At 41.0% G+C, this 1153433-nt stretch overlaps 6 protein-coding genes, 4 non-coding genes and 2 pseudogenes across 46 annotated transcripts; 9 read left to right on the top strand and 3 right to left on the bottom strand.

Moving 5' to 3' along the window:
- Nucleotides 1-33121: 33121 nt before the first annotated feature.
- TRNAD-GUC lies at nt 33122-33193 on the top strand. Its single transcript has one exon. It is a non-coding gene; the product is annotated as a tRNA-Asp (tRNA).
- A 665-nt stretch (nt 33194-33858) lies between these two features.
- TRNAW-CCA lies at nt 33859-33930 on the top strand. The gene has a single exon. It is a non-coding gene; the product is annotated as a tRNA-Trp (tRNA).
- A 5341-nt stretch (nt 33931-39271) lies between these two features.
- Nucleotides 39272-41879, bottom strand: LOC118623308 (annotated as a pseudogene).
- A 2993-nt stretch (nt 41880-44872) lies between these two features.
- On the top strand, nt 44873-73569 carry TMPO (thymopoietin). 6 transcript variants are annotated; one of them, XM_036251341.1, is made up of 9 exons: nt 44899-45429; nt 50571-50697; nt 53997-54152; nt 59420-59517; nt 67785-67904; nt 68004-68099; nt 68501-68611; nt 71151-71239; nt 72334-73569. In XM_036251341.1, exons 1-9 carry the CDS (start codon nt 45151-45153, stop codon nt 72617-72619), a joined length of 1362 nt encoding a protein of 453 aa, XP_036107234.1. In that variant the 5' UTR covers nt 44899-45150; the 3' UTR covers nt 72620-73569. The 6 variants fall into 6 exon arrangements, with proteins under 6 accessions (XP_036107232.1, XP_036107234.1, XP_036107237.1 ...); XM_036251342.1 differs by lacking the exon at nt 67785-67904 and having other exon boundaries at nt 45136-45429; XM_036251343.1 differs by lacking the exons at nt 67785-67904; nt 68004-68099 and having other exon boundaries at nt 45136-45429.
- A 16646-nt stretch (nt 73570-90215) lies between these two features.
- Nucleotides 90216-98821, top strand: SLC25A3 (solute carrier family 25 member 3). 3 transcript variants are annotated; one of them, XM_036252677.1, is made up of 8 exons: nt 90216-90313; nt 90554-90714; nt 92353-92474; nt 95020-95199; nt 96240-96421; nt 97317-97489; nt 98288-98398; nt 98480-98821. In XM_036252677.1, exons 2-8 carry the CDS (start codon nt 90558-90560, stop codon nt 98638-98640), a joined length of 1086 nt encoding a protein of 361 aa, XP_036108570.1. In that variant the 5' UTR covers nt 90216-90313; nt 90554-90557; the 3' UTR covers nt 98641-98821. The 3 variants fall into 3 exon arrangements, with proteins under 3 accessions (XP_036108570.1, XP_036108568.1, XP_036108569.1); XM_036252675.1 differs by lacking the exon at nt 92353-92474 and adding an exon at nt 92052-92176; XM_036252676.1 differs by lacking the exon at nt 92353-92474 and adding an exon at nt 92052-92176 and having other exon boundaries at nt 90232-90343.
- On the top strand, nt 96999-97245 carry LOC118624893. Its single transcript, XR_004958549.1, has one exon. It is a non-coding gene; the product is annotated as a small nucleolar RNA SNORA53 (small nucleolar RNA).
- A 5387-nt stretch (nt 98822-104208) lies between the features above and the next one.
- On the bottom strand, nt 104209-129153 carry LOC118624586 (IKBKB interacting protein). Of its 3 annotated transcripts, none has more exons than XM_036252983.1 (3): nt 128750-129153; nt 119833-119950; nt 104209-105160 (listed from the first exon to the last, which is right to left on the bottom strand). In XM_036252983.1, exons 1-3 carry the CDS (start codon nt 128923-128925, stop codon nt 104405-104407), a joined length of 1050 nt encoding a protein of 349 aa, XP_036108876.1. In that variant the 5' UTR covers nt 128926-129153; the 3' UTR covers nt 104209-104404. The 3 variants fall into 3 exon arrangements, with proteins under 3 accessions (XP_036108876.1, XP_036108877.1, XP_036108875.1); XM_036252982.1 differs by lacking the exon at nt 104209-105160 and adding an exon at nt 113283-114791; XM_036252984.1 differs by lacking the exon at nt 119833-119950.
- A 357-nt stretch (nt 129154-129510) lies between these two features.
- APAF1 (apoptotic peptidase activating factor 1) lies at nt 129511-219598 on the top strand. 5 transcript variants are annotated; one of them, XM_036250661.1, is made up of 27 exons: nt 129511-129662; nt 133570-133748; nt 134151-134340; nt 135724-135921; nt 144713-144896; nt 147459-147571; nt 147674-147805; nt 150684-150922; nt 151794-151961; nt 153343-153474; nt 156967-157080; nt 157750-157934; nt 163540-163666; nt 165096-165221; nt 167340-167471; nt 171198-171323; nt 175627-175788; nt 180211-180339; nt 184273-184398; nt 186042-186161; nt 189998-190114; nt 193136-193261; nt 207472-207591; nt 207903-208028; nt 209884-210009; nt 212899-213045; nt 217638-219598. In XM_036250661.1, exons 2-27 carry the CDS (start codon nt 133611-133613, stop codon nt 217782-217784), a joined length of 3750 nt encoding a protein of 1249 aa, XP_036106554.1. In that variant the 5' UTR covers nt 129511-129662; nt 133570-133610; the 3' UTR covers nt 217785-219598. The 5 variants fall into 5 exon arrangements, 3 of the variants coding, with proteins under 3 accessions (XP_036106554.1, XP_036106556.1, XP_036106555.1); XM_036250662.1 differs by lacking the exon at nt 129511-129662 and adding an exon at nt 129779-129802; XR_004958248.1 differs by lacking the exons at nt 207472-207591; nt 207903-208028; nt 209884-210009; nt 212899-213045; nt 217638-219598 and adding an exon at nt 192849-192936 and having other exon boundaries at nt 193136-193248.
- A 9422-nt stretch (nt 219599-229020) lies between these two features.
- On the bottom strand, nt 229021-1146797 carry ANKS1B (ankyrin repeat and sterile alpha motif domain containing 1B). Of its 24 annotated transcripts, none has more exons than XM_036250945.1 (27): nt 1146664-1146797; nt 1027455-1027535; nt 1018480-1018636; nt 1015845-1016141; nt 1014506-1014581; nt 1012763-1012864; nt 1008588-1008701; nt 1007453-1007619; nt 923426-923569; nt 852027-852192; nt 819528-819664; nt 785996-786176; nt 674898-675490; nt 673102-673174; nt 607363-607469; nt 542014-542112; nt 509813-509965; nt 303805-303912; nt 301329-301508; nt 283905-283979; nt 277449-277577; nt 274706-274777; nt 259432-259443; nt 258501-258587; nt 251371-251508; nt 234202-234369; nt 229021-230899 (listed from the first exon to the last, which is right to left on the bottom strand). In XM_036250945.1, exons 1-27 carry the CDS (start codon nt 1146795-1146797, stop codon nt 230789-230791), a joined length of 3861 nt encoding a protein of 1286 aa, XP_036106838.1. In that variant the 3' UTR covers nt 229021-230788. The 24 variants fall into 24 exon arrangements, with proteins under 24 accessions (XP_036106838.1, XP_036106839.1, XP_036106840.1 ...); XM_036250946.1 differs by having other exon boundaries at nt 229021-230896; nt 283905-283976; XM_036250947.1 differs by lacking the exon at nt 283905-283979.
- On the top strand, nt 388616-389169 carry LOC118623420 (annotated as a pseudogene).
- Nucleotides 656160-656229, top strand: LOC118624880. Its single transcript, XR_004958540.1, has one exon. It is a non-coding gene; the product is annotated as a small nucleolar RNA U2-30 (small nucleolar RNA).
- FAM71C (family with sequence similarity 71 member C) lies at nt 915692-916822 on the top strand. The gene is made up of 2 exons (XM_036250725.1): nt 915692-915823; nt 916115-916822. Exons 1-2 carry the CDS (start codon nt 915692-915694, stop codon nt 916820-916822), a joined length of 840 nt encoding a protein of 279 aa, XP_036106618.1.
- Nucleotides 1146798-1153433: the final 6636 nt, after the last annotated feature.

Here is a 1153433-nt window from a genome sequence, read left to right as displayed (position 1 = left end):
ATACTGGAGTAGGATGTATCTTAATCCTAATGACTGGTGTCATATTTGGACACGGGCACAAACATGCAGAGAGAAGCTGTCGTGAAGAGACACAGGGAGGAGATGGGCATCTACAAACCAGGAAGAGAGCCCTGGAACAGATCCTTCCCTCACAGCCTCAGAAGGAACCAGCCCAGCCAACAGCTGTCCTGAGCGGGACAAAGGTGCTGGGATTTTACAGCGGGACAAAGGTGCTGGGATAGCACATGGAAAGATGAAGGAAAATAGGAGGCCTTTGACTTCAGTACTTATGAGTGTTGACAGTTGCAGGCAGCAACATATTATATTTCATCTGACATTTACAGACACAAGGCCAGATTTTACTGGCATTACTAGTTTTACTGGCATCCATAGACTGGCCTGCCTGGGGCTGTAAAATCCTGGGATTTTACAGCCCCAGGCAGGCCAGTCTATGGATGCAGCTGCTCCTGGGAAGGAGTTAGAAACTCGAGCGAGGTGGTTCTCTTCAGCCACAGGAAATTCCTGGAAAGGAGTTGGCAACCGTAGTAAAGTGTCAGGCAACTGTAATCCCAGTGGCGGGGGGAGTAAATCTTTCAGTCCTGGAGCCGAGCTCTCGGTTGTGCAGTTCAGCTTCCATGACCGACATCTCTCTCCCCCCAAAACCCTTCTAGCAATGATCCATTATTTATTTAGTCCCTTCTGTGTTTTCAGCATGTGCCAGGCCCCAGAGGCACTTCTACTCTTATTGAGAGCTGTCATTTGATGAAAAGAGAGAAGCCAATCTAACTTTCTTTTTATCCTCACCCGAGGACACTTTTCCATTTTTTGTTCAGATAGAGTGGGAGAGAGAGAGAGAGATAGACACTGACATACCCAACACGACCCAACCAGAGTTAGGGACAAACTGCAATCGAGGTACGTGCCCTTAGGGGGAACTGAACCCGGATCTCTCTGGACCGCAGGTCGATGCTCTAACTGCTGTGCCAAACTGGCCAGGGCAAGAAGAAGCCAATCTAAATAAATACTTGGTGATTGAGTTCTCAGTTTTTTATGTTGAGATTCTTGTACTTTTTCTCTTGGTCTTTTGAGATGGGTGAGCCCTGTTACAGTTTTTCTTTCAAAATATTTATTTGAGGGCACATATAATTCTATACCAATCCCAAATAGAAAATTTACAATAAGCTAGGGGGGAAAAAAAGAGACTTCCTTCATTTGAAAAGGGGTTACTACCAAAATCCTAAAACAAGTCTTGTTCTTTTTTATTTTTCAATTACAGTTGACAATATTATGTTAGTGTCAGGTATACAGCATAGTGATTAGATATTTATATAATTTACAGCGATCCCCTGATAAGTCTAGAACCCTTGACACCACACAGAGTTATTACAATATTAGTAATTATATTCCCTATGTTGTACTTTACATCCCTATGACTATTTTGTAAATTGTTCTTTTTTAATTTGATTCCTTTTTTAACTGTTTATTATATAAGTTTTAAAACATATACAAACAACAGAGAAAATAGATTAATGAGCCCTATAGACCTACTACTCCTCTTCAACTATTATCAACATTTTGCCAATTTCCAAATATCATTCTGAAGAGTAAAAGATTAGACCACATCATCAGTAAAATCAAGATATAATGATGCCTACTTTTATGGTCGATAATTTTGTTCTAGAGTTACTGGTCAATACAAAAAGATCAGAAAAAAATAAATAAATAAAAATATTGGCAAAATAAACATATACATAGAAAATTTAAGGCAGTCACATAATATCTATATGGATTAATTAAAATTTTTGGAAAGGGAGAAACAGGATTAACATACAAAAATCTACAGCTTCTCTATAACCAGCAGAAACTAATTTGAAAATGTAATAGAGAAGAAAGCTATATTCAATTTAAATGAAACCTTAAATTACTTAGGAAAAAAAACCTAAAAGTATAAAATTTATTGAAGATAACCATATAATTTTAATGGCCATAAAAGATATTCCTAGATAAAAAGGTTCAATACCATACAGATATTAATGCTCCCCAAATTAAATAATAAATGCAATGCAATTTTAATCAAAATCCTAACAGGATATTTTATTTTATTTTTATTTATTTATTTATTGAAATTCTCACCCAAGGATACTTTTTTCATTTATCTTCAGGCAGAGTGGGAGGGAGAGAGAGAGACTCCCACACCGCAACCGAGGTACGTGCCCTTGACTGGAATCGAACCCTCAACTTTTTGGTCCTTGGGCTGACGCTCTAACCGCTGAGCCAAACCGGCCAGGGCCCAATAGGATATTTTATAGAATTAGGAAGCTAATTCTAAAATTCATCCATAAGATGTGTAGAGCAAGTCAAGACTTTTTAGAAAAACAAAAACAGAAGAATTTACTTTCCCAGATATGAAAGGGTACTACTATTTCCCATGCATCTCACATTATATTGGATACATCTTATTTAATGCTTAATGGAACGCTATGATGTATGTATTACTGCATCTAGTTTACAGATGGGAAATCTGAGGTTCAGAAAGTTTAAGTACTTGCCTGAGGTCAAATAGTGGCATAGCCAGGGTTGTAATAGACACTCCTGACTTCAAAGACCAAGTTCTTTGTCTTGCCCCATTCAGAAGCATTCTCCCCCTTCCTGTATTTCTACATTTTTAAGCCTTTACACAGCATGACAAAGAGTTAGGAGTACAAACTCTAGGAGCAGGCTGCTTTGTTTGGTGATCTGAAACAAGTTACTTAATCTCTATTTATAGGATCTGGGACAAGTTACCTTTTCCAAGCCTCAGTTTCCCCCTCTACAAAATAAGAATTTTAATAGTAACACCTACCTCAGAGATTTCAGGACTGATTCAATGAGATAGCATTTAACACAGTGCCAACCCACTGGCTAATACACAATAGATGTTAGCTGCATTATCCCCACTCCAGGCCGCCTTGCTGGTACCACCCGCCGGCTTAGGAACCCATCCTAGAGCATTTCCAGAGATCCACATCAAATTACCAAATTTCTCTGAAATTTCTTAAATACATACTTTCCAACAGTATCTAGAGTTGTTTTTTCCCCCCTCACTTTTATAAACTCCAAAATGACGAGGTTGGAAAGAGGGAGAAATAAAGGCCATCATAACTCATTAAGGACATAGTAAGACACAGAAAGAATAGAAAGCTGAGTCATCTGCGACTCATCCAGGGTTATTTGCACCAGTTCCTACAGTATTACCACAACTCACCCCACATTGCTCAGCCCTCTCTATTTATCACGCACAACTCACATTTGAGGGCACTGATTACAAAACGTGCTTTTGCACATTAACCCAGCTGCCACAAGCTCCCTACCCCACGCTCACCAACCTAAAATTGGTTCAGATAACTAAGGTTTCTGCATTTCAACACTGAGGGGAAAGGAACTCATCATTCCACATAAGTTCTATGAGATATTTATTACTGTCTCCATTTTACTGCTGAGGACACTGGGGCTTCTTCAGACCATTGTTTGTTTTTTACCCAAAGTCACAGAGTTGAGAGGGGTGGGGATAAGAGTTGACCCAGATCACCCACAATGCTGCTCCAGGTGGAAGGGGCCTGTGGCAAACACAATGCTTCCCTAAGTCCCCAGTCCACGTGCCACCCGTGGCAGTTTCACATCTTCCTCCTAGGGGATTATTTACTTAATTTATTTAAGTCAACGCACTTTCTGCTACCTAAATAAATTAGGAAATAACAGTCTAAATAGTAACAGCTGTGCACACCACGTTTTGCACACCACATGCTTTTTGTAGAATACGTTTCAAATGTATTCATTTCCTAGGGCTGCCATAACAAAGTACTGCAAATGGGGTAGGTTAAAACAGCAGAAATTGATTCTCTCAGAGTTCAAGCCAGAAGTTCAAAATAAAGGAGTCAGAAGGGTTGCTTCCTTCTGGAGAAAAAACTGCTCCACACCCCTTTCCTAGCTTCTTGATGTTCCTTGGCTTTTACACACATCATTCCAATCTCTACCTCCATAGTCACATGACCATTTTTTTCTATGTCTCTGTGTCCAAATCTCCCTCTCCTTTCTGTTATAAAGACACTAGTCATTAAATTCAAGGCCCACCCTAAATCTAAGATTATTTCATCCTGAGATTTTTTTTTTAATTCTTTTTCTTTTTTGATTTTAGAGAGAGAGGAAAGGAGAGGTAGAGAGAGATAGAAACATCAATGAGAGAGAACATAAAATGGCCGCCTCCTGCATGCCCCTCACTGGGGATTTAGCCCACAGTCTGGGCATGTGCCCTGACTAGGAATCGAAGTGGTGGCCTCTTGGTGCATGGGTCGACACTTAACCTCTGAGCCACACCGACTGGGCTCATCCTGAGATTTTTAACTAATTACATCAGCAAGGACCCTATTTCCAAATAAGGTCACATTCTGAAATTCTGGGTGGACATGACTTTTGAAAGGGGCACTATTCGACCCACTACAACAAGTAAATATGACTACTTTTTTTTTTGAAAGTTTATGGACGCACCATCTAAAATCAGGTTGCTAGTGATTTGCAAACCATGCTAGGGAGACCCTGGTGTACACAGCTGGAGGCCCCTGAGCACCTCTCCTACTTTTCAAAGCAGCAGATTGTATAGTTAAGGTGGTTGAAATTCCATTACTGCATTTGAATCAGCGTATGTTTTGGTAAATCAAGAAGTTGGTCCCCTAGACAAAGCCAGTTCTCTGGTTTTGAGAACTTGGAAAGTAGATTGTTTCAAGGGCTTGTTCAAGAAAGTAGATGAGCACGAGCTTATTGCATGATTCCTTATTTTCTGAAATCAGTAGCTGTGCAATTCAGGCCTCTGAGGGTTATATTTGGGAATTTATTAAGTCTTCTCTCTATAGAGACAACCAAAGGATTGTAAGGTGGATCTGCAATTTAAAAGAAGCCATTAGGTAACACTGGACATTATGAAAGTCCATTTTGAGCACAAAGGCAGGATTCCAGAGAGCTCTATAAACAGGAGCCCAGAGTGAGCCCAATTTTCAGTCCAGAGAAGGATGAAAAGGAGAAAAATATTCTCGGTCGCTTTTATGTGACCTAGACATCCATGTGAATCACAGGTTGAATAAACTGAAGTTTTTCTTTCTGAAATAATATCCAGAAGATATTACTCTTCTAAATGCACAGACTTCCGCTTTCCCTAGAACATGTGCACTGATAATGGAAATTAAAGATCTCAGGGAAGACATTTTTGTTGATCATTCTTCTTTTTAATTTAGATGTTGTTTTGCTCCAAAATATGAAAAAAAAAATATGAGTTATCAAAAACATAAGGGGAAATTGTCATCAGTGAAGAATTATCAGATGGTAAAGATTAATTATTGCAGGGGCTGGATGCAAAACATTATAAAAGATGCATGAGAGCAGATGCTGTGCTTGGAAACATCTCAATAAGCACATTTCCATAAACACATATGGTGTAGGAGCGCTCGCATCCCTACCACGTCAGTGTTTACACTGAGTTAAATAATTTAAGATGGTGTAACCAGCTTACAGAAATGTGACAAAACACTTTAAATAAATTGGGCTGCTGCTATGACAAATAACCGAAACAAGAGAAATGATGACAACAACAACCACCAAAAAAATTTAGACAGAGGAGGTGGAGAAGGTCTCAAAACTAAAAGTTTAGTATTTCTTGGCAAAAACTCAAAGCCCAAGATGTTACTAACCCATACCTTGTGATTCCACCAACAAATATATCTTAAAGAAAAGGCCCGCCTGGCTGATGTGGCTCAGTGGTTGAGTGTCAACCCATGCACCAAGAGGTCGCCGGTGAAATTCCCCATCAAGGCACATGCCTGGGTTATGGACCCAATTCCCAGTGGGGGCGTGCTGGACACAGCCAGTCGATGTTCTCTCTCATCGATGTTGCTATCTCTCTCTCCCTCTCCCCTTCTCTCTCTCTAAAATAAATAAAGAAAATACATTTTTTTAAAAAGACCCAAACTTTCGTGTGTAAATGATTGCTAACCTTCAAACAGGACTTTTTTAATTTTATATTTCAATTACAGTTTACATTCAATATTATTTTGTATTTGTTTCAGGTGTACAGCATCGTGGTTAGACAATCACGTTCTTTATAAGTGGTACCCCCAATATTTCAAGTACCAACCTGACAACGTATACAGTTATTGCAATATTACTGACTATATGCCCTATGATGTACTTTACATCCCTGTGACTATTTTGTAGCCACCAATTTGTACTTCTTAATCCTTCACCTTGTTCACCCAACCCCTGCTTCAAACAATATTTGTCATTATATGACTCAATATCACCCAATACCATTGCCGACATACAGAGCTTTGTGAAACTTCTCTGCAGAATCTCTTCAGAAGCTGATCACTCACCTCACCAGAAAATGTGTTCTTTTATTTCTTAATCACTCAGGTTTTCATGATGTGCATTGCCCAAATCAACAGCAAGGCTTTGGGGAGGGTCAAGGATGAGCAACTCCAGATGAAAATGCACTGCTTTGCCAGAAACATACATGGTTAACAGGAGCCAGGCAGCTGTTAGAGGGAAGGAACTGGGGGTAGGGGGGCACTGGAGGAAAAGCTGGAGAATGAGAAAAAAACTGTGGTGTTATTTACTCCACGCCCCATTCAGGAATTCAAAGCAGGTACATTATCAGTGTACTAAAAGCTCTATGGAAACATGGCAGGAAGGAAACCTGTTTAACTTGGCTTAACATATCCTTCCTCAAACTGTCTTGACTGCAGATCCCCTTCTTCATATAACAACTTTTAACCACCCAGTTCTCTAGGATGTGTTTTGGGGGATGTGGTTGCCTAAACCAGCTCCAAGAAGTCCCCCAGCGATTCTCACCTCCTGGGATTCCCACCCTTGTGCAGTCCCCACCCACATTTAATAGAGCTGATTCGTATACTGAAAATAATATTGCAAAAATGATAGAGTGTGACTTTTGTGACTGTCCCTTTGTACTCTTTTTTTTTATTAGTATTGATTTTAGAGAGGAAGGGAGAGGGGGAGAGAGAGATAGAAACATCAGTGAGGGGGAACATCGATGGGCTGCCTCCTGCATGCCCCCCACTGGGGATTTGGCCCACAACCTGGGCATGTGCCCTGCCCAGGAATCAAATCGGAGACCTCTTAATGCAAGGGTGGACACTCAACCACTGAGCCACATTGACTGGGCCCTTTGTACTCTTTAGATGGTTCACTTGGGAAAAGCCAGCTACCACCTTATAAGGGCACTCCAGCTGCCTGTGGTGTGGCCGCATGTGGAGAAGCTGAGCACCCTGTGAGTCCACCTCGAAGCTTATCCTGCAGCCCCAGTCAAGCCTTCAGATGACTCCAGCCCAGCTGACACCATGACTGTGATCTCACGAGAGACCCTGAGCCAGAAACACCCAGCTAAGCCAGTCCTGAATGTCAAATCACAGAGACTATGTGAAAGCACAAATTCCTATTGTTACTTTAAGTCCACGAAGTTTGGGGGTAACTTGTTATGCAGCAATAGATAGTACGAGGAACACTAAAGCATTTGGTATTGCCCGGCCAGTGTTGTTCAGTGGTTGAGCTCTGACCCATGTACTAAGAGGTCGGTGGTTCAATTCCCAGTCAGGGCACATGCCCAGGTTGTGGGCCAAATCCCCAGCAGGATGCATGCAGGAGGTGGCCAATTAATGTTCTCTTTCATCCATGCTTCTCTCTCTCTCTCCCTCTCCTTTCCTCTCTCTCTAAAGCCAATAAAGAAAAAATAAATAAAGCATTGGGTATCAATCATTTTGGTTTGTTATTTAACAATCATGAAGCTGTAGTGTAAAATATGTTTTTGCACTATTCTACCTCTCTAGATATAGATGATTGGTTAAGCAATGGATTCACACCTAAAGCCAAGCCAATTAGAGTTATTTCTGTACTGGACCCAATAGTGTCCCCCCAAAAATTCATGTCTACCTGGAACCTCAGAATGTAACCTTATTTGGAAATAGGTCCCTGCATATATAATTAGTTAAATTTGGATGAAATCATACTGAATTAGGGTGTCCTTATAAGAGAAAACAGAGACCCAGAGGGGATGCACAGGGAGAACACCATGTGACAACAGAGGCAGAGAGGGAAGGCTGCAACCACCGGAAGCTGGGAAGAAGCAAGAAAAAAATCCTTCCCTTGCGCCTTCAGAGAGAGCATGGCCCTACCAAGACCTTCATTGCAGACATTTAGCCTCCAGAACTATGGAAACACATTTCTATTGATTTAAGTCACCCAGTTTGTGGTAAAATGTTACGGAAACCCTAGGAAACTAATACACTTCCCATTTTGTTAGTTTACTTTTTGCTCATCTGAATGTTCTAATTTTTCTCCAATGAGCATGGATTATTTGGAGAAAAACGTAAAGATTCCAAACCCTTCCTTGATTCTGCATCCCCTAGCTCCTTCCCTTTTCAGCCGGACTTCTCTCAAAGGTCTACACTCACTGTCTACTCTCTCTCCTCCCAAACCCTCCTCCATCTACCCACTGCAGTCTGGCTTCTACCCCCACAACCCCAATGAAACTGCCCCAGCAGAGGTCACCACTGGCCTCCATGCTGCCAAATCTCTCAAACTGTAACCTTTCTTACTGACTCTTTCTGCCACATCTGTCAAATACTTGCCTTCTTAGAAAGCCCTCCCACCCATGATGCACGTCCTGGAGTCTTTACGGCAATTAAAAACAACGGTTTAAGCCCTGGCCAGTTTGGCTCAGCAGTTAGAGCATCGGCCCACAAACCAAAGAGTCTGGGGTTCGATTCTGGTCAAGGGCACCTGCCTGGGTTGCAGGTTTCCCCCACACTGACCAGGGCTTTGCAGGAGGCAATCAATCTATGTGACAAACCCTGTCTCTCTCTCTACCACCCTCCCTTCCACTCTTGACCCGGCCCGCAGGTCGATCAACGAGGACTCTAGAGGGGGAGTGAGGATGAGGAGGGACAAGAGACACAAGAAATGGAGACAAGACAGGATTCTGATCAAGTCTCGTTTATTCAGGGGGAGTTCACATAATATATAGGGGGAAAACAGGTGAAACAGTTAATGAGTATCCCACCTGAAGCAAATTCCAGTAAATACCCCAGGTGGAACAAATGATAAGCAAGAATGGAGTAAACAATTATCTAGAGGAATGCAGGCACTGCACACAGAGAGACCCCCGCCCTGGGGCCGGAGACAGCAGAGCAGACTTTAACAAGATGGATGCCATGCAAATTGTCTCCCACACACTCTGTCTAAAAAATAAAAAATTAATGGGGGAGAAAAAAATGAAAACTATGGACTAAATGTATACACATCACAACAGGCATGGTTGGGCCTTCAAACTTGATGTTTGATGAGAAAAGTAAGAAATGGAAAGAGGTCTCTAACACATCATTTACACAAACTAAAATTATATACACAAAGCATCAATACACGTTTTCCAAATACATACAAGTGCATGAGAACGGGAATGGGAGTGGTGATGGAGATAAACGGGAATAGATACACAAGCAGAGCAACACCTTACATGGAGCTGTTCATAGTGTGCCATGAACTGGAGAATACAGTCAACTCAACCCCCTACACCTGGGGCGACCGCCCGCCCCACCAGAGAAAACAACAAACAAAAGAAACAGCCCCATTCCCCGGGCTTCCGTGGTGCCACACTCACCCATTTTCTTCTTCCCTTTTCTCTTCCCATAAATATCGTGGTTCCTCAGGCTTCCTCGGGGTTTCTTCTGTCCGTGCCTCAGTCTCCCTGGGTGACGTTATCCAAAATGGAGCCTGCAAACACCATCAAAAAGTGACGACTGCCCTATATTTCTAAATTCATCATTCTCTCCTAAGTTCCAGGCCCAGTAATCCAAGTTATTCATATGCCCGGAATATATTTTCATGAATTTATCAGAGCTAGGATGAGCTTCATGATCAAAACCCGGTGGCTCGGATTAGAATCCAGAGTCAGCCTCACCCAGGAGAGTAAGAGTACAGTGTGATGCGGGGCAGAGTGAGGCTCTCTTTTTAGCTGCTTTTTTATCGCTTGCTTACTGTCAGGCAAGCAGGGAAGCACCGGGCTTAGTTAACCTAAACAGCAGCTACTATAACAATAAATCTTAAAACCTGAGCAATGTTATAACAATGAAGCTTACTGCTCACTCATATCACGTATCAATGCAAGTGGAACTGGTGGGGCAATTGTCCTCCATCAGTGATTTAGGTAGGGACTGGGGTTCCTTCCTGTGGCTTTGCTATCTTCAACGTATGGCACCATGTTAACCCTGGAGGCTCTCTCCACTCCAGCCATTCAATTTTATTTTATTATTTATTTTTTTATTGATATTAGAGAGAGGAGAAGGGAGAGGCAGAGAGAGAGAGAGAGAAATGTCAATGAGAGAGAACATCGATTGGCTGCCTCCTGCACGCCCACCGCTGGGGATTTGGCCCAGGTTGTCCTGACCAGGAATCAAACCGGTGACCTCTTAGTGCATGAGTTGACACTCAGCCACTGAGCCACATCAGCCAGGCCAGCCATTCAGTTTTTATGGAACAGGCCTGCAAGTGATGATCACCTCTGCCCACATTCCATTGGGCAAAGCTCAACATGTGACCACATCTCTCTGCAGAGGAGACTGGAAAATACGGTCCGGTATATGTGCCCAGAAAGAAGAAGAAATGGTTCAGGCAGCATATAGAAATCTCTTCCTCAGTGCTTCTCTTGCATTATCTCACTTAATCTTTCTACAACCGCTTCCTTATCTTTATTTCACTAGTGAGAAAACTGAGACATAAAGAAAAGTTAGCAACAAAATATTCAATACCTTGAAGCATTTTCTCCTGGCCAGGCTTCCCAGTCAGACTGCCAGTCAGACCTGCAAGATCTGATAGCCAAAATAGATCCATTTCCCTTGCAACTCGCTGCTAAAATCCTCAAAGATGGCACGACTCACCTAGCTGAGGGCTGACATCCAAGCACTATTCTGGGCACTGGAATAAGCAATTCTGGATTTTTGAAACAATGGACTTGATGTGTGACCTTTTTTAATTCTAGAAATGCCAAACTTGATGAAGTTCCTTACTTCCTGCTGAACGTCTGAACATTATGTTGGCATCAGTTACATTATTCACAATTCTTCACACAAGATTTTCCATCAGTAATCGATTGCGAGAATAGGCCAGAATGTCCTCGTGGAGAAAAAGGAAAAAATGTGATATTTGTTTATTCCTCTCTCATAGACGGTGGTGTTAGTGGCCTCTGGAGGAGTTGGAAGTAGTCTGCCAAAAGAAAATAATTTCCATTTTCAAACTTGAAGAGACACAAACCATGTTGCCTGTGTCTCTGAGTCGTGTTTTGTGTAGCCTCTTTTAGTAAACTAAAACATGGGGTCAAAGCTACCCCACTGCTACAACACGGTCGGTGCAAAGGAGACAGTCCCTCCCCCACAGGAAAACAGAAGGCTTCTTTAGAGTTAACAAAGGTATAAAGAATCTCCATAAAATTTCCCGAGGGGCCTACGCTGTAAACATGGACATTAGACTATTGTCTCATTCAACTTTGTGTTTCCATAATGTTACACATTTAAGAAGCACACAGTATTAAAAATAATTGAATTATTTTAATCTTCAACCGCTTCATTTTGTAATATCCAAATGTTAGAATTCTACATAAATGCAGTGTACTTATTCAGAATATATTTCCCTTATTACTGAGATGATAAAAATTGGATTGTGTTTTACAGTTTCAGGAATTTGAGGTGGGAAAAAATATTAACACACTGCAAGGAAATAGTTTTAATATGATTTCCTGCAGTTGATGTGCAAAACTGTTTCAACTTTCCTCATTAGCGACATTTAAAACTCAATCAGTGAACATAAACCTTTGGAAATCAAAATGCTGTTTGAGTTTTGTTTAGATAGGCAAGTTAAGTTCCTTAAAATAAATAAACAAATCCAGAATCAACCGGTGGATTTAAGAAAAAGACATCACCTTTTTTTTTTCCCCCCTATTTAAATGGTTTACTCCTAGATTACTTCCAGGGCTAACCCTGCTATGATACTGGTTTCAGCAGTTTGGAAGCCTCTTCTGACCCTCCCTATTTAAGCTATCCAACTTTTACAACTGGCATTAAAACACAAAATCAAAACCATAAATATAGATGCACACACACATTTTCTTTTCCCAGAGCTCTCCTCGTGATCTCATTTATTTTCAGGGCGACTGGCACCTCCCGGGGAGTCTTCGTTTTCTCTGTTTGGTTGTCCCCGGACGCCATGCACTCCCCCACAGATAATACCGGGCAGGCACGTCAGCCTGGCAGCAAGCACGTGCTCTGGGTGCAGCGGCCGCCAAGGAAAACAGCACCCCGCCTGCCTCCCTCCCTCGGGGCTGCGTGGGCCTGAACAAGGCTTGCCCTCGGGACTAGGATCCAAACTTCTAGCCTAGAGCAAACCAATCGCTCCAGGCCAGGCGCCTTGGATCCTTCCGACCCAGGAATAGTTAGGGGGGAGGCGAGTTAAAAACCACCAACCTAAACTAACCCTAACCCAGGCCTGCCTCCCAACGAAACCAGGATTTACTCTCCCTCGATGATTTCATTAGCCTCTGACAAAATTAATTAGGCTGGGTTATCATTTAATATAACTTTCAAATATCCTCCCCAGCCCTGGCCAGTTTGGCTCAGCGGTTAGAGCATCAGCTCATGGACTGAAGTGTCACGGATTCGTTTACAGTCAACAGCATGTACCTCAGCTGCGGTTCGGTCCCTGGCCCTGGCCGGGTCCTGCTGGAGGCAGCCAGTCAATGTGTCTCATCTCTCTCTCAAACATTGATGTTCTCTCTCTCTCTCTCACTCTATCTGAAGATAAATAAATGGGGGGGGGGGACATCCTCGGGTGAGGATTTAAAAAGAATAAATATCCAACCTATATATTCTGTAGGCAATATATACTAACATTTAATTGAGTGCTAAGGTATTACAGTAATTAAAATTATATCCTGGGATTATTTGATATCAAAAAAATCTGGATTATATGGCTCAAGAAATATAATCTTGTAAGTAAACTATACTTCATTATAGTATAAAACAGAAATACTGATAAACAAAAAGAAATGGAAGAAAAATTCCCATGATTTTTCTCATCATCCAGATGTGCCTCATTCTCTTACCTCTGTATATGCTGTATATGTAGCAGGATGATGTATAAAATATTAATCACTTTGCTTTCTGTGTTTATTGCTCCCCACCCCCAGATAGATGGGTGTGCACCCATCTTTAGAGGATTTTAACAGAGTACTCATTACATTTTTTTAAAGACCAAAAGCCATATTTTCAGTGTAAAACGGAAAGGATCAGAAAAAATATGTGAATAGCTGAAAACAGTTTTCCCTGTCCCCTCCCCCACTCTACCTCCCACTCTCTGACTGGTTAAGACCCTCTGAGTTGGAAAATATGAGAGTCAAGAGAAGCAAGAGAGTCAAAAGCAGAGTGTGGTAGAAGCATTGGGCGCTTTGACAGATTCTGCTGCCTGTACCCCCGTATCCATCCTCCTCTTTTTTACTTACAGAACCCGTTTTGGTCAGGTGCCATTTTCCTATTCACTTCTTTGCAGTAAAGCTTGGCCACGTGACACAGTGCTAGCCAATTAGATGTAAGCAAAAGTCAACGAGACATTTCTAAAAAATATTTTTCTTTCTTGATATTGACCCCGTATCTTCCTTCTTCCTTAAATACAGAATTGATACCTAGTATATGCAGCAGCAACTTTGCAACCATGAGACAACAAGCTAACAGGCTAAGATAGGAAAGTGAACAAAAAGGTAGAGGCCTGCCCTGGCTGCCGTTGCTCAGTGGTTAGAGCAGTGGTTCTCAACCTTCCTAATGCCGCGATCCTTTAATACAGTTCCTCATGTTGTGGTGACCCCCAACCATAAAATTATTTTTGTTGCTACTTCATAACTGTAATTTTACTACTGTTCTGAATTGTAATGTAAATATCTGATATGCAGGATATAGTTTCATTGTTACAAATTGAACAGAATTAAAGTATAGTGATTAATCTCAAAAACAATATGTAATTATATATTGTGAAATATTTATTTCTAATTACAAATAAATGAAATGTTGTCTTGAAGCATGGTGTAGCATGGGTAACAGTCTTAATATAACAGTAAAGTACATTGCCACATTTTGCGACAGTATGTGTAAATAGCCAACGTCAGTGCAAAGGTTGAGATTGCTTCTTTCTCACCAGATCAGAAATTCTCGGGGCAGTCTTTGCAAGAGCACAAAGAACATCATCTTCCACAACTAGTCTACTTCTGTATTTAGACTTGATAACCAACAAGCTGGAAAACTGTTTCACAAAGATATGTTGTTGGAAATGGGAGAAGAAGGCGCAACACAGTCTCAGACAGAACAGGATAGGACCGCAAACACTTGATCCAGTATTTTGTTACTGGCATTGTAGAGAAATCAGTTCTCGCTGCACCGCTGTTAATAAGTTCAATGAACTCCTCTTGTGCTGTCTCAGTAACATCTTCAACTTTGACTGTGAATGGGCTTCTGGCAAGTGCAAATGGGGTGTCAGGTAGATTTGGAAAGTACAATGAAATTTCATCTGCAAGCATGTGCAAGTGTTCTTTCACAGAAATTATCATCGTAATCCTTTTGTCTGGTTCAATGCCATGTCCTCAAAGAAAGCGGATAAGGTAGGCAACATGTAAATTTTATTTTTATCCAATTTTTTTAGCCAAAGCTTAAGTTTCCTTTGGAATATCAGATCTTTTCAGACAAATCGAGCCATGTTGCATTTGGTCCTTGCAGTGATAAATTTAACTCATTCAAGATGGTAAAGATGTCAACCAAGTAAGCTATTCTCTGCAGTTCACTTTTATTGCTGAAAAGTGCTTTGAACTGTGGTCTTGCTTTCTGATTAAAAAACGTTTTGAGTTCATCACGAAGCCCAAAAACATGTTTTAAAACTTTTCCTGTTGACAATCATCTCACTTCAGTGTGAAATAGCAGAGCATTGTTCGGCACATCCAACTTGTTGCACAGTTGTGAAAAGAGTCGACTGTTTAAAGCACTCGCCTTTACAAAATTGACAGAACTTGTGACGCTTTTCATTACTTCGTGTAACTCTTGTGGCAGTGTCTTCATTGCTAATATTTGCCAATGAATCATACAGTGAGTTCTGACGATTTTTGGTGACTCATTCAGTACCAAACATTGAAATCTAGATCGACATCCTAGCATAGCTGGAGCACCATCTGTGCAAACAACCTTTTCCCAAGAGATCTTATGCTTTTTCAGAAATGAACCAACTGTGTCAAATACATCACGCGCAGTAGTTGTCGTTTCAAGAGGTTTGCAAAAAAAAAAAATTCATCTTTAAATTTGTCATCATTAATATACCTCACGTAAACCAATAACTGTGAACAGTTTGCAACGTCTGTAGATTTATCAAGCTGGATGCTAAATATTGGAAGTGGAGCAGATTTAATTTCCTGGATTACTTGATCAAGGATGTCAGCAGACATGTCATCTATTCTTCTGTCGACAGTGTCATTAGGTAAGAAAATTGCACTCAATTTCATAATCTGATCATAACTCAATGTCTTTGGCCAATGGCAACAGTGAATCCTCAGCAATGATGTGAGGTTTCATAGCTCTGGCGATTTGGAGCGCCACCAAATATGAAGCTTCAATGGCTGCTATGTTTTGTTTGTGGTACTTGCCACCAGTGTCAAGTCTGGCTTTCTTGAGTCCATCAGCTTTGCTTCTAAAATAGTTGGTATCCTTGCTGGCAAAGCTCGAATGCTTGCTATCAAAATGGCATTTTAGTTTGTTCGGCTTCATAGATTTGGCTGATAAAACTTCAAAACAAATAACACATTGCGGTTTCTCAATTCCTGCTGTAATTATTGAGGTAAAACCATACTGTAAAAAATCCTCACTATATTTTCTTTTCTTAACGTTCTTCTCTACACGATCCATTGTCATGGGCTGGTTTGCTAATGAAAATAATATATAACAATAGTTTTAATAATACAAAAGATGATACATGGCATAGTTTAGTCAATACAGTTCATTAAAGTTTCCAGTGATTTACCATTCTCTGTGTTGTTGTTGTTTTTTACATACCTGTTATTATCACAGGGGGCAATATTCACATCAACCACAGCTGAATATAAAAAGACTGATCAGGCCCTGGCCAGTTTGGCTCAGCGGTTAGAGCGTCAGCCTGCGGTCCGGAGAGACCCGGGTTCGGTTCCCGCTAAGGGCACGTACCTCGGTTGCAGTTTGTCCCCGGCCCTGGTTGGTCGTGCGGGTGGCAGCCACTCGATGTGTCCCTTCACGTCGATGTTTCTTTCTCTCTCTCCCTTCCTCTCTCTCCCTCCCACTTTATCTGTACAAAAAATGGAAAAATATCCTCGGGTGAGGATTAAAAAAAAAATTAAAAAATAAAATAAATAAACTGATCAGCATCCCGATTAAGTTCCCATATATATATATATATAGTTTTTGCAGTAATTGATTTTACAGTACATGATTTTACATTTACCCAGTAATTATAATTCATGAAGTGTCATTTTACCTCCAATACTGCTACTTTCAACACAGTAGCTGCTTTTAACAGAGTAGCTGCTTTCTACACAGTAGCTGCTCTCTACACATGTGTGACTGGTCCGCATAAGTACGCTATGGCGCCAACCCTGTCACATACACCTGTATTTGTACGGGGTGTATGTGATGGGGTTGGTACGATGTGTCATCATGCCAGGTACTCGTATGTGGGAGTATCTGTATGTGGGTGTATCTGCATGTGGGCGGACCCACCTGGAGACGGATAGAGGAGCCCTGTCTCGGTTCCTAAGACCATCGGAAATATGTATTTTCCGATGGTCTTAGGCAACCGCTGTTAAAGGGTCATTCAACCCCCAAAGGGGTCGCGACCCACAGGTTGAGAACGACTGGGTTAGAGCATTGACCCTGGACAGAAGGACTGCAGGTTCGATTCCCCATCACATCAATGTTGCACTCTCTCTCTCCCCTACCCTCCTCCCTTCCACTCTCTAAAAATCAATGGAAAAAATATTCTCAGGTGAGGATTAATAAATATATATATTTAAAGGCCCTAGACCTCCACTGTCCAATACAGTAGGTCCTAGCCACATGAAGCTATTAAGCAATTAAAATGCAGCTAGCTCACATGGAAATATTCCATATGTGTAAAATTCACCAAAGTTTGAAGAATTAGTACCAAGGAACTATAAAGTATCTCCTTAATACTTTTAAAAAATATGTTTTCATTGATTTTTTAGAGAAAGAGGAAGGAAGAAAGAGATAGAAACATTGATGTGAGAGAGAGAGAGACATCGATGTGAGAGAGACACATCAGCTGCCTCCTGCACACCCCCCACCCGGGATGGAGACTGAAACCGCAACCCAGGCATGTGCCCTGACTGGGCATCAAACGGGACCTCTCAGTCCATTGAACAACCTTCAATCCGCTGAGTCATATAGGCTGGACCTTAATACTTTTTACATTGATTGCATATTGAAATGACAGTAGCCTGAACATATTGGGTTAAATAATTTATATTATTAAAATTAATTTTACCTGTTTCTTTTATATTTTTACTGTTGCTTTTAGAAATTTTAAATACAGATGATGTATTATAGAATTGTACCCCTGAAATGTATATAATTTTATTAACCAATGTCACCCCCCAAAATTCAATTAAAAATAAAATAAAATTTTTAAAAAGAAAAAGTTAACTACATATGTGGCTCACATTATATTTCTACTGGACAGTATTGCTCGAGAACGTGAACAACATTAGGAAGTCACTGCACCAATCTTGCTGATTGAAAAAAATAAATCCATATTGATTTAAGGTGCTGTTAGTCAGGTTATCTGTTTCTTGCAACCAAAAACATTTCTGGTAGATATGAGAGTCCTTAAGGTGAAGTTTCAGGATGGGTGAAAATCAAAGAACCCCTTTAAAGCTCATGGAGCTGAAAATATTGAAGATGTGTCAGTTGAGTGTAAAATAAGGACATACAAATGCTCCCAACAGCCTCATGGAGCAACAACCATAGAGAAGAAGGGGCAGAAGGGCATGGATCTCCATGGCTCCCAACTGAGAACCATTGATTTCATTATTAGAAATCCCCCTAAAACTTCCCTTTGAAAGTATTTGATTCCTTGGCTTTCTTGCTATTAATATTAATGTGATATACCTGATTCTAGCTGTGAATTTATCAAATTCTTATTCCATTACCTTTTTTTATCTTTATTGTTGAGAGTATTACAGATGTCCCCCATTTCCCCCCTCCATTGTTTTAACTTTATTCCTAGAGCCAAACTTTGAAACTTTTGCTATTTCTGATTTTATATTCTATTCTTATAAAATATCATTCTTATCCTCTACTTCTGGTCTACTGCTGGATAAATCTCTGCACCTTAAATGATGTTACACACTTGCGAGGCATTTAATCTAATTTTGCCTAGTGGTAGTCAGCTAATCAACAGTCTTAACATTGCACGTGGTGCACTTATATCTGAAATATAGCAAACATTATTGTTTGCCTACTTGACAGACATTTCCCCTTATTTCTCGTTCAAAAAGCCTCCAATTTGTGCCTGCATAAGGCAAAAATATGCTCCAAGATGGTGGGCTCTTCCCCTGGCTTAGCTACTGAACCCTAATGGTTTCCCTATGCTTTTGCTGTAAATGATTTAGGAATAAGCATGCGGCTGTGTACACAAATCAGCCCAATCAGACAGAGGGGTGGCATAGCTTTGAAACAATTTATCTTCCTGATAAAGCTTCTTTCTTCCTGGGTGTTGTATAACATGGGTGTGATGTTGGGAGTTGCAGCAGCCATTGTGTGACTGTGAAGGACTAAACACACACACACACACACACACACACACACACCCACACCCACAAGGTCCAGGAGAACTAGAAAACTAGAAAACGTGGATGAGCAGTAACTGACGGTGGACCCAAGAGAGTTAGATTCTAAGCTGGCAATAAGGAAAGCTGAGAACCAACATGATTAACACTTCAGAATCCTCACAGGTCTTAGGAGCTGATAGTACCAGGGGCCTCTGGAACTTGGGGAGGAAGAAGATGATAAAATGAGGCAGCAGTTAATTCCCTCAAGCCCTTTACTCCTTCCATACAGCGAGGCCAAGGCTTCTTTCCCACACCAACAACATGGTTTATTCAAGAAGAAAGCAAAACGCTTTTCTCTGGACTTGAGGACAGTTGAAACCATGGATACTGTACTGAAATCAGGTGTATTAAGTAACTGTGTCCACTAAAGGCTGAATGAATACTGAGACCCTCAACTCTATTTCCTTATATGGTTCCCAAAACATTGGCAACCGGATCTTAGTCCTCCAGGTAGATAATTGAAACACTTTCCAATGATCTGAAGGTATCGGGGTAGTGAGTGACTCGGGACACCTACAGCAAGGCTCCCAAAGTGAACAAGTTTTACACACACTTTCAAAACTGCAAATTGCAAATTGTCTTTTGGGTTCTTGCTTTTTTCTTTTTTGGTTAATCCTCACCTGAAGATATTTTTTCCATTGATTATTTTTAGACAGTGGAAGGGAGGGAAGGAGAACGAGAGAAACATCAGTGAAAGAGACGTATTGATTGGTCCTCCCGCATGAGTTGGGGCCAGAGATTGAACCTGCAACCCAGGTACGTGCCCTTGATCAGGAATCGAAATCAAGACCCGTCAGTGCATAGGCCAGTGCTCTAACCACTGACCCACACAGGCCAGTGCAGGGTTCTTGCTCTTCGTCAGGAGCAGACAGCCCAGGGTTTCCAGCCGTCGGAGAACAGCCCCGAGCACTGGAAAGCCAGCACTCTAAAGGGAAAGAAAATCTTCAAAAACACTCTCTAAAATATTCACAAAGAGAAAAAAGAATATTTTGTTTCCATCAAACAATAACTAAATGGTATTTTTAATATTTTTTCTTTATTGATTTTAGAGAGGGAGAGAGAGGTAGAAACATCGATTGGCTGCCTCCTGCATGTCCCTCCTCCCCCCACTGGGGATCAGCAGGCAACCTGGGCATGCGCCCTGACTGGGAATCAAACCCGTGACCTCTTGATATATGGGTCGATGCTCAACCACTGAGCCACACCAGCCAGGTATTAAATGCTATTTTAAAAGTATAATAATAATAATAAAAAGTATAATCAATGTAAGAATGAGCACTTGAAAGTTTTTTAATATGCTAACAGAATATTAAAAACTCAAAATAAAGGTTAGAGAATACATTTGTAGAAATCTCCCAAAAGGAGAGCAAAAAGACAAAAGCTATGGAAAGTAGCAAAAATTAGAGAAATAGCCTAAGAAGTCCAACATACAGATAATAGGAGTTCCAGAAAGATAAAACAATGGGGAAAAAAAAGAAACAAGAGAAAATAATCAATTCAGAAAAATGTCCCAGAACAGAGGGCATAAATCACCAGATTGAAAGGATGCTCTGGAAGCCACACACCAAGAATGAAAACAGAACCACTGATGGCACATCACTGTGGAATTACAAAACACCGAGCATCATAGAGATGATTCTATCAGCCCCTGGAGAGGAAAAAGGAGTCACGTGCAAAGTATTAGAAATCAAAATGCCTTCATATTTCCCAACAGCAGCGCTGAAAGCAAAACAACTATATCAGTCAGGGCTTGGCCAAGAAAACAGAAGCCACTCTAAGTACACAAAATAGGAAGGGTTTTAATAGAGGGAATCAGAGGCTTAAACAACTAAAGGTTGAAGGTGTGAATGTCAGAGGAGAAGCCAGCCAGTAGAAGCACTGACTCGCAGGACTCCACTTGCGAGCCAGGGAAAATCTCAGCATTCTAGCCACTGCTTTTAATCCCAACTGCTGAGCAAGGACCTAAAGGCCACTGTAAGAGCTGAGAGCAGTCCCCACTAATAGCCAGCAAGACAGTGGGGACTTCAGTCCTACAGCTGCAGGGAAATGAATTCTGCCAACACTGGAGGGAGCTTAGAAAATGGGGGTGTTCCCTAGTTGAACCTCCAGAAAAGGATACACCCTATAGACACCTTGATCTCAGCATGAGGAGATCCGAGCAGAGGAGCCAGCTAACATATCCATCCTAACCTGTGGACACTGGGATAATAGATGTGTACCCTTTAAGCTGCTACATTTATGGGACTTGTTTGTTTGTTTTTTTAAATATTTTTTTCTTTATTAATTTTTAGAGAGAGAGGAAGGGAGAGGGAGAGAGAGATAGAAACATTGATGAGAGTCCAGCTGGTGTGGATGTTTCTTTTTTTCTCTCTCATTGATGTTTCTTTTTTTTTTTCTTTTCCTTTATTGATTTTTAGAGAAAGAGGAAGTGAGAGGGAGAGAGAGAAACATCAATGAGAGAGAACATCGATTGGCTGCCTCCTGCATGCCACCCACTGGGGATCAGGCCCACAACCTGGGCATGTGTCCTGGCTGGGAATCGAACCGGCGACCTCTTGGTGCACGGGTCGATGCTCAGCCACTGAGCCACACCGGGACTTGTTACGTGGCAATAGAAAACTAACACGTCCACTACGACCTGCTGTCTGGGTGAGCTGAAGGAATTCACTTTGCCCCATAAAAGGGGTCCACGCTTATTTCCTCTTGAGAGTAGGAGGGAGGCCATAGAGAGCTTGAAAGCAGTAGGTAGAGGGCCACCCATTCATTGACTGTATTTCTGCAGATGTCCATTATCTGACCCAAACGACAGCTCAACCAGATGTCCTAAGTGTGGTATATCCGTGTTTCCCACTCCTGATCCAGATCCCCGACTCCCCAGAAGGAGCTTTTGGATTCTCTGAGGAGCACAGAAGCTAAACTTGACTCAGAGTTCTGTTCAGCTTATCTTCTGAGAACTTGCCACAATGGCTGTGATTGCCATTCAGTTGTCAAAAACAAACACTATGTTATCTAAAGGTACATATAGGTGGTAAAAGCAAGGCAAAGAATAATTACCAATAAAACGAGAATGGTCACCTCCTGAGGAAGAAGATGGAGAATGTGATTGAAGCAGAGTACACAGAGGAATTGCAAGTTACTAGCAATGTTCCACTTGTTAGTCTGGGTAACAGGTTCCCAAATGTCCTTTTACCATTACGCTTTAAACTCTACGTGTGTTTTATACAGTTGACTGTGTGTATTACACTCAACACATAAGTGCTTCGCACCGGTAGTTTTAGATGAAAACTACAGATTAAGTTCTCATCCTGACTGCTTTGCCCTTGAATTCCTTTCCTTAGAACTTAACTAGAGTGTTAAAAGTACTGGGCAATGGGGTCCCCCCAAATCAGGAACCCTTAAGAGTTTCCCTTAGTGGGGAAAAGGTGGAATATTCAATGAATAATACTAGATTGAATTCATACCCCAAATAAATTCCAGATGTATCTAGATTTCTACATGAAAAAATTGAAAACCTGGAAGTCTGAGAAGAAAATACAGGAGAATTTTTTTTTGCATAATCTGGGAGTAGAGAAAGCCTTGTGAGCATGATACAAAACAGAAGCTATAGCAGGAAAGAAGCTAAATATACAGAGCTTTTTTAAAATTCTGCTTATAAAACATACCATAAACAAACTCAAAAGACAAGAAAACCTGGGAGCAAGTATTTGCATTTCTAGAAGTTAATAAGAAAAAGACCAATAACTCAATTGAAAATAGGCAAAGGATATGAACAGACAGTTTCCCGGAAAGAATTTCAAATGGCTTTCAAACATATGGAAATATGCTTAATCTTCTCTATAATAAAAGAAACGCAAATTAAAACGACCATATTGGCAGATAGAAATTTTGATAATACCATGTGGATGAAGGTTAGAGAAACAGATGCTCTCACATATTGCTGGTTGGAGTGTAAACTGGCTCAACCCCTGTGGAAAACAATTTGACATTATCAAAATCTAAAATGCGTATTCTGGCGGGCCCCACTAGTGCTGTACCCCAAATCATCTCTCCATATTCCTTGCTAACAGTTGCTCAGGTGGCAACATGCCAAACTCTATTCAATGAGTTTATTTATTGATTCATTTGTATTTTTAAAGCATCTACTGTGTACGAGGCACTGGGGATACAACAGTGAAGAAAGAAGACCAAACCCCAGTCTTCATGATCATTCTGTGCCAAATGATTGAGAATCCAGAGCAAAATGGCAACTGGAGTATTTTGATGTACAGTTCAAATAATAAATGACCATAGCGTTTTCATCAAAACTGAGCCACTTATGAGAGTGAATAGAGTGCTATTAATAAAATACACTGGGACTTGCTCTGGCCTGTTGCTCAGTGGTTAGAGTGTCAGCTCAAAGACCAATGAGTCTCAGGTTTGATTCTGGTCCAGGGCATGTACCTCAGTTGCAGTACGTCCCTGGCCCTGGTCGGGGTCGTTCAGGAGGCAACCGGTCAATGTGTCCCTCTCATGTCGATGTTTCTCTCTCTCTCCTTCCTTCCCATTCTATCTGAAGATAAACAGAAAAATGTCCTCGGGTGAGGATTGGGAAAAAAAACACACCGGGATCACAGGTGCTAACTGGGATTGTCACTGGCAAACTAAGATGTGGTTGCCACTAGTAATCCTGAGATCATGGTGACAGCACCACTGTCTCAGTTGCTGTTCTCAACCATGCCCTTCCATTCTAAAGTGACCCCGCCAGGAGTCTTCCAGCCCACTGTGGAAAAAAATTAGGACCCACACTAGTTCTGGAGAAAGTACAAATGACAGCTAAATATAAAAAGATACTCAAACTCTCTATAACAAGGAAAATTGAAATTGAATAAAAAATAGAGATACTTTTAAACCATGTGTACTTTGATGTGACATTCTAATGCAATATATAATTTTCTGGGCATATCTCCAGAAACAAAACTGATTAAAACATTATTGTTGCCTGGCTGGTGTCACTCAGTGGTTGAGCACCGACCCATGCACCAAGAGGTTGCTGGTTCAATTCCCGTCAGGGCACATGCCCAGGTTGTGGGCCCGGTCCCCAGTGGGGGGCATGCAGGAGGCGGCCAATTAGCAATGTTCTCTCTCATTGATGTTTCTAGCTCTCCCTCTCCCTTCCTCTCTCTCTAAAATCAATAAAGGAAAAAAAAATTGTTTTAAACAAAAAACAGTATTGTTAAATTAAGGACAAACAGTATTATACTAACCAGATTTCAGTTTTTAAAAACAGCACAGAACACTAGAATACTAAAAACCAATACTGAATCACGACCCGTTCCCTTTTGCCACATATTCACTTTACCAGCCGCCTTTGAACCAATAGTGGCTAAAGAAATATAGGGAAGCCCTGGTCGGTTTGGCTCAGCGGTTAGAGCGTCGGCCTGCAGTCCAGAGAGACCGGGGTTCAGTTCCCGCTAAGGGCATGTACCTCGGTTGCAGTTTGTCCCTGGCCCTGGTCGTGTGGGTGGCAGCCACTCGATGTGTCCCTTTCACTGTGTCCCTTTCACGTTGATGTTTCTCTCTCTTTCTCTCATCCTCTCTCTCCCTCTCTACCTGAACAAAAAAAAAGGAAAAAGGAAAAATGTCCTCAGGTGAGGAAAAGAAAGAAAGACTACAGGGAAATAGCCCTGGCCGAATAGCCCTGGCCAGTTTGGTTTGACTCAGTGGTAAGAGCGTTGGCCCGCGGACTGGGGGGTCCTGGGTTCGATTCCCGCTAAGGGCACCTTGGTTGCAGTTCGCCCCAGCCCTGGTTGGGGTTGTGTGGGTGGCAACCAATCGATGTGTTTCTCTTTCTCTCTCTCTCTCCTTCCTGCTCTATCTGAAGATAAATGCAAAATATATATATCCTTGGATGATGATAAAAAAAATACAGGGAAACGACTGCCTGTTACTTTCTTACCACTGAGAAAGTTTGCTGGAGCTGCCCGTTCCCTCATTAGTCGACGTTGGTTATGGCCACGATGCCTGCCCTGCATCTGGTAGTCATGAAAAGTCAGTAGTTCTCTAAGGGTTGCAGAGAAGAAAGACACAGAGGAAAGAGAAGAAAGAACCCAGAGCTCTTGATGACTCTGAGGGGCTGCTTGACCAATCTGACAGGGAATTGTAGCTATGGGTCAAAGAGGAGAGAAAGCCTTTCCTCTGTATGCCCTTTGGTACTTTTAAAATGTCATACCATGTGCATGTATGAAAGGTGGCAGAATATGCCACCCCAAAATATGCCACTTTAGCATAAGGATTATTTTAAGCAAAAGGCACTTGACAAAACAGCAGGTGTAGGAACAGAGCTCTGACCCCCCCCTTTTTCCTCCGGAAAGCAGGAGACGCAACTCCCATGTGAAAGATGTCCTGCCTGTACCGGAGGAATAAAACATTCTTATCACAGAGTCAGTGTCAAGGCCAAAAGAATTCTGTACAAACAGACTTGTTAAAATAACTCTTATCTTCCTTTAGCCTCCCCCATATAATTTGGTTACTTTTTCACAATTGCCTCTCTTTGTTCAACTCCATATAAAAAAGCATTTAGGTATTGCCACTTCTTTGGGTCTTCATTTCCCTATGGAGGCTCCCATGTACATGTGAAAATCTGTATGCTTTTCTCCTGTTCATTTGTCTTATGTCAATCTAACCCTCTGGCCCAGTAGGAGACCCTAAAAGGGTAGAGAGAAAGTTTTCCTTCCCAAAACCTATTCGAATAAAACTGTAGTGTCTGGGACCCTATCAATCCTTAAACATTTAAACCAAAAATATTCTTTGTCTATATTGGGGTGGGTTTTTTTAAGTGGAAATGTAATTAAAAAAAAACAAAACATGCAGTTTGATGAAAATGCGATACGAAGAGTAAATTATAAACATAAAGGACCTTCAGTATCAACTCTCACGTTACCCGATAAAGCTCAAAGAGGCAGCAATCATTACCAGTAAACAAGCTAAAGCCTATGTAACCATATCCCTTCACCTAATTTATCTGCAATTAATCTAAAATGTTGACTTATGTTGAAACTATAGGACAAAATTTGACCACAGTTTTAGAACCCAGAAACTTGTGCCAAATGCTTTGAGAATTGACTTTCCTTCTAAATTTTTTTCAAAAAAAAATCAGTATCCACACCTCTATAGTTTCAAAGAGTGAACCTGCCAAGATTGTTAGCGTGTGATTTCTTCCCCTAAAATTCCAGACATTCTCGTCTCCAAGCCTCACCCTGCGGGGAGAGCGCTGTGTGGAAACGGCAGTAATCTTTGTGGGTTATGTCTGGTTATACCTCCCTAGGACACCAGAGGGCGCGCGGAGGGCCGGCACTTGTTTTTCTTTAAATCCAGAATCAAAGTCCGTGCAGAGAAAAACAAAAGACTGGGAACGCAGGGACTGGGAGACAAAGAGACTCGGAGAAAAAGGCTGCACGCCCTGTTTTACTGGAGTAGAAACTGCTTCGTCATCCCACTCCCATCTCCGCGCCCCAAGAAGCTAGAAATAAACAACTTCAGCGACAAAATAATGAAATCTTCAACTAACAAGCAAAATCAGAGTAGAATAGATTACTTAGTAGTCACAATAGGTCTAGGGAAGACTATCACAGGTGTGCATTTAAGCAGTTTGCTGGTCTGATATTAGTAACTTTAAAACTTTTATTGTTTTTTTTCTGAGTTCAAGAATAATATATGCTCATTAGGTGTGGGAGGCATCAGGAATGGCATCAGGTGTTAGACCCTTGGGGTCAGACTGGACCTGGGTTCAGCAACCTCCATTCTTGCGTTCTGGCAAGGAAAGACTTCAGAGCCCAGACTTCAAGTATAAAAGAACATTTATTTGAAAAAAAAAATCACAGAGGTAGAAGTAATTTGTAGACGAAATGGGCTTAGGAAACAAGTTATAGAGGTAAAGGAAGGGCCCTTGGAGCTGGAGAGTGAGGAAGGTGATGGTAAGGTGGGGGGGGGGGGGGGCATGGGTGTGTTTCCTGGAAGGAGAGCACACTGGGTCCTAAGGGTGGAGATTTTAGGGAAGGTCCCAGGGGAAGATCTTAATAGACTATTCACCAGCTTTCCAGTTGTGTCCTTTTAGGATTGGGTCTCCACTGATTGATTGGTGGGCACCAGGGCAGGGGGTCTTTATCCAGTGCAGCTGGTCCTGAGGTCAGCCTTGGTGTGGTGTCCCATTGTCTGGTTTTGCTATTTTCCTGGGCCAGGAGCTGAACTACAACTGAGGCCTAGATGTTGTCTCTAGGGAGGAAAGGTCAGGAGGTCCAAACCCATGACTAGCGAGGGAAGGTCACCCTGGGAGCCAGGTCCCACACTGTAATTGTCCTTTGCGGGCCCCTGGGGCTTTCCACTCTGGTCACCTTCTGTACTGGCCCATCATCCTTGCTCTGCTCATAGCTGTCTAACTGCTTACTACATAAGTAGAAAATTTAGAAAATATAGAAAGCCAAAAAGAACAGAGATCATCAACATACTCTAACCCAGATAGAACATTTTGAATATCTTCCCGTATTTCTTTCCAGACTTCTTTCAGTATTTATAAATGCATAGAAAAATAGGGCTCTGCATGCTAGCCCATGCTGGATTTTTTCTCACTTATTGTATCATCTTCATTTTTATCATAAACTCTGATAACATAACCTTGCTAATCACATGAGTGAATCACTGGTATAAAAGGAAGAAATTTCATATGTGCTTCAGGCAGCTTTTCCCCTAAGATCGCAGCAAGTTGTCACACCTGGGTCATGTATTTGAAGAAAGAATGTTTCTGTTGCTTTGCATTTAGAAGATGAAATGGGTAAAGACTAAAGCAGTAGAAACGATTTCACCCCATCTCAAATAAGCAGAGTTAATTTGTCCTTTGCAGGAGCCTGAGGACTGACCCCAAATGTCCCGGGCAGAGCGTAGGTCACCAGGACCCAGTGGTCCTCCCAGCGGGGCCAGTGCTTACTGTTAAGACCATTACAGACCAGTCTGCACAGTTACTGACACAGGCAGGCCAGCAGCTGGTCAGCAAGACATAAAAATGTCAGGAACAGGAAGGTCACTGACTTTGATCCTTGGGGTCAATGACAGCAGGTGGTTTCCTCAAAGAAGAGGAAGCTGAGACCAGCCCAGAAGCAGATAGCCACAGGGAAGGTGATGCCAAGATCTGATGCCCTGGAGCCACCGATGGACACCTAATCACTGAGCCTGCAAAGCCCCTTGCATTACTGCACCAAATAAAGGGAAGAGTGGTGATACTCTCGGCCCTGAGAACATCAGAGCAGTCACTGGAACTCTTTGAGCCTCAGTTTCCTTATCTGTGTAATGAAAGGGTCTGAAAGATCTGTAAGGTTCCTACCAGCTGCTCAGTCTGTGATTTTTCAGTGCCCCCAACTGTGCATGATAAAGAACGGTGAAGACATTTCCTGCAATCCTATCCCATACGCAGCAGCCTATCTACTCGGTATTTCCAAGTCTCCACATACTCTTCCACAAGCTCTGAGCATTTGCTTCCTCTTCTATAAGTGCTGGAACACTTCTCCCCTTCCTCTTTCAAAGTTCTCCATCACCTTTTGAAGGCCCAGATGAAAAGTAGGTCTTTTTCAACCACCTCCAGAAGAGCTAGTCCTTCCTTCTCTGTAGTCCAATAGTATTTTTCACATACTTCCATCACTATTTACCTGTGTGACCTTAACCTTCCTATGCCTCAGTTTCATCATCTGTCAATGAGGGGAAATTATTATACCAAACTCATAAGATTTGATGGTGAATGTATACACAGCACTGAAAACAGAACCAATGAGTAGTAGGCTCTCAATAAGCATGGACTATACCTTCACCATAGCACTTAACAAATTGTATTAAAATGATCAGTTAAAGGATTCACCTTCCCCATGAAATCTGAGTTCCTCAAGATCAGGAAGTGAGTCTTACTTAAATCTTTGTCCCCAATGCCCAGCTCCATGCCTGGCACAAAGAATAAATTGAAAAAAAAATTTGGGGGTCCTGGTTGATGCAGCTCAGTTGGTTGGGCGTGGTCCCATGCACTGAAATGTTGCCATTTCGATTCCCCGTCAAGGCACGTACCTGGGTTGCCTATAGTGGGTGTGAGGAGGTAGCCAATCCATGTTTCACTCTCACATCAATGTTTCTCTCTCTCTCTCCCTCTCCCTTTCTCTCTCTCTAAAAATCAATAAAAAAATCTTTTTTAGAAAATGGTTTTTTGGGTTTGATTTTAATGAGAGGAAAAAGAAAGAGTAAAGTGCTACAGTGTTGATGGGAGTGGAGGGGGATAGACTTTAGCCTCTCAGTTTTAACCTTGAGCTACTATTTAAATAAATTAAAATAGGAAATGGCCAAGTGTGAGCATCCTCAATAGATTTTTCCCCTTTAATAATCCAAACATGTACCCATCTAGGTCTGTTTTCCAGGTCCAAATCATAAACATTCACCTTTCAAAAAAATTTTTTTTATCCTCACCTGAGGACATTTTTTGATATTTTGTTCAGATAGAGTGGGAGGGAGAGAGAGAGGGAGAGAGAAACATCGATGTGAAAGGGACACATCAAGTGGTTGCCACCTGCACAACCCAACCAGGGCCAGGGACAAACTGCAACTGAGGTAAGTGCCCTCAGCGAGAACCGAACCTGGGCCTCTCTGGACCGCAGGTCGATGCTCCAACCACCAAGCCAAACCTCACCTTTCAATTTTAATGTTTATGGAGGTTTAGTTCCCATATTTGCACGAGGAGTTTTGCATTTTAATAAATGTAAATAATGTTTCTGTGAATGAATGATTATAGAATCCAAAACTACCCAAAAGCAATTTAGACCCTTCTTTAACTGTGGAGCAGGAGGAGAGGGAAGAAGGAAGGCTGTGCAGTGAGCTGGCCCCAGTTCATGTTTACACTATGCTCTAAGGTTGGGTTGAGGAAGTAAGAATGACTGAGAAAAAAGGGAAGAAACACAAGAAATAAGGTCATATATGCTCTGATAAAATAGCAAAATTTCTTTAGGAGTGAAAAGACAAGACACAGCTTGGAATATACATCTCCTAAGATATGTGTTGATATATTGCAAGATATATATCAGATATGGTTTGGAACACATATCTGATTTTTTTAAAAGACTAGTAATTAGAATATATAAAGAACTTTCAAAACTCAGTAACAAGAAAAACAACTCAATTTTAAAACAGGCAAAAGATCTGGATGCTTAAATAAATCCATGAAAAGATGCTCAACATCATTAACCATTAGGGAAAGTCATATTAAAACCACAGTGAGATCACACTACACATCTGTTAGAATGGCTTGAATTAAAAAAAAAAAAAAAAAAAGTACAGCGCATTACCAAGTGCTAGAAGAGATGTCGAACCACCAGAACTGTCATGTATTGTTAGTGAGAATGTAAAATGTTACAGCCACTTAGGAAAAGCTTGGCAGTTTCTTATAAAATAAACATACACTTGCCCTATGATACAGCAGTTCCACTTCTTAGTATTAACTCAAGAGAAATGAAGGCTATGTCCACACAAAAATATACACAAAAATGTGTAGCTCGGGTCACATTTTTGAGAAGCATCTTTGATTTCTCTTTTACTCTCACACTTCATATTCACTCTTTCAGAAAATTCTATTAGCTCTACCTTCAAAAGGTATCATCAGCACCTCTCACATTTTCCATCACTCCCACTTTAGCCTGAACCAACATCATCTCCCTGGTAGATAACTGTAGTAAACCTATTTGGTCTCTCTGCTTCTGCTCTTGCCCCCTACAGTCTACTCTCAACCAAGCGGTCAAAAACCCTTCAAAACATAAATCAGACCATGTCACTTTTTGGTTCAAAACCCTAGAGTAGCTCCCTATTTCCTCTCAGAATAAAAGCCAAAGTCTTTACAATAGCCTCTAAGGCCCTACAATCCTTGCAGATAGCTATACGACTAAAACCCTTACTTCCTCCAAGTCTGTTCAAGTGTTACCTTCTTAAAATGATCTTACCTTTTGACCATTCTATTTAACTTGCCACTCTCTAAACCCCCTTACCATGCTATTTTTTTTTCTATTTCCACTCTTGTTACTATCTAACATATTTATTTATTATATCCATTGTTTATTGTCTATCTTCCTTCTGTTAGAATATAAATTCCACAAGAACACATTTTATCCATTAAAACCTCCCATATATATAAAACAATATCTGGCATATTGTAGGTTCAATAGTGAATGAATAACTATAGTGCCTGCTACATATTAGAGATTAGTAAACATTAATACAGGATTAAGGATGACATATATGTTAACACAATTAATAAAGTTTTTCTCTCCATAGCACATATTTATTTACTTGTTTATATATATGAGAGTGTGTGTGACTTGAATGATTCCTGGCCTCTCTCCACTTCCTACCTATATGACACCACACAAGATTCTCTTTATCCACCTGTAAAATAGGAATAAACCTCTTGTCCTATTGACCTCACAAGGCCGTTAAGGAAATGAAAATGATTGTGAATGGTTTTGCAAGCTGTGATAAGCTATCCAGTCATTTAGGTGGAGCAAGGTGTTTCAACAACATCAGTTGCCATCATGCTATTTACTTCCAAAGAGATTTCTGCACTGCCAGTAATATTTTAACCTTTACTTCTCCCAGTGCTGACAGTGAGGAATCTCTCAGCTCCTTTACCCCGTTCAGGGTAATTACTCTCTTTTCCTTTCCATTTTAGGAAGATGGACAGCAGGTGCTGGGTTCCATGATTTCTGCTGACTCAGGCTACTTCTTCATTTCCCTGGGGAGGAATAAAGAAGAGCAATAACAACACATGTATGAACATGTCATGGCTTTACCAGAGCTTAGGTGGAAAGGATGGTGTCTCTTCTGAAGGGACAAAGATTAAGCTAAGCCTCTTCTACCAAAGAGTGAAACTTGGGGTGCATTGGGGAATTAGGGGGACATGGGGCACACAGGCAGTTCAGGAAACCCAGGTCCCCACTGCCCCGTGGCTTTGACTGCTTAGAAACCTGGGACAAGTCCCTTCAAGGCTCTTCAACCTTACCAGGCAAAGGACAGCAATATAGTTATTACAGTGCCTTTTGGAACTCACAAGTTATTGGAGGATCAGAAGTGGAAGGAAACTCCAAGACATTGAGTTTTATTGAGGCTTTCGGTGTATTTAAGAGTGAAAAAAATATGCCAAAGCAGGCCTCAAAAATTGCCCTATTTTAATGTCTGCATTAAACAGCCCCATTCATCCGATGGACCATACCATGTAACCTATGATTTATAAAACTACATTAAATCATAGTACACTACAAGGGGTGGATTACTTAGGACACAAAAGTTTTTCCATAATGAACACTTTCACTTATCTCAGTTTGTGACTCTGACTTCGCTTATTTAGAGATACAGTTAATGTCAAAAGTTTATATGGGTGTGCGGCCCTCCTGGTCCCCCTGGGAAGAGGCTTGATGTGTTTACGAAAAGGTTCAGGATGATTAAACCCTATGTTTCATCAATGGCGTATTGTTTTGAATTATTTAAATGTATTATTATTTAATAACTTACGTGTTTATTTGTCATTTTCAAGTAACTGTAGACGCCTAAGGAAAGAGACGAAATACAGGAAAAATCGACCAATAAAATTTCATTTGGCTTCAGCCGGTCAAATGCGAGCCCTTTTGCTTCAGGAAAGTTACGAATTGTTTGTAGAGGCTCTGGGCTGTGGCACAGGTCTGCTCCACACATCTGAGAACCGTGAGATATCTGAACCTCCACTTCAGAATGAACATGTGAATTTGTTGGAGTGACGCTCTGTTTCAACTCACAGACTCTTCTGGGTCGCCTGCCACAAGCCTAAACTATCCGGGAAACATAAAGAGCCCCGGCAACTGTTTTCAACAATACACCACCCCTAATACTGGGAGCACAATTGGAAGCGCATTTTGTTTCATTTATTCTTACCCATTTACTAACGCTTTTCACCTAAGAGTCCAAGGTAGGGAGAGAGAATAATTAGCAGAGCAGTGTCTTGAGTTTTGACACTTCTGAGTTGTGGGCGAGAAAACAGTTCAACAAGAAAGGGGCGGGGAAAAGTTTTTCTTCCTTTGAAAGGCACTTGAGAAGGCTGCTCGTCACAGCTCCTCGTTAGTATAGTGGTTAGTATCCCCGCCTGTCACGCGGGAGACCGGGGTTCAATTCCCCGACGGGGAGGCATCTGCGTTTTACTAACTCTTTCCCTGTTTTCTTTGTAATTCAACCGTACGATATTACTAACAAACACAATATGTCATCTTTTTGGTCTAGGTCTTTTCAAAATGATGAATTTTAAGCTTAATGCTCACCCTGAAATAAATGCCTACACCGAGAGCAAACGCTTTATATTGTTGGCAGAGGGAGAGAGAAGGGAGAAGAAAACACTCGGACTGGCTTTGGCTGGCTTCCAGCCACCGGCTGGCAATGGCGTGCGCGTGCGCAGTGGTGCCCCGCCAAATTCCAACTGGATAGAGGTCACGAACTCGGCTCTCAGAACCCGTGGGGGGAGGGGAGGGAGAGGGCGGAGTCTCCGCCCCTAACGGGGCGGGTAAAAACGGAAATCGCTTACTAAAGAAGAGGAAGGACGGATTTCCTCCGAACGTGGGGACTGTACCAAACGGAAACTCCATTCTCCGGCCTCCGCTAGTTCCCTCCCAACCTAGGTAGGGGGCTAGCTGTCAGGAAAATCTTGGTGGTAAAGGTATCAGTCTCCACTTCCGACCTATACTTCGACCTATATTTCATGGAGGGGCAACGAAAAAAATGAAGGAATCGGTGAGGGTGTCCGAAGAGACGCCATGTTACCGGAGTCCTAAGCAACTGCGCGAGCCACAGCCCAGCAGGACCTCGTGGCGCAACGGTAGCGCGTCTGACTCCAGATCAGAAGGCTGCGTGTTCGAATCACGTCGGGGTCATAGTGTTTTTATTCCTTCCTCCCTGAATCTAGGCATATTCCCGCCATTTTTCAAAAATGTCTTTACTTTTATAATTAAATCTTTCTCATTCAAATGTTACCCTAGCAATCCTTACACTGCAAGAAGACAAGTCTCGCTATATATTTTAGGGCCGTAAGGCCGATGTTTTTTGTACTGTTTCCCTTCGAAAGTGAGTTTTCTGTCATTTAACATGCATAATGCACAGAAATAAGGGCTGTTACTGTTGTACCTTAGTGGGCATGTCAGTCCACGGTGGCCCTTAACAGGAAACGTACAATATACTGTGCAAGATGTTTAGATGTTTTTCCAAAAATGATTTTAGTCCCATTTGCCTTTGAAAGTAAGAAAAAAAATAATTTCTATCTTTGAGCATTATAATTTACATGTTTTAGTCCATGTACCAGGCATTGTAAACAACGTTGCAACATGCAATTAATATTCCCACTTTTACAGATGAAACTGGGGCACACAGAGGAATAGTGATCTACCAAGGGTCACCCAAGATTACAATCCAGGTGACTGAATCCAGATCCTCCTCTTCACTAAATGTTTCATAATAAAAGTGGAAATAAACTGTTAAAAGAACGTGCTAGAAACCACTCAACGTAAGCGATACACTAATGCACCATATTGTCACTATTTTATGTGAGTATTGACAAGTCAGATAACCACTTTCAACTGTATTAATCTCTTTAAACCAGGGAGCAAAACTTACTCATTCACATTTGTAAGCTTCAGAACTCCTAGTACTACATAGTTTCTTACAGGCATGTGTCAAATATTTGTTGCACAAAAAATAAATAGCAAACTGAGAAATTAATATTTTTAGATTTTTATTTAATATGTTCCATAAAAGTCCCTGAGTTTTTCTGTTCAGTGTTTTGAAAATATCAAATATTGATTTCTTAGGATTCAATCTAATATAGCAGTATAGTTGAGCCCTGTATTTTCACTTTGTATAGTTTGTTCTTCCTTCTATTTTGTTGGATTGAGATTAGATCATTCATTTTAACAGATAGTTATGGACCACCAAGTATGATGAGCCTGATACTGTGCTAAAGCACTGAGGGGAAGGATACACTGAGTAAAAATGAGCTTGTGGTTTTTCTGAGCAGCAGGAGTCAGATATGTTAAGTAACTAAATACCTTAATATGTTGGGATAAGTGCCATGAAAGTAGCATGAACCAGAGTGGTGAGATGGTGCTAAAACAGGGACATTAACTTTGCTGTGGGTAGTTCAAGGAGGCCTCATAAAGGAGGATTTTCAAAAATAATGAGAAGTCTGCTATGTGAATTTAAGGCATTTATTTATCCAATGGATATGTTTGAATGCCTTCTATGAGTCAAGCATTTGTCACTTAATATTCCTGGGATCTGATTTCTTCAACTACAAAAATAGAGGTTTAAATTAGTTTGCTAGGGCTAATATAGCAAAATACCACAGACTAGATGGCTTAAGCAACAGAAATTTGTTTTCTCACAGTTCTGGAGGCTAGAAGTCCAAGATCAAGGTGACAGCACAGTTGGAGTCTTCTCAGACATGTTTTGATTTCTAGATGGCCACCTTTCAATGTGTCCTCATATGGTCTTTCCCTGTACTGACATATCCCTGTGTAGCAGCTCTTATTTGATCTTAGCTCTCTGTATGCCCTCTTATAAGGACACCAGTCAGATTGGATTAGGGCCCACTCCAATTGCCTCATTTTAGCTTAATCACCTCTTAAAAGACTTCATTTCCAAATACAATCCCATTTTGAAGTACTGGGGGTTAGGGCTTCAACATATGGATTATAGGGGGACACAATTTAGCCTGTAACAAAAGTTATGTTCTATCTCCCCCTGGCAACCTTTGCATATACAGCATGTATCTGCATACAACGTACTTGATCTTAGCCTAGACAGAACATGGTATCTCATTTGTATAAAACCATACTCTTGTGAGGAAGACCCAGCAAGTTGTACTACGTTGTCAATAATCATTTTGTTATGGCAGCCCTAGCAAACTAATACAGCTTTTTTGTAGAACTGCTAGTTCTCCAGGATGGCTGGAGAGGAACAGAGAGAAAGCTGAAGGTCACTGAGGACCTTGTGTGCCATTCTAACTAACTTAGATTTTATTCTGAGGGCAATGCCGAGCTATTCAAGAATGTGAAATGGTTGGCTGTGGCTTTACAAAGAATGTAAAAAATGGCTGAGAGTTGTTGCTTCCAGACCTGCATCCTGGAAAAAAATAAGGAATGCAAATTTTCAGGCCCCATCCTAGACCTGCAGGCTCAGAAAACTAGGGATGGGGCTAGCAACCTGAGTTTCAACCAGGCCTTCCAGGTGATACTGATGCAAGCTAATGTTTGAGAAACATTGGCCTATACACAGCAAGGCCAGACTGGAAGTCCACCTAACTCACGGAGTTGCTAAGAGAATCAAATAAGATAAAATACATAAAGTTGTAAAGTATATATACACAGCATTATTAACACTGTTATAATTTGAAATCAATTCACAGGTTTCCCAAAACTGGGATATCTGTAGTTTCTTAGAAAGACTGATTTGCTGACTTGCTATAATTTTGAAATGATCCAAAATCCAATACTTTATTATAATTTAAATTTCTCCAGTCATTATATAGGAATGATGTGAGGAAAGAGGCTCTGGAATAGAAGGATCCATGTTGAAATTACCAAATCCTGACAATAGCTCGGTGATTTTATTTCAAGAGAAATTTTCCAGTCTATCGTTTATTCTTCCGAGTGGGTTTATTCACTGGTACAGAATGCTTTGAGCATTTATTTCACCTGTTTAATAAACCAGCTTTCTCTTTTGAGATTATTTTTAATCAGTTACTTCAGACTGATATACTCTAAATGAACTGATAAAATGGAGCCTTTGGAAATGCAAAGCTGACAGACTGAATTCTGATAAACTAAGTGATTCCCTGATTTTTCACATTGCTTCAGAAAGAAAAGTAGCATGGTTATAAAATATATGTATTTATTGTAGAAATCTTGGGAAATATACAAATACATAATGAAGAAAATAAAAATCACCTGTGCCCCAACACCTAGAGGAAATTACGACAAATATTTTTGGCCTATATTTAGTCCTTTTTCTTTGTATATATTTTTAAATATACACATAGCTATACATACTTTAGTTCTTTATAGAACTGAGATCTTACCCTAATATGGTTCTCTATTTTGTCTATTTGTTTTTTACTTACTGCTATTTTCAGACCATTCTTCCATATTATTAAACTTTTTTTAAGAACATAATTTTTATGACCATGTAGTATTTTATCATCTTCTCTGTTTGGGGTGACACCCTTAAATTCACAACTAAGTCCTATGCAAAACAAAGATGTTATTTTTATATGTAATGTTCTGATAATGAAAAACAAAAAAGTCAGCATGTTTATTAATAGCATCAAGAACTTCAAAAAGGAAAATGGAGGCAGTTATCTAAGTGCTTTAGAAAAAAAGTTTTGGAAGAGTTTTCTGACAAAGTAATTACATCAATTTAAAAATTTTTAATTGATTTAGGAGAGAGCAAGAGACAAACATTGACTTGTTCAATTTATTTATTCAACATTCATTCTTTTATGTACCCTGACCAGGGATTGAACCTAGCAACCTTGGTATGTTGGGTTGATGCTCTAACCAACTGAGCTACCTGGCCAAAGCTTTTAATTTTTTTTTTAAGTTGTGGCTTTACATAGAAATATATTTCCACTGTTTGTTAAGGCTTAGGTATCGATGCTGTGACATTTAAAGATTAAAAACAAAAAACTCTCCAAAGCCCTGCCCAGTTTGGCTCAGCAGTTGGAGCATTGGCCCTCGGACTGAAGGGTGAGTGGTGGAATTCACTCTGAGAGAGGAACACCTCTTCCATTGAAACAAGAAAGATGCAAGAGAAAATGACTGCAGATTTGACCATCTGAAGTTGAAGCATTCCCCACAGATGGTTTATGTTTTCTCAAGTATGAGGCAAGGTCAGCAGCTGAAAATGGGAAGAGATGGGGGAAAGGCATTTAAATGATTTGCTGGAGAGAAGTGAAGGTGTGTGAATCCGGATGAATAGCTTTTCCAGACAACGTTGAGTACTCCTATGAGATCTGATGTCATAAATTAAAACTAGCCAGCCCTGTTGTATGACTTTTCTCCAGTAATATTTGCTACTTAGTTGTAAGCAATGAGAAAGTTTGTTCCAGAAGGGTTCAGTCCAAGCAAGGTTGAGGTTCTTCCAAGAAAGATAAAGAGAAACAGTGGGGTAAGAGAGTTAAAACTGTTTGTATAAGACTGATTACAAGAACTGGTCAGGAAATCTAAGTCAGATGGGTTGAAAATTAATATATGATGGAAGAAGCAGGATAATGGATTGTTTTTTCTTTAAGGTGTGCACTTAATTGAACTGGTCTCAAGTCAGTGTACAGGTAAGTCCTGCGTTGGCTACCTCCACACCTCAACCCACTCCCAGGGGGACCAAAAGCCTTCATACATCTCAAGTTAGGGACAAAAACCAGGGGATGGGGGGACATGATAGCTGACCATTTAAAATAAAACAGAAAGAACAAGTATTGAGGTGAAGATAAAAAATCTGGGTTACATAATTTACACAAAAGCAATGCTAGCCCTGGCCGGTTTGGCTCAGCGGTTAGAGCGTCGACCTGTGGTGCGGAGAGACCCGGGTTCGGTTCCCGCTAAGGGCACGTACTTCGGTTGCAGTTTGTCCCCGGCCTTGGTTGGTCGTGCAGGTGGCAACCACTCGATGTGTCCCTTCACGTCGATGTTTCTCTCTCTCTCTCTCCCTCCCACTCTATCTGTACAAAAAATGGAAAAATATCCTCAGGTGAGGATTAAAAAAAATAAAAATAAAAATAAAAAAAATAAAAAAGCAATGCTATTACCCTCCCTATGTGGACTCAGGCGAGGACTGGCCCTTCTTAGGCAGAAGTGGGGAACTTTGGGGCAGGCAAGGAACTTCCTGTGACAGTGCATCTCATGATATTTGGAATGACTACTAAAAAGAAGAACAGCCCTGGCCAGTTTGGCTCAGCGGTTGAGTGTTGGCCTGAGGACCAGAGAGTCCCGGGTTCAGTTCCTACTAGGGTCACGTACCACACACAAAAAAAGAAGAACAATGTACAATCAAAGTCCTCCGCCATACTGTAGAACTTTGGGGATGCTTGCTCCAACAGACTGCTGTCACCACCTTCAACCATTCCAGTTTTTAAATCCTAAATCAAGCACCAAAAAATAAATAAATACAAACAAACAAATAAAGGCATACCAGTCTCATCTTGTTTTCTGCACACGTTATGTTTTGTCAAGAAAGGGTATAACTAAATAACAGTCCACATAGAAGCATTTGCTGGATGGAGGGGCCAAACTCATCATACTCCTGCTTGTTGAGCTGGAAGGTGGACAGTGAGGCCAGAATAGAGCCGCCCATCCACACAAAGTACTTGCACTCAGGGGTTGCAATGATCTTGATCTTCATTGTGCTGGGAGCCAGGGCAGTAATCTCCTTCTGTATTCTATCAGCAGTGCCTAGATACATGGTGGTCACACCAGACAGCACCTTGGTGATATAAAGGTCCTTACAGATGTCAATGTCATACTTCATGATGGAGTTAAAGGTAGTTTCATGGATGTCACAGGATTTCATGCCCAGGAAAGAAAGTTGGAAGAGGGCCTTGGGGCAGCAGAACTGCTCGTTCCCCATGATGATGACCTGACCATTAGGCAGCTCATAGCTCTTCTCCAGGAAGGAGCTAGAGGCTGCAGTGGCCATCTCCTGCTCAAAGTCCAGGGCAAAGTAGCACAGATTCTCCTTGATGTCATGCACAGTTTCCCCATTAGCTGAGGTGGTGAAGCTGTAGCCACACTCCGTGAGGATCTTCATGAGGTCTGTCAGGTCCCAGCGAGCTAGGTCCAGATGCAGATGGCATGGGGTGGGTGTACCCCTCATAGATGGGCACAGTGTGGGTTACCCCCTCATTGGAGTCCATCATAATGCCAGTGGTACAGCCAGAGGCGTATAAGGACAGTATGGCCTGGATGTCCACATACATGGTGGGGGTGTTGAAGGCCTCGAACATGATCTGGGTCATCTTCTCACAGTCGGCCTTGGGTTTCAGTGGGGCCTCAGTGAGCAGGACAGGATGCTCCTCAGGGGCTACACAAAGCTCATTGTAAAAGGTGTGATGCCAGATTTTCTTCATGTTGTCCCTCATGGTGACGATGCCATGCTCAATGGGACACTTCAGAGTCAGGATGCCTCTCTTGCTCTGGGCCTCATCACCCACATAGGAGTCCTTTTGGCCCATGCCCACCATCATGCCCTGGTGCTGGGGATGCTCCATAATGGAGGGAAAGGTGGCTTTGGGGGCACTGTCACCAGAGATGGCGGCTTTTCATATAGAGAGCTGTTGGGGACCATGAGCGCAGCAATATCATCATCCACGGTGAGCAGGAAGAAGTGTAGACCAGTGAAGGTGGAGGAGAAGCAAAGTCCAAGCAACCTAACAGATGCTGAGTTCAAAATACTGCTTATAAGGATGCTCAGTGAACTTAGTGAGAATCTCAGTGAACTTAATGAGGGCCTCAAGAGCATAAAAAAGGAGCAGTCAGAATTGAAGGAGGCATTAACTGAAATAAAGATTAATCTACACAGCTTCAATACTAGAGTACGTAAATCCAAGAAGCAAACCATTGATTTGGAATATAAGGAAGCAAAAAACGCCCAATCAGAACACCGAAAAGAAAAAAGAATCCAAAAAAATGAGGATAGTGTAAGGAGCCTCTGGGACAACTTCAAGTGTGCCAACATTCGCATCTTGGGGGTGCCAGAAGGAGAAGAGCGAGAACAACAAATCGAAAACCTGTTTGAAACAATAATGGCAGAAAACTTTCCTAACTTGGTGAAGGAAACAGACATACAAGTCCAGGAAGCACAGAGTCCCAAACAAGATCAACCCCAAGAGGCCCACACCAAGACACATCATCAAAATGCAAAAGGTTCAAGACAAAGAGAAAATCCTAAAATCAGCAAGAGAAAGGCAGCTAGCTAGTTACCTACAAGGTAATACCCATAAGGCTGTCAGCTGATTTCTCAAAAGAAACTTTTGAGGGCCAGAAGGGAGTGGCAAGAAATATTCAGAGTGATGAAAAGCAAGAACCTACAACCAAGATTACTCTATCCTGCAAAGCTGTCATTTAGAATTGATGGCCATATAAAGACTTTCCCAGACAAGAAAAAGTTAAAGGAGTTCATCACCACCAAACCGTTACTATATGAAGTGATGAAGGGTCTTTTTGAAGAAAAAGATAAAATATATGAACAAACAAAATGGCAATAAATACATATCTATCAACAATGGAATCTACAAACAAAATGAACAGGTAGATCAGAAACATTCTCATAGATACAGAGAACATTTTGTTGGTTGCCAGATGGGAGAGGGTTGGGAGAATGGGTGAAAAAGGTGAAGAGATTAAGAAGTACAAATTCATTGCTAGACTGACAAACCTCAAAGGGAAAGGGGTTGGGGGGGGGAGGGAATAAACCAAAGAACTTATATGCATAACCAATGGACACAGACAACAGTGTGAGAAAAGGCGGGAGGGGGGGCGGGAGTGGGGAGGAGGGGGGCAATGGGTGAAAAATGTGGAACATCTGTAATACATTCTACATTCAACAATAAAGATGAAAAAAAAAAGGTGTTGGGGTTAATGGATTGGAAGTCTCAGTCAGTTCAATGAGACTACAATAAACGAGCTGAGGGAAAAGGATAGTGATTGACAAATGGGATGCTTGAAATTGAGAGTTAGAAAGTAGAAGAATTATTGATGACAAGGTTCAGATCCTTACCACTGGAGTGGATGGATGTGATGGAATAGAGGAACAAGTTGTTGGAGATGAAGTTAAACATCTAAGAGGCCAAGTGTTGGTGTTGTATGGGTCGTATGTAAGAATGTTGAATTCACACACAATGTAGACAAGGGAGATGGTGAGGAAAATCTAGAGCAAGGAGCAACAGTCTGTAATTTCTGATGGAGAGTGCCAAGAGATTGATAAATGATAGCAGTAAAGATGATAGAGGGTGATTTAGCCAGATGATATGAACTTCAAGTGTTTTTGAAGGAGGAATGAGAAGAAATAGTTTGGAAGAGTAATCAGAAACAAAAAGGCTACCCATACTCTAGATCCAAACTTTTGGCCTTAAGGTAATATAGAGTATGAGGAAAAACAGCCTCTACTTTGGAGCTTACAGCAGAGTCAAAGCAAAAATTAACTTCATCACTAAAAATAATGGTGCTAGTGATATACCTAGATGCATCTAGGAAAATACCAAGCCTGAATTTTATAACTTAAGAGTTTGTGGATGCTGTAGAAAGGCAGTCTCACTATCTGATAGTTTATGACATTAACCATGTCTCCTCAGAAAGGTAGAATCCACAAGCAAACTCCTGTTGATAGTGTCCCTGGAAAAGAAAAGGAGAGATAATCAATGAAAGTGAATGAAAATGATGTTTTTTCTGCCCAGGCTGGTTTGGCTCAGTGGTTAGAGCAACAACCTGTGGTCTGGAGAGGCCTGGGTTCAGTTCCCTCTAAGGGCATGTACCTCAGTTGCAGTTTGTCCCCGGCCCTGGTTGGGTCCTGTGGGTGGCAACCACTCGATGTGTCCCTTTCACATTGATGTTTCTCTCTCTCCCTCCTGCTCTATCTGAATAAAAAATAAAAATGGAAAAATGTCAAGTGAGGATAAAAAAAAAAAAAGAAAATGATGTTTTTGCTCAGGGAACATTCATTTCAGGCACCTAGAATGTAGTTCTTTGTAAATTATCTTTAATATTGGCCTGTAGGGCATAGTTGTATATCTATTTAAAAAACAACTTTCAGATGCAACAGGTGATTTTTTTATTTTTATTTTTTTGCTTGTGGTACAAATAGGATGAACTATTGCCTCTCAAGATAACACTGCCTGGAAAATTTCTGGTGCAAAAGCCCTAGATAAAAAGCAGAGTTCCAGTGCAGTATCCTGGGGTGATTTCTTCTCAGGTAGCTCCGTGACTCCAACATTGTACTCTTCTCACATTACATTAAGGTAGAAGAATATTATCCTCAAGTGTCAGTAATGTCACCTCCTCTGAGGATCCACTTTAGGGACCTAGCTGCCCAGTTATCTTCAGACCATAGGGACCTGGAGACCCTTCCAGTCAGATCAAATATAGCCCTGGTAACTGACCCTTTTCATTTAGAGTAGCAAAACCTACCTCTTAAAAACTATTAGTGCAGTTAAGCCAGAGCCAAATTCTGCAACTATCAAGGTAATGATTTAGCAGGATACCTTGCAGAGATTATGCTCAGGATTTCCTTGCTCTGCCCATTATAATGTGAAACTATACTGGAAGAAGTAACTGAACTGTGGCAGGCCCAATAATGCACATTGGGACCAGCCCACATGCATTAATTACATCTGTGAGGTAATCAGTATTGCAAAAGCATGGTCCTTTGCCACTCAGCTTAGTTTCCCCAAAAGCATGGTTCTTTGCCACTCAGCTCTGTCTACCCTCTGAAGATAAATCAACTTGCCTGTGTGTTTAGGTAAAAATTGTAAAAATACAATTTTTAATGTGTATTACTGAGTTTACTACTATTGCTTAAATATATGTAAATACTGAGGTTTTTAGAAAAAAAAGTTAAAATATAAAATTGCCTCTAGGAAAAGAACCCTTCATTAAAAGAAATGTCTCCTCCACTTGAACAAAATAAAATGGCTCAATCCATAGGAAACATTTGCATGTAGTGAAGGCGTTTAAATTTGCTTAAACTTAACCATGCAGAAATCAGATTAATGTTTAAATTATGAACTAGTTAGAGATCAGAATCTGGGGAAATGATTAAGACACCCTAGATCTAAGGTCAGCTTCTTTCCTTTGTTGGATGAAAGCATCGTGAAACATACAAATTCCTAAGAATTACAAATATTTGCCATCAGGGGTATTTTTTCAGTGAGACATTTTATTTGTAGCAAATTTCTGAGACTACCAGGTAGGTTTTCATTAAAATCAGTAATGTCATTAGGGTTCCCTACCTCAGTCATCTTAAGTTGCCCATTAAGGCACCCTTAAATGTTGCCTTTCATTTTGCTGTATGATTGAACGCCGGGTTTGATGAAGTTATGGTAAGATACAGGTGGAAGGATCTAACTCAAGAGATGGCTCTCAACAGAAAGGCAGTTGAACCCCAACTAACTATTCAAAGGTAATAATTTGGAAATGTCCCAACCTTTAGGGTAAGAAGTAAAGGGAATATTTGCCAACACAATTTTGTCACCAATTCAAGGGCAACTTGCAGTGCCCAGCAGTCGAGGTCTGGCTTTTCCTGAATTTCGGGAACAAAAGAAGCATTCGCAAGCCAACCCGTGAAGCGTTTGTTTTAAACGTACTGGAAAGTAAATCAGATCAAGGACGATGAGCGTCTGCAATCACGCCTCGCTTCTTATCCTTCCTCCCAGGGCTGGCGGTTGGGGAAGGAAAGGCTGCGGCTATTCTTCGGCGGATCGGCGTCCTGAGATTGAGAAAGGCCCAGCCCCGGTCCTCGCCGCTCTCGGCGACCGACCCCGGGGAGGAAGGTTCTCCCCTCGCAGGGAGGGGGAGAGGAAACCGTGCACAAAAGCAGTATTACAGGTTTCTTATCAGCGTCTACTAAGGGAAAAGGGTGGAGAAAAGGGAAACAGAAACGGACCCGGCGCCGCGGCTCCCGCCCGAGCGGCTTTTAAACTGCGTTTCCACAACCTCTCGCAGGGAGCCGCGGCTAATGGAACCCGCGCGAGGCGTCGGGCCAATCGCCGCCGCGCTTCCTCCGGCCGCCGGCCAATGGCGGCGCGCGTTCTTGGGGCGTGGGCGAAGCAGGCTGCTCTCCTTGGCTGTAGTGTGTGGGCTGGGGTTGGTGCGGGCTCCTGTCTGGGCTGCACTTTGTCCGCAGTTCTGCTCCGGGGGCTTTTGTGTCCGGCTTTGGCTTCGCTTTCTGTGTGTGAGTTTTGTTTTTGTTTTGTGTTTTTTTTTCGCTGTGCACGCGGCTCCCCGGCGGAAGCCGTGAGGCTCGGAGGCGGCAGCGCCCCCCCGCTCAGGCAAGGAGCGAGCGCGCCGGCGTGAGCGCGGGTGTGACGGCTGCGGGGAAGGGGATTCGCCGCCGAGATGCCGGAGTTCCTGGAAGACCCCTCGGTCCTGACGAAGGAGAAGTTGAAGAGTGAGTTGGTGGCCAACAACGTGACGCTCCCGGCGGGGGAGCAGCGCAAGGACGTGTACGTGCAGCTCTACCTGCAGCACCTCACGGCGCGCAACCGGCCGCCGCTCGCCGCCGGCGCCAACAGCAAGGGGCCCCCGGACTTCTCCAGCGACGAGGAGCGCGAGCCCACCCCGGTCCTCGGCGCCGGGGCCGCCGCCGCGGGCCGCAGCCGAGCCGCCGTCGGCAGGGTAAGGACGCCCGGCTCCGGCCACAAAGGCGACCGTTTGGCGGTTGTCGCTGCCCGCGCGCTCGCGGTCCCCCCTCCCTGGCGCCCCCTCGGGCCTCCTCGGCGGCCTGGCCGCGGGCCCTTGGCCGCGGGCTCGCGGGCCGTGGAGGGAGGGCGCTGAGAGCAGAGCCCCGCGTTGGGGGCAGTGCTGGCGTCTCGGCCGAGTGTGTCTGGGGGCACGGAGTTAGCGGTGCTCCCGGGTTGCGCGTGGGTGGCGGGCGCGCGGGCGGCTCGGCGTTCCCGGGCCGCGGCCGCCAGCGCTGGTGTTCGGACCCGGACCACCGTGCCCGAGTCGCGAGCGCGGAGGGTCAGCCCGACACCGCGCGAGGTAGCGTTGCGGCCGTTTCCCGCTTTGGCTGCAGGCTGCGCGCCGCGGCTCAGAGCGCTCCCTGGAGGGCAGTTTGTGCACCCTAATTTCTAACTACGATTTGAAATACGTTCCCGCCTTTTTATGGTTTTTTTTTTTTTTTCATCTGGAGGGCTTTTTGAACCGTTTATGTTTTTCTTGTTTGTGGTGCTCGTTTCCAGCCACGGGCCATCTTTCGGTGGGGAAGCGTTCCTCTAAATTAAAAGGAGCGTTTAAAAATACACCATTAAGCGGTTATCAGACGCTCAAACATTTTAAAATTCTAGTTATTAAGGGCTTGGGATTTTGGATTTTCTTTTCTTTTTGGTAAACTTTGCATGAGGAAAGCAAAGATTTCGGCATCATGAGGCATGTTTATTTCGTGACATTCTGATAATGTCAGTTTGGAATATCTAATCCCGGGTAAATCTCAGATTAGATCCAGTAAATGGGTATTTTCTTTGAGAAGAGTTTACTTTTTGTTCAGTGGGTTTGTAGTCGCTGTTTTGCTGGTATGACTGTGTCTGGTTACCAGACTTCAAATCCTAACAGAATGTCAGAAGTAGTGATCGGTGTAAGGGACAGTGCTTTGTAAGGCTTGGAATGTGGAGTTTGGAGTTGGTGCTACTGAGGAGTAGTACAACTCAAAAGTACTTCTTCCAAGGTTATGGTGTTTAACTTTAGTTTTTAAAATTTTTACCTGATGTGCTTTCAGGACTACCCAGATACAAATGAAAGAAAGATGTAGTAGATTAATGTAAATTTAATAGAAAATCTTAGCCTGGGTTTTAGAGCATGAAAATCTTATATCTTAAGTTAGTGCCTGGCAACTAGTAGTACCAGTAAATATTGGTTCAGTAAATAAAAGACTAATCACATCTTATTGTTTCTGATGTCTTGTTTTTGTGGATTTGAAGAAAGCCACTGGACTCTTCCATAATACACAGAAATTTACTTTTGAAGTAAATCATATCTCTTACCTGTTTCCCCCACCCCTTTTGAAAAAGAAAGTAATGCTCAAACTATTTCAATAAATATTTGGTTGAAAATGAAATATTTCCCATTTAAATCCCACTTTTTCAAAAGAACAGGGCTTCTATAGAACCCTATCTTGGTCTGTGCAAACATATTATTCTTGAGCCATGAAAGTGTTTGGTTGTAGGTTTTATAATAGGATTACTGTTCTTATTTTTATGGTTCATTTTATACAGAAACAACCATCTTGGTTTTGATATTTGTCCTGCAAGTTTTTAAAAGAGAGTATGCCCCAACTACCCCATGTTCTTTGGGTTGTAAGAAGACCTAAATGTAAATATTTTTAATTTCAGTTCAATTATTCAATGTTTGTTAGTTCCTACCATATGTTCTTAAGTACTGGAGATGGATTTCTGCTGATGCCACCCACCACCATTATTTATTTATTTATTTATTGCATGATAATCATTGCATTTGTTATTTTCTCGTCTCAACATATTTCCCATATTATCCAAGCTGTTTAGCACTATGCAGATAAGCTCTGGGTGAAAGAAATTAACGTTTTCAGAGAACCTACTATGTCCAGTGGCATGCTAAGTCCCTTATATATTATTTAATGTTTTATATATTGTTTAATGTTTATACATAGAGAAAAACTATTTCACAGCCATAGATTTAGGGCCTCTACTTGAGTATTTAAGACTCAAAAAATGTGTACCCTTGGTTAGGCTTTAGTACTTTGAACAACTTGAAGTTAATAGTGGTAGTTGGTCAGTAGCATCATCATCTGTTTTAAAGCACATTAAGTGAAAGTGAGTTATAATTTAACTTAGGAGTCTAAATAGACTGTCAGGCATAGTAAAAATGTTTTGAATGTACAGGAAAAGGACATTGGGGCATTTATTATAATAAAATTATTCTCTACTGAACATTCCTTTTATGTATACAGCATTTTATGTTCTAGTCATTGTTAGCCCTATGTATAATAACAGTATAAGCGCACATTTCTTAAAGAATATTTACAGTGTAGGAGAAAGCCAAATTATGTTTGAGAGTTGCAGAAAAGGCAAATTTTTAGTTGGTGCATTTTTAACATTTTAAAACAAATCAAACATTAATGTGCATTTTGGCCAAAGGCATAGCATTTGCATATGGATTTATAAGGAATATTTTTAAAGTATGTTTTTATTAATTTTAGATAGAAAGGAAGATGGGGGTAACTTGGATGTGAGAGACAAACATCTGTCTGCTGCCTCTTGCACACCCCCTACTGGGGATTGAGCACAAACCCTAATATGTGCCCTGACTGGGAATGGAACTGGTGACCCTTTGGTGCATGAGATGACAACCAATTGAACCACACTGGCCAGGGCAGGAATATTTTTAATTAAAGAGGAAATTGTTTCATATCAGTCATTGCTGTGGTCTCTTAGATTCATTTGATATAGTATGACAAAAATGTTTTACATGTCCAAAATTAGGTTTTGGTTTTTAGTTTTCCTATTTCTAAGTTTTTAGTTTTATGCACCTTGGTGATACCAGTATAGTCCCTCGTTTATCGCGGTTAATCAATTCCAGTTTTAAACCCGCGATAGAGTGAAGCCATGGAAGTCGAAGAGTGAGGGATGGCTGTAGTTTTAGGTGTTGATATTATCTAGGTTGTTGACACAAAAATAAACATTTATAGACTTGTCGATCTGCCTTTACCTTGCAAGACCCAAAGCAGTATAGCTATTTCAAATCCAGTGGAGCATAACATAATCCTTGAATGATCTGATCTGGTCAGGATTATGAGTTCATACCAGCAAAATTTTTTTTTTAATCCTCACCCAAGGATATTTTTACATTTATCTTCAGACAGAGTGGGGGGAGGAGAGAGAAACATCCATGTGAGAAAGACACACACCATGCCCTGGCCAGAAGAGAACCTGGGACTCTCTGGTCCGCAGGCCGACGCTTTAATTGCTAAACCAAACTGGCTAGGGCATACCAGGAAATATCTGAAGTCATGGAACAAAACATAAAAAAATATGCTAATGATGGTAAATATTAATTAAATCATAAATTTGCTATCATACTCTACAATGAGGTATTGAGTGTACAGGCTTCTGAATCAGGGTTATAGATTTAAATTCAAGATCAGGCACTTATTTCGATGACCTTTACAGCGAACATTGTGTATTAGATGCTCAGTTTTCATTTGAAAAATAGGAATAATCTAATAGCTACTTAATTAGATGTTGAGGCTTACAGTAGTTTGCATTTTCTGAAAGTATCTAGTGCTCAGCAGTTTATACTATTACAACATGTAATTTCTAAACTTTTTTGTCTTTATTTAATGCCAGAACAATACAATGTTATCACAATATAATTTTCAGAATTGGGTGAGGTAAGTTTGTCAAAGTGATGGATACATACTCTGTTCAAATGTTCCTATACATTTTTATGGTAAAGTCTTTTTAATTTTTTTTGGTACGTGCACCTAGTGGGAACCGAACCCGAGACTCTGGTCCGCAGGCCGATGCTCCATCCACTGAGCCATACTGGCCGGGGCTATGGTAAAATCTTAAACTCCAAGATTAATTTAAACTTTTAAATATTGTAAAAGAGGCCAGTAGTGAATTGTATTTACAGTTGTCTGGATGAAAATATTTAAATATAGTCTATTTGCTTATTTGAATTTTTGTCATCACCTCTTCTTGAGACAGGTTACCAAAACGGACTACAGTTGGCCCTCGTTTATCGTGGTTAATCAGTTCCAGACTCTGCCACAATAAATGAATTTTCGCCAAGTAGGATTCCTTATTTATATACAGTCCCTTTGCCACTGTGCACTTCGACTTCCGCGGCTTCACTCTATCGCAGTTTTTCAAATGCTATACAGTTATTTTAACAATAATGTCTGTAAAATTGAGTTACTTGCTTGGCTTCTGGGTTTGCATAATTATAACCAAACTTGGAAAATATTTCCAAACCATGAGTTACTTTTAATTTAACCAAATTGCTGAGGCTTAACATGACTATAAATAACTTGAAGGTAAATTTCTTTTTATTTTTTTATTTCATTTTTTTTCATCACCATTTATCCCCTTTATGCCCTCTTCTACCTCAACCCTCCTTTCTCCTACCCCCAGTCACCACACTAGTTCATGTTCATGAGTTCTCTTTCGCTCGATCCCTGTATCCCCCACCAACACTCCCACCACCACTACTTGCTCTCTATTCTCTGTTTTGCTTGGTAGTTCAGTTTGTTCATTAAATTCCACATATAAAAATCATATGGTATCTGTCTTTCTCTGACAGGCTTATTTCTTTTCTTTTTTTTTAATCCTCACCCGAGGACATTTTTCAATTCTTGTTCATATAGAGTGGGAGGGAGAAAGAGGAACAGAGAGAGAGACATCGTGAAAGGGACACATCAAGTGGCTGCCTCCCGCAGGGCCCCCAGCCAGAGCTGGAGACAAATCGCAACTGAGGTACGTGCCCTTGACTGGAATCGAACCCACGACTCATTGGTCTGCAGGCCAACACTTTAACCGCTGAGCCAAACTGGCCAGGGCTGATTGCTTATTTCACTTAGCATAATGTTCACCAGGTCCATCCATGCTTTTGCAGAGGGTAAAATTTTCTTCCTTTTTACTGAAGAAGTAAGTATTCCATCGTGTATATGTACCACAGCAGCTTGATGATCGGTTTTTATGTTTATTGTATACAGTGTTATTTATGTACTCAATGAACATTTTAAAATTCATGTTGAAATGATAACTGGACTTTATTTACAGAAAGCCACAAAGAAAACTGATAAACCCAGACTAGAAGATAAAGATGATTTAGATGTAACAGAGCTCACTAATGAAGATCTTCTGGATCAGCTTGTGAAATATGGGGTGAATCCTGGCCCTATTGTGGGTAAGCTGATAAAATTTCAAATATCTTTTCTATGAAGCAGTACCCCAAATTGTTTTTCCCTCTTGTCTAGCAGTTAAGTTTGGGTCCTAAGGGCCAGTCTATCATTATCATTTATATGACCAGAACCTTAGTTTCCTTTACTATGAATGAGGGAAATAAAGTGAGGGAATTGAACTAGATAATTTCCAGGATTACCTCTGTTGTCGAGATTGTTTCATATGGTGCTCATATTTATTACCTAGTGAGACACATGGATCTTACATGTCAGTGAGGAAAATCTAAGGTAACATGGCTGGCCAAATTCATTCAAGTCAGTAATTTAGTGACAGACTTGATATAACTCAGTTCCCAGCATTTTCAGTTATTAAAACTACCTTTTTAATTTTTATTTTTAACGGGAGAAAAAAATAATTTAATATGTGTGCATGGGAGAATCATAAAAATTCAAGTTTGTTTGGAATTGAAGAATGATACCCTGAAGACCAGGCTAAAAAGAGAAAACTTAGAACTAAATACACTAGATTTCTATCATTTGGTTAGTGTTGGTGATTTTTGCAAGGCTGAGTATGCCTTAATGTTGTAGGGTCTTGGCAATAAATAACCTGAGGATGAGGAAGGTCTGCACATTTTGATCTTCTAAGTTGTGTAAAAGTTTGAATACTGTGAGATTTGTAGGTTCATTTTCTACAGGTGTAGTTGCAAACAGTTTTAGAATGTTGTCTTTTGTTTTATTTAATAACTGCTTCTAAATAGAGGGTGTCCCAACAAATGTATACATAACTTTGAATAATTATAAAGCCAGTGTTTATTAAAATTCATTTCCTTTTCAAAATGTAATAGAATCTACAGACACCCTATATACATTTTTCTGGGACACCCCCCATAGATGGTATTTGCCTTTTAATATAATTACCAGCGGACTTTTTTTTTTTTTTAATGTTTTTATTGATTTTTTGAGAGAGAGAGAGAGAGAGAGAGAGAGAGGGGAAGGGTGAGAGAGAGAGAAACATCAAATGAGAGAGATACATCGGTTGGCTGTCTCCTGCACACCCCCCACCGGGGATCGAGCCCGAAACCAGGGGTAACCTGTGCATGTGCCCTGACCAGGAATCGAACCAGGACCTCTCAGCCCATAGGACAGTGCTCAATCCACTGAACCACACTGTCCAGGCACCAGTAGGCATTTGATACCCTTTTTAAATTTAAATTTTATTTTAAAATTCCAAATGGGAGATGTTGAAAAATGTGTGTTATTATCAACATACATTAAATTACATGTTGGTGTACCAGCTGTTCATTTTTTCCCTCAGCTATACTGAGGTATGTATAATTAACAAAACTATGTTTAAGGAGTACAATTTGATGTTTTGATATACATAATCATTGTGAAATGATCACCATAATCAAACTAATTAACATGCCCATCACTTCACATAGTTTTCTTTTGTGTTGTGAAAACACTTAAGGTCAACCTTCTTACTATATTTCAAGTATATAATACATTATCGTTAACTATGACCCACATTATATAGTACATTAGATTTCCAGAACTTAACTATCTTGCATAACTGAAATTTTGTACCCTGTGACCAACATCTCCCTATTCCTCCCTCCCTAGCTGTTCACCTCAAGACTACATATATAAACATTTTGAGATGTGTTGTTTCTAAAAATATATATTACCATTTAATTCATCTTAATAGAAATCAGAAGATATATAGCTAGTGTAAAACAGAAATTAAAAGCTATTTTTTGGTTTTAAATTATCATTGATGTTGAAATATGTTAAGAATTGGTTTAGCCCAACCAGAGTGGCTCAGTTGGTTGGAACGTTGTCCTGTGCACTGAAAGGTTGCTGGTTCAGCTCAGTGATTGAGAATCGACCCATGCACCAAGAGGTCACTGATTTAATTCCCAGTCAGGGCATATGCCCAGGTTGTGGGCCCGATGCCCAGGTTGTGGGCCCGATCCCCAGTAGGGGGAATGCAGGAGGCAGCCAAGCGATGTTTTCTCTCATCGATGTTTCTATCTCTCCCTCCCTCTCCCTTCTCTTCTCTCTAAAATCAATAAAGAAAAAAAAATTTATTATTTTTTTTATCCTCACCCAAGGACATTTTTGCATTTCAAATAGAACAGAAGGGAGAGAGGGGGGGAGGGGGGAGGGGGGGAGGGAGGGAGGGAGGGAGGGAGAGAGGGAGAGAGAAAGATCGACTGGTTGCCACCCACACAACCCCTACTGGGGCTGGGGACAAACTGCAACCGAGGTACGTGCCCTTAGTGGAACCGAACCCAGGTCTCTCTGGACCACAGGCCGATGCTCTAACCGCTGAGCCAAACCAGCCAGGGCTGAGAACATTTTTTTTATTCTTGTTCAGGTAGAGTGGGAGGGAGAGAGAGGAAGAGAGGGAGAGAAAGAGAAGCACTGATGGGAGAGAGACACATTAACTGGTTGCCTCCCGCATGACCCCAATCAAGGCCAAGGACAAGCTGCAACCGAGGCACATTCCCTTGACCGGAATCGAACCCACGACTCATTGGTCTGTGGGCCGACACTAACCACTGGGCAAAACCGGCTAGGTCAAAGACATCTTTTTATAAAAGAATTCATTATATAGCCCTGGCTGGGTGGCTCAGTTGATTGGAGCATGTCCCAGATGTACACCAAGAGGTTGCAGGTTTGATCTCTGGTAGAGGTGAGTATGGGAGGCAGCCAGTCAATGTTTCTCACATCAGTACCTCTCTCTTTTTCTCCCTCCCTCTCTCTGTCCCTCTTCCTCTCTTCCTCTCTAAAAAAAATCAATAAAGCCAGCCAGTGTGGCTCAGTGGATTGAGAGTTCATCCCATGGATTGAGAGGTCCTTGTTTGATTTCCTGGTCACGGCACATGCTCAGGTTTCAAGCTCAGTCTCCAGTAGGGGGTGTGCAGGAAGCAGTAGATTGATGTTTCTCTCTCCCTCTCCCTTCTATTCTCTCTAAAATCCATAAAAACATTTTTATTTTTACTTATTTTTTATATGCTTTTATGGATTTTTGAGAGAGGAAGGGAGAGAGAGAGAAACATTGATGTGAGAGAGATTACATCAGTTGGCTGGCCCCTGCGTGCCCCCTACTGGGGATCGAGCCCTCAAACAGGGCATGTGCCCTGACTGAGAATGGAACCTGGGTCCTCTCAGCCCATAGGATGACACTCAGTCCATTGAGCCACACCTGCCAGGCTATAAAAATATCTTTTAAAAAAGATAATGTGAGCTATATATTAAGACAATGTAAGTACTAAAGCGAGTTCTGCCTTAATAACAGGAACAACTAGGAAGCTGTATGAGAAAAAGCTGTTGAAACTGAGGGAACAAGGAACAGAATCAAGATCTTCTACTCCTTTGCCAACAATTTCTTCTTCAGAAAATACAAGACAGAATGGAAGTAATGACTCTGACAGATACAGTGACAACGAGGAAGGTAAAATTTTAAATGATGTTAATCAAATATATATGATTTTTTTTCAGACTCATAAGATACAGTAACCATGAAGAGGATAAAATTTAAAATAATATTACCAAGACATATAATTTCTGTTTATATCATTAATTTTCCAAGTAATTTTATTTAAATAGCTTTTGTTGAGAACTCTTAAGAAACAGAAAAGTACAAGTGTCTAATTTTCTGTCACCTAAAATTACCTAAGTACCTGTGTCTTTTTTGCTTCAAATCTCATTTTTCGAAGAGAATAAAATATTACAAATAAAGACAAAGTTCCCCCACTTACCCCTTTCCAAATATCATCTCCATAGAAGCAACTACTATCATTAATTTGATTTTTTTCTTTCCAGCCCATTCTTAAATACTTTTTTATACCCATCTATCTAACATATAGTGTTATTACTTTAAAAAATCTATATAAATGATATCATGCTAAATCCTGTCACTTTTCTTTACTGTTATATTCAGATCTCACTGATTTATTATATGCCTGTTTTAATTATAATTAATTAAATTATAATTAATATATAACAGTAGTATTTACATATGGCATGTTTTCTGTTCTATTGATAGGCATTTAAATTTACAGTTTTTGCTAGATAATCTGATTTCCAAAGCAACTTTAGAGCAAATATTTTGACATATTGTAGTAGACTATTTTAAGAAAATTTGCCCGTGATATTTAAATATTTTTGAAAATAGTACAATAAATAAATGACCTTGTAAAATTTATTATAAGAACAAGTTCATATTTATAAATGTTTAATTCATTTATATGACATTTTTAAAAATTTCATGATTATTTAATTTGCCCCAAATTGCTTATATTTCCATAAGCATTGCTTGCCAGGGCATAGTCTGTCAAATTGGTTGTTCAGAATACAAAATATAGAGTCTTTTCTTTCAACAGCACTATGTTAGCAAGGAGGCAAAGAATAAAATCAGCTTAAACACAAGTAATACTTAAACTTCCTGCCTCTTTTGCCTCTACAGGAAAGAAGAAAGAACACGAGAAAGTGAAGTCCACTAGGGATTTTGTTCCTTTTTCTGAACTTCCAACTACTCCCTCTGGTGGATTTTTTCAGGGTATTTCTTTCCCTGAAATCTCCCCCCGTCCTCCTTTGGGCAGGACTGAACTACAGGCAGCTAAGAAAGTACATACTTCTAAGAGAGACCCACCTAGGGAACCTCTTATTGCCACAACCTTGCCTGGCAGGGAACAGTTGCAGAAGTTAGCCTCCGGAGGGAATTTGTTTATTTCCTCCCATTCTAGTCATGATAGAGGTTTAGAGAAAAGTTCTTCAACATCTTCTCAGCATGAACTCGCTGCCACTTTGGTCTCTGCTGCAGCTTTTCCTTCACTGATTAAAGAAACCACCACTACTTGTTATAAAGACATAGTAGAAAATATTTATGGTAGAGAGAAAAGTGGAATTCAACCATTATTTACTGAGAGGTCCCATGGTTCAAGTCAGTCGATTTTCTCCAGTGAAAGGAAAACACTAGAAGAGTCTGAGAGATCACAAGTAATTTCTCCACCACTTGCTCAGGCAATCAGAGATTATGTCAATTCTCTGTTGGTCCAGAGTAGGGTAGGTAGTTTGCCTGGGACTTCTAACTCTACACCCTCACTGGATGTAGAAAACATACGCAAGATAATTGATCAATCTAATTTTCAAGAAACTGAATCCCAGTCTCCTCCACGAAAATTGCCTAGACTCAGTAAAAAGTCAGCAGAAGGAAAGGATTCAGGTTCCTCTGTGGCATTTCAAAATATGCGTGAATCTGAATCAATGTCTTCTTTTGCCAAAACTGTTGTCTCTCATTCACTTGCTGCCTTAGGCATAGAAATGCCTAAGAAAACACAGCATGATAAAGTAGATGCCCCAGAACTCTCTTTTCCTTTTCATGAATCTATTTTAAAAGTAATTGAAGAGGAGTGGCAGCAAATTGACAAGCAGCTGCCTTCATTGGCATGCAAGTATCCAATTTCTTCCAAAGAGGCAACACAGATATTATCAGTTCCAAAAGTAGATGATGAAATCCTGGGGTTTATTTCTGAAGCCACTCCACCAGCAGGTATTCAGGTACCTTCAACTGATAAACAGTTGGACTTAGCACTTTGTAGAGCTTATGAAGCTGCAGCCTCAACATTGCAGATTGCAACCCATACTGCCTTTGTAGTTCGGGCTATGCAGGCTGACATTAGTCAGGCTGCACAAATTCTTAGTTCAGATCCTAGTCATATCCACCAGGCACTTGGGATTCTGAACAAAACATATGATGCAGCCTCATTTCTTTGTGAAGCTTCATTTGATGAAGTAAAGATGGCTGCCCATACCATGGGATCTTCCACTTTAGGTCGCCGTTATCTCTGGCTGAAGGATTGCAAAATTAATCCAGCTTCTAAGAATAAACTGGCTGTTACTCCCTTTAAAGGTGGAACATTATTTGGAGGAGAAGTATACAAAGTAGTTAAAAAGCGTGGAAATAAACACTAATAAAGTTAATAAAGATGTCCATCTTATCTTTAATATTGGGAAGTTAGCAGATTTTCTAGGAATTTTAAATTACTTTTAAACCAAAAAAAAAAAGTCTCTCTAGTTTCTAGATGGTGTTCATTTCAGTGTTAAGCTTCTATCCATCAAATTATAGTTAAAAGTAATTGTCAACATAGAATTGTCTTTCAAAAAGTTGCACAGATAGAAAGCCTGATATAATTTAAAGCTTTGTAGATCACATTTATATCTCAAATCGTTCACTTTTTTCCTATTTTACCTAAGATTTTGCAACTCTTCAAAACTAAGAACATTCTGTTAACTAGCATAACAGAGTCTTCACTAGTCTTAATACCTTGTTACTTTCTACATTTTTTCTTTTATTTTCTCACTTTTGTGTGTTTTTTACTTCTGTCTACAGTGTCATTCATAATATCCTAGATCAGTGCAATTAATGTGCCAGTCTGTAAACTGTTAGTGATCCACAGACAAGATAAGCATGCACCAAAATTTGAATTTAGAAACACTTTTTAGGTCAATGACAGGATTTATTTTTTTTGGTAAAATTTTATTGATAGAGAAAACTCTGTGTTGACCTACATTCTGTTGTAAGTGCCTCATCAAGGACTAGTAGCAATAGTTCGTGGACCACACTGTGAGAAATACTGCTCTAGACCATAATACTCTAGGATAGTGTATTCTCACCATCACTGTAGTTTCTAGATGAACTAGACACTGGAAAGATGGGGCTTTTAAAGCAAAACTTGCAAGGTATGTTATAGTTCAAAGATTTAATCTAAATTCTAACAGCAAATTTAAGGTAGTTGGTTTTTGTTTTTTTAAGTCATAAGAAATCATACTATATCCCAGTGTCTTTTTTTGTCTATATAAAACAGTATAATACCTTGTGTTTTCATTTCTGTGATTGTAAGATGAGAGAGTCTTAACTGTAGAGGCATTTGATAATTCAATTTCTGTGTATTTTTATGGAAATAGTATTAAGTATAAGCAAAATATGGTCCCTTGGGAACACCTAGCCATATTCTTAGACTATACATGTCCATCTTTGCAGCTTTCTCGGAGTAATTTTATTTGTTATTTGTCTTCTGAAATGTACATGTATACATGTACCTACTAAGTGCTATGTGACTTTAAAAATGTATTACTGTAGAATGCTTCTGCAAATTCAATAAAGTTGTTAAATTTGAACAGTTTTGTGTGGTCTCCAGCAACGTGTTGTATGTGTGTTTTATTCTTGGAATTAAAATAAGTTAGATATTTGTGGATGAACATCCCTTTATCATTTCATCATTAAAACTCACTTGACATTACAATGATATCATTGAAAGTATTCCAGATATTGTTTTATTCTATTTGAGGACTATGTTTTTATTGGCTGTTGGAATTTAAAATTTGTGAGAGGAATTAATCTGTAATCAGATACCTTATTTGTTTAAATCAGTTTCTGCTCAGTTACTATTGGATTCTTTGGATGCTCTATAATTCTTAGAATCTGAGTTAACAAAGTTTTAAGATTTTATAATGCTAAAGATTGTCCCAAATATAGATATATGATAGATCTATTAATGGGAGTTTTGGGAGGTGGAGGATAGAGTTGATACCTTATTCCTAAATAAAGATCAACCTATTTGAACCATCATGCTAAAAAAATAACTATTCATTTTGGGGAAACTTGTAAGTAGATGCTGGACTGATTAGTGCTAGAGTACATGGCAAGACACATGGCTAGCTTGACTACTTTTTCATACAACTGCATTAAGTTCATGTAAGAATTGACTCCATTTCTGTCTCTGGTAAGAAACTAAAGTTTTTGGTAACAGACGTTTCAGAAGTAACAACTGATATTTTGCTATGTGATAAGTGGCCACAAAATGTTGAGGTTAACTAAGATTTCTATCAGTCTTACTAAATCCAGCTCTTCAAATGTTGATACAATCAAGACTAGGAGAATGGAATATTGAAGCCTATAAAAAGACATTTATTTGAGTTGTTACGTTAATAACTATTGTGGTATGCTAAGTAATACATATGTACTAGCTTCTCTTCAAAGAAATGTTATTTGTATTATGGGAAGGAAAAGGAGAAGTAGCCTGTGATTGGTTGTACTTTTCTGCCAACAAGATTCTCCCCTATCTCTTCAACTGTACTTAGGTTTTTTTATAATACCATAAAAAAAAGAAGGGAAGAGAAACTTAAACTGCACTTAGATATTAACATCATTGCACTTATTATTATTAGAAGCTTGGTACCATACATGTGTTTTTTTCCAGTCTTAAAATTCCCTATAGCTTTTTCTTTTTCATATTCCAGATTTTAATTTAATAACAAACCTTTGCACTGTATAGACAAAAGAATGGTAACAACTATATGTATTTTAGTGTTCTTTTCCCACATCTAAATTGTTTTTAGTGAAAAACTTCCATGGCAACAGTTTTAATTCACTTTCTTTCAGGCTATAAGTCCTAGAAAAAGGGAAGAGAATAGGAAGTTGTGGTCAGATTAAGGAGTGGGGGAGATAAACAGAAATGGAATAAAATAAGAATGGAAAAGAAAAATTTTTAAAGACAGGAATTGCAGTTAAACAATTTTGGTCTGTTGAGGTAATACCAATAGTTAACTTGTTTTACATAATAATGTGCCCAAAACCAGCATTCCAAGCTAATGTTGAGATGGTTGTAGCTTATTGTATATTTCAGAAAGTAATGGTTTCTCCAATGTTATTTCCAGACTCTAAAATAGAGCTCAAGCTTGAGAAGAGAGAACCACTAAAGGGCAGAGCAAAGACTCCAGTAATACTCAAGCAAAGAAGAGTTGAGCACAATCAGGTATCTTTAGTTTTATGATCACTGTATTCAGGTATAAGTAATCTCCAGGCAACACTGATTTATTTGCCTGTGTCCTAGCCTTTGATTAATAGTTGACACCCAAATTCCAATGCACTAAATATTGTTCATTAAATGGCATCAGAAATCTAAATTTTGTGTTTTATGTCAGTGTAGCCTGTGTTTACTGCAAAAGCAAGTGTTTAATAAATGTCTCATTTGTGTTTGATTCTGTGCTAAGCCAGTCATACTGCTTTTAAAGAGAAATTTTTTTTTAAATTTTTACCATATCTTTTAATTTTTGTTTTCAATTACAGTTGACATTTAATATTTAGTTTCAAGTGTACAGCATAGTGGTTACGAATTTATGTAATTTACAAAGTGATCCTCTCCATAAGTCCCATAAGTCTAGTATCCACCTGGCACCATACATAATTATTACAATATTATTGACTATAATTCCCTATGCTGTACTTTACATCCCCGTGACTGTTTTGTAACTACCAATTTGTACTTCTTAATTCTGTCACCTCTTTCATCCAGCCCCCAACTCCCCTCTCATCCGTCAACCATCAGTTTGTTCTCTGCATCTGTGAGTCTGTTTCTGTTTAGTTTGTTTATTTTGTTTTTTAAATTCCACCTATAAGTGAACTTATATGGTATTTGTCTAAGAGAAGTATTTTAAAAGGCAGAAATGCCTAAGCAGTTCTGGTGTAATTTCTTTAAAAGGAAGGGGAATGGTTTTATATTTGTTTCTTTGTCTCTAGATTTCTGACTTTGCTTTTACTTTTGCCTGTCTTCTGTGACTTTTCCTTGAACTCTGAAGCTAGTCTGGTCCTAAAATTACACTGTTTTCTTGTTCTAAATGAAAATGTACTTTTTTTATTGTGGGTAAGGCAAAATGCGGTTAGTGCAGAAACTGGGAAAATCTGATGAAGGACACTGAAAAAGATAAGCATGGAGAATCTTGGTCCTGAGTATGAAGGCAAAATGGTATAGAGTTAGCAAGAATGCGTGACTGGTCACATAGCAGGTTAAAAGGAGGGAGGAAGGATGGTATTAAAGATAATTTTTAATGGGCAATTGTTTCAGTTAGGTAAACTGAAGGACAGGATAAATAGTCAAAGGAGAGTAGAAGTGTGGCAGGTAGAATTAGACAGTGGCCTTAGATACAAAATTTAAAATGTGGAATGAAGAGTTTAATGACCCTTTTCACAGAGCAACAGTTGTCAACATTTTATTTGTTATATTTCATCTTTACCCATATTCTCCAGCCTTTTTTTAAAGTATGTTTTTATTGTTTTTCTTTTTTTTAGAGAGAGAGAGAGAGAGAAACATCAATGTGAGAGAGACACATCCATTGACTACCTCCTGCACTCCCCTTACTGGGGACTGAGCCTGCAACCCGGTCATGTGCCCTGACCGGGAATCGAACCGGGACCTCTCAGTCCATGGGACGATGCTCCCACTGAGCCACACCAGCAAGTGCTCTAGCTTTTTTTTAAATACTTTTATTTATTTATTTTTTTAATCCTCACCTGATGATATTTTTACATTTATCTTCAGACAGAGCGGGGGAGGTAGTGAGAGAGAGAAACATCGACATGAGAGAGACACATTGACTGGTTGCCGCCAGCACAACCTCAACTGGGGCCAGGGACGAACTGCAACCAAGGTATGTGCCCTTGGCTGGAATTGAACCCCGGTCTCTTTGGTCCACAGGCCAGTGCTCTAACTGCTGAGCCAAACCAGCCAGGGTGCACTCTAGCTTTTTTAATTACTTGGTTTTGTTTTGCTTTTCACTGGAATACATGAAAGCAAATCTCTGACATGTCATTTCACACATTAAAATTTGATACATATCTCTACAAGACAGGAGCTGTTTTTATACATAAAGCACACACACAATGCCATTGTCACACCTAATAAAATTATTTTTCTATCTAGTCTGTGTTTAAATTCCTTCATTTTCAAAAATGTGATTAAATTATTCAAATCAGGATCCAAACAAACCACATATTGGTTTTTTTTGTTTGTTTTCTCTCTCAAATCTGTAGCTATTCCCACTGTTTCCTCTCTCTCCATTTATTAATGGTGAAGAAACCAGGTCAGTTTGCTATACAGAGTATCTCATATTTTGGATTTGAGAGATTGCTTCTTCAAGTGTAACTTAATTTGTTCTTCTACTCTATACTTTGTATTTCCTGTAGCCTGGGAGTTAGACTTATAGTAGGGCAGGTGATAGACCTTTCTGTGATGATGCAAATGTTTGTATCTGTTGTCCATTATGGTAGCCCCAAGCCACATGTGGGTATTGAATACTTGGAATGTGACTAGTGTGGTTGAAAAACTAAAATTTCAGTTTTCTATATATTTTATTTTATTTATTTTTTTAATCCTCTCCCGAGGATATTTTTTCATTTATTTTCAGATAGAGTGGGAGGCAGAGAGAGAGAAAAACATTGATGTGAGAGAGAGACATCGATTGGTTGCTTCCCGCACAACCCAGACCAGGGCCAGAGACCAAACCGAGGTACCTGCCCTTAACCAGAATCAAACGCACAACTCTTTGGTCCGTGAGCCGACGCTCTAACCCCTGAGCCAGATTGGCCAGAGGCTAAAATTTTAATTTTATAACTTAAATTGACATTGCCACATGTGGCTAGTAACTACCATATTGGACAGCACAAATTATAGGGTTGGTTAGATTCAGGTTCAGTTTCTTTGACAAGAACATTTCATAAACGATGTGGCCTTTATATTGCAACATTTCAGGAGTCACAAAATGGCCTTTTAGTTATGCTAAAATTAATAATGGGTTCAAATGTTGAAAGTCTAATCCATCCATTATAAAGTTCCGTGTTGCCCTTTCATTTAATGGTTTTGACAGCCATTGTGATCATTGCCCAGATCCATTATTTCATTTGTGGTTGTAAGATGATGATTTCTCTCATTCCTTTACCTCTATAACTAATTTTTTTATAAAGAACTTTTTTCTCTGGTGAACTTAGTTACCTTGAAATAAAATTAATATAGGAGAGCCAGAATAAATGCTTTTTTAAAAATGTTTTTATTGAGAAAGAGAGGGAGAGAGAAACCATTTCTCATTTTTTCATTACTAGGAGTAAGTCAACTTTATGCTTTTTTTTCTTATATGCACTACTCATGTAGCAATAGTGAATCTTACTTTTTTAAATGTTTTTTATTGATTTTTAGAGAGAGAGGGAGTGAGGAGAGAGAGAGAGAAACATCAGTGAGAGAGAAACAGCATCCGTCAGTTGCCTCCTTCATACCTCCTACTGGGGATCGAACTGGCAACCTTTTGGTGACACTCAACTGAGCCATTACCGGCTAGGGCAATAGTGTAGTATGGTTTTTATATAATTTATGATCAATTGCCGTCATTCATGTTCAAATTGTGCCATCTTTAGCCATTAGAAATTACTGAGTTGATTTCCTGTTTCCCTTTATTGACCTAATTTGTCTTTGATAGTTATTTGTTTTCTGGCACAGTAAGATGACCCATCCATGCTCATGTATATTTTCTGCCTCTTAGCATATTATTTTTCTAAAGAGCCCTAATCCTTTTCATAGAAAATATTATTTGGAGGCTACCTACAATCTGGATGCTAGGGTGTTCATTTCTACTGGGTTGTCATTGCTTCTAGGCCTTTGCAGTGGGTAGAGCTGGGAGTACTTATTTTTATTTATTTTTTGTTAATCCTCACCCGAGGATGTTTTTTCATTGATTATTTTAGATAGATTAGAAGGGAGGGGGGAGAGAGAAACATCAGTGTGAAAGACACATTGATTGGTTGCCTCCTGCATGACCCCTTTTTGGGGTAGGAATCGAACCTGCAACCCAGGTAGTGCCTTTAACTGGATTGAACCCACGATGCTTTGGTGTGCATGTCGACTCTTTAACCACTGAGCCTAATCAACCAGGGCGAGTATTATAGAAAGAAAATAAATCATGAATTCATCAAATTAGTGAATGCAAGCCTATCTGACTTCTATGTGTTTTACTCGTATCTCTTTTCTCTTATGTTGAATATATTAAAATTACTTGAAATAATTTTTTTCTTTCATATTTTTGTCATCCTCACTCGAGGATACTCTATTGATTTTTCAGCTGGGGGGGGCGGATATCAACTGGTTGCCTCTTGCATGGCCCCGACCAGGGCCGGGGATTGAACTGCAACCAAGGTACGTGCCCTTGACTAGAATTGAACTCGAGATTCTTTGGTCCTCGGGTTGATGCTCTAACCACTGAGCAAGACTGGCCAGGGCTGCTTTCATATTTTAAAAAAATTATTGGGAACATATATTTGGTTTTTTATTTCTGGCTTCTGTCTTTGTTCCTTCCATCGATAAGTAATTGTCTTTATTAAGTTTTGGTTTATATTTTGCTTTTGGGTGTTTTTTTTTATTATGTAAGTAAATACATAGATTTATATATTATTTACTCTCACCTCCTTACCTTACAGCCTACTTTGCACATTTCTAACTTTTTGTTTTTATCTAAATACTTATCTTTAGAGGTTACTCCATATGAGAATGTGGTATAGCCATCTTCCTCATTGCTTTTGTACCACTACATGGTATTGCATTTTATAGAAATGATGTGATTTATTTAGCCACTCTTCTTTTGAATATTTGGATTGTTTTTAGTTGTGTATTTTGAATAATGCAAACATGAACCAATGAATAGCCTTTTACATGTATCATTTAATATTTTAGCCAATTTATCTTCTGGAAATATAGAAATGAAATTGCTGGGTGATTTTGCTAGATGTACCAAATCCCCCTGCATAATACTTGAAGCATTTTGCATTCCAATCAGCAATGTATGAGGATCTGTCTCTTATGGACAAATATGATTCTCCTTTTTAAAAAAGTTAATATAAATAACCATATTAGTCATGTTTCATGTTTTACCTAAATTGTTGGTTTTTTAGAGTAAGGTAACTTTTAATTAACCTGATTATTTCTTTCTATAATCTAGTTTTGTGTAAATTTTTTGTTTATAGCTTTTTTTTTTTTTTTTTTTTTGGTATGTGCCCCTAGCAGGAACTGAACCTGGGACTCTCTGGTCTGTAGGCCGATGCTCCAACCACTGAGCCAAATCAGCCAGGGCTATAGCTTGTATTTTATTTATTTATTTATTTATTTATTTATTTTCCTCACCCGAGGACATTTTTGCATTTATCTTCAGATAGAGTGAGAGGGAGAGAGGTGGGAAGAAAGAGAGAGAAACATCGATGTGAGAGAGACACATTGAGAAGTCGCCACCCACACGACCCCAACCAGAGCCCGGGACAAACTGCAACCGAGGTACGTGCCCTTAGCGGGAACCGAACCTGGGACTCTCTGGTCTGCAGGCTTACGTTCTAACCGCTGAGCCAAACTGGCCAGGGCTATAGCTTGTATTTTTATTTACTGCGATTTATAGCCTCTAATAGCCCAGCTTCCTCATCGTCATGTAGCTCAACTGCCTAATGTTTTCTGAATAATTTACCTGATAGCTATTGAATGGCACTGTGAGAAGGTTTTTATTTCTTGCCCCTGTAGTTTCCATGATAAATTAAGGATTTTTATAGAACATCTTGCCGGAAGATAAGATGACACTGCAGTGCTTGTTTTGGCCACAGAGCATATGGCAATCACATTAACTTTTAATTTTACACAGCAGTGAGTTTCTTTTCAGGCAGGAATTACTTAGTTCATCTTCTTAAGTAATAACATTGAATTATAATTTTATAATTTTAAATTTTATTTTCTTCTTAAAGTCACTTGTCTGTAGTGGATTCACCCTGGTAGGAAAAAAAATTCTTTTTAGAATATCTTTTCTGGTTGTATGAAGGGTTGTCAATTAGTTTTCTGTGAAGTTGATTAATTCTAAATTTGATGATGATAGTCAAGAATAAAATTGGTTGATAGTCCTCAATCAAAGAATTTAATAAACCTGAACAAAGGAACGTATAAATAATTTATAGGGAAAAGTGTCCATCCCACCCGTTCCTAACTATTCCCACATGAATTTCTTGTGTTTCCTTCCACAGAAGAAAATAATCGTTAAATGGTACTTGCCCTTTTTTATTAACCATAATAGCTTTAATAGATATTTGATAAAAATTGTTGATGAAAGGATTATTTCAGTTATTCAAAATAAAACATAACATGGAAAGTTCTGGAATTTGGTAGATAACTAAGGGAAAATACATCATCTCCCCAGTCCCCACCCCCCACCCCCCACCCCTTCATGGACGTAGGTGAAATTTGTCTGGTACTTTATATTATATCAGTGCATAAATGGTGACTTTATTAAGCCTTTCAAGCAACGTAGTTTTAATTCTTTGAAGAGTTTTAAAATACTGAGTATACATTGATAATACCAGATAGACTTTTTTTTTTTTTTAATCCTCACCCGAGGACATTTTTTGATATTTTGTTCAGATAGAGTGGGAGGGAGAGAGAGAGAAACATCAATGTGAAAGGGACACATCAAGTGGTTGCCACCCGCACAACCCAACCAGGGCCAGGGACAAACTGCAACTGAGGTACCTGCCCTTAGCAGGAAACGAACCCAGATCTCTCCAGATTGCAGGCCGATGCTCTAACTATCTAGACTGTTTTAAACTAGAATATTTTTATTGGTATTGAGCAGCTGATTATTAAAGAGGAAGCAATAAGATGCATCATAAGTCAGTTATATTATCTTAAATTAATTGTTCTCAACTCTGGCTGCACATTAGAATCTCCTCAGGAGCTATACAGATTTACTGTGCAGGCCCTTCTGGATTCTGACTTGATTGGTCTAAGGTGGGGCTGTGGGCATTTTAAATATTTTTTAAAAGCTCCCCAGATGATAACTGGGCCACCAGGACTGAGATTAAAACTATTCAAATAATCAGGAATTTAACTATTAATAAGCATTTATTAAATGTGTATGTAATTTATTCACAGATTTGTCTTTTGACTAACATTGTTTGCATTCAGCAAAAATTATTGATAGCAGGAAAAGGAACTCAGAGGTTCAGATTGTGAGTCAAAGGGAAACTACAAAATCAGTCCTTTGAGACTATGTCTGTACCTTGTGGGGTTTGGTACTAATGCTTCCAGTCAAATAAGCATACTTGTTGGATGACCACTCTTGTCCCAGGATAAAAGTAAAATGTATTTATCTTTAAAATTAATAGACACTGACTTGGATATAAAAAAAAAATCTGTTACCTAGATAAACTATTAGCTTGAAAACATATGTGACAGTATAACTGTAATATAATACTAATCATGGATGGCTGTTTTCTATTGAAAAGAATTTAAAGTGATCATCTGGTGATAGTGGTTTCAAAGTTGAATAACTTGCTACTTGGGGTGCAGAATCTCAGGCTCCACCCCAGGACTACTGCATCAGAATTTACACTTTAACAAAAGCTTCAGTTGGTTGATACACACATTAAAGTTTGAGAAGCACTAGTCTAATGGTTTGTAAGCTATTTTATAAGGACTGGTAGCTTATGTTTTAAATGAGGGAAAATTACTCAGCTTTTCAGAGAGAAATTAATTATGAACTGGAAGGTAGCAATGGTCTATCACTATTACCTTTCTCTTGTGAGGAGTGGGTAGCACTGAGTGAGGTTTGGCAGTGACACATTAGGTATGCATGTTCATGAAAGAGGTGACAACAGGTTTTTGTTGCTGATGAATTTTAATGTGTTTCGAAGAAGAGTTTGACACCTAGGAATTTTTAAGTTCAGATAGTTGTGTATGGATTATAATTTAAACTGATTCTATTTAATAATCTTAGCCACATGAAAAAAGTGTTTAACAATTATAAAAAATGTGTTTTGTTTTAAAAGGAAACTGACTTGTAACAAATGACTTTCTTATAAGTCAAAGGTCAGTCATGCTCAGCCTCAGCCTGCTTGTTGTTTAGACACAGAGATACAGCTGCAGTACTAGAGCCAAATAGCAAACAGCAAAATGGAGTCAGTGATAAGTTGATGTGCTTTTTCTCTCCTCATTTCTATGATAATTTGTGAGCTCCTATAGTTGGACTCTTAAGTGTATTTTTACCACATGTTAAGTGTTTTTTGATAACTATATAATGGTTCAATTGATACATATAGAAATATATTGAGGGCATAGCATTGTTTGCAAATGCTGGCATTTGGAGACTTTTCATGGCTTCTCAGTGTGCTAATATGGCCATTATTAAGGTGTTTGATGTTAGAATATGACTTTTTAATGTGTCAATGCTTGATTAGAGCTATTCTCAAGCTGGAATAACTGAGACTGAATGGACAAGTGGATCTTCAAAAGGCGGACCTCTGCAGGCATTAACTAGGGAGTCCACAAGAGGGTCGAGAAGAACTCCGAGGAAAAGGGTGATGCAAGGCTTATTGCTTAGAATTGGGTTTTCAGATTGGTAGGGTTTTAGTGATTATTTTATATTTATTGTTTTTGTTTTGTTTTCAAACTAACAGGTGGATACTTCAGAACATTTTCGTATAGATGGTGCAATAATTTCAGAGAGTACTCCCATAGCTGAAACTATAATGGCTTCAAGCAACGAAACCTTAGTAAATATGTTTCATAAACTATACAAGTGGTATTCTTTGTAAATTGCCCTTTAATTAGAATTGGGGTGGTGGTGAGTTTTGGCAAATCTCAAACTTACATGTTAAACTTATTTTCCCTCTATAATTCTGATTTTTTTGAATGTAGCCAATTTATATATATATATAAATTTTAATTCATTGTACAAGAATTCAGAGTATTATAAGGATTTTTTTTGCTAAAATATTTAAAGCATGATAAGGTTTCACATGTGAGAACCACTGAATATGTTCATTTCTGGGTCCTTTTGCCTAAATTTTTATTAAGGGAAAGTTCAAATATTATAGAAATAAAATCTTTTTCTTTTTTCACGTCTCTGTTATGTTTGGATAATTCTGAGTCTGAATAATTTGAATCTTGGCAGGTTGTCAATAGGGTGACTGGAAATTTCAAGCATGCAGCTCCTATTCTGCCAATCACTGAATTCTCAGACATACCCAGAAGAACACCAAAGAAACCATTGACAAGAGCTGAAGTAAATGAATAAAACTTAGATCGATGTTATCATTGATCTTTTAAGGAGGAAATACTTAATCTTTGTTTTTGGGATGGGAGGGAGCAGAGCTTTATTGGGGGGGTGGTGGTGGTGGTGGTGGTGGTGGTGGTGGTGGTGTGTATGCATATATTATTTTTAAGACATACTTTCATTAGTGACAAAAAGTAACCAATATAATGTAGCGTGCTAATACTATCGTCATGCTGCTGTGTGCCTCTTAAGTTCCAGTTTTCAAGGGAGTGGTCATTTGTGTGCTACTTCTAACATGGTCTCTTTGTTATGGATGAGAGTTGAAAGTGTAACTGAGTAGTAGAGGAGGTTATAGTGTCTTTCATTGAAAGGTCAAATAATGGGACTTTAAAGTGACTGTATGATACTTCATTTGATTAATTCCTATATAATTAAGCTTTAAAGTACTAACTGCATGATGCATTATAGTTTTAATGAATTTTTACCAAAGGCTATTTTGATCGAGGCATAAAGGTAAATAAGCAAAACAAGTTGTTAAATATATTTTATGTGTTTTTGTTGTTTTTTGTTAATCCTCACCCGAGGATATTTTTCAATTGATTTTTAGATAGAGTGGGGGGGGGGGGGCATCAACATGAGAGAGAGACATTGATTGGTTGCCTCCTGCACAACCCCAACTGGGACCGGGGAATTCTAACCTGAGGCCCTTCAGTTCGCAGGCCGACACTCTAACCACTAAGCCATACTGGTCAGGGCTATATTTTGTTTTTCAAGTTAGGAAGATTAGATTGGCTCTGTACTTAAAAACATACTAAAATTTGTTAAAGATCCATCTTAATTTGATATTTTCTGTATTTGATCATTTATTAGAGGGAAAAAGAGAGGAAGAGATAGAAACATTGATGAGAGAGAACATCGATTGGCTGCCTCCTGCATGCCCCCCATTGGGGATTTGGTCCACAACCTAGGCATGTGCCCTGACTGGGAATTGAAACCTGGAATTGGTGCGTGGGATGATGCTTAATCACTGAGCCACACTGGCTGAGCATTTTATTACAAAATTTTTAATGAAGGAAGAAACAATGTACTCTTCTGTTAATCATCCAAGGATGTTTTCTCCTTTTTTTTTAAAAATCCTCACCTGAGGACTTTTTTTTCTTTCTATTTTTTGTTCAGATAGAGTGGGAGGGAGGGAGAGGAAGAGAGAGAAAGAGAGAAACATCGATGTGAAAGGGACACATCGAGTGGCTGCCACCCACATGACCCAACCAGGGCCAGGGACAAACTGCAACCGAGATATGTGCCCTTAGCAGAAACCAAACCCGGGTCTCTCTGTACTGCAGGCTGATGCTCTAACCGCTGAGCCAAACCGGCCAGGGCTTCTCCTTTATTTTTATTTTTTAAGAGGAGTGTGGAAAGGAGGGAGGGAGGGAGAGACAGAGAGAAACATTGATGTGAGAGAGACACATTTATTGGTTGCCTCCTGCTTGAGCCCCGGGATTGAACCTATGATCCTTTGGTATGAGGGCCAATGCTCTAATTGCTGAGCCACACCAGCCAGGGTGAAACAATGTATTCTTAGAGAGAGGAAGGGAGAGAGAGATAGAAACATTGATCTGCTGCCTCCTGCATGCCCCCCAATGGAGATTGAGCCCACAACCTGGGCACGTACCCTGACCGGAAATCAAACCAGGACCTCTCAGTCCATGGGCCAATGCCCAGTCCACTGAGCCACATCATCTAGGCTAAAATAATGTACTCTTTTTAAAAATCATTTTTTCTTTATTGATGTGAGAGAGAGAGAGAAAGGGAGGAGAAACATTGATGAGAGAGAGCATCGATTGGCCACTTCCTGCATGCCCCCTACCAGGGATCAGGCCCACAACCCCAGCACGCGCCCCGAGAAGAAATCGAACAGACCTCTTGGGTCGATGCTCAACCACTGAACCACACCAGCCGGGCTAAAACAGTGTACTCTTAATGATGAAAAGCATGCAGAATCCAGTGGGGGAACTTAGTTTTCTACTTTAACTTATTTTTAATGTGTGGCGATTTTTTTCTTCCCCAGTTATCACATAACTTATCTTCACTTTGAAGAAATTTGAAGAGAGCCTTGGACATGTGTGGATACTTAGGTGATGATTAATTAAGAAACAGCAGTTAAAAGCTAGGATAGGGTGAAGTGCATTCTCTTCTATTTAAAATATATTTTAGCCCTGGCCAGTGTGGCTCAGTTAGAGCGTTGGCCTGTGTACCAGAGGTCACAGGTTTGATTCTTGGGTAAGGGCACATACCTGGGTGGCAGGTTCAATCCCCAGCCCCCATTGGGACGTGTGCAGGAGGCAACCAGTAGATGTCTCTTACACATTGATGTCTCTCTCACATATCAATGTTTGTTTTTCTCCCTCTCTGTTCCTCTCTCGTTCCCTTCCACTTTCTGAAAATCAGTAGAAAAAATATCTTCGGGTGAAGATTAACAAAAAAAATTTTTAGTATTTTAATTGTTGCACGCTGACACTGATTTTTAACTTTGGTTTTTTCTTATTAGGTGGGAGAGAAAACAGAGGAAAGAAGACTAGAAAGGGATATTCTTAAGGAAATGTTTCCCTTTGAAGCATCTACACCAACAGGAATTAGGTATTCAGATACATTGAAACCAGTATTAGAGTGTTCTACTAGGGGATTTTTACTTAGTCACTTATTCCCATCTTTTTTAAGGTACAATGGAACTGTAAGATTGTATAGATTATTCAATATGATTATTTAATATACATGGGAATTTTAATTTTTAATTCTTCTTTACAAAGTCACTATACCTGTGTTCTCAGAATTAAACTGTTCTTTTGGGAGCAGTTTAATTCTTTTAAGCCAGTGGTTCTCAACCTGTGGGTCATGACCCCTTCGGGGGTCGAATGGCCCTTTCACAGGGGTCGCCTAAGACATAACAGTAGCACAATTATAGTTATGAATTAGCAACGAAAATAATTTTATGGTTGGAAAACAATATGAACACTATTAAAGGGTCGTGGCATTAGGAAGGTTGAGAACCACTGTTAAGCTATCAGTTCATATTACAGAAAGTTGAGTCAGTTTCTAAATTAATTGTGTTAAACTGAAGAATTATAAATAAATCATTTACCTACTATTTAATTCTTAATTTTAGATACCTTTTGATGCAACTTTTTTTTTTCTTCATTGATATTAGATAGAGAGGAAGGGAGAGGGAGAGAGATAGAAACATCGATGAGAGAACATCGATTGGCCGCCTCCTGCCTGCCCCCCCTGGGGATTGGGCCCACGACCTAGGCATGTGCCCTGACCAGGAATTGAACCGGCGACCTCTTGATGCATGGGTCAATGATTAACCACTGAGGCACACTGGCCGGGCACTAGATACCTTGTGAATTATTTCTTAACTACTTTATTTCTTTCATCTTATCTCCTACATATATTAGCTCTGAAAAGCCTTTAGGAAGACAAGTTTAGTGAATATTTATCAATTTTCTGAATATTTTTTTCTAATAAAAGATATACATCTAACTTTTGAAGTGGAAAATATATAGACTTTTTAAATAGCCTGACTGACCTCACTGTTTATATATGATAGTTTTCTACTGTTACCTCAAGGAATGTGTTTAGAATAAGGAATGGTAATTACATTTTATATAATTTATGTAACTTGTGTCTTTATCTAAAATTTATTTTTCTCCTTCTCCTTTTATTCCCAACAGTGCTAGTTGTCGCAGACCAATCAAAGGGGCTGCAGGGCGACCATTAGAATTCAGTGATTTCAGGATGGAGGAGTCTTTTTCATCTAAATATATTCCCAAGTATGTTCCTTTGGCAGATGTCAAGTCAGAAAAGACAAAAAAGGGACGCTCCATTCCCATGTGGATAAAAATTTTGTTGGTGGTTGTTGTGGCTATTTTTTTGTTTTTGGTCTATCAAGCTATGGAAACCAACCAAGTAAATCCATTCTCTACTTTTTATCTTGGTGATTCTAAAAGTCTCAACTGAATGATATCTCTGGCACTCAACTTGGTCTCCTATTTTTAATAACTGTATAAAAAAACATTTGTGTACACTTGTTGACTCAAGAGATAAACATAATGTGATTTCACCTCAATGTAGTATTCCATTGAAAAGCAAACAAGATATATAAATGGACTTCGTTTAAATGTTTTGGACTTTGGACTAGTAGGAGATCACTTCGTGCCATATGAATAATTTTTTTAGCTATGGAACTTTTTTGTAGGCTTTATTTTTTTAATGTGGGCATCTTATTTCATTTTTGAGAAAAATGTATATTGTTTCTGTGTATTTGGGAAACAAGAAGGGCAAAATGTATAATGTGAAGCTACACATTTAAATACTTTGAATTCTTACAGAAAAGATTTAAGAATTATTCTCTGCTGAATAAAAACTTTAGATATGTGAAACATGAATTTCAGTAAGAGAAAAGTAACTTGGGGTTGTACTTTTTGTAACAGCAACAGTTTGATGGTGTTTATAGGGAAAAGTACAGCAATAATCTCTTCTGTAACTTTTTATTAATAGTAATGCTATTGTAGCCCTATTGTATTCACTTTTTAAAAGATTTCTAGTATCATGAATGTCCTACTTCAGTAAGACCCATTTAAATACAGTTGAATTTTAGCAGGGATCTTTTAGTATGTACATGTTTTAGAGAACTGTTAGCTGGCTGTACATGTTTTTAAAAGCTGTTTAGCTAGCTATAAGGCTATTAATTGGAAACCTGTACTTTTTATTTACAGCTAAAAATATTGTCAATCCAATTTGCTACCGAAATATTTTTTAGATAAATAAGTGTGTGTCTGTTCAGAAGTTAGAAACTTTACATACTGGTCTTAGCTTCCATTTGGATTCCTTATTGTGTTGTCTTCTGTTACTAAAAACAAATTTTGCCAAGTTCTTTTTTGCCTTCTATTTCCCAACATAATTTGATTTAAAGTGCAAAAAGTATTTACTTTTAATTACATAAACTTTTCTTGGATATACAGTAGTTAATACATGAATTTGTGAACTCTGAATATGAGGTGGGCATTATGATTTTTGTGTACTCTTTAAGTGGTTAACTATCTTTGTGGTTGATTTATTTTTTTAGCTAAAACTTACCTCATGTATAACTTGGTTAATTAATTGAAATTTCAATAGAATCAAGTAAAACAAAAAATTTAAACTTATTTGAGTTACTAATTTTACAGTCTTTGACCATAAAGCACACTAAAAATGTAAGTTATTTTAAATACCATCTGAAATAAAAAGATACTTTGAAAAAGGGAAAAAGCTGAAGGTGTCTATTTAGACCAGCACACAATTTTGATTTGAATTAGCCCTTTTCTAATATTTAGCTTTTAGATATTTTGTAGACATTTTTCACTTGGCAATTTCCCAGAAATGTTTATAGGCCTGGTACTGCAGAGGGAGTGAGACACATCCTCCTATATCAGAAATGCTTGCCTCTCTGAGTAAAAGTGTTTCTTTGAGATGAGCCACACAGGGGGCACGTTTTACTCAACTTTTCTGCTGTAAGGTAATAGCAGTCTACTTTCAGTTTGTTTTTAAACTTTGTTTCCCATTTTGTTTTTAGTCTTTTTGTTTATAATTAGAAATTGTGAGAAGCTGCATTTAATGTTTAAAAACGTGGGATGGTAAATCAGAATTAATATGTATGTAAGATCAATTTTCTAATAGGAAAGGTATGGTCCAAAGTAGCAAAAGTGGGACCAGGTAAAACATAGTCTTTTTTTTTTTTTTTTTTTTTTTTAATGTGTATTTGGTCTTTTGTCTGTGTCTGTTTTATTCCACTAGAATTAATGTGTCCTTGATGTAAATGCAAAGCATTTCTTCCCAATTAAACTGTAGATGTAGATTTGACAATATAATTCAACAATAAAAAAGTAGTTAACCTTTAGTTTTGTCATTGCAATAAATGCTTTTTAGATAGTATAAACTATAAGATGTCTTGATAACATTTCTTATGTGATATTCGTGGATTGTTAACTTTTAGTTCTCATTTTCTGACAGCTCCTTTATGTTTTGCTTCTAATCATTGTAGTAATCAGGTCCTTGTTTATTCATAGATAAATAATGTATAGCCATTATACTACTTGGAGAATGACATAAGGAAGCTTACTGTTACCTCTCACTCTACAGCATAGTAACTACTACTTTTCAGTTACCTTCCCCCACCCCTTCCCCAGCTTTACTGTCTTAGTACTTTTCTGTGGCACTCATGACTAATAGTTTTGCTTTAAGACTAAGCAAAAATGTTGTTATGGTATATTTACCGTGGAGCTGTGTTCACAAGGATCAAAGTGCCTTTATCTCTTCATCATTCATGTGTTCTCCAAAGGTTGTTTTATTTAAATTAGTGATTCTCACAGTAATATATATACTATAATTAGAAAATAGCATCAAAGGCTTAAAATAACAAAGTGTGCTTTATTGCATGCTTAAATGTGCTAATGTTCTATGCACTTGCTATGTATTGACTTGTTTAATCCTCATAATCTATGAAGTAGGTATTTTCTTATCTTATTACAAATGAGGAAAATAATGCATAGAGGGGTTAGAAACTTGCTGTTTTCATACATATCTACACCGGTTCTGTTTAGCCTTGTTTTTTGCATGACTTTGGTGGTCTTTCTAAGTTCCAAACCTCTAGGGATACTTTAAGGTTCCCTTCTAGTTTTACTATTTCTCCATGGCCATTAATTTTATTTTGTTTTTTAATATGTTTTTCATTATCAGTTATTTTAAATATATTGTCTTTGGATGTCTCACTTCTCTTCCATTCTCTGTTGTCATGTTAAACATTTTAAAATTCCCTTTTTAGTAATAGAGTGTCAACAGGAAGAAGTTATAAACATGTAATGTCACCTTGAATTAGCGGTTACTGAGAGCTTTTTATAGTTCACATACCAATCTCACCAAAGATTTGGGAAGAAGAGAGAGGGAGACATGGAGTTTTGAGTGCAGGGGGACTCGAAACAGATCAATTCTGTTATGTTCTGGTATAGAATCATTAGTTGAACTGGCATTTGATGACTTTTTTGCTGTCACAGTGCTTTGAAATTGCTTATACATTTTTACCACCCACTTAATCAAATACTTATTTGATGCCTCCTCTGTACCAGGTATAATGTTTGGGAGTTCATGGATACAGTTTTAGAAATATCTTTAAAATTGTCTTGGGCCTTCTTTTGGGAAGTTTAAAAAAAAAAAAAAGCCCTGGCTGGTTTGGCTCAGCAGTTAGACCGTCAGTCTGCGGACTGGAGCGTCCTGGATTCAGTTCCCACTAAGGGCACGTACCTCTGTTGCAGTTTGTCCCTGGCCCCGGATGGGATCATGTGGGTGGTGACCACCCTATGTGTCTCTCTCCCCCTCCCACTCTATCTGAAGATAAATGCAAAAAATGTCCTCAGGTGAGGATAAAAAATAATTTAAAGGAAAAAAGTTTTTGACCATTCCATTAACTAATAGCAATGTAGGTTTATTAGCAATTTAAATATTACTACTTGTTCTTAATTGTATTGAGAAAATAGTAATGTTTAACTCTTGGAAGTCAAGAACCAAAAATTTGTCATAATTTATTTGGAATAAATCAAAGCTGATTGTGAAAATACAGCCCTAATCATATGCTTTTATACGAGACCATGACTGACTTTATTGTCCAGAATTTAACACATTGATCTTGTGATAGTGTATACTTTGAAATAGCAAAGCAGTGTAAAGGGTACTTCTTTCATTTGTCCTAGAAACAAATTATATCGTCTTTCACATCGAATGGTTTCATTGGGAGAACAAATGTTACCTATTGCTATATAACCTCAAATTTAAGCAGCTTAAAGCAATTATTGCAGTTCCTGTGGGTCAGAAATCAGGGAATGACTGCAACCCTGCTCTGGACTTATGGCTTTTCTCTCCCTCCTCCAGGACCGTTGTCTATAGATTAGAGACCATTAGGCTGAGGCAGTGTGGATAGATGACAAATTCACTCCTTAATGTATGCCACCCTTTCAGCAAGGACCATGGAGAGCCTGAGACTAGGAGGGCTGGCACTGTCCCATGGCACGAGACAGGCAAGGCCCCAAGTGCAGGTGGGATCAACTTTAGGGGACGGCAGGAGGGAGAGGGGACAGTTGTGTGTCCCGGTGTCAAAGGATTTGAACAACAAGAACAAGGTTCCTTCCTGCCTCTCCCACTGGAATCTTCAAGACCCCGGCTGAGTCAAATTACATAAATTTATTGAAACTATTCATCTGTAAAATGGACTGATGCCCACCCACCCACATTGCTACTGCTGTCTCAATAAAGAAGTTGTAAACATGAGGATGGTTGTGCAGGTCAGAGAGGGAAGTGGTTCTGCAGATCAGAGGGGAAGGTTGTGCAGATCATACACAGGGTTTGTGACTATCACAACCTGATTTATGGGCGTGGTGGGACAAGAAACAGGCAGAGTGGAACTATTTGAAAAGCTGTACCAGGTGTTGAGCAGAAACAAAATGCTTGATTCATGCTGGAGATGGGGTTGAGGGAGATTACACTATTATTTTCCTAGAGAGACAACTTGATTTCACTGGAGTACCTGGCTTTAGACAGGAAGTCAGTGTCTATTGTTATCAATCTCAGGGAGGAAATGAGGGCCCAGTCCCTGGGCTGCTGTCCTGGAAGAGATTCATTTGAAACAAAGGATGATAATAGCTGTATCTTGAGGTGGCTCTGGGCACTGCTCTGGTCTGAACTCAGTGCGGCAGTCACCAAGAGCTGCTCAGTGACGTGTGTATACAGGAGGGCATGGACCCTCCGCTCAGCCTGACCCAGCCACATGAAACAAACTCCCAGGCAGGGCAAGCAGGGCATTCTCTACTGTCATGCCTGGGCCAACAGCCCTGAGCCCTGGAATCAGTCTTTTTTTTTTAATCCTCACTCGAGGACATTTTTGCATTTATCTTCAGACAGAGTGGGGGGGGGGGGGAGGAGAGATATTGATGTAAGAGAGACACATCGACTGGCTGCCACTCACATGACCCCAACTGGGGCCAGGGCAAACTGCAAGCAAGGTACATGCCCTTAGCGGAAACTGAACCTGGGTCTCTCTGGTCCACAGGCCAACGCTCTAACCACAGCAAAACCAGCCAGGGCTGGAATCAGTCTTGTTCAAATGTCTGCCAGAGTCTAGAGCGACTGGGCCACAAACACCACAGGGACTGCCATCATCTGCTGTTCTTTGTGGGGCTTTATAGCTGCAGTTGAAACTTTAGCCAGCAAAATGGACACTTCTGGGCCTGACATCTATCACTGTGCCCATCATCTGCTTCCTGTACATGCTCACACAGTGAACTCAAAATAGATACATTCTGCAGAAAAGTTTTATCTGGGTTTTCTTAATACAGCACACCATTTCTGAGTTTTCATATCATCTTTGGAAGGCAAAACTTGTCCCTTTGCAGAACTGCTTTTTGATTTCCTGGTGTTTTCTGACCGGAAACATTTCCCAAGAAGAAACAGCACACCTCTGTGGACAACCATGTCCGCCTCTCCTAATTCCAAAGCATCTGCTTTCTTAATTCCAGGGAGACCATCCAGATACCCCACATCACTACCCCTGAAACTGTCCCTGGGAACCTCAAAGGGAACCGGGAGGAAAACTGCTGTCCGTGGGGAGCAGGCCCACTAGTGGGGGCTTCAGGAGGGGCTGCCCCATACGGTGCAGGCCTGCAGCCACAAGCAACGAGCATCCAAGCTGCCCCACTTCCAATGGCTATAATTCCTGGTCCCCAGGAAACGAATGAGAACTCAAGGAGCTAAGATCAGGGCCACCACAACCCTGGGTTGGGAGTCCCCCAGCCCCTCCAGAAGCAACACCAAGCAGATGAACAGGAACTGAGGTGGCAGGAGCACTTCAGGTCAACTGGCCACCAGAGGCCAAAGGGCTGGCAGGTGGGGAGACGGAGGACAGGAGGCAAATGTAGCGTGAAGCTGGTCTGCAGTCAGGACCCTCTCCCTGCACGAGGCAGTTCACATTTCTTAACCAAAGATTGAGACAGGTTTTGATAAATTATTTTTCATTTGTGAATTTAGTTGGGATGTCCTAAAGAGGTTTAAGAAATCATTATGTAGCCCTGGTCGGTTGCTCAGTGGTTAGAGGATCAGCCCACGGACCGAAGGGTCTCGGGTTCAACTCCCAACAAGCACCTGGGTTGCAGGTTTGATTGGGAGGCAACCAATCGATGTGTCTCTCATATCCATGTTTTCCTCCCTCCCCTCCCTTCCATTCTATCTAAAAAAAAAATCAAAGAAAAAATATCCTTGGGTGAGGATTAACAAAACAAAAAAAAAGGAAAAGCAATCATATGCATTTATATGTTAATGAGTCAGCTTTATTGCAGAAATAAAATTTTAAGAAATCAGAAAAGAGCCCTTCGCTCTCGTACTTATTCAACACGTGTGTGCTGTCCCCTCTGTGGCACTCCCAGCACCTGGTCTTGGGGGCGGGGCCTTCACAGGTTACCTTTCAGGTGCTGAAAGGGGCTGGGAGACAGATAGGTGAACGAGAACACTTTATTTCAGAAGATACTAAAAGCTATGAAGAAAACAGACTTAGATGATGTGACCAGGGAGTGATAGAAACTGTATTGGTTTTCTAATGTTACCCTAACAAATTACCTCAGAGTGGCCCACACCACAAAGTGTGTGATTGCAGGTGGAGTGGGTCAGAAACCTGAAGTGTGTTCATCTGGCTGGGCTCTTACTACCAGAGAGCTTTACCAAGTGATCTGTCACTTGAAACACGTAAAATGTTGAGCTGCTGTCATTGCATGCTGGAGCAAAAGTGCTATGAACCCTGGCCGGGTGGCTCGGTTGGAGCATTGTCCTATACACCAGAAAGTTGTGGGTTTGATTCCTGGTGAGGGCACACCTGGATTGTGGGTTTGATCTGGGTTGGGGCACGAACGGGAGGCACCCGATTGATGTTTCTCTCTGAAATCAATGGAAACGTATCCTTGGGTGAGGACTGAAAAAAAAAAGTGCATCCTGGCAGGTTTGCTCAGTGGTTAGAGTGTCAGCCGCGGACCGGAGAGTCCCAGGTTTGGTTCCCACTAAGGGCACGTACCTCGGTTGCAGTTTGTCCCTGGCCCTGGTTAGGGCTGTGTGGGTGGCAACTACTCAAATGTGTGTCTCTCACATCGATGTTTCTCCCTCTCCCTTCCTCTCTCCCTCCCACTTTGTCTGAAAATAAATGCGAAAATGTCCTCGGGTGAGGGTAAAAAAAAAAAGAAAAAAAAAGTGCTACAGGATTTCATTATGTTCATATCATTACACTAAAGTGAGCATAAAGGTAGAGTAATAGAAAAATCAATAAATAGGAAACAAGCAGCCTTAATTTTGGCTTATACTTTCCAATATAACTTGATTATCAAGGTCTTTAAATCAGTGTAGGATAATTTAGAAATATGAGTTTATATATACATCAAATCCATCAAGTAGACATTCAAATGTTCTGTCTATAGTATAGTATTTCAGAGTGTAAATATATCAATAGAATAGATTGCTTTAAAACAGAGCTTCTATAATTGCTGCACTGGTTATTAAGAGATCGTCTCTCATCCTGGCTGGTTTTGCTCAGTGATTAGAGCATCAGCCCGCAGCCAGAGTCTCCCAGGTTCGGTCCTTGCTAAGGGCAGGTACCTCAGTTGCAGTTTGCCCCCAGCCCCAGTTGGGGTCATGTGGGTGGCAACCACTCGATGTGTCTCTCTCACATAAATGTTTCTCTCTCTTCCTCAGTCTCTCCTTCCCGCTATATCTGAAGAAAAATGCAAAAGTGTCCTCAGGTGAGGATTAAAAAAAAAAGATTGTTTCTCAGCTCCAAGCCTACCCCTCTGTACTCTTTAAATAAGGAAATAAGAGACAATATATTGGAGATAATGAACAGCAGTTTTATTTCTGTCAGAGAAGGCAGTTACAAATGTGGAAAGAAAAAAAAAAAGGCTAAAATGAATTCTGTGGTATTCTGATTTGGAATTGGAGGTAGTGTGAACTCATGTTTTGTTTTGTTTTGAAATCCTCACCTGAGCATATTTTTCCATTTCTCTTCAGATAGAGTGGGAGAGAAATAAAGGGAGAGGGAGGAAGAGAGAGGAAGAGAAACATCAATGTGAGAGAGCCACGTCAATTGGTTGCCTCCCGCATGACCCCAAGCGGGGCCAGGGGACTGAACCTCAACTGAAGTTCCTGCCCTGGACCAGAATCAAACCTATGACTCTTTGGTCCATGGACTGACACTCTAACCGCTGAGCCAAACTCTCCAGGGCAGAACTTGAGGTCTTTAAAAGACATAATGAATGGATGTATGAATAGAAAGAAAAGGAAAATGTGTATGTATGGGTGTATATACATATACTGAGAAAACCTAGAATAACACCCCGGAGCAATATGCATATTTTGCCCCCAGATCTTTGTTTCTAAATGCTATTGTCCTCTAAACAGTACCAAAGTTCTTTGAAGAAACGGCTGATTCCAGGGCTAGGGTAGAAAAAGTACAAGGTGAGCCTGGAACATCTTGTTGTACCAAAAATTAACAAACTGCTCAAAAAATGATGAGACTTGTCAAAATAATACAAGATCAGCTTAAAAGGGTTTCCAGTGGCAAAATTTGGGACAATATAAGCATCAAAAGAAATAATATTAGTGTTATATTATATCTCATTGAATAAAATAAGAATCCATTAGTCCATATTGATATAAATAAATGAAGCATGAACTAAATAAATGAGGATAAAGGAAAGTACTTCCTTACAGTAGAATACTAATAAATGTAGGACTGGTGGAGTTAGAAAATCACCATTTGGCAATTATCACAGTAATAATTGATTTGGTCAACAGTCATTGATGGATATGAAAATTAGGGGTGAAAGTTTCTTGAAGTACAGAATACTTACATAGTCTCTAAGCATCTCCCCACAAATTACTTAATTCGAGAATAAAAATAGTAAGTGACCTGCCCAGTCAGTGTGGCTAAGTGGTTGAATACTGACCCATGTACCAAGAGGCAACCAGTACGATTCCCAGTCAGGGCATGTACCCAGGTTGTGGGCTAAATTACCAGTGTGGGGCATGCAGGAGACAGCCAATGAATGTTCTTTCTCATCGATGTTCTATCTCCTTCCCTCTTCCTTCCTCTCTCTAAAATCAATAAAGAAAAAAATTTTTTTTGTCCGGCCAGTGTGGCTCAGTGGTTGAGCGTCGACCATGCACCAAGAGGTCACAGGTTCAATTCCTGGTCAGGACACATGCCCAGGTTGTGGGCCAAACCCCAGTGGGGGACATGCAGGAGGTGGCCAATCGATGTTCTCTCTCATCGATGTTTCTCTCTCTCTCTTCCCCTCAGTTCCTCTCTCTCTAAAATCAATAAAGGAAAAAAAAATTTTTTAAAAGAAAAATATTTTTTAATATAATAAAAAAATAGGAAGTTACAATCAAGAAATCTGACAAACCCCATTTTAAAAAATGTTTTTGCCTTTATTAATTTTAGAGAGAGGGGGAGGGAGAGGGAGAGAAGGAGAGAAACATCAATGAGAGAGAACATAGATTGGCCGCCTCCTGCATGCCCTTCACTGGGGATTGGGCCCACAACCTGGGCATGTGCCCTGACCGGGAATCGAACCAGCGATCTCCTGGTGCATGGGTTGACACTCAACCACTGAGCCATACTGGCTGGGCAACAAACCTTATGTTGATCAAGTGATCCAAGTTCACCACACAAGTAAAGGACAAATCAATATCACATGCGTTCTGACAGGATACTCCGAAAAGCACAAAGAATCACTTCTATGATATTCCTGCCTGAAATGATTATTGTAAGTCTAATCAGGAGACATCAGACAAATTCAAACTGGTAATAGTCTTCAACATATCTGTCTTCAAAAATGCCAAGGCCATAAATGACAAAGAAAGACAGAACTGTTCCTGACCAAAAAAGCTTAAAGAGACAAGAAAATTAATTGCAGTGTGCTTCTGAACTGAATACTGGACTAGAAGAAAAAGTAATTTTGGTTTGTTTTGATTTGTTTTCTGTTATAAATGATATTTTGGGGGAATTTGGATAGGATCTATGAACTGGATGGTAGTATTATATCAATGTTCATGTCCTGATTTTGATGGTTGTACTCTGTCTCTTAGGAAATACACACTGAAGTATGTAGGAGTAATGTAGCATCCTGTATATTCAGGAAAAATATGTGTATGTGGATATATAGGTATATATATGTGTGTAGATGTACTCTATATGTCTACACATATAAGTATATTGTATATGTGTGTGTCTCTATGTGTATAAAAACTGATGGGAGAGACGAGAATGATGAACACGTGGCAAAATGTTAACAATCGGGGAACCCGAGTGACAGGTATATAGAAGTTCTTTGCACTATTCTTTCAACTTTTCTGTAAAGTTAAAATTACTTCAAAAAAAAATTTTTTTATCCTCGCCCGAGGACATTTATCCATTTTTTGTTCAGATAGAGTGGGAGGGAGGGAGGGAGGGAGAGAGAGAAACATCAACGTGAAAGGGACACATCGAGTGGCTGCCACCCGCACGACCAACCAGGGCCGGGGACAAACTGCAACCGAGGTACATGCCCTTAGCGGGAACCAAACCCGGGTCTCTCTGGTCTGCGAGCCGACGCTCTAACCGCTGAGCCAAACTGGCCAGGGCTACTTCAGATTTTTAAAAAGTAAGCAGACCAGAAAATACAAAAATAAAACAGAAAATTTTCTCATAAAGGATAAAAGCTAATTTCTGTGGGAGTAAAGGAGATTCCTGGGACAAGAATATAAGAGAGGCCAAAGACAACACTTTTAAAATATTCACAGTTCCCTAAAGTAGGTGGTCCAATAGATATTAAATAATTTAAAAACAGACAGCCTAAACTCACCTAGCTATTATATTGCTTTTTAAAATTATTGTACTAAGATAGACACTTATTTTTCCTATAAATATTTACAGTCATACTACATTAGACATTTTAACAATTGAAACATGCTATTATTCTTTTTCAATTACCCTTGAATTTACTGTGTTAAGGCAATATCTCAAATGTTTCAACAATTTTTATCCTTATCTGACGATATTTTTGCATTTATCTTCAGATAGAGCAGGAGGGAGAGGAGGAGGAAGAGAGAGAGAGAGAAACATCAATGTGAGAGAGACACATCAAGTGGTTGCCACCCACACGACCCCAACTGGGGCCAGGGACAAACTGCAACTGAGGTACGTTCCCTTAGCGGGAACTGAACCTGGGACCCTCTGGTCCACAGGCCAAGGCTCTAACCGTTGAGCCAAACCAGCCAGATGCTGTTTCGACAATTTTTAAAAATATGTGATGTTACTTTGCCTTGTTCCTATTCTTTTCAATAATACTTCTTAGACTGAATGATATTCCAAAAACTTTTAACTTGTCTAGATCAGCGATTTTCAACCGGTGTGCCGCGGCACACCCATGTGCCACAATAATTTTTGAAACGTGCAATACCAGATGATTTAGTCAGGGGCACTGATCTCTTTTCCTTTAGATTGTCTAATAAAAAAATGACAACAGCGTGCACAACAATAGCTGCTTGGTGTGAATGAATCAAAATTATACCCTATTTTTTTGTCAGATTGGCAAAAAATAAATTTTTTGGTGTACCACAGAATTTTAGTAATTAGTTTATGTGTGCCATGAGATGAAAAAGGATGGAAATTATGGTCTAGATTACTATTACATATAGCAATTTAAATACACATGTATTGACAAATGGGCAAGAAGGAAGGATGCTTAAAGATACTTTCTCAAAGACTGGACCTAATTGGGAGATTGTCTTAGAAAAACAATGACTACAAGTAGCCAACAGGACTAGGGCATGGCAAAATAAGGTATAGGAAGTCCTTAATGTTTAAGACTGAAGCTTTTCCATATAACTCAGAAGGAGATTAATTAGTGTAATTAAAGTTATGAAAACAGTAATATACAAAGAATTCCGGTTGGGTGTGATTTGTTTGGAAGACGGTAGTAATATTCGAACAAATTATACTGTTCATGTGCAAGAACACATCTGTGTTTAAAAACTTCCCAGTGCTTTGATGAGAAATCAGATTTGGGACTCTCTAATTTTGATCAACAAGTTTCATTTAAAAGCTGTCAGGGTTGCCCGTCCTGTGTGGCCCAATGGTTGAGCGTCGACCCATGCACTAAGAGGTGGCCGGTTCAATTCCCAGTCTGGGCACATGTCTAGGTTGTGGGGCAAATCCCCAGTGGGGGTCATGCAGGAGGCAGCTAATTGATGTTCTCTCTCATTGATGTTTCCCTCTCTCCCTCTCCTTCCTCTCTAAAATCAATAAAGGAAAAAAAATGAAATAAATCAATAAAAGCTATCAGGGTGATGGATTATAGCTACTGAGTGACTAGGTGCCACCTTCTATGTGGACTATTTTGGGGTCTGTCACATTGAGGTATGCCTCTCCTCACTGGGCCAAATCACATTTTATTCTTTTAATTGTAGAGAGAAGTAAATTTCTAGATATCAAGAGATAAAGACTGGGTAAAATAATTCACCTGCATTTTATTAACTATAAAATATGCCCTGGCTGGTTTGGCTCAGTGATTGGAGCGTCAGCCTGCAGACCAGAGTCCCGGGTTTGGTTCCTGCTAGGGGCATGTACCAAAAAAAAAAAAAAAAGAAAGAAAATACAATGTCCCTGAATATTCATGTATAACTTTCAGAGTTTCAACCCCTTGCACAAAGATGGGTGACTTTGGGAGTCTGAATGTGAGCCTCAGAGCTGGGTCTACTTTACTGGGGTACACTTAGGTAAAGGGGTTGCCCCTAATCTTATAGCCAAGGTACTCTAGGCTCCAACCGAGGATATCCTTCCAAAGAAAATGGGGATGGTTTGATCTTTTAAAACTTTCCAGAATGAAAATTATGGCCCCAGGGTGAAGTCCATTTAATCTATTTTCGATATGGAGAGATAAATTCTATTTATAGAGACATGCAAAAAAAACAAAAAGTAAATAAGATTTCTAATTGAAAAAGACCATAACTCAGTGGACATTATTCCTTTTTCCTCAGGGCAGATGTGAAAAGGGACTTTAGTCTCCTTTGCGTAATTTACTGTATCACTCTATTACATGGCTGTGCTAGGAATTGTTTAAGCATTTTTCTTGTGCCTTGGCTGGTTTGACTCAGTGGTTAGAGCATCGGCCCATGAATTTAAGAGTTGCGGATTCAATTCCAGTCAATGGCATATACCTCGGTAGCAGTTTGGTCCCTGGCCCAGGTTGGGGTCCTGTGGGAGGTGGCCAGTCGATGTGTCTCTCTCACATCAATATTTCTCTCTCTCTCCTTCTCACTTTATCCGAAGACGGACAGAGGAATATCTTTGGGTGAGGATTAAAAAAAAAGAATTTTTCTTGTGATTCCCCATGAAAGGGATAAGCCTAAACGCAAACTTGGCCTCAAACTCTAAGTTTACAAATGCCTGTTGGAAAGTTCCACTCAAATGATCTATTTTTCTAGGATCTCAAATTCTGTGTATCTCCCAAATATGGTTCTGGGTTAGGACTGGTCTTGGAAAATTTGTGTAAGATTTCAAAGGCAGAAGTGAAGTAGCAGTGATTACCTCCTAAAGGTTAGTATAGGACATGAGGTGCAATGGCAGCCCATACACATTGTTGTTAATCTGCTGGCTTGCCTTGGAGTGGGGCAATGGCCAGGTATGGAGGTCTTTCAGCAATTGCTGGACCTTTTTCTTCAGTTTGTCTGAGTCCTGGGCCAGATACCTGTGCAGCACCATGGCTCCAGCAGATACCTGCATCATCAATGTTGTAGGTGGTAAGGGACAGATGCACAGTCTAGTTTATGTTCAGGGGATCCAGTTTGTGTTTGTGGGTTCCATTTTGTCCCTGCTCGCCCCCACTTCACGTCCAGCTTTCTTGCCTTAACTGTAAGCCCTACTGATTTACAGCAATTTTAAGTCTAACTCCAGAGACAGAATCACTTCTCCAGCTCCCAGTTTCATAAGGCCTAATCCCTAAAATAAATCTCTTATTGTGTATGACTCATACTGGTTTTGCTTCTCTGGTCAAACTCCGATACAGACAATAGTATTGGAAATAATCCTGGGAGAACCAAATGTTAATGATGGGTTCTCTGAATTTGGGTTATATGATCTGATTGGATTTAAAGGCACTGATGAGCCCTGGCCAGTATGGCTCAGCGGTTAGAGCATCAACCTGCGGTCCAGAGAGACCCGGGTTCGGTTCCCGCTAAGGGTATGTACTTCGGTTGCAGTTTGTCCCCGGCCCTGGTTGGGTTGTGTGGGTGGCAGCCACTCGATGTGTCCCTTCCACGTCGATGTTTCTCTCTCTTTCTCACTCTCACTCTATCTGAACAAAAAAGAAAAAAAAATGTCCTCGGTGAGGATAAAAATAAATAAATAAATAAATAAAGGCACTGATGAGCAGTTGTTAATGTGACACTGGTTGTCCATGGCATGCATTAGCAAAAGTTTCTTAATATATTATTGTGGACAACTGTAATCAAATGGCTAAAGAACTCAAGGTTTTGAGTGACCAAGTATATGCTTCCATAGAATATTTAATTGAGAATAAGATATACAGTAGAGTTGGTTGGCTTCTCCTAATTATGTCTGCTACATGAGGGAAAGGAAATAAGTTGAGGACTTTAAAGTCTGTTCTAGATGAGATAAAGGACCAGAAAGTTTATATGACTGTTTTCCAGTATCTGCAAGGCTGTGATTTCTAAAAACCAAACCCAAAATGTAATCCTGAATTACAATGCAATTGAATTCCCAATCTTTCAGGTCTCATGTTAATGTCATGGAATTGATTTTATTTTATTATTGTTGTTTTTAAGCAGCAGTGAGCCTCTGAACATCAGAATGGGAACAGATGACACTAGGATCATAAACCCCTAAATATTGCTGAGCCTCCTTTGCCAGTAGAAACAGCCCTTCCCCCCTGCCTGAGGAGCCTCCTGTAAAATCTGTAATAACCTCCCCATAGTTAGTTACCTTGCAGAGTTTGCTGATCCTCCACAAGACCAACTGTCAACACCTTGCATTGCTTCTAGAACCCATGCAGAAGATCATGGAAGGTAAAAAGTCTCTCTCCTTGACCAAACTTTAGTTAGGCTCTTCTGAGCCCTTTTTCTACTAGGCCTGTCATTGAGCATGTCCTTCAAGAGCCCAAGAGTAACAAGAATTCTATTAACTCAGTTTAGCCAGAACCCCCAACACTGATAGTTGATCAAATTCCTCATCTCCCACTTGCATCTGATTACCTTGGCCTGCTTCAGTAAGAATCTTGTTAGGCTAATTTAGCAAGAATTACCCTACCCTCTTAGTAACTTACCATCCACTGACCCCCCTCCCCAACCCTGCTCCTTGGCTAAAAATGCCCACTTTTAGAAATTATCTCACTGAGTTCTCATGAACTCTGCAAGTTCCAGCTACATAATCTGCAGGCCCCAGAGCAAAAATGCCGAACCTCTTGTTTGCTAAAGAGAAAACCACAGGCCCCAAATGGCATCACTCATGCTAAAAGCCCGTGATACCAAACCTAGATTTAATGTCTGATTTAACTACAGTTTCAACCTTTCCCAGAAAGGTAATCTTAATCAACCAGTCTGGAATTTCTGGTCAACCAACAATAAAGTAATCTGGCACATGAGCCCTCTCTACCTCTTGGAAAGAAGAGGTAATCTACTGATTAAAAAAAAACAAACAACAACAAAAACCTTGCATTTCCCTTTACCCCAAAAGAAGATATCCTGGTCTAAAAATAATTCTTTCTTTTCTTTTGTTGCTAGCTCCCTTGCCCACCCTTCTTCCTATAAAAACCTCCCATTCTGTACAGCCACTCAGAGCACCCTTCTAATTGCTAGATGGGATGCTGCTCGATTGATGAATCGCTTAATAAAGCCAATTAGATCTTCACATTTACTTGGTTGCATTTTTTAAACATGTTCATAAATTATTAAGAATTTCAAATGGAGACAGCAGGGCATTAAACCAAGCACAAGGGTCCTGTGTACACTGTACAGGTGGCAAGCCCATGTGGCTAGCCCTGCTTCCATCATACAGAAACAGGTTCATAGAGATCAAGCACATTCCCAAGGTTACTTTATCAAGAGTTGGGAAAATGTCAGAGCTGGAATGCTAAAAGAGAGGTGTGGAAAGACTGCAAAGAGTATGAGACTGACTAGAAATAAATGATAAAGATTTATTCAAGGGATAAAGATTTATTGAAGGGTTTTAAGAGTTTGTAACTTTGAATATAGCTAGGCAAAAACCCGTTAAGTGTTTCTTCCAAAGAAGAAAGAAAAGTTCAGGGTTCTTTTTTAAGAACCCGACCAGGACCAGGGCCAAACTGCAACCAAGGTACGTGCCCTTGATCAGACTTGAACCCGTGACTCTTTGTTTGGTCCTCAGGTAGAGGTTCTAACTGCTGAGCCAAACCGGCCAGGGCCAGAGTTCTTGAGTTCAATGTATATTCTTGTGAATTATCAGTCCTTCATTCCTAGCCTTAGGATTTGTTTAGGATGATTATCAGTCAGATGTCAGGCAGTCTGGATGATGGATGTCAGGTCCTGGACAGTGAGTCTTTCAGGGGGTAATCAGAGGTCTGGTATATGTCCAGATATATATATCTGGATAGGGGACTTGAAAGTTCACAAGTGTAAGTTCCCAGGCTAGCTGGAACAAGAACTGAATCAGTTCCTCATGCCTCAACCTTCATGTTAATTTTAGCAGCTTGGTTAAACAGACTCCATTTGATCTATTCCTTATCTTTCCTCTTTCCTCAAAGGTTTGACCTCTACTAAACTCTCCCTAATTAAAGTAGGCCTTTCTCTGTTGAACTGAATCTAATGAAGATTTTATAAATGTATTAAACACACCAAATCTGCTGCCAGTCACTCTCACTCTAGTTCACCTCAGGAACCCCAGGGCTCACAAAGCATGTATCGAATCTTTTAACGTTATATAAAATACCGTGATGAAGCAGCAAGCTGTCTCGTGTACTTTAGAATTCTTGCTGCACATTTCCTTTTAAAATCCACTCCTCAAATCTGATGGAAAATGCAGACATGTCTACATGTCACGTCAACGGATGGATCTAAAAAAGGGACCAGAACGGCAGTTGTGCCACGAAACACTGCAGTGACATTCCAACCGCAACACCCGAAATGATTAACACGAAGAATTCTGTGGGGTTTGAGTGACCATTATAACGAACTCACTTAAATGGAAAGAACTGAAGCCCCAGCGCCAAGGAGAGACTCTTCAAGGTGAAAGGACAAAAACAGGAGGTCACGAGCACAACTCCCACACCACTCTAACAGCCGGCACAGAACGCGCGCCTGCGCAGAACGAATCCTCCTGCGCAGGAGCTGGACCGGAAGAGCTGGGGCGCGCGGGGCGGGGATAGGGTTGCTAGGAGAACGCGGTGACGCTACGGCCGCGACGCTCTTCTCCGCCAATGGGAGCCGCCTGCCTGCAGTAACTGGCTGTGTACGTCACGCTGACGCGGCACGAAGGACACACATCTAAGGGCTCGGAGGACGTTCGGCCTCTGTGCGCCGCAGCCTTGCCCAGCAGCCCCAGTGTGTTCGCCATCTTAGGGAGTGAGTGTGGTCCGTCCTTCCGCGCGGCAGGTGCGGGAGCGGGGTGCGGAGTCCCTGTGGGACGATGCTTTGGCTGTAGGCCGGGTCGGCCTCCTCTCTTGAGGAGGCGGCCTTGACCTCCTCAAGGACGCGGAGGCAGGAAAAAGAAGGCCCGAGTCGGGGTCCCAGGGTGCCGGTGACGTTGGCCGGCCTAACGGCCCCCTTTGCCTTTTCTCTGACCGCCGGCTCTTCTTCTTCTAGGAAGATGTTCTCGTCCGTGGCGCACCTGGCGCGGGCGAATCCCTTCAACGCGCCCCACCTGCAGCTTGTGTACGATGGCCTCGCGGGTCCCTGCAGTAGCCCCGCGGGGCCCCCGGGCCCGCCCCGCCGCTCCCGCAACCTGGCAGCCGCCGCCGTGGAAGGTGAGGTCAGACCCTGCCCCGATTCGGTCGTTAAGCCCGCTCGCGGTCCGCTCGGCCTTGCTGGCCTGCGCCGGGCCTGGAGGACAGGGAAGGACGTGCCCAGCCCGCCGCACCGCCCAGTGGCGCCCAGTTGCTAGCGGGAGGATGGCAGCCCACTCTGCCCAGGCCCAGTGTCGGATCCTTGGCCCTCCGTCAAGGGCGTGGAAGGCCTAGGCACACCTTCCTCCGTGACCTCCACGTCCTCAAGGGAGTAGAGGCCTTGATTAGCTCCTTATCTTCTCTGCCTAAGTCCTCTTGGTCAGCATTGGGTCAGGTCTAATGGTATCACCTATCCTTTGATTTGCCTTTTCATTTTCTTCTTAAAAATACTCCCTCCTCCCTTAGGTACTTCCGAAGCCTAGTATTAGTTGACCCAGGGTATATATGAGATAACTGGGTCTCTCTTATATTTATTTTTAATGTATCTTTATTGTTGAAAGTATAACAGATGTTTCTCCCCCCCCATTGACACCCTCCTCCTGGCTCCTGTCCCCCCATAACTGGGTCTCTTTTAATAACAATTTGTGTAGGAGGCGACTCGCAGCCTCAGATAGACCATACAAAGGACATAATAATTGGTAGGGATCCCTTTGGTCTTATTTCTTGGGATTCTTGGTGGTTAGATTCAATTTAAATGAATCGTGTGTGCTTGAAATCAAGTCCCACTGGAGTGGATGTACAGAGAAACCTGAAGTGGAATTACAGTTCTGGCAATGGTATCTACATTGTGCCTGTAAAATCTGATGATGGTGCTCCCCCACCCCCTTAAATCATGTATGTGTTTCTGTTATGTCTTTAGTGTTGGTAAAAAAAAAAAAAATCCTTACACTAGCATTCTGTTCTTCCATTTAGAAAGTTAAAGCTAATGTCATTTGTGTAGTAAATGTAATTGACTGCAGGAATTTATGTTTCTCTAGTTTTGTGCTATAGGAATCAGTAAGTGGAGATAGCATTGATTAGTGGCTGGGGTACACCTAGAAGTTTGTAAAGCTGAGTGTTCCTGAATTTGATTTGTACTCTGAAGTGTGTTCTTATCAGCAATTAATAATTTGAAGTTTGATTTTAATTATTAATGCAGAAAACTTTTTCTCTCAGAACCTTCATAATTTTTTAGTGATTGTTTTGATTTTGACAGTGAAGTTCTTGTTACTCGAACTAGGTCGAAACTCATCTTTCACAGGTGGCCAAAGCTGTTCGGTTGTGTTAATACTATTTCAATGGGAAACAGTTCTTGTTCATTCCCATGGCCTTTGTCCTCTGAAGAAATACTTACTTGATTTTTTTTTTCAATCAAACAGAGCAGTATAGCTGTGACTATGGATCTGGCAGATTCTTTCTCCTTTGTGGACTTGGAGGAATTATTAGCTGTGGCACAACACATACAGCATTGGTTCCTCTAGATCTGGTTAAATGCAGAATGCAGGTTTGTTTTGCATGTTGGACTGAATAAAGCATTGTTGAAGCATGGCTGTTAAGTTATAAGATGTAGTCATCTACTAACAAGCTGTGTGGAAACCTAACCATCCAGGAGGTAAGTTGAGAACCAGTAATAACTTGAGTTTTACACTAAAATGCATGGTGTGTCTTATCTTATTACAGAATACAGTTGTGAATATGGCTCCATGAAGTTTTATGCACTGTGTGGCTTAGGTGGGATCTTAAGTTGTGGTCTGACACACACCGCTGTCGTTCCTCTGGATTTAGTGAAATGCCGTATGCAGGTTTGTACTGAGATGACGATATTAAAAGTTTTCTTGTGGGACTTGATTTCAAATAATCTTTAGGGATTTTACAAATGAGAAGAATTTGAAGACATAAGAACTGCCAGAAAGAAACTTTAGTAGGAAATGAAACTTGAATTTCTTTTTTTGTTTCTTACTATTATTTTTTAAATCCTCACCCGAGGACATTTTTGCATTTATCTTCAGTTAGAGCAGGAGAGAGAGAGGAAGGAAAAGAGAGAGAGATCGATGTGAGAGACACATCGAGTGGTTGCCACCTGCAAGACCCCAACCGGGGCTGGGGACAAACTGCAACTGAGGTACATGCCCTTATTGGGAACCGTAACCAGGACTCTCTGGTCCGCGGGCTGACACTCTAACTGCTGAGCCAAACTGGCCAGAGCGAAACTTGAATTTCTTTAACCTTGTGATCTTTATTTTAATTAGTGTTTTAAAATCCAAGAAATGTCTTTTTAAAAATAGAGTGCAAACCAGTAAGAAAACACTCAACGTAGAAAAAGGAAAACAAACAGGAATGTTAAAAAAGAAAAGCATTATTCAACATGCAAAACATTTACCATTCCATGGACAAATGATAAAGGACATGAATAGTCAGTTTTTAGAAATAAAAACACAAGAGTGTTATAAAGATACAAAAATGTGCTCATCTTTGCCAATAATTAAATTTAAATTGAAGCTACAATAAAAAATTTCCCAGTGTTCACCTTTAAATATATAAAGGTTTAAAACATTTGGCAACACATACTCATAAGAAAGCAAAATTCTCGGAGGGCAATTTGTCAATATCTTTCAGCATTTAAAACTCAAATCCTCTTAACCCAACAATCCACTGCTAAAAACTTCATTTTAAAGATATACTTGCAGCCCTGGCGGTTTGCTCAGTGGTTAGAGTGTTGGCCTGAGGTCCAGAGAGACCCGGGTTTGGTTCCTGCTAGGGGTGCATGCCTCAGTTGCAGTTTGTCCCCGGCCATGGTTGGTCGTGTGGGTGGCAGCCACTTCACGTTGATCTCTCTCTCTCTCTTCCCTCCCCCCCCCCCCTTTCTCCCTCCTGCTCTATCTGAACAAAGAAATGGAAGAATGTCCTCTGGTGAGGATTTAAAAAAAAATTAGGAGTGTGGTAGATTGTTGGATCTCAGACTCTGACCATAAGTTTTTTGGGTTTTGTTTTGTGTTTTTTTTTGCTGTTGGGCTCAATTCTGGCTAGAGTTCTTCAAGGCCTACTAGTTCTTTATGTTCCAAGTAGTGATTTTAAAAGCAGTTACATGTCAGTGGATAATCATTCTTTGTGCATAGTGTGAAGTAACTTTACGACTCTTAATTGAAAAGATTAAGGCAGAGAGTGCTATATAGATTAAAAAGTGTACTTTTAGTATCTTAGTATTAAACTTTTGTGGGTATAGCTTCTTGTATAGTCACTTACATAAACTTTTCTTTTTTACAGTTAGAATATCTTTATTAGGATTATTAAAACAAAAATAATCAAACCTCAAAAATTTATTTGTTCCAAACAGGATTAGAAGTCTACTTACCTAAAAGAGAAAGAAAGGTGAAATATTAGCAGGGAGAGGAAGGTGATATATACTGGTCCTTCTAGTACTGGCAGAAATAGTGAGATAAGATTTTTTTCATTTCCATTTAGTTGATAGAATGGATATAAAATATACCTTCTAAAACGTATGCATGTCTCTTGAAATGAATTTAAGTCAAAAGACAGATTCTCCATTATGTTGATACACCTTTTTAAACTTGTATTTAGTTTGATTGCCTTAAGTTCAACTTTATAATAGAATCTACTTAATGGGCTAGCCTATATCAGATATAGGGGCATACCTCACTTTATTATGCTTTATTTTATTGCACTTCAGAGATATTGAATCTTTCATAAATTGAAGGCAAGTCCCTTCACTAGCAAGAAGGTAATGACTTGCTGAAAAGCTCAGGTGATGGTTAGCATATTTTAGCAATAAAGTATTTTTATTTAAGGTATGTACATTATCTTTTTAGACATGCTCTTGCACACGTAATAGATTACAGTATAGTATAAACATAACATGCACTGGGAAACAAAAAAAAATTTGTGTGACTTGCTTTATTGCAATACTATTTTTTATTGCAGTGATCTGGACCTGAACCTGCAGTATCTCCAAGACGTGCCTATAGAGTTATCTATTATTTTAGGCAGTAGCTTTAAAACTAAATCTTTAAAAGTGGTAGAGTTGGGTGGTGAAAAATCTTTTAGAGTTAGTTTTATTATTTATTTTTTAGGAGTTTTACACTCTGAAGTAACCCTCTAAGACTTAAGTGTAACTGAAAGAAAGCCAGGTCTCAATGTACACATTTACAAAGATAATTATAGATATTAAACTGATATCATGCAGTGAGCTTGTGTTTATCTACCTTTTGTGTAGTTACTGAAGTTTTAGAAGCAAAATGGAAAACTAAAAACAAAATTAAATATTTATGAGAAATGTTAGCTCTCTGGTATGTTTAATTACTTTTATTTTTCTTCTTGTTTTAAATATAGGTGGACCCTCAGAAGTACAAGGGCATATTTAACGGATTCTCAATTACACTTAAAGAGGATGGTGTTCGTGGTTTGGCTAAAGGATGGGCTCCAACTTTCATTGGCTACTCTATGCAGGGGCTCTGCAAGTTCGGCTTTTATGAAATCTTCAAAGTCGTGTATAGCAACATGCTTGGAGAGGTATGTAAATTAACTTTGAAATTGAAAGTCCTGAGCTTTTCACTATATGACCAAAAAGGATCTTAGATTTTTGTCTGGCCTACCTCATTTTAGAACTGAGGAAATGGTCTCAGAAAGGGTAAGCAACATGTTTTCAAGTCATAAGTCTGTGCTAGTAATGACAAGGTGAAAAAAAGATTTGTATCATTAGATTTCAGTGCTCTTTATTACAAAAATATTTTTTCTTCATTGATTTTAGAGAGAGGAAGGGAGGGGGAAGATAGATAGAAACATCTATGAGAAAGAACATTGATTAGGCACCTCCTGCATGCCCCCTTTTGGGGATTGGGCCCACAACCCAGGCATGTGCCCTGACTAGGAATCAAACTGGCGACCTCCTGGTGCATGGGTCAACACTCAACTACTGAGCCACACCTGCCAGGCAGTGAGTGCTCTTTTATTATACATTGCTGCTTTCTAAATAACTTGAATTTTGAGTTTATATCAAGAGTTTAAGGGAACTTTCACATGCGGTATGTCTTGGATGGCAGCAAGATGAGGCATGGATGTCCTCTGCATTACATTACATGGCAGGTATTAAGGGGTTGTATAGGGCTGGGAAAGCTGGATGCAGGTATTTGCGTGTGACCCACCACAGATAAGGGGAAATGTGTGCTTGCCTGTGGCAGGGCAGTGGAACCAGCACACCTGGGGCATAGGGCACAGGTGGATCAGGCAATCTCTGAGAGGGTTTTCATGACGCAGTCTCTATTCTGGATCAAGCATAAGAGTCCAGCAGTGGTCACTCTTGGAACAGTCCACAGATTCCTTAGTGTAGTTCAAGGACCAATCATTCTTGGTACCTAGATGTTAAGACTATTCATATTAACACTGTGGTTGATGAAGTTATGGGAAACATACATTTAGTCTCATATCATGTGTGTTATCCATGGACTATGAGAAACACTTTTAAAACGTCTGAAATGTAACTGTTTCCTAGAACTGTCCCTTAGAGTGAAATTGAAAACAGCCATTTCGTGTCCCTCATGTCTTTCAATTAGGAGAACACCTATCTTTGGCGCACATCACTATATTTGGCTGCCTCTGCCAGTGCTGAATTCTTTGCTGACATTGCCCTGGCTCCTATGGAAGCTGCTAAGGTTCGAATTCAAACCCAACCAGGTTATGCCAACACTCTGAGGGATGCAGCTCCCAAAATGTATAAGGAAGAAGGCTTAAATGCGTAAGTAAACATTTGTCTAAATTTATAGCATTAAGTACTCATTTGAGGGAACTGCATTTGTTAGCAATAAGCCTACCAGACTTTCTAAAAAAAATTTATTTTAAAATGTTTTTATTGATTTTTTGTTTTGGAGAGAGGAAGGAAGAGAGAGCTAGAAACATCAGTGTGAGAGAGAAATAACGATTGGCTGCCTCTTGCATGCCCCCCACTGGGGATTGAGCATGAAACCTGGGCCTGTGCCCTGACCAGGAATCAAACCAGACGTCTCAGTCCATGAGACTATGCTCAATCACTGAGCCACTGCCTGAGCAAGCCTACCAGACTTTAAAAAAATTTTTTATTTCATGTCCATCCTTCCCAACCTACCCTTTACATAGAATATAAACCCTGGGGCCAGAATAAGTTGATAACGTGGCTCGAGCCTGAATTAAGGACTTTTTCTAAAGTAGGAATTATTTATCAGTCTACAAATGACGTGGTATTTGACCTAAACGTTAACTGTTAACTTTTGGGGAGAGCTTATTAGAATTCTTGTCATCTGTGTTTACAGTTAGGAATTTGCATGTAGTCAGGCCACAACATGCTTCCTTAGATCCACCTTTGTGGATGCCGATCTTGAACTGAGTTCTGCTTGTAAACTTACTGTTTCTTGTAGTTCCAGTCAAGAAACATCCAGCAACTTTTCTGGTTGTACAGTCAAAGGTGCTTGAGTCATTGGCATGTGAGATAAATATACCTGCTTGTTAGTCTTGGGTTCTGATAGAAATGACATGCAATTTGCTGTCATTTTTTTGCTATCAGGACTTGACTAGTGTGCGGACACTTCTGTTAATGGTGGAAATTCTGCTAGATGACTATATGCAACTGAGTGAAAATAATTCTTTCGATTTCCTAGTTTCTACAAGGGGGTTGCTCCTCTCTGGATGAGACAGATACCATATACCATGATGAAGTTCGCCTGCTTTGAAAGGACTGTTGAAGCATTGTACAAGTTTGTGGTTCCTAAGCCCCGAAGTGAATGTTCAAAGGGAGAGCAGCTGGTTGTAACATTTGTGGCAGGTTACATAGGTATGAATTATTCAGAACAGCTTATCTGTGAAATGAAGGACAAGTAATTATTTTTATTTTTCATAAATGAAAAATGTTCATTTTTCCTCATAAAAGGAAAAAAGAAGTTATTTCTTCATATGCTCTTCAGGATTCATAAATACTTGCTATTTAGTTCCTGAAAGAATTGTTTCATGGTTTGTGTGCATGGTTAAGCTTGGGAATGTATTGATTTGACTGCTGTACTATTTTTGTTGTTTAGTTTTTCAAGAACAGATTTTTTTTTAATGTAAGAGAAAGTATTGATTAAAATCCGAATACAGTGATACTTCGGTTCTCGAACGCCTCGGTTTTCGACCAAATCGGTATTCGACCAGGAGATTCGAGAAACTTTTGTCTCGGAATCCGAACAAATATTTGGAACTCGAACTTCCGAGATGAGCCGAGTTGAGCCGAATGGCGTTCATTCGGCCCAGTGCGCCTTGCTTGCGTCATCAGTGTGAGTGCAGAGAGAGAGTCACGCTTTGTGGAGAGAGTCACGCTTTCCTATTGGTTTCATTGCTTCGGTTCTCGAACAATTCAGTTCTCGACCGTCCTCCTGGAACGAATTATGTTCGAGAACCGAGGTATCACTGTATAAAACTTTTGAAGGATTTTTAGATTGCTTTATAACCTTTCTTGTCAGTCTTAACTCTAAATCTGACACTCTTCTAAGAACTAGAAAAAATGTACTACTTGATCATGTAAAGGTTGTTGGCTGTGATGTGATTTTTTTTGACTGACGCCACATTGGGTCATATTTTTTTATTTTTTTTCCAGCTGGAGTCTTCTGTGCAATTGTTTCTCACCCTGCTGATTCTGTGGTGTCTGTGTTGAATAAAGAGAAGGGTAGCACTGCTTCTCAGGTCCTCCAGAGACTTGGATTTAAAGGTGGGATTATCTTTCCTCTAAAGAAAGAATAACACTTTTGGGTATATTCCATTTTCCATTCATATTTCATATTTTATCCAGGTGTATGGAAGGGCCTCTTTGCCCGTATCATCATGATCGGCACTCTGACTGCACTGCAGTGGTTCATTTATGACTCCGTGAAGGTCTACTTTAGACTCCCTCGCCCTCCTCCACCCGAGATGCCGGAGTCTCTGAAGAAGAAGCTTGGGTTAACTCAGTAGATAGATCAAAGCAAATATGGACTGAATCTGCTTGTTGATCAGTGTTGAGGAAAATGCAGAAGAACTTTTATATATTTGACAATGTAGGAAATTGTCTATTCCTGATATAATTACTATAGTACTCTTGCCTAAGGCTTGAGTTTCAAATTTGCTGTTGAAATAAACCCAAATGTTCATGATTTGTCTGTGACTTGATAATTATTTGTAAAACTAGTTTTTAAAGATTTAACTCTGAAATAGAAGTAGTGTAACACCTTCAGAAAAAAATGCAAACTAACCACTGATCCCTACTCATAAATTGTCATATGTCTCAAGTTTTGTCACTCAAGAGAGTTCCTATATTTTTAGGAAACATTCTAAATTAAAAAAATGTTTATTGTTAAGTTTAAATGCAGTTAAATATTTATGATTATATTTTGACAAGTTGATTTTGGCATAGTTGAATTTTTGAATTGTGTACTATACTTCTATTGTTGACAGTATTACTGCTGTCCCCTGTGTACTATACTTTTTAAATTCCTATGAATTTGGTAATCCTGATTTGTAAAAGAAGGTCATCTAAATTAGGCTGATTTTTAGAGTAATAGTTTTTATTTTTTTTATTTATTTTTTTAATCCTCACCTGAGGACATTTTTTCGATATTTTGTTCAGATAGAGTGGGAGGGGGAGAGAGAGAGAGAAACATCAACGTGAAAGGGACACATTGAGTGGTTGCCACCCACGCGACCCAACCAGGGCTGGGGACAAACTGCAACCAAGGTACGTGCCCTTAGCGGGAACCGAACCTGGGTCTCTCTGGACTGCAGGTCGACGCTCTAACCGCTGAGCAAAACCGGCCAGGGCTAGAGTTTTTAAAAGGACCAAAGCAATTGATTGCTAAGAACCATTTCAGGTTTTCAGGTAACTTCTCTTCCACACAAATCTGACTTAAATTTACAAAAGTGTGAACATAAACTGTTTTCAGTTAAAAAAAATAGTTTATTGGTTTTTATTTTTTAAATGATTTTTTATTTTTAACTTTTTTTCTTTATTGACTTTAGAGAGAGGAAGGGAGAGGGAGATAGAAACATCGGTGAAAGAGAACAATAATTGGCCGCCTCCTGCATGCCCCCCCTGGGGGTTGGGCCCACAACCTGGGCATGTGCCCTGACCGGGAATTGAATTGGTGACCTCTGGGTGCATGGGTCAACGCTCAACCACTGAGTCACACCAGCCGGGCAAATTATTATTTTTAATCCTCATCCAGGGATATTTTTCCACTGATTTTTTGATAAGAGTAGAAGGGAGAGAGAGAGGGAAACATCAATTGGTTGCTCCTCACACAACCCTGACCAGGGCCGGGGATCGAACCACCACCAAGGTATGTGCCCTTGACTGGAATCGAACCCATGACTCTCGTCCATGGACGCTCTAACTGCTGAGCCAAACCTGCTAGGGCAGTTCATTGGTTTTTAGGAAGAGGAAGGGAGAAGGGGGAGAGAGAAACATCGATCAGCTGGCTCCTGTACTCCCCCACCAGGAATCAAGCCTGCAGCCCAGGCATGTGCCCTGACCAGGAATCGAACTGGCAACTTTTAGTGCCCAGGAGGATGCCCAACAAACAGCCACACTGGCCAGGGCTGTTCATACAATTTTTGTCACTTAATGACAAAATGTTAAAAATTTCAGATACCATATGGTTAAGGAACAAACTGCTTCAAACTTTGAGAAATCTGTTGCTCAGTTAAATGTTATGCCTCCTGATACATCAGTAATGTGGTACCTTAAGTCAACTCCTAGCAGCTCTTCCCTCACATCTTCCTGAATCATTGATCTCTTTAAAAGGCAGCCCTGACTACACATCCTTAGCAATGGTCATCATACATGAGATGTTAACTTCACCACTTATAGCGTTTATGAATCCTTTGGGTTACCACAATGTGAGTTGAGTTTCCTAGAAAGCAACAATCCAAAGTTTTCATGTTTTTATAGACTCATGCATGCAGCAGTCACTTAATAAATACTAGCTATACTGAATCAAAACCTAGGGGATGTCTCTCCTACTCAAGACACTAATTCCTGTCTTAGACTCTGATTTCATGTACAAACAAGTCTGCTGACTTCCTTTGTGGAATGTGTATGCGAGATTTGAAGATGGAGGATAATTCACATGAGGGGCAGTATATTATTTTAAAACCCATGAGTCAACCCCAGAGAACTATTAATCAAGGTTAAAACTATTTTGACATCAGTAATATCTGAAAATAGGATGTGTCCCACTTTTACTTATGGATAAACAATGATTTACTGATTTTATTGACTGTACAGTTGGTTAGACTTTAAATGCTATTAGTGCAGGGAAATTTTACAGCTGAAAATGACTCACTCATAAGAGACCATATTTATTATTGAAATTAAGTTTACATTTTCTACTGTTAGGGAACAAATTGAAAAATTTTCATCCTGTATTGGCCACAAAAGCTATTTGACTTGAAGACAAAGTCATGACCATGAACCTAGTGACATTCCAGATTTTAGGGTTCCTTCTCAGCATGCTCTCAAATTACAGATTTGTGAATCATTATTTCAATAATGAGTAGAACTTGCACCAAATAAGATGAGTGCTTCATTTATTTGGCTCTGATAGAAACATTCTTCATAAATGAATTTTCAGATAAATTTGTATTTGTTGTTGATCCTCACCAGAGGATATTTTTTTCCTACTGATTTTTTTTTTCTAGAGAGAATGGGAAGGAGGGGGAGAATAAGAAACATTGATGTGAGAGACAAATAAATTGGTTGCTTCCTGCATGCACCCAGACCAGGGCTGCTGATTGAACCTGCAACCCAGGTACATGCCCTTGACTGGAAATCGAACCTGTGACCCTTCGGTCCATGGGCTGACACTCTAACCACAGCCACATCAGCCATGGCATAACTTTGTATTTTTAAGTGCTTAAAGTTATATTTTTTCATGTCTAAAATGCATTATTGTATCTTATTAAGATAATTGCATGGAACATAATTTACATTTTATTTGGTATCATCATTATGAACAAATACTGCTTAGGATGTACTACAGTGATGATCTCCCTTTGTGATATAGATCTATATACAAAAAAAGATTCCATATTATGGGACTTACTATGGAACATACTATGGACATACTATGGAACTCTTTTTTTGTATTATTTAATAGCTTTACTTTTTGTTACATATGCCAAGCACTTTAATGCTAATGTTCACAGCAGCCCTGTAAGGTAGATATTATTTTTATTTACAGAAGAATAAATTAAGGTTCACAGACACTAAATTTTTCTGAGGCCACAGAACTAAGTGGTGGTAGAGCCAGGACTGGAATCTAGATATCTCTAATTTCGAAGTCCCTTGTTTCTACTATGTTATCAGATACAAATAAAACAGTCTTCAACAAACCTGACTTGCCCCTGTAATTATGGAAAATCTATCATAAAAAGTTATAGATGTCCCCGGCCCTGGTTGGTAATGCGGGTGGCAGCCACTCAATGTGTCCCTTTCACGTCAATGTTTCTCTCTCTCTCTCTCTCTCTCTCTCTCTCCCTCCCACTCTATCTGAACAAAAAAAAATGGAAAAATGTCCGTCCTCGCATGAGGATAAAAAAAAAAAAAAAAGTTATAGTTTGGAACAAGAGAACTCAAACACCCAAACGCTAAGCAACTCAAAATCTAGTTTCAGACACCCAGGAAATCATTTGAAAATATGATGGACACCCAGGGCTTACATAAAATTTAAGCAATAAAATTGTGAGGGAAACTTCAAGTGGAACAGTAGTTCAGCACAGAGAAGAGATTAATGGAATCAAAGAAGCAGGAAGAAAGTTTCTTTGGGCTCAATTTGGAATTATGTGAATCAATTGTAATGCTAATTATAGTAGCAAACATGTAATACTAGACAATTTTTTTTTAATCCTCACCCGAGGACACTTTTCGATATTTTGTTTAGATAGAGTGGGAGGAGGAGAGAGAGAAACATCGATGTGAAAGGGACACATCAAGTGGCTGCCACCTGCACAACCCAACCAGGGCCGGGGACAAACTGCAACTGAGGTACGTGCCCTTAGCGGGAACTGAACCTGGGTCCCTCCGGACCGCAGGCCGACGCTCTAACTGCAGAGCCAAACCGGCCAGAGCTAGACAATCTTTAAAAAATACATGTTTGTAGAAAAACTTGTAAGTACATGTACTAAAAAATGAGTAGTGTTGACTAAAGACTGAGAAGTCTTGAAGAACTACAAAGTTGTGGGATAAACTTCATCAGAGGCATCACAACCTCTGGTCTGGTCAGCCTCTCTTACGTTTCTCTTACAGCAATCCTCAAACTTCAATATCCACACGAATTAACTCGGGATTTTCTTACAAATGCAGATTCTGACTCAGCAGCTCTGAAGTGGAGCCTGAGATTATGCTTTTCTAACAAGTGCCTAAGTGAGGTTGGTGCTCTGGTCCCTTCAAAGGAGAAAGACAGCCCTGTCTATTGGTACTGGTCTTGCGGTTCCACATCCCATGAGCACTGATTATACCACAATTCTTTCCTTGGGATACTCATGAGATTTAATAAACCCTCTACCCTCCCCACTAGGAGATAACTTCCATTACTGTTTTTTTGCAACCAGAGCCCTGATTCAACTCTCTCCTAGCTTACTAAGATCAGGGGATACTTGTTAACCAGCTGTGTATCCCCCAAAGCACCTATATATGTGCTTGGCACATATTAAGCACTCCATAAATGTTTTCAAACGAATGAACCCTGGCCAGTGTAGCTCGGTTGGTCATTGTCCGATGCACCGGGAGGTTGCTGGTTCAATTCCTGGACAGGGCACATGCCCGGGTTGTGGGCTCAATCCTTGGTGAAGGGTGCACAGGAGGCAGTTGATTTATTTATTTATTTATTTATTTATTTATTTATTTATTTATTTATTTATTTTTTATCCTCACCGGAGGACATTTTTCCATTTTTTGTTCAGGTAGAGTGGGAAGGAGAGAGAGGAACAGAGAGAGAGAGAAACATCGACGTGAAAGGAACACATCGAGTGGCTGCCACCCGCACAACCCACCAGGGCCGGGGACAAACTGCAACCGAGGTATGTGCCCTTAGCGGGAACCAAACCCAGGTCTCTCAGGACCGCAGGCCGACGCTCTAACCGCTGAGCCAAACCAGCCAGGGCAGGAGGCAGTTGATTGATGTTATGCTCTCACATAAATGTTTCTCTCTTCTCCCTTCCTCTCTCAAAATATCAATAAACCATTAAAAACAAAAATGAATGAAACAACTAAGGACAAAACTATCTCTTCCTCTAGATGGATAATGAATGCAACAGCCTGATCCTGATGGCAGGATCCAGTGAGGACCCCAACCACATACACTATGCTCCCTGGCAGCCAGTGAGGATAAGTGGGGATTTAGATCCTGCCCTGTATAGATTTACCAGTGCTACACTGGCAGATCCTGCTTCTCCCCACTTGTCTGAGTGTGTGTGTGTGTGTGTGTGTGTGTAAGAGTGTGTATATTGGGGGTGCATAAGATTCTTGCTAAAGAAAGTTTCAACTCTGTTTTAGCATAGTTATTTTGAAAAATCATGTGCACAATCCTTTAAAATTTTTATTTTTACTGTACAAAATAGAATCATGTACAAAATGTTATTTACATCAGAATTTCATTATTTCTAACTTGTCAATCTTTTCATAACATGACAGAGGTCCCATTTATAAAACAAGTTACTTCAATCTAATCTAAATAATTTCAAACTAATCCATATCTGAAATGTGTGTTATTTCATCTTTTATATCCTTAATCTCAGCTTGGACTATTGTTAAATTAGATATTTTTTCATTTAAGAAAGTAATTTCTTTCTCTCTTTGTAGTAAGTCAGCAACCAATCTCCCAATGCGTAGTGTTAAATCATTTACCAATGGCTCCAATCGGGAAAAGTCCTTCTTTAGATTATACACTTTCGGCTTTAGATCATTTGCAAAAGTCACTGTCTTCAGAACTTTAGCTCTGTCACGTTCTAAGCTTAACAACCTATCTGTGTGCTTGTTGAAATCACTCTTAAGCTCCGAAACCATCTCCTTAACAGAGTTAATTCTCTGTGAATTTTCAGATGCTGTTTTTCGGAGCATTGCTGTTCGGTCAATGCTGCTTGAAAGAAGATCACCTATGTTTTTTACTGTATTTTTTTCTACCTTTTCTATTTTATTTTCCAGTTCTTGCACAGAATCTGTCAATGATTTTATATCAGTTACTAAACCTGAAATACGCCGGAGATCTGTTTTTATTGTTGTAATCTTGAGACCAACATCTTTTGCTGTGGAAGTTGTAATTTGGTCTACTTTTGTAACATCTTGAGAAAGAGTTGTCAGATTATTGTTCAAGATATCCTGTTTTTCAGTTATCCTGTTCGACCAAGTTTTCAGCTCATGAATTTCCTCCTGTAGACGCTTTAGATGAGCAATTATTTGAAAAGACTTCAATGGTTCCATGATAGCTTCAGACTTCTGACACTATAAGAAAATATAATACCACAATAATTAAATTGATTAGGGGCTTAACATTTAAAATTTAACTTAAATTTTATGTTAGTTTTCACCATAACTTCACTGCTCCTTTGGAACGCATTTGGTAAAAGATGTATTAAGTGTATTACTAATGAATAAGAAGGAACACATTAAGGAAATATAAAATGTTACTGGAAGTGATATTTTTCAGTTATTATTTATGTACTGTCAGTCCTCTGTACAGTGACAAAATGAGCTAAATGGTAGTGACTTACTTTTCAGTTGCTGGAAAAGAGAGGAAGCCTCCTCTAGATGAACATTGGTAGATTTGGGGGGTCAAACAAGGCAATATCACTTCTGAGACACAAGTTGTTTGTAGTTATAACACGTGCTAGAAGGAAGGGACCAATGTCCAAGCTACTTTAAATACACTTATTATCCTATTGCTTTTATGAATAATTTTCTGGGGCATCTATCTATTAGACCTTGAATAATTCAATTGAACTACTTCTTAAGTTCCTAGTATGTGATTAGGCATGCCAGGTGTGAGGGACATAAAGATGAGCACAGCTTAGGTTGTGGCCTGAACTCAGCCTATTGGTTTAGTAGAGAAGACAGACATGTAAAAAACCAAACAACAAATAAACAAAAGCTTTTTTCAAGGTTCTAAAATTCCACGATTCCAAATACAAGTGGTTCTCAGCTCCCTTATGCTTCAATGCTGTCCATCCACTGCATACTGATATCTCTAAATTGTCTCTTTGGCTTAACTTGGACACATTAGCTGATGAACATTTTGAGACACATAAGTGCTTGGCAACATTTCAAGTCATTGTTTTTGTTGTTGGAGGTGGTGTGTGTATATGTGTGAGTGTGAGCACGTGTGTTTATATAGAGGTATTGGAAAAGCTAAATTATTTTATTGTATTTTGAATACTTTAAAATTTATTGCATTGTGTCATCAGTTAATAAAATTAAGAGGGAAAGGGGAAAATTAAAGTGCTAATTATAGTGATAAGATGGGTCTCATAAATGATACAAAATTGAAAATTAAAACACATTTAAACAAATGTGTGCAAGGTCCATCCATGTTTTCACAAATGGCAGGATATCCTCCTTTCCATGGCTGAATATATAAATTTATCAAAGTAACATATCGTACACTTTAAATTTATGCAATGTTATACATTCAATTCAAAAAATAAAGCAAAGAAAGGAATTGTCAGGTGATGCTATTAAGCTTTAATCAGAAGATAAACTTAAGCCTGTGAACTGTTTGCTCAACTATAAAGGGAAAAAAAACAAAGAACAAATGTAAAATATATGGGCAAAGCCTGTGTCCAAAGACAGATATGCACCGTGATTACATTGAAAAGGGAATCCCACCTACAACATGTGAGTCAATTGTTTGGCTTTTGCACACTTAACTTTCAGCTCATTTTCTAGGAAAGCACTGCTTTCAAGTGGAAATCGTCTGTAGCTTTCTACTGATGCACAGAACCAGTTGGATTCAACATTTACTGTGCTAGTATGATCAAGAACAGTCTCTGCTGTCAGGGGGTTTGTGGTTTTGCTTGGGAAAGAAAATGTCAACAAATGGATTTATTTTTTTAATTCAGAAAAACACACAGAATAAAAAGCAAATATGCAGGCTGAAAAACATCTTTACAAAATAAGATACGCTGTTTAATTTAAAGGTATCATGTCTCCCCCGCTTCCCCCCCCCCCCCCCAGATAATTGTGCATTTCTTCAATGTTTTATGAATCACCTTTCTTAAATTGCATTTGCCTGGTTTACTCAGCTAAGCTTTGGAGATGTTTTTGGTAACATTAGCTTAGTTTTATTTATGCAAATAAAAATGTAATATACCTAGAATATTATTTTTATGGTAGCTTTAAGAAGGAGCAGCTATGTAGTTGCAAAGAAACAACAAGCCGAAATGGGGGCAGTAGGATAGTTAATTCAAAGCAGCAACCCTGTTGCCCCATCATATATGTTTGATTTCAAAATATATTTTAGAATTTTTCTCCACAACAGGTTTATGCTACATTAAATATTGGTGGGGGTTGTGGTTCCCATTTTTTTTTTTTTGTAGAGAAGTGAGGCTGTGAAAATGTTATTGTGGGTATGGCAATAAGGAACAGTCACAAATAGAAAGAAAATCAAGTAGCAGTTGCAAAACCACATTTTATTTTTAAAGGGAAAGTTTTGCAATAAAGTGTATTGGCTGAAACAGAAAGTTCCCAAGGGTGGAAGGAGATGGCTTACTTTCATCTATTTCATATCTAGGCTATCATTTATTAATGTATCTACTCTGTAAATGTTGCTTAATAGCATTACATAATTAAGATACCTCAGAAAGAGCTAGGTTTATTGTTAAAGGATCAGATCACTAAGAAGGTGCTAGTACAAGGCGCGGGGGGGCGGGGGGGAATCTGTAATACTTTCAACAATAAAAATAAATTAAAAAAATAAGCCCTGGCCAATTTGGCTCAGCAGTTAGAGCGTTGGCCTGCGGTCCAGAGAGACCCGGGTTCAGTTCCTGCTAAGTGCGGGTACCTCTGTTGCAGTTTGTCCCCGGCCCTGGTTGGGTTGTGTGGGTGGCAGCCACTCGATGTGTCCCTTTCACATCGATATTTCTCTCTCTCTCCCCCTCCCACTTTATCTGAACAAAAAATGGAAAAATGTCCTCAGGTGAGGATATAAATAAATAAATAAATAAATAAATAAATAAATAAATAAAAAAAAAATAAAAAATACTCTCAACAATAAAGATACATTTAAAAGATTAATTAAAAGTAGCAGCAGCTGCTAGCATGCCTCTTTGTTCCACTTGGTAGCATACAGAAGCAATTTATCAAAAACTTCCATTGACCTTTACTAAAATATAAACTCAATACAGTGTAGGAATTATCCAATAATTGTTTTCCTGAATTATTTAAACAAAAACTACTTATGGCTTACTTAAGCTACTTGGCTAGGATGGACAGAAGACATGGAGAGTCTATCAGTAGTAGCTCAAAAGAGTCAGACAGTAATTTAAATATTTACAAAGTTCCCATATATATGCAAAGTACTAGGTTAGGTTGTCCTGTGATGATAAATACTGTCTGGATCTACAAACATAGCAACACAGTTCTAGGGAATGATATCTGGGTCCAACTGGCTTTCCAAAAACTTTATTGAAGGATCTTTGAACTGTACTAAATTGCACAATACAGCTGGAAATTGTATTGATCTCTAAAATTTAAAACCACTTTAAGCTGGAAGGAATCTTACATTATTTGGTACAATTCTCTCATTTTACAAATTAACTTTTTTTTTATCCTATTCTGAGGAGATTTTTCCATTTTTTGTTCAGATAGAGTGGGAGGGAGAGAGAGAGAGAGAGAAAGAGAGAAACATCGATGTGAAAGGGACATATCCAGTGGTTGCCACCCGCACAACCCAACCAGGGCCGGGGACAAACTGCAACCGAGGTACGTGCCCTTAGCGGGAACCGTACCCGGGTCTCTCTGGACAGCAGGCCAACACTCTAACCACTGAGCCAAACAGGCCAGGGCTCATTTTATAAATTAAAAACAGCCTCAAAATCAAGTGCCCAAGAACACACAGTTAGTGGCAAAGCCTAGGTCAGAAGATTCCCATCTAAGGTTTTTTTCCCACCGATGCTGTCCCACTCTTCCCTACATTGATGAATTCCTTCTTATGCCCAAGGCCCAAGCAATTTTTGTTTTTGGTACATGCCCCTAGTGGGAACCGAACCCGGGGCTCTGGTCCGCAGGCTGATGCTCCAACCACTGAGCCAAACCGGCCAGGGCGGCCTAAACAATTTTAAGTCATAGTTACAACCTTTGGGTGACTTAGTCTAATTTAGTGCTGACATGGTAGTCGTCATTTGACTGCCACCAAATTGGGCTGAATTACAGGTTTTTGAATCCTCAAGGTAGTTCTACTGACAGATTCCTTGTGACTTTTTCCTCCCCTGATTGAACAGCAGTAGGTTGCATTGAATCGTGTGAGATCAGTGATCTCTGCAGGTGGACAGACCCAGCAGCTTGATTGCAAGATTCCTAATCGTGCTGAGTCTCAATTTCCTTATTTGTAACATGGGTCTCATAGTTAGCAAGGCTGTGGTGAAAATTCTAATGAAAAAAATAAACTAACAAACAAAACAGAAACAGACTTATAGATACAGAGAACAGACTGACAGCTGTCAGAAAGGAGGGGGTTTGGGGGCTGGGTGAAACAGGTGAAGGAACTAAGAAAAAAAACCACCCAGAAAACTCATAAACACAGAGAACAGAATGGTAATTATCAGAGGGATAAGTGAGTGTGTGTGTGTGTGTGTGGGGCGGGGGGAGGGTGGGAGGTAGAAGAGGGTAAAGCAGGGATTAATGGTGATGGAAGGAGACTTGACCTGAGGTGGTGAACACACAATACAATATACAGATGATTTATTTTTAGAACTGTACCCCTGAAATCTATATAATTTTATTAACCAATGTCACCTCAATAAATTCAATTTGAAAAAGAAAAAAATACATGCAAAGTGCCTCTCACATGACTGAAATACAGTAGCTGTTTGGCTGACACTCAATACAGAGCTGTTAGGATGATAATGATGGAGACCTCCAAGTAGTGTGACATACAATGGGCTCCAACATATTAGTTCTCTTCTCCCCTACTATGTAAAGCTGGGATGGAGCATTCTGATTTGTATTAAATTAATAATTCATAGCTGAACCAAAACATACAGATGCTGGGTGAATTTGCATAGCTTTGGCAAACTGCACAAATTATGAGGTAAGTCTGTAGAGAAACAAGTTTGTGTGTGTGTGTGTGTGTGTGTGTGTGTGTGTATTTGGTGAACTTACAGCATCATAACAACATCATGTTAAGCTTTGATCAAGATTATAGATTCATTCAAAGGTCTACAGTTAGGTTGAGATTTAAAATAATGCCATTAACTTTGTATCTTACAAAGTTTAATTTTCTATAAAACCATACAGGCAAATAAATAAACATTTTTTATTATAAAATATGAAAGTACAACTAGTCAACAGCTTCTAAACAAAATTTAAGGAAATATTAACATAAATATATTTTGTTTTGTAAAGTGATTGATATGTGCTAAATGTTTTTAAAAATAAGTTCAAGTGCTTTATTTTATTTTTTTATATATGTTTTTATTGATTTTCTTAGAGAGAGAGAAGGGAGAGTGAGGGAGAGGGAGAAACATTGATTGGCTGCCTCTTGCACACCCCCTACTGGGGATCAAACCCGAAACCCAGACCAGGAATTGAACTGGTGACCTCTTAGTGCTTGGGACGACATTCAACCAACTGAGCCACATCAGCCAGGGCTGTGCTAAATGTTTTTTAAAAAATGAATCTAGTATTCTCTAATCAATTGATATAAAATTTATTATTACATACAAAGACAGAAAAGTGTGTCTTAGAATATGGTAATCTTCCTTAAAGGAAAGACCAACAAATGTCATTTAATATTTGATAAGCAGGGAAGCTTTTGAAATTTCAAGTATTTGTGTTAAATAAATGAATGTAAGAAATAGAGGAACACTTACTGGGTGGCTCAGTTGGCTGAAGCGTCATCCTGTACACAGAAAGGTTGCAGGTTTGATTTCTGGTCAAGGCACATACCTAGGTTGTGGGTTTGATCCCCTATTGGGGAGTGTATGGGAGGCAACCTTTCGATATTTCTCACATCGATGTTTCTCCTTTTCTCTCCCTTCCTCTCTCAATCAACATATCCTCAGTTAAGGATTAAAAAAAAAAAAAAAAAAGAGGAAAATAAATTAGGTACATCTGAAACTCTCTAATGGCATTTTAAAGTAGGGAAAGCTCTGGGTAAAGGAATATATACATGTGTACACACACACACACACTAGTCTTCTCATGAATTCTTGTAGAAGGGCAGTTTTTGTTTCCCTTGTAACTGTCACTATAGACTCTAAAGCACAGTGGCCACCTTGTTCCATTTCTTTTCTGTAACTGTTACTATGATATATACAAGTTAATAATAATAATGATGATGCATCAAAAAATGATAATAGGACAAAAAAGAAAAAGAATTGAAGAATACAAGAGATCACATCTCTCTGACAGGATGGAGGTTGAAAGAACAAAGTTTCCATCTAACTTTATAATCTATTTTATTAGCACAAAAATAAAAGCAAACAAATTTACTTTTGTCAGTGCACACAGACAAGAACTTAGACATTCAGAACTTGAGAAATATAATGTTAAGATTCCAGAAATTAGTGCATTGCCTTCTAATAGTAGCTCTCTTCCATTTTTATGCCCATGGCTGTCCACCATAGAACTTACTTGGGATTTTTTCCAAAAAGGTGCACATTTACATAGTAAAACTACCTGACCACAACTACCTTTTGTAACTGAGTGCTTTCAAGTTCTTTGTGCTTAATTCCACTGAAACTGCATTATAAAACTGTGACTAAAGTTGGTTTTTGGCAAGAATAAGCAAGAACAAGTACTTCCACTTACAGCTGACTGTTTTCAACACCAAGTTTGGACACTCTTAATACATCAGTTTATCAGTAAAAGTCTCATGTGCTCCCCCAACCCGGCACATTTCTGATGATCATTATTAGAAAAATAGGACTAGATCTCTGCTTATCACACCTCAGTTTGTCCATGTCTTATTCCTTGTGACTCTTTTGTATAATTTTGAGTACAATAAAATCACTATGTGAAACAAATTTGGTTGGGTAATTAGTTTGGGGGCTCTTTAAAATAATGGGCTTTAAATTATCATAATTGTCATCATTTCTCTTTTTTTATTTTAATTGTTGTGTGTGTACTGGGCCAATGGGGGGTGTGGCCCTGTGGCAAAGGAGAGAGGGTGGAGCCTGAAGAGCAGAGCCTTTTAAACGTGTTTCATTAAATCCCGTGCCTGCATGACGAGGCTGGATGCTGCACCCCTGGATGAGTAGGTAACCTCTCGGGCTTGGGGAAGGCGAGCGGCAGCTCCTCTCAGGAATCGCACCTGCAGAACTGCGTGCTGCTGGGAAGCTGAACTGGTCCCCTGAAGGCAAAGCCGAGGCCAGTCCTCTGAGCACTGTCTGCCATGGCCTTAGTTTGCAGCCCTGAGTTGCACGCTCTTCTTTGTGGTGCACTTCCCATCTGGGGCACTGAAGGCCAGAACAGTGTCTTAGCTGGACTGTAACTAACTTGGCACCGGCCAGCTGCCCAGCAAACATCTGTCAGTGGTTCTCAACCTTCCTGATGCCACGACCCTTTAATACAGTTCCTTGGGTTGTGCTGACCCCCAACCATAAAATTATTTTCGTTGCTACTTCATAACTGTAATTTTGCTACTGTTATGTTGCGACCCACAGGTTGAGAACCGCTCTAAGTGAATGACATTTTCATTCACTTACAAATGTTTACTCTTGTGAGGTAACTCGCACCTTCTGGTCCTTGGGGATGTAGCAGTAAACAAAACAAATAAATCCATGCATTCCTAGAACTTATACTGGGGATAACAGGATAAGTTACATAGAAGGTTTGCTAGGGGGGTAGGGAGTGGGAAGTTTAGTTTTACGTGGGAGGGGTGGTGGAGGGTTAAGGGAAGGTAGCATGTGAGAAAGACCCCGAGAGGAGGAAGCATTGCAGGCAGAAAATTAGTGTAAAGGTGTGCACAGGGAGTGAGGGAAAGCGTGGGATGAGGTGTGGCTGGAGAGTTAGGGAGGTGGCAGGCTGGCTGTCATTATTTCTCATTTTGCTGCTTTTTCCTCTTTGAAACAGGCCACAGGCTTATTGGTGTATGTTCACTGTAAGTAGAATGATTTATCTAGAGATCCTGTATCTAGCAAACTCAGGAGTCTGCAACACAGTCAGAACTTTTTAAAAATAAAAGCCCAGCTATCCAGAGATATTCCAACAGTCCATACTTCAAAGCATACACACTTAATTCATAGGAAAAGCCTTAAAAAAATACAGGGTGGGGCAAAAGTAGGTTTAAAGCTGTTCATATGGAAAAGAATACCATAATTAATAAATATTACAAAAATACATTTCTCACTCACAACTTTTTGCCCCACTCTGTATTTACTCTTATTTAAAAATTCTTACAAGTTATCTGAAGCACAGTTTAGAACCTTCACAAAAAGTAAAAAAAATGTTTCCAAGGATCCATAGTTTTTAAAAAGTGCATATTAATTCAGAGCAAAGTACCCCAGGCTTGCCCTGGGGCATGCTAATTTTTACTTTCGACAAAATTCCTATGAACTCTGTTCTCTGGATTCTTAGCCCGTGGTAAGTTACAAAGGAAATGAAGACCTAGCAGAGAATGGTACTTCATCAACTGCCCTGACAGTAAGATCAGGTCAGTGGGTCACCTTTCTAGGTGACAGAACAGGTATAAGAAGTAGACATAAGGTTTGAAAAATAGCAAACTGGGGTCATTTAGTGAGGAGGTAAACACTCCTCATTAGCTCCTACAGACATTAATATATTTGGATCCAATAGGTGAAATTCATAATAGTGACCATTAGAAAAAACACTTAAAAATACTAAGTATATTGCTTTTTAAAAAGTAGAGATATATATTTTAGAAATATTTCTATTTCAAAGAGTTAAAATGAAGTACTATTGCTTAAAGAGATAAACTTTGATGTCTGGATAATCCATTTGTGTGGACATCTCACTTCTTTTCCAATAACGCAGGGTAAGTGAGATGTATCAAAATAACACAAAAGCATGGAACTAATCAACTGGCCTATAATAACATGGTTCACCAGAATAAATGTAGTGCATTTAAATCACTATCAATTTCTTAAGTTTCTAGATTATGTTCTTTTAAAGTTCCCTTTTCTCTTGTGCTTGAATATACTATAAAGTCCTGAACTTTTCCTTTCAGAACATCCAGTTCATTTTGCATCTTTAATATGCTATTATCGTACTGAAGTCCTTCAAGAGTTTTCTGCATCTCCATGATCTCAGACACTGCCTTCAGCATATCATCTTCCATATTAAACATCTGAACTGTTAAGTCTTCCATTTTCTTTTCCGTCCCTATCAGGTCCTGAGAGACTCTGAGAACAGAGCGAACGGCACTTTCAATGGTTGGCAAATGTGTCTTGCATTCTTCAACTTTGGGCTCGTAGTTGGAAAGCTTATTAGTCAGGTCTTCATCTCTGGCAAAGAGAGCATGCTGTTCCTTTTCTAACTTCTCAACTGCTTTTGCATCAGAGTCCAGCTGCTCCTCGACTCGCATAAGATCCTCTTCTTCTTGTCTTTTCACTGTTCTAATATTTCTTTGCGTGCTGTCTTCCAAATCTTTTAGCCTTTCAGTGAGCAATTTTATTCCTTGTTCAGCTGAGTTAATTTGGACCGTAACTTGAGAATGTATATCCTTTGATTCTGACTTGAAAATGTCTGTGTTAGCATTCATTTCTTCCAGGCTTCTCTTCCAGAAATGTGTAACATTTTGGAATTTCTCACTGAGGCTTTGCATCTTTTGTGTGAGCATCTCTTCACTATTTTGAATGTCATGCATGATACGCTGGAGGCTGGATACTTCCTGCTCAAACTGGGTCACCAAAGATATAGATGATGTAGCTTCCTGCAGGATACTTTCAGTAGACTCAAGCTGCATTTATAACACAAAACAATTCCCAAGGCTACTTAATAACTTTTATATCAGGGAAACATACTTTAACAATCACGTGCCAAGTTCAAATTCTGAAGATGTCTAAAATACCAAGTATATCAGAACCATACCAGCAAAAAACATTTATTACTTTAATGCTGTTTTAAGATATTTTTACAAAATTTAGTATTTTAGCACTATGGCAGAAAAATATACACCTGAACTTATAAATATCTGCACATTTTCATGGAAGGATATTCAAGTGAAAAATAGTGCCAAAGAAGCTTTAAGTACACCACATTTCTTCTTTTTTTTTTTTTTTACTCCAATGGAAAGCAACTTAGCTGTTACTTTTTTTTTTTAGTTTTTTTCTTTTCTTTATTGATTTTAGAGAGAGAGGAAGGGAGAGGGAGAGAGAAATGGAAACACTGATAAGAGAGAATACTGACTGGCTGCCTCCTGCATGTCCCACACTGGGGATTTGGCCCACAACCTGGGCATGTACCCTGACTAGGAATGAACCGGTGACCCCTTGGTGCATGGGTTGATGCTCAACCACTGAGCTATACCGGCTGAGCTTAGCTGCTACGTTTTTTTTTTTTGTTTTTTTTTTATCCTTACCTGAGGATACTCTTCAATATTTTGTTCAGATAGAGTGGGAGGGGGAGAGAGAGAGAAACATCGACGTGAAAGGGACACATCGAGTGGCTGCACCCACACGACCCAACCAGGGCCGGGGACAAACTGCAACCAAGGTACGTGCCCTTAGCGGGAACCGAATCCGGGTCTCTGCGGACTGCAGGCCGACGCTCTAACTGCTGAGCCAAATCGGCCAGAGCTTAGCTGCTACTTTTATGGTTATTTGGCAACTGTAAGTTTTTTATAAAATTTGTTAACGTTTCTAAATCCAATGATTTTGGAAGAATTTCTGCCTTAAAAAAAAAATTGGTTAATTGCCCTTTGTGAAGAAGGTACCAGAATCAGGTCTTACAGATATCACAAAGGCAAAATGAATAAAAGAACAGTTTAGTGAGACAATTTACACAAAATGGTAGTGTCTAAATATCTGTAAATTAGGGTAAGCTCCTGGCATGTCCTAATGTGTGTCTGGAACATAGATGGGCAGGTTGTGGACCGCTTAGTCTACACTCACATAAATAAATAGCCTTGGAGACACAGGGAGGTCTAGAAATGAACATTAACTTATCAGATGTTTACAGCCTTGTGTTGAAGACTTAATACTGTATAAGACACAGTTCTTCCCTTAAGCAGCTTAGTTTAGATGGGTGAAAGCCAAGTCTACATGCACTATCACAGGGGAAGAACTACGGAAGAACTATTGGAACTAGAGTGTTGTTCCAATACACCAAAGTTGCAGGTTCAGTCTCCGATCAGGGCACATACAAGACACAAACAATGAATGCATAAATAAGTGGAACAACAAATCAATATTTCTCTGTCTAAAAATCAATGAACTTAAAAAAAAGAACGATAAAAGCATGAACCCAAACAAGACTTCGATGATCAAGGAAAATATTCTAGAAGCATTATCAAATATCTGTTTCTAGTTACTTCCCCTCTGAATCATCCTACACACCTCAGCCAGATAAAGTTTTTAGAAACTGCTATGCACATCATGGAACAACATGAAAAAAACCACGATGTCTCTTAATACTTCTAGGGTCAAGTCCCAAATTCCATAACCTCTCTATACTCCTCTTTGCTTAGCTAAGTTCTGTCTTTCCTTCAAAGCTCAGCCCAGATCTCAGTTCATCAGTGCAGCGTTCTTCCACAGCCCAAGCCTGGCAGCCTGAACTCCTGCAGCACATACTGTATTATGTATTTGCCACCTATTTGGCACTTAGCATATATCATTCAAGAATTTTTGAGTGTTAACTCTGCACCAGACCTGTGCTAGACACTGGATATAAAAATATAGATATAGTGCCTGGCTGGTGTGGCTCAGTGGATTGAGTGTCATTCCAGGGACTGAGAGGTCTCAGTTAGATTCCTGGGCAGGGCACATGCTTGGTTTTCAGGCTCAATCCCCAGTAGGGGGCGTGCAGGAGGCAGCCGATCAATGTTTCTCTCACATCGATGTTTCTATTTCTCTCTCTCTCTAAAAAAACCAACAAAAACATATTTAAAAATATACATATATAGAGAGATATAATATAGTCCCTGGCTTCACAATTTGATAGGGGAGATGGTGTTTTAGATCTTTTACATCACATATTCTAGAGTTCTAGGAAGACTTATGGAGTGTACTCTGTTCCGTTACTAGGCAGTGGGGATATAGAGATAAAAGACAGTGTTTGTCCTAAAGATCAGTAAAGGAGACAAATTAACAACAACAAAAAGATCACAGTAGATTGATCTGTGTCATGATAGAACTAGCACAGGAGAATGGATGCTTGAGGAGAGGTCAGAAGTCTACATGTCAATGAGGAAAGACTTAGAAGTGACTCCAAAATCTGACCCTTTAAGAGACCAATGAATGAGCCAGATGAAGAGAGGAGAGCTTCTAAACCCCTTAGGGGAAGAGAGCATGTCTTATGCGTTTTTGTAGTCCGTGTCCTGAAGAATAAAGAACATGTTTGTGGATGTTTAAGAATGGCCATAAACCTTCTGGGCCCACCCCAATCATACCTGAAGTGGTTCCAGGTGACAGCTGGGAACAAAGTGCAACAGTACTGAATAATACAATAAGACCACTCTGAAACATTGTTTACAAATTATTTTCAGTGCACACAAGTAGCCATAATACAAGTTCCTTTAAAGACCAATTCTGAGAACTACTTGCACATTGGTAATACTGCTGGGTTTAGTTGTCTTAGCAGCAGCATTTTGAAGAGGCAAGCTCATCTTCACCTAAGGTCATTTCCTGTTTGGACTGTTCATCAAAGCATCCCTATACTCTGAGGCAGTATCGCACAATAGGCCCCAAAGGTTGAAAAGATCAACTTTGTAGAATACCAAGGTCTCAGGATTTAATCTGCAAATACATATATAATGACTAGTATACTACAATAGCTATCATTTATGGGCTGCCAATATATTTTAATAGTTTTTAATTTTTTATTTATTTTTTAAATTCTTATTTTATTATTATTGTCATTTTATCCTCACCTGATGATATTTTTCCATTATTTTTTTTTAGATTGAGTGGGAGGGAGGGAGAGAGAGGGAGAGAGAAAGGTCAATGTGAAAGAGACTCGTAGATTGGCTGCCTCCCACAGGACCCCAACTGGGGCCAGGGACTGAATCCACAACCGAAGTACGTGCCCTTGACCAGGACTGCAGGCTGATGCTCCAACAGTGAGTCAAACCAGCCAGGGCAGGTTTTCATTTTTTTTTAAAAAAAGAGCTAATACCTTAATTAGATTACTGCTTAAAAGCTTTCAAAGAGTTTACATATATACTGTATCTCATCTGATCCTTATAAAAATTTTGTTATTCTCATATAATAAATGAGGAAATGGGGGTCAAGAGGTTAAAGTGATTCCTTCCCAAGGTTACGTAGCAGTGACGGGAGCCCGTCTAGCTAATTCCTCTCCTGCTGCATTATGCTGCCCATTAGGGTCAGCTCTGTGAAAGGGCAGCTATCCGTAAACTACTCCTAGGGCAGACTGGGAGAGAAAGAGCTGTGCAAAAACTGAATATATTTTGGATCCTATGATAATATTTTAAAAATCTGCTTTAGAAAGCACTTTAATTGCTACCAAAATTTTCATTTAAAAAGGAAATCTTTGTCCTGGCTGGTTTGGCTCAGTGGTTAGAGCGTTGGCCTGTGGTCCAGAGAGACCTGGGTTCGTTTCCCGCTAAGGGCACGTACCTCGGTTGCAGTTTGTCCCCGACCCTGGTTGGGTCGTGCGGGAAGCAGCCACTCCATGTGTCCCTTTCACGTCGATGTTTCTCTCTCTCTCTCTCTCCCTCCCACTCTAGCTGAACAAAAAATGGAAAAATGTCCTTGGGTGAGGATAAAAAAAAAAAATCTTCCTTCAAAATTTGTTTTTGATCGCTTTTAAGCACATGACGTTTCTGTCTCTTGGAATTTTCCCTATCATGTTCCCTCTGACAAGAGGGCCCCCAACAATTATAACCAGATTCCAACTTGAGCCCTACGTCAAAATACTGTACCAATTCTTGCTGCTCCTTCCCAGAGGCCCCTAAGCTCACATTCAACCCTGTCATGTTGAGGGGGTGCATAATTTTATCCACAGCTTTTATCTTCTGAGGGAATATATGCTCACCCTGTGCACGAGGCTGCAGGAACTTAGATCCTCTATTTCTTTTCTGCTTATTTTTATAACATCCTTGCTCACCCTGGTACCAAGCACAAGTCCTGTCTACCTTATGACATGAGTAAACATCTAGTGCATGAGTAAATGGACAAACAAGACATGTTTCCCAATGATACCTCAGTCCCTAATAGCCAGGTACGGCCCACAGATGCTTTAATGATTACAGCAGACCCTCTCCTAAGAATTATGGTAGTTAAAAATTTTATATCTGTCTCACATTTTTAAGAATCACAGAAATAATACATCTGCATTTGCAGCTTGAAAAAACACAACAAATACATGGATTTTAATTTTCATTTGGCTACAAATACAAACCAAGATTTATTTTTAGGTTATTCAGTCTTATGTGCACATGTATATATGCTTACCAAGCAGAAAATAAAGAAAAAAACACTGATGAATCTTTGCCCAACAAACGCTTTTCCTATCCTAATTTTATATCTAAAGATCAATCATATTTTCAGTGCTCTAAACACTTGATATTTAAAAATTGAGGTCACTTCAATATGAGCATATTGGTCTTTTCAAACAATAACAATTATATTTAAAAAATTCTTGCCCTTTCAAAATATAATTTAAGTCTAAATTGGATTGAAGGGAGAATGTAGAGAGGTAGGGAGACCTATGAGAGTTAAAATAGTATTGTCTAAAAAGTAGGAAAAAAAAATTTGTGAACTGGGGTAGAATGGTGATAGTGGGGAAGAAAAATGGGAAATTCTTTCCAAATTAATAATTACCTTTTCTGAAATTAAACTGATTTTACTTTGAAGCCCTTGGAATTCGTTGGTTTCTATTTTCAGTAACTGGTATTGATTTTCCACCTTTGCAAACTTTTCTGATTGCTGAAATACAAACCTGAAAAAGAAAAAAAAAATCACTACCACCTAATTCATATCTATTTCAGTCTGAATTTTAAAGGGGTATTTTATACCCACTTCTGATAATGACAACATAAATTCTGGTATGGGTAGTGGCAGCTTTTATTAGTTTATTTCAATACAATTTAGAGAGCCTGATATGTGGTAGGTAGTGGTTTAATGGTACTGCTCACACAAAGATGAGTGAAACTCTGCCCCTGTTCAAGTTCACAACTCAGTGACGAGATGGTGGGATAGCTGTAATAGATGTATGCAGAAGAAATGTTTTGGAGCAAGAAGAAATGAATTACTTAGAAAAAAATGTGATCTCTACTATTTTACCTATGTAGGAAAAAAAGTATTTTTAAATTAAAATACAGGAGAAGAGGAAAAAAACAGTGGAATGGAAGGAAGAGGATGTGATGGTGATTAGAAGTTGCAAAATAACCAGACTCAAACTGTTGAACAGGAATTGCTGTCAAAGTGATAATAAAATACATATGCGGTGCAAGGTGTATAATATGTACAACTGTTTAGAGTAAACAATACAAGTCATATAGGTGTACTTTAGATGTCCTTCTAAAATTGGAGTATGTTTGTCATCTGGTAGATAGTACAGGCTAGACGTATAAAAAGTTATCCCAGTCTTAAAAACAATAAATGGACTACTGTGGGTTTAGAACTTGAAAAAAAGCAAGCACAAAAGAAATGCTTAGAATCTAGTACTATTTTGGCCCTGGCCGTTTGGTTCAGTGGTTAGAGCGTCGGCTTATGGATCGGAGAGTCCCGGGTTTGGTTCCCGCTAAGGGCATATACCTCGGTTGTAGTTTGTCACTCCATGTGTCTCTCTCGCATCGAAGTTTCTCTCTCTCTCTTCCCCCCTCTCCCTCTCGTTGTATCTGAAGATAAACGCAAAAATGTCCTCAGGTGAGGATAGAAAAAAAGAATCTAGTACTATTTTGGTTCATCTACTTTGACTCAATTTGGGGGGATCAGAAAGAACAGCAATTTAAATTTTTTGTGTGTTCGAGTCATCAAAAAGCAGTGGAGCCCTGGCAGGGTGGCTCCCTCGTTGGAGCGTTGTCCCATACACCAAAAGGTTGGGGGTTCCATTCCTGGTCAGGGTACATACCTAGGTTGCAGGTTCGATTCCTTATTGGGGCACATATGGGAGGTAACCAACCAATGTTTCTTTTTCACATCGACGTTTCTCTCGCTCTTCCCCTTCCTTTCTCTCTCTCGAAAATTAACAAAAACATATCCTCAGGTGAGGGTGAATAAAAAGCAAAAACAGCAGTGGACCAGAATCTGTGAGGCCAGTGTTTAAGTCAGAGTATACAGACCAATGGTTCAAAAGCTTTGCTGCATATTGGAGTCACCTGGCAGTTTTAAAAAGTCTGATGCCTGGGTTTCACCCACAGAAATTCTGATTTACTTGGTGGGGCACATGACTTGGATATTGTTAAATTTAAGAGCTCCCCAGGTTATCTCAGTGCTCAGCAAAGTAAAAACCACTAATTGACACTGTTTTGTGAAACTGTCTTCCAAAGACCAACATTTAAAGATCCCAAAATTCAATGGAGGGGTGAAAGATGAGTTTTGTGCAAAATTGCAAAGGTGGTGATATTTCAAACTCATGAATGTCATCATTACGCTGTTTCCATAAAACTATTCAAGGCTAAAATGGATTTTTTGCTTTTGAAACAAATGTTAACAATACTTTTAGTGGTGGCTCCCATTTAGCCTATAACACTGAACGAAGCCCAGGTTAAATAATTTATACAGATTGATTTTCTCCTGTGTGCTAATAGGAACTTTAAAACAAAACTTCTGGTTATTAGAAAATGCCATTGTGGATATGTAGACTTCATTCTCTTTTTTAAAAACAACAACAACATGTTTTTATTGATTTTAGAGAGAGAAGAAGGGGCAGGGAGAGAAAAGTGGATGAGAGAAACATTGATTGGTTGCTTCCTGCATGCCCCCTACTGGGGATCAAGCCTTAATTTTCTCTTGATTGGCTGTTTCGTTCTTGTCTTTTTAGTTTCTTTTCACAGTACAGGTCTATCTGAGGTCGGCAGACAGAGCCCAAGGATAGAGACCATTCTAAAGAAATAAGTCTAACTTCAGGGACTAGTTTTATCATTTATTACTCCATAGTGTTTCTGTTATCAGAGAAAGTGAGGTATCTGATGGTACAAGTGTGGGATCCCTTTACCCATTGAGTGCTGGGAGTCGGGTCCTTACAATATCTTGAGAAAAGAATTTTCTAAGACTCACGCAGGAGGACGAGTGATTTTTATTTGCATGGAATTTCATGTCTGCATTTCTAAAGTCCTATTTCCCTTAATCTAGTCCTGGAAGATATGCAGCTGGGGATTCAGCAGAGCTAAAAGCAAAGCCAGTATCCAGAGTTTCCATTCCATGGTGGAGCTGGGTCTGGTGTAGCATTAGGCTAGTTACAGTCCATCAGTCCATTGTGTGGGGTCCACATGGCTGTGGGCCATGTGGGCAGAGCGTGAGAGCATGCCCCCTGCAACAAGAGTCTGAAGAGTGCAAGAGGCCAAGAGAGTCAGAGAGAACTCCTTTGTTTCAGAGCTTAAGTATCTCAGATATTGAGCCCTTGCAGTGGCCACGCCCATCCTGGCCAATGACCTGTTCCCAGGTGTGACTGACAGACAAGTACATTTCCTACGTCATCCAGACTTTACTGGGCATGCATTTATTCTCTCCCTGTCCAGTTATTCACAACTGAGTTTATTACAACTGAATCACCACTTCATAGATTTATCCTATATACCAGTGTGTTTATTCAGAATAAAATCATGACAAAAAAAGACGTTTTGTGAAGGTTGATGCACTATAATAACACATTAAGACTTCCCATTTTATTAAAATTAAAAAATTTTTTTTCTTTGATTTTTAGAGAGGAAGGGGGAGAGAGAGATAGAAACATCAATGACAGAGAACATCCATCATCTGCCTCCTGCATGCCCCCCACTGGGGATTTGCCTCACAACCTGGGCATGTGCCCTGACTGGAAATCGAACCAGCGACCTCTTGGTGCATGGGCTGACACTCAACCACTGAGCCACACCGGCCGGGCTTATTAAATATTTTTAATGTTGTTTATCTCTGCACTTCTCTTCAATATTAAGCAAAGGCTTCCTCAAACAACAAATGCTGGCGAGGATGTGGAGAAAAGGGGACTCCAGTACACTGCTAGTGGGAATGCAGACTGGTGCAGCCACTATGGAAAACACTATGGTGTTTCCTCAAAAAATTAAAAATGGATCTGCCATTTGACCCAGTGATCCTGCTTCTTGGACTATATCCTTAGAAACCTGAAACACTAATCAGGAAGAATATATGCACCACTATGTTCATAGCAGTGCTATTTACAATTGCTAAGATCTGGAAACAGCCCAAATGCCCATCAGAGGATGAGTGGATAAAAAAGTTGTGGTACATTTACACAATGGAATACTATGCAGCTGTAAGAAAGAGAGATCTCTTACCCTTTGAGACGATATGGAGGGACCTGGAGACTATTATGTTAAGCAAAATAAGCCAGTCAGAGAAAGACAAGTACCATACAATCTCACTTACTTGTGGAATATAATGAACAAAATAAGCTGTTGACCAAAAGAGATTCAGAATCATGGAAGTAGGGAACAGACTGACAAACCTCATAGGGATAGAGGGTGGGAAGAGATAAACCAAAGAACTTATATGCATACATGCACAACCAACTGACACAGACATTAGGCTGGGGAAAGTAGGAGATGGGTGGGAGTGGAAGGGGGGGTCAATGAGAAAAAAAGGGTGACATCTTTTTAAATAATTTTGACAAAAAAAAGAAAACAAAAAGCAAAGGCTTGAAGAAAATTGTTATGTTAGTGGAAATATCTCTGATGATAATTTGTAGGTTTTTTTCATGGTTAGCTTCTCACCAAAATAAAAAAAAAAAAAGATTCTGGCCAGCTGGTGTGACTCAGTGGTTGAGCACCGACCCATGCACCAAGAGGTCACCAGTTTGATTCCCAGTCAGGGCACATGCCGGAGATTGCAGGCTTGGTCTCCAGCAGGAGGCAGCCAATAAATGTTAATGCTTCTCTCTTATGGATGTTTCTCTCTAAAATCAGTAAAAAAAACAACTTTTAAAAAAAGGTTCACCATTGCTACATATAAGTAGCACATGTAAGAAAAAATAAGCATAAAGTTGACTTATTGCTAGTAATAAAAAATGAAAAGTGGTTTGTACGCTGCTGAGTATTTTTCACTTAGATGTTCCAGACACTATTTTAAGTGTTTGGTAAATATTAACTCTTTAACATTAAAGAAGACGATTTCCTAGAAGCCAAAAACGCATGCTGAGAGAAAGTGGCTTTAATTCTGAAAAACTAGTTTTTAAAACAAGTATCCAGATTAGTGCCCAAGGTGCTTCGTTTCCTCACTATGTGTCAGAGCCATATTTCACCAGGAGCGGTTCAGCCTCTTTACGACCATCTTCCCTGGTTTGGATGAGACAAACAATGAGCGTCTCCTAAGAGCTACAGCTTGTAATTGAAAAAAGAACTATAAATAGTTCTGGAGCAAGGAATTCTATCTCTAGGGTCTTTCCTCTTTTTGGATTAGTATCAAGGGGGAGGCAGCATATAACACTGGTTGAGTGTGGAGCCTGGGTAACTTTGGCTCTACCATTTACTGGTCGTGTAATCACCTTGGGTAAGTTATTTCACTTATCTTTGCTGGTTTCCTCATCTGTCAAGGGGGGATACCACTGTTGAATTCATAGGGTTGCTGTACAGATTAAATAGGTTCTTATTTACAAAGCTCCTAGACAGTGCCTAGAGCTAACACCTCAGCTGTTCTAAGCACCCTCACCGTTTCTTTTGCACTGCTTTGCCATCCTGACAAGCCTACAGGGTTGCTAGAAACCCAGGCCTGTCCCCCTTTGAAACCAGGGTTGGGTTTATAGCAAATGAAGGATGCAATGAATGGATGAGACTACTAGGAGGAAAGAGAACCACTCTCTTATTCTGTTTTGGGCCTTCTTCTCATTATCATATATAGATAAAGGTCTTGAAGGCTTAGAAATATAGGAGAAAAGGACCCAGGTTAATTGGCTACCATACATAGTAGGGTTTACAAAAGGAATTTTTTTGACTCTATAATCCATTGCAGTCTGTTGAGACTCCATACAGATGCAGGGCCCAGTAGTATTAAGCTGCATTTCCTTGGAGTGTTGCCTCTGTACAGCTCCTTTAGGAATCTTCCATGGTGACAGACAGCTGACTCAGGACTAATAAATTATAGGAGTTTCTCTGGCTTTGTTTCAACTTAATGAGAAAGAGGCAAATAAGCAAAGGCAGCTGTTATTATGGACCTTCAGCAAGAAAGGAAGTTCCAGGGCCACTGCTATAGTCAGTACCTCCTTAGCCCTGTTTCATATTACAGCCTCATCGTTAGCATAAAACCGAACGTTCAGAAAAACACTGACTATATTCCATTTTTAAAAAGCAGGACATTTAGCACTGGCCGGTGTGGCTCAGTTGGTTGGAGTGTCATCCCCTACTCTGAAAGGTCATGGGTTCGATTCCCAGTCATGACACATATGTAGGTTGTGGGTTCCACCCCCAGTTGGGGCACGTATAGGAGGCAACTGATTGATGTTTCTCTCTCTTCTTCCCTTCCTCTCTAAGTCAGTAAACATATTCTCAGGTGAGAATTAAACAACAACAACAAAAAAGCAAGACATTTAAAGAATAACTCTATCTTTTAGATAAAACTCCATTAACAACTAAAAGCTGAAAAATGAGGTTAGCCACAATTTTGCTGTATAAATGATTTATAGTGTGTTAGATGATACAGAAAAAAACTGTCATCTGACTATTTAAAGAGCTACTGACTTCTTATACATGATTATCACAAATGTGATGAAAAAACTTGTTGAACTTCCAGAAGAAATTCACATTTTTTACAATGGAACTTCTGTTTTTTATCCTCACCCAAGGACATTTTTCCATTTTTGTTCAGATAGAGTGGGAGGGAGAGAGAGGAAGAGAGAGAGAGAAACATCGATGTGAAAGGGACACATCGATTGGCTGCCTCCTGCATGGCCCCCACTGAGGATTGGGCCCACAACCTGGGCATGTGTCCTGACCAGGAATCAAACTGACGACCTCCTGGTGCATGGGTTGACACTCAACCACTGAGCCACACCAGCTGGGCGCCAAATGTTTTTATTTGAAAAAATGCTTGTAAATGTCTTACCAGAATAATTTTTTATTCCCAAATTTACCATGAATAAATATAAACAGTTACCGAAGTATTTATTCTTCAACTCTTGTGGCAAAAGATTTCACAAGAGCAATTAACAGTCAATTATTTTAATAACAAGAATAGAATCTGCCCATTTTAGAAAAAATCTTTGAGCACTGTTTTATCATTTTGCAAAGACACAGTTCAAATAAAATCTTTCTACTGAAGGTACCTTGTCTGTCTTTCCCGCAGGCACTAACAGTAAATTCCTGAGCTGAAGGGTCTGCTTTTCAACAGTGTTTTCCTTTATAGATTTGTGGACAAAAAAGGGGTCCTGTAGAAAGTAACCTCATAGGATGATGATCATACATTCCTAACTGGGCAGATCATGATGGGTAGCTATATCTCAGGCATACAACTTTTTTATTAAAAGGTTTTATCTTTGCCTTAAGCAAGCCTTGTCCATTGTTTCTGTGCATCTAGGTTAGCACACCTTTGAAATAAATGGCACCCTTAAGAGAATTAATCTTAACTATCCTGTAATCAAATCCCCACCTTTATGCATTCTTCCTCAATTTCTCTCCCTAATTTCAAATGCATAAAAGAAATTGCAAAACTGTTATTGTCTGAAGCATTTTAGATCTTGATTCCCAGGAACTGCCATCAGTTTTGGCTCAAACTATTAATAAAAATTCTCTAGTTATGGACATCTTCTGGTGACATATTACTATTAGTGTTTTTTCCCAGGACAGTAACTAAATTTCTGAAAAGCTGAACATTATGTGATACAATTTAACTCACATGAATATGCATCTTTGGATAATTAATGAGAATTAATAAATTCAGGAAGTAAAACCAGTTGTATTAGGTTTCAGAGAAAAGCAAAATATATCTTGAGCAAACTAAGTTTTATTACTGAATAACTTTCCCAATACAAAAAGGATTTAACTTACCTGAAGGTCATGCATTTTAAGATATAAGAGTTTTTCAAAACAGTAAATTTGGTACATTTATTCTTTTAAGGTCAAAATAAAAATATTCCATAAATAAAAAATAACACGTTAGTAAAATAACAATATATATAAAAATAGGTTTAATGCTCTATTTCTTATCTTTTTTTTTTAAATCCTCACCTGAGGATATTTTTCCATTTATCATCAGATAGAGTGGGAGGGAGGGATGGAGGAGAGGAGAGAAGAGAGGGTGAGAGGGAGAGAGAGGGAGGGAGAGAAACACTGATGTAAGAGAGACACATGGATTGGTTGCCTTCCGCACAACCACAACCAGGGCAGGGGACAGAACCAAGGTACATGCCCTTGACTGGAATGGAACCCGAAACTCTTTTTCCGCAGGCAGATGCTCTAACTGGTGAGCCAAACCGGCCAGGGCAACAATATATATATATATATATATTTTTTATAATTAAATATAAAGAAGTTCTTAAGCAACTTTTTTTTTTTTTTTTTATCCTCACCCGAGGATATTTTTCCATTTTTTTTTACAGATAGAGTGGGAGGGAGAGAGAGGAAGGGAGAGAGAGGGAAACATCGATGTGAAAGGGACACATCGAGTGGCTGCCACCCGCACGACCAACCAGGGCCGGGGACAAACTGCAACCGAAGTACGTGCCCTTAGCGGGAACCGAACCCGGGTCTCTCTGGACCGCAGGCCGACGCTCTAACCGCTGAGCCAAACTGGCCAGGGCAACAATATATTTTTTTGAAGAGAACATTTAATAATCAACATTTCACATTATTGTAACAAATCTTTTATTAAGTTCAACTCAGGATGAGTCACCACTAAAGTATAACTCAAAATTTACTAGCATAAAAAATGTTCTAGACTGGAGAATGTCCAGGGCCCCTTCCAGAATTCGATTCTTTTTAAAGATGAATAACTATCTTCTAAATGATACTTTAGAAAATCAGTAAAAAAATGGAGGGAAAGTCTCATTGAAAGCATCAGTCTTGTCACAGGTGCTATACTTTTGCAGTTTTCCAGTACTAAAATTCAATCTGTAGCTTAGGAATAGACGTTAAATTCATAACGAATGCACATGGATTAAAACATGAGAAGTCCTCCAAACTTTGATATAATCATTAATGTTTTTTTTGCTTTGCGATCATAATGAATTCTTTTAAGGTTGCAAACGTTGCCATTAGGCAGTCTGTCTCGGTCAAGAGCACAGCGGCCTGGAAGTAACGGAAAGCTGACGAGTAGCAGGCACTTAATAAGTGGGCCGAATCTGTACCTCTTAAATGGCTGACTGGTCCCAAACCTCAGCCTCAACTCCAGCTGAGCGATCCGGACATGATAGTAGTGCGAAGTTAAAATGATTTACAAGAAAAGAGCGAAAGAGAAAAATAAGTTGGGCTGTCTCTTCTCGGAGGTCGAGGCAGAGGAGCAGAAGCTGCAAATCTGGGGGGTTGATTAGTGGATGTCGAGCTGGGTGAGGCCGGGGCGGGACCCCGACGACGGCGGGGCGACCACGGGAGGCCGGACTCCGGGTCCGGGCGGCCTCGCGTCCACTTACCAGGCCAGGCCCAGGCACAACCCCAGCGACAGCAGGCTCACGCCGGTCCGAGGGTCCACCCAGCCCCCGCCTCCACCGTCCCGGGCGGCGGGGCTCTTCCCGCCCTCATTCCGCTTCCCGGGATCTGCGGGGTTCCCCTTGGGCCCCGACTTCTTCCGGTTCTTCACCTCGGACATGTCTGGAGGTCCTGAGGACAGCAAACCCGGGGCGGCCCCTACACCCTGGGGGAGCAGGACGTGGCCGCCTTGGCCTGCGCTGGCAGCCTCAGCGGTGACCGCGCCCCCGCCCAGACTTGGCACCGCCCAGAAGCCAGGCCCCTCCCTCTCCCGGCCATCCTCGCAGCTTCGCGGTATCCTCCCGACTCCTACTTCCTCCTGCTGAGACAGGCGGCGACCACACCACTCCTTGCCTCTGCGTTAATGCGGCAAACCCGAAGAAACCGTACGTGCCGGGCGCTGGCGGGCCGCGGAGACTCCAGGGGTGGGGCGGGGCGGGGCAGCCGGGGGCGGGGCGGGGCAGCCGGGGCCGGGGCGGGGCAGGGCAGCCGGGGGCGGGGCGGGGCAGCCGGGGCGGGGCGGGGCGGGGCAGCGCGCGCCACGTCCAGCACGCCGCCGCCCGGGCCCTCCCCCCACGGGCGCGCGGCGCGCCCCCGGTGGCTTAGCCACGCCCCCGCTGCCGGGTCGAGCGCGAGCTGCTTCCTTATGCGCGCGCCGGCACAAGCCGGGGCGGAGCGCGCGCGGCGGCGGCCACCCAGAGTGGGGCTCCGGCTGTGTTTATCCGCATGCCCGGGCGCGCCGTCGACTGGGCGGGCTCCGCGGGTTTTGACTGCTCCGCGGTCCAAAGGCAAAGAAGGGGCGGTGTCCAGTGGATGCGGATGCTTTATTCCTGGGCAGAACGGCTGAGGGAGCCGAAGGTGAGGGAGGGGTCTGGGCCGCCAGCTCCCCGGGAGGACTTGAAGTAGCCACGGCAGCGTCCCGAGTGGCACCGGGCCCCCAGGGTGCCGCTGCGGCCTGAGGGAAGGAGCGACAGTCGGACTGGCTCTTCTTTCTTTGTGTATGTGGTGGGGTCCACTTCCAGGGCGGGTCTCGCGCCAGGCCTCCCCTCGGCACTGTGCTGTCGGCCCGCAGACGTGACGCCTCCCTCCCGGCCGGTCGGAGGTCCCTGGGCGTCTGCAGGTGGCGGGAGCCCAGTCGAGGCACCTGGGAGACCCGGACTTACCGGGGGCGCAGCCCCGAGCCCTGCCTTCCCTTTAAGTCCCTCTTCCCTCCCCTCCCAAATTTGGTTTCCAAGTCTGACCCCGCAGGGCTGGTCTTTCCGGTGAGATCTCGGTGCGAAGGTTTGGGGTAAGTTGGCACCTGGCTTTTCTCCCCGCGCCGATTCTTTGGAGGTTCAGTACCGATTTCAGGGATCGGCATTCTGGGACAAGGTACTTCCTTACCAGGAAGAGAAATGATCTAAAGAGGAAGTGCTCAACTATTAACGGTTTTGCTGGACCTTATTGCTCTTCTTTAGAAAGAAAAATAGAGTTTACATCTAAGAAGACTTTTGCTTTTCATTTTGATGTGGCTGCAAAAGCTGGAACCCTGAGAGTTTGTTCCGGGTTATTTAAATTTGTGCACTTGAAAGTTCACGTATTTTTATTTTTGTTACTCCTCACCGAGGATATTGATTTTTAGACAGAGTGGAAGGAAGGGAGGGAGAGAGAGAGAGAGGGGGAGAGGGAGAGAAACATCGATGTGACGGACTGGTTACCTCCTGCAGGACATCATGGTCTGGGGGGGATCCTGCAACCCAGGTAGGTGCCCTTGACAGGGAATCAAACTCCGACCTCCGCCAACCTCTAACCGCTGAGCCAAACCAGCCAGGGAAACATTTACATGTTTTTTAATAGGGCTAGGTAAAGTTGGAAATTAGTTTCAGATTGTCATAGTGTCTATTTGCTAGGCAATTGGACATAACTTAAAAAATTCATTTTTATTTTGTCAAAAATTTTTTATTAGTTAAAATTAAGGGATCTTTTACGTTTAAATTGAGATAATAAAAACGTCATTAACATCTTAAAAATTGGATAGCAGTGATTCTAATCATAACATTTCCTTTTATCATTTTAATTCCAGGCCTGTGTGTTTTATGAACCTTGACAAGCATAGGCAAATACTCTACTTCCCTTTGTTTGCAAGTGCCACCTTTATTTATTTTTAAAAATATTTTTCTTTATTGATTTTAGAGGAAGAAGGAGAGAGAGATAGAAACATCAATGAGAGAGAGAGAACATTGATTGGCCTCCTCCTGCATGTTGCCCACTGGGGGTTTGGCCCACAACCTGGGCATGTGCCCTGACCACGGGAATTGAACCGGCGATCTCTTGGTGCATGGGTCGACTCTCAACCAGTGAAGCACACCAGCCGTGTGAAGTGCCACTTTGGCACTCAAAAAACATATAGTCATTATTGAAGCTTAATGATTATTGCTCTTTTTCTGTGCTATTTAAATCACTTGGGCTTATTTCTGTTTTTGCACTTAGACATTGCATTCTAATTATCTCTTTATTTTTCTTTCCCACTAGGTTGTGAATTTCATCAGGGGTATGATTTAATCTTCTCTGTAGCAGGGCTTGGCACATAGGAGAGGCTCAAATATTTATTGAGTGAATAAACTAATACACACATTTAGACACTCATTGTAATGCATTGGATGGAATTCTGTTTCTGTTTTAAAAACTTGCATACAGCCTCCGCCTGTTTGGCTCAGTGGTTAGAGCTTCTGCCTGTGGACCAAAGAATCACAGGTTCGATTCTGGTCAAGGGCATGCACCTTGGTTGTGGTTCCGTACACGGCCCTGGTTGGGGTTGAGTGGAAGGCAACCAGTCAGTGTGTCTCTCTCACACCTCTCCCCCCAACCCCTACTCTTTCTGAAGATAAATTGAAAAATATCCTCAGGTGAAGATTAAAAAAACAACAAAAAAAACTTGCACACATTCTGATCTGGGTTCTATACCCATGGAAAAATTTGTATTAAAATATTTGAAATAAAGTCAGTAGAAACTTAAGAGTATTATACTGTAAAGAAGATGATTCTTTCTTTGTGGTCTCTTAACCCAAGAAATGACATCAGAGAGTATTTCCTGTTGCTTTGTTAGCAGCTCAGCTGAAACAGTGGAGTGAGCATATGAGAAATGTGTTTACCACGGAAGACGTAGAGCTGACACACACCTTGAGCAAGAACTAACATGCAATACCAACAATATTCTATTTGATCTTTTTTTTTTTTATTATTATTTTTTTTTATCCTCACCCGAGGATATTTTTCCATTTTTTATACAGATAGAGAGGGAGGGAGAGAGAGGAAGGGAGAGAGAGAGAGAAACATCGACGTGAAGGGACACATCGAGTGGCTGCCACCTGCACGACCAACCAGGGCCGGGGACAAACTGCAACCGAAGTACGTGCCCTTAGCGGGAACCGAACCCAGGTCTCTCCGGACCGCAGGCTGATGCTCTAACCGCTGAGCCAAACCGGCCAGGGCTCTATTTGATCTTTTATGTTGAATAAAGAAAATAAGTTTTAAACATGAGGACTTCAGTATGATATAAAATCTTAATTTATAAAGGAAATTTTTAATTGTAAAAGTGATATGTATTGAAAAAGATTAAGACAATATAGGACAGTACAAAAAAAGATGGGAGAAAAAACTCCAAAAGTCTTGCTTCTTAGGAGTAACCCAAACATTTTGTTGAACAAACTTTTAAAAGTTTGTTCACGATGTCAACACATATTTTGTGCTGGATATGGGATCATATTTCTAATTTTTTCAATCAATGTGTAATTAGCATCTTGCCATGCCAATACATGGAGATGTGTTTTATTTTAAATGGGTGTATAATGTTCCAGCTTATATACATATCTAACTTTTTTTTTTTTTATTTTTTATCCTCACCCAAGGACATTTTTCAATATTTTGTTCAGATAGAGTGGGAGGGAGAGAGAGAGAGAGAAACATCGACGTGAAATGGACACATAGAGTGGTTGCCACCCACACGACCCTACCAGGGCTGGGGACAAACTGCAACCGAGGTACATACCCTTAGCGGGAACCGAACCCGGGTCTCTCCGGACGCAGGCCGACGCTCTAACTGCTGAGCCAAACCGACCAGGGCCATACCTAACTTTTTAAAGCCATTCTCAGAATGGTGGGTGATTTGATTATTTTCCTCTTTTCTTTCTCACCTAAGTACTCTCTGTTAACTGTTTTTGTGGATATTTTTGCATACACATGCGAATATCTCCTTGGAGTAAATTCCTAGAAGTGACATTTCTGGGTTAAAGAGAATGCTTATTTTAAACACTTTTGTATGCTATATTACCTTCCAGAAGAGTTGCATCCATTTTGTACTCACCTCAAATATTGTATAAGAATACCATTTCCTCCCTGGCTAGTTTGGCTCAGCGTTTAGAGTGTCGGCCTGTGGTCCGTTTCACATCGATGTTTCTCTCTCTCTCTCTTCCTCTCTCTCCCTCCCACTCTGTCTGAACAAAAAAAATGGAAAAAGTGTCCTTGGGTGAGGATTAAAAAAAAAGGGAAAAAGAACCATTTCCTCACACCTTTGAAACCATTGGGTTTTGTCCATTAAAAAAAATCTTCACAAAATATAAAATCTTATTTTCTTTACATTTCTTCTTTGGGTTCAAATTAAGAGAGCTTTATTAGCCGCTCGGCAACCGTCCCATCCTACGCAGAGGAGAGGGCAGCCTTTACTTTCTTGATTACACATCTTTCATATCTTTGTTGGCCTGACATATATTTTGATGTTTCCCTATAGCTCATGGTTAACAGCTCAGAAAGAGAAAAAAATAAGGAAGAATGGATGCAAAAGCTCGAAATTATTTGCTTCAACACAGAGAAGCCTTGGAAAAGGACATCAAAACATCCTACGTAATGGACCACATGATTAGTGATGGAGTTTTAACACTATCGGAGGAGGAAAAAGTAAAAAATGAGGTAAAGACCGCTGAAGCAGTCTATACTTTCTTTAAAAATTTTATTTGTGCTTTTTTTTTTTTATCCTCACCCGAGGATATTTTTCCATTTTTTGTACAGATAGAGTGGGAGGGAGAGAGAGGAAGGGAGAGACAGACAGAAACATCGACGTGAAGGGACACATCAAGTGGCTGCCACCCGCACGACCAACCAGGGCCGGGGACAAACTGCAACCAAAGTACATGCCCTTAGCGGGAACTGAACCCAGGTCTCTCCAGACCGCAGGCCGACACTCTAACCGCTGAGCCAAACTGGCCAGGGCTCTTTAAAAATTTTAGTATTTCAGAACTTAACACTGGTCTCCACTAATTTATTGCAAACATATTCTTTATAGTACACTAAACTACTACATTTTATTTTTAGCCCACTCAACAGCGTCGAGCCGCTATGCTAATTAAAATGATACTTAAAAAGGATAATTATTCCTATATATCATTCTACAATGCTTTACTACATGAAGGATATAAAGATCTTGCTGTCCTTCTCCACGGTGGCCTTCCTGTCGTCTCTTCTTCCAATGGCAAAGATTCAGATGGTGGAATAACTTCTTATGGTTTGTATACATAATACTTGTACCTTCTATCACATTGCTATCACAATGGTTACATTGCTGCAGTTTTGTCTTATTATAGATGGAGTCTGCTGATCCGTTCACTGAAAAATACATGTGAAAAATTATGTTTTTTAATCTAAATATTTTTATTTGCATCTATATATATATATTTATTTTATCTTATTTTTTATTTTGCAGAGAGAGAAAGGGAGAGGGAGAGAGAGATAGAAACATTGATGAAAGAGAACATCAATTGGCCGCCTCTTGCATGCCCCCACTGGGGATTGGGCCCACAACCTGGGCATGTGCCCTGACCGGGAATCGAACTGGCAGCCTCTTGGTGCATGGGTCGACACTCAACCACTGAGCCACACTGGTTGGGCTGCGTCTATATTTTTATTTAAACTTTTTTTTTCTAATCTTCACCCGAGGATATTTTTCCATTGATTAAAAAAAAATTTTTTTCTTTATTGATTTTAGAGGAAGAGAGAAGGAGAGAGAGATGGAAACATCCATGAGAGAGAACATCGATTGGCCACCTCCTGCATGCCCCCCACTGGGGATTTGGCCCACAACCTGGGCATGTGTCGTGGCCAGGAATTGAACCTGCAACCTCTTGGTGCATGGGTTGACGCTTAACCACTGAGTCGCACCAGCTGGGCATCCATTGATTTTTAGATAGAGTGGGAGAGGGAGAGTGGAAGAGAGAGAGAGAGAGAGAGAGAAACATCGACAAGAGAGGGATCCATCTATTGGTGGCCTCCTGCACTGCCAGGGTTGGGGATTGAACCACAACTGAGGTATGTGCTCTTGACCGGAATCAAACCTGCAACTCTTTGGTTCACTGGCCGACGCTCTAACTGCTGAGCCAAACCGGCCAGGGCTTATTTGCATCCATAGTAACTCACATTTTGTTCTTGCCAGGGAATTATCTGCTCTGAGTTAAAAATAGATATGCTCTAATTTTTAGAGAGTATAAGACAATGTACAGGCCTTTATTTAAGTTCTCCAATTCTGTGTTTATTAAGTTTATGCATAGGAAAGAATAAGAATCTTTAGAAATCTAAGTTCTTGAAAGGAATTCCATATTCTTCCCTTTACACTCTCCTTCCCAGTCTTTAATGTGAGAGAAAGAGATTGGAGAGTAATAGAGAGATAGGGTAAGGGCAGATATAGAAGGAGATTTCTATTGTCTATAGTCATCTTGAAAGGTATGTTTGCTTTTGTTCTGGGTTTCTGAGAAATCAGAAAGCTGAAGTTAATATGCTAGCCACATTTTCTTCTCTTGGAAATTTTGAAGCTAAAGCCTCAACCTTATTCTCTTTGGTTATTATATTATTTGAGTAACCATTGTATTTATGCTTTTCTTGTTTTGGATTTCAGTAAGAACAGTCCTGTGTGAAGGAGGAGTGCCACAGAGGCCAGTTGTTTTTGTTACTAGGAAGAAGCTGGTGAATGCAATTCAGCAGAAGCTCTTCAAACTGAATGGTGAACCTGGATGGGTCACTGTATATGGAATGGCAGGTTGTGGAAAGTCTGTATTAGCTGCAGAAGCCATTCGTGATCATGTCTTCTTAGAAAGTAAGTTTTGATTACCATGTGTGGCAGGCTAAGGAAATAGCCTTATTTTTTATTTTTTCTCTTTTTATTGATTTTAGAGAGAGAGAAAGGGAGAGGAAGAGAGAGATAGAAACATCAATGAGATAGAACATCGATTGGCCACCTCCTGCATGCCCCCAACTGGAGATTTGGCCCACAACCTGGGCCTGTGCCCTGGCTGGAAATTGAACCTGTGACCTCTTGGTGCATGGGTTGATGCTCAACCACTCAGTCACACCAGCTGGGTTAAGGAGATATTCTTTAGGCATTGTATTAGTATCATGTTGCTGTTGTAAAAAATTACCAATAATTTGGTGGTTTAAAATAACACAAATTTATTATCTTATAGTTCTGGATGTCAGAAGTCCAAAATAAATCTCACTGGGTTAAAGTCAAGGTTTCAGCAGGTCTGAGTTCCTTTTGGAGGCTCTAGGGAGAATTGTTTTCCTTGTATTTTCAGCTTCTAGAGGTGGCCTGATTCCTGATTCATGGTCCCTTCCTCTATTTTCAAAGCTGGCAGTGCATAGCATTTAAAAATCTTTCTCTTCTTTCTCTTTGATCTTTGCTTCTGTCATCATAACTTCTTCTCTGTCTCTGACCTTGCCTCCCTCTTATAAGGACCTCACAAGGATAATCTGGGATAATCTCATTTTAAAATCTTTAATTTAATTGCATCTGCAAAGTCACTTTTGTCCTAGAAGATAACATTTACAAATTCTGTGGAATGGGCTGTGGATATTTTTGAGGGGGCTATTATTCTGCCTACCATAGGTATGATTAAATTTGAAATTTATTTTTGACCTAACCTGTCATACATAAATTCATGTATTATCAGATGGTACTTATTTTCACTGGTGTGAAGCTAATTCCCTTGTATCTTAACAATAAGGGATTATAGAGTTGAAAAAAGGATTTGGAAAGATTATATTTCTGCCTTTCAAACAGTACTGGATTTAAACTTTCCTGTCAGTTGAGTGTCTATTTTGGTGTAGAGTGCTGTAGGGAAGGAGATTCTTGGAAACTCACTTTCATTAATGAACTGCCCCAGTGGGTGATTCTCCCATGAATTTGACATCCTGTGTTAAACTTAATTTCATTTCTTTTTTTTACTTTTTTAAAATTCTCACCTGAGGACATTTTTGCATTCATCTTCAGATAGAGCAGGAGGGAGAGAGGGAGGAAGAGGGAAAGAGAAACATCGATGTGAGAGAGACACATGACTGGCTGCCACCCACACGACCCCAACTGGGGCCAGGGACAAACTGCAACAGAGGTATGTGCCCGTAGCGGGGGCCGAACCTGGGTCTCTCTGGACCGCAGGCTGATGCTCTAACCACTGAGCCAAAACGGCCAGGGCTCCATTTCTTTTGTTTTTTTGTTTGAGAGAGAGGAAGGGAGAGATAGAAATATTGATGTGAGAGAGAGACATCTCTCTGCTGCCTTCTGAACGCCCCCTACTGGGGATCGAGCCCACAACCTCGGCATGTGCCCTGACCAGGAATTGAACTGGGACCTCTCAGTCCATGGGATGATGCTCAATCCACTGAGCCGCATTGACTTGGCTTAATTCCATTTCTGTAATTAATTTTACCAGTTTCTTATCTTTAAAAATAAAAATCTTTAGTAACTTATCTATTTTATGGTAAGCTGCTAGGAAAAAAAATTGGGAGTTGGTTATAGCAACTGATAGGTTTTTGTAGGTGGGCTTTATAGAGTTGTTTGATATCTGGTGACTAACTTTTCTTGCTTCAGGTATTCATGTATTTGGTAAATGTTTGAGATCTTACTGTGGTGCTTGGCACTGTTTTGGGCATTGGGGATCCAAAAAGAAGGCACAGTCTGAGGAATTCACTTACATTCTAGTAGGGGAGACAGACATGTAAACAAATTACGATATATATAATGAACTGAACAGTAGACACAAGTGTAAGGTACCAAGTTAGAACAAAGGAAGGAAGATGGACAGGGAAAGAGGATGGACAGGGTAGACTGATTGAGATGACATTTTAGCTAGAGTTTGGAGGAAGAATAGAAGTTTACCAGGCAGACTAGGTAGGGAAGGGGGAGTAGGGAAGGTAGGAAGGGTATTGGGTAGTTACTGGAGTGGGGAAGGTTGTATTTACAGAAGAGGGTTTAGGACATTTGGCAGGTGTACTTCTGACCTGAATGAGTCTGGTAGGTTCTCAGAATATTTGTCAGGAATAGTTATATAGCTCCTTCAGCCTTTGGTTGTCTTTATTCATGAGTGAGTTCTAGGGGAATTGAAGGACAGTTTCTAATTTCTAGTTGTTAGTAACTTTTAAACTTATAATACATTAGGAATCTTTATGATGAGATGACAGAATGAATGAAATAAATATTAAACTTCTAAGAGATTTGGAAATGTGGAGGCTAAGGCACATCTGTTGTATACATGTGGCTTTACTTATACTTCAAGCCATTGTCAGCAGTGTTGATCTTACTCTTATTGGAGTATACACAACTCCTAAAGCCTGGTTTTTCTTCTTTGTCATTATAGAGAAGATTGCTGGGACTCAGCTCAATGCAAATCTCAGGGCCAAGGATGATATTTATTTATTTATTTATTTTTACCCCTAATGCAATGTTGATCAAGGATATTTCAGGATGAAATCAGATTAAGTTCCTTTAGTATGAAGAAATGGATTTTTCTTTCGATATGATGAATTTCCTATAAAATATATGTATTTAATAGTGTACCCCTCAAATCAGTTGAAATCACATAATTATTGAGGTGAATTTTCTTTTCTTTTTTTTTGTTTTTTATCCTCACCTGAGGACATTTTTCCATTTTTTGTTCAGGTAGAGTGGGAGGGAGAGAGAGGAACAGAGAGAGAGAGAAACATCGATGTGAAAGGAACACATCGAATGGCTGCCACCCACACAACCGACCAGGGCTGGGGACAAACTGCAACCGAGGTACGCACCCTTAGCGGAAACCGAACCCGGGTCTCTCAGGACCGCAGGCCGACACTCTAACCGCTGAACCAAACCGGCCAGGGCTGAATTTTCAATTTTAGTAGTTAAAATTGACCAACAACTTATGGAATTAATTGCCCAGGAATCATATTGTATAAATTGTGCTCTTGGAATAGATTTTAACTATTTTGTTTTGATAAAATATCAACAGTAGTAGCAATTTTCCAATGTATAGTGAGCTTAATTCATATGCCTTGTGCTTTGGTGCAATCTCAAGTACAGAGGATTGAGTTGACTGTGTTTTTTAGTTCACAGTCCTTATATAAACCTGTTGAAGATTTAGCTTCTTGCTATGTATATTTCCTTAGAAAAATTTTCCATTCTCGTTTCCCTTCCCCTCCTCTAAAGAACATACTCCTGTGTGTCTCCTCTGCACAACTATAATACTACTTCATTTCCAACACCACATGTGTGAGTTTTCCACACACCCCGCAATTCTTCAACACCAGCTGTGTGTCTACAATTTAAACTCTATTCTGACACTGTCTAGAGATAGCACCATATCTCAGTGGTTAAGGGTTCAGTCCCATGAGACTTCCACCCCACCTTTATTTTTTACTTTTATTTTTTGGTTAATCCTCATTTGAGGATATTTTTTCTTAGATAGAGTGGGAAGGAAAAAGAGAGAGAGAGAAACATCGATGTGAGAGAGGCACATTGATCAGCTGCCTCCCTCATGACCCCGGCCAACTAGGGGGCCAGGGATTGAACCTGCAACCAAGATACGTGCCCTTGACTGGAAAGCCCAAGACTCTTTGGTCCGAGGGCCCACACTTTAACTGCTGAGCCAAACTAGCCAGGACAACATCCCTCCGCCTTAGATGCCAGTTACAATTCTAGATCGTTGCCTGTGCTTCTGACCAGAGGTTCCCTCTCCTTGGGTTTGATTACTTTGCCAGAGCAGCTCATAGAACTCAGGGAAATGTTTTGCTTACTAGATCACTGGTTTATTATAAAATAATATAACTCGAACAGCCAGATGCAAAGAGGTGTATAACGACAAAATATGTGGGAAGGGTGTGGAGTTTCCATGCCTCTCTGGTTGTGCTGCTCTCCCCACACCTCCTTGTGTCCACCAACCCAGAAATTCTCTGGACCCCACCCTTTTGGGTTTTTAATGGAGGCTTCATTGCATAGTCGTGATTGATTAAATCATTGGCCTTTGAGAATCAAACTCATTCTCTAGCCTCTCTCCCCCTGAGTTTTTTTTTTTTTATCCTCACCCAGGACATTTTTCTATTTTTTTTGTTCAGGTAGAGTGGGAGGGAGAGAGAGGAAGAGAGAGAGAGAGAGAAACATCGACATGAAAGGGACATATCGAGTGGCTGCCACCCGCACGACCAGCCAGGGCCGGGGACAAACTGCAACCTCCCCCTGAGTTTTTAAAGAGTGGAAGCTTTCTCCAGAGGCTGCCTACCTATTTGGTTCTGTCCTTCCCAAGATTTCCTTGATGCTATTAGATTATTAATTGCTACCAGGATAAACCTAATATGAAAGTAGGATGGGATTAATTTTCTGTTAATAAAGGCAATTTTTCTCTGATTAAGTTTCTCTGAATGAATTATAGAAATCATTCAAGGCTAAATTGCTCCCTCTTGTGCCCATAGTTAAGATGTTTAGATTCTTTCTGAAATGTGTCATTTTGTGATGGTAGGAGTTTTGCAGATCAGTAGGTCATATCGTCAGTCTTTATTTTTAAAGCAAGTAGTGTTTTACTGTTTTCTTGCACATGTTTATAATGCTCTCATTTATTGGTTTTAAATTTAGAAGAGAAAGACCTTTGATGTAGGTAATAGGTACTTAAATTTAATCTAAAGAGTTTATTGGTTAGCTATAGCAGGATACTTTCTTTGCCTTGTCTTTAATCTGGGGATGATTTAAAAATTTGTTTTAAATAGAAAGCACAAATTAAAAAAAAAGAACCATAGGAGCAACAGGTAGTTTAAAACTTTGCTTTAAATATGACAGTAGTAATATTTTTATTTAAAAAGAAGATAAAATTTTTTTCTCTTGCCTTTCTCCCCTTTCTCCTAAATTCTTCACCAGAGATAATCATGGTTAACAGTTCAGAGTGAATTGTTCCAAACTTTTTCCTGTGTGCATTTACAAACATGTTCACTCACAGAACTCAGCTATACCACTAGATGGAGCCAAAGAGTGAAACAGAAATCCCCCATTTACTGCTTGTTGACTTGCACTGAAGAAAGCTGAAGGGAACTTCAGGAAGCTATCAGGAGTAAAGCATAGGACTTGTCTTTTTTCTTCTAAGACACTGGCACTGATCATCAAACCATGCTTCCATAGAGCTGTCTTTACCTCAGTTATCACCTCACTGAGTTGTCTGTCTCCTGGTCATTTCTTCTCTTCCAGATTCTCATGCAGTTACTCCTCAGTACTCTGCCGAGTTCCGATCTAGGTCCTCTCCCCTCACTCCCAAGCCTTCTGCCCTACTCTTTAAGTTTTCCTCCTCTGTGATCAGGAAACTCCTCTGTATCATCACTTCTTAGAATGTGTACCTTTTTGTCTTATTTGAAACTGGGCAGTTCCCTGAGGATACCACCTTCTCCATACTCTTCTTCACTGGTATGACAACTTCTTTTTCCTTAATATCCCACATACTTCAGCATCAGGAAATGGGTAGATGTTTTTCTAGCTCTCTGTTGCCTCATTCAGACTATTAATACTCCTTCTCCAGTTAAATTCTTTGTCCTTTGAGGTTCATTTCTCTAATCTTTCCCAGTTATGTTATTGCCCTTTCATTAATTGATGATTGGAGTTCTTAATTAGAAATTTATATCTCTGTGGATGAGTCATCCAAAATCTTGGCCTCTGCCTTCCTTATCTTCGGTGACATTTTCTTCACTCCCCTTTAGCCATATACTTCCCTGGACCCTGGCCTAGATTTTTATTGCCCATCATTCAGTTGCTTTAGCACATATTCTTGGCTCTTGGGTTCTCTCCTTATCTTGGGTGAAAGCTGATTCCTTCTTTATGCTAGGAGCTGGAGTAGGTAGTCCTTACTCCCTGTTGCTCTTCCAGATCATTACTTTCTTTTTGCTGGAGAAAACACCAAACTGAATTTCAGTTTAAATTCATGATCATAAACTTTGGCAGTTTTACCGGGTTTATTTAGTGGATGTATAACCATTGCATTGGGGTTTGTTGGATGTAATCAGAAAACAACTTGATTCTTTTCCCTCATTGCTGATTTAAAACTCCTCTCTGGGACTGATTCTTTTAATGGCCTTGTCCAGGTTCAGAGTCCCCAAGTCACTTCAAGTTTTAAAAACAGCCTCATTTTAATAATTAAATATCAAGTCCTATGTAATACTTCAAACTTCATTTTTATATTAGGTTCTCCCCTTCCTCACTTGGGCCTGCCTCCAGCTTTGGAAACATGCAGGGGAAGAGGAGGTTCAGGTGGACATTGCAGGTGGTTTCCAGCTGTTTGCCGTTGCAAACAGTGCTCCCGCGAGTGTCCGTGTGATGGAAGAATAGTTCAGAAGTTGAGCACTGATGCTGGAATTTTGAAATTCCATCTCTGCTTTGTTAGTTGTGTAACCTTAGACAAGTTACTCAACCTTTTATACTTCAGTGTCCTCATCTGTAAAGTAGGGGGTAATAATAGTGTCTGCTTGATAGTCTGCTGTGAGGATTAAATATAGATTAATATGTAGAACTATTACAGCCCTGGCTGGTTTGGCTCAGCGGTTAGAGCGTCGGCCTGCGGTCCGGAGAGACCCGGGTTCGGTTCCCGCTAAGGGCACGTACTTCGGTTGCAGTTTGTCCCCGGCCCTGGTTGGTCGTGCGGGTGGCAGCCACTCGATGTGTCCCTTCACATTGATGTTTCTCTCTCTCTCTCTCCCTTCCTCTCTCTCCCTCCCACTCTATCTATACAAAAAATGGAAAAATATCCTCGGGTGAGGATAAAAAAATATATATATATGTAGAACTATTACAGTAATGCTCAAAAATATATCATAGATACATCTTTGTGCATATATACAAGTATTTCTTTTGGATGATTAGGTTTTTAAAGTAGTGATTTAGTTTTGTACTTAGTTATTTCTGAATACCAGTAAATAAATTGCTCTTTGATATGATATAACTCATTTATCTTTGTATCTATTTTTTGCTTTTTCTTATACTTTTATGGTCATATAATATAAATTTTTATGATTAATGCCACTGGTATGATCTAATGGTACTGTCCCCATATTTTTTATATCTATGGGGAACTATAGTCTATGAAGGATTAAGATTTATGGCTCCTAATAATATCTAGGTAAAAATATATACTTTAAGAAATACTATGGCTTGCCCTGGCCGGTTTAGCTCGGCGGTTAGAGCTTAGGCCTGCGGTCCAGAGAGACCCGGGTTCGGTTCCTGCCAAAGGCACGTATCTCGGTTGCAGTTTGTCCCCGGCCCTGGTGGGGGTTGTGTGGGTGGCAGCCAGTCGATGGGTCTCTCGCATCGATGTTTCTCTCTCTCTTTCTTTCTCCCTCTTTCCCTCCTGCTCTATTTGAAATGCAAAAATGTCCTCAGGTAAGGATAACAACAACAACAACAAAAGAAATACTATGGCTTAATTAACAATAATGGTGATAACAGTTGACAGTAACAATAATAATAATGTCTACTCTTTTTTTATTATCCTCACCTGAGGACATTTTCCCATTTTTTTTGTTCAGACAGAGTGGGAAGGAGAGAGAGGAAGAGAGAGAGAGAGAGAAACATCGACCTGAAAGGGACACATTGAGTGACTGCCACCCGCACGACCAACCAGGGCCAGGGACAAACTGCAACCAAGGTACACGCCCTTAGCAGGAACCTAACCCTGGTCTCTCTGGACCATAGGCTGACACTCTAACCACTGAACCAAACTGGCCAGGGCAATAATGTCCATTCTTATATAATGCTTAGTAGTTCAAAGCATACTATCTGTAAGGTACTCTAAGATCCGTATCATTAAGAAAGTCTGTTATAACCCTTTACAGTTAACATTGCAAATTCACATATTTTATACCATTAATTTCTCAGAGGAACTCTGAAATAAGTAGGGTAAACAGTCTTATTTCAGTATAATAAATGAGACTGAGGGTAAGTGATTTGCCAGAGACTGCATAGTAAGCATTAGAGCCAGACTTGAACCAAGCTTCTTACTTTAAGTCTCTATATGAGAACCATAATGAGTGAGTTACACGTTTTTAGACATCAGTGGTTCTGTCAGAGCTCATTTTGCCCCCCAGCTGACATTTGGCAATATTTAGAGACACTTGTTTGTCATAACTGGGGAGCGGGAATGCTCCTAGCATCTAGTGGATAGAAGCCAGGCTGTTAAACATCCTGCAATGAGCAGGGTGGTCTCTCACAGCAATGAACTGTCTGGTCCAGAATGTCTAGAGTGCTTAGGATGAGAAATTGTGCTGTACAATGGTGATTGATGACATAGGACAAGTGAACTTCTCTGTACCGCAGGCCGACGCTCCAACCGCTGAGCCAAACCGGCCAGGGCACAAGTGAACTTCTGTTTGGTAAGAAGTTACTGAGTGAAAGCAGATTTACTCCAAACTTCAGTTTCTCTCTATCTTCAACTTTTCTTAGATTCAGGCTGTAAAAGCTCAGTAATACCCTACACGTAAAATTTACACCCTTAATCAAAAGAAGTGAAGATGTGATGAGATAGAAGATGGGAACACATCTGCTTATGAGTGAACTCTTTGAAACAAGGACTCCTGATCAAAGGCCTTAAGTTGATTATTTTTTTCCTCACCAGGTTGCTTCCCAGGTGGTGTGCATTGGGTTTCAGTTGGGAAACAAGACAAATCTGGGCTTCTGATGAAACTGCAGAATCTTTGTACACGGTTGGATCAGGATGAGACTTTCTCCCAGAGGCTTCCACTTAATATTGAAGAGGCTAAAGACCGTCTCCGCATTCTGATGCTGCGCAAACACCCACGGTACAGATGATCAAATTTAGTTGGTGTATGAAGTCCCACTGAGACTTAACTACTGACATCTTGAGAGCATTATAACCCTTCCCTTACTGTTTGGTAGAGAGTCTAAGAAAGAAACATTGCTTTCCTGCTGTTCTGTCTCTTGTGTTTAAAAAAGGAAGTGATTTCCACTGGCCTAATTCCTTGCTTCCTACCTACCACATCATCTTTTTTTTTTTTTATCCTCACCCGAGGACATTTTTCCATTTTTTGTTCAGATAGAGTGGGGAGGGAGAGAGAGAGAGAGAGAAACATCGACGTAAAAGGGACACATTGAGTTGCTGCCACCTGCACGGACCCAACCAGGGCTGGGGACAAACTGCAACCGAGGTACATGCCCTTAGTGGGAACCGAACCCGGGTCTCTCTGGACCGCAGGCCGATGCTCTACCGCTGAGCCAAACCGTCCAGGGCCTACCACATCATCTCTTATGAAAACCTGCCATTGTAGGCTTTCAAGAAATATTTCTTTTCTTTTTTTTAAATCCTCACCTGAGGATATTTTGCCATTTATTTTCAGACAGAGTGGGAGAGGGAGAGAGAGAGAAACATCGATGTGAGAAAGACACATAGACTGGTTGCTTCCTGCACAACCCCGGCCAGGGCCAGGGACCGAACTGCAACCAAGGTACATGCCCTTGACTGGAATTGAACCTGAGACTCTTCAGTCCGTGGGCCGACACTCTAACCGCTGAGCCAAACCAGCCAGGGCAAGAAATATTTCTTAAGTGAGTGAGTGGTCTTTGCTAGAAAATGCAAGCTTCTTACCTTGAATCCATTGTTTCTAATGGGTTAACATAGGACAAGAGACAGAATAAATGTAGGCAACTGGTAAAAGACTGAGTCAGGGAGGATTTTTTAACTTAATGGGACCCCTGTATCATATTGTCTTAGTTTTTGGGTATACGTGTAATTCTTCTATTTCCATGTCCTTTAAGTTTATTTTATTTATTCATTTCAATAATTTATTAATCCATTTAACAAATACCAATATAATTATGTGCCAGGCACTGTTACTAGCTTAGTATTCCACAATTTTCACTAAGCCAGAAGGGAGACAGCAGCTCAGTTGCTGTTTGTGTGGAGGGTATAACTGGAGATTCAGTCAATAGTTTGATTTCCATAATCTAGTGCCAATCCTTTCATTTGGTCATTTAAGTAGCATTGAGGGTTGTGCCTGGGTCAGTGCTGCAAGTACAAAGATGAATAAATCCTTGGGATTGGAACAGTAAAGGTGAGAATTAGGTGCTGGCATGACACACCTGATGATGTGGTACACTGTCGTATCTAATCGTTGCTAAGTACAGCAGTGTCTCAAATTGGTAAGGGAATTAATATCAGAATATTAGGTGAGAGGGGTAATTTTTGGAAAAAGCCTCTTCTAGATGATAATAATGGATACTCACTACGGAGGGAAGCTCCCTTTTCTCTATTTTTTTCTCCTCCAGATTCCTCCATCATTTTCCCTTCCCCTTGATAGTCATTGGTATCCATTTTCCTGGAGGAAATTTAGACCACTAACCATCCCACCCCCTTTGGATTTTCGCTCAGACTTCTCTCTAATCGTGCTTCCTTTATTTGCAAAATAAAAGTAATTTCTGTTTAGGAAAATATTGTAACAACTCTCAGATGTACCAGACCATGGCTTATAACGCCGTTTTGTTTCACTCTCAGCATCAGTTTGGTTTATGCTTTTGCAATTTTCCAACCTGTGTATGTACCTAGAGTCTTTTTTGTAATGTCCAGGAGTAGTGGGCCATTCAGATAAAAATGTTAGTGTGTAATTATGCTATTAGGTTTTAGTTGCATTTTTTCTTATTTGTTGTGGTGAGTTTAGAAAAGTTTTTGGAGAGGCCAGGTAGGAATTGGCACAGAGGTTCTTTGTCATTATGAATTTATTGGATGGAAAATACCCCACTAGTGTACCCAGTGAAAAGTAATCTTACTAGTGCATTCTTTTAGGTTGAAACATATGAAATTGCTAGTTTCGTATATAAAAAAATGGATAAGAATCATCATTGTTCTGTGATTCATTCTAATGCTAACCTGAGCCCAGTTCTCATTTGGTTTTGGTGCTTAAAGACTGAATCGGAAAAATCCCATTACATCGATAGTTCTTCTTAGGCACTAGGTAGCTGATTTCTAATACTTACAGCCCTTTTTATTAGAGGTCCCTTAACTTTAGCATCAATTTCAGGTGGGAAGAAGGTGAAGGTTCAAAATTTTTTTCTTATTTTGATCAATGTACAGGGTAGGCAGAAATAGGTTTATGGTTATTCGTATGGAAAATAATACCTTAATTAATAAATAATAATACAAGAATAAACTTTCACTTACTCACAATTATAAACCTACTTTTGCTCCACCTGTGTGTTGTGAAAGGATATAGCAAAGAAAAGAGGAAGAACTATGAGACATCTATTTTTTCCTTTTTTGTTTTATAAATTTAAAATGGTGGCACTCTTTTTTTTTTAAAGGAAACTTAAAATAAATGTCATGAGTGACTCAATACAGTTCTTTTAATTAGGTCTCTGTTGATCTTGGATGATATCTGGGATCCTTGGGTGTTAAAAGCTTTTGATAATCAGTGTCAGATTCTTCTTACAACCAGAGACAAGAGTGTTACAGATTCAGTAATGGGTAAGGATTATTAATTTACTTTTTCGTACCTTTATGTTTTAATTGAATTACATTTAAATACGTGGCATACCAAATTACTTATTATATCTTGTGATTTTGCAGGTCCTAAACATGTAGTCCCTGTGGAGAGTGGCTTAGGAAAAGAAAAAGGACTTGAAATTTTATCCCTTTTTGTTAATATGAAGAAATCAGATTTGCCAGAACAAGCTCATAGTATTATAAAAGAATGTAAAGGTAGAGTTATTTATTTTGTGTATGGGGGGTGGTTATAGAGATATTAATTTACCCTGTTGTATAAATTAAGTTAATGAATGTGACAATTTAGCACATGAACATCCAAAACTTTAGTAGAAGATTTAGTATTTTACGTTCTTCTCTGATACATACCCTAAATGTGTAATGATGTCTTGGTATTCATTCATTCATTAAAATAATATTAAATGAACACCCACAGTATGTTAACATGAGGACATGACCTCTGCTCTCAAAGAATACAAAATATAATGAGAGATTTTATTTTTTTTGGTTGGGATTTTATAAAAATAATCATTTGATAAGTAAAAACTGTGTTTTTCTTCTTCTTCTTTTTTTTTTGGTTAATCCTCACCTGAGGATATTTTTCCTATTGATTTTTAGAGAGAGTAGAAGGGAGGTAGGGAGGGGGAGAGAGAGAGAGGCACACACATCGATTGGTTGCCTCCAAATGCCCTCGATTGGAGCCTGGGATTGAACCTGCAATCCACATACATGCCCTTGACCAGGAATCGAACCTGAGATTCTTAGGTGCTGGGGCCAAGGCTCTAACCATGGAGCCTCACTGGTCAGGCCTGTTTTTTCCTTCTTAATTTGCATTTTTTACTAGTGAAGTTAAACTTTTTACTTGCTTATTGAATTTTTGCATTTTATTTATTATTATTAATTTTTTCTTTATTGACTTTAGAGAGAGAGGAAGGGAGAGGGAGAGAGAGATAGAAACATTGATGAGAGAGAACATCCACTGGCTGCCTCCTGCATGACCCCCACAGAGGATTGGGTCTACAACCTGGTCATGTGCCCTGACATCTTGGTGCATGGGTTGACACTCAACCACTGATCCACACTGGCTGGGTGAAGTTTTGCATTTTAAGAAATGATACTTGACTCACTTTTTTTTTGGTGTGTGTGATATAAATATTTTTAATTGACTTTTAGGTACTCTGTTGAAGCTTTTAGCCCTTTTTTGTCTTTTTTCAAATATTTTCCCCATTTTTTTTGTCTGCCTTTTAATTTCATTTGTAGTCCCTTTGAAATACAGAAATTTAAATAGAAAAAAATTCTCATCCAAAGATCTATTAGCACTTAAGATTACTTTTTCTTTTTTTTTTTTTATCCTCACCTGAGGACATTCTTCCATTCTTTTGTTCAGACAGAGTGGGAGGGAGAGAGAGGAAGTGAGAGAGAGAGAAACATCTACATGAAAGGGACACATCGGGGACAAACTGCAACCGAGGTACGTGCCCTTATCGGGAACCGAACCTGGGTCTCTCTGGACCGCAGGCCGACGCTCTAACCACTGAGCCAAACCAGCCAGGGCTAAGATTACTTTTTCTATTGTTAATGCATGGAATACCTTTTTGTTTTTTTGGCCATCAAATAGATACTTGGTTTTGAGTTAATTTACTTTTTAAAAAATCTTACATTTAGCTCTGCCCTGTTTGGCTCAGCGGTTAAAGCGTCGGCCTATGGTCCAGAGAGACCTGGGTTCGGTTCCTGCTACGGACACGTACTTTGGTTGCAGTTTGTCCGTGGCCCTGATTGGGTCGTGTGGGAGGCAGCCACTTGATGTGTCCCTTTCACGTCAATGTTTCTCTCTCTCTCTCTCTCTCTCTCTTCCTCTCTCTCTCTCCCACTCTAGCTGAACAAAAAAATGGAAAAATGTTCTCCGGTGAGGATTAAAAAAAAAAAGAAATGTTACATGTAGAAAAATTTTTATAAAGCTGAGGCATATCCATTGTGAAACTATAAAGAAAAAATAGAAACTATTCATAATCTGATAATTATTAGTATCATGAGAGTATTTCTTCCAATCTTTAAAGGACATATAAAAGTTTGGAAAAAGCCCGACTGGTGTAGCTCAGTGGTTGAACATTGACCCATGCACTAAGATGTCGCCGGTTTGATTCCCTGTCTGGGCACATGCCCAGATTGTGGGCCAAGTCCCCAGTGGGGGGCATGCAGGAGGTGGCCAATCGATGTTCTCTCTCATTGATGCTTCTATCTCTCTCTCCATCTCCCTTCTCTCTCTAAAAATCAATAAAAAGAAAAAACATTAAAAAGAAAACTTTGGAAAAAAATATCAAGATTACAATATGGTATACATCATTTATTTTATTTTAATTTTTTTGTTAATCTTCACCCAAGGATATTTTTCCATTAATTCTTAGATAGAGTGGAAGGGAGGGAGGGGGAGAAAGAGAGAGAGACACATCAATTGGTTGCTTCCTGCACAATCCCAACTGGGATCAGGGATTGAATCTGCAACCCAGGTACATGCCCTTGACTGGGACTCGAACCTGAAACCCTTTGGTCCTCGGGCCCTTGCTCTAACTGTTGAGCCAAACTGGCAAGGGCATGGTACACATCATTTAAAATCTTTTTCTTTTTTTCTTTTTAATCCTCACCCAAGGATATTTTTACATTTATCATCAGATAGAGTAGGAGGAAAGGAGAGAGAGGAAGAGAGAAGGAGAGAGAGAAAAATCAATGTGAGAGCAACACATTGACTGGTTGCCTCCCTCATGACCCAACCAGGGCTGGAGACTGAATTGCAACCAAGGTATGTATTCTTGACCGGAATCAAATCCTCGACTTTTTGGTCTGTGGGCTGATGCTCTAACTGCTGAGCCAAACTAGCAGGGTGGTTTTTCATTATTATTTTAAATAATATTGTGATGAATATCCTGAAATGAAATATTTCTTATTTCTAATGATTTCCTTAAAATAAATACCTAAAATGAATCCAGGTGTTAAAATACTTTAAGGCTTTAGATAACATACAGCAATAAATTGATTCTTAGTGGTAATTCTGAAATGAGATAGTATTAACACAGTGATTTTGTTTTTTTTTTTTTAGGTTCCCCTCTTGTAGTGTCTTTAATTGGTGCACTTTTACGTGATTTTCCTACGCGCTGGGATTACTACCTCAAGCAACTTCAGAATAAGCAATTTAAGAGGATAAGGAAATCTTCATCTTATGATTATGAGGCTCTGGATGAAGCCATGTCTATTAGTGTTGAAATGCTCAGAGAAGACATCAAAGGTTATTACACAGATCTTTCCATCTTACAGAAGGATGTTAAGGTGCCTACAAAGGTAATAGAAGGACCAAGAGTCCTCATCACTGGGTATTTATGGCATGTAACCTTTGATACAGTACCAAGGATATTGTTACAGAGGATATTGGAAAGATAAGACCCGTGTGACAGATGGTAGGGTGGAAGGTTCAGTAGTCCTAGTGCTCTCAATCTCCATCAAGGGCTTGATGTTGAACTGGGACGGTTTACCTATATCTCAGTAGTTCTAGTGAAGCTGGAAAAGCAGCTGACTTCTTTTTCTCTTTCTCTTTTCTGTCTTGAGGAATAGTTGAGCTGCTTCTTGGGAAATAGAGAGATTCTGTCTAGCCGGTGTGGCTCAGTGGTTGAGCATTGACCCATGCACCGAGAGGTCACTGGTTCGATTCCAAGTCAGGACACATGCCCAGGTTGTGGGCCCGATCCCCAGTGGGGGGCATGCAGGAGGTGGCTGATTGATGTTCTCTCTCATCGATGTTTCTATCTCTCTTTCTCTCTCACTTCCTTTCTCTCTAAAATCAATAAAGGAAAAGTATTTTTAAAAAAAGATTCTTTAAAAATAATATTTTTTTTCTTTATTGATTTTAGAGAGGAAGGGAAAGGGAGAAAGAGATAGAAACATCGATGAGAGAGAACATTGACTGGCCGCCTCCTGCATGCCCCTCACTGGGGATCGGGCCCACAACCTGGGCATGTGCCCTTACGGGGAATTGAACCGGCGACCTCTTGGTGCATGCATCATCTCTCAACCACTGAGCCACACTGGCCAGGCAATAGAGAAATTCTTATTCAGGGCCTTGAGATACAATTTTTTTTTTGTGTTAACACTTTGTCTGTAGTCTTGGTTATTGTACAAATTTTGTGACACATTAAATGCTTAAAATGATTCCTAGGTGTTATGTGTTCTCTGGGACATGGAAACTGAAGAAGTTGAAGACATACTGCAAGAGTTTGTTAATAAGTCGCTCTTATTTTGTGATCGGAATGGGAAATCATTTTGTTATTATTTGCATGATCTTCAAGTAGATTTCCTTACAGAGAAGAACCGCAGCCAGCTTCAGGTACTTTCACCTCTGTACATTCTTTTTTTTTTTTTAATCTTTTATTTTGAAATAATTTTAGATACAGAAAAGTTGCAAATAGTACAAAGATTCTGTGCATATAACCTAGCTGCCCCCAAAGTTAACATCTTTACATAACTATAATGTTACTAATTCACAGACTTGATTTGACTTTTGCCAGCTTTCCCACCAATGTCTTTTTGTGGTCCAAATCCAATTCAGCATTTCATATTGCATTTATTTATTTATTTATAAATATGTTTTTATTGATTTTTTTAGAGAAAGAGGAAGGGAGAGAGAGAGATATCGATGTGAGAGAGAAACATGGATCAGCTGCCTCCTGCACGCCCCCTACTGGGGATTGAGACTGCAATCTGGGCATGTGCCCTGACCAGGAATCAAACTGGGACTTCTCAGTACATGGGACAATGCTCAATCCACTGAGCCACACGGGCTGGGCATGCATATTGCATTTAATTGTCATGTTTCCTTAGTATTCTCAAATCGATGAAAATTCCTCAGCTTTCCTTATCTTTCACGATCACTTTTCTTTCTTTTTTGTTTTTTTGGATTTTTTAGAGAGAGAGGAAAGGAGAGAGAGATAGAAACATTGATATGAGAGAGAAACATCAATTGGCTGCTTCCTGCATTCCCCCTACTGGGGATCGAACCTGTACCCGGAGAAGTGCCCTGACTGGGAATCGAACCAGGACCTCTCAGTCCATGGACGATGCTCAATCCACTCAATTACAGTGGCCAGGCTCATGGTCATTTTGAGGAGTACTAGCTGGTTATTTTGTACATTGTCTTTTAGTTTGGGTTTACCTGATATTATCTCTTGATTAGATCAAGTTATATATTTTGGCAAGAATACCACAGAAATGAAGTTGTGTCCTTCTCAGTGCATGGTATCAGGGTATTGATATATCTTATTATCAGTGATGTTACCATTGATCTCTTGGTTAAAGTGGTATCTATTAGTATGAAGTTACTATTTTTTCCTTTTGTAACTAATAAGTATCTTGTGTGGAGATTCTCTGTACATTCTTTTTTTTTAATCCTCACCCGAGGATATTTTTCCATTTTTTGTACAGATAGAATGGGAGGGAGAGAGAGGAAGGGAGAGAGAGAGAGAAACATCGACGTGAAGGGACACATCGAGTGGCACGACCAACCAGGGCGGGGGACAAACTGCAACCGAAGTACGTGCCCTTAGCGGGAACCGAACCCGGGTCTCTCCGGACCGCAGGTCGACGCTTTAACCGCTGAGCCAAACTGGCCAGGGCCGTACATTCTTAAATAGGTTTGGAAGCTGGAGTTATTGTAATGTTTAGGTTATGAAATTGTTTCTGTCCTCTGAAATGTTTCATTTGTGTTTTAGGATCTACATAAGAAGATAATCATTCAGTTCCAGAGACATCACCAGCTACATAATCTTTCACCAGATCAGGAGGATTGCATGTACTGGTATAATTTTCTGGCCTATCACATGGCCAGTGCCAACATGCACAAAGTAAGATGACTGATTTAAAAATCTTTTTCTTTTATCTCACTTTTAGTCCTTTGTTTAGAACTTTTTATTAGTAAAAATAGAATTATACACTATGTAAGTATTTTTGTTTTTGTTACTATTTTTACTTGCAGTGATTTAAAAAGGTACTAACTGCAGTAAATGAACCACTGGAAAATTCACTTTCTTCTTACCAATAGCTTTTCTTTATTATAGGCAGTATGAATTGTTTTTAAATTTTGAGAGGAAACAGAAGGTGAGAAAGTATATTTATTCATTCAATAAATATTTATTGAATGCCAGTTATGTACTGATACAGTTACTTATTGTGAGGCTATGCTACACCCACAAAGTCTCTTCTGTCATTGAGCTTACATTGTTGGGGGAGAATGACAATAGACAAATAAATTTATGCTATGTCAGGGTTAGTAAGTGCTCAAAAGAAGAAAAAAGTATGGAAGGAGAAAGAAAGTGATGATATAGGAGTAGAATCATCATGATTTGCTGATGGATTTGATATGCATTATAAAGGAAGAGAAGAGTCAAAGATGACTCCAAGTTTGTGTAGTGGAAGGATTAGAGTTGCCATGAGCTGAGATGGGGATGTCTGGGGTGTAGAACACCTATTTTTGGGGGACAGGGTAAAGGTTAGGAACTCCTTTTGAGTGTATTAAGTCTGATATACATATTAAGAGATCCAACTGGAAATAATTGAGCACATAGTTGGATATGTAAATCTAGATTTCTGGGGAAGATTATGGCCTAAAGATAACATTTAGGAATCATTAGCACATGGATGGTATTTGACATCATAACTAACTACTAAAAATGTTAACATTTTGGAAGATCATATGTACTTTGAGTAATTTTTCTATGCTTAGGTATGTTATTTCTTGGTTGCAAAAATGGTGGTGTAACCTATTTTTCTTTTTATGTTTAATAATCTACATTGGAATGAAGGTATTCCAATAAATATCAACCCTAATTTACTTAACCAAACTGTAATTGTTGAACATTTAGGTTGTTCTCAGGTTTTCTTTTCTTTCTTTTATGATGCTGTAATGAATATTCTTGTTTGTCTTTGTACCTATATTATTTCCTTTGAAAATTTTTTGAAGTGGAATTAATGAGTTCATGCATTAAAAAATACCCAACTTTTTTTTTTTTTTATTCTCACCCGAGGACATTTTTCCATTTCTTGTTCAGGTAGACTGGGAGGGAGAGAGAGGAACAGAGAGAGAGAGAGAAACATCGATGTGAAAGGGACACATCGAGTGGTTGCCACCCGCACGACCGACCAGGGCCGGGGACAAACTGCAACCGAGGTACGGCCCTTAGCGGGAACCGAACCCAGGTCTCTCAGGACCGCAGGCCGACACTCTAACCGCTGAACTAAACCGGCCAGGGCAAAAATACCCAACTTTTGATATGTATGATAGTGTGGCAAGATTCAGGTTCTTTTCACTTCTTTAGCCTTTTCTTCCCTGCTGATTAAAGATAATGATTTATTCTCATTGGAAAAATTTAGAAAAACTAAAAGAAGGACATGAAGATCACAATTAGCAATAGCTAATGTTTTTGTGGATACTTTTTTAGATCATTTTGTTGCTCAGATACATGCACTTGTTCTTTAAAACCCAAATGGTATTATTATAGAAATAGAATCTTATATCTTGTGTTTTTTTTTCACTTAATTGTTTTTCATGATCATCTTTTTATGTTAAGTTATATAGAGCAACACAATTTAAAAAAAATGTATTTATTGATTATTTTAGAGAGAGAGGAAGGGAGAGGGAGAGAGAAATAGAAACATTAATGAGAGAGAAACATCTATCAGATGCCTCCTGCATACCCCCTCCTGGAGACTGAGTCTGCAACCCAGGCATGTGCCCTGACCAGGAATTGCACCAGTGACTTTTTGGTGCATGGGACGATGCTCAATCTACTGAGCCACGCCAACTGGGCAGAGCAACGTAATTTTTAAAGCAACATGCTATTTCATTGTGTAGCTACATTGTGATTAACCAGTTGGTTGTGAACAATAAGCACACTCATCTGATTACCTTTTTAAGACATAAGTGTAATTTCTGGGTCAAATGGTGTGTACAGTTTGAATTTTAATACAGATTGTCAAACTGTCCTCTAGAAAGGTGACTAATACATCACTACCAATAGTGTAAGAGAGTGTTCATTTTCTCTGAGTCCAGGTAATATTCTTATCACTCCTTTTAGTCTTTAGAAATCTGATATTAAAAAACAATAAATCTATGTGATGCGTAAGTCTTAGTTACACAGGCAACCCAGCACTGAAATTTTCACCAAGTCAGACCCTGTTTCAAAGACTCATAAGAAAACACAACGAGAAAGAATTCTTTAAAAAAGTCTTTATCAATCTTTTAAAATGAATTGAGATGGTATCAATGTTCCCATTCAAGATTAAAGTGAGTTTAGAGGTAGAGGATTAAGCAATGACTTTGTTAATTCAGTATGTGCACAGAGAGTTTAGATAACATTACTTTCTCATGAAAATGCTTTGGGTTGAATTTGTCCTAGCCTTTATCCTTGTTTATGTAAATAACTGCCTATGAGCCATTATATGTTAATGGAATTAGCTCCTGCTTGAGATAAATTATATTCCATGAAGGCAATGGTTAGGTACTGAGACAGAAATGTTATAATAATGACAGCTATCATTTACTAAATATTTACTATGCACTAGGATTTGTCCCAAGCATGTTACACATACTAGCTCATTTAAAGTTTTATCACAATCCTATAAGATAGGACTATTAGTATCTCGGTTTACAAAATGAAGAAACTAAGTTCCAGCCTGGTGGTGGCAGGAAAAAAATAAAGTAAATCTTTTTTGGTTCACTTTGATTACTAGTTAGGTTTTCGGCCATTTGTACTTTTTATTTTGTGACTTGGTTCTCATCTATTGCCTTTACCTATTTTTATATTAGAGTGTTTATTTTCCCCTTATTTTTAAAGAAATTTCTATAACAATGAATAATGAGCGTTACTAATTTTTATTAATACTATCATCTATTATAGCTGTTATAAATATTTTTCCTGGTTTATTTTTTGTCTCAAATTTTATTTATATTATTTTCTACTATATTTGATTTGGGTTTTAATGTTGTTAAACACACCACCACTTTTCTTTTTGGTATTTTGCCTTGGTGTCATGTTTACAAACATTTCCTTCACCCCAGGCTTACAGAGATATTTACCTGTATCTTCTAGTACTTTTTGAAGTTTTCTGTTTGAGTCTTTAATCCCACTAAAATTTATTTTGAGTTAAGGTGTGATGTCCATTTTATATTTCTTTGGAATTATTTATGTGTTCCTTTTCAATAGCTTTCTTTTTGTGCTTAAATTTGAGATATCTGCAGAGTTTCTCTCAGTAGTGTTAGGATAATGATGGTAGACTTAAAATTCTTTGATTTCTTTAACAAGTCTCCTGATCTTATTATTTGTTTTGTTTTTGAAAAGGAACTTTGTGCTTTAATGTTTTCCCTGGATTGGATTAAAGCAAAAACAGAACTCGTAGGCCCTGCTCATCTGATTCATGAATTTGTGGAATACAGGGATATACTGGATAAAAAGGTATATAGTCATATGAAAAACAAGTCCTGAAAGGACTTATTTAATTTTTTGACACTTAATTCTAGGTTTAATAGTGGGGACGAGCAGAATAGAGGGGATGAAGAGAGAGAATTTTCTTTTCATTTTTTTTTTTAAGAATATGTTTTTATTGATTTTTTTGGAGAGAAAACAGAAGGGAGAGATAAAAACATCAATTGGCTACCTCCTGCACACTCCCTGCTGGGGATTGAGCCTGCAGCCCAGCATGTGTTCTGACCAGGAATCGAACTGGGATGTCTCAGTCCATGGGACGACGTTCAATCCTGTGAGCCACATCTGCCGGGCGAGAGAATTTTCTTATTTTGACCTTTGATTATTCTAATTATTTTGCTTCCTTACCTGCTGGGAATGTGAATAGGATTGAGGTTTAAAAGTTGAAGAAGTAAAGTGTTTAGTGTTTTTTGTAAGAATGTGTTAAGAAAGTAATACTTTGATAATGAGATTTTTATCCTATGTTTAAAAATTTGAAGAGGGTCATTCTATATTTGTTACCTAAGTGGTTGGTTATTCAATTTTAGCTATTATAGAGACTATCTCATTTAAGCCTTTAAAGTGACAAGATCACAGAAACAGAAAAATGTCAGATCTTGGCTCTGGTTATATTTCTAAGAGATTTCAGTTTGTTCATAGGATTATACAGTCTGTGAGAATTTCCAGGAGTTTTTATCTTTAAATGGACATCTTCTTGGACGACAACCATTTCCTAATATTGTACAACTGGGTCTCTGTGAACCGGAATCTTCAGAAGTTTATCAGCAAGCTAAGCTGCAGGCCAAGCAGGAGGTCGATAACGGAATGCTTTACTTGGAGTGGATGTAAGTAGGGTAGGAGAGACCAAAGAGAGCAGTGTGCTAACTATATCATTATTTTTTCAGGTAGTGAATAAGTTCACTCCAGGAAGATTTAACTACAGTTCTTTGGAAGAGGCTGGAACTTTTTTTTTTTATCCTCACCCAAGGACATTTTTCCATTTTTTGTTCAGATAGAGTGGGAGGGAGAGAGAGGAAGAGAGAGAGAGAGAAACATCGACGTGAAAGGGACACATCGAGTGGCTGTCTCCCGCACGACCCAATCAGGGCCCAAGGACAAACTGCAACCGAGGTACGTGCCCTTAGCGGGAACCGAACCCGGGTCTCTCTGTACCGCAGGCCGACGCTCCAACCGCTGAGCCAAACCGGCCAGGGCAATGGGTTGATTCTTGTATGTGCCCTGACTGGGGATCCAACCTGCACCCTTGGCATATTGGGAGGATGCTCTAAACAACTGAGCTTCTCAGCCAGAGCCCAGGGAGAAAGTTTCTTAAAACATTTTTATTTAGACTTCTGGTCAAGATGGCGGTATAGTAAATGCGGTATCACGTCCTCTCACAACCACATCAAAGTTACAACTACAGAACAACTATCATTCAAAATCGCCTGAAATCAAGCTGAATGGAAGTCCTACAACTACGAATTAAAGAAGCAGCCACATCGAGACTGATAGGGGGTGGAGGCGGATGGGCTGGTCCCACACCCACATGTGGTGGGAAAAAATTAGAAGGATTCCTCGGCTGGGAAGGTTCTCCCTGAGGACTGAGGGGTCCCTGTCTCACACCAGGCACCCAGCTCAGGGTTTCAGTGCCAGGAAGAGAAGTTCCCATAACTTCTGGCTGGAAAAACCAGCAGGAACTGAGGCTGAGGCGGCCGGAGCCCCAGGCAGCTCCTCTTAAAGGGCCTGTGCATGGACTTACTCGGACTTGCACCCTCCAGTCTTCAGTGTGGGGGAGGCAGCTTGAAAGGCACCAGAGACATCTGGGGAAGAACTGAGTTGTTTGGCATTGGAGTGAGGGTTGGGGAGGTGGCTTTCTCCTGGACAGATGTGCTATCAGAAGCCTTTGTTCCTTTGGTGAGCCCTTCCCTGGGGCAGCAAAAAGCCACCATATCTGGACTCCAGCAACTTGGCTCACACTGTTTGCCCTGCCCTGGTGATTCCCTGAGGCCCTGCCCCACCCAACTTTCAGGCCCACCCAAGCTGTTGCCAGTTGCTTTACCATAGGATTGGCCTGTCTTGGATCCTGCTTCAGGTTTTCCTAAATTCTTTCAAACAAGCAGCATCTGGTCTCAGCTAGCCCCATACCTCCCATTAGGTAATACATAGAAACACAGGGAGGGAGCCAAAATGAGGAGACAAAGAAACGGGTCCCAAATGAAAGAACAGAACAAAACTCCAGGAAAAGAACTAAGTGAAATGGAGATAAGCAACCTAACAGATGCAGAGTTCAAAACACTGCTTATAAGATGCTCAATGAACTTAGTGAGGGCCTCAAGAGCATAAAAAAGGAGCAGTCAGATTGAAGGATTCACAGTCAGAAATGAAGGAGGCACTAACTGAAATAAAGAATAATTTACACAGACTCAATAGTAGAGTAGGTAAAGCCAAGAAGCAAACCATCGATTTAAAATATAAGGAAGCAAAAAACACCCAATCAGAAAAGCAAAAAGAATCCAGAAAAATGAGGATAGTGTAAGGAGCCTCTGGGACAACTTCAAGCGTGCCAATATTCGCTTCTTGGGGGTGCCAGAAGGAGAAGAGAGAGAACAAGAAACCGAAAACCTATTTGAAACAATACTGGCAGAAAAGTTCCCTAACTTGGTGAAGGAAACAGACATACAAGTCCAGGAAGCACAGAGAGTCCCAAACAAAATCAACCCCAAGAGGCCCACACCAAGACACATCATCAAAATGCAAAAGGTTTAAGACAGAATCTTAAAAGCAGCAAGAGAAAAGCAGTTACCTACAAGGGAGTTCCCATAAGGCTGTCAGCTGATTTCTCAAAAGAAACTTTGCAGGCCAGAAGGGAGTGGCAAGAAATATTCAAGAGTGATGAGAAGCAAGAACCTACAACCAAGATAACTCTATCCTGCAAAGCTATCATTTAGAATCGATGGCTATATAAAGAGTTTCCCAGACAAGGAAAAGCTAAAGGAGTTAATCACCACCAAACCATTATTATATAAAATATTGAAGGGTCTTCTTGAAGAAAAAGATAAAAAATATGAACAAACAAAATGACAGTGAATGCATATCTATCAACAATTGAATCTACAAACAAAATGAAAAGGCAGAACTGAAGCATTCTCATAGATACAGAGAACATTTTGTTGGTTGCCAGATTGTGGGGAGGGTGGGAAGTGGGAAGAGATAAATCAAAGAACGTATATGAATATATGCATAACCACTGGACACAGACAACAGTGTGGGGAAAGTCAGGAGGGGGGTGGGAGTGGGTCAATAGGGCAAAAAAGAGGAACATCTGTATTACATTCAACAATAAAGATAAATTTAAAAAAATAAAAAGATCTTTAAAAAAACACACACAAAAAACATTTGTATTTAAAATTAAAATTTATGCCTGGCCAGTGTGGCTCAGTGGTTGAGTGTCGTCCCATGTACCAAGAGGTTGCCAGTTTGATTCCCGTTCAGGGCACATGCCCAGCTTGTGGGCCCAGTCCTCAGTGGGGGGCATGCAGGAGGCTGCCAATCAATGTTCTGTGTTATTGATGTTTCTTTTTTTTCTTTTATCCTCACCTGAGGACATTTTTGCACTTCAGATAGAGCGGGAGGGAGAGAGGGAGGAAGAGAGAGAGAGAGAAACATCTATGTGAGAGAGACACATCGAGTGGCTGCCACCCACACAACCCCAATCAGGTCCGGGGACAAACTGCAACCAAGGTATGTGCCCTTAGCGGGAACAGAACCCAGGACTATCCGGTCTGCAGCCCGATGCCCTAACTGCTGAGCCAAACCGGCCAGGGCTCATTGATGTTTCTCTCTCTCTTTCCCTCTCCCTTCCTCTCTCTAAAACCAATAAAGAAAAAAAATTAAAAAAAAAATTTAATTGTTGATTTTATTTTTACTTTAAAGTAATTAATATTCCTGATCTAAAAATATTTAACAATATTAGAGGGACGTAAAATGAAAAGTCAAAGACTCCCAGCTTACCCACCTTCCCACTTCCCAGAGTTAACCATTCTCTAACTCTCAGGAAGAGGTTTTACTATTCTTGGAAGCAGCCCCCTAACTCATTGAGGCTAGGTTAGATTTGTTTATATTTAGAATATTTGTTTACTCAATATGATAGTATTATCTCCTTTTACTGTATGCCCATCATTGTGACAGGTCACTTTCTAAGATTTGTTTTGGGAATTGAGTACATAGATCAAGAGGAAAGAAAGAGTATTTTCTTAATCTAATTCTTTCACCTTTGCTAATCACAACCTGTTTTTCTTCCAAGTTTTCATCATTCTAGTTCTTATATTGTTTGTTTGATCACTTCTAGTAAAGTGTAATACTTTTCAGACAAGGTCTAAGTCTGATTTACCTTTATATTTCATTTTTCTCTTGGTCTCTTTAGTGGAATTTTTTTTTTTTATTCAATTAATTTATGTTTGTTATAGATGTTTCTCCTTTCCCCCCACTGTTTCCTCCCTCCCCCTTCCTCCCTCCCTGCCCTGTCCCCAGCTTTGTTGTCCATGTCCATTGTTCATGCATACATGCATATAAGTTCTGTGGTTTATCTCTCCCCCACCACCCCCTCTTCTGGGGATTGTCAGTCTACCCCACTTCCACATCTCTGGGACTATCTAGTGGGATTTTTTAAAAAGAAAAATAACATTGGCATCTTTATGCCAGGCACTATTTAGAGCAGATCTACTCCCATTTTACATATGAGAAAAGGAAACTTATTAGGTTAAGTAATTTGCTTATGTTTACATACCTAATAATTAGTAGAAGTGAGGTTGCTTTTTAGGTTTATCTGACTCCTAACCTTTGACTCTTAAATTAAGCATGATACCATTTAATATATTTATGTGTATTCTAAGTGACTGACACTGAAACTCTGACACTGTTCTGATACTTTTCTCACTTTAAGTATATACTATGTTCCTTTACCCATTAGCCCATGAGAAATAGTATAATATTTATACCTGTGGGATAGTTAGTATTCAGTAGATTAAGATACATAGAAAATGACATTGCTTTATTTTTTTTCTCTATATCTGAATAGTTGTTAGAGAGGAGCAGTTTTAAAGTACATCATAATGATGGGGGTCGTGTCATACTTTAGTTAGGAAGTGTGCTTCATTTTGCTGTCTTTTTAAAAATCTTTATTATTGAGAGTATTACAGATGTCCCCTTCCCCATTCCCCCCCATTGCCCTGCCCCAGGTCTTCATTACCCTATTGTCTGTGTTCATGGGCAATGCATATATGAATATAAGTTCTTTGGTTAATCTCTTCCAGGCCCCCACTCTGCCCTCATTCTCTCTGAGATTCATCAGTGTGTGTCATATTTCCAGGCCTTCTGACCTATTTTGTTTGTTGGTTTATTTTGTTCATTAGATTTCACATATAAGTGAGATCATGTGATACTTATCTTTCTGTGACTGGCTTATTTTGTTTAGCATAATAATCTCAAGGTCCCTCCAGTCTGTCTTAAAGAATAATACATCCTTTTTCACAGCTGTATAGTATTCCATAGCTTTTACTCCACTCATCTACTGATGGGTATTCAGGCTGTTTCCAGATCTTCCTTTGAAAAAATATGGAGTTTCGCTCTGGCTGGTTTGGCTCAGTGGTAGAGTGTTGACCTGTGGACCAATGGGTTGCAGGATCGATTCTGATCAAGGGCACATACCTCAGTTTCGGTTCATTTCTGGCCCTGGCCAGGTGGTGTGGGAGGCAGCCAGTTGATATGTGTCTCTCTCACATCAATGTTTCTCTCTCTCCTCCTCCCTCCCTGTCACTCCCACTCTATCTAATGATAAACAGAAAAATGCCCTCGGGTGAGGATTAGAAAAAAAGAATACGGAATTTTTTTTTAAGGATATCCTTATACAGTGTTTTCTCTTCATATATTATTAAAGTATCAAAGGAAAATATAAGTGATGTATATTTGATTAACTAGATTCTTTCAACTCAGTGACATGACAGATTGATATAGGGCAGCACTCTTAAAATGCCAACTTTGTTGTACTGTGCTTTTTTTCTTCAGGTGATCTATGATGTCATTTACATTGTTGTTAATTTAATTAAAAATATTTTTTTTCCTTTATTGATTTTATAGAGAGAGGAAGTAAGAAGGAGAGAGATAGAAGCTTCGATGAGAGAGAACATCGAGTGGCTGCCTCCTGCATGGCCCCCACTGGGGATCGGGCCCACAACCTGGGCATGTGTCCTGATCAGGAATTGAACCGGCGACCTCTTGGTGCATGGGTCGATGCTTAACCACTGAGCCACACTGGCCAGACTGTTAATTTAATTTTAAGAATTTTGTATTTTGGGGAATATAACTAAATTAAAAGACAGTTTATTACGGAGAGGAAATAATTGTTTCTAGTCTCACTAATTGGGTTTCTGTTCCTTTTTTCCTTGTATTTAGAAATAAAAAAAACATCAAGAATCTCTCCCGCTTAGTTGTCCGCCCCCATACAGATGCTGTTTACCATGCTTGCTTTTCTGAGGATGGTCACAGAATAGCTTCTTGTGGAGCTGATAAAACCTTACAGGTAAAATATATCTCTTGAGAAAAACTGAAAAGGGCATGTACCTAATACTGTGCATATTAGAATATGTTTGAATTCTAAAAGTCAAGTAAATTGCACATTAGAAATAGAGAAACCCAAATCACTTGAACATTTATGAAAGCTTTCTCTAGAGATTTAAAAAATATGGTAGTGTGTTTTCATAATTCTAACCTTGCTAAGTGACATAGAAGTGCCTTTTACCCTGCCAGTCAGTTATCATCACACATGTGCCAGCTAAGGGTGATGAAGAAACGATAGTTGTTGACAGACATAGGACTGTCTAGCACAATGAACAGGGCTCTGACTAAAAAACAGTGAGTAAGTAAAACATCTACTTCATCACCAGCTCAGGCATAGATTTTTGACTGTAAATGGAATTGGGCTAGGTTATTTCCTAAGGTACTTGAAGGAGTATCCTTAAGTTCTCATTTTCAGAAAATACGAATGAGTGCTTTTTAAAAAATTTGTGCTCTAATTTTTGATTTTGAAGAAATCAAGGTCAAATTAGTTAAAACTTTTATAATTAGGATAGCTTTAGTCTCTTCAGGTTATGACTATGATCCTTATTTCTTTATGTGTGTTTTATTGCTAATTTTATTAATTTTGGCTTTTGAGCCCCAGAAAGAAATTATATTGCATAAAATGTTTTCTATTTGATTGTTAAGACTTTGTGAAACCATTCTCAAGAACTGGCTGACACTATACTTTGTTAGTTCTTTTTTTTTAAATTGTTTTTTCCTTTATTGATTTTGAGAGAGAGAGAAAGTGAGAGGGAGAGAGAGATAGAAACATTGATTGGCTGCCTCCTGCATGCCGGGGATTGGGCCCACAACCTGGGCATGTTTCCTGACGAGGAATTGAACTGGTGACCTCTTGGTGCATGGATCAACGCTCAATCACTGAGCCACACCGGCTGGACAGTTCTTTTTATTTTATTTTATTTTATTTTATTTTATTTTTAATCCTCATCCGAGGACATTTTTCCATTTTTTGTACAGACAGAGTGGGAGGGAGAGAGAGGAAGAGAGAAAGAGGGAAACATCGATGTGAAAGGGACACATCGAGTGGCTGCCACCCGCACGACCAACCAGGGCCGGGGACAAACTGCAACCGAGGTACATGCCCCTAGCGGGAACCGAACCCGGGTCTCTCCGGACCGCAGGCGGACGCTCTAACCGCTGAGTCAAACCGGCCAGGGCTGGACAGTTCTTTTTATTAATATTACATTTAACAGTGGACAGTTATCTTTATTAAAGCATATGAATTCCGACAGAAATTCTGATTTTTGGAGTGATTTTGCCAAGGTTTATTTTTGTTGCAAAATAACAGTGATTAGGATCTTTTAAGGAAAGATTTTTGTTGAATAATGGTTAAGTGATACAGTAAAAGGATTTTGTTGTTGTTTGTGCAGGTGTTCAAAGCTGAAACAGGAGAGAAACTTCTAGAAATCAAGGCTCATGAAGATGAAGTACTTTCCTGTGCATTTTCTGCAGATGACAAATTTATAGCAACCTGCTCAGTGGATAAAAAAGTGAAGGTAGGGGAACATTTTCCTCTTGAGTTGTAATCACCACAGAATTCGTTTTCTTTTTCTGTATTAGAGGGACTAGCATAAGAAGGGTTAAAAGACTTTTACCTGTTGATCTACTAATTTGAGGCTAATCAGTTTTTATCCATTGTAAATTAACACTGTCGGAAAAACCTTTATATTTAAGCTTCAGCAAAAATACCTAGGTTGATCAGTCTGAGATATTTGCCAGCAGATGGGAAAAGCAATTACAAATGAATAAATGTGCCTGCCATTTATTGATTAGTCTATGAATTAAATATTAGTTGAAATCTTGCTTTTCTGAGGATGGTCACAGAATGGCTTCTTGTGGAACTGATAAAATCTAACAGGTAAACATATCTCTTGCGAAAAATTGAAAAGGGCATGTGCCCAATACTATGCATATTATAATGTATTTAAATGATAAAAGTCAAGTCTACTGTGATTGGAAGTGTTACTGCACAAAATTATTATCTGTGGTTGGATTCTGTTGTAAAATATGTAATTTGTGAAATGCAACCTGGATTTTTTACCTTTATGAACCAGCATATAGTCAGTGCAAAACCAGATGGATGAACAAATTAATAATTAGGTTACTAGTCTAAAAAGTAAATAGAGAAAAATAAATAAACAGGGTAATTTTTATTTTTTTTAATGTTTTTTTCTTGTCTCTTTGTCCTTAAATTTGTTTTTTAGCTAGAGCATTTATGCAGAATTTAAGATAAATTGAAGTCTAGGGGAATGTTTTATCTGATAAATGGAGGGGAAATTTCACTTCAGGCTTTTTTCGAGGGCGTTATGGAGTGCTATATCTAGCTAGGTGGGGTGGGCCTGAGAACAAGGAAGTTGGCTTGGTAGTTTTCCTGTAGTTTCTGCCCACCTGAAGGAGACTCTGGAGTGTTCATACTAAATTGAGATCTTGGAAAAATCTACTACTTGACATATTGGACTCTCTCAGTGATTTACAACCAACTAGTTAATTTGCTCTGTAACCTCTCCTTTAAGTCAGATTTGGAATTGGACACTCTGAGCAGTTCAAAATCAAACTTATATGGAGTAAAAGGAAGTGATACCAAGTTTCTGTTTTCTAAGAATTCAAAATTTAAAGCAAGAGGCAGAAATTAAAAGAACTTCAGAATAAAGGAAACTCTCTGGACCTCTGGGGAGTGCTTTGATGAGATAAAAAGAAAATGCTATGAGAGGGGCTTTAGTACCTCTGAGACGTCCAAAGCCCAGTGAAGATGCATTAGGTAATTTACTTCGTTTGTTTGTTGTTAGATGGTGTAGACTACTTAGTTAATTGTCTTACATAGTAATTTGAATGATGATTATTTTTTATTGTGAACTCAACACTGCATGAGGCTTTATACTACACATTTCCTTATATTACATTATCAGTTTCACACTACAGCTTGCAAAGTAAGTATTGATTCTGTTTTTCAGATGAGGAAACAGGTTCAGAGATGAAGTTATTTGCCCAAACTCATTAACGAGTAACTAATAGAGCCAGGGTTGAAAGCTAGCTTTTCCTCAGAATCTAAAGTATTTTTTTCATTGAGCCATCGGCCTTTACTTATTTACTGGTACCTTGAAGTAAACAGAACACTTACATTTCCTTTTTTCTCATTTGATACCTGCCTGTGTAGGGCAGGTATACATATCCCCATTTTACAGAGAAGGGGACTGAGGTGCAGGTAAATTAAGGACTTGGCCTGGGATGCACACAAATTGAAAGTGGTAGAGCCAGGTCTTGGATTTCATTCTTCCCAGCTGAAGTCCATTACTCCATCCCCGTATAGCACTTCTCTGCCTGCTTTCATTCATATGAACATCTGAAATTTTGCCCTTGAAGAATGTCATGTTTTCAGGAGATTCCAGTTATGCTATAGAAAGACATATGTATAGATTTGCAGATAAGCTTTTTAAAAAACATCCTGGTGAAAAATTGACATATTTTAGGGATGCAGAAGATATTTATTAACATCATGTCTAACTGGGAAAATTTGGCAGACGGAATGGATAGCATCCACAAAGCAGCTTATATTTTCTTTGCTGTATTTGAAAATAAGGGGTAATGGTAGACTTTATTCTTTTTATTCTCTTTAGATTTGGAATTCTGTGACTGGGCAACTGGTACACAGCTACGATGAGCACTCAGAGCAAGTCAATTGCTGCCACTTCACTCACAACAGCCATCACCTTCTCTTAGCCACCGGGTCAAGTGACTGCCTCCTTAAAGTAAGTGTGGATAATGAAAATTACGTAGGTGAATTTGTAGACACAGCAGAACATCTCCTTTGATTTTTCTCATACATTATATTAATCAGGGCTCTTTTGTTTGCAGTGACAGAAACTTTCGTATTAGCTTAAGCAACAACAGCAATGACAAAGAAGATACTGGCACATGTAACTGGAAAGACTAGAGGGAGCTGGCTTCAGGCAGAGTTGATTCCAAATGCTGAAACTACATTCTCAGGCTGTAACTCCCTGTCCATTTCTAGACTTTGCTTTCCTTTTTGTTGGTTCAGGCATGTTCTGTCTGTGTGACAGGAAATATGGCTATTCTCAGCATGGCTTATGTAGGTTTTACAGCTCATAATCATAGAGGAAGAGAAACTTGCTCTTTCCCAGATCCTGCAGATTTAATTAGAGAAAGTTGTAGTTGACCTGTTTCAGGTTATATACTCATTGCTAAATAACCATACTGTCCAGTAGGGTGGAATCCTTGGATTTACAAAGGTCATAAGTTTAGTTATGTAGAAATTGGACAGATGAGGTGAGGTTAGCTCCACTTGAATTATAAGTGGGGTTGATTCAAAAGAGAGGTTTTGTTATAGAAGAAGGAGGAGAAAAAGTGCAGATAGGAAAAAAATGTAAAAATCTCCCAAAATGAAAATAGATATGTGTTTCATAGGTTTGATAATATTTTACGATTACAAATGATAAAAGATTATATCTTTTCTTTTCCCACTTAAATGGCACACTGAAGATAACTAGATTAAATTTTCTTGGATCCCCAAAATATCTGCTAACTTCTTTTGGATTCTTTTATGTCTTGGTTCCTGCCCTTTCTTCCTAAATGTCACAGCATTTTTTCAATGGGACATTGCATTTTTGGGTGGAGTGGGTAAAACATTTCAATTTGAAAAATCTCATAGACTCCTTATTTTGACATTTAAATATGCTATTTTTTAAAAATTGAAGAAAATATGGAAACATTAATTGAAAATTTCCCTCCTCCCCTTTTCAGTATGCTGACCCTTTTTCTTTTTCTTTTCTCCAAAAGAGAATTTACATAGAGGCTCAGTGTATAAAAGAGATAAAGCCCACTTTTCTTGTTGAGGTGCGGGTATGGGCCTGCATTTCTAGTCTCTCTTTGTTCCCTCTTTTACTCCGATCCCCTCCTCCCCCCACCCCACCAGTGCCTTTTCAAATGTGTTTCTGGAATCCTTGGACCTTGCAGAACACAATTTGAAAACACCAGATTGGATAAAAATAATGTAGTAACATAAAATTATCTCACGATTATAGATCACTTTTACTCAGTAAAACTTACCCTATTAAGTAAACCACCTTTAAAAATAAGACTGTTGTACTATTGTAGAAAAGCTTTACCCTATTTGAATGAACCCACTTCTAAAACTATAAGACTTTTGTAGCATATGACTAATTTTGATGTTACTTTTAACATTTTGTATGGTGAGGAAGTTTTATATTTACTCCCTTTATTTATTTATTTATTATTAAAAAAAAATATATATATATATATTTTGGGTTTTTTAAAATTGATTTTAGATAGAGGAAGGGAGAGGGATAGAGAGAAACATCAATCATTGGCTGCCTCCTGTATGCCCCGTGCTGGGGACTGAGCCCGCAACCCAGGCATGTGCCCTGACTGGGAATCAAACTGACAATCTTTTGTGTACGAGATGATGCTCAACCAAGTGAATCACACTGGCCAGGGCAATATATTTCCTCCTTTTAAATGTAGACAAAAATCTCCAAGATGTGGGAAGGGGTCATGAGTTCGTCAGCAGTTTTTATTAAGGACAAGTTTTACTGTAAGACTTGTCATACCACACCTGTGTAACCATGAGGGCTATTAGAAATCACTTCTTGTGATTCTTGAACTGAGAGAAGCCATTGAAAATATGTAAAATTAAAGCTGCCCCACGTAACTTGCCTTCTCTGAGGAACTGAGTTTGCCTGGTGCTGGGATAAAGGAACCAAGGATAGAGATGGCCATGAAAAACAGGACTTAGCCCAATTATGATCATTTCCAAAGGATTTCTACCAGGATTAATTGTGGGGGATAAATTATTCTTTTGTGTTTAGTTTATTTAGCATAAATCACCAGAGATGACTATTTCCCCTTTTATTTACATTTTAAAATACTTTCAAACATATCCAAAAAGAGAGGAGACAGTAATGAACTCCTCTGCCATTCATTGTCTAGCTCCAACAATTATTAACATTTCCCCAATCTTACTTTATTTCCCCACAAACCCCAAATTTTTTGGACTAGAGCATTTTTAGCAAATCCTAGATATCATCTCATTTCACTCAAACTACTTCAGCATACATTTCTGAGGTCTTAAGTACCATGCCATAATCACACCTAACATAATAAACAATTTTGTAATATACCTGGTTCACCTTTCCCCATTAGTCTCTAAACATATCTTTTTTTTAAATCCTCACCCGAGGATATTTTTCTATTTATCAGATAGAATGGGAGGAAGGGAGGGAGAGAGAAACATCAATGTGAGAGAGGCATATTGACTGGCTGCCCCATACATGACCCGACCAGGGCTGGGGACAAACCGAAACTGAGGTATGCCCTTGACTGGAATCGAACCCGAGATTCATCATTCCGCGGGCCAATGCTCTAACTGCTGACCCAAACCGACCAGGGCTCTAAATGTATCTTTTTACTGTGGGTTTATTGGGGTCAGAATCTAAACTTCAGGTGGCATTGGGTTGTTATGCATCTTAGTTCTTGTTTATTCTGTAAAAGTTCCCCTTCCCCTCTGCCTCTTTTTTTATGCCATTGATTTGTTAGAGAAATTGTCATTTGTCCTGTGGAATGTCCCACATTCCAGATTTGGTTGATCGATTCCTAGAAATGTTGTTTAATTTGCTCTTCTAATCTCTTATATTTCCTCTCAAATATATTTATATCTATCATTGCTATTTTTGTATTTTTGAGTCATTTTTAGAGCATTAATAGATTTTACCTTAGTTAGCACACTCAAGCTTTGCATTGGGAAATCTTAGAAATGACCGTTTTTTGCCCTGGCCGGTTTGGCTCAGCGGTTAGAGCGTCGGCCTGTGGTCCTGAGAGACCCGGGTTCGGTTCCTGCTAAGGGCGCGTACCTCGGTTGCAGTTTGTCCCCGGCCCTGGTCGGTTGTGCGGGTGGCAGCCACTCCATGTGTCCCTTTCACATCGATGTTTCTCTCTCTCTCTCTGTTCTTCTCTCTCCCTCCCCCTCTACCTGAACAAAAAATGGAAAAATGTCCTCTGGTGAGGATTAAAAAAAATAATAATAATAAAATAAAAAAATAAATAAAAATAAAAAGAAATGACCGTTTTTTGAGATGGATAATCTGGCACCTAAAAAATTTGGGGGTGATTTATTTTGCATGTTACTTATTATAGAGTTGAATAAAATAATAATGACTCCATACTACCTGTTGAAATAAGCAGTAATTGTTCGGTTACTTAGTGCTTAGCCTAGGTAAACCTTTGAACCTCTTAGTAGATTTAGGTGCTGACCTAAGGGCTGCCCCACGCTTGTTAATCACAAGTTCACCTTTGTTTTTCACAGCTTTGTGTTACTGTGAATTGAACATCTGCCTGTAACCAAAAAAGCTTAAATGAGGGAAGAAAGAACTTTACATGATTTCTAACTTTTCCCCATTCAGTACTATGTTTCTAGTTATCTTTTTGTGTTTCTCAAATAGCTCTGGGATTTGAATCAAAAACAGTGTCGAAATACCATGTTTGGCCATACCAATTCAGTCAATCACTGCAGATTTTCACCAGATGATAAGTTTTTGGCTAGTTGTTCAGCTGATGGAACATTAAAGGTATGCTTTTGTTCATCATTAAAATGGGTTGTAATTTTATGGTCTTAGCATGGAATTGGGCTTCTGTTTCCCATTTCTGCAGAAAGAGCTTCGACTTCCAGGAGCTTATTTAATGTAACTGTAATTGCTCATTATAATGATTGTTTATTAATGGTTTACTGACTTATACTTTAAAGTGCATAAATTTGAATTCTTAATTTTTAAGCAAATTTTTTTACTTCATGACTTTATAAAATCTTTTGAGATCTATGGGGTCAAATTTGTAAAGGTCCAGCTTTTTTTTTTTTATCATTTATTTATCCTGCCTTTTATGTTATTATTTTCCTGTTTTTAAGGAATTATATTGGGAAAAACTCAGAGCTAAGGAAGAAAGCTTATTTTAGTTCCCTGAAATAATCATTCTAAAAAACCTGAATTCTTCCTCCTGAAATCTTCACCCTACTTCTCCAATAGGATCCTAATCCCACTTTCTTTATTTTTCTTACCCCTACAGTCATTCTAGTCTGTTTATTGATTTTCCTTTCTTCCTTTGGTCTGAAGTCCAATCCATCTTTGACTTTCTTGTCTTTTGGTCTAACTTTCTCTTCCCATTCTATAGTGCTTGCTGTGGTTCATGCTGTCATCCCTCATGTGTGATAGCAGCTTTCTAAGATGCACTCTCCATCCCTCCTTAAGTCAGTGCACAGCTGCTAGAATACTCCTTATCTCTATTTTCATCTTGCCACTTTTAGCTGGGACAGAAAGGTGCCATGTTATAAATTGTGATAAACTCAGGTTCATCAGGTTTCAACACTAAGGCTCTTCACCTTCCATCATTCTGCTGCTTCCATACATATCAAATTTCTTTCTTCTTGCTCCATTACATACATTTATTGTCACTTCTGGGCAAGGTAATTTTGGGGGCTTATTTCAGCTACTGTTTCTATATGTTTCATTAGTCTTTCTGAGTTTTTTTTGCCTTCAGTCCACTTGTCCATAGTTGTTAATGATATTTATTTATGTGTTTTTATTGATTTTAGAGAGAGAGGGAGAGAGAGAGAGAAACATTGATGTGAGAGAGAAACATTGATTGGATGCCTCCTGCATACCCCCTACTGGGAAGCTAGCCCACAATTCTGGCATGTACCCTTACTGGGAATTGAACGTGTGACCTTTTGGTATACGGGGTAATGCTCAACCAACTGAGCCACACGGGCTGGCTGTCATTTTTGATGGTGAACTCCTGATGTCAAACTCTAGATCTTTTGTGTTGATTTGGTGGGGTATTCAGAGGAAAATCTTCAGTCTTTTACCTGGAGTGTGTAAGTTTGGCTGCCAAGTTCTGCGAAGATGTCTAAGCAGAGCTCTCAGCATTTAGAATATAGACTATCTTCTAATTTTACTGTTTTTAGGATGGTGACCCTTCTCTTAGTTGTGTTGGGTATGGAATAACCCTCTATTCTTCAGCCAGAGTAAGGGAACAGCAACCTGTATTGCATAGTAGGGAGGGGATTTCGAGGGACTTCCAGCAGTTCCTCCTGATTTGACTCTACCTTTTATCAGAAGGTACCACTTCTTGAGTATTTTAGGAGTCCATGGTGTGAATTGGGTTGCTTTGTTGGCTTTCCCCACTTTGGGCTCAGGATTCAATTATTAGAAGTCTCTTTATCATTTGTCTTTCTGCTTTTTAGCCTCTATAGTTTTGTTGCTGTTACCTCTTCCTCCTTCTCTTTCACCTTGTGAATTATACCTAGAGAGAAAAATTCTCTTTACTATTGCTTTACATGGGTTTTGAGGGTGTGGAGACGAATGTGTGTTCTATCTGCAGTGTTAACCTGAACCCAATTTTTTTTTTTAGTAACGCTATTGTCTCTATTCATCTGTGCTTGAAACATGGGAATGATCTCTTTTCACTTTAAATGTATTTATCACTTATTAAATACTTACTATGTACTAGGTATTTGGATTTTAAACATTAAAAAAAAAAAGGTATAATTCCTGGCCTGAAGTTGTTCAGTATCTAGTTGGGATAGGAAGGTAAGTGAATAGACAAACCATGAAAATGGTAAAAGTCTGTAGAAGGCGCTCTAAGAGCAGAAGATGGCTTTGTTGTGGAAGTGTTCAGGCACCTGATGCTGCACCCAGGCTGTACTTGTTATTTCTTCTCATAGTCTTTGCTTTCCCATTTTGTACTTTAGTTTGTCTGACCCATAGCCTAGACTCTAGGCCCAGAGGCTTCTTGTTTCTTTTTGATGTTGAAATCCTGTCCATCTTAAGGTGGTGTAAAGTAGGCTCATCTTCAAGTAGGAGAGTGAGGTGGCCACCTCTGCAAAAATGTTCCCTCCAAGCCCCCCACAGCTTGGGTATAGCATTCCCACTGTGCTGGATCTTTACCTCTCAAATGACACATCTGACATGTCTGTGTTAGAGCCATTTATGTGCTTGTGTTGCCTCCTTGACTGGTCTGTAAACTCCTTGAGAGTAGTATTTATATCTGATTCATTGATGTAATCTCAAAGTGACTAGCACAGTGGTTATAATGTGTTCAAGATGATAAACCTTTGCTGTGTTTCTTCAAATCAAATTAAGACTTCTCTAGTGCAAAAGAAATATTTTTTTAAGGCTCTGGGGACAGGATTTTGATTTCATGTGTGAGTATCAAGTGATTGTAGAGCACAGAGCCCTAGCATTAGGGGACAGATGTTTCTGCACTCTGGTGGGAACTGTCATGTGGTGGCAGCTTTCTCAAAGTGCTGTTAGGCCAGTATTGTTGGCTGGTTCACACTGATGGAGTGAGCATAGTAAGCAGTGGTCCTGCAAAATCAGGTTGGATAACAGCATTTCAAGGTCAAAGGCTTCTAAAGCTTTTACTTTCTGAGAGGATGAAGAATTGTTAAATTATTTCCTGCCCCAAATGGCTCTGTAATCTTATAAGCATTTTGTTAGAGTATCACGTTGATAAACATGTTTTTCAGGTCCTGATGATAAACTGTTTCAAAGTGCCCAGTGAGGAGCATGCAGGAGGCGGCCAGTTGATGTTCTCTCTCATTGATGTTTCTATCTCTCTCTTTCCCTCTCCCTTCTTCTCTCTGTAAAAATCAATGAAGAAAAAAAATTAATAATAAAAAAAGACGGAAACAGAGTGTGATTTCTTATATATTCTGACTGATGGGACTGAAGCTTCTGGCATTTATATTTAGATTATTTTTCTCTTTAGTGTAAAAAAAAATCTATTTTAGTACCTGATGTCTTTTTTGCTTTATCCAGTTTATCCACAGTTGTTGCAAGGGGAAAGGTTTTGATTTTATCCTTATTTCTTGGTGTGTATAATACTTCTCTAAACTCAAGAGACATTTAAATTGTGCCTGGTTAGAAAAATCAGGTTTTACCTTGGTTTTGTGCTTTGGAAGCTGAGTTAAAGCCTAGGAAGCAGCTTTTTCTATTGTCCTTGGCCAACCCTTGGTCTGTCATGGCAGGCATTATCTCTCCATGAAGCTGGGACACTGCTAAAACCCAGGGGACCAAAGATGGATCTCGCCAGGCTGGTGTGGTTCAGTGGATTGGGTGTTGTCCTATGGACTGAGAGGTCCTGGTTTGATTCCTGGTCAGGGCACATGCCGGGTTGCAGGCTCAATCTCCAGTAGGGGGCAGGCAGGAAGCAGCCGATTAATGTTTCTCTCTCTCTCTCCTTTCCTCTCTTTCTAAAAAAAATAAATGAAAACATATTTAAAAAAAAAAAGATTCCCAGTGGCTCTGCTAAGTGAGTAGGTTTAGGCTTTTGCATTCCATTTCTCAGGATCCAGTGGTTTTAGAGCCCTGTCTGGCCCTGTCAAGCACACACAGTATCTTGCTTCCTTTCAGCATATTCTTTGTTTTCCATTTTCGGGGACTCTTTATGTCTCTGGATGCTGTGCTAGGTTACAAATCGTCTTGGACTGGGTCCTGTATACTTCCATGCTGTGCATGCAGTAGATGTGAAGCGCATCTCATGCCTGGCACAGCAGAGGGCAGCAGTGTCAAGTTTTGAGTCTTCAACTCACCTTTCTTCCGTGCTCATCCGCACAGCTTCCTCCATACCACCAAGGCTCTTTTAACACTGTTTAGTTTTGCATTCTGCATTTCAGGCAGTGCTTCTGATTGTTTTATTTTTAGGAATGTACTGAATAAAACTGGAGTTCTTAATTTAAAAGTTTACTTATAATGCATAAGTAAAAATAATCATTAGGTAAAGTGAATAATTTGTGGTATATTTAATCCAGGTGGAATTCTGGAAGTGTGATTTGAGATTAAAACAAATTTAATATATATATTTTTTAATTTGAAGCTTTGGGATGTGAAATCAGCAAATGAGCGGAAAAGCATTAATGTGAAGCAGTTCTTCCTAAATTCAGAGGAGCCTCAAGAGGATATTGAAGTGATAGTGAAATGTTGTTCATGGTTTTCTGATGGTTCTAAGATAATGGTGGCAGCAAAAAATAAAATCTTTGTAAGTACCAATATTTTAAAAAGGTTAGTCTAATTTAAAGAAAATGAAAACTGTTGATTTTTTTCATTTTTACATTGTTTGTTGATATAAATAAAGTATAGCTATATGATTTGAGGCAGGCTCCCTCACCTCTCATAGTTCTCAGAACTATGCTGTAGGGGGTGTCAGTAGGCCTTGTGAGAAAAGGTCTCCTTGTCATACAGGTGTGGGAAGTATTATGTATTGCTTCCCCCTTAGAGGTACTCAGTGGGTACTAACCTATTTAAAGCCTCAAGAAGTCCTACAATACAGAAATAATTTGTTTTTTAATCCAGTGTTTCTCAGATTTATTAAGAACATAGAATACTTTTTGCATCACTTTTGTTGTTGTTTTAGAATTTTGACTACATTGGTTTAGGTGATTAAAAAAAATTTTTTTTTAATGCTCACCTAAGGATATGTTTTTATTGATTTTTAGAAGGAACCAAAGGGAGAGGGAGAGAGAAACAATGATGTGAGAGAGAAACATCAGGTGGCTGCCTCCCATACGCATCCTGATTGGGCCTGCAACCCAGGCACATGCCTTAATCAGGAGTTGAACTGGCCACCTTTTGATGTTCGGAACGATACTCCAACCAACTGAGCTACCTGGCCAGGGCTTAGGTGATTTTCAGAGTGCTTTCTTACCCCTAAAATTTTATGATTTTGTGATTGATAAGTGCAAAATAGTCATTAATGGCTGAAGATGACTGAGATTTCTATGAAATAAATGAGGAAGATATGCAAAAATAGTGAAGGACAAGGAAATGCCTTCCTCCTTTTTCAAATCTAATGATAGCTTATATTTTTAATTTCTTTTCATATAAATACCAAGGGACAGAGCAGATTGTAATTGCCCTATGATAATAATGAGGCGACTCAGGTTCAGAGCAGTCAAGTATTTTGTTCAAAGTTATGTCATGATTTGGAGAGCCAGGTTTTCTGATTTATGGTTCAGTGACATTCCATTCTAATAGTAATTTTAAAAGACTTGAATAAGAGATAATTACAGTTTCATTTGTTAGGTTTTTTTTTTTTTTTTGTACGTGCCCCTAGCCGCTAGGGCCTAGTGGGAACTGAACCCGGGACTCTCTGGTCCGCAGGCTGACACTCCACCTGCTGAGCAAAACTGGCCAGGGCTCATTTTTAGTTTTATTGAGGTATAATTGACAAAATTGTAAGATATTTAAAGTATATTGTGATGATTCGATATATGTATGCATTATGAAAAGATTCCCCTAATTGAGTTAACACACTACTATCACACATATTTACCTTTTATTGATGAGAACATTTAAATTCTACTGTCTTTGCAAATTTCAGTTAGGCATTAGTGTTCTTTTTTTAATTTTTTAAAAAATTTTTGGTTCGTGCCTCTAGCGGGAACCGAACCCAGGACTCGCTGGTCCACAGGCCGACGCTCCAACCGTGGAGCCAAACCAGCCAGGGCGGTGTTCTTTTTTAAAATTTCTTTTTTTTATCCTCACCCAAGAATGTTTTTCCATTTTTTGTTCAGATAGAGTGGGAGGAAGAGAGAGAAACATTGACGTGAAAGGGACACATCGAGTGGCTGCCACCCACACGGTCCAACCAGGGCCGGGGACAAACTGCAACCGAGGTATGTGCCCTTAGCGGGAACAGAACGCAGGTCTCTCTGGACCATAGGCCGACGCTCTAACCACTGAGCAAAGCCGGCCAGGGTTAATTTTTTTTTCTTTATTGATCTTAGAGAGAGAGGAACAGAGAGGGAGAGAGACATGGGAACATCAATGAGAGAGAACATTGACTGGCCACCTTCTGCATGCCCCCCACTGGGGAATTGGCCCACAACCTGGGCATGTGCTCTGACCAGGAATCGAACTGGCAACCTCTTGGTGCGTGGGTTTATGCTCAACCACTGAGCCACACTGGCAGGGTAGCAATAGTATTCTTAACTATAGTCACCATGTTATACGTTAGATCCTTAGATCTTATTCATCTTATAACTGAAAATGTGTATCCTTTTACTATCCTTTCTCTTTTCCCCTCATCCCAGATATATTTTAAAGAATACAATTTAAATATACCATGTAGTTATATAAAAACTCACTGAGGAACTGTTTATGTTGTTATTGATCTAGTGGCTATGACCCTAGGATCTTGGCTGCTTATAGGTTTATACTCCTTAATCAGGAAACTAAAGAAAAGTATCTCCTTTTGTCTTAAATTTGTGAAAGACTGTAAGAACAGAAGAGGAACCACTGCATTTACAAGATTTGAAGATTAAAATATTTTTTTTGTTTTAAAAGGTATAGATGTAAAATGTACCACTTTAACCATTTTAAAATGTACAATTTAGTGGCATTAATTATATTCACAATGTTGTACAACTGTCATCACTATTGCTAAAAATTTTTTTATCATCTCGATCAAACTAGTAAATAAAAATTCTATGTTCCTTTCTCCCTTAGAACTTTTAGTGACCTCTAATCTAATCTATGAATTTGCCTATTTTAGATATTTAATGTAAGTGAAATCATAAAATATTAGACCTTTTGTGTCTGCCTCATTGCATTTAGCATATTATTTTCAAGGTTCATCCGTATTGGAGCGAGTATCAGAACTTTTATGGCTACCTAATATTTCATTATATGGATACACCACATTTTATCTGTCCTTTCATCTGTTGATGGACATGTAGGTTGTTTTCTTCACCTGTTGGATATTAGGAGTAATGTTGCAATGAACATTGGTACACAAGTGTCTTTTTGAGCCCCTGCTTTTAATTCTTTTGTATCTTACTAGGGGTGGAAGTGCTGGGTCATATAGCAATTCTGTATTTAGCTTTTTGAGGAACCGCCAAATTTTCCCATAGCATCTACACCATTTTATCTCCCCACTAGCAATGTACAAGAGTTCCAATTTCTCCACATCCTTGTCAACACTTGTTATTTTCCTTTATTATATTTTAATTACCATTAGGTGTGAAGTGGTATCCCATTGTAACTTGACTTGCATTTTTCTAATGATTAAAGATGTTGAGCAGAATTTGAACATTTTAAAAGATATGTTCTAGTGAGAGAGGAAAATAGTTTTATATTGCATGAAATGCCTTCTTATTTTAAAAATCTAGACTAGCTCCTTATTTTACCTGCTAAAATAAAGCTACCCTAAGATTACCCTTAACTACATGTAGATGCCAATTTCTTACTTTTGGTCTCTCTATTCTCCTCTTATTTTTCCAACTCTTTTGTGTTGTTAGCACATTCCTATTGTTATATATCTTCTTTTTGCTACTTAGCAATTGGGACACCTGCCTGTTTCATATTTGCCAGGTTTCCTCTATTACTGACAGCCACTAATTTTTAAGAACGACCTGTCCTGGAAAGCATTTTAAGTATGATTTCCTGTCCTTTGTTGTTGGCCCTGATGCTGTGCGTGCTTGCAGAGCTGTGCGCTCCCAGAACATTTTCATGGCTCCCGCTGAGCTGTTTTTTACTTTCTTATGTCTGCCTTGGTCTTAAATCGTTGTATATATACTTGTATAAATGTTTTTATCATTTGGCAAAAATTTTTGAAGAGTATATTCAACATTTAACAATCTTTCAGAAATTGAAATGAAGCTTAAATTACTCAAAAATAGTTCTTTTTTGGTTCAAAAATGGGAAGATGATTTATTGTAATGAAGTAATTTGGTAGATCTGAAGAGAAGTAGAAATGATTGAACTGATGTCATTTTAGCAAGCCTCTACTCTGTATTAATTTGATCATATTTATTTTTGATTATTTTATCTTTTGAATAAACAAGCATTAGGGAGAACTGTTCTGTGTGTTAATTCGACTACTCCATTTTTTTTCCACAGAGGTTCTATATCTCTCTAGGCCAGCTTGAGAGATCATCTGTGATAAATTTTCCTTTGTAAGAAACATGTTTCAAGATGAGTGGTTTTGCCTTGTCTGGTTTTGCTCAGTGGATAGAGCATTGGCCTGTGGACTGAAGGGTTGTGGGTTCGATTCTGGTCAAGAGCACGAACCTGGGTTGCAGATTTGATGCCCAGCCCCATTGGGGTTGTGCAGGAGGCAACCAATCAATGTGTGTCTCTCACATCAATGTTTCTTTCCCTCTCTCCCTTCTACTCTCTCTCTAAAAAAAGAAAAAAAATCAATGGAAAAATATCCTCAGGTGAGGATTAACAAAAAAAGATAGGTAGTGTTTTAAAAGTATATGTATATTGATTTATAACTTACTTATGACTGTTAATAATATACCAGTTATCAGTAATTATGCAAATTTTTTCAGGATTTATACTTTATATTTGAAATGGGAGGATATTCTCTTAGAAATAAATTTAGATTCAGTTTGGATATAACTTATTTAAAAAAATATTTTACTTCCAAAGATATCTCTCTGTTTTATGTTGACAGCTTTTTGACATTTATACCAGTGGTTTGTTGGCAGAAATCCATACAGGCCATCATAGCACCATCCGGTACTGTGACTTCTCCCCCCATAACCATTTGGCAGTGGTGGCTTTGTCCCAGTATTGTGTGGAGGTGAGTAATTGAATTTACTCTGTGAAATCTGGGTCTCCAGAGGTACAAGGATGATGAAAAATGGTCTGCTTAAACCGTTAACTACTGAGAATGTTTGCTTGGGAAATTGTATTTTCTTCAAAGCATAATGACTTACAGCTTTGGGATATTAAACTATATGGCCAGATTTATTACTTTAGCAATGGTTAAAGACTTGATTTGACAATATGACAAATCATCCTGGGGATGACAGTGTCATTCACCAAGTATTTGTTGGATGGCTTGTATGTGCCATGGTTTGAGAAATCAGTGGAATGACCACTGATTTCCTAAGCAGAAACAAAGTATCTCTTAAACAATATATGCATAGACTCTTCTGTAAGAGAAGTGATGAGTGATGAGTCCAGTTTACATTTCTTAGATCAATGAGAAGGATAAGGTGGAAGATAAATTTGTAATTGGTTAACCTAGGATGTTCATTGCTAAGCACTAATGAATAAAATGACTCTTATAAATTACTTGTTTATATTTATAATTTAGCACTTACTTGATATATTTTATAGCAGAGTCTGTGCCTGACTGGCCCTGGAAGGATCCCACTGAGTGACTTGCTATATTAATTTTTTCAAAAAGCAATGACTTCTCTGACATTTTTCCTCCAAAGATGAATTTGTTTTTTCAAGCTTTGTTACTACTTATTCTTTGAGTGGGTCTTACCACCAGGTAATTTGAAGCCTTTTATGATTACATCCCAAAAAAATGGAGATTGGCCTCTAGCTGGAAAATAGGGAAATTCACTTGGTTCACAGGCTCTCTTCAAAGGAAACTTGACTACTGCAAGCAACTTCTTCAGTGTTCTGTGCTTATTTCAGCAATTTGCCCCTTACTATGAAGGTTTGTGTGTGTGCGTCAGGGGGGAGTTGCTGAGCTAAGGCTTTCATTATGGAGATACAGATAAAATGAGAGTGAATGGATGAGTTCTGTAAGTTCCTCCTAATTCTAAGTACAGCAGTGCAACTAACACTGAAGAACCTCCCTGCCAAGAATTGTTCCATTGGAAGCAGAGGCAGTTAGTGTGAAACAGTGGGAAGAAGTAGGGTGCTATGGGCAGTGTTCTGTGGCAGAGGCCTTGGATTGAAGGATTCAGATTTGCTAGGACATCTTACACCTTACCTCAGGGTAAGTGTGGTTGGAAATTTCTCCTTTCTGGGTTTTTTTTTTTTTTTTTTTAATCCTCATCCAGAGACATGTTTATTATTATTATTATTATTATTATTGATTTTAGAGAGAGAGAAAGAAACATCCAAGTGAGAGAGAAGCATCGATTGATTGCCTCCCATATGCGCCCTGACAGGATTGAACCCACAACCTAAGTATGTCCCCTGACCGGGAATCAGATCTACAACCTCTTTGGTATATGAGATGACACCCAAGCCACCTGGCTAGGGCCCTCTCTGGGTTTTGTCAGGATTTTTAGGAGGTGAGGATGTGCAACCCCACTTTCTGCCTTTTCTGTCACTTCTAAAATCTTCATTCTATTCTTAGAAAGCTCCAGGAAACATTGGCTTTCTTCTTGAAATACAGGGACTTGGTTTGGGAGGCTCTGGGTGACAAAGAAGTGATGGGGAGAGAATCATAAGGGAAGAGAAGGAAGGATTTCAAGGGAGATTTTTCAAGGGAGTAGTAGAACCACTTTCATGTTTGTATGTCCCACCTTGGACTCTAGAGATAAGGCAGAGAAAATTTCATGTACCTAGTTTGTAACCATAGAAGTCACTGATTGAAAACCATTGGGCATGTGATGAAGTACTTGTTTGTCCGTGCTATTCTGAAATCATAGAGTAGGTCTGTAATTCAGAGTGTAATGAGAGGAATTCAGGCACATATGCTACTTCATTAGACTGGAATATATTTGAGTAATTTACAGCCGTACTCAGAACAAAATACAGCCAGGCTGGTGGCACACACTGATAATTTTGTAATAAGCATGAATAACAGGAGAAATGTGTGCATGTACAATTAGTACATTCATTTGTTATAGGATTTTGCAGTCGGTTGAAATGAGGATTAAATGACAGTGGAAAATAGTCTGAATATAGAAGCTTCTTGTTTCTTCAAATTTTTTCATTGATTTAAAAAATACATAAAACATTTGCATGATTCTAAATCAAAACTGTGTAATAAGTTATGGTCAGAGAAGTCTTGCTTTCATCACTCTCTTCCCCTCCACTTTTCCCCATCCCTGCCCATAGGTAACCATTTTGGTTTTTTAATCTTCCAATGTTTCTTTTTGCATATATAAGCAGGTATTTATATGTATTATTTCTTTCTCCACAGTTGTATCCATTTACATGTTTCTCATCTTTTTTTTTCTCCTCACCCGAGGACATTTTTCCATTTTTTGTTCAGATGGAGTGGGAGGGAGAGAGGAAGAGAGAGAGAGAGAGAAACATCAACATGAAAGGGACACATTGAGTGGCTGCCACCCGCACGACCAACCAGGGCCGGGGACAAACTGCAACCGAGGTACACGCCCTTAGCAGGAACTGAACCTGGGTCTCTCTGGACCACAGGCCGACACTCTAAACGCTGAGCCCAACCGGCCAGGGCCTCATCTTTCATATTATATAGTGTAATATTTATGTATTCTTCTGCAGAAATATATATACTCTGGCCCTGGCCAGTTTGGCTCAGCGGTTAGAGCGTCGGCCTGTGGTCCAAAGAGACCCGGGTTCAGTTCTCGCTAAGGGCACGTACCTCGGTTGCAGTTTGTCCCCGGCCCTGATTGGGTCGTGCGGGTGGCAGCCACTCGATGAGTCCCTTTCACGTCGATGTTTCTCTCTCTCTCTCTCTCTCTCTCCCCCTCCCACTCCATCTGAACAAAAAATGGAAAAATGTCTTCACGTGAGGATAAAAAAGAATAAAAAAAAAAAAGAGAAATATGTATACTCTGCTTTTTTTGTTGTAAACAATATTGCTCAGACACTAGTCATTATCAGGGTGTTTTTCTCATTACTTTTTATGACCCCATAGTATTCCATTATACATGTGATAAATGTAGTTTATTCGGTTGGTCCTATTGATGGTCATTTGGGTTGTTTCTAGTTTTTTTTTTTTGTTAATTCTTACCCTAGGATATTTTTTTCATTGGTTTCTTAGAGTGGAGGGAGGGTGCAGAGAGAGAGAGGGAAAAAGAAAGAGAGAAAGATATCAATTAATTGCCTCTTGAACGTGCCCTGACCAGGACTGGGAATTGAACCTGGGATGGATCCTACAGTGCACAGGCTGATGCTCTAAAACCATTGAGCCTAACTGTGGTTTATTTCAGCCAAAAATAATGAAACAGCCCTGGCCGGGTGGCTCGGTTAGAGTGTCAACCCATACATCAAAAGGTTGTGTTCGATTCCTGGTTAGGGCACATATTTAGCTTGCAGGTCTGATCCCCAGTTGGGGCTTGTATAGGATGCAACTGACTGATGTTTTTCTCTCACATCAATGTTTCTCTCTCTCTCCCTCTTTCTTTCTTTTTTTTTTTTTTTTTTAATCCTTATCCGAGGACATTTTTCCATTTTTTGTACAGACAGAGTGGGAGGGAGAGAGAGGAAGAGAGAGAGAGAGGGAAACATCGATGTGAAAGGGACACATCGAGTGGCTGCCACCCGCACGACCAACCAGGGCCGGGGACAAACTGCAACCAAGGTACATGCCCTTAGCGGGAACCGAACCCGGGCCTCTCTGGACCGCAGGCGGACGCTCTAACCGCTGAGCCAAACCGGCCAGGGCTCTCTCTCCCTCTTTCTAAAAATCAATAAACATATTCTCTGGTGAGGATTAAAATTAATTAATTAATTAAAAATATGAATTAATGAATAGTCTTCTATACAACTAATTTTTAGTATACATGTATAAAATGCTTATGAATGCAACTTGCTGTATGCTGTGTTTATTCTGTAGTTGTGGAATGTGGACTCGTGTTTAAAAGTGGCTGATTGCAGAGGACATTTAAGTTGGGTTCATTGTGTGATGTTTTCTCCTGATGGATCATCATTTTTGACATCTTCTGATGACCAGACAATCAGGGTAAGAAATATTGAGATTTTCATTTTAAACATTTACTGATAGTAAGCTAAACCTCCTACAAATTAAGAAATTGATGGGCAGTATTGGGGCAAGTAAAATAAGAAATAACTAAATTCATATTTATCCTCGAAAAGTACTACTATATGGACTATAACTGTCTCATTCATTTAGAACATGTTCATTGAGTATTATCATGGGCCAGGTGCTGGAGAAGTCCAATGATTTAAACTGTATTTTGGTTAATATAAAAATATATTATATTTGATTCCTCAGAGTAGCATTATTACTCTTTCTCTACCTTGAATTTCCACATCAAGTTACTTGCCAATTCTAATGGATTCTACCTTTCCATTTTCTATCATTTATTTCTACTTTCCCATTTTAGGTTTAGGTGCTATTAACTGTTGCTTTTCTTGCATTAGTTTCTGCCAAGTCTTTTCTTTCTTGGTTTTCTACTTGCTGCTTCCAAGATATTTTCCTCAGGTACATATATAGTCATGTTATTTTTGCTCAAAAATAGATAGTGGCTCCCTTGCCTACCAAAGTAAATATGTACTTCTAAGTCTACCATCAAACTTCTCTATAGTATGGCCTCTTTCTGCTGCAGTCTGTCTTCTAGTTCATTTCTACAGGTAACCTACACTAAACTGCTCACATTTCCCCAAACATCTTGTAGGTCCCTGCCTCTGTACTTTAGCTATTTGGTTTCTTATGTTTGGAATACCCTGCTTGCCCGTACCTCTCCTTGTTGAAATTCTAATGATCCTAGAAGCCACAAGACTCCTGTGGCTTTCCTAGTGTTCCATTTGGGGCAATGTCTCCTTTTAATGCCATATAACTCTATAACTCTATGTCATTTTCGTACCTATCAGATTCTGCCTTGAATTTAAGTATAGATTTGATTTACTCCTTACCTCTAATGCTCTGTTGCTCCTATGACTTGTTTACACATTTTAAATTATAAACTTGTTGAGGCCAGGGAGCCTGGTTTCCCCTGGAGCATCTAATACAGTGTTTTGTTCAAATTGTAGCTAAAATTATTTAGTACTTACTGTGGCTGATGCTATAAAAGTGCTGTACATGTATTTGCTAATTCTCACCACAGGCCTTTTTGCAGCTAAGGAAACAGATACAGAAAGGTTAAGTTAGTACTACTTAAAGTACCGTCTCAATTAGCTTGAGCCAGAATGTAAATCAGTGCACTACTTCTTTCATCAAGAAGTCTTGTTATAAAAAAAATCAACTTTATCACCAAGTATACTGTTAATACTGTGTATCATAATATAATTGATTTACATTCTGGTATAGGCACCGTATCTTGGTATCAAACTGTTTGAGAACCAGCAGAAGGTCCTTATCTTTGAATAGCACTGGATTAAATAATGTGCCCAAAGTTATAGGTAGAACTAGAATTCATACTAAGACATTTTGGCTCTAGCACCCATTACTTTTGATACTAACTGCTTCTTACTATAGCATGTAATTAATAAATGTTTATTGTTTAATTATAATCTAACAATTGAAAAAATCTTTTGCATCAGGCATTTTAAATGTGAAACTTGTTTTGTTTCTTGTTAGTGCTTGTCTTTATAATATTTTGGAGTATATAGTAATCTTTATCTTTTTAAAAATCTATTAATCAGCTCTGGGAGACAAAGAAAGTATGTGAGAACTCTGCTATCATGTTAAAGCAAGAAATAGATGTTGTATTTCAAGAAAATGAAGTGATGGTTCTGGCAGTTGACAATATAAGACGTCTGCAAGTGAGTATTTTTAGAAAACAATTGGAAAAGTGGTTTGATTGCACTGACAATTCACAATTTTCTTGTTTGCTTTTGGACTTGGGATCAGGCACTGTATAGTATTCCACAGATGCTCAGTAGATATCAGTTGACTAAGTATATATATAGGTCTTGAGCTGAGGCTCAGATAGTATTTGGAAATAAAAGGTGATACCTTGCCTCACCTCATTGCTCTTCTGTTAGTATCAGTGATCACAATCCTTGATTTGCACAGAGTCTAGGATATCATGAGGACAAACTTGAACTTGTCCACAGTAGTGATTTAGACATGTCTTTTGGAGTATGCAAGGTGGATGGGCATATCAATGGAAGCGTTATTGCAGGGAAATGATAACAAGGTCTTTGAAAGAACAGAAATCACCTTAAGTGAGGAAGAAGTCTGATCCATTGGAACTGAGGTTGAAGGAGCTGGGTTTTACATACTGAAATATACCTGTTTATTTACTCATTTACTCACACATTCATTCAAGAAGTATTTTTTGAATGCTTCTTATGTTCTCTGAGAAGGAAAGGTTTTTGAGGTAAAACTGAATTGGCTATATCATTTAGAGATCCAGACAGTTGTACTCTAGACCCTGCCCCTCAATGAAGAGTAGAACACAGAAGAGGAAGGCATTTCCTGACTGGCTGAAGAGGAAAGGAGCCACAGAGTCAGGTCCATTGGCAGAGGATTGATAGGAGTACTAAGTGGTTATTGGGGCTTAAGATAAGGAGCAAGAAACGTGAGAGAGTACAGTGAGATAGCGAAGCAGAGCTAGAACGAAGAGAAACCTTAGAGAAGAGAAGAGGAATAGAGGGGCATGCATATTGAGAGTATGAGCGATAGCAAGGGCTTGAGACAGACTGGCAGAGTATGACAGAGCCGACCAAGTTCTAAAGCTGCAAAATCTAGCTTCATATGGAGAGAACAGTGACTTCACTCAGGACACCCAGGTACATGTTCTGGTTTTATCGTCAGTTCGTTCTGTGCTGTTGAGTAAATTGCATCACTTCTCTGAGCCTTGCTTTCTTCAGAAGGCTATGAGCTGGTTTATAAAGTCAAGGTGGAATTAAATTCAGGAGACAAATACCTGGGAGTAAATTGTCTATGGCATGTGGTAGTTTATCCTTGTCTACTCTGGGAGTCAGAGTCAAGCTTTGAGACACCCCTAAATATGGCTTATTCTATATTTTACAACTTTTACGGTCACCTGTAATATGTTGATGAGGAGCTCCTAAAGCTCTGTATTTCTGGGATGAATCAGGATGTGGGATTGAATGTGAATTTCTTCCACTTCGGATATTTTCCACTGCAGTTTTCTTGTCAAGTTCAGTGTCCTCATGCTTGTGTCCCCTCATTAAAGTTGTGCAGCCTTTCTTTAGCCATTGTCATTACTGTAAGACTTAAACAAGAAATCATCTGACTATAAAAGGATTAATTTTATTCTGTGTCATTGAGTGTGGGAGACTTTCGAGGACAGTTAAATGGACAAATAATAGTTCCATTTACTTGAACAAAACATTTTTAGTCACTTCTTTAAAAAATATGAAAATCAATTTTTGAGAGAAGATATTTAGCTTTTAGTACTTCAGTCTTTATTTTGAACATCTAATAGATAGGACATGCTGGGTAAAATATTGTAAAGAAAAAGCTCTCTTGATTGATTGACCCTATAAACTTGTACATGAAATAAAGATTACTGCTTATTTTACATTAAGATATAATTCAAGACATTTAGGTTGTAACACTTAGAGGGAGGTATCTGACAATTGATTTAAGCTTGAGAAATATTTTCCTAGGTCACATATTTTAGCTGAGTGATAAGCTATCTTTATTAGTGGGATTTTAAAAAGTAATTATTAGCACTGATACAGTGCAGCCTCAGTTCTCGACCGTAATTTGTTCCAGAAGGCTGTTTGAGAAGGTATTTGTTAGAAAACAGAATCATTTTTTCCCATTAGAAATAATGTAAATTGAATTCATCTGTTTCAGACCCACTGATGATTCCCTTTTTTAACCTTTCTTTTTTTATGTTTTCATTGATTTTTTTAGAGAGAGAGGAAGGGAGGGAGAGGTAGAAACATTGATGGGAGAGAGAAACATCGATCAGCTACCTCCTGCAGTCCCCTACTGGGGATTGAGCCTGAAACCCGGGCATGTGCCTTGACCAGGAATCGAACTGGTCAGTCCATGAGATGACACTCAATCCATTGAGTCACACTGGCCGGGCTTACTCTTTCTTTTTTTTTTTTTATCCTCACCTGAGGACATTTTTCCATTTTTTGTTCAGGTAGAGAGAGGAACAGAGAGAGAGAGAGAGAAACATCGATGTGAAAGGGACACATCGAATGGCTGCCACCCGCACAACCGACCAGGGCCGGGGACAAACTGCAACCGAGGTACATGCCCTTAGCGGGAACCGAACCCGGGTCTCTCAGGATCACAGGCCGACGCTCTAACCGCTGAGCCAAACCGGCCAGGGCCTCTTTCTTTTAACTTTTTTTTCAACTTTTTATTCCTTTATTGATTTTAGAGAGAGAAGGAGAGACAGATAGAAATATTGATGAGAGAGAACATCGATTGGCCGCCTACTGCATGCCCCCCACTGGGGATCCAGCCCACAACCTGGTTGTGTGCCCTCACCGAGAATGGAACCGGTTTGTGCATTGGTCAATGCTCAACCACTGAGCTACACCAGCTGGGCTTAACCTTTCTTATATATAGTACATGTCTAATGTACTGTTTAATCTGTAAACAAACACTTCTTTTCTTAAATACTCCTTCCAGGGGTGTTTTTCAAGAAGTCAGCATGCTGCACCCATATTTGCTTTTTCACATATCATTGCCTGGGAGATGCTTTCACCTGCTAACTGCTTTTCCTTTATCCAAGTCATCAACATTTTTTCTACCTCTTCAGTTGCCTGAGATTGTTGTTTTGTGAGCACTTTCACACCTTTAGCAACATTAGCACTCTTGATGGCCTCTTTATGTTTAAAATTGTGCTAATCCTCAATTTTGCCAACAACAAAAGTATTCTCTCCTTTGTTTGTTGCCTGAGATGTTTTTTGTCATGCTGAAGTATCAGCATGAAAGGGTTGTCAGGTCAAAAACTGAAGTTTTGGCCAACAACCTAGACGTATTCCCCCAACCCCTAACAACTTGGTCGAGAACCAAATTGTTTGAGATGGGAGATGTTTGAGAACCCATTTTGACTGTATTATGAAATTGGGTAATCTTAGTTTAGTTTATAAGTCCAGCCACCCAATTATGCTCATGGGTTCTTTTCCAATGCCTCCTCCTCCCACGAGAAAAAGGGAAAGAATCTTAATTTATACTGTTTTGTGAGTGATTTGGAGGATATAAAACCCATTTTAATTTTAATTTGTCTTTTTATGTAATATCTGTCTCAGTCTCATTTCACCAGCCCCATTGAATAATATCAGAAAAGTATATTTTTACAAATGATAGCCCTATTAAAATGGGCTTTGTGAAGAAATGGAAAATGGTGTGGAGTTAGCTATGGGATTAAAAATCAGACAGCTGTGTCTGAGGTGGTGGGCACAGCAGCTGCTTTTTAAATCTTTTAAAGCTCATTTTATTTTATGAAAATGTATTTGAACCACAAAAGTGAAATGAAATGAAAGCGTAAAGTGCTAAATGCAGCTGCTGAGACTGGGAAAGGGCTTTGTTGTTCCCCTGGGCACTCTTGTTGGTTATTTTCTCTGTTTTATTATTATTTTTTCAATTGAAGTCTCTGTTCTAAGGAACAAAAACTGCTCATACAGCCTAATACTGATTGTGCCTTATTTTTCATTAGCTCATTAATGGAAAAACAGGTCAGATTGATTTTCTGACTGAAGCTCAAGTTAGTTGCTGTTGCTTAAGTCCTCAACTTCAGTACGTTGCATTTGGAGGCTACGATGGAGCCGTTAAGGTATTCAGTTCTCGTCTTCAATCTGTGCAGTATAGCTATTTATTTAAAGTTAATTGTGTGTCTGGCATTGTGTACATGTACTAAATAAATCTGTGATCTATTTGTCATTCTTCTGTTAGACTAAAGATACTTTTACAGTCCTGTTGGTTGTATATTTTCAGATAGCCTACTGTTTCTCACACTTTTTGTGTTCCTTGCTTTCCATTGAGTTGTTCTGCTGCTTTCCAAGTATATCAAATACTATCAGAGCTTCAGCTAATTATGCAAGCAGCATTTTTTTTTTCCTCTTAGAAGCTCAGCCATTTAGAGGTATAAGTTATTTCCATTTTGGTACAAGTTCGCCGGGAATATCAGTGCAGGGTTGTCTGTGCTCACCTGTTTCACCATCCCTTTGTATTAGAAATACACCTGTTCACCACCTGAAATTCCTAACTTATCAAATAAGACCAAATAAATAATAATAAAATCCGGTTATATGACAAAAAGATGATATAACAAAATCATTTTGGACAAAAAATGATTTTCTCTCAAATGAAATTCATCACAAAACATATTTTCTCTAGTTATATAATAGTTTTTCAAAGAACATTGGCCTTTTCTTCAGCTTTTTCTTACCCAAGTTTTTTGGTTGGTTCTTAATGAATTAATTAATTCTTAATATATTAATAACTGTATTTATTTTACTTTGTATTCATTTTCATAAAGAACCACACAAATATTCTCCAGTCCATATTGACCCACAAAGAGGGGACTGTATATTTATATACAAAGTGAAGAAGAAATCTTTTGGAAAGTGATGCCAGTGTTGAACGTTTGCCATGGCTGTTCTGGCATGGATTCAGAGCTAAGGCTTTGGGTTTTCTTTTTATTATTCTGAAAAATGATTTATTAATTGTGAAGATGGGTACTACTCTGAGAAAAGTATATCGTGGATATTTGTTAAACAGAATGGGTTGTACATTTACGGGTAAACCTTTCCTCTTCCCTCTCCGCTTCATCTCTCAAACTGTTGTATACAGGTATTATTTCTTCTTAAGGATCCTTGGCTTCCCTTTTCTTTTTTAACTTGTTGACAAGCCAGCACTACATTCTTTTTGTTTTTATTAAGTGTCTCGAAATGAGCCTTACAGGTAGTTTAAGAAAATAACTCAGGAAACCCACATATGCCCCATTCATATCCCCCCATCATGTGGGGGAGGGCAGACTTGGCTGTGGGGACTGGGTTAGAGGTGCCATGTGGGGCACTTCCATCTTTGCTTGAGGATGGGAATAATCTTACCCTTATCCCCCTCAGTCATCAAATGATATAAGTAACATAAATGAATCATGTAAAATTACTAATATTTGACTGTTTTTAAGCTATAAAATGGCAATTTTATGTGATTCAGCCTAGTATTATCAAATAATAACAGCTACTATGTATTAGGTGTTTATTGTGTTACATGCTCTCATTGGATGTTAGGTATTGTGTTATTCCTGTTTTACAGGAATTATTCTTGTTTTACAGGAATTTTTTTTTTTTTTTACAATCTTTGCTTTCTAAGGGACCTTTCTTCAGACATGCAGGTTAGGTTTGAATTTCTACAATCTCCTAATTTTAGCATTATCTGTATTTTCTTTTAATTTTTTTTTTTTTATCCTCACCCGAGGACATTTTTGCATTTTGTGTTCAGACAGAGCGGGAGGGAGAGAGAGGAAGAGAGAGAGAGAAACATCGATGCGAAGGGACACATCGAGTGGTTGCCACCCGCACGACCAACCAGGGCCGGGGACAAACTGCAACTGAGGCACGTGCCCTTAGCGGGAACCGAACCCGGGTCTCTCTGTACCGCAGGCCGACGCTCTAACCGCTGAGCCAAACCGGCCAGGGCTCTTTTAATTTTTTTTCTTTATTGATTTTAGAGAGAGAGGAAGGGAGAGGGAGAGAGAGAAACATCAATGAGAGAGAACATCGATTGGCCGCCTCCTACATGTCCCCTATTGGGTATTTGGCCCACAACTTGGGCATGTGCCCTGACTGTCAATCGAACCGGCAACCTCTGGTGCATGGGTTGATACTCAACCACTGAACCACACCAGCCGGGCTCATCTGTATTTTCTTTAGGCTTCCTCGAGTGCGTTTTAATTTGGGCAAAGACACTATATTTATTTTGGCGGGGGGAGGGGGGGATGAGTTCATTTGAAAACCTTGTTGACATGGTTAATTTTGAGTTCTTTTATTTTTTATTTTTTTGGTTAATCCTTACCCAAGGATTTTTTTCCACTGATTTTTTTTTTAGATAGAGTAGTAGGGAGGGAGAAAGGGAAAGAGAGAGAAAAACAGAGAAACATTGATGTGAGATTGGCTGCCTTCTGCATGACCCTGGGGATCGAATCTGTAACCCAGGTACTATGTGCCCTTGACCAGGAATCGAATCCTCCATTCTTCTGTCCAAGGGCCTACATTCTAACCACGGGACCAAAGCGGCCAGGGCTTTTAACACTTTTTTTCTTCTGATTTCATGTGCTACTAATTTCTTAATCTCTGCATTTGGCATATTAGTCTTTAGCCCTTTTAAATCTTCTCAGTACACCGCCTTCCAGCCTACTCACATCCTCTTTTCCTTTACCTGTCTCCTTCATTATCCCTTATGTTACCTGTCTCTGTGTTGTTTTATAAAGTGCTTGCCTTGTCTTTCATCCAGGATTTTTTTCATTTCTCTTAGCCATCTTAAATGTCATTTTCTTTTTGGAGGCTGATCCCAGACTGCTACTTGTTCGATGAATTCGGTAGTTCAATACTTAGAAGGACCACTGGTTCTTACTGCCATGTGATCATTCCAGTGAGTGTTTTCAGGGTGTGTGTATGTGTGTGCACCCACAAATGTGTGTGTATGAATGTGTACCATTCATTTGTGTATCTTTAGTTAAAAGCACTGTGAGATGGAAATTCTATTCCTTCCTGTAGTTTTTTGGGGGTATAATGCTTAGGTCTTGCTTAGTTTCTTTGTATTGATTTTTCTGTGGTTTTCTACTTTGAAGATTTTAGAACTCCTAAACAACAGAATCTTCCAATCCAAGAATGGGCACAAGAAGACTGTACTGCACATCCAGTTCACAGCTGATGGGAAGACTCTTATTTCAAGCTCTGATGATTCTACAATTCAGGTGAGAGGGAGGGTGAACTCCTAATACATATAATGCTGACTCTAGCAAAGGAACACTTTGATTATGGCTCAAATCTGATGTGCATTTTATTTATTTATTTTTTAAATTCATTAATTTATTTTTGTTATAGATGTTTCTCCTTTTCCCCCCACTGATTCCGCTCTCTCCCACCTCTCCGCCCTGTCCCCAGCTTTGTTGTCCATGTCCATTGTTCATGCATACATGCATGTAAGTTCTGTGGCTTATCTCTCCCCCACTACCCCCTCTTCTGGGGATTGTCAGTCTGTACCCCACTTCCACATCTCTGGGACTACCCCATTCCTCCGACTGTTATGTTCATTATATACCACAAATAAGTGAGATCATATGATACTTGTCTTTCTGTTTGGCTTGTTTTGCTTAAGATAATACTTTCCAGGTCCCTCCATGTCGTCTCAAAGGATAAGAGATCTTTCTTTCTTACAGCTGCATAGTACTCCATTGTGTATATGTACCACTGCTTTTTTATCCATTCATCTACTGATGGACACTTGGGCTGTTTTCAGATCTTAGCTATTGTAAATAGTGCTGCTACAAACATGGAGGTACATATATTCTTTCTGATTAGTGTTTCAGGCTTCTTAGGGTATATTCCTAGAAGTGGGATCACTGGGTCAAATGGAAGTTCAATTTTTAATTTTCTGAGGTAATACCATATTGTTTTCCATAGTGGCTGCATCAGTCTGCATTCCCACCAGCAGTGTACTAGAGTCCCCTTTTCTCCACACCCTCGCCAACACTTGTTGTTTGATGATTTGTTGATGGTGGCCATTCTGACAGGTGATACCTCATTGTTGTTTTAATTTGCATCTCTCTGATGATTAGTCATGTTGAGCATTTCTTCATATGTCTCTTGGCCATTTGTATGTCCTGTTTAGAGAGGTGTCTATTTAGTTCCCCTGCCCTTTTTTTAATTGGGTTCTTTGTCTTCCTTTTGTTGAATTGTATGAGCACTCTCTATATATTGGAAATTAACCCCTTATCTGATATATCATTGGCAGTTATGCTCTCCCATACAGGGGGTTGCCTTTCCATTTTGATAATTGTGTCTTTTGCTGTGTAGAAACTTTTGAGTTTGATGTAGTCCCATGTGTTCATTTTCTCCTTTGTTTCTGTTGCCTTAGGTGATGTATCAGTGAAAATTCTGCTGCGTATGATGTCTGAAATTTTGTTGCCTACAGTTTCTTCTAGGATTTTTATGGATTCATGAGTCACATTTAAGTCTTTTATCCATTTTGAGTTTATTCTTGTGTAGGGTGTAAGTTGATGGTCTAGTTTCATTTTTTTGCATGTAGTTGTCTGTCCAATTTTCCCAACACCATTTATTAAAGAGGCTGTCTTTACTCCACTGTATGCTCTTGCCACCTTTGTCAAATATTAATTGAGCATATTGCCTTGGGTCCATTTCTGGGTTCTCTGTTCTGTTCCACTGGTCTATATGCCTGTTCTTGTGCCAGTACCAGGCTGTTTTGATTACAGTACCTTTGTAGTATAACCTGAAATCTGGTAATGTGATCCCTCTAACTTTGTTCTTCTTTTTCAAGATTGCTGTGGCTATTCAAGGTCTTTTTTGGTCCCATATGAACTTTTGAAGTATTTGTTCTAGTTCTGTGAAGTATGTTGTTGGTATTTTAATGGGGATTGCATTGAATCTCTAGATTGTTTTGGGTAGTATGGACATTTTAATGATGTTAATTCTTCTAATCCATGAACAAGATATGTCTTCCTCTTTTTTATATCTTCCTCTACTTCTTTTTTCAATGACCTGTAGTTTTCTGCAAATAGGTTTTTTATTTCTTTGGTTAAGTTTATTCCTAGGTATCTTAATTGTTTTGCTGCGATGGTAAATGGGACTTTTTTTTTAGTTTCTCTTTCTGTTAGTACATCACTGGCGTATAAGAATGCCATCGATTTCGTGACATTAATTTTGTATCCTGCTACTTTTCCAAATTCATTTATTAAGTCTAGTAAATTTTTGATGGAGTCTTTGGGGTTTTCTAGTATCATGTCATCTAAGAATAATGACAGTTTCACTTCCTCCATTCCAATTTGGATCCCTTTTGTTTTTTCTTCATGTCTGATTGCTGTGGCTAAGACTTCCAGAGTGGCAAAAGTGGGCATCCTTGTCTTGTTCCTGTTCTTAAGGGAAATGCTTTTAATTTTTGACCATTGAGTATGATGTTGGCTGTAGGTCTTTCATATATGGCCTTTATTATGTCAAGATATGATCCCTCTATTCCCAGATTGCTGAGCATTTTTATCAGAAATGGGTGCTGGATTTTGTTGAATGCTTTTGCAGCGTCTATTGATATGATCACATGACTTTTATCTTTCATTTCGTTTATGTGGTGTATAACATTCATTGATTTGCGAATATGGTACCAGCCTTGCATCCCTGGGATGAATCCCACTTGGTCATGGTGAATGATTTTTTTGATGTATTGCTGCATTTGATTTGCTAGTATTTTGTTCAGGATTTTGGCATCTGTGTTTATCAGGGATATTGGCCTGTAGTTTTCTCTCTTTCTAATGTCTTTTTCTGGTTTTGGAATTAGAATTATGCTGGCCTCATAAAATGAGTTTGGAAGTCTTCCTTCTTGAATTTTTTGAAATAGTTTGAGGAGAATGTGTATTAGTTCTTTTTTTTTTTTTTTTTTTGTGGTACGTACCCCTAGCGAACCGAACCCGAGACTCTCTGGTCTGCAGGTCGATGTTCAACTACTGAGCCAAACTGGCCAGGGCTTAGTTCTTCTTTGAATGTTCGGTAAAATCCCCTTGTGAAGCCATCTGGGGCTGGGATTTTGTTTTCTGGGAGAGTCTTGATTACATCTTCAATTTCTTTTGTTGTTATTGGTCTCTTCAAGTTTTCTATCTCTTCCCGGTTCAATTTTGGGAGACTGCGTGTTTCTAGAAATTTGTCCATTTTGCTTAGATTGTCGAATTTGTTGCCATATAATTGTTCATAAAATTTGTTCACAATCCTTTGTATTTCTGTGGTGTCAGTCATAATTTCTCTTCTTTCATTTCTGATTTTGTGTATTTGGGTTCTTTCTCTTTGTTTCTTGGTGAGTCTAGCTAAGGGTCAATCAATCTTGTTTATCTTTTCAAAGAACAGCTCTTTATTTCATTGATCCTTTGAATTGTTTTTTTGGTCTCCATGTCATTTATTTCTGCTCTGATCTTTACTATTTTCTTCCTTCTACTTGCTCTGGGGTTTTCTTTTTGTTTGCTTTCTGGTTCTTTAACTTGTGAGATTAGATAGTCTGTTAGAAATTTTTCTTGCTTCTTGACGTAGGCCTGTAGTGCTATGAACTTCCCTCTCAGAACTGCTTTTGCTGTATCCCCTAGATTTTGTGTTGTTGTGTGTTCATTTTCATTGGTTTCCAGGAAGTTTTTAATTTCTTCCTTGATCTCCATGGTAACCCATTCATTGTTCAATAACATACTATGTAGCCTCCATGTGTTCAAATGTCTTTGTGTGTTCTTGTTGCAGTTGATTTCTAGTTTCATGCCATTGTGATCTGAGAAGATGCTTGATATGATTTTAGTCTTCTTGAACTTGTAGAGACTTAGTTTGTTCCCTAACATGTGGTCTATCTTTGAGAATGTTCCCTGTGCACCATTGAAGAATGTGAAATCTGCAGTTTTGGGGTGTAATTCTCTGTAGATATCTATTAAATCCATTTGATCTAGCACTTCATTAAGAGTCTGTGTTTCCTTGTTAATTTTTTGTCTAGAAGATCTATCCAGTGATGTCAGCGGGGGTTTGAAGTCCCCTGCTAAGATTGTATTGCTGTTGATTTCTCTTTTAAAGTCCTCCAAAATTTTTTAATATATGTTGGTGCTCCTACATTGGGTGCGTATATGATTACCAAGGTTATATCTTCCTGTTGGAGAGATCCTTTCAATATTATGTAGTGGCCTTCTTTGTCTCTAGTTATGGCCTTCATTTTGAAATCTACTTAATCAGATATGAGTATTGCTACCCCAGCTTTTTTTTTCTTTCCGTTTGCTTGAAAGATTTTTTTCCATCTCTTCACTTTCAACCTGTGTGAGTCTTTTGTTGTGAGGTGGGTGTCTTGTAAACAACATATATGTGAGTCATGCTTTCTTATCTAGTCAGCTACTCTGTGTTTTTTTATCCGAACATTCAAACCATTCACATTTAAGGTGATAATTGATATGTACTTATTTATTGCCATTTTTGTTTAGTGTGGTTCTATTTTTCTTCCTATTTCTTCTACTAATTACAGCAGTCCTTTTAGCATATCTTACAGTGCTGGTTTGGTGTTAATATATTCTCTTAGCCTTTTTTTTTGTCTGTAAAGGTCTTCATTTGACCTTCTATTTTGAATGATAGCCTTGCTGGATAGAGTAGTTTGGTATTCAGATTCTTGTTTTTCATGACCTTGATTACTTCATGCCACTCCCTCTGGCCTGTAGTGTTTCTGTTGAGAAGTCAGCTGAGAGCCTTATGGGGTTTCTTTTGTAGGTAACATGTTGCTTATCTCTTGCTGCCTTTAGGATTCTCACTTTGTCTTTAATTTTTGGCATTTTAATTACTATGTGTCTTGGTGTGGGCCTGTTTGGGTTCTTCTTACTTGGGGCTCTCTGTGCTTCTTGAACTTGAATGCCTTCTTCCTTCACCAAGTTTGGAAAGTTTTCTGTCACTATTGCTTCAAATATATTCTGTAACCCTTGCCCATTTTCTTCCTCTTCAGGGACTCCTATAATGCGAATGTTATTACGTTTTCAGTTGTCCCACAGTTCTCTTAAGCTGTCTTCCTGTTTTTTAAAAGACAAAAGATTTATGTGATCTGAAGAGAAACCAGAGTATGTCTTTCTGTTTTCTTATTGTTTTTACCTTTTGGTTTTCTGATTGGTTGATTTTTTTCTACCCTGTCTTCTGATTCACTGATCCGGTCCTCAGCTTTCTCTGCTGTGCTGGTTAGTCCTTCCAATGTGTTCTTAATTTCTGCTGTCATTCTTCATTTCCAGTTGGTTGGTTTTCAATGTTTCTATATCTTTACTCATGGTGCTGATGTCCTTACTCATGCTGTTGAACTTTCTCAAGATCATGGCTCTGAACACTACCTCTGATAATTTGCTTAGCTGCATTTCATTGATCTCATCTTTGATAGAGTTCTCTTGTTCTTTCATTTGGGATTTATTTCTTTGTTTCACCATTTTGGCTATCTCAGTGGGTTTTGGAGCCTGCCAAATTTTCCCTGTGGGTGTTGATTGTGGCTTCTTCTACTGGGTTTGGAAGAGCTTGGGTGGGCCCACGTTAAACACCACTGTCAAGTCTTACTTTTCTGCAAGCCCAGAAAAGGTTCAGTTATCCTCTAGCTTTTTCCTGGTAGCTAGTAGTCTCAGTCACTGAGTGCCTTGGAATGCAGCCCTATTGTTCTGCATAATAGGATTTCCAGAGTGTGGGATAGATGCTGGTTGTTAATGAGCCTCAATTTGCATTTCTTTGCCTCACCTGGAAAAGGCTGAATCTCTGAGGGGGTGGCTGCTGCTTTTCCCCACAGCTCGGGGAAGGAGCACACTGGCCACCGTCCTCTGTGGCCGCAACTCAGCAAAAACTTTGAGTGCCCTCCAAATCCCGGTTGTCCCCACAGAGTTCCAGCCCAGTGTGCCCTCCCTCTGCCGTAGCCCCCAGGTGAGTGGCTGTGGCTATTTTAATGCTCTGTCCTGGCTCTCTGTGCTGTGGAATGGGCTTGGTCTTTATTCCCCAAGGGCGCTGCTCACAGCTAAGACTGCTGCTGTCTGTGGGTTTCCAGCCTGCCACCGTCTCACGTCTCCGCAGATCCTGCCAGTACCCCTGGTTATATGGTCCTATCCTGCTGCTTTTTTCTGAGTATTTGTCTTTATTTTAGTTGTAATTCCCATTTGGTCCTGGAAGATCGTCTGTGTAGCTTCTATTCACTCTGCCTCCATTTTCACATCCTCTAAGCCTATCTTGTGTGCAGCTGTGTCGCAGAGGCCTTTCTGGTGCCCCCGCACCCTGCAGGTCCCTTGGGTAATTAGATTGCACAATTCCTCTGGGGACCTGGTTCTATGCCTATGTTATGGGCTGCTCGGTCTCACAGGCCTCTCTAGTGCTTTAGCACCCCGCAGGTTCCAGGGGTAACTGGATGGCACAGTCCCTGCTGGGTTTCACAGGCCTCTCTGGTGCTTCAGCACCCCGCAGGTCCCAGGGGTAACTGGATCACATAGTCCCTGCTGGGTTGCACAGGCCTCTCTGGTGCCCCTGCACCCTGCAGTTCCCACAGGCAGGCAGCTGGATCGCACCAGTGTCTCTGGGGCTTCCCACTGCTCTTGTGGGCTACTGGACCACACAGGCCTCTGTGGAGCCCCAGGTCCCATCGCTGGTGGCTGGGAGTGCTGCTGCCCTGTGGGGCTCAACTCCTGCTCAGCTTTTGCTGTAGTTTTTGGGGATGGGTCTCAGCTGCTGGTCTGTGCTTGTGTTGCCTGGGGGTGGATGTCTGCTCCCCAGCCTCTGTTGCTGGGGGTATATCTAGACTGTGATGGGGCTGCTACTATGGGGGACGGTGCTGGGCTCCCGGCTGTCTGCGGCTTCCGCAATCGGCACTTTGGGAGCTCCACTACTGTGCACCGGTCTGTGTTGACACAGAGTGTCCACTGGTCAGATGGTGCGAGGTGTGCTGGTGGGCTGAGGTTGCTGGGCCCTAGCCACTCCCACTGCCTCCTCCCAGGGAAGACCTGGAATCTTCCAAAATGGTGGGACCTCCCTGTGGCACAGGGAGAAGCGCCCTGAAGGGCCGCTTACCGCAGGAGCTGGCTGCTCCCGTCCACAGCACAGGAACCTCCTTCTCTGGGCTTTGCACTGCTCAGGTTTGGTCATCCACCTTCATGTCCACTCATACTCTCTCACACACTCGCTCACTCTCTCACACATTCACCCTCCCTCCAGTCCTGCCCACCACCATTTTCCCTGTTAAATTCTGGTGTGCATTTTAAACATTTCTTGAACATCTTATTGTGGGCATGCATTCAGACTCTGCACATGGGTTTAGATGAAACCATTGTGTTTCATATTTTTCCATGGGCGAGGCAGGCATTTTGACTTAGAATCCTCTACTGGAAGGTTGTTTATTTTGAAAATCGGATTCACTTGAATTCTCCCATCTGCCTTTGTATTTGTATTTGTATTTGTATCAATAAGTGTACTTTTTGTCATATTTATGTAATGTCTCTTTATTTTTCTTTATAGTAGTGAAATCTCATTGAAATAATTTTATTCTTTCCTTTTAAGGATAAGGTGTTTGTCACAGGGATGAATCTTTTGAAAAAAGAATAGCTTACCATAATGAAGGATTGAGGATATACTATGTTCTTTTAAAATTTATTTTTATCAAAGTTTCAATGCACATACGTATAAGACTCAAATAATGAGTATTATAAAGCTTGTTATGAAAAATAGACTCTCCCATTTCTCATTCTCCAGAAACACCGCTTTTAGCTTTTAGGTGTTTCTTTTGATATTTACCTTCATGTTCCATCTTACATGCCTGTAATGCTAATTCTTGATTTTTTTTATTTTTGAGGATTTATCTACTGACCTCTCTATATGAAAATTTGGCTTTTATTCTCCTCCTGCCTATCCTGTCTATGAGATGGGCATTGACCTTTTATCAATCCTCATTATCTCTATATAATTATAACAAAATTTTGTTTAGGTTATTAGTATCAATATCTTCACTAAGTAGACTAAGTGTATTATGAATGTATTTCTTGTCTTAATGAAAATTAGAAAAATTCTACCTTTGAGTGGATGTAGCTGGAAATTGTTTGACCCTAAAACTTTGAAGAACTTGTTCCATTTTCTACCAAGTTTCAAAGCTCATGTTAAGAAATCTGAAACCATTCTGATTCCTAATCTTTCTCTCTGGAAGATTCTAGTTTTCTTTTTCTACATTTCATTTAAAAACAAAATGTTTTTATTATTTTTTTAGAGAGAGAGGAAGGGAGAGAGAAAGATAGAAACATTGATGTGAGAGAGAACATCACTCGGCTACCTCCTGCATGCTCCCTACTGGAGATGGAGCCTACAGCCCGAGCATGTGCTCTGACTGGGAATTGAACCAGGACCTCTCAGTCCATGGGATGACACTCAATCCACTGAGCCACACCAGCCAGACTACATTTCATTTTTTAATACTGTGCTCTATTTTCTAGGACTTCTCCTCTGCTTTATCTTTTAATCCTTTCATTGAGTTTTTGTTTCTATGCTTGTATTTTTAATGCCAGAGAGTCCATTCTTATTCTTTACTCCTTTTGAAGAGCACTGTGTTCTCATTTCATCGATGGAATTTCTTCTCTTACCTCTCTGAGGATGGATGATGGATATACATAAATTGGTATTTGGATATTATATATAGTTATATCTAAGTCTTTTTTCTCAAAATTTAATTTTTCTGCATAGTTGCTATTTCCTTCCAGTTGTTTTCTTCTGGTTGTCTTGGCCTTTTATTTTAAAGGCCTTTTCATCTGGTAGTGATCATTTGCTACCAGAAACAGGCACTACAAGGCTGATTGAAAGTTTTGTCTGTTGACTGAGACCTTCTCTCAAAGGTGATTTGGATGGGGCACCCTTGTTGTCATTATCCTTAGGTCTTTTGTCTAGGTCTTGTCAGAGGTGGCTGAAGGTTCTTAGAGCTAAGTTGGCGAAGAGAACTAGGAGGGGGAGGATCTCGACATTTATTATGTAAACCTTCACTTGATCCCCTGTTTTCAACTGTAGTCCTGCCCTTAGTTGTGCTGGTGCCCTTTAATTTAGAGATTCTTCTTTCTGGTTAGCTTTCCTTGTCCATAGGAGCATTATTCTGCACCTTATTCTTTTTTTCTCATAGTAACTTTGGGATTCAGTAATTTTTTTTTTCTTTTTTACATGAAGTTATTTTCCTGAACTCTTTGAAGGAGTGGGGGTGGCCAGCATTTCTAGCTTCACAGCACTCCAGCCCCTCTTCTGTTGTTTCCATGAAGCGTTAAAAATAGGGCTTGTTGGCCAGTTTGGCTCAGCAGTTAGAGCGTCGGCCTGCGTTCCGGAGAGACCTGGGTTCGGTTCCCGCTAAGGGCATGTACTTCGGTTGCAGTTTGTCCCCGGCCCTGGTTGGTCGTGCGGGTGGCAGCCACTCGATGTGTCCCTTCATGTCGATGTTTCTCTCTCTCTCTCCCTTCCTCTCTCTCCCTCCCATTCTATCTGTACAAAAAATGGAAAAATGTCCTCGGGTGAGGATAAAAAAAAAAAAAATAGGGCTTGTTTTTTTTGAGATCTCTTTGCTTTGTCTCCTTCCCTCAGTTTATTTAGACCTTCTCTTTCCTTTGCTGCCATCATTCTTGTTCTGCTCAGTTTGGATTCTATTCCTGGCAGTTTCTCCTTGTTGTGGGATTGTCCAGGTTAACTTTGAGAATTCACAGGGCCCAGACTGCTCTAGCCCCTCCAGATCAAAGTTGCCTTGCACTCAGTTTCTGCTGCTCTTCTCCTGGTGCTCCATTGCGCTTCCCAATGAATGTCACTTGGCTCTTTGGGGAATGTTCCCTTTTAGGTTTGTCAGACTCCCCATGCTTCCCTTTGCTTCTTTCCACACAGATCCTATTGCCGTATAAGTCTCGCAGCTCTCAGTGTGCCTCACTTGCTTACATCTTGGGGTTTGTGAGGATACTTCATTGTATAACATGGTCTTGTTGTTAATGTGGTCTGTGCCTTTTTGGTTTTGCTATTTTAGTTGCTTTATCTGCTTTTAATGGCGCCTTCAGGGAGATTAAAAAAAATAACCCCATACCTGCTCTGCTGCCATCTTCCCAGAATTCCTAATAGTTCTGTTCTTAGCCCTACCCTCATTCCCACCTCTGGATTTACTTAATGACCTAAATTTCTGAGCATTTTGGGAGTTCTGTAGTGTTAATTTTGTTGCATTTGTCTTTCTCTAATGCTTTTAGGATTCTGTTTTCTTTCTATTTTTTAAATCCTCACCCGAGGATATTTTTCCATTTATCTTCAGATAGATTGGGAGGAAGGGATGGAGGGGGGCGGGGAACATTGATATGAGAGACACATCCATTGGTTGCCTCCAGCACAACCCCAACCAGGGCTCAGGACTGAACTGCAACCCAGGTACGTGCCCTTGGCTGGCATCAAACCTGAGACTCGTTGGTCTGTGGGCCGACGCTCTACCACTGAGCCAAACCGGCCAGGGTAGATTCTGTTTTCTCGATTCTGCTAAGTCAGTTATCTTTAGCTGTTTTTCAGTCTCCCAACATTTTATCTTCTTTCTCATTCTTTTGACCTTGTCATTTTAGTAGAGTTTTAGAAGTGAAGGAAACACATATGTCCAATGGAAGTTACTATATATGCTTTTTTTTTTATCCTCACCTGAGGACATTTTTTTCCATTTTTTGTTCAGATAGAGTGGGAGGGAGGGAGGGAGGGAGGGGGAGAGAGAGAGAGAGAGAGAGAGAAAGAGAGAAACATCGATGTGAAAGGGACACATCGAGTGGTTGCCACCCACACGACCCAACCAGGGCCGCAGACAAACTGCAACCGAGGTACATGCCCTTAGCGGGAACTGAACCCAGATCTCTCTGGACTGCAGGCCAACGCTCTAACCACTGAGCCAAACTGGCCAGGGCACTATATATTCTTTTATTTAGTGTATATATGTGTGTATATATGTCTTATGGTGTTGATCTTAATAATTTAATTAGAATGATTTACACTGTTAAAAGCTATTTTGGAAAACAAATTTTTAATGTTATATCTTTGTGAGTCCTATATGATTAGAAATTTGGCTTCAGTACAGAAACTTATTTATTATAGGCTCCCATGATACTAGTGTATTAGCTGTGAAACTCAGTGTAATATTCATCTTTCTTCCTTTCTAGATGACTTTGAAATGGGTAAAAGTAAACTACATCTGATGAAATTCTGCTGAGACATGTATACTATATAGCCTTTCTGTCAAAGCTAAATCCATGAGTTTTATGACTTGCTTAAAGATCAGATATTTTCAGCCAGAGGGAGAAATAATTTCTAGGAATATCTTTGGTATTAGAGTTAGATTATTTTTAGAAATATGAGTTAAGTTGTGTTTTATCCTCTTTTCTGTTCCATTCAGAATACTTTCTACATTTAAAATGTTTTAGTGAGTATACATTTATGTAACAAAAGTCTTGTTAGATATTTCCAAGAATAGACTGGTTGAGTGACTGTTATAGTTTTTTGGTGTTTTAGTATAATTAATTGGAGGTTTGTTTTTCACCTCCCCCAGCTTTATTGAGGTATAATTGACAAAATTATATATGTTTAAGATACAATATGATGATGTGATACGTGCACACACTATGAAATAATGACCACAATCAAATCAATTAACAAATCTCACATTTCCTACATAGTTACCATTTTTGAGGTTTATTTTATTTATTTATTTAAAATACGTTTTATTTATTTTAGAAGAGAGAGGGAGGGAGGGAGAGAGAGAAACATCTACCGGCTGCCTCCTACATGCCCCCTACAGGGGATCGAGCCTGCAGCCAGGGTTGTGCCCTGACTGGGAATCTAACTGGAAACCCTTTGGTATAAGGAGGATACCTAATCAACTGAGCTACACTGGCCAGGGCTGGAGGTTTATTCTAATCGTCTTTGTATCCTCAGTGCCTGCAGTATAGAAGGGGTTCAGTAAATCTTTGTTCAGGTGAGGTAAAGTTATTGCCACCATTTGAAGAATCAACTTGCCTGGTTATAGCACCTAGAGTTGTGAAAACTGAGGTCATAGTTTTTGATTCTTTACCTTGATGTAAATAAAGGCCAGGTGGTAGCCATGTTCACTTGCATCAGTGTATGAGAATATGTGATTTCTTGGAGATATAAGAAGATTCTTTTGCATTTTTTAAAATTTAAATTTTATTATTTATATAGTTGAAAAAGTTCTACAGTGTAAATACATTGCAAAAATTATGCCTAATGATAGAGATATCCCCAAACTCAGCCTTAATACATTTGACTAATGCTGGCGAAAGTTTAACTATTATATAAAGTGATTCATTCAGCATGTTTGAGTCCAACAACAACAAAATATCCCTGTCATCATTGCTTTATCAGAAAACTTCTGCAACACAATTCGATAAGGGGACCTTAATCTCCCCTCAGGGATTGTTAAATTCTTTGTTATATCTGCTCAGGAAGGCTCTCGGATTTCTTGATGTGGAGGGTAGCAGTAAGAACACAAGTCAAGAATGAACACTGAATCGGACACAGCTGGGAATGGTAGCCATTCCTCTAGCTGAGTAAAGCCCAGAAAGTCTGGTGAGAATGGTCCAGGGTATTTCATGTTTAGTTGCACAGGTGCCTTTTCTTTCGGATACGGTTTGGGGAGCCAGAAAAGCTTCTTTCTTCCCCACCCCCGACATATTACTGGGTTCTTAAGATATGGAAAGTCCTAATTCATCCTCCTTAAGTTATTCTCACTTCCAGCTCCTCTTGCTCTCATAGAAGATACCCGCTCCTGCTCCTGTGAATGAGCACTCTGAGACAGAAGAGATGAGAGAATCTGAGAGCGAGGGCTTGGTGGGGGTTGGCCGCTAACTGGAAGATAAAGAAGTAAAGAAAGGGGAAATAAGAGAGATGTTGTTTCTTTTACCATTTTGCCTAAGTCAAGTAGGAAAAACCTTAGATATTTCTACTGCTTAACCTTCACCAGTCAAAACCAGATCCAGAATATTACTAATATGCATACTTGTGGTAGTGGCTGATTTTTAAAAATAGAAGAGAATTCTGTTGGAGCCTACCTGCTTGTCCACAGCTCAGAAATCCAGCTTCATCGGGCCCTCTGGGCTGTTTTGTCGAATATCTTTCTGACCTTTTTTTTCCTACTGTTCCTTCTGCATATCCTTTACTCCAGCCAAATTTTAAACCATGAGCAGGTCTTTACAGTCTTTCCACATTTTCTTGCTCCTATAATTTAACTCTAGCATTCATTTCCTTTGTTTGAAATGCCCTCCATGGTTTGTGCATCATACTTCCAACCCATTCCCGAAGCCTACCATGAATACATTCCCCCCATCAAGTCTTCCCTAAGGAATCACTTTTTTCCACAGAACTATTGTCTATATCATTATAGCTTCTGTTGTTTGTTTTTGGTATGTCTCATTTTCTTTGCAAGACTCTTAAGTATTTTAATGCTAGATCCTTGTTTCATTCATATTTGCCTCACATATAGGTGCTGAATAAAGATTTGTTAAATTTCAAGTCAAGAATTGATACAGCTCTAAATATAGTTGCTTTGATTAGTAATTAAGCGTTGCTAGTACATGGATATGACAGAGAAATAAAATTTTTATTCACCCATATGCCTCACATTCTTTTTACTATGTGTTCACAAATTTTTTTTTAATTGAATTTATTGGGGTGACATTGGTTAATAAAATTATATATGTAGGTTTTATATATATATATGTACACACACACACACACACACACATATACAAACATGTTTGTATGGTTTATTTTGTGCCAGTTACTTGTATTATTTCAAATTCTCCTCCCCTTTTGCCTGAAGAGTTCTTCTTGGAGCTCCATGTGAAAATAATGTACTATGTCATCTCTTTTGTCATTTTTGGCTATTGCATTAGGTTATAGCTAAGATCTCTGGAGTTTGGAAATTCCATGACCTTGTTTGAAGCTGCTCTGGTCAGTCAACCTTGCCAGGCAAGGGCCAGTAGGATTCAGTAGCTTTAGCAGAGCTAGAATCTGCAGACTGGCCTAGCTTGTGAGGTTAGAAATATGTGACTATGTAATTGGGATAATTTTCTCTGGAAAATTTAATCATATGGTAAGCTCACTAGCATATTGTGGTTTTTCTCTATCTTCTTGTGTAATGAACTGCTCTCCAAGCAACCAGAGAAAACATATTTTATTTAGAAGGAAAATTATTTTATTTTATCCCTTGTCAAGTTATTTAACTCCAGGCTTTCTCTTCTGTGTCTGTAAAATGGGGCACCATATTCTTTCTGGTACTCTTCTTTGTTTTACTGAAATGCCATGAGGATAAAAGACTTGAGGCAGGTGATCACATTCTGCCCCACCCTGCCAATGGGATATTATGGGGAGAGGGTTATGACAGATTTATTCCTTTGATATTCAGGTATGGAATTGGCAATCAGAGGAATATTTCTTTCTGCAAGCCCATCAGGAAACAGTGAAAGACTTTAGGCTCTTGAAAAACTCAAGACTGCTTTCCTGGTCATTTGATGGAACGGTGAAGGTAATTTAAAACACAGATTTCTTTTTTAAAAGTTTTCTAATGTTGTAGTGATGATATTGTGGCAGCCAAAAGCAGATGGATGGTAAGTAACTACTTACAATTTCAAACTTGTGTTCTCATGCTTGTTGTCAGTTGACTGCAGTCCCCTACGTGTGCTTTGTGTTCATGAGCACGTGCAGTAGAGGGCACATGAGGAGGGAAGAGCAGCCAGTGTGCTAGCGCTCTTGTTATATAGGTCTGTCTTCCAGCTGATCATGTTCAGTGACACAGAGTGTTCTTTAAAGTGTCAACTTCTGAGTTTTTCTTTAAAGGTGTGGAATATCACTACTGGAAGAATAGAAAAAGACTTTGTCTGTCACCAGGATACAGTACTTTCTTGTGATATTTCTCCTGATGCTACCAAGTTTTCATCTACCTCTGCTGACAACACTGCAAAGGTAGGCCAGTCAGTTGAAATGTGCATGCATAAAACTTTGGTATTGATTATGTATCATGAGTCTAAATAATGTATAAAGTGGAATAATAAGTTTCTGTCTGCATGTCTGTCTTATATTTTGTGTTTTTGGAGGATCCCGTTGGCATTTAGTTGGTGTCAAGTAGATTAAATGAATGACATTAAGGACTTTTGATTTCTTTCTTACTGATTACTTCTTGTCTATTACTAGTCAAATCAGTCTCTACTACATATTATAGACAATAAGAAGCATTAAAAGGGGTTTACATTCGATTGCACACCCACAGTAAGTTTTTATATAGTCGATGCTTCTGAAAATCACATTCCAGTGAAGTGGTGCTGCCTCTTTGGGGACACTGAACACTCCATTCTTTTCTTTTTATCCATCTTTGTTAATGGCATTATTATCTACCCATCTTTCCAAACTACAAACCTTGCAGTTGCCTGGGACTCTATTCTGTCTTTTGTGCTGTTGAGTACTTCTCAGTGTCTCTTGGATCCTTCTTCCTCTCCTTGCCACCATCCTTAAGACCAGGCTTTCTTTCTTCATTGGTGGGCCTGCCTTTGGTCTATGCCTCCTCCAGTTTATCTTTCTTACTGCTGCGTCCCTGCGGAAACACCTCTGTGACCCGATGGTTTGTAAGCCAGATTCCTTAGCTCATCACTATCTCTTTCTGCTACATTGTTCCCTCTGTGCCAGGCCACTTCTCCTCCTGACTTTTTGCTCATGCTGTTAACTGTGGTTTGGCACAACTTTCTGTTCCTTTTTACCCTGAAGGATTATGACTCATTCTTCCAGACCTAGATTTTATGTCAGCTCTTCAGTGAACCCTTTCCTGGCCCTCAGGCAGGATTAGCTGCTTCACCATTAATGTGCCCATTACATATTACTCACATTTATTAGAGCATTTACTTCATACAACTGTTAACCATTCATAAGCCTGCATTCCTGATTAAATTATAAATTTTCAATTTAATAATTGGGGCTGTATCCAGTTCACCTTTGTACTACAAGATCTTAGCTTACAGTGCCTGGAAGATGGCAGTTGTTAGTATACAGTCATCCCTCACCACTTCGCGCTTCGATGTTTGCGGCTTCACTCTATCGTAGTTTTTTCAAATATAGTATAGTATTGAAACAACCATGATACAAGGAAGCCGCGAATGTCAAAGCGCGAAGTGGTGAGGGACGACTGTATAAATAAAGAATCCTACTTCGCAGAAATTCATTTATCTCAGTAGAGTCTGGAACTGATTAACCGCGATAAATGAGGGCCGACTGTATGCTTGTTGAACGGTGATGACAGAACCATAACGGAAAATCTTGGAAGGAAAAGAACTGCATTTGACTGCCAGGATCATACCCTAGTCTAGTGACTAACCTTTAAAGACTTGCCACATGTTAGGCCCTATGCTAGGAATTTCACTATTATCTCATTTAATCTTCACATCATAAGTACTTTTGTCCCCATTTTACAGCTGCAGAAACGGAAGCAATAGCAACTTTCATGGGTTGTGCTAGGCCACAAGGAACTAGTAAATAGTGGAGCCAGGACTCATACTCAAGTTTGCATCACACCACAGACTGGTCTTAACTCATTTACTGTTCTTCCTTCTGGATCTAAAGTTAATAAATTTGATTTTTGAGCTGAAGTTAACTTGAATAATTAAAGGGAAAATCAACAATGAACACGGTTGCAAGTGGAAACTTGGACCTCTCATGAATATTGGAACTCCCATGTGATCAAGTTTATGGCTAACTAGCACACAAGGCTGGGTTTACAGGTGCTTATTTTGAATGTATTTGCTGTTCCTAAACAATCTTAATTGCCTTCCAGATTTGGAGTTTCGATCTCCTTTCCCCTCTTCATGAATTGAAGGGCCACAAAGGCTGTGTGCGCTGTTCCGTCTTCTCTGTGGACAGTACCCTGTTGGCGACTGGAGATGACAATGGAGAAATCAGGGTAGGGTATTTGCTCTTCATGTAGCTTGGGCAAGCCCTCTGCACCACACTGGGGACCTTTGTTAGTGTGACAAGGAAGCCATGGCCCTGGGGTTCTGGACGGATAAGGCATTCTTTGTTTTGTTTCCTGTGCACGTTGTGCTCACAGCTGCACTCTGCTGCAGAGGAGAATTCATTTTAGAGTGAAGCATTTCCTATGTATGTGAGGAGGCAGATGCCCTAGTTATTTGCAGTTGGTTCTCTGCTGTTATCTTGAGAATGAGTCATCTTAATTCTTGGACCTGAACCAAAGGTTGTTTTTAGTGGCAGAATTAGAGGAAAATAATTTTGTAAATCATTATCCAGATCATAAATGAATTGTATATTCTGCTGTTTTCTGCACTGAAAGAAAGTATCTCTTTAGCATTATACCCATTAGTCAGTCAAGTTTTACAGTGTGGCCTATGGCAGTCCTCATGGGACTGCCTGCCTGTGGTTGTATTAGAAGGAGTGGGCATTTAATAGGAAGAGTTTAGGCATTGGGGATGGCTGCTATGGTAACCAGTTGTTTTTTCTTTTCTTTTCCTTTTTTACAAAAAGAGGAATTTAAAATTCAAGGAATAGGTATATGATGCAGAAGAACGAGAGCCCTTGCAGTTGGCAGGCATACAGGCGTTCTCAGAAACCCTGAAGGAAAAAATTACCTGTCTTATGTCTTACTGAATTCTTTCTAATGAGTTTTTCTATTTGATTCTCTTTTTTTTTGTACTTCTATAGCCTTATTTATTTATTTATCATTCATTCATTAACATTACTTGAGGTATGATTGACATGTATAAAGCTGTACTTAGTTAATGTGTATAATTCAGTGAGTTTGGGGATAAGTATACACCCTTGAAACCATCATCACCATCAGACCATAGACATAGTTATCACCCCCAAAGTTCCCTCCCACCCTTATTATTATTGTTTTCCTTGTGTGTGGTAATAGCACCTAACATAAGATCTACCTTCTTAGCAAATTTTAAATACACAGTACAATATATATATCTTGCATAACAAACTTTGTATCCAATGACCATAACCTCCCCATCTACTCTTCCTCTTAGACCCTGACAATCACCATTCTATTCTCTGTTTCTGTGAGTTTTACTATTTTAGATTCCATATAATTCTTTCTGATTTTTTATGCCTTTATTATTATTTTTTAAATTTAGACTTCTCTGTATAATCTTTTTTTTTTTTTTTTTTTTTTTTTTTTTTTTTTTTTTAGAGAAAGGAAGGGTGAGAGAGAGACAGTGAGACAGGGAGAGAGACAGAGAGAGGGAGGAGAGAGAGAAAAACATTGGTGTGAGAGAGAAATATCCATCAGTTGCATATGCTTCCTGACTGATGGTCAGACCTGCAACCCAGGTATGTGCCCTGACTGGAAATTGAACTGACGACCTTTTGGTGCACTGGATGATACTCAACCAACTGAGCCACTCTGGCTGGGATATATATATTTTTTAATCTGATATGTGTGTCTTTGAAAGACTAGAGTACTGCTCATATAGTAAGTGTCACTGGAAATATTAGCATCTGCAAGTAATTGGGCTGTTCATAAGAGTCTAGTAAAATAATCATCTATTTAGAACCTTACTGGGACTTCTAGGTTTTTATTTACTTAGTGTTTAAAATACATATACATTACATATTTGAATGACATCTGTCAAAATTCTTACTGGTAGATCTTAGACTAGAATTATTTTTAAAAACTAGATTTATTGGAGTGACTTTTTTTTTTTTTGAGGTAGTTTATATGCTAGGTCTTTTTTGTTTATTTCTTGTTTCTCCCATCATTCCCTTTTTATTTTATTTAATTTATTTATTTTCTTTATTGGTATTAGAAAGAGAGGAAGAGAGAGGGAGAGAGGCATAGAAACACCGATGAGAGAGAACATCAATTGGCCGCCTCCTGCACGCCCCTCACTGGGGATCTGGCCCATAACCTGGGCATGTGCCCTGACCAGGAATCGAACTGGCCACCTCTTGGTACAGGGGTTGATGCTCACCAATGGCTGGGCCATTCTCTTTTTATTAAATGAAGAGAGTCACAGTATTGTAATCAATCACTCTAAGTCTTTTTGCTATATTTTTTGGAGATAGATAAATATTGTAAGTAATGCATTTGTATTATAGTTAGTGTTTTTAAAAAATTTGAACAGGAGCCCTGGCCAGTTTGGCTCAGCGGTTAGAGCGTTGGCCTGCGGTCCGGAGAGACCCGGGTTCGGTTCCCGCTGAGGGCACATACTTCGGTTGCAGTTTGTCCCCGGCCCTGGTTGGTCGTGCGGGTGGCAGCCACTCGATGTGTCTCTTCACGTCGATGTTTCTCTCTCTCTCTCCCTTCCTCTCTCTCCCTCCCACTCTATCTGTACAAAAAATGGAAAAATATCCTCGGGTGAGGATTAAAAAAAAAAAAAAAAAAAAAAAAATTTGAACAGGAAAGAATGGAATCTAAAAAAATCCCTAAGGTATCATTGAATTGTAATTACATTTTTTTTTTTTTTGGTAATCCTCACTCAAGGATATTTTTTTTCTCTTTATCTTCAGATAGAGTCGGAGGGAGGGAGGGAGAGAGAGAGAAAGAGAAACATCAATATGAGAGGGACACATTGACTGGTTGCCTCCTGCATGACCCCGACCAGGGCCGGGGACCAAACTGCAATCAAGGTACGTGCCGTTGACCACAATCGAAGCTGAGACTCTTTGGTCTGTGGGTCGATGCGCTAACCTCCGAGCCAAACCAGCCATGGCAATTGTAATTATATTTTGAAGAAAGATTTCCAAATATGTTTCAGATGAGGTACATACATCTATACATTTTTTGGACAACCCTGTTAACAAAATTGTGTGTATCATGTTTATGTAGATATGGAATGTCTCCAATGGTGCGCTTCTTCATTTGTGTGCTCCAGTTTCTGTAGAAGAAGGAGCTGCTACCCATGGAGGCTGGGTGACCGACCTCTGCTTTTCTCCAGATAGCAAAATGCTTGTCTCTGCTGGAGGCTATCTTAAGGTAAGAGTTCATTAAAGACTGTGAAAGAAAAGAACAGCCTATATTCTACTTTCCAAGCTGTTTTTACTTCCTGTTTCTCAGTGGGTCCTCTTACAACCCAGCAGAGTGGAAGGGCAATTCCTTTTTTCTCGTTTTGTGGTGAGAGATGCAGGGCTGCCTTCCTCAGGTCTGTTGGCAGTGTTGGTGGCAGTGTGGGGATGTTCTCGGTCCAGAGCTCTCACACTGCCCCATACAGAGTCTTAGGTGATCAGAATGACTGTAGGGTGGGGTGTTTAACTTTTATTTTCTACCTCATAATTACTATTTTGGTTGTCTTTTAAATAAAAATTTCTGAAATTTTCTTTAGTAGTTGTAGTAATATTAATAACAATAGCAGGAGCATATTGCTTTATAGTTTACAAAATGCTTTACTTATATCATCTCACCAGCCAGTTTTCTGAGGCTTAAATTTTATTATATTTGGTTTATAGATGAGGAAACTGATGTTCATGGAGCGTTGTGACTTCTCTAAAATTGCATAGTTAGTAAGGTGGCATATACAAATTTACTGTGAGTGACTGCTGTGGCCAAGGCTTGAGTGTGTTGTGGTGCCTCAGGGTCATTTTTCAGAGCTTGCATCTATGTTTTCATCCACTCGATAAGAATGTGTTCAGTGCCACTGTGTGCTAAGACACCGCTGTGTGGCACAGTGTTGAAGATTTGGTTCCTGCCTCTGGTGTTGTATAGTCTGTGAGGGAAGCAGACGGTAAACAAATAAAATCTCAAGTGTAGGGAGGTGTTCTAGGATACGTTTGCATACGGGTAGTGGAGGCACAAAGGAGAGGCTGGAGCAATTTTACCTTCGGGAGGTAGCAGAGGCTTTCTGTAGAGGGGGATGCTGAGGTGAGGTCTCTGAATAGTGGTTTACTTATGTAGGAAAGAGGATGAAGATGAGACATGTATTATATTGACCACTTAAAATAGATCCCTAATAAATTAGATCTGATGATACTATTATCTCTGACTGAAGGCATTCAAGTGTAGGAGATGATTCTAACTGTTTAACACAATGTAGATGTTAAAAAGTACTTGAACGAATGAAGTTTTTGGTTATACGGGACCCACATAAATGTAATTTTACTCAACATAAAAATCTATGCTAAAGGAAACAAGCCAGTCAGAGAAAGACAAATATCACATGATATCACTTACATGTGGAATCTAAGGAACAAAATAAACTGATGAATAAAAATAGAATCAGAGGCATGGAAACATGGAACAGACTGAGGAATTTTAGAGGGAGGGGGGAGGGGAGCTTGGAAGAGATTAACCAAAGAATTTATATGTATATATGCATTGTCTGTGGACACAGACAATAGAGTGGTGAAGGCGTGGGTGGGGCAGGAACCAGGTAGAGGGGGCAGTGGGGAAAAAAAGGTGTAATACTCTCAAAATAAAGTTAAAAAAGATCTAGCTTATTAAAAAGATAAGTAAGAGGGCAGTTTTTAGCTCTCTGAGAGGATGTACACTATGATCTTTTACAAGTTTGCATTTAAAATACCATGTTGTTTACAAAATGTTGCATTAACCTATACTTTTGGGGGCTTGCCTTTATTTATTATTAGGGAATTGTGAGGCTGTCACCGCTCATTGTCCTTCAATGTAAAGATGCATTTAGTCTGCTCTGAGGATGATGCTGAGAGTAGTGGCATTGCTGTTTTTGTGTTGGGGGTTGGGAGTTTTGATCTTTATTAGCTGCCAAAAAACTGCTTTGCCATGAGCCTCTAGAGAACGTGTCATTTAATGCTTTGGGCACCCTCAGAAGCTATTCCATATTTGTGAGCTTGGCTTACAAGATGTGATAGAGATCAATGATCAGATTTCCAGAGTTCTTGGAAAACCTTGAAACAAAGCAGCAGAGTAGACCTCTGTACTGTAGAGGTTACGCCTTATAGGTGGGAGAACCTATAGCCTGTATATTCAGTCTCTGCATTTAGGTGACAATCAGGCTGCTCTTCCCTCTGGTTAAACTGATTGTGATGCAGCCCAGTCTGCATCTACCCAGTTTGTTAATGAGACTATTCAAAGCATGGAGCAAATTAAAAGTAAAAAGGAACAGCTGCTGTAGTGTCCAAGAAAATGGGCCTTTTGAGTCTGTTTACTTTAGAATCAAAGCTGCATAAATTGAATGTCAATAAGATAAAGTAGGTATCCAGTAGCTAAAAACTCTTAACTTTTAAAATGGTTCCTATTTGTAAATTAAAAATAATATAAGTTAGCTGTCTACCTGTGTTATGTCACAGGGTATATATACTGTTAGAATGACAAGAAATCCACATTAATTCATACTCTGGAAGAGAAACACTGACTTGAAATGTGGAACACATGGCGATAGATGCGTTTGCCATCACTTAGAGGCAGCTGAGCGTAAAGGTCAGGAGAGGGAGCCATGGGGAGGCTGCCAAGTTCAAAGCCTGATTCTGCTACTAATTAGCGTTGTAATGTTAATAATCTTATTAATCACAAGATTATTTAAACTCTCTGTGCCTTTATCTTCCTATCTATAAAATGGGCACAATAATTTCTACCTCAGGGTTGGGAGTGTTAAAGGAATTAATACATGTAAAAGCATTTATACATAGTAGCACATAGTGTATCCTGAGTAAATGTTAGCTGCAGTTTTTTATTTTTTATTAATAAAATATTTATTATTTATTTACTTTTGTTACAGATGTTTCTCCTTTTTCCCCCACTGATTCCCCCCTCGTCCTCCGTCCCCACCCTGTCCCCAGTTTTGTTGTCCATGTCCATTGTTCATGCATACATGCATATAAGTTCTGTGATTTATCTCCCCCCCACCCCCTCTTCTGGGGATTGTCAGTCTATACCCCACTTTCACGTCTCTGGGATTACCCCATTCCTCAGACTGCTATGTTCATTATATTCCACAAATAAGTGAGATCATGTGATACTTGTCTTTCTCTGTTTGGCTTGTTTCGCTTAGGATGATACTTTCCAGGTCCTTCCATGTCGTCTCAAAGGATAAAAAAATCACTTTATTTCTTAGAGCAATTTAAGGTTCATAGCAAAATTGAATTGCATATACAGAGTTCCAGTACACCCCTTGCCCCGCTGCATACACAGCCTCCCCCACTAATCAACAGCCCCCGCCAGAGTGGTACATACTACAATTGATGAATGTTCCCTGACACATCCTTATCACCCAAAGTCCAGTTCACATCACGGTTCACTCTTGGTGTTGTTCATTCTGTGAATTTTGACACATGTGTAATGGCATGTGTCCACCATTATGGATCATACAGAATAGTTTCACTGCCTAAAAATCCCCTATATTAGCTACCACTCTAATATAATTTCTTTTTAGTCCATACTCAAATTAGGGGCTGGTATAGTTTCCAAGTAGAGCAGTCTATTTATTAATAGAGGGGAAGGCAGTGGGTGCACTGGATGAGGAAGCCAGAAACTGTTGCACCTCTGCCACCTGCCAGCAGGGTCATCTTGGATGATGGGGTCTCTCTTTTCTCAGAACCCTGGTTTCCTTATGTGTAAAATGAGGCAGTTCCTAGGTGATCTCTAAGGACCTGCTGCCTCTGTGATTTGCAACTGAAAACTCTTCTCTCAAGTGGGTGCAACGTATCCTCTGTTGTCTTGATTACGTTGTATTTTACAAAGCAAAATTGTCGATTCTGGAAAATGTCACGTTAGTGCATGTTGCTTCAGTGAGGTTTACTGAAGTCCATGGGGTATACTTTTACCAGTTATTACTGACAGTGAACATGGAAAATTGACCCAGTCACATGTGCAAGGCAGGAGAGGCACTGCCACGGATGCAAAAATGAGTGACACCATTACTCTGTTCAGGATACTCAGAATCTTCACGTACCTGAGCCCTTTCCAAAAGATGTGCCTGTGAAGTGTCTCTTTGCCCTCAGTTAGCCTTATGATCTCCATTTGGTAAATAAATATGTTTACAATCTTAGTGAATTTAGTGATTGGGAGGAGAAAGGAAGGACTTGGCCAGAGCACCTGCTACATTTGAGATGTTCACTATTTATTTAGCAAATCCATGTATAGAGTATTTTATAAAGAAACTTAGTCATCGGCTCTGGAATCACTCCTGGTGAGAGGGAAGATTCAGTAGAGAGGACATTCTATCCTTTAGTGCATATTATGAATAGTCTTGGTGTCTGTCAGAATACCAGTTCATGTCTGCAAAGGGGCATTTTTAGAGGAGAGAGGGCATTCCGTCCATTCCACTGAGAAGGACATGCAGACAGGAGAGCTCAGTCCAGCCGTGGCCATAGTGGACTCTGTGTGTGTGGCCTTGTCTCCTGCTCGCGATAGGCTGCACATTTCTCCAGCACACCTCGAGTGGAGGCAGGAGGGCAGCTGTGATGCGGTCAACAGGGCTAGTCAGGAAGGGTGATCTGGTTGATAATAACTGTATTCCGCACTGAACCTTAGACTTCTTTTTGCTGTGTGCTTCAAAGTTTGGGCATGGGAGGTGATAGGGTGAAGAACCTGGCTAGCACTACAGATTGTCACACAGTGTAATTACCAATCTAATGGGAATTTTATTTTTCTCTGAACAGTGGTGGAATGTTGTCACAGGGGAATCCTCACAGACCTTCTACACAAATGGAACCAATCTTCAGAAAATACACGTGTCCCCTGACTTCAAAACATGCGTGACTGTTGATAATCTTGGTATTTTATATATTTTACAGATTTTAGAGTAAAATAGTTAAGCATTAATGTAAGTTGAACTCTTTTAAATTTTGAATTGGAAAAAATTGTGATGAACTCTGTTTTTCAACTTTTAAAGCTGTGAATTGTTTTGTAGTATTGCATTCATTATAGGAGTGTTTGTGGTTAAAGAATAATACTAATATAGCTTTTCCCCAAGTGATGAACACACCTTTAATCTTGTTTTTCATAATCATCATCATCATTTTTAACAGTTTGTCTTTAAGATGCAAATGGACATGTAAATTTGTACCTGGTTATACTGTTGGTAAAATTCTTTCTTGATACATTCAAATTGGTTGACATAATTAATGAGGATATTTGAAGGAAATATGTATGTTGATACTGTCATCATGCAGAGCGTGCCTCAGAGTACAGTGGCCTGCTTTCTGAGCCACACGCACCCCACTGGGGTGTAGTTCTCCCAAATACAATCTTGGAATTTACTTGCACTCCTTAAATTTGCTTTAAAAATATTGTGTCTGTGTACACAATTTGCAATATTTCCTTTAATTCACTAGATAAGTGAGTCTTGGATTTCAAAAGTTCTTTTTGTAGAGTAAAAATTATGTGTGTTGCAGAGAGTCTATTTTATTGGTCTGCCTTTTCCTCACTAGCTGAGGACAGCTGGTACCATGACAGACTCCAGTAGTCAGCCTCGGAGCTGGGCACTGTCCTCCTCTCTCTGGTTTTTCACATACCAGACCTTTCTTAAACTTCACTTTTCTAAAGTAATTGCTCTACAGTTAGATATTAGTAAATGAGATTAATTGGGGGAGGAGTCGATTTTAATAACAGAATTTTTCTAAGAAATTTAGAATAGCAAAAAATCATTTTCTTCTAATTCCATTTACTTTTAGATGAATGGCAATATCAGTGCTATTCTCTTAGAGAATTTCAAGAGAATCTCAGAACCAGAAGTCATCGTGACTCTGGATGGTGCTACCTTTAACCCTCCAACCAGTCTCTCTTCCCTTCTCTCCTTATCTGCCCCCCCCCCCCAGGTTAATCAGAAAGGTAGCTTCTGACAGGGGAAAAGCATATCAGCATCAATAATTAGCTTTTTTTGCCTCTTGATTAGGAATCTTAATTACAGCTTAAATCTAAACATTTTCCCAGAAATATATTGTTGAGGGAAATACTGATAAGTTAAAAACAGATATGATTGTTACATAAAAAAATAACCAAAATTCAAAATGTTTGTTGTTGTAACAGGGACTAAATCAAATGGGGATTAAGTGTGAGCAGTAGGTAGGCTGTGAGCCAGTTTATATTGTTGTCACATATTAGGAGATATGGGTGGGAAGAACAGACCACTACTACAGATGTATTTCAGATTAGATATTCCTGTTTAGCATTTCAGAGAACCATAAATAGAGTGAATAAAATCTTTTACATTGTTAAGGAGGTGTTTTATTTTTATTGGTTGAGGAACTAGTTACAGACTTACTGTGATTTAAGCAAATGTGATGTGCAGTCTTAATTCTATCAAATAAATTTCTGTAAATGGTATGTTCTGCTTCAAGTGTCTACATCATAATTTGATCTGCATATAATGTTCAGGAACTCATTTATAGCTCAGAGTATAAAGTATTAACTTTTGGAATTACACTCACTTGACTGTTAAAGTATAACAACAAACATCAGGTTTTAAAATGCCTTGATTGGCCTTTATCTTAAAAATAAATGAAAAAGAAAAATAGGAAGAAAGACAAGGCAACTTGAGGAATGAAGAGAAGCTAGTAGGATATAGCTGCAAATTCTATGGCAGCTCAAATGGTCAGTCAAGGGGAGGATTTTGCGCATCTTCCCTTCTTTAAAAAAATGTTTTTATTGGAAATTGCATTGCATTTTATATACAGAAAGTTTTTTTTACTTTGTATGTGTCTTGTATGTTTAGAAAACTGTTAGTTTTGTATTTCTGATACAGTTTACATGATTTTTTTTTTTGCCTTGTACATTTTAATACATGAATTAAAAATTTTTTATAACAATAAAATTCCAAAAAATATTTTTGAAAAACATTTTCAGATTGTTTCAGACTCCTTGCTTATTGTTTATTGATTCGAAAACAAATGTGAAAGATTTTTCAAACTAAATCCATTAACCTTTCTGTGGTGTTTTATCAACTATGTGTAATTCAATTCTCTCAAAATGTTCTTTGTCTCCTCAGTCTGTCTCATGATTGGTGCCTGGTGTAGCTGGCATGGAGAAGATCCGGTAATGGATAGAATTCATTTATTCATTCTTTCATTCAATAAATATTTATTGAGATCTACCATGTGCCTGGAATTTTTGTAGGGAATGGGGATATAGCAGTGAGGAAAACAGAGTACTTGCCCTACGGCAGGTGGGAGCTAGGGAGAGGTGGACAGAAAGTAAATATAAAATCTAGTTTATTGCCCAGCTGCTGTGGCCCAGAGGTTGAGCATTGACCCATGCACCAAGAGGTTGCTGGTTTGATTCCCAGTCAGGGCACAAGCCCACTTTGTGGGCCAAATCCCCAGTGGGGGGTGGGCAGGAGGCGGCCAATCGACGTTCTCTCTCATTGATGTTTCTATCTCTCTCTCTCCCTCTCCCTTCCTCTCTCTCTCAAATCAATAAAGAAAAAGTATTTTTAAAAAATCTAGTGTATTATTTGCAATACTGGGTGTATAGTTTTATTTATTTTTAAAATATGTTTTTATTGATTTTTTTTTAGAGCGTGAGGAAGTGAGAGAGAGAAACATTGATGTGAGAGAGAAACATTGATCAGCTGCCTCCTGCACACTCCCCATTGGGGATCGAGCCCACAACCCAGGCATGTGCCCTGACCTAGAATCAAACCGGGATCTCTCAGTCCATGGGACGACGCTCAATCCATTGAGCCACATCGGCCAGGCTGGTTATAGTTTTAGATGGAGTTGCTTATTGAGAAGGTGACATGAGTACAGACTTGAAAGGTGAGGGACTGAGTCATGCAGGTGTCTGGACAGCGTGCCCCAGCAAGAGAACAGCCAGCATAGACCTGAAAGTGGGATGCGTTGGCAAGGAGGCCCGTGTGGTTGGAGACGACCGAGTGAGGGGAGTATACTAGGAGGTGCACTGTGGAGGGCCTCCCGGAGCTCGTGGACTGGTTTGCGCAGTGGGGTCATCTGGCTTAAGCTTGAGGTTGATCACTCTGGTGGTGGAAACCAACTGACAGGCAAGGGTGGAAGCAGGGAGACTAACGAGAAGCTTTTCCAACAGTCTGGGCAAAATGAAAGCAGCCAGACTAGAGTTGCAGCAGTAGAGGTTGTGATACATTAGATTCTGGACATTTTTTGAGATAAGAGTTAATGGGTTGGATAACAGTTGTGAGAGAGACAATTCAAGAATGATACAAAGGTTCTGGCCTGTTTAGCTTGAGCAAGTAGAAGCGAGTTGCCATGAACTGAGATGAAGACGATGAAAGGAGCAGGTTTAAAGTTTGAGGTGGCCATTCAGCATTCAAGTGGGGATGTTGAGTAGATGCTTGATTAAAGGGTCTGGAGCTCATGAGGAAAATCTATGATGGAGATATAAATCACAAGTCAGCAGTGAAACAGTGGCACTAGAAACCACAAAACTGGAAGAGATCAGCAACGAAATGAGTGGAGAGGAGGCCCAGGACGAAGTCCGGGTTGGTGAGATGAGGGACCAGCATGGGGCTGAGAAGGACCAGCAGAGACTCCAAACTGCAAGTTACTGTGGTCAGTGTAGGGAATATAGTGGATGTGGGTTCCTTCACTCAGTGTGACCTTGGGCAAAATTCCTTTGTTGGTTTGTTTATTCAGCCACCTATTTATCCTATGTGCCTTGAATGACAACTGTGTGCCAAACACTTTTAAGCAGCAGCTACAGCAATAAATAAATACATTTTAGTTGTTGGGGGAGATTGGGGACAATAGATAATTAGAAAACAAGAAAAGATCAGGAGCTAACTTACCTGTAAAATGCTTCTCAGGGTTGTTGTAAGGATTCAATAAGACAATGCTCATGAATACTGAATCTAGTGCTTAGATCAAGAAAGTGCTCAATGAACAAAGCTCGTTGTGACTTGGGTCCCATCATCTTCTGCCTGGCAACAGGTCCCCGACTGCCATCTCTGCCACCAGTCCTGCCCCTCTGCATGATTTTCCATCTTTTTAAAACCCTGAGCCTGCGGTGTGCTCTCTTCCTTCTGTGGCTTTGTATATGTTGCTCTCTCTTCTATACAGCTCTTCTCCCGCCTAATTTTTTTTCCTCCTAATTCCTTCTTATCCTTCATATATTCTTTGAGATGACCCTTCTGCTGTCTTATAGTGCCCTGTTTTCTCTTATATGGCTTCTATTGCCTTGCATCGCTTACTTATTGGGGTCCCGCATTAGATCAGAAGCTCCATGAAAGCCAAGTCCCTTTTATTTTTAATTAAAAATTTTTTTTCTTAATTGATTTTAAAGAGAGAGAAAGGGAGAGGGAGAGAGAGATAGAAATATTGATGAGAGAGAACATCGCTTGGCTGCCTCCTGCATGCCCCCCACTGGGGATTTGGCCCACAATCTGGGCATGTGCTCTGACCAGGAATCGAACTGGTGACCTCTTGGTGCATGGGTCGATGCTCAACCACTGAACATCGACCAGCTGGGCAAGTCTCTATCTTTTATACCAGTCTCACATAAGCCTGGCTCCAGTTGGTGCCTCAATAAATAATTTGCGAGCCCTGGCCAGTTTGGCTCGGCGGTAAGAGCGTCCGCCTGCGGTCCGGAGAGACCCGGGTTCGGTTCCCGCTAAGGGCATGTACCTCGGTTGCAGTTTGTCCCTGGCCCTGGTTGGTCGTGCGGGTGGCAGCCACTCGATGTGTCCCTTTCACATCGATGTCTCCCTCTCTTTCTCTTCCTCTCTCTCCCTCCCACTCTGTCTGTACAAAAAATGGAAAAATGTCCTCGGATGAGGATAAAAAAATAAAAATAAAAATAAATAATTTGTGAATGATTGAAACCTGCTCACCTGAATGGCCATAGCATGTTCCGTGTCCTCCCTCTGCAAGAGGTACCACGAGGCTGTCATTTTCTCCTTTGGTTTGGCATTATATTGTGCAGCTACATTAGGGAAAAGTAAAACTTTTCTTGGGTAGAAAAAACTTACTTCCAGATTATATGAAATGAATAAACATATCCCTGGAGTGTTTAAGTTGGCAAGTATGGCAATCTATTACTCCGCAAATGTTCTGTGTTATCATAAGTTACTTACTGACCCTTAGAGAAGGAGAAAACGATTTTCTAATAATCCTTAGTCTCTGAAGATTGTCATTTAGTTTTCCCTGCTCATACCCCTCTCCTTAAGACTGCAGATACACAGTTATTGAAGTTCCCGCATTAGGAAATCCGCTACTGTTGGGCTGTGAGTTTAACCATGGAATTGTTGTGTGATTGTGTACATTCATGTGGAAGGGGAAGAAGAATTTGCCTCAAACCTGGCTCTCATCAGAGACCAAACCTTTGATGTCATTCGGCATCAACAGAGACTTCTGAATTAGATGATGTGAGGAGACCAGAAGTTGGGAAATTTTCATTTCTGTTATGATTCAGGAAAATGAGTTGCTGGTATTCACTGTGAATGCATTTATGAGGTCAGTCTTCCAGGACTGGGAATACTGCTTATCACACAGAAGTGAAGAGAAAAACTTGCCTCTGTGATTTCCCATCACCCAGAGCTAGAAACTGGAGAGAGCATTCCAAGCCCAGCAGATGGATGAAGACTCCTGGTTAGGATCAAAGTTCACATCCATCCATCCAGATCTTCATCACCTCCCCACTCTAGGCACTGTCCAGCCCTTATTTTATGTTCACAGTAGTTGAGTGGATTTGCAGACTGCATTCCAGTTTATAGAGGAAGAACCACACCCCAGGCATTAATCCATGACAAAACCAGGGCCAGAATACAAATCTGATTTTTTTTTTTCCTTTCAAATACAAATGGAAGTTGATTTAGAAAGTCACAGAGGTAGAAAAAGTGAGCCATCTGGGCTGCTTGGGCTCAGGAAACAAGTCACAGTGGCAAAAGAAAGGCCCTTGGAGTTTAGGAGAAAGAGATGATTTTTTTCTCTATAGAAAGACCCAGACCACGGGGCTACAAAATTGAGTGTCAGTTGCAATTGGAAATGAAATCTTGGGTTCATGGCAAATGGACATCAGTCTAGGGTTAAGACTTGGGTTTCAGCAGCTGGAGAAGATTTTGGAGACCTATCTTTCTCATTTCTGACTCATCTTTAATCAGCAGTGATTCTAAGCCCTTCACCTGGGGTTTATTTACCTGTGGATGAAAAAAAGGGGTTCTAGAGATAGAACCTCAAAGGGTGATCTGATCATAAATTCCTAACTGGGCAGGTCATGGTGGGTAGTCATGCCCCAGGCACACAGCTTTTTAGTAAAAGGTTTATCTTTGCCTTAAGCAAGCCCTCTTCATTGCTTCTGTGCACCTAGATTTCAAGAGAGCTCATGATCTTTACTATCCTGTAATCCAATCCCTGCCTTGCTTCCTCCCACTCTCATGGAATCTTCCTTATGTTCCCTCCGTCATTTTAAATGCATAAAAACTGCGAAACGTATTCTCTGGAGCATTTGAGATCTTGCTCTCCGGCATATGTTGTTAGTGTGGCTCAAATACATTCTTAGGAAAATACATGCCCCACTGTGTCAAGTAACTTTCTGAGACAGTCCTTTTAAGGAGGAAGGTAGGGGAGCTACTGTTTTTTTTACAGGTCTTTTATGTGCCAGTCGCTGTGGTGGATACTTTCCACACATTTAATGTAACTCCCTGTGTCAGTGAGATGTAAGCAGAAGTGCTGTGGTGAAGCTTCCAGGAAAGCTCCTAAAAGCTCTTTTATGTTTTTTTGTTTTACTCAGTTGGGAGGCAGGAGCCCTTTGGTCCTTACCATCTTTTTTCCTGCCTAGAATGGTATGTGTTGGATGATGTTCCAGCAGCCATTTTGTAATCATAGGTGACCTTGCAGCTGGGTCTACATGTGGACGGCAGAGTAGAAATATTGAAGGAGCTTGGAATTTTGGTGACAACTATAAAGCTACCATTCCAGCCCAATATCCCTGAAGTTCATGTTACTTTAGAAAAAAGTCAACATCTCCCTTTTTAAGAGACCGTTAATTCTGTCCTTCCAGTTCTTGATACTCCCATAAACTAATGTGGTATATAAGATCAATTCAAATGTCAGTGACCCTGCATTTCTTCCTTCTCCCCCCACTCACCTCAGCCACAGACACACTGCTCATCTTCTGGGAAGTAACTGGACATCTAGCTGTGAGATCGTTGAAACTCAGTGGATTCGCAGAAAGTCTCAAATAAGTGATGCATGGATCACAGCGCACAGATGAGTTTTGTTTGGCCCACACTTATTTTTCATTTTAATTAATTTATATTTTTATCCTCACCCGAGGATGCTTCTTTTGGCATTTATCTTGAGATAGAGCAGGAGGGAGAGAGGGAGGAAGAGAGAGAGAGAAACATCGATGTGAGAGAGACACATCGACTGGTTGTCACCCACACGACCCCAACCAGGGCGGGGACAAACTGCAACTGAGATACGTGCTCTTAGTAGGAACCAAACCCGGGACTCTCTGATCCGCGGGCTGATGCTGTAACCGCTGAGCCAAACTGGCCAGGGCATGGCCCACACTTAATTTTTAAACCTTTGAATTTGTTGTAAGCATTGGAAAATCTGGTGATTTCCCATAAAAACCTTGATTTATTAGAAAATCTGTTGACCCAGGACCTTCCTTTCTGCCTGGCAAGAATCAGCTGGACCAGAATAGCAACTGCTCCCTGAGATGAGGCCGGTGCTCTGTGGAGCCTCATAGCCCTCCCTTCACTCATGCTACCTGGTGGCCCTGAAGCCATCCGGTTTGCAGCCTCTCCCCCGCTGCCCCCAGATCCACACCCCAGCAATGGCCTGCTAGAGTGGAATTCCAGGGTATCCTGTGCCTTTCTTCTTTCCCAGTCTCCCCTGATTCAAAACTTACTGGTTTTGTTTGTTGTTGTTGTTGTTGTTGTGTCTCGGAAAACTGAGCCTGCAGTTTTGAGAAGGGGTGAGAAATCAGCTTCTCAAATGTTGGAAAACAGCTGCTGCTGCTTCTTACTTGGAGGCATCTTGACTTCGCTCCTCACGTGTCCCACTGTCGAGAGGCAGTAAGAGGGAGAGCGGCAGGCTCCCCGGCAGCAGCTGTAGGGATGCTTGGCTGAGGCCCCGAGACTCCAGGCGGTTCAGTGGAGTACTGACTGTGGACTGCTTTGAACAGCTTCCATGACCGTGCTGTGATCTGCCTTTGGCTGAGAGCGGGACCCCATCTCGGCTTCCTCTTCCTGTTCCTAAATGGCAGGCCTGCAGAAGATGCACCCAGCTCCGCTGTGCTCGGAGGGATACTGCCCTCCCCACCTCTGTTACGCGACCTGCATGCTCCTCAGCTGCCAGAGCCAAGCAGTGACCCCTGGAAGCCCTCGGCTGGCGCCTTCAGCGGGGGGGTGACCCCCTGGAGCTGTTCCCTGAAGGATCGCCATCACAGCCTGATGCAGGTCTCTGCATCACCCGCCACCACTGTTGGAATGCCCGTGCGCTTTTACAAGTATAGGTCCCTGGGGTTTTGGAGAGGAACACAAACACTGGGTGGTGAGTAATGTGCAGCTATGATTTGCTATGAGTTACACACAGAGTGCAGTGTGTCGGCTGGGGTGATGGTCTCTGCATCGGCGACTCAGTAAAACGGTACCCCCCGAGCACAGCGAGTCTCCAAATGAGTGCATCGGCCTGAGACGAACACAGGAAGCCGCTGCGTACAGTCGGTGTTCTCTAGGTCAGCGCCACAGCCGTAGGATTAATTCTACCACTCAAGTAAGTTCTGGTTCGTGGTACTAGGGAAGCTCACGTGCAGGATGCTGACTGCCTACCCGGCCCAAGGACGCTCTCTTCCTGCTTCGGAATTGGTTTCTGCGGAAGCAGAGTTCTGTTGCTGGGACAGGCCGATGCCTGCGTTCCTACGTGTGGATGGGGTGACAGCAGTCAGTGGGTGTAGGGTAGCCTGATGGGGAGCCCTGGTGCAGCCCGACTCTGCGGCCCTATGTGGGTCGCTTACCCAATTTTATTTTAAGGAAACGTCTTTATAATGGTCAGAATGCTTAATTTTCACAAGAAACATACCCAGTAAATAGCCTGTATAAAAAGAGAACTGAAAAACTTAATGTCTAGAGAAAAAGCTTTATTCCGTATAGATTTCTGAACACGCTCATTATGTTCCAATTGTGTGGAAGAAATAAGAACTGTGGAGGCTAACCCACTTACCAAACTTTCGTTTCTTTTCAGAAATAGCTTAGGAGCAATGCTGTTCGGTCAAAGTGTGACTTTTTTATTGATTTTTGAGAATCTGGCCATGTGTTCTTCATCTAAGCTTGCTTTCTGCCCTATCACTCCCAGACATTTTATGCACCCGCAATATTCCCAAGTATTCCAACAAAAAACCTGGTACATCTTGAGAAAAATCACTTCCATGACTTATTCATGAACTAATGAGGGATAATTTTCATAGGGCTCATTTACCCAAATTTATCATAGAATATAATTTAAGAAGAAAAATGGAATGGAGTAGTTAAACTGAAGTTCTTTTTGGAATAATGTTAGCATTTAAGGATCCCTACCACCATGGGTATTGCAATGACCAACTTGTCAAATTTCTCCTTCAAGAAAACTAGCTGCAAATCCCTTTTTCAACATGCGGGCTGGCTTCCCTCCCTCTGCCTGCTGCTCAGATCCGCTCCTCCCGGTCCCGGCTCTGACTGGTGACGAGGCTGCCTTGTGGACACCCTCTCAGTGGGCTCCGTGCCCTCTGGCTTCTGTGGGTTCAGGTAATGCAGAACGGAAGGTAGAAAGTGAGATCGGGGTATTTTTATCCCTGGCTCCCTTGCGCAGGCCCCTGTGCCTGGAAGTCCCTCCGCCCGTCTGGCAGCCCCTCCTTTCCTACTGCCCTGCAGGCCCTCACCAGCCCTGCTCTCCTCACCGTCACCCTGTGGGCTGCCAACACCTGTGCAAGTATTTTATTCATTAAACTCTTACATTATCCTAATTGGAGTGTGCCATCTACTATGTGCTGGGACCATCACCGATGAAAATAAGCATTTGGTCCACAGAGATAACACATAAGAGGATTTGTGACCTTTGGGTGGTTGGCAAAGATAAGGGGCCAAGTGGTTAAAGCATCATCATCTGTATTTCCAGCCCAAACCTTCCTTCAGGAAAGCGGCCCTTCTGCCTCTGTGAATGTCCGCCCCCCCCACAGGATGGTTTTAGCTCTTTGGGGTTCAAAGCCCTGGGCCTCGGCATGTCGGGCCGGGAGCACCCCGAGATTGCTTTGGTGTGTGTTTTGCAGAGTGACAGACTCGGGTCCAGCAGCAGGGGGATCTGGAAGCCTCAGGATATGGAATGTGAATCACCGGTCTTCCTAGTAGGTCTCTGACCTGGCCCTGTTATCACTCAGTTCACAGCTGGTGCAGGTGTTTTAAGAAAAATGAAAAGCCTGGTGAATGTCGTTATGGAATGTTGGTGTCCCCTCAAAATTCATATGTTGAAGCCGTAATCCTCCAGTGAGATGGGTTAGATGGGGTCATAGGGTAGGGCCATCATGATGCTCCAGAAAGCCTGGGGCTCCCCCACGGGGCTCACGCACACGACGAAGAGGTCATGTGAGCACAGCATAGCAGCGGCCGCCCACAAGCCCAGAGAAAAGCCCGTCCGAGGAAAACCACTTTGCCGGCTTGAACTGGACCTTGGGCTTTCCAGCCTGCAGAACCGTGAGGGACGAATGTGTTGCTTAAGCCTGTCAGCCTACGGTATTTTGTCACGGCAGCCTGAGCGCAGGCCCACACGCGGTGTTGTACCCACCCTGCCGTCTGCGGGAGCCTGGACAAGTGGCCCGGCGTGGTCCTTCTCTTTCAGACATTTCTGTCTTGGCAGTTCCTCCTCACACCCACTTCACTATTCCAACAAAGACACTGGGGGCGTCTTGGCTGAAACTCGAGGTTTCAGGGCCACAATATCTTTCTCAGACCCTTTGAACTTGGAAATGAGCAGATTTTCTCAATCATTTTGCCCATTCAAAGCTCCCTTTAGCTATGAGTGTGGAGAGGGCTGGTCCTTGGGTTCCAGTCCTGGATGGAAGCAAGCTCCTCACAGAACAATGCTAAGCACCAGGGCTGTACAATTTCTTCTTTATTTTGTGTGCTTTTTTTATAGGATATAAATAATGACAAAAATTACAAAATTTATAACTGGAAGCCCAAGCATATTTACACATATGTTTCTGGTTCAGCAAAGCTACTATTCACTTTGCTCCTATACAATTTCCTTTTGGTACCATATATGTGTTATTTTACTCTCCATTTACTACATACATATCAACAGTGAATAGGCAAAATATGTACAAGGAACTGTTCAGTTCAAGTAATTTAATATTGTATTAAAATTCTTCCACACTGAACTAAAACCATATACATTTGTCAGTTTGAAATAAAATTTAGTTATCTTCCAAAACTCACCAACTGATGAAAGTAACTGATAATCTCAGGTTTAAAATAATATTGGTTAATTTAAAAAAAAAAACACAACAACATTAAGACAATCCCACAATTTATCAATATCGCTATAATGAACTTCAAAATGATTCACAATATGATCAGTTAGAACGATATACATTAAAATGTTATTTTTTCTATAATGATATTGGTACTGTTTATATAATTTGATTCTACATAAATATACATTATGGTATTTATCATACAAATACTCCACAGAGACATTAAAAAATTAAAATAGCTTAATGAAATGTAAGTAAATTTTATTTAATCAAATAGTAAGCAAACATTTATTTATTTTTCTGTTTCAAGAAAAGAGTTTATTACTTTGGAATCTCTCTCTCTCTCTCTTTTTTTTTTTGTATTTATTTTTTTTCTAGAAAACAAATTTTTGCAATAGAATTTTATTAACACCTTTCTCAAACAAGGTTTCCATGACAGAAATCTTGACAGCAGGAGCCCTAGATTTTTTTTTTAACATGTTTTTTAAAACACTGTGAAGATTTAAAAAACCGTCTTTGCAGGCATACGGCTGCGTCAGCACTCGGGGTTGGACGCTCCTCTGCTTTCGAATCTGCTGCCCGGGGGGTCCTCAGGACCCCTCGCCCGAGCCTGCTCTCTGGGTAGTCGCAGTAGAAATTTTAGTTATTTGAAATGAAATGGGAAATATCCCTCACAACTAGCCTAATTGTCTTATCAATGCATTAATGAAACATTCTTTTAGTAAAAATATTTAATACAAGACACGTTTTTCTGTGCATAATAAATTCCTGTTTCAAATCATTTGTAAATTTAGAATCAGTCCGTAGATGTGAAGGTTTTCTGTACCCGACATAGTTGATTACATAAAAAAACCACAAATATAGAAATTGGGAGAAAGGATTTCCTGGCCACCACGGGGGTGGCTTTTGCGTGAAATGATACTCAGTGATAGAATGATTTTACAGATGTTTCATGGGGTTGTTCTGTTCTGATTCTACCTTTAAAACTGCTGACAGTTAAAAACCCAAGATTTTTATACTTTTAGGCAGTATTAGAGATCCCCTGTACTTTGTTTTTTTTTTTAAGGTGTTATCCCCAACTACAGTAAAGCAAGTGTTGGGGCTACATTGTTAGAAATACCTTGGGTGGTGACAGGGAGGGGAGTCAGGAGTCAGCGAAAATCTCAGCTCGTGCCTCTTGGGCTGACGTCTGCAAAGTCTCGGCTGCACTTTCTGTCACCGGTGCAGAAAGAACGTCCCCAGGAACGGCCAGTGGCCCTTCGCCTGTGACAAGGCCACACAAACAGCAGTCTCCCTCCTGGGCTGGGTGGGAACGGAGGCGGGAAGGAAAGCCTGCTCCGGACGGCTCGGCGGGCAAGGCACCACGCGGGCGGGAGGACGGTGAGTATCAGAAAATCGTGGTCTCATACTTGGTATTAATTCCCCTCTTGGCTTCTTGCCCCGGCTCCACAATCCACGGCAGATTGGCCAGAGTCTTTTGCTCAGATGGGTCGATCTGCTTTAAAAGAGAAAGGCTGGTGCCTGTTATGCGGTACCCGGACGGGAGCGAGCACGCGCTCCGCCCTGGCACCTCGGGTGTTGGGTGGGATCACTCATCTGCCCTTTGGATCACATTGGCTGCAGGTGCACCGTGTGCAGGGCACTGGGAGGGCCGGGAACGAGACACGCCCTTGCTCTTGAAGGCTCCGGGATGGGAGCAGGATGGGGAGCAGGATGGGGAGCAGGCACAGAACAGCACTGAGAAGTCAGGTGGGAGGGACAGGGAGGGGCTCCGTGGGCATGCAGGGAAGCCACCCACCCACCTCAGGGAGCCAGAGGGACCTCCAGGAGGTGGTGAGCCAGGTGATGCCACTCCCTGATTCTCAAGCCTCCTACGGTTTTCATCACAATAAATCCAAAGTCCTCAAGGTGACCTATGGTGGCCCTGCCTGCCTACATTTCTCCACTCCAGCCACCCTGGCCCCTGAGCCCAGGGCACGGCTCGGCTGGCCTGTCTGCGCTGAGGGACGCTCTTCCCCAGACCCCTGCATGCTTTCTGCCCCCTGCACTCAGGTGCAGCTGAGACGTCACCCCCACCTGTGTGCCCACACACACCGGTGCCCCTGCTTTCCCGCCCTGATTCTTCTGTGTAACCCTGACGCCACACACACGTCACGTCTGTCTGTCCGCTCACAGGGAGGCGGGCTTGTCCTGTTCTCTGCTGTGTCGCCCCGACTGAGACAGGCCGGCACCCAGTGAACAGCGGGCACGTGAGAAACACTTGTTGAACAGGTAACGTGAGAAGAAGGAGATATGTGCACACAGAGAGCTGAAGGAGTTCGCCTGGCCAAGGCGGGGCGAGGGGACCGCTTGTGCCAAGTCCCCGAGGGGAGGGGAAGTGGCCATTCAGGGCTTGTCCACAATTCACTGAGGGGGCGGGAGGGCAGACACCTGAGGGGAGGGGTGAGCAGGCCTAGGTCATGCTGGGCCTCGCACCAAGTCGAGCTGAGCAGGTCAACCAGGCTAGCCCCTGTGCATGCACAGCCAGAGTTCTCAGGAGGGCCCTGGGCCAGCTCTTCCCCAAGCACCGCCTCATCCTTGGGGTCCCCATGGGGGCCCCAGGCTGCGGCCCCAGCTCTGCTCGGGAGCCCTGGGCAGGGAGGGCGAGGAGGCCTCCCCACGTCTGCACTGTGAGGATCGGAACCTGCCGGAGCCTCCGTGCCCATGCCCCTGCCAACATGATTCGGTTGTATCTCCACAGGCTGTGGGGAGCATTTCACATATTCTCAGGAATCACGAAATGTTTCTCAATGATAAACGGCTGGGGTGGAGGGCCGGGCCCACGGGGCACACCTGCTGGGGGGCACTGATATCAGTACTATCACCGCATGTGTTCACATCTCAGTGAGGCCTCCGGGGGGATTCCTACGGGCCCACAGGGGGTCCCAGCTCTCCGTGCTCTGCCCGCAGAGTCTGGGGGCCACGGTGACGTTAGATGGAGGCGCCTCCATGGACAGATTAACCTGACCCACACGAGAATGAATCGGATAGTCTAAGAAAAATCACAAAAGGATCCTGAAAATTCCTGGATATTTAACTCATGTTTCTTGTGTGGGAAGATAGACAATAAATCTCCATTTATAAATGCTACACAGAATTAAAAGCAGGTGATACGCATGCGTGTGACGAGCGTGGCCCAGAAAGAGCCCCCTCAGGTAGCTGAGACCTGAATGACGGAGTCAGCCATGCAGAAATCGGGGGCCACTATGCCAGGGGTGGGGAACAGGTGGGCTAAGGCCTCAGTAGGAGTGAGCTTGGCCTCCCCGGGGACGGGAGCGCAGCAGGAATCAGGCCGCAGCGGGTGGGGGCAGTGGTGTCATGACTGATCTCTGTCTGAAGGTGATCCTGGGTGCTGTGGAGGGGGCAGTGGTTATCAGGGGTACCGCCAGAGTTTGGAGAGGAGCAGCGCTGGGACCGCCCCTGGATGAGAAGAGTGACAGAGAAAGGAGAGAGAGGATGGCTGAGACACGTCTAGAGGCTGCGTGGACGCAGGTGCTCATGGTTGGACGCAGGGGCCAGGGGAAGCCAGGGAGCAAGGACGGCTTCCCTGTGGCTTGAGCACCACGGTGAGTGGCTGTGTGGTTGACTGAGCTGGGAAGGATGGAGAGAGAAGCTGCCTTGCGGGGAAGACCACCCATTCCTTTCTGCACACAGTCTCAGGTGTCTGCTAAGTACTGCAGAAGACACCTTCCGAGCCTGGAGTTCCGGGGTGTCAGGACGGGGAGCCTGGGGCTGGGAGGGGCCGTGCTGGAGGCCCAGGGCGTGGGAGCTCACACAGTCACTGGTGATGATGGGTGAGGAGGGGGAGGAGGGATCCCATAGGTGAGCGGGCGAGGAACAGAGTCCCAGGCACAGCCAGGACCGTCTACGGACATTCACGTGCCAAGAACGGTGACAGGAGCAGAGGCCAAAGAGAAGGTTGTCAACAAGAAGCCACAAGGTCACAAACATTGAAATCCCTACACGTCCCCCATGGCCGGGGGAGGGCTGGTGGGAGGAGAGGGTTACAGGTGGGAGGAGAGGGTTACAGGTGGGAGTCCAGGCCGTGCCACGCCCGCCCCGAGTCCAGTGTTTCCAGGACGCCATACGGAGCAGAAGCTGGTTGGGAGCATCCCCGCTTCTGGGTATTGCTGCTCCCAGAGGAGGCCACTCTGAAGTCATGAAAGTCTGTTAGGACAGGCTGTCTGCAGAGCTCGTGGGAGGGCAGGGGAGGACATTCCTGGAGGAAGGCAGAGGGGACGCACCTTTGGCGGAGTCCCGGCTCTGCGGGGGTTTTCAGCTGGGGGAAGCGCAGGGCCAGCGGCCTAGGCCCCCCTGACCCACCGGGCACTTCGCCACGCTGCCCACGGCCTGCGCGTCTAGCTTCCCCTGGGGACAGACCCCTTCACCGTGAACGTCTGCAACCTCCCCACAGGCCAGGGGCTCGAGGGAGGCACTGCCCTGGGTGGACGGCGCGGGGCCTTCGGGAAAGAGTCACCAAGAACAGCACCAGTGCCCAGGCCCCTCGCGGCTGCCAGAGGACACAGAGAAGGTGGAATTTTTTCGGGAGCCTTCAGGTCAGGCAGATGGTCTCCTCTACTTTCCAGGAACTGGGTTAGGAGGATGGCAGACAGGTGCGGGGAGGAGGCCAAGGGGAGGACGAAGGGCAGGCCCTGGGTTCTCGCCAGCACCCACAAGGCACCTGCACCCCGCACGGGCCGCGAGCAGCCCCCTTGCTCTCCCTGCCAAGGTTTGCAGAGCATCTGCGTCTTGTCTACTTACCACCGACTTGCGGATGCTGACGCGGGGCTTGGGGATGGGCTTGGAGGGTTTGTTTTCGAAGCTTTCTGGGAGCGTGGAGGAATGGCCCCCTTTCCTTGCTTGGAGTGCGAGCTGGTAAGCGACTTCAAATGCCTGGCCCAGGGTCAGGATGATTTCGTAGGCTAAATTCTGCAAGAGAGACGAGAGCGTTTGCTACGACACACTGCAGATCGAGGCGGCCAGCGGCTGAGGGACCGTGGGGGTGAACCCGCGAGGACCTGGAAGGACGTGCTGGTGAGTCTGCAAATCTGTGAACTGAAGGACCCTCCAGACCAGCTTCGGGTCCATACGAGGCACTGGTCACTGATGCCCGGCACCTGCCTGCTAAGCTCGGGGCCTACCCCCACTCCGCCCACGGGGCAGGGCCTCTGCCCCGGCCCAGGGCCCACTCCAGTCAGAGCCCCGATGGGCAGCTGGTTGCTCCCCAGGCCGCGGAAGGGAAGGGGTTACTCTGGCTGGATGCTGAGCCCGAGAGGACCTCCGCCCTGCGTGTGACAATCCCGCACACTCTGCAGATGTTCCTCAGAAGTTTGGGTCTTTTTACCTCAAACATCTGTGCTTCAGTGAACATCTCTGAAACAATCAGAATCTAATTTAGGGGGAGGGGAGAGGCATTGGCCATGCTGGTGGCTCACAGTCACCACAGAGCCAGGGAGCAGCGCCGATCACCCGCCTGTTTCTCCACACGCTTGCTCTCCGGTGGGTCCACTCGTATGTTACCACCCGGTCAGCAGGAGACAGCAGATTGGGTCAGGCCCAGTGCCTGGCAGCCGGGGGTGCTTTGCTCCCACCTTCAGTCACCCCCGCAAGCTCTCCTGTCCCTTCTCCAGACCTCTTCTGCGAATAGTCCCCTCTGTCTTCTCTCACTGAGAAAGCACAACACTGTCTGACCCCAAAGAGGCAGGGTCTCGACCGCAACCCCAAGGTCACGTGTGGCACATTCAAAGTGGGTGCCTGTTGGTCAGAGTAGGTGTGGTCTGTCCCAAGTTCTCACTCTGACGAATGTCCCTGGAATGTCTGTCCATAGTTTTTCTTTCTTTCGTTTTATATATACATATATAATTATATGTGAATTTATTTTTATAAACTAATTTATTATTATTTTTAATCTTTATTGTTGAAAGTATTACAGATGTCCCCTCTCCACCCGCCCCGACCCTCTCCTCCCCACTCCCACCCCTGATGTCTGTGTCCATTGGTTGTGTATTTATGTTTTTTGGTTTATCTCTTCCCACCCTGGCCCCTATCCCCTGTCCGTCTGAGGTTTGTTAGTCTGTTCCCTACTTCCATGTCTCTGGATCTATTTTGACCACCAGCTTATTTTGTTCATTATACTCCATAAATTAGTGAGATCATGTGATACTTGTCTTTCTCTGACTGGCTTATTTCACTCAGCATAATACTCTGCAGATCCCTCCATATTGTCTCAAAGGGTAAGAGATCTCTCTTTCTTACAGCTGCATAGTATTCCATTGTGTATATGTACCACAGCTTAAGGGAACCCACTCTTTGGGAGAATATATTTGCCAATGATACGTTGGATGAGGGGTTAATATCCAAAATATATAAAGTACTCATAAAGCTCAACAAAGGGAAGACAAACAATCCAATTAAAAAATGGGCAGAGGACCTGAATAGACACCTCTCCAAACAAGACATACATATGGCCAAGAGACATATGAAAAAATGCTCAACATCACTAATCATCAGAGAGATGCAAATTAAAATGGCTATGGGGCATCACCTCACACCTGCCAGAATGGCCGCCATCAACCAATCCTCAAACAGCAAGTGCTGGCGAGGGTGTGGAGAAAAGGGGACCCTAGTACATTGCTGGTGGGAATGCAGACTGTCCAGTTTTTCAAAACCACAGAAAGAGCATTCTGATCGTGTGATCTAGGCCCCCCCCCCCTGTACACCCCAGTCAAGCACATGGAATAGCTTAGTTCCCACAATCCTCAGGAGAACCGGGGCTGGTCCCCCTGATGGGGATGCAGTGGGAGATGCAGGCTGGCTTTCGGAGGCCACGTGGAAGGGCCCGTGGGTTTCTGGATTGGCCAGATTTCCGATCAATGCCAGACGACACGGTCTTAGACCCAAATGGGGAAGACACCTGTGAGCATGAGCGCTGGTCTGACAAAGGCTGTCTTCTCCTGTGAGCTACTTGTTGACAATGACGGCTCCACATGACAGGTGTGTGCTTCTTGCAGACAGTGAATCTCCCACAGCCAGCCAGGCACGTCCTCAACGAACACCGAGCCCGTTCGCCTGCACGCTGCGTCAGACTGTGCATTAGTCCGGCGCCGACATGGTCGCGGAGGAGGGCTCAGGTAGCTCTGGCCATCACCGCACAGAGGGCTGAGCCCCGACTGCCCACGTCGGCCCTCAGGTCTGCGCCTGCTCTGCAACGGGTCCTCTCTGAGAGGGGCCAGGGCTGCTGACGTCCGCAGGCTCCGCGCGAAGCCGGGCTCTTGGTCTTGGTCACCTACCCTGGAGAGGGCTGATGTCCATCCGTAAGGGTCACGTAGCAGATATCTGTGTTCCGGGTGGGCAACTGGACTAAGAGAGAGACGGCGATTCAGTGTCTCCACGCCAGCGGGTAGATGCTGCAACAAGGGAGCTTCCTGGGCGTGAATTCCTTTACTGTTAACCTGAAAGCAAGTTCCTCAAAGTGCGATTCACTTAAAGCTCCAGTGTCTTCAATTGAAAGTCAAGGATGCGCGTGTGAGCAAGTCAGATTTTCCACATGACTGCTACGGGAATTGCAAAGGTTTTGAACAGTTCTGGGTAAGAAGCTCCGCCCCTTCATTTTTCATTAGTTCCTGGTGTCAGGAAGCCGCTCAAATACGATGCAGAGACCAGAGGTGGGGCCGAGGATTCCTGCCAAACAGCCTCTCCCGGTGGGGCCTGCGTCCCCCTGGCCTGCTTGCTTTCTATCTTACTTTAGGACTCTCTGCATAGTTCTTTTATGCTTGTGTCTAGTAGAGAACTGGACACTGTCTCCTCTGTGTTGGAGGTATCGACCCTGGGAGTCAGGCAGGACCCGTGGGAGCCGGCAGAGCAGCTGGCTGCACGCTCAGTGCTGTGCCACCAATGCACTGGGCCCTGGGGGGGACACACTGGTTGGATGGGACCTGGGACACAGCCTGGAACAGCCCCACTCTTTAAAATGGGGAGAAAGTTATCGTAGGAGACTCTACTGGGATGAGGCCAAAGATAATACTGAAATAGCAGAGAGGCTTAGGTCACAACCCTTGCCTCCTCCTTCAAGCCAGGCTCCTCCCCCCAGCGATGCTGCCGGCCACTGACCAGCCCTGTGGCGCCACTGAGGGAGCCTGAAAGCCCGCTGGCCTCTGCTCTCAGGGTGTTGTCCTTGCCACCATGGGGGGCCAGAGCCTGAGGCTGTGCCGCCCTGCCGGCACCCAGTCGATGCTGCCGAGTGAGTGAACAGCAAAGTGACAAGCCAGACAAAGTACAGCAAGACCGCCCAGTCAGCACTACAGGCAGCAGACCTGCTACGCAGGAGGGCCCAGCGGGTGTCAGGCATGGCGCACGGCACCAAACTGACCTCGGTGACGTCGCACACAACCATCTGCAGTACAGTATCACTACCCTCTTACAGACAAGGAGACGAGGCTCAGAGAGGTTAACACCCTGACTGATGTCACAGGGCGAGGTTGCAGAGCTGTGGTACGAACCTATACGTGTGACTCAAGGCCCATGTTCTTAAGGCTCCTCGCTTGTCTCCAACCCGCCGTGCTCCCTGCTGAGAGGGCGCATCTGCGCCCCCCTCCTTGGATCTGGAGACTTTTCTGACGCTGAGGGCAGAACGCGGCAGCAATGACATGCTGGGACTTCTGAGATAAGACTGCAGGGAGCCTGGCCGCTTTCACCTGAGTCTCCGGGACACCTGCTCTGAGGGCAGCTGGCCACAGGTACAAGGTCTGAGACCACCACGCCACGGGGATGTCCCAGCTGGCCACCCGGGGAGCAGCAGCAGCCACCCCGGCCCAGGCTCCACATACGGAGGGAAGGAGTCACCCTGGACGTTCAAGCAGCAGGAGACCCACATGGAGAGGACCCCAGGCTCAGACAGGTGCCCCATCGAGCTGTCCCAGTATCTGCAACCACCTCGGCCACCCCGCGGAGGCCCTGGTGTCGCCGGGCAGAGGGGAGCAGACCGCCGGGGTCTGTCCAGATGCCTGACTCAGAACTAAACAGAATACATGGGCGTTGTTCAATGCCGCCAGGCTTTGGGGTGGTGGTAAAGAACCGCAGGTCACTGGAACACCATGCAATCCTAAAGCAGGCCGAGGGAGGAGGAACCGCGGGTCTCAGAGCTGGGATGGCTTCGTGCAGTGGCAGGAGGCCGGTCCCGGAGACGCTGCTCCAGCCCTGGCTGCGGAGAGCGGCTGGCGCCTTGACCCAACCTGTCACAGGCCACAAGCCCCAGAGCGGGGATGTGCTTCTCAGGCGGCATCATCACCCTCTCATTTCTAGTTACTTCCTCCCTTGGGTGTAAATTCAAACCCACCGACCTCACCTCTCTCGATGCTGAGCTGCGGCTGTCTCTGCCCCGCCCCTCCGCCCCTCCGCCCCTCCGCCCCTCCGCCCCTCCGCCCCTCCGCCCCTCCGCCCCTCCGCCCCTCCGCCCCTCCGCCCCTCCGCCCCTCCGCCCCTCTGCCCCTCGGCCCCTCCGCCCCTCCTCAACCACTGGGAAATTCCTGCCTGGCCTTTCCAGCATGAGTCTTTTTCTAGAATCTCCCTTATTATGGCAACTGCCTTACGTATCTTCTACCACCAATGAAATGAGGAGGCCCAGGTGCGTGTTTGGTGCGTGGGTGGCTGGTGCAGGTGTGCGGTGATCACTGGGAAGAGCATGCTCTGAGCCTCGGTTTTCTTCTCTGAAAACAGGGATAACAACATGCAGCACCCACCTCACTGCACCATTTTGGGAATCGCTCGGAACAACAGTTTCCTAATGACAGTCCCAGCCGACATTCATTATTTACTGTGCTCTACACGGGCTCTCGTTTAATCTCGACAACTCCGTGCCATGGGGCTATTCTTATTCCTGTTTTGCCTGTGAGCTAATTCAGCTCAGAAAGGTTAAATAACTTGCTCATGAAGCCAGTACCCAGAGTCCAGGTGTTCCAGGATCTTGGCCACTACACCTTAGACCCATACTTAAAATGAGACTTCTGCAAACTGTTAAAACACACACACACACACACACACACACACACACAACTTGAAAACATTAACTACAGAAGCTCCAGGGTGACCGATGCGTTTCTGTCGGGGTGAGGGTGTCTATAAGCTGTGCCCTTTGCCGGGGACTCATGTCGGGACAGTGGAGACACCGTCTCCAGAAAGGGTGTCCTTTGCAACTGGACAAGAACCACCAGCACTGGATTCGCACCCCAGGCGGCCCTGTCAGTCATGTGAGGATGACGGGAGGGATGCAGGCAACACTGTCTCCCGCACAGGCTCCTTAGGGTGCAGGCAGGCAGTCACAGCTCAGGGGGGACAATTGCCCTTCGAAGCCCTGACCTTCCCTCTCCCCACCAGAGATTACAATGGGTGGACTAAGAATTGCTCCATTGGAGGAAGCTGAGGGACCCTACAATTTTAAGGACAGATCTTGATTGCGATCCAGGGACCCAACCTTGTTTTTGTTATGCAAACTGGAGACTGTGTAGGCAGCTTGTGTTTACTGTGGGCCCCTGAAGGCAGCCAGGACTGCAGCTGAAGGTCACCGGGATGTGGGCCGAGCTGCTGCCTTGTGTCCGGGCCACGTCCCCGCGGCCTGGCCTGTTGTGAGTGCCCGGAAGTGCTCACTGACCGATATGGGCCGGGGAGGCGGATGGAGAGGCCAGGAGACGCCGCTGCCCTCCCACGTCTGACTCACGGCGTGGAGGTGGTGGTAGAAAAACTGCAGCAGGGAGCGTGGGAACTCTGTCCCCCAGGCACAGCTCTGACCACCGGGTAATTAATTGATATTAACTGGTGCATCACTAGGATTTTTATGTGTTGGAAACTCCTGGTTTGCAGATTATTCTGGCTCAAGGGTTCAATGGCACATTTGCAAGAATATTCGTTCTCATTAATCAGGGACTGATGGAGTTCTCTAGACCGCCTCTCAGTGGAACACTGGGCAGCCATTCAAAATGCAAACTGAGTCGTAAGTAAAAATATATGTATACATGCAAACATAGGTGGGATCTGTCTATGTACATAGAAAACAGAGCTATAATATGTCAAAATGTCACCAGTGGTTATTATCACCAAGTGCTGGGACCCTGGGTGACTCCTCTCTTTTCATACTTCTTTGTATATTTTGAACTTGACTCACGTGAAGATGAATAATAATCATATTATAAAAAATAAGCGTTTTTATTTTGATAATTAAAAGCAAGAGAAAATCTAGCTCAAAAGAACCTTCGTTGTTCTTCATCTGTCCCCTTGGGGTTCTGAGAGTCTCCCCCTGCAGGGCTGGGAACAGTCTTCCAGGCAAGATCCAGGCCCTGTTTGCAGGTGGCCCGAGGCACAGCTCCAGGACCGCCCGCTGGCGCCTGCTCAGCCCAGTCTGGTCTAGGAGCTTCCGTTTTCATGCTGGGTGTCAATGCCAACATCCGCTCTGCTGAATTTGAGGACACCCAACTCTTTCTTTCTTTCCTCTCTCTCTCTCTCTCTCTCTCTCCTTCCTTCCTTCCTTCCTTCTTCCCTTCCTCCCTCTCTTCCTTCCTTTCCTTCCCTTTCATATTTTTTCATTGTTGAAAGTATTACAGATGTCCCCCTTTCCCCACTGACCTCTCCTTCCTGCTCTTGCCCCTCCTGCCTTCCCCAGCCTAATCCAGCTCTTCGTTCACCTGAAACTCCAGGTACCAGCAAACATCGAACCGTCTACTGTACAATTCCTCTCAAGCCCGGATGGAAAATGCTGTCTGTGGACAGGAATTTAGGGGCGTGCAGTCAGTCCACCCCTGGAGCTGCTCGAGGCCCGATCCCTGCGCCAGGCCAGACCACCTGTGCGCCTGACCACATTCGCTTCCTCTCCAGGGACGGGAGCAGCAGGAGCAGCAACGAGCCCAGGCCTCTGCTCAGCACATCCCAGGGACCAGCTACGTGCCTGAGGTGATGACCTAACCCTCACAACCACTTAGCAGAGGAGGGATTATCATCCCTGTTTTATGAGGGAGAAGCTCAGGATCAGTGAGACTGATTAGCTCGGCCAAGTTCACAAGTTCACCCGGCTCATAAGGGGTGGAGCCAGGATTCAAACCCAGATCTGACTTCAGACCAGCCAGTGTTTTGTGCCATGGGGCTCTTCTGCCTTATTGCTTTCCGAAGTCTGCTGGTGTTCAGCCCCCCACGTTCACTGAAGGACCCTCTCAAGAACCGTCCAGTGTTTGGGAGATTCACCACCGCATTTAGTGACGGTTGGTTAGGACAACGTCCCCTCATGGAGACCCAGGACAAAAATTTCCTTCAGCCTCCCTGAAGTTTTGTTTTCTGAGGGATGGGGAACACTCAACAAAATACTGAGCATGGCCTGGCCTGTTTGGCAGGGGTTAGAGCACTGGTCCGAGCAATAAAGGGTCTCAGGTTTGATTCTCAGTCAAGGGCACATACCTGGGTTGCAGGTTCAATCCTCGGTCCCAGCTGGGGCACGTGTGGGAGGCGACCAATCAATGTGTCTCTCTCACATCGATGTTTCTCTCTCTCTCCCTCCCTCCTTCCACTCCACCTCAAAATCAATGGAAAAATACCCTCAGGTGAGGATTAATAAATATATAAATAAAACATGTAATGATTGTATTTCCCTATTGGCCTTGACCTCCAGGAAGCTGAGAGTCAAATTTGGGGTGCAGCTTTAATAAGGACGTAGAACTCTCTGTGGTCTGTATGTCGGTGTTAAAATTTTTCCTGGGTGTTGATTTTCCCTTTAGTCTGTATTTTCCCTAATTCCGATGTGTGTCTGTAATTTGCAGGTTTTTCATACCTATTTGTGCAGCCTCTTAACTCCTTTGCGGAGGGAGGCCCGGCCCGAACGGTGTCCTTTGTTCCCAGGACGTGCAAGAGAGAGCTCACTTCATTTCACCCATTTCCGCCCAAACGGCTGGGAAGGCACCTCAGACCCAAGCCTCCAGGTCGTCTGGTGAAATGACAGAAAGAGAAGTGCGCTGGGCGGCGAGGGGACCCCAGGGAAAGGGCACCCCGGCCCACGCGGGGCGCTGCTGCTTAGGAGCAGAACTCTGACCTGTCTGCTGGCACTTTCTGCTGGATGGAAAAGACCTGGACTTGCAGGAACAGACAGTGTGTTAGCTCCACAGCCTCGGAAAGCTACGGGCCCAGACCTGGCTCTTCTTCAGCCTTGGGGGTCGGAAGAGGCTGCCCCTCCCCACGCCTGACGGGGCATAGGCACAGACACTCAAGGCAGGAGCCGTGTCTGCGCGGGGAGACGCCGGGGAGGTGGAGAAGCCAGCGGCGTCCTGAGCACCTCAGAGGTTTGCGACCCGGTGCTGGTGACTACAGACCACGTGTGGATCACCTGCACGGGCCGAGGCACCCGGGCTACCTGCCTAAGGCACCCATCACTGCCCGGAGGAGACGGCCCTGAGGGGGTCCCCTGGGAGCTCCAGGACTCTCTGCTAGAAGCTGTTGTCCGTTTCTCCCCCAGCCAACCCGGGGTGCAGTTTAGAGATGGCTGCACACCGGGTACCGTGTCACATAGCAGCGCCTCACACGGGCCAGGCCACGGGCTCAGCACCAGCCAGGGCTCACAGGTGCAATCCGTTCCTCTCAGAGGATGTCCCTGTTGCACCCGCCCCCCCAAAACTATTGCAAATGGCCAAGTATCTTGCCTATTCTAAAATGGCTCTTGTTTTTGGCAACACACCTTTTCCCCATCTCTCACCTTTGCCTGGTGAGTTCCTGATCATCCTCGAAGACTCACCCAGGGCATAGAGGCTCTAGAGCCTTCTCGGATCCCTCTCCCCGCCCCCACCCTCAGCCAGCTGCCCCTCCTCAGGTGGCTCCGCAGCACCTCGGGCACAGCTCTGTGACTGCGCCAGACTGACGGAGACTCCTCTCTATGGGTCCTCCCAGCTGACTGAGCTCCCCGAGGGCTCCAGTTTCATTGGACTCTGCATCTCGAGGGCTTAGGTGTACACCAATGCTTGCTGGAGGAGGTGAGAAAGGAAGCTGCCTAGTAGGAGTCTAAGATAAGAGGACTTGCTCCTCAAGGGTATGGGTGACTATGAATGGCCAGAGTCCCTCCCTCCCTTCTGTTCTCTCGCACAGGCAGACAATGCCACCAGCTGGGGCCTGAACACAAAGGAGAGTGTTTTTCTTTTAAAATTATTATTAATTAATTTGTGTTACAGATCTTTCATTTTTCCCTCATTGACACCCTTCTCCCGATCCATCCCCCGCCCCAGCATTGTTGTCTATGTCCATTAGTTACACATCTATGCATATAAATTCTTTGGTTTATCTCTTCCCTCCTCCCTAGCCCCCTCCTCTGAGGTCTGTCAGTCTGAACCCTACTCCTTTCTATGTCTCTGGGTCTATGTTGTTGATTATATTCCACAAATAAGTGAGATCATGTGGTATTTGTCTTTCTCTGATTGGCTTGTTTCACTTAGGAAAATACCCTCCAGGTCCCTCCATGTCATCTCAAAGGATAAGAGATCTTTCTTTCTTACAGCTGCATAGTACTCCATTGTGTATATGTACCACAGCTTTTTTATCCATTCGTCTACTGATGGACATTTGGGCTGTTTCCAGATCTTAGGTATTGTAAATAGTGCTGCTATGAACATGGGGGTACATATATTCTTCCTGATTGGTGTTTCAGACTTTTTAGGATATATTCCTAGAAGTGGGAGCACTGGGTCAAATGGCAGATCAATTTTTAATTTTTTGAGGAAACACCATAGTGTTTTCCATAGTGGTTGCATCAGTCTGCATTCCCACCAACAGTGCACTAGAGTCCCCTTTTCTTCACACCCTCACCAACACTTGTTTGATGATTTGTTGATGGCGGCCACTCTGATAGGTGTGAGGTGATACCTCATTGTTGTTTTAATTTGCATCTCTCTGATGATTAGTGACACTGAGCATTTTTCCGTTTGTCTCTTGACCATTCTTATGTCCTGTTTGGAGAGGTGTCTATTTAGGTACTCTGCCCATTTTTTACTTGGATTCTTTTCTTACTAGTGTTTTTATTTAAAAAAAAAATGTTTTTAAAATTGATTTTTAGAGAGAAAGAGAGAGAGAGTAACATTGATCGGTTGCTTCCTCCATGTAGCATGTACCCTGACCAGGGATTGAACTCACAACCTGGGAGTGTGCCCTGACCAGGAATCACACCTACCACCCTTTGGTGTATGGGATGACGCTCCAACCAACTGAGTCACCAGCCAGGGCAAGAGAGTTTTTCGCCCTGGGTCCTCTGTGAGGTCTCCAGAAAGGAGCCACATTTCTATTTGGATGTGTTCTGCTTGTATTTTCTGTTTTTAAGGCCCAGGGTAAGCTTTGTCTACCACTTGCTTCACCCACGTCTTGAGGCAAAAATAACTGAGAATATTCTGGGCACATTCACAGAATTCATTGACATCTCCTTAGCTCTATCTATACTTAGTTCTCTCAAGTGCAAGCCAGAAATTAGTCTTGATAGATTATATTTACAGAAATAAATACTGCCCAATCACAGGTCTTCAGCATTTAGACATAAATATTAGACATTCAGCTGAGATGCCCATCTGGTCCAGGGCACACATGTCAACTAGCCAAAATACATAGAGCTGCTGCTTCTTCTTCCTCCTCCTTCTCCTTTCTTCCTCTTCTCTTCCTCCCCTTCTCCTCCTCCTTTTTCTGTTCACATTTGAGATAGCTTCTTTTGGGCTAATTTCATTTAATTAAAGAATCATGAAATTAACATTTCCCCCAATTATAAACAGGGGTACATGTAGAAAATTTTGAAAATACATGAAGAAGAAAATTAAAAAAAAATCACCTGTAAAATTCTACCACTGGGATATAGTTACTGAGATAGTCTGGTGTCTTTTCTTTTTATACTGGTAAATATACACAGTTACTCTTTTTGTTGTCATTAATCCTCACCCAAGGATATTTTTCCATTGATTATTTATTTTTAGAGAGAGTGAAAGAGAGAGAGGGGGGAGGAGAGAGAGAAACATAGATGTGAGAAAGACACATCCTGCATGACCCCGACTGGGGCTGGGGCTTGAACCTGGGACCTAGGTACTTGCCCTTGACTGGGAATCAAACTCACGTCTCTTCGGTCCCCAGGCTGATGTTCTAACTGCTGAGCCAAACTAGCCAGGGCAAGGCTGCTACTTTGTAAGTGGGAGACCAGCCAGGGCCAAGTGTTACAGTCTAATTTTAAGGATTCTATGCACTCGAACATTTTCTTATATTGCTGTTTACTTTCACAGTATCATAATCAAATAGGCTGAGGGACATTTTCAGGTGGAGAAAATGAGAAACAGAATGAAGGAGACCACCTAGCTCCATGTACACATGGAAACCACTGCAACATAAGCCGCAGATACTTTTTGTCGGGAACCTTGAACTGCTCCCTGGAAATAACCTCAGAGTTGAAGAAAGGAGTGACATGGGCGAAGGTGCCCAAAAGGTACACATTCCAGTTATATGACAGTATGTTCTGGGGACACGACGGCCAGCATGGTGTGGCCACTGTGAACAACACCGTGTCGTCTATCTGAAAGTTGCTAAAAGAGTAGATCATGTTCTCAACACAAGGAACAACATCTGCAGCTATGTGAGGTGATGAATGTTGACTTATTGTGATGATCATTTTGCAATATATACACATACCAAATCATCATGTTGTATACCCCAAATGAATACAATGTTCTATGTCAATATAGCTCAGTAAAACTGGAAAAGCGTAAAGGGCTTGGGACTTTTAATTTCATTAAACTGATTAGGAAACCAAGACAGAAACGTGTCGCAGAGCCAGTAAGAAACTGGCAGAGGTCTCACAGAGTCAACTCAAGCCCAGAGCGCTCCTGCCTCCCTTTATTGGCTCGTCGGTATTGTATGGCTGGTGAAGTCTACCAGCTGTCTGCTGACCACGTTTCCCTACGTTCTGCCATTTCTGTTTCTCCAGTTTACATGCTTTCACGGCCCACATTCAGCCAGGAAAGCGCAGGAAAGAGGAGCTTGTGTCCCACATGCCAACCTGCCAACCACGAGCATCAGAAAGCCGACCTTCCCTACACATCCCTGAGCCGGCCTAGCCACACGGACCATGCCGCACGCTGAGGATGACGGGATTGGGGAGTTGCAAGGAGTAGAAAAATGAGCATGGATAAACATATCAAAGACCGCCAACATATTCTTTATAAAGAAGTGAGAGTTAGCGAGGGTCTAGCGACAGTCATGGCTTCAATGCTATTTAAAAAACACAGAAACCTTTCCTGCTTTAAAACTATTGAATGAGGTCCTTCCCACATTTTAAAAGTAGACCCAATGCTTCCACAGAGAATGTATCAAAGTCTTTCTGATCTACCTACCTCAATTCCATGACTTAGAAATCTAGTCTAACTGAGTGAGTAATATACAGAAGGCAGTATTTCCAAGTTACCTTTGTTATCACATCTGTCCCTGATCGATCGTGGCCTTCAAAGGATGATCTCTGAGGCCTTGGGATCTGGTGACACTGAAATACTCATTTCCCGCCACCCCTTGTAATCCTAGTGGCAGGGAATTCCCCTTCACTCATTTGAGATGCCAGAGGCGGAGGGCACTGTTGAATCCGCACTCCTGAACCCCACCACTTCTGGTCTCATAATACACCCTTCGTTTCTACCCAGTCCTACTGCTCCTTCTTCCCCGCGCCTCCCCTGCCAGGAGGGTGGAGTCTGGGAAGCCTCTGGTTCTCTGAGGTGTGTCCTGGGCCTAGCGATCAGACATGTGACCAGGAATGGGCTGCACGAGGCTGCCAGTGTGGAAGGCGGGAGAAGCCTGGTGCTGGCGGGAGGGCCACACGGCTCCATTTCTGCCCTGGTCTCTGCATTGTCATCCACCTGTCCCCCAAGCAGAAAATGTCACGAGCGGAATTCAGCATCGATTCTAAGAAGTGGAAACAGGCTTAGAGAGCATGAAGTATCACATTTCCTGAAGGTGTTAAGCAGACCATCACCCCTGCGGGGTGCTCTCCCAGACAGGCGACCACAGCCCAGTGACCTTGGGGAATGGCACCCACCCGCCCCGAGTCTGAGCGCGTTGGGCTCGGCGCTGTCCCACTGTAAGTGAGCCTGTTAAACTCACGTGACAGCTCTCCTGGGGCTCGAGCGCCCTTCCCCTGGTCACATGGTTTCTATGGGAAAATGCTCTGAATTTCGAATCTAACTCTCCATAGACTGGAAGCATCCTAGACAGCACTGAATTTTCTTTCTTTCTTTCTTTTTTTTTCATCCTCACCCGAGAACGTTTTCCCATTTTTTGTTCAGGTAGAGTGGGAGGGGGAGAGAGGAAGAGAGAGACAGAGAGAGAGAAACATCGACGTGAAAGGGACACATCAAGTGGCTGCCACCCGCACGACCAACCAGGGCCTGGACAAACTGCAACCAAGGTACGTGCCCTTAGCGGGAACCGAACCCAGGTCTCCCTGGACCAGAGGCCGATGCTCTAACGGCTGTGCCAAACCGGCCAGGGCTCACTGAATTTTCTTGATGGCAGCAGACACTCATAAAAACATTTTGTGGCCCTGGCCAGTTTGGCTCAGCGGTTAGAGCATCGGCCTGCGGTCCAGAGAGACCCGGGTTCGGTTCTCGCTAAGGGCACATACCTTGGTTGCAGTTTTTCTCCGGTCCTGGTTGGTCATGCAGGTGGCAGCCACTCGATGTGTCCCTTTCATGTCGATGTTTCTCTCTCTGTCTCTCTCTGTTCCTCTCTCTCCCTCCCACTCTACCTGAACAAAAAATGGGGAAATGTCCTCGGGTGAGGATAAAAAAACACATTTTGTGACCCACAGGTGGTCTATAAGTGGCAATACTTTTACAATAAAAAAATGTACATGTATTCATACATGTCAGGTAAAAGATTAAATGTATACATAAAGTTTTTTCTTTCTTTCTTTCCTTCCTCCTTGTCTTCCCTCCCTCCCCACTCCCTCCCCTGTTACCCTCTCCCTCCATCCCTGCCTCCCTCTCTCCTTTCTTCTTTTCTTTCTTTGCCATTTGGGCAGCCCAGGGGACTGACTTGTATCAGAAGAATTTTAAGACTTCAAGACTGACTGAATATCGAACTGCCCCACATAGAGGCACAGAATCCATGCTCAAAGAGGCCTTATTTTTTAGCGCCGGCAGCTTGTTGCAGCTCAGAATTGCTCAAAGGCCCAGGTCAAGGCTGGCGGACCTTTGTTACTATTTTTGAAGTTAGACAAACTGTTCACTCAGAGAGGATTAAAACGGTGGCTTTCTGTTGTAAGATGAAAATCGTTTGGAGCTGGTACCAGAATCCTAAGCTGGTGAATGTCTACATGAAATCAAACATCTGGATGAAGACAGAGATGATAAAACCATTCTCCACGAGATTTCCAAGTATATCAGATCAGGGACATCACGTTGATCTTAGAACTACACAGTCGACTAGTTTTCCCCCATTTTTCATTCCAGTATTCTTGTGTCATGTACATATATATAGCTAGAAAAACTCAGGGGGGCAGATGGTCCATGGGTATCATTTTTAGTTTGAATACAGAATAATATTTGGATACTCTTATGAAGGCAAATGATGTATTTTTTTTTTTAATCCTCACTCGAGGATATTTTTCCATTTATCTTCAGATAGAGTGGGAGGGAGGGAGGGAGGGAGGGAGGGAGGGAGGAAGAGAGAGAGAGAAACATCGATGTGAGAGAGACACATCGAGTGGTTGCCTCCTGCATGACCCAACCAGGCCGGGGACGAACTGCAACCAAGGCTCGTGCCCTTGGCTGGAATCAAACCTGGGACTCTTTGGTCCATGGGCGGATGCTCTAATCCAGCGGTTCTCAACCTGTGGGTTGCGACCCCTTTGGGGGTTGAATGACCCTTTCCAAGGGGTCGCCTAAGACCACCGGAAAACATATTTCCGATGGTCTCAGGAACCGAAACACCGCTCCTCTATCCATCTCTAGGCGGGTCTGCCCACATGCAGATGCGCCCACGTACAACATGAGGAACTGTGTTAAAGGGTCGCGGCATCAGGAAGGTTGAGAACCACTGCTCTAACCCCTGAGCCAAACTGGCCAGGGCTGTATTTTTAATTTAGAAAGAAACACCGCAATACTCAAGGAAAGGCTGGACTCCATCCTGCAAAGTATTGGAATACTAACGCTGACATGCAACGGAAACACTGTGTGGAGGTAATACACCGATACGAGCCCTGAAGTCAACGTCTTCTGTTATTTCTCTGTTATCGATGCATTGCTTTCTATTTCTTCAGTTCTTTTACAAGGACAGTGGGAAAACTTTGGACCATATATACACTTCTGGTAAATCTATCTTACGTCTTTTGGCAGCAAAAAGGGGCCAGATGCCTGTCAATTGTGATGTAGGTAGGCGAGGCGAGAGAACAGGTGGGAACACTGAGCACCTACTATTTATGAGACACTCTGTTCTGTTCCTTCATTTCTATCCCGATGAAGACCTGTGGGGTACAAATCCCTGACCCTGTTTTATACACAAAGGAAATCAACTCAGGGAAGTCCTAAACTTTGTTTAAGATCAGGGAGCAGGGAGCTGTATTGGGATGTGAACTCAGATCTGCCTGCTCTTTCCATGACACAGTCCAACTGCCGCAGAGAAAGGTGTTTCACACAAACCAAAATATATGTGATTAGAATGGAATTTTGCTGTTTAAAGAGACAACTGCATTTCATAAGAAGATGCTTAAGTCACCAGAAACCTAATGCTGAAACGACTTTAATCAACACCATTGATCCTGTGCAAAGAAACGTATCTAGGGGTATTTAGAGCGGCCTTTGAGGGCTTTGCTTTGCAGTCCTTACTGTTACCACATGTCACTTTCATATCCTCCTCCTCACGCCTCCTAAAATAGAAGGAGTTTTTTAAAGGCGCATGAACATTCTTTCCTGTTTCCAATACTCAAAAACTGAAAGGGACAAGCCTCATGCAGAATGATACATGTTCTGGGCATGAGTCCGACATACCTTGGCATGGTGTACATTTTGCATTATGGCGGTCCTTGGTCCATGCACATTTGTCAGAACTCAAACAGATTGTTTCAAGCAGTCTTACCCATGACATTGAACTCCCAGGAATATGTTATACTGCAATATCTATATAAGTCTTTAATTAGGTATATTTCAAACACATTGAACAGAGAAGAATAATTGAATTAAAGTGACGTTTTAGAATTCTCCTGATCATAAATTATTTCATGGTCACAACTGTATCTGTTCTGTCTGCTTCAAATGCAGAATGCCCAATGTACTGTATTAGAGCTATCTTCAATCAATTTGTACCATCTTGAGGGGGTGTGTGTGTGTATCAAAGGAACATGTTTTCTAAAACAGCTTTCATTTCCCAAGTTTGTAGCATATGGGCTAGTTTCTAGACTCACTGACAAATAGGGCTATAAGTGATACCACCCCATAAGGACATCATCACAAGACTAACCGCTGAATAAGCAAACGGACCAAACCTTGGAGTTCCCGATGATTTTTTTGCAGGTGTCTAATTTGACCGCTATTTAATATAGAAAACCACAAATATTGTACAAGGCCCTGAAATGTATTTTTCTTCCAAACAAACCCAGGCTGTTATGTCCTACTATTTAGAAATGGCAACCAGAGAAACCGACAGGCACAGTGAAGGAAGGAGACTGGAAGACATTTACTGCATTTTGATACAGAGAAAGAAAGGAATTCGTCAAATCTGAAAAGTGACGTTGGTGCAATGACAGTTCAGATTCTAGGAAGAAGTCGAGTTCTACGGAAAAAGCTCAGAAAAACTGAGCCTGCAAAATACCTAAACGTGTCAAGTATCTTAATTGCACGTTGGGCTTTCAATGCGTTCCAGGTACATTTGGGGGAATAGTTAAACTGTCCGAAGAGGGCAGTTACTCACCACGTCGAAGGCAGTAAACACGTGACAATAGTGGTGATTGGACTTCAAATCTTTTGTGATATAAGCAAATGTGGAGAGGTCTTCCGGGTCCTGGGCGGCACAGGAGATGTTACGGATTTCATGCTCGGCAATTATGTTCTGGAAGAAATGACATAAATCCATGATCGTCGTTTTCCTTTGCAAACCAGCATATTTTAGAACTAAGGAAAATGACCTGAGAAGCAGCTGCTTTCCCTTTCTAGCAAGTTCTAAACCAGCAACATTCAGAGTGAGCCAACGCATTCTCTGGGGGTAGAGGTATGCCAGGTCGGGAAGGAATGTCTTCATTCAGTTAAAAACAATCTAAAATGGTCACATACTGCAGCAGAGGTTCTCGCCGGGTGCTGTGCGCAGAGCAGTCTGGGTGGCACACACGTCTTTAGGAAAGGTACTTACTAATCATTGCACCGTCTCCATCCTCATGTACACCTGTCCACAGGCAGGGCGGCCTCCCGCTGACCCTGTCCAAAAAGGGTCCCTTGCCACCCTCTGCATGTTCAGAGGACCTCTGCCCAAGGAAGCAGGTCCTGCGCCATCTTCCCGCCCATTCGTGCTCCCTGACCTCTGACCCCGGAGCAAAGGCAGGTGCAGAAGGCGGCAGCATGCAGGTAGAAGCATCAAGGTACTGCGCCTTGGAGACTCCGTGGAGGCTCAGGTGCAGGGGTGTGACGAAGGAAAGACCACACTGTACTATTTGGGCCTTAGACGCCTTGCTGGACACGGGGCCCTGACAGCACTTTACTAAGTATGCTGACTGCGTACAACTATGAGTGGCTGTGGTTGTCATCAACTTGCAGGTGGAGAAACTGGTACACAGAGCATGGAAGTGCTTGACGCAAGTCTCGTGGCAGAGCTGGGGCTGAAATCTGGGGTTGCCGGGCTGTCGAGTTCAGGCACCTTCAAGTAATTGCGACGCCCCTCCTCCTCACCCATCTCTCGCTGGTTTAACACAATTTCACTTTTTCCCCTGTAGCATCTCTTTATGCATCTCTCTGCCAGCCCCTTCATCCCAACCTGCCTCTAAGGATCACTGTGGGAGGTGAGCGAGGAAAGGTTTAAGTACCATTATCCTGGAGCACAGAATGACTAAGGAGCACCACTGCCTGCAACCCCCTGCTAGACACTCCTTTTGATACATAGATGTCTTTAAAAAGCAAAAACTTTCACATAATCGTGCAATCATTTTTTAGATCTTAGAATATCCCATTTATGTTTTCTGCAGTTGTCATAGAGCTAAAGCCCTCAATGCGTTAGTTACCCTAATTACATTTTAATTGCACAGTCTTAAATAACCTGTCAGCAATATCATGTTCCATGTATACCCATCAATGCCTCCAACGTACAAAATGTCCTTCCCTGCCAGCTCCCCCAGCAAGGACTTCATGTCCCTCACTCTACTGAGCTGTGTGGCTGGGAAGCAATTACAGAATTAACACATAAAAGAAAATGAAATTAAGACATTCTTCACTGGGGCCCTCTGTGTTGACACTACCTGCAGCGCTCTGTCAAATATAACAAACTGAAATTGGAATCCGTAAACATGTAACATTCTTTTGTGAGATACTATTTCGAAACAGAAGGTCATAACCCTCTTCTCACATTCAGATGGTATTTCTTCAAATAGGAATCTGAATTAGGAACGAGTGAGTGTTAAAATGAATTTAAAAATAATAAGATCTATACAGTCTTTACAGGTACGACGTTAGCAGGGGCTGAGAGCCTCCCCCATCATTTTAATTGGGACTGTCAGTGCCTCGGGAAGTCTGGGTGGATTTGGTCTCACCTGTCCAGAATCCGCTATTACCAGAAATGGAATGTTGGCTCCAACTGTTAACAAAATTGGCATTTCATGTTCTTGAGATGATTTACCAGCATAAGGTGGATCAACTGCTTGGGAGCGTGTTACAGTGAAAAGTGCCCTTTGGTTTTATTGCATCAAATTCCCTGAATCTTGCCCAATCATAAGAGCATGCTTGGAGATTTCCAATGGTGTGCTACAGAATTGCAGCCCTGGGCAAAACTGTCAAGTAGGTCCCGCTATCTTTGGATATCTCTATCACAGACTGCACGTCTGCATCCTCTCCAACTCATGCCTTGAAATCTGAACCGATGTGCTGGTGAACCGATGTGTTTGGCGGCGGGGTCTTTGGGAAGGGACCCAGCCATGAAGGTGGAGCCCTCACGCATGGGATTAGTGCTCTTTTGCGGAGCTGCCTCGCTCTCCCTGCCATGTAAGACAGAGCAGGAGGGCGGCCACCTGTGAACCAGGGAATGGGCTCTCCTCAGACACTGAATCGGCTGGTCTTGGACTTCCCAGTTTCCAGAACTGTGAGAAAGAAATGTTTATTGTTTAGCAACCCAGTCTGTGGTAACAGACTTGTTAAAGTGGTCCAAACAGACTAAGACTTTTTCCCTATGTCTTCTTGATCTTCCCATAATTTTCTGGAACCCCCACCCCCACCTCTCTGTTCCCTAGGAGCCCAGGGCTGTCCTGTAACTGCCCACCCAGGCTACCCTCCTCTGTGCTGCTCCATGTCCCCAAGCGAGCCTCCTCTCCCATGGCTGCAGCTTTTATTTCTCTGTTCCCATGATCTAAACTGGAGGCAAGGCAGGCTAATAAAAATATTCTGCACTCAATTAAGACTAACTGATCTTTTATCACCCTAACTCGCACATGAAATATGCTGCTAAGATTCATAGACACAGAGAACAAACTGATGGTTGCCAGAGGGGAGAGGGGATTTGATGGACTGGGTGAAAAAGGGAAGGGACCGAGGGGTACAGATGGGTACTTACAGAAGATGTAAAGTACAGCATAGGGAATATAGTCAATAATATTGTAATAACTGTGTATAGTGCCAGGTAGGACACTCTGTAAAGTGAATGATTGTCTAAAACCACGACGCTGTGCACCAGAAACTAACACAAAATAATATTGAATGTAAACTGTAATTGAAAAATAAAAAAATGTGCCTTTAAATAGATGCATATTGATGGCCTGTGAAGGGAGGTCCCTTTGAGCAGAACCTGCTATACCTGCAGGTCAGAATGTGGTGAGGACCTAGGAACTCACCACTGAAACAATGACGTCATTATGAGGGACAGAGGACACACTGTAGTTTAAAATGAACTCCTGGCTGCTCAGCCTCCACACCTAAGCGTGTTCTAAGGGGCCGTGAACTTCTAAAAGGCGCAAGGGGAGGACAGGGAGGGGCCCCCTTGCCCCTTCTTCAGAACAGAAAGTTGGGCAGCCCCCTTCAACAAGGAGAGACCATTTTCCCATGTGTCGCCTCTCATCATGCTGAGAAACAGCTAAAGAGGTGTCTGGCTGGCACGTGTAGACTTTTTGGTCCAATTAATAGAGAGGTTCTGAGAAGGATGTTTGATAAAGAAATGATGGAGCTTAGAAACTGGCCTCTCCCCTCTTTCCTTACTCTGGGCTCAGCCAGGTAGGGACCCCCTGCCCCACCCCCCACACCAAGTAGAAGCAGCAGCCCGGGCCCAGGGCTAACTCGACACACCTGCAGAGTGGGTGATGTTAATGACAACATCACGCATGCCTCATGGGCTCTGAATTTGACTCCAAAAAACAATAGGTCCTTGTTTAAGCAAATGTTCTGAACTGTTTTGAGACTGAAAAATAGCATAAGCCCTGTTTGAAGTTGACATTCAAAACAAGCAAACAATCAAAAACCAGGCACCAGCCCTGCGTCGTTCCTAATTTAGCTGGGTGCGGAGACAGAGGTGGGGGCCGGGCAGGGAGGCCACATGCAACCCGCCTTCCCCCAAGCTCCGGACGTGGGGACGCGTCACCTCTGGAAGACCCTGCTGACCCGAAGACGGGTCTAGACGGGTCTAGACGGGTCTGTAACTGACTGCTCACACCGGGGCTGCCTCTCAGCTACGGATCTACAGAAGGCTGATGTGCTTCATCTGCCACATTCTAGCACTCAATTGATTCCGAGTTTCACTTTTAACTCAAGATCGTTTTCCACGCCTTCCTTCTTGAATCAGGATGAGAGATTCGTTTCCTAAGTTACCAGAAAATAAATCTGAGTTTATAACTAGGCACCTAACCCTTCCCCTTGCACTCAGCCAAAGCCACTTCCTTATCAGAATGAAAGAAAAAGATGCTTTGTGGGAGGGCTCATCTTCCACACTGTCCAACGGGGGCTCAGAGGACCGGAACAGAGCTTGACACAACTATCTGTCATATTTCAAGCTCGTTGGTGGATGGCAGCTATGAAGTAACAGAAAACATGTTAGGCTAAGGGCTGGGAAAGTCAAGTTCTAGTCCTTCTCCAGGACCAACTGGCTGTATGGCTGTGGGGTAGCCCCTTAGCGGAGGGTCCGAGCCCTGTGGTTTCTCTACCCGTCCAGAGCAGGTTGCACAACCCTCTCGACTGTCCCAGGGCAGGGTTAAAGAGATGCAGTGTTTAGGGGAGGACTGCTTAGGAAGAAAGTACAATGAAAATATCCCCTATGAATGTTAGGGTGTGACTTTCCGTGGTGCCCACTAGTAACTAAATTTGCAAAGTCTTCAAGTACGTCTACATGTCCCAAGTAACTTCACTCCAAATCCAAGTGCCCACCAAGACAACACTCCCCAGGGGAGAAATCTCTGGTACAGACCGACAGCCGGACTCCGGACTTCACCAATCTGTTCCTTTCCTGCGGTGGGCAGCAGAGGCGGATCTCTGCCACCAGACTGGGTGGCACGCGAACATGTGCTGCCGGCACTGCCAGCACCGAGTGTCGCGGTGCTTTCCACACCACAACTGGAGGGATCACGGTCCTTCAACTGTGGGCCCTGCAGTCCTACTCCACCAGTGGGCTTTGCACCATTTCTTTCTTCTACCTTTCTAAACACAACGTCTACTTTGGCTTCTCACATAGCAACTACTAGACTGCCGCCCTGTCAGACTGGGGTAGACCAGCTACACTGCGGGACACTGGGATGGGGACCCTGGGTGGCCAGTGGAGGTCAATGTCTCCACATTACTGAAAAATCCAGGCACATCTTGTAATATAGTCATCAAGAGGCTGGTCCCACCTGCCACCAACCTATGCTCTTTGCCTTTGCTCTAGATCTGAAAACACGCAGAGGACCACCCCGAGGACTTAAAAGCTATGCTGACCTTTTTTATTTAGTGTCTTCATTCATACAAAATTACTCTTTTCATATCTTTTGGTGCTCATACTTCCAGAGAGTAGTCATCTGTGAGCTGAGATCTATCTAATTATTGGTGACGGAAGCACCCCCTCAAGGTCTAGGGATCTAGTTCTACGACCTTGATGTGTCCATAAGCTAAATGTAACAGAGCTGACAAAGCTCTCTCATGCCTCTGATCGTGGAGGGGGTTAGAGAGGATGCTATTAACACAGATGCATCTGGCCACGCCACCAGCTTCCTGCAATGACAGCCGTCAGACTCTGGGAACTTTGCAGGGCAAATGCCACTTGCTTAGAAACTGTCAGAATCCAAGCCTGCTAAGGTTGTTCATCGAAGAGAGCGTCCAACTCATACACTGAAAAGACTCTGCTATTCATGGTTTTCAAATGCAAATGGGGTAGAGACAGTTGCTCCAGTTTAGAAGAAAATCCAAATGCCAAAGCCTTTCTTGACATGTAGACACAGCGGTAACGACAACAGCTTCCATGAGCGCGCCTTCAAGTTTTGGAACTTTTTAAACCAACCGACTCTAACGGAAGAATAACGTATGTTTATGCACCAGCAGAAATGCTTCCAAGATATAAAAAAGTAAATCAGCTGGGATTTCTCCGATGACTTCTCCGCAATTGTAATCTGACAACAGTAGCTGTCACCGACCCACTGCAGAGTCCGCTCTAACATTCCAAACTAACATGCCGCCTGAGGCCTCTGACTCTGATACCGCCCGCTGGCATGATCATGCTGGGTTATGAGCTTTCTGCCTGGTTTTCAGAACTGGTTCTGAATCTGGGAGGTTGTTTCCCTAATAGGTTTGGGGAGCTTGGGCATATCTGACTACTGATGTGGGCATCTCCTTCATTACAGACAAACATCAAGAAAACTTTGAACTGGTTGATTCCGATGCTCAGGTCGGCTCCCAAGTGTCACCGCCCATGGGACTTCCCTGGTATCTGAATCTCGCTGCCCTGGCCCCAAGGTACCAAGAAGTTTACCTGCTCCGTGACTTCCTGCTCCCAGGGCGGAGGCCTGGGTGGGAGGGCCAGAAAACAAATGGCATTCACCAGTGGGCTCACCTCATTTCCCTTCCTTCTGCACCTTAGCAGCTGGAAGGTGCAGGAACAAAGCATGTGGGCACTGGGGGGGTTGTGAGGAGGAGCCAGCCAGCCCTGAGTTTACGGAGCGTGTTCACGCCCGAGCTTTCTGGCGCTGTCATCTTTGCCGAGACAGAAGTCTGGAGCGTCTTTTCAGTAAAAGGCAACCCTGTGGTCCACACTCAACCTTAGGGCCCCCAAACTTCCCACTGTGAGGACAAAGTCCCAACAGAGTCCCAGCACGGCCTGGGCTTCCTTCCTGATCGCATCTCTTAGGAAAACAACACAGCGGACATGTTCTTTTCCATCTCAGGAGCTGAGAATGGAGGGCAATGTGACACCAAGTCAGAGGATGTGTTCCTTGGGTGGGGCGTTTGTTCCACGTATCAAAGGAAAGGACATATGTTTCCCTAGAGAAATGGAAAGACAAATGTCCTAGCCCTTCACCTGGTAACGTGTCCTCTGATGGGAGGAAGACGAGATGCCTGCATTTTCATTCTCCACATCATTGTTTCGCTGTTCTAATGTTCCCCTGATCCAACAGAACATGCCAGATAGTAAGTGGTCACAGTCTATTCGAGAAGGCTCCATGGAAATGCGAAAGCAGAGTATGTATGTATAGGAATCTTACATAAACCCCCCAAATGAAATATGCCCTCTGTATCCACCTCTCAGTGTGGGTCTATAGTTGTGTTTAGGGAGCATAAAGTTTGGGGGGTGGGGAGTAATTAAAATGGGGCACGCTGGGCATGATGGGAAGCGAAGGGCGTCAGGTCACATACTCAGGACTGCATCTGGTCTCTGAGCCTGGGAGGAGCAGCACCCACCTTATTTGTTGCATCAATAAATTTGACTCCTTTATATGAGACAGAAAGAATGATGGTAGGGACCTTCTTCATTTGCTCTGTGGACTTCTGGAATTAAAATTAGAAGCGGTTAGTGCCGTTGGCGTTGCATGGCAACTGAAGCACAGCTTTTTGCTCTTGAAGGAAAAAAATGAGCTCAGCACCACCACCCTGCGCACGTGCATGCACACACACGCGCGCGTGCACATACACACACTCTCTCCAAACATGCACCAAACACACTCTAATTTAAATGTGTCTCCCTTCTCCTGGGCTCAGCTACGGGGTGGGCTTATAGAGTCTGTCTTGGGAGAACCGAACCACTCTGCCGTGACTGCGATTTCAAACGAGGTTCTTTTGACTCGAGTTCAACCGTGTCAGATTTACTCCAAGGGGGACTTTGGCATTAACAAAACATATGCCATCACTCCTTTTCCCTAGTCAATCTCTTTCTTCAAGGTGCAAGGTATGTCTAACTCCATACTTAAAAGGGGGATTTAAAATACATCACTGTGAATTTTTCTTGAACATGGTCAAATCCATGAAAGCTGGTGGCATATTTACAGCAGAATCGCTGAGACCCCACAGGATATAAAACCGCCCATGACAATGAAGCCGTCTGGGTGCGGTCTGTGCTCTGAGCCACAGCACAGCTGGCCCGTCCAGGTAACCCGCTTCATCATTTAGCGCTGCCCTGCTCTCTTAGGCCAACTTCTGATGATCGATGGGCACCCTGGCTTAATGGGCTTGGAGTTTGCAGCTTCATGCATCTGCAAAAAGTTTCTGCATAATTTAGTATGTGCCCTTTCCTTTTCATTTTCCCATTCATCACAGGTCACCAACAGTCTGTGTCCTCTTTGCCTGCCCATGGACACTCCCCTAATAGTCACATTAAACATCCAGAAGGACCTACCTGACAGTTGGCCTGACGGGTTTCCCGGACAAGACAGGTGGGAACGTAACGGAAAAGAAAACACAGGAAAAGGTGAGTGGAGACCATCTCAATAATGCGCCAACAGCATACATTCATTAAAAAGTAAACAGAGTAGGCTTTCTGGCTCAGTGTAGACGCCGCGAGACTGTTGTTTTAGAAACGCCGAAGGCCTTACAGGCGTCTCTCCTTTCCTCCGTCTGTTTGGTCCCCATTCTGCTCACCGCAGGGCGCACGCTCCTGAACCACACGCAGGCACCGGCGCCGGAGCGCTCCGTAGCCGGCCCTCTGACGCATATTGAAGGAGTTGGGAGAAAATGGGAACTTTTTTGATTTCTTCATTTATGCGTATTTTTCAATTTTCCGTTTTTAAATGCTGACACGTGACCAGAATTAAAGAAGGCTTTCAGGTGGCTAGTGTGAATGCTAGCCATTGAACTCAATAATGAGAATTATACTGCCCCTCGCATTTGAGCCACTGAAAGGGTGTCTCATGTTGTCCTGATTATTTTGACACACCTTTGTCATAGCTACTGTACCTGTTTCAGAGATGAAGATAGTGCATTACTAAGAGGATTACAGCTTCAAGTTTATTAGGTCTCTCACACAGTATAGAAAACCCCCAGCTCTTTTGAAGGGCTTTTCAATTACCCAGACTTACCAGTTCTCTTTGTGCTGCCAAAAAGAGATACTATGAAATTGTAATGTAAGGTTAGACATTTTTATCTTTTCTTTTTAAATCCTTACCTGAGGACATGCTTAAAGAGAGGAAGGGAGAGAGAGGGAAACGTCAATGTGAGAGAGAAACCTCGATGGGGTGTCCTCCACACATGCCCCAACCGGGAACTGAACCTGCAACCCAGGTTTATTCCTCGACTGGGAATTGAACTGGCAACCTTCTGGTGCACAGGGCAATGCTCTCACCAACTAAGCCACTCTGGCCAGGCATACTTTTATCTTTTTCATGCTTTATCCAGCCAACTCTTAAGCATGTGCAAAATAAATCAAAGGCATGTCTAGAAGAGATGACATGCCCGTGTGTTGATTTTAAGGCAAAGCAGTGGGCTGAATTCTGGAGAGAGGGGGCTGTGGCAGGCACAGGCAGTGGTTTGGTGGACTGCATGTGTGTTTGTGAAGAATTCTTTGTAAAGAGTAACAACGGACTGCAACAAAACACCTCGCTCATCTCTTGCCATGAATATATTCTCCTAAACAGATCTATTGGTGACATGAAACAATAATTAGCTGACATAAGGTTAAAATACCAACATGTATTTAGTAATTAAGAACCCCTCCCCCCCTATACATGTAAACAAAGAAACCCATTTGTCATTCATTTCATCAGCTGAGTGATTATATTGAGCAGCTCATTGAAGCCCTTGCTGGAAAAACTCAAGGGTCTACTTCAGGGGACGTTAAATAGGCCTCACATTGTGTGCATGCTGCAGCCTGCTGGAAGGGCTCCCTGACGTGCTGTGTTGAGAAGGGTTCTGAGCCTGTGTCTGGGCTCCGTGGAAAAGAGTCTGGGGATGATGTCTGCCCTGGGAGAGGGAGCGCAGCATATTCCTAGCCTGTTCGGGTCCAGTGAACAGCGACAAGTACCGACTAATGTGACAGAGATGTGAACAGAGTGTCTCCAGAGTACTGAGCAGCGAGAGCCTCATTTTGCATGAGAGAGTGGGACAAGTGTTCATTCATTCATTCATTCATTCACTCAACAAATACGAACTGCCTGCCAGGGGTGACTGAGCAGGCTCTTAAAAGATGAACAGGGATTTTTCAGGTGGCAAGAGAGGACAAAATAGACCGTTTTAGCAACACAATCAAGGTGCACATACATACATGCCTGGAATCAAGAATGTGGTGGGAGATGAAGCTGGTGCAGTAGGTTTGGAAGATTGTGACTTACTCACTCTGCTAAGCTAGGATCCATTGGTAGCTTTTAAGTAGCAAGAGAGACAGTCAAATCTGTGTTGCAGACAGACAGCTCCGGTGGTTGGATGGACGGGAACAACAAGAGGCTGAGAGCAGGAGGCAGGAAGCTGTGGTGCCAATTCCAACGAGAGACCCGGAGCACCCAGGTGAAGTGCCGGCGCTGGAGAATGGACCAGGGGCCACAATTCAGTGAGGAAGCCTGGAGAGGATCTGCTAACCGGTCCGCCATGGAGCTGCGTGAGCGGGAGGATGTCACTGGGCCAGGGGCCATCCACTGAGCTAAGGAGCCTGGAGGGAGCATGCTTTTGCCTGAAATCCTTTAGACTGTGTCCAGTTTGATCACCAGGTGGAGACGTCCAGTAGGAAATGAGAAACAAGAATCAGATCTGGAAATCTGCCCACAGAGAAGGCGTGGCTGAGGGACGGCAGCAGGGGTGAGGCTGGAGTGAGCAAAAGGAGGTCCAAGAGCCACCCCTCGGGGAAAGGGGAATCCTCACGGGCTGGGCAGGGAGAAGGGTCAACCGAGAGAACCTGAAACCGAGTTGGAAACAGCCCGGGAGCTGGAAGTCGGGGAGAAGATGCCTTAGAAGGTGGCAACAGTGCCCGGTGCCCTGAGGACTCCAAAGGCTGGAACATCTGTGCCCCGCTTAGGGGCTGGCAGCGGAGGAACTGCTTCTTTTATTGGGTTTCCTGGGTGAAATCTATGGCTTCAGCAACTAGAAAGTCTGCTGCTGAGTTTAAGAGCCGCCGCAGGAGAGGGTGGCGGCAGACAAGGAGGGAACAGCGTGAGTGTGGGGAAAGGCGCCGGAGAGGGGCGCGGTGGAGAGGGGCGCGGTGGGGGGCAGGACCCGCGTTCAGGCCGGAAGGAAGGCCTCAGCGGGCTCTGTCCTGCTACAAAGACTCCACATCGCATGCTCAGCCAGGCCGAGCGAAGAAGAAAGGATAAAGGGTGGCCATTTCTTTTTCTTTGGGGAGTGTCCAAGGATCCCTGCTTTCCTCACGGAGGCTGCACTGGGGTGCGAATGATGCAGGCCGTGTACGGGCCTCTGTGAGTGGCAGCACCGGGGTGGCCACGCAGCCCATCGGATGCCCAGTGTGGGTGTTACTGCCCAGATTACAGGGCCCTGCTGCCAGCCAACGCCGGCTTCGAGGACCCACCTGCCGCCTTGCGGAGGGGCCGCACTCCCACGTGCGTATGTTAAAATCCCGAGCCTCCTGCGTCTGTGTGAACTGCATTCTCCTCTCCAGGCCCGTTCCCCAGAAAAGGCTCAGGGCAAACCCTACGCTCTGCTTCTCTTCTGTTCCTAGTTGCTTTCCCCACGCCATTCTCCGCGAAATTTCAGGTTTCTCAGAGTCCTCGAACTCCCGCCCGTCAGTGTCAGCCTTATTGGACAGTCTCGTTTGTGATGAGGCCATCTGGGTACCTGGGCAGCTTGTGGGCGATGCCCAGATCACCTCACCTCTGCAGGATGGGGGCTATTCAACGGCACTTCGGACACGATTCCCCAAATGTAGATGATCCTCCTTTGACTACTCCAGGAGAAGCAACGTTTAGTTTACAGAACTAACGTTACATTTCTGAAACCTAAAATAAAATGCAACTTTTGAATCTTAAATTGGAAGCCAGCCTTACAGTTAGCACGTGGGTTTATACTGTCTGTACGCATCCCACAGCCAAGGGGTGAGAATTTCACATGCGGAGGTAGACACCTGGAAGAGTGTTCTTAACAGGTAAAGTGATTAAATACTTTTAGAGAACTTTTTGGATTCAGCAAGGAAAAAAATCACCATCTTTTTTCTTTTCCTCTTCATTGATTAATCATGGCAGCTTGGAATTTTTGTATCAGGTCAGAAATGACCATTGGTGCTTTTATTTTAGCCTCAAAGCATGTCCTAAAGATAAACAATTTCTCCTCCTCTGATGCAGAATCAACAGCATGAGAATATCCTTCTGAGATGGCAGGGGTGCTCCGGTCTCCGAGCGTGACTTTCGCGAGCGTGGCTGAGAGCAAAGCAGCTCAGGGCCAGGAGCACTGAGTCTGAGCTGTGATGCGGGGTTCGACGTTTACGTCCCTAGTAAGAATCATTTCTGCCCCGTAATCAGCACAGAGAGTGAGGTGGTCCATGGGCAGGACGTTGCCGACCCTTCATTCTTCCACTATCCCGATCATTCCCAGTGTACTTCAAGCACAGCCTGGAGACTAGATTTCCAGATGTTCTACTGCCATCCGACTTGGAGTATATTTTTAACCTACACGTGGCCACCCCGAGAATGCTTTCCAGTTGGATATTCAGGGCTGAGTCATAACTATTAATTGTGCCACGTAATATTTTCCTTAGTTTCAAAGCGTAATTATGCTATTCAGTTTCAGCAAGTAAATTAAAATAGGATCAAACAATTATGTTTGGTAGCCCTAAGTGACTTTCAAGTGATTAAAAAAACAATACACAAAACAAGCATCATTGTGGTGATTTTGCACGCATTGAGAGAGAAAGCAGACCACTAATCAGCCATTGGAAATGAATGCTTACCCATCAGAACTCAGTTTAAATGTCACTTTCTGGGGACAGCCTTGTCTGGTCTCCCAGCTCAACGGGATGGCTTACCTCTTGCTCCCCACAGGTGTCCCTTGACCTCTGCCCTGGGTCTTGGGGCTGTCTGCTTCCCTCACTACATGGGAGTTCCTTGAGCATGGCCCACGCCTTTATCAGTTTGTTTCCCCCGATGACCAGTACATGGTCTTAGGCTTAACCTTTCAAAACGGTCATTTTCATGGGTCAAAAATGGCTACATATCAGTAGTTTCATAGGGTCCGATCTAACAGCTGCTGAAATCCATGACTGTTGAATGACTGAGCAAATGAATTCATGTATGGTAATGAGCATGATGCCAGTGTACCACGGTGCCCACAGAGAGCTCAGCAAACTTTTCGGCGAGGCCCAGAGCCCAGAGCTAGGCTGGTGGCCTCGAAGGAAATGGAGAACCACGGATGTGATTCAGGCCACACACGAGATTGCTATGGGGTGCAAATGCGCCACAGGTCTTGTGATTTTTCAGCCTCCAGGAGAGAGGCCTTCATTTCTGCAACAGAAATCCAGCTCGGATGGCAAGTACTGAGTCAGGGAAAGACTTCTCGAGGGGGCAGAATGGTTACTAGGGGCAGGCGGGGAGTTTTTCCCCTCTGGACGTCTTTAGAAATAGTTTGGACTGTTACCTGTCATTAATGAATTAGGGGTACGTCTCAGTTGGCTGGGAAACCAGGCTAACTGACTTCTCAAGGGCTTTTCGGTTATAGGGACTCAAGTGCTGGGGGAACACAGAGCCCACAGAAGAGCATGTGACAAGAACAGACCGTGGGCAAGCGGCCATTTGAACTCCTCCTCCAGCATTAGACGTGGCTGCTGTCCCCCCAGAGTAACTCACACGGGCCAAATCCAGCACAGTGCAGAGCGATGCCCTCTACCACATTCCTCCAGCTGGTCCCCAGGCACCGTGCCACAGGGTCCTTCCAGGGCAGCCGAACTACACAGAGCCTCACTGGACGGCCAGTGGATGAAGGCGGTGGTTCTCCAACTCTCCAGTGCATCCGGACCACATAGAGGGCTTGGTAATTAACAGGCCACTGGGATTCACCCCTAGAGCTTCTGATTCGGTCAAGGCTATGGACTGAATTGCTGTGTCTCATCAAAATTCATATGTTGAATTCTAATACTCAATGGGATAGTCTTGGTGGTTAAGGCATCATGGTGGTGCCCTCATGAAGGGGATCAGGGTGCTTAAGACACCCAACAGCGCTCCCCTGCTGCTCCTGCCATTTGAGGGCACAGTCAAAGGACTGCTATGAACCAGGCACTGAATCTGCCAGAGCCTTGACCTTAGAATTCCTGGCCTCCAGAGCTGTGAGAAGTGAAGTTTCTCCCGGGGTAGGGTATCTCTGTTACAGCAGCCCGAACGATGAAGACGGTAAGTCCAAGGTAGGGCGCAGGAGTCCGCATTTCTAACCCATTTCCAGAGGCTGCTAGTCCGGTACCACACTTGGAGAACTTCTGCTCTCAAAATGCAGTTGATGAGTTTGATGGAAAGTCTCTGTCAGAACTGCTCTCTGCTGCTGTGCAGGTAAACTCAGAGGTACTGCATCCTACATAAAGCCAGGGAGCAGTTAATTTATCAAAACACACTGCTTTCCACTTGACAAGTGATTTCCAAAAACCCTTAGTTAGCACTGAACTGCAACACTTGGTCTTCAGAGCAATTAAGAATTATTGAACGCTTCCATCATCTCCTGCGAAAGTGGAAAATGTTCTTCGTGAAGACAGACTGTGTAGTTGTAGTCTAGAACTGATGTTGGTCAGATAGGGCTGATAAGTCCAGGGCTCATGCTGAAGACCTAAAATTTCCTCATCAAAATTCCCCCGTTCTCCCTCAACTAGGAGCGCATCTGAGATATGACATGTATGCCCCTGAGTCATGCGACAAGCAAAAGTCAGCATGGTTTCATGTCCGGCTTCTGGGAGCCTGAACTGGAACACGTCTTTTGGAAGGCAATCTGACAATCCTTACCCAGTTTCAGGATGTGTACGCCCTTTGACCCAGTCAGTCTACATCCAGTGGCTTATTCAATCTACGGAAATAATCAGACCAGTTTAAAAGACGTAGGTGTAGGGATGTTACCCATAGTATTGGTTATAATTTGAAAAAAACTGAAAATGACCTAATGACCAACAAGAAGAATGGGTTAAATAAGTTTGATTCAGTTATAAATTGGAATACTGATAATAATATTGGGGATGAATATTTATTAAAATAAAAATATTTCAAATTATATCATTATGTTTAAAAATAGATTACAAAACAGTACACACAGAATATTTCCTTTTTTTGTGGTAGAAAAGTGATGCCTACAAATGCATAAATAATCAGTCTGGGGAGTTACATATGAACAAGGTGTTAACAGAAAGGTGTTTACCACCTCTGGGTGGTAAATTTTACAGTTTTTTTTCTCCTTTCTGTATCTCTATTTTAAAATTGGATAACAATAACCATGTATTGCTTTTGTAATTATAAAATGTAAAGTTTTAAAAATGTATGATTTTTTTAAAGTTAAAAAAATTCCATTGTAAATGTGTGAAAGAAAACACCAACTTTTCAATACAACTAAAGAGTTTGTGTACGTGCGCGTGTGAGTGTGTGTGTGAGAGAGAGAAAGTGATCATCTTGAATTTAGAGGGACCCACTGATAAGCTCCTCTTCCAGGGGCACAGGTTGTGCAGCGAATAAGAGCACAGGTGGGTGTTTTGGATTCCTGTCTAAGCTCCACCCTTTTCGAGCTGTGTGGCTGGGTATTTAACCTTTCTGTCTTAGTTACTTCATCTGTAAAATGGGTGTGTTGCCTGGCCAGGGTGGTTCAGTGGTTGAGCTTCGGCCCATTCACCAAGAGGTCACTGGTTCTGTTCCCAGTCAGGGCACACGCCCAGGCTGTGGGCCTGATCCCCAGGGTGGGGCATGCAGGAGGCGGCCAATTGATGTCCTCTCTCATCGATGTTTCTCTCTCTCTCCCTCTCCCTTTCTCTCTCTCCAAAACCAATAAAGAAGAAAATTTTTAAATGGGAATGTTAACAGAGCATCTACTTTGCAGAGCTGTTGTGAGGATTACGTTCTTCAGTGTTTAGCATGCAGTGAACATCAACAGATGTTAGCGATTACTGTTATTCTGAGAACACATGCTTTCCTTTAGCTTTTTAAAGCACAGCGCCCATTGGTGAAAGAACGCAGAAAATCAAAATTTGTGAACAAAACTGAATACTCTCTGGGCTACACGTTGGGACCACCGGGGAACCGACGCTGCGGCAATGACCGTGTGGCAGAGCAAGGTCTGGACAGACGGCGACCACTCCACACAGTTAGAAACAGAGTTTAAGACAAGTGGGGACTGAAGACAGGAGAGGGTGTCATATGGGAGAAAGGCCATTAACAAGAGCAACAAAAGCAAAAATACAAAATAAAGAGAACCAGGGTATGAAGAACAAAAGGTCTCATGACCAGAGCTCAGCCACGAGGCGTTGGAAATGCGGTTGTTTCTTTGTGTGTGGTGCTGTTTTAATACACATCACACACCTGTGTTTACCTGACTGGTGTACTTGGGAGAGAGTGAAAGATAAAAGACTTGATTTTTCCTTGGAACTTGGGCAAAAGAGACTTAAGAAAAAAAGTTGTTTATAATTTTTTCGCAGCCTGGTTCCGAAGAAGTAGTCCCTAAAATTATTTCTAAAAATGACAATTCCTTGAAGAAGGGACCTGAGATGTCTGTATAAGGACAGAAGAACTAAACAGGGACACAGTCAACAAGAAGTCTGAACTGTGGTAAAGCTAAGCCCTTTGGGAAAAAATGGTTGGAAAACCCAAGTACACTGGAAGATTTGCTTATTCCTGACTTCCAAAATAATTTAAAAATATTTTCTTTCTTATATCAGGAAGGCAGATTTCTACTTTATTGTGATGAAAGCAGATATATTTTTATTTATTTATCTTTACTGTTGTCTTTTTTAAAAGAGAAATTTCCTTGAGTACAACCACCTGTGAACAACTATGTAACTATGTGAACCACCGGTAACCATCAATTATGGGATTAAGAACGTCAGATTTCAGAGAGTATTAAATTAAATATAATGGCCTACCTCTTACGGTTGCACATGTTTCCTAATAATACATTTAATTAGGGAAGTGACAGAGTACTGCATATTAGTGACAATTACACTCTGGGGCAAAATAAGGGCTGTGGGCTGGGGTATGTGTAAGTCCAAGGAGGCAAAACGGAATAGCTCTGGCCGGAGCAAATCCCTCCTCTCACCGAACCTTGTGCATCTCAGGGTCTGAGAAGTGGGAGCTACTCATACCAAAGAGAACGCGGAAAGGCCAAAGCCATGAACTTCTTGCTTTGTCAAGTTCAGTTTTGTGGATACATTATTTAAAAGAGGCAGCCACCCGACTAATTTAGGAACAAGTTCCCACCCCCAAATAGAAAACTGCAAAACTGCATATACCATCTTATCCAAGTGTCCCTTCATTTTTTCTCCCTTTTGGTAATGGCCTCTAACAACCGGAAATGAGAATGTAGGGTTCCTAAGTTTTGAAAAATCTCTTACATGTTGTGTACAGAGAAAACTAGGCTAATGACTGGGACGCTGGCATTATAGTTGGAGAAAGACAAAGGAAATAATCCAAAGCAAACCTATCCATTGTTTTTCAAACTTGTTTTTCAAACATTTGAAGGAAGAGGTCAAGGTGTTTTACGACCGTACTGAACTAGACCCCTTACAGGCATTCCTTGATTGCACCGCCGCCACCACTCATCTGGGAGCTGTTACACCCAGAGCCGGGGGATACACCGCGCTCGGTTCCTGCCTCTGAGGGGTGCAGGCATGCACAACCTCATGCAGGCCGACCGCGGAGAGGCTGGGGCTTTGGTTCCAGACCACTGCAGTAAAGTGAGTCCTGATCTTTTCTCTGGGGGAGGGTCTTGCCTTCAATTTGTAAAAAAAAAATGCAACATCTGTGAAACACAAAACAGTGAAGTGCAACGAAACGAGGTCTGCCCGTACGGCGTGAGTGAGGTGCCACACAGGGAAGGTCCGTGTTCTGCGGACATGTCGGGGGGCATCGTATTCAGGATCCCAGAGCTGATGCTTCCGCTCAGAAACCCTTGCAGAAATGGAGACCGTCTCTGAGCACTGATTTAGCGAAAAGAACAACAACAAAACCCAACCAGCAACATAAAAGGCATCACTGAACAACAATGTTCAGATTAAACACCTTTTACAATTCCTCGCACGTTACTCATAGATGTCTTTATATTTTAATTTTAAGTAGAAATGCCTCCATAGCTGTCACAGTCAAAGGAAAGAAGCACTCCAGTTGTTATTACTAAGGAGCAAAATATGTAATTCCTAGACATCAGTCTTCCTAAAAGTGCCCCGATGCCAAGGTCTAGCCAATCTCTCAGGCTTTTATTAGAGAAAACTCTAAAAGACAAGGAAAAAATTGCCATTTTACTTAAAATATTATCAGAGTTTAATGCAAGTTCCTATTGATGCTTCTTCACAATTCAGAAGATAATTTTAAGAGGAACATTATTTAGGGTTTGAATCCAGGAGAAAAAAATCGTAAGATGAAAACCTGCATACAAATGTTTACAGCAGCGTTGGTGGTGTAGTGGTTAGCACAGCTGCCTTCCAAATGTTTACAGCAGTTCTACTTATAAATGTCAAAACTTGGAAGCCACAGAGATGGCCTTCAATAAGTCAATGGATAAACCAACTGAGGTACATCCATACAATGAATACTATTTAGTGATTAAAAAAAAAAAGAGCTATCAAGCCACAAAAGACAGGGAGGAAGCTAAAATGCACATTGCTATATGATTCCAACTCTGTGAGATTCTGGAAAAGGCAAAGCTGTAGAGACAGTAAAAAGGTCATCAGTTGCCGGGGGCCGGGGGGCAGGGGGAAGAGAGAGGAATAGGTGGAGCATGGGATTTTTAGGGTGTGAAATTTCCTGTATGATAGTGTAATGGTGGATACATGAGGTTAAGCATGTGCGAAATACCTAAACACTGTATAACATACAGAGTGAACTCGAATGCAAACCATAGACTTTCGTTGATAATGACATGTCGATATTGGTTCATACCTGTGATAAATGCACCACACCAATGCAAGAGGTCAGCAATGAGGGCAACGGTGAGGGATGGTGGGGGAGTGTCTACATGAGAACCCTCTGTGCTGTACGCTCATTTTTTCTGTTAACCTGAAACTGCTCTAAAAAGGGGCCTATTAAAAGAAAACGTAAGAACGTCTGAAGAGGAAAAGGACTGGTTAACCTGAATGAACTAAGACGTGATTCCGTACCACACAATGATGGGGATGACTATCATCTCATGTCAGTGTTTTACGGCATATTTTCACTTGAAACAATGTGTGTATAATAAAACACCAGGAAGATTAGTATAGAATGATCTTCATTTCAGAATTGAAGGGGACCTTAAGGATGAATAAACAGGTTTAGATAAACTTAGCAATTAACCAGCTGTGACTATCAAACACTCCAAATGATTCTGAGGCTAGAACACTGTTGAGTTTCTGCTGGGGCAAAGAGAATGTGCTCAAGTAAGTGTTGTGGAAAAAAACAAGTTTCCAGTCTCTACGGATGTAATAAACACTCTCCTGAAATTTTTATTTATGTTAACACACTGGAATACAGCCCACATTACTACATATAGACATGTGTACCTAAATGGTTTAATTTAGCCAGTGTTAAGCTTCTAGGTTCTTTGAGAGTTCCTAAAGCTATTTCTTTCTTTCTTTTATTTAAATATGTTTTTATTGATTTTAGAGACAGAGGAAGAGGGAGGGAAAGAAAGAGAAGAACAACAATGTGAGAGAGAAACACTGATTGGTTGCCTCCCGTATGCACTTCAATCAGGGATCAAACCCACAACCTGCGTATGTGCCCTGACTGGGAATTGAACCGGTGACTTTTCACTGCATGGGATGATGCTCAACCAACTAAGCCACACTGGCCAGAGAAAGCTATTTCTTTATCAACATAAATGATCCATCTTTTCAACTATTTTAAATCTCAGGGCAATACATCTTGCACTGGCTCATCAGAGAGCTAGTATGGCCTGGGGTTCAGAGTGCGGGTGGTGGGGTTAGACTGCCCAGGTTCAAATCCTGGTTCCACCACTTGTCGGCTGGTGACCCTGGGTGAGGTGCTTCACCTTCCTTGGCCTTTGTTTCCCCATACGTACAATGGGGACAAGAACAGTACTTACCTCATGACTCAAGGAACGAATGCACACAGCCATTTGTGCAGGGCCTGGCATCCAGCTCTCACGGTAACTGTTATCAGTCACAGTAAACTGATTTTAGAAGACCATGCCTGTATGTCATTTGGGGATCATTGATGATAATCCCTCAGGTGGATGGCAACATGAGGATACCTCCCTGGTAATACTTCTGCTACTTTGGGTAACTGAATGTTAACATGTTGGACTCCTCCACGAAATCGTGAACTCAGTGAGAGCAGGAGCCAAATATTGGATATCTTTGTTATCAAACTGCATGTAAAGAAATATTTCTCAGTCCAGCTGGTGTGGCTCAGTGGTTGAGCATCCACCCATGCACCAAGAGGTTGCCGGTTCAACTCCTGGTCAGGGCACATGCCCAGGTTGCAGGCCCGATCCCCAGTGGGGGGCCATGCAAGAGGTGGCCAATCGATGTTCTCTCTCATCGATGTTTCTCCCTCTCTCCCTCTAATTTCCTCTCTAAAAATCAATAAAGGGAAAAAAAATATTTCTCGGAATAAGGAACCACACTGATTTACTTCTTCCTGGGGAAGAAATGTTAATTACAGCTAAAATGCATACTGCTGAATTGAAAACCTCTCTTTTCAATTAAGAGAGTAAGCCAGGTGAAGTTTAAATTTACAGTACTTTGGTCTAATTATCTTACTGTATATCAACTTTTAAGATCAACTGTGTGCTCAAGTACATCCCCTGGGGAGACTGATCACACTGGGGCTTTGAGCTGAACTGCCGGGGAACAGAGCCAACAGCAACTCGGGGTTCGAACTGAAGATGACGGCACGTTGAGATCCCCCGTTTTTAGCTGGTGAGGGTTCTAATTCCCAACCCAACAGTCCCAGATAGCATCACGCCCCAGCTTCTGGTTTTGAAAGGCTCTGGTGAATCCAGTGAATGCAACTATAGCTCCTGTATCAAAGGCTGATACTTATTTAATCAAGATGGGAAATAAGGGTTTGTGATATTCTAAGAAGCAATAAAATTCCTATTTTCATGTAAACTACTCAAAATAAACACCAAGAGCAGCAAACCAGAAAAATGCCCCAAAGAAGAATGGCTTGTAAATAGACAGCATTTTCTGTTTCATTTTAAGCAATAGACACGTATTTAACTAAATTATTCTCCACTGAGACTATTAAAATAGCTTTGCTATTGCTAGCGGAATGAAATTTCAGATCCACTTAATTTCAAGAAATTGACTGAAATTCAAATCACAGATGGGGTGTATTTTAAATGGTGCTCTGTGCTCTGCCCACTATTTATGCTGATTACAGCATTGAAGTAGCTGGACTCCGATAACTGAGTTAATAGTACTAAATCAGAAATGCCAAATTAATTTCTTAGGTATGTTCATGAATAGCTCTAAAATTATTACAGGGCTTGATGCTTGAAAAACCGTCCTGTTTTCTTACTGTGCATCGGTGACATAGTTTAGATCATATATATATTTAGAATACAGGGTTCCTAGAATTATAAAACCAGGAAGAATCCTGAAGGGCATCTTGTCCAATGTTCTCATTTTCTAAATAAGAAAATGAGGCTCAGGAGAAGCCGGGGAATGTGGTGAGCTCTTGGGCTCTGGTGTCAGGCAGATCTGGGTTCCAGACTGGCAAATTCCTCACTGTGTGACCTGGGGACAGTTAATTAACCTCTGTAAGCCTCAGTTTCTTCACCTGCATAACGGGGATAATAATCATACTAATCTCATAGATTCGTGGTAAAGATGGAACAAGATAAACATGTATAGGGACTGAGCACAAAGATGGGCACATTGAAACTACTCAGTAAATGTTAGCAGTTATGACAGTGACTAAAAAGTGGCTTCTAAGCCAAGTCAACAGCAATGGAACTAGATTTAGAGTCTCCGACACATATCAGAGCTTTTTTTCATTTAAACACAAAGTAGGTGGAACAAAGACTCATTGGTGCTGATAATTTACGTGTAACTGTATCAGATAGAAAGAAAAGTGTTTCAGGCTTTCTGCTCTTGAGTTGATCAGAGTGTGAAAGCAGCGATCACATGCTGAGGTCTCAGTTTCAGGGAGTCACACACATTTAGCTTTCCTTGAGCAATGGATATTGCATGTTTGCTTTAATAACTATTTTAGTTTAATTATATGCTTTAAATATCTCCCACCAAAAGCTGCTCACATAAAACAAATGACAAGGTAAATGGCTGCAAATAAAAGTTAGGGTTCACTCTCCAATGATGTTCAATTTGGTTAGTTCAATGATGGTTAGTTGCTATGTGGAATAAGTCCAATGTTCTTTTTTTTGTTACTCCTCATCCAAAAATATTTTTCCATTGATTTTTTTTAGATAGACTGGAAGGGAGGGAGAGAGAGAGAGAGAAACATGAAAGATACACATCGATTGGCTGTCTCCTGCAGGACCCTGACTGGTACCTGTAACCCTGGTACGTGTCCTTGACTGGGAATCGAACCCTTGACCCTTTGGTTCTCAGGCTGATGCTCTAACTGCTGAGCCAAACCGGCCAGGGCATAAATCTAATATTCTTAATTTGTATTGTCAGCCAGATATTGCTATAACCCCTATAATCTGCCATGGAGGAAGCAGACTAGGAGGACACATGAGAGAAAAAGCTAATGTGGTCCTGCAGAGGAGATGGGTTTGGCTAACAGAGACTCCAAGGCAGACACCAACTACGGATGTTTGGAATGGCCATTTCTGTCAACATTTACTGCTGTTACATGATTCAACTCAGAGTTGTGTTTCTTATACTAAAAAAAATAATAATGTCCACAGTAATCATCTCATTAAGAATATTAGCTTTGCCCTGGCTGGTTTGGCTCAGCGGTTAGAGCATTGGCCGGCGGACCAGAGACCCCTGGGTTTGTTCCGACCAAGGGCACGTACCTCGGTTGCAGTTTGTCCCTGGCCTTGGTTGGGGTCGTATGGGTGACAACCACTCTGTGTGTCTCTTTCACATCGATGTTTCTCCCTCCCTTTTCCTCCCTCTCTACCTCCCGCTCTACTTGAAGATGCATGCAAAAATGTCCTCGAGTGAGGATTAAAAAAACAACAAGAATATTTGCTTTGTATAATATGCACTCAGTACTTCTGCATTCGATACATTTCAGTTAACTGTCCATCTTTTCATAAATATTCAGTACATAGAATGTCCAGTGGGTGCTGAAAACATGTTCTTGGAATGAACTCAAGACCATTTTCCTCCTAATCTGGAGAATGAGCCATGTATATACAATTCATTTTCGATCTTCAAAAATAAGAATAAATGTAATGTGGTATAAATACATGAAAAAGACATCAACTCAAACTATAGAGAGATGAACAAAGCCCAAACACCTTCTCACGTAACACCAATGTGATTCAGCAGACCAGCAGACGAGGAAAACAGTAATTTGAAAAGTGGCAATTTGTATCCATACCCAGTATTTAGAATTTCAGCGACTAGAAATAAAATCGTTTGGCAAACTTACCCGCATTTTTGCACAAGCATCTTGGGTTGATTCTGTCCCCCTGAGCTCTTTTATCAGCATAGAACCTAAATACTAAAATACAAAAAATAAAAAATAAAAAAAATTCAACGATGTATAAGTAGAAATACGAGTAGTGATTTCAAGACAAATTATGAAAGTACCACTGGGTCGGTTTCCTGGCTGTAAGTTGGTGCGCAACTTTTAGGAAGGAACAGTAACTAATCCTAACAAGCAAATGCTTCTGTGGAGAGAGCACAGCAGACTTCACCACAGTTCTGAAAGCTGCTCTTTATAATAAAACTTCAGCCTTCTCTAAAGACACCATCTTTCCAATCATATTTAACTGCAAAATGGGGGCATCTAAAAATGTTTTCCCTGTTTTTCTTTGAGGCAGCAATGTCTGCAAAAATAAATCACACTGTCGTCTATGTAATTACAGGGTTGCAGGAGACAGCTGAGAAACTGAGCAACAGGCACCCCATTTGGGCTTAGTTGGCTGCCTAGGTAATTAACAGTAGACTGTTCGAGGCAGAGATGCTGTTTTGGACCGTTTTCCTTCACAGCTGTGTGCCCTGTGATGTTGATCCACCTGGGACGGAGGTGGGTGCGTGCGGGTTGGGACAACGTCGCCTCAGCTGTGGACATGGAGGGGGCTGAGTTCCTGGTGCAAACGAACAGAGGAGGGCTGCCCGGGCACCGGAAAGCTGAGAAACTCTTCCTCCCGGGAATCACCAACCACTAGACTGTTGGGTGATGGGATCCAATATCGCCTCAGTACAAAACGCCACTCATGCTCTGGCTGGGGCCAATGTCTTAGCAAAGTGTCTGCTTTGCCCTGCTAACCATGGACTCCTCCTCAACTTTCTGAGGCCCCAGTAGGGTTCCTTCGATCTGTCATTTTTCCTTCAAAATATAATAAATAAAAAGAGCTCTATGTGTTTTTTATTTTTTTTTAAATGCAAGATGGTTTATTTATTTTATTTTTTTTAATCCACACCCAAGGACATTTTTGCATTCATCTTGAGATAGAGCAGGAGGGAGGGAGGGAGGGAGGAAGAGAGAGAGAAACATCGATGTGAGAGAGACACATCGAGTGGTTGCCACCTATATGGGGACAAACTGCAACGGAGGAACGTGCCCTTAGCGGGAACAGAACCCGGGTCTCTCTGGTCCATGGGCTGATGCTCTAACCACTGAGCAAAACCAGCCAGGGCGCTCTATGTGTTTTAAAAAAAAGTGAAAGAAAATACTTGTTTTTCTGACATGACTGAGGCGACGCTGGCACTCTGTGAATACACACAGGGCTGGCGGTCAGTCCCGTACACCTGGGAAGTCCCTGCCTGGAAGAGGTGGGCAGGGCACAGTAGCAGAGGGCGTGGTCAAAGGCTCTGAAGAAAGGCATGTTCACGAAGCCTCAGGGATCGGGCATTAGAGCTTTGGAGGAAGAAGGAGGCATTTCAAGCCTACAGATTTTGGGAGACGATTATTGAAGCAAACCCCATGCTTCCAGATAAGCCGAGCGGTACAACAGGTGCAGACAAGACAGAGTGAAAAAAAGCCTGAGCTGCTCGCCCAGCCGGTGTGGCTCAGTGGTTGAGCGCTGACCCATGCACCAAGAGGTCCCCGGTTCGATTCCTGGTCAGGGCACATGTCCAGGTTGTGGGCCCAGTCCCCCGTGGGGGGCATGCAGGAGGCGGCCAATCAATGTTCTCTCTCATCAATGTTTCTGATGTTTCTCTCTCTAAAATCAATAAAGAAAAAAATAAACAAATAGAAGCCTGGGCTGCTCGCACTCGCCAGAACGCCCACAGCGTAATTAAGGGAGATGATCTCGGTGACATCCTTGCCGTTTAAGGTATCAGGAAGGTTTACCCTAACTGACACCTGAGAGGCAGTTCCCATGCTGAGGGTTCAGCTACTTTTCCTGTTGTAGCCATGACAACCACCTGCCCCCCAAACTATAGTTCTCTTTTGAACATTTACCTGTTAAGATTACTCACAATAATCAGCGAAGCCTGATCCCCTCTCCTGTTAAGAAAATACCTAGCAATATAATCCTCCCGATAACAATGAAGAGTCTGGAATTTTTCTAAGGCGGGAGACCCAATGTTTTGAGACCTCTGGTGAATGGAGATGTCTATATGTGCTATATTTATACTCATTTCCATTTTGAGATTTGATTTTATGACATTTCATTTAAAATATACAACCCCTTGCCCTGGCCGGTTTGGCTCAGCGGTTAGAGCATCGGCCTGCGGTCCAGAGAGACCCGGGTTTGGTTCCCGCTAAGGGCACGTACCTCGGTTGCAGTTTGTCCCCGGCCCTGGTTGGTCGTGCGGGTGGCAGCCACTCGATGTGTCCCTCTCACGTCGATGTTTCTCTCTCTCTCTCTCCCTCCCACTCTGTCTGAACAAAAAATGAAAAAAATGTCCTCGGGTGAGGATAAAATAAAAAAATAAATAAATAAATAAATAAATAAATAAATAAATAAATAAATAAATAAAATATACAACCCTTTAAGAAGGGAAGACAGATCTTAAGCTGGTAAGATTAAAAGGGTTATAAAGCTCTATGTATTTGGACTTCCTCTGTGGAGGGAAGGCTACTTTAAAAAAAGGGGGGGGGGGAGAATAGTTTAGCAAAATGGGTGTTTTGATATATTTTCAGTATAAAAGTAAAGAAGCCAGAAAAATACACCCTCTACCCCTCCTCATACCCAAATACCAAATTCAAGATAACTTACAAAAGCTTTGTAATCACACGACTGGAAGATGAGCTTCTCTGGGTGGTGCTGCCAGTACTGAACTGGAGTTGAGGCTGTAGCTTCGTTCGGAGGTCGCAAGGTGATGGAGGGTTCTCCCCAGTCCCCTGTCTGAAAACCACATTGTTCTAGAGGTCAGAGGAGCAGCAGGCCAAGTTCATTCCCTACACCTCGCCTGAGTTCCTCTCACACACGTGTGCTGCAAGTGTTCAGATACATCCGTGTGTATTATATGTACATAAATACTTCCACAGTTTATTACGGTTGTACATGTATTAGCATATTTCCCAGAGCTGAGTTCATTTTTGAGGTGTGAAAGAAGTTGAATTATTCTGTTTTTGGAATGACACTGTAAAGCTAATTAAAAAATAAAGATATTTCAGATTTTCATAAACAATTTACTAACTCATACTTTTCTGTTACAACAGAAAAGAACACCCGATCTGGGAAAGAATTTTGTTTCTAGACCTGACTGAAATTTTTAGTCTGCTTTTATGTGCAGATTACTCAGTTCCATAGATTTCAGTTCCCAAATATGACATGTGCCATGTCCTCGGAATAATTTTCTCTCTGGAGAAAAGGTACTGTGTGATACTAAACAACATTTTAGAAGAAAGATTTACTAATGGGTGACAAGCAGTTTCCCTCAGCTGAATTCATCGGCAATAGTGCTTCTGTGGTGGTTGTGGGCGTGTTCAGCTACCTTCTCCAGAAAACCTAAAGCACAATAGAGACTAAATATTAATCATCCTGTTTGGTCATATGTGCACATGCATGTACTTGAGGATCCGGACTCACAAATACAAGCATGTTCTCAACACACAGGCTCACCGAGGCAGACCCATTGTTTTACTGACCATTTTCCACGACTTCAGCCTCCACCTGTTTTACACCTCGGAGATGCTGCAGGTTCGATCCCCGACCAGTGCGATCAAGTGAGTATTTCAATAAAGAGAGTCATAATCTTTATGCCGGTGGAGGGTCTTGCCTTCCTCTTATAAAAAACACAATACCCATGAAGGTCAGTGAAAGGAAGGTCAGTAAAACGAGGTCTGCCTGTATGACAGTTTGGGGTGAGAGCTGTAAAGTCAAAGGCCTGTGTGTTGGCAGGTCTTCTCTGGACTCTAGTCTGAGTTAGATATTACACATCAGAGGTATTTTTACTCTTGGCCCTGGTCAAAATTCTGATCTTTCAAAATTCAGTTCTTTCTTGTCCAACAGATATAACCAAAACTAGACAGGAGGCAGATTTCCAAAGCCACTCTCTTCTAACCTGGATTTGGGTGGTTTATAGAATGATGGGAAGTTACCTTTCTTAGGAGTTGAAAGACTATAAAAAGGTCTCATGATCTCCCAAACCAAGCAGAACCTTGGCTAGCAACCAAGTTTCATAGAAGTACTAGCAAATGGGTTGACACTTGTAGGATCCTTTAAATAGGATTTTCAAGGAGTCTTGGATTACAATGCAAACTTCTGGAGGTAGGTGTTTGTTTTGGAGGAGAAAGAAAGTCCATAGCTTTCATGAGATTCTCTGAAAGAATCTAGAAATCCTAAAAGGTTGAAAACCACAATTCTCAGGAATAGCTTAAACAGGATGTGTGTTTTGGGGAAGAGGACTAGCATTCCAGGCTCCCCTGCGCACCTTGGACTTCCATTAGCAGCCCGTGGGGTGGCTGCCAATGCTAGAAAGTGCCAGGCACGGGCTTTGCCTTCTGAAATCTGTAACTGGCTTTGAAAAACCAGAATACAATTCTAGAGTCCCTTGGGAATGCACAGGCCTTTTCATAGGGCAGAGAGCCTGAAGCTTTTCTCTTTAAGAAGGGCTGCCCCAGTCCCAGGAAGAGCAAACTTGGCCTCATGCTGTTTCCTGGGCTTCTCACTGGAGCGTGTGACCTCTCAGAAGCCCTCTTGCTCCACTCTCATACTCTAGTCTGAGCTACTCCGTGAGTTAGTTTTCTTTTAGTTGCTGGTTTAGCTTGCACATGGCATGGTTCTTCTACTCCCCATCTGAGGATACTGTTACGACTTTACCTGGGCTATCTACCTTAGCATTTTTATCTGTTTTATGATCCATCTCTGATTCATACTTGAGTTTTCTCTTTATAGTTATATGAATGTATATTATGCAAAAACAATAGCTGACAGCAATTAAGTTTAGGATTAAGTTTTTCTCTGATTTCCTACATTGATCTTTTCTTTTCCTTCTTTCTCAAACATCTGGATCTTTGTTATTTCTCCAGTCTTCATTGCAACTGACTGTGATTTGCTCTAAAAAAAAAATCTAGTATAAAATTCAAAACTGTAGGCTATGTGGATTTCAGTATTACTTGGAAACTGAGTATAATAGCCTCTAAGTGATAATCGTTACAACTCTGGAAACATGCAGCTATGTGTTCTTAATTAAAAGCTCTCCCAACATCTAGCATTTGTTTTGGAGGAGAAAGAAAGTCCATAGCTTTCTCCCCATTAAGTTTATTCCCCTCTCCTCCCCTCCCCATAAAGCAACAACAACATAGCAAACAAGTATTGTACATTTAAGTCACAGGTAACACTGTTAACAGAACAACAGAAGTTTCCACGCAACTTTGTGAAATGATACGAGAGGAGCTGGTTGACATCAAAAGATCATTTGATCCAGTATCTGCTGAGGTGACAACGCAAACCAAGCATCAGATCTTCATGTTAGCCCTGTCACAGTTTAGCGGAGGTTCCTTGGCCGAGCTCAACAGGCAATTTTCATAACAGCCTAAACAGACATGGCAGGAGCTGGGGGCACCAGGGGTTGCGGGAGGAAGGGATAAGTGGGGTGAAGCGGGGGTCATGGGGATATTTCAGGTGTTAGTATATTAAGCATGCAAATCATATGCAAACTCATTCTCCACTTGTTTAATTAACTCAGGCACCTTTACCACTGAACCTCAATGTGAGTTCCATATGCTTCAAGCAGGACCACAGCCAAATGCAGATCCAAATACTGACATCGCCCAACATAAGCCGCAGCGGCCATTGAGGGAATCCCAGGCCCCAGCACATACAACCTCCGTCTGGAAATTGCCCCCCAGCCCCGATCTCTCATGAGAGAAGCACCTGAAGGAATTAGTGGCACATCCAGTTAACCGTGTTTAGGCAGCAGCATCTGCTCTCCCGTGACTCCGCTTTGTCCAGAAATCACAAACACCTGCTTTGATCCAGAGTGGTGAGACAGGACCCCCTCCCCCTTCAGGTATGGGGGAGATCATTATAGGGGAGAGAAACAGAATCCTTACTTTATTTTCTTTCTGGCCTTGAAACACTGCTCTAGTCCAAATATTTTTAAATTCTCTGCTGTGGCTGAATCTACCTTTCCGGAAAGAGAAATGGAGTTTTGTTCTACTTACTGCTATTTCCAGAAATTCATTTTCAAATGGAGGGTCAAGTGTTCTTGGGATTGAAGTGATAAAATAATTAATTTATTTTCTTCCTGGATGTTCATCAACTTGTTTATTTTAAACCTTAGATCTAAGAATACTTGGGAGACACCGTGTAGGTGTCGAGTTTCCCTTGGGGACGGACTTGTTGTGAGGAGCACCTGCGGCTGTGGCCCTCGGTGGGATTCAGCTTAGCTTCACCTGGCTGATTGGCAGTAAGAACAGAGTTCGGCGAACAAGGGTGCCTTAGGTCTCAACCCTCCCAGAGGCTGACTGACAGCAGGAATGAGCCGGGAGGAGCTAGGTAGAGTACTGACTAAACGGGGTTTTGCCTTATATTTAAAATGAATTCCAACTGTGAAGCCCACTATTCGTGTCTGTGAAATAGTGCATCCATACCCACATCATACCTACATCGTTTCGGGTAAATTTAAAAATTAACAATTCAGTTTTCATTGATATGAAATAAAACTCAAACAGACCTAAAAGATCTTTTGCCTCAAATAATGGTTTATAATAAAACCTAATCTTTAATGAAAAGTAGATCTAAACATGGGTACAATGAAGCAATAATATTTCATTAGAATTAAAAGAAAGGAAATCGGAAATGTCGGGGGTAAATTCGGTCATATTTTAAACTATTACTGACTGGCGATACTGTGGAAAAGGCTTAAATAATTCCAGAAGAAAAATGAAAACGAATCAAGCCACTTTTCCTAAATGTGTTCAGGCTATCTCTTTAGAGCTTAACATACTCAGAGAAAACTTTTCCTTTAGGTTCTTGTATTGAATGATCTTCATATTTCAATAATTTGGTCATGACTTAAAAGCTCATTTCTTTGGTATGTATGCATGTATTTATTTCCTTTAGGATATATCAGTTACACAGAGGAAAATGTACTTTATTAACTATCCCTTCAACCTCAAATTAAAATTAACCTTCTAATATAATGAAAAAAACATAATTTGTAATGAGAGTTTTAAATGGAGAACTGATTCTGTGTATCAGGTATTTACCAACTGCCAACTAGAAATTCATAGTCTGGCTGAGTCTGAGGGAGTATAACTGGGTCGTACCTAGCATGATGTAATTCAATTAAATGTCTCATACCACCAGCTGAAAAATATGACACCAGTAGCTGAATTTAGTTATAACATAGGGAAAAAAAAAACTCACAAAAGTCTACAGATAGATTTTTATTGGATGGTAGAGTCCAAAATGTCGCTTTTAAACTTTGTATTATTTCGAAAGGTGATAAAACTGCATGGTTTCAGCTCACAAGCAGCGGATGCCCAAGGCAGATGCTGAAACATTTTATTGTTTAGCTTTCTCCCCCAAAAAGGGAAAATGACGCTACCACATTTTCTATATGGTCTGAGAACACAAAGGGAAAACATTGTCTGCATCCTCATTTTCTTCTTGAGAAAATTTATTTACAGCCTAAGGATATCAGTTAATAAAAGCCATGGTTATGGCTTAGCTTTCAAACATAAACACTGAGGTATGGTATCATCCAAGCCCTCCATTATTCTTTAAATTTTTTCTTTTTAAAATTAGAATTTAATTGGCTTTAAAAATTGAGGCTTTAAATCTTTTCTACTAGGAACTGCTCCCACATAGCTGCTTGTACATTTAGATCAAAATATTATCAAACATCTCCTATTGCTTCAGAACATTTAATGGAAAACTAAAATGATTTTAAAGGATAACTGTTATTTTAAGGTTTCACTCTCAATAATTCTGACAAATATCAGAGATGGGCTCCCCAAACAATCGTCCATCAGATTTCTGTGATTACACTGACTTTCAGTATCTCCCAGGCTTTGCTGAACGCTCCATATAGCTCTGTGCTTATAAATATGTATATGGATATTTGGATGTGAATGTACGAAAAAGCCTCCTCCAAGTAGTCACACACACAAAAGCAGGATGCTGCAGTGGTTCCTTAAAAAAAATCTTCAAGAATAAAGAACGCTAGTTTGGTCAAATGCAGTAGGTTATAATGAGTTTGTTCCTTTTTATGATAAAGAGCAGAGGTGGCCACTTCTGAATACGAAAAGCATGTTTGAGCATTTAGAGGTTCAGGAAAAACTGCTGGATCTCAGAGCACCAGCACCAAGCAATGTGGAGACCCCAGGGTCCCCAAGAGCCAGATGTCCCAAGCACAGGAGGAAGGGTGTCTGATGTGGCACCCCGAGAGGCCCTCAGCATGCCACCCCCAGAGCTCTGCTTAGTGATTCTCAACCCAATGTCTCACCCTCTCAGACAGTAGGCTGTCCAATGGGAATAATTTAATAGGATGTGAAAATAGGATTGTATGTTAAACGACAAAATGGAAAAGCCCAAACGTTAAAATGTTTCCTTTCCAAACACAAATGAATTTTGGTGAAATGTGAACATTTGAATACTATTAAGCAGCTCAGAGTAAAATGGGTCATGATTTCACACGTGTTTCAAGATCAATTCCGTACTGTCAAGTGGAGAAAGGCTGAGAACCACTTTTAGCCGTGACAGCTTCTTCTGGCTATGCTCCGCCCTCACTTGCATAAAACGTATACAGACTATCATGCAAATCAGACTCCAATATTTCTCATGAGTAAAGCACATGAACCTTTGAATAGACACAGTGGGTCGAATAGCCCATGGACGTGGGGAAGTACAAACTGGGGAAGAAAAACACCGATATATACATGTGTGGATATATATATCTATTTACCCTTTTCCTTCTTCCTGCAAAAGCAAGTTACACGAACACTTGGGATGAAAGCCAAAACTCACATGGGACAGGTTTTAACCGCAGACTTCAAAACCAAGTACGTTTCTCATTTTAGGACAATGTTTGCACGTCAACTACTCACAAGGCACAGTGAATGAAGTATAATAGACAAAAATAAAAAAAAAATTTCAGGAGTCATCAGACATCACGGATTTTCTGCATCGCGGAGACAGTCCCTAAGGCCACTGACAACACTTTGCAACACATTACACAGCGCAAGTTCAGGACAAGAAAAGAACCATTTGTAACCTTACATTATGGACCTGATGGATGGCTGAGAAAGGAAATCCAGCGTTCTGATTCGTCCATATCTCACAGACAGACGACTGCTGATATAAACAGAAAACTATCTCATCTTGTCAATATTTAAAACAAGGCAGCTACCGAGGTAGCATCAAGGAAGGGAAAGAGGAAAATAATATAAAAAGCAAAGAATCACATTTCTTAAAAAAAAAAAAAAAAAAAGCTAAAAAAATGCCCAAGGTTTAATAATTGACTTCCAAGCCATTCTTTTACTTAAACACATTTGGGTTGGCTAGAAAAAAGAAGGGCCATTTATGTATTAGCTTCACGTCAAGGGAAATAACCAATCATGCTGGGAAAAGTGAGCAATGGTCTACATTTGCCAACGAGAGTGACAATAGCTTGCCTCTTCACGTCATTTGTTTCTGAGGATCAATGGTTTCAAGAAGGATGGGAAAAAACCTTTAACCCAGGTCAAACATCTTTGTTTTCTTATCTTCAAATATGAGCAAACAATGCAGTCAAGTGACTTTCCCGTCGCGTGGTCATTGCTCCACGTGATACACCTAGGAGGTATTTCCCCTCCCAGTTCTCAAGGGCAATCTCTGTGGTTACCAAGGGGAGAAGTGCCAGTGAGGCGCCCAGCAGTGGCTGTGTGGCAGCAGAGGTGGCAGAGTGGCAGTAAGGAGGCAGGGGCGGGGCGGGGTGGGCAAGGGGAACTCATTTGTTATTCAAGCAGAAACTTTGGGGAACAGCATTTGTGCGCCCAAAGGATCAGCCCCATTATTGGTTCTCTCCTCCGCACCTTTACCAACCCAGTAACTAACAGTTATGAGGAGACAATAGGTCTGCTTAGGACCGACGTCACCGGCACCCCCTCCCAGGAGTAAGAGTAGAAACCAGCAAATAAAGTAACTGGGCTCCTGGCCAAGTCCGGCATTCTAAAGGACACGGTGACATGGACCACAGCCGCAGAGCGCCTGCCCCTGTTCAGCCGCACTGTGGACATCCCCAGAGCTCACGAGCGGGTACGGAGATCAGTGCAGGAAGGAGGTAAAAACACACTGAGATGTGGCTGGAAACCCAGCAAAGAACAATATCATCGGCGAAGGACTTAAGGAAAAGAAAGCTTCTCCTTGGCTAAAGTTTCCTCCCTCCCCCCCTCCCAGAACCGCTCACCAGAAATGTAACCTCTCTCTCTTCAGCGACATCGACGCACACCTACATTTTTGCTTTCCACCCCTCTGTCACCTGGATGACTTGCTGGGGAGACACTGTCAGGGAACTGGCCTTCCATCAGGCGAGAAAGATGCCCGGGGTCTGATCAAAAGGCACCTCCAACCACCTTCCACTTAAACCAGCTCTGCTCCTCTCAGTTTCCTTTCTAAACTTCGTGTTATTTTCTCCACGGGGCAGCTTCCTCTTCCTCCTTTTCAGAAATTAAATCTCTAGCAGTTTAAGTCTTGGGCCCATTGTCCCCCCGCGTCGCCTCTGGCAGCCGCCATCTGATGTACACACACTGACGCCATGCTTTCGTGGGGTTCCCGACCCGACAAGCACAGACACCCTCCCAGGACACCCCGACCTTCCCAGCACCCTCACCCCCAGTGCTGTGCTAGTTCTCTTACAGAAACAGGCTTTAGTGCTAGAAGTAACCCAGGGACCACTGTCATCTGGCCGGTGGAGACCCGGACATTCCGAAAGGTGGGGTGGCTGGCTCCGGTCACACAGAGGTGTGTCACAATGTGTCAGCCTGCTGGGACAGCTAGCAAGGAGTGGCAGTCTGTTCCTGACTTCGCGGGAAGGCAGAGGAACTCCAGTTCCATGGGACTTGTTTTACTGATCCTGACACAAGCGTGTATACGTGACTCCAGTTCATGGAGCCGTCTCACGTCCTCTGGGTTCAAACTCCTGCAAGTTTTATTGTTTCCCATCATTACTCCCACATGGGCCACGTCCAGTCCCTCCTCCCTGATGGACAACAGGCAACTGACATTTCGGGGAGACTGCATGACTTCCTGGCCACTTTGAGTCTTGAAGAATCCATTTGGTATAAAATGCCAATGTTATAACTGATTCAAATGTTTCTCTCCCTCACCACAGGCCAGTCTTGGGGCTTAAGAAACCTGGGGAGAGCCCTGGCCAGTTTGGCTCAGCAGTTAGAGCATCGGCCTGCGGTCCGGAGAGACCCGGGTTCAATTCCCGCTAAGGGCACGTACCTCGGTTGCAGTTTGTCCCCGGCCCTGGTTGGTCGTGCGGGTGGCAGCCACTCGATGTGTCCCTTCACGTCGATGTTTCTCTCTCTCTCTCCTTCCTCTCTCTCCCTCCCACTCTATCTGTACAAAAAATGGAAAAATATCTTCGGGTGAGGATAAAAAAAGAAACCTGGGGAGTCACGGTCAACCTTGAATGCCCCCCACCCAAGCTCTACCTCCTTCATGTGCTGAGTTGGAGAGGAGGTACAGAAGGACCAGGGCCCTTTCATTTCTGACAGTGGCTGTTGTCGCTGATGTTGTCACTTCAACACTAACTCGGCCTCTGATGCCCTCTTGAAGGAACAGCCCTGCCCTGGGTTGTGCTGTATCCACGTGAGTTCTTTGCAGGGCCCTGCAGGGGCGGGGTGCGGTCCCCGCTGCGCAGCTCTGCTCCAGCGTGGCTTCCTCCACGCAGCCCTCCTCGCACACAGGCACACACCTTGGGTGGGACGCCAGGGGGAGGGCACCCCGACTGGCATCGCACGGACATAACCCTGCCACACAGGGCAGGATGCTCAGCGACCGCTCTCCTCTCTGCCAGGACACCTCCCTCCGATTCCCTAGTCTGCAGCTCAGGCTGGTGTACACGCGTCTGTGTGCCAGACGTCCAACTGCGTCGGGAGGTGCTTCCCCTTCTTGCAGCCCCCCCCACTCTGGGTAAGTAAGCGTCATGGAGCCCTTCTTACTAGGTTGGCATGCGTGGGCACACGCCCTCTCCCTCTCCCGGGGGAGGCGGGGAAATCCCTCTCTCTTTCCCCAGTGGCTCAGTCAAGCCTCTGCCCTTCCCGACACCAATCTTCTGCTACACGGACTGGCAGCCGAGGGCAGGTTCGCCACCCCTTGGGGAGCCCTCAACAGGGCGGGTGCATCTTTCTCTTTAGAATGCATGGTACCTACAGGAAAATTCCCACTTAGCTTCCTGTTACACAAATGTATCTTCCAATAATCACTGGAAGTTAACAGAGAGTCAAGGAGAAAAAAGAGGATCTCACACCATAGTTACGTTTTAAAAAATTCATATAAAAATGTCCTCCATGAAGAAAAAATAACCCTCCTCTAGCCACACACTCTGAAGAGAGATCCTAGGTGGCTTACATATCTTTTAAAGACGTTACAATGACTATTTTCCATGTATCAGCTATGTTTCAAACTTAGGAAAACGGAAACCTCTCTCATTTCCAATAATTATGTGACTCAGTACAAACGGTTCAAGGTCACATTTCAAAAACAGTCTAACTAGAGGCTGCTCACTGAACGCTAGTTATGAAGGCTGTTTGCTGAGGGGCGGACACGTTCCGGACGTTACGGAGGTTCTGGCGGCAGCCGAGGGCCTACCGGGCTGCAGCGCCGTGACTTCAGGTGGACCAGCTGTGACCGGTGTCTTGACAACACGAAATGCCTCTTCCAGACACATGGTTCTCAGGCTGAGCGTCGGCATACATTTTTAAAATACAGACGTTCGCACTGCGGAATTCCGTTATATTTATGAAGACCACATTTCAGGGTATACCGTAGTAAAGTACTGAGGTTTTTTTTTTTTTTTAATCTTCACCTGAGGACATTTTTGCATTTATCTTCAGGTAGAGCGGGAGGGAGAGAGGGGGAAGAGAGAGAGAGAGAGCGAAACATCGATGTGCTAGAGAGACACATTGACTGGCTGCCACCCACATGACCCCAACGGGGGCCGGGGACAAACTGCAGCTGAGGTACATGCCCTTAGTGGGAACCGAACCCGGGAACTGGCCAGGGCTCAGGTACTGAGTTTTGGGAAGTTTTGAGCAGCCTCTGGCACCACCCTCGTGGCCCTCTCTGCCCTCCTCCCTGCTGCTCTTCCCCTCACTCACTCGGTTCCGTGAGGCGCACTGTGGCTTGAAAGCCTGCGCAGCCCCCGCGGCTGGCCACGTCCTCCCTCCACGCAGTGCAGGGCCCGCTCCCTCACCCCTTCCATGCCACGTCCTCAGAGAAGCCTCACCTGAGCACCCAGCATTTTATATCCAAATCCAGCCTGTGCTGCCCACACGGCAAAGGGGTTCCTCTTTCAGGCAGAAACTGAACATCTGAGAAAGCGTCCGAGCATAAGATCCTGTCTTGCTGGCACCTGGACATTCATTCAAAGGTAGTTACTGCTCATCTGTTGGGTGTCAGGCTTTGGGTTGCACAGGGAGGAAGGTCCACCCGGCTTTTGGTCGATGTTTATGGGGTGGAAATTGCAATGGACCCCGTCCTTCTTCCACTGTCAGGACCAGCAGGAAACTGGGATTCAGAGGCCGAGGGTGGGTTTTGGAACAGAGCCAGCTGATGATACCTGTGTCACCTGAACAACTCCAATTAGGTTCTGAAGACCTTCCGGGAGCCGGCTGATGCTGCGTAGCTAGTTTAATAAAGAAACTCGTATGAATAGAGCCCTCTGGTCAGATTCTATCAGAGGTGAAATTTTCTGTCTTGTTCTAGCCCTGAAATAATAAAAAAAGGCTCTTCCTGTTTCTTCCTTATATTTGTTGTAAGTCTTTCACAGTATGGGATGTTCAGAAATTGACCAGAAAAAAAATCCAGCAAGAAATAGGAAAGGTTCTGGGCAAAAGCTAAAGGGATAGTAAAGTCAATTCCTTCTCTTGGATGACAGCGCTTCTAGGACAAAACAAAAGCAAACTCCAAGAGCGAACCAAGCAGCTTCAAAGGCAGAAGAAACCAGGGCAGCCCAAGCAAGGAGGCCTCGGCCGCGGCCAGCGAATGCCCGGCTCGGGGGGCCGAGATGACATGGGACCTGTCAGAGCACGGAGGCGCTCAGACGCAGCCGTCAACCACCCGACACATCGCTCCTTCCAGCAGCACCAGCCCCGGCCCCATTCAGGGGCACTGACTGAACCAGCCAGGAAATCCGTAAACCTTTGTCTCTGCCGAGTTCCCGCAGGGCAGCCTTCTACCATCTCTTCTGTGGCAGGTTCAGGAACAGTCCTCCTCCCTCCTCTCAGGGGAGTTACGGTCTGTACCTGGCCCTGGACCAACTGTATGCGATCCCTCTCTTCAACTGCTCTGTGACCGGCTCAAGTTCGGGGTTTCTTATCACTGACTTTTTGTTTGTTTATTATTTATTTTTATTGTTATAGTTAAAAGTGTTTCAAACTTTCAGTTACAGTTGACATTCAATATTACATTCGTTTCAGGTGCACAGCATAGTATCAGACGTGCATATAATTTACGAAGTGATTCCCCCAATCAATCCAGTGCACATCTGGCTCCATACCCCACCGACCCTTTTAACAGAAGGATTCAGATGAACTATTTTCTTTTCAGGGAACGGCAGACTCAAGAAAATGCTGCTTCCTGCATTTCTCCATCTTTCTGAAGAGCAGTCCTTGCAAACCTTTGTGATCATGACCTTCCCCGTGTCTACGGAGAAACGCTTGGACCGATCAGTAATCACCTGCTGGATGTGAAGAGCCAGGCAGACAGTGGTTTCTCCATGTGTGACCCGCTATGGCTGGTGTCAGCACGGATCACACCAGCAAAGGTGGGAGGAAGTAAACACCGCGTCTGGTCCCATCATAAGTACACGGGCATGGTACATATTCCGATATTATCTGTAGTCTGTCCAAGTTTATGGTTTTTCCTTCCTTCTTCCTTCCTTCTGACTCTGAATCTGGTACTAAGAGCACATAAAATAAGCTCTCAGCTGCCCAAGCAGGAGAGAACTATAGGCTCTGTGATTCCTGTTATTCATTTGTAGAGATAATATATAACCTGCATTCCTAATATGACAGTTGTAGCCCTAAATGACATTACAGAATTATTTATGAAATCTCTTCACAGGAATAAAAACAGAGCAGAGAAAGGACACGGAACACCAGCTCTGGACTCTGCCGTGCAGCTCCCCAGCTTCTCTGGGTGTTGCAGGGAATTTAAGTCAGTTGTAACCATGTTATTCATTGCAATATGGGCTACTTTACTTGTTCTACCTCAAAGTTTGGATGCCACCGCAGACATTTTTCAGGACCCCTGAAAAGCAGAAATATTAACGACTCATTCAGAAAAGCAGAGATCGGCTTTTTATCATAACATGAATTGCTGCAAAGAAACTTGATTTTTCTGAGTAATGGTGTTCTTTGCCTATAACATCTCTTTAAAATATACATCACGTTCCTTTCTTGCAAACTGAGGCTGTCATTTTCTGTATTTAAACCTATTTATTAAAACTGTATGCTCAACATTGCTTCCTGCGTCTGGTCAGAAAAGAGGTGTTGGACAAAACCATTCATTCAATGTTTATCGAGATTCCATTATTTCCTCATTTTATCCTTGTGGAAAATATAGGGGGAAAAGGTCTAGCTGAACTATTATCTTGAATGATGCCAACCTAACAGGTCTCTGGTAGAAGGTTACAGTTTCCCCCTCAGTTTTGTCTGTTCAGCACTGAAATCAATAGATTGATTGTAGGGTTACTTGAAAGGCAGGCTTTTTCGAGGTGAGCTTTTAAAATGAGCACATTACACAGTCAGGAAGGATCACTGATACACAGTGTTGGCCAAGTTTTGAAAAGGCATTGGTAGACTAGGATTATTGGATAAACTTGATAAAACAATTTTTGCTGGAAAGTAATAATGTTAATGTAAAATCCTGCATTAGGGTTAAATACACACACACACACACACACAGCACACACACACACAGCACACACACAAACCACTGTGGAGAGCTGAGAAGGGAGGCATGATTCATGGCCATTAATAATGGCTGGAAAACGTCCAACGCTGGGGAATCAGGATGCTGTGTAGCCCACATCCCACTTATCAGAATGATATTGGCAAGGAGCTGGATATGGTGAATATAGTGTGGGGAAGACATCAGCGTGTCGTCAGTCTTAAAGAGCTATTCAGGTGTCTTCTTCATTGTTTCACAAGGCACCATTCAGTACGTAGGAGTTTTAGAAAGGCTTATTTCAATTTAATGGAAGATACTAGTTCTACCAATTAGAACTTTGCCGTTGATGGAGCTGCCTCACAAAGTGGGGGCCACCTTTCCAGTGACGAGTTTCAGCAGAAACTTGTGGCAGTCTGTTAAGGATGCATTGGAAAGGGTGCAGCATCGTGAGACAGGACTAGATACATTAGTCCCACATTAAAATCCCCTGTTTTTCCTTTACGAAAGAATCTTCTAGGCATTAATGCATATAAACCTATGTGATGCTCTATTCAAACCTCATCAAAATAGAGACCCGTAGAGAAAGGGGGACACCTCATTTCATAACTGTTGACATGAAGCAACTGTTTGCAATCCTTGATTTGTAAGTAATAAAACATCTGATGTCAGGAGCAAAGAATTTTCTTCAAATACAATGTTTATCCATGCTCCCTTAGAGGCTCAATTCTCTCTTAACTGTGCATTTACATCAGGCATTCAATATTATTAACAGACTTTGTAAAAAAACTCAACACATTGCACTGGAGTTTCTGGGGTTCTGAAATTTCCAGAGTGTGTCATGTACCCAGTTTGTAGAGACGAGCCGGGTGTCCATCCAGCACGGTGGTTAAAGCATGAGCTATGAAGCTGGGCTGCCTAGGCTTGGGTCCTGCTCACAATCTGTGTGGCCTGGGCTGAGCAACACAGACTCTCTGGGCCTCAATTTCCTCATGATACAGTTGTGGTCATGCGTGCTGGCTCTGACGACGATGAGGAGGAGCTGCTAGATCAGGCGAGGCAGGTGACATACCACACACAGTTCCAGGTAGTTTATTTCTCCTAAAAATTTGAGACCATCCCAACCTGTGTCCAATCTGGAGTCCTAGAAACCTGTGGTTTTCTGGTGGCTATAGCCTTGTGCAAAGTAATCCGATCAACATGTATTTATGGAGTGCTCATTATAGAGGATTAAAAAGTGACAGAAAAGGGTCAGCCAGGCCTTGCCCTTCCATAGCCAACATTTTAAGAGGAATAAAATAAAACATTTTAACATAAAATATAATGATGTATTATGATGTGTGCTAACTCAAAAAGTATTTAGAAGTATTTAAGTATGGGTATCATCCATACATTCTTCCCAAAGCGCTCCAGTGCTAATTAGGTCATGACATGATTGGAACCTGTTCAGGGTTTGTCTTCCTAAGAACCACTGTTCTGTATCCTGTATCAGTGCACGAGTCTTAGTTTGGGCTTATAAGCTGGGAAGTAGAAACAGTTTTGTAAAACATGGCTAAATAGTATGAGCTTTACTTTAAAATACATTTATTCCCAGTTGCAGGTGAAAAGGCATAATGTGGAGGAAAGAAGTTACCTCAAAATGATAATAATAATTTCTAAAACAACCCAAACACACAGCTTTGTTGTTTTAAAACACCTGGACAAATCTTCCTTTACTTGTGCCTCAAAACAGTGATATAAGGTGGGTATTCACCTCACTTTTGGAAGAGAAAATTAAGGCCCTGAATAGCTAAGAGGCCAGTTCAAGATTACAGAGGTAATAGATACCAGAGATGAAAATTTTGACTCTGATTTCATTACTTCAAATCTGGTATTAAAAAAAAAAACTCATCAAATTAAATATGAAAAAATGAAGTCAATACCTGTGATGATGCAACAGGTTTCCATTAGACATTCTCATTCAAAAGTCAAAGGAGGGTTGGTTATTCAGGTACCCACTATTGCTGTCTCAGCCTACCTAGACATCATACCCATTTCTGGCCATGGCCCTTTGATTGTCTATGGGAGGAGCTCGCTTTTCACCCCTCAATCCGCATGGTTCAGGTGGAGCTAAGAACACCTCTAGGCATGTTACCTATGCCTGGTTAATCACCCTCAACCCCAAACATACACACACTCCTCTGTGATCAGCTCAAGGCAGGTAAGTGATCCAAACCAGGTTGATCTGAACCAACGGGACTCAATCCTGGAACTTTTTGGGGAGCTCATGGAAAGACAAGTCCTGCTTCTCATAGGTTCAAGTTTAAGAGGACTTGGACTTCGCCCTGGCCTGTTTGGCTCAGCAGTTAGAGCATCGGCCTGCAGTCTGGAGAGACCCAGGTTCGGTTCTCGCTAAGGGCATGTACCTCGGTTGCAGTTTGTCCCCAGCCCTGGTTGGTCGTGTGGGTGGCAGCCACTCAATGTGTCCCTTTTATATCGATGTTTCTCTCTCTCTCTCCCTCTCTCCCCCCCCCCCACTCTATCTGTACAAAAAATGGAAAAATGTCCTCGGGTGAGGATAAAAAAAAAAAAAAAAGAGGACTTGGACTTGAAACTCCCTTCACATAGAGAAAGCCTGTTTGGGAAAAGAGCCAACCCAGAAGAGAGCAGAGCCAGAGGGCAAGTCAAATGAGCACCAGGATCAGCCTTATGAGGACTTTGCAGTGAAATGAGTCAAATGCATGTCCTTTTATGCTTTAGATATCTGAAGTTGGATTCTTGTTACCTGCACGCACCAGAAGATCCCTACTAATATATTACTTTAGTTATATACAAACGGAATTAAGTCAGCACTGGATAAGTGGCCCTATTTTCTCTAGACATTAAGCCCCCCCCCTCCCTTTTTTAACACTGGTAAAAGAAAAGGAAGAGGGAGAAAGAGAAAAAGAGAATTTGCCTACCCTTGAAAATTTAGCAAGGTCTGATTATACCAGCCAAAACTCTGACCTGTAAACCCAAGAACTGGACTGAATATAATGAGAAACATTCCAAAAATTTAACAAGTGGAAAATTAGCCTGGTGTGCCTCTTTGTCAGCAAGCCTAAGGCACCATGAAATATCACAAGGTCAGTGTCACTTAACTAGGGTTTTTATATATTGCTGGGTTTCTTATTTAGTCCGTTGAAAACAGGATCTTTTCTACTGATTAAAAAGAACCACCACCACCCATGCTCTGGTTTTAATTGGAAACATTCACTTCGGAGAAAAGGTGGAGACATCAGAGCTTCCCTAGCAAAATAACAAGCGGCGTTTAGGTCTGTCCAGCATCTGTCAGAACAAACTGCTGGCCATCTCCTTTGTCTCACTGATGGGCTTGTTAGAGAATGAAAGAACCAAGACTTTTAAGATGAGTATCAGAACCTAAAAGAGCTCCCACTTCTTCCCATTATTCTTTTAGGACCAGTGAATAAGACAGACAAGTAACATGTCAATGTGGCCTGAAGGACACTCATCATATTAGAATTTCCAACCCAAAGTTGTCACAGGAAAGCGACATACATTTTGAGAAAAGCCAATTAACTATCCACATTAATCAACAAGGTGTACAACCATCAGGTTTGTTTCGAGTATGAAAGCAACATTTTCCACTTTTGCCTTTAGGAACAGATGGTTGGTGGTCTAGAGTCCCCGTTTTGAAACAGGGCACAGGCATGATCAACCTCCAAGTTATTTCTGAAGCTGGTGTGTCAGTGTGTCGACTTGACAAGCTGTCAAATCGGCAGTTCCTGATGGAAGAGCTTACTGCGTTTATTCTCAACCAATATATTTTTTTTGGGGGGGGGGGTTATATATCATCTGTCTGTGCTTAGTATCAGAAGTTGCTCATCAGACTTTGATGGAAGAAAATGATGAAGTCATGGACAGGCTAAGCCTTTCTGAGTAGTGGCTAGGTGATGAAAATCTAAATTAAAAAGTAGATACTAACTTAGGGGCATTAAAACAAATCTGATATGACATAGTAATAAGAAAACATGTGTAGTGCACGGGGAGGGGTGATCACTTGAAATGCTGCTGTTCTTAACATAATTGTCCTATTCTCTGAAGGGTGAGCCTGTAAATCCCCATAATGTCAGAGCAGTGGGAAGAATTTCTAGGAACAACAGGCTTTCTCTTCCAGGGAAAGTATGAAAGAATCACATACAATCTTCCTTCTTTCCCAGGGATGGTGAAGCATTTGCCTCATGGTGTTCTGAGCTATCCGTGCTTCTCTAACTAACAATTTTGTGTACTGTGCATTTCAAACAAGTTCTAAATTTCATTTAAGAAAACAAATAATCCTTTCTTTCTCATTGGTTTACCTTACCCTGTTCCAGGGATAGCATGCTAATACTGTGAGGTTTCCTTTGCGGCACACTTTGGTAACCTTATTTGCAGGAAACTATTTCATCTCTCTTCTCCTTTCCCTGGCTTTGATGATCATTTCGCACACATCCCTTCTCCATCGAGGTAGATGCTCCTTGGCAGCCTTCACAGTCATACAATTAAAATAATAGAGAGGAAAATTCCAATTCCATTCTCAATATGCATTCAAAGCATGGATAACACTAGAACAAAAAGATTGTTTTTATAGAATGCTGTAGCCACCTGATAGCTTTGGCATAAATTGGCCCTATGATGAATCAGAGCCTTTGAATTAGGGACTGGCAGTCTTATATGCTAGTCACATCATACATATATCATATATATATGATATATATATGTGTAGTGATTTACAGTTTGAAATATGCTTTCACATGAATTATCTTATCTGACACACACAATCTCGAGTGGCAGGCATTACCCACCTTTAAAGACAAGGAGATGGAAGTTCAGAGAAACCGCATGACTTGGTTACAGATCACAGAGCCAGAAAAAAACCAAACCAGGACTCCAGCTGAAGAAGCCACTAAAGAAACAGCACCCGTCATGTGGCGAAACCCCACAAGCAAGAACTTCTCTGTAAATGCAGCAACCCCCACACCCCCATGCAAGGCTCTTCGCAAACAGAGTTTTGGGCCGAGTTCTACCAAGATGTGCAGGGTGGGTTCCCACGGAGAGGATCAACAGATAACCACTGTAGTTCTGCATTTAAAGGGCTTTGTGGTCATAATCATTTGTTGATTCAATATGTTTCCATTCAACTACCGGTGGTTTTATGCTCGATCTGCTCGCTGTGCCCATACAAGTGTAATTTACCTGGGAAATTAGTGTTTGTAGAACTGTTATTAAAATGTTTTCTATAATTTATTTTATTTATTTTTTATACTTTATTTTATTTTTATCCTCACCTGAGGACATTTTCCCATTTTTTGTTCAGATTGAGTGGGAGGGAGAGAGAGAGAGAGAAACATCGACGTGAAAGGGACACATCGAGTGGCTGCCACCCGCACGACCAACCAGGGCCGGGGACAAACTGCAACCGAGGTACATGCCCTTAGCGGGAACTGAACCCGGGTCTCTCCGGACCGCAGGTGGATGCTCTAACCGCTGAGCCAAACCAGCCAGGGCTGTTTTCTATCATTTTAAACAGAGGCCGCCCACAGGGCAGGAGGACCGTGGAGGCACCAGGACGTGACCGGACAGAGCAGAGCTTGAGTGCTGGCTCTGCCATGCAGCCCTGCAGAGGCCACGCACACCGACCTGGGCTTCCGCCACCACAGAACGGGCTGCTGTGAGGACTGACGAACATACAGCACCTGGAACCCCAGGTGCGGATCTGGCCGGGGCAGGGCTCCTACATGGCTCAGTTTCCATTTCTCTTCCTTTAACAATATGAAAACCAAATATTTGTAGAACTAATATAATATGTAAAAGCTTTCAAATAAAGAAGGAATGGAGCCTGACAGGTGTGGCTCACTGGGTGAGCACTGACCCATGCACCAAGAGGTCACCAGTTCAATTCCCCATCAGGGCACATGCCCAGTGGGAGCCTGATCCCCAGTGGGGGGCATGCAGAAGGCGGCCAATCGATGTTCTCTCTCATCAATGTTTCTCTCTCTCTCTCCCTCTCCCTTCCTCTTTCTCTAAAATCAATAAAGAAAAAAAATTAAAAAAAAAAAAAAGGCATGGATCTAGTCATACGTATTAAGTAGTACTGTTTGGATCAGAAAATACTAAGACTTTGAATTGAATCAATTTTCTATAATTTAGAAGCAATTAAGACAAAGCCTTTATAGAGCCTCAAATATTGCTCCCGGCAAGTTCTAATTTGGTTTCTTACAGTAGTGCTACCCGGACCAACTCACGTCGTTTGTCAGTTTCCTCACCTTTAAAAGTGGCTCATGCCTGCCTCAGATGTGGGTGCCAGACAGGTCACCACCCAGGTGATATTAACATTTTCCTTCAGCTGAGAGTATGCGATGCACAAGGACTTCTACATTATGAGTTTCCTCATTAATATTAAGCCCAAGTTTGTGCAAAAATATGTAATTCTCTTCCTGTTTAGAAATCTTTTTATTTTATGAAAAAAAAGTATTATTTCATTTTTCCATAAATATTTTCTATAAACAGAGGACTTCTATAAATGGTTTGAAGTTTCGCACCAGGGAACTGTTTTTCCTTTTTTCATAACTTTGAAGAATGTGGTTTCTACACTTTATTAATTCCATTACTCTCCTTTAGTATTTATTTTAAGAGTACTTTGACTTCTCCTAAATATCATTCCAGAAAATTTCTAAAGATTGAGATTAGGCTGTAAACAACTTTCAGGATTTTTTCTCCTTCTGGACTTTTTCCATATTTTCATTGATTTTCATCATCCCAACAGCACTCGACATAGAAGCTGATCTGCCCTGGGCTACACACATGGACAGCGGTGTGGGACACCTTGTTTGTGCTAAAATGAGATAACGTGTGGACGTTCAAAAGCTCTCTATGCATTAAGGTATTATTATATGAATGTGAGTGCAACATTTATTTATTAGGCGCATAGAAACAGGGGAGCGTTTCAGAATTTCAGAGCTAATGTGCCCAATTTGCAATTACAGGCTCAAAAAGCTATGTTTTTAACATAATAGGAAACCCACTGTTTAGATGTGTTTACATCATTACTCTCCATGGTTTAAAAATGCTATTAGTGCTAAACTCAATTTTGTTTCTTACATATTCATTTAAGACTACTGGAGGCAGAATGTTGTTTTTATCAGAATAAAAGCAAACAATAGCCACAATTTTTGCAAATCCCCTGCGTTCCAAGACAGGTATTTTTAATATTGGTTTAAATTAAAAACAAGTAATTAAACACCACTCTAGTGTTACCTTTTAAAAAATATTTGCCAACAGATGAACTTAATAGGTGGAATGGACATTAAATTTATCTTAATTTAACTCTCAACATTGTTTTCCTAAGTTAAACAAAGCATTTCCAAACATCTGTTGCACAGACTTTAAGAAGGCAAAACTCACCCTGGCCGTTTTGGCTCAGCCATTAGAGTGTTGACCTGTGGACCGAAGGGTTGTAGGTTTGATTCCTGGTCAAGAGCACACACCTGGGTTGCAGGTTTGATCCCCAGCTCCAGTCGGGCTCATACGGAGGCAACCAATCAATGTGTCTCTCTCACATCAGTATTTCTCTCTCACATCAATGACTGCAGCTACCAAGAGCTTAAAGGTTTCTGGTCCGTGGCTGGAATTCCAGATCTCTCAGATGGGGGCCCAGATACACCTGAAGCAGCAGGCGCTTCCTGAAAACATGGATCTGTCTTGGTGATTCTCTTTAACTGTATTTTCCTTCTCTTCTTTTTGTTGGTTTTTAAACATCATTAAGTATTTACCATGAAGTTCATCAAGGTATTTCTTGTTCTAGTTACATACATATTTAAGGTAGTAAACATACTACCTTAAAACTTTTTTTTTCATATATATTTAAATCTTTATTGTTGAAAGTATTACAGATGTCCCTCCTTTCCCCCCCTGAGCCCCCCTTCCTGGCTCCTGTATCCCCCTCCCCCTCTCCCCTTCACCACACTATTGTCTGTGTCCATGGGTTATGCATTTTCCTTTCTTTAAACAACAGGAAAGAAACCCTGAAGGTGGACTTCAGCGACTCAGAAAGAAACACTGGTTAGGCATGCAGTGAGCAACTACAGCAAGCGTCCAGGGAGGCCCCGTGGGGAAGAGCCCCTGGGACTGGGCTCCTGGAGGGAGGAGAGGGAAGCGGCTGCTTGCTTACTGGGATTTAATCGCTAATGCCAGTCTTCAGAAGACTCCACTTCACTGACTGAGCAAGGACTTTGGGGAAGAGTGTGGTCTAGAGAGAGGATGATAGGTTTTTTAAAAGTAAGCCAATTAAAAAATTATTATAGCAAGTGACCAAAAGGAAGAAAAAACCATTAACTGAGTGGCTGAATGGTGGAAAATCACATTAATAAAACCGTGCAGCAACAAAATTACCGAGTATTTAAGATCTTGTAGGTTAAAGCTTTGAAATGGCACTATTTTAAAGAGGTACGTAAGGGTTTCTCCGACTTCTCGGCATTTCCAGATGAGGAAACACGCTTAAAGAAACCAACTAAAAGGCTGCAATGAACACAACCGACAGAGCTGCAATCCCAGAATGCCTTTTTCTCATCGATCAGATTCCTGGAGTGTCGTCTCCTATTTTCTCTGCAGCCAGACTGCTGAATCGAACAGCAGGATTTCAGAAAGTTTTTCACGAGCTCCGAGCGCTGACGGGGGCCTGTGTTCCCAGCCAGTCATTTGCGCCTGGTGAGCGCACGTGGGGGGATGAGCACATCCCGCGGACCCTTCGCAGCTCACCCCATCCCCCCACCCGCGTGTCTACCGCCTCTTCCTGCTTTAGGGCCTTTCTCACCCGGCCAAACACAAGTCCCTTCAATTTTCTCAAGGGCAAGACGACTCCTGAAAGCGCTGCGTTCTGACGGGAGCGACAAGGAAAAGATCCAGGCTATTCAAGAGGTACGGCTGCCCCGGCTTGCGGATCTCACAAAGAAAGGAAAGGGAGCAATCTCGCTAGAGTACTTCCGAGGACTCGTGCATAGAAGACTAATTAATTTCCTCTTTGGAAAAACTGTACCATGTGGAGAAATTTCATAAATGATATGAGCGGCTGAGATGGGTGATTCTATTCCCGAGGTCGGCACAGTCAGGAACAGGGAATGTTCCCCAGCGAGGAGAAGAGTCCAGAAAAGATTCCCTTTGTGTTAATACACCAAGACCACATGGTTCAAGGTCAGAACGTACCATGTCTCTGAAACGCTGTCGTTAGAGACATTTAACCACATATGTGACCCCCAAATTCTAACAAGTAGCAGGAAATCTATGAACAGCTTGAGGAAAAAAGCTTCCAGACTATTTAAAAGAACATCAGTGAAAACAGTAATAGGGATTAAGAGACAATACTTAACAAGAGAGAAAGGGGACATTATTCTTTTCTTGTCTCTCCTGTATTTTACATCTCCCTTCAATAAAGGATTCTCGATAATCCCAACATTGTCATTTCTTGCACAAAGAACGGAACAGAATTCAGGACTGAGAGAGCTGAAAGGAGACACAATATATCAGGCCCTTTCTTCCCTGGGGCATTTGCAGGCAGAATAGCCATTGTTTCCAGAACATTCTGCTCACATTTTTCTTTTGTGAGTGGCGGCATAGAATGTTTACCAAAGGCTTTAAAAAACAAACAAACAGAATCTCACCACACAGTTGAGAAAAATATTTAACAACCACCGGCGAAGCAGCAATTACAGTCAAATTTTCACTTCGGAATTTTCATCTCAGGTGTGAGAGGCAGAGAGAAGCCTCTCAACACATCCGTCTGAACCTAGAATGGGGATGAAAAGAGTGGGGTCTGCCCGTCGTTGTCAACAAATCTGTGTCTCTGAATCCCAGGGCTGACCGGCAGGGCCACCTGTCCGCCTGAACGTGCTTTTAAGAACAATGCCGCTGTTTGGATACGGCTGGCAGGTTTCTGAGCAGCCGGCTAAGGACAGAGAGGCCAGATATGGACGGCCACACCCCAAACACGGAAAGGTCTGAACGTGACAGCTGCCTCTTCGCAGCTATTTGTGTCAGGCAGCGTCACCATTTTCAGCTACGCAAGGTGACAACAGGAGATAATGCAACGAGCCCCAACAGCACGATTCTATGCAAACATGTCAACTTGGGAGGAAACAAACAACATTATTGGAGTGAATACCCTCTTCTGACTTCTGTCCTGTCTTCTAGCTAATTCACATTTTATAATCTAGACTTTTATTACTCATTTTCAATATGAATTGATTCTTGCCCAGTAATTATTCCCTTTAGGGTAAAGACTTTCTGGAGCCAATGAGATCAAACACAATTTCTTCAGTAAGAATGAGTAACAAGGATCTGGGTATACCTTCCATTCCCAGAGAGGTGTCTTTCAGTCTAGGCCAAGTGAGCAGGGGATGAAAACCACGGGGTCAAACGGTGAGATTCCAGCCGGGGCAGACGGAAGGCATCGTGAGCTATTGTTCAGTATTAGAATGCATGGCTTGGTATGGGGGAAAGGCAAAAACACCACAGAGGCTTTTAACACCTTACCTGGGCCATCTGCCTCTCCAGTTTTGATCGGGGAATATCATCAAAGTAGTTTTCATTTCTTCTCCTCCTTGCATCGCCCTGCATGATAATGTGAGGAACGTCTAGGGAGCCACCAGTGGTGTAAGTGCTTTGGCTAAGTGATGGAGACAACTGAGGAGGTGTGTGATTACCACTGGGTTCCTGAATGGAAATACATCACCAAGTAAATACCTCGTTTTGGCGGCTCACCTTTGGTTGCAAAATTGTGAAATACTGACAAGACAAACTGCGGGGGTGGGGACTCATTTTTGCATCAACTGCCAAAAAATGGATGGCATTCCACCATCTTAGGGATGGCATGATGTAGCCTGCACCCCCCGCCCCCAAGTATTTCAGGTCAAAGGTTTAAAGTATAAAGAATCAGGCTGTTTTCTTCAACCAGAACCGTGGGTGATCTCAGGGAAGAGGACACAGATGTCGGGCAACCTTGACAGAATCACATGTCATTTACAAGGGAAGGATCTGCATCCTCATGCGGACAGTGTCCTCGCCATGGTAGATGCCGTGTTGAGAAAGCTAATGGGAACCAATGGGGCTTGATTCGCCATCAAAGAGCAGTCTGGAGTCAGGTGGGGAAGAGGACACAGTATGGAAACAGTGTGTCACATGTACAGACGGCAGGGCAATACACATAATGACTTTCAGTGGCAAAGATGACTTAAGCAGGAGTGGGGGATTGGTCAAAAGGAAGATAAGGGGTGGCAGACAGCGAGGCTCCAGTGTTTGCCAGTAAGAGGAGGTTGAAGGGTGCTGATTCCCAGCCCCCCAAAGGTTCTGGGCCTTTGACAAATAAGTTTCTGCAATTTTTCTTGAGAATCTCTGTTGTTCTCCTAAATCTCTTCTAGGAGCAGAGGGATGGGTTCAGATGGGGAGGGAAAGAGAGTCAAGTAAGTAGCAGGGAATGACTCCTCTACACAGTCATTCTAGGGTGGCTACATCTGGATGTGCTACATCCTTCTCCCCTTTTGTGTCACAAAATGAAGGCAAGACGATAATCCCTTTCCAGCCTTATTTTTCTCCCAATTTATTTGAAGCTCCTCCTGTTGAGAGAGAGAAAAATAGCTCCCATTTCTGCCTTCACTGCTCCCAAAGCCCTCAACTAGCGCCCCAAGGTCCCAACGTGTCCCACTTGTCCCAATAACCACTTTTCCTAAGGGCTCCTCCTGGAGCCAATTCTTTTGCATTTCCCGAAATCTTTGTGCATCTTCTTCTTTAAAACTGAATCAGACTCAAATCTTAACAGCTCCTCTCCTCCCTGGCCTCCTGCCAGCTGCCAGCGGTTACGCTGTTCGCGGGGACTCGCTGGTAAGAGGCGTTCTACTGCACTCCATCGCTGGCGCCACGTCCGAGTGCCACGCCGTCCTCATCGTTTGTCTCACTGCCTTTCCTGACTTGCAGAAAGGGAATCAGAAGCACGCAAGTGCGGGACTGGAAAAGAGAACGGAGTTGGGCCTGCCTATGTGGCTCAGTGGACTGAGCATTCCATGGACTGAGAGGTCCTGGTTCGATTCCCAGTCAGGCACATGCCCCGGCTGAGGGCTCGATCCCCAGCAGGGGGCGTGCAGGAGGTGGCCGATCGATGTTTCTCTCTCACATCAATGTTTTTCTCTCTCCTTAACTCTCTCTCTAAAAAATCAATAAAAACATATTTAAAAAAAGAAAAGAAATGAGGCTGGAAACGGAGACTAGCTTGGTTCAATTCTTAATTCAGCTTCTTAAAAAAAAAAAATCCTCGAAAGTCTCCAATGGCTCATGGAGATTCCAGCCTTTTGGCGAATTTTAGAAAAGTTCCTATTGGCGTCAGGAAACCCAGTGAATGAACACTGGCTAGTCCTCCCCGCCCACTGTGCCCGGCAGTCCCCTCCCCCCTTTCTCTCCGCTTTCCCCCTTTTCTTCCCACTGCATTCCTCTCTCTCCGTCTAGGGTTTCTCTCTGCTTTTGTTAACCCATAATTCTAAACTATAGCTGAAATAGTTTATTAAATAACATTCTAGCTTCTCCAGTCCGACTTTTTGAAGTGGGCGAAGCTGAGCAATATTTACTTCATAAAAACAGAAGACCCTGAGGTTACTTTCAAATTGATCTTCACTTAACTGGGGCCTCAGATCGATTTTCTCTCTGGGTCTGAGGAGTCGGACAGAAAACGACTCCCTCTCTTGGTGTAGACGGGAGTGTGTGACGGCAGCAGTGGGAGGGGTCCTGCTAAGGGGGGGTCTGTCCAATGTATATCTAAATCTCAAAAATATATATTTAACCAATGGAGAAGAAAAATCTTGTCTTACAAAATACAATCAGAAGCGAGATGGTTTTTCACATGGGTAAGGTAAGCTATGTGGAAAACAGCCCATATTTCCCGATCTACTGTTCAATTCCACTTTATTGCCCAAAGAATTCCGGGGCGAAGAGTGGAGAAAACACGAACGTCCCGAGCACTTACCCTGAGGGTGATGGACCGAGGGGGCTTCTGCGGTGGATCCTCGTGCAGCCGGTCTCCCAGAGACGCCAAAATACGTTTCCTGTGGCCAATCAGACTGATTTTTAAAACCTGAAACGAACATACGTTTGGGTTAAATATTGCATTTGGGGGAAATAGTGCGTGTGCCCTAAAAGATGAGGGAACGGAAGGGGATCTGTGCAGAGCTGCCTCTGCCCCGGGACAGGTGTGTGAGGTCAGTGTAGCCTCGAGTCCAGGAGGAGAGGGACCAGGAATAAGGTGTCCGGTGGCAGACAACGCCCCTTCTGCCAGGGCTGCCCCCAGTCCCAGTTTCCACCCAGCAGCTGCGAGGCCTTTCAGAAGCACAGCCAGTCCCTAGCCAGCTGAACTCTCCAGTGGCTTACTGCTCTTCGAATGAAACCCAAGTCCCGACCTGGCCTTGAGGCCCAGCAGGGCTGGTTGCCTGCTGTCCGTCTCTGTGTCGCCGCCTCTCTGCCCTCCAGGATGGTCTGTCCCTTATGCGGTCCATACGCATTCTCCTTGGGGCTTCTACCCCTGTCTGTCCATCTGCCTCGAAGGCTCCCCCTGAGATTGTCACATGACGCCTTCTCCTCCCTCTGGACACTGCTCAGGTGTCCTCCTCAGAACGGCCTCCCCATCCTCCTCACTAAGAGCACTGTGCCCTCAACCCCACCACGCTCCACCCTGGGCTCCTCTTCTTACTCCTCTCTGAAATAACTGTATGTACAGGGCTAGTGCTTCGTGCCCCCTCACCCAGGCGAGCTGCCCGAGCGCAGGGCCATGGTGTATCTTGATGGCTTCTAAGGGCTCAAAGAATAGGAAAGAATAAATGTTAACACAGACAAAAGTAGCAAAGCAGGGTTATAATCCACCACTGCCCACTTGGGGGACTCACGGTCTCCCCAGAATGGGACTGTAAGTCTGACAGTGCCGCAAAGGGCACCTTGAAGAAGAGATAGGAACCAGGACTGGAAAAGAGCCGCAGTCCCTACCCCCTGGAGCTTTGCACATGCTGCCCCTTTCGATCCTCCCAACACCCCCGCCGGGAAGGGTTTCTTCTTGCTTTACGGATGAGGAGACAGAGGTTCAGAGTGGTTGCCTATCTGAGAGCTAGTACAAGGCGGCTCTGGGATTTGAATCAGGTTTGCTGATTTTAAGGCTTGTTCTACCCCAAGGTAAACTGCAAAGTTTGGGGAGATCTCCCAACACGACTCCAACACATCAATGCATGCACGAGAATCGCACCGACCCCGTCCCTGCCCTCATGCCGTTCCAGGATATCACAACTCTTTTTGGGTAACTAGTTCCCGAAGTATGCTATCCATTGCGTAAATGATTTAAAAAGAAATGTCTCTCTTTTCAAGTTTGAAGGGGGAGGGGTGAGCATTTCTTTGGAGCATTTCATCCAATGCTAACCTTGAATTTTTATTTGCTTATTTGTCAATTAGCTTATTGGCTTTTCTGCCTAAATTTATTTAGATTTTAAATTAGCACTTAAACGTGAATGTCCACATGCATCACAGCGCGACGATGATATAAACCGCCATCCTTTCAGGCTGATGAATCCTAATCTTTGCAGTTTGTTTTCATAGAGCAGGTCCCCTACCCAGAGATCGCTTTAGTCTACTTTCTCTGCACCGTCTCCTGCCCTAGTAAAACTGCTTAAGGTGTGCTGAAAAAACTGCTCACGATATTCCAGGTGTAAGTGAACCATGGCTTTGCATTTGAGCAGGATAGTACTTTTTTTTGCTTTTAATCCCCCTTGAAATGCCCGTTTTAAGCACTTCTGAGTTCTGGCTGGCCTTGTAGCTTCTGTTGGAATAACTAGGGACAAAAACACACACTGTCAAGTCTCTTAATTTTGTTACAGCTGATAGTTCAAAGGCCTTTGATCTTGGAAAGACGGTGTGAATGATTTCTCCCTAAATTCCTCATCTTATAGCTGTCCATGCAGAAGCCCATCTGTCATCCTTCTGCCCACTCACAAAGCCCTGGGACTCTTCCTGCATTTATATTAGTCAGCTTGGCATTTCACTACCTGGAGGAACTCGGCAGTTTTTGCAAATCTGGAATTTGACCATAAACTCCTTCTTTCAGATGATGTACAAAGATGCTGAGTGTGGTCCCCATGCTGCTGACTTGCAGGCAACACTGTTTATATGATCCAGAGAAATGCCTTTATATTCTTGCATGGTTTCTTCGTTTTTTAAGCATCAAGATCAGAGAATTCCTCCATTTCAGAAAAGCAACGACGTTACCCTTTTCAAATGTATTTTGTAAGTCTAAAGACACTACCTTTTCTTATTCCCTTTTATTCTTATGCTTAATTACTTTGCCAAAGGCTTCTATTGGGTATAAATTCCTTGCACACAATCCCCACCGCCTTTCTCCCAGTAGGTAATCGGATATGACGCGGAGGGTGCTGGCTGGTGCTGCTGAGTCCTGCTAAGAAATGCTTTTCATAGTAAAGTAGGCATTCAAAATTATTTTGACAAATAACAGACACTAAACAACAAATAACTGGTAAAACCGAGCTGGTGTAACATCCTTTGCTGCTCTGGCTCATTCTCAACTCACTTGTGAGCAAGTGACCTGACTCCTGTGGTCTCCATTCTCTCACCTATAAAGTGAGAAAGTTGATGTCAATCTCAAATGCTGTTGGGAGGACGACGAGTGACGTTGGGAGAATAACCAGAACAGTGCCCGGCGCAGAGAAGATGCAATATTCCTGGTGTGCTTATTCCAGTTAATGGACATGAAGGATGCACAGAAATCCTGACCCAGAAAAACAGAAACTTGGTCATTTTCTTAGTCACGTCAAGCAAATTCACTGGTGCTTTGCTTGAAGAGATGTGGCCAACCTTGGAAAAGCCCTCACTGAAGTGACAGGTAGTGATAAGTAGGGATCTAGTTTCTAGCGATTAGTTTAATCCTAGACCTAAGAATGGATGCTACTCTTCATGCACACCCTTTCATCTCTGTCAGGAGGTGTGCTGAGCCACAGACAGCCCAGAAGAAGATGGGTGGATGGACAGATAGAATGAAAAAATTAACAGAGTGACTTCATATCAAGGACATTTGGGCCACTTTCCTTATTTATTAGAAATGATCCCATATCACAGAAGATAATGATGATACCTATTACTGCTATGTTCTAATTGTGCTAGAAACTGTGCCAAGTACATTATGTATGTGTATAAACATCTCATTTAATCTTTAAAGTAACATTATCTTCCCACTCTAGACCTGCAAAACAGGAGACTTGGGAACACTGAGCACGGTGTCTGTGGTCACACTGCTAACGGCACCGTGGCTCGGACTGGCACCTGGTTCTTCGCCTGCTTTTCCCCACTCACCAAGCTCTTCTCCTTGGCATTACCCTCTACACCTTAGCCACACTCTTGTTTATACTGTGAAGACACGGTTTATACCACATCTTAAGATGGTGCTTTTTGGTTTGGGTTGTCACGTTCCAAACATTTATACTGGGTCTTGACCATCTGAAAGACACTGAAGGCATACAGCTTCAGTTTTGGACGAGGCTTACAGCAATGTTAAAGCCAGACCAAAAGAGCGCAGGCCGGCACCATACAGAATCCCATGGGGTGCACAGACAAGCGTCTCCCGCTTTTCAAACATCCGCCCTACGCCACCTGGCTTTTCCAGCAGATCTACATTCGTCCCTGTTGCTAACTGAAAGAAATCTGAAGGGGGACTTTTACTTTTACATGAAAACTGAAAACGGCGCTCAGTGTTTATTTTGCAGGGGGCATTACGGAGGCAGCTGCACCCCGAGCAGCAAGGGGGCCTCCCCAAGCTCCTTCCCTGGGAACCACACTCAGCATCGCAGCATCAAGACACCACGGTTATGAACTGTGAGCATCTGTGCTTCGTCTCATTTACTGTGTGCGTCCTTTAGCAAGATGTGTCCGAAGGTGCTTTCTTCTCTGCTTTAAGCCATTTAGGCTTAAGAAAGGTTTCATAAGAATGGTCTGATTTTGGATAGTGGGGGAAACTGGTATAGACCAAGAACAGGAAGTCCTCATTAACCCAGGATTCAATCCTCGTTGAAGAAATAGTAGAGAGGTAGGGAGGGTGACATTTGGCTTTAAAACTTCCAAGTCAGCAACAGGAAACCCAACCAGCAAGACAACCACACAGAGTATTCCAAAGAAAGATAGTCATTCTGGGAAAGGCCATCAGGTTTGCCTTGAACGAGATCAACATCTGATCACCACGGTCAGCAACAGCGAAGTAGTGAAATCCTACCCCCCAGGCACCAGTCAGTTTACAAACATTTAGTTTTCAAAAAGCCAGAGCAATGGTTACTGTGGTAGAGAACAATTCTGTATGATTTTCATTATCGTCTGGGCAGGGACAAGGAACCCAATGGGAGCAAAAGGTAAAGTAATGGTAATGTATTGGGGATTTCGTTATTCTAAGAGAGCGATACAATTCAGTTCAACTCAAAAACAATATTGAGTTTCTGCTACAAATTATTTGGAGAATTCAACGGGAGAACTTGGAGAGATTGGACACAAATAACTACACCGTCAGACCGTTAACTAAGAAAAAAGTTATTATACACGTGGGCATAAGAGTGGGTTCCAACTGCCCGGTTCCAACAGGTAAGAAATAAAAGTTACTGCATGTTTTCTTAATGGCTTTTACTCTAACTGTTGTGAGAACTGTGGGTCAAAGGCAAGGAACGATGAAACAGCATGGGCCTGCCACATACTGGTGACCCTTCATCAGAGCAGTAGCTACCCCTACACATTGTCTCCAGTGCCAATTAAACAGGAGACCCTCGGGAACCCCGTCGCAAATCCTGTCAACAGAAGAGCTGTGCTGAGTGACAAGGCTGTAATATTCTGCCACTGTCACTTACGTCTCTGGGTTTAGCTGCGGGAATTCTGCCAGACGATATCATGACTTACCCTGCACTGAACAGCTCCATCAGAATACCTGTCACAGCGGCTCTGGAAGTCAGTGTACTCAGACTTCCTTTTCATTCCCTTGAAAGTTTAATGTGCTATAAATTAAACATGCTAAATTTAAGGTGATGTAAATTAAACATGGGTTTTCTTCATCTGCTTTTGAAAAATTAAACAATGTTTTGATTCTCCTAACAAAACTGTTTTCCCATGGTGGAGACAGGAAAACAAATAAGGGAACAGGCCATCCGTAGGCTATGTGCATGGAGACACACTGCTTTCATTTCGTCCCCACGATTGTGTTTTGTAGTGGCCATCATGTATGCACAATTTCCACCTACATTTTCCCACCCAGTGTGAGAGCTAAAGAGCTTTCCTACATATTCAACTCGCAGTGGACATTTTAAGGAACTCCATCTCGCCGTATTGTCACTTTAGAGAAGCATGTCATAATTCACTAACCATTCCTCTTATTGTTGGAAATTCAGTTTGCGATTCTTTTCTGGGTATCAAACAGTCCACATCCTTACAGATACCCTGTCATCCCACCATTTCCATTTTCATTGCCATGGTTGTACAGACACGATATAAGAAACACCAGTGAAACAGCAAGAACGCACGAGTCATGCTAAAAAAGTCGTGTAGCGACCGTCTGTCTCCACGCATGAAATCTCAATCCATTTACTGCCGGCTGGACCGAGCCCTCCAGGGAAAACGGCAAATCCACATAATCTTCCTCAGCGTCACATTTTGCATTTGTTGTATTCTGGAGTTCACATTCAGCCGACAGACATGAAATAACACATGTAGCCGGAATCCTCCAGGGCTTACACGCGCGGCACTGCTGAGCCCACGAGTGATTCTAGTTACCACGGTGCCTTTTCATTTCTGCGTGTTCACGCAGGGAGGGTTTTCACTTGTTTTTATTTAAATGGGCTTTAGGATGAAACAGCTCTGTCTGCATTCTGAATCCCTCTTCCGTTGTAAGGGGGTAGAGTGTGCCCCCTTTCCCTTTCTAGATACTTGCCAACGGAGGCAAGTCCAGAGAGCTCACGTGGCCCCTTCCAACAAAACTGCCGTCTTCTGAGGACTTCTGGTCACCTGGAATGCCCGGATGGAAGTCGAGGTGGAAGTTTATCTGCTTGGTTCTTATCTGCAGAACTAAAATTGCAGTTCCATGGGAAGAATTCCCCGCTCCCTGGTTATAATTTCTAAACACTTTCCACCTGAGAGCATCCAGGCACAAGTACCACCCCGTGCGTCATCCAATTTCCACTCCCACAATTCCAGCAAGCGTCTGAAATGGCATCTGATTTCCGACTGTGGCATTTTCTCTCTCACTTCTTGGAATGTACCAAATGCCCGTCTGGCACGGGTATGATAGAATGACCTCTGAAGCAGAAGGTCATGATATTTGCTTTTTTCCCCTCACTCTTCTAGCTAAGTGACCTTTAACACCTTTGTGTTGTGATATTCAAGGGTCAATGATAATCTCATGCAACAAACATTTACTGAATGTCTTTCACATATAACCACCATGCTATGCAATTTGTGAGCCACAAGGAAGAAAAAATATTCAGTCCTCTAGGGCTCTCAATCCAGTAGTTGGAAAATATTTTAAAAATGTGTGTGTATATATTTCTATTATGTGTCCGTTCATACATTCACCCATCCACCCACCTATCCACCTACCGATCTAACATCCGTTCACCCATCTATCTAAATTTATGTCTCACAGCTTTCCAAGGCTAAAAGACATTCTGTAGGTTGAATATGAATGACTAGAAAGTTGCTCTGGAAATTATAAAGCACTGAACTAAGGCACTCTTTCTCTCTTAAGCATAAGAGACACTTTCAACTTTCTTATTCTATCCTTGAATAACCCTAGCAGCAAAATTTTGCATATTACCTTTGTTATTTAAATGTGCTGTTTTCCGGGTATCTCTGGGGATATTTTAGATCAAGAACCATGTTGCTCTGGCTGGTGTGGATCAGTTGGTTGAGCATCATCCTGTGCACTGAAAGGTCACCAGTTTGATTCCCAGTCGGGGCACATGCCCAGGTTGTGGGTTCGGTCCCCAGGCGGGGTGTGTGCAGGAGGCAACTGATCGATGTTGCTCTCTCACATGGATGTTTTCGTCTCTCTCTCCCTCTCCCTCTCCCTTCCTCTCTTTCACAAATCAATAGAAAAACACTGGCGTTCACTTCTCCAGCGCTCTCTCCTATTATCTAACATCCCTCTAACTCCAGGCAGTCTATTCCACGTCCCCAACGGTGCCACATACAACACCTCTGCAAATTCTAGAATGCCTGTGCTCCCCTTTCATGAGGCTCTTGCAGGCATGAAATCAAGATCCACCTAAAGCCTTCCCTGCTCACCCTGGATCAGAGCAACCTTTCTCTGATTTTCTCTAGCATTCAACCGACTGTAAGCTCTGGAGGGTCAGCTACAGTGTCCCGGCATCGCAGGGTCCCTCACAGCAGCCAACACACAAGTACCTTCAAGGGGCATCCTGACATCTCAGATCTCAGCCCCGACGCCTAGACAACACAGAAGTGGATGTCTCTGAAGGGCAGAGAGGGAGGAAAGGAACACCCATATCCCATTTCTTTCCTTTTCTACTCGCAACAGTTTTCTATTCCGTCTGTGCTTGAGCGCCTTCCTTCAATACACAGCCTTGCCGTGGGCGACACAGGTGCCTTAGCTACACTGGCTGTAGCTCCTTCCCTTTATCTCTAAGGCTTCATCTAAGGGGAAAAAAATCTGACTAGATTTTTTTCTTTTCTTTCTGCTATTACTTTCCAATCAAAATGCAACTATGCTAACCTATGGGAAGGACAAGGGGTTCCAAGTTATACAGCTCCAGACAGAGCAAAGGACTGCGGGAATGAGTGAGGGAGAAGGGCTGGGGGATGTGTGTTTACTGAGTACAGTCTGTATCTTTCTTTCTTTTCTTTTCTTTTTGTTAATCCTCACCTGAGGATATCTTTCCATTGATTTTTAGATAAAGTGGAAGGGAGGGAGGGAGAGAGAGAAAGAAAGAAAGAAACATCAATGTGAGAAAGACACATTGAATGGTGGTCTCCCTCACTGCACTGACCCCAGCCTGGGGTTGGGGGGTTCAGGGGGACGGGTACGGGGAGGGGCAGGGATCAAACCTGCAACCCAGGTGTGTGGCCTTGACCGGGAATCGAACCTGTGACCCTCAGTCTTCAGGCTGACATGCTAACCGCTGAGCCAAACTGGCCAGGGCTCTTTTCCTCTAAGAAGTAGAATTATTATTCTAGACCTGATGATGCTCTTTGGTAGGCTAGAGACTCCAATAAGCGTTAGGGATTCAGAGATGGAATATAGTATCTTTCATCAAGAAACATGCACTTCAGTCAAAGGCCGAAACCTGTGTGCCCACGGCCGATGCACACCAGACTGATGCGGAGCCAGAAGGCAAGTAGGAACAGCGTTCAAGGTGGGAAGAACTCACTTGTTTTTTGTAACCCTCACCCGAGGATAATTTTCCACTTATCTTCAGATACAGTGCGGGGGGCAGGGGGGGGCAGAAACATCATTGTGAGAGAGACACATCAACTGGCTGTCTCCCGCAGGACTCTGACCAGGGCCGGGACTGAGCAGCAACCCTTGACCAGAATCAAACCTGCGACTCACTGGGCCGACGCTCTAACCGCTGAGCCAAATGGGCCAGGGCAGAAGAACCCACTTTTAACTGGGCTGTGCTGTGGTCTGAATGTTTGGGCTCCCCCTTCCCAAATTCATGTGTTGAAACTTTAACTCCCAAAGTGATGAGGCCCTCGGAGGAGACTAGTCCTTGAGGGCAGAGCCCTCATCAATGGGATTAGTGTCCTTATGAAAGAGTCCCTAAGATCTCACACACCTTTCGCCATGTGAGATTACAGCTAGAAGGTACTGTCAGTGAATCCAAAAGCAGCGAGCACAGTTTTTTCCAATAAACAGGAAATACTAATTATGAGGAAAGGAGGAAATCTTTACATGGAAAGATGACTTTAGCGGTCTAATTACCTCTGAGCATCCAAGGGTTCTGGAGGTAGAAAGTCTTCTTTTGTAATCAAGGAGAATCTTAGGTTTATTTGTAAAGCTCTCTGAATTACCTCTTGATGAGGGTACTAATTTTCTGATTATATTTTCACATAAACATTACTCCAGAAGATTAAAAAAATACAAACAAACCAACCAATCAGTTAGTAACCAATTTCCCTGTAAGTTCAAGTACAGCTTGCTGCCAATTTGGTTTTCACAGGGAAAATTTGGTTTGCATTGCTCAATAACCCACCCGTCGGATTACTGAAGGAAGATTTTGCTGCAAGCGAAAATGGGAAATATGTGCTATATCCCACATCTGCAGTTATTCTTGGAGACGTGATGATGGGCTAATGGCATCCGAAATCTACAAATCTCCTCACAGAATTATTAATACATAAAAATTCTCTGCAGCTGAAGATGAGGAGAAGCCTCCGTTTTGCTTATTTTTGCTAACTGTGCAGGGTATTTATGGCCGTGGAGGGTATTTTTCAACTTATTTCCTTTCCGTTTTTGAGATCATAAAACTTAGGATCTATTAGTGTATGGCCGATGTTCTTAGTAATGTAAGTAAAATTACATTTAACAAAATTCATTATTAACACATGTCCCTATATTATAAATTAAATGGAAATATGCAAAATATATAAATATACACATATTCATAAGGAGAAGCTTTAAGACAAACTGAATCTCAAGAGATAATCCTGCTCTGGCGGTGATGGCTCAGTTGGTTGAGCATCATCCAGTTCACTGAAAGGTCACCGGTTCGATTCCTGGTCAGGGCACATGCTCAGGTTGCAGGTTCAGACCCTGAGTCGGGGTGTGTAACAACCGATTGATGTTTCTGTCTCACAACCATGTCTTTGTCTCTCCCCCCTCCCTTCCTCTCTGAAAATCAATAAAAACATAGTAAAAAAATAAGAGACAATCCTAGGTGAGCGAGGGTCTGATTATTCAATGTTTGGATCATAAATGTTCTCTTTTTCTGTAATTTTTCAATGTTTGGATCATCAATGGTCTCCTTTTCTGCTTTTTTGATGTCTCCTTCTTGCTGTTCAGCTACTCTAATGAGGCATAACACCCTCCATTAGAGGGTAGAAGAGGGAGAGAAGCATTGAATTCAAACAAGACAATTCTATTTTTTTCTCCTCTCCCCCTAGTGGCTCTGATAAAATAATGTGGCGTGGGAGGAGGTAAAAATCTATCTAAAACTAGCTAAAATTAAGGTTTAAAAATGCATCTGTGGATTTTACTTAGCCCAGCAAGCTACTACTGCTCTTTAGACTTGGGTGGTAGCATATTTCGGCCAGTGTGTGCAGGAAGGAAGGATGTCAGGGCTTCCGATGCTGCAGTTAGTCCCAAGGACAGGCCCAAGGTGAAGAAGCAGGATGATAGTGGGAGAAGATTTTTATTATCCCTTTTCTTCCATTGTTCCCTCCACCCTCATCAACTATCTGCTTCCTTAACTTGGAGGATCACATAACGGAATAAAACTGGGATTCATGATATACCCGTTAGAAGGGCTAAAATGAAAAAGGCTGACAATGCCGGGTGGTGGTGAGGATGTGGAGAAACCGGAACCCACAGATTGCTAGTGGGAGTGTAAATGGTAATCTACCTTTTGGAAAATTGCCAATATCTCACATTGGGACCCAGTTTCTTACCATACGACCCAGCAAGTCAACTCCTAGGTAGCAACGGAAAATAAATGAAAACAAATCCACACAAAGATGTAAGTGAATGTTCAAACAGCATTATTTGTAATAGCTGAAAACTGGTAACAATCCAAAGGTCCCATCAGCTGGTGAATAGATAAGTAAAATGTGGTATATTCAGTGCACTGCACTACTACTCAATGATAAAAGGGAACGGACTGCAGTACACGCTCCCGCAGGGCAAGCCAGGCACACAGGATTACCTGTTGTATGACCCCATTTATATGATGTCTCTAGAAACTATAAAACTGTATCTAGAGAAAGCAGACTATATGAATGGTTGCTCAGGGTAGACTGCCTGGGTAGGAATGGGAATGAAGACTCACTGCAATGGCCATCAGGGAACTTTTTAGGGTGGCGGACATGCTCTAAAACTGGATGGCATGGATGGTTGGACAACTGTATGCATTTACTAAAACTCACTGAACTGTATACTTTAAACGGTGATTTTTATGATCCTTAATTATACTGCAATCAAGCTGTTGACAAATGAATAAGGCTGGGAGACAGCACTCAGCACTCAGTATTCAGTAAGTGTAGTATAAATAAGGCAATTCCTAAAGGCTCCAGTTCAGGTTGCTCCAGAAAAACCACTGTCCTCCCAGAATGTGCCATTTACCAGCTGGACTAAAGGGTGGGCAACAGAGTATCCGATACCCAGAGGGGAGCTTTATTCTGGGTGCCTAGTGCCGTTTAGCTATAGGTTAATGGATGAGTAGGATATTCTTTATCTATGTGTATAAGAAATTAGAACCTATGACTTCCCATATGTATATTTTAAGAGTCTTAATCTTCCTAGCCATGACAACTTGGCTAAAATGTCTATGCTTCCTGAAGGCTTACAGCCAATGGTTTGTGAATGTTTGAAAGGAGGGTAGGAATCACTAGGAACCAACGTGGGTTCTGTAGGGGTAATGAATGGGCGATGATAATGAGATTCCCTCAAGCACTAGAGACTAAGATTGCATTCTAAGCACTAATCACATCAACAGAGTGAATGGAGACAGAATAATTTTCTGGCCCCCAAAGAATCAATGGAATAGACTGGCAAGTTGATTATAGTTCAATCAGTGATACCAAAACCCAGCTAAACAAAGAAGATACTTGTCAGGGTGGGTGGGCAAGGAAGCAAGAGTGGAGGGCAGATTCAAGCAATGAAACAATGGATAAAAGGACCAGAAAGCCTAGCCTCGGTGATACTGATGGGAGAGCAAGCCTGAATCTGCAGTAAGGAAGCTCTCTGATCACTTAGGAGGTGTTCTCTGCATTGGTGTGGGCTATTTCACCAGTTCTTGTATGAATCCAAATGAGACATCCCTCAAAATTCCCTTTCCTCCAATACCATGCGCATCAGGAAGCAGTAATCACAGAATCAGTTTTCTCAGCACGCAGACATCAGGGAAGGAAGGGTTGAAGATGGGGGACAGAGAGCCTTTGGTCACAGTTGGAGATTCCTTCCCACCTTTCGTTAGCAGCTGGGAAATTCTGACACGCTCTTCTCTCGTCAAGTCAGCACCACTAAGGCACAGGAATCTGCTCCACAGGCACCGTGATTAAGAGCAGGGCTCAGTCAGGGTGACTTGGCTGTGAGCTTGACCCTGACGTTATATACGACTTGGGGTCAAGTATTTCACCTCTCTGAGCTTCACTGAAGTCATCCCAAAAAACGGGGTTAAAAACAACGCATGTACTACTAAGGGTTGGGATGAAATGAGATATGTGAACAGCACTTAGCTCAATGCCTGGCATGAAAGGAGTCTCAATGAGTGGGATGTCATGCAGTGTTTTGAGTCCAGTTCTCTGCACGGGAAGGGCTGAGCCCACTGCTGGAACGTGGTCGGCTGATCAATGCTGCATGAATGCCACAGCCTGACGCACTTCAGCAACTGGCCAGGGGCCTTTTCTCTGGCGACAACCCCTGTGCCATCAGCCACTCTTCTTTTCCAACTGCGGTGGTCTCGTTAAAAATAAGTTTTTGGTCTGGCCGGTGTGGCTCAGTGGTTGAGCATTGACCCATGCACCAAGAGGTTGCCTGTTCAATTCCCGGACAGGACACATGTCCAAGTTGTGGGCCTGATCCCTGGTGGGGGGCATGCAGGAGGCGGCCAATCAATGTTCCCTCATTGATGTTTCTGTCTCTCTCTCCCTCTCCCTTCCTCTCTCTCTAAAATCAATAAAGGAAAAAGAAATGATTTTGCTGCACTATATTAATTTCCTTTTTTTGACAGGGTTATTACTATGAGGTTGACAGATCAGGAGAATGCCGCAGATATAGTCTTTGATTCCAATAAAGCACTTGATGAAGTCTCCCGTTGTCTAGAAGATGGAGGGGCCACTAGGAGAGAAAAACTAAGTGGAATCACAGCCGGTTGTCCATCTGCACCCAAGAGCCCTGATGAAGGACGCTGTCGCAGCCCGTAGGGGACCCCTGAGTGAATGCCACAGGACTCTGCCCCTGGAGTCTGCTCTATTGAGTATTTTTCTTAATGGCAGTAAGTAGACATAAGAGGAACATTTTTCAGATTTTTTAATGACATAAAGCTGTGAAGGATATTTAATACGGTCACAGGCCAATGCAAAACTCCAAATTCCCTCCAGAGGCAGAAAGACCACACTACCACCAAAATGGTGCCATTTGAGAGGACAAAGGTGACGCCTGACAGGAAAGCTCCAAAGGAAATCAGCTGTGCAGGTTCCAGATGGGAGGAGATGCGGCTCCGCCACCGTTCAGAGAAATGTCTGTTTTCAGTCGGACCCGAGAAGAGGTTCCGTGGAAAGAACGCAGGCCTGAGGTCAGAAGGGGCAGGGAACACACACGTATACGATGACTTTTCAAAACAAATAATCTCATTTCCCTTACCATTCAGTCTTAAAGGTGGGTGATTATCTCTTTTTAGAAAGGAGTAAACCGAATTTCAGAAACTTGCTAGAGTAGGTGACAAAGCCAGGATTTGACTTCCAAAATCCACGCTCCTTCCATTTACTGAGCCCTGATGCTATTCCCCCCGGAGCTGCAGGGAGGCCCAGGGAGCCGGCTGCACAGAAGCGCCCAGGCCAGAGCCTGGCACACACCCTCTGCTCACACGGCCGCCCGTCCCGGGACACCTGGAGCTGTGTGCTAACCTCTAGACCGCTGGCATCTTCTCCGTTCCAATAGGGACCTGCAGCTTCTTCTCCTCCGAGTTTATCCATTAATACAACTACCACAGACATGATTCTGCCCATTTTTTAATATTCCTTTCCCTCTTCACCATTCGTCCAAAAAGCTTAATTCCAGAAGAGGAAGCGCTGGCCAGGGAAAAGGTAGTGGGAAATTTGAGGGCAATCTGAAATCTCTGTCAGTCGGAAATGATTCCTGGATAATGAAAACTTTTTTTCTTAAATTAAGGTAATTTGCAAGGGCTGCATTAGTGGTTTAATGTTGCATATTTACATGATAAAACCTCAATTACCTTTAGATAATGAGGTGGTATGTTAAGTAACCTTAGGATAATGATATGCATGTAGGATGCACAAAATTTTCACTTAATTCAGTGATTTAATTAGTGGTTCTATGGTTAAACACTTTCTCCTCCAATGTCACTGGAGATCTTATTGAACTTCTTCCTAAATATATACATATATTATACATAAAATATGTTTTTATATGTATTATATAACATTTGGAATTCTTCCTAAATATGTATATATTTAGAAATATAGTATATAAATATATAAACTCATTAATATTTATGAAGAATTCCAAATATAGTACATAATATGTATTTCTCTTAGATATCTAATAGAGCCAATATATACTATATACATATTTAGAAATATAAAAATTACACAAATAATATATATTATCATCTTTACATATCTAATATTTACATATAAACACAATCTCCCCCCTCCCCTGCCTAAGTGCAGTTTATAAATAGTTCTTTTTAAAAAATGTTTTTTCTTTATTGATTTTAGAGAGGAAGGGAGAGGGAGAGAGAGATAGAAACATTGATGAGAGAGAACATCAATTGGCCACACCTGCATGGCCCTCACTGGGGATTTGGCCCACAACCTGAGCATGTGCCCTGACTGGGAATTGAACCTGCCACCTCCTGGTGCATGGGTCGACGCTCCCACTGAGCCACACCAGCTGGGCCTTATCGATAGGTCTTGGCTCCTCCCTGGGGGTTTGGAACACTGCTGGTATGTCCGTTGGTCACTGGGCCACAGTGCTGCTGCAGAAAGCAGCGAGGAAGGCACGCCGGCTCAGCAGTGTCCCAGAGGGTCTAATAAATACTTAGGAGCAGTCATTTGTCATTGTCTCTTGCATTAAGAGCAAGGGCTGACAACATTAGCTATGTAAAAGTTCCAGTTAATAGAGGGTTTATTGTAAAAAAAAAAAAAAATCCTTGTTTTAGGGGGTGGTGAGCTCCTTTAATTTTCTCTCCTTCCTTCTCTTCGCCTAGGCTGGCCATCCTTCTCAAGGCTGGAGAATGGAGAGTCAGTAAAAAGGTGGAGTCAATCGTTGCTGACGGTGCCAGCCCTGCCCCCACCCGGCCTGAAGAGGGACAACTGGGCTGAGTGACCAGGCTGCCCCATGCGGTGGACGAGCTGAGAACCTCTGCTGTAAACTGTCTCACACAGATAGAGAAAGAAGTGACATTTCCAGGGACGGAGGATTCTTCAGGGGCCAGGGCACTTAGTCTGTGACAAAGTGGGACACTCCCTTCATGTTTGTAAAGCCTATGAGCTTTGCCTTCTTTTTCTAATGTCCTCCATCTCTCCTCTAGCCAGCGAACCCTACTCCCCTTTCAATAATTCAAGACCAAGTTAGGTTACTCCATTTGTGAAAGATGAAACTTCTACCAACACCCTCGCCATCCATCCGCTGCCCCCTACCGATCCGTGCCAAAGCCCGGCGTTCATTTCCTTCTCCCGACCAAAGTCTCCTTGTAAACACGTGGGACACAAGCCTCGTCTCTCTCTCTTCCTGGCGTGCGGTGTATCAGAAGGTGGCCCCAAAAGAAACCCAACCAGACCAAAACAAAGACGGCTCCAACAATCCCTGCTGCAGTATCAGATTAGCCAGGCTCCGACAAGGCATCTACCGAGTGCGATGTATGAAAAAATGAAGGCTATTTATCTTATGTCAGGACTGCAGGCTTGATGATCAGGTTCATGGCCTTAAAACAAAAAACAAAAAGGGGAAAGAGAGGCAATGCTTTCCAAAAAGTAGACGCTGAACTATTGCATGGAAAAGTAATATCCCGACTTGCCAATGTAATTCAATATAATCTACAGGGCTCCAGTGAAATCCAAGCAATAAACAATGTTTCAGTGTTTGGCCGAAAACGGGGTTTAATATGCAACTGTCACTAAACTCATGACCTACATATAATGTCTTTCCCACAGTGAGAAAGGATTGATTTTTACTTCAAGATGAATGTAATACTAAGCTGGACAGAAAAATACATGATGAAAAATTGGTAATTTATTCTTATATTAACCTAGAATGATGATAATATGGGGCCTGAAATTAATTAATTAATACACTGTTATTCACGTAGTGGGCACTTGATATGCATGAAATACACATTTAATGATGAAAATGACGCACTGTTAAAATCATACTTAGTGATTACATCAAGTTTTTTCCACCCATGCTTAAATTAAATCTTCCTGAGCCCGGCTGGTGTGGCTCAGTGGCTGAGCATCGACTCATACACCAAGAGGTGGCCAGTTCAATTCCCAGTCAGGGCACATGCCCAGGTTGTGGGCCTGATCCCCAGTGGGGGCGTGCAGGAGGCGGCCAATGGATGTCCTCTCTCATCGATGTTTCTCTCTCTCTCTCCCTCTCCCTTCCTCTCTCCCTAAAATCAATAAAGAAAAAAAATTAAATCTTTCTGAAATTTCTGCCTTAATCTTTATGTGATTCAAGTAATTTATAAAGAAATACAAAAGATGAAGAATTTAAATACCAAAGTTTACTTCCTATATACGAAAAATGATTGTTTGCCAGTTAGGAGTATTTTCATCTCAACTTCTTGAGGATTTACTTACATTCTTTCAGGCCAACTGCCTCAAATGCTGAAATCCCTTCTATCAATTCCTCGAGATGAATGTGCTGGCTTTCCTTTCCCTAACACTGCTTGGTTTTTTCCCCATTCTTTGTTCAGACAGAGTGGGAGGGGGAGAGAGAGAGAAACATCTACGTGAAAGGGACACATCAAGTGGCTGCCACCCGCACGACCCAACCAGGGCCGGGGACGAACTGCAACCGAGATACATGCCCTTAGGGGGAACCGAACCAGGGTCTCTCAGGACCACAGGCTGACGCTCTAACCGCTGAGCCAAACCGGCCAGGGCACATTTCTTGTTCTTATTTAGGTTTACTCCCTTCTCTCATCAGTTCATAAAAAATGATATTTATATCTCACAAACACGGACAGAATGTGTTGAAGGCTCCCTGAGGAAAAACCACGAGCAGAGGTAGAAATCACTGCAGAATCCTTAGTCCCTTAGAGAAATGTCATAGATGAGAAATGCTAATTAAGGAGCCTGGGAGAAAAGAGAAGTTACCTTTCCAAATGCAACATTAAAAAAAAAACAAGTGTTATTAACATGGTGGTTTTACGAAGCACGTGAATCTTATAGAAGTATGGCTTATTTTTTTTGTTTCCTAAAAAAGATGGCATTAGGGCAAACCAAAAACGGAGTAATTTAGATCGTGAATTTGAGAGAGAAAAATTTGCATCTAGCCAGGAATTTAATAAAAACGCACTTCTCCAAACATTTTCCTCCATATTTTATCATCTTTGCGTGGCTATTTGCAAAATCTCTAGTCATGATGCTAAAAAAGATGATTTTAATTTCTAAACAGTAATACTGTGCTCATTTATGAGAATTTTTGCAGGGAGAAAGTTTTATAAACCCTTCTTCTCAGGGTAAAAGGGCATACATTCAAGAGTGTTTCAACTTAGAATTTGAACGTATTCCTTGGAATGGCCTCATGGCTAATATCTTGTCTATATGTAAGGTCAAATACATGTATATCTCCAGTAAATTTTAATTGACCAACAAGTAATTTATTAGGAAGCTGGAGGATTTGAATTGATATTCAAACAACAGAACAAATGGGTTTTGTCTGATTTGCTTAGTTTACTTGGTGATTAAATCATCTTGAGCGCAGCAAATTTACTTGGCTTCCAAATAAGACAACAGACACCCCCATGACATACTTACTATTTAGAACCCTATCTCAGTTAAATAAAAAAAGAAATCAATTTTCTAAAGCTCAGCATTAAGCACGTTTTGTAGCCTATGTCTTTGCTGAGTCTCCTCTCAGGAGGTGGAAGGGCTTCTTGTTGACACACTTTCCCATCTAGTGTCATGTTCTCCTCACTGGAGGCTCGGGGGAAGATGGATACTCTGGGTATAAAATATCAGACACTATGAGTGCCTGGTCTTCCTTTAGCAATACTCCTTTTCCAAGTGTTCATTGATCTTTGATCAAAATTTAGTCAAGATGCATCCTTTGGAGGCTATTGCCGCGTGATGGAGGTGATGAAGACCACAGAGGCAACACTAAAGGGGAAAAAGTCTCTCTGATTCCTGCCCACACTTTCACCTCCAGAGCACCCGGGCCCACCAAGACCTAACCGTACACTGAGCAAGGGCACGATGTTTTAACGGAGCCCGGAGTTCTATTACTTGTGTTACTTAAAGTGTCAGTCACGAAAGGAAGAAAGCTCACGGAGGAACTACAGCGTGTTTTATAACAGCTGGTCACTGTGTCCCTAACATAACTGTTACAGCCCTAAGTTCCAGGTCCCCACTAGAAGCTTCTGTTCTGAAAGTGGCTCGCTAATGGCGGTCCCCCGAGTGTAGCCTGGAGCACACAGCACTCATCAGCACCCAGGGCTGACTGTGTCTGCGATGCTGGGTGGTTTAGGGGCATACAGAAACAAATGGGATAGAACTGTTGCCTTGAGGAGCTTCCGGTCCAGCGGGGAAGACAAAGAATTACTAGGCAAAATGCCAGCTACTCCAAGAGAGTACATTCAATGTGATGAAAGTGCAGGGTCAGGAGTCATGACCTCGGCCTGGGGGAGTTGCAGATGACTTCATGGGTAGGAGACAGGCTTTGAGGGATGAGTACGAGTTTCTTAGGTACAGAACTAAGGGAAGGGAATTCCAGGCAGAGGAGACATCATGTTCAAAAGCACAGAGGTGTATAAGAACATGAGAACATGACATGTCTGTTTATGGTTTTAACGTTTTATTGATGTCCCTATTTAGTTTCGGCAAATAAGATCCGCATATGTGAGTGGCAGGATCAGAGGCTGTGAAGGAGGGTTATGGCCAGCTGTAAGGCTGTTCTAAAAGAATGTGATCTTCCAATTTAATTGAGTTGGACAATACATGTAAAGTGCTCCTAACATTACTGGCCTACAGTGCATACTCAGTAAGGGTGGCCCGTTTTATTACCTGAGATCTGTGGGGACCCTCCCCAGTTTTAAGGGAGGGAAATGCCAGCAGAGTTGATGAGATCAGAGATCAGGATTACTTATCATAATAATTTTGATGTCGGTCTTGAGAATGAATTGGAATAAGGAGATATTGTCCACAGATCAGTAAATTAAAATAATTCAGGTGAGTGAGGGTGACGGCCAGGAATTAAGTCTTGTTCACTGCTGGACTGCCAGAGTCCAGTGTAGTGGCGGCACACAGAAGGTGCTCACTAGACAGTCACTGCACGCACAAGTGCATGGCAAGGAGAGGGAGGAGCAGATCTGAGAAACAGCTAGGTTGCATGGTGGTGGTAAAGGGGAGGGGGATTTTAAAGGATGACTCCAGGAAACTGGGCTTGGGAGAGTGGTGTTGCAGAAAGGAGGGGGAACAGAGTCAGGGTGGTGCGGGGGACGAGGCTCTGTGATGACCACTTTCCACAAAGCTGCTGGGTTCAACCTCTCCTGAGTGTTACAAAAAAGTGGCCAAGGCTGGGCAGAGGACACTCCCACAGGCACTGATCTGGGTGCTTTTGTTGTCACCCCATTTAATCCCCACCAACTGTCTCTGAGTTTGGTACTGTTATCCCTGTTCACAGGTAGGGGAACTAAAGCTTAATATAACAAATTAGGTGGCAGAGCCCAGATTAAAGACACACACTCCTCTCTGCCACAAAGCCTGTGCTTTTATCACCCCACCATATTGCACCCCTGTTCAAACGAGCATTTGGAATAAGGTATATTCCAAATCCAGAAAGCCTGTGGCTGCAGAGGGGAGGTACTTTGCAAAGAAACCAAAGTGTAACTTCTGTTAACTTTTTGCTTCATTAATAGTCCAAACATGTCTTCCTTATTCACAGCGTTACAAGAAACCAAAAAAGGTGTGAAAATATTTTGGAAAATATAAAGCATTCTATAAAAACAAGGCAATATAAAACAGAAGAAAAAAAAATATGTCCAGATTCTTGTTAAGAAATTCTAGAAAAGTGCGAAGATGATGGAAGCTGGATACCGTACTGGGGTCGTCTGATGGCAAAGGCATCTTTCCAGCCATGGTTCAGAGAACGTGTTGTTGTTCTGCTTTTAGGGGTCAATTTCCTAAAACATGAAAATCTGGATTTGAGGTGTGGGAAATGAATGAACTTTGCCTCCCATGGTCAGAGAGTTTACGACTCTACTGTTTTTGATCGTTTTTTAAGGCGGCTTGTTTCTGAACTCATACCACTTGTGTCTGCAAAATTCCCTCAGGGTCTGGGTGGGGCGGTCACTGGTGGGGAGCAAGCAGCCACGGTGGTGGTGGTGGGGGGATACACTTTCTCCTTGTCCTGGGCAAAGCTTCTGGACCCCATGGAGGGCCTGTGCTGAGCGGGGTGATCTGTTTCTTGGTCCCACCACAGTCTCAGCAGACTGAGCGGAGACTCGGTCTGGGGTAGCCATGGCGCCTGGCAGTCAATGACATCACTGTGTGTCCCCAGGTCCTTCCTGCGACCCTCACTCACTGCACTGTTTATTTCTCACATGGTTCCTGTAAATTATAAATTGTATAATCACACATCTGCTTGTTTGCTTATCTGCTGCCTCCCTCTCAAACGAGAATGTAGACCCCAGGGGGCAGGGAGCATGTCCAGTTGGCTCAGCCCGGCACCCAGCACACTGTAGGATAGTAGACCCTAACTGTTGTTTTAGTGACCAAATGATGCTGACCCTGATATGGTGGGACAAGTGACAGCAAAGCTGAGGCCACTCAGCCCTGGGGGTCCTGCTCCATAGTTAGGCTCAGTTATGATATGGGACCAGGAACGGAACAGTGGATGGGCTCACATGTGGACTGAGGCCACCTCTGGTCTCATCAGCGAGACATGCCAACCCAGTGACGTGACTGTCCACACACGAGCCCCCATGGAGAAGCACGTGAACATCACTGTTCTTCAACCTGGAGTAGGTTCCTCGCTCTCCTAGTTGAATATGCATGGTGTATAAAAATAAATGTGCAGACAGAAGGTCTCACAGTTGCTCAAAGTAGACCAGGAAAGTGTCTGAACCATTCAGTGGGTGGTGAGACCGCCAGGGGTGGGAACAGAGACTACTCCTGAACAGAGACCAGGAAACGGTACTGGAGGAGACAGGTGACACACTGCAGGGCTCGGGGTGTTCTGCAACCGCATGTGTCCCCCTGCATTTCCACCGCTGAAACAGATCGTTAACACTTGACACGAGTGACTGATACTTACGTGGCACGTCTGGAAAGCCACGTAAGACGAGTTTATGGGTAAGGCTTTATGCCTAATTTACCACATGCGCCTTACAACCTGCACTGGAAGCAATAGTTCCCCCTGCTTTACAAATGAGGAAACAGGTTCAGGCCGGTTATGCAAGGAACTAAGTCTGTTAGACTTCACCAACTGCACTTTCTTTACCAAGGAGCCAAAGCCAGGTAACTTAACTGCTTAGACAGCAGTTCTCAACCTGTGGGTCCGACCCCTTTGGGGGTCGAACGACCCTTTCACAGGGGTTGCCTAAGACATAACAGTAGCAAAATTACAGTTATGAAGTAGCAACAAAAGTAATTTTATGGTTGGGGGTCACCACAACATGAGAAACTGTATTAAAGGGTCACGGCATTACGAAGGTTAAGAACCACTGGCTTAGGATGTAGTTCTATGTTCTTTATTGCAGTGCCATTCCTTACCTACCTTTTAGATACCAGGAAAAAAAATATATATATATATTTAATCCTCATCTGAGGATATGTTTTTATTGATTTTCAGAGAGACAAAGAAGGGGGGAGGGAGGGAGATAGAGGGAGAAGGAGAGAGATCAATTTGAGAGAGAAACATCGGCTGCCTCCCCCACACATCCCAACTGGGGATTGAACCCCCAACCTTATGGGGTACAGGACGATGCTCCAACCGATGGAGCCACCAGGCCAGGGCTAGATACCAGGAACATATCTCTGATGGTACTGCAAAGATGGTGGCTTCCAAGAAATGGGATGCATTTTCCATTTGGAAACACAATTAAGGGAACAACGATTTTACCCCTTCAGTGTTTAACTAAAAGGGCAGTCATTGAGCATTTCACCTGTTTCCCACTGAAGGATTTTAATTCTTCTAAACAGTTCTTTTCCTTTTCAGAAACTATGTCCTTCTCTCTTTGCAAAACACTTATTTATTTATTTTTTAGTAAATATCTTCTCTGACAATTCTTAAGAAAGGTACATGAAAGGTACAAGCTAGAGTTGTCAAGAGAGTTGAAATACGCAGCAGCCACATTTATAAGTAGCGAAACCTGCTCCCCGGATGTTGCATTTTGCTGACCTGCTCGTCCCAAAGGGCTCTGGTGCCTTAAATATCTCCACATGTCATTTATTGCTGCGTAATTGCTCATCCATCCAATTTTGGAAACAGAAGCATATTTAATTTCCTGATGTTGAAAATGATCACTTCTGGTCTTTACCCAAACTATATGGCATACAGTAGGTGCTCAGTAGGTATAGTAGTACTAAATGAAAAAAAAAAAGAAAAAGAGGCTAAGAGATTCTTTAAAAAAATAATCCTATCCATATATAATTTCTTGGATTGCATTGGCTTAAGAGCTGGGTTTCCTATATAAATATATAACCAGGGGGAAAAGTCTAGGGGATGCAGAATTCAAAACTGGCTCTTGACCAGTGATTTATAAAAAACAAGGTCTTCAGCCCTGGCCAGTTTTGCTCAGCGGTTAGAGCGTCGGCCTTCAGACCACAGTCCCGGGTTTGGTTCCCACTAAGGGCACGTACCTCAGTTGCAGTTTGTCGCCGGCCCTGGTTGGGGTCGTGTGGGTGGCAGCCACTCGATGTGTCTCTCTCACATCGATGTTTCTCTCTCTCTCTTCCCTCCTGCTTTCCCTCCCACTCTATCTGAAGATAAATGCAAACATGTCCTCGGGAGAGGATAAAAAAAACAACAATATCCAAAAACAAGATCTTCAAATATTTCTGAACTGCAAGATGCCTTTGCTGCCCCTCCCATCTCCTCTGTACATCCGCATTGTCATGTGATCTTGGCATTTCTTCCCAATTAGTCTGTTGTCTGGGGTCCTTAAGTACGGGGAGTGTCAACTTGGCTCCCTCAAGGTGTACTGTGTTTCTCACAAGCACAAGTAGGCAGACCTACACTTTAAAGTCCAGGATGGGGCCCGGATTGTGTGGCTCCGGGGCTGAGTGTTGACCCATGCACCAAGAGGTCGCCAGTTCGATTCCCGGTCAGGACACATGCCCAGGTTGTGGGCCCGATCCCCAGAGGGGGGCATGCAGGAGGCGGCCAATTGGCATTCTCTCTCATTGATGTTTCTCTCTCTCTCTCCGTTTCCCTTCTTCTCTCTCTAAAATCAATAAAGAAAAATAAAAAAATGAAGCCCAGGACGGGGTTATGCCCTGGAATGCCAGCATGCGGACTTCTGGGAAGGGTCTGCTTTCCTCTGGGCCTTGATTTTTCTTGTCTGAATCATGAGACAAAACTTTCAGACGAAAGTTGCACATATAAGTAATTCCTCAGTGAATGATGTTCTGTGAGGTGCAGATTCCAGCACTTCAGAACGTATCTGACTTATACATCATGAGTTAGTAAATAATTCCTATTTTTATGATGCAGCCAGTGTAGTTGTAAATAATCTACCACAGTCATGCAAACATGCTACACGATCGTTAATGTTAATCAATTCTATTTTTGAAGCACTGTGAGGAACAGAGAGTGAACTGGCTTTGACGTGAAGCGGACCCGAACTTGACTCCTGGCTCTAATATTTCGAGGCTGGATCTCAGGGTATTCACCTTTCCTAGCTTCCGTGTCAGCATCTGTGAAATGGAGACAATAATGATACCTCCTTCACAGATGCACTGAAAACATTCAATGTGTTGATTATATGTCTATAAATTGATGTGTTCATAAAACAAGATGACTGTGTGTGTGTGTGTGTGCGCGCGCGCGTGCGCACATGCATGTGTGCAGTGTTTGGTTCAGGATTAATAAATGCAGCCCTTCCCTTATACTTTATTTATTATTATGACGGTGTGCACAGTGGTCAGTGCTATCGTTTGCCTCTTTCTTCTAGAGGTTAGATAGCGTCCAGTACAATAGGGGGCAGTGTGGCCACAGGCAGGTCCTGAATAATCTCTGGGAGCCTCTGAGGACAGAGTTGCAACCAGCTAGGGACAAGGAGGAAAAGCCAAAGCAGTTTCTAAAGCATGTTTTCTTCTGTGCCTAGAAGAATCATAAGAAAAACACATCAAAAAGTTTCTGTTTGAAAACACAAATGACATGGTATGATATGAGTGTTTACTTTTATTAACTTCTACCTGGTGAGAGGGAAGAAACATTATTCCACAAACATTGGACACAATATCAACTATGTGAGAAAACCACGCAACGGAGATACAATGATTCACAAGACGTAACCTCTCCTGCAGCGAGTTCTCCATCGAATGGGGAAGTACGAATGTAATGCAACCCTGCCAGGCTGAGGCTGGTCCTATATTAAGACTGTGTGCCATGGGAGGATTGTGGACATTTTCAAGAAGATGGGGACACTTTAAGCCAGGCTTTGGAGGAGCTGTCGGAGGCTCCCAGAGAAAGGGCTGTAAAGGCACCTGCAGGTTTAGCAACGGGGAAGGTGTGAGCGGTGCTTGGAGAACTGCAGATATCCCAACACCGCTGTGGCACAATGACCTCAGCAGCGAGGAGCCTTGAGGCAGAAGAAAACTGATGGATTTGGAGGAGTGTGGGGATGGATCCAGAGCACAGACAGAATGGTTAGCTTTGGAGAGATGGAGGGACACGTGTGTCTCTGAGCAGGTGAGACTGGGTGTTCCCTGGGTAGGTCTAGAGATGGAGAGGCATGAGTTGTGTTTTTTTTTTTAAACTACTCTATTGAGGTATGCTTGACATATTAAAAAGCTGTTCATATTTAATGTATACAACTTGACGAGTATACACCCACGAAACCATCACAGACTACGCCATGAACATATCCATCACCTCCAAAAGTTCCTCCCACCCTCGGGCTGTAGGTTCTAAGTTACATTCATGCTTTCGGTGTGGTGAGGGCAATGTTGCTGATTGACTGAATGAATGAACCTGGCTAGGGCAGAGGCTTAGGAAACATGACAAAGGTTTGGAGAGCTGTTTGCGGGGATCAGTAAACATGAAGCGAATAACAGCATGGCCGCTGATCTCAGGTATTTGCGAGCAAGTTGAAGAAACATATGTAAGGACATCATCCCCAGTGTCAGAGCAGAGAAAGTGAAATGAAAGGTCTATACATTAAGAGTGCTCTGAGGGAAATGTATGCTGATGAATTGCTTGAGAAAGAAGGCTGTAGCTACATTTTGTAGAATACATTGTGGTGTACCCTAATTTGGGGGGGTGCGTGTTCCTGTCTTAATGTTAAAAAATATAGCTCAGCCATGTGACAGTAATCATACTTTTAGTTGTATTCAGGTTCCTGACGTTTGGTACACATCAGATTTGGGCAGTTTCAGCAATTCAGTGGCTTCTCCATCTACTCCTGTGCCCTGACGCTCCACCCCCAGGCTCTTCAGGTCACAGTTTGGGACCCACTACACTACAGTGCCCCCCGTACGCAAATGAGGGTGATTAGAGAGGATTTCACTGAGAATACAGCACGAGGTTGTAACTGAAAGAGAAAGCCTTGAATCAATGGAAAGTCATGGTTACGAGAGAAGAGAGAGGCTGCAGAGCAGGGCGGGTTCCACTCTCCATCTGTACGCTCTGTAGAGACTCTGACCTCGCTCAGGGGCAGCAGGAGCCAGGGAACAGGCTGGCCGTTCCTTTGCACCGCTGGGAGCCGTGCTGTCTGACCCAGGCTCTCTGAGACCTCGGGAGACAGCCTGAGCACTTGTCCCAACCTCCCTAGAGAAGCCAGCCTTGAGAGCCATCTGCTCCCCGTGGGAAGAGAGAGGAGCACAGATTATCCAATTATATTAAGTAGACTTCCGGCTGCTCTTAGGGTTATTGTCTCTTTCAGGGATCTCAGGCAAGTGAGTAAAACGCTTCTTTTCATGGACTTTCTATTTGCTTAAGAATGTGATGTCTAGTTTGTTGTGATACATTTTGCCCAAGACATCCTCATTGCTGTGCGCTAATTTGGTTCCTGAGGAACGTGAGGGCTGGGTTCTAGGGGAGCTTTTGTCCTACGGCCAGAATTTCTTACCCTGCAAGTCAGGGGAGACGGTCGTGGGAGCCGGGAGCCCACACCGACCCCGACAGAGCCTCCACGCGTGTGTGAGGGTATCCGAGCCCGAGTCCCCAAAGAGAAATACTTTGAAAAGTCTGCCTGGTTTCTGGCAAGGGCAGCAAATCCTCATTTTTCAGTTCTTTATAAAAATAAGGAAAGACTAACAATTTAAAACCTGGGCATTAATCTAGTATTTAATAATGCCAACAAATGAATTGAGTTCTACTGTAATTCACTGTGGGGAGATTAAAGGAAACCGAAGAGCTACAAATAAGCCATTAGGAACAGCTTATAATGATTAAACACATGAGCTGTGATTAATAATGAATCAGAAGTAAAAGTAAAGCTATGAATGACAACAAACAGAAGACTCAGTAGATTAAGAATGTCATCTGAAAAGTGTAACTTGGATGTTGATTCAATGTTTTCACTGGTGACAACAGGGAAAACAAATGATCTTTTTTGTTGTTGTTAATCCTGATCTGAGGATATTTTTCCATTGATTTTTAGAAAGAGTGGGAGGGGGGGAGGGAGAGAGAGAGAGAGAGAGAGAGAGAGAGAGAGAGAAGAGAAAGAAACATTGATGTGAGAGAGACATGTTGACCGGTTGCCTCCCGCAGGACCCTGACCCCAACTGGGGCTTGGGATCGAACCTGCAACCCAGGTACGTGCCCTTGACCAGAATCTAACCCACAACCCTTCGGTGCCCAGGCCGATGCTCTAACTCCCAAGCCAAACCGGCCAGGGCCAAACAAATAATCTTTTATGCAATGCATTTTAGTTGATCCAATTCAAATCGATAATGTATGAGACAACATTTAAATCGATGCAGCCCAGGAGATGTGAAAGTATAGGCTTGTGTGGTCTTCTAAACAACTGGCATCTGTATATTCTATTTTTCTTAAGAGCATTGTAAGCAAAACGGAAAAGCGCCCTAACATCGTGGCTTTCCAGGAGGCAGGCTTTTCGGTCTTGCTTATATTTAGGTCAACATACTGACATCTTCATTTGTGACAAAAAAAATGTTCCCACCCCTATTTTGGGCTCATATTTTCTTTATTACCTGGAGAATACTTGGTTGCACCGAGAAACAACAGCTGAACTGAACTGATTTTTTTTTTTTTATCCTCACCCGAGGACATTTTTCCATTTTTTGTACAGATAGAGTGGGAGGGAGAGAGAGGAAGGGAGAGAGAGAGAGAAACATCGATGTGAAGGGACACATCGAGTGGCTGCCACCCGCACGACCAACCAGGGCCGGGGACAAACTGCAACCGAGGTACATGCCCTTAGCGGGAACCGAACCCGGGTCTCTGCGGACCGCAGGCCGACGCTCTAACCGCTGAGCCAAACTGGCCAGGGGCTGAACTGAACTGATTTTATAGGCTGCCATAGGTGCAGCTCCCAGAAACACTTGCAAACGGAGCGGACAGTTCTTCCCATGTGTTTCGCGCAGGCCACTCACGTTCTCCCTCCTCCCAGGAGGCTGTTAAACACCTGTTCTGTTAATGGAGGTGTGCGGTTTCTGCAGCCTTAAAGATTAAAAAACCTATGCGTTCTCACAGTCTTGAAGATGCTAATATGCAGAGTTCTCACACCTGGATGCTAAACACAGACACTGAACCAGATTCTATGAACAAAGGACGCAGAAAGGCCCATGGATTTGTCATTGCGTGCTGAAGCGGTCCTGTGTCGCTCATCACGGACATGCCAAACTCGGAACATCTGAATTGCTTTGTTTTGTATTTTTGTTAATCCTCACCCGACGATATTTTCCCATTGATTTTTAGGTAGACTGGAAAGGACGGGGGAAGAGAGAGAAAGAAACACTGATGTGAGAGAGACACATCGCTTGGTTGCCTCTGGAACGACCCTGGATTGAATCTGTAACCCAGACCTTTGACCGGGAATCGAACCAATGGCTCTTCAGTCTGCAGGCTGACACCCTAACTACTGAGCAAAACTGGTCAGGGCAGAGCATCGGAATTTTAAGAAAAGAAGCTTCTTTTCAGTAAGTTTGACCCTTTGCTGTCTAGCTCTGCTCCTTAGAGATACAAACATGCCGTGTGCTTACTGAATGAACACTGTCTCAATTAAACCTTGACAGAGAAGCACACTGCAGCCCTCACTTAAAGTAGCCACAAAATCAGGAATGAAAAGCAGGCTGTTGTAGGCTCAGCCAGCTGTCCATGGTGCACTGCAAAGTCTTCCTCAGACTGCTTTTCCCACAAAGACCCTAAAATGAACTTGCTCACGAGTTTCACTATTATTATTATTTTTAGAGGTGAAGGGGCAACAGGACCAGAGTGGTCTTAAGTCCACGCAAGGATGGTTGACAGATGTGCGGCAATTCCAAAGGCTTCACAGTTCCTCCATTCCCAGCCCGCACTCTTCTCCGGGCGAGCTCAGGCGGGAAGGACCGCACCTTCTCACACTAGGTTCTCTTACGGTAAAACCTGCACTGCTTCTCCTTCGACGTTCATGCTACTATTTCATCATGTCCAGCTCTGAATGGAGGTGTTCCTATTCATCGATCAGGCTTTCCTTTGGGTTTGAACACTCCACACATCCATTTTCTGGGAGGACTTTCTTGCAGCCTAATTTCTGATAGAAAAGAAAACCAATTTACAACAGTGTCTCTGAGGAGGGAGAGGAAGAAGGAATAAATGGAGGAGGAGGGGGAGGAGGAGGAGGAAGAGGAGGAAGCAGGAAGGAGGAAAGAAGAGAGGGAAGAAAGAGTGATGCTTACTCAATCGATCATCCTTGTTGCTGGTTGGCTCTGCACCCCGTGGAGGAGACATGGCAGTGCCTCCTTGGGGGAGAAACAGACGATTTCAGCAGCTTTAGCACATGACCAAAGATCCACTGTGATGGTGGAGTTAATATGATCAATTAACAATGTTTGGCAAACAAAATAAGCTTGCCTAGTTATTGATCTCATCAGGGGAAAAAAGCCCACAATAATCATCTTAGAAGAGAGTTTAATTAGTTTTCATTCTAAGATAGCACAAGTTCTAAATGAATTTCTAGTCTAAAGACGTTCATGACATACTGGAGCTGGCACAAACTCTGGTGACCACAGGAGAAAAGGATTTTAAGGTTGTGAAAACTGAGGCTCAGAGGGTGCCACGTTCAAGGTCACCAGAGCTAACAGAAAAGCCAGGAGAGAATCCTGGGGCTTTTCTACTGCAGATCACGGCTTTCGAGATTCACAGGTTGCAAAAGGAGGACATAAAGTAACACTGTCATTTCGGGGTTGGCGTTTTCTTGTGACAGATGATTTAAAAGAAAAATCTTGGCCTTCCTGTTTCTACACGTTTGAAATGCGATTAATATTTTAAATTTCATTTTCTTTCTCTCTCTTTAAAATTCATTTTTGATTTTTGAAAGACAAATGTGCTGTATCAATTTTAAAGGTCAGTTCTCTTTTATCCTAAATTGTTTTAGTTCATCCTTCATTGTAATAAGAGTGGGGTGTGGTTATGCTGAGAGTCAAGTTCCTTTTTCTTCAAGTACAAACTAATGACCCTGACATGGTACAGGAAGGAGCAGAGGCCCCGGGGTCCGTCTGACTGAGTGCAAACCCCATCATCGTACCACGCCCCAGCAGTGTAGCCACGGGACAGTAACTTAAACTTGTCTGCGGACCAGTTTTCTCTTCTGTAAAATGGGAGTAAGTTCTCCCTCAAAGGGTCATGTGGGTGAGAATTAATGAGCTGATACACACAGTGTGGAACAGTGACTAGTACACAGTAAGTGTTCAATACAGTCAACAGCTACTATTATTATCAGAAAAACAAAAAGTCACAATTTGCTTTATATAATTATTATTCATATGAGCAGTAGAAATTCAGCTCCGTAACACACTTTGGAGAATCTGACATTTTATCATTAAATATGAAAAGACATTTTAACACAAAAATGTAATTTAGCAACGGCTAACTTTTAGATATTGGGGATGTATTAATACGAACAAGCTCGGCAGTCTGGAAATTGTTCATTGAAAACAAGTATCTCCCCGACATTATGCAGACAACACAGGCTCTCACCCTCAAGCCGGAATCAATGATGCACATCCCGCCCCCAACTCCTGCCCCCGCCGACAAGAAACTGTTGAGGACAACCTTGCTTTACATATTATATATGGTTTTTTTTTCCCTTTTTTTAATCCTCACCCAAAGATATTTTTCCAGATAAAGTGGGGTGGGTGGGGGTGGGGAGGGAGCACATCAATGCAAGACCTCACCCAAAGATATTTTTCCAGATAGAGTGGGGTGGGTGGGGGTGGGGAGGGAGCACATCAATGTAAGAGAGACACATCGACTGATTGCCTCCTGCACGACCCTGACCAGGGCCGGTGACTGAACCACAACTGAGATACGTGCCCTTGATCCGAATCGAACCTGAGACTCCTTGGTCCTTGGGCAGACGCTCAAACCACTGAACCAAACAGGCCAGGGCTACATATTATATATGTTAATACACATTGAAGAATCATTTAGAGTTCTCAAATGTGTGCAAAGTGAGCATCTTGCAGGGATATATTCCCAAAGAATTTTTTTTTTTTGGCCCTGGAGCACATAATAAATCTCTAACATAGACAGTTGCATTTAACGGTCCAATATAGTCCCTGTATGAAAATGGACAAATCAGTCAATGTGACCTCCAACACATTTGCAATATACCACCCACTCTAAAACCCATTCATGTCACTGGGGTTTTCAACTCCTCGACTTGTCTGTGACTGGGAGACCCTCTTCCCAAAGATGAGCTTTTTCGGGTACTTTCGATACAAGCCATTGCAGTCTTGCCCTGCATGGTAACATTTTGTTTTTCTTGAGGCTCAGTAAGTAGATTTCACCTACTCATCCTATTAGTAAATGTTTATTAACCATAATGACAAACACTAAAGAGGTTCTATCCTCTCTCACCTGAGCAGAACAAAACAGCAGGGTTTTCCTGCAGCTCTGCGGGACCCCAGCCCGTGACCTCTGCTTCTAACAGGCTCTCCACAGGCAGTGGAAAGGAGACACCAGCTATGCAAATTAGAGTCCTGATGTTCATTATGGGCTGCAAAACCCCAGTGGCCCTGAATACGAGCTAAGGGAGGCATTTCTATACCCTGGTTAGATGGGGATCCTAATTAGTCTGATTATGGCAACAAGTTTAATACCCTTATGGAATGCATGAAAATAATTTGTTAATCTCTTTTCGAAAGGACGGATTGAATAAACTGTGTTGGTTGTATAGGTTCACTGGTAAGGGGAGGAAGGAAAAAGGCATTCTTATATCTAAATAAAATGTGTTACTCTTCACGTCAACTTCATTGACAAATAAAAGACATTGTTTTCTCATTTCAGCTATGGACCATTGACAACTAGCTGGAACAGAAATAAACCACTACATTAGACAGTGAGGAATGAAATGCTAAAGATGTGACTGGAGAAATTCTGGAGGTAGGGAAATCGTCTAAAAATCAGTGAAGTCTTTTTCCAAGGTCATTGATACAAAGTTAATTGTAATATGGGTAATACAAAAGGGTGGGTAAATATCTTTTAATATTTTGCATTACCTACACATGCATGCACTGTACCAGATTTCTCTTACACATAAAAATGAGCCTATGTTCTTGGAGGTGGCCTGGAAGCTTGCTGAGTGTCAGGCCAACAGTGTGATTCACTTCAGCTGCCATAGTCAGTATTGAGATCCAAGATGGGGGCAGGGTAGGTGGGAGCTACACTCACCTTCTCCCAGGACCAAACTGGAATTACAACTAAAATACAGAACAATCAACCCAAATAACCAATCAAAGACTAGACTAGCTGAAGAGAAGTCTTCTAACCAAGGATTTATAGAAGAAGCTACAACCAGGCTGGTAGGAAGGGCAGAGATGTGGAAAGGGCTGGCCCTGCTCCCCCAGGTGGTGGTCGAGATCCAGAGGGATACTGCAGCTGCAAAGGTTCCCCCTGAGTAGCGTGGGGTCTCAACCCATAATGGGCTCCCCAGAACTGGGAAGAGGTGTCCACATAACATCTGGCTGTGAAAATCAGCAGGCATTCTGCCTATCAGAGAGAGGCAAGAGTCTGCTAGAGACACAGGTGCACTCTTAAAGGGCTGATGCACAAATCTCATTCACAGCTACTCACCCTGGACTCCAGCAGAGGGAGGGCCGTGTGGACTAGAGCTGCACCAGGAGAGACTGGGGTTTGTGGCTCTGGGGAGAGAGCTGAGGGGTCAGTGCCAGGATCCCTGTGCTGAGTTTGTCTCCCGCTCCGGAGATGCCATCTTTCCTGGGTGGAATACTCCCCTTCTTACAGCATCAGCCTGGCAGAATGCAACAGCCCCACCCTCAGGACTCCCTGTTGCCCCACCGTAAGAAGCTTGCACCCTGCAGTCAGCTGCCTGGGCTGGGGTATAGAGGTCTGGGCAGATTAGATGGTGTCAGTGACCGAGTTGTGTGGCTTTGGGGCGGGGCCATTTTCCCCTACTTTCCCATGAACCTGACTGATCCACTAGCCCCACTCTCCCCACTCCTGGTGGCCCAGCCCTGCTGAGACTGGGCTCTGGGCAGAATCTGGGACAGACTGAGTTACATGGTTCTAAGACCAGGAACATTTTCCTCACATGCCCAACTGGTGAAGAGCCCTTCCTTTACACAGCCAAATGTGGTCTGTTGGGCCTGATAAACTCTGCTGACCTCACTCAGATGACTTCCTGAGACCCCACCCCACCTGAAAGGTATGTGAGCACCTGGCAGGTGGCAGCTAGACTTGGTATACCCTGGGACATTTGTTGAATAGCCTCAGAACCAGCACTGGCACTAAGTTTGAACCTCTATCAATCTGATGAGCACCACTCGCCCCTACTTGGTGATTCACTGAGAACCTACCTCATACAATTTGAGTATTGCCAGAGGCTCTTTTGGTGACTGAGCCTAACAGGCAGCTGGCAGGCAGAGGTAAGCAGAGGTGGATCCTGGTGTGCTTTGGGACTTTTGCTGACTTGCCTCTGGGCATAGTGCTGATAAACACCAGCCTTGGTGCACAGCCTGGTCCTTCCTATGTGCACCGAGGCCCAAGCAGAGGCAGCCACGAACTGTGGAGCACTCTGCAGCTCCAAACTGGTTGCCTAGGACCAGTCACAGGCAGTGTCCAACTTTGGCATGCACCAGAATCCATTCAAAGAGGCCCCAGAACCAACACATTCAGTGGTCAGCTTCAGATAACATCAAAGCAGGATCCAATGAGCTTCACAAGTGGCACATCCAAAGGGAGATCTTGGCAAGTACCAGACTACTGAGGCAAATTCCACTTTATGTGGTTAGCACCTGCACAGCGACTCATAAACTGTGGTTAGAGTTGATCCTCACAGTCAACCAGCTGGAGGGTCAACATGAATGGGCTATTAGCAATCAAAACTCAATTACACCAGGAAAGCCTATATAACCCACACAAGGGATATTCTAGCTCAGCTCAGCTCAAGTGATCAAGAAGACTGTGCCACTGGGTCCCATGGGACACTCACTGCATAAGACTACCCTCCCAAGACTGGGAGTCATACCAGATCTACTTAATACATAGAAACAAACACAGAGAGGCAGCCAAAATGGGGAGACAAAGAAACATGCCCCAAATGAAAAAACAGGAGAAATCTCCAGAAAAAAGGCTAAATGAAACAAAGGCAAGCAATTTATCAGATGTAGAGTTAAAAAAAATGGTTATAAGGATGCTCAAGGAGCTTAGTGAGAACTACAAAAGTATGAAAAAGGATAGAAATAATAAAACAGAACCTGTCAGAAGTAAAGAATACAATACCTAAAATGAAGACTACACTAGAAGGAACTAACAGTAAGTTGGATGAAGCAGAGGACTGAATCAGTGATTTGGAAGACAAGATAGTAGAAAACACTTAATCACAGTAGCAAAACAAAGAAAAAATTAAAAAAAAAATGAGGATAGTTTAAAGGACCTTTGGGACAATATGGAGTGTAATAACATCCGAATCATAAGGGTACCAGAACGAGGAGAGACAACACGGGATCAAGAACTTATTTGACGAAATAATGACTAAAAAGTTCCCTAGCCTGGTGAAGGAAAAAGACACACAAGCCCAGGAAGCACAGAGAATGCCAAACAAGATGAACCCAAAGAGGCCCACTCCAAGCCACATCATAATCAAAATGGCAAAGATTAAAAACAAAGAGAGAATCCTAAAAACAGCAAAAGAAAGATAGTTACATACAAGAGAGCTCCCATAAGACTATCAGTTGATTTCTCAACAGAAACATTCAGGCCAGAAGGAATTGGCATGAAATAGTCAAAGGGAAAAGCATGGACCTACAGCCAAGACTACTTTACCTAGCAAGGCTATCATGTAAAATTGAAGGAGAAATAAAGAACTTCCCGGACAAGAAAAAGCTAAAGGAGTAAATTACCATCAAACCAGAATTACAAGAAATGTTAAAGGGTCTTCTTTAACAAGAACAGGAAAAAACAAAAACATAGGAACACAGTTATAAAGAATAAAATAAGAATAAATACATACCTATCAAGAATACTTTAAAGGTAAATGGTTTAAATGCTCCGCAGTCAAAAGACAGAGTAGCTAAACGGATACGAAAACAAGTCCCACATATATGCTGCCTACCTACCTCAGAACGAAAGACACACACAGACTAAAAGTAAAGGTATGGAAAAAAAGATATTTCACATAAATAGAAATTAAAAAATAAAAAAAGCTGGGGTAGCAATACTTTTATGTGACAAAATAGCCTTTAAAACAAAGGCTATAATCAGAGACTAAAAGCACAGATAATAATGATAAAGGAAACAATCCCACAAGAGGATATAACCCTTGTAAACATTTATACACCCAATATAGGTGCACCTAAATATATAAATCAAATCTTGATGGACAGAAAATCAACAAGAAAACAGTGGCCTTAAGTGACACACTAGACCAGGTGAAGTTAATTGATATTTTCAGAGCATTTCACCCCAAAGCAGAAGAACATACATTCTTTTCAAGTGCACATGAAACATTCTGTAGCACAGACCACATGTTAGGACATAAAACAAGTCTTAACTTTGAGAAGACTGAAATCATATCAAGCATCTTCTCTGACTATAATGGTATGAAACAAAAAATCAGTCACAAGAAAAAAACTGGAAAACACACAAAGACATGCCTGCTAAATAACATGTTACTAAATAATGGTTAATAATGAGATCAAGGAAGATATCAAAAGATACATTGAAACAAATGAAAATGAGAACACACCGATCCAAAATTTATGAGACACAGTGAAAGCAGTTTTAAGAGGGAAAATCATAGCAATATAGGCCTACCTCAAGAAACAAGAAAAATCTCAAATAAACAATTTAACTTTATACTTAAAGGAACTCGAGAAAGAACAATAAACAAAGCCCAAAGTGAGTAGAAGAAAAAAATAATAAAGATCAGAGTATAAATAAATGAAATAGAGTTAAAAAAGTTTTTTTTCTTTTTATTGATTTTTTTAGAGCGAGAGGTGAAAGGAGAGGGAGAGAGAGATAGAAACATCAATGAGACAGAACATTGACTAGCTGCCTCCGCATGCCCCTCACTGGGGATTGGGTCTGCCACCTGGGCATATGCCCTGAGCAGGAATTGAACTGGCAACCTCCTGGTGTATGGGTCAATGCTCAACCATTGAGCCACACTGGCCAGGCTGAAATAGAGTCTTAATAAACAATACAAAAGATAAATGAAACCAAGAGCTGATTCTTGGAAAAGATAAACAAGACTGACAACCCTTTAACCAGATTCATCAAGAAAAAAAGAGAGAGGACCCAAACAAATAAAATAAAAATGAAGGAGGGGAAGTAACAACTGATACTAAAAAGTACAAAGGATTGTAAGAAAATATTATGAACAAGTATATGCCAACAAATTGGGCAATCTGGAAGAAATGGATAAATTCCTAGAAACATACAATTCTCCCAAAACTGAATTGGGAAGAGCCAGAGAATCTGAATAGATATATTACAACTAGTGAAACTGAAGCAGTAATAAAAAAATTCCCAACAAACAAAAGTCCTGGACCAAATGGCTTCACAAGTGAATTTTACCGAACATTCAAAGAAGAACTAATACCTATCCTTCAAAAAACTATTCCAAAAAATTCAAGAGGAGGAATGACTCCTAAGCTCATTTTATGAGGCCAGCGTTATCCTAATTACAAAACCAAATAAAGATGCCAAAAAGAAAGAAAATTACAGGTCAATATCCCTGATGAACATAGATGCTAAAATCCTCAGTAAAATATTAGCAAACCAAATGCAGCTATACATTAGAAAGAGAATACACCACAATCAAGTGGGATTTATTTTGAGATGCAAGGTTGATGCAATATTCACAAATTAATAAACATGATACACTACATAAAAAATTAAAATTACATGATCATATCAATAGATGCAGAAAAAGCATTTGAAAAAAACCCAACACCCATTTATAATAAAAACTCTCAGCAGAGTGAGAATAGAGGGAACATACCTCAATATAATAAAGGCCATATATGACAAACCCACAGCCAACATACTCAATGGGCAAAAACTAAAAGTGTTTCCCTTAAGATCAGGAACAAGACAGGGAAGTCCACTTTCACCACTCTTACTCAACGTAGTACTGGAAGTCCTAGTTACAGCAATCAGACAAGAAGAAGAAATAAAAGGCATCCAAATTAGAAAGGAAGAAGTAAAACTCATTCTTTGCAGATGACATGATACTGAATATAGAGAACCCTAAAGATTTCACCAAAAGCTACGAGAACTGATAAATGAATTGAGGAAAGTAGCAGGATACAAAATAAATATCTGGAAATTGGTTGCATTTTTAAAAATTTATGTATTTATTTATTTATCCTCACCTAAGGACATTTTCATTGATTTTTAGAGGGGGAGAGAGAGAGAAACATTGATTAGTTATCTCCCAACTGGGGCCAGGGATTTAACCTGCAACCCAGGCATGTGTCACGACTGGGAATCAAACCCATAGACCTTCAGTGTATGGGATGAAGTTCCTACCAACTGAACCACATGGGCAAGAGCTTGGTTGCATTTTTATACACCAATAATGAATGATCAGAAATGGAAATTAAGAAAACAATTCCTTTTACAATTGCATCAAAAAAAAACCAAAACACCTAGAAATAAATTTAACCAATAATGTAATAGACTAAGAAAATTATAAGACACTGAAGAAAGAAACTATAGAAGATATAAATAAGTGGAAGCATATACTATGTTTATGGATAGGAAGAATTAACATCAGTAAAATGTCCATACTACCTAAGGCAATCTATAGATTCAATGTAATTCATATTAAGATACCAATGGCATTTTTTACAGAACTAAAACAAATATAGCAAAGATTTATATGGAATCATAAAAGACCCTGAATAGCAACAGCAATCTTGAGAAAAAAACAAAGTAGGAGGAATCACACTACCTGATATCAAACTACACTACAAAGCTACAGTAAATTAAAGAATATGATGCTGGCATAAAAACAGACATATAGATCAATGGACCAGAATAAAAAGCCCAGAAATAAATCCACATTGCAATGGTCAATTAATATTTGAGAAAGGAGGCAAGAACATACAGTGGGGTAAAGATAGTCTATTCGATAAATGGTGCTGGGAAAACTGAACTGATATGTGTAAAAAAATGAAACTAATCACCTTCTTACATCACACACAAGAATAAACTTGAAATGGGTCAAAGACTCTATGTTAGACTCAAAACCATAAAAAATCCTAGAAGAAAACATAGGCAGTAAAATCTCAGATATTTCTTATAGCAATATTTTAAAAAATATATCTTTTCAAGCAAGGGAAACAAAAGAAAAACAAACAAATGAGATTAAATAAAACTAAAAAGTGTTTGCACAGTAAAGGAAACCATCAACAAAATGAAAAGACAACCCACTGAATGGGGGAACACATTTACCAATGTTACTTCTGATGAGGAGTTAATATCCAAATTTTATAGAGAACTTACACAACTCAACACCAAAAACAAACAAACAAACAATCCAATTAAAAAAGGGGCTAAGGAGCTGAAGAGACACTTCTCCAAAGAGGATGGAGAGATAGCCAATACACATATGAAAAGATGCTCGGTATCACTTATCATCAGAGAAGTGCAAATTAAAACCACAATGAGATATCATCTCACACCTGTCAGAATGTCTACCATCAATAAATCAACAAAAAACAAGTGTTGGCAAGGATGTGGAGAAAAGGGAACCCTTGTGCACTGTTGGTGAGAATGTGGATTGGTGCAACCACTGTGGAAAACAGTATGGAGTGTCCTCAAAAAATTAAAAATGGAACTGCCTTATGACTCAGTGATTCCACTTCTGGGAATATATCTGAAGAAACGCAAAACACTAATTCAATGTTCACTATGTTCACTGGAGCATTATTTACAACAGCCAAGATTTGGAAGCAGCCCAAGTGCCCATCAGTAGATGAGTGGATAAAAAAGCTGTGGCACATTTACACAATGGAATACTGCTCAGCCATACAAAAGAAGGAAATCTTACCTTTTGCAACAGCATGGACAGACCTGGAGAGTATTATGCTAATGGAAATAAGTCAGTCAAGAGAATGACAAATACAGTATGATTTCACTTATATGTGGAATCTAATGAACAAAATAAACAAAATAGAAACAGATTCATACATACAGAAACAGACTGATAGCTGTCAGAGGGGAGGCGGTAGCAGGGCTGGGTGAAACAGGTGAAGGGATTAAGCAACAACAACAAAAACCAACTCACAGACATAGACAACGGAGGAAAAGGGGGGTGGGGGAGGTAGAAGAGGTAGGGAGTGGTAATTAGTAACGGAGAGAAACTTGATTTGGGATGGTCACCACACAATACAATATACAGATGATGTGTTATAGGATTGTATGCTTGAAACCTATATAATTTTATTAACCAATGTCATCCTAATAAATTCAATACAAATTTTAAAAATTTAAATAAAAGAGCCAATATTTTCCTCCAGACTCTATGTTCCTTGAAGGGACTACGTTGACCTTAATGTTCCCCCAATAAAACATGGCTCATAACGCTAATTTTTAGTGTTAACTCTACTCTGGTTCTTCTCTTACTTCCCAAAGATAACCAGCACAAACAGAGAAGTCTGATTTTCATGTATTTGCTTTTTATTTTTCCAAGGGACAAGTAGATATGCCATCAGCATTTGAGATAATTTGGGAAATGCCTTACTTACATAGCCAAAGATTAATATTAATATCTGAATAAATCCACTAGAGGACTGTTTTTTTTTGAGGACATGTGCATCCTGCAAAAGACTTTGGAACTACACGTATGTCTTTGCAATATGCACCCCCCATATTCTTCCATCTCCAGACTACTGGATTCCTAGTCAGTGCCAACATATGTGGTCAGACATTATTCAGGATGTTTCTGGGAGGGTGTTTTTGGATGAGATCAACATGTAAACTGGTGGACTTTGAGTAAGGCAGATATTGCCCTCCATAATGTGGGTGGGCCTCAGCCAATCAACTGAAGACCTGAATAGAACAACAGACTGACCTCCCCCAGGCAGGAGGGAATTCTTCCAGCAGATGGCCTTTGGGATTGAACTGCGACATTAGCTCTTCCTTGAGTTGTCAGCCTGATGGCCTTCTTCTGGAGAAAGGTCCTGCCACCAGCCACCACATATTCACAATGGCCAACTGTGGCTGGGCCCTCAGGCCATTCACGACACCTTCCATGGCCTTTAGCCAGCTCCTATGCTCTGCCCCCACCCTTCTGCTCTTCCTCAGGTCCTCCCCTTCTACCTTGAGAGGCTTGATCTCACCACTGGGCAATTGTTTCAAGCAGAACTCATCTTCCCCATTTCCTGTTCTTCTCTTTTCCCCAGTTTGATGAATTCTCTACCTACTCTCCCCATTCATCTACCAAAGCCAGGAGAAAACTGGGCATCATCCATGCCTCTTCTTTGATCTTTAGCCCCAACATCCATCCAGTTACGCATTCAACAACTGTTTGCTGAGTGGCTACTATGCCACATAAATGTCTCTTGAATCAATCAATAAATACATGAATAATCCTCATGTAGATAAGACAGGGAAAAATAAATGTATAACCTCCACTGAAAAGGAATTTATTGGAGAAGCAGAATCTGTAACCATGGGCAGACATCTAGTGGAACAGAAAGGATGTGAACTGCTTCTGTCACTGTGGGTTTGGGTGAGCTTCGGGTCAGGTGGAGTAGCCTGGTCTCTCTTTACAGCAGTTACCATGAGCCTCATCTCACACAGAGACTGTGCCAGCAGCTGGTCTCTTTCGTCCATGCAGTGTGAGGCCATCTCCAGACAAGCACTCGCTTTGGTGTCACAGACAAGAAGGAGGTAATCTATTTCCTACTTGTGACAACAAAAGAAAATCTAAAATGGCATAGAAATGTAATGGTAATATCAAACAGACAGGAAGGAACTCCGTCACAGTGAAACACAGCCAAATGCAATCAGCAACTAGCAGGAGGAAAGAGGCAGTGGCCACCTTCAGACCTTGCATACACTGCTTTATTTTTTTGGTGTGTGTGTGTGTGTGTGTGTGTGTGTGTAATGAATTTTATTAGGGTGACATTGGTTAATAAAATCACATAGGTTTCAGGGGTATAATTGTATAATACATCATCTGTCTATTGTGTTATGTGTTCACCACCCTAAGTCAAGTCTCCTTCCGTCACGTTATCCCCCCTTTATCCTCTTCTCCCTTCCCCCCATCTCCCTTTCCCGCTCCTAAAGCAAATTATATCTTCTAGACTTCAAGTCAGTTTTCTTTCTGGATATTACTTCTCAATGCTTCTGTGTTTGTGGGAGGTTAGCGCATTCTCTGCATTCCCCAAGTGAGAAGCGGCGTCTGAATCCAGTGGAGGAGTTTTATTCCTTTGCGTCCACCCTCTCTTAGCACAGCGTCTTCCCCAAACACCTCCAAGTCTGCCGTCTTTTTTTGGTCTCCTATCGAACCACTGATTGAAACGCGTTCTGCATTGATTTATAAACACATTTCCACAGCTCTGGGTGCTCCGAGTCTACAGGGGAAAAGGCCTGGATTCACATCCACAAACTGTAATTCAAGGCAGAGTGTGCCCAGGGCCTGAGGGGGCTGGAGGACAGGTGCCAAGTGTGGGCTGTGCACGGAATGGGAGAATGGAGCGCTGGTGGTAGGTGTGGGCTGCTTGGAACGTCTCAGGAGTGGCTTGCCTCATGTTCCAGACGAGGAATCCAGCTGTCTGGGGGTGGACGAATCCAGGGATGCTGCACAGACACAGTTTCAAATTCTTTTGCAGGGTACACGTTAGGAAAGACGTCCTCCACAAACCAACCAACCAACCAACGAACAGACAGACAGACAAACAAACCCCTCTCGTGGCTTTGATGGAACACAGAGCTTGCAGATTTTAATCTTTGGCTGCATAGACAAGGTGTTTCCCAAATTATCTCAAATACTGATGGCATGACTAATTGTCCGTTGGAAAAATATACCAAAACCAAATACCAACAGAGTGCCCTGAATGTGCAGCTCACCTTTGGGAAGGAAGAGAAGAACCTGCGCAGAGCCGAAGTCACCCAGAGGAGATCTACAAAAGGAGATGACGCAGCCTGAGCCCTGGCCCTGTAGGACACATGCCCCACAACGGGGTGATGATTATTATAATTTATTACTATGTATCTGGTCTCCTACCAGCTGAGCCCTGCGATGGGAAAGGCATCTGTGCTTGAACAAAGGAGGGGCAGGGGACTTGGAGCCAGAGAACTGACCTTTGCCCTGACAACCAGAAAGCGGGCCTTTGCCTACCTTTTTTACTCTGTGTGTAGCAGTTAAGATGAACGGCCTGGGCCCCAGGCAGTTTAGGGGAGCCTGTGCCTCAGTGTCTTTACCTGCAGCAGAGGGTGACCACGTGCCCAGCTCCTACAGTTGTCAGGGAGATTCCATGGGATTTGCACCTAAAGCATTTAGGAGAGGCCCAGCACATGAGAAATTCTAAGGAAAGGTAGCTGTGGTTCTTACTGTGCTTTCAGAATCAGTGCACAAAAATCGATTCTGGCCAGTCACAAGCTTCCTGAACAGAAGGAATTGTGGGTGGCTGTCCTCAGAACCTGGCAGGGAGATGGGTGGGCAGGTCCCCGCAGAAGTCATTTTGCCAGACAGGGAGGAACCAAGCAGAGGAGCTTTTGGAGGTCTGTGTTTCCTTTTCCTCCCTCCTTCCCTACCTTCCACCTTCCCTTCCTTCCCATTTAAATGAGCCGCAGAATTCCGGACTGCCTGGGGGCAGCTGCCAGTCCAGCCGGGAGCCCATGAGGAAACGGGCGAATGAAGCCCCTGCTATTTCCCCCCATCCCCTCTGTCTTCCCTCCGTGAACTGGCGGGGGGGGGGGGGGGTCTCCTAGCCCAGTTCCACTTCCTGCTAGTAAACAGAGCTTGCACAACAAATGCAAGCGCTCGGCTGTCAGCGCCCGGCAGCCTGATGTCCATCACTCCCTCCCTCGTGCGCATCAGCGCCCAGGAGCCCGCCCGGGACTGCAGCCTCCCTGGTGCCAGGCTCCACGCTGTGCCAGGCTCCGGAGAGGCTGACAAGAGGCTTCGGCATGACTGGTCCCTCGTGGGAGATTTTATAAGAGGAGACTTATTCTGGGCTCCTCCGTGTCATTCCTTTGATTGTGCAGACTTGGGATGGGGCAGGCAAGGTGTCTCCATCTCATTTCTTCCTTTCTCAACGAACATAATGTCCTCCCACCCCTGTGAACTGGGCCCGGGCTTTTCCTCTTTAAAAGATCTGCCTCAAGGACATCTTTTTCATTGTACCTTAGGAATGGTTTTAATGGTCTATTTTTTTTAACCGTTTCTTCATGTAACAGAAGTCATCTGTGTGGTTTCTTCTGTCTTAAATGTTTTTAACTCCGCTTTTTCTTCTAAATCAATTCCCTTTCGGCAAGGCATCCTTGCTTTCTGCCCATATAGACACCATCATCTACAATTTTCTCTCTCCCATCATGATTTATATTTTTAAAATATATTAGCATGCTTTACGTTTAAAATATAAGTCCTGATATTTAAACATCTAAATATTGTCTGACATATTAACTCAATAATCTGCACTGGAAAATGCACAAGAATATAAAATATTAAATAAGCCTGATAAGAATAAAATCATCTGCATTTGACCAGGAGAAACCAGAAATGCTCAGGAAAAAAGAAGCCCTTGCAGAAGTCATGGAGCAAGTGGCCCAGCGAACTCAGAACTGACATCCCCTGATCGGCACACAGTTTGTCCCGTGAGACTGTGAAAGTGATGACTGTCTGATATTTCAGACTTTCAAACTCTTTCATATTCAACAATATGTATTTTTTTCCATAAAGGAGATCCAAGAAATAGGTGTTTTTTTTTTTTGAGAAATTTTAAAAAAATTTTTTTCTTCATTGATTTTAGAGAGAGAGGAAGGGAGAGATAGAAAGAAACATCGAAGAGAGAGAACATCGATTAACCGCCTCCTGACTGCCCCACACTGGGGACTAGGCCCACAACCTGGGCATGTGTCCTGACGGGGAATTGAACTGGTGACCTCTTGGTGCATGGGTCGACGCTCAACCACTGAGCCACACTGGCCGGGTGAGAAGTTTTTTTTTAAAACTAAAATCTTATCTACACTGAAATTCTATACAGTAATCCATCTAAATCAAAATAAATTAATTTATCTCTGCAATGGGAACAAATGATTGGAAATTAAGCAATTTAAACCCTAATCATTTTATCCATGAAAATGAATGTGACGTGACTTCCACTGTAGCAGTGAAAGGGTTCTTCACTGTCACGTGTCCTGGGTCTTCAGGGACAAGGTGCAGTATTTAATGAGGTGTGACTTCTATAATATTTTAATTCTAAACACGGGAAATCTAGGACATTTATAGTAACATTTGGTATAAACTTAAGACATTTAAACAGCATTGCTCAGCAGATCTAGCTCATTATGTACCCTTTAGGGAAGACACGTGGTTCTAAAGTCCAGCTATGCCAAAGGTTCAAACACTACCAAAGACTAAATACTAACTGTTCTAGGCTGAATTGTGTCCCCCCCACCCAATTCCTATGGTGAAGCCCTAACGCCCAGTACTTCTGAATATAATTCTATTTGGAGATACGGCCCTTAAGGAGGTAATTTAGTTAAAATGGGGTTGTTAGGGTGGGCCCTAATCCAATATGACTGATGTTCTTATAAGAAGAGGAGATTAGGCCCTGGCTGGTTTGGCTCAGCGGTTAGAGCGTTGGCCTGCGGTCCGGAGAGACCTGGGTTCGGTTCCCGCTAAGGGCGCGTACCTCGGTAGCAGTTTGTCCCCGGCCCTGGTTGGGTTGTGCAGGTGGCAGCCACTCGATGTGTCCCTTTCACGTCGATCTCTCTCTCTCTCCCCCCCCTCATTCTATCTGAACAAAAAATGGAAAAATGTCCTCTGATGAGGATAAAAAAAAAAAAAAAAAAAAAAAAGGAAGAGGAGATTAGGACACAGGTATCACCGACAGAGAGATGGCCGTTAGTGAAAAGGTGACCATCTACAAACCAAGGAGAGAGCGTCAGAAGAAACCACACTTTTTGACACCTTGGTCTTGATTCTCCAGAAGTGAGAAAGGACATTGTTGTTGTTTAAGCCGCCCCATCTGTGGATGTTTGTTGAGCAGCCCTAGCAAACTAATACAGAGATCTAATATTTATTTTCTCTCTCTAGCCTCTGTGCCTGTGTTTCCCATAGACTTTTGGCTTCTTCTTTCTGCCAATAACACAAAGGCGGGCAGATCTGGAAGGAGGAATCAGGACAAGTTGAGATTACCCACCTTGTAAGATGACATGAAATGTCATCTTCCCCCTGTTTGCCTAGAAAGCTCATCCCGACCCCCTCGGACTTGGATTCTCCTTCTCCAGAGCCTCATTCCCCAGGGTGGCATCCCCACGACACCTTGTGAACCCATCAAAGCACATATCACACCAGGTTAGAATAGTTTCCAATTGATTCTTTCCCCATCTTGTGCTTTGAAAGGAGGAACTCATCCTTGTCGCCCGTTATCTGACACCTAAAAGGCCCTCATTAAATGTTGGTTTAATGAATGCATACATGACATAAAAAGATTTCCACTTCTCCTAGAATAAGCCTGGAATAATTAAGTCCCCAATATAATCTGAAGTATAGCTGAATTTGTTTGCTGAGAAAAGTATTAGGTGAGTCAAAGCTAAAAAAAAATGTAATAGAATCCTTAGAAAGAAATTACCTGTTGCCCTGGCCAGTTTGGCTCAGCAGGTAGAGCGTCGGTCTGTAGACCACAGAGTCCCCAGGTTTAGTTCCCCTAAGGGCATGTCCCTTGGTTGCAGTTTGTCCCTGGCCCCGGTTGGGGTTGTGTGGGTGGCAACCAGTTGATGTTTCTCTCTCACATCGATGTTTCTCTTTCTCTCTTCCCCACTCCTCTCCCTCCTGCTCTACCTGAAGAAAAATGCAAAAATATCCTCGGGTGAGGATAAAAAAAAAAAAAAAGAAATGACCTGTTGATGAGTTTAACAGAAAGTATAATTGACTCTTGAGCAATGGGGAGTTAGAGGCACTGACCACCTGTCCCAAATCTGGGTATAACATAAGTCGCCACCTACCTCCCCAGTACAAGGATTCCCAATGGCCAGTTGACCCTAGAACAATGCTGGTTTGAACTGCGAGGGTCAACCAAACTGTGGCCAACTGAAAAAAAAATCCACATATAAGTGGACCTGTGCAGTTCAAGGGTCAACTGTACCCGAGGATGAGGTCATGAAAAAGGTAGAAGCAAAGACCTCGGGACAGAACCATACAACCTAACAGGGCTGCACCCGGGTGTAGACTTGGTCAGACTTAAGGAATCACAGGGCAGCCGTTCTGGACCAGGCCCTACAGCACCCTCCTCACAAAGTTCAGTGCCCTCATCATGAAGTTCAAGGAGCAGAGATTCAAAGAATACTCCATTTGCAGTTGAAAAAGACAGTCATGCCCTGGCCGGTTTGGCTCAGCGGTTAGAGCGTCCGCCTGCGGTCCAGAGAGACCCGGGTTCGGTTCCCGCTAAGGGCATGTACCTTGGTTGCAGTTTGTCCCCGGCCCTGGTTGGTCGTGCGGGTGGCAGCCACTCGATGTGTCCCTTTCACATCGATGTTTCCCTGTCTCTCTCTTCCTCTCTCTCCCTCCCACTCTATCTGTACAAAAAATGGAAAAATGTCCTCGGGTGAGGATAAAAAAAAAAAAAAAAAAAGAAAAAGACAGTCATAGTCCTGGAGGTAAAAATAACTTGACTCTCCAATAATCAGAATCATGAGAGAATAGGGAACAAGCAGATACAAGTGAATTATGTGTGAATTCCCTTCTAAATTTGTATTTTTTCTTTACTGATTTTAGAGAGAGAGGAAGTGAGAGGGAGAGAGAGATAGAAACATTGATGAGAGAGAACATTGACTGGCCGCCTCCTGCACGCCCCCCACTGGGGATCAGGCCCACAACGTGGGCATGTGCCCTGACTGGGAATCGAACCCGTGACCTCTTGGTGCGTGGGTCGACGCTCAACCACTGAGCCACACCAGCCGGACAGGAGTTCCCTTCTAAAGGGTGGCAAAGCAGACGAGCTGATGTTAACGGGTCATGTAAGGGGGAAAAGAGGTGGTACGTCACAGCATGCGGGTAGAGCAGAGGCTGGCTGGTAGGCAGGAGGTGATGAACTCAGTCAGGATGGCATGGGAATGGGCAGCTCCAGGTGGCAGGGAGATGCCCTTCTGCCTGCCTCTCCTCACCGTCACCACCATCCTCCATACATGTAAGACACACAGAATCTACAGGAATCCAAATATTTAGACACTACAGAATGAGGCAAAAAGACCTTGATTTTGCAAACAATGAAAGTGACCCCGGAAATAGTAATTTGTCAAGTTTACAATATTGTGAGAGTAATAAAAAATCTATTAACATCTAGATAGAATAATCCCCGAAGTAATAAGAAGCAGAGCTTTAGGAAGGAAGTAAATGTAAAAAAAGGCAGGCCAAATTTGATTGCTTTTCTGACGGAATGACAAGATTACTCGTTTAAGGCAATGGAGCAGATGTGATGTATTTAAATTTTATTAGAGCATTTGGAAAAACATCTCACACGATTTCCTTTGCAAAACTAAGTGGCTATGGACTCAGGAGATGAATCAATCTCACTGGGAGGAAGGTGTTTAAGTGGCGATACAGGTCTCTACTGCTTAGGGTGCAGAGACTATTCTTTTTAATGATCTATAAAAACAGAAGGTTGAGAGTGGTAGACAAGAAACACGGAGATTTATTGAACAAAGGGATTAGAAACTTCGTCAAAATAATCTGCATACAGAAACAAATGAAAGCTCACAAAGGTATTTAGAAAAGCAAATATACTTGGGAAAACATCTGCAAAAATGTACATGTAAAAGGAGAAAGAGCCCTGACTGGTTTGGGTTAGCAGTTAGAATGTCGGCCCTCAAACTGAAGGGTTGCAGGTTCGATTCCCAGTCAAGGGCACATATCTGGGTTGCAGGTTCGATCTGTGGCCCTGGTCAGGGTTGGGCAGGAGGCAACCAATGAATGTGTCTTTCTCACATCGATGTTCCCCCCATTCCACTCTATCTAAAAATCAGTGGAAAAATATCCCTCAGGTGAGGATTAACAACAACAAAAAAAAGGATAAAGAAATTAGAAATTAATAACACTAAAAAGTGCCTAGGAAAAACCCTTTGCAATAAACTTGAATTGCAATATAGATACAAAACGGAGATTTTAATGACTTATACCATGTCATTATGAAAGCACATTTTGTATCTTACCCCAAAGTAATTTTTTAGGTGCAAAAGAGCTGATTTTTTATTCACCTTTGGATTTTACCATTATGCATTTTAACCTTCCAGTTCAGCAATAAAACCATTTAAACAGATTAAACGTACTATTCTGGGGCACGGACAACTCATAGCGTCTCTTTCTGAGATGCTGTCTTGCTTTTCATCTGATCCTCAGTGAGGCCCAGCTTGGCTGAGACTATTTCTGGATAAATGCACCTTCTCCAGGGCAGTCATGACGGATTCTAAACGGATCCTGGCCACCACTGTGAAGGGTTGCTGCTGCTTTCAGAAATCTCTTTTCAAAGTTAAAAAAAAAAAAAAAAAAAACCAAAAAACTCTTACACAAATGATCCTGAGCAGTTTTTGAAAAATAATGATTCTGTCCCAGATGTCTCCACCCCTAAGCCCATGCATTTGCTATAAGCCGGGTGAGAAGCTCTGCACCCTTTCTGCCCGGGTTCAACCCCGGCTCCACTGCCTGTGGCGCGGTGACCTTGGGCAAGTTACTCCCCGATGCAGTGCCTTAGCTTCCTCATCGAAAAGGGGGGTGACACTAATGTCCACCTCACAGGATTAAGTGGTTCAATGAACTAATACTAGGTAAAGCACACGGTGGGCCCTCCAGAGACGTGAGCTCTTCCAAAACAGAATCACTGCGAGCAGATAGCACATTTGAAAGAGAGAAGCTTCAGAGAAAAACTTGATATTCAGCGCCAGAGGCTCAACAACGTCTGTTTGCTGGAAAAAAAAAAACAACCAAAAAAAAAAAAAAAAATCCATTTTGGCAGGATTACATAATCGAATGATTTCTCTTCCAAGCATACAACACAGTCTAGAACGGAGAACGGGGTGCGGATTCGAACCCTGCTCGGCCCCTCGGGCGCGTGCTTCCGGGCAGACAGACGTGTGTCCGCGCGAACCTGCTGTCACTGCCTCGCCGTCCTCAGACGTCTCGAAGGAAAATGACGTACAAGAGGTGGCAACAATTTGCAGGACTGTATATGGCTTAGGAAAGGAGTTTTATTTTTTGACAAAAATATAAAATTGAACCAAGGAGGAGAAGGCCTATTAAGGGTGCATGACTATGGTGCGGCCCTTGAGTCCACACAGAAGTGTAACTCATATTACAACAGTGGCTCCCACTGAAAAACTGTACCATCTGCAGACTATTAGCCTCCATCCTGCCTCCTTGACTCCACCCTCTATTCATATCCACATCCATGATCCCCACCCTCTGGCAATTTTGCCTCCTCGCCTCTCCTTTAGACCCATCGTTGTCTCTCCATTCCACAGATGCTAAGTTGGTTATAGTTCTCATTATTTCCTACCAGAATTACCTTCAGAGCTCGGAAACAGAAGGAAACGGGGCATTTTCCCTATCTCCAGCTTGTTCCTCTCAAATCAGCTCTCTTTGCTCTCAGAACAATCTTTCTGCAAAGCTGACTGTGTTAAATCTCCCTGTTTAGAACCCCCTGGTGTATAACCCCTGGAGGCTTTGGTCCTCTGATCTCTTCAGCACCTTCTTTAATCACCTCTCTCCTTTTCTCCTCCAAAAGCTGGCCTGAGGAGCTTTCAGTTCCCAACAGCTCCTTTTGTCTGTGTGCCCTGCCCTTGGACATTCCTGTCTACCCCTCTTTGCTTCCTCTTTCAGAAGACGCAGATGCTACCTCCTACAGAAAGCCTTCCTGGTCTCTCCCCTATACTTTCTGTTCCTTCAGTTCCTCTACTATGGTGTTTATTGTACTCTGCTGGAATTATTTACATGTCTGCAAATGGTGGAAGGCAGGAGCTGTCTCATTCCTTTAGGTTGCCAACCCAGGACACATAGCAGGCCCCCAGGTATATGCGGAATGAATGGACCCAGACCATCAATATACTCAGGGACCGCATCCAATACTGAGGCAAGCTAGGCTTGTCATCAGAAGCTCATTGGTTTTGTGAGCAGTGCACGGGAGATAGAAATGGCCCGCAAAAGGCCTACAGTGATGATACAAACTAAATATTGGTATAACAAGCCAGGGGATAACTGGAGTAGGGCAATTTGTTGTCCTGTGACCCTTAAATTCAGCCTACCTCAGTTCATCTGGCTTAGAACATGCTAGAATTTAGATCAAGCCCTGCAGGAACCATAATAAAAATGGAAGGAGGGGCTGGTCTTTAAATACAAACAACATAACAGAGGACTAGGAATGTAGAATGCACCAAAGTGACCTACGAATCTAACTACGCCACATGTCTGCACATTTCTGCACAAGGTCTCCTCAACGCCTTTCCATCACTGGAAGGCTGAAGCCCAACAGCCTCATTTCTCTCCTCCTCTTCCTCGTACCCCCTCTGTATTACATTACTAGTGATTCCTTTAATCACCAGCCCATTATTATCATTATTATTATTATTATTATTAAATCTAAGGTGTCCTTTCCCTCATCTTCTCAGGTTTTCCTGGTGAACTCCTAATCATCATTGAAGACTCATCTCAACTGTCACTTCCTCTGAGATGCCTTCCATGACCTCTCTAGGTAAAGCTAAGCGTCCCTCCTTCTGCCTCCAATGCACCTTGTAATCTACCAATGTAATTGGACAGCTTGTCTGTTTACATGCTTGTTCCTCCTGCACATGGCAGATATCACAGACACATCTTTGTATTTCGGGATTCTAGCATACTGCCCCACCCAGATTAAGAACTCAATAAATTATGTGTTTGACTGAATTTGTTGAATTCACATGGAAGAGAACACTTATTTAAAGCCTGAACAGTGGTTCATCTTTTGTTTCATTTGACAATAGGGAACATCATTAGAATGAACTACACTGATCAAAAATTTGCAAAAAGATCTTCGCAATGAGAAACCATGGGGATACTAAATTCTTTAGTTAAATAAATTGAAGACAATAGACATCACAGAAAATAATATTTAATGGCTGCAGAGTACAGGTAGAAATCATATGATCTTTTTAGATTGTTTTCTTTAATAATGCATCAAAGCATTGTAAAAAAACCCCAAACCAACTTTTTTAAAGCAGTGTTTTATAACAGGTATTTAGAGTCTATCTTCACTGTGAGTTTATTCAGTGTAATTGTACAATAAAGAAAAGCACTTGGCCTTCAGGTCATTATGCACATATAGCTAAATTATGCAATTAGATGACTGTAATTAACCAGAATAGCAACAGAGCCAATCTAATGGGGCCAGTTTGGGTCTGAGTGACTCATAAAAACATTATGTAGTTAAGTATAGGCACCTACAGGAACACTGGATTGCAGTTTACCTACAGCCTAACCAATCCCTCCTGCAACTAAAGAGATAATGGAAAGAAAGATCTTAGAGATGGGGCATTATCGTTGGAAATTCTGCCCAAGAAGAAGCTGAGGTGCCATCTTGATTCTTACTATCCAACACTTATAAGGAGTCAGGAAATCTCCCCAAACACACTGCTGTCAACATTACCAGGTTGACCTTCCCTTACTAGAAATAAGAAGAAAACAACATTAATCAAAGCTTGTTTAGAATAAACTTGAAGAAACACTCCTTGACCCATCACTCAGGCAGTTTAACAGGTTGAATATAAGTAAGTGAAAACTGGTGTTAGAGAAAGTGTAAATTAGCTTTCTTCCTTCTTCTTCAATAATTTATATGTGTCAAGCATGAGTGAATTAATAAAGTCACAAAAATGTTATCTTTTTTTTTTAATAATAAAGGTTTTGTGTTTTGCTTTGGGGGGGTGATATTGGTTTTCTTTGCTTGCTTAAAATATGGGAGCATTCCAGTTTTAAAAGGGTTCAAGCTAGAAACAGAAGGTATCCTTTAAGAACTGTCCAGTTACACTTATGTTCGTCAAGAAGAATCTAGCAAATGTCATACTTGCTAAGATGTCAACACTTTTTTTTAATCTTAATTTTTAAAAAAATCTTTACTTGAGGATATTTTTCCATTTATCTTCAGACAGAGTGGGAGGAAGGGAAAGAGAGAGAGAGAGAAAGAGAGAGAGAGAGAGAGAGAGAGAGAAACATTAACATGAGAGAGACACACTGACTGGTTGCCTTCTGCATGACCAGGGCCAGGGACCAAACAGCAACCAAGGTATGTGACTTTGACTGGAATCGAACCCACGACTCTGGTCCATGGGCCAACACTCTAACTTCTGAGCCAAACTGGCTAGGGCTTAATCTTAATTGTTTAAGTGAGAAATAAAACAATCTAGCCATGTATTCACAAACCCATCTGTCAATCTTCAACATGACACATTCCACACATGTTTACTGAGTATAAATATGCAAGGCCTTGCCCTGGCCAGTTTTGCTCAGTGGTTAGTGTGTTGGTCTGCAAACAAAGAGTCTTGGGTTCGATTCTGGTCAAGGGCACGTACCTCGGTTGCGGTTCAGTCCTTGGCCCTAGTTGGGGTCATGTGGGAGGCAACCAATCAATGTGTGTGTGTCTCTCTCTCCCTCCCTCCCATTCTATCTGAAGATAAATAAAAAAGTATCCTGGGGTGAGGATTTAAAAAAAAAATACGTGTGTGTGTGTGTGTGTGTGTGTGTGGCCTCAGTGGGGAAACACATGGTGTAGCCACCGGAAGATGGAGGTTCCAAACTCTGTTATAGAGGCAGCAGACTGAATGGAAGCTACACTGACTGTCTCTCAGGACCAAACTGGAATTACAACTAAAATAAAGACAAGTCATCTGGAAAAGCCAACTGAAGAGCAGCTAGAGAGAATCCTTATAACCAGGGACGTAAAGAGGACCCCATATCGAGACTAGTAGGAGCTGTGGAGGCATTAGAGGGCTGGCTGGGTGCCATGGGCAGCAGCTGAGGGCTGTCTTAGCTGTGAGCAGTTCCCTCTGAGAAGTCGGGGGCTAAAACCCTAAGCCAGTTCCCCAGCAAAGAGTGGTGGAACAGGGAAAAGCGCCCACGTAATACCTAGCTGAGAAAATCAACAGAGCAGAGGTTTTGCCTGGCAGGGAGAGCCCCAGGGAACACCGGCACTTCTCTAAAGGGCCAGTCCACTAGATTACAGTTACAGCCATTCACCTTGGGCTCCAGCGAAGAGAGGGCAGACTGGACTGGAACTGTGTGAGGAGAGTCAGGGGTTTGTGGCACTGGGGAGAGAGCTAGGAAGGAGGCTATCAGGAGCTCTACGCTGAGTCACCCCCTACAGGACAGTAGGTATTTCCCTCAAAGAGTCCCTTCCCAGAGTGGCTGCAGCCTGGAGGAGAAGCAACTGCCTCTCCCTTGAAAATTTAACATCACCCTGCTCTAGAGAAGTACAACCTGAAGCTCATTAGGCAAGCCAGTAGGCAGAGATAAGATTCTGAAGGCTTTGAGTCTTGGACCTGGCTCTCAGTGTTGTGTGTCTTGGCTCTGGGGGCTGAGGTGTGAAGGCTGAGTCCTGGGTCCCTGCACTGAGCCAATGAAGTACACTGCAGAAACCATTTTTTTCTCAAAGCAACTTTAGCCGAGAAGAAAGCAATTGCCCCACCCACTGGAAATCCTCTTACTCTACCCACCTGTGGGATTTTTCATTCAACTGAGGGCTACAACCTGAGGCTCATTAAGTAACTGAGACTAATAGTCAGCAAACAGGCAAAGCCTCCGGGATAACTGAATCTTTGCTTAGCTTGCAAATCTACCCAGGAAAGTAAGACTAGACATTAGTATTCAGCATGGTCCCTTCCATACTCATCCAAACCCAGCACAGGGAGCTACAATCAGTGGAACATCACACTCACAGGGAAAATTTGGCAGGCTCCAAACCCTAAGGAGATAGCCAAAATGGTGAAACAAAAAAACAAATCCCAAATGAAAGAACAAAAGAATTCTACAGAAGAAGGACTAAATGAAATGGAGTCAAGCAAGTTATCAGATGAAGAGTTCAGAGTAATGATTATGAGGAAGATCAATAGCATGAGTAAAGAGCTCAACAGTATGAGTAAAGATACAGAAACAATAAAAATCAACCAATTGGAAATGAAAAGCCACCAAGTGAAAGTAAAGAATTAGATAGCAGAAATAAAGAACATATTGGAAGGAATAACCAGCAGATTATAGAAAGCTGAGGACCAGATCAGCAAATTAGAAGAAAAGGTAAAAAAAAAAAAAAAAAAAAAAAAAAAATCACCCAATCAGAGAACCAAAAAGAAAAAAAACATTTAAAAACAGAAGGACAGTTTAAGACAGCAGTGGGACAATATTAAATGTAACAACATCCACATCATAGGAGTTCCAGAAGAAGAAGAAAGCATGCAAGTGTTAGAGAATATATTTGAAAAAATACTGACAAAAAACGTCCCTAACTTTGTGAAGGAAAAAGTAATGCAAGTTCAAGAAGCACAGAGAGACCCAAGTAAGAAGAACCCAATCCGGCCCACACCAAGACACATAGTAATTAAAATGCCAAAAATTAAAGACAAAGAGAGAATCCTAAAGGCAGCAAGAGATAAACAACAGGTTACCTGCAAAGGAGCCCCTATAAGGCTATTAGCTGATTTCTCAACAGAAACACTACAGGCCAGGAGGGAATGGCATGAAGTATTCAAGGTAATGAAAACCAAGGATCTGAATCCAAGACTACTCTATCCAGCAAGGCTATCATTCAACATAGAAGATCAAATAAAGAGCTTCCCAGACATAAAAAGGCTAAGGAAATACATTAGCACCAAACCAGCACTGCAAGAAATGTTAAAAGGACTGGTGTAATTAGTAGAAGAATTAGGAAGAAAAATAGAACCACACTAAACAAAAATGGAAATAAATAAGTACATATCAATTATCATCTTAAATGTAAATGGATTGAATGCTCCAATAAAAAGACACAGAGTAGCTGACTGGATAAGAAAGCATGATTCATATATATGTTGTTTACAAGAGACCCACCTCACAACAAAAGACTCACATAGGTTGAAAGTAAAGAGATGGAAAAAAATCTTCCAAGCAAACGGAAAGGAAAAAAAAAGCTGGGATAGCAATATTCATATCTGATAAAATAGATTTCAAAATGAAGGCCATAACTAGAGACAAAGAAGGCCGCTACATAATATTGAAAGAATCTATCCAACAGGAAAATATAACCTTGGTAAATATATATGCACCCAATATAGGAGCACCAAAATATATTAAAAAACTTCTGAAGGACTTCAAAGGAGAAATCGACAGCAATATAATCATAGCAGGGGACTTCAATACCCCGCTGACATCAGTAGATAAATCCTCTAAACAAAAAATTAACAAAAAAACACAGCTCTAAATGAAGCACTAGACCAAATAGATTTAATATATATCTACAGAGAATTACACACCAAAACTACAGAATTCACATTCTTCTCAAGTGCACATGGGACATTCTCAAAGATAGATCACATGTTAGGACACAAACTAAGACTCTAAAAGTTCAAGAAGATTGAAATCATATCAAGTTACTTCTCAGATCACAATGGCATGAAACTAGAAATCAACTGCAACAAGAACATGCAAAACATTTGAACACATGGAGGCTAAATAGCATGTTATTAAACAATGAATGGGTTACTGAAGAGATCTAGGAAGAAATTTAAAACTTTCTGGAAACCAATGAAAATAAACACACAACAATACAAAATCTATGGGATGCAATGAAAGCAGTTCTGAGAGGGAAGTCATAGCACTACAGGCCTACCTCAAGAAACAAGAAACATTTCTAATAGACTATCTAACCTCACAACTTGAAAAACTAGAGAGCAAACAAAAAGAAAACCCCAGAGCAAGTAGAAGGAAGGAAATAGTAAAGATCAGAGCAGAAATAAATGACATAGAGACAAAACAACAACAACAACAACAACAACAACAAATAATTCAAAGGATCAATGAAACAAAGAGCTGGTTTTTAAAAAAGATAAACAAGATTGATGGACCATTAGCTAGGTTCATCAAGAAACAAAGAGAGAGGACCCAAATATAAAAAATCAGAAATGAAAGAGAAGTAACCACTGACACCACAGAAATACAATGGATCATTAACAAATACTATGAAAAATTATATGGCAACAAATTCGACAATCTAAGCGAAATGAACAAATTTCTAGAAATGCATAGTCTCCCAAAACAGGACTGGGAAGAGATAGAAAACTTGAACAGACCAATAACAACTAAGGAAATTGAAGATGTAATCAAGACTCTCCCAGCAAACAAAAGCGCAGGCCAGGACAGCTTCATGGGGGAGTTTTACTGGACATTCAAAGAAGAACTAACACCCATTCTCCTCAAACTATTTCAAAAAATTCAAGAAGAAAGACTTCCAAACTCTTTTTATGAGGCCAGCATAATTCTAATTCCAAAACCAGAAAAAGACACTACAAAGAAAGAAAACTACAGGCCAATATCCCTGATGAACATAGATGCCAAAATCCTGACAAAATACTAGCAAACTGAATCCAGCAATACATCAAAAAAATTATTCACCATGACCAAATGGAATTTATCCAGGGATGCAAGGCTGGTACAATATTTGCAAATCAATAAATGTGATACACCACATAAACAAAATGAAAGATAATAACCGCATGATCATTTCAACAGACACTCAAAAAGCATTTGACAAAATCCAGCACCCGTTTCTGATAAAAACACTCAGCAATGTGGGAATAGAGGGATCATATCTTGACATAATAAAGTCCATATATGAAAAACCTACAGCCAACATCATACTCAATGGGCAAAAACTAAAAGCATTTCCCTTAAGAAAAAGAACAAGACAGGGATGCCCACTTTCACCACTCTTATTTAACATAGTACTGGAAGTCTTAGCCACAGCAATCAGACATGAAGAAAAAATAAAAGGAATCCAAATTGGAAAGGAGGAAGTGAAACTGTCATTATTTGCAGATGACATGATATTATACATAGAAAACCCTAAAGACTCCATAAAAATATCTACTAGACTTAATAAATGAATTTGGCAAAGTAGCAGGATACAAAATTAACATCAAGAAATTGATAGCATTCTTACACACCAATGATGAACTCACAGAAAGAGGAACTAAAAAAAACAATCCCATTTACCATTGCAGGAAAAAAAAAAAAAAATTAGATACCTAAGAATTAACTTAACCAAAAATGTAAAGGATCTATTTGCAGAAAACCACATGACATTGAAAAAAAAAATAGAGAAAGATATTAAAAAAATGGAAGCACATATCTTGTTCATGTATTGGAAGAATTAACATCATTAAAATGACTGTACTACCCAAAGCAATCTATAGATTCAATGCAATCCCCATCAAAATACCAACGACATATTTCACAGAACTAGAACAAATACTTCAAAAGTTCATATGGAACAAAAAAAGACCCCGAATAGCCATGGCAATCTTGAAAAAGAAGGTCAAAGTAGGTGGGATCACAATACCAGATATTAGGTTATACTACAAAACTACTGTAATCAAAACAGCCTGGTACTGGCACAAGAACAGGCATATAGACAAGTGGAACAGAACAGAGAACCCAGAAATGGACCCAAGACAATATGCTCAATTAATATTTGACAAAGGTGGCAAGAGCATACAATGGAGTAAAGACAGTCTCTTTAATAAATGGTGTTGGGAAAATTGGACAGCTACAAGAAAAAAAAAGAAACTAGACAATCAACTTACATTATACACAAGAATAAACTCAAAATGGATAAAAGACTTAAATGTGACTCATGAATCCATAAAAATCCTAGAAGAAAATGTAGGCAACAAAATTTCGGACATCATACACAGCAGAATTTTCAATGATACATCACCCAAGGCAACAGAAACAAAGGAGAAAATGAATACATGGGATTACATCAAACTGAAAAGCTTCAGCACAGCAAAAGAAACAACCATCGAAATGGAAAGGAAACCCACTGTATGGGAGAACATAATTGCCAATGATACATCAGATAAGAGGTTAATTTCCAATATATATAGAGTGCTCATACAACTCAACAAAAGGAAGAAAAAGAAACAAATTAAAAAATGGGCAGAGGAACTAAATAGACACCTCTCCAAACAGGACATACAAATGGCTAAGAGATATATGAAGAAATGCTCAACGTCACTAATCATTAGAGAAATGCAAATTAAAACAACAATGAGGTATCACCTCATACCTGTCAGAATGGCCGCCATCAACAAATCATCAAACCACAAGTGTTGGCGAGGGTGTGGAGACAAGGGGACTCTAATACACTGCTGGTGGGAATGCAGACTGGTGCAGCCACTATGGAAAACAATATGGTGTTACCTCAGAAAATTAAAAATTGAACTTCCATTTGACCCAGTGATCCCACTTCTAGGAATATACCCTAAGAAGCCTGAAACACCAATTATGAAGAATATATGTACCCCCATGTTTGTAGCAGCACTATTTACAATAGCTAAGATCTAAAAACAGCCCAAATGTCCATCAGTAGATGAATGGATAACAAAGCAGTGGTACATATACACAATGGAGTACTATGCAGCTGTAAGAAAGAAAGATCTATTATCCTTTGAGACAACATGGAGGAACCTGGAAAGTATTATCCTAAGCGAAACAAGCCAAACAGAGAAAGACAAGTATCACATGATCTCACTTATTTGTGGAATATAATGAACATAACAGTCTGTGGAACAGGGTAGACCCAGAGACGTGGAAATAGGGTACAGACTGACAACCCTTAGAAGAGGGTGTGGGGGAAGAGGGAAGAGATGAACTACAGAACTTATATGCATGCATGCATAACTGATGAACATGGACAACAAAGCTGGGGACGGGGTGGGGGTGATAGGGAGGAGGGTGTCAATGGGAAAAAAGGAGAAACATCTGTAACAAAAATAAATTAATAAAAAAAAGTTATTTTCAGAGAATTACACCCCAAAACTGCAGAATTCACATTTTTTTAAGTGTACGTGGGGCATTCTCAAAGATAGACCACATGTTAGGACATAAACTAAGTCTCTACAAGTTCAAGAAGCCTGAAATCAAAACAAGCATGTTCTCAGATCACAATGGCATGAAACTAGAATTTAATTACAATAAAAACACTCCAAAACATTCAAACACATCTAGGCTAAATAGCATGTTATTAAACAATGACTAGGTTTCCAAGGAGATCAAGGAAGAAATTAAAAACTTCCTGGAAATGAAAATGAACACACACCAACACAAAAATCTTTGGGATGCAGCAAAAGCAATCCTAAAATTGAAGTTCATAGCACTACAGGCCTACCTCAAGAAATAACAAAAATTTCTAACAGGTTATCTAATCCTACAACTTGAAGAATGAGAAAGTAAGCAAAAAACCCAAACAAACAAACAAACAAACAAACAAAAAACCCAGAGCAAGTAGAAGGAAAGAAATAGTAAAGGTCAAAGTGGAAATAAGTGACATAGAGACTAAAAATACAATTCAAAATATCAATGAAACCAAGAGTTATTTCTTTGAAAAGATAAACAACAATGATGTACTTTTAGCCAAACAGACCAAGAAACAAAGAGAGAGGACCCAAAAAACCAAAACCAGAAGCAAAAGAGGAGACATACAACTGACACCACAGAAATACAAAGCATCGTTAGAAAATACTATGAACAATTATATGCCAACAAACTGGACAACCCAAGTGAAGTGGACACATTTCTAGAATCACACAGTCTCCCAAAACTGAACTGGGAAGAGACAGAAAACTTGAACAGACCAATAACAACTAAGGAAATTGAAGATATAATCAAGAAACTCCCAGCAAACAAAAGCCCGGGCCTGGATGGCTTCACAGGGGAGTTTTACTGAACATTCAAAGAGGAACTAACACCCATTCTCCTCAAACTATTCAAAAAAAATTCAAGAAGGAAGACTTCCAAACTCTTTTTATGAGGCCAGCATAATCCTAATTCCAAAAACAGATAAAGACACTACAGAGAAAGAAAACTACAGGCCAATATTCCTGATGAACATAGATGACAAAATCCTTAACAAAATATTAGCAAATTGGATCCAGCAATACATAAAAATTATTCACCATGGCCAAGTGGGATAGTGATGCAAGGCTGGTACAATATTTGCAAGTCAATAAATGTAATACACCACATAAACAAAATGAAAAAAAAACAACAACCCCCATATGATCATATCAATAGATGCTGAAAAAGCATTTGACAAAATCTAGCACTCATTTTTGATAAAAACATTCAGCAAAGTGGAAATAGAGAGATCCTATCTCAACATAATAAAGGCCAACCCTGGCTGGTTTGGCTCAGTGGTTAGAGTATCAGTCCACGGACCAGAGAGACCAGGGTTCGGTTCCCACTAAAGGCATGTATCTCAGTTGCAGTTTGTCCCCAGGCCCCAGTAGGAGTTGTGTGGGTGCTGACTAGTCGATGTGTCTCTCATGTTGATGTTTCTCTCTCTCTCTTTCCCCCTCTCTCCCTCCTGCTCTATCTGAAGATAAATGCAAAAAGAAAATATCCTTGGTGAGGATAAAAAATAAATAAATAAATAAATAAATAAATAAATAAATAAATAAATAAAGGCCATATATAAAAAACCTACAGCCAACATCATATTCATTTTTTTTATCCTCACCTGAGGACATTTTTGCATTTATCTTCAGATAGAACGAGAGGTAGAGAGGGGGCAAGAAAGAGAGAGAGAAACATCGATGTGAGAGAGACACATAAAGTGGTCGCCACCCACATGACCCCAACTGGGCGGTGGCAAACTGCAACCAAGGTACATGCCCTTAGGGGGAGCTGAACCTGGGACTCTCTGGTCTGTAGGCCGACACTCTAACCACTGAGCAAACTGGCCAGGGCACCAACATCATATTCAATAGGCAAAACCTAAAAGCATTTCCCTTAATAACAGGAACAAGACAGGGATGCTCACTTTTGACACTCTTATTTAACATAGCACTGGAAGTCTTAGCCACAGCAATCAGGCAAGACTAACAATAAAAGGCATCCAGCCTGGCTGGTGTGGCTCATGGGTGAGTGTCAACCCATGCACCAAGAGGTCGCTGATTCGATTCCCAGTCAGGGCACATGCCCAGGTTGTGGGCCCAATCCCCAGTGGGGAGCATGCAGGAGGTGGCCAATAGATGTTCTCTCTCATTGATGTTTCTATCTCTCTCTCTGTCTTACTTCCTCTCTCTTTAAAATCAATAAAGAAAAGAATGAATGAATGAATGAAAGAATGAATGAATAAATAAATAAATAAATAAATAAATAAATAAAAGACATCCACATTGGAAAGGAGGAAGTGAAACTGTCATTACTTGCCAATGACATGATAACACAGAAACCCCTAAAGACTCCATAAAAAAATCTACTAGATTTAATAAAAGAATTTGGCCAAGTTGCAGGACACAAAAAGCAACATCCTAAAATCAATGGCATTCTTATACACCACTAATGAACTCACAGAAAGGGAAACTAAAAAATCAATCCCATTTACCATTGCAACAACAATAACAACAAAATATGTGGGAATAAACTTAACCAAGGAAGTAAAAGACCTGTGCTCAGAAAACTAGAGGACATTGAAGAAAGAAACAGAGGAAGATATAAAAAAGTAGAAACATACCAAGTTCATGAATTAGAAAAATCAACATCATTAAAATGTCCATACTACCCAAAGATATCTACAGATTCAATGCAATCTGTATTAAAATACCAATGGCATATTTCACAGACCTAGAACAAATACTCCAAAAGTTTTTATGGAACCATAAAAGACCCCAAATAGCCACAGCAATCTTGGAAAAGAAGAACAAAGTGGGAGGGATCACAATACCAGATATTAAGTTATACTACAAAGCCATCATAATCAAAACAGCCTAGTACTGGCACAAGAACAGGCATATTGATCAATGGAACAGAACAGAGAACCCAGATATCAATCCAAGATAGTATGCACAATTAATATTTGACAAAGGAGGCAAGAGCATACAATGGAGAAAAGTAAATGGTGATGGGAAAATTGGACAGCTACATGCAAAATGGTGTTGGGAAAATTGGACAGCTACATGCAAAAAAATGAAACCAGGCCACTAATTTACACCATACACAAGAATAAACTCAAATGGATAAAATACTTAAATGTAGCCCATGAAACTAGAAAACTCCTAGAAGAAAATGTACACAGAAAAATCTCAGATATCATATGTAGCGGAATTTTTACTGATACATCACCTAGGGCAAGAGAAACAAAGGAAAACATTAATAATTGGGCCTATATCAAACTAAAAAGCTTCTGCATGGTAAAAGAAACCAGCATCAAAATGTAAAGGGAACCCACTCTCTGCAAGAACATAATTTGCCAATAATACATTGAATAATAGGTTAATATAAAAATATATAGAGTACTCATACAACTCAACAAAAGGAACACAAACAATCCAATTAAAAAATGAGCAGAGGACATGAATAGACACTTCTCCAGAGAAGACATACAAATGGCCAGGAGACATATGAAAAAATGCTCATCATCTCAATCATCAGAAAGATGCAAATTAAAATGACTATGAGATATTACCTCACACTTCTCAGAATGGCTGCCATTAACAAATCCTCAAACAAGTGCTGGCGAGGGTGTGGAGAAAAGGGGACTCTAGTGCACTGCTGGTGGGAATGCAGACTGGTGCAGCCACTATGGAAAACACTGTGGTGTTTCCTCAAAAAATTAAAAATGAAATTGCCATTGGACCCAGTGATCCCACTTTTTGGAATATATCCTAAGAAGTCTGAAACACCAATCAGGAAGAATATATGCACCCCTATGTTCATAGAAGCACTATTTACAATAGCTAAGATCTGGAAATAGCCCAAGTGCTCATCAGTAGATGAGTGGATAAAAAAGCTGTGGTACATATACACAATGGAGTACTATGCAGCTGTAAGAAAGAATAATCTCTGACCCTTTGAGACGACATGGAGGGACCTGGGGAGTATGATGCTAAGGGAAATAAGCCAGCCAGAGAAACACAAGATGCTAAGGGAAATAAGCCAGCCAGAGAAACACAAGTACCACATGGTCTCACTTATTTGTGGAACATAATGAACAAAATAAGCTGCTGACCAAAAGAGATCCAGAGTCATGGAAGCAGGGAACAGACTGACAAACCTCAGAGGGATGGGGGGGAGGGGGTGGGAAGAGATAAACCAAATAACTTGTATGCATATATGCACAACCAATCGACACAGACACTAGGCTGGGAAAGGCAGGAGGGTGTCAATGGGGAAAAGGGGGGGGGGGCATCTGTATTACTTTAAATAATAAAACAAAACAACAAGGCCTCAGTGGGAACATGAAGGGTATGGAGATTCAGTACCCACCTTTAACCTGCTTACAGTCTACCAGGGGAACCGAATCTGTCACCCAATCTTTATTTCCTACTTCGAAATGGTTGAGTACATACATATACCTTAATGTTTTAATAAAACTGTATACATACAAATCTGGAAGATACAATACTAAAATGTCATCTGGTAGAGGGATAGCAAATTATTTTATTCTTTTTGTTTCTCTATATTTCCTAACATTTTTCTATAATGACGATATACTCCTGGTGTAAAAAGGTGAAAGAAGTTATTTTATTAAAGATGAGAAAAAAATCCCATTCTAGGTAGTCTTATATCTTGTCCGACTTTTGAACACTTACAAAGTCTCGCTGCCTAAATGCTGGAAAAGTCAACAGAGAGTTTTGTTGATAACAAAATCTTTAACAGTTGCTGGTCTACTTGTCTGCTTCTCGCCCACCAGTGAGGAAGCTCCTTGAGGGCTGGGGCCTGTCTCTGCTGACAGAGCTCATGCCTAATGCGGATCGAGGCACATCGCATGCACATAAATATATGGGGAGGAGGCTGGACGACAGGAGAGCAGGAAGACAGGTCAAAAGCTGGAGGCAAACATTTCTGAGGGTTTCCTGGAAACAAGTAGTTAAGGTACTCATTTTGGTGAAACAAAATCAATTAAACAGATTGGAGGCGTGCAGATGACATAACTGATCGGATGACCAATACTTTTCTCTGTTCAATCAACTCTACTGTTGGCAAGAGCCTTCCCTTGAGAGATGATGGTGTCTATGACCATGCCTGAGGCAATAACTCTGGGAGCAGGCTGTTTCCCCCTCTTTTATACAAGGGGGTTTTCAAAATCTAAGTTGTTTTAGAATCAAAAATGTATTTTTTATGCCTGACTTTTATGGTTTTTCAAAGGCAGAGACGAACAAAGCAGAACTAATGAACCAGGCGTCGCACTGCACCTACTGTACTGTGTGCGTGGCGCCCCCTGGCGCCATGCAGAGGACAGCCTGTGTGTGTGAGGCTGTAGTCAGCCACTCTAGGTTTGCTTGGGGCCTGGAGTTCTTGTCCTGGCTATGATTTTTCAGATCCATATGGTATGAAAATATTGCCTGATCGTGGTCCTAACTTTGATGATGTATTGATACTGGCAGGCTAAGAGTGAAGGCAAATGTCTGTAAGAAATATAGGAACTTTCAAAAAATAGCGACTAGTGTTTATTCAGCACCCACTGTGGGTCAGAGGGCTGTCTACCTGCCTATCTTTTAGTCCTCAGAATAACAGTGCAGGCTAGACATTTCACCATTTTACAGATAAAGAAAATAGGCTCAAAAAAGTTAGGTCATTATTTCAAAAGCACACACAGCTAATTAGTGGGGGAGTGAAGATGTAATTCGAGGTCAGCCGAGCAATGCCAAGCTCATTCCTCTGAAGAAACGCAGCAACTTGTACCAGGGACTCTGTTGACATGTTATACAAATCAAACCCTCTTGCTCCTCCTCATTTTACTGTGTGTATTCTTCCTGCTTCTTGCCCCCGACTCCTACCCCCGGCACCCTTTCAATTCTTATTCTTTCTGTTTTTGTGGCATTTGATAAATGTTAGTTTTAAATTCTTGAAACAGTGTCTTCAGATCTGAGAAAAAGTACCATAAAATAATCTTTAAATCCTTAAAAATAATATTTAATCCACATAGAATGAATACATATATCTAGGCTTTCGGGCACCTGGAATATTGGACAAATAATTCTCTTGGAATTGTAATACTCGCGTGTGTGCACACATGGTACGAATCACTTATTTTCCATCAGAAGTGACATTCACTTTTGAAAGGATTTCTCAACGTTACTCTCACCCTCAGTCAAGATTTCCACAATGCCTGACAAACAAAAACAAAAAGGGGGCTAACTACTCAGATTATTTAAACTTTTTCTTTTGCATAGTGTTACAAATAGTGATTAAAAGTATAAAATATAGGTTAACAGTACACAACAGAATCATCTCCAACGCTTTTCATGACATAGCTTTGATATCCTGGGGTGCTGACCTTCGGACAAATCTGAGTTCTACTTTCAGTGGCCATAGTGCACACTCCTTTCTTTTTTTAAAGTAAGTAGAACCTAAAAGTGAGACAGTAACAGCTCATATTTCGGACTACCTAGTTTCTCTATAGAGATAGGCTCAGGTATGAAGAGGGAAAAATGTTTTTCCATTAAAATCGTTTCAAATGATTTAGCACCACCACAAAAGATACACAGGATAGTGAAAGTACACTTAAATAACATGCGTCTAAAATAAGACAAAAGGAAGGTGCAGTCACAGGAGCTGGGGTTTGGTAACAACATGTCAACTGGCAAAAAGTATAAAATAAATCAACTGTAACTGGAATTCACAGGTATACCTAGCTTCACAAGATGGACAGGCTCCTAAGAAGTTCTGCACAAATCGGCTTTTTTTTTTGCCATAAATACTAAGAGACAGAAAAGAACATAATGAAACCTTACAGTACATTTCTCCATAACAGAGAAATGTTGTTCTACGGCAGACATCGACTTTGATTCCCTGCCTGAAAAGATGTTTAAATTTTATAATAAGTGATGATTTGTATAACAGCATGTTTTCTAAAACTGCAGCAAACCTGTGTGTCACCGTGAATATGGAAAATGGAGAAAAAAGCCAGAGGGGTGATTTCCATTTTACTTGTGGTATTTAAATGCCACAGTGATAACTGAACACTGTAGTGCAAAGAGTCAAATAAATTATTTTCAATTGTCTTGTAAATTGCTCAGGCCTTCAGTCTATAGTCAATAAAATATATGCGTTGCCTGTGGTTTATTCAAGACTGCAGAAATTCAGAGTAATCAATCATTTCAGGCGAATCCTTTTACAGCTTTCTGGGCATCAGAGCTGTATTTTATTGAGTGCAGGCATTTAATTAGTGGCATTATTAAAGTGCAGTTTTCCATATTAAACTATTTTTTATATAAACTAGCTTCCTGGTATACTGACTTGTAAAGACAAGGTTATCAGGAGTTCACCCAACAAACAGGTAATACCTCATTTTTGTCTCCGTGTTTTCTGATTCTACAGAATGCATTCTTTTAGCTGTCATAAATAAAAGTCCCCGAGCTAATATTCTCCAAGATTTTTTTTATGTTACCATCCTAAAAATGAAATCTTTTAAGACTAACCTAGATACTGACATTATATATTGTGACATTTCTTATGCTATAAAGAAAACTGTACCATATTTTCATTATCCTGTGGTTGATGGACTAATTATAGCCATTCTACCACAAAAGTGCATGTCCACCAGATACCTTTTTTCCAATAGAGGATAAAATACCATTTTGACTTTTATTTGAAAAAGACTGCGACAGCCCTGGCTGGGTTGCTCACTTGATTGGAGCATCATCCTGTACACCAAACGGTTGTGGGTTTGATTTCCGGGCCGGGCATGGATGGGAGGCAACTGATGAATGTTTCTCTCCCACATCAATGTTTCTCACTCTCTCTTTCTCTCTCTTCCTCTCTCTCTAAAATCAATAAACATATCCTCAGGTGAGGTTTAAAAAAAAGAAGACTGCAACAAATGACTATTATAAATTCTATCTAATGGTGATCTAAATTTACCAATATCAACGACTGGACGAAGTGTGTACTTCACACAGTTTTTGGCATATGTGAAGAAGCATTCAAGCAAATGAATCCACTTGATTCAAGGCAAATATTACAGACAAAATTTACAAACAGTGGAAAGAGATTGTTTTTTTCCTTTCTTAGTACAGAAATGCACTGGTTGTAATACTTAAATTGCAGATATTTTCTTTAATGGTAACTTTTATTAAAAGATCTCTAACAAGACACCATTGCTGATTATGTAACACTGATGACATGCGGCTGTGATTTCTCAGCTCTGCACCAAAAGCTAAAAAAACAATAAATTGTAATGCTTTTAACTAAGAATATCTTCCTAATCAACTGTGACTTCTCAGTGTAGAGCTAGACCTCCTGAACAATTATAGTATGAGAAAGGACAAATGATATAAAGAGCAATATCAATTTTCACAAAATTCAAACTTTATAACATGTGAATGGATACCACAGAAGAATAAAACATTCCTTCCCAGATGATGTGTAATCTAAGTAGCTGGAAAGGTGTGGCAATGCTTTTGGTTATGATAAGTCAGTTGGAAGGATTATCAAATAGACAATCTAGCTATTGCTGCTTTGCTAGAAAACTGATCCCTTTTAGTGGTGAACATTAATAATCGCTTTTAAAATAGATTAGAACCTAGCTTTGCAAACCACTGCATGCTTTCTTGCAAATACACAGTAAGTAAATCAACAGTTTGTCTAATCACCAATACAGCATACTTTACTATATTGGATATAAATAATTGTCACTAAAAAATAATCTGCTGTGTGTTCAGATAAAGCTATAGAGATCTGCCTTGTTACCTAGCAACTGGGCAAGTAACTGCCATACTGCAAAAAAAAAAGAAACCCCTTATTTTTTAGGTAGAGAGAATGTTCATAAGACTCCATGTTAAGATGTTAATAAAGCCAAAATATACAGTAAGGTAAAACTGCAAACTATTTTAGATACATCCATGATCTATGTTTGAAATACCACACAGTAATGGATCTATTATTTAGCTGGTCACTTACAATAACACTCTATATAATTTTTTTTTAAAGAATCACTATACATTATTAATTTTTATTTGTATTATTTCATAGACAAAGGAATTCCAGCAAGATCTTATGCACTGATTTCTATTTATTGAAAGGACAATGCTTACTTGTTTAAAATACAATAAAACTCTTCTAATTAGTTCACTGTCAGGGATCCCAATTACTTCTTACATTCCATTAAGGCATTAGATTTATATCATTTGGGGGAGTCTGACTTGCTAGCTATTCTAAGTTCTGTTTCAATTTTGCTAAAAATCTGGACTCCGGCACTGTCTGCGCCTGCAGTCTCTCTGTAAGAGCACTAGGTGTTTGAGACTTCTGAAATCTACAAAACTCAGCATGTGACCCGTCTGCAAGTCTCTGTGTGAAAGCAGTTCCTTGTGTGATGCAGGCTGACCAGCCATGGCCTGATGATGATGGCCACATGAGCGTGAGGAGACCACGTGCCACGCATGAGCGTGAGGAGACCACGTGCCACGCATGAGCGTGAGGAGACCACGTGCCACATGAGAGTGAGGAGACCATGTGCCACATGAGTGTGAGGAGACCACGTGCCACATGAGAGTGAGGAGACCACGTGCCACATGAGCGTGAGGAGACCACGTGCCACTCTGCGACAGGCATAGGCTGTCTCAGGGCAGAAAGAGCTGTGACTGCCACGGTCCTCCAGCACCGCAGAGCCACAGCTGTCACAGCACGCCTGGCTGGTGTACTGTATGATGCTTGTACTCATACTGTGCAAACAGAGACACAATTCAAAAAAGTCCTTCAAATGATTACATGGAATTAACATAACGAAGCATAACTAAGGAAGGACAAAGCTGTAAATGAAGTATTTGGTCGTGGGATCCGCCACCGTGTTTTCATTGGTTTTTACTTGTTCTCACATTACTACCAAACCCATCTTCTTTGATTGGAGAAGTAATCGGCATTAAATGGGTTCAATAAATCATATTTACTCAAAATCAATAGGAGTCTAGAAATCAATCTGAGTTTGGGGTATGGGTTTTAGGAGAAGGCAGCGGCTTACAAGCCCCAGTGTTGAAGATGACTGGTCGAAGATGACTGGTCCTGTGACCACAGCTGGCTCGAGAAGAACGGCGGTGTTTTATCCAGTGGCGCTGTTTTTCTTCTGAACAGTCCTTCTCACACGAAATCCCCCCAGCGCCACAGCTCTGTAACCGGGGAATACACGTATCTATTGCCATTTGACTGAAGGGAACCAAAACGAAGAGACTGGCCCTTGAAGGCCACTCAGCAGGTCAGCAACAGAGCTGGGACTCATGTCTTCTGTTGCTTATATGTATTCTGTACACGTATAGACAACTGAATTTAAAAAGTGATGAAAGAAGTCATAGGGTTATTGTTCCTGCCCTCAAGTAGCTTAGAGTCTCACGGAGAATATTACAATGTATGCAAACACCTGAACATAAGGCACACAGAGCTGGGGGTTTCTAGAAGGACCGGAAGGAGAAAGTGACAGACGTGACCTGGCGTCTGAAATAGCATGAGGGATGATACGTTTGTGATACAGTCCTAGTCGACCAAAATCTCCACAATTTCTGCCGCAGGCTGGTCTTTGTTATATAATAGTTCATCTTCTCCCTAACTATAAAATAATCTATTTCCATTTGCTTTGGTTAATAAGATCATTAAATATTTTCACATTTCTCGATAAAAGTGTACAATTTAAGATAAATTACACTGAACTTCAGAGCCAGAGGGGAGACTGGCTTTACCAATGAGGAGCCCAGAGATATGTAGCTGGAAGCTGTATAAGTACACAACTTCTTGCAAAAGTAAATATAGGTCAAGTGTTTAGAACGGCACCTGTCACATGAAAGGATGATGTGTGTTTGACATTGTTACTTTCTATCACTGCAATTATTACTGGTAGAGTTGGCTCTAGAATCTGTTTCATAATTTCCAGAACAGTATTCTTTTCACTTAGCACTTTCCCTCAGAATATAGCAGTGCTTTAAAATGTGTAATGTCCCAGCCAGTGTGGCTCAACCCATGCACCAAGAGGTCACTGGTTCGATTCCCGGTCAGGGCACATGCCCAGGTTGTGGGCCTGATCCCCAGTGCGGGGCATGCAGGAGTCAGCCAATCAATGTTCTCTCTCATCGATGTTTCTATCTCTCTCCCTCTCACTTCCTCTCTCTCTAAAATCAATAAAGAAAAATAAATAAATAAAATAAAATGTGTAATTTCGCCATGGCTGGTTTGGCTCAGTGGTTGGAAGGTCAGCCCATGTACCCAAAAGTCTCGGGTTTGATTCTGGTCAAGGGCACGCATCTTGGTTGCAGTTCAGGCCCCGGCCCTGGTCGGGTTCCCGTGGGAGGCAACTGATCAATGTATCTCTTTCATGTCGATGTTTCTCTCTCTCTCTTTCTCTCACCCACTCCCACTCTATCTGAAGATCAATGGAAAAATATCTTCGGGTGAGGATTAAAAAAATAAAATGTGTAATGTCCATGTTCTATGAGCCAAAGCTGCCATTAATTGTAAAAGTATGTATTACATGGATATATGAATTCACTCTAAAAACAGAACAATTTGAATCTTCATAACTAATAATTTGCTGCTATTTGTTTAAAATCAAATCCTGATCATCTTCAAGTCTAAAGGATCTCCAAAGGCCACACATTACTAGTGTTACTATATAGAAATGTAAAGTTTTCCATCTTAAAAATGTTCTTTGACTCACATTTCTCACAAATTCATACCAGTCACTAACCTGATAATTTACCCTGAAAGATGTCAGGCATTTGTTAGATTAAGGACAGTTTACACTGAGCCTAGAGAGTTTGTACACAGACATTTCCATTATTCGATACGCATTTCCCTATACTTACATTCTCTCTCCCTAGGTGATCTCATCCAGGCACATGGCTTTAGATACTGTATATGCTCAGCACCTTTCCTGTGATTTTCAGACTAGCAGGTCCAACCACCTGCTTGACATCTCATGTGGATGTCAAATTTCTCAAACTTAAAATGCCAAAATGGAATTCCTGATGCTTCTCCTACCACTAACCCAATCTGTTCATCCTCCACCCAGTTGGTAAGGCTAAAAATTTAGGAGTCATCCATAACTCCTCTCTGTCCTTCATCTTCCAAATTAATTCATAAGCGAGACATCGAAGTTCTATCTCCAGATATATCCCGGAGTCTGATTTAAGATGACAATTGTTACTGCCTCACAGAACTTCCCTTCCTAAATACCTAATAACATGGAAAAAAAATTAGTAAACATTAGTAAAAAATACACCTAATAGTAACAAATCAAGGAAAGGAACATAGACAAATATAAATAAAACTGACAGCCAAGGAAAGAAACAGAAGATTCTGAGCAGGGTAAAGGGGTACAGTGTTGCTTGGTTCTTTTTTAAAATTTTTATCCTCATCCGAGGACATTTTTTTGCATTTATCTTCAGATAGAGGGGGAGGAAGAGAGAGAGCGAAACATCGATGTGAGAGAGACATATCGAGTGGTTACCACCCACACGACCCCCAGGGACAAACTGCAACTGAGGTACATGCCTTTAGTGGGAACCGAACCTGGGACTCTCTGGTCCATGGGCTGACGTTCTAACCGCTGAGCCAAACTGGCCAGGGTGTTGCTTGGTTCTTAATCCTGTTCTCACTCCCCAGACAGGTGAGTCAACAAAATTCTGAGACTTCTCACTAATAACCCTAAAGTTAAAGAAAAGCACACACATTGAATATTCTCCTCTGTTTCTTCCCCCTCCTAAGCAGCAATGGAAATGTGAACTGGGAAAAAGGGAGCTGACTCCACGTTACGGAAGTGGAAACCCTTAAAGTCCTCGGTTAGCTCCAGTGTACCTGCTAGGTCAGATGAAGCCCTTTAGTTCATTATAAAAGGCTGTCCTTGGCATCTCCCACTTTCCCTCCTGAGCTGGTGAAATGGATGCTGATAATAGGGACATTCCACAAAGCCCGAGAAAGCATAGCCCAGGAGATCTGACCAAGGATGCATACGGCTTGAGCTACCTATCTGTACAATTTCTGTCTCCTTCTGCAATTTCTTCAGACTGCAGAAAAGTGGATAGATTTAGGCAATAGAACAGCTCAAAGAAGAAAGCAAACTGGTTCCTTCCAAAAGGTGGGGAGTGATTTAAGAAGTTATACTATGTCTGGGCAAAGCTGCCCAAGCACCAGCAAGATGGGGAAAAAAAAAAGCATTGCAGATATGCAAGGAAAGAAGGAGGAGAGAAGGAAAGAGAGGAGGAAAGGAACGACAGAGGAAGAAAGAGAAGAAGAGAGGAAAGGGAAGAATATCAAATGCAAGGGTCACAGCATAAGGAACTAAGTCTAGAAGAACTTTTTTCAAATAAAAAGAACATCCTCACATACTTTGTACTGTGCAAGGATGATTTCAGCAAAAATTTAACCTTAAAGGCAGAATAATGAAACAATTGAATGAGATGAAAAGAGAGATTGTGGATCTAAGGAAATGGTTTAAGGACCAGAGACACCATTTTAGAATAAATAAATAAATAAACTAGAAGCATCAAGAAACAGAGCAGACACTTCTGAAAATTGAATTACTGGCACAGAAGAAAGAATTGATATACTCACTGTGAATACAGATGAAAATGACAAAAAGATTGAATTATAAAGAAACTAATAGATATGAAAGAGAGACAAAGATGATCCAAAATAAGAATAATCGATGTCCCTGAGTAGGTAACAATACAGGTGGAAAAAAAGGTATCCTCAAAGATATGATACAATATTATCAGATTTAAAGAGCACATTGTACTGCAGAAATTTTTGACACAGGACATTCAACACCTAGACATAAACCTAGCTATGCTACTGAGCCATGAGGATTAAAAAAAAGAATTATCTGGGATCCAGGCAGGAAACGGAAATTACCTACACAGGGTGGCCGCAGACTGCACAGCAATAATGAATGATAATAAACAATGAAGTAATGACTGCAAAAGTATAAGGGAAAGAAAGCATAACACGAGAATAGTACACTCAGCTATGATAGTGTTCAATTTTGAAGCAACAGAAAGATATCCTCAAATGTTTTTTTAAAGCCCTCAGAAATGCAGCAGCCATGAATGAGTCTTTCTCGAAATAGGAACAAAAAGCAACTGACAGTGAAATCTAGGCAATGAAGAGATAAATCTAAGAACTCGGTCAGAAATGGAGAAACCAGTGCATCTGCTGTCATAGAAGGATTTATACGAAGTAAACTTAGTAATTATCACACAATAGAAAGTGTTATAAACATGACATATAAATTAAAATTATTAGCTGAGGAGAGGTGATGAGCAATAAAGGGACACATTTTTACAGCACAGAATCAATCTAATGTATTTAAAACTGGAATATGTGGCTTAAAAAAAAAGACCCCAATCCTGAGCTGGATTTGCTCTAAAGCTACTGAAGATGAAATGTCAAGCCCCCTCAACAATATGGGTGACTTGCTTCTTCCCAGGCTGTGGGAGGTGTCACAGCAAAGCATTCACATGATCGTGTTTTTGTAAAACAGATGCCATTTTCTTAAAAAGGAGTTCCAAATTGTATAATCTCCCCACAAAATCGCAATCCACTCCTGCTCAAACCTCTTACTGGTTTTCATAACCATTTCTCTGAACCATAAGGGGAGATCTTTTAGGAACGGACTTGTTGTAACGAGACATTCATTTGAAGTTCAATGACGACTTAGCTTTCCTCCCTTTTTTTTTTCCTTCTGCTGTTAAATATAAGAAATCAAATTTTAATGCTTTTTATTTAAAAACAGCATCTCCGGTATGATTCCATTGTTGCCACTATTATAAAAGCATTTCTTTTTATTCATGCATTCATTTATCAATCCCTTTGTATGTATGTATAGAAAGATGCCTTAAATAATATTGCCTAACATTAAAGATGGTTTTTACTGGTTGGTGGGATTTAGGGTAATTTAACAACTGTAATATTTGTATCATGTACATTGCCTCAATTATTTATTATGATCATGTGTCAAGCATCAAAAAAACAACACAGTGATTATTTTTGCTTAAAAATGCCAAGATATTAACGAATACTACTTTGGATGGTCAGAGCTATGGAGAATTGTGATTTTCTTCTTTGGACTTTTCTATATTTGTGAAATTTCCACAGAGCTGTTTGCAATTTGATATTCTCACCCTTCTTAGTTGACTGCGGCCGCCCTTGTCCAAGTCACTACCATTTCTCACCTGGACTGCTGCGACGTGGCCTTGCTGGTTTCCATTCTCGCCCTAGTAATATCCCGCCTTCACACAGAGGCCGGCGGATTCTTTCAAAGGTAGAGCTACTGTACGTCTCCTTCAAACTCTCCACTTGCTCCACACTGTTTCTAGAATAAAACCCTTTGCCAAAACCGGCAAGGCTGACCTGAGTTGGCCAGGACGCAGCCCCCCTGGACTGCTGGTCGCTGTCGCCCAAACACACCGCACTGATTCCCCGGAGGGTTTGCCCATGAGGTTCCCTGTGCTTGGAGAGCTCTTCCCGGGCCATCTCTGCCTGGCTGGCTCCTGCTCACCCTGCAGGTCTGTGCGAGGGGCACCTTCTCAGGGACACCCCCTCTGAACAACTTGTTCAAGGTAGCATCCTTCCCTCCAGAACACGCTGAAGCACTTCACCCTGTGACGGGGCCTTCGCAGCACTTCCCACGATCTGAGATGATCTCCATTCATTCATTCGCTGGCGAGGTGCCACTGACCCCACCAAGCATCCGCTTTAGAAAACAGGAACCTTTCCTGGCCAGTCTGGCTCAGCAGTTACAGTGTCGGCCCTTGGACCAAAGGGTCAAGGGTTTGATTTAAGGTCAAGGGCACATACCTGGGTTGCAGGTTCAATCCTTTGGCCCTGGTCAGGGTCGTGTGGGAGTCAACCAATCAATGAACATCGATGTTTCTCTCTCTCTCCCCCCTTTCCTCCCTTCCACTTTATCTAAAAATTAATGGAAAACTATCTTGGAGTGAGGATTGAAAAAAAAAAGAAAACAGGGACCTTGTCTATTCTGTTCACTGTTACATCTCCTGCCCTGAGAAGGCGCCTAGAAGATGAGCAGACACTGAGTATCTCTGAAGTGAATGAATACGCACGGAGATTGGTTCTCGGCTTAGAAAAGAAGGACCGTGTTTGCAAAGCTATCTTTTTAGTCAACTGTTCAGAATTCAGAATGCACATTCCTTCAGATAAGCCACAGTATACATAATAATTAAATATCAAGGTTAGCCCACAAAAATCTACTGGACCCAGAAGAGGCTAAAGTTGTGTGTACATATGAAACACAAATACTAGAGCATCAACATGAGGAATTATCATTGGCATAATACATACAACTAAAAAGAATAATTTTAATTTATTTAAATATGGACCAATTGCAATTACTATTTAGCTTTCATATTGGTGGGGACGCTTGCAGGCATTCTGAAGGGGACTTCAGACCTTCTTTAAGGTCTGTAGAGCTTTCTGGCCCCGGTTTTTTATTGCATAAAAACTCACTTTAAAATGGATGGCTTTCCGCTTCTTTGACAACAGACATATCACCAGTACCACCCTGGATCCTTATCAGTCATGGTTTGGGTCACTGTATCAAAAAATGTAAAAAAGGAGCTCTGGCCGGTTTGCTAAGTGGTTATAGCATTGGACTGTGGACCAAGGAGTCACAGGCTTGATTCCGGTCAAGGGCAGGCACCTCGGCTGTGGTTCAATCCCAGCCCTGGTTGGGGTCATGCGGGAGGCAACCAGTCAATGTGTCCCTCTCACGTCGATGTTTCTCTCTCTCTCCCTCCCACTCTATCTGAACAAAAATGGGAAAATATCCTCTGGTGAAGGTTAAAAATAGAAAAAAATCATAAAAAAGGAAAGAGCACAGCTGTTTTCTGGAGGTATTAAGAGAGAAAGGACTAAGGAAAGGGTTAAAGAGGATATGTGATTTGAAAGATACCTGAGTTATGAGCACTGCATGAGGAGAGAAGTCAGTGATGAGTGGTCAGGAGAAGCTGGGGAGGAAGAGTTTCTCCTGCTAGTTAGTAGGAAACCTCTTTTTTTTTTTTTTATCCTCACCTGAGGACATTTTTGCATTTATCTTTAGATAGAGCAGGCGGGAGAGAGGGAGAAAGAGAGAAAGAGAAACATGGATGTGAGACAAACACATCAACTGGCTGCCACCCACACAATCCCAACCGGGGCTGGGGACAAACCACAACTGAGGTACATGCCCTCAGCGGGAACCGAAACCAGGACTCTCTGGTCTGCAGGCCGATGCTCTAGGCGCTGAGCCAAACTGGCCAGGGCAGAAATTTTTTTTTTTTTATCTTAAAAAAATTATTATTAGTAGTAGTAGTATGGAATTTTATCTTCCAAGACAGCGTGGGTCCCGACTGGAGTGGTTCTGGTGGGTAAAAGGAGGGAGAGCCAGGGTGCAAATAATGTTGAAACTTGGGAGGGACCAAATCTTTCTGATTTGAAGCTTTGTCCCAAATTTGGTGCACCATGAGTTTTTATGACGAATCCACCAGTAGGGTAAAATAAATAGCACCATTCATATCAGGAGTAGGAACCAGCCCTCGGGAGATATGTACGAGGCTATGCCAGAACTTCCATTCTGGAGGGAAAGCTATACTACAGGAAAATAATTTGGACCAATTATTTTTACACTAAGTTGACAGTTAAGACAGAAAAAAAAATGTATTAAGAGCCAAGAGATACTGCATATGATCTGCAAGTCTTTTCTGGAGAAATGAATCATGAAGATAAAGAGAAGCAGTTTATTTTTGCAGTTACATTTTTCATTTCTAGAAAAATAATTGCAACATGGTCATGGTTTCTAAGCACAGTGAAATGAGACTTTTATGAACGTTACACAACACAACACATACCACCTGCTGCAGTTACAAACATGTGCAAGTCACCCTCAAGCCTTAAAACCGAAAACGGACCATGAAACTTATGGTTACCAAAACATTCTTCTAATTGAAACGTGCTAAAATGACAGGATGCTCGAGGAGTCTTAAAACAGAATTTTCTTTTGCCAAGTGTCTTGGTTTAAAAGTGGCCACAAAAATCTAGCCCTGACCAATGTTACTAGAACTACAGAAGGAAGTAGCATTTAAACATATGGTCAAGCTGTGCTGAGTTTATGCTGGGGGTGCTCACTGATGCCAACAAAGTCTTCCCATGCACTTCAAAGGCGACTCTCTGCAGTTCCAGAGGCGCTAAAACGTGGTGAACATGGGAGTCTAGGAAAATCTCAATGCAGTCATTGCTTTTCCAGAGCAAGTCCTTGTGGTTAGTCCCGTGAAGTTAGTAAATTCAGTTTAGTTACATTCAATACAAACCCCAAAGATATGTATCCATAAAAGCCATTTACAGAACAACTCTGTTTTGAGATTTACATAAAAACATACTAGAAAGTATTTAATAACCGAGGGGATCAGAACATGCATTTTTGGTTCTTCCAGTTCAAGTCTTGTTTTGATCTCTGCATTTCTTCCTGTTGCCATAGGAGAAAACTACCAATAAGTCTTTGCTCTGTAAATACCAGAATTGGAAGATACTGGCTAGCCATACTTTTATTATTATTTTTAGAAAATTAATCTTGGATTTTCATCTAAACAAGCTAATATATTCTCACAATTTTTTAAAAGGAAAAAAAATGACTCAGCTTAACTATATTTTGACTTCTAAAAAAAATCACCTCATGATTCCAGCAAGAGAAAGCAAAAATCAGATGAATAAGAATGGTTTTTATCTCACGCTAGATTTGTAAAAAAAAAAAAAAAAGGTTAATTTTTACATGAAAATTGCATCTACATAAAAATAGAATTCTGGAATAATGCATTATTGACAGTTATGTGGGAAGGCAAAGGCATTCATGTAAATGTTATTTCTCAAGCAAATTATTAAATATATTAACAGTATTGCATTAAAGAAAACAAATATCAATACAAAAGGAAAACCATCACAACTAATACAATCTTTCACTCAAAGAAATATGTATACAACAATTTTTGTAAGACTTATTGATACACTCTGCTATTAAATTCAATGGCAAACACTTATGCTTTGTTACTTGCTTTTGTCCATGGAAGGGGAAAAAAAACCTAATCAATTGATAAATGTGGATTCTGTCCACACTTCTGTTCATTCCTGGTGGCCTAGAGAAGACCCTGTACTTTGATTACTGGTACTGGTACTTGTAAATGCTAACCAAGTCTGAGTTACTGCTATAAATACAAAATGTGTAAAAATCAAGCATATCTATGGAAATACAAATATTTTACTCATGGTTATTAATGAGTTTAATCAAGCAGATCTCCTAATTAATTTTGCTAATTGTTCATTCCTCCTGGGACATTAATTGGCTTGATGGATATTACCGTGACATATGTTGACACTAGCATCTGGTCAGAAATAGGGACATCAATAAACTCTACCTGGTGTTTCTACAGACTCTGCCAATGCTATAAACACTGATGATGCCAAAGCATTTATTTCAATATATTATTTAGAGAACATGTCTGACTTCCGTTTAGAGAAAGGATAAACCTGCTTCAAAACACACGATGCTCAAAGATGCCTATTCAATGAATGATGCCATGAGAATGACTTGGTAATAAATTGGAAAACATCTGTCTGCCAACATTTAAAAGAGGATAACAACATCAGAAATGATTATTGGGAGTGCCTTTTCTGTACAATGTACTGTCTGATTTATACCCTATTTAGAATATGTAGAGTAACTTTGAACAAATACTACTATTTTAAAGAAAGCAATTCCTTAACATGTCAGACCACCATACTGTACGCAGTTAACTAATAGACAATAAATAAATGTATTAGAATTCAATACAAGTATACACATTTGATTAAACCTGCAAAGTTTTAGATTGTTAGTAACTGTTCAGCGATTATCATTTTAAATTGCTGACAAATAAATGCACTTACACAGTTTTGTTAAAAACTAGTTACCCCCAAATATCTTCCTAGATATTGTAGCATGCTGTGTCTGTATTTCAAAATTATATTACTGGAGATTTCATCTTCAAGTAGAGGCAAGACACTTTGTTCTCTCTGGTGGGTCTTCGCAGAACTGTAACAATGTAGGGTCTCTCATTCCTGATACATGAATCTACTGTCACTCTACTGTCCCTGAGTAAGAAAAAACATCGCTTTGCAACTACAAGTGTCCAAGTCACCAAGCAAAGTAACCCAGTGCAGTAACTTAAGTTTTGGCAATCAGCAACTGCAGGACAAAGTTCCCATCCCTGGACAAGGAGCACCGACTCCTCACTGCTTTTTCCAACATCACATTTCCACCTGCACTCTGAAGTTAAAAAAAAAAGTCTCTGCCACAGTGTTTTTGTATGACACTGTCACAAGCATCCCAGATAGCGTGTATCTGTTTTAACTTCATTTGTACCATTTACTCCTCTCTCCTCCACCTGAGTCCAGAAGGGCCACTGCCTTCACACCAAGCACTACCCAGGACGGACAGAACAATAGAACAGAACACGCTGGAAGAAAGCTTTACTTTGGAATAATGCCAGCACCAGTCATTATACCATATTTTGTCAGAGGGCCATGAACACTGTGGACTCAGATAACCCAGACACCACCAGCATCTCCTTGCTCAGGCACCTCTGCTGAGTACAAAGAACACAGGTTTGTAAGGGACCGCAGAGTGGTTTTCTAATCTTGCCTCTCTTCCATCTCTGAGTGGGCTCTAAACTTCAACACGAATCCACCCCACCGTAAAGACTCCCAAAGAGGAGAATTACAGATTTCCCTGGCAATGTGTCACTGTTAAGAAAAGTCTTAACTTGTACCTAAAATCCTCATGTTGCCCTTCCAACACTGTCTCCTCTAATTCTGTCTTTCTGGATGCAAAAGTCCCCATAGCAAGCATACTAGTGTAAAAAGTGTCTCAGCATCATTAAGGACCTTGAAGTTCATATGCCTCCAGTCTACCAATACATGTTAGTGCGTACATGCAGCCGGGGGACTGAATGTTGTCTTTTAACACTAACATCCTAGTCACTCATTGAGGAGAAATGATAACTGCCGCACTCGCCTTCCTGGCCAGCTTCTGAAAATACAAAGCCTTCCAGTGCACCGTCCATTTGTTTCAGGGGCTCATCTTTACAGATGGCTAGTTTTCTTGGAGGAAAACAAAACAAAACAAACAATCCTCCCCCACCCCCGCCCCCCAAAGAAAGAAAGAAATAAAGGAAGAAAAAACCCATGGTGGTAGCACTATCTTTATAAAAGCAAGACCTCATTTGGTTTTGGCAAGTTTTAGCCTGGAGTAAAATTACATCCAAGTTACAATCACGGAAACTGGGATTTGAGTGGAAGCGCCGACCCGACCTTCACTGAAACACGGAACTGCAGTCTGTGCTGCTCTGTGCCTGCTCAGGGCGTAGCACCGGGAAGTCCATGCCCACTCCCCTCTCCAATTAATCACCGCATGAAAAATACCGGGAGAGAGGGCAGCGCAACGCCAGCCCTCGCGGCGTCTGTTCTACCTGGACTCCTGAGACGTGAGGCAGAGCGCACCTGGACATTACACAGGTTGGCGTGGCTTTCTAATGTTGAAGACAAATGACCTTTGGAAAATATATACTCATGAAAGTCAAACCATTTGTAAAGACATCCATCCGGCAATTGACCGCTTCAGACTCCTTGAAATCCTGAAGGGGAGGGAAAAGGCACCCAACCCGAGGGGGGGGGGAACCTATAACCAAACCACGCTTAAAAAAAAAAAAAAGCAGCCCACACAGTAGAGACCAAAACCTAGGCTGCAACAAATGCCCCGACCAACCCGTTTCGTAGCCTCCCAGGATTCTCCGACTCGTCTCCTCTTTCCCCTCTGCCCCAGCGGCAGCCGCACCACTTCTTGCAACCGCAACTCGGCGAGCCGGGCCGTGGACCGCGGGGGAGCCGTGCCCCGCGCCGCCCGCCCGCCCGCCCGCCCGCAGCCGCCGCCACTCACCCGAACCGCGCGGCACCAGCGACGGCAGCGGCGGGCTGGCTGCGAGCCGGGATCCGCGAAGGCAGGCGGGCTCCGGCCCCCGAGGACGCGGACATGAGTCTGGAACCTCCGCTCCCCTAGCCGTTCCTGAGCAGCCCGCTCCGGGCCCCAGCGAACGCGAGCGACAAGGCGAGGGCGAGCGCGCCGCGGATGGGTGGGAGAGCGCCGGGCTCTCCCCGCGAGCTCCCCGCGCCCGCGCGCCCTCCACCCGCCGCGCGCCCTCGCACGCGTCCGGCCCCACGCAGCGCGCGCCAGCCCGGGCGGCGGCAGCGGCGCGTCCTCCCCCGAGCGCCGTCTCCAGGGCTGCTGGCGGCACTCTCCATTGTTCTGCAGCTGCTTCCCGGGGGTGGGCGCCGAGGAGGGTGGGAGGTGTCGGCGCAGTTGCCGGGGAGGGCTTACCACTCAGTCGGACCCTGGCTGAGAGAGCGACAGGAGCCCGGGCACGGCGCGGGGGCTGCCGGACGCCTAGCACCGCGGGCTGCGGGCACGCGGGGGCTTCCTCCTCCCGCACTCGCTCCCGCCCGGCGCCCGGCGCATCCTGTGTTACTATGGATATCTCGCTCCTCGCCGCCCCCTCCTCGCTCTCCGAGAGGCCGCCGCAGAGGCAGCAGCCTGGCAGCTCTGCAGGCGCCCAGGTGACCAGATCGGCGGTGGCAGCAGCCGCCACCGCCGCCGTCACTGCCGTAGCCAACGCTGGGGAGAGGAGGAGTGGGAAGAGGGGGGAAAGGCAGGTCCTGGTCCACCCCGAGGCCACTTCGAGTTTCCTCCCACTAACCAAGCTGCTTTGAGTTCTCCCCGCAAGAGAAGCCGCAACAATCCTCAACACGTATGGACCCGCGGCACCACCCCGAGCGACGCGTGTTCCAGTTGTTCTCAGATGGGGATGATCGACCCCCAGCAGACTAGGAGGATCAGGGTTAAGATGAGAAGTCACATTTTGATACGGTTCAAACACCCCTCACCCCTACCCAGGTGTAGACATTTACTTGGGCTGAGGATTCGCTTCAAAATTATGCCAATTAAATGAAGTAAATCTAACCTTAAATAACAAAGCTTCCCTTCTCCTTAAAATATATATACATATATATGTATATATTTTCCCCCTTGCTATAAACAAATAAAAATAATGTGTGGCTTCCATACTGCTTAATACCATAACATTTGAACGAACATATCTAGCAACCCACGCGCTTCAGTTCCTTGGTGTTTCAACATTCCATCCAAAAGTGTGAGTTGCCCACTTAGTCTGAGATAAGAACCACAGATTTCCACAGAGGCTAACCCAGCGTCTGAAAACAAGGCAACAGCACCCAAACAGTCTGTGAAAAAATAGGTTGGAATGAAGGTACTTTAAGTAAAAGTATGTAAGGAAATGTATAGCATGGTGAACTCCAAACAGTTGTTTCAGCTGCTTTCACTTTCTAAACTTTAACAGTACACAGCAAATCCAGACCTAATGGGGTTCTTGGAACTGCAGTAAGGGACCTATACACATAACCAATTTTACCATAGGCTAATTGACATAAGCAATCATTAAATTCCTATGACATCTTGTCAACATTACAACAAAAGGATGTTACTTGAGGACCTGCTATACATTCATTGGCCTAACACCAAATAAAACAAAAATTTTGATCAACAACAAAACATCAGGCACTAAAATAGAAGTGTGAACCAATTCTTGTATGCTAGGTAACCTTGACTGAGCACTTAATTTTTGTCAGGCATCTGTGAATTATTTAATTCTCACAATGGAATGAGATAGGTTTTATTATTATCCTCACTTTTCAGATGAACAAAAAAAGGTTAGATCTGCATCTAGTAGTTATGGGACAACAGTCGCTTCCTTAAACAAGAAACACTAAATGTCCACCCTCATGTCATTGTCTGCTTTTGTGAAGTTCGGTTAATAATGTACCCTGACGCTGCCCTGCTAGCAAGGGGCAGGGCAAGGACTAAATCCAGGCCTGTCAGGCTCCAGAGTGTGAGCCCTTAACCATATACACATTTTCACATGAGGACTTCATGAAGGTTTTTTATTTCACATCTTACACATACAGAAAGAGACACAGATTGGATATGACCTGCCTTCTTGACTGGAGCATGTTTGGATATCTGTGTGTTTTTGTTTTGTTTTGTTGTTTTTGTGATCAGAGATGGGTTTGGAAGTCAGGCCATTTAATTCTGTTTCTCACTCTACAATCCAAACACATGCGACTTGAGGCAGAATAGATGTTTTCTTGGTTTCCCAATCACATGAATGACTGAAGGGCACACTCTCTTCTGGATATTGTTTTCTGGCAACAATATTGGGTTACCTCCAAGAGATGTCATTTGTTAGAATTGAGCTGTAGTGTTGAGTCCTGCACACTTTAGAATCATTTGGGGTCTATAGGCCATTTTGTGTCTGCACCACCCCTAGAGAATGATGGAAACCTAGTTCTCTGTCAGCGTATGTGCTGGGCCAGTGAAAACTTCCTGGAGGTAGCTGGGTGGGAAAGTCGCTGTCCATGGTAGCACATACTGAAGTGTGAGCACAACCAGCTCACACATTAAATACTATAGTCCTGCCTCGTGGGAGGGGCTCAGTTGGTTGAGCGTCCTCCTGTGCACCAAAAGGTTGCCGGTTTGATTTCCAGTCAGGGAACAAACTTGGGTTGTGGGTTTGATCCCCAGTTGGGGCACATATAGAAGGCAACCAATCAATGTCTCTCTCTTTCTCTCCCTTCCTCTCTCTTTAAGTATGTCCACGGGTAATGATTGAAAAAAAAAAAAATACTACAGTCCTGGAAATTAACTTCAGTATGGCACTAGTGAAATTTGGTGATAACCTAAAGATACGAGTATTAAAGTACAAAGGTCTTATCAGTATAATCTCCTATTGGTTGGGGTAAAAACATTAAATAGTTCACAGAAGAATGACTTTTTACTCCTTGGTACTAAAATAGCCTCTACTTATATTTGAAATTTTAGACATTTTAATGTTCTAGAACAGTACACAGGATATAAGAGATCTTCTCTGAAACCCTCTTATATTGTTGAAAAGGAAGGTGATGCCTAGGATGATTAAGTCACTTGCCCAAGGACCTACCCAAATTAGAGGAAGGAGCAAAACCATGACTTCTTGCCACCTGTTTACACACCATGATACTATGCTGTCCTGAATATTCAATGTCAGAATTAGTTTTTCCTTCTGTAATTATATTTTTTTGCTAAAAAATTATTCAAGTTCCAATTTATGTTAGTTAAAATATGAATAATATATAGCCCCACGTTCTTTAACTTGGAGGGTGTCTACATCTTATTTTTAATACTTTGGTTATATTAAGTAACATATTGCTCCTTTAAAAAGGAGAAAATTTACTCTTCCTTTTCCCAAAAGCGGCCAGAGGTGACCTCTGAAAATGGTTCGCTATTCACTTGACCCAGAAAACCCCACAAAATCATCAAGTCAAGAGGTTCAAGTCTTTGTGTTCACTTTAAGAACACTCAGGAAATTGCGCAGGCCATCAAAGGTATGCACATTAGAAAAGCCACCAAGTATCTGAAGGATGTCACTTTACAGAAGCAATGTGTGCCTTTCCGTTGTTATAATGGTGGGGTTGGTGGGTGTGCCCAGGTGAAACAGTGGGGCTGGACACAGGGTCGGTGGCCCAAAAAGAGTGCTGAGTTTTTGCTGCACATGCTTAAAAATGCAGAGAGCAATGCTGAACTTAAGGGTTTAGATGTAGATTCTCTGGTTATTGAGTACATTCAGGTAAACAAAGCTCCCAAGATGTGCCCTAGAAGTTACAGAGCTCACGGGCGGATTAACCCACATATGAGCTCTCCCTGCCACATTGAGATGATCCTCACTGAGAAAGAGCAGGTTGTTCCTAAACCAGGAGAGGATTTTGCACAGCAGAAAAAGATATCCCAGAAGAAACTGAAGAAACAAAAACTTATGGCCAAGGAGTAAATTCAGCATAAAATAAAGACTAATAAAAGTAAAAAAAAAGGGGGGGCAATTTAGAAAAAACTCTTATAGTACCAATTTCCACCTTCCCTGTATCCTCAATTAAAAGTAAAGCATTTATTCCAGTATAGGGAATGAAGAACACAACCCTCTCCAACACAAACTGCTTATTTAAGAGCAATTTTATATTAGAAAGGACTAACATTTGGGATCCCCAATTTCTTGCATTCTTCTTTTGCATTGAAAAATTATTCAGAAGATCATGTTGAATATTCTAGTCTTATAAAGTTTAAATATTGTGGTAACTTAAAAAAATATTTATTGACTTTCAGGGGTAGGCAACCTCCAACCCATGGGACATATAAGGCTCATAAAATTAATACCAGCTTACATCACATGCCTCACCAAAGTAGCCTGACCAAATACAGCAAGCTAATTTTTAAGTTGATAATTTTGTATGGCCCTCAAATGATGTTATAAATATCCAAATGGCCCTTGGCAGAAAAAAGGTTCCCCACCCTCAAAAGGGAGAGAGAGAGAGGGAAACATCAATTTGTTGTTCCACTTATTTGTGCACTCATTGGTTGCTTCTTGTATGTGCTCTGACTGTGGACTGACACTACAACCTTGGCATTTGGGGATGATGCTCTAACCAGCTGAGCTCCCTGGCCAGGGCCTGTGGTATTTAAATGTAAAACACTAACATCAGTCCTTTTGTACAGATTTAGGGAAATAGAATTACAATAATTTCTCATTTTGGATGGGGTAGTGGTATGCAGTAGTTAAGCTCCCAACTGTGACATCAGACCTGTGGGTTCAAGATATGGCACTTAGTAGTTCTGTGTCATGAGGACATAAAGTGTGGCATTGGAAATACAGTCAATAATACTGCAATAACTAGGTATGATGCCATGTGGGTGATGGAAATATCAGGGGGGACACTTTGTAAAGTAATTATAGTCTAACCACGATGCCGTACACCTGGAACTAATAAAAAATAATACTGCATGTAAACTGTAATTGAAAAAATAAAAATAATAAATAAAAAAGCAAGGGGGGGGTGCTATTGTACTTAATACTTTTGGGCTCTTAGTTAACTTTTTCTAGCCTCACCTTTCCAATTTGTAAAATGACCATGATAGTAATAAAAACTACTCCACAGAGTAGTGGTTAGGAGAAAATGAGATTACCCCTGGGTAGTGGTCTCTTTGATGTGCTAATCTGGCTAGGTTATAGACCCTAGTTACTCAAACACACACTAATCTAGGTGTTACTGTGAAGGTATTTTGTAGATGTGATTAAAGTCCATAATCAGCTGGCTTCAACTAAGGGAGATTACCCTAATAAGCTAATTCAATCAACTAAAGGCCTTAGGAGCAGAATAACTGAGGCTTCCCTGAAGAAAAAGAAACTTCTGTGAATCAGTTTCAGCTTGAGAGTTTCAGCTTGCCCCTCCTGATGGCCTGCCCTAAACATTTCAGGCTTGCCCAGCCAAGCCCCCACAATCATGTAGGCCAACTCCTTACAATAAATTTCGTTTATCTCCTACTGATTCTGTTTCTCTGACTGAACCCTAACTGATACACTTTATAAAGCATTAACAGTTGTATCTGGCACATAGTAAGCACTCCAAAAATGTTAGCTAAAATGTATTTTAAAAACCTTTATTGAACACCTCTCACATCCATAGCATTGAAGCATACCTGACACTCTGATAAAAATGTCTGAGAGTTTGCAAATAGACACCTATTACCTTCAGGGCTACTATTCCCAACCAGGAAGGAATTTAATGTTTTAGTGACATTTCCAGAAAAACAAGGGAAGAATGCCAACAGGATTGATAATTCCTTCTGGAGCCATGTAGGAAAATTATGCAAATCCAGTATGAAGACTACTTCCTGAGTGAGGGAGACAATGTACCAATTTAGCACCCAAAACTAGGGAGATCAGTTTTCATGGATCACCATAAAATTCTATGATGTAATACAAATTTATCTAAGACTCTTGGCTTAAGCCAACTACAATTATATACTTAAGAGAACTGCTTTGAGATTATTAGAGGAAGAAATACTTTTATATTTAGGAGTATTAAAGTAAAAGATCTTCCTGGTCTCAATGTTTAGCTTATCTTAGAATTCTACATTTGAGCATTTTTAAACAAAGAAAAAGTATTTTTTTAAAAATACATTAAACAATTGATGTTCTCTCTCATTGATGTTTCTATCTCTCTCTTCCTCTCCTTTCCTCTCTCTCTAAAATAAAAAAAATTTTAAATATCATTAAAAGCAGGCATGACACATATCTAATAGAAATTATCTCTGTCCTTGGGGTTATAACTGCTTGAAATATCTCACAACAGTAAATAAAGTCCAGTGAGATAGTTTTAGATATTAAAAGGATTAAAAGGTGATGATGGAGTAAAAGAGAGAAAAAATACTTTGACTTTATATTAAAGCTTTGATAACTTAGAGTCAATCTTACCAAGTACATGTTTTAAAACGTGTATTTGTCTGTGCATGCATGCATATTTGCTAGAAAGAGCTGCCCCATAATCCTTAATACCATGTTAGTGGTTTTAAAAAAGGTTGTGATATAAAAATACTACTATCCATTATGCCAAGATTTATTGAATGTCTATGAGGTCAAACAATGAGCTGGGTGCTGAGGGGTAGGAAGGCAGACTAGAGATGGACTCTCACTTTGTAAAAATCTTTCTCTGGGTAAGTCCAGTTTATCCTATTGATTTTAAGTAACATGTAACTTACTCCAGGAAAATTTTTATACATCCCTTGCCCTGCACTGGCCTCAGTAAAATTATTTTGTTTTTAAAGCAACTCTACTCCCTCTAATATAGCATTTATCATTCTTTTGGTAATGACTTATTTAGTTATGGATATCACCATAAGACTACATGAGGTTAGGGACACTGTTTATGTAGTGCTCCATTTATGTTCAGCTTCTGACTCCCAGTAGGCATTAGGTAAACATTTATTGAACAAGTGAAAGAAAGCTTGGGACGTGTTGAATTTCAGTTGCTCTCCAAATAGACACATGCAGAAAGCAGATAGAATATAAATCTGGAGCTCAGGTAGGAGCAAGAGATACAGATTTGCTATCAGTTTATTCGAAGCATTTGGAAGGCTTGGGAGTGAACTGCCATCTAGTAGAACCACATGTAGAACTGTAAGAGGGGCTTGAAATCAGAACCCCGGACAGCGCCTACATCACCAATTTTTACATTGAGGTCAGCACCCTGGACAGCACCCGCCAATCCAATTTTACATTGTGGGATATCTGGCCCACTGGTTAGGATAGAAAAGTGTTAGGAAACCCACCTCCAAGTAAATCTTTTGAACCACGTGAGCGCGTTTCTAATGGGCAGGTATTTCAGAACTAAGCTGTTGTAGAGATAGGAGCACTACAAATATGGATTTATATTCTTGATATTGTGGAATTTTACTTTCCAGTAATGTAGAAAGCAGGGCTTTGGATTTTGCAACAATAACAAAGAAAGGTGGTATGTGTAGTTAGAAGGAATAGGACATGAGTCATAGAGAGTCTGTGTAATGGTGAAGCAACAGAATTAAGGCACTCCACAAAAGATGGGCATCAGGAAAGGCTCTGAGTGGTGAACAAGCTGTGTGGCTATTGCTGTAGGTCGCTATAGAAACAGTATGGTTCTCCCTTATACTCAAGGCTTGCCTGTCATTAATGAGACAAGTAAGGCATAGGTCAACTTCCAGCACTTATAGATTTTATTATTTTTATTGTATGATCATACTTCCGCTGTGGAAAAAATTCTTTATTTGAATAGCAAATTTAAAACAACTCAGAGTGCCTATTAACCAGGGGCATATTTACAGATCTAACTATCAAGTGAACACAACCCAGACTGAGCAGAAGGGACGTACACTTTTTCCTGAAGGCAAGCAGGCTTGGAATCCAGGGGGAATGAATGTAAACACCGAGGCCCATCTGCCAGGAGTGTTCTGGCTCAGTCTTCTGAATTAAGACCTAGAGACTTCTTTTGGATGTTCACTACGTTCAAGTCCTGAGCCACACACAGCTCCAGTGAGCCATAGCTAAGACGTTTGCTTGCAGCCTTTGCTTACAACCGGCCCCTGGGAATTCGTTTTAGCCTCATAGCACAGGTGTTAAGTACCTCGTCCTTCTAATACCTTTAAGCAACAGAACAGCTGTGCTCAATGCTCACAGCAACTTTCAAGGTTAGCCATGAGAGAAGAATGCTCCAGTAACCTGATCTAAATGTCTATTTTGCTAAGCACCTCTCTATTCCAGACTTCCAAGGATGGCCCTCTTTGAATAAGTCAGGGCACAAGATCTGATTTCAGTTTAGAAAAATATGGTTCATAGCATTTTAAGGACTCATACTTAGAGTCCTCAAGGAGTTAGTATAATGTATAGAAGTAGGCTGTAGGCTTAGACCTGGGTTCACGCCTGACTCATCATTTGCTGGTTGAAGACCCTGAATGGGTTGCTTGGCCTTGCTGCACCTGAGCTTCTGCATCAGTCAAACAGGGATAAATGCTCTTTAAGGACTGAATGGGTCCATCCATGTAAGAATATTCTTGTTTTTTTTTGTTTTTTTTTATCCTCACCCGAGGACATTTTTCCATTTTTTGTTCAGGTAGAGTGGGAGGGAGAGAGAGGAACAGAGGGAGAGAGAGAAACATCGACGTGAAAGGAACACATCGAGTGGCTGCCACCCGCACGACCAACCAGGGCCGGGGACAAACTGCAACCGAGGTACGCGCCCTTAGCGGGAACCGAACCCGGGTCTCTCAGGACCGCAGGCCGACGCTCTAACCGCTGAGCCAAACCGGCCAGGGCAGAATATTCTTAATATGCACAGCACAATAATTATTCAACAAGAGAATTAAGTGTACCCTAACATTAATTCATAAGCCTTTTGAATCAATAGGCCACATCATCTTATCAACTGAACTAAATAACTAAGTTCCTTCCCATAGCACCTTCTATGTGCTTACCAGTTGTGTAAGCAAGACGAAGCCCATGCACCTGGGAAGGGGAAGAAACCTTTTTGTCTTGTAGACTCATAAGAAAGGTTTGTCTTTTTTTCTCCACAGGATTTTGTGGAGGACAAGATAGCCTATCATTTGATGGGGATTATGTATATATAACATTGTATTAATTCTCCAGCAATACACATCAAGGGTGTTGAAAAAAAAAATACCCAGAGGGAACAAAGGGAGAAAGAATTACATAATAAATATTAAAGATAATTTTGGGTTGGAATAATGGAATCTTAGGATAGGAAGGCGAGGTTGATATTCACTGCTTTGTCCCGGCTCAGCACCCAGTCCTTCTACTTCTGTTAGCAATAGCGTGATTTTCCACTGGATTCTCCAACTCTCTGCCATGAAATCCTAGAAAATCCTAGAACATCTGACCATGGGGTGGACCTGTGATCCACTGGCCCATCACAGCTTTCCATCACTCAGTCACAGTGGTTCGTTCAGGGAGGATGAGGACCAGGACCCTATTGAAAATATTGGGAAATAGAGCTCTGTTTCCACTGAGGTTTCTGGTTGCCAGAGTGCTGAGCCTGATGCCTGGAACTGCCAAGGGCCATCCTGTGTGGAGGGTCTGCCCAAGTGTGAAGACAGTGCAGGGCAAGCAGAGTAGACATATGGAGAGAGAGGCTGAGAGATTCTGATGATGGCTTTTGAGGCCCTGGATCCAGGCCTGCCTGAAATGATTAGATATGGCCTCACTGACAAAATATATCCAAATGCTATCTCAGTGAATCCTCAAAACCACAACCTAGAGGTTGGTATTGCTAATATTGTTCCTATTTTATGGATGAGGAAACTGAGTTCTTGAGAAGTTCACCGACTTGCTCAAGGTCACACAGCTGGTAAGTAGCAGAACCATGGGTATAATTCAAAACTCCTAGCTCCAAGTCTTGCCCTGGCCAGTTTTGCTCAGCAGTTAGAGCATCAGCCATGGACCAAAGGGTGGCGAGTTCGATTCTCAGTCCAAGGCACACACTGGGTTGTTGGTTAGGTCCCCAGCCCTGGTTGGGGTCATGCAAAAGGCAACCAATTGATGTGTCTCTCTCACATCAATGTTTCTCTCTCTCTCTCTCTCTCTCTCTCTCTCTCTCTCTCTCTCTCTCTCTCTCTGTCTCTCTCTCTCCCTTCCTCCCTCCCTCTCCCTCCTTTCCACTCTAAGAAGCAATGGAAAAATATCCTCGGGCGAGGAAAAAACAAAACAAAACAAAACAACAACAAGCTCTTAACTCCAGGTCTCATGTCTTTTCCAATGACACTGCAGCACCTGCATTGGGTAGGCTGCTATGAAGTGGGGCTTTGTCAGAACAGAGAACAGCTTTGCTCTAAAACATTCCCTGCCTGGCAGAGCAATGCCCAGCCTGACGCTTGGTGGTAGCGCCTGCTGTCACCCGCACTGGCTCACAAGAGAAAGACCCCAGGGGAAAAAGAATGCAGTCTCCCTGGAGTTCCTGGCAGGAGAGACGGTTGGGGAGGGGACAGGATGCTCCTCAAGAACCTTTAGCCCACTCCGTTTGTTTGGAAGACTGGGGTGAGGTTTATAGTGCAGTGTTGTGAAAATCCACTTCATCTGCTGGGTCCACACACTCTGTCAGGACCTAGGATAGGATCATCCAGAGTACACAGAGGGCAGAAATAACTCTCTGGGTAGAAATAAAGTAGGCATTTCCCCTCCTCCTCACTAATAGCCTGGGAGAGGTTGAAATGATCATAAAAAGGGAAGCCACTAAGGTCCTATAGATGACCTAGGGCTAAACGCAGTCAGGTGGAAATCACAATCTTTACAATGTATGGATGTTGCTAAGGCAGAATTCCTTGAAAGGACCAATCAGAGGCTAGCAAAGTATTTATCTACCCCTAGACAACGGAGCCCCACTGGAAGCCCACTTGGGTCCCCTCCCCGCTGCGGGGAGTCTGTTTATTTTTCAAATAAACTTTCCTAAAGCTTAAAATAAAAAATAAAGAAAAAAAATAAAGTAGGAAGCCACATTAACTCTTTCAGGCCATTAGGTTATTTAATTAATTATTACTTTGCTCTAAATGGATCCCTAGTGGGTCTGGAGGATGAGAATATTCTAATTTGCATTTTCTCCCTTTTTCTCTCAGCTGTTTTTTCTAATTATGATGTAGACCCAGAAGCTGTGTCATAACTGCTTTATTCTGAATCACTAGATGCTCTTATAGAGATCAAAAGTGCCCCTGCAGATCTGTTGTATTGAAATACGTGGAACCAAATCTATTTGTAAGGTCTGAGGGGCTGGAGGCTGCAGCCCAGCACCCACAGGACCAAGGAGTGACCCCAGGCTTTGGGACATCCCTGATTTTTAAGTTCTGAGTTCATGGCAAGTGTGTGGCAGGGAATTCCATGTTCATGGGGGCCTTGGGTGGGGGGTGGGGGGAGCAGATATGGTGGGGAGTTCCTTTTCCTTGCTTAGAAAGGAGGATCCTCAATTCTGATCTAAGGAGGACTTGGGGTCTCTGCCTTGGTGTGTCTGTTTCAAGGGAGATTGAGAGGGCAAAGGTGCTCCCTGAAAAGGCTGGTTTCACCCCATCACTCAGAATGCATGACCACCGCCAGCTGAAGGAACTGGAAACATTTAAATGTGTCAGAAGTCTCCTCTGCTTTTGCACTTCTGGGGTTACTAAGGAAATGCCCAACTGAGTGGCTAGGGTGTGTGATTATGGTGATTACAGCGACAAGCGACAAGTTACAAGTTATTTATTTTGAAAATTTATCTTTACTGTTGAAAGTCTCACAGAGGTCTCTTTTTCCCCCGCATTGACATCCTCTTCCCCGCTCTTGCTCCCCCCCTCCCCCCGCACTGTTGTCTGTGTCCACTGGTTATGCATATCTGCACACAAATTCTTTGGTTTATACCCCCAACCCCCCTTTCCCTCTGAGGTTTGTCAGTCTGTTCCCTACTTCCATGTCTCTGGGTCTATTTTGTTCATCAGTTTAATTTGTTCATTAGATTCCACAAAAAAGTGAGATCATGTGATACTTGTCTTTCTCTGACTGGCTTACTTCACTTAGCATAATACGTTTCAGGTCCCTCCATGATGTCTCCAACTAAAAAGCTTCTGCACAGCAAAAGAAACCAGCATCAAAATGAAAAGGGAACCCTCTGTATGAGAGAACATATTTCACAATGATGCATTGGATAAAGGGTTAATTTAAAAAATATATATATAAAGTACTCATACAACTCAACAAGAGGAAGACAAAAAATCCAATAAAAAAAAATGAACAGAGGACCTGAATAGACACTTCTCCAGACAGGACATACAAATGGCCAAGAGACATGAAAAAATATTCAACGTCACTAATCATCAGAGAGATGCAAATTAAAACGACTATGAGGTATCACCTCACACCTGCCAGAATGACTGCCATCAGCATTACAAGTTTTGAAGCACTTGCACATTCATCGTTGATCAGGGCTGGTCATGGACAAGTGACCAGGGCTCTCCCACAGGGCTGGGCTGTCACATGGGCCCCACATGTGGTTCAATGCTCTGCAGTTGCAGATTTATGCTTCTAAATCATTGTAACTTTGAATTTATACTTTGTAGGTGAAGTCTGCTGAGATTATGGAGCATGTGCTGGAGTTTCGACCCTCTGCTCACATGTGGTCCTGCTTTCCTGGGATGAGGTTCTGGCTGTCTTCTCCCCACCTCCTGCTGCCCAGGGTCCTGCCTGCACCCCCCACCCGTCCCCCTCCCCACAACCACTGCTGCCCTTTGCCTGGGGTAGCAATCAGGTGGCATGGATGGGGTGGGGCCCTTCATTCAGCCCTTACCCTCCTCCCTCCCCTAGTGGTGATGGGTCTTGGCATAGAGGGTCACCACCCTGTGGTTTTGGGGGGTAGGCAAGGCACCAGCCATCCCTGCCTTAGGCTGCAATGCACGGTATGTTTGATGGGCAACATGGTGGGTGACTCGGCAAAAGCCTCTTACAGCAAATTCTAGCTTAGAGACTGTTGTCCCTTGGTGGGGGTGGTCACTAGTTTGCTGTAGATTGGGGTGGTGAGGCTGTGGGAAGGGGAGAGTGACCTCCTTGCCCTTGGTTGGACCCCCATGTTTTCATTTTGTAATGGGTCCTGCAAACTGTAGCTGGCTTTGTTGTTGACACTCATGATAGCCAAGCAACCTAGACAGGACAAAGGTGTCACTGCTGTTACATTTTCTGCTATTACGACTCCTGCTAGTGGAGGTCACCACGACCTTCTCTGTGACTTGCACTGAACTAAGCCCTTAGCCATATGTCACCCCATTTAGTCCTTACAACTAATATACAAGTTAGAGTGTGTACACCGGGTGCATCCCTAACTTCTCTGAGTTTGTTTTCTCATCTGGAAAACTGGTCCAATAATGCCCACTTCACAGGGACTGGGATAATTAAGATGGTGTGTGGACAGAGGAAGGGAGCTCTGTTCACCTGCGTCACTCTAGCACTGTGTTTGTTTGGAAGAAATATCATGAGAAGCTGCCCCCTCCCCCATGGACCCACCCAGGTAGTCCAAGAAGGTTGCGTAACTTCTGCACTTAGACCAGGAGAGGAGTCGCGCTGTTCCCAGGAGGAAGGTGGTAAAGAAAGAGGAGTCACTGGGAGTAAAGAGATTGCGTTAGAAAACAGAAATACTGAACGGGGCTTTAAATCAATCGTCCGTGTTGGGTTAAGGCCACCTCCCCATCCTCACAAAATCTTCAGTAAAGACAAAATAATGGACCAACGCTTTTGGGTGTGATTAGCTTAATGGGGCGAGGGGAGTCTCCAAGCGGGATCAAGGTTCACGTCCATGTTGGCACAAATGAAAAGAGGCAGCGTACACGTGCTGGAAGAGGAGTGTAGAGCCATCCTGGGTTCCAGCATTATTCTCTGATTGTTGCCTCTGAGTGGTCCCACTTTTTGTTCGGGCCAGGCATTGTGTGGGGTACGAAAGCAGCTATGTAAAGTCTGTTCAGTTTGCGTTTTTTCACAAGCCCTGCCACCAGGCTCTGAACACAATGGATACTCAAATGTTGATGGCTGATCAATGTGAGTAATAACTACTAAGGGAAGAAAACTGGTATGATTTTGTATGGTCATTTCAATGACCCTTGGGCACAGGAATTAGTCTGTCCAGTTTACAGATGAGAGAGGGTAAGATACTTGCCTGGGGTCACACAGCTACTAATTGGCAAAGCAGAGATACAAATCTATGCCCAATACTGAATGTCTCCCTGGTCAATGAACCTTTAGCTGACTACATAGAGTTTCAGTGTGATATAAATCAAACATTATACACACACACACACACACACACACTCTAAAACCCCAATAAAATCGAAAGACTAAGACAAATTGACTTTTAAAACATTCCTAGGGAATAAAATTTTTTCTTTTTAAATAAGTGCAGAGAGAACAGGAGCATAAGAAAAAAAATACAGCATAACTCAGTCATCTCTTAAACAGTTGTAGGACTGTACCAGTATTAGTCATTGTACTACAATGACACCAAAAAGGAAAAATATGCCTGGTAGATGCAACCTATTGTGCAAGAAAAGGCTGACTCAATTGTGTCTAAAAGCATGGTTCTCCCTTCAGCCAAGTCAAGTCCAAAGGAGTGCATGAATAATTGGCTACAGCTACCCTTTACGCAAGTGCCAGCTCTCTCTGCTCAGGTTGATGCATCTCCAAACCTCAGGGAGTCAGGAATCAGCTGCCAGCAGCCAATGGGCTTCTGAGCATTCATAACCAGACCAGGTGCTGATCCATCAAGCTAATTAGCAGCCTGTGGGCCACAGTTAGCTGGGAAGGTAGAGGTTTTTAACTCTTTTCTTGATAGACTCTGAGCCTATCTTTGCTTTGTAAACAGGTTCTATCAGAAAAACCACACTTACACACACACACACACACACAAAACATTTAAAAGTCAAAAGGAGGGAGGCCAAAAGGAAATAAACTGCATTAAAAAAGATGAGAAAGATGAAAACGGAGTGAACTTTGACACATCCATATGGTGTATACAGTGCCCCTATTCTATATATCTTCATTTTACTTAGCATGACACCACCAGCACAGAATGGACATTCAAACGTAATAAACAAGTGGAGGAAATGAACAGAATTCCAGAAGAACAAGAGCTATACATAGCTTGTTGGCACCCCAGGATTATCAGAATCCCCAAAGAGCAGAGGAAACAGAACTGGCTTAATGGGAAATATGAAGAACATGTTGAGAGTTCAAAAAAGTGGAAAACACACTTTAATTAGGAGATGGAGGAGATGGAAAACATCAGAAGGAGTGTTACTGCAAATTACCGGACTAAAAAGTCAATGTGCAAATCAACAGAGGAAAGAATCCAGTGGATCTTAATAAATGTGTAGAAACTTGTTGTAAATAAAGCATTTAAAGTCCGTTTGACTGTGATGGTCCAACAGTACAACAGAATTAACAATAAAGCCAGCACCATCTCAAATGTCTTCATTGACACGAGAAGCATTCTGCAGCCAACGTGTTCAATATTTCCGACTTCAGTGTGGTTTTGTTCATCATGGATCCAGTAATCTCCAATGGAGCAGTGCCAATATGTGATCTGGAGATATCACAAAGATGCCTTCCAGTCCTTGAAGTAGGCAAATCTGGAAGTCAGAGAGGATGGTGAGGGAGAATCCTGGCAGACGTCTTGAAACACAGAGGTAACATTTATGGAGATGTCTGCACGAGCTCTCTCTCAACATATGGAGAATTGAGGAAGGGCTACGGGATTCAGCGACACCCCATCACCACCATCTGGAGATGAAAACGCTGTGGTAGATTTTCCTCTAGCTGTCATATATTACTGATGAACGTTATATTAATGACAAGATCCTAGCCAGAGTCTCCCTTGGACTATGTACTGTAAGACTGCTTACTTGATTCTGGGGTTAAAAAACAGATTTATGCCTCTGCAAGGAACAGCTGTCATTGTATTTGTAGAACCAAAGAGTCAAGATGATGAAACAGATTATGATTCCAGAGTCTTCAGGGACCTAAAGAAAGCATTACACAGCCTGAGGAGGTTTGGATGTACTGGCTATAATGTAAACTGTTCTGTCCCAAGAAACAAACCTACATGTTGAGATTATGAACACAAATCTTTCCCCAAATATTTAGTGAGTAAAAGCATAGTGAGTATTTCCTTAGGAGGAGCAGGGGCATGGGTTGGATTACTTTTGCTGTAAGAAACTAAGGCACTTCCCTGGGTATAATCAATTTCAGAACTGCAGTCCTTTAAACAGAAGAGAGTAGTTTACCCAGGGTCAGTGAGCCGTTGGATCCATGCCAAGTGATAATTCTTCATAATGCTTCCTACAGTCTTATGCGTGTGATGCAGATGAGGTCACAAGTCTATTCTGTGGCCTCCAGAAACACTGGTTCTGCTTACTGCCCTTGAAAAGCAACTCCCCTACTTCCTACCCACCCCCACAAATAGCTAGTGGCTTGGTCAGAGCTGTCTCTTAAGTTCTTTCTGCCTCAGTCATTTCTTCCCAGCAAAGGAAGAAAGAAGCATATGCTCCTGACTTTATCTCCCGCTCCAGCCTCAGCTTTGGTCTCTCTTCACTTGAATCACTGAGGCACCTTCAAGAATGGCATGACTTGGCGCCTTTGCCTGTGGGACTCTCCTGACCTTGAACATCCTTCCCTGGTTCTCTGCCTGGAACACTGTTCCTCCTTTGTGTGTTTACCTCCTATTGAAAGCTGTCCCTGATTGTAACAGCAAACATGTAGCCCTTATTTGGTACCAGGTACACTTTGAGCCCTACCAAGTAGGTACCATTATAACATCCATTTAGAGACAGAGAAACTTAAAGGCAGAAAGGTTAAGAAATTTATTAAAGGTCACCCGTAACTGGCAGAGCTGAGATTATGACCAAGGTGCTCAGGCTTCAGAATGTCTGTCTGTTCTTCACCACTGCTCTGAGCACAGTGATCCCTGGAGCTTGCCACAGCAGTCCGAGCACACGCTAACGGCCTGGCACTGTAGTTATGTCTCCAACTCCCCCACCCCTCTGTGCTAGCTCCAATTAATCCTTCCACATGCAGCCCAAGCATCATTTTCTTTCTTCCTTAACCCTTCCTGATCCTGCTCCCCAGCCTGGGTTTGGAGCATCCTCCACTGCCCATGTGCTAGAGCACAGCATCGCGTGTCTGTTTACCTCTGTCTCGCCCACCAGTCCATCTAGGAATGGTCTCAAATGTTATGGTAAATAATAACACAGGGCCTGGAATACAGGACTGTTGCTAATACATATTTGTCTGCTTGATGAATAGACGTATCTAGTTTGCAACTCTGGTTTCCAGCTTTTACAAGCAGATTAAGAACAAAGGGGATTCTATCACAAATCCAGAGAGAATAATGACAAATGCTTAACTCTAGTTCAGAAGGAAGCAAGACTATTTATATTAATGTTGAGCTCAGGGGCTCAACATTACATGACCTGAACTTAATTTTTACTCATGGTTCAGATTTATGGAACTTTATACAGGAGGGCCCTTGGAGATCATTTAGTGCAGTTATTACACACTGGTGGCTTAAAGATCCATTCTATTTGACACACTATTATTTGTTTCTGTTTTTATTAGAACACTGATAGGCAGGACATTTACTCTTTATTTCCCCACATTCTGCACCATATTCTATCATAAAATGCCACTTCACTTATTTATATCATCTGCCTAACGTTTTAAGGCATTTGAGTATGAAATATCTGATTTCAGACCAGCCCATTTTTGGTCTCATTTGACAGCCAAACTCTTTTTTTTTTTTTTTAATTTATCTTTATTGTTGAAAGAATTACAGATCCCACTTTCCCCCCCTATTGACCCCCTCCTCCCTGCTCCTGCCCTTCTCCTGCCTTCCCCACATTATTGTCTGTGCACATTGGTCATGCACACATGCATATAAGTTCTTTGGTTTATCTCTCCCTGTCCCCACTTCCCTTTGAGTTTCATCAGTCTAACAACAAATTTGTACTTCTTAAGCCCTTTACCTTTTTCTCCATCTCTCAACCCCCCTCCCATCTGTCAACTAACAAAAAGTTCTCTGAGTCTGTTCCTGTTCTGCTTGTTCATTTGGTTTGTAGATTCAATTGCTGATAGATATATATTTATTGCCATTTTATTGTTCATACTTTTGTTCTTCTTCTTCAAGAAGACCCTTCAATATTTCATATAATACTGGTTTGGTGGTGATGAACTCCTTTTACTTTTTCTTGTCTGAGAAACTCTGTATATGTCCATTGAGTATAAATAATAGTTTGGCCCTGGTTGGTTTGGCTCAGCGGTTGGAGCATCGGCCTGCAGACCAGAGTGTCCCGGGTTCAGTTCCTGCTGGGGGCATGTACCAAAAATAAAAAATAAAATAAATGAATAAGTAAAATAAAAAAAATAATAGCTTTGCAGGATAGGGTAATCTTGGTTGTAGATCCTTGATTTTCATCACTTTGAATATTTCTTGCCACTCCCTTCTGGTCTGCAAAGTTTCTTTTGAGAAATCAGCTGACTTATGGAAACTCCCTTGTAGGTAACTAACTGCTTTTCTCTTGCTGCTTTTAAGATTCTCTCTTTGTCTTGAACCTTTTGCATTTTGATGATGATGTGTCTTGGTGTGGGCCTCTTGGGGTTGATCTTGTTTGGGACTCTCTGTGCTTCCTGGAATTGTATGTCTGTTTCCTTCACCAAGTTAGGAAAGTTTCTGCCATTATTGTTTCAAATAAGTTTTCAATTTCTTGTTCTCTCTCTTCTCCTTTTGGCACCCCATAATGAAAATGTTGGCATGCTTAAAATTGTCCCAGAGACTCCTTACCACCTTTTTTTTTTTTTAATTCTTTTTTCTTTTTGCTGTTCTGATTAGGTGTTTTTTGCTTCCTTATATTCCAAGTCGATGGTTTGCTTCCTTGCTTTACCTACTCTACTATTGATTCCCTGTAAAGCACTTTATTTCAGTTAGCACATCCTTCATTTCTGACTGGTCTTTTTTTATGCTCATGAGCTCCTCACTAAGTTCCTTGAGCATCCTTATAACCAGTATTTTAAACTCTCTATCTGTTAGATTGCTTATCTCCATTTTGTTTAGTTCTTTTCCTGGAGTTTTGTTCTGTTCTTTCATTTGGGACATGTTTCTTTGTCTCTTCATTTTGACTGCCTCCTGTGTTTGTTTCTATGTACTAGGCAGAGCTGCTATGTCTCCTAGGCTTCCTAGGTGGCCTATTGTAGTAGGTGTCCTGTAGGGTCCAATGGCACAGCCTCCCTGATGAGCCCAGCTGGGCAATCAAGGTGCACCCCCCCCTACCCTGTGTGGACTGTACATCCTTAAGTTGTAATTGAGTCTTGATTGTTGTTGGCATGTCAATGGGAGGGTTTTACTCAGGCTGATCAGCTGCAAGGACTGGCTGTGACCACTGACCACTGACTTCTGACCACCTTGGAAGATCAGCTGTGTAGGGGCCCGCCACACAGAGCCAGACTTACTTCAGTAGGATTTTGGTACCCACTGAATCCACACTTTGAGTGTGTCACTTATGGAGGTGGTTGGGTGGTGGTGCTTTGACATGGTCTGAAGCTGTCTACTGGGTGTGTTGGCTCTGGAACCTCCAGGGAGGTGCAGGCCAAGGTCAGCCAGTGCCCGTGTTCTACTGGGGAGGCACAGGCATAAGCTACTAAGCAATCTGCAGGTGGCTGCTTCTTGTGCTGGCCCAGAAGAGGCCAACCTGTGAACCAAGGCTGGTTGCTTTTAGTGCCAGACCTGGCGCCACATAGTGAGAGGTATGGGGCTTGCTGAGGCCAGATGCTGCTTGTTTGAGAGAATTTAGACAAATCTAAAACCTAAGCCCAGACAGGCCATTCCTATGGTGAAGGCACTGGAAAAAGCTTGGGTGGGCCTGACGTTGGGTGAAGCAGGGCCTTAGGGAACCACCAGGGCGGGGCAAACAGTGTGAGATAGGTTTACGGAGTCTAAGATATGGTGCCTGTCTGAAGGCCCCATGGGGGAAGGGCTCATCAATGGATCAATGGCCTCTGCCAGCACGTCTGTTAGGGAGAAAGCTGCTTCTCCAGCTGTTGCCTCGAAGCAAAACAACTCAGTTCTTCCCCATAGGTCTTTGGTGCCTTTCAAACTGCCTCCCCTGCACTGGAGCTCAGAAGGAGAGAGTCCAAGTAAGTCCAGCATGAGCCCCTTAAGAGGAACTGCCTGGGACTCCAGCCACCTCAGGCTCCTTCAGCCTCAATTTCCACTGGTTTTTAAAGCAAAAGTTATGGAGACTTCTCTTTCTGTCACTGGAACCCTGAGCCTGGTGTGGACAGGGACCCCTCACTCCACAGGGAGGAGCCTCACAGCCGAGGTACCCTCCTGATTTTGATCTGCCACACATGGGTGTGGGACCAGCCTGTCCACGCCTCTGCCCCTCCTACCAGTCTCAATGTGGCTTCTTTAATTTCATAGTTGTAGGACTTCCATTCAGCTCGATTTCAGGTGGTTCTGAATGATGGTAGTTCTACAGTTTAGTTGTAATTTTGATATGGTTCTGGGAGGTGGCTAGTACCGTGTTTTGACAGCCAAACTCTTTAAGTCTGTATTTGGGGTCCCTAATTCTCTTATTAATTAACTCACTCCAAGCAGGTGTTTATTCCACCCTCTACTGATATGTCAAAGTGACCAGTGACCTCCATCTTGCTGAGTCCAGTTCCCAGCTCTGACCTGAGACCCTCCTCTTTGATTTTCAGAATCATACTCTCCTGGTTTTCCTCCTCCTCTCCCGCCTCTCCTCTGTCTCCTTTGCTGATTCCTCCTCATATCCTTGACCTCTAAATACTGGATGCCCTGAGGTGCAGCCCTTGGTCTGCTTTTTTTCTCAATCTGCTCTCATTCCCTTGGTGATCTTGTACAGGCTCCTGGTCTTATGGACCATCCACATGTGGACACTTCCTCAGTGTGTATCTCCAGCCCACTTGGATGTCTAGCGGGCCTGTGCAGCTTAGGAACAAACTCAAACAAACTCCTGATTTTCCACCCCAAAGCTGCTCTTCTTATAGCCTTTCTCGCGTCCGTTCAGGTTCTATCCGTCTTACAGTTGCTCAGGTCAAAATCCATGAGGTCATCCCTTCATGCCCGTCTCTATTAGATACTATATCTAAATCCTTGGCAATCACTTCTCTACTCAAACCCCCCAGCATCTCCCCAGTTCTTCCTAAGTAAAAGCCAAAGAAAGTGTTTGTTTTGGTGCACAGGAGCCCATCCTTATTCCCACCCCTACCTTTATTTCTCTGACCCCCTTTCCTACCACTATCCCCCTTATTGACTAGCTTCAGCCACACTGGCCTCCCTGCTGTTCCCTGAACACTCTGTGCTGCTTCACCTCTAGGTCTTTGCACGTTGTTTCCTCTGCCTGGAACATGCCCAGCTAACCTCCTCCCACCCCAGGTATCTCCACGGGTTGTTTCCACACTCCCTTCATGACGACAGGAATCTTCTCGTCGAGTCTTTCCTAGACCCACCCTATTTAAAATGAACTCCCCTACACCAGGGTTCTTTGACCCCCAACTCCTTTCTGCTTCACATTTCTCTGAAGCATTTTATCACCCTTTAACATGCTGTATAATTTATCTGCTTACTTTGCTTATCTGTCTTTCCCTGTAAGAATGTAAGCTCAACGAGGGCAGGCATTTTGGTCTGTCTTGTCTACCGCTATGTCCTCAGCAACAGAAGAGCAATCAGGACATAGTAGGGATCTGTTATGGGTTGAATTGTGTGTTCCCCTTCCCCCACTCATATCTTGAAGTCCCAGCACTCGGTACTTCAGAATGTGACCTTATTTGGAAAGAGGGTCATTCAGGATGTAATTCGTTAAGATGAGTTGGAGTAGGATAAGCCGCTAATCCAATCTGATTGGTGTCCTTATAAAAAGAATGCTATGTGAAGCGAAAGACACAAGCATAGAAGGAAGACAATGTGAAGAGTTAGGGAGAAGATGGTCATCAATAAGCCAAGGAGAGAGGTCTGGAACAGACTCTTCCCTCAGAGCCTTCAGAAGGAACCTACCTTGCTCACACCTTGATTTTGAACTTCCAGCCTCCAGAACTGTGAGACAATATATTTCTGTTTCTAAAGCACCCCCAGCTAGTGGCAACTTATGGCAGCCCTGGCAAACTAATAGTCCTCAAAAAATATACTCAAGAAAAATGTGTGGATGAATGAATGAGTGAATTAATTTTTCCAATGAAAAAAACTGAAGCCCAGTGAGGTTAACTAACTTGCCATAAATACACACGGGTGACCTGGCAGAAGCAAAACCCAGCTTCTCTACCTCCCCATCGAGCTCTCGGCCATCACCTCTCGATGCAGCCTCAGTCTGCCTGGCACACACAGAACAGCACTGTGCTGAGGGTCATGGCAACCTCTTGAGCTCTCCCACCATGTCTCAGGCTCATTTTCCGCTTTCCCACTTAACACCCCTCCACCATCCCTCTCCTGGCTGGATGTGTGTTTGCTAAGTGCTCTGCTCTCCTCTCAGAGGAGAGCCTTGTGCACGACTCTTCCATTATTCAGGAAGTAACAAAAGTTATAGCCATAATATATAGGGGGAAAATGATTCACTGCCGAACCACTGAGCCACAGGGAGCAATCCAAGGTTTGGAGTAGACAGTCGGCTAAGAGTAGTCACGACGGTGCCACAGTGGGCTGATGGGAAGAACATCGCAGCGAAGTCAGCTTGCTGCTGAGCACTCCTCTACAGCTGTGGAGGGCCTCTCCGTCCTGACAGCCCCCTGTAAGGGGGGGCCAGAAGGTGGCGGGAGGAGCACCTAGCCAACACCCTCTACTGAGGAAGAGGCGATTCCCAATTGCTACAAAGTAAAGGAACATCAGTCACATCACAACATTCTGAGAGACGTCAAACATGTTTGGATACATACGGATCAGGCCAGGAACAGGGTTTTCTTTTCAGAATGGAATTACAGTGTGGCATTGGGCATGAAAAATTGATGAGGGCCACCAGAGGTGATATTTAAAATATTTAACAAAATGTCGACAGCATAGGCCACCAACCACTAGCAAAGCTTTACCAGTACCCGGTCATTGGACATGGTCCTTGGTGAAACTCAGCTGGAATAGCAGAGACACTTGCAACCTCTGTGATCCTCGGTCTAGTTTCTTTGTCACAGGGTGAGACACCTCCTTCCATTTCTCAGTATTTTTAGGAAGATTAAGAGGGCAGGTTTGTGAGACTGCTTTGTACATATCGGTCCCTCAATAATAATAGCAAATATTTATATGTTCTTACTACATACCAGGCACTGGCAAGTGCTCATTGACTCACCCTTCAACAACCCCGATGCAGCTATTGTTATCACCATTTTACAGATGCAGATGTATAGAGAGGTTAAGTATTTTTCTCAATGTCACACTGCTAACAAGTGGCAAGACCGGGTCTTTGGAACTAGGCAGTCTGGATCCCAGGGGTCCAATTTCCTCCCTATATGACCTTATAAATGCCAGAGCCCTTCCTCCCGCTCCATGCTCCAGAAAGCCAGTGTTTCTGAAAACAAAGTTTTGTTGACTCCAAGTCTCCGTTAAAGGAAAGAGGACAGTCCACTGCTGTCTGCTGCTCAGGGATTTAACCTCTCTTTCTACGTCTGCTCAGCCTCCAGATGCACGAAGAGAGTAAAAAACAAAACAAAACAAAAACAAAAAACCCAGAACAGTGAAATGAATACAAAGGTAACATCAAAGTGTGGGAGTCTTTTTTCCCCCCATTTTAATTTAGTATCAGCTGAACCGGTCCAGGCATTCAGGGTTGAAGAGTTATTTATCGCAGTTAATGAATCTCATGATAACAGAAATGTCTTACAGCTCTGAGCTAAGTGAGTAGCTCTTGTCTGGGGACCACTTAGTGAAGCAAATCTGCATGAACAAAGGAGGAATGGGATTTGGGAGAATGAAGAGGGGAGGAGGGAGAGAAGGAGCTTTTGTTGAGCAGCTACCTCATGCCAAGCATCGCACTAGGTGCTTGACCCTCATTCTTTCCATTTATTCTTCTAGCAGCTCAGTCATTCAACAAACACTCACTGAATGGCAGGCATCATAATAGGCACTGGGGTTACCAAATTAAACAAATCGTGGTCTCTGCCCTTCTAAGTAAAATGAAGAAAGAAAACAAGCAGAGTGGCTGTTTGAGTCAGCGTGATATTCTTTTGATGTGCGTACCCACGGCCAGTGGAACTACGGCAGACAGGCCACGATGGCACCAGCCACGATGGCACCAGCCGTGTGCACAGTCTCCCCATAAAGGACTCTTCCTGGAGAGCGCAGCTGTGTCCTGGGCTAGGGGATGCCACCCCTACTCCTCCCTGCTGCCCTCCTGATCTCTTCCCAGAGAAGGTGGTAAATGGGCTGATGAACGAGATTCTCTCCCTTAGGAGTTTATATTCGAAAGGAGAGATAGAATCAGACATTTGGTTGTAGGGACAGAAACTGAGAATACAAATGAGTCTGGAGCAGAGAAGAAAGGTGAGACCCAGACAGAAGCCGAAATAAGAAGCAGAAGCTATGAGTAAACAAGCCACAAAGCACAGGGAACATTGGGTAGGCATGAGGAAGCCAGTCAGTAGGCGGAAGAGAATGTATCAAAGCAGAGTAAGCCGTGATCTATGTGCCACCATGTATTTACCCACACCCCTAATATTAAATCATTTCCACTTTTTCTGTATGACAAGGAGTCCTATGACGGGTATCCTTGTTCATCAATATTTGTAGCGTTTCTGATTATTTTCTTTAATATGTTCTTGGATCAAAGGTTATGCACATTTTAAAGCTCTTGAGATAAGTATGGATCTCTCTTTGCAGAAAGATATAACTGATTTCCCATTCCCTTTAGTGGTATAAGAAAAGGGCTCTTTTAGCACATTGTACCAACACGGGTCTGGGTAATTAACCATTTTAATGTTAAATTTTCAATTATTTTCACATTTTCATATGTTATGGGGCATTTGTATTTCTTCTCTTGTGAACTGAGCCTGTTCATGTCTTTTGTCCATTTTGTTTATTGGGACACTTATATTTTCCTTATTTATTTATAAAAACTCTTCACATAACAAGACCTATGCCCACAGGCATATTTTGCTAATACTTTTCCATACATTATTGTTTGCCTTTTATTTTTTTTTTGAGGCACAGATATTTTCCCAGTAGTAACATTTACTTACTGCCCCCCGCCCCCACTCTTTTTTTTTTTTTTTTTGCTAATTAAGTATTTTTCTCCTTTCTAGATCAGGAAAATACTCGGCTCCATTTTTTTCCTTCTAGTTTCAATTAATGTTTTTGTTTTTACATGTAACTTCTACTTCATTTAGAATTCATTTTGGTATATTTGACTCTTTGTGAAGAAAAGTTTTATGCAAAAACAAAAACAAAAAGACAGAATTGTGTGATCCTGTTCTGGAAAGATCTTAGCTCTGTTAATCTTGTTCTTTAGTACAGTCAATCATCATGACCTTCATTGACAAATGCAATAGACTGGGCATGCGCAGACCCATTTGAGGGCATGGTGAAGGAGAGCATGTGATCCAAGGTGGGGATGCCTTCTCTGTGTGCTCCGGACAGAACCTTCTCTTACTAATTGGAATTCTTGGTTAATGAACAGGAATAAGTCAACTTACAAAGGGTCGGAAACCCTCAATTCTTAACCTAGATCTGGACTGATTTACAATGGGACAAACACACTGTACCTTTTGGACCCCAATGCCCACTTTCCAATTGCCTGTCTTTCAAAACTACCTAATTAGATATCTTCAAAAAGAGAACACTTTGTCATCTGGAAGAAAATTTTTCTTTTATTTTTTTAGCTTGTACTTAATGTCCAGGGCAACTTCAATTTATATTTTCATAGAATCTCTTTCCAAGTGTGATGATTGTATACATCACACTTGGTACAATAGTTAGTTGGCTAAATTTCTAAAAATATGCAGTTATGAGCGTATATAACAAACAGCAATTTTCACAGGGGAACACTCTAAAAAATGACAACACTCTAGACTTCCCATTTCAATGATGGTAAACTTCAGGAAGAGGGAAAAGTCCACTAACTCAACAGCCAGTTCTCTGAAAGTAATAGTGTGCTCATGTTCCGGGGCTGCTGTAACAAAGTGCCACCCAGCGGGAGCAACAGAACGTTTGTCTCACAGTTGTGGAGGCGACAGGTCCCAGGGCTATGAGAGAGTCTGCTCCACGCTCCTTGCCCAGCTGCGGGCGGCCTGACCATCTTTGGCTCTCCTTGCTTTGTAGAAGCATCACCTTGATCTCTGCTTTCGTCTTCACAAGGCATTTCCCCTCTGTGTGTGTCTGTCTCTAAAGTTTACCTTTTTATAAGGACACCAATCATTACTGGAGTAGGGCCCAGCCCCCTGACCTCATTTTAACTCGATTACATCTGTAAAGACCCTATCCCCAAATAAGGTCCAAGTCTGAGGTTCTGAGGGTTAGAACCGCAACACAGGAATTTGGGGAAACACAATTCAACCCATTACCCGTTACAGATGGGCAATTAAATAATTATTGTAACAATTACTCTGATGCATCGGATAGAATACGGGCATCCCGACAGACAAACTGTGTTTCAATCCTGGCTCCTACTGGGCCTGGAACACTCGGTAATCTCTTTGAATTTGTTTCCTCAACAATATAAAAAAGAGCTGGATTATGGTAAGGATTTATTCATCAATTCAACAAATAATTGCACCCTAATGGGTCAGCTTTATGTAAAATGTCAAGTATAAGAGTATGCATTCACCATGTTTTATTTCTCTTTTTCTTGTATACACTTAAATTACTAGAATAATCTGAGAGATAATAGTGATCACCTAAGTATTATCAAATGAAATAAAAATGTAATGGGAAGTATTTGTTAAATGCTTTTTATAAGCAGGATATAACTATTTAAATTTGACAGGCTTTTGGAGTATTTCAGGTTTGGTACCACGTTTTCTTATTGTAGAGTAATGAGAGTCGAGACTGCTTATATCCCTCATCACTTAATGACTATCCAAACTTTCAAAGACATGAAAAATGGCCTGGACATGCAAAATGATACAATGGCATAGACGCAATGGATCCATCCGTGTCTTTTTCTTAATACAGATGAAACTGTAACTACAATTCATTTATGTGAACTCATGTTTACTCTTTGGAATATGTGATCCATGTAGAAACCAAGTGCAAAATCATGAATCAATTCTTCAAGAGGATTTGTAACGTTTCACCATTCACTAAATTTCATGTTGTATTCACTGGATCATGTTTTCTCCAATATTGCATTAACAAGAAATATCTTGCTTGATTCTCCATGGTAAGCTGGGAAGCAAGCCAGGGAGAAAAGTCCTTGTTTAGAAGCCTGGCAAAATCTCCTTTTGCCCAGCAGTTGTCCTTCCTGAGAGCAGAGAATCTTGTTATTTCTGATAAGATGCTTCTTAGAAGAATCTCTAAGGCAACGGATTTTGAACTTTAAAAAATTATTAACTTTCACATGGGAGTGCTCTTTTTCCAAAGAAGTCTTACATAAATTCCTGTATTTATGGTCAGTGCAGGGCGGAGGTTCTGAACATCCTTTCTTAGTCCGAGTTTCCTGGGACTTACAAGAGATTGTGCCCAAGGGATGTCTGCGGAACCCTGGGGCTCCCTGGAACACAATTTGAGAGCCGCCGTGTTGGAGCTTGGTCTACCGAGGAACGAAGAAGGCATCTTGCCGAGCAGGTCTTCCACACTCTACCTGGTATCACAAAGTAAGAATCACAGGAGGGGACAGTACAGAAGAGAAAGGGAATAATCCTGGTACACATGTCCTGCGATGCACCTGAAAATTCTAGCAATGACTTCTGATGACTTACCAATAGGTTTCTTTTCTATTAGGCAGGGAGCGTTTAGTTCTAGAAACGGACTTAGGACACCTATGCCAGTTTCCCTAGAGAGTACCACTGATCCCACAAGCTGGGTGCTGAAGCACCTGCTCCCAGCCACCTGCCGCTGCGCTGACGTGGTATCTGCATTGCACTCGACAGCTTGCTCGTTGGATCCTCCAGGAAAACGGACGGGGTATAGGAGCTATGTCTTTTTTATTTTGATATCCCCAGTACCTAGTCCAGTAGCTGGATAATAATAGTGATGAATTAACAGTAATGAGTACTAATTAATAAATAATTATTAATACTAGTCACTATAATTTTAAAAGCAACTGGCATTTTTGGGCACACTGCCAGATCTCTCTAAGTAGTTCACAGATGGTATTTATTTAATTCTCAAACAACCCAGTGAGGTCGATTCCATTACCTCCCATTTCATAGATGAGAAAACTGGCACGGGAGGTGGAGTCACTTGCCCGAGGTCATGCAGCTAAGCGGGGGAGCTGGATTTCAAACCCAGGAAGCCCGTTTCTCTGGATATATGGTGGACAAAACCAAGTCCTTGTTGTTTTGAAGTGTTCATAGTGAGATGCTCTCTAAATTTGTACAGTTAATATTTATTAAATAAGTGCATGAAAAGATTATATTTCTATTACTTCCATTTCACAGATGAGGTGAGCCAAGGAACTTTTTCTTTAATCCTCAACCAAGGCTATTTTTTCTTTTTTGTTGTTCAGATAGAGTGGGAGGGAGAGAGAGGGAGAGAGAGAGAAACATTGATGTGAGAGAGACACATCCACTGGCTGCCTCCTGCCCAACCGCAACCAGGGCCCAGAATGAACCTCAATGGAGGTATATGCCCTTGACCAGAATTGAACCTGTGACTCATTGGTCCACGGGCTGATGCTCTAACCGCTGAGCCAAACCAGCCAGGGCAAGGAACTTTCTCAAGGTAACACAGTGGAGCTGATTCAAACTCGATTCTGTGATCCCTAATCTCTCGCCTTCTTGTCAATCTATCTGACTATCCAAAGCAACCCAACCTTACTGGATGGGAGCTATTTTCAGAAGATTCTCAGAGATAGGACTTAATATTTCATAGCATCTGCTTTGCTTCTAACTTTTGCTTATTCTAAGCCTGTTTCTTCCTGGTTGGTGCTCTGTGATCCGTGTCTCCCTTACAATAACTTTTAACATATGCATCAGCTTAGACCAAGTACTAGGTAGAGGAATGAAAGTTGTTGTCTGTTGAGCACCGGAAATCGAAGGGGGCCGCATCCTGCCTGTGTCCACCGACTCCATTTTAGCTTCTTTACAACCATCACTTCTAGGAGAACAGAGAAATACAAACCACACTGTTTGCTCAGATTGTGTGACGAAGCCCCTTCTGATGTGTTTCAAAGGCTGGGCTTCCAGATCTGGATGCAACTCTGCCAGCTCTATGGGCTGTTGTTGGAGGTTGAGCGTGGAGATGTATTGACTCCAAAAAGCCATGAGAATCACTCAGCCCACGGAGCACCGAAGTCCTGGTCCAACCACCGCACAACGGCTGGCAGCACAAACAGCTGGCTGATTTGCAGCGAACTCTCCTGAGAGGTCTATCCACACATCGATCTCCATGCATACTTTATTCCCGAAAGCCTGCTGCTTTGCAAAGTGCTAAGTAAATTAAATCCCACAAGAGTTAGAGAGCAATTTCACCTGCCAGTAGAAGCTGTGGATGGCAGCAAGTTAATACAAACTTTAATTTTCAAACAAGATCCAGTACATATATATATTGTACTCGGCTATTCCAGGGAGACAAAAAATAATTACAAGGTCTTCTTAAGAGTATTTCTTTCTCCCATTCCTGCCGTCTCTTCTTCTCTCTCTTCTTTCTTTTTAAAATTCCCTTCCTCTCTCCCTCTTTCCTTCTTTCTTTTCTTCTTCTTTCCTTTCACGTTTTCCATTTACTCAACGAACATATCGGGAGCCCTCACTGCATGTCAGAGCTTGTACCATACGCCATCACCACCCCAAATACTGAGATAACATAGTTTGCCCTCATCAACTGCACGGTGAACTCGGGGGGCCTGTAGTGATTCTTCTATGACAGCAAATCGAAGGAGTCCTCTCTCATCTCTTGAATGTTTTCCACGATTTCCTCTTCGCTTTGCCACTGTTTTTCCACTTGCAAGTCATCTCCATAGTCCTAGTAAAGTGATGCCATTCCTTCAAGTCGCTCGGTCTGTTTCCCCACAGGCTCTGTCCACTACGGCTGTTCTAACGAGGTTCTAAAGCCAATGTTTGACGTTTGGGGCTTTTGTGTTCCATAAGGAATGTCACTTGACTCCCTGTTAGCATGTCTAGGTCTTCTGCCCTCCGACACAAGAAGCAGGCGGGGGCGACCTCAAAGGGTCATTAGCCGGCCCCCTGCTGCGACCCACGTGCCTGCTTTGGTTGAGTCTATTTAATTTGGAAATTAATTTAAAGAAAGTGATTATAAACAGTATTTCTATCTATAAAGATGGTAACTGTAAGGATTAATCTGAAGGTTTTTTTTTTGTTTGTTTGTTTTGACATTTTGTATAGAACCTTCATTTCATTGAGCTTCAAGTCCTGGATTTTAATGACTTCCACAGTCTGAACCAAATTTCTATACTTTTCAGAATGGATCTTAGAGACGGAGCCAAAAAAAAATTTCTTCCTATAACCTCAAGCACATGTGAGGGCTGTCTGCTCTCGCCAGGTGTTGTTATTTCAAAGCATCAACGAGGAGGCAGTGATGAGCCGGTCCCCTTCCGTCTCAGGCTCGGAGATGCCCACAGTGCTCCACGCCAGAGCGTCTACCCTCCAGGGGCAGCTCTGCTGGAGAACCGCGGTTTTCATTCCTTGGAGTTTTCTGTAATTTTATTCCATGATGTTAACATTTAATAATATCATATCCCAAGAGACATCCTTGTGCAACTTTAACATATACACACCTTGCCCTTTTTAAAAAAAATAACTTTAACCTTTTATTCCTCCGGCACTCTGAGCATAGTGGAATCTGTGTGCATTTAGTGAGGATTTTTTGACCCCTGGTTCATAACTCATCCTCATTGCAGGTTTTCCTTTGACAATATAAATGCCTGCTCCCCGGACATAGCTTCTAATTACTTCATCGCAAAGGTAACTATGTTGCTGCATAAGAACAGGAATTAATTGATATAAGTCTCTCTTGAGATCTTCACAGGAATGTTGCATGCACACTTCTGATTTATTTGTGGACTTTTGTATAAAAATAAAATTTTCTTAGAAACCCCTGGAAAGCCATGCAGTTCTCATTGTGCATAACAGTAGATTCCCTGAGAGTTCTGCTCCTCAGAGTCGAAGAGGAACTTCAGTCCCTAAAGATGACCCCCCGATGTGTGGAGGAAGACTTTGGGTTGCCTGTTGTGAAACACTTTTATTCTGTAAACCCATTTCTAAAAGGTGCAGCTTCCAATGACGTTTGTCCTGCAAGCACAGAAAAATGCAAAACCCACATTTCCTGCATGAAGAGAGTAGGCACACTATAAGTGCAGAGCGAATTTGTAGGAATCCTTTTTGGGTAACTGATAAAATGGTTACTGATCCTTCACCTACCATGGACAGCAGGGGAAAACTAGGACCTTGTGTCGGCATCAGGAGGAAGCAGAGCCTGTTGGGGTTCCTATTGAGTTCCCCCAAAACAGCCATTTCTCACTTTTCATCTTCCCTACTTTGATCAGAACCATGTATTTTCTTCTAATGCCTCCCTTCCCCTTGTCCTTTTTTTTTTTTCTTTTGTTAATTCTCACCCAAGGATATTTTTTCCATTGATTTTTAGAGAGCAGAAGGGATTGGAGGGGGGGAGAACATCGATGTGAGAGAGACACATCATCGATTGGTTGCTTCCTGCACGTGCCCCAACTGGGCTGGGAATCAAACCTGCAACCCAGGTATGCACCCTTGACCAGGAATCTAACCCATGACCCTTTGGTATATGAGCCAACACTAACTGGTGAGTCAAACCAGCCAGGGCTCCTTGTCCTTTTTTACTCTTTTTTTTTTTTAATCCTCACCCGAGGACATTTTTGCATTTATCTTGAGATAGAGCAGGAGGGAGAGAGGGAGGAAGAGAGAGAGAGAAACATTGATGTGAGAGACACATCAAGTGGTTGCCACCCACACGACTCCAACCAGGGCCAGGGACAAACTGCAACTCAGGTATGTGCCCTTGGTGGGAACCGAACCTGGGCCTATCTGGTCTGTGGGCTGATGCTTTAACCGCTGAGCCAAACTGGCCAGGGCCTTTTTAACTCTTAATGTCTCTGGGGGACACCAAAGGAGTCATTTACTTCTGCACTCATTAAAAATGGTTTTATGCTTTGCCTTCTTGTTTGATTCCTACTTGGACCGCAAGCAAGACACACATGTGGAAGTAAGTGGAGAGCTGGACATGGTGGGCCCCAGATGCAGATGCTGACACTTTTGCCTGGACTCTCCCTGCTCAGGACGGGAGGAAGGAGGTAGCCATGCTCTCGTTCAAGCACGGACTCTCCTGCACAGAAAGGCCTGTGTCGTTATTCCAAGACTAAACACACCAGTATCCCCTCCATGTTGCTATTACCACACATGACCAGACAGTAACTTTCCAGTGTCTAAAAGAAGTGGCATTTTTCCTTGTTATTTGTTTCTCTGCTCAATATGGTAGATAATACAGGTTTTCAGAATATCATTTTTTCCCCTCATGGAACTCGATTTCTCTTTTTTTCTCTATACAAAAAGGCTGCATTTACATGTGAATATACATACTAGCTTCAAGTGATTCTCTCTCTCTGTGTGTGTGTGTGTGTGTGTGAGTTTGACCTTAGGAAACTCAAACGGCTTCTCCCAAGCCACCCTCTGTCTCTCCTTTCCATTTTGTTTCCCACAGGCCAATTTTCCCTTGTTCTCGTACACCACCAACCCAAAGGTATTGCTTTAGGGACACAAATGTGGAACAGGTATAGTTAGTTTAATTTTGAGGTCGTGCAACTCCTCTGTTAAATTCAGGATGTCTAATAGTCTTGAAGAAAATTTCCTCTATAATGAGGCTTTCAGAAGTTCTGGAAAGGAATTCATCTTCGAGGCTGGTTTCTTTTGCTTCTTCATTTTTTTTTTTTTTTTTTTTATCCTCACCCGAGGACATTTTTTGATATTTTGTTCAGATAGAGTGAGAGGGAGAGAGAGAGAGAGAGAAACATCGACGTGAAAGGGACACATCGAGTGGCTGCCACCCGCACAACCCAACCAGGGCCTGGGACAAACCGCAACTGAGGCACGTGCCCTTAGCGGGAACTGAACCCGGGTCTCTAGGGTCCGCAGGCCGACGCTCTAACCGCTGAGCCAAACCGGCCAGGGCTCCTCCTGCTTCTTAATTCATTGAACAGCTTCCATCACGCAGGGAAATGATCCCCCCACCGCAAACTGAGATAGTATTGGAAACAGATTATCAAATAATAGTGCAGACTAATTTCCATACTTCAACAAGTGGGAAGGCAGACTCTATTATTTGATAATGCAAAGGTTGAGGCTGTTCTTCAAAATTTAATATTCATGATCCAGATGGGACAAGAGACAAAAAAGTGATTGCTTAACAATTTTCCAAACCAAAGTGACCTATAGCACACAAATATGGTTCCATTATGTGCAAGGGACACTTTCTTTACTAAGAATAACGAACTATAGCCTTGGCTGGTTTGGCTCAGCGGTTAGAGCGTCGGCCTGCGGACCAGAGAGTCCAGGGTTCAGTTCCCGCTAGGGGCATGTACCAACAACAAAAAAAAGAATAACGAACTATAGCAAGCAGAATGGCAAGATGCAGAGCTCCACAGCTGGTAAGCTTTCTGCATAACAACAGAAAGAGAACATTTCTTCAACAGTTCTGGGTCTACTGCTTGCCTCGAGGAGGCACTCAGTGGCAATTACTGTTAATAGTAACAATATAAAGCTAATTGATTCATAATAAAGCAGCAGAGAATACTGATGGTGTGATTGGGATATACAAAGGGAGAAATAAAAATCTACATTCAGGCTACATAAAAAGGATGGTTGAAGCGTAACTTAATCTTGGTACTTTATTCATAAAGGACAGATTTGTTCACTGTAGTGGACATTCCCTAGATGACTCACCAAATCTAATCTCTAAGCTGGTGACTCTTCGATTTTTATACCCAGTTCTGAATTCTCTCGCAAGCACTAGACTCAAATTTTTAACTGCTCACTTGACATCTGTACTAATAGAGCTAACAGACATCTCAAATTTTATATGCTCCTTCTCCTAACATTCCCTCAGCAAATTCTGTTGCTTTACCTTTACAATATATCCTAAGTCCAAGTACATTTCACCAGGTCTACTGGCCCCATCTCATTCAGGACACTGTGATCCCTCAAATGAATTAGTTACCTTTCCTCGACTCTTGTCCTTCTACTGCCCACTCTCACAGAGGTGATCAGTGATCTTTTGACAATGTAAATCAGATCATGTCACTTCCCTGATTAAATTCCTCCAATGGCTCTCCCTATCATTACTTATGGTAAAACTAGAACTCCTTACCCTGCTCTACAAGGCCATTATCTGACCTATGCTTCTTTGCTAGACCTCGTCTCTCATCATTTTCACTCTTCACCCCCATGCTCTCTTGTGTTTCCTTGAAAAACACGTTCTTGCCTTAGGATATTGAGGCTTGCTATTGCTCCTCCCTGGGCTGGCTGCTCCTCAAATCTTTGGATGTCTTGCTCTTATTCCAGTGGCTGTGCCCTCCTCAGAGATGGCTTCCCTTGACTACCTTTATACAGCTGCCTTCTACGTCTGGCTTCAAAGCTCTCTCTAATCCTCCCACGCCTTCTCTTGCTTTAATTAACATTACTCATCCCAAGCTAAATCTACAGTATGTATTTAATATATATTTTTTCACATTGTATTTTTTTCTTCCAAGAATATAAACTGTATGAGGTCAGAGCTATTGTGTGGTTCATTGCTGCATCCCCAATGCATAGAATACTCAATAAATAGGTTAAATAAATTAATAATTGATTTCTCTACTTAAGAGCTTCCTGTGACTTTCTATTACTTGAAGAATTAAAATTTAAACTTCTTAGGCTTCCTTAGCCAAGGCCTTCCTTAGCTAAAGTCCTTTACTGTCTTACTTCACATCCTCTTTCTAGCCACAACTTCCTTCTGGGCATTAGTCACCTTGTACTACCAGGTCCCAAAACTTTATGGGCTCTAGGGGTGCCTTCTTTTTCTGGATGCCTGCCCTTCTTCTGTATGTGGCAAATTATAGCTCATCAGTCATGCCCAGCTCTTATATCATCTCTTCTCAGACTCATTGCATTAAATTAATCCCTCTAATCAATTTTTTATTGTATTTATTATAATAAATACCACATCTCCGGGGAATTGGTTTAAACAATCAGCAGCAATTGTTTAACATCACAGCTGCCAAAAGCAGTGATACTAATTAGAGCTAAATAGAGGATGACCAAGAAATGTATAGAAAAAAAGTGTAGAATGATATGTTCATAGGTGGCTTGAAAGAGCTCCAACATGTTCCTGGTAATCTTGAAGGCCATGTACATGTGCAGGGCTGTGTACATGCCCAGGAAAGACCTGAGAAGGCCTGAAGCAGAGGTAATGAAAGTGAAGATACATCATACCAAAGCTTATGGGATATAGCTAAAGAAGCTATTAGAGAGAAATTCATGACTATGAATAAATGCCTATATCAAAAAGGAAGAAAAATATAAAATTAATAAACTAAATATCCATTTTGACACTGGAAAAAGCAGAGAAAGACAAATACCATATGATTTCACTTATATGTGGAATCTAATAAAAAAATAAACAAACAAAATAGAAACAGACTCATAGCTACAGAGAACTGACTGACAGCTATCAGAGTGGCGGGAAGTTGGGGGAATGAAGAAGTTAAGCAAAAAGAAGAAACACAAACACACTTATAAACACAAACTTATAAACACAGACAACGGTATGGTGATTAGCAGAGGAAAAGGGGGTGAGGCAGGCAGAAGAGGGTAAAGAAGAAATAAATGGTGACATAGGCAACTTGACTTTGGATGGTGAACACACAATACAATATACAGATGATGTGTTACAGAATTATATACTTGAAATCTATATAATTTTGTTAACCAATGTCACCCCAATAAGTTTAATACAAATTTTAAAAAAGAAGAGCAACCTGAACCCAAAGTAAGACGAAAGGAGATAATAAATGTTAGAGTAGAAATAAATATGAAGAATAGTAAAATGAGAGAAAATCAATAAAATTCCAAGTATATTTGTTAAAATTCTCAAGAAAATTGACAAATATTGATCTATACTGACCAAGGAAAAAAAGAGAAAAGACTGAAATTATCAAATTACGAATAAAAGAGGGGACATTGATTATATACAAATAAAAGCCATTATAAGCAAATTCTGTAAACATTGTATGTCAATAGATTAGGTACTCTAGACAAAATGGAAAAAAAATCTTAGAAAGGTACAAACTATTGAAATAGACTCCAGAAAGATTGAAAATTTAAATATAAAAGTATAGAGATTAGATTAGTAATAGTAATAATAATAAAAAACTTCCCACAAAGAAAAGTCCAGGTCAAAATGGCTTCACTGGTGAATTCTACCAAGTGCTTAAAAGAGAATTAACACCAATCTTCATAAGCTCTTCCAGAAAATAGAGGAGGAGGGAAAACTTCTGATCTATTTCTATGAGGCCAATATTACTCCAAGACCAAAAGGAGACACAGACATCACAAGAAAAGAAAACTACAGACCAATATCTCTTGTAAATATAGGGGCAAAAATTCTCAAAAAAACACTAGCAAACTGAATCTAGCAGCATACTAAGAGGATTCTACACAATGAACAAGAGGAATGTATCCTAAGAATGCAAGGTTGTTCAACATACAAACATCAATCAATATAATATATTATATTATAATATTATACTGTATTATGTTATATTAATTTATATATTTATTTTTATTTTTTATTCACTTTTTTGTTAATCCTCACTTGAGGATATCTTTCCATTGATTTTTAGAGAGTGGAAGGGAGACAGGGAGAGAGAGAGAAAAAGAGGGAGAGAAAGGGGGACATTGATGTGAGAGAGAGACATCGATTGGTTGCTTCCTGCACAACCGTACAACCCCACCACCCGGGCATGTTCCCATGACTGGAAATCGAACCCTTGACCGCCAGCCTGGAGGCCAATGCTCAACCACTGAGCCAAACCAGCCAGGGCATGTTATTTTATATTTAGATTAAAAGACAAAAATGACATGATTAACTCAATAGATGCAGAAAAAGTATTTGACATAGTCCAACACTCATTCATGACAAAATTATTTGACAAGCTGGAACAAAAGGAAACTTCATCAAACTGTCAAAGGCCAGCCATATACAAAAACTGCACAGCTAGAATCATACTTACTGGTGAAAGACTGGATGCTTTACCCCTAAAATCAAGAACAAGACAAAGCTGTCTGCTCTTGTAACTTCTATTCAACATTGTACTGGAGATTCTAACATTGTACAGGGTAATTAGGCAAGAAAAAGAAATTAAATGTATCCAGATTGAAAAGGTAGAAGTAACATCTCTTTGCAAATCACATTATCTTGTATACAGAAAATCCTAAGGAATACACACACAAATTATTAAAACTAATCAACAAGTTCAGCAAGATGACCTGACATAAGATAAATATACAAACATTACTTGTATTTTTATATATTGACAATGATCAATTCAGAAATAAAATTAAGAAAAAATTCTTTATATAACAGCATCAAGAAGAATAGAACACTCAGAAATAAATTTTTAAAAGAAATATATACAATGCAATATACAGATGGTGTATTATAGAATTGTACACTTGAAACCTATAATTTTATTGACTAGTGTCACCCCACTAAACTTAATTTAAAATATCAGATATAAAAAGGAATGAAATACTTATACACTGAAAACTACAAAACATCACTGAAGAAAATTAAGGGAGACCTAAACAAATGGAAAAGACAACTCATGTTCACATGTCAGAAGACTCAATATTGTTAAGATGGCAATACTTCCCAAATTGATCAACAGGATTCAGTGTAGTCCCTATCAAAATTTCAGCTGCTTTTATTTGAAATTGACTAGCTGACCCCAAAATTCACATGGAAATTCAAAGAACCAAAAAAAAAAAAGTAAAAATAAGCTTGAATAAGAAGAACACAGTTGGAGGAATTCACACTTCCTAATTTTAGAACTTACTACAAAGCTATAGAGATCAAGACAGTGTTGTACTGGCTTAAGAACAGCAATGTAGATCAATTGAGTAGAATAGAGAGACTAGAAATAAACTCTTACATGGTCAATTGATTTTTGATAATGTGTCAGGACAATCTAAAAGAGTTCTCAACAGATGGCTGTGGGACCACTGGCTATTCATAATTAGAATAAAGTTGGAACCCTACCACACACAATACACGAATTAATTCAAAATAAATTATAGGCTTAAATAAAAGGGCTAACACTCTAAAACTCTTCAACAAAACATAGGAAGACATCCTCATGACCTCAAATTAGGCAATGGCTTCTTAGATATGATCAGAAGCACGAGTGACAAAAGAAAAAAACAAAATTGAACTTCATCAAAACTAAAAACGTTTTGGTTTAAAGGGCATCATGAAGAAAATAAAAAAGTCTACAGAAATGGAGAAAATATTTTCAAATTATTGATAAGAGACTCTATTCAGAATATATAATTAATTCTTATAACTCAACAATAAAAAGACTAATAATAAAAAGATAATAAAACATTAGCAGAGAATTTGAATAAACATTTCTCCAAAGAAGATATACAAATGGCCAAAAATCACATAAGGAGATGCTCAACCTCGCCAGTCATAGAGAAATGGAAATCAAACCACAATAAAATACCACTTTGCACCTATTATGATGACTAAAAAAATGACAGACAAAACAAGTGCTGACAAAAATGGAATACCCTTGGATATTACTAATGGGATTGTAAAATGGTGCAGCCTCTTTGGAAAATAGTTTGGCAGTTCCTCAAAAGATTAAACTTAGATTTATCATATAACCCAGCAATTCTACTCCTAGGTATAGCAGCATTATTCATAATAGCCAAAGAGTGAAAATTACCTAAATATTCATCCCCTGATAAATGGATACATAAAATATGGTATATCCATACAATGCAATAAAAATTTGTCAATAAAAAGAATGAAGTAAATACTTACATGTGCTACAACCTGGATGAACCTTGAAAACATTATGCCAAGGAAAGAAACCAATACAAAGACTACATATCGTATGATTCTATTTATAAGAAATGTCTAGTAGAGGGGATGGGGAGAAAGAAGAATGGTTAGTGCCTGTTAGTGGGTTCATGTTTCCTTTTCGGGGTGGTGAAATGTTCTAAAATTAACAGTGGTGATGGTTGCAGTTCTGTGAATACATGAAAACCACTGAATTGTAACTCTTAAAAATGAATTTAATGCTATGTGAATTATATATAAGTAAAATTGTAATAAAATGTGGGCACTTCTAGTTTTTATCATCATCATCATCATCATCATCATCATCATCATCATTATCATTATTTACTAGTGGGACAATTTTGAAGTTACCACACTGGCACCTTTGGTAGAAAATAATGATGATAACAAATGACATTTCAGAAATGGCTTTTAAGGCATCAGGAGCCATAGCCCGAGGACAGTCAGAGTTGTTAGGCTACTCTCTTGCCCTGGGAAAGGAAGCCAACCTGATTCTGTCCATCATGGACACTGGTGACTTGAGTTGTTGATGAATACTCTGAAGTTTCTCATCCCCTGTAGTACTTTTATAGAGTCCAGGCAACAACATCTTTCTAACTCAGGCTATTTTGAACATAACTAAAGTAGAACTTTAAAATTAGAGGAACTTGGGGCCTCTGGTCACTGGCCAAGGAGGGAAAAATCATTTTTTATGATCTGGAAATTTATTTCATACTCAAAGAAAATGGCTTCATTAGATGAAAACAAGGGAGAGGCAACGTAACTAAATCTGAGGTTCTGGGTAAATACAAAGCAACAATTTCTGCTTTCTCCTTTTTTTCTATTAGGATAATATTTGGGGATATTATGTCTTCAATCAGTGGCTCTGTATACTTCAAAGATAGGTCAACTCTTTAAAATCTGAGACAGAACACCTGTATTGCTATTTTTAAATTTATATTGACATCCTATTATAACCATGATTTTTGCTTCTGGGAGGAGATGGGGGGAGGGGTGCAGGGAAAGGACCCAAACTCAGGTCATTATGCTATCAAATATGTCCTAGCCACTTCTGTATGTGATAGGAAGGAAAAGTCACTCACAGCTGCTTTCTCAGTTAATACTGCCCCTCATCACTGCGTTTGCCCCTCAAACTTAACCCCTCTATTTCTTGATTGGCTTCTCAATATTTCAAACCAAATTTCTATTTCTTTATTTTTATTTTTAGAGAAAGAGGGAGGGAGAGGGAGAGAGAGAGAAACATCAATGAGAGAGAACATTGATTGGCTGCCTCCTGCACACCCCCACTGGGGATCTGGCCCACAATCTGGGCATGTGCCCTGACCAGGAATCGAACAGGTGACCTCCTGGCGCATGGGTCGACACACAACCACTGAGCCACACAGGCTGGGCCAAAATTCTATTTCTTTAAGGAAAATCTACGGAAGCACTTTTCCCAGAAAGAAATTGGCGCCACTGACTACACATTCTCAAAGACTTCTGTGGATTACTGGGAGTGGACATACCTGGGCATCTGATCCTAACAAGCTCTAAATGTACATCGTGTTGTTCAGCAGCTGCGGACCGAGCTCAGTCCCACAGTGGAAAAATGCACCAACCTCAGCTCTTCCGGCTTTCACTCCTACACCCTCCAGACCAGGCAAGGGGCCCCGGGGAAGTGGAGGTTAGCACGGTGCTCTCCCCCTGGTTCTGTGTGCAGCATCTCTGCAATGTCCCTACGCTGGTAGGTAGCACTCATCAGGCAGCCCTGCAGCCTCACCGCGGAGAGCTATTGAAAAGAAGCAAGCTTTCCTTAGTCATAGCCACTTGTGTAAGAGATGTTTTCTCTCCTGAGGTGTTTGATATGCAGTACAGTCATTCCTTCTGTTCTGAAAAGCTCACCATGAATAGGATGGTATAATCCCAGGATGCTCAGAACCATAATACCTTTAGTTCTGCGTCTCCGAAACAAATTTTATGTTTGTGAAAGGGACCAAGTTTGATGAGTGGCAAGCAGTGAAGATTAAAGGCTTATCTGGGTGGAACTGTTGCTATAGAAAAAGAACCACATATCTCCCTCTTCTGTACCTACTAGATCTTCCAAAGGGCTAGGGAAAACAGTATTTCATCTGCTTTTGGCTTTCTGATAATACCAAATAACGTATCGCATGGAAGCAGTCTTACAGTTTCTCCAGATAAGCATTTCCCAAGCTAGTGGTTATTGAAAAGTTGTTTCTGAGTGATGTTCATATTCATTCTTGGAAACCAGAAAGGTTTCCCATGGTCAAATACAGTAGGAAAAAAATTGGGTTAAATAAAAATAAATTGATTTCCTTCTTGAAGGGCTTCACAGGATCTTTAATAATACGTGTGTGTGTGTGTGTGTGTGTGTAACAGCTCAGATGCAGCTATGGTAAACAGTTTTGTCTCTAGAATGAATACTTGTATCTCAAGGGGCTACTGATCTGTGAATCTATGAAATGAGGTTTTATATTTATATACTTTAACCTAATGTAATAATTACAGGAGAAGATTTTGGGTAAATAGGACTAGATTCTAGCTGTGGGCCCTTTGCCAACTAACTCATTTATAAAAGAAAGACAATAATACTTGCCACAAATGGTGTTAGGAAAATTAAATGAAAATATTATATGTATACTAGCTAATAAAATCTCAATCACTACGCTGGCCAGTTTGGCTAAGTGGTTAGAGCGTTAGCCTGCGGACCAATGAGTTGTGGGTTCGATTCCGGTCAAGGGCACGTGCCTCGGATGCGGTTCGTCCCCGGCCCTGGTTGAGGTTGTACAGGAAGCAAACAGTTGATGTGTCTCTCTTACATCAATGTTTCTCTCTCTCTCCCTCCCTCCCACTCTATCTGAAGATAAATAGAGAAAATATCCTCGGGTGAGGATTAAAACATAAAATAAAATAAAATCCCAATCACCTAGCAGGCCTTAAATAAGTGGGAGTTATTACTCTGTATAGAAAAACAAACAAAAAAACGAGTTAACACTTTTTCCAACAAGCAACAAGCATTTCTTTAATTTATAGTGATAACTTAATAGAAGTTCCTGACATACGTTCTGTATGATGAAAGAAGGATGAAATTAGGTTTAATTTTAAGTCCAATGTGAGTGATTCACACAATTTGTGATAGCCTACTTGTTGAGGATGGGAGGGAAAAGAACATCTATTGAGAGTTTACGTCGTATTCACATCAGTTTTATGGTGTAGAAATTATCCACCCCCTTTTCCCCGGTGAGTAAGCGCCTGCGAGTTGCTCAAGTTTACATGAAGCATGCTGCGGGGCAGAGTTAGGATCCAGACTCACTCCCCCGACTCCGCAGCACTGTCTCCACCTGCTACACCATATCACCTTCTTTACAAATGGACAAGTCATTCTTGCATCTACATGGTAGCTCCCTGTCAACTAAGACCATCTTATTCCTCAGCCTAGGTAAATCACTCCCCTCCTCCACCTCAATGTGGTCGATCCTACTTCAATATCATTCCAGTGATGGTTTATGGTTCCTTTGTCAAAATTTCTCTCACATCCTGGTAAGATAAGGAAGGATCACATCACTGAACACCCAGTTATAACTTGTCCAAAGCCTCCTGACTTCGTAGTGAGGAGCACAGCTCAGGGCACTGATGGGGGGCAGTGGGAGGAACGTGGTATGGGTCTTAGGTGCGAGTCCCCATCCTCCCTGGGCTGTCATCAGTTGCATGACCTTGACAAGTCAACCTACATCTCTGGGGCTTAGTTTTCTGACTTTGGCCCTACATACCTCACAGGTTCCCTGAGGTATAAATTAAGACCTCAAGGGCCTTCTCCATGTCTGCTGTAGTCTTCCCAAAGCAGGGTGTACCTGCTCCAGGGATGTGCACGGTGACTCATTGGAGTGAAGGAGGACAATAGCAGAACTTCTGTTTATAGTTTTTGATCCTGTCCTTTAAAAAATGTCAATCTTTTGCATATGTTTCATAATATAACATAGCATCACATTTAGGTAAGTTATAACAAACAAGCAAATGTTGGGAGTTGTGCTCAAGTTCTCAATGAATGGGTGTATATAATAAGAACTGTTGGAGGTTCAGTGGCCTCCAGGATCAAGCTCAGATTCTTTAGTATAGAATTGAAGTCCTTTGGGAACTCGCGAGCCTCGTTTCTGCTGTCTGCCTCTCCTACCGGATTAACCAAACACACCAGTATGTTTCATAGCTTTGTCGTCTTCGCTGATAATAGTCCCTCTGCCTGAAATGCCTGAAACCTCTCTCAGCCCCCCACCTTCCACTTGGAGACCCCCTACTCTTCTTTCAAGACTCAGCAAAGGAGCTAATTCCTGCATATGTCCTTTCCCAAACTTCTCAGGTATACCAGATGACTTCACCTCAGACTTCCACTGGACTCTATACATGAAAACTGTGACGTGTCTGGAAGTATATTTGTTTGACTTTATTTACTAGTTTGTATGTCTCTGAAGGGCCAGGGCCATATTTTCTTCATCTTTTTTTTTTTTTTTTTCTAGCATCTAGTATGTCTCCTGATGAATATTTCAAAAATACTGATTAATTATGCAAATAGTAAATGAGTCATGAGAGTAGTACTATGAAGTGTTAAAACCTGCTGGCAAATGCAAAGAGTTATTATTAAAACATTTGTTAAATTCAGATGGATTTCAGTGGAATATCTTGCTGAAAAATTTTGATCAGGCGATGTGAGCAAAAGGATTCTAATTGGCACTTGTGGGCCATTGGCTCTCAGGCCTGGCTGCACATTTCACCAGGAGCCATAAACAATTCCAGTGTCAGGCCCTACTCACAGGAGTTTTGATTCAATTGGCAGGGGATGAGGTTCAGGCTCCCGCCCCCCCCCCCCTTTTTTTGGTATGTGCCATTAGCGGGAACCAAACCCAGGACTCTGGTCCACAGGCCCATGCTCCAACCACTGAGCCAAACCGGCCAGGGCTGGGACCCCTTTTTTTATAAAAAGGAAAGCATACTTCTTTTTTTCTTTATTGATTTTAGAGAGAGAGGAAGGGAGAGGGAAAAAGAGATAGCAACATCGATGAGAGAGAACATCGATTGGCCACCTCTTGCATGACCCGCACTGGGATCAGGCCCACAACCTGGGCATGTGCCCTGACCGGGAATTGAACTGGCGGCCTCTTGGTGCGTGGGTCAGTGCTCAACCACTGAGCCACACTGGCTGGGCCAGGCCCCTGTGCTTTTTAATAGCTCCCCAGACAGTTTCCATGAGCAGCCAGGCCTGAGACCACTGATGGCACAACAAAGAGAGGTACTTGGGTAAACCCATGACAGAGTGAGTGTTTCTCCTAAAAATGCAACTGCAGCTGTGACAGTCTGTAGTACCCTGTTTTTGCAAGGTTTGGATCCCTTCTTCGGGTGGGGGTGGGGGACACACAAATTGCAATTCTTTGTTGAGACCAAACCACTGGGTCACTCTGATGAGCATGTGAGAGTTTCAGACTCCCCAGCATGGCTCCGCTAAGAACACATCCTGTCACAGAAACTGGAACCATCTCTCGAAGGGAATGGCTAAAGGTATCGACAAAGGCAGAGCAGAGGACACACTTTCGGTGAGGTCCTTCTTGGAGCAGGAGGGTGGAGCCAGGTGAAAACATGCTTGCTGATGGTGATGAAATAAAAAAGGCCTCGGTGAGCAGGTAGGGGGTTAATGGTAATACATTGTGTTGAGTTTTAACAAGACAACTGACAGCAAACCATTTGGAGAACTGTAAAGGGTGACACATCTGTAAGAAGTTATTGCTTTTATTAATATTATAGTCAGGGCCGGTGGGCCCTATCTAAAATACTCCCCGGGAGCCCGGCCGGTGTGGCTCAGTGGATTAAGCATCGTGCCATGGACTGAGGGGTCCGGGTTCGATTTCTGGTCAGGGCACATGCCTGGTTTGTGGGCTTGATCCCCAGTAGGGGGCGTGCAGGAGGCGGCCAATAGATGTTTCTCTCTCTCTCCCTTCCTCTCTCTCTAAAAAATCAGTAAAAACATTTTAAAATACTCTGTAGGAAAGAGTATCTCAGACTACATAGAAAACAAAAAGGGAAACGTTTATTAAGTCTCATCCTGATTTTGCAACTAACACCTTTTTTCCCTCCCTCTCTTCTCCACCTCGGGATTGTAAGAAAACTGAGTGAGGTGTCAAATTAGCTTCAAATTGCATCTCTAGGGTGACAACTTTAGGCTAGCATCAGCTAATGCAGAAGTTTCTATAAGGATGTTTTTGAGAAATTTTATTAGGATTGGTGTATATGTTGTCGATATTGTGATTTTAGAGAACCACAGTGCATATCTAGTAAAGGGGCCATTTTAAATTTGAACATCAAGGCCTTCTGGGTAGAAATTAACTTTCGCATTGTATACTAATTTGGGCATTGCTGCTTTACAACAAAAAAAGAATTTAGCATATAACCAGTTGAAGTTCCTTTTGTGTTAAGAAAGAATTTGCTAAGCAAATTTGTGGTCTGCCAAAGGTCACTGCGGTTAATCTTTTAAAGAAAATAAATATTTACAGGCACTTAAGTGACATGTGTTACAAATCACACCACACAGGGACTAGTTACAAAGGCTTCTCGTAAGTTCATTGAGGTTGGGCAGCGGGATCTCTAGTGGTAGCGGCTAGTTAGCAGTTAGAATTAGTGTTAACATTTTTAGAAAGTGCAAATTGTATTTCTTTCACATTCTGCTCGACACAATTCAGATTAATAAACTCCTCCCCTAGCAATCCCCAAATAATTAAGCTTTTCATGTTCCAGTTCCTAGATGTTTAAATTGCATCTAGTTCTGTGTACGTATTTCTTGGAGGAGTCCTCTCAAAGCAAATGGATTCCAGTTCCCTGGCAAAATCGACACCTGGCCCTCTTCAAGTAACACTGCCCTATAGGCATGGAACAAGGTCAACTGATGTTTTTAAATGGTTCCTGGCTTGAATACGCACTACCGATTTGTTCTTCGATTGTACGCTGATATTCCCTAAATAGCCATTTCTACTCTAAATTTGATCTTTGAAAGAGCGGTGATGGATGATTTTGAGCAGCGGCTCCATTAGGAGCAAGGGTATGGGGAGGGGAGAGGTTGACTGTATGTGTGGCACATCCCACAGGTGAGCCCAGGCTACCCTGAGCAGGCCTGCAGTTCCATCTGACCCCTCTCTTCTGCTAGCTGGGGTCCCCTGGCTGGTAGGTGCTGCATCTCATTCAGACAGGCGTTCTTAGCCCAGCCCGATGGACCCTCTACTCGTGTCTCTGCTCCTCTGTGGTGGGGGTGGGAAAGATGGTGGTACTGGGCATGGGCAGGAGCCAGATAGAAGCCTGACCTTGTGGTCACGGGCATACAGAGGGCACGCCCAGGGATGTACCATTTGGCTTGTGCTGTGGGGAGGGTAAGGAGGAAGGAGAGTAAGAGAGAAGAAAATTCCCTTTCGTCTGCCTCTGATGGAGGAGTCTAGGGTGTTCCGGCCCTGGGCTCTTTCAGGACTCAGCTGACAATGTCCTGTCACCAACGCACTTCTCTGTCATCAAGGTCACCCTCTCTATGTGCCTTTGTAGCTTCTGTACTTGTCCCTACCAGCATTATTACTATGATAACAAATTATTTGTGTAAATAACTGTTTATTATCTGTCCCTCTCAGTTGATTATGAACTGCAGGAGGGCAGAGACTGGCATCTGTTCTATTTATTTTTTGTAGCCTTATGTATGAGGCCTGAAATATAGTCGGTACTCAATAAATACTTGTTGAATGACTGAATGAAAAGCACAAAAAGGCATGCATAAAAATAATCTTTGGAAATAACTTAATCTAGAAAGAAAAATAAATAAATCATGGGGCTCCATCTGGTCAAATACATCATTTAAAAACATTTAAAAAATGTGTAATGAGGACTTTCGGTCAAGAAGGCGGTGTAGGTAAATGCAGTATCGCGTCCTCCCACAACCACATCAAAGTTACAACTAAACTACAGAACAACCATCATTCAGAACCGCCTGAAATCAAGCTGAATGGAAGTCCTACAACTAGGAAATTAAAGCAGCAGCCGCATCGAGACTGGTAGGAGGGGCAGAGGCGCGACAGGCTGGTCTCACACCCACGTGTGGAGGATAAAAATCAGGGGGCACCTTGGTTGGGAAGGTCCTCCCTGAGAACTGAGGGGTTCCCCTCCAACACCAGGTGCTCAGCTCAGGGTTCCAGTGCCAGGAAGAGAAGTCCTCATAACTTCTGGCTGTAAAACCAGTGGGAACTGAGGCTCAGGGAGGCTGAGGCAGCTGGAGCCCCAGGCAGCTCCTCTTAAAAGTCCCGCGCAGGGACTTACTTGGACTCACACCTTCCAGGCTCCAGCATAGGCGAGGCATCTTGAAAGGCATCAGAGACATATGGGGAAGAACTGAGTTGTTTGGCACTGGGGTGAGGGCTGGAGAGGCAGCTTTCTCCTGGACAGATGTGCTGTCAGAGGCCTTTGTTCCTTTGGTGAGCCCTTCCCTGGGGCGGCAGATAGTCACCATATCTGGGACTCCAGCAACCTGGCTCACACTGGTAGCCCCACCCTGGTGACTCCCTGAGGCCCCGCCCCACCCAACTTTCAAGACTCAATTACAACAGAAGGGTGTACAGTTCACACGAGGGGTGCACCTCGAGGGCCCAGCTGGGAGATCAGGGAGGCTGTGCCACTGGACCCTACAGTACACCTACTACAATAGACCACCCTCGGAAGCACAGGATACATAGCACCTACACCTAATACATAGAAACAAACACAGGGAAGCAGCTAAAATGAGGAGACAAAAAAAATAGGTCCCAAATGAAAGAACAGAACAAAACTCCAGGAAAAGCGAAATGGAGATAAGCAACCTAAGAGATGCAGAGTTCAAAACATTGCTTATAAGGATGCCCAATGAACTTAGAACTTCAATGAACTTAGTGAGGGCCTCAAGAGCATAAAAAAGGGCAGTCAGAAATGAAGGATGCACAGACAGAAATGAAGGAGGCACTAACTGAAGTAAAGAATAATTTACACAGATTCAATAGTAGAGTAGGTAAATCCAAGAAGCAAACCATCAATTTGGAATATAAAGAAGCAAAAACACCCAAATCAGAACAGCAAAAAAAAAAAAAAAAGAAAAGAAAAGAATCCCCCCCAAAATGAGGATAGTATAAGGAGCCTCTGGGACAACTTCAAGCATACTAACATCTTAGGGACGCCAGAAGAAGAAGAGACAGAACAAGAAACCGAAAACCTACTTGAAACAATACTGGCAGAAAACTTCCCTAACTTGGTGAAGGAAACAGACATACAAGTCCAGGAAGCACAGAGAGTCCGAAACAAGATGAACCCCAAGAGGCCCACACCAAGACACATCATCATCAAAATGCAAAAGGTTCAAGACAAAGAGAGAATCTTAAAAGCAGCAAGAGAATAGCAGTTAGTTACCTACAAGGGAGTTCCCATAAGGCTGTCAGCTGATTTCTCAAAAGAAACTTTGCAGGCCAGAAGGGAGTGGCAAGAAATATTCACAGTGATGAAAAGCAAGAACCTACAACCAAGATTACTCTATCCTGCAAAGCTGTCATTTAGAATTGATGGCCATATAGTTTCCCAGACGAGAAAAAGCTAAACGAGTCCATCACCACCAAACCATTATTATATGAAATGTTGAAGGGTCTTCTTGAAAAAAAAGAAAAAATGAGAACAAACAAAAGGCAAAAAATACATTTCTAGCGACAATGGAATCTACAAACAAAATGAACAAGCAGAACAGAAACATTCTCATAGATACAGAGAACATTTTGTTGGTTGCCAGATGGGAGGGGGGCTAGGGGAATGGGTGAAAAAGGTAAAGGGATTAAGAGGTACAAATTGGTTGTTACACTGACAAACCTCAAAGAGAAAAGGGGTGGGGGGTGGGAAGAAATAAACCAAAGAACTTATATGCATATATGCATAACCAATGGACACAGCTAACAGTGTGGGGAAAGGCAGGAGGGAGGCGGGAGTGGGGAGGAGGAAGTCAATAGAGGAAAAAAGAGGAACATCTGTATTACATTCAACAATAAAGATAAGTTAAAAAAAATAAAAAATGTGTAATGACATTGAGTAGTGTTCAGAATGTAAGGTAAAGAGAAAAAAAAAAGTAGGATACAAAAATTAACATATATCATGATTTCTTTTTGGCACAGAAAAGAAAACACAGTAGATTCTCACAATCCGAGGTAGTTCTATTCTACAAAGCCACCAGGAATCACCGAACACTGACTCATTGCTCCTAGGGGAAATACAGCTTTTGGTCACATATTTGCAGCTGAATAATTTATAACTTATGTGTGTTTCTGTTTAAAAGCACTTTATTTGACCTATGTTGTTGTTTCATTAATACTGAGTGCGTAGCCAACAGCACTATAACTCATAGCGGAACGAAGCTCACCTAACACATGCGTTTTCCTGGTAAGCACCTCCCAGTCTTCTGCTTAGAAACATGGCACAGCACTCCAGCTCTGGAATCGGGGGTCTTTTACACAGTGACCTCACCGAAACAGCACAGCACTGAGAACGGTGTGGCTCGAAGGAGACTCGCGACACTAGTTACAGCAGGACAGCAGAGAGCAGGAGGCAGATGCTGCCTGTTCAGCCTTCGCTGGGGACCGTGTGTGGGTGACTCACGGGGTTTGCTGCTCTTGCCTGTCCACAGTGACCAGGAGAGCACTGGGAGAATGGAATAAGTTGCAGATCTCAAATATAAAATCTGTGACTGAAGATTCACTGCATGTATTTAAAAAAACAGAACGAAACGGAGGGCAAAGATGTCCTTGGCGTAGTAGGGTTATGGTGAGAAACACTGTTTTTCTTTGTGCTTTCTTACAATTTTCCAAATTTCAAATACAAACTTGTGTTATTTTATGGCTAGAAGAATAAACATTATTTTCTTTATATTAAGCATTAGCAAAATGTGATGGGCAGGAACAGTAGAAAGGTTCGCAAAAGGTTGTTTGGAAAACTGCTGCAGAGCAAGTTTAAAAATAAAAAGCCAGGCCTGGCCACTTTGGCTCGGTGGTTAGAGCACTGACCTGCAGACCAAAGAGTTGCAGGTTCGATTCTGGTCAAGGGACGTACCTCTGTTGCAGTTTGGTCCCTGGCCCTGGTCAGGGTCGTGCGGGAGGCAACCAATCGATGTGTCTCTTTCACATCAATGCCTCCCTCTCTCTCCCCCCAAATCTATCTGAAGATAAATGGAAAAAAAAATCCTTGGGTGAGGATTTAAATGAAATAAAAATAAAAAGTCATGTCTGGCTGGTGTGGCTCAGTGGTTGAGCATCGACCCATGCACCAAGAGGTCGCCAGTTCAATTCCTGGTCAGCGCACATGCCCAGGTTGTGGGCCCGATCCCCAGTGGGGGGCATGCGAGAGGCAGCCAATCGATGTTCTCTCTCATTGATGTTTCTCTCTCTCTCTCTCAAATCAATAAAGAAAAAAATATTAAAAATAAAAAAATAAAATAAAAAGCCCAAACTATACCCATATGTTAGTTTGACAAGCATACTGAGCCATGATTTTGAAAGACATTTTGAATTCCCCGCCACGATGTTTTTGAATGGCCAGCATGCTCTTCTGCAGCCAAGAGCAGGGCTCAAACCCACCAAGAGAAAGAATAAGATCCAGCTCTGCAAACATCACGCACCCATCTGACGCAGGCAACACCAAAGGGTCTGCTTTCTCTAGAAAGCCTTCAGGTACTCGTCCCCACTCCTTGCCAGGTCTGGGTTAGGTGCCCCTCAGCAGAGTGTCCCTTCTTTTTCGACCACGGCCCTTCCCACACTGTTGTGATGACCTTGAAGCTCAGAGAAGACAAGGGCCGAAAGCAGCTTCTTCACAACTACCTCCCACCAGCTGGCGCAGCACCTCCCGCGGCGAAGGTCCGGACGTGTGTCCAGTGTGGGGGGGACAATTGCCCCGTAGGCAGTGACTCTTGTCAGTTGTCGTCTTTAAATCCGAAACACCAAAACCTCACCCAAAGATGTTGAGCCATTCAAATGAGAACATTGCATAGACTCAAAAAATAGACACAGTGTCTTCTATTCAGGCGAAGAGAGAGCATGGAAATAAGAATCCGCCTCTGTATGAAAAGCAAATCAGGTTCTCGTTTCATTTTACATTCTTACAACTGTACATTCTGTTCAGCAGTCTTCTGGCGTGTGATTTCTGGAGGGTACACGGCTATTTCTTGAAGTGTCCATAAACACAGACAGCAGAGCGCAATCCCTGGAATGTGCTCCTGTTGGATAAGGTGGGTTGCACTGGATCTTATTCAGCCTTTAATCTATTTCCTTAGGCATCTGAGAGTGTTCCAAACTCACGGCTATTTTGGCAGCTTTCTACTGGCAATGTGTGACTTTATAAAATGATCGCTGTATTCATCTTCTCAGGCTGCTATAACAGGTTACTACAAATTAATGGCTTAACACAGATTTATTACTTTACAGTTATGCAGACCAGAAGTCTTATTCGGGTCTCACTGGGCAAAGGTCAAGGTGTCCGCAAGGTGTGTTCTACTGTAGAGGATCTAGGGGAGGATCCGTTTCCTGGTATTTTTCACCGGAGGTCCCTTAGAGGCTGCCTGGTCTCCTTGGTCATGCCCATCCTCTCATCTTCAAAGCCACCAACACCAGGCGGAGTTCCCATGCTGCTATCTGTCTCCTCCTCCGATTCTCTCTCGCATTTTCAAGGACCCTTGAGATTACACTGGGCCCACTGGGATAATCCACAAGGATCTCTCTATTTGAAAGTCAACAGGTTAGCAACCTTCATTCCACCTGCAAATTTAATTTCTCTTTGCCACGTTCCCTAACATGCTCACAGGCTGGGGGATTAAAACATAGATGTCTATTTTGTTTGTCAGTTTATTTTCTAAATAGATCCAGAGACATGGAAGTAGGGAACAGACTGATGAACCTCAGCAGGCAGGGGGAGGGGGGCAGGAAGAGATAAACCAAAGAACTCAGGTGCACATATGCACCACCAATGCGGGGGAAAGGGGAGGACCTGTAATACTTTCAACAATAAGGATAAATTAAAAACAAAAAACAAAAAACACGGACATCTCTGGGACCATTATTCTGCCTACTACAGCTATATATCATGCAATTAGATATAGACACAATCTAATAAATATAGTAAGCCATTTTAAAAACGGTGCCCCTATCCCCACTCTGCCTCCCCAATCTCCTTCCCCCAGAAAAAGAAAAGGAAAAACTATCCAAAGAATCAAACCACAGAGGGAGAAAAACAAATTAAAGTTTAAAAGTCTAGTTCTGCTTTTGTTATACGGATTTAAGAGAGTAAGAGCCACAGGAGCAGTTGTGTGGGAGACTGTGTATGTACTGGAACCTAACTGCTCACGAGTTATTTCCATGAAGTCCCGCTCACATATGAACACACATGATCCTGTTGAGACCTGCCCACTGTCTGCCTGAAATGGTGCGGACAAACTGCGTCTAAAATTTTTCTTCTTAATCATTCCTTGCTCAGGAATTTCTCTCTCTTTCTAAGTGGATTAGACAAGGCTCTCTCACCCCCCTACCCCCACCACCAGTTTTTTCAAAGGGGCACAGAGACAGACCCTGGCCAGTCCCAGGAGGAAGGATCAGGGACCGGAAATCGGCGGGCGCGGTGAGCTTTCCCGTGTGGTTCACGCGAAAGGCCAACACTGCAGATTCTGTGCCCACCGGGCCCCGTCCTGCCCCACCACACGTGTAACACACGGGAAGTAACACAGCTGGCAGCGTTCCACGTTCTAGCCCTCTCTCCCCCACCTACAAACGGTGCGAGTACGAACATTTATTATGCTTGGTTTAGAGAAACCAGAATGGATGGCAAGCTTGTTTCCCGTGCATTCCTAACTGTATTCACGGATGGATGGCAAGCTTGTTTCCCGTGCACTCCTAACTGTATTCACGGTGCGAACATGGGTCAGCAGGGCTGGGGTGACCCCGCCCCGCTGGAGCAGGGCTTCCGTGCCCCCTCGGCACTTCCCATGCTCCTGAGCGGGGCCAGAGCATTATAAAGCTCACGTGCTACTGAAGTCAGAGCATCACCAGCAAAATCAACCTGGATGCTTTCAGAATGTTTTGTGCTCCAGCTTCTTTTCCTTGAGCAAATCCCTGTCCCTACCCCTGCTGCCTGCTTGTCTGCCTTACCTGCTGACTCTGAGGAGGGGACACTGGGTTTCCGTCCTCTCCTCCACCCGGCTCCTCCCCTGATGTGAGGTGAGTGTGTGGTTGCGGCGGGTTTTGGTTTATCTTCACCAAACCATCACGCCTTTCCTGCCTCTCTTCTCCCCGAGGCAAAGCACAGCCTATTATTTCCCTGACAACCAAGCGGGCTCACTTTGGGCCAATGAGATGCGAGCAGAAGTTCGCTGGGGCTTCTTGTGAACATGCTCTCGCTCTCCGAGAGTCACCCTCTCCAGCCCACACGGACCCTGGGAGCTCTCCAGCCATCCTGCTCTTAGCCGGACGGAGTAGCTGGGAGAATGACAGGGAAGCAGAGCTCCCTCCCGAACCCCCACACCGCGGACCTTCCAGTTATGTGGGACAGTACCTCCTTTTTGTTTAAGCCAGTTTGAGATGGACTGTCTGTTATATTTACTCATTCATTCCCCAAGTAATGACAAATGTCTACTGTGCACTGTCTGGCATCAAAGGTCCCCCCCTCTAGATGAGGAGAGGAGACAATAATAGAGTAAGTCGGGAAACTCAGAAGTACACTAGAAGGTACTAGGTAGAGCCAGAGGGACGAAGCGGGCGATCACAGGAGCGTGGGGTGAAAGACGGGAGCAGCTGAGGGCAGTTTCTCCAGTGAGGAGCACGTGCGGGTGTTTGGGGAAGAACTAGGCAGAGGAGCCGAAGCAGATGCCCTGAGTCGGGAGCTTACCTGGAGTGAGAGAGGACACTGGGGGGTGGGAGTGAAGGGAAGGAGGGCGGAGGTTAACGGGAGCCCCGAGGGACTTCTAGGCTAATGCAGAAGTCTGGCTTTCACTCTGAGTGAGATGGGAAGCAATGAAGGGTTGGAGCACAGGAGCAACCCCATTCCCCTGAATGACTAGAAGGGGAGAGGGAAGGGCGGGAAGCCCTCGGGGAGGCCACGGCGCCACTCCAGGTGGTAGCGATGAAGGTGAGGACGAGGGGTTGGATTCTGGGTAGGTTCCGTCGGCAGGGCCACCCAACGTTTCCTGACGCAGTGCCTGTGGGATGCGGACAAAGGGTCCAGGATGGCTGTAGCCCAACCTGCCCTCAGTTACCTGGCTTGCCTCTCGCCTGTTTACAAGCAACGTGTGTTACAAATCATGGAGAAGTCCCACCAAACACAGCATGTGCGAACCAGTAATTCATTATTGAGGGCTTTCCATTGTGAATGACTCCTCTCCCCTATGCAAGACATCTTTTTCTTGGCTGCCTTTTAAAAATAAAATTATCCTCATTACTCAGGTAGAACCGCAGTGCTGACTCCCCTGCCCTGGGCAGTAATGCCCTTTATCTATGCGCGGCGCCTTTCCCTTTATCTCGCTGCTGGGCCTGACGATGTCGTCTGTCCTTGTTGGTGGACTTGGCCTCCGTGTGTGGGATGTTGCCACCGCGATTTTGCTGATGCATCACCTTAATTGTGTGGTTGTGACTGGCCTCGTCACTTACCAACCCGTGTGAGACAGTCTTTGCCTCTTCATCTGGAACAGAATTACAGCCTCTATCTTTAGACATGATCTATGCCGAGGATTATTCATGTTTGTAATTACAAATCTTCTGGCAGAAGCACAATTATTAAAAACCTCTGGAAATGACATTTCGTCTCACATCACAGAACTTGCTGTTAGCCTCTGGTGCGGGTGTTGCTGTAATTTCCACCTGCACTCCCATTGTAATTTAACATGATTGTTACCTGATTGTAATGGTTAGGGCTCCTGCTGTTTATCCTTAAATACTTTCCCTTCAGTTCTGAATCTTACTGGGCTGTTCTCTGTGCTTGCCACCCAGAAAACAGCTGTGGCAACCCTCGTTACCATAACGTGAGAGCAAGGGTTGGTTTTTCTCTGGGGTAGAACCAGCAAGGGGGAGAGCTGGAGGGACTTGAGGAAATGGTTCATTTTAAGGATGAAGAAACTGAGGTTCTGAGAGGTTGAATGAATTTGCTCATGGTCACCTAGTTTCTTGTTGTCGGGTTACGCTGTGGAGTAGCAGGTTTGGATATTTTAAATCTTAGCAACTTGCAGTTTCACCTGATGAACCAGAGCTGGATGGCAGAGCTGGGCAAGGGGAAGTGACCCTGTATGCTCTGTCTGAGCCACACCGTGCGGGCGCTTTGTATCACGAACCACATTCATGTCCACAACAACGCGATGAGATAGTGATCATTATGCCTATTTCACTGGGGGGAGGCTCTTGGAAGATTATGAACAGGCCAAAGCAACACACTGATAGTAACCTGATCTACTTGACATTTCTTTTCTGCTTGGTCAGGACAGAATAACAGACAATACTCTGAACCGCCGAGGTGCAGCAGCATGAGCTCCTTTGAAGGGCGAGGCGCGGACCTGGGCTGCTCTCGGGGTGGTCTGGGGGAGCCAACGTGCTTGGGGAAACGTGAAGACGATGTTGGAGGCTGTGGCTCACATTTGCCATCTCCCCGGGTCTGTGCCTCCTCCATTATTTTGTCCTGAGCAAACCAGACCTGGCTCAGCAATGCCACCCAAACTGCTAAAAAAGGAAACTCAAAAACTGGGACGTGGGAAGCCAGAGTATTTGCTTAATACACACATTTTCACCCTGAACTCTCTGAGGCCGTGCTTCGCCTCCCGGGTGCAGAGTTCCAGCGGGGCTCGGTTTGGCTGGTGGGTGGGCGGAGGGTGGGGGAAAGGAACGGGACAAAGTGCTGTCTGCCCTCTATGGAAGAGGACACCGCCTGAGGTCGCCTGTCAGTGGACAGGAGAGCTGGACTCTACCGCAGGCTCTCTCGCCGCAATACCCAGAAGCACAGACATCAGAGGCATGAGTTAAATGGCTGCCTTCTTATTCTGTAGTCCTTTCGTTTTTAGCGATTCCCATTGCTTCTGCAGAAACAGAGATGGCCAGAAATAAATCTATTTTATTTAATAAATAAATCTAAAAAAAAAAATCAACTGCTTTTCTGCTCTGTGGGGCTGGGTGAGTCCCCCTGGAATTGCAGGTCATCCAGTAGGAACCCCAGGATGCTTCCTTCTCAAGAGAAGCTTCTGGAACACTGGGCATGGCAGTCAGCCCTGAAAAGTCAAGAACCATGATGATGATGATGATGAAACTAGAAGGTATATGTACAAGTACAGTGGGAAGGGTTGAGGCCGTAAAAGGCTGAAGGAGGGACTGGTTGTCTCTCAGGAGGGCATGGGGACCATGTCGAGTGAGGGATGAAGTGAAAATAGCCAGTGAAAATGCATCAAGACTTGGAAGTAAGGTTTCAGTAACTCCCTGAGTTGAGCCCCATAGGGACATATCGAAGGATCTCTACTAAGATCTTCAGAAACAGCAGGGTCACATCTGCCTAGGAAGGGGTACACCGGGGGTCCCAAAGAAATGAGGTTAGAGGTCTCAAAACCTGCTGTCTTATCACAATGCCCTTGGTTAATTCAAAATTGAGATTGTGTTACTGCCTCCAAAAAGTCTGACTCACCCATGGGAATAACCCTCAGGTAATTCTGGCAAGGAATCTCATCAGACACATCTGGTATGGGTACCCTCACCTGTAAATGTGGGTTTCTATGCGCCACTTCTCATGGTGCATCTGAAGCATCCTTAATTTGGTCTTTTCCAGCTCAAAGTTTCTGAATATGAGTTTCTGGGGCTCAGTGGATAGGGATCGGGGGTCCACGAACCCCCTGAAATTGTATGCAGAATTTCACATGTGTATGAGCTATGTGCAAGGTCTCAAAGGAATCTATGGTCCCCACAGGACTCAGAACTATCGCTGCAACTATGGTACCCATCTCCTTTCTGCCCTGGCCCTCGGGTGCTGGCACACTGCTTCCTGCCCAGGCCAGTCTTCCTGGCTTCAGTGGACAGTACATTTTCTTCTATTTTAGAACTTTGCATTCATTGAAACAGGATGATTTGGAAAAGACAGAAGTCTTTTGAAATGACAGAAGTCCACGTTTCTATTGAAATTAATTTCCTTTGGAAGGATACGCCTGTGTCCGTTTGCATAGAATATTGCTGTCCCATTTTAATGAGCAACTTAAAAAAAAATTGTCCATGTCACCCAAATTCTACTGCCTCCATTTTTTCCCTTGGAACCTACCCCTTTGCTGAGCGACCTTAAGCACAGCCCCGACTGCGATACTTTGTTGCCCTCATTGTATTCCACTGTCCACAGAACAAAGTCCTGATTTCTTGGCCTGGCATCTGTGCCCTTTACAATCTGACTGTCTCCTGCTGCTCCCCTAATTGTTCCACGTTCCAAGCTGTGTTCCCTGCCGCTGCCCAAGCCCTGTCTGTGCCCTCTTCCCTCTGGGCCTATGTGGGATGCCCTCCCTGTCCTCTCCATCTGTCGGCGTTACCCTCGTTCAAGGCCTTCCTCCCGCCTACCCTTCAGCCAGAAATGTGCTCTTCTCTGAACATCAATCGCCCTTGGTTCATCTGGGTTGTATGGCATTTATTACATATTGATTCATGTTTCATTAGTCATGACTTGTGCTTCTCTTCTTCCTCACTGGATTCTAAGTGCGATCATAGCAGGGCCCATGTTGACTTAAACTCCGTATCTGGTGTGCGGTGTCTCCATTCTGAGCATACCACGAGCCCTTACTAAAAGCTTCCGAATGCATTTGAAAGCCTAGATATGGCAACATTAACTTAGAAAAATAGGTCTGTTTGTATTTTGCTAATCTAAATTGGACAGTAGCTTGAGAACTGCATATACACTGCATTTATTCATATATATACATACATATATACACACACAGGTATACACACACACACACACACACACATATATGTATATATATTTTTTTGTTTTGAGAGAGAGAGAGTGAACCATCGATGGAAAGTAAAACATCAACCAGTTGCCTCCTATATGTCCCATACCAGGGATTGAACCCACGGCTCTGGCATGTGCCCTGACCAAACTGGCAACTTTTTGGTACACAGGACAATGCCCAACCAACTGAGCCACACTGGCCAGGGCTAAACTGCATCTATTCTTCTTCTTTTTTTTTTATCCTCATCCGAGGACATTTTTGCATTTATCTTCAGATAGAGCAGGAGGGAGAGAAGGGGGAAGAGAGAGAGAGAAACATCGATGTGAGAGAGACACATCGACTGGCTGCCACCCACACAACCCCAACCAGGGCCGGGGACAAACTGCAACCGAGGTACGTGCCCTTAGCAGGAACCGAACCCGGGACTCTGGTCCGCAGGCTGACGCTCTAACCGCTGAGCCAAACCAGCCAGAGTCTGCATCTATTCTTGATGAATTAGGAAAGGAGCCTGATGGCTTAATTGAAATTTATACTTAAAGAATATTTGTGATTTCATTTTTCAGCACACCTGTGAGTCTTGTTGTAGTGTAGCATTTTTATCTCCTTCTGACTGGTGATTATACTGAGGTGAGAGGATAAGGGAGTCATCCGAGGCCACAGAGCAGGCAGCAGACAGTACCAGAGCTGGATCCCAGGCCTCCTGGGGACGTCCCAGCAAAGCGTAGCATTAACTGTGCTGACAATGGAACATACATTGCCACAGCCAATTACGACAATCATACGGGTCAAAAAATCTGGTTTAATGTAGACAGTATGGATAATGCACTATTTGAAAAGTTCTCTTTAAACCAGTCTATTTGGCATGGCTGGCTTGACTTTGTCTTTTTGTTCCCTAAGGAAGGACATGCCCGTAAGTCCCATCATCAGCCCTTCTGCCTCCAGCCCACCCCAGTGGCCCTCTTAGGGATCTACCCCGGCTCATGGATTCAACTGTCACCACTTCGCCAACTTCTCTAACGTCTTTGCAGTGACGGCCCCTCCCCTGATCGCCACCTCATGCCTCTTGGGGTCTGCCAGAAGTTTCCACTTGGAGTTCGGCCATCACTTTAAATTCCTGAAATCTAAATTCAAACTTATCATCTGCTCTCTGACCAAACTTACCATGTTCTCAGTCTGCATTTTCCCATCACCATTTTAATTAGGCAAGTTCAAAAATCATTGTTACCTTTAACTTCTTCATTCCTTTTTCTTTTTAGATAGAGTGGAAGGGAGGGAGAGAAAGAGAGAGACAAACATCAATGTGAAAGAGACACACCGATTAGTTGCTTCCCGCACAACCCCGACCAGGGCTGGGATTGAACCTGCAACCCAGGTACGAGCCCACGACCCTCTGGTCCACGGGCCGATGCTTTAACCGCTGACCCAAACCGGCCAGGGCTCTTCTTCATTCTTTATAGTTTATTCATTATGTCTTATCAAGTCTTCCTTCAAAATGTCTATCATGTCCATATGAGAATCTAGAGGCTTTTGGGCAAGGATCCCATCTTTCAGTAGAGCTCCTCCCCTCACATGCCTTCTTTCCTTCCTACATCCATCACCACATTCTTACCTAGGGGAGCTGTTGCCCGATCCTTAAACCACTGCAATAATCTCTGCCTGATTAATGTTTCTAAAATATAAATGGAAAGATGTTGCTTCTCCTCACCCCACCCCACCCCAATTCCATTAATATCCTTTTAATTAGATAAAATCTATAGCTTTCATTCTGGCATACCAAATTTCCCACAATCTGCCCAAATGATCATTTCATCTATTTCATTTAATCTTTCCCTAGAGTAGTTCTTGCCCCAGGAAAACCCTTCAGTTCACTGTCCCTGAATGTATCTTCTACTGCCTGGCTTGGGTCCTCAGTTTAGCTCTTCCTTTTTCTACTCTGCCTCTTCCGATCCTTCTCATTGTCCTGGGCCCAACTCGTGTCTCTTCTTTTTTGGTAAGGCTTTTCCTGAATATGGAAACCCACATCTCTGACGTTCTTTGGCCCTGACTGTCTACCTTTGCCACTCAAAGTGTTGTCCAATGGTCAGCAGCGCTGCTGCCACCGGGGAGCCTGCAGAGATGCAGAATCCAGGGCCCCACCTCAGACCTGCTGAACCACACTAGCATTGTAGTGACATCTTTGAAGTGCCTGCGGAAGATCGAGACACCTGGTCGACTTCCCTTAGCCACGTAGATAATACTTATATACTGATTTACTATACACTTTGATGCACTCCTCAATGTCCAAGTCTCACGGCCTGTTTTATTTCTTTTGCATCTCTCTCAAGCATGATTTTGTGGCAAAGTTGGCACTTAGGAAATACCTTTTAGTGTCCTTCCCTTAATTTTCTTATTAAGAAGAAAAAAACAAAAACAAACCCAAGACACTAGAAAGTGAATCCAAGCCTTGGTTGCTGTTTTGATAAAAAGAAAGTCCATTGATTCCACCTAAAGTTGGCAAAGAATGCAGGGCCAGGTCTCTTACGTGATGAGCTCATTGTGCTCCTGCAGCATGTTGGGCTCCCCCCAGGAAAACACCCCTCTCCCTGCATGACAGCTGGGTGCCACCCTTCTTACCACCCAGACAGGGGCCTCCTCCAGGGCAGAGTGGGTCTCAGTCACCCTCTCACCAACAGCACCTCACCCATTGAGAGTAGACATTCAATAAATGTGTATTGATTTGAATGAATAAATAAATAAATAACCTGTTACATGAATAAATTAGAGAGATTAGACCTCGGCCTCTGCTGGCTGTTTCTTACCGTCGACAGCCAGTGTATGTTGATCAGCATCTTCTACACCAGCGGTTTTCAGCCAGCGTGCCACAGCACACCACTGCGCAGCGAGAATTCAAAAAATGTGCAATACCTATTTAGTCAGGGGCACTGACCTCTTTTGCCTTACTGTGAAATAAAAAAAAAAAATGATAACAGCCAACACAATAGCTGTCTGGTGTGAATGAATCAAAATTATACCTGTTTTTTTTTTGTCAGGTTGGCAAAAAATATATTTTTTGGTGTGCTGCAGAATTTCAGTAATTACTTTATGTGAGGCATGAGATGAAAAAGGTTGAAAATTGCTGCTCTACACAACAGTTTAACTGACAGGCCTCTCCAAACCAGAGACCTGCTTCATTGTGTTCCCTCCATTGCCACCGAATTTCAGTTTTAAGGGCTGAAGATGAGAAATACGAAGGCTGAAACAGGGAAGAAATGAAAGAATCGTAGGTGAAGAGTGTATTACATTCATATGGCAACGACCTCAAGGAAGACTCAAATGAAAAGAACTTTTTCAGTGATAAATGTCTCAATATTCACATTACAAAGTGTTCTCCTCTGACAAGTTCATCCAACAAAAAGGAGTGATAAGGTAAATGCCTATAGAACCAGGTGCTGTTTCTGTAGCTTGATGGGACACACTAGCTCACAATGTCATTTTGTGTCTGAGAAATATATAAGGTTTTGCTGAGCTTAGCAGAGACATGTCACTTTGTAGCAAATGTGGTCCATCAGTGAAGCAAAGAGAAATCTGAGAACAGCGAGTGTCACTAGATTCTTCCACTACCCTAGGTTCATAAAAGCTCAAAGGATACAACAGTGCTATATACGACCCCAGCATGCACTTATATCGTTACTGAACTTTCATGGGAAAGTGTCTTATTTCTGCCCATAGAGTGTAAGGAGGGTGGCATATGTGTGCTTTGTAGTTCTGTACAGATAGACCATGCTCAGCACCTAGAGCTTCAGGTCTATCTCCCCTTCATTTCCTTCCTTCCTTCCTTCCTTCCTTCCTTCCTTCCTTCCTTCCTTCCTTCCTTCCTTCCTTCTTTCCTTCCTTCCTCCCTCCCTCCCTCCTTCCCTCCCTCCCTGCTTTTCTTCTTTCCTTCCTGTATTATTGAGTGATTGAGATAGAACATTGAGATATTCTATCTATAAAATAGAATATTTTGTTCTAGTTTTAGTATACATGCTGGGGAGAAATCACTCCTCAAAACAAAAATCTTTCTTTTCATGGAACTTGCATTCCAGGAAGGAAAGAAAAAGAGACAGTAGGTAAAATATGTAGTTAGGTTGCCCAGACAAGAGATGGCGGTGGCTGGAATCAGAGAGGCAGCAGTGGGAGAGGACACATGGTTGGACTCTGAATATATTCTGAGGGTAGAGCCAGCAGGATTTTCTGGACATTGGATTTGGAGTGTGAGAGACAGAAAGGCATCCAGGACCCAAGCATTCAAGATTTTTGGCCTGAGCAACTGGAAAGATGTAATTGCCATCAAATGAGATGGGGGAAGGGCTGTGGGTGGGACCGTTTTCAGAGAAGATTGGAAACTTAGTTACAGCCAAGGTGAGTTTAATGTATCTTGTAGACAAATAGGTTGCGAAGGCAGTTGCATTTGTGGAATGAATGAATAAGCAGGATCTTGATCCAATGTTGAACGCCCTCAAACATAAATCAACATATTCCTCTAACTATTTTCTTGTAATGCAAACCGTTTTGGGAAGTGACATTGGAAGTTAGACCCTTGTGACCAAGACCTGTCTGGATTCCAGACCTAGAGATCTGACCGTCTCCCCTTGAATGTTCCCTAGCCCCTCGGTGTATGTAGCATGGAACTCATTCTCTTTCTCGCAAGCCTGGTCTCCGTTGTCACAGAGGGATGGTACCACCAGGCCTGCGAGTGAGAGTCACACTTGATTCCTCCCATCTCCTCAGGCCCTTGTCTTCTGGTCACCAAATCGTACCAGAACTACTTCCATGCCATCCCTAGACTTCATCTCTCCCCTCCATCTTCGCTGCCACTGCGTGTGTGACGGTGTTCTCATCTTCCACCGCATGACACATCCATCTCCTCCTACTTGGTTTCTCCGTCTCCAATTCATCCTTCACATAGCTCCCAGAATGATTTTCTCAAATGCAATTGTGGCCCTAGGACTAGTTTGGTTAAAATGTTGTCAAAGGCTTCCTTCTGTCTGCAAAACCCCAAAGCCAGGGCTTGGCCTACAAAGATCACCGTGATCGGACCCCGATTGTCTCTCAGACTAACTGCTCCACACACACACACACACACACACACACACACACACACACACACCACTTCCGTCCACTGGCCCTATTGAACCACTGGTAGTTAATTGATTTATTCATTCCAATTTTAAATATAAATGGAGTGCTTCCTGTGTGAGGCTGTGGGGATGCAGCGCTGGCTGGGGCTCTGGGGAACCCCCACTTTCCCAATCCCCTTGCCTTTGCTCTTTGATCCCGCTGCCTTGACCGTACCACGACCTTCCCCTCTCCCCACCCCACTGCCACTTCGATTTAGCACTTTCCTTCATCTCCTCCTGTCTTTTAAAAATGTTTCCTCCCTCCAAAGTTATTGCTGAATAAGTTAGCAGCTCAAGAAGTGAGGATATCTCTAAATACACTCCAGGTTCAGTTCAGAATATCGTATTTTACACTAGTTGATTACAGCCCAAGGAGTGGGGTTTTCTTTGGGATCCCAGGAGGTAGAAAAGCCTCCCATGTCTGGCTTTGTCCCCATCCTTAGGCCCCACAAATGGAATAACTAATTGTTAACTTGCTACAGAGTGAGTGAGTTCAAATGCACTGGATTATATATACGAACATTCCAGGATGTTTATCCAGTAAGGCCTTGGGGGCGATCTGATGGGAGGGTAGGGATGCTGGGGAACTGGCCTCAAAGCTGTGCATAGCAGGCTCACAATGTCTTCTTAGATGAACATATATGGGGGACTGAAACAGAGGGGCCTAAAGACTCCCTCTGAAGCCAACCCTTGGTTCTACGACTGTACTGGGAGACGGCAGAATGACTCCTTCCATACGCCTGCCCGTGCTCCGAGGGCCCTTGTTGGCAGTTCCTAGAGGAGCTCTGTGGTTTGGGAACGGAAGCACATAGGGATTCAGCACATGTACGTAGGTGGGGGCAGGTAACAGGGTGAGCACCAAGAAAAGTATAAACATTCCTCCTTTGTCTGTACCAACCACCTCAGGGGTGTTTCAGTATATGAGGGGCCTTTTGTTCAGGCTGAGAAACTGGAAACTGTGGTCCCAGCCTCTATAGACGTCTCTCCTCTCTTCTCTGTTCTCTCTCTGTCTCTGTACCTCCCCGCTGCTCTTTGGATATTCACACATGTATACATTTAGATGATCTTAAAAAGCTCTTTGGGGGAATATCTATATTTTATCAATATGCAACAGCACTAAAACTAAGTATTCTAGTTAAAAAACAAACAAACAACAAAAAATGCCTAAAAAACCCTCAACTCTTGTTTCTCCCCCTCTGATTTACATACAGGCCGCATGTGACCATGTATCTTATAATGGAGCCATAAAAATGAACATCTGATACTTTCTCGCCTGTGTCTGGTGTGACTAAGTCAGCGACCTGACTGTCCACATAGAAGCAGTTTAAGGACTAGCGCAGAGGCACTCTGGCTTCGATAAAATCACAGCCCCCAACGTGGTGCAGTAGGCGGGCCTTCCACAGCGCCTGCTAGCACAGGCCTGATGACACGTGTGCGCACACAAACACGCACAGCTAACCACATAACCACGTTCGCCTCTCGTCCTGTATTGTACTGAACATCTGAACATATATTTCAGCAGTGATGGTCAAATCAGAGTTATAAAATCATGAATCTATTTGTAAGATATAAATACTTTAAGTGATTTATGAAGGACACAGTTTGCGACACAGGAGAGCCAGCCCCTGTTAATAGGTTTAATTTATTCAAAGAGATGCCTATTACTCAAAATATAGTTACACCTCCATGTAGCTGATTATTTATTAATTTGTCACAACATTTAGATATATCAACGAGGCATTTTGTGGATTCAAATCCCATCAAAGTAAGAGGACTATCCTGATCCTGGAGGCTTACGATTAGGTGGTAATTATGAGTGCCTTGTTTAACAATTATAACGGCTTAATGACTCCTGTGGTTTATAACAAAATTGCACATTTGATGGCCTGGGAAGAGATGCTCTGTAGTAAACAGACAAGAAAGCAGTGTCGATCCTGAAGCTTTAAATTCGATTCCGATTGATGTGATGTATGAAATTTCCTTGCAATAAATGTCTTCATGGTTGTCAGTCTCCATTACCGCAGGTCAGCGATTTTATGGGCTGTGTGCAGGAGACGGATTCAACGCCAGGGTAGGGGCAGAGCCAGAACCCAGCACTGATGACGTGGAGGTAACACTGAGATTGCAAGGTTCTTCCCTGCCTCTTCTGCATCTCCATTCGGAAGTCAAGCCACAGACTCCTGTATGTGTCTCAGACACACGCCAGGCTAAAGGTAGGGTGTCCTGCCTCTTATCTGGCAGAGGCCGGGTGGCCGCTGCCTCTTCCCATAACCCCTCAGCCAAGATTTAGACATCTGCTCCAAAGCCAGTCACTGGGGCAGGAGCAGCTGGTGGACAATAGGAGTCAGACTCATTTATGCCTCTGTCACTCAGAAGGTATTTACCAAGCCCAAGAGCCAGGCACTGTTCCGGGGGCTGGAAATACAACAGTATCCTGACTTCAGGAACGTCCATTGTAATGATGGCTTTGGTTCAACTGCCAACTCTGCCTCTTCACCTTGGGCAAGATGTCTTGCTCTCTGAACTTCAGTCTCCAAGTTTGTACCAAACTCCTGTCTGGGGGAGAATTAACTGGCACAATGTGTATAAAGCATCCAACGTTGTGCCCAGCGTGTTGCAAAGCTCAGTTATTTGTACTGGGGGGCAAAAGGCAGATGCAGGCCATATTTCCACCTTGAATGTCATTGGCTGTGCATGTGATCTGTTGGTTGGAATGACTCTCATTCTCTTTGCTTTTGAGTCTAGTCTGAGCATCATTTACGATACGTCAACGACCACATGACAATGGGAATATCGTTGCTATCTTCCTAAGGAGGGTTTGCCCTTCAGGTACCATTACACACATGAAATGAATATCCAAGCTCCTTTCCCTCAGGGCACTGAGTAAGGATAGAGGATGACATTTCTAAGAGCTGTGTGCACACTGTAGGAGACACAAACATGGAAAGAAGCAACCCTCAGAAGATAACATTTAGTTTAAATGTTAAAGCGGTGGCATAAAAGGCCTGGGCCAGGGAAGTTCAAAGAGTAGAATCTTCCTTTTGTTAGAATCCTCTCCTTGAAAGAACCCCAGAAAAGGACAGATGAATCTGTTTGGTTGTAAAAATCTAATTAACTATCGAACTGCGTGATGTTCCTTAATAATGGAGTTAGTGGAATCAAAAATGATGCGGCACCTTCGTTGAAACGAAGGCCCTGAAGGGGTCACCTAAATCATGTCCTGTTCTATCAGAATGCCCGAAACCCTGTCCAGGCTGGAGATTAGTTAACAGCATGAACCACGCTGTCCGCCGTAGGACAGGTTTGTTCTTCTGCGTCAGTAGCTGGGCCTCATCTGAAAGGCAGCGGCTGGAGGGCATCACCACATTCGACCCCTATGGACTAGAAGACACTGAGGAGGATACTTTGGGGAAAACAAGATGGCACCAGGGAGCTGGTGGAAGACAGTGCCAGCTGAAGGGCATTCCGGAGACGGTCAACAAGAGAAGCTGGTTCGGAATGGGGCCCTGACACATGACGTGCTTAGCGGGTTTGAAGCAAAGATGGGAGAATCACCTGGAAAAGTTTAAAAAATGCCGTTGCCCATCCCTTGCCTGCAGACCAACTAATGAGAATCTCTGGGTCTGGAGTCCAGCATTGTTCTTTTTTTTTTTTTTTTTTTTTTATTAAAAAAAGCTTCCCCAGAGGTAAAACAAAAACCCCAAACCCCCACTGTGTTAGGCCAGTCGTTCTCAAAGTATAATCCCTAGACCAGCATCACCTGGGCATTTGTATAAATGCAAGCTCTCAGGCCCCGCCCGAAACTGACTGAGTCAGTAACTGGTGTTTCCACAAACCCTCCAGGCGAGCTGGGTGCTCACTCAAGTTTGAGAACCAGTGTCTTGGACAGATCACGTCACACCAGAAATGCAGAACCGCAGTGAGGCTGACATGGCTCAGGTTGGAAGTCCACTGTGGAATGGTGTCTCTGTTGTACTTTTAGAAAAGAATTACAAACACACATTCTCATTCCTGCACAGCCTTTGTGAGAGGGGGGGAGTGGAGCTTTGCAGCTTTATCACCCCCAAAGCTCTTGGGAAGGGATTGCAGACCTCTTGGTTCCAACTGGGTCATACGATTTTAAATGCATTGCAGAGACTAATAGGGGAAAGCTGTCTGACACCTAGAAAGGACAGCCAGCCCATGTGCCTAGGAGGGTGCTGAGTAGGGGGAGGCAAGGGCTTTCTGGCTCAGGAAAGAATAACCCAAAAATAAAAAGAAAGGAAAGTCATTAAGACTGAACTTTGCTTAATTTTTTTCTTTTACTTCATGAAAGCGACGTTTTTGTTTTTTGGGGCACCGTACCAAGATGTTCATAAAACTGGGAAACGCCCCTTGTACTAAGTTTCCAGTGCAAGATGAGAACGCTTAAGAACATGTTCTGAAGATGCACCGATTTTCTCGCGGTCTCATCCAGCCCCCAGAACGTCCTCCAGCGGCGCCCACACTCTCCTGTCCTGGGGATAACCCTGGCACGACACTGACAGTCTGGGCTGCTGCCGCCTGGCTGGGGAGGACGAGCCTGTCAAGTGGAACCTGGCTGTGTTGCCGACTTAGGATGCAGGGAAGTAGCTGAGCTGCTCTGGACTTCAGTCCCCTCAAGGCGAAATGACAGAACCGCCCAGCTGAACTGAGTCGTTCAAGTGGTCTGCACAGGACTGGGAGAGGGCCAGCTGTCACAGACAAGCAGGACAGAAAAACACTGCACAGACTCACGGTGTCACCTCCTGGTAAGCAGACCTAATGAAATTGAAGCTGAAACACTGAGGAATTTAGTGAGCAAATGTGGGCCAGACACTTGGAGTGCATTTTTGTTGTTTTTTTTAATTCTCTTTTTTCTTCATACTCATGCACTCTGCAAAAATACTGCCTTTGCCAACCCATAATCCAAGGAAACCAAATGAACCGTTATAGGTGAATCAGACATACATAAGAAGCCCAACCAAATCCCAGGTAATTGATTTTGTGGAACAGAAATACCTTTTTTGCTTACTTTTAAGTTCACTTTATGAGAAAACAAATACCACATGGGATCATTATTTTCAATACAAATTGCATTTAGAGTATCTGGTAAACTTTCTGGGGTTGTAAGTTAGCTATTAATTTTATTTGAATAAAGACTGGAAAAATGCATTTCTGGTAATTATTATACAGAGACAAGCTACCAATACTTTATCAGATAGACTTCACTGGGCCCCAGGAGGCAAACGGAACCCTACTCAGTGTACCTGTGATAAAACGGAGGCTACTCAATGACCCAGGCTCTTCCTATCTAACCAGACAGCCAGCTTTTCTGGATTTACAAAAGATGAGATTTGGGGAAAGAAAACGAGAAACAGGGAGTCATTCACAGACACATAACTAGCCATTTGCAATTGGCATTCAGAGCGTCTGATCCTCCCGTCGCCCCCTTCCCCAGGCGCCGGTCAGGTACTGTTCTGTTCGATGACTGCCCTGTTTCTCTAAGGGCGTTTGCTTTCGAGACTAGTAACAGCTCTTCTCAATATACATTGCATTTTTCTTTCATTTCTTCGTGTAAGTTCCATCATTTCTTTTTCACTATATTTTTCTTTATTTAACTTTTGTTTGTTACATTTTTATGCTTGATTTCCTCCATGACACCTCTTCTCTCACTTACGGTGATTCCCTAGAGCGCTGTTAGACTTCCCGTGTTTGTCTTTCAGTGACACAAACAGCTGCAGCACAGGCAGGGCCATTCAGACTTGCCAGTGTCAGGCTGGCAGGGCTGGCACAGTCCCTGGCAGAGTGGGCTCTCTCTATCAGTGCAATGACTGCCTGGATGAGTGGAAACAGGTGACATCAGTGTATTTTTGGTGCAATCTTGAGCAAAATTATGAACTAATAACTTCTACTTCTTCAAATGTATGTCCACTTAACTTTTTTCTATTAAATCACTTATTGAGGTATTATTGGGGAAAAAAAGCTTTATGTATTTAATGTATAACAATTAGATGAGTCTAGAGATAAGCATACAACTGAGAAACCATCACCATCGATGGCATAAACGTATCCATCATCTCCAAAAGTGTCCTCCTGCCTTCTTTATTAGTATTTTTAGTAATAAAAACATTTAACATAAGATCTACCCTCTTAGCAAATAAAAAAAAATCCTCACCCGAGGATATTTTTCCATTTATCTTCAGATAGAGTGGAAAGGGGGTGGAAGTGTGTGTGTGGGGGGGACAGAGAGAGAGAGAAAGAGAGAGAGACAGACAGACAGACATTGATGTGAGAAAGACATCGACTGGCTGCTCCCCACACGATCCGACCAGGGCCGGGGACAAACCACAACCGAGGTACGTGCCCTTGACTGGAATCAAATCCGTGACTCATTGGTCTGCTGGCTGATGCTCTAATCACTGAGCAAAACTGACCAGGGCTGTATTTTCTTTATAAGTTTATCTGTTGATAGACATTTAGGTTATTTCCACATGTTGGCTATTGTGATTGCACTGCTACAATCATGGGAATGCTAATATCTCCTCCAGATCCTAATTTCATTTCCCTTGGATAAATACCCAGAAGTGGGATTGCTGGGTCATATAATAATTTTATTTTTAAGTTTTGAGGATCCTCTGTGCTGATTTCCATAGTAGCTGCACCATTTTGCATCTCCAAAAATAGTGTACAAAGGTTTTGATTTTTCCACATCTGCACCAACACTTGTTTTTTAAAAATATATATGATAGCTATTATGACAGGTGTGAGGTGCTAATTCATTGTGGTTTTCATTTGCATTTACCTGATGATTAGTGATGCTGAGCTCCCTTTCATGTACCTGCTGGCTATCTGTGCGTCTTCTTTGGAACTATGTCTATTCACCTTGTAACTGGGTTACTTAGAATTTTTTTTTTTTTTTTTTTTTGCTATTAGGTTGCAAGAGTTACTTATATATTTTGGATATTAACCCTTTATCATATATATATAGTTTGCAAATATTTTCTCCCATTTTGTAGGTTGCTTTTTTATCTTGTTGATATTTTACTTTGCTGTGCTGAAGCTTTTTAGTTTGATGTGGTCTCACTTGTCTATTTTTGCTTTTGTAGTCTGTGCTTTTGGTGTCATGTGCAAGAAATCACTGCCAAGACCAATGTCATGAAACTTCTCTGTGTTTTTTCTTCTAGAACTGTTACGTTTTCAGATCTTACATGTATGTCTTTAATCCATGAATTGATTTTTGTGTATGTTGTAAGATAAAAGTCCTTTTTTTTTTACACATTTGTATATCCAGTTTCCCACAACCACTTATTAACAAGACTATTTTTTCCATTGTGCTTTCTTGGTCTCCTTGTCAAAGATCAGTTGACAGTACTTGCATGGGTGTATTTCTGGGCTCTCTATTCTGTTTTATTGAACTCTGTGTCTGTATTTATGCCCATACTATACTGCTTTGATTACTATAGCTTTGTATTATATTTTAAAATTAGGAAGTGTGGCACCTTCAGCTTTGTTCTTGCTCAAAATTGCTTTGGCTATTCAGGGTCCTTTTTTTGGTTCCATATGAATTTTAGAATTGTTTTTTCCATTTCTGTAAAATAATGCCATCGGGATTTTGATAGGGATTGTATTGAATGTGTAGATTGCTTTAGGTACTAAGGACAGTTTAACAACATTAATTCTTCCAGTCCATGAACAATGAGATGTCTTTCCATTGATTTGTATCAGCTTTATTTTCTTTAACTAGTGTTTTACAGCTTTCAGTGTACAAGTCTTTTGCCTCATTGGTTAAGTTTATTTCTAAGTATTTTATTCTTTTTGATGTTATTGTAAATGACATTATTTTCTTAATTTCATTTCTTGGATAATTTGTGTTTAGTATAGAAATGCAATAGATTTTTACATGTTGATTTTGTATCCTGCAACTTGGTTGAATTCATTTATTAGTTCTATTTTTTTATGTGTGTGGATTTTTAAGGTGTTCTACATATAAGATCATGTCCTCTGCAGAGGTAATTTTACTTCTGATTTGGATGCCTTTTATTTCTTTTTCTTGTCTAACTGCCATGGCTAGGATTCCCTGTACTATGTTGAATAGACATGGTAAGAATGGGCATCCTTGCCTTGTTCCAGATCTTAGAGGAAAAGCTCTCATTTTCCCACCACTGAGCATTATGTTAGCTATGAGCTTTTCATATGTGGCCTTTACTGTGTTGAGGTAAATTCCTTCAAGTTAATTTTATTGATTTTTAAAAATCTGATTCACGTGGATCAAAATTGAGCCTATATACTACAGTCGGGCAAAGGTATATCCAGATTTTAATGTAAGTGGTAAGAAACTTGTGAACACACCAACTAGGATGTAAGCTCCTGGGAGAGCAACTATTTTCATCTTTCATTTTGCTGTGTGCACAGTGACTCTAACAGTGCCTGGCAAAGAGAGATGCCCAATAAGTACACATAGAATTACTACAATGGATTACCTTTCATGTCTGGTCATCATCTATCACCACTTTCTGAAAGGTTAACACTAATGAGAAGACACTGCTTCTGGCCACACTAAGACAATGTAGCTTAGCAGCAACATTCTTAATCCAAAGTCTATGGGCCTCCAGAGGCTGGGTTTCAAAGAACCTGTTAACCCTTGAAATTATATATGGTTTCTGAGGAAAAAACCCCACAGATTTCATAATATTCTCAAAAGAACGTGTGACCCTCTCACCTCAAATTTCAGAACCCTAGTGTCTACACACTGTAAGACTAATGAAGAAGCCCTGGCAAATGAAAGCTTGGGTCATGCAGACGTGGGTTAAAATTTCCACTCTACCTCTTGCTGGCTGGGTGACCTTGATTAAGTTTTAATATATGAAATAGAGATGATATAACAAATCTGTAAACTCAGCAGTGGAACCCAAACATTTCTGTCTCTAAAGCCCACGTTCTTAACAGCTGTTGTCTTGCTGTAATTAAAGGGTAGCCAATGTGGAAGTTTCTGGTGTGGAGTAGGCAGTAAATGTTTGTGAAAACAACAACCAAAAGAGACACACGACCAAGAAGAAAACGCCACTCTAGAAGTCCCTCTTTGTCCGACTTAAGGAACATTCAAATCAAAACGATGTTTGTCAGGATGACTACAAAACCAACTCCAAAATTTTGGGAAACAAAGGATGCAAACTGTTGTAAGTTTGGATACATGGGGCATAAGGAGATGTCATTCAGCAGGTCTCGGGTAAGCTTATGATGTGGTTTTGACAGGGAATGGGTCGCTAGGCTCACCTAACGATACAATGAAGGGTTGCGGGAGTCTTCTAGACTTTACGGGAAGGATTGACTCCTGGATCATTGACTCCCAGATATATGGAACGCCCATCCTGTCAGCATCCAGCAGGTGTCAGGGTCCCATGTTGCTTGTGGTTGTTCCTCTGCCTGAACCAAAGATAAAGAACTAGCAGTCCTGGAACAAAGGTGGCCCAGCTGGCTTTGTCTCCACGGAGAGGGGACGTGTCTGCTTCCTTTGGGCAGTTTCATGGTAGTGAGAAGCAGAGATATGATTCAGGTATGAACTATTTCATGGGACTGACAGGTGACAAGTTACAGAAGTTAGGCTTACTTACATTGAAGTTATCATCTTATTCACTGATTTTGACTTTTCAAGACTTTTAATGGTTTTGAGATGTACTTATTCAACTGGGCTGGAGAATGAACGGTCCCAGCTGCATTGCTGAGTCTCATGTGAGCAGTGTTCATCCTATGGCTACTCTGTGTCAGGCCCACACGTTATTCAATTAGGCCTCAGAACAACATGGCAAGGTGGATTGTACCACAGTCTTCATTTGTCAGCTACGTAAACAGAGACTCAGAGAAGTTACCAAACAGAGAACATGGCCCAAACGCACATAGCCAGTGAGTGGGACAGCTGAGATGCAAACCCAGGGCTTCTGAGTCCATTTCCTATTATACTTTGCTATGTTGTGCATTTGTGTGACAGGATGGTCGTTTCTAAAATGGCATTCTGGCAGCCAGAAGGAGATCAAAACAAGTACTCAAGACAATATTAGAACTGGAAGTCTGGACTTGCCAAGAAACGCCTTCCCTGCTATGTAATAAGAAGGCTGGTAGTAGCTGGATAGGGGTGCCTCTTACTGTCATCGGCTCCTCAAATGCAGCTCAGACACTTCTTGTGATTTTCTCTGGTGATTCTAATAAAGTGCCGGCCATTTTAAGCATTTTTGCAGAGCAGATAAAAATGGTGTTGTGTTCAGTGATGTTTCAAAATTATGGGGGAACATGGCTTTTCTTGTTTTATTTTATAAAGCACGTGTACGGTCACAAATAAAAGTTTAAAACAGATCTCAGAATTTCTTGGCATTCACTTTTTTTTTTTTGGTTTGGTTACATGGACATCTGTATAAAATACCTAAGACTTGTATAGAGCAAAAGTGAGAGGGAAATGAACAATTATTGTATACCTAACATTTACATACTTTATCTGTTTAAATCCTTGGGAAAATCCTGTAAGTTAAGTAGTATTAGGGTTTTAGACAAAACAAAAAGTAAACAAATAAACAACATTTAGTGGGGTCAGTAAGTTACCCAAAGTTGTCCAATTGAGGCTTGGCAAAGCCAGGATTTGAACCCAGATCACATTCTTATGAGTCTGTGATGTTGCCACATAAAATGATAGGAGCCATAGCAGGAGACCTGAACAGTGTAGAATGTACACAAAACGATCTTTTCAGGCATTTCCACCTGTGCCTTTCTCGGGGCAGGTAATTACAGAATGCTGGATGGGAGAGCCTTTATAGATCATGTAGTCCCATCATTTGATTTTACAGGTGAGAAGACAGTATATCTTAACTCTGAGTTCTTAACTCAGAAAAGTAAAGAAAATTATATAAGGTCACATGGACAAGCACCTGTCTTCTAAGTCCCAGCTCGGTGGTTGTTACATCAGCATGAATGGGTGTTAAGAACATGGGCCTTAGCATGACGCCGTGTTCAAATTCTGGTCAGATGAGTGGGGGAGTACCAGCCTCTCCGGATCTCAGTTTACTTGACTATAATGTGAAGATAATAGTACTTCAGAGGGTTGATAAGTGAGTTAATAACTGCAAAGCGCTTAGATGGGTGCTTGCTCCACGATAAACACTCAGTAAGTGTTAGCTCGTGTTCTTCACTCCTTGTCTTTCAAAGCCCAAACCTAGTTAGTAGCTCTGGAGTGGTTGACTTGAAGGAGAAACAGTATAAATAGTATAAAATACAATTTTTTCTTTAGGAGAATCATGGAGTGGTTTCTCTGTAGAGATGGTGGGGGGATGGCCACCATAGAGTAAATTCCACAGGGACTTGGCTCCTAAGAATTGGTGAAGGCTGGAGGTCTAGGCAGTCTCACAGGCTGATCCCAGATGGAGTCGCCAAGGAGCACAAACCAGCAGTGGCCCTGGCTGAGCTGTGACAGGCAAGGAAGAGAACCTTCCACTCTGCACCTGCATCATCATCCCCCCCCCCCCGCACCCCTTCTGGGTCCTTGCCTTCCTGCCTGCTTTCTTCTTTCCTGTCCTCCATTCACTGAATGTTTGTGTGTGCCAGGCAGTTGTATAATGGCCCTGAAATAAAGTCTCTGCCCTCGTGGAGCTTATTTTCTAGTAGACGAGCCAGGTAATAAATGAAGATTCAAAGATAATGTAGTGGAAAGTGCTACGAAGGGATGGAAAGTCACGGGGAGGGCAATTTTGTTTCGTGGGGGTCAGGGATGCCTCTCTGAGGAGGTGGCAAAGAATCAGCCATGTGACTGTCTGGAGAAAGGAATATTCCAGACTGAGCCAAAGCAAACACAAACCTGAGATGAAAGAGCTGGGTGGGGTTTGCAGAATAGCGCGAGGCAGGGTGGTTGGGACAAGGACAGCAGGGAGTGCCGAGGGGCGTGCTGAGTCCAGTCTAGACACCTCTGGAGGTCTTTGGAAGAGTCCTTACTTCAGTATCCTTGATTGTTTCTTTCATTTGGTTTTAGAAAATGCAACAAAGAAATGGAGCCTAGGCTAATTTTTTTTGGTGAGAGATATTTACCTTAGGACCTTGTACAGGCAGGGGGTTCTGAGTCCAAGTACAAAATAGACTAGAATTGAGCCTGGCTAGGTGCTCTTCCTCTTGTGCAGTGACAAAGACACTGATTGGATATACCCACCAAACTAGGTGTTGGTAGAGGAGAGGCCGCTGTGACAAAGGCTTATATTAAAAACACAAACAAACAACAACAATAAAAACAAAAAAACAAAAACCAAGCCCTCAGAGTCTAGCAGACACATTTCTGATAAAGACTGGAGAATGTGGTTTACATAAGTGCCACATAATTTCACTAGTAAAAAAAATTCACTGTTTAAAGAAAACATCAAAATGGAAGCTTGGAAAGGCTCATGCTAAATCACAGTCCTGTTGATAAACAATAGCAGAATCGGAATTGATCTAGGTTCTCCATTGCAAAAGTTGTTCATTTGTAGTTTGGGATTTAAAGGCTTTTCATTTGTTTGTTTGTCTTGCCTTAAAGTAATTAGATATTAGAACTACAAAGGTATTATCTTTTCATGTCACCCGTACAATGGCTTCAAAGTCAAGTCAAAGTTGGATAGCAAGAAAATGTACAAAGAAGTCGAATGAAAAAAACTGACATTGCTCAATCGATCCATGAAAATGTCAGCACATAAGAGTATCTTTAGCTGGCGATAATACAATGGAAATAAATAATGTAAACAAGAGACAGCATCAAGGGCTATTCACAATAAAATTCTGAGAGGCAAAGGTTTCAAGTGAACAAAAACTATCAGTTCTAATACTTGAAAATTCCAGCAGCTCAGAGAACATTTTCGGTATGCTTTCTGAGCCCTAAATATAAAACATAAAATTATTTTATTAAGAAAATCTTGTTTGATCTTTTGAGAAATTTGCATTTCCCTTCAAAGATGGAACACAGCATCCTTGGCTGAGTTATTTTCTGTACAAGTCAGTGCTGTTTTGTGGTGAATGATTAGCATATTCTAAAGGCAAAGATTCCAGAAAGTTTAAATTTAGTTTTGAAAAACTGAAAGCATTTATCCATTCATATAGAAACATGAAAATGCAAGCTTCACTTTCAGTGTGTTTAAATACCACGTATTATAACGGAAACTCTACACGATGTGATCACCAAAATCTGATTTCACATTTGAGAATCCAGTTTAAAGAGAGGCTGACCTACAGTTAGTGAAACAGTCAGATCTGATACCAAAAAATGGCTATCATGAAAGAATGAAAATCTCTTCTGCTTTGAGGAAGTGAGATACCATTCTTGATGGATATTGTAGGTCAGCAGAGACTGAAGAATCTAAGTATAGGAATCAACTGTTTATACCACTCTAAAATTCCAACATTAGAAATAGCAATTTATACTTCATATACATGTAATATATACATATAGACATTAATGGTAACTTAAGAAAAAACTCGGTGACTGATAATTGAGAGATTGATATAGATTCAATAGTATTCAAGATACATTTTTAATTGATGAGCTCATCAAACTAGGGCACATTATTGTATATGAGAGAGAAATCAAGTATCTATAACAAACTTAAATTCCCATCATAGGAAAAGTATAGACCAATTTGTTTTAATCTATCTATGTCTTCATATTCAAAGATTTTTTTTTATAGACAGAAAATATTGGGTATTGGGTATTGGTTTTTAAACATTTAATCCAATTTTGCCTTTAAATTTACATTTAACATATTTATTGATATGGTTGAATTTATATCTATTTCCTTGCTATTTAATTTCTATTTATTTCATCTATACCTTTTCTGTTCCCACTCAGTTTCTGCCTTCTTTTGGATTAATGGAATATTTGTGTGTTTTTTTTTATGCCATTTTATCTCCACCATTGGCTTATTAGCTCTACCCCTTTGTTTATTTTTAGTTCTTGCCTTAAGGTTTACAAAATGCTTTTTAGCTTATTACAGTCTGTCTTCAAATAGTATGCTGCTTAAAGTATAACATGACCCTTACAACAGTTATAGTAACATTCCTCCATCCTTCATGCTATTATACATTGTACTTCTATGTATGTTATAAACTCACAATACACTGTTTGCTTTAAATAGCTAAGTATCTTTCTAGTAAATTTAAAAAATGAGAACAAATTATTTTATATTTACTCATATGTTTACTATTTTCAACACTTTTCATTTCTTCCTGTAGATATGTCTATCTGGTATCATTTTCTTCCTAACAGAAGAACATTGAACATTTTTAATAGCATAGGTTTGCTGGAAATGCATTATCTTAGATTTTGTTTGCCTAAAAATGTTTTATCTCACTCTTATTTTTGAAGGATATATTCACTGGATAAAGCATCTAGATTCACAGTTTTTTTCATTCACAATTTTAAAGTTGTTTGTTCCATAGTCTTATGGTTTGTATAGTTTATGACAAGAAGCCTGTAGAATATTTTATCATTGTTCCTCTATATGTTTTTTGTTTGTTTGTTTTTTCCAATCTGGATGCTTTTAGATTTTTTATTGATTTGATTATGTTGTGCCTTGGTGTGGGCTGTGTGTGTGTGTATCTGTGTCCGTGTTTTTGTCCTACTTGGGGTTTGTCAGATCTGGGTTTATAGTTCTCTTATCAAACCTTGAAAATTTGGTAGCCATTATTTCTTCAAATATCTCACCCTCATTATTTAACATTTGTATAATTTAAAAAAAGATAGATATGTTAGACTGCTTGATATTCCACAGGTCACTGAGGCTCTGCTAATTGTTTTCAGCATTGGTTTTTCTATATTGTTAATTTTGGATGATTCTATTGCTATGACTTCAAGTTCATGCACTTTTTTTTTTTTGTAGTCTAATCTGCTATTAATCCCATACAGTAAAATGTTCACGTCAGATATATATTTTTTTATCTCTAGAAATTTTGTTTGTGCTTTTAAAAAATATCGTTTATTTATCTCCTCATGTTATGTTTTCTTTTAAGTACTTGCACATAGTAAAATAGGTATTCTAATATTTTTGTCTGCTAGTTCCATCATCTCTGTCATTTCTGGGTCTGTTTCTACAGAATATATTTTTTTCCCTGGTAGTACTTTTCACATTTTCTTGCTTCTTGGCTTATAATTTTTGATAGGATGCTGAAGATTAAAAATGCTCCCTGACTGGTTGCCTGGATTTTTATTTCCTTAAGAAAATGTTGATTTTTATCTTGGCAGACAGCTAAATTATTTGTTAATCAGTTCATTACTTCAACTCCCCTTTAAAGCTCTGCTAGAGTGAGTAGTTTTCTCTCTAGTATAGGTCTTCTCTCTAGTCCCTACCACTAAGGTTTGATCCCTTTGGGGTCTCCACTTAATGTCCTAGGTAACCATAGACCACTCTCCACACTGACTGGTCAGAGATCTAATGTCTTCTTATTCTGTAAAAGTTCTGAGAATTGATCTTCTTACAAATCTCCAGTTTTTCTTTGTCTGGCTTGTGTAATTTACTCACGCATGGCCTAATAATAGCATTGTACTAGGCAGATTTTTGGAGCTTTTTTTTTTTTTTTTTTATCCTCACCCGAGGATATTTTTCCATTTTCTGTACAGATAGAGTGGGAGGGAGAGTGAGGAAGGGAGAGAGAGAGAGAAACATCGACGTGAAGGGACACATCGAGTGGCTGCCACCCGCATGACCAACCAGGGCCGGGGACAAACTGCAACCGAAGTACGTGCCCTTAGCGGGAACCGAACCCGGGTCTCTCCAGACCGCAGGCCGACGCTCTAACCGCTGAGCCAAACTGGCCAGGGCTGGAGCTTCCCCCCGCCCCCTGCACAGCTGTTTAATTTCTAGATCTCTGCCCTGCAACTTTTATCTCCAGCCACCCCAAACTTGATCTTTGTCTTCCAAGTCAGCAAGGCAGCCAAACTCTCTTGGGTTGCTCTTCCCTCTGCTCATGGTCCATAAACTGTCTCCAGACAGAAGTTTGGGGCAAGTGTTGAAATCACTTCATTTGTTTCCATTCTCTTGGAGATCACAGTGCTATGCTGCCCATAATCCAATGTCTGAAAACAGTTGCTTCATGTATTTTGTACAGTTTATAATTGGAGGTTAAGTCCATATCTTGATACTCCATGATGATCAAAAGTGTTAAGTCTCAAGCCTGTTTTAAATACTCTTAGACCAAACAATTTCTATAGTAACCACGAGAGTATAGACAATTATATCATAATTTTTAAAGAAAACTCTTATCCGGTTAATGTCAAATGGGATATTATTTAAGTAAGATGATTTTGATAACGTTTGTATCTTGTTAGAAGAGGCTACTTCAATCTGATGAGATAATGAAACGAGTACCCCAAAGGAAGGGGTATCTGATAGGAAATGCCAGTTAATCATCAGTTATCAACCGCTAATTGAATAGCTACTTCATGAAGGGAACTGCACTGGGCTCTAGGGGCAGTAATTTGTTGCAGTCATCATTGCACTTATTTTTGATAGAGAAGTGTATGGGGGTAATTACAAAAAAAAATAATAAATTGGGTATTTCAAAGATCTAGACACTGAGATAACTGTAATATGATATCAAATGTGAATCAACACTTTAAAGTTGTTTCTATTAAATATTTATTAAATACAAAAGAATACTTACAAAATATAGGTAAATTTTAAGTAGATTCTCACACTTTAATGTGCACACACACACACATACTTATAAACAAAGCACTGTGGGATCTATAAATAAGAACATCAAGTCTTGCTGTTGGAAAACTTACAATTTGGTTGGGACAATACAATATTTATATGCCAAGAGATAACAATAGAAGACAGTGTATATGAAATTACGTCATAATCAAATCAGGCCATTGAGGCAGTGGAACATAGGCCAGGGGTAGGCTCTAAGACAGATGCTCTTAAATTGATGAACAAGACCTACCTGGCTGCTGCCTCGCACTCTGTAGTTATCCCCCTGACACCTACAAACTCTAGCCACGCTGACCTTCTTTCTCTTCCTCAAAATGTCATGCTTGCTCCTGTCTCAGGGCCTTGACATTGGCTGTGCCCTCTACTTAAAATGCTCTTCTTCTGAATCTTGGCAAGGCTGGCTCCTTCGTTACCTATCATTCAGAGCTCAGATCAAATGCACTCTCCTTAAAGAGAATTTATTCCTGTCTGAAATTAGCTCCTGTGTTTGTTTACCCGCTTTTGATCTGCTTCTGGTTACTAGAATGAAATTTTCACGAGCAAAGATATTGTCTGTTTTGTTTTTGTCTTTTTTTCCTTCTCCCCTTAAACAGTCCATGAAGTTTCTACTCCACCTACGAAATCTTTGTTAGGCTATGAGGAAATGCCTTTCTTTGTCCCGTTTTGAGGACTTTGGCTTAATTTATTTGTACACAAGAAGATATCTCAAAGTGTTTGTTTGATTCCCTAATATCTTCAAAACATGGAAGAACCATGTCCACGTTTGTCATCACCCTGGGCGTTAATTGGTGAGGAGGAGAAAACGTTGGTTCTTTCTAGTCTGCGTCTTTGGAGATGACCCTCTAGTGTACAGGCCATGCCGATGGCACGTCTGTTGCACTCTCTTTTCCAAATACTTGTTAGCCAGCATGGGCTTTCCTTGTTACTTGGGACTTAACTGAAGGAGTTCCTTGCATTTATCTTCAGATAGAGCAGGAGGGAGAGAGGGGGTAAGAGAGAGAGAGAAACATCGATGTGAGAGAGACACATCGACTGGTTGCCACCCACACGACCCCAACTGGGGCTGAGGACAAACTGCAACCGAGGTACGTGCCCTTAGCGGGAACCGAACCCAGCATTCTCTGGTCTGTGGGCTGATGCTCTAACCGCTGAGCCAAACTGGCCAGGGAAGTTCCTTGCTTCTTTATGAATACATCAACACAACTGGCTTTCTAAAATACTCCAAGAAGCGGGGAGGAAGGGGTCATTGGGGTGGGGGAGAAGGGGAGGCTGGGGTACATCTGTAATACTTTCAATAAATAAAATAAAGTACTCCAAGAAAACAGTGAGCTATAGGTAGAATTTTATTCTTCATTTATGATATATTTTGGTAATTAAGGAGTCATTTCTTGGGCTAATTGCTGAAAGCAAAGTGATGAATATCGGACATGATAAAGCTGTGAATTATAGAATATTTTTTACTCTATTTAAAAATCTGATTAACATTAATTTTACTTCATTAATTTTCCCTGTGAAATAAATGCATTACTAATTATATACAGAAATGATATTTAATCTTTATAATAGAGGTCTAGCATAATCATTTTAGCCCTATTCATAGGAATGCTATTTGAACTGGTAGAATAAATTCTTATGTTGAAATAATATTGGTTTTCAATTATTAAATACTTTCTATATAAAGCTAATTATTATGACTGTTATTTCAAAATTAACACAAGGAAACACATTTTAAAGGTAAAAATTAGACACGAGGACCTGATCTTTTTCAATGTTATAGAATGGGATGTAAGAAAGCTTTAGGAAATTGAAGTCAAATGAAAGACATGTTTACAATTTAATGTCATCATCATTAAGGAAGTCAGGATCTGAACTGGAGGTTTTGCAAGAACTTTCAGCACCTCTGACCATGGTAAGATAATAGGATATTCTTTTCATGTAAAGATTAAAATTTCCAATCCCATGTATGTGACAGGACAAAAAATACTAGAATCTGAGTGTTCCCAGCCCTTCTCATTAAACCCACTAAAGCGTCTGCCAACTTAGTTTCTTTCTTTCCATTCCCAGGCCTCCACAGAGTTTCTCCAGACTGGTTCAGAGAGGGGGTGTGAAGAAATAATCTTCACAGTGTTTGATAAGTGAGGAAAGACCTTGAGATACTTTGCAATGACTGTTTGGTTGCTATGCATTATTTGTTTGCCTATCATACCACTTTAAGACAAGGCTACTTTGGTCATAACTTTAATAAGGGTATAGATTTGCTGATTGGAAAGATGTTTATAAAAAATTAAGTATGTAAAGTCTACCAAACATTGCAAGAAGGATGACTACAAATCCTTCAGCTCTTCCAAACAATGGAAGTGGGATCACATCCCAACTCATTTTATGAGGTCCGCATCCCCAATACCAAGGCCAGACACAGACACCACGAGAAAGAACACCAGAGGCCAATATCCCTGATGAACACAGAGACAAAAATGTTCCAAAAAACATTAGTAAATCAAATTCAACAGCAAATTAAAAGGATCGTATACCATGACCAGGTGGATTTATCCTTGGGATTTAAGCATGGTTCAACAGCCACAAATCAATTAATGTGATCCACCACATTAACAGAAGGGAGGATAAAAATTGTATGAAAATTGTATGATCATCTCAATAGATGCAAAAAAAAAAAAAAGCATTTAACAAAATTCAACACCATTTCAGGATAAAAACTCTGAACAAATTAGGTATAAAAGGGACTTACCCCAACACAATAAAAACCATATATGAAAAGTTCACGATAAAAAAGCTAACGATAAAAATCTGAGAGCTTTCTTTCCTTCTAAGATCTGAACACATAAGAATGCCCATTCTTGCCACTTCTATTCAACATAGTATTGGAAGTCTTAGCTAGTAATGGGGCAAGAAAAGGAAATAAAAGGCATCCAAATTGTGAAAAAAAAAAAAGAAGAAGAAGAAGTAAAATTGCCTGTGTTAGAAGATGACATGATCTTACATGTAGAAAACACTAAAGATCACACACATACACACACACTCCCAAACCATTAGAACTAACAAACAAATTTGGCAAAGTTGCAGGATACAAAGTAACAGAAAAGTCAGTTGCATTTCTATATACTAATAACGCATTATCCAAAAAGAAAATTAAGAAAACAACCTCCTTCATAATGGATTAAAATGAACAAAATACTTAGGAATAAATTTAACCAAGGAGGTGAAAGACTTGTACACTGAGAACTATAAAACACTGATCAAAACTATTCTTTTTTTTAATCCTTACCCGAGGACATTTTTTGCATTTATCTTCAGACAGAGCAGGAGGGAGAGAGGTAGGGAGAGAGAGAGAGAGAGAGAGAGAGAAACATTGATGTGAGACACATGGAGTGGCTGCCACCCACATGAAGAGAAGATAGAAATAAATGGAAATACATCCTGTGTTCATGAATGAAATAATATTGTTAAAATGGCCATACTACCCAAACCAATGTACAGATTCATTGCAATTCCTATCAAATCCCAGTGGCATTTTTTACAGAAATAGAAAAAAAAACCCTAAAATTCATATGGAACCACAAAAGACCCTGAATAGCCAAAGCAATTTCAAGCAAGAACAAAGCTTGAAGGCACCACAGTTACTGATTTCAAAATATAATGCCAGGCTACAGTAATTGAAGCAGCATGGCACAGGCATAAAACAAGCATATAGACCAGTGGAAGAGAATAGAGAGCCCAGAAATAAGCCCATGCAAATAACTGTCAACTGATCTTCAGTGAGGTGCCAAGAATACACAGAAAAGATAGTCTCTTCAATAAATAGTGTTGGGAAAACTGGATATCCACATGCAAAAGAATAAAATTGGACCCTTATCTTACACCATAAGCAAAAATGAACTCAAAATAGATTAAAGACTTAAATATAAGACCGGAAACCGTACAACTTCTAGAAGAAAACATGGGAAAAGCTTCGCGACATTGATCCTGGCAATGATTTCTTAGATATGACACCTAAAGCACAGTTGCCAAAATACAAAAACAGACAAGTGAGATTACGTCAAACTAAAAGCTTTCTGCACTGCAATGGAAACAATCAACAAAATGAAAAGCGACCCACGGAATAGGAGAAAAAATTTCAAACCATCTATCTGAGAAAAGGTTATATCCAAAATATATAAGGATCTCCTACAACTCAACAGCAAAAAACCAAATAACCCAATTAAAATATGGGCAAAGGAACTAAATAGTAATTTCTCCAAAGAAGACTCAAAAATGGCCAAAAATATATGAAAGGTGATCAATATCACTAATCATCAGGGAAATGCAAATCCAAACCACAATGAGATATCACTTCACATCGATCAGGATAATCTATATCTATATCTATATCTATATCTATATCTATATCTATCTATCTATCTATCTATCTATCTATCTATCTATCTATCATCTATCTATCCATCCATCCATCCATCCATCCCACCAAAGATTACAAATATTGCTGATGATGTGGGGAAAAGGGAGCCTTTGTACATTGTTGGTGAGAATGGAAAATGGTGCAGCACAAAACATTTTGAGGTTCCTCAAAAAATTAAAAATAGCCCTGGCCAGTTTGGCTCGGCGGTTAGAGCATCGGCCTGCGGTCTGGGGAGACCCGGGTTCGGTTCCCGCTAAGGGCACGTACTTCGGTTGCAGTTTGTCCCCGGCCCTGGTTGGTCGTGCGGGTGGCAGCCACTCGATGTGTCCCTTCACGTCGATGTTTCTCTCTCTCTCTCCCTTCCTCTCTCTCCCTCCCACTCTATCTGTACAAAACCTGGAAAAATATCCTCGGGTGAGGATAAAAAAAAAAAAAAATTAAAAATAGAATTGTTATATGATCCAGTCATCCTACTCCTGGATGTATATCCAAAGGAATTAGAACGAGAATCTCAAAGAGATATCTGCATTCCCAGGTTCACTGCAGTGTTATTCACAATAGCTAAGACATTGAAAGCAACCGAAGTGTCCATTCGTGGATGCATGGATAAAGAAAATGTGGGGTATACATACATTGGAATATTATTCAGCCTTAAAAAAGAAGAAAATCCTGCCATTTGCAATAACGTGGATAAACCTGTAGGACATTATGCTAAGTGGAATAAGCCAGACACAGAAGAACAAAATACTACATAATATCACTTCTGTGATGAGTACAAGTGGTCAAACTTGTAGAAGCAGAGTGGAATGGTGGTTGCCAAGGGGTTGGGGGAGAGGGAAACAAGGAGTTTTAGTAAAAGGATACAAAGTTTCAGTTATACAAGATGAGTAAGTCCTAGAGATCTACAGTAGAGCATGATGCCTATATTCAACAATACTGTATTTCATACTTAAAATATGGTAAGACAGTAGATTTTTTGTGATGTGTCCTTGTCACTAATGATGATGTTAATAATAAATAAGAGGGTGGGAAGGAACTTTTGGAGGTGGTGTATAGGTTTACAGTATAGATTATGGTGATTGTTTCATGGGTGCAGACTTATGTTCAAACTCACCAAGTCGTACACATTAATTATGTATGACTTTTCTAAGTAAAGAAATTTTTTAAAAGAATGTATGTTGGAGGAAATTAATGCAATAATGGCATACTCTTTGGCAAAAAAAATTAAGTGTGTAAGTACAAGGACTAGAACAATATACCTAATATATTTCCATTATTTAAAAAACCCCACAAAAAACATGTTAAAATATACCCCAAAATATAACCACTATGCCAAAAATGTACCACATATCATTATATACTAATAGCCATTTTAAATTATTAGAAGGCTATGTTCCAAACTATTTTTTTAATCCTCACCTGAGGATATTTTTCTATTTATCTTCAGGTAGAGAGAGAGAGTGAGAGAGAGAGAAACATTGACGTGAGAGGGATACATCAACTGGTTGCCTCCTGCACCAGGGCCGGGGACTAACCCCAACTAAGGTATGTGCTCTTGGCTGAAATTGAACCCGGGACTCACTGGTCTGTGGGCCAATGCTCTACCGCTGAGCCAAACTGGCCAGGGCCCAAACTATTTTTTTTTTTATAGCAGTTCTCTCTTTGTCTGGGGACTGGCACTGGGCAGGTAGGAGTGAGGAAGAAGATGGCAAGGAGATTCTTTCACTGTTTCTTCTGTATATTTCTGTGTTGTTCGAATTCATTGGAACCAAATGAATTACTATGTCATTGAAAGTAAAACCAGATAATAAGAGTATAGTCTTCCTATTAGTCACATTTGGAAAACATTTAAATAGCATAGTAAGTAACCAACAGACACTTGGGATACTTGGAATATGCTAATGTGTGTTATTCCTACCATCTCAGACAACTGCATTCTTATTCAATCTTTTGATATTTAAATGCATTTCAAGGTAACTGTTCTTGAAATTTTCCTAATTTCTTTTGTTCGAAAGGTGCATTTCAAAGTTCTTTAAAGTTGCATTCATTTTAGATTTGGCCACTGTTTTTTTTTCTTTTAAAATGAAAACAGTCAGTTATTTTAATGCCCTCTGATGATGCTCATGCCCACTGCCTTGCCCCTTTCTGGTTTGGAAGCTCCTCAAGGGCAAAGGTACATGTATCTGGTGTGTAACCTGTCCTTCTGCCACTTTTCAGTGTGATGGGGAAGGAACAGCTGTCGTCTGTCTTGGGGATTCAGCTTGGAGTCTGGCACCGTGGGAATTTACCCAGGCTGCTTTAGGAGGAGACACCTGACACTTCATGGTCATTGTAACCATAAACTAGAAAGACACCAAAATGGGAGGCATGGAAGGGAAATCTGACAGGATTAAGAATTTGAGGTGATTTGGGGGAGCAGGGTGATTTAAGTGTATTTCAAAAGTCAGCTTTATTTATCATGATAGTCTAACAGACAAGAGAAGATCTTCTAATAGGGATTCTAAGAGGAACTTGTAAACCTGGGTCATGCTTAGAAAAGGTGACTGAAAGTAATAACGAAAGCAATCAGTGGGTACGGTAAGCCAGGAAGGGCACTGCCTCATGACCACACCTCCTGTCCTTTGGAAGGGTGTGTCCTTAGATGAGAAAACGTCAGATGAGTGGTGAGAAAATGGTGAGCTATATGCCACGAGAGCATAGGTACATCAACTAACAGGTTTTATGAACCATAAAAATAAGGTTGAAAGATAACAAGGTAGCACCTCCATGTGTCCATGTAAAAGAGACAGAAAGAATAGTCCTAACACTCTAGAGAAGCCGAGTCTCTGATCAGCCACTACAAAGACTAATCTATAAGCAGGTAAACTAGAACAAATATTGCATAACAACAAAACATTTTCACTTTTATATTTTGCTCTGCCTTTGGAATATAAAGGGACGGAGTGAGGGATTTAGCAGGATTTGCTTCTGGTTAGAAGAACTCCAGAGCCACCTAGTGGATTCTCCCTTTACTGCACAACCCTGATGCTTTAGTGTATTGCTAAATTGTAATCGCTGAGGTGAGCCCTAACGTGAAATCCGTGGTTATGATCTCTTTGTGGCTTCGTAACAGAAATAGCAATTGTTAGTCTTCAGCAGACAAAGCTGTCCCCAAATATTTGATGAGAAGTTCCTGCTCACCAAACACTCACCATCTAGCCCATTGCTACATCTAAAAGCGCAGAGTTAAACATTGACTGCGGAGACAGGCAGAGAGAGATGAAGCTTATTTTCCGTGAAAGTCAACAAGCAGGGTGAACCACAGAAATTCCTCTGCACCTGTAGCAGAGGCCTCCTTTGACTGAACAAGAAGACAGAACTCTGCAGAGCACAGTCAAGTTGACCTTTATACAAATCTGTGGTCACACACACTGGAGTGTATAATCAGTTCTGTTTGGGGAGCACAGGCGCTCCCATGTGTGCCCTGGCCATCCTGCACCCCTTCACTGAGCCAGCTGGCTCTCTGTATCTCGGTGCTAGTGACAGATGTTTCATATATTTTATTGGAATTTGGGACGATGGGTCCGAGAAATAACAAACATTCTGGGAAAAGACCATTTGGTGAAATGCAAAAGGTTCTAAAATGCCCAATTTTAGTAAATTCTCATGCTGAGTCAAAGGTTAATTAAATATCATGACTTACCAGATATCAAAAGAAAATAATCTCTAGCATCCAAGGGGTACAGGAAAATTGATGCTATGCAAGCCCGTGAGCGGGATGTGTAACCATAAGGCAGATGGTAGGCTGTGGGTAATGAGGTGAGCGCTTTTCAGCCAGGCACCTCGTGTGAGGGTACATGGGTGGGCTGGGCCCTCCCCGGCCGCCCTGCCGGACTGGCTGCCATCAGAAGACATTTGCTGTGTCTGAAACGGCTGCTTTCCTGGCCTTCGAACAATTCCCATTAGATTCTCTTCCTCCTACGGAGTGAAGGAGGCAAGGAAGACCCTCTCCCAAGACCGAAACTTCAAACTGTGATTTTCACAAACATGCTGATCTTCTGTCTTTAGAAGCTAAGAAGGAACCATTTCGGTTCACAGGAATAAAACCTAATTCCTCTTCCTGTTGGAGCGTCCAGTAAAATGCTAAGAAACGCAAGAGTAGAAGAAGAGGAACGGAAAGGAGAGCACAGATGAAGAAACAAGTCAGAAAGGCAGAACGAGATGACACATATAAGCAATAACAACAGACAGGATGGAGGGCAGGGAGAGGGAGGGCCGAAACTGCGGGCGAGTCAAGCTGAGGGGCTTCTGTACAGAGAGCTTCTTCTCCCAAGATCGGCTGCTGGCTTTCTCCTGGTCAATGAACATAACAATGAGGGATTGGTTGTTAGCTGTTCTTAACATTATGAAAAGCTTGTTATGCTGGTGCTCACCGCGTACAGGTGTCTGCAATTATACACTGATTTGTGTGCGCCTTTGTTTTATGGCTCCGTGAAGGCAGGACCACGTCTCCTACTCACCGTGGAGTGACCAACACCACTGTTGTGCAGGAGAGCCTGATGGTTAAGGCTGCACGCTCTGGAGCTCAGGACCCGGGGTTCCCGGGCCGCCTCGACCACTTACTACCCATGGCATGTATACTGCCAGCTGGCTGACCTAACAAACATCCAAGATCCCCTTTGCCTCCTGCCTCCCATTATACAGGCTTGAAAAAACAAACACTTGAATTTCACATTCCCAGTCTCTCTGGCTGCTAGGGGTGGCCGCGTGACACAGACCTGGCCAATCAGAGGTGAGTAGAAAGTGGTGAGGGACCCTGGAAAGGCTCTGACAAGGACCAAAGCAGATGACACTACCCTTTCTCTCTTCCTCTTGACATACATGTGGACACGATCCTTGGGTGCTGGGCAGCCACTGTGTGCTCGCTGGGAAAAAGTGGGGCAGCTCTCAGAGATGCTTGCCCTGGCATGTGGAACCCCAGAACCAACAGTAGGAACAAATGACCCCCCGGCTTATTGTGTGAGAGACACAAACGTCGATTTGTTTCAGTCACCGTAAGTTGGGCTTCCTGCCACCGTCGGAGGAAAGCATGCCTGTTAGCACAGTGGTGCGGCTGGGAGCATGTGACTCCATTCTGCTGCAGCGTCTTCATGTGAAAACGAGGGTCTGCAGCAATATCTTCCTTAGGGGATGGCTGCAAAGGTTAGAGGAGATACCGTGTATAGAGGGGAGCACAAAGTAAGCACTACATAAAGGCAAGCTGATACTTTTATTACTATTTTGAAGATGGGCTCTCACTAAATCTTGGTTGGATGAGTGAGCGGAGTAGAAAGTCAGACCCAAAGGGTTCGGCTTGAACAAAGCAGCAGCGGGTGACTCAACTGTTCCGCTTGAGAAAAATGAGAACAGGGGGAGGTGAGACAGGGAGGAAATGAGGGCGGCTGGAGAGACGCTGGGTGAGCGCTGTGTGGGCTGAGATGGGCCAGGAGAAGTCTCCCCTGTGGATGATGGGTGTGTAGGGACTAAGTCTAAATGTACGGCCTCGCACGGCAGCATCAGGTCGACACTGAATAAACATTTGTTGGCTCGCTGAGTAAATGAATGAACCGTCAGGGGGGTTACTGGAAAAGCAGCCGCTCTCTCTTCCTTTCAGCCGAAGACACAGAAGCGGCAGCAGGTGCTGTTCCAGTGCCATCTGCACACCTTTTCAGCTATTTGCCTGAAATTACGTGGGGGAGGATGTGTTGCTCTGTAATTGCTTCTGCCCGCGCAAGGAGCAGGGAAGAACATCCGGTGGGGGCAGAGGCGGAAGCAGAAGGAACAGATTCCCACAGAGTAAAATGTTCTGTTGTCATCAGGGCCCCGAGGAGAGATGAAAGGAGAGAAGCAGACACCTCTTCACAGGCGCGTCTCCGCCAGGACCAGCTGTTCGTGACCCCGGGAGCAAGCGCTCCGCCGGCTCCCAGCGGCTCCACCCCAGGCCCGGCGCTGGGACTGGAGGCTTTTGCAAGAGCATCGCTGTCTCGGCTGCGCCCCCTGCCGGCCAGGCGGTCACGTCGGGACCCCTGTGCTCACAGCTCCTTGGCAGGTGCCTTCGCCCAAGGCCGCCCCAGGAGCTCAGCGCAGGTCTCATCCTCCCTAAAACACGCGCAGAGCGCCGTGGGAATCTGAAACGTACGAAAGGCTTAGCCATGGGATTATCCGCGGGTGACTCCACGGGAAGGAGTCCGCTGGCCATGCTTCTGAACGTTATTTGCGTTACAACGTAACCCGAATGCCTCCCGTCTAGCTCTTCCTTCCTCTCCATCCTCTTTCCCCATCTCCCCTTCTCCCTCCGGGTAAGTGTGGCTTGAATTTTGCGTGCACAGGTGGTACATAAGCAGAAGGCAGGATCCCATGAATAGTGAATGGACTGGCATTGCTGTTTAGGAATGAGTCTTTCCCCTCGGACTCTGTAAGGATGAGACTCAAAATAAAACCTTAATACAGATGGCAAACACACACATATGCCGCCGCTGCCGCCGCCGCCACCACCACCACCACCACCACCACCACCACCACCACCACTACCACCACCACTCAAAGCACATGTGAGTTCAAAACGTGCTGACACCCTTGATCTGCTGGAGGCGTTCTGAGCAGTGAGCCCACTCAGGACAGCTGAACGCGTTGGAATAGTAACTCTTCATGGGAATAAATAGAGAGCTGGGATAAAGGACGCTGACAGTCTTCTTCCAATGACTGAATAAACAGAAATCAGCATCTCTTCCACCCCTCCCAACAAAGCCCCATGGTCTAGGCTTATAAACCTAGGTCTTCTAAATTAGGAGGTCATGTGATCTTCTAGGCCAGACCCTATCATCTGTGTCCATCACAACTCAGACACACGGAGACAGACTCCGGGGGAGCTGCGGGGAAAGAGGGAGCACAAACCTTCAAAATCGGGCCCTCTGACCAGAGCTTTATCTCTTTAACTTGTGTTACGTCTGTGCCAGCAGAAGCCTCGTCTCCTCTGGCTGTAACTTACTGCACCCTAGAGCACTAGCACTTTGAGAAACAAACTGGCTCATTCATTCCACAAATATTTATTGAGTGTCTGCCTGTGACGAATTCACAGCTACCCAGAACAAGGCCCTGGGTAAATGAATTCAGACTTGATTCCCTATTAGAATAACAGTCAAGTCCCACAGGTGGGCATGCCCAAGAGGTTTACTCCCTCTTCTTCTTCACCCCTCAAACATTTATCTGGGGCCCGTCTGTCTGTGGGCTGCGCTGGGTACAATGCCAAGGGGCAAAGCAAGTTAAGTCCTATGTAGTAGCCCAGGAACTCATGGTCAGAAACAGGCCTCCTCTCTCCTGTAACACCCGTTGCTGTGTGTGGGCTCAGCCCCCCAAAATGAGTGGAGGCTAAGCATCTCAAATAGGCTCTGAAATCTGCCTATAGATTTTGATAACCATGATGATGATGATGGTGATGATATTAGTTAACACAATAAAGCTAATATTATGTTGCTAGGTACCAGGCACTGTCTGTCCTAAGCACTTATGTCTCATTTCCCTCATTCCTCTATGCTTTAGTATAAATGCTACTGTTGCCCCATTATTCATACACTGAAACTGAGGCACTGAGTTAAAACCACTCACTTTTAACTGCACAGCTGTCAGGCAAGCTAACTCCAGAGGCCACATAAATTCTTGATGACTAAGCTACGCCACTTCTCTATCACTCTGCCAAAAAGTGTCTGGAACTGAGAGGTTGCACAATTAAAATGCAAAACATTGAGGTGAAAGAATAAAGCATAAGAAATAGGTTAGGGGTTTTTCTCTTGGTTTTGCACCACTGATTTTGTTTTTCTCCAAATCAGAGCCTTTTTTTTTTTAATCCTCACCCAAGGACATTTTTTCATTTTTTTGTTCAGATAAAGTGGGAGGGAGAGAGAGGAAGAGAGAGAGAAACATCGGCATGAAAGTTACACATCGAGTGTCAGCCCCATTTTTTAATGCACAATCACCTTGAGGAGGTGATGTGGGAGCTGGAACTGTCTGCCTACCCACCAGCTGTTTTTGAAGGAAGGTGATCAGGAACTAGTTATGAAAGAAATGTATTGTTTGATATAGTACCTGAGAACCACAGACCTGCTGAGTTAGAAAACACGTAGGCAGAAGTGATGTTTCTATGGAAACAGATATGAAGATGCAAGAGATTATTAGGTCCATTAGACTTTTCATAAAGACAGCAGTTTTATAACTTGTTTTTTTTTTTTTTTTTTTTTTTTTTTAACAGTTTTATCACCTGTTTATTGAGGAGTCTGACCATGGTGAGGGCAAGCTAGAAACACATTCCTCTCTCTAGTCCATGCTCCTAACTCCACTACGTCAAATCCCCCATCTCTTCTGGATGACCCTCTTTAACTAACGTTTCTGGGAGGGCACCCACAGTCATGGGAAGTTCTGTCCTGTCCAGTTTAATTCTGTGACCGCATGTCCAGTTAAAGATTTCCCACTGCTCCGTGGATGGCTAGACTTGTGACTCAAGGGCCTAGAGGGGGGTGCTTGGGTATGGAGCTGCTCTGATTCCAGGCTACCCACCTCCTCCTGCAAAACCTAGTTCCTCTTATTTTGGAGGTTGGGAGACAGGATGAGATGTGCTAACAGTTCTTTGCTTGTTCCATTGCTTTTGCTGCTTCTCTGCAGTTATACAGGTAACTTCTGAGACTCTCTGTTGGGCATACATCTGGGTGTTGGGTCTCTCGGGGACATGTGTGGTTTCTCCGCAGCCCCTCACAGGAGATATATGGCTCTGGCTTAGTGCATTCAGCCCCCTCGGCTACTTCACCAACCTATCAGCAACCTGCACTGCCTGCATTTCCCCACCTGGCAGGTCGGTGCCTTATACCACGCGGGTCAGGAGGCTGGAAGAGGAGTGCTGATATTGAAGGAAGAGTTTTGCTATGCTTAGTGAGCCCAAAGAAGGTTTCCGGTGGGAGTTCGGTTTGTAATGTGAAACACCACCCTTTCCCCCAGCTTTGGTCTCTAGGCACCAGCTCTCAGGCAAGTAATTCTCCTTTACATCCTATTGCAATAAGCGTTGATCAAAGCTTTAATAAGGAAGCATCAAGATGTTTCTCTCTCATTTTCTTCTTTCCTTCCTTCTTCCTTCCTACCTCCCTTCCTTCATTCTTCCTTTCTTCCAAACAAAAACCATATGAACTAAAATATGAGGAATAAAAAAGCCTCAAAAATCAGTATTATCTGGATGTCAATGAGAGAACTTTCCCAGAGCAGAGGAATTCGAAATATAAGAAGACAGGAAACAATCTTGGTTTTCTGAGAATTTGGGTGGCATTTCTACCTGCTCCAACCTTGGACTGTACTTTTCCACTCCAGGGATGCCTCCTCCAACCAGGCTGACATTGCCATCAGCCACTAGGACTTTCTTGCCCTCTGAGCTCAACCGCTTTTATTTGGAGCTGAGCTTTCCAGTTCTGATTGCTTGATTACTGGTCTAAGAGTATAATTTGAGTTGACATGCTGAACTCACATCAGCCTCCTTACAAATTGCTATGGAAATGCTCCAAAAATATAAAAGAAAAAGATTTATAGAAACAAGGGAAGGGTGTTGTTCACATGCTCAAAGCTGTAAATTTTTGAAGAACTGACAAGACAAAGAAGTCTCAGAAAGTGCTGGTGGCAGTTCTTCTGAAATTGATGGCCTCTTTGTCTGAAAAGGATAAAAGCTGTTGCTTCAAGTCACTTATTTAGGTCCAATTTTTGTGAGACCTCTGTATGTATGAATTAATTTTTTTCTCCTGTTTATCTGTCTGTGTCAATTTATTTGTTAGCCCTACCAGAAGAACCAAGAAAGGTAGGAGAATAATGTTTCCCTCCCCAACAACCTGAAAATTTGAACACAATGTCTCAGTAGAATTGATTGCAAATATTGGCATCTCTGTAAGGATGAGCAACCAGAGAGAAAGAGACTGGACATGTGAATGAGTCTTTCCAGGATGAGGGCCTGTGTGGGAAATTGATTCTCAGCTCCTGGTTCTATGTCCCACAAGCTTCCTCCCTCAGTTATGGTCACAGCACCCATCTGTGACTCTCCCTTAATCATTGGACCCCTGTTCTGGAGACGGGAGGCATATCTTCTGCATTATGTAGTTCTCCAGGCCAGTGTCTCCTGTGGTCAGGGATTAAGGATTTATTTCCCTGGCTCCTAGTCCTGCAGAAAGCTCTCTCTCCATGGAGCAGGGTGTGCCTGGCATCCACAAAGTTGGGGGAAGAGAACTTGAAATAAGTGAAGAGAATCAAAGGGTGCTGGAATATCTACCAGGACCACAGTTTGAGAAAAATGATGGGTGTGTTTCCTCCTCGTACCTTTAGTGCCATGCATGTAACAAGAATAAATATCTATGAAAAATTTGGAGGAGAAGCAAAGAGCCTGGATAACTTAATTACCCTGATCAGCAGAATTCTAAGACAGCCTCCAAGATCATTGCCCCTGGTATACACACCCTGCATAATCACTTTTCCTTGAGTATAGGCAGGATCTGTGACTGTGATGGGGTTGTCAAGCTTTTGAATAGGTTACATGACAAAAAGGAAGAGGCTCTGAAGATGTAATTAATATCCTCAATCAGTTGACTTTGAGGTAATCTAAAGGGAGATTATCCTGGTTGGGCCTGACCCAATCAGGTGAGTCATTTAAAAGAACATGAGGCATTAGCGAGATTATTCTGCTGGTCTGGAAGCAGAAACAAACATCTATGTTGAGAACTGTCTATGGAGAGGAGGAACAGCCCCTAGGAGCTGAGGATATCAGTCCTACAACCACAAGGAACTGAATTCTGCCAACAACCATTAGAGCCGGGAAGAAGTCTCTGAGCCTCAGATGAAATCTCAGCCGCGGCCCACACAATGGTTACAGCCCATGAGACGCTGAGCGGAGGACTCCGCTAAATTGTGTCCAGACTCACAGAGGACATGGACCGCCACAAACCATGAGAAATACATACATGTTCTTTCAAAATGCTCAATTTTAGTAATTTGTTACACAGCAATAAAAACTAAAACACTTCAAAGTAGTCAGATCCTGATTTAATTATTAAGAAATCCTGATATATTAAAAATTGGTTGCATAAGTGAAAGAATAAATGTGTATTTGAGCTGGAAGATTTGGAGTTTTCAATGAAAAATCAAGGGTGATCGAAATAACCACAGAGTAGCTATTTGGGAGGTCCATTATTTGAACACTTGATTATTGAAGGAGTGCTAAGATTATGGCTATAACAATTGATTCTAGGGTCTCAAGACTTACTTCCTATAAGTGCAAAGAAAACTGAAACTCTGGCTGTAAAGAAAGTTTTTCTTTCTCTTGAAATAACAGACACTATTCATTGTACTATCAATAGCCAAAAGATCATGTTACAAACACAAAGCACTTTTATACACACATTTCTATTATTAGGCAACATAATATATGTTTCAAAAAGTCACTGTCTTATAGAAATAAAGCAAAGCCCACAGGATACATATATATGCTACAATAAATATAGCACTTTCTTTCGAGAATGACCTTAAGTTTGCTTGTGGAAGTGGGAGTCAGAAGAGTTGCAGCTTGTGAGTTTGTGTGAAGTAGGGGAAGAAAGCTGATCTAAAGTCAGAGGGAGAGTTGAATCCCTGGATGTGGATGGATGTGGCTCATAACGCAGGTGATGAATTGAGGGAGGTGGTAAATGTCTGATGTGTGTGAGAGTCTGTTTTTTATATTTCCATGTGGCTGGGTTCAGCTGGGGGAAATTTCCCATGTTCACATGGTGTCTCTCATGGACTAATAGCGCATAAGCAAACTGAAAATCATATTATTTCCAAATTGTCCTCTAATAAAATGATAATTATTTTGGAAAAATTTCTGTATTCAAAACATGTTTTATTGCAGAACCGACTGTACATTATTTTATTTGAACCTTAAAGTAACAGCGAGAAACAGGGAGGTAATAGAGATGAAGACGCTGAGCTGCAGATGAGGAAAAAAAACTAGTAAACAGTCCAGCCAGATTCTGTGCTCACCCCGGTGCCACTCCAGGAATGCCCCAGTCTGGACATTTGGAATGCGCATGTGTAATAGTTTCAGTGACCCATTGTTTTAGAACTCCATATTTGCAATTAGACATTTCTTTTACCTCCTAGAGGTATCTTGATCCAGAAGGTGATACCCTCCCAGCTGTGGAGAGTTCCTCCAAAAGACAAAATTCTATTTTTGTTAATAAAAATGTAAATAATACTGATATTTCAAGAGATCTGCAATTTTTATTAGTCATTTCTATTACCTGATTATGATGCAACTCAAAAACTATTTCAAAGTTTTAACTCTAGTTTTGTCTTAATTTCCTCTACAATGTGGTTGTATTTTTGAAACACTGATTATACCTATATCCTGATATTTATCAATTTATAAGAAAGATAACCACGTAAAAGATACCTCTTGCACAAATTCATTTTATAACTTAGATCTCATTGCAGGATGTGGAGACTCAAGAGAGAGAACTCATGGGCATGGACACAGTGCGGTGATTGCGGGGGTGGGGAGGGTGGAGGTGGAGGGAGGAGGGCATAGAGGGGATAAATGGTGACAGAAAGAAAAACAGAACGCTGAGACCCAGTTAAGTAGAAGGACAGTATCACTCCCTAGGAGCAAGTGGCTGACACCTGCAGAACTATAGCCAAGATATTACTTTGCTAGGCATTTGTTATGGAGGAACTGTACCAGTGCCAAGTGAACAGATGAGTTTCTTAAGCAAAATAGACCAATCATGATTGATAGACCTTTTCAGGTTAACTATTCTGTCATGTTGCCTGAACAAGAAATCTATTCTTTTTGCAAACAAGAACTTAAATGGAGACCTTTTGCACAAGTAAAGGGATGCTTTAAGCAAATTCAGACTCACTGAAAAAAATGTACAAATCTACTAAGCAGATCATTTAGAGATATTAATTTGCATAACAAAAAGATTCACCAGAGGACTACCAAAATAGCCAGGATCTCACGGTGTGTTTAGAGCATCTGGAGGATGTGTATTGTAGACAGCTATGTGGCTTGCATTACAGAAACGCTAAGATGAATCCTTTTGCAAAGCAGAACATCTTTTTTTTTTTTTTTTGTACTGTGAATAATCACTCTCTAATGTACAAGTTTGTAAGTTTGGGTCTTTGTGTATCTGGGTTTTTACATTTGGCTTTAATAAAAGAGATCTCAAAAAAGTCATTTACATAGAGTGCAGGTTTAACTCTCCTGTTTTTTCCATGTTAACATCAAATAATCAAAACAATCTGCATATTTAAAGAATGGGATCATAAGTTACTTCCAATGTTTAATATGAGCATTTCTATATAATTTCCCATGGGTCTTGTTATTAGACATAGGTTGAAGAAATATTTCCCATATAATAATTGATTTCTTTTGGTATATTTACTTAAATACACAATAAAAATAATCTTGACCAGAAACAATGTTTGTTAATTCACTCTGTTCAACATAATTTACTGAATTAATAACCATGAGAACTTAACTGTTACTACATGGCATGCACATAGATTTCCTTCACTGTTGGAAATAACAGGACTATAAACATTGAATAGAATGGAATTATTTTCTTCTTAATCTAAATGGAGTATGATGATTGCCAAGCTTCTCTCATTGTCTTCAAAGAGTCTTAGTTTGATAATCATTAAATATTTTAATAGGGTAGTGTACAAGTTCTAAGGAAAACAGGCAGCTAATTTTATACTAATACTTTTCTGGATAAAAAATAGCTCTAGTTCTCAAGCTTGGCTGTACATTGGAATCACCAGGGAAACTTTAATAACTACTGGCTCCTACTCTAGAGAATTTGATTTAATTGTTCTGGGGTATAGCCTGGCATTGGGATTTTAATGTGTAGCCAGAGTTAAGAGCCACTAATATTGCCAAACGTCAATTACTCAAACCCAGTTAATCAGAATTCTCAATTAACTGGCACTGGGGAAGTGACACAATAGACTGGGGTACAGAACTGAATTCCTTTTTGATTTTTTAAAAATATTTTTAAATAGATGTGAAGTGATACCTCATAGTTGTTTTAATTTGCATCTCTCTGATGATTAATGACGTTGAGCAGTTTTTCTTATGTTTTTTGGCCATTTGTATGTCCTGTTTGGAGAGGTGTCTGTTTAGGTCCTCTGCACATTTTTTCTTTTATCCTCACCCAAGGACATTTTTCCATTTTTTGTTCAGATAGAGTGGGAGGGAGAGAGAAGAAGAGAGAGAAACATCAATGTGAAAGGGACACATCAAGTGGCTGCCTCCCACAAGACCCAACCAGGGCCGGGGACCAACTGCAACCGAGGTACGTGCCCTTAGCAGGAACCAATCCCAGGTCTCTCTGGACTGCAGGCCGAGGCTCTAACCCCTGAGTCAAACTGGCCAGGGCCTCTGCACATTTTCTTAATTGGGTTCTTTGTCTTCCTTTTGTTGAGTTGTGTGAGTACTCTATATATATTGGAAATTAACCCCTTATCTGATATATCATTGGCAATTATGGTCTCCCATACAGTGGGTTCCCTTTCCATTTTGATGGTTGTTTCTTTTGCTGTGCAGAAGCTTTTTAGTTTCCATGTGTTCATTTTTTTCTTTGTTTCTGTTGCCTTAGGTGTTGTATCAGTGAAAATTCTGCTGTGTATGATGTCTGAAATTTTGTTGCCTACATTTTCTTCTAGGATTTTTATGGATTCATGAGTTACATTTAAGTCTTTTATCCATTTTGAGTTTATTCTAGTATATGATGTAAGCTGGTGGTCTAGTTTCATTTTTTTTTGCAAGTAGTTGTCCAATTTTCCCAACACCATTTATTGAAGAGACTGTCTTGACTCCACTGTATACTCTTGCCAACTTTGTCAAATATTAATTGAGCATATTGTCTTGGGTCAATTCTCTGTCCTGTTCCACTGGTCTATCTGCCTGTTTTTGTCACCTCACACCTGTCAGAATGGCCGCCATCTACAAATCATCAAACAACAAGTGCTGGCGAGTCTGTGGAGGAAAGGGGATTCTAATACACTGCTGGTGGGAATGCAGACTGGTGCAGCCACTATGGAAAACAATATGGTGTTACCTCAAAAAGTTAAAAATTGAACTGCCATTTGACCCAGTGATCCCGCTTCTAAAAATATACCCTAAGAAGCCTGAAACATCAATCAGAAAGAATATATGTACCCCCATGTTCATAGCAGCACTATTTACAATAGCTAAGATCTGGAAACAGCCCAAGTGTCCATCAGTAGATGAGTGGATAAAAAAGCTGTGGTACATGTACACAATGGAGTACTATGCAGCTGTAAGAAAGAAAGATCTCTTATCTTTTGAGATGACATGGAGGGACCTGGAAAGTATTATGCTAAGCGAAACAAGCCAAGCAGAGAAAGACAAATATCACACCATCTCACTTATTTGTGGAATATAATGAACTAAACAAACTGATGAACAAAATTGACCCAGAGACATAGAGGTAGGATACAGACTGACAAACCTCAGAAGAGGAGGTGTTGGGGAAGGAGAGAGATGAACCACAGAACTTATATGCATGTATGCATAACCAATGGACATAGATAACAAAGCTGGGGATGGGGCGCAGGGCGGAGGGGATGGGGAGGAGAGCGTCAATGGAAGAAAAATGAGAAACATTTGTAACAAAAACAAATTAATAAAAATAATAAAAAACCATATTGAGACCACAATTAAATAAAATTGAAAGTTAACAATAAAATATAAAATAAAATAAAGTCTTTTTAAATATATTTTTTCTTTATTGATTTTAGAGAGGAAGAGAGAGACAGAAACATCGATGAGAGAGAACATCAACTGGCTGCCTCCTGCATGCCCCTTACTGGGGATCAGGCCCACAACCTGAGCATGTGCCCTGAACTGGAATCAAACCGGCGACCTCATGGTGCATGGGTCGATGCTCAACCAGTGAGCCACACCAGCTGGGCTGAATTCCTTTCTTAAAAAGAAGAGAAATCATTTTATCAGAAATTTATTCTAAAGTTTGTCTTTAAGCATGATGTGAAGTGAGGGTCCGCCTATCTCAGACCCCTACACTAACAATACTAGACAAAGACAGTGCCTTAGAACAGAGAGCCTGAGGCACTACTATCTCATCAGTTATAGATACAAAAGATTTAATTTTGTTTTACTCTACCTATTTGTTGTTGTTGTTGTTGTTAACCCTCACCCAAGGACATTTTTCCATGGATTTTTAGATAGAGGGGAAGGGGCGAGGGGAGAAACATTGATGTGAGAGAGACACATCAACTGGTTGCCTCCTGCATGATCCTGACCGGGGCTAGGGATCAAACCTGCAGCCCAGGTACATGCCCTTGACCGAGAATCGAACCCATGACACTTCAGTCCATGGGCTAATGCTCTAATGTTTGGCTCAGGGCTACTCTACTTATTATTAGGTGCTTGACTCAAATGAATGGACATATAAAACTAGTAGTACATTGAGCAGAAGTGATTCATGGTTGTCATCACAAGGCAACTTTTCTCCCAAGGGATGACTGGAGCTTTGTTCAGTGGCTGGTGTTTCCCTGTGCTGGGTGAAACACTGGGCAGTCTCCCTCACTCTCAGGTGAAGAAAAATTACTGTGGTCACTTCAATAGGAAAACACCATCTCAATTTAGTGATCACAAATGTTCCTCCCATGTCCGTGAAAACCTCCGATCTTGACTTGAGTTGAGGCTCCTCCCCTTTCCACCTTGGACCCTCCTTGCAAGGGCGAGCCTCCAGTTGGGGGCATTGAGTGTGATTGGCATCTCCTCTCTTTCCTTCCCCGTGGGCACTTGGTCCCAGCCAGCCTCCGGCATTCCCACTTCAGCGATATTCACAGCTTAGAGTTCCCTCCGCTGTTTCCCACAGCTGTGCAGCTAGCTCGTGCTCACTCCATCGGGACTGCTCTTCCCTTCCTTGTTCGCCTGGACTCCAACTGGACCTTCAAAACCAGGGTGGGCATCTCTCCAGGTTCAGTTCCTTCCTTGCTCAGCATTATAACTGGTAGGCTGAGAGGTAATAAGGAAGACGTCGGAAATAACACAGTGAAATCGGTTGAAGGGTTATCGGAGGGCTTCCATGAGTGGATCCGTCAGCGATCCTCAGATAGCGTCTATCCAGATGAGCAAACTAGGAGGTCAAATGACTTGCTGAGCGGTTTCATGGCTGCTTAGGGGACTGCAGGTCCAGGACTCTCCCCAACACACTGAACTGCTTTCTTCAATAAAGTGAAATATTTCATTAAATTAAAGAGGTTTTCAACTCCATGCATAAAAAATATACACCAAAGAACCATGATTCACCCTCAGAGGGTGCTAGACAGAGACGTGGTATGGTGCAGAGCACAGAGAGGTGGACTCGGACAGGCTGTGTCTGCACTTCTTGCAGTGACCTTGGGTAATCTAACGGGGTCTAAGGCACAGTTTCCCCACAGGCAAAGCAGAATATCTATGCTCATCTTGTCTTTCTGAAAGTGCATTGTTAGAAATGAATATGAAGATATGAGATATACTTTTCTGTATATCTTCAAGGGCTTCCACATGTGAATTGTTATAATTATTGCTGTAACTGTGCTAAAATATGCCTATTTCAAAAGGTTTATGGACTTCTCCAATATTTTGCAGAATAATCAAGGAATAGCTGCTAATCTTTGCAGAAGCAATTAAGAGAAATTTAGACTCAACCTTTATTTTAAAAAAAAGTGTTCATGATTCAGAACTGTGTCCAATGTCGTTTGTTATACTTATCGAAGTGGATTCCTTAAGTAATTAAAAATGATGAATACATGTAAAGCAATTAGAAGAGCGATTTGCACATAACAGAAGTTCAGTAAACACTTGTTATTGTTATTATATCCTCATGCTTCCCCACTGCTCCCTCGATTGTGAAAGCTGAACCTAACTGTCTAGACTGAATGTCATTCTCTATTGTTTGAAATGACGAAGATCAGGGGTGACTAATGAACAGGCCCTGCTTCTGCTTGCAGTGAAGGACAAGGTGCGCTTTCGGGAGCAAACGGGTTTGGGGGGCGTTGTTTCCAACAACTGCTATAGATTCAAAGGACAGTGTGTTTTCAAAATGCACGCATGTATTTATTACACATTTGTTCTCATTGCACTTCTGTTATAAAAGTCCTGAGACATCCTCTGGGCCTTATTCTGTTTATGGGTCCAGATGTCAGGGAAGTGATGAAACCAAAGGTTAGAGAGATAATATTGTTACTAAATTAGAAATTATAAATAAGCCTTTCCTACTGAATTATTTCCTTCTGGAATTTCAGAAGAGGGCCACCTATGATGGTTTTTTTTATGTCAATAAAAAGAATCATTAGATAAGAAAGATAATAACCATATCTGTACAGAAGGAAAACAGAATTTAAAGAATTACAAGAAGTTACCTATTGTCTCCAAATTCCTCTTATGCGAGGCAGCATGTATGTTACACACGTGTTTCAGTAGGGACGTCAATTAATTTCTAAAGAAAGAACATTTAGAAGAGGTGCAGCCACGGAGTCTTGGTAACTCCCTTAACAAACGCTAAATGATATTTTATTTTTAAAAGGCACTGTGTGTGCTGGTAATTGCAACCAAGTTCATTAAAATAAAAATGTTCTTGCAGCAGACAGGGGAAAAAAAAAAAAAAGGAAACCGGGGAAAATCCAAACTGGGGGTTGTAGCTATTGTCTGCGTGCAATAAATCAAGTCTACTTGCAAATATGCATAATTATTTTTTAATAAGAAAAGAAATTAAGCATTTTGCTGGCTTAACCAACGGTAGGCAATTAAAAGTGACATGAAAGTAGGCGGCTGTGTACTCATTCACACTGCTGCTCTTCCGAGGTGGACTATGGAATCGCAGAGGAAAATCCCCACTTCCCTAGCAAGGTGCAGAATGTCAGGACAGAGACCTCTGCTGGACATGGGAATGGCCAGTAACACCACCTTTTCCTCCCATTTGCTCGCATCTCGAGCCACAGGCTGTGCGTTAAATTGAGTACCGGGTTCATTTCCAGGGTGGAAGGGCGTTACCACCCACTGGATCCCCAAGGACAAGAGGGGGTGGTGGTCAGGCGGAGGAACTTGCTGGGCCTGGCCCCGGCGGCAGCTTCCCGAGGTGGTAGAGGCAGGAAGGTAGCAGCCCAGGCCCTGGACCCGGGTTCCCTTCTCCACGCGCAGCCCACGGGGAAGTGCAGGTCAGGGCGAGGGGCGGGAAAGGCAGATCCGTCTGCAGCTGGTAGGCTGTGGCCCCGAGTGAGGAAGGCTCCCCGCGGAAGCCTAGCAATGCGTGAGGACACTCTCCCCACCTTTGAAGAGACCCAGAGTGTGGGGTGTACTGTCCGACAGAAGTTCCGGGAGGAGGCAGCTGTAATACGACGTGGTGAAGCAGGAAAGAATATTAGCTACAGGGACACTGGTGTCTTTGAAAAGAAGCTTAGATGCAGACAGACGGGGGTCCTGGCTCCCCCACGTTCTACATGTGGGTCTGCGTACGCGCTCCCTGGCCCTTGGCACCTCCCCGTCCTTTGCAGTGACACGGGGAGGGGAGCACCCCTCTCCGGACCTTTATGAAGACTGCCTTCTGAGATGTGTGAAAGCTTTGTCAAGTATAAAGCCCTATTAAAGTGTATTTATCCTACACACGTGCCCAGGAGACAGGGAACTACTCCCAGTCCTTGCATGTCTTCCTTCCAGGGGATGGGGCTCCCCTCCTGGATCTCACCGTCACTGGCTCCCTCCCGAGACGGATGCAGGATGGCTGGTTGTCGCCTGGGTACGGCGGTGGTCTCTGTGGCTGCAGTCACCGTGCAAGCCGCCTCCTCAGCTCCCTGGCTGTTGCCTCGTGCTGCCCTGGCCGTGGTGATGGTGGGGTGGCTGGTCCTTCCGCATGTCCTGCTCCTGATGCTCCGTTTCTGGGCCCTTGTGGTTGTGCATGGGGCCAACCGCCCCCGCTTGCTCCTCCCTCTCCCGTGCCTTCTCCCAGCTCTTTCCCTCCCCTGTCCTCTCCAAAGGAGTCCGACTCCTCTCTCCAGTCCAGCGGCAGCTTCCCCCCAGCCGAGCGAATGCTCCTCTCCTGCTCCTTGTTGGCGTGCCTCCTCCAGGAGCACAGCCCTGCTCCCCACCCCGGCACACGCCTGTTGTAAGGTCTCAGCTAAACATGCCCCATGCAAACCTCAGACGTGGCACTTACACCCGCACTGTCACTGTTTACTCTCCGCTCCCTGCCAGCGTGGGAGCCCTTACTCGCCAGTCTCTCCAGCACCGAGCACAGTGCTTTCCACAGCAGGCAGGTGGGAAAGGACCACTGAACTGAGGTGACTGGACACCCACCTCTCCACCGATTCCCACTGACCTACAGCCACACGCACGCAAAGGAAGGGCCATTTGGAGGCCACCGTAAATAAAGATACACCTCTCTCTCCATCTCTTTCTGTAGCCCCTACGAGAAGGGCCAAGGGGAGAACAGTGTTAGTGAGCGAAGGTGAAGCAAAATCAGTCACAAATCAAAGTAGTGTCGTTTGTCTTTTCATTGGTCTTCTGTTTTGACTTTCAAAAGGAATTTAAAGATTTTACCCTGTTTCTGGTGTTCTTAACTTAAAATGCCTAACGGTCTCCATGTGGACACAAGATCTGGGTAATTGTAAATCTGACGGGGTTCTAGGGGAAGTTTAGAAGTCATTCTATACCTTCTAGAAATATCCCAAGTCAAATCGATGAAAGAAACTTGTTTTCTCCTCTTGTTATACATCGTGGACCCAGACATTCAGAGTTGGAGGATTTTCCATGGACTTGCACAGGGTGAGAAATGGTAGGAGCCCTTCCCGAGGGCCCAGTGTTTTCTGAGACAGGCAGGAAGCAGGAGGGAACGGCAGAGCAAGATGTTAGGCCAAATATGAACACACTATCGATGAGACAGGAGTCAGGCTGAGTGTATTCATTCTGCATTGGCCGACTATTTGCTGAGTGCCTTCTGCAGGCTCCCGGTGTTGGGGACACAGAGGGAGCGTGCGTTCTAGTGAGCACAGCAGCCCAGCAGACAGGTAAGTGAGGAGAGTTCAGGGCTATGAAAACAAGCAAACAAACATGCATTCAAACAATGTGATGGAAACTGATGAAGAATGGAGACACACTACTCAAGGTTGGGTGGTCAAAGAAGGCCTGGACCCCGGGAGGTGACGTCTGAGCTGAAGTGATGAGGAAGGAGAGAAGTGCGTGAAGTGGTCCAGGCTGAGTGAGCAGCAAGTGTAATGGTCCTGAGGTTGAACCGCATTTGGAGCTTGCAAAGAAACAGACAACGTCCAGTCTGTGCGCAGGGCACGGGCTTGTCGGGAAGAAGGGGAAAGGCAACTGAGTCTGATGGTGAGCAAAGGGCTAATCCTGGAGAGGTCAGGTGGAGGTCTCTTTGCTCTGGTCTGAAAGGAACTGAGGCCCCTCTGAGTGAGCCGCTCAGGGCCGTCCCAATACTGACAGCCTGTCAGCTGTAATGAGGCACCCGGTTGCGTTGCAGTTCCAATCACACAGGCTGTACCTCCATTCCCCGGGGGCGGGGGGCTTGATAGTCTCGCTGCGTGCACAGGGATTTTAAAGCGGGAGCGACGTTAGGGACTGACTGCGGCAGCATAAGTCAGTGATGTCAACACCTGACAGCCACCATGACCGAAAAAATCAGGCACGCGAGTGACTTCATTTACACCTGCCACATCCTGACAGAATCTGGGGTAAAGGAACACAGTGTCATCTCCTATCTATGGGAATGAGAGAGACTGGGACTTTTTGTTCTAAGCAAATGGAAAGAAGTAACTCAAGACCGACATTCCGTCTTATTCATCGTGCACCCTCGCAGAGCACCGTGCTTGTACCGTACTTCACAGACGGCAGGACACACGCCTTCCCTTCACTTGGCCGTCTCTGAACTGGCCATGCCTCTAACCATCAGCGGCAGCTCACCATTGCTGGGACACGACTGCACCACCTGTTCACACTGTCAATTCAGCCCATGGGTATTGTTGACGCTACACGTGGTGAGTGCAAGGAGCATTTACACTGCATTTTAAAAGGTTACACTACATTTCGGTATTAATACGGACAGTTACTTGGTACTTAGGTATAAGGTACTTAGGGATAAGAAGAAAGATAACTTGACATTCCTGAAGCAAATATCTTCCCTGGGGAAGAGAGTGCACCTGCCTCTCCTCTAAGAGCAGCAACACATGCATTATGGGACTGAAGAGGGGAGAGATGCATAAATACATGAAGTCATATTGGGCTCTGTTACTGTGCTACATGAGAAACGTGTCATGTGACATGCCCAGGAACTCAGCAAAGTCAGGGGAAACTGGCAAAGCTCTGTACACGAAAGGAAGGCCACAGCCGTGCCGGGCTGTCCCGATGGGTTTGTCGGGTGGACGGAATCACCGCAGAGCACGGTGTCATGGCTTAATCCGCAGCCTTTTCTTCCCTGCTGAGGGCTGTAGAAAATAACGGTGCGACTTGCAGTAGGTGACCTTTCAGATTCCACGGACCACAGTGGAACAGAGCAGTTGTTTTGTCTCCAGATGACGAGGGCTATGCGCATTCTATACCCCGCTGGTGTCGTTACACCCGGAACGTCGCGCACGGGCCCGTCCACGCGTTACCAGCCATCTGTCCACTTGTCACCTGTAACTCACCACTGTGTCCCGCACCTACGTAGACCGAACAGCACACTCTCAGGGCAACCGGACACCCCTTGGCTAGCAAGCTGAACCTCGTCCGAAGCGCCGAAGTAGTTAGATGCATATGAAGCACGGGAAGCTGCTTGTGAAATAAATGGTCTCCATGAAAAATCAGATACCTGTGCAAGTGAAGACGGCTACTGCGTTTTCATGTCTGATTCGGAGGAGCCAGGACTACAGGCCCTGAGGTCTTTCCTTTCAGGGTGCTCTCAGATCACCCCGAAAAGGCAGGCTGGCAATCACGGCGCGTGAACCCCGGCCTGCTGTGTTTCTCCGAGCCCGTTATTCTTCTGTTTCTACTCAGACATACCGCCCTCAAGATCCAGTCAAGTTCTTTGACAAATGGCAGGTCAGGAGCTGAGGACATGCCGCCTGGCGTGTGGAGGCGGAGAAGGGGCCCCAGGCCCGGCGTTTGCTGTACCAGCCGCTCTGAGGGGAGAGGCTTCTGCAGGAAAGGGTGGCGTTACGGAGGGGCCAGAGTGCAGAAAGGTTTTGAGGCCACACTTTGGTTTTTCTCAGGCACAGAGCGCAAATATTTATTTCAAATGCACAGAAGAGCTGAGTTGCTACATGTGTAATAGCTTCCAGACATTTCACACTTGAAACGTGTGCTGAGTACTTCAAACTTACCGTGTTCAACAGAACTCTTCATTTCTCCTCCCCCGTTTTTCCTCCCAAATAGCCCCAATCTCAAGAAATCGTTCAGGCCCCAAACCTTCCACTCATCCTCAACTCCTCGTTCCTCCTACTCTCAATGTCTCCATCATCAGCTCTGTCTTCATTCTGCCTTCTGACTCACCTTCTTCATCACCATCACCTGAGAACGAGGCGCTGTCATCTCTTGTCTTGATGACTGGGAGAGTCTCTCAGTGAGATTTCCACTCTCCCCATCCCTGCCCCCTGCCCCCTGACTGCTCCTCCAACAGAGACAGGGAGCATAAACCAGATAATGCCACTGTCTTACGCAGAACGCCACCCCCGGCTTCCGCCCACACAGGGCTACAATTTGATCCCTCTCATGACCCTCACTACCTGGTCCTTGGCTATCTCTTTGGTGGCACTTCCAAGAGACAGCCTTTCTCCTTGCTCATGCGCTTACAGCAAGGTCCTGCCTCAGGTGTTTGCAGTGGCTGTTCCCTCAGCCTGGGATGCTGGTCTTTGCATGGCTGATTCCCACATTTCATTCCCGTCTCTGCCCGAATGGCACCTCCTCAAAGAAGCCATTTCTCAGGACCGTAGGCCGATGCTCTAACCGCTGAGCCAAACCGGCCAGGGCTCAAAGAAGCCATTTCTGACCACTCGCCTTAAGACCTAGTTACTTTCTGCTCTCTTGCCCTGCTCTACGTTTTTCCGTGTGCCACTCTCCGGGACATGCTGCAGACTTACTTGTCACCTGCTACTGTCTGTCTCTCTCTAGCAGGCAAACGCTGACAGCAGGGGCTTCGCCACCTGTTTTGTTTCCCACGGTGTTTCCAGAGCCTAGAACAGTGCCTGGCATACAGTAGTTGATCAGTAAATTCAACATAAACACTGCATATACTCGTTCACCCGTGAGATCCCCAGTTATACACATTCTAGACACACTGAGGCCCCTGCAGAAACCGACCGGGTGTGGTCTGCCTTTCAACTTACGCATGTCCCCTCAACGTTCCTGGCACCCCCAGCTGGTGGCAGCGCCCAGTGGTGGAACTGGGGCGGGTGCAGGACGCACAAATGGTTGCCTCTCCCGGGTCCCCTACTCTGAGGAGGTGACATGTGTCTCTGACCACTGGCCTCCTGTGGCTCCTCTGTTGACCGCCCCCCCCCCCACCCCAGCTCTTCCCAGCGGGGTTTCAGTCAGGGGGACTTCTGAAGGACCTGCTTTGTAAAGGGCACTGGGGATGGGTATACAGGCGAGTCCCTGAGGTCAGGACCTCTGGGACTTTGGCCATTGGCAGGGTTCAGGGAAATAGGGATGGGCCAAAATAAACAGAAGGGCTGTTACAGAGGCCCAGTGTCTCATCCCAGAGGGAGTAAGGAGCCAGAATTTGGCTCATTAGCTCCCAGTCCAGCCTCTTTTCCCTCCGCCCCTGCACTTGCTGGTGGGGTGGCGTGTCACCGGTCATCCGCCCACAGCAGCTCACGGGGAGCCAGGGTGACGGGCTCAGCTCTCTCAGGTGGCAGCTGCCGCTTGGTCCCGCTGCCCAGCCAGTGTCACTGGAACACCTGGGGAGGGACGGTCTGTTCGTCTCTTTCCCGGAGGGCCTGAGGGGGGAGGAAGGCTACCTGGGGTCTTACTGACATGAACTGTCCCTCTCGCGCTGCCTCGCCAGGCTCCACGGACCCAGGCACACAGTCGGGTGAGCAGGGGCTTTCCCCTCTGTTTAGTACGTGTCCTGAAGGGAATCACCATTTCGCTTTTGGCATTTGGGAGGTGGCGAAAGAGGCGCCTCCCCCTCCCCCCCCCCCATGTATGTGCAGGTGTGCACCGAGGCCCCGATGGAGCTCACAAAGAGCTAACAATCTTGATAACAAAGGTGGTTAGTCATAAACATGGGATGTCCTGGGAACTGCGTGAACCTCAGGAGTGGAGCCACAGATGTGCACCTGGCCACCGTGCCCTTGAAGGAGCCATGGAAGCTTTCCACAGGGGGCGCTGTCCGAGGGAGAGCACGGGAGGGATCTGGGCACAGAAGCTTGAGCGAGACTGCCGGCTAATGAAGGGGAGGATGAAGAAGGAGGTGCTACGTCTTCTCTTCTTGTCGTAATTACTGCTGTCCCCTGCGCCTGTCCAGAGGAGGCAGCTAGCCGCAGCGACAAGCTTCACTTTAGACACTTTGTTGCTGACCCACTCTGAGCAAAGGGCGAGTCTGCCACAGATATTTGAAAAAGGTGTGGAGACGATTCTCCATTAGACACATACTTTAGTAAAGTAAGGTAGTTTGATGGTCAATCATTTCAAGAAACACATTTTCAGCTTTTTATAGATCTAGCAAGTCCATTACCAAACAGTGTTGGTCGGGGTTTCCTGTCCCTACATTTTTTCATACATTTACATTCAAGCCATCTAGTGTAGGCCCTACCCAAGTCTCCCATCCCCCCAGCCTGGACTCCCCCACACTTTAGCATCGCTAATCATTTAACATTTCCTGAGATGGTTTTGATTTCACATATTCTTATTGGAGACTTAGAAACAATGATAAGACCATACAAAAATGTAAAATTCTCTCTTTTTTTCTCTAATCAAAACTTCTTTTTTTGTGATGAACTGATTGGACTAATGGCCCCAATTCTTCACCCTGCCTTGCATCTAAGTCATTTACTCTGAAGTTTCAGCTCCTCCTATGAAGAGGTGCAACGTATCCTTCCCAGCTGAGATCAGGAGAAATCTCCAGTCAAGCGCTGCCTGTACTGACCCGCAGACTCATGAGCCAAACCAATGCTTGTTGCTTTTTTTTTCTTTATTGATTTTAGAGAGAGAGGAAGGGAGAAGGAGACAGAGATGGAAACATCAATGAGAGAAAACATCGATTGGCCGCCTCCTGCGTGCCCCCCTCTTCCCCACTGGGGATCAGGCCCACAACCTGAGCATGTGCTCTGACCGGGAATCGAACCAGCGACCTCTTGGTGCATGGGTCGACGCTCAACCACTGAGCCACACCGGCCGGGCCCAATGCTTGTTGCTTTGAGCCACTGCATTTTCCGATGCTTTGCTGCACAGCAGTGCTGTGGCCATGGATGACTGCTCATACTTCCCATAAATCTGGGGAACTTGGACGCTGCCCCTCCATTTGGCTTCCATTAAACAAAAATGGAGTGCCTTCTATTAGCAAAGCATCATGCAAAATGTCTTACCGGATAATTTTATTTAATCCTGACAACAATATTATCTGGAAGACAGATAATGTTATTATCCAAATTTTAAAGGCAAGGAAATCGAAGCTTAGAGAAGGTTAAGAGACTTGTCCAGGGGAGTAAAATGGTAAGAAACAGAGTTGGGAGTCAAACCCTGGAAGACTGCTTCCAGAGCCTCTGTGCGCTCACCACTGGTGCCTGCTACTCACTCTCCTGGTTCTTTTAACCCCCTTTCTTCTGCCTGGGGTGCAAAGGCCACATCTATACTGAGCTCTCCTTAAAGCTACTCTCGTCACAGTTGGCGTAAAAGCCATCGTCCCCATTGGTCTGGAAGTTCTTTTGAGGGCAAGGACTGTAAACTACTTACTGTACGATTTTCTTCCCCACAGCCACCGTGGAATGGAATTTTAAAAATATTTTTTCTTGGCTGGTTTTAGAGAGAGAGAGGATAGGAGAGAGAGAGAGATAGAAACATGGATGAGAGAGAACATCGATTGGCTGCCTCCTGCATGCCCCCCACTGGGGACTGGGCCCACAACCTGGCATGTGCCCTGGCCAGGAATCAAACCAGTGACCTCTTGATGCATGGGTCAGTGCTCAACCACTGAGCACTAGCCAGGCTGGAATGGAATTTTTAAAAAGGTAGTGATCCTATTCAGGTTTAAAGAAATCTAATTATTCCCCAAAAGCAACTTATTAAAAAGTAAGAAAAAAATGTACTATAGGATATATATATTTAAACATATATCTATTTAAAAGGGCACCATTATCTTATATTAATTTATTTGGTGGAATGCATAGCAGAGTTTTTTTCCATTTTTGTGAACAGTTTTAGGTATATGGCATTTGAATTTCATATCCACAAAAATGAAACTCTCCTGACTCATGTTTTATTAGCACAATAGTAAAATCAAGGGCTGATATAAAACCAGTATGGAATAATTTCTACTTTGCAGCTGGTTTCTGCATTTAAGAAAACCGTATGATTTAGTCACTGTACTTTAGGTATTCTGCCACCAGGTGGCGACAGGATGCCAGGCATAAGGTCTAACTAAGGGACTTCCGTGCTTTCTGAGGTTCCAAGTAATAGCTCTTTTCTTGAGTTTGAAAGTAGTTCAAAGGTAATTGGAGACCGCAGATACTTAATTGAACACACTACATCTCTTTAGTAAAGCAGCAAAACTTAAACTCTAAATCAACCTTAAACATCTTTCAAGCAGATATAAATCCTAAGCTTCAAAATCAACCCCCTCATCTCTCTCCTCTCCGGCTTTGAATTATTTCCGTAATGGGCTGATTCTAACATTAATCTTGTACACTCATTTGGGTGATGATGTTAACCATTATGATTTACTGAGTCTTTATTTAGTGTCAATGTCTTCTATGGCAGCTCGTATGTCAGGCTTCAAAATTCTTAATAGTTTTTTCCTAACAACAACCACCTCTCTGACTTCCATTTCATAGGCTTATCTTTTCAGTGTGATCTCAGCTCTCCTGCCGAGGAAGACCCAAAGCATTTCTCCATCAGAATAGCATGAACAGTGCATTTGCACGTTATGGAGAACTTTTTATTGTTGTTTCTTACACTATAGAATAATCCCCTGGAATTTTCCCCTCTCAAAGCCCCTAGAAGCACAAAGCCCGTTTACTGCATTTACCTATTTAAATGCAACGGAAATGGATCTCCTTAGCAACAGACTCTGCCCTAAATATCTCCAGAACACAGTTCTTAAAGGAACAAAAGTCCTCATGCCATATAAAGAACCTGAGCAAAATACAGAATAAAAAGTTAACTGACTTCATTGTAATGAACAATACTATGAATTTTTTAAAAAGCAGTTTCAGTGAAAAGGAAATACTGAGTTACTTCAGAAAGCCATCAGAAGTTCCTACCCTTACGGGTCATCAAGCTGAAACTTTGGGACAGAGTCTAGAAACATTTAAGTTTATGGAAAATAAATTAAGAATGAGCACACCTCTAACCTCTGAGCTACTACCCTGCTCTGCCCCGAGGTCTTTTGCTTCAAGAATAATAATTAAAAAAAAAAGCCTGGCTGGTGTGGCTCAGTGGACTGAGCATCGTCCCACGGACTGAGAGGTCCCAGTTAGATTCCTGGTCAGGGCACCTGCCTGGGTTGCGGGCTCGGTCCCCAGTAGGGGGCGTGCAGGAGGCAGCGATCGATGTTTCTATCTCTCCCTTCCTCTCTCTCCAAAAATCAATAAAAATATATTTTAAAAAAAGAATAAAAAGGACTGGGTGACTGTCAAGGGTTAATGCTGTGCGGTTGGAGGAAGAAGACACTAGCGATTCTGTACCTAAGTATAGTTAGAAAAAAGAGCGGTCGCGGGAAGAACCTGAGTTTGATCCTGAAGGTTGCTACACAAAACCGAGTCATTCCCTTTCACGGTCACCTACGCCAGGGGGTGTGTGTGTGTGGGGGGGGGCTCCGAGCAGCCCCTGCTGGGCGCAGTGGGGAGGCCCGGCAGGAGAACGGGGTCGGAGTGGGGACCGGGGCAGAGAACCGAGCAGGGATCCCTGGGGGCTGACGCTTGCACAGAACACCGGGCTGTGTCTACGCTCTGACCGGACTGAGCGGTGAAAGCTCCCGAGAAGGGGCCAGCTCCCAGCCTCACTCTGGGGCAGGGATCTGGGGAAGAGGTACAGCAAAGAAAAAGACACAGAGCCCTGGCCGGCTCGGCTCAGCGGTTGAGCGTCGGGCCGCGGACCAGGGCGTTCTGGGTTCAGGTCCCGCTAAGGGCACGTACCTCGGTGCAGTCTGTCCCCGGCCTCGGTTGGGGTTGTGTGGCTGGCAACCAGTCGATGTGTCTCTCTCACATTGATGTTTCTCTCTCTCTCCCTTTCTCCCTCTCTCCCTCTTGCCCTTCTGAAGATGAATGCAAAAATGTCCTCGGTTGAGGATGAGAAGATAGAGACAATATTAAAATAAAATAGGGAGAGAAGAAAGGCATGGATAATAAAAAGTGCTCATGATTTTGAGTCTCACAGGAAACCAATGAAACCAGCGGGTGGACATTATTATCCTCTACTTACAAATGAGAAACTGAGGCCCACAGTCAGTAAATGACTTTTTAAAGGTCACATACCAACTAGCAGATATAAGATACAAAATCAAGTGACCTGATTCCAAGAAAAAACATGAAAGAAGAGAGGGTGCGTTCGAAGCACTGATACACCCCGTATGTCCTACTGTTTATTTTATAAACAGGAAGTAAAATTTTCACATAACCAAGGCTTAGTCTTTTAAGGGCCAAACTGAAATAATTTTAGCCACTATTGAAAAGCATTTCTGAAATGCATCATACTTCTTTTTGAATACTGACTGTACTTTACCTTCTTCTTTTCTTTTTTTTAACCCTCATCTGAGGATATTTTTCCATTTTTCTTTAGATGGAGTAGGAGGGAAAGGGGGGGGGAGAGAGAGATGTGAGAGAGACACATCAATTGGTTGCCTTCTGCATGACCCCAACCAGGGCTGGGGACTGAACCGAAACTGAGGTCCTTGCCCTTGACCAGAATTGAACCCGTGACGCTTTGGTCCATAGGCCGATGCTCTAATTGCTGAGCCAAACTGGCTAGGGCTGTACTTTACCTTCTCGATACATGGGGTTAAAATGATGAAAACTGTCTCAATATATACGGATTTCCAATCCAGGAACACCCCCAGGTTCTAATAAGGCAGACAGATTTCATTGCTGTCATGCCTAATACATTTGTGGCTAGAAAAAGCTGTAGTGCAGAATTGCTGACTCAGCTTCTTCTTCACACTCAGCTCGACTTTATTAAGTGTGTTGGCTTCTGCTCCTGCCTACTGCTTCTGATCACGTCATTCCCTTGATTAAAATCCTTTTAATGGATCCCTACTGATTACAGCTGTATTTTTCACCCCTGCACATTAAAATCACCAGGGGAGCTTTTAGAAAACCTCTCAATGCCCAGATGCCACACCCAAAGATTCTGATTCAAGTGTTTAGGTGTGGGGCCCTGGCCCACAGGGATTAATAATAAATTGCATGGATTTGGACTTCTGGTCAACATGGAGTAACAGGGATTGGATTTGCCCTCCTACTTGACACAATGAAAAATCTAGACAAAAGAAATGAAACACTGGTTTTCAAGACATTAGACACAAGGCAATAAAGGACATTAATCCCTGAGAGGTGAGAAACAAACGGAGTCCTGCAATTGCCCTAGTTTATCACCTTGAGAGAATTCCCAGGCCATGGACAGGAAGGAACCCAGCGAGCAAGGAAGATGCTTTAAATTGAGAAGACAGTGTGAGAGTTGAGGAGGCGAAGTGCTAGAGTTTTCTGGGCAGAGTAGTAGACAGGAGAGAGTATTGACCAGCACGTGTGTATAAGGAAACTCTCTGAGGCCAGATAAAAAAACCCTCCTGAAAAGATTAGTGAGAACAGTATTTAGAATTCAACCAGGGTTGGTAACAGTTGGCATTATTTAGACTGGGCAGCTCACTCCGCATCATCTTGCCTCAGTCGGGTGGAAATGTTAGTCACAGACTAAATGATACTCTGGTCTTACCTAGCAAATTGAGACCTGAAAAACAGAACCTGAAAGGATCAAAGTGTATACAAGGAGCTTCTCTGTGTCCCAGAACAAAGCTCAAGAATATTTATAGAAATACTAAAATCTCCAGCACCCAACGAGGTAAAATTCACAATTCAAAGCCAACCCTGATCTGACACAATGCTAGAATTAGAAGATGAGGACATTAAAAATAGTTATTACAACTACATTCCATATGGTCAGCAAGTTATAGGACCAACCAGAAACTAGAATACAAGGGCATTAAAGCAATTATAACTGCCTCCCATATGTTCAACAAGTTAGAGAAGAGATTGAGCCATTAAATAGAGACATGGAAAATATAAAAAGGACTCAAGTTTAACCACTGGAGATGAAAACTATAGTCTCTGAAATGAAGCAATGCTGAATAGTAATAATGGCAGATTAGATATTATAAGAAGAAAATGTTAGTGAACTTGACGACTCTATAGCAGTCACAGACAGAAAAAATATTGAAAAAATAAATAGAGCATTGGTGAACTGTGGTCCAACTTCAGATGGCTTAATATACATGTGATTGAAGTTCCCAATGGACAGGAGAGAGAAAGTAGGACAGAAAATAATATTTTAGGAAATAATGACATGGGCAGCCATTATGGAGTTCCTCAAAAATTTTAAAATAGAATATCCTGTATGATCCAGCAATCCCATTTCCAGGTAGATGGCCAACATAATTAAAAGCAGAATCTCAAGGAGATATTTACATGCCCACGTTCATAGCAGCATTACCCACAACAGGCAAGAGATGAAAGAAACCCAGATGTCTATCAACAGGTGAATGGATAAAGCAAATGTGGACTATATATATACAATGAAATATATATACAAAAAGACAAATACTGCATGATTCCACTTAAGTGAGGTATTTAAAGCAGTCAAACTCTTAGAAGCACAAAGTAGAGTGGTGGTTGCCAAGGGCTGGGTGAGGGGGAGAAGGAGGGCTGTTGTTCAATGGATATAGAATTTCAGTTTTGCAACATGGAAAAGACTAGAGATCTGTTGTTCAATAAAGTTAACACTAAACACTACTATGCTGTATAGTTAAAATGGTTAGCATGGCAAATTTTATGTTATATGCTTTTGACTATAATAACAATGCTTTTGGTGGTCATTATATAACTCTGTATATACTAAAATGATTGGATTGTACACTGTAAATGGGTGAGTTGTATAATGTGTGAATTACACCTCAATAAAGCTGTAAGAACAAATTGAGTATAGTACTCAGCAATGAGAGAGAATGAACAGTCCTGCAACTACAAGAAGTGTGATATAAATGAAAGAAGCTGCATGAAAGAACATTCTGTACAAAACCAGCAAGTTGAACTTTGCTGTTAGATGTAAGGATGGTAGCTGCTTGGGGGTCACGGGAAAGCCAGTGACTGGGAGGAGACATGAGTGACCTTTTGTGTGCTGGCAGTTTTTTACTTTTTGTTTTGGGTGTTAGTCACAGGTGTGTGGTCTTTTCGTATAAAATCATTAGGCTGTACACTTGTGATATATTTGGAGTGTTTAATATGTATTATTATTCTATAGAAAAGTTTTGAAAAGTTGAAGAGAAAAAAAGAACTATAACCATTTAATGGAAAACCAAAAAAAAGGAACAGAAATAATGACCAATATTTGATGAAAACTATAACACATAAGAAGTGTAAAAAAACTTCATACACAAGAAACACGAAGAAAACTATGTCAAGGTATATCATAATTAAATTGCTCAAAAGCAGCGAAAAAAAGAGAACACCTTAAGTGCAGCCAGAGGGAAAAGAGATACGTTGTTTACAGAGAAATAACAACACCAAGTAAAATGACAACAAAAAAGGAAGGATAATAGGAGATTTCTTGTCAGACATAATGCAAAAGAGAGGACGGTGGATCAAGGTCTATAAAGAACTGTTAACCTAGAATTCTATACCCAGCAAAAATATATTTCAAAACTAAAGTATTTTCACCAGCAGCTTCACACTATAAAAATGTTCAAGGAAGGCTTCCAGATAAAGGAAAGTGACAGCAGGTGGAAATAAGGAAATATACAAAGGAATGAAGAGAAGGTATAGCTTCAGGGGGTGTGACCTGTGCAATTGCACATGGCCCTGCAACTGTTTTGAAGGGCCCTGCTTTTGGTTTAATAGTCTTATGTCAGTGACTCAAAATTTTTAATAATTGTTGAAAAAGGAACCCCATATTTTCTTTTTGTACTGGATCCCCAAATTACAACCAATGAATGGTGATCCTGATGAGGAATACTTTGTAGCTGTGGGGGAGGGGGAAAGGCTGGAGTGCTGAGCTTGGTCAGATGCTCAGGCATGGAACGGGGAAGGGGTGGAGACGGCTGCTTCAGAGGAACTTCTGAGCACTTTAATTTTAATTAGCAGAAGAGTGAATGGAATCTGGTTCGGAAGAAAACAAATGTCCACTAAAATAACTTTTTTAAGGTAGACATTTCTATATAACCAGAACATGGTTTCCCTTTTTGCACACAAATGGCTACATTCAGAGGATTTCAGTTCTTTGTTTGTTGCTGAGTACTCAACACTGTTTCCTTAGGCCAAATGACTTGCTTATGTTCATTTTGTGTGTGTGTTTGACTAATTTGCAATACCAACAAATTCACTTTAAATGCAAATAATAATACTAATAAAGCTATATTCCTTCCAATGCAGATTTAGTGTGTAAGTGCATTACATTGTGGTGTAATTCTATCTCAGTTTAGGTCAAGGCTCCGAAGTCCAGAGCAGTGTACTAGGTTCAGATATACAAAATGTGCTGACATAGTGGATTTGATAATGTCACTCCTAGTCCATCGCCAACCCCCAGGCTGTATGTGAACGGGCTGAAAAAACACTGAAAAGTGAGTGTTTTCTTGGGAGAAGATTGTCCATCTCAGAGGAGAAAGGGAAAAGGGTGTTTTTTTCCAGAACACAGGCCGAGTGAGGGAAGCCGCAGGACAATGACTGGAAGAGTTTGCAAGTTAGGTGGGCGAGTGGGATGGTGGGGCCCAGGAGCTTCACCTGCCGCACGTCGGGAAAAGCCCGAAGCTCAGCCGTGTGTCTAGCTGCCCAGAGGCTCGTGAAGAGCCCGCTGTACTGTGTGTGGGTATAAATGAGATGCTGAAATCCAAAGGCAATTTGTAAGATTTGCTTTACACTTGAATACTCATACCCAGTTGTTTAGTTAAAGCCTTTGGCTTTGATTAAAGTTTTTAACATTTGAAGTGTTGACTGATGTCGCTTCCCTGGCGAGGAAAAATGAACATTTTCTCATTTATTAATGTCCTATAGTGAAGGCATAACCTTTTACTTAAAATAATTGGTTTGGAGATGGAATGATAACATTCATCATCCCCACTCTCCCCCTGCAATTTGTGGATTTGCAGATTACTCTTCCTGGTTGGGAGTAGAAGTTACTATTTGCCTGTATCCAATATGTACACACACACACACACACACACACACACACACTCACATACACGATACAGAAAGGACTTTCAGGGAGTACATTTTATAGCAATGACGATAGAGTAGATAGGATTGTGAGTTTATAATGCCAATCATAAGGTAAAAACATTAAAAAGCAAGTAATGAGTCTAAATTGAATATTGATAGGACTATATTTCTGCAGCATTTAAGCAAATAAAGTCACACGATTACAGATTTAACACAAAATTAAAATGAGAATATTTCCTTTGAAAATCTCTCAGTACATCTCCAAGTGATTAGATTATCACAATATTTCCCCTGGAAAGGTGGAAATTAAACCTACAACATTGCAAAAGAGAAAAAAACTGACAGTCCTAAACAAGAGAGTGCTGTAAATACAATCCCAGCAGCTATTAGGCAAGAAGCAGACGATCTTCTAATCAATTTACTGTTGAAAAATAAGTCCAAATGATTTTCATGGGACACATGGATATCACTACCATAGTTATTTCATTTGTTTCTACCAAAGGTACTTAAAACACAACCAATCACTGCCGTCAGATTTTTAAAGCTATTTTCGTACTTATGAGCAGAGATTTAAGAATGCAGTGAGGCCTGCATTTTATTTGGTTCATTCAATGTGTACATTTATTGTGATCAATGCTGCAGAATATCATAAACCTAAGCCAGAATTATATTTCCTTGGCAAATCCACTGGGAAGAAATTCATGATAAATTCTACACTGAGAGTCACAAATTAACAGATTGGACAGTGTTCAAATGTATCTGGTCTTACCAAAATTCCCTTAGTAGGTACACAGTGGTAAAATAAATTAACATTGTTTTTCATAATTGCAATATGTTTTAAATCTAGAAAATGGATAGTTTTATGGGGATTTAATAATTAGCCACACATATTTCATGCAGAAAAGATGTAGGCCTTTTATCTAAAATGTCCCCCATGCAGGGCTGTTGAGGTTGCCAGTAGCAGTAGAAACTGCTGTTCAAACTTGGTAATACCACAAGCAAGGCCTGAAAAACCGGATTTAAAAACATTGATGCACTTATGCACTGTTAAGTTGTCTTTAATTCTCTTAGCAAGCCTTTGCAGACATCTATAATTTGGGCTAGAGATTCATCTAGCTAGCATCTGCAGAGGGAACAATTTGCCTGACAATCTCTCCCAATATATTAATATATTGTAAAATGTCAATGCAAAAAAAAATGATATTAATGATAGTGGCAGACATGAGGGAAAAACAGAGATATTGATGAAAACATCAGTTTCTGAATATATAGCATGAATTAGGGAATAAGGGGAAAAATTATTGGCATATATGTCATTTTCTATATCTAGACACACATGGGCCTGTAACATTGGCAATACCTGATGTAAAAAGTTTCTCTATGCTTTATTTCCTCTACTGACAATTTTGGTATTAAAAGGACCTAAATAGATACTTCTCCTAAGAGGACATATAGATGGCCAAGAGACACATGAAAATTAACATCACTAATCATCAGAGAGATGCAAATTAAAATGACAATGATGTATCACCTCACACCTGCCAGAAAGGCTGCCATCAAAAAATCAACAAACTGTAAGTGCTGGCGAAAAGGGAGAAAAGGGAACCCTGGTACATTGCTGGTGGGAATGCAGACTGGTGCAGCCACTATGGAAAACAATATGGTGTTTCCTCAAAAAATTATAAATGGAAGTACCATTTGACCTAGTGCTCCCACTTCTAGGAATATATCCTAAGAGTCCTGAAACACCAATCAGAAAGAATATATGTACCTCTAAGTTCACAGCAGCGCTATTTACAATAGCTAATATCTAGAAACAGCCCAAGATGAGTGGATTAAAAAGCTGTGGTATGCCCTGGCTAGTTTGGCTTAGCGGTTAGAGCGTCGGTCCGCGGACCAGAGAGTCCCGGGTTTGGTTCCCGCTAAGGGAACGTACCTCGGTTGCAGTTTGTCCCTGGCCCAGTTGGGGGTTGTATGGGTGGCAACCAGTCGATGTGTCTCTCTCTCATGTTGATGTGTGTCTCTCTCTCTCTTCCTCCCTTTCTCCCTCCTGCTCTATCTGATGATAAATGCAAAAATGTCCTTGGGTGAGGATAAAAAAAGAAAAGCTGTGGTACATATGCACAATGGAATACTATGCAGCTGTACAAAAGAAGGATCTCCTACCCTTTGAGATAGCATGGAGGGACGTGGAGAGTATTAAGCTAAGTGAAATGAGCCAGTTCGAGAAACACAAGTATCACATGATCTCACTTATATGTGGAATCTCATGGACAAAATAAACTGATGAACAAACTAGATCAAGAGACATGGAAGCATAGAATAGACTGACGAATCTCAGAGGGAAGGGGTTGGGGTGGGAAGAGATAAGTCAAAGAACTTATGTGCATATTTGCATAACCCATGACACAGACAATACTGCAGTGAAGGCCTGGGGGTGGGGGGAGGTGGGAGCGGGATGGAGGGGGTCAATGGGGGAAAAAGGAGGAGACATCTGTAATACTCTCAACTATAAAGATAAATAAGAAAAAAGATATGAGATTTCTAGTACTCTCCCTAACTCCGACATTTGGGTAGCTTTGTAACCAAAACCCTTACTAGGTTACTCAAATAACCTTGTTTTTCAAAGGCAACAATGTACTCCACCAAGAAAAAGATCATTGGACACTTTTGGAAAGATTACAATTTCAAACAAATTTGTGCTTTTTAAGTCCCAACCTTATAAAGTTTTCATTTCATCACGAATATACGTTGAATACACTTATGCTCATGGAGACTAAATCATTTGTCCAATGTCAAGCGTAATGCCCCGTGAAACTGGAGGCTGAATCAGTACTGTTTCGGGGTGCTGCAGGCACCTGCAGTCATTTCAGCGGTCCACTCCTCGCCCCCATTCCCTTTCCATCCCAGCAGACCTCTGAATCAAACAGTCCACACTTGCACTTCTCTCGTTAGTTCACACAGAACAGTTATTGGAGCCACTTGTTTCCTTAAAACGAGTCGGTCATTCCCAAGATCAGGATGTGAATTTCCCTAACAAGCTTTGCTCTAACTCACGGGGACTCTACCTTCCCTTTAGGCTACTGAGCCACAACTACGGGTACTCAGCACAGAACTACTGGGCCCATATATTATCAGGACAGTATCTTCTTTGAATACCTTCCCTCATTAGTTGGGATAAATAAAAGTCTGGACTTTGAGACCAGTCGAAAGCTTTGTAAGCCAGAGAGCACACACATACTGTGTCTTTCTTGCATGAAAAACCCCAACAACCTGACGCATCAGAGGAACGACTGTCAGAGCAGCTCTCGTGGACACAGACATTTTGTTCTCTGGTTTCCAAGCACGAAGGTGCAGATCAGTTCTTGTCCGTTATGAACATATCTCCTGAGTGAAAAGGCTTGCAAAGCCTCCTCACTGAGAGTGTGAACTGGCCCGTAAAGATGTCACATGGAACTTTAAGTTCTACCAGTTTATTTTAAGGACAATAAATTAAACTAAACTAAGTAAGGAAAAGGGTTGGTGCGAGAGGCAGATGCTGTACTCCAGGCCGGAGGGGTTGGACCTCAAGGTCTCAGACACAGAGACTATGTCTTCCAGTCTTGCTACAGAGCTGTGACAGGCACTTCTGCTCTTCAGATCTACGTCATGACAGCAAATGCGGCTAAAGGGAAAACCCTTAAAGAGCCAGTATGGGTGGAAAGGGCTCTCCTTCCGCCCGACTCTGGCTGGCTGGCCCGGTGGGTGGCAGTAACCCTTCGGGCGCCATTGACCTTGCAGTCACTGTGCTGTCCTCGAGGCCCAGCTACAGCGACTGAACAGGCACCTCTAGGCTGCTGGTGCCCCCAGCACTGGGGAAGATGTGGGTCCAAAACACTAGTTCCAGTATCTGGATTTTGAGAGAATATAGTCTTGCTTCAATGATACTTGCTTCAAACATTTTCTAGTACAGTTCGATTGGAATCCATTCTTTCAATGAGGGATTGCTACTAATGCCGGTTTGGTGAGTGACTTGTGTGCTATCTCTCATATCCAGTGGGGAGCAACGTTATGCAGAAGACATTACATGGAGAGGTTTGTCAATTCTATCATTGGCTAGAATGCAACTTAATTGGAAGCATGCTCGTTGGATCTGTGGAAGGTACCCTTTTAGCAAACGGCTAAGAGTCGTCCTAAGATGAGCATCGAGTTCCCAGCGGGGAACTGAAATCTGCTTGATGCAACCCCAAAGCAGCACAGCTTCAGCGGGCTCCACTGCCACGCACACCAAGAGCAACACCAGCCAGAGGCTGCCGGTCAGCGAGTTTCCTCTGAAATAAGAGTTGCTTCTGTGCGGGGAGGAGCACGGAAGGCTAAGAGCAGAGGGTGGCGAAGTAGAAGGAGCCAAGAACTGGTCCACTTGAAGTGTTTTTCAGCTTCAAGAACAGTTTTCATGAGATGTTCTAGACAAGGTATTATTTTTAAGACAGACATTTAAAAGCAAAGAATAATCAGTTACTGCTAATGGCCATCATTTAAAATAATTCATGATACGTGTCTCCAAAAGCCCAGGCATAAAAGTGGCATAAAAAAGAGAATAGAGCACTTTTGAATGAGCAGAAATCCACGTGATTTCTCATTCTCCCTATGAATACTGTTTTAACTATTAGAATACAGAACTTAAATCTAAGACATTGTCTAAAAGAGGAGATGATTTCTCACTCACTTTTAAGAAGAAATGTTCATGATAGCAAATATCAGGTAAGAACATGATCATTATATATTATCTTTTTCCATTCCTTTATGCATTAGAAATAAAACAGCAGTAAAAATAAAAGGAGAAAAGTATCAGCAACAAAAATATCTGTGCACATTCAGTTGATCTCTTTGGACTGGAATACATGGCAACATATGTTGGCCAGTTTTAACAGAAAATCTCTGCCATGTGTATAAATAAAACAGAGACAAGATTAGACATAAGCTGCGGAAAATAAAATTATGCTTTTAGAACAGCCTATTTAATAAGAACAGAAGCATAGGCTTTGCATTTAAGTAGAGGCAAAGAAACATAATGGACAACTAAAAATGATAACTTTCCTTTTTAGCCACGAATGTGAGCAAAGATCAAAATAGGAGCCTATTTGTTATCACGTCTGTAACCTAAACTAACAGTATTTCCTAAAACGGAAAATCCCAAAGTACTTGGGAGGTTTTTTTAGATAATACAAAACGCCCCGGGAGTCCTTTCGGTTCCCACCTCAAAACTGCAAAAGACGTGACTGTGGAGCTTGACTGGAGCCAAGAGATGGATATTTAAAACCAGGAGCCAGATCTGTGAATCCCTGCATGTCCAAACACTTCCAAAGAAAGAAAGAAAATGACCCATGCACAGTAAGAATTTCATTAATCAAGGGTTGAAGTATCTTTAAGAGATCAACTTACATTAATAAGTTCAACCTCCCAGATTTTTTTCAACAGGTCCATCGATGTGTAGCCGTTAATTAGAAAGGCTTTGGTGTAGTCACCTAGTTCAATGGAGTCCAGCCACTCAGCGACAGAGGTGGGATGGTAGCCGTCATGGCCGATGGGTCTCATCTGTAATGAAGAAATGTGAATTAGGAATAATTTATTTATTAAAAAAAATTTTTTTTTCCTTTATTGATTTTAGAGAGAGAGGAAGTGAGAGGGAGAGAGAGATAGAAACATCAATGAGAGAGAACATTGATTGGACACCTCCTGCATGCCCCCCACTGAGGATTGGGCCCACAACCTGGGCATGTGCCCTGACCAGGAATTGAACCGGCAACCTCTTGGAGCATGGGTCGATGCTCAACCACTGAGCCACACCGGCTGGACTGAATTAGGCATAATTTAATCTGTATGCTTTGTGTCCCCAAAACAAAATGCATCTTGCCACTTGGAAATTTATCTGATATGAAATAAGAGATCTTTCTGGATAAGGACATGAGGAAAGCCAAACTCCTTTACGCACAATTCTAACCCATTAATAATTTTCACACTGAATTAGTTTTCAAAATCGCACCCCAAATCTTCCAATTTAGCTGCTCCATCAACTCCCTATTTGAGAGAGCTAAACATGCCCAACTTCTGTGATGGACATTATTGGCATTCTGCTGGATGGAATCGAAAGGGATGTCAGTCAAGCCGTATTAAATGCAATGCTGAAGGCACAAGGGACGGCACTCCCAAAATGTCGATGATAATTCTCATATGCACCACATCAAAGCATGTGAAAATACCGCATGCCTGGATTTAAGCATCCGAAGCAGCTCATCCTCATGCCAGACGAGCAGCGCAGGTGGCGCGGACGCGCTGGAGAAGCCCCTGGTGGGTAAGCAAGCCAGGAGGGAAGGCTCCCGGCGCCCGAGAACCACGTGCTCTACCTTGGCGCCCCGCTGTCAGACGTGCACAGAGAGTTTGCTGGCAGACAGGTTCCTATTTTTTGTCTGCTATATACAGATCATTGTTTTTTGTTTTTTTTTGGTTACTTGAGGAGAACAAAGAAGTGTGACAGCAGCATAATGTTTCTGAGTTTAAACTGGAGTGTGAAAGTAATTTCAGCCGGAGAAACTTCTGGGCTTCACATTTTGTATGGATTATTCTAGTCCTTGAGCTTTCGTCTGATCTTTTAGTGGGATTTGTGGCTCTTGGTTTTTGGAGGAGCTCACTTCTAAGACGTGTGTGGCTCGGCACACCGTCCTATATGTACATCTAATGCTTCCGTGACGAAGGCCAGCTGGTCCCTCACCAGCCCCTGCGATCCTGCAGTGGATTCCACGCTGGGAACAGCAAAACAGGGCAACATGCAAAATAGATTTTCCTCTGCTTCGGATTCCAGGAGATAAATATTAATGGAAATCTATATGGCTGATTTGTGAGCAGAGAAAAGATTAGCTTGGGTACTGGGGATTCCGATTTCAATCTTGAACATGCTAGGTTTTTGGCCACTGTGCCAATATCTCATTTTTAAGATTCTCCTTAATCCTTCATTTTAAAGTTACTTTTTCTCCTTCATCTTTCTCATTGTTTCACTCCCCAATCTATTTTCCATGCTGAGGTTTAAATGTCCTCTATTTTAAAGTTACAGCGTCATCCATTATTTGCATGTGAGTCTGCACTGCATCTGGCTTTTGAACATCACTTTTACATGGACCAACCCGTTACAGCTGCTCATTGCTGATGCAGCATGGAGCTCAGTGTTTACTCCACAGTCGCCACAAAGGTAACTAACAACTCAGGGTTTACAAAATGAACTTTAGTGGCATTCCCAAATTACCAGATGTTATGTATGTGTAAAGTAGGGACCCAAAGCAGAGGCTCAAGGTACAAAGTACCTTCATATTCTGTAGAGAGTTACAAAAGTATTGAGCTAAGCGCATCCTCTAGGACCAAGAGGTGGTTGAACCAACTCTGCGAGATCGAACAATCACCTCAGCCCGAGAAACCCCTGGCTGGGCAGCTGGCAAAGGAAATCTCTGGAGAAAGGGAAAGAAGGAAGGAAAACTCAGTGGAGTTGAAATTAACAGCCTGGCAGGGAGGTCTTGCTGTTAACCATTCAAGTAACTGATCACCCCAGCAGCGGATATTGATGAATCCAGTCAGGGCAGAGTCAGCTATCTCATACCAGAGAACTGTGCAATGAGGTCCCCATAGGTCACCCCAAGTGACACATCACTCCTTTGAGACAGCAGTAAGTGTGCACCTGCCACACAGAGGTTGTTGATGGTCTGTTAGCCAAAGAGTGGTGGTGGGGATACCCACCAGAGCTCTGCAAGGCAAACCTAATTAAGTATAAAAATGTTTGCCTTTCCCCCAATCCCTCCTTCTTGTCCAGTGCCAGTGTCCAGTGCCAGGAACTTTAGAACAAAAGAAGACAGAGGTGCCACTTCCCCAGGGAAAAGCCTAAACTCGGGGGTTGGGAGACAAAGGAAATAAAACTGGAAGCTTCCACGGACTGGCACTGAATTTCCAATATTTTACATGACTGAAAAGCTTCTGGATATGCTTGAGATAACACTAAAAGTTAATAAAGAGAGAATTAATTGAGTTTAGTTGAAGGCAGGATTAGAAAAAAAAATCACATCAGTATCTCATGGAATGCAGGCTGCTCAGTAATCTGGTTACTCCTGTGAGGCAGTTTGCTAAGACCAACCTTAAGGAGGTGGGGGGGGGGGTATTTGCTGGGATAGTGAGAGACGAGGGCAGGGTAGGGAGCAGGAGTGAGGAGAACCTGGAAATGGGCGCTGATGTGTGCAGGGAAAGGCTTCATCCAGGCACGCACTCCTTCGATAAGGATTCGTCAGCGCCTATTCTGATGAATGTGTGGAGATGGTAGAGAACAACAGCACAGTGTCTCCCTCATGGAAATTCTCTTAATTTAAAAATATACGAACAGGCACCTGGCCAAGCTGCTCAGTTGGTTAGACCACTGTCCCAATACGTCAAGGCTGCAGGTTTGATCTCTGCCAGGGCACATATAAGAAGCAACCAATGAATGCATAAATAAGGGTAACAACAAATCATTGTTTCTCTCTTTCTCTCTCTCCCTCTTAAATCAACCAATAAAAAAAAAAGGAAAACTGACCAATCTATTATAAAGGCTCTGCATACCTGAAGAGAGGAAACCTTCAGAGCCATATGAAGTTACAAAATTAACTTGACACGTATTTAATGAGATGCAGAATGGTTACTGTGCTACACAATTTCTTTCAAAGCAATTCTCCCATCTGTTCCTTCATTTCTGTTCCTACTGTCACTGCCCTGTTTAGGTTCTCATTAGCATTTACAAAAACTAATGCAATAGCCTTCCACTTGGCCTCCCACCCTCGGTCCAGCTTGTATCTTGCTGCTCCTTTAGTCTTCCAAAAAACCAGGCTCTTTGCACAAAAACCTGAAGTGGCTCCTCCTTGATAAAAGCCCAAATGTCATCCCAACATTCTAGGATGGTTGTGTTCAGGTATCTTTTCAACCTCATCTCACACTACTGTGCTGTGTGCAGCCTATACACATGTGACTAGACATGCGTATGTCGAAAAAGTATGTTAACTTGCTAGCTGTTTCATGAACATGAACTGTGCGAGACACATTCATACATTTGCTAATTTCATTTCCCATGCTTGGAATGCTTTTGCCTTTATTTCTGGAACGTTTCTCCAGGACTGGCTTCCCTTCTTGTGCCCTAAGCCATAAATTTTCAATCATTTGTAGGCTATCTCTTTAAAAAAATATTTCTTTTCTTTATTGATTTTACAGAGAGAGGAAGGGAGAGGGAGAGAGAGAGAAACATTGATGAGAGAGAACATCGATTGGCCACCTCCTGCATGTCCCCCACTGGGAATCGGGCCCACAACCTGGGCATGTGCCCTGACTGGGAATTGAACTGGTGACCTCTTGGTGCGTGGGTTGACACTCAACCACTGAGCCACACCTGCTGGACTCATTTGTAGGTATCTAACACAGGTGTTTTATAGCTATCACCAACACAAGTAAAAAACAAATTTATGGCCCTGGCCGGTTTGGCTCAGTGGTTGGAGCATCGGCCTGCGGACCAGAGAGTCCTGGGTTCAGTTCCCGCTAGGCCCTAGCGGACAGGGGCACGTAACCAAAAAAAAAAAAAAAAAAAAAAAAAGAAAGAAAGAAAAAAAAACCCCCAAATTTATGTCCTTCAACTCACAAACAGGCTCTATCTGTGTTCCCCATCCTAGTTAATGGGGAACCATCACACCATTGACCATGTAGATGCTTAGGAGCCATCTTACATCCCTCCTTCTGTTCTACCATCATATCTGGTTAGGACAACCAGTCTTACAAACTTGATTTCCAAAATGCCTCTCAATGCAGTTCCCTCCTTCCAAAATGGACTTTGGATTCTGATGGTACTGTCTACCCCAAGTGTTGTTATGAGAATTATATAATATACGATATGTATATTACCTAGCAAAGTACTTTGAATCTAATAACTTAGTTCTCTTCCCTCCCCACTGCCCTAAATTAGATCCATGGTTATTTTGAAATAACACTGAGTCCTTTGGCTGCTAATCTTTTCAACTTCCAATCATAAATCTTCTTTCCTCTCCCATGCCTTCCTCCTTCCCTTTCTCCCTTCCTTTTCTGTCTTGTTTTAGAAAGGATTTATGTCTACTCACCTCTTTATACTCTTCCTTCCCCCAGCTAACAGTTATTTTACAGAAATATACCTAACAAGGTCACTTGTTAAATTGATATGTTGTTCTCAATTCTCTGCTTTCTTCTTATATTAGAACTATGCCTCTGTGCTCTTTGCCAAGGCATCTGCATTGCACCCCACTGGTGGTTGGAGTAAGTCCTCCATCCCATTGATGTTGGCCATGTACTTGCTTGGCCAATGAAGTAAGTGGAAGTGTCATTGTGGAAGTTATAGATGAGGCCTCTGTGCTCCTATAATCTACTGATCCTTTTGTATTCTTAGGCTTTGCCATAGGCATAGCAAGTGCTTAGTAGGTGCATAATTGCTGGTCCTAGGAGAAAGATGAAGACTTGTGGGGCAAACCTAAATCTATCCAAAGCTTGTAGTCTACCCTAGTTCAATGAAGATCAGGCAAGTCCACCTGAAATTAGCTGAAACACAGCTGACCCATAGACCCATGAGAAAGAAAAATAAATACATACATACATAAATAAATATTTGTTGTAAGTCACCAAAATTTTGATATGTAGGGGAAAACTGACTATTAGAGTCACTCCTTATTTTGAAACTCTTGGTCAGGGTTCTCCAGAGAAACAAAACCAATGGAATACACACACACACACAAACTTCTTTCTTTCTTTCTTTCTTTCTTTCTTTCTTTCTTTCTTTCTTTCTTTCTTTCTTTCTAGCAATTTTCTCATACAATGGTGGGGTCTAGGAAGTCTGAAATCTGCAGGGCAGGCTGGTATGAATGGCAGTCAGGCACAACCTATAATCTGAGAGGCAGAGTGGTGGGAAGGCAGTAGGCATTCTTATCAGATTCACAACAAGAATCTGATTCAACTAGTTGAATCTCAATGTCTGGGGAAAACCTAAACTGGGACAGATATCCAAGATAGTAGTGAAGGAAGCTTCAGTCTCAGGAAAACTTATATATTGATATATTTTACAAAACACGTTCCTTTTGCTCTTGGTGTTTTGTTGTTCCACGCAAATGTGCATGACTTTCCTCCAAGTACCTCTCAAAGCAAACCTGGCCCCAGAAGTAATACTGTTAATATCATGGGTGACACAGCAGGGAGAGATCCCTGACCCTCGGACAGTGCTCAGCAGAATCCTCAGCTTTCCAGGGCAATGGTTTGGGGCAGCTGAATAGCCCAGGCTCTGAGACTGCTTAACTACTCCAACCAGAGAGTCACCCATGTTTTAAGTGCTTTACACAGGTAAGAAGAGAAAAAAAGGCCTTCTGTGCTTTAAAAAAATGTTTGAAAACCACTAATCTAGAAGACTTTTGCAAGAATACATGATCACTATACTTGTATTTTCTCTTAATTTTATTTGAAATATTCTGGGTTTGTCATATATGCATGTACATATATGTACTATCTGTCACTTTGTCTGAAACCTGCCTTTTCTATTCAGACAAGGATGATAACTTATAAAATGAAGGAGCCATAAGATGGAAGGTATAGCAAGAGGAAGGCAATATTATTGGTAAAGGGTATACAATGGAATACTGCTCATAAGAAAAGATGAAATACTGCCAATTGCAACAACGTGGATAGATCTTGAGAATAGTGCACTAAGTGAAATAAGTCATACCAAAAAGTCAAGAACAATGTAATTTCACTCTTATGTGGGATATAAAACTGAAAACAACAAATGAACAAACATGCAAACATACAAACAAAAACTCATAGACATAGACAATAGTATGGTGGTTGACCAGAGGGAAAGGGTAAAGGGATTTAAATATATGGTAACAAAAGGAGACTTGACTTTTGGGGGGGGTGTAAACACACAATGATATGTACAGATGATGTATTACAGAATTGTACACTTGAAACCTATATAATTTTATTAACCAATGTCACCCCAATAAATTAAATAAAAAATTGGTAAAGAAAATAAAAAAGAGGAAAAAAATGATACTACATTATAATAGATTTAGGATTAAATAAAAATAGTTCTCAACACAAGTTACTGATCCAGCATTACAATATTGTCATGGTAATTAGACCAAGAGAAGAAAGAACCCCAAAAGCCAATAACAGATTAGATACTTTTATGTCTGAAAAGTGTTACAAGATTAAGACCTCTTGTCTACCCCAAACTCTCCTCTCCTCTTTCACAGTAGTGGGGCTTTCATTGGGCTCATGTCTACCCAACTTGAGACAAGATGCTCCAGCTTGTCTTCTAGCTGCTGCTATGAGAATACACTGGAGTGTACGGAATGCTAATGAAAGTGTTCCGTGTAACTTCCAGGTCACTTTCAACCTAAAAAACTGGCACTTTGCTCTTTGCTTTTTTTTGTCTTCTCAGGAGCTGAAACAGTGCCTGCAGCCCAGCTTTGACCACCCAGGCAAAACAAGATCTTAGAGTTTCAGAAATGCTTTTTAAAACTGAATGTGCATAAAAATCATGTGGGGAATCTTGTTAACATGCAGAGAAATAGGCTGGAGGGAGGATCTGAGATTCTGTAGTTTCCTGGTGATACTAATGCCGTCAGTTTGTTGATCATACTTTGAGTAGCTATGCTTTAGAAGACTGCACAGCAGATAGAGGATTCTGGGTCCGAGAACTGCATAGAGCAGAGCCAACCTGGAAACCTGTACCGTTCACTTCAAGATCGTTACATTGGAGAAATAAATGCTCTATTCTTTTTAATTGAGGTTACATTGGCTTATGACATTAGATAAATTTCAGGTGTATATTATAATTTGACATTTGTATACATTAGAGCATGCTTATCACCAAAAGACTAATCCGTTACCATACAATTGACCCTCTTTGCCCATTTTGTCCTCCTCTGCACCCCCTTCCACTCTGGTAACCACCAATCTGCTGTCTGCACCTATGAGTTTGTTTTCTTTTCTTCACTCATTTTTAAAAAATTCCACACGGATAAAATTATACAGTATTTGTCTTTCTCCATCTGACTTATTTCGCTTAGCGTAATACTCTCAAGGCCCATCCATGTTGTCACAAATGGCAAGATTTCACCTTTTTTTATGACTGAGTAGTACCCCATTGTGTCTATATGCCACATCTTTATCCATTCATCTGTCAAGGGACACGGTTGTTTCCATAATTTGACTATTGTAAAATAATGCAGCTATGAACAGAGGAGTGCATACATCTTTTTGAATTAGTGTTTTTGTATTCTTTGTATAAATAGCCAGAAATGGAGTAGCTGGGTCATATGGCAGTTCTATTCTTAAATTTTTTGAGAAATCTCAATACTGTTTTGCATAGTGACTGTACCAATTTACAGTCCCATCAAGTCTATGAGAGTTTCTTTTTCTCTATATCCTCTAAATATCCTTGTTATTTCTTGTCTTTTTGATGATAGCCATCTAACAGATATGAGGTGATATCTCATCGTGGTTTTGATTTGCCTTTCCCTAATAATTAGTGATGTGGAACATCTTTTCATGTGCCTGTATACCTGTATATCTTTTTTTTTATATCCTCACCCGAGGACGTTTTTGCATTTATCTTCAGATAGAGCGGGAGGGAGAGAGGAAGAGAGAAAGAGAAACCGACGTGAGAGAGAGACACACATCAAGTGGTTGCCACCCACACAACCCCAACAGGGACCAGGGACAAACTGCAACCGAGGTACATGCCCTTAGCAGGAACCAAAGCCGGGTCTCTCTGGTCCATGGGTCGATGCTCTAACCGCTGAGCCAAACCGGCCAGGGCTATATCTGTATATTTTTATATCTGTGTATCTATATATCTTTTCATCTGTATATCTTCTTTGGAAAAATGACTATTCAGATCCTCTGCTCAATTTTTAATTGGATTGTTAGTTTTTTAAAAAATATGTTTTTATTGCCTTTTTTAGTGAGAGAGGAAGGGAGAGAGAGATAGAAACATTGATGTGAGAGAGAGACATCAATTGGCTGTCTCCTGCACACCCCCTACTGGGTGTCTTTGCTGTGCAGAAGACATTTAGTTTGATATAGTCCCATTTGTTTTTGTTTCCCTTGCTGTTGGAGTCAAATACACAAAAAAAACCCAAAAAAACCAAAAAAACCAAAAACAAAAAACAACCAAAGTTGCTAAGATCAATGTCTGGGAACTTAGTGCCTGTGTTTTCTTCTGTGTCTTTTATGGTTTCAGGTTTTACATTCAAGTCTTTAATCCAGTTTGAGTTAATTTTGGTGTATGGTGTGAGATAGTGCTATAATTTCATTCTTTTCCATGAAGCTGTCCAGTTTTTCCAACACCATGTATTGAAGAGACTGTCCTTTCTCCATTGTATGTTATTGACTCCTTTGTCATAAGTTAGTTGCATATATATATGTATATATGTGTGTGTGTGTGTGTGTGTGTGTGTGTATTATTCCTAATCTCTCAATTCTGTTCACTGGTCTGTGTGTCTGTTTTTCTGCCAATATCACACTGTTTTTATTACTACAGCTTTGTAGTATAAATTTAAACCAGGGACTATGATGCCTCCAGCTTTGTTCTTCTTTTTTAGTATTATTTTGGCTATTCAGGGTCCTTTGTGGTTCCACACAAAGTTTAGGATTTTCTGTTCTCATTCTATAAAAAATGTCTTTGGGATTTTGAGTAGGGATTGCACTGAATTTGTGAATTGCTTTAGGTAATATGGACATTTTAACAATGTTAATTTTTCCAATCTATAAGCATAAAGTATCTTTCTATTTCTTGATATCTTTTTCAATTTCTTTAAACAATGTCTTTTATTTTTTATTGAACAGGTCTTTCACCTGCTTGGATAAATTTATTCCTAAAGATTTTATTCTTTTTGTTGTGATTGTAAATAAAATTGCTTTCTTAATTTCTCTTTCGAATAGTTTGTTGTTAGTGTACAGAAACACAATAGAGTTTTTATATTACTTTTGTACCCTGCAATTTTACTGTATTTGTTTATTATTTCTAATAGTTTTTTTTAGACAAATATTGATAGTTTTACTTCTTCTTTACCAATCTGGATGCCTTTTATTTTTTTTCTATTGTCTAATTGCTCTGGCTAGGACTTCTAATACTATGTTGAATAAAATTGTTAAGCCTTTATTATGTTGAGGTACTTTCCTTCACTTTATTGAGAGTTTTTATTTATCATAAATGGATGCTGAATACTGTCAAATGCTTTTTCTGCATCTATTGAAGTTATTGTACAATTTTCATCCTTCATTTTATTAATGTGGTGTATCACATTGATTGATTTGCAGACATCGAACCATCCTTGTATCCCTGGAATAAATCCCACTTGGTCATGGTATATGATCCTTTAATGTACTGTTATATTCATTTGCTAATATTTTGTTTAGTATTTTTGCATCTTTCATCAGAGATAGTGGCCTGTAATTTTCTTTTTTTGTGTTGCCGTTGTTTGGTTTTGGTATCAAGGTAATGTTGGCCTCATAAAATGAGTTTGGAAGTGTTTCCCCCTCCTCAGTTTTGGGGAAGAGTTTGACAAGGTTAGGTATTAAATCTTCTTTGACTATTGGGTAGAATTCAAATGTTCTATTCTTAAACCACTATATTATAGAGGTCTCTGTTTCAGCAGCTTAGCCTTCCCTTTAACACGAACAGATTGAAAACAAGGTAATTTGATGTAGAAAATAAAAAGGAAGGCTGCATTTCTACTTGACAGTACATTGCATTGTCTCTCGCCTTGTGTAGCCTAAGTTTTCACATGCATTGCTGATAAAGAAACTTTATTTTCTTTAACTGTGTTTGTTGGCATCTCTGTCAATCATGTTGTCATCCCTTTGTGACAACTATGCAAGGGGTAAGAGGGAAAAATGTAGGAAAACCTCAAGTTTCATACTTGTACACCTGGGTACATGGTGGTATTACTAGCTGATAAAAAAGAACATGGACTCAGGTGACATTAACTACTTCAAGACATGAGAAATTAATGATGCTGTGGAACAGCATTTTAAGTTTGGGGGAGAAGTCTGAGGAGACATGTGATGTTGGGGATCATCAACAGTACAGGTGGGAGTCTTGTCCTCCCCTCATTAGCTGTATGCCATTGAGTCAATAACTCAACTGTCCGAAGCATCCTTTTATGATTAGCAATGTGAGAGCCAAACAGGATATTTACCTCTGAGTGTGGTCATAGGCAGTCAGTGAAGTAATGGAAGTAGAGTTTAGCACAGTACATAACACAGAGAAGCACTCAATAAATCTCAGTTTTTACCTTATTTTATCATAAGTAGGAGATGAAATCATGAATGAGGCTGCGGAGGGTAATTATTCAGTGTGAGAAGAGAAATGGCCTTAGGATAAACCAACGAGGTCAATGAACAAGCAACAGATGAGAATTATACCCAGCACTCCAAGAAGAGGAATGATCAAGCACGAGAAGGAGAGGAAATAGAGTTCCAAAGAAGGCGTGGTAAGCAGGGAACAAATGCTGCAGAGAGGTCTAATCGGATGAAGAAGAAGTGTTCAGGAGATCTGGCAAATGAATCCCTGGGACCTAACTGAGAAGAGCCCAGAGCTGGGCTGGGCTGGATTTAGTGGGCATTAGAGAGGAAGAAGTAACAAACGCACCCTATTCTTTTACGTTCACATGGAAACAAAAAGAGGAAGATGAAGATTTTAGAAGGTGCATGGTAAAGGCATGGGAAGGGGTGAGAAATGAGGACTCAGGCTTGAGGAAGGTCAGAGATAGAAAGGAAGAAGAGTCCACGAATGTGATGGAGATCGGGGGTGGGGGGTGGAGGGTCTGTCTTTTGCTTTGGGGATTGTGCTTGTCTTTCTTAGAAATTATAGTGCAAGGGGAATAGTTGGAGCTAACCTTGGGGTTAGTAATCTTTCTGTAAAACAGTTGTAAGCATCCAGAAGCTACCTGGCTTGGACTTGTTGACAGCTGGGTCCTTATATGGGACCTGGTAGAGGTCCTCACATGGGCAAGGGCGGCCTTCCCGTGGCCCGCCACTCCCTGGATACAAACACACAAACCTGTCATTTATATAAGCCAACACAACATCCCTGGCGTGCCAGCCTCGGCTACTTACACTTTCCTAGGAAGCTGCCATAAGTTGTGGCTTCTCTTTCCCCACCTGGACTACTTTCTGCTCTCAGACTCCTGGATGGGACTTCTGTGATGCAGATGGCTGGTACTGTCGGTACCTCCTTCTATTCCTGCTCCTTGTGATAGCCTGTTTTGCTCTGTCCTGCTGCTACCCAACACCTGGACCAACAGTAGCCTGGAAAGTAAACCAGGACACGCGGGGCTGGGAGACAGCGTGCTGCCAATGCCAAGTCCAAAGGCAGGTCTATCTAGTCGTGTGAGGATCAGCTCCCACACAAGCTTTGAGACCTGGGCTGAGACATCACTGTGCTATTTCAACAGTGGCTCTTAAAAGACTGATTGAACATAAAAGAGAAGGGCAGATGCACTGACCACGGGGCCTCAGAAAGAAGTCTATCCATCACCATCTAAGTGCTACCGCAGTACCACTTGGCCGAGAGAGACGTATCTGCAGAATGGAGAGGACCGTTAATGACAAGAGCGTCACCTAATAACCATATGAAACGTTAAAGATCCCAAAGTGTTTTCACATACATCATCTCATCCGTGAGGGGTTTTAAGTGGTCTCCGGGGAAATGTCCTTTTGGAGTCTGAAACCCTGGCTGGTCTCGGCTGTGATATCGCTTCGGTGGGAACTGAAAGGATTCATACGCTGTGACTGCTGCTGGCAAGCAAAGTGTGACAATGTCTCTGTGTTGGGTACCTGCATCCAGGGAGAGAGACAGGTAACATGTACGGGTCTGTTTCTTAAAGCCCCTTTGTCTAGAAGCAGACTCTGTCATGGATACAATGTCTACGAGAGAATAGGGAAGAAACCCAAACCCCTTGAGGTAAGTGGATTGAGTCTGGATGTCTATGTACTGAAAACTGCAGAGAGCAGTAACCTCTCCATTTCTCCCCACCACCGACTGAGGCCCTCCGACTTGGGGTGCCCGGAAGGTTCAGACCATTGAAAACTCCCAGCTCAGGCACAGGGCAGGAACAGCGAAGCTGGATATTACTTGGCACTGCATTTGGGGGGAATAGAGGGCAAGTATAGCACGTTGGACTGGGCACTGTCCCTTAATGTCCCATGATCTCTATTTTAGAGATCAAAGAAACCAACAAAGGTCTATCTCAGAGAGGACTCGAGGTTACCCTTATTTCTACAAGTCTTAGATCATGGAGTAAACGGACAGGGAAGCACAGAGGGCAAACAATGCATAGATAAGAGATGTTCTCCAGATCCGTGGCGATCAACCCCGGCAGCCCAGAGTCAGGCAGTGAAGGAAACAGAAGCTTAGCCAGGCTAACCCAGCCTCTGGCGTCAGGGGAAGGACACAAGCTCCGAGCAGAGGCGCTCAGCTCACCACGAGGTGAAGGAGTGAAGCCAACACAAACAAGTCCTATACATCACGGGAGGAAAAACATGACAAAAACAACAGCAACTCCAAAACCATCTCCTTATGGCTCTGCAAGCTCTGTGAGCAGACTGCTAGTCAGGTCCTGGACTTTCCAGCTTCACCTGCGCCCACAAACTGCCGTCTGTAGCACCGCCGAGAACCTGGCAGTTATCAGCCAGGGACGACCTGTGGGAATGTGGATGAAAAGATACAGAAACATGGCCCTTGGGCTTCAGTGATTGGAGTCAATGATTTTACTGCACTTTCCCCTGGAGGTTTTGGTAAAAGTGGTGCTTTTAAAAATTCAATAAAAGGACATGTGTTTTGTTTTGTTTTGACCTTTTTTTTTCATCTCTAAAGTCCTTATTAAGATAATGTTGACCCTAAAACCCTTTGTTAAAGATCAGTGTTTGTTTTGATTCATTTCCTTGTTGCAAAGCTCTTTTACGAAAAAGGGCTCAGATGACAGGTGAGGAGGATTTGTTGCCACCGGAATGAGGCCACCGGAATGAGGAGCTGAGCTGTGCCCACCGGAATGAGGAGCTGAGCTGTGCCCACCGCCACACCGGTTCCCCAGCTCCTCAGCGGTGCGAACTGTATTTAGACAACGACGCGGTCTCCCTCTCCTGACAGCACGTGCTTTCCGATAGCCACGCAGCGCCTCGGCGGTTGTGCGGCACACTGCTTCGCTCTGAAAACAGAAACTTTAAATGCTACTATCAATCAGGAAAATTGTTTGCAAGTTCTGAGTCGCAACTAGAAAAATGTCCTCCAACTTGAATCTTCTGAAGATAATAATGCGCTGAATGTCAATTTTGTTTATTTGCTATTTAAAAGCCTCGTCCTTTCTCAGAGCCTCGAGGCATGTGTATAATAACATTACCCGCCGATACTTCAGACAGATACACTTGCCGTGAAGCCAAAGTCAGCAGTTTACCAGTGAATAACGTGTGTCCTGACTGGGTAGGGCAGTATGAAAGATAATCACGGGGTGGCCTAAAATTAGTAGAGGAATCACAAAAATGAGAACCTGTTACCTCATCCATCCATCTGTCCGTCCACCCACTTAATCTACTTGTTCATTCACTCATTCATTCATTCATTCATCCATCCATTCATTCACTCATTCATTCATTCTTTCATTCATTCATTCATTCATTCAACAAATACTGATGGCGTGTCTACTATATGGTAGTGCTCTCCTGGATGCATCAGTGAAGAGAACATATCCAGGTGCCAGTCCTTGGGGAGCTTACATTTTAGTGGGGGAGACAGTAATAATGAACAAGCGTTGTAAATAAGGAAATCACGTCCGGAGGCGCCAATGCTGTGCAGTAAAAGAGAAGTGCGGCAGGAAGACGGGAAATGCTGGCGTGTGTGTGAGGGAGGGGAAGGGGGGCAGGAAGGTGCAGGATTAAATGGAGGTGGTTGGGAAAAGCTTCATTCAGAAGGCAAAGATTTTGAGATGGTGAATTGGCCACGGTGGCAACTAAGGGGAGAGAATTCCAAGGGGAGGGACCAGGTAAAGCCAAGGACCTCAGGACAGAATGAGCCTGGTGTCTTGAAGGAATAACAAGGAAAGCAATGGGGCGGGGGCATCTCATGCGGAAATAAAGGAGCAGGGAGCAGGTCGGAGAGGTGATTAGGGGTCAGAGAAGGTAATGATTTGAAAGTCTTATAAGGACTCTTACTTTTATTTTGAGGGAAGTGGGGAGTCAGTGCAAGAATTTGAGCAGGAGTGTGACATGATCTGGCTTACGTTCCGGCAAAATCGCTCCGGCTGCTGTGTTGAGAACAGTTAGCAGGGCGGTAAGGGTAGGAGCAGGGAGGCCTGTTCAGAGCTGTGGCAATAATCCAGGAGCAGGACGAAATGGCTTGGACAGGCTGTGAGAGTCAGAGGCGGTGAGGAGTGGTCAGATTTAGGATGATTTCCTGAGGCACAAAATAAAATGTCCCTGCTCTCTAGCACAGACTGGGAATCTGTCAGCTTGATGGCTGCAGCTGTGTGGCATGATCTCAGCTCGAACAGAACCGTGCTCAGCTATCCTGTGCGGGGATATCTGGATGACTGGCAGGATTGGTCTCACGTGGGTCTGTATTCACTGAGGAACCCAGGGCCTCAGAAGACTCTTCTCCTGCTCAGAGAAGGTGGTCAAGGCATATGTACTTGATTCAAGGGACAACAGACAAGTGTCAGAAGGGAAGAGGAATCTGAACGGATTTCAGGATCTGGCGCTGTGACTGGCCCCTGGCCCCGCTCCCAGGAACCATGCCTTCAGGAAGAAGGCGCTTCAGTAAAAGAGCTGTATCATGAAACATTCCGGGGACACTGGGAACAAAAAGAGTCAGCAGAATTGGCACCAGCAACTTAATCAGCAAGCAGAGATGGTGCCACATTGCAGACACTGGTGCCCTGGACACCGGGCACCTGCAGCTGGCGATGGCGCTCACATTGGCAGGCTTCAGTGACAACGGCAGAACATTCTTTGGCCCTGGCTAAGGTGCCCGTGACGGGAAGACATTGGGCACTGCAGCCAGGAGCACAGACAGGAGGACCTGTGCTCTGAGGCCGCCTCTGCGAATATCATTACAGATCTGGTGCCCTCTGCGGGTAGTAGCAGCGCTGAGAGCACTTTTGGTAAGTTCCGGTGGCACCGTTTCAGGCTTTGGTGACAGGAGCCATCAACCACAATAAACTAAAGCAAAAGAGGCAGGAAAGAGCAGATGTCACACGGTCAGTGAGTGGTCTGGTTAATGGCACACGTGTGACATGGAACATTGAGAACATCACTAGGAGGAATTTGCATGAGGTCTGGAATATGCAGATAGGTGGAACCCCATGTTGAAACTGCCCAGAATTCTAGAGAAACCATATTTTATACCTGCATATTTTATATCTATAGTAAGGGAACAATCCATGAACTATTTCACCGCCGTTGGGGTGACCATAGCAGTCACAATAAACAATAGGTTGGCCTTTAGGAAAATGTTTTCAGACTCATAGTTTGGTGGGGATTTTTTTTTGTTTGTTCATTTGTTTCTGGTTTGTTTTTTTTTCAGTTCAGAATTTTTACTTGCCATAGGTATTGATGTGACTAAAAACTCTTATCTCTACTTATATGAATCCCCAGTAGAGAGTCAGCTCTAACAATAACTTTAGTAGTTATCATTTATTTAATTCAACAATTATTTCAAAACACCAATTACATATGTATCATCATCCTATTCTATGGTAAAAATGTAAAAGGGTCTAAGGTTCAATCCTTCCAGGAATATGTAATTTCCTTAGATATACATTTGAAATACATACAAATATAAGAAAATTATTAAGTGCCAACATTTGTTTAAGTCTAGGAAAGAAAAGAAACTGAATAGGTTGGAGAAATTTGAGAAGACTTTCTTCTCTAGTTTCTCTTGGAGTTAATATATTGGGAAGTAAGTGAACACCTGTGAGAGTGGGTGTTGTTTGTGTGTGAAAGTGAGCATGTTTGGGAGGGGGAGGGGGGAGGGGGAGGGAGAGAATAGGCATCCACTTCTCCTTACTGTCCAGATCTACAGGAGGAACACAGGCAGCACCTTCTGTCTGAAGACACTCCCTAAATGCCTGGTTCGCTAAGAAGACTTATTAATTCTTTGAGATTCAGTTCAAGCATCATCTACCTATTCCTTCCCTGACCCCCTTGTACTTAGCTCTTCCTCCTTTTGTAGCTTCTTTTTCATAGTAGTTTAGTTTTTGACATTCTCCGTCTCTGTCTAAAAGGCAGGTAGAACTCCTTGATTCAGGGACCAAGTCTCATCCATCTCTGCATTCCCATCTCCAAACCTAGCACAGGGCCAAAGTGAACTGACTGACGGAATGGATGAATGAATCGGCAATTCCTCGATGAACATCTGGCCGACCTTCCACATCTGGAGTGGCACCTGCTCTCTTTCCCTGGCTCCCATCCTCCCGGGGATGCTCAGGTCTCGGGATGTAAGGGCAGCTGTTATTCCGTGTCCACATCAGTAGCACTCAGGAAAGTGAACACCAGAAATGTTAATAGATGAGGGTGCAATCGGACCCTGGAGGTGAAGAGGCAGAGCAATCAACCTTCTCCGCACGTACTGCAATCATGTCTTGTACACTGGCGGAGAAAATTTCACATGTGGACGTCTGTCTCTGTACTTCTCAGAATTAGAAAATTGTAAATACAATCCTTTCCCACCAAGCAGTGGCCACGAAATGGAGAAGGAATTGAGGGTTAAAACCAATGACGTGGATCAGAGGTCTGCCTGGTGAGAGACAGTGACCAAGGCCAACGAACAGGGCGGGAGTCCAGCCATGTGTTCCAAAGAGCCAGCCAAAATAACCTTCAGGGGTAAAAGTAAAGCAAATCCAGCTACCACCAATCTTAAGAAGGACGGACACTGTGAGTGACGAAGAAGCCAGCAGGGTGAACGCAGCGTCTGCGATGTACAGAAGGAGCTGGCTCACTCCTCTCGGGCCTTCCCCTCAGACCTCTGCAGAAACAGCTGCTTCCTCAGCCGCAGCTTGAACACAAGCCGGTGAATGTCGACGGGGCCACAAGACCGATGGCTCGGCTGTAACACGGTGGTGATGCACCAAAGCCCCCCACAGACCAATCAATTAAATATTCTATGCAATTTTATTTTTTAAAATCTTGCTAATGTCCAGGCATTACGTCAGAAGTCAACCCAACTGATGAACTTAAAGTGCTAGCACGGAAGGTACTTCACCAACTGCCCCGGGAGCAGAGAGAGTGGCCTCCCCGTCACCCTGCACTCTGCACGCGGTCGTGACTGACCGTCTGGATGGGAGCACACAGACACGGACTGCCTCGTGGCAATAAACGTGCAGCACAAATAAGACACGAGCCCTTGGCCTTAAGTCTACTCTAAAATTTCCTCTCCTAAGAGTAAAAAACAGGAGTCAGAATTGGAAGAAAAAAGGAAAAACAAACAAACCAACAAACAAAAAAACTGACGCACTGACGCAAATGTTTTAACCTGCTGGGATTCTGTGATTCATAAATCATAACCTAAAAATCATTTAAAGTGTATCTAGTTAGCGCTTATACCATCATGAATTCATAGAACAAGTGAAGCTGAAATGTCTTTCCTCTTGGAGATACGAAAGGGGCCGGGCAGTTCCTTGAGTACTGATCTCTGGTAAGAGCAGTAGCTGTCGGTTCACGAAACAAAATAAAGCCAAACTTCTGTTTACTACAATAGAAGACGCTAGCTCTGTGGGAGACAGTGAAAATGGCTGGGCGTTTTCCAAAGGGGAGAGCACTGATCGGCTATTCGTGGAGGACGGAGATGAAATACCCCAGTGATGGAGAAAAGCAGTCCCGAGCATGGACTCTTGAGTCAGGCTGCCTGGTTTGAATCTTGTCTCTGCCACTTACTAACTGTGTGACCTTAAGCAAGTTGCTTAACTTTCTGTGCCTTAGTTTCTTCCTCCGTAGAACAGAGAATTCATTTTAAGCTTTAAATGAGTTCCTTTAGAGTTAACCTAATAAGACTTAGTGCCTGGCATATAGTAAATTTCTGTCTAAGTGTTGATTATTGTAATATTCTAATATCTATGTATTACATTACATTATGGTGTCAGATGGGTACTAGAGTGATTGGGGTGATCACTTCCTAAGTTATATAAATGTCTAGTCACTATGTTGTATACTGAAACTAATATAATATTGTATGTCAATGGTAATTAAAAAAAGAAGAAGAAGAAGAAGCGTTGACTCTTAACATAGGGTTTGCCCTGCAGTATCGTTCTGAGCATGCTCAGGAATGCCTTGGGGGAATGTGGATGCATAGGTAGAGTATTCACGTAGGTCCACAGAAGATCAACCATCAGGTCAAACCTATAGCCAAAAGATGGAAATGTAAAATCCCATTGATCATCAGCCAAGAAAGTAAGCATAAAGAAATATCCTGTAATGAAAAAGTGCTTAGGTTAGGGGTAGGATTATTATTCACTCAGTGCCTTACTTAGTCTGCTCCACTGAAGTTGACTACAGGTATCTGCCTGGGCTCGAGGAATTTGACTCATTATAGCTTGAAGGGCAAAGTGATGGATGAAATCCGGAGCTGGACTGACGGCGCTGGCTGTGTTTCAGAGGATGGGTATGACAAAGGAGAAAAAGGGAGCATGTCCATCTGCCTGAATAAGCTAAGCAAATTGTCTGGGTCATATTTGGCTTGGAGTGTCATGAGCTACCTTAAAAGTCCCCACAACAAGGACATTTTAAAGGTGCACAGGAATGTACCTGCCTCCTCTTCTCTGAACAAAAGAGATCTTCCTTTCCACTTAACTTGCAAAGCTTGTATTTTTACCTCTGTTATAGCTCCTTCATGCTTTGCTTTGTATTAAAATCATGAGAATATTGGTCCAACCTTCTTTGCTAGATTGTAATCTCTTTGAAGAAAGATACTGTGTAATTTCATCTTTTTTCTCCTTGCATTGTATCTGAGACATAAGTAGATGCTCAATGCATTTATAAACAGAAACTGAATAAAGACTTCTCACTTGAGTGCTTGTGATAAAAAATAAGAAATATATTCAACAATTAATTTAGAATTTAATTCAATTGTACTGCAAAGGGAGGGCACAACGGCCCATTCAAAATGGTGGCGGCTGGGGAAGGCAGGAGCGGGTGGAAACAGGGAGGAGGGGGTCAATGGGGATTGGGAAAAGGGGGGACATCTGTAATACTGTCAACAATAAAATAATAATAATAAAAAACACACAAAAAAAACAAAACGGTGGTGATGTTTTAGTGCTCCTTTGTAAATCTAGATAATTCTACTTTTCTATAAAATCACAATGCCTTTGGGAATCTAATGGAACTATACGGTCAAGATCTGACCCCTCAGCTTCTCAGTTCACTTTCATTTTCAGTTTCCTTCATGCCACGTACATTTACTGAGCCCCTGTGCTTAAAGGACTGTCTTCATTTCCACTCTTCTCCCACTTCCCACTTTGTGCTGGGAATTGATCACAGTACCGCTAAGGAATACAGAGAGAAAGCCCTCTCCGCATCATCCTTATGCATTTGATCTCTTAGATAAGAAGACCCTACTTATAACTTCAAATAACTTCTCTTTTAGTTCCTGATGGGTTAAACGATAATCCCAAGTATATTAAAAGTAATATAGTGGTTGATGATCAGATTTAACAATTTTGCCTTTTTTTTTTTTTTTTAAATCTGGAGACGGAATACTGTGCTCTGTGTCATCCACCTGTAGAGAATGGGCAGCTCACTGGGCAATGTGGTCGCGGGCACTTTTAGCCACAGGTTCTTTGATGTCAATCACCGAGTCCCTTTGTGTTATTTTTTGGCCCAGGCAAGAACAGCATCAAAATTTCACTGAGCTTTGTTTAGTGAGCATTTGTTGAACAAATCTTTAGTCTTTCTAAGTGTCAGGCACTTCATAGGCAATTTAAAATTTATGACTTACAATAAGCTAATATCTCCATTGTGAGTACAAGGAAACAGAATTAGAGAATCTCAATGACTTTCCCATGGTAACACAAGTGGAGAGTGCCAACCCAGGGTTACATTAGACTAACCGCTCACGAGAAGTTCATTTTTGAGCCCCTGCAAGACTGCAAGTTCCAGCAAGGTGCCTGAAGTGGGCTATTTAGCTCACTCACCTCCGTGTCTCCCCACTATCCTTCTTGAGCTTTGAAGTACATTGTTTAGACAATACAGGGAGGTGGCTGAGAACCTCAGTTAAATTGTCTGGGTGTGAATCCTACTTTCTTCAACTATAACAGCATTCCTAAATACTTTATCTATTCCCTGCTTCCTATTTCTCCATACTATGTATCATTACCTGACATTACATAGTTTTACTTCTTTTGGTCTAAATTCCCCCATTAGAATCAGCTGCCCGAGGACAGTGACTGTGTAGACCTTGTCTTTTAACCACAAATCCTCAACATCTAGAACAGTGCCTGACATAAAGTAGGTATTTCATAAATTATCTATTGAGTGAATCAATAAAAGGAGATGTATTTTGCTTATTGTTTACGCCTGAAGTAGTAATTTTCAGATCTGCTAATGGACTGAAGGAAGCTACTTTTTTCTTGGTCCACCTTCAATCTTCTTTAGCATTTTATTTAATGCACACTACTATAGCACATAAAGGTGCCAAGCTCCATTTTAAATCCTTTATACATATTAACTCATTTCACTCTCACAACAACCCTAGGGCGTAGGTAAAAATTAAGCTCAGGGAGTCTGGTCATGTTCCCAAACATTATGCCATGCTGCTTCCTGGCTAAATCCCATAAAAATGTCATCTCCCTGGAGTTTAATGCTCAAAAGAAATGTCTTCCTTCTCTCCTATAGAACGCCCTTCCATCTTGCGCATCTTGCCCTCCTCTCTACCCAGATTAAAGAGAAAATTAGTAAGTTGTTTTAGTTCACTTCATTATGCCTTTCCTTCTTTGAAGCAGCAACACCTGCTCTTAGTGAAGCTTCTCTCAAACCACCTTCAAGGATAAAGCAGTGGTTTGAGCCCGCTGGTCACTGGACAACTGGCATGGCCTATGTCTACCATTCTTCTTGTTCATGTTTGTCTCCTTCCTGCTTTTCTAGGGCTTCGGGGTCCCTGCCACAGCCCTTCCCTTCCCGCCTTGAGAAGGAAGTTGAGCGGTCCATGAAGGTGGCAAACACGGCCTCTTAGCCTGAAACTTATGAGGAAGTCCAATCTTATCAACAGTTCCTCTTCTTGCATCTAGCCATTTGGTCCTTCCCTGCCCTTTTATGGTTTTTCTCACAAATGCACAAACATCCTCAGAGCCTGGAGTCTCTGATACAGCACAGCAGCCGACCAGGAGGCAAGTGCCATGAGCACAGACACCTGGGATTTAGTTCCAGCTCTGTCACCACGGAACAATCTGTCTTGGGGCGAGTCATTTAACATGACCCGGGCTTGGTTTCCTCACCTGTGCGATGACTCAGGTAAGAGGCTGAGCAGGCATTTTAAGGTCCTTTCCAGCTCTAGATTATGACTTTGTCAATTGTGATTTTCTTGGTAGAATTACTTAAAGAAGAGAAAGGACTCAGATAGCTACATTTCCGTACTCTTCCTCCGGATTGCCATGCCACTCCAAGGGAGCCACTGTTCTTTACTAAAGGGGGGTACGCTTCTCAACGTTGAAGGATGACAGCTGCTGGGGATGGCAATAGGTCAGAACCGAGCTATTGGCAGGATTCTGCCCCTATTGCCCTGCAAATATTCGGGGGAGGTAACGAGTAAAACTGATACTCAGCTCTCTGGTCTACATAATGAACTAACACAAAACGCATTCATTTAAGAATGAAACACTAAAAGTCCCCCTCTTCCATTTGGGAAGAATGCAGCGGCCGCCATGCTTTTGGACACTGCACAAACCTTGGAACAGAGCACCGGGTGGATAAGGGGACGGTGTCCCTCTCACATCTAACAGTTCTTTGGCTATCGATCCAGTTCCAACAGCTAGAGCTATTTTGTTTGTGCTGAACTTTGTCACTTCAAAGGGCCAGAGAAGTTTATAGGTACCAACCATTCCTTCTCCCAGTATATTCCTGAAGAACAGACTAGTTATCGGTCTCTACTTGTAAACAGAAAGCATGAGGCATGGGGGAGGTCACTCTAGGGCAGCAGTTCTCAACCTGTGGGTCGCGACCCCTTTGGGGGTTGAATGGCCCTTTCACAGGGGTCGCCTAAGACATAACAGTAGCAAAATTACAGTTTTGAAGTAGCAACAAGAATAATTTTATGGTTGGGGGTCACCACAACATGAGAAACTGTGTTAAAGGGTCGCAGCATTAGGAAGGTAGAGAACCACTGCTCTAGGGAAATGCAGGCCACGAGGATTGTGGGTGTTATATTCCTGAAAGATCTGCTGTCCTCCTTTGTGAAACATTTAAATACAGAGGTGCTCTGCAGGGAAATGTCTCTGGGAGTCCAAACCTGACCCATGACCCATGCAGGACTGACCTCTAACCTGCGTTCTTACTTGGCCCAGTCCAGTTTAATAAATATCAGCTGAGCATTACTATGTCTAGGGGCTTCATCCTTCATGCTTAGGAAATAAATATGAATATGACAAAGGTCTTACTCTTGAATGAGATGACCTAGTTAATTGGCAATTTTATAGGGTGCAATGGGAGCACAGAAGAGTTAAATTAATAATGTAGTCTAGACAGAGAATGTCACAAAAGGTTTTCCAAGGAATACATCTTAAGGAACGACTAGGAGTTACCCATGAAGAAAGGCAGCAGTCGAGGTGCAGAAAGGAGAAGGTGTTTCTGGCACAGAATGGCTCACTTCTCAGGAATTCTGTTGCCTCTTCCTGGGAAGGGAGACTATGTATCGGCTTACCTTGCAGTTTAGTAAGGATCATATCACTGAGTCCTAGTGAATCTAATATGGTCTAAAGTAAGTGATGCACTTCCAGGCCTGGCAATACAACATCCTGTGTTCTAAGCTCCTTTCTTTCCTGTCCTTAGGCAGCCTCCAGAAAACTAAAGACGCCTGGATCCCTGAGTCACTGATTGGAGGAGAGCTGCCTGATCCCTATTGGGTTAACATGATTTAAAAAAACAAAACATTTAATAGTGTTAAGCCACTGAAATTTTGTAGTTGTTTGTTATAGCAGCTAGAACGCATTACCTGATTATTGAGTGCGCCAGGCTAAGGAGGAATAATAAGAAAGATCCGAATGACATGTTGTCACTTCAAAATGTATATACTCCTGATTACCTACGTTTTTTACTTTATGGTCCATTACTCTGTCATCCTTCCCTGTTCTCCAATGGCACCAACATTTCTCCTGAAAAATAAGTAATCTTTTACACTGATCTAAGTGAGCATATGTTTGTCTCAGAACCATGAGACATTTAGCGAACAGACTGGAGCTTGAAAGGACCCTAGGAACCCTGCAGCCTGGCTCACCGAAGACTAGAACTACAGGAAACAGAACATCCTATGCCCTCAGTTAGAGCGTGGGGCTGATTGTGTATTAACTTTAGGTTAGATCCCCCATGCTAATGGTGCATATATGTGTGTAAGATTTTGTCTGTGAGTATAGCTTTAACTAGATATCCCCAGGGTAGTAGGTCTACATTGGGTGGCACGAAGTTTAAGCTACCAGCAGGTGAAAAGAAAGAAAAGGAAGTAAAAACAATGAGGGTAGATGGGGAATGAGTGATGGCATGGGAGAATGAAAAGTACCCTGTCAGGAACTACACCGAGAGCATCTGTGCCTGTAGCCTACAATTTGTCATTGTCCTTTTGAAATATAGCAGAAAAAGTAGGAATAAGTTTTCTATCATTTTTCTAAGTGACAAGGAGATAAGATTGAACCTTCCTTTCTAGACTCTTAAAGAAATTACATGGTTTGTACCCCTTGTTCCTAAAGTTTGCACACAGATTAACCATCAAGACTAGAAATAACCAACATCTGAATTTTGAGGACCTTGGAAGAACAAGGGTCTTGAAGAACGGAATTCTGAACAGGAAGCCGTATTGAGATAATGTCCCATTCATAATACTTCTGTTGAAATAATTGGTGATCCCACGGTAGTAAGATTTTCATTTCCAGAGACAGTCTCTTCTCCTGTGACTCAGGGGTAGCGGTGTGACAGCTATGACCAAATCTGGTCCCCAGGGCTTTGCTTTATTAACAGAGTGTTTGGACACAAAGCCGATACTTTTTGAGGGGCAGGGCCTGTGCTTTCTCATTTGCTGGTTGCCACCACTCCACATCGCCTGCCTTTAATGTTCCAGTTCTCATGTCCAGTGAGTCTCTATGTCCCTGCTCACAAACATTTTGTTCTGGTCAACTGCTGTCTTTATCTATTTGCTCTGATCAGACCTCAAGTTAAATAGTCCCTTTTACTATTTTGCTTCGTTAGTTTGAAAAATGTGTTTTCTTTGCTAACATCCTTAAAGTCTTGTCTAATTGACTTTGACCGATTTACTTCTCTCATATAGATGGAAATACACTCTTTTCAGTAATAAGGCACCAACAAAGAATAAATGTGCTTTTAAAATGTGTAGTGTTTTATGGGATTACTTATTTGTGTGAATTTCTTTTGACCAGTGGTGTTCAGATCATGAAGACTTTATGTGCAATTGACAAATCTCTAATATGTCTAGTTTCTGCACAATTGTATTATATCATGCTACATTATATATCGCTCTACAGACCAGATGCATGTGCCTCTTTTTTGAGTGATTTCAAATTTGGCTTCTAAACTATGTAAATGTGAATATCATGGTACCTTAAAGATGGCCCATGGAAATAAAAGATGTTTTTGACCCTAAGAAGCATAAAACACCAATAAGAAAGAATATATGTACCCCCATATTTGTAGCAGCACTATTTACAATCGCTAAGATCTGGAAACAGCCCAAGTGCCCATCAGTAGACAAATGGATCAAAAAGCTGTGGTACATATACACAATGGAGTACTATGCAGCGGTAAGAAAGAAAGATCTCTTATCCTTTGAGACGACATGGAGGGACCTGGAAAGTATCATCCTAAGTGAAACAAGCCAAACAGAGAAAGACAAATTTCATATGATCTCACTGATTTGTGGAATATAATGAACATAACAGTTTGAGGAATGGGGTAGTCCCAGAGACACGGAAGCGGGGTACAGACTGACAATCCCCTAAGGAGTGGGGAGGTGGGCGAGGGATGAACCACAGAACTTATACGCATGTATGCATGAACAGTGGACATGGACAACAATCTGGGGAAGGGGCAGGGAGGGCCGGGGGAGGGGGAATCAGTGGGGGGAAAAAGGAGAATCATCTGTAACAAAAATTAATCAATAATAATAATAAAAAAAGATGTTTTTGTTGTTGCTTTTGTTAATGGGTTATTCCATTTTAACCACAAATGTAGACATGGAGAGTAGACTGCGTAGTGGCAGACCTCTGAGACTGTCCCCAGTGATGCCACCTGCTGGGTTCGCATCCCTGTGCAAACACCTCCTACTGCGTCCTCGTGCGGGGGCTGCGTCTGGTGACTTGACACTAATAAATGGAATACAGCAAAGGATGAGATGTTCTCATCACAGGGAGAAAACTGTTTTCCTTTCCAAAATTGAAACTGTATCTATATGAGAAGATGGATGTTAGCCCAACCTATTGTGATAATCATTCCACAACACATGCAAATCAAACCATCATGCTATAATGAACTTACACAGTGATGCGTGTAAATTATTTCACAATAAAACTGGGGAAAAAAAGAATAAAAGAGGAGGGGAAGAGGGGACATCTTTAATAATGTCAGCAATAAAAAAACATAAAAGCAAAGCAAAAAAAAAAAAAAAAAAAGGTGGGATGGTGTAAAGCCTGGACTTCCATCTTGTCCTCTCGTGTGAAGCCAGATGTGGGATGCTTCAAGAGGGGGCCACTCGACAATAAACTGAGGGAGGCCTTCAGCAACAGCTTGTGAGGTAGGGAGGCTTGATACCAAAGACCCCCAAGGAACAGCACTCTGCCTACATCCATATGAGTGACCTAGCAAGTGAGTCTTGAGATGACTGTAGCTCTGTTATACCCAGAGCCAGAGAACCCAGCTAAGCTGCGCCTGGCTTCCTGACCCACAGACAAATGCTGTTGCTCCATACTACTAAGATTTGGGGGTGATTTGTGTATAGCTATAGGTAACTAACACAAAATGTGGTTTTTCTATCGGAATAACAGATTAACTCTTTCTTTTTGAACTTGAGGATGGGAAAGGAGGCAATTTAATCCAATCAGAGGTGTTCAGTGCCATTCAGTGAAAAAAATAATTAAAACGATGGAGCCCAACATCAACTGGTTACACTGAACTGAACATAGGAATAAAGGCAGCTAAAACGCAGGTGTTCAGCAAAGTAGGAGGAGCAATGAATAGAATCAGGAATACCAGAAACTGCTCTATGATCAAGAATCTCATGATAACAACATTCAGTAGCCATCAAACATGTTTGAATTGGAGGAACTGCAACATTTCACGCAGGAGAGGGAACGGGCAAGGAGAGAGACCGTCAGGGAGGCAAGAAGACAGGTATCGTGGAAGTCAAAAGAAGTCAATGTGGCCCTGGCCGGTTTGGCTCAGCGGGTAGAGCGTCAGCCCGCAGACCAGAGAGTCCCGGGTTCAGTTCCCGCTAAGGGCACGTACCTCAGTTGCAGTTTGTCCCCAGCCCCGGTTGTGTTTATGTGGGTGGCAACCGGTCGATGTGTCTCTCTCACATCAATATTTCTCTTTCTCTCTTCCCCTCTCCCTCCCTCCCGCTCTATCTGAAGACAAATGCAAAAAATGTCCTGGGGGAGGGGATAAAAAAAAAAAAAAAGAAGCAGCCAATGTTGACAGTTGACAAGAGAATCAGAATTTACCGAAGCCAAACTAAGGTGAGGGTGCAAAGGGGCTTATGGATGTCTGCTCTGCTGGTCACTGGTGACCTTAGCCCTGGTTGTGTGGTGGCAGCAGAGGAACTAGTTAGACCCACACAGATGGACAGATCAGTGGCAGCAAGGGAAAGGAGGACAACAAGGAGATAGAGGACTTGCTAACAAGTATCTGGACAACTACTAAATGATTCTAAAAGATGTTAGAATATTAGAGAAGGAGATATTGAGAAATAAAGTGAGCATGTGGTCTCTAAGTTGCTAGTAGGCTGAAATACATTTTCAGTTCAGGATGAGAGATATCAGGAGAGAAGATAAAAATGGGTCTTGACTGGAACTCCTGCAAACCTTTAAAATAAATATCTGTTCAATTCCTGACCTCCAGTTGTTATATTGTCAGAGGACAAAAGAGATTATGCCCTTTTAAAAGGATTTTAGAGGATTATCCAAAGGCTTGACCACAGAGAATTTTTATCTGGTAAAGGTAAATTGCAGGTTGCAAATAAGTAATCAGATAATTTCCCTGTGTCAAAGGGAAAGGGAAAAACCCATTCTGCTTACAGTTTCTAAGAAAGTAGAAAATAAGCCATCTTCTCTTGGAACTTTTGGGTACGTTTCCTTTCTTAAAAAGTGAGAAGGGGGCCCGGCCGGTGTTGCTCAGTGGTTGAGCATCGACCCATGCACCAAAAGGTCGCCAGTTCAATTCCCAGTCAGGACACATGCCCAAGTTGTGGGCCGGATCCCCAGTGGGGGGCATGCAGGAGGCAGCCAGTTGATGTTCTCTCTCATCGATGTTTCTGTCTCTCTCTCCCTCTCCCTCTCCCTCTCCCTTCCTTAGTCTCTAAAATCAATAAAGAAAAAAAAAGTGAGAAGGGTGAAATTTGATCTTCAGAAGTCCAGGGGACTGAGTTGGGGTTGGTGAAGGAAGCGGTGTTGGGTAGACACAGATATCAAGCATTGCTACCAACTACCAAAGGTGCAGTATTGCAAAGGACACAGGGGAAGAATGGACAGGGAGGGAATTAATGAGATGGCTGTTCTAAAGGTGTCCGTGCTTAGACTCTACCAGATGTATTCTACGTGTTCAATGTATCAAGTGTACTTGAGAACACGCAGACCACTGCCGTGGTGAGTATTTCCATATAAAAAGGGAATATCACCGGAAAACCATTCTTACCAAGGGAACAAACTTTTGTCTTTGAAACTTGAAACAACAAATACAAATCAAGCGTGGAAAAACATGCCTTGAAGTGTGCCAACAGATCAGGACTGCACTTCGAAAACCATCTTTTCTCTGTTTACGAATGATCTCCCCAGTTCCAAAACACAATAGGTTCATTAAAGGATCTCAGGGAGCAATCACGGAATATTTCTCCTGACAGATGAAGAACACAGATATTCTGAAGACCCAAACTGCACGAACAAACGAAGAGACATTCTGTCCGTTCTCCGGCAGTGCAAAGTTAGAGCGAGTGCAGACGACTGAGCTGGCAGTAAAATGACTGTTAACTGCCTAGAGATTGGGCTCATTACCTAAGAAAGCAAAGCATCAATCTGTAGCATTATAACAGTCTGTTTCTGCTGCTGAACATGCGTTTGCATGTTTTGATATATTCTCTGTTCATTTCGGTGCACAGTAAGCACTCTGCATCAGCTTCTTGATAGACGCTTAATTTTGTATTGTTTCTATGATATTGTTTTTCTCTCATGGGAGTGACATTCTGTCTTAAAAGTAAACACTTCATTTAGCCTCCAAATAATTCCGAGTCCAAGTTCTTTTGTGTCTCACTGCTGAATGGCATGGAGACGCTTGCAGATATATTTTAAAACTGAGACACCCTTTGATTTAAAAAAGTTGTATTTGAAGAACATGTGAGGGAAACACTCATTCATTCAGTCACTCTTTCTTTCATTCTTATAATGTGTAAGCGCAGTGGAAGATTCAAGGATAGATGTGACATTGTTTCTGCCCTAAGAATGCTTATAATAATATTATCAGTACCTTCGGGCAGAATAAGCAGAGAACTATCAAATCCCAGAGGAAAGAGAGGGCAGTGTATTCCTTCATTCCAAACATATTCTGGCCACATACTACATGCCAGGCACTGTTCTAGGGGATGGGTGCATGGAAGGGAATAGGCAGTCACAGTCCCTGACTTTGTGAACCTTGCGCCCTCAGGGAGAAATGGAAAATAAAAAAGGGGAAAAAAAACCCAAGCCAATAATATAAACTTTGGGTAGCTATAAGTGCTATGAAGAAAAAACTAAAGTAGGACAATACAAAGGACAGTGATAACGAGCAAGGAGTGTGACTTTGAGACCCCGAAGGCCTCTGTGAGGAGGAGACAGCTGAGTAGAGATTCAATAATGTCCAGAAGCGGGTGAAGGTCTGAAGAAAAGGCTCCCCAGGCAGAGCCCAACGGGAAGACACCTCGAGGCGAAACTGAGCGTGGAGAGTTTGAGAACAAAAAGAAATCATATGACTAGCGTGAAGGAGAAGGGGAGAGGCAGGGATGAGGTCACATTTGTGGGAAGGGGCCAGATTCTACTGACATTTTAGGCCACTGGGGATTTTTTTCAAAATACGTTTTTATTGGTTTTAGGGAGAGAGGAAGAGGGATAGAGAGAGACATCAGTCGCTGCCTCCTGCATGCTCCCTACTAGGGATGGAGCCTGCAACCTGGGCATGTGCCCTGACTGGGAATCCAACTGGCGAACTCCTGGTGCGTGGGATGATGCTCAACCAACTAAGCCACACCAGCCAGGGACAGCCACTGGAGATTTTAATCGGGGTGTGGCATGTGGCATGATCTGATATACATTTTAGAAGGACTGTTCTAACACGTGTGTTAATTCAATGGCAGAGTGGGAAGAAAGGTGACTAGGGCAGACATCAGGCACCTATAAATTGTCCAGGCTAGAGAGGACCAAGGAGAAGTGGACTCCAGTGGCCTAACCTAGAAATGACGGATTCGCATCTAGTGCAGTGCAGTCGGAGGTGCTGGTTTGAACCAGAGTCATCATCACCAAGGTCATGAGAAGTGGTTCCACTTCGGGGGACGTGTCACAGAGGAAGTGACATGGAGCTACTTGAGCTGAACGTCAAGCGATGGGCAGCGCTATGACCAGGGAGAGCCATTCGTTGATTTACCGAGTGCCTGCCACGGGCTGGGCACTGGTCTCAGTGTTGGGCACCGCAGCAGCTCTTGCTGACAATAAGGAGAAAACTTGCTGAGAAAGTAATATTTTAACTAAAGATACAAAAGTAGTGAGGTGAACAATACACTTATAGGAATTACTTCCAGAATGAGTTCTAATTAGTTCTTTTCCTTTTAGTGGGGATAGCTGTATGATTATACTCCTTTGTACGCTTGGCTCTCCTTGAATTTGCAAAAGTGTTACGTTTCTATCAGCAGAAACTCAATTTATTGTCCGTTGGCAAATTTCATCTGATCCCCTCCATAGGAACAGTGGTTAATACTTATGTTTCCCATTCTGCTACCCTGCCTCAAATCCCCCCATCCCACCCCTAATATCTTCCCAGTGGAATGAGCCAACTTCAACTTCCCCTCCTTCTAATTCCTATCGTATACGCCCCCGCATCAACTGACCTAGAGCACTGTAGTCATCATGTCTGATTCCCGTGCTTACAGAACGCCTTTCAAATTCCTTAGCCTGACACCAACTGACCCAACCTACTTTCTCTGCTTTGTCTCTGGCTTCCGCTCTCCCATTGTTTCAATCACATTGGATTTTTTTCTTCTTTTTTCAAAAATTATTTTTCAAATTGTGCTGAAAAAAATAGCAGAACCTAAAATTTACCACCTTCACCATTTTAAGTGTACAATTTAGTGGCATTAAGTACATTCACACTATTGTGCAAATTCCAATCGGATTTTAAATCACAGTCTCACTGTTGCCCTAACGCTTCGGGCGATGTGTTGCTTGAACCGTACCGTATTTACATGGGTCCTGCCGGCCCTGAAACGCCACTCCCTTTCATAACCGATGAAAAGCCCATCTATCTTGAAGAGCGGTGCTCACATCCTACCTCCTGCTTTACGCTCCTGTGAAACCTGATCTGGACACAGAAGGTCAACTCTGTTGCTAGGTGACATACTGCTTACAAAATGCATCTGGACTGGGGAGATTTATACATGAACTAGAAATACCTGATGGGGATGCAGACCTTGGACTTCCCAGAGTTATGACTCTTGGAATTAGGCAGTTCCCTTGTTCCTGGAGGCTAAGCCTCTGGAATGGTAGCAAGAGATAATGTCTCTTATGGGGCAGGAGGCTTCTAACCCAGGAACATCCCCGCATCCACCCAACATTGATTTTATCTTCTTGTGCCTGAGGGGCCTGGAATGATGTGTGTCCTGATACGAGGGCTCCCACTGAACAGAAACGCTGAAGCTGCCCTGCTGGCCAGTGCTGTTTCCTATACGGTAAATCTAAAGCCAGGTACGGCCCATCGTAGTCTTGTGAGGCTGACTGTTTAGTTGACTCTAACAAGACCTGCTTTGGGGAGTTGCATCAATATGTAGAAATGTTGCCCCAAATACTAACAGCCCTTGCACATCTGGACTTCAGCCACTGAGACTGTACTTAGGGTGATGGCAGTACAGCACTGCTTACCTTCGGAAGGAGTTGGATTGCCTGCAGAATTCTTTGTCTGTGTCCAGAGTTAAGGATTCCAATTTCCAGTAAATCCTGATCTTCCATAACATTGCTTCCCTGAAACAAAGCCAGAAATGCTGCAAGTTAAGCCAGGCATTTTTATGATGGGTAAATAATGATTTCTTTAACACAGAGACAATCACCAACATGTGATCTGAGTTTTACAGACAAAACCACAGAGATACTCTTCTGTGAGAGTGGTCAGAGGGATCACCTATATTGAAAGTTCTGGGAAAACTGCCTTCCCTCCATTGGCACTCCCCTGGCTTACTACTTCTGGTTGGAGTATCTGCACTGGGGCTTCATTCTTGTGACTTGGAACTTCGTCCCTCTAGAAATGTAATTGCTTCCAGGAAGCGTTGCCATTTAGAACAATCAGCGATGTTGATGTGACTGAATCGATTTTGTTTTCAGCCGCAGGAAAACAGATTTTATGAGGAGGGCTGATGGAAAAGAAGTGCGTATATGGGGCAGGTTAAAAGTGAGAATTAATCTTAAAATAGTGAATACCGGACACCTGGTTAAGATGTGGGGACAGAACAATGACTGAGATGTAGGTCCCTGCCTACAATTGTCTTTATTCCTTCTGGTGCAGTGATGGAAACAGATTGTCCAAAGGAGGCTAGAATCAATGTGCCATGATGGTGACACACTCTCGGGAGCCCAGAGGGGACCAGGGATATATGTTTCCACAGGAGAGGATGTCTAATCAGATATCTGAAGGATGGTTAGGACTTAGCATTCCAAAGAGAATAAAGAAATTACGAGTAATGTCCTATGGCTAAGGAACAGAGTGCCCTTGGGAGCACTGAGTTCTGGGTAAGTCGAAGACGGGAGCAAAAGGTGAGGCTGGACAGGCAAACAGGCCAGACGTGCTGCCTTTCAGCCATTGCATGGCAGGCTGAGGAAATCAGACTTCATCCTGCCCATCCCGGGGATCCATGGACAGTTCCATGATGAGATCCCAACTTAGAAAGATCAATTTGGTTTCTGTGGCTGGGCCTCACTTTCCTTCCCTATAAAATGATGAAGTTGAGCTCCATGGTCTCCAAGGACCAGTCTAGTCCTGAAATTCTCTGACTTCAATGCTGTTTTAAACCCCTGAGTAACATAAATTATCTTTTGGGGTTTATTAAGCTAGAGTTCCCTTTAAATTGAAGAGTCTACAGAGAAGTTCAAGAATTCAGATCACTACATTTCTGGACAAATCAGACTCTGTCCTCTTAATGTCTAACACAAAAGCATGTATGGATGGAAATGACAGAATACCACTTTATGGAGAGCAGTGGGCACTGATGAACATTTAAAACAAAAGAGAATGAATTGGAAAAGCAACCCCTGGGCATGGACACCATTAGGAGGCTGCTGTTGCTGTTCCAGAGATGATGTAGGATTAGACTAAGGCAGTGGTCATGGGAGACAGAAAGAGGGGATTTGAAAACTATCAAGAAGCTCTGGCCGGTCTCGCTCAGTGGTTAGAGCATTGGCTCATGGGCCAGAGAGACCCGGGTTCAGTTCCCACCAAGGGCGCGTACCTCAGTTGCAGTTTTTCCCCGGCCCCAGTTGGGGTCATGTGGGTGGCGACCAGTCGATGTGTCTCTCTCTCATCGATGTTTCTCTCTCTCTCTTTTCCTCCCTCTCTCCCTCCCACTCTGTCTGAAGATAAATACAAACATGTCTTCAGGTGAGAATAAAAAAAAAAGAAAAGAAAACTATCCAGAAGTTTGACTTGGCAAGTGAGTGCATGGAATGATGGAGAAATGCGGAACACACAATGGTTCTAGGCTGGAGCAAGAGGGGTGACTCACGATGCTTTTTATCAAGATAATAAAGGAGAAGGGGCCAGTCTAGTGTGTGCAAAGTGAGACTAATGTCTTCCCCTGGACAGGGACAGAATAGATGGATGTAAACAATTTAATATCAGACTATAACGGTTCAATGACTGGTCTTAGAAAGATTAAAGCCATTAGAGTGAACCATAGCTAGGGATTTAAATGGGCATTCAATGGACAGAAACGTTCTCCCTGCTCCTAGCATCATTCCTGTGCTTGACTGCCCTGGTGTCTTGCACGAGGCAGAGTGATCCAGGTATCCAGCCGCATGAAAATGAAAAGCCTAATGAAAAACAAATAAAGCCAGCCTTGGCAATTCGCCATAGAAAACATTGCTCTCAAGAAATTACTCAGTGCACACAATACAGCATGGCTAAGAATATAAATGACTTTGTTTTGAAAAAAGTGTTCTTATTTTCAGAAATGGACTAGTGTGTCATGAGCAGGATATACAATACAATTCACTCTTGACTTGTGCTCTTAGAGGGATTTTCCAAAAGGAGTTACCCAGCCCGTAAAACAAAAACAGAAAAAACAAAAACCTTTGGCTCTCTGTGTTTTAGACCATTACCAGGTTTTCCATGGACTAAATTACCAGCCTACAGCTTCAGCTCAGAAAATCCAGAGCCTGGTTTCTTTGTACAAACACAAAACATACCAGGATCGTATAGTCTAAATTAGCTACTATCTATGGGTAATCCTGAAAACTTGACTGCAGTGTTTGAATACTGAAATGATGTGAAGAACTGAAACTCTAAAGACCACTTTTCTTCCTCTAACCTACCAATGTACCGTCTTCCTTATCTTTGGCAAGGGAAGAAACTTTGGGGAGAATTGAAAGGTAATTAGACTTCTCCTTGGGTCAAATTTCCTAGCATACAGGATAATTACCAAGAATTAAAAAAATTTGTTCTCTTTATTGATTTTAGAGAGAGAGGAAGGAGAAGGAGAGAGAGACAGAAACATTGATGAGAGAGAACATCGACTGGCTGCCTCCTGCATGCCCCACACTGGGGATTGGGCCCACAACCTGGGCATGTGTCCTGACCAGGAATTGAACTGGTGATCTCCTGGTGCATGTTCAATGCTCAACCACTGAGCCACACCGGCCAGACCCAAGCATTTTTTTTTTATCCTCACTTGAGGACATTTTTGCATTTATCTTCAGATAGAGAAGGAGGGAGAAAGGGAGAAAGAGAGAGAGAGAAACATAGATGTGAGAGAGACACATCGACTGGCTGCCACCCCATGACCCCAACCGGGGCCAGGGACAAACTGCAACTGAGAGACATGCCTTTAGTGGGAACTGAACCTGGGTCTCACTGGTCCTCACCCACAAAATGAAGCACTTTAATGAACACCCATTCAGTTCTAAAATCTATGCTTTCAGTCTTGTCCCATTTTTGATCAGTACCATTCTATGTAAGTATAGACTGCATGATTTAAAATTACATTTTATTGTTTCAGAACGTATAACCTAAAATTACCTTTAAGAAATGATTATAGAAAAGTGCAAAAATGCATGTTTTTTTTTTTTTGACAAATTCATCTCAGTACTAGGAAATTATAAAATTTCATATTAAAGGAAATGATAGCATCCTTTATTTTTGTAGTGTCATGGATACTTAACAGCTTTTCAGAGAAAAAATAAATATTTTAAGCCTTACAACTAATCATTTTGTTTGTTCTTAGGTAACAGTCGTACCATCAAGGACAACACGCATTTTCAGTTTACCTAGGGAGCTGGAATGTATTCTCACATTACCACCTGCCTCCACCAAATGTTAAAAAACCCTCAGCTTAACTCATATTTTTTCTCGATAAAAACTGAATACAAACTGTAGCTTTTCCCCTCCTCCATCCATTTTGCACAAGGTTGCCGGATCGGCGGGTTTTGGGGAAGAGCCCTGGGGTGTCCATCTTCTGCTTAATGACCTCCTCGCGGCCTCGGCACCTCATCTCCCCAGTAGCATGCTGGCCCTACTCTCTCGCCTCCCATTTGCTCCTCAGTCCACCACAAGAAGCTTTCACCCCGTCGACTCCATAGAATTTCTCTGCCCAATGTTAAGAATGACCCCTTACCTGGCCGGTGTGGCTCAGTGGTTGAGCGTCAACCCATGTACCAAGAGGTCGCCACTTTGATTACTGGTCAGGGCACATGCCCAGGTTGTGGGCCTGATCCCCAGTGGGGGATATATAGGAGGCGACCAATTGATGTTCTCTCTCATTGATGTTTTCATCTCTCTCCTTTCCTCTCTCTAAAACTCAATAAAGAAAAAAAGAATGACCCCTCAATTGCCATATCTAGTTGATTCTTTTCCATTCTGATTTTAAGGATTCTTTGGATACACGTGGTTGCCGGCAACTGCATTGGACAACGCAAGTACAGGATATTCTCATCATCACAGCAAGTTCTCACAGGGCTTCTCTAGAGCTGAAGGCATTGGAACTGGCTGAATCCCACGGAAGGGGCAACGGTGGTGATGTAACAGGGAATCAAACACAGGGGAGTCGAAAGCACTCATGCCTCATTCTCAGGGGAGAAGCCATGTGCCTTAGTCAAAGTTCACGGACATTCAATTTAGGATCTTCAGCAAATTCTCCTCCAATGTTTTCAGTCATTAAAACAAACTCGTACCTGCTACTACTTTCATTCCTGTTTCTTTATTTATGAGGTTAGAAATGTGTGCTATTGAGATGACAAGACCAATTGAGAAATTATTTATTTTCTTAGCATGCTACCAGGCACGTTGCACAGGGCATTTAGGGAATAATAACCAGCAGGTGAAGTTGTGTAGTTAATGACTTAGTAGAAGGATCAAAGGCCCAAGGCAGTGTTCTTAGAACAGATGTTCCTTTACTGACAAAAAAATATCTAATCCAGGGGGTCTTTATCGCTTGCTTTCGTAAATTACGAAATAGAGAAAGACAATCCAATATTTGTGTACTGAAGGCTGAAAACTGAAGTTTCTTTGACCAGAGGGAGAGTAATTTTTTTGTTTTTTATCCTCACCCGAGGACATTTTTGCATTTGTCTTCAGATAGAGCAGGAGGGAGAGAGGGAGGAAGAGAGAGAGAGAAACATCTATGTGAGAGAGACACATCAACTGGTTGCCACCCACATGACCCCAACCGGGCTGGGGACAAACTGCAACTGAGGTACGTTTCCTTAATGGAAACTGAACCCGGGCCTCTCTGGTCCGTGGGCCGATGCTCTAACCACTGATCCAAACCGGCCAGGGCAGGGGGTAGAGTAACTTATGCATTAACTTTTTTTTCAGCTGTGATAAACTAACAAGATGACCAAATAGAATAAAAAGCAGTGTTTTGCACTCGATAATCCATTTGCAATAGAACAGCTATTTATTGAAATCATCTCCCAACAATATCTGTGCTGATTGCTTCTGTCTCTTAGAACTAACTGCAGCTTGAAAACGTCTCTTATTTTAACATCTAAGCACCACACATATCATATTCATTTAGAAACCTTCCCTTCACATGGAATATTATGTAAAATGTTAGGGAAACACATTTAAGGACCATAGAGAACTGTTTTCTTAATGCAAGCTTGAGTTGCATGTTATCTATTCTCTCTATTCAGGCCAAGGCTGAGCAAAGTCAAGAGGATGCTGTTATTAGAGAAAATTTCTTTTGCTCTGTAATGAACTAAATTAGATTCTTCTCCACAGTTTGTGTGACCTTAAATATTTAAAACAGAATATTTGTGTAATAGAATGACACCAAGATCTTGCAGACTCACACACGGCAAAATGCAGATTTTGGGTTATTTGCAGTGTCATTTTTTTACAGCATAAAGCCACAGGTAGGCCCCTGCTTTTCGAAAGTTCACTTTATACCACTTTGCCTTCATGAAAGACCTACATTAGTATCTGTGTTCGCTAACCCCCCAAAATCTGAAGAGGACTTTTGCTTTTAAGAAAAAAGGTGAAAGGCAAAAATAATGTTCAGTGTTTGTTTTGCAGAGAATCATTATAGAGGCAGCGTGCACCCCCTGCATCCAAGGGTGACCCCTAAGCTCCTTCCCAGGGAATACTCAGCATCTCAGCACCAACCCGTCCCAGCTTTGAGCTGTCTGTGCGCATCTGGGCTTCAGCTCAAGTATTTTATTTGTCTTTTAAAAACAGTTATTTATTTTTAATTTAATTAATTAATTTATTTAGAGAAAGAGGATGGGAGAATGAGTGAGGGAGGGAGGGAGAAAGAGAGAAAAACATAGATACGAGAGAGAAACATCGATCTGTTGCCTCCCATAACCATTCAGACTGGGGATTGAACCTGCAACCTAGGTATGTGCCCTGACTGGTAATCAAACCCACAACCTTTTCATGTACGAGACAACAACCCAACCAAAGGAGTCACCTGGGGACAGGGCTTTATCTCAAGTATTTTGTGCATATGTTAGCAAGATTTGTCCTAAGGTATCAGAGAAGCCTAAGAGAGCTCTTAAGGATGTTATACTTAATGTAAAACTGGACATAATTAAGCGTTTCAATAGTGGTGAACAAATAAAAATGTTATGCATGGGTTGAATTTTGGGTCTCGGAATGCTAAAAATGTTTCCATATAAATGAACAATAATTTCTTCTTTGCTTTATGCCATTTCCACTTGCAAAAGTTTTCATTGGCACACTCTGCTTTTGGATAGCAGGGAAATCCCGCATCCACAATTTTCTTGGAATAACAATGCTACCTCTTAGCTTCTATTAAGGCGTTGAGTCAATTTGCCATCAATTTACAAGTATACCCAGTGCATGTCTTTATTGCATGATTATGATAATTGCTGTTGTGATAAATACGCAGACTTATAATTTTCTTAGCAGTGTTGGGACAAAGCTTTATTCAGTTTATCAGACAGAAACGTGGGTTACCATAAGTGATCAGATAATGGATAATGTGCTTCTTCCAATTTTAATTCTTCTGTCACATTAATGAAATAGCAGGGAAGAAAGTTTCATCATACATTTTTTTTACCCCTCTACCTTAGCCCTCTAACCGAACATATTCTATCTACTGCAATGGAGCTTCTTGTTCATAACTACATTTTCATGATTTTAGCTTATGAAGAAAGTTTTCTAAATTCTTCAGACCACATGAATTATTCATTCAAATAAATGTTACATTTAAACAGTAAGTTAGAGAAATCTTATATGTGTAAGTTATATATCTTCATAAATAAATTATATCTTAGACTTTTTTTAAAGATTAGCATTTAACAGCTAGCATGATTACAATGCGTTTTATATTTCCACTTTTTTCCAAGTCTATTTCTCCTTTGAAGCATCTGTTCTGAAGCTACCAGGTGGGGGAAACTTTAAGTAATCAGGTATTTGTTTGTTGAGATATAGACCAAGGTTTGGTGATATAATAAATTACAACTATGATTCCTCTGGGATATGTATTCATGTTGATTTTATTTATTATTATTTTTTATCCTCACCTGAGGATATTTTTGCATTTTATCTTCAGATAGAGTGGGAAGGAGACAGGGAGAAAGAGAGAGAGAGAGAAACATTGATGTGTGAGAGAACCACAGACTGACTGCCACCCACACGACCCCAACTGGGGCCGGGGACAAACTGCAACTGAGGTAGTGTCCTTAGCGGGAACTGAACCCGGGACTCTCTGGTCCCGACGCTCCAACCACTGAGCCAAACCAGCCAGGGCACTTTTAGAATCATGTATACGTATAAAAGACTGAAACGTCGTTTATACAGTAATTTGTACCCTCTTGGTCAAAAATGTCATAGCTGCAAGAGAGGAAGTCCGTTCATTTTGAAGGATGCGAACCTGCAAGTCCTACAAGAAGAAAAGTTGATGTGAACCAAACTTATTTGTATGCTCTTATTTTTCTCCAGATACATGCATATGAAAGTATAAAGCTTATGACCACCTGTCTTCTTTCAATTTTCACACTTTGAACCATTGGGATAAGTTAGCATAAAGTAATTTGCACACTTATTGATTTCTCCTTCTGTGCTGGGCACTGTTCTAAGTGTGCCAGAGATATTAGCTAATTTAATTCTCACAACAAGTCTATGAGTCTTCCTCCCACAGCTGAGTCTCTCTCCCAACTCTCACCTGCTACAGCCTCCAGTGGGGTTAGTGTAAGAAAAGGTCGGTCGAAAAGGTGGCTAGACCTAAATCATCTACGTTTTGCGTCAGAGTCATCTGAAATTCACATTGGAAAGCAAGTGATCCAACTTATTTTCCGTTTCATTTCACAGTGTTTAAGCAACAGTGACGCCCTCGGTACAGAAGAGAATTTGGACAGCTGTTGGACCCATTCTCCCCCCTCAGCCCCAGTCCTTTCTGTTCACTGAGTCACGGAATCGGAGTCGCAGGGACGCGGGGCATTTTCTAGCCTAAGTGATCCCTAACCAAACACGAAGCTCTAACTTCCCCCGAGGCGTGCAATCCAGCCTGGGTCACTCCACTCCCAGAGGGGTAGGGCGGATATGAAACGCTTTCCATGGCCTTTCCCAGCAGCTGGGCCTGAGCAGGGGGTAGGGACGGGTTGGGGGACACCTTCGTCCTGTTCTTTGAGCTCCCACTGCGCTGCGCGCTGAGTGGGACAGGAGAGCGATTAGAAGAACACGCCAGGAGTGGAGCCGAAAGAAAAACAGTTAGCAGCTGTCTCGTGTCCTTTTCCAACCACAAGCTGTGAAGTTCTGAAAAGGAATTTTCCTTGGGTAGGCTGTCCGTAATCTTGGCCGGTGTCCGATTATGTTCTTCCCTCTCACATGCTGAACATTTCTCAGTGTCTCACAAGAGAGAAGTGAGCAGTGAGTAGGTTAGTTTGGACATCTTGCTCTTTTGTATAAATTGAATTTATCGGGGGTGACATTGGTTAATAAAAACATACAGGTTTTAAGTGTACAACTCAATAAAACATCATCTGAATACTGCATAGTGTGCCCATCATCCAAGGTAAAGTCTCTTTTACAGTCCCCATTTATCCCCCATTTGCCACCCTCCCCGTCCCTCACCCCCTCTCCCTCGGACTATCACCATACTGCTGTCATGTCTATGTGATACTCTGCTCTTAACAGAGGGGAACAAGGCACCGTTGTATTTACAACAGGCTCCTCTTGCAAATGACCTTTCACTGGTGATACAGATCTCCAAAAGAAGGTCTCCTCTTGGGGGAAGCAAAATGAATTCGCTCCTGGGCATGACCAACACAGCCACAGAAGATGGAGCAGGAAACAGAGCCTACAACTACCAGCCATTCATCCTTAACTGAGTACTGGCTACTTTGTTCATCTTATTTGTAAACCTTACGATGATCCTGTAAGATAAATAATGGTACCTTCATTCTGTAGACAAGGAAACTGAGTCTCAGAGCTGTGCAACGAGGGACCTGCGACCATTGCTTTCTTCTGTCAGACTCTGATGCTCATGCTTCCTTCACTACAGAAGGAGAACCAGTGCTCAGTGGGGGAGGTTTTCTGGATGGACGTCCAGATGTGTAACGTTACAGATGTGTCACGCTGCCAAGAAGGAACTCCCAGGACCCTATTTTCACACACAGCCGAACACATAGATTGACAGATCGTTGAGGGTGACAGCCATAGTTTCTCCAACACATTTTGTTTCACATAAATTACCTTCTGAAAAATTCAGCACCTAGTTCTGCCAACCACCTTAGTGTCATCTAGAGCCAAGCCTGTTCAGATAAGTGACCCAGGACATTTCTGGCTACAGCACCAAGTCACCCGCCCTGTTCTGAGCCAGACTATGTGGGGTGGGGCATGACAGCACGGCACTGAGCTGGCACCTCTCAGCTCTTCTGCAGAGCCTTGTCCAACCTCCTGGGTGACCCACTGGGCAAGTGGAGTTCTCAGGGGCAGAGCCATGTCTGGGTATCTTTCCTTTAGATATCTTTCAAAGCCAGGATTTAGGATGGAGGACTTGTGAATTAATAAGGTAGAGGAAGTGTAAAAACAAATTAAGGACATTTGTGTCCCGAACTTAACGTGTTCTGAATCCAGAGAAAAGAGGGTCAATTGCGATCCCCAAGAAGGCTCTTGAGGCTGAAAGAGCTTGTGAGGGTAAAGGTGGATAGGTTAGCCCTCTGGGAACTGGTAGACCATCATAAAGGTGAGTCATTAGTCCGTTGGAAAGAGGGTTGTCCTTGAGATTTAAAGATGACGGGATGTCCTGACACCAAGAACCGGATTCAGAAAGAGTAAAATAAACTTAACAGGATAGGAGCAAAGAGCAAGAGAAAGGCAGGGAGGGAAGGAGAGAGAGAAAGTGTTGCTTATTAAGGATGAAGGTGGTAGTGAGGGAAGTAGGGTCACCAGGCAAAATACAGAAATTCCAGTTTATCTGGGATTGTATGCTTTCATTTGCTTAATCCGCAAGCCTTAGAGAAGAGGCCACTGGATGCTGGAAGTGAGCTGCCAGTCCTTCATTTATTCAACATATATTTGTTCAACTAATATTTTGTGAGCACTTACTATGTGCCAGGCTCTGGGCTAGGTCCTGGGACACACTGAGAACAGGACAGAAAAGGTCCCTTACATTTAGAGGTTTACAGTCTAGTGGAGACAACAGGAAAAAAAACAAACAGAAAATAATACAAGTAATTATCGTTGTGCAAAATTCTGTATATGCCCAACACTTTTAAGTGTTTTTCCTTGTTTACTGCTCACAACCACCCTCGGGGTTGGTACAGTTATTACCCTTATTTACACATGAAGAACTAAAGACATAGAGAAGCTAATAATTTGCCCAAGGTCACACAGCTCGTAAAAACTGCTCTAGAGGTGCTGTAGTCAAAAGACAAAATGACAAGGAAACGTGTGTTAGAAAGACTGGTCAGAAAGCCTCTCCGAGGAAGTGACGTGTACGTTGAGATGTGAGGAATCAGAAGGAGCAACCCAACCAGGAGGAGAGCCAGGAGAAGAGCATTCAGGGCAGAAGAACAGCAGGTGCAAAGGCAATGAGGTGGGAAAAGAGCCAGGCATATTCTAGGGGCAGACAGAAGGCTACTAAGGCTTGAATTTGGTGACTGAGGGGGAAGAACCTTTGAGCAGAAACAGAGCATGGACCATGCAGTGCCTTAGGGAGCCCGGTAAGGACTTTGGTTTTATTCTAAGTGCAATGGAAAACATTGAAGGACATAAACTGACTCCCACTTTGACTGGCTTCAATGGATGGAGGAATTGGGTGACATGGACGTTGAGCTCAACAATCAAAACTGAAATGACAGCTCAGAAACTTCAAAATCTGAGGAAAATATGATGAAAGATGACCTATTGGAGAACCATGGGAACTGGGAGTTGAGTTTCTAAACTAAATATAATTTTTCATTTTAATTAAAAAGAAAAGCCAGATGGCAAAGATGAAAGTCAGAACAGTCTTTGATAGGCTCTAAGTGGGTACAACTGTAGACAGAGATTGAGTATAATAACACCTATTAAAATGTAAACAGCCCTGGCCGGTTTGGTTCAGCGGTTAGAGCGTCAGCCTGCGATCCAGAGAGACCCGGGTTTGGTTCCCGCTAAGGGCACGTACCTCGGTTGCAGTTTGTCCCGGCCCTGGTTGGTTACGCGGGTGGCAGCCACTCGATGTGTCCCTTTCACATCGATGTTTCTCTCGCTCTCTCTTCCTCTTTCTCCCTCCCACTCTATCTGAACAAAAAGTGTCCTCAGGTGAGGATAAAAAAAAAAATGTAAACATCCCTAGTCCATGAACTCAGCAATTGTATTCCCAGGTTGTGGCAGATGTTGTTGGACGTCTAGTTACCTCCTACTATGGAGGCTACACGTACTAAACGTTCTCAGCCTGCCTTGAAGCTAGGGTTGGACATGTGACACTACCTGCCTACTGGGGAACTTCTAGAAAAGCTTTTGCATTTTCTGATTAGAAGAGAACAATTTACCTGGTACCCTCCAGTGTCCACAAGAAAGTGGTGGTGGACTTCCCCCAGGCTGAGTGGGGCCGATTGTTCATACATAACGACAGAGATGGGTTCACAGTCAGCTGATCATCGGAAACAAATACCCCACTGGATATTGTAAGCAGGCAAGGGTTGGCTGTGAGAGAGTTAGTCCCTGAATAAGAAACTCATTTAAAACTCTTTCCATCTCCTGCCTCTAAGTTGCTCCGACCAGGGTTGATATGTCAGTGAAAATAGTGTTGAGGATGTGAACTATGGCATGTAGTTGAGTCATAATGGAGGCAGCAGTGCATTTAAAATTTACTGGAGAAAGACCTGGGTGGTAACCACAAAGAACAGAGAAGAGATATTAGAAAGAACGAAAGTTATCAGAATCAAATTGCAGAGGGGGTGTGTCAATCTATGAAATTGCCTCTTCTCGTTTTGACTTAAAATTGTGAAACCTCACAAAATGATTACTTGACGAAGTTTATTTTTATGGATTTTGGTTTCTGTTCAAGTCACTGGATGTGAAATGACCAAAGTGTTCATGGGGTTGAAAGATTTTAAGTCTGGGCATGGCTTTTAGCTCCTGACTGAAGATGACAAAAACCCAGAGACTGAATAGTCTTTCTTTCAAAGGAAAGAATTTTTTTTTTTTTTTACATAACTTTGATTTCTTTTTACAGGAAGAATTCTACACTTGAAACTTGAACACTATAATCTTAACAAAGCAGAAACAATGAGAGTTTGGGGGTATGTTAGGTTGGCTTCAGTGTGTCACTGTTTCCTGAACTCTTGAGATGTCCAGTTTGTGGCCAGGTCCTTTGTCACTCAAAATGTCTTTGGTGGGTAGTGAATGGTCACCCTATTGAAACAGCTGACCAGGAAGTTCCTGACTTTTATCCACATTTCTTTTTGGCTTTTAAGACATTTTTCTTGAAATGTCTTCAATAGAAAACACTATCTTCCCCCAGGAAAACTTTGCTTTGGTTTGCTTCATTGTTAAAATTTGGTGGTGGGAAAACTCATTTGCACCATGGTATAGACAGAATGTTTGTGTTTCCCTCCAAATTCATGTATTAAAACCTAATCCCTAGTGATGGTATTGGAGGTGAGGCCTTTGGGAGGTACTTAGGTCATGAGAGCAAAGCCTTCTTGAATGGGATTAGTGATTTATAAAAGAGGTCCCAGAGAGTCCCTTTGCCCCTTCCACCATGTGAGGACATGGGGAAAAGATGGCCATCTGTGACCTAGGAAGTGGGCTGTCATCAGTTGCCTAACCTGCCAGTACCTTGACCTTGACCGTCTAGCCTCCAGAACTGTGAGAAATTTCTGTTGTTTATAAGCCACCCCGCCTATTTTGCGATAGCACCCCAAGTGGACAGAGACATATAACAACACGAATGAAGTGTGAGGAGATGGTTGCTGTGAGTTAGACAGGCAGAAGGCAAACCCAACCAAGGGGTTAAACAGAAAGCTGAGCTGTCTGGCTCCGCCCTTTGGCCTTCGATTGAATACAAGGGGAAACTGTGCAAGGCCCAGAAATACCCCTTTTCCTTGTATAGCAGCTACACCATGAAGGATACTCTCTCTTCATTTTCCTCAATAAATAATACTGCCCGACCAGAACAAGAAATAGGAGGAAGATAAGAAAGACACCTTTTCTCAAAATGAATATTAAATGTCTGCTTGCCTAAAGTTTCTAATTAAAGAGCTAAGTTCTTGGGTTTTACTTCTAAAATATTCAACTGGTACCAAAACCATCATAAAATCTTCATACTGAATGAATGTTATTATAGATGAACACATCTCGTCTAGGTTAAAGCTGATGCTAAATAGGCAAAGAGACTCTTCTTTCTTTCTGCCTGGTGTTACATATCCTGGATTCTTTATTGGTTAGCAAACTTTTGGGGGAAGTGAGCACGCCTTCAAACCCTCTGCATCTGCCCTTTCACCTGCTTGCTAAACTTTGAATAAAAAAAAAAACAAAAAACTTGAAAGAACGATTGCATAAATAAAAACATGAAGCACAAATTTACAAAAACACCAGTCTACAGATCACTAAGTAAGTTTGTAGAAAATGGGTGAAAAAGTTTGAGTCGAAGATTCTAATATTTAGGAAGTCAATTTATTCTCTTAATTGAAGGAAATATAAAGATGGAATTTCCGGTACACAACACCAAAATGTTCTAAATTTTTTTTTCAGTTTTGCAAATTCTTATGACTTGAGTTTCATCCAGGACTGTCAGTTGAGACATCTGATAATCTAAAAGCATTCAGAGAATTAGGATCCCATATGGCTCAAAAATATTTCCTATCCGGCAGGGAAAAAGAGAACTTCCTGTGAAAATAATACTGGTATAGCCTTCCATTTATGTGTGCAAGAAGCACAAATGAATGTAAACCATTATTGATGGTATCAGGATCATTACAGTGACCATTGAGATCAATGACAATGAACAAAATAAAAGGAACATACAGTTCTCACAGTCATGCTGCACCGTGAAAATGCAGAGGTATATTTCAAAGCAACAGTAGTGAGGCAGTTACGTTTTTTTCTTACAGAAGCAACACTCATCAAAAATAAGCATTGAATTGGGAGTCCTGGCTCATCACTACTTGTGTAAACCAGGGAAAGTCATTTAACTTCCTCGGAACTTAATTTTCTCAGCAGCACAATGATAAAAGTTGGATCAGATGTTCCTTCCTAATATAGCCTTCGTTCTTGAGGTTCTAGCTGAAAGTAAATCTAGTCAGATACTCATATTGTCTGAAGAATAATTCTCTTTGTTTGGGGGAAAGCATTTTCCTTAAATGAGTGTTCAGAGATACATTTCTATTAATGACGAGAGAGGACAAGGACTTGGGCTCAGCCAGTGGCACCAACTGAATTCATAACAACAGCAATGATAGTAACAGCTATTAATATTCATTAAGTGTTGACTGTGGGCGCACACTGCTTAAATCCTCAGAACGAGTCTATGAGATAAATATTACTATTAATATCCCCACTTTACACTGGAGAAAAGTGAAGCTGAAAGATAACTAGGAAGTTGATGGAGATGGTGCAGGAAGTGCTGGAGCTGCTGCGGAGACAATGAAGACGATAATGAAAGCAGGTGATTAGTTGTCCCCTGCACTCCGTGGTGTCTAGACGACTGTCATCCCCACGGAATCGGATGCAGATGGATGGACTCTCTCCCTACCCGTGCGGTGGCCTGCACTGACCCCTTCCCGCAACCTCCCCGAGAGCGCTGGAGATTATGAAAAAGAACATGGAATTTACAGCTGTTGGGGTCACATGACAGTCTTGCTTTTTAGTAGCAGAGTGACTCTGAGCAACTGAGCTTCCTGTCTTCATCTGTAAAATGGGGGTAACAATGACACCCACCTTTAGGGATGTGGTACATCATGCTTATGAAATCGCTTTATAAACTAAGAAGTTGCTAAAAATGAAGCATGCCTGCTAGGGACGACTTTTTTTTCCTGTGAAGAGCACAGAGCTGTAAATCTGGTTTCATGTTGTCTTTGCCAGAAATAGTCTGTTCTGGAAGAGGCAGCCTGTGTGGTGGAAAGAACTGTCGGTTTCCTTCCTGGCTTTGCCGTTGACTTAGCTTTGTGGCCAAGGGCAGGACGCTCCACTGGGTGTCGCTCAGGACCCCAGGCTCGGAGGGGGCGTCGTGCTGGGGGTTCAGTGCTCTGTGCTGACTGTCTTGAAATTCTTCATCATTTTCTCTTTGAGTTTGTATTTTGTAAATGAAGACTGAGGGGACAATGGCGTGTGTGTTGGGGTGTCTCACCAGCTCTCGGGATGGGTTCCGCTGAAAACCCCATCACTGCTTCTTGGACCCTGAGCCCTGGTTGGAGCTCCCCTCTACCTGCTCCCCAAGCTGCAGCTACTCTTCTCTCCACTCTCAGCAGGGGTCTGGGCACGGATACAGGGAGGGTTAGCGTCAGGCACCCACACTCTGTGGCACCTTGGGGTGGAGGATGGTGTCCCGTACCCAACTCCCGCCCCTCATGCTGGCAGGACTCTTGCACTGCTCTTGGGCAGTGGGCATGAGCCTACCCTTGATCTGGGTACCAAGCATGTCCTGACACAGACACAAATTTATAACCGTTGGAGGGCCCCTGTCTCCCATGGGTTGAAGTGACAGGTCCCTGGGAAAGCCTGGCCTCCCCACACCCTGCATAGGCCGAAGGGCTGCTCATTGGTCAGGGGCTGGTGGGAGGCGGGTCTGCTCCCAGGTGTCTGTGAGGGTCTGGCTCCCCCTGCAGGAGTCTGTGCCTGGGAGGGCTCCCTTGGCTGGGGCTGCCTGGGGCCTTCTCCCTCCCTCCTTCCAACCTTTAACCTTCTTGAGCTCGGCTTACCTTTGTCTCTTTCGGCCAGCTCGAGGCACCCAGTGGATGCCATGAGACAGAAATTGTGTAATTTTGATGATTCTGCCTATAAGTTAGATGCTCTAATATTTTCATTTAAAATCTACACTGCACAACATAAAAAATGGCAAAATTGATGCTAATAACAGAACATTTTAATTTTTTGGTAACTCAGAACACTACATAGTAAATTGAAAGAACACCACGGCAAGCCCAGAGAAAGACTGGGAAGAAAGGGGAAGCTTCTATGTAATTTTGGTGGTACTTTTATTACTGCTTTTTGACTAAAGGGCCCTACATTTTCATGTTAAACTGGGTACCACAAATTGGTCGCTGGGTGTGCTCCCAGCACGTACGCTCCTGCAGTGACCTGGTCCCCGCCCCACTCCGTGGCAAGCTCCGCGAGGGAGCCCGGGTGGACCGACCCACACAGCTCACGCTCTACCCGGTTATCTCTAATTCTCTCTGCACCTCTCCGGGAGGGTAGAGGAGGGGAAATGAAGGCCATTCCCTTGGGAACTATGAAGGTCATTTAACCCCAACAAGGGTGGTGCTTCCCTAGACATCAGTTAGATACAGTTTCCATTTGTAATCCTGTGGGTTGGCTTAAACACCGGAGGGTAATGAGAAATACTGAAACCTGCCTGGTCTTCCGGGGCGCCTTTACTTATTCATTCATTCAGTCCCTCACCCTCCCATTCATTTTCCTGTCATTTTCCAACAGGTACCGAGGGCTCACCATGCTGAACACATTTTGTTAAACATCAAGAATTCAAAAGTGCTGAAAGTATTCTCTCTCCTGAAGGAGCTCAAAGTCAGCGAGGGTGGAGGCGGGAAGGGAAAAGGCACATAAATAGATAATCACTTTTTATGACAGCAAGTGCAGGCGTTGTGGTCTTGCAGAGAAAAGGTGCCTGGACGGCATGGGCACGGAGCAGGAAGGAGAGCTGGGGAGGGTGACCTGTCACCCACTGCGATGAGTCACAGTGATGAGCCAGGGTGCAGAACGTGGCACAGGCAGGGCGGGCAGGGCATTGCCTGCGCTGGTTAGAGCGTAAACAAAGGCACTGAGACAGAAACAGTGTAGACAGAGTAAACACCGGCAAGCAGTTCACCAGGGAGGGACACACCCAGCAGCAAGCCTCGTAAACCCCCATCACCAGGCTGCTAAGGGGCTTCAGCCTGTCCTTTGGGGCAGCAGATGAATGAATGGTTTTGTGCCAGGCAGACAGACAGTGGGGTTATTTATTTAATTTTTAAAATATGTTTTCTCATTGATTTTTTTTTCTTTTTTAGAGAGAACAAGAGAGAGAGAGAGAGAAACATCAATGTGAGTCTGGCTGGTGTGGCTCAGTGGTTGAGTGTTGACCCATGCACCAAGAGGTCACCAGTTTGATTCCCGGTCAGGACCTGATCCCCAGTGGGGGGCATGCAGGAGGCGGCCAATCAATGTTCTCTCTCATCGATGTTTCTATCTCTCTCTCCCTCTCCCTTCCTCTCTCTAAAGTCAATAAAGGGGGAAAAAGGTAAAAAAAAAAAAGAAACATCATTGTGAGAGAGATACATCGATTGTCTGTCTCCTGCACACCCCCTCCTGGGGTTCGAGCCTGCAACCCAGGCATGTGCCCCGGCCAGGAATCAAACCGGGACCTCTCAGTCCATGGGACAAGGCTTAATCCACTGAGCCACACCGGCCAGGCTGGATGTATTATTTAGAGAGCACACTCCAGTGGCTCCTTTAAGTGTGGCTTGGAAGGGATAAAACTGGAGGCTAGACACCTACTGAAGCAGCTCTTACGGTGACGAACACCACTGTGTCACGACGTGTGAACTGGGCAGTGGTAGCAAGGATGGCTCCACACTGAGAAATACTCGAGAGTTCAAACTGGAAGGACTTACTACCGAATAAAGGTGGGAGCGAGTGGAAGGGAGGAGCAAGGACGACGGCCCGGTCTCCTGACTGGGGACTGAGGGTGGAGGGCCCAGGGGCTGAGCCTCGGGAGGGAGGAGGTGGGCTTTTGCAGGTGTGGTGGGGAAGAACGGTGTGTTCTGTTTGGAGGTGGCCAGGGGCCTGTGGCGATGGCAGGTGGGGGTGGCAGCAGGCAGAGGGGTGAAGTGTGGGGAGAGGTTGGGGCTGGAGTTGTCGACTTGGGGATGATCAGGGTCTCGGCGGTAGCTGTAAGTGCGAGATGGATGACAGCACCCACCGGGACACCATGAAAGAGGGAGGGAAAGAAGGCAATGAGGGGAACAGGTGACCATGTCCTCGCAGAAGCCAAGAGGGTGAAGAGTTCCCGCGTGAGCACAGGAACGGCTGTAACTGGCAGAGAGACCCCAGAAGTGGGAAAGGCCCGGATGTGGTAACAGAGGGTAGCTCACGAGGGGTTACAGGGGCGTCTCTTTAGGAGGGCCGTGGGAACAAAGCCCGATCTAGGAGGACTGTGAGGTAAAGGGAGTGGTGCTGGGGAACCGTGAAAGTGCAGAAAAGGGAGATTTGAGGACAGTGCCCCGCACGACCCCAGGCCGGGGACAAACTGCAACCGAGTACGTGCCTTACGAACAACCGGGTCCTCGGACCGCAGCTGACCTCTACCGTGGCCAAACGGCCAGGGCCCGATGCGTTTGAGAAGTTAGGAGGAAGAGAGGAGAAAATTTGGAGCATAGCCGGAGAAGGAACAGGATCCAGGGAGGGTTGCTTTATTTTCTTCTTTCTTTTTTTCTCTTAGGAGACACTTAAGCAAGTTTACAGGCAGAAGAAAGGAAAACACGAGAGAGGGGAAGTCGGAGATACCGGAGAGGAAAGGAAACGGGGAGCTGTCGGCGAGGTCGGCGCCTGGAGGAGAGGACGTGAGGGTGCTGAGGGTGCCACCCTGGGGCCCTCCACTGCTGCCCCTCCGCCATCGCCGCACAGGGCACGTCCGCCGACTGCCTTTAGTCCGGAAACTAAGCTGCCAAACGAAGGGAAAACATCAGGCAGCTGTGTTGAGTGAGTTCTCTCCGGATTCTCATCCCAAAACCGCCAACAGACTGCAGTTCATGGCAATTCTCTTTTGAGGGGATTCCTATAAAAACGCCCTAATAATTTTCCAAAGCCTCTCATCTTATCTTTAGCTCCCTCAATCTTACAAGCTCCCCCGCCTATTTTGAGTGATCTGAGGTGATCCACCATGAACCCCCTCAACACCTCTCCTCTCCATCTCAATTTCTTATGTCCCTGCCTTCATCTCAGGTTTTTTTCTTGCAATATTCAAGATTCTTTCAAATTCCCTTATCTCTGTTTTGTTTTCATCTTACATATACATTTCAAGTTATTTGATGTCTTTTATAATTTTATAAGCTATTTTAAATACTTGTAGAACAAAAACATAATTCAATCAACCAATTGTCCTGATGCGTTTTTTTAAATTTATCTTTATGTTCATTGTATTATATATGTTCCTCATTTTTCCCCTATTGACCCCTCCTCCCATCCCTGCCCCCCCCCCCCCCCGCTGCCTTTCCCCACACTGTTGTCTGTGTCCAATGGTAGTGCATATATACCTATCAGTTCTTTGGTTTATCTCTTCCCACCCCTCAACCCTTTCCCTTTGAGGTTTGTCAGTCTAACAATCAATTTGTACTTCTTAATCCCTTCACCCATTCCCCCAACCCTCCTCCCAATCTGGCAACCAACAAAATGTTCTCTGTATCTATGAGAATGCTTCTGTTCTGTTCTGCCTGTTCATTTTGTTTGTAGATTCAATTGTTGATAGATATGTATTCCTTGCCATTTTGTTTGTTCATATTTTTTATCTTTTTCTTCAAGAAGATCCTTCAACATTTCATATAATAATGGTTTCGTGGTGATGAACTCCTTTAGCTTTTTCTTGTCTGGGAAACTCTTTATATGGTCATTAATTCTAAATGACAGCTTTGCAGGATAGAGTAATCTTGGTTGTAGATTCTCGCTTTTCATCACTCTGAATATTTCTTGCCACTCCCTTCTGGCCTGCAAAGTTTCTTTTGAGAAATCAGCTGGCAATCTTATGGGAACTCCTTTGTAGGTACTAACTGCTTTTCTCTTGCTGCTTTTAAGATTCTCTCTTTGGCCCTGGCCAGTTTGGCTCAGCGGTTAGAACCTCGACCTGAGGTCCAGAGAGACCGGGGTTTGGTTCCCGCTAAGGACATGTACCTCGGTTGCAGTTTGTCCCGGGCCCTGGTTGGGTCATGTGGGTGGCAGCCACTCGATGTGTCCCTTTCACGTCAATGTTTCTCTCTCTCTCTCTTCCTCTCTCTCCCTCCCACTCTATCTGAACAAAAAAATGGAAAAATGTCCACAGGTGAGGATAAAAAAAAAAGATTCTCTTTTTGTCTTGAAACTTTTGCATTTTGATGATGATGTGTCTAGGTGTGGGCCTCTTGGGGTTCATCTTGTTTGGGACTCTCTGTCCTTCCTGGACTTGTATGCCTGTTTCCTTCACCAAGTTAGGAAAGTTTTCTGCCATTATTGTTTCAAATAGGTTTTCGATTTCTTGTTCTCTCTCTTCTCCTTCTGGCACCCCCAAGATGAGAATGTTGGTACGCTTAAAGTTGTCCCAGAGGCTCCTTACACTATCCTCATTGTATTGGATTCTTTTTTCTTTTTGCTGTTCTGATTGGGTGTTATTTGCTTCCTTATATTTCAAATTAATGGTCTGCTTCTTGGCTTTACCTATTCTACTACTGAGTCTGTGTAAATTATTCTTTATTTCAATTAGTGCCTCTTTCTTTTCTGACTGTGCATCCTTCATTTCTGACTACTCCTTTTTATGCTCTTGAGGCCCTCACTAACTTCACTGAGCATCTTTATAAGCAGTATTTTGAACTCTGCATCTGTTAGGTTGCTTACCTCCATTTCACTTAGTTCTTTTCCTGGAGTTTCATTTGGGACATGCTTCTTTGTCTCCTCATTTTGGCTGCCTCCCTGTGTTTCTATGTATCACTTAATGAGTGGTATGGGGCTAGCTGAGACCAGATGCTGCTTGTTTGAAAGAATTTAGGAAAACCTGAAGCAGGATCCAAGACAGGCCAATCCTATGGTAAAGCAACTGGCAACAGCTTGGGTAGGCCTGAAAGTTGGGTGGGTCAGGGCCTCAGGGAGTCACTAGGGTGGGGCCACCAGTGTGAGCCAGGTTGCTGGAGTCCCAGATATGGGGGCTGTCTGCCGCCCCAGGGAAGGGCTCACCAAAGGAACAAAGGCCTCTGAGAGCAAGTCTGTCCAGGAGAAAGCCCCCTCTCCAGCCCTCGCTCCAGTGCCAAACAACTCAGTTCTTTCCTGTATGTCTCTGGTGCCCCTCGAGCTGCCTCCCCTATGCTGGAGCCTGGAGGGAGCAAGTCCAAGTAAGTCTGTGCGTGGGCCCTTTAAGAGGAGCTGCCTGGGGCTCCAGCTGCCTCAGCCTCCCTGAGCCTCAGTTCCCTCTGGTTTTTCCAGCCAGAAGTTATGGGGATTCTCTTCCTGGCACTGGAACCCTGAGCGGGGCACCTGGTGTGGGACGGGGACTCCTCATTCCTCAGAGAGGACCTTCCCAGCTGAGGTGTCCTTCTAATTTTTTTCTGCCACACGTGGGTGTGGGACCAGCCTGTCTGCTTCCACCCCTGCTACCAGTCTCGATGTGGCTGCTGCTTTAATTCCGTAGTTGTAGGACTTCCTTTCAGCTCGATGTCAGGCGGTTTTGAATGATGGTTGTTCTGTAGTTTAGTTGTAACTTTGATGTGGTTGTGGGAGGACACGATACCACGTTTACCTACCTGCCATCTTGACCGGAAGTCCTGCCCTGATGTCTTAAAAAAAAATCTTATCTTCTTTTCATCTCTTTGACTCACTATTTCATCATTCCTCTACTAAAGTATCAAATCCCTTAAAGGCAGATAAATTTTTTTTTATCCATTCTAGCAGTGACAATGTATTGTAAATAATACCTACCTACTACAAGTAATGGATTGTAAGTTCCTGGAAGATAGATAGATTAGATAGATAGATAGATAGATAGATAGATAGATAGACAGACAGACATATACATATGCAGATATATTCATATTCTCTAAACTACATCAATTTAATTCAGTACTTATTACACACTTGTTACGTTAGCAACTAGGGATAAGCCAAGATAAAACAAAACACAGTTTCTGTTTTTTAAGGGTGCAAAATGTAGTAGGCTATTCTAATAAGTATATAACACCCGTACATAAACACAAATAAATATTAGGAATGAGCTTTTCGTGTGAGCAGGACTTTGAGAGGCAGCAGGCAGTGTGAAAAAGCAGATCTGTGCAAGACCACGCAGGAAGGCAGGGTGGAGGACAGGACTGGGGACCGAGGATGAGCCAGCTTGCCACTCTGGTGACCCTGCACGAACCGTGTGGGAACTCTGGGAGCACGCAAAGGTTTTAGGCAGAGAACTGTATCAAATATGTGTTTTTAAGAAACAGCTGACAGCAGAATAGAGGGAGAATCAAAAAAGAATGAGATTCAAAGTAAGCAGATCTATGAGAGGGATTCTTTTTCTCTTGAGGTGTAATTGACATACAATGTTATATTAGTTTCAGGTGCACAATGTAATAACTCAGTATTTTTATATATTGCAGAATGATCGCCACCATAATTCCCAATAATATCACTGTACATTGTTTCAAAAAAAATTATTTTCTTGTAATGAGAACGTTTAAGATCCGCTCTCTCAGCAAGCGTCCACCATGCAATGCAGTGTTGCTAACTGTAGTCACCATGCTGCACATGACAGCCTCTGGCTTATATTCCTCATAACTAGAGGTTTGTTATACTTTAGGTGAGAGATGATCAAAGTCGAGCGAGGACATCTTGGTTACAGATTAAATATGAGAGAGAGTGTTAGCTGAAGAGGAATGTGGTAAATAATGTTAAGTAAGTGCCCAGAAATTATTTGTTTTTTGTTTTGTTTTGTTTTTTACTTTTTTTCCCCTTTATTTAGAAAGAGAGAAAGGGAGAGGGAGAGAGAGATGGAAACATCGATGAGAGAGAACATTGACTGGTTGCCTCCTGCATGCCCCCCACTGGGGATCAGGCCCACAACCTGGGTATGTGCCCTGATCAGGAATCGAACTGATGACCTCTTGGTGCATGGGTCAACGCTCAACTGATGAGCCTCACCGGCTGGACCAGAAATTATTTGTTGATCTTACTTTTTAAAAGACGTTATAATAAATTATCATCATTATTGCATTTGTCATTTACACTCTGTAACACATTTCTCTAAAATCAGCCCCAGGCAATATTGATACCTGTTCTCCTTCACCACTTATTATCTTCTGGGCCAGATTTTGGCACTTTGTCCTAAATGATCAAATGTTCTTCTCTTATTAAGTTTGAGCACCCTGTGAGCTTATTCGTCCTGCGTATATAGAATATGCATCTTTTATACTTTTCATGGCATTTGGCAGAGGCTTAGCCAAGTAGTGGACCCCAAATGCGTACTTGTTATTTGAACCAAATGGTAGCATTGGGGTTTCCTGAGCATTGAATGCCCTCACACTCCTCGGCCTCTGCAGTGCTGTTCTCTGTGCCTGGAACCCTTCCTCTCTCTCCTCCCTCCCTCTCCTGCCTCTGCCCAGCTTAGCCTCGCTAGTTCTGTCCCAACACTTCCTCCAGGATTCCTTGACTCATTTGCCCACACGGGGTTAGACTTAGTAGACTTTCAGCACTGTCTACTAAGGTATCTGTTTCTCTGTTTGCCCCATAAAGGCAGAGAGCCTTTTGGTAATTTGTGCACTGTTTCCCCCCATCCTGAGCACAATGCCTGGCATCCGGTGGTTGCTCACCAAATATCTGTTAAACGAACAAGGCTGTGCGGTCTCATTTGTAAATCTGAACATTTTGAAATCCGAAGCTTCAAACAGCTGGACACAACACCCAAAACAGTGATGGGAGAACACCTAGAAAAGCGTTTTCATTCTTCATGCTCTTAAACTAAGTTAGTAGAAATGGACGTGGTTGTTATATTTTTGAGGACTTTTATGCAGTTAAAATTCTGAGAAACACAGACGGCTCAAGCGCCGCTCTCTGCACCCCCCCTTTTGCTCAGGGGTATGCACTATTGTTTATAGTTTGTAAGTTTCTGTGGGGCAGGAACAGTAAGCAGCTCAGAATTAGAAAACAAACGCGACAGCAAAAATGCAAAGAAATCACAAAGCAGATTCCAATTTAGAAAGACTTCAGCGGAGCTTCAGGGCTCTGCAGACATCCAAGGCCACAGACAGCACGGTCCTCTGCTCTGGGCCTTTATTTCATTCAGTCAAACAACACAATTCTTACTTCCTACTGCCTGGTACCATTTTAGGCCTTAGAAATGGAGTGGTTAAGAAAATAAGGCATGGACCTGTTCTCACAGAACGCAGCATCAAGGAATCAAAGAATTAGGTGTGCGTGTGTGGGGGGTGACCTGATTTTTTGGAGGTTGATTCAGATCAAGATTCAATTTTGGAATTGGTCCCCAAGAAGATAAGTGGTTTCTGGGAATACAGCCCTGCACAAACAAATTCATATCCCTGAGATGGGCTGTGACTTGGGGTGAGGAATTCTCCCCAACAGATCCTTTACCAGGTGCCTCTGCAAGGGCTCAGGTCTCTTCTTCAGCACAGATGTTCCATGTTATCATCTGGGGTGATTTTCCCAACAGGCACTACAGAGGGATCAAGGACTACTGGCAGCCTCATTTCCTAGATAAAGAAGTGTCCCATTATTCTAGTATCTCCAGAGCCAAAGTCTACTGTGTTTTCTTTAGCATCATCAGCCACCATCATGTTGCCATGGAGAAGAGATCCTGGAAGAGCTAAGAAGGCCTGGATTAGAAGTACTCTCAGGTTAGATGCCACTACGTGCTCCAAAGGCTAACTTGGAAAGTGATTGAGAGGCTACTAGCTCATTGTTAAAATCTAAGATTAAGACAAGGGTCAGAGGATACTCATCTCCTACATTAGAATGGCCTAACGCAATGTAAGCTTCTAAATCACATTTTGAATTACTCCTTAACCGATTATTTAAAGTGCTGATCCGATGTAACCAAACAACAGAAATAATATGCGTGGTAGGCTGGGCAAGGAATGCCTTTAAAGTTGTTGCCAGTTTCCAAAGGTGTCTTTTGATGATTAAAATTTAATGACTCACTAATAATAACTGAATCATCAAGTGTATTCCGTAGAGTATTTTTCAATGGAGTTTTCAGTTATGCTATTCCATCGGATAGCAAAGGCTGATAGGTTAGCTGCTTGGCTCTGACTATCTTGATAATAACTATTAGAGCAAGAACAGGGATCCGGATGTCCGCACCTGCCATGGTTTCCCCTCCTCCTCCACTACATGATATGATGGATGCAATAGCGGAAATAATTATAACAAACTCAGGATATTAAAACAAATGAACACATTGGAGAATATAATGTTTACTAAGCCCATCACCCCACTTTAAATCCTATTTCTCAGGAGCCATTTCTTCTTTCGGAAGGGGACTAGTTATAGCCTAACCATTCGAGTACCGATGCCCTGGAAGGAGACGAGAATGGCAGCTGGTATACTCCTGCACAGAGGAGCCAATGGGAACACTGATGACGAGTCAGGAACCTTGACCACGTTGCTTCAGACTTATAAACAAAGCACAAATTAAAATGTTTAGCTAGATGTACCTGACATTCCATAACTTCCCAAGGACTGTCTTGGGGGATATTAATTTCTATAGAGAGAATACGTGGCATTTATTTTATGTACTATTAGGCCAAAGTATGGAACAATAAAAACAGAAATGCCTTTTGCAATGTTAATAATTTTTATACTCAGAGGATGCAGCGGAAGCTGGTAACTGAATAAGATGTGCCTTGTATCAAGACTGAGCCTGCCAGGAATTTCCAGGCCTGGGCTGCAGACTGGAACACTTGAGTGAGTTCTAACACAGGCTCACTTGTAAGTTAGCCACCATCCTCTTGGGACTCAGTTTCTTCCTATTTGAGGCTGCAAGGAAAAGATGAATTCCTGCAAGAAAGTACTCCCCAAAGGGCATAGGGAGGTCTAAGTAGATAACACAGATAGCTAGAACATAGAAGCTAGAGGAAGTAAGAAAGAAAACACACACACACACACACACACACACACACACACACGAGTTTTAAAATATTTTAAAACTGTAGAGACATTAAACCTAACTCATCCTTTAAGATGAAGGATCTCTCTCTCTCTACTTCTCACGGAAACTTTCCCCAGCATTCCCAGGAAGAATATAAACAAAAGAAGCATTTGTCCAGTCCCTTACAGATGAGCTGTGAGGATCAGCAAGGCCAAAGGACCGTATCCTGATAACAAAGCCAGTAACCACGAGAGCAGACATTGTAACCCCCGTGACTGCCACACTGCTCTGTTTTCCATCATGCCATCATGACATGATAATTCAGAAATAGCTCCAGTAGCTTTGGTTTGTGAAGATAACCCATTATAACAGCAAATTCTCTCTGTGCAAAATCCCATGCACTGATCATACGAACACGTTTCTATCTACCATGACCATGACTATTTGTATAGGCCCTTGCAGAAGTGGAACTCGCCGATACTAATTACATTTAGCCCTCACAGCAACCTTGCACAGGACTGCTAGCCCAACTTGAAGGTGAGGAAAATAAAGCCCAAAGCAGGTGATCCATTGGCCAACACTCAAATAACTAATCAGCAGCAGCACTTGAAATCACATGCAGGATTTATGGCTGTAAATATAAATGTAAGATAGAGAGCCAGCCCTGGGTCCAGGGGAGGTGCCCACATCATTACCATTCATCTAGGTGGTCTTTTTGCATTGTTTTTAAAGTTCTCTGCTAGCAACGCGGAGATCTGGCTAGCCATCATCAGCCAGAGGAGAAACTGAAAGTGAAGGCATGAGTTCGTGAGTAGACTTAACTCCTTACCGTAGGAGCGCTGGTCCATTATCTCCCACTGATCGTGCTATCAGCTCAGGGGAAAACAATTCAGGTTTTTAAGAAGGTGCAAAATTGCCACTATAAAATCAGATAAGCCTACTGCAGTTGGGAATAAATCCTATCATAGAAACACATCCTGCCTGGTACCAAAGGCAGCCAAGAAACCGTGCCAAGAGCTCCTTGGATGAAAACTGACATTTTTTGCTGTGCAGACAGAAGTGGAAGCCCCGACTGGAGATTTATATTATGAAGAGTTCTAACATGTTTATCGTCATTCCAGGTCATTTATTCATTTACCCTCTTAACGCGCATTTCTTTGGTGCCACTGGACTGAGCTTAAAAGCGAAGAACAGAAATTCATTTTATTTTCACATGTTCATATAAAGCAGGAAGCTTCTCTGTTCTTGGGGTTGAAAAATAACAGCATTTCTGAGAAATATTAAACACTGAAATGTTCTTTCAGAGATACGACTTTTGTTGTTTAATAGAGATGTTGGCTTTATCTCAGCAGGCCATGAATTTTTACTTTTCTTTGGGGGGAGGAGGCGCAGCTTCCTGAAACTTAAATACTTCAAGAGGGGAAAAATGACACTAACAATGAAAATTGCCATTGTTTCACTGGATTGATCGCCCCATTATGCTTCTCTCTAGACTCGACCCAGGCACCTCCTTGGTGACTCTCCATGTGAATGGCGATGTCCTTCCTCTGTGCTCCGGGAGCTCTGCCCAGACCGCCATCCATCACTGCCCTCAGCACGCCGCGGGGACGCTACCTGCCTGTGCACCCGTGTCCTCAGAAGACGATCAGGACAAGGACCAGGTCTCATATTCACCTCGTGTCCTCAGCACCTGGCTCAGAGCCGGAGCTCGGAAAATGTTTACCCAACAGCACTGAATTTTCAACCAGCCTGACTGTAGAAATGCTCCCTCACGTAAAAGTTACTCTTTCAAGTGTGTCAGGTATATTAAAAATGTCACGTTCTAATGGTATCCAAGACTTGCAAATGAAAGGAAAAGTGAGTCTTATTTTCCAGGTCTACACTAATTGGCTTATATAATATTAAAAGGTATTTCTTTACAGCATTCTTTCTATTTCTCAGCCTGAAAGGATACTTTTGCTAGTGTCCTTATAGCTTTCTATTTTGGCTCTGAATCCAGAGACATGAAAGAGGTCTGACTCAGCTTAATACTGCACAGGCCTGAGAGAGAAGACTATTATATAAGCTAATGTGTATTTTAAGGTGGGTTTTTTTTTTTCCTTTCTTTTCCATAGCCAGTACCTACATGCTACCTTCCAATCTTATGAAAGTGCTGAAACCCAGTGTGTGGGAAATTGAAGTCCCCTACTTGCTCTGTGTTCTTGGTAAGTATGGAAAAATAAAAGCAGCTGATTAAGGGTTAGCAATTTTATTTTCTTTCTTTACACGTACTTGTAATTCATTTAATGTAGGAAGTGGGCTGAGTTTTCTTGTTCTTTCCAATTCAACTGTCAGGCAGCTTTCATGCCAGCCTGCTATGGTTACCATGGTGACAAGATGATGGTGGCAGTAATACGATCTTATGTGCCTTGTGTCAACAGCATCAGATCAGCATGCTTGAGGATAATTCTGACAATAAGTTTCAGTTATAGATTCAGGATTTATTAGCATTGATTGGTTTCCTGGAAATATTGAACAATTATAGCTCTAAACTGCTCATATAAGAATGTTCACAAAGGTTAGCATTCGTCTCTACATGACATCTTATGTGCCATTCTAAATGTATAAAGTGCTTTTATATAATGCACCAAATTTAATTGCCATTAGGCAGGAACAACACCATTAACCCCATTTCACAGAAGAAGAAGTCAAGTCTGCTGCAACATGCTGTGTAAGGCAGCATAGCCTCTCGGCATCCGAAACTCCACGCTGGGGCTCCTGTCAGTCAGAATCACAAGCCTGTCCTACTGCCTTGTTGAGAACTGACGGGTGTTAGGAACATGTTCTGAGGTGCACAGGTTAGACCATGAAATGAATGCATTAAAATAATTAAAGTGCACGCATGATAACAGCTACTAGATTGAAAATACAACCATTTTACATTTGGGTGATGCTCTATACTTTTTACATCTCCCATGGCAACCTCCTCTGCTAAGGCTTCCCTGATACCATGCACATACACAGAGGCTTCTCCTTCCCTTTGCCCATTGACCATAGCCTTGCTTTTTAAAAACTATTATTAGTTGCATTTATTTTTCCACTGTGACTTTCTTGAAGGCAGGAAAAATATTATTCATCTTAGGTCTCTGTCCCTGGCACAGTACCTGGTACATAATAGATACACCATGCTTGGTTGCATGTTCACATTAACTAGTCTGACTCTCACACAACTTCAACAGGTAGGTACAATGGGTATTATGATCCACCATTTTAAGAATGAATAAACAGGGATAATGCATATAATCATAGGAAAGTTAATTCTCCTAACCCCAGCCATGTGTTCTTCTCCCATCATATAGTCTCCTTCCTTCCTTCCTTCCTTCCTTCCTTCCTTCCTTCCTTCCTTCCTTCCTTCCTTCCTTCCTTCCTTCCCTCCCTCCCTCCCTCCCTCCCTCCCTCCTTCCTTTCTTCCTTTTCCCTTTCCTTCCTTTCTTCATTCATTCATCAAATATGTGTTGGTTCCACCTTATATACCAAGCACTATTATAGGTGCTGGCATAGAAAGATGAGTGACACAGTCCTCACCATCACCGGACTCACAGACAGTACAGATGATGTTCTGCCTGGACAAGTAGGTACCATACAACCTCATATGGAACCCTAAGTATGCATTAGATTATTTCACAACTTAGCTCTTTAAGACAGAATACATTTCAGTGCCACCCTTTACTGTAAGATTTTAGAACAAGGTAAGCCTTGAGCCATCACCAGTATGAAACCAAGTACTAATTCTATGTCTTGATTTTTTTTTCCTTGAGCATGAAATCAGCATTTCCAACTTCTTACAGAATCCCCCAACTTAACGTGTCTGAAATAAAACCTAGTATCTGCCCCACACAAATGGGGTGTGGTCAGAAGAGGCAGATGAGTAAGTTTGGATCCTGACTCTTGTGACTCTTTGTGACCTTGGGCCTGTCACTCCCTACAGGCGTTTCTTCGTTTCTCATTTCTATCTGGCACAACAACAACAGCACTCAAGTTACTTCCTGAATAAACGGACTGATGAAAAGTTTGTCCATGAGGATTCAAGTGATGGCACTTACTGTGGATACGTGGAACAGTGCTAGAATTGGGACGCACTCTGTAAACATTTGTGAAATAAATGAACGGTCTAAATAAACATGATTCAATCCATGTCCTGAAACATACTCGACTGCCAAGGCAAAGCTTCTGAGTATCGTTACTTCCCTTTCCCACACCACGCAGTGTGGTTGATGTTACCTCTGCAAAGTCCTGGGTTGGTCCTTTCTTTCCACTCTGCCATGCCTCTGCCCAGCCCTGCCCCTTCTCAACCAGACTCTTGTAGGAGGCTCTTGTCTGAAGCTTCCCTCTTCCATGTTTTCCCCTTGCAAATCATCGCCCTAACTGTTATTTTTAAAGCATAAATAAGATCATATATCTGTTCTGCTCAGAAATGTGGTATTTATTCTCATATTCTGATGAAGCAATTTTTTTAGCCTGGCAATCAGAACCCTTCAAATGGTGACTTTCAGATTCATTTCGAATCACCCCCTTCGCACACTCTAAGTTTTAGCTTTCCAATGGTCTAAACACATTTTGGACTTTAAAATTTTTGTCTTTATGCCTAGTTAGTGGAATGACAATAGCTCTGTAATACTTGGCACATACTTTGCAATTTGTAAAGAATTCGTATGTGTGTACATATTGAAATGTCACATAAACTCTGGTAGGCAGACAAGATAGCATTTCATTCACTGATTAGGTAATTGAAAATCAGAGAGGTTAAATGATTCTGATCACAACCTTTCTGAGAATTATGTTGGAAAAATATTTCTGGCTGTGATGATTACTGAACAATAGAATACATCAAAAATTTTAAAATAACAACTGTTACTTAAAAATGTTAACACTCAACATTTGTTAGCATGGAGGCTAATAATAAGGACCCAGAGGCCAAACTGCCTTGGTAGGAATCCTGGCTCAACCTAGCTGTGTGGTCTTCGATAAGTTATTTGATCTCTCTGCCCCTTCAGTGTCCTCACTATTAGAATGGGGATACCATTAGTCTCTACTGCACAGGATTATTCTAAGGGTTGAGTGAGTTTATTACATATAGAGTCTTAGAATAATATCTGACACATAGTCAATACTCCTAAATGTTGTTGTTGGTGGTAGCCTCAAAGATATATCGTAAGAACTTCTTTGGAGTATTCCCTGATCTCAAGAAGCAGAATCAATTGCTTCTGCTCAGGTGCTCCAGTAGGACTTTTTGTATCTTCTCTGTAGTGGACACTATAGTTGCTTTGGGGTATTGGCTCAGGATGGACTCAGCCTCAGTTTAACATCTGGGTACCCCAGGATACTAACAGTGTTTAGGTTATAGGGTTGTGGTGATTATACTGTTAGCTAGAACACAGAAGTACTTAGCACTTGGCACAAAGTACTCCATAAAATTTAGGTACTACTGGCTATTGTTCACAGAAATGCTTCACCCATGATATTCTGAATTACTTGTGGTTAGAGTCTGTCTTTTTTTGTTATATGTACTCCTTTATTCTTCCTACACAGATTTTAAAAGACCATTTAGATGCAAAGGATTTTTAAATAAATACTATTTAAGTAGAAATATAACTTAACCTTTGTAGAGAAAATGACAAATTCTAAGTTGATACATACTAGGATTCAAATACAAAATCATTAAATTCTAGAGACACTACCTTTAAAAATATCTATTCTAACTATTACATAATATAGACCTAGTGGTTGCCTGTGAAATACAAATGCAACATAGAATAAATTAGTTTCAATTATAAAAATTCTATTATCTTGTCTGAAAAAGAAGCAAGTACATATATCTATATCTATATCTAACTCTCTCTCTCTCTCTCTCTCTATATATATATATATATGACTTTGTAACACTAAATTTAGGGTTTGACAATTTTTTTCTGTAAGTTGGCATATCTCAGTAAGAAATGGAGTTATTCTGCATATGAGAACATTTTAATGCAGTAAAATTTTTTATCATGAAGCTTTATATAGCACCCCTCCCTGAAAGTGCCGATCCAGTGTCTAGTGCTAAATCCAGTCGCTAACTCAGATCTTTTCACTTTCACAAAGAGGTTTCAGGAAGGAAGTCAGTATTCTACTTAGCAAATTAAAATATAATACTAGGCGCTGCAATGTTGTGTGCCCACCCACCCATCAGACTTCAGATGAGCTGCTATTCATATGCTTGAATTTAGTGCTCTGCATAGTTATAGTTCACCATCAAAAGTCACCACACACACACACCCCACCACACACACACACACACACACACACACACACAGAAGGGATCGAAAGAAATGAATGAGCAGTTCAAAATGATTGCAGGCAACTTGAACAATACAAGATCTGCCATTTTCAATAAATACCCAATTTGGAATTTACTAATCTTTTTCTTTTTTAATTTTTTTTTTTATCCTCACCTAAGGACATTTTTGCATTTATCTTCAGATACAGCAGTAAGGAGAGAGGGAGGAAGAGAGAGAGAAACATTGATGTGAGAGAGACACATCAACTGGCTACCACCCACACAACTCCATGGGGCTGAGGACAAACTGCAACAGAGGTACATGCCCTTAGCAGGAACCAAACCCAGGACTCTCTGGTCTGCGGGCCGACACTCTAACACTGAGCCAAACCGGCCAGGGCAGGGATTCACTAATCTTTTACTATTAGACTCAAGGGCTGGCAGGAGTGAAGCATTTCCTGGGATTCTCTTACATTTGTCCAGAAGTTCTGGATCAAAGTTTTCGGTCTCAAGGTAACAAAAGCAGCAACAACAAGACACAAAGAGCAACCACCATTTGCTAAGCATTCACTTAGAACACTTCAGCTGCTCCAGGAGGCTGACTATGGCCCTCAGAGGTGTCAGGTTCTAATACCTGGAACCTGTAAATATTACTTTATTTGGAAAAAGGATCTCTGCAGATGAGATTAAATTAAGGATCTTGAGATGAAGAGTTTATCCTGAATCATCTGGGTGGGGCCTAAATCCAACCTCATGTTTCCTTACAAAATAGAGACAGAGGGATGGATATTTGACAGACAGGAGAGCAGGAAGCAATGCGACCACAGAGGCAGAGATCGGAGGGGTGTGCCCCCCCCCAGGAATGGGGGCAGGCCCCAGAAGCTAGAGAAGGTAAGGGCCGCATTGCCATCTGGAGCCTCTGGAAGTGGGGGGCTCTGTCCACATCTTGATTCTGACCCAGTGATACTGATTTCAGACTCCTGGCCTAGAGCACTTTGAGTGAATACGTTGTTTTTGTCTAAGCCACCCAACTTGCGGTAATTAGTCACAGCAGCCACAAGAACCTGATCAAGATTTTAAGCATCTCACCATAGAACAAATATCAGATTCCTGCTGACATTCTTTCACAGACTCCCAAATTCTTGATTTCTTTGTTCTACGGGGGCTGCTGGTGCTAAGAACAGAGCTATTAAAGCATCCTTCCAATGTTCAGCATCACTTGTTGACATTTTTGTAAAATCTCTCCCATTGTCCGCCCTTCCCACTTGTCAGCTGGAACGGACACACAGGTACAGTGAGTCAGCCCGATGTAAATGCCTAGTTTTTCCTTAAGTGGATTTTCTTAAACATCGCACTCCAAATGCTGTTATTTTAATGTTTCTTGTTTAATTTCATTTACTTAAACATTTTGAGTCTACTACTAAAGATAGAAATATCTGTAGCTATCATGCATAAGAAAGAGATTTATCCCTTTTTTTTTTTTTGCCAGCAAATGTTAAGAAATTGTGTGTAAGGCATTGGTTTAGGTGGTAGAGATTTAACGGTACACATGACATATTTTGTGAACTCACTTAAATTCCCGTTGAGATAAAAAGAAATAAAATCAAGTCACGAAGAGTAAAAAGCAGGTATGGGAATGAAGTAAGGGGAGAATGGAGTCAAGGGGGACCTTCGGGTTTCCTGCTCAGATGACTGTAAAGCCAGGGGTATCACTCTCTGACATGGAAACCAGGGAGGGAGCAGCGGATCTGGGAAGAGTTAAGGGTTGGAGGTACGTGTGGAACATCCACATGGAAAATGGGTCTAGCTTTACAAAGCCAGATCTAGGATAAGGTGCAGGTTAGGGAATTACCTGGACACTGGTGGCAATTAAAGTCATAGGAATGAAAGTGTTCCTAACAATGTGTGCAGGGAGAAGAGAGCCTTGAGGAAAAGCATGGGACTCATAGGGCATACATGATATAAAGAGAATGACGACTAAATCAATTTGAGATTTAAAGGGGTCTGAGAGGACAGCAACTGAAAAAGTCCAATGAGCGTGGTCTTAAAGGCCAGACTCAACGTTTGGACTTTTTTTGCCATAAGTAACAGTTGGATGTTTTGATCAAGGGACTGATCTGATTATTGCTGTGCATTATAAGGTGAACCCAGGGGAGTGTGAGGATGGATATCGCAGAGAAAAGGCTGAGGGGTGAGGAGTTTAAGTTGAAGGTGACTGTGACCATCTAGGAGAACAGGTGACGAGGTCCTGGAGAAGTCCCAAACACACTAAATAAAACTGGTGTCAAAGGCACACCTCGGAGTGTTTAGGTCTTACATTTTGTTTTAAAAAGCAGCAAGAGAGGAAAGCCATATGTCATGAGGAAAAATCGGTGTATGGCCTAACCCAGTTTATTTACTGAGAACTTTGTGGGAGCAGGATCAGGGGGATGTGCAGGGCAGTCTCCCGGCCTTTGAACGTCAAAAATAACCATCTCCACAGGACAGACGGTGGCCGCTCACTGAGCCCAGAGCGTGTTGCTAAGGGCCACAAGAAGTGATTGAAAAGAACAATCCCTTCATTCCCTTTTGGGAGGTGCTGACAAATGAAGCATGTTTAACTCAATGAACTGCCAAGTCCAAGGGAACAGCGTTACTCGGTGGTTTGCTTCCTGGGGCCACTGCAGAGCTGATGTGAGTGATGGGCATGGTTCCTTTGATCTTGGAGTTCTTAGTATCATTTTCAGACTTGGCCAACAGTTCGTGAGGTCTTAGGGATATCTCAGTAAAGGCACTCCAGGTAGTTCTGTAGGTAACTGGGATGATTTCTGAAATATTTAAAAAAATTGTGAGGCAGTGTGAAACCGTGGAAATTTACTCTTTGGAGTCAGACAAACCAGGGTTTGTGTGCCATTCCTATTATTCTGTGATCCTGAGAAAATGATTTAGTTTCCCTAAGCCTTAGGCAAAAGGGGATAAAAAGAGATTTTGTGAAAATTTAATAAAAATAATATATGGAAAACTCAGATTTAACAGATATATAATAAAGGTTAGTTCCCTTCCATATTTGAGGACACATCAAAATACTCATTGAGAACATATTGAATTGAAGACTTTGGAGAAGGAAATTAATCGAGGGAAAATGGAAAAAAATTCCTTAAGAAACAAAATCTAAAATTTTGTGGTGGTCATTCAGTTTGGTTTGTTATAACTCTAGAGACATTTTCTTATTTACATGAATTATCAATGATTTCTAATCAGCTGGCTGTCTCCTAACTTCCATTCTATTTTTAGTTGGATGATGCAGAGATGTAGGTATTTAGAACAACTAATGAAATCCTTTTTCCGGGGAATATTGCAGGGTGCTTTAACTTACTGTGTATGCAAGGTAAGTAACTCCTAATATCAGACAACAAACAAAATGTCTATCTAATTAATTTATAAAAATGTTTAGGAGGCTCCATAAACATGTTTTCATAAATGCACGCTGTCTGCCAACTTTCTGACTTCAAGAGTTGCTATGACAACCATCAATCCTCTTAGCAGTCTTGGCACTCTGAATTCTTAGATTTTTTTTTTCTTTTACTATGAAATATTATTATCATTTCTGGGCCCATTAGCTCAATCTATTAAAGCATGGTACAAATAAAGCCAAGGTAGGGGATTTAAAAGTATATATTAGCAACAAAATTCTATCCATGGGCCCTCTTCCAAGGCAACTTGTTCATTCATTCAATTCATTTCATCAAAAATATTTGTTGAATGTCTGCCACATGCCAGACTGTTCTAGATGCTAGGGACAAAACAGTAAAACACAACACAACAAACAAACAATGAAAAGTGCTTGTGGTGATGCTTACAGTCAGGTGTGAGGGGCCGAAGGGAGACCAACTCTAAATAAGCAACAATAAATATACGTGTAGGATGTACTCAGGGTCATGTGTCCAGTGAAGGCAAAGGAGACAGGGGAAGGAAGAAGTGCTATGTCAGGCCTCTTGATGAGGTGATATTGAGCAAAGATTTGGACAAATGGTAAGAAAAGTTGTAGGTAACTTGTAGACAACCATTTCACTAGGGGAGCAAGGGCACCAGCCCCGAGTTGGGAGCATGCTTGGCTGCACCCAGGCCAGCAAGGGGTGACTGCAGCGGAGTGCTCAGGGGGAGAACGGCAGGTAGGTGGTGAAATCAGCGGTGAAGAAAGAACCTGTTTACACACGGTCCTGGGAGCACTGCAAATATTTTCGATTCTGCTCTGAGTGACGTGGGGAATCGATGTAGGATTACAAGCAGAGGAGTAGCAGGAGCTGATCTATGTTTTGGGAAAGATCACTTTAGCTCCTGTGGGAAGTGGGGACTGCGGGGTTGAGATGGGAGGGAGACCAATTAGAAAGCTATTGCGACAATACAGGAGGAGGTGACGATGGCTTGGAGCAGGTGGCAAATGGTGAGACGTCATCAGACTCTGGATGTACTCAGGAGGGACAGCCATGGGAATTGCTGATGGAACACACATGAAGGAGGAAAGAGTGAATACAAAGACGCCGCCGAGGTTTTTATCTTGAGCACTGGAAAACTGAAGATGATATTTTTCTTCAGGGGAAGACTGAGATAAAAGCAAATACGTGTGTGTGTGTGTGTGTGTGTGTGTGTGTGTGTGTGTGTGTGTGTAAAGTAAAACCTAGAGCAGAGTTCTGGGCATGTTAATTTTAAGATTTCTGTGAGACATCAAAGTAAATATGTCAAGTGGACAATTGGATATAAAAAATAAAATTCCTTTACAGCTTTCAGAGTTCAGAAGAGAGGACTGGGTTGAAAGCATAACTTTGACAGCCGTCGGTGTACAGATGGAATACAGGCCCACGGGGCTGAATGAGATCACCCAGAGAGTGAACATGAGTAGAGAAAAGAAGACGAGGGACTGAGCCTTAGACCACACCAACGTCGGAGGTGGGAAAGAGGAGTGTCAAGCAAGAGAGAATGAGGAGAAATGGCCAGCAGAACAGAAAAACCAAGAGATAATGAAGTATTGGAAGAACATTATTTCAAGAAGAAGGAAGTTATTAGCTGAGTCGATACTTCTGATAGGCCATTTACAACGAGAACTGAGAACTGACAATTAGACTTGGCAACGAAGAAGTCAGCGGCTACTGTTTTAGAGCAGTTTTGATGGAGTGACGAGGAGAAACAACTCTTTTTCAAGAGAGAACAGAAGGGGAGATAGTGATTACTGATAAGACTTCTGAGGGATTTTGGTAAAAAGAGAGCCGAAACATGGGACAGTAACTCAGGCAATGTAGGGTAAAGAAAATTCTTAAATTCAAATATGGCATGTTTACATGACGATGAGGATAGTCAACAAAGAGGGAAAAATGAATGAGGTGGGACAGAGAGGGACTAGTGGCCAAGAGGGACCAGCTACATCATTTAAATGTGAGAGGTTTCATTCATCAGTTCAAAAAACTTAAACAGCCCTGGCCAGTTTGGCTCAGCGGTTAGAGCGTCAGCCTGCGGTCCGGAGAGACCCGGGTTCGGTTCCCGCTAAGGGCACGTACCTCGGTTGCAGTTTGTCCCCGGCCCTGGTTGGTCGTGCGGGTGGCAGCCACTCGATGTGTCCCTTCACGTCGATGTTTCTCTCTCTCTCCCTTCCTCTCTCTCCCTCCCACTCTATCTATACAAAAAATGGAAAAATATCCTTGGGTGAGGATAAAAAAAAAAAAAAAAAAAAAAAAACTTAAACACACATCTATCATGTACCAGATATACAGCTAAGTACTGGGACATGAACATGAGTAAAACATGGTTTCTGTTAGCAAAGAGCCCATTTTCTGGAAAGGGAGAAGAAGCGTTGTTATAAACCAACCATTCATATTCAATGTAGCAATGGTAACGTCCAAGAAATGTACCCCGGGCTGTCTGGGAGCTTTTCATCATGCTTGTTGACTCTGGGGCTACCATGAGCCGAGAGTCAAGGGGTTTGCTCCTGCTATGCATGGACGCGTTTGGGGTTCCACCACCGACTGGATGGATTCATGCTGTGGCTGCACACGTCAATTTGAGGCGAGAGGTTTAAGCAATGTTTAGGAAGTAAAATCAATAATGTTTGGTGGCTGGCTGCTCTGGGGTAAGGGAACGAAGAGGGAGGGTGAAGGATACCTGAGGATTTCTCACACCCAGAATCCTGGAGGTGTGGCTGCCGAGAGACCAGTGACTGACAGGGAGCATGGGTGGATGAGAAGACGCTGGGACCTTCCCTTGAAACAAAAGTTAAGGTCTACTTGACAGTTCCAAAGAGCTTTGAAAGGAGCCAGATATTTCTGTCTACAAAAGAGAACAAAACAGACCTGCTCTTCCTGTGATGTCACAAACACAAAAGAAAAACAAGACAGGAGAGCTAAAGTACTCTTTGACACGACATAAGAGACCCTTTAAAAAGCAACAACCCCAGAATTCTGGATTGATGTCTTTATTTTTCAGAGAGTAATTTGAGAAGTTCAATGGAGCTTAATGGAAACGTGGTTGCAGTTCCCAGGGTCCCCAGACTGCGTTAGCCCTTTGAAAACTGTGCGCAGTATAGGAGTTTGGGGAGAACAGAACATCCCGGACCCCCTGACCGAGGGGCCTCTTCTCGGGTAAACTCCCCCAGGCAGGGAGCGGCACAGTGCCACTCACTGCTTCGCCAACCTGCGCGCCCCCTCAAGCCCTCCCACGGCCGGAGGGATGAGGATGAGTACCTCTGGGTGACAGATGAGGAAAGGGGGTGTCTGAGGGTGTAACCCGAAGCAATCGGTTGCGCACATGGAATTTCTTTGAAGTCTGGCATTTTAGTTTTAACATTTAAACGACTGTTATATTCAGTTCCATAAAATACCCATTTCCTTTCATACAAAAATAATACACTCGCCCTGGCTGGTTTGGCTCAGCGGTTGGAGTGTCGGCCTGCGGACCAGAGAGTCCCGGTTCAGTTCCCGCTAGGAGGACGTACCAAAAAAAAAAAAAAAAAGATTCTACTCATTTTCCCACCTTCACCCTGCCTCAAATCACTGGGTAACACAGATGCATTGGAAGATTCGTCATGCTCAATGACTCTGATGATGTCCCTGTGTCCGCCTCTCGGCCCGGACATGCTGGGAGAAGCCCAGGGTAAAGGGAAAGGATACCGACTTTCGGGAGGCCTGGCTCTTCTATCCCAGTTCCATATCTATTTTAAATTTTATTTCTACCCTATTTGTTTCCAATAGGAGTTTGGAGCAGCTGTGTGACTTTTTGAAAATCACAAACACTCTGTACTGTGATTCCCTTATTTATACAGACAAGGGGGTCATTCTATAGGATCTCCACGTTTCCTTCTAACAGGCTGGAATCTAGTCCCTCATGGTCCAAACAAAACGTAGGCAGGGTCAGTAGATGTGAATCAAATGTACTTCAGTAGATCCAGTGAACATTTGGGGGGGGAAAGGAACATTCGGCTAAGGTTTGAGTCATAACAGAACTTTGAATAATAAGGAAAACAACAACACCTTAACCTTGGGAGATGATTATAGCATAGCATCCATATACTTGACATGTGTTATAAAAAGAGGTTATTTCTTGAGAAGTAGAATTGCAACTTTCTGTTGAAAAGGTATCTGTCCTCCAAGGCACCTCAGCAAGGCCACAGGGAAACTCCCCCTCAGGGGACTCAATACTTTGTAAAAGATCACACCGAGGTTAGCATGCAGACCAGCACGCAGAGGCTCATAGAGGACAGGGCCTGGGCTGCGACAGCAAAGGCAATTTGAAAGCTTAGGGTAGGGCAGTCCACCACTTAGCACCATCCCATTCTCAAGTACTTCTCTTATCTATTTTTTTTTTTTTTAAAGTCTGACACCAGTAATGCTGATGCATCCATCTTCTGGGATAATAATAATGATCCAAATACATTTTCGTCATCCATCAGAATAGGAGAAAACAGTTAGCTATGTATTTCCAGGGGGGAAACTCTAGAACCAGACAAGCAAAGGGTAACCGATGCTGATCCAGCAGAGACGTATAATAGTGTGGTATAATATAGTATCAACATCACATCACATCACCCAGAAGGGATTGCCTCCAACGAGGGATTGTTTTCCTCTTTCAAGGGAATTCATTAGCAATGCCCAATAAGTAAACCCGACTATACAAAGGGCCATGGAGTCTTGGAACTATCTGGCTGGGCTTCCATTCTTTCCAGAAACTTTGAAGACCTGATGACCCCTTACAAGGGTGTTTGCGTGCCTTCTAGGTCTCCTGGGCTACAGTCGTATCGGCAGAGGGCCCAGAAGGCTTTCTTTTTGGCCACGATGGCCATTTTCCTCCACAGACCAAACTCTGATAAAACTGAACCCCCTTTTGCCAAGACAAAGATGAACACAATTTATTTTACAAGACATAAAATGTATAATGAAAGATGATATATGTGAACCACACACTGAAAACTAAAAACTAATATCACCTATGTAGAAATTCTAAGTTCTTCTACCAGTCGGTTGAATGACCTTGGGCAAGTCATTTAACCTCTATGAATCTATTTCTTCATCTATAAAATATGCGTAAAACTCTCTCGCTTCATGGGACTAATTAGTTAAAGACCACACAGCTGCATACTGTACTGGATTCCAAAAAAGCCTCATTCAAACGCTAACATTCTATAAATAGCATTAGGTCTTGCTGTACGGAGAGGCTGCATCATTAGCGTCCTGTCTCAGCTGCACTGGTTGGTGAAATTAGGACACAGACCATGAATGGGTTGTCTAGGACTCTGATTCAGATGACCAAGAAATAGGGAAGGACGTCTTTATCTAACTGCTTATTATTTCCTACTGGTAGGCTGTTGTGTAAGCTTAGAACTGGGTGGAGCCCTTAGCCACACTCATAGCTAATTCGCACCTGTTTGAATAGTGCAGGGATTCCAGTCAATAAACAGGAACTGGCCTATTCTTCTGGAGATTCAAACTGGTGGAAATAAATCCTCATCACTTGGTTTTCTGACCTGATTCTCAGCCACTCATTACCAGCATGTGGTCTGGCATTATGAAAAAATGTCCAGTCTGTCAGGTGGAAATAATCCAACCCTGTCACTGTTTGTGGTAGAAGGGAGAGGTCATAGAGACAGGATCCAAGAAAGCAAATGAAGGTCTCACATGCAGGAGAAGAGGCATCAGGTAGTGACGATCTGGAGAAACAGAACTGGAGGAGATAGAGAAACCCCAAAGATAGACTGTCCCAGAGCACAGAGCTGCTCTTCGGCTGAGAGCTCAGCGGACGGAGAAAGAGCAGAGCAGCCCGTGTCTGGATCTTGTGGGTGTGCTCAGATACCACAGCAGGAGGGGCGGGGGGGGGGGGGGGGCTGCTTCAGGGCCAGGAAAGGGGGCCTTCCTCCTATGGGAACAGAACAGGCTTCGGAAGCTGACCTGGCTGCAGCTGTGGCTGGAGGAGGTCCAGTCTGAGGGCAGAGCGTGTTGCCCGAGGAGGGCACAACAGGAGCTGGCACAGTCCAGCAGGTAGCTCTGACAGGCAGCCCAAGATAAAGGAGTGTTCGAGGGCATGCGTGCAGGGGGTGTTCCCTTCCCGATGGCACGGGAGACGCTGGGTTGGGCAACACTCACAGTTCCAAGCAGAGGGAACGAGTCTGTGAAAGGGCCTCAGTCTGTAGCCCAGAGCAAACCACTGGCTAGAGCCTTTGATAAGAATAAATGGGCCACGTGGCGTGGAGAGGAGCGAGACTCAAGGGGAGTCTCAGGAACGAAACGGGGCCCACTACAGTGATCAGAATGGGACCAGGGCAACAGGGCAGCAGGCACCATCTGAGGTGCAGTCGCAGAAAGCAGGTTAGACGGCTAACGTCTGCCGCTTTAGGGAGGTCTTGGAGTGTGGGAGCGAGGCTCAGTGTTGGGGGGCAGAGGTGGTGATTCCAGCTGTGGTGAGGAGGAGGTGTGCCCAAATCCCGAACCCAAAAGGGGAGCGGAGAAGCTGGAAGGTGGCTCTCTCGCCTCCTCGTGCTCCGCCTTGCTGTCAGTCTGGACGGAGACTCAACAACTGTTTTAAAACTTTTAAGTGACTCTGCCTAAGTTGGCTATAGAGATAACCAAGGTGCTACTGCCTGATTAAATAGGGGAAGAAGCTATCAACACGGTGCTGATCATCCCACTGAGGACTATCCATCACCATTTGCCACCTCAACATCTGAAAAGGTGTTCGGTATAACACTGGGGCTTTAAGGGATGACAGCATCAAAAATGAAAAACACAAAATTTTTAAACTTGCACATGAACAGGATGAAGGCTCATCTGGGATTTATTTCTGGGTTTGCTTTTTTAAAATTTTTTCTTTTCTTTATTAATTTTTAGAGAGAGAGGGAGAGAGAGGGAGAAACGGAAACATCGATGAGAGAGAACATCAACTGGCCAATCGGTAGGGAAGCCAGTAGAAGAAAATGTAATTAATTTTGTTTTTCCTGAAGAAATAGGATGTGAACCCAGATCATGTGCCAATGTACATATTTTTGTTAAAGAAACTTTTACTTGCTTAGGCTGAATTCATACTTATAAGCCTTAGTCATCCTTGATTCCTCTGTCTCGCTTACTGCTAAAGTCAAATCTTACCACGTTCCATCCATTTTCCTGCCAAAATATCTCTCTGAATCTGCCTCTTTCTGTACGTCACCAGAGCCAGTGATTTCCTCACATCACCTACTGGGCCCTCCTTCTCCCCTCCCCCTCCACATCACCAACGGAAGTCAGAGCATGAATACACAGATCTTACCACGACGCTGTGCTAGTCCCATCCCCACAGGATGGCAGCTGAGGGGCCGGTGTTCTGGTCCTAACTTATCTTTGTCACCTCGTGTCCTGCCCTCCTGTTCCAGACGCACACCGGTGCCTGCAGCACCATCCCTCCAATGTCTGCACTGTCACGTCTTCATGCCTCTTGGTCCACGCTCTTTCCTCCGCGCCAAGGTTGTTCTTGGGTTTCGGTACCTACTGACTCCTTCAACTCACCCTTTCAGGGCTGATTCAAAATCTACTGCTGTGAAACAGCCCTGATTTCCACAGTCAGAGTGAAGCGAGACCTCTGTGCTGCTCCCCAGCCCGTGGAGAGGGTCTGTGCTGAGAACTCGCTACCCCGGTTGGAATGGTTGATGAGTCTGTCTTCCACGCGGCTGTGAGCTGCTGACTCCCCTTTGCCTTATTCTTCCTCCTGCTTCCCCACCTGCTCTCCCAGCCTCCGGGGTCTAGTCCAGTCCCTGACACACAGCAAACACTCACTGATCTAAAGAATGAGTGATTCGAGGGTACGGGATTTCACAAGTCCCTCTAGTTTTGCTTTCTTTACTTACTTGTGCTTATTAAGGTAAATTCACTGCCAGCTCTACCTTACTGACCCCTTTATTCCAGTTCTCAGTCATTTCTCCCCCTTGGCTCAAAACCGGCTGTGTGGTATTGGCCGAGATCTTTCCCTGCAAATGAGATGAGGACGTTTGAGGGTCCCAGCTCCTTTGCCCAGCACGAGTGATTCATTTCCCGAGGGCTTGGACGAAATGATCCGCCAGTGAAGGTGCTTTATATTTTGTCTAGTTGTGTCTGCAGATCAACCATTCCTGTAAGGCTCCTTTTCCTCTTTTGCAGCTTCAACTTTTCATTAGATACAGGCCATTTCTTCGTGTCTCATCATCTTCTGAGACTGTAAATTATCCTGTTACTTTATTTATAATGGGAACATATTTATTTTCTGTGATGATGGCTCCCATGTGCTTTCCTTTTTCTTAGCTACATAAAGTTAACTTCCTCGGTGGCAAATTAAGGACAGATTACAAGCAGCCTGGGAACCAGGCTCCGTTACCACAGGGGGCCGCCCACTCGGCCTCCTTCTGCTCAGCCATCCGAAAGATGCAGCTGCTAAGCCAGCCGGGCACGGGGCTGCTCTCCCCCTTCCTCTCCACCGCGCAGGGACAGAGGAGAAGTCCCCTGCTCCGTCAGGAGCTGCCTGGGTCCCATCCTGAGTTCGCTAGACTCCCCTCCCCCTCCCTCTCCCCCTCCCCCTCCCCCTCCCCCAGCTGCCTACCTTCTCCCTCCCACTCCAAGGCCAGCAGTGACTGCTGCTCCAAGACTCCCCCTCCTTCCAGAACTGCCTCTGGGTTTCCATAGCAACAGAATATGTTGGTGGGAAGCAAAAATGCTGAACTGCAACTAGTGTTGGGGCTGGGAGGAGGAGGTGAAATGTGGGCCCCTCCGGAGGCCGTGGGGGGAAGGGGGGCGCGCGGGTGAAAGCGAGGAGAGCGAGGCCAGGTGAGGAGCCCGGAGGGAGGAAGGACGGGGGGCTCAGGGGAAGGTGCACTGACAAGCAGAGATCACTTTGGGTAGAAAAATCAGTAGGAGGAAGAAATGGGAGGAAAGACTCAAAGTAACGGAGAAGTCTATATATAGTGCCTGATGGAGGGGTCATGTTCGGTGTCAAGTTGGGAATAGGTGGTTTTTATTTCCAAGGTGAGTAGTGGAAGGCAGCAGTGTGGTGGCCAAAAATAAGGACTTGAGAGCTTAATGATGATAGAGAAGAAATAAAAGCAAGGATAATGTACCTGGGGTCGTAAATTGGCACCGCGACCAAACAGCCATGTGCTGCTCATCTTCTCCAAGCCTTCGTGTGCGCCTTGTTTGCTCGTCTGTTAAATACCTACTTCCAAAAGTTGTTGTGAGAATCAAGTGAACTAAAAGCACATGCAGTGGCCACTTGAAGTAGTAGGTAAGGGAGCTATTTTTAAAAAATCAGTGTTTGAGGTTGAGAAATACTGTTTCAAAGGGGACTTGGGCTGGAAACTGAAGTTAAAAGTCACTGAAAACTGTGCCTTGTTATGTGTGTTTATTTCAACTTTCCACATCTCCTGAGTACATGGTATCATGATAATGTGTACCTGAGTCCACGGTGCCATAGCAAGATCTAGGTCTAGCCCTTTCTTCGCAAAAATGGGCCATGCTTTTCCTTCAAATCGCTTTTCTATCTGGGATCTGTGCTTTCAAAAATGTTCCTATCATTTTTGCTCATTTCCTCTCCTATAGAGTCAGAATACTGTTGACCTCACAACCTCTCATTTCTCTTCTCCCCCCCCAGTTGAAGAGGTTGCTGCGTGTCCACTCCGTGTCCACAGTCACGGCAACAGGAGTCCAGCCGTGTTTTCCGCGTGAGGGTCTGTGCCGTCGCTTCCTTCAGGACTCCAAGGCCAGCAAAGCTAGAGAAGCTGTGGTCTGACCAGAGACGCCTGAAAGTCCACTTACTCCGGGCTGTCCTTGCTCTCTTAGAAGAAGGGCATGGACTCCCCGCAGAGACTCTTCTCCTCCCTGCCTCCCTGCCCTGACACTGGCTAATAATAGCAACGATGACGACTAACCCTTGAGCTTGCCGTTCCAAGCGCTACACGGATGGCCTCCTAGAGCTCACCTTGGTCAGTGGGATCAGTACAGTTGTTACCATGCCTGCTTCCACACGTGGAAACTGAAGTGCAGAGACATTAAGAAATCCACCCGAGGTACTATAGCTTGTAAGTCCCAGACTGGGGTTTGGATCTAGGCAGAGTCAATCAGCTTCTCTGTGGAAGAAATATCTGGGCTCTCTCAGGAATTGTGGCTCAGTGATGATACTACCGCTTTCTAGAGAGAACTGGTTTTTCCTCACTCAGTATCATTGAATGAATAAAGGAAGAATGTGTGGTTGTATCTTTGGCTCCTATTTCAAGATGTACACCGAGTCCATTGATTTATCTCTTTTCCTCTTAGATCACCATACAAACTTGGAAAGGGAATGCAATCTCATGATCTCACAATACCAAAGCTAACTGGAGATAACTTTATGAGTATGAGAGAGTTCAGTAAGTCTCCAGAAGTCAGAAAGAGCATAGCAAAGCACTGAATGGTGCAGTGAGGTGGGGGCAGCTTTAGTTTGGGGTGTCCCCTGATCCAAACAAGGAACCCAAGTTGACCATTGGAACCCGAGAGGTTTTATCCTGAGAGAAGGAAGGTAGGGTGAAGGAAAAGATTGAGAAGTGGACAGTAAATGGGGACAAATTTAAGGTCTATGTATGAAACACTCGCCTCCTTACCACTGACATGCTCTCTCTCAATCTCTCTCTCTCTCTCTCTCTCAACAGGCATTTATCTCTCTCCTGAGATCAAAAAGAAAATGGATGCTTATTCTCCTTTATTGCTTTTTTTTTAAGAGAGAGAGGAAGGGAGAGGGAGAGAGAGAAACAGTGATGAGAGAGAACACTGACTGGCCACCTCCTGCATGCCCCCCACTGGGGATCGGGCCCACAACCTGGGCATGTGCCCTGACCAGGAATTGAACTGGCGACCTCTTGGTGCATGGGTCAATGCTCAACCACTGAGCCACACTGGCCGGGCTGGATTCTTATTCTCTAAAAGCATTAAAGAAAACCTTTCTGGGGATAATGAGATCAGTTAGTGTGGTGGTATTTGGACACCCTACTCATTAAAGGGACACACTTCTCACTACAAAGTACAGAAAACCTGGGGGGAAAATGTGCCCAGGCACCCAGAGTTTCCGGTCAGCCTATGCATGGCCTCTTCCTGAAATCCGAACAGAGAGCCACAAGCTGCCAGTCATGGCAGGGTAGCTTGTGGTATGGCAGAGAAGGAACAAGTTAAAAACAAAGCACAGAGGAAAAGTAACTCTAGAAACAATTCTACGGTGAGAATGTCAAAATACAAAAACGAATCTGTCTCTGGTATCCTCTGACAGATTGGAAAGAATATCAGGTATAGGAAAAAAGAAGAGGGTGCCATGAAAAAGGAAAAGAAAAGAAGAAAGGGCTTTGTGAAATTGAACATATCATTGCCAAAAATGAAAACAATCAATTGAAAGATTGAACTCAATCTCTTAGAGTATAAAATAAAAAGAGAGAAAGAAGGTAAATGTGAGAGAAAGGATGAGAGACATTAAGGAATGATTGAGGACATCCAAAGTCCAATGTCTGTTGAACAGAAGTTTACAAAAAAGGCAACAACAACAACAACAAAAAATGAAGGGATAACAATGATCAAATAAATACTAAAAGAGACTGTCCCAGGATATATCTTTATATTTTAAGTGCTTCACAAGTAAGAAATAGGATGAAAAAGACACCCACTTAGTCACCTGTTATGGACACACCAGGACACCAAAGATAAAGAGAATGATCCCGAAAATTTCCAAAGAGGAAAAGGTCACCAGTAAAGGAACCAAGGTCAGGCTTCTTAACAACCATGTCAAATGCCACAGAAACAACGGAGCAATGTGTGCCGAGCTCTGAGAAAAATTAGATTCAGCCTAGAACTACATCCTAAAATACAGTATTAATCAGCTGTGGGGGCAGGATACAGGCATTTTTAGATTCATAAGGGCTGAGAAATTCACCTCTCATGTCTTTCTCAGCTTTTTCTTTTTAAAAGAGTTATTTGAGTTTGTGTTCCAGCAATATGAGAAATCAAATCAAGAGAGAGGAAAACACCCAAGAAACTGGATTCGGCCGCAGTGCCAAGAAGAGAGTCCCAGAACGACAACCGTGAGCCAGAACCAGAGACCAAGCGCCACTTGGGAAGGGAAGCCTGGGGGCAGGGGTCTCTGGGGAAAAGTAGGTCAGAAAAATAGATAGTGTGGTGGAGACCACGGAAAGCCTAAGGACAATATAAACGCAGCAATATCAGAACAAGGAAAAATAATCGGAAATGACGGGAAGGAGAAAACAATTACTGAAAATGAACAGGACACCTCTCATGTTTGCGGCTTAGGTAACTGCGTGAATGGTGTGTGGCCATCAACATCGATGTCCAGCCTCCTCAAGGTGGGGGCAGAGGCCAGGTGTGGGGTTTTCAAGCCTGATAAATGTTCCCACACCCTATGAGTGGCACAAAGGCAGAGAAACACTGGACGTCAAGTGCCACTGCAAGGTTGGACGCTGAGATGTTCCCCTCTTTGCCTGGCAACACCCGGACCTCTAGTATTATGGGGTGACAACAGAAGCCAATACTGATAGTAGTGGAATTTCATGCTAGCTCTGGCATAGAGTCATAACTCAGTGGATTTAAAACATTAAAAAGTGAGCCCGGTCGGTGTGGCTCAGTGGTTGAGCATCGACCCATGCACTAAGAGGTCACTGGTTCAATTCCCGGTCAGGGCACATGCCCAGGTTGATGTTCTCTCTCATCGATGTTTCTATCTCTCTCTCCCTCTCCTTTCTTCTCTCTCTGAAGTCAATCAATCAATAAAATATTAAAAAGTGATATTTCATAGCACTTGAGTTTGTGGGCTAAGAATCAGTCTGCAACTCTATTGGGGGTGGAGACAGTTAGGAGAGGGGAAAAGATGATGGCGTGAATGAGCTAAATCCTCATCCCTTACATCAAGATGTCAGTAAATGATGTCAAGCTGTCAGAGTGAGAACTAAGGGTACAGGCATATCACGTGGAGACAACCTCCGGAAGCATCGGGATGAAACTGTTCAAGGTATTTGCTTCTGGAGAGTGGGGCTGGGAGCCGGAAGGGTGCAAACAAATGGTTTGCGTTTCAGTTTTATTTGTACATTTACTTTGATGTTTCAAAAATATATGTATCACTTAGGAACTCTTCACGTGTGCCCCTGTCAATGCTACCATCCAAATGCCCTTGCTCTGGTGGAGTTGTTTCAACTGTCCTGTGTCTGTTGTAAACCACCTCAGAAGAGGGTGGAGTTAATAAATGAAATAATTAACCTGTCAAAGGCATCCACTCCTCCATTTGCCGAACCTCTTCCTCGTTTGCAGGAGTGCTCTCTAGAACATGGGGGAGTAGCACCCCAGTCAGTTCCTTCCCTGTTGTGGTTGTGTGCTGGGTAAGGAAGCAGAGCAGCCTTAATTTTTAGCATCTCCACTTTGGCTCTGAAGACTCCCATTGAAAATGGTAAACTCTGATTACAGCTTGTTCAAATGCACTGTTTCCCTGAGCTGAGAAGGGTCTTCGGAACTAGTATCAATAAAATGCTCTCTAATGGGATCTCTGACACCAGTGTAATTACCACCTCTGGACCCGCTCTCCCAGGCATCACAGATAATCACCTCAACCACAAGCTGATGATTAGCCAGTCAGTCAACTGACACTCAGTGCTCACTGGGAGTTCCGGAGGGGTGAGGAGGGAAGAGAAGACCCTGCAAAGACCGTTCCTCGAGGCACTTCAAATTAAAAGGGGCTAAGGGTACAGAGGGGGAAGGAAAGCAGAGATTCACCCAGATCTCAAGCCAAATAAATAAACATATCATTCTCCGTTACAGAGATCCAAGTTGGATTGGAATAAAAATGGACTCGCTCTGATCTGGCCCGTGATGACTTCTTTGGTTTTACGTTTTGCCTCTTTTTGTTTTTGCCCTTTGCTCCCCAAACTGGACCCAAACTACTGGATGTCTCTCTGCTAATTACATGCTGTCCCATTTGCCTGAAAGGCTGCCCTGTCACTCAGCCTTTGTCAGGCTGTGAGTTTCCCAACCCATCAAGAGTTAGCGCAAACCTGACCTCTTCCAGGGAACTTGTCCTGAGTTGCTAGTTTGGAATGCCTCCACCCTATACTGAATTATCATTCCGATCAGTTACAGTCTTCATGTTTGTTTCTCCAGCACACCGTAAGCTTCGGGAGAGGAGGGGACTGAGTATATTACTCATTCCAAAATAATTAAAATAGTTACTATATGTAAAATACTTAGAACAGTGCCTGGAAAATAAGCACTATACAAGTGTATCATCGTCGTCATCATTATCATCATCATCAATCTTAGTATTTAGGCACCTCGCATGATGTGCGACACGTGTGAGTGGCAGCTAAGCAAATGTTTCTTTTTTTTTTTTTTTTTTTTTTTTTTAATCCTCAACCGAGGACATTTTTCCATTTTTTGTACAGATAGAGTGGGAGGGAGAGAGAGGAAGGGAGAGAGAGCGAGAAACATCGACGTGAAGGGACACATCGAGTGGCTGCCACCCGCACGACCAACCAGGGCCGGGGACAAACTGCAACCGAGGTACATGCCCTTAGCGGGAACCGAACCCGGGTCTCTCCGGACCGCAGGCTGACGCTCTACCCGCTGAGCCAAACTGGCCAGGGCTAAGCAAATGTTTCTTAATTTGAATATCTGGAAGGTTTCCAACAAGCTAAGTTTTAAAGATGAGGAGGTTGACAGTAGTCATGGTTCCAAGGTGAACGTGAGGATGATGCCTTTGGATGACAGTAACTGAGAGCAGCAAACATCTTTGAAGAAGTAAGGAATCTAACGGGTGGATATGTTTAGTTCAGGAGGAGAGGCAGGTATCTTAGATGATATGAAACTATTAAAAGCAGACGTGTTATTGGCTTTGAGGCAAGACACAGGCCCTCAGAAAGATGGGCTTGTTTGGAGAAACACCTAATGTAACTCAAGTAACTTCATGTTATTCAAGATCATCTAGAAATAGAAGGACACTCAGTCAGGCAGATGTTGCCACGCGCACCCTCCCCGGCTGTCTGTCTGTGACGCACACGTGCACGCTGCCATCTGGGCGAGTGATGGATCAGTAATCTGTCTTTCTGTATGGTGCGTGCGTAGCGTCTGAACGCGATTTCACAGGTAGGTAACACTGTCTTCCACGGAGGCGCTACATGATTGCTAGGATTCTTGTCAGGTCAGGATCTCTTTTGTTCTTCAAACACTACATGCATTTTGCAATCTCACCATCTGTGTTTATGATTCCATTCCATCTTATCTCATTGGTCCTGTTCTTCATGGTTTACACAAAAACCACACAAGCCCACTTCCTCTAGAGAGGCCTCCCTGATCAATCCAGCTCACACACATCTCTTCCTTCTCAGGGCTCATAGGAATTCATAAATCCTAACCCTCGTTTCTCCCATAGTTATATTCTATGCTGTGAAAACATTTGCACGGTTGTCCTTGATTGCTACTTGAACGTGTGTTGCTATTTAGCTGTTAGGTATGCTAGTCTTGGCTCCCCGAGTAGACTGCAGGATGTTTAACAGGAGCCAGGATTATGCCTCTCTGGTCTCCACCACAACTGGCACTGTTTGATGAGTACAGTAGGTGCTCCATAGGTGTTTCCTTAGGGAAGAATGAATAAATTCACAAAGATTTTCCTGGGAGCCCTTTTACAAATGCTCATCTATTTTCTACTTTAGATTGTCAACACATTATAGAAGATTCAGATTTGAAACATACAGATTTATATTTCAAAACGCTACAGTCTTCATCGTCTGTGTTTGTTAATATACTTGATAGTATTTGCTAATATATTTTATAGTCTGGATGCAAGTTTCCTCGTTATACTTGAGGACAAAACCACTAGGCGCTTGGGTATTAAAACATTCTCATCAAAATTAATTATCACAATTTTATCAACCATAGTGAAGGGACCATTTTATTGCTGTGAGCAAGCAGGCGGGTGTCCTTGGATGTTCCTTAGGGAAAGCACAAGATGCAATGTAGGTCCTTGGAAGTCCCACAGTACTCTGCCAATAGCACTGCACTGCACAGCCACTGAGCCTACAAGGATCAGTACTCTCTGTGTACAAGCAGTCAATGAATCAAGGCCTGTGGTGACGAGAGTGAATTAAGGTGATATAACTTCCCAGCTTCCTTCAGAGTTATTTGATATAAGGTCACTGAGATAGGTAGCTTTGGGGTATTTCGATGTTCTGAGCATAAATCATGCAAACATTTTCCTTGTACCCAATGTATCATGAGGGCAAGAGCGGTGACGCCTTGTAGCAGTTTCTGTGTATCATTGTGCTGTCAGTAATTGCAAAGTGGCTTTACCAGCTAAATGGCACAAGCAATCTTGTCACCGTCATGATTCATTGCCTACTGAAAGCACACAGCTAGCCTTAATCTAATTCTCACCAGCGGTCTGTGAACCACGTGGTACGATGTCCTGTGTGTACTTGGGAAACTGATGCTCACAGAGGTTAAGTGGCCAGCATGAGTAGGAGAAGGAACAAGACAGTGGGAGCAATTCAGAGTGCAATCATCTTTCCAATTCCTATTGAGCAAAACGGTTACAACTCTCAAATAGGTCCCTTTCCCAGTAAATTCTGTTTCCTACTTTCTGAAATGTCTCTTTAATATCTTTTACATCTTCAAACCATCCGCACTCTTGTCTCCTAATTTGCTAGAAAATAGAAACCATTAGAGGAAACATACATACCTCCATGTTCTCATCAACCGATAGGCAAATCACATGGTAGCCATCCCTTCAGTCTTCCTTCCTGTTACTTGTCTCTGGATCCCAAACTTGATTCATTCATCCAATTCCTCTTCTCTAATATAATATCTCTTTCTACCTGATTATTCCTTTTCATAGCCAAACATGACTCCATCTCCCCTTCTCTTTGACCTCCACATCACCATTTAGCGACTTGCTTATTTCTGTGTTCTTATTCTCAAACATCTTTCAAGGGTTGTCTACTCTACGTATACAGTCCAATGCATTATGGTTTCTGTACCTCTTATTCCACTGAATGTGCTCTTGCCAAGCTCTCCAGTATCCTCTAAGTTGCCAAGTCCAGTGGCTACCTCTCCAGTCTCATCTCTTCATCATTTGACCTTATTGATCGCTTTCTCATGAAACAAGTCTTGGGGCAAAGACCTTTCCACTTTCAGACACTTGAAGAGTGAGGAGTCAGTACAATATAAGAAGTAAATAACTTCTGCCTTTGTTGAGCATAACTGAGGTCACCTAAGGTGAATGTGTATAGTGAGAAGAGAAGAGGAAGAGGACTAAATCTTAGGGGACAGGCAGAGGTAGAGAGGTCTACAACGGAACTGGAGAAATGGTGGCTACTGGGGCAGGAGATGCCAAGGACAGAGAAGCTGAGAAGTCAATAGTAGCCAGACCACAGAAAGATAGTATATAATGACTGGAAAGAGTATACTGTATTTGGGGATTAGGAGTCACTACTCACCATTTATAAATCATTTCAGGCTGCAGACAGAGGCTAATTGTACTGAGGCCTGTTTGTATTGAATTAAAGGGCAAGCCAGCAACTGTAGACATTTGAGAAGCTTGGCTGTGAAGAGAAGAATGAGCAGGTAGCATCTAGTGCAGACACAGGATTGTGGGAGGGAGTTCAAAAAATCAGGTCCTATCTGGCTTGCTCAGAGATGGCCTAATGTCATACCACTTACGCTGGAACTGAAAACAGAACGTATTTATATTGTGTCCTGAAGTAATCGAGATAATAGACGTGTAAGAGTTTTGAAGGCTGCAAAGTGCAATCGGAATTTAATAGGGTTTTCTTGTTTTCACCGAGAATAATTACTTACGAGGAAGAATTGCATTTTCTGACTGTGTAATATAGCCTTCATCCAAATCCCCTCCAAAGAGCCGCGTTGGTATTTATTCTGCAGTTTGTAAATGACTGAATTGGTATGAATGATGTTTTGCTTGCTTCCTTGTGAAAGAGTGAGGGATTTCTGGAGTAGATAGATGCTGGCCAGCCTGTCTGTTGCTGTGCATTGTGCTGAGCTGGCCGACAGCTAGACAGGCTCTGTAATTACACAGGCCTGATGAATACTAAACGCTTAGTTCCTTCTTTATAGCGCCCCTCCTTTCTGATAAAATAATGTATAAATCCTGTCAAATAAACTTGAGATACTTTAGATTCTAGGCCTCTTATTCCGAGATCTCCTTCAAAACTCTGGAAGGACAAACCTAATTCTTCTTGCCAGCCATCTAAACAGACACTGGCTTGTACACCCAAGATGTTCCACACTGCTTCGGTTATGAATCCTAATCATCTCTGCTCAGTCTGACAGAAGGTAAAAGTTTAGCCAACTGAAATTTAATATTGTGGACTCAAGGGGCAGAAATCCATGACCTGATATTAAGGGGCCTGTATTAACTATTCACTATATTTTTCTCTCTTCCTAATAGGCCTCTGTGATTTCTAAGTAGAGACATAGGGCTCTTCTTTCTCCATGCTCTTTGACATCACATGCTCGTAAACGGGTGGATAGTTCCCAATGCCTGTGCTGTGCACGGTGCACACAGGCCAGATGAGGAAGTCTGGGCGGATGCCAGGGACAAGTACGCAATGACCTGCAAGGTACTGTTTCTATGTCTCTCCAGCTTGAGTTTTCTTATGGATAAAAATCTGTAGCAATTCATCCTGACAACTCATTACACCTTAGAAAGGATTAGACTGAAGAAGGGCGAAGCGCGTCTTCCGTGAACACGGCTCCTGTTTGACGCAGTCGCCTGTACACACAGAGTGACACCCGCTAGAAGTCCCGTGTCTGAGCACAGACTTGACCTGGAGGAGCAGCTGGAAGTTATAACCCTGTGTGTGGAAGGAAGTGTCCTCATCTGGACTGCCTACTCGCTGCATGGCACAGGTGTTTCTCCTTTCGCCTCCCCTCCTGGTACTCCTCGGAGTAATCATCCTTCCAGGAAAAAGAAATGCCTACACTACTTTTGTCTGCCAGGAACACGTACCTTTCTCAGTTCACCTACATTATGTTGCCCCAGCAACATATTCAAGAAATAGTTTTTCTCTTTGGACTCCGACTGACCTGGACTTGATACTTGAGTGCTTGGGGCTAGATATTTAGTCTCTAAGTCTTGTCACGTGTAAAACTGGGATAACACTCCATACTTTGTAACATTTGTGAGAGAGGTAAATATAATGTATGCAGAAAAGTGTGAAACAAAGTCTGATAAATTATAGTTATTGTATTAACTTGGTTATATTATCTTCCTTTCCCATAAAACACTACTGATCGAATCATCTATTCCCTTGGGACTCTTCTATCAGCTAGCTACCAACCATAAGGATGGCAAACAAATGAATATTTCTTATAAATGTGATTTATTTAGAAACCAGCAGGGCTGCAAAGTAAACTGAAAACAGCATTGGAAGTTTGGACACAGACACACTCAGAGGGGAGATGATGAGAAAACACAGGGAGAAGAGGACCATCTCCAAGCCAAGGAGAGAGACCTAGAATAACCCCCCCACCACCACCACCCCCATATCCCTTAAAGGAACCAACCTTGCTGACACCTCGATCTGGACTTCTAGCTTCCGCAACTGCAAGACAATACATTTCTGTTGTTTACACCACCCAGTTTGTGGCACTTTGTACGGCAGCCCTAGCAAACGATACGGGGGCCTATTATGTGCTGGTGACTAGGAGAATGACACAGGACAAGACACTGCCCCTTCGCTCAGGGGAAGGGGTAGCTAAGGAAGCAGATAGTTCAGCCCTGAATGGAGAGCCTGCTCCGATGGACGTGTGTGCCGGGAGCCATGGGAGGCCAGTGAAGGGTAGCTGAGCAATCCTAGAGAACTTGTGAGACTCTCCGGAAGGCACCTCTGAGCTGGGATTTTGAAGGACAGTTATCCAGGGTCAGTGTCCTGGGCAAAGAACAGTGCATGAGATGCGACATGTGCAAAGACATGGGTTTGTGAGCAAGTGTGGTCCAGCTGGAGGACTGTAAGTCACCCAACATGGCCACAGCTCACGAGGGTAGAGATGAATGACGCCGGAGAGGTGGGCAGGGCCCACATCAGTAGAGGAAGGCCCCCAGAGCAGGAGGGGGGGCGAAGGCCTTGGGGATGGGTCTTTCTTGGGTAGGCCATTCGGAGGACGTAGGCGGTGCTAGGTGGGAGGGAAACCGTGAGCGAAAGTGAAGGCTTACGTTGGTGCGGCAGCGAGGGCTCTGATCTGGTTACAGCAGAGGCTCTCTCCAGCAGCCATGGGGTGAGGTGGGGAGGCAAGGAGAAGTAAGAGAAAGAAGTCCCCCAAACGACCAGACGTAGGACAAACTGGCAGTGCGCTGAGGACGAGGACGAGACTAGTGTCCTGTCCGGCATTTGCAACCGAACAGGGGCTCTGTGCACATCTGCTGAAGGAAGGAAGGGTGGGATGATGAAATGATGTGCTCTTAGAGACTGGAACAGAGACTTTAAAGTCCTGGTTTGATTTGGTTTCGCAATCCAGGTGGTGCAGGGCAATTTTTTAAACCATTTTGAGTCTCATTCTCTTCATTTATAAATTTGGGGATAGTAATACTTAGTGAAGGGGGATGGTAAGAATTTCATGGGGTAATTAAATGAAACTGAATAGTACTTAAAAGTCCACCCAATCAGTACTTACTGAGATGCTACTATATGCCAGGCACTGTGCTAGGCTTTAGAATACAAAGGTACACGAGACCCTGAGCTCTGCCTCTAAGGAACTCACTTTCTAGGGTGGGAGGCAGACATCTGAACAGCTAACAGAACTGCAATGCAATATTGTAAGGACCAGCACAGGGCCAGGAGTGCACGGGACAGGGCGGTGATGCCAGCTGCACCACAGGATGGATTAGGGACTACTTCCTGGAGGAAGTGATTCTTGAGCTGAATCCTGAACAATGCTGCACAATTTGGTGAAGAGGGAGAGACAGGAATTCCAAACAGAGGGAACAACGGGCTTCCTCTGCAGCTGTGTTTGCCTAGTTCCTGTGCCCGTGCAGTTCCCTTGCTGAAAATATACTCCATGCTGATTGGTGGAGCAAAAACACCCTCTTTAGCCCCTGCCAGGTTCCTGAAGGCTGGATTGTGATGTCTGCATACCCTCAGCTATTGTCTGGGTTCTCCTTAACCTGACAGGCCTTCAGGAACCTCGCTGTGGCCACCTGCCTGATTCCCTCCCTCCTTCGCCTTTCTTGCCTTCCTTTCTCCCACTCGTGTTTGTTCTTCTTCCTCCTTTCATCAAATGGTTACCGTGTCCACACGTGCAAGCCACGGGTTGTAACTGAAGGCACAGAGGATCAACGCGTGTTTCTAATGCTCAAGGAATTAAAAATCTGTGCGAGGGCAGCCAACTGTGACCCATTGACCAAATCTGCCTGTTTTGTTGTTGTTGTTGTTTTTAAAATGACATTTTATTAGAACACAGCCATGCTCATCATGCACGTATGGCAGCTTTCGTACGACAGCGGCGGAGTTGAAGATTTCAGCAGAGAGCCCGCGACTTCCAAAGCCTGAAGGATTTGCCGGCTGGCTCTCCACAGAGCAGGTCCCAGCCCCTGTTCCAGTGCATGCGTGCGGCACAGGTGGTCGGGCAGGCGGACAGTCACTCGGTAATATGGTAACATACGTGGTAAGACAGGGAACCACAGCAGGGACGATAACCCATACTTGGAGGGTCAGGGAAGACGTGACAGTGAAAAGAAGGGACAACTAGGCCAAAGACTAAAGGATTAAAAGGCATGAAGAGGGGAAGGGAGGTCATTCCCGGCAGAGAGAGGCACATGCAAAGGCCAGGCAAGGAAAGAAAACCACCCGGTTCTCTGGAAGAAAATGGCAAGAGAGGAGGCTGGAGGAGAAGTGGGGCTCAGTCACAAGGATGCTGCATGTGAAAGCCATCGGAAGGACTTTAGACATATAATCGCCCACAGGTGATTGAGAACAACGAAGTATTTTAAGCAGGGTAGCGCGCAGCGGAGGTGTGCTCTAGACAGGTCACTCGGGCTGTATAATACTTAACATTTGTTGGCCATCCATTCTGTGATAGCTGTGTGCTAAACGCTCTGCGTGCACACACGTATATGGAAATATCTGTGAAGTAGCTGGACAGCAGCGGAAGCCACGCAGAGCGGTGAAGAGCAGGGATAGCTCTGGGTCCCTGAGAACCAATTATCCCCCTAACAGATGCTCAGGCAGAGCATCACCCACATTTAGAGGCAGGAGGAGAAACGAAATGATTGGAAAGGGCAGTGTAATGTCACAGAACCCCAATAACTATCAATAAGGGAGTGCATATTAGTAAAAACCCGACATTGTAAAGAGGGCAAAGAGAAATGAAGTGGGGGAGGGGAAAGGGGGAGGGCTTGGCGAGAAGCAGGTCACCGCTGACTTAAAAGAGCACGATTTTAGCAGAAGATCTGGGAAGCGGGCCGGATTATAAGGGTTCAAAGACGCCCAGAAGTGAGAAAATGAGGGTCGTTGCCATTGAACGCTTGCTGGAGAGACAGTCTTTTTAAAGAAGCCAAGAAATATGGTTGTGGCTGGCTTTCTTAAAATGAGTCTGTAATTCAGCAGTTTCGATGCACTTTCCGATTCAGGAAGTAAATTCCTTGACCGAAATACCTGGTCCTCAGAAGCAACAATGACGATGAAATTATGCAAACATGGGCCCGACTCAATCCAATGCCAATGCATGTGAGCGCGAGTTCGTGATTGGAGTTGCAGCCCGTTCCAACGCTTCAAAATGTAATCGGAGGAACTTCCAGGTGGACGGAAAGGCTCTCCTTTGTATCACCAGCTTACACCTGTGGCTCTGTCATTTGCGAAAGCCATTCTTCAAAGGTGGTCACCCCTGAACATGCCCTCATGTCTGACTTTCTACGGCACAAGCAATCAGTGTCTTTGCAGGGCTAATGAGATCTACACAAAGAATTAATAGCTCTGCCAGCACCAGCGGTGTAGCCTGCATCTTTAAAGAGCTCAAAATATTAAATAACAAGCCCAAAGAACATTGCTCCCAGATCCTTATTAGATTGATTTTACAGATGAGTAAACTGCATCGAGAAGTGAGATGGGGAAATGAGAAGTCTTTCTTTAGTTCTCTCTCTTACACCACGTCGAGGCTGTTGCCTATCAGGTTTGCAATTGAGCTGTTGTCCAGAAAAATAATAACTCCCTCCTAGCGTTGACTCTTGGATACCAACAGATTTTATGTTATTTCTTTATTTTTTATTGTATTTACTGGGGCTGACATTGGTTAGTAAAATCTGATCGGTGTCAGGTGTATACTTCTATAATACATCATCTGAATACTGTATTGTGTGTTCGCCACCCAAAGTCAAGTCTCCTTCCATCATCATTTATATCCCTCTTTTGGATACAACAGATTTTAATGCCTGTCGTTGAAAAACAGCATTTTTTTTTTTTTCCAAAAGTGGAGGTGTTAACTACTGGCCTAAATGAGTTTGAAAAATTACAGCTGTGCTTTCAATATACAGCAACCCACTCAACTAAGAGTCTTGCCTGTGTCAGAAACAGAAAGGTGTAAAGAATGTGGAAGGTATTTTTTTTCTCTTGTACCTTTAAATCTCAGTAACTTGATACAATTTTCTTAAATAACATTTAAAACAAGAAATCATCACAGGGATTACTAGTCTTACCCTGTAGGGATAATTAATTTTTCTCTTCACAAGTTTAACTTCTTACTTGGATCATGATTTGATGCTAAGATACTTAAAAGGTCATTTTCTCAGGTCAACCACAAATGGTGCTCTTATTACAGAAAAGTTATGTCAAAGATGAAAAGAGAGATGCCCTGGATGGTCTGGCTCAGTGGTTGGAGCATTGGCCAGAGGACCAAAGGGTCTCGGGTTTGATTCCTGGACAAGGGCATGTACCTGGGTTGCAGGTTATGCAAGAGGTAACCAGTCAGTGTGTCTCTCTCATATCAATGTCTCTCTCTCTCTCTCTCTCTCTCTCCCTCCTTCCTTCCACTCTATCTAAAAAAATCAATGGAAAAATATCCTCAGGTGAGGATTAACAAAAACAACAACAAAAAGATGAAAACAGAAGTGAGCCCATTAGCATGTAAAATGCATCACAAAAATGGGGGCAAATTTCAGTTAAATACTTGTACGATGAATCTTGCTCAGATCTTTTGTTCCAACGGAATGACTTCTAAGGGCTCCGCGGCTCCACTTCCGAGTCTACCAGGCACTACTCTCTGACCTTCAGCAAGTCTTCTATGGTGCTACTCACCCAAGTGTACAAAATTGCCAATTTACATAAGGCTCCTGGTATTTTTATTTTTTACTCAGTAAAGGCTGGGTTTTGAACATTTTAATAATGGTCAAAGCATTCCTAATCAACCTAGATGGCAATTGCTAGAAACACAGTAGATGCTAAATAAAGATAATTTGGTATAATTTCATTTCCTCTCTTTTTTTTATCCTCACCTGAGCAAACGTTTATTGATTTTTTGAGAAAGAGGAAGGGAAGGAGGAAGGGGGAGAGAATGAGAGAGAGAGAGAGGGAGAGGGAGAGAGAGAGAGAGACGTGAGAGAGAAACATCGATTAGCTGCCTCCTGAATGCATCCAGACTGGGTCGAATCCACGACCTAGGTATGTGCTCTGACCAGGAATTGAACCTGCAACCTTTTGGCGTACGGGATGATGCTCCAAGCAAACGAACCACCCGGCCAAGGCTTTCCCCTTTTTGATTAGCATTTACAAATACAACTGTCAGCTAGTTACCCTCTTGAGGCTATGAGTCGGTCCTCCTCCAAGTGATATATAAACTTCTTAGTTCAGTCTTTGGTCTATAGATCTATTGCAACACTGCCAGTGTTTGGATGTTATCAGTATTTTTATCTTCCTTTACTCTACACTAGCATAGATTTTTTCTCTTCATTGCCTACCATAATGTGTTGCCGGAAAAGCAATTACTAGTCAGTAAAATGCTGAAGGATGGTGAGTATATGAAAGGATGAGGGGCAAGATCCCTGTGATACAGTGTGTGTGCACACGTGTGTGAGCAAATGAAGGAATGTGAGTGCAGTGTTCATAGGATAGGTCTGGGGGCCATCCTGTAACCTGCTTGAGGTCAAGGGTCACATATTGTTCACTGTTACATCACTAGGAATTAACACTGTCCCTGGCACGTAGGAAAGAAGTGTTTGTTGCATGAGTGAATGAAGGGTACTAGTGCTCCCTGTTCCCACGGGCAAAACAAGGCTCCCAGGTTAGCAAGGAGGCCGGAGGCCCATCTACAACAGTCTGCTGTGCAGCTGGTATTTCTGGTGATTTCTATGTGCATACAGCTAGGAGCTGTGAGAGAAGCAAGGAGACTGAAGACAGGGACAGGGGCTGGGGGGCTGGGTGAAAGAGGTGAAGGGATTACGAAATACACACAGTCTGGGGGTGGGACCTAAGTAAAGCATAGGAATTACCGTCCATAACGCTGCAACAATAATGTATGGTGCCCGGTGAGGTACTGGAAATATCGAGGGCAACACTGTGTAAAGTATACGACTGTCTAACCACTAAGCTGTACACCTGAAACTAATACAAAATAAAATTAAAAGGCAAAAAAAAATAAGACTGACAAATCTTTCAGAAAAAATAATAGAGAAAATCGAAGACACAGAATTTGGACTTGAAGCTTCCAGTGTGGTTGGGGAACAAGACACATACGAGTGAAAAGGTGACCCCTAATTCTAGAGAGTGAATAATGGCATGCCAAAGGCAACTTGCATACCAAATGCAACCGCTACACGAGTTCAGAGAACAGAAAGGCTGCTGGGGACTGGGGTCCTCAAGGAAAGCTACATACACGCGGCAGGAACTGAGCGAGACCTCTGAGGCTGAAAGAGGGAAGGGAAGGATAGGAGAGAACCAGTGAGCAGTCGTCAAGACAAGAACAGACAGTTGGAGACTTAAAAATAAGGAAGCAGTCATCAGCGTTGGACAAAAGGAAGTGATGATAGAAACATATGTAATAAATAAATAAATATGTGCATTTGGTATGGTAATCATTTCATACCTAAACTCCTTGGTGAAAAAAATTAGTAACTTTGAAACTTGGATACATTCTATATGTTGCAAACTTGGGCAAAATAGGTGAGATGTCAGAGGGCCGGCGCTGCACTCCCAGAGGCTGGCGAGTGGCGGGCAGGCATGGCCAAGTCGGAGGGGGCTGGTGTGTGATCAACGGGGAGGGACAGGGAGGAACAGGTAGAGTGGGGGCCTGCAGAAGTCATTTGACAAAGGAGTCAGGTAGAGTGGGGGCCTGCAGAAGTCATTTGACAAAGGAGTCTGTGTGGAAGGGGCTTATGACTACATCATAGACCCAACTTTGCCAAAGTCTTATGTGACCTGATATACTTTTGTAGCTATTCATTGGCTATATCAGTTTCCATTTTTCTTATATATTTAAAGATACAGAAGGATCAAAAATGTGGGCACAAATCTTCTGCAAAGCAGAACCAGATCCATAAAGAAAAAGTTTGGAATTTTGACTTTCAGATTCACACATCAATAAAATCAAGGTTAAGTATACGAGACCAAAGGAGAAGAAATAATTACAGATATTTAAAAAATAAATGGGGGTCCTTCTTTTCTAACCACGTCTAGGAATTGATGTAAGAAATCTTTATTAAAGTTCAGCATAGTGATGTAGATAAGCCATTCATATATTGTGTTTGTGTGTGACAGTATGCAGAACAGTGAGCAAAACATTTTGTTAAAGATTTCAATAAGTACTTTGAAAGTTACTTATATGGACCCTTTATATTCCCATTCATTAATGGAATACTGATTAAATGAAAATTTAACTCTTGAGACTGTTTCCTAAGTAAAGTATTCCTATGCATGGATGTACTACTATGATGTTTTAACTAACATTAATTATATCTTTTTGAAGTCTCTACTGTCTTGCTCTAAAAAGCTAATAAGACCTGCACTACATCATAGTTAATAGGAGTGTGTGCTTGTTGCTTAGGCAACAGGATGAATAAATGCAGGTCAGAATGTGCTTCAAGAAAAACAAAAGCCAGAATATGCACTGAGTGGGGACTGAACAGGTCTAACAGATTTTTCACCACCTGAATGAAATCTGTTTCTTAAAATGAGCTGATCACATTAGTGGACTTTAACTAGGCTCATAATGACATGAATTAGGTTATGGAGATCAATAAACAGTTTTTATAAAGGCAGAAATTGATTTTCTATGGTGGTAGTAGCAAATAAATGGTAGATAGCAGCGTTTAAAGCAATAATTGATGACACCATTTTATGATTTGCTTCATTTTCATAATGAACGAATTCCTCTAAATGACAATTCAAAGTTTTTTGTTTTTTTCTTAAAATTGATTCTGTCCTATGAAGAAAGAGTTTGTCTGACTTGTCTGAATTAACCACGTTTTCTTAATTTCTGGGAAATTATTCACAATACTTGAAATACTTGGAATTGAAAAAATACAAACAATAACCTATGGAGAAGATCATATGTACCAGATTTGTGCCTCCCAGATATATTTTGGAGTGCTCATACATAGTTCATTCATGAATGTTTTTATGATCTCCAAATGCTTATTTGAAACCTGTTTGATTAACCTTTCAAAAAAGGGTTATATTTGCTGAGAAGTGTCTAACATTCAGAGGGAGAGCACGCTGAATTAAAATCTTTCAAAGCAGCAAATATTCCAGAGAATCCAAACACCTACCTAACTTCTCATGGGACCAGAATAAATTTGGATGAAGGTTTGAGGAGTGGGGATGGGAAAGTTGTATCTCAAGTAGAGATAAGGAGAAGGAATACTTATCAAAATGAGCAGTAAACAGAAGTACCTACACAAAGACTTTCATTCTGTTTGATGGTTCCTCTAATTCTTGGTGTCATCTGTGTGGTGTCCTAAGACTCTCCTGGCAACTGAGGAAATCTCACTTTTTTCCGATTTCAGTACCCACAGTATCGTGCCTGTCTAATCAGTGACGGTTTCTTAAACGGGAGACAAATAACAGTAGTTGCATACCTCACTGCATAAAAAACTGGTTCGGAAAGAGTTCTATGTACACAATTACTCAGAGCTCCTCTGTCTTGAAGCAGTGAAGAGGTCTTTAAAAAAGCTCACGAGGCATACCCATTTTTAGAGAAGGGGCAGAAGTTGAACAATTTGAGTAATTTTCAAATCTGCAATAGTCAGGTCAGGCTTGGAGAAAAATAATCTCCCGTGAAGATAAAAAGACAGAACTAGCTCTGAGTGTTTTGCCAGCAATTCTGGTATTAATGTGCTTCAGGTGTTGGTCCCAGCATTTTATTTAGAAATCGCTATTAATGATTTCAACATCGGTATGCTACATGCCTATGCTATGAAGCTCTCTCTCGATTTAGGGAGAGGCAATCTGTGTCATGGGACCTTAAAAGTTAAGGAAGGTGATAAGGACAGTGACGTAGCTTAACAAGGGGAAGGGATGGGCACGGGGGGAGGTCTGAAGATGATTAGGAAGCTGTTTCATGGGTCTGCACCTCTCCCCACCCTGCTTCTTCACCTATGTTCACCACAGTGAGAAGTTTGTACACACCGGGTTTGGACTGCACGCAGAACAGTATTCGGACGTACAGGCATGTACTTGGTCCGTTCACCTCTCATTCTAAATACTGACAGCTAACTGACGAAAGTGTTCGTTTTCTGCCTAAACAAACAATACTTCAACACTCCTCAATCAGCGTGTGTCAGTGAGTGAATGCTCTCCATCGCTGACCCTCTGAGGCTGTTTGCTAAGGAGCTCACGGCCGTCCGCACAATTTAAACTGCTCATCGAACAATGATCAGGAAAGAAATGATCTCCACGCCGTAAACATAACAAATTGTCTAAGCACTAACGGCTGCTGCTCCGACGAAATCCTCTGTTTTTAGGAATCAAGAATCAACTGAACAGTGCTACCCTCGAACTGGGTATCCCGAGACTGCACATTTATAAAAACCACACAAAGAATGACTGGGAGAATATACATGTTAATCTTCTCTCACTGCCTATAAATAGCCCTCTCACCGGTTCATTCATATAATACATACGCATATGGATGCCTATAGATCTCATTTCTCAGCAAGTGTCTACATGTACACAGTAAGTTCCGTCCTAAGTTCCTGATGCAGTTACATATATAAAACTGACCGGTTTTGCTGCAAACCGGGCTGCCTCTGAGCCGTGTAAGACACATAAGAAGCAAAGACAGACAAAAGGCAGCTCCGTGGACACAGAGAGCGTCTTACCATAAACTGCACATTGTCAAATCCATTAGCCATCAGGTGGTTCTCGTACTGAGGTAGCCCAATGCTTTCCAACCATTGTCCCACTGTTTGGACAGGGCATCTGGGTCCTGTAAGAGGATGAAGAGGGAAGCGTTTAAGCAGGGAGTAGCCGTCCACGGGGTAATAGCGGTAGTCCTGGGCTGAGAGGTGGCATTGCCACATCATGCTCCTGGGGAAGTTGCTATCAAAGGAGCCCGCCAGCTTGACAGATTAGTGTTCCCAGCGAGAGAGCAAAGTCAGAAGTAAAACATAGTTTGCCAGGCAGGCTGTGGAGTATGACTTGATCCTAGCTCCACATTTCTTACATATTAATCTTTACTACCGACCAGTACGTCATACAGCCCCCAAAGCCAGGCAGCAGAAGAAGGCATATCAAGCTGTCGGCTTAGGCTGGTCTGCCTTCTATGTGATTGTTGGAGTACTCCACAATGAGCAATGCACGGCCAGCAGCCAGAATTCTTTTTATCAAGTACTCCTACACTCATCAGTATGCAGCTCCATGCTCCCTGCTCCCCCTCGCTCGCTTCCCTTCATTACCCAGCCCGGGCTACACCTCGCATTTTCAATAATAGCCATCAGATAAGGCAGATTTTTTTTTTTGTCTGCAAGCTGTAAGCTGCTTCCTCCTACACACCCATCCAAGCGTCAATCTTGAATGATGAGAGCAGTCAAAACAAATGCAGAAAATAGCAAGATTCAGAAGCAAACCAAAGTGCTTCAATCTGAATTGAATCTTCATAGGGGTTATACATTACCGGGCTATTTGTTGGGAGATTTTACGTTTCAAAAGACACCAGGAAATGCAAAGCTTTAACTATAGCTTATAGGGGGGCTCACTACAGGTTCCCTTTTTCCTTTTCTTCCCTTCCCTCTCTCTTTCTTTTCAAAATGCAGCAGAGATAAATGTTTCAGATCTAAAGCGTTACAGTGTTTGGAGAATAATTATTCCCTTTCTTTCACGTGCTGTATCAAAAGGAACCTCTCTGAGATTTTTTTTTTTCATTTTTGAATTACTGCAAAATACAGAAACTGCATCATTCCTCGTTTGCATGGTTCCTTCCAAACAAAAATATTATTAGGCACAAGAAATCCTTTTCCCCTCTGATATTTATAACCCAGTCTACCAGCGTTACCATTCCAAATTAGCTAGAAAGGTAACATTACTGGGTAGAATTTTGTAATAAAGAAGAGGAGCCCTCACCAAAAATAATTCGAGAATAACAGATGCAAATGTGTGAGTTTCACTCAATGGCAGACAGATTGAGTAATTTATTTAATAATTGAGAGAAACGAGAGATTAATAATAGAACCCACAGGACTAGATCATCAGAACAGATAGACTCTTACTTAAGATTGGGGAAGAACCGACAGAAAGGTGGGGAAGCACAGGGACCCCTTGTCACAGTACCTGGAAGAACATCGGCTCACTTATGCTTGAATACTGCCTGTAACGGAGCGCTCACTGCTTACCAAGAAGACTCCCTTTATTAGAAAGGTATTTCACTTCCTACCTGACGGGAGCCACTGGCTCCCGCTCTGCCTCTGGAGTCCCACAGACAGGGACCGGTGCCTTCTCACAGAGTGCTGTACCATTAAAACATCCCCCTACCACAGTGCCACATAGCAAGTGCTCAAGAAATCTTTATGGAATGAATGAAACATCATTTTCCTGCTTTCCCCAAACTTTATCTTTCCCTGTTTCCTTTCTCTTTGTAAGAACACTGTCAACCTCCCTGACACACAGACGTTAAATGTCGAAACATCTTAGAGACTCTCTCGTTCACTGCGGCCATCGGTCCCCAGGTCCCAGCCCTCCCTCACCGCAGTGTCTCCGGCACCTGTTCCCTTGAGTCTATGTCCCGCCTCACGTGTACGGAACTTGGATTGACTTGAATTCTGCTCTCGTGGTTCAGACCACCTGGCCTAACGCAGCAATGGCTTCTACGCTGGTCTTCCTGCCTCTGGCATTTAAAGAATCTATTTTATATGTGAGTGTCAGAATAAGTTCTCAAAGATACTGTTTTGATTGTTGCTTCCTTTTCCAAAACTCTTCCATGGTTTTTAGTTAGCTTCAAAATAAACTCTCAACTTCTTTGATAACGTTTCGGGGCATCTTTATGATTGACTACAAATAACCCACTTTTATTTCCTTTTCCCCAGTGTTCCATCAGGTGGGTTACCGGCCAGTCTCTGAAGGCAGCCTGTAACATACTTTTAAATTTTTTATTTATTTATTTTTTTATCCTCACCCGAGGATATTTTTGCATTTATCTTCAGATAGAGCGGGAGGGAGAGAAGAAGGAAGAGAGAGAGAAACATTGACGTGAGGGAGACACATCAATTGGTTGCCACCTGCAGGACCCCAACCAGGGCCGGGGATGAACTGCAACTGAAGTACATGCCCTTAGTGGGAATCGAACCTGGGACTCCCCGGTCCATGGGCCAGTGCTCTAACCGCTGAGCCAAATCAGCCAGGGCCTTCAGTTGATTTTTTATGTCCCCACATTTCTGTCCCTTTATTGGCTTTGGATTAGATGACACTTCCATTATGAAACCTTTTCTAATCTCCCCTACCAGGAATGAATCTCTTCCTTATGTGTCGTAAGTGGCATTTTTAGGTTCTGAATTATAAGAAATATTTTCTGTTTACCATAGTTGTTAGTGTACAAAACTGATTTCTTGAATATAGAAATGTATTTTCCTAATTTGCACATAGTAAGAAATCAGTATGTATCTGCTAAACCAAATAATGTCACTCTCATTTCACAATCCAAACTCCATAAAATCCTCCTAGTTTCTATTTAAATTTTTATTTTTGTTTTTAAATCTCTTCCAAGTATCTGAATTCTTTATAAAAGAAGATAGTTGCATTTCTAAATAAGGTTTTCAGATGCATTTGTGTTTATCATCTTCATCCTCTCTTTGACTTGATTAGAATTTGTCCTTGTTTGGTTCTAGACCTTTCAAGAAGGTAAAAAATTGTGTAACAGTCTAAAAATCAATTTTAAGAGACTCTGGTTGCTTAACATTACCCGTATGAGAAGTTAAAAACAAAATATTATTTGTCCTTGGACAGCTTTAGAGGTGGAGTGAAGTATTAATCGCAGTCTTTCCTAGGGTCACATCCATATTGTTCCTCTTGATCAATTTAAGCTATGAGTAGGTGAATGAGCTACACAAAGAGTGAGCAAACACCCCTTGGTAAGACACATGCCGACTGGCCAGCTCCTCACATCCTGTCTCATCTCTTCAGATGCACACCTGTGCTGAAGTACACAGAAGAGTGCCACACACATCTCAGGCATGAAATCATCCTTGCTAAATGAATGAATAAGTGACAATGGAAACGACTTTCACAGGATTTTTCTCAATAGAAAGAGACTATGTATGTATGTATGTATGTATGTATGTATGTATGTATCTATCTATCTGGAGAGGTGGGTGGTTTTCAAGTTTCAGAATGCTATATAAAAACTTAGCTCAGAGAGAACACTGGTTTCTAGTCACTCAACCAATCATTATACAAATGGATTGAATTTTATTCTTTTATCTGTTCAATCATTCAATTTCTACTCAGTACGTGATTCTCATATGTTGGTGAAAGGTTATAATTCAGGAGGGAAGTGAGTTAGGAGAGAATGGGGGAGGGAGAGGTGATGAGGCAGAGGGAGGAAGGAGAAAGGACCTTGAGTCCTATTGTTCAAGTTATTTAGTTAAAGTATTTCCTCATGAGCAAAACTTCTAAAAGAACCCTGGTCAGGGTCTGAAGATCGTTTTTAAAATAGTATTTAAGTATATTTCTCACTTCACTTGAACCAGTTCCTTGGAGTCTTAGAATGCGTATAGCATATCCACACATTATTGGACACGCACCTTTATTCAACTAGAACTTCTCTAAGTTCCAAAAGTGAGATAAGGGAGGGAAAAAAGGAAAACTCGGTTATTCTGGGGTACTATGTCCTAAGCATTGTGGTGTGGATTAGTGTCCCCATTTACAGATAACGGATTTGAAGCTCAGAGTGTGGATGAAACCAGGAAATTTTTTTTGAAGAAATTTAAAAAATAATCTTGGGGGTTCTACTTCCAGAGTTGCAATGTAAAGCGCTCCATGGACCCTATCCCAAACCAGACAAACACAGCTGTATAAAAAACACAGACAAAACAAAACAACCATTTAGAGTCTCTGGAAGTTGTCTCAAAAAACATACAGAGGATGAAGAAATATTTATTCAAGAAAATCTACTAAAACTCGGTAAGAACAGAAAGACTCCATCCCCAACTCAGCTGGAAAGAAACTCCGCTCTGTGTGTGTAAGCCCCAGAGGATGGGGCTCTGTCTCAGCCCAGCTCCCCTCCTTGGGATATAGTATCTTACCAAAAGGGGCAGGCCAGTAACATTTCTGATTCCCTCTGACTCCAAGTTGCAGGGGTTAAATATCTGGTGTGTGTGGCTGAGATGCCATGGATCCCTTTGTTCATCCACCCCCATTCATAAAGAGAAGGCTCTATCCCTCTGGCAGGCTGGGAACAGTGAGGATCTGATTGCCCTCATGCAGCCTCATCACAGGGCTGAGGTTCCATGCCCAGACGGCAAGCTGAGAAGATGTAAGACCAGGGGTGTTGACGATACCATCCCGGCCCGGGGCCCAGAACGGTGGTTCAAAGACCTTGCCAAAAGGGAGAGTCAGTCCTTAAGTACAGAGAGCAATAAAGCTCTAACCTAAGAAATTGATTTTATTTGAAACAGAGTATGAGGAAGTTCAAGCCCAAATGGGTTATTTAAAACAATGGAGATATTTATGATACGTATAAAAGAAGACTAGTAGGTCCATTAGGACAAGCTCAGTTGTAGGCCAGCTAGTTTTAGGGAACCAGGAAAAGAGACCGTTTTAAGAAATGTCCTCTTGGGGTCATAACAAACTTCAAAGGTTGGTCTCAAAGGCTATTCTTGCCCAGATTCAATTGGACCAGACTCTGGAACAATTCATACCTCAAAATTGTCAAAATCAGTAGAGCAAAAAGCTGGCAATTAGTGGAGCCTAATATCTGGGTGTGATACCAAGTGACGCATATAACTTAAAAGAAAGATTAGGGAAGAAGAGACTAAGAACTCTGCTATAACCACTGTCATCCCAGGATGACTGTGCACATGGGCAAGGCTGTACCCCTGAGTGGATAAATACTGTATGGCAATACAAATAAACCAGCTGCTGACAGATGTTACCACATGGATGAACCTTGAAAACATTAAGTGAAAGAAGCCATTTACAAAATATCATATATTGTGTCATTCCGTTTATATGAAATATCCAGAATAGGCAAATCCAGAATGTAAATTAGTGGTTGCCTCATGGTAGGGAGAGAGGCTTGTGGGTAAAAGGTGAGTGACTGTTAATAGATACTGGGTTTCTTTCTAGGGTGATAAAAATGTTTTAAAATTGACTGTGGTGATAGCTGCACAAGTCTGTGGATATACTAAAAACCACTGAATTATACAGTCCAAATGGTTGAACTGAATGATATATAAATCACATCTCAATAAATTTACAATTACAGAATAATGAAATTAAAATAATAAGACTAATTTTTAAACTTTTAAAAAATTTACAAAACCAAAACCAAAATATACACAACTGCATACATGTCCATTGTTATTATTTTTAGTGTTCTCTGTATTTTTTTTTTCTTTTTCCTTTTTTTTTTTTTTTTTTTTTTTGGTTACTTCTTCCCTGAGTCCCTCCACACTAACTCCTCAAGGAAATTCACTTGTGTGTTAATAAACTAGTGTGTATCTTTCATGTATATTTACCCATTGACAAATCTCTTTCTCAAACACACACAGATATGTACAAATATATATACACACACACATATATGCATATGTATTTGATATGTATAGATGGGAGTACTTTTGGAAATGGTTTCATAAAACTAGAATCATATCACACTCACTTTTCTAAACCTTACTTTTCTCATTCAACAAAGCCTTATGAAAATTCTACCAAGTAAATGATAAGCTATAATTTATTCTTTTAAATAACTGCATAATAGTCCACAATGTTGAGGTGCCGCATTTTATTCATTATTTTGCATGTTACCTCCAGGCCCTCCTCTTCATTCATTTTCTGTTTAAAAACCTTTTAACAGAGTTCATTGTAGATTTAAATGTAGTTATAAGAAGTAATAAGAGAGAGAGAGCCTGTACAGACTTCACCCAGTTTCCCCCGATGATAACATCTTGTATACCTACAGTATGATATGACAGTCAGGTAACTGGCATCGCTACAATCCATTGGTCTTATTCAAATTTACCAGTTCTACATGTGCTCATTTGTGTGTGTGTGTGCACATATGTGTTTAGTTTTTTGCAGTTTTATCACATGTAGACTGCGTGACCATCACCACAGTCAAGATAAAGATAGTGCCATCACAAGTCCTCTTGGTACCCTTTCATAGCCAAGGCCATCCCCCTCCCTCTCCCGCTAGCAACTGCTAATCTGTTCTCCATCTCTATCAGTTTGTCATTTCAAGAATGTTAGATTCATGGAATCATACAGTATGTTAGCTTTGGGATGGGCTTTTTCCATTCACCATAATTCCCTTGAAATCCATACAAGTTATTCTGTGTGTCAATAGCTCTTTTTTATTTTTTTATTGCTGAGTAGTATTCCATGGTATGGATGTACCACAGTTTGATGAATGACTGAAAGACATTTGGGTTGCTGGTACTTTTTAGCTATTATGAATAAAGCTGTTATGATCACTGCTGTACAGGCTTTTCTGTGAACATAAGGTTCCATTTCTCTAGGATAAATGTCCAAGAGTGTAATTGTTGGGTCATATGGTAAACACACATTTCATTTTATAATAAATGGTCATATTATTTTCCAGAGTGGTTGTACCATTTTACATTCCATCCAGCCATGTAGGAGAGAGAAAGTTTCTTTGCATCTTCACCAGAACTTGGTGTAATCACTATTAAAAAATGTTTAGCTATTCTGATAGGTGTGCAGTAATACTTCATTGTGGTTTTAATTTGCATTTCCCTCATGGCTAATTATATTGAACAGATTTTTATGTGTTTATTTGCCACCTGCATATCCTTTTTGGTAAAATGTCTGTTAGTGTCTTTTGCCTATTTTCTAATTGGATTGTTTGGTTTTTGCATTGTTGAGTTTTGAGGGTTCTTTATATACTCTATATTCATGTATTTGTGGATTTTTGATTTGCAAATATTTGCTCCCAGACTGTAGTCTGCCTTTGATCCTCTTCACAGTTTCCCACAGAGCTGAAGATTCTCATTTTAATGAAGTCAATTTATCAATTTTTCCTCTGATGATCATGTTTTTGGTGTCTGCCCTGTTATTTTCAACTTTTTAAAATGATCTTTTAGAGAAAAATGCCTGTATTAAATAGCCTATACCTAATTATTTTTAAATCTGTAATGTAGAAAACTATAATTGGGTAGTTTACATTTTAATGGACAAATATAATTTATAGTAATGATAGTCATGCTTGATTTTAACTATTTCATCTTATTTTTATATTTATTTACATTTTTGTTTCCTTATTTTCTTTTATTTTTTATTAATTAATTTATTTTTGTTGCATATAAGTTCTTTGGTTTATCTTATCCCCCCACCCCCCCACCCCCCTCCTCTGAGGTTTGTCAGTCTGAATCATACTCTTTTCTATGTCTCTGGGTCTATTTTGTTCATAAACTTATTTTGTTCATTATATTCCACAAATAAGTGAGATCATGTGGTATTTGTCTTTCTCTGATTGGCTTTTTTGCTTAGCATAATGCTCTCCAGGTCCCTCCATGTTGTCTCAAAAGATAAGAGATCTTTCTTTCTTACAGCTGCATAGTATTCCATTGTGTATATGTACCACAGCTTTTTTATCCACTTATCTATTGATGGACACTTGGGCTGTTTCCAGATCTTAGCAATTATAAATAGTGCTGCTCTGAACATAGGGGTCCATATATTCTTTCTGATTGGTGTTTCAGGCTTCTTAAGATATATTCCTAGAAGTGGGATCACAGGGTCAAATGGCAGTTCAATTTTTAATTTTTTGAGAAAACCACATTGTTTTCCATAGTGGCTGCCTTATTTTCTTTTCAATTTTGTTGGTCTGGTGACAGTGCTACTCATTCCATTTTCCCCTTGTGAACTTTGAGATTTTGTGATATTTCTCCACTCCATCCATCATTACTTTATTTTTCCCTGCTCTAAACATCAGACATAGTTTTCTAGGATTATTTGAAAATAAGATTCCAATTCTTAACCTCCGTTAACACACTCTATTTCCCTCCTCCTCCAGTAAAATTAGACCTTCAGAATATTTTTTCTTCTCTATTCTCTTTCCTACACCTATGTGCTGTAATTTCTAAAATAATCTAACTTTTTGCCCCATTCCCAACCTATTCTTAGGTTTTGCTGATAATCACTTAGAAAATTTTGTTCTGGACTATTACTAGAATTTTACTCATAGTACATTCCTTCTATTTAATGAACCCTTATTTAATATTTATGTTGAACTCTACCAATGTGTTTATCATATCAATTTGGATTTAATTATTGTAAAGATCTTTGATCACTGTTGTTTTGTATCCTCATAACCTTCTCCATCTTGAGATTTCTGTTTTCATTTGTGATTTTAGTAAGATACTCTCTCATATACTAAAAAATAATTTGAACTGACTGAAAATAAAAGCACGGAGTATCAAAATTTGTGAATGTAGCTAAAGTGGTACTGAAAAAGAAATTTATAGCATTAAATATCTACATTAGAAATAAAGGAAATTTTAAAGTAATAATTTTATCATGCAGCTTAAGAAATGAGAAAAACAAAAAACCCTAAAAGTAAGCAGAAATAATAAAATAAGAATTAAAGGAAAATAAATAAAATAGAAAAAAATAGCAAAAACATCAATGGAATTAAAAGCTATTATTTGAGATAATCAATACAGCTGATGAAGTACTAGTGTGGCTACCTAGAAAAAAAAAGAAGAAATAATTTACCAATATCAAGAATGGGAGAATTGATAGTCCTACAGAGACTACAGATATTAAGAATAATAATAAAAATATTATGAATGACTTTATGCCAATAAATTCAACAACTTAATTGAAATGGACAAATGTATTGAAAGACACAACTATCAAAGAACACTCATGAAGTTTTATAACTGAATATCTCTCTATTAAAGAGGAATATTTATATTTAAAACCTTTCACAAAGAAAACTTTAGACATTATCAATGGCTTCAGTAGTGAATTTCAATATTATATAAAAAATAATAAAACATAACCAAGTTGGGTTTATCCCAATAATGCAAGCTCTGTTTCTTTCTTTTTTTTTATCCTCACACAAGGACATTTTTGCATTTACCTTTAGATAGAGCAGGAGGGAGAGAGGGGGGGAGAGAGAGATAGAAACATCAATGTGAGAGAGACACACTGACTGGTTGTCACCCACACACCCCAATCCGGGCCGGAGACAAACTGCAACTGAGGTACGTGCCCTTAGCTGGAACCGAACCTGGGCCTCTCTGGTCTGCAGGCCGACCCTCTAACCGCTGAGCCAAACTGGCCAGGGCTGCAAGCTTTCTTTAACATTCAAAAAACCAATTAATACCTCACCATATTAGCTGCTAAAGAAAAACCATATGATCCTCTCAGTAGATGCAAAAAAAAAAAAATTATTTGACAAAATCCAATATCCATTCCTTATAAAACTTCTCAGCAAACTAGAAAGGAATTTCTCAAATCTTGTAAAAAGGCATCTATGAACAACCTACAACTTATACTTAATTGTGAAAGACTGAATGTTTTCCTGTTAAGTTCAGAAAACAAGGCAATGATGCCCACTCTCACCATTTCTACCTAACATGGTACTGGAATTCTAACTAGCATAATAAATCATGAAAAAGAAATAAAGTGTGCCCACATTGAAATGAAAAAGTAAACTATTTCTGTTTACACATGATATGATTATCTATGTATAAAATCTTAGGATATATATATATATATATATATATATATAGCTAACAGAATAAATTAGTTTAGCAAGGTTGCTAGATACAAGATTAATATATGAAAATCAATTGTATTTCTACATACTAACAATAAACAATCAAAACTCGAAATAAAAAATAGCATAATTTTCAATAGCATATGAAAGTTTTAAGAAATAAATCTTGCCAGACCTATACACTTAAAATTACAAAGCATTGCTGAAAGAAATCATATTAGACTTAAAAAAAAAAATAGAAAGATAAACCATATTCATGGATTTAAGGACTTCACATTGTAAACATGTCAGTTTTCCCCAAAATATTGATAGAGTCAATATAATCCCAATCAAAATCACAGGAGGCTTCAATTTTGTGTGTGTTTATGTGTGTGGAAAAATTCTACTCTTTGAAAGACACTATTAAGAGAATAAAAAGGCAAACTGCCAACCAGAAGAAAACATTTGCAAACTATATCTGATAACAGACTTGTATCAGAATATATAACAAACTCCCAAAACTTAGTAATAAGTAAACAACAAATCAATTCTTTTAAACGAGCCGAAGACTTGAACAGACACTGTACTGGAGCAGACATATGCACGGTAGACAAGCACATGAAAAAATGTTCATCATCAGACATTAGAAAAGTGCAACTCAAAACCATAATGGGATGCCACTTATTAGAATGTCTCAAATTAAAAAGGCTGACCACACCAAGTGCTGACAGTGATGTGGATCAACTGGGGTTTTTAGGCATGGCCAGTAGGAATGTAAAATGGTACAACCACCTTGGGAAATAGTTTGATGGTTTCTTAAAAAGTCAAATACGCATCCACTATATGGCCCAGCTAGTCTACTGCTGGGTATTTACCCAAGAGAAATGAAAGCATACATCATGCAGAGATTTGTATGTGAAAACTCATAGCGGCCAACAACTGGAAACAGCCTAAATGTCCACCAACAGATGAATGGAAAAAAAAACAAACCCGTGGTATATTCATATAATGACATATTACTCAGGTATAAAAAAGAACAAATTCATGCATGCATCACACAGATGAATGCAAAAATAATTTTGCAGGGTGAAAGAAACTCGACCCCCCCTCCCAAAAGGACTACATTTTGTATTATTCCATTTATATAAAAATCTAGAGAATGCAAACTTATCTATAGTGATAGATAATCGATCAATGACTACCTGGGCATGGGGAGAAGGAAAGTGGCAGGGGTGACAAAGGGACTTGAGGGAACTTTTGGAGGTGATGGATGTTTATTTTCTTGATTGGGGTGATGGTTTCACAGGTGTATCCATCTGTCAAACATCAAACTGTACACTTTAAATCTGGGCAGTTCATGTATTTATTTTTATTGGTTTTAGAAAGGAAGGAAGAGGGAGAGATAGAAACAATGATGAGAGAGAATATTGATTGGCCGCCTCCTGCATGCCCCCCGTAGGGGATTTGACCCACAACTTGGGCATGTTCTCTGACCGGGAATCGAACCGGCAACCTCTTGGTGCATGGGTTGACTGAGCCACACCGGCTGGGCTAAATCTGTGCAGTTAATTGTGGGTCAATTATACCTGAATAAACCTGGTTTTAAAAGTAGAAATAGGAAATAAAGAATGGTGGGGGAGGGAAGTGACTTATTTTAGACACAATTGTCAGGAAATGCCTCTCTGAAAAGGTGACATTTGAACAGACACTGGAATGCAGTGAGGAGCGAGCCATTCTGTATCTAGGAAGAGAGAATTTGAAGCAGTGGGAACAGTAAGTCAAAGTCCATTATCCTGGCCTCTATCGTAGTGGCCTAGCTTAATTTTGACCTATTCTTAACTGATCTCACTGTATACTGTGAAGCCATTGAAGGAGATTGAGATGAATGCATACTTACTCCAGGATACTGTCTGAAAACAATTATAATTGTATTAAATTAAATCCATTATATCAGTTTAGGTTCCTAAAATTAAGTTTTTATTTTACAAGTAGAAAGCAGCTAATATTCAGATTAATTTCAAATATCTCTTAATTAAGTTCTAGTTAATGGGGGAGGTACTTCTTTTTATATTTTCTTCATTTCTTCAGCATTGACCAAGATCTTCAGCAAATATTTATAAAGTACTTCTTGTTCCATGTATTTTTGCTAGGAGGTGGGTATATGGCTTTGAACATCCTTGCACATATGTAATTTATAGGCTAGTGGAGAAAACTGGTTTACCACCTAGAAAATGTCACTCCAGATTCGAAACATGACTTTTGATTGTGACCATGCAGAGAGGAGAAATGAATTCGAGAAAATTGCTGCAGTGACTCCAGGTTCCGTGAGCAGAAGGGAAACCTAATAGACACTCTGTTTCAACAGGTGCTACCCGATGAAACGGTTAATGTGGGTAAAATGATTTGGCAGAAGTGGCAGTTATCAAATTTGTTAGGAAGGAAAATGGCATTTAGGAAGGGATAAAGACGAGCCTCTGGAAAAGAGTTACAACAAACAAACAAAAAGAAAGAAACTGGCTAACCCCTTGAAATGTAATAAACACCTGCTAATCATAGCAGCAAGGTAACTGACAAAAGGCACATACTTTTCAGTGAATGTGTCTCCCAGTGACCAAAACATACATAAAGACAGGGAGCTTATGTTTACTGAGCACCTACTATGTATCTGGCCTTTTCAATGTTATCTTATTATGTAAAAGAATAGCGCACACACACTCTGGTCAGGATATAAATGCTCTGCGTGTGTAAGCTCATGTGACTTTCACAACAACCTTGTGAAGTACTGCTCTTATCTCCTTTCACAGTGGAGAAAAATAAGACACATGAGGTCATACGTGGTGCAAAGTCACCCAGTTAGACTAGAGCCCCGGTAGCCTGGTTCCGGAGCCGGAGCTTTTTGCCACGACTCGGTAGTGTTCCCCTGTTCCAGATGCTCAGGGTGGGGAACCTGCCCTTTGCAGGAGGCAGGATGTGCACCTAGACACATGCCAGCAGGTTTGTTTTCAAAGCGTTTCCCATTTGTTCTGTTTGTTTTTCTTCCACTCTCATCTTCCACTCATTATGCTTGGCTTCTAACGGGTAAAGCAACGGGGAAAAGCAGGAGGGAAGAACGAGAGGTGAGAGAAGGGTACAGCCTATCACTCGGATATTTCTATTTTTCTCTAACAACGGGCTTCTCCGTGACTCTGAAGGATAGCAGCTTCAGTGTTGTCTCCACATGGGCGCTCAGCCTCTTCGGTCCTCAATGCACGGATGCCCGTGCTCTGTGTCCAGCGAGAGGGAGAGCTAGTGTAGCATGATGGTAACAAGCCCAGATGCTGCAGCCAGTCAGCAAAGGCTTTGCATTTTGGCTATTCTCTATTCTATAAATACTTGCTGTGTTTATTCTTGAGATGAAGCATGGAGCCATAGAAAGAGTACCTCTCTGCTTAGGCAAGTCTCCGAGGCTTCATTCTTTTTAGTCAAGTGAGGGTGACACCTCACTCCACCTACCTTATGGCGGAAAAATCACCACGACTTACAAAGCGCTATTCAAATGCTAGAGATACTTATTATCTTTACTGTCAGTAAAATATATACTTGTGTTGTTCATTCAGTCCCTCGATCAAAGGAACTGGTCCTGAGCCATGGGCGCTTTTTCTTGCCCAGTTCTCTTTGTTTCAAACAGACACAAATGAATGGGGTGAGCAGTCTGGCCAAATAACAGAGGAAAGCTAATTGTACTGTGAAGTGATCAGAATCCCCAAACCCGTGATGTCTTATCTGATGCATCGGTAACCAGGTCTCAGCACAAAGCAGCCTGACCTTCGCATCCATCGAAGGGCAAAAAGAGCAGAATGAGGAGGGGCACCGATGGCAAGAAAGAATGGTTCACATTCCCAGCTTCAACACTGAAAAAAAAAATTACTGACTTATTCCAACATATTTCAAATAAAGACTAGTCATTTTTGAAGAGACTGGTAAGAAAGCCCACTGACGTGAAAAGCCTAGGCCTATCTTTTGGAGAGAAATTGCGCATTCAGCTAGTCACAATAGCAATGGTCTCCGTGTGAGCCCTCTTTCCTGTCTTTGAAAGCTTGTAACACGGAGGGTGGGAGCTAAGTAAGAGTGATCGTGTTCGTTCCTGTGGGGTAGTGTAAGAAAGATCCTAACAATGCTGTTTTTAACTAAAAAGTATCAGTACCTCATTTTTCCAATTCTAAGAGTCCTATGAGCTGAGAAGTACAAACTATGTATCCATTTTCCTTATGGAGAAAACCTGACAGTGGAAATTAGCGGGAAGACAGACAGTGCAACGAGAACAATTCTTCTTCCCCAGATGAGAGGACAGCCATTCGGGCACACAAACAGAAATGCAAAGCAGAGGTGGAAGATCAGGAAAAAGGAAAGAGGTCAGTCATTCCAAGAAATGTGGAACGTTGTAGGTCAACAGAGTTCCGGATCATGAAGCCAAGATTTAAATAGAGACATGCTCCAAGATTATGCTTTGGTGTTTAAATGCTAAGGGGAGTCAGGAGCTCACATTCAAATTTCCCCTAAGGCCTTGAATTTTATTTTGAACTAAAAACTTCATGAAACACTTAAGAAATACCAGCCTTTTACAAAACAGATCTGACAACTTATGCACTGGGGTATAGTCTAAAATAGGAAATAAAATTTAATTTTAAAATGCTAAAATCTTCTGGCAGTCAACCATCTATATGTGCCAATATAGATATATTTAATCAGGGCATACCTGATTATAAAAAAAAAAATAGTGATTCCACTGATTTAATTCTCATTTCTCCTTCTTTTAAGGCTTCTGGCAAATGTTGGAATTTTCTTTGAGGAGCTGATCACAGCAGTAAGTCATCGAGGCCTCCCGTGTGCCAGTCACCACATGAGGCTCAGGGAGGAAAAGGCGCCTGTCCTGCCCTCAGGATCTTAGAGTCCAGTGGGGAGAAAATAACCATGGAGGAAGATGAATGCTATAATGGAGATGCATACAAAATATATAAAATGTAGAAACAAGGAAAGGATGCTGCATTTGGCTTAGGTAGAGAGCTTAAGGGAGTTTACAGAAGAGTTCGTTTGAGCTGTGGCTTGAAGATTTAATAGGAGTTTGTGAGGCAAATAAAAGAAGATGGTTATAATCATAAAACTACGATTTCTGGTGTGTCTGTGTGGCTGTTTCCACAGGAGACTCACATTTGAATCTGTAGCCTGAGTAAAGAAGATCGCCCTCACAGTGTGGGTGGGCACCACCCAATCCATTGAGGGTCTATGAGAATGAAAAGTCACAGGAAGAGTAGACTGACCCTCTGCTTGAGCTGAGACATTCATGGTCTCCTGCACTCCTACACTGGCACTCTGGTTCTTGTGCCTTTGAACTAACACCAGGACTTCCACAGTCAACATCCGAGATTCTTGGGCCGTTGGACTCTGAATTACACCATGGCTTTCCTGGTTCTCCAGCTTGCAGATAGCAGAGTGTAAAACTTCTCTGTCTCCATAATCATGTGGTTCAATTCCTATAATAAATTTCCTCTTATTTATATCTCTATATATCTTATTGGTTATGTTTCTCTGGAGAATCCTGAGTAATACAATGGTATTACAGGCAGAGGGAGAACATGAGGGAAAGGTATATTTGAGTAAAAAACAATTTCAATGATTACTGCCAGAATTTAAAGGTTATATGTGCATGTCTAAGAGGGGAGTGCCACAGAGAATGAGTCAAAATATGTAGGCAGGAGAAAGATAATCAAGAAACTTGTATGCCAAGAAAAAGAGTATTTTCTTCCTCAAGAAAAGAGAGTTACAATCAAATTTTTGTTGCACAAACAATATCTGGGAGGATGTGAGACAGAATAATGTAGAAAAAAACTGGAAGTAGGGAGAATAGGAAGCCTGCAAGGCTCTCTCTCTTATAAAGCCAATAGACTAAATGATACAACTAAATATTTTAGGGGACAGTCTCTAAGTAGAAGAAATTCCAAATGTCCTCAGACCCTTAGAACCTTTAAAAGTAAGCCCTGGCTCAATGGCTGATTGAATTTCCCATAAAGGAACTTAGCTTGCCATGACTCAATTGCAAAAGTTAGACACGGGGTTGATTCTTCCCATGGAGACCTCATCTAATTGGTTCAAACTTAGTTTGATAGATGGCAAATAAACACTCTGGACAGAAGGACACCAAAATTCCAAGTTATGTGTGCATGTAATACAAGGTGGTAAAAATGAAATGATTACATGATATTTTTTAAAAATATGATTGCTGTGAAGTTTAAAAGAATTGATTACTCTGGAAAGTGCTTAGATTAGTTCTTGGCATAAATCATGCATTGAACAAATATTAGTGAAAATAATAAAAACATTCATTATACTAATAAATATTAGTTATAAATTATTAGCTCTAATAGTATTTATTTATAATAAACAATACATATAATAATATTATTAATATTAACTGGCTCCTGAGCCATAAGCAAATTTCAAAAGATCAACTTGCTGAGTCAGCCAAGCACTGTCTAAAATCCATGAAATCCATGATTTTGAAAGAACTTGCCAAGAAACTCTGTGTCAGATTTAATACCCATCACTCTAAAGCAGTGGTTCTCAACCTTCCTAATGCCGCGACCCTTTAATACAGTTCCTCATGTTGTGGTGACCCCCAACCATAGAATTATTTCTGTTGCTACTTCATAACTATAATTTTGCTACTGTTACGCCTTAGGCGACCCCTGTGAAAGGGTCATTCAACCTTCAAAGGAGTCGCAACACACAGGTTGAACCGCTGCTCTAAAGGATGCATTGTGATTAAGTAGGAAAACAGATAAGACACTGACTTCATTTAATCATCTTAGCCTGACAATTTTAACTGTTATGAAATCTCCTGGGTAAATACCCACTGTGATGAAGACTTGTTTACTTTCTTGATAAAGTCAACTAGTAAATCTGTGATTTCTATAAAACAGAAGTCCCTTCAAAATATTTAACCTCAAGGTTAATTCTTATTTACATTTTCTACTAACAGCCAGATAAGTCAAAGTTAAAGACTTAGTTTTGCTTAATTTTCTCAGCAATCATAAAGTGTTCCTTTAGATAAAGTAGGATGAGTTTTGAGAGAATTTGAACCTCAAGCTTGCATGTAATCCTCCACGCAAGACTAACTCAGCCATTTAACAAACAGAAATTTTAATCTATTTCAGATAGAGGTACTGGCTGAAAATTAGAATATAAACCCCAAAAGAAAAGAAATAGAGCTGGCTTAGAAATGTTGAATTAACAGACCAAAACATCTTCATCTCATAATATAAACATATAATTAGGTAATTTAAAATAAGCATTGAGATTCATAATGATTCAAAGTCATGGGGATAGAAAAAGAGCTTTCTCTTGTTTTCTAAAGAACTCAGAACCAAACCTGGTAATATGTCATAAACATTTGTTTTTACCACGCAACATCCATTCCTATCTTCTGATACTGATCCAATTTTCTATTTTCCTTGGGGGTCTTAATCCTTCACTCTCAGTTCATGTTCTTTGGAAAGAGTGTCTTGCACCCCATCTTCAGGGATGGACATGTAACTCAAATCTGGTCTACAAATCCTTGAGTAACTTGCTTCTAACCAACAGAACACTGCAACACTGTGAGTATGTCACTTTCAAGAATTGATTACAAAAATTCAGACTTCAACTTACTAGGAGACCTTCTCCCTTGCTGACTTTGATGAAGCAAGTTGCTATGTTGAGGCCCATGTCAAGGAACTGGGGAAAGCAACTAGGCAGCCAGAAAAAAAGGCCCTCAGTCCAACAGCCCCAAAGAAACTGAATCCTGCCAACGATCATGTGAATGAGCTTGGAAGTGGATCCTGCCTCAGCTGAGCCTTCCGATGAGTCCCAGCCCTCGCCAACACATAGACTGCAGCCTGGTGAGAAAGCCTGAAGCAAGAACCCAGTTCATTTATCTGAACCACAGTGATCCTCTAAACCAAATGCACATGATAGATTAACTAAATATGATGATAAGAAATAGGTGTAGTGAAAATATATACTTACTCTCAGTACAGTTGTCTATTTTAACTTGACACACACTCTAGAATAGAATTATGCCTTCTCTTTCATCCTATCCTTGATTTCAAAGGCATTTTGTAATTAGGGGATGGTTTAGGGCCATGTAACAGTTGGCCTAGCATATGAGCTCTAGAAATTGTTCTAAGTTTAAAGACCTACATGATCATGGGCAAAACCTCTCTGTGGGGTCATGTCTTTATCTATAAAATTAGGAGAATCTGTATAATGGATTTTTACCTTACAGTGTTGTTGAGAAATTAAATGAGATAATACTTAGACTAGTACCTGGCATAGAATAAATCCACAATAAATGGTAACTTCCATTATCACTATTACATTAGCACTATGGCTATTGTTATTTATTATTAGCATCATCATCATTACATGGTTTTCAAGGGTCTCCATTATTTGGGCTTACTCTACCCCAAATTCACTGCTATTCCCTCCCCTCCATGTTTAAGTAAATGCCTTCCTGTATTCATCACCTGTCTCATGCCTTCTTGCCCCTTGGTTTTTGCTCATGCTACCCTCTCTACCTGTCATATCCTGTGGCCTCCCCAACCTCATTTCCAATTTCCTAACGGCTTTATTCTATTGGTTCTTTAACATCCTTCCATGTCCTCCATAAGACCTTATGGGATACTCTAAGGAACAAGTAATTTTTTCTTCCTATGAACTCCCACAACACATTATTTGTACCTCTTACTTGGCACTTTTCACTTTTGATACTGTGCAATATTTAGATATATTTCACCAGACTTTAAACACCTAAATGATGGGGCCATGTCTTAAGCACCTTCGTCCCAACAGTACCTAATAGAATGTCCTGTACAAAGCTATACTTTTCTTATTGTTTTATTCAAAGAAACATTTTTGAATGAATGAATAAGTGCTTACAGGAAGCAGATGCATAATTTTAGCTTCATTAGGAAAGCTTTCTAAACAACAGGCCTAAGTAGTGCTTATTTTTCTAAATGGCTGAATAGAGACTCATTGCTGGAGGTTTACTTCTTAGATATCCAAAGCTGGTCACTGATTTTTTTTTTATTTTCCCAAGATTGGAGTTCTAGTCTGAAACTTGAGGGTAGGCAAAGGCATTTCTTCCCCCACCCCCATCTTTCTATCACTTAGGTACGGTGAATGCTTCCTGATTTGAATGGAGTTGAAAAAATGTAGAATATGAGTTTCTGAATTTAAAAAAACCTTGAATTTTTTGGTTCCCAATGCCCTGCTCTTGGAGCAAAACCTTATCATTTTTCAGGCTGTTATGTTACCTTACCAAAGCTCCAATCCACCACCGAACTTGAAATCTATGATTTGTTTCTGCAGGCTTATTGTTCTAGGAGATTTTAGCTTTCATTTGGACAATGATCAAAGGGAACTGGCTTTTACAGTCTCAAAGAGAAAGATTATAAACAGCAGGTTAATAAACAAAAATATTTTTCTTTGGTTTTACCTTAAATGTATTAAAAAAATCAAGGTGACCTTCACAAAAGTAAATATTACTTTTTAAAATAATATTTACATATTTGAAAATTGGAGAGCCAAACAAATTTAATTATTTTAGTGTGAAAAAGAAAGAGACTTTCTCAAGAGAAAGTTTTAATTATTACTTACATGAAATACTTGGAAATAAAAAACAGTTGCATCCAAAACTGAAGGATTTAGTGACAATGATGAAATGACGACCTTCACTTACCACAGTTGTTACAGGTGATACAGATGTTGGATGCATAAAAGACACAACTGTAGGTAATATTCAACAATTGGATTGGGGCTAACACAAGGTTTGCCAAAGTTTTCCAAGTTCTATGTGACGATGAAAGGAATTATGTAAAATAAGGATCTAGTGGTCAAGTAAGTTTGGGAAAAACAAGGATAAAAGAAGTTAAACAGGTTTCTTTAATAAAGATTATTTAAAAAAAAACAAAACTTTGAAATACTGCTTTGCTTGATGAATCTGCAGGAAGGGGCATAGGGCATTGCTGTTTCCTGACCTAAAATGGTCCCGGGTTACTGTTCACATTTTTATCAGAGCACCTTAAGGGACTAATGATTTATGAAGCACATTTTGGGAAATTTATCCCTAATATTACCCAAAGAAAGTTAATGGCAACATTCAATGGGAAATCAAATACGTTAAATGCAGTGCTCCTAAATACAGTTCATTTATAAAATCAAACCTAAAAGGCATACTCCTGAAATAAAATGGGCCTTATCCTCTTAAATGGGGGTATTTTCTAAAGAACAGAGAATAGTACTAGATCATCTGGGTACAAATTTATCTGCCGATTAGGGTGTGATCATTCATGAAACAAGTAGTCTGTTTTCATCTTCTTTCAGGTAAACACTGTGTTCAATATCATGATAAATAAAAGACAGTCGACAGTATATCTTCATATTTAGATTGCAAAACAGTTAAACATATGTCAAGAATCTATCAATACTTTATCAAATCATTGACGAGGAAAGAAATGGAAGATCAATATGGAAGACAGGAGAATGTTTTATGGAGGCTGTGAGGCTTGAGTTTGGCCTCGGAGACGAGACGATTTGCAATTTAGTTCAAAGCAAATTAAATCTGGGCTCCAGTAAAGAATATGTCCAGAACAAAGAAGAGATTCGGTGCCCCAACTTCATGGTAGAAAAGTTTCCTGCACCTGGAGCTAGACATCTAGATTCCGGTCCCAGTTCTGAAAGTCACTTGTTATGTGACCTGCTTTAGCTCTCTTGTGTATAGATCCTGGAGAATAAGGCCCGTTCTGTCTACTTTAAGTTACTGTTAGGAAGAATACTAGTACACTGTATAGAATAGTGTTAAGATTCAGGGTTCCAAGCTATTTATCTCTAATTCCATCAAGACCTAGTGCAAAGCACTGTAATAGAATATGCCTCAATAAACTTTTTTTTTTTTTCATGAAACAGTGACTAAAAGAATGAAGTTAGACTTTACTCTCTTCTGCCAGTTAGTAGCTGAGTGATCTTAGTCAAATTACTAAGTCATCCTGAATCATAAGTTCTTTCCTCTAAAATGAGGACTAAAAACTATGCTTGTATCACAGAATTATTCTGTGATTAAATGGAAATAACTTATGGAAAGTGCTTAGCACAGTAGTTGGTATATACTTTTCAAAACATATACATGTTATAAATTGGACAATTGATGAGTATTCAGCAAATATAAAAGTACAGTGATTGTGTTTATAATAAAAGCCATCAAATGGAAGAGAAGTGGTCATAGAGTGTCCAATGTAGTTGTGACCTGATGCTTTTAGTCCAGTAACTATGCAGAATGTATGAGTGACACACGATGCATCCAATAGCATCACTAAGACTGTGGGTTTAGAAAGAATCAGGTCATTGACTTTAATTTTCCATAAGGGCCCTAGATTATGATGCCATTTAAAATATGTGAAATAGCCCAGCCAGTGAGGCTCAATGAATTGAGTATTATCCCATGGACTGAGAGGTCCTGGTTTGATTCCTGGTCTGGGCACATGTCTGGGTTACAGGCTCAATCCTCAGTTGCGGGGAGGGGCATGTAGGAGGCAGAGGGTTGATGGTTCTCTCTCACATGGATATTTCTATTTCTCTCTCCCTCTCTCTTTACAAAAACCAATGAAAACATTAAAAAAATGTGAAATATAATCAGAGTTCAAAAATAATATATATAATGCTCTCTGGTATATGTTAAGCCTCAAAGAAATAAATATAATAAATTGAAACTTTATCACAAGGATGTTTTAGCTTAATGGTGCTAGTATTAGCTCAGTGGTGATAATGTTGTTTTTACACATTTGTAAATTGGTTTGACTTCAATTGGGAGCCAAAGAAAATGCTATATAACATAAGATTATAACAAAAGATGTTTGAGATGGTACTCAGTGATTCTGAGAAACATCCATTGACTTTGATAGAAACTTTATGGTTTAAAATTGCTAAATTGATTTGAAATTTTCCTTCTAGGCCTTGGCTGGGTTAATCAGTTAGAGCATCGTTCCTATATGCCAAGGTTTCGGGTTGAATCCTGGTCAGGGCATATGTAAGAATCAACCAATAAATGCATAAATAAGTGGAACAACAAACTGATGTTTCTCTCCTTCTCTCTTTTCCTTTCTCTCTCTGAGATCAAGTAAATAAAAAAATAAAAAAAAAAGAAAGAAATTTTCGTTCTATGATTTCTCTACTACTTTTGAAGTATTTTGAGTGGGGCTCAAAAAATTAATAAAATATATAGATTATCTAGTGAGAATTTATTTGTTTCTCCAAGCCAGTAAGCTGTTGGCAGCACATTAATTTGATTACTTATGACTTGTTCTGATGAATGAATTTGTATTATCTAAAAGATAAATTCAGTCCAATTCAATCCTTTTTTTTAAACCCTTACCCAAGTATATTTTTCCATTTATCTTCCAATAGAGTGGGAGGGAGAGAGAGTGAGTGAGAAACATTGATGTAAGAGAGACACATCGATTGGTTGCCTCCCGCATGACCCCAACAGGGGCCTGGGAAAAACCGCAACCGAGGCACGTGCCCTTAGCAGGAAGTGAGCCTGGGTCTCTCTGGTCCACAGGGCAACACTCGAACTGCTGAGCCAAACTGGCCAGGGCTTCAATACATGCTTAAAGTTATGCTGTCTGCTCCTAAAAATAAGAATTGCATAATTATGTCTTTTTTTTTTTTAGCATTTACAAATATGAATGGGCTTATTTCCAATAACAAAAGATTAACCACTGTGCGAGGCATGCTAGAAAGGAGTGCTCATAATACCACATTTTAAATAATTGGAAAATGTATTTAAATATCTTTTACCCAAAGTAAAGTGTGACATAAACCATCTGTGTATAATATAAAATTGCACCTTTTTAAATTCTGTGGCTGCAGATTATATTGACTATTATGTAAAAAATTACCAAATTATTCTAATAGTTAAATTTTTAAAATCATTACAAAGTTTTCTATCCTTGTTTTTAAAATGGAATATAATAATAGAATTTGGGTGTGATATTTTGAAAGTTTTTATCTGCTATTTTACATAATAACTGCAGATAGTATTACTCTACTCTTCCAGTATTGAAAGCTAAAATTTTGGAATTAACCTTTAGTCTTTCTGATTTTCATCTCTTAGAAAATCTGTCATCAAATTCTGACATGTCTTCCTAGTTCTTCACAGTTGACTTTTCCTTTGCATCTCATTTTTATGTTACACCTGGAAAAAATTACAAATATCTTTAATATAATTAATCCTTGTACAGAACAGTTGTAGATACTCAATACATGGTAGATGAATGAATTACTCATTCAACTTTCAGCTCTGATGACTTTCAGTTCTCTCTTTCAGCTACTGAATCTCGGGAATTAGTGTAAAAAGACAGATTTTCCATTAATTATTTATGTCAGGCTCTATATGTGATAGAATAATAAAAAAAATAAGTTTAATTAGAATACATGTGTTCATGGAAATATTTCTTATTTATGCCCATTTGAAGACTAAGCTACATTTGAAATTGATGTCTATATTGCACAAACATAAAGCAGGTCCTCAATAAATATTTATTTAATAAAGGAATAAGTGAACATTATCATCAACATTGATGTGTTTAGACCATTTCCTGATGGGCTTCCGGGGTTCATCATCAGCGGCCAGGTGCTAGGATTTCAGTAGCTTACTGTTACGGCACTGCCTTTCACTTAAACAGAGATTTAATTACTTTTAAAATAGATTTTCATATTTTGAGAAGAGCCAAGTTTTAAATAACAGATTATTGAATTCATAAAAGAAGGCTTTAAAACATTTTTGGCATGACTTCATCAACAAGTAAATTTCAAGGAACAAGATAAAAAGAAATGGAGTGTGAACTTACATGTGAAAGAGTGTTGAGACCTACCAACCAACCATAACATATTTAAAAGCAACCTTATTCAAACAAACCAAAAGTTAAAAAAATGAACTATGAGACAATTGGACACATTTAAAAAGCAAGTAGATCTTGAGTGACATTAGGAAATTGCTGTCTGATTTTTCTTTAGGTGTGGTAGTGGTATTTTGATGATATACTTAAGTCTGTCTCTTTTAGTTTTACAAAAAATATTACCAGCTGATATGACATAACATCTGAGATTTTCTTCAGAATGACTCTGGATATGTATAAGGAATGAATGGTTGGTATAGAGTAAAACAGGATTAGTCATGTGTTGATGGATTTTGAAGCTAAGTGATGGGTATATGAGTGTTTATAATATTATTCTCTTTATTTTTCTATATGGTTAAACATTTCCATAATGGGTAGGTTTTTTTTTGTTTGTTTGTTTGTTTGTTTGTTTTTAAATCATGTTGGTAAAACCATAGCAGAAATACTGAAAACATTCTATTTTTGACTTTTCAAAAAAAAGGGTCACAAAATCAGTGCTGTCATACTTTGTTCCCTAAATGCTTTAATTGATTAATTTTGTTTAAATATTTTTACTGTAGCCTTGGCTGGTTTGGCTCAGTGGTTAGAGGGTTGGCCTGCGGTCCAGAGAGACCAGGGTTCGGTTCCCACTAAGGGCATGTACCTCGGTTGCAGTTTGTCCCCGGCCCTGGTTGGGGTTGTGCAGGAGGCAGCCACTCGATGTGTCCCTTTCACGTCGATGTTTCTCTCTTCCTCTCTCTTCCTCTCTCTCCCTCCCACTCTATCTGAGCAAAAATGGAAAAATGTCCTCGGGTGAGAATAAAAAAAAAAATTAAATATTTTTACTATATACAGGGTGAGGCAAAAGTAGGTTTACAGTTGTTTGTATGGAAAATAAGCCAATAATTAATAAATAATTAAATAAGAATAAACTCTGTACTCTGCAAACTCACAACTGTAAATCTACTTTTACATCAAACTAAAAAGCCCTGCACAACAAAAGAAACCATCATCGAAATGAAAAGGGAACCCACTGTGTGGGAGAACATATTTACCAATGACACCTCTGATAAGGGGTTCATTTCCAAAATATATAAAGCACTCATACAACTCAACAAAAGGAAGACGAACAATGCAATTAAAAAATGGGCAAAGGACCTGAACAGACATTTCAACTGGCTAAGTCAACATATTAAATGGAGGGATTATTATCAACATATTTAGCTAGCTAATAACAATGGGAAGAGAGCATGGTCATCTGGGCAGCTTCACCAGGAAGTTAAACTTCACACACTCCCCAGGGAACTACTGGTCCATTCCCTACAAATCACTTGGGGAAGGGTCCAACAAAGGGGGAGATAGGTGCATACACAGCGAAGTTGGGGTGACGTAGAGACGGTACTTGCCTGTCAGTCTAACCTGGGATAAAAATAGCTGACTGGGGCCTGAAGCCACTGCAAGCGTGTGAAATTCTGTAGGTTAATTGGCTAAGATCCTAGTTATAATCCTCAAAGAAATCTCTCTCCTGCTGTCTTGCCTGCCCTCATTCCTTCTTGTCCTCTTGCTCCGTGACTGCACTTGCCCACCATGCGGACTTCAGCAGCCACATGGCCCCACACACAGTGGGTTGCAGCAGGGAACACAAGCTAACCTAGCCAGGGGCTGGACTGGACTGGACTTTAATATGGAGTGGAAACTCTGGGCAGTGGCCTTAACTCTAGCGCTACTGAACACAAGATTGGACTTTTCCCATGGCGGGATGGAGGGAAATGGGACCTTGGAAACCCAGGGGTTTAATTCCACAGAAATAAATATTACTTATCTCCCGTGCAAGTCGCAGGAAATTCCTTTCTTTGCAGCATCGCAATAATTCCATTTCCACTGGCAACAACAGGTGAGGACACAGAGGGCACCTCCTCGATAATAGAATAATGATCTTGCCAAGATTTTAATACTTTCATTGATTATATGTTCCTCATAGATATAGTATTTAGTTTGACAAGTTACAGAAATCCAATAACATAATAAAAATAGCTCCCTTATATAGACAAAGCTCTTTAGAGCATCTACCTTACTGGTGATTTTGAACATGAACCTCCAGTAACTAAATGTCATAGTGTCAAATATTGATTTGGTCAAAAATGTTGCTTTTGACTAGTTCAAGCAAAACACTCCCAAAGCGCAGCAGCAGTGCACTTGGCTATATTTGCAATAAGGAAAAACTGGCAAGGATTATAGAAGCTACTTAAGAAAGAAGTTCACAAGGAGATGAAGCAAAATGGAAAAGGCACATCAAGGGGAATGTAGGGCAAATTCCTGAGGAGATCACAGAGAAACAGCAGACGCTGGTAGGAGTTGGGTCAAAAAATCGCAGTAGGAAATAGGATGCTACATCTAAGAGACATAAAAGGAAACAGAAAAAAAGATTTTTTTTTACTATTTCAGGAACAAAAGAAAGCAAATGACACATTTTGCTCCTTCCATAGAGAGAGAGAAAGAGCCAATGACTCATGATAGTAAAAATGCATATGCAATTGGTAATTTGTTAAAATCCTCCTTAAAATAAAGATGAACTTGAAGCAGAATTACTAGGTCACTGTTGATTGAGAGGTACCAATTGAAGGCACAAAAAGGAAAAACTTTTTTTTAAGTTAGTCTAACAATTTATTATTATGATCTTGTATTTGATGTTCAAAGCTATCCAAAGAACTGACATATGATGGAATATTATGCAGCCAATAAAAGTCATATTTTCAAGGATATTTAACAACAAGAGGAATTGTCAATAATATTACATTAAGTGACAAATGCAGTATCATATTATTGTCTGGAAGGGAAAGATTAAATCATCAACAGAATACTGAGGAGGTTATCGGTGATTTTTATTTTCTTCATCTATTACACATTTCTTGGATATACTACAATGAGAATTACTTTTATAAAAAGATAACTACAATAAAAATATTGTTTAAAGCGCCAACCCCTCAATCTCTTAAAGATCAATTCCGACTAGTCCATTTAAATAACTCTCGTTAAGGTTACCAACAAGTCAAATGGATGTCTATTGCTTTTATACCTCTGGCTCTCTGAAACGTTTGACATTGTTGGCCACCCCATGCTGAAATTCTGTGTTCCCTTGGCTTGGCTGTTCACATTTAACCACACATCAGCTGTCACCGGGAAGACTGCTGTCTGCTTTTACTAAAAGCCGGGCAGGACACGGCCACCAGGGCAAAGCCGACCACATCACTGCGTTGTTTCCATCCTTGAAAGACTTCTCACAGCACATGAGGTGAGTCACTTAGGACTCTTTGGGTTGCAAGTGACCTACTGAAAACAAGGGGGACAGTTTCAAGTCCAGAGATTTAAATCAGTCCTTAGCTCTCTAGTTCTTGCTTCTCTTTTCTCTTAGGAAATTGCATCTTTTATAAGCTTCCTCTCAGCAACTGGGATTTGAGGGCAGAACCACAGAAAATTCGAGGCTCTAGCATCCCAGATAGCAACCTCAAAGCTGAGAGACACCTTCTCTGCCCGTCTCTGTGTATGAAATGTACGGCAAAGTCTCTGGTTAAATAATATGTCTATATTTTGGACTAATTACAAAGGCCGAGAGGGCAGGCCTGAGTCACAGGTCCAATCCTGCGGGCGGGGAGTGATATACTATGGTTAGCATCCTGGCCAAAAGTAGAGCATGCGCAATGCCCAACGGCACGTTCTTCAAAGGACACTAGGACACACTGTTAATAAGAGAAAGGGGTGTGTAATGTTGGGCAGATGGAAAAAACAAATATCCCCTAAACAAGGTAGCATCCACTCCCGGGCTTTCTCGGACTGACCTTGCAGACTTCTGTCATCCAATCTTTTGTCGTTTACTTCTAAGAGCCCTGCCATCTAACCGTGCTGCACTCTTGGCTCTTTTCTCTCTAGACTGTGGGAGGCAGACCAGTGGCTCCCAAAGATGTCCACGCCCTAATTCTCAGAACCTGTGAATGTTCCCCTGTGGGACAAACGGTATAGTCACTGAAGATGTGACTAAGGGTAAGGACCTTGAGATGAGGAAATCATTCTGAATTATCCAGGTCGACCCAAACGAATCCTACGAACTCCAAAGAGTAAAGAATCTTTCCTGGATTCAGAGAAGCAGGCAGACGGCAGTGTGAGACGGGCTGGACCCACCAGAGCCAACTTGGAAGATGGGAGAAGGGGGCACAGCCGGAGAGTGTGGGCGGCTTCTACAAGCTAGGAAAGGTGAGGCCTGGGTTCTTCCTAGAGCCTCCTGCAGTCCTGCTGGGGTTTTGATTTTAGCCCAGTGAAACCGTGTAAGACTTTGGACCTGTTACCGAACTGAAACACAGCAGACTTGTATTGCTTAAGCCACCACCTCTGGGAATGTGTTACAGCAGTAACAGAATTCTGGGATTGAGTGGGGTGGGTCAGTAGGGAAGACATTTTGCAGGAAGTGACGAAAATATGCAAAAACAAGAAAACAATGGGGTTCAGGACGTGCTGCCCTAAAATACAGTACTTGGCATATTGAACGTGTGAAGCTGAAGAAGTCGGAGACAATGCAGAGGTAGGAAGGTCACTCTGACAGTAACGGAAAAGTAACGCACAGGCCATGCTACTTCATGCTTTTGTAGGGGAGGGAACATTTTCCTTGATCCTCTTAGGGTCCCTGGATGGATCTGAAAATTAAACTGACAGAGACATACTAACAGGATTAAGGCGTACACATTTGTTAAGTATGTTACAGAAGCCTTCATAAGGAAGTGAAGACCCAAAGAAATGTTCGACTTGTCTATTTTTTGCACAGTCATGGAGGAATATGACCGGTTAAGGAGTACGAGGTTATATTGCAGTAAGCTGGGAGACGCTGAGCAAGGCTTGTTTGCTTGAATTCTTCGGGGAGTCCCTTTGTCTTTGGAAATAAGGATGCTTCTTTCCTCTGGGCATAGGGAGGGCACCTCTCACACGAGGGCTTTATGACCTGCTTCAGAGAATAAGGGTGAGTGGGGAGGAGGTCAGAGTGACCTTCCTGCTTCTGCCATTTTCTCCAACTTCTTCGGCTTCACACATTCAATATGCCAAGCACTGTATTTTAGGGTAGCACGTCCTGAACCCCACTGTTTTCTTGTTTTTGCATATTTTTGTCACTTCGTGCAAAATGTCTTCCCTACTGACCCACCCCACTCAATCCCAGTCTACTTGTTGAACTACTACTGTTCAGATATTACTCTGGTTTTTTCCTCTCTCTAAAGCTTCCCTTAGGACCAGCCCCCAGGACTTCTGTCCTATGGCAACAAGGCATTTTCCATGCTTACTTCTGCTCTAGTTAGTATTTAACAGACAGTATTCAAATGGCCTCAGAACAGGCATATCTCTTCCATGGTATTGTAAATGTCTTTTAGGCCAGAGACCATATCCTATTCCCCAATGCATATCACAAGTCAAGCTATGTTGGGCTCCTAGTACATTTTAATGACTGCTGTTAATGCGTAAAAAGCCATTGTAATGATCACACACTTTGAAATGTATACAGGAATGAGAAAGAGTTGGAAACTGGAACATGTCCATATTGTAAAAAGATAAAATAACTATAGCATCGTAAATGTTACTTTTACTGTCATAAGAATGCTGGAAATCAATCAACAGTAAGTCAATTTTCAAATACCTTGAAGATAGCAGGCACATACATAATTATTACAAGAAAATCTTGTCTTGATTGTGTAATCTAAACCCTATCATGGCTGAACTGATAAATTTGGGGGTAGGAATGGGTTATAATCAATCATTCTAGATGTCACAGGCTTTGGATTGAATACTGTACATCAGTGAGTTGGAATATGTGGTCTTTTCTCTAATATTATTACATAGACTCTGGACAATACACAAGTTGAACCAGCTTACAAGATGGTCCCCACATGATTCTTGACTCCTTAAATTCACTCTTTGGGGTAGTCCCCCCCCCCGCCCCATGGAATATGGCTAACCTATAGGACCAGTTGGACTTTGCAAAAGAGGCAATGTATGACTTCTGAGGCTAGATCACAAATGCCATTGCTGCTTTGACTTCATCCTCTTGACTTGCTCATTCTGGGAGAAGAGAGTCCGTGTGGTGAGGCTACTCAAGCAGCCCTTACAGGAGCCAGTCTACCAGCTCCAGCTGTCAGCGAGGCCACTTCGGAAGCAGATCCCCCAGCTCCGGTTAAACCCTCTGATGATCACACCCCCAGCCAGTTTCTTGACTGCAATCTCATGAGAGGTTCTGAACAATAACTGCTCAGCTAAGCTGCTCTCAAATTCCTCGCCTACAGAAACTGTGAGAGATTAAATAAAAGTCTATCGTGTTAAGCCATTAAGTTTGGGGGTGGGGGGTTGTTATGCGGCGACAGATAACTACTATCTAGGTAAACTATATAACCTGTAGACTAAAACATGTAGACAAAAGTCACCATAAAGTGCTTCCTCGTATTGTTAACTATGAATTTTTTTAAAAAGGCATTGACCAGTCTTAGCACAGAAGAACAATAATCTCAGGGCACCTCTATTTTTAAAAAATTTTTATACTAAAAGGAGCAGGTTGGGGGTGGGGCAGAGGAGGAGAGGTGTCAGTCTTGATACCCCACTGCCAGTTCTCAGTAATCAGTCATTAGTGATGAAAACTGATCAGCTCCTCCCTTGTCCCTAGCTTCCTGTCTACCATCGGAGGATGTGAAGTTAGATGATATGATGGTTAATTTTATGTGTCAACTTCAGGTTTCTGGCTACGAGATGGCGGGACATTGTCCAGATCAAACATTATTCTGTGGGTGTGTCTGTGAGGGTACTGTGGGTAAGATTAATATTTGAATCGGTAGATGGAATAAGGCATGTATCACTCCCTAGTTTGGTTGAGCATCATCCAATTAATTGAAGACTCAAAAAGAATCAAGAGGCTAAGAAAGAACTTCTCCTGCCTGACAGTTTGAGCTGGAACATTAATGTTTTCTGACCTTCAGACTCAGACAGAAACATCAGCTCCTTTCAGGACTTGAACTTGCTGACTTTTGGACTTGGATTGGAACTGCATGTCAGCTTTCCTGGACTCCAGCTTCCCACTGCGGATCTTGGACCTTTTCAAACCTCCATAATCGTGTGAGACAATTTTTAATAATGCAGGTCTCTCTCTTTTTCTCTCTACATATATATGTAGAGAGAGAGAATCTATAAAGTTTATTAGATAGATTTATATATATCATCTATCTATATATCTTATCGGTTCTATTGTTCTGGAGAACTCTGACTAGGGTATGGTTCTTAATGTGACTTCATGAAATCAGAAAGACAGGACACATTGTAAGTCTTCCATTTGATAGGGCTCAGGGGGGAAAATGGAACTTTTGGGTTTCTCTACTTTCCTGAAAGAAAAAAACCTGAGAGGGCACAGAAGCTCCTTGCCATCTTCAGGTCTGACATTCTTGGGGCTTCACTGTATGTTTCCTATTTCAGAGAGTCTGAGAAGGGACACACACTCGGTGTGCCTCCATGATTGCGGCTCTGTGTGTGACCACCACAGAGCAGAACAACGCCTTGATGTCATCACATCGAAAACAGAGAGGAGGTGTTAGACAGGGAGAGAGGAGGTGCAGGAGGAAGACAGTGAGGAAGGGCAAAGGAAGAATAGCATCGGTCTGACTGTGTGGAAACAGAAAGCAATGAAGTGGTTCAGGCACGGACCAGAATTGTCCCTCGGCTGCTGAGTTAACACAGAGATGCTCTGGCTAATGCCCCAAAAAAGATGAATTAAGTGAAACACTTTGGTTCTAAAGAAAGTAGTTTCTGCAAAAGGGTAAGCCAGGGCACAAACAGAAGAACGAGGCTTGCATTCTAGTTTAACTTATTGAATCCTGAGAAAGTAACCCATTACAGTTGAAATGCTCCCTTCCCGTTCTTACGGTCAATTTTGAATCAGATAAATATTTATGATTCTGATAAACTTTTCACGTGAATCTATAAATATCAAGCCTAAGGTTTCCTGCCACCATTGTTCACAAGGCAATTAGAGCATTTTTTGCAGCCTTGCTAGAAAATTGCTTCAGTTTCGATGGAATGGCTAGATGGCTGTCTGCAGAATCCTGAAATTTAATAGCAGAGCCGTGGAGCAGATTTCCGTCTTTCTAAGCAGGAATGGCAAAGTGGTTTCAAATTATTATTTTTGTCATTATATGACTGCTAGCATGTCATTAGTATTTCAGTTTTATAAGTATCTATTTATCAGGCTGCAGAAGTAATTTTCCCCCTTGCTCTATGCATAGTGGGGAAGCTAGTGATCTCTCCAGCATGATAGCAGGAATTAATGGGGTGTAGCCAAGACCTAGTGTTATCTTCTCAGCTTGTCTAAATTCAGGAACGTCACTGGAGAATATAAAAGGTACAATCTTACTACCGTCGTGAAGATTCTAGGCAGTTCTTCGGATCAGGTAATAAATGTAAGATTCACCAGGGCAGAAATCTTTGCTCTTTTTCTTTCCTGATGAAACACAAGCACCTATGCATTCGATACACATTTCCTGAAGGTCTGAAGGTGTTCGGGAATGCTCGGAAGAAAACAGCCACATGAAGACGTGGCAGCTGTGGAAGTCACGGACTCTCAACAGCTCTTGGCGCCATCCTGGGCTGGGTTTTGAACTTTGTAGCAATAGAACATTTCATTGGTATCACCTCTAGATGAGGATTTTATTTTTGGATCTATAGAGTCCCAAGAGGTATATGAAGAGGCTTCAGGTGGTCAGTAAAAACCCCAAAGTGATACGTAAAATTTTGTATATGCAATCACACATTTTTCTGAGCTTCATCAGATTCTCAAAGCATCTGTGACCCATAAAAGTTAAGAGCTACTGCTCAACAGAGAAATTTGAAGGGGACAGTCTCCCTGGATGTGCCCTCCGAGGAGACATCTGAAGGGAAGTGGGGCCCCGAGGTTGCCTGGAGGAAGAGTGGTGTAGGCAGTGGGAACACCGTGTTAGGGGCCTGATGAGGTGGTGAGCTCGGTGTGTGTGAAGAGCAAAAATGCCTTGTTGTGGGGCAGAGAAGGAAAGAGTGAGTGGTAGGACATGGACAGGAGAAACAGCTGGGACCCAGATCATGCAAGGTCTTCTAGGTCATTGTACAAAATTTACCATATTCCGAATACGATAAGACGTTATTGATTAAATAACATGGTCAGGGAGCCAGAATAAGTACTTGCAATCCATGAGAGGGACAGGCTGTCTTTAAAGTATGTTACTTGCTGGGTAGGGGAAAAAAAATTGGGAATTTTGAAGATATAGTAAGTATCCCATGAGCACTGAATACTCTTAATTCACCAGTTGGTGAATGTGTTTGAAAATGATTAGTAAGAAAAATACTGTGTTATTATTTAAGCTATCATGATGGGTACTGGTTCAGTTCTTTAAAGAAAGCTTCTTATTTTGGAGAAGTTGAATAAGTTTATTTTATTTTACAGCGACCTAGTCCTTAGAAAGAGGGTTATTTTAGTGTTATGCCAATACTCAGGGGTTTTTACTTGGTTGATCTTTCAGGTGTGCAAGGAATATGCATAATACATTTTGCATGTATATATTTCCTCTCTCCTTTCCTACAAAAGAAGCCAAGTAATCAATATTCTTCCTCAGTAAAGGGCTTCACAAAGGAACATAAATATTTACAATAGCCAAATCACATGAGAATGTTGATAAGGAGAGGATGATAGGATGACATTATCTACAGTTTATGCCAAAGTTTTTGACTGGAGGAAATAACTTGGCTGGATATTTCCAATTACTCAATAAACAGGTACTTAGGAAAGGCTGTCAGGCAAAATGAACACTGCCAAGTAGCATAGAAATGTTGAAAAATTCTGGACCTCATTCATTCGTTCGTTCATTCATTCACTCATTTATTCAAATCAACTAACATCTATCATGCATGCACTATGTACCAGGTCCTAGGTACTAAGCTAAAAGCCAAACATAGAAGAAAAAGCTTTAATTTTGACTAAAAATAATTAATAGTCTAATAAGAACTCAACAGAGTAACTGGCTTCTTCTAATTCTAAATGAAAATAAAGTCAACATATTTGTTCACAGTTATGACAACTGGCAATAGACTATTCATCTCTTTGGACTGACTTTCTCCCTCTCTGCTCTGACTTTGTAGTTAACAGGACTGTCAGCATGACTGGACCCACAGATAAGAATCCAACCGGACAAATGCCTAGTTCTCAAGGTCAGTTTAGATGACTTGCTCATCCCCTTGTGCTTGTCCTCTGAGGTGCCGCTGAGCTCCTTCAGTGATTTATCATCCATAATTCCTCCACGGTTCTTCAGATGTGTACACATGCTGGCTACCTCACGGACAGCCTTATCTCTGCTTATAGAGACAGTATATGTGACTACGCTAATGCCTAGCTTTCACTTCAGTACTTGGACATCAGGCAAATTATTTTACTCTTGCTTTGCAATTTGGAAGCATCCCACTCCATCCCGATCCCTCAGCTGGACAAAGTTTTTATCTTGTTAATATACCAGAATATTGAGTTGAGAATGGGAGGGTAATAATTTCTCTAGCTCATAGCCATCTCTCATACTACTAACTATCTCTAGTAGTCATATGACTTTTTAACATACGTTTAGGTTTCGGTTATCTATTGCTATGTCACAACCACAAATCTTAGAGGATCGAAACAGCCAACATTCTTTTTGCTCATGATACTGCAATATGGGCTAGGTCTGCCAAGCAGTTCTTCTGCTGGAGGTCACCGGTGTGGATGTATCCAGCTGGTGGTGCTACTGTGGGATGCTGAGTTAGCTGTGCCTCCCTGTGTCTCCATGGAGTCGCAGGCTTCTCTCTGTCCATGTGTGCTGTGTCCTCTGCACTGTCTCACTGAAGGTTGGATGGCTTTCTTCACAAAGCACTTCAGACCCCTCAAGAGTCCCAGGACTTATTAAGGCTTAGCCCTAAACCTAAAACACATCACTTCCACTATATTCTACTATGAGTAAAAGAAGTGTGGTATTCACTGGTGGAAGTGGGGTGTCCCCTTCCCCACTGAGTGCTAGGGGCAGGGTCCTTCCAATATTTCAGGAAAAAGAATTTTTGGGGGACTCGCATGGGAGGATGAGTTTTTTTTATTTGTGTAGAGTTACATCCCTGGGTTTGCAAAGTACCATTTCTCTTACTCCAGTCCTGGAAAATGTGCAGCTGGGGATTCAATAGCGCTAGAAGCAAAGCCTGTGTCCAACGTTTCTATTCCATGGTGGATCTGGGTCTGGTTTGGCATCAGGCTAGTTACAACCCACTAGCCCATTGTGTGTGGGGACCACAGGTCTGTGGGCCATGTTGGTGAATGCAGGGAGCCAAGAGAGAGCACCCCCTCCAACGAGAGTCCCATGCGAACCAAGAGAGAGAACTCTTTCGTTTTGGAGTGTAAGTATCCCAAATCTTCTGTAGCTTGCAGTGGCCACGCCTACTCTGACCAATGACCTGTTCCTTGGTGTGACTGACAGGAAAGTACCTTTCCAATGTTATCCAGACTTAACTGGGCATGCCTATATTTGACCTTCCCTTTGTTCCTTTCCAGTTATTAATATCTGGGTTTATTACAATGGTATCAACGGGACCAACTGGATTCAAAGTAGAAAACCACATAGAGGTATGAATACTCAGAGGTATGGTTCATTCGAGACCTCTAATCTAACCATCAGAACTACCTTGAACTGAATAGTCTGTAAACCTGTATTACATACTCAGGTCGAAAGAAAACTTTAGGATGGTAGGAGTGAGATACGTAAGGCAAAGGGGTACTAGTCCTCGATGAGCAGAAACCTTTATGTTCTGCACTTCATGGCTCCAACAACACTTAAGTCCTCTTTCCTTTACTCATCCTGGCCCTTCTGCCTAGCAGAGCTCTTCCCTCTTTTCTGACATCTGGCAAAATCTCTTCTCCTGCAAGTTCCAGGCAGGTGTTACCTTCTTCAGGGCACCTTGCCTGATGCTCCCAAGTTCTGTTAGGGCCTTGCTTCTTAACTTCTAGCTTCTCCTTCACAGAACATACCCTATTGTAGTACATATCTGGGAATTTGTTTCATGAGCTTGTTTCCCCAGATACATTATAAACAGCTTAAAGGCAGGGGCTGAGTCTAATTAATGGGATTCCTGTTGCTTTGTAAGTACCCAGTAACCATACATTAAAACAGAATTGGAACTGTAAGAGTGCATCTTGTGTACCATGTCCCCAAGTTATCCAGAATAATGCAATGCACATATTGGTTTAATGAATATGTATGGTTACATGAACAAATCAATCCATTTCTCTTAGTTGTCATGCAAGAGACATAAACTCTGATTTCAGCGACCTGGAAAATTTTCAGTAAGCTTCATACAAATATCAGTTCTTGGCTTGGAAGGAAGAAGCAACATGCCTTGGGCATAACTTTTCAGGAAATATCAATGTTTAATCATATAAGCCTTTTAGGTGGGGGCATATGGCTAAAAATAAATCCATATTCTTCTGAAGATACTGGCTCAAGTCTTGAGGGCACATATTCATGCCACCAAATGCAAAACTGTTCTCTTGCTTCTACAAAATGGAATAAAACTGGTAGGAAACCAAATTACTTTGCTAAGCATGGCAAACCCACACTGCTACAGAGCGAGAGATAACATAAATCAGTGGGTCTCGGAGGTGAACACCACAAGTTATCTTGAGGTGAGTGAAATCTGATCTTCATCCTAGAACCATACTGTATTCCCATAAATCAAGTTTTATGCGCTATGAAAAATGAGTTATACACAATGATTTCAGCTACCCGAAAGCCCGAAATAAATGTGGTAGCAACAGGGTAGCACTCCAGCACATGCCTGCATTGGCTGGTCTCTCTTCCTTTTGAGTACTTTGTAGTGAGTTGTGTGCCTGTATTTGACAATTGCCCTCCCCCCAAAATCTAAGAGCAGAGAGGCTGCAGGAGTTTGGATTACCAGGTGACTCACATGCTTGAATTTGACATGCCATTGCCAAGGCAATAAAATGTCACAAACGTATTCTCTAGCTACCATCTTTTTCTTGTTTTCAGAATCTATTGTTCTCAGAGAAAGGGGTACAGTGTCACGAGCTCTTTAAAAAAAATTTTTTTTTCTTTATTGGTTTTTAGTGAGAGAGGAAGGGAAAGGGAGAGAGAGAGAGAAACATTGATGAGAGAGAACATTGATTGGCTGCCTCCTGCATGCCCCCCCACTGAGGATTTGGCCCACAACTTGGGCATGTGCCCTGATGGCGAATCGAACCAGCAACCTCTTGGTGCATAGGTTGATGCTCAACCACTGTGCCACACCGGCTGGGCAAGAACTCTTGATTAGGAGGCAGGAAAGTTGGGTTCTTAGTATGGCTCTGCAACTCTTTAGTCATGTGACTAGTCATCTGACCTCTATGGGTTTATAAGATTCCTCACCAATAAAATACTACTGGACAGAGGAGGAAACATCTCCTAGATGTCTGCTATTTTTCCCCTAAGAACATTTGACTTCCTACAATCTATGGCCCTAGTACACTTTAGAAATTTGGATCAATTGTTAAACTTTATTATTTTAAATCATGTTCACAACCTGGGCTACTAGAACTTTCTGGTTGGTACCTTTGTAACCACGGAACCAGCTCAAAATGGTTCTATCCTGTTTGATGAGGAGCTGGGTTGTTTTTCAGAGACAACAGACCACAGATCATGCACCTGCAGCATGCACAGAGGGGGGAACTCTGGCTTCCAGCTGCACCTGGAACCAAAGTCTCACCCCACAACTCTCCACACACAGAACCAAAAGATCAGGATATTATCCAAACTTGACTCCAGAACCCTTTCAGAAGCCAACGATCATAGTCCAGGAAGATCTTATGTCTTTACCATAAATGACCAAGTGCCAAGGTCCTCCATTAAAAACGTGCCCCACCAGCACTTCTGCATACCTGTTCTCTCATCCCCTTAAAAACCCTTCACCTGGTCCAGTGAGTAAGCTGGATATGAGGCACCACTAAGTCTCCCATCTTCTGTAACAATAAACCTTTCCTTACTCCAAATCCTGACATTTAGAACTTTGGCATTTTGAAGTGTCAGACACACAGACTTTGCTTTGGTAACACCTTTGTCTGGGCACCTCATGCTAATGTACACAAAACTGATTAGGACTCAGGAGGTCACAGACGAATTGCTGAAATGATCTGCCTTTCAGTTTCCTTATCTATCAAATAAAGGGGCTTGGTTTGATCATTTAAAGTCCTTTCAGCTGTAACAATGAGTTCAGCGTCTCAGAGTCTGTGTTTGTGTGGTTTGCCTCAGACGACACAGCTGTTTAGTGGTGGAAACTTCTAACAGGCAGAGGACAACATCAAAATATTAGACCCTGTTAGTCTCAGGGGATCCATCAGCATCTGGGTCCCCCATGACCATCTTGGTCCCTTAGGATTTCCAAGGGCCACATAAGTACTTGATATTGTTAATGGAGGTAGCTAGAAATTAAGAAAGGAAGGGAGAAAAGGGAATCAGGCATTAAGAAGCCTAATCTACCAGAAAGCTGAATTGGATAATAAGCCTGCTTCACCAGGAAGCTACAGCTTCACACAGGGGATCGCAGCAGTGCCCTGCCAAGGGGATTAATAGTCCTCCCCCCTTCTCCTCCTCCCTCCATCCCCTGTGCAGGGAGGAAGGACCAGCTTTCCCATCTCCCCAGGGCACAACTGGCCATTATCCAGGATTACCGAGAGGGAAAGATAAAAGAGTAAAGGGGAATTCCTCTGCTAGGCTCATGCCCAGAAGAAGCCAAGAAGGTACAAGGGAGGCTAGCACACATGCAGTAGGAACTAAGACGGTGACAATGAGGGGTGACGCCTAGCCTGGGGAAAGAATCAGCTTGGATAAGGGGCACCGAAACCCAGAAGACCTAGGAAATGGATTGGTTAGGGGAAGGACCCAATGTAAGCCTCTAAAGGCTTGGGAAATTGATTATTTGGTTTGAAAAAGTGCCTGGTCCTTCCCAAGCCTAAAATAATATAATCCAGCGCGCGCTCTCTCTCTCTCTCACTTGTCCCATGAGTTCACGTGCTTTCTCCCCATAGCAGCCACGCAGGCCTAGCAGTGCCTGGGGCCTGGCAGCTGCATGGGTTCCAAGCGTGGGCCTGGGTATAGCAGGGCAGCACCAGCAGAGCACGGCCAGGAACAGAGACTATGCTAGCTGGACAGGGGTATAGGCTGAACTGCCTCTGCTTTAATATAGATCGAACCAATGCACAGAGCCTCTGGACCCTAGCCTTTCTTCTTGAGACAAGGCTGGACTTTGTCCACAGCGGGACAGACTGAGGGCACACCAGGAACCTGGGGACAGCCTTCCATTTCTATCCCAATAAATCTTCCACAGCACCTCAACCGCCCATGCGTGGATCCCCAGAACTGCTTTCCTCATTTCTCCGTGAAAGGACCCCGTTTCCACTGGTAACCTCATGTCTGTCATTCACACTTTCTAGAATAAATTGCTTCTGTGAAACGTTACTCAATGACAACATAAAACCACAACTCTAAATGTTGACTTAAGTTTACTATCGGCCAAGCACTGCGTTCGGTCAGCACATTACATGCATTATTTCCTTGAATCCTCATCTGAACCCTGTGAAGTAGGTGGCTGCTATCCCATTTAATGGGAGGCCGGAGGAATTAGATGTTAGTAGCAATGTTAACAGCAAAGCTGTATCTGGGTCATTCTGACTGTAGTTTAAAATTCTCTCTCTGCCATATTCGTCCTCCTTCCGTATTGAGCAACATCAATAAGTGAAGTCTTCCTCCTCTGAGCTCCTAAAGTCCCATTATGTGAGTTGATCTAAAAATAACAGGCCAAAGTAAGAGGCAACAAGTGTTTATTTGAGATTCAGAAGAATAGCTATTTGGGAAGCACTGATTTAGGCAGAAATCTAAATGGTGCTTTGATTAGGAGGTGAAGGCAAGGGATATTTGTGAAAAGGGGAAAGAGAATAATTATATAAATAGAAGGAAGGACTTTCTATAGGTGTTAATAAGCTAAGGAAGGAATTTCTATAGATGCAGATAAGCTACTATAGTGATATTCATTTAAAGAATGTCTTTAATTTTCAATCCTATAGTCATTATGTCTACTTTCCTGTTAAGCTCTACAAAGTTGTTTAATGCACAATGCTATCAGCCCAGTCTGAGGGCTATTTGGCCCAGTTTTAACTTGAGAAGGCTTGAGAAGACCTGCAAGGCAGTTCCTCTGGGATGGCAACTCTGACTCCATTTTGAAGTGGCTTCGATTAGACTATTTTTCACAGGTGTAACCCATGAGAATTTGTCAAACACTGTCTTGTTTCATCGTTATATAGGTCCACGTCACTCCTAAATAAAGCTTAATCTTCCTAAGGTCAGAAAAGTTCTCTTAGATCCCTTCAGCCCTTGAAGAATCCCTGCATATGGTGAGTACTTAGAAATGTTTGAGTCCCTTTCTGGATTAACTTCACCTCAAAGGAGAGACATGATCTTTTTTTTTTTTTTTGGTGCATGCCCCTAGCGGGAACCGAACCCGGGACTCTCTGGTCCGCAGGCCAATGCTCCAACTGTTGAGCCAAACCGGCCAGGGCGAGACGCGATCTTATTTTAACTAGGAAGGGGTTCCTCAGCCTGCCTGCAGGTTGATCAACCTCACCTTCAGGTTCCCTAGCAGAGTGACTGCAAGAACAAAGCAGAGCCGATGACCTCCAGGGGAGGGCAAGCCGTACTAACTTTCGCTGACTGGCCCACTGACGTGGTAATGAGGCAGAATCTCCGCCCTGAGTCAGTCAGAGCAGACCTGGGACTCTTCTGCCTTGTTGTTCCTCTCTTCCTGGGGGATTGGCAACCCAGGCAGACAGTTTCTTTCTGCCAGGCAAACCCCAAACCTCTTGGTGAAGTGACAAGAAACATTCACCCGTGTCCATCTTCCCAAGGAGGCCGAAGGCAGAGTGCTGGCTTTCTTCATCGGTTCCGGCAGTCCGGTCTGCCACAGGGTACAATTCAGAGCATCATGCTACAGGGAAAACAAGCCACCAGGAGAGAACAGTCCACTCTGCATACTGATTTTGTCTGAAGTGACCTCTGCACAGGGGCGGCGGGATTCCCAGACTCTGAGGTGGGAACCTGAGCTGCTCCACCCGCTGAAGAAGGCTGCCGAGGATGGAAGGTGGCCACAGTTCGCCTCCAACCTGTATTTCCCTATATTTTTGTTACCAGACAGAGGACCTGGCCCTGAGCAGGTCTGCCTTGGACCTCCCCGTAGTGTGTAGGCTCTTGACTTTGTTCAGGAAAGTTTCACAACATGAGTCCAGGTTTATCAAAGCTGGGGACAGTGAAATAAGGAAGGGCTTAGGGTAGAAGAAGCAACAAAAGAGCCCAGGCTGGGCTGCTTTAGTTCACTGGGAAGTCAGAGAAAAGGGGCCTTGGAGACAAGTTCAGGGGTTAGCCCAGGACAAGCTGCTGCTGCAGCTCCCCTGGTGGCAAGTTTTGTAGGGTCCCCTAGAGTTGTGTGCTGTGGAGGAAGAAGTAGGGGAAGAAGATGGGGAAGAGAATGGAGTCCTTTGTCTTGAGGGTTTTTATCTTTTTCTTGTAGGTGGGAATCTTAGGGGAGGTCTCAGGGGAGGGCGTTTGTAGAATGTTAATCAGTTTTCCAGATATGCCCTTTCAGGATCATGGTCTCCACTGTCTGGTCAGCACCAGGGCAGGTTCGTTAGTCACTGCAGCTGGCCCTGGCATCACCACCTGGGATTTGCTGCTTTTCTGGGCCTGGAATTGAAATACAACTGAGGCCCAGATGTTATCTCTAGGGCAGTGATTCTCAACCTTCCTAATGCCGCAACCCATTAATACAGTTCCTCATGTTGTGGTGACCCCCAACCATAAAATTATTTTCGTTGCTACCTCTAACTGTAATTTTGCTACTGTTATGTCTTAGGCCAGTGGTTCTCAACCTGTGGGTCGCGACCCCTTTGGGGGTCGAACGATCTTTTCACAGGGGTCGCCTAAGACACATATCTCCAATGTCGATCCATAACAGTAGCAAAATTACAGTTATGAAGTATCAACAAAAATAATTTAATGGTTGGGGGTCAGCACAACACGAGGAACTGTATTAAAGGGTCATGGCATCAGGAAGGTTGAGAACTACTGTCTTAGGCAACCCATGTGAAAGGGTCATTCGACCCCCAACGACCCACAGGTTGAGAACCCCTGCTCTAGGAGAGAAAGTCAGGAGGTCCAAACTACATGACCAGCAATAAGCTAGGGGAGGAAAGGTCACCCAGGGGTGAGGTCCTTGTTTTTCCTATTTTTCCCATTGCTAGGGACATGATGCTTTCCACCCTGGTGACCTTCTGTACCTGGCCTATTGTCCCTGCTCATGTCTGTCCAACTGCCTACTACATTTTCATCTTTCCTTCCTATTGTTTCAAATTCCAACCAATAATCTCCTATATTTATTCTATACCTTTCTATGTGTGGGTTTTCTTCCCGTGGAAGTCAAAATCCTTGCTTTGCTTTAAATGCCAGCAGCTTACTTGTCCCATAATGCAAACCAACTCTGACCATGCCCGTTGGCCGAAAGGTCACCTCCTCTGCTGACAATGGTTTTCTCAGGGCATTTATATGCTTTCCTGTCTGGCGCATGTTTGTTCACTCTCCAGAATGCAGTCCAGTGCCTTGCACATAATAGGCATTCAATAAATGTTTGTTGAACAAATCCTGATTTTTACTTTTGTGGGCTTTGCACTGATAGTCTCTTTTTTTTTTTTCCTGGTGTTTTTTTTTTTTTTTTCCTGATAGTCTCTTTGGAAACCAAATAAAAAGTGTACATAAACTCATCATTGTCACAGGCCACGGTAATTCCAGTTTCGGAGGACTGAGGGCTCTGGAGTCTCCTCCAAGCGTCAGGACTTGTGCTGTACTAGGAGACTTGAGACTTCCCTGTTACCGGCAGATGACGACTAATATTAACGTGCAGAGGTTCTGAGTGCCTACTGTGTGCCAATCCACAGCACATCCACCCTCGGAGTGCCCCTGCTGACATACGGATGATGCCTCATCTCATTTGTAGAGAAGACAAATGAATCTTGCAGAAAGATTAACACCCTTGTTCACGTCTCGCTGAGAGGATTCACACTCCTGGTCTGTTTGGCTCCGAATCTAGCTTTCCCCCCACCTCCTCACTGAACTGCACAGCGGGTTCTACTACTTCTCTGTCACCTTGCTGAGGTTCACTTCCCGCTCCCGCAGCTTCCCAGAGGCCTGCCGGTGACCTGCTTCCTCTGGGAGAATCTCCGAGGGCTGGGGGCCACTTCAGCGTGTGCGTGGGCTGCTTCTCTCCACCCAGAGCGGGCTCCCCGAGGTGCTGGCAGCCCGGCAGCGGGGCATCTCACTGCTTGCTTCTGCCACCCTGTCAGCCCAAACTGCTCGTTCCAGACCTTTCTGTGAGACATCACTCACCTGCCCTGGGTCCCACTGTCCCCTGCCCCTCAGCGCATCTCAGAGGCCTGGAAGTCACAACGTGGCAACTCACCGCCGCATCAGGGAGGAGCAGCCACCGTGCTGTCAGACTTACTAATGGGGTGTGGGGAGGAGTCCACTGAGACCTGTCTAGTGAAGATTACATTTCAACTACCTATGAAGAGATGGTTTTCTGAGCCGTGAGGAGACTAATGTAGAGATGTATGTGGGGAGAAAGTGGGAGAGGAACTCGAAATTGCAAAAGCAGATCAATTGGTAAGTACCAAAACATCTCCCTAAATACAGCTAATGAATCAAAGAGAAATATTATTTCATCAATTCTGCGATGTACATAAAAAACAACATTTGAACATCACTGTAATTGGAATGCAGCTTACAATTAATGGGTAGTTGTAGTAACCATGGTTGGTCAAAGAGTGGTCATCCCAGTTGTCATGCTTTACCTGTGTAATCATCGGATGTACCAGCATCAAAATTTGCAGAATGGGTTGGAAAAGTAGACTAGCTCTACCTCACTGCAAAGCCAACTTAAAAGCCCAAGCTTTTAGTTCGTGTATAGTTTCTTTTAGGAAATGCTTTTTCACCAGAACTCTTGGTGGCACAGGGGACAATATTGCATAGAAGAACTTGGTTGGACCTCAGTGATGGAGTCAAAACCAAACCTCCTAGGAAGAGTAAGATTTAGATCCTGAGAAAGTTTTAGAGAAATCTGAACCAATTTATATTTTTCTTTTTATGCATGCCCAAGAATGATATATAATTTTTAAATGCCTAAGTATATTAGAGTTCTTTTAATAAATATAAAATAAAAATTCTAAGTGACAAAATAGCATGTGTCATAGTAAATTGATATTTTCCTCTGGAAAATATAAAAATATTTATATTTAGCTTTTTAAATGTAAAAATACTTAAGTACACGTGGGAAATCACCTGTACTTTTGCATCAGATGGGCTTGAGTTTAAATTCTGGTTTTATCTCCTACTAGCTCCAGGAGTCTGGGCACATTACTAGGTCTCACTGACAGAGTGAAGTATGTAAAATGTGGCCAATAATTGGTAGTCTGCAAGCATTTAATGATTTATTAAACCACTGTTTTCATTTGATAAGACTTTGTGAACAGTTTTACTTTTTTTTACTAGAAAGTCAAAATATACATTAAAAAATCTATAGCTTTCTTTGCTGGTTGATTTTGTAGTTTCAATAAAGTATGTATTGTACAAACAAGCATTGCTGTCACTTAAAAGAATAGATATGAAACAACAGTGCACGAGGTTGGGTGGAGTCCAAAGTCTTGGTGGAGACGGGTAAGTTTCTTTTAAATTCAAGAGAAAAGATAATACCTGACAAAGCCTGACCTACTTCCTCTAAGAAGGTATGGTTTGACACAGCATCTCGGTGTTGGGATTTCACGACTGGACTTCACTTTTGGTATCCATGGTATAGACTACCAGTTTAATAATTTTAATTAATAGTAACAGAATTTTTAGTGGGTTTATGGCTGTCCTGCCCAAGACCACATCTGTCTCCCTCTGCGGTGTGGCGTGGCCATGTGACCGAGTTCTGGCGAGGAGATGCGAGGTGTGCGACTCTGGGTCGTGCCCTTTCAATGAGGATGCATCCTCCTGCCCTGCCACGGTTTGGAATGTGGATGCCACGGGGAAGCTGGAGCCATCATCTTGGGTAAAAGATGGAAGCTGCGTGTTAAAGGTGGCAGAACATTAAGACAGAACTCGAGCCCTGAGCGTTTGGACGATTTTTGCTATATCACCTTAGACCACTGACACGGACTAATGTGCAAGAGAAGTAAAATTTTATCTTATTAAAGCCACTGTGATTTGGGGTCTCTCGGTTACAGCAGCCAGAACACATTATGTTAGCTGGTCCACTTTCGTGGTCCTGCCGCTCCCGTCCTCTGCTCTGCGTGACTTCCTCTGCATGAGTGCGTCCCGTGGAGGGTTCTCTGAACACTCACTCTTTCATCTGCTGCATTTCCCTCAAATCTGGATGCTTTGGAGTTTCTAGGCCTCCTCCCTGGAATGGAGTCCTGCCTTAGAGCTGGGCCACAATACTTCTGGAAATTGTGTCTCAAAATCTGGCTCCTGTTCATTCTGACTACCTGAATGTGCCTGTCTCCGCCTGAGATGCTCAACTTCCTTAAGCTGGACTCAAAACTGACTGTCACCTCATGCTGACTTTTCCTTGCCTTGACTATGTGATCCTTTTGTCCATCACCTACCACCACGAAGTCCAGACAGTTGTTTCTATAGCTCCCAGAACAGACCTGGTCCCTGGATCAAATCTCTTCCTGCTTGGCTCTGAGCTCGTCACTGAACATGACTGGAGGAAGCTTGCTAAAGCATAAGAATATTCATAATGTTGAGTGACTATTGTGTAAGTGCAACTTTTGGTTTTAATCCTCACCCGAGGACATGCTTATTGATTTCAGAGATAGGGGAAGGGGTGGGGGTCAGGGAGAGAGAGAGAGAAAGAGAGAGAGAGAGGGAGAGAGAGAGAGATTGGAGAGATTGGCGAGAAACATCGATTGGTTGCTCCTGTACTCACCCTGGCCTGGAATTGAACCTGCAACCTTATGGTGCTCCAACCAACTGAGCCACACCGGCCAGGGCTAAATGACACTTCTTTATACATTATCTCTAATCTTCACAACAACTCTAAAAAGAGTTGTTCCTACGATACAGATGAGAACACCGAGGTTCAGAGTGGGTAAGTGTCTTGCTCAAGGTGCCTCATCTAATAAGTAATGAATCTTCAATTAAAAAACAATCTAGCATGTTCCCTCTATTCGTATTGTCACCCAATCCCAAAGATAAGACAAGGGTCCAAAGATGAGGGCTCCGTGGGAAAGGACAAGGAACCCGCAGGACCCTGCCCTGGCACAGCCACGCAGACTCCAGAGACGTAAAGGGACGGACTAGCACCTGCTCGAGAAGCCGTTATCAATACCAGGATGCCAAGATTAACATTTCAAAGCTGCTCAGAAAAAAAGGATGCTTTCCTTCTAACTTCTGCTTTTTTGGATTTAAAAAAATTTTTTTTTCTCACCTTTCCTCCCCTAGGATTCTTCTATTTATCCCTGACCTTGACAGGCGTTTCTCCCGAAGTCCTCTGAATTATTATGAAGTAATATGGCGTATTTTAATTTCCCTGGGTGCCTTTATTGAATTCTTTCACAGTATAAAATGGAAAATATCTGATTACTGATTCATAGGACAGACTATTAGCAGCCTCTCTGCTAAGTGGCTGCCCCAGCGGTGTTCAGGCCGGGAGCCTCTGGAGCCGCTCGGACCTGCTGCCCACGGGCTCAGAATCCAGGCGGCCGCTGCATCCAGGCTGTGCAGTCCCCCCTATTCTATCAGGCCTGAACGATCCCCAACACAATACTGCCCCCAGCCCCCTGGGAGAACTCTTCGAAGGTTCGAGGGAGTTAAGATCTTGGGTCCTGGAACCAGACTGGCTTCATATCCCTCTGCTGCCGTATAAATGACCTTGTTCACTGTTCCTCGGTTTTCTAGTCTAGAAAGTGGGGGTAAAGACCACCTCACAGAGGGTTTGTGAGGAATACATAAATGAATATAAGTAAGGTGCTCAGAACCGGGCCTGGCCCATATCAAGTGCCTCCTTAAAAATTAATTAATTATTTCTCTTCTATTAAGAGTCCGTGAGAATCCTGTGAAACTGGTGCAGAACGCTCAGCATGTGAAAGGTCCCGAGTGTCTGCACCTTGCAGGCATTTTCTGGCCCCTGTACTTAAACACCTATAAACATAAAATCACATGAAACCGCTGTCTTTGGTAGAGTGATTCCTCTAACTCATCTTGGTTGACGAATACAGGACACCAGGTGGAAATGTCCTGAGTGATCAGAGGAGTCGCCCAGGGAAGAGAATCCCCACTAGAGATCTGGTATTTACAGGCAGAATGAGCTCCTGGATGAATTACAGAATGATGCCCCCGTGAATAGATTCACTGTGGGTTAATGTTCCCCTTAGTTGGACTAAATTTGAGACAGTTTTCTTCCTCACTATAGGCTCCTGATCTCTCCTTTCTTAGAACATTTACTTTAGAAAATTTACAATTGTAAATTCTTTCTCTGCCCTTTTGAGATGTAAATCTCCTAATCTCTTGCGGGTTTTACAATCCAGGGATGTCTTTCCCAAGGATCAGGAACCCACCCCTTTGAAATGTAGGAATCAAAGAAGATCTTGCCCCAGTTTCGCAAGGCTCTGTGGGAGGGTAGGAATCTAATTTCAATAAGCATCAATTAGTAAACACAGAGGGTCTAATTACATTGACCAATCTTCCCCCATAACTGTACTTTTCCACTAGCTCACACTGGTTTCTCCCCACCTCTGTTTCAGGGGAGATGAGTTCACTCTCTCTAGGCAATAGTCTTGGATCAGTCTTTCTTGACTGTTCAGCTGCATCTAGTGCAATTTTTCTGACAGTACAATCAGCAGGTAGAAATTCACGGTGAAACAACGCTTCTAGGTATAAGGAATAATGATGGTACAGTGATACCTCGGTTCTCGAACGCCTCGGATTTCGACCAAATCGGTATTCGACCAGGAGATTCGAGAAACTTTTGTCTCGGAATCCGAACAAATATTTGGAACTCGAACTTCCGAGATGAGCCGAGTTGAGCCGAGTGGCGTTCATTCGGCCCAGCGCGCCTTGCTCGCGTCATCAGTGTGAGTGCAGAGAGAGAGTCACGCTTTGTGGAGAGAGTCACGCTTTACACTGAATTTAACCCTTAGACAGACTGTACACTTTTATTTCTTGTTGAGACTTATGTTTTTCTACATATTATATACAAATTAGGCCAGTAAATAGGCATTTTCTGGGGCTTGGAACGAATTAATCCAGTTTCCATTATTTCCTATTGGGTTTCATTGCTTCGGTTCTCGAACAATTTGGTTCTCGACCGTCCTCCTGGAACGAATTATGTTCGAGAACCGAGGTATCACTGTATATAAGTAAAAATGAAGAATGACATAAGCCACTTGTCCTTCCCTCCTCCCCCTGCCGCCTGCCAAAAAACAAGCAAACAAACAAAACCAACAGACAAGATTTTGCTTTAGAGCAAAGGAGCAGGAAAGAAGCGAAAAAGGGGCACATCTGTAATACTTTCAACAATAAATAAATAAATAAAGTGTAAAGGTGACAGTGGATAACTGAGGTCATGCAGATGGGTGAAAGAGATTGGGGGCGGGGCGTGTGAAAGGCGGATCAGTTCTGAGCAATGATGAAAAGGTTTAATTACTGACCTTTGTCATTATGAAGGTTTCAACACTTGACGTGAGCTCAAAATTGGTTAAATAAATAAATGAAAGAAAGAAAGAAAGAAAGAAAGAAAGAAAGAAAGAAAGAAAGAAAGAAAGAAAGAAAGAGAACCGTAGGGAGTCTGAGTGTGGCTCAGATTCAAGCAGAAGGTCAATTACAGTCATTACGGAGAAGTTACAGTATATGTTCATTTCTTTGAAGTTGGTTGGGCTTTGAGAAGACTGGAGAAAGGCTCAACGCTACAGACCTTTGTGCGATGATACGCAAAAAGATTCCTCTCACAATGACGGTCAGCTCGAGTCTCCAGCGGATGCCTCCGCTCCATGCAGCGCCATGTGAAGACCAGCCATTTGGTCTGAAGGGCCCTAGGAGTGGGCAGGGACCTTCCACCCACCCAGCAGGCCTCCAAGAAGCCAGTGTTGGAGCATAGCTGTCAACTAGAAAGAAAACCCTGGCTGACGTGTGGGTCTGCCGGACTGGGGCCATTCACATGTCCCACAAGGATAAGTTAGGCGTCTCTGAACCTTGACGAAACAGAGTGCTGGTGGGTGGTGTTCAAAGAATAGTTTAAAGTATTAGAGCACCAGCATGAATGTACTGGGTAAGAAAACATGCACTCTGAAAATGGATATTAAGACATATCATCAAGTGTAACTAATAAAGACAGTGTGGTGCTGAGATGTGAGAAGACACAGATACATAAGGAGACTACAACAGAAAGTGAATAAAAACGAAATATCATTGGACATCAAATATATGATAAATGTGTATGTCAGACCAGGGAGGACCACATGAACTATTAATTAATTGATATAGGGGCAACTGAGTAGTCATCTGTAAAAATGCGTCTTCCCAAATGGAACAGAGGCTCTGTGTCTTTCTCTGAAAGACTTTGGTGATATATTTAGCACTAATTGTGGGTATGAAAACATCCAACTCCAGAAACCCAAAATCTGGAGTACTCTAGGGAGTTTAGAAAATCTTTTTGAAATTGCTAATTCTTCATTAATGCTTACATTTTCTTTGCCTACCTGCATTTTTCCTTCCTCCAGATGGATGTATGTGTTCACACACATATCCATCCATATATATATATATATATGGAAAGAATTGAAAATGAAAAATTTTTAAGTGTATTTGCCTTTTTCCTGAGAGGCCGTGTAGTTTCCATGAGACTCTCAAAGCAATAAGTGACCGAGAAAGGGTTAAATATCAGGAGATGATGGTCATTATCTCTCACAGACACTGCTTTCTCTTCTTCCACAGTTACTAAAGCCTAGGCTGTGAATTTCCCTTGGTCCAGATGACTGAGACAGCGGCACAGCTGGCCTGTGGCCTTCAGGCTCTCTGAGCTCCATACTGTGTACTCAGTCAGCCAGTTATTGGCATAAACGTTTTTTAAATAATTTATAGCCTACTTTATCAAAATGTTGGAGGCGAGTTTGATTGTAGGATGAACAACAATTATACTGTAATCACACACGTTCCCGTTTTTATTAGTAGGGAAAATTGCCTTATTTATTATATTCATAAACACAATTTTCTTTAATTTATAAACATAAACTAGAAAATCTATTTCACTGGTCACTTCTTCAAGAAGAAAAGCCCAATTTAAACAAAAGTTATTTTTAGAAAACTTCCAGAGGGTGAAGGGTCTATGTGTGAGTATAAAGCAAGTGCATCACTGTGTGCTTCTAAACGGCCTCCAATTACGTGGAGAGAAAAATGAACGCAGTGACTTCTGGTCCAAACGTGAAGAGCTTTCTGGGATGGCGACATCATAATAACTGACAGGCCTTTACCAGGTACAAGTGCTTTCATATAAATTATCTCATTTAATTATAATAAGAAGAAATGTACTGTTATTCTCGTTTTAAAGAACAAGGAAATGAAAGCGCAGAATGATGAAGTAACTCAACCAAGGTTACACGACAAGTAAGAGCCAGAACTGGGGCGCTAATTTACATGTTCTGATTGCCATGTAGCACCCCAATCTCACTGTCATGTAAAAGTTTAGATAATGTTTGTAATTTTATTAAGTACCCCTGAAATCCTGGTACTCAGGTCACTGACAGAGAGCAGGTAAATAAAGAGGGCCTTTTTTGAAAGAATAAGGAGAAAGAGCTTGGATACTTTGGAGCCAGTGTTGTTGATACCATGGAGAAAGCCGAAAGTCAGACAGAAAGGTCTTCACAGAGGCACCACTTTATCCCTGCGCACCCGGCGATGTATATGTTATAGGCAGAACACGCCCCCTTTCCTGCATTCTAACCAAAGCACTGTTCCTGATCTAGTTACGTCTTTTATAAAATAACCCGTGAGGAAAATCCCTGATAGCATTTCAAACTTGGGAAGAGGTCCTCTCTCTGCACGCCTTGGTACACGTCCCCCACGACGAGAGTTCTGCAGCCCACTTTTGATTTGGATGCCAAGAAGCTCAGAGCCAACTTGTATGCTTAGTTGGAGACATTCTCCTTAGTGTAGATTTTCTGGAATCTTTTCCTTTTTGAGGCAGGAGAGGAACAAGTTAGGGAAAGCTCCTGACAAGCGAAGTGAGGAGGTGGGCCCGGCACCACAGACAGAGAAGCCTCTAGGCCCTCTCACCAGAGCCCCCATCTCCACGCCTGATCAAAGGGAGATCGTTTATGGCAGAAACTCCTGCAGTGGTCACAGAGGTCAACAACAAGAACTGGCTAAAGCCAGGTCAATCCAAGAGGGAGGACAAATTGACCGGAAAACGACCCCGAAGTTCACGACACCATCATTATAGTAAGAATAGACACCGCGAGTAGAAGAGGGGCTGAGGGGCGAGCACCCCAGGACACCCTGGAACAGACCATGTTTGGAACAAGACACCTGCCAAGCAGAAGGCGGAGACGGAATTTGGCACCACAAAGTTCAGAAACAACTCACCCCTGGAAACACATAAAGTCCCAAGAACAGACTGCAGCACGGTTCACAGCTCACTCGTGAGTTCGCCCCGCGCCCACTCCGACGTGTACTTCCACTTCTTTCCCAGGGGTGCCCTGTGAGACTTGCACCCCGGGGAGCAGCGGGGGGCTAAACGCCTGATCCTGTCCCCAGGAACCTGGGGCTTAGCCTCTTCCTTTCTCTCAAACTGAGTAAAGCTGGCTTGTGTTTTCACTCGGACTGACTCTTGAATTCTTTCCTGCACAGAGAAAAGAACCCACAGATCATGGAGTGCTTAGGGACCTCATTTCGGGTCTGCCTCCCATGATCATACCTCTTACTATCATTTTAATGTGGTTTTATTTTACTGTAATTATCTATTTTATTGTAAGCCTTCTCAGATCTGTTTTGAAAATAGGCAGAGTATAAATATACAGAGTCCCACTCTAAGTAACTTGGGAAAGAATATGAGCACCTACCCCTTTGGAAAAAAAATAACAAGAATAGACTAGGTTCAAATAGTTTATTTAAATACTTGAGAAGCTCACTTAGAAGAAAATTTTGTTGTGAATGCACAGGGTAATAGAGTCCTATCTTGTTTCCTTTATTCTTTGTTTCTGTTTTGTTATTGTAAGAATACTTAACGTGAGATTTAATCCTTCTTAATAAATTTTTAAGTGCACAGTACAGTATTGGTAACTGCAGGCACAATGTTGTAGAACAGATCTCTAGGATTTATTCATCTGGCGTAACCGAAATTTCGTACTCACTGGACAGCAGCTCTTCCTTTCTCCCTCGCCCCAGTCCCTGGCAACCACCATTCTATTCTGTTTCTACAAGTCTGACTAGTCTAGATGCCTCACATGCCACACTGAATGTTAGGGGCCCCTCCAGTATTCACATGTTGAAATCTAATCCCCAGGAGGATGGTTTCTGAGGGGCCTTTGGGAGGTAATTAGGTCATGAGGACAGAAAACTCATGAATGGATTAGGGCCCTTGTGAAATAAAATAGAAGACCCAGAAAAGTCCGCTGTCCCTTCTGCCACGTGAGGACACAGTGAGAAGACCGTGAACTAGGAAGTGAGTCCTCATCAGACCCCGACTCTGCCGGTGCCTTGACCTTGGAATCCCCAGCCTGCAGAACTGTGATGAAACCAATTGCTGTTCCTTATTACTACCCAGTCTGTGCTATTCTGTTGGAGAAGCCTGAATGGACTACGACATCATACAGTGAGTTTATGTAGTTCTTATCCTTCTGGGATTACTTAGTCCACTAAGCATAATGTCTTCCAGGCCAACAGGTACATGAAAACATGCTCAATATCTCTTCTCATCAGGAAAATGCAAGTAGAAACCACAATAAGATTATTACCTTACCCTTGTTAAGATGGCTATGATACATATTTAAAAAGATCACAAATGTTGGCAAGGATGTAGAGAAATTAGAACCCTCGTATACGTGCTGTTGGTGGGAATATAAAATGGTGCAGCTGCTATGGAAACAGTATGGAGGTTCCTCAAAAATTAAAAATAGAACTATTATATGATCCACACATGGATCTTACACATGGATATTTATCCAAAAGAACTGAAATTAGGATCTTGAAGACATATCTGCATGCCTATGTTCACTGCAGCTATACTCACAGTAGCCAAGATTTGGAAACAACTTAAATGTCCATTGATGGATCAATGGATAAAGAAAATGTACTATTCACATACGATGGAATATTACTCAACCTTAAAAAGAAAAGTGTTCCTTTATTTTTATAATAAAGGCTCAGTGTCATTGTAAGAAGCATGTCATATGTCAGTAGGTGATAAGGTATTTGGTATTGTATATTATACTTTTATTTAAAAATAAGCTTCAGTATTTCACTTATATTTTATGATTATGCACATTTGGTAGAATATAAAGAGATAATGGTGAAATTTTCTATGGAAATTCTTGGTTGATAAATAATTGTATCAAAAATTAATACAGAAATCACCCTTGGCAGTTTGCTCAGTGGTTGGAGCGTTGGCCCACAGACCAGAGAGGCCCGGGTTCGGTTCCTGCTAAGGGCATGTACCTCGGTTGCGGTTTGTCCCCGGCCCTGTTTGGGGTTGTGTGGGTGGCAGCCACTCGATGTGTCTCTCACACGTCGATGTTTTTTTTCTCTCTCTCTCTCCTTCCCTCCTCTCTCTCTCAAGATAAATGCAAAAAAACTGTCCTCAGGTGAGGATAAAAAAAATTAATACAGAAATCAATCTGCAGACATCTCACATATATAATTTATGTCACATATACAATTCTGATTATTGTAGGAATATAACCCACATGTCACACACACATACAAGCACACACACAGTTTTACAAACAGTCGCTACATAGAGGAAATCAGTCAGTAGGAACAACACTGGGGAAACGTTCTCTATGGTCTGATTAACACGAAAGGAGGAAAAGAGACTGCCGGAGAAGCTGAGGTGGATCAAAAGAGGTCTAAAAAAATTGTAGTACTGTTGAATTAAAAAAAAAAAAATCCAGACTTAGGCAAGGAGAGACTTATAAAGACTACATTAGGGCCACTACTCCTCCCTCAAGATCTTCAGGCATCTCCAAGTCAAATAGGAAAAAGCGTTTCTCGTGCAAGGAGGGGTAAGCAGGGCCGGCAGGGCCTGGTGGGGGAACGGAAGCAGCGGGTGTTGCTGAGCAGACAGCAAGAGCAAGGAGTATAACAGGAAACCTTTCTCTCGGACCAGCTGGTTCGAAATGAACTGTTAGGGGACACCGTCCGCCTTGCAGTCACTGCTCAGATCTGGGGGCACGCCAAGTCCAGGCACCCCTGGAGAGGAGAGAGGCCGCACCACAGTTTAGTCAAGCCAAGGCAGCGGGTAATAAATGGGCAATTGTGAGCACTTAGTACTTGCAACCTAATAAAAAATATGAACTACTGAAATGTTAACTACTTTCCTCTGCCATAAAAATTCTCACCCGGCCGGTGTGGCTCGGTGGTTGAGCATCAGCCCATGCACCAAGAGGTCACCAGTTCAATTCTCGGTAGGGTCACATGCCCAGGTAGTGGGCCCGATCCCCAGTGGGGGGCATGCAGGAGGCGGCCCATCGATGTTCTCTCTCATCCATGCTTCCCTCTCTCTCTCTTTCCCTCTCCCTTCCTCTCTCTCACTCTAATATTAATCAATGAAGAAAAAAAATTTTTTTTTTTTAATTTTCATAAAGATTCTAGTGGATTCAAGAAGCAGGCAAAGTGCTTTCTTTGTGAAAAGGAAAAAGTTCTCGACTTCATAAGGAAAGAAAAATAACTGTATGCTCAGGTTGCTAAGATCAAATAAGAACAAATCTTCTATCTGTGTAAGTGTAAAGAAGGACAAAAGAATGTCTTGCTAGTTTTGCGATTGCACCCCTAGCTGCAAACATTATAGCCACAGTGCGTGGTCAGGGCTTAGTTAACATGTAAAAGACATTGACTTTGTGGGGGGAAGACATGAACAGAAAATGTGTGCCTATTGATCGAATATGCTGCACCAGAAAGCATTGAACCTATATAAGGACTTCAGCAAGGGATCCCTGAAACAAGTGACCACATTCTCATTACTTTTATTAGAGTATATTGTTATAACTGTTTATCATATGTATGTATGTATAGAAAATAACAATGCACGTGCGCGTGTGTGTGCGTGTGTGTGTGTGTGTGTGTGTGTGTGTCTTGGATTCAGTACTACCCATGGTTTCAGGAATCCACTGGGGTCTTGGAATGCATCTCCCGTGGTTAAGGGAGTGACTACTGTATCAGAAATAATTTATTTATTCCCATTTACATCACTAAAGTGTGTATGGTTTCAGTTAGTCATTTAAATCTGTGACAAATCAGCATAAGATAAGATTTATTAAGACAGCCAAGATGCTTAGGAGAAAGTCAGTTTTGCACATAAAAACAAAGAACTTAGCTTACAGACATAAAACAATTAAATTATGCATTTATTATATTAATATATTTAAAAAGCACTGTAAAGTGAGAATCTGGCAATATTCCTAGAAGAACCTCGCTGAATTACACATCCTTGAGATTTATTGGTCATTTGTCCTTAAGAAATGAAGAGGTGGAAAACCTTAAAGAAGGACCTTCTGCCAAAGTGGAACCCATTAAACGAAAGATAAATGTGTGAGTTATAGGATTATAGACTTGGAAAGGATCGGCGTCACCTTTCCTTCTTCTAACAAGGAGAATGAGGCTCATTGTGGGCTGTTATTTTCCAAGTCACACAGAGAATTAGTGCAGAGGGCACAGGAGCAACCTAATCAGATCTCTTTCCTCTCTGAGGGTGAACTTCATGAGTGCAACTTTGTTTCATAGGTTCTTTACTGATTATAAAATCAAGGTAAAACTATGATATATTGTTAAATGGGAAGAACAAACTGGAGAGAAATGCATATAGATAATAGCTTCCTTCCTCCCTTCCTTCTCTCTCTCTCTCTTTCTCTTTCATCATCTACCTACCTATCATCCATCTCCAATCTGTTTGTAATGACATGAAATTGGGGAAGAGTGGAAGGATATACACCAGGCTAACACTGACTATCACAGGAGAGATAAAGCACCGGGATAAGGGGAAAAAAGTAATAAAAAAGATTTTGAAATGGGACGTGAAAAAAAGATTGCAAAATTCTATCTATAAGGTTATTATTAATGCCTAGAAATTAAATGTGCACAGAGATAACGACTAGAAAGTCACTGGAACATGCACACAGGTCAGAACGTGGACAAAAGAAAAGATCATTTTGATCAGGAGTTGGGTTATGGATATTTTATATTTTAAAACTTGTGTAGTTATTTTTAAACAGTGTTTGCAGAAACATAAAGATATAAAAACAAAAACAAGTAAAATAACCCCTTTTCTAAAACCACCACAACACCTACTTTAACTCACATCTGATAAAAAGACTTAATCACGTATTCATTCACAGTTTTCACGGGAAAACCTTTAATTATGAGCATTGATAGCTATAACATTTGTATGTTTCACAAATAAATGTTTACACATATGTGTTTGTATATATTTCTCTACATAAATATATATTTGTTTATTAAATGGCATATACTTTTTTATTGAATGGTGTAAACAATAAAAAATAAAAGTAATACATACTCACTGTAAAAATTACAGGAGATTTAAGAGAGCCCAAAATAAAAATCAGTGGGACTCTTATCCAGAAATATCCATAGTTAATCTTTTTGCATCTGTTCTCCCAGATCTTATATGCATGTGTATTAAAAATGGGATTATAATTTATTTGATCTGCTTTTGTCAGTTAATATATTATGACTATATTTCCATGGTAATAAATACAGATACAATGTCATTTTAAATTAGATAGTTAACATTTCATCATATGAAATCACGGTAATTCATTTAAAAAATATTTTATTAATGGTTATTTGGTTTGATATTATTTTTTAAATGAAATCATAATGAGGAAATGACCATCTTTACATACATTTTTTTGCTCTGGTCTTGTTGCTTCTTTAAGAAACATTCTTACGAGCAATATGGCTGGATACTATTGTTTTTAAATGTCTAAAACATTTCACTTCCTAACTCTCTAGAAGTTTAAGCTTGAGTATCAAAAGTACTACCAGATGAGAAGCCTTTTGTTATCTGGACGGTGTATCACAAACACAACCAGCATAAGCTATACGGTATTTTCCATGGGTGAGTGACCCATGTTTATCACTTAATTCTTTATTATATTTTGGGGAAATAACTTCGTATCTAAAAGCAATCACTGTGATGATCCATAACTTATGAAGATCTATTATCTATATTTCAAATTATTCCTAATTATGTTTAGCTCCTACTCTCTTACCAGTATAAGGTCATTAATGGTGCACTTTGTAAAATGAACTAACATTTATCTTGTAGTCATACAACTAGCTTTTTTATCCTTCTCTGAGAATATATTTATTGAGATTTTTAGAGAGAAAGGAAGGGAGAGAAAGAGAGTAAGTCAGTGAGAGAGAAACATTGATCGGTTGCCTCCCATAAGTGCCCCAACAGGGGGTCAAATCTGCAACGTAGGTAGGTGCCCTGATCGGGAATCAAACTCACAAACTTTTGATATATAAGATTACACTCCAACCAACTGAACCACACCGGCCAGGGCTCAATTATTTTTAAAGTGTCTATAAAGAAGATTCTTTGCAACTGTTTTCAACTTTATGTTGAATGTGCAAGCGGTATATTTTATCTAAAATATCATCCATATCCTGAAGATATGTATATAAAGGGGTGAGCAATGTAGGTTTACAGATGTTCATATGATAATAATGAATAATACAAGAATAAGCTCTGATTTGCCAACTCACAACTGTAAACCTACTTTTGCTTATCCCTGTATACTGGAAATAATGAGTTACTATCCATCCTTTGTTTCTTTGTAAAAATTTTTAAAAGAGAAAAACAGATAGAAGGGGAAAAAAGAAGTCAAAGAAGGGAGATGTCATCTATTATGCTCTACTACATACCAGGGCTGTAGCTACTTTCTCATGTAGTAATTCATTAGATCTTCCCAATAATATTGGGTGTGTGTGGGGGGGTAGACATAATTGTAATTTTTGTATGAAGAAGTGAGGTTTAGGTTGATTAAATAAATTTCCCCAAAACTGCTAGTTATTGTTAGAGTGTGTATTCAAACCTATGTCTATGTAGGTAATATATTTTACCTCAAAAATTTCTGTTTCTTAATCATTTGAGCCTCCCAGTGATAGAAGAGACTGTCTCTGAAATCCGTGAGTTTAGCGTCCTGGGGAATGTGGAAACAGATGTTGATGCGGTGTGATCATACATGAAAGATGTTACGGAAAGTATCCGCACAATGGAAGACTGCACTTGCTCACTTCTCTAGGCCTCATCCAGAGGCTAAATACTTTGTTAAACTGAAAACAATGTAACATTGTCACTATTGATGTTAGACCACAGAATGATACTTAACTATTTCATACTTAAGAGAAACCTAATTTCACATATGAATATTACTTGTAGTTTCAAAACCAGAGAATCTCAGGCATATTTTAATGAACAAAATCTATAGTATATAGGTCATTTAGTTTTTAATGACTACGTACTTGGAATAAATGGTGTTAAATAATTTTAGTGTCTCTTGTGCTAAGAACACAATGGTTTGGTTGATTAAACAGTATCTCCTTTTTTAAAAAATATATATATTTTTATTGATTTCAGAGAGAGAGGAAGGGAGAGGGAGAGAGATAGAAACATCAATGAGAGAGAACATCGATTGGCCGCCTCCTGCACGCCCCCCCACTGGGGATCAGGCCCACAACCTGGGCATATGCCCTGACTGGGAATCGAACCGGTGACCTCTTGGTGCATGGGTCGACATTCATCCAGTGAGCTACACCAGCCAGGCTAAACGCTATCTCTTAATAAAGATTAGTTAACTCATGCTAGCCTAACGATTACTATAATTCACATTTCTATACAGTTATTCTATTATTAAGGGATTTCTTAGATTTAATCTATCTAAAAAACAACTAAGTCACTCAGTGTAGTGTTATATAAAATGATAACAAAAATAGTGTGACTTAGACAAAACAGTATGCTTGTGTGCTACCATATTCTACTACCCACCTCCCCCAGTTGGTTCTATTAAAAATAGTGCTGTAAAAAGAAATCAAAATCAAAATAAATTATGCCTGTTGCGAAGTATTTCACAGAAAGACTTTTATGTGTAATTTAATAGTTCATGGGAAAAAAGAATATTACTGAAGGCAAGGACAATTCTTCCCCTGAAAATAAGTGAGAGCCAGGTTTTTATTAGTACTTATGCATCGCCTTTTGCGAGGTGGAAGATATTCAGAGCTGTGGTCCATTTAAATACACGACCCTGTGGCCTGTGCTTTGGGGTTTGAGCTGAAGCCTTCCATACCAGTAGCTGAGCTTTGCTAAAAGAAGTGATTGGTTCTATGTCTAACCACGCTCAGACGGCTCCCCTTAATTCCTCAGATGGCTCCCCTTAATTCCTATGCGTGTGGCTTGAACTAGAGGGAAGGGAGCAAAGAGCTGGTTCTGTTACTGTGGGCAGGCAGCACACTTCATCACAAGGAGCATGGACTCCAGGAGGGAGGAAAGTACACGTGAAGCAGCTGACTCGACAAGCTACTTAACTCGTGTGAGCCTTTCTTCATCTAGAAAGTGGGTATAATAACACCTCGCCGAGTTATTTTGAGAACTGAATGCAGAAATGTTCACAGGAGTAAACCACACGGCATCTGACACACAGTAAGAATAGAATCCCTTTCTGCTTCTTCCCTCTTTGTCATTTCTCTGATAGAGCAACTCTGGGAAACTGTAAACATGTCTTTAAAAAGCATTCTCCTGGAGTTTGAGAAATGATATTCCCATCAGCAGTCTCAGCAGGAGGACAGCGACCAGCTGCATCGGTGGCAAAGTAACTCCCGATGCAGAGCTCAGGCTAGATGAGCAAAACTCAGAGGCCTGGAAGCAACCAAGAGGAGAGGGAGGAGCAGCTGCTGGAACCATGGAGACGTCTGTGCTCCCCAGCCCCCCCTTGGGGAAAGGGCCCTGTGAGCCCCCTCTGCTCCTGCACACCAAGGGGGCGAGGGGCTTAGACCAGGAGGGGAGAGAACACGTACTCTGTTCTAGAGAGTTTCTGAATTCCTAGAAACTCTTCATGGAGGGTCTCTGCTACAGGGGACTCCACACTCCAACCTGGCCCTCAGGCCCTTGGAGGAAGAGCAGCAAAAGCTTGGAAAGTGAGGTTTGGGCACTACTGTTAGCTACTGTTTTTAGAGCTATGCATTTTCCAGTAAATGGCTTATGAATTGTGCTTTATCCGATGTAGACAGGGTAGCCTATGATAAAATCCTTTACACATTTATTTTAATAGCTTTCATTTATAATTAAAATGTAGATGAAATTCATGTATTGGCAAAGTAGGTTTTTAAAAGGTAAGACGACAGAATATTTTTCTTTGAATACAATTTAACCGTAAGTACAAGAAAAAGAAAAGAATCCCAGCCTTAAAAAGTACCTTTTAACTAAGTACTATTTTTTACATGCATGTACTTGAGCTCAATCAAATATGGTCCATAAACCTGAAGTCTGTTTAGAGTAAAAAGAGATTATTCAAGTCAGTTTAGAAACAGGAGGGTGTTTCTAAGATGATCTGACACCACTGATTTGGAAAGTCTGGGCATTTATTTACTCTACATAACGATAGGCAAGTCCTCTAGAGCCAATTATTGCCTCCTCTTTACTTAAGTAATCCGCAGTCTCATCAAGATAATCAAACTGATTCTTAGAAAGTGTGACCACCTGAACATGGTAGACTTTTTAACTTGAAAGTGCTTCCTTGTGATACAAGGACAATGGTTAAAAAAAGAAAGCTTGAGAAAAGGCCCTGGTTGGTTTGGCACAGTGGTTAGAGCATCAGCCCGAGGACCGAAAGGTCCCAGGATTGATTTCCAGCCAACGGCATGTACCTGGGTTGTAGGTTCAATCCTGGGCCCTGGGAGGCAACCAATCAATGTGTCTTTCTCACATCAATGTTTCTCTCTCTCCCACCCTCCCTCCCACTCTATCTAAAAATCAATGAAAAAATATCCTCGGGGAATGATTTACAACAACAAAAACTTCAAGAAAGACTCAACACGAAAGCAACTTAGAATATGAGTAGGTCTCTCTCAAGTACAATCCTCACAGGTCCAAAAGATAAGCGAGATGTCCCAAGTACCTTCCTGTGTGGTCTATACTCTAACTGGAAAGATAGCCATGTCATACTTGGATAGAACTGAGAGAATTTATATTGATTGATCACCTGGTACAATTTAGGCTGTAGTAGCACGGCTGTGTGACTTAATCTTGCAGCAGTTTTATGAGGTGATTGTAAACCTGAATTTATAGGTGAGAAAGTTGACATCAAGGAGACCACAAAGCCAAGCTGGGATTACAATCCAAGCCCACAGAACTTCAAGACTTGTTCTCTGAAAAATCCGATTCATGGGATTTCATATTTATGTAGAATGTACTAACTTGTCACATATCCAGTATCACTAAAAAATAGGGTGTTTCACAAAATATGAGGTATCTAATATAATTAAGTCCCACTGCCGATGCTGGTTGTTTTGGTATTTAAATCTGACTTCAAGTAGGAAACCATAAATTATGTTTGTGGAAATTATGTTAATATTATTCTGGGTGAGAACCTAAGGGACTCACCTAAAATAAATTCAGTAAATTTTATTTACTTTTATTTCTATCTTGGTCCTAGACAGTTGAAGTTACTGGATAGGTTTCAAACTATTAAAAAAGAAGAAAATGGTTTCTATGAGTGGAATTAGTTATATGATTTGTAGAGACTGCTCAACAAGAGTAAAGATGAGACTGTTCCAAATCCTTTTCTGGTCCAATAAATATTTTATTTACAAAATACCTGAAATTGCAAATGTGCAGGTTGGGGGAAGAGCAAACAAAAATACTGAAGCAAAATGGGCAAAGGCATGCCAAGTGTCTATCAGTGATGAGTGGATAAAAAAGCTGTGGTACATGTACACAATGGAACACTGTGCAGCTGTAAGAAAGAGAGATCACTTATCTTTTGAGACGACATGGAGGGACCTGAAGAATATTGTGCTAAGCAAAATAAGCCAGTTGGAGAAAGACAAATATCACATGATCTCACTTATTTGTGAAATATAATGAACAAGATAAGCTGATGAACAAAATAGATCAAGAGATATGGAAGTAGGGAACAGACTGACAAACCTCAGCGGGCAGAGGTGTAGGGGCAGGAAGAGATAAACCAAAGAACTTCTATGCATATATGCACAACCAGTGGGCACAGACAGCAGTGCCAGGAAGGTGGAGGCAGGGAGTGGGGAGGAGGGTGTCAATGAGGGAAAATGGAGGGACATCTGTAACAAAAAAAATTAATTAATAAAACAATGGTCAGGGACATGGATAATTAAATGGTGATCCTTGTTTCTTCAGGTATATCCGCTGCTTATGATTTTATTCTCCTAATCATCTTCTGAGTTTTTTAGCAACAAACTTCATAAAACTACACAACTCTGCTCAAGCCAGGCACAGGGCTTGGCTCAGCGGTTTCCAAAGCAAAAGTCTAGACACTGACAACAGAATTTCCTCTAGTTCATTTTAAATTTACCTCCTGTCAATTTCATTGCACATCTTTTCCCCATTGTTAAGCAAAAAGAGGATACTCAGATTTCAGAAAAATAATTTAGACCCTTTAAATCAATACATTCTAGATTGTTCTCTTTTCTTTTTAATTTTTTTTCCTTTATTGATTTTAAGAGGGGGGGAGATAGAAACATCAATGACAGAGAACATTGACTGGCCACCTCCTGCATGCCACCCACTGGGGATCGGGCACACAACCTGGGCATGTGCCCTGACTGGGAATCGAACCAGCCACCTCTTGGTGCATGGGTCGACGCTCAACCACTGAGCCACACCGGCCAGACTGTTCTCTTTTCTTTGCGAGGGTGCCCTGGAGTTTTATCCTCTCTTTTAGTAACACCTCTTCTCTGGTACCACTTGACTGCAGGGCTTACTGTCACCTGTATTACAACCAGCACACTATAATTTCAGGAAATACAGCAAGTTCAATGTGAAGAGCATGAGACCGGCTGACATCATGAAGTGCTTAAAGGGCTGATGTGTGTTTATCTGGATGTGCCCACGAGGTCAAACACAGCGTCTCCTTCATGGTAGGGCAAGGGGGAGCTGAAATACAATACACATCTCCCCAGGTCGGACTCAGCATATATCCATCGCACCCCTCTAGCGTGAGTCGACATTAACAGCCCCGTTTCTGTGGATGGGGAGACCGAGTGAGTTGCCTACAATCATGCCGCCAGGAAACAACAGAGCCATGAATTCAGGTCAGTCTGACTTAATTTCACCATGAGGTTCCCCAACCACACTCAGTACCTGATACTTTATTTGTGGAATGTGTCTTCCTGGGGTTATCACCTTTCTAGTTGTACCAGCCTCCAAAGGAAACACTTGCAGCCAGTAAGGCTGCAGTTCACAAATGGCCCAACGGGCACTTGAATGGCCAATTGTTATGGTCAATCGCCTAATTAATGTGTGATGAAGAGGCGAAAAGGAAGACGAAACAGTACTCGGTCTCTATCTCGACTTTCATTTCATCATCGCTGTAGTAAAACAGTAAATAAAGGCAGCAGGTAGGACGGTGGCGTGAGAGGTGGAAAGAGCAGAACTAAGGGGAAGGGATCTGGGTTTGTTGATGCTAAAAGAGCCCACAAAAGCAGCTTTGCCTGAGTGGCATTTTTAACACTTACCTTTATTTTCATTCTAACCATGTTTATGACATTTTTACAATTTTATGGTACTATGTGTTTGAAGAATTTTAGAACATTAGAGTAATGCTCAGTGTCACCCAAACCTTCCAACAGAGAAGTACTAGGCCTCGGCTTGAACATTCTCAGCATCAGGTAACTCACTATTTATGAGAAAATAAATTACCTTTACGTCGACCAAAAAACTGCACTCCTACAGGTAACTTAAAATGATTCTATAAGCACATCCGAAAGAACTAGGTGGCAACATATATTCCAGACTAGTTTTTGGGGACACTAGAATAGTCTTCAGTGTCTACCAGTATTTCTGGGTAAGCGACCCCGCAACACACAGTACCACAGAGCTAATATTCTTACATCAGTGAACATAGGCACACAGTTTTGGTCCTCTTTCATAATGTTTCAGTTTTCAAAATCTAAATCAAATATATATGTGTTTCATAAAAAATCGTTTAACCTTTTAAAAAATTATCATATAATTAACTCGGGGACCAGTCATGTTAGAATGACTGAAGTTCTTACTTGCCCAAGACATGAGACATGAGTGAGGCGCTCCTACAAGGGTCTCATTTAGACCTGAATGTCCCCTCTAGAGATGGCAACCCCAGAGTTCGGTCCCCGCTCATCCACCCAGCCCCAGTGGCACAGGAGGACCATTCTCCATCTTACCTGTGCTTAAGAGTCACTTGGAGGGCTGTTTAAAAGGCCCCAGTGACGAGTTCAAGGGCCACAGAATCCTGTAACTGTTTGCCCAAAGATATATATTCAGGCTTTTCTCATACAAGTCTTATTCTTGTTATCTCAGCTGAAACCTCCACTATTCCTGCTAACTTAACACAAGTTGGTCTGGGAGCTTAGAAATCATCTGTCTCACTGCAAATTCTATACACCTATCTAATCTACAGTTACGCCTCTCCTTACAGGCAGGGTAGGAAATGGAGCCAGATCATCTAACTCTTTCCAGAATAGAAGTTTCTTTAGTCTGATGCTTACTGCCATTTTTAGAGGTAGCTGGCTGGTAGTTGACATCATCCATCATTATCAAGCAAAATACCTTCAAAGAAAGTTTCAAATGGCCTTATACTCTGAGTCTAAACTGTAGGGAAGGAAACACTATTTCATAAAGGTAACATATTAAAAGTGATTGTAAAACTGACTATGTGTGAGACACCCTGGTAGATGGACTACATGAAGATGAGTAACACACAGTTCTTGCCATACTGGAGCTTACAACTTAGAAATTGTCCATCATTTCGGCCAGGAAAAATGGGATATTTCACCAAACGAGCAGTAGTAGTCTAGTAAGTCATTATATTCCACGACGCTTTGAAGTGCTTCATAATTAGTTCTAACTAAAGCTGAAACTCCTTTAATGTTAACTGACATAGTCCAATAGTACACGGGGAAACATTATTTCAATTTGCTAAATCAATATACTTATAATTGACACTGTTTAGAGGTCATGGTCATTTGAGTAGAAGAAAATCATTTATAGCTGCCGTTATTATGATAAAACATAAAATTATCTAAAGACACCTATCATTTTCTAGATAGTTCTTGAGCACACTTATTCATCATAACATACGGGAGAGGTTTCCTTACTTGTGGCCTCACCATTCATTTCTTCAAGTTCACTGTTAATTCCAACATCTATCGAACTCATTATTTTGTCAATCTGCAAGAAACAAAAACCATGGAAGTGAATTACTACGTTCACTTTGGCACTGCATTTTAAAATAACTTCAAACGCCAGAAGCATGTACAGGGTGGGGCAGAAGTGGGTTTGTAGTTGTGAGTACCTGAAACACAGAGGTTACTCTTGTGTTATTATTTATTAGTTACTGTATCATTTTCCATAGGAACAACTGCAAACCTACTTTTGCCCCACCCTGTATTCCTGATATTATTACCACTTGTAAAACCACAGTTAAGAGACTGAGAGAGAAAGGTTTGAAGGGAAGCAGACAGCTTGTGAATTGCTTTTCAAAATATAAATTATGGTTCCCTGTCTTAAGCTTTCAAAATCAACCTGACTGTTCTTTGTATTTCCTAAAACGAGTTTTGTTTGGACAAACATGGGTCAGTAGGTTAGGAATTGTGTACTCTGTAAAGTCAGAAGGGGAAGGGCTGAGCATAAGTTCACTTGAGGATCTCTGTGGTCTAGGGCCTGTGTCTGGCGTGACTGATGAAGGGGTGGTTTCACTTCGTAGGCATGGCCACTGGAACCAAGTTCTTACTAAATGCCGACCGGCCACCAGCTGATTAGTGGCATGTAATCACAAGAATTGAGGCAAGGAAACAACTGAATTCTAAGAGGTAAGATAAATGTTAATTAATTCTGCCTTGTTCTGAAAAGAATTTCAGGTGTTTTCCACAGAGTTAGTAAATATAAGTAATGGATAGACTCAAACAAGCTATCAATCTAGTAGTATGAAATCGATAGGAAGAAATGACTGTCGACACTTCAGCCACTTATGGCTCAATCCCCCTTCTCATCATCCTAGCATCCCTGGTAAGACGGCAGGTTCTAGAAAGGACGATAAGCATTCCTTAAATGTTTCATTTTGTTCACCCTGAAACAGATGTAGAGAGACTGAGTGATTTTCCCCCAAAACAGCTCAATTCAGAATGTCAATGTCAGAACCATTTCCATTTCTAGTTCTCAGAATATGATAGTGACCTACTGTGTTTCAAAGCCCAATCCAACTGGCACAGTCTTTTGAGAGGCAAAAAGTGACAAGTTAGAATAAAATGTCAAGGGAGAGTGTAGTCCATTCTTTGAAGAAATTCAAAAAAAAAGCATGAAACAGTGTTTTATGATGTAGTCCTCTCTAGGGAAAAAGAATAATATTTCATAATCTTCCAAAGGCCCTTACACTCTGAGTAGTTCTATGAAATTAAAGACTCTGTCTTTAGGCAGAGCCAATACATTTTTTCTTTAATGCCTCTCTTCTAATTGCAAAAGGGAAATATTAAGTAATTTGTAAGATTATAAGGAGATCCTCTGAAAACCCAAGATACTTTAAAGAAGGGAGCTGAACTAACAAGGAGTTTAGCAAGTAGCAAAATGATATACAGCAGCAAAAGTGCAAAGATTTTTCTCAATTTGCCAGCTGCAAGGCTTGAGAGGACATAGTGTGAACATTCTCTTGTACCTCATAGCTAGTTATTACTTCTGCTTGACATCCATTTCTGTGGAACAATAGATTTCCCCACATGTGTGGAACCATGCTTGTTCGTATACTCTGTGCAATTATTACGTACTGCCCCCAGGATCTCTGTACACATTTGTTAATTTTTTTTTTCTTTTTTGCCTCTGAAAGACTTAAAAAGCTGAAAACCCTCCCCCCAAACCTTTCCGGACTCCAAAGCCTGAAATAAAGAAGAACAAGGCTTACTTCTTCCCATTCAGAAGTGAAGGACGGCGTCCTTTCAGAATCCCCCTTAGAACTGTGCTCCGCAGCTGAAGATTCACTCCAGTTGACTCTTGCTGTTTTCTCAATGGAAGGGTAGGCAATGAGATCAGAATCCGATTTAGACACGTTTTTTGATAAATGCATGTCAATCAGAGCTTTTGGCAATGATCTTATTCTCCCCAGGGTACAGGCTCTCTCCACAAATCCCCCCGTGTTCACGATCCACTGGTCCCCGTTCCGGGACCCACCCCTAGTTGTTGTTCTTGTACCAACAATGGTATGGTTTTCCACTTGGTTGGGCTTTTTGTGAAAAATTGTTCTACTGACCACTTTGGGTTTAATTTTCTTTACCGCAGGTTCAGAGTTATTTTCTATCGGCGACTGCTTGAAAGGCAAAGGACTGTTTACCAAAGTGATTTCATCTTGTCCCTCTTCGCGTTGGTCTCTTTTCCCATAGAGATGAAATGGATTTTCAGGGGACTCACAGGCTGGAGAGGATCCATGCAGAAGGCCTGCAAACTGCCCAGGATCATATTCTTTTGGGGGATCACTGTCCTCCTGTTGAGAGAGGTCATCTGCAAAAGAAAAGAAGGATGTCAAGATACTTGTTCATAAAAGACTCTGAAAGCCTTGACTCAATAGTGGTGCCCTTTCAAACGTGTGCTATATCTAGACATTTGATTTACTGCTACACAGTGATATCTTCACATTGTGAAATATCCATGACTCTATAGTGCTGCCTATAAAACAAGTGTGCGAGCGCGCACGCGTGTGTGTGTGTGTGTGTGTGTACCAAATCTCCCTGATGTAGCTTAGGTGCATTTCAAAGGTATAAATTACGTATTAATTGAATAACTGCATACCCCTTTCCCTTGTCCCCTGGGTGTATGTTCTACATTAAATAACAAAATTGGGTTTTCTTAATATGAGACACCCACATCCAACCCCCATAAAAAATGAATCGCTGTTCAGGTGGGCACCAGGCAGGTAAATCAAGGCCATACACAATGACATCCCTCTGCCCTCCTCCCAGCAAATAAATCCAGAAATAAAATCCCGAGAAGAAGCATTATTAGGAGTAATTTCAGGTTAATAATCCTAAGAGTGTTACTTTAAGTATAAAATTAGGAATAATTCTACACAGATTATATAATGTAGACAAAAAAAAATTGTTCAGGCTTAATATAGGCAAACAAAGTGATCCAATATCACTAAAAAGTGAGACTCTTTTACAAGAAACTGATGTTGAGCTATTAACACAAAACTCTCTTTTCCTTTCTTCTCTGAAATCACATTAGTTATCTTTGAATTTCTTCAGGTCTTTGAAAATGTAATGCATAAAAGAAACCAAAGAAGAATGCTAATTTTTATCACTTTATAGTTTTTCTAAGATAAATCATAAATGTTCTCTGCAATTTAAAATATGTCATGCTTTTTTATGACCTAATTTGTGTTTTAAAGATACTGTGTAAAAACTTGGCCAAAGAACTTAACAAAGGAAGTCAGTTAACTTTTTTGACTGGTCATTTTAATTCACAGAGCTAAATATTTGCTTCAAAATTACCCAATAACCCAATAAACCCATAACCCAATCTTGTGAATAAAATACTGTCTAAATATGATAGATATTAATCACAAATCCAAAGCTGACTTGCTGACTCACACTTCAAAGAAGTTAGTTATTATTACAAACCCCAAACACCAACATTTTTATAAATTAACAAGTAACATTTAATAGGCATATGCTATGTTCTAGGTACTTACTTAGGGATTATATTTACATCATCTCATGTGACCTCGTAATAATCCTGTGACTTGATTAATAATCATCACGATTTTCTGATAGGAAGAGATATGGCCAGAGTACTGAATTCACATGTCTACACAAATTGGCAACCACAATAGGTATTTGCCCAGAGGATGCTCCAGACAAACGGACTTCCTTCATTGAAGTTTGGTCCCAGGTCCCTACACTGTCCTCTCCCGCAGAGTTGACAGGCCTATCCCCAGACCGCACCCTGGCTCCTATGTGGCTTTTCCACACAGAAGTTGTCCCCCTGCCCACAGCAGTATTCTGAGATGAAGGAAAGAAGAGTGATAGGAAGAGGGGTCCAACAGACCATAAGTTCAGAGAGGAACAGATTGCACCCAGCCAGTACTATTATAATCTCTTCATCTTCCTGCAAAAACTCTCCGTGTGTCTCATGCAGCAACACTGTGTCCTTGACGAAACCCCACTTTGTCCTCCCTGGCAACACAGACCCCTCTTAAAGGAGAAGAGTGGGCGGGGAGTGAGGCCAGGCAGCTTTGAACTCTCTCTAAAAGCTAGTGTTTACTTACGGCCTAGTCTACACATTTTTTAAAAGTCAAAATGAACTCAACTTGCTGCAGTTTCCCGAGCCAGTAAGTTGAGCTGAGATTCAAACTAAGGTCTATCAGATTTCCACACCGACTTGTTCTGGAAAAGAGTCCACTATCCAGATGAAAGTATAATCTAGGGTTCACGGAGGGGCGCGTTTTCTCCTGTTTCTGAGATTTGGGATAAGTGGACTAACATATTTTGTCCTGCTTCATGGAAGTCAGCTAATACTAAGAGGAAATAAAACCTGGCATTCTGCTTCAATTTATTTTCTCTTTCTAGCTGGTTGACAGTTTGCTGGACATTTGGCAGACTTCATGCAGTTTGTCAGTTTGGTTTCATTCTTCATTGACGAAGTTCTCTCAGGCCTCCCATTTGTATTTTATAGAAATCTCAGTCCTCAGAATGGCCTCCACCATGACAAGTAGACATGGTTGTATTAAAATTTTGGATGGTAACAACTATGTATAAAGCCAGTTTGCAAAGGTATATGTAAAGCTAGAGAACATATTATACTAGGAAATGATTACATATCAGTTTTTGCAAATCCTTTGGTGAGCACAGTCATCCCTCTCACCTGTCAAAAGTTTACCAAACTAGTCTGGCCGGTGTGGCTCAGTGGTTGAGCATCGACCCATGCACCAAGAGGTTGCCGGTTTGATTCCCGGCCAGGGCACATGCCCAGGTTGTGGGCCCGATCCCTGGTGGGGAGCATGCAGGAGGCAGCCAGTCGATGTTCTCTCTCATCGATGTTTCTATCTCTCTCTCCCTTTCACTTCCTCTCTCTCTAAAATTAATAAAGGAAAAAGAAAAAGTTTACCAAGCTATGTACAGCCAACATAGAAGAGGAGGCTACTAATTCACAAGTCTCCAGAGCATTAATGGTCAATTCTTCAGTTGGAAACTGATACCTCTTTTAATAAAGGAAGAATTTTAGCAAAAAAGAAAAAGTGCAATGCCAAAGGAGGAGACAAACCCATAAGCAAAAAAAAAAAAGAGAGAGAGAGAGAGAAAAGTATAATATAATGAACCAAAAACTTCAAAGACGATGTATTTTCATTTTTGTCAGTAAAATGTTTTAAATTTTGTTATTAATTTTTTAATGTTTCATTATGTCCTTTTTAATGTTCCTCTTTTATTTTTTGTTATTTTACCTTTTACCACAAATGGCATTATAGCCCATTAGTTATGCCACAAAAATGCTTGCAGCAAAGATGTTTACTGCAAAACTACAGGACAAGCTTCCAAGTATGCAAATGAAGCCTTCCAGGACTGTCCAATCCCAGGCCGTCACTATTGACCACAAATGTGTGAGCAAGTCCTACCAAGGTCAGCTGAAGTTGACCCAAACCAGAAGAAAACGCCCACCAGAATCATGAGCTAAACAAATGGTTGTTACTTTAAGCCATTAAATTTTGGGGGTAGTTTGATCTTTAGCAATACATAGCTGATTCAGCCTGTATTTCAAGTTTTAAAGAAGAATTGATACATTTTCAAAATAAATTCTGGCCATGTTTATATTTTCACATCTAGAAACAGTGATGGTGATAGTAAATACCTGTGAAGACTGAGTGAAATAACAGAAGTAAAGCAGTAAGAACAAGGCCTATGGCACAGACAATTCAACATGTTTCTGTGATTATAACAGTAATTTGTAATCTAGAAGGTTTCATTTTTACAAAGAAATGGAGTAGTAATTAATTGTAATAGGCACTCAATAGAGATGGGTATTTTGACATGGTAAACATGGGATTTACTCCTTTGTTTCTGCATGTATATTTTTTAAAGTATATTTTGGAGAGAATATTTGCATATTCTTACTATTTCTTAAGATGAAACTTAGGAAAAGTGTACAGATTAAACTGTTTTTGTAACTTGTCTCATTTAATTTCACACTTCTCTTTTGATAAGTGGATATTTCATGGCCAAGGTACAAAACTAAATATGTGTGAATTCCAATCTGATAGATATTCAAAGCACCATTAGCATTTCAAAGAAATGTCAGAGTAAGTATCCAGCAGTTAGCAGTTCAATCTCTTTTCATCCATCCTTACCCTTGATCCTTATCACCTGTATAAATACCCAAATAACAATAAAACCAAAAATTTCATGTTAAGATGAAAACAAATTATGGAAAACAAGTGATTACTCCTTCTATTACAGATCATAGCTTCTGTGTATTGGGCCATTGCATTCCTCTTTAGAAAATAAAAATAAATGTCTCATTTTCAAGGATTCTAGCACTGATGGTGATATTTTAAACACTCTAAAGTCACTGCACAAACGTGTATCAAATGCCTCTGTGTGCCAGGCACTGTCCCATGTATCCAAGATTCCGTAGTGCCTTAAAACAACACCCTACCCTCAGGCTGATGAGAGTCCAGTGAAGAAAATCATTGCAGACAAATCAAAACAATGTAATTTCTGATGATGGTAAGTTATACACAGAGAATAAAGCAAAGTAATGAGATGAGAACTGTTCTTGCCAGGGGAAAGAAGGTCTGGACCTTGTCTGAGGCCATGCTGAAGCCAGATAGCTACAACACAGGGGCGAGAGGGTGGGGTAGAGCCAGGGTTCCTCGAGGAAGAGAGAGAAGTGTAGCTGCAGACTGGATCCACAGGCCTGAGAACCAGAACTGATGGTCTATGTAGTTCTAGCCTTAGGGCTGGCAGGCTTGCTCCAGAAAGAGCCAATGATTTGGGTTGAGTCCAGGCAGGACAAAAGCTGATGTACTAGTTCAAAGCATGTCAGGCAGTAAGAATTCTCTCTTGTTCAGGGTGGGGGCCAGCCTTTGGGTTGTATTCAGGCCTTCAACTGATTGGATGAGGCCCAACCCATATTAGGGAGGGCTACTGGATTTACTCAGTCTAACAATTTAAATGTTAATCTTATCCAAAAACACCCTCATAAAAAATACGTAGAATAACATTTGACCAAATATTTTGGCTTCCCATGGCCCAGTGAAGTTGACACATAAACTCAACCATCACAGACTTGGCTGGTGTGTTCAGTGGTTAGAGCATTGGCTTGTACACCAAAGGGTCGCAGATTCAATTCCTGGTCAAGGGCACATACCTGGGTTACAGGTTTGACCCTCTGACCTGGTTGGAGCATGTGTAGGAGGCAACCAATCGATGTGTGTCTCTCTCACATCGATGTTTCTCTCTCTCTCTCCCCTCCTCCCTCCCTCCCTCCACTCTCTCTAAAAAAATCAATGGAAAAAATATCCTGGGGTGAGTATCAACAAAAACAACAAATGAACCATCACAGGTGGGTAGAAGGGTTGAAGATGAGGTCAGAGAAAAAGGCAGGGGTGGGGTTTACATGATCTGATTTACACTTTTAAAAGATCACCTGCTATTTCTGATGGCCAGAATATGACAATAATGTAGTATTGTAAAAAATTAAGCTCCCCTAGTCCCTTCATAAAAACGATATATATAAAAACAAAGGGATAAAATGTCAGCACATGATAGTAAACAACAACAACAAAACCCCCCAGGCCAGCTGCGAGTGACATCTTCCACAAAGCAGGGATCAAGGAACCCCCATGGTCCTGGAAAATGGATGGGCACAGCCCGCCCGTGCGCTGGCAGCTGGGTCCAGAGCTGGACCAGCAGCTGTACCACTAAAAAGAAAAGGAAATTTGATGGAGCCTAGAGGCCATGGGACCCAGAAATTGCCATCAGACTGAGGCCAAAAAGCAGATGGCCTGGCACTCAGCAGGACACTGAGAACAACCCGCGGAGCCTGAGAAAATCCTGCAAAAAGACAATGGAAGTAGCATAAGCCATTGAGGATCTCAGAAGTAGCCAACAAATCCATGCTTTTTGCAGGCTAGAGACTCATTCTGAAGAAGAACTGTCAGGAGCAGAATCCAAATTGAACAGGGTGGAAACACCAGAGCTCCCAGGGAGCAAAACGTTTTCTAGAACAAGGAGGCAGGGGAGCAGGGAAGGCAGAGGGCCAGGGATGGGGGACCTTCAGTGTGATGACAGCAACATACAGTGTTCCGCTGTGAGAGCACCCCTTCGCAAGGCAAGGTGCACGGAGCTCGGCATGGCTGAGGCTGATGACAGGAACCCTCTCTGCACTAGGCAGGGAAGTGCCCATACTCCTTCCTGCTTCCTGGTAACAGCAAAGGAGAAAGTCCTTGAGCGGTGACGTGGGGACAGCTGCAGAGGCCCCGCCTGCTCCCACACGGATCTATCCTGCGTGGCCCAGGACAGCTCTCCTCATGGAACAGGGGAACAAAAACAGCTATTGATGGAATCCCATTTAAAGACATTGCGAGAAAAAGATATGAAATGAATGTCTGACAGCTAATGAAAACAACCCAAAAAATGTTAGTCCAAAGTAATTGAAAACTGTACCTCACATTTCAAAATCATTTCAAAGAAATTTGAAAAAAGAATCCACCTAAGCAATGAGTAGAAGAGCTGAGCCACGAGGCAGCTGGTCATTCTCTTTCCTCCCCCGTTTTCGCCCGTGAGCAATTCCGTCCTGAAGTCGTTAGATAAAGAGGGAGGCAACAGCCACACCTTCTGCGAGGGGTGTTTGCAGTGGCCCCCAGGAGGGTGTCAGAGCCCAGCAGCGTGATGGTAGTGCTCATGTTGGAACCCAAGCAGGATTAAGAGGGCAGCAGCCCAGTAGGGAGGGTCAGAGGCCAGGAAGGGTCAGGAGGGAATCGGAGAAGGGGGAGCAGCCTAGCGCAGGAGTGGGGTCCAGAACGGAGCAGGGAGAGAGGGGGTCCCTGCAGAGGGATGTCAGAACCCAGACAGGGTGAGGAAGGTGTCTGTGTCCAGGAGGAAAGTGTTACTGCACTGGGTGGCTTGGCACGAGATGTCAAATCCCAGCAGGAGAAGGGGGGGTGTCCGCATGCGGGGATGGCCTGCCAGAGGGCGCCGAGTCCCAGGAGGGTGAGCACCGGTGTCAGCACAGGGAGATCCGCTGGCCTGGGACTCACACCTCAGCCAGGGGGAGAACGATGCCTGAGCGGGCGGAGGTGGCCGTGGAGACAGGAAACCGGTTGCTTACTCAGGGGTTGATCACATAGCAACTACATTAAGGTTCACGGGAGCCAGATTTCTCACTGCTTCCTGAGAAATTCACAAGTGTGAGGGGGGAGAATACCATGAACCTGACGATGTTAGATTAGAATTGAAGATACCAATGTTTTCAAGATAGATAGAGATGTGACTATGTACTCGTGTGTGTGTATATATTTATATATATCGTCTAACCCTACCCACTGAGAGGGCCTGGGAAACTGGCATCCAATAGCCATAAGTAAAGTCCAGATTTTGGCCTGTAAATATTTTTTCCACTAAAAGAAACAGGGGTCCGTTGAGAAGTGAGCGACAGCAGGTGCAGGGCAGGGCAGGGCGAGGTGAGCCTGGGACACGTGGAGCCAGAGGCAAGGCAGTGCTTGGGGGGCGGGGGGGGCGGGGCGGGCGGGAGGACAGAGCAGCCAGCTCCACTGGGGGACCTGGTCACCCGAGGGACAAAGGAAACCACAACTGTGATGGAGCACAACCCACGAAGTCCAACAGAAAAACACGAGCCCACTAGGAATGGTAAATTTAAATAATTTCTAATCACCTCCCCACAAAATGCTTGTTAATCACAAAGAGAAAAACATCATCCATTTCTCTCAGTATTAAAATTTCTTAGCACAAGGTTGTTCATACACATTGTCTTATTATCTTTTGAAACTTTTTATAGATCTGTAGTTATATTCCTTATCATTCCAAATATAGTTTATTTATACATTCTCCCTTTTTCCTTTACTAGTTTTACACAAAAGTACACCCATTTTTAAGTGTTACAAAAGGTTCCACTTCTGACTTTGCATATTAGTTTTCTATTTCATTCATTTCTGTTCTTTACCATCTCCTTTCTCCTATTTTTCTAGGGTTCTTCTATAACTTCTCATACAATTTCTTTTTTTTTTTTTAATTTCTTTTTCCTTTATTGATTTTAGAGAGGGAAAGAGAGATAGAAACACCGATGAGAGAGAACATTGACTGGCTGCCTCCTGCATGCCCCCCGCTGGGGATCTGGCCCACAACCTGGGCATGTGCCCTGACCGGGAATCGAGTTGGCAACCTCTTGGTGCATGGGTCGACGCTAAACCACTGAGCCACACCAGCCAGACTCATATGATTTCTCAAATTTGTCTTTAGTTCATTATTCTTCAGCATTTCCTCTTGTCTAACATAAGGATTTAAAGTTTCCAAAGTGTCACTTACATTGCTTCCACCATGTTTGATATTTAGTATTACATTTTTGTTTAATTCTAAACATTTTAAAGATAGGATCATGTCATCTCCTAATGTATTTTTCATGAGTGATTTAGAAATGTGTATTTAGGTTCACAGACGTATGGGGATAAATATGGCAATCTTTAACTTAATAGAACTGTTGTCAGTTCTATTGAGCAAAAAAGAATTAAAAAAAGAGAAAGAACTCATGGACACAGGCAACACTATGGTGATTGGGGAGGAGGGGGAGGGGTAGAGGCGGAAGAGGGTATAGGGGGATAAATGGTGATGGAGCACAGCATGCTGTCCACTGGGGTGTCCTATCTGTGTATTACTGGAGTTTGAAAACCTCCCAGTGAGTCCTTTTTCAGGTACCAGCAGTGACCTTTGGGTATTTTTTCTGTTAGTACAATCAGCCAGGAATTGCTCTACTTGGATGCTGTATGACATGGATACAGCATGTAATAAAATTCCCTCCCCTAAACTACTTAAGATCAGCAGCTGCCTTTCCGAAAATGCATCCAGGTAGAGTCTGTTGTTTTCTGCCCTATTAGCCCCACACTCTGCCGAACTCAGCATTTAACGCAGAAGCCAGAGCATGCTGGGGTTCTGGCAGCTCCTGGACCAGAGCAGACCATGCTGTTTGGCTCTGATTTCACACATTTATAACCTTTTCTCTTGCTCCCTTTGCTCAATATAGGAGAGGGGCTATCGGCCAATTTCCCCACCGTTTATAGCAAATCCCAAGGCTCCCTCGTTTCCAGCTGCTGAGCTGCCTGGGCAGACTGTATTACTAAATTATTGTATCTTTTTGGTAGCGTGCCTGATCTGTCTTGGCATGCACTTCGCATTGAAAGAAGCTCCTGTTGCAAGAAAAGGAAGCTAGCTACATTCACCCTCCCACACGCCCTTCCTCTGTTACCCTCAACTACTAGCTCCTTTGTTTCCCATGTAGAAGCCAAGTCCTAGGGGCAGTTTCTCATCTATCGCTGACCCCCCTGGGGAGTTAGGGATTTCAAAGAGAGTTCTGTGCTAAGAGTAGTTCCCATAGCCTAGAGCCAGATGAATAAATGGCCTGTAGTGAGTAACTACCCTTGGAACCAAGAGGTTTTGTTTCTCTCTTTCCAAAATGTATTTCTTTCTAATACTGTGGTCACTGTATCCATGTATTTTCCCAAACAGAAGAGTCTGTATTGGGGGAAGAGAGGAAAGAACCCCTTTAACTCAAGTCTATTGTTTTCAAGTGTGTTGGTCCTTTGGTTTTAATATTTTTAAAACACTTTTTGTTTTTATATTTTCCCAACTGGTTATGAAATTAAGAATTGCTCTGGAGAAATGAAGCAAACAAAAAATAGATCTATATATAATCCATAATCTTTAAATAAAAAAGAAAGTAATTTAATAATATAAAAAGGATGAAAACTATGTTTAATGACTCTAAAATGAATAATTGCTCTGACTCCATTCTCAAAAGATCTATCCTAAATTTGAACTCAAGGTCACCCAAGCATCCTCAATGGAAGCTCTGGAAACGTAATGCATTCAGGTGTATCCTGTACATTTTCTCTTCCTCTAAGCAATGAACAGCCTAGATTTTTGTCACACGCATCCCAAGAGATAATTTCATTTCAAGAGAACGGGACAGCCATCAAAAGCACGATCCTATTAACAAGACACATCATTAAAAATAAACAGAAATGTAAAAGATATATTATATCTGCTGAGTTATGTTTGAAATCAACATTGCTGTTGCTATGGTAAGAACTATGTCATGTAAAATACAAATCCCCTATAAGGGTTTGGTGCCATAGCCATGGCAACGATGAGATGATGGCTGAAGTCCTGTCACCCTGCTGGTGTTACCATCTGATCCAGACAGAAGATCAAGATGGGCTTTAAAGGTACGTAAAACGGCCTGGAAAATTGATCACTTATTGCTAACTTCACATACTCCCTGGACCGATTAAAGGAAGACATTGCAAAAATAGAAGTCAGGTAGCCTAAGCAAAGGGTCTGCATTTCTCCCGGTTACGGAAGCAGGAGAGATTCACTTTAGCTAAGTGTTGAAAAACGACCTGCTCATTTAACAAAATGCCTCTCGACATTTTCCAGGTTGGGGCATCATGTCATTTTCCACGGATAGGAAAATAATAAAATGCAATCAGAGTGCAATTTCCACCACTTGGACACAGAAGGAGAAATGTTCGAGTAAGGAAATGCGGAGAGCAGGGTTTCCGCTCAGCAGAGGAGGCGCCAGCTCTCTCTGTGCTTTCGAGGCTGTTAAATCCACTCCACCGGGACTTCTGATCCTCAGTCCTCCACTGAAACGTCCCTGCTCAGTGTCAGCAGAAGCTCCACATTGCTAAAACGAACATTCCTTCATCCCTTCCTACTTGATCTGCTAGCTACACAATTAATACCGACTGTCATCCCCCCATGGACACTTCCACGGAGCTCCCAGGACACCACACATCCTCCCTCGCAAGCTGCTCCCTCTCCCCTTTGCTCCTTCCTCCCATCGCCCACTGTCTCAGTATGGACGTGCCCCAGGCGAGGCACGGCAGGACCGCTCCCCTTCTCTGTTTACATGTATTCCTTTGCTGGGTGCATTCAGTCTCAGGGCTTAAAATATCACCCAGACAATGACAGTGCCCACGTTTCTATTTTCAGTCTGACTTCTCCCCTGAACTCCAGACGTGTACCTCCCTCATTTTCTCTCCCACCCCTACCTAATCATGCAGCGACTCTTGGTGGCTTTACCTTTAAAAGGTACCTATGACCTGCCTATTTCTCACCCACCATTTCCCCCTGGATCATTGCAATTGTCTCCTAACTAGTTTCCCAATTTCCACCCGTGCACCTCTTTGTAGGATTCTCAACACGGAAGCCAGAGCAGTCCTAGTAAAATGAAGTCAGAGTATAACACCCCTCCACTCAAAACTCTCCGGTGAAACCTCAGTTCACTCCGGGCTGAATCCAGTACCCTTACAATTGTCTATGAGGCTGTCCGGGATGGCAGCCCTGTGCACAACTCCCCAGCGCTGTACCCTAAGCGCCCAGCCCTCTCCTTTCGACTTACACCTAGCCATCCTGCTATTTCTCCAGCGCGTTAGGGCTTCTTCCCAGTGCTCACCTTCCCTCTGCCTGAAACTATCACATGGCTGCCCCTCTAACACCCTCTTTAAGTGTCTATCACTAGTGAGCCCTATTTCATTATTTTCTCAGTGAGGCCTCCTCAGATTGCACTATTTAAAATGGCAACGACTAATCTCGTCCCCCTCCCTTGCTTTATATTTTCTGCATCTACCTATCAATACAAAAAATAGGTATTTTACCTATTAATGCTGCTCTCTCCCCCAACTAAGTTCCAGGAAAGGGGAAAAGTAGAGATTCCCTTCCCTTCCCTTCCCTTCCCTTCCCCCTTCCCTTCCCTTCCCTTCCCTTCCCTTCCTTCCCTTCCCTTCCCTTCCCTTCCCTTCTTCCCCTCCCTTCCCTTCCCTTCCCTTCTTCCCTTCCCTTCCCTTCTTCCCTTCCCTTCCCTTCCCTTCTTCCCTTCCCTTCCCTTCCCTTCCCTTCCCTTCCCTTCCTTCCCTTCCCTTCTTCCCTTCCCTTCCCTTCCCTTCCCTTCCCTTCTTCCCTTCCCTTCCCTTCCCTTCCTCCCTTCCCTTCCCTTCCCTTCTTCCCTTCCTTCCCTTCCCTTCCCCTTCCTTCCTCTTCCCTTCCCTTCCCTTCCCTTCTTCCTTCCCTTCCCTTCCCTTCCCTTCCCTTCCCTCTTCCCTTCCCTTCCCTTCCCTTCCCTTCCCTTCCCTTCCCTTCCCCCTTCCCTTCCCTTCCCCTCCCTTCCCTTCCCTTCCCTTCCCTTCCCTTCTTCCCCTCCCTTCCTTTCCCTTCCCTTCCTGCTTCCCTTCCCTTCCCTTCCCTTCCCTTCCCTTCCCTTCCCTTCTTCCCTTCCCTTCCCTTCTTCCCTTCCTTCCCTTCTTCCCTTCCCTTCCCCTTCCCTTCTTCCCTTCCCTTCCCTTCCCTTCCCTTCCCTTCCCTTCCCTTCTTCCCTTCCCTTCCCTTCCCCTTCCCCTTCCTTCGTTCCCTTCCCTTCCCCTCCCTTCCCTTCCCTTCCTTCCCCTTTCCTTCCCTTCCCTTCCCTTCCCTTTCTTCTTCCCTTCCCTTCCCTTTCCCTCCCTCTCCCTTCCCTCCCCTTCCCTCTTCCCCTTCTCCCTCTCCTTCTTCCCCTTCCCTTCCCTTCCTTCCCCTTCCCTTCCCTTCCCTTTCCCATTCCCTTCTTCCCTTCCCTTCCCCTTCCCTTCCCTTTTTCCCTTCCCTTCCCTTCCCTTCCCTTCCCTTCCCTTCCCTTCCCTTCCCTTCCCTTCCCTTCCCTTCCCTTCCCTTCCCTTCCCTTCCCGTTCAGTCTTTCTTCCTACTGCTATATCCAGAGATTAGAACAAAGCCTGAAACACAGTAGGCAATCAATAAATATTCTTTGAATTAATTTGCATATAAAGAAAAATTCTAGAGTACTATTCACTTAAATGTTAACAGTGGTTGATAAAGGTATTTAGAAATAAAATAATATTTTCTTTATTTATAAAAAGGATATATGTTCTTTATAGCTATTAGTGAAAATAGAGAAGAAAAGGATACCCATGATTCCAACACCTGGCAATGGTTTTAACATTCATGTATATATGTATATATTTTGTCTTTTTTTTCCCTATGCACATATAATTTCCCCCAACAGAACTGTAATCACTCTATGTATTTTTTGGAATTAGGAAAATTAAATATCACCTAAACAATCAGAACATGTTTATTTTAATGGTTCTAGAGTATTACTCTTTGATATAGTCAAATAACTAATATATTTGATCTTGTTTCTTTTTTTTAAGGGTACATTTTAGTCTTTTACAATCATTTGGCAGGTTGTGTATGTACTTTTAGTCATTATTTTTACATTATAAAACTCATCTTCAGATCTATTTCCTCCTTTTATCAAGAGTATCTTTGATGTCCCTCTTTGTAAGCTAATAGCTAATATTTACTGAATGCTTATAGATGCTAAGTCCTTACATGCATTATCTGGTGTTACTCCCACACAGCTCTGGGGTATTGTGGTATTCCCATTTTACAAGTGAGGTGCCTAGTACCTGGAACTGTTCAATGACTCACACTGACTGGTGGAGCAGCATAGGAACCAGGCAATTATGCTCTTGACTGCGAAACCACTCTGCATTCCTAAAACAAGAAAATGAGCATACTCATCTAGCTTCCTCAAACTCCCCCACCCTTCCCAATTTATATTAAAACAATTAGCCCTGGCCAATTTGGCTCAGCGGTTAGAGCATCGGCCTGCGGACCAGAGAGTCCCAGGTTGGGTTCCCACTAAGGGCACATACCTCGGTTGCAGTTTGTCCCCGGCTGGGGTCACGTGGATGGCAACCAGTCGATGTGTCTCTCTCACATTGCTGTTTCTCTCTCTCTTCCTCCCTCTCTCCCTCCCGCTCTATCTGAAGATAAATGCAAAAACGTCCTCAGGTGAGGAAAACAAAACAAAAAAACAATCTGGGATTTTAGATAAAGTGTCTATATTATATTTTATGTCTTCTCTTTTAAAAATTTTGAACATTTATATTGTTTTAAAACCATACTGAGACTATTTGAAAATATGTTCTATGTATCACAAGTTTCATTTTACACTCCAAACTCTTTAATACTGAAATTTTCCTTGCCCATTCTTGTTTTTATTATTCATCCCTTAATCAACAGAAGTGTATCTTTGAGCAATTCTTTCAAAAGGGTTGGTTGTTTCTGAAATACATATCTGATAAGGACTTACTTCCTATGATCCTGCTTGCATACTTTGGCTGGGCACATAAGTCTTGAATCTAGAGTCCTAACTCACTTCTCTAAAAAGTCTTGGACTCTTTTCCACGGTCTCCTGGGTGCTTTGGGTAGAGGAGTGTCTGATATCAGGTTGAGTTTTATTCCTCTGTTGGTAACTTGTCTTGTTTTGACAATGTCTATCTAGATCCTTACAGGGTTGTATCCGTATCCTTGAAATTAATGAACTTCCAAATTTTCCAGTATAAGTTTGCTTATTTCAGAAATGTTACCTCTATTCAGTAAATTTTTAGTGATTTGTTATTCAAGACTTCAGCTCAGGGAAGTTTTCTTCCATTTTCCCTTTCATTGATGCCTTTAAAAAATTGCTATGCTCTTACTTCTGACATTCCTATACCGTATGCACATTGGATGTCTTGGAGTTTTCCTCATAATTTTTCTTCCTCTCTACATGTCTTCTGTCTACTGAATGTGTTACCTTTTCCTTCATTAACTTGGGATTCTCAGGACCCATGTACTTTTACCTCCATTATAGCTTTGACTCTGACGTGAACATTATTCAGGGGAAGCCTTTATGATTTTATAATTTCCACTTTTCATAACCGCTTCTTCTGCCTTCACGCAGCATTGGTCTGCAGAATACTGCTGAGGTCCGTTTTGATACTAGTAGTTTGGAAAACTTTTTCTTAAGAGTAATTTTATTTCACAAGATGGCATTGTTTTGATTCTTGGGAATAAGTTTCTTGTTCTGAGGTATCATTTAATCTATGTCGTTATTTTCCTACTTGCTCACTGTTGCAGAGGAAGGTTTGGCTTGTCTGCTTTGGAGGACTGAGATGAGTTCTGTCAGAGACGAAGGAGTCCTTTCTAGTTTTAGGGCCTAAGAAATGTTTTATATTTATGCTGTCCAATATAGTAGCTGCTTGTCAGGAGAGAGAGCAAAGGATGGGAGGGGGGAGGGGGAGAGGGAGGGAGAGGGGGAGAGGGAGGAGCGGGGACAGGAGAGGGAGACTGGGAAGCTTAGGTGAACTGCCATTCTGCCCTCCTGCACAGTTCCTTCATTCACATAGCACAATGTGTCTCCTGCTGCAGTGCCTGGTGTCCTGTTCACTGAGGTTTACCTTTTCATCTAGAGCAGGCTCTGTCCTGTAGAGTTTCCCGTGATGACAGAAGTGTTCTGTCCATGCAGTCCAAGATGGTAGCTGCTAGCCACATATGGCTGCTATGCACTGGAGATGTAGCTGGTGCAAATCAAGAACTAGATTTCCAGTTTCATTTCATTTTATTAGTTTTAAATAGTCACATGCGATAGTGGCTATTTTTCAAAGTGGTGTCCAGCAGCAGCAGCATCTCCAGGCAACGTATTAGAAATGGAAATTCTCAGGCTCTGCTCTAGAGCACCTGGGGGTGGGGCCCGCCCATCTATGTCTGAGCAAACCCTCGCGTGGTTCAGGGAAAAGAACTGAGAACCACTGGTCTACGGATCGTGAGTTAGGAGACCATCAGAACGAACAGCAGTCACAAGCGGGAGTTTTCTCTCTGTTCCAGTGCTTCTTTTCTGTTGTGTGAGGTTAGCAGCCAGGAGTTAACTAGGGCAGCGTCCTCATTCTTCACCTGCCACAGTTGTCCTCATTAGGAACTAGCTGGGACAAGATTTCCCCTAAGGGTAGTCAGGAGTAAGCCTGGTACCTGATCCTCATTGCAAGTCGGGGTGCTTCCCTGTGGCACTTGGTAGAGCCCAATGATACCTCCTCACTGTGCCCATGTACGTGTTTGATTCTTGCCCTGGACTTTCTAAGTCTTCTTCATTTTACTACCTTAGCAAGCTGTTGCCTCGCATATGGGATCATGTGTCTTGATTGTCTTCAACCTTATTCACTTAGCCTGGTATTTTGCACAAGCTCTTGGATTACTAGCACGTAATTGACACCCATACTTAAATTCCCATGCTGATAAAGGCACATTTCTCCTTATCTTATATCTGTTGGTCATTTCTGAGGTGACACGGAAAGAGAGGAATCAGAGAAATGCATTCTTACTCCCTCCCACCGAAATGCTTTATATCTCTCTTAATACCTCAATTTTTCATATAATCCGATAGTGCTCTTTCAAATGTGTCATCCCATTTAATCTTCCAAACATTCCTCTGCTGTGGGTTTTATTATTCCCATTTTATAGATAAGGAAGCTGAGGCTTCGATGGTTTAAGTGATCTAGGCAAGACAACTAGCTAGAGTATCTGTTTTGTAAGGGTCCCCAACATGCAGAAAGTGATGGCTGACATTTTCTGGATCTTTTATTACGAACCCAGTGCCGCATTGAGTGCTTCACATCTATTCTATTTTTAAGCTTTATAACAACCTTATGAGATCTGTGCTATCATTATTTCTACTCTATAGACAACAGGCAAACCTAGAGAGGTTAAATAACTCGTTCAATTTATACACCCAGTCAGTAAAACTGCCAATTTTCGGGCCCTGGTCTGTCTGACTTCAGAGTTTGTGCTCTTACTGACTATACTATTCTGGTTTCTTTATTTTATTTTTATTTTTTTCCTTACTGATTTTAGAGAGAAAGGAAGGGAGAGGGAGAGAGAGATAGAAACATCGATGAGAAAGAACATTGATCAGCTGCCTCCTGCATGCCCCCCACTGAGGATCGGGTCACAACCTGGGCATGTGCCCTGACCGGGAATCGAACGGGCAACCTCTTGGTGCAGGGGTCAATATTCAACTACTGAGTTACACTGGCTGGGCTATTCTGGTTTCTTAGCCCCGAGAGTAATCAAATAGTCGGGGCAAAGTAAAGAGTATTACATTTTTTAGAGGGCTTCTTTACATCTCATCATTTATCACACAGTGGGTGATTATATTATTTATTTTCTATACTGCTACCAAGGTCAGTCAAGTGGTTAGTGGTTAATAGAGAGGAACACATTATTCTCTTATTTTTTTCATCTTTTGCTTATTTTCTGTTATTTTTACCAGAATCCCCGAAACAACGCGAGTCCTGACTTCCACCTCCCATTCATTGTAAATGTTTGTTGCCTACTTCGGTGCCTGGCAGCCACTGTGGCGGGTGCTGTGCTCCTGATGTTCGCTGGACGGCAGAGCAGCAGCCCTGACCGAGGCTGGGGAATGGCCTGGCTGCTGCTAAACTCGCCTGCTCACTTGCCTTTGTTACCATCACCACTGATGGACTCACGCATAACATCACTAACACTTTAAATAAAGTATCATCAAAGAGTATTGGAAACAAATAGGCAGTTTGAGGTCACCTATGAGGAACTCTGTGGCTTCGCAGCTGCAAATTTTTTTTTATCCTCACCTGAGGACATTTTTCCATTTTTTGTTCAGATAGAGTGGGAGGGAGGGAGAGAGAGAGAGAGAAACATTGATGTGAAAGGGACACATGGAGTGGCTGCCACCCAACCAAGGCCGGGGACAAACTACAACCCAACCGAGGTACATGCCCTTAGCGGGAACTGAACCTGGGTCTCATAGGACCGCAGGCCGACGCTCTAACCGCTGAGCCAAACCAGCCAGAGCCGCAGCTGCAAATTTAAAACAGAGAACTCCATCCCCAAATCTCTGACATTCGGACATGTGTGTCTACTGAGCAGGTGTCAACCTCGCTGCCCACACCAGTGTGACAGGAATGATTCAGAAGGGAAAGAGCTGCTTACCTGACCCAACTTGACTTTCCCTCATGGTGCACTTTTCCACAGTCGTGATCAAAGGGGTAGACGAGCTGCCTGGTCACACGGGGAAACACTTTCATTCCCTGCATTGATTTTCTTCCTTGACTCTATGTTAGGATCAGTCAGTTCTACTTTAATTCTTCTCATAAGGTAGTGTTTAAATACCTTATATTTTTGTAGAAAAATTTTTTTACAGAGGATATTCATTTACAATATCTAGTTAATACCCAGGACAATCTATGTGGTAGGTACTCTTTCCCCTATTTTATCAAAAAGAAAATAAAGATTCTTTGGCTGTCCATCCATCCATCCATCCATCCATCCATCCATCCATCCAATCTTTCAACAAATATATATGTCATACTGAGCCACTGGAGTAACTAAAATTAATCAAGTAAGATCCATCCTGTTGAGGAGGTTAGAGTCAGGAAACATGCAATACATAACACCTACACCACTAAAGAAGTTTTGTGGGCTTCAGAGGAAGAATAAACTCTGATAAAAGATTTGAGCTTTGGAGGATGGGTAGGACTTAGATATGCAGAAATGAGGGACAGATATTGCAAGAAGAGAAAACACACACAAGACACAGAGAAAGGCAAGTCTATGTCATGGGGAAACTGAGTAGGTACCGTTTGACTGCCGGGAGAGACCTGGAGAGGTATGGGGAAATAAGTACAAGGGTGGGTCATGTTTAGGGGTGTAAGTAGTTTAACCAAAGTCATCAGCAGGAGGGAAACTCAAACCCAGGTTCTCTTACTCTGAGACTGGAGCTCTTTCTATCATAATCCAGCTACCTTTCTGGAATTATCTTTCACATTGATTAACACAGCGTAGCTAAATAAAGTTGAACAATAGATATGGGGATATAATAAAAAAAAAACTCACTTGGTTTAGAAGTGTAAACTTCAATAATTATGAGAGTCAGGGGCATGAATTCATTTAAAACAAAAAAAAAGGATGGTTGAAATTTCCAAATATTCTCTACTTTAATTATCTTTTCCACTGAGAAACACCTTTAGAAACAATAAGCTCTGTCTTTGAAATAAAATCTAGCTTGGGAGGACAATGAGTTTATATGCATTATGAATTCACTGTGCATAAAATCAGATGCCATTGGTTGTTATGTAATGGCTTACTGAAAAGTATTAAAAATACACAAATGAGTACAATTTTAATATTACTTTAAAATCAGTTTCAGATTAAAAATAAAATCCCTACGTTATTTATAAAAATAAATCTTATCTTGGAAATAGCTCCTAATGAACAGATACTACCTTTGCAATTTGAATTTATGAGATGCTGATTTGCCACCAGGGCAGTTAATTATGACTATGCAGTGTTTGGTTTATACCAAGCAAATTCATTTTCCTGTTTTAAATATTATTTTCATGGTTGAAATTATTTAGGGAAAATTATGTATGGTTTGCAGATAAAAGAGAAGCATCATTTGAGGAAATTATGGCATTCATAATTAAATGCTTTTGGTATGCAGTTTCTAACACTGCTAAAGGAATCCATCACTCTAACATAATATTGAATGTATTTAGCATAAAATTGCATTCAACAAGCCCTTAGGAATTTTATTAATTTATTTGGGATGAAATCAGCAGATATTTTCTTGTCAAAAGTGTTCTTTCAAATTCATCCATTCAAAAGCTTTGGTCATGACTTTAAAAATCATATTTTATATGGTCTATACTAGGGTGGGCTCGATAACCTATTGGGCCATTATTTCATTTGAGATAAATATGGAGACATTTTAGATGAAAATTTTTTGGCATTAAACCAAAGGGTAACAAAGAGTAAAATTTTCAAAAGACACAGCTTCAATATTCAAACGTGTAATAGATAATCACATTCCCCAATAAACAGAGAATCGGAGTACAAGTGAGATAAAGCTACATAGAACTTGGAAAAAGCCCAGTTATGTTGACCAATGGGATTCCAGTTTAAAACAGAACTTTAAAATTAGGTCATTTTTCACTTCTCCTTCTCTCTTAGTCAGTATCTTAACCCATCAGACTTTATCTGCTAAATATTTCTAAACTCCAAAGATCTTATTCTCTTATTCATGATCGGCTCCTTCTCATTACTGAGGTCTCTACTCAAATGTCACCTCTTCGGTAAGGCCTATTCTGATCCCAAGTGTAAAGTAATCAAACTTAAAATTTTTTTTATTTTTATTGTTGACATTATTATACCCCCCCTTTCTCCCCTCTACCCAGACACCCCCCCCCCTCTGGCCCTAACCACATTGTTGTCTGTGTCCATGGCTATGCATACTTGTTCTTTGGCTATTCTCTTCACCTTCTTTCCTCTCATCCACCCACCTACCTCCCCTCTGACTCTGTCAGTCTGTACTATATATCCATGCCTCTGGTTCTATTTTGTTTGTCAGTTTATTTTGTTCATTAGATTCCATATATAAGTGAGATTATATGGTATTTGTTTTTCTCTGACTTATTTCGCCTAGCATTATAATCTCCAGGTCCACCTATACTGTTGTAAAAGGTAAGCATTCTTTCCTTTTTACAGTTGTGTAGTATTCCGTTGTGTAAATGTACCATAGCTTCCCCCTCCCCCCCACTCATGTACTGATGGGCACCTGGGCTGTTTCCAGATCTTGGCGATTGTAAATAACGCTGCTATGAACATAGAGGTGCACTCTCCAGCTCTCATCCTACCTGCTCCTCACTGCTCCCTACTCCTTCAGTCAGTTACTCTCTAAAGCGTGGTCTTCCTATTAACTTGAGATTAGTAACCTTTGTTTTCTTGCATATTGTCTCTCTCCTCCCTACCCCCAGTTACAGTATAGCTTTATGGGGGCAGCAACTCTGTCAGCAATGGTAACTACTGAATCCCTACTACATAGACTCTTACGTGGTATCTGGCAAGTACTTGAAATAATACCTACTTTAAAATATCTTGCCTGGGGAACTATAAGAGTTCCCTAACTGGTCTTCTTGACACCAACTCATCTTCCTCTAGTCCACTTTCTTCACTATTGCTGGGCTGTTTTCTATAATGCAATCTAGTCATATCACTCCACCATTCAAAGCTGTTCAGTGATTCTGCACTATCCAGTGAGAAGTCCCAAAGCACACAGAGTGACATGTGGTACCATTTTAAGTCATTCAAGAGAGAACATTTTAATTTAATAGTTATTTTTTAAATTTTAATGTGAGTTCCAACAAACCATCAGTTAAATTGCACATTAAGCCATGATTTCACAGATATTACTGAAGATGGGAAAAAGGAAAAGAAAACTATAAATCTATACACAGACATAAAAAAAATAATGAGTGTGTCCTCAGTCAGTGTTAAGTACACACATCTGAAGAATATGCCCAAGGCCTTCTGTCGTCTAGTCCCTGCCTACCCCCGTGGCGTGATAGCCACTACCCCTTGCCTTGTACGTCATGTCCAGGCAGGATCACACTCCTTGCAGCTCTCCCCATTCATCACACTTTTATTGCCTCTCTGCCTGTAGCTCAGCTATCTATTTTGTGTCTAGACACCCCTGATTTGCTCCCTTGTTCCTTATTATCACCTGGTTAACTCTTCTCATCCTTAGGCTCAGCTCATGGATCACCAATCTCAGATTAAGTCTGCATTTTGTTTCACCTTTCTTGCTGAGCTTGGTTAGGTACTCCTTGTTTTTGCTCTCTTAATATCCCATGAAAACCTTTATCTTAAAAAAATTTTTTCTTTATTGATTTTTAGAGAGAGAGGAGGGGAGAGGGAGACAGATAGAAACATCGAAGAGAGAACATTGATTGGCCGCCTCCTGCATGCCCCCCACTGGGGATTTGGCCCAAAAGCTGGGCATGTGCCCTGATCAGGAATTAAACCTCTTGGTGCATGGGTTGATGCTCAAACACTGAGCCACACCAGCTGGGCGAAAACCTATATCTTTATATGTTCTGCATTATAAACTAATTAGTTCTGTCTCTATCCTTCCAAGTGGTATGTGAATTTCCAAGATCCTGGTCAATGTCTCCTTTAAATTAGCAATCCTAATCCTCATGCATTGTTAGTAGGATTGCAAATTGGTGCAGTCACTATAGAAAACAGTATGGAGGTTCCTCAAAAAAATAAAAATAGAACTACCTTATGACCCAGAGATTCCACTTCTGGGTCTTTATCCAAAGAAACCCAAAACACTAATTCAAAAAATATATGCACCCCTATGTTCATTCCAGCATTCTTTGCAATAGCCAAGATATGGATCCTACCTAAGTGCCCATGGATAGATGATTGGATAAAGAAGAGGTGGTACATATATATATATACAGTGGACTATTATGCAGTCATAAAAGGAATGAAATCTTACCATTTGCAATAGCATAGATGGACCTAGAGGGTATTATGCTAAGTAAAACAAGTCAGACAGATACAGCCAAATACCATATGATTTCACTTATATGTGGAATCCAATGAACAAAATAAATGAAGAAATAAAATACAAACAGACTCATAGATACAGAGAACAAACTGATGATTGCCAGATGGGAAGGGGTTTGGTGAAAAGGGTGATGGGATTAAGAAGCACAAATTGGTAGCTACAAGATAGTCACGGGGATGTAAAATACAGCATAGGGAATACAGTCAATAATATTGCAATAACTATGCATGGTACCAGGTGGGTGCTATACGTATTGGGGGACTCACTAATAAGTTTTATAAATGTCAAGCTACTATGCTATACAACTGAAACTAACATAAAATAATATTGAATATCAACTGTAATTGATAAAAAACACAACTTGCCCATGAATAAAAATAAGTAAATAAATAGATAAGTTCTAGCTTTTATCATAGATCTGCATAGGTACTCAATTAAAATAATTGGTCATGAAACTGGTGAGAGAAGGGACCATGGGCCATAACATCAATAATTACTTGTTGAGTGTATACCAACAGTGCTTCTCAATATCAGACATAGTATTTATTCAGTCGGTCAGTTGGTCAGTCAGTCAACCTCGAAGTTATTGAGTATAGGTAGTTAAAATAAGTTTGTTGAAAAGAAGAATGAAAGGTCCTAGCAACATGGAATGTTGGGACCTTTTGACAGGGAAAAGGGTGAACTAAGAATTTTGTGAGCCCAGCCGGTGTGGTTCACTGGTTGAGTGTCAACCCATGCACCAAGAGGTCGCTGGTTTGATCCCCAGTTAGGGCATATGTCCAGGCTGTGGGCCCGAGCCCCAGTGGGGGTCATGTAGGAGGCAGCCAATCAATCAATGTTCTCTCTCTCTCTCTCTCTCTCTCTCTCTCTCTCAAATCAATAAAGAAAAAAAATAAAATAAAAAAAGAATTATTTAATCAAAGTTGTGTGTGGGAGTGAGGGTGGGGTAATAATAATAGAATGTGTTATTTAAGCTTCCAGATAGCAGGTGTTCTGTTTGTGTTTCTGTTGGGTGGTCACCTATACGGACCATGGAAAACACCTGGTAGGAACTGGGTCAGAACTACTAAGAAAACTAACTGGGGATGAAGAATAGAAATTAGTAACCACAGACCCTAGTGTGAGACAATTCATTCGGTAAACAGACTGTCTTCTACAGGGCAGACTCTGTGGATTCAGAGATGAGTTAATCCCCCTTCAAGTGAAGTATAGTGTGATATTCCTCTGGCCAAACACAATGACAATAGATGACTGCAGTAAGAGAGGAAAACTGCCGTCCAGTTTTCACAGAGCCAACCCAGCAGTTACATCCTTCTTAGGTTCCCTAGATGAGGAACATGTGAACAATATACTATTTTCAGACCATTTTGTTAGTGCTTGAGGAATAACATTAAAAGCCAGGCAAGGCATTCGGGGTTGGGGCAGCAGAGGGTTAGGTTTACAAGTAAGCAGTTGTACGGATCCAGAGTTGGAGTGGGTGTAAGGGCAGAGTAGATCTCTCATAATGTCTATGTCTCTATGACTTTCAGAAAAGCACTAGCAGAGTAAGGATTTTACAAGTGGTTGAGCAAAGTATTCCTTTATGATCTTACAATTCCATGATTGATTCTGTTTTACCAAATGTTCCCTTCAAGGTCCAAGAACTACATTAACAAAGACAATAACTACTCTTGATTAGTACTTCGCTACCACAATTTGAAGTAAAAAATGAAGTGATTTTCTTTGCTTCACTAACTGGCATTCAAATTTGAGCATAACATACATTTTGGGAGTTTGAACATAATCCTTTATAAGAAGAGAAACTTTAAATCTCTTCCTTCTCAAGACCATCCATGGCGTGACCTTTTCATAAAGCTCCACATGAAGACACACTTCAAAGTTTGTTCTTGTAAAGCTTTAATGAGGACAATAAATGTGTGGTCACTCACACACTTTACAATGTATTTGCCGTTCCACTGATTATCATGCAGTGATGTCACTGACCCTGATAATATCTCTGGATCACCTTATGTATAGACAATAATACTATGCAGTTTCCCAACTGCTTTTGGAATTTCCAATTAAAAAGAATATGGGGGCGGGGTTGGCAGAAGAGATAAATCAAATCAAAGAACTTATATGTATATGTGCATAACCAATGGACACAGACAATAGTGTGGGGAAGGCAGGGTGGGGGGAGGATGGGAGGAAGGGGTCAATGGGGAGGGGGGACATCTGTAATACTTTTAACAATAAAGATGAATTTTTAGAAATAATATGAAAAATATTATGATAAGAAAAGACTATTCCAGTTATTTTTTGCTATCTGACAAATCACCCCTCAAACCTGGTGGCTTAACCAATTTGATTGCTATCATGAGTCTGGTTGTGGACTGGGCTCAGCAAGGTGGCTCTCACTTGGGGTCTCTCGTGCAGTTGCAGTCAGATGGTGGCTGGGAATGAAATCAGGTCAAAAGCTCCCTTCCACGTCTGCCAGAACACTTCAACGTGACCTCCGTGCCTTCTTGCCTTCCTCACAGCATAGTCCCTGGGCTCCAGGAGCAAGTGTACGCAGAGGACACGGCAGAAGCTGTATTGTCTTTTAAGACCTAGCCTTAGTTGTCTCATAGTGCCACCTCTGCCATTGTCACAGACCCACCCGGACAGAAGGAGAGGGAACCTAGGCCATTCTTCTCAACAGATCTATCAATCTCACAGTGTAAGGAGAGCATGGCGGAGGTGATGGTATAGACCTTGCCACAAAATACGATCTGTCCAAGTTTATCCTCTGTCACAGTAATTCACATGCCTTCCCTTTGAAAACTACACTCGCCCCTCCCTGAAGAACCTCAGTCTTAATCCCATCACAGTGTCAACTTGAAATTCAGAGTGTCACCCTCTCAATCAGGTCCAGGGGCGGATTAGGCTCCTGGGGTACCGCTCCTTGAGGGCCATTCTTTTCTACCTAAAATGAACTGAAGAGTCCATTTATATGCTCTGACCCCACCCCGCCACCCCAACACTCAACATACAATTTTGGGACAGGCACAGGGTAACCACTAAAGACACTTGCATTTAAAAGTGGAATGTACACAGCAGAGAAATTCTGAAATCCAGCCAGACAGAAGTTGCCAATTTCTTGGTTACGTCTCAGTCTTATTGCATTAGAGTCATTCACTGTTGCTTTTGGTTCTACTCTCTAGGCTCTGGGTTCCTCCTTGTGAATTATCCTTCTTTTCACATAAGAAAACCCTCACCCTGGCTGGTTTGGCTCAGCAGTTGGAGCGTCAGCCTGCGGACCAGAGTCCCAGGTTCGGTTCCCGCTAGAGGCACGTACCGAAAACAAACAAACAAACAGAAAAGAAAACCCTCATGCCTTCTTTCTGTTCATAAAACCTTTGGGGCCCCAAAGGCAATTTACATGTTGCATTCTTTGTCCTTTTAGTCCAAGTTGGGGGTGCTTCCACAAGAATAATTATCTCAAAAACATTCTGGGGTTTGTGTTTATCAATTTGGAACCCGCACCATTGGATAAAATCCATATCCACAAGTGTCTTTGAGACAGTCTTTTCTTCCTGCGAGGCTGCTGTGTGATGCCCTTGAGTCTCAGAAGTCCCCGTGTTTAGTGGGAGGAGCCGGGAGGCACGTCCTAGGTCCCAGGGCCCTTGTCTGAAAGTTTCCATGAGGCACTGTCTTTGAGCTTTTTGAGGACTGAATAATGGCTTTTATAACCACATCCCAGGATTCACCCACAGATTATAATTCCCTGCTAGTTCAGTGGATTTTAACTCGCCCCAGAAGACATTTTTTAATTTTAGATTCATTTGACATCTGGAGAGACAGAATAAAAAACAAATTTGTTTTTTAACATGGAGAGTCCTGCTTCCTTATATTTAACAGTCATTTTTTTTGTTGTCTCTGTCCTCTCGCATTTTGTCATCGATAGAGAGCAAGCAGCAGCAAGGTGGCACTTTCAGTAGTCTACCTGGAAATCTCAGTGAGATCATCATTAGATACAGTTACTATTTTCCAAGTTACTGCAGGGGCTGTTGTCAGACACACTTCCAGTAGATTTTGAAGGTTTCCCTTCCTCCAGCTTCCCATCCCATCTCCTTCATTTTCCCTCAAAGTCCCACTGAGCCGGTAAGCCAGGTGCTTCCGGTGTCTGCTGACACTTTTTACCAACATTCTTTTTAACCCTCATCCGAGGATATATTTATTGATTTTAGAGGAAGAAGGGAGAGAGAGAAACATTGATCGATTGCCTCTAGTACACACCCCTACTGGGGATCAAACCCACAACCTAGGTATGTGCCCGGACTGGGAATCAAACCCGAAACCTTTTGGTGTATGAGACAACGCTCCAACCAACTGAGCCACCTGGCCAGGGCCCGGTATTCTTGAAGTCCTTCAATACTTTTCTGGTTTCTAACTGCTTCTTGGTTCAAAGGCTAATTAATGTCCTATGTCTTAAGACTGCGATGATAGTCCCATATTGCTCAAGCACTAAAATCTTTTATGGCTATCTACAGTTTTATAAAATAATACCTTAAAAATCATGTTTCAGTAGGACAGTGGGTGGGACTGGGACTGGAGTCATTGCAAAGGTCACTTGGGTGTGGTGGTGACACTGGCATCCAACTGGAACTTCACATGGGCTGCCAGCTGGATACTTCACATGGGCTCCGCATGACTTTTTGGCTTCCTCACAGCATGGTGGCTGGGTCCTGAGAGTGAGCCTCTCAGGCAAACCAGGAAGAACCTACACTGCACTCTATGACCTCGCCTAGGAGGTCACGTCATGTCACTTCTGCTACAGGTACTGGTCATACCACATTCAGACGTATGAAATAGAATTCCCATTTCTTGATGGGAGAAATGTCAACATAACACTGTGTGTAGATGGAAAGATCTTATTGCGATCATCACGATACAATGTGACAGGCTGACGTAGCTAACTTCCCGAATTCATCTTGATTTGGGCGACACTGGCTCCCTATGTCAGTAACACATTTTAAAAATTAAAATGAACGTGCCTATGCTTTCATGAGAATGCTAGATTAAGAAGTAAACATTTAAAGAGACAAATCTATCCTGGATCCAAAACAATAAGAATCCAAACAATGCCTGCTCTCTCTGCCAGAATTATTTAGCATGCTTGCTATATTAGTTCACAGTGAGTCCCTCTGTGGTAAACAAGGGATGAGGTTTATTAGTCTCTGATGAATGGGAGTAGAGTTAGAGAAGCTCAGAGTGAATATTCAATTTCACCAGAAGGTTTGGAAGATTCAATTTGGGGCATTAAATCACTTATTCACACACTGGACATGAAGCGCTGGACTGTGATGTGGTCGAGTGGAAAGAGGCTTGGAGGATACACACACTTGAGTTAGAATTTCAGTTCTGCCATTTATAAGTTATTATCCATAGGTAAGAAAATTAATCTCTCTGAACTTCAGTTTCCTCATCAGTGATGGGCTGAACTGTGTTCCTCCCAAATTCATACGCTGAAGCCCCAGCTGCCAGTACCTAAGCCCTGGGACTGTATTTGGAGTGAGGGCCTTTAGAGAGGCAATTAAGTGCAAATGCGGCTGGTAAGGTGGGCCCTAATTCTATACGATTGCTATTCCTATAAGAAAAAGGCACCGGGACACACTGGTGCAGTTCTTTGTAACTGGCAAGGTCTATTTTAAATTTTGAGTCTGTGTATTTCCTACAAGAGCACCCAAGGAACAGAAGTTCATCCCTACGTACCCTGACCATGACCTGAGTTAAAAGCAGAAATAAAAACAGAATCCTTGGACTTCTTCACAGACTCTATAAGAATCGTAACATTATCAAAGCAATGTCGATGCCACAAAGCACACTGGCAGCTGAGAAGCTAAGGAAACATTACTTTTAGCAGCAATAGGGATTTGAAGGAATTGTTTTCTAAGAGAAATCTAAGGTAAGAAAGTGGGAGGGAGGGTCTTTAGCTACATGCACACATGGACCGTGGGCGGCTGAACCAAAATAGCTTAGTAAAGAGTTCTTCCCTTGACCTCTGAGGGCATCCGGGTATACAGAAGACACCTGAGCTCTCAGTGTTGTTCAAAAGTTTGGGAAGCAAAATTGGACCCCAGGCAATCAGGATCTTGTTCCGGGTGCTAAGTGCCTTCAAATTGGCAAGTGCAATTCATTAGTGTTGGGTCTTGTTTGAAGTCAGATGGACAAAGTGAGTTATGGATCACTGTAAGACTGAATACACATTTCTTAGCGTGGAACTGACCTCTGTGAAATGTTGCTTTACAAACTATTCCCAAACAGGTCTCCTCTAGTAACCTGCACAATGGACAGTAGTCGTTTCTGCTAAGAGATACTCTCAACACGCTTTGTGAACATTCTTAACAGGTTCACATGATTAGTAAGCACAGTGATGAAAGTGATGATGATCCACAAATGTAACTCTCACTTTGTGACATAAAAGATAAACCATTCAAGTGAGACTGTCAGAAATAAAACTTTCCACCAGAGAACTATGTTTTCTTCCATGGAATAGAGTGGTTGTGTTGCTAGGAGGTAGCTGCTCACCCAGGAATTACTTCTCCCTTCAATGTCCTAAATATTACCTGTGCAGTATAACTAAACCTTTTCTCTGGCTCTATATCACCTTTCATTAACCTAAACGATAGCACCTAAAGTATAATTCACATAATCCAACTCCTTCACTAGATTGTGAACTTCCTGAGGACAGAGGCCATGGTTTTATCTATGTTTCTATTTCCAGGTCCTAACACGGTGCCTGAAACAGTGTAGACCCTCCAGAGATGTCTGGACGGACCCGCTGACTTGGTGACTGGCTGACTGCCGCAGCTCAGGAGGTCAACTCAAAGCTTCTATCAATAAGAAAAGTGAAGTGAACTAGATTAGCTCTATTATAAGAAAAAAATAAAAGCTATGGAGATATAATCTACATATCATAAAATTCATCTGCTTACACTGTATAATTCAATGATTTTTGGTTCGTTTAAAGAATTGTGCAACCTTTCCAATAAACTAATTTTAGAGCCTTTCCATCACCCAGAAAAGAAATCTTGTAGCAATTACTCCCCATTCACTTCTTCCCACCTCCAGCCTGAGCAACCACTAATCTCATTTCTATCTCTATATCTTTGCCTGGATATCTCACATAAACAGAATCATGCAATCTGTGGTGGTTTCTAAAAATAAGTTTAATATTTTGAAAATTGCTGATATCTTTTTAACATACAGTTGAATATATGAAACAGGTTCTTAAAATCCACAAAAGGAGAAACAGGATGGGGTTTCCTATAACTGGCTGAATTACTTAGAAATAATAGTGGAAGGAGTCAGCAGTTGCAATGGTATTATCAATAATTCTGAAATTGATATTTTCTCCAAATGCTACAAAATTCCTTTCATTTTTTTGCAGACCGATTTTGCAAAATTATATAATGAGCACTAACATGGAGGAACACCAGTGAGTAAATAAGCGCTATGCATTTAGCAAGGCCTGCCAGTACTCACCAGTACTTGTCATCTCCTTGACCTTCTGGACACAGTGGGACCCTTCCCCTGGGCCTCTTACAGTGACGTGGCCACAATACTTAGTTCTGGGCGATGCAAGTGAGCACAAGTTGTGCAGGCACATGTGATATGTGCCACTTCTGAGCTGTGATAGTGAACTTTACGTATCAAATTGACTGGGTCATGGGGTGCCCAGATCTTTGGTCAAACATTATTCTGGCTGTGTCTGTGAGGCTGTTTCTAGATGGGATGAACATCTGAATCAGTGGACTGAGTAAGCAGATTGCCCTTCCAAATGGGGGTGGGCCTCATCCAATCAGTTGAAGGCCTGAATAGAACAAAAAGGCTGAATAAGAAGGAATTCCTCTTTCCTGACAGCCTTGAGCTGGCACTATGCGTTTTTCCCTGCCTTCAGGCTTAAACTGAAACTTGGCCTTTTCCCGGACCTTGAGTCTCCCAGCATACCACTGGTGCCCTGGTTTTATTTCTCTGAAAATCTGACTAATACATGGGCTCAGAACAGAAACCCTTCCACCGAGGATCCTTGCTCTCTTCCCTCATCTCTGGAGTAAATGGAGATAATTCTAAGGAGCTGAGGGAAGGTAGGGCAACACAATGGAAGGCATCTGAGTCCCTGAATATAGAATGAGAAGAACTTATATGCATATATGCATGACCAATGGACACAGACAATAGTGTGGTGAAGGCAGGGGGTGCAAACAGGAAAGGAGGAGATCAATGGGGAGAAAAAGGAGGACATCTGTAATACTTTCAACAATAAAGGTAAAAAGAAAATGACGGCCTGATGTGGCTCACTGGTTGAGCATCAATCACGTACCAAGAGGTCGCTGGTTCGATTCCTGGTCAGGGCACATGCCCAGGTTGTGGGCCTGATCCCCAGTGCGGGGCATGCAGGAGGCAGCCAACTGATGTTCTCTCTCATTGATTTTTCCATCTCCCTCTCCCTTCCTCTCTCTCTCAACTCAATAAAGAAAAAATATTAACAATAACAACAACAAAAAAGGTAAAAATAATGAGAAGAGAGCCAGCCAGTCTGCCTTCATTGTACTGTACCATGAACGAGAAACAAGCATCTGTAACGATCCCCTGAGATTTGGGGGTTTATCTGTTCTAGCAGCCAGCATCACTTACACAAACTCTATGCTCGATTTTTATGGAACTGAAGGCAAATCTATTCCAAGTCAAAGTGCAACTAAAATAGTATCGCAGTTGAATGAGTATCCTTTGCTTGTGAATTTTAAAAGTGACCACAAGAGAAAACTGAGTCATAACTGCCGGCGCAGGAGCCTGCTGTGGCCGGCTCCCAGTGTGCACGGAGGCTGTGAGTCTAGCCCAGGAGCTGAACTCAGGGGCACTGCTCGGAGTTCAGACCTGACTCATCCAGTCTGGCTTTTCTTTCGAGACAAAGAACAAACCCTATCTGTTGGTAGGTAATTTCATAGCAGTTAGCGAGCCCAAGAACACTTTTATTATTTTTTTCTAGCTATACAAATGCCAGTAACTAATGTACGAAACTTCATGACCTTGAACACAACAAAGAACTTCTGAAAAGCAGGAAATATTTTGTCAGAAAGCAACTCAATCAACAGAGAAGCAGAACTGCGTACCGGGCAGAACATGAGCTTTGGAATTAGGCCATCATAGGTTTAATTTATTCATTGATTAAACAAGTATTTATTGAGAACCCAATAATTGAGTTGAACCAAGACAATGCTGATATTCAACACTGTTTGAACTCTGAAAAATAATTGTTTCATGTGGCTCATCCTAACACATGCCAGACACTGTTGTAGGTTCTAGGCATTCAGTAAGAACAGGACAGAGTCCCTGTTCTCATGAAGCTTAGGCTTTAGTGGTGAGAGACAGAAAAAAAAAAATCAAATGTGTAGTATGTATAATGATGACAAAAGCAACAGACAAAAATAAAAAAGGTAAGGGGGATGTTAAGAGAGTGAGAAGAGGAGTTGCTACTTTGTGGTGGACAGCACCTTTGACAAAGCTATACTTGAGGAGAGAACTGGAGGAGGGGGGTACACCATATGGTATGTGAGGGGCGGGCATTCTAGGCAAGTTCAAAGTCCCTGAGGCATAAACATCCTTGGTATGTTCATTGATATAGGAGATGAAAAGTCTTGAACAGTTGTGGGGCGAGAAGTAACATGCATTTTCAAAAAATCACTCTGGCTACTCTGCTGAGAATAAACTCAGTGGGAAAGATGTGTTTAAAAGGCTAATACAATAATCTAGGTGGGAAAAGACTAGCTTGGCCCACGACATTCGTTAGATAGCTTATGAGAAGTGACTTGATGTTGTTATATTATGAAGGTAGTAATAACAAGGTTTGCTGATGTATAAATGTGGAGGATGAAAGAAATAGCGGTCCCAAGGATGTTATGAGCACCAAAAGGGAAGAATTTGTCATTAACTGAGATGGGAAATTGTAGGAGAAGTGAGTTGGAGACTGTGAGAATTAGTTTAGCTTTGGACATGTAAAATGTTGACATGCCTGTTGGACGTCCAAGTGAAGATGTCGGGTAGGCAGCTGAATATGAAAAGCGGAGAGAGGGCCCGATTAGAGACTTGAACCTTGGAGACCTCAGCATGTGTGACAATAGACGATGAAGGCTGACTGCGGTCTAGGATGAGGTAGAGAGGGTAGTCAAGAACCAAGCCCAGGGCACTTCGGCACCCAAGGGTGAAATGAGCAGCAAAGAGCACGGGAGGAGCAGCTGGTTAGGTAGGAGAATAACCACAGTGTTTGGATGCAAGGCTCCATTCTTATGTAACCTTTCCAAGTTTCAGTTTCTACAAATGAAAAATGTAGAAGCCCTGGCTGGGTAGCTCAGTTGGTTAAAGCGTCATCCCGACATTCCAAGATTGCAGGTTCGATCCCCGATCGGGGCACGTACAAGAAGCAACCAATGAATGTATAAATGAGTGGAACAACACATTGACATTTCTTTCTCTCTCCCCCTTCCTATCTCTTTCTCAAATCAATCAATAAAAAAAATTTTTTTTAAAGGAAGAGAAATGTAGATAATATTTTCTAGGTCACAGGATTGCCAACGGCTGAAAAGAGGTGGCACGAGGAAGCGTACTCAAGGCTTACAACGTCCTCAATAGATGTTCATTCCTGACCTTCGGTGAAATTCTGGATAGATGTCAGATTTCTTATGCTCCCCTCCACTTTTTGCCTCTCAGTAAGATCCTCAAATATAGATCCTACAGTACCATGTGTTGGCTATGGAAACAAGAGCCTTGCTTTTCTTCAATTATTGGTCATACATTTTCAATCCCAGAGCTCACTATGGTTAGGCACTTGCCTTTGCTCCTCCCTCTCTTCATCTAGCTTGTGCGTGGACTCAGAGTTAGAGGGGAAGTAATCTAGAATGAGGGCGAGGTGGGTTTGGGGGGAATGCGGATTGGTGATGGGTTCTCTGTCAGCTGGTCTTAGAGTGCCATTACTTCAACATTTAGCTGCTCACCAAATACTTTCATTTCAGGTTTTTCCAGTGCTGTGGAAGAGCTATCTGTATATAAATAGCCGGGCTAAGTAGACCTTTCACTGCAGCTGTTAAAACCTATTGTTGTAGCTAGACACCTTGCAGTGATTCAAGATCATCTGTCCTTGGAGAAGGGCTATGCTTCCTTTTATGCAAATTTAGCTATGAGGAAAAAAAAGCAGCTTTACTAAGGATTGATAAAATAAAGTGTTTACTAAATAAATGAGGGGTAGCTGAAATAATGCTCAGCCACCATCACTTGCTTTTATTTCATTTATCTGCTTTCAATATATACCACCAAGTGCTTGTTGAAAGAATGAATGGAAAAATTAAATGAATGAATTAATTCATATATGAATGGATTTTCTATTTTTTTTTCCTTTGGTCAGAATCCTCCTAAATAATCTGGATAAATTCTGGATTATGCTGGTGTCTGTCCTTTACAACAGAAATCACTAAGTAGGGGTACTTTTCATTAAGAAGAGATAAACACCAGAGTAATTCCAAAACTGACCTAGTAAGGTAGTAAGCAGTCTGTAAGGCATTCCAGGCGATCTTCTGATTCTAGAATCTGGCTCAAGCACAGTATTTTTCAAGTTTTCATCCCTCTTCCCTCCCTCCACCTCTCAGAATTGGACTGAAATTATAGAAAGCCTTCTTGGAAGGGAGAAACAGAGCAGCAATCACAAGAAGGAAGGGCTGTGTGCTTTAACCCAATGCTAGGGTTTGAGTTCTCAGAGTATGGCATCTAGAAAACAGGCTACTAGTGAGCTGGCTTATAGGACATGGGACCAGCGTACTGGGAAACTGAGGCCTAGACTACAACAGTGCTCTTCCAAGTATGCTCGAAATCATACGTCCTTAAAATGTTTCTAAATCCAAAAAGCCATTCATATTAGTGAGATTTTTCTATTTCCACATATATAGATAGATATGAAAGATATAGATAATAAAACCAAATAAAAGATATATATATGTCTTTATTAATATATAATTTGCATAATAAACTGAACATATTTAAAGTGTACAGTTTGATAAGGTTTTTAAAAAACATTTATTTATTGAATTTATTGGGATGACATTGGTTAATAAATTATATAGGTTTCAACTGTACAATTCTGTAACACACCATCTGTATGTTGTATTGTGTGTTCACCACCGCAAGTCAAGTCTCTTTCTGCCACCAATTATCCCCCCTTTGCCCTGCTCCACCTCCTCCCACCCCGCCCCCCTTACCCTCTGGCAATCACCATCCTGTTATCTGTGTATTTTTGTTTTACTTAATCCCTTTACCTTTCCACCCAGTCCCCCAAACCCCTGCTCCTCGGACAGCTGTCAGTCTGTTCTTTGTATCTATGAGTCTGTTTCTATTTTATTATTTTATTTTATTCATTAGATCAAACATATAAGTGAAATCATATGGCATTTGTTTTTCTCTAACTGATGTATTTCACTTAGCATAATATTCTTCAGGTCCATCCATGCTACTGCAAAAAGTAAGATTTCCTTCTCTTTTATGGCCAAATAGTATTACATTGTGTAACGGGACCACGGCTTTTTTTATCCACTCATCTACTGATGGGCACTTGGGCTTCTTCCAAATCTTGGCTACTGTAAGTAGCGCTGCAAGGAACATAGGAGTGCATATATTCTTTGAATTAGGGTTTCAGGTTTCTTTAGATATACTCCCAGAAATGGAAGCGCTGGGTCATAAGGCAGTTCCATTATTTTTTTGAGATAACTCCATACAGTTTTTTCCACAGAGGTTGCACCAATCTGTACTTTCACCAACAGAGCATGAGGGCTCCCTTTTCTCCACGTCCTTGCCAACACTTGTTGTTTGTTGATTTACTGATGCTAGTCACTCTGACAAATGTGAGGTGATATCTCATTGTGGTTTTATTGTTTTGTTTTGTTTTTTTCTATTTATTTTTGTTACAGATGTTTCTCCTTTTCCCCCCACTGATTCCCCCCTCCTTCTCCCTCCCTGCCCGTTCCCCAGTTTGTTGTCCATGTCCACTGTTCATGCACATATCTCTCCCCAACCAACCCCCTTTTTAGGGGATTGTCAGTCTGTACCCCACTTCCACATCTCTGGGACTACCCCATTCCTCAGACTGTTATGTTCATTATATTCCACAAATAAGTGAGATCATATGAAACTTGTCTTTCTCTGTTTGGCTTGTTTCACTTAGGATGATACTTTCCAGGTCCCTCCATGTAGTCTCAAAGAATAAGAGATCTTTCTTTCTTACAGTTGCGTAGTACTCCATTGTATATATGTACCACTGCTTTTTTATCCATTCGTCTACTGATGGACACTTGGGCTGTTTCCAGAGCTTAGCTATTGTAAATAGTGCTGCTATAAACATGGGGGTACATATGTTCTTTCTGATTGGTGTTTCAGGCTTCTTAGGGTATATTCCTAGAAGTGGGATCACTGGGTCAAATGGAAGTTCAATTTTTAATTTTTTGAGGTAACACCATATTGTTTTCCATAGTGGCTGCACCAGTCTGCATTCCCACCAGCAGTGCATTAGAGTGCCTTTTTCTCCACACCCTCACCAACACTTGTTGTTTGATGATTTGTTGATGGCGGCCATTCTGACAGGTGTGAGGTGATACCTCATTGTTGTTTTAATTTGCATCTCTCTGATAATTAGTGACGATGAGCATTTCTTCATATGTTTCTTAGCCATTTGTATGTCCTGTTCGGAGAGGTGTCTATTTAGTCCCTCTACCCATATTTTAATTGGATTGTTTGTCTTCCTTTTGTGGAGTTGTATGAGCACTCTATATGTATTGGAAATTAACCCCTTATCTAAAATATTTTTGGCAATTGCGCTCTCCCATACAGTTTTGATGATTGTATCTTTCACTGTGCAGAAGCTTTTGAGTTTGATGTAGTCCCATGTGTTCATTCTCCTTTGTTTCTATTGCCTTAGGTGATGTGTCAGTAAAAATTCTGCTGCATATGATGTCTGAAATTTTGTTGCCTACAGTCTCTTCTAGGATTTTTATGGATTCATGAGCCACATTTAGTCTTTTACCCATTTTGAGTTTATTCTAGTGTAGGGTGTAAGTTGATGGTCTAGTTTCATTTTTCTGCAAGTAGCTGTCCAATTTTCCCAGCACCATTTATTAAAGAGGCTGTCCTTACTCTACTGTATGCTCTTGCCACCTTTGTCAAATATTAATTGAGCATATTGCCTTGGGTCCATTTCTGGGTTCTCTGTTCTGTTCCACTGGTCTATATGCCTGTTCTTGTGCCAGTACCAGGCTGTTTTCATTACAGTGGCTTTGTAGTATAACCTGAAATCTGGCATTGTGATCCCTCCAACTTTATTTTTCCTTTGCAAGATTGCTGTGGCTACTCGAGGCCTTTTTTGGTTCCATATAAACTTTTGAAATAATTGTTCTAATTCTGTGAAGTATGCCGTTGGTATTTTGATGGGGATTGCGTTGCATCTACAGATTGCTTTGGGTAATATGGACATTTTAATGATGTTAATTCTCCCAATCCATGAACAGGGTATGTGCTCCCACTTTTTTATATCTTGCTCTATTTCTTTTTTCAATGACCTGTAGTTTTCTGCGAATAGGTCCTTTATTTCTTTGGTTAAGTTTATTCCTAGGTATCTTAATTTTTTTGCCGCAATGGTAAATGGGATTGTTTTCTTAGTTTCTCTTTCTGTGAGTTCATCATTGGTGTATAAGAATGCCATCGATTTCTTGACGTTAATTTTGTATCCTGCTACTTTGCCAATTCATTTATTAAGTCTAGTAAACTTTTGATGGAGTCTTTGGGGTTTTCTACGTATAGTATCATGTCATCTGCAAATAATGACAGTTTCACTTCCTCCTTTCCAATTTGGATCCCTTTTATTTTTTTCTTCCTGTCTGATTGCTGTGGCTAAGACTTCCAGTACTATATTAAATAGGAGTGGCGAAAGTGGGCATCCTTGCCTTGTTCCTGTTCTTAATGGAAATGCTTTTAGTTTTTGCCCATTGAGTATGATGTTGGCTGTAGGTCTTTCATTTATGGCCTTTATTATGTCTAGATATGATTCCTCTATTCCCACACTGCTGAGCGTTTTTATCAGAAAAGGATGCTGGATTTTGTCGAAGGCTTTTGCAGCATCTATTGATATTATCATGTGGGTTTTAGTCTTCATTTTATTTATGTGGTGTATCACATTTATAGATTTGTGAATATTGTACCAGCCTTGCATCCCTGGGATGAATCCCACTTGGTCATGGTGGATAATTTTTTTGGTGTATTGCTGGATCCAATTTGCTAATATTTTGTTCAGGATTTTGGCATCTATGTTCATCAGGGATATTGGCCTGTAGTTTTCTTTCTTTGTTGTGTCTTCTTCTGGTTTTGGAATTAGAATTATGCTGGCTTCATAAAACGAGTTTGAAATTCTTCCTTCTTCTTGAATTTTTTGAAATAGTTTGAGGAGAATGGGTATTAATCCTTCTTTGAATGTTCGGTAAAACTCCCCCGTGAAACCATCCGTGCCTGGGCTATTGTTTGCTGGGAGAGTCTTGATTACATCTTCAATTTCTTCTGTTGTTATTGGTGTGTTCAAGTTTTCTATCTCTTCCTGATGCAGTTTTGGGAGACTATGTGTTTCTAGAAATTTGTCCATTTCGCTTAGATTGTCAAATTTGTTGCCATATAATTGTTCATAGTAGTTGTTAACGATCTTTTGTATTTCTGTGGTGTCAGTTGTTACCTCTCCTCTTTCATTTCTGATTTTGTGTATTTGGGTTCTCTCTCTTTGTTTCTTGGTGAGTCTAGCTAAGGGTCCATCAATCTTGTTTATCTTTTCAAAAAACCAGCTCTTTGTTTTATTGATCCTTTGAATTGTTTTTTTTTTGGTCTCTATGTCATTTATTTCTGCTCTGATCTTTACTATTTCCTTCCTTCTACTTGCTCTGGGGTTTTCTTTTTGTTTGCTTTCTAGTTCTTTAAGTTGTGAGGTTAGATAATCTATTAGAGATTCTTTCTTGAGGTAGGCCTGTAGTGCTATGAACTTCCCTCTCAGAACTGCTTTCGCTGCATCCCTTAGATTTTGTGTTGTTGTGTCGTTTTCATTGGTTTCCAGGAAGTTTTTGATTTCTTCCTTGATCTCCTCAGTGACCCATTCATTGTTTAATAACATGCTATTTAGCTTCCATGTGTTCAAATGTCTTTGTATGTTCTTCTTGCAATTGATTTCTAGTTTCATGCCATTGTGATCTGAGAAGATGCTTGATATGATTTCAATCTTCTTGAACTTGTAGAGACTTAGTTTGTGCCCTAACATGTGGTCTGTCTTTGAGAATGTCCCATGTGCACTTGAGAAGAATGTGAATTCTGTCGTTTTGGGGTGTAATTCTCTGTAGATATCTATTAAATCCATTTGGTCTAGTGCTTCATTTAGAGTCTCTGTTTCCTTGCTAATTTTTTGTCTGGAGGATCTATCCAGTGATGTCAGCGGGGTGTTGAAGTCCCCTGCTATGATGGTATTGCTATCGATTTCTCCTTTGAAGTCCTCCAGAATTTTTTTAATATACTTTGGTGCTCCTATATTGAGTGCATATATGTTTATCAAGGTTATATCTTCCTGTTGGATAGTTCCTTTCAACATTATATAGTGGCCTTCATTGTCTCTAGTTATGGCCTTCAGTCTGAAATCTATTTTATCAGATATGAGTATTGCTACCCCAGCTTTTTTTCCTTTTACGTTTGCTTGGAAGATTTTTTTCCATCCCTTCACTTTTTTTTTTTTAATCCTCACCAGAGGACATTTTTCCATTTTTTGTTCAGGAAGAGTGGGAGGGAGAGAAAGGAACAGAGAGAGAGAGAGAAACATCGATGTGAAAGGAACACATCGAGTGGCTGCCATCCGCACTGCCGACCAGGGCTGGGGACAAACTGCAACTGAGGCACGCGCCCTTAGCGGGAACCAAACCCAGGTCTCTCGGGACCGCAGGCCGACGCTCTAACCGCTGAGCCAAACTGGCCAGGGCTCCATCCCTTCACTTTCAATCTATGTGAGTCTTTTGTTGTGAGGTGGGTCTCTTGTAAACAACATATAGATGAGTCATGCTTTCTTTTCTTTTTTTATCCTCACCTGAGGACATTTTTCCATTTTTTTGTTCAGATAGAGCAGGAGGGAGAGAGAGGAAGAAAGAGAGAAAGAAACATCGTTGTGAAGGGACACATCGAGTGGCTGCCACCCGCACGACCAACCAGGGCCGGGGACAAACTGCAACCGAGGTACATGCCCTTAGCGGGAACTGAACCCGGGTCTCTCTGTACCGCAGGCCGACACTCTAACTGCTGAGCCAAACCGGCCAGGGCGAGTCATGCTTTCTTATCCAATCAGCTACTCTGTGTCTTTTTATGGGAGCATTCAATCCATTTACAGTTAAGGTGATTATTGATATGTACTTATTTATTGCCATTTTTGTTTAGTGTGGTTCTATTTTTCTTCCCATTTCTCCTGGTAATTACAGCAGTCCTTTTAACATTTCTTCCAGTGCTGGTTTGGTGCTAATGTATTCCCTTAGCCTTTTTTTTGTCTGGGAAGCTCTTTATTTGACCTTCTATTTTGAATGATAGCCTTGCTGGGTACAGTAGTCTTGGATTCAGATCCTTGTTTTTCATGACCTTGATTACCTCATGCCATTCCCTCTGGCCTGTAGTGTTTCTTGTGAGAAGTCAGCTGAGAGCTTTATGGGGTTTCCTTTGTAGGTAACCTGTTGCGTATCTCTTGTTGCTTTTAGGATTCTCTCTTTGTCTTTAATTTTTGGCAGTTTGATTACTATGTGTCTTGGTGTGGGCCTGTTTGGGTTCTTCTTACTTGGGGCTCTCTGTGTTTCTTGAACTTGAATGCCTTCTTCCTTCACCAACTTAGGGAAGTTTTCTGTCACTATTTCTTAAAATATATTCTCTAACCCTTGCTCATTTTCTTCTTCTTCAGGGACTTCTATGATGTGAATATTATTCCGTTTCCAGTTGTCCCACAGTTCTCTTAAGCTGTCTTCCTGTTTTTTAATCGTTTTTTCCTTTTGGTTTTCTGATTGGTTGCTTTTTTCTAGCCTGTCTACTAATTCACTTATCTGGTCCTCAGCTTCCCCTACTCTACTTTTTAGACCTTCCAATGTGTTTTTCATTTCTGATATGTCATTCTTCATTTCTTCTTGTTGGTTTTTAATTTCCAACTGGTTGATTTTCAACATTTCTATGTCTTTACTTATGGTGCTCATGTCCTTACACATGCTGTTGAGCTTCCTCAACATCATGGCTCTAAATTCCAGTTCTGTTAACTTGCTTAATTGCACCTCATTTATCTCATCTTCCATAGAGGTCTCTTGTTCTTTCATGTGGCTTTTGTTTCTGTTTTTCACCATTTTGGCTATCACAGTGGGCTTTGGAGTCTGCCAAATTTTCCCTGTGGGTGTTGGTGTTCTGCTGTTTGTGGGTCCCTCTCCTGGGTTTGTATGAGCCAGGGAGGACCCACTTTAAACACCACCATCAAATCTTAGTTTTCCGGTTAGTGTTGCTAGCCCAGGGAATGGTAGTTATCCTCTAGCTTTTTTTGTCTGGAGGCTATTAGAGTTTCTGAGTTGCCTGAAAAACTCCCTCAGGTGCTCAGTGTAAGAGGATTTCCTGAGGGTGGGGCAGCTGCTGGTTGTTAATGGGCCTCAATTAGCATTTCAATTGCCACCAGGTGGGGTTGAATCTCTGACGGAGGGGCCTCCACCTCTCCTCAGGGCCCTGGGAGGGAGTAAAATGACCACAGTCCTGCGTGGCTGCACTCAGTGAAAACTCTTAGCAAACTCCAAAACCTAAGTGTCCCCACACAGTTCCAGTCCAGTCTGCCTTCCCTCTGCCAGAGCCCAAGGTGAGTGGCTGCTGCCAATTTAGCCTCTGTCTAGACTCTGCGTTGTGGAGCCACCTGGGACTTTTAACCCGAGGGCACTGCTTCCAGCCAAGGGCGGCAGCGGCTGTGGCACCAGCCGAGGGCGTTGCACTCAGCAGAAGCCCCAGGACTGAGCCGCGGTAGTGGGACTGCCGAGGTGGCAGCTGCTTCCAGCAGAGTCCCTTGGTGTCAGCGAGTCTGTGTGGCACCAGCCGAGGGCTTTGCACGCAGAGTTCACAGGACTCGGCTGGGGTCGCAGCCAAGGCGGCAGCAGCAACTCCCGCCGAGTCCCCTGGTCCCCGCCCAGGCCGCTGCGGACCTTGGGCTCCCGGCCCCTCTCGCGTCCTCACAAGACTACCAGGATTGAGTCGGTGTCCCTGGTTACGTGGTCCTCCAAGGTGTCTTTCGGTTGCCCCTTCCTGACGATTTGCCTTTATTTTCATTGTAAATCCAGTTTGGTCCTGGGAGATGGTCTGTGTAGCTCCATTCACTCCGCCACCATTTTTCCTATCTCCTCATTGTGGTTTTAATTTGCATTTCTCTGATTAGTGACTTTGAGCTTTTTTTCATATGTCTGTTGGCCATCTGTATGTCTTCTTTGGAGAAGTGTCTATTCAGATTCTTTGCTCATTTTTAAATTGGATTTTTTGTTTTCTTGGTGTTAAGTGGTAAAAATTCTTTATAACTTTTGGAAATGAACCCATTATCAGATGTATCATTGGTTAGTATGTTCTCCCATTCAGTGAGCTGTTTTTGCCCATTGAGTGAGTTTGGCTGTGGGTCTGACATACATGACTTTTATTTTGTTGACCCTTTATTCCCACTTTGCTGAGAGATTTTATTATAAATGGGTGCTGAATTTTATCAAATGTTTTTTCCCCGTCTATTGATATAATCCCGTGGTTTTTATCCTTCATTTTGTTTATGTGGTATATCACAATGATTGATTTGTGGATACTGTACCAACCTTGCATCCCTGGAATAAATCCCACTTAATCATGGTGTATGATCTTTTTAATGTATTGCTGCATCCAGTTTGCTACTATTTTGTTGAGGATGTTAGCATCTATGTTCATTGGGGATAATGGCCTATAATTTTGTTCCTTTGTAGTGTCTTTATCTGGTTTTGGAATTAGGATGATGCTGACCTTGTTAAATGAGCTTGGGAGTCTTCCCTCGTCTTGCATTTTTTGGAATAGTTTGAGAAGGATATGTGTTAACTCTCCTTTGACTTTTCGGTAAAATTCACCTGTGAAGCCATCCAGTCCAGGACTTTTGTTTGCTGGCACGTTTTTGATTACTGCTTCAACTTAATTAGTTGTCATTGCCATCTGATAAGTTTTGACATGTGTATCCATGCATGAAACATAATCACAGTCAAGATAATAGGCATCTGTATCATTCCAAATTTTCTTTTGCCCTTTTATAATTCCTCATTCATTCCCACCCTGTCCTCTCATGCCCAGACAACAAATGATCTGCTTTCTTGTCACTATGTTTTCTAAAATTTTTTATAAATATAATAATACAGTATGTCCTATTTTTTAATCTAGCGTCTTTCACTCAGTATAGTCATTTTGAGGTTCATTCATGTTGTTGTATATATCAATAGTTATTCTTTTTTTTTTTTTAATCCTCACCCATGGACATTTTTCCATTTTTTGTTCAGATAGAGCAGGAGGGAGAGAGAGAGAAAGAAACATCAACATGAAAGGAACACATCAAGTGGCTGCCACCCGCACGACTCAACCAGGGCCCAGGACAAACTGCAACCAAGGTACGTGCCCTTAGCGGGAACCGAACCCAAGTCTCTCTGGACTGCAGGCCAATGCTCTAACCGCTGAGCAAAACCGGCCAGGACAATAGTTATTTATTTTTATTACCAAAATGGTAGTCTATTGTGTTAATACAGCACAATCTGTTTATCTATTCACCTTTGATGAACACTTGGGCTGCTTTCAGGTTTTTACTGTCTATACAGACATAATCTTTCATTTCTCTTGAGTAAATACCCAGGAAGAAATGGCTGGACCATATGCTAGGTATATGTTTAACTTCTAAAAAAACCTGCCAAAATGTTTTCCAATGTGGTTACATGACTTTACATTTCCACCAGAAATGAATAAGACTTCCAATTGCTTCACAGTCTCACCAACATTTGTTATGGCCAGTATTTGAAATTGTAAACAGTAATTGGTGTGTATTAGGCTATAACTAGTAATGTTGTATATTTCTTCATATGCTTATTTGCCATCTGTATATCTTGTACAAAGAGGAGTCTGTTGAAATCTGCTTTTTTTTTTTTTTTTTTTTTTTTTGATACATGCCCCTAGTGGGAACCAAGCCTGGGACTCTCTGGTCCGCAGGCCAATGCTCCAACTGCTGAGCCAAACTGGCCAGGGCTCTGTTCATTTCTTTTAATTGATAAGTTTATTTCATCATTATTAAGTTGAGAATTCTTTATTTATTCTGGATCAAGTCCTTTCTCATCTGTGATATTTTGAAATGTAATCTCCCAGTCTATGATTTATCTTACCATTCTCTTAGCAATAATGTCTTTCTGAATGCCGACATTCTTAATTGTGATCCAGTCCAAATTTATCAAATTTTCTTTTATGGATTATACTTTTGGTACCATTTTTAGATCCATCTTTGCCTAATCCAAAGTCAAAAAAATGTTCTGTGTTTTCTTCTACACATAGAGTTAAAGACTTTACTTTTATGTCTATAATCTATTTGAGTTAATATTTATATGGTGTGAGGTATGGATCAGTATTCTTTTTTTAAAAAATGATATCCAATGTTATCAAGAATATTTGTTGAAAAGACTATCCTTTCTTCATTGAATTTCACCTTTTTAAAAAATCAGTTGGCCATGTAAATGTGAATCTGTTTCTGGACTCTGTATTCTGTTCCATGAATATATTTATTTATCTTTATACTGACCAATATTAGAGATTGTGACTTTATAATAAGTCTTAAAGTTGGTTAGCATAAGTCTTGCATCTTTAAGTTTTTCAAAGTTGTTTTGAACTATTCTGTATCCTTTACATGTGCATATAAATTTGAAGATCTGCCTGCTGGTGTTTAGTTAGGGTGGCATTTTTCTGTTTTTTGAAAATTAAAAGTTTATGATCACTTTAAGTTCTTTAATTTTTTTTTTCTCTTTACACAGATTTCCCCATGACTGGATCCTTTTACTCTTCAGGTTTCAGCTCAAAAATATGATCCTGAGCTAACTTGCCCTGACTACCCAATTTAAATCAACACCCCTCATTCTCTTCCTACCAAAACATTCCGTTTCGTTGACTTCCCACCATTACTATCTGAACTTAATCCCGCCCATTTGTTTATTCAGTTGCTTATTAGCTGACTATCCAACTTTAGAATGTGTGGCCTTGCTTATCTTATTTGGTTTGTATGCCTAAAACCAAAAACCTCTTTTGACAGGCAGACACTATTTGTCAAATGGATGATTGACTATCTGACAAATGTGCCTTGAAGTAAATATTCAACTAGTATGGAAATATCATAATATTAACCAGCACATATTAACTTACTATGAAATGCTTCTCTGGGCATACTGTGGGATGTGCTTGTTGCTTAAAGCCGCCGTTCTCTCCAAGGTTGCCAATTGTGTTTCTTGGGCTAGATTATGGCATTTCACAAACATAGATTTAAAAAAAAAAAACAAGCCATGCATCTTCAGTTTGGCTCATTCGGTTTGTTATTAGAATTTAAAAGGAATCTCACATAAGAGGGAGATAAAATGCTCATGACTTTAGAAAAATGAACAAACTGAAAAAAATAATATCTTTTCCAAATGTTAAATAGATAAAAAGTGGATAGTTTTAGGTCCATGAGAAATTACAGGTATTTTCAAAATAGTATTTGATTTAAAAAGAAAAGAAACTAGCCATACTTGTTACACAATGGAAGCAACGATAGCAAGCATTCTATTAATGTACTCAGAGGATTAATAACAAATGACAACAAAATCAATGTATTGAGCCCTATCCATGTTTCAAATGTATGAACAGAATTATATCCTTAAGGAGCTCATATAGCATAGCTGTAAAACCCAAAGCTGGCTCAAGCTCTCTTGTAGTAACATAAATATAGAATTTTCTTCGTTGTGCTATTTTCCTCTCTCAGAACCTTCATTCATTTAACCCATTAAACTTGTCTGAGCACCAGCTATAAGCTGAGAATTGTGCTAGGCAATGGGGAAAGGAAATGAATAAAACAGAGTCCTGGTCCTTTAAGAAGTCACAGATTTCATAATATCATTGACTGAAAGAAAAAAAAAACACGCATTGGAAAGAACTAGAAATCATGCAAATGGTGATTATTTCTCTCCAACTTGGTCTTTAGGAGGCTTTCATTCAATACTTGTGTCTCATGGTGGGCTTAACTTTCCTTTCCTCCACTAAGTGACTCAGAGGCACCTCCAGTCTAGTGTTCTATTATTAGCCTTCTCAAATCTGATTATTCTAAGAAGTGATTCCCACTGGCAACATGGTAATCGTGTTTAAATATAACTCTCCACGATCAATCTAAATCTCCAGATTTTTAACCAAGTTTCCCTGTGGCTTAGAGATCCTGCCTTTCTTTTGAACTAATCTACATTTTTATGATCTATGGTGTGTGTGTGTGTGTGCGCGCGCGCGCGCGCGTGCGTGTGTGTGTGTGTGTGTGTGTGTTCTGTTACACTCAAGTATTAAACAGAGATTTCGAAGCAGCAGCTGAGGCTCTTCCAGGCTGTCTTCCTCTCTCCCCAAACTCTGACTGCACTGTCCAGAGGTTCTAGAGTTCAAGTTGCCAGGGCGAGAGCTAACAGGATGCTTGTGTAACAACTTGTAACTCAGGGTTTGTATAATTAAAGCAGCTAACATTTATTGACTATTTCTTATGTACCAGGAGCCGGGCAACATACTTGCTCTTATGTTATACTATGTCATGGGGAGTCTTATTTCTTCATTTTCTCGAACAGGCTCAGATAGGATGTAAAATTTGGCTTACAGTACATTTATAAAGTGATAGAATGGGATTTTATAGGATTTTAACTTAACCCTGTCTGTATGGTTTTAACCTATATACTTAGCCACAATAATAACATGAACATATACTCTAAAGTTAGAAAATAATAACATTAAAAATAAAAATGGTTTCTATATCCTTTGCAACTCCATATTCTGGGCTTTTACTAACCAGAGCAATGAGACAGGAACTGTTCATTTAATGCCTTCATAGATATTTCTGTTTTTTAAAACAAGCTTTTAGTAGAAAATTTCTGCCTCTGTGAATCTGGAAACCCAAGGCTCCAGCTGACCTTTCAGTGAAATTTTGACCATAGGCCATTTATTCTATTTCATGTTTGTAGCTTCTGTAGAGTGAGAAGGAGAGTTTATGAGTTCATATAAAACATAAAAATGTCAATATGAAATAAAGGTATAATTTTCATAGCAAACCTTTTTTATAAATTACCTCACTCTTTTATTTCAAACAGTAATAAAAATGAAAACTATAATTACTTTTCACTTTTTCTTGGTCCTAAGTTTCTATTCTAATACGTTTGAATAATGTGTTTGTTTATATGTGGTTGCTGTTGTTAACTATAAAAACTCAAAGTTATGTACCTTTCAGAGTTAACAGTTGCCCAATTTTCCAAACATCATACTCTGACAATGAATTTAGGACATATCTATATGCATGCTCATATTCAGGGAAAAAAGACTAATCAACTTCAAAAACAAGTTTTTCTAATAAGTAGGTTTTTAAAAAAAAATATTTTGCTTTTTTTTTGTTGGTAAGTACATTGTATTTTCTTTTTGATATTAGATGTTGACATCCTGCCGGCTGCGCAGTTACAGTGATGAGCACTTGTATTATTGATTTCTTGCTTCCCCTGGAGAGGGACAATAAATGATCTGAACCCATTGCTGTTCCTATTCTTGGTGGGAAAATCAGAGTTCCTTCCATCTGTTTATTGAATTTGCCTTTATGGTCAATAGAGATGGCTATAATCAGATCAGTTCTGAGACAAGTCTCATTGAATGCTAAAAGTTTGATGTGAAATGGTTTAGCCTAACAGATGATGGAATCTACGCAACAGCCTGACAATTGGTATGTGTTAGGAAAATAAAAATGTCTTCATTAATTTACTAGGAGGAAAAGCAATCTATATTCAAAGGAGTAAAATTAAAAATCTAATCAAGAGTATGAAAATCCCAAAAGAATTAGGCCTAAGGAAAGGATTCCTGTAAGATGACTAAATGATTTTCCGTACTGACCTACGGATCCATCTAATAAGTGGTTGCTAACTATGACAAATGTGGTTCATTATCATTTTAGAAAGACATGAATGAAAGATAAATACAGATAAACTATCATTCCAACACAAAATGTAATGTGGATGATACACTGATGCATTGGGCTTTTGATGTCTCCCATTTATTGAACATCTACTGAGATTAGAGCAGGAGTTCATACTTGCAAAAGAAAGAAAAACAAAAAACATAGATCAAAGCCAATTATAATAAACTCCACAGAGCATCTAAATTTTGGTTGCAGTAGAATTTTGTTTTATTTACATATTTAGAAATTACTTTCCCATTAAAAGGAAGCTAGATAGAAATAAAAAGGCTCATGCCCATCTGTGCTGGAGTATTTTAGGAAGTAAAACATTGTGTTCAAAACTCAATAGATGCAACAGGGAGATAAAATGTACAGAATTTGCCTGGCCAGTGTGGCTCAGTGGATTGGGTGTCATCCCATGGACTGAGAGGTTCTGGTTCAATCCCTGGTCAGGACACATGCCGGGGTTTTAGGCCGGATCCCTAGTGGGGGGCCTGCAGGAGGCAGGCAATTGATGTTTCTCTCTCACATTGATGTTTCTATCTCTCTCTCCCTTCCTCTCTGTCTAAAAAATTCAATAAAAACAGATTATTTAAAAAATGCACATAATTTCACTTTTGCTTGTTCTGTCTATGGGAGAGTCTTGGTCTGGTTTGGTGTACAATGTGAAAATTTAGATGTATAGTTTGGTTGTGTAGTTCTGTTGAGAGTTTGATGTGGATGTAAAGGCTGAAAAAAATGACAAAGTTCTATTTGGTGACCAGACCAAAACCTCTGTGAAAAACTAAGCTCTCTTAATAAGGGAACAAAGGGATACTAAATAGGACTTACATGTTACAATGCATTTAGTGTATCATTTTAGGATATGAAAAGGAAATCATGGGAAACCCTGTGATGGAAAAGATTCCATCTTGTATTAAAATACATGTATTATAAATGTACATATTATATTTACTCATTCATTGGTTCATTCAAAAATACTGAATAGTATATGCTATGAGCCAGGCAATGGGTGAACCAAACAGACTTGGTTTTACCCTGATGGAGTTTTCAAACCAGATAGAGAGATAAATTCTTGGGAAAAATAAACACAAGCCTGGTCGGAGTGGCTCGGTTGGTTGAACATCATCCTGTGCACCAAAAGGCTGCCAATTCAATTCCCAGTCAGGGCACATACAGAGGGCAACCAATGGATATTTCTCTCTCACATCAATGTTTCTCTTTCTCTCTCTCCCTTCCTCTATGTCCTTGGGCAAGTATTTCAAACAAACACTAAAAGAACATAACCATTATAGTAAAAAGGAAACACCAAAATTCGCAAAAACTGTAAAAACTGTCCGATAGTATTTATACAAAGAAGTGTTTAATGTTGCAAAAAAATATAAGCCAATAGTAAAGCATAAAGGAGAGTAGGGTCAAATCGAGTTCCTTTGAAGAGGCCGAGTAGGAAATTGCATTTAAAAAGGGAGAAGAGGCAGGATTTGTTCAAGGGAAGTGGCAAAAGGGCACATCAGGCAGGCCTGACAGGTAGGAGAATCACGTGCGAGAGAGTTTCCTTAGCTGACACGCAGAGCACAGGTGTGGAGAATGCACGGAGTTCCTAACGCTGCATCAGTCTCTATGCAAAGGAGAGAGTTACATGGTGTTTATCAGTGTAGAGATTCCAGTTCCAATGGGACAACAATGGAGATTTATTCCACTGTGAAGAGATTTCTTCAGATTTTTCAGAACAAACGAGGTGTTGGCTATTTAACATGACAATAGAATTGTTTGCTTTACAAAGCAAGTTTTGCCACAGCATTGTTATTTAAATAGTAAGATTCTTTTACATATTAAAAACATAAAACTATTTTCTAAAATGTGCTTTATATCTGCTCTTGGGAACACATGTACTATACAAAAGAATGTATCCATCTGCTTTTCAATAAAATAACAGCAGCCCTGCCATTTCATTTTATTTGGCTATTAATGTCAAGAAGGCTCAAATAAAGTATGTTTTTCTGATTCCCCTTGAAAACACTTTTAGAGGTCATTGCAGGATATGTTACACAGATTTTTAGAGAGGGAATAAATGCAGGGTAATTATAACACTGTTTTCCAATGACATGCCAGGTATATGCATTATTATAATGGCTTGGGAGAAAATTTCATCTAAGCATCCTTCTAATTCCTTCATTCAATGGCTTCTCCAGGGTCACCTATCAAATATTTCAAACAAACAAAAAAACCAAACACTAATTTTTAAGTAACCCAAAGAATCAAATTTGGCAATATAGATTTGGCTTTTCTCCTCTTAACATAATAAAATATAAAGTTATGAATATAAGCTAATTTAGTTTAGACTTGCTTCTTGTCACTCATCTAATTAATATAACACATTTCATAGAATACAAAGCATGCTAAAAGTGGAGATGACATTAAAAGCTATCTGTAATTCTAAATTTCATAAGGACTTAAAAAGCTGATGCCATGAGAGGCCCAGAGATTAGTTTCCATGTTTTTGGCTTACAAGGTTCCAATATGTGCCTTTGTGAAATGTGCAGAAGGGCCACCTGGTTATTAAGCAATCTTAGCAAGTGCACACGCTGGTTGGAATGGTCATGTTTGAATAAAGTCGTATACTATTTTTATGTGGCAATAAAGCAACACCTGAGAGAGTCATCTCATAGGAAATGTACACTTCAGTTATTTCTAATCTAAAACATTTTACACTTAGAGAATTTAAAAAACCCATCATAGGTGAAATGTGGGTTCTGTTAGTCACTTGGCTCTTTATCCTAGACTAGATTTCTCTTTTAAGAAGAAAAGAAATCTATTCTAAGCATTTTCTTAATCTACTCATGTTTGGGGCTCTGGTCAACTATCAATCCATTCATCCATCCATCCATCATTTCTATATATATCTACATCTATCTATCTCTGTCTCTATCTCTATACCTATATCTATCTAGCACATATATTAATTGAAGGTATATTGCATACTAGTATTGTCCTAAACCTTGCAGTTTCAGTAGTGTCTATACTCATTCTAGAGAAATAAACAGACATTGAAAAAGTAAGCAAATAATTTCAATATTGATAAGTTACATGATGAAAAATAACACAAAGTAGGAGGAGAGGAGAATATTTTAAATTAAGGGGCCAGGGAAGTCCTTCTTGAGCAGAACGTTCTTTCTTGCTCTCCTTAATCTGTCATTTTTTTTCTGTTAGCTGAGCACTTCCTGTGCAGTGCTGATTCTTGAATCTTCTCTCCCTCCTGCAATTGAATTTTACTTAGTTTTTGCCTCTCAGAAAGAGTGAATTAAGAGGTAGAAATGGTGTGTGACAATATTGTTCTTGCTGACGGCTCTAGAGAGAGATTGGTTCAAAGGATGCTGACAATAATGAATAAAATGAGTTATTCTTGGATTCGAATTATACACATTTTTTTTATGCCACCCTGGGCTCATATATCAACAGATAATTGAGAGTTGCCTGGCTTTCTGAGTGACCTCAGCCTATCTAGGTTCTGGGAACATGCCTGGCATTGCTAGAGGCATGGTTTAGATTTCAGACCCATCACTTATACACTTGGAAGGTGTTGGGAGGGTAAGGTAGGAAGAGCAAGAGGCTTCAGTCTTGTGTTCTAATCCTGAATTTCTTGAAGTTCTTCAGTTATTGGGTATTCGTGTGGAACTGTTAAGTAAGTGGTTCTTTACTTTCATCCTGCTACTTTTTCTTGTGTACTGTGCCCTCAGCAGCCCCATGAGGTGCAAATGGGGGTTACTGCCTCAAAAAGGATCTAGCCGACCTTTTTATTTAACTCTAGTGAAAGGCGGGTTCTCAAGAGGCTAATTCTTGCCCAAGGTCAGTTACATAGTCCATTTATGTCGGAGATGAGACTAGAGAATCCATGTTTCTCAGTGTCTGGTTCAGTACCCTTTCTATGGAGGAGTCCCAAGAATAGCAACTCAAGCAACTGAGCATCAGCTAAACCTTGCTCTCTGTCAACCTAGCTCACCCTCTGCTGGCAGTTTATTAAATGAATGATTGAATGACCAAATAAATGATTATGGCTTTTTTAACCATACCTGGGCCTAAAGGAAACTTTTAAATTTGTTTTTACATTAACATATTCTGAAATTATTTAAATATTATAATTTTATAGAAAAGTATAAGGAATACAAGTCAATATAGCTGCCACACAGCTTTATGAATTTGCCTGAAATTATTAAGACATAATATATGATAGATGCAAGTATAGTTTCCTGTGCATCGTCCTAATCTATTTCCCCTATCTTCATCCCAAAATTTGTTGTGTATCATTTTCCATGGATTGAATTGGCGAAGAGTTTCATTTGGGTCTTTTTTTTTCAGTTAAGCAAATATTATAAAATAATGTTTGATTATACTGACTAAGAGCTACACAGTATTTGTTCTTAAATTTCCATTTATGCACAGGTTTTACTCCTAAGTTACCTTTTCCATGTCATCATCACTTTGTCTATATTTATATCACGTCCACATCCTTCTTATCATTATGGTTTCATGATCAGATTTGGTATCTGGCAAGACAAAGCCTCAATATATATTTCAAAATATTTTAGCTCTTTCTTTTTCTTCCACAATTTTAGTATATGCATCTCAAAAGATTCTGTTGAAATACTGTAATGGCCTTAAAGTTTCAATTTTTTAGAGTTTAAATTGAAGTCAAATGCCATCTCTGTGCTATTGAGTTAGCCCATTCTGAATATGACCCATTGCTTCATTTGTTCACATCCTTCATAAATTTCACAAGTGTTCTGTAGTTTTTCCACAAAGATCTCGCACAACTTTTATGCCTAGGTATTTACAGATTAGTTGTTATTGTGATGGATGGGTATTTCATATCATGAGATGGTATATAGGAATGCATTAGTTTTTGCATATTGCTCTTATATCTAGCAACTTTTCTCCACAATAGTTTGTAGTTTCCTTTGGACATTCTATGGATACAACCATATGGACCACATGTAATTTTAGTTTCTGTCTTTCTTTGTAATCATTATGTCTCTCATTTCTTCTTCTTATCTTATTGCATTGGTCATGTCACCAGTATATTTAAATATAAGCAGTCATGTGTTTTTTTGTATGTTTTAGATAGATAATTGTTATCAGTTTAAAGATATTATCTTCTATTCATAGCTTGTTAAACTTATTTTTTAATCTTATGAGTGTGGAATTTTATCAAATGCATTTTATTATCCCTACTAAAATAATTTTCTCCTTTAATCTGTTGACATTAATATTTTCTACATGTTGAAACATTCTTGTACTCCCATGATAATGACCAGTTAATTTTTACAGCCCTGTGAATTCTGATATCATCAGCTGAAAGACTTGTTTCTGAAAAGGATTTTCAAAGTAGAATGCACAATGTGTGAATCTTGCCATTAGGAATCAAGTAGTATATCTTAATGTATATGTGTGTGTGCAAAGGTATACACACACATGAGCATAAACACACATTTAGCTACTCACACATAAATACATATGTATATTTACACATACATATAGAACAGAATATAAAAATACTGTGTCCATTTTATTTCAGGATAATTGCTAAACTTCTCATTGCTAGTAACACTGAATTCTAATAACCATAAATAACTATATTTTATAATCAGTGTAGCAGTGAGAAAAGATAAAGTGAGCCTCTACAGAATTTTAAATAAGCCTAAGCAATATTATGAACACCATTCATCTGGCTGAACACCATGGTGTCCTCTTAGAAACATTACTTGAAATCTTTAAAGCTCATTTTCTCTTTAGTAATCATGACTTTAGAGTGAAGTGGCAATGTAGGGGGAAAAAAGAACTCACTATAAATAGTATTTGAAAGTTTCTTTATATGGATTCACATAGTGTTGCTAGGGAACATGGATTCTTAGCATTTGAAAACCTAGAAAACCAAGCTTCTTACCTCTTACTTTTAGCCCTGATAATCAAAATTCATTTCATTTTACAGAGAGCTGCTCTCAATGAACTGCCAATCAACTGTGGTAAAGAAAGAAAGCACATGACTTAGAGTCCAAAGACGTGTGTTCAAGTTCTGACTCTGCCACTTACTAGTCTCTCTTGGCTCCAGTTTGCATATTGTACAGTGGTGATATTACTAAATACCTGACAGGGTTGTCATGGGATTAGTGCATGTGAGAACTTTTTTTTTAAATAAAAGGACAGTAAATGTGAAGGGATCTATAGCTAAAAGACTTGTGTCTTAAAAGATATATAAGTAACGTGTTTATTTCTGAGAAATAATAAATTACAGATAAATATGAAGAAAGAATAACGTAATGTAATTAAGCAGTGCATTTTTCATATCTTTCTCTCATAGCAACTTAATTGAGCACTTGTCAAAACTTTATATCTATATATACATGTAATCAATAAAAATACTGACTCTGCAAGGAATTTTGTGGAAGGATATTGATATAAAATCAGAGAAAGTAATATTAAGTTGTTTGATAAATGTAGTATTGGTTGTCTTAGTTTGATTTGCTACAGTCTTTGTGTTCAGACCTCAAGGATAAAGCTTCCATTTAGATTTAACCTTTTCAACAAACTATTAGTGAATAGATCTTTCAGACTTAATTGTTGCAGACTATGGAATCTCCTGTAGCTCTCTGGAACAGAAATAAGTTTACACAAGGTATTACACAAGAATCTTTGGAAGGCTAGAGAACCAAGCTTAAAGTTTCACAATCAGAAACAAGGCATCTAGAAATAAAGTCAACAAAAGAAATACCCACAACTCACACTGCCTGACCATTCTAGAAGAATTACTCATTGGTGTCATCCATGAGGATCAGTACCCATGCCTAGATTTAAGACATTCCATAGGAATTGTCCCAAAAGAACCAGATATCACGACCATCATGATGGTCACACATGGCAGCTGCCTGCTCAGCTCCCTTCCCCCTCTAAGTTTGCTCAATAGAACCAAGTTCCAAGTAGAAACTTAACTTGTAGGGAATCTAGAAAGGAAGCTTTTGTTTGTTATTTTGCTTGTTTTTCGAGGTTCTGTGGTAAGAAGGTGATATATAATGGAACTGCAATGGGAAATGCGTAAGGCAGTCTGTATTATCTGCTAGAGGTTGTTACTATAACTTCTCCCATTCTATGGATGAAGAAACTGAGCCTCAGGTAAATTATGTTCTTTGCTAAATGGTAAACAGTAAAGATTTCAACCCAGGCATTCCAATCCAACTTTTGCCTTCTTAACCACGGTGGTATTAATCGTTACTTGTTTACATGACTTCTCTCCTAATAGGGTATGTGTTTCTGAGGAATGAGAATCTTTCTGATTCAGTAGTATTTTTCATTATGAAACACTGGGTGCCATTATTCTTTCATTCAACAGCTTTTTATTGAATATTTATTATATGCCAGGTACTCTTCTAGAGACCAGCAATATAGGGTGAACAAAACTCTGCCTAGAGCTCTTTTTCAAACAGTGGAAACACACACAATGCTTACATTAAGAATATAATGCAGAACGTATATGCATGTATATGTAACCATGGACATAAACAACAATGCTGGGGGTGGGGCAGGATCGGGAGGAGGGTATCAATGGGGAAAAAGGAGAAACATCTGTAACAAAAATAAATTAATAAAAAAGTACTTAAAACTAAAAAAAAAAAAAAAAAAAAGAATACTATGATTTATTCCTTAACATATTTTTAATCTAGTAAAAATCAAATTGCCCTATTTCTTTCAAATAAAAAATGTAATTATATTTTATTTCTGTATGTAGGAAGAATCCTCAAAAATACTCCATCAGCCCTGGCCAGTTTGGCTCAGCGGTTAGAGCGTTGGCCTGCGGTCTGGAGAGACCCAGGTTCGGTTCCCACTAAGGGCATGTACTTCGGTTGCAGTTTGTCCCTGGCTCTGGTTGGTCGTGCGGGTGGCAGCCACTCGATGTGTCCCTTCACGTCGATGTTTCTCTCTCTCTCTCTCTGTTCCTCTCTCTCCCTCCCACTCTATCTGTACAAAAAAAAAAAAATGGAAAAATGTCCTCGGGTGAGGATAAAAAAAAAAAAATACTCCATCAATATCTAATACAAGTTTTCAAACTTTTCAAAGATTTGCATTATTATATAATCCAAAGTAATGGTAGGGGAAGGGCAGTAATGAGAATAGAATCCACAGCTGTTTAAAATTATTCACCTTACTAACGACAGATCAGAGGTTTTCTCACAGACCCTGGGAAATTGGAGGATGAAACAGGGCTATAAAAGATAAGAGGCCTTGGAGCCCAGATGGGTCCATTACTCAGAAGAGAAGATACATTTGAAGAACAGACAAGGACAGGACACACTTTGACTGGGTTGCTGCGCCCAGACCCTGACACCAGCACCCCCACCTCCACCCTGGGAGTGTGCCTCAAGATCATTCTCTGGCCCCAGGAACTGCCGAGCTGTTTGTGACGTCACAGAAGATTAGCCGCCTTGTTATCAGACTTCGAGCTCCTGAAGGGCAAACTGCAGACCCCCTCCCCCACTTTCCCCTGTTACACTTGCCGCTGCGCGTAGCTTTGTCCCTCACCTACATACAGTCAGCCAGCTGGCAAGGGAGGGGTGCTCAGAGCAGAATGTCCAGGGTGACCTGCTGCCCTTTCCCCCCTGCCAGCATTATTGGAATGATCCAACCCTGTCTCTGCTTAATTTGGTGCAAGTAGTGACAGGCAGCCTCGGACCTGTGTAGTGTCTGGTATCAGTAATGGTTACAATCATATATTCATTGACATGTTTATCTTTTAGGTCTACAAATGAAATGTCTGGCTGTTCGAACACATTCAGTGAGCAGGGGCCATGTTCAGGGAAGAAAATGTAGCAGCCTTTTGGACACCTCAGGAATAGATCCAATATCCCATGGTTTGCAACTGCTTTAAACTACATGGTTTATTTTCTGTTATTTGAAGTCTGTTGTCATAGGCATATACTTGAGCCTGAAACACTGCCCTTGACGTTGATAAAACAGCCTTAACATTACTTTTCTTTTTCTTATCTGCTTCTCTCCCAGTTTAATGACCAAGCATAAGGACTCCAGTGTAAGACTATTCCCTTTATCTGTCCTCTGAATCTTACTGCCTCCTGACTATGCTGGGACTCCGCTTTCTACCCAGAAACTATAACCTTTTCCTCTAAACTAGTTCTTTCCCCTCAGCAGGTAATCATGCTCAATTCTCTCTTGTGATAAAAGAGACAAAAACAAATAATACAACAAGCCCTCAAATTTGTCTCCCTTGATCTATAATCCTTGTTTTCTCTTTTTCTTCACATCCAAGATTTTTAAAGAATAGTTGGTATTTACTGGCTCCTCCTGTTAACCTTTCTTTCATCTCTCAACTAGGGTCTGGCTCCTGCCTCTGTGCTCTAATGAAACTTTCTGAAAGCTGTACCAGTGACCTCTTCGTTGCCATACCCAGTGGGCACTTTTTGGGATTTTTGGGTTGACCTCTCAAGCAGCATTTGATATTAACCAGATACTTCTTGAATCTGATGGCACCATGAGAAGAAATGAGCCAGGTTCCTCAGATCACCACATGGAAGGGTGCCCAATTGAACTATTATGTGTGCAAGAAAGAAACCTGTGTTGTGGTAAGCCACTGGGGTTTATGCATTGTTATAGCACCTAGCATTTTCTACCCCGGCAAACACATAACTCTAATTAGGTTATTCCTGATCTGGTCTCCTGATTTTCCTCAACCATCACCTTTATCCCCATGAATGGTGTGCCCTAGCTATACAAAATATTTTGCATGCATGTATGCATGAATGCGTGCTATACCTCTTGCTATTTTTTTTTTTAATCCTCACTCAGGGATATTTTTCCATTTATCTTCAGATAGAATGGGAGGGAGGGAGAGAGAGAGAAACATCACTGTGAGAGAGACACATCGATTGGTTGCCTCCCTCACGACCCCAGCCAAGGCCAGTAGCTGAATCACAACCAAGGTACATGCCATTCACTGGAATCGAACCCACAATGCTCTGACCACTGAGCCAAACTAGCCAGAGAGCCTTGCTATTCTTAATTCCTTTCTCCCTGTTATCTGCTGACACTTTCATTCTTTTAGCCTCACTTACTGCCTCTGAGAGTTTCCTTGTTCCTGACAAGCATAGTAACTCCCACTGTACCTCTTATAACCCCGGCTATGGCCAGAATGCTTGTATCCCCACAATTCTTATGTTGAAAACGACTCCTCCAATATGATGGTATGTGGAGGTGAGGTCTTTGGGAGGTGACTAGGTAAAGAGGGCAAACTCCTTATGAGTGGAATTCGTACCCTTATAATAGAGACCCCAGAGAGCTCTTGCCCTCTGCCATAGGAGAACCCAGTGAAAAGACATCTATCTACAAACTAGGAAGTGGGCTCTCACCAAACACTGAATCTGCTGGCACCTGGATGCTGGACTTCCCAGCCTCCAGAACTGTGAGAAATAAATCTGTTTAGAAGTCCCCCCATTTATGGAGTTTTCATAGCAGCCTGAGCCTGAGCTGGCTAAGACACCCCTCTATTGTACTACTCACAATGTTGTATCAATTGTTTTCTGTCCCCAACTGAGCGTTTTGGGGCAAACACCATGTATTGCAGCAGCACTGCCACGGCCCAGCATCATGTCTGCCACATGATAAGAAGATCTCAGGTTCACGAACACATGAATTTTAAGAATTGCAGGTATGCTGTGTGAAGTCAGGTTGAGATAATAAACACTGGTCCGTTAAATGAAATTTTATAAGAAATTAGATTCTGGCAAAGAACGCATTTATGGTTTTATATTTTGTTTTCCTGTAATTAAAACCTAGCTATTAACATTTCGTAACTTTCTGAAAAATAAACTCGTACCTACCACTGGTTTTAAAGATTACTTTGGGCAACAACTACATGAATTAACTAAATCCCTATATCTAATTTTTTTGGAGGTAATTTTATATGCATAATAAATTTATCTCTTGCAAAGAATATTTCCATATGATAAATCACCTTTTTGGTATTCCAAATGTATATTTTAATTAGCTAGAAGCAGTGGGAAAGAGATGTATCCAGTCTGCTGTGAAAGTGCTAATATGATTGTTAAAAAACAACTAAGAGCACTAATTTTGTTGTCAATTTCATATCCTTATAATTACATCTTAAATAGGCAGCACTTTTTTTTCATGGTAATCACCACTGTTCTCCAATGGATTAAAAAAAAGGAAAGCATGTAAGCTGATTCTTAGAACAGATGCAACTGCTTATGTTGACATTTGTCGGCTGTGGACCATGTCCTTTCCAATTCCAAACAAGACAGCCTGGAAATCTCTGTGCTTAGAACAAACGATTTTAATAACTTCAGGGGTGATTTTAAAATAGAGCCCCTGCCCGGCCGGTGTGGTTCTGTGGTTGAAGGTCGCCAGTTCAATTTCCAGTCAGGGCACATGCCCAGGTGTGGGCCTGATCCTCAGTGGGGGGTGTGCAGGAGGCGGTCAATCTATGTTCTCTCTCATTAGTGTTTCTATCTCTCTCCTCCCTTCCTCTCTCTCTAACATCAATAAAGAAAGAAGAAGAAAGAGAAATGAAAATAGAGCCACTTCTAGGTGTCAGATAGGATGACCCTAACGCATCTTTTCTTGCAGATACTGGTCAGTGACATTGGTTGGGGTATAGCTAAATTGTTACTGTGCCAAGGGCTCAATAAAGTAATCTGAAGGATCCGATGCGCAAGGTCCAGGGACCTGAGGAATAACTCCTTTCGCTCTCTCCAGCCCTGTCTAAGTTGGGCGCTTGATACCAGGAGAAAATGTAGGACACCTTTTTAAAAAAAAAGAAAAATTCTTTATTAATTTTAGAGAAAGAGGAAGGGGGGGGGGGAGAGAGAGAGAAACATCGATGAGCGAGAACATCTACTGGCTGCCTCCTGCATGCCTCCCACTGGGGATTGGCCCACAACCTGGGCACGTGCCCTGACCAGGAATCGAACCAGCGGCCATTTGGTGCATGGGTCGACGCTCAACCACTGAGCCACACCGGCCGGGCTAGGACACTTCTTTTAGGCAAGGTCATATTAATTGGAAGAAAGACAAAAACGGTTTAGAAAGTGGGTTGTAATTCAAGAGACAGTTTAGGGGAACAATGGAAAGTGACTTCAGTCTAGTTTATGAGGTAGAGGTTCAAGTGGTCAAATACATACAAAGAGAACAGAAGAATGTAAAGATTCCAAACTGTGTCAGAAGGAATCACGGAACTTGAAGAGTATAAATAATTTTAGAGAGACATCGTTTTAACTCAGCCCTTTCATTTTAAAGGGGGAGGAAACTGACCTTTAAATAGGTTAAATCCCTTGACCCAGGTGGTGGAGAGAGTTAGTGAAAATAGTGTCTGTGGGTTCCTATGGTGGGGATGGGGAGGAACATATAAAGGAAGAAAGGATGTGGGTCTCTTTTCATTCTGGTCCAGAAACGCAAATCCTTTAAAAGGGTACGCAGACCTTTTAAAAACACCTGGCATTACCTGCAGAGCTGTGCCAAATGCCGAGGTTGGCAGGCAGGATGGGCCAGAAAACTGCTTTGTAAATGTTCTTTTTGTGTACAGATAACCTTCATAAAATTAGTTCACGCTTGCTTTTCAATGACTTCACACCTGTCTTCATCGAGCCCGGTGGAAACGGCCTGAGAGCGAGGCAGGGTTAGTAAAATTGTGCTGCGGGCATTATTTGTGGGTTCATTCTGCCTCGCTTAGCCTGGAAAACATTTTACTGCTACTGGCTTTGATGTCTCGTGGCACATAATTCAGTGCTAACGAATGTGTATGTTCTAATGTTATTGGGAAGTAGTGCTTAAAACAAAAGCATAAATAAGAATGATGTAAGCATCAAACATTGCGGTGAATATCTGGAAGGAGAGAACCTGTGCCCCAGAACAGCTTGCTCAGAGAAACAACAGAAGACTTCAGACAGAAACAGACTTGAGCCCGGGCAGTTTGAGCGTCCTCCCATGGCCGGAGAGGTCCCAGTCAATTCCCAGTAGCGGCACATACACAGGTTATGGGCTCGATCCCCAGTAGGGGGCGTGCAGGAGACAGCTAATTGATGTTTCTCACACTGAAATTTCTCTCTCTCTCCCTTCCTCTCCCTCTAAAAAAATCAATAAAAACATAGTTTTTTAAAAAAGGAAAGAAATAGACTTGAGTCCTGCCATAAATACTTTCCTGCAGCCACCCAAAATTCTGCTTTGTCTTTAATGGATATGATGAAATCATACCATAAGCCGCTGTATTTCCATGATCTCTTACAATCTGTGTTATAATCTAAAGGCTAGGTTATCAAGGAATCAAGCTATCTTGTGAGGCCACTCCCATTAGGCAAAAGACTCATCTGAAGATAAAAATCACACTATTTATAAAGACCTTAGAGAGATCTCATGAGTTCATTAATTATTCACTTAAAAGAATAAGCGTCTAGAGATTATCTGAGTTCCTCAACCCTCATTGGCAATTTTATTTTTTGGATCTTGATCCCCTAAATGTTTCCTAAGGCAAGTGAAAGTGAGTTTTCTTAAGGATCTAGACTTTTTTCTAGTCTAGTTTCAGAGTCTATTATAACTATAGTGAAAGATTCTCAATAATTCTTAAGTATTACTTCATAATACATTCATATGAAGGGTAGGTTTACATTGTAATTTCTTCACATTGTAGTTCAAATGATAAATCAACTCCTACTCCTAAACGGGGTTCTTCCATAACCCCCGAAGTTCAACATTAACAAAACCGAACCACAGTATTCTGCCCAGGTTACCTCTCTCCTATATAGAGTCTGCTTCTTGAGTAAAAATCTTACAAGGATACCAGACCAATCTCATACGAGGCAGCCCAGATAATACGATCTTCAGATTCAGATATACGTGGGTGAAATGTGGGCTTCACTCCATTTTATTGTGAACTCGGGTGAATCCTTTCTCTCTCTTGACTCTTAGTTTCCTTATCCGCAAAGCTCAGCATACCCGTCTCATGACTTAGGGAGGAGAGTAAATATGCGTATTGTCTATAAAAATCCTGGCATGCAGTAGGCCCATAATAAATGGTAGTGACTGTTAACTATAATCACCTCTAACACATTACTTTCTCATGTTACTTCCTACTCAAAAACCTATAATGAGTCCCTCTGACCATATCAAATTAAATTTAATCTCTTCCACTGTGCTTTTAATGCTGTCTCTATTCTGGTCCAATTTCATCTCCTCTCGCAGGACCCCAGGACATAAACCATAACTCAGGTCAATCTAATTTCCCGTTGACCTCTGTCACTCAGCATGCCAATCCCTGGATGCCATCTTGGTTCTTCTCCTTTTTCGGAGATCTCTGCCATCCTCCTGCCAGGGCCGGCCCATTCCTCAAGGTTTCAGCTCACGTCCCATTCATTTTCTCTGCGGAACATTCCCTTGACGGGTCTAGCCCACTGCTTTCTTCTCCAGCTCCTGACGCCAGCTCTGAGAGGAACCGGGAGGAGGCTGGGATTTGCCTGTAATGTACTCCCATGCTCTCCATCAGAGTCTGCTCTTCTTTCCATATGACCCCCCACTCTGTGCATCCATTTTATACTGCAATGGAGACTCCTCATGAAATACTAAAGTGATTTTCTTTTCCACTGAAGTTACCAGAATTCTAGTCCAAAGAAAAGATGAATTTATTTCAGCTCAGCTCCATACTGGCACACTGGGTTCTCTTCTGCTTCATGCAAGATAAAAAAAGTATAACCCAAATCGTATGAACTGAATAGTACATATAAATTAAATAATAGTACAATATGAAGCATTGTATACAGAGAATATTAATAAATGGATCTATATAACCAGGAAGGAGATCTTAAGTAAAATGCCACAGGGGTCTGATATGAGCCACAGACCCTGTCCTGTTCATTAGGGACACCGTGGAGTAGTGTTGTGAATCTTGAATACAGATTTCTGGGTTCTACCTCAGACCTACTGAATCAGATGCTCGTGGGTAAAGCCTAGGAAATACATAACTGTTTCTCATGTGGTTTCTCATGCACCAGAAACCATAATAATGGCAAAAGCATGGACTTTAAAATCAAAGATCTAGATTTATAGTTTGTCTCCAGTTCTTTCTTTGTATGTGACTTTGAACCTCTCTAAGACTCAATGTTTCTTCATGGTGAGCACTAAGCAAGATGAGATTATATACACACACACACACACACACGCACATGCACACGCACATGCACGCACACAGTGACTGGCATATAACAGGCACTCATTAAATAGGAGCTACTTGTCTCTAACTTTGATGAATAACCAAAGGAAACGCTTATCAAATCCATGGGTGTCGTACCATTGGGAAACAGCTAATACAACAAATGCCAAAATGACCTCTGGACCACTGGCCAGACACCCACAATACTAACATGGAGAAGATTAGAGAGTGCATTTAGGTTGAAAATCAATGGCATAAGTAAAGGATGGGGTCCTGTGAGACAGCAGTGGACAGGAGGAAAAACACGCATTTCTGTTGACTTCAAGTTGAGTAAAAGATAAGTGTATGATTTAAACAATTTTGGGGACAGGGAATTAGGAAGTTGGGAGGGTACAAGCAAATTCAACAATCTTTATATTTTTCACCATTCCTAGAAGCGTAGTTTTCTTCATAGGAAAAAAAACCAAACAAAACAAAACCTCAAAGGCATTTTGAGCAAATAAATAATGTGTGATGCCAATAAAAGGCTGTATTAACATTAATAACAATATAATATCTAATATTATTGTGTGCTTACTACATGCAATATATTAAATGTTTTACATGTAATATTTCCTTTCACTGATAAATGTTTCATCTCAAAATCTTTGTAAATAACCATTTCATTGACACCTCAATTTTAAACCCAGGCCATTTAAGACCTAAGGCAGTGGAATTTCTACATCCTCTTAATAATTCCCACGAAATAAGGTGAATGCGGTTCAGTTTTCATAGTTGGTAAAAACAAAAGAAAACAAAAACAGGTTAAAATGTGCTCGAATTGTTTCCTTAGTTTCCGTGAAAATTTCTCTGTGTTATTAACTTTAATAATTACTTCAGGTCTGCATTCGCAAAACCTTTTTTTTTTTCCTGTGGCAAACTTATTCCTTAACACAAGTTTGGATTCATTCTATTCTTTTTATAACGTTTTTTCATTGTCCTTTGAATAATAGGTGAGTAATACTAGTGTGAAAGAATCGTGTTATTCAGAATTAGATAAGCACCACCGTCCTGAATAAAAGGAGCTCATTTCTGTTTGCTTGGCTTTCTGGAGATTCAAGTGTATTTCTTATTTGCATATATCATTTTATCTTCTGATAGTTTCCCTATAATTCCTTGTTTGCTAATAGCTCTGCTTTCATGCGGTTTACCATTACAGAAGGGGATATTTCTCTTTATGTAGTTTATCCTCACCAGAGGACATTTTCACTGATTTTTAGAGAGGGGGGAAGGGAGGGAGAGGAAGAGAGAGAGACAGAGACAGAGACAGAGACAGAGACAGAGACATGAATCGGTTATCTCTGGTACTCGTCCTGCAACCTAGGACATTTTCACTGATTTTTAGAGAGGGGGGGAAGGGAGGGAGAGGAAGAGAGAGACAGAGACAGAGACATGAATTGGTTATCTCTGGTACTCGTCCTGCAACCTAGGACATTTTCACTGATTTTTAGAGAGGGGGGAAGGGAGGGAGAGGGAGAGAGAGAGAGAGAGACAGAGACAGAGACAGAGACAGAGACATGAATCGGTTATCTCTGGTACTCGTCCTGCAACCTAGGACATTTTCACTGATTTTTAGAGAGGGGGGAAGGGAGGGAGAGGAAGAGAGAGACAGAGACAGAGACATGAATTGGTTATCTCTGGTACTCGTCCTGCAACCTAGGACATTTTCACTGATTTTTAGAGAGGGGGGAAGGGAGGGAGAGGAAGAGAGAGAGAGAGAGACAGACAGAGACAGAGACAGAGACAGAGACATGAATCGGTTATCTCTGGTACTCATCCTGCAACCTAGGACATTTTCACTGATTTTTAGAGAGGGGGGAAGGGAGGGAGAGGAAGAGAGAGACAGAGACAGAGACATGAATTGGTTATCTCTGGTACTCGTCCTGCAACCTAGGACATTTTCACTGATTTTTAGAGAGGGGAGAAGGGAGAGGAAGAGAGAGAGAGAGAGAGAGAGAGAGAGAGAGAGAGATATGAATCGGTTATCTCTGGCACTCGTACTGCAACCTAGGCATGTGCCCTTGACTGGGAATCAAACCTGAGACCTTTTGGTTTATGGGGCAATGCTCCTACCAACTGAGCCACACCAGCCAGGAAAGGATATTTCTCTTCAATGCATTGCATTTCCTCCTTTCCCGCTTAAGAGATGTTTACCCAGTTTATACCATGTACCTGCTCATTTGGAATTTTATATGCTTTGAGGAGACTTTCTTTATATTTCCTTTTCCATATTTAAATTAACATGGTTCTTGACTTCAATAATAAACATAACCCTTGCAATATTTTAGTTATATCTTTTACTTTATTTTAGTGAAGATAGGAGGATGGAAATTACAATAAAATTACTGAAATCCACAAAATGCAGGTGTATCGATCAGGGTCCAACTGGGAGACAGAAACAACACAGTAAACTGAACAGAAAGACTTTACCATATAAAAACCTATTTACAGGGGATTGACACATCGAGGGCCTGGCTAGTAAGCAGTAAAAGGAACTCGACAGAGTAGGAATCGCAGATATAAGGAGCAGCCACTACCCTACGGCTCAGGTAGACGACGCCCGGAGAAAGCTGTCCCCTACCCTCCAAGGCTGACCTGTCAGGGAGGGCACCGCCACGCTCCCTGCATTGCAGGCACTGAGTAAGGTACCATCCCAGAGTGAGTTGATGAAGATCTGCCTTCTAGAACTTGCTGGAAGTCTGTTCTCTAGGGTGCTCTGGCAAACTGTTGATTGGGAGGTGTCTCACTGGGGTCCCTTCACTATGCAACGCCCCACGGTGGGCGCTGGGGTAAACTGCAGGCTGCAGGGTGCTGCTGACCACCATGCACCGTGAAGCCTGTCAAGGAAGCACCAGAACCAGGAAGGGAACCCGCTTACTACTATTATGTGTCTCCCACACCCTCATCTGACAAAACTTAACATGGTGCAGACTAGCAAAGGGAAAATACTTAAAGGGCTCACTTCTATTTTTGCAGAACAGGCAATGGAGTGTAAATTTGCAGCTAAGAGACAATAAATTGATACCTGGTAGACCAGGTAACCTGTATCTAACAGGAATCTCTGGGGACCAATTTCCTATCTTCCAGCAGATGGATACCTAAACCATCTGAGACAGGTGGTTGTCAATTCTGTGAAATACAGGTTGCCTTTGCAACCCAATCCACTCTAAAAATCTAAGTCAGTTAAATTTATGCAAGTTTACTAGAGAGAATTTTGAAAATACCTAAAATTATAACCAAAAATTAAAATAACCCACAATTCCAGAATTAAGAGGAAACTACTGCTAGCATTTTGGAGCATATTCTTCTAGTTTTTTGGTTTTTTTTTTTTTTTTTTTTTTTGCCATTCATTTAATTAAACTTATTTAGTATTTATTAGGTCCAGGCACAGTAGTAATTGTTAAGTCTACAGTTGTAAACCAACCAAGCACCATCTCATCAACTCAGAATCTAGTGAGAGAAACCAACGTTATGAATGTGTCTATAGAAATACGCCTTTTAATAATAAAATTGGCCTCATTATATGTATGCTGATTTGTATTCATCTTTATTTAATATCATATTATAAATATTTCCCATGTCCCTAAAAGCTTTTGAAAAGTGTCATTTCTTTTTCATGGCTGAATAAAATTCTAGCATTTAAACATAGCTTAATTTCTTTAACTTCTTTTCTAATGGTGGACAACTTTTTGGCATTATAGATAATGCACTCTGCATTATATCCATCCTTACACAATGGTTAACAGTGTGGACGTAACTCCACTCCTGGGTTTAAATCCCATCTCCAGCCCTGGGCTGAGTGACCTTGAGAAAAATAACTTAATCTGTGTTCAGTAGACTGTTACAGTACTTTCTTAGGTTGTTGGGAGAATAAAATTGTTACTATATAGAAAGCAACCTGAACAGTGCCTGACAACGTAACCTATTTAAATATTGGCTATTATACTTATCATCTCTTTGTGTGTCTGTATGTTCTCTGGAGATGCAGGTGCCTGGTTTGGTGTACCATTGCATCCCTAACATCTTAACACACTGTCTCATCCACGGCTGGAATTTAATAAATATTTATTTAATAAATTACATGAAAAAAACCCTTGTTTATAATTCAAATCTTTGGTTATGGTGAGATGAATTTGCCAGTTTAGAGTATGAACATTTTTTAAGGATCTTAATACTTGCTAAATTACATTATCCCAGAAAAGTAAGGTTCATACACCAACCACAGTACCTGATAAGAATGCACTTTAGCCAACTCTTATCAAGTATTATAATTTTGAACATTTTTCTATTTTTTAATAATATGTTATACTCTATTGCTGCTTTAATTTGTATTTAATTATTAGTGGGGTGGAACATGTTTGTTAAATTGAATATATTCTTCAAATAGTCTATCTATTTTATATACCCAATTTTCTGCTGACATACAGGTATTTTTCCTGCTGATTTTTATGAATTCCTCACTATAAGTGGTCGACTAATTTTAGTAGCACTCAAATTGAATTATTAAATTTCTCCAGTCTTAGAAGAGAGTTATGGTGAACTCCAAGCTTGTCTAGTCTGAATTGGAATTTTCTTTCTTTTACGCTTCTCAGAGATTGCCTGGTCTAGATGAAATAATTAACCAACTGGCAGCATAATGCATCGACTGTGAAGAATGTAAGCTAGGTTTCGCATCCATCTTTACCGCTGACAGAATCCAGCACCACACTATTTTATCTGTATAATGAAGTAATTGGATTACTGACTCTTCAAAGTCCCTTCACCTCTAAAAAGCTAAAATTCTCTGACTGTACCTTGTACATAAAAAGACTTAATGATTCACGTGTGAATGTCAGGGTTTCTGAAGGCCAAATGTCTTATACTACATAATACAGGTACTATAGAAGATCTCATTATTCCTTCACTATGGTTCACCTCCTCTTCAGGATACTTCCCTGTGGCTGAAGTACGATCTCTGCCTCCCTGACTTTGGGCGTGGCCACGAGACGTGCTTTGACCTGCAGAATGTGGTAGGAGGCCACCGTGGCGATTCAAGGAGAGGCTTCAGGAAGAACCCCAGGTCTCTTCTCCCTCTTGATGATCTCTCTGCCATACGCACAGCATGCCCCGAATAGCGGTTGCTTCTCGAGCCTAGGTCCCTGAGTAAAACGACACTCGGAATAGAACGGACCCAAACCCAGCTGAGCCATCCTGACTCAGTCCAGTCCAGCCAATCTGCAAACCTGAGCGCAAGAAATTAATCTTCATTGGTCTAAGTTACTAAATTTTTTTGCTTGTTGTCACAGCAATACCGGGCTAATCAAGTACTAGTTGTACTTTTTATTAGTCTAACAACAAAAACAAAAGCCCTGTTTTGAAAGTCTCATTCCAAACACTTCAGTAAGCAACTAATTCCTTATTGCCAGGGATTTTGCTCCTTCCTGGATGCTTGGTATTATACTGGATCAGCTAAAACAAGACACAGGAAAAAAGGGAAGGAAAGGTATGTTTGTAGGAAAGTTGATAGATGCATCTGAAGCTCTTCACAGAATTAAGTATTAAAGAATTAGTGATAATGGCATAAACAGATGAAAAGTCTGGGGTCATTCATGAAGCACTTGTCAATAATGGTTAATATGCCTTGGTCGATAAATTAGCTTTAATATGATATAGTGGATTTTGTCCACCTGAATGGCCAAATTTGAATATTAGTATGGTGTTTTTTAATTAATTGGATGAAATTCATTGTTAAAAACCTCTACAATTACATAATCTTTGGGATAACTGGTGATTTATTTATTCTTGATAACAGCATTAGGAGTGGGGGAAATGCTATGCATTTGACTACATTTAATTTCAAATAAAAATGTAATTTTAAATTCTGCATTCTAAATTTCGTCTCACATTCCCTTTATATTAACTTATGGCATCCAGAAGATGAATTATTTAAGTATCGATGTCAATTCTTAAAAGCTTGTATGTAGATTTCAAATGCCAGGAAAAAAAGGCAAAGCAAAACACATATTATGTAAGAAATATAATAATTAGACATGTTCTAAGAATGTTATAAATCTGGAACATGTAAGAAGAAAATCCTAAGAACCAACAGCACTGCAGACAATATCCTCAAGCATCACAAGGACACTGTGCAGCTCAGTGAAGTGAAACGTCACATTGCTGAAGTCTACTGGCACGTTCAGAAGTGGAGGGTATTATGGCAGCTGCATCCTTAGCAATTTTATCTACGCCTAGACATAACTCGACACAATAAAACCTCATAACTGTCAACAACCACAGCTCTAATTACCTGCCAGACTTTGCTTTACAGATAAGACAACTGAAGCCTAGAGACATAACTTCTTTGCTCAAGGTAGTGACCGAAGGTCAGGAAGTATGAGTTTGGAATTCAAACTCTTCATGTTAAAGTGCTTTCTAAGGAATGGAAGAAACAAAAACGTCCTTTCCGGTCATAGCCTAAGATCGAAAACTACTAACTATCATATCCAAAGTGACACAGCTAGTTAGAAGCAGAAATTAAACAAGAGCATGAGTCTTTCTTATGAAATTCCAGCTGTGGATGAGACAGTGTGTTAGATGTTAGAAGTGTAATGGTAAATCAGACAAGGCACTTGCATCTCCAGAGAACATACAGACTCACAAATGAAAGAAGACCCTGGTTTTTAAACACATTATAGCACACATTTAAAAAAATAATTTCTATCAAGTTCTTGAAAGTTTCTTTCTAAATATGTATTTTATCTACCAAGCGTCCGTATAATTTTTATAATTACATACTTTAATAGAATCAATTTACCTGCTAATTTCTACATTTTTCTCCCTTGAAGAGTTCAATAACCTCTACAAGATACATTTTATCCCAGCGGGGGTCCAGGAGGATGAAAAGAATTAACTCCTAAAATGTCTTTGTTATCTGATTCATATTTTTTTCTAATTTTTAATTGATTTTTTAGAGAAAGACAGGGAGGGAGAGAGAAAAACATGGGTAGGAGTGAATATGGATCAGCCGCTCCCTGCACAGCTCCTACTCAGAATGACGCCCACAACCTGGGCATGTGACCTGACCAGGAATCAAACCTTTTGGTATGTGAGACGGTGCCCAACCAACTGAGCCACACTGGTCAGGGCTTATTCATATTTATTACTAAATTAATGGAATTATGAGATATTATCCCAAAGTAATTTGATCTTAGATTACGTAATTATGTATTCCACTAGAGTCAAATTGTACATCTCAGAGATGCCTGAGAATTATTAGAAACTGTCAAATCTTCTCTGAAATCATTACATACTTTACAAAGATTAAGTGAATTTTCTTCTCACCTCTTTTTGGCCAAGGCAGATAAAGAACACATTCCTCTACCTAGCTTATAAATAAGTCTTCAGCAGACTTCCCAATTAGCAAAAAAGAGGAGTATAGTTTGGTAGGAAGTTCGACTTGAAAAGAGAAAACAAACTTAGTAGAAAAGAAGGGAAGAGATCATTTCCCTTAGCAGCAAATATTTAAATAAAACCTATTTAGTAAGTAAGATCTTCAACTGACTTACTCATTATTGCTTACAGTGACTTAAATAAAATCATAGATTAAATCCTAATTTATAAATGACATGAAGCCAAGAGAAATGAATAATGTAGTTAGTGTATAAAAACTACAGGATTTCAGAGAAAGAGATTTAATGAGATATAACTTAGAAGAGACATGATATCTTGCATTGAGGATTTTTATTTTTAAAATAAAATGGCACAGTTACCATGAAGCTTGTGGCGCTTAAGCGTGGGGACCTCTGATTTACCAAAACCTTACAGAGTCCTGCACCTAATATTTTTCTTCTTAAAGAGGGCCTCCAAAATTACATAAGCTCCAAACTCCACCAAATCTGAATTTACCCTTGAGTTTCAAGTCTCATAGGGTAATATAAGCTTCCTAAATACATTCCTCCATTGTCATTTAACAAATCTTTTAGAACAAACCAAGGAGAACAAATAAAATCCTCCTAACTCATGCCAGAGCATAATTTGGACAGAATCAACCTACATCTAAGTGGGAAAAAGAGACATCTAAAACCAACAAGGTGGGGAGGAAGGACCTTGGACATACACAAGGACAGTGAGGCAAATCTCCCATAGTGGTAAAACACAAGGAATCAACAAGCATTTTCTTCCAAAAGAAGGTCCAGCCAGGTCCAACCACACAAGGCAGGCAAGGCCCCAGGCAAATGTTCTGTGTTTGTGGGACTCCTGTCTCTATAAAGAATTAAATCAGTATGGATTACAAACAGCATGGACCCATGTGAAGTAAAGCGATTTATCAAATAATGAGTAAAGAAAAGGTACTTACATTTTTATTTACTGTACAATCAGTGCACATGAAGATTCTTTATAGTGTCTGGTCACTACCTCTACCAGTTCAGATTCATGTTTTCACGTTCTTTATTGTCGTGTGTGCCATTCCTAGCTGATTTGGTATCTCCCAGCATGAGAAAAGGGTGCCGATCACGGCTCTTTGGAACCTGTGTATATTTAAGCAGCACGTATGCCTTGCACCTGCAGTCCTACCACCCTTCATTGACTGCTGGTTACACCATTGCTCACGACACTGCATCACGCATCAGACACTGCATCACGTACCCGTAGATTCTGACCTCAGTGACTCTCTCAGAGTTGTTACCATCCTTCTTTAATGATGACCACAAATGCACGTCATTCCCAGAATATTCCAGAAAATGAGAATGATTGTTTTCTGGTCATGTTAAATTTACTGATTTCAATTTTATAGCACAAACTCAACATAGCTTCCAACCATATTTCTCTTGAACTAGTTAGGCCCAAATCACTGCATTCTTAACTCTGGGATTACTTTTGATGTTATCTGTACTCTCACCTCCCACAGACTGCCCACCTGTGGGGAAGACAGACAAACGGCCTAGGGGCAATGTGAGAAAAAAGATTGTTTGTGCAAAACAAATGTCTGTCTTCCCTTCCGCATGGCTTAGAGGTGCCTCTGGGGAGTACAATGTCACTGCATCAATTAGAGAACACGGGTCAGAAGGGCCCACTGGAAATGCTGAGCAAGAGTCCTCAAAGGCCTTAGAGAAGAACAGCATGGCGATTCCCAGAAGACTGCCTACCTTATGGCATGGAGCCTGCAGAGGGTCTGGGGTGAGCATTCTGGGTGCTAGTGGCTGGGAGTGCATAGGACCAAGGATGCTTCCCAAGTTCCCAAGTGCTGTAGACTGGAGGCAGCGCAGTGGTCAGATGTGTACCAGTGAGAGCTGATGCACAGGCCCGCAGCTCGTGCCTAAAGGTGTGCAGATGGCTGGTAGCCCAGAGCTCTGAAATCTGTCTAACATGAGTAAGAATACGTGTGTGTACTCTTTCCCCAGAATTCCAAGTCAGCTGGTTTCTGGGTAGACTGGATTAGCTAATGGGAAGATCTAAGGGAAGACTGGAAAGTCTAGGTAGGGAGAAGCCAGGGATGTTTCTCTCCCTCTCTTTCCATCTTGGGAGCATCTCCATTAGTGACTGTTTCTTTTCGATGGCTCCATTATTACATCCTTTGTTTTGTTGGTCTCAGGGCTCTGATAAAGCCACCGCCTCCTTTTAGCTCTCAGTTTAGCAATGCTAATGGCTTCCTGCCTTTCTGGTCCTGAGGTCACCTCACTGCTCCCTGTTTGGCTTTTCTACTATTCCATCACCTACATAACAATCCTCTGCCTCATATTCCCTCTGTTGTAAAGCCTCTATAATTAAAAGTATGGTATTGGTCCATAAATAGGCAAAAGGACGATGAAAATCAGGAAATCTAGAAATAGACTCAGGTATATAGGAAACAGGGTACATGATCAAGTTGGCATCTCAGATCACTGGGGGAAAAGATGACCTTTAAAATAAGTGGTATTGGTACAGCTTGATAACCATTTAGAAAAAAAGACAAAAAATTGAATCTTTCCTCACTCAGTACTTCAAGATTAATTCCAAGATTAATTTTGCATATATGTAAAATATAAAACCACACAAGTTTGAAAAGAAAACACAGTGAATTTAATATAACCTGAGAGTTGGTAAAGCCTTTCTAAGTATGAATTAAAATACAGAAGCAAGAAGAGGAAAGAGTGAGAAATTGTACTACTTAAAAAAGAAAAAGCGCCCTGGCCGGTTTGGCTCAGCGGTTAGAGAATCGGCCTGCGGTCTGGAGAGACCTGGGTTTGGTTCCCGCTGAGGGCATGTGCCTCGGTTGCAGTTTGTCCCCGGCCCTGGTTGGGTCGTTTGGGTGGCGACCACTCGGTGTGTCCCTTTCACATCGATGTTTCTCTCTCTCTCTCCCTCCCACTCTATCTGAACAAAATATCAAAAAATGTCCTCGAATGAAGATTAAAAAAAAAAAGAAAAGAAAAGAAAAAGCATCCTAAGCAAAATCAGAGGACAAATCGGGAGAAAATATTTGCAATTTATAACACAAAGGCCTAATTCAGTGTTTCTCAACCACAATACTATTAACGTCTGGGGCTAGACAATTCTCTATTGTGGGTTGTCCTGTGCATTGTAGAATGTTTAGAAGCATCTTTGGCCTCTAGTCACTACCCAGTAGCACCCCGTTCCCAGGTGTGACAACCAAACATGCTTCCAGACATTGCCAAACATCCCAGGCAGAGGAATAGGGAGGGTGGTAAAACTGTCCCCCGTTGAGAATCATTGCTCTGTTCTAATATATAAGAAGACCTTAAAATAGTGAAGGAAAAGTTCAAGACCCAAATAGAAAATTGGACAAAATACATGGACAGTTGATAAAAAGAGAAACTAATGTCTCTAGAGCACATGAAAGGTTGTTTAACCTCACCATAATAAGAAAAATCCAAATTAAAACTACATTGAGATATTGCTAACCCATCAGATTGGCACATAGCCAGACGTTTGAAACAACTCGGTCAGGCATACGTTACTGATGGGAGTGCAAAACGGCGCAACCCCTCTGAAAGCAGATTTAACAATATCTAACAAAATTACCCTCACATTTTCCTCTTACCTAAGAACATTACTTCCAGGAATCTTCCCAAAGAGGCATAGTTCCACGATACAAAACAACAAACGCACAAGGTAATCTGATGCTTTCATTTATGTGTATTTTTGGGGTAACAACAGAAGGCCGAAGTAATTCAGATGTCCATCAGTAGGGTTGGTGGAATAAACGATGACACACACACCCAATGAAGTACTCTGCAGACCTTAAAGGAAATGAAACTATCTCTATGTGTTGATGTGGAATAACAGCCAGGATGTATTGTTAAGTGTAGAAAGCAAGGTACAGAACACTGTGTGAGTGTGTATGTGTGTGTGTGCACAGGTGTGTGTGTGTGTGTCAAAAAGAAAACCTTAAAAAATGGTGACCTACAGCAACTGAATGGGAAGAATGAAGTAGAGAGCTGATGGAAGGAAGCAAACATTTCCTGAGTACACCTTTCTTTTTTAGATAATTTTGACTTTTGAACTATAAAAATAATTTATATATTAAAAGATTTTAAAAAGAGGGAAAATTTGATTCTGGTCAAGATGGTGGCATAGGTAAAGATGGTACTAGAATCCTCCAACAACCACATCCTAAATACAAATAATTTTCAGAACAACCATTATTCAGAACTGTCTGAAAACTGGCTGAAGGGAAGTCCTGCAACTAGGGAATTCAAGAAGCAGCCACCCTGAGACTGGTCGGAGGGTGGAGGTGCAAACAGACTAGTTCCACACCCATGTGGAGGGATATCTTGGCTTTGGAGATACCTCCTGAGAAGTGAGGGGCCCCAGCCCCACACCAGACTCCTCAGCCCAGGGTTCCAGTGCCATGAAGAGAAATCCTCATAACCTTGGTTTGTGAAAACTGGGGGGGATTGAGGCTAAGAAAGACGGCGGCTCCTGGAGTCCCAGACAGTTCCTCTTAAAGGGCCCATGGTCAGACTTACTCAGACTCACTCTCTCTGTGCTCCGGCGCTGGGACAGCACCTCGAAAGAAAGCAGGGACACATGGAGAAGAACTAAATTGTCTGGCATCAGAGTAAGAGTTTTCTCCCAGACAAAAGTGCTGGTAGAGGCATTGTTCACTTGCTGAGTCCTCCCCACCAAAACGCCAACACATGGATGCCATATCTGAGTTTCTAGCAATCTGGCTCACACTGCTAGCCCTGCCCTGGTGATTCCATGAGGCCCTGCCCCACCCAACTTGTGGGCTCATCCAAGCCATTTCCATACAACTGGCCTCTCCTGCCTCTTGCTTGGACTTTCCTAGAATCTCTCAAACAAGCAGCAGCTGGCCTCAGCCTGCTCTCTCTCTCCCTAAGTGGCCCCAGACCTGGCACTAGCAGCAGTCAGCTTTGGTTCCCAGCTTAGCCTCTCCTGGGTACCTCCAAGCCCATCACAAATAGCAGTCATTTTAAGATCACTCAGTAGCTCGTGCTGGGTGGCCCCAGGCAGGGCACAGGCAGTAGCTGACTTTGCACCTCCCAGGAGGCACCAGAGCCAGTTCACCTGGTAGACAGCTTCAGACCAAGCCAGATTACAACATTATAACCTCCATGAGTGACACACTCTAGGGGTGGACTTCGAGAGCACCAAAGCCCCACTGAAGCAAGTCCTGCTCTGCAGAGTCGACATCTGCACAGCAGCTCTTCCGCTGTAGTCACAGCTGGTCCTCATAGCTGATTGGCCTGGGGATCAGTCCTTGCCAGTGACACCAAAGCAATCAAGGCTCAATTACAACAGGGCAGTACATATAGCCCACACAGGCACACACCTAGAGCACCCAGCTCAGGTGACTAGGGAGGCTGCTCCACTGGGCCCTAAAGGACACCTGCTACACAAGGACTCTACAGAGTCTGGGAGACACAGCAGCTCCGTCTAATACATAGAAACAAACAAAGGGAAGCACCCAAAATGTGGAGACAAAGAAACATGTGGCAAATGGAAGAACAGGAGGGAAAAAAACCAAAGTGAAATGGAAGCAAGCGAACTACCAGACACAGAGTTCAAAACAATGCTTATAAGGATGCCCAAGGAGCTTAGTGAAAACTTCAAGGAGCTTAGTGAGAACTTCAAAGGACTTAATGAGAACTTCAACAGCATAAAAAAAGATTTAGAAACCACAAAAAAGGATCAGTCAGAAATGAAGGATACACTGACTGAAATGAAAAATAATTTATTGGGAATCAACAGTAGAGTAGAGAATGCTGAGAATCAAATCAGCGATTTGGAATATGAGGAAACCAAAAACACCCAATCAGAACAGCAAAAAGAAAAAAGAATCCAAAAATATGAAGATAGTTTAAGAAGCCTCAGGAACAATTTTAAATGTATCCATACGCATCACGGGAGTGCTGGGAGGAAAACAGAGGGAGCAAGAAATTGCAAACCTATTTGAAAAAATAATGGTAGAAAACTTCCCTTACCTGATGAAAGAAATAGATATACAAGTCTAGGAAGTGCAGAGAGTTCCAAACAAGATGAACCCTAAGAGGCCCGCACCAAGACACACCATAATTAAAATGCCAAGGTTAAAGACAAATTGAAAATCTTAAAAGCAGCAAAAGAAAAGCAGTTAGTTACCTACAAGGGAACTTTCAGCTGATATCTCAATAGAAACTTTGCAGGCAAGAAGGAAGTAGCAAGAAATATTCCAAGTGATGAAAAGCAAGGACCTACAACAAAGTTTACTCTACCCAGGAAAGCTATCATTTAGAATGGAAGGTCAGGTAAAGACCATCCCAGACAAGAAAAAGCTAGAGGAGTTCATCACCACCAAACCAGAATTACATGAAATATTAAAGGGTCTTCTTTAAGAAAAAGAAGGAAAAAAGATAAAAAATATGAACAATAAAATGGCAATAAATACATTATCTATCAATAATTAAATCTAAAAATCAAAATAAACAAGTAGAACAGAAATAGACTCACAGATAACATTTTAACAGTTTATAGATACAATAACATTTTAACAGTTGCCAGATGGGAGAGGGGTTGGGGGAATGGGGGAAAGGAGAAGGGCTTTAGAAGTACCAATTAGTAGTTATATTATAGTCATGGGGATCTAAAGTCATAGGGAATATAGTCAATAATATTCTAATAAGTAGTGTTAAATGGGTATGAGACATTTTGGGGATGATCACTTAGTAAACTTTATAATGTCTAATCACTGCAGTGTAAGCCTAAAACTAATATAATATTGTATGCCAACTATAACTGAAAAATAAAAAAATGATTAAAAAATAAATAAAAATGGGAAAAATTAAACCCTGAAATTAAAAAGAAACCTAATTCTATTTTAAAGTAGTAATACAATTCAGAAAGAAAATATTTTCGAGTGACTTATGACATAGTATTCTGATTATATTTTGAAGACTATCATCTTAAAATACACCCTAAACTCGAAAAGCACTTCAAGTACATCTTAAGTTTTACTCAATAGTTTTATTGTTATTAGTTATTATTAGTATAACTTAGAATCTATTTTATATAATAGGATAAAACAAATAAGTAAATATTTTAGAAATCAAAAATTCTCATTATAAAAGATACAAATATAAAATTAAAATCCCATATTAATTTTAATTGGCAATATCATATGAAATATTATGTATTTCATGTGTACATGTGTGTGTGTGTGGATGTGTATATATTTATATGTTTTTTTATCTTACTGGAACTACTCACTAATATTGATTGTAAAACACTAAATATATAAACTTACAAGTCCACAGTCATTCTCAAAGAGAAAGAGATGGAAAATGAGAGAGAAAGAGAGAGATTGAGCAGCACTGGTAGGTGGCGGAAGGGAGAGGCGGAATCTGTTTATCATTAGTGGTGGTAACTAACATACCAACTTTTTACTTTAAAAGTTGATAACTAGAGGAAAATAATTCAGAATTTCTCTGCCATTTGGGGAGAAGCTGTCACTCATGCCCACTTTACTGTGGAAAGCTCTTTATAGAAGAGAGCCAATAAATGTCGAAGAAATGGTATTTATAAGAGAATCACAATTGTGCAACCCCAGTGAAACAACAGTGCCCACAAAGAATCATCAAAGAATAATACTCTCTTATGTGAAATGTCATTGGGAAATGCATAGTGCTGTTCCCAATAGTTCAGTCATCCTACAGTTTACTTGCTAATTACAAAGGGAAAAGCAGACCTTGAGATCTCACAGTAACTACCAAAATAATCAAATTTGCATAACCAATAGAGGGGAAACCTGACATGTATATGCCTCTGGATGTGATGCAATGTAAGATGCTCAGAACCACCTATGAAGCATTCTTTCAAAAACCTTCACCTGAATATAACCAAGACTTTAGATCTAACTTCCAGATAATAATATATACAGGGTATAAAGGAAAACATTATAAAAACCCAACAAGCCCTGGCCAGTTGGCTCAGCAGTTGGTGTTGGCCTGCGGATCAGAGAGTCCTGGGTTCGGTTCCCACTAGGGCCAAGTACCAGAAAAAAACAACAAGAAAACAATCAGACAAATATAAAATGTTGGATATTTTACAAGGCAATTGGCATCTCATAAAAAAGTCAATATTATGAAAAAATAACGCTGGGGGATTGTCCTAGCTTAAAAGAAATTAAAGTGATGTAGCAACCAAATGAAATATGTGAATTTTTATTGAACCCTGGTTTGGAAAAGCTGTAAGAGTATTTGGGGGGAAATTGGGTAAATTTAGATAGATTGGTGGATTAGATAAATTGATAGGTACCAGTTAATTTAAAAAGTATTGCTAATTATCTTATGTGTTAAAGAGTATTATGGTTATGTAGGCATAACCTTTTCTGTATGCATGCTGAAATATTTAGAAACAACATTATCTTTAAAGTTATTTTTTCTTTTTCTTTTTATATGTTTTAATTGGTTTTATAGCGAGAGGAAGGGAGTGGGAGAGAGAGATAGAAACATCAATAAGAGAGAATCATCAATCAGCTGCCTCCTGCATGCCCCCTACTACAGATCGAGTCCACACCAGGGCATATACCCTGAGTGGCAGTGGAACCGGTGACCTCTTGGTGCATGGGACAATGCTCAACCAACTGAGCCACACTGGCCAGGCTGAAACTTATTTTCAAATGATTCAGTAAGACAGATAGATAGAGCAAATATAGCAAATGTTAACTGTTGACTAAAGGTTGTTGCATGGTGGACATATGTTCATTACGCTATTTTTGTAACTTTTCTGTTGGAAAATTTTTGTAATAAAAATATGGTTAAAAACATTGTACAAATATAGGATAAAATATGACATAACATAAAGAAGACTCAAGCGTGTAGGGGGTTAGTGGGACACGACTGTTCTATCCTTAGACTATTTAGAGAGGCAAAAAAATCACTTGGTCTGAGACAGCTGATGGTATGGAGATGCAAGGGTGGCTTGAGATTCACCTAGAGCCAGAAGGCACTGAGGAGCTGTTTTGGATGTTGGTGCTGACAATGAAGCCAATTAGACGAAGATCTATGGATCTAGAGTGCTGGTCATGACCTACAAAAATAGGTAACAGTAAGTGGTGATGCTGGAAGGGCAGTCTACTCAGCTATTATCGTTATGGTCTATGGAACATGGTGAAAGGGATAACACAGAGAAATCCAGAGGAGAAGCAAATGTCGCTGAAGAGACCTATTCCCAGGAAGGATTCAGGCTGAGACCCAAGCAAACAGGTATAAAGGAACTAGATACAAACTTGGGAAGGCCAATGAACCTGGATGCTCTAATAATCTCTTTAAAGACAGGCGCAGAGAGTCAATGAATGCATTCAGAATTACACAGCCATGATTCACTTTCCCAGTCCCAGACAGTGTTTTCCCTCTGGGTGAAAGAAAGGTAATGGTCTGTTAATAAGTAGCTGGCCTCACCACACACTAGTTTCAGGGTGAAAAGGAAATATTACTTTAATGGACTGGTTGAAAATTTCCCAGGTCTGGAATTTAATTATCACAGTCTCATAACATTTTAGTGCCTTTTAAAATGACCATAATTTATCAGAATCTTGGGGGAAAACTGTACATTGAAATAACGTTAAGTGCCGGAATATAACTAATTCTAAAGAAGAGACTTAGAAATACTGAGATGCTTGTTGTGAAGCTAGGTGGAAAGGCAGATTCTGTGGAAGGGACAAGGGTGAACTGTGCTTGAGCTTGGTCTGCTGTCTTCATGTTTTGGGATCCAGTTTCCGGGTTTGGATCCCAGGGGAACTGTGGTGGCTGGAGTTGTTCTTTGTGAAGTTAGCCTGACTCCTTTTCAGAGTTAGCGCACTCCAGAAGCATTTAGAGCTGGTCTGCCCTAATGCAGCTCTCGGCTGTAAAGGGCTTCGTATTATTTTCCAGGTTTAACTCTAACGTCCTTGTCTAAGCAGCACAGGTGCTCAGGGCCATGTATACTGTGTGTTTTCTCTACCTTTTTATCACAAGAATGGGTTCATGGGGGAGTCCTGGAGCTTTGATGAACAAAGGAGAACAGAACTAAATGTTTCCTAGCCTGTAATTTCACAGTGTGAGAGATAAGATTCATGAGAAGAGCTATGTTCACAAAGGCAAAGATAAGGATCAGATGAATTAGTTGCTAGTCTATTGATCAGATAAGTAAGTTTACCCTTTTGATATACTTCCTTGTCTGTAAGGACCTTCCAAATTCTTCAGTGTTATACTTTCATAGGTAAAGAACAGATTTCTGCTGCTAGATTGGTGTCTGAAAATAGTCAGCACTTATTATTAAAGACACAAATATTTCTCTGAAAAATACTTCCCATTTCCACAGATAATGCAAAGGTAAACTCCACCAGCATATAATAACCATAAACTCTTAATAAGCAGCACCTGAAGTAATGCTCTTACATTTATTAAAATATTCCACAGTGATAAAGACGTTTAGCTATATTAATAAATGACCCAAATGAACACTAGTATTATTTCTTTAAAATTGATAACCCAAGCGTGAGTAATACCCGAATTACATAGAACTTGAGCATTTAAAATCAACATGCACCATACTGATACCACTTAGGGTTCTTATCATGCTGTGTTTCTTATGATTCAGTTGTAATTAGTCAGAAAATACTGCAGCTGTTTGTGATTTCAGGGAAGAATAAGATGTTTATAGAGAGAAAATGTTTCATTATCTCCGCTTTGTAAAACTCCTTTCTTTGCAAATGGCATTTTATGACATGTTTTCTCATCATTTCAAAACCTAAACAAGGTTGTTAAGTAGGTTTTTATCATACATGGGAAAATTGCTACATATTAGTTTCCTTCCCTACTTCCTTCTCTAAACATGCACCCACAGCACCCACATTATTTTTATATATTCCTTTTCCATGTGAGATGTTACTGGAAAAGTACAGTTTTATCAACTTTTTACATTTCTACTCTGGTACCATGGCCAGGGGTTCAGATACACTATTACGTCCTTCCATTTTGTTTGTTCGTTTGTTTTTTCATTTTAGTGGTTATTTTGAAATTAAGAGTCATGTCTCAACAGAATAATTGAATGTCTACATTCCCATGGTGTGCACCTTCTTCTATATTATGCTGGGCTGCACTCTTTTCCTGTTTTTATTCCTTAATTTCTGAGTGATATTGGAATTAGCCATGGATGTGACAGCGAGGGTCTGTATTAAAAACGAACAGAATCCTTATACAGCATGGAATTCTGAAGCACTATAAAATACAGTGTGAAAAACACCTCAAATATCTAGGACGACAATGATTAAATTTCAGCTATGGTTTTACCTTCATTATACAGGTTTTACATATACCCAGTGCCTATTCCTGCGTTTCCACAGTGGAGGTGGCGGTGGGGAAAAGGAGGAACTATGGGGTAACATAAGGAGAGAGCAGGAATAGGCCATTACGTGCATGTGATATAAAGAATCAGTAGAAGCATCAAGAGGTATAACATGAAAATTGGAAGATGCAAAACTATATTTCTCAGGGCTTTAAAATAATTGAGAGAGAAAAATAGGAAAGCCAGTGCAGCGGACGGCTACTATTTCTGGTTGACTAGAAGCCTCCTTCACCTAGTAACAATATCATGATTTTTCTCTGGAAAACATCCCCTTCCCCATGAGATGGCTGAGAGTCACAATCACAGTGCCCTGTGCTCCTCTGGCCAAGAGTACAGATTTAGTCCAACCAAGGAAAATCAGACATTCCCCAGGATGTGAACTGAGAGACACAAAGATCAAAGATGTTTTAAGTCGATTTATCTCAACAATGGTTTTTGAAGATTCTTTTAAAATCAGTCTCTCCTCTATAGATATCCCTAGTTGCTCTAGTTACTGTTCCTTTGGAAGCCTTGTTTTTTGATTCTGAGGATGTTATTGCTTATAATATGACAACTCCAACTGATACATCCACACCAAGGAGTTAGGTCTCTTTAGTGATTGGAGAAGAAAGAAAACTCTGCTTTTGGTAAAGTGTGAACTGGGTTAAAGACTGGAGACTGTGCAAAATAGTAGAGTAGTATTTTAATCAAAAATGGACTGGACCTCTGGTCCACCTTGAGATAATAACACCAAGCCAGAATATAAATCAATGCACTGCTTCCTTAGTTGATAAAAGCTATACAATGAAAATTCCAGCTGCACTAACCAGTATGCTTAGAGAGGTGCTTGGGTTTACATTATGCTGCCAGTTCTGTTAGAGAAACTCTGATTTAAACTAAGTTGTTTTAATCTAAAGGTTGTACTGATTTAGACTATTTGTTGGATTACATAGAACTAATCATATGATCTACATAAGTATAGAGGATCCTGGGAAATATAGAAATCAATGAAAATTATAGTTATTTTTCTAGCTGAAAACAATTACAGCAGTGGACACTTTCTTAACTTCATCTTAAAAGGTATAAATTCACATACCTTCTTTGTCTTTCTGATATGCTGTTTTGTTGCTTATGGGTTTTAAATGTAAATTTAATACAAATTTAGCTTGGATTCTTGACCTTGATTAAATTGCAACTCATAAATGTTTGTAAATTTAAAAAATATATTTTTTCTGCCATAATGGTAAGAAACTAGAAATCAATCACAAGAAAAAAAAAAAAACCTGAAAAACAAACAAAGACATGGAAGTTAAATAATGTTACTAAACAATGAATGGGTTAACAATGAGATCAAGCAAGAAATAAAAAAAAAAACTTGAAACAACTGATGAGAACACAATAACCCAAAATCTATGGGACACAGTAAAAGCAGTTCTAAGAGGGAAATTCATAGCATTATAAGCCTATCTCAAAAACCAAACAAACATCTCAAACAATCTAACTTAATGCTTAAAGGAACTTGAAAAAAAAACAAAAAAACCCCAAAGTGAATGAAAGGGAGGAAATAATAAAGATCAGAGCAAAAATAAATGAAATAGAGTCTAAAAAAAAAAAAAAATCAATGAAACCAAGAGCTGTTTCTTTCAAAAGATAAACAAACCTTTAACCAGACTCATCAAGAAAAAAAGAGGAGAAATAACAAGTGACATCAAAGAAATACAAAAGATTGTAAGAAAATATTATGAACAACTATATGCCAAAAAATTGAACAATATGGAAGAAATGGATAAATTCCTAGAAACATACAATGTTCTAAAACTCAATCATGAATAATCAGAGAATCTGAATAGACAGATTACAACTAGTGAAAGTGAAGCAATAATAAAAAAATAAAAAAATTCCCAACAAACAAAAGTCCTGGACCAAATGGCTTTACAGGTGAAGTTTACCAACATTCAAAGAAGAATTAACACCTATCCTTCCCTAACTATTCCAAAATATTCAAGATGAGAGGAGACTCCCAAGCTCATTTTATAAGGCCAGCATTATCCTAATTCCAAAACCAGATAAAGACAGTGCAAAGAAAGAAAATTATAGAACAATATCCCTGATGAACTAAGATACTAAAATCCTCATCAAATTATTAGCAAACTGGATCTAGCAATACATTAAAAAAGATCATACACCATGATCAAGTGGGATTTAATCCAGTGATGCAAGGTTGGTACAATATTCGTAATTCAATCAAGGTGATACACCACACAAACAAAATGAAGGATAAAAACCACATGATCATACAAATAGATGCAGAAAAAGCATTTGATGAAATCCAGCACCTATTTATGATAAAAACTCTCAGCAAAGTGGGAACAGAGGGAACATAACTCAATCTAATAAAGGCTATATATGATGAACCCACAGACAACATTTTACTCAAGGGGCAGAAACTACAAGCATTTCCCTTAAGATCAGGAACAAGACGGGATATTACTTTCCCTACTCTTTTTCATCATCGTACTGGAAGTCCTAGCCACAGTACTCAGATAAGACAAAGAAATAAAATACATCCAAATTGAAAAGGAAGAAGTAAAACTGTCATTATTTGCAGATATTGTGATACTGTATGTGGAAAACCTAAAGATTCTACCAACAGACTATTGGAACTGATAAATGAATTCAGTAAAGTAGCAGGATACAAAATAAATATCCAGAAATCAGTTGCATTTTTATATACCAATAATGAACTATCAGAATGGGAAAATAAGAAAACAATCCTATTCATAATTGCTTCAAAAATACCTAGGAATACACACACACACACACACACACACACACACACACATTCTGTTGTCACACAATAAAGATGCTACTTTAAGAGGAAGAGAGAGAAACATCGATGTGAAAGGGACACATCGAGTGGCCGCCACCCACACGACCCAACCAGGGCCGGGGACAAACTGCAGCCAAGGTACATGCCCTTAGCGGGAACCGAACCCAGGTCTCTGTGGACCGCAGGCTGACGCTCTAACCGCTGAGCCAAACTGGCCAGGGCTAAAGATGCTACTTTATAATGGAACATACTTTGTTTTCCAAAGTCAGTGAAAGCCTATAAATTTGGATAGGCTTTATCTTGAAGGCTACACAGTAAGCAAAGTCAAAGTTTCAGGATAATCCATTAGTTGGTTCCCAAAAGTGTTTGGGTATATCAGGGTTTTCCACCTTGGCACGATTGACATTTGGAGCTGGATCATCTTTTGCTGTGGGTGGCTGTCCTGTACATTGTAGGATATTCTTCACCATTCCTGATGTACACTTACTCAATACCAGTAGCAACCCCCTCAGCTGTCAAAGTTTCCCTGGAGGGAGAGGATAAAATCACTTCCAGTTGAGAACCACTGGTACGTCATTGTGGTGAAGGGCATTGGTTTTAGGGGCTGACAAATCTGAGCTTGACTCTCAGATCTGCTACTTCCACACTGTTAACCTGTGAAAATGGCTCATTTTTCTTATCTGTAAAATGTTGCCTTTAGGATGGTCTACCTCCTAGATTCTTGCAGAGATGTGATAGGACAATGCACTTAGCTTGGTGACTCACCCACAGTAAAAATGCAATGAAAGTACTCATTGTTATTAATAGCAATAATATCATAGTTCCTAAATCCTAAATACAAATTCTTCTACTCAAATCTGCAAAATAATGACTAATCATTTTTCTAATTGTTTTACAAAGGTATAATACACTCAAATTCTAATATAAGTAAAGTAAATTAAGCTTTAAATATACTATCTCCTAAATGGGACAGAGATGAACTATGTAGTCAACTTTTTGAACTTAAAACTAATTTTTTTAAGGTTCTTTTTTTCATTGTTGACATTGTTACAGATGTCTTCCATTTTTCCCCACCTCCCCTCCCCTGGCCATCACCACACTGTTGTCGGTGTCCATGGGCTATGCGTGTATGTTCTTTGGCTAATCTCTTCACCTTCTTTTTCCAGTCTATTTTCAGAGAAATGTCGGGAGTAATGTTGCTTTCCATACATGACTGCTGAGAGAGAAAACTGAGTAAGAGTTATATATCCAAAGTTCTAGGACCTAAGAAGTAAAAGACACCAAGAAGATGAAGGACTATAATATGAAATATTGTCACTTGGAAGTAGCATAAGAGGTGTAGCCAAAGACAAAATTTAAATGAAGGAGTTTCGTACATTTGTATTTCAAATGCTCTCAAACAATTAGAGAAATGACAGATGCATACATGGACTGTCGAACCTCTTGCTGTATAAAAATAAAGTTCTGAACTTTAGTGTGTTGTTTAATAGAAAACCTTTTCTTTCTTGACTCAATTATGACCTCAGACATTTATCAGAACTTAATGCATATGAAAAAGCATTTTTATGCCAAACTTTGAGGCTGCTAAAAATTTGCATGGGTAGAATGACATTTTAAAATACTCATTTAAATCTCTCAGCATAAAATTCAACCATCTGGGAATTTTATGTGCTTTTCCCCTGGACTCTGGTGCACACTCAGGTGAGTACAGCTGTTAACCATAAACAAATGGTTGTTCGGAGGGGGCAGTTTTATAGCTGTTTCAATTCCAAGGTCACTTTGTCTGGGTATGTTCAGATAGTGCTTTCATTTGGGAGGGGGGTGTTGTGGAAAGGGTAAGATATAAAAAACTCAAAATATTTTATTAGGAGATTCTGCTGAGAAGAGGAATCCTGATTACTGCTCTGTACTTGCAAGAGTATCTGTAACAGGGACTCTCAGAAGCAAGTGCATTCAGATTGCAGTGAATAATCTTAGAAATCTTTATGAAAGTAAATTGCATGGTCCAAGCAATGTAGTACTCTCCTATAATGAGCCATGCCACGATTAAAATTACTTTAACACTGAATTACATAAGAATGCCTTGTAAACAGAAGATATTCAACAAATAATCTTGATGACGGTCCCATCTCCCCTCATTTCAGCAAATTAAAATGAAGTTGCGACGGCTTTTAAAATGTCACACAGCTAACTGATTGCAGAGTTTGTCCCGGACACACACTCCTGAATCCCACTCCAGCTCTGGGCTGGATGATTAAATCATGGAAACATTGATTGTTTTGATGAGAGAAGTTTACGTGTTCATTTAATCTAAGACATCCTTCACTTAACATACACCACCCACACAGATATCTTTATTTAACTTTTGAATGAGCTAAAGTGTTGAATGGTTAAAGCACTTGGTCATTGTTCTTTTGGATATCATTCTTGAACAAAATAAGCTTTCTATCATACTTTTGCATGGCTGGCAGTATCTGAAGAAACACTTTGGGAAAACACTGTAGACTGTATTCCCTGGGATCCAGAGAGATCATCAGTGAAATTTCCGGAGTCTGAAAACTTAAATAAGGGCAAGGAAAATTAAACTATCACAGACTTGTTCTTTGCCAACAAATTATGATTGTAGTATATAGTATTCAGCCATAATAAATCTTTTCGAGTTTTTCTAAAGAAGCTCCAAAAACTAAGTTCCTACACTGATTTACACAAACTTTTAAGAAAAAACATATATCTTAAAAGTAATTACTTTTAAGGCATTTGCATGTTTAGGGACCAGTCCATTTATTTAAAAATAGTTCATCATATTGTAGCGATTCTCTGAGGTAGATTGCATTTTCCAGAGACGGTTACAACAATATCACCCCTTCTGTATGTTCCTCTAGAATCTTGCAAATTTCCCATTAAGAAGTGCAGTCTAGCCCTGGCTGGTTTGGCTCAGCGGTTAGAGCGTTGGCCTGCGGTCCAGAGAGACCCGGGTTCGGTTCCCGCTAAGGGCACGTACTTCGGTTGCAGTTTGTCCCCGGCCCTGGTTGGTCGTGCAGGTGGCGACCACTCGATGTGTCCCTTCACGTCGATGTTTCTCTCTCTCCCTTCCTCTCCCTCCCACTCTATCTGTACAAAAAATGGAAAAATAGAAAAATGTCCTCGGGTGAGGATAAAAAAAAAAAAAAGAAGTGCAGTCTATTTCCTATCCCCTTAAATTTGGACAAGTTTGTGGCTTCCTTGTAACGAGCTGTAACTTCCCTCGCTAGGTCCAAACAAGCAGTGCTAGTTCCATGTGTACACTTGAACCCAGGCCATTCCCAGCCTCTCCCGATGACCAACAGTTCTCTAATTAAGAAAGCCTCGAGCCAAAGATCAAACCCTGTACAACTGAAGATCACTTGGTAAGACTTCAAAAAGTTCTACAGCTACACTTCATAGAATATTTAAGAAATAAAAGAGGCTCTTGAGGATCTTAAAGACATGCCTCACAGGTCCTCTCTGTTGAGTATTTACAGGGCTTTTAAACATCTTAAGGATGTTGTCCCTCAGCAGACTCACAGGGAGCCCGGAGTAGAGAGAATTATCTTTCTTTTTATTTTTTATTGAATGTATTGGGGTGACATTGGTAAATAAAATGATATAGATTTCAGGTCTACAATTCTATAATACATCATCTGTATATTGTATTGTGTGTTTACCACCCCAAGTCAAGTCCCCTTCTATCACCATTTATCCCCCCATACCCTCTTCTACCTCCCCTCCATCCCCTTTCCCATGGGTATTCCCCATACTGTTATCTGTGTCTATGTTGGTTTTGTGTGTTTTTTTCTTAATCCCCTCACCCTGTTCACCCAGCCCCACAACCCCACTCCCTTCTAACAGCTGTCAGTCTGTTCTAGAAGGATTATCTTTAAGAGAATTGTGACTGTAGTTTTGTCTAGTAGAATGACAGCTAATAAGATTCATAGAAAACCCACAAAGTTTTAAAGAATTATACTGCTAAAAACACTGCCAGATAAATAAAAGGAACAGAAATAGTATTAAATAAAAGAAAGCCTTTGGATGCTAGAACTAGCATGGACAAGAATCAAACTGAGATTACTTAGTTTTATACATAGGTCACTTATTATAAAAAGGAAGATGATTCAGAGGGGATAAGAAGGCAGAGCCAAGAACCATGGAGAATAACCCTCAGAGAGCAGAAACATGTACCTGGCTGGAAGTCAGAATTTCTACACACTTACAATTTTTCATCTCTTTTTAATGGAAGTTTCTATTTTGGTTAATCTATGCTTGTCTGATCATTATATGATGACTACATGGGTAGCAGATAATGTCTCTTTAATTCATAGGCCTTTCAACCAAGAGGAATGATACTCAAGTGCTCTGCTTAAGGCACCTTGCCTTAGAGACTCAACTGCACCCAGACCTAATTAAATGATAAACCAAACCTGAGACTAATGCTAAATGGAATAAAATTTCTGAAGGATTTTGGGGAGACGTGAGCATATTTTCCGTATGGGAGGAATGTGAATTTTGAAGCTAAAGGAAGACTGTATTTTATAGACTGTATCTCCTATCCTATATGTTCATCTAGAGCAGTGGTTCTCAACCTGTGGGTCGCAACCCTTTTGGGGGTCGAACGACCCTTTCACAGGAGTCACCTAAGACATAACAGTAGCAAAATTACAGTTATGAAGTAGCAACAAAAATAATTTTATGGTTGGGGGTCACCACAACCTGAGGAACTGTATTAAAGGGTCGTGGCATCAGGAGGGTTGAGAACCACTGATCTAGAGTCTTGCCACTCCCCCTTCATAAAGTAGCATCTAATTTCTCTTCTACTGGATTTGGATAGATAAGTGGCTCATAACCAAGAGAATGTGGTGAGAAGTAATGCTACATAACTGCGGAGGCTGAGACAGAAAGGCAACGCTACTTCCACCTTGCATCTGGAGCACTAGCAAGGGGGCCCTGCAGCCATGCAAGTAGTCAGCTGCCCTGAGGACAACGTGCCTTGGGGAAACTCAAGCCAGCCCATGCACGGAGACCTCATGGAGAAGCCCAGGGACTACCTAAAGAGAGATGCACGGCCTGTTTCCAGCTTCTATGGCCCCACACTATTCGAAGTCCAGTACTCTCTGACTACAACTGCATAAGAACCCCCAGACAGTATCAACCAGTGAAGCCTGTTTTGAATGCCTGAGTCATGGAAACGATAATACAATTATTCCTGTTGTTTTTTAATCTATTAAGTTTTGGGGTGACTTGTTGCACAGCAATAATAATTGAAACATCTCTTCTAAAAAGAGACTTTACATTTAATTTCACTTAAAAATTTTTTTTTCTTTATTGATTTTTAGAGAGGAAGAAGGGAGAGGGAGAGAGAGAGAGAAACATCGATGAGAGAGAATATTGATTAGCTGCCTCCTGCATGCCCCCACTGGGGATTGGGCCCACAACCTGGGTATGTGCCCTGACCAGGAATCTAACTGGTGACCTCTTGGTGCATGGATCAACGCTCAACCACTGAGCCACACCGGCCAGGCTAATTGCACCTTTTTTTTAAATCCTCACTCAAGGACACTTTTCTATTTATCTTCAGGCAGAGTGGGAGGGAGGGAGAGAGAGAGAGAGACAAACATCGATGTGAGAAAGACACATTGACTGGTTGCCTCCCACACAACCCCGACCAAGGCTGGGGATGAACCGCAAACGAGGTACGTGCTCTTGACCAGAATTGAATCCAAGAATCTTTGGTCCACGGGCCGACGTGCTAACCGCTGAGCCAAACCAGCCAGGGCTGATTCCACTTTTTTTAACAGAAGAACACACTTATAGAATATGAACCTTCATTACTCAGCTTTCTTTGGGCCTGTACATAAGAGTAAAAAAAAAAAATAACTAGCTAGCTGCCACCAGAAGTCTAAATTTCAGGTCAAAACAGGTTTGAATCCCTTTTGAAATTATTATTACTTATTACCGTGGATCATCGAAAGTTACTTACTCCTTTTGTTTTCCCATCTGTTCATTGATGATAATACCTATGAAAGAATTAGCACATGGATTAAGTTGAATGAGTTAGTACATGGGAAAGACCCCCACATGTTGTCTGATACAACTACCTGGTGATAAGGATATGTCTAAGCAAAGAGCATGTGCATCAGGATGGCATATGCGTGGAGAAGATGGGTAGAAGCAACGGCATTTCATCAGAGAACCGACCTATTATCTTCCACCTTTCGTTAAACTATCAGTCATTTCTTCCCTTCACTCTGTCATAACAAGCCAGAGGCCCGGCTCCCTGCAGCCCCCAGCCCCCAGCACAGAGCCAGGCACGACCACAGTGCTCAGCAAACACGGATTGGATGGACGAATGGAGTAACATCTTTAAAAAGCAAAACAAACAAAAACAACCAAGCTAGAGACACTATTTTATTTCTCCCTCCATTAAGCAAAACTTCTTGGACTCGGCATTTCTTTTAGGTAAGGGCTGAGGCTTTTATGTCTGTGTCTCAGTGACTAATGGTGACTTGAAGCAAAAGAAGAACCCCATAAATCCGGGCTGAATAAAGGAAAAAGTTCTGTAACATACTTCCTAAATGCACAAAGATACTGCCAGCAGGTGGGGGAAACCAGAGAAAGAAAGGGTCTCTTCTCCAGATCCACTTACACTCAAGAATTTTAAGAGAGGGATCAGTTTATATGAAGTAATAACAATTCTGCTATATGAAAATGGTACATACTTTCTAAAATATTTTACAAATATTTATAATAAGATCACTGACATGCAGGATAGCATGATGGTGAAGAGCACAGATCCCAAGTCAGAATGAATAGAAGGAAATTCCGTTTTCATTCTCTTTGAACCATACGAATGTGGCAAGTCGCTTAAAGCTGTGTGCTTTACTTCCCCATTTGTAAATCATAGGTAAGAGCTGTCCCTACCTAGGTACTATTGTAAGAACTAAGTGAGTTCTGTAGAACTTTTCTTAGTAATCATTGGGATGATTTACCCATACGAGTCCAATTGAAAATGACAACTTCCATTGCTGAAATCAAGGAAACCGTTTTAAGTACTCTAAAATGACTCGGAATTCAGAAGTGCATCTTGCTGAGTGAAGAAAATTGCTACACAAAGCTTCAGAAGTGATTACATAAGTGCCCAGAGGCCCCCACACAACACACAATACAGTAAAGCCAGAATCTGCTGCCTTGAATTTGTTAAAATGAAGTGAAAATAGATGAAGAATAATAAATACGGAGCTGTGCATGCTAGAGTCTACTTAGGATAATTTTGTGACAATAAGTTTAAACAGACTCCCTGGGTTATACTGAGACATTTCCTGACTAAATCTGACATGGCTGACATTTTCTGTTTAATTAAATTAGTGAGTACTAAAAATATTTGTGTTCTAAAAGTTATATGAATGTAATACCATTCAGTGGCAGTAAAGCAAAGTAAAGCAAAATACTAACACTTAGGATTCCTTCTGAGGACTTGCCTTCCTGTGCGGAGTACAATGAACTCCCTAGAGTCCCCCTGATCAGCCTACAGAACGAATCTGCTGCGAGAAAGCGAGGTGATTCCACCGTCCTTCTCATCAACATCTCCACCACCCAGTCTGATTTAGTTAAACCCTGGGCATTTCCCGTAATTACAAGCACAGGGGTCAACCACGGAGCCTCTCATGGGGGAACATTTGTTAATGTAGGCAAAGTAGATACAGTACGGCAGGTCTGATCCCTTTTAAATTCTTGGTTGCCTTAATATTCATTCAGAGCTTCCACCAGCTGGAGAGAGGCCTCAGTGTTTTATAAAATAAGCAGCTATAGCCCCGGCTGGGTAGCTCAGTTGGTTAGAGAATTGTCCTGATATCCTAAGGTTTTGTGTTTGATCACTGGGCAAGGCACATGCAAGAATCAACCAATGAATGCATAAATAAATGGAACAAATCAGTTTCTCTCTCCCTAAAATCAGTAAGTAAAAATTAAAACAAAAAAAAAGCAGAGATAAATCACAAATGATGCTTTCTTTCAGGCTATCTGAAGACATTTTGTTAGGATGTAGTTTTGGTCCCCTCCCCCCCTTTTTTTTTCATTTTCTTTGTTTTGTGATTATAATGCTAGTAACTAATTGCTTAACCTTGTCCTTTTTGGAGAAGTATTTAAGAAACAATGTCACATCTTGTAATATCAAAAAAAGCAGGAACCTTTGCATTAATGAAAGGGTAGAGAGAGTCAGTTATGGAAGTCAGTGAGCAATGCAACTATATTTTCCAGCATCTATAGAACCATGGATTTTTATTACAATAGAAAAGGTTTTGAATGAGCTTCAAATAATGGTTGGCTGATTCTTTTTTTTTAATCCTCACCCAAGGATATTTTCTCAAATATCTTCAGACAGAGTGGGGGGAAGGAGGGAGGGAGAGAGAAAGAGAAAGAAAGAGAGAAAGACATCAATGTGAGAGAGACACATCGATTGGTTGCCTCCTGCACAACCCCGTCCAGGGCTGGGGACCAACCGCAACCAAGGTATGTGCCCTTGGCCGGAATCGAACCCATCACTCTGGTCTGAGGGCTGACACTCTAACCACTGAGCAAAAATGGTCAGGGCTAGTTCTTGTTGATTAACTGCTTTACTTCTTTTCTTCACTCTTCTTTTCAGTAACAATTAGGCAATCATTTGTTTACTGACACCGTACTTGGGGCCACAGATCCCAGTCGAGATGCATCATCTCTGTAATCACTGAAGTCATGACACGATAAAAACAAAACAAATGAACAAAGGCACTCAGGGTGGCTCCAAATCCAGCGACTGGTGGGCTTATAAGAGGAGGAAAGGACACAGAGAAGGCCAGGAGAAGATGGAAACAGAGACTGGTTATGTGGCGCACACCAAGGGGGGGCGGGGGCGGGGAGGCCCCTCCCTGGAAGCCTTCAGAGCAGAATGGCCTCCCTGCTAGCAGCTTGATTTCAAACGCCCAGCTTCCAGAACTGCGAGAAGTAGATTTCTATTGTTTTAGGACACACAGTCTGTGGGACTCTTCTGCAGCAGCCCTGGGAAACTAACAGAGACGTGTTGACTTTGAAGTGGAGAGGTCAAAAAGAAAGATTAATTTAGAGGTCCCAAACTCCAGTTTGCGCTGGAGATAAACTTTGAGGGACATCAGCATAGCACTGAGCAATAGTGCCGGGTGAGATCATGCAGAGAAGAGGAACTAGTCTAGAACCAAACCCTGAAGAACAACAACCCTGCAGGAGGGGCGGGGATACAGGCACGGAAAAGGGAGAACAAGAAGGAGACCCAGAGGCAGAAGAAGATCGAAGAGTGTGGTGTCGCAGAGTTGCAGGCGCGTCACTGGTTCAGTGAAGCAGTGCAGCCAAGTTACAAAAAGATTTTGCCCATTATACTTGGGAAGAGACAATCCAGGGCATTCAGTGGCATAGTTTTGGGGGAGTGACCAACAGATGAAAAAGTGAATCCAGGAAGTGTAGACAACTCCTTCCAGGAGGTTGAATGTGAAAGGGAGAGACGCTATTATGTCTAGAGGTAGACACAGGATTAAGAGATGGCTTTATGTATAACTTAAGCATCAGTATTTGAGTGTCCTTACAGAAGATTATGTTTTTATCTTGATGTTTAGACAATGATGATAACACAGTACCTTACTGGTGGACATGAAACTGCTGCTGAATTATAGCAAAACAACTAGAACATGTTTCACAGATACGTATCTGAAAAGTCAGTGATTGAGAATCTGTTGTTGGTAGAAGTTTTCTGCATAATTTATAAAGAGGGAAGTTATAGGCAAGATAATGTTTTGAAATGCAAAACATCTGACTCATAGTGGAGATGAAGAGCAGTGAATGACCCATGAAAGAAACATCTTACTGTTTACATACTGGGCAGAGTAAATTCAAAACCAATAAGGCATCAGTCATTTCAGAGCAAAACTACTTTAATGAGGGTGAGTCATGGTGCCACTCAGGGAAATGAATCAGGTGCCCACATGCCCAGTGTTCTTCATAATTACAGTTTTTATCCCCTTTTAAATTAAAACCAGTCAGGTAACAATGAATGTCTGTAGAACAAATTTAGCCACACGGAAATATATAATAGCCTGAGAAGTAAAATGAAAATAACAAAGGGATGCAGTTTTGTTCAGCAAGGAAAGAAAAAGGAGTACCATGACTTTAAATGCTAATGTCATGCCTGCTGGCCCCACGGACTTTTAAACTCATTTATTGTGTCCTCTAGTCCAGCTGATTTGGGCACCTTCCCACCGTGGAATAACTCCAGTAGCTTTCTTGTCAACATTCGAGTCTTAGATATTGTGCCCAAGGCTCCTATGGTTTTCTGCTCAAGCCAGGAGAGTGAGGACATCCCGTGTCCTCCCACCCCCTTCCCCGCTAGCTTCCATGTCATCATGAATCCTGTAAATTCTACATCGTAAATATCTCATTTCTCTTCTTCCCCGGAACCACGTCCCTGACCTAAGCTGCCATTGACCCACCTATGCCAAATCTCACGTCTACTGTCCTGTCCCCTCAAAGAGAAGCCACAGCATGGCTAGAAGTGAACTTGGAAAAATGCAAACCAGATTATCATTCTGCTTCTTAAAACCTATGGTGGTTTCCCACGAAGGCCACAGCCAGCCTGTCTGAGCCTTTGTGAGGGATTTGGAGAAAAGGAACCATCCTCTCTCTGAGATAAGCCAAGGATGAGTCAGATTTCAGATCCGATTTCCCCCCTGGTCAGGCTTTTATGCGGTGCAGAAACTTGGAGTAAAATCCAGGCTCTTTGGGTGGCAGGTGTGGCCCTCTCCAGCTGTCTCTGCCTGTCTCTGTGGAGGCCCCCTTGCCACCTTTCACCCATGCTCTGTGATCCTGCTGTCCTGGGTCAGTTTCAGTCCCTTGAACATATCCTGTTCTCACTCACATCTCTGCCAAACCTCCTGCTGCTGGGAAAATCTTCTCTCTGTCCAGATAACTCCTGCTCATTCTTTAGGTCTTTGCAGAAATATTACTTCCCCTCACAGGACTTCCCACACCTCCTCGATTAGAGTAAGTTTCCTTGTCACACATACCCCAGAGCACCTAACTGTGCCCTTGCATAACACTCAGTACAACACACTGAAATAGCTGGTATAAAGTCTGCCTTCTCTGACGGACTCTCAGCTCAAGAGGGGCAGACTTTATCTTCTTGTCCCCCACTAAAGTGCCATCTGTGTACAGTGACATGTCTGACACTTAGTAGATGCTCAAGAAGTATTTATTGGCTGAATAAATAATTAAGTGCGTGGGTAAAGCCTGGGATCCTTATAGCAGCATAGCGGGAAGAGTCTTGTCAGAAGATGGAGGTCCTAGTCCTAGCTCTACCACTAGCATACCAGCTGTGTGACCCTAAGCAAGTTTCCTTAACCACTGTGAGCCCACTCTCCTCATCTTTAAAACGGTGAAAATACAGTCTGTCCTAGTTACCTCCATGGTTGTCCTGAGGCTGAAAGTAGGTGAGAAGGAGCAATATTTATTGATTGCTTACCTTGTGCAAAGTCCTATGCGAGGTGGCCATTTACATTATCTCAAAAGAAATAAAGTTTCGCCCTGGCTGGTTTGGCTTAGCGTTTAGAGCGTCGGAACCTCAGACCAGAGAGACTCGGGTTCATTCAGTTCCCGCTAAGGGCACGTACCTCGGTTTCGGTTTGTCCCCGGCCCCGATTGAGGTTGTGTGGGTGGCAACCATTCAACGTGTCTCTCTCACATTGATGTTTCTCTCTCTCTCTTCCTCCCTCTCGCTCTGTCTGAAGATGAATGCAAAAATGTCCTCTGGTGAGGATAAAAAAAATAAAGTGTCTCTGCAAAGTTATCATTCACTTAAATATGACAGTAAGTGACAAAACAAAGACTTAAGTCCAAATTTCTCTGGTTCCAAAGGCTCTGCTTATTTTCCTTTCTCACCATATCATGTCAGTATCCACTTGATTAAGTATTCAAGTCACAGGACAAGCATGACCTGTTTTGTGAAACCATCTCTGACGCTCAAAGGCAGATTTATGCGCTCTTCTCTCTAAGTTCACATCATACTAATGTAATAATATTAGACTTTAATTATTTGCTTAACACAAAGTTGTACAGAAAAGGGACTATGTCTTTTTCATTGTTATATACCTAGTATCTTGCCTGGGTGTAGTACTTTGTAAGTACCAAATGAGTATTTGTTAAATAAATGAATGGACTTACCAGTACTAAGTAATATTACTATTATCAGTAATGAGTTTGTTAATACAATTTTGCTTGGTGTTTATCTATAGCTTTATATTTATTTATTTTTAATTTACTTTTTGAAAATTAATTTTTAGAGAAAGAGGAGGAAAGAGAAAGAAACATCGATTGGCCTACTGGGGATCAAGTTCATAACCCCGGGCATGTGCCCTGATTGGGAACCGAACTCCCAACTGCAAACTTTCGTTGTTCAGGATGGCACTCAACCAACTGGGGCACACTGGCCAGGGCTATATTTATTTTTTAACCAACCTGTACTTAAGGCCTAAACCACAATGGTTCATATGCCTGAGGTTGCTAAGATAGTATAAGGAACATCTGACACCAGTTCTTATCCAATGATAAACACCTGGTTTTAGATACATATATTAAAGATTAATTTCAAAGGCTAGCTAATAATCGCCTGACAGGGAATAAATCAACTGTGAGGCCTGGGGAAATGGTTCAGGTTCATTTTTAACTTGACATTCTAGTTTTAATCTTCTGTATGGCAACTTCAGGGAACAAATATATTGTTAGTACATAGCAAACTACTTAGCCTAGAGAACTTGACATATTATTTATAATTAATAGTAGAAACAAAACCCAGTTGCAAATGAATGGCCTACAGCACATCAATAGACTGCGAGATTAAAATACAGCTGAAGGTTCCCTTTACATTGAAAGGCAAATGAGAACTCTTTACTTGATACTCAAATAAAGAAAAAAATACTTTGAACTTATGTAATATATGATCTAAATCCTCCATCTAAGACAACAGCTTGTCAAAATGCTAATTATTAGGAACTAAGAGATTTGTTCAGTTAATAATGCTTCCTTTCACATGTGTTATAAGCTTTCCAGAAGGAAATGTGAAATCTATTATTAGCTTTACATAGTCAACTTTATTATCTGAGTTAATAAAGAGAACACAGACATCTGTGCTAACAGAAAGAGTACAGGCATACAATAGACTTCTTTCAGATTTAAAAGGTGGATAATACAAAAATTACATCTCTGACGCTGGAAGAAATGCTGATTCTTGGCAGCACGTGTGTCTCCCTACAATACATCACTCGTTTTTCTAAGGAAGGAGAAGGAAGCTACCTACACACAAGCAAGTGAGAGGTTTCTCTGGATCCTGTACCCGCCGGTCAGAGGTCAGAATTCTGTCAGGGGTGTTCATCCTGCACATTGGATTTTATTTCATATTATTTTATGTTTATCCTTACCCCAGGATGTATTTATTGATTTTAGAGAGAGGAGAAGAGAGGGAGAGGGAGAGAGGGAGAGGGAGAGAGAGAAAGAGAGAGAGAGAGAAACATCGATGTGAGAGAAATACTGATTGGTTGCCTCCTGTATGTGCCCCGACCAAAGATCAAACCCAAACCCAGGTGTGCACCCTGACTGGGAGTCAAACCAGCGACTTTTTGGTGTACGGGACGACACTCCAACAGACGGAGCTGCCTGGCCAGGGCTGCACATTGGATTATGATCATTACTAATGCTTTAAAAGTTCTTGTTCTCAAAGATCCAGGTCCTAATATAATATTTTCAAGCTCACACATGGCTAATGCAGAAACTAGCATAAACAATGGTGAAAAAAGTCAGTCATGGGAAAGTAAAACAAAGTCATAATATGCCTTGCTTTGACTTTGTGAAAGAACAGAGATCACTAAAGTTTTCCCTGCCATTTTAAAAATTAAGCCTTAGACAATGGGCCAGTAAAATAAACAAGGAAAGGAAATTAGAAATGAGTGCAAGTTGCAGATATAATGCTTTCTAAAGTGATATAAATGATTTTGGCAATGCTGGGTCAGCTACTTTATAATTAAGAAAACCAAATAGCCTCCAATATAAATAACTGCTATTGTTTCATCTGTGAAATTAGATTATGTAACAAAAATTTACATTGAAATTGACATTTCTCTCTGAGTCATTTTAAGACATAACCAACGAAAGATGGGCTCCATGGCTCACGAGAAAGCAACGCAGCTAAGAGAAATGCTGGTCTGCCCTGACCACATAGTTAGAAATAGGCACACAGTAGGTGACAGACATCCAACAAAGCAAACATTCAGTTAGTCAATCATTTACCATTCATTGGGCATCTACTGTAAGCCAGTCACTACCCTACTGAAGATGCTGGGGATACATCTTCATGGAGAAATAGTCCCTGCATTTAAGGAGCTCACAGACACACAGATATATATGTTTATATAAAATAACTAATAGTAAAAGTGTGTTAAGAGCACTGAGGGGGCACATGGATGACAGAATTGCTGGAACTAGAGACGGCTTCACAAAAGAGATTACCCTTCGCCGAATTCATGCGCGGACTGAAGTTACCAGGCAAATTCGCTGGACAGGCAGTCCCAACTGACAGGAGCATGAACTCTAAGGACGATGCCGTTAGGGGTGCGTGGGGTATTGAGGCAGAAGTAAACAGAAAGCTACAGCCAGGTCATCAAGGATCCTGCTGGGCATGCCGAGGCACCTGGACATTTGTATACAGACAGCGACAAGACTGAGGCTGTTGACAGTGGAGTGGCCTGAACAGGCATCTGCCTGAAAAAGTTAACCCTGCTCGTTTTGAGAAAAAGCCAAGTCCTGGAGGAGGGAGGCCTACTTGGGAAGCACCGATAATTTAAGGATTTCAGGTTAGTATGTGCTAATATAGTTTCCTACCGCGTGGTTTATTTCTTAAGATTTCACTATTAGAGCTTTAGCTTCACAACTTAGTACCCATTAAAATAACTACTAATCTTTCAGGCGGGGGTGGGGGGTGTGATGGATATGTAGAAGTGCATTAATTAAGTGAGCTGGGCTTGCAGATGTGGGATGGAGGAGACAGTTTCCAAATTCTTCACATTCAATCGTGTCTATAATCTCAGGGACAGGAAGAGACCGGCGCTGATGGGGCAGTTCCTCAGGCCAAAGCAGGTGGAGAGAACGCCCCCCTTTCTGCCCAAGCAAGTGAACGTTGGACACTGTGTTCGTTTTCTATCTCTGTACAACAAATCACCATAGACTTAGTGGCTTCCAGCAAGAGACTTCTACCATCACCCAGCTGGGAGCCTGGGCATGTCTTCTCTGGCTCCTCCACCAGGGCCTCGCCGGGCGGCCACCTCAGTGGGCCCCAGGGTGCAGCTCACGGTGGCTGGCGTCTCCAAGGCCAGCGATGGAGACAGTCTGTTGCTTCAAGTCACTCACTGCGAGAACCCCACTGAAAGGAATCACTTGTTCATTTCAAGCCACCAAATATAGTATTTTTTTTAAATAACCAAGTAATCAGAGGCCTTACTTCTATCTTCCAAATTCCTTCACCTTTGCCATAAAGGTACGTAACTATGGGAGTGATGCCCCATCACCTTTGGCATTGGCTAATAGCAAGTTACAGGTCCCCCACACACTCAAAGGTGGGGGGCGGGTCACACAAAGATGTGGCTACAGGGAGGCGTGAATCATGGGTCCATCTTAGAATTCTGCTGATCACAGATGCCAAGAGTCAGGTAGACAAGTTGAAATCGCTACAGCCCAGAGCCAGGAAGGCAGGAAACAAGTGGTTTATCAGGTAGGCAGGAAGTTAACTGGGGGAATGTCTGGAACAAGGTCTCTCTTGGGCTGGCTCACTGTGGCATGATGCATAAGAGAGAAACCTGCACCTAAAGTGCTAAGGCCCAGGTAAACAACACACAGCGCACCAGCCCAACACAGACAGGTGTAAAAAAATAAGGGGGGAATGTTATCCCAAAAGAGGACTGTAGAGATAGAAGATGTGAATAGAGAAAAAGTCATGCAGTTTGGAAACTGTTTTCAACTGAGGGTAGCACAGACCTGAAATACTAAGCTCCCCCCCCCCCATTAAAAAATATATGTACACACACACACACACACATATATATGTGTATATATATGTATATATGTGTGTGTGTGTGTATATATATATAGATAGATAGAGAGAGAGAGTCAGCTTTGCTGTTACCATTTTACATTTAGCTCTAATGATCACAGCTATATCATTCAGACATACATGATAACAGGGAGCTTTTTCAAGAGCCGTAAGCAGTCTGATAGAGAAAATCAGAAGAGAAAAACTATTGAGCAAACTGAGTAGACAAGATAATTAGAGAGAAGATCGATGCAGCACTGAATCTGAGTTGCAAGGAAAATTCCCGCTAACAAAGCACTTATATTTTCACACAAATTAACAAGGTGAAAGCAAGAGAAAATTGAGTTAATAAAAGATTAAATGGGAAAAAAGCGTGTCGACACCAAAGCTCTGAAACAGCTCCTCTGTGGCCTCTGCTGTCACGCTGGACAGACTGGCTCACGAAGGCTGGCTCGCCCCAGCAGGGACACACTCCCGCTCTGCCGCCCGCCACCCCAGCACGCACAGAACTGGGCACGGAACATACAGAAATTCCAGTTGCTCATCCACTGCCTGACCTGCTTGTTCGAAGCAACTCCGTGGACTTGGGGTTCTGGTTGCCTGGCGGACCCGGCACTTGGCGGCGCTGTGTCCGGACCGCGCTCTCAGAGCCGAGGCTCGGCTCTCTGCCAAGCAGTGACAGCGATACAGGGAATGATAATGGTCACAGCTATGAAGCACTTAGGAGGCCACATTAAGCAGGTGTTATGTTCGTGTATCATTTATTGAGTGGCACTGGCTCAATGTCATAGGGATGGTATTTTTTGTTTTGTTTTTTAAAGATATGAATACGTTTCCATTCTTAAACTGAGTTGGTTGGAAACGTTTGCCAGGTCTACACTGGAGACTGGATGCCCAGCGGAGGAAGGACACAGCCTCCGAGAAACTTTAACAGGGAGGGTAGGGAGAGTTCTACACGTGTGCCCTGAAGCGTCCTCCCTGGCTTGGCCTGGAGAGCCTACCGTGTAATGAGTAGGTGATGGAGAGCATAGGAGAGAGGGGCCGCTCCCGAGCCCATCTAGGTTCAGGGCATGACCACGTCTGAGTAAACTTGGTAGTGCCACATGTATGGGCCTGTGAGGTCATGAGGACACAGTTTGGAGCCCTGAGTATTTTCCTCGATTATGAACAAGACCCAGAGGTTCCTGTGGCCTCCAGAGGGGGCCTCGGAGGTATCTGGGCTGAAAGCCAAGTGGGCTGCTTGGGGCCAGCTGGGCAAGGTCGCTACGGTGACTCTGCGGCAGAGGCCAGGGTGGGCAGATGGCGGATGTGGAAGACTTAGGGGCCCAGCTTGCCAATGAGAGATAAGCTGAAGGGAACCAGCCATAAAGAGCTGGCTCTGGCGGGACCCCTCCTCTCCTATCCCTTCTTCCACGCTAACCTCACGCCCCACATACTAACCTTTTCCTGGGAGTTTAAACACAAAGCTAATTCAAAACTTTCTCTACCCTTCTTAATTGTCTGTTCTCTGTTCTCATTGGTCACTCTCCAAAGAAGACTTTGCTTTTAGTTCACAGAACAACAACAACAACAATAGGAGATATTAGGCAGTAAAAAAAAAAAAAAAAAAAAAGTAATTTATCTCTGCTTACAAATCTGCCCATGACTTCTCATTGCTCTTCAGACTTTATCTCAGGATGCAGACCAGAGTCCTGAACACAGCTTCCGAGACCCTGCAGGACCGGACTCTGACCCCGCGGAGGCCTCACTGTGGCCATATTTGGACAAGAAAACCTGTCCCTTCTCTGGAAATTCCAGACTGCGCAGAAGGTCAAGCCCACTCTTAGATACCCTCACAGCACCCTGGACTTCCTCAAAATGCCACACTCTGAGTAAATATGCTTATTTTTTGCTACCCAAATAAACCAACAGTCTCATTTCAACTAATTTCACTCAGAATAAAAGTTCCCACCCGATTGTACGCACTAAATCATTCTACTCCAGCACCTAACTACGTAAGATATTTCCATATTTTTGAGAACTAAAAAATAGTGAATGATTTCTTTCTTTGTCAAGCATCTGCTAACCTCTGTCTTGCCTTCCAAGTGCTGCAGACCACACAGAAAGGCTTTGGAGAAGAGTCATGTGATACCAGGGAGAACAGAAAAAGGAAGCACAGAAGAGGCATTTCAGGATTTATCAAGAACTGAGAAGAATGTATTTTTACCATTTTATATATATATACAGACATATATATGTGTATATATACACACACACATATATATATCTATATATCTATATATAGAGATAGATATATATACACACACACATCTATATATGACATTCGATATAAAAGTACTTTCCTTTTCGATACCTAAAACTTAGTCAATTTAAAGTGCTCAATTTAGCCCTGGCTGGTTTGGCTCAGCGGTTAGAGCACCGGCTGTGGACCAATGAGTCACAGGTTCGATTCCAGTCAAGGGCACGTACCTCGGTTGCAGTTTGTCCCCAGCCCTAGTTGGAGTCATGTGGGAGGCGACCAGTCGGTGTGTCTCTCTCACATCGATGTTTCTCTCTCTCTCTCTCCCTCCCTCCCACTCTATCTGATGATAAATAGAAAAATATCCTTGGGTGAGGATAAAAAAAATACATATATATATATGTGTGTGTGTGTATAAAATAAAGTGCTGAATTGAGCAATAAATAATTCAGATAATTTGTTTAATGCATATAAAAGAACATAATTGCACACTATTCTCACTAATCTTTAACTTCCTCCACATCAGCTCACCCTGAGTCTCAGCGTGGAGCTTCCAGAGCATCTGAGCAGCCTGGCTTGGCCTCCATGCTGGCTGGAGGACAGAGCGCCCGCCGGCTGCCGGCGTCCGGCCGCGGCTGGAATGACCCTGTCCCAGCTTCAGGAGGTCTGTTTCCAGGCCGTGTGAACTAATTAAAGAGAAGGCTTTCATTTGCCTTCCTGGCAGTCCCCAAGCAGCGAGAAAGGGCCACGCCACCTTCTCTGTTCTAATTTTAGTTCTTCTCTAATGTGTCTTCTCCCTTGCAGAAAGCATCCTGTGCTGCTAAGCACGTAAAAGCTTTTTCTTTTCTTATTTCTCCCATTTGAAAAGAAGTACTTTTCTACTACTCTTTTTAGATCCCCCTCCCCCCATCAGTTTTCTCCTGCAGGAGGTGATGGTTCGAAACTACTAACTGGGGATAATTATTTACCCCAGGGTAGTTAAATTCCATAGCAGGTGCCCTAAGGTGCTAACCAGCAAAATTCCTCATGTACACAGAGCTTTCTGGAAACAATTTTCCATAAAGAAGAAGCATATTTTATTACTAGTGATTTTCAGCTTCTTTTCCCTCAGTAATTCAAAACACACCTGGAGAGGATATTTTCATTCAGAAACTCAGAACTCATAAGTCACTCATTGTGGGCTAAAGCACTGTTTCTCAGTCTTTTGAAACTGATATCCTTTACTCTGATAAATATACAATTATTTCATAGCTTCCTCTCACCCTTTCCTATCCTGCTTAAAAAAAAAAAAAAAAAATCACTGTCTGAACTAACTACTCAGCTTATCTACTTGGATATCCAATAGTGTTTCCAATTAAATGTCCAAAACTGAGCTTCCTTGTCTCAACTAATACCAAGTCCATCCTTTCAGAGGTCAAAAGGCCAAAAATCCTTGAGTAGCACCATTGGTCTCTTTCATTTTCTCCTACCCTACTACTCAATTCATCCAAAAAATGATGCCTCTACCTTTCAAATAGATCCAGAATTCCACCACCTCTATTTTTTAAAAAAATCTTATCTGAGGAAAAAAGAACACGTTGGCAACCATTAGGGGTACCCAAGAGACTCAACTAAGCTTTCAGGTCATTCAAAACTTCCTAGGAGAAGGAGACACATGGTGGTCAGGATCAGAGACCCCGCGAGGGAGGGATCTTGGATGGAACAACTCTCTCAGTGGGCCCTTGGCACCCAGGGAACTTCACGAGGGGTCTTGACCTCAAGGAAGAGTGGGACAAAGTACAAAAAAGGTAAACTCAGGTAAAGTTCATCTGTATCATAATTTGTTAAGTAAATGGAAAGATAAATTTAAATATGGGTGAAGACTGATGTAGAAATAAATATGGTTCTTTATATCAAATACTTCTTCTGAAAATTGTACTAATTTAAGTACAGTATTTAAGGCTAATTTGTGTAGATACAGGCTAATTCAGTTGCCCACTCCCATGGTCTTAAGACCCTGTGATTACCAGTACTTACAATCATTCCGTATTCATGTGCATCCCCTCTCTGAATCCGCATCCTATAATTCCAGCCCTCTTTTTAAAAAATTACAGTTGACATTCAATATAATTTTATATTAGTTTCAGGTGTACAGCATAGTGGTTAAAAATTTATATAATTTACAAAGTGATCACCCCATAAATTCAATACCCACTTTGCATCATATGTAGTTATTATAATATTACTATGTTCCTTACTAGTCTCCATGACTATTTTGCAACTACCAACTTGTACTTCTCATTCCCTTCACCTTTTTCGCTCAGCCCACTTCTTTAGTACCTTGACTCCAGCAGTCTTTTGACCCATTGTCATCTGTAATCTAAGGATCCTACTGGTTTTTCACTGTTACTTTTTCCCTTGTCCTCTTTCGTCTACTTCTTCATCTTAACTTCTGTGGTCAAACATTACTCTCATTCTCTGGCACTCATATTTTCTTGTCCTCTAATCACTTCGATGTACCCATTTAGCAAAACCACAACCTATGTAAAATTTAACTTTCTGAACACCCTGCACCTCTGTGCCCACCCCCCTGCTCCCATCTGAACTGGGTCGCAGGAAAAACACAGAACAGTGTGAGCTCATCTAACTTGAAGCTCATGAACATACACCTCAGACGGGCCCTTTCTGCTGCTCGCCAATCACACCACACCTCGCTGTCCACTCTCGTCTCTTTACCCCAAGCTTTGTCATTCCCTCATCTCTTCCCTCAACTGCCACACCTCCTGCACCGCCTTTCTCAACTGCCGCTGCTGTTTCTGCTTAACAGAGAAACTGGAGACTATCAGAGCAGACGGCTCTTCCACAGATTCTCACCATGTGGGCTTTTTTCCAGCATGTGTGTCCGCACGGAAACATGTTGCCTGCTTCTCGTGCTCCTGTCTAAAGCCAATGTCTCCTCTTAGTTCATAGAACTCATTCGCTCTTCCATCGTAATTGTATAATTCTCCTTGGAAGAAATTTTTTGAAAAGGTAGTTTATGTTTGCTCTAAATCCTCTCCTCTTTTTCTCTCTTAAATCCATTATATTGGGCTTTTGCCCCATCAATTTCAACCAAATTGTTTTTGTCAAGGGCGGCAGTGACCTCTATAGTGTTAAATCCACTAGTCAATTCTAACTCAGTCCACATCCTACTCAACTCATCAGCTACATCTGACAGGGCTGATTACTCCCTCCTCCTCAGGAACTTTCTTCATTTGAACTCAGGACACAACATTCACCAGATCTCCTCCGACCTCACTGGTTGCTCCTTCTCAGTCCCTTTTGCTGGTATTGCCTCCCCCCACCCCTTTATCGAGCGTAGGTTTTGGCTCTCGGTCTACACTCACTCCATATCATTTGTGTAAGGATGATGCTCACATTTGCATCATCAGGCTGCACCTTCAGCTACCGACTTGACACATCCATGCAGATTCCTAATAGGCATCGCGAACAAAATAACATCCTGATAGTTCTCCCTGCTCACCAGATGTGCCCTTCTGACAACCTCTCACATACCAGATGATAGTACATTAATTCTCAGTTGTTTAGGACAGAAATCTTGCAGTGTTCTTTCATTCTCTCCCCCCCCCCACCACCACAAACTATATCTATTCTATACCATAAACTATACCATAAAATCCTATTGGATCTACCTTAAAAATATGTCTAACATCCAACCATTTCCCTTTTTTTTTTTAATTTGTAAATTCAACAAATGTTTATTGCACACACTGTATCAGGTATTATGCTAGGAGCTGAGGACAGATAAAAACAGCCCCCACCTCAAGTTCACATGTTTACAGCAATGTACAAACCATCCCCATTCAAAAAATGAGGAGTGCCTGCCCTGGCTTGTGTGGCTCAGTGGTTAGAAAGTCGGCCCATGCACTGAAGGGTTGTGGGTTCGATTCCTGGTCAAGGGCACATACCTGGGTCAGGGAGCATGCAGGAGGCAACCAATTGATGTCTCTCTCCCCCATACCTCCCCTGTTTCACCTTTGGTCTGAGCTTCCTTCATCTGTCATCTTACTGTAGTGCTACAGTAGCCTCCAAAGGGGCCTTCTTGTTTCCACTCTGTTCCCCTTTTATGGTCTATTCTTAACACAACAGAGTAATCCTCATAAAACAGAGCTGTATCAGGTCACTTTCTGAAAGGCTTTTATCATTCGCTCTTTATTTCACTTGAGTAAAAGCCAAAGTCCTTATAATGGCTTATTAGGTCTTACCTGATCTAGCGCCCTCCTTCTTACTTACAAATATTCCGTATTTTAGGGAACAGCAGTCTGATTTGACTCATCTGGTTAAACCAGAAACTTTAGATCCTTCTTTAAACTTCTCACTGTCACCGTCACACGTCCAATCAGTTGCTATAACCTACTGATTACTCTTTCTTTGTATCGCTTCAATTTTCCTTGCATCTCTCAAACCCATTTCCCTGTTTTCATTGCTGATGACACTGTTTCTCCCCACCACCAATTTCACCTCATCTCAAATCTATCTACTACACAGTAATAGTAGAGTGATCTTTCTAGTTAAGTGCAGACTCATTCATATCATTCCCAAGTCTGTCCAACTGCAGAAGTCTTCCCTTTTAACCACCTTTTTTGATTATTCATAAGTTGATACTTGGATTACCCAATACCGTGCCCTATAACTGGGAAGCTTTAATTGCAATTAAACTACTTTTGAAATAGCTGTTATATAAATTCATTGGATCATTTATTTAAAGTGTTTTTGCAGCATACAATTTACTTTTGAAGGTATATTAGTCTTCATTCTATTAAGCAGCATTTTGTCAGGATTAATTTTGTGTGTGTATGCAATCATTTATAAAATGAAATATAGATTTATCTTTTAATTTAGATTATACTTTTAACTGAAGAAAAGGTCAGCTACCTTGGTATAAGTACAGATCTATGTCTTAAAACTATTATAGATATCAAATAATATTAAAGTAGAAAAGAATATTAAACAATAGTGATACTAGTATTAAAGAGGAATATTCGTTTTCATCATTTATAAAACCCATTCATATAAATAAGATCATTTTTACAGCTACCCAAAGAGTAGATCTTATCTTCCTTTTTCAGAGGAGCAAATTGGAGATCAGAGAATTGAGTGATTTGACGGAAGAACCTGGGAGATCAGTGAGCACTGACTCTGGACCCTCTTTCAACACGGACCATGTGGTACAGGCCCTGCACGCAGAGTGTGTGTAATAAAACGCTGATGCCTAACGTAATGAAATGCTACGTTTTCAAGTAGATAAATGCCTACCTTAAAAGTTTTCCTTTTTGAGGTAAAACAAATCAGCATTGTCCTTCCACTTTATTACCAAATATCGGTCCACTCTAAAATTTGTGATGTAACAAGGAGGTGACATATTACATTAGGAAACCAAAGTAACATGCCATTTGAAACTATTTCAACTGGGAAAGGTTAGATTTTGGTTCTGTTCAAAGGTCACACCTGAAAATATCAATTCTGAAATGTGCGGAAAATGACAATTTCTCCCCACATTTTGGGAGGTGCCACTGACGTCCTCACAGCAGTAAAAGGTGTGTTCTTATCCTCTGTCTCTGGTGGTCAGAGTGGAGAGAGGGCACTAGTCCCAGAATTTCTCTTACCCTTCATTTTAAAATGAATAAATAAATAAAATTATCTACCTCAAATCATTGTTGAAAATTTTTAAACTAATCATCCGAAAAAACCAAAACACTACCCATTAGTGCACTAACTAAAATAAAGCTGAGAAAGATTTTCCCATGGTAAGTATCAGAGTCATTTCTCCCATTTTAAGATTTTAAACCTGGAACAAGTCATTCAAATAGTATTAATTAAGTAAGAATTATATGCCCACCATCCTTCCTGGGGTTCACATACCACTTTTATTTATAAATCATATCCCATCTCTCCTCTCCTGTGAAATTGTATCTGGTGCAGGTATATAGTCAACACTGTGTTCACTGAATAATGTCATTAGTGTCATAATGACTACTACTATGGTTAGTAACATTTACTTAACACTATGTGAGAGACATGGCACTAATCACTTCACATGCATTACTGTACTATTGGGTAAGCTAATCTAATTCATTAATTGTTAATTTAATTCTATAGATATAAAACACTAGAGATAAAGAGGTTGTTTCAGAGCTGGGTAAGAAGTTCAGTCTCAGAGTAAGTAAACTTAGGCAGCCTAGTGTATCAGGGACCCACCTATCCACTCTAGCTGCAAACAAGTGAATGATGTACTTTTACATAGTAAATAGATTCTGGAAAAAAGAAAACAGATGACTTGACCAAAGCAACTAGAGCAATGTTGCAAAATGGTTAAGAACATGGACTCTATCACCAAGATTGAATCCCACCTCTGTTATTCCGGGCTGTGATTCAGTTATTTATCCTCCTTCTGTGTTTCCTTGTCTATAAACAATAATTCCTAATTCATACAACAGTTATGAGGTTTAAATGAGTTAATATACATAAAATGCCTAAAACAGTATACAAAGCATAGTGTTAAGTATTTGATTTAATACTTATTGCTTATATTAAATTAAATATATTAAATATTTATAATTTTATAAGTTAAATTTAATATGAAAAACATAATGAAAAACATTTAAGCATTTGCTTAAACATAAGGTGACCTGGGACAGCGCCTGTGAGGAAATGCATTTGAGCCAAAACCCAAACGACACTCAGTCACATGGAAATTTGAAGACAGAGATTCCAGACAGCAGGAACCAAAGTACAAAAGGCCCAGGCAAGACGCCTCGCAAAGAAGTCGGTGTGGGCCAGATGAGTCTGCCACAGGTTAACTTAAAGAGCTAGTCAGGAGCAAGGTTACACGAACTTCACTGGCCATAGTAAGGAGTTGGATTTTATGCTAAGTTCAGTGAGAAGCTATCTAGCATTTTAAGCATGATGCTGACATACATTGATTTACATTTTATAAATATCACTCTGGTTGCCAGGGAAAGACTGGATTATAGTTTCCACAGAATATCAATCTCAGCACTTCCAATAATCTTTTCTTTTAAATCTTAGGTTTTTTTCCCCTCGGGGAAAGTAATTCTCTGCCTATATTGTTAAATGCTTTTATCAGTGTTCTCAAAAGAGAGCCAGAGTAAAGAACTTAATAAGTACATGAGTATACTTTCATACAGTCATATACACACTCATTTTGAACAATAATTACATGGAATACACACACAAACAATAATTTATGATTTTAAAAGTCATATTAATTATATTTATAGATTTAAAAATCATATCTCTTTGAAGAAAAGTAGTTGAACAGCTCATTTACTTTAAATTACATACAAAAAGAAGATATTCTTTAGGTCCCACTTCTCATATCTCTGTCCACCACTTATTAGTTCTTGGCCCCCAAAGAAGGTAAGCATCGCAAATCTGATTGGCTGGAACCAGGTACGTTTTACTGGTGGGTGTGGCTCCTTTCCTAATCTTCCCCTCACCCCCAGCCTCATTTCTTCACACCTCTCTTCTCTAGACCACTTTGGTTGAGTAGATCGATAGCCTACTTAGGCTACACTGTTCAGTCTTACAAGATAACCCTGAACCAAGTTCTCTAGCCTCAGAGCTAAATGTCATATATTGACGCATTGCTACCACTTTGTGGAGAAAGGTACATAGCTGTGGAAGAACATTTCTAGGGCTCTGGTTGTTTGGTTTTTTAATTACTATAATAACATTATATCAATGTTTTTAACATCTAACACCTAAAAGCCATTAATATATTCAAAAAGAATATTATACCCACACTCTCACAAAAATCATGATGCCCTCCACTGCCTTGCATGTTGGTGGACGAAAAACAACAGCACGATTTGTACGAAGGATACCTCTTAATTGATCTAACTCATAGAGGCTTCAGTTTTAAACGTTCAAAACTACAGCTGCATAACGTGAACTGCTTTACCTGGACAGCCAGGTCCCTCGTTCTGAACTTCGGTGGATCCCACAGAAGAGGCGGGTGGACCAACAGGAGGGCTGGAAGGAAAGCTTGTACACCCTGCAGATGTGCTGATTTCAAAATACTCTTGGTTGTGATTCATTCGATGACAATCCAGAGAAGACACAATCGATGTCCGTTGTTTAGGCTAAAATGGATGAGCGTGACGACAGTGTTACTATGGTCATGTTCATTCTCAGCCCCATTTCCCCATCAGTTTAATCTAAGTGACGATTTTTTTCAGTGAAACTGTCCGGTTTTACACTTAAAATATAACTGTGCTTACAGAGAGACACTAAATAATCCCTTGATAAATTAAATAATGAATAGATTTTTAATGAAAAAAATATTCTGGCATAGTTGATCAAATAATTTAGATTTTTTGTTAGATTTTTCCAGAAAAATATAAAAATGCAGTGCACAGAATATCTCTTAATGATCAATTCAGAAAGTTGCAATTATAAGTCACCTTTCAGTCAGTTAACATGTGTTAAACATCTGGCATTTGTCAGATCCTGAGGCTATAGAATCTAACAGTAAGAGGACCCTCACAACATTGAAGCATTATTAGGGCAGTTCCATTTTTAAAAAATTCTTTATATAGCCCAAGGAACAGTGGCATTAGAAATTGTCCCAAGTATCATATGCTGAAATTCTATCATCAGAATTAAGAAAAGTTATATAAGACATTTTCCAGGATCTAAGAATTTGCTTAGTATTTGTAGTGGGCTTTGCTTTTCTTTTTTAAAGATTTTAATTAATCCCCAAATAGCAAGAAAAGTTCATTTAAACATAAAAGTTAAAATCATAGAGTAATGACAGATGTAATCTATACCCTTTGTCAGTAATGGATTGTTCCCTATAGCAGTTTTCCATTTTTTTCCCCAATAGTTTTAATTATGTTCACCTTTTCTTTCTGCCTGGCAAAGCTTCTAGCACAGTCCTTCAAAAAACATTGCAGTCTTTTTCACTCTCAGAATTATGTACATTTCCCAAGAATCAATTCAAGTACTTTTACTTTTTATTCTCATTCATATTACTGAAATAGTACCAGTCTCACAATAATTAACAAGAGGTTAACTGCAATCTCTTTACAATAAGTTTATTTCCCCAAAGTACAATAAACTTGTGGTTTACTAACATTTCCATTGCCCTCAAATACTTGTTAATTTAATCACTGTACTTCAAAGATTATTTTCCTGCATAATATTTAAGCTACCGTGTCTCTTCCAGTTCATGTTTTTTAAAGTAGATATCATTTAGCCTATAATCTAAAATAGACAATGATATTGAAACTATCTGTATTTTACAGTGTTTTTTACACAAAGGAACACATTAGCACAATATGCTTTATTCTTTCACCACTGCAATATTTTTAATGAAAGAGGTTGAGAGGCATAAACACTGTTATACAAGAAACTACAAGTCATTTATTATTATGACACATCGACTCTGTAGCAGAATTCAAATGAGTGACCACAGGACTCATGTTTTTGAAGTACGAACGATCAGGGTTTGATGGCAGCCTCGGTTTCTCATAAAATGTCTGTCCTTGAGGCCACTGGATCTCAATTTCATATTCAGCGTTCTTTCCACTGGACTGTGCAGCAGCAATTGCATCACGACCCTGGGCGGCTCTCAGTGGAGTGCGCCCGCACCTCTCCCCCGGGCGCGTTTTCCTCGCTCTGCTCAGTTCCGAGCGCCTTCTGCCTCTGGAACTTGTTTCCTGAGCCCATTTCTTCTACAGCTCCCTTCTACCTCTGTCACTTTCTAATTAAACTTTCGCTTATATAAAAAAAGTCATGAACTATGTATGACACTGGCTGCAATGAAAATACAGGTATGTGCATTATCTTGGTTTTGTTTTATTGTGCGGTGTTGTGTCTTTGTTTCATTTTGTAGATAGACAGTCAGCTGAAAATTTTTTTCTTTATTGATTTTAGAGAGAGAGGAAGGGAGAGGGAGAGAGAGATAGAAACATCAATGAGAGAGAACATCGATTGGCTGCCTCCTGCCCACTCCCCACTGGGGATTTGGCCCACAACCTGGGCATGTGCCCTGTCTGGGAATTGAACCAGCGACCTCTTGGTGCATGGGTTGATGCTCAACCACTGAGCCACACTGGCCAGGCTTAACTAAATTTTTATAATTTTCCTTCTCATAAACTCTATAAAGGTCCAAGCTAACTAAATTTAGTATATGACTTCTTTACTTTTTTTTTTTATCCTTACCTGAGGACATTTTTCCGTTTTTGTTCAGAAAGAGTGGGAGGGAGAGAGAGAGAGAGAAACATCGACGTGAAAGGGACACATCGAGTGGTTGCCACCCGCACGACCCATCCAGGGCTGGGGACAAACTGCACCCGAGGTACATGCCCTTAGCGGGAACCGAACCTGGGTCTCTCTGGACCACAGGCCGACGCGCTAACCGCTGAGCAAAACCGGCCAGAGCATACTTTTAAATGTTTCTTAAATACATGTTTCTGAACCCAGACCACGAAAGTTCTATTGACATTAAAAACAGAATGTGTTATGCAGTCATGAAAGCAAGCAGGCTATTTTCCTGCTACCTTAATTCATTCTATAAATATTTGCTGAGTGACCAAACTGCCCATACCATGGTGAGCACTGTGACAGGACTGGACAAGGAAGACACTGCCTCTACTGTCCAGGTGATAAGAGTCTATTGGAGGAGGAATGGCGCATGAGGGCAGAGATAAGCCATCCAAGGATTATGCTCCAGTACAGTATAGTACAGTGAAAAGGGCTATGCTAAGTGGAGGCTCAGAATATAAAGGGAGCCCAAAGGTAGGTCACTGCTTTAGGGAGGGAATCCGGAAAGGCCTCCATGAGCAGGTGATTGATGGTGAGTTGAATCCTGATGAGGCAGAAGTGGACGGCATGTGGTAGGCAGACAAAAGAGGATGGAGAGAAGGAAAGTACAAACTGTTAACAGTGCAGGATGTCTACAGCGCAGAGGATGTGACGGTAGCGGTCGGGTCCAGATGTGAGATAGTGTAAGTAGCGGGGGCCAAATCATAAAGGCTCTAAATGCCATGTTAACGAGTTTGGTCTTTAACTTGAACATTTTACAAAACCACCGAATGATTTCCAAGCAAAGGTTTCATAGCTGAGTTTGCATTTTAATAAACTCACTTTAGTAATTTAGAGAAAAAATTGGTCAGGGCCAGACTTGAAGAAGGAAAACTAATTAGGAGGATGTTACAGAATTCCAGCTATGACATAATGAGGTCCTGAAGAAAAGTAATGGCAATAAGATTGGAGATAGCAGATGTTCTTAGGAGATGCTAATGAGATCAGTTCTCTAGGTCTTGGCATCTGATTGGATGGGAAGATGCCAAGGAAGGGGTCTAGTGTGACTCACAGATTTCTGGCTTGGTTAAATACCAGAAGATAAGTTTGTTTGTTTTTTATAGGAAACACAAATGTATACACTCCTACACAGAAGCATGAAAGATGTATGCTTGTTTGCTCTCAGGACTCAATATAGACTGTTTAATACATGTTGATGCCAATCTACGTCCTATTCCCCTTTCTTGAGCAGAGTGCTATGATCTCACTGTAGCACAGCTTCAAATAAAATATCTGGAGGAAGGGAGATAGGCTAATAGAAATTCAAAGGGAATAAGCCACTGATCAGTGATCATCGACCTCATTCTTATTTGCTTCTTTGAATTGTCTATCAGTTATTAGCCAGTTTAAGGGACAATGAGTAGAGAGTCATTGCCCAAAGCTCTCTGAGCATCTGAGGTGATGAAAAATGAGAATCACTGAATGTTAGTCATGCTTTAAAAAAGAGATCAGCAAACTATGGCCTGTGACCCACATCTGGCCAGCCTCTTGTTTCTGAAAATAAAGTTTTATTGGAACACATCTATGCCCACTCATTTACTTTATGTCTAATGGCAGAGTGGAGAAGTTGTGACAGAGACCACATTACCCACAATGCCTCAAATATTTACTGTCTGGTCCTGTAGAGGAAACATTGGCCAAATCCTGCTCTAAGAGATCTTTTTAAACATCATTTTAGTGCTCGACAAAACCATAAGCATAGGTTCCCTTTTCTTTCCCAGCCTTATGGGCATTTAGGTGGGGGACAGGTAACTAATTCTGACAAAGTGACTGTCGTAGAAGTGAATCTTCTGAATCCCTCTCTTACTCTCCAGACGATGTAGTTCCAAAATGAAGGAGGGTCATCCAACCCACATTGGACCTTATGAGAAGCTGAAGTCTAACCCCCTGTATGTTAAACCACCGAGTTCCCGCTGTGTCAGCCAGCACGACTTAGCCTACGTAGCAGATGCAGTGGCTCAGAGGTCAGATAATTTACTCCAAATGACATAAGCAGTAAGCAGAAGGGCCTCCCAGAGATGGAAGGTCCACGTGTCCACATCTAGACACAAGTGAATGGTGCCTCAAACACAGAGCACAGAGCAGGATTCAAGAGACATCTCCATGGAGACATGAAATAGTAGCAATGGGAGAAGAGAACAAAGGCATAGCAGTGTCACTGAAAATGGAGATGGGTCTGGAATATTCACTATGATTTTAACACATTTACGTTTTTTAAAAAATGATCCTGATGAAATCCTGTCAAGCCATTCAGGATAAGAAAGAAGTGTTTTCACAAAAACATTGAAATTATAAGTGGAGTTTGCCAAGTTTCGACGTGTATAACGAGTAGCAGTTGTGCTCACTGTGACCCCTCATTTAAAACATCTCCCTCCCTCACTGGTGGTCCAGCACTCATATCTTCCTACTTTCCCAAGAAGTTCCTCCCACACATATTTACGTAACCAGAGTCAGCAAACTACAGAGCATGGGCCACATCCAGGCTTCTGACTATTTTTGTAAAGCCTATGAGCTGAAAATGATTTTTACATTTCTTTTTTAATGATTGGAGGGAAAAAAGCAAAGGGGAATAGTATTAGGGACAGCTGAAAATGATCTGAAACTCAAATTTCAGTGTCTATAAATAAAGTTTTATTGGAACATATACATGCCCATTCATTATATATGGCCGATGGCTGCTCTCACACTATCACGGCAGAGTTGAGTAGCTACAGCAGAGATCACCCAAGGCCTGAACTATTTTATTTTCTGGTCCTTTACAGAAGAAGTGGGGGACCCCTGTGACAGAGTGACTAGGGAATGTCCCTGAGAAGCGGAGGCTGAACAGATACGTGAATGACTGAAAGAGTCAGGACCAGCTACATGGGGTTGTTGGAACCACTGCAATGTGAAAATGTGGGGCCCCTTGTTCCAAAACCAGAAATGAAACCAAGTTTTCTGGTTGAGATTCGTGCAGGAGGCAACCAATCGATGTTTCTCTCTCTCAAAATCAATAAAATAAAATAAAAACACACACAAGTTTTCCTTTCTTTCACGATCTCTCTGCAGATGTGTCATGGTGGTTTTATTTGCTACTTAGTGTGTCATTCCCTTGGGCACAGGGACACTCACAGGACGAGAGCAGGCTCTCAAAGGCACCCAGAGGCTCTGCCCTTCAACTTAGAGTGTGCACCCGACCTCCATCCTCCCCATGCTCAGGGTTGCACCGGTGTGTCAGCAGTTGCTGGGCTGGCTGGGAGCACAAGGGTTGGGGGACCAGACGGCTAAGAACTCCACCCAGTAAGGTGGGGAGATGGTGGGAGGTGAACCACAGATGAGCGAAGGTTCCAAGCCCCAGCACATTCTCCAATTTCCCACAGACTTCACTTAGAAAACAAATTCAGAGCTAAAAAATCATATATATATATATATATATATATATATATATAGAGAGAGAGAGAGAGAGAGACAGTTGACCAGGAGCATTAAGTGCCAACCATGAGGCTCGTCTGAGGGTGGTGCCCTCTGAGACGGCATTGGTCCCACATCCATGAAGCCAGTGTCATCTTAGGTTATTACCTTAAAATGGGTGGGGAACCTTTTCTCTGCCAAGGGCCATTTGGATATTTATAACATCATTCGTGGGCCAAAATTACCAACTTAAGCATTAGGCTGCTCTATTTGGTCAAACATTTAATTAAGTCACCCCTAATGTGATGGCTGGACCTGCTTCTCTTTGGTGAGGCACGTGATGTTAGCTGGTGTTGATTTCACGGGCCTTATAAGGCCCGCGGGCTGGACGGTCCCCACCCCTGCCTTAAGGGAGCAATGTGTGAATTTCCCAGGGTCACATACAGGATCGCATGCATTCCCACCCTTCCTTTAGATTCTCTTCATCAGGTCCTACTATCAGAAGAAGATCTTTATGCTCTGTAAAGACGTAAATAAATTAATATATTCTGATACAACATTAAGAATTCCATGGCATTTCTGCAATCCAGACCATGTGACTCTTACGAGTAAAATGAGAACACGTAACTCCTGCCTGGGATGAGATCTAGTTACTAGGCATATTTCCTTTCCAGTTTTTCCTGGATTGGAATGTAGGTTTCAAATGTCCACTTTGTTTCCTCCTCTGTCATTTTCAAATCCTTTAAACTAATGAACATTATAAAAATCCACTTACTTAGATTTAAAATAATTTGAATTCACTTAATTTAATTATAAAGGGGCCTCATCAACCTCCTATTAAAATGTCAAGTAGGACTAGAGGGATATTTGGATGTCAGGACAAAGAAGAAGTATTGCTAGCTAAAGTCAATGGTGGTATTAAATTATTCAAGTAAAACCGAAGTTCAGAATGAGTTCCAAGATAAAATGGCTGAATGTGAGAAAATTAGCATGTGAAATAACAGAACAACAGAAACATATGGAAATGACAGACTTTCCATGCAGACACTGGTCCACTGATAAATTATGTCAAGTCAATGGTAATAAATTAGATGCTTTCTTAAATACTTTCAAAAACTGGAGTGGAGGAGGGGTGGTAAAAATGGGAAGCTAGACCAGTAGTATTTTCTTTTAGAATTTTAATCAACCTAGAATATTTTGTGTACCTGGTATATAGTGAAAAAAGTTAATTCTAGGTATTTCCCCCTAAATGATAGCCTACTGTCCCAACACAATCATTTCTTCAGTGATTTGAAACGCCACCTTTATTATACTAACTTTCCAAATATAGACTAGCTTTACGTTTTTGGATTCTATAAGGTTCCCATTGGTCTACTCCCTCAATTCCTGTGTGGCTTCTCCTACTTCTAGAGCTTCTAGTAAGTGGCTATTGGATCTCTTTGACCCTTTCTCTTTTATATTTTGGGAGCATTCAACAATCTGGTATTCTAAAGCACTTTCATTAATTTGTTCAAAAAAATACTATTGACCATCAGCCATGTTTCAGACACTATTCTAGGCTCTGGGGATATGTCAGTAAACAAATAAGATAAGGCATAAAACTTTTAAGCATTTTATTAAGACTTTAGGTATAATGATCCTAGTTTTAATTTTCAAAAAGCACTAATTCCATTTTTAAAATAGCCTTTTCCTTTCTTTCTTTCTTTCTTTCTTTCTTTCTTTCTTTCTTTCTTTCTTTCTTTCTTTCTTTCTTTCTTTCTTTCTTGATTTGAGAGAGAGAGAGGAAGGGAGAGGGAGAGAAACAGAAACATCCATGAGAGAGAACATCGACTGGCCACCTCCTGCATGCCCCCCCCCCCCCACTGGGGATTTGGCCCACACCTTGGGCATGTGCCCTGACCAGGAATCAAACCAGCAACCTCTTGGTGCATAGGTTGATGCTCAACCACTGAGCCATACCAGCCAGGCCCTCTTCTTAATTTTTATGAATTCAGTAACCTCTCAAATCTTTCTGAGGATACTGATTATAATCTTTTCCTTGCATTAACTGTTTTCTGGGAGGTTATTTACTTTGTTCACTGAGCTTGGTTCCTCTCTTTTCGCTTGAACTTCTTTCAGACGTTCCCAAATGCCCCTGATAGTACCACTCTCCGGTTTTCACCACTGCTATGGATTTATTCTGATTTTTATACTTGCTGTACCATTTTAATTGCATGTCAGGAGGGAGAAATAAACAGTTGGGATCAGTTCACCATCTTGAGTTAAAATTTTCACATTTCTCTGTCTTGATCACTTTTAAAACAGTATAGAGAAGGGATTTGAGGGAGCCTAGACAACTTAGTAAGGGTAAATATTATTAAACTTTTATTCAGATGTTGTATAAAAATAATATTTTCTTCCTTTTCAGTCAAAGAAAAAGACATTCCATATGGGATACAGTTTTTTATTTTGATATTTTGGTCTCAAATATAATAGTTGATATGATTAAGGTTTGTTCTAAAGATGTAGAACTTCTTACCTTCAGGTAAGCAAAGCTCCATTCCTCTGCTGTGTAGATTACGGACAGACAGACAGGACCAGAAAAGCCCACCCAAGGGGATTCAAGTGGGTGCGAGCAAATACCAAGTACTCAAGGAAGGTGGCACACTTCAAGGAACCTGAGATTTGTTATCTCACTTAAGCCTGTAACATTGGCATTAAAAGGAGCTATTACTCTTCATTTTGCAGTGAACTTGAGATTTAGAGATAGTCTCACAGTTAACGAATGGGAGAGCTGAAATTAAAACACAGCTATATGGCATTTTAAATTGCATTTCCTCCCCTAGGACATCGCCCTGTAGGTAAAGCAAGAAGAAGCAACATAAAGTGCAGGCAGAGCCAGAGCCTAGCAGATCCTGAGTTCCTCATATTTATATAAATGAGCGATTTTCCTACTCTGCCGTCCACCGACAGCATTGATTTTTTTTTTTAAATCATTATTTAAAGGGTGGTTAAATAAAATGCAAACGGGTAGAAAACAGGAACAAATGGAATCTAATTCAACTATGAATTAAGCCCTGCAGTCAGTTGGTGTTGAAAGGCAGAAATTTTAAAATCTCTATATTTTATGCTTTTCTCTCTTAATTCATTTCATTGTTATATAGAGATATAAAAATATCTCTATAGATACTTGGCTATGGATTAACTTATATACTCATCTTCTAGTAAAAGAGACAGATTATAAAACTGTTAGTATATATCTAGTATGTAACATATATAAGCATGAATGTAAAGTTTTTAAAATGGAAAATATGTAATAAGTGTTTTTTCATATGAGTTCGTTTCTTCATACGAGTTATTCAACCCTGAATTGGAAAGACTACATATAGACATAAGAGGGTAATGAAAGTTTTGGGTTTTATTCTGGTTTTATTCAATATAAGTGTTAAGTTGCTCTGGACTGAATATAGATATTAAATCCAAACCATGAAATTTATTCTCAAAGAAGCTGCTCCCAGCATTAAAATAGCCACGACTTTCTTGCAAAAAGTATTTTTTAAATTACGCATTCAAATATTCAAATATCTGTCTTTCCAGAGGCACTGTACCATTTTGCTTCCCACAAGCAATGTGTGTGTTTCTCCATATATTTGCCAGCATTTGATGTTATCACTACTTTTTATTTTAGTCATTTTGCTAGATGTAGTGACATCTCATTGTGGTTTTAATTTGCATTTCTGTAATTGTTAGTATTGTTGAACATCTTTTCACGTGCTTATTCGCCATTTGTATATGCTCTGCAGGGAAATGTTTCGTGATGCCTTTTGCTCATTTTCTCATTGAACTGCTTGTTTTTATATAACTGTTTAGTTTTGAGTGTTCTTTATATATTCTAGAAACTCTTCTTTATAAGGTATGTGGTTTACAGATATTTTCTCCTGTCTCCACTTGTCTTTTCATCACTTAACAGTTTTTCACAGAGCAAGCACTTTTAATATTGAGGAAGCACAATTGATCAATTATTCCTTTTATGAATAATGTTTTTGTTATCAAGTATAAGAATGCTTTACCTAGCTCTAGATCTCTGAAATGTTCTCCTATATTTTTTTCTAGAAGTTTTACAGTTTTTGCCTGGGCCAGTTTTGCTCAGTGGTTAGAGTGTCAGCCTGCACACCAAAGAGTCGCGGGTTCGATTCCAGTCAAGGCCACGTACCTTGGTTGTGGTTCGTCCCCAGCCCTGGCGGGTCATGCGTGGGGAGGCAGCACATTGATGTTTCACTGATGTTTCTCTCCCTCTCCCTCCCTCCCACTCTGTCTGAAAATCAATGGAAAAAATATCCTCAGGTGAGGATTAAAAAAAAAAAAGTTTTACAGTTTTACATTTCACACTTAAGTCAGTTACTCATTTGAGTTCATTTTTGTATAGGTGTGAGACTCAGGACAAAGTTTATTTTTTGCCTGTGGATGCCCACTTGCTCCAGCACATTTGTTGAAAAGGCTTTCTTTTCTCCACTGACTCGCTTTGGCACCTGTCAGATATCGGTTGGGCATGTCTGTGTAGGTCTGTTTCTGGGTTCTCTCTTCTATTCCATTGATCCATGTGTCCATCCCTTTGCTAATAATACCACATTGTCTTGAATACTGTAACTATAAAATTAATCTTGAAATTGGGTAGACTAATTAAATCCTCCCAGTTTATTCTTGTTTTCAAAATTGTTCTAGTTATCCCAATTCCTTTACATTTCTATGTAAATTATAGAATAATCTTGTATATATCTTCAAACAATCTTGCTGGGATTTTGATACAAATTACATTAAACTTGTATATCAATTGGGGGAGAATTTACATCTTTACTATAGTGAGTCTTCTAATCCATAAACACTGTCTTTACACTTATTTAAATTATTTCTTTCACCATAATTTCATACTTTTCAGTACACAAGTCCTATACATGTTTTGTTAGATTTTTCTTTTCTTTGTATGTGTATGATTATAAATGGTATTGTATTTTTTTTAATCCTCACCTGAGGATATTTTTCTATTTATCTTCAGATAGAATGGGAGAGAGAGAGAAACATCGACGTGAGAGGGACACATCGACTGGCTGCCTCCCACATGACTCCAACCAGAGCAAGGGAGAGGAAACCACAACCGAGGTGCGTGCCCTTGACTGGAATCAAACCCACGACTCATTGGTCTGCGGGCCGATGCTCTAACCACTGAGATAAACTGCCCAGGGCAGTATTGCATTTTTAATTCCAGTGTCCACATGATTACTGTAAGTTCATAGAAATATAATTAATTTTTAATGTTTATTTTTCATCCTGTGACCTTGTTGAATTCACTTATTAGCTGCAGGAGGTTTTTTTGTAGATTCCTTGGGATTTCCTACCTAGAAAATCATGTCATCTGCTAATGGAACAGTTTAATTCTTTCTTTCCCATCTGTGTGCCTATGCCTTTTTGTTTTTAATTGCACATCCGGAACTTCCAGCACTATGTTGAATAACGTGATGAAGAGAGCAGACAGCATCACTTTGTTCCCAGTCTTAGGAGAAAAGCATTCAAATTTTCACAATTAAATATTAGCTATAGGTTTTTTATAGGTATCCTTGATCAAGTTGAAGAAGTTCTCTATTTTTATTTTTCTGAGAGGTTTTTTAAAAAATCATGAATGGATCTTGAATTTTGTTGATTGCTTTTTCTGCTTCAATCATGTGGTTTTTCTTCTTCCCTAATTTTCTTTCTTTCTTTTTTAAAAATTTTTTTTAATGAAGTGGTATATTTACCAATAGAATACTATGCAGCTGTAAAAAAGAGAGATCTCTGAGACAATATGGAGGGACCTGGAGAGTATCATGCTAAGCAAGATAAGCCAGTCAGAAAAAGACAAGTACCACATGATCTCACTTATTTATGGAATATAATGAACAAAATTAGCTGACGATCAACATAGATCCAGAGACACGGAGTAGGAAACAGACAAACACACTTCAGAGGGAAGAGGGTTGGGGGAGGTGGAAGAGATAAATCTTCTTCATTAATTTTCAAACATTGAACCAGTCTTGTATCCCTGGAGTAAACTCCACTTGGTCATGGTATGTAACTCTTTGTATATCTTACTGAATTCCACTTACCAATACATTGTTAAGAAATTTTCTGTGGTCTTTACTTTCAGTGTTGTTAGGATTTTTTGTTTGTTTTTGTTGTTTTGTTTTTGTACTGTCTGGTTTTGGTATTAGGGAAATAGTAGCTTCATAAAATGAATTGCAAAGTTCCTGTCTCATTTCAGGTAAAATGTGTTTAGCATTGAACTTAAATCTTCCTTAAATATTTGTTATAATTCTCCAGCAAAACTATGTTGTTTTTTGGGAAAGATTTATAAACTATGAGTTCAATTTCCTTAATAGTTACGGGACTATTCGTGCTCTGTTTCATTGGGTGCATTGTGCTAGTTTGTGATTCACATAAGCTAAATTGTCAGATTGATGTGGGCAGAGTGGCTTGCAATATTCCTTTATTAACCTTTTGGATGTCTACAGAGTCTGTAGTAATACTCCCTGTTTCATTTCTAATATAGGCAATTTGTGTCTTTCTCTCTTCTTTTCAATTTCTGTTTAAGAACAGCAGGAGGTAATTATATAATGATTTATAGAAGATATGTTTTGAGCAGCCAAAACAGGGAGCATATGTCACTGTGTGTATGAGAGCAAGGGCTGTTTTTTTTTTACAAATAAATGTGCAATACGCTTGCTTTCTAACCTACCACAAGTCACTCTGCTTTCTATTTCTCACTTTCCTAATAAAACTTCTCATTAAACACATGTTGTGTCAGGCATTCTACAATATACTTTTCATGCAAATACAACAACTGCAAAAGTGAGTATTATTTACCACATATTACAGATTGGGAAATTGAGACGTCTCGAAGGATACCCAGGAACTTGCAAAGAGTTTTATTTTACTTTATTTTATTTTTTATCCTCACCTGAGGATATTTTTCCATTTTTTGTTCAGATAGAGTGGGAGGGAGAGAGAGAGAGAGAAAAACATCGTCGTGAAAGGGACACATCGAGTGGTTGCCACCCGCACAACCCAACCAGGGCCAACCAGGGCCGGGGACAAACTGCAACCGAAGTACATGCCCTTAGCGGGCACCAAACCCAGGTCTCTCTGGACCGCAGGCTGATGCTCTAACCACTGAGCCAAACCGGTTAGGGCTGCAAAGAGTTTCACAATCTAGCTCTCCACTTCAAAGCAATGCATGCACTTTCCCGTGCACCATACTGTACTTTTCTCTATAATTACCCCAAATATCTTTCTACATAATAAAAATAATGATGCACTTTTTGAGGGGGGGATTGGTAAGTAAGAAACTACAGTTTAAAACAACATTTTACCCAAAGTACAGGGGTTGGCAAAAGTAGGTTTATTGTTGTGAGTACACAAAACACAGAGTTTATTCTTGTATTATTATTTATTAATTATTGTATTATTATTCATATGAGAAATTGTGAGGGTTCTCACCAAGAAGTAAATAAATAGTAGCTAGAAGAAAGAAATTAAGGTTTAAGGCAGAAAGGTGTGACAATACAAGCACTTACATGGTTGAATTTAAGATGACATGAAGTTTTCAGAATAAGTATGATATGTAGAACTTCACTTGGAATAAAACATTATCAGTGTCATAGAAATTTATGTCATATAATGATACAGGTTTTTTCAATGGACATATGTATTCAAATCAATTTTAGCTAACAATTTCAACTCTTTCATCTGCTAAGTATTTTTCTAAAACATCTATCAAAATGCACATTTATAAATTTTTTTTTTCTCCCTGTCCTGTCTCTGGTAAAGGAATACTCAAAAGGCTAATAGGAAGGGATATAAAGCAAAAAAAAATTTTTTTTAAACCTATAAACTGAGAAATCAGTTTCTAAGTAATCAAGAATTGGTGTGACTTATACATAAACTCTGCTTAGAGCTCCCTTAAAGAAACAAAATCAGCCCTGGCCAGTTTGGCTCAGCAGTTAGAGCGTCGGCCTGTGGTCTGGAGAGACCCGGGTTCGGTTCCCACTAAGGGCACGTACCTCGGTTGCAGTTTGTCCCTGGCCCTGGTTGGTCGTGCGGGTGGCAGCCACTCGATGTGTCCCTTTCACATCGATGTTTCTCTCTCTCTCTGTTCCTCTCTCTCCCTCCCACTCTACCTGAACAAAAAATGGAAAAATGTCCTCGGGTGAGGATAAAAAAAAAAAAAAAAAAAGAAACAAAATCAGCCTTGGCCAGTTTGGCTCAGAAGTTAGAGTGTCGGTCCTCAGACCAATGAATCACGATTCCGGTCAAGGGCATGTAGGTTGTGGTTTGTCCCTGGCCCTGGTCAGGGTCCTGCGGCAGGCAGCCAGTTGATGTGTCTCTTTCACATCAATGTTTCTCTCACTCTCTCTTTCTCTTTCCCTTCTCTCCCACTCTATCTGAAGATAAATAGAAAAATATCCTTGTGGATTAAAAAATAAATAAGCAAAATCAATAAAGTCAGAAACAGTCTCTAAGTCTGAAATTCCTTGCTTCATCTTTATATTAATGAGCAAATCGAACACTCAGTTCATTAGTATCCTAAGTTCAAAAGCACCTGTACGTTTCCTACTCATTTCTATGGGTAAAACTTAATTGACACCTGTACTTGAGACAGAATGGCATTTGGAGGAAGACAGAGTTGGATTCAAATCCCGGTTCCCATCTTTACAGCTCGGTATTCAAATCTGTGAATGGGGAAAATATAACCTGCACTGTGAAATTAGTGTCTAGATTAACTGAGGTAATGTAAATGAAGCTATAAGATAACGCCTACTTCGAAGTAAAGGACTGATCATTACTCTTTCTTCTCTTACTACAAGATGCAGCATAGACAAGACCAGACTGAAAGAAGACACTGAGGACTTAAGTCACATCGCATCTCTCCCAGTGACTGGCAGAGACACCAAACTCCATGGAGAAGACAGTAACAGGACGCCACTGATGGTTTGCAGAGGTGAGAGTTGAAAGAAAAGGAGGAATCAGCAGGTTTGGAAGAACAGACAGTGCGGAGACTTATTTTACCAGCATTTCAACAACTGCCCTGGACACTGCAAAGACTGCGTCAAGCGGAAAGCTGGCAGTGGGGTCTGGTGGGAAATAAGCAGCAAAGACGCTGGTAGAACCTCCCTAAACAGCCACCCAACTCTGCTTTAAGAAGCGAGGGCTCAAGGCAACGACGGACCATGGAGCTGGGCAGAAAGAAGGGAAGGTGCATTCCAAGTAACCTCTATCATTCCACCATGGATAAGCCGTTTTAAAAATCATGACGTTGGGAGGTCCAGGAGCCTCCAGGTGACTTTATCAGCAGAAAGTTAGGAGTCCGAATTGCATGCACCAGGTAGCAGCTTTGGAGAAAGAAGCTGGTCATTCGACATATTTTGAACCCAAACGAACATAAAGCTGGATAGAAATATTCCAGAAAGACTGCCACCATCAATCTGTGAGAAGGCCCGTAGCCGTGCCTTTACCATACACTTACCATAACAATTTCATCTTAAAAAACGTTTTAACCATTTCTTAGCTGAACTGCTACGATTTATTTGGAATTTCTTTGCTATGCAGGGCTGTCAAGCATTTCTTCCTTTGTTTATTGATATTATATTTTTCTTTTTTGAATCATCTATTCATATTCTATGCCTGCCCCCCCCCCCCATGGACGTATCCTTTATACTCTTGTAAGAGCACTTTGCATATTAAAGCATTGACAGATTGACTGTTGATACTTATTAGAAACACCTCTAACTCATTTGCTATGTGTTTTCTATTTTCATTGGGATTTTTTGATGCAGTGTAGCTTTTCATTTTTATGCAGTCAAGGCTCTTTACCTTTTCCTTCAGGATTTTTTGCACAGCTTTTATGTTAAGTAAATGCTGGTGTCTCTAAGATTACGTCTGAAATATGGACAGTCAGTGTCTTCATTGTTTCATTTTTTTGCAACTAATAGAGAAATGACTGCTAAGCTAATCATTTGTAACTGTTCTGACAAAAAGGAGAAAGAGGAAGTGTAAGGATGAGAAGATAAGAAAATTTCTTTTACAGCTGTTATTAATCACTGTCAATATTTTGTTAAGTGCATTGCCAAATGTTTGTTTATATGTTAACTTATTTAAGATAGACTTTTCTCTGCCCGGCTGGTGTGGCTCAGTGGCTGAACATCGACCCTGCACCAAGAGGTCGCTGGTTCGATTCCCAGTCAGGGCACATGCCCAGGTTGTGGATGATCCCCAGTGGGGGGGCATGCAGGAGGCGACCATTCGATGTTCTCTCTCATCGATGTTTCCATCTCTTTCTCCCTCTCCTTTCCTCTCTCTCTAAAAAAAAAAGAAAAATATTTTTTAAAATAAAATAGTCATTTCTCTGGTGTTTTCACTAAGCTACTGATTCTCTTAATTTATTACTTCATGTGTAACTGCAATTATCATGTAGATGCTCATTTGTGTTGATATCTTTGTTGAATTTTTTGGACTCCAATGGAAGATGAAAGACAGTTTTAGACTGATCTGTCCGATATTAAAGAGACCTTTGAGAAAAAAAATAATCTTAATTAAAATAACAATATGATTTGGTACTTGATTCAATTTAATTTAGTTTTATGGCTTGTTGTCTTATACAATTTTCCTAAGAAGTCATGTCAAATTAGATCAGTTACTCCTGTGTCCCCTCAGCAAATAGTTATTGTCAAGTTCTTTACTAAACACCATGAATCAAAGGAGAGAAATTTCACAGGGTAGTAGGGGATCATTTTCAATTCTGCTTTTATAAATAATAATGCAATTAATATGTGTTCCATAATTTCTTTTCCATTTTTTAGATGCATATATTTTCACAATAACCCATAAAAATAATGTGGAAGTACATACATAATGCTTAAGGATCATTGTGGAAGGGCTAGAAACCCTTACATCTAACTATCTACTTGCATCTAGAAGGTACCTCAAACTTTATGTAGCTAAACAGAACTTGGACCCTTGCTCCCCAACCCAGGAACAACCAAACAAAACACACACACACAAAACCCTGGATTCCACTTAGACCTTGCCATTTCAGTGAAGGGCACCATGATTTTCATAGGGGCTCAAGTTCAAACCTACACACACTTGAATCGTATCCTCTGTCCCCTGCCAGGTGTGTGACACGCCTACTCAACAGTAAATATTATGGGTTCTACTGTGAAAATATGTCTCAAAGTCGTCCACTTCTCTACGCCTCCTGCACCACCCTCCTCCAAGCCACCACACTCTCTCCTGGAAACTGCAAAACCTTCTAATCATCTCCCTTGCTTTCGCTTGCTCTTCATAAGGCATCCTCTAGCCAGAGTGATCTTTTTAAAAAGCAAATAAAATCAAGTCACATCTTGCTTAAAGGCCTTCAGTGGTGTCTAATCATAGTTGGAGTAAAATCTATAATTCTTACAAACACTTACTTGGTTCTTCACCTTTTCCAGCCTCATCATAGCACTTTCCCCTAAACACGTGCCTGTTGTCTGTTCCACTATTACAAGTTCGTCTCATCGTCAGGGCCTTTGTATCGCTACGCCCTTTTCTGGAACATTCTCTCCCTCTTTGCATGGCTGGATGCCTCTCCTCATTCATGTCCCAACTCAAATATCCCCTTCAGACAGGCCTTCTGTGATCTGAAAAAGTGGCTACTCTTCCAATTTCTGTTTTACTGTTTAGTTAATCATAGCATTTATCGCAATCCAAAATTATATTCTTTATTTATTGTTGTATTTGGTCACTGCATAGCTACCTCCTCTGGAATATAAGCTCCTTGAGGGCAGGCACTTCTTTTGTCTTACTCACTATTTTACGTCCTGTACTAGCATTAAGCCTGAGATCTAGAGACTACACTCAGAAAGCAGAGTGAAATGGATGAACGAATAAGGGGCCCACACTGAAGATGAAGTAAGGAAGGGTTATACCAGGCATCCTTGGACCCTGTCTGGATGGAAGAGCAGATGTGAGCCAGGGAGAGGAAGAGGAACATGCATTCTAGACTGTATCAGAGAGTGGGAGAGAACCAGTTCCCTTGGAGGGCTGTAGGAGTTCAGCGCGACTGTTGGGGTGCTGGTCATAAAGAGGAGTCTAGTGCCAGAACATAAATGGGTTTTCATGCCTCATCGTGGAGTTGGCATGCTGGCATGAAGGTAGCAAGAAGCTCAGGAGGATTTTACAAAGGTGAACACCACAATCAGGTTGACAGTGTGAGAAGTGCACTCTCCACCCAGGAGAAGTCTGGCATTGGAGCCACAGCCCCAGCAAGGGGAGGAGAATATCCCCACAGAGGAGAGGACAGCCAGTGTTTGAAGGGTGTCCATGTGCAGAGGGCGGCTGGGGTGAAGAGTCAAAACACTGTCAGGGTAAGGAGAGGGTCACCAGGAGTCAGCTGCACGTGAGGAGTCAGAGAACACAGAAGGGGAGGAGGAGTTGGACTGCATGGTGGTCATACCCTGAGCACGGCTGAGATGGCATCCGTGAGGGGGTGAGGCAGGTGTCCACCAATGGGCATGGCCTGATACGGGTGCTAGGGGCAGATCAAATAACTAAAAATAATTAAGATAATGGGAACTAGGTTTCTGACTATCAGAGAATAAATGAAAAATATGGAAATGAATTCTGTGATATTTACATTGAAATCACATTACCACTATACACTCATGATTTTCAATATACGTAGAGCTAGATATAGAATTATAGATATGTATGCACATACATATATATACTTTATATATACACCCTTACCACCCACATACATACATATGTATACTGTACATACATATAAATATTCCTCAGCTCTGCCCACTGAGGGGGCCTTGGAACAGTGACATCCCAATAGTAATAAATGTACTTAGTGGCCAAATATTAGCATCTAACTACCATATTCCACTAAAAGGAAATAGCGCTTCTTGGAGAAATGACTGATTCCATATCTGGGACTGGAAAAGTAGACGTGAGCTAAGCCTGGAAGATCTTGCTCTTCCAGCAAGCAAGGAGGGGCTTGAGGAATGAGGGTGTCACAGGACGACTCCCTTCGGCAAGATAGGGAATAATCCAAGTATCAAAACAAATAATGATAGTAATGGAGCCTATAACTCAAGGAATAAACTAGAAAAACATGGGTGTAAACAAAAATAAATAAATAAGTAAATAATAAATAAATAAAATGGATTGTTTTTATGAGAAATGGGATATTAATATAGTTTCAAAGTACACACCACAAATGCTTATAAATTACAGAAGAAAAGAGTAACTTTACAGCGGATATGCCTGGGAGACACATACTTAATCAAGTGATCAAAGTGAACATCATCAGGAATAAGACAAATCAAAATCATGCACCACCTGAGAGGATACAGTAAAAAAAAAAGGGGGGGGGGCACTTCTAGGTATTTCTGATGAAAATAGCCTGAATCCAATTGTGAGGAAATATCCGTAAACCCAAATTGAGGGACATTCTATAAAAGAACTGACCTGTTTGTTAACTTCAAATGTGTCATGGTTTTAAAGTCTAAAGAAGACTGAGGAATTGTTCCAGACCAGAGGAAATCAAAGAGAAATGAGAACTAGATGGAATGTATGGTTTTAGACTGGGTCTTATTTCCATAAAAGACATCATTATGACAATTGGTGAAACCTGAATGGGGTTTTGGGATTAAATGGCAGCAATACAGCAAAGCTAAACACCTGCTTTTGATGGTTACTTTTGGTTATGGATACATGTTCACCTTTGTAAGAAACAACATGCCAAAGTATCTGGGGCTGACGGGGTCAGCAACGTACAAATAGTTGCAGGTGAAAAGGTCTTTATGTTGCCTTCCAATTTTGCTGTAACTCTTTGACTGTTTCAAAAGAATCATCATCATAAATGAAAAGTACCGTGAGAAATGCAGAAGATCAATCCGAAGCAGATGAGCGTGGCAGCGAGGGAGCTGTGATGGGAGCTGTTTCGATGATCGAGTCAGGAGAAGGCAAATGAAGACACGGGCAGTGGGAGGAGAGAAAGGAGGAAGCCTTGGAGGATGTTTAGGACACAGAGTTGGCATGGCTTGGTTTGCTGTTTAGATTTAGGAAGAGAAGAACGGGGAAGGCTCTAAGGCAGCTCAAAGTTCTGGTTTGGGAAACTGATTAGATGGAAGTGCCATTAATATCAGGAAGAAAGAGCAGATTTGGGGGGGAAGTAGGCTAATGTAATGGCAAGAAAGTACAGTGAGCCTTATTATCCAAACACTCTAGGCTACGTGACCAAATAAAGTATATTTTGTTACCATGTTGTTAAGATGCATTTGTACTCTCTGGCCTCATATTTCCACAAGAAGAGGAATTCCACTAGAGTAACATTCTGGGCCTATCCTCCCTTCATTCATTGCTCCCCATGGAGCTGGAGTCGCTCAGCCACAAAATGACTTTGAGGAAAGAACCAAGCATGCCTGTCTCTGCCCCTCTGGGTTTCTCTCCAGAGCCAACACGTCACCTTGTAGGTGGTTGTGACGTGTGTTTAATTCAGGGGCAAAGCAACAGCAGGCACATTTGGCCACATATACAGAATCATATTGTCCAACCAGTTCTACCATTAACAATGAAAAATTATGATGTTTGATTTTAATCTAACTCCTATATCCTCTCTCTCAACTGGAAGAGAAAGAGAATCTGCAAGAGAAAGAAAGCACTGTAGTTCATTTGTACACCAAACTCAAACAATTATGTAAACATTTTTAATTCCTCATAGCAACCAATATAATGCTTGAAACAAACTTACGGAACTGAATTCAATCAATGTGAGACATAATGATGCTAAAATACTATATTATACTGAACAATAAAGATTCTTCTAATTACTTGTTTTTTAGTTTTTAGGCCTTGAGCACCATTGACTTAAAGCTTGTTTTTCAACATGGTACAGTAAACAATATACATACTTTACTTTTCCTCATACATAAAATTGGAATTATAATGATAATGGCCCTGTTATCTCACATGGTTGCTCAGAACATTAAGTAGGCAGTGCATAGACACTGTAACAGATTAAACGAATGACACATATTTACTGCTTAGTCATCATGCTCCCCTTCTCAACAGTGTATATTTGTGCAGAATGAGTGGAAAAATCAAACCAGAATGGAATTGCAGGGGTCAGCTATAAAGAAGCATATTGAATGACCTAGATCACATTTCCGAAATTGTGTTTTGTGGCCCACTAGTTGTGAAAAATATTAGTGGGTTTCCAAGGGTGGGAGTGGGGGAAAGCTATAAAAAAGCCTTCAGTACAGAAAAGTATTTAACCCTGTAATTCCCCAATATATTTGAGCACCGAAACGTTTTTATTCCAAAAACCCCACTCAAAATGAGTACTTTAGAGAGGTTAAGACATTCTGATGAGGGGAAGAAGGTAGAATATGGGATTGGGACTTCTTGATTTATTAGAACACCGTGGCAAATTTGTCACAACATGAAGTCAAAAATCTATACAGGCCTTGCGCATCCTATTCTGTTCCCTGGACCATGTATCTACCACTTCATTTATCTAATTTCTATTCAAATATAAAGCTCAAGTACCCCTTCCCACAAGAGTCTGTCCTGGCTTTTACCCAACCATACCCAGTTAAGTAATTCAAATACTACTCACTGAGCACCAATTATGTACTAGGTGCCAGAAAGGAAAAACTAGCATAAAGGAGATAGAAAGTGAAGCGGTGGTTACTTTATATTCATTGGTCAGAGAAGGCCTCTCTCATAGGGTGACATCTGAATAATGACCCGAAGGGAGAAAGATAATGAGCCATATAAGTCTCTGGGAGAAGGGCAGGCCAGACAATTCAATGATGAGTATAAAAAACATACGGCAGGAACTGTTGGGCTTCTCGGCGGTAATGTAGGCAAGATGGCATGGCTGGAGTAACGTGAGCTGGGTAGAGAGTGACAGGAGATGGATTGAGAGGTACAGAGAGAGTCAAATTATATAAGGTGATGTATGATTTTAGTCTGAGTGAGATGGGAAGACACTGGGAATCTGAGCAGATGAACAACATGATCTGATTTACGCAAGTCCACCTGCCAATTTGTAAAAGGATAATAAGGGCACAACAGTCATTGCCAGGAAACCAGAGTGAGAGGCTTTTTCAGAAGTCAAGGCAAGAGATGCTAATGGTTTATACGAGAGTGACAAAGGAGAGATGGTCAGAGGGTCCTGATTCAGGACATATTTTGAAAAGAAAGCTAGAGAAAAAAATTTTAAACTTTTTGATCCTGGGAGTATTTCATACATTTAAAAATTATTGAGGACACTCATGAGTTTTTGTACATGGGGGTTATAGCTTGTAAATATTTAGTATATAAAGGGGATTATATTATATCTTGTAAATATTTAGTATATAAAATTAAAACTGAGATGCTTTTAAAACATAAGCATACAAGGGCACATTTCATTAGCCATCAGAGCTAGAATGTCATTGCACATCACCGTGCAACGTGGGAAAACTCCACCAAGCACTCATGTATAAATACGAATGGAAAAGGAAAAATGTGTTTGTATTATTATGAAAACTGTTTTGACCTCAAAGACCTTCTGAAAGGGTCTTTGAGACTGCCAAGGGGTCCTGAACCACAGAGAATTGTTGGCCTAACAGGTTTTCTCATGGATTGGATGTGAGAGTGTGCGAAAAAGAAAAAAATCAAAGATAGGGTCAAGTCTTTTAGCTTGGGTTGCCATGAACTGAAATACAAAGGTCAGTGCTACACAGGTTATGTTTGAGATGCTTTTCGGACATTCAAACGAAATTTAGAGTAGCTGGCTGGATATGAACCTGGAGTTCAGGAAAGTGGTCGGGGCTGGAGATACACATTTAGGAGTCATCAGCATTATAGATAGCATTTAAAGCTCTGGAGTTGGATGTGAGTATATGTAGACTGAGAGAACAGGTCTGAGGATAATCCCTGGGATCATTCATTCAATCAATGATTTCCATCGGTGAAATTCCAAATATTATCTGTTCAGAGTACCGTCTCCCTTAGTTGACTAAAGGTTCTTTAAGGTTATTTTTATATGTAAATATCCTCTTATGATGCCCATCATACAGTAGGCACTTAACTCTGTTTAATGAATGAATGAATAAACAAAGGAACACTGTGCTCTGTAGTATATTTGTGGCTAAATTCCATAATTTTAGAACATCCTAGATTAGGATGTTGAAGTGATCATCTTCGGATTCATATATTAGATCTACTATTCATCATATAGTCAAACAGGTTTCCATGAATTTAGAGGCAGAGGTAATTATGGGCTTTTAACTTAACTCAGTAAAAGTCAATAACAAGTGACCAATAGGAGGGATGAGATTAGGTTTCAAATTTTAGTTCCCACTTAAGACATTTAAAACAAAAATGCCAACTCTACTTTCTAGAAATTTTATTTATTTTTATTTATAATTGATTTGAGGGAGAGAGAGAGACATTGATCCGTTGCCTCCCACATGCACCCCAACCAGATGTTAAACCCCAAACCCGGGCATGTGCCCTGACAGGGAATCGAACTGGCAACCTTTTGGTGCATGGGACAATGCCCAACCAACTGAGCCATACTGGCCAGGGCAGATATTTTATTTTTTAAGAAAATTTTTCCCAGAAAAATTTCCATCTATGCAGAAAAATTTCCATCTATGCATTCTTATTTAGACTGCCTAAAAATATTCTGGAGAGAAAGACATGCCGAAGAATGGCATCCATTGAGATTTTCATGTTTGTAGAAAAAAAATATTTGAATAACACTAAAAAAAAAAAAAAAAAAAAAAAACAAAAAAAAAAAACCCACCTATTTAATAAGGTCTGCTGCTATTAGGCACAAAATTCAGAGAATTATATTTTATGCTTAGAAAATGAGATGAATTTTGTTTTTCATACATGTAGAAAGTGTCAGGAACAAATAATTCCCCATTTTCCTAGTCGATAAATCCAGCCAGAGTGTGATTAAAAGAAATGAGGATGAATAATATTCCACTGGCATATGATTGGCATGACCTCTGTAAAGAACTATGGTGATTTTATTCATTCATAGAAGACGCAGTCTGTAGTGGGTACTGTCTGAATTTCGGCTTTTCCCTTCCCTGCACTGGGTCAGCCTGACCCGATTCTGCATCTTCAGTCTTCACTGGCTTCTCTCACATCCCAAATGTCAGGAGTTCATATCCCTGCAGCTCTCTGCTGCAGACACCTCTAAGGAACGAAATGCAGGAGGTTGGGATCACTGCATCGTTAGCCAGCATCGTTCTAGGTAGATTCTAATGATTTAAGGAACTTAAAAAGGCTCCCCAACACATTTCCTAAAAGCCGAAGCTGCTATCCTCAGAGCCATTGCGGATGAGACAGCAATGATGAGAGGATTGTCTCTCAAAGGTCAAATTTCAAATGTGGGCAAACATCACTCTTTTAATCACCACTCTCACAAGTTGGGTTGCTACAGGGCTTTACAGTTTACACAGCAGCATGGCACGTTTGATCTGATCTGAGCTTTACCACATCCTTCACAAGAAGGCAAGGCAAACACATCCTCACTTTGCTGACAAGTTCAAGGGTCAGAAAGGTTACACAGAGGGTATGTGACAGAAGCATGATTAGAAGTGAATCCCTAGAAAAGGCACCTACAAGTAAAATTTTGCGTCTGTTTCATGAGTTTTAGACCAGCCTATCTAAGAATACCAGGTTAAAAATACTGGTCTTTAGAGATAGGGCTGGGGTAGGGCTCAGGAATTTTTTTTTAAAAGCTTCCCAGGAGCCCAACCAATGTGGCTCAGTGGTTGAGCATTGACCCATGCACCAAGAGGTCACTGGTTCAATTCCTGGTCAGGGCACATGCTCAAGTTGTGGGCAAAATCCCCAGTGGGGGGCATGCAGGAGGCAGCCAATAGATGTTCTCTCTCATCGATGTTCCTATCTCTCCCTCTCCTGTCCTCTCTCTAAAATTCAATACAGAAAAAGAGAGAGAGAGAGAGAGAGAAATAAGTAAATAAATAAAAGCTTCCCAGGAAATTCTAATTTGTTGAGTACTACTGGACGATTGTTGGGGTCATTGGCTTCTTAATTTTTTTTTTCTTCCCAAATTACTCATTGTTTCACCTAAGAGTATTTTCTATTAGTTTATTATCTTTCTGTTTTTAGCCTTCACTTCTCATTTAACTTTGGTCATAAGACTCCAAATTACTGAATAGTCTTCTTTGGTTTCCTCCTTTAGGCTACAAACTATTGCCATCTATGTTTCTGCTCTTCTTCCTTTTCCCAATTTATTCTTCTCCTCTCAGACTTCATCATCCCTGTGGAATACAAATGTTCCATCTTGATGATTTGCTCCCTGATGAGCTAATTAACATGAACAGACTACTGGAGTTAGGAGAGCAGAGTTCTTACAGTCAGTGGCTGTGTAACACTGGGAACTTTATTCAACCTGTTTAAATTTCAGACCCAATCAGTAAAATAAATTTTTAAAAAATACCTACCTCATAGGGCTTTTACAAGAAATAAATGAAACACATGCTCAATCATAGAAATAAATGCCTCAATACTCAAAAGTAAACCTATTTTAAAAGATTATCTTTTAAAAGGTCTTTTTTTTCCCTATCTATTTTTTGCTGCAACCCAATACAATATTCTGTACTCTTTCTGAATTATATGCATCTGCTTTTTACAGACCCGCCCTCATTTCTAATTTTAAGATTTAGCATATGTATTCTATAATCCACAGTGCCCAGGAAAATATTAAGAGTTTTATATATCCCATGTTCTAAACTCTTAATAATGAAGGGAGAGATACTATGGATGATTATTAAGTTACCTTATTATTAGCTCACTGGGCACTCAAAAAGCCCAGAAGAATGTCCAAAATACGCATTTCCATCAGGTCGAACTGACACCTGATTTAAACAGAGTCCATCACGGGTAAGAGTCAGGAGCAGCTCATCTTTCTTCAAATCATCTCTCTTAGTCTCTTGAGAGAACTGGGCCCCTGACTTTTCCTTTTTTTTCGTTACTCCTATGGCCGCTTTGCTTCTTTTCGATAGGGTCCCTCCTTAGCTGTGAAAGAGTGCAGCCTGCTCACTTCGTTTTGTCAAATTCTACTATGGATGGGATTCAAAGTATGTGGTGGGATCTGGACAGTACTAAAAGCACCCTCAAGATAATCAGGATTCTCAGATTTTCCAGGCTGACTTTCTGTTAGTATCTGCTTCTGTTCATTAAGACATGTTATTATAATGGTCAATATTAAGCACCTATTTGGATGATGTATCTGGGATACGGTGCCAGAAGAATCTCTTTCCTCTGCATCCACCTTGGGTCACTTCTCAAACATCCTCATGTCATGGAAAAGGAGAAAGGAGCAGAAAAACCCACCAGCTAAGAACACCACCAAGGGGCAGCCCAAGAATCCAGTGCTTTAACCACACATTCCTTAGCCAAACAATCTGGTCGTGCCAGTGTTTGAACCTTGGAGCTAATTAGATTTAGTCACTCCTGTTACAAATTTAACATTTCAGTCCCCATCATTCATGTCTCTCCCACCAACTTTTTGTCTCCTCTTTCCCATTCTCTACAACCAGGTTTAGTTCCCTGAGTCCTGAAATAAAATATACACAAATTTTAAAAACTATTTCCTCAATCCTGTCCTTCCTTCCACACCCTGCCATGCTACTTTCCTTTTATCGCCAAATTATTCAAAAGATTAATGTACAGTCAGTGTGTTGCTTTTCTCCAACTCTTAAACTCCGCAATTTAGCTTCCACCTTCTCCACTTGAGTTCATTGCTTTTTTCAAGGACTTTGCCCTCGTAATCACCAAATGAAGTGGCACTTTGAGCTCCCTTCGGCTTTGCCTCCCAACAAGTTTTGACAATGTTGACTAATCTCTTCTTCAATTTTCTTTATCTTTATATTTAGGCTAATATTTTGTCTTCCTTGTTTTATATTGCCCAACGCTCCTTTCCTTTCTTTCTTTGGTAAGGCCTTCTTTCTAAAGCATATGTGAAGAATTCACTTAAATGTACTGATTCCCAGTTTCCTCATCTATAAAATGAAGATAATATCCATTCCCAAAAACCATGAAAATTAAATTGCATTATATACTTAACAAATATTAATGATATTTTTAAGTGTAAACATTCCCAGCATTCTATCTTTGACACTATCTCCCTTCACCATCTAATGCTATAAGTGACTGTAAAATCTTTACCTTAAGCTTTTACTTCTCACCCGAGCTCCACACTAATGTTTCTAATTTGTACATCATGCCTCACACTCAATAAGTTATCAAAACAAAATTTATCTTGTCACCTTCTTCCTCCTCAAAATAAATTTCTGCTCAAGTCTTTCCTCTATTTATTAAGATTATTTCTAAATCCCAGCCAACCAGGACCAGATCTTTAGTTATCTTTGATTCCCTTAGATCTAATCCATCTCTTTACACACTAATGCTTTATCTAAAATGTCTCTTAAAAATCATAACCAAGCCATATTTATTCCAGAAATGCAAAGTTGGATTAACATTAAAAAATAAAAATAATCCAGCCCTGGTTGGGTGGCTCAGTTGGTTGGAATGTTGTCCTGTTTGGGAGCTAAGGAACTGATGTTTCTCGCTCATCCTTCTCTCTCTCTCTCCCTTCCTCTCTCTAAAAATCAACGGAAGCATATGCTTGGGTAAGAATTAAAAAAAATACAAAAATTTAAACAATGTAATTTATCACATCAACAGAACAAAGGAGGAAAAATCATATGATCATCTAAATATATACAGAAAAAAATTTGAAAAATGTAAATACAAAATTTTTATGCTAAAATCTCTCAGCAAACTAGTAGAAGGGTACATATAGTAAACATAGGTTATATTATATACATAGTGCTGAAGTACTGAATACTTTTCCTCAAAGGTAGCAAATAAGGCAAAGGTCTTTGGTCTTACTAGTTCTGTGAACAATTGTCCTACCATCACAGCAGTAAAATAATAATAATAATGATAATAATAATAATAATAATAGACCTAAAGATTATAAAAAGAAGAAATAAGACCATCATTATTCTCAGATGACAGGAGAGAACCATCAAATAATATTTTTAAAAGGAACTATTATAACTTTTTTTTTTTACTGACCAAAAGGATTTGTACTTTTATTTTTATTTTTGTAAGTCAAAACACAGTTTAATGGTCACTCAGATAAAAAGAACAAAAACAAAAACAGAAACAAAAAAAAAAACAGGATAAACGTAACTAGTTACAGGCCGAACGTGTTCACCTCTCCTGCTATGGCCGTGTCCTTCAGAGTAGAAAGTCACAAATGAAACGTCGGGCTGTTCCATCTCCCTAAAAGCACAGGAAAGTAACCTCCCAAGTCATAGCTGCTCCCAGCTGCAGTGGGAAACCATGGCAACCTTGGAAGGGTTTTTCCTCTTTCCAAGCAGGTTTCAACCTGATGATGCTAGGTTTCTTCTCGCACTGTTTTCCATCCAGCTAACCGAGTTAAATGCCTCAGGGTGCCCTAAAAGGTGCCCCTAGTTAGTCAAGGCTGAATGCCTCCACAGAGTTACGATCAGTATCGGAGTCTTGACGAAGACATTTGTCCTGGGTGAATTCTTGGGGGCTGGACGGGAGAAGCTGCGCAGCACAGGCTCAGCCACAGGGAGTCCAAAACCGGTCTGGGTCCGGTTCGGTCAGCAGCGGATCTTTGCTGGTATTGGCCTAGACTAGAACGAGACCTGTTTGGGCTTGTTTTGGGAAATCTTCCCTTGGAGCTCAACCTGTAAAGAACTATTATAAATTTTAAGTAAAATTATCCAGGTGGCAGAACACGGGGGTAATATAGAACTCGATGGCATTTCTATATACCAACAGTGAACAACTGGAAAGTGAGAGTAATCAACAGTACTAAAGCATTAAGTCAACTCAATGAGGAAAGCCATTTTCCATGTAGGAAAAATAGATAAATCTCAATTCTTACCTCACAGCCTACAAAAACAACTTGAGAAAGACCATAAAACTAAACGTAAATGTCAGAGCCAGAAAGCATCTAGAAAAAAATATGGGAGTACGTATTCACAACCTGGACAAAACACAGAAAGCACTACCCATGAAAGAAAATTGATCAACTAGATCTCACCAAAATTAAAATATTCTGTTCATCAAAACCCAGCATTTTTAAAAAGAGTAGGCAAATCACAGACTAGAAAACAGTATTTGCAATGCATAAAACTCACAAAGGACCCATATCTTTTGAAATTACTGGAGAACTTATAAAGAATTGGTACAAATCAACAATTAGAAAGTTGAATAAACCCATTAAAGAGACTTGAACAGGCACTTCTCAAAAGAACATATAAGAATGATCAATAGCCACAGGAAAAGGTGCACATCATCATTAGTCACTAGGAAAATGCTTATTGAAACCATAATGAGAAATCTTTTCACACCCATAAGAATGACTAAAATAAAAAAATTAAAAAGTCTAATATACCAGATGTTCACAAGAATGCAGAAAAACTCAAATTCATACACATTTCTGTTGGGGATTATACAATGGAACAATCACTTTGGAAAACTCTTGGGATGTTTCTTATAAAGTTAGCTTTTCATTTATCTTATGACCCAACAATTCCACTCTTTGGCATCTATGAAATTTTATGTCTATAAAAAGACTTGACCATAAGTATTTTCAGCACATTCATTCGAAATAGCCCATAACAGGAAACAACACAAGCATGAAGTTACAGGAGGATGGATAAACAAATTGTGGCATAGTAATCCAATGGAATACCACTCAGCAAAAAAAACAAACAAGTGACTCTCCAAAACATTATGTTCAGTGAAACAAGCCAGACATTGATATATTCAAAACACACACACACACACACACACACACACACACACACACAGTAGGATTCCATTCATATAAAGTCCAAGGAGAGGCAGCCCTAATCTATAGTGATAAAAATCAGAAAGAAGCTCCCTCTGAGGCAGGAATCAGGGCAACTGATTGGAAAGGACCATGAGGCAACTCTCTGAGGTGACGCCAATGTCCATTATCTTGCTTTGAGTGGGGTTATACCTAGATATAAAATTGTCAAAATTCATCAAATTGTATTTTCTTCTTCAATTAGGGAGAAATAAAGATGCTTCACCAGGAAAACATTTTTAAAAAGTCCTTGCAAGTAAGATAATTATTTAGTACAAAGAAGAAAACTGGTATGTCAGTAGACCTACCTAAAATTTTATGTCAAAGGTAATATTTTTTGCAAGTTTAAAAATAATTTTATTTTCGAGTCTAAGTAAATGAACCTAGCCTTGTGAATTCATCCTAACAGAGAAACTTAGCCTTGTGGATTAACATACTGGAGAAACACACAGAAATCAGTAGTATATAAATATTCCGTCTCTATGAATTGAAAATAGAATGTTTCACAATCTGAAAAATTTTAAGACATGAAAGAGTCCAAAGAAGCAAAGGTAAAAAGATCAAACATGGGATGCGGAACTAACAGCTGTGACTTTGTGAGTGAACAAATATGCCAAATAAAATCAAACTCAAAACAACAAAAAAAAGAGATAAGATCCATGCCCCTGGCTGGTTTGGCTCAGCAGTTAGAGCATCAGCCTGCAGACTGAAAGGTCTCGGGTTCAATTCTGGTCAAGGGCTCGCCCGTACCTGGGTTGCAGGTTCAATCCTGGCCCCAGCTGGAGTGTGCGGGAAGTAACCAATCAATGTGTCTCTCTCACAATGCTGTTTCTCTCTCTTTCTCTCCCTCCCTTCCACTGGAAATCAATGGAAGAATATCCTTGGGTGAGGATTTTAAAAAAAAGAAAAGAAAAAGATCCTATTTAACAATTGTGCTTCAAAAGGGAAAAAAAAAAAACTCAACAAAACACTGCAAAGTCTGTAGCTTCCAAGTAATTAGCACAGTAATCAGAAACATGCGGTGTATAATCAGCCCTACCACATATTTATGCAAGGAGTCCTTGGTTACAAAGGGATATTCTCCATGTATAGGTAGAATTATGGAAAGTAGACTAGATAAAGGCATGCAAAAGGAGAAGGGGAAGTAACTGAATCTGCTCTATCCAAGTAGTAGCTATTAGCAGTAAATGAAATGAAAGCTATGTTTTTTCTCTCATCGATTTTATATTGTCCTCTTCAATAGGACTGAACACATTGCCAATGCCCAGGCAAAGAAACATAAACACAGGTAGCATCTAGACTTTCACTGTCAAAGCTCATCGCCAGTCTTAAGAGTGAAATGATCATTTCAACCATGTTATTAACTTCTAATTAGTAAGTTAAAAAGTGTTTTAATATCCACAAGTCAACCTAACATCACATTTCTTGCATTTCCAGACAGAATGCCAGAGTTAGCAAATACTTTAGAGGATTAAACTTGTGATAAAAATATAGGCTCTTATATAAGCTAACCAATAATTATCATTTCTTTGGAACAGTTAGCTCTCAACCATTCATCCCTCACACAACTGTGATTTGTCAGAACACACCAGGGAGTCCCCTGTTCTATCCATCTAGCTGTCTGCCACCTACATTCTCTGTTTCCAAACCCTTTCCTGAAATCACGTGTCCTGCCCCAATTCTTCCTCATAATTACTTCCACTAAAATTTTCCATTCCCTGCTCTCTGCAATGAATGAGGAGCCCCGGGAGATTAGAAGCCATGAGGAGAACTAAGTAAAGCACCAAAGTCTCTCAGGTAAAAAGAATTGTGATATTCTTTCCCAATCATGTACCTCAACGGTCATTGTTCTATTACATGTTTATTTACAGGCTGCACTGGTTCTAATTTAAATATCATCCTTAGTTTCCTGACTTCCTTATTTCATTTTTTCCTTCTTAAATCATCACTGTAACAGCTAAGAAAGGAAGATGGAGTTAGTTAGCTTCATAAACATTTAACAATGGACAGAACCAATGAATAGAGTCAAGATGGAATTTCTGGCTTTAATCCTACCTCTAGCTTTCTTCAAGTTTACCAAAATAAACTCAGCTAAAATAAAACAAAACGTGGAAAGAAGGGTTTATGGAGTAAGTTTCCTTAGTGTTGCTTAGATTACAGATACACAGATGACCAGATGGATTTACATTAAGGAATTTATGTTGGTATAAAAGTAAATATGTTTAATAATGGATATTATGCACTTATGTATAGGATAGTCTGCTGCCTAAGTAGTTAAAAATGCTGGAAATGTAACAGTTGCACAATAACACCAGAAACAGCTTCATATAACGAGAACTTATGACAATAAATGTGGCATTTAGCACCTAAATCAAGGGTTAATGAGGTTATTTCTTGAAGCAAATGAACCAGACAAACTTTCCCTGAAGAGGAAGAAAGGATTTCTGAAGACATTTTTGTCCTCCAAGTATTGGGACATCATGTAAAAGGTTACTGTGCCTAACTGACCCTGAACTTGTGGGTTCCTCATAAAGCTGTCAAGTTGTACAGCCTCATCAGGATTTGTCCAACCTCTGAACAGGACCAGAAGAGACAACCGTCAGACTAAGGAAAGGGAAGGAACTTCAAATTAGTTGTACAACTTAGCCCCTTTGGCGGGCCAACATCCTTGCCTAGAACACCAGGGTACACATCCCCTTGGAATGTATGAAGGCTAAATGAAACAATGCCTATGAAAGTGTTCTATAAACTGAGGTGGATGTAAAGTTGAAATGCCTTTTTATTGATGAGGATGAGGATTATAATACAAATCATCCCAAACAAGTTACATGAAAGAAGACATTAAGGAAACTATTGCTCATTCACAACAAAACAGTCTTAAAAGACATGTCTGTCCTACAAATCAGTTCAAAGGATTTGCTCATACTGTATATCTAAGTAGATGGTGCTTGGCATTGATTGGATCCAGAGTCCCCCTCTCCTGGATTTTATGAAGCCCATTCAGAACCAGCCAGGTTGAGAACACCACCAAGTTCATGTTCTGAGTTCTGTTGGCAAAAATATAATGCTAACAGCTTTATAAGTGCTATTTTCAATGAAATATCACAGAACAGCTTGTCCCAATGATATTTCTAAAGCCTGCCTGCAAACCGCCTACTGGGAAATCCAACTGAAAGAGAAGAGGAGAGAGCGAAAGCCCCGCGGACAGACGGCAGGACTGGGCAGGAGAACAAAGGTGAACGGGAGACCAGCTAGGCCGGAGCAGGCGCGGGAGGAAGGCAGAGCGATGGATGTGCAGAGTCAAACAGGCGAACTTTTAGAAGCTCTAAAGAACAGGTCATTTAAAGGCAATATGCAGAAACAACAGGCTGGAGGACAGAGAAGTGATTGCAAGCAATGCAGCTTGTTCAGAGAAATGGAGACAAAGGCGCAGGAAACACCAAAAAAAACTTGTAACGGCTCAATAATTGGAGCGTAATTACTAAAATGTTATGAAAGGAAAATGATGTGAAATAGCCCCTTTTCTCAGCTTGACTTGCTTTTTTCATGTAATATACGGATTCATTTTTCCAAAAGCTAATGCGGTTTTCAATGTCTATCATCAACTCCAAGGAAAGAAAAATATTCTCTTCCAAGTCCCTTCTTTTAACCTAAACATCAATTTACATATCATAAAATAGGCCAGGCACGGCGAAGTAAGTTTTGCATGCACCGATTCAAAAACAAAATACATGATAGTGCAGATAATGTCGTTCTGGGCACTTACCTGGGGTCGAATAACTTTTACAATATTTTTGAGGGCAGTGTCGGGGGATGGAGGTGAGCAGTCAGGTGTTGGGCCTGTGGAGCTGTTTCTATGGTTACTAGTTCCTGGAGCAGTAATTGCTACCTCAGAGGCATTATCTGTGAATAGAAACAGAACTGCCATGAACCTAATCACTCAGTTTACCTTCTAAGATTTGAAATGAGTTTAGTGAACGTGAAATGGGATTTCGACTTAAAACTGGTATCAATTATAAGATCATAATGAGGAATATGCTCAGCAGCATATTTTAAAGATAATGCTTATTGAATGCATTGTTTTCTTTTAGAATGCTATCACCCCCTATAGTATTATCCCAAGAAGGAAGAGTATTATTCAATTAATAATGACAGATTATCCAGCACAGCTGTTAAGACTGCCACTATTATATGAATGACTAAGACCTTATTTAATAAAAAAGAACATGACTTTTTATATTACTGGACTAAGTTCTCCCTGTAATCTTTCAAATGGGTATTGATCTTTATTAAAGTAAATGTTTCATATCTCTGATTCATAAAACCCAAGTTCAAGCTTCCTCAAAGCACTTCCCCAGAAAGCCCTCAAGCTATAAAAAGGGATCCCAGTGAATTAACCTTGATGAAAAACTGACATTTGTGCAAAACAGTTTCATAATGTTCACAAACACAAAGCTGTTACCCCCAGATAAACACATCCTCCTATACAGTCAAAACTAAATGAATAAATTTTTTAAAAATCTATATGTCTTCCCTTATGGTGACTATTTGGCAGGGGCGGAGGGCGGGATAAAGAAAGTGATATATTCAAAATCAGAAACGTGCAGCGTTTTCTTCTTAAATTTATATTAAAATAACATCAAGGATGCAGTTTGGAATATTTAAAATACTTGGGAAAGGATGATAAATGTTTTATAAACAACTTCTGCTAGCACAAAAAGAGGTTATATTATTTCAACAACAATTTGGCAGTCCTCTATGGCTTTTTATAGAAACTATTGCAAATTCAAATCTGCAAAAAAATGTACTTCCTTGTTATGTTTTTAATTAGTTCCCAATAATTTTCTGTCCTAGGCAGTTAGCTGAATTGATGCAAAAGAGACAGAGACTGTGAATTGTTTATAGACCAGCAAATCTCGCTGTTCCATGGTCACTGTCTACAATCCCAAGTGAAAAGCAATAATTAATGGTCACCTCTTGCTCATAAAAAGTGAGGATGTAAAAACTCTACCCACCACATAAAAATATAATTCAGTCTCCTGGGGAATCCAGACATAGGCTTATGAAAAATACAAGTGTGGCACATTGAATTAAAAAGATCCTTCCTTAAATATGTCTTAAAAGTGTTCAGAGCTCACTCTTGACAACAGTGTAATGCATCAGGTGTGAATTAGCATGTCAAGAACAGACAGGTTTGGCTCTGGCAGGCTTGGCTCATCTGTTAGAAGCCTGTGGACCAAAGGGTCATAGGTTTGATTTACAGTCCAGGACACATACTTAGGTTGCAAGTTCAATCACTGGCTCCGGTTGGGGTCAAGCAAGAGGCAACCAATCAAGGTGCCTCTCTCACATCAATGTTTCTCTCTCCCCACTCTATCTAAAAATCAACGGAAAAGAGATCCCTGGTTGAGGATTAACAACAACAAAACAGTAGGTTTGTGTGGGTGGTCTTCTGAGCAGAATAGAACAGTATGAGTAAATACTGAAACAGACAAAACATCAGTCAGCAAGGTGACAAAGATGTCCTGCTTCTCTCCAATTTTTCCACTTCTTCCTTTGTCCATTCAACCATATATCTAAAAGCATTTATTTGGGGGCAAGTATGTCAGTTATTATGCTTTGTTCTAAGGATAAATTTAAAAGAATCTCTAGCTTGGGGGTAGGGCGTAGGGAGGGATAAATAGGTGGAGCACAGAGAATTTTTAGGGCAGAAAAATGTTCTGTGTGATACTATAATGGTGGGTACATGCCACTTTAATTTGTCCAAACCCATAGAATGTACACCACGAAGAGTGACCCTCACATCAACTATGAACTTTGGGTGATACTGATGTTTCAATGCAGGTTCTTTGATTGCAACAAATGTAGCACTCTGGTCGAGGATGTTGACTGGTGGGCAAAGCCATCCCCGTGTTGAGGCAGAGTGTATACGGGAACTCTTTGCATTTCTACTCAAATTTGCTGTGAACCTAAAAATGCTCTAAAAATAACGTCTTAAGATTTAAAAAAGACATCTCTTCCCTTGACAAGTACACAATCAAATGTGGCAATCAGAGAAGCAATTTATAATGCAACATGACTTGAGAGTTGGTGACAGATCACTGAAGCGTGGACAAGCAGGGGGACAGGCTGGAGCAGGTGGCTGCAAACGGCTTCAGCTCTCAGGCCGGAAAGTAGACTAGAGCACAAACCACAGCAGCTCGAGGGCAGAGCGAGCATGGATGAGCCACTGTATCTTAGGAAGAAGTGGGAGATAAGTTTAAATGGTGAGAGGAAGTTTATTAGTATAAAAGGTTATACTTCATCCTATAGACAGTAAGAAATATTGAAGACATTAAGCAGGGAGTGACCTAGGAATAATAATAGTTACTGTTATTGGACTACAATGAAATGGTGTTAGGTTTATTTTCCTTATCGTTTATCACTGAATATCTCTTTTGTACTTTTCACTGTTGTCTTTCTGTGCTCATTCTGAATAGCTTCTTTTTTTTTTTAATTGAATTCATTGGGGTGACATTAGTTCACAAAACCATACAGATTTCAAGTGTACAACTCATAAAACATCATCTGCCCAGTTCCTTATATTTATTTTCCAGTTTATTGGTTCTTTCTTCAGTGTCTAGTCTGCTATCAAACCATTTTTTTAATTTCAATTATATTTTTCAGTTCTAAAACTTTCATTTGGTTCTTTTTCAAACATACTGTCACTATTTGGCATTTTTCAGTTCCCTTTTTCAAGCCCGCTTTTACTTATTGGAAAATGGAAAGTATACTTGTTTTTTAAACACCTGAGTCTCATAATTCCAATACCTGAATTCTTCATAGATCTGTTCCTGTATACGCTGCTCCATTATCTGTCTCATCTTTAATTCTTTGCTATGTTTTACTCAACTTTTTGATAGAATAAGACATACAATATTAAATGTAACTCTTTGTCATTTAGTAAATGTTTATTCAAAGAAACATCCCAACTTGCATTCTAATACCAGATGCTGAAGTCTGTAGAAATCTTGCCTGTTCAATGTTAGACCATTTATCTAACCTCTCAGGATTTCAGTTTCCTTAACTTTAAAAAGGAGGATGATTAATAACTATCTTCTTGGATTTATGTGTACATATAAAATGAGAGAACACACATGAAAAATAACTAGCATGTTATCAGGCACAGAGTACAAGTTTAATAAATCTGAATGCTGTTTTTCCCTATCAAACCAAATATTATCCAAATTAAAATAAAATATGGAAGTGGAAAGAAACTCCAGAGGAAAAAGCAAGAAAATAATTAGTAATGCTTTGTACATGGTACATTTAGAGTAATGACTATGAGTAATTGGGTAGGGTTTAAGACCAGTACCTTTAAGCTATTAACACAAATTGGTAGGGACAGAACTTAATTCCAGGAAGAAGGGATGATCCACTGAGGAATGATTTACTGCAAGGGCTGGCCCTGTCGACTGCCTTTACATCAAAGCCAGAAACCGCTGGGTACTCCACGCAGACTACAAGGCAAAAGCTTATGCATGTTTCTTGTAAGTAATTTAATACATAGTACAAGATAGTGGGTAATAAAGTACTAAATTATTTAGGAAAGACTATAAGTGTCTCCATCTTCTGAATCCAAGATCTCTACCATTACACCGATGGTCTGATTTTATACTACCTTGTACTGTTCATTATCTCTTCTAGACTAGGTTATATTTTCTCAGAGACTTATAATTCCCTTATCCTCCCCATAGCTCTTAGCTCAATGCAATCCTTTAAAAATACTAAGTGAAGTCTGGCTGGTGTGGCTCAGTGGTTGAGCACCCACCCATGCACCAAGAGGTCACTGGTTTGATTCCTGGTCAGGACACATGCCCAGGTTGTGGGTCAAATCCCCAGTGGGGGGCGTGCAGGAGGCAGCCAATCGATGTTCTCTCTCATCAATGTTTCTATCTCTCTCCCTCTCTCCCTTCCTTTCTCTCTAAAATCAATAAAGAAAAAAATGTTTAAAATAAAATAAAAATACTAATTGAAATAAAGTGAAAAAAGCAAAACCTGTGTGTCAATGGCAACCATCACAATGCCCTCAGTTACATGGAGAAAGGTGATCTGGCTTTTATAATTCCATGGTCCTTTTAGAGATAACCCAAATGAAAAGCACAGAACATATACAAGAGTGTTAAGGAGACTGATTTATTCCTTAGAATAGCCTTTTTTTATATTATTTATAAAAATATCAATTATCCAGTGGACTTTGTAAAATGACAGCCTGTGTGGAAGATAGTTTTACATGATCAACCTACCTCACACACCTGCAGGTACAAAACATTGCTGATGAAAATGAAATGAGGGGTGTAAATACCGCTTAGAGAAAATTACTGAACATGTTGCAATCCTAGATTGAAATAAGAAACTTATCTTCTAGTCAGATTCCCTTCTATGCATTAGATTATGCATTATGACTGTCAGTTTCCTCTATAATAATAAACTCAGGGGGAAAACCTTCTAGTTTACTTGAGCTTTTAGAAGAAAAGCATTCTATGAAAACAAAATAATTCATGGGCAGTGTTACAGTGTAGAATTTTAACATCATTCTCTAGCATGTACAAAACAGTTAAATACATCAGAGACCTTGTTAGCTGCTGTGTAGCTGACAAATAGAACTGAGATGATTTCTGGCCAGAGGTTCAGGAAAGGAGTCATGAACAGGTGATGATTAAGAAGGTCTCTGACAGATTAGTAAAATTTAGACACGAAGTAATTGGTGGGAAGGGCATTCCAAGAGTTGGAAGTGGGTGAGAGAAAAGCAGAGATTGGAAAGATTCCACATTAGTGGAATAAGAAAGAGTTCAGTTCGAATAAAAAATAATATTCATGGGAAGTAATACTAAGAAATGGAGGAGCCATATACTACGAATTCGGGCTTTGGGATCCGACAAACCTAGACTGCAGTCTCATATTTAATCTCAGTTTCCTCTCCTGTGAAATAGTGTTTTCTCATAGTGTCGTGAGAATAAATGAGCTATCTGTGTATATATGCATGTTTCACACACTGCTTGACACATAGTAGGTGCTGAAATAAAAGTAGTTATTGTTATTGTTATCATATATAACAACAATAATAAATATAAGTAGATAGGTGGCCTGAGGTGTTATTGTTGGGACGTCTCGAATGCAACGCTAAGTAATCATCAAGTAAGTATTTAAAAATTATTAGTCTAGCAATTCATGAAGTACAGTTTTTAATTCTTGGCCTTAAGTCGGGAGTTGGCAGACATGTTTTGCAAGGCAGACAGTATTCTAAGCTCTGTGGGCTACATGGTCGCTCATAATGACTCAGCTCTGCTGTGGTAGCACAGAAGTGGCCCCAGACAACTCGTGAGCAAAGGAATGTCGCCGCGTCCCAGAAAACTTTATTTATAAGAACAAGTGTGGCCCAGATAGTTTGGGGACCCCTGTCACAGTACTTCCCACAGAAATGTTTTCCCTCTTATGGACCAACCTAGAAGAATGGTATAGTATTCATATTAAATATGAACATTCTTCCCACTATATAACTGAAATCTAAGGTTTTCATTATAAGAAAAAAAATGTGTATTTATCATTTATACAAAAAAATAACCAGGGTTGTGCCTGTCTACAATAAGAGTTCAATAGACGCTCATTAGATGGATAAATAAATGAATGAATAACTAACGGGAATCTTTGTATTTTAAAGTAGCTTTGTTTTAGTGATGGGACATGGCCATCATCTCTGAGCCAGACAGTATAAAAATCATAAGTAAAATCATTAAAAAAATCCAAATATCTTCTGTGTCAGTATTTCCAGTGACAAAGTGCCCCTATGCACTCATTGAGGAAGTCAATATTTCACAATTATTGTAGAGTATTTAATATTCCAAATAGTTATTACATTTTTACTTTCTCCCAGCCGTGGGTTTTTAAGGATTAGCTATTCTTTTAAATATGTTGAAAACCGAAACACGTGAACCTTCCGTCCTAGAACCGACAACAGCTGTTCACGTCCATAGTCTCCACCAAGCAGCCACTTGACCGGATGAAACGTACGGCGGCGGCTTCGGAGACGGCCCGATCGACCCTCCCGGCCGCACGGCATTGATGTGTTTGTTAAATCTTCACCTTTAGAGCGTGAGTTCAACTTGCTGATGAGCTTCCAGCCAATAAATACAGAAGTGATCAGATGTCACTTTGGGGTTCAGTTATAAACAGGCTGCAGCTTCTGCGCTGGGTTCTCCCTCTCTGTACACAGTCACTGTACACAGAGGAAAGCAAGTACACGCTGTGAACAGCCTGCTGGAGAGGCTCCCAGAGCAGGGCAAGGAGCTAAGCCCTCACTTCAGTAGCCCACCTGGAACCAGAGCTTGTCAACCATGACCTGGGTCAGCTGGGAGCGGACCCTTGCAGCCCAGTCAGGCCTCGGGGAGCCTGAAACCTGAAGCCCTCCCTCTGCCCCTCCTGGATTCCTGACCCACAGACACTGCGAGATAATAAATATTTGGTGTTTGGGGCCACACGTTTTAGAGTCATTTTACCTGTGTGCCTACGTAGATTATAGTTCTGAAAATATATTTGTCAAGTAAATTAACTATTTCATGGAATTGATGGTTTTACTCAAACTGTCTATAAATTCTAGGAAGTCTGGATGGTAATCACCACCTATGTAGTTGTATTTGAAATCTAGGTCACTCAGGAACCTGCATTTACTTTGGTCACCTGGTGTTTTGGAATAAAATGTAGCCACAAATTACTCTTCCTCTAATATTAATAACTGAATTTATATTTCCTTGGATATGCTATGATGCTCTTCAGGTTATGTGAATATTCGTGATGACAAACTTCACCATACTGTAAGAGAAATATATTGTATCCAATTACAATTTGTTTAGATAAACTTTGGAAAAAGTTAGATTGCATTTCATGGCTTTCATAAGTCAGACTGAAATGTCCCAGGATTCCCAGAAAGTAAATGGGAACCCAAGTATTATTCAATCCAAGCTCATCTCTCCTGCTCTTTTATACTCACAGCAGGAATAAAACTTAACTGGGGCCAAAGATTTCCATATTTTCCTTTCTAGAGATAATTCTGTGTTCATACTATTGTCCTTATTTCTTCCTTATTGAAGGACCTCTCTACCCAGACGATAGTATCGCTAAACAGAGAATTTTCTTCAGTCCCGTTGCCTAAAGATACTTTCAAATACCATTAACTCCAACACTACTAAGCTCCTTTAAGGCTGCTTTCATTCATATATATATACATAGGATTTTTTAATTAAACTTTCCAGATTCAGTAAATTGTTAATATATCCCTCTAAAATGAGTGATGTTTTTGCTATACATTATACAAAATTTTTGTTTGAAACTTATAGGCACTGTTTTTGTTGTTAACAAAACACGGCTTAAACACTAGCTACAAAGCCATATCTATTCACAGGTGGAAAAGTAGCTAATGATTGCAACTTCAGAAGCTCAGTAGTCTTAAAAAAAAAAAATGTCACAAAAGGTCTCAGAGCCTCTAACAAATGTATTATAAAGTGTATATACATCTTAAGGGACCTCTTTCACAAGCCACCAGAAGTCCTCTTGTGATCACTTATGTTCAACCTCTATTTCTGACTTGCAGAGTTATGACGAAGAATATTCCCAGTTCATAAACTGCTTGGCATCTCTGAACTGACCATCAAATGTGTTAGTACATAGATTAGTAATTGGAAGATATAAAACATAATACACACACACACACACACACACACACACCTTTTAAAGTGCTCACACTTCGGTGCATTGTAGTGAATGGAAAAGAAATATATTGATGTTCAAATATATTTAAACCTCCGAGGTGTAATACAGGTTTTTCTATAATCTTTAAAATCCCTGGTTTCCTAAAAAAATAAAATAAAATAAAGCTATCATTCTAGTAAAAGTGGAGACAAACTTACATAGAATAGACTAGCATAAAGCTAGTTGTTGCCACAACCTATCGTTAAGTCCCTATAATAAATGCCCTTAGAATTGTTAGTGCGAAAATTTGCATATGAATGAGAGTGCTATGTGACCAACTGAATGACATTAATTCAACTACACAAACGTACCCATCCCAGTAAATTATAATCAGACCTTACAATATGTCATGAGCTGAGATAAATTTGTCTTTACCCCTAAAATATGAGAAGCTTATCTTAAAGAAATGTTCCCTTCTTTCTTTATAAATCTATTCAAAATGCATAAAGTGATATTTCCCGCTATTTTTCTAAAACAGATACCTGATTACTGCACCTCTGGTCTTTCACTCCGCCAGCATGGGAAGCAGGACTCACCCTAACTTAGCTCAACTCTCCTCCCTCATCTCGTCCCATTGCACCTCGCTCACCCTCTACTCCAGTCACAACACACTGGCTCTCAGAACACATCCACCTGTCCTCTGACAGGCAGGTCCTTTTTCCCTTGAGTGACAACTCACCGAATATCCTGCCAGGCTCAACTCAAGTGCTGCCTTCTCAGTGAGGTTTATCCGGCTCTGCCAGTCAGTACCCCTCCGATGGTACCTGCGTCACTTCCCCAAATGTCTAAGCCTAAGCTCCTCACAATTATAATTATTCATGCAAAGTCTCCCCATGAAGAGCATGAGCTCCTCGAGGGCAAGAAACTTTTCTCTCTCTCTTTATGTCCCCAGGCCTAAGTAATAGGTACTGAATGAATAAATATATGCAAGATAGCCTATCAACTGACTGCATACTTCAAAAAGCATTTTAGGATTTTTTTACAACCACATCCAGATACTAACAAATGACAGTGATAATGATGCCGTCACTCCACTTTCTAGTAACAGTCATGAAATTTTCTGCATCAACCTGATTAAGATAGATTATTTTATTTTAACCATATAAAATAGCGCATGAAAAGAAAATCCAACTATGAATGATGCTCATCTCTGGCTGGTGAGATTATGAATTATTTTTATTTTTACAATATTTTTTCTATTTTTCCAATATTCTTCAATGAGTATATATTACTTTAGTCTATTTATATTTGTTTCAAACATTTTTGTTTAAAAAGCATTATAGATGCATTTAAACTCTCGCTTTACCCAGTCAGAAAACTATCCCCCTGCCTCTCCCTCAAGAGTGAATCATCATCCCAAACTTGATGTATTCTCCATTGGAGCCTTTAAAATGTTACTATTTACGTATATACGCATTGTCTATATGTTCATTCTATATTAGACATTATGTTTCACATTTACATAAATAAATCATATTATTGTATACAATTCTGGATCTTGTTTTTTTCACTTAACATTGTTTTCAAAATGCATCCAAATAGATGTTTATAAACCTGGTATTTTCATTTTAATCAATGGATAGTGTTCCATTTTCCTAAAATTTACTCTTTGATTCTCTTATAGACTTTTGCCTTTTCAAAATTTTTTTCCCTCACAAACAACATTGCAATAAACATCCTTCAGAGTCTTAAGAGAATTGTTTTAGCCCTGGCCGGTTTGGCTCAGCTGTTAGAGCATCGGCCCACAGACCAGAGACTCCCAGGTTCGGTTCCCGCTAAGGGCATGTACCTTGGTTGCAGTTTGTCCCCAGCCCTGGTTGGGGTCGATGTGAGTCTCTCTCACATCAATGTTTCTTTCTCTCTCTTTTCCCCCCTTCTCCCTCCTGCTCTATCTGAAGACAAATGCAGAAATCTCCTCGGGTGAGGATTAAAAATAAAAAAGAGTTTTGTTTTAAAGAACCATATCTCTCCCTGGCCGGTTTGGCTCAGCGGCTGGAGCGTCGGCCTGCGGTCTGGAGAGACCTGGGTTCGGTTCCCGCTAAGGGCACGTACTTCAGTTGCAGTTTGTCCCCGGCCCTGGTTGGTCATGCAGGTGGCGGCCACTCCATGTGTCCCTTTCACGTCAATGTTTCTCTCTCTCTCTCTCCCCCCCTCTCTCCCTCCCACTCTATCTGTACAAAAATTGGAAAAATGTCCTTGGGTGAGGATAAAAAAAAAAGAACGATATCTAGAAGTAGGATTGCTAGACATTGCCCTCCAAAGTGAACTACCAATTTACAATCCTATTAGCTGTGTACAAGAATTCCTGTTTCTTGTATTTTGCCAATACTTGGCATTGTCAGAACTTTTGTGTCATGCCAGTAGATGGTTATAAACTGGAAGTTCACAGTGGTCTAATTCAAACTTCTGTTGCTGGTGTTAACTATGCTTACTAGCCGTTCAAGATGTGTCTTCGGTCTTCGCTGATTGTTTCAATGCTTTCGTTGATTCTTTTTCTTGTTTTGTAGTGCAATTCCATTTTCAGTGTTGTAAACATGTTGTCCATTATACACATCTCTCCTAGTTTGTGGCTCTTTAAACATATTTTGTGGTATCTTATTGTTAGCATGAGTTTTATTTTTCAATTTAATGTAGACAAATGTCGCTAGTCTTTTTCTCTTTTTTTGCAATTTTTATTCATTTATTTTTGTTACAGATGTTTCTCCTTTTTCCCCTGGACATCCTCCTCCCAACCCCCCCTCCCCAGCCCTGTCCCCAGCATTGCTGTCTATGTCTATTGGTTACACACATGTGCATATAAGTTCTTTGATTTATCTCATCTCTCTCCCCTGCCCCCCCCGCCTCTGAGGTTTGTCAGTCTGAACTGTACTCCTTTCTGTCTCTGGGTCTATTTTTTTCATCATTTTGTTTTGTTCATTGCATTCCACAAATAAGTGAGATCATATGATATTTGTCTTTCTCTGACTGGCTTATTTCACTTAGCATAATACTCTCCAGGTCCCTCTATGTCGTCTCAAAGGATAAGAGATCTTTCTTTCTTACAGCTGCATAGTGTTCCATTGTGTATATGTACCACAGCTTTTTTATCCACTCATCTATTGGGGCTGTTTCCAGATCTTGGCAATTGTAAATAGTGCTGCTATGAACATAGGGGTACATATATTCTTTTTGATTGGTGTTTCGGGCTTCTTAGGGTATATTATTAGAAGTGGAATCACTGAGTCAAATGGAAGTTCAATTTTTAATTTTTTGAGGAAACACCATATTGTTTTCCATAGTGGCTGCACCAGTCTGCATTCCCACCAGCAGTGCACTAGAGTCCCCTTTTCTCCACACCCTCGCCAGCACTTGTTTGATGATGTGCTAGTCTTTTTCTTAATGATGTGTATTTTCTGTCTTGTTTAAGAAATCCTTCCCTTATATTAAGATAATCACGTAAATTATCTCACTTAATTTGTTAAATTGAGAAAATACTGAAAGATTTATCCAATGGTTGAAATATTCTTGAAAAGTGAACTAAATCCTACTTAGTCATGACGTTGTTAATACATTGCTGGATTTAATGTGGTAATATTTTGTTTAGAAGCTGTACATATATTATCATACCCAAGATTAATTCATATATGTTTTTCTTATACTCTCCTTGTCCAGTTTTGTATCTAAGTCAGAGAAGTACAATGTCACTAGTTTACCTCTTTGGGAACGCCTTTCAACAGTTTGAACAGCCTTGATGTTACCTGTTCATTGAGGTTTGGTAAAACCGTCCTCTCAAACCATCTTGACCATCTGTTTCTGGTGTCACTTTTCTTCTATTAATGTCTACCAGTGTATTAAGTTATTTTGATAAGGTACATTTTCCCACAAAATTTTAGATTTGACCTATGTCTTAACATTTTTCTGGAATAAAATCATTCACAGTATCATCTTATGTTTCCCTCAGAACTCCCCTGAGTCTTTGGTCATAGTCTCCTTTTTTTCTCAACAATAATTATTTTTACCTTCCTTCTTTTATCTTGATCAGTCTTGCTACAGGTGTATTAATATTATTAGCTTTTAAAAATACTGATGAATTTCCATTATGATTTTGTTTTAATCCTGGCGTTACTTTGAAATGTATTCCTTTTTAGTTCCCAAATTCATGGGTGAGGGCTCTGGACAAATGGTGGCGCGGTGTGCTTCCTTGACTTACTGCGACCCATTTTGCTAGCCAAGCCCCACAGCTTCTGGAGCCCATAGGCAAATTGTGTCTGGAGAGATGAACAGGAAAGCTGTTACGCAATGCATCTCCTCTGGGATAGGAGAGAGCCTTAGAACTAGTATAGGAGTGCCCATGGGCAAGGTGCAGAATGGCATAATTGCAGGAAAAACTTGCCCAGCAGAGAATGTGGAGCCCAAGGTTAAATGCTGGTATTAGCCTGTATAGTGTACACAGACATGTGCACCATCTCCATGGCCCCAAGGACCAAGGACCCATGGAACAGGTATTATAAGTTGTCTTCACCTAAAGTGCCAGAAAAGTTTATAGACAGGCTTTCTCCTGGTGTCTTGACAGGTAACCAGTCTGCCGACTGCTATGCTGCTGGCGATGACAGTCGAAGTCTAAATGTTCTGCTATCCTAGAGACTGCCATTCTTTAAGGCACCGAAGCAACTACACCTAAGCCCTAAAGAGTAGATGAAAAAAACAAGTAAGCAAACAAACACAGAACAAAGAGGGCCCAGCAACCAGAAAAAAAAAAAAATTGAGAATGAATCTTTAAAAAATAGACATAAGAAATTTTAACACAAATAATAACAAGAGAGTTTAAAAATACCAAAGTTCAGCATATAAGAAAAACTTTATGGAAAAAAATAACCAATGAAAAAAATTAAAATGACTGGAAAGCAAGGATAGTTTATTGTTGAAAATTGAATTAGTGTCCCAGAATACAAAGTGGAAGAAATATCTCAAGCTACAAAGAAAAAATGAAAAAGGAGGAGGAGGAGGAGGAAGAGGAGGAGGAGGAGGAGGCAGAGGAGGCAGAGATCCAGGAGACCTATTATGTAAATAATAGAAATTCCAGAAAAAGAAAAAGATGGAGACATAGCAATAATTAAAAAGTACAGTTCAAAATTCCCTTAGTGAATAATATCTTTAGTCTGTATGTTAAAGTTCCAAGCAAGATTAACAAAAAAATAAATAAATAAAAGATTCACATACAGAGTCATATACTGGGAACACCTCTGTGCGCCAAGGATAAAAGGGTGATCATACAAGTTTCCAGAGGGAAATAACACATTATTTACAGTGAACAAAGATGTTGAGTAACTTTTCGTCTGCAACACTGAAAACCAGAAGATAATTATCATCTGAGGAAAATACTTAAGAAAGAACTCTGGACAGAACAGGGACCTCAAGATAGGTGATATATAAATGGGGAAAATAGTGATGAACAATAAAACTATATCTATCTAACTATAACTCTATCTATCTATCTATCTATCTATCTATTGACTCTCTGATAATGATTAAATAATTGAAATAAAAATTATAATTAAAGAATAATTAAATAGATGAAAAATCCTGTAAGAAATATTCTATTAAATTTCACAACTTGGGCCCTGGCAGGTTTAGCTCAGCGTACGAGCGTTGGCCCGCGGACGAGGGAGTCCTGGGTTTGGTTCCCGCTAAGGGCACATACCTCAGTTGCAGTTTGTCCCCGGCCCTGGCTGGGGTTGTGGAGTGGCAGCCACTCAATGTGTCTCTCTCCCTTTCTCCCTCCCGCTCTATCTAAAGATAAATGCAAAAAAAAAAAAAAAATCCTTGGGTGAGGATAAAAAAAATTTCACAAGTTGGTGGTTTGGAGGAGAAAAGGAAGAAGTATAAGAATTCTACATCTACTTCTGAGATAAGATGAAAGTGAGGAATTAAAGTGATGTCAGAGGCTGCTAGTTGTCTCCCAATATCTGCTCTTCCTTTATTCTACAATAATTGAATCCTTAACATCCAAGTCTGCCAAGAATTCCTACTTTTTTCTGCAGAAGGCATTGGCCATAGTACTAAGTCCTGGCGAAGCAGAAAAGATGCGTGCAACTTCCAGATTATGCCCCGAAAGGGTCATAGTGTCTTTCCCTGCTCCCAATTCCTCTTCTCTCTAGTGGGACTGCAATGTGATGAGGGTAAGATGTGAATGAGAATATCTAACTAAGGCTGGTAAGGAGCAATGCAAAAGTCTCAGTCCTTGAGCTTATGAAGCCATTATGCCAACCCTGGACTGGTTATGTTACACTGGAGAGAAGAAATATTCCATGGTCTCCTCTTATTTTTAATTTATCTTTATTGTTGAAAGTATTAGAGAGGTCCCTCCTTTTTTCTCCCATTGACACCCTCCTCCCAACTCCTGCCACCTCTCTGGCTTCACCGCACTGCTGTCTGTGTCCATTGGTTATGCACAAAAAATATTCCATCTTCTTTAAGCCATATTTATTTGGGATATCTAAAACGGATATCTGTTAAAGCAATAAAACTGATATCCTAACTAATACTCAGGGCAAGAGAGCTATCAGTGGGACAGTAGACTGTCTTAGCAGGGTAAACACCTGGTATCTCGTTTTCATCTGATGATCATGACATTGTGGAAGGGAAGGGAAGCATTACTGTTATAACAAAGAACAGAAAAATTCCTAAATGACCAAAGGGAAAAAGCTACTAGCAATTTAATAAAACCAGAAACATAATAAAAAACAATAAAAGAGAAAAAAGAAACTAAAATAATCATAAAATGAAAGTATAAAATCAAGTATATCTGTTGTTAAACTAAATATTTAAAGAAAGAATGATCCCCAATAAAAACAGAGGTAGCCTCAGTTAAGGTGTCAGCTGGGTCTGCGTCCTGTCTGAGCTTTGACTGGAGCAACTGGCCTCACCCAGCATGGCTGTTGGCAGCGATGGGTTCTCACAGAACCGTTGGACTGAAGGCCTTAGTTTCTCACTGGCTGTTGACCAGAGGCTCCCCTCAGTTCCTTGCCACATGGGCCTCTCCACGGAGCAGCTCACAGTGTGGACAGTGCTCCCCTCAGGGTGCGTAAGCCAGAGAGCAGGAGAGAGCTAGCAAGATGGAAGCCAGGGCTGTTCTGTAACCTGGTCTTGGAAGAGACATCTATTATTTTTGCCACATTCTATCCATAGAAGAAAGAAGTCACTAGGTCCAGCCCACACACTGGGGCCTAAATACCAGGAGATGGGATCATTGGAAGTCCTCTTAGAGACAGTATCACAGTTGTGCAGGAAAAAGCTACTCTCAAACCACTGTTGGGAACGGAACTGGATACGGCCCTTTTGGGAAGCAACAGCATTAAGATCAGGAGAGCATGACCAACTCCCCTTGGTTTGCTAGGCTCTTTCTCAGTTTTAAAACTGAAAGTCCTCCATCCTGGGAAGCCCTTCAGTCCTGGGCTTTGTTAGTCACCCTACTCCGGAACCAGGCTGTGGGATTTAAAGCATGCCTCTACACTTACAAGCAATGTGACCTTGGGTAAGTTACTTAATATCTCTGTGCCTTGGTTTCCTTATCTGTAAAATAAGAATAATAATAGCATGCGTGTAAACTAAATAAGATAATACATGCAGAGTGCTTAAAGCAATGTCTGGCATATAAAAAATGTCCAAATGTTCCTTCTCAATTATGTAAAAGCTAGGCACAGCAAAAAAAGTCAATAGATATCTTTGTTTCTCTAGCTCTTTAGCCCACTTCATTTCTGAACATGAACCTCTACCTTCCTTGTTTTTTATGTCTGGAAATTTAACACCCCTAGCTGTACTTTTCCAGCAGTAGGCCCGACTTCTGGCTCTCACTTCAAGGGGAGCCCTGTTAGACTCCGTGACCCAGAAGGATGCAATGCCTGGCAGATGCTGCCCGTTTCTGGGTCCAGGCACCAGCTGGACTGCCATTTAGATTCCAGTATCCATTATGTGTTACTGACACAGTTCAGCATGAAGATATTTTCTTTGTTTTTCAGCACAGCTAGAATTTACAATTTTTCTCATTTTATAGTTTATCTCTCAGCATTGTTTTTGATGCATTGAAAAATAGGGGAAGTGTTGCTTTAAAATAAACCCAGCAGACCTTGCCAAGATGATAGATCATATTATATATCTATAATCAGAAAAATATATAACTAATTTAAAAATCAATACAATACAAATGTGTATATACCAAATGTTCCTTCTCAATTATGTAAAAGCTATGCACAGCAAAAAAAGGGGGGGGAGGGAGTAGGGGGACAAACCACATTAACATTAGTTGCTCTGATAAGTTGGTTTCGGGAAAAATATTTTATAATTTTTACTAAAATAGTTTATTCAATTTATGAGAACACAAACCTATTTTCAGAAAGCTATGAGAAGTAAAAACAAATTATACTAGTAGCTATATTAATAATTATTATACTAAAAAAATCACCAATCCGCCCTGGCGAATTTGGCTCAGTGATTAGAGCATTGGCCTGTGGTCCAGAGACTTGGGTTCAGTTCCTGCTAAGGGCATGTACCTTGATTGCAGTTTCTCCCCAGCCCTGGTTGGGTCGTGCGGGTGGCAGCCACTTGATGTGTCCCTTTCACGTCGATGTTTCTCTCTCCCTCCCACTCTATCAGAATAAAAAATGGAAAATTGTCCTTGGGTGAGGATAAAAAAAAAATCACCAATCCAATAGGATCTCCTAAGGGAAACAATTAGTTTAAAAGATATTTAAAATGAGCTCATCCATTCAGAAACTTTTCTGTGTTCCTATATCAGAATTTAGACAAATCACTCTTTTCCACTCTTGGTTAGAGTAATCAAAGTATGCTTCCATTGAGATGAGGATCCAGGATCCTCATATTTGCTTGTGACTTAATGTCAGCTTACTTTCAAGTTTTCTAAGGAAAGAATGCTAGCTGGTTCACTGCTCTTGACTTGTTTGTGGCACTGTTTTTAGCATTCCATTATTCTGTTTTCATTTTCTCTATTCACAAGTGAGAGACACCGAAGATATTAGATGACTATTTCATAACAAATTGAATGGTTCCATAAAAATTAAAAGCATAAAAAAAGTCCTCGTGATTAAATAACACCTGGAGGTCCTTCTCTGGGTTCTGTGCATAAATAGCAGAATGGGCTCTCCTACCCAAATGTGGCCAAGTTTGGCGATATAATATATAACTCTGGATGCAACGATGATCTTTATGAGCCCTCTTGACTTCCAGTATCTGGAACACTTTAAGCTTTTATTTAGCAATGTATTGTGGATAAAACCTCTCCAATTTTTTTATGGCTAATATGTGTTCTTTTCCTTTATATCTCATATACCTAAAGACCTGGACAATATTAAGTTCTCAACAAACAGTTTTGGAACAAATGAATGAATAAATAAATGGATCAATGAATGATCTTGTAAAAAGAAACACAGCACGATAGAGCACTGAGGAAGAGCTATGAATAAGAGAATCACAGTGAATTCTCAATGCCAGATTTGCTTTTGAACTGTCCTCTCTTTCAGCAACCTATTCATCTATTTTTATTTAGTTTCCTCAATTGAGATAGAAGATATAATGATAAATGTGATGAAATGATAGATCTAGAAAGTTTTTGTGTGCATTCATTCTTGGCTGAGTTAAATATTGAAATTACTTTTAATTTTCTACTTTTCTTAACTATTCTAAACCTAGTCTGTTAATACCCAAAAGTAATACCTAGGAATAAGTTATTTTGGCCTTACTATTTTCAATAAATTGCCTCTGAGAGTCCAATGGGAAAACAATCTATTATGAGTTTTTTGAATTTGTGAATTCTAATATTAATGTAAATGTAATATATTAGCCAAAATCCAGAATAAAATATATTAATGGAAAAAATGCTGCTTTTTAAATATATAATGTAACTGTAGTTGGGTGTTAGTTAATTTTGCTAATGTTACTTAATTAAGAGTGTAGGAGAGTATCTAAAGAGAGAACTAGTAGTCTTAGTACAATATTACATTAATAATGAAGCATATACAAAAAAGAATATAAAATGAATTAGTGAGCTTGCCAGTAGATGTATGTGACATGTCTAGATAGTGGGGGCGGGGGCAGGTGGTAAATATGAGACTATGAGCATTATGCAAGATTTCTTTAAGATTGTATTTCTGGTATAATGTTATTTACAATTTAATGCTGTATGTAGCAACTATTAAAAAGAACAAAATTAATGAGTCCATGAACAGCTTAATCATTAGAATAGATTGAAGTTACACAACTATAAATTCTCATGGGCCATAATGTTATTGCCTCTTTTAGGAACACTGAGAATAACTCCTGTCAAGTGTTCAACCAGCACATCAAACAAGATCATCTAAGTTAAAATGCTGTGAAGTGTGAGGAAAAGCAGAAGTTAAAAACCTGTATTTTTAATAGATTAATAGTTATTCCAAAAGTTTCAGTATTTTGTAGGTAGTATCTATTTTTGGTCTATTTGACTTTCTTCAAAGCGGGAAATCACCTACATATTTAACATCAGTTTCGACAAAGTTATTTTTCATTACTAATTATGAAAGCAATATGTGTTAACTGTAGAAATTCGGACAAAACAAAAAAATATGAAAAAAATCACATGTAACCCTAGCATCCAAAGAGTACTATTAATATGTCCTTCTGGGTTTTTTTCTATGCATATACATATAATATTGCTTTTCTACTAACTTTATATCAAATGATAAACATACATTCATTCATTTAACAGGTATTTATTGAGGGGTAACTATATGCCATTATGAAAATGTAAATAATTAAATGTAATTTGAAAATATTACTTTTAATGATTATAGATTATTCTAACCTTTGAATGTATCATGATTACTTAACTATTCACTCATGTTGATTTTGGGGTGTCTCCAATTCATCCACTTATTTTAGATTGACCAGAAATCGCCCCATATCATTCTCAAGATGGGCAGACACAATGTAGATTTACTACAAACCACTAAACAAGTTTCCAACTCTTCCTATTTTGTTTGAAAGGAGAAACAATTCAAGATTTATCCTAAATTAAAAAGAAAAAAAGGTCAAAGTTGCATGCTTGTGCAATTAAATAATTAATTCATGAATTGGGAATGTGGTTAAGAGTATGGTCCCTGGAGCCAAATACCATTATATTCAAATTTCAGCGCTGCCATTTTTTAGCAAGCTCTAAATCTTTCTCCAATTTGTTTCCCTTATCTGTAAACAGAAATGATAATACTGGCTACTTCATAAAGAGCTTAAGATGAAATAAATTTATATGCATAACATATTTAATAACATTAGCTATTACTGTTTTTCTACTAGTATTTATTGAGTGTCTTTCGAGTGACAGTAATTTTGCTAGAAGCTGTGGTTACAAAAGTCAACAGACAGGCAAGATTTTGACCTCCACCAGACAAAAAACTGAAACAGACATTTAAATAAATAACGCCCAAATAACTATATAATTTCAATCAAAATAAGGGCTATAAAGACAAGGAAAATTAGAAGGTGATAAAAGAGTAGAAAACAGGGGCATCCACCCACATATTTATCTGGGCATGTTGTGTGGGTGCCCACAATGTGGGTTTCCCTGAGGAAGAATGCAAATTAAACTACTTGGGGGAAGGAGAAGGCAAGAGGAGAGACAGTAGGAACAGGTATGTGCTCAAGTATGTGAAGGCTCACAGGGAGGAAGGAGCTTATCTCTATTAAATAATTAAAAAGAACTAGAGCGTAAAGAGTGCCAGTTTGGAAGGTGGATGAGGTTAAATATATTAAAAACAAAAATAAAAAACAGTACCTCATTCAGGGCCTTTTGAACCTTATTACAGATTTGGGACATTTTTCTAAGAACAATGACAAAATAACAAGTCACTACAAGTTTTTAATCAGAGAAGTGACACATTCAGATTTGTGATTTTTAAGATTACTTTGGCTGCAACATAAATAATAAATTCAAGAAGGGCAAAGACAATTAATGTATTATTATTAAAATAATCCAGCCCTGGCCAGTGTGGCTCGGTTGGTTGGGTGTCATGCCAGGTACCAAAAGGTTGTCGGTTCAGTTCCTGGTCAGGGCACATGCCAGGGTTGTGGGCTCCCTCACCAGTAGGGGGCATGCAGAAGGCAGCTGACTCATGTTGGCCCTCACATCAATGTTTTTCTCTCTCCCTCTCTCTCTAAAAACCAGTAAAAATATTAATAATAATAATAATCCAGAATAGTGGTTGGTGAAGGTAGTGACTAAGAGAAGAAGATGGATTTGAGGGACAGTTGGGGACATATAATAAGTTACAGAATTACCCTCATCTCCTACCTATTACAGTTCAGAATCGTAAGAACTGCTGATTGACGACTACAGGAGTCGATGGTGATGAAGATGCAAGAACACCCAGGTTTCTGAAGTCAGATTAAATCACTTCCTGAGATAAGAAACCCTGCAAGAGGAACAAGTCTGAGGGGGAAAGAAATGAGTTTAGTTTGGGATATGTTAGCATTGAGCTGCCACTGAGACCCAGGTGAAGACATTCAGCGAACTGTGGTGAGCAGATGGCTGGATGGCTGGCTGGCTGGCTGGCTGGCTGGCTGGCTGGCTGGATGGATAAATGAATAGGCGGATAAACAGAATGTAGAATGGATTAGCCTGAAGTTGAGAAGAAGTGGTCTGGACTGGAGAGAAGTGTCTGGGAGTTCTTAGCATGTTGCTTGTAACAGAAGCCATACTGTGGACGAGATCACTTAAGAAGAGAGAAAAGTAAAAAAAAAAAAAAAAAAAAAGGGAGAACTTCGAGCCTTGAGGAACGCCCAACTTTTAGAACATTCCGAAAAATGGCAGCTGTCCTGGAGGAGGTTAACAAAGTCCTACCTGATGGCTTGTCTTCTTTATTAATTGAAATCTAAGACCATATGCTGAGAGCAAGAGACAACGTGGGGAAAAGTGTCAGAGGCTGGAGGAGCGTAAAGGAGAGAAGGAGCTGAGGGCCTGCGTGAATGTGTGCGCGTGGATTTATGAACTAATGAAGGTTAACTTCATTCTTATACATAGTTGACCCTGTAGGAGAAACTCTGTTCCGTGCGATACCGTAAATGACATCATAAAAAGCACGTATCCTGACACAGTCACTTTAATGAGTTTGTTGTAGTTTTAGAAATATTATTCTACAATTTATGCTTTCATGTATTGCATAACTAAAACTGATCTGAGGGAAAATGAGTATAGTTTTCTTTTTGTTTAGGATGTTGCTTTCACATGCAGCCAAATTCCACCAATTTGAGCGAACTGAGATGATTACATTTTTTTTGTGTGTGTGGTATGTGGTATGTGCCCCTAACGGGAACCGAACCTGGGACTCTCTGGTCCACAGGCCGACGTTCAACCACTGAGCCAAACTGGCCAGGGCAAGATGATTACATTTTCAAATTGGTAAACTGTCCACCCCGGTGAAAGAGTGAACTTACAGGACTTACTACAGGTACTGCTTCTGGTCTCCTCTCGGTGCCCCTCCAAACCAGCACCGGGTTTAACCTCACCAAGGACCGGTCTGCTCTACTAAGTGGCTGAGACAGCACAGAGCACACAACAATGCCAAATAATAATTGCTGTTTGATAAAAATGGTTCTTATCAGCAAGGCAGTATTTGCATGTAGAAGAATGATTCCAAGGGGCTTAAAAATATTTGCTCTCTTAAATGAGTTAAACATACCCACAGAAATGATGTTGACATTACTCACTGGTGAAGCAGAGATAAACATTAGTCCTGGTCCAGTCTGAATTCTTTTAATTTCAAAATTTTGGCATTAAAATTCAAAAAGCTTCATCATTTACAACAATTTTTTTTTGGTTAAAAAAGTTACAGAATTAGCATCACAACTACCTACTTCAGGATATTGGGGGAAGTGTAGTGGGGTGTGGAGTGTTCTTCAATATGACCTTTTCATTTCCGGTTGACCTCAGCCAGTGAGCACATCAGTAAGTCGAACAGAGGTGACCAAGATCCATGCTATCCTGGTGTGCAACTATGACTGTGTCCTTTTCATCAGAGATCCTCTGTTTTCTTCCAAGATTGGAAGCAGTCTTCACTGGTGTTGTTGTAAATTGCTCATTAGTCAAAATGGATTTATTGAGCATCCATAGTGTGCAAAGCCTGTACTAAGTGATTCAAAATAACAGGTTGCCTAGTTACCATAAAATAGAAAAATCCTCCTGGGAAGTTTAAAATTAAATGAAAGGCAGATAAGGAAACATTATCTTTGATGGCATCTGACTATTTCATGAGGGCTTTTTCTGCCATTACAGCCATTTTCTTTTGAAGATAATATTCATTCATTCATTTGATTATTCATTCATTTATGCAACTGAATCACCACTGTGATTATAGACGGTTCTTTTTCCCAATACAGTAAGGGAAAAAATATGATTCAGTATTGACTGCATAAAAATGAGCCTCAGACAGCAAATTACTAAGGAGGTACTGGACTTCTGTTGTTCTTTATGTAATGAGCCGAGTACTACAGCAATATCATTCTTTACTCCCATGAAATCTGTGGCCATGGAGGCATTCGTTAGCATGCTGCTGGGGAGAGCACCCCTTGTTTCCTGGTGGAATTGCAACATTTTGTTAAATATAGATTTACTAATAAGTTGCTTCATATTTAAATTAAACCAATGGGTATGCCAAATGTTTTTCTTGTGGTCAGGATGAGATATATTTTGTACCAGCTCATCTTGTTAATAATCAGGAGAGCCCACAGGAAGGTAACTAACATGCATACTTAACTGTGATTTTCTGAGAAACGACACATTCAGTATCTATGAATGACACTGCCAGTCACAGCCCAGACCCTCAACCACTTAGCCTCTGAGATAAGCAGGACCAGGCATCCTCACCCACCCCTCTCTTCTATGTAGTATGCAGTCTGTGTGCTTTGTTTTGGGCCCCACATTCGCTCCTCAGTGCTGCTGTAACAATGGACTACCTATTGGGTAACGTAAGAGAAATGTATTCTCTCACCGTTCTGGAGGCTAGCCATGTGAAATCAAGGTTTCCTCCTGAGGGCTGAGAGAGCAGGCTCTGTTCCAGCCCCTCCCCTTGGCTTGCAGACGGCCTGTCTGTTCCGTGTACCTCTCCATATCATCTCCCGTCTCTGCATATCTCTGTGTACAAATTTCCCCTTTTATATAAGGACACCGGTCATGTTGAATTAGAGCTCATCTAAGGACTCTGCTTTAATGTGATTATCTCTATGAGGACCCTATCTCCAAATTCTCCAAATAAGGTCATGTTATGGGGTACTAGGAGTTAGGATTCCATAAAGGGAGGTTGGGGAGGCACAGTTCAGCCATAACAGTCCCTCTCAAGACCTGAACGTCCCTTCATTGTATCTCTCCCTTCCTTCCTTTCCTTCCCTTCCCATCCCTTCCCTTCCCTTCCCTTCCCTTCCCTTCCCTTCCCTTCCCTTCCCTTCCCTTCCCTTCCCTTCCCTTCCCTTCCCTTCCCTTCCCCTTCCTTCCCTTCCCTTCCCTTCCTTCCCTTCCTTCCTTCTCTCCTCTCGCTTCCTCTCCCTTCTTTTTCTCTCTCCCCAGAAGTTCCCAAATGCAGTCCTTCTGTCTGTAGAAATCCCCATTTTATCTATAAACCTAAGCCATTTAGCCAATACAGTTAAGCAAAAACTACAAAACACATTCCCTGAGATAAAACTTTGTAGTTCCCTCGGCTACTGATTGCCCAGATGTCCGAATTCCGAAGGGGATGAGGGTAAGCTTTCTTCTGCTTTGTCTCCCTTCCCTCTGGCCCTGGCCACATCATCCCTTGCTGAGACTGCACACTGATCTTACCGATCTTCCTGCCTCTAGCCTCATCTCTGTCCAACCTATTCTCCACATTGCTTCTGAAAAGATAATTCTAAAAAAAAACCTAAAAAACAACCTATCATGTCACATCCCCACTTCGAGTCTGTCAGTGGTTCACTCTTGCTGTCACGTAAAACCCAAACTCCTGCACGTCACTTTCTATTCTGTCACGCATTTTCCCTAAATGCATTACTCCCAATGTGCTAAGTCTCTGAATGCAGTACATTCTTCCAACACACTGCCCCCTGGGTTCTCCCACGCAACACACTGCCCCCTGGGTTCTCCCACGCGACACACTGCCCCCTGGGTTCTCCCACGCGACACACTGCCCCCTGGGTTCTCCCACGCGACACACTGCCCCCTGGGTTCTCCCACGCGACACATGTCCCCTGGGTTCTCCCACGCGACACACTGCCCCCTGGGTTCTCCCACGCGACACACTGCCCCCTGGGTTCTCCCACGCGACACACTGTCCCCTGGGTTCTCCCACGCAACACACTGTCCCCTAGGTTCTCCCACGGGACACACTGTCCCCTAGGTTCTCCCACGCGACACACTGTCCCCTAGGTTCTCCCACGGGACACACTGTTCCCTGTCCCCTAGGTTCTCCCACGGGACACACTGTTCCCTAGGTTCTCCCACGCGACACACGGTCCCCTGGGTTCTCCCACGCGACACACTGCCCCCTGGGTTCTCCCACGCGACACACTGTCCCCTGGGTTCTCCCACGCGACACACTGTTTTCTAGCCTAGAGAGCCATACAAGTCCTGTTCATCTACCCAACTCTTCCTTCGTTGAGGCTCAGATCAGGCAGCACCTCCCCCAGTAAGCTTTCACTCACTCTCTCCAACCCTCCCAGAGCACCTTATGTTCACCTCTGTTACTGCACTTATTACCCTTAATTTTAACATGTTCTAAGCTCCTAAATGTCAAGGGCTGTCCTTCCACTCTGTTTGCTCTGCAACATGTAGCACAATGTCTAGAACATGAGACACACTCAATAAATGTACAGTGAGTGGATGAGGAAGTGTAGGGTAGTTACCTTCCCAGTCCAATGTGGGTGCCTTTAAAAGACTCGGGTGCACCCTGGCTGGTTTGGTTCAGTGGTTAGAGTGTCAGTTCTCAGACCAAAGAGTCTCGGGCACCTACCTTGGTTGAGGGGTCATGCAGGGGGCAACCAGTCAATGTGTCTCTCTCGCATTGACTTTCTCTCTCTCTTCCCCTCCCACTCTATTTGAAGATAAATGTCCTCAGGTGAGGATTTTTGAAAAAAAAGACTCGGGTGCATCAAGAGCTGTCTCTATATCCAAAAGTCCTACTTTTAGTCAATAAAGGACTTAGTAACAAAGGAAAAACATCAGTAACTTTCCTGAGTTTATTAGCTTAGTTGTTGGCCCTGAGGGTATAAGAAAAAACTAGGGATGAGGCATAGCAGAGTGAAGACTTGGAAGTCACTGGACTCATGGAAAACCTAGCTATAGGTTAGTGAAATTAACAGAGGAAAAAGACAAATTGTTTCCCCCTCCAGCCAGAAGACAGTCATGTCGATGATCTCTTCAGTCTGCTGTCGTGTTCAAGGATCAAGTTCTGTGGCGTTCCAGATAAGGGTCCATGTATAATTGGAACAGAAGTTGCTCTGACTTGTATTCATTCCTATTCTTAAAATTAAAGAGGATTTCTTCTATTTTAATACAGGATGCCCTTACTCCTAGAATTCACAGTCACAGCCCCAAGAGCAAAGACGACCAATAATGATGAGTTAAGCCTGGGTCAGTTGAGAAAACTGGCTTCTTTTATGCTGAACCTAGATGATTGAACACAATTGGGTAAAATCATATCCCTGCAAATTAATTCTTATCTCACTTTTAAAAAACCAACAACAAACAACTCAGGCATTGTGGGGTTTTGTGTTTTCCAAAGGTGGCTGCAAGACTTTCTTCTTATAACATAACTTTTCCATAAGTGGGTGGGGATTAAATTCCCTCCACTTAAATAAAGGCAGCCTCTTGACTACAATGGAAGTGATATTGCCTTCCGAGGCTAAGTCATAAAATATTACAGAGCTCTGCCTCATCCTCTAAGGGTGCTCGCTCGCAGAACCCCGTCACACACCACGAGGAAGTCCAGGTGGGCCGTCAGCCGTATGAACAAGGACTGACCTCGAGAATGGACCCTCCAGCCCCCAGCGAAGTCGCCCAGTTGCTATCACTTGGGTGAAGCTACCCCTGTCGAGCCATCTCCAAATTGCAGGTTTCTAAGCAAACTAAATGGCTGTTGTTTTAAACTCATTGAGTGTTGAGGCGGTTTGTTACGCAGTAATCAATAACCAGATCAGATTCTGATCCTTGGAAGTGGTGCTGCCATAACAAAAATCTAAAACAAGTGGCATTAACTTGATGACTGGGCAGCAGGCACGAGCTGGAAGCACCTCAAAGTAAGTGGCTGTGAAAAGCTAAATGGCCCTTCGGACCTCCCCAAAGGGCTCCGAGCTAGCAGTTGGTAAAGGCTCAAAGGACAGCAAATGTAATGGGAAGCTAAAGTAAGATTCACTTGTCCTGTAGCAGTGGAGACTTCAGCAGCATTGACATCTGCAGTAACAAGGAAAACAGCAAATGAACCAAATGAACCCTATGATCTAGCTAAGATATCCAGGCAGAATATTTAAAGTATAGCTTAGCTTCTTCTGGCAGCCTAGGATACAATTCAGAGAGAACTGAAGAATGGCCTGCTAAATTCAAAGGAGTCGGGAATTCCTGGATATAAAAACAAAACTGGTTTCTTATTTCCAGCTGCAACAAGTGGCAAAAATAAACAAACAAAACTCAAATTAAAAAGGCCAATGATCAAATCTGGGTGGGACTACAAAATCTCAGGTGGAGCCACATAGAAACTTTAAGCCAAAAGAAAAGACCCTTTGAGGATTTTGTTTTATCCTCACCCAAGTGCATTTTTTTTTTTTTTTTTTTTTGCATTTATCTTCAGATAGAGCAGGAGGAAGAAAGGGAGGGAGAGAAAGAGAGAAACATCGATGTGAGAGAGGTCGCCACACACAACCCCAACTAGGGCCGGAGACAAAATGCAACTGAGGTACGTGCCCTTAGCGGGAACCGAACCCGGGACTCTCTGGTCTACAGGCCGAATGCTCTAACTGCTGAGCCAAACTGGCCAGGGCCCTTTAAGGATTTTTAATGACATGTCTCACAGATCCTCCCTGTTCAACTACAGAATTTCTAAGAATCTCACAGAAGTCTCCCAGTATTCAGAAGAGTTTATCTGGAATACAAGCTTCTGTCTAATGGAGTGTAATACAAATTGGAACACAAGAAATCTACAGTTTTCAAAGAAATGACATCAGCTCGACCTGGAAGGAACAGAGATAATACCCAATGAAAAGAGGTCCTTCGACCGCTCAGATCTTATAGGTAGGAAACAGGTGAGGATGATACTCAGCTGTAAACATGGGTTACTTTTTATGGCAAAGGGAGAATGACTCAGCTGGAAGCAAGAGCCCCAGAGAACAATTCTTAAGCCGTAGGACTGACCCTTCATCAGGGAACTGTGCCTGGCTGGCTTCTCAACTGCCGCAGGCTGCGTCTGCTGGGCGACCTGTTTCCCCTGTGTCTGAGGAGGAGTGTCAAGGACAGGTTTTCCTACACTTGTTCCATTATTATATGTTGGGTGTGTAGGAGAGGCGACTGGTAAATTGTCTCTCTAGTTCACGTGCGTCACTGCCAAGAGCAAAGCTGACCAAGGCCCTGCACAGTAAGAACCGCACCACAGAGTCTCACGCAGACCTGAACCCAGGCTTGGAGCTCATGCTGTGATGGGCTGATGTTTCGGGGTCCTGAAGGAAGAAATGGGTGTGCTTTGCATATGAGAGGATATAAATTAATTGTGTCCAGAAGGTAGAATGTGGCATATTGTGTTTTCAAAAAATGACAGTGAAATATCTCCTATTCTATATTCTCTTATTACAAAGTAACTCTGATACATTTATCAGCAAGAACTGGGGTCCGTGTTCCTTCCCCTTGAATCTGAGTGGGCCGTAACAATGGCAGAAGTGACAATCGGTGACTTCTAAGGCTAGATAACAAAAATGAGACAGCTTCCGCTGAGTTCTTTTGGGATTTTCACTCTCAGAATCCAGCCAGCATGTCATGAAGAAACTAAAAAAGCCCATGGAGAGTAATTGGTCCCCAGCCCCTACCCTCAGCCATCACCAACTTGCCAGCCACAGAGACAGGACATCTTGGAAGTAGGTCCTCTATTCCCCAGGTGGGCCGCCCCAGCTCATACCGTGTGGCACAAACAAGCTGTCCCTGTCAAATAATCTCTGCCAAACTTGCAGGTTGTGTGGAAAATATATGACTGATGTTCCTCTAATCAGTATGTTTAGGCGCAGCTTATTAAATAGCATTGATAGTTGATACAGACATGTCCTTTATGAAATCTTCCTCAAGCTCCCAGTCGTGTGAAATCCTCCTCTTTTCTGCTCCCAAAGAACTCTGTGTGTAATATTTTTAGCACGAATTATACTCTATTGAAATGAACTTGTTCACTTGTCTGCTCCATGTGAACACAAGGGCGAGCTTGTACCTTTTAGGAAAATCAGCTCCCCAGAAGAATGTATATATATATTACTTTTGCCCCATTTTCTCCCTCCTCTCCTTCTGGAGCTTTGATTAGACAAATTAGAATTTCTTACTGTATCCTTCAAGTCTCAGCTTCTCTTTCGTATTTTCCATCTCTTTGTCTCTGTGCGACGTTCTGGAAAAGCTTCTTCTGACCTAATTTCCAGCTCACTAAATATCTCTTCAACTGAATCTAATCTGCTATTCCATCCATTTACTGTTTTTTAAATTTGGGGTTGTTTTTCTTTGTGTGTGTAGTGTGTGTGCATGAGTTATTAGTTTGTGGGGTGTTTTTTTCCTCATATCTAGTAGTTTTTATTTCCCTCTCAAATATGCTAGGTTGTTGTTTATAGTTTCTGTTTCTCAAAATACCTTCAAGCTTATCTTTTTATTAATAATAGCATGGTCATGTTATTGTCTCCACCTGATAATTCCAAATTTGAAGTCTTCTCAGGTCTGGCTCTGTTCTTTCTTGATTCTGTTGATTCCTGCTTGGGGTTACTTTCCTGGTAGGTTTAATTATTGTAAACTGCTCATTTTAATTGGAAACGTATTTATAGGAATTATTTCGAGGCTAGAGAGTACATTCCTCTTTAGAAGGATTACATTAGTTTCTGCTTGATATCTGAGGGTATACGGCTTTAAACTAAATTCATGGATTGCCATTTTTTTGGACCATCTAAGGTGATATAAATTTGGGGTGTAAATCCATGTGAGGACCAGTTTGCGGTAATAACGTCTGAGGAATTTCCTTCTGCTTCTTCCCACGACAAATGACCTTTCCTTAAAGTCTCCTCGGTGTGCTGGTTATGGGGCAGAACTACTTCTGATTACTCCGCGGTACAGATCCTAGAGTCCCAGCTCTGCGGGGGAAGGACTCCTTGTAGAATCTTAGTGCTGGGCAGGTGCAGGGATTTAGTTTCTATAAACAAACCCGCAGAGGCCCTGAGCCTCAAAGTTCAACAGCAGGTCCCGGGAAGCGGCTGTAGTGCTCCCGGGTTCCCCTCCCTCACCAGTGCTCCGGCTTATTTCTTACCAACCTCCTGACAAAACAAAACAAAAACAAAGTTACTACTTTAAATGTTATTCCGTTTGTATAAATTTTCCTGCCATCTTTTTATTCTTTCACAAAGTTTTTCTTTTCTGTATGTGTATCCATCATGTTTATTTATTTTAAGCAGGAGAGTTACTTGGAGCTTCATCAGCCTTGCTACCTCATCCACGTGGATTTTTAAAAATGTCTGTGTCCTTCAGTGTACAGAACAGTGCCTGGCACATGAACTCGATTAGTTTTTTATTGTTTATGAGAAAATTTGACTCATTCCTGTGTCCACCACCCCCAACACATGCCTACCTCCTCTCCCCCCACCCCTTGCCCTAATTAAAGCTCTTTTGCATTTTCATACATATATACCCTCTGTTTCCCTACATTAACTGAACTCCCCCCCCCCCCCATCATCCTACTATTTCCCCGTTGTCTCTTGAATGGAGGATTTTTCATTCATATCAACTCCCGCGGTTTGGGATCAGCACTGTCTTCATGCTCCGTGACTGCTTCTGGGTCATTCACTGTTCTGCCTCTGTCCAACATCTGCGGCTCTTCTGAAAGTATGCCATCCTATTGGAACATTCTTCTTCTGATTTTATTAGTACAAGTGGACCTCCAGTCTACACTTTCACGTCTTGAGGGTTTCGGTCCTTGTTTCACAATCTCTACTTTATTCCATCCCCTAATATAAGTAATCAGTATAAAAGAGTACTGATAACAGAGCACAGTTGAACAAACCAAGTTCAATTCCCAGATCCACTCTTTATTAATATGTAAGTGTGGGAAGTTACCTAATCTCTCAGTACCTGTGTTTATCCATCTGTAAAATGGGAATAACAATGCTATTACCTGACAGATTGTAAGAATTATATGAAATAATGTATATGGATGAAAAGGGGCCACATGCTACACTGACAAGCTCAGGGGAGGCCTGCGTGGTGGCCTTGCAAACTCAAGGACCTAAAGTAACCACAAAGGATGGTCTGAAATGAAAACTTTTTAACTAAAAGCAGTTTTTACGGCAGGCAGTCATGTCCTAGGCCGGCATCTTCCCCGACTAATGTCAATCTTTACCTTAACTGAGACCGTCTATTGTCTGTTTACATCTATGATAACATATCTTTGGAATGTCAAAGTAATTTTCCTTTTTCTGGACCCCTCAAAGACAGGCACCACTCTGCGAAGACTACAAATCCCCTCATTGTTACTGAGTTAACTGCTGACTGTTAACTATCCTGTACCCACCTATCTAAAAGACATGTGTCTATCATTTTACCTTTCATCCAATCCCAGAGGTTTCCCTGCTTTGCTTTCTCCCGCCTCCCTAATCTAGCACCAGTGAATTTCATGTAACTCACTTGCGTCCTCCTCTGATTGTAATCTATAAAACAAGGTGCACAACTGCATTTCTCTGGAGCGTCATCTCAATCTGTTCAGATTTTTGCTTCACGACAACTGTTGTCAATTTGGCTCAAATAAACACAAAAATTCTTCACGGGTTTGAATGTTTCTTACGTTGACATGTATACACAGCACTTAGAACAGTATCTGGCACATAGCAAATGCTTCATAAATTTTAACTATTTTCATATGCTCTTACCTCATCTTTAAAATCTTCCTTCTGTAGGCTTATTATTTGTATAACACCCTAGCCTCGATGTTGCTCAAGAACCTGTTTGTTCACTTCTATAAAATTCACCAGCTTATTCTCTAAAATGGCATTTCTCAATTTTCCTTTAACCCTTCTCAAGATATAGCTCTTCTTTTCATCCAGTGACCTTTTATTAAGAAATTCCACCCATTTGGAAACACATACATCAGAATTCTGTATATTCATAACCATGCTCTCTTCTCTCCGGGGAAAGCAACGTCTATGTTTTCTTAGACTCGCTCAATCTTCACTTCCATTTATTGTGTTCTCTCTTCCAATTCTTTATCTGCAGTCTCTTGTTCTCCACCAACAAATTCCTCCAAACTCCAAACTCGACCAAATCTTACTTATCCTGAAATCAACTAGCCACCTCTCCCTTGTACCTCTTTCTCCTCCTGTTACCCTCTCTCTTCTTCTAATCTTGAAGGGTGATCTGTATTCCTACTCCTGCTTCCTTATTTCCTCTTTCCCAGTGTCTCCCTGTTAACTTCCAGAAATCTGCTGTCACCCTATCCCTTCTAAAACTTACTTTTCAAAAATAAGCAGCAATTAGATGGTCAAACAGAAAAAGCCTCTCTTGAGAACTTCTCTCACAAGTCCTTTGACCACTGACTTTGTTCACCCCTCAGTTGAATCTTTCCTCCCTCGCTGCTTCCCTGTAACTACCCTGCGTCCTTTCGTAGGGGTGGCGGTGACGTAACAGGAAGCAGAGACAACGGTGGTCAGACACTCATGCTGAAAAAAAGGCCCCACCATGGACTGGTCTTAAATAAGACACTTAGCTCCCGTTTCTTTATCAGTAACACAGGCATACTTTTTGCTTGTTTTGTTCATTGGTTTATACCACAAATAAATACAAATGGATCTTAAAATACCATCAAAGATATAAAGTGTACAAAGTAGCTGAGTACACGGACTCCACGAAAGCAGACAGGACACAGAAAAGTCTACTGAAAGGCTCTTGTCACCAAACCTGCTGGGCAGCTCTGAAGGACCCAACGTTTGCCTCTGGCCTAGAAGGTTTTGCACTATTACGAGCGTGCGCAGTGCCTTCACCTAGGCAGTGCCCTTGCATGAGAGCTCTTGGCAGCAAGTTACAAGACTTCATATCAAATCCCTCTGACTTGCCTGGGCTTACTTCAAAGTGCAAAATAACAAAACAAACAAACAAACAAAATAACGCAGATGATTGTGACTATATCGGGGATTTTCCATTTTGAAAGTATTGTGGAAAATCAAAATATTAGTGACACAGCTTCACAAATAGAAGCATGCAAACTGAACTGTGAGCGAGAAATATTACCAGCTCTTGGGGAAGGGGCTCTGCCGATTTCTAAGGAGCAGGGTTTCTTTGTAACTGCTGTGTCCGTGGGATCACAAAGAAAGTTCTCGTTTTCTGAAGGAAACGTATCCAGAGAAGCAGATGGTACAATTTCCATAGTGTAATTCCTCTTCTTTGGATAGGATTCCTGAAAGGAAGAAGAAAAAATAAAAATAGCTTTGTGATAAAGACACAGCCGGTTTAATTTATAAAAACTAGAAAAGATAATCTCATCAGCTCTCCCAACAGTGATTGACAGGTAGTGATTCTTCGGTTGAATAAGTTACACAGTCATGCTATTCCAATATCATCCACAATCTTTTCAGAAGGGTCTTTACGATTTGGTTCCCCTGAATTTATCACTGAACTGGTAAAGTTCATAATTTCTTGTCATGATCTATATTTATAATGTATGTCTATTTTCTAGCCATGGCATAAACTGGTGTCTAATCAACAGCCATTTCCAACTCTACCCCTTTGCCTGCTTCCTCGAGATAGCCATGAGACTCAGTTTTGGTCCGTTAGATATGGAAGGCTTCTGAAAGCATGCAAGGAGTCTGTTTCAGAGCCTTGGCCCTCAGGTTCCTCTCTCTGGATGCAGTTTTGATGTCTGGTGCTAGGGCAGGTATATTGTAACCATAAGGCAATAAGCCTAAAGTCAAAGAGGTAACAGGCCAAGAATGGCAACAGAAGGGTAAAAAGCCTGGGACCTTAATGATATCACTGAGCTTCTCAAAGAGCCCCAGGGCCACATTCCCCAGGCTTTTTTTTTTAAATATGCTTTTATTGAAATTTTTTTAGAGAGAAACATTGATAGGCTGGCTTCCTCCTGCATGCCCCCCACTGGGGATCGAGCCCAAAACCTGGGCGTGTATAAACCGAGAATCGAACCAGGACCTCTCAGTCCGTGGGACAACATTCAATCTACTGAGCCATACCAACCAGGCTTCCCCAAGCTTCCTAAGTAAATAATAAAGTCCTTATTGTTTGAGCCATTGCAATTTGAAGGTAAATGTATTCCCACAGAACACACTAGTATTTTTCTTTGTGAATAACGTTAACTAATAGTAATACTAAGGTGACTCTTTTCAAGTTAGGATAAAATTAAGGTCCAATTCTATATTACTGATTCTTCACTATATTGTAAAAATTCAAATTTATTTCATTTTACAAGATCTTAATTTCTCGTACAGGCATTAACTGAGCAATAAATATTTATTGGACATCATCACATACAGTTGGGATTATGCTAAGGTAGAAGATTGTTAAAAACTAATAAGAAATAATCCTTGCCCTTAGAAAGATCACAGTTTCCTAGAGAAAAAAAAAAGATTATCTTCATGATGAATTTAACAGTTAACCATGTTTGGTTTTTCATATTGTTTACCTTTATAAAGTACAATTCACTACCAAAAGAAAAAGAGAAATAAAGAAAAAATAAACTCATCTTCCAAAAATCTTCCAAGATATATCCAAGGGTCGGACAAGATTTAGTACAAGCTCCTGTTCTGTTCCTACAGTGATATTTCCAGTACAGAGAATAAGCATTCAAGGTCAAGGTCACTGCTGTCGGGCCACGCCAGACCCTCACACATCAGAGAGTCAATTATGTTCACTCTACTCCATTGAAAGCAGGAAATTGGGAGTAATTTCTTTTTAACAACAAAGGGTGACACAACAGAAAGCGTCCAGAGGAAAGCGATCAGGGGCATATGATTAAGAACCGCGCGGCAGAAGACAGGCTAAAAGGAACCGCAGTGTTCTGGCCCAGAGAAGCCGGCCGCAGGCAAGGTAAGTGTCCTCCCCACGTTTGAAAGGCCACCCCTCAAGAACTACCCCACAAAGTGGTAGATGGATTCTGAAGTTCTTAAAGGCAGAATGAAATTGATGTTTAGAAGTCAAGGAGGGCAAATTTGGGTCAATACAAAAAGTAATTTTCTGTGAATAGATCATATTGCTTATCAGACTGACGAATCTCAGAGGGGAAGAGATAAACCAAAGAACTCATGTGCATATGTACATAACCAATGGACACAGACAATAGTGTGGGGGGGGGGAGGGGGAGTTAATACAGGGGGAAGAAGGGACATCTGTAATACTTTCAACAATTAAAGATCTTTTTAAAAATAAATAAAAATTTAAAAATAAAATACAAATTCACTAATATAACAATTAGCTAAAAAACAAAAGATCAATAGCACTAGAAAGCAACAAAAGAAACTCCTCATTCCTGGAAATCTTTCAGCAGAACTACCTGCTGATAAAGTCACATATAAAACTGCACAGGGGTATTCTTCCATGAAGGCTGGAATTCATTTTGTTTTACTGCCCTACCCTCAGAAGCTAATAGGGGTCCTGCCACATAGCGGGTGTTCAATACATGTTTATTGATCCACTGAAGTCTCTAATGTCCTTTGTAACAAATCTAACTACCAGTTACGGAAATGATTATGCCTTTTTAAGATGTAAATTTCTTTGCTCGCAGGTTTAGTTATTGCTACTGTTTACTGTTACTGTTTATTGCTTTGCACAACAAAAGTGAAAAAACTGAGATTACAATAAGATTATAAAGAGTCTATGAAAAAAGAGTTTCTAGTTTAAACCCTAGTTCATCCTAAAATTAAATTAGTTAGAACAATTCATTCTTCACAAATTTGGTTAAGTTGGAATTCTACGATGTTTAAAAACAATTAGGAGCATTTTAAAGGCCTTGAAAAATACTCTGAAATTTAACCACACAGAATGAGTTAGATTGCTTTCCCCTCAAAGAGAAAGGACATACATTTATTAGAGAAATTTTAGAAACTATAAAGAGAAAAAAAGTCACATTATACCCAGCATGCTCAGATAACTCACAGTAACATGTTGGTGGTAGTATGTGTTGACTGCTTCCCTCTATAAATGTGCGTGGACATGTGGCTGTGTGCAAAGGGGAGAGAGAAAGACTGTAAACAACAATGAAGCATACCCTCTTCTGCTTCCTAAGGGAGAGTCATCATTTCCCGTTGGAATAAAAGTCTGCAGTACATAATTGCCCTATGGAAAGTGAGAGCCCTAAGGAAGATGATAAAACAAAAATAGAGAAACTATGCTTTTGTAATCATAGTCTCGAAAAAGAAGGGCAGTCAACAAAATACCTGACAAGAATCTGTCAAAAAAGTATGAATATGTGAGATGATTAAAATAATAAAATGAATCCATTTTATTATTCGGACTGCATGTATCCACTGCTCAGTTTAAGAGACAGAACATCACCATTGAAACTTGCCCCCTCCAACCCATGTTCCCCTTTCCAACTCCCCCCCAACCTCCCCAACCAGAGCTAAATCCTGTTCTGAATTTTGTTCATAATTCCCTGCACTGTTGTTCAAATCAACCCTCTTCCTCACAGTGGGAAACTTGGATTTGGATTTACAGGTTAGGTGCCAGCATCCTCTCAATGGTAAATCCTGGCCATAGATCAGAGGGATTAAAAGACCTGGCCCAGCAATGTGTGACTCACCATCAAGTTCCTTTGTACCTAGTCTAGAGAGCAGTGTCTGCTTTCTCCTGGATATTTAGCCTCCATCGTTATTCTAATGCCTGGTTCCGGGATCCCAGACATGTTTCCGTGCTTGCTTTGTTTTATTGTACATGCCTAAGACTGTGTTCTCTGCCTCGGTCTTTGTCAGCTCTCTTCTGGGGGACTAATCATCCTGTCCCTGAGTCCTAGCCAGGTCCCCGCGGCCCCCGAATGCCTCGCTCACAGCGCCTGACAGAATGTCTGTCTTTGATGCCTAGACTGACTTAGTTGGCATCGACCTGCCTGCTCCACTCGATTGTGAGCGTGTGGATCAAACAGTACTTCTTCAAAAAGATGCACACTGAGAGCACTGAATAAATTAAAGGAACATTATGTTCCCCCCAAGAAAAAATAAACATTAGCTGAAAGTCTATAAAAGATGTTTTCACATGTTGTTTATACTGCATTCCCATAAAAGTTTAAAATCATCAGTGGTAGGCTAAATCTAATAAGTCAAAGTTTATTAGTGACTAAATATGAGGTCCTATCATTTAGCACAGAAATGAGTTATAAAAATTCAGTACGGGGGTATATAGATTAGCAAGACTGTGGGGGGAAAAAGGAGTTACAGCTGACAGATGAGTCAGAGTGTGACACACCCGTTAAAGACATAATGTGACATTGGCTGATTTCACATAAGTATGATACTTGGACCAGAGAAAGTAACAGCCCTCCCTTCCTCTGTGCTAATTAGGATTGGGAATAATCTGATTTAGTAATTTCATAAAACACAGATAAGCTGTATTATGTTGCCCATCCTTTGTAAGGTAGTGCAAGATTTTATTCCTCAAAGGGGCTGAAGGACACTTGGCCTTCTGACTGATGAAAATCCTTACCAACCATCAGGGACCCAGGGAGGGGCACAGCTGTTTCTCATAACTACCAATGATGTGGCTTTTTATCCGAAATAAGGTGACTTAGAGGCTTTTCTAGATAACGTTGACCGGGCATCTCTGTGAACTTGCCTCTAACACAGCTCTGCTCGTAACCACACAAGGAAAATGGAAGCAACTTAACCAACACAGCAGTAGACGCACCTGCCACTCAGCCTGCAGGCGCTGGGGCCCGTGTTTGAGGACGTGCAGACACCACACTGACTATTTTCGCTGGACATGGTAAGGAAAGGGTTGAGTGTCAACCCCATGGCATGGAGGAAAAGATGGAAGAAAGGTACAGGAAAGCATGTATCACAGTATTTGAAGGGTAGAGGGTGATGAGAACTGTCCTCTATCTCTAAGGGGGTATAAATAGTGCCAACGGAGAGATGGCAACAAGGAGACAGATTTCAGCTCGAGATGAGTTTTCTAAAAATTAGAGTTTCCCAGTATGACACTGGCTGCTTAGCAGGTAGCAAGTTCTCTGCCACTGGAAGTCTCCAAGGCCAGGGTGATCAACACAAGGCACCTCCCGAGAACAGAAGATGGTGGTTTGGCTTCGATGAGCTTTAAGAGGGCAGTTAAAATAAAAACACGGGAATAGAAGCATTGTGTTGGCATAAGACACAAGCTACCTGCGTACATTCACTGCTTCCTGAACTCTTTCCTGATAATGAGAAAAGTAATGCGAACTCAAAGGTGTGTGGGTTTATGACTCCCTCGAAGTCGGTGGTGACTCACGATGCCCGATGACTCAAACTGAGGGAAGCTTTTGGAAGTTGGTCTCGTTGCTCTGCTTGTCCTTCAGTATCAAGAAAAGTATGCCCTGAAGACGTACAATGACAATAAGTGAGGGAGACGATAACATAAATAGGAAATACTAAGAAAAACAAGCAAATTATAAGGGAAGCCTTGAAGTGGGTGGGAAGAGATCGTCCCCTGATCATCCACATATGAATGAAAGAGAAAAGCAGAGTCCATGTCTGAGCGATACAACACGAGAGCTCACCGGGCCGTGGCTGGCTTTGAGGACGGGAGCAGCCAGGAGCCGAGGAAGGCGTGTAGCTCATGGAAGCCAGAAAAGGCAAGAAAACAAATTCTTCCCTAGAGTCTCCAGATTAAAAATGCAGGCCTACAAACAGCCCTACAGACACCTTGCATGTAGCTTAGTGGGACCCATCCTCCACTTTCTAGAACTGTAAAACACTAAAGTTAGGGTTTTTTTAAGCCACTGGTGACTGGTTACGGCGGCACTAGAAAACTCACACGGGAACACCAGCAGAAGGCATCACCAAAGGAGGCAACAGAAACTATGAAGGGCTGCGTGAGGGACGTGAACATTGGAGTCCAGTGGAAAATGCCTTGTTATATTAAGATATGGCTCAATCGTTTAGAGCTGGTGACTCCTCCACTTCCACTCAGGCTCAAACGTAATGCAGGACTGTTGCAATGGAGTTTCCCTCCCGCTCCCTCTTGGATCTTGACAAGTCAGTCTGAAGTGAATCTGGAAAAGTGGAAGAGTCCAATAGCCAGGTTATCCATTGGAAAGAGAAAAGTAATGGAGGGATGCAGATCAGCCTGTATCAGACATTTCAAGAAGTTACACATGGCTATGGTATAATAATTGAAAGGCAATCGAACAGAAGAGAGAATTAAAAAAAAAAAAAAGCTCAATGCTTGTGGAAGTCTGTGCTGTGGAGGTGGTATTTCAAACCAGTGGAGGAACAATAGATTATGTAATAGTTGGCAGTGAGAAAGCTGACTAGTCATTTGGAAAGAAATAATAAAGCTGGATTAATACTTCACCTCTTACATCAAAATAAATTCCAGGAAAATATCTAAACAATTAATAAATACACTCGTAATAATAATCTTAAAATAGGAATGACCTTTGATCAAAAAGTATAACCAGACACATAACCAGGACTGTAGAGAAAAGAATTGCTGAATTTGAGCACAAATACATATTAAATTTCTATAACGTCACTAGATATCAAATATTGAGACAAATGACAGATTTGGGAAAATTCTTTGACACATATGGCAAAGGGTGAATATCTTTATTATATAAAGATAATTAAAATTGATATAAAAGAGATCGATAATTTAAGGGAAAAGGTGGGCAATGGATAGGAGTCGTTTATGATAAAGAGCTAGAACTGTCTTATATGAACAGATGCTTGATCTCATTTATAATTAAATATATGCAAATTAAAGTAACACATGCTATACCATTCTTGATCAAGTTGCTGTAGATAACAGACAGTGTTAGTAATGACTCGGAAAAATGGGTACCATGAGGTGAAGTGTGAATTGATCTAAGCTGCCGCTAGGCTAATTGATCCATTGTTACAGGAGAGGTTTGCAGAGCAGATCTTCAGATAGTGACAACGTTTAGACCCTCGCCATGATAAGTGTTCTTCCTCCACCTGGGAACAGATGGGATTGATACACTGCTATCATTATCCCTGGAGCATGGTATTGCAGGCGCTATTTATATGCATTGCACAGTTATCACTCTTACTTTCTAGAAAATTATGTGCACTTGCTACTTTTAGAACATTTTTTATGAAATTTATTGGGGTGGCACTGGTTAATAAAATGATCTAGTCTCAAGTGAACAATTTTGTAATATATCATCTGTATATCGCATGGTGTGTTTATCAATCAAAGTCAAATCTCCTTCCTTCACCACATATTTGGTTCCCTTTACTCTTTACGACCTACCCCTACTCCCCTTCCCCTCTGGTAACCACCATACTGTTGTCTGTGTCTGTGAGTCTTTGTTTTTCTTTCTTTGCCTTGTTTGTTCATGTGTTGCTTTCAGTTTTATATGCTACATGAGTGAAATCATATGGTTCTTGGCTTTTCCCATCTGACTTACTTAGCTTAGCACGATATTCCAAGATCTTTCAAATCTTCTATTAAATCATGACATGCAGGGAGGGTGTGTGAAGAGAAGCTTGCCTCTTAGTGTCATGAATGAGAAAGGCTGGAATCAGATCCTACCAATATCAATCATCTGAGCTGGAAATGAATGTCAGGATATTTCCCCCTTTGCAAAGCATTGCCAATTCATGTCCATGGGCTTGATTCTTAGTTAAACTTATCTTGATCCATCACTTCAAAGTTGGTGGTGTCCATGAAATCGTTGAAACCATGGCAGAAATCTCACGAGCAAAGTGCCGAGAGACCAATGTGAGTACTACCTAACAAACATTACTTTGGGTATGTTCAGATGGAGCTGTATCTCCCCAAATTTCATCTGTCTGAGTCCTATTCCCACGACCTCAGAATGTGATCTTACTTGGAAATACAGTAAGGTTTTTACAGATGAAATTAGCTAAATTAAGAAGAGGTCATAAGGGTGAGCCTCTGCCAGGGGTAGGGAACCTTTTACTTGCCAAGGGCTATTTGGATATTTATGACATTATTCTCAGGCCATACAAAATTATCAACTTAAAAATTGACCTGTTATATTTGGTCAGGCTAATTTGGTGAGATATGTGATGTTTGCTCGTGTTGATTTCAAGGGCCTTAAACAGCCCTTGGGCCGCATGCTCCCCACCCGACTGGTGTCTCGAAAAAGAAGGGAAATTTGGAGACAGATGTGTATACAGACATGTATATATAGTGAAGACTGGAGTTATGCCACCGCAAGCTGAGGAATGCCAAAGATTTCCAGCAAACCAAGAGAACAGATTCTCTCTCACAGTCCTTAGAAAGAATCAACCCCACAGATAGCTTGATTTTGGACTTCAAGCTCCAGAACCGTTGAGATCATCAATTTGCATTATTTAAGCCACCCAATGGTGGCAGCCTAGCAAACGAATACAGGGTTAAAATAAATAAAAGGAACTGGCTGGAAAATCCTTCTGACTAATCTCTTTCAGTATTCTAAAATCCTCGCCCCTGGAAAACAACGAATAATTAACCAGGAACAAGCGAGAAAGAGAGGACTGGCCCTGTTCTTGACACAATTCCCAAAAGTGTATCAACATTTTGAGTGCACATACTCTTATACCCAGGAGTTCTGCTTCTAGAAATCTTTCCTACAATTATGCACAAACACAAATTAAAATGTACATGTAAAGATGTGTACTGGGGCATTGATTAAAATAGTAAAGGACTATAATTATTTTTAGATTCATCATGAAGAGATTGTTTACCACACCTGAAACCTATATGATCATATGAACCAAGGTCACCTCAAAAATTTTAATTAAAGAAAGAGAGACTGTTTAATAAATGACTATCATCCATACAGAGGTCCACAGATTTTACACTACATAAAATCTACTTGGATCGTTTGTTAATAATTAAGATGTATGAGTCTTCCCCAAATATTTACTAAATCAGAATATGTGAGAGTAAACCTGAAGATCTGTGTTTTACAAGTATCCCAGGTCATACTGATGGAAGTGTTTGGCAAAAAATACCTAAAGAATATAGTAGTTAAAGAGTGTGGACTCAGAACCCCAGCTCTGCCATTTATGACAAATTTGCTTGGGCAAAGTCTCAGTATCTTCATTTGCAAGATTAGAATACTAATAGTATCTGTTTCAAAGGGTCGTTGTTGGTTGTGAATGACATAACAAAATTAAAGAAATAAATTAGAAATAAAGTGAAATGAATTTTACAGAGTGCTTAGTGTAAGTTTCTAAATGCTCAATAAATGCAGCCATTGTTACTATTCAGTAGTCCCCAAAATGAGATACATGTGTAGGTACTGATATGGTGAGCTAAAACAAATAAAGGAAGAGCAATACATGTATGTTCATGTCTGTACAAAGAGAAAATATGTACATGTATAATATATGCATGGACTATTTCTGGATGGAATGGTGAAGCACTTGGTGATCAACATTGGGGAATGAGACAATATTCTCTTTTGTTTTACTTGGTCTTTTTTCTAAAACTATATATACACTTTATTTTCAGGGGGGAAAAAAATTCCACAAGTCTAAATATCAGTGGAGGACGGTGACAATATCATTTCAAATATAAATGAACTTTGATTTTTATTTCTGGGGCTATTGTGTGGAAATTTGCATACCACAGGTAAAACTGACGATGGTGAAATCCCAGAAATAATCTCCTTATCAAATCACACAAATGCCACTAAAAATACGCCAAGTATGAGTGAAACCAAACAGGAATCAGCTCGGTACCAATCCGCAAGAAAAGAACCAGATAATCTACATAGGAAGTCGAAAGAAATAAAATGTAATTCACCAATAACAAGATGACAGAGAAGAAAACTGAATCATGTGAAACAACCTTGAGGCTAAAAAAGTAAGAAGCGTATTGTCTGGGAATGGTAGTCAAAAAGAGAAGAAAAGAAAAAGGAAGAAACCAAGGTTGTTTATATGAAAGGATTTCTTCACAAGGTGAGGAGTCCAATGCCTCGTATTCTTTATTGGAAAGAGGTAGAAAACAAATTATGAAAAATATGAATTAATATTTAATGACTAAACAAACTAAACACTTGAATATTCAAACATAAATAAATAAACAGGCTTCATGGCTAGGTATAAGAAGCCAGGAGATATGCCATGTGTCTATTAGAAAAACAGAGATTTAACTTAAGTATTAACAATAAAAGGCATCACCAAGTTCATAAGAACAAAATGCTGGAGAGATTTGAAGTTCCACAGACAAATGTTCAGAGCTGGTGGGTCTAGCAATAGTGAGGGGCCCGGGGTGACCAATGTTACCAGGCTGGGAGCCTTTATTCTGCTGCTGGTTAAAAGGTGTGAGCCGGCAGGAGATCACACCCACAACAACGTAGAGCAAAACAGCCTTATTGCAAGGCGCCTGGGGGCAAGCAGGCTGAGCCGAAAAAGGTCAGCCTCGAATGACAGTTGGGGTGTAGGTTATATACTCCACTTCTAGTTCCTGCTGACATGCTCTGCCTGGCCCATTGTCCACTTTGCAGTTGGACTGGTCTGGTATCTCGTCCTGCATCTGCTGGGTGATTCATTGCCTTGCAGATAACCCGATGATCCTCATCCATACTTAAGCGAAGGCTGAGCAAAGGTCATGCAAGCAACACATTTTTCACAGTTTCCACCTTTTGCAAGCTTTTACCTTTTCCCTTGAAAACATTACTAACCCTTTCATTCCCATCTTATAATGGTGATAAAAAGAACAAAGGGGTGAAGTTTCATTTTGTCTCCTTCATGCAGGTGTGGGGTCGTCATGGACGCCTAAAAAGAATTTGTTAGATAACTTCCTGGGGAATGGGGCCATGGGGTCCTTTGACCTGTGCTAGAACACACTGTCCAACTACCTGGTTGACTAAAATTCTGCAGTCGATTTTGTACAAGCCTAGTAATCAGGTGCAAGAGGCAGGGTCCGAAAGCAATACTAATAAAAAGGCTAATACTAGGGTCCTATAAAGGGGAGTAGCCAGGTTAGTTTAGGGAAGACTGCCTAATACTTGTCCAGATAGACTGGGCTAGGTGATCCTGACTGAATTCTTTTAGCCACTGGGCACTACCTACAATTCGCTGTGTCCTTTCCCCAATCTGTCCAGTTGAGTTAACACAGAAGCTACAAGAGGTATTGCTATCATGCACAGACCTCCTTCTTTGACCAGTAAATAGTCTAGTGCAATGCGATGATCTGTTACCATGCAGGCAAGGGAGCAGAGGGATTTTGAAAGAAGTTTGAAATTTTCACCTGTATCTCTACCTGTATTTGCCATGGTGGCGGTTATGTTTTTTGGCTGTTATGGCATTATAAGTAATTCTTCCTGTGAGACCCCCAGTGGTAATTGCAGCTATGACTCCTTCTATGAGGGGTCCGACTCCCCTTTTTGCCCCATGATGGCTTCTGGGCTCAGGGCTTGATGAGGGTAAATTAGGGATGAAGGAATGGATTACGGTATTGGCTGGGGTGACATATCCTACTGCCCATAAGCCACCCTGTTTTTCTGGGTTTGGGCACTGAATAGCAGTTCCTCTCCTGGGGGCAGAAATGTTGAGTGCACCTAAAAGCATCATTCCCTCTGGTAAGCAAAGTAGTTCAGCCATACGTGGGCCTGGGGAGGTGTCTGACAGACCCACAGGAAGGCTCAATGATTACACCACGACAGAGGGAGGAGAGGGCTAGTGCCACCGGCAGAACTGCACCCTGGATAGCAACTAATTTCCCTGGTGTGATTTTTTTGGTATTGCGTCAAGTCCCTCTGAGCTTGCACATATAAACTCCCATTGCAGGGGTTGGACACACCATGAATAGTTAGACTGCAGGTGCCCCTTGTAAGGTTATAGTGAGAGATACTATACGTGGCGCCCGCTTTCATGGTCTGTATTCCTACTAGAATCAAGATCAAGGGAGCTTTTTCCTTTATGCTCCACAGAAGGTTTCTCTCCTTCCTGAACTCACCTTAGGACACATCTGTGTTATTGATTGACAGGTGTACAGCCCCAGTCAAACTCCCCACCTGGCACTGTCCCCAGAGCAGGTTGCGCCCAGCTGGTGCAGCAGAGCCCCTTGGGGCTAGCCTTCCCCTCCCCTCCTCCCTCCCTGCTGCCGTCAGTGATAAAACGATAGGAGGAGTGGTATTTCACTGATGGCCAGCAAGGTCAGCGGACCCCTCCCTGCCCCTTGAGGGGAGGGAGGGATGCTGGGGGTTTATGTTAGGAGAGGAAGCAGATTCTTGGAGGAGACAAAGTAAAGAATGAGAGGGGTTGGTGGGGAAGGTGAGCGTAAAGGTTAAAGTAGCACGGAGTTTAGAAAGAATGTCCCGCCCTAACAAGGGAGTGGGATGGGCTGGTAACACTATAAATGAGTGGAGAAAGATACAAGGGCCTAAAGAGCAAGTGAATGTCTGGGTTGCCCTGGGTTGTGATAGTTGGCCATCATTTCCACAACTGAAACCCCAGTGTCAAAGAGGTCCCCTGAACTCGGGGAGGGCAGAGTAGGTTGCCCGGTATCAATTAAAAATGAAATGGGCCTACCTGCTACCATCAGAGTTACCCGAGGTTCGGAGTTCGAGGTGATGGTCAGACGTCCGTTCCTGGGCCCCCTCAGTCTTCAGTGTAAGGCCAGTCAGACCAAGACCCGGACTGCCCGATCCGCCAGCCCCAGGAAGGGCTGAGGACCGACTCTGCGCAGTCTGTCCCAGTCCGACTTCCAGGGGGGCCTCCACGTTGAGGACATGGCTTAGTTGGGGGTTGGGGCCCTGTCTCGCCCAATGGCCAGTCTGACTGCATTTAAAGCAAGAACCCAGGTATCTGCTCTGCTGATTCTGGTGGGCGCCCTTCTTCCGTCCCCTGAAGGGGGTTTGCTGACCCCTTTGATTGGGGGGCTCTGATGGCAGAGGTCAGCATCTGGAAGTCTGCTGCTCTTTGCTGTTTAGTCTCTTCATCATGATTATTAAAAACCTTAAAGGCTAGATTTAGAAGTTCCATTGAGGGGTTTGAGGGCCATCTTCCAGTTTTTGTAACTTTCTCCTAATCTCTGGGGCTGCCTGAGAGATAAATCTCAGGTTTAGAACGACAGTCCCTTCTGGGCTGGTGGGATCTAAGTCAGTGCATCTTCTCACGGCCTGCGTAAGGGGGACCGAAAGGTCGCAGGGTTTTCATTCCTTTCCTGGTGAGTTCAGGCAGTTTTTCATAGTTAAGTCTTGTGTGAGGTTTTTTTAAGTCCCTCAATGAGACATATTACCCTACGGTCCCTGGCTCTCCTGCCTGCCCCACTGTCCTGATAATTCACCTGGGGTCCTGGCTAGGGACTGTGTGGCCCCTACAGGGTTAGTGAGGGCCTGTTGTCTCAGATTAGTGCATGGCCCCGAGCACTAACCCAGACTTGATTTTTATTTTCCAGATTAAGGGTGGAAGAGAGAACAACATGAATATCATTCCAAGTTAGATCACGGGACTGGGCAAGGTGCTCGAATCCCTGAGTATACTTGGTGGGGTCCTCAGTGAAGGATCCTAGTCTTTTATTTATTTGGAACAAGTCTGAGAGAGAGAAGGGGACATGAACTCTGACAATCCCTTCAGCTCCCGCTGCTTCCCGCAGGGGGCATCTAAAACAGGGCGAGGTAGGGGACTGATAGGGACCAAAGCAGCGATAGAGGAGTCAGAGCCGGAGTGGGAGGTTCAGGGGAGGGTGGGGGCCCACAGAAGGGGCTGGAGGAGGAGGCCCTGCCGGAGCAGGGGCGAGACCGGCTGGGTCAAAGGAGGGAACAGGAGAAGTCAGCGCGCTGTCTTCAGAAGGAGGTTTGGGAGGACTAGAGCGCAGCAGGAAGATTTGGGAGGAGGAGCAAGAGTTGCTGCATAAAGAGGGGTGTGATCTGAGTGCAAAGGGGTCTGGGTGTAAGGAACCTCAGACCATTTTCCTTGCCCTCGACAGAAACTGTCTATGTCGGTGAGAATGTTGAAAGTCCGTTCTCAGGCCATTGTGACCCATTGTCTCATTTGTACTGAGACCAGGCAGCATTGCAGTAAGAAAATGAGTCGCTTGGGACAAGTCCTGAGTGAGCCCTAAGGGCTGCACATTTTTAGGAGACATCCTAGACGTGTTGTCCCATGTTGTGGTGTGAGAAGGCGTCCTCCCTTCTCCCCTGGAGCAGAGAGACGTGCAGCCCACCACTATCAGGCGTCCCGAGACATATGGTGAGCTGAGGGAGCCTGGTTCCCCAGGAGCGTGTCCCAACCAGCGCTGGATTTCAGGAGGGACGATCACACAGACGTGGCCGAGAGACCTGACTCTCAGGTCCGGAAGGGAGATAACAGGACAGCCCAGAGAATCAGACCGGAAAGCAAAAAAACACTCACCAGCAAATTCGTGTCTGGTGTTGATGCTGGATCGGCAGGAGAGGCTGGAGGTCCGGTATCTGGCTGAGGATGTGATCGATCCTGGTCCGACAGGAGGCCTGGAGGACTCCGGGGGCCCACAGTTGCCCCCCTGTGCGGGATCCTCACAGACCTCCTGGGTTTCGGAACCAAATAAAAGGTCGAGCCGGTGGGAGATCACATCCACAACGCAAGGCCAATGTAGAGCAAAACGGCTTTATTGCAAGGTGCCTGGGTGCAGGCGGGCTGAGCCAAAAAGGGGTCAGCCTCGAATGACAGCTGGGGTGTAGATTATATACTCTACTTCTAGCTTCCGGCAGTTTCTGCTGACGTACTCTGCCTGGCCCACTGTGCACTTTGCAGTTGGACTGGTCTGGTATCTCGTCCTGTATCGCTGGGTGATTCATTGCCTTGCAGATAATTCTTCGTGTATTCAACAGAAAGCTGAGCAAAGGTCACGCAAGCAACACATTTTTCACAGTTTCCACCTTTTTTTTTGCAAGCTTTTCCCTTTACCCTTTAAAACGTGAGTAACCCTTTCACTGGTGAACTGTAAGTGAAAGGGCCAGAGGCAAAGCAGACAGAGTAACAAGGACATTGCAAACTGCTCCCAGGATATTCCCCAGTCACCTGGGCTTGAACTCCCGGAGACATTTTGCTGTTCTCCTGTTCCATCATGCTTCCTGTTACTGCGAAGAAGCAGTCGTCAACTTCCGTAAAATCTGCACTTGATAATAACTCCTAATCCCTGTATTACCTTTCCGTTTCCAGAATCACCAACCTGGCTCCAACCTCAGTGGCGCATACCTGTTACTTGAATAACCGCCAAGCTCCCACCCCTGATTCCACTTCATTTACACCAAGGGTTTCTACTATTTTGAATAATAAAACATGTTTTCAAAGTAAACATTTTTACAAACCCCTGTAGGATAATAATGTTGGGATTAATTTGGGAATTTAGGGAGTATAATAAGTGACTTCCCTGCCCAAATTATAAATGAGAGTCCAGGGGTTGATAAATCTTTTCTGTAAAGGGCCAGATAAATATTGTAGGCTTTTCAGCCCTTATAATCTCTGTTGTAACTACTCGATGCTGCTGCTGTAGCAATGCAGCTGCACACAACATGCAGTGGAAAGGCTTGGTCAGATCTGGCCTGCAACGAGTCAGGATCGTCCGAGAGACAGTAGTTAGCCGTCCCGTGAATAAAACAAAAGGTCTGGGCAAATGGATTAACCTGTCAACTAGGTTGGTGACAGAGCAGACACTAGAGAATGTTGTTTAGGTACAAGCCTACGGAGGCTTCCTATTACTACGGCCCAGGATTAGCTGGAGCACCAGCACTAGGTCTCCCAAGCCTGAGCAGGTTCTTCACTGCCAACTGTAAAAGACCGCACTCTGCAGGTCAGAAGACAACAAAGCCTATTAGTGACACCTGCTCAGTTCCTGCTTCCAAATTTACAAATCAATGAACTCCCCTGAGGAGCAGAGAGAAGCTCAGTTAAACTAATCACGGTCTCTCCCCAAGCAAATATGTTGCAAAGAGAAAAAGAACCCTGCATTCTCCCCCAAACTCCAACAGGTAAGTTACAGTTTTTGGATCTATTGCTTGAAAAAAAAATACATGAGTGTAAAAAGAAAAAAGCAACAATAAAGTTCTATTTTATTAATCATAGCAAAACTTATGCACAATTGAAAATAATAAATATGGATATGGACATGAAAGACCCATTATTTATGTAATCTACAGACAAGGCTTGGTGCCCATATGAAACTGCAAGCCCTTTACAGTACCCCCCCCCCCCATACAGTGCTCCAGTTTCAGATCTACAGCTTCATACCATTCCCAAAAAGTATGTATTATGGCCTCGGTTTTATTGGAGGGCAATAATAATCTTTCAATAAATACTTGTTGAATGAAAACATGAATTTTATAATAATTATTCTATATTTTCAAACTACTGATGCCTCCCCGAAAATGCCTTTCAACTCTGTTCCCATAAGGCTGATGTACTCAGTAGCCCCAATCCTGAGTGTCCTCTTGCTCATGCTGCCTCCATCCCTTCTGGGGGTCAGGGGACTCTTCCAGGCCTACAGAAACTCTCCTTTTCTTTCACAACCAATCATAAACTCTGTTAAGTCAATGAAGCACTTACGGACTATTCTTGCCTACATGGCTTTCCTTCTTCTCTGAATCTAAAAACAGCAGTAACATTTTGTATCAATAATTCAGTATATCATGACACACTAGATTTTTCAGATCTTATATTCATAGTTAATATTTATATTGTGAGCTGCTTCTAAATTCTGTCTTCCCAGAGGACACGTGCTCCATACAGCACTTCTTGGTATGTGTCATAGAACTCAATATAGTATTTAATGAACTAAAAAGGTGACTAAATAACCAGTCCCCTCCCCCCAGTGTTTTGCAGGGAACATACCTAAAATGTTGGGACATAAGATTAAGAAAAATTAAATATTAAAAATAGGGAGAACAACCTGAATGACCTCCCAAAGCCTTCGCATCCCTGTATATTTTAACAGAAACATTAATTATAAGATAATGCTTTTGTAGTCATTTACTTCTCTACCCACAAAGACAAGATAATGATACTAATTATTAATAATAGAAAAAAAGCAAAGGGAAGGCCAGACATTTTAGGTATGTTCCCTGCAAAACACTGGGGGAGGGGACTGGACAAAGGGAAGGTGGATGCATGCGCAGTAGAGCTGGGAGAACTCGTGACAGTGCCTGCTGTCAGTCACACCTGAGGAAGTGACGGTTGGCCAGAATGGGCGTGGCAACTGCAAGCCCTGGGAGATTTGGGAGACTTAATTCCCTGAACAAGGAAACTCGCTCTCTTGGTGTTTTTATGCTCTTGTGCTCTTGGTTCCTCTTGGCACGCTTGGCTCATGGCTCATGCTTGGCATGTGGATTCCACACACAATGGACTAATGAACGGCAGCTAGCCTGATGCTGAACTGGACTCAGCTCCAACATGGACACTGGCTATGCTTCCAGCTTTACTGAAACCCCAGCTACACTTCTCCTATGCCCGGGCTAAGGGAATAGGGACTTTAGAAACACAGGGATATAACTGCATGAAAATAAAGATCACTCATACTCCCATATGAGTTTCCAGTAATATCATACGAAGTCCACCACCAGCAACATGCAGTGAGGAAGAGGACCCCCCACTTTGTCAGACAGCAACACTATTATCGAGTTTTGCTCTTTTTGCTTTTAAATATAGGCAAATGTACAAACCTGTGACTTAATGCTTAAAAAAATCTGGAAAAACGCATCGATAAGTAATATAATTAGCTAAAATACTGAAGAAGACTATGGTTCAATGGCAATGTGGAAATAGGTACTGTTGTCTCTAGTTTCAACCTTGTTAGAATTACATACAGAAGTAAACAACTGAACGAGAAATGTGCATAGGTCCAGAAGAGTCCAGAAATCTGACTTTGATTCTGCATAGGAATGAACATTTCTCAATTACATGGATTAAAGTGATCCTATTGATAGTCACCTCATTTTTCATTTATTGCTTTCTCTCCTCAAGGACCACAGAAAAATAAAGGAGGGAAATGATCTGAAAACTAATGATGAATCCAGATGCTGACAGAACCCTGTGTTCTAAGTAATGAGCAGTGCTTGAACACAGGACTCTTTTATCTGTAAAAGATACACTATGAATACACATCTTATTAATGCACATTCAAGGCTGTAAACCTACCACTGTTATTCACATTAATTAAATCCCATTAATACAAAACCTTAGCATTCTGACATCTGCTTTTCCAGAGAATCACATGTTAGAAAAGTAAATTAACATAATTAACATTTTGGAATAGCTTTAGACTGGAAAAAACAAAACAAAAAAACCACTTTCCTTTTCTTCTTCTTTTTCTAAATGTGATTTAGGAAGCCTCTGGATAATATTTAGCTTTTGAAAGCATAAAATCCTGGTTTTAATAACCAACACCTATTCATTTGAACTTTGTGATCACATGTCTGCAAAGAGCTTAAGAAGAGACTTAGTTAAATGAAGGAATCTCTAAGATATCAAAATAAAAACTTGACACATGTGTTCCATTATCCTTATTACCACTTCTAGCATCTCTACAAAGTGGAGACAGCAACATTTATCTTTTGAAACTGCTCTATTCTCTTATTCTTCAGATCCAGTCTATCACCAAATCCTGTGATTGATTCACCTCTACATTTTTATATCTATAGCTGCCATGTTAAACTAGGCCTCAGCATCACACATGTAGATTATTGCCACTGTGTCTGAACTTATCTCCCTTCTCATACAGCTTTATTATCAGAATAAACTTCAAACATTATTATACTTACATTATGCATGGTCTAAAAACTCAAGTTCCTTCTTAATACTTTTTCTCAAAACTACTTTATGTTACTTTTCAGTCAACTCTATTCCAGCAATCTGCTTCATCTGAGTTCATTGATTCAATTTAACACTGAATTTGAACACGATGTACTCTCCACCTCTTTAAAGGATGGTGAAGAAGTATGTCTGGACGTTTTAAGTATCTCTGAAAATCCACTCCTCCATAAAAGCAACAAGAATGTTCACAAAAAATATTGTCAAAGTTAACTTTTTCAGAACTTTGAAAGGTTTGCAACAACCTGTGGTATAATTTATTCCAGAAAATCAGCAGAATCTTTGTTCAAACAGTAAGCACTGCGGCATTTTAACTTGCCCCATTCCCATTCCCATTCTCATTCTCCAGTTCCACAGGGAGAAAACTAGCAACCTCACAACAAGAGTAATTTTGAAAACAGCAGCCAAGTAGCTACTGGGCGGGGTGGGGGTGGGGGTGAGTGGGTTTAAAGCACTGCAAATATCTTCGCACCCACAGAGAATTCTCATGAATTAACATGTTAACAGCCCCCTGGGAAAGGCTCATTTGCAGGGTTTGTTTTTATTTGACATGATGCAGAGCTCACTCAGTGGGAAAGGCCTTATACTCTAGATGTTTGTTCAAATGAATCAGCAGCAATTGCTTAATGTTGCAGCTGTTTAACATCACAGCAGCCAGAGTCAGTGATAATAGCAGCAGCAAACAAAAGCTATCCAAAAAGCTTTTAGAAAAATCTTGGAAATAATATATCTATATGAGTCTCTGAAAAGTTTCAACATAGACAACATACATGTGCATGGCTGTGTGCATGCCCAGAAAAGATCTGAGAAGATTCTAATCTCTCACTTCTGGTTAAACTTGAAGCTCTGTAGAAGGAGGAAATGAAGGCTAAGGCAAATATGTAAACTGCCAGAGCATGAAGACATGCCTAATACACAGAGTCCCGGGCACAGGAGGACTTACTATTTCAAGACCTTTAAGGAAATCTCTGTCAAATCATAGGGTGATCACAGAGGTAACCAAGCAGATAGTTGAGTGGCCACAATAAAACATAATTCAGACTTTCTAGAATTGATCCAGGAGAGTCACTAACCAAACGAACAGCAACCACAAAAACAACAACAAAACCCTGGGAGGAAAAAAATCTGATTTTCAGAATTGCCATTTTATATTATTTCAAAAATCCAATTTTCAACAAAAATTTCAAGCCATATAAAGAAACAGAAAAGTATGGTCCATATACAGAGAATAAAACAGTCAACAGAAACTGTCCCTCAAGAAATAAAGCTTTTCAACTTACTAGACAAAGCCTATAAGTCATATATTATAAATATGTTTAAATAACTAAATACACCATGGGTAAAATTGAAAGTAAATGTTACAGGAAAGTTGAGCTATAAATGTTAATATCAACAGAGATATAAATTATAAAAATTGAACAAAATAAAAATTCTGATTTGTAAATTATATGAAACATTTGCTAGAGGGACTCAATAATAGATTTGAACTGGCAAGCAAATAAATCAGCAAACTTGAAGATAGGTCAATTGAAATTCTCCAGTCGTTAAAACAGAAAGAAAAATAAGTAATGCAAATAATAGAGCACTAGGAAACAGTTCAGCACCAAGAAGTATACCAACATATACATTCTGGGAGTCTTAGAAGGGAGGAGAGAGATAAAGAAAAAAGTAACATCTGAAGAAATAATGGCCAGAAACTTCCCAATATTGATGGGGGAAAACAACAACAGCAACATTAATCTACACACCAAACTAACAAACTCCATGTAGGATCAATTCAAAGAAATCTACACATGGCCATAGAGTCAAAGTGTTAAATAAGAAAGATAAAGAGAGAATCATGATGGCAGCTAGAGAAAAATGATTAATAGCTAACTTTTAAGAAATCATTGAGTCCAGATGGCAGTGAGGTGAAATATTCAAAATTCTAAAAGAAAAGAATGTCAACCAATGATTCTATCTTCAGCAAAACTATCCTTCAGAAATAAAGAATAAATTAAGGTATTCCCAGATTAAAAAAAAAAAAAAAAATTGAGAAAATTTATTGTTGGTATACTTGCCCTAAAAGAAATACTAAAATAATACTAAAAAAAAAAAAAAAAAGACTTACAGGAATAATGAGATTATTAATTGGCTACAGCAACAAGCCTTGTTGCCTTTTTGCTATTGGTTTTCCTCTGTCTTCAACTTCATAACCTTGAGGCATTACAGGCTTAGATTTTGGTTTTCTTATGTAGGCTGCCAGGACATTAGAGCCACCTCAGTCTAATATCTTAACATGTTTAATTAAAGTATATATAGTGGGGTGGGCAAAAGTAGGTATACAGTTGTGAGTACCCGAAACAGAGTTTATTCTTGTATTCTTATTTATTAATTATTGTATTATTTTCCATCAGAACAACTATAAATCTACTTTTGCCCACCCCTGTATACAAGGTGGGACAAAAATAGGTTTACAGTTGTGAGTATACAAAACTCAGAGTTTATGTTTGTATTATGTATTCATTATTGTATTATCTTCCATACAAACAACTATAAACCTACTTTTGCCTCACCTTGTATGTTACCTCTGCCATAAAAAAAAGAAGGAAATCCTGCCATTTGCAAAAGCATGGATAAACCATGAGGACATTATGCTAAGTGAAATAAGTTAGTGAAAGACAAGTACTATATGATCTAATTTATCTATATAGAATCTAAAAAATAAAAAAACCTAATAGAAACAGAGAGTATATTGGCATAACTGGGATATTAGAGGAAGCTAATATATATATATATATTATCTGATATATATATAATATATATATTATATTATATATATATATATCTGATATGAGTAAAATGTGTTTTTCTTTCCCAAACCATGAAATACATAACTGTTAAACTTTAGACCTTAAGAATCATACTGTATTCATACCAGAAAATAGTATCTTCCTGTAAAATCATGTAACTCTTTTAAGAGAATAGTCATGGAACTCCCTCACAGTTTTGTGAAACAATTAACTGTTTTCTCACAATACCTAGAATCTCTGAGTTGTTTTGATGCTCTCTGAAATAGTGACCTGAGTCTCACTTATACATGCACAGAATCACCAGAATTATACTATCCTGAAATGCACATTTTCCTTTCTGCAGGTAGATTGAGACAAGAAAAAAAGGGGGGGGGGGCAGCAGCTACCTCTGTTTAAGAGTCTATAAAAGACATTTTTTTCAGCAACTTACAACTCTTTCATCCAAGATTTATGAACACAGGAACATTCATTTTCAAAACTACTCATGGACAATTGAGCTGTGTAATAAAAAACAAAAGAAAGAAAGAAAGAAAAAAACACTCAGCTTTGGCTTATGAGAAAGAAAAAAAAAAGATACTTCAAAATTCAGTTAAGAATCTGTGTGAAAATACTCCTTAGGCAGAGCCCAGGTATTATAGATGGATTTCTTAAAAAATCTATAGGATGTTGCTGAAGGCTGAACATTAAAAATGAAAGTGGTAAAACTGTCAAAAACTAAAAGAGCGTGGGAGTAGGATATAAACCTACAGTGCAATAGTCACAGAGTTAAATGCTGTCACTGGTAACAAGAACCAAACACAGTGCTAAATTCCCCCACCTAAAGGGCACTGTCTTCAGTTACTCACAAACAGATAAAAACATAAAAAACAATAATGCCAACACACCTTTTAAGAAAAAGCATGGCACTCACAGGACAAACTAATCACTAAACTGTGTATATCCAAGAGCAGTTAGAATGTATAGGCCTCAGTTCCAAGAAAACTGCAAAAGATGGAGTTAGTTAATCAAAGGCATTATACAAAGTGCTTATTCCTCAGCGTATTTCTGTAGATGTGTGTATGTGTGAGCAATCAAAGAACGGCTAGTGGGAATGGTGGCAGACATAGAAGTCAGGTCAAAAAACGTCTCTGGGCATGAGCTCACCTGTTCCTGACAATCTAAAGCCACAGGCCAACCTCCTAGTGGGGAAAAAAGCTAGTAAGCGATATGATCAGTCTAGTAAGCACAGGGGGAGTCTTAGCAAGACCAATACCAACATCAAATGACATAAAAAGAAAAGCAAAATCAGAACCTCACTGGGGATCAAGATTTGGTAGTTGAATTGAAGATGCTGCCACTGTGTGTGTGTGTGTCTGTATAAAAGAATGACTATGACATGTAAAGGGTTATGAGAAGGAAAGAGAAAAGAAGAAAGGAAAGCAAATTCTTCCCCTAAACTACTCTGTATTTAGATTGTGACTCCCACTGCATGGCAATATCCAAATAAATGTGGATAATATATAAATGAGTACATGGTTCGCTGCCAAGGACAAATACTGAAATCCGTAAATTACATCAGTTGTCAATTATTTCTATTCTCCCTCCTCAATTCTGATATCAGTTACATTCAATCTGGTAGCTTTTTTCATTCCAATCTGCCTTAGATTTTTTTTCACATCCATTTTCTGGAGCAGGTTTTCAAGTCCACCCGTCCTGGATCTACATCCTCGTGATGGTGCTTTATGATGTGTGACAAGTCACTGAAGCTCTGCAAACGTCTTTGCTGCATTTATAGGATGAAGATAATAAGACCTTTCTCAAAAAGGCTGTTTTGAGAATGAAATAAAATATCCCGTGTAAAAGATCTAACGCCACTCCTGCAACACAGTAGGCGCTTCCCTTTAGAAGAGTTTCATTACCGCCGCCTATGAGCTGTACTCATCATTTCATGACAAGAGACCCTGGAATATAAGGAGTCAAAAACACCCACATATTTAGTCAGTCGTGATGGGAAACTAAATGACAGAAGCAATTGTTCCCAACCCTAGCTGTGAGTCTGGAACATCAGTGAAGCTTCTCCAGAGCACTGAGTCGGAGCCCCGCCCACCCTCCACCCCCACTGAAATTCTAATTCAGGAGCTCTGGGTGAGGTGAGACCTAAGCATCTGTATTTTTGGCAAGTTCCACGTCTGATTTTGATGCACTGTGGGCCCATGCTGCTAACCTTCCTACTGCACAAAAGTCTTTTCCCGTTTTCAAAAATACTCTTTAAAAGCCCTCTGTGTTTTCTTCCTCAGGCTGAAAAGTCTGCTGTTTTAACCCTTCCTCTGCAAAATGCTTTCTTCTATTTACTTGTTTATTCTTGTCGTTCTCCTTCGAGCCTTAGCGAAATTCTTTGACTGTCTCGTTGGATAAGTGCACCATTTATCACTGGGTGGACGTAGAGGAAGTGAGAGGAAAGGCTGCCGTAGTCCACAGTAACTGATGGACTCCTAGAGACTGCTGATGCACAGGACATTTTACTTATTTGATCCTGGCTTCTTGAAAGGACAAAAAGGTCGCTCTAGGCACCTGTGAGCTGGCCTCACCGCTAAACCTGGCAAAGCCACTGGACTTGCTTTGCTGTTCTCTTTCCCAACGTGTCATATCACACACGAGTTCTGAGGGAATACAGCAAATGCATTCAACATTCAACCAGGATTTATTGATTCCTGTATTTCATAAGGAACTCGAGGAAGCCCAGAACTTTTCCTGTATTTTATTTGTTGAATGTTCCCCCTCAGGATATAAACAACTTGGAAAGGGAGACAAAATACAGAAAACATTCCCTTGAATTATTCAAAGACCCAGCCTCAAGCCGTTTCCTCACCACGCTCCTCCGCGGGCACCAGTGAAGCTGGATGGGTTCTGGTCGTTTTTATGTAATTGTTCTCCTCGTGGGCAGAGGGATAAGTGGGATGTGGAAGGCTGCTGGCTGTTTGACGACAGAGCTGTACCTCAGGGAGGCGTTCTTGCATCTGCATTTGTCCGCGTGTTTTCTAGCTTTTTTACTTTAAGCAAGTCACCTATACACTAAACATAATTTTCTTTTTGTTTAAATCCTCACCCAAGGATATTTTTCCATTTATCATCAGATAGAGTGGGAGGGAGAGACAGAGAGAGAGAGACAGAGAGAGAGATCGACTGGTTGCCTTCCACACAACCCTGACCAGGGCCAGAACTAAACCGCAACCAGGCACGGGCCCTTGACTGGAATCAAACCCACGACTCATTGGTCTGGGGACGACGTTCTAACCACTGAGCCAAACCAGCCAGGGCTAAACATCATTCTCTTAATCACTAACTTTGCATCGTAACATTTACATCAAAGGACTCTGGTTAGGATCATATGAGATAACACATGGAAAATGCCTAGCATGGTTCAATCATTCATTCTACCTTTTCTTTTCTTCTATTTCTATCTAAAATGCAAGGTCTCCTTACAAAGCTTATCTTTCTGCCCAGGAGAGAACATGGGAACTTAACCACCCACAGGGGCTGTGTATGATCCTGAGGCACCAGGCCTAAAACGGTGGTTGGGGGCTGAAATTCTAGCCCTAACTCCACCACCAAGCAGTATGCCTGGCCAGGGCTGAATCATGCACAGCAGAGAGCTCTTTATGACCTGTGCGGAGACGGCTTAGGGTGCTGGGTGACTGGGACGCGCCTCCCTGGGAGACAGCCTTTCATGTTTGACATACTAACACTTCAGTCTTAAATCGAATTGAACCAAACATTGAGTAACTGAATAATCCTCAAGTCCTAGGTACACAAAAATCTATCAGAAACACATTTTCGAATATTCTAAAATATCAAGCACTTTCTTCCTCATTACCCTAACACTTCTCTCTCAGAATCACATTCCCAAAGCAGGCCTTAAAAGTGGAAGGCAGAAGAGGTTATTCCTTATTTATTATAGTGGATACCTTCATGCAAAATAAATAAGGAATTACACATTGCAAAAATATTTATAAGACAGTTTGGTGGGGTTTTTTGGTTTTTTTTTAAATTTATAATCTTATGCCCTTATCTGATGATGTCCTATGCTTCAAAGAGCTAAAATAAAAATCATAGTTAAATGATACAAACTGAATCTGTAACGGTGACAAATATTGCCTTAAATAATCATGTAAAAGTGTCAGACTGATTGTGCAGAACCATACTGAATTTTCTGTTTAGCTCAAACAAGTTGGTCTATATTTTTCTCTACCTTTTGTTTTAGCTTCTAAAAGGAAAACACCAAATCTATAAAAGCGTATCATCAGAACTTGTCCCGCTGACTCTGGCTAAAAACCTTCTGGAAATTTTGCTCTCTCTCTCCAGCTCTCTCTCCGTGTCCTGGGCACGGAATATCCGATCAAATTCCTCTGCTCTGTCCTGGAAGGTTCTCCACCAGGTGGTCCATTCCCTCACAGTGTTTTGCTTTCTAATTCTCAACACTGGATGCTCAAAAATCATCTGTGGAAGTGAAAAAGGAAGAAAGAGTGGGAGGGCAGAACTACAGATGTGTTTCTCAGGGAATCTAGGAATCTCCCCCTTCCTTCCACAAAATACCTTTTCCATCTCTGATAAGTATATGGGATTTTATCTAATGATATACCATTTTTCTGCCAGTAACTTCTTTAAAAACATATTCTTGGAAGGCCAATATCAGTAAAATAATTTACTCATCAATACTCTTAAGAAAAGAAATTTTGGAGCCAGAATAAGAAAAGGGAAGTAGGTCTGAGAAAAGACAAAGTAACGCAGAAAAGGAGTCTTCTTCATCTTGCTACACATATTCCTTTGGGCCCTCCCTCAACAATCAGCTTCCATACGTACTGGGAATGCAGACATCTGATTATTAGAAGTTGGAAAAATATTCCTTCTACACATATTACTGGGTTCCCATTACATGCCTGGTGCATCAGTGTAGCGAATGATACCGTCTAACCAGAACTGTGAACACTAAATAAATAATTCCAACTGTAATGTGCACAATAAGAGAACTGCCCTGGGAACATGTAATGTAGAGATGTAAGAGAAAGCAGAGCTGAAGGTGGAGTTTAGAGATCGTTAATAGGGAGCAATTCACCCATGTCTTTTTTACCAGATATTGTTCACAACTGAGTCACATCTATCAACTAAAATCCTTCAATCCTTGCTTAAAATGCCCTCTGGCACCAATTGACTATTTCTTTTTCTCCTTTTATCCCATCGGGTCTCAGTTGTCAGCCCACATAATAGCTTATAAGATGTCCATATCCAAACTGATACCATAAAAGTTAAGAATAAATTTTAAATATATAAAAATCCAGATTTATTAGCCATAATAGGAGAAAATTTTTATTTAGAAAAATCTTTCAAATGAAAAGATACCATTACTGAGTTAAACATGACTTCTTCATGAAAAACTACATGTAAATTTCTAGCAACTGATTCAGTGCAACAATCATTATGTTATAAAATACTGTAGAATGACTATTGGGAGGTGAGTGACAGGTAATTTAAGGTTGTTTAATAAAATATTCTGAAAATGGTTCAACATCGTGTTCTTCCTTCCAAACTAGACTATTTCCCTCCAGCACTTAAAGCTTCTATATCATTTAGATAACTGATGTAAAAATACTAACAGTGACAAAGCCACTCTTATCCTGACTATATCTCTGGCTAGAAGAACAGGAAAGGCTTATACTAACCATATAAATGGCTTGAACAATGTAATTTTGTTTTGATTTGATGAGGTGCTTAGGTCAACAGTGGTCCGAGTACTATATCCTGGGTCAAAATGAATGCTGAGAAGTTTGAGAGACAATAGAAGTCAGCAAGAGACAGTAAAGAAAAGGCCACTGAGGTCAGAAAAATACACAAAATAACAACAAAACAATCATAAAAAGAGTAGGAATTACTGAACTGGAACTAAGTAATGAGAGCGTGTCAAGGAGGAGGGGCTGACTGTGTCAAATGCAGCCAATACAGTCAAGATGGAGAGACCTTGTGCAGGGATGGAATGGTTCTAAAATGGGACTGTGATGGTTACAAAACTGCACAGTTCCAGAAAAATCAATAAATTGTATATTTACAAGAGTTTATGACAGTATACCTCAAGAAAACTCTTTAAAGTAAAAAGGAATTTAGCATATATCTACCTAGCATTTCTTACTCCCAGATATTCATCACTCAGGGTAAATGAAATAACAAATTGACTTTAACAAATGACAGCCAGCAGGCAGAATCAGCCATATTCAATTTTGCTTCTACCTGTTCCAACAAGAAGACTGATCTTCAAACTGGAAGTAGAGTATTATTTAATATAAAGAAAAAATTGAAACTCGAGATAGTCATACAATAATTAGAGAGTATCAACCCACGTGAACGAAGTCCAAGACTCCAGCTTATGTATACCATACCTCAGGGCACTGAAAGAGCTGACATATACTGGTTCTTGTGAATATTTTCTGTAATTATTCAAGAATCACAGTGAATTTGATGGATGACAGAAGACTAGATATGGGCAATGCTTTACTCCAATTTTTAAAATAGAATTTGAGGCAAAAAGAGTAGGATGTTTAAGATCAGTTACTGCCAACATTTCTGAGTTAAGCAGATGGATTTTGAGGTCTTAGTAAACGAACAGGTATTCCTAAAAACAAGTGGAATTTGCTAAATCAAGTTATGTTAGCATAATCTATTTCCTCTTCCCTCCCTCCCACCTCCCTCTGTCTGTCCCTCCCTCCTTTCCTTCCTTCTTTTCTCTCTCTCTCTATTTCTGTATTACTTTTCTATTACTGAAAAACAAATGACCATAAATTTAGCAGCTTAAATTATTTTCCCCCCGTTTTTGTGAGTCAGGTAGTTAAATAAAATGATAGTCATGTTGCCTTGGTTTCCTATTACTGCTCTAACAAATTACCACAATTTATTGGCTTAAAAGACACAAATTTGTTATTTTATAATTCTGCAAATCAGAACTCTCACTGGACTAAAATCATGTCATCAGGACGCCATTCCTTCCGGAGGCTCTAGGAGAACCTCCTCCTGGCCTTTTCCGGCTGCTGGAGGTAAGCTGCACCCCCTGGCCCACGGTCCTCTCCTCTGCCTTGCAGTGGTTCTCACCCTCCGACGCCGCGGCCCCTCACTACAGCTCCTCCTGTTGTGCTGACCCCCAACTATAAAATTATTTTCGTTGCTACTTCATAACTGTACTTTTGCTACTGTTATGTCTTAGGCGACCCCTGTGAAAGGGCCGTTTGACCCCCACAGGGGTCGTGACCCCCAGGTTGAGAACCGCTGCTTGTAACATCTTAAAAATGCTCTCCTATTCTGATATTCCTATCGCCATTTGACACGTGTGGTCACACTGGGCTCTGCCAGATTATCCAAGATAATATTCCCATCTCAAAATCCTTAACTTATTCCCATCTGCAAAGTCTCTTTAGTCATGTAAAGTAGTATTTCCCAGGCTTGGGGGATTAAGATGTAGGCATCCTTGAGCACTATTATTCTGTTTACCACATCTGTCAAATGCCTTTCTCTTTTTTTTTTTTTCAGTGTATTTCTTTTTTTTAAATAATGTTTACAGATGTTTCTCCTTTTTTCTCCCATTAACACCATCCTCCCAATCCCAGCCCACCCTCAGCATTAGTGTCCATGTCCTTGTTTACACATATATGCCTACGAGTTCTGTGGTTTATCTCTTCCCTCGCCCCACATCCATCTCTTCTGAGGTTTGTCAGTCTGCACCTCACTTCCATGTCTCTGGGTCTCTTTTGTTCCTCAGCTTGTTTTGTTCATTATATTCCACAAATCAGTGAGATCATGAGGTATTTGTCTTTCTCTGATTGGCTTATTCTGCTTAGCATAATACTCTCGAAGTCCCTCCATGCTGTCTCAAAGGATAGGAGAGCTTGCTTTCTTACAGCTGTATAGTATTCCATTGTGTATATGAACAACAGCTTTTTTATCCACTCATCTACTGATGGACACTTGGGCTGTGTCCAGATCTTAGCAATTGTAAGTAGTGCTGCTATGAACATAGGGGAACATATATTTTTTCTGATTGGTGTTTCAGGCTTCTTAGGGTATATTCCTAGAAGTGGAATCACTGGGTCAAATGGAAGTTCAATTTTTAATTTTTTGAGGAAACACCATAGTGTTTTCCATAGTGGCTGCACCAGTCTGCATTCCCACCAGCAGTGTACTAGAGTCCTCTTTTCTCCACACCCTTGTCAGCACTTGTTTGATGATTTGTTGATGGTAGCCATTCTGACAGGTGAGAGATGATATCTTACAGTTGTTTTAATTTGCATCTCTCTGATGATTAGTGGTGTTGAGCATTTCTTCATATGTCTCTTAGCCATTTGTATGTCCTGTTTGGAGAGGTGTCTATTTAGGTCTTCTGCCCATTATTCAATTGGGTTCTTTGTCTTCCTTTTGTTGAGTTGTATGAGTATTCCATATATTTTGGAAATTAACCCCTTATCTGATGTATCATTGGCAATTATTCTCTCCCATACAGTGGGTTCCCTTTCCATTTTTTTTTTTCTTTTTTTTTTTTTTTTTTTTTATCCTCACCCGAGGACATTTTTCCATTTTTTGTACAGATAGAGTGGGAGGGAGAGAGAGGAAGAGAGAGAGAGAGGGAAACATCGATGTGAAAGGGACACATCGAGTGGCTGCCACCCGCACGACCAACCAGGGCCGGGGACAAACTGCAACCGAGGTACGTGCCCTTAGCGGGAACTGAACCTGGGTCTCTCCGGACCGCAGGTGGACGCTCTAACCGCTGAGCCAAACTGGCCAGGGCTCCCTTTCCATTTTGGTGGTTGTTTCTTTTGCTGTGCAGAAGCTTTTGAGTTTGATGTAGTCCCATGTGTTCATTTTTTCCTTTATTTCTATTGCCTTAGGTGATGTATCAGTGAAAATTCTGCTGCGTGTGATATCTGAAATTTTGTTGCTTACATTTTCTTCTAGGATTTTTATGAATTCATGAGTCACATTTAAGTCTTTTATCCATTTTGAGTTTATTCTTATATATGGTGTAAGTTGGTAGTCTAGCTTCATTTTTTTGCATGTAGCTGTCCAATTTTCCCAACACCATTTATTAAAGAGGCTGTCTTGACTCCACTGTATGCTCTTGCCTCCTTTGTCAAATATTAATTGGGCATAATGACTTGGGTCACATTCTGGGATCTCTGTTCTGTTCCATTGATCTATATGTCTGTTCTGGTGCCAGTACCAGGCTGTTTTGATCAGTATGGCTTGGTAGTATAAACTGATATCTGGTATTGTGATCCCTCCTACTTTGTTCTTTTTCAAGACTGCTATGGCTATTCGGGGTCTTTTTTGGTTCCATATAAACTTTTGGAGTGTTTGTTCTAGTTCTGTGAAATATGTCATTGGTATTTTTGATGGGGATTGCATTGAATCTATAGATTGGTTTGGGAAGTATGTACATTTTAATAAGGTTAATTCTTATAATCCATGAACAAGGCATTTGCTTCCCCTTTTAAATATCTTCCTCTATTTCTTTTTTCAGTGACCTGTAGTTTTCTGTGAATAGGTCTTTTAATTCTTTGGTTAACTTTATTCCTAGGTTTCTTAAATTTTTTTGCCACAATGGTAAATGGTATTGCTTTTTTAGTTTCTCTTTCAGTGAGTTCATTATTGGTGTACAACAATGCTGTCGATTTCTTGATGTTAATTTTGTAACCTGCTACTCTACCAAATTCATTTATTAAATCTTGTAGATTTTTATGCAGTCGTTAGGGTTTTCTATCTACAGTATCATGTCATCTGCACATAATGACAGTTTCACTTCCTCCTTTCCAATTTGGATCCCTTTCGTTTTTTCTTCATGTCTAGTTGCTGTGGCTAAGATTTCCAGTACTATGTTAAATAAAAGTGACAAAAGTGGGCATCCCTGTCTTGTTCCCATTCTTAAGGGAACACATTGCTGAGAGTTTTTTTTTCAGAAATGAGTGTTGGATTTTGTCGAATGCTTTTTCAGCATCTATTGATATGATCATATGATTTTAATTTTTGTTTATCACATTTATTGATTTGGGAATACTGTACCATCCTTGCATCCGTGGGATGAATCCCACTTGGCTATGATGAATAATTTCTTTTATTTATTGCTAGATCTGATTTGCTAATATTTTGTTAAGGATTTTGACATCTGTGTTCATCACGAATATCAACCTGTAGTTTTCTTTCTTTGTAGTGTCTTTATCCGGTTTTGGAATTAAAATTATGTTGGTCTCATAAAATGAGTTTGGAAGTCTTCCGTCTTTTTGAATTTTTTGGAATAGTTTAAGGATAATAGGGTTAGATCTTCTTTGAATTGTAAAACTCCACCGTGAAGCCATCCGGGCCTAGGCTTTTGTTTGCTGGGAGTTTCTTGATTACATCTCCAATTTCCTTTGTTGTTATTGGTTTGTTCAAGTTTTCTATCTCTTCCTGGATGAGTTTTGGGAGACTGTGTGTTTCTAGAAATTTGTCCATTTCGCCTAGAGTGTCCAATTTGTTGGTGTATAATTGTTTGTAGTAAGTTTTAATGATCTTATGTATTTCTCTGGTGTCAGTTGTTTCTTCTCCTCTTTCATTTCTGATTTTATTTATTTGGGTCTTCTCTTTTTGTTTCTTGATGAGTCTGGCGAGGGGTCCATCAATCTTGTTTATCTTTTCAAAGAACCAGCTCTTCATTTCATTGATCTTTTTAATTGTTTTCTTTAGTTTCTATGTCGTTTATTTCTGCTCTGATCTTCACTATTTCTTTCCTTCTACTTGCTTTCAGTTTTTCTTTTTGTTACCTTCTAGTTCATTGAGTTGTAGGGGTAGAAATTCAATTAGGAATTTTTCTTGTTTCTTGAGGTAGTCCCTCTCAGGACTGCTATTGCTGCATCCCATAGATTTTGTGTTGTGTATTCATTTTCATTGGTTTCCAGGAAGTTTTTAATTTATTTCTTGATCTCCTTGGTAACCCACTTGTTATTTAACATGCTATTTAGTTTCCATGTGTTTGAATGTTTTTGCTTTAATTGATTTCTAGTTTCATGCCATTGTGGTCTGAGAAGATGCTTGATTTGATTTTAGTCTTTTTGAATTTGTAGAGACTTACTTTGTGTCCTAACATGTGGTCTATCTTCAAGAATATCCTGTGTGCATTCGAGAAGAATGTATATTCTGCAGCTTTGTGGTGAAATGTTCTGTAAAAATCAATTAACTCCAGCTGATCTAGTTCATCATTTAAGGACTCTGTGTTCTTGTTAATTTTTTGTCTAGAAGATCTATCCAGTGGTGTCAGTGGGGTTTTAAAGTCACCCACTAAGATTGTATTGCTATTGATCTCTCCCTTGAAGTCCTCCAGAAGTTTTTCAATATTTTTTTGGTGCTCCTGTGTTTGGTGCATATATGTTTACCAGGGTTATATCCTCTTGTTGGATTGTTTCTTTTAATATTATGTAGTGACCTTCTTTGTCTCTTATTATCTCCCTCATTTTGAATATCTTATCAGACATGAGTACTGCTACACCAGTTTTTTTCATTTTCATTTGCCTGGAAAAAATTTTTTCTATCCCTTCACTTTCATCCTGTGTGAGTCTTTTTGTTGTGAGGTGGGTCTTTTATAGACAGCATACATATGAGGCATGTTTTCTTATCCAATCAGCTACCCTATGTCTTTTGATTGGGGCATTTAAGACATTTACATTTAAGGTTATTATTGATAGATACTTATTAGTTGCCATTTTTATTTTATGCCTGTGTCTGTCTGTCAGTCTCTCTCTCTCTCTCTGTCTCTCTCCCTCCCTCCCTTCCTCTCTCATTTCTTCTTCTTCTTATAGCAGTCCATTTAGCATTTCTTGCAGTGCTGGTTTGGTGGTGGTAAATTCCTTCAGCCTTTTTTTTTTTTTTTTTGTCTGTGAAGCTCTTTATTTTACCTTCAATTTTGAATGACAGCCTTGCTGGATAGAGTAGTCTTGGGTTAAGACCCCTGCCTTTCATTATTTTGTATACTTCATGCCACTCCCTTCTGGCCTGCAGTGTTTCTATTGAGAAATCAGCTGACAGTCTAATGAGAGCTCCTTGTAGGTAACTTTCTGTCTCTCTCTTGCTTCCTTTAAGATTCTTTCTTTGTCTTTAATGTTTGCCATTTTAATTACAATGTATCTAGCTGTGGGTCTTTTTGGGTTCATCTTGCTTGAGACTCTCTGTGTTTCCTGAACTTGTGTGACTCTTTCACCAAATTAGGGAAGTTTTCTGTCATTATTTCTTCAAACAGGTTCTCTATTCCTTGCTCTGATTCTTCTCCTTCTGGTACCCCTATGATGCAAATGTTGTCCCAAAGCTCCCTTACATTCTTTTCCTGTTTTTTAATTGTTTTTCCCCATTTGCTGCTCTATTTGGGTGTGTTTTTTTTTCTACCTTGTCTTCTAACTCACTTATTCGGTCCTCAGCTTCTTCTAATCTATTACTGAATCCTTCTAAGGTATTTTTCATATCAGCTATGTCGTTCTTTATTTTCTCTTGATTTTTATTCATAGCTTCTACCTCGTTTTTTAAGCTGATGTAGTTCCCACTGAGCTCTTTATAATTCTCATTAAGTTACTTGTAGTTCTCACTGAATTGTTTGAGCACCCTTAAAATCATTGCTTTGAATTCTTTATCTGATAAATTGCTTTCTTCCATTTCATGTAGTTCTTTTTCTGGTGATTCCTCCTTTTCTTTCCTTTGGGTGTTATTTCTTTGTCTCCCCATTTTATCCTTCTGGTAGTTTTAGACCCAGTGAGGGATGTTGGGATGTATAGGCAGGTTGGTATGCATCAAATAAGGCTGCTGTGCCTCCCAGACTGTTCTGGTGCCTGGCACCTCTTGCCTGCTGTGGGTCCTGGAGGACTGACTACTAGCGGCTATTGGTCTGTCCTGGTAGGCGTTGCTGCTGGAGCCACGGGCCCCAATGGTGCCATGATCTGCTGGATTACATGGGCCCCACTGGAGCTGCGGGCCCTGCCATTGGCGGCTGGGGTTTGCTGCTGCCTGATAGGGCTCAGCTCCTGCTCCGCCTCTGCTGATGCTGTTGGGGATGGGTCTTAGCTGCCAACCTGTGCTTCTGCTGCCTAGGAATAAATGTCTGCTCCAGAGCCTCTGTTGCTGGGGGTGTGTCTTGGCTCCAATCAGGCTGCAGCTGTGGGGGATGGTGCTCGGCTCCCAGCTACTTGCAGCTTCCTCAGCAGGCACTGTGACAGCGCCGCTACTGTGCACCGGTCTGTGTTGACATGGTGGGGTCCACTGGTCCGATGGTGCAAGGTGCACTGGTGGGCTGAGGCCGCTGGGCCCTAGCCACTCCTGCTGCCACCTCCCAGAAAGACCAGGGATCTTCCAAAATGGTATGGCCCTGACACACTGCTTATGGCGGTAGCTGACTGCTCCCCATCCATAGCACATGAAACCTCTGCTCCACGTTTCTGCACTGCTTGAGGTTGCTTATCCACACTCACGTCCACTCACACTCTCTCACACACTCACCCTCACTCTGGTCCTGCCTGCCACCATCTTTTCTGAGTCTCTCAATGCCTTTCTAACACTCAAATACGATCAGTTCATTTGGCTGCTGACAAAAATGCCCAGTAATGGGTTAATGAGTTTGTGTAAGTTTATTTGCAATATATTTCTATAGAATTTTTATATTCTCTAAGAAAATTAATAGAGGAACTGTAATGAACAAATTTTGTTAGCTAACAGTAAGTATTTTTAAAAATCATGTTTTAAGGAGTTTCAAAGCATTCACAAAGCATCTACTCTATTCTTATAATTGTCACTTAAAGTAAGGGAGAGGTGAACATCATTAGAGTAATTTTCAAGTAAGGAAACTAAAGCACACAGTGGGTTAAGTGGCTTTCCTTAGATCACTTAGGGAGGAACACTGGAGGAGGTATGAATAGAACTCAGCTTCTCATTCAGTAGCTTAAAAGGTTAGGAACAATGGTTGCAATGATTCATAATGATTATCTAGCGTCTCTTCTCCAAAGCACAGCAAATCTAAAAGAGAAGTCATCACAGAGACATTAATAGGTCTTTGGTTAGTTTTTCTTACCTCATGGTTTCAATAAAGGTTTAAAGATGTAAAAAGTCATGTCCCAACCTGTCATCTCACTTGAATTCCAAGTAGGTTTGGAAATTCTTAAATAAACATGGCTTAAAATGTTAAAACATGCGTTGCTAACCTAACCGGTAGACAAAAGAAAAAAATAACGGGTGTGGTGGGCTGCTCTCGCGGGAGTTGCAGAATAAGGATTCTTAAGTCTTGAATCCTTACTTCTGCTGTTGTTTACCAAGGAACCAAAATAAGTATGAACCCTGTGTCCTAGCTCTATTTCATCCCTTCTGAACATGTTCCACTCACCAGTTTCTGCGAAGATCCGGCCTGTTACATTAGAAATGTTTCTAATCTAACAATTGAGGAAATTTAGTATTATTCATGCAGTGAATAATATTAATAACTATTAATATTGTTGCCTTGGGTTTGCTTTATAATAACACAGAAAACAAGAGAGAAAATGAATGAAACAAGATTGGCAAAATGTTGATCACTGATGAACCTGGGTGATGGGTACATGGACCTTCATTATACTATTCTCTTCTGTATGTGTTTGAACTTTTTTCTTTTTTAAAATTCAAACACAAATATTATCATTACAAATATATTTCACTTTCTGTCATTTTATATTTCTTTTTTAAAAGTCCTTTTTATCATTGTGGTCCTCCTCCTACTCCCTTTCCTGCCTCTAATTCAGGAGGTTTATGAAATATTTTAAATTTGGCTGTGCTTACATTCCCTAATTAAATCTTCTTTGAAAATGTGTTCACTTTTTACTAGCATGCTGTATTCTTTTCCCTTTTAAAATATTAAACATGTTTGACTTTCATAATTACTTCTCTGACAAGGACTGATTCTACCTGAGCTGATAATTCCCCAAACATGTTGTCATCCGATGGCTGTTGGTGCCAAATCAGCACCAACAAGAATCCCCAATCCGGGGTGCAGGGAAGATGGAAACTTGGCTCAGTGCAATGCGGCAGAGCGGCTGTGAATCAGCAGGGCCTGGACAGCTCCGGGGGGCCAGGCGCCCTCTCCAGCGAGAACTCTGTTCTCCGCGGTCTGTGCTCTGCAGTGCCCAGTCTCTGCGCCCCGTGGAGGTCTGCCCCCCGCCCCACTCTGCTCTCTCGAGACTCTGTTCTTTCAGGTCTGGCCAGGGAAACACAGACTTTCGTGGGAAGTGCGCTCTGAACTTTTCAAAAACAAAAAACTGGATATGAACATGCCTTATAAAATTACATGCATATACCTGGCCAGTGTGACTCAGTGGTTGAGCGTTGACCCATGCACCAAGAGGTCACTGGTTCGATTCCCGGTCAGGGCACATGCCCAGGTTGTGAGCCAAATCCCTACTGGGGGGCACGCAGAAGGCAGCCAATTGGATGTCTTCTCTCTTCGGTGTTTCTAGCTCTCTCTCCCTTTCCCTTCCTCTCTCTCTAAAATCAATAAAGAAAAAAAAAGTTTTTTAAAGTACATGCATATACATTATGAAAGTACACGTAATGCATGTATTTTAATAATCAGTTTAAGATAGGTTTAATAACATATAAATTCTGTTTTGTTTATGTTAAGCAAATAAATCTAACAAAATATGGAAAAATTCATATTTTTCAAAGCAGATAAAATAGAGCTCGTTGGGCATCTTGCTTAGTGGTCAGATTTGTTTTTAAATTCCTGAGGCTTTCCTGAAAAGCAACCCCATAAAGCATTTCAAACTAAATTTATATTTTATGAGATTTACTTTTTATATTGAAGCATAACCTATAGATCTTCTGTGCATTATAAAGAGTTTTAGATTATAAAAACTTTATAATGCAAATTATTCCAATTTCAAAAAGCTCAACTTTCTACATGTCTTTTTTGAAAATAATACATATGAATTATTATAACATTTATAAAATTTAGCCTAAAAAAATACCTTGAGGCTTCAACAAACAGTGCTACCTATGCTATGTAGATTTTGGTCAAAACTATCCTGTTCAATATTTTTATATAATGATTAAGAATTAAGTCAGAATTACAATTAGAGAAGGTAGTGTCTGAGGCAAGTATTCAGCTTGTATAAAGTGGTATTATTGCCTAACTCTCAAGTGTTTAAATATGCTGTGATGAGAAAACCCAGAAGGACCCAAATATACTACACAGACACATTTCCTATCTTTATATTCTTCTACATTCAAAGGTCTTTCTGAATTTTGAGGTTTGAGGTTTCATTCTTGAGGTGATCTGATCCAACACTTTGAGGAATACCATTATTCAGAAAATAATTCCTCTCAAAGAAACTTCATCATTTCCAAAATCATAGAGATGCCCTAAGGTCTTTTTATAGTCAAGTTATTATTATATCTAGGTATTCTTTATATAAATAAGACCTGGTGGACCTGAAATAAAAAGAAAGAATGGAGCATTCTAAAAATAAACACATAAATGGTGTGAATAAGGAGCTAGTCTATTAGTCAAAGATGACTGAAGTTTCAAAGCATTTTACCTAGTTCTCTGAACTATCTCATATAAACAAACAAGAAAATAAAGCCTAAATATTTTTAAAAGTTATGCCTGCTGAGCCCAGTCCTACAGGAAACATGACAGATTTTAGAGTAATTTGGTACAATCCCTAATCAGTGTGGCTCAGTGGTTTGGAGCATCAGTCAGAGCACTGAAGGGTCCTGGGTTCGATTCCCAGGCAAGGACACACAGTCTCATGAACATCGATGCAAAAATCCTCAACAAAATAGCAAATCAAATGCAACAATCTATAAAAAGAATTACACACCACAACCAAGTAAAATTTATTCCAAATATGCAAGGCTGGTTCAACATTCAAAAATCAATTAATGTAACCTATTACATTGACAGGCTAAAGGTGAAAAATCACCTGATCATATCAGTAGATGCAGAAAAAGGATTTCACAAAATCTAATATCCACTCACGATTAAAACTTTCAGTAACCTAGGAATAGAGGGGAGCTTCCTTAACCTGATAAAGGACATCTACAAAAGACCGATAGCTGATACACTTAATGGGTGAAAACTCAAACCTTTCCCATTCGTATAAGGACTAAGGCAAGGATAATCCTCATATCCCTGCTTATCAGCATTGTACCAGTCCTTGCTGATGCAATTAAGCAAGAAAAGGTAACACAAAGATACATAGTTTGGAAAGGAAGGATTAAAACTGTCTGTTTGCAGATGACATATTTGTGTATGTAGAAAATCCAAAAGAATCAGCAAAAAACTCCTGGAACTAGCAAGAGATTATAGCAAGGTTGCAGGATACAAAGTTAATATACAAAAGTTAATTGCTTTTTTTATTACCAGAAATGAATAGTGAATTTGAAATTAAAAGCACAATATCATTTATATTAGCATCCCCCAAAATAAAATAGTTAGGTATTACTCTAACAAAAAACATATGATTTATATGGGTGAAAATACAAAATTCTGATAAAAGAAATCAAAAATAAATAAATAAATGGAGATCATGTTCATGGATAGAAGGACTCAATATTGTCAAGATGTCAAATCTTCTTAATTTGATCTATAGATTTAATGCTATCCAAGTCAATACCTAGCAGGTTATTTTGTGGATGTTGATAAACTGATTATAGGATTATATGGAAAGTCAAAAGACCCAGAAGAGTCAACACAATATTGAGAGAAAAACTAAGTTGAAGGACTGACATGACAGTACCTCACTTTAAGAATAACTAAAAAGTTACAGTAATCAAGACAGTATAATAATGATGAAAAACAGGCCACTAGATCAATGGAACAGGATAGAGAGCCAGAAACAGACCCACATAAAAATAGCCAACTGATCCTGGGCAAAGGAGTAAAGACAATACAATGGAGCAAACAGAGCCTCTTCAACAAATGTGCTGGAACAACTAGACATCTATATGCAAAAAAAAACCTTAATCTAGACACAGACTTCATACCCTTCAAAAAAGTTAAATAAAAATGAATAATAGATCTAAACATGGAAAAAAATAAAAACCTATAAAACTTCTAGAAGGTCACATAGGATAAAACCGGGTGAGCGTCAGTTTGGTGGTGACGTTTTAAAAATAACATGAAAAGCACGATCAATCAAAGAAAGAATTGATAAGCTGACTTCACTAAAATTAAACATGAGATACCACTACACACCTACACAGCAATGGGAAGGAGAATGTAGAACAAACAGAAACTCTGCTCCACTGCTGATGGGAATGCAAAATGGGACAGCCACTTTGAAGCCAGTTTGGTAGTATCTTACAAAACTAAAAATATTCTTACCATATGATCAAGCAATCATGCTCTTTGGTATTGACCCAAAGGAGCTCAAAAATGTATGTCAACACAAAAACAAAAGCAATGCTACTGAGCAATAAAAAGAACAAACAACCGATACATGGATGGACTTCAGAAACAGTATTCTAAGTGAATAAACCCAAGACACCAAAGAATGCATACCATATGATTCTATTAATATGAAAATCTAGAAAATGCAAAACTATAGTAAAAGCAAACAAATCAAAGAATGCTTCATTCCACAACATAAAACACATACTGCTTGTTTTCTTAATTGTTGTTACTTCTGACTTCAGTGCCTAGATCCTCCAGCCTTCTTTGGATTAGGCTGTATTCATTTCTAGTCTCAAAACCTAATGAAATTGCCTACATTGTCCCTTAATGAAGTATAACTTACCTTACTGGAACTCAATTTGGCAATCTACACACAAACCTTAAAAACAATAATAAGCCCTGGCCGGTTTGGCTCAGCGGTTAGAGTGTCAGCCTGCGGTCCTGAGAGACCCGGGTTCGGTTCCCGCTAAGGGCACGTACCTCGGTTGCAGTCTGTCCCCGGCCCTGGTCGGTTGTGCGGGTGGCAGCCACTCGATGTGTCCCTTTCACATCGATGTTTCTCTCTCTCTCTCTGTTCCTCCCCCCCCCCCACTCTACCTGAACAAAAAATGGAAAAATGTCCTCGGGTGAGGATAAAACAAACAAACAAACAAACAAACAAAAACAATAATAACCTCTGTTCAGTGATTCAATGTTTCTGAGTAAATGTAATCAAAGACATAAGGAATTGTGCATAAAGATGATCATTGGAACATAATTCAAAATAGTAAACTACTGAAAACAATCTAAATGATTGTCAGAGTCAGGAAATAAGAAGTGCAATAGGGGTTGGTTAAATAATTATCCTACTACATTCTTGAAATGGAATATCACACAACCATTAAAACATTTAGTGACACAGGAATGTGTTCAAGACATTGTGAGGCTAGTGTGGCTCAGTGGACTGAGCGTCATCCCATGGACTGAGAGGTCCCGGTTCAATTCCTGGTCAGGGCACATGCCTGAGTTTCAGGCTCAGTCCCCAGTGGGGGGCGTGCAGGAAACGGCCAATGGATGTTTCTCTCTCACATCAATGTTTCTGTCTCTCTCTCCCTTCCTCTCTCTCAAAAAAATCAATAAAAACATATTTTTAAAAAACTCATAAAATTAAATGAAAAAATACAGTATATATAGAGAGAGAAAGGTTCCAATTTTAGGTATAGTGTATAAAATTGTATGTTTAGGTACATGAATTAATATAAAAAATGCACATTATTTGTTCACTCCTTCAGTGTTCATTCATTTAACACAGTTACCCATTTATTTACTAACTTTTCTAAACAAAACAGAAATTGTCCTTACCCTATGGAGATGATGGTCTAGTGAGGAAGATACATTTACAAGTAATTACAACAAAATTATAGGTAAATATTCCCTTTGTTGGTTTATGTGTCTCCTATAACTGACAACTCTGTGATGTCAATCCTGTTTGCTGCACCCGTCACTGTATTCCCAGCATTCCCCAGAATCTAGGACTATAAATATCCGATGAACGTGGGGCACACCCACAGACGACACAGGAGCATATTAGCAGGAGGCCCTGAAACAGGAAGTTCGAACACGTTTTCGAGGCAAGTGCCATTTAAAATAAGGCCCTGGAGGGTGAGTAAGGGTCAGTCAGGTAACGAGCACGGGGAAGACTGTTCCACGCAGAAAAACTGCTACAGGTAAAAGAAAAAGTGGTAACTAAGTCCAAAGGAGCAGACAATGGTTATTTCAAGGAAAGGGCGTTTAGGCAATTTCCTTTTCAAATTTTCTTCAATGAATACGTATTTTGTGGTAATCAGAGAAACACTCTTCTGAACAAAATAGATGTAAAATACCTGACTTCTTGGAGATCGCCCTGACTCTACATGTTCATTTTCTTACTTCGAATTGTCTCTACATTTAATATGTAATACTGAACAAATTATTGCAAATTTCCTCCTAGAGTTTAAGTCCTTTCGGGTCAATTATAATTTTTTTCTTTCCTGTAGTTTGTACCTTCCATGGTACAGGTACTAGGCTGGGTAACCAATATGTATTTAAAAGCTAGTGAAATAATTTATACCATATGGATATAAATATCAATTGAACCCATGAAACCTATCATTCTGATCTTGTTATATGATGGCTGGTTATTGTTCCATTGACTTTACAGAATTAGTCCCAGAGGAATCAAGTGAATTATTAAATTTTCTTTTAGTATCTTTGTTGAAGAAATTATCTCATTTGATATAAATACTTTATACTTGAATTGGAAAAAACTCAATTCTATTTATATCCTAAAATCTTAGAAACAGATGTTTCGATTTCTTTCCAGGATAAAGAGGAAGAGAAGAAAGTCTGATGATCGGTCAAAATAACCGTGACTACAATTTTCGGTACATAACAAGTGTTATCTGCATATGCTAAGTGTTGGTTAAAATGATAACCTGTTCTTATAAATAAAATCTGGTTTGGGTGAACCTTCCCTTCATACTGCAACAAAATATTTCAAACTATTCATCAATTCAACAATAAGTAGCTTCTAAGAATAATTACTTTTCCACAGTGTGAAGAACTCTTAAGAGAGTAAAAGTGCCTGCCTACAAAACTCTTAGGATTGCTACTTTGGTCAACACGAAGTTCATAAATCCCTTTTAACATCATTCGCTCCATGCTCCAGGGTGAGGAATAACTCTAAGCTTTCCCATCCAGGCCCACGTGTTCCCACCTGGGTGGCACCAGTTGGATAAGGGGAGTCAGAGAGAAAGAGGCACAGTGAGTCCTGGTCCTAGCCAGCGAGTCTTGCTCCCCCACACTCGAGCAGCATATAGACCCTGATTTCTATGATGACATTTTACAGAGAAAAAAATGTGTATAAGTATTTAAACTAACCCTCAGCTGGACTGGAAATGGGTTCACACGGCCAAAACACCTCCGTGAAGAAGTAGAGCATGTTACGATACTTGAAGGCTGACCCTCTGCTCATACTAATATAATGGTGGCTTTATTACTAGGAGCAAGATTTTCCCAAATTCCCTACCTACATCTCCAGCCCTATTTTCATCACCTTTATTTTTCAGGTACAAATCTTCTGTCTCCATGTAACTAATTTATGAACTGCTCCCTGGAAGCCGTAAGAATTCCTGCTCACCTCCTCACATCACTCCTCCTGCCTTGAATGTCTTCCCGCCACACTGCGTCCGAGCTCAGCCTTCAGACTGGGTCCTATTTAATTTATGGAAATTGCTGGAACCATAATACCTCTTCAATATTGCTGCCATAATGTAAGATTTAGAACTTAGCAAACGTTGCCCTGTATTTATGTATCTGTCCTATGCCTCTGAACAGATGAAAAGCTCCTTTGGGTAGAGTCGGCATATGAGATCGTATTGTGTACCAGAGTCCAGCGGGCCTCAGCAGATGATAATGATGAAGGTCACCTGGAAGCAGATTCCAAAATATACGTCAGCCTTCTTTTCTAGCCTGTGAATATGATCGTTTAATTTTTTTTTACCAAATTTTTTATTCTGTGTCAACTTTTCCAATTAAAATTTCTACCTCCTTCTTACAAATAGTTTTCTTTTCATAAATGAGATTTCCTTGCCACATTTCCTTTAATAACTCCACTCCATCTGTCAAATTTTAATACAGCCTGGGGAAAAAAAAGATTATTTTCCAGAATAAGATGGTATCTTTAGCTTAATTTTTACAATATCTCATTACATTAATGCATTAAGAGAAAAAAAAAACACAGAAAAAGTAACTAAGAGATTGCTTGTTGGTAGTTTACAAATACAGTTTGGTTTACACACAAAAATAATGCATCCTAATGTGAAACATTAATTTGTAAGCTTCAACCTTTGTATACCCGAGCTGCCAGTTGGACAGGCTTGTAACCTGGGGTAGCTGGTGTCAGTAGGGGCCCGGGCCCCGGGAGGTGAGCCCGAGGGTCCCCTGGGGGAGGGGCCGGCTCCAGTCCAGCACACGGCAGGCAGGGGAGTGGCTGACTCCAGGACATGTACGTCCTCGATGAAAGGGTTCCTGCTTTAAGTCTGCTAGACTGTTCACTGACCAGACTGTTACCTGTTTTCTTCTACAGTACCATGCCATTAAACAGAACAACATGGGGGGAAAAAATGATGTAACTTAGTTCGTATAGTCCACAAGACTCAGGTCCTTCCAAGGGCTGGACAATGATCAATGTCCCCAGAAGGAATCTTGCCATGAGCTCCAATAGCAAGGTGTCATGGAGGTGTTTACAACTAGTAACAACAAAATCATTTTTAAAATCCAGTAAAAATAAAATATATACGAATAGATTTTAAAGGACTATCAATATGGAAATGGAACTATGAAAACAAGTTAGAATTAGGAAAGTATAACATTCGTATTGACACATTAATATAAAATGAAATTATGAAAATAAAAGACAGACAAAATTGGCAAGCCATCTGATATTCTGTCTATTCTTTTGAGGCACAAAACAAAATGATCCTCAACAGAAACACCTCTACTATGCCAAGTCCTTTTGGAGGCTAATTTAAATACAGAAGAACTGTCTGAGTAGGTATAATCCTCATGGTATAAAAATGAAGAAACAGGGGCATTAAAATAAATCAGCCTCACTGTGTCTCAGAAGCTATAAAAATAGTTGTCTTTGAAATACTCTGACCTGAGAAAATCAGATTACATTAAGAACTAAAATACATTTTGGGGGGTTTCTAATCTAAATATATGTTGCTAGTGTACAAAAAATATGAGTAAATTATAACCTTAATTATCATAAAATGATCAGTACTTTTTCCATGTATTTTAGTATTCAAGTAGCTGTCCACTTGTTGCAATGAAAAATGGCTCACCAAAGGTACATAATGTTCTGTAATCTTTTTCTCTACATTCAGGTGACAATGACAAATTGCTCTGTTTCCACCTTGTATTCCCATCATCTTTACATGTTTAAAAAACTGACATCTCACTTGTGGCCAGAGATTGCAAATGCAACCACATTCTTCCTTTTCATTTCTCATTTTTTTTCTCCATCTATCCTACCATTTTCCCTCTCATGATTATTCAACTACTTTTTCCTCTTCCCTTTCATTTGGTCTTTCCCTAAAGCTACACACATCACCTTTAGGACCACCCCCAAGTCTTCACCCTCGTACCCAAGAAGAAGCATTTTTCTTTTACTCACTTTTCTAATAGCTTAAGCTACTAGCTAGGAGGCCCAGGGACTGATGGACACAACCTAGAGTGAACGAAACACCATCCGAGGCCGCTGGGTTGGGTAAGGAGCAGGATGACGGGGAAAGGGGCCCATGAGGGAGGTCAGTACCCAGCCGGAGCAGTGCTGGGGTGCAGAGCCCCATAGGAGAGTCATGTCGCAGTATCATACCTAGGCACGTAACGTGCCAGAAATCAAAAAACAAGTCTGGCCATAACCTTTCATCTCTTTATGGTTATTTCTTCTTTATGGTACAAAATATGCACTGGTCATTATTAGTGTGCATTTAAAAAGGTACAGAGACATCCCTTTCTCTTTTCTCCAACAAGTTCCCTTAGAATTCCTGTTCATTTTACCTGCTTTCAGAATGGAAGAGACTAATAAGTAGAACCAAATCTCAGTTTGGCCACAGAATCAACGGAAGAAATAGAAGCCCTCCTAGAAGTTCAAATTAAATATAGCTTTATTCTCACTACTATGGTAACTTTATTTTATTTTATTTTTTGGTATGTGCCCCTAGTGGGAACCGAACCCAGGACTCTCTGGTCCACAGGCCGATGCTCCAGCCGCTGCACCAAACCGGCCAGGGCAACTATGGTAACTTTTAAAAATACAATGGATAAAATATTTGTTGAGAGATGCAGAAAACAAAACATTTCATTCATTCATACTCAAAGGAGATGTTAGTGGCCTTTCTCATATTGTTGATATTTACTTATGAGTGGGTTACTGGCTAGTCATTTTAAAAACAATTATATCAGGTGTGGCTCAGTGGTTGAGCATTGACCTGTGCTTCCCAGTTTGATTCCTGGTCAGGGCACATGCCCAGGTTATAGGTCAAATCCCCAGTTGGGGGCATGCAGGAGGCAACCAATCAATGTTCTCTCTCATTAATGTTTCTGTCTCTCCCTCTCCCTTCCTCTCTCTCTAAAATCAATAAAGAAAAAAAAAGTTTAATAAACAAATAAAAACAATTACATCATACAGTAGGTAAAACAAAAAGAGAAATGGAATATAACCTTTAGATAGACTAAAGGCTACTGTTGCCCTGGCCGGTTTGGCTCAGTGGTTAGAGCATCGGCCTGCAGTCCAGAGAAACCCAGGTTCGGTTCCCGCTAAGGGCACATACCTCAGTTGCAGTTTGTCCCCGGCCCTGGTCGGTCGTGTGGGTGGCAGCCACTCGATGTGTTCCTTTCACATCGATGTTTCTCTCTCTCTCTCTGTTCCTCTCTCTCCCTCCCACTCTACCTGAACAAAAAATGGAAAAATGGCCCTGGCCGGTTTGGCTCAGCGGTTAGAGAGTCGGCCTGCGGTCCGGAGAGACCCGGGTTCGGTTCCCGCTAAGGGCATGTACTTCGGTTGCAGTTTGTCCCCGGCCCTGGTTGGTCGTGCGGGTGGCAGCCACTCGATGTGTCCCTTTCACATCGATGTTTCTCTCTCTCTCTTCCTTCCTCTCTCTCCCTCCCACTCTATCTGTAGAAAAAATGGAAAAATATCCTCGGGTGAGGATAAAAAATAAAAAAAAAAGGCTACTGTTTAATGTGTTAGGTTTTCTGTTAGGCACTTGACATATGCCAACTCATTTAATCCTCTCAAAACAATGCAGTGTTGAAATTACCCTCATTCTGTAGATAAGGAAACAGAGGCTGATTCATAGGTTGAGTATATTGTTCACCAGGGAACAAGCAGAATTAGAACTCAGATTTCCAAAGAGAAGGCTTTGACGCCATTCCAGCTTGTGTCCTTATGATGACAGTAAAAGAAAAATTCAGAAATCAACAAGCCTAGCCTAAGTGCCTCCTGTAGACGAGGCATATGCAGGGTGTGCCGGAGCACAGACATTTGTCAGACACAGACACTGCCCTCGGGTACCTTCCAAGCACCAAGAATAGCTATTACATAACCATATAACTATAACATAATGGAACATCCACAGATGTCAAAAGTAAGTTATTTGACTATTAAGAGAAAAGAGATTGCTTCTGGCAGGGGAGGGCTGAATAAGACCTTGGGAAGGAAGCAGAATTTGAGTTGGGCCCTAAACCCTGCAGAATTACCAGTTCTGTATCAACTAGTGCTCACAACCGTCCGGAAGAGGCACCTGTCTCACACAGCACAGAGGGCATTCATCGCGTTGAAAATTTAGTTTCCAAAAATTCCTGAGTGGCTCTAGATGAACTCTAATCTGGTTTCAGTTGCTTAGAAATGTGTTGGAGCTGAACATCTCAAATCATTTTTGTGAAATCGTGCTTTGAGTTTGAAAGTTTAAAAATGGGCACTTTGGACTCTTATTAGATATGGAGAATGCATTTTTGCCTTTTCTCTGATCATCCATTTCCCTGCATGGGATAAAACGTCTCCTCGCCTGGAAAGACTCCCAAGTAGACCCACAGTGATGTGGGTTTCATTTTCAGTATTCGGAGTCTCATTTCTTTCCTCAGTAGACCGGAGGTCAGTAGGCTTTAGCCACAATCCAACCTGCAGACCATTTGCATAAACCAGGCTTTATTAAAACCCAGCCACGCCCACTCGTTATTTCATTGTCTCCGGCTGCCTTCACACCACACCGAGGAACTGCAATCGAGGCCAGGAGGCATCGAGCCTAAAATATTTATTTACTAGAAACACTTCGCAGACCCCCGCCATAGGCAATCCGTTTAGCAAACCCTGAGTCACAGGCTCGCAGTGGTAGGTGCCTGGTAGGCCGCTGGAGTGGGCTGCCCGCTAAAGACCGCGGCCTCATTAAACCAAGCTCGAAATTAATTCACAGTGCACTGTATTCTTCATTATAATTAATCCTCACACCTAAGGAAAAACTGGACCAACTGTTGTAGTGAAAAAATACAGCAGGGGACGAAATAAAGCATTTTAGGAAGAGATCGACTGCTAGCTAGCATTTCCTGAGCACGGACTGAGTGCTAGACACTATCATAAGCACCATGTCAGCAGTGTATGTCATGGACCCCTTGCTACAACCCTGGGAAGTAGGTACAATTATCATCCTCATTTTACAAAGAGTCAAAGTGATTTATTTTTGAGGTCCCACAGCTTGTATTTGTTAAACTAGGACTTGAAAGAACATGCTTTCATCCCTGGCAATATTCAAGTCTGGGGGACTTCTTAAAAGGAGTAACGGTTTACACTTTTAAAAGGGAGCAAAAACGTAACGGCTATCATTTATTGAGAGGCGACTCTGGGTTTGGCATTGTTCTATGTGCTTTAAATACATTCTCTGATTTTCATATCACCCTACAAGGTAGGTATAAGTTCACTCTTTTACAAATCATGAAATAGTATAGATAGGTCATTTTATTGAGCAAAGGCATAATATATCTAGTAAGTTGCAAAGCTAAGATTAAAATTGGGTCTACCTGACTTTTGAGTATACCAAGCTATGTTCACTATTTCAAAATCCTAGCTGTACTTCTATAGCGTATGAAAAGGAACCTCATTTAAAAAGAAGGCAGCAGATATGCAACAGCTAAATAATGAACTATCAGGCAGGGTGGGGAAGGGAAGAAGAACCTATGCAATTAAAATAGCAAAGAGAAAAATGGGGAAATATGAAATATATTTCTACATGTAAATACAGAATCTATTCCTAATTGCAGCTAAGAACAAACTCAGAATGAGCTACAATAGAATTTGTTGGAGACACTAACATAATTGGAAATCTTCATGAATTCTTCTTCTAATAGAAATGATAGATCAACATTTAGCTTATGTCTCTGATGTATTAGATCTCCCTTTTTCCAAGGACAGGGGCCTGGCCAACCCATTTCCACATCATTGTTGAATATCTACAGTGTGAATGTGGACAACATTCTTCTTTTAGGAGGCATAACTGAATGATAAAGAGGAAAAAAAGAAAAAAACACGAGGGGCTCTGGCATTGGGTCCAAATAGACCTGAGTTGGAATATTCACCTCTGCTACTTCACAACTCTCACCCAAAACAAGTTAACTGACTTCTCTGCCCCTCCATGTCCCTCTTCTAAAAGACTGTTGCAAGAGATGCTGTAGAGGCCTTGAGCATGACTTCCTTCACCCAACCCAGGGAAGTGTTATTCCTTCAGTTATCATCCTTTGTCTATAGGAAGATCTGCAGGAGAAAATATCATTTTCTCACGCATTCCCTTTCTGTGTCTCTTTGGTTTGAAAGGCTTGAGAAGAAATATCTGTTGTGTACCTGCTATGAAGGAGTGGGTTCATAGTTGCTGGAATAAGGCAGGGCATTTCTGGTACTGGAAAGGACTTATGGTAATGCTCAAAATCTGGAGAGCTGATGTGCGTCCCCGATCTTGGCAACCACGTTGACTCAAGCGTGACAGAGGGGAGGGGAACAGGAGCCAGACTGCAGACAGTTCTCAAACAGCACATCAATGAACTGGGATCCTGAGAAAATGAGCACATCCGGCGTATCTCTAAGAACTTGTAGCTTGCAGGAGGTATTCTACCCCGTCAGAAAACACTCTGTGGTGGTGCACTGGTGACCTCAACACAGCCACAGTTACTTCCTTTACAGGCGAACTGACCAGAATCCTCCTGACTTCATCGATGGCTTTCCCATCTCTGGTAGGCATGAAAGCATCCTCTTCTGCAATATGACTCATTTTATGAGATTTGTAATAGTCTTACAATACTTCTTATAAGTAGCTGTCCACACACTCAGAAAGTGCAGAACAGGAGGTTTTGAGAATAACACAATAAGATTATTAAAAATAAAAACAAAATAAAAAACCTCTTAGAAAGTAATAGTATGATTGCCAAAAGATAAAAATCAAGAAAGGATTGAAAAATAAATTGGAAAGTAAAAAACCAAAGATATAGGGAAAATGAAAAGATGAATGTAGGAGCTTCAACATCTAATTAATAGATATTCTGGAAAGAGACAAATAAAAATAAAAGGAAGAAACACATTTTTTTTAAAGTGGGAAAGTATTTTCCCAGAGCTAAAAGACACAATCTTGACATTAATAGGGATAACTTACATGCACCATGATACCTTTTTTTTTATCCTCACCCGAGGACATTTTTCTATTTTCTGTTCAGATAGAGGGGGAGGGAGGGAGGGAGGGAGGGAGAGAGAGAGAGAGAGAGAGAAAGAGAAACATCTATGTGAAAGGGACACATCGAGTGGCTGCCACCCACATGACCCAACCAGGGCCGGGGACAAACTGCAACCGAGGTATGTGCCCTTAGCGGGAACCAAACCCGGGTCTCTCCGGACCGCAGGCCGACGTTCTAACCGCTGAGCCAAACCGGCCAGGGCCCATGATACATTTTTAAACCCCACAACTAGATATAAAATTTAAGAACACCAAAAAGGTAAAAATCAAATCTTAAAAGCATCAAGAGAGAAAAAAACAAGTCATAGGTACAGAAATAATAGCAACAGATACTAAAAGGAAGTTGTTCAAAGCTTTCCAATTCTTGAGAAAAATAAATTTTAACCTAGACATCTAGAATCAGTTAAATTGACAATCAAAATGAGAGAAAAACAAAAGTTTCCATCACTCAAGGACTAAAACAGCTCTGCCTCGAGAAGCTACTTAATGATATACTCAATGTATTCAAGAAATAAAATGAGAACAAGATATGAAGCCAGGATCCTCTCATAAGAGCAATAATGAAAGATTTTTCCAGAAAGCAAATGGTAGAGACTGAAGCAGAAGAATAGACAAGTGCAGTGCTGAGATGTCCAGGTAATAAGAGACTCAGTAGATGGTAGAGTAGAATTTAGAAACTTAATGAGGATCTGATAAAGGAAAATTGTACAAGGAAAAGAAAGGATGAAGAACTCAAAAAAATCTGACTAGAAAGTTGTTAGGTTGAAAATCTTCACTAAAAGGTTATATAAGCAGCCCTGGCCGGTTTGGCTCAGAGGTTAGAGTGTCAGCCCATGGACCAAAGGGTCACGGGTTCAATTCCAGTCAAGTGCATATACCTTGGTTGTGGGTTGGTCCCCGGCTCTGGTTGGGGTCGTGCAGGAGGCAACCTGTCGATGTGTCTCTCTCACATTGATGCAGCTTTCTCTCTCTCTCTTCTCCTCCCTCCCACTCTATCTGAAAATAAATGGAAAAATATCACTGGGTGAAGATTTTAAAAAAAGTTAAACAAGCAGGTTGATTAGAATGAAAGAAACAAAACAATCACAAGGATACCAATCCATCCATGTACTTTTAAATGTGTGTCTCCATTACTGCCCACATTCTTTTAACATAAAACGCCTACATTAGGAAAAGAGGTGATAGCATTTATAAACAAGAGCTATAGTCTCCCTCAGGCTAACACACATTCTTGGTTACAATACTAGGTAAATATTATGGTGATGTGTTCCCACACACTGATTTTTCAGTGGCATCATGGAAACATATCCCTCCTAAGTATAAATATGGTATATCCATATAACGGCATAGTAAAATTTAATTAATGTATATAATCTAGAGGAAAAGGGAAGGAATTACTTAGGTTCTGAGTATTGGTATCAAACAAATAGTCTTTACGGTTTTAACAAATTGTATAAAATGATATTATTAAGATTTATAATTTGAGTACCCTTCCCATTGATGGCAACCACAAGGTCATCACCTGCTATGGTCTCAGCTCACATTTCTAGCACCAATTTGTGGAACCAAATGATGACTTATGTATCTCAGCCTGCAGAGCTGCTAAAATTAAAATAAAATAAAATAAAAGGATCTAAGAAGCTTTTCTTCTCTAGAGTGTCTCTAGAACATGAGTTATATGACTGAGCCTTCATGGCATGGGAAATTCCAACCATAAGGCTTTGGAGAAAAGTGCAGAGCAAAACAATTATGAGCAGGACAGCTACGAAGCCTATGAGGTTAATCTAATAAATATCATAATCCAAATAGAAAGAAAAATACATGATGGGAAGATATTAAGCATTTAATGTAGTGCAAAAAAATAGAAGTCATTTGATTTTAATTCTAGATGCCCTCTACTTCCACTGGCTTAGGGTCTTGACAGAAAAAAGAATTAATATCAGCATGTCGTCTATAAATATAAATATGTAAATGTGACTCACTGATCATATTTTACAGATCAACCTATGAACAAAACACAGAAAACTTGCCCAATGTCACGATAAAATCCAATGTCTACAATGAGGAAGTACAAGTGTGGCTAAAAGAAGACAGTGGCTATGCATGTATGCACCACCAACAGACACAGGCGACAATACTGTGAAGGGGGCGGGGCGGGAGGAGGGCGTCAATGGAGGAAAAAGGAGAAACATCCGTAACAAAAATAAATTAATTAAAAACAATTAATAGACCAAAAAAGAAGATGACGACGACAACAACGACGACGACAACAACGACGACGACAGTGGGTGAAGAGGGGGATGAAAAATGGAAGAAAGAGCATTGGAGCTAATATCTTCATTTTCCAAAGTAGGAAGTAAGAGATACTGTCTAAAATCAATGAAACAGAACATAAAAATAAAACATATAACTTAAAGTCATTTAATTATAATGTTATTTTAAAGCAATCAAGCTAACCAGTAAAAACTAAAATGTATCATAAAAAAATAACCACATTTCACCCTAGCTGTTGTGGCTGAGTTGGTTGGGCATTGTCCCATGCACTAAAAGGTCACCAGTCAGAGCACATACCCGAGCTGTGGGCTCGATCCCAGGCAGGGGGTGTGCAGGAGGCAGCCGAGGGATGTTTCCCTCTCACCTTGATGTTTCTCTCTCACTCCCTTCCTCTCTCTCTAAAAATCAATTTAAAAATAATGGCATTTAGAGGACAAAAGAAGAGAGATAAAGAGAATGTAAGTAAATTAAATATTCGTTCTCAGAGAAATAAGATATACCTATGTACTTGAAATATGGGGGTAACTCCTTTGTCAAGTGTATGATTATCTAACCACTGTGCTTACACCTGAAACTAATACAGAATAATATTGAATGCAAACTGTAATTAAAAAATAAATTAAATAGCCCTGGCTAGTCTGGCTCAACGGTTAGAGCATCGGCCCGCAGACCAGAGAGTGCCAGGTTCGGTTCCTGCTAAGTGCACGTACCTTGGTTGCAGTTTGTCCCGGGTCCCGGTTGGGGTCGTGTGGGCGGCAGCCAGTAGGTGTGTCTCTCTCGCACCAATATTTCTCTCTCTCTCTTCCTCCCTTTCTCCCACTCTATCTGAAGACAAATGCAAAAATATCCTGGGGGAAGGAAGGAAGGAAGGAAGGAAGGAAGGAAGGAAGGAAGGAAGGAAGGAAGGAAGGAAGGAAGGAAGGAAGGAAGGAAATAAAAGAAAATAAATAAAGTTGATGACCCAAGAACAGAGATATGTATATTTAGAGATGTGTTAAGCTTAAAATCCACTCTGGAGTGTGACACACTGAATATTTATTGATTACTTGCTCTAAAGCAGGTACTGTGAGAAGTATCAAAGATTTATAGATAACTATAAAACATTGCTTTAGTGTAGAAATGCTGAGTCATCTAACCAGAGAATTAACAGAATTTGTTAAGTGATAATAAGTTAGTAATAATGTTAAAGGGCTTTATTATCATAGAAACTAAATAGTGAACACAGAATAAAAATCGAGATTCCAAAACCAAAAACCGATGTACAAGAACAGAGATGGAAGAGAACTTAAGAGCAATATTAGAGACACTATTTAAACACGTATGGAAGTTTCCAGTCTTAAGATTGCTAAGCCCACTCTACCTACCAATAGTCAGCAGTGTAATGGTGGATCCAACCAATTCATTAAGAGATAAAGCTCAAATGATTAAAAACACTGAAGAGTCAAAGACATGATTACTAGTCTTTCCAGATGATATAAATGCCTAACTAAAAAATCAACTTGAGCATTTTTATAAACCACAATGTAATTCATAAGATAACAAAGCACAGGGTAAGAACGTCGACGACCTTCCTATCTACCAGCAACAACCAGTTGGAAAATACAATGGGGGAAATATCTATTTGCAATAGAAACAAATATTGCGAAACAATCAGAAAAAAAATAACAACAAATGTAGATAAATGTGTATTTTAAATAACTATATAACTCCTTAACAACATAAAAAGAGAAATGAAAACACAGAAATGTATATCATGCACCCAAGTGGGAAGATTCAATATTGTAAAAATGACAATTTTTTCCTAATTGATCTCTAAATTTGACATTGTTCTAATTAACAGCTTTATAGGTAAGGTCTAACGCTATAAAAATCTTACAAGAAGACATACGGGGAAATCTTCACGACACTTGACAATGATCTCTTGCCAAAAGCACAGGCAACAAATATAAAAATAAATAAATTGCACTGAATCAAAATCAAAAACATCTTTGCATCAAAGGACACAATCGGCAGAGTGAAAAGGCATCTTACAGACTGGGATACAATATTCATATATACAAAAATAATATATCTGATAAGGAATTAATTAAACTCATGGTTAAATAATGAATCATCATGATTTTTTATAGCTCATGGCATTTGTTGTTTTCATACAATATAAAATCTTTATTACAAAATAAGATTGTGTTTTAAATAATTCAAACAATGTACAAATGAAGTAGAAAGTTTAATTCCCTGGAATATTATGCCTTAGATATAACAATTATTAACATAGTATACACACTTGCAGACTTTCTAAGTACATACAAATAAGCACTACATATAACTTAAGGTATTTATGTGAAGTTAGTTTGTACTACGCAAAGTGTTCTTTAACCTGTGAATGCTACCAAATTTCCAGAGGCCAACAAAACCTAACAGAAAAAGGTCAATTTGCATTCGTATAGTGAGGACTTTATACAGAAACTTGCATTTATATTTTAAGATCTTCATAATAATTCTAGAAATTCGAACTAGCTTCCTCTTTTTAAAAAATAGAAAGCAGAGGGTAAATTACTTGTCCAAGGTTACACAGACAATAAATAGCAGTCAGGACAATTCAAATAAATGGTAAGGCTCATGAGAGCAAAATCCATATAGTATAATTCTTGTTTCATAGCATTCACAATACCTGGCACAATATTATAACATGAGGGTATGATGAATGTCCATGTTGTTTTCGGCTCTACATCCTATGCATAACAAATAGTCAAAAATATTTGTGCTACAAATGAGTGGGTGAATGCACAAAACAGGGACACGTGGAAGGATTCTAAATGAACTGAGATTTGCATTGAGCCATCACTTTTTTTTTTTTTTAACCTGTAGGATAAATAATATATTCAGCAGTTCGACCACCCTGGAAGCACAATGCAAAATTGAATCACACTTGACAAAGGTGATTTCCATAATGACTGATACTCTCTGTAACAGAAAAATGCTACAGTTAAGAATACTGGGCAGAACTCAGTATACAGGTGTACCTTACTGTGAGAAAGTGGGTCCTCTTAAAGCAATTTTTTAAATTTCACAGAAAAGTATTCACATGAGTTTTGGATCATATACAGTGGGCAAACTTGGGCAAATTAATCTCTTGAAACTCAGTTTTCTCAAGCTCACGTGAAAATATGTCCTCGGACTGTGGTGAAATGAAAGTGAGACGAGGTCTACCGAGTACGTATCACTGTACCTGCACCTGCTGGGACTCAGTGAATGCAAGGTATCACTGTTAACATTATTACTATCATTATCATCATACGTTCCTAAAATACATGAAATGGAGCCTTTCCAATGATAATACTGAATTGTTACTTTTAAAGTTAGAAAAATGACTGCATAAAAACCTAGATCAGCCTGGCTGGTGTGGCTCAGTGGATTGAGCATCATCCCATGGACTGAGAGGTCCCGGTTCGATTGCCGGTCATGGCACATTCCCCAGGTTACGGGCTCAATCCCCAGTAGGGGGCGTGCAGGAGGAGGCCAATAGCTGTGTCTCTCTCACATCTATGTTTCTATCTCTCCCTCCCTTCCTCTCTCTCTCTAAAAAAATAAATAAAAACACATTTTCAAAAACATACAAACAACAACAATAAAACCTAGATCAAATTTTAGCATCTTTTTTCAATCTAGATAGGCTGAGAAAATCCCAAATCATTAAGTCCTGGTTCCTTTTTGCTCAACACTTCTTCATTCAATTTAACTCTTTCCTCTTGCATTTTGCTATAGGCAACAAGAAAACCAGGCTGCCCCTTCAAAATTTTGCTCAGAAATCTGCACTAAACATCCAAGTTCATCACTTACTAGTTCCGCTTTCCACATAACTACAGACCACAATTCAGCCTGGGCTTTCTGCTACTTTATCATAAGTATCTCCTTTCCTCCAGTTTTTAACAACATGTTCCTCATTTACTTCTCAGTCCCTACCAGAAGCACCTTTCACATTTATGTCCACCAACACTCTCTCTGTGATGACTCAGCGATTCTCTAAGACCTGACTAAGTCAGGCACACTGACCTCTTTCCCCTTAGACTGTCAAATTAACAAATGACAACACTCAGCATAATAATAGCTGTCTGGTGTGAATGAATGAAAATTATATCAATTTTTTTTATTTTTAGCAGATTGGCAAAAACACAGGTTTTGGTGTGCCACCAAATTTTAGTTTGTGTGCCATGAGCTGATAAAAGTTGAAAACTGCTGTTTTGAGATAATACAGGTTCTCTGCTATTCGCCTCACTTTCTCTTGAACCCTCATCAGCAGTGCCTTTAATATCCATGTTTTCACAAACGTTCTGTGCAGGACATCAGGTATTCTCTAAGACGAAATAGGCCTCCCCACCACAGCACTTCCTCCTGAGCCCCCCCGGCCGGATCTTCAAGGTGCACGCTGTTCAAGGCAGCCTGGTTTCTTCTCCCGTGCTACTCAGAACTCTTCCAGCTTCTACCCAGCACACAATTCCAAAGCTGGCTCCACCTTCTAATGTATTTTTTACACCAGCATCCCACTTCCTGGCACCAAAATCTGCATGGGTTTCCCAGAGCCACTGTAACAAATGACCACAAACGTAATAACTTAAAACAACACAAATGGATTCTCTTACAGTTCTACATGTCAAAAGTTCAAGATGATTCTAACTGGGCTAAAATCAGGTATGGGCAGGGCTGGTTCCTTCGGGAGGCCCTAGGGAGGAATCCATGTCCTGTTTTTCAGCCAACTGCACCCCCATTCCTGGGTTCATGGTCGCATCACTTCAGCTCTGCATCGCCACGTCCCCTTCTCTGACTCCGACCCTCCTGTCTGTCCCTTACAAAGACCATAATGACTACATTGTCTCCACCTGGACAATTCAGGATGTGTCCCCATCTCAGAATCCTCAACTTTATCTGTGAAATCCCCTTGCGATGAAAGGTCACCTATTCACAGGTTGTAAACATGAAGATGTGGACATTTTGGGGGCTGATCCATCTGCCTACCACAGCCAAGTTCACTATCCGCTAAATTCTGTTTAAAACATTTAACCCATATTTTCAATTACATAGTTTTGAGCACTGCCCCCACGAACTACCCAGCTTATTACCAAACTAACATTTGTATATCAGCAAGAAGAAATTCAGCAGCAAAATAAGACTATGTCTTGAATCACAATTCCCAAAGCTGTTGATATCTGAGTAATTCCTTGACTCAGAGTTATTGTTTGGAGTCTTTGAACCTGTATCACAAAACCATGACTATTCTGGAGTTGAAAGATACCTAAAGGATCATTTCAATTTCAATTTCAAGATGATGGAAATAAGGCCTAGGGAAGTTAAATGATCTACCCAATGACATAAATTCTAACACAGAGGAGAGGGAGCATACATTTATCTTAAGAATTTCTGATGACTAGCTGTATGGAAATCCATTCTAAGAGCAAGCACATGGGAAGCTACTGCATTTACATAAAAATAATTTCTAAATTATTTTTAAGTAGATTTTTATTTAGCCACCTGAGCATCTTAGGTATTGAGAAAAATACTGATAAAGTGGTTTTCTACATAGCTAGAGGAATTTCAGATAAACGTCATCATTCATGAAAATAGAGACATACTTTCCAGAATGCTACACATGAGGGTTATCAGGCCAAATAACAGAGATTCTACTGTTGTTGATCTAATGACTAGATTGGAAAAAATTTAGAAAGTCCATGGGCCCTACAAACAAAATAGTTTCTGGCTCTCTGGACACATGGGAATTAACTCAGTGCTTTAATGAAAACCTAAGATAAATATCTGGTAATAAATGTGTACGGCATGTAAGTGCTTTTAAGCAAATTGGTATATCTTCACTTTATTTTTTAAAAAGCACCAGTTAAATTACACTTGCCCAATGCTACTTATCTCTTAAAAACACACACACACACCCCAGAGCCACTTGATATAAGACTTTGAACAGGCCACTAAGAATTGCTATTGGTATGTGAATAGACCCTTCAATAAATAAAGGAAAAATACATTACCATAAATAACAAGATATTTTAATATGAAGGGGGAAGTGTTCGTTTTTAACATATAGAACAAACAAAAAACTCAAAAACTGTAACTTGAGGCTGACATCAGAAGATAGCGAGAGCAGTTCCCTGGCCCCTCCCCTTGAAACTGCAAGGAGCTGAACAGCTGTGATTCAAGAAGAGTCCCTGCGCCACACACAAACGTGGCTGAGAGATGTGCACATTGAAACATCTGAAGGCGGGCAGGTCAGAGTGAGCAGAGGAGAGGAAGGGAGAGGAGCAGAGACAGGTGCCACAGGCATAGCCCAGGACTCACTGTGAGTCTCTGGTGTGTGTGGGGGGGTCAGGCTGCTGGCTGCCTGCGCTCCCTGCAGCCTTGAAGAGCAGAGAGATACAGTGAGCATTTCTGCCTGAGTGGTCGGTATGTGCTGCGGCTGAGGCCAGGGACCAGGAGGCAGAACGAGTGCAGAGGTACGGCTGCAGCTGTCTGGGGACTGCCACTGCCAGGCAGGAAAGCAAGACCACGGGGCCTGGCCACCCCCCTGGCCCTCTCACAGCTAGCAGCGGGCCCCAGATGAAGCTGTAGCAGTGAGTGTCAGGCTGTATATTATCTGCAGCCCTGGGAACCGCAGAGGCAGAAGTAGGCTGCAGCTAATCCCAGTGACAGGGTGGAGATACAGAGGTGAGGCAGCTAAGGTCTGGCAGTTGCTATTACTGGGAGGAGAACAAAGCCACAAATGCACCAGCTAGCCTCTCCCAGCTCACCCCACCCACCCACCCACAGCGGCCGTACTGCCAGCAGCGTCTGGTTGCAGGAGGAGGCACTAGGATTTCGTGGGCTCATAACCTCATCGCCCACCCCATCTCCACATGGGTTGGTGCCCTAAAGTGACCTGGTTACAGAAGAGCTGCTCTCCTCCCCAGGGAATACAGAGCATCCTTCCATGGCCAGCAGAGGTCTGAGAAGTCAGGTCAGTGCAAGAGAAACTAAAAAAAAAAAAAAAAAAAAAACTTGTGCTTTAGCGCCACCTACTGAAAAACAAAGGAAAGACGTCTTGACCTTGTAACTAGAGAAGTGCTATTCTTAAGGGGAAAAAAGAAAAGGCAGGTTTCATTTTTTCATTCCCATAGATGCCTAGGCAGAAAAAGAGTCTATGAAATACCATGAGTAACCAAGGTAAGGAGGCAGCTCAGAAAGAAAATGAAAAAACTCCAGAGACTAAACTTAAACACATGGGAATATGTGATTTGAATGACAGAGTGCAGTTCTGGAAAAACTTAATGGGATACAAGAAAACACAGAAAGTTGAATACACTTGGAAATAAAATTAATGAACAAAACAAGTTCTTTACCAAAAAAAATTGAAACTTTAAAAAATAACCAAATAGAAATTCTGGAGCTGAGGAACTCAATAAAAGTGATGAAGAATGAACTAAGAACGTTTAGGAAATAAAGTTTACCAGATGGAGGAAAAAATCAGTGATGTTGAAGATATACTTCTAGAAAGGAGGGAGATTTGAGAGTAAAAGAAATGAAAGAAACCTGGCTGGTTTTACTCAGTGGTTAGAATGTCAGCCTAAAGACCCTCTGAGGGTCACAGGTTCGATTCCCAGTCAAGGGCATGTACCTGGGTTGCAGTTTGATCCCTGGCCCTGGATAGGGTCTTGCAGGAGGCAACTAATCAATGCGTCTCTCTCACATTGATGTTTCTCCCTCTGTGTGTCTCTCTCTTCCACTCTGTCAAAAAAAATCAGTGGAAAAATATCCTTGAGTAAAGATTAACAACAACCAAAGAAGAAACAAAAGAACTCTAGGAGAACTAACTCCATCAGAAAGAGCGATATAAGAATAAGGTATTAGCCAGAAGTAGTAGAAAGGAAGAAAGGAAGAAACCGTGAGCTTATTTAAACGAACAGCTGATGAGAACTTCCCAAACCTGCAAACCCTCAGCTCATATACCCAGTGGTGAAAAAGTGAAAGCCTTTCCTTGAAGATCAGGAACAAGGTAAGGATGCCCACTCTCACCACTGTTATTCAACACAGTACTGGAAGTCTTAGCCAGAGCAATCAGGCAAGAGAAAGAAATAAAAGGCATCCAAGTTGGGAACGTAGAAGTAAAACTGTCACTTTTTGCAGATAGCATTATTCTTTATATAGACAACCCCAAAGACTCCAGCAAACAACTAGTAGAAACAATAAACAAATACATACAGTAAAGTTGCAGGATACGAAATCAATGTACAAAAATCCATTGCATTCCTGTATACTAACAATGAAATATCAGGGAAAAAAAGAAAAGAAAAAAAAAATTCCTTCTGCAAATGCAACAAAATAATAAAATGCCTAGAAATAAATTTAACAAAGTATGTAAGGACCTATACACTGAAAACTACAAGGCATTATTAAAAGAAATAATAAAAGACACAAAGAAATGAAAAGATATTCCATGTTCATGGATTACAAGAATCGACATAGTTAAAATGACCATACTACCCAATGGCATTTTTTAAAGAAATAGGACCAAAAAAAAAAAAAAAATCATCGCATATGTATGGAACCATAAAAGACCCCAAATAGCCAAAGCAATCCTAAGAAAAAAGAACAAAGCTAGAGGTATCATACTCTCAAATTCAAATTATACTACAAAGTGGTAATCAAAATGATCAAAACAGTAGGTATTGGCAGAAAAACAGACACATAGACCAATGGAACACAACTGAGAGCCCAGAAATAAACCCACATGTATATGGGCAAATAAACTTGGACAAAGGAGTCAAAAACAAACAATGGAGAACAGAAAGCCCCTTCGATAAATGGTGCTGGAGAAATTGAAAAGCCACATGCAAATGAACGAAACTGTTACCATACATAAAAATTAACTCAAAATGGATCAAAGACCTAAATATAAGACCTAAAACCATAAATTACTTAGAAGAAAACTTAGGTACTAAAATTATGAACCTTGGTCTTAGAAAGTATTTTATGAATTTGACCTCAAAGGCCAGGGAATTAAAAGCAAAATAAATGAATGGGATCCTCTCAAACAAAAAAGCTTCTGCACAGCAAAAGACACTGTCAACAAAACAAGAAGTCAATCAAATGGAGGAAGATATTTGCAAGCAACACCTCAAATAAGGGTTTAATATTCAGAATATATAGAGAACTCATCAACAACAACAAAACCCAATCAAATTTAAAAAATGGGCAGAGGATCTGAACAGACACTTCTCCCAAGAAGACAAATAAATGGCCAACAGATAAATGAAAAGATGCTCAACTTCCCTAGCCTTTAGGGAAATGCAAATCAAAACTACAATGAAATACCACCCCACATCTGTTAGAGTGGCTTCTAATATCAACAAGTAATAACAAGTGTTGAAGAAGTTGTGGATAAAAAAGAAACCACTATGGAAAACAGTATGAAAGTTCCTCAAAAAATTACAAGTAGAGTTACCATATGACCTAGTAACCCCTCTTCTGGGTATCTACCCAAATGTTTGGAAAACATTTATTCATATAAATATATATACCCCTCCAGGGTCCAAACACAGTAGGGGCCAGGGCCTAAGGGCATGCAGTTCCCTGAAGGGTCCTCTGGCCCAGTTTCTAGTGAATGAAGTTTTATACACACACACACACACACACACACACACACACACACATCCCTATGTTCATTACTTCTTATTCATGGTGGCCAAGACATGCACAAAACCAGTGTCCTTCCATAGATGACGGATAAAGAGGATGTGGTACATACATACAATGAAATATTACTCAGCCATATGACAAGATGAAATACTAACATTTGTGACAACAGGGTAGATCTTGAGAATATCACGCTAAGCCACATAAGTCATATGGAAAGTCAAGAACATATGATTTCATGCATATGTGGGCTATAAAACTGAAAACAGCAAATGAACAAACAAAACTCACAGATAAAGGCGACAGTACGGTGGTCATCAGAGGACAGTGGGGTGGGAGGGAGTTAGTAAATGGTAAAGGGGATCAAATACATGGTGATGGAAGGAGAGCTGACTCTGGGTGGGGAACACACAATGCAATATACAGATAATTATAGACTTGTCAACTTTAAACCTATCTATTTTACATTAACCAATATTACCCCAATCAATTTAGTTTAAAAACCATGGCTGTGTGTGTGTGTGTGTGTGTGTTGTTAGGTATACTATTGTGCCAATAAAGATATTTTAATCTTATTGAATTGGTATTTATAATATTATCAAAGTTCCTCAGACCTTTTTATATAAGCAATCTGACAGTGGGTAAAGAATAGAGCATAACTGTGATGTTTGAGGCTCTTTTCACTGTCAAGTCAGAGTAAATGTCTATGGAAAAGGTTAAAAATCTCATTAGCAATTCAAAGGTGTGTCAAAATATAAAAATGATCATGGCTGTAAAAATAGACATTGCTAATAAAAACAGTTTTATTCTCCCTGTTAACAGAAATAATAATTTCCCTAATAAAAAATAGAAAGTATGAAAAAGGAAATTAAAATCACAACATCCAGATAAGCTTTTAAACATTTCACTGAACATACTTTCAAACCCAAACACACACACACACACACACACACACACACACACACACACACACAGATGATTTTACATAAATTGGACCAAGCATATAATGTTAGTTTGAAATCTGTTTGCTTTGATTCTTTTCTTTAAAATATAACTCAGGGATATCTTTTCATTTCAATAAATATAAAACTACATAATCATTTTTATGGACACAGAATATTCTATCATAGAATGCTCCATAATTCATTTAACCAAATCCCTATTGTAAGCTATTATTCCTTGGTTATTGTCTTTTTTGAAACAATAAACCTTGAAAACCATCCTGTACGAACCTGTTCACCAACTTGTCCAACTCTCTCTTCAAGGTAAATTCTACAATTATAATTATCTACAATAGAAGTGCTGGATAAGATACTATGAGTATTTTATTCATACCTAACAGAAAATTTGCCTAACTCTTTCCGAAAGCAATGTGCCCACATGTATAAAGATTCTTGGATGGGGGCTGGGGGGGGGGGTCTGCTGAGCGGAGGCAGGCAGGGTGGTGTGGTGAGGTGGAGAGGACAGTGTCCCTGTGACAGGGAGGGGCCGTTAGGCAACAAAGGAGTATGACATGGGCACAGGTCACAATGGGCAGGAGACTAAAAGCAGCCCCCGCGGGTGGTTTGGCCATAGGCGGCTTCGGCGTCCAGAGAAAGGAGGGGATCAGGACTGGCAGCTGAGCTTGCGGAGTCAGAGAGCAGAGGTTTGTGAACCAGTGTGGCCCAAAAGGAAGTCCTCCCCGAGTGAACACCAGTGTCAGCGCGCCTGGACTTCTGCGCACCCGGACATCTGCGGGGACCGGAGATCCGCACGCCCCGGGCGGGGCACAGTCTGGTGCAGAAGCAATTGTCTTTAACCCCGAGAAGTCAGTAATCAGCGCCCCCACCCTGCCCTCAGTCACTCAGAGACAGAAGCAGCCTGCAGAAGACCGCTGCTCGCGGGAATCAGGACACTGTGAGGTGTGACGAGGCAGGTGGAGGAGCCCTCGCAGTAGCAGAGAGCCGTGGACAGCCAACCCGAGGCAGCCAGAGGAGGCCCTGCGGCGGGCATGTTTAACACCCCCCCAGGGAACCTGCAGCAGCAGCTGTCCCAGGGGGAGTATGCTCTATTCAAGCACGCACAGATGTTCGAGAGCGACTTCATACAGGTCAGCAGAAGAGGGGAAGTGATTGACGTGCACAACAGTGTCCAAATGGTGACGGTGGGCATCGTCCGCACCAGCCCCCACCTCGTCCTACCTGATGTCATGCTGCTGGCCAGCCAGAAGACAGGTCACCAGCCTACACAGAACTTAGAGCTGAGGAGGCTGCTTCCTTTGATGTTTGTCAAGATATCCATCCATAACCTTAAAAAACAACAGCTCCGCCTGAAGCTGGCCACCGGCCGCTCTCTCTACCTTCAACTGTGTCCCCAGTGGGATATGAGAGATCTTTTTGCTCAGTGGGAAGACCTCATTTACATGCTGAACCCACCGGTGGAGGTTTACAGGGGTACCCAAGCCATTCCAGCGGATGCCATGCCGGACACGCCTGTGTTTGAGGAAGAAAACAGCCCAGAGGTGAGTCTCTGCAGCCTCGAGAAGCTGGGGCCGGGGTGCTTCAGGGACAGTCCTGAGGCTTATTTAAAAACGTGCTGTACTTGGAAGTGTTCGGGGCCAAACAAGCCTCCGCTTGGAGGCAGTGCTGCATTGGGGAGTTCCTAATGCTTCTCCAAAGTGTTCCCCAAGGCTGTATTTTAGAGATTATTAGCTGGCAGCAACTCTTAATTTCATATTCAATATTGCTTTGCAACTGCAGCATCCTCACCATCCAGTCTACTCTTGAACATATACCACTCCAACCCAGGCAGGTGACAAGCCGTGGGATGTAATGTCTCTCCACGGCTGCCGTGCACTGGGTTCTGTGCACATCCGTGGCAGGGCGACGTACCTGCACGCGTGGGCACCATTTGTTAGTAGCTATGAAACAGTCAAGTGCATGCTGCTTTAGCAGCAGAAACACCAACACAAGTGCTTTTAAAAAGCCTATGAGGCTATTCACCGGAGAATTATAACAGTGCTTCCCCTGGTACTGGAATGATCCCTGTGGTCACTGTGGAGCCCCTGTAGAGGGGATTCCTGCACCGAACAGGAGACTGGACTTTGAGACTTCAAAATTCTTTTTATAAGTTCTTGTTTAGCTATAGGAATAGAAGGGAGCAGGCCTTTCTGCCTCACTTGATTTCACTTACACGTCTTCCTCCTAGGCAAATGCCTTTCATTTCTACAAAGGAGACCAAGACCAAGTCAGCATCAGGAGCCTTCACTCGAGCCCCTAAGCATTTGGGGCCACCTAGTGTGATGACGCGGGGAGGAAGGACTTCAACATGCCTCCCACATACTGCATTCAAGACTTCACATTCTCCAGTCACACGGCCTATGGTGCCTTTTATCAGAAAGGGCAGGACTGCTGGGGGGAGCAGGGGCAACGTGGGCAGTATCACAGGTGCCAGTCTGCAAATTCAGAAGAGAAACACAGACTGGCAGGAGCAGCCGTCACAGATGCGGAAGCCGCACAGCATGGCCAAAGCGGGTGCTGAGCTGTCCCTGTCCTCAGAGGGTACTGCCAGCACACCGGGACAGCTGCTGGGCTCCCCGGGGCAGCGAGAGGGCAGGGGCTGCGGGACCAGACTGCTGGCAAGAACTTCGGGCTCTGAACTGCTTTCAACTTTCCCTTAACTTGATTATTTGTAATGAAATAAATAGATGACAATAAAATGCTAAATAAAGATTGCTCTCAAAGATCCTCATTCATTTATAATCTAATTCTATTAGCCAAAGAAAACTCTAAAACGTTCCAGCGACAGAAGCAACCAGTGGGAAGCAGGATGAGGTAGACGAAGCCAGGAAAGCAACATTTTACCCGTATGACCTTGACTAGGTTACCTGCCTCCTTCTTTAAATGGTTACTATGAGCATTAGACATTATACATGTGAAAGGTCTGGCACATGATAAATAGGCACTGTGTAAATGCAGTGATCATTACTGTCAGAAGTGGTGAGAAACAAATTTGAGTTTAATTATACTTTCTGAAATTCTCTCTCTCTCTCTCTCTCACACACACACACACACACATTCTTGCACCTCCTCCCCCCGCCATGTGTTTTCCCTGCCTCTCTCTCTCCTAAGCGCCAAGGGCCCTTTTGCCTCTGTAACTTGTTTCCTGAGCCCATTTTTTTTTTATGGCTCACTTCTTCTACCATAAAAATAATAATAATTATACTCTCTAGAAAGGGCTTCATTCTTGAGTTCTCTTCTAATTCTTTGCCCAACTTAAAATGAAATTGTCTAGTAATATTAAATATAAATATAAAATATCTAGTAATATCTAGTAATCTTAATCTCCTGAGTTAGTTAGAATTCTAAATTTTCATGTAATTAAAAGGACGTGCTTCCCGTAAAAACGTCAATAATCCAGTCGTAAAGAAATTATAAAATGCAAAAAAAAAAAACTAGAAAAACATAAAAAGTTAGATAAAATCTGAATATAAGATCAATTCAAAAGCTAGACAAAAACTGGAAATTAAATAATCTTTGAAGTATAAGATTATGCAAGTAAAAAAAATCTATTTAATATTCTAGAAGTGGCCCTGGCCGGTTTGGTTTAGCAGTTAGAGCATCAGCCCACGGACCAAAAAGTCACCAGTTCAGTTCCTAGTCAAGGGCATGTACCTGGGTTGCAGGTTTGATCCCTGGCCCCAGTGGGGGTCATGTGGGAGGCAACCAATTTTTTATTTTTATTTTTTAATCCTCAGGGATATTTTTCTATTTATCTTCAGACAGAGTGAAAGGGAGAGAAAGGAAGAGAGAGAAACATTAACGTGAGAGGGACACATCAACTGGTTGCCTCCCACACGACCCCAACCAAGGCTGGGGATGAACTGCAACCAAGATACTTGAGCCCTTGGCTGGACTCAAACCCAAGACTCATTGGTCTGCAGGCTGACACTCTACCGCTGAGCCAAACCAGCCAGGGAGGAGGCAACCAACTGATGTGTCTCTCTCACATCAATGTTTTTCTCTTTCTCCTTCCCTCCCTTCCACTCTAAAAAATTAATAGAGCCCGGAAGGTGTGTCTCAGTGGTTGAGCATCGACCCAGGCACCAGGAGGTCGCTGGTTAGATTCCCGGTCAGGGCACATGCCCAGGTTGTGGGCCCGATCCCCAGTGAGGGGGGCCATGCAGAGGTGGCCAATCAATGTTCTCTCTCATCGATATTTCTCTCTCTCTCTCCCTCTCCCTTCCTCTCTCTCTAAAATTAATAAAGAAAACAAAAAAAAAAGTTAAAAAAATTAATGGAAAAATATCCTCTGGTGAGGATTAACAAAAAAAATAAAAAGTCTAGCCCTGGCTGGTTTGGCTCAGCAGTTAGAGTGTCGGCCCACAGACCAATGAGTCGCAGGTTTGATTCTGGTCAAGGGCACGTACCTCAGTTGCAGTCCCAGCCATAGTCAGGTTGTGAGGGAGGCAACCAATTGATGTGTCTCTCTCACATTGATGTTTCTCTCTCTCTCTCTCTCTCTCTCTCTCTCTCTCTCTCTCTCTCTCTCCCCCTCTCACTCTAACTGAAGATAAATGAGAAATATCCTTGGATGAGAGGGGAAAAAAGTCTGGAAGTGACACATGGCATAATTTTACAGCCCAGAGCCAGAATGTATATGTAACCCAGCTTCCAATTAAGCCCGTACTTCCATAAGCCTCATATTTTGAAGCTTAGCACTGTGCTTTGACTATAAAATATATTTGACATGTTTGTTGGATCCAATTAAATTGTTATAAATATGAAATAAATATAATTTATTCCCATCAAACAAACCAGGATATATAGACATCTACATAGCTCTGTACTAATTCCACTGATCCCAAAGTCTCCCGTACCAAACTATAAGGTAGTGGTTTTTCATGAGGCTCAATATGCACAGTGCTTATGGCTTTAATGATTATTACTGACATTGAAAAATATTTCCAAACCCCCAAAAATGACTTCAAAATAAAGTTTTCTTAAAATTCGTAAATAACAAAATCATATCTCTAGAAAAATCCCAAGTTCAAAACTGTTGAAAGTCATAGGATAAATCTATATTTGCTATCATACCTTGAGCATCATAACAAATGTATTAAACTATATTAAAGGAATTAACCATTGTGTATTAATTCGATTGTAAAATATAAAAGTATTTTTAGAACTTTGCACCATCACACATAAAGCAATTTTATAATTATATATATGTGTGTGTATATATAAACATATGTAAATGTTAAAATCTATCAACAAATTGTGAACATGAATAAAATAAGGCTAGATGAGAACATTGGTAAAAGAATTCTAATCTTGATTAAACACAGTAAAAAAATAAAAAGGAATACTGAATCTCAGGCAAATTCATAGATCGAATTCAGTAACAGTTAAAATCCCAATAAGGATTCTTTTTAAATTTGACATAATAATTATAAAATACAAAGTTTTTAAAGCAAGTAATCACATCAGCTAATGGTTTCAATGCATTAATAATTTCTCCCACCACATATTACATATAAAAATTAGGAAAGCAGCCCACCCGGTGTGGCTCACTGGTTGAACACCAACCCAGGCACCAAGAGGTCAGCGGCTCAATTCCCAGTCAGGGCACATGCCCGGGTTGTGGGCCCGATCCCCGGTGGGGGTGTGCAGGAGGCGGCCAGTCAGTGTTCTTTCTCATCAATGTTCACATCTCTCTCTCCCTCTCCCTTCCTCTCTGTCTCTAAACCTCTCTCAATAAAGAAAAAATATAAGGAAAACACAAATAAAACAGGATGAGATATAATGAGGAATGTGCATTATTGTCCAATGGAAAGTCATAGAAAAACTAGGTACCCACAACTGAAAAACAAATACAGAGTCAGATTTGGAACTGGTTACAAGGAAGTCTAGATGAGAGGAGTCAAACGACAACAACAAAAAAGACTGAGAAGCTTAATGAATTTATAGTTCATGCTCACACTTATACATACATACAAATAGAGGGAAAAAAAGCTGCAGGCTGGGAAGCATTGTGTGGCGAATGTAACTACCAAAATATTAATACTCATTTATTGACGTAATACCAGTCTTCACAAAAAAATGGCCAAAGAAAAATATCTAACATTAAAATTTTTAAACCAAAAGCAAGTTACTATCGATCTTACTACCAAGTCTAATAAAATTAAAAAAAAATAAGAATTAAATTTAAATGTTAGCAAAGTGGTCATAACAAAGATATTAAACTACAAGATAGCCATATATTATTAAATATATGACTTAAAATACAGTTATATATTATTGATGGCTTAGAGCCCTAATACTTTCCAAGAATTCTATTTTTTAAATATAAAATACAAAGAAGTTAATTTTATGACACAAAAAAATAGGTAAAGGCATTCAATTATTGGTAAACTTTTAAGCAGCTGAGGATATATTACTAAAATAAAACCTATGCTTCTTAATTTTCTTTCTCCTATACCCTTAAAGATATGAGGTAAAACTCTATATGTAAAAACCATAAGTGAAGAAATGAAACCCCAGAATATATACATTTGTTCATTGTTTCAGTCAACGGTTACCTAATTCTGACAATATACCAGGAACTATGCTGGCATTAGATGGTGAGCAACACGTACTCTCACCTGTATGAAACGCACAGTCAAGTACACATTGACAAAATTATGTAATGGTTAGGATAAAGTGTCTTCAAGTCTGATAAACAGTTCATATTAAGGTAAAGAGATTCTTTAAGTATTATATATTGATTCAATTATCCTATTTGGCTCTCCACAATAATAGTGGAATTTGAGGGGATATCATCAAATTGTCTGTAACATGGGCATGAAAAGTGTGACCGTTTCTTAGACACAATTGCTTCATCTTTGTTACAAAACATAAAATAATATTTTTGAGATATAAAGCTATTCTGGACAATCACTGTGAATTGCCTACTGGACTATTTTTCCACCCACGTTTATGTAGGTACACATACATACCTTTGCCATTATACTGGTTTTTGTTTTTTTATAACATGCTTTTTCATTTGGAGATAGAAATATTTTTATCGTGGCTTCAAATTTCCTAACTCTGTTTGACTTATTTTACTTTTTCTGGAATTCTCCTAAGGGCTGTGATCCATACATATCATAGAAATTTGAAGGTGATACAACTGAATTAAAATTGACTTAATGAATAGTAAAATGGCTTCAAAATTGTAGTCAGTGTTATAATGTCCTCCTCTCATTTTTGGGTTGTACCAAATAATGCCTTACATTATTCTACAATGTTCCTTTGTGCTAAAGAAAAAAAATCATTATGCTTTTAAAGAGCCCTAGGCCCGGCCAGTGTGGCTCAGTGGTTGAACGCTGACCTATGCACCAAGAGGTCACCAGTTTGATTCCCAGTCAGGGGCACATGCCCAGGTTGTGGGCCTGATCCCCAGTGAGGGGCATGTAGGAGGCAGCCGATCGATGTTCTCTCTCACCGATGTTTCCATCTCTCTCTTCCTCTCCCTTCCTCTCTCTAAAATCAATAAAGAAAAAAAATGAAAAAAATAATTAAAGAATTTGAATATGTTTCTTTGTAAGTCACTTACTATTTTTTTTATTAATTGCTTTTGTTTTTATTCCTCACCTGAGGATATTTTTCTACTTATTATCAGATAGAGTGGGAGGGAGAGAGGGAGAGAGACAGAGAGAAACATCGATGTGATAGAGTCACATCGACTGGTTGCCTCCCACACGACCTGAACAGGGCCAGGGCGAACTGCAACCAAGGTACATGCCCTTGACTGGAATCGAACCCGTGACTCTTTGGTCTGCAGGCCGATGCTCTATCTGCTGAACCAAATTGGCCAGGGCTATTAATTTATTTTTGTTACAGATGTTTCTCCTTTTTTCCCCACTGACACCCTCTTCCTGATCCTGCCCCTCTTATTATTATTTTAATATAAATTATGATTTAATTTCAAAATAGCATTCTTTAAAATATTTCTGGACCATAAACATTAAAATCTCTAAGTGACTCCATTTTTCTGGAACTAGCATCATGACCAAAATAAAACAACCACATAAAGTTACTTAAAGTATATGTTTGCATATGCATATATGTAGAGCAAGTTATATAAATACATTACTGACCTTAACTGAAGGAAACTTACAAAGTGAACAAGACACTAACTGGATTTCCAGAGAGGAAAAAGGATTTACTTAAAAACATAGACAACCATTTTTACGCGTTATCGTACCTTAAGAAAAGCAAACCGTTACCTGTGCAAGAATGGGAAAGCCAAGGTTCCTACATCCATTACAAGGGGTTAGTGCTTCCCAGAGTCCTGAGGGCCCACAAGTGTTCTCCTCATCCTCCTCTTCTTCCACTTCTCCTGGTGACAAATTTATTGTAGATGAAGTTCTCTGAAATTAAATTTATATTATACCAATATATTATATCGATGTTATTTAGATATCTTAACATCAATTCAATTTAAAAATTGTATGGTGTATGTTCGCAAGCAAGTTGCTCAGTTCTAGCTGTAGTTACGTGTTGGTACCATGTGACGCAGCCAAACACCAGGTATAATTCAATTTTAAGTTGAAAGTGAAAAAACTGGGTTGGAAAGACCGATAAGATATCAAGTTCATAATGAAGAGTAGGTCATGAAAATAACCCAAGAAACAGCTGAATAGCAACAAATAAAAAAACGCTTATGCTTTCTAAATGCAATCAGAAGAATAGCACGCAAATGCTTTTTTGAAATAGAAATTGCAAAAGAAAGAAAGGCCCATTTTTTTCACTATGACACCAAACAGGTAGTCTCCTTTTTGAAAAAAATGATTAATAAAATTTTGTATTATACATATAAAAGGGTAATACTTTTTAAATGAATCATAGGACTTCCATTTTGAACATGGTCTAACCCATAAGGACAAAGACAAAAGGAGAGATGTTAAAAGCAGATGAGCAATATCAGAAAAATTCTGAATAATAATAAACATGGGTAGATATTACCCGATTTAGCAGAGTTTAGAAAATTGAAAGCAAAGTGCCTGCAAGAGGAAAAAATAAGAAGCAGGTCTGTTCATGACTCAGCACCCTCCAAAGGGCTCACCAACTGGAGAGACTCACTACCTCGGAAGGGGCAGGTGCAGACGGGCCAAAAACAGATGGACGCTAATTATTAGAGAGCTAGACCCCCTACACCTGTGTCCTTCTCACCAGCCAAGAAACTAAACTTTGACCACCTGACAAGAAATTGGAGATTTACTTCCTGGTAAGGTTGAAGCAAAGGGATTATGAATCTTCAGAATCCATGCACAGTGAGCAGAGGGGTATCTCTCTAAAAATCAAAGGAATTACGTGAATATCTATGTAGTAAATGAAGAAACCCACCCCAACCCAGTGCCTACCATATTTACCTTAGAGTATATGGCAGCTAGGTTTATATCCCCATCTCCCAGACAGGAGAGCAGAATATATTCCTCTCTACAAAAATTAACCTCCTCATAAAAAACATCTATAAGTACCCAGAAAAGTGGTGAGGGTGTATGCTTCAGCACCTGCTATGAAGACTACATCTCGACAAACTCCACCCACATAAAAAGTTCCTAATTTTTTAGTTAAATCTGAACAAGAACCAAAAGATCACCACATAGTGAAAGGAAGTCTTTAACAGGGACCAAAATAAATACACACACAAAAGTTATAGAAATAGAGACATTTGTATCCCTGAAACAAGAACAGAATGCTACAAAACAAATACACAAAATCCAATGGAAAAGTTGGAAAATAAGTCTGAGGAAGTTTCCCGGAAGATAAAACAAAAGATGAAAAGAAGTTAAAATTTAAGCAAAGTAGGGGATCAAAACTAAGAGTTCAATGTAGAGTTGGTAAGAAATTATCAAAGAAACAATGCAAGAAATTTTGCCAGAACTAAAGAAAAAGACCATACTCAAAGAGCTGGCTGAATGTCCAGCAAGGTGAATTTTTTTTTTTAGAAAAAAAAGTAAGTTTGCCTGAAAATCTTCAGAATGTAGTGTTCGACAAAATACTGATATGTCATGACTACTTAAGTTAGTTAAGATATTTCATATATTGAATTGCAAATATCACCCCTACACCCCCAAAACGTTGTTGCTTTCAAAAATAGAATATACAACTTTATAAGACCATTTTGGGGTTCACATCTTAAATTTCCATTTATTTATTTTCAATGACTGAGAAATATGAAATTAACTGGTCTCCCAATCATTTACTGTGTATAAGATACACTAATAATAATAGCTACAATCTTTTGAGCACTATTATTTGTTATTTTAATTCACACAACCACCCTTTGAGGCAAATACTAAACTAAGGCACAGAGGTGTCAGATAAAACCCAAGGTCACAGAGCTGGTAAGTGTCAGAAAAAAGATTCCTATCCAGACTGCCTGACTCTAGAGCTTACCCTTTAACCACTGTGTTACATGGCCTCTCATTCAGCACAATACTATAAAAGGCAGTATATTGAACAACCAAGCTGATGAATTGCAGTTTAAACTGAAGAGGCATATGTGTTAATATATTTCTACTGCATGATGATATTCCTCAAAGCATGTTGTTATCTGTGGAAGCCAGTGAAAATTTCTGTAGTTTGGTATATAGGAGCCCATACTTTCATAAGTATATTTTCTCAAATCAGTAATAAAAGATGATTATCACTGGGAATTTTGATCCTACAGATCATCTGGGTGAAGAAAATTAGGTGATGCCTAAAACCTTAAAGTAGCAAGAGCAACAATATGATCAATGCTGTTGACAAAAATGAATAGAATGATCAAATAGGCATCATCTCTTTCACCAACTCATGAGCAAGTTGTTGGTTTGACCATCAAGGTTGAGATGGCATGGCACTATAAGTCATTCCATTCTTGGCTAAAAAATTCTCACCATATTATAGGTTAATCGGTTCTTTTCTTCCCTCTCTCCTTCCCAAAGGGAAATTCTCTCTCTCTCTCTCTCTCTCTCTCTCTCTCTCTCTCTCTCTCTCTCTCTCCTTTTTGTTAATCCTCACCCAAGGATATTTTTCCATTGGTTTTTAGATAGAGTGGAAAGGGGGGTGGGGGGGAGACATCAATTGGTTGCCTGCCACACAACCCTGACAGGGGCTAGGGATCAAACCTGCAGCCCAGGTACAAGGCCCTGACTGGAATCAAACCCATGACCTTTAGGTCCATGGGCAGACACTCTAACCGCTGAGCCAAACCAGCCAGGACCCCCAAAAAAATTCTTTATACCTCTTCCCTGTTCATACAACTCCAATTATATCACATAATCTTATTAACCCTCAGCTTCCTTATCTGAGGCATAATAATTCCTACTCAATAGGGCTGTATGAGGATAAAATTAATTGCTTGACAGTGACTGGAACATAAAAAATAATCATAAACACTGCTGTTTTTATTATCTTTATCCTAAAAGAGGATATACACAGCACACATACATACACACACACACAAGTATGGCTTACTTATCCTAGTTAATTGTAAGTTATCTGAAAGCAAACATTGCCTTATTCACACCTGCATCTCTTACAATGGATGAATTATTAAATGACTGAATTTCAAACTATCATTCGCATTTGACTACCTAGAAAATTCTACAGATATTAAGAGGTGTTTATAATTGCATCACAAATCTCATTGTTATTTTAAGTTAGCCAATACCAACAGCATTAGCAGAGATAACAAAATTTATCAGTAGCTTAGTACTGCCCTCTAACGACAGTAAATAAGTTAGCTGTTTAAAACCACAACTTTCTACTTCACTACTTTATAATTAAAGATGGCTGAGATTGATTTTATCAAACTAAATATAACCTTCAATTATATATGGGAAAGAAGACCCATACACATACAAAGTCAAAAGTTTCCTTTCTTGCAAATGACTTTTAAACTTTTTACTTGAGATCCAACTGTTTCTAAAGTTCCAGATGTCAGGAAATTCTTCTATAGAATATAAGCCTAAATTTACATAAAGTTTGAGCCTATGAGCTTTCTTGGTTAATACACAGAAATCATGCAGAAGAAATATTGGACCAGTTCTACACTGTTTCAAAGAATAAATATCATAATACATAAATACCATGAGGAAACAAATATGAGCTCAACCAAAGAAAAATACTTCTAAAATAGCTACATCAGTCTAACATTGAAGAAATGGTATCTCTTTGTGAGGTGATATCTATATGCAATATAAAAATTATGTCATATGAAAATATATAATATTTAAATATTTTCATATATTACAATAGTATATACATTTTATTACAATTGTATCAACATTGTATGATATTGTATATATCATAATTATGTTATACATTATATTGTATGTTATATATTTTTCATATACTTGATACAAAACATGTTTATACAATCATATTAGGTAAAGTACTATATATAAAAGATAATAATTATTTTATATGTATAGATAGGCATAATTATGTAATAACTGTCAATAATGGTGCTTTATAGTTTAGAAAATGTTTTCAGATATAGAATAGCCAAGTAGAATAGGGATTATCTTAAATTTATACATGAAGAAACCAATGCTCTTAATGTTACTCAGTTTGCAAGATTATACAAATGAGGCCAGATTATAATCCAAGTCCTTTGACTCTCGGTCCCACAACCTTTCTACTATACTATGGAAAGAATTCCTAATTACTAGAGCTCTTCAAAGGGACAATAAGTGTTCAAGATGTTCAGAATATCCACAGAGTAATTTCTATATTATATGATAGTTTATAATTAATGGCCTTTATATATATATATATATATATATATATACACACACACACACACACACACACACACATACACACACACACACACACATATATATATATATATTTTTTTTTTAACGTTAAAATTCTAGAGGGCAAATGGCAGCAGAGTGAATGGAAGCTATACTGACCATCCCCCAGGACCAACCTGGAATTACAACTAAAATAGAGTCATCTGGAATAACCAACTGAAGAGCAGCTGGAGAGAACCCTTATAACCAGGGATGCGAAGAGGAGCCCAGTGGAGACTGGGAGGAGGTGCGGAGGCAGGAGAGGGCTGGCTGGGTTCCCACGGGCAGCAGCTGAGGGCCAGCTTAGCTGCGAGCAGTTCCCTCGGAGAAGTCTGGGGTTTAAGCCCCAGGTCAGCTCCCCGCACAGTGTGGCAGAACAGGGGAAGGGGCCCACATAACACCTGGCTGTGAAAAACACCAGAGTAGAGATTCTGTCTGGCAGGGAGAGGTGCTGGGAACACAGGCACCTGCCCGAAGGGCCAGTGCACTAAGTTACAGCTGCAGCCACTCACTCTAGGCTCCTGCAGAGGGAGGGTGGACTGGACTGGGGCTGCATGAGGAGAGCTGGGGGTTCATGGCACTGAGGAGAGAGCTGGAAAGGAAGCCATCAGGAGCTATATGCTGAGTTATTCCCTCACGCTACAGAAACCATTTTCTCAGGCAGACTTCCCATCAACGCAGCTTTAGCTCAAAGGGATGGAAGCAACTGCCCCACCTGTCGGAATTTAACCCCACCTGGCGGGGAGAAGCACAACCTGAGGCTCATTAACTCTCACAGACTACCAGCCAGCCAGTAGGCCGTCTCTGAATGCTTTGAGCCTTGGGCCTTGCTCTCAGGTGGTGGGTTTCATGGATCTGGGGACCAAACCATGAAGGCAGCTGTCGGGGCCCCTGGGCTGAGCCATTAACCTATGCTGCAGAAACCATTTTTGCTTAAGCAGAGTTTTCCCATCAAAGCAGCTATAACCCAGGGGAAAGCAACTGCCCCACCCAGCAGAATTTAATCCCGCCTGGCTTGACTGGGAGGACTCAGCACCTAGCGCAAAACTGCAACCTGAGGCTTATTAACTGTCAGAGACTACCAACCAGACTGCAGGTCAAGATGAGTCTCTGGGCACTTTAAGCCTTGGGCCTAGCTCATGGTCATTGGGTTTCAAGGTTCTGGGGTCCAAGCTGTGAAGGCGGCTGCCTGGGCCCCTGTGCTGTCTTCATCTCATGCTGCAGAAGGCTTCTCTTCAGGCAGAGTTTTCCTCTCAAAACAGCTTTAGCCTGGGGGAAAGCAACCGCCTCATCCACTGGAAATCCTCTTAACCCTGTCCACCTGGGAGAGTTTTCATCCAGCTCAGGGCTACAATCTGAGGCTCATTAAGTGACTAACAGTCAGCCTGCAGGTGAAGGCAGATTTTTGGGATACAGTACTTTAATCTTTGCCTGGACTACAGCTCTACCCAGGAGAGTTAGACAAGACATTCGTGTTCGGCTTGGTTCCTTATATACACATACAAACCCAGCAGAGGGAGCCATAATCTGTGGAACATCTATACACACGGAGATTTTGGCAGGCTCCCAACCCTGCTGAGACAGCCAAATTTGTGAAACAAAGAAACAAATCCGAAATGAAAAAACAAGAGAATTCTCCATAAGAAAGGCTAAATAAAATGGAGATAAGCAAGTTGTAAGACATAGAGTTCAGAGCTATGATTATGAGGACCCTCAACAGCATCAGAAAAGACACAGAAACAGAGAAATATTACCAACTGGAAATCAAGAATTACATAGCAGATATAAAGAACACATTGAAAAGAATAACCAGCAGATTAGAGAAAGCCAAGGATCGGAACAGCACATTAGAAGACAGAGTACAAAAAAAAAAAAAAAAAAAAAAAATCACTCAATCAGAGAACCAAAAAGAAAAAAACAATTTAAAAATAGGAGAACTGTGAGACAATATGAAATGTAACATCATCCACATCACAGGAGTACCAGAAGAAGAAGAAAGTGTGCAAGGGTTAGAAAATCTGTCTGAAAAAAATAGTGGTAGTAAACTTCCTAACTTGATGAAGGAAAACATTCAGGAAGCACAGAGAGTCTGAAGCAAGAAGAACCCAAAGAGGCCCACACCAAGACACATCATAATTAAAATGCCAAAAATTAAAGACAAAAATAGAATCTTAAAGTAGCAAGAGAAAAGCAACAGATTACCTACAAAGGAGCTCCCATATGGCTATTAGTTGATTTCTTAACAGACACACTACAGGCCAGAAGGGAATGGCATGAAGTATTCAAGGTAATAAAAAACAAGGATCTGAATCCAAGACTACTCTATCCAACAAGGCTATCATTCAAAACAGAAGGTGAAATAAAGAGCTTCACAGACAAATAAATAAATAAATAAATAAATAAATAAATAGGCTAAGGAAATATATTACCAACAAGCCAGCATTGCAAGAAATGTTAAAAGAACTGCTGTAATAAGCAGAAGAAATAGAGAAAGAAATATAGGCATAATAAAGAAAAATGGCAATAAATAAGTATCTATCAATAATAACCTTAAATGTAAATGGATTAAATGCTCCAATCAAAAGAAACACAGTAGCTGAATAGATAAGAAAGCATGACCCATATATATGTTGTTTACAAGAGACCCAGCTCAGAACAAAAGATTCACACTGGTTGAAAGTGAAGGGATGGGGGGAAAATTTCCAAGCAAATAGAAATGAAAAAAAAAAAAGCTGAGGTAGTGATACCCATATCTGATAAAATAGACTTCAAAATGAAGGCCACAAAAAGAACAAAGAAGGCCACTACATAATATTAAAAGGATTGATCAACAAGAGGGTATAACCTTGGTAAATATATATGCACCCAATATAAGAGCACCAAAATATATTTTAAAACTTCTGGAGGACTTCAAGGGAAAAATAGCCAGCAATACAATCATAGTAGGGAACTTCAACACCCCACTGACATCACTGGATAGATCCTCTAGACAAAACAATTAGTAAGGAAACAGAGACCCTAAATGATGCATTAGATCAGATGGATTTAAAGCATATTTACAGAGAATCATACCCCCAAACTGCAGAATATATATTCTTCTAAAGTGCACACAGGACATTCTCAAAGATAGTCCACATGTTAGAACACAAACTAAGTCTCTACATATTCAAGAAGACTGAAATCATTTCAAGCATCTTCTCAGATCACAGTGTCATGAAACTAAAAGTTAATTACAACAAAAACATTCAAACACATCAAGGCTAAATAGCATGTTATTAAACAATGAATGGGTTACCAGGGAGATCAAGGAAGGAATTAAAAACTTCCTGAAAACCAATGAAAATGAACATACAAGAACATAAAATCTATGGGACACAGTGAAAGCAATCCTGAGAAGGACGTTCATAAGTTTACAGGCCTATCTCAAGAAACAAGAACATTTTCTAACAGACTATCTAAACCTACAATTTAAAGAACTAAAAAGTGAACAAAAAGAAAAACCCAAAGTAGAAGGAAAGAACTAATAAAGATCAGAGCTGACATAAATGATATAGTATCTAAAACAAAATGCAAAAGATCAGTGAAACCAAAAGTTGGCTCTTTGAAAAGATAAACAAGATTGATGAACCTTTAGCCAGACTCACCAAGAAACAAAGAGAGAGGACTCAAATAAACAAAATCAGAAATGAAAGAGAAGTAACAACTGACACCACAGAACTACAAAGGATTGTTAGAAAATACTATGAACAATTATTCACTAACAAACTGGACAACCTAGACAAATGAAAAAATTTCTAGAATCACACAGTCTCCCAAAACTGAACTGGGTAGAGTCAGAAAATTGGAACAGACCAATAACAACTTAAAAAATTGAAGCTATAATCAATAAACTCCCAGCAAACAAAAGCCTGGGTCGGGACAGTTTCACAGTGAGTTTTACTGAACATTCAAAGAAGAACTAACACCTGTTCTCCTCAAACTATTACAAAAAATTCAAGAGGAAGGAAGACTTCCACGCTCTTTTTATGAGGCTAGCATAAAACTAATTCCCAAACCAGATAAAGACACTACAAAGAAAGAAAACTACAGGCCAATATCCCTGATGAACATAGATGCTAAAATCCTCAACAAAATATTAACAAACAGATCCAGCAATATTTGAGAAAAAGTACTGACCATGTGGGATTCATCCCAGGGATGCAAGGCTGGTACAACATTCACAAATCAATAATGAAAGATAAAAACCATATGATCATATCAATAGATGCTTAAAAAGCATTTGACAAAATCCAGCACCCATTTCTGATTAAAATGCTCAGCAATGTGAAAATAGAAGGATCATATCTCAACATAGTAAAAGCCATATATGACAAACCTACAGCCAATACCAAACTCAATGGGCAAAAACTAAAAGCAGTTCCCTTAAGAACAGGAACAAGACAGGGATGTCCACTTTTACCTCTCTTATTTAACATAGTACTAGAAGTCTTAGTCACGGAGATTAGACAAGAAGAAAAAATAAAAGGCATCCAAATTGGAAAAAAGGAAGTGAAGCTGTTATTATTCGCAGATGACATGATATTGTATGCAGAAAACCCTACAGACTCCATAAAAAGCTTCTAGATTTAATAAATGAATTCAACAGGAGAGAAAATTAACCTCCAAAAATCAATGGCATTCTTATACACCAATAATGAACATTCAGAAAGAAAAACAAACAAACAAAAAATCCCATTTACCACTGCAACAAAAATAAATAAATAAATAAGATACCTAGGAATAAACTTAACCGAGGAGGTAAAAGACCTGTTCTCAGAAAACTACAGTACATTGAAAAAAGAAATAGAGGAAGATATAAAAAAGTGGAAGCATATACCTTGTTCATGGATTGGAAAGATTAACATCATTAAAATATCTACACTACCCAGAGCAATCTACAGATTCAATCCAATCCCTATTAAAGTACCAATGGCATATTTCGCAGATCTTGAACAAATACTTCAAAAGTTTATATGAAACCAAAAAAGACCCAATAGCCATAGCAATCTTGAAAAAGAAGAACAAAGTTGGAGGGATCACAATACTCGATATCAAGTTATCAAAACAGCCTGGTAGTGGCACAAAAACAGGCATATAGATCAATGGAACAGAACAGAGAACCCAGAAATCAACCCAAGATATTATTTGCAATTAATATTCCACAAAGGAGGCAAGAGCATACAGTGGAGAAAAGACAGTCTCTTCAATAAATGGTGTTGAGAAAATTGGACAGGTTTGTGACAAAAAAATGAAACTAGACTGCCAACTTATCCCATACACAAAAATAAATTAATGATGGATAAAATATTTAAATGTAAGTCATGAAACCATAAAAATCCGAGAAGAAAATGTAGACAGCAAAATCTCAGACATCACACGCAGCAGAATTCTCACTGATAACACCGCCTAGGGAAAGAGAAACAAAGGAAAAAATTAATAAATGGGACTACATCAAACTAATAAGCTTCTGCCAGCAAAAGGAACCAGCATCAAAATGAAAAGGGAACCCACTCTCTGGGAGAACATATTTGCCAATGATATATCAGATAATATCCAAAATATATAGAATACTCATACAACTCAACAAAAGGAACACAATCCAATTTAAAAATGGGCAGAGGACCTGAATAAACACTTCTCCAAAGAGGACATACAAATGGCCAAGAGACATATGAAGAGAAGCTCAACATCACTAATCGTCAGAGAGATGCAAATTAAAATGACTATGAACTGTCACCTCACACCTGTCAGAATGGCCGCCATCAACAAATCATCAAACAACAAGTATTGGCAAGGGTGTGGAGAAAAGGGGACTTTAGTACACTGCTGGTGGGAATGCCGACTGGTGCAGCCACTAAGGAAAACAATACGGTGTTTCCTCAAAAAATTAAAAATGGAACTGCCATTTGACCCAGTGACCCCACTTCTAGGAATATACCCTAAGAAGCCTGAAACACCAATCAGAAAGAGTATATGCACCCCTATGTTCATAGCAGCACTATTTACAATAGCTAAGATCTGGAAACAGCCCAAGTGTCCATCAATAGATGAGTGGATTAGAAAGCTGTGGTACATATACACGATGGAGTACTATGCAGCTGTAAGAAAGAGAGATCTTACCCTTTGAGATGACATGGAGGGAACTAGGGAGTACTATGCTGAGTGAAATAAACCAATCAGAGAAAGATAAGCCAGTCATGATCTCATTTATTTATGGAATACCATGAAAAAAATAAGCTGATGATCAAAATAGATCCAGAGACATGGAAGTAAGGAACAGACTGACAAACCTCAGAGAGAAGGGGTGTGGGGGTGGGGGCGATAAACCAGAGAACTTATGTGTATATATGCACAACCAAGGGACAGAGACAATAATCTGGGGAAGGGGGGGGGTGAGAGTGGGGAGGATGGGAAAAGGGGGGACATTTGTAATATTTCAAAATTAAAGATTTTCTAAAATTCTGTAAGTCTATGCAGTTAAAATGTATGCATTTCAGGAAAAGGATCAAGGGTCAATTATGATCCCAAAGAGTCCCTTCAATCCCCATTGGTCAACTCTCTAACACGTGTCTTTAGAAGCGTGGTGGCGGCGGGGAAAAGGGAAAGTCCAAAGATATCCACAGCCTGTCCAGATGTCCCTGGAGGAAAACGGAAATCTGAGGTTCTCGGTTTAGCCAGGATACAGGACGGCAATGTATCAGTGGGGAAATGGGATGATGGGATAAGACAGGCCTGCCCCTCGTCCTACCAAGAATGCAAAACAAAACTGCATTAGGCAGTGGCCTAACATATTAGGCAAATGGCCTAATCGAACTATCAGTGGAAAGGGACCAGGCTGAGTCACAGACTCCAGGAAGGAGGCAACCATCAGAAACGGAGAACAAAACAAATGAAGACGGCCTGGAACTAGGGCCAGCAATCCGGACTGCCCTGCAGCAGAGCGGCGAGTCTTTTTGTCTTTATTTTTCAAAGAAACAAAATTGTTGCTTTTTTAATGAAAGTTAAAGTAATGCTTACGGTAAAACCAATCATTCAAAATTAAAAGTTACAAAGGAGAAAGTGAAGCTTTCCTAACCCTCCTTCCTACTGCAGACAGTCAGTGTTATATTCTTCCAGACTTTGTACTCCTGTCTCGTGGTTTCATCAGGATAAATTCCTAAGCATGTGACTGTGGACCAAAGAGTACACCCACTCTCAATTTTGTATATATTGCCAACGTTGTCTCTAAGCGACTCTCCATACAGTGACCGAGGGAAGAAAATGTAGCTGTAACCACGATCTCAATGTTTGTTATCTTCTGACTCCGCGGCCATCACTTGCTCTCACTGTGCTTATCTCATATTGAAAGTAGTGTTGAATTAGCATTACTGATGGAATAATTACTTGATTACCTCTTGGAATGATGGTCGGGTAGAAGGGTGCTCTCACCTCCGTTTCCACCAAGAGGTGCCAGCTTCCTTAGTGTCTATTTTCTCCACAGTTTTTTTTTCCATTTGCACTTCAAATCCCCTTACCCTTTATTATGCAGAGCCATTGAACCCTAGCGGACACCTTATCTCCAAGCTTGCATAGCCAATCCCATTACACAGATGACCTCACACAAGGAACTGTACGCTTGAAACCTATATAATTTTGTTAGCCAATGTCACCCCAATAAAGTTAATAAATTTGCTGTATTAAAGCAGAGTAGCAAACCAAATGAATTCTTCTTTGAAGTTTCCCAGATGGCTATGAAACAATGTCAACTGTATAAACAGGTAGCAGGTGGGGACAAAATGTGTTGGAACTGAGTGTTTCAGAGGAATTGCAATGAATGCCTCATGTACTATTAAAAAGAGAACAGCTCTCAGTCTATCTTTGAATATTCCTTGCAACTAAAATAATCGCTTTAATAGAAATTCCATTTTTCAGTAAATGTGAATTGCTTTTGATGGTGGCAAATCCTCAACTCTGGAATCTCACCATGCAGAGGAACATCATTTTGGTGTGTGGATGCCAGGAGGTGGACTCCCTGTACTCGTTGGCATAGAGGCTTGTTTTTCTTCTTCCTTTTTCTTGCAGATATAAATGCAGTTTAGAATTGGTAGCTCGTTCCAAATGAATCCGAGAGAAATTCTGTTTTTCAGAAGACAAATGTTGCAGGTTCTGTGGATTTCGGTAACCTGGAGGAAGTGGCTGTGGTGGAAAGATAGCGCAGGGGAGCAATGCAGAGTTATTTGCAGAAAAACAAGTGTTCGGTGTTTATAAGCTGATAAAAATATTACACTTGACACTAAGTTATTTGAGCACTGCTAATGTATTAAACTCTAGCACGTGATCTCTTTCTGAGGACTGGATTTAAGATAAGTGAGGCTGCTCCTTTGGAGTAATAACCATTACTGACCTGTATGTGTTTGATCAGTGGCACCATTAGAGTTTTGATAGAAATAAACCACTGTAACATCTTACAATTTTCCTCCTCTCTCAGTGGCCCAGGAAGCCCTTAGAACCCCCAATTTTTTTTTATCCTCACCCGAGGACTTTACATTTTTTGTTCAGATAGAGTGGGGGGGGGGAGACAGACAGACAGACAGACATCGATGTGAAAGGGACACATCGAGTGGCTGCCACCCACACAACCCAACCAGGGCTGGGGACAAACTGCAACTGAGGTATATGCCCTTAAAACTTTTGTGCGTTTATGAGGCTCTAGCTTAATGATACTATGTATTATTCAAGAATTAAAGAGAAGTCTAAACTAATTTCAGGTTTATGCACAAGAGGAAGGATCTAATTTCAAAAAAGTTAAGGTTACTCTAGAAACTTTATTTAGTTTGTATTTTCAGCAAGATTATGAAAGGCAAAATGTGTAACTTTTGGAAAACTAAACTATCCTTCATGACAGATTACTGTATATAAAGATACTATTTTTCAAATTGTCTCTTCTTTAAAACCAAAATTATAAAGGTCTTGTTTAAATATGTAACATACACCCATTTTAAATGTACAGTTTGACACTTTTGATAAATGTATACACCTGTGTGATCGCCACCACAATCAAGACACTGAACATTTCCACCACCACAAATGGTTACATTGTGCTCCTTCTCTGTCAATACTTCCCTAGTCCTGGCCCCAGAAATATTTTCTGTGTTATTATACTAGACGTGCCTTTTTCAGAATTTCACAAAAATGGAATATACACTTCACGTTTGGCTTCTTTCACTCAGTATAATGGTTTTGAAGTTCATCTCTATTTTTCATATGTCAGTCGTTTATTCCTTTTTAATGCCAGGTAGCACTCCACTATATGAATATACCACAACTGTTTTATACGTTCTTCTGCTGATAGACATTCGGGTTGTTTCCAGTCCGGCCATTATGAATAGAGTTGCCGTGAACATTCATATACAGGCCTATGTGTGGACACAGCTTTTGTTTCTCTTGGGTAAATACCAAAAATGCAAAGTCACATGGCAAGTATATTTTTACTTTTTAAGAAGTTATAAAAATATTTTCCAAAATGTTTGTATCGTTTTACATTCCCATTAGCTGTGTATGAGAGTTCTAGCAATTCCATATTCTTGGCAACACTTAGTATTAGCCATTCTAATGCTTTTAATTTCCACTTCTGTGACTGCCAGCATGTTAAGTACCTTCTCCTGTGTTTGGAGGCCATACACATAACACGTGTGTGTGTGTGTGTGTGTGTGTGTGTGTATGAAAAATTCTTTGACTATTTTTCCTGAGTTAATTTGACTTCTTTAAAAAAAAAATATCTTTTAAATATATTGTTTTTTAAATATCTTTTAGGGAGAGAGAAATAGAAACATCAATGTGAGAGAGTAACATCTATCGGCTGCCTCCTGCACTCCCCCTGCTGGGGATCGAGCCCAAAACCTGGGCATGTGCCCTGACCGGGAATTGAACCAGGACCTTTGTCCATGGGATGATGCTCAACCCTCTGAGCCGCACTGGCCAGGCTTAATTTGACTTCTTATTGTTGAATTGTAAGAGTTTCTTTTTGTTTTGTTCTTTAAGAAGACATTTCTTTTTATAACAGTATAAGGTTCACAGCAAAACTGAGAGGAAGGTACATAGATTCCCCATCTACCCCTGCCCGAACACACGGATAGCTTACCCCAGTACTGACATCCCCCACCAAAGTGGTATGTTTGTTATAACTGATGAACCTACAATGATACAGCCTAATCACCAAAGTCCATTCTTTATATTAGAGTTCACTCTTAGTGTTGTACAGTCTATGGGTTTGGACAAATTTATAATGACACGTGTGCATCATCATGGTATCCTACAGAGTATTTTCACTGCCCTAAGCCTCCGCTGTGGTCTGCCTATCCGTCCTCCTAACCCAACCACTGATGTTTTTTACTGTCTCCACAGTTTTACCCTTTCCAGAATGTCATATAGCTGGAAATCATACAATATGTAGGCTTCTTTCACATAGTAACATACACTGAAGTTTCCTCCATTCTTTTCATGGCTTGATAGCTCATTTGTTTTTAGTTCTGAATAATACTTAATTGTGTGGCTATACCACAGTTTATTTACCTACTGAAGGGCGTCTTGGTTTCTTCCAAGTTTTAGCAATTGTAAATAAAGCTGCTATAAACATCCTTGTGTGGGTTTTTGTGTGCATATAAGTTTTCAACTTCTTTGGGTAAACACCAAGGAGCAAGATTGTCAGATCATATGGTAAGAGTATGTTTAGTTTTGTAAGAAATTGTCAAACTATCTTCCAACGTTCCAGTATCATTTTGAATTCCTACCAGCAATAAATGAGAATTCCTCTTGCTTTATATCCTACCAGCATTTGGTGTTTTCAGTCTTCTGTATTTTGACCATTCTACTGTGCAGTGACATTTCACTGTGGCTTTAATGTGCATTTCCCTGACGACACATGATGTGGACAATCTCTGTATATGGTTATTTGCCATCTGTACATCTTCTCTGGACAGGTGTCTGTTAAAGCCTTTGGGCCATTTCTTAGTCAGATTGTTTGTTTTCTTGCTGTTACATTTTGAGGTTTTTGTATATTTGGAATAACAGTCCTTTATCAAACACTTGTTTTGCAGATATCTTCTCATTCTCTTCACATTTTCTTCCACAGAGCAGAGTTTTAATTTAAATGAAGTCTAGTTTATCAATTCTTCTTTTCATGGATCATGACTTTAGTACTGAATTTAAGTCACCACTATACTCAAGCTCTAGATTTTCTAGACTTTCTCCTGGTATCATCTAGGAGGGTTTATAGTTTTGCCTCTTACATTTAGGCCTATAATCTCTTTTGAGTTAATTTTTGTAAAGAGTATAAGATCCATGTCTAGATTTATTTTTTCTGTATGGATAAGTTTTTTTTTTTTAATATTCTGTATTCTAGGCATACATCCTTTGTGTCGTTTTTGTAATAGCTAAGAAATCTTTGCCTACCCCCAAAGACCTGAAGAAATTCTTTCATATTTTCTTAGCTTAATGTTGTTACTTTTACATTTTGGCCTTTGATCCACATTCATGTACAGTATAAATCAAGGGCTGAGGTTCACAACCTCAGAGAGTTGCATAAGTTTATCCTTTTTCAAAATTGTTTTGGCTATTCTAGGCCCTTTAATTTGCATATAAACTTTATAACACGCCTCTCATTCTCTGACAAAAATAGCCTGCTGACATTCTGTTTGGATTTACATTCAATCCATAGAAGAACTGGGGAGAACAGACATCTGAACAATATTTATCCTTCTAATTTATAAGCGTGGCAAATCTCTCTATATATGAGTCTTCTATAATTTCTATCAACAATGATTTTATAGTCTTCAGTTTACTAGTCTTGCACCTATCTCATTAAATTTGTAGGGCTAAACATTTATTCCATGTTTTTGGAAAATATTTTCAATGGTACTATATTAACTTCAATTTTCAATTGTTCTTCACATAAAGAAATATAATTGATTTTGTTTACTGACCTTGCATCCTAACAAACGTACATACATTTTAGTTCTGGCTGCTTTCCTGTAGATTTTTGAGACTTTTCTACATCAATGGTAGATGTCATCTCTGAATAAACAAAGTTTTGCTTATTCCTTTAAAATCTGTATGCTTTAATTTCTTACCTTTGCCTTATTGCACTGACCAAACTGTCCAGTACAATGTTGAATAGAAAAGTGAAAAGTGAACATGTTTGTTTTGTTTCTAAACTTAAGTCAAAAGTCTCTGCTCTTCCTGCATTATGAACCATGTTAGCTGCCCTTCACACAGCTAAGGAAGCTCCTTCTAGCCTCAGTTTACCGAGAGTTGGTACCACGAAGAGACGCTTTTTTTACAACTATTGATATCATCACCTTTTCTTCTTTATTCTATTAATATGGTGAATAACATTAATTGATTTTAGATTAATTTTAAAACCTTGCCTTTCTGGCATATACCCTACTTGTTCATTATGCATAATTTTTAATGCACTGCTGGTATTGTTTTATTACTATTTTGCTAAGGAATTTTGATACTGTGTTCTTGAGTGGTATTGCTGTATAGTTTGTGTGGGTATAAAATGTCTTTAGAATTACAGTAATGCTGACCTCATATAATAACTTGGGAAGAATGCTCATCCTTTATTTTCAAAAGGATTTTTCACAGTAAACCATCTGGGCTTAAAGTTTCCTTGTGGGAAAGATTTTAGTTAATATAAAATGAATTAATTGCCTCTTAAATTCATTTAATTAAACTTATTTATGTCCACTATTTCAAACAAATTCATTAAACATCTGTAATCATCTATTGATCAACAACTGCTGTTGACAAGACTGAACTGGAGGGGGAGGGAAAGGGTGACAAATATGTCATGAACTCTGAACTCGAGGTATAGAGATGTGTGGATAAGTAATCAGTGACACTAGGCTAACATTATGAGCATTGCAGAGATACAGAAATAACGTGATCGGAGAACGTAAAGAAGCAGCAGTTATTTCCCAGTGCGATGTGAAGCGGAGAGAACAGAGAAGCATCTGCATTCAACAGCACCTCCTGGGAGGAACATTCTGAGGGGAGGGGGGAGAGGCAGGTGGAGGCGCCGCATGGTCACGGCCGTGTGGATGTGCCCACCACATCTGGTGAGTCAGGTGTCAAGACGGGCATAGTGAGGAGAAAAATAAACCAGGGCTCTGCTGGGGGAAATGGCTGGTTTGAAACCAGTTCAACATTTGCCAAGGCATAGTTTTCTACTGTGAATTCTATGATGGTTACAAATAAAAATGCCTCTATGTGGCCGGGTACTAAGAACTCAGAGATGATTTCTCTTCTCTGAATTCCCTTAGTACAGGTGGTCTTGGCAATTCAAATCTATTGTTTTGAACTACTGGTTACTTTTCACTGCAACATATCCTGTCTTTATGATTTAGGGACAATATTTTCTGTTTGTGTAACCTGGAAAATGACTAGCTCTCTTTTAGGCACATTATAGGATACACTTTCGACTCTACAACTGTGGTCCGTTCTCATTCTCTATATCCTCTTTCAACAATTATAAAACAGAAATACCTTCAGTGCTAGTGTGTATGTAAATCTCTATATGCTCATGTGTGTGTGTTGGGCTAAAAAGAGAAAATAAAAGGTATGTTTGATCAGGAAAATATGTAAAAAACTTTCAATAACTCCACAAAGAAAAAAATCAAAATTATCATTTTTAAATGGCAATATTTTTACCATTTTAAATATATAAGAGCATATTACTGGCATACTTCATATTTATATTATACACACTGTTATTTCTATTATACTATATTTTCATCCATTTTCAGGGGAACTGATTTTTCAGTTATGTGAAAAAAATGTGGAATAGCAAAGAATGTGATTGAAATGTATATTATTTAAACCATCAAAAAGTAACAAAACTTAACAACTGAAGCATTCTATGTTGAAAGTAAATGAATACAAATTAGACATTAGTCTGTTAGATCAGCAGAAAACTGATTAACTCTAGGTCATAGTGACGTGAAATCAAAGTAGAATAAGTAAAATGGGAATAGAAATTGGGGATTTTGCACACTCTATTAATATTAATATAGCCAAGGATATGTTAAGGACATAATACTGCTAAGAGATGTAAAACATGGTTTAGACTAATGATTTGATACTATGGGGTGACTTCCATAATTCATATTATTTGATGGAGAAAATTACACAATAAGCAATGGTCCCCAATTTTTTTTAATGAGGAAATATATCCTACTAGAAGGCTGAAGGAGAATATAAATATTTAACTTTATAGTCTCTAAAGAGAACAGAAGTAAAGAATTAATATAATCAGCTTGGGTTCATAAAAAACAATAAAGCTACAGAAAGTAAGACTAAAATATTAAATCCCATTTTAAAAGTCACTAGATGTTACATATGCTGGTATTGGCAAATTCTATTGCAATAGCAAAAAATTCTCTTAACAACAGACAAAGTCCAGAAAAGAAATCTAGGAAGCTGAAAAGTGCATGGAGAATATAACAAAGGAAAACTATAAATGGTCAAAAGAAGAACTGACATAGAATCTTTTAAATGCATCCAATTAAAAAAATTCTTTACACCATAACAAGAGTAAACTCAAAATAGATTAAACACTTGAATGTAGGAATCAAAACCATAAAATACCTAGTAGAAAACATAAGCAGAAAAATTTCAGACATTTAATTTAGCAATATTTTTTCTGTTATATCTCCTCAGGCACACACACACACACAAAAATTAACAGATCAAACTACATCAAACTAAAACGTTTTTTGCACGGCAAAGGAAACCATCAACAAAACAAAAGACAATCTACTAAATGAAAGAAGATATTCAACAATGATATATCCAATAAGGGGTTAATATCCAATATGTATTTTATTTATTTATTTTTCTTTATTGATTTTAGAGAGAGAGAAAGAAAGAGGGAGAGAGAGAAACATTGATAAGAAAGAACATTGATTGGTCGCCTCCTGCATGCCCCCCATTGGGGATTGGGCCCACAACCTGGGCATGGGCCCTGACCTAGAATCAAACTGCAACCTCTTGGTGCATGGGTCGACGCTCAACCACTGAGCCACACCAGCCAGGCAATATTCAATATTTATTTAAAAACTCATACAACTCAACATACACACAAAAACAAACAATCCAATTTTAAAATGGGTAGAGAACCTAAATAGACAATTCTCCAAAGAAAACATAAAGATGGCCAACTGGCACATGAAAAAATGTTCAACATCACTAATCATCAGAGAAATGCAAATTAAAACCACAATGAGATATCACCTCACATCTGTCAGAATAGCTATCATCAATAAATCAACGAACAAGTGTTGACAAGGATGTGGAGAAAAGGGAACCTTTGTGTACTGTTGGTGGGAATGCAGATTGGTGCAACCACTGTGGAAAACTTCAAAAAATGTAAAAAGGCACTGCCTTATGACACAGCAATTCCACTTCTGGATATATATATATATATATAAAGAAACCCAAAACACTAATTTGAAAGGATATAGAAGGAGGGGCAAAAGTAAGTTTACAGTTGTGAGTATGTAAAGTACAGTGTCTATTCTTATATTCTTATTATTATATTATTTTCTATATGGGAAAAGTAAACTTACTTTTTCCCTACCTGCTTGCACACCTATGTTTATTACCAGGTTATTTACCATAGTCAACATACAGAAGCAACCCAAGTATCTATCAAGAGATGAGTGGATAAAAAGTGGTGGTACATATACACAATGGAATATTACTTGGCCATAAAAATAGATAAAATCTTACCATTTGCAACAGCACAGATGGACATAGAAGGTATTGTGCTAAGCGAAATAAGTCAGACAGAGAAAGACAAATGCCATACGATTGCACTTATATGTGGAATCTAAAGAACGAAATAAGAAATGAACCAAATAGAAACAAACTCATAGATATAAAGAACAGATTGATGGCTTCCAGAGGGAAGGAGTTTTGGGGGGCTGGGTAAAAAAGGTGAAGCAATTAAGAAATACAGGTTGGTACTTACAATACAGTCAAGAGAATGGAAAATACAGCATAAGAAATACAGTCAATAATATTGCAGTAACTATGTATGGTGCCAGGTAGGTACTGGAAACATTGGGGGAAACACTTTGCAAAATATATGATTGCCTAACCATTATGTTATACACCTGAAACTAATACAAAGTAATATTAAATGTCAACTGTAATTGAAAAATAATATTTAAAAAGAAAATTTTTAAATATTTATTATTCATAAGGGCTTTCATAAACAATTACTCATTATTTTTTAACCTAATGAAATAAAATCATAATATCCCTGATGAGATGTGTATGTTACTAACTGCTATGTATTGATATGTTTCTCTCATAAGGCACTTTTTTTTTTTTTTTTTGCAGGGGCCCTTTCATATGGTACTTTTGATTTTTAAAAAAACATTGCTTCACCCTGGCCAGTTTGGCTCAGTGGTTAAACATCGGCCTGCGGACCAGAGAGTCCCGGGTTCGGTTCCCATAGGGGCACGTACCACAAAAAAAAAAAAAAAAAAGGAAAAAAATTTGCTTCACTTACATAACTTTAGAATTAATATGTCAACCTGCATAAAGAACTAATAAGATTTACATTTAAATAATTATAAAAAAAGTTATTTTTTTTGTAAACAATAGAATTGCAACAACCATATGTCTAAATAATTCCATACAAATCAGTACACACAATTTACAGAATCTTAATGACTTTTACCAACGTTAACAAAATAAATCTCAAGGCCTCTTCATGAACACTATGATTTCTATTTCTCCCAGTTTATTCACAAAGCCAGAGCACACTAATCCACGGAGTGAAGTATGTATATGGTATGTGAAGGTCACAGACATAGACAAAACTGGAATCTAAATCACATTTTGGTAGCCATGACTCAAGAGGCAAAAATTAGCAACAACAAAAGAGAAGAAGAAGAAGAAAGAAAAATTTAAGTACTTAAAAATATTTAAATTCCTTATACCCTAAGAAGCCTGAAACACCAATCAGAAAGAATATATGTACCCCCATGTTTGTAGCAGCACTATTTACAATAGCTAAGCTCTGGAAACAGCCCAAGTGTCCATCAGTAGACGAATGGATAAAAAAGCACTGGTACATATATACAGTGGAGTACTACGCAGCTGTAAGAAAGAAAGATCTCTTATCCTTTGAGACTACATGGAGGGACCTGGAAAGTATCATCCTAAGTGAAACAAGCGAAACAGAGAAAGACAAGTTTCATATGATCTCACTTATTTGTGGAATAGAATGAACATAACAGTCTGAGGAATGGGGTAGTCCCAGAGATGTGGAAGTGGGGTACAGACTGACAATCCCCAGGAGAGGGGGTGGTGGGGGAGAGATAAACCACAGAACTTATATGCATGTGTGCATGAACAGTGGACATGGACAACAAAGCTGGGGACAGGGCAGGGAGGGAGAGGGAGGGGGGAATCAGTGGGGGAAAAAGGAGAAACATCTGTAACAAAAATTAATAAAGAAAAGAAAAAAAATATTTAAATTCTTTTTAAATAAAAGAAAGTTCCTTTTAGAGTACATACAACATTGCAATATAAGAAACTATATCTCCACTGAAGGTATTTTTATTGCTTGTTTTGTGTATCTGCCTGTGTGTTAAATAAACCTGCTGAGTGAAGAGAAGTTCGATTGTTTATTAAGTTTTCAGCACTGTGTGTCCTGATGGAAATTTTCCAGGTCTCTGGTCTTGGTTTATAATTGACTTGTACACAGGAGAAGTTTAGATTTAGGTTAATTTCTAATCCTGCAAGCACCTTCATCCATTTTGTCTGTCATAGTGAACATGATGTGCATACTGCAGAGAAGAAAGGGTCTAAATGGAAGCTTCAGAAGCAAATCCTCGAGGTTAATTTCTCACCTCAAGGAGAATAAACAATATTGTCTAAAATAGTATTCTTTCTCCGGGGTAAGAGCTGGTAAAGGGGGAGGTCTGTATCTTACCTTTATGTCTGTATTCCTAGTGTGTACAGCAGGAGGTGGCACAGAGTAAGTATGTGAATGCTGAATTTCACATGCTTCTTTCATATGCTTAACAGCTCCAATAAATGCTTTTTGATTGAAATAATCTAGCGAATTTACACTAGCTAAGGAAATCAAAACTGATCGCGTTTTCTAAAAAAAAAAAAAAAAAAAAATCCTACCATTATTAATAACCAGCTTAACTGTGTTGGGTGTTTTTAAAACCCTTTCCCTTTTTTAGACAATTTTTTAAAGTAGAAAAGAACCTTCCAGATGCACCAAGACACGTTGAAAAGCATGGCAGTATCCCTCAGCCTGTGCAACATTCTTGCCATCTGCCAGTGTTTAATGAACTCTCCCAAATCCAACATCAAGTCCCTGACTTCAGATGCCTGAGCCACACATCCTGTCTAGCCAAGGCATTAAACCCATGCTGGAGAAGTCATCTGTCTGAGATACGAAATTGGGAGATACCCAGGACAACCACAACATCAGCAATTTCTGATTTACCAGATGCTACTGTTGATTCATTCTCCAATGCTCCACCTTGATCATCCTAATGGAAAACTAATTTCATCTAGAAGAAATGAATTTCTTTGCTCCCCAGCTTTGGATTTCTATCATCTGAAAACACCTTTCAAGTACACACAACTCTGACCAAACAGAACTACTCCAAACAGATCTGACCCATTACCATTAATCTGTCCCTTACATCACCAGAGAGTGCCATTGTATCATTGCCAGAAGTCACAGCCTCTTCCAGGTGCAGCCTCATGTAATAATGGGTCAGTGAAGTCCAACCACCTCCTTCCAATCTATGACAACTCTGACGGGCCAAGCAGAGTGGGACCATATAGTGAGCAGCAAGGAACACCTTCTCCAATGCTGTCCCTTGAGGGAGGGGCTCTCCTCCAAGTGTGTCCTTCCCCAGGTATTCTTCCTCCGTCATAGAACACTTTTATATTTTGTTTTACATCTTTATAATTACTCTCCTATCACAGTTTTCAAATATTTTATTTTAAGCGTTGCCTTTTTGAATTACCGTGTGGCATCTGTCTTCTACCCGATCCAGACTGAAACAATACCTCCAGTAAGGACAGAGCCAAGAACGCACCGTGGCTGAAAGCAGAAAGCAGAATCCTGGAAAGCATAGTTAGAGACCGAAAAGCAGACCGAATAACTAGAGCATTTCACACCAAGGGCTATGTTACTGAAGGTACAACATTTTTCAAAGGACAGAAAACTGTATTTGATTCCCCGGCTTAGCCAGAAAAACACAAAAGTCAGAGTAAGAGGCCACACTTCATTCTAGTTGTCTCTTTAAATGGATGGTTGCTAGGCATCACAAATTGACTGCTCATCAACCTATTTTTAAAGTTTAGATGCGAGAGTTGGAACCTATTAGACACAAAAGTAAAACAGTATTAAGAACATTAATAACCTATTGGAAATATAAGGTCTATATAAATTTCACTTCATTTAACAATGAGCCAACAGCAAAAAAGTTCTCAAATAGGAGACTATTAAAAGATGCTGTAGCGTTAAGAAAAAGGAACTATTTTCTAGGATACATGCTTATCTCTAAAATTAATTTTATAGAATAAACAAAAGGAAATTTTAGCAGATCTATTTGGTATCTTTTAAAGGGTTCAAAAACTCGCTAATAGGAAACTGCAAAAAGAGTCACATAGCATGCCTGACTATTCTTTGAAAAGTCTGCTTACAAGTGCAGCTCTTGACTGGGAACTTGGGTTTCTGAAGAATTCCCAACGCTCTGATATGAGTGATTTACTATGTAAACTGTAAGTGAAAACAAGGATTTATGCTGACCACCGGATTTCCTTTCTGGGAGTCTGGAATTTTATACATACTAAGCAGAGAGTGTCTACACGACTAGCCCCCAATAAAAATCTGGGACATAAATCTTTTTTTTTTTTTTTTTTTTTTTGGTACATGCCCCTAGCAGGAACCGAACCCGGGACTCTGTGGTCTGCAGGCCGATGCTCAACCAAACCGGCCAGGGCTGGGACATAAATGTTCAATGAGCTTCCCGTGTTGGCAGCATTTCCACAAGGGCTGTCACAGCTCACTGCAGGTAGAATTAAGTGCAACCTGACCGACTGCACTGAAGAGGACCCTCAGAAGCATGTACCTGCCTTCTCCAGATCGCATGCCATCCTCTGAGTGTGCTTTCTATCCTTTCACTGAAATAAGCCACAACTTTCAGTACAACTATTTGCTGAATGCTGTAAGCCCTCCTAGTGAATCATCAAACTCGAAGGTGGTCCTGGGAACCTTCAACACAAGAAAAATAGGCAGGGACTGGTGAGGAAAGAAAAGGCTAGGGCGGAGTCAAAGACACAAATCTAACTTGTTGAAATAAGAGAATAATGCAATATAAAATTTAAATTATTTTTGGAAGTCCCTAAGAGCCAAAGCGATGTTACATAAAATCAAATTAGTGTTTCGACCACCAAATTGGAGAAATCAGCCCAAATACACACACACACACACACACACACACACACACTCTGAACGTATGTCAGAAAATTTCAGAGAAAAGTAATCAAGTCTAAGAACAGATAATCCTAGATAAATAAACCTGAGCAGTGAACAGAAAAAAATAATCAAAAATAGAAGAAAACTTTCCAGAATCAAGAAAGGGCAAGTCTCCAGCAAATGCCTAGAAAAATTAACGGAGAAGATTCATATCAGGACATATTCTGGCAAAATCTTTTCATTCTAAGGGAAAAGAATAAACTCTTCAAACTTTAAGAATAAGCATTCAAATTGCATACTAGTCTCATCAGAACTTTTGGGTGTACCTAATAGAAATTGGCCCTGGGGAAGGAGAGCAGCAGATACATTATGTAAGTGTCAGGTAGCTCTCAGAATCACCGAGAAGCCTGAAAACATGGGCACTGTGAACACACCACTGGAATCTCAATTCTGCTCTAACCGTAAAGGAATTTGGAGAGCTTTGTCAACAGGAAGTGTTGCACATCCTATGTAGTCAGAAAACAAAGAAAAATTTAAAACCCAATGTCTACCATATCTATCAATGAAAAATATCTTGCTGATACTATATTTTTGCAGTATTTGTGATAATAAAAGTATAAAATAAAATATCAACAGATTGTTATTTTTTCTTTTTGTTGTGGTACATGCTCCTAGCAGGAACCGAACCACGGACTCTCTGATCCATAGGCCGATGCTCAACCGCTGAGCCAAACTGGCCAGGGTCAACAGATTGTTCATGGTATACAGCTATAACTCAAGAATTTTATACCTAGCAAAGTTACTAGTTATGTCTGAAAGCAAGACTTAGGAAATACAGCTCTCATAAATAATTATTGAGAGAGCAAATTTATCCTATTTGAGGATAAATTCTATCCCACTAAGAGACAAATTAAGAAACCAAAAACATACAATAGTGAATATTTAAATAAATTTAATGCAAAGTTCTAAGTATAATAACATTTGTTACAATGGTTATAAAATTGAAAGTAAAAGCCAAAAAGGAAAGCCTTATAAGATTAAAATAACATTTATATTAAAATAATTGTAGTCTCAAATCTAATTAATAAGTTGGGACTGCAAATAAAGCAAGTTAAAGAAAACTAAATTTCTCATCATAGTCAAATTTATAGTTTTATTTTTAAGTTTGACAACTGAAAAAATACAGTTTGAAGACAGTACTAGATAAACTTTAAACCAATAATTATTTAAATTAAAATAATAATTGATACATTCTTGTTTATTATAAAACCAAAATAAATAAAATGTAACCTATGTAATGAGAGGCAGAAAAAAGGGAGGGGGCAGCAGTAAAAAAAAAAACAAAATGTATTAGGAACCAATAACAAAAATAATTTGGGGGCATTAAAAATAAAACAGAAACTACAGTTTTTAAAAAGAATTTAAATAGATTAGGACTAATTATTGTATTCTAATAAAAGTTAAAAATTATAAAGAGCAATCCTGACCATTAGTCTCCAAAATCTACCAATAATCACTAGTGAGTGACTATTATGTATATGATGTGCTAAGTTCTTTAAGTGTGTTATCTTATTTAATCTTCAAAAAACCCCACATATTGCATTATAGATATACTATTTCCATGTTTAAACAAAAAGAAACTAAGACTCAGAATCTCTCAACTCAGTTACTGGTCTAATGCAAAAATTGTGCTCTTAGTCAAATAACACAGCATCAAAATGTAAAGCAAAATTGTGAAATATAAAAATAGAATAAAAGAGAAATAATTATAATGGAAGATTAATAATGAAACTTAACTGCATATATATAAAAAGATGTGTCGCAAAGATCAAAGCCTTTTTTAAATGTTTATGGAATGTTTACAAAAATAACCTTAGAATATACTTAACAGACTTCATTTCTTAAGAGGATACATTTCATTTTCTCTCATTATAATGCCAAAGCAAAAAAAAAAAAAAAGAAGAAGAGCTCTAGAAATTAATAATAAACATTAAACCTGAGGGAAAATCTACCAACCACAGATTTCAAAACCCTCTTCCAAATACTTATGTGTTAACTGTTGTGCTAAAGAGAAGGAATAAAACCATCACTGATTAATTACTTTTTAAAGATTAGAAATAAGAGAATGGTATGTTAAAACCTATAACTACTAAAAAAAAGCTCAATGATAAATTTATATTAAAAAGCATCTTTGCTATTAAACAACAAAGAGTAAAATGACCGTACATCCAAAAGTCTGAAATAATAGCATGAAAAATCCAACAGCATATTAAGATAATAATAATGAGAAACAAAAATTTAAGGTAGGAATACAATAGGTCAAATAAAATGTAAACTGTCTCAATAGATGTCAAAAGGTATTTAATAAAAGTAAAAAAAAAAAAAAAAAAGAATTTCATAACGACATTTAGTAAAATAGGAAGGACACTTTAAAATGCAGCACCCCTGAATCTAACTCTTGAACAATTCTTTTGATCAATATTTTAATTACTTATTTAATTCATGTATTCATCTAGTATTGCTCATCTTTTCCTCCTCAGCGTTGCCTTTCTTAAACAATAAAATCCTAAAGAGTAAAAAATATGCCTTTTTATCCCCCTCAGTCCTTAGTCCAGCAATTGGGAAGACTTCCAGCAATACCTGGTGCTGAGAATATTGCAGCACTAAGCAGGTGATGGCCCAATAAATGTTCACTGACAGAATGAAAATCAGACTCTTGATAAATGTTGAAGGATGAGGCCTTCTTGTATTGCAGTTTTAAACACCTTGTTACTTCTGGTCAAATCCCTTTACTTGCTACAAGATGCATAATAAATAATTGGCAAGACTTGCACAAGATTTTATACTTTGGGGGAGAGAGTGTATATTCATCAATGCAAGTAACCTAATGCAGTAAAATGAAAGAATTTTGATCAAGTAATTCCATTTTAATTTCAACACACAGGTGCTGGCACTGATAAATGTAACCTGGAGATTTAATTCAGTGAAACCTCCTTCAGGCATATTTAAAAGGAGCTGTTTGCATTTTCCTGCATATGATTATTCTAACCCTGAAAGCACCTTTTAAATATGAATTCTAAATCCAGCTGCTTTAAAATGAAACTAAAAGAGTATTTCCCCCTAGTTTTTAATAAATAAGAAATCGATGTAATAGAATTATTTTTTGCTTAGAGGGCTACACCACTCCTGCTTAGAATATTCATGTTTAATTTTTAATGTATTATGAGTTTATCAAAGTTTGTTCAGAAAATAATTTTTAAAGTGTTAAAATATTATAGTTTAATTTTCTTTAATGTTGTAATTTTTCTAATGTGTTATCCCCCCTCCAAGAAGAACATTTCACAAAAGGAGCCATCCCTCAATCAGGCAGGGTATCTTCAACAAAGTTCTTGGAATGAATTTAGGAGACTCCGAAGCCCTAATAAACCTGGCATTTCCAAGATATTGCCATTCTAATTGCTAGGAGCCACAGTTCCTAATCAGAAACTAAATTCACAGTGTACCAGAGACTGTATCTTCTGTAGTTCAGCAAAACCTAGTCTTGACAGTCTCGGATCATCGGCTTGAAACAGAAAGAGATGTCCTTAATGACTACGGAGCACTAGTCCATTCTCCATCTGTGCTCATCACTCACTTGCAATATCTCTGAGTAACGCGAGAAACCTACAAACTCTCATCTGAGGTCTTCCTCCAGATGGGAACTTTGGTGGGTAATGGGTGGTCATCCTAAGTCAGGTGTTCAGGTTCATGTTTCTGTTCATCAGGGAGTGGGAGGTGGGGTAGTGAGAAGTTTCTATAATGATAGAGACAAGGCCATAAATACCACTAATTTATCATTGTATTGATGGGCTGTGGTAGATTACAAAAGTGACCACAGTTCTTTGGATCTACTGCAATTAAGAGGTAGAGCCTATTCCTCTACTTAAGGGTGGGTTAGCCATGGGGCATGTTTTGGCCAAGAGCAATATTGTGTGAGTTCCAAGCCAGTCCTCTTGAAGGCTATGACATGTCCTCACTATCTCAAGACCTGAGACTGCAATATTAGCCACCCCAGGTTAGCCTACTGGAGGCCACAAGGCCATATGAAAGTGATCCCAGGCATCCATACTCAGCTGAGACTACTGATTTGGCAGCCCCAACTGAGGCACCAGTTGGCTAAAGTCACATAAATGAGACCAGCCAAGATCTGTTCAAGCAGCCCACACCAGAACCACCCAGCTCATCCTTGAGTAGATGGACAAATTGCAGATACTAAGTTCACAAATGGTGGTTGTTTTAAGCTACAACGGTTAGGGTGGTATGTAAAGCTAACAAACACTTGACCTGTAATACTTCAGTTGATTATTGCAATAGTAAGTGAAACACAGTGTCTGATGTATTCAGAGTGCTTAGAATCTTTCAAAAAGAAAAAACTAACTAACTGGCTTCCATAGCTCTTCTCAAAATGTTTCTCTATCTTGACTGGTATCTACCAGGTGTACAAGTATCTCCTTTTAGCTTCAATATTCCCAAAATACATCATCCTGTTTATGCCTCGTGTCTTTACATGTGCTAGTCCCATCCTCCCCCCCACTCCCCCCCAACCTTGTTCACATTTTATATTTCTCTTCTTCATTTAAACTCAGCTTGGTGGAGGGGGAGGGGGTTGAGGGTGGTTGAGGAGGGTATAAGGAGGATAAATGGTGATGAATGGAGACTTGACTTGGGGTGGTGAACACACCATACAGTGTACAGGTGATGTATTGTAGAACTGTGCACCTGAAACCTATATAATTTTGTCAACCAGAGTCACCCCAACAAATTCAATAAATAAATAATAAACAAACAAACAAACTCAGCTCAGTCATCACTTTTCTGAAGTCATTCTGAACCCTGGCTTGTTACTGTTTGGTACTCTATTCTCATGATATATTTCTCTCTGTATCTCATTAACCCTGTCTTATAATAACTTATTTACAAATGCATCTCCTTGCTATCCCATACGGCCCATGAAGATGCATCTTTGTCTTCCCATTGACTAACAGAGCCGGGCACAGTGTAAGTGTACCATGAAAGTTTGATAAAATCTAAAGTAGAAATGGTTTTAATTTGGTTTGGGGCATAAGGTATTGTGTACTATTATTTCTGTGATTAGTCTCTCAATAACAGCCATTCCATTTGGCAAATTGTATGAGCATTTAGATTACAATGGATAATGAATCAAGAAACATCACTGCTGAAATCAGTAGCACAATTTGGGTCTTTTAACACATTAATTTCAAGCTTGACTATTCTGTAGACCCACCCAAAGTTTATTACTTGTTCCCAAATGGGAGTTAAATAATAGCAGTAAAGATATATAAAGAAGAACATAAAATATGGAGGCGATCAGCCCAGTCCTCTGGGAGGTGGGCTGGAGGCTGGGCAAGGAAAGCCCTCTGCAGGCTGGCGTGGGAGGATCATTTGGCTTCCTCTCCGCGGGCAGATGCAGGCATTTTTCCTCTGTATAGTTCCAGAGAATGCAATGAGGAGGGATGATTGGAAACAAGCTTAGTATTTGGCTTGGATTAAAAAACAGAATGAAATGAGTATCCCCAGGGAGAACTAACCCAAGACAAGACTTTCTAGCATTGCTAAATCCACTTCCCTGTTGCTGTGCACACAACAGGTAGTAATATATAATGTGTAAATATAAACATTAAATATATGTACACATACCTTTTCTAATGGAAACTGTGCTGATTTCTAAATAAAGCTAAATTGGATTTCAATTCTGCCTTCTCTCATAAGGAAATTAGGTTCTCGGGCTTAGTACTGGCATTCCTAGGCCAGGGCAAAACACTGGAAGCTAAGAAGCTGTCTGGTAGCCCTCCACTGAAATCCCTAGACGTGTAATCCATGTCCGATATTTCTTCAAATTAAAAGACATTTCCAGGACTTGATAGAAAAAAAAATAACAGACTAAACACACACACACACACCCTGCTTTCCCTGCCTCCCAAAATGCCATTAACGTAGCAGAAATGTACTTACAAAGGCACAAACTCGTAAAGACAAGCAGGACGAGAGGAAACTGTAGCAACAACATTCTAAAAGCTGTAGACACACGACAAACAATGAAGCAGACAGGAGAAAACATTCAAAGAAGGTCATGGGAAAAATTAAAACCAGCCTGATGATACCACAAAAGTCCCACACGCTTCCTACCAGTCATGTCTAAAAGATTCGTCTAAAAGCAAAAGGGAAGAAAGGGGCAAAAGCTGAAGATCTATTTGAAGGGGTATTTAAGCCGCAGTCAGAGTCCCACATGCTTTCCCCAGTCTTTTATAGCCTGGTGACTGTTTCTCCCACGAGCTTGCAAAAGACTGAAAGTTTATTCTCTGGGAAGAGTAAAATAATTGCCAAAACCAGTCAAAGTTCAGGGTAGGGTAACCTACTGAAACAGTGACTGAGAGAGCACGGGCCTGCTGAGTGTGGCCGTCCCTGGGCCCTCTTCCCTAACTGGCCCTGGTAACATCCCCTTCGGATCTTGAAAGAGGAATTTCCCAGGATACATGTCTAGCTCAAGAGTAAAGATCTAGTGATACTGACATAAAGTTTCCCCAACAAAACAGCTTCACTGGATCAACCTAAAGCAAAGCTCACAGTGACACCAATATCTAGAAGACAACACGGTGATCACCTTAAATTTCTTAAGGAAACTTATTTCCAACTCTCAGTTGTATACCCAGCCTGTCAAACAGGGGTTAGGATAGAATAAAATTTTAGCCCGGCCAGTGTGGCTCAGTGGTTGAGCGTCGACCCATGCACCAAGAGGTCGCTGATTCAATTCCTGGTCAGGGCACATGCCCAGGCTGTGGGCCAAATCCCCAGTGGGGGGCATGCAGGAGGCAGTCATTCAATGTTCTTTCTCCTCAATGTTTTTCTCTCTCTTCCTTCCTCTCTCTCTAAAATCAATAAAGAAAAAAAAAACTTTTTTAAGAATAAAGATTTTATAGAAATATTTGGCACTTTAAATCAAATCCTTTTAAAAGTTATTCTGACTAAAACTACGAGACAGAAGTATTCTATAACTGCTGCGGCAGTAAGAGAGAAAAATCAGCCTGGCTCACTGGAAATTCATGTCAGCCTCTCACATCTGCAAAGAATCCAAGAGGACAATTGTGGTAGAAAAGGCACTAAATGTGGATCCCAGCTTTAACAGGTACTAGTTTCATAACCAGAGTTGTCTACTTCTCCAACATAGAAATGCCTGCTTTACCTCCCTCACAGAGCTGTTGTAAGGAAGAAATAAAATACTGTCAGTGAAATCTTGTAATGTATAAATAGATTTGCAAATATAGCATAAGCTTTATTCCTCAGGTATTTATTGAGTCCCTAACACATATCTGGCCTGGTCACCTCTTTCATACGCTGAATTTCATACACTGAAAGGGAATTAGTATTCCCTTTCATACACTGCTAAATAATGTGCCTAAATTTAAAGTGTCCGTTCTTACTCATGAATACCCTAAAATATTAAGTACTTGGTAATTCCTTATAACTTCCTTCTGTTTGGGGGACCTGTGGCATAGGGACTCCTAAGTGACCCCCATTGAACCCTAACTCACAGTATTGATGTCCTTGTGCAATCCCATCCCCTGGAGTGTAGGCAAGGCCTGTGATTTGCTTCTAACCAGCAGAATACAGCAAAGGTGATGCTATGCTACATAAAATTGTAACTTCTGGTTTCGCCAACATTTTCCCTCTGCTGAATCTCCTCTTTCTGGCTTTGAGGAAGCAAACTGGCATATGGAGAGGTCCACGTGGCAAGAAACTGAAGGAAGCCTCCAAACTGAGCCTTTTAGTTAGGAACAGAGGGAGGCAGCCAGCGAGGAACTCAGAGAAACTTCAGCTGACAAACCACGGGAACTGAATCCTGCCAACAAGCATGTGAGCTTGGAAGTGGATGTTCCTGGCTGAACCATAGAGGGATGCCTTCCCTGGCTGATACTGTGATTACAGCCCAGGAGAGACCCTTTGGTTGGATTCCTGAGACATGAAATCTGTGACATAATTATCTGTTTTTGCTTTAAGCCACTACATTCATGGTAAAATTGTCAACAATAGATTAATAAAGGACCTAACCAGAAGAGACCATGACTTCAGTGCCTCATCAACTGTTAAGTGTTAGAAAACAAAGACTCTGTTTGTCAGAGGTGTGACACCTGCTGCAAAGGCCCCCTGGCCTGGTGCATCACTCAGCCTCAGAGGCTGACATTACTGCACCCACAGATCAACACTGCCCCTTCAGCTGACTTCATTCCCGTTACATCATCTAATCACTAGGAACTCATAACATTAACTCCCAAATATTAAAGAATTGAAACAAATGACTCCTTTTAGCAGTATCAGTCAAATGTCACCAAAAGGTAAAGTAATATTCACTTCAGGATTTTAGAGGAGAAAGCCATAAGAGGTGACACACCAGTAGAAGTTGTCTATTTAATAAAATATAGCATAAAAATCCCTGACTGGTTTGGCTCAGTGGTTGGAGCATCAGCCTGTGGTCCAGAGAGACCCGGGTTCGGTTCCCGCTAAGGACACGTACCTCGGTTGTAGTTTGTCCCCAGCCCTGGTTGGGTCGTGCAGGTGGCAACCACTCGATGTGTCCCTCTCACATCGACATTTCTCTCTCTCTCTCTCCTTCCCACTCTATCTGACCAAAAAATGAAAAAAGCCCTTGGGTGAGGATTAAAAAATAAAATAAGATAGGATAAAATAAAATAAAATGTAGCATAAAAAAAAATCAAGTTCTGACTCTCCAAAAAGTACACACTCTAATTCTAACACCTTGACTATTTAACAAGCTCTGGTTTCTGAGTAAACGGGAATGAATTTCCTTTCCTTTTAATCACAATAAAGGGTGACGGGTGGTGGCAGAACAGTGACGCTCCCAGGGCTTCCATTATTGCACAGGAGCCATGGCAACAGGGAACTGGACACCCAGAAGCAGGAGAAAATGGTGTGACAATTAGCTGGGCAGCAGTAGCCACTGACTCCACCTGCTAGCCCTCCTAGACTTTCCTGCTTTCGCGTTCTCACAACCACATTGTTAAAGCAAACCTGTGGTTATCTGCTGTGGCGATGTCCTTAGCACTCTGACTCAGACACTGTGTGGAAGTGGGAAAGCGTTCCAAGGAGAACCCACACGCAGCTATGAATCAGCCGCCTGCAGAACAATGAGCTGCATGGGCAATCGGCGACAGACTGTCACTTATCGAAACTTCTGCAAGGGATGTGAAGGTCGGAATCTGTCAGCACCCGGTTTCTGGCAGCTGTCACGATCAGACAAGCTGGCTCCATCAAAATGCTTGCAAACCAGATTCAATTGAGTGAAACTCATGAGGAAAATCTGAAATTTGACAACAGCAGCCATGCTGTCTAGATGGTTTCATAATAAAGACGGCGACAAGGGGTTGGAAATGACAGAATGCATCAGTGTAGAAGTCTCTCTTAAGTGACTTCATGGCGTGAAGCATGGAGAGCAAGCAACTAAACATATTGTTCCTATCTAATACTGCAGCGAGGGCTAAAATACATTAGTTTACATTTTTCTCAATAGGTATTGTTTAGATCCTGTATTTCTTTGCTTTGCTGCTGTCATAAATTGCCACAAACTTGGTGACTTAAAACAGAACATTTTTTTCTCTTACAGTTCTGGGGGCCAGAAATCCAAAACGGATGTCACTGGGCTAAAGTCTAAGTGTTGGCAAGGCTGCTGCTTCTGCGGACTCCAGGGGAGACTGTCCATGGCTCCTGGTTCCTTCCTTCATCTTCATCTTCATCTTCTTCTTCATCACATTGCATTCTCCCTTCTGTGATCGACTCTCCCTCTGCCTCTCATAAAGACGGTTGTGATTACATTCAGGACCAGCCATAAAATCCAGCACAACTGACACATAGTAACATCCGTAAGTTAAAGCACATCTGCAAACCCCTTTCCTCCTATAAAGTAACATTCACAGTTTCTAGGAATTAAAACCTGGATACTTTTGAGAGCCATTATTCAGTCTACCTGAGGTCCTGGTCTCATAAATATCTTAAGAAGAAGCTATTTGTCTCTGATAAAGTAACTCATTACTGCCAGAGCCATCCAAAATACAATAAATTTAAATTGATTGGAAGTTGTGAATCAGTATTATTTAATCTCCCATAAATTGTTCTGAAAATGTTATGATTCATTCCTCTTGGTAAGCACGACATGGAAAAGTAAACGAGCAAATGTAATGGGTGGACTTTATCTTGGAGGTGAATACGTGAAGGAGTCCAGTGATACCTGCAAGCTGTATGCGTGGAATGCTTGACACTAGAATAACCACTGCTGGTGCTGAAAAGCATCAGGCAATTTTCATCCAAAATACATATTGTCAGCAGATTTTGAAGCAGTTGCTCTAACACCTGAGGATGTAACGACGTTTAAAGGTGTGTGGGATGCGGAGAGGAGAAGGAATGGTACTTGTCTCAGGCACAAAGCAACAAGCTTTACAAAGTTTAATGCTAATTCCGTTAAGGCCCACAATGCCGGATGATGTAAGTATTGAAAGAGAAAATAATACCCCAAAAGAATTAGGTAACTTTCTCAAGTTTGCTAGCTGGCTAATGGTATATACCTAAATTCAAACCTACATTGGTTGAAATCTAAAAATCCATCATGGGCTTTCTCAGCATACTTTAACATTCAGAAGAGGTCGAGAGTCGAGAAAACAATGGTGATTCTTTCAGAAGAGCTCCCTCCCCCTAAACAAAGATGAGATAAGGGGAACTTCAGAAATATTATCATACACTCCACGAGCAGACACTAGCAGTAGGTCATGACTGCATAACCGTGTTGGACCCCATGTACTGATGACATCACAACACACATCTCTAAAGAGTGTTTCCCACTTCCGGGTTCCAGTTTCACTGTCCTGACCCTCCCTCTCTTACCTAGGCAGAGAAAAGTCATGGAATCATCTCTCCCCATAAAATGGGCTCCACAACCAAGCCCTAATTCTCACTTCATCTCCGATGCAGGCTTGTACCTTTAACTGAACTGAGATTAACTGCATGGATTTTCCATGGTGGGGCTCATGCATCTGTCCCTATTATAGCATCTACTTTCTGAAGCTGATTTGACTGAGATCTAATATTCCAGATCAGGCTACCGCAGAGATGACTGCTAAAAACTTGATCCTGAGTCATTACCACAATGAGAAAGCATTTTACTCATGATGCTGACATTGTACCATAAAGAAGACAAGGCCTCATCATCACTGTCATTTCATCAAACTGCATTCTTGATGGGATGTTTGTAACTCACTAACTGAAGGAAAACTGAAGATAAAACCACCAATATACAGATAATTTCTTGATGCAAACAAAGCTTTAGGGTCCATCCCTTCAAGAATAATTAAAGAAATGACTATTTGAATTTCCAACCTGCTTGACTAATCTAAACTCCATTAGGCTGGAGAGGCAGACTCAAGGAGCAAATCCAGGCCAAGCCTTGACCTATACCCCAAGTGTACGTGAGTGTGTGTGTGTGTGTGTGTGTGTGTGTGTGTGTGTGTGTTTATTAGGTTGGAGAGGCAGACTCAGGGAGCAAATCCAGGCCAAGCCTTGACCTAGACCCCAAGTGTACATATCTGTGTGTGTGTGTGTTTCATTAGGAATGGGTTAGGTAAGGCATGTCATGGAAACAAGAACTCAGAACCAATTTTTCTTTCTTTATAATGCCCCAATAGCAAAAGTACCTCCCTTACAAAGAGGCGACCTTTCATACCCTGCCTAGTCATAAGGAAGAATACAATTTGGTCCTTTCAGTCAACATCTCATAAGAGCTGAAAACAGTACAAGTAAGCATTCCTTCCCAAAGTTCCTGTTTGTATCTCACATTATTTGCATATGTACCTTTAGACCCATACAGACCAAAAGCAACCTGAGATAAATGTCACTCATATCTGTATCCCTCAGGGGTGCATCACAATCAACAAAAGTCCATACAATTGAGTTTTAGTGATTAATCACCACCCTTCTCCTATGTCCTTTGATTAGAATTCAGTTTGCTTTATATTAATCACTATTTGTATAGCCTCTTAACTCCTCTTTGAATGAAATCACCACTGCTCAAACCACCCAGGCTGAAAAATCCAGAAATCAACAAAGTCCCTCTCCTTCAAGTCCCACAACCGATGACTAGTCCAACAGAATCTACAACTTCTTTACTTTCTCAGGTCTTGATGGACTTGTATCTATAATAAAGCCAAGAAAAGAGCTAACATCGTTATAATGAAATAATCTTATAAAATGCAATGCACTGAACTAATGTTAGAAGTATTCACTGATTTCCTCAATATAAAATACAAGATTTGGAGGTACAGATAAAGTGGAAAATTCAATAGTATCTGTGTTTAATAAAGTCTTTTAAAAGAAAAAGCTTGTTTAAAACACTAAGGGAATACAATGAATAAATGGTCTCTGCCATGTGATGTGAAATTTAGATATCACATGTATATTTATGCGTATTGTCTAACTAGAGATAAAAGAATGTCAAATTCTCCAGCTGACACTAGCCAACAAATGTATCCACTGCGCTTCTGTTATCCATGGTTTTACTAAGGCGTAACTGGCACACAGAAAACACACATGTGCAAAGTGTTCGATTTGATCAGTTCTGACATTTGTGTACCAACCATCACTACAATCAAGATAATAAACAATCATCCCCCACATTTTCCTCATGTGTCTTTATAATTTCTTCTCTCCCTAGCAACTCTCTCCCACCTCCCAATCCACAATCACTGATTTGCTCTTTGTCACTGTACATTCCTTGCCATGTTCTAGAATTTCACATAAATAGAATTATATGGTATGTACTCTACTTTGCCTAACATCTAATTTTGAAAATTAAAAAATCGTTTTGAGGTTCACCCATGTTGTTACATGTATCCATAGTTCATTCTTTGTAAGCACTGACTAGAGTATCACAATGTATCCTGTTGATGGACATTTGGGTTGTTACCAGTTTGGGGCTTGTGACTGAGTGAATAACAGTCTCTGAAAATGTCCACATCCTAATCACCATACCCCGTGAGTATTTTCCTTACATGGCAAAAGGACCTTTTCAGGTTAAGATCAGAATCTTGAGATTATTTTAAATCATCTGGGTAGGTGCAATGTAATCACAAGGGTCCTTATAAAAGGAAGGTCAGAGTCAAAGAAGGTGATGAGAAGGTGAGGGCCCCAACAGTCTCGACCAATTACAGCATCAACAGGCAGGTCCAAAATCTTATCTAAGTCTTATCAGATCAAAAGACCCAAATCTCATCATCTAAATTATCTATGAGTGTGGCTCTGGATACAACCCTTCCTGGAGCAAATTACCTCGCCCTCTGTGGACCTGTGAAACTAGAAAGCACGTTGTCTGTTCCCAAAGTGCAATGGCAGCACAGGCACAGAATAATTGATACAGACATTTCTATGCAGAAAATAGAAGGGAAAAAAGGGGGGGAGGGTGGTCACTGGTTCCAAGCAATTTGGGGAAAACTATTAGGTTTCAAGGCCTAAGAATAATCTTCTGTGGCTGCGGGCTTGATCTTCTGGGCTCGCGGCTATGACCTCGGTCATTTCGTTCATGAGGGGTAGAATGTGGTTTCAGCTGAGTCGTTTTATTAGCCTGTTTCCTGCCTGTGGATTTTGGAAGTCCAACAGCCTTTTTTTCCACTTTGTTCCTTCTCTGTCCCTTTCAGTCCATACTAGCAGTGTTTCTGCTGATAACTCCTTCTCAGGAACCTTGTAGGTTCGCCACAGGGATTCACTCCATTAAACAAGAATCTCCTACACAGATACATGCTGGATAATCCCAGTTTTATTCCTGGCTTCTGCTTAGACGTGTGAAGAGATCCATTAGCCCGATGGGTGACTAAAACTTTGACTTTCATCAAAAGGCTTCCCAAGGCACTAGCAAAGGGATGCTCAGCCACACCCTTGAGCACACTTTCCTAACATTAAATCTTCTCATTTTAGCACCTTTGGGGGAGCTGGGTAGATGGAGAATATCCCGAGCCATCAAGTCCTGGTTTCTTTCTGTTTCATAGTTCTTCCTCCAATACATCTCTTTCTTCTCACATTTTACTATAAGCAGCAAGATGAAACCGGCCACACCTTCAAAACTTTGCTTGGAAATTTCAAGGTAAATATCTAAATGCATAACTTATAAGTTCTGTTTTCCACATAACCCTAGAAGGAAATTCAACTATGCTTTCTGTCCCTAGAGAATGAAGAGCCCACTAGTACGGTGATGACCAGAGGGAAAGGAGGGAGGGGGGTAGAAGAGGGTAAAGAGGGGATAAATGGTGATGGAAGGGGACTGCGCTTAGGGTGGTGGACAATATACGATGATGTATTATGGAACTGCACACCTGAAACCACTTTTATTAACCAATGTCACCCCTATAAATGCAATTTAAAAACAAAAACAAAGAGGCCCTCACTTTCTTCTGAGCCCTCATAAGCAGTTTCTTTAACATCTATATTTATACCAACACAGTTTGTTTATAATTATTTAAGTATTCTCTAAGATAATATAGGTTTCCCTATTATGTTCCTCATTCCCTTCTGAGCCCTCGCTGGCGGACTCTTTACCGTCCATTTTTCTACTAACAGTATATTCAAGGATATCTAGGCTTTTCCTATCAGGCTCCTCAAAATTCCTCCAGCCTCTACCCACTATCCAAAACCACAGTTTTAGGCATTTCTTGGAGCAGCACCTCACTTCCAAGTACCAAAATCTATATTAATTTCCTATTTCTGCTATGATCAACTCCCACACACTTGACTTAAAACAATGCAAATTTATCTTACTGTTGTGGGAGTTATAGCTCCAAACTGAATTTTGAAATATAACGACATTCATGAATCTTACAAGGCTAAAACTGGCGTTTCCAAAGACAGTCATTCCCTCCGGATGCAGGGGAATCCATCCCTTGCTTTCTCAGCTTCAGAAGGCTGACCCATTTCATGGCTCAGAGCTGCATCAGAAGATCTCTGCTTCTGCTGCCACAACGCCTTTCGCACACTACCCCTCCTGCCTTTCTCCTAAAGACCTCGTGACTGCAGTCAGCCTACCCAGATAATCCGGGAGTCTCCCGTCTCAAGAACCTCAATCACATTTTTGCTATAAAAAGTAACATATTCTCTGGGGATTGGGATATGGATATCTTGGAGGGTGGGGAATATAACAAAATCCCTCACATTTTTATTATAAAAAAGTTGTCTTTATACTTGATTTTTTTCTGAATATAAAATTCTAGATCAACAATGGTTTTTTTTTTCTTTGTTTGTTTTTAGCACTTTAAAGACAGACATCCCATTAACTTAGCGCTTGCGTCATTTTTGACGAGAATTACGCTATAATTCTTATCTTCCTGCCTCTGGAACTAATGAGTATTTTTCTCTGTTTGCATTTAAGTGTTTCACTATATCGCTCATTTTCAGCAAAATGAATATGTTGTACCTTATGTTTCTTCTGCTTAGAGTTTACTGAGCTTCTTGAATCTATGGATCTATAATTTTCTTCAAATCTGGAAAAATTGTGGCCATTATTTCTTCAAATACTATTTTTGCTCCCCATCCCACCAGAACATCAATTGTATGTATATTATACCATTTACACAGCACTATACCCAACAACTGCAGAATATACATTCTGTTCAAGTGCATATATAATATTCACCAAGGTAGACATATTAAGTAATTCAATAAAACGCATCTCAAATTTAAAACAATTGAAATTCTAGAGTATGCTCTCTGACCACACACATCAACATAAAAATATTTGAGAAATCACAAAACACCTGGAATTAAACAACATGCTTTTAAATAACCAATAGGTTAGAGAATAAATAACAAATGAAATTAGACATGGTTATATACTTAATAAAAATAAAAGCACAGCGTTTAAAAATTTGTGGGTTGCAGCTAAGGCAGTGCTTACAAAGAATTTAAAGAAAAATAACTACTCATGTAGAAAATAGAATAAATGTATATAGTTCTGTATCTGTAAAAGTAATTAAATTTATACATTTAAATATTCACAAAATTTATTCCTATTATTTTAAGCTACTATTAATACAATTATTTTCTTAACTTTATTTTCCAAATGTTCTTTACAAATTTACTCATTACTACCATTTTGTGTTTTCTATATAATTCATGCTTTTGTTTTTATTTCTTTAGTCTACCTTTACAGGTTCTTTCTGTTCATGTGTGTGTGTGTGTGTGTGTGTGTGTGTGTGTGTGTGTTTTCATTAAGAAAATATTTTCTAATGTAGCATTTTAATGTCTTTCATGACTTTATTTTCACTGTATTTTAACAATTATTTCCTGGCGGTTGTTCTAGGGCTTAACATATATATATCTTATCAAAATCAACTGTGAGATGTAGAAATGTTTCTCCTGTATGAAAATGATACCCCTGTTCCTTTCCTCTCATTTTTACAGTATCATTTACAAATATATTTTCCATAATGGTACAAATCCACCAAAACATTATTATAATTATTACTTTCTATAATTTTATGTCTTTTAAAGAAACTGAGAGAAGAAAAAATATATATTTATACCTTTTGTTATATTACTTATATTAACAAGTAGTTTTCTCTTGCTGCTTGCAAGATCTCCTTACCTTTGGCTCTCAGCATTTTTACTATGATGTGTCTGTTTGTGGATCACTTTGTGTTTATCCTACTTGGAACTGTTCAGCTTTCTGGATGTGTTGCATTATTTTTTAATACATTTGGGGAGTTTCAGCCATTAAGTCTTCAAATATTTTTCTGCTCTTCCCTCTCCTCTCCTTCTGGTATTCTCATGTATGTTGGTATGGTCAATGGTATTCCACATTTCTCTGAGGGTCTATTCATTTGTCTTCATTCCTCTTCTCTCTGCTCTTCAGAGTGTAAAATCTACTGACCTATCTTCGAATTCATTAGTTCTTTCTTCCAATAATTCAAATCTATCGTCTAGTCCCTCTAGTTTCTCATTTCAGTTTTTGTACTTGTCAATTCCAGGATTTCCATTTGATTGTTTACTGTTCCTATCTCTTTATTTATATTTTCTTTTTGATGTGAAATTGTCATCATACCTCCCTTTAATTCCTTAATGGTTTCCTTCAGTTCTTTGAACATATTTACAATGACTACTTTGAAATCTTTGCCTGTTAACATGACATCCTATCGCTTTCACAGGTATTTTCTTTTGCCTACTTTATTTATAGTGTATGGGTAAAGTTTTCCTGCTTCTTTGCATGTCTTACAATTTTTCATTAGAAACTGGACATTTCAGGTAATATATAGCAGACAGTGTAGGCACTCCTCCCATCTCCTGGGTCCTGGGGCTTGTTATTGTTATTTGCATGGTCGTTTAGTGATGGGTTAAGTGCCTGATGTGGTTCCCCATAGAGGTACAGCTTTGCACATGCATGCCCACAGTCACTGGTAGGACAGCGACTTTCACAGAACTCCTTCTGACCATCTCTTTTTCTGACCACACCCAGCTGTTTTAAAAAATGCCCTGGTACCTAAATTGCCCTTGAAGGATTAAATAAATTCAGGCTCCTTGAAGGAGTAATTCCCAACGTCAGTGGTTAAGATTTGTTCTGGACCCTTCCGGCCTCCTCCAAACTATTTATTTCCAAGATTATCTGCTTCTCCTCTCAGGCAAATCTCTGCGCCTAGGCTCTGGAGCTAGGGATATAGACAAAGGCACATCTGAGTGGCTCTTCCCCTTCAGAAGCTGAGCAATAATGGGTGGGAGCAGCAGGGAGCGGACAAGGTGGACAGCAGCCCCCAGTCTTCTTCAGTTACCTCACCCCACACGAAACTATCACCTACCTACAGGTCATGGCAAGGGTATTCACAGTAGTGCCATATCCAAGACAGAGAGCTCACCCCATGAGGGGGTTTAGGCAGAAGAGGGAGCAACACTTCTCGGCCACACACTCAGACAGAATTTAGCCTCAGCAATAGGTAGCTAGACAAAGATAAGAAATGGTGATTTCCTGCCTCTGTCAGAAGACAGGCCCCTGACTGGGAGCTGGAGGGAGAGGAGCCCATCATTTTTTGTTTCACCAGCATCGAGTTTCCATCTTGCCGAGTTGAGATGGGGAGGAAGAAAGTGGGTCTCAGTTCAGATACCATAGAGTCTCACTGTTCTTACCAAACTATACATTTTTTCTTGAATAAATGTTTCTTCACTTATTGTATACCCTTGGGACCATTCACACAAACATTAAATGTTTTTCTATAAATGACTTCTACTAGTTTTGCTGGGGAGTAGGTCCACTGAGCTCCTCATGCATCAGAAGTTCCTCTGGTCAATTGATAAACAAGAACAGCAAGGTAATTCAATGTGAAAACTAGAGTCTTTTTCAAAAACTGATGCTGGACAAACTCCACCTTTCTTCATACCATATACAAAATAATTTTAAATAAATTATATCTCAAAATGTAAAACTATAAAACTTCTAGAATAAAACATAGAAAAAAATTATTTGTGATGGTGACTTTGGGATAAGCAAAGATTTCTTAACTAGGACACAAAAAGCATGAATCATGCACCAGAAAAAAAGACTATGAAAATAACTTTGCAAACCATTTCAACTCAACATTAAGAACATAAACAATTTAAATGGGCAAAACTTTGAACAGATACTTTACCAAAGAAGATGTACAAATGACAAGTAAGCAAATGAAATGATACTTAAATATCATTTGTCTTCAGAAAAATGCAAATGAAAGCCACAATGAGATACCTCTGTACACAAATTAGAATGGCTAAAAGTAGAAAGATTGGTGATACTATTCATGCAAAAATAGGAAGCAACTGTAATATTTATACATTACTGGTAGGAATTTAATACATCACAGCCATTTTGGAAAGTAGTTTGGAAAGTTACTTAAAAGTTATACATACATATAACATACGATGCAATAATCCAACTCTTACATGTGTACCACTCCTACAAGAGAAATAAAAACAAGAAGTCCCTGCATGCAACTGTTCATAGCTTTATTCATTATAGCCATTATAGTCAAATGTCCACCAACAGGTGAATGGATAAACATATTGTGGTATATCTATACAATGGAGCACTACTCAACAAGAAAAAGGAATAAATATATGTGAAAGAAGCCAGACACAAAGGAGTATACAATTCTACTTATATGAAATACTAGAAAAGACAAAGTTATATTGGTAGGAAGCAAACTGATAGGCACCTCGGGGTGGAACTGTTGGGTAGGACTGAAGGATCTTTGGTGGGATGAAGGAAATATTCTAAATCTTTATTGTATTTCTGGTTACATTACTATTTATCTGTCAAACTCATCTAACTGTAGCCTTAATGTGGATGGATTTTACTGTATGTAAATTTGATCTCAGTAAAGTTTTTTAAAAGAGCAATTGAAGGAAACTGTTAAATAGCTTCTCGGTAGGAAAAGACCAGTGAGATCGAGACACTCAGTCCCCATACACTGAATAAACTAACATACTGAAGATTCTGAAATTATGTTAGCAGGTAAGCACATTTTCTTCTGTCAGTCATTTTCATTCAGTTATAAAACCAACATTTCTCTTTAATGACATTTGTGAAAATTAGATTTAAAAATAACCATATTATTTCAACCGGGTGTTATTTTTCCTTGCTAATTAAAAACAAAGCATTGTGATGCCATAACTAACAAAGCTGGGTTTTATTCAGCAGATATTCACTTCCTTCCTCTCCCCAGTGATCCTACTTCTAGGAATATACATTAAGAAGCCTGAAACACCAATCAGAAAGAATATATGTACCCCCATGTTCATGGCAGCACTATTTACAATAGCTAAGATCTGGAAACAGCCCAAATGCCCATCAGTAGACGAATGGATAAAAAAACTGTGCTACATATACACAATGGAGTACTATGCAGCGGTAAGAAAGAAAAATCTCTTGCCCTGGCCAGTTTGGCTCAGCAGTAGAGCGTCGGCCCATGGACCAGGGAGTCCCGGTTCGGTTCCCGCTAAGGGCACGTACCTCGGTTGCAGTTTGTCCCCGGCCCTGGTTGGGGTTGTGTGCGTGGCAGCCACTCGATGTGTCTCTCTCACATCGATGTGTCTCTCCCCCCACCCACCCCCGCCCCGCTCTATCTGAAGATAAATGCAAAAATGTCCTCAGGTGAGGATAAAAAAAAAAAAAAAGAAAGATCTCTTATCCTTTGTGACGACATGGAGGGACCTGGAAAGTATCATCCTAAGTGAAACAAGCCAAACAGAGAAAGACAAGTATCATATGATCTCACTTATTTGTGGAATATAATGAACATAACAGTCTGAGGAATGGGGTAATCCCAGAGATGTGGAAGTGGGGTACAGACTGACAATCCCCAGAAGAGGGGGTGGTGGGGGAGAGATAAACCACAGAACTTATATGCATGTGTGCATGAACAATGGACATGGAGAACAAAGCTGGGGACAGGGTGGGGAGGGACGAGGAAGGAGGGATCAGTGGGGGGAAAAGGAGAAACATCTGTAACAAAAATAAATTAATTAATTTAAAAAATAAATAAAAGGTATGTCAGACAAGCAAATCTCTGGCTAATATAAAAGCATTCTGCAATTCACAAGAGGAGAGTCAAAAGATAAATATTGTCCCCAAAATCAAGTTAATTTAAGAAATAGGAGAAAACATTGGAACACATAAAATAATGTGCTCTAAACCCAATTAAAGAGAAAACTGTTTCATGAAACAAAGACAAACAATAACAATTGGGAACACTAACAACAGAAAAGACTGAATTGTGACAAAAAGATGATTATCACATAGAAATCACAGTGGGGAAAAATGAGACACAGGCTTTTTGCCAAAGAAAACCAAATAAGAGAAGCAGAATGCAGTTTTAGAATCTGTTAAGATTTGGCAAAAGTACTGCACATGGAAAAAGAAAAAACGGGGAATTTCCATACAATTTCCAGCTTGTACAAACCTTATCTGAATTAGAATGATGTGAAGAAAAGCAGGACAGGTTGAGATAGGTTTCAGAAATGCTGCAGGCCTGCAAAGCATCCAGGTAAGTCAGTCCAGAGTGAACCTGGACACATGAATGTGAGGGTCAAGGGAAGGCTGTGGCTGATGTAGAACCGCGATCTTTGATATCTAAGTGGTGGTCAAAGCCACAACAGTGAAGAAATCACTAAGGTACAATGTGTCAGTTTAGAGGATAATGCAACAACAAAAATATGTAGTTTGATAAAGGAGAGAAGGAAGTCTCGTGTCAGAACAAGGGAGTGAAAAAGTTTTCAGAGGAAATGCCTTCAAAACTAAACAACAGCAAAAATTGTCCAGTTAGATAAGAACTAGAGATGGTAATACCACATATCCCTACATTTATTCTCTGTTCCAGAAAACCACTCATCATTATTCAACATGTTCTTGTTCTTTGTTTATTCCCTCCAAATGGACTACCCTGACCCGTCTTCCCACAATATTTTTCAGTTCTTTATGTACTCTATAAGTACTTTCCTCCAATACACATTTCTTAGCTCCGCTTTTCTAAAGGTAATCATTTGTTGCAAGTAGAGGAAAAGAGTGTCTCAAGGATGATGCATTAACTCAAAAACCTCAATCTCAAAATAAATACATGTACTAAGAGAAAGAAGGAAAATTAGAAACTAAAGATAACATATAGTGTATCTAAATTTTTTTGAAGTTTAGAGAGCATGCTGAAAATATTACAGGACATCTAAACATCGGTGGTTCATATGTGCTTTGTTAACGGACTGTAGGATACAGTTGGAGCTATAACTACGAAGGCTGGGCCTGGGAGCCAGAGTTCGTCCGCAGGCACGCCGCGGTACTGTGAAAGCTGCGAAGCCAAGCACATAGCATATGCCACCAACACAATCTTCCTACCACGTGATTCAAATGGCAACTAATGCTGCCTGGATACAACCTCTTTTTGCTCTAAGCTAATTGTCATTTAAAAGGTAATATATGAATGTGATTTTTTTTTCTATGATTCCATTTTTCAAATTTATCTTTATTGTTGAAAGTATAACAGATGTCCCTCTTTTTTTTCCCGCCATTGACACCCTCCTCCCTGCTCCCCCCTCCTCACCACACAGTTGTCTGTGTCCACTGGTTGTACATATAAGTTATTTGGTTTATCTCTTCCCATCCCCCACCATGGAAGTAGGGAACAGACTGACAAACCTCAGAGGGAAGGAGAGTGAAGGGATGGGAAGAGATAAACCAAAGAACTTACATGAATGTGATTTATTTATTGATTTATTTTCTTATTTATTTAAATCCTCACCTGAGGATTTTTTTCGATTTATGTTCAGATAGAGAGGGAGGAAGGAAGGGAGAAAGAGAAAAACATCGATGTGAGATAAACATAGCAATTGGCTGCCTCCCGCACCATCCCAACCAGGGCTGAGGACCAAACTGCAACTGAGGTACGTGCCCTTGACCAGAATCAAACCTACGACTCTTTGGTCCATGGACTGACGCTCCAACCTCTGAGCCAAACTGGCCAGGGCTGAATGGTGATTTAAACACACACACACACGCAATGTGTACCTTTGCCAGAGGCAGCTACTATTGAAAGATTTTTATGTAAATATTTACAGAAATAGTCAATGAGCCATTAACTACCCCAGCCTCTGTTATAACCGGGTAATCCCCAAAATACTACAGCTACTTGGAAATAGATTCTTTGAACCAACAAATAAGGCCACAAATACTTATTTGGATATATGCCAGTACTTATACTGAGAATTTAACTTTCCTTGAGTCAGAGGCTACATCTCACATACATTTAGTTCCCCAAAGTGTCTAACATGTACTCATTATCTCTGCAGAGAAAAATGTTTATTTAATGAAGTAATAAAGTCACAAAAAATGGTGAATTTCTGAAGTTTTAATCTCAAAGTTAGAGAAGCCAGAAATTATATGGCAAGTAGAAAAAAAAAAGTGTTTGAAGCCCATTGATTTACTTTCAACCTATTCCTTCCCTATATTTTTATTTTATTAGCATTTTATTTTTTAACTAAATTTATTGGGATGATATTGATTAATAGGATCATATAGGTCCCACATTTTTCTAGTTGCAAAAGGACTTGATCAAGTTCAAGTTTTAAATATTGAGCAAAGTGGCCCTGGCCGGTTTGGCTCAGCAGTTGGAGCGTCGGCCTGTGGACCAGAGAGTCTCGGGTTCGGTTCCCGCTAAGGGGCATGTACCAAGAAAAAAAAAAGAAAAAAAACTTATAAATATTGAGCAAAGTGTACCTTTTCTAAATAGATATTTGAGCAAATATGAAAAAATAAGTATTAAATGTCAGAAAGCCAAGGCTCTACAAATTGTGATAAGAACTTGTGTTTTATTATAGATTTATTATAATTTAGGAGATAACCATAGATTTGCATGCTGGTGCAGGGGGGACAAGTGTCAAAACAAGCTGAGAGCATTAAAACTGGATTTTGTAATTCAACTCAGGGAACAATATGACAGGGTCTGTGTTATGGAGGTTGCATAATAAAAAAAAATCTAAATAGTTTGATGTTTACTAAATTGGTAAAAACAAAAACAGGAAAATGTATATTCAAATGCACTCTAGTGTTTAAGTTCTTGTTCTCGGACTTTTTTTTCAACTACAGATATTAGAAGCTATTTTCAAGCATATCTTCACTTCCTTGTACGTTTCCAGGCAACAGCTATCAATGTCTTCCTCGGTCTAAACTGGCCAAGTCTTGATAATAAATCTTTGACCTCATGATACTATATCAGCTTTCTCTAAGTGCTTCCCCTAATTTATAGCCTTGCTGGTAGAAACTCTGCCTTAATTATTCAGATAGTGTCTGATTTAAGCCACCTCTTCTAAGCAGGTACTTAATTATAATAAGTGATGATTATCACAGTCTCTCCAGAAAATGGATTGCTATTACTGTCAGCCTACAGATGTGGGAAAAGACTTTTGTCCCAAGTACAACAAAATATAGAGGTTCACTTAAAATAATAGGAGACTAGAGAAAGAGGCCTCTGCGTCCCTATGGATACTGTTTTACTAATTGTAAAATATGCAATTTACCATTAACCTAATTTAGCCACTCATTCTCTCAACAGTGATTTCTAAGTACAATATTTATCTTCACTATGAATATATTTTAAAGTCTACTTATAAACATCACTTTTGTTTTGCATGACAAGTGATCTTTTGTCTCAGAATACAATTCAAAATACAACTTGACCCTTTTATGAGATAAAGAGGAAAAGAAGGTTAATAAAGTAAATCTTGCTCCAGTGCAAATGGGAACCAACATGTGGCTAGAGTGGTACATCTGTGCTGAATAAGTTTAAAGTTTTATGCAACGTATTCTGCAATTTTCTACCCCCGTGAGACTCTGATATACCAGCAATTGAGGTATTTGTCACCAACTACAAAAAATGATTAAAACAGCAACACCACACCAACAAAACTGGTGTCTAACATGTGTTTTGTGGCTCTCTCCCAAGAGGACAGCCACTAGAAAATAAAGCAGTGTTAATGTCGACTAAAATTCTCCATCGTGACCTATGTCTTAGAGAGAACTATGTCTGAGCGCCGCTGCGTCTCTAAGTAATGAGTTTTAGAAAGGCTTCATGCATCTTGATAACTTTCCTAGCTTTGTGTTGATTCTAAAAGGTATGGCATTAACAATCCTAATGAGAAAAATGGTGATCCTGGGAAAATATGAAGACATCTGGAAAAATAAAATGAGGCACTGGAAGTGACAAAGGAGAAAGAAAGGGGCAGGGATGAAGAGTTTTAAATGTATTTTTGCTTTAAAAATTCATATGAGTAGATTAATTTCTTCTTTTTGAGAGTCAATCATATGATACCTTCAACGCAAGATTTCTCAACATACACTAAATAGGATAGAATTTGACATAAGGCCAAAATTCCCTGGACTTCATCAACAGAAGTTTCTAACTTAAAGTAAAAAGAAAACAAAAAAAAGACCATCATTAAAAGTTTCACTAGCAACTGCGATCCCGAGACACAACACAAACGCCAATGCCTTCTGCACACTGTTCTGAAGTCCCTGCGCTACCCTCCCCCTCCACATTCTGATGGACTTTGGAAGGGCTCTGAAATCGATACATGTAACACTACAGCTGCAGGCGTTCCTGTCTTACTGTGCTCAGCCCCGTTTGCAGTACTGTGATGAAAGCTACAGAACTGCTTCCCATCCCGGTAGGTGCTCTATCCTTGCAGGACTAGAAACCCCAGTGGAAAATAACTAAAACAATAAGTTAAGAAGATGCTTAAAAAGCCCCCTAAAACCCCAAAAAGCCCTCCTAAAGAAAGTGCACAACTGTTTATTAAGGGGGTCTTTACAGAAAGTCAGGATATTCTTTTTTATTTTTTATTTACTTTTAAACTTACCCGAGGACATTTTTGCATTTATCTTCAGGTGGGGGGGGGGCATCAATGTGAGAGAGACACATTGAGTGTTTGGGCCCCGGGACAAACTGCAACCAACGTGCCCTTAGCAGGAACCGAACCTGGGTCTCTCTGGTCCACGGGCCGACGCTCTAACCGCTGAACCAAACTGGCCAGGGTGAAAGTCAGGATTTTCAAAGACTTTAAACATTTTTTTAAAAACTTCAAAGTATTAGAAACTTCTAATGTCTAATTAAATAAACAGAACAATAAGAAAGTTAGATAAACGATTACTGCAATTGTATATGAGTGCAACTGTGTGGAGATGCAGGGCTTAGAATGTAACACACAAAAGCAAAAACAGCTGTGTTCGAGTGATGGCATCTGTGAAGTTTTCTAATTTTCCTTTAGTCTTGTTAATGGATCCTCAACATGAAACCCTCTAGTACCATCTATTGTAATACTTTTTTCTGGTAATTGGTGGTTGATGAACTTGGGATTTTCTAAGAAAAAAAGAGTAAAACTTTGTTCAATTCCTTGATATATGCACTTTACTTTCAGAATCATAAGGAAAATGACTAAAAACGAAGGTCAGTGATCCTACCATATACTTGGTAAAAAGAATCATGTCCATGATATGTCTCAGAGAAATAAGATCGCCTTCTCCATCTCTACCTAGAGTATAATATAATGTTACTTATATTGCAATAAAGATACATCAATCTATAAATAGTAACACTATTAACATTATATGTTTTTAGAACTTCCGGCATATAAAGGACGTGAAGAGCGATTCAGTTAATGGTCAAGAGCTAGAGGCAGAGTTTGTAACCCAGCTCCTCAATTTGCCAGCTCTGTAACTGGCGAACTACAAAACTTCTCTGTACTCCAGTTGTCTCCTACAAAATGGGAACAATTGTCGTACTTCTCTGACAGAGATGATGTGAAGGTTAATGAGTTACCATCCATAAACATCTGTGCTCAACCCACCGTTTTCAACCAGAGGTCTAGTACTCAACATCACTTAGTGCAAAGAATTACACAGAGAAGCCTTATATGCCTTATGTGTAGTTGACACAATAATTGTTATTGAATACGGTGAGATTCAACTATTAATAATTAAGGAATAATAATAATTAAGGAAAGTCTAACATGTTCCAGCATTCTGATGATTGTAACAATACAATAACATAGATTTGTTAATCCCACAGATGCCCCAAAGAGTTCAAAGGGGTTCATGTTGTTAAAATGTATATCTCTGTTTTGATTTTTGGTTTTCATAATAATCAATTAATAAACTATTACATAATTTTACACTTTAAAGTGAAAGTTTGAAAATCTTATAGGGTCTCTCAAAGAAGCATGCACTGTGCTACTGAGATCTGACAAGTAAACTCCTGACTCTGTCACTCAGGTAATTTCCCACTATTACCCTGCTACCCACTTTGGCACTTTTCAACATTAGACAGTTTTCTTAATGTTTTTATTGATTTTTTTTTTAGAGAGAGAGGAAAGGAGAGATAGAAGCATTGATGAGAGAGAAACATCCCCTGCTGGGGATCAAGCCTGAAACCTGGGCACGTGCCCTGACCAGGAATCAAACCAGGACCTCTCAGTCCATGGGATGATGCTCAATCCGCTGATCCACACCGGCCACACCACTGGACAGTTTTTAAGTGTGTCTAAAATGGGTATTATTAGTTACCTGATTCCACAAAGGACCAATTATTAAAGACAAAAGCTTTCACAATACTGATGTTGAAATATAACAAACTGAAGAGAAACATAAAAACAATAAATCAAATTTGTCTCAAGCTCATCTTCATCAGATTTTAGGTCACCTTAGTCCACTCAGAAGTCATCAACAGTTATCTCTAAACATTTTTAAAATAATATTAAAAACAGAAAAACATGGTGGAGATTCCATCTATGTGGCTTTTCATTTAATGAAAATAAAACTTCTCCATGCTTGCAATTTGCTGACAAGTACAAACAGCAGACTCAATGTTCTATTTTGTCACATGGGGAAAAGCACTAAAATAATTCTCAACTGTTCGTTTTGTATGCATAAGATGTAAGCATCATATTGTGAAAGTATGTTGATGTTATAACCTGAAGATTATAATTTACATTTTAATAAAAAATATTATCTGTCATTTTAGTCTTCAAAATCTAATTTGAAGTAAACACCATGAATTATTTGTCATACCAAAAAATAAATTCACCTTTAATATTCATAACTATAGTTAACTTCCTGATATAATATTTAACTACTGATCTAAACTGCATCATTTCTTATTTTTGAAATACACTTTATTAAAAAATGGCAATGATTTTCCGAATACTTGGCAGTGTTCCAGAAACCACACGGAAGCATTACAGGACTTCAGGAGCCTATCGGGTTGGAAAAGTCCGCTCTTAAACAGGCACGATTGTTTCCATTCTACCAGTAACAACAAAAAGACTCGGAAACATGTCATTTTCATGCAAAGCCACAGAGCTGTGAGTGGCAAGACTGGTTTCTGAATAAATTACTTCCACGGCCAGTAGATGGCTTTATTGAGCCAACATCAAATAATGACAATTATATAACTAAAAAAATAATTCAGTGTAATATTGTCTTTCATCACTATCTGTGTAATACTGAAAACTAAAGTACTGATTATATTAGCAATCTGATCATATTAACAGATCCAAACTATAATTTCCTTCCCTAATGTCACCCATGACTTCCTAATATCAACTCTGAAGGCATTTTTTGTGTTTGTTTTCATTGCTTTTGGCCTCGGCAGTGGGCCATTTTCCCTCAAATGTTCTTATTTGGTTCCTGTCATATTATACTATCCTGAAATTTTTCCTACCTCTTTACTCCCTTGTCTCTATCCATCACAAATATCAGTTCAATTCAGATTGACAGAGCCTCCAGATACAGACACAGCTTGTTAAATTAAATATAATATTAGGGAAGATATCCCTGCAGCAGAAATGTGACAGTCAGCAACATTATCCAAGACAGAAAGAGGTAGGAACTTCTAGGTCCCCAAATCCTCACTAAGGGACACATAGTTATGGATGACTAACAGCGACAGTCACATCAGATCAAACCTTCAGGTAGCAGCATTTTCTCACCTACAATGAGACAGCTGAATCTCTTCAATTTTCAAGCTGTGTAACATGAAACATGATTGCAAGAGTACTATATATGATACAATCAAGCATTTTTTATTTTTTTTATTTTTGTTATAGATGTTTCTCCTTTTCCCCCACTGATACCCCCCTCCCCTTAACTCCCTGCCCTGTCCCCAGCTTTGTTGTCCATGTCCATTGTTCATGCATACATGCATATAAGTTCTGTGGTTTTCTTTCCCCCACCACCCCCTCTTCTGGGGATTGTCAGTCTGTACCCCACTTCCACGTCTCTGGGACTACCCCATTCCTCAGACTGCTATGTTCATTCTATTCCACAAATAAGTGAGATCATGTGATACTTGTCTTTCTCTGTTTGGCTTGTTTGCTTAGGATAATACTTTCCAGGTCCCTCCATGTCGTCACAAAGGATAAGAGATCTTTCTTTCTTACAGCTGCATAGTACTCCATAGTGTATATGTAGCACAGCTTTATTATCCATTTGTCTACTGATGGACATTTGGGCTGTTTCCAGATCTTAGCTATTGTAAATAGTGCTGCTACAAACATGGGGGCACATATATTCTTTCTGATTGGTGTTTCAGGCTTCTTAGGGTATAGTTCTAGAAGTGAAATCACTGGGTCAAATGGAAGTTCAATTTTTAATTTTTTGAGGTAGCACCATATTGTTTTCCATAGTGGCTGCACCAGTCTGCATTCCCACCAGCAGTGTACTAGAGTCCCCTTTTCTCCACACCCTCGCCACCACTTGTTTGATGATTTGTTGATGGTGGCCACTCTGACAGGTGTGAGGTGATACCTTATTATTGTTTTAATTTGCATCTCTCTGATAATTAGTGATGTTGAGCATTTCTTCATATGTCTCTTAGCCATTTGTATATCCTGTTTGGAGAGGTGTCTATTCAGCTCCTCTGCCCATTTTTTAATTGGGTTCTTTGTCTTCCTTTTGTTGAGTTGTATGAGTACTCTATATATTGGAAATGAACCCCTTATCTGATGTATCATTGGCAATGATGCTCTCCCATACAGTGGGTTGCCTTTCCGTTTTGATGGTTGTTATCTTTTGCTGTGCAGAAGCTTTTTAGTTTTATGTAGTCCCATGTGTTCATTTATCATTGGTTCCATTGCCTTAGATGATGTATCAGTGAAAATTCTGCTGCGTATGATGTCTGAAATTTTGTTGCCTACATTTTCTTCTAGGATTTTTATGGATTCATGAGTCACATTTAAATCTTTTATCCATTTTGAGTTTATTCTTGTGTATGGTGCAAGTTGATGGTCGAGTTTCATTTTTTTGCGTGTAGCTGTCCAATTTTCCCAACACCATTTATTAAAGAGGCTGTCTTTACTCCACTGTATGCTCTTGCCACCTTTGTCAAATATTGAGTGTATTGTCTTGGGTCCATTTCTGGGTTCTCTATTCTGTTCCACTGATCTATATGTCTGTTCTTGTGCCAGTACTAGGCTGTTTTGATTACAGTGGCTTTGTAGTATAACCTGAAATCTGGTAATGTGATCCCTCCAACTTTGGTTTTTTTGTTTTTTTTTTCCAAGATTGCTGTGACTATTAGGGGTCTTTGCTGGTTCCATATGAACTTTTGAAGTGTTTGTTCTAGTTCTGTGAAGTATGTCATTGGTATTTTGATGGGGATTGTATTAAATCTATAGATTGCTTTGGGTAGTATGGACATTTTAATGATCTTAATTCTTCCAATCCATGAACAAGGTATGTGCTTCCACTTTTTTATATCTTCCTCTATTTCTTTTTTCAATATGCTGTAGTTTTCTGCGAACAGGTCCTTTATTTGTTTGGTTAAGTTTATTCCTAGGTATCTTAATTTTTTTTTGCTGCGATAGTAAATGGGATTTTTTTTCAGGTTCTCTTTCTGTGAGTTCATCATTGGTGTATAAGAATGCCGTCGATTTCTTGGTGTTAATTTTGTATCCTGCTACTTTGCCAAATTTATTTATTAAGTCTAGTAAAATGTTGATGGAGTCTTTGGGGTGTTCTACGTATAGTATCATGTCATCTGCGAATAATGGACAGTTTCACTTCCTCCTTTCCAATTTGGATCCCTTTTATTTTTTCTTCGTGTCTCATTGCTGTGGTTAAGACTTCCTGTACTATGTTAAATAAGAGTGGTGAAAGTGGGCATCCTCGTCTTGTTCCTGTTCTTAAGGGAAATGCTTTTAGTTTCCCACTGAGTATAATGTTGGCTGTGGGTCTTTCATATATGGCTTTTATTATGTCGAGATATGATCCCTCTATTCCCAGATTGCTGAGCATTTTTATTAGAAATGGGTGCTGGATTTTGTCGAATGCTTTTTCAGCATCTATTGATATGATCATATGATTTTTATTCTTCATTTTGTTTATGTAGTGCATCACTTTTCTTGATTTGCAAATATTGTACCAGCCTTACATCTCTGAGATGAATCCCATTTGGTCATGATGAATAAGTTTTTTTGATATATTGGTAGATTCGATTTGCTAGTAATTTGTTCAGGATTTTGGCATCTATGTTCATCAGGGATATTGGTCTGTAGTTTTCTTTCTTTCTAGTGTCTTTTTCTGGTTTTGAAATTAGAATTATGCTGGCCTCATAAAATGAGTTTGGAAGTCTTCCTTCTTCTTGAATTTTTTGAAGTAGTTTGAGGAGAATGAGTATTAGTTCTTCTTTGAATATTCGGTAAAATTCCCTGGTGAAGCTGTCTGGGCCTGGGCTTTTGTTTGCTGGGAGAGTCTTGACTACATCTTCAATTTCTTTGGTTGTTATTGATCTGTTCAAGTTTTCTATCTCTGACTGGTTCAGTTTTGGGAGACTATGTGCTTCTAGAAATTTGTCCATTTCACTTAGATTGTCAAAGTTGTTGCCGTATAATTGTTCATAATATTTGTTAACAATCCTTTGCATTTCTGTGGTGTCAGTTGTTGTTTCTCCTCTTTCATTTCTGATTTTGTGTATTTGTGTTCTCTTTGTTTCTTGGTGAGTCTAGCTAAGGGTCCATCAATCTTGTTTATCTTTTCAAATAACCAGCTCTTTGTTTCATTGATCCTTTGAATTGTTTTTGGTCTCTATGTCATTTATTTCTGCTCTGATCTTTACTATTTCCTTCCTTCTATTTGCTCAGGGGTTCTCTTTTTGTTTGCTTCCTAGTTCTTTAAGTTGTAAGGTTAGATAGTTTGTTAGAAATTTTTCTTGCTTCTTGAGGTAGGCCTGCAGTGCTATGAACTTCCCTCTCAGAACTGCTTTCGCTGCATCCCATAGATTTTGTGTTGCTGTGTGTTCAATTTCATTGGTTTCCAGGAATTTTTTAATTTCTTCCTTGATCCTCATGGTAACCCATTCCTTGTTCAATAACATGCTATTTAGCCTCCATGTTTCCAAATGTCTTTGCATGTTCTTGTTGCAATTGATTTCTAGTTTCATGCCATTGTGATCTGAGAAGATGCTTGATATGATTTCAATCTTCTTGAACTTGTAGAGACTTAGTTTGTGCCCTAACATGTGGTCTATCTTTGAGAATGTCCCAGGTGCACTTGAGAAGAATGTGAATTCTGCAGCTTTGGGGTGTAATTCTCTGTAAATATCTATTAAATCCATTTATCTAGCACTTCATTAAGAGTCTGTGTTTCCTTGTTAATTTTTTGTCTAGAAGATCTATCCAGTGATGTCAGCAGGGTTTTGAAGTCCCCTGCTACAATTGTATTGCTGTTGATTTCTCTTTTAAAGTCCTCCAAAATTTTTTAATATATGTTGGTGCTCCTATATTGGGTGCATATATGATTACCAAGGTTATATCTTCCTGTTGGATAGATCCTTTCAATATTATGTAGTGGCCTTCTTTGTCTCTAGTTATGGCCTTCATTTTGAAATCTACTTAATCAGATATGAGTATTGCTACCCCAGCTTTTTTTTTTCTTTCCGTTTGCTTGAAAGATTTTTTTCCATCCCTTCACTTTCAACCTTTGTGAGTCTTTTGTTGTGAGGTGGGTCTCTTGTAAACAACATATATGTGAGTCATGCTTTCTTATCCAGTCAGCTACTCTGTGTCTTTTTATCGGAACATTCAAACCATTCACATTTAAGGTGATGATTGATATGGACTTATTTATTGCCATTTTTGTTTAGCGTGGTTATATTTTTCTTACTATTTCTTCTACTAATTACAGCAGTCCTTTTAGCATTTCTTGCAGTGCTGGTTTGGTGTTAATATATTCCCTTAGCCTTTTTTTTGTCTGGAAAGCTCTTAATTTGACCTTCTATTTTGAATGATAGCCTTGCTGGGTAGAGTAGTCTTGGATTCAGATGCTTGTTTTTTATGACCTTGATTACTTCATGCCATTCCCTTCTGGCCTGTAGTGTTTCTGTTGAGAAGTCAGCTGAGAGCCTCATGGGGGTTCCTTTGTAGGTAACTGTTGCTTATCTCTCAATCAAGCATTTTTTTAAATCCTTAATCCTCATCCTCTGATTCTAGTTTAATAAAGCCTGACTGTGTCCATTCCTCAATTCAGTATCAGGACCCTAGAACAAGACATCACAAGGTGTCATTGTATAGAATTTGTTCTAGTATTTTCCATGTGTTCTATATTCACCGTTCTCCTCATATTCCCTAATGTCAGGACCCTCACCAGGTTCAGCTCTGCACTCCCTCCTCTTCTTCGTACAAAATCTCAAGCTTTACTATTGTGTGTGTGTGTGTGTGTTTTTATCCTCAACCAAGGACATTTTTTGGTATTTTGTTCAGATAGAGTGGGAGGAAGAGAGAGAGAAACATTGACGTGAAAGAGACACATCAAGTGGTTGCCACCCACACGACCCAATCAGAGAGAGAAACATTGACGTGAAAGAGACACATCAAGTGGTTGCCACCCACACGACCCAAACTTCAACCAAGGTATGGCCCTTAGTGGGAACCAAACCTGGCTCTCTCGAGACCACAGGCCAACGCTCTAACCACTGAGCAAAACCGGCCAGGGCTACTTTTGTGTTTTTAATTCCAAAGTCAATTCTCGCTACTAAGCTTCCTTCTGAAACTCCTACCTGCACTGGGCATCACGCCTTTGAATGCTGCATCACCTCAAGGTTAAGATGTCTGAAACTGAACTTGCTCCCTTTCCAACAAGACCAGTTTCCTCTCTGGGCTCCTTATTTCTAAATGTTTTCTGAGCTGCATAAGAGAGTGATCCCTGACTCCTCTCATCCATCTCTCTCTCTCTCTCTCTCTCTCTCTCTCTCTCTCTCTCTTTTTCCTGTATCTTATAAATCAGCTATCATAAATTTCTTTCCAGACCATCCTAGTCTCATCAGGTCCCTTCTTCACAGAGAAATGCACCGCTACCTAATTGATTTCTGCGCAAACTATAGTTCCCTCTCCCTGTTCAAACTATTTCACACTTCACCTCCTGTTCATAGATCTTTAATGGCTACCCATTATCTACAAAATATTGTTCACTACTTAAGCAAAAATTCCAAGTTTACATTGCATCCCTGTGTCTCCATCCCTTTCCCCTGTCTTTTCCTAGATATCAGCCATCCAATTTGGTTAAATTGCTTGAAGCACAGCATGCAATCCCACTTATGTGATGCTGCTTAGACAGGTCCCTCGGCCGACCTAAGCCTTTCAAGATTGCATTTCTATCTCAAGTCTCCCTCATCTTACACAGGTGAAAAATGAACCATTTTCTAGCAATCCTTGCAAAGAAACAGCGTAATTCCTAAACAATCCATCAAAGAGAAACACGTGGGCACACCCGGAGTCTGAAAGAGAAGAGCAATGATTCATAAATGCACATTTATTTTCCTTCTATATTCAAAGCACGTTTGCCCCCAGGTGTTCACGTTCAAGTATTAATGATAGAGACTTAATTCTACTTCTTCTACAGCCCTTAAAGGTTGATAATGCATTTTTTTAATTTTTATTATTATTAGAGAGAGAGGAAGGAAGAGAGAAAGAGGCAAAAAAAAAAAAAATTGATGTAAGAGTAAAACATTGTCTGCTGCCTCTTGCGTGCCCTCTCACAAGGACTGAGCCCACAACCTGGGCATGTGCCCTGACCAGGAATCCAACCAGCAACCTTTTGGTGCACAGGACAATGCTCAACCACAGAGCCACACCAGCCAGGGTGACTAGTATGAATGTCTACCTCATCTTGTTAGAAAAAGCATCATGGTACTAAGGTTAACTTTAAAAGTCCACATGGACTAGATAACTTCATTTTATTTGGGTATCAGTTGCAACCCTGACTCTTCCCATAAACCGTACTAGTGCCTGCCGTGGATATCCAGGGTAACGTCTGTGGCCTGGTGCAAGCAAAGGCAGCCCAGAGTGAATGCCCACTGATTTTATCTTCCTTAATTGGATTTGAAGTCAAATATTTTACTACTAGTTACTTTAAATATTACTGATATTTGTAAAAACATAATTAAAATAAATATTTCTCAAATTGGCTTGCTAATTTGTCCTAAGAGTGACTTTTATTTTTTAGGTTTTAGAATAAAACTTCCCATTGAAATGAACACTTTTCCAATTTTTCAGCATTAAAAATTAGAAATCTCCCATCAAACTAATTTTCCAGTCTTCAGTTGTTCATTCACTTAGTGAATATATATTGAGCATATACTATGTGCCAGACATTTTCTAGATATTAAGAATACAGAAATACTCCTTTTCCCTTCCTCTGTCTCTAAAATCAATAAAGAAAAAAGAAAAAGTAGCCCAGCTGGTGTGGCTCAGTGGCTGAGCATTGACCCATCCACCAAGAGGTCACCGGTTTGATTCTGGGTCAAGGCACATGCCCAGGTTGTGGGGCAAATCCCCAGTGGGGGGCATGCAGAAGGCCACCAATCGATGTTCTCTCTCATCGATGTTTCTATCTCCCTCTCTTTTCCTCTCTCTCTCTAAAATCAATATAGAAAAAAAATTTTTTTTAAGAATACAGTAGTAAACTAAATAGAGCTTCTGTCCTTAAGAAGTTTACATTCAGTAGAAGGAGACGAAATAAATGAGCAAATAATGAGGGAATTAGAGGTGTCAACCCCTGTGTATTTGGAAAAGTATTTCATTTACATTTTCTGTCCTACTGAAATAATTACCAAGGCAAACATAAAAACCTAGGAGTAAGAGTAGTTTGCAGCCACCTTCACTCACTGGATGTGGGAACCATATCTTTCCGAGCTCTCGCCACCAGCAACAGAATCCTACTCAAAGCTGGTCCATTCTGACGATGCAGAATACAAGCCATTTTCAATGCTGCTGGGTACAGCTCAAACAGAACCCCTGGGATTTAACTGAACATTTCTGTTCAAGTAGGGGTGACCCCCACCATCCAAGCTCTAATGTAGTACATAACCCATCTTGACTGACCATTGTATGTATCCATCTCTTTGGGCACTAATATTGGGACAGGTGTCAAAATGTGACCAATGTTAGAAATTTTGCTAGAATTTAGTAAAACAATTCTTTTTTAAAAATTTAGGTTAAGCAAAAATTAAAAATAAAATAAACCTTGGGTGACTTACATTCCTTAGCACCCTGTGGCGAAAGCTTGCTTGAGAATGTGCAGTGTACTTTATACTGAAGAGGAGGAAACCAAGCTAAGAAATGGAGAGAGACCGATACCAGACAGCCTGTCTGAGCACTTGCAACCAGCCATACATAAAAGCCTGGATTTTTCATTTGTATGAGCTAATACATTCCTTTTTTTTGCTTAGATCAGTTTGAATTGGTTTTGAAAGATACATGGAAAATAAGAATATCAGATATTGCAAAAATCTAGACAATGTTCTCTTATTTTCCACACTGACCTGTATATGGGTGTCACCTTGTTGGGAAAAGCAAGTTTATGTACACAGTGCCCTCTCTGCCCACCACCACCACTGCCAATTCAACTGCATAAGAATGGGCCTTGGGCCTGGAACGCTTACTCACCAAGAGATAAACAGCCCATGTAGCCTGTTGCAGACTATGACCTTATGTGGGAATGTCCCCGTTTCAGGCTTCATGAGTGCTCCTTTGTTCTGCTAAGCATGTGCATCAATGATTCTCAGGCATGCCCCCCACTTTCAGTATTTCAGACTCCACTGCGGAGGTGTTGAGGCCTTCAGTTGCACAAGAGGGTGCATGCAGGCCAATTGCTCTGCGGTGGCAGGCAGGAGGGGGACCTCTGGCTCTGGGGGACTGGCATACCTCTGGAGCTGCTCTGGCTCTGGCCCTTCTCTGTGTAAGTAAGACCACTGAGCTTTCGGTGGAGACTCCAGTATCAAGATGCAATGGGCAGAAGCAGTATTTGACTTCTTTTTTTTTTTTTAACTTATTAATTTGTTTTTGTTACAGATGTTTCTCATTTTTCTTCCATTGACACCCTCCTCCCCTTCCCCCCTGCCCCATCCCCAGCTTTGTTGGCTATGCTCATTGGTCATGCATACATGCATGTAAGTTCTGTGGTTTATCTCTTCACGCCCCCAACCCCCACTCTTCTGAGGCTTGTCCATCTGTACCCCACCTCTATGTCTCTAGGTTAATTTTGTTCATCTGTTTGTTTAGTTCATTATATTCCACAAATAAGTGAGATCATGTGATATTTGTCTTTCTCTGCTTGGCTTGTTTCACTTAGCATAGAAATAGGCAGAAGACCTAAATAGACACCTCTCCAAACAGGACATACAAATGGCCAGGAGACATATGAAGAAATGCTCAACATCACTAATCATCAGAGAGATGCAAATTAAAACAACTATGAGGTATCACCTCCCACCTGTCAGAATGGCCGCCATCAACAAATCATCAAACAAGTGTTGGCGAGGGTGTGGAGACTCTCGTGCACTGCTGGTGGGAATGCAGACTGGTGTAGCCACTGTGGAAAACACTACAGTGTTATCTCAAAAGTTAAAAATTGAACTGACTTGTATTCTTGATAGTGTTATAGTGGTGACCTCTGCTATCTTCCTTGTACGTGGAGCCCTCCCCTGGCTTTGGAAACCCATGGCCAGTGTTCTGCCTGACACACGTCTTTGATAAAGGCAGCCCAAGCTTCGCCAGAGAACCTGGAGTGTGATCACAGGGCCATTTCTAAGTAACAGTACCTAATTCTCCGTAAGGAAGTCCATATAAACAAAACAAGGTCCAAGGCTGGATATGTGATTATCAGAAACTCGTGTTGCAGAAATAGTCTCTCAGGATTGAAAGATCTTGAAATCAAGATACATACAAAATGTTACTTTGGGGAGGAGTCAATAAACAGAGTAAGAGCAATTCTAAACCAAATGAAAGCAAATATAGTTCACTATAAGGAAAGACACCAAAAATAGCATATCCAGGTATGCTATCACAGACCCAGGTATATAATCCAAATTTTAACTATGATCTTTAAAAGTAATTACTGACTTATCAACCAGACATCTCAAAAATCATTAACATTCTATTTCATAGTGGAAATTAATGTCAAAAAGAAACAAGTGGTTTCCATTTATATTTTGAAAAACAATATCTTGGATTCTTTCTCACTCAAGCATATTAAAATAGTTGATTTTATTTATTTAAATGTGTGAATTAGTGAATGAAGCACTTATTTATAATTTGACACAGAAGTAAATGCATCAAAAATTTTGTGTAAGTGTTCATAATGACTCTAAGCTATATAAAGGAACTTTCATATATATCTATTCATATCTACTCATTAAGCCAATGAGTAGATATAACTATAATATCCTTTTGGAGGAAATTAAAGCTTGAAATTGTCTTGCATAAAGGCCCAATTTTTGTTATATAAAAATATTTCACAGTTTTAACAGGGAAGATTTTAATTAATAAATGCATGCTTAAATATGGAACTACCTATAACTACAGAAAAAGTTTCGATTAATGAAAACTATAAAAATCAGTAGGTATATATAGGAAAACTATTCAAATTATAAAAGATATTATGCAGCCAATTCAGGTTAGGTGATTACCAACCTGTTTCCTCTACTTCTTGGGCACATAGCGAAACTCTACTTCTTAACTTCCCACGCAGATTGAAACGGCCATGTGACTATATGACTGAGAACTAGTCAATGAAATATGAGTAGAAGTGATGGCTGCTGTTTCCAGGCTCATCCCCTAAAACCTCCTCCCTGTATCCTGCATCATGTTTACCCTTTGCCACCTTTTACAGATGAGCCAGATGATCTTGAAGCCCTGTGCTCAAGATGGCAGAGCTACTAGACGGAAGGAACTAAGTTCCTGAATTCCCACTTGGAGGAACATCTAATATGGACTTTAAAGGAGTGACAAATTAACTTCCATATATTTAAGCTATTACTATATGTTTTGTCTTAATTTTTTCTAAAATAGCTAGCATTGTCCTGGCCAGTTTGGCTCAGCGGTTAGAGCGTCGGCCTGCGGACAAGAGAGACCCAGGTTCAGTTTTCACTAAGGGCATGTACCTCGGCTGCAGTTTGTCCCCAGCCCCAGTTGGGGTTATGTGGGTGGCAATCAGTCGATGTGTCTCTCTCACATTAATGTTTCTCTCTCTCTCTTCCTCCCCCTCTCCCTCCCACTCTATCTGAAGATAAATGTAAAAATGTGAGAATAAAAAAATAAAATAGCTAGCATTACCTTAACTAATATAGCTTATATCACTAACACATGACCATTAACATTCATGATTTATTTTGTTATTCTAATTTAAAATTTTTAATATTCTAAAAACTCAATGCAAATACCTTAACTTAAATTATAAAATATTTTCATGTTCATAAGTAGTCTATATTTTAGATAAAATTGTTTTTCAAAATAATCCCAGAAGATCCTAAACTTTCTTTAATACTTAATTAACATTAACCTTATTAAAGGCTTTAGTGATCAATTACATCTTCAGCCAAAAGATGTACCTTTTTTTAATCAGATAATGTACCCTATTCTACTCAAACAAAAAATAACAATAAGAAGCAGTCTGGCCCTGGCTGGTTTGGCTCAGCGGCTGGAGCGTGGGCCTGCGGACCAGAGAGAATACCGGTTCAGTTCCCGCTAAGGGCACGTACCAAAAAAGAAAAAAGAAAAACCAGTCTTAACAGCTTTATCACATTTCCATAAAGCACCTAAAAAGTAACAAGATGTTTTGAGAAAACTACCATAAAATAACTTTAAATTAACTTTAAAAGAAGTAAAAATGGTCCCACCAGACTAGCTTTCATTTGGTAAGAATAAGTGTGCAATCATTCAAAACAAACAAATTAAAAAAATAAATAAAAATAAACACTAGACAAGATTTTGAAATAGGGGAGGTTCTTCTCAATTTCCAGTCAAGCATTAGTGCTCACCTTTCTAACATTTAACCAACCATCCATCCATTCATGTATCCATTCATTCTTTTCTTCATTGATTTAATGCAAGTGTGTTGGTCTCGTTTTATTTATTAATTTTTTTTAAGACTTGATCTCTATTTTATTCGTTTTATTTTTAATCCTCACCAGATGGTATGTTTATTGGTTTTAGAGATGGGGGTGGGGGGAGAGAGAGAAGCATAGATGTGAGAGAGAAACATCAATGGGTTGCCTCCCATACGTGCCCCAACAGAGGATCCAACCCCAAACCTAGGTATGTGCCCTGACAGGAAATCAAACCCACAACCTTTTGGTGTACAGGACGACACTCCAACCAACTGAGCCACCTGGTCGGGGCAACTGTTCTCCCTTCGTGTGACAGGCATGGTATTAGAATCTGCCGATACACACAATGTCCTCAAGGAGTTCATAGCCTAGTCATTTCCAGAATAAAAAAACCAATGAAATTTGTAATTACTCACTACAATTACAATCACAGTAAGTACTGTTACAGAGCACAGGGGAGCACTGGAGCAGCACCTAATCCAGGCCAAGGAGAGGGCTCAAGGATGGAAGAAGGTTACATCGGAGTCAAGCTTTGATGGATGAGAATTAAAAACAAAAATAAAAAATGTGGAGTGAAGGAGAGGGTGAGAACTTCAGGTATGTAAAGACAGGTGAAAAGAGTGTGGAAAACCCAGAGTACTGGTCAGTGGGGGAAGTAATGAGAGATGGAAACACAGAATTGTACTAGAGTCAGTTCATGACATGCCTCTCTCATTCCATAATCAAACAGTCCCTGTCATTCCACTTTTTAATTTCCCTCCCACACTGTTCGAACGAGACAGAATACCTTTTCATTTCCACTGCCTGAAACATAGCTATCTTTTTTTTTTAAACATACTTTTATGGAATAGCTAAAATGTGTCAAGAAAGACACTGAATTCTGGAGATATAAAAATAAATAGTTCCTCTTTCTCCTTTTCCACAACACTTCATACTATCATTTACTGGACTGTTTGGTAAAATAACTTATCACTCTGTATTTCTATCATGTAGTGATGTGTCTGCTTTCTCTGCCAAACTCCAAGCTCCTGAGAACAAGACAAATGCCTCGTTCATTTTTTTATCTGCCCTAAACCAGTAGCTGGCGCATAGCAGAGGTATAATGAATGTTTACTGAGTGAATGAACTGAAATCATGCAGAAAAATAGATCAGTCGTAAAACAAAAGGCTATCATTTTAGTTTTTCCATGTATAATGAGGCTTTTCAAGAACATAAACTATTAAATTTGTATTTTATATATTTTGCAGAATATTTAAACTAATGTATTGGTAAATAATATTTTCCTACTGTAGCACCCTTTACCAATATACCTTTATATTTATAATTTCTAATTTTGATAATTCCCGAAAATATATTTATATTCGAACCTTCCTCAATGTTATTACAGATATGAGTAGAACTCATTTTTTTCATCCATACAAAAAACACAGCCCTACTGGGAAGCCACGGTTCGATGAAAACCCGAGAGAGGAAGCCATCCGGACACCTGGGAAAGAGTTCAAACAGGAGAGCAAGTCCCGGAGCCCTGAGGTGGGGGTGTGCCTGGTTCTACAAATGGCCGTGACCCAGCATGGCTGGAACAGTGTGAGAAGGGAACAGTAATGAAAGTGAGGTGTGAGAGGTAAGAATGCAGCGAAGGCGGGAATACAGGTCATGCAGGGCCTTCTGAGATGGTGCAAGGACTTTATCTTTTCCTCGGGACAAGATCAGAAACCACAAGAAGACTTTGAGTACAACAGGGACATGATTTAACTTACATTTAAAAAGCATCTCTTTGGTAACTCTTTTAAGAATACACTGCATGGGCTATGGTGGTAACAGGAACACCAGTTTGAAGGCTCCTCAAATAATCCAGGCAAAGGAGGATGGTGGCTTAGACCACATGGCAATATTGGGGCTGGTAAGACGTGGTCGAATCTTGGTTATATTTTGAAGGAAGAGCGGGTAGAATTTGAAGACCAATTGCTTGTAAGGCATGAGAAAAGAGAAAAGGAACACTCCGAGGTTTTTTGAGGGCAAAGGTTGGATGGATAGAGTTGTTATTTGTTGAAAACTGAGACTCTCGCAGGTTTGAATGAGAAATGCAGAAGTTTGGCTTTATTCATGTTAAGTTTGAAAAGGATATTACACATGAGTGGAGATGTCAAATAGACAGTTAAGTACAAGGGTCTGGACTTCTAAAGAGCATCCAAGCTGTAGCTATAAACTTGGGACGGTCTGGGCCACCGTAGGTTTTTAAAGTTGGGACACTCTTTGGCATGCTTGGCCCTGAGCGTCAGAACAGATAAGTCCAGGGACTGAGTCCTAGCGCAGTTGAGTGTTAAGTGGTCAAGGATATGAGGAAAACCACCAGAGGAGAAGGAAAAGGAGTAACCAATAAAGAAGGGAAAACCCGGGAGAGTGTGGTATCTGGGAAGGCAAGTGGAAAAAGGTACACATAGGAGAACAGGATCAACTCTGTCCAATGTTCCTTAAAGAGCAAGTAAGAAAGGACCAGGAAATAGCTGTTGGGATTAGCAACGTGGAAGTCACTGGAGGGTAGTTCTGGGACCTGGTGAAGGGGAAAAGCCCAAATGAACAGGTTTTAAAAGAAAATAGAGGAGAGATATTGGAAACAGCAAACAGAGATCATTCTTCCAGAGTTCTATTGTAAAAATGAGCAAAGAGAGGAGGCGGTTCCTGGAAACTGAAGTAAGGTAAAGTGGGGAGAGTAGGAATCAACCAAGGGGCACTCTCTAGTAGACCAGCAGAATGAGAGGAAGGGGAACGAATCAACGATCATACCAACGCTGGTATCTGGGAGAATGAAACAACCCTTCTATTACTGAAAGGAAGACGGAAAATGGTACAGATATAGATTTGAGTGGGAAGATGATCAGTTCCTATTTTAACAGATTGGGTTTGAAATGATGGGATGTTTGGGGAAAGAGAGATCTTGCCGTCTGGCAGGGAGAAGTTGAAGATAGAAGTGTGGATTTGGAAATAAGTAACATGAAGTTGCTACCTGACCTCAAAGAGCAGCTCCCTGCCCATGGCAGAGAACGCCCAAGGAAGAACAGAAAGCCCAGGGACTGTGAGAAGAAAGGGCAGCCAGCTAAGGAGAACACAAGCAATAAGGGGGGAGTTGCCTGGTGGACACAAGAGGAATCGAGGAGGGAAATGAGGAAATTTGAAAAATCTCCCCTAATCATCCCTATCTGAGTCCAGTATCTTTCCCATCTGTTTAATGCTTCTGCTATTTCTCCTGCTATAACACTTGTTACACTATTTCAGTTACCTATGCCCCTGTCTGTATTCACCAATGACCTAGAAGCTCAGTGACGGCAGGAACCCTATCGATCTCGTTGTATACACCTCGGGGTCTAGCACAGACTCTGGCACACAGTGATTGTTTTGCATCTCATGACATGTATTATTCTACAAATATCATACGGACACCTGATATTAAAGTAAAATTGGCAGTGAATTTAGAAGAGGCGTAAACTTTCCAACTTTGCACCCATAAATCAGATCATATCACTTCCCTGCTTAAAAACTTTTAAGAAAAACAAACACCACTTTCCATAATATACAAGGCCCGGTCTAACATGAATTTCCAATTTCATTTCACTCTGTTCTCTACCGAGTTCACTATACTCCAGCCTTCCCCACTGGCCTCCTTTCTGGTATTTAAACATACTAAGTTCCACACCCCCCACCCCCCACCCGGAAAGAGTGTTTCCTTTTATTCTAAATATTCCTTCCTTGGCACTTTTTATAACTGGATCCTTCTCTTCCTTCAGATTGTACTTCACACAGAACATCACTCCTCAGAGAGGCCTCCTGGACCACTGGATACACAGTCACACTCTACTCTGTTACTCTGTGCATCAGAGTGTCTCGGTTATTTAAATATGCCTCCAGGCTTATGAATAATCAAAGCACCTCTTAAAATCAGGTTATGGACAAGAAAAAATGTTAAAGTATGTCTTCTCATATCTGATCTATGAATAAGAACTTTTATGCTTTGGACTGTGATATTACTATGTCTAGAAAATATCAGATTCTTCAATGTTTATGATTGAATCCTCTGAAATGCCACTTGTTCCAAAAGATAAGATAAAATTGTAGATCTTTTAGCCCAGCCAGCTCTATGGATGGAGCATCATCCCGTGGACTAAGAGTGTTGGATTCTCGGTCAGGGCACACGCCAGGGTTGTGGGCTTGATCCCCAGGAGGGGGTGTGCAAGAGGCAGCCAATCAATGTTTCTCTCTCATATCAATGTTTCTCTCTCTCTCTCTCTCTCTCTCTCTCTCTCTCTCTCTCTCTCTCCAGAAAATCAATTGCAACATATTTTTTTAAAAATTATAGATCTTTTAAATCAAAGGGTAAAGATACACGTTCTTACTACTAATACTGGTCTGTCTCTTCTTCTCTTTCCCTCTCCACACACACACACACACATGCACACACTCACTTTTGTCGTGTGTGGTATGTTGGTTATGTATTCTGCTAGAAGGGAAATTACACCAGTAGAAGGACAATGAATAAGTCATTACAAACATGAACGCAATCCCTGTGAATGTGTCCATTCCTGAGGCCTTATCCAGAGCTTCACTTAACTCTCATGAAGGATGCTACAAAGCCAATACAATTTTTTCAGATTATCTTGGTAAAATGACCTCATCTATTGATGTTGCCCAGAACCTTGGAGGGGAGAATGTCATAGTTATGAGGGGATAGAATGAGTTTTGATTAGATATAATCAAATGAATGTGAAGAAAGACATTGGTAATGTCAAATTTTAAAAGGCTAATTAAATGACAAACATTTATTGAGCATGTATTATAGTCTAGAAATGATAACAGGCACTTGGGGTAGACAACAAAAAGTAAGACATTGTTTCTGGGTTCAAAATTTCATTCTTTTTAAGTTGTTTTGTTTTCTTTTTTAATTTGAGAGACAGGAAGGGAAGAAAGGAGGGAGGGAGGGAGGGGTACGGATGTGAGAAAGGAACATTAATTGGCTGCCTTCCATATGTGCTCTGACCAGGCACCAAATCTACAACCTGGGTATGTGCCCTGCCCAGGGATTGAACCCCCAGGGATTGAACCCACCACCTTTTGGTGTACAGGATGATGATCCAACTGAGACATACCAGCCAGGGCTCACAATTTTATTCTTTTCTTTTTTTTTTAAATCCTCACCTGAGGATATTTTTCCATTTATCTTCAGATGGGGGGGGGGGCATCAATGTGAGAGAGGTACATCAATTGGTTGCCTCCCACATGACCCGACCAGGGCTGGGGACCCAACCACAACTGAGGTACGTGCCCTTGACCAGAATCGAACCCACAACTCCTTGGTCCGTGGGCCAACACTCTGCTGAGCCAAACCAGCCAGGGCACAATTTCATTCTTATAGAGATTTATTTAAATGGGGAGGCGGGCAAGGAGAAGCAGGCAGGGGTAGGAGGGAGGAAGTTGTGAAGAAGGTAGAACTTCCAGAAACAAGTAAGCAGCGAGAATGTAGTCTAAGAGTTTGAAGAACTGAAAATTAAAGTATGATAAGGATGATAATATTCTTTTGAGTGCCACTTTATACTTTATTAGGTACTTGAATACCATTTTCATTGAATTTCAAGTATAAAAATTACTAAAAGGTAAGTTATATATAATGTAAAATAAACATCATATGATCATCTTAATAGATGCAGAAAGAGCATTTGACAAAATACACCCTTTCATGATAAAAACGCTCAACAGCTTGGGTACAGAAGAAACACACCTCAACATAATAAAGGCCATATGTGAAAAGCCCACAGCTGACATCATATCCAACAGTGAAAGGTTGAAATATTTTCCTCTAAGAACAGGAATAAGACAAGGGTGCCCACCCTCACTTCTATTCAACACAGTATTGGAAGTCCTGGCCAGGGCAATTAGGCAAGAGAAAGAAAGAAATGTATCCAAATCAGAAAGGAAGAAGTAAAGCTGTCTTTGTTTGCAGATATGATCTCATATACAGAAAATCCTACAGACTCCATCAAAAAAACTGTTAGAACTCATCAAAACAGTCAGTAAAGTTGCAGAATACAAAAGCAACATACATAAATCAGTTGTGTTTCTATCCACTAACAACAAAACATCTGTAAAAATCAATCCTATTCACAATAGCATCAAAAACAAACAAATAAAATACCTTAGGAATAAATTTAACCAAGGAGGTGAAATATCTCTACAGTGAAAACTACAAGACTTTGGAGAAAGATATTGAAGGTACAAACAAATGGAACAATATTCTGTGTCCATGCATTGTAAGATTTAATATTCTTAAAGGTTCCACACTACGCAAAGCTATCAATAGATTCAACACAATCCTTAGCAAATCCCAAGGGCATTTTTCACAGAAATATAAAAAACAGCCTTAAAAGGTAAGTTATGTTGCCTTGATGAGCAAATAAATATGCATCCACTGGAGCACAAATAAAGGTAAAGGTAAATTCGGGTCAAATCATTGGAATCTGAGATCCACAAATCTGTGTGGGCAAAAAGAAAATAGATCTGAGTTGTTGAATTGTACGAAATCAACAAACTATTGACCACAAGCACTACCTAGGGAGTTTATTATTCTGGTTCTGTAGGGCGAGGTGAGACTTTTTAGAAACTCTGTTCCTCCGATGAGAAATATAAAGATCAGGGTAGTATTTATCTAAGGAACACAGCTGGGATCCAAACAAATCTGTTGGACTTCAACGCTCCCGTTCTCCACACTATCATGCCACTCCAAGCTACAAATACGTGTTATTGAAAAAACTAGTATAATTCTTTACTGCAGGGAGACTCGTTAAGTTGGTGAGGATGATAACAGTAACCATGACAATGAAGATATGCTCCAGGATAAGAAACAGTAGGATTATAAAGCTAAAAAAAAAATCTTAAAAGCTGGAATCGATTTATTGCTGCAACACAGAATGGATGATTATAGAAAAAAATATAACATGCCAATGTTTGTCTCATTTATTTTGGGGCAAGCTATTCCCACTTTCCTGATCTACACTCCTCACTGGTTCATGATCTTTGTTCATGGTAGATTCCCGTCAAATTCATCTTCCTGACTACCTCGTTCTTTCTCCAAATTAAGACTCTGTTTCTCATTATTAATAACTCGATAGCACAGTCTGGCAGCTATCCACTAACTAGAACTGTTGTGAAACTGTAAGCAACCAAAACATTTCAGCTTTAAAAAACATAGATGGTTAAAATAAAAATTCTGGCAAAGGAAAGTGAAAATAAAACCAGAAAATTCTAAAATTCTAAGCCTGAGATTGAAGCAGGCCACACAGTACCTTTTCCATCTACTGTTATTGACTTTGTAGCACCGAGCATCCTAATTTTTCAGCTGTTAGAGGCTAAATGAATTCCAAATATTCAGTAGTCATGTCCCAAATGATCTTGCGATAAAATGTGCTTGAGGCGTGAGCGATTCCAGTAATTTTTTCTGGGTTACCATTAGAATCAATTTGCTCTTCTTCAAGGTGAAAAACATTTCCCTGAACACAGAGATAAGTGATTATTGCCACTGACATGCTCCTCTGAGCTCGGGCTCTAGACTGATTTCCTTGGGCATGAGGAAGCAAAACGGGACTCTTTTATAATAGCAGGCTGTCCAAGGCCCTTACTCCAAAAGAGACTCAAGAATTCTCAAATGTGAACCTTGAGAAAGAATTACAGATTGGGTGCTTGGTGGCAAATGAACATGGTAAATGTGGCATGCGGCTGAGAGTCGACAAAAATTAACTTCATCATTACCCGGAAAGTGAGGTTAGAAGAACGATGAATTATTATTAAACTTTCAAAAAAACATGAAGATAAGCTCCTGAGTATAAAGTATAGTTTCTCAGGGAAATCATAACAGCTGAGTTCTTCTGTTAGGAAAATTAAATTCAAGTCAGAGATAGATGTTAGAGAGATGAGAGAGGATGAAAATATCAAAACAAAAACTGGCTGATGTTATGTCTGGCACAGTAGATAAAATAATAATTAACACAAACTTCAAGAAATTCAAATATTTGAAAGTTTAAACATTTATATAAAGGGAGCTTACCGCCTTTGGATACCTCCTACAGAATGCGCATAATATTGAGAGGTATCTTACTGTCAAATGCAGTTTAAGAACAGGCGCATGCTGAAATTGCATCAGGTGGACACGTCCAATCAGCAAGAATCATTAACAATCAGGGGAAAAAAGGATGCTGGCTTAAGCCCATTTTCTTTATAATTAACTGAAAAAAAATCTGTTTCAAAATAGCCCACCTCAATTTGTACAGAAAGAATAATGGATGAATTTTAAAAATGTTTATCACAGCCCTGGCTAGTTTGGCTCAGCAGTAGAGCATCAGCCCACAGACCAAAGAGTTACAGGTTCAATTCTGGGCAAGGGCATGTGCCTCGGTTGTGGTTTGGTCCCTGGCCTTGGTTGGGGTCGTGTGGGAGGCAACCAACTGATGAGTCCCTCTCACATCAATGTTTCTCTCTCTCTCTCTCTCTTTTTCTCTCTCTCCCTCTCTCTGTCCCTCTCCCACTCTATCTAAAGATAAATGAAAAAAAATATCCTCAGGTGAGGATTTAAAAATAAATAAATAAATGTTTATCACAAAATATTGAAGAATATGAAAATGAATAATATGAGACATGTTCCATTACAGATTTCCATTATATATGTTACCAGGGGTCAAACATAGCATTTGTAATATGAGATTTCCTTGTTATCACTGAAAGAAATGTATTACTACCTAAGAAAGGTATAACGTGACCTAAGATGTTGGTGTTTTTATGTTGTGGGGAAGTTTATAATAGAGTTTAACCAGATGTTTCATTTCATCCTCAGAACAAATGCTGAGGCACGCAGGATCCGAAACATCCACCAACAGAGCCAGTTCTTCTGAGACCAGAATGACTCCATGCGGAGCTCTCCCCATAGGTCTGCACCTAAGTTCAGTCGTCAAACAGACTTTTTGATGTCCGTGGCCTATCATATGAATTCAACTAATGTATATTAAGCTTATGAATGAGGATCTATGCTAAGGATACACAGGGAGAGAGAGATCAATATATCCCCTGTCATCAAGGGGACTTAACAATAAAACCAAAATTCATGCATAAATAATCCAGAGCAAACTATGAAATTATATAATGATTTATAATTAAAGTGTAATGATATCTGATCCCAATTGTTGGATCTAAATAAGAGGATCAAAAAGGTTTTGTAAAAAATGGTTTTCATGCCCTGGCCAGTTTGTCTCAGCAGTAAGAGGGTGGGCCCGTGGACAGGAGAGTCCCGGGTTTGGTTCCCGCTAAGCCTTAAGGGCACGTACCTTGGTTGCAGTGTGTCCCCGGCCCCTGTTGGGGTTGTGTAGGAGGCAACCACTCAATGTGTCTCTCTCACATTAATGTTTCCCTCTCTCTCCCTCCTGTTCAGATAAATGCAAAAATGTCCTCGGGTGAGGATTTTTTTAAAAAAATGGTTTTCAGTAGTAGAGACAATAGGGAGAAAAATTATATGTGGATGAAACACTGTGAGCCACTGCAGGACATCTGGCCCATGTCAAAAGGTCCTTGCTATGCATCCTGTTCAAAACATTCACACTCAGAAGATGTCCCTGGGTTCAACTAACCCATTACATTTATTTCTACTTTCGGTTTACAGGATCGACACATAAAAAATACTATCATGTTTTATTGGTCCGATGATTGAGTGTGGCTGTATTGGCAATAAAAACCCTTACTGCCTTAGTAGCCTAGTTGGTAATGGCACATGGGGTTAAGTAGGTTCAAATGTTGCAGAAGAGAGGGACTATGTTAACTATTAGCCAAATGTCTCCATGGACATTTTGGACCAAATATCTCTTTTTAAAATGTGGACAGGACCAAATGTCCACTAATCTTATAAACATGAGCAGAGATAAGAAAAGACAGACATACTTAAGAATAATCCATTTTACCAAAACATGTTCATCTAAGACATCTATAGGAGAAAGCTAGAAATATATGATGAGACTAGAACATGGAGGGCTTTGAATTGCAGGATTAAAAGTCTATATTGAATTTTTACAGCTAGGACCCGTCTCGTTTTGAAAGGGAGAGTGGTATGAGCAAAAGTACACGTAAGGCACACTGATCGGGCAGCAGTGTTGGGAATAAATGAAGCAGATGAAGAGGACAGACTAGAAGCAGGAGGACAGGACAAAAGGCTCTTGTAATAATTCAGGTGAGAGGTAATGAGAGTCTAAACCTGCAAAATGGCAGAAATGACGAAAGAATGAGGAAGTCAATCTGGAAGATAATTGATCACAGACGGAATGACCTAATGGTTAGGATCATGACCTTGTAAGACATCAGACCTGGGTTCGGATCAACTTTACCTTTTGGTGTCTCTATAACACTGGGCAAGTAATTTTACTCTTTTATTTTTCTTTATTGATTTTAGAGAATGAGGCAAAGAAAGGAAGAGAGAGAGAGAAACATCGACGAGAGAGAATATCAATTGGCCTCCTCCTCCATGCCCCTCATTGGGGTTTTGGCCCACAACATGGGCATGTGCCCTGACCAGGAAATGAACCAGCAACCTCTTGGTGCATGGGTTGATGCTCAACCACTGAGCCACACCAGCCAGGCAATAATTTTACTCTTTATTTCTACATTGGGGGTAATAAAACCTGCCTCATGACACTGTTGTGGGAAATAAAACAGATAATAATTTTAAAATGCTTACCACAATGTCTAGCATGTAGTTCAAACATAGTATAATGCAAATCTAGTTTCTAGTAGTATAATTATTTTCAGAGATCATAGACTGGCAACTGTTTGTTGATTTTTTTCTAGCAGCCACATCTCACTATTGGTTTGCACTGCAGTTGTAGTCATTTAAACACCCCAGACCTTCCTGCATGAACTATTTCCCCAATTAAATCTCTCCCATCTCATATTCATACCATTGAATTTTCAGGAATCTGAATACAGAATTTTATTATAACTCCCATTGAGTTCTGTGTTTTCACTTTGAGCCAAGAATCTCAGTTTATTGAAATATCTTTCATGTAAATTCAATTATTCCCCATGTTTGCTATTCCTCCCTAACATCTGGCAATCCTGATTATACTAGATGACTGCCTTTTAAAAAGTAAAATATTGACTCAGACCAATCCAAGAACAGAATATTTCACATTTCACTAGAGAAATCCTTCCATGTAGACACTGATTACTGAAAGTCTGGACAAAGTTGGACGAAGTCTATGAAACATAAAAGTCAAGATGGCATATCTTCAGCAACACAAAAGAGAACAGTTCTCTTTCTGTGACTGACAGAAAGCCATACTAAACTTTTTTTAACTAATAAGAAAAATAAATTTTGGAAATATCAAGCAACTTTCAAAGGTCACCTGCTAGTAAGTGGCAGAACAGGGACACAAACCCATGCCTGTGTACCTCCCAATCTCATACTCAACTGCTCAACTAAATTGCGTCCCTAAGAAAGATGGTTGAGACTCCATGCTTGATGAGAAAAACCTGTCCTTGGACTCTGTAATTCATCTCCAAATAACTAAATATGTGTTTCAATGAAAATGGCTAATTACAGTCATGGTTTATATGCACTTACATGCAGTGTTCGTCTTTTTATGCATTGATTCATTCAATGAATTTCCATGAGAGACCACTACATACAAGGCACTGTGCTAGGCAGATGTGAGTACAAAGATCAATCAAACAGGATTCTACCATCAAGGAGTCTATAAGAAGTAATATAAAAATATATACACCTATAAGATACAGCAGAACAAAGAGATGTGTCATGAAAGGTAAAACCAATTGTGTTGTAAGTTCAGAAAAATGACTGTTTTACCCTAGTAGCTATTTATCTCAAGGATCTTCCTACATTCACTACAGGTACAAAAACGTTCTTCCTCGGGTGAGAGAAGGAACAAGAGTTTTACCCTTCGGGTTCTGGATTTTTCCTTGCATGTACCTATAGTACATATATAGGGTTAAAGGTTTTTGTTTTAAAATATTATTGTAGGTCAACAAAATCTACGCATTCCCTAAAAATCCTAAAAAATCTGTTAGGACAATCCAAACCTGAGCTTAGTACACCATAGCCTTGAGTCACCACTTCCAAGAAATGTGTTCACTATATAAGACATGAATTATTGAAGTTAGAATATTCTCTGAACACTGATTTCCCAATAAGACAACAGCTACCACTGCATAAGATTCAGCTCCACTATAAAACCAAAAACCAAAAAACTCATATATGCTAAAGAATTAGTTATCATCCTGTAAGGAGAAGCTTCTGTTTATGTCTCAGAAAATCCATGTCCCAAAGTGTTCTGAATCTGAAATGGATGAGAAAGCCCCCAAAGGCTCTCACAATTCTGAAACTGGGGCACTCTTGATTTTAAGCTCTAGAAATTGTCTTGAATGGGTTTGAAAGTAAACTTCATTTCAGAAACACCATTTGGGTTTTAGGCAACCTAATTTTATTCTACTGACCTTTAAGACTTGAATTCTGGCACCAAATTCAGTATATTTTCCTATAGAAACTCCCCACCCCCCCAAGAGTGTTCTCAAGCAATTTATAGAAGCTTGGTTTAAACTGAGAAGTTGAATCTTGAAATCTTGAAATACTGAAGTAAAACACATCACTCTTCAGAAGGTTTACTTGTAATTTAAGACTTCGCATTGAAAAAGAAAGTGAAATAACAGAAAAGAGGTGTACTGGCTGAGCAAACGTGCACAAAACCTGCCATTGCACAACTACCATCAAACAATAAATCTTAGATGCTGCCTGTTTCTTGTTTTTTTTTTCCCCCCTCGGGAGAAAAAATATATAAGGCATTTCATCCCTGAAGCTTCCTATTTATTTCTTAGAGACATTGGCTGATAAGGCAATAATGCTTTTTCTATTTTAAATCTTAAAAACTTGCTTTCCTGCCCGGCGGATGTGGCTCAGTGGCTGAGCGTCAATCCATGCACCAAGAGGTCACTAGTTCGATTCCCGGTCAGGACATATGCCCAGGTTGTGGGCCAAATCCCCAGTGGGGGGTGTGCAGGTGGCGGCCAACTGATGTTCTCTCTCATCAATGTTTCTCTCCCCCTCTCTCTTCCTTTCTCTCTAAAATCAATAAAGAAAAAAAAATTCTTTTAATCCTCACCCAAGGATATTTTTCTATTTATCTTCAGATAGAGTGTAAGAGAGAGAGAAACATCAACGTGAGAGGGACACATAGACTGGTTGCTTCCCACGTGACCCTGACCCGGGCCGGGGACAGACCACAACTAAGGTACGTGCCCTTGACCAGAATCGAACCCACAACGCATTGGTCCATGGGCCGATGCTCCTACCACTGAGCCAAACCAGCCAGAGCAATAGAGAAAACTTTTAAAATACATATATATATGCTTTCCTGAAACCTAGGTTTTGAAATCTGCTCTAATAATCTTTATGTTACCATCGGATTTCTGTCTTGGTGTGTTCACATTTAAGAGTTGCATACAGTGTTATGCTCATAGAGGAAAAAACTGAACATACGAGTTGGGAAAATAAGTTAAGGGAATATAAATTTTTTTCAAATTATTTTATATTCTTTCAAAAACCTAATTCATAGGTTAAAAAAATGTGAAGATATTTATATTTCTTCAGAAGTTACATTCTAGGTTATATAATGTCTTAAATCAACTTAGAAAATGGCTTCACTTGCATATTATAGAAGCATTTAAAACAGACTAACTTTTGAATTAAAATTCATGCAAGAGAAAATGTAATTTTAATGCAAGCTGGCTTTCACGTTAAATGCAAAGTCTTCAATCAAATACATTCAATCACAGTAAGAATTTAATTTTTAATTCACTTATATTAGTAAAATTTTCAAACTACCACCTTAAGGCTAATTTAATACTTTAATAAAACCAAAAACCTCCAATTCAAAAATAAAAGTTCTTACATAAGAGGACTGAATTTGTATTTTAAATTACTGAGTTAGAGTGCCCTCTATTGGAAGAAAAAAGTCAATAAAAGCTAAACTGAACTAAGAATAGTTAAAATGCCCCCAAAATTCAAGCCACATCATTAATAGGCAAATGTATTTATTAATACTCTGAATACTACACAACATATTTCCTTACATTTTAATTCCTTCTAAATTACTTTGGATTTATTTGTCATATTACAATGAACAAGTGGGATGTTTCATATCATCTAAAATTAAATTGAACTGAACCTAAATGCCTGTCCTTCAGTCAGTAATGTGAAGAATAAACAAACAAAAATGTTTATCCACATTTAACATTCCAACATAATAAATATAATTTTAATTTAGGACTATAGCTGAACTATAGTTGGAATTTTGCTTGATGAGAACCTTAAAACGCCCCTAATTCAAGAGATTTTAAGAAGCCTCACACTGGGGAGTGGGAGAATCAGGCTGGATACTCGAAGAGCTACAAGATTAGTCTACTTCTAAGAGCCTATGATTTTGTGGTGTATCAACACCTCAGGTCAGACTCAGCATGTCAGACCTGAATTACCTCTGTAGAATCCTAGAAGATTTTTGGTCCTCTGGACCAACAGTGTGCATATTAGAATAAACTCTTTATTATTTTTTTTTTAATCCTCACCTGAGGATATTTTCTCCACGTATCTTCAGACAGAGTGGGAAGGAGGAAAGGAGAGGGAAAGAGAGAAAAAGAGAGAGAGTTGGGCTCCCACATAACCCCAACCAGGGCCGGGGACCAAACCACAACCAAGGTATGTGCCCTTGACCAGAATTGAACCCATGACTCTTTGGTTTGAGGGCCAGCACTCTAACCACTGAGCCAAACTGGCCAGGGCTAGAATAAGCACTTTAAAAGAACAATGCTTAGAGCATGCAAAACAGTTTGATTTAGCTGGTCCGACGTGGTATCTGAGGGCCTCAGTATTTCTTGAAGCCTCATCTGATACGTCTAACATAGAACCAGTGCTGAGAGTCACTGTTTGAGTTCCTCCCCGGAACATCTGACATCCGCCTACCCCTTTCCTCTTCCCAAAATCTCACTTTCATGATAGAATTCCCTTCCCAAGCGTTTATTCTCCTCAGCATAAACATTAAACTTCTGGCTAGCTTTCCAAATCGAATTATCTGCCCCTAGCAAAATGTCGAGTGGTAAGGGAAATGGCTCCGGCCCCAGACTGTCTGCGTTCAAACCCTGACTCTGGTACCATGCACACTGGTGGTGCCCTTGTAACTAGCCCAGTTATGAGTAACTGGAGAGAAGCAACGGCATGCCGCCACTCATGCAGCCCTGCCAGGAAGCTGCAGTTTAGATGCCTGCCCAGTAAAGTCTGGGTTGACATAAGGAAGGTACTTGTCTGTCAGTCACACCTGGGAACAGGGCATGGGCCAGAGCAGGCGTGGCCACGGCCAGCGCAGGAACATTTGAGATCTTACGCTCCTAAACAAAGGAGTTCCCTGTCTTGCACACTGGGCTCCTGGCTCTCTTGTTGCAGGGGGCGTGCTCCCCTCACACACATGGACAACAACTAGCTGATGCTAAACTGGACCCAGCTCCACCATGGAACGGAAACCTTGGATGGTGGCTTTGCTTCTAGCTCTGCTGAATCCCCAGCTGCCCCTCTTCCATGAATGGATTAAGGGAAATGGGTCTTTGGAAATAGAGATGTTAATTCCATGCAAATAAAAACCACTCATCCTCCCGTGTGAGTCTCAGAAAATTATTTTTCTCAAGATATCATAAGGACCCCACTCCCGCTAGCAATGGAAAAAGACCATCAACCCATTTCTCCAACAACACTTGGGGAAATCATGAAAGTTCTCTGTGACTCTGTTTTCTCATCTGTAAAATGGGAGGGATAATACTACCTATCTCACAGGATTATTATGAGGATTAATCCAGTTCAGAGACAAAGTGTTCTGTAAATGTTAGGTATTATCATTACTCATGCAGATTTGTTTCCCAGTACTTTCTCAAATCAACTGTCATGGTAAACCACTCTCCTCAAATTAGATGCTATGTCTCACCTCAGTGCTTTGCACATACTGTTTCTGCAGGCTGGAATCCTCTCCCATTCATTCATTCATTCATTCATTCCCATACAAGTACAAGGTGCATCTCCTCTTCCTCCATGGCACAGTTGAGTCTCTCCCTATCTCCATAAAGTCTTCATCAATACCAATAAATCTTCACTAATCTCTCCCTTTAATAATATTCTCTGGACATACGATAATTTATTACAAGAAATATAGCTGGGAATTAAAGACACTGGCTCTGAGTTTGAATCCTAGATCTGCTGCTTGCAGACTGAGTCATTTCCCAAGTCTCTAACTCATTTATTAGGATTACTATGAGGATTAAAGTGACTTAAATCATAGAAAGCATTAGAATAGTAAATACCAAGCACCTAATAAATGTAGCTCTTATCGTCTACATCTGTTGTTTTATGTTAGCATTGCCTGCACCTAAAGACTCCTTGGAAAAAGTATTTCGAATTCCTTGGTCACGAACCGTCTCTCATTATTGCTATTATAAATCCTATGGCTCACAACATGGTCATGACTATATTAGGTGATCTGTAAGTACTTGATTAAATTTTTGCATATTTTGAGAGTATAATTCATAACAAAAACTCTGGAGAAACATCTTTGATAAATGGAAACAAATATTCAACAAAACAGGGAATGAACCCAAATAAAACACAGGCTACAGAGAAGGGTCAAAATAATCTGATTACTCTTTAATCATTCGATAACAAGTTCTATCAGACTGATCTTCTGAAAGGCCACTTCCACTGATGTCTTCTCTGCCCCAAATCCTTTAGATTTTTCTCATATCCTAAAAAATACCGAAATTCTTAGCCTGACATTCAGAATCCTCCCTGACCTCGACCTCTCCTTCCAATCTTAGCTCCCATCTTCCCCCTTTATAAACTCTCATTCCAAATAAACAGAACTGCTTTCTCTTACTCGTCTGGTCCCTCTGCTTTTCTGCCTCAGGTACACTTGAACATTTGAAATGACAATATTTTCGAGGAACACAATATAAAGGTTTGTCACAGGAACAAACAGTGACTGCTTAGGTGAAAGTATGAACTTGAATCTGAAGAGCTTAATTTCAACTTACAAGCATTAATCTCTCTCATGCTACTATCACAAGACAGTCTTTGGTTTACCAAAAAAAAAAAAAAAAATGGCCATTATTTCCTTGAATTCCGTCACCCCAGAGAGCCAGATGCCCTGCCTGCCACCACCACCTGAGAGCTACACACTTGAATGGGCATGTTCTCCAAGGACAGTATGCAGACCCCAGGGGCACAGAATACCCACCGAGTAAAAGGGGAAAAAATTAGAGCTTCTATTTACACTTATTCTTTGTCCTCCTCACTTGAATTTCTTTTGTATAATAATTTATATCAGATATTCTTAGAACACTAGTAGATATGTATAATTTATAAATAAACACATTTGCGATGTTTTCTCACAATGTGTTTACTGCTATGGTACAGACAGCAAGAAAAGTTTAAAAACCATTGGTCTAGAAAATGAAGGTTTTCAGGAAATCTGTGGGTTTAAAAGGAGGGGGCCAGAAACAGCATATTTATCAAAATCCTTAGAGACAGAGAGAAAGACCTAAACACCATGTGTTGTTTATATAGGATAAATATGGTCTCATTTTTAACCAGCTTTCATGGACATAATGAAATGTAACTGGTTTATTTGGAGACGACATATACCTGTTTTACATTTCTAAACAGGGAATTTTTTCCTGACATTAAAATTACAAAGGAATTAAGGAACTAGGTAAATAAATGAAGGTCCATCACCCCTGCTCCCCCAAAAAAATGAATAAATAAATGAAGTTACTACAATAAATATTCCATTAATATAAAATTATCTTTTGGTAAAATCGACAAGTATTTACTTCAGCATATGTCTACTTAATCATTGTTATTCACAAAGACCTTTTATTGGAGCCAATAACGGGAGCCAATGTACAAAAGACAGCGCAGCAAACCAGCTGGTAAGACCAGCCATGGCTCTCTCTGCCCAACCAGAGCGCACTACCCCAGAACACGGCACAGCTCACACCGACTAACTAAATGAAGCAAATGTTCTCATCACAGTCACTGCACTTAGCTATTTTTTGTTTTGTTTTCATAAATGATGTGACATACCTTTAACGCAATCCACTCTATTATTGACTTTAGAAGACAATGTTTCTAAAGCAAATTAAGTGATGACAGTACCATCATACTATATGTCCTTTAGAACCAGAGCATACTGCTAACTCCTTTTCCTCTACAGGACACAAAATGGATATCCATATCTTAATTTTAAACTGCTTGATTCTCCACGCGTTTTCTCGCTATTGTGCTGATATAAAAATCCAAATGATCGAGAATCTCTAACTCATGATTCAGATTCTAAGCTTGTCAGTTACAGGCAAAGCCCTTGGGATTATGAGAACATGGGAGTCATACTTTTGCAACGTCTCTCTCCTACAGTGACAAGCAGGGTGACCACACACACATGGGTCAGCTCTGTCTTTCTTCTTCAAGATGGGGTTGGACTCAATTCATAGACAAAATGGGGAAGAAAGACAACAGGAAGGTTTTCCACTTTCTGTGTAAACCAGTATCACCATGCTCAGTAAAACTAAAAGAACATAATCGAAGAAACCATGAAAAGTTTAGCAGTGACGACATCATCACAAGCCACAAGGTATTTATCAAAGTATCCCTTCGCCTACACATGCAGTGAGAATAAAACACCAGTGAACACCAGGGGCAGAGCAGCAGGGAGCTTGGCATTGGACACTGGCGGTCTGCAGATAGGTCCTGCATGGGCCGGTCCCTCCTAGGCACAAGGGCACTGGCAAAGATAGGCGACTTCTCTTCCCCCCTTACTTACTACACTCTGGCTTCCATTTTTCCCAAGTTCTTCCTCCGAGATTTTGCTCAGATTATCTAAGTAGTGGTCTGATATGGTGTGGCACAAATCTTCAAAAGAATAATCTTTTTCTTGACAGAGTTTTATCTCATCCAACAGTTTTGATAATTCTCCAGTCACAGTTTCACCTGTAAGAAGACAGTGAACTTTTTCAAAGTTTCAAGAAAGGCCACCGATAAAACTTAATGTTAAAAAATAAAAATATGACTAGTATGGTAACAGAACTTAAAACATGGCAAACGAGATCAAGTACTCAGAAAATACTCTACTGAAAGCAAGATACTAAACTATCATTAGTATACAAATATTATAAAGAAAACTTTCAATTTTGCCTTTAATTATTATTTTTCAAATGGAAATAAGTATTGAAGGCTTACATATATACCTAGTACGTAAAAGCATCTAAAGTGACGACCCCTAAAGCTTCCTTGATTATGGCATTTAACCCTCCACAGTCTTTTTATCAGCGTTACACCTCAGTGACAGAATTCATTCAACACTTCATTAGCACATTTTAAATGGTACTAGGAGCCTACTTCCCAGGTTGAAGAAAAAGAAACAGTAGAAGGAATTTAAGCAAATAACTATATAAGAAGTTAATAAATTACAATCAGGACGTGATATCAAGGGAAGGCACAGAGGAGCAGATAAATAATGCGCACCAGCTGTCGGTATTTTGTAGGTTACGTGCAAATACTCCTATTTCGAATCATTCTAAGAATAGTACTGCATACCGAAAATTTACTTAAAAAAAATTCCAGTGGTTACAACCCAGATATCAGTATTTTTATTTTGCAGTAGAAACACATTTTAGAGAAAAAAATCTACTACCATGAAATAGCCACTCCCTGTACACCTCACGACAGCAGACACTGCTGTGTCCTTTGCTCTCTCTGCAGCTCGGGGCCAAGAACAGCGCCTCACCAATAGCAGGAGCTCAATAAATGGTGGTTCAATAAATGGACAAAACATAGAGTATAAGATAGAACTTACTAGGCTTGAAATTTTCAGAAGGCTTAGCAATTTTGTACATTATAGGACAAAGCTGTACATAAAAGTCAGTGTCATTTCAAGGGTGTTATAATTGGTTACTCACTTTGGATCTTTTGGGAAGGAGACTCAAGAGGAGACGAAATGTGTGTCTCTTGTGTCGCATCTTCCTGTACACGTGCTTCAAGGATGGCTGGTCTTCCTGCGGCTTCTAAATATTCTGTGTATATAAGGTTTAAAATTACATATTTGAATTCATTTATTTTAAAATCTTTAACTAAACTTTATGTTTTACCTCTGGTGATCATTTTCCATTTATTTCCTTATATCCTAAGTTTTTAAAAGAACTTCATAAAACAAACACAAACAAAAACCAAAGTACTTCATGGTAAGCTGTTAATTTAAAGCATTTAATTAAAAAAATTTTAATACTTTTTCTTTATTGATTTCAGAGAGAGAGAAAGGGAGAAGGAAAGAGATGGAAACAATGAGAGAGAACATCGACTGGCTGCCTCCTGCATGCCCTCCCTGGGAGTTGCCCTGACTGGGAATCAAACTGGCAACCTCTTGGTGCATGGGTCGATGCTCAACCGCTGAGCCACACCAGTCGGATTTAATTAAACATTTGTTTTAAAGATATTTTGAAAGAGACTTATGAACCCTTTTTCCAAAAACTAAACTTGATCCATTCTTTCCTTAAAAATAAATTCACCTATTGAAAATACAATAGCACTTGTGGTTTCCTTACATATATTCTATCTTAAGATCGAAAACTCTGAAAGATGCTTTAAATAGACTTGATCCCTAAGCAAGAATGCCAAATTCAGACGGCTACAACAAGCAGGCAAGAAGCATATATGAATGAAGTGGGATAAGTTTATGATATAATGGTGGTGTATCTTGTAAGATCAGCACACTTGCATATTAAACTTTATTTCCACCAAGAGATAATGTTCTTTCCCATTATTCTTGAAGCAATGTCCCACACTTAGTCTCTCATTTTTCCAACTTTGATGAAGACATAATAGTATAACAGCCCTGGCCAGTTTTGCTCAGTGGTTAGAGTATCGTGTGGCAGGTTCAATTCCGGTCAAGGGCACATACCTGGGCTGCAGGTTCGATCCCTGGCCCAGATGGGGTCGTGTGGGAGGCAACCAATGAATGTGTCTTTCACATCGAAGTTTCTCTCTCTTTCTCTCCTTTCCTCCCTTCCACTCTCTCTCTCTAAAAAAGTCAATGGAAAAATATCCTTGGATGACATTTTTTTTTACTATGTATGCAGCTGTGTTCTAACTATAAATTAACTCACTTAATCCTCACAAAACCATGACACCGGCACTACAACTATCTCAGTCTTAAAGATGACAACTAAAGGAAAAGGACTTGAACTTGGCAACGTCCACACAGATAATAAGTGGCAGAGCCAGACAGACCTGGGACAAGAAAAAGTATCACTCTTTGGCATACAGAAAACACCTGAACGCAGGGATAGCTGTCCACTGATATCCAGCCTCAGTGTCACAAAGAACAGAAAGCATACAGACCATGGGTAGCCAGAGCGCAGGCACCCCCTCTGAAGTCGGGCAATGAAGTCAAACAAAAGCCTACATTTTTTGAGAAACCAGAACTCTGGCGTTTTAACTGAAATCCTAGATTTTTAAATATTGAAAGCCAATTCCGTTATTTTAATGGCAACAGCGTGGGCCAAAAATGGGATCAAAACGAAAGGCATCTGCTGCCTGCCCCAAACATTTGGCTCCCACTGGCTAGTTTGTAGTCAGGATTAAATCAATACATTCCTCCCCATGGGACCTTTTACTTGCATTTCTTTATTCAGAAGGAGCCTTTTTTTAAAAAAAAAATTCAGTTAAGAAAGTCTGTGTTCTCCCGCCAACCACTTGTGTCCTCATACCATCCGAATGGTTTCTACCTAAGGGCCACGCTACTAGGCAAATCCTGCTGGGAAAGAAAGCAACCTATGGGCTTCTACCCTTAAAGTTTTAACTCGTGCAGTAATTATGTAAATTGAATCCCTCCCTCAGGACACAAATAGTAATTTTATCTACTATAAATCAGCTTAATTGCTATAACAAACTTTTTCATAAGATTTAAAATGCACCAGTGACTTGAAATCCAGGAATGTAAAGAATATAAAGAGGGGGAACATCTGTAATACTTTCAGCAATAAAGGTTAAAAAAATATTTAAGAACCTGCCCCCCAAAAAGAATATAGATAACGTGTGTTCACATTCTAAAATTTTCCAATAAGTTTAAAAATTCAAAGATGTCCTATATACCCTATCACAAATTGGCATACCTAATGAATCTTGATCATTTAATGGAACAAAGGTAGTTATTCCTCTATAATAACATTTTTAAAATGTTTTTATTGATTTTTTAGAGAGAGAAAGGAAGGGAGAGAGAGAAACATCGATTTGAGAGAGACACAACAATTGGCTGCCTCCAACACGCCCCCTACTGGGGATCGAGCCCACAACCCAGGCATGTGCCCTGACAGGGAATCAAACCAGGACCTCTCAGTCCATGGGACGATGCTCAATCCACTGAGCCACATTGGCCAGGTAATAACATTTTTAATGAAGTTGAACTAATGCAGTATCTTATTTTAAAAATGTCTGTAATTCTATCATGCTCCCTTTTTAACAGATATTTATTTTGCTTCTTCCAAAAGACACTATGCACAAGTCTCAGTTTGTTGTTGTTGTCTTTCAAGTTCAGTTAGAGGCGAAAATCCAATATGAAATGCAAAGTGCCTAGAGGGAAGAGACATAAAAATGCTGCAAACTACTTTTATGTTTTTAGCTTTTATTCAACTTGATTTTAATTTGAATTGATATGAAGAGCCACTCTTGTATTCTTCTCTGATTTATCTCTACAAGCACTTGACTTAAAATTAACTTCTTTATTGACAAGTAAATTGTAGGGGCCTGAACTGTGCTGAGAAGTTTTAGAAATTCAAGGAGAAGAGAACATAATAACCTCCTGTAGTGTATCTATTCTCCTTACCCCTGTTGGCCCTGGTTGACTCTTCTATCTACATATCTCCTGCCCCATTTGGTGTTGATCCATTTATCTCCATGCAGGACTGTTTTCGGTTTTCCAAGTGACATCCAGTGGACCTGCCCCGCGGCCCCTCCCTTCTCTGCTGCACTTGCAGCCAGTCTGTCACAGTGCAGAGGACAATCGCCGCAGAATACTGAATAGTGTCTGAGCTAACTGGAACGGAGAGAACAAACGTCTGGGTTTTTATTTTTATTTAAGATTTTTTTTATTATTGCTTTTTAGAGAGAGGAGATGGGAGGGAGGGAGAAGGAGGGAGCGAGAAAGAGAGAGAGAGAAAGAAACATCGATGTGAGAAAGAAAGAAATTTTTGATCAGCTGCCTCCTGCACGCCCCCTACCAGGGGTTGCCCACAACCTGGGCATGTGCCCAGGAATCAAACCAGCAACCTTTTGGTGCCTGGGACAAAGCTCCAACCAACCGAGCCACACTGGCCAGGGCCAAATGTCTGGATTTTCCATGACTGCAACTAACTACAAAGGGACTTAAATGACCTTTATCAAAAACAAAGGCTGGCAAGACCAAACTATTTGTACCCCTGGATTAGGAAGGAAATAATCTATACTCTTTCAGCTAAATACAGTTTTATTGCTGATAACCCAGCATGTATGGACCAGCTCTACCTAATTCAAATAGAATTTAGGAGTCTGAGTAAGACATTTGGGCTCTCAGATCGTCAGAATAATGATACACGGCCTACCTACCTCACAGAGTTACAGCAATAAGACAAAATAATAAAAAATCCCTGAAAACGCCCTGGCCAGTTTGGCTAAGCGGTTGGAGCATCGGCCTGTGGAGCAGAGAATCCAGGGTTCGGTTCCCGCTAGGGACACATACCAAAAAAAAAAAAATCCCTGAAAACTCTTAAAGGATTATTCAAATATAAGATAATAACCTAATCATAATCTTTATAGCCTTATTACCTTCAATTTTATAACTGTATATTGATTACCTGTGTTTAAAAATGACTAATATCAAGTGCATGAAAAAATATTTTAGCTTTTCTTAAAATACTGAGTAGTTGAAACACCGAAATAAAACATTACAAAGGATCTTAAGCAGTTTAAAAGTCTCTCAGAAAGGAAATGCCAAAAGTTCATTCAAAAGTAAATATTAACTCAAACCCCAAGGGAAAACTAGGACGGTTTTAATTTAATCTTAACTGCAAGGCAAACTCATCCATCATCCAGCACTGTTTACCTTGTAGGAGTGTGGCAATCTGGAGAGATTTCTGAGACGGATGTTCTTTCAGAATGTCTAAGACAGTTCTACCTAAGCTATCCTTTATGTTGGCATCAATTCCTGAAAGAAAAAGAAAACCCCACTAGATGTACAGCACTGGAGAGTCCCAGAAGATACTGTTAATACATAACTGCTCTAACTTCAATCGCATCCAGACTAAGCGCTTATAAAAAGTCATTTTAAAAAAAAATTAAGGTACATGTGCATGCACACACACACAAGATGTTAGTGAAACAGAAGGTGGGGTCTATTGCTACCAAACATTAGGGATGATCTTGATGATGAATTAGCCCTTAAGGATGCTTTTTAGGATTATAGCTAGTTTGGATTGTAAACTACATAGTACACGATGAAAATACTGATTTAGAATGTGAATTCCTAAACTATAATGGTCATGTGATTTACATATTCTGTGATAAAAATATTTTTAAATTATAATAATATACCATGTGAGTAATCTAAGAACAGCCTTAAATTTTTTGAATATTCACAAAAGTTGAAAGCGTATTATATTAAACTCTTGTCCAAATATCAAAGTCAAATATTTCATACTTTTTAATGCAAGATTATAATTAATGTCAGCAATACTCATTATCTACCTAGTAAGCAAACTTCTTGAACCGTATAAATGAAACACCTTTGGAATTATTTTAATTTTGAAAATATATACTATACTAAAAAACTTACTATAATGCAGCAAATAGCTTTCACCACCCTAAAAATGTTTATAAATTTCCACCTGTCTAACCACAAACAAAGCTACGTTTTAGTATCTGGCCTCAAACATTAGTTCATCATAGTAAGATTATGTATTATTTTTATTATTGTTTTCATTTGTGTAGGGACGTGTGACTAGCACATATTTAATTGGTTGCCTCAAAATATTTATTATATCACTGCATTACATGTGAAGTTCAACATATAAAAAATTTCAACTTTGTATAAATACAATCAAAATATAATAGTCTGCCAATGTTTTATATTTTATTTTTTTTACAGAGGAAAATAAACACATGAAATATATCCATAACACAAAAGACTCATCAATCGTTTCCAAGTACGAATTGGTATTTGTGCCTTTTGATCCTGAAAACATAATCCAACCTCAGTGCCAATTTTATTTCACTTTGATCAGAATATGCCTATGAAGACAAATAAACCTACTTTGTTCCTTCAAAGTATTCCCTCTAAAGGGTCCCCTTTAAATCACCGCGGCTGTCAGACACTAGAGACTTGGCTGATGAAATAACCGGGAGAATTTGCCTGAGGGGCAGGGAACTCTAATTTCTGGTTACCACAGTTCACAGTATAGAAAGTAGGGAAATACTGTGTTCTTTAATAAACAAAGCAATTGTCATAACTTCACAGGGATCAGCCCCTTCCTCATCTAGAAGGCAGAGGTTCCCTTTTCCTTTTGGAAGTTTTTCTAGTATATTTTAATGTGATTTAAATATATAGAGTTGTAATTTCCAAGAGCTTCTTAATAAAAACATCTATTGAGTGAAAGAAGGTGCACATTTATATCAATTTTATCTACACACGGAGGCTCAATTCTACATGATATGAATACATAATTGCAATTTGAGGGAAGAGAAGTAAAGTGATTATGTTAAAAAAAAAAAAAAAGTGCCATTTTCCTTTACTCCTGAACCAGAAATGGTCTGTGGCAGAATGAGTTCCTTGGGGACTCCCGATCGCTACCTGTTTCTAACAGAACTCTCACCACGTCCACCTTCCCAAACAAAGCTGCTTCGTGAAGTGCACTCCCCTTTTCTGTCTGGAAAAAGAAGAAGAAGAAGAAGAAACAGAGGCACAGTTGCATTAGGAAAAATTACAAGTGAAAAAATTCTGTCATTTCCTATATTCATACATATTCTCTGTACTATCAGCGTTCCTTAAGAGAAAGACTGTGTACAATAAAGAAGAAGTTCCAGTCTCACCCATTATTCTAGACAACATCCGGTCAATCCCTCACCCAAAGTCCCTTAACTGGCTTATGACTGACCCCAGACACATGAGAGAACCCAGCCAAGACAGAACTACCCAGCTAAGATCGGACTAAATCACCAACCCCATAATTATTAGCTAAATACAGTTATTGTGTGAAGCCATTAAGTGTTGGGATTGTTTGTTACGTAGCAATAGCTTACGGATACACAGGGGAGAAGGTCACAATCTGGCAGGAGCCGAACGAGTCTCTGGAAGATAAAAATGCTGCCACTGACTTGGGAGCCAAAAAACAGTCAGAAAAGAATAAACTAGTTTGTTTTTGTTTTTGTTTTTAACTTTTGGCTAATTTGGGACAAACAATAAAAGCAGGTTGCCCTTTCCTTGTGGAGAAACAAAATCTATCCTAATGTTATCCATCCTTCAAAGCTCAATTTAAACCTTCTGATAGCCCTTCGGTACAGTGATCTAGTCATGTATATACAGCACATTACTGTGGAAAGAGGACTGGACTTTCACCAGTAAGTCTAAACTCGCATTCTGGGTTTATCAGCTATGTGTCCTTTGGCAAGTTTCTTAGGTCTTTGAATCTGATTCCTCATGTCTTAACTGGAACTCAACAGCTCTCCATCCCACAGGTCAGTTGTGAGTACTGGACCCTAAATGTGTCGACATATTAAACACAAAGTGCATACTCAAAATGTTCGAGTGAATTTTGTTTCATTCATTCGTTCACTCATTCAACTTTGACTGGATTCCTAGTGTGTGGTAGGTTCTGGAATAAAGGAAACAATTACTGATGATATCACACGCAACTGCCATCTACTAATAATTTTCCGTGTGCGCTGCCCTCAAATTGGAATGAGGTTAGAGAGTATGCCTTATAGCTACACATATTTCCCAACAGTGTGTGACAGAGTGCCTTGAATTTAGGAGTTACAAAATTACTTGTGGACAATTTGACTGATCAAAAAGCGGTAAGATTTCTACGTATCACTTTTAACATCTGAATCTCAAAGCCACTTTTAACATCTGAATCTCAAAGCAAAGCGAGAGCAACATCACATTGAAGCAGAGCTCACGGAAGACTCACCTGACAGCTCACATCCATTCCTGCTTCCAACAGCACCTGCACGACTGCTTTGTGACCATTTCGGGCGGCAAGGTGTAGTGGCGTGTGCTTCCGAGTATTGCAGCTCATTAAGTTAGGGTGCGCACTGATGATCATCTTGACCACTCTCAGCCGTCCGTAAAGTGCCGCCAGGTCCAAAGGTGTTTCGAGCTTGCTGTTCCTGATGGTTGGGTCAGTGAGCTCGTCTAGGAGAACAGCAACCACCTCTGAGTGTCCGTACTGTGCTGCGCAGTGCAGAGCAGTTTCATTTTCATTGTTCTGTGAACACACATGTATAAAGTGCAAGTTTGCAGAAATTCAATGAGTTATCAAAATGTAAACTCATTCATTTAAAACCTGAGATGCTCTGAAATACTTTCATGATTTATCTATTTTGATAAGTATTCCTAATAGAATTTTATGTCTGACAAACGTATCATTTATTGCATCAATAGGAAAAAGATCTAACTTTTCCCTACATTATTTATTCCAATTTCTAAGAGTGATAAATGATTAGCCATATTCGCCAGTGGCCCTGCTGGGCCCAGATGGTCAGTGTTATCTGCATCGTGCACCAGCCTCCATGCTATTTGTTAATGAGAGGGATTAATAACAGTTATAACACACTTTCAACACACTGGCTTTCCGAAAAGACAAATAGGTTAGCAAATTCTTTTCTTTTCTAGGTACACTGATGCAGTGGCTTCTTTATATGTTTAGTTATAGGACCTCTGTGCGGCTTGTCTTCAGATGGTTCTCCAGGTGGCTGCTCTATAATTTAGTGGTGATTTTGATGTGGTCATGGGAGGGGGACAGCATGGCGGTCACCTACTCCGCTATCTTGACCGGTGTCCCCCATTAATTAGTAAATTCTTGATAATGAAAGATTTACAGAGAGGTGTCCCAAGTTAAGTTTCATTTTATTTTCCATGTAAGCAAGAGAATGAAGACATACTGGTGCAATAATATGAAGCCAAATAGAAACTAAAACACAAACTAATAGAAGTGAAAAAGAATGTCCTTTAAAAAGACTTTTTTAAATATTTTAATTGATCTGTTCAATATCACACAAAACAAGTGTTTCTCTTTAAAGCATACCATTTCAGTCATATGCCATTTAAAATAATCAAGTTTCAAATATGAATGAATTCCAGGTGGGGTTTTTTTTTCTTATTTTCATGTCATTTAAAAAATATTTTATTTGTAAAAACTCATATCCTCTTGTCTAACCTTGGATTATTTTTCCATCTTATTACTTCAGGTTTGCTGTGGGCCATTCAGACAGTTTTAAGAATAACCAGCAGATGGCTCATACCACAAATGGTCTTTTAACTTCTGGTTTTCTGAAGAACAGAACAGCACTCTCATAAATTTCCTTTTGGCATGATATTCTGATAAAGATAGCCATATCTGTCCTTTTTTTAAAGTGTCAAATTTATAACTGAACTCTCACAAAAAATATTCTGCATTTTGTAACCTGTAAACACAGATATTTTTATTGTGATAAGTATTAATAAGACATTTACAATTAATAAAACATTTTTCTTGGTTAGTTTTCTACAACTGCATTTTGGAAAAAAAAAAAAAACTTTTTTCTTCCCTTTGCTGTTTGCAACTACTGCTGGTGTTACTTTTTACTCTTTAGTCTGAATTTCAGCCAAAGCCCTGCGAAGTCGATATCTATTTGAACAATATGCTAATTATACTTTATTAGATGTGCTTGCCCTAGAGTAATCTATTTGCTTAATATTGGACAGCTGCCAACCTGCAGCTTAATGCCATGGTTGAAATTCAATTGTTGGACTGCATGCTGGTTTTCAAATATAGTTTTACAAAATGGGAACAGTAGGGGGCATGCAGAGCTCAAGATGTTGGTTAACATACTGTTTTAAGGGACCTTATTTTACTTTCTCAATCTGTCTTTTTATCTAGAATACTGACAGTGGCATTTCTTTTTTAATATGTCTGTTATGTGTAATATGGATATTATATACTTGCAAATATTATATCTTTATCTGTCAGTATCAACTGCTGCTGTGTTTTCTCAACTTTCTCTGGGGATAGGTACATATATGTACATACAGGCCATTTTTAATTTAATTTGTGACTAGCAATTGTGTACACTGTATTTTGCCTTTTGATTCGTAAAATTGTACGTACTGTGAGAGCGCTATGTAAGTGGTAAAACACTGTACAAATGATAGGTATCATTTCTTTGGCATTTAAAATTGTATTAAGAAAAGCTCTAATTCACATTACAAATGTGAATTTTATTCTATCTTTAAATATTCAAGCACTATAAAATGAATGCTTATATAATGCAAGCAAACGTATCACAACTACTTCCTTTACATGGGTTTTTTTTGTGAACAATTATCTTTACAAATGCCCAACTTAGTGCCTATGTACTATATACAAATGCCAAAAAAATTTTCAAATTTTCCTTTGGGAAATTCAGCTGTGAAAAGGTCTTTGGCAGGGTAAAAACAGAAGTAATCAATTTCTTTCACATTCGTTTTTTAAATCTCACTTTTTAATACTTTAATTTTTCACTGTGGCTTTGCCTTCTCAGAACTCCATAAAAATCACAGCACAAGCAAACATTCGACAAGTGCACCTGTTCATTGACTCGGGAATGTGATGGTCCGTGATGAATAAGAATCTTCACAATTTCTTCATCTCCTTTCCAGGCAGCGAGGTGAATAGGGAAATAACCTTTGTTGTCTGCTACATTTGTGGACGCCTCATACTGAAGTAGTTTGAGAACTATTTCCCTAAAAATGGAAGAAAAAAAAAGAAGAAAAAGAAAAAGACACACAACAGAAAAGAAATATGCTGAACAACACAGACGTCATTAAACAGATCATTATAAAAGTATACTAGATGTTGGCTGACCATTTAATTGTTCAAGGTACTGAGATGTAAAATCGGGTTTAAGAATCTGTTTATTCAACATTTGGCTGTGTACTTACCTGAAAAACCACCACCACCACACATACACACACAGAGCATTGACTAACCAATGAAACTACTTAATAGAATTCACTTGGGAAAAATATATTTAATTTCATTAACTGAATGAATTAAGTATAATAATGTAAAAGCACACTTCTTCCTATTTTTCTTAAAGTAGTTCTTTCCAGATAGCCCATACCTGAGATTTAGCCTAAAGAAAAACTTGCAGTACGAGCAAACTCCTAGCTTATTTAAAAAATAAATAATGGCCCTGGCCGGTTTGGCTCAGCGGTTGGAGCGTCGGTCTGCGGTACAGAGAGACCCGGGTTCGGTTCCCACTAAGGGCATGTACCTCGGATGCAGTTTGTCCCCGGCCCTGGTTGGTCATGCGGGTGGCAGCCACTCTATGTGTCCCTTTCACGTCGATGTTTCTCTCTCTCTCTTTCTTCCTCCCGCTCTATCTGAACAAAAAATGGAAAAATTTCCTCGGGTGAGGATAAAAAAATAAATAAATAAAATAAAATAAAATAAAATAAATAAATAAATAAATAAATAAATAATGTTATACTATCAAGAGACATTCAGGGAGTTTATGCGTCATTCCTATTCAGAATTAGAGTACAGAACTGAAGATTCATATACAAGAGAAAGCAGACAGCACAATAAGAAAGGGACTCCTGCCCTGGCCAGTTTGGCTCAGTGGTTAGAGGGTTGGCCTGCGGTCCAGAAAGACCTGGGTTCAGTTCCCGCTAAGGGCACGTACCTCGGTTGTGGTTTGTCCCCGGCCCAGGTTGGGTCGTGCGGGTGGCAGCCACTCGATGTGTCCCTTTCACGTCAATGTTTCTCTCTCTCTCTCCCTCTCCCTTCCTCCCACTCTATCTGAACAAAAAATGGAAAAATGTCCTTGGGTGAGGATTAAAAAAAAAACAGAAAGGGACTTTTACAGGCTAGCTGTAGTATAAACCCAAGGTTGAAAAAAAAGTTTAAGTACTTTTCAGCCATGGCACACAATATACTTTGAATATATATTGTTCATACTTCTGCACTTCTTCACTTTTGTCCTCCCAAGCCTAAGAACTCATTTCAAGAGGGAAATTTATTTATGAGACAAGTTCTATCACTGACGCAATTTCAGTACATACTCAATATATCCTACCTATAGGATTTTGTACTAACTCCCACCAGGTTTCAAAGTAAAAATTCTCAATTACAATACTCAACCTCAGGAAGAATTAATTCATAATTATTAGTATATATTACAATGACCTTTGTAACTAACAATCAAGAACAGTCATTCCATTTGAATGCATTTAAAAAGCAAATTGTTAATTCACTACAAGAAATCCTAAACAAACAAATACAGGCAGACATTCACAATATATTCTAAAGTTGCTTCTCATATATAACAAATCACCAGTGGTGAGAATGAATGTAACATGAAAAGCTAAATTTAAATATTTCATAAAGCCAGGCTTTAAATGTAACAAATGAGAAAAGTTGGAGGAAATTTAATTGGAAGTTAGAACACTGATAGCCCATGGTAGAGATTTAGAATTAATTACCCAAGATGTGCCTTTGTGGTATATGGATTGTTTTGAGCCAAAAGCAATTGAGACCTTGTGGGCTTAAGAGAAACTCTGCTCCCCCACCCTAACTAGTGAATTGAGCATTGTCTATGGACTGAGAGGTCCCCGTTCAATTCCCATCCAGGGCACATGCCCAGGTTAGGGGCTCAATCCCCAGTAGGGGGCGTGCAGGAGGCAGCTGATCAATGTTTTTCTCTCACATTGATGTTTCTATCTCTCTCTCCCTTCCTCCCTCTCTAAAAAAATCAATAAAAACATATTAGAAAACAAAAATAATAAATGTCCTCTAAAATTCACCTGAACTTGTACTGTGAAATTTTTCCTAACGAAGTCAAGAACCCGCCCACTGCCAGCTGGCCCTAGGCAGACCTGTTCAGGGCCAGGCCCCCTTTCTGGTAATAGTGAAACACTATACAAATATCAGTTCTTGCCAAGCAAAACTAAAATCCTTTAAAAGTGAAAATGCTTCCAGAAAAATCACCTCTGAAAAAAAAAAAAAGAATCTAAAAATCAGGAGGACACTTGAAGTTTGTCCAGTTCTTATACTTCTACTCACCTCTGCCATATACCAGTTATTATATAGGGCCTTCCATTCTGAGTGAATAACTACAATGAGGTAAAAAGGATTCAATACCTATGAATAGTAAAAGCAGTTAAAAATCAGATCTGGTTTGAAGTACCAACTCTCTACTGCTTACTAACTTGGTTACCTTGGGCAAGTCAAATAACTTCTACCTGTCTTTAAGATATTGTTAAAACAGAATTTAAATTCTATATCTTGCTGCCCTGACCGGTGTTTCTCAGTGGTTAGAGAGCTGACCTATGCACCAAAAGGTCATGGGTTCGCTTCCCAGTCAAAGGCATGTACCTGAACATAATGTGTCTCTCTCACATTGATATTTCTCTCTCTCTCTCTCTCTCTCTCTCTCTCCCCCTCCCTCCCTTATACTCTATCTAAAGTCAATGGAAAAATATCCTCAGGGGAGGATTTAAATAAATATATAAATATTCTACATCTTGCTGTCAGTCTCAAAGGGCTGTGGTGTGAATCAAATCAGAAACAGATATGACTGTAAAATTTTATATAGTCAAACACGATTCTCAAGGCAGGCTATTGCAATGTTGAGCAATCCTAGTAATTTTTTTTAACTGAAGTATTTCAGAATTTAAATAACAGGTAAAATAATATCCAAGGAAGCATGGTTAAACTAATACCTGGATCTGAAACGCAGAATTTTTCCTAACACAAAACAGACTTCTCTAAATTAATATATCAGAGAAAGATAATTACGTGAAGGGTTTTAATTTTATTTCTCAATGCTTAAGAAAATAAAATACACATATTCTGAAACTTCAGAAAGTATTTCCTTCCAAAGGGTAAAGAGGAAAGTTTGACACGGTCATCATCCTATTTCCCTTTACTCTCACTCAAATTGAACCGTTGCAATAACCTGGTTATTATTCAACAGGAAAAGAGTAAAGGGAAGATTAGTTAGTTTCATACTCCAGGTCTACTCCCCACTAATCAGCGGGGAAAGGGAGCTTAGATGCATGCCCAGTAAGGTCTGAGTGATGCAGGAGGTGCCTCCCTGTCCATCACACCTGGGAGCAGTCAGTGGCCAGAACAGGTGTGGCAACGGCAAGGGCAAGAAACCTGAATATTTAATTTCCTAGGAAAAGGAAAGTGCCCGCCCCCATCCCTCCTTCCCTCTGGGCTTGTAGGGCTCCCAGGTCCTGCACACCTCCACCAAGTGGCCCATGGCCATGTGGGACTCCACACCACAGACTAATGGACTGAATCTAGCCCGATGCTTGATGCCTGATCTGGACCCAGCTGCACCATGGAGCAGACACTCTGGACTCTGGCCCTATTTCTAACTGTGCTGAGTCCACAACTGACCAGGACTGGACTGAGAGAACTGGGATACTACCACCCCGGAAATATAAATTCCTTGCCAATAAAAACCATTCATTCTCCCATGGGGGGCTTCTGAATATGCTTATTCCGACTGTGATCCAAGAACCTCTGGCCCATGAATCTCAGAGGGATCTGGCCCCCTTATCTGTCCGGTAACAAAACCATTCAGAATTTCATTTGTTCTTTGATTCAACTGTTGTTGAAATTTTGTAATAGTGTATGTGATATGCATTCATTTTTTATCTCAGGAAAATTTAAGATACAGTGAAAAACTAACTCACGTACTGATCATTTATATTGTTACCACTGAAGGGGGGCAGATTTTGCTACCCCAAAATATGTCTCTTTGAATTATTTTGAGCTAAAGGCAATTAAAACCAAGCAGATTCAGGAAAAACGCGTTGCCTCCCCCTCAGCTGCCTAAATTCACATTGGAAAAGGGGCCTGAACCAGAAAGAGAGCTATTACCAAAGATACCTTTTTACCTACGAAACTTTATCTGCATAACCTTTGTTTTCCAAACATCTCCTCTCACCTTCCTATGAACGGCCTTCCTTCCCTTTGTATTTCCAGACCCCTACCCCTTCCTTAGCCTCAGTGACCTGCCTGCCTTTTGGATTACATATTTTTATGGGGTTCCTGTACGTATGTAATTAAATTTTTTTTCTTCCCATTAATCTTTCTTACATCAACTTAATGATCAGACCAGCCAAATAACCTAGAAAGGAAAAAGGAAAAAAATGTTCCACCCTTACGCCATTATCCAATATCTAAATCAGAAAAGAATAATATGTATGTTTATGCAATGGCCTTTGGTGAACAATAACATCCTAATTAAATACTGTTGTTTTTATTTACGTTTTGAAATGTTCATTTATTAAATTTATTTTTTAATTTTTATTTAAGTTGAGCTTTTCATCTTATTCAAAGATAACGAGTAAACTGACTTGGCTTAGATTTCTATTGTGAAAACATATTTGTGAAATATAAAGTTATATCTCTTATCAAGTAAGTACCTGTAAGTCTTACTGAATCATAAATAAAATGTTAATCAACAAACTGTCATTAGTCTTTCTTCTGATGTATCCATGTATATTACATGTAATATGTATTACACAGCCTTTTCTTTTCTTTTTCTTTATTGATTTTAAAGAGAGAAGGGAGAGGGAGAGAGAGATAGAAACATTGATGAGAGAGAACACTGACTGACTGCCTCCTGCATACCCCCACTGGGGATCAGGCCCACAACTTGGGCATGTGCCCTGACTGGGAATTGAACCTGCGACCCTTGGTGCATGGATTGGTGCTCAACCACTGAACCACACTGGCCAGGCTTACACAGCCTTTTCATCCAAACTCATTAAAATTAAATTTCAGGTACTTTCTATAATGTCTAAACTAGAAGAGTAATTAACACTAGGATCCCACCAAATTAGTATTTTCTTAATTTTTATTTAAGTTGCACCTTATATCTTCTAGAGCTATCAACATATAAACATGTTGACTATGCTTGGTTACCTAGTATGAAATATTAAGTTACATGTATTGATTAACAATGTCTACAGAATAGCAAGCAAAGAAGTAATCCCTATTCATCTCCAACATAAAATGGCACTCTTTCTTATATGCAGCATTTAATAAATAAGAAATGATCTAAAGTTCTAAAGTAAATGCAACTGATGGGATCATAAGGAAAATAATTCCATTTCCCAGGAGCTAAACAAAATATCAAATAAGTTTAATAAAAATCCAATTTAAATCACTGCAACATTTTGCATCTTGAGGTTAAGATATGTAAGTTGGCTAAAAATAGAAATTCTAAAAGTATTGATTTTCACTACTATAGTTAATTTCATTTTCTAATAGATATAAATATACTGCTGATTAATATGAAATATTTTTAAGAAGTTTCAATACATGGTCTGAGTGAAATTAATCTAGTTGGGAATGTTCAAAATTCAAATTTTTTACCTCAACAGCAAGTTTCCCTATAATTAAATCATAACCAAAGACATTTATTTGTTCTATCCTCCCTTGCTTGAGAAAATGAATTCTCCATATGTTAAAAAGAGAGGGAGAGTAATAGATAAGTCTGTAGCTTATCTATCGAAATAATTTATCTATAATTGTTGCTAGCGGAGTTCTGCTGACCATGATTTTTCTATCATTTGAAGGTAACAATTTTCTAATCTGTAATTACAATTAACCCAGGAAATCCTCAACTGACTATATTTTCCATTGTGTCCTCGTCTGGCTAAGTGGAGATGAATTGTCCATTATAAAATAATGTATTTCAGGTACAAAATGCTGCTCCACTTGTGAATTAACCAGTGTTGATAAACAAGTGCTACCGATAAAACATACAAAATATGAGGAAATGGGCTTAATAAACAGTGTGAAGTCCTTAGATTATATGTTGAGGGTAGGGAAAAAAGCCTGTGTTCAAAGCCAAAGAATTAACTACAGGACCCTGTGACATTACCTCCAGCTCCAAGATTCCATCAACTTCAGCCTGGAAATCACCATGCTTACAGAAACATCCTAGAGCTAATGGCTACAACAATAGCAACAAACACGGACATGATGTGTTTCCCTGTTGACTGCTAAGCTTGCTTGGAAACAATACAACATAATCCATTGTTCAATTACCTATGCTAAGTGAGAAGAGCAAAGGCAAATAAAAGAAAAACCATTTTTCTCTGGCTCTGGGGTATATCCTATGACATTTTCTTCTCCTTCAAATATCTTTTCTTAAGACACAGTAAAGTTAGCATTCCGTGTGAACACACTAGTTGGTGATCATGGGAGGCAGCCCAGAAATATACAATGTGACAGAGAAGAGCGAGAGAGTTTAGGGAACTGATACGCGAACAGCCACAAAGGGGAGAAAATGCAGTGTTGGTAAAACCATACCAACTAGAACTAGAACACTTAAACTCCAGACACAACCCCACCTTGATATCTAAGTGGCCACTAAATCACTTATCCAGAATGGCCTTGTGTCCCCATCTACAAATGAGGGACGTGAGGAGGGCAGGATAGAATAAATGATCTCTAATTTTAAAATCCCGGGTAATTTCAATGATTTAAAATAAATCAATCTTACACTCTCGATGAAAATCCAAATTTCAGGATTGCAGCATGACAGTTCATAACTGACCCACAGATAATGCCGAAACAGTGTACCATAAAACATAATAATTGGAAGAAACTAGGAAAACTATCTAATCTATATATTCAGTACATTAAACTGAGGCCTAGAAAGGTTAATTAAATGGCTCAAGGTCATATAACTAGCAGAGATGGGAGGATGAGATTAGAAATGTCCCACTTTTTTCCCTTGCTTCTAAAATGACACTAAGTAAAAACTTTCTCAAAAGTGTTAAAGAGAAAGGGTAAATAAGCTCTTCAGATAAGCAAAGCAGAGGTATATAATTCTCAGAGAATATCTGCAATTAAAAGAGGTCTTAAAACATATCTAGTAAAATCCCCAACCTCTTTATGATGATCTTAATGGATGCTATTCAATTCACTTAAATTAGCTTCACTTTCTATATTGCCAACAGGAACTAAAATTTATGCATTGGGACACAGGGCAATATATCTCAATGATTAGAATTTCATAGGCCATTATGGATACATCAATAACATTTACTAAACACTGCAAATCAAGGAGGGATGTGAATGCTAATCCATTTGGGGATAACATTATTTTGAGAAATGCTTGTACTGCCAAGCTGACATAAAAGAAGAAAAGGAGTATAGGTCACATGGTCAGGCCTGAACTCGTCCATCCGTTGTCTGTCAGTTTGGGTTCCCAACTGGAACTGCCTGGAATCCAAACCTAAGATGGCCAAAGAGGCCATCAGCATCGTGTACAGGCTGATTCGACCTGGCTTCATTCCTGAGGACCCAGGCACAAAGAAAAATAAATAGTAAGTCTTTTACAAGATTCATTTGGTAAAGATATGGACACATTTTCCACTCTACAAAAGGATAGTGATATAGTTGAGAAAGACCTGGCCAAGTAAAACAGTCTTAAGTTAGATGAATAAAAATAAAATTTGTAAATTCTGATACTAAGCATCCAAGTGATGAAACATTAAGTTTATGACATGTCATGTAATTCAGATGACTCTTCAAAGAGAAGAATAATATTAGGTTTATACAATAAGTTTTAAGATAAAAAAGGTATAGTGATAAATAAAGACAAAAATGAGAAGTTTCTTATGTGAGAACTTTAAGGCCATAAAATGTGATAAAGTATAACTAAGTCCCTTGTGTCTCAATTTAAAGTTAAAAAAAAAAAAAGTTAGGTGGGAAAGCAAAAGCTAAGTAGCATTTTTAAAGCAGTAATTGCCACATCTAAAAAACTGAAGTGACCCAGATCTGGGGAGACCAACTCGGATCATGAGAACAAAGGAAAAACAGATAGGAGGAAGAGACGCATGAAGAGCGTCCCTTTTCTTCTGATGGGAAGGCCAGATCGAAATCATTCGGAAGACGCCTCACACCTTGACTGTCACTAAACCATGAGGTTATCTAGCTAAAACACTGGCAATGAAATGGTTGCTATGGTTACACATTCTTCCACTCTTCGTACTGTACACTGCCACATTATTTGAAACATAATTCCATAGGCTACATAGTTTAAAACCAGAAAGAATATCACGAATGCCAAAGAAAAAGCACTTTAGATAAATGTGAAGGGTTTTGAAGTGGTCCATATACGGGCCCATGGCTCCTAATGGCAAGAATCTGCTAAGATTTGACTCCTGATGAATCATTCCATGTTGGTGAAGACACCAAAAGAAGTGGGGTGGTATTAAGTGGCTTTATCCCGTCCCCTCCTCCAAGATACACAGTTAGACTCCCATGTCCGGTCCCTTCTTTCCTTCTCCCTACATGACATGTGACTGTTTTAGAACTCTTCGCTCGGTGCGCTCTGTGCATAATCACCCTCAGCGACATCCCTGCCCGGGTCACTTGTAGGTGTTGCTACCAGATGCCTCTCCGCATTCCTGTGAGCCCAGGGGACTCGTGGCAACATGAGACAGCTATCGTCAGACATAATTAGCTCCATCACATGTAACTAAATACACAAGGATTCCAGTCCAAATAAGTGGCACTTACTTATGTCCATTTAAGGCCGCATGGTGTAAAGCAGTGTAACCCGAACTGTCTGTGCAGTTCACATTGGGGCCTCGCCAGATGCTGCAAATAGAGCACAAGCGCAGAGTTAACGGTTAGGCAGAATCGTGCTGTCGAAGACAAAGCGCCTGCCGGTCCCACAGCCAGCAGCACGGCACACAGGGCAAGGCTGGTCGTGTGAGAAATGACTGTCATCTTTCACACATTCCCTTCGGAACAATAACTGCATTTATTTGATGCAAGGAAATTATTAAGGCATACAACTACCTTCCGACATTATTAGCAAATGCAGGCCCACTGCTGTATATTAAAATCTGGATCCAATGGTTCCCCATTATTTTATATCTTTACTTAAATATTGGAAACAATCTACATTCAGCTACCATATTATAAACAAAAGAATAAAGGTGCATGACACCTGCCTGTTCCATTTTAACACACTCATTCCCAGATGGCAGTGCTTTATATAACTTTTAGGATTTTTTTTTTTTTTGCTTAATCCTTACCCAAGGATATTTTTCCATTGAATTTTACATAGAGTGGAAGGGAGAGACGGGGAGAGAGAAAGAGAAACATCAATGTGAGAGAAACACATCAATTGGTTGCCTCCTGCACGATCCAGACCTAGGATCGAACCTGCAACACAGGTACACGCCCGTGACCAGGAATCAAACCTCAACCATTCAGTTCACCATCCAACGCTCTAACCGCTGAGCCAAAACCACCAGGGCTAGGATTATTTTTGCATTATGGGAAGAATATTCTGGAGATAACATGTAACTATATAAAAGATCCCATTTTATCCCTGATCACTAAAATTATAGAACCTATTTTCCACTTTTAAATAAATATGGCATTGAAAGACACTTTTCCAAAAGTAGACCAAAAAATGACTTTATCTAATGTTCATGATAATATTAAAACCACCAAAATTAACATCCAATGACCAGCTAATTCAAGTGTTCACTAAATACTTATTGTACCCCAGTTGCATGCCATATATTAAGCTCGGCACCGAGAAGACAAAATCATAATTCAAAGTCCTTCTTTATGAGAAGAGAGTCTAATGGGGAAGACAGACACAAAAACTAACAATTACAAAGTAGTAAGATTACTGAAGTAGCTGAGAGCACACATGCTTCTCTGAGCAGAAATAAACAGTGATTCTGAATAGGAGATCATAACAGACTTAAACTAAGGTGGGATGATAAAAATGAAGAGAATGTACTTATTCAAAAGTTAACTAAAAGGATAATTTTTTTAATGTTTGCATTACAGGTGACATTCAATATTATTTGATATTTGTTTCAGATGTACAGCAGAGTGGTTAGACCAGTACATAATTTATGAAGCGATCTTCCTCATAGTTCTAGTACCCACCTGGCACCATATGTAGTTATTACAATATTATTGACTACATTCCCTAGGCTGTACTTTGCATCTCCAGGACTGTTTTGTAGCTTCTTAAACTCTCCACCTTTTGCACCCAGCCCCCCAGCCCCACCCCTCTCCCATCTGTCAACCCTCAGTTTGTACTCTGTATCCATGAGTCTGTTTCTATTTACTTGTTTATTTTGTTCTTTAGATTCCACATATAAGTACAATCATATGGTATTTGTCTCTCTCTGTCTGACTTATTTTCTAAGTACAATACCTCCTAGGTCCATCCATGTTGTCGAAAATGAACACTACCTGATTTTAAGACTATGATAAAGCTCTAGTAAACAAGACAGAGAGGATGGTATTGAAGTACAGACAGATCAACAGAGAAGAATGAAAGAACAGAAAGTCACTTAGGCTGTCACATATATGCAATTGATTTTCGACACAAGTGCAAGGGCAACTCATTAAAGAAACTAATTATCAAAAAATTGTTCTAGAAAAAATAAATATCCTTAAGCCAAAATAAATAAAAAGTGTGTTGATCCATACCTCTCCATACCATATACAAAATTAACTTTAAAGTGAATCACAGTCCGGCTGGTGTGGCTCAGTGGTTGAGGGTCGACCCATGCACCAAGAGGTCGCTGGTTCGATTCCCAGTCAGGACACATGCCGAGGTTGTGGGCCTGATCCCCAGTGAGGGGCATCCTGGAGGTGGCCAATTGATGTTCTCTCATCAATGTTTCTATCTCTCTCTCCCTCTCATTTCCTCTCTCTGTAAAATCAATAAAGGAAAAGGAAAAAAATTTTTTTTACTTTTTTTAAATGTAAAATAATAAAATAAAATAAAATGAATCATAGCTCTGGCCAGGTGGTTCAGTTAGTTGCAGCATCGCCCTGTACAACAAAAGTTTACAGGTTCCATTCCTAGTCAGGACACACAGCTAGGTTGTAGGTTCGATCTCCAGTCAGGGTGTGTACATGAGGCAATCAATTCATGTTTCTCTTTCTCTCTCCCTTCCTCTCTCTAAAATCAATGAATAAAAAACACACACAATATGTCTTCAGGTGAGGATTTAAAAAAACAAAAGAATCATAGATTTAAAAAGGAAAACCTAACAGCATAAAACTTCTACAAGAAAATTTAAGAGAAAATTTCTGCGACCTTGAGTTAAGCAAAGATTTCTTAGACATGACACCAAAAGCATAAACTCCAGAAGAAAATATGACAGATCGAACTTCATCAAAATTAAGAGTGTCTGTTTATCAAAGACGAGGAGAATGAAAAGAAGACGGACTAGAAGAAAACACATTTCTGATACATTCTTTGATCTAGAACAGATTTTTAAAACCCTCAAAATTGCTAATAAGAAAATCAACAACCTAACTTAAAAAGTGGGCCTAAAATTGGAACAGATACAATAAAAAAGATATGCAGGTGGTACGGAGCATGACAAGGTGCTCACATCGTTTGTCTTTAGAGAAATGCAAATTAAAATCATGAGGCACTATAATTAGAATGACTATAATTAAAAAGACTTCAACTACCAATGTTTACAGGAATATAAATCAACTATAGCTCACAGACTGCAGGTGGACCTGTAAAACAGTACAACCGCGTTCGAAAACAATTTCGCAGTTTCTTAAAAAGTTAACATACACCAACCCTGCAATCCAGCCATTCCACTCCAGGTATTTGCTTAGTCAAGAGAAATAACAGCATATGTCGACACCAAGACGTATACATAAAATATTCATAACAGCTTTATGTATGCTATCCCCAAACTGAAACAATCCAAATGTCCATTAACAAGTGAATGGATAAACAGAGTGTAATACAGCCACACAATGGACTACTACTAAGAAATTAAAAGGAATAAACTATTGAAATGTCCAACAATGTTCGAAAATCTAAACCAGATTCTCGGAACAGCAGAATGGGAGATTTATTCCCTGGGACGGATAAAATGCATGGTTTCTAGACCAGAGGTTAACAGGCAAAGTCAAGGGCAAGGGTGTTAAAGCTATGAGGGAAGGAGTTGAACTTTTCGCCCCAGCAATCATTAAAACATTTTTTCAGGACTATTTATTGACTTATTTTTTTCTTTTCCTGCTTCTTTCAAGTGTCAATTTTATCTTACACTAAATTCTTATAGATACTGCTAGTCTGTTTCTAGGGGTTCTCTTGTATTCATTGATTTCTCTATTCTGGCACTAGAAACACATTTTTTAGTAGTGTTATAATTGGTGATAGACTATAGACACAAACTATTTATTATATAAATTTAATAGTATAAAAGAGGAAGCTCATGAATTCCCATCAAGCAAGGAAAAGTTTAATTAGGACTCAACTACACCATGGACATTATTATGGAACTACTGATATAAATAAGTTTGATCTATATGTAGTGGCCTGAAAAGTTAACCAAAACATATTAAGTTAAAAAGGCAAATTGCAGCCCTGGTCAGTTTGGCTAAGCAGTTACAGCATTGGCTCATGGACCAAAGAGTTGAGGGTTCGATTCCAGTCAAGGGCATGAACCTTGGTTGCTGTTCAGTCCCTGGCTCTGGTCAGGGTTATGAGGGAGGCAGCCAATTGATGTTCCTCTCTCACATCAATGTTTTCTCTCTCTCTCTCTCCCCCCTCCCTCTCCCCCCTCTCTCTCTCCCTCCCTCCCCCCTCCTTCTCTCTAAAACATATTCTCAGGTGAGGATTAAAAAGAGAAAAAGCAAATTGCAGAATATTGTGTGTGTTAATATCCTAAATTTTTTTTTTAATCCTCACCCAAGGATATTCTTCCATTTATCTTCAGACAGAATGCGGGGGGAGGGAGAGAGAGAAACATCGATGTGAGAGAGATACATCGACTAGTTGCCTCCCACACAACCCTGACCAGGGCCAGGGACTGGATTGCAACTGAGGTACGTGCCCTTGATCAGAATTGAACGCACGACTCTTTGGTCCGTGGCCTATACTCTAACTGCTGAGCCAAACAAGCCAGGGCTATCCTAAATGTTTTACATATGTATATTAATTCATTCATAGCCATACAACTATAAAACAAGTACTATTCTCATTCTCGTTGTACAGATGAGAAATATTTACATTAACATAGAAAAACGCATACAAAAATACACTATTCACCTGTCAATTATTTGAACAGGCAAAATTACCATGTTATTTTGCAAGGAAAAACAAAAAGACGATAAGAAAAGACAAGAGAAGACAAGCACAGGTTTGCTCAGGTTGTGAAAAGCCTTATAGCACGTCCAGAAGCGTGGTCCGGACCCTGCAGGCCACCGGGCCAGCGGGTTATCACAGCCACCGAGCGTGAGTCTGACACCATCAGGGCAGTGTTGCAGGATGAGCACTTGTGCCAGCTCGAAGCGAGACAGTGAAGAAACCGGTGGCAGGGGGCAGGCTAGCAGTTTTGTAACAGTCTTGGGAAGTAACAAAGAAATTTGAACAAATGGAGATATAGCAGTGGATAAAGAAGAGGGGAAAATTCAAACAGCTCTGTCCAAGTTAAAACCTATGGGGAATGGTATCTGTACAATGGGACGAGAACAAAAGAAGGACCGAGGTTCCCACCATAAATGAAATGCACGGACGACGAGATATCTCCATTAGAGCAGTGGTGGGGGCAACGCCAAGTTTCCTTCGGACCTGAACACTAGGTTGGCTCGGGAACCCCTCTGGCACAGCATAGAAAAGAAATGAGAAAATACTGTAAATTAACTCGTTATTTTTTATATGTCCTGCCATGTTATTAGACCTTATAAATATTTAGTCAGGAAAGATATTGATATTCATAACTAAAATAGATTCAGAGTTGATAGATTTCATTTACCTATACCATCTCAGTTCCCCATTATCAAAAAAAAAAGGGGGGGGGGATTAATTATAATACCATGAAAAAAAAAAAAAACAATGCCAATGTGTGTCTCCTGTCCTAAATAGAATGGAAGCAGACAGACCTTTTTTTTTAAACAAGGAGGTTCAGAATAGAAATTAAGCACATATATATATATATATATTTTTTACTGTACCTATTAATAGAGCCTCTAGACACATATCCATATATCCACAGAACATCCACACATTTTAAACACTATAAATAAGCCTAATTTAAGTAAACCTTGATGTTTAAAAGCGCGATCTGTGCACTAAGACTCCGCCTCAGTCCAGTGCTTTGCGCTGCTCCCCGTCCTTTCTCTGTGATAACCCTCGAATTTAAACAGAGGGCCTGTGCTAAGTTAAGGCTGTTCTATAAAATACAAGAGTTCTAAGTACCTTTAAGGGATGTCACAAAATTTCTAAATGCTTATTTACATATTTATTTCCCCTAAAAAGGCAATGTATGAATCCTTGATCTTACTCTCACATGCACTCAATCTCATCTCCTACACCTACTTGCGAAACTTTTAGATTTTGTCTGTGAGGTTCTTGCCCAGACTGAATGCCCTGAGACCCCAAGACCCCCGACGACCAAAGATGCAATCTCCTTTGTTATGCTATTTGTATTAATGTAACAAACTGGATTAGAATGTTGTACAACAAATATAAACAAAATAGCTTTTCCACAGAACTTTCAAAACAACCAGGACATTCATTAGTCAGAATGCTTTATTCCCTGAGTTTTCACATATTAAAGATTATTCCTAAATTAATTATAAACCTGAATTTCTTGTGCCAATGCAAATAGATTTAGGCACAGCTACTCCACAAGTTGGTCACCTCTATGCCCTCTACCAACCTATGGAAAAAACCCACGAGGAGCAACAGAAGAGTGTTTCAGCTTTTCTTGATTTCCATCTGACTCTTTTTTTTTTTTAATCCTCACCCGAGGACATTTTTCCATTTTTTGTTCAGATAGAGTGGAAGGCAGAGAGAGGACCACAGAGAGAGAGAGAGAGAAACATCGATGTGAAAGGGACATATCGAGTGGCTGCCTCCCGCACGACCCAATCAGTGTCGAGGACAAACTGCAACTAAGGTACGTGCCCTTAGCGAGAACCAAACCCAGGTCTCTCTGGACCGCAGGCTGACGCTCTAACCGCTGAGCCAAACTGACCAGGGCCCCACCTGACTCTTGACAGCTGAGATCACTCGGGGGCTACAGAGAGGAAAACTCATCCAGAAGGCGCATCGAGCACTGCAGGCAGGGTCTGAGTGTGTAGGGATGGTCTTCTGACAAGTCAGATAATTTCAAGCAATGCAAAACAAAGTCCCTATTCTTTTCAATTAGTGCCTTAATAGTTCATTTCCATGTTTGCAAGAGCTGAGCAGATGTGCACAAGTTACTGAGTAAAACTGAGGATCTTTATGACTGATTAAATTTAACTTTAAATCCTAGCTCTAAAAATCCTCCCTCTCTCTCTTTCTCTCTCTCTCTCTCTTTCTCTCTCTCTCTCTCTCTCTCTCTCTCTCTCGTCCCTCCCTCCCTCCGTCTCTCAGACCTAGCCTTTCCCCAATAATCACCAACCACCAGGCAAACCACCAGGAAGCAGAAGACAGTAGCTGGGACCTCACAAATGGTCAGGGGGTATGGTCCTCTGGCAGGCTAAAGGTAACATCTTGACCTAAATTATGTTTCAGCTCCTGAACCCTAAGGTGGAATGACCCCCTGGCTACTGTCCCATGATACCAGACAGAGGGACCCTGGAACAAACCTCAGAACTGTCCTCAACACCTGGAGAAATGTTTCATTCCCCTTTCCGCTCCCAGCACAACCCAAACCCCTAACCCATGGTGACTGGTGAGGTGAGCTTTTGAGCATTTATTTGCTTCCCATTGTCCTGGATGGCACCATTCATAATAAAATAGCCAATATTTCTCCACTGCAATCCTCGGTGTCTAGTGTCACTGATAGCACTGGGTACACAGACTCTTTCTGTTCTATAACATAAGTTCTCACCTTCTACAATGATGGTATAATTTTATTATCATGGGCTAAAAGTGTCTCATATGGGTCAAATGGGTCTAGAATAATGCAACCCATAAGTATGTACATTTAAATTTTCTATTGGCCACATCAAAAAGGTAGAAAGAAAGAAGAAAATTAGTTTTAATATATTTTATTAACCTGGTGTATCCAAAACATCATTTCAACACATAATCAATATAAAAATTATTGAGGCAATTTTACATTCCTTTTCATACTGTTTTCGAAATCAGTGTTAATCCAACACTTGAGTTTACACAGCGCCATTAGGACTAGCCATATGTCCAGTGCTACGGAGCCTCATGCAGACAGTGGCTACTCCCTTGCACAGCACAGGGAAGGTCCCACAGAATTACTTCCAGAGAGAAAGAGAAAACTTAAGGTTAACTCCGGTCATTTTAAATGCTTTCTATATACAACACAGAACTCATATGCTTATATGCGTAACCATGGACATAGACAACAATGCTGGGGGTGGCGGGGGAATCGGGAGGAGGGTGTCAATGGGGAAAAAAGGAGAAATATCTGTAACAAAAATAAATTAATAATAAAATTAAGTAAAATAAAAATAACGGAAAACATTGGCCTTTAGTAAATAAATGCCCATTTGATTGAGTCACAGAAAATTTAACAAATTTCTTACATTTTGAGAAAAAATATATAAGAGACTGTAAAAACACAACTGGACATAAGAGAGCACATTAAGGAGCACCACAGCCAAAATTATACTAACCGAACATTTTCTAATGAAAAATACCTTGAATTGCTTGATGTAACTCTCAACAACATGTACTCGCACAGTGAACCGGATGGAGTAACTGGGAAATGACTCCTTGAGTTATCATCACACAACTTACGGTCTCTCTGCTATATATGTAGTATATATGCCCCAGGATCAAATTTTAGAATATGAGAAGGAATTTCTAACTTTGCAGAGAACCAGAGTTAAGACGACGTGCGAGGAAAACTAGAGCATCTAATTTCAACCCAGTTTCAACTTTGTCACTCATGCTAAAAGCATGAAACATATTCCTCCAAGTCCTCCTCTTCTTTTTTACCTGGATATAATGCCTAAAACATAAACCAAAGGCAAGCAGGTTAATCTCTCGTTATTATGCAAACACTGATTTGTTGGGGGGGGGGAGTGCAACTTGTCTTCTTATCCTCATAGTCTTTTCTTAGGTAACAGTATTTCCAAGGGTACAGTGGTAGGCAGAATAATAGTATCCCAAATATAGTCACACTCTAATCTCTGGAATCTGTGAACATGTCATGTTGCATGGCAAGCAGTATTAAGGTTGCAGATGGAATTAAACTCCTAATCACCTGACCTCATTCTGGACTTTTTCTTACACACTTGCATTGGCTAGAACCACTAAAATAATGAGGAAATAATTCCTGTCTTCATGAGTTTGATGACGTGCCTGGTAGGGTTCGTTCACTATTTAGTATGACGTTTGCTATTGGATTCTCATGGATATCTTATGTTTTCACCATATTAAGAAAGCTTTATTCCTTCAGTAATGAACAGCATACACAGATTAGCATAATGAATATGCACAGACAGGATTCAAACTGCCTAAATTCAAATGCTGGTTCCCTCTCTTACGGCACGACCCCGGGGACAATACATCCGTACCTCAGTTTCCTCATCTACAAAATAAACATACTAGTAATAGCTACTTCCTAGGATTATTAGTCCATGTAAAGTGCTAGAACAGTGGCTGACACACAGTACCATCATCATCTCTGTAGGAAGAGTAATCAGAATGCTTTTACAGTTTGTTAAATTTATTTAGGATGCCATTCAGGATGATCGTATGGGTTTTCCCCATTCATACATTAATATATTTAATTCCCGATGAGAACCATCTTTACTCTCCTGGAATTCAATTTGTCTACCAAAGGTGTATATTTTTAAATATAATCCTGGATTGCTATTTTAATTTGGAGTTTTGCATCCATATTCATACGCAAAATTGGTCTCCAGTTTTCTTCTTTTACTTCCGTGTTAGTATCAGAGTTACATAAATTGAGGAGTTTTATGCTTTTTTCTAATCTCCAGAATAAATCAGCTAACAGAGAAAATGTCTATTAATTGAATACTTGAAAAAAGCAAATATGTAAAATCATATAAAAACTAGTACTTTTGTGTAGTAAGTCCTTAAAATTTCCTTTTAGGTTTTATTCTATGGTTACTGATCTATCAATTAATGTTTTTCTAGGAAGTCAATTATTTCCATTTGCGTTTTCTAGTTTACTGAGTAAAAATGTACAGCTTTTATTATCTTCTGCATTTGCAGTTCTATCATTTTCATTTATAATGTTTCATATTATTTTTCTCTTCTTGGTTTGCCTAAGTAGTTCTATTTTATTGTCATATTCAAAGATTCAGTTAACTTTATTTTTTATCAAGCATCTATTAGATGTGTTATTTATTCATCTATGTTTACTTTCTCATTTATTGCTTTCTGTTCTTAACTATGAAAATTCAATCATTTAACTATTTATTATATTATATTCTTTTTTCTAGCTCTTTGAGTTGAATGTTTAACTCATTTTATTCTTACTTATTTAAAAGTAGGAAATTACAGGCTATGACATTTCTACTGAGTATGATTTTGTCCACATCACTTAGGTTTTGACAAGTCACATTTTCATTTCAATTGTTATATATACAGTCTGTTATTCAGTTTTTATTTCCTTTTAAACCTAAAAATCAGTACTTGTGTTTAAATTTGTAAGTACTTAGATCTGTTGTCTCTTAATGATATATTTCTAGTCTTACCACATTATAGTCAGAGAATAATTATTTAACTTCATATAATTTCTTTAGATTTTCTTTGAAAACTAGTGTGTAGTTATATTACATACGCACTAAAAAGTGTAGTCTCTGTTTTTAAAGGTGAGCTGTATGTTTTCAAGCATATTAATTGCATAATTCATATTGTGGAGGTTCAAAAGGAATCACCCCAAGATGTGCCTCAGTGGTATGCAGACTGTTTTGAGCTAAAAGCAACTTTAGCCTCAGGCTCTAGAGAAACTCCTGCCCCTCCCTTAGCTTCTTAGAAGAACTTGAATTAGAGGGCTTGCCCCAAATATGCAATTATCAGAGATAATTCCTTTGACCTATCTATATAGGGCAGAACAAACTATTTACTAAACATTTGCTCTTCTTATCCTGCAATGAACTTTCCAAGCCCTTAAGGCACCTGCCCTCATCCTTAGCTTGTCTTATATACCCATGTTCCCTTTCTACCTCCGAACTTCTGGCACATGTGGGGTCTCTGACTCTCTCGTGTATGAGGAGTTCACATACATGTGCATGTATCAAATTTGGTTATTTTCTCTTGCTGATCTATCTCATGCTTCTTTGATTATCAGGCTGGCCATAAGAACCTTGAAAGATGGGAGAGGGTATGGGGGGATAAATGGTTATGGGGAAAAATTAATTAAAGAAAAAAATTTTAAAAGAACTTTGAGGGTAAAGTTTGTTCCTCCCCCATACCATCTATAACCCTATTTAGTTTGTCTACTTCATCATCAAATTCTGAAAAAATGTTACCATATACTGTGTATCATTGAACTATTGAACTATTGATTGAACTATTTGGTGATTGAACTATTACCAAATTTTCTTTGTATTTCCAAATGTTCTTCACGTGTTTTGTTATATTATGCAAAATTCATCATCTGTAAGGATTACACATTTTATTATTACAAAAAATTCAGCTTAATTCTCTATACTGCTCTTCATCTTTAATTACATTTTGTCTGTTATTTGTATTGCTACCTCAGCTTTCTCTTATTATGTTTACATTTAACTGGTGCAATTTTGACTATCAATTTTTTCCTTCTGTTCTGCCACTGAATCTTGGCTCTCTCCCTTGAAAAGCGCCATAGCTGCAGTTGACCTTTTTTGCTTTATAACCTGAAAAGCTTTATCTTTTAATGTGTTCACATTTGGTATTATTCCTGAATTTTATGTAGTGTCTTTATTACATTTCCTGTTCTTTTTCTTTTTGTCTTCATCTTTTTTCTGTTTTTGTAATTAAGCTTTCTTCATTTCTTAATTCCTCTCTAGTTATATTTCCTTAACATTTTATTTCTACTATATTAGTCCTTTCCTTATTGCAAATACATTAAATTTATATTTTTTATTGAGGTAAAAAATAAATTATAACTATGTCCATCCTTAACAAAGTATAATTTGCATCTTTCTTTTTTCTCACTTTTACCCCAAAGACTTGATCATAGTGTGAAATTTTTTTTTTTTTTTTTTTTTTTTTTTTTTTTTTTTATCCTCACCCGAGGACATTTTTCCATTTTTTGTACAGATAGAGTGGGAGGGAGAGAGAGGAAGAGAGAGAGAGAGAGAAACATCGACGTGAAAGGGACACATCGAGTGGCTGCCACCCGCACGACCAACCAGGGCCGGGGACAAACTGCAACCGAGGTACATGCCCTTAGCGGGAACCGAACCCGGGTCTCTCCGGACCGCAGGCCAACGCTCTAACCGCTGAGCCAAACCGGCCAGGGCCATAGTGTGAAATTTTAATGCTTTATTGTTATGATTTCACCTTACAACTTTTATTTCAGAAACATTTCTTAATATCAGTGTTATATTTTACAGCCATATTATCAAAAGCAATTTAGATTTTACTAGTTTCCCTGCTCACGATGGTTTCTTATATATTTAGCAGAATTACATGAGATATGACTGATATCTTTCACTGCCTTAAGGTAACCAACAGTCAAAGGGATTTCAGCAAAGATAGCCAAGTTCATGAAAAGCCTAGGTACTGGAATAAATTATCCCACCCCAGAGCTTCCTGGGGTGTTGAACTTTGAGAGAAATGAAAGAAGAATCTGGAACATGATGTGGTTACATTTTGAGGAACACAATCTTTGTGTAGAGAGACATCTGCTCTCCTCCCCTCCCATAGATGTAGAGGGGGGAAACCTTCAACTGGTTTCCCTCCCCAAAGCCCTGGGTAAAGGGGGACCAAGAAGAAGATGGGGAGTGTGTGCATGAAAGACTAACCTACAAATTCCTCCATGGTTAGATGTTTTTTTGCTGACTACTCCAGAGCATCTGGAGTTGAAGCAGGATGGGAGTGGAGGAAGAGGGATGGGGAAACATTCAACTAAAATGGCAAACTGTTTCTTGTCAGAAAGCGTATTTTCTAAAAGCACGGAATATGGGTTCTGTCCAGACCCAAGGAATCTGAATTGGGGCAGGTAAATGGCAGATGAGATTGGGAGCCATTAAGACAATAAAAGAACAAACCTCAGAGTGGGAGAAGATTGTGTATGTATGTGTATCTGACAAGGCACTTGTAACCATAACACATAAAGAACTCCTACAAATCAACTTTTAAAAAGTTTAAGGCATACAACCCAATATAAAATGGGAAAATATTTAAACAGGCATTTCAGAGAACAGTTATATAGCAAATATATACGTATATGCACACACATACATAGACACACATATGTAGTTGCTCAACTTCATTAGTCATCAAGAAAAATGCAAGTTAACAGCACCATGAGATACTACTAAATATCCATCAGAATGACCAAATAAAAAAAAGACAATACCAAGTGTTGACAGGATATGAAGCAACTGGAAATCTCAGACACTGAGAGTGGAAATGTAAACTGGTACAAGCACTAAAAAGTTATTTAGCAGTATTTATTAAAACTTCGTATGCTTATTAAACCATATGCATACCCTGTGACCAACAATTGAGAAATTCTTACCTACATTCACCAAAAGACATGTATAAGCAAGAAATGCACTATTCGTAATAGCTAAAAACTATCCAGCAACAGCAGAAAGAATAAAATCTAATATATTTACAAATAAGAATACTATGCAGCCCTGGCCGGTTTGGCTCAGCAGTTAGAGCGTCGGCCTGCGGTCCGGAGAGACCCGGGTTCGGTTCCCGCTAAGGGCACGTACCTCGGTTGCAGTTTGTCCCTGGCCCTAGTTGGTTGTGCGGGTGGCAGCCACTCGATGTGTCCCTTCACATCGATGTTTCTCTCTCTCTCTCCCTTCCTCTCTCTCCCTCCCACTCTATCTGTACAAAAAAAAATGGAAACATATCCTCAGGTGAGGATAAAAAAAAAAAAAGAATACTATGCAGAAATGGAAATAAATAAATTGTTTTGCTACTAAAATGAATGAGTTTTACAAACAAAAAGTTAAACAAAAGAAGCCACATACAAAAAATACAGACAGTATGGTCCATCTGAGTAAGCTGAGAAAGGAAAACTAATTTGTGTTAAAGCAAAGACAATAAACATCATGGGGGAAAGGTAACAGTAACAGGGCACAAGTAGGGTTTCTGGAGTGTTAGCAATATTCTATTTCTTTATTTGGATTCTGGCTACATACATGAAATGAACGAAAAGTCATTGTGCTTTACAATGTTTTATGTGGGTTTATTAAAACAAAGCAAGTAAGAATAAGTCTTAATAGCTAAAATGTGACTGTTTTAATAACAAACCATTAAAATTATGGAATTAGATTTCAATGTCATTACAGAGTGTACTATTCAGTCAGAAAGGGAATTCATACAGAACACAGTAGAAACTGAAACAAAGTAATTGTTTTGTGTTTATACCTCATGACATAAGAATTTTCGGTCATCTCAGTTACATTAATCTTTCCTTTTCTTGAGATTTTTATTCTGATTCAACTTCATTTGGCCAGAGGAAATATCTGTCTTGGTACCACAAGAAATGGCTACACATCAATAAATTGAAGGCTTATGACACAGTGGACATTTTCCCCCTTGAGACTCTGAAGACATTGCTCCACTGTCATCTAGAATCCACACAGACATGACGACCACTGTCAGTCTGATCCTCTGCTTTTGGACAGCACCTGCTTTTTCGGTCTAGATCCTGTAAAATGGTCTTTGTGCACAGAATTCAGAAATTCCACTGGGATCTAAGTGCAGATCTTTTTCCCTCAACAGTTTTGTTTACTACTTTCTCTGCCTTTTCAATGGAAAACTTTAAATGTGTCTTCATCTCAGGGAAATGTTATTTTATTTTGTTTTTAAGTATTGTTTCCTCTATCTACTTAATGTCCCTTCCTAGAACATCTAAGACTTAGAAATGTTAGATCCCCTGGATATATCATATACATCTTTTTTCTCTCATTTTTCTCTCTATATTTTTCCCATCTTCTGAAATAATTGTTTTAATTGTATTTTATGCACTGGTTGATTTTTCTAAAATGTCCACTCATTGTCTCTGAATTATCTATTTTTATAACTCTTTTCTGTAGCATATTACATTTCCTAGATACTTGACAGCTCCATCCTCTTTATGTAGCTTTTACTGTATTTGCTTAATTTCAAAGTAAACCAGATCCAACTAACTCAAAATTTCAGTACACAAAATGCATCCATAATTCCAGGTTTTTATAAATATAACTATTTTTGTCTTCTTTTATATCCCTTCAAAATAGTTGGAAGCATTTTACAATCACTAGCAGAAATACCCTAATTATGTTAAGTGACTCAAGGGAGAGAGTTAATTTTGTCTGAATAGAGTAAATTCGCTTGATTGCTCTTTTTCAGTGAACACTGTGTTAATATCAAGTTTAAAACTGATAGCTTTATTTGCTTTTGACAACGACATATGGGGAACATTTTTCTCAGCTAGTTCAGTATGCTCTAAATCAACCACAACAATAAAAATTAGTCCAAGTTCCCCACAACTAAAAAAATTCAAAACACCTGATAAAAATCCAAGAATTTGTATAACGGAAATGAAAGGGTACAAAAGAAATTCAAAAATATGCTCCACCTTTCTATTTTCTTTTTGTTTGACTTTCCATAAAAATCTGGACTAAAGGGAGACGTCTATGTTTTGTCGCTAAGTGTAAGTTTCAGTCACCTATGACATGACAATGACCAAGCGTTCTGACTTGGTAGCTACTCTCCAACGACACGTTGTCCGGCTCCAGTAACCAGTCTTCTGTGGGAATGCACTGGGGGATTTTGATCCTGACCATTTGAAACCCTGGAAATCACCAAAATACACAAAACTACTATGTTGGCTTGGTCTTCTATGGCAGAAATATTGAAAACAATTTGAGGAAAGTTCTAATCAGAACACATTCAGGGAATTCTTTGTTTTTAATATTTTTTAATTGAATTTTGAGAGAGAGAGGTAGAAACATCAATGTGAGAGAGAAACATCGATCAGCTGCCTCCTTCACGTCCCCTACTGGGGATCGAGCCCACAACCCAGGCATATGCCCTGACCAGGAATCAAACCAGGACCTCTCACTCCATGAGACCACACTCGATCCCCTAAGCCACACTGGCCAGGTGGGAATTCTTATCTAAAATATTTATTCAGAAGATCAGATGCCCCTTTCTGCATCATACTGCCATCCTTTCTAGTTCCACATTTCCAAATCATAGTTTCTGCACTCTCCCTACGCGAACCTGCTCCCATGATGAAGCTGAGACCCCAAGGACTAATACAGCTACTATTCCATTTCACAAATCTAGGCATGTTAATCAAAGAGAAGATACTAAACATTTAAGGATTTTTTTAATCTTTAGAATTCAGAACATATGGTATCCTGGGAGTTATTCAAGAAAAAATATTTAGTAAGTTGGAAGGGGTGGAGTGTCCTATCTAAAGAGGTCGCAGGGAAGTAAATATTGGGAGAAATAATAACAATATTAATAATGTACTATCTCTTATAACGAAAGATGATGTTGCTAACCTGGACAGTCCAACATGCTTACAGTTAGGGTAATAACATGTCACTACCAGTCATACAGATAGAAAAATATTTGCAAGACCATGTGACATAATTAACTATGCAGTCTGTGTCAAGAAATTCAGTAGTGGTTTCAAACTAGGTTCTCCAGAACCTCTCAGAGACCTCATAGAAAGCAGGCTCACATTCTGTGGTACTCTGGTTCATTCAGGTTGCTATGTTCTTCACTCACTCATGTAGACTATAAATATTTATCCAGCTGCCCATTATATGCTTGTACTGTGGTTAACTAGCACCTTCTGGGATCACACCTGTGAAAACAGAAGTAATTCCTGCTCTCGGGGAGCTTAGTCAAGAATAAAAACATCAAGCAAATAATTGTACAAGTAATTGGTTAATTCCATAGGTATAAACACTATGAAAGATAGGTATAGAGTGCGGTGAAAGCATATAACAGGGAATTTTAGTCATTTTATGGATTTTCTCATAGATTTTAGCTAAATAAAGGCTACCTGCTCCCAAGCCACCAAAATAATGTAACCTAACCTGGCATTTGTGGTGTCAGTGACAAAAATCTAAACTATCATGCCCTACTTTATCATGACACTGATTCAAAAGAACCACAGATTCAATCATTAAAGTATGTTAAATATCTCTACGTACCAGACCCTATTTTAGATGCTTTGGGACTACAAAGAAACATTCACTTAAGAAATATTTTGAAATATTGTATTGAATGTTTAATATGCTAGGCCCTGTGCAAGAATTAATTTCCAGCCTTTCTTAGAAAATTTGTTTTTCTAAATTCCAAGTCCTAAGAAAAATTAGTTAAGAAATAAAGAAAATCAGAAATAGGAAAAATATTGTAATTCTTTTGTGAGAATTAAAGCTTAACAACATGGAGACATTACTGGTTCAAAGGAATGTACTGTCGTCCAGTTGGACGTAAGCAGGACATGCTGACACACGTGCGAAGTGGAAGGTGAAGGTCAAAGCTGTTCCAGCAACCAGGACAGGCGAACCAGGAACCAAGCGGTCTCAGTCGAATCAATCGCTCTCACTGTAGCTGTTGTCAAGTTCTGAGGGTGCGTTCACCACCCTGCCTGCTGCTAAGACTGAATCACTCTTACAAATAAAATATTAACACAATTATACATATAACATACTTTATACAAATCCTACGAGTGATGTTTCAAGAAATAAGAGGCCTTGGAAGCAAAATAAGTACTTACATTGAAAATTTTGACACACGATTTGGTGTGCCGCTGCGAGCTTTTCAAGGAGGTCTGAATGCTGTGTAATTCAAATACCGCCCAGTAACTATTCACTGGGGTTTTCTAGTGTCTGAATATTGGCGACAGTTCTTTTTTTTTTTTTTTTTTTTATCTTCACCCAAAGACATTTTTCCATTTTTTGTTCAGGTAGAGTGGGAGGGAGAGAGAGGAAGAGAGAGAGAGAGAGAAACATCGACGTGAAGGGACACATCGAGTGGCTGCCACCCACACGACCAACCAGGGCCGGGGACAAACTGCAACCGAGGTATGTGCCCTTAGCGGGAACCGAACTGGGGTCTCTCTGGACCACGGGCCAACGCTGCAACTGCTGAGCCCAACCGGCCAGGGCACTACAGTTCTTTATAAATACTGCTAACCTTAATATTTCTCATACGTTAAACAAAGCTTTAGATATTCATAATAATGAATATAGCAGAATAACATGATTTCAGGAATTCTCCCAAATTCCTGGAATTACTATTTCTTGTTCCTGAATCCCAAAGATTAATATTTATTGGGGATTTGGAAACACTACTGAGGTTAAAATGTTGAGTAAGAGGGTTTCCCTTCTCCTTTACCGTTCAGAGCCTAGAAGGGGAACAAACACATGGAAACCAAAACAAGAATTACGGGTGTTATGACAAAATTCTATTTAAGGTGCAGTGAAGACACCAAGGCAAAAGACCTGAAGAAGTCTGGAGGAGGCTTCATGAAAAAGGAGATGAGCGCTTGAATTGTGTCCTGAAGACCAAAAAAAAAAGACCTTTCCAGGTACAGTAGAGGGCGGTATAAGGTTGCCAACAGCCAACACAGAGAGAAGCCTTTGTGCAAAGGCTGGGGTCATGAAACACAGGGGTTGTTCCGTAAAACTTCAGTGAGAAAGGGAATTAACTTATGGAGAGTCTCCTAATGAACGAGAAAGCCTCAAGAATCCTGAGTAGTTGACTGACATGATCAGATTTATATTTGAGAAGAAGTCCCCCCGGAGGACCCCTGGCGAACGGTTTCAGAACGTGCGAGACCAGAGATTAGTAGAGCAGTCAGCCCCCCACGGCAGGCAGGCACATGGCTGAACAGCACAACTATGTCCTGGCAAGAGACCCACACATAGCCAACCACCGTAAAGTGAAAACCTGTAAGAGGAACTGGGAAGAAGTGGGTATGAAGTTATAAAGGCTAAAGTAACAATGAAAACATTTTTAAAAGAGAGGCAGAATGATGATGTTGATTTGCACCTAAACTAAGGCATATGATAAACTCAAGGCTGCACCTGAGGTACTGTCACACACAAAAGAAAGATAACTATCTTTTCTATTCTTCTCTTATAATCACTTAAAATAAAAGAAGAAAATGAAGCCCAGCCAGTGTGGCTCAGCAGTTGAGCGTCAACCCATGCACTAAGAGGTTGCCAGTTCGATTCCCAGGTTGTGGGCCCAACCCCCAGTGGGGGGCATGCGGGAAGCGGCCAATCAATGTTCTCTCTCATCGATGTTTCTATCTCTCTCTCTCTCTCTAAAAATCAATAAAAAAAAAATTTTTTTAAAGAAAAAGAAAATCAATGTTTAAAAAAATCATTTGACTAGTAACTCAAATTGTTTAAAAAAAAAGAGAGAGAGATCTAGTTATCCTGTCACTGACTCTCCTAAGGAATCTATAAATTCCTTATTTATCTTCAAAAGGGTCTTACTATCCTCCTGACCCAGATTAACCTGCAATTAAAAATACAGACTCCACAGAATTATTTTTAGTTGTCCATAAGTAACTGTTTTCATTGCTGTGTTTCTTTCAGATTATTTTTAGGTAAAGCTATTTATTAGAGGACCGCCTATGAATTGTAATCAACTCTACGTCTCCCTCCCCCATCATCCATTCTGTTGACAGTGTTATGCAGATTTTGTAAATAATTAAATCTGTTCACATAAAAAAATTTTGGTTCAATCATGACCAACAATAAGGGAGTGCACACACATCTTTCATGTTTCATGATCTACCCTTGCTCCTTTTAAAAGCATATTAATATATTCTGTCATGTATCCCAAAGCTGTTATACGTAAGTGAATGTTCTTTTCAAAATTCTTTTGACATGCTACTGGAGCAGCTCCAGTAAAAAATTTAAAAAAAAAACACTTTTGGGGATTTTTACTGCATCCCTTTTAGTAGCCAAATAGGAAGCTGTGGGGGAATGAAGCCAAAGATTAAAATAAATGCATTATTCATTTTTAACATAGTAGGTTTTCTCTGATTCTTCATTGTAATAGCTCAGGAAGTAATTTCACTGTTAACACTGAATTTTTAGAGTGGCGTTGTATAAATCATTTTTTTTACAAAAGAAGGAAGATAAAAAGATTTTCTGCTCACCATCAGTGCACAAAATTGAACAAGTGACTATCTTCACATACAATATGCTTCCAATGAGCATGTTCATGTGCTTAAAAAAAGAAACAAAGCATTTCAGAATTACATTCATAAAAGGATTATTTTTAAAGAAAAGAAAGAAAGCATAGAGCAAGTTTCAGAGTGGAAAATCATGAAAGGCTCTCCAACAGTCAAAATCAGCACTGGATTTTTTTTTCTAAGGCAATATTTAAAGCAGAATATCTGTGTTATTTACATAATGTCAACAATAAGAAAAAACACAAGGGTATATTTAAGACAGCTAAAGAACCCAGCTACTATTCCATAAAATATTTTTATTTTTGTCTAACAGTCACCTGAACAAGGGTACTATGATTCTGCTGAGGCAAATAAGTCCTAAAAATTGTCTCGTGTTTTCTGTGATGCTGACTAGTCCAGCTTGTTCATGTCTTGCTTAATGCAGCTAAAAATACTGTGAATGCCATTCAGTTACCAAAGATATGAAGTACCATTCAAGGACAGGAGAATGTTAAAATCTTTCATGCAGAAAAACAAATTATTTTCATGCACTGCTTTCGTCTTTCCACTCCATGTCCAAATGCGACACTCCATTCTATTGAGGGACAATGTAAGGCAGAGAAGCTGTTGTAGAAAAGAAAAAATAGGATTCATCTCCCTTGGATTCAGTTTTCAATTCCTAACAAATGTCTCCAGAGAGCTCACCCAGTATTCCTAGACCAGATGCAAAGGGCAGCGTGGTGCAGTATTCTCTTTCCCTCGACCCAGCGTCACAAGGAAAGGAGAGGCAATCCTTGTTAGGAACTAACACTTAACACCCTATTGCATCTGGTCTGTGTCATTCATGCATATCTTGGATGACCTCTAGAGAGTAATTTTTTTTTTCTTTTTACTGGTTTTCTATGTGGGTGCTTCTCCAATTTCTATATTAATCCTTAACTTCTCTCCAAACTCCAATCATGCATTTCCAGCATCTCCCTGGCACATCTAACCCCCAAACCACACTCATTTCCCCTTATCTTGGTAAAAACAGGTCCACCTCTTGACTTTTTTCCCGGGGGTGGCAACAGTGGACTCCCCATCCTTTAAGCTTTCAATTTCAAAGTGATCACTAAGTTTCCCTCTTTCCCTTCCATCATATCAAGGCATCACTAAATTATATAAAGTCTAATAGCAAAAGATTTATCAAGTGTATATCTCGCCTTTTCCCATTTCCACGCTAATGCATATCTAAGTCTGGATTCTCAAAACCTCTCACCTAGTTACAAACCTCTAGCTGTTCCCCTACCTTTAATCTCTCACCCTCGATTCATTCTGTCCTCTATGGCACACCTGAGATCCTGCCACTCCAATGCTCACAAATCCTCAGGGGTTTCACATTGACTGCTGAAAATATTTAAAATCTTTGGACGTAAGCATCAAAGGGTTTCATAAGCCCACTTCAGTCTAACTTTCCAAATGACATCACACAATCTCCTTTTCATATTCCCTGTTCAAACCCCTGGACTACATATTATTAAGTGGAATATACCTGAGCTTTCCTACCTTGTGCCTTTGTTCATACTGTTTCCTCCATGAATCTTCCCTCCGTGCTTACTTTGAGACAGATAATGAGTGAGACAGTAGGATACAGAGAGGGGTAACAGATCTTAGACTTTCTTGGAGAGAGAGGAAGCATGGGCTTTAGAGTTAGATAGGACTGGGGTTGAATTTAGATTTTGCAATTACTAGCTGTTTAACTTTGTGCAAGTTCTTCACCTTTGAGCCAGCTTCTTGATGTGTAAAATGAGAGTGACATCATCTACCTTGGACAGTTGCCAGGAGATTAATTTCATTTTTTTAAAATTTATCGTTATCGTTGAAATGGAAATTTAAATGATATATTGTTAAAGCCTGAGATAGTATCTTACATATAGAAAAGTCTCCATCCTTAGCTACCATTGTTAGCTCCCCAAAGCAGAATACTCTAAAAACCCTAATGTGTTAGCTCTAACCTTCTACAAATATGGAGCTTGCAGAGACAACGGAGGCACAGCCACAGCTAAGCCCACAGCCTCTTGATCCTTTGCCCAGTGACTTTCTATGGTCCGACACCAGACAGTTCCAGGCAAGGAGCACCAGCAGCTGGGCAGCTTGAGAAACTGACTGACGGAGTCAGACAGTATAGGGATATCTTAGGCAAATAATTTGGTTTCCCCTTCAAACTCATATTCTTTAAATAAGGTTCAAAACGTACTTCATGCCCTGGCCGGTTTGGCTCAGCGGTTAGAGCATCGGTCTGCGGTCCCAAGAGACCCGGGTTCGGTTCCCGCTAAGGGCACGTACCTCGGTTGCAGTTTGCCCCCGGCTCTGCTTGGGTCGTGCGGGTGGCAGCCACTTGATGTGTCCCTTTCACATCGATGTTTCTCTCTCTCCCCTTCCCACTCTAACTGAACAAAAAATGGAAAAATGTCCTCGGGTGAGGATTAAAAAAAAAACAACAAAAAAAAACGTACTTCATGATGGAAGAGCACTGCCCAACTGTAATACTTTTTTCCACTCCAAGATATTGTTTACTTTAGTGGACAAGGGACATATTTAGAGTTTCCCACATTGCAGAAAACTGAGCTAACTAGTGCCATGTTGGTAATCTACTTCACTGATAGTTCAGCATCCATTATGGATTGGCCTCCTGAACTCCTGACCGCCCTTACTTCAGGTCTGTACCTGTTACTTCATATGAAGTCTGTATTACTTTAGAAAAAAATGGGTTACTTATCCGATGTTTGAAGATGTCCAACAGTTTCGGTCTTAATTCCAGAAGCAGTCAATGCCAAGACAGCTTGGACACAGTGGAAAAGAGTAGTTGGTATATTCTGGCAGCTATAAATGCTTAGAACACAAATGAAAGCTGAAAGTCATAGTTTTGGGGAATTTGTTTACTGTACCCCTGAAGGGAAGTAAGAAGCAGAGAAAAAAAGGGCTTTGCATCAACTAGACTTTGGAACTCGGCCACTTATTCAGTACAAGCTCAAAAAAAAATTAAGGCAGAAACTAGCTTAGTAGCCATGTAAAAAGTTTGGGTTTACTTTTTAATTCAAATCTAAATCCATTCTTTTACTTAGACCTACATCTTAACTTGGACTACATAGTGAACATTTATGGGGAGCTGGCTGTTTAGAATCCATTTCTTCCTTCCTTTGGTAACAGCACCCTCATTTCATCTCAGGTTATCTCTTTTAGAGAGAACTCCCTCTATCTCTTGATGGAACTACAAGTCAATGTGCCCTGCCTTCCTCCTACACAGGGATGAGTGATAACTCAAGCTATGCCAACAAGACTCCCTCCAAAATTTAGATCTAAAGTCAAGTGGTTTAAGAATGAGAAGATAAACTCCCAGAACTGGAGCTCTGACCAGACCATTGAGAAGACCCTGATGTCAGATGCTCAATGCTTCCCTGAGCCTGTTCTCTAGCTCTTTCCTTAATTCTGTGAAACACCCAATAACTTCCCAATGAATTTTTTTCCTGTTTCCGTAGCTAGAGTTGGTTTCTATTGATGGCAACCTACGAACACTTCATGTAGAGTTTAAGCTGTTTTGCCTACCTTCATGCCTAATCTTCCCAACTGAAAATTACAAATATTTTAAATGAAACTAGCCTGTGCTTGAATCATTTTTTCTTTTTCTTTTTTATGCCTCTGTTACAGAAGTACTTGGCATACACACATCAGAACTTACAGGAGCATTTTTTTTTTTTTTTGGCTTACCTACTCTTCCTCATTTTTACCGGAATTCACTTTGTTCCCACGATTTCCTGCCATATGTCCCCATTATTCAATGTTCTTCAAGTATGAGCCAAGGTTTGCTCTATGAAGGTTAGCTGCAGTGATGTTTGTGCATTTGTTATCCCAAGCAGTTAAGTAATTTAAGTGGCTCGTATTCTGGTTTAATGGTGATTATTTTCTTAGTATTTTTATCACTATTGCCCCTTATTCCAATAACTTTTCACAAAAATGTAATACTATAGTAAGATAATTTGTGAAAAAATTAATTTTCAAAGATATGATAGTAGTATTTGCTCCCCCAAGTCTCTTCTATGAAATAAATTACCATAAGAAGATCTAAATTTATAATTTAGACTATATAACTAATAGAAGCATAGACATCTGAAAAATGTTGTGATCACTTAATGTAAGTCTATCATACAGATAAGGGAATTATGGTCTCCTTAAACCATTCTCCTTGATTTTCAGCATCACTATTAATTTATTTTTGCTTTTCTATTTCTTCTTTTATTAAAAGTTGGTTTAAGGAAGAAGATAATAAACAAATATGTTCAGTAATCCTTAAGACAAAAAAAGAAATAACCTCCATAACATAGTCAATTAACACATATTTTGTATATGTATTATATACTGTATTCTTACTATAAATTAAGCTAGAGAAAAGAAAATATTAAGAAAATCATAAATAGAAAATACATTTAAAGTACTTATTGAAAAAATATGCATATAAGTGGACCTGCACAGCTGAAACCTGTCTTATTCAAGGTCAACTGAATATACAACTATATATGCACTCACAGCCAATTGGAAGGAAGCATGCGGGTTGTTTCTGAGAACAGGTAATATTCTATTTTTTATTCTGGGGGTAGTTGCATGGGTTTTTTACTTTGTAGTAATTCATAAAGTTGTACATTTATGATGAGGACCCTTCTCTATATGTATAATATACTTCAATTTAAATAAATCAAGAGAGTCCGGCTGGTGTGGCTCAGTGGTTGAGCATCGACCCACGCACCAAGAGGTCTCCAGTTCAATTCCCGGTCAGGACACATGCCCAGGTTGTGGGCCCGATCCCCAGCGGGGGGCAATGCAGGAGGCGGCCAATCAATGTTCTCTCTCATTGATGTTTCTATCTCTCTCCCTCTCCCTTTCTCTCTCTCTAAAAATTAATAAAGAAAAAAAATTTAAATAAATAAATCAGGAGAAGAAAAATCAGGGCGGGAGGACAATACAAGGGAAAAAAATCAGAAATGTCTATATATACAGCAACCTGATTAACATTTTTCTTGGCACAAACCATCCAGTGATAAAATAAGGAGTTCACATTTAGGTAAAAACAAAAACTTGATGTTTTAGTTCATCTGTACAGCTTTAGTAAAGGTAAATATGTAATTTCATTAGGCTTTCTAAAATACTGAACACAATTTTAAAAGATTCATATTATTTCTGTTAGCCCCTGGCATTCATAGATCCTAGATTGGAAATCAGTGCTCTAGTCTAAAAAGAAATTAGATTACCAACCAAAAAACTCAATACATTTTGCCTTTTCTCTCTGTAAACCATTTGTTAGACTTATATTGAAAATCACTTCTTTAGGAAAATAAGCACAGCAAACCTAACTAACACTTTAAAAGAAAACCATGAGGATCTTACTCTCGATTCTTCCCAACAGTGGATATGTTGTTAATCTAAAGTTTTTTCCACATAACTCCCAAATCGATGTTCCTTGTTAGTTCATCTGTCAGGATTCCAGTCTTAGCTTAATCACATACAAACTACATGACCTTGGGCAGGTTTCTTAATCTGTGCTTCAGTTTCCACCCCTGGAAAATGGGGGCGGCGTTCCTAGTACCTACCACCTCGGAGGGCTGTCGTGAGGATTAAATGCAGTAACACATTAGTGTTACAATACCTAAGTAAACCTCACTCAGCGCTGTGTCTAAATGTTAGATAAATTATCCTTGCCCACCTACTTATTTTTAAAATGAAACACTACAATGGTGATTAGATGCTCTGTGAGCATAGGGGAGTTGATGATACAAGGGCTGCACTTTGGGGTGACTGGGTTGAGAGCTCATCCTGCACTAGAGGACTTCCAGGTATCACTATCTAAAAGCCTCTTCTTTACTCATTCAGTTCTTTCGGAGAAGAATATATTGATCTCCTACCTGGAAAGTAGCTGCCTACTTTCGATGATGTGATGCAAAGGAAAAAAAAGAGGGATTAAATTGTTCTGTATATAAACAATCTACCCACTTGTTTTCTGCCTTAAGGCTTGTCCCCTCCCCTCAGCTATATCTGCTATCTATCCCCAAGCCCTTCAAATATTTAAACGTAGCCATTATTTCTTTGTCTTAACTTCTCCAGGTAGGCATAACCATCTCCTTTAACTGTCTACATATCCTTCATTTACTTTATTTATTAATTTGTTCATTCAATAAATATTTAGTGATATTTGTTTCTATGGTTAATACTCTGTGTTAACTTGACTGAGCCATGGTATCCAAATATTTTGTCAAAGATTATTCTAGAAGTTTCAGTGAAGGTATTTTTTAGATGAGACTAGCATTTAAATCAGTAGTCTTTGAGTAAAGCAAATTACCCCTCATAATGTGGGAAGGCCTTGTCCAATCAATCAAAAGCCTTAACAGAAAAAGAGTGACCTCCCAGGAAGAAGTGGGAATTCTTCCAGTAAACAAACTTTGAACTTGAACAGCTACTCTTCTGAGTCTCCAGCATGTGCTCTATCTTGAAGATTTTGGTCTTGCCAAGCCTCCACAATCGCCAGTTCCTTAAAATAAACTCTCTGTTTTTCTAGAGAACCTTGACTAATGCAGTTGCATTCCAGGAACATAAGTAGGACACACTACCTACCTTTGTGAACCTCTAAATCTAAATTCATTTCATTATGTCCACATAACTCTTTAAACTCTGCATAAACCACATTGACCATTTCCAATGCGATTGGACCAGAAGTTAGAATAAAATAAACTGAGATTTTTCACCTCCCTAATTCTAGTTACTACTGGTTCTTTCATGAAGCCAAAGAGCAACCTAGTTGCATCACAACTTATAGTGAAATTATCATGATAAAATGCCACAAGCTTCCCATGAGAACTGCTGCCAAGCCACACCTCACAAACTCTGCATTTGTGCAATCATTTTGGGGGGCCTACACATAACACCTAACATTTGTTCCTACTACATTTTTTTTATCCTCACTGGAGGACATTTTTCCATTTTTGTTCACATAGAGTTGAAGGGAGGAAGAGAGAGAGAAACATTGACTTGAAAGGGACACATCGAGTGGCTGCCTCCCGCACCACCCCAACCAGGGCCAGGGGCAAATCACAACCGAGATATGTGCCCTTGACCAGAATCAAATCCGCGACTCCATGGGCCAATGCTCTAACCACTGAGCAAAACCGGCCAGGGCTGTTCCCACTACATTTTAATCCTTTGAAGTTTTGTTTTACTTTGAGTGCCATCAAAATTTTTTGGAATCTTTATTCTCTCCTTCAATATATTTATAAACACTCTTATCTATAATGAAATATTAGTCATTATCAAGCTAAAAAAGACAGCTGAGATCAAGAGACATCTCTGACATCATCAACCTTAAACAAAGCTTTAATTCAATAGTTTGGGTGTAGATATACTGCTATTGGAGTTCTCAGAGAGGATCTGATATTCAAGGAAAGCAGAATGCATGCTGCTCCCGACAGACCTGGCTTCAGGGGCTGCCACTAACGCACAAGTTTTGTAACTGGACAAATGACTCATTCCTCAAAGAGTGTCCATTCCCTTTTCTGTAATAGGGGAAAATAAAACTCACTTCCCAGGACTGCTGTGAGGATTAAAAAGCACATAAAGCACTTGACACAATGCCTACTACATCGCAAGTATTTGATGTATGTCTCCTTTTAAACACATAGTAAGTACTCAGAAAGAGGCAGAACCTTTCCAACTTCACATTCCCTTGGATCAGCCTAGGGCAGTGGTTCTCAGCTTCCTAATGCCACGACCCTTTAACACAGTTCCTCATGTGGTATGTGGGCGGATCTGCACATGGGCAGACCCGCCTGGAGACGGACAGAGGAGCGGTGTCTTGGTTCCTAAGACCGTCGGAAATATGTGTTTTCTGATGGTCTTAGGCAACCCCTGTGAAAGGGTCGTTCGACTCCCAACGGGGTTGCAACCCACAGGTTGAGAACTACTGGCCTAGAGCCTAAATTACTCAGCCACTCTGGGTATTGAAGGAGGAAGAGAGAGGGAGAGAGGGAGGAGATACAGAGAGATGAATGAGTTGAAGTTGCTGCACAAAGTTGGAATAATGACAATGAATACTTTGGAATTCAGACATACATCCAGAGAATTAAATGCCTACTGTTAAAGGCTTCCAATTCTTTAGATGATATCCAATAGTTTAGAAAAATACTTTCCTTCAGTCTCTTGGCTAATTACAACTTCCGGCAGTGACGTTTAGAATTTGGTTAAAGATTTAAACTTCATTTCAAATGGTTCGATTTGGCAAATTCTAAAATAAATTTTGCCAAGTCCTTGAGTTTTTTACTTGCATGTGTTGAATGGAAAGCCAGCTTGTAGATTTAGATCATTTAGATTTGACTCATTAAAATGTATAGCACGTTTTTATCAAGCCACAAAAACTCTGCCCCAAATCCTTTACAGTTTAACTCAGGATAAAAAGAGAGGCTTATATAAACCACAGCTCTCATACGCTAAGTTGCAGAGACTTGGAAGAAGAGATTAACTCAGAAAGGCCTCATGAAAGAAAGACATTTTGAAGAGGTAATTAAAGGAGTGAAATAGCACCAAACGCACAGGAAATGGAAAACCATTCCAAGCAGGCAGACCGAAGTGATATCACATAACAGCTGACAAGGACCACATGCAAATCTCAGTTACTGGATTTTGACTTAAAGATTTTATGGAAAAGTCAAGAAGAACAACCGGATCTTTGGAGCATCCACAAAACTACTGTCAGGATATATTTATTCAACAAGTACTTCTTGTGCGTCTCCACATACAAGTCTCTCTAACAAACACTGGGAAGCACTGTTGGACAGGTCAGGCACGTGCTTGTCTTCTGAAAGCTGACAGTCTATAGAGAAAATGGATTTGAAAATAGTGAAGACACAAAATAACTACAAACTGCAGTAACAGCTAGGAAAGATAAAAATATAAGAAGTAGTCTTTATACATAGATTTTAAGTTGCAATGTTAGGGCCATTAATAAAAAAAGAATAATACATTTTCTAATTCTGTTTTCCATCTTATCCTATAGCTGGGGATTAGAGATACCTCCTAGTTGTATTAAAGATGGAATGTGTGTATCTATTGTTATTGTTTGTTTCTAAGTGATTTCTGGTAAGAGACAAAAGTATATTTCCTGCCATTTTTAAACAGTAGTCTCTAATTATGAATTTAAAACTTAAAAATATTTGTAGATATAAACAAAATATGCTCCACAGAAAACCTCTACCTGCTAATAACAGATAGTATTGGTGATCATATGTCATCAGTTTAGAAAGGCTGTTATATTGTTGATTTTCCATTTCTAGTAATACAGTAGCATAAATTCTGAAGTCAAACCACCTAGATTTAAATTCTGTCTTCATTTTACTACCATATGGTCTTGGACAAATGCTCTTTATATCAATCTTTTAATCTGAAAAATGTGCAGTGGTGGTGAGAATTAAATGAACAAAGTACTCAGCACATCAATAATAAATATGAGTTACTGTTATTAATTCCAACCGATGTAATTTTCCAAAGTAGTGACAGTGACAAGCACTGTTCTAGGTGCTTTCTAGGTATTCAATTACTGAAGCTTGGAAATCACACTGTAAGATAGGTAATATTACCAGGCCACTTTACAAAAGGTGGATATGATGCACAGACAGGTTAATGAACTCACCCAAGGTCACAAAGCCAAAGAGAAGTAATTGAGATTTAATTCCAAGTAAACTGGTTCTAGAGACTTTGATCTTAACAACTTATACTACACAACCCAAAGACAACATCATTCAAATGTGAGTCCCCAGGTTCTCCTTAGTTCTCTTATGGAATGCCAATTAAGTTATATTTGGTACCCTAAATAAACAAACTTAAAGAAACATTCCAAAACGACACCACAAAATCTGAACCAAATAACTTCTCCATTAAACCACTTTCTGTGTAAAGGCAGTAGAACAGAATGGTTGTACAAATGTAATACTCATTTCCATAATGAGCAAAGAATGCAAAACATAGAAATACCATGCAGTCGGTAAGCCTATTGTTCCCAAATCATTCACTGTGATTATATCCTTTATCATATGGAAATGTGTTTTCTAAGTCTATCTTCTTTGTGTGAATTGAAAGATTTATAAAAGTGAAACTCACCTTCCTCTGCCAAGAGCCCCATCAAAACAGAAGTTCTTAATTAACTAAGCAATTAGTCAGGACAAGTGAAAGCTAAAATGAAGCCCAAATACATAATTCTGTGATTGTTTTTGTTCCACTAAATCCATTAGCTAGAATTTAATAGTATGTGTCCTCTGGGTTCTGAGTCAGATGAAAAAAGCATATTCCACCCTGCCTCTCCTGTTGACGGCAGACATATAACCTGGACAGAATGCACAGAGCAGCTATGTAAGAGCTCCAACGAGTAAAGAAGAACAGGTGGGTTTGAAAAAAAGACCAGAATTCCAAATATCAACAAGTTTCTTCTTTTTCCTTTGGTACCCCCAACCTGGACGCAAGGTTCACCAAAACCAAAAGTAGACACCGAGATGCAAACAGACAGGGTGCCAGAGAAGCCCTCCAGTTCTGGCTCAACAAGTAGGAAAAAGGATTCCTAACACTAAGAGAGTGTACAGGAAATCCCCATTTTTCCTTTACTTTTATTTTTTTATCTTCTCTCATGCATTAGTCCCCAGGTAATCCTGTGGCAGTGGCAGCAGCAACATTGACAGGGAGGGACCTATAGATGCCTAAAACTTGAATTAAAAATATCCTTTCCTAAAGGAGGAGCTGTGGTCCAAGAGGGAGGGGTAGACTGCTGTTTTTTGTGTTGTTGTTTTTTTATATTATTTTCCTTATTGATTTTAGACAGAGAAGAAGAGAGAAGGGGAGAGAGACAGAAACATTAATGAGGGAGAACATCAACTGGCCACCTCCTGCATGCCCCCCACTGAGGATCAGGCTCACAAAATGGGTACATGCCCCGACCAGGAATCAAACCAGCGACCTCCTGGTGCATGAGTCGACGCTCAACCACTGAGCCACACCGGCTGGGCTACACTGCTGTTTTTCTCTGTCTACGTATCTCTTGGCCGTGAATGTAAGCATAGCCATGGATTGTGTGTGGCACAAGAGAGTAACTGAAATCCCATTTTTTGACCAAAGGACCAAAAATCACTGGGGATCTACTATAGAAAGAGAGAGTCTTAGGACAGGAGCTTATCCTGAGCTGCATGGATATGATCCTAAACACAACAAGGATTTGAGAATTGAGCTAAATTATAGACCACTGTCCAGATCTCAGACTGAACACTTGGTTGCAAACACATGGGAAAAATTAAAATAGAACTACAAAGGCTTTGAAAATGGAAGTGACACTGAAACCACAAACCACAGGAGGGCTTGCAACCTGAACACTCTGGGTTGATTGCCTGCTAAAATAAAAATATCAACATTCTTCAAAGGATATAAATAAGACCCTGAGTCTCATAATACGTATTCAAAATGTCCAGAATGTGGTACAAAATTACCCAGAATTATAAAGAACCGGGAATATCCCAGCTTACATGAGAAAAGAACACTTATAGATATCAATGTCAAAATGACACACAAGTTAGAATTACCTGACAAAAATGTTAAAGTAGGTATTAAAAACACTCATGAAATGAATGTAAAGATAAAAGTTTTGGCAAGGAAACAGAAGATATAAGAAAGAGACAAATGTAAAATTCAGAACTAAAAAATACAATCACCAAAATTTTAAAACTCACTGAATGGGCTCTATAGCAGAATAAAGATGTCAGAGAAAAGTGTCAGTAAACTTTAAGACAGATCTATATAAATTATCCAAACTAAACAACATGGAAAAAAAAAAAAATTAAGTATGCAAACAGAGTCTCAGGACCTGTGGGACAATACCAAAATGTCGAATATTCTTGTCATTCCAGTACTAGAAAGTGTACAGTGCAGGAAAAAATACTTCAAAATAGTACAAAATTTTTCAAATTTGGCAAAAGGTATACACCCAGGGATTCAAAAGTTCAGTGAACCCCCACTAAAAGTGAACCCCAAATTATCCATGCCTAGTCATATGATAATCAAACTCCGGAAAACTAAGGGCAAAAAATATCCAAAGTACCTAAGGAAAAATAATGTGTTACTTATAGGTAGTAAATGATTTCAAAGACTGAGAATCCTTCCTCAGAATCCTTGGAGGACAAAGGAAGTGGCACACATATTTTAAAACACTGAAAGAAAAGAACCTTCAAACCAGAATTCTAAATCTAGTGAAAATATGCTTCAGAAATAAGGATGAAATAGGCATGCTTAATAAAGAGAAACTAAAAGAATCCATTAATGATGGACTTCTCTAAGAGAATTACTCAAAGAAAGTTCTTCAGAGAGAGATGATACCAGGAGAAAACTTGGAACATCAGAAATAAAAAACAACAGAAATGATAAATTTCTGGGTGAAATAATAAACTATTCTTCAATCTTCAGCTCTTTAAAATAATGTTTGAGAGTAAAGAGCAAAAAAATATGGTATTGTCTGATGGAGTTTTCAATGTATAAATAGAGTCCGATCAACTGATGTTTGACAAAGGTGCAAAGGCAAATTGCAAATCAGTGGAGAAATGAAAAGTCTTTTTTATAGGAGGTGCTAGAACAACAATAAAAAATGGACATCTCTAACCAAAAAAGAAAAACAAAAAACACCTCAAACCATCTTCGTACCTTATACCAAACATATCATCAACCTATCAACCTGAATGTAAAACATAAAACTGTGAAATACAGTTTTTAGATAAAACATTGAAAACAATCTTTGAAACATTGGTTTTGGTAGAGATAAAACATCAAAAGCAGGTCCATAAATATTTTTTGATAAATTGAACTTGATCAAAATGAAAACTTTTGCTCTGTTAAGACTCTATTAAGGCAGTAAAAGGATAAGCCATAGACTGGGGAAATCTGCAAATCATATACTAGACAAAGGACTTGTACCTAGAAAAAAAAAAAAAAAGAACTCCCAAAACTTAACAAGAACACGAAAAATTCATTTTTTAAAAATGGACAAAAGATTTCAAGAGATAACTTCACCAAAGAAGAGACATAGATGTTAAATAAGCACAGGAGCCCTGGTCGGTTTGGCTCAGCAGTTAGAGCTTCGGCCTGCGGTCCGGAGAGAACCGGGTTCGGTTCCTGCTAAGGGCAGGTACCTCAGTTGCAGTTTGTCCCCATGCGGGAGGCAACCACTCAATGTATCCCTTTCATATCGATGTTTCTCTCTCTCTTTCCCTCCCTCTCCCTCCCACTCTAACTGAACAAAGAATGAAAAAATGTCCTCTGGTGAGGATTAAAATAAATAAATAAATAAATAAATAAATAAATAAATAAATAAATAAATAAATAAGCAAGCAAGCAAGCAAGCACAGGAAAAGCTGCTCAACATCATTAGTCACTGGAAGATACAAATGGAAAGTAAATTCACAATGAGATGCCATTACATACCTATTAGAATAAGAAAACAAAAACCTGACATTTCAAAGTGCTAACAAGGATGCAGAGCAACTGAAACTCTCAAACATTGCTGGTGAGAATGTAAACTAGCACAACCACTTTGAAAAAAGTCTGGATTTTTATAAGTTCTGTATAGATTTTGGATATTAACCCCTTATCAGATACATCGGCGAATATGTTCTTCCATTCAGTAGGTTGTCTCTTATTTTGTTGATGGTTTCCCTAGCTGTGCAAAAACTTTTTAGTTTGACGTAGTCCCATTTCTTTATTTTTCTCCTTGGTTTCCTTGGGGGAGTGGTGGGAGGGGAGAGGTGGAGGAAGGTGGAGGAGGCATACATGGTGGTGGAAGGAGACCTGACTTAGGGTGGTGAACACGATACAGTGTACAGATGATGTGTTGGGGAATTGTGTACCTAAAACTTATATAATTTTGTTAACCAGTGTCACCCAAATAAATTCAATGAAAAGAAAACGAGAGAAAAACAAAAACAGTTTGGAAGTTTCTAATAAAGTTAAACATATCACATGATAAATGTACACTCATCATATGACCCAGTAATTCCACTTTGAGTTATTTACCCAAGAGAAACACTTTTAGGTATTTATCCAAGAGAAATAAATATTTATTTTCACGCAAGCGTGTACATGAATATTTATAGTAGCTTTATTCATAAACACCAAAAATAGAAGAATAAAAGCAAATGTCCTTAAACTGATGAATAAGTAAACAAATTCTTTATTTCTGATATTCCAGGTTTTCTTCTGGTAACATCTACAGAAAAAATACCATTTGCCAATAAAAATGAACTATTGATACAACAACATGAACAAATAACAAATGCTTATATAAAGTCAAAGATGCCAAACACAAAACATTGTATACTATATGATTTCATTTATATGATATTCTGAAAAAATAAAAAATACAGGGACAAAGAAAGATCACTGGTTGCCAAGGTAGAGTTGGGGAGAACAGAATGAGGGCATTTGGGGAGTGATGGAACTCCTGTATTTTGACTGGTAATGGTTACATGATCATGCATTTGTCCAAACTCACATAGCTATACACCAAAAACAGTCCATTTTATTGCACTTTTTTTTTTATTCAAAGCAAATGTACCTATTTAAAAACAACAACAAAGACATGGGCAACTTAGGATGCTATATTACCTCCATTGTTTAATATATGATCTTAGACTAATGACTTAGTATCAAAACGCTTCCTTTCTCCAACTTTTAAAATTTTTTTAAATGTTATTTATTTCTCACTGGTCTTTGTTATTTTCAGTTCTTTAAAGGTTCCGAGATCCAACATTTTCACATTCTGTGCCTTCTTTCTGAAATGTTCCTTCCCTTCCTCTCTTTCCTACTTTGCTTGGCTAATCCCTATTTATCCCTTAGGTCTCACTTTAATACGATTTCCTCATAAAAGTGCATTTTTATTTCCTAACACCTCCTATCGATATTTAAATAATCACATTCAATGCCTCTTTCAAAAAATGGCAAGTTCCATAAGGAAAGGGACTGTCTGAATTGTTTTTATCAGAATCCAAACCACCAGAGTGCCTGGAACACTGGGTAGTATTCCACAGTACTTTTAGACCAATGTGCAAAGACCAATACAAATGGCATTTCTTATTGTCTTCTTATTGTTTCTTAATATTTTTATCTTCCTCATTATATATGTATATATTTACATACACGCATTTCTTGGTTTTTCTCACTATACATAGATATATGTACATCTATATGTACACATATGTGTATATGTGTATAATGGTATATAATATGCATGGCATTAATAAAGTTCTTTGGTAAATTTCCATCAAAAGATAGCAAATATTAGATTACGCCTAGGCTGATATTTTCACTAACTTGTTTTCATTTGGAATCATTAGCATAACTGAACTGACAAAAATGACACTGCGACGGACCTACTGTACATCCATAAGTTAAATGAACAAATTAGCAGGTATCTTAAGGATACACATGTATATGCTACGTATATAATGAATCATTGTCAGCACACACTAATTTGCAGATCATTGTTGGGCACACAGCCAAACATACACACAGACAAGCATTCAGGAACCAAACTTCTTTCTTTATTACAGAAGCTGTCAAAAATGTTAAAACTGTTACTTTCAAGAAACTCAAAGCATGACTTATAGATTACCTTAAATACACTAGTGACAAATCACTCTAGAGTGGCTAGCAGTATAAATAATTAGCTGGAACTCAATTATGGATGCTCCCCAAAGTAAATCCCCAGAGAGTCATTTTAGACCTTTAAACTTGGCCCTATAGAAATGATCTAATCCAGCACCCTTACAGCCCAGGTGTGTAAGGTATTAATATCCCCCATTTAATAAATCAGTGCCTGATTTTAAATACCCTGAAAGGTTCGATGCAGATCACAACAGAAATGGTTCGATGGGCATTCAGACTTCACTGCCATGCTGAGACATGGTAGCCACCAGCCACATGTGGCTACTGAGTTCCTAGAATGTGACTAACCCAAACCAAAGGTGCTGTCGATGTAAAATATATACCAGGTATCAAACATCTGGTACAAGATAAAAAAATGTACACTACATCATTAGTCACTAGTAACTGTTTATACTGATGACATGTTGAAATATTTCATGGTGGTTACCAGAGGGAAAGGGGGTGGCGGAGGTAGGAGAGTGTAAACCGGGAATAAATGGTGATGGTAGGAGACTTGACTTGGGGTGGTGAACCCACAGTACAATATATGGATGATGTATTAGAGAACTGTAACCTGAAACCTATGTAATTTTATTAACCACTGTCACCCAAACAGATTCGATGAAAAAGAAATATTTTTCACCTTCTTAATGTAGCTACTTGAAAACTGAAACTTATTGATGTGGTGTGCATTATATCTCTGCTGACACTGGACAGGGCATCCTAGAGCCGTATGGTTTAACAAGATGAGGTACCAGATGAGAAGCTTAGATTTACATCTCAGACTCCACCACCCACTTACAGAGTGACAGCAGAAGACTACTTAACACCACTGAAATGAGCTTTCTTGCATTTAAAATTAAAATACTAAATTGATAATACCATACTATTAAGAGGTTAAATGACACATGAAAGGTCTAACAATGTGCCCCACAATTAACAGCTACTCAATGTTCATTTCTCTTCTCCTCCTCTTTCCCAGACCATTTCCCTATTAATTTCAGCTGGAGTTAAACCTCTGTAGTGGACATGTTTGTCCCAGCACCTATCATCCCCAATGTCCTGATCTAGGTGAACACATACCCATGACCAGAAAAGCAGCTATTGGCTGGTGATCACTGATTAGTCCAAAGATGGACACTTGACTCAAGTATGAAAACTCTGAAGTCTGGCCAATGCATAATATGATACTACAGACCCAAGTAGTGGATCAATGATAATTTGCTCAATCAGTCATATTTGTTCTCTATGGAATTCATCCCAGCAAACCAGTTAATCACAAGAGGATAATAAAACAGACATGGAGAGAAAAGCAGAGATAACAAGAGAAAAGCTATTTATTCGTTTCACAAAAATAGATTGTCTATTTATTCTGTGCTATATGACCTGAGAGGCACTAGGAGAGGAATGAATTCCCAGAGCTTTACAAGATCCAGACGCCTTCTAGTTTCAGTCCACATTTCTCTTTACAATCCCTTTTTCTTCCCTTAAGATGGATGGCTTAAGGCTCTGTTCCTTGAAAGCAAAATGATCTAACACAATTTCAAAAGGGAAAGCACAAAAAAGTGGCTTTTTGTTAGTTTTTTCTTTTTAAGAGAAACGTCTTGACCTAGGTAATAACTCAAGTGGAAAAAGGTTCCTCCTCAAAGTGTATAGTACCTTCCCTAAAACCAGTAAAGACACAACAGAAAATGACAAGTGGAAATAGAAAGGGACACTGACCCTAAATATTCTTTCTTTTTTTTTTTTTTTTTTAAGAATAGTTTATTGATTTTTAGAGAGAAAGGAAGGGAGAAGAAACATCAATGTGAGGTCATAATATGAATGGGCTGCCCCCTGCACTGCACTGCCTCCTGCACGCCCCCTACTGGGGATTGAGCCCTTTTCCCAGGCATGTGCCCGACAGCGAATCTATCCAGCAACCTTTCAGTGCACTGGACTATGCCCAACCAACGCAGCCACACCGGCCAGGGCCCTAAATATTCTTCTAAATAACTATCACCACCAGAAACATGCTTTTGTCCAACCTGCATTGCATGGAGATATGTAGACAAAAAGAAAAAAAAATGTCTGCCAACTGCAAATACAGACTGTAAGTCCTTATAAAAGATTTTTTCACCAACACAAATATAATTCACTGTGGCAGAGTCCCCTGACCATTTTTTGCAGGGTAGTCTATGGACCTCATTAAAATAATTTGGGATTCTAAGGCAAGGGAAGTAGACACTCCCTCACTGCAATGTATTACTGAACAGGCTTGACGTTCAGACCCGAAGTGTAGTTATACAATGGACAAAAAACAACTAGTTGCTTTAAACTGCACCTGTTTTGATAAAATATCTCAGTGATTTCAGCAGGAGTACAGGATCTGGTCTCTTAGCTCTAAAGTTCCAGCCCTTGAAAAATGGTTCCCCTTGGCAAAAGACTGATGTGTAAACCAAAATGTATTTACTTATTAAAAAGTAAATCTGCTATATACTTATATACAAGAATCACCATGTTAGGAATACAATGCTGGTTTTAATCACTTCAAGTGGACATTCCCACTGGCCCTGTCCCCATGCTCACTGTAGAGAAGAAGCACTGATAAGCACTTACTCGATACCAAGCATTTTATATAGGTTATTCTTTTCATTCCTATGAAAAATTATGTGAGCTAGATTGTGTGATCCTACTTTAAAGTAAGGAAACTGAACACCAGAAAGATAATTTATTTGTTCAAGATTCCCAAGCAAGTAAATGTCAAAGTATGGGATCTGACCTAAGGCAGCCTTATTCTTATCCATGATGACCCAGAGAACTACCTCTCCAGGATTATTAATGTCTCTAAGCAGTAAGGTTTAGAAAAGTGAGTCTTTGCTGTGTATGTCTCACTGACTTTGGATATTTCTTACTTCAAGAAAGACCCTTTGTTCAAAGATCCTAGTCAACCAACAGTCATTCTTCTAACACTATAAATTCTGAACACAACTTTCAACTAAGGAAGGTCCCCCAGATCCATATGATGGCTCTGCATGCTGAGAAAGTCCACACTAAAGCAGAATATTTACCAAAACACTAACAATATTTCCTTTCAGAAATAATCCAAGACAATTTAGATTTGTGTTCACTTCATACTGTCATGGCATGTTAAAAGAGGAAACCCTACTGATAAAATCACTTATTAATAGAGTCTACAATAAACCAAAGTTCAGTCTTTTTATAATGTTTTAGTATCTTGCCAAACATATTTAAACTAGAACCAAAATATTAGAATAAAATTGTGGCACATCTTTAACTCTTCCAGAATCTTACTATGGTAGTGTTACCATCATAACTAGCTAATATTAAAATAGAAAGAGTGCCCTGGCCGGTTTGGCTTAATGGTTAGAATGTCAGCCCGCGGACCGGAGAGTCCCAGGTTCGGTTCCTGCTAAGGGCATGTACGTCGGTTGCAGTTTGTCCCTGGCCCCGTCGGGGTCATGTGGCTGGCAACCACTCGATGTGTCTCTCTCACATCGATATTTCTCTCTCTCTCTCTCTTCGTCCCTCTCTCCCTCCCGCTCTATCTGAAGACAAATGCAAAAGTGTCCTCGGGTGAGAATAAAAAGAAAATTCATTAAAATAGGAAGATAGCAAAGTGGAAGCCAGGCATTATAAACATAGTTGTCTGGGCAGCTTCATCAGGAAGCTGCAACTTTACACTCCCCAGGGAATCACAGATCCATTCCCTGCAAATCACTGGGGGAAGAGGTCCAACAAAGGGAAAGGTGGGCACATGCGCTGTAAAGTTGGGGTGATGCAGGAAAAGTGCTTGCCTGACAATCTAACCTGGGAACAAAGATCATTGGCTAGAGGGGTGGAGCCACTGCAAGCGTGTGAAATCCTGAAGGATTCATTGGTTAAGCTTGTAGTTAAAATCCCCAAAGAAAAAAACTTTCCCTCTCTTGTTCCTCTTGCATGCTTCTGCTTCCTTGCACTTTCTTGTTCTGTGACCCACACCAGCCTACCACATGGCCCTTGACATGGCATGGCCTATGGCCATGTGGACCCTACCCACAATGGACTGTAGCTGGGAACACAAGCTAAGTTAGCCAGATGCTGGACTGGACTGTGCTGATATGGAGTGAAGACTCTGGGCAGTGGCTTTGATCTTAGCCCTGCTAAAGACAAAATAGGACTTTTGCATGGTGGAACAGAGGGAAATGGGACCTTGAAGGGGAACTCCCTTAATGCTACATCATCAATAAAACTTTCCATTATACCTCATCCTTCCATGGGGGCATCAGGAAATTCTTGTTCCCATTACACTCCAAGAGCTCCATTTCTACCATCAACAGATGGGGATACAGAGGATACCCCACTGATAACAGTGGGACTGAGAATGCATTATAGCAAGCTTCCAGGTGATGCATAGGCAGCAAGGGACGAGGCTGTATCTAGCCCAGTGGTTCTCAGCTCAATCCAATTAGAATTACCTGTGTCTCAATTGGCACATGCTAGAGCCCAATCTTCTACAGTTTTAATGCTGATTCTAATGTGCACTCTGGGCTGAGTCTAGATGTTGCCGGAATAATATTTTTAACATTTAAATCAGCAGACTTTTATTAGAGCAGTTTGCCCTCCATAATGTGGGTAAATCTCATGCAATCAAGTGAAAGCCTTACGAGAAAAAACAGACTTCCAGAAGAAGAAATTCAACCTCTAGACTGTACCATAGAAACCCTGCCTGAGTTTCCAGCCTACTTGGCCTGCCCTGTGGATTTCAGATTCAAGACTGCAAGATCAACACCTACCTAATTTCCAGGATGCCTACCCTCCCTATAGATTTTAGACTTGCAAGCCCCCACAATTGCATGAGCCAATTCCTTTTTAAAAATCTCTCCCTCTCTCTCCCCCTCTCCATATGTCTCTGTGTGTGTCCTATTGATTCTGATTCTCAATATAGATATATTTATTTAAATGCAGACTATGTAATAGGGTAATGCTGGCCTCATGAAGTGTGTTGGGAAGAATTCCCTCTGCTTCTATTATGAAATAGATGGTAGAGAAGTGGTAAAATTTCTTCCTGAAATGTTTGGTTGAATTTACCAGTGAACCTATCTGGGTCTGGTGTTTTCTGTTTTGGAAAGTTATTAGTTAAGAAATCAAATATTTTGAATCTTTAAATCTATAATTTAAAGATAGCAAGTCTCTTTTACAGCCCTTCACTCATAGCTCAAGTTCCATCAACAGTGTGTGCAAACATTTAAAAACCTAGCAAAGGAATCATAAAACCTGATGTGGGCTCTTAAAAGCTATTTTATACAAAACATAATTTATGTTCCTCAAAAAATCACACATCTTAAAAAGAAGCAGTATATTTAACTATACTTGTTCTCTTGCTTTAAAACGTGATTCAATTTCTTTACAGATACAGTCCTATTCAGATCATCTACAAGTGATGAAATCCATCATATCAACAAACTAAAAAGAAAAACCACATGATCATATCAACAGATGCAAAAAAAAAAAAAGGTTGTGACAAAATCCAACACCCATTCATGATGAAAATGCTCTATAAACTGGGAATAGAGGGAAACGTTCTCAACTTGATGGAAAAAAATCTACCAAAAAAACAAAAAAACAAAACCCTACAGCTAACATTATGCTTAATGGTGAATAACTAAAAGCTTTGCCACTAAGATCAGGTACAAGGCAAGGATGTTCCTTCTCACCACTCCTTTTCAACACTGTACTAGAAGTCTTGGCTGATGCAAATAGACAAGAAAAGTAAAAGGTACAGATTGGGAAGGAAGAAATAAGACTATCTTTATAGCATCTGCATGTTTCTACAACTTCTCAAAGTCTTATGAACAATGACTGAAGAGACAAACCAAGCAGTAACATCTAGTATACTGAAACCTAAAATTTAATTAAGATCGTAACTATGCATCTAATCCTTTTTGTTTGTCTGTTTTCTTCCAGTGGAAAAAAGGAGCCTCACCTAACTTCCCGAAAGTTGACAATGCTTTTGAGTGTTTTTTCAGCAGAGAGAATTGGGAAAGTAAATAATAACACTATATTTTGAAAGATAAGTAACTGCCCTTTAGAGTAAATCAAAGGGGAACTACAGGGTGGAAATGCAAATTCTCAGGCATGGCCCCAGAATTGGATTAAGAACTGTTAGAGTAATAGAATATTCCTTTGGCTAGGTGGCCCATTAAAATTTATAAGGAATTGCAGAGTGCACTGAGTATGGGCAGGTAGGTCCATTAAGAGAGCGTGGTCCTTGAACCTGAAAAGCCCAGAGACCCTTTCAGAATGGAGAAAAACTGCCATAACAAAACTAAGATGTTACTTGGCTTTTTTCACCATTCTCAAGCAATTCTTTCTATATAACTGAATGAACAGAAAGCAGAAGCTCATAAGGACCTAGTTATATTTTATTAAATATACCCAGTTCTAATGTATTTATGAATTATAATAAAGATGACGATACTATATACATTAAAAAAACAGTTTTTGTTTGCAGATGATATAACCTCTATGGAGAAAATCTGAAAGAATCAACCAAAAAACTCCTGTAACTAACAAATGAGTATAGCAAGGTTGCAGGATACAAGGTTAATACACAAAAGTAAATTGTTTTCCTGTATACCAGTAATAAACAAGTAGAATGTGAAATTAAACACATAGTTCCATTTATATTAGTACCCCCCCCCCAAATAAAATACTTAGGTATAAATCTAACAAAACATGTACAAGAGCTAAATGAAAAAAAATTACAAAACTCTGATGAATGAAATCAACACAGAACTAAATAATCAGAGATGATGTTTATGGATAGAAGGACAATGTTGTCAAGACGTCAGCTCTTTTTAACTTGACCTATAGATTCAGAATAATCAAAAATAAAATTCCAGGCAATTTTGTAGATATCAACACATTGATTCTAAAGTTTAATGGAGCAGGAAAAGACCTAGAGTAGCCAACAAAATATTGAAGTAGAATAAAGTTGGAGGACTAGCACTACCTTTCACTTCGTGATTTACTATAAAGCTATAATAATCAAGACAACGTGGAATTGGTAACAGAATACACAATTAGATCAATGGAACACAACAGAGAGCCTAGAAATAAAGCCCTATAAATATAGTCAACTGATCTTTGACAACGAGTAAAGGCAACACAATGGAGCAAGGAACGCCTCTTCAACAGACTGTACTGAGACAACTGGACATCCACATGCAAAAAAACAAAAACAAATCTAGACACAGCCCTTACATCCTTCACAAAAATTACCTCAAAATGGATCACAGACCTAAATGTAAAATGCAAAACTAGAAAATAACATAGGAGAAAGCCTAGCTAACCTTTGGTATGATGACGCCTTTTTAGAGACATAATTAATAAGCTAGACTTCATAAAAATTCAAACCGTCTGCTCTGTGAAAGGCAATGTCAGTAGAATAAGAAGACAAGCCTGGACTGGGAGAAAATATTTGCAAAAGAAGCATCTGATAAAGAACTGTTGCCCAAAATATACAAAAAAGTCTTAAATTCAACAAAAAGGAAACAAACAATTCACTTAAAAACTGGACCAAAGGCTTTAACAGACATCTCACCAAAGATGATATACAGACAGCAAATAAGCACATGAAAAAATGCTCCATATCATGTGTCATCAGGAAAAAGAAAATTAAAACAACAGTGCAGCCCTGGCCAGTTTTTCTCAGTGGTTAGAGCATCAGCCCACTGACCAATTGAAGCTGCAGGTTCAATTCCAGTCAAGGGCACGTACCTCAGTTGCGGTTCAGTTCCCAGCCCTGGTTGGGGTCGTGCTAGAGGCAACCGATTGATGTGCCCCTCTCATGTGGATGTTTCTCTCTCCCCCCGCCCCGCCCCTCTCCCCCCTTCCCCACTCCCCTCCCTCCCTCCTACTCTGTCTGAAAATAAATGTAAAAATATACTCAGGTGAAGATTAAAAAAACAAAACAGTGCAATCCCACTACTCATCTACTAGAACGGCCAAGATGCAGAACCCTGACACCACCATTATGCTGGCAAGCACGTAGAGTAACGAGAACTCTCATACGTTGCCGGTGTAAATGTTAAATGGTGCAGCCACTCTGGAAGACAGTTTGGCAGTTTCTTACAAAACTAAACATGCTCTTAACCATAAGACTCAGCAATCAGTCCTTGGTATTAACCCAAAGGAACTGAAAACTTACATCCACACAAAAACCTGCACACACAGGTTTAGAGCAGCTTTATTCATAATTGCCAAAATTTGGGAATAATCAAGACGGCCTTCAGTAGGTGAATGGATAAACGGTGGCACATGCAGACCCTGGAATATTATTCAGCACTAACAAGACATGAGCTACCAAACATGAAAAGACATAGAGCAACCTTAAACGCATATTACCAAACGAAAGAAGCCAAGCTGAAAAGGCTACATACTGTATGACTCCACCTATATGACATTCTGGAAAAGGCAGAACCATGGGGATGGTAAGACCGGTGGTTGCTGGGGGAGGGGGTTGATGAAGGCAGAGCACTGAGGACATTTAGGGCAATGAAAATAGTCTGTATGATACTATAATGATGGAAAGAAGACATCATACATTTGTCCATTTTCATAGAATGTAGAACACCAAGTGAACCCTAAGGTAAAACAATGGACGTTACGTGATTACGAATTGTCAATGTAGGTTCATCCTTGGGGGAAAAAAAAAAAAGTTCCATTGTGGCAAGTGATATTGATTATGGATAATGGGAGGGGTTATGCATGTGTGGGAACAGGGGAGTATCTGGAAAATTTCTGTACCTCCCTCTTCATTTTGTTGTAAATCTAAAACGGCTCTAAAAAAAAATTAATGTCTCATAAAAAATGATTCCAGGAAATGCATTGGTATACCAAAGTACAGTAAAAAGAATGGTAATGTTTTTAATCTTCTATATGAAGAAGTTCTGTGCATATAATAGGAAGAATGTTTAGTATTTATTTGGAGGGCTATAATTTACATAACTCTTTCAATCCTTACCATAATCCTGAAAGACAGGCAGGTCTGATTATATTATCCCCACCTTAAAATGAAGGAGGAACCATGACTCATAAAGGATACTCACCTCCACCAAAATCACAGATACCAAGAGGAAGAGCCAGGATTAGGACCCTGGTCTTCGGACTCCTGGTCCCTTTATACTTAATACTCTGTTTGATCCTTGGTTCTCATACAAGAGAAACGTTCAGTTAATGTTTGACAAATGAACGCATGCAGTGCATGACCAAATCAGGTCTCCTCACACAGAAATGCTGAATCTCTAAATTCCAGCCCCACATTTTACCATTACATATAACTTTTTCCTTCCAACTATACCCTTAATTTCTAAAGAATGAGGTTTTTTTTCCTTCTAAAGCATAATTATCTTCTGGAACAGTAAATTATCTTCCAACCTAAAATCTGATAAAACACCTGATGGATAAATATCACTAATATATTTTTCTAGATAAAAATCACAAGTTAAGCCTGGCCAGTGTGGCTCAGTGGTTGAGCATCTACTCATGCACTAAGAGGTCGCCAGTTTGATTCTGGTCAGGACACATGCCCAGGTTGTGGGCCAAACCCCCAGTGGGGGCATGTAGGAGGCAGCCAAAAGATGTTCTCTCTCATCGATGTCCCTATCTCTCTCCCTCTCCTTTCCTCTCTCTATAATATCAATAAAAAAATAATTACATTTTTAATCACAAGTTAAGTCCTGGCCGAGTGGTTCAGTTAGTTGGAGCATTGTCCTGAACACCTAAAGGTTGTGGGTTTGATCCTCGGTCCAGTCAATACAGGAGGCAACCAATCAATGTCTCTCTCTCACATCGATGTTTCCCTCTCTCTTTCTCTCCCTTCTTCTTCTCTCTAAAAGTAATTTTTAAAACCCATATCCTCAGGTGAGGATTTTAAAAAATTACAAGTTAAAAAACTGATTTAGATTCTTAAAAATATCTTATACCAGGAAAACCAAATGCTGTAACCTTTTACCCTAGCTTATAGTGTAGCTAGAGAACAATTTCTGTATATCCTAAATACACTTCTGGACATGAATGAAGAGAGTCAATTATACTAAAGGAGAGAAAAATCCCAACATCTAGTCCATCCATAATTTTGCATTTATTAAAGTAGACAATTTTATCATACTCACACAACTGTCAGTCTGGACTGTCAAACTTCAAATTCAGCAATTATCTTGATGCCAGCTGTCCCCAATTTTATTCCAAATTTAATATCCCTTAGAAATTATTACATTTCAAAACTTCAAGTGACTTGCAAAGGATAGTGACAGAAGAAATGGCCTCTGGGGGAGAGGTACGTGCAGCCTCTCAGTGCACGGTGGGAGCACACCAGAATCCTGCAGCGGAAATTTGCTGCTTACCCTCACCACTCCCCTGCTTCACTCCAGTCCTCTTGGTACAGCTCCCAGTGACTGGGTAACATCCCTCCCCCGCTCTCAGTCAGTGGACTGGATGCGGTCATCTCACCCTGGTCAACAGAGCCAGAAGTGAACACGAGACTTCTGACTCCAAGACCAGTGCGTGGAGTACACTGTCTGTCTACCAGAGTTTACTGTTTTATCGGCCCACTACAATATTCCATTCTTACGGCATGGAAATTCATAGTGGGCGTTCCACAGTCTAGCTGCCTGGGCTGAAACCTGTGTCCATTGTTTCATACTATGTGACTTGAGTCAGTTATCTGCCTTCTCTCAGCCTCAGTTCCCTCCTCTGTAAAATACTCATTCACACATGCATCAACTATTTATTGAATGCTTACTATGTTCCCAGACTTTATATAGGTACTTGACTTAGAACAGTGTAAACAAGATATAAAAGATATGATCATGGGGTTTATACACTGCATTAGGGAATCTTACGATAAGTAAGAGAAGTCCAGATTACGAAAAGTGTTATAAAAGGAACAGTGTGATGAGGTAGTAAAAGAGAAAGTTCAGAATAAAGCCACTCTGAGGAGGTGACATTTAAACTGAGACATAAAGGAGAGTAAGCCAGCCGCTCGGAGCACCAGAACACCATTCCGGGAAGAGGGAAGGCCAGAGAGGGGCGAGGGCCTGGCGTGAAAGGAGACCCGCGTAGCTGAAGCACTGAGCGAGAGGGAACAGCACCAGGTGAAGGTCAAACACTACACGGACCGTGCTGGGCCTTACAGTTATGGGAAGGAGTTTAGATTTTTCATTGAAGTGATTCATTTACGCTTTATGTTTTTAAAATATTATTCTGCCACATGATCTCATTTATGGATACAATGAAAATAAGCTGATGATCAAAATAGATCCAGAGATATGGAAGTAGGGGAACAGACTGACAAACCTCAGAGGGAAGGGGTGGGGAGGGTTAACCAAAGGACTTACATATATATATGCATAAGCAATGGACACAGACAACAGTGTGGGGAAAGCAGGAGGTGGGTAGGAGCAAGGAGGAGGAGTTCAATGGGGGAAAATAGGGTGAACATCTATAATACTTTCAACAATAAAGATAAAAAATAAAACAACATATTATTCTGGCTGATGTGTGAGAATGGATATGGAAAAGAACAGTTAACTAAGAAAGATAAATAAATGAAAGGAAGGGGGAAAGAGGAAGTGAATTAGGCATGATTCCTGGTTATTGTGCTTGAATAACTATGTGAATGAATGTTCATCTATTTATCAAGATTGCAAAGATCAGGAGAAGAATGGAGATCGACATTTATTACATCTGAGATGCCTACCAGACTACCTCAGAAAGAGAGTATACATATTAAATGAGATCATCTCTGTAAAAATGCTTGGCACACAGTAAGCACTCAACAAATGTTAGTTAATATCATTGTTGGGAAAATAGAGGGAATTTCCTCCCCTAGACTACTCATGTGGTTCCTCAACAACTGACACCTTTAGCTTGGCCTCTGGCCCAGATACAGCCAATCACAGTAGCCCATTCTTCCAGCCACAGTGATTGGTTCATGACTTCAGCTGCACCCACTGAAATTCTTCCCAGGATGTTCCAAATAGGTTCTATAAGAGAAGTTCCCCTTCCTATTCAGTAGAAACACAGTTTTCTCCTCTGTAATTGGAGGGAATGAAGCTGACACCCAGAGAGAAGTAGAGATGAAAGGCAGAGTCCTAGAGGTATATTTGCAAAGATTCTAGAGCAGTGCTGTCCAACAGAACCATTATGTGAGCCACCTATGTGGTCACCATTACAAAGAAGTAAAAATAGGTAAAATTATGTTATTTTTTTATTTCACCCAGTAGAGCCAAAATATTACGTCAACATGTACTGAGTACACAATTTAATAAAACAAAGTATATTTTTTGTATATCTACGTCTTTAAAATCCGGTGACCAATAGCAATATATGACTGGTGGCTACTGTACCAGATAGCATTGCTGTGGAGGCACAGTCCCAGCTGTTTCTGTGCCATGAGCCAATGCATGTCTTTCTAGGATTATTCTAACTTGATTTGTGTTTCTGTCACTTACCTCTGAGTCCTTAGTGTGATTTAAAACATATTTCATTTACTCCTTTTACATCTTGAGACACTAAAGATATTTTTTAAAGCACAGAATGCGTTGTTCTCTGAAAACTGATTCAGTAATCCTTAGCACATGGACTATCACGCATCTCCCTACTTGAGTGTCCACTTCCACTTTGCACACACACTCCAGCTCAGGTCCATTAGACCCCTGTATTCCAGCCAAGGTGAGCATGAGATGTGCAAACTATAACCAGAGGAACCTTTTGTAAACACAGAATCAAAGGTCCTATGTATGCGTGAAATCTAAAGCAGTTAATCTGAAGTGGAATCTGGGACTCTATTTTTAAAATGCTCTCCTAGTAATTCTAATAACCATCCAAATTCAGAACTACTAAATTGGATTACTTACTAAATTGAAATAGTCATCCCCCCTTACTTATCCTCTATTCTGTTGATGCATTTCTTATTTTGTATTTATTGAAGTGCATGCTCCTTTACGGCAGAAACCATACTGTATTCACCTCTGTATACTTAATTTCTAGCCTAGTAATGGGTGCATTTTAGGTAAATAATACAGATTTACTAAGTTAGGATAAAACCTTAAAGTAGACTTTTAAAGTGACAACTATATTTCCAATATGGCTTCTAAAATAGTCCATAGAGGTAGGAGTTGATGGGAATTCTGTCATCCCTAATTCCAATTAACACACTGCTAGGTTGAATTAAAAACAAAATCAATAATTGTTGGAATTGCTTTGACTACAATCACATAGCAAGTGCCCTGTAACTACATTAAAAGCCGTGTGGTACCAGAATTTCAATCTATAGTTAGACAATTTTGATTTGTTGACTTCACTCATATCCAGGGTCCATGGAAGCAAGCAGAAGTTTGGACAATTAAAAATTAAGCATTAAAAATACCAACTGAGTCCAGTCAGGTGGCTCAATTGGTTGAGCATCATCCCACGCACCAAAAAAAATAAGGTGGTGGATTTGGTTCCAGGTCAAGGCATGTACCGGGTTACAGGTAAGATCCCCAGTAAGGGCACATATGGGAGGCAACCAATCGACACACATCAATGTTTCTCTCTCTCTAGCATCAATGAAAACATCCTCAGGTGAGGATTTAAAAAAGAATACCAACTGATTCCTGCTGAATGAGAATTATAAGAAAGTCATTCTTAAGTCTGTAGGCAACAGGAAGGAGGATATACAGCATTCATGAATGGCTCTTGGTTCCTCACCTAAAACTTCCTTTCTTCTTTCCCTACACACACACACACACACACACACACACACACACACACACACGCCAGCAATATTCTAGGGGGTTCAATAAAGTGTTTGTACAGTGCCTTGTACATAAAAGATATACAACGATTAATACTGTACTAGTTTGCTAGGACTATCATAATAAAGTACCAAACACTGGGTGGCTTAAACAACAGAAAATTTTTTCTCACAATTTTGGACGCTAGAAATCTAAAACCAGCGCGTTTTCTTCTGAGACCTCTCATTCCTTGACTTGCAAGTGACTGTCTTCTTCCTGTGTCTTCACGTGTTCTTCCCTCCATGCATGCTGATATCCTAACCTCCTATTCTTATAAGGACACCAGTCAGTCATAGTACATTAGGGCCCACCCTAATGACCAAATTATAACCTAATGATCTCTTTAAAGACCCTATCCCCGAATATATTCACATCCTGAGATACTGGGGCTTAAGACTTCAACATATAAATTTGGGGAAACACAATTCAGCCCATAACAAGTACTATCGAGATATCCCTCTACCTTTTGATGGATGCTAGAAGAATCCAAGAATAGTTGGTGATATAGTTATTTGATTACAGGAATATATTAAAAATGAAAGACCCAAACCAGTAGTTTCAAATTATGGGTTATGTTAAAAAAAAGCCCTGGCCAGTTTGGCTCAGCAGTTAGAGCATTGGCCTGTGGTCTGGAGAGACCCGGGTTCGGTTCCCGCTAAGGGCACGTGCCTTGGTTGCAGTTTGTCCCCGGCCCTGGTTGGTCGTGTGGGTGGCAGCCACTCTATGTGTCCCTTTCACGTCGATACTTCTCTCTCTCTCTCTCCCCCTCCCACTCTATCTGAACAAAATATCAAAAACAAACAAAAATGTCCTCGGGTGAGGATAAAAATAGTAATAATAATTGTGGGTGTTCTGGCCAGACTCAAAAATTCTTAAGAATAGTCCAGACATCCTTTTTTTTTAAATCAAGCTTCTTAGGGATTATGGCATACACTCACCGGTGATGACCAGTGACTAAAACCTGGAATGAAAAGTCCCATAAAGTTGTTTGCAAACTCAGGTGAACCAAGTCTGGTATCTCAATCCTGAAGGGCATGTCTATCCAGAGAGTCAGAAATGAGGCAGAATCAATTCTGGCAAAGAAGGGGGAAAGAACTCAAATAATCTGGGTATGTGTTTTACTATGTTCTCTTTAACATTAAATATTTCTTTTATTAAAAAGTCACACTACTACTATATAACTCTCTTTGTGACTTCTGTCCAAAGCCTTTCCAGAGAAGTAATGCACCATGAGCAGAGATTTGTGGTTAAAATATTTTCAAGGGGAGAGCTGACTAGAATCACAAATGGTGATCATTTGCTTCATTCCTAATATAACTCGTTACCTACTGGATGAATTTTTTTTGTTTCCAATAGATTCAAAGATCTGGGCCATATTCACCTCATCTTTCCCTCTACTTCAAGGTGCCGCTGAGACAGCCTGGTATACATTTTCCTATCTCTAGTCTTCTAGTGCATTAATAATGTCTGTAGAATTATATTCCTTTATATTGTTAAACGGTACTGAATTTAAAGTGAAACAATCTGGTACAACTGTTTTAAAGATAATACACTTCATTTTCATACTTTACCTTTCATGCGTTATCTCTACCTTCCATCCAACAAATGTGTTTCGTAGGCCACTAACAGTGCCAAGAGGGTAAAATATAACAGCGAATACATCACAATCCCTACCCTTCAAGAAGGAAGTCTACGGGAAAAGCTGTGTAAACAAGAACCACAGGGGGATATGCCATAGTATAATCGACAAGGTGCTACAGAGCACAGAGAAGGAAGCTAATGCTGCCTGAAGGCAGGGCTTCCAAATAAAGAATGAAGGGCACTGTCAAGTATCCAGGCGAGGATACAGCATAAGCACAGGCCTAAAAGCAAGAATGCAAGGCCCTGTGCGGGGAACAGAAAATACAAGGATGGCTGTGACAAAAGCCTTGTAGGGATGGGGACTATGGTGGGCCCTCTGTGCTATACTAAGTAATGAGCACTTGAACCTCTCAGAGGAAGTCACTGGGAGTTTTTGTGGTGGTTGGTTTTTTCCCCTAATCCTCACCCAAGGATATGGGGATATTCTTCCCATTTTATCTTCAGATAGCGTGGGAGGGGAGGAGAGAGAAACCTGACATGAGAGAGACACATCAACTGCTTGCCCCCGGCACGACTCCGACAAGGGCCAGGGACTGAACCACAACCAAGATACATGCCCTTGACCAGAATCGAACCCGCAACTCTTAGGTCCACGAGTCAATGCTCCAACCACTGAGCAAAACCAGCCAAGGCACCAAGAGTTTTTTTAAGCACCATCAGTACTGTGTTTAAGTTCCCCAAGGTACAAAATTTTTCCAAGGCTTGCTTCTGCTCCCTCCTCCCCAGCAGCTATCCCATTTCCCCACGTCCCTATCCCTGCCTCCCCAGCCCCAAGCTGCCTGGCTGCAGCCATCAGAAGTGCTTACTGTTCTCTAAACACGCCACGTTTGTCCCCAGTGGCTGCCAATGTCAAAAGCATAAACAGAGGAACATCTAAAAGTATGGTAAGACATGTGATAGCAGCCCTATGGTGGAACTTTCAACAATTGAGAGGGGAAATACTGGAGCGTCATGTTCTCTAAATTTTTTTCATTTTTTGTTCCTGTTGCCTCAAAGAAAAGTTCAACATGTCCTTTGTACATCTGGTACACCCTCATAACGATCAGCAGGGAGGGCCACTTCCCTTCCCAGGAGAAGTTGGATGGAAAGTGATAACATTTAAACTGGTGTTCTTGGCTATTTTTGTTTTATTTTGATTTTCCCCTCTTAAAATCAGACTTCAGTTTTAAGAAGCAGGTAGGAGAAACATTCCTTTTTGCTTTTGATGCCTCCAGACAAAGAATGTCTGTAGACATTCTTAAAAAGAAAAAACTGTATAAACCTGACTGTCCTTGTATATACCTTCTTCAGTTAATAGGATAGCCTCAAAGCTCACCTAAGAGAGTAACAAGTAGAGCAACATAATAAAAAATCATAGAATTTTCTACCTGAATGGACTGAGGAAGGAATTCAGTGGTGTGTTTAAAAAATGATGGTTCCTTTAAAGTTCGGATTAAGAAGAGCCTACAGGTACTAATCATCTGATAACCTTGGTAGGAATGTAGCAAAAGTAGATTAGAACCCTGAAAGTTAAATCAGAACAATATCATTGTCACACTGCCCAAATCATTTCTTCATAAAAACACAGTTGTGAGGGAATAGAGAGAAAATTTTGAAATTCAAAACAGAATTATGAAGTTCCTGAGAATTGTATTTTCTTTCTTCTATATCAGTTAGGTTAAGGACAAAATCTGGACTAATGCTCAAAAAAAAAAATGCAGCAAACACGACAACATTAAGGTATGATTCAACAGATTTTCCAGTTCTTCAAGTTGCTAAGGAGCCAATCCCAAACTCTCACCTACTGCAGGGATTTCCTCGAGCATCCCTCATGCCCAGTCTCTGCTGACACACCCCCTTTGCCTCTCCTTTTTCTTCCTTCCTTCGTCTTCACTTGCTTTCTTTTTCTCTCTATCTGCTCCCCTTCATCCGTGCTTCCCATGGTAAATCACAATTTGGTACTGGGGATGATTCAGGCTACAATTACAATCCCTGAAAAAAGTGTACAAGTCTCTCATTCGCCCAGAGGACAGCTGAACAGGGAGACAGGAAAGTGTCAAGTCACTTGAAACAGATTTGAAAAATGCAGTATTATTTGGCAACAAAAAGAAATGAAGTTCTGATCCATACAACCACGTGGATGAACTCTGAAAACATACGCTAAATGGAAGAAGACAGTCATAACACACAACATACTACATGTCCAGAATAGGGGAATTACAGTTAAATTATAGAGCAATCAACCTGGATAACCAGCTGAGCGGAAGTCTTACAAGTAAAGATTTACAGGAGCCATGAGAGACTGGCGCAAAGGGTGGAGATGAGCACAGGGCAGGCCACACTCACGTGCAGCAGCTGAGAATCCAGAGGAACATCTCAGCTGCAGAGCCCCAGCCCCAGAAGCGGGGTCGCAACCCCACCCAGGCTCCCCAGCCCAAAGCTCTAGTGCCAGGAAGAGGAGCCCACAGAACATCTGGCTATGAAAATCAGAGGGGATTTGGTCCTGGATGAACCAGGAGACATCTGGAAACCCAAGAGCCCTCTTAAAGGTCCAGCACACAAAATCTCATATGCGGGACCAGAGTCATACAGGACAGATTGGGGCATGCGGCTCTGGGGAGAGGACAGGAGGGATAGCAGTCAGTACCCCTGTACTGCGTGTGTCTCCCACACCACCCACTGACACCATTTTTCCCTGGGTGGAGCCCTCCCCTCCATAGGGCATTAGCCTGGGGAGGTACACTAGCCGCACCCTGCAGATTCTCGGAGGCCCCACCCTAAGCTCACACCTGGCATCCTGATCTGCTGGCAGTGGCTACCCTGGCTGTAGTCTCTGGAAAAACTCTCCAGGAATCCAGGCAAGCTCAGGGGGTAAGAGAGAGACAGGAAGAGACTAGATTGTGTGCTTGAAGGTGAGAAACACTGTTTTCCCAAAGTCCCCGACAGGCACCCCCATTCCTGTGCAGAGCCCTCCCTCCATACAGCCAAATCGTAATCTGTGTTATCCCCATAAACTCTCTTGGCCCCACGCTGATGACTTCCTGAGGCCCCGCCCCACTGCTAAGGAGTGAGGCCACAGAGGGTGGAGGCTGGCCTTGGTGCACCCTGAGACTTTGCTGAGTGGCATCAGACCCAACACCAGAACCAAGTGTAAATCTGTGGTATTAATCTGGTGAACACCACTCGCCCTATCTGATGACTCTCTGAGAACCTGCCTCACACAACTTGCACACCGCCTGAAGCTCTGTCACCCGCTGAGCCCCACAAGCAGCCAGCAGGCAGCGCGGATTCTCAAAGTGCCTGGGATCTTTCACTGACCTACCCCAGTCCTGGAAATGGTGGCATGCTCAGCCCCTCCCCCAGCAGAGACAGCTACCAACTGTGGATCGCCTTGTAGCTCCTAAAAGAGCTGGTCACAGGCAGTGCGCAACGTTAACCTCCACTGCCATCCCTCCCATCAGGCCCCAGCATCAGCACAGCAGGTGGCTGGCTTCCGACCACATGAGAATGCAGCATGATTAGCTTCACAAGTGGCACAACCAAAGCGAGGTCTGGCAGGCGCTGATGCTGCGGGGTGAACTCCACCTCGTGGGGTCAGTCCTTGCACAGCAGCTCGTACACTGTGGTTGGGGTCAGTCCTCACAATAATTAACTCTCAGAAAGGGGAACCAAGAAAGCAATTCCATTTACAATTGCGTAAAAAAAAAAAAAAAAACTAGGAATAAATTTAACCAAGGAGGTAAAAGACCTGTACTAAGAAAATTAAAATTATGACACTGAAAAAAGAAATTAAAGATTACAAATAAATGGAAGCATAACACCATGCTTGTGAATAGGAAAAATGAACACCATTAAAATGTCCATGCTATCCATAGCAATCTATAGATTCAATGTAATTCCTATCAAAATACCACAGCATATTTCACAGAACCAGAACTAATAATCCAAAAATGAATATGGAACCACAAAAGACCCCAAATACCCGCAACAATCCTGAGAAAGAACAACAAAGTTGGATGTATCATGCTACCTGATATCAAACTATACTACAAAGCTATGGTAATTGCAAGAGTATGGTACTAACATAAAAACAGACATATAGAGATCAATAGAACAGAATAGAGAGCCCAGAAATAAATCCACACCTTTATGATCAATTAATATTTGACAAAGGAGGCAAAAACATATAATGGGGTAAAGATAGCTGATTCAATAAATGGTGTTTGGAAAATCAGACAGCTATCTGCAAAAAATGAAATTAGACCACTTTCTTATACCATATACAAGAATAAATTCAAAATGGATTGAAGATTTAAATGTAAGACTCAAAACCATAAAACTTCTGGGAGAAAACATAGGCAGTAAAATCTTGGACATATCCTCTAGTAGTATTTTTTCTGATATATCTCCCCAGGCAAGAGAAACAAAAGAAAAATAAACAGATAAGACTACATCAAACTAAAAAGTTTTTGCACAGCAACGGAAATCATCAACAAAATTAAAAGACAGCCCACTGAATGAAAGAACATATTCGCCAATGATACATCTGAGAGGAGGTTAATATCCAAAATTCATATAGAACTCATACAACTCAACACCCAAAAAATAAACGATCCAATTAAAAACTGGGCAAAGACTGGCCGGTTTGGCTCAGTGGTTAGAGCGTCGGCCTGCGGTCCGGAGAGACCCGGGTTCGGTTCCCGCTAAGGGCACATGCTTCGGTTGCGGTTTGTCCCCGGCCCTGGTTGGTCGTGCGGGTGGCAGCCACTCGGTGTGTCCCTTCACGTCGATGTTTCTCTCTCTCTCTCTCCCTTCCTCTCTCTCCCTCCCACTCTGTTATCTGTGCAGAAAATGGAAAAAAATATCCTCGGGTGAGGATTAAAAAAAAAAAAAAAAAAAAAAACTGGGCAAAGAATCTAAATAGACACTTCTCCATAGAGGATATATAGATGGCCCATAGACATATGAAAAGATGCTCAATGTCACTAATCATCAGAGAAACGCACGTCAAAATCACAAGAAGATAGCACCTCACACCTGTAAGAATAGCTATCGTCAATAAATCAACAAACAAGTATTGGAGTGAATATGGAGAAAAGGGACTCCTAGTGAACTGTTGGTGCAGCCACTATGGAAAACAGTAAGGAAAATACTCAAAAAATTAAAAATGGAACTGCCTTATGACCCAGCAATTCCACCTCTGGGTATATAGCCAAAGAAACTCAAGACATTAATTTGAAAAAATATATGCACCCCCATATTCATTGCCTTATTTACAATAGCCAAGATATGGAAACAACCCAAGTGCACATCAACAGACAAGTGAATAAAAGAGTTGTGCTATATATACCTAATGGAGTATTATTCAGCCATAAAAAATGAATGAATGGACCAAGAGGGTATAATGCTAAGTGAAATAAGTCAAAGAAAGACAAATACCATATTATTTCACTTATATGTGGAACCTAAAGAACAACATAAATGAATAAACAAAACAAAAACAGATGCATAGGTACAGAGAACAGACTGGTGGCTGCCGAGGGGAGGAGTGTTCGGGCACTGGGTGAAGAGGGTGAAGGGATCGAGAAGTACAGATTGGTACTTACAAACAGTCACAGGGATGTCAGAGTGCAGCACAGGAAATATAGTCATTAACACTGTAAAAACTACGTATGGTGCCACTTGGGTACTGGAAATACCAGGGGAACTCTTTGTAAAGCATGAGATTGTCTAACCACCATGCTTTACACCTGAAACTAATACAAAATAATACTGAATATAAAATATCATTTAAAAATAAAAAACTGAAAAGTAAATAAAATAAATTTAAAAATATTCCTCACTGCCTTTCTAGTCTGGAGGGGTAATAATAGCAACAATAATAATGTGAATATTCCTCGAGGGCATACCCTGTGCCAGCTGTTTCCTTAAAGTACGCACTTAATCGAACTTAATCCTCATGAAGTCTCTGGAATGTAGATTCTTTTACTATCCATTTTAACAAAATTCTTTCTTTGAATCCTCACAACAGGAATTTTTATTTTCCCCAAGTTTCATACTAGAAAACTGAGACTTGGGGGTCGCAGAATAAATCATTCTAGGTCTCACAGCTCGAAAGCTGTGGAGCTATGATTTGAACTTGGATCACTGTGGATGGCGACCACCTCAGCTATTCCCCTCTATAGGCAACTGAATCTCAGAGAGCTAAACGAATCTCACCTGGACAGGCGTCTGATGCAGTGGGGAAAATCCCAGAACCCCAGCCTGAGTCTAGATACAAACTAACCAGGTCAGCCAAATTCCGATCCCTTCATCTTCAAATTCAGACATGGGACCAGAGAGCTTTCAAAGTCCTACTGGCTTAAAAACCCATTTAGTTTAAAAAATACTTACTTAAAATTGAGTCTTTTGCCCACAACCTTGCCAAAAGAAATGGTTTATTTCCTTCCCTATGTCTTTGTGACTATTCTTGCTACTAGGTTGTGAAAATATTAGCTATAACTAGAAAAAAAAATGACTAAAATCTATATATGAAGTTGGATACTAAAATTTAGCAATATATCACATGATTTATTAACTTTTTATTATGAAAAAAATGCTAAACATATTCCAAAGTAGACAGAATAGTACAGCATGTACCCATCACTCATATTCAAATATCACCAATTCATGGCCAATTTTGTTTACTCTATGTACCCTCCCACCTTGAAGGAAATCCCTGATATCAAAACATTTTTGTAAATGTTCCAGCATGTATGTTTAAAAGACAAGGACTCCCTTCTTTAAAGTGTAATTACAACACTGTTATCACACCTAAAAATATTAACGATAGTATCTTACTATGACTTAAATAAACTGAGGACATCAATTTAAACACATAAATGACAATAAATAAAGTATTTTAATTCTCCAATTGTATTTTGAATATTAATTAAAGCTATACATATATTCAAATTTTCTATCACTATTATTTCTCTTTTAACCCATTATTTCTATATATGCTTTGTTGTTCTTTTAATTAATCTTTCTCTACTTTATTCATTAAATGTCATATGGCACTATCTCTAATATATTCAAAAAAAGAGTGTTGAACATTCTATATTCACTACGCTGATTAGATTTTCCTGACTCGCTGAGTTTGCCTGGATATCACAAAGGTATTAAATCAGTGTGGCGTGAGCTGTTTGTGATTGACCTTTGCTTTCTTCCACAGTTCAATTTACTTCCCTCTGGGTGACACCAAGTGACTACTTTATTAATTGTCCCAGCAACTTGACAGATACTATTATTCTCCAACTACATATAGTATCCAACTGAAGTAGTAACAAATGTTTTTACCGTGACCCTTATGTTTATAACTCTGTCAAGTGGTTTGCTCCTGCCATGCTCACTCTTTCTGACACTTTCCTGAACTTGTCCCTCCTTCTGACGTTTCAACTACAAAATGACTGATTCTTTACCTTTGCCTTGAGGTGTTCCTTTGAAAACTTTAAATTAATTTCATTTCCTCAGTCTAACTGATGACAAAATAATGATGAAACCAAACAGAAGTAGAGACACAATAGTTCAAAAACAGGAAACATCATATTTTGGTGGGGTTTTTTTTGTTTTTTTGTTTTGTTTTGTTTTTTATCCTCACCCGAGGATATTTTCCCATTTTTTGTTCAGATAGAGTGGGAAGGAGAGAGAGGAAGAGAGAGAGATAAACATCGATGTGAAAGGGACACATCGAGTGGCTGCCACCCACACGACCCAACAAAGGCCGAGGACAAACTGCAACCGAGGTACGTGCCCTTAGCGGGAACCGAGCCTGGGTCTTGCTGGACCATAGGCCGAGACTCTAATCTCCGAGCCATCCAGCCAGGGCGAAACATTGCATTTTGTGTTCTAAATGTATACCATTGTTCACGAGTACCACAGACATTTCCTCCGAGAAAGGGTTCTAATTATCATTTGCACCTTAGAGAAAAATTTTCCTGAGGCCTAAGAGATCCATAAAATAACACAGTTTCTTCTGGAATAAAGAAGAACAGAAATTTTCATTTTCTTTCATCAAGTTAACAAGAACTGAAAGAGATTACAGAAGCTGGGGTGAAGAGATTAGCTTCAAAATAACTGCTGCAGGACCAAAATGCTGGACATAGGTCATCACCTCACTTACGGTTCAATCACACATCAGGGCTTATTGGAGTTCCTCACTTAGCAGGACAGGTGTATTTTGGAAAGTTGGAAATGTTTGTAAATATTCACAAACCAAATCACATTTCAAATGGGTTAGGATACTTCACTAATTAAAGGTATCCTGAAATGAATTCTTTCATACTGCAAAAGCAAACAAACCCAATAAAAACTATCTGTATTATAATTAAGCACCGATAGAAATAATAGCTACATTTATTGAGTGCTTCTTGTGTGCTAGTTTCTATGGGCTTGCCTTACATCTGTTCCCTTGATACTGTATTAGGCCGCTCGGAAGACGGTTGACGCCCACACCGTATGCCCTTGACTCACCCGAGGTCCCTGCCACAGCCTTGGACATTCGTACTGACGCTGACAGCTTCCCGAAGGACCCACGGCTCTTTCCGCACTTCCTCCCGAGGCTTCCCAAGATTACCCCACAAATCTACCACCTGCACCTAAATCCTTATTTTGGGATCTGCTTTTGGAGAAATCTCTAATTAAGGCTGCTGGTAACAGCAATGATGTCAGAAAACAGACCCTCAGAACGGGGTTCCAGAATGTTACCACTTGCTGGTGAGGGGGCAGCCGAGGACTGGGTGGTGATGACCCACATGGAACAGCAGGGCCCGACTCAGACTTCTCCCTGAGCAGCGCTGGGACGCGGTGCGGGAGGAGGGCTGAGTACAGCCTTATACAATCGCTCCAATGCTTGGAAGACAGAGGTTAACCCTGACTACAAAGATCTGGGAGTTCGTAGGGGTTAACTACCCCGAAGCTTGGCTTATATGGCTTGGGACCGGCAGGCCTGGGGAAGCCACCTGTTGGTTCGGGGCACACTGTAGAAACCAGAGAAACTCCACAGCAGCATCTAAGAGAACCTTATCTCCTGTACCCAGAGGGCAGACACTCGTTAAAATCGGGTCCATGATTCAACTGAGTAGCTGGAGTAAAAAGCAAACTGAAAGCAGAGCCCCAGCAGGGCTCCCGGGTAACTAGAGTTCTGAGGGGGGAGCAGGACAGTGAGGCGGGGCGGCGACATCCGGTGGGTGTGCACGAGAACACGGACTCTCCCATCCTGCGCACCCTCTGGGCTGAAGGATCGCCCTTCCCTTTCAGAGAAACGCAGCCTCCAGATGCCTGGAGACTTTGCGAGGCTGGACCTGAGGGAGAGGCCCTGCTCAGGTCTGCTCTGCCTCCCCTCACTGCCTCTAGACCAGAAACTAGGCTCACATTTGCCTCATAATTGCTCCAATTGGGAAGTACGGTCCCTGCTAGAGAAGAAACATCTTATGCACCAGCAGAGCTGCTGAGCCTGTCTGGGGCACCGTCAAGAACTGGGGGCACGGATCTGAAAGAGAATCTGAGGGTGTCAAGCTGAGGCAGGGGCAAGAATGCCGGAGAGGAAGGCACAGGGGAGGCAGGCACTCTGCGGTGACTCAGAATTTAACCTCTTGCAGGAAATCTTTAAGGAGGTCCCAAAACACTGAGGGGAGGACAATGAGAGTGACAGTATTTCACGCGAGCAGGCAGCAGAGGTCACACCTCACTATCAGAAACGAGGTGAGTGTATTTGCTGCAACAGGCGGTAAGGTCGAAGAAGCAACCAGAGAACCTTCGCCTGCAAGGATCGGCAGCCACGGCTAGTACATCATTAGCCATTGTGTTTTGCAGGGGCAAAAGAGATGGGTAGTCTATGATTTTGCTAGGGCTGCTATAACAAAGTGCCACCAACGGAGAGACCAGAGAAAGGTACTGTCTCGCAGTTCCGGAGGCGAGAATTCCAAGATCAGGGTGTCAGCAGGGCTGGAGCCTGCTGATGGCTGCGGGAAGCTATTCCAGGCTTCTTGTCTTCTGGGGGCTTGCCGGCACTCTTTGGCAGTCATTGGCTCGTAGAAGCATCGCTCTGATCAATGTCTTCATCTCCACACAGCATTCGCCCTATATGTTTTCTGTGTCCAAATCTCTTCTTTTTATAAGAACACCAGTCCTACTGGATTAGGAGGTCCAACGTACTCCAGTGTGGCCTCATCTTAAGTTTTATCTGCAATGACCTTATTTCCTAATAAGGTTGCATTCTGAAGTACTGGTTTTAATACTTCAAGATATGAATTTGGGTAGGGGGACAAAAATTCAACCCATAACAAGTAATGAAAGAGGCTAGTTCTTGGCTTATATGGCCAAAGAGGACCAGAACTGGAGCACATAAGATGTGTGTGCCATTTCCAGATGTCAGCAGCCAGTTCAGAGACAGACGCTACCACATAAGGGCAGGCTGAGTCCTCTTGAGCAAAAAAGTCAGTGTTTCTCCAATTATTCTCCAAGAGAATGTGCAGCCATTCGTCCAAGTAAATCAGCACTAGAGAGAGTAATACCTAACCCTTCCAGGGCATGTTGGATATAGGATCTAAGAGACACAGGAACCCAAAATACCTCCATGGCCTCCCAGTTAGAATGGAAGCATATGGAGGCCAGATAATAAATGGTGTTCTGACCCAATGTGTCTGCAGACTCACCATGTACCTTGTCCCTGAGTAAATAATTGGGATGGATACTTAGTAGCAGCCAGAATACAAATGCTGGTTTTCTGACCTTTGGAAGAAGGGCCACTATGATAGAAAGGGACAACAGAAGCCCCTGATATGGCTTCCCCTTGCCCCTGGCGCAGATAATAAACCAGAGGGACACTGCAGCCATGTGGCATCACAAACATTAGTGCAACTCTCAGAGTGGCTCTTGCAAAAACCATACAGCTCGAGATGGGTCCGCTCAGTACGTAGGTGCAAGATGACAACTGCAATCACACTGCAGCCCCAAGCAGGAGTGCACTACTGCAGTGTTGCTCAAAAGGCGGTCCACTGACTACAGCCAGTTCACAAACTGTTCTTTATCACTCCGCAAGAAGATATAAAAACAAGTATAAAACCTGAGAGTACACACTTGGAAACATTTATAGCAATCTGACGTTGTTGCAATAACCAAGGGTGTGGTTTTATATTTTACTAAAGGATCAGTCACGATGAACTGAAAACCAAACCAGAAAAGGTCCTTCACATGGTCAGTCTGAGTATGTCCTGAAGGACAGTGGGGAAAGGCAATTCTGCCATAGGCGGAGCTTCATCAAATGTGCATGAGAGAAGTGGTTTGAGGTAAGGATATATATGAATTCTTTGCAGCAGCTAATGGCTCTGCTAATTGATCAGGAGGCCTATAAGGAACAATAATGGATCATCAGACACAAAGGAGGTCTGAAGGAAAAGGCATATGAATGCCTGTAAAAATGGATACAAAGTGTATAACCCAACAGGGCATCTAGCGCAGAAGCAGCACTGCACAACCAGGTAGAAAAGATGACTCACCCAGTGAATGTCAGCCAGCCTCTACCTTGGCCACGTCAATGCTAACGCAGTGAACTGGTGAACAGAACAGCCACGGTGGCCGGGACGGAAGCTATGCATGGGCACAAAAGCATGTACCCTCTCACCAAGGTGGATCCATCTATTTTACAAATATTAACTGCCTGGATGGGTTAGGTACCAAGGATACAGCCATGTGAACCGTAGCCCTGGGAGGCAATGTCTGCTCTGAGTGTTAATGTACGAACAGAAGTCAGCTGGGGGAAGAGGAGAAGGTGGCATAAGCATTTGGAGAACCACACAGAGCTCGATATGTCTAATTCCACGGGAGAATGCCAAGATCAAGGCAGAGGTGGGTCGTTAAATGCTTTAGATGCAAGGCTTTTGTAATGAAGGCGGCTGGTGATTATGAAAGGATTTTAAATAGGAGAGTGTCATAGTCCTACCTGTGACATTAGGCCAGTTAGGAGTAATCCAGAAGGGGGAAAAAAAGTGCTAAGAAAATAGCATTAATGATGGAGATAGAGAATAGGAAAGAACAGATTCCAGAGGGATTTTGAAGAGTTCAATACTTGGTCAAAGGAAAGAAGAAAGAGATGTCTAGGATAACTCAAATTCTTTCCTAATCCCTAGGTCCCCTTAATAGAAACATCTCCTTTGAACCCCTATTTTATTTGTCCTTTCGTGGACTTTTATTTCTGTGCTTATTTATTCACAAGCCTCTCTCCCCCTACTGGAAAACTCATTATGGGCAGACATTATGGCTTCTTCCCCATCTGTCCTCAGCAGGCCCAGGACTAAGGCAAGGAAAACGAGGCACTCATGTTTGGGTTCATGCCAGTGCAAGTCTGAATCCCTCGCTTTCCTGAAGTTTGATACTTCATTCATCATAGACATTTTTGTACACAATCTGATTTTTTAAGTAGTGCATTATTATATACCTCAATTACTGTGGGGTTTTTTTTTGGGGGGGGGGGTTTGCTACCTCTTACCCAAGGCAAGGACCTCACCTACCTCACCCTAGTTCCTGCCTCGATTCTCAGTACCGACATGCACACTGAAGGAAGGAAAAACCAACAGCACAGCAACAAGATGGATGGTGACGGGCCCTTCACAGAGGCGGAGGATACGGGAGGAGCAACAGACTTTGGAAAGAGATGCGTTTATGATGCTCATCAGACGTCCTGTGTGGTGTATTATCTTATAGATTCATTTATTATTCAATACTGGAGGCATTTATAATAGGAAATAGTAAGGACTGACAGTGTTCAAGGAACTGTCCTCAGGATATTTCCCCATTATCTTTTTAACCTTACATTAATATTTGAGATATTGCAGCAATATCCAATTTCTTAGCTCAGCTCATAGGTTCACACTACTCAGGACATCAGGATGAACTGCTCATTGTGCAAATGTATCATTAACACCTGTAATCTCTGACATTATCCTACCAAACACTCTGTCAGTGAGGCTTAATCTGACCTCTCTATGTGGAATACACTCACCCCCGTTACTGTATTTCTTTATCCCTGCTCACTCTTCTTTACAGAATCTATATCACCCGATATAGTGCATGTTTATTATTTTTCTTGTCCCTTTAAAAAACATGAGTTCTGTGAGAACTTGGGATTGATCTGTTGTTGGTTTTCTTCCTGGCTGTATCCTTGGCACCTAGAATAAACACCACTGAAAGTCATGGCAAAGGGTGGATGCAGGAAGATGTATACTGGTGCAGAAAGAGAACAAAGAAAATAAACAGTGTCCTGGGTGGATAGAAAACTGGAGTTAGGAGATCACGAGAATGTCATTGAAACCCCTAGGGTCCAGAAACAGAGATGTAATTGCTAATCAGAGCAATCACCTTGGGATCTTACCTGTAGTCACCTTGGGAGGTTTTCCAGTTAGGTAACCAGTGGGCTTGGGTGCTTATAGTCTTTGACCAGATGAGATCCAAATCTCTATAGAAATCTGGTACCTTCAAAAGACTGCCCGGTGGGTTTCAGTGGCATACAAGAAGATGAAAAAATAAAAACTTGCCTCAGCTCTGGGAAATAAGAAAGAGTCTCACCCTGCCCGGTTTGGCTCAGTGGTTAGAGAGTCAGCCCACAGACCAGAGAGATCCAGGTTCAGTTCCCACTAAGGGCACGTACCTCGGTTGCAGTTCGTCTCCAGCCCTGGTTAGGGTCATACGGGAGGCAGCCACTCGATGTGTCCCTTTCATGTCAATGTTTCTCTCTCTCTCTTCCTCCCTCTCTCCTTCCTGCTCTGTCTGAAGATAAATACAAAAACGTCCTTGGGTGAGGAATAAAAAAAAAAGAAGAAAGAGTCTCTCTGAGAATTCTTAACTAGGACCTCCCCGCAAATCTTTTGGCTTTAAATTTATACTACATACATAGTCTAGGAATCTCAAGCCCCAAAACTAAAATAAATACTGGTTTTGGGGTATTGTGCTCATCATCAATTTATTGACTCTCGGCTCCAAGTCTGCACTTCTTATCCTGCATTGTGATATTACAGCTGGACCCCATAAACATTTCTCCTGTGCCTGATGAATCGAAGTTGAGCTTTGCAAACATATATCCTCAAGGGGCAAAGCTGATCAGCCCACTGAAGAAAAAGGTCAATGATTTCAAACAACTGATTTTACTCATTAAGTATAATAAAACATAAAATATTTGTGTCTGAAAACCTAACAGAAAGCTAAAGCAAAAATTTTCACCTAACAGGCACTCTTTTCTTCCCGTGGTAGAGCTGGCTTCAAGCCAAGCTTAGTATTTCAGATACTGCCCAGCTAGTGTGGCTCCGTGGATTGAGAGTCATCCCATGAACTAACAGGTCCCGGTTCAATTCCCTGTCAGGGCACATGCCCGGGTTGCTGGCTCCATCCCCAGTAGGGGGCGTGTAGGAGACAGCCAACTGATGTTTCTCTCACATCGATGTTTCTCTCTCTCTTCCTCTCTTTCTAAAGAACTCAATAAAAACGTATTTTAAAAAATATTTTTTAGACACTAAAATATTCCCCAGTTACATCTAACATTTGGACAGATTTTCAGCTGCTTCTTTAACTCAGATGTATTTTGGAAGATTTATAACCTCATATGGACACACATATATTATCCCATTGGTTGTTTCTCTGGAGAACCTTAGTTAACACACATCCCAAATGATGGCCTACTGACTCCTGCTAAAGCGTCCCTCCCAAAGGGCTACGCATGCTCACACCTTTCTCTCCGAAGGTACTATGCTTGTCATCCCCTTTTCATCTCTCCCTTCCTCCCATCCCACCACCTTCCGGAAAATATTCCTACCCCAGCTCTGTAATTATGTAGTAAGAAAATAAACAGGGGACCTGAAAACCCCACCTACTGTCCAGGCCACATTGATTGGCCAAGGGGGAAAGAGGGACATCTGATCCAAGCTGGGCCAATCAGAGATCATACATGTATATGAGTTTTGTTTTGTTTGTTTTTTTAATTTAGAAACTGTAAGAGAGTTGACTGAAGGCCCCGTCTGCCAACAACCAGATGGAGGACTCAGACCTGAGATGAAGCCCTGTTGATGATACCCCACTCCCTGGTCCCATCCACTCCCGAAGCTGCTCAACCTGCCTCTGTCTCAGTGACAGCAGTCAGTAAATTCCCTTATGGCATAAGCTGCCTTGAATAAGGTTTCAGCCAGTTGCAACCAGAGGAAACAAAGTAAATCCCTACTGTGTGGAAATCATTATGGAAATTTATGTAACTGAACTAAACAGAATCTAACTAGCTTCAAGTGCTTTACATGGTCTGTTTTCCATAAATTTATATTGCCCCCCCCCCCCAAATTAAAATGTGTTCAATATTTGGCCTAAAAACATCATTAACATTGGGGTTACTTAAAATACAAAGGTTTCCCAAAGAGAGGAAGAATCTCTTTGCTTATATTTTTAAGGGACTTACTAAATTAGAAAGCACAGTTAGAAGCCAAATGCACTCCATGTTCTCTGATGAACACTATGAGGTACCATTAAAAATACTATACAAAAACAATATTTTAAAAATTCTATAATCACTGAATCTTTAAAAAAAAAAAAAAATGCAGTCCTGGCCAGTGCTGCACAGTGGTCAGAGCATCGGCCAAAGGGTCACAGGTTTGATTCCTGGTCAAGGGCACATATCTGGGTTGCAGATTTAATCCCAAGCCCTGGTCAGGTACATACAAGAGGCAATCCATTGATGTATGTCTCTCACATCAATGTCTCTCTCTTTCTCCCTCCCTCTCTCTCTCTCCCCCTCCATCTTTTCTTTCTCCTCTTCCTCCTCTTCCTCTTTCCCTCCCTCCCTCCACACACTCTAAAAACACACACACAAAAATTACATATTTACAAAATGTGGTCATCAGTAAAAAAATTCCTGGTACTTAAAGTTTTAAATTTAGTGTTTTCTGAAAGGAAGACCATGTGAAGACCGGGGTGGGGGTGGGGAGCAGCGATCTGCAAGCCAAGGAGAGAGGCTTCCGAGGAAACCAAACCTGCTCACATCCTGACCCTGGACTTCCAGCCTTCAGAACTGCTGAGAACAAAAATTTATGTTGTTTAAGCCCAAAACCAATTAATTAATTAATTAGGTATTTTCTTCCTGAGTTGGATGAAGGCTGAAATAACTATCTTCTTATACATCACAGAATCCCTGGTGCAGAGAAGCATTTCATCTTAAAGTGGTTATTAACACACAGGTCATATGAAGAATAAACTGGTCCTGAATCTCCTCTTCAATAAGATCAATGTTACCTTATAAACTAGAAAAGACGTTGGCTTAGATAACTAAAATTCAGAGATAAGCACACAATCATTGGTACTCAAATTCAACTGAATTCAACATTTTTACCTATCTACCATTTCATGAAGCCACTAATGGTAGTTTTAATGGCTGATTTCTCTGACCTGATTATATGTGTTCCTGAATGATGTGTTAAACAGTCCAACTGGAATAACGAGAACAAAGAAGAGAAAGAAGAAGCAAATACATATACGTGTCAAAACAAACTTGATAAGAACTTTGTACTCTCTCAGGATCATAATTCCAGGTCTTTTTTTGTTTCCTGCTCATTCTAATTTCACCAATTAGGAAAGGGAATCAGATACTCCCAGAATAGATAAGAAAGCTTGAAACAGTCAATACCTTTAATAAGGCACTTAACACAACTAGGTGCCAATGGGTAAACAGGTTAATAAAAAAGCTTTCACAAAACACAAGGCCCCAGAATCACACTCACAGATCAGAAAGGTTAGGTTTTCTAGTATTTTAATTTCATAGAATTTCAGGAAGTGGTATGAGCTTTGTTTGCCCAACAGCATCATGGGAACCAGTAATAAATACAATATTGCAGGTTAGTTCAAAGAACTACTTTTCCACAAATTCGTATATAATCGACAACCTCTGATCTCCTTGCAATGTTCCCCGCCCTGTCCCCATTAAGACCTCTCACACAGTAACCACTCTACCAGGAGAGTGGCAGAGGGGGCAGCAGAGATGACAGAAGGGAAGCACCTGCTAACCTTAACATCCACCTGAGAAATATCTGTCCACGTAGTTCTAATCCAATGAGCATGTGTTATAGTTATGAGTCTTTGGCACTTTTTATATACAGCATTCACTCTAAACAGCAAAATGTTTCTGAGAACAGAAAGGTTTTGAGTCCATATTAAGGAAAGCATGTTAATCAAAGCGTCTGTCAAAATGATATTAGAGTTAATATAAGTGACATCAATGAAAGATTTGGTGGAAAAGATTCAATTCAGTAGATCTTAAGTACTTACGTAGTATCTCAGAAGATTAATGCGAGAAGAAAAACGGCAGATTCTTCATACATCTCACGATGAAAGAGGAAGGGAAAACACTATGTCAGTTTTGTATATAAAAGAGGAAGAAGGTATATACACATACACTTGCCACATAGAGTTCTACAGACAGATACATGAAAAACTGAAAAGAATGGTAGCCTCTGCCCGGCCGGTTTGGCTCAGCGGTTAGAGCGTCGGCCTGCGGTCCTGAGAGACCCGGGTTCGGTTCCCGCTAAGGGCACGTACCTCGGTTGCAGTTTGTCCCCGGCCCTGGTTGGGTTGTGTGGGTGGCAGCCACTCGATGTGTCCCTTTCACGTCGATGTTTCTCTCTCTCTCTCTCTCCCTCCCACACTTTATCTGAACAAAAAATAGAAAAAATGTCCTCGGGTAAGGATAAACAAAACAAAACAAAACAAAAAAAAGAATGGTAGCCTCTGAACCAGAGGAGTAGGGGACTGGTGAATTGGGCTAAGAATGCTTACTTTTCATTAAATATTCATTCCCACATTTGGAATATCTGAATGTACATATTTCCCATCCAAATCAATAAACAAATTTAAACTAAAAAGTATAAACCATGAAGACAAATCATTCTTATGCAAGGAGAGTATGTAAGGTACATGACAGAGATACAAGGTATACTGGAGAGTCAGAGGACAGAAAGAGGACATCCATGCATGGGAGGAGGGAAGCGGTCAACAAGGACACAGCCCTCGGAATGACGGCTAGAGCAGACATGCAGCAGAAATCGCTCCAGGAAAGCGAATGCCAGAGTACAGATACAAAGCTGGGAAGGAGTGGGGCATGTGTAAGGAAGTGTTAATGCAGAGGCTTAGGCTACCTACGAGGTGCCACATTCTTTTTCTATGGCAGCATGACAAGTCGCCACACAGTGAGCATCTTCAATCAACACAACGTGATCATCTCACGGTTTCTACGCTCAGGAGTCTGGGCTAGCTGGGTCCTCTGCTCAAGGTCTCACTAGTCTGAAATCAAAGTGTCTGCCAGGGCTACGGTTTCCTCTGGAGGGGGGTTCTCTTTCAAGGTCCGTGGTTGTTGGCTGAACTCAGTTCCTTGCAGCTGTAAGGATGACCTCCGTTCTCTTGCTGACGGTCAGCCAGGAGCCACGCTCAGATCCTTGGTATCAACCACAATTCCCTGCCACGTGATTTCCTTAACAGGCCCTCTAATGCTTGGAAGTTGGAATCTCTCGAACTTCAGAAAAAATCCAGTCCCTTTTAGAGACCTGCCTGATTAAATCAGGCCTATAATGTCTTCCTTTTTGTTTTTAAGTATGTTATTGAATTTATTGCAGTGACACTGGCCAGGTGCACAATTTCACAACACGTCATCTGGACACTGTACTGTGTGTTCACCACCCCAAGCCAAGTCTCTTTCCGTCATCATTTATCCCCCTATACCCTGCTCCACATCCTTCAGTCCCCCTACCCCCAGCAATCACCACACTGCTGTCCATGTCCATGAATTTTTTCTTTTTTTGATTAAAGTCAACTGATTAGTCATCTAAAGCACAGGTGTGTCATAGTCACACCTTCTGCCCAAACTCAAACAAAGAGGACCATAAAGGAAGCACTCAAGGGAAATAGATCACACAGGACCTGTACACCAGACAGTAAGAACCTGGGGCCATCCCAGACTTCTGCCTAGCATCAATGGTAATAGAAGATGAGAATAAAAATTCTCCAGGGCTATACCAAAGTCCAACTACTTTTCCCTCCTATGTTTCTGTTTCCAAAGATGCTGCTGTATAATTATAATTGCACCCAAGGACTTTCCCACATTTGGTAACTGTCTATTCCTTGGCGATTGGTGGTAGCCATCTCACTAACTGGCAACAACTGCCTCTCTCTCCCAAATTTTATTCAACATGAAGCATTTCTATATTTGACTGTGGTATTCCTGGCTAGTCTGTCTCTTGTTGTTACATTAATATTGAAGTTACTAATGTCCTCCCTCACTCCACAAAAACCTAGTCTTTGTTCCGCATTTGTCTCTTTATTGTTGGCCTTTATTTTTTTAGGTACTGTGTGGTTGTTTAGCATTCACCTTATATATCCACAAAAGAACAACGGCAAACAGCATAGCTTTGTAAAATGTTAGTTCTAGGGCCATACAGATGATTAAGTGTACACATAATTAATATCTCTGCAATGCTGAATATGATTCCTTAGGAGCACAAATCTCAGAATTAGAAATAGTCACTTCTTTGATCTGGCAGCTTTTACTTTTCTCATAGACAAAAATGGAAAGGTATGCTAACTTTTCTTGCTAATTTCAAAGACAAATGTGATGCTGACAGATAAAGAAGTAGAAAACCATAAAAGAAGGCCACCTTACACAGCTTTCGTCTCCCATAACAATGTGGCATAAGGTCTCAGACCTTCTTCAGACACTATCTGATTTAACAAGGTGATCTATATTCTCCAAGTTTTTAAAAATATGTTTTTAATAATTTTTAGAGAGAAGAAGGGAGAAGGAGCGAGAAAGAAAAACATTGATCAGCTGCTTCCTGCATGCCCTCCCCCACCACTGGAGATACAGCCTGCAGCCCCAGCCTGTGCCCTGACCAGGAATCGAACCAGTGACCTCTCCGAGCATGGGACAATGCTCAACCAACTGAGCCACACCAACCAGGGCTCTATTCTCCAATTTTATTTTATTTTATTTTATTTTATTACTTTTTATTATGGTTTCTATGCACTTCATAATGTAGAGCATCCTTATAAACATTACTCTGAACTCAGTATCTAATAAAATGCTTGCTTCCATTTCATTTAGCTCTTTATCTAGAGATTTCTCCTGCTTTTTCATTTGTCGCTCCACTTTTGGTTGCCTGTTTGTGTTTCTATGTATTACACAGATCTGCTATGACTCCCAGTCTTCACAGCATTGCTTTATATAGCTGTCCCGTGGGGTCCAGTGGTGCAGCCTCCTTGGTCACCTGAGCTGGGTGCTCTGGGAATGTCCCTTGTGTGGGTTATATGGCCTCTGTGTTCTCCAATTTAAATAGATCACCAGTACAGCTTCTTCTGAGAAAAAGCATATTTATTAAAAAGTACTGCTTGATAGTAGAGATGATAATATAGACACTGCTATCAATAATTAAAATTTTAATAGTCTCAGTTTATAAACAGTGGCTTCCAATTTGCAAACAGATTGTCAGACCAAGAACAAGAGTTTTAGCTTTCTTTGATAGTTTTATAACATAATTGTTAATTAAGCCAGCAAATACCAACTAAGTGCCCATCAGCTGAAAGATACTGTTCAGTAGGTGGGTGATAATGGAGAGCAAATGATTCATAAATCAAACATGAATCCTGCCCTCAAGTGATTTGTAAATGAAAAAAAAATCCCTAAGGGCAGGATCAACTCCATTTTTCTTTCCCTTCTATGGCAGACAGACTCTTCAGGTGACCCCCCACAACCCCCAACTTCCCGTGCTCCTGCCCTGTGTGACCTTCTCCCCTTGTGTAGCCAGGGCCTGTGACTTGTTTCTAACCGAAAGAAGTCGGCGAAGGTGACAGAATATACCTGCTTGCCTGGATGTGATGATGTGATGATGTTGCATAAGCTTGATGGAGACTCGCTCCTTCGCTGGCGCCGAGGAAACAGGTGGTCGCAGTGGGGAATGCCACGTGGCCAGTGACCGCAAGAGCCTTCCGGGAGCTGAAGCTGGCCCCGGCTGCCAGCCGGCAAGAAACTGAAACCTTCAGTCCTACACCCACAAGGAACTAACTTCTGCCAACCACCTGAGTTTAGCAACAGCTCCTTTCCCAGTCAAGCCTGAGTTAAGGACTATGTCCCAGCAAACACCTAGACTGAAGTTTTGTGGGACCTTCAGCAGAAAATGCAGATAAACTGTAACCAGATTTATGGTTCAAAGAAACTGAGAGACAAAAAATGACTTTTTTAAACCACTAACTTTATGTTAATATTGTTATAGAGAAATAGATAACTAATACACCTTCCTTCTTATATTATTCAGGTTGCTCACATATCATAAGAAGTGAACTTAAATATTCTAAACACCAGATCACCACTGGCAATACGAAACCCCAGCAGACACACCAGAATCAGCCACACACTCATCCTCTTTGAAAGACATAAACACCAACTTGTTGCCAATATTGCCAGAAGGGCCAGGCTGGCTGGCTGACTAACAGATCAAAAACTAAAGACTGGCCCTGGCCCGCTGACTGAAGAGTTGCGGGTTTGATTCTCAGTCAAGGGCACATACATGCCTTGGTTGCAGGTTCGATCCTCAGCTCAGCCCCGGTCAGGATTGTGCGGAGGCAACCAATTAATGTCTCTCTCTCCCCCTCCCTCCCTCCCACTCTATCTAAAAATCAGTGAAAAAATACCCTCTGGTGAGAATTTAAAAAAATAATAATAATAACACTAAAGCTCAGCTGCTTATTCTTAGAGGGCAGCAGCTTCATTTCTATTAAGTACGAAGGGTACAGAGGCTGACAGAGATGACAAGCTTAAGGTGTAGAAGAAATGTCATTCCCACTTACTCAGAGCAAAAATATGTACCTCCTAGTAAAATACACCTGTTTTCTTTCATATCTAAACACGCCTTCTGTTTGCTTGTTTCAGTGTTATTGAGGTATAACTGACAAACAGTTCACAAGGAGTGGAAGTCATATATTAACAATTTTATCAGGCTCATAAATTTAAGTAAAAACAAACAATGAACAAGATTTATTTTTTTATTTTTTCAACAGTGAGATGTACAAAACGAACTCAACTGTCACTGTACTCATTTAATGCTCACATTTGAAGGAATAAAGTCAGCTATTTGTAAAACACAAAATACATGACAAAATATATGCTTAATGTACTTTTCTTCTCTGTAAAAGGAGATTCACTACACTACTTCATTTAATTTTTCTATGCATAGGAAAAGTAAATCAATAACTTAGTTTCAAATGAGTCGCTAAGAAAATTAACTTTTATTGCATATTTAACAGTTATTTTAATTTCCTTTAATTACATATCATTTTTAAAAGGCTTTTTTTTCCAAATCATTAATAGTTAAGAAGTACTTTCACTGACAATATTTATGGCTGTCTGAAAAAATCATCGCTGTAACATTAGTAAATGTATAATCACAGTTCCATAATTGCAAGACATAAAAGCAAAATAATTGGAAAGAATGTACATTTACTCTAAATAAAGCTTGAGGACATGACCAGAGTTGAGTGTGTGCAAAGCATGACTTGATCTATGCTCCCACAGTGCCTCAAGACATCCCTCTGAGTGCCCGGTCCGTGAACATCTGGGTCACGGCTGAAACAGCAATGTCCTAAATAGGGCGTGAGAGTAAGTGAAATACACAGTAATGCCAACCGATGTATCTCACAGACACAAAGAAGCACGAAAGGTAACAATGTTAAAAACCAGCATACAGAGTCCAAAAACAAAACAAAACAAAAATATTCTAAGGTTACTAAAAGGTAGTAGTGTTATCAGTAGGAAGCTCCCCAAGTCCCTACCTATTGCTGGTGGGAGTGGGGTTCTGGTGGTGTCACAATAAAAGGAACTTTCTGAGACTCGCACGGGAGTATGAGATACTGTGGAGAGTTTTATTGCTGTGGAATTAAACCCCTGAGTTTCCAAGATCCCATTTCCCTCAGTCCTGCCAAGGAAAATGTCCCATTTTGCCTTCAGCAGGATAAAGCCGTTGCCCAGTTTCTGCTCCTCGTCTGCACAGTCCAATCCAGCACCAGGCTAGCTCAGTGTGTTTCCAGCTGCAGTCCATCAGTCCACTGCATGTGGAGTCCGCAGGGCCACCTGGCGATGGAGGGAACCCAGGCAGGGGAAAGCCAGAGGGACAAGGGAGCCAAGAGAATGAGAATGCCTTTGTTTGGGATTACATATGCTAAATTTTTGTGAGTTTACTTTAGCCCCACCCCCTCTGGCCAATGATCTCTATTCCAGGATAGACTTATAGGCACCTTCCCTATGTTGCCCCAACAAAGGTGTCCATCTCCCCTTTGTTGCACCCCTTCCCCTGTGATCTGTGGGGAATGGCTGGTGGTTGAGAGTGTAAAGTTGCAGCTTCCTGGTAAAGCTGCCCAGATGGCCATGCTTATAATGTCTGGTCTCCCCTTTGCTCTCTTCCTATTATTAATAACTAGCTAATTACAATAGTAACAGAAAGGAGCCCTGACCGGACAGCTCATTTGGTTAGAGCACTGTCCTAATATGCCAAGGTTGCAGGTCCGATCCCTCGTCAGGGCACATACAAGAATCAATCGGTGTACATTTACACAATGGAATACCACTCTGCTGTAAAGAGAAAGAAAATTTTATCCTTTGCAACAGCATAGATGGACCTAGAGAACAGTATGCTAAGTGAAATAAGCCAGTCAGAGAAAGACAAGTACCATATGATTTCACTCATATGTGGAATTTAATGAACAAACTGAACCAACAAGCAAAATAGAGACAGACTTGGAGAGAGAGCAGGCAGACAGCTCTGGTAGTATGTTGACCAGGGTGGAGGGGAGGGGAGGGATCGAGCAAAAATAAAAGAAAACTCATGGACCCAAACACCAGTGTTGTGATTGTGGGAGTATGGAGGTGGAAGAGGGCATAGAAGAGATAAATTGTGATGAGAATAATAAAATAAAAAGTATCAATCAACGAATGCATAAATAGGTGGAACAATGAAACAATGTTTCTTTCCCTCTCTTTCTAAAACCAACCAATCAAAAAATAAAATGTAGCCCTGGCTGGGTTTGCTCAGTGGTTAGAGCGTCGGCCCGCGGACCAATGAGTTGCAGGTTTGATTTCGGTCAAGGACACGTACCTTGGTTGTGATTCGTCCCTGGCCCTGGTTGGGGTCATGTGGGAGGCAGCCACTCGATGTGTCTCTTTCATGTCAATGTTTCTCTCTCTCTCTCTTCCTCTCTCTCCCTCCCACACCATCTGAGCAAAAATGGAAAAATATCCTGCGGTGAGGATAAAAATAAATAAATAAAATGAAATATAGAAGGAAAAAGCTAGCAGGAAAATTAGCCAAATTGATAAATGAAAAAGCTTTGTCTCAATAAAAGCTACTCATATTTTCTTTCTATATTTTATATTTAGATCATATTCTTCTGCCTTCCTCACATTCCAGCAATCTGCATTAATACAGATTCCCCAATCACCTGATAGGCCTATTGTGGAGCATAAATGAGATAACATAATAAATGAAAGAAACTAAATAAATTATTCACTTAAAATTCAGTAATTACCCTAAAGTTATAATATGATTACTGACAAATTTAATTGAAATCTAAATTTTCTAATACTATTAGATTTGTCCCAAAAGTTTAATAATTACTTTTTTTAAAAGGTGCTACTTAGAATAAACTTGAGAAGATTGATCCATAATACAACTTACTTAATGCAACCAACTTGCAATGAGAAATACACTGAGGAATTAAAAATTGACTTGCAAGTGGTTCAAATTCCACACTAACAATTTAAATAGCTTGTAAGAGAGAAAACAGTCACACATAATACAAAGCAAATATTGAGGTGAGTCCTGTGAAAATACAGATAAAGGGGAACCGGAGCTTGAATAACTTCCAGATGAGATAAGGAAAGGCATCATGAGAAGAGGCATCTGCACTGGGTCTTAAAGACAGGCTTAGACTACGTCACATTACAGTAGGCTCTATTTCAAAAACAGGCAACAGTATATGCCTTCCTTACTGCAATGAAATAATTCTATGTGCAATTAATTATTTAACATCTCCTTCCCTGACTAGACTTCAAGTTCTGTGACAGCTGAGAGTATCACTTTTTCATCTGTCTCTCCAGTACCGGGAATAATATCTGCTACATAGTAAATAATCAGTAAATGTGTGTTAAATAAATGAATAACAAAGAGGCAGGAAAGTAACAGTTTACCTAGAAAATACAGAAAAGGGGGACATAAAACTCAAAAGATTATTTGGGGTCAAATCACAGAAGACTTTGAAAATCAACCTGAGGAGTTTTTACCTTATTTGGTTGGTAACAAGGTATCACTGAAGTTTTTCAGGAGTGCAGTGACAAACAGGACTATGCTTAGAAAGTATGTCTAAAAGAAATACACACAGTAGATTACCAAAAGAGAGACAGTGAAGGCAATCAGGAGATCATTATAGGAGTACAGATCAAAGATAAAAGAACCTGAATTAATGGAAAGTAAAAATAAATATATATGTATATATATACATACATACCATGGGGATGTTACACAGATACCAATAGGGCAATCAGTCATCCATTCAAACATCTTTTAAGCATCTACTATGTGTCTACCAGACACTGTGCTAAGACCTGAGACAGGAAAAATAAATAAGCCATAGTCCTTTACTTCAAAAAGCTGACAACCTGAGTCATCCCAGTAGGGAAAACTGATTGAAGATAGGATGAATGAAGAGAGGGAGAAGTCAAAGACTTTGAGTTTTGAGTCTAGGTAACTAAGAGGATGACAAGACCATCCAGGAAAAGAGGGCATCAGAAGAGAGTGGGTGGGAACGGGATACGAGCCGTTCTGACATACTGGCTTCGTGTGAAATACCATGTTCAGAGGGCAGTTGCAAATTCAAGGCTAGAAAACAGAAGAGGTAAGGGTCTTCGGATTTGGGAAATTTGGCATACATATGAGAGCTGGAAAAGATAAATAATGGTATAGGTAGAACCTTGCAGAATATCTACACTGAAAGAGATGGAGGGGAAAAGGAAGAGGAAGAATGATCAGTAAATCAGAGAGAAACAAAACAGAAGATAGCCAAGAGGCAGAGGGATCGAGGCAAAGAAGTGTTTCCACAGGCATGGACCACCAAAACCATTAGTTGGATTCGGGAAAGGGCACAGAACCCGTTAGTCCTATCAGAATGAAACCTGGGGCCCTGATTTAATGAAAAAAGGGACATTTCTAAATGTGACAGACGACATTTTTTGCCCCCGTTCTCTATCTTTCCCTATGTCACTGACCTTATCAGATATGTAACTATACAGTTCCTTCTCCTAATGAGAGTGAGTATATATTAGTCAACTTGAGCTACCATAACAAAATACCATAGACTGGGTAGCTTAAAAAAGGGGATTTATTTTCTCCGTTCTGGAGGCTGAAAGTCCAAGCTCAGGGTGCCAGTATGGTTGGGTCCTGGTGGAAGCTCTCTTTCTGGCTTGTAGATGGCCACCTTTTCATTGTGTCCTCATATAGCAAACAGAGGGAGGGGGATGGGGAGGACCCCCTGGTACCTCTTCTTATAAGGGCGCTAATCCCACCATGAGGCCCCTACCTCCATGACCTCATCTATACCTAATTACCTCCCAAAGGCCCCCACTTCCAAATACCATCACATCGGGGGTTAGAGCTTCAACATATGAAGGGGGGTGGGACACAACTGAGCCCACAGCAGTGTGTATCTTTCCACCCTTTGGTTTGTCGTCTGGCCATGTGACATGCTTTGGCTAATAAAATGAGATGGAGGTGACAGTGTATGCCAGTTCCAAAGCGGGGCCTTAAAAAGCCCGGGCAGGTTCGCATTTGCCCTCCTGTGTCTCTGTCATGACCATGAGAAGAGCATGCTATGGCTAGACCACTCCACCAAGGAGGACGGAGATACATGGTGTACTACCAGCACAGCCAACCCACACTGTAACAACGTGCAACGAGAGGCAGAGCCACTGAGCCACCAAGCCTAAAAACCTGCTGAGCCCACCTTAAATCAGCAGATGCATAAATGATACTAAATGATTATGTTTTGTTTTGTTTTAATATATTTTTATTGATTTTAGAGAGAGAAGGGACAAGGAGAGAGAGATAGAACATCAATGAGAACATCGATTGGCTGTCTCCTGCATGCCCCCACTGGGGATCGGACCCACAACCTGGGCATGTGCCCTGACTGGGAATCGAACCAGTGACCTCTTGGTGCATGGGTTGACACTCAACCACTGAGCCACACCAGCCAGGTATAAATGATTATGTCTTTAAGTCACTGAGTTTGGGAGCAGTTAGTTAGAGAGCATTATGGTGGGAAATAGGTAACCGATGTAACACCCATACAATATGATATCTACAGGTCAGAGAACACATGTTGCTCTTTAGGAAGACCTTCAGTTGTCCAGGAAGATTCGGTTGGACTGCCCCAACTGTTTTCTTCCAGTCCCTGTTTCTCTATTCACCTCTTCTGGTTCCCTGCAACAGCTACTGAATTCAATCTCAATACTGGTCAGCAAGATTTGTGAAGAAAGCAGAGAAGACAGAAAAAAGAAAAGGGGGTGGGGAGAATCATACAATGTTATAAAAAATAAAATACTGCTTATAAGGATGCTCAATGAACTTAGCACCTCAGTGAACTTAGTGAGGGTCTCGACAGCATAAAAAAGGACCAGTTAGAAATGATGGATGCACAGTCAGAAATGAAGGAGGCATTAACTGAAATAAAGAATAATTTACACAGATTCAATAGTAGAGTACATAAATCCAAGAAACAAACCATCGATTTGGAATATAAGGAAGCAAAAAACGCCCAATCAGAACAGCAAAAAGAAAACAGAATCCAGAAAACATCAAAATCAAGTACCATAAACACAGAAGAAAATGAGAATGGAGAAATACTTGGTTTGGGTAAGGAAGAGGTTGCTAGTTCATCAGAAAGCCATTTTTGGACACTAGAGAGACAGAGGCAAAAATTTCAGAAAAGAGTAAATTGCATGTAGACTGAGATAGTGAGCTTAGATAATTTTGTTTAAAAGTTTAACAATGCAAAGAAGAAATAGGGCAACAACCAGTGGGGTAGGAAATAGAACTCATTTCCTTTTTTTTTTTTTCCTTCAATTTTTATTAATTTATTTTTGTTACAGATGGCTCTCCTTTTCCCCTCTCTAGACACCCTGGAATTTGTTTCTTAATAAGAAAGACCTATGTTGTATGAGTTTTCTGTTGCTATGTAACAAATTACCACAACTTATTATCTCCATTTTATAGGTCAGAGGTCCTAACAGGCTTAGCTGCGTTCTCTGCTTAGAGTCTTACAAGGACAAAATCCAGGCGACCAGCAGGCTGGGCTCTCATCTGGAGGTTCAGGGGAAGGATCCACTTTCTTGCTACTTTGGGTTACTGACAGAATTCTGCTCCCTGCAGCGATTGAACTGAGGTCCCAATTCCACGCTAGCTTTTGGCTAGAGGTTGCTCTCCACTCCTAGCGAGTGCTCTCCAGTTCTTGCACAGAATTCCCTCTACCTTCAAGTCAGCAACAATGCAATGGATCCTCCTCATGTTTTGACTCTCCGGCTTCCACTTCTACTACCAGCTGGAGAAAACTCTGCTTCTAAAGGGCTCGTGTGACTATATTTGGGCTATCTAGATATCTTCCTATCTCATGGTCAGCTGATGAGTGACCTTAATTATATCTCAAAATCCTGTTTTCTGTGTAACCTAACATAATAAAAAAAGTGACATACATCATATTCACAATCCTAAGGATTATGGCAGGAAATCTTTGGGGTGCATTTTAGGAGTCTGCCTTTCATATATACATATTAAAAGTTAGAAAAGGATCCGCTCGGCCGGTATGGCTCAGTGGTTGAGCATTGACCCACACGCCAAAAGGTTGCCAGTTTGATTCCGGGTCAGGGCACATGCCAAGATTGTGGGCCAAATCCCTAGTGGGGGGTATGCAGGAGGCAGCCAATCAATGTTCTCTCTCATTGATGTTTCTATTTCTCTCTCCCTTGCTTTCTCTCTAAAAACCAATAAAGGAAAAAAAATCTTTTTTAAAAGTTAGAAAAGGAGACTTCCGGTAAAGACGGCGGGTAGGTAAACGCGGTATCGCGTCCTCCCACAACCACATCAAAGTTACAACTACCGAACAACCATCATTCAAACCCGCCTGAAATCCAGCTGAATGGAAGTCCTACAACTACGGAATTAAAGCAGCAGCCACATCCAGACTGGTAGAAGGGGCGGAGGGGACGGGCTGGTCCCACACCCACGTGTGGCAGATTAAAATCAGGAGGACAGACCTGGCCCGTTTGGCTCAGCGGTTAGAGCGCCGCCTGCGGTCCGGAGAGACCCGGGTTCGGTTCCCGCTAAGGGCACGTACTTCAGTTGCAGTTTGTCCCCGGCCCTGGTTGGTCATGCGGGTGGCAGCCACTCGATGTGTCCCTTCACATCGATGTTTCTCTCTCTCTCTCTCCCTCCCACTCTATCTGTACAAAAATTGGAAAAATGTCCTCGGGTGAGGATAAAAAAAAAAATCAGAAGAACACCTCGTCTGGGAAGGTCCTTCCTGAGGACTGAGGGGTCCCCGTCCCACACCAGGTGCCCCGCTCAGGGTCCCAGTGCCAGGAAGAGAATCCCCATAACTTCTGGCTGGAAAACCAGCGGGAACTGAGGCTCAGGGAGGCTGAGGCGGCTGGAGCCCCAGGCAGCTCCTTAAAGAGCCCGCGCACGGACTTAGCGGACTCTCTCCCTCTAAGCTCGGAGGGGAGGCAGCTCGAGGGGCACCAGAGACATACAGGGAAGAACTGAGCTGTTTGGCATTGGACCGAGGACTGGAGAGGGGGCTTTCTCCTGGACAAACGTGCTGTCAGAAGCCTTTGTCTCTTTGGTGGGCCCTTCCCTGGGGTGGCAGACAGAAGCCATATCTGGGACTCCAGCAACCTGGCTCACACTGGTAGCCCCGCCCTGGTGATTCACTGAGGCCCCGCCCCACCCAACTTTCAGGCCCACCCAAGCTGTTGCCAGTTGCTTAACCATAGGATTGGCCTGTCTTGGATCCTGCTTCAGGTTTTTCCTAAATTCTTTCAAACGAGCAGCATCTGGTCTCAGCGAGCCCCATACTGCTCGTTAAGTAATACACTGAAACAAACACAGGGAGGCAGCCAAAATGAGGAGACAAAGAAACAGGCCCCAAATGAAAGAACAGAACAAAACCCCAATAAAAGAACTAAGTGAAATGGAGATAAGCAACCTAACAGATGCTGAGTTCAAAATACTGCTTATAAGGATGCTCAATGAACTTAGTGAGAACCTCAGTGAACTCAGTGAGGGCCTCAAGAGCATAAAAAAGGACCAGTTAGAAATGATGGATGCACAGTCAGAAATGAAGGAGGCATTAACTGAAATAAAGAATAATTTATACAGATTCAATAGTAGAGTACGTAAATCCAAGAAGCAAACCATCGATTTGGAATATAAGGAAGCAAAAAATGCCCAATCAGAACAGCAAAAAGAAAAAAGAATCCAAAAAAATGAGGATAGTGTAAGGAGCCTCTGGGACAACTTCAAGCGTGCCAACATTCACATCTTGGGGGTGCCAGAAGGAGAAGAGCGAGAACAAGAAATCGAAAACCTGTTTGAAACAATAATGGCAGAAAACTTCCCTAACTTGGTGAAGGAAACAGACATACAAGTCCAGGAAGCACAGAGAGTCCCAAATAAGATGAAGCCCAAGAGGCCCACACCAAGACACATCATCATCAAATTGCAAAAGGTTCAAGACAATGAGAGAATCTTAAAAGCAGCAAGAGAAAGGCAGCTAGTTACCTACAAGGGAGTTCCCATTAGACTCTCAGCTGATTTCTCAAAAGAAACTTTGCAGGCCAGAAGGGTGTGGCAACAAATATTCAGAGTGATGAAAAGCAAGAACCTACAACCAAAATTACTCTATCCTGCAAAGCTGTCATTTAGAATCGATGGCCATATAAAGTTTCCCAGACAAGAAAAAGTTAAAGGAGTTCATCACCACCAAACCGTTATTATATGAAATGATGAAGGGTCTTTTTGAAGAAAAAGATAAAATATATGAACAAACAAAATGGCAATGAATATATATCTACCAACAATGGAATCTACAAACAAAATGAACAGGCAGGACAGAAACATTCTCATAGATACAGAGAACATTTTGTTGGTTGCCAGATGGGAGGGGGGTTGGGGGAATGGGTGAAAAATGTGAAGGGATTAAGAAGTACAAATTCATTGCTAGACTGACAAACCTCAAAGGGAAAGGAGTTGGGGGGGGTGGGAAGAAATAAACCAAAGAACTTATATGCATAACCAATGGACACAGACAATAGTGTGGGAAAAGGCGGGAGGAGGGGGTCAATGGGGGGAAAATGAGGAACATCTGTAATACATTCTACATTCAACAATAAAGATTTTTAAAAAAGTTAGAAAAGGACTCAAAAGCTAAAAAGACCTTGAAGAAGGTTTTCAGCATCAGAATCTTGTATTACACAAATTACCAATAATTAGGAAGGAAAGAAATCAAGGAAGAAGTACAGCATCTTAGCCACAGCAAAAAAAAAAAGAACAATGTCTTTTCTTGGAGATTGGAAGAAAAAATAGTAGACAGGGAGAGAAGGGAAGCAAAGACAGCATTTATGCCAGCTATTTACTTTAGATACAAGGACACATATTCTCATATTCTGGGTTCTTTTAAACACTTCTTCCAGATGGTTTCACCTCCCTCGAGTGACAACACCCAGTGTAGCCTTGCACATCCTGGGAATTCAGTTAAACACTGCTGACCATCTGATTGAGAATTCAGAGTCTGGAGTAGCTGACTCAAGACAAACATATGGCGTAGTTCCCCATCAGAGGAAAAATCCAGTCACTGTACTCCCCTCTCCAACACTGCACCTCCTTTGCAATGGGGGAGAAAACATAAGTGAACTAATAAAAATAGACCATGTAACAAAGATTAGGGAACGAACAGGCAAACTGTAGAATAAATCACTTCTGTGATTTTATCAGCATTCTTCAGCTAAGGATCAACACTGAGATGCTTCTTTTTTAATTTTAAGTCAATCAAATCAACGCTTAACTGAGCACTGCTTCAGGATACTGCAGATGAGGAGGACACATTCTGAGCTCAGATCACGAAGGGTTGGGATAAGTGAAGTAGGCAAATGATTATAATGTGAGGTTGAGTGGCATTAAGGATGAAGGGAAGAATTTAACATTAAATTACTTTTAACCCTATAAGAACCACAAGAGGTATTTATAGGCAAGAAAAACAAAGGCTCATGTGGGTTAAAAACATTTTTTTTTTCAAGGCATGTAGCAAGTATGTGGAAGAGTATAGATTCAAATTCAGGAATGACTGACCCCAAAACTCAATCTCTCCCAAAGGAGAAATAAATAATCTCTAGCTGGTTGGTTGAGTGGGGTTTGGAAGCTTATGGTCAGAAATGTTAGAGGCAGTTATTTCAGGTAGAACTTGGAAAGCTATATAAAATTTTGCAACGCTGAGATGAAACTGCATAAAGCAAGAAACAAGAAATCCAGGTCAATATTTGGAGGAAGGTGAGTAGTTCAGATCATCTACAGTACAGACTCCTTACAAATAAATATTAAACCAGTGGTTCTCAACCTTCCTAATGCCACAACCCTTTAATACAGTTCCTCATGTTGTGGTGACCCCCAACCATAAAATTATTTTTGTTGCTACTTCATAATTATAATTTTGCTATTGTTATGTCTTAGGTGACCCCTGTGAAAGGGTCATTCAACCCCCAAAGGGGTCACAACCCACAAGTTGAGAACCACTGTATTAAACTGTTCACATTTTCAGGGCCAAATATTGGGGTTAAGAGATGAGTTTATTAGTCCAGGCAAGATCTCAGCAATTAACAAGGAGAAGGGGGGCTGGTGTGAGGGGCAATGTGAAATTACTCTCTATTAATGGGGGAGTCCAAAAAATGAGCTTGAGTTAGGAAAGAAAAATTACCCTTGACCCAACTCCCTTTGCCTTGTAGTTCAGACATTAGCAAACTATGGCCCACAGGCCAACATCAGCACTCCATCTGTTTTTGTCAATAAATTTCTATTGGAACACAGCCATGTCCAGCCATTCATGAACTGTCAATGACTCCTTTACCATATAATGGCAAAAACAAAAAACAACAACAAAAAACATGGCCCATAAAACCTAAAATATTTACTTTCTAGCCCTTAACAGAAAAAAATTTGCCAACACTTGCTCTCATTCCACATCTTACAAGCCACTGGTCCAACTCTTTGAGAAGTCTGTTCTGGTACAAATATACAGCTTAAGTTTTTCCAAAATGGTGGTGGAGTGAATGGAAGATACACATAACGTCTCCCAGGACCAAACTGGAATCACAACTAAAGTAAAGACAAATCATTGGGAAAAAGCAACAGAAAAGCAGCTGGAGAGGACCATATAACCAGGGACAGGAAAAAATGACATTGAATCGAGCCTGGTATGTCTGCAGAGGCACAAGAGGGTGGGATAGGAGCCCACAGACAGCAGCTGTTTTAGCTGTGAGCAGCTCTCTCAGGGTTAAAATCCCAAGCGGCTCCACAGCACAGAGGGCCGGGACAGAGCAGTAAATTAGCTACAGCCACTCACCTTGGGCTCCACCACAGTGAGGGCAGACTGGACTGGAACTCTGTGGGGACACCCAAGATTTGAAGGGTGCTCAGAGTTTTTGCTGAGTCGCAGCCACACAGGATGGTGGCCAGCTTGCTCCTTCCTGGAGCTATAGGAAGAAGCAGCAGCCCCTCCCTTGGAGATTTAACCCCACACAGCTGGGCCAGAGAAATGCAAATTGAGGCTCATTGGCAACCAGCATTTGCCCCACCCTCTGGAAATCCTCTTACGATGAACACATGAGGGAGTTTTTCATTCAGCTGAGGGCTACAACCCAAGGCTTATCAAATAACTGAGACTAATAGCCTCCAGGCAAAAAGCTAGAGGATAACTGAACCTTTCCTGGGCTTGCAAATCTACCCAGGAAAGCAAGACTTGATAGTGGTGTTGAACGTGGGTCCTCCTACACTCATCCAAACCCAGTAGAGGGAGTCACAAACAGCAGAACACCAACACCCACAGGAAAATTTAGCAGGTTCCAAAACCCACTGAGATAGCCAAAATGGTGAAACAAAGAAACAAATCCCAAATGAAAGAACAAGAGAACTCTACTGAAGATGAGATATATGAAATGCAGTTAAGCAAGTTATCAGTGGTAAAGTTCAGAGCCATGATCTTGAGGAAGCTTAACAGCACAAGAAAAGACATCAATACCATGAGTAAAGATATAGAAACACTGAAAACCAACCAAGTGGAAATAAAGAATGACACAGCAGAAATAAAGGACACATTGGAAGGACTAACCAGCAAAGTAGAGAAAGCTGAGGCCAGATCAATGAATTAGAAGAAAGGGTAGAAAAAAAAAAGCAACCAATCAAAAAACCAAAAGAAAAAAAACAATTAAAAAACAGGAAGACAGCCCTGACCAGTTTGGCACAGCTGTTAGAGTGTTGGCCTGCGGTCTGGAGAGAACCAGGTCCGGTTCTCGCTAAGGGCATGTACCTCAGTTGCAGTTTGTACCCGGCCCTGGTTGGGTTGTGTGGGTGGCGGCCACGTGATGTGTCCCTTTCACATCGATGTTTCTCTTGCCCGCTAACTCTATCTGAACAAAATACCAAAAAATGTCCTTAGGTGAGGATAAAAAAAAAAAAATAAAAGACATCTTAAGAGCACTGTGGGACAACTAGAAATGTAATAATATTCACAACATAGGAGTCCCCGAAGAAGACGAAAATGAGCAAGGGTTACAGAATATATGTGAAGAAATAGTGACAGAAAAATTCCCTAAGTTGGTGAAGGAAGAAGGCATTCAAGTTCAAGAAGCACAGAGAGCCCCAAGTAAGAAGAACTCAAACAGGCCCACACCAAGACACATAGTAGTTAAAATGCCAAAAATTAAAGTCAAAGAGAGAATCCTAAAGGCAGCAAGAGAAAAGGAACAGGTTATCTACAAAGAAACCCCCATAAGGTTCTCAGCTGACTTCTCAACAGTAACACTACAGGCCAGAAGGAAATGCCATGAAGTAATGAAGGTCATGAAAAGCAAGGGTCTGAATCCAAGACTACTCTATCCAGCAAGGCTATCTATCATTCAAAATAGAAGGTCAAATAAAAAGTTTCCAAGACATAAAAAAAGGCTAAGGGAATATATTAGCACCAAACCAGTACTGCAAGAAATGTTAACAGTACTGCTAAAATTAGTAGAAATAGGAAGAAAAATATAACCACAATAAACCAAAATGGCAATAAATAAGTACACATCAATAATCACCTTAAATGTAAATGGACTTAACGCCCCAATCAAAAGACACAGAGGAGCTGATTGGATAAGAAAGTATGACTCATCTGTATGCTGTTTACAAGAGACCCACAACAAAAGACTCACATAGGTTGAAAGTGAAGGGATGGAATAAAATCTTCCAAGCAAATAAAAAGGAAAAAAAAACTGGGGCAGCGATACTCATATCTGATCAAATAGATTTCAAAATGAAGGCCATAACTAGAGACAAAGAAGGCAACTACATAATATTGAAAGGATCTATCCAACAGGAAGATATAACCTTGGTAAACATATATGCACCCAATATAGGAGCACCAAAATATATTAAAAATCTTCTGGCGGACTTCAAAGGAGAAATCGACAGCAATACCATCATAGCAGGGGACTTCAACACTCCACTGACATCAGTGAATAGATCCTCTAGACAAAAAATTAACAAGGAAACACAGACTCTAAATGAAGCACTAGATCAAATGGATTTAATAGATACCTACAGAGAATTATACCCCCAAACTGCAGAATTCACATTCTTCTCAAGTGCACATAGGACATTCTCAAAGACAGACCACATGTAAGGATACAAACTAAGTCTCTACAAGTTCAAGAGGACTGAAATCATATCAAGCATCTTCTCAGATCACAATGGCATGAAACTAGAAATCAATTGCAACAAAAACATGCAAAGACATTTGAAAACATGGAGGCTACATAACATGTTATTAAACAATGAATGGGTTACCGAGGAGTTCAAGGAAGAAATTTAAAAGTTCCTGGAAACCAATGAAAATGAACATACAACAACACAAAATCTATGGGATACGGCGAAAGCAGTTCTGAGAGGGAAGTTCATAGCACTACAGGCCTACCTCAAGAAACAAGAAACATTTCTAATAGACTATCTAACCTCACAACTTAAAGAACTAGAAAACAAACAAAAAGAAAACCTCAGAGCAAGTAGAAGAAAGAAACTAGTAAAGATGAGAGCAGAAATAAACAACATAGAGAGTAAAAAAATGATTCAAAGGATCAATGAAACAAAGATCTGGTTTTTCGAAAAGATAAACAAGACTGATGGACCCTTAGCCAGACTCACCCAGAAACAGAGAGAGAGAATTCAAATACACAAAATCAGAAATGAAAGAGAAGTAACAAGTAACACCACAGAAATACAAAAGATCATTAACACTACTGTGAACAATTACATAGCAACAGATTGGACAAGCTAAGCAAAATGGACAAATTTCTAGAAGTACAGTCTCCCAAAACTGAACCAGGAAGAGACAGAAAACTTAAACAGACCAATAAAACTAAGGAAATTAAAGATGTAATCAAGACTCTCCCAGCAAACAAAAGCCCAGGCCCGGATGGCTTCACATGGGAGTTTTACTGAACATTCAAAGAAGATCTAACACCCATTCTCCTCAATCTATTCCAAAATATTAAAGAAGAAGAAAGACTTCCAAACTCGTTTTATGAGGCCAGCATAATTCTAATTCCAAAAGCAGAAAAAGACACTACAAAGAAAGAAAACTACAGATCAACATCCTTGATGAACAAAGGTGCCAAAATCCTGAACAAAATACTAACAAATCAGATCCAGCAAATCGGATCCAGCAATACAATACAATCAGATCCAGAAAAATTATTCACCATGACCAAGTGGGATTCATCCCAGGGATGCAAGGTTGTTACAATATTTGCAAATCAATAAATGTGATATACCACATAAACAAAATGAAAGATAAAAGTCATATCATCATTTCAATAGACATTGAAAAAGCATCTGACAAAATCCAGCACCCATTTCTGATAAAAATGCTCAGCAATGTGGGAATAGAGGGGTTATATCTTGACATAATAAAGGCCATATATGAAAGACCTACAGCCAACATCATACTCAATGGGCAAAGATTAAAAGCATTTCCCTTAAGAACAGGAAAAGGGCAAGGATGCCCACTTTCGCCACTCTTATTTAACATAGTATTGGAAGTCTTAGCCACAGCAATCAGACATGAAGTAAAAATAAAAGGGATCCAAATTGGAAAGGAGGAGGTAAAACTGTCATTATTCGCGGATGACATGATACTATACGTAGAAAACCCCAAAGACTCCATCAAAAATTTACTACACTTAATAAATGAATTTGGCAAAGTAGCAGGATAGAAAATTAACATCAATAATTAACTCACAGAAAAAGAAACTAAAAAAGCAATCCCATTTACCATTGCAGCAAAAAAAATTAAGATACCTAGGAATAAACTTAACCAAAGAAGTAAAGGACCTATTTGCAGAAAACTACAGGACATTGCAAAAAGAAATAGAGGAAGATATAAAAAAGTGGAGCACGTACCTGGCTCATGGATTGGAAAAATTAACATTATTAAAAAGTCCATACTACCCAAAGCAATCTATAGATTCAATGCAATCCCCATAAAAAATACCAACAACGTATTTCACAGAACCAGAACAAATACTTCAAAAGTTCATATGGAACCAAAAAAGATCCCGAATAGCCACAGCAATCTTGAAAAAGAAGAACAAAGTAGGTGGGATCACAGTACCAGATATCAAGTTATACTACAAAGCTACTGTAATCAAAAGAGCCTGGTACTGGCACATGAACAGGCATATAGATCAATGAAATAGAACAGAGAACCCAGAAATTTACCCAAAACATTATGCTCAATTAATATTTGACAAAGGTAGCAAGAGCGTACAATGGAGTAAAGGCAGCCTCTTTAATAAATGGTGTTGGGAAAATTGGACAGCTACATGCAAAAAAATGAAACTAGACCATCAACTTACACCATACACAAGAATAAACGCAAAATGGATAAAAGACTTAAATGTGACCCGTGAATCCATAAAAACCCTAGAAGAAAATGTAGGCAACAAAATTTCTGATATCATATGCTGCAGAATTTTCACTGATACATCACCTAAGGCAACAGAAACAAAGGTAAAAATGAATACATGGGACTACATCAAACTAAAAAGCTCCTGCACAGCAAAAGAAACAACCATCAAAATGGAAAGGGAACCCACCATATGAGAGAGCATAACTGCCAATGATACATCAGATAAGGGGTTAATTTCCAAAATATATAGAGTGCTCATACAACTCAACAAAAGGAAGACAAAGAACCCAATTAAAAAATAGGCAGTGGACCTAAATAGACACCTCTCCAAAAAGAACATACAAATGGTCAAGAGACATGTGAAGAAATGCTTAATGTCACTAATCATCAAAGAGATGCAAATTAAAACAACAATGAGGTATCACCTCACACCTGCCAGAAAGGCTGCCATCAAAAAATCATCAAACAACAAGTGCTGGCCAGGGTGTGGAGAAAAGGGGACCCTAGTACACTGCTGGTGGGAATGCAGACTGGTGCAGCCACTATGGAAAACAGTATGGTGTTTCCTCAAAAATATTAAAAATTGAACTGCCATTTGATCCAGTGATCTCACTTCTAGAAATATATCCTAAGAAGCCTGAAACACCAATCAGAAAGAATATCTGTACCCTTATGTTCATAGCAGCACTATTTACAATCGCTAAGATCTGGAAACAGCCCACGTGTCAATAGATGAGTGGATAAAAAAAGCTGTGATACATATATAGAATGAAATACTATACAGCTGTAAGAAAGAAAGATCTCTTATCCTTTGAGACAGCATGGAGGGACCACAAGAGTATTATGCTAAGTGAAATAAGCCAATCAGAGAAAAACAAATACCACATGATCTCACTTATTTGTGGAATATAATGAACAAGGTGGACTGATGAACAAAATAGACCCAGGGACATAGAAAAGAGTATGGTTCAGACTGACAAACCTCAGAGTAGGGGTGTGGGGGGATGGATGAGATGAAAAGAACTTATATGCATGTATGCATAACCAATGGACATAGACAACAATGCTAGGGCAGTGGGGGGCCATGATGGGGAGGAGGGAGTCTGGGGGGGAAGGAGAAACACCTGCAAAAAAATAAATTAATAAAAAAAATTTTTAAAGATAAAAAATAAATATACAGTTTAAGATACAGGAAACAGACTGATGGATGCCAGAGAACAGAGTGTTAGGGGACTGGGTGAAAAGGTGAAGGGATTGAGAAGTACAGATTGGCAGTTAAAAAACAGTCACAGGGTTGTATAGTACAGCATAGGGAATATAGTCAATAATATTGTAACAACCATGTGTGGTGCCAGGTGGGTACTGGAAATATCAAGAGGAACACTTTGTAAAGTATGTGAATATCTAACCATTATGCTGTACACCTGAAACTAATAAAAAATAATATTGAATGTAAACTGCAACTGAAAAAAATTTTACAATAAAAAAATGATAGCAAAACACTAAAATATTTAATATGAAGCTTATATGGATATTTTTTGATTGATCAATTTGCAACATTATCATTTTAATTTCCATTAGAGTTATTGAGGATTTGGCTTTCTTATACCATCAGCCTTCCCCCCCACTACCCTGTCCCCCCACCACACACACACACGTTTCTCTCCCAATATATAAATACATATTTAAATCAGTAGTCAGTGTTTACGACATCATTATGACTACATAAATATTCTCCATCACAGTGCCAGGTGATATAATGTGATTATGTTTCCATACTTCTAAAAAAATGTCTTTCTGAAGTTAATAATAATCATTCGTTTCATTTGCTTAGTTTTCCACTACCTATCACTCACTATCTTTTTCCAAGTCCAATAAATTTGTCAACTGTCAATTTTTTCCAAACGTTCAAACATACCAAATACTTCATTGTTTCTATTCGCTCCTCCCAAAACTCTCCCATGGTCCTCCATTCTTTTTCTCCAATCTGGACTGGCTGCCTTGTGAACAGCTGTTTTCATGAAACCTCTCTGCTCTCCTACATTGAATCCTTTGTTTACTGCATCCTGTATAGTTTCTCTTTATTGATTCCCTCCCTTGTTTTATGCAAGTTCATTCTCCAGAAGAACACATGAACATAAAGTGTTTTCATCCTTCTGTGTCTTAGAACTTCGTCATGCTGTCCTCATATCTAATGGACAGTTTGACTGAATAGAGAAAGCTAAGATGAAAATGATTTTCCCACACAATTCTGAAAGCACTGCACCACCGTCTTCCACAACCTAGTGTTGCTATCAAAGGTTTGATGTCATTCTGATTTCCATTCATCTCTTGTGACTTGTTTTTATGTTTTCTTTTCTTTTGTTTTATGCACCCTCCACAAAGCTTTTAGGATATTATTTTAATCCAGTGTTCTTAAATTTCAAAATGATGTGTCCAGAGTTCTTTCCATTCATTCATTATGCTGGATACTTGGGAAGCTTTTTCAGTCTAGAGACTTGTATCTTCCAGCACTAGAAATTTTTCTTGTAATATTTCTGTGATCATTTCCTTCACAACTTTTTCTTCTCTGATTGTATCACTTGTCTATTCCCACAATAGTGATGCATAATAAACCATCTTAAAACTCAGTGTCTTAAAGAATAACCATGTAGAATTGCTCTGGATTTCACCAGTCAGCTAGGCAGTTCTGCTGCTCTTGGCTGCATTTGTTTACATAGCTCTTCCTGGTCCTGCTGGGCATCACACCCATATTTGTAGTAAGCTGGACACTTGCTGAATCTAAATGGCACTGGGACACAGGGGTGTAAAGCACAGCACAGGGAGTATAGTCAATGACATTGTAATAACTATGTATGGTGTCAGATGGGTACTAGACTGATTGGGGTGATCACTTCATAAGTTATATAAATGTCTACTCACTATGTTGAACACCTGAAACTAATAAAATATCGTATGGCAACTGTAAATGAAAAAATTTTAATTTATTAAAGGAAAATAAAAGAGCATTGGAAAAGATAGGCCCCTATTCCATGAGTCTCACCCTCCAGCAGGACAGCTTGAGTATGTTCTCATAATAACCACAGGGGTGTCAGACAGGAAGTAGAAATGTATTTTAAGCCTCTGTTTGTGTCAGAGGGCTTGGATACACAAATTCATGAGTGGAACCCTTTGGTCAGACCTTGAGTATGCTGAAGTGTAAGGTAGGTTATGTCAGAGGATCAGAACAAAATACCCCCAAATTTTAGAAAACCTAATTTTTTAAATTAAAGATTTATTTTCCTATTTTACTTTTTTTTTAATTTTTTATTTATTTTTTTGTTACAGATATTTCTCCTTTTTTTACCCCATTGGCACCCCCCTCCTCACCCCACCCCCGCCCCGTCCCCGGCTTAGTTGTCCATGTCCGTTGGTCACACATACATGCATGTAAGTTCTGTGGTTTATCTCTTCCCACCCCACCCCCCACCCCCTCTTCTGAGGGATGTCAGTCTGTGCCCTACTTCCATGTTTCTGGGTCTACCATATTCCTCAGACTGTTATGTTCATTGTATTCCGTATATAAGTGAGATCATGTGGTATTTGTCTTTTTCTGCTTGGCTTATTTCACTTAGGATAATACTTTCCAGGTCCCTCCATGTCGTCTCAAAGGATAAGAGATCTTTCTTTCTTACCGCTGCATAGTACTCCATTGTGTATTTTACTTTTAAAAATAAAAATATAAAATTAAAAGGTAATAAAAAATAAATTCTTCGATCCAGCACTCTTTCGATATTATTCCTGGCTAATCTCAGGCTAATCAAACCCTAATTCCAGGCTAAACATTCTAACTGATCTTCAAAGTTCACCCAAAAACCATGGCTAACTATATCAACTCCAGTCACCTTTCTCCAAATACTATGTCTCCACTGCAATCTAAAATACTTCACATTTCCATGCATTGGCAAATGCAAAGGCTTCTTTTTTTCCTGGTGTTTATTTCACCTCTGCCAATCTGTGTTGATATTTAGGTTTACTTTTGGTCCTGATTTCTTTTGGAATAAACATGAAAAGAGGTAACATTTACAGAGTCACTGATAATCACTGTCCTCTTCACCTTTCCTTTGGTCAATAGCAGCCACTTGATTCATACAACTCTAAAACGTTGCTTCTCAACCAGGGGTGATTTTGTCTCCCAGGGAACATCCAGTAATGTCTAAAAACATATTTTTAACATCTAGTGGGTATATGCCAAGGATGCAGCAATCTTACAATGCAAAGGACAACCGTTCCCCACCCCCAATAAAAAATTATCTGGCCCCGCCCGGCCGGTGTGGCTCAGTGGTTGAGCGTCGATCACCGGTTCAATTCCCGGTCAGGGCACAAGCCCAGGTTGTGGGCCCAATCCCCAGCAGGGGGCATGCAGGAGGCGGCCAATCAATGTTCTCTTTCATTGATATTTCTATCTCTCTTTCCCTCTCCATTCCTGTCTCTCTAAAAATCAATAAAGAAAAAAATTTTTTAAAGAATTATCTGGTCCCAAATGTCAACTGTGCCAGTGTTGAGAAATCCTGCTCAAAAGCGACTTCACCAGTATTCTAAGACCTACAAGCATCTCAACAATCAAGCAAATCCTGCCTTCAGATCACTCCCTGTCCTACTGTGTTCCCGGGCCCTGTGTCCACCTTGACCAGTGAGACTCTGCCCTTCACCAGCAATGCTGTGCTATACTGGTCCTCCTGACAGCTGACCCATAAGCACAGTTGCCTCCCATCCAGTTCCAAAATTCCCTGACTTGTTTCTCATCATGGAAAATGGAGAGACTTTTTTTTTTATCCTCACTTGAGGACATTTTTGCATTTATCCTTAGATAGAAGAGGAGGGAGAGAAGAAAGAGAGAGAGAGAAACATTGACATGAGAGAGACACATCAACTGGCTGCCACCCACATGACCCCAACCAGGGCCGGAGACAGACTGCAACCGAGTACGTGCCCTTAGCGGAAACCGAACCTGGGATTCTCTGGTCCTCGGGCTGACGCTCCAACCACTGGGCCAGACCGGCCAGGGCGAAAATGGAGAGACTTTAAACCCTGGTTTTCTGAACTTGGACCTCTACACAGTCTGGTCTCCAAGCCAACCTGACTAATCTTAATCACCTCCCTCCATCCCAGTTGACAATAGGGATTAACACTGCACATCAAAGTGGCCTTTAAAGAGTCTTCTCCTATCTAACTCTGGAGTCCTGGCATTTAATCTCTTCTTTCTGTAGTCACCTTAGGGGCTGCTGCCTACCTCTACAACAGCCACTTACAGGTTTTAAGAGCTCATTACATGGTCACTGAAGGAATACATGAGCTAATAACCTGTAGGCTTGAGTTATAAAGAACATACATCCAGATTGACTGAGTTCTGAGTTCTTTCATTTAGTCACTAAAATATTTATTGAAGTACTGTGTTAGGCATTGGGGCTCAAAGGGATAAAAAGATCATTCATGGTCCCTACCCTTAAATAGCTTAAACCTTAATATTTATCAGATATGTAAATAATTCATAGTTAGACTGATTACAATCAGATCATTCTTATTCTACCGCTTAAGAAGAGAAAAATTCTTTCTCAGAATTGACAGAAATAACAATCTCAAAATAAATGTATACAGAATGAATGAATGAGCCAATGAGCAAGCAGATGGAGAAATGCGGAACCAAATATCAAACTAGGAAAGCTTTTTTTTGTGTCTTAGGCAAGGTGGTACATCATGTAAATGAGAGTTTCATTATTTTACTACATCTCCTTTTATTTTCCTTAGAAGTCATTCTCACTAAAAATGCTAATTGGTTTAGCATATATAGCACATTAATCTAGTGGTAGGATAATTCCATAACACAATCTATGCTAAAAAAAATCTTTTGTTTCTCAGCTTTATAGACGCTGGAGCTTCTGAGCTGATCTAGCCCATCAGTCTGTGCACAAACAACACTGATACTGGGCTGGCACACACGGTACAGCCTCTCCAAGTGTTGAGAGCCTGCATCCATATAACTGGTCAGTGTCTGTGCCTTATTGGTTGTTAAACAGTTTTGTTTTGTTCTTAAATCCTCATCCTAGGACATTTTTCCATTCATCTTCAGATACAATGGGAGGGAGAGCGGGAGGGAGAGAGAGAGAGAGAGAGAGAGAGAGAGAGAGAGAGAGAGAGAGAGAGAGAGAAACATCAATGTGAGAGAGACACATCAACTGGTTGCCTCCCACACGACCCCAGCCAGGGCCAGGGACCAAACCACAACCAAGATACGTGCCCTAGGCCAGAATCAAACCCAAGACTCTTTGGTCTGTTGGCTGTCGCTCTAACCACTGAGCGAAACCGGCCAGGGCTGTTAGTTCTAATGTCATGTTTGATTGGTAATTCTCTCCATTTAAGAGCAACAGGCAGGGTTTTCAAGAAAAAGAAAAAAAAAAGCATAACTATATTGCATTCCTTCTCTTCTAAAAGTATGAAAATGCCAGTTAACAACTGAGCCGGCACAAAGGATCCATCTGGTTGGACTGATTCTGTCTCCGTATACCACCTTAGCTCATCATAACAACTTACACTGCAGCTGCACTGAGAGACCTGATGCTGCAGCTGAGATCATCTCCGCTCCTCGTGAGATGAAGTCCTACAGAGCTGGGTTCGAACCCAGGCTCCACTGGGTTCTGTCCACATGGCCTTAAACATGTTTCACCTATTTAAAGGCTAATGTATAGATGAGACTTGAACCACATGCAAATGTGGAGAATAATACCTCATAGGTTTGCTGTGAGGATTGACAAGGAGATGATAAATCTATAAGACTAGCATGTTCTGGGTGCTCAATGAATACTACTGTTCCCTTTAATCTAATACAAATTTATGGAGCAAATTACCTTGACTCTCTTCTCTTTTTGCTTAATTTTCTTTAGTTCCATCCACTCTACCAACTCTTCATTCTTTCATTTATTCAGTGACAAGGAGCATGAACCACTGCCTCTCCCACCACATCGCCCAAACATCTCTGGAATCCACAGTGAAAAGTAGAAGTTACAGTTCCAAATTGGCCTTGACTGAAAACACCGCTTTGCCTTTGTTTTCAAGTGTTTCCCCTGCCCCCATTTCTGATCACCTTCTAGCACTGAGCCAGGCATCATGGTTTCCAAACCCACCTCTGCTGCTTGCTTACTTAGTCCAATTACTAGCTTGGTCCAGATTGTTCCATTTTCCTGGGTCTCGATGTCCTATAAACCAGTACACGTATGGCAATGAGCACAGGGCCTAGCCCGTAACAGATGCTCTAAAAATGATTTACTCTTTCTCTGCACTGGGGTTGCTAACCAAACCCCTGTTCTCAGTCAACAACTGCTCTCAAAACTATAGTCCAAAAGTATATAAATAGTCCAAAGTATGCCCTGGTCCACGGTTACTCATTTAGTTACTCAACAAATAACGTTGTGAATGCCTTATATGTTCTAGGCATAAACTCGTAACACCTGCCCAGCAATTTAAAACTGAACTAAGGCAAAGTTTCAGGACCGAAGGAGTTCAGGGCCTAGCAGGAAGGCAAACATTCAATCAAATCATTACAACTGCAGTATTTGAAGTGCTAGAAACAGAGGTGAGTACACGGTGCGGGGATGCACAGAAGACTGAGAGCAGGCAAAGCTTCCCCAAAGAGATGATCAGGCTGGAAGAGACTACACGGATGAGCAGGGCTGCACTGAGCACACAGGGAAAGATGGGCATTCCACGGGGAGCCATGGTAGACAGTCTATGATGCCTGCTGACACCACCAAGTTGTTCTCGTACGGATGGAGGCTGCTGCTGCAGAGGACTAGCAGGAAATGAGGCAGGAAGGAAGGAGCCAAATCACAAAAGACCTCAAATAATATCCCAAGTTTAGACTTTATTCTTTAAGCACTAGAGAACCACTGATTTCTAAGTCCGAAAGTAACATATTTTCAAACAATTCCTTAATGGCATGAGTTGCAAGGGCTGATATTGGAAGTGGTGATACTGAGGGATGTAAGGAGAAAGGAAGGATGCTCTAGGGCTTCTAGCTTCGATGAATGGTACTCTATAGTTCCACTAACACCAAGGAGTCGTACAAGAGGCAGAGCAGAACTGTGGGAAAAATAATGAACGTTTCGACTTTAATGTCTCCACCGAGGGGGAGACGTTCATCGGGAATAAGATGTTTAGAGTACAGCAGAGAGAACTAAATTAGAGATCTATATTTAGGATAGATATTAAGAGTAAAAAATTGTTAAGGCCCAAGAACATACTTTTTAAAAGAAATGTAATTTGCCCTGGCCGGTTTGGCTCAGCGGTTAGAGCGTCGATCCGTGGAACAATGAGTCTCAGGTTCGATTCGGATCAAGGGCACGAACCTCGGTTGCAGTTTGTCCCCAGCCCTGGTGGGGGTTGTGTGGGAGGCAGCCAGTCAATGTGTCTCTCTCACGTCAATGTTTTTTTCTCTCCCTCTTTCTCTCTCTCCCCCACTCTATCTGAAGATAAACAGAAAAATATACTCAGGTGAGGATTAAAAAAAAAAAGAAAAGAAATGTAATATGGCCCAGCCAGTGTGGCTCAGTGGTTGAGCATCGACCCATGCACCAAGAGGTCACTGGTTCAATTCCCAGTCAGAGCACATGCCCAGGTTGTGGGTCAAATGCCCAGGGGGGGTATGCAGAGGCAGCCAATCAATGTTCTCTCTCATCGATGTTTCTCTCTCTCCCTCTCCCTTCCTCTCTCTCTAAAAAACAAATAAAATAATTGTAATTTGTTTGGACTTCTCTCCTAACTTCAATTGAAAAGATTACAGATTAAAAACCTTAATTTACTGTCCACTGAACATATACTAAATTTGAACATAAAAAAAAGAAAGATAGCCCTGGCCGGTTTGGCTCAGCGGTTGGAGTGTTGGCCTGTGGACCAGAGAGTCCCGGGTTTGGTTCCCGCTAGGGGCACGTACCGAAAAAAAGAAAAAAGAAAGATAACATATTTAATGAAAAATATAAACTCTTACCAAAGATAAGTATTTTATATTCATTTATTTACCAGTTTTTTAAAGCAGTCTACTAACTAATGATATATTTCCAAAATACTGTTCCATGGCAAAAAAATACAGTGCACTTCATCTTCTGAATAAACAGCATGTTTAATTTCCTGAGTAAACATTACTCATACTTGACATTGAACAGAGTCCAAAGTCATTGAAGGAGTTAAGAAATTTCTAAAATCCCAGGAGCAGTAAACCTCACCAGAGAATCTAGTCAAGAGCTTATTATAAAGGACTAAAAGTCAATGTCATACCAAAATTTTAAATAACATCATGCATCCCTCTATTTAATAAATTATTTCAAAATCAGGTCACAATTGACAGACACACTATCTTGGGCAGACGGAAGAGAGTAGATAAGCAGGGAAAATTTCCTTTTCTCTACTGAAGCATGTCCACCAACTGTCATATCTGGAAAACAGCCAAAATGAGCACTTTATTTGCAAAAAAAGAACAGGAGACTTGAAGTATTAGCAAAATGCGTAATGTATAAATGTGGAATGTGGAGAATTATTTTAAGATTCATATTTATGGGTGTTTGGAAATAATCTTTCTAAGACATAGATTAAAAGCACAAGTCCGGCCCTGGCCAGTGTGGCTCAGTTGTTAAGAGTGTCGGCCCGAAGTCAAGGGTACCTAACTGGGTTGCAGGTTCAATTCCTGCCCCCGCTTGGGGTCAGGAGGTAACCAATTGATGTGAGACACATCGATGTCTTCCTCCTTTCCCCCTTCCACCCTTGCCCCTTCCCTCTCCCTCCCTCCCTTCCTCTCTATCTAAAAAATCAGTGGAGCCCTGGCCAGTTTGGCTCAGTGGTTAGAGCGTCGGCCTGCGGTCCAGAGAGACCCCGGTTCAGTTCCCACAAAGGGCACGTACCTCGGTTGTAGTTTGTCCCCAGCCCTGGTTGGTCGTGCGGGAGGCAGCCACTCGATGTGTCCCTTCACGTCGATGTTTCTCACTCTCTCTCTTCCTCTCTCTCCCTCCCACTCTATCTAAACAAAAAAATGGAAAAATATCCTCGGGTGAGGATAAAAAAATAAAAAATAAATAAATAAAAATAAAAAAATCAGTGGAGCCTGGCCAGTGTGGCTCAGTGGACTGAGCATCGTCCCATGGATTAAGAGGTCCCAGTTCAATTCCTGGTCAAGGCACAGCCCGAGTTGGGGCTCAATTCCCAGTGGGGGGCATGTAGGAGGCAACCGATTGAAGTTTCTCTCTCACATCAATTTGTTTGGACTTCCTCTCTAAAATAAATAAATAAAAACACTTTTTTAAAAATCAATGGAAAAATATCCTCAGGTAAGGATTAATGAAAAATAAATAAAAGCCCAAGTCCATCCATGTGACACTCTCTAAAAGCTAAAGGTAGAGCCCTTGAATCCCTGGGGATAAACTTGACCCTCTCCTTTGGAGGCTGTGACCTTCATACTTTCAAGACAGAGATCAGACCTCAGAGAAATAACCTGAATTAGCCACATAAATTACTTTAAGAAAACCACTGTCAACCCATGGCTCTTTCTCTTAACCTTCTTTCGGTTATGTGTCCTAACCCTGCTATTCCCCATTTGCCATAGGGCATTTCCCAGTTTCCTGGCCACAGGGTTCACTAGCGAAAGCTGATGCAGCTGAGTTCTGAGGTGGAACAGTGAAGTATTAAGAAGGCAATCAGAGAAAAAGGAAAGGAACCTAGAAATGTTAACTAGAGAGGAAACAGAAAAACCTTGGGCCTTGTCTGAATCTTCATAGACTTGTAACCCTAGATTAATGTTCTCAGTTCAGATCAGGGCCCGTAGTCAACTAAGGGTCACCAAGGGTTTTCTAAATGGGCTTCTCACTGATCTAAAATAAATACATATTTCTAAACAAATAAAAAAAGGTAGGAGTGTGGAAAGTGTTTTGCAGCCAATAACCAGGGAACAGAGAACGCTAGGCATTCATTTTGAGTGACTTCACTATTGAAAACTCCCCAACAATTATAACATTGCTACTAACACACTGTCACGGTGGATAAGGTGCTCGGAGGCATCACAGTACTCCGGCTCTTCAAAGAAGGAGCAAAGCACAACAGAGAGGAAGTGGAAAAGGGGAGAAAGACATGATGATTTGGCGTTCTCTCACGAAGTTCACAAAATAGCCAAGGTGATAAATATGTTTCCACGTTCCCTTTTTCTGAGATGTTGTCCCTTTTTCCCCTCTAAGCATGAGGTTGGGCCCAAAGCAGTCCAGCAGCCCCTAATACATGCTCCACGACCCTTCCCCCCTGATCCTAGCTACCTTGACTCCTGGTCTTTCCTGGCAGTTCAACTTTTCCTTGACTCTTTGAGGTTTATATATCCCTATAAAACCCCATTGCCCACCCTGGCTGGTGTGGCTCAGTTAGCTGGAGCTTCATTCCATACAATGAAAGGTTGAGGATTCAATTCTGGGTCAGGGCACATACCCAGGTGGTAGATTCAATCCCAGGTGGGTATGGGAGACAACCGATCAATGTTTCTCTCCCCACCCCCTCCTTTCTCTCTAAAATCAATAAAAACTTATCATCAGGTGAGGATTATTTTTTTTAAAAAGAATAATAAAACCCATTTCCCTGTAAAGAGCAGGCAAGCAAGACTGCCAAGGAAGGTCACCTTAGGCCTGGGTCTTATACTCTTTTCCTCAACTCCTTGCTATCAGAGAAACAACATATGAATTACATTTCTGAGAAAATGTTCTCTGCCAACCCCACATTCAAGAGTTTGAAAGGATATTGAAGGGACTAGGGAACAGGCTGAACAGATACTGTGTGCTCCCTTGTTCTACAAAGTTTAAGAACAATGAATAATACAACTACCAAGTTTAAGAACCATTTCTATGAAAGCTCAAGGACTCCATAAATACAGAAGCGGAGATACAAAAATAAATCCTATGAAAAGGTCATGTTATTAGAAGTGCTGCTGATGATAAGAAAAGGTAAGAAGGTAAGAAAAGAGTAGGAACTGTGATTCCTTTAGATTTCTAGATGGAACCTTGTACCTTAAGCATGTTGTTTAAATCCAGGCCTGTTTCATTCCCTTTTAGGTAGTAAAACCAAAACCTTTGTCATCTTTCCACTGAGCTTATTTTCCCAGACCTAGAAAAGGACAGCAGCAACTGATAATACTGCCTGCTGCTTGTTTTTTCTTGATCTTGGCATGAAACGCCGAATGGTCTTTTAAAGTATAGAATATAACTGCGATGAATTATTGTTGCAATGCTCCCAAACTATGTTTTCCCGATTTTTGTAAATATAAAAGGTATTTTTCAACTATATCAAATGCTTACTAAAGAGCTTCCTGGAAGTTCCTTGGCTTAGATTTGTTTCTAGAAATTGTGGATTCTTGGCAATAATTTAAAGTCTGGGAACTCCCCAGTATAAATTACTTACTGTCCTGGTTCTTTTAAGCCAGTAACGATTTTTGTAAGACCTGTGCAGATTTCCCATATTTTAAAATCTACTTGGTCAATTTCCTGACCTAATGTTTTTGTGACATTTTAAAAATCATAGTGAGACTATCATATAACAAGAAAAACCTACTTGCTGAAATCCTTATCTCTATCAAATTCTGCAAGCTCAACTTCCTCAGTGAATGACAGTTACCATCTTGGTGCTTTTATAACTCTTCTTTTGCATTATCATCATCTTATTGAAATTCTTAAGAAGGCATTTCACTGACAATTATGATAAAGACTTTCAGCTAAACAGCAAAAATTATATAAAGATTTTCTGTCTTTCAGTCAGTCTGGAGGCCTGCTATATATCCACAACAATATACATGACAGAAAAAGCTCATAAAAAAAAAAAAATGCAAGGTGCTGACCAGCCTAGCAAATTATCATCATCTCTCCTCCAAAGTGCAAGGAGAAATATTGTCCAGAAGAACTGCCATATAATACCCAAGCTTTGGTCATAATCTCCACGTTACCTAGAATTCTTAATTGACAAGAGTATAGGCATGGCTGACTAGGAGAGATTTAGTATCATTATCATCATTGCCACCACCATTAGATAAAAATAGGAGCATTATGTTCCTCTCCGCTTCCACTCTCTTTTGCTCTCTCATTTCCCTCCTCTCCCTGAACAATGCAGTCCCTCAGTCCATTCAGTAGGGCACAGAAAGGTACGCATCCACTCTACGGGACGGAGAAAAGTGATAGAGCCCAAGCCAGGGGAGCAGAATGTCCATAATGCGGGAGTGGAGTGTGGCGTGTCAGAGCTCAAGCATGTTAGAGAGGGCTAGCCTGTCAGAGACGGTCAGAGCCCAAGGAGGGTGACAAGAGTATCTATGTGGTGGTGGCCGAGGGGAACCTCCAGACATGGGGTGTCAGAGTCCACACAGAGTGAAGAGGGCAGCCACATGCACGGGTGACCCAGTACAGGGGGTTAGACCTCAAGCAGGATAAAAAGGGTATCCCTCTGGAGATAAGCCTGCATACGGAGTCAGAGACAGAGAAGGGCAAGAGGGTGTCTGTGTAGGAGATTTGTCCTTGCTCAGAATGTTCACTTTAATCACTTGCTTATGATAGTGTCTGTCTGGCTTCATATACAATTGCTCTCTTTTCCTTCTGTTAGAGCTATTTTGTGGAGAGGTATTTGAATATCCCATTCTTCATTATTAAATTTGGTTCTTAAATAGTCTCAGATGTACCTAGTTCAAGCGCTTTCCAGCTGGCTTCATAGAGTCATTCCTTGAGTATTTTCTTGCTTTGGGCATCTTTCTCTGCTTCAGTCTTAGATCAGTCATTTCCCCAAGAAACCATAGTTCCTTTTATTGAAAAATGGTAACTAAAGGCTAAGATTTGGGTACTAGTTATGCTCATTAGTGAAAACAATGTATTCACACACAAAAACACACACATTTACATCCATAGCTGTATTTATAGAAAACAATGATTCATCTAACTCCAGTCCAACTCCACAGGCAGGATTCGTTTTCATTTCTCCCTTTCTATCTTTGTAATTTCCCCTCTCCTACAGGGAGACGCTTGGGCTCGTTCTCATTAGCACATACACTTATTTGATAAATCCTGCCGCATGTAACCAATCCTCTCCACTGCTTCGTCCTCCTGTGTCAGTGTCTTCCGTGCACCACTCAGGCTTTGCCACCATGTGAGGAAGAACTGCCCTTCCCCCAAACTGTCAGCCAGGTCAACTCCTATGCATCTAACAAGATTCAGGACTCACTTCCTCTCTGCAGTTTCCTCTGATTATTCCTCCCAGGTAAAATTCAAGGCCACTCCTTCTTGTTCTTCACGTTCCTGTGGCACTGTTTGGTATCTGCATTAAAGCATCTGTCACAGTGTATTTTTTTATTTTTATTGAATTTATGGGGGTGACATCGGTTAATAAAATTATATAGGTTTCGAGACTGGCGGCGGAGTGAACGGAAGCTACACAGACCATCTCCCAAGACCAAACTGGAATTACAACTAAAATAGAGATAAATCGTCGAGAAAAAGCAACAGAAAGCAGCTTGCTAGTACCATGGAACCAGGGACACTGACTCCATCCTGGTAGAATTGTGGAGGTGCAAGACGGGGGCTGGGAGCCCACAGACAGCAGTGGCCTTAGCTGTGAGCAGTGCCCTCGGGTTACACTCCCAAGCGGCTCCACAGCCCAGAGCCAGGACAGAGGCTAAAATACCCACAGCCACTCACCTTGGGCTCCAGCAGAGGGAGGGCAGACTGGACTGGAACTGTGTGGGGATACTCAGGATTTGGAGGGCACTCTGAGCTTTTGCTGAGTTGCAGCCACGCAGGACGGTGGCCACATTGCTCCTTCCCAGGGCTCTGGGGAGAGGTGGCGGCCCCTCCCTCGGAGATTCAACCCCACCCAGGTGGGCCGCTAAAATGCAAATTGAGGCTCATTAACAACCAGCATCTGCCCCACCCTCAGGAAATCCCCGTACACTGAGCACCTGAGGGAGTTTTTCATTCAACTGAGAACTCAAGGCTCTTCAAGTAACCATTACTGATAGCCTCCAGGCAAAAAGCTAGAGGATAACTGAACCGTTCCTGGGCTAGCAACTCTAACCAGGAAAGTAAGACCTGACAGTGCTGTTTAACGTCGGTCCTCCCTTGCTCATCCAAACCCAGGAGAGGGAGCCACTAACAGCAGAACACCAACACCCACAGGAAAAATTTGGCAGGCTCCAATACCCACTGTGATAGCCAAAATGGTGAAACAAAGAAGAAAAAGCCAAATGAAAGAACAAGAGACATCTACCGAAGATGAGATAAATGAGGAGAAGTTAAGCAAGTTAACAGAGCTAGAATTCAGAGCCATGATCTTGAGGAAGCTCCACAACATGAATAAGAACATCAACAGAATGAGTAAAGACATAGAACTGTTAAAAATCAACCAACTGGAAATTAAAAACCACCAAGAAGAACTCGAGAAAGACATATCAGAAATAAAGAACACATTGAAAGGGCTAAACAGCAGAGTAAAGAAAGCTGAGAACCAGATCAGTGAATTAGAAGACAGGGTAGAAAAAAATCAACCAATCAGAAAACCAAAAGGAAAAAACAATTAAAAAACAGAAAGACATCTTAAGAAAACTGTGGGACAACTGGAAACGTAATAATATTCACATCATAGGAGTCCCCGAAAAAGAAGAAAATGAGCAAGGGTACAGAATATATGTGAAGAAATAGTGACAGAAAACATCCCTAATTTGGTGAAGGAAGAAGGCATTCAAGTTCAAGAAGCACAGAGAGCCCCAAATAAGAAGAACCCAAACAGGCCCACACCAAGACACATAAGTAATTAAAATGCCAAAAATTAAAGACAAAGAGAGAATCCTACAAGCAGCAAGAGATAAGCAACAGGTTACCTACAAAGGAAACCCCATAAGGCTATCAGCTGAATTTCATACAGAAGCAATACAGGCCAAAAAAGAATGGCATGAAGTAATCAAGGTCATGAAAAACAAGGATCTGAATCCAAGACTACTCTATCCAGCAAGGCTATCATTCAAAACAGAAGGTCAAATAAAGAGCTTCCGAGACAAAAAAAAAAGGCTAAGGGAATATATTAGCACCAAACAAGCACTGCAAGAAATGTTAAAAGGACTGCTGTGACTAGTAGAAGAAATAGGAAGAAAAACATAACCACACTAAACAAAAATGGCAATAAATAACTACATATCAATTATCACCTTAAATGTAAATGGATTGAATGCTCCCATAAAAAGACACAGAGTAGCTGATTAGATAAGAAAGCATGACTCATCTATATGTTGTTTACAAGAGATCCACCCCATAACAAAAGACTCACATAGGTTGAAAGTGAAGGGATGAAAAAAAATCTTCCAACCAAAAGGAAAGGGAAAAAAAGCTGGGGTACCAATACTCATATCTGATAAAACAGATTTCAAAATGAAGGCCATAACTAGAGACAAAGAAGGCCACTACATAATATTAAAAGGATCTATCCAACAGGAAGATATAACCTTGATAAACATATTTGTACCCAATATAGGAGCACCAAAATATATTAAAAATCTTCTGGAGGACTTCAAAGGAGAAATCGACAGCAATACCATCATAGCAGGGGACTTCAACACCCCACTGACATCACTGGATAGATCCTCTAGACAAAAAATTAGGAAGGAAACAGAGACTGTAAATGAAGCGCTAGACCAAATAGATTTAATAGATATCTACAGAGAATGACAACCCAAAACTACAGAATTCACATTCTTCTCAAGTGCACATGGGACATTTTCAAAGACAGACCACATGATAGGACACAAACTAAATCTCTACAAGTTCAAGAAGATTAAAATCATATCAAGCATCTTCTCAGGTCACAATGGCATGAAACTAGAAATCAATTGCAACAAAAACATGCAAAGACATTTGAAAACATGGAGGCTATAGCATGTTATTCAACAATGAATGAGTTACTGAGGAGATCAAGGAAGAAATTAAAAACTTCCTGGAAACCAATGAAAATGAGCACACAACAACACAAAATCTATGGGATACAGCGAAAGTAGTTCTGAAAGGGAAGTTCATAGCACTACAGGCCTACCAAAGAAACAAGAAAAATGTCTAATTGACTATCTAACCTCACAACTTAAAGAATTAGAAAGCAAACAAAAAGAAAACCCCAGAGCAAGTAGAAGAAAGAAACTAGTAAATTTCAGAGCAGAAATAAATGACATAGAGACAAAAAAAAAAAAATTTCAAAGGATCAATAAAACAAAGATCTGGTTTTTCGAAAAGATAAACAAGATTGATGGACCCTTAACTACACTCACCAAGAAACAAAGAGAGAGAACCCAAATACACAAAATCAGTAATGAAAGAGGAGAAGTAACAACTGACACCACAGAAATACAAAAGATCATTAACACTACTATGAACAATTATATGGCAACAAATTCGACAATCTAAGTGAAATGGACAAATTTCTGGAAACCACAGTTTCCCAAAACTAAACCGGGAAGAGATAGAAAACTTGAACAGACCAATAACAACTAAGGAAATTGAAGAGGTAATCAAGATTCTCCCAGCAAACAAAAGCCCAGGCCCAGATGGCTTCACGGGGGAGTTTTATTGAACATTCAAAAAAGAACTAATACCCATTCCCCTCAAACTATTACAAAAAATTCAAGAAGAAGGAAGACTTCCAAACTCGTTTTATGAGGCCAGCATAATTCTAATTCCAAAAGCAGAAAAAGACATTACAAAGAAAGAAAACTATAGGCCAATATCCCTGATGAACATAGATACCAAAATCCTGAACAAAATACTAGCAAATCGAATCCAGCAATACATCAAAAAAATTATTTACCATGACCAAATGGGATTCATCCCAGGGATGCAAGGCTGGTACAATATTCGCAAATCAATAAATGTGATACACCACATAAATAAAATGAAGAATAAAAACCACATGATCATATCAATAGATGCTGAAAAAGCATTCGACAGAAGCCAGCACCCATTTCTGATAAAAATGCTTAGCAATGTGGGAATAGAGGGATCATATCTTGACATAATAAAGCCCATATATGAAAGACCTACAGCCAGCATCATACTCAATGGGCAGAAACTAAAAGTATTTATCTTAAGAACAGGAACAAGGCAGGGATGCCCACTTTCGCCACTCTTATTTAACGTAGTACTGGAAGTCTTAGCCACAGCAATCAGGCATGAAGTAAAAATAAAAGGGACCTGCCCTGGCCGGTTTGACTCAGTGGTTAGAGCGTCAGCCTGCGGTCCAGAGAGACCCAGGTTCGGTTCCCGCTAAGGGCACGTACCTCAGTTGCAGTTTGTCCCCGGCCCTGGTTGGTCATGCGGGAGGCAGCCACTCGATGTGTCCCTTTCACGTCAATGTTTCTCTCTCTCTCTCTCTCTTCCTCTCCCTCCCTCCCGCTCTATCTGAACAAAAAATGGAAAAATTCCTTGGGTGAGGATAAATAAATAAAATAAATGGGATCCAAATTGGAAAGGAGGAAGTAAAACTGTCATTATTTGCAGATGACATGATATTATACATAGGAAACCCTAAAGACTCCATCAAAAATCTACTAGACTTAATAAATGCATTTGGCAAAGTAGCAGGATACAAAATTAACATCAATAAATCGACGGCATTCTTATACACCAATAATGAACTCACAGAAAGAGAAACCGAAAAAAACAATCCCATTTACCATCGCGGCAAAAAAATTAAGATACCTAGGAATAAACTTAACCAAAGAAGTAAAGGATCTATTTGCAGAAAACTACAGGACATTGAAAAAAGAAATAGAGGAAGATATAAAAAAGTGGAAGCACATACCTTGTTCATGGATTGAAAGACGTAACATCATTAAAATATCCATATTACCCAAAGCAATCTATAGATTCAATGCAATCCCCATCAAAATACCAATGACATATTTCACAGAACTAGAACAAATATTTCAAAAGTTCATATGAAACCAAAAAAGACCCAGAATAGCCACAGCAATCTTGAAAAAGAAGGACAAAGTAGGTGGGAACACAATACCAGATATCAGGTTTTATTACAAAGCTACTGTAATCAAAACAGCCTGGTACTGGCACAAGAACAGGCATGTAGACCAGTGGAACAGAACAGAGAACCCAGAAATGGACCCAACACATTATGTTCAATTAATATTTGACAAAGGAGGCAAGAGCATACAATGGAGTAAAGACAGCCTCTTTAATAAATTGTATTGGGAAAATTGGACAGCTACATGCAAAAAAATGAAACTAGACCATCAACTTACACCATACACAAGAATAAACTCAAAATGGATAAAAGACTGAAATGTGACCCGTGAATCCATAAAAATCTTAGAAGAAAATGTAGGCAACAAAATTTCAGACATCATACGCAGCAAAATTTTCACTGATACATCACCTAAGGCAACAGAAACAAAGGTGAAAAATGAACACATGGGACTACATCAAATTCAAAAGCTTCTGCACAGCGAAAGAAACAAACATCAAAATGGAAAGGCAACCCACTGTATGGGAGAGCATCATTGTCAATGATACATCAGATAAAGGGTTAATTTCCAAAATATATAGAGTACTCATACAACTCAACAAAAGGAAGACAAAGAACCCAATTAAAAAATGGGCAGAGGCCCTGGCCGGTTTGGCTCAGCGGTTGGAGCGTCGGCCTGCAGTACGGAGAGACCCGGGTTTGGTTCCCGCTAAGGGCGCGTACCTCGGTTGCAGTTTGTCCCCGGCCCTGGTTGGTCGTGCAGGTGGCAGCCACTTGATGTGTCCCTTCACATCGGTGTTTCTCTCTCTCTCTCCCTCCTGCTCTATCTGAACAAAAAAAAATGGGCAGAGGAGCTGAATAGACACCTCTCCAAACAGAATATACAAATGGCCAAGAGACATGAAGAAATGCTCATCATCACTAATCATCAGAGAGATGCAAATTAAAACAACAGTGAGGTATCACCTCACACCTGCCAGAATGGCCGCCATCAACAAATCATCAAACAACAAGTGTTGGCGAGGGTGTGGAGAAAAGGGGACTCTAGTACACTGTGGTGGGAATGCAGACTGGTGCAGCCACTGTGGAAAACAATATGGTGTTACCTCAAAAAAATTAAAAATTGAACTTCCATTTGACCCAGTAATCCCACTTCTAGGAATATACCCTAAGAAGCCTGAAACACCAATCAGAAAGAATATATGTGCCCCCATGTTCATAGCAGCACTATTTACAATAGCTAAGATTTAGAAACAGCCCAAGTGTCAATCAGTAGACAAATGGATAAAAACGTTGTGGTACAAATACACAATGGAGTACTATGCAGCTGTAAGAAAGAAGAGATGACATGGAGGGACCTGGAAAGTATTATCCTAAGTGAAACAAGCCAAGCAGAAAAAGACAAATATCACATGATCTCACTTATTTATGGAATATAATGAACATAACAGTCTGAGGAACAGGGTAGACCCAGAGACGTGGAAGTAGGGTACAGACTGACAACCCTCAGAAGAGGGGGGGGGAGGGAAGAGATAAACCACAAAACTTATATGCATGTACACATAACCAATGGACATGGACAACAAAGCCAGGGATAGAGTGGGGGGGATGGGGGGAAGGGTTTCAATGGGGTAAAAAAGAAGAAACATCTGTAACAAAAAGAAAAAAAAGAAAAAAAAAAGAACCTTGCAACTTATCCCATTTCCCTATTGTTGAAACTTAGGTTGTTTATATATTTGCTATTAGAAATAACATTACAATAAAAATCTTTGTTCATACTTTTTAAAAAAATTAAATAGGTTTCAGGTGTACAATTCTATAATATATCATCTGTGTATTGTATTGTGTGTCCACCACCTCAAGGCAAGTCTCCTTCCTATATCACAGTGTATTTTAACTCTTTGTTGACATATCTGTCCCGTTATTCTAAAAGTACTAGGGGGTAGTTAGAGATGATCTGACTCAATTTTAGAATCCACAAGGTACTTAATAGATATTTCTTAAAATAAGTAGTAATCGTTCTTTCTTATCACTGTTCTCAGGTCAGTTCCCTATAAAATCCTGGCCGACTATGGTTGGTTGAACAGTAGTTGGTTCACTGATTAATAAGTCTTAGTTTTAGTACACAGCATAAAACACACCTGTGAAAAAACCTGCAGGAGATAGTTTTACTAATGTTCCCCTGCCCTTTGCCTTCTCTAATATGTCTGTGAAGTTTCTGTCCGCCCTCAGAGGGACAGACCACTCTGGTCACTAGCCAAAGCAAGCCCCCAGGAAGCAGCTCTGCCCTGGGGCCCCCCTAACCCCCGCTGCTGCAGTTTACTGTGCCAAAGAACGCCTCTGCATAATTCCTGCTGCTCCCCCAAACACACTCCCACTCACTCCCATGTCTCCACACCAGCAGTAAAATAGCTATACAAAACAGGGATGATTCTGTAAGCAAATATAGCAGCGTTTTAGTATATCCAAAACACAAGATACTACATTTAGAATATTTATGATATACAAAACATTTCAGCCCTGGCCGGTTTGGCTCAGCGGTAGAGCGTCGGCCTGCAGTCCAGAGAGACCCGGGTTCAGTTCCCGCTAAGGGCGCGTACTTTGGTTGCAGTTTGTCTCCGGCCCTGGTTGGTCGTGCGGGTGGCAGCCACTCGATGTGTTCCTTTCACATTGATGTTTCTCTCTGTCTTCCTCTCTCTCCCTCCCACTCTATCTGAACAAAAAAAAAATGGAAAAATGTCCTCGGGTGAGGATTAAAAAAAAAAAAAAACATTTCAAGTGCAGATAAGTAACTAGAGGTATCAAATAGAGACTCAAAGTGTTATCCCATCTCTCATGTCTCCAATGAGAAGGAAGGATAAATGACCACCTTTAACCAACCCCCTCTCCCAAATCTGGCAAAATCCACTCCCTCCGCTGTACTACAAGAACTCCAAAGCTTAACTATTTTAGCCTAAAGTTTTGTTTCCTCTTTAAATGAAAGTACTAAAAGAGCTTCCTCATCCTAAATGCGTGTACCAATCAATCACACTTCGGGTTGAATTCACAGTCAGTTCCCGCAAGTAGCTGTTGTTGGTGGTAGAGAGCTGGAAAGCAATGAGGATACTGAGTCCATGAGGTTAGAAATGAACACTGAGGGAGGCAGGAAACTAGAGATGATGAAAGCGAACTCTGTAAACTCAGTTTTGAAGGTTCAATATTCATTTATTTTTGTTTATTGATCTTAGAGAAAGGAAGGGAGAGAGAGGTTGAGGGTGAAAAGGAGGGAGGTAGAGAGACAGAAACATTGACCGGCTGCTTCCCATACGTGCCCCGACCCAGGATCAAACCTGAAACCTGGGTATGTGCCCTGACCAGCAATTAGACCCCCCACTTTTGTTGTATGGGACAATGCTCTAACCACTGAGCACAATGGCCAGGGCCAATATTTGTTCTTCGTAATCTACTCCGCACACAAAACCTGCTTCCCCTTAAGAGAGGAACAGTGGGTACAAAAACTAGAGCCAGGGTGAACTTGCGAGATTAAAATGGAGAGAAGGCTTTCTTTCTAGAAAAAGATTTGGGCGGGAAGAGTCAGTGTGGTGTGGGGAACAGAACTATCAAGCAGGCAGAAAAAAATGAGGTTGGCCATTTAGCTCCCGTCCATTACTCAGGATTTGATAGACTTTGATCAAACAATAGTGACAAGTTCAGGCCAATTGTTTCAGTTCACTTAACGAGAAATAATTCACCACGTGACACAGAGCTGCTCTCACAACACAGTGGAACCCCAATAACCCCACCGCACGATGAATCCAAGTTCGATTTTCAGACAGATTCACGAAGACATCCTGTTAAATAAATCACACGATTTCAATCCTCACCCAGGTTTAACACAAATGTTGAGATCACTTGCCATCCTGATTAGGAAGAAGAGAAGCAGACTCGAAGAAGGGTTCCTAGACCTGTGTTACACAGGAAAGGTCGCTGGGTTTCCACCCGGCATCTGCCGGCTTAGGGTTCACAGGACCGTGTCATCACACATGTAAGAAAGGAGTGGAACACAGCTGAATCTTCTGTGTAAATTCCTGCTTGCTCAAATGTGAAATATTCTCTCGTATCCACCTATGATGAATAACCAAAACTCGTCATATTTTAATTAACTAAAACTATGCCGCAGTATGCTCAAAATAGAAACCAGAGGCAGACTAAAATGCATTAAATGTTAAATACCTTCAGGTTCTGGAGGTTGAAATTAGTCTTTTCTAGTCCTTGATTTGAATTATAGTCAGCTTCCATTTCTAGTTAAATACTTAGGAAGCATGTTCTATAACAGGCTCCTTGAAACAATTTTCCAAAGCTACTTCAAATGTATAATTAAGTAAACTATTTCATCATACAACTGAACTCATCAAATTGTGTTTACCATCACCTGAGAGGTTAAATGGCTAAAGTCAGTAGACACACTACTGAATACTGTAAGCTTCAGCATTAACATCAGTGAAGATCTGCTCCACCCTTGAGACACACGAGGCATTGGGAGAGGTAAAAACGGACAAGATGTGTAGTGATCACTGGCTGGTTGTCCTAATTCCCTGCCACACATCAGCCTCACGGTTTTGGAGAGGGAGCTGAAAACCCTGCTTAGCAAAGAAAGAGGTCAATACCAAAATTCCCTTTCCTCTCTCCCGATCATGCAGCTGGCTCTGTTCACTCTGGCAGACACAGCTCCCTGAACATAATGGTGCAATCACCGCTTCAAACATCATTACTATCTAAAATAGATAACCCACTTGCAAGTTGACTATTTTTATAGATACAACATTTTCATGCAGTTTAACTGCTCTCTTTGTGATTTATTCCACTTAACCAATGCAGTTTCCCTGGAAGTATCTCATGTCAGAGTTCCAATAATCACAGTTGTTCAAATAGTTGCGAAAATTACAATGCTTCTGAGTTGCCTCTTACCTCCTTGTGCTTATCAACAGAACTGGATTCTGAATCTAAACAAACTCATAAGCTATCCGATTTATATGTCTTCGGTGACTAGAAGATTACTTTTCCTCCACTTATTGGTCTACTTTTTTCCTATAGGGATCTTGAGAACTGCATTCTTTATGTTCAACAAGAATTTACTAAATACACTTTTATATAGTGCTCAACTCTGAGGCATTGAGAAAACCAAGTAAATTTGAAACATTCACAAACTTTTTATTGCTTTATTAAAAAATATATAACTCTTAATCTAGACATGCTAAAAAGAAGTAATTTAATATACATTTTAAGTGGGAATTATTCCTATTTGGATTAAAAGGCAGTTGTGACAAAAGAAAAGACTTTAAAAGGCTTTGCAGCTGTCTCACGAAAGATATGTTAAATCAAATGAAATTTCACATATATTATGGACGGAGAAAAAGGAGGGAGGCAACAATTTCGGTACGCTTTGATGAGCTCTGATGAGCTCCTATTTCTTCAAGGATGAAAGGGGGTGGCGAGAAGTATAACTGAAAACAAACACGAAAAAGAAGTATATACTTGTGCTGGGAAAATGCTAATGTCCCTTTCAGCTAAGTTTGAAAAAAAAGAAGGAAGACATGAAAGTTCACTGCTATGGCAGCTAATGTAACCTTGAGCTCTGACAGAGAAACAGTAAAAAAAACATGGACGGTTTTAGACCACAAGAGAATTTCCTGTGACACTGAACAATGCCAAGAATCTGGTTCTTCCCAACTTCTATTTTGCTCCTATCTTCCATACTGAGAATCCTTTTCAAACCAGAAAGGATAAACAAATAATGTCAGGAGATTACTGAAGCTCCAGAGATCCTGAGACACTTAGCTGCTTCCAATGAGTGTTAAGTACCCAGACCCAGAAGAATTAGATGCATCAGTATTAGGCACCACCAATAGTTCACTACCAGCAACAAGCTATACTAAGTAGCCTGACTTGGATGGAATTTGTAGACTTACTACTAAAGAGGTAGATCAAAGGAAAGCCATAAACAGAATATAGCATGAATTTAGAAAGGCAGTGGATAAAATATCCCATAATACTCTCACAGGTATATTGGAAAGAAGTAGCTGACAGTTCTATTAAGTGGCTTCAATGTTGGTAGAAATGTCATGCATAAAGATTGCTACTTTTAAATTTATGCTAAGCTGAAGGGGGTTCTTTAGATATACCTCATGGTGTGCTGAATTCCAGTTATAGAAAACATGCTTATTAAATCTACAGATGATGCAGAGGAGAGAAATAAATATGCTGGAAGATAGACTTAAGAGTCACAAACATCTAAATAAATATAGGCCGAAACAAGTAACATTAAATGTAATAGGAATAATTTAAGTTCAAGCAACACATTTTACATGTACCAGATAGAGGAAGCAGGGCTCCCCAAGTCATTGGGGGTAAAAAACTCGGAAAGTTTTGAGTACCTGCTCAATGTGAACCAATGCCATTACACAGCTTAGAAAAAACCTGACCTGTATTAAGGTAGGTCTTAGATCAATAATAGTAAGGTGATAATTTCACTGTGTCATGTTTTCAATAGCTGCTGTTTTAGTTTCATTTGCATCACATACGTTCATTATAGAATACTGGAGATGTACATAAGCAAGAAGAAAATAACAATCGCCTGCAATTCTGCTACTCAAAGAAGAACGCAATTTACATTTTGGTGTTCATCATTCTACACTTCTTAATGCACATGATAACATACACATTTCTTTCTTTAAAAAAATAGGATCATACTACAAATGCTATTTTGTAACCTGTTTTTTGGTTTCTTTGTTTTTGTTTAATTCAACAGTACCTCAAGTCCCAGGATATGCTACACTGGTCAAAGGGCAGCTAGTGCACTTTGTTCATTTCTGCTCATTATACTTTAAGAAAGTCACTGAAAAATTTGAGACTATGCAAAAAATTAAAAAGTATAGTGAAAAGTATGAAAATCTAAGTTCACCTAATCTGTAATGCCACATGATGAAAGGTTGATGAAAATAAGGGTACTTTCATGGAAAAAATACATAAGATTGATAAGAAAACAATATAGTTAATTGCATGCACCTGAAGAACTGTCCTGGAAGGTGAATTAAACTACTTTATATTGACCCATACAGCCAAACTAATACCAACTGCTAGAACTTAAAGGGAGGTGGATTTCAATTCAATGAAAGGAATTTTTTTTAAATAATTAGAGCTATCAATAATGGAATGGATCTAGTCACTGGAGGGTTTGACAGGGCTGGAGAAAGTAACTGGTAAAGGCTGTTAGAGAGAATTCCTCTAGGTGAGATGTTGAATTAAAAGGCCCTGTTCTATTTGAAGACTTGGTGATTCTAATGGAAAACTGACTACAGAAATTTACAGCCAGTCGAATTTGAAGCAAATCCATAGTCATTAAGGTCTTAAGAAATAGAGTCCAGTGCTTTAGAGATGCATGAGAAATTATAACACTGACAGTGAACACCAATGTGCTAAATGCTTTGCATTCATTGCTTAACATCTCGTTTAATACTTACAACAACCCTGTATGGTAATTGCTATTACTATTCCCATTTTATAGAAAAGGACAGTAAGGCTTAGAGAGATGTCTACTTTTATTCAAGGTCATTCTTATTTTTTCTGAAAAGTTTAATGTCACCCAAGCATACCTGATTCCCCATCATACAGCCACTGCTCACTTAGTAGGTAATACGTAATCAAAAGCATTTTCACAAAGTTCTTAACTAGTGATCCCTCAAAGAGTAGTCATGAGATTGTTTTTTAATTAGAAAAAAAATAAGAATTTTTAAATTATATTATTCATAGCAAAAGAAAATGTAGACCTGGCCAGTTTGCTCAGTGGTTAGAGCATCGGCTTGTGGACCAAAGAGTCCTGGGTTTGGTTCCCGCTAAGGGCACGTACCTCAGTTGCAGTTTGTCCCCAGCGCCTGTTGGGGTCATGTGGGTGGCAACCACTAGATGTGTCTCTCTCACATCTATGTTTCTCTCTCTCTTCCTCCCTCTCACCCTCCCGCTCCGTCTGAAGATAGATGCAAAAATGTCCTAGGGCGAGGATAAAAAAAAAAAATAGAAAATGTTAAGATTTGACTATCTCAACCATATAACATAAGCTTTTGAGAATAAAACATTCAGTGAATAAGGCATAAGATGTGGTAGAGCAAATTTGAATCACATAACTTTTTGCCAGTACTAATTATGTGACCTTGGCCAAGTTCTTAGTCTTTCTATCTCTTTGGTCCTTCATCTGTGAAATAAGGATCAACCACTTAAGGTTAATATAGAACTGAATGGGATGGAACATGTAAGCATTTAGCACAGGATCTAACACTACTACTATACAAGTTATAAATAGGGGAAGGAGACAAACCTATTCCACAATTCATTCCAACATATTTTAAATTTTTGAAGTGGCATCATGTTTGAAGGAGGAAGGGTCACATTTTCCATTGTCCTACAAATAAATTTCTTATGACAATCATTTATGAAATAAAGTGACAACTAGATAAATTGTGCCTTCTCTTAGGAATTTCATTTTATGTGAACAATCATCCAAAGAATACAATTTCAACTCCCGTTTTCTTCAAACACACTGTTTTAGCTGTTTATTCAGTATGAGATATATAAATGCAAGTTTAAAGATTATTGGTTTTGGTGCTGATTTTTACAACTTGGTTCACACTACTCTAACGAACACACGTTTTTTTAGTTTCGTTGTTTTCTACGCCCATTCTTGCCACAGAGCTTCTGCTGTTACCTCTGATAAAACCAGCAAAAGAGAAAACCTCTCATTTAAGAAGTACACTAGGGGTCACGATTTTGACATTTAATGTTTACTAACATTAAATAGTTGATATTTTATTCCTAAAATTTGACATTTATTCTTTTTTTGGAAATGGCACAACTGCCCTGGCCGGTTTGGCTCAGGAGTTAGAGCGTCAGCCTGCGATCCACAGAGACCCGGGTTCGGTTCCCGCTAAGGGCATGTACCTTGGCTGCAGTTTGTCCTCGGCCCTGGTTGGGTTGTGTGGGTGGCGGCCACTCGATGTGTCCCTTTCACATCGATGTTTCTCTCTCTTCCTCTCTCTCCTTCCCGCTCTATCTGAGCGAAAAATGGAAAAATGTCCTCGGGTGAGGATTAAAAAAAAAAAAGAAAGAAAGAAATGGCACAACTGAGAAAGTAGTTAATAGATATTTGCCTATCACAAAGATAGGCTTTTTAAAAATGCCACTTATCTCAGTGAAATTAACTGAAGTTCTCCCTGTTCTCAAAGAATTCTTCAATGTTATTCCAAAGGAACTGATTATTTTTAGAAACCTCTTTCAACCACATAGGCTTCTAACCATAATCATTTTTATAATTGAAATGATACACTGGCGAACATTTATTTTACCTGCAACTTAAAACTATAACCAGATAAACTGGTTGTGTACAACTTACCTGTGCCTAAGGGCAATTACTGGAGCTATAATCTGAAATATGTACACATTGCCTACTTGTGCATGGAAGCGAAAATTATTTAACAGGGGAGTGAGTACACACAAGAGTAATCAGTCCCAAGACCTACTGGAAAAAAAGTCCCATAAATATTCATTGTTCTGAAGTGAACTGTCATTCCAACAAAATGTCACTGTCAAGTATAGATGATCACATATGGAGCTTTTTTGAATCCCATTAACTCTTTTCCAACTAAATTCATTTCACTGTAATACAAATGTTTTCATTTACCCTATTAGCCAGGACTGTAATTAACTGCATTGTCTGACCACTACAATATCTGAGAACTGTGTAAAGAACACAGTGTTACCATCCAAAAGTTTGTATTAAGCACTTTTTAGGAGAAGCATAGAACAGCTTTTTAAAACCATGAAAATCACTTGGGCTTTAAAAAAAAAAAAAAACCAATTTATTTTTACAAGTACAGCTGAGCTGCCTAAAAGACGGGGTGAAGATATGAATAATCCCTCCCAAAATATCCAGGATACATGGAAAAGCCACGATTTCAGAAACTAAAGAGCTTTCCTTGAATTTTATCTAGTGACTGTTCCTCAGGCTTCCTCCCTCCCAACTGATTCCATTTGTCCATCGATTCAACTTTTAAGTTAATAGTTTTTTGAAATACGCAAATCAACCCTGCTATTTCTAAGGCACTGCTTGCTGAATAAAGACCTTGACATTTTTTTAAATGGCATCTTAGAAAGAGTCTCCAAGCAATCTTAGTCTCACCTGAAACATCTCCACATTAAAAGGCCTCTACCTGTTCCAAACACAGCATCCCAATGCCCACCTGCATCCTTCATCCTGAGATACAAAATAACTAAGTTTTCACTCAGCTATGTCCAGGTAACAGAGTGCTGCTGGGCTGCCTCATCAAGTTTCATGCACAGCCTGTACTGATGCCATCTCCTCAGAAGGTTCACTTTCTTCATTTTGTGGGCTCATAACCCACACAGCAGAGCAAATGCCTTCTGCAAGGGAAGGTAGCAGCAACCAAAGGCTGTGGTTTTTGCAGGGTGCCTGCATGCACGCAATAGCTTCTCCGCCCATTTCACTTAAACAGACCCCCTCCCAAGAAAAGGGCTGAAAATATAGAATAAACATGATGGAAAGCAGGGGAAACGCCGATTTCCTCCCAACAACACTAGTACATGTCCAAGTTCTGCACCACGGCTCTGAGAAAAGTAGCTCCTGACGCATTGATGGAAGGCTATTTTAAAATTACTCAAAGACTCTGAGGCGTCGATCTGACTGGGAGACTCCAGCCTCCTCTCTGTACACACAGTTTCCTTGCCTAATTTAAGAATGAATCGCTGGCAGCTAGCAGGTGCAGTTTCCAGGAGGAGCCGCACGTACCCGTCACAATGCATGCGGGATGCAATCCCGGAGCGGGGGGCCGTCCTTACCTGAGCAGATTAGACAGGGGCAGGGGTCCGGATCCGCCGCCCAGGATCCCTCCTTTCCTGCCGGAGAGGAGTTTCTCCACCAGAGCCACATTGCCAGTGCGAGCCGCTTCCAGCAGCTCCTGGTCCTTCCCCATAGTCCCCGACTCCCTCGCAGAGTCCTTCCCCTACTCCCCAAATCCAGGGCCCTCCCCGCCCCACCCTGCGATGCTGCGACCCGGGTGCTTGGGAGCGGCAGGCGGGGCGGCGAGGGCTGAGGTCGGAGCGGGAGGAGGCAGAGCGTCCTCGCCGGGGCCGGGGCGCAGTGCACAAGCGCGGCCCTCGCGCCCTCGCGCCCCGGCTGGATGTCGCCTGAGCCTCGGCGCGGGCCGGCTCGGCGGCGGGGCGGCGACCAGGAGCGCGGCGGCGGCGGCGGCTCCGGCGCCGGGGCCCGCGCCGAGGCGGGCGGAGCGGGGAGCCGCGGCGGGCGGGCGGGCGCGTGCCGAGGGCGGCGGCGCAGGCTGGGGCAGGCGGCCGGGCGCCCGGTCCGCCGGCGGCGGCTCTGAGGCCTGGCGCGCGGGGCGGCCGGCGCGCGGGGGGCGTGTGCGCGCGGGCAGGTGCGGCCGCGGACCCGTGCGGAGTTGGGCGGGGGCGGGGGGCGGGGCCCCGGGACGCTGCTATCCCCGTTCCCGTGGGCGGGGACCCTCCCTCCTCCGGGCTCCTCGGGAGAGCTTTAACCGTGTGAGGGCTGGAGTTCTGCGGCCGCCGCCCCGCCTCGGGTCGGTCACGACGTTCGAGGAAAATTCTCCATGACGGCACCGGGAGGCGGCGACGCTGGGAAGGGGCCCTTCTGCCACCGCTTCTACCCGCGGCCAGGCCACTGGACCCGCATTTCGCCCTGAAGCTCCCCTCGGAGACCGCTGAGCTCTGCCCTTGGAGGGAAAGGAGGCTGTGTTACCCCATTGCCGTGGCTCTGAGCAGTGTGTGCCTGCCCGGCGTTCCCGGCCCTGCGGACCTGCTGACTTGTAAAATACCAGGGAAAGGGCTCTCGTCGAATACCGGGGACAGGATGGGGGCATGGAGTAGGGACCCGCTGTAATTTGTATTTAGCATCATCAGTTCACTGTGCGTGGCTGAGTTGATTTTGTGCTCCTTGCCCGTGGTGGTGAACATGCCTTTCTTTCCTTTTGAAACTTCCTGTGACACCTTGTGCTTTGCCTTGCCCTTGGGATACACTTCATAAATGTATTGGGAGGAAAGGGACATAATAGGCGTTCAGCAACCCAGTGAACTGGATATTATTGTAGTATATCCATTTTGGAAATGAGAAAGTGGTGGCGCAAGGGGTTAATTAAATTTCTCAATGAGTGGTGACAATGGAACCCAGAACTGATTCAATGCATAGCCCATACTCTTCGTAATACACCTTTGCCTCCAGGAAAAAATAAAATGGACAGACAGTAATGATCACAGTCATTTGATGTATCAGACACTATGCTAAGTGCTTTCCATATGTTATCTCAACCCTCATAGCCATCCCATGAGATAAGTACCATTTTTATCCCTATTTTACAGATGAGAAAACTGACTATTCCGAGATCATGCAGCTAGAGAATTAGCCAAGGCTCAAATCCAGGATTGCCTGCTATAGGCAGAGATTGGGGTGGTGGGGCCTTAAAAGACATTTGGAGATAAGTAACAGAACAAGCATATTTTTAAAATTTTTTATGCACTTCAGTATTTTGAGATTTCATTTGAAAGAGTCAAAGACAAGTAAATTATGGTGATTCGTGGGAGGTTTCCTGAAGGAAGTAGTGTGGGTTTTATTTGTTTTATGTTTTAGAATCTATTTGAATGATAATATGATATTATATGGCATAATAATATAATTCCTGGCATAATGGGACTACCAGACCAGTTAAAGAAGCAAACCATTGAATTCATTTTGAAAATTGCATACAGAAATCCTTCTTCCATTTTCCTAATGGTGCCACCTAAGCAGAATACACTTTTAACAGAATATACTACAACTATTCAATTGGTCAGAGCTAAAAATCACGCTTAGTTTTCACAAGCAACATTTAATCATGGCTGAGTTAATGATCAGTAAGCTCCTGAGTCATCTTATTAGAATCAACTCCCAGCGGGATAACCATTAGTAATGACATTCCAAGAATCAGTTCCCCAGTTCCAGGCACTCTGGTGGTCTATGACACTCAAAGCCAGTTCTTCAACTCCCAACTCTTTGTTATTAGTTACGTCATAGCTTCTTGTTGAAAAGGAGACAGGCTTGGCTGAATGGGAACTAACATGCAAATTAAAAGTGAAAACATACTTCCAAAAATCTAAAGAGGCAAAACAAAAGCACCCTCCGATTTTTTAAACATCCAGACTTCCTTAAGATATTTTGCATCTGTCCTGGCCTGCGTGACGCAGTGCATTGAGCATGGTCCCATGGGCTGAGGTCCCAGTTGGATTCCCAGTCAGAGCACCTGCCTGGGTTGTGGACTGATCCCCAGTAGGGGGCTTGTCAGAGGCAGCCAATGGATGTTATTTTCTCACATCCGTGTTTCTCTTTCTTCCTCTCCCTTCCTCTCTTTCTAAAAAGTCAATAAAAATATATTTAAAAAATAAAAATAAAAAAAGGTATATAGGTTGAGACTGGGAAAGGGTTGGGTAAAGCAAAAAACAAAATGAGTATACAAGTGTTTTTACACCCACAAAAAAAAGCCTTTGGAAACATAAACGGAAGGAGCATGAATCTAGATCAATCTCAGAACTACATACCAAAGTCTTTTTTCAGTGAGGAAGAGGAAAAGATGATGTTTTATAGCATCAAATTATCAACTGAGCTAAGATAGGATAACCCTGTGATTTAGGGAGTGGGTTTGGGAAATATCTACTTTATCCCAGCTCTGCAGTTACTCTGCATAACTGGAGCTATGACAGCCTGTGGGACAGAAGTCAAGGGCATCAGGTTACAGAATATGAAGATGCTAGATATCTAAAAAGATCAAATTTTTGCCTTCTGCATTTCGTTTGTTTATCTCCTCAAGTCTACTTGGTACAAGCTATGTCTCTCATTGTCTTTCTGAGGAAACCCATACACCAAGCATATCATGATGTTTACAGTCTGTCTGAATTTATGGTCATGAGCATTGAAGGCCATGGAATGTCAATCACCCATCTTCTCCAGGTTCTAACCAACTGAGAGTAGGCACAGGGAACCAAATGAGCATCTCATCAGATCATCATCTTTATTGTTAAGTCAGGTAAGTATCTAACATCCCACAGAATGCTGGGATCCCTACTGAAATTAGACTGAAAATGAGACTAGGCCCTACCTCTGTAAATGTGCACCCTATGACCTACCTATGGAGAAAGTTACATCTACAAATATGACTTAGATACCCAGCCAGACTAAAGCCTGTCTCACAAGTGGGGTCAGAGGACTAAAGAGAATGATACGTTTCCAGGGCTGCCTTTGGAAAGTGTGCCCACCATCTCAGAGCAGGAACCAGAAGGAAGCTCATTGCCCTTCTTAGTGATTCATGACACAGGCGTGTCAAGACTGAAAGAAAGCCAGAGTTGAACCAGTATCTTGTTTAGAAGGCGAGGTAACCCCACCCATGTAGGTCTGCCAGGAGGGAACTTTAGGAGCAGTGCACTAGGTAGGTAACCTTGGGCAACCAGTTGGCTATACGTTTGACTACTTCTGCCCCTTGCAGAAGTTTTCATTGAATTGAATTGTGATGCAAAGCCCTTGACTTTCATCAGCAGTTATGTGGCATCTTTTATCGACGGGGTGTAGGAATATTCCTGGAAGTTTTGTCCGTTGCTTTTCACTGAATTCCATATTGAACTCCACCTTTACAAAGTACTCAAACTATAAAGGAAAGTTTTGCTACCTGTAAGGAATTTATTTTCTGATAATATTAATTGATAAATTGACTTTCACTTTCCACTCTCAGGAAACTAAACTCAATTTAAGGTTTGACATATTTGTGATCTTTTTGCATCTTGGTCATTACTCTTCACATATGTTTGCCTTGATTTTTATTGATATTTAGTTGCATTTCATTCAATATGTTTTGAGATATATATGCAACTGTATTACTGAATTTGCTATATGCCAGGAACTGCTGTAGGTAATAGAATAACAAGTAAAAACAAACTTCCGCTCTTCATGGGACTTCAACTGAACATGATAAAAATGCCAGAAATTAAGGAAAAGTGCCTCATTCTTTATTTCTTTTTGTGATTATTTAACTTATTCTCACATGAAAGCCACCTCCTTCAAAAAGTACTGTAAGAAACAAACATTTCGGCTTTAAGGATACAGATAAAGTATACATTTCTCATCTTTTCATTCGCTCAACACGTACTGTCTGCAATATGCCAGGAAGTTTGCGAGGTGCCGGTGATTCAGCAGTGAACAGGCAAATATGGTCACAGCTGTCATGGGCTCACATCCGATGCAGGAAAGAGACATAGAACAAGTATTCGCAAATGTGCCAGGTGTTATAAAGTTGCCATAAGGGCTATGGGTGTGAATAACAGGGATGCCTAAGTCTTAGAGATGAGCAGAAGACATGAAGCCTGGGAGGTAATGGCAGAGAAGCAGGAGGTAGAGAAAGAAAGGTTCATGCAGAACTGTGTGGGAATCACTACTCCTGAGCCCTCAGACAGCACTTGGTTATTATATCCTCAGACCTAAATTCCCATGTCACCTCCTGCCATGTCTTTCTTTACCTTTGCTTTTGCGTTGTTTCATTCACTCACATCTCCCAATCACATTTGTATTTTTATGGAATTTAAGTTTATGATTGTTATCGAATGTTCTTAATGTCAAAAATTATATAAAGTGCTAAACAAATGCTTTTTTTCTAAACCTAAAGTTGCTTTTTCACCTGTATATGGCCTCTGATTCCTTTTCTAATTGATATTAGCCCACTTCAAAGATGTTTCCCTCTTTCTTCCTATGAAGAAAACCCAAATAAGTAAGCCATGGCTTATACCTTTTTTCAATATCTAGGCATCTTTATGGATCAGTAAATAGGAATGGGAATTAGTTGCATGAAAACAAAGCTAAGTTGAATATGAAAAATGAAATAGTTAATTCTAATTATAACTGTCCAGCATACATATGCTTTTTTGTTCTCTTATGCTAACAAAGAAACATGTGCAACTAATTATTTATTTGCCACAATCCAAAGTCCTCCCACCTTCCATATTCATGGGCCAGCTTCTTCCTGTTACCCAGCTGAGGTCCAAGCCTGCCAATGGAGGGACCAAGCTGGGCTGGGTTTGCAGCCAAGAACAGAAGGGGAGTAATTGTGAGACTTTCCTGGACTCAATAGCTAATATCATCTGTCAAAATGTGTGTCATCTTCTGCATTGGTACCTCGGTGCTTTCCAAAGCACTCTTTCCATTGTACCATAAATTACAGTGTTGTAAAAGAAAAAGCACTCCCATTGTGTTCAGAAGACCTGGGTTTCGATCCTGGAATGATCTCGTTTTAGCTTAGAAACTTCTAGAAGCCATCAGTATCAACAGCACGCACCTTTACAGGTGTATTAGTCTGCTAGCGCCGCCATAACACAGTACCAAAGGCTGAGTGGTTTAAAGGACAGAAATGGATTTCTTCACAATTCTGGAGGCTAGAAGTCTGAGATCAAAGTGTCGGCAGGGTTGTTTTTATTTAAGGCCTCTCTCCTTGGCTTATAGAAGGCCGTCTTCTCCACATGTCTTAACCTGGTCTTCCTTTACGCTTTCTCATACGTCCTAATTTCCTCTTCTTCTTTTTAAAAATTAATTATTTATATTTTAATATGTTTTTATTGATTTTTTAGAGAAAGAAGTACAGAGAGAGAGAGAGAAACATCGATGTGAGAGAGATACATCCATCAGCTGCCTCCTGTATGCCCCCAACTGGGGATCCAGCCTGCAATCCGGGCATGTGCCCTGACATGTGCTCTGACCGGGAATTGAACCAGGACCTCTCAGTCCATGGGGTAACACTCTATCCACTGAGCCACACCAGCCAAGCAATGTCCTCTTCTTATAAGGACACCAGTTATACTTGATTAAGGCCCATTCTAATGACCTAATTTTAGCTACCTCTTTAAAGACCCTTCCTCCAAATACAATCACATTCTTAGGTATTAGGGATTAGTAATAAGGCTAATAACTTCAATATATGTTTTGAGGGAGGACATCATTCAGTCTGTAACAACAGGGTTGATTGATGTTTTGAGGATCAGATTAAATGAGACTAAAGAAGTGAAGGCATTTGATTTACTAGATTTTAGACAGTCATATACTTTACAAAAGTGTTCCCTCCACTATTTCAAGTACCCACCTGGCACCATACATAGTTATTACAATACTATTGTCTATATTCTCTATGCTTTGCTTTATATCCCTGTGACTGCTTTGTAACTATCAATTAGTACTTAATGGCTTCACATTTTTCATCCAGCCGTGCAATTCCCCTCCCCTCTGGCATCCACTAGTCAGTTCTCTGTATCTATAAGTCTGTTTCTATTTTGTTTGTTCTTTAGATTCCACATATAAGTAAAATCATATGGTATTTGCCTGTTTTGGGATGACATTTCTTTTACACAATATCCACTAGGTCCATCCATGCTGTCACAAATGGCAAGATTTTATTCTTTTTTATGGTCAAGTACTATTTCTTTGTATATATGCACGACAACGTCTTTATCTACCTGTCGACTGATGGACACTTGGCTTGCTTCTATATCTTGGCCATTGTAAATAGTGCTGCATT

The sequence above is a fragment of the Molossus molossus genome, unplaced genomic scaffold (genome assembly GCF_014108415.1).
Source record: "Molossus molossus isolate mMolMol1 unplaced genomic scaffold, mMolMol1.p scaffold_m16_p_10, whole genome shotgun sequence".
Taxonomy (NCBI): Eukaryota; Metazoa; Chordata; class Mammalia; order Chiroptera; family Molossidae; genus Molossus; species Molossus molossus.
Note: the sequence above shows the minus strand (reverse complement) of the source record. Positions and strands in the feature narration are given on the sequence as shown.

Coding starts and splice junctions, on each gene's coding strand:
- ANKS1B (XM_036250945.1), bottom strand. CDS start 1,146,797: ATGGGGAAGGACCAGGAGCTGCTGGAAGCGGCTCGCACTGGCAATGTG. Junction 607,470..673,101: donor AATGAATGGTGAGGCCACAA/GTAAGGAAACCT, acceptor ATCCTCTTACAG/GACCCAGATGCCCTGTCCAA. Junction 303,913..509,812: donor GGGAGGTTGAACTTATTAAT/GTAAGTTGATCT, acceptor TGTTCGTTTCAG/GTTTTAAAAATCAGTCTGAT.
- SLC25A3 (XM_036252675.1), top strand. CDS start 90,558: ATGTTCTCGTCCGTGGCGCACCTGGCGCGGGCGAATCCCTTCAACGCG. Junction 97,490..98,287: donor ATTTGTGGCAGGTTACATAG/GTATGAATTATT, acceptor TTTTTTTTCCAG/CTGGAGTCTTCTGTGCAATT. Junction 98,399..98,479: donor CCAGAGACTTGGATTTAAAG/GTGGGATTATCT, acceptor TATTTTATCCAG/GTGTATGGAAGGGCCTCTTT.
- LOC118624586 (XM_036252982.1), bottom strand. CDS start 128,925: ATGTCCGAGGTGAAGAACCGGAAGAAGTCGGGGCCCAAGGGGAACCCC. Junction 119,951..128,749: donor TTGTGCCTGGGCCTGGCCTG/GTAAGTGGACGC, acceptor TTTCTTTTTCAG/GTTTGTATTTCAGCAATCAG. Junction 114,792..119,832: donor TCAGTTTAATTTCAGAAAAG/GTAATTATTAAT, acceptor TTATAAATGCAG/CTTGAGTCTACTGAAAGTAT.
- TMPO (XM_036251339.1), top strand. CDS start 45,151: ATGCCGGAGTTCCTGGAAGACCCCTCGGTCCTGACGAAGGAGAAGTTG. Junction 45,430..50,570: donor GCCGAGCCGCCGTCGGCAGG/GTAAGGACGCCC, acceptor CTTTATTTACAG/AAAGCCACAAAGAAAACTGA. Junction 54,153..55,166: donor ATACAGTGACAACGAGGAAG/GTAAAATTTTAA, acceptor TTGCCTCTACAG/GAAAGAAGAAAGAACACGAG.
- FAM71C (XM_036250725.1), top strand. CDS start 915,692: ATGGGCACAGGTCACAATGGGCAGGAGACTAAAAGCAGCCCCCGCGGG. Junction 915,824..916,114: donor TGCGGAGTCAGAGAGCAGAG/GTTTGTGAACCA, acceptor CCCTCGCAGTAG/CAGAGAGCCGTGGACAGCCA.
- APAF1 (XM_036250661.1), top strand. CDS start 133,611: ATGGATGCAAAAGCTCGAAATTATTTGCTTCAACACAGAGAAGCCTTG. Junction 186,162..189,997: donor ACAATATAAGACGTCTGCAA/GTGAGTATTTTT, acceptor ATTTTTCATTAG/CTCATTAATGGAAAAACAGG. Junction 210,010..212,898: donor ATGACAATGGAGAAATCAGG/GTAGGGTATTTG, acceptor ATGTTTATGTAG/ATATGGAATGTCTCCAATGG.